Genomic DNA, 1,153,433 nt, shown 5'->3' on the forward strand with positions numbered 1-1,153,433 from the left:
TTGTGACTACGTCTCTGGGATCTGCTTCATTTGCGACAATTAGTAGATATCTGGAGGATTTTCCACCCTCGTGAACGAGACTACACATACTCTTCTCCCTCCCATGGCTCTAATTCTAGGATTGACTTCTTTTTCATACAACACTCCATTTTTATGACCACTAAGTTGGATATAGGACATATTGCGCTCTCCGATCACGCTCCAATTTTCCTCAAACTCGCTCCCCACCAAAGACAACCAGAGATGCCGCTGTGGTGCCCTAGCGAATCATTGCTAAAGGACCCTGGCATAGTAGCTTACATTCTACGTGAATTGGATGTGTATTTATCCACGAACGCCCGGTCAATGGCTAACCCCCTTTCTGCGTCAGCACATGAGTGTTACATTCAAAGTATCCTCATTAAACATGGCCACGCAGCCAAACAATGCAGACTGCAATCCCTAAACGACTTACTGACTAAACTTCATACTCTAGAAAGTATTCACAAAAGTATCCCTGAGCCAGCCAGAGAAGCAGAACTCATGAAGGTTCATGAGTCGATTAGGGAACATTCCCTCCCTAAACCCATTCTTCTGAGAACATGTCGTTCTTATTACGAATACGGGGACAAATGTGGTTGCCTGCTGGCTAGGGCTTTGAATGTTCAGAATACACAATCATATGTCTCTGCTCTAAATTCTCCATCGGGCACCAAAATCCATTCCACGCTGGAGCTAGCAAACGCTTTTCGCACATTCTACTCGGCCCTCTACAATCTACGACCCACGTCCTCAGCATCTCAACAAATGATGCAACTTATGGATATTGCAAACTATTTAAGAGAAGCCAATCTCCCTGTGCTCACACAAGATGAATGGAAATCCCTGACACATCCAATCTCGGCTGATGTTTTTTTAGAGTTTTGGGGTTGTATTCGATATGTGCAAAGAGAGATCACAGAAACACTTATAAGTACTAGTAATGCCAGATACAGATAAAGAAAATTAAAATATAACAAGAATACCTAACTAAAGATGCTGTTTCCGCCACGGATCCCTCCATTATATGGCATGGCCAATGATCAGAATAGATGCATGCTTAACACATGCTCTAGGTCAAGACAAATATTTCCAGTCTAGCTGTGTGTTATATACTGGACTGGTGTGTAAGCAATCGACAACCCACCCCCATGCAAACAAAAAGGAGAGCAGTGGTCTGCCTTGTCCAAATACCTTAAATAACATTCCTTTGTTATTTAAGGTAATCAGACCTTGTCCTCCTATAGCCCTTTAACCAAGGCTTGGAGACATTCTTAAACATTTGTGAGGCCAACATTATTAAGGAAGTATGTAATATACAATTTCCCCATCACTCCACCCCTTGACTCACAAATGTCATACAGTGATGCCTCCCTCTGTACATAAAGGCAACATGTCAAGAGTAGAGAGAAAGCTCCGAGTTATAGTAAACAATGGAATAATTGTGTTCTTCCACCCCACCAGTTAAATTTACCTGAAATGAAAAATGGGGGATCTAAGGTGTACCTATTGAGTGTAGATGTCTACTTTCCCTGTCTGATTTTACCTACACAGAAAATCTAATTCGGCTATCTTAGGGCAGAAAAATCCAAAAGTAAAAAAACATTAAAAGAAAACTACATGTTGGACTGACAAAAGAACACCAAACTTTTCCTTTCAAGAATTCAAAAGCACAGGAGCAGATATGAACATCAGACTTTCTTTTCCAAGAGTTTAGAAGCATAGAAGCTTGTCACAGTCCTTATCTGGAGAGCAGAGTCTTAGACATCAGATAATAAGATCGCAGCTGCAGCACATGCAACGCTGGAAAAATCAAAGAAATGTAGAATACAAAGTCCATTTTATCTTCCGGACTATTACAGATCACAAATTATAGACTTGCAGACACATGAGCACCATGGTAGATGGAACATTGATTTAACCATCATGATAGTTCAGGTATGTGACCAAGATAGCGGATGGAACAATTCAGGTAATTGATCATCAAAGCAGATGGAACTTGCACCAACAGATCAGCTGCTGATCAGAAGCAAACTCTTTACTGAAGGTTACTGCTGTCAAAAGCTTTCTCTCCTTTCTCCAACATGCCTCTGGTTGGCGTCAAGGCAGGTGTGTTGCCAAGGCTGTCAGTTCAACATTCCATAACTAACAACAATGCCCATATAGCTCTTTATAGATATCTGAACAGGTAAATCCATGATCCCTAGTGACCTGACCTGACAGTAAAGGAAAACTCAACTTTTTTGTTAAGGGTGAAATATTGTTACAGGAGCACCACCCATCTACCTCCAGAACTCTACACCAGAGGTGTCTCTAGGGTTGGTGTCACCCGGTGCGGTAACACTTGGTGACACCCCCTCCGATGATCCCCACAGAATTAATCGGATCTGCAGATTGAGCATAATGGATCAGACTACGATCCATTATGCTCAATCCGCAGATCCGATCCATCCTGCGGGGATCGTCGGCTGTCTTTACAACTTACCTTTTCTTGGAGCGGGTCCGAGTGTAGCGGCAAGATGTGTCTCCCATGTAGAAAACCTGAAACCGGGACATGCGCAGTTGCTTCAGGGGGGACATCTAGATGGGAGACACATCTTGCCGCTACAACGCTGTCACCCCATATAGGTTGCATGCCGACGATCCCCGCAGGATCGTCGGCATGCAACCTATATGGGGTGACACCAGACCCTATCCAAGAAAAGGTAAGTTGTAAAGAAAGCCGACGATCCCCGCAGGATGGATTGGATCCATCCTACAGGGATCGTCAGCTTGCTTTACAACTGTCACGAACACTGATGGCGACCTCTAGTGGCCCACTGGCCAGAGTCCCCCAGGGCGCGGAGTCTAAGTCCAGGTCTGCTGGTTCACCAGAGCCCCTGATGGTGGGGATGGACTTGAAGCAGACCAGGACCAGGTCGCGACCCCTGAGTGTCACCAGCCGTGGAAAAGGCAACCACCAATGGCGTGTAGCGGGTAGGAGCCAGATGTGAAGAGGTGTGACGTGGTCAGGCAAGCCTGGTAGGTAACAGCGAGGCAGACGGTACAGATCGGTAGACAAAGCGTAATTGGGTCACAAGCCGGGTTCGGTAACAGGAGGTCAGACAAAGGGAGCAGGCAGAGGATGGTCAGGGTGAGCCAAAGGTCAGGGCAGGAGAAGACAGCGGTATCAGCTCCAGGCAGGGTCAGCAACAAGGCAATCATACAGGAAGAGCAGGAACACAGGAACAGGGAGAAGACCATCAGGCAACTTGTGTCTGTGCAGGGCTGGTTTAAGTAGCCCGCCCGGCGCTGACAGGCGCGCCTGGGTCCTAGTGCCTGCCCAGCGCCATCATAGGTGACAGGCGTGCCTGGGTCCTAGTGCCCACCTGCCTGCATGTCTTGTCGGACACCTACGCATGTGCAGACTCATGCGTCGTGGTGGTCCCTGACATTGCCCCCCCCCCTACGGGTAGCCTCCGGATGCCCAACTGACCTCTCGTTTGTGGGTGTGTCACGATATAAGGTCAGGTTCAGAGACCAGTTGCTACAGCAGTTGTAAGGCTTACCTGAAACCAGCAGGATTGGTACACCAGCGGCCCACCCTGGGAATGATGCAGGCTCACCTGAGGTGTGGGGTCTAAGCATCCACCAGTCTTCCCCAGAGCTCCTAATGGTGGAGATGGATTTGGCTGCGTGTGAATACCAGGTCGCAGATCTCAGGATCACCCCACCAAGGAATGAGTAGGCTGGAAACCAACAGCGGATCAAACAGTTCAGGGATCAAACAGAAATGGAGTCAGTCACAAGCCAAGGGTCGGTCACCAATGGTAGTAGATAGGATGAGGCAGAATCGTAGTCAGTAGCAAGCCAAAGGTCGGTAACGTAGATGAAGAGAGCAGCAGGAACAGTAAGCGGGATATTGGCTGGTAAGGCACAATAATCTGGCAAGGAGGAAGCGCATGGACATGGCTTTTATAAGGAAGTTCATGGGAGAGGGGAGAGGCAAGGAGTTCAAGGTTCAGGAGAAATCATGGTACAAGGCAGGATTATCCAAGAATTGTCAAGGGAGCTGTCCAGCATTCCAGATAGCTCAGTGAGAAGAGACATTGCTTCCCACTGCAGAAGGACCAGGTTCGATCCCAGGCTCTGACAGTTCAGCAGACTGTGTTCTTCTATTGTTGTGACTTAGATGACGTTCAGAGCACATTTTATGCCCAATTCATGCATAACTCCACGTAATCCCAAGGGGTTCACATACTTTTTCTTGCAACTGTAGTGTTTTAATACTGTTTATGGGGTTTCTGCAACGTTCATCCCTTTTTCAGTAAAAAGATATACACTTTATTGTTGATATTTGTCCAAAAAAATCTTCATGCAGTGTTAGATTTAGCAAATACAGCCTACAACAGATTGTTTAAATCCTGTTCATGGAGTCTGTATAATATTTATTTGTTTTTTCTTGGAAAAATATACACTATAATGTTGATATTTGATTGAAAAGTTGCATGTAATGTGTGATTTAGCAAATGCAGATTACAACAGATTATTTAAATATTGTTTATGGAGTCTATACGATATAAAATACACATATGTACACTTTATAATTCTTTTTTCTACTGAAAAGTTGCGTGAGGTGTTTAATTTTGCAAATGTGGTCTACAACAGTTTGTTTAAATACCATTTGTAGAGTTTGTACATCCATTTTTTGAGTGAAAAAATATTGTACATTCTTTAAAGTTTGTTTCAAAGTCTGTATAATATTTTTTTTCTTTTTCAGTGAAACACATTATTGAACTTATTGTGGATATTCTTTATTTAGTAAAAAATATACATTTTGTTGTAAATGTCTGGCATGACAAGCTGCATGCTGTATTCAGCAAACGTGGCCTACAACAGATTATTTAAATACTGTTTATGGCATCTGTACAATATTCCTAACTTTTTCAGTGAAAAATATACACTTTAATGTCGATATTTGGCCCTGAAAGCTTAAAGTGGAATCAAAGTTCCGCTGTTATTCACTGTGAACAGGCAGGCTCTGTATTGTCTCTTCTGCAATAAAATACACCTACCTGCCTGCTCCCAGCATTCTCCGGCACACAAACTAAGCTGCGCATGCGTAGCTCAACTTACAGCATTGGCCGAATCTCTGTGTGCAAGGTTGACTTGCTTCTGCACATGCACAAGAGTGATGTAATCCTGTTCCGGCCAATGAAAACAGCCAAAAACCAGCACACAGAAAAAGATGCTGATGCCAGTGAGAGACAGGGATTGATGGAGGAATAATTTAGTTCTACAGCAAAGCTTCCTTTAGTTCTACATTAATGCAGTGTGCCATTTTTAAAATGCAGCTTACTTAAACTGTCTATAGAGTATGACGAGATCTTGAAGCCTTACCTAGCAGCTGGAAGATCAAGATACTGGAACAAAAATGTGGCCATCTATTTATTTCAAGTGCTCATCTACAATTCATATGTAATTTATAAATCTGCAGAAGAACTGGGTCATTTCTAAAATATCATGAAGATGCAGTAAAAATGGAATAATGACACCCTTTACTTAGGCTCCTATACTTCCTAGCCAGAGAACATACAGTCAGGTCCATAAATATTGGGACATCGACAAAATTCTAACATTTTTGGCTCTATACACCACCACAATGGATTTGAAATGAAACGAACAAGATGTGCTATAACTGCAGACTGCCAGCTTTAATTTGAGGGTATTTACATCCAAATCAGGTGAAAGGTGTAGGAATTACAACAGTTTGCATATGTGCCTCCCACTTGTTAAGGGACCAAAAGTAATGGGACAGAATAATAATCATAAATCAAACTTTCACTTTTTAATACTTGGTTGCAAATCCTTTGCAGTCAATTACAGCCTGAAGTCTGGAACGCATAGACATCACCAGACGCTGAGTTTCATCCCTGGTGATACTCTGCCAGGCCTCTACTGCAACTGTCTTCAGTTCCTGCTTGTTCTTGGGGCATTTTCCCTTCAGTTTTGTCTTCAGCAAGTGAAATGCATGCTCAATCGGATTCAGGTCAGGTGATTGACTTGGCCATTGCATAACATTCCGCTTCTTTCCCTTAAAAAACTCTTTGGTTGCTTTTGCAGTATGCTTTGGGTCATTGTCCATCTGCACTGTGAAGCGGCGTCCAATGAGTTCTGAAGCATTTGGCTCTAATAATCAATAATCATAATATCAATCAACCCACCATTAAAAAAGCCTAACACATGTGGTATCCCCATACTCTGGGAGAGTAACAGAATGTGTTTTGGGTGTAATTCTATGTATATCCATGCTATGTGTAGGTAATTTGTTTAAAATTATATTTGCACTTGCTTTTTTGCACTATGCACGATCTGTGGTAAAAAAATTAAATGAAAAAGGCTCACCATGCCTCTTAGCAAATACCCATGTCTACTTTCCAAAATGTGGTCATTTTGTAGGTTTTTTACTGTCATGGCACTCCAGGACCTCCAAAATGTGATAGGTAGTTCTTGGATTTTTGGGGATAGACTATGGGGCTAGGCTGTGAAAAATACTTGTGGACATGTGGCATCCCTATACTTGGAAGGAATAGCATACAATGCTTTGGGTTGCAGTTGTAAGTATGCCCATCCTGTATATAAAAAATATATTAAAATCCTTTTTGGGTGTTTTTACAGTCTTGGCATTTCAGGGTCTCCAAAAGTGCTCCTTTTGGGCACTTCTGTGCAGCTAGGCTGTGAAAAAGTCTTAAACCTGTTGAACATCCATACTGAAGATGAGTAGCAAAACGTATGTTATGACAATTATGACAACAATTATAACTTTGTGGAAAAAAATACTCACCATACCTTCCACTAAATACCTTGGCATGTCTACTTTGGAAAAGGTAGAAAAGGTGTCATTTTTGGGGTGTTTGTATTGTCCCAGCATTTTAGGCCCTCAAAAAGTGATAGGCAGTCAGATATCAAATATATACAGTATTCCATAGTTTTTTGGACACTGTAACACAGTAATGACATGTAAATGAATACCATGTATAGAAAATACCACTTACAGATCTAGCAACTGCCAGTGACCACTCAGCAGTGAATAAACATCAACTATACAGTATCAGTGTAGGCTGATGAAAGGGGAGGTTTCACCAGAAAAGCATCCCTGCACGGTATCTAGATTCAGATGTCATCCCTGTGGTCGTGGTTCCTTCTCACAGCAGTTTGCATTGGTTCCCCACAAGGCTTCTCAGCCATTCTCCATTACAGACCACATGGAAGAAAAATATATTTTAAAAAGATTTTCTCCAAATATATTGCCATATATTTGAAATACAACAATTCTGGCCGTATTCAATATATTTAAAAAAAATAATTTTTTATATATATATATATATATATATATATATATATATACATACATACATACACACACATACACTGTATGTTGAAATACATTTTTATTACAAAACATATGAAAAATATTTTTAAAAATGCATTTTCAAATATACTGCAAGTTCTTTAAAAATACATTTAATCTACATTTTTGGAATGCATTCACAAATATATGTTAAAATGACTCTTATGCAAAATATAGACTTAAATATATCTATGTGTAGCGCTATCCCAGTAGGAGCTGCTGATTTTAACTGGTTCTTTCTGAAACAGTGCAGAGGTTACCAATTCACTCTGGCTCCATTAAACAGTCTAGGTCAGTGATGGTGAACCCGTGGCACGCGTGCCACAGCCGGCACGCCGAGCCTTATCTGTGGGCACGCCAGGAGAATCCAGCGGCGCGCTGTCTTCCCGGCTGTAGTGTGCGTGACAGCCGGGTCCCAAGTGCGCATGCACAAGAAGCAGTGCTCTTTGTGAATGGTAAGGCGGTACCTGGGACACATGACAGATCCCAGAAGCCGCCGGACCAATCACAAAGTGCAGCGCTTCTCGCGCATGCGCACTGGGCATCCGGCTGTCCGACGAGCGCCCACACTACAGAAGCCGGGAAGACAACGCGCGGCTGGATAAAGGAACAGGTAAGATAAAAAAAAAAACTCTGCGGAAGTAAGAGCGGGTACCTGTCAAATTCAGGTACCCGCTCCCCCTCCCTCCCCAAAGGTCAGCAGTCATCTCTGTACTGTCCGCAGTCTCTGGTCATCCCTGTGCTGTCCGCAGTCTCTGGTCATCCCTGTGCTGTCCGCAGTCTCTGGTCATCCCTGTGCTGTCCGCAGTCTCTGGTCATCCCTGTGCTGTCCGCAGTCTCTGGTCATCTCCTGTACTGTCCGCAGTCTCTGGTCATCTCCTGTACTGTCCGCAGTCTCTGGTCATCCCTGTGCTGTCCGCAGTCTCTGGTCATCCCTGTACTGTGTCCGCAGTCTCTGGTCATCCCTGTGCTGTCCGCAGTCTCTGGTCATCTCCTGTACTGTGTCCGCAGTCTCTGGTCATCTCCTGTACTGTGTCCGCAGTCTCTGGTCATCCCTGTACTGTGTCCGCAGTCTCTGGTCATCCCTGTACTGTGTCCGCAGTCTCTGGTCATCCCTGTACTGTGTCCGCAGTCTCTGGTCATCCCTGTACTGTGTCCGCAGTCTCTGGTCATCCCTGTACTGTGTCCGCAGTCTCTGGTCATCCCTGAACTGTCCGCAGTCTCTGGTCATCCCTGTACTGTCCGCAGTCACTGGTCATCCCTGTACTATGTCCGCAGTCTCTGGTCATCCCTGTACTGTCCGCAGTCTCTGGTCATCTCCTGTACTTTCCGCAGTCTCTGGTCATCCCTGTACTGTCCGCAGTCACTGGTCATCCCTGTACTGTGTCCTCAGTCTCTGGTCATCTCCTGTACTGTGTCCGCAGTCTCTGGTCATCCCTGTACTGTCCGCAGTCTCTGGTCATCCCTGTACTGTCCGCAGTCTCTGGTCATCCCTGTACTGTGTCCGCAGTCTCTGGTCATCCCTGTACTGTCCGCAGTCTCTGGTCATCTCCTGTACTGTCCGCAGTCTCTGGTCATCTTCTGTACTGTTCGCAGTCTCTGGTCATCTCCTGTACTGTGTCCGCAGTCTCTGGTCATCTCCTGTACTGTCCGCAGTCTCTGGTCATCTCCTGTACTGTCCGCAGTCTCTGGTCATTTCCTGTACTGTGTCCGCAGTCTCTGGTCATCCCTGTACTGTCCGCAGTCTCTGGTCATCCCTGTACTGTGTCCGCAGTCTCTGGTCATCCCTGTACTGTCCGCAGTCTCTGGTCATCTCCTGTACTGTCCGCAGTCTCTGGTCATCTCCTGTACTGTCCGCAGTCTCTGGTCATCTTCTGTACTGTTCCCGCAGTCTCTGGTCATCTCCTGTACTGTGTCCGCAGTCTCTGGTCATCTCCTGTACTGTCCGCAGTCTCTGGTCATCTCCTGTATTGTCCGCAGTCTCTGGTCATCTCCTGTACTGTGTCCGCAGTCTCTGGTCATCCCTGTACTGTCCGCAGTCTCTGGTCATCCCTGTACTGTGTCCGCAGTCTCTGGTCATCCCTGTACTGTCCGCAGTCTCTGGTCATCTCCTGTACTTTCCGCAGTCTCTGGTCATCCCTGTACTGTCCGCAGTCACTGGTCATCCCTGTACTGTGTCTGCAGTCTCTGGTCATCCCTGTACTGTGTCTGCAGTCTCTGGTCATCCCTGTACTGTGTCTGCAGTCTCTGGTCATCCCTGTACTGTGTCCGCAGTCTCTGGTCATCCCTGTACTGTGTCCGCAGTCTCTGGTCATCCCTGTACTGTGTCTGCAGTCTCTGGTCATCCCTGTACTGTGTCTGCAGTCTCTGGTCATCCCTGTACTGTGTCCGCAGTCTCTGGTCATCCCTGTACTGTGTCCGCAGTCTCTGGTCATCCCTGTACTGTCCGCAGTCTCTGGTCATCCCTGTACTGTCCGCAGTCTCTGGTCATCTCCTGTACTGTTCGCAGTCTCTGGTCATCTCCTGTACTGTGTCCGCAGTCTCTGGTCATCTCCTGTACTGTGTCCGCAGTCTCTGGTCATCTCCTGTACTGTGTCCGCAGTCTCTGGTCATCTCCTGTACTGTGTCCGCAGTCTCTGGTCATCTCCTGTACTGTGTCCGCAGTCTCTGGTCATCTCCTGTACTGTGTCCGCAGTCTCTGGTCATCTCCTGTACTGTGTCCGCAGTCTCTGGTCATCTCCTGTACTGTGTCCGCAGTCTCTGGTCATCCCTGTACTGTGTCCGCAGTCTCTGGTCATCCCTGTACTGTGTCCGCAGTCTCTGTTCATCCCTGTACTGTCCTCAGTCTCTGGTCATCCCTGTACTGTGTCCGCAGTCTCTGGTCATCCCTGTACTGTCCGCAGTCTCTGGTCATCCCTGTACTGTCCGCAGTCTCTGGTCATCTCCTGTACTGTGTCCGCAGTCTCTGGTCATCTCCTGTACTGTGTCCGCAGTCTCTGGTCATCCCTGTACTGTGTCCGCAGTCTCTGGGCATCCCTGTACTGTGTCCGCAGTCTCTGGTCATCCCTGTACTGTGTCCACAGTCTCTGGTCATCCCTGTACTGTCCGCAGTCTCTGGTCATCCCTGTACTGTGTCCGCAGTCTCTGGGCATCCCTGTACTGTGTCCGCAGTCTCTGGTCATCCCTGTACTGTGTCCGCAGTCTCTGGTCATCCCTGTACTGTCCGCAGTCTCTGGTCATCCCTGTACTGTCCGCAGTCTCTGGTCATCTCCTGTACTGTGTCCGCAGTCTCTGGGCATCCCTGTACTGTGTCCGCAGTCTCTGGGCATCCCTGTACTGTGTCCGCAGTCTCTGGTCATCCCTGTACTGTGTCCGCAGTCTCTGGTCATCCCTGTACTGTCCGCAGTCTCTGGTCATCCCTGTACTGTCCGCAGTCTCTGGTCATCTCCTGTACTGTGTCCGCAGTCTCTGGTCATCCCTGTACTGTGTCCGCAGTCTCTGGTCATCCCTGTACTGTTAATTAGTTTGCACTACTGTACGAGTTGTTTTTTCTAAACCAAAAGCTCGATATTCAGGTTTCATTGCAGTGTTGGCACTTTGAAAGAAATAAGTTGGTTTTGGGTTGCAGTTTGGGCACTCGGGCTCAAAAAGGTTCGCCATCACTGGTCTAGGTGATGTATTTGTAAGAGGTATTGCTTATATAACTTGTAACAGGAGAGGGGTTGGGGTGGTATGGATACTCCAAAATGGATAACATCAGTGAGAGGACAGCCTAAACCCTCACAGCAGGGGGACCATGATGTATCCTTCTGAACAGTCTTAAAGCCTCACAGCTGGGGACCATGAGACAAGTCTCTTTTGCACATGGTTACCATTCACAATTGCACAGCTGTAGGTAATCAGTGTAACTTCAGGAACACTGCACAGTACAGGAAATCACTCTTCACAAAGCTCACAAACCAGAATACTGTTGAGGACAGGGGAATGGCCAGTATCTGACATCCTATGAGAACCATTTCAAAGAGAGAGCTACAACCCCAGAAGAAGAACAGCACACAGCCACAAGGATTCTGACCTCAGGTCAGTACTCACAATGTCTCTCCAGGACAGCTGAACTTCCCCAATTTCCTCCAGACATCTCTGTCTCAGGACAACTGCTCAGTTCCTAGCTTCCACCAGACATTCTTCATTGAGGGAGGGATTAATACTCACAGTGCAACAGGACAGCTACATATTTTCCAGTTTCCACTTAGTACTCTTCCGTGAGTCCTCCAGACCAGGCCCTTAGGTGAGACTGCTTAGTTAGCTTTAAAAATGATTAGCAATACCCCCCTCAGCTCTGCCACAGCTGGGACCTTGGTGATCATCAGCAAAAACTGCCTCAGAAGGACAGAGCTCCTGAGGCTGGGAATTTCACCAGCAGAACAAGAACATGGGTACTCCAGAACCAGACTATTTATGTTCCCCTCTAGCCACCTACTGGGCACACCTCCCTAGGGATTGACTGAAACACACTACAGTAAATACTCAAGCTGTCTATTTGCCTCTTTTATCTCTCTATGTTCTGGAAATCCCCAGAATGCAGGGAAGAGCAATCAAACCTGCAGTCTGTAAAATCTAGCACAGCCCAAAGGAATCACTAGCTGCTGCAATGATTACAGAGGAGTCAAAAAAACTAAATGTACTTAAACATGCTAGCAATCTACCTAGGAGGGTGCTATATCCACCCCTCTCTAAAAATAAGCCCTGTCTTCATGGGGCAGAACATGAAAAATAGCCTGTCGCCAAGAGTGGAGTATCCCATAATAACAAGGATGGGGGATTGAAAACAGCAATGTAACAACAAGTATCTGGCATTCCTTGTAATAAATTTTTTTGTTGAGGTACAATAACTTTGTATATTATGAGACTAGCACTAGGTCAGTCCAAAACCCCTTTAGGTGACAGAACTCCCACAACATACAAATACATCCTCTATATACAGCCTATCAGGGTGGAGCCGTACCGCTAGATAATGAGTGTTTAGTGCATTCAGAATGTTATGGCATGTTATACTTCAGCTGAAGTGCAAATCTCCTATCATTTACAAAAAAAGCAGAAAGCATAAACAGATTTGAAGCATTGTCACTGCAGAGATGATCCTTCAACAAATCAATAACACATAACATCATAAAATCCTACCATATAGTGTTCTTAGAGTCCATACTCTATATTACCATCTATAGTCCTAAAAAAGTGTTGAGTCCATTAATGACTTCCACTACTGCATTGCCACCTAGTGGCCTAAAAGCACTACGGCACCCCTATTGGACACACAACCTAATGCAAAATAGAATATATTCAGTACAATAGATACAATCATCTTATCTTCCAGAGCCCCAAAATAAAACAGAGAGATACGTCCTATCTAATCCATAATCCAACTACAATATCCACACATATACATTTCCAGCAAAGCAGTACTATTCCCTAAAGCAAGGATATGCATGTTTGCAGAAATACTAAAGCTACTTTCACACTGAGAAGTTTTTGAAGCGTTTTTGCATTAAAAAAGCACCTGAAAAGCTCCAGAAAAATGCTTCCCTATGTATGTGAATGTATATCTATGTATGTTTTCACACTGAGGCGTGCGGTGTAAAAACTCCTGCTTGCAGTATCTTTGGGGAGTTTAAAAAAACACCCCAAAAATGCCTCTGCTCATTGAAATCAATGGAAAATGCCTGAAAAACGCCTGAAGAGCGCCTCAAAATTGCCTCTGAAAAGTGTTTTTGGTGCAGTTTTTAAGTCACGTGTCCTTTAAAAATGCTCAGAAAGAGCGGCAAAATCGCAATTTTTTGCGGTGGATCAGTGGGAAAGCAGCATTAATGTTCTAGCATACACATATTTACATCTTGGCCATTGGGGCTGCAAGTCCAAAGTCCAATAGGTCTAACATCCTTGAGGAAAAAAGAAAACAAAATAGATGTGCAATGGCTGGAAAACAGAAAAATCACTCACAATCTATGACTTTTTTTTCTTTGTGTTTAAATCCAGCAATACAGAAACAAGAGAAGAAGATCCCCTCTGCAGAACAGTGGTGACAAAGATATCCAAGTGAGGAGCTGCCCCCTGCTTTAGGCAACAGTTTAGTTCAACTTGGGAACAGTAGTAGTAACAAATCCAGTAGTTTCAGAAACAATGACGGAGAGTCCCCTCCACAGGAACTTTACTAGAGTATCATCAATTTTTTTTTCTGCACCAATATAGCAACTTAAGAAAGGACAGAGGTTCTCTCTTGCAGATCCTAAGTAATCTGCTCTGCAGTCTCTCAGTACACTTCCTCAGCCGAGTGACAAATTCTTCCTGAAGCAGCATTTTGGGGTCTAAGTCAGGAGCCCATCCAGCTTCCCGACTCTCCTTGTGATTCCCCAAAGACCATTCAGATTAGGGTGACCCTGAATCATTCCACTATTGCCCTGTTTTCTTTTTGGTACTGTCAGCCCTAAAACAGTTAGTCCTTTCCTCCCAGGCTCACCTTTCTCTGCTGCAGCCTCCAGCCCCTCTGCAATACAGGATACAGGCATCACAGCAGCCCCTAGCTTCTCTGATTCAGCAGCAATAGGTACACAGTGTGGTGTTCTTAAGTCTGGCTTCTCAAAAGTAGACTAGATTAATGCCTTTACAAGGAGAATGACAGGTGCATAGTGTAGCAATCTATGTATGTAGTATGAAGTTCCAAATGGGCAGGGATAGTCCAGCAGGCACTGAGGGCAAGCTGATTGATTTAGAAATAAAGGGGAAAAAAAACTATAAAGAATTTATTTATTTTTTTATTTCAGGTACTTATATAGTGTTGTCAATTTACGCAGCGCTTTACACATATATATATATTGTACATTCACATCAGTCCCTAACCCTCAAGAGGTGTACAATCTAAGGTCCCTAACTCACATTCATACATACACATATTAGGGCCAATTTAGACAGGATCCAAATACCCTACCAGTATGTCTTTGGAGTGTGGGAGGAAACCAGAGCACCCGGAGGAAACCCACGCAAGCACAGGGAGAACATGCAAACTCCATGCAGGAGGCACCATGGTCAGGAATTGAACCCATGACCCATTTACTGCAAGGCAGATGTGCTAACCACTAAGCCACTGTGCCATAAAGAATAGTTTACTCCAGTGAGGAAAAATAAATTTCTTCTTAATTCCCCCAGAAGACAATCGAATATTCCCTGAATCAACAATCTCTGGTATTATTATAAATGTTATTATCCAGTTATATTTTGTAAATTTAGGAATGTATCCAGCTCAAATCTACTGAGCCAGTCAGAGTTAGTGCTTGATGGAGTCTTTTCCACATATTCATCACAGTTTTTACTGTGAAGAAACCTTTCCATATGTCGAGGTTAAATTTCCTCCAGACATAAAGAGTCCCTCCTTGTCCTTTGTGATGAACTTAAAGTGAATAACTTCAGTTCAATTTCTTTCATCATAGCCAGGGTCCTTTACAGATCTCTGATATCCTTTTTTTGAATTGGTGCCCAAAACTGAACTTCTATTCTAGATGAGGTCTTACTAATGATTTGTACAGGGGCTCTCTCTGGAGTCTATATCTCATTTAATACAAGAAAGTATTTTGCTAACCTTAGAAACTGTAGCTTGGCATGCTATTATTAAGGCATGTAAGTTGGAGATATCCTGTAAGTATATTATTCTACTATACAGCTTGGCGTTCTTTGCAAACATAGATATGGTACCCGAACTATATATCATTGATAAATAGGTTATAAATAAGGGTCCCAACACTGAACCTCAGGGTACACCACTAATAACCCTAGACCATTTAGAGCATGAATGTAATCACTACTTTCTGAATGTGGTAATGTTTTCTAGCAAACAAATTCTATGTGATCTTTTATCAAACTCTCAAGTATCTTCCCAACTATAAAACGTAATTGTACTGGTCTGTAGTTACTTGGTAATGACTTTCATCCCTTTTTACATATAGGCACCACCACCACATTGGCCAATCTAGTGGCACTGAGTCAGTCCTTAAAGAGTTTTTAAAAGTACAGACCATAATCTCATGGTTGGGGATTGATTCACTGAGCTGGAATGGGAGCAGCTGCAAAGCCATCAGTTTTGCCAAGCTGAAATTAGGGTAGGGGGCATAAGGGTTATTTGGGACACCTGCCTTGGGAGTGATGCTGCTGGAGATAGCATGGTGGGAGTAGAAGAATTCCGCAGAAGTTCTAGCCTTTGCTTGGCTCTCCATAGTGTGGCCCCAAGATCATTTTTCCTGCTTGACTTGACATATACTGAGCTTCTGAAACCCTCTGAAACCCTTTGTGAGACTTACCTCTTTCTTTCACTGGTGACCATAGATGTTGCAAAGGATGCAGCTGTACAATGTTGTGGAGCTGGGGAAGATGCAGAAAGTGAGGAATAAAAAGGAGGAGTGTTGGCCTTTTGCTGCCAACAAGTGGATGGACTGCCACCTCATCATTCACCATCCCCCTTGAACCTTGGAACCAATTTTCAGTAAGCTCAATCCTGATGAATCATGATGTCCCCTCCCTCTATGTTCTTTGCATTATCTTTCTTATCCTCAATATTAGATAGGAAGAAAGCTTGCAAGTGATCAAGATAATCCTTGTGTAGAAAATGACTCATGCAGCAAGTGATTATGTGATGAAAAAAATTTTGCAGATTCCTCATTACGAGTTTGCTGGGCATTGCCAGGATTAAAACACAAGAAATTAAAAAAAAGCCCTATCAACAGTAAAAAAAAAATAAACCCTGAAACACTAATACCCAACCCAAGTATTTGTTTTACCAAGAAGAAAATTAAAAAAAGACACGTGAAATAAAATAAATTGAATAAAACATCAAAAAAGTGCATGTGGGGCCCAGTAGCTAAAAAGCAACTACAGTTGTTGCTAACACACACAAAAACGGTAGTCCTAAAAAGGACTTTTGGGTCCATGAACTGTAAATACAGGAACAGTACACAAGAAAAGTAGCTCAGCACATTGCAATCCACAGTAATTTATAGCACCGTACAGTATATCAACTAACTGTCCCTACACAGACTTTCAGCTTTCCCTAAACTGTTTCAATGCACACTAACTAATGGAAGATACCGAAGTCCCCATTATTGGCCATTCCAACCCTGCTGACCCCAGTTGAAAGACAAGGTAGGGCATTATGGGCACCCCTTGATATCCTGCAAACCTATCATGTGGTGAATCCAAATCTCAATCCTAGTAATCTGGTGATTTAAAGCTGGCCTCAAAGCAGGACCAGTGCTAGACTATTTTGTGCCCTAGGCAAGACCAGCTACTTGCGCTCCCCCCTCCCCAAAAAAATAATGGTGTGTGACAGCGTGTGTACCAGAGATGTATGGACCGATCCTCCGATCAGAGACTACTGACCACCAGGGGTCCTGGGCTAATGTCATCACTTCCCATCCTAGGGGGAGCCGATACTTCACTGCCACATGGAAAACTGTCATGTATATATACTGTATACTAAATGGTCATGTGTGTGGACAGGTTGTGATACAATTGTGCAGAGTAAATATACCATCGTTGCCTCATAATTTCCTGTGTGGGAACAGAGAAATGAAGAATTCATACAAGAGGTCTCTAGGCCACACAGAGAGAATGCTGGTCTGTGCGGCGCCCAGGCGCCCCTAGTTACTGCAGAGGCCAATAAACCATGGTGTTGCTCTAGATCAGTCTGCACTTCTCTACACAGTCAGGTGCTCACACAACTTTTCATTAGCAATTTCTGTTACAGGAAAAATGGATAGCAGCACACTAATACATTTCAAAGTGGCTTCTTTATTGATCCATAAAATCAATTGCACAGGAGATGAGAAGAGACTTCTAATATGTTTCACTAACACATGCACTTGCAAAATCTTTGCCTGTGTTCTGTGCAATTAATATTATGGATCACTAAAGAAGTCATGTTAGAATTTTATTGGGGTGCCACTATCCATTTTAAAGCTTGGATAGGAGGTCAGCAGGGCAGTGCACAAAAACAGGAATCCATAGCAGGGTATACTGAGGGCCAGCAGGGCAGAGTACAGGAATTATCAGAGGAAAGGGCTGGGATCTGCAGTTTGTAGGGCAGTGTATAGGGGGTCAGCAGGGTAGAGGATGGGCGGTCAGCAGAGTGAAGGACAAGGGTCAGTATGGTAGTGTATTGCAGGGTTCAGCAGTTTGTAGGGCAGTGTACAGGGGGTCAGCAGGGCAGAGGATGGGCGGTCAGCAGAGCAGAGGAGAGAGGTCAGTATGGTAGTGTATTGCAGGATTCAGCAGTCTGTAGGCCAGTGTAGGGGGGGTCAGCAGGGCAGAGGACAGTCAGTCAGTAGGGGAGTTTAAAGGGGTCAGTATGGCATTGTACAGGGGTCAGCAGTGCACAGGACATATAATATGTTTTTAAAGGCGAACCTAGCCTCTAAACAGTATAAACAATATGTTAACATCGACAATATTAACAATACTCCTAACAAGTCATCTGACTGGCTTTACAATTAAAAAGTCAAAACAGGATGACAAAATGTGAGCAAGACTGGGATTATGAAAGACATGGGGCACCCTGGGAAAGAACAGAGAAATACGTTCTGTGGATGGCCAGTGGGAGGATCTTAAGGGGGGATTGAACAGAATCTGTGCCTGCTGTATACAATGCACACCTGTACTACACTCCTCATACCCACAAAATACTGTGCCATAACCGACAGTCTCAAAGACACAAACCTCAGGACAAAGGAACATTTGTATTAATTGTTTCCATTTCATATGTTTTTATGCACACAAAAAGGCTATTTTTGCCCTAGGCGGCCATACTTGGATCAAAATTGATCTGCTTTATTAGGGACCGGTTGAATTTCAATCCGTATATGGGCAGGCTGGTTGTACAGAAGTCGATCTACCAATCGACTTTGGTTCAATCAGCCTCTAGTAAAAATTTCTGTGCAATTAGCAGTGCCGGCTATAGCTGGCAGCACTGATCAGTGTATTCTGGTGGCATTGAAGTCTCTTCGCTGTCAGAACACATTACCTAAGCGCGAGTGATTCCCCATCCACATTGAATTTGTGGATGAGAGAATCAAATAATTTTTTATTTTGTTCAGCACATTGCTGAATGAAAAAAAATTATTAATATCTGGGCGCCTTACTGAGCCTACCTTAAAGAAGAACACCATTCAAACAAGCAACTGTTGAGAAAATTAACACCTTGGTCAGGTTTATGTATATCTATGCATAATGTACAGAATACAGGGGTCAGAATACAGTATTCCTAATTATTATGCAAATTCTATTTAAGTGTCACAAAGATTAAATATTTTGTTTAGTTTAACTCATGGATGGCATTGTGTGTCAGGGCTCTTTTGATCACTGAAAACAATCTCAGACACCTGTGATAATTAGATTGGCTGGTGAGCCCAATTTAAGGAAAAACTACTAAAGGAGGGTGTTCCACATTATTAAGTAGAGCACCATTTTCAAGCAATATGGGGAAGAAAAAGGATCTCTCTGCTGCCGAAAAGAGTGAAATAGTTCAATGCCTTGGACGAGGCATGAAAACATTAGATATTTCACGAACACTTAAGTGTAATCATCGCACTATTAAGAGATTTGTGGCTGATTCAGAGCACAGACGGGTTCGTGCAGATAAAGGCACATTGAGGAAGATTTCTGCCAGATCCGTACATCGGATCAAGAGAGCAGCTGCTAAAATACCATTACATAGCAGCAAACAGATATTTGAAGCTGCTGGTGCCTCTGGAGTCCCATGGACATCAAGGTGTAGAGTCCTCCAGAGTCTTGCAACTGTGCATAAACCATCTATTCGGCCACCACTAACCAATGTTCACAAGCAGAAACGGCTTCATTGGGCAGAAAAATACATGAAGACTAATTTTCAAACAGTCCTGTTCACTGATGAGTGCCGTGCAACCCTGGATGGTCCAGATGGATAGAGTAGTGCTTGGTTGGTGGACGGCCACCCTGTTCCAACAAGGCTGCGACATCAGTAAGACTGTGGTGGAGTCATGTTTTGGGCCGGAATCATGGGAACAGAGCTGGTTGGCCCCTTTAGGGTCCCTGAAGGTGTAAAGATGACCTCTGCAAAGTATGTGGAGTTTATGACTGACCACTTTCTTCCCTGGTACAGAAGGAAGAACTATGCTTTCCGTAATAAAATCATCTTCATGACAATGCACCATCTCATGCTGTAAAGAATACCTCTGCATCAATGGCTGTTATGGGGATAAAAGGAGAGAAAGTCATGGTGTGGCCTCCATCCTCCCCTGACCTCAATCCTATTGAGAACCTTTGGAGCATCCTCAAGCAAAAGATCTATGAGGGTGGGAGGCAGTTTACATCCAAACAGCAGCTCTGGGAGGCTATTCTGACATCTTGCAAACAAATTCAAGCAGAAACTGTCCACAAACTCACAAGTTCAATGGATGCAAGACTTGTGAAGCTGCTATCAAATAAGGGGTCCTATGTTACAATGTAACGTGACCTGTTAAAATGTTTAAAAAGTTAAAATGTTGTTAAAAGTTTGATTGAAATAGCTTTTGATTTCAGTAAATTTGCTGCAAACACAACAAATGACAATTTTCAGTTCTTTACAACCTATAAAGTGTTTTGAAACGTACTGTGCGTGATAATTTGGAACAATGCATTGTAAGTTTTTTATGTTTAAAAAAATTACTGTTATCATTAGGAGGTTTGTTCAATAAAATTTGAATTATACTCTTAATAGTTGATAACATGAGAATTATGCTGACTGTTATTTACATCAATTATTTAGGTAAATGAGAAAAATATCATTTGCATAATAATTTGGAACACGGTGTATGTAAAACAAAACAACATATGGAGTGTAGCAGTCAAGATGAGAGATACGTTCACATCAGAGTCCTCCCTTACATCAGTGTCGCCAGAGTGAAACCACCTTACATTACAGTCTGCAGAGTCCCCCTTAAATTAGTCTAGCAGAGTCTAGATTTCCCCCCTTACATCAGAGTCCAGCAGATTGCCCCCTTACACCAAAATCCAGCAGCGTGCCCCTTTGCAGTTTGGCGAAGTGCCCCCTTACATCAGAGTTTGGCAGAGTGCCCCCTTACATCAGAGTCCAGTAGAGTGCCCCCTTACATCAGAGTCTGGCAGTCAGAGCCCATGACAAAGGGATTTTTTACAGGCACCTTTCTCTTGTCCATGAACATTTGCAGGAGAAAACTGTCTGTTTTATACAAACTGTGTGTAAATATATGGATGGTTGGCAACACAGGGTTGGGGTGTACACATACTGCCACTGTGATGTTTTGTGGCCGTTGAAGAAATTCTATCCTCTGTTGCTTTCTGTGGGCACAGTACCTGCTGAATGTGACCCATTCAAGTGAACTAACTGCGTGCAATGCACATGGTTGCAGTGCGCTACTGTGGGGTTCAAGCAGTCGGTGAGGAGGTTATACATCTCCTCAATACCTGCCAACTGCTTTCTGAAGAGTGATCTGAATGCAGATCACTCTTCAGAGACCAAAGTTCATGTGAACAATCCCCAAAAGGGATGCTGGGGCTGGGCAGGAAGAGGTTAAACAAGCATCACACACTTTTGAGTAATAACTCCATCAGTTTATCCAGCCTTCAGATTGTCAGCCATCCCCAATAATAAAGTTGTCCCTGTGTTTTAACATGAACAGAGAGGGAGGGAGACAGATGGGGGAGAGAGGGGATGGGGAGAGAAAGGGGGGGAAGAAAGAGTAGACATGGGGATAGACGGGGGAGAGAAGGGGGATAGATAGAAGGGAGAGAGAAGAGAGGGAGATAGAGGCGGGAGAGAAGGGGGGAGGTGAAAGAGGGGGATGAAGGTGGGGAAATAGAGGTGGGGAGATAGAGAGGGAGAGAAAGAAGGGGGAGAGATAGAGAGGGGAGAGAAGGTGGGGGGGGAGATAGAGGGGGGAGATAGAGAGGGGAGAGAAGGTGGTGGGAGAGATAGAGGGGGGAGAGAAGGTGGGGGGAGAGATAGAGGGGGGAGGGGGGTGAGATAGAGGGGGAGAGAAGGTGGGGGGAGAGATAGAAGGGGGAGATAGAGAGGGGAGAGAAGGTGGTGGGAGAGATAGAGGGGGGAGAGAAGGTGGGGGGAGAGATAGAGGGGGGAGAGAAGGTGGGGGACAAGATAGAGGGGGAGAGAAGGTGGGGGGAGATATATGGGGGAGAGAAGGGGAGAGGAAGGTGGGGAGATAGAGGGGGGAGAGAAGGGGGCGAGATAGAGGTGGAGGAGAATGTGGAGAGATGGGGAGGGGGGGGATAGAAGGGGGAGGGAGAGAGATGGGGGAGAGAAGGAGGGAGATGGGGAGAGTTCAGCTGTGCAGAGCTCAGCTCACTCACCCAGGTTGCTCTCTGCAGGCTCAGGCAGAGGAATCAATCTTGCAGCCACGATGTAGTTGTTGGCTGCAGTGCTTGAAATTTCCCACCCACACCATCTCAGATTCTCATCTCAGGCTCAGCACTGGTTAGGAGTTGGAATGTGGGCAGCAGCAGAGAGGAGGAGAGGGGCAGGAGGAGGCAGTGTACATGATCCCCTCTCCTCTCCTGTCAGGGAAGGGGGTAGTGTTCTGTCTGGTCTGTGAGCTGCTGCAGACAGTTTCTCTTGTTGAACAAAGTCCATGGATTGCCTGGGGGGGCGCAGATGAAATTTGGGGGGGCATAACCCACTCCAGCACCCCCTTATATCCGGCCATGCCCACAAACCAGGCAAAGACCCCGGTCATGTGAATACAGCATTAAGTCAGTTCTCCTACTTAGAAGTGAGCAAAGCAACTTGTACAGTGCAACTCTTCTGAGGGGATACCACAGAGCCTGTATCCTACTCCTCCAGCCCAGCTATAGCAGCCTGTTGCTCATGGCAATGGCAATGTAGCCTTTCACTTTTCAGACTTCACCACTTGTTAACCCTTGTTAGTGGTTTCTCCGGAACTCCTCTTCATCCCGTTACAAGCCATGTTCGTTTGTCCTCCTTGCATGCACTCCTTTTTCCAGGAACTTCAGACAAATCTTTCTCTTTGAAGAAAACATGATCTTTGCTGAAATTTGATGTAGTTTACAGTCACATATAACAGTCTCGTGGAACATAATCCCCATTCCTCCTAAAGCTTCATGTACACGAGCAGCTGCTAAACTTGAGTTTAGGAGCTTGTGGTATTTTTTTGCCAAAGCTCTTAACTCAACTCCATAAAAGCCTATGTGTGCATGTACACATAGGCTTTTATCAGAGTTTAGGAGCTGCCGCGTTTAGGTGAGGTTAAACCTCTCTCTCCTGAATGCAGAAGTATCACGTTCAGGATAAGAACAATTTGACTGCCGACTGCGGGAAACCGCAAAACGCAGCAAAACCACAGCAAAATCACGGTACCACGTGTACATGGGGCCTAACTCAGGCTAAACATCTCACACCTTAATGGAAATTAGAGTTCATAGAGTAAAGTCCATTTAGAATGAATCTGCTTTCTGGTACCCTGTCTGGGTACCCACAAAAGGGAGGCCACCTGTTCAACACAGCACTATATCCTGCAGCATTCCTTTCTGTAGTTTCCCTCTGTCATGTACCTGGTTAGTGAGCCTGACGTGAAGAGGCAGGCCTCCCATACAACTCTGGCTCAAGGATTGCTGATGGTGAGACAGCGGCCGCAGGGGCTCGGTGGGGTATAAGTGCCTGTGATCAGTCCAGTAATAGCTGGTAAGCAGATGAGCTGCAGGGCGGGCCGGAGGCCGAATTCCAATGCAGCCGTGCTGGATGGATGGATTACCGAGAGGTGCGTTTTGAGGATGCAGGGTCAGACGAGCCGGGTTCGGTATTGGTCAGGCAGATCAGGCTTAAGTGGCAGGAGGAAGAGTAGTCGGGTCACAGGCCAGGTCAGCAGCAGAAGATCAACCAGACAGGAGCGGAGACAGAAGGGTAATCCAAGACAAGCCAGAGGTCAGGGCAGGTAGCAGTCAAGCAGATTTCAGGAACAAGCTGGTTCCGTATCAGAAGACAATCACAGGAATCAGGGAACACAAGCAGGGATAAGACCAGGGGCGGACTGACAACTCATGGGGCCCCCGGGCAACAGGGGATCATGGGGCCCTTGTGTCCTCGCCCACACTTAAACCACACCCAAAAAAGTCTATGAAAGGGCATCATGGGGTCCCCTACTGACCCCGGGCCTTCGGGCAGGGCCCGAGTCCCCAATGGTCAGTCCGCTCCTGGATAAGACCAAAAGGCAATGGGACATCTACTGCAGCCAGTTTAAATAGCCCTTTTGGCTCCAGCATTAGTGACAGGTGTGCGTCTATGTGCGAGTGCGCATACGCACATGTGCATGCCTATGTCCAAGTACCCGCACATCTGCCTGGCTTGTAAGAACTCTGCGCATGCGCATATTTGTGCACATATTTGTGCGCCGCGGATCTTCGCCTGCACTATGTTCAGGCCTTTCCTGACAGCCTCAAAAGACTCTGCTAGGTTGCCTTCCCTTGTATTTATAGCCCAATACAAGGAGGCAGAGACATAAACACCTGGGAGTCCCTAACCAGTCTGACCACTGTTGGCTCAGTGGCCTACACTCAGATACCATCTTACAGGGGTGGACTGACAACTCATGGGGCCCCCAGGCAATAGGGGATCATGGGGCCCTTGTGTCCTTTACCACACTCAAAGCACACCCAAAAAAGCCTATAAAAAGGTACCTAGGGCATCTCATGGGGCCCCCTACTGACCCCGGGCCCTCGGGCACTGCCCGAGTGTTCGAATGGTCAGTCCGCTCCTGCCATCTTATATATCTTTTGGGAATGTCCCAAGCTGCAAAATTTCTGGCAGCCACTTCTTCGACTCATACACAAATTTACAGATGTCTCCCTATGTAATGACACGGGTGCAATTCTACTTAAAGTGATACTAAAAGCTTAAATAATAGAAAAAAAAAACAAACATGCCTATACTTACCTGCTCTGTGTAGTGGTTTTGCAAAGAGCAGCCCAGATCCTCCTCTTCTCGGGTCCCATGCTGGGGCTCCTGTCCCCTCCCTCCTGTCAGGTGAACCCAAAACAAGAAGCTTGCTATGTGGGCACCCACTGCTCCATGTGTCCATTCAAAAATGGAACCTTGGCTCGGCCCCATCCCCTCTCTCTTCTCATTGGCTCACTGGATGTGATTGACAGCAGCGGGAGCTAATGGTTCCCACTACTCTCAGCCAATGAGGAAAGAGAGTCCTGGGAAAGCCAAGACTCCAGTGCACATCGCTGGATTGAGAGGGGGCTTAGGTGAGTATTAGCGGGGGGATAGGGGGGATGCTGCACAAAAAAGGTTTTTTACCTTTATACACAGAATGCATTAATGTGAAAAGCCTTGAGGAAACAGAATGAGAAATACCTTTCTAAACACCTCCTTAACACTGCATGGGCTTGCATTCAGTACCTTTGCAAACAACAGTCTGTAACCAACAGTGGCCCAATGGCTTGCAAGAGTGGAGGACATTGAACAAATGAAGGATCTTACCTCTGCTCTCCTGGATAAGTTGGAGGAACAAGGTGATAAGACAAGGTGGTTCTACTGGGATCTTTTCTGCTTCTCTGACAAATTCCTCCAATACACGTAATCAATATTCAATGCCTGTGATTTCCGCAGCTTGCATGGTCTAGGTCTTTTCTTACTTTTTATTTTCTTTTCCCCCTTTTTTGCTTTGCTTCTACCTACATTTAATTTTCTAAAAATGGGTGAGCACACACCCTAGTAGTATATCCCATACTAGACTTCCCTCTGTGAATCTGTAGATTCTTTCTGGAAGATAGATGGTTTTTCTTTCATGTTTGACGATTATCAGCACAGCCTGACAATTTCCTACATCTATGAGTGAATGATATAGAATTTTGTTCCTGCCAGTGAGCCATACCTTCACTTTCGATGTATAGTTTTGTGTACTGGTTGTACTTCTTCTGCTCAAATCTGAATGTATGTAATGTGAAGATGACATTTCACTTTATCTTTCACTCGCCTTTAAATAAAAAGTTAAATAAAAAAAACACGCCTGGGAGTTGGCAGCCTTAACCCATTCCTAACCCCCTGGGCAGCCTGCTAACACATGTTACCCAATTCTAACCCACACCAAACCACATTACAGCAAACAGGCAAGGTATTCCATACCCTAGGAGGCACCTGTCTATACATATCCCAGAGTTTTTTCTAAAATGGCCCAGAGAAAGATGAAGTACTTTTCTGGGGAAATTATCTGCAGAACTGTGCTATGAAATATATGGCAGGCAGGACTCTTGTTTATTGCAAATGAAAGTGGCAGAGGGCTTCAAAAAAAGGCTGTACAATGCTCCAGCAACACCAGTTTAGCATGCCTATTCAAAAATAATTATATTTGAAAATGTAAAAATATATTTGTTTTTTTCTCAACACTTTCCTTAAAGAACTATTATGTATTTTGTCTTTAATTATTTGATAGTATTGTGTCTTAAGTGCGTGATCACTGCCCTTGGCAATTGTGATTCAACATTTTGTCTTCATCTTGGCATACAAACATTTTCCATTGACATATATAGAGCAATCATTTTTGCTCCAGTTGTGTCGTGGTACATATGGCTAAAGCTAATGTGTTAAAGTGAGGTTTCTCTTAAAGTGAAACTAAATGCAGACATAAAAGACATACAATAAGGCAGTATTAATGAATAAATAATTAAACTAATTTTTAATGCAACTGATTAAAGGGTAACTACATTTTTGTAGGGGAAAAGAACTTAGCAAATAAAAAAATAATAATAATTTAGCATATACAGTACAATTGCTATACAAACCATGTTATAATTTAATGTTATTAAAAATTATATTTTTTTTACAATCATCAATTTTCTGTAAAATTAAATGCAATATTGCAAGCTATAGGCCCAAAGGAAAGTAATTTCCTGCTTGTGTGTTTGGCTCACTGATGTTCCCAGAAGTCTGCACTAAGATACAAGTCCCATTTTAGGCATTCTTTGCAATATAAATTTTAGTTTTGGTTAGACACTCTAGATGGGTTAAATACTTCTAACTGGATGCAGACACAGCAGCTGTTCTCATCAGAGGAGTGCAACAGCTGATTTAAAAAAAACAGACTCTCCCATTCAGAATCACATTCTAAGGGACATAGTGCAACAAACAGCTTTTTCTTCAGAGCAGAAAAAAAGGTAGGACTTTGCAACAAAATTGCAAACAACAATAATGCAGTAAAGTGAATATATATCCAGGAGATGGTAAGAGGGGATTGTAATGATTGTGCGCAATAGGGACATGGAAGTTGTTTGCGACCGCCATCTTGTTAATGTCTCAACCATTTTGACCTTCCTCCCTCCCTCCTCCTGAAAACTATGGAATTTGTAGCTGTTAAGTTTTAAGGAACTTCAAAAGAGCCTCTTATCTCCACTAAAACACATGCCAGAGTCCATGCCTGGATGTCTTGGCAGGATGTCTGGTTCCACAACCATGAAAAACTCTTCCCTCTGCCCTATCGTAAAACCATAATAACTCAGTCAAGCCTGTCACACATGACCTGCAAGGCCATTAATGCTCTAGGAATGCAGAGCGTGCCATAAAACGGCTATGCCACAACTTTCAATTCCACACACAATTCTTAAAATCCAACAGGAACAGGACACATTAATATCAGGTATATATTTGAATGGGGAATATCATGCCAAATAATTCAAGGTCATAGATGACTACCCTAGCACATACGAAAAGAGAGGAAGCACCCTCTTCCCTCCTGGGTGAGAAAGGTACGCTGTGTTTGGTATCCCTGGAAATGAAATATAATTCTGAATAATATTCTGCCAGTTTGTAGAATACCACCTGCCCATATTGGAAGTTATTAATATTAGTGTAAAACTGTATTTGGGAATTGGTTGTAAATGTGGCGGCCTCCTAGCACCCATCCCTTAAACCAGATTATTGGTCGGATGGTCTCTGGTGACACCCCTTTGATATCACAGAAAAGGGGATGACAGGACCTGGTAAGCAAGCTCTCGTTTTAACATCAACCAAGGAACACCCAAGAGAGCCATGGCAATGTTTTTGGTTGGACAATTGGGCTCTGCTAAAATCAGGACTTTGCATGTATTCTCCATTTTCACCTCATTTTATTTTTCTGTTGCATTATTGTTCTCTTCATGTCTTTGTAACATCCTTTTCTGTACATATTGTAATTGCACCATTTGACCTTTTCATTAATAAACTCTATTTTGAAAAGTGTTAAAACTATCTCTAAGGCTTTTAATGCAAACTAAAGAATCCCTGTCTCTTAAAGAGTGCTGCTGATAATAATCCTCTGAATATACCTGTGTGTGGTGACAGTGTGTGTTACAGACGCTTATAACAAAATCACAGTGTTGTTGCTAAGATTGTTAGTTTCCTCCTTCTCAGTAAAAAGGCGGCGGCGGCGGCGGCACTTTAACCACTTAACAACCAGGCTATAGCCGAATGACGGCTACAGTGCATTTGTCCCATTCTGGGAGGGCCCCTAGCCCACTCACATGCAGAGCTGTCTGTAATCGCTGTGTCCTATGAACACAACTGATGACCTGACTAGGTTAAAGGCCAATCACAGCGTCCTTTTACCATGCGATAAGGTGTGTACAATGACACAGCTGATCATAAAGTAAATGCAGTTGTTGGTTACACTGTTCAACAGGTAAAAAGTTTTGGGCATAAAATTAGCTAATCTTACATAATTTTGGGGTGCTGAAAACAAAAATGACCCTAAAAAATGTTGATTGGCTCTAGTTTCCATGATATATTCACCCATCTAATGACGTAAGCCATTCAAAATTATGATGCAACTCAGCTGCATATTGCGCAATTGATACTGGTGACCAATAGAAAATTGCATGTATACTGAGATGATGCAATATTAGCCTTTAATTGCATCACTTCACTGCATAAAAGCTGCAGTATCTGTAGCTGATTGTAGTTTGACAGCGTCTTTACATTTCCTTTTATGCTTATATAGGCTACTCAGTAATGCCTCGAACTTGTGTAAATAAAGCAGATAATTTCTGCTATATCTGCGGTGAAATAACTTTTATCTCACAAAAAAGGAGGATAACAGGAATGATTAAGAAAGCCTACAACTTGTATTTTGGCTGCAAGATAGGAGACCAGGACAAGAGCTGGGCACCACATATATGCTGCAATTCTTGTGGGACGGCACTGGAGCAATGGTTGAATGGAAAAAAGGCATCTATGCCTTTCGCTGTGCCAATGATTTGGAGAGAGCCAACAGATCATGTTAGTAATTGTTACTTTTGTATGGTGCCTCCAATTGTAAAAGGGCTAAATAAGAAGAAAAAGTTATCTGTGCACTATCCAAATATTCCATCGGCAATACGTCCAGTTCCTCATGTAGAGGGGCTACCAATTCCTAAAGCACCAGAATCCTTCGTGGTTGAGTCAAGTGAGGAAGAACCTGAAGCGTGTAGTCACGTGCAGTTGTAAGAGATAGCCCTTTCCTCGAATACAAGAGAAAAGCCAAGAGAAGCAAAACCGACACAAACTGAAGACAAAACTAGTGAGAATCCTAAGTATTAAAATGATTCAACTTAGCTTATGGCTATAATTTTTCTTGGTAATCCTATGCAATATATTATGCCATTTAGGCTTTGTTATGTAGTCAATATCACTTGCTTTATATTTGTGGAAAGACATCTATCTATATAATTATTGTGCATTATGTAGTCATTACGCCTATAGTAGAAAACTTTCCGTTTACAGAAAAACTAGAGCCAATTGACAAATTTCATTGTTATATTTGAACTCAGAATGTGAAATTCATTAGGAAATGGATCCTTTTGTTTCCAAAACTGGCAAAAAATAAAAATTTGTTGAACAGTGTTATCGGCAGCACTTTCCTCACGCTGTCACAGTGTGAGGAAAGTACTGCTGATAACCAGCAAGTGTTACAGAGGACATCTGCACTGATAATCAGTGGCGCCCATCAGTGCCCAGCACTGGCGACCATCATTACCCAGCAGTGCCACCCATCAGTACCACCCATCAATGCCCAGCAGTGCCACCCATCAGTGCCTCCCAGCAGTGCCACCCATCAATGCCCAGAAGTGCCACCCATCAGTGCCGCCCAGCAGTGCCACCCATCAGAGCCCATCAGTGCTGCCGTCAGTCAGTGGCACCTATCAGTGCCTATCAGTGCTGCATATCAGTGCAGCATCATCAGTGCCTCCTCATCGATTTCCACCAGTACCGCCTCATTAGTGCACTTTATCAGTGCCCATCAGTGCTGCCTATCAGTGCTGCCTCATCAGTGCACATCATTGAAGGAGAAAATGTACCTGTTTGCAAAATTTTTAAATAGAAACAAAGAAAAACTTTTTTCTTTCAAAATTTTATAGTGCAAAAAATAAAAAACTCATTGGTGATTAAGCGCCACCAAAAAAAATATTAAAATTTCATATGGTTGCAATTAGAGATGAGCGAATCGAAGTAGGCGAAGTGGAATTCGTTTCGAATATTGGAAAATTTTCGATTCGCGTCGAATCCGAAAAATATCATACTTCGGATGCGCGAATCAAAATTTTTCCTAAAATGGCGGCGACATTTGCGGCGACGGAGCGGGGATGTCTGGGAAGGCGCGCAGACAAGGCGCGCTGACCCATAATGCATTCATTAATGACATGTGATCGCATTAGCCAATCAGCAGCCAGCCAGCCAGCACTGTGTAATGGTCGAGCTATAAATGGCGGCCATTTTAGAATTCTCCATTTGCCTCCAGTCATTCAAGAGAGGCAGACCGCTCTGTATTAGGGACAGAGTTAGGGCCACAGAAACAGTACTTAGGGACAGAGAAACGTTACTTAGGGACAGAGAAACGTTACTTAGGGACAGAGAAACATTACTCAGGGACACAGAATTGTTACTGAGGACCACAGAATCGTTACTTAGGGACACAGAAACGTTAGTTAGGGCCACAGAATTGTTACTCAGGGACAGACACAGAATTGTTACTGAGGGCCACAGAATTGTTACTGAGGGCCACAGAAACGTTACTCAGGGACACAGAATTGTTACTGAGGGCCACAGAACTGTTACTTAGGGCCACAGAAACGTTAGTTAGGGCCACAGAATTGTTACTCAGGGACAGACACAGAATTGTTACTGAGGGCCACAGAAACGGTACTTAGGGCCACAGAAACGTTACTCAGGGACACAGAATTGTTACTGAGGGCCACAGAACTGTTACTTAGGGCCACAGAAACGTTAGTTAGGGCCACAGAATTGTTACTCAGGGACAGACACAGAATTGTTACTGAGGGCAACAGAAACGGTACTTAGGGCCACAGAAACGTTACTCAGGGACACAGAATTGTTACTGAGGGCCACAGAACTGTTACTTAGGGCCACAGAAACGTTAGTAAGGGCCACAGAATTGTTACTCAGGGACAGACACAGAATTGTTACTGAGGGCCACAGAATTGTTACTGAGGGCCACAGAACCGTTACTTAGGGCCACAGAATTGTTACTCAGGGACACAGAATTGTTACTGAGGGCCACAGAACCGTTACTTAGGGCCACAGAATTGTTACTCAGGGACAGACACAGAATTGTTACTGAGGGCCACAGAACCGTTACTTAGGGCCACAGAAACGTTACTCAGGGACACAGAATTGTTACTGAGGGCCACAGAACTGTTACTTAGGGCCACAGAAACGTTAGTTAGGGCCACAGAATTGTTACTCAGGGACAGACACAGAATTGTTACTGAGGGCCACAGAATTGTTACTGAGGGCCACAGAACCGTTACTTAGGGCCACAGAATTGTTACTCAGGGACACAGAATTGTTACTGAGGGCCACAGAACCGTTACTTAGGGCCACAGAATTGTTACTCAGGGACAGACACAGAATTGTTACTGAGGGCCACAGAATTGTTACTGAGGGCCATAGAACCGTTACTTAGGGCCACAGAAACGTTACTCAGGGACACAGAATTGTTACTGAGGGCCACAGAACTGTTACTTAGGGCCACAGAAACGTTAGTTAGGGCCACAGAATTGTTACTCAGGGACAGACACAGAATTGTTACTGAGGGCCACAGAATTGTTACTGAGGGCCACAGAACCGTTACTTAAGGCCACAGAAACTTTACTCAGGGACACAGAATTGTTACTGAGGGCCACAGAACTGTTACTTAGGGCCACAGAATTGTTACTCAGGGACAGACACAGAATTGTTACTGAGGGCCACAGAATTGTTACTGAGGGCCACAGAACCGTTACTTAGGGCCACAGAAACCTTACTCAGGGACACAGAATTGTTACTGAGGGCCACAGAACTGTTACTTAGGGCCACAGAATTGTTACTCAGGGACAGACACAGAATTGTTACTGAGGGACACAGAATTGTTACTGAGGGCCACAGAACCGTTACTCAGGGACACAGAATTGTTACTCAGGGCCACAGAACCGTTACTTAGGGCCACAGAATTGTTACTCAGGGACAGACACAGAATTGTTACTGAGGGCCACAGAATTGTTACTGAGGGCCACAGAACCGTTACTTAGGGCCACAGAAACGTTACTCAGGGACACAGAATTGTTACTGAGGGCCACAGAACCGTTACTTAGGGCCACAGAATTGTTACTCAGGGACAGACACAGAATTGTTACTGAGGGCCACAGAATTGTTACTGAGGGCCACAGAATCGTTACTTAGGGACACAGAAACGTTAGTTAGGGCCACAGAATTGTTACTCAGGGACAGACACAGAATTGTTACTGAGGGCCACAGAATTGTTACTGAGGGCCACAGAAACGTTACTCAGGGACACAGAATTGTTACTGAGGGCCACAGAACTGTTACTTAGGGCCACAGAAACGTTAGTTAGGGCCACAGAATTGTTACTCAGGGACAGACACAGAATTGTTACTGAGGGCCACAGAAACGGTACTTAGGGCCACAGAAACGTTACTCAGGGACACAGAATTGTTACTGAGGGCCACAGAACTGTTACTTAGGGCCACAGAACCGTTACTTAGGGCCACAGAAACGTTACTCAGGGACACAGAATTGTTACTGAGGGCCACAGAACCGTTACTTAGGGCCACAGAAACGTTACTCAGGGACACAGAATTGTTACTGAGGGCCACAGAACCGTTACTTAGGGCCACAGAATTGTTACTCAGGGACAGACACAGAATTGTTACTGAGGGCCACAGAATTGTTACTGAGGGCCACAGAACCGTTACTTAGGGCCACAGAAACGTTACTCAGGGACACAGAATTGTTACTGAGGGCCACAGAACTGTTACTTAGGGCCACAGAAACGTTAGTTAGGGCCACAGAATTGTTACTCAGGGACAGACACAGAATTGTTACTGAGGGCCACAGAATTGTTACTGAGGGCCACAGAACCGTTACTTAGGGCCACAGAATTGTTACTCAGGGACACAGAATTGTTACTGAGGACCACAGAACCGTTACTTAGGGCCACAGAATTGTTACTCAGGGACAGACACAGAATTGTTACTGAGGGCCACAGAATTGTTACTGAGGGCCATAGAACCGTTACTTAGGGCCACAGAAACGTTACTCAGGGACACAGAATTGTTACTGAGGGCCACAGAATCGTTACTTAGGGCCACAGAATTGTTACTCAGGGACAGACACAGAATTGTTACTGAGGGCCACAGAATTATTACTGAGGGCCACAGAACCGTTACTTAGGGCCACAGAAACATTACTCAGGGACACAGAATTGTTACTGAGGGCCACAGAACTGTTACTTAGGGCCACAGAAACGTTAGTTAGGGCCACAGAATTGTTACTCAGGGACAGACACAGAATTGTTACTGAGGGCCACAGAATTGTTACTGAGGGCCACAGAACCGTTACTTAGGGCCACAGAAACTTTACTCAGGGACACAGAATTGTTACTGAGGGCCACAGAACTGTTACTTAGGGCCACAGAATTGTTACTCAGGGACAGACACAGAATTGTTACTGAGGGCCACAGAATTGTTACTGAGGGCCACAGAACCGTTACTTAGGGCCACAGAATTGTTACTCAGGGACACAGAATTGTTACTGAGGGCCACAGAACCGTTACTTAGGGCCACAGAATTGTTACTCAGGGACAGACACAGAATTGTTACTGAGGGCCACAGAATTGTTACTGAGGGCCACAGAACCGTTACTTAGGGCCACAGAAACGTTACTCAGGGACACAGAATTGTTACTGAGGGCCACAGAACCGTTACTTAGGGCCACAGAATTGTTACTCAGGGACAGACACAGAATTGTTACTGAGGGCCACAGAATTGTTACCGAGGGCCACAGAACCGTTACTTAGGGCCACAGAATTGTTACTCAGGGACAGACACAGAATTGTTACTGAGGGCCACAGAATTGTTACTGAGGGCCACAGAATTGTTACTGAGGGCCACAGAATTGTTACTGAGGGCCACAGAACCGTTACTTAGGGCCACAGAAACGTTACTCAGGGACACAGAATTGTTACTGAGGGCCACAGAACTGTTACTTAGGGCCACAGAATTGTTACTCAGGGACAGACACAGAATTGTTACTGAGGGACACAGAATTGTTACTGAGGGACACAGAATTGTTACTGAGGGCCACAGAACTGTTACTTAGGGCCACAGAATTGTTACTCAGGGACACAGAATTGTTACTGAGGGCCACAGAACCGTTACTTAGGGCCACAGAATTGTTACTCAGGGACAGACAAGGAATTGTTACTGAGGGACACAGAATTGTTACTGAGGGCCACAGAACCGTTACTTAGGGCCACAGAATTGTTACTCAGGGACACAGAATTGTTACTGAGGGCCACAGAACCGTTACTTAGGGCCACAGAATTGTTACTCAGGGACAGACACAGAATTGTTACTGAGGGACACAGAATTGTTACTCAGGGCCACAGAATTGTTACTCAGGGACAGACACAGAATTGTTACTCAGGGACAGACACAGAATTGTTACTGAGGGACACAGAATTGTTACTGATGGCCACAGAACCGTTACTTAGGGCCACAGAATTGTTACTCAGGGACACAGAATTGTTACTGAGGGCCACAGAACCGTTACTTAGGGCCACAGAATTGTTACTCAGGGACAGACACAGAATTGTTACTGAGGGACACAGAACCGTTACTCAGGGCCACAGAATTGTTACTCAGGGACAGACACAGAATTGTTACTCAGGGACACAGAATTGTTACTCAGGGCCACAGAATTGTTACTCAGGGACAGACACAGAATTGTTACTCAGGGACACAGAATTGTTACTCAGGGCCACAGAATTGTTACTCAGGGACAGACACAGAATTGTTACTCAGGGACACAGAATTGTTACTCAGGGACACAGAATCGTTGAATTAAAGAGTATGTCAGACAACATGCAGAGGAGTGGCAGAGGAGGCAATGTTTTAGGAGCGAGCAGACGTGGCAGCAGAGGAAGGGGTCGAGGCAGCACTATTCGCAGCCAGAGGCCAGTGCTCCCGGTGTCATCCAGCGGTCGTGTCTCCACCGACAACCCTGCCGTCATCGATTGGTTGGCTCGGTCGTCTTCCTCTTCCCAGGTCACCTCTGACACCTACAGCCAACGGTCGGTGGGTACGTCAGACACAACCGTTAGTTGGCATGGCCCGGGACCAAGCCCACTGAAATCACGTGTCCTCTACCTGCCCCTGTCCTTTGGTGTTCCCTCACCAAGCGAAGTATCGCATGCTGTGGGCTCAGCCCCACTGTACAGTGAGGAAGAGCTAACAGAGGGCGGTCAGGAACGTGGGGAGACATCCGCCTTTTCAGCAGCCAGGCGAAGAAGTACTGGCGAGGAGAGTGGCTCGGTAGCCGGTCTAGAGACAGGTCTGTCTCCTGACCCAGACGCAGCCGAGGGGGCTAGTAGTGAGGCGGAGACCCTACTTGATGATGAGGAGGTTGATCGCACTTGGCAGCCTCGTCGTCATCAGGCAATTACTTCCGCATCATCAGGAGAAGAGGGTGGCAGCTTGTCAGCGAGCGAAACAGTCGGTGGGTTGCCCAGGAGGCAGCAGGGTCGCAGCAGTGTCAGTGGAGCCAAACGGCCACGGAGTAGAGCACCAGCTCCACTGCAGCCTACCACCACGGCCAGTAGTGGTGCCGGTGTGCACGGAGGAAGCAGCAGTCAGCCAGTGAGGAGTATCGGGGGCAAAGTTTCCTACTCGGCGGTGTGGCAATTTTTCGTCAAGCCGCCCGAGGAAGTAAACGTAGCCGTATGTCAACTATGTGGCCAGAAAGTCAAGCGTGGCCAGGGGGCCCATGTTGGGACTACAGCGTTGTGGCAGCATATGCAGCGTCGCCATTTGGTGGCCTGGGAAAACCGTGATAAAGATACGGCGGTTCTGCCCGCCCCAGCCCCCGCTCCATCACCCGCTCCGTTACTTGCTCCGTCACCCGACGTCAATCGCCCTCCATCAGCCAGTCAAGGCTCCAACACCTCTGCTGAGGGGAGTTGTCGCTCGTTGGCATCTTCCGCTCGTTCAGATGCTCCTTCTCCTGCTACTCCTCTTCACGGATTCCGTCAGCAGTCTTTCTTGGAATCCGTTTCCAAGAGACAACAGTTTGCGAGCACGCACCCGACGGTGCAAAAGCTGAACGTCCTCCTGTCCAAGTTGCTGGTGCTGCAGTCCCTCCCTTTCCAAGTGGTGGACTCAGCACCTTTCAGAGAAATGATGGCTTGTGCCGCACCGCGGTGGAGAGTGCCAAGCCGTCATTTCTTCGCCAAAAAGGCAGTGCCAGCCCTGCATTCACATGTAGAAGAGATGGTGGGCCAGTCTTTGAGCATGTCGGTCTCTGCCAAAGTGCACGGCAGCGCCGACGTGTGGAGCTGTAACTACGGTCAGGGACAGTACATGTCATTTACGGCCCACTGGGTGAACGTGGTGCCGTCACAGCCGCACCAGCAACTTGGACAGGTCACGCCGCTTTTGCCTCCACGTTTGCACGTCCTTGGTCCACAAAAGATGTCCGCCTCTACCACCTCTTCTTCCGCCGTGTCCTCAGCCGCCACCCCCGTGCCAAGTCCCATTACCCGACCGGCATATCACATGTGCAGGGCGCAACGGTGTCACGCTGTGCTGCACCTGGTATGCCTTGGCGAACGTAGTCACACAGGGGAGGAACTTCTCAGTGTAATGAACAGAGAAATCGACAGATGGCTGTCTCCGCGCAAACTGAAAATCGGAACCATGTTGACCGACAACGGAAAGAACATGGTGTCTGCTCTGCGTCAAGGAAGGTTGTGCCATGCGCCATGCATGGCTCACGTGTTCAATCTGGTTGTCAAGCGGTTCCTAAAATCCACCATCCCACTGCAAGACATCCTTAAAATGTCACGTAAACTTTGCATGCATTTCAGCCATTCCTACACCGCAAAGCACACCCTCCTTGAGCTGCAGCGGCAGAACGGAATTGCACAGCATCGCCTGATCTGCGACGTTGCAACAAGGTGGAATTCAACCCTACACATGTTAGACCGCCTTTACGAACAGCGAAAGGCCATCACCGATTTCCTGATGTTACAAGCGGATAAAGGTACTCCCCTGTGTAACTTTGATGTCAGCCATTGGCAGCTCATGCGTGACACCTGCCGCTTGCTCAGGCCCTTTGAGGAGGCCACGCTATTCGTGAGTCGGCAGGACTATGGGATGAACGACGTCATTCCTCTGTTGCACGTCCTGGAACAAATGCTGTTAACAATGGCTGGTCAGGGTGCGGTAGACGTGGCGCACAGATCTCAACGCCACATGACCCCTGTGGGGGCAGGACAGGAAGAAGAGGAGGAGGTAGAGGAGGACATTTGTGCCCAGGAATTATTGAGTGAAATGGGTGGTTTTTCCACTCAGCGGACAGGAGTGGAGGAGCAGGAGCATGTGGTAGAGGAGGAGGAGGAGGAGACAGAGGACCCAGACGCACCGTGGCAGTATGCTGTGGAGATGGAGGCAGGGAGTCCCTCGCATTCCTTGGCACAAATGGCCCATAGCATGCTCGCTTGCTTGCGTAGCGACAGCCGAATAATAACCATCAGACAGAGGGATGACTTTTGGCTGTCCACCTTGTTGGACCCTCGCTACCATTCAAAAATGGTGGCCTTTTTCACACCTGCTGAGAGGGAGGCCAAAATAACGTACTATAAAAACCACCTATGTAGTCAGTTGGTCTCTGCCTTTGTGCGTCAACGTCCATCCTCAGACACTGTGGGCCCTGTGCGCTCGCGTTCCGCTGCCATGGCAGCAGAGGAGGGGTGGGGTGGTAGGAGCAGTGGCAGCTCCACCAGCAGCGGCTGCCTCAGTCTGCAGTCGATGATGAGTAGCTTTCTTCACCAGCGCAGTGAGGAAACTACTAACCAGCCGCAGCAGCAGCAGCATCAGGTGGACCTGGAGCAGGACCTCAAACAACAGGCATAGGCCTACTTGGACAGCACCCTGCCAACCGAGGTAGACAATCCCCTTGACTACTGGGCAACGAAACTTGACCTTTGGCCCCAACTAGCTGAATTTGCCCTTGAAAGGCTGTCATGCCCGGCCAGTAGCGTGGCATCGGAGCGCGTGTTTAGTGCAGCAGGAGGTATTGTAACTCCGCGGAGGACACGACTGTCCACCCAAAGTGTGGAGAGACTCACGTTTGTGAAAATGAATCAGGCGTGGATTAGTCTGGATTTCAAACCACCAGTTCCTGACACAACTGACTAAATCCGCCATGAATCATGCCCCTGCCATGTGCCACTTTCAGGTCTCCTCACACTGCTGGTGTGTTGAATTTTTTGACATAGGGTGCTGGCAGATTACGGGCCTCCCATAGCTGCTGCCAGGCCCCTAATCTGCCATGGGCCCCTATACCGCCTCCTCATGCTGCTGCCAGGTCCAGAGTCTCTCATGGGTCCCTGTACGGCCTCCCATTGCTGCTGTCTCCATCGCCACACTCTGCCATGTGCCACTTTCAGGTCTCCTCACACTGCTGGTGTGTTCCATTTTTTGTCATAGGGTGCTGGCAGATTACGGGCCTCCTATAGCTGCTGCCAGGCCCCTAATCTGCCATAGGCCCCTATACCGCCTCCTCATGCTGCTGCCAAGTCCAGAGTCTGTCATGGGTCCCTGTACGGCCTCCCATTGCTGCTGTCTCCATCGCCACACTCTGCCATGTGCCACTTTCAGGTCTCCTCACACACTGCTGGTGTGTTGAATTTTTTGACATAGGGTGCTGGCAGATTACGGGCCTCCCATAGCTGCTGCCAGGCCCCTAATCTGCCATGGGCCCCTGTACCGCCTCCTCATGCTGCTGCCAGGTCCAGAGTCTCTCATGGGTCCCTGTACGGCCTCCCATTGCTGATGTCTCCATCGCCACACTCTGCCATGTGCCACTTTCAGGTCTCCTCACACTGCTGGTGTGTTCCATTTTTTGTCATAGGGTGCTGGCAGATTAGGGGCCTCCCATAGCTGCTGCCAGGCCCCTAATCTGCCATGGGCCCCTGTACCGCCTCCTCATGCTGCTGCCAGGTCCACAGTGTCTCATGCCATGTGCCACTTTCAGGTCTCCTCACACTGCTGGTGTGTTGAATTTTTTGACATAGGGTGCTGGCAGATTACGGGCCTCTCATAGCTGCTGCCAGGCCCCTAATCTGCCATGGGCCCCTATACCGCCTCCTCATGCTGCTGCCAGGTCCAGAGTCTGTCATGGGTCCCTGTACGGCCTCCCATTGCTGCTGTCTCCATCGCCACACTCTGCCATGTGCCACTTTCAGGTCTCGTCACACTGCTGGTGTGTTCCATTTTTTGTCATAGGGTACTGGCAGATTTCGGGCCTCCTATAGCTGCTGCCAGGCCCCTAATCTGCCATGGGCCCCTGTACCGCCTCCTCATGCTGCTGCCAGGTCCACAGTGTCTCATGCCATGTGCCACTTTCAGGTCTCCTCACACTGCTGGTGTGTTCAATTTTTTGACATAGGGTGCTGGCAGATTACGGGCCTCCTATAGCTGCTGCCAGGCCCCTAATCTGCCATGGGCCCCTATACCGCCTCCTCATGCTGCTGCCAGGTCCAGAGTCTTTCATGGGTCCCTGTACGGCCTCCCATTGCTGCTGTCTCCATCGCCACACTCTGCCATGTGCCACTTTCAGGTCTCCTCACACTGCTGGTGTGTTCCATTTTTTGGCATAGGGTGCTGGCAGATTAGGGGCCTCCCATAGCTGCTGCCAGGCCCCTAATCTGCCATGGGCCCCTGTACCGCCTCCTCATGCTGCTGCCAGGTCCACAGTGTCTCATGCCATGTGCCACTTTCAGGTCTCCTCACACTGCTGGTGTGTTGAATTTTTTGACATAGGGTGCTGGCAGATTACGGGCCTCCCATAGCTGCTGCCAGGCCCCTAATCTGCCATGGGCCCCTATACCGCCTCCTCATGCTGCTGCCAGGTCCAGAGTCTCTCATGGGTCCCTGTACGGCCTCCCATTGCTGCTGTCTCCATCGCCACACTCTGCCATGTGCCACTTTCAGGTCTCCTCACACTGCTGGTGTGTTCCATTTTTGTCATAGGGTGCTGGCAGATTACGGGCCTCCTATAGCTGCTGCCAGGCCCCTAATCTGCCATGGGCCCCTATACCGCCTCCTCATGCTGCTGCCAAGTCCAGAGTCTGTCATGGGTCCCTGTACGGCCTCCCATTGCTGCTGTCTCCATCGCCACACTCTGCCATGTGCCACTTTCAGGTCTCCTCACACTGCTGGTGTGTTCCATTTTTTGTCATAGGGTGCTGGCAGATTACGGGCCTCCTATAGCTGCTGCCAGGCCCCTAATCTGCCATGGGCCCCTGTACCGCCTCCTCATGCTGCTGCCAGGTCCACAGTGTCTCATGCCATGTGCCACTTTCAGGTCTCCTCACACTGCTGGTGTGTTCAATTTTTTGACATAGGGTGCTGGCAGATTACGGGCCTCCTATAGCTGCTGCCAGGCCCCTAATCTGCCATGGGCCCCTATACCGCCTCCTCATGCTGCTGCCAGGTCCAGAGTCTCTCATGGGTCCCTGTACGGCCTCCCATTGCTGCTGTCTCCATCGCCACACTCTGCCATGTGCCACTTTCAGGTCTCCTCACACTGCTGGTGTGTTCCATTTTTTGTCATAGGGTGCTGGCAGATTACGGGCCTCCTATAGCTGCTGCCAGGCCCCTAATCTGCCATGGGCCCCTGTACCGCCTCCTCATGCTGCTGCCAGGTCCACAGTGTCTCATGCCATGTGCCACTTTCAGGTCTCCTCACACTGCTGGTGTGTTCAATTTTTTGACATAGGGTGCTGGCAGATTACGGGCCTCCTATAGCTGCTGCCAGGCCCCTAATCTGCCATGGGCCCCTATACCGCCTCCTCATGCTGCTGCCAGGTCCAGAGTCTCTCATGGGTCCCTGTACGGCCTCCCATTGCTGCTGTCTCCATCGCCACACTCTGCCATGTGCCACTTTCAGGTCTCCTCACACACTGCTGGTGTGTTGAATTTTTTGACATAGGGTGCTGGCAGATTACGGGCCTCCCATAGCTGCTGCCAGGCCCCTAATCTGCCATGGGCCCCTATACCGCCTACTCATGCTGCTGCCAGGTCCAGAGTCTCTCATGGGTCCCTGTACGGCCTCCCATTGCTGCTGTCTCCATCGCCACACTCTGCCATGTGCCACTTTCAGGTCTCCTCACACTGCTGGTGTGTTCCATTTTTTGTCATAGGGTGCTGGCAGATTAGGGGCCTCCCATAGCTGCTGCCAGGCCCCTAATCTGCCATGGGCCCCTGTACCGCCTCCTCATGCTGCTGCCAGGTCCACAGTGTCTCATGCCATGTGCCACTTTCAGGTCTCCTCACACTGCTGGTGTGTTGAATTTTTTGACATAGGGTGCTGGCAGATTACGGGCCTCCCATAGCTGCTGCCAGGCCCCTAATCTGCCATGGGCCCCTATACCGCCTCCTCATGCTGCTGCCAAGTCCAGAGTCTGTCATGGGTCCCTGTACGGCCTCCCATTGCTGCTGTCTCCATCGCCACACTCTGCCATGTGCCACTTTCAGGTCTCCTCACACTGCTGGTGTGTTCCATTTTTTGGCATAGGGTGCTGGCAGATTAGGGGCCTCCCATAGCTGCTGCCAGGCCCCTAATCTGCCATGGGCCCCTGTACCGCCTCCTCATGCTGCTGCCAGGTCCACAGTGTCTCATGCCATGTGCCACTTTCAGGTCTCCTCACACTGCTGGTGTGTTGAATTTTTTGACATAGGGTGCTGGCAGATTACGGGCCTCCCATAGCTGCTGCCAGGCCCCTAATCTGCCATGGGCCCCTATACCGCCTCCTCATGCTGCTGCCAGGTCCAGAGTCTCTCATGGGTCCCTGTACGGCCTCCCATTGCTGCTGTCTCCATCGCCACACTCTGCCATGTGCCACTTTCAGGTCTCCTCACACTGCTGGTGTGTTCCATTTTTGTCATAGGGTGCTGGCAGATTACGGGCCTCCTATAGCTGCTGCCAGGCCCCTAATCTGCCATGGGCCCCTATACCGCCTCCTCATGCTGCTGCCAAGTCCAGAGTCTGTCATGGGTCCCTGTACGGCCTCCCATTGCTGCTGTCTCCATCGCCACACTCTGCCATGTGCCACTTTCAGGTCTCCTCACACTGCTGGTGTGTTCCATTTTTTGTCATAGGGTGCTGGCAGATTACGGGCCTCCTATAGCTGCTGCCAGGCCCCTAATCTGCCATGGGCCCCTGTACCGCCTCCTCATGCTGCTGCCAGGTCCACAGTGTCTCATGCCATGTGCCACTTTCAGGTCTCCTCACACTGCTGGTGTGTTCAATTTTTTGACATAGGGTGCTGGCAGATTACGGGCCTCCTATAGCTGCTGCCAGGCCCCTAATCTGCCATGGGCCCCTATACCGCCTCCTCATGCTGCTGCCAGGTCCAGAGTCTCTCATGGGTCCCTGTACGGCCTCCCATTGCTGCTGTCTCCATCGCCACACTCTGCCATGTGCCACTTTCAGGTCTCCTCACACACTGCTGGTGTGTTGAATTTTTTGACATAGGGTGCTGGCAGATTACGGGCCTCCCATAGCTGCTGCCAGGCCCCTAATCTGCCATGGGCCCCTATACCGCCTACTCATGCTGCTGCCAGGTCCAGAGTCTCTCATGGGTCCCTGTACGGCCTCCCATTGCTGCTGTCTCCATCGCCACACTCTGCCATGTGCCACTTTCAGGTCTCCTCACACTGCTGGTGTGTTCCATTTTTTGTCATAGGGTGCTGGCAGATTAGGGGCCTCCCATAGCTGCTGCCAGGCCCCTAATCTGCCATGGGCCCCTGTACCGCCTCCTCATGCTGCTGCCAGGTCCACAGTGTCTCATGCCATGTGCCACTTTCAGGTCTCCTCACACTGCTGGTGTGTTGAATTTTTTGACATAGGGTGCTGGCAGATTACGGGCCTCCCATAGCTGCTGCCAGGCCCCTAATCTGCCATGGGCCCCTATACCGCCTCCTCATGCTGCTGCCAAGTCCAGAGTCTGTCATGGGTCCCTGTACGGCCTCCCATTGCTGCTGTCTCCATCGCCACACTCTGCCATGTGCCACTTTCAGGTCTCCTCACACTGCTGGTGTGTTCCATTTTTTGGCATAGGGTGCTGGCAGATTAGGGGCCTCCCATAGCTGCTGCCAGGCCCCTAATCTGCCATGGGCCCCTGTACCGCCTCCTCATGCTGCTGCCAGGTCCACAGTGTCTCATGCCATGTGCCACTTTCAGGTCTCCTCACACTGCTGGTGTGTTGAATTTTTTGACATAGGGTGCTGGCAGATTACGGGCCTCCCATAGCTGCTGCCAGGCCCCTAATCTGCCATGGGCCCCTATACCGCCTCCTCATGCTGCTGCCAGGTCCAGAGTCTCTCATGGGTCCCTGTACGGCCTCCCATTGCTGCTGTCTCCATCGCCACACTCTGCCATGTGCCACTTTCAGGTCTCCTCACACTGCTGGTGTGTTCCATTTTTGTCATAGGGTGCTGGCAGATTACGGGCCTCCTATAGCTGCTGCCAGGCCCCTAATCTGCCATGGGCCCCTATACCGCCTCCTCATGCTGCTGCCAAGTCCAGAGTCTGTCATGGGTCCCTGTACGGCCTCCCATTGCTGCTGTCTCCATCGCCACACTCTGCCATGTGCCACTTTCAGGTCTCCTCACACTGCTGGTGTGTTCCATTTTTTGTCATAGGGTGCTGGCAGATTACGGGCCTCCTATAGCTGCTGCCAGGCCCCTAATCTGCCATGGGCCCCTGTACCGCCTCCTCATGCTGCTGCCAGGTCCACAGTGTCTCATGCCATGTGCCACTTTCAGGTCTCCTCACACTGCTGGTGTGTTCAATTTTTTGACATAGGGTGCTGGCAGATTACGGGCCTCCTATAGCTGCTGCCAGGCCCCTAATCTGCCATGGGCCCCTATACCGCCTTCTCATGCTGCTGCCAGGTCCAGAGTCTCTCATGGGTCCCTGTACGGCCTCCCATTGCTGCTGTCTCCATCGCCACACTCTGCCATGTGCCACTTTCAGGTCTCCTCACACTGCTGGTGTGTTCAATTTTTTGACATAGGGTGCTGGCAGATTACGGGCCTCCTATAGCTGCTGCCAGGCCCCTAATCTGCCATGGGCCCCTATACCGCCTCCTCATGCTGCTGCCAGGTCCAGAGTCTCTCATGGGTCCCTGTACGGCCTCCCATTGCTGCTGTCTCCATCGCCACACTCTGCCATGTGCCACTTTCAGGTCTCCTCACACACTGCTGGTGTGTTGAATTTTTTGACATAGGGTGCTGGCAGATTACGGGCCTCCCATAGCTGCTGCCAGGCCCCTAATCTGCCATGGGCCCCTATACCGCCTACTCATGCTGCTGCCAGGTCCAGAGTCTCTCATGGGTCCCTGTACGGCCTCCCATTGCTGCTGTCTCCATCGCCACACTCTGCCATGTGCCACTTTCAGGTCTCCTCACACTGCTGGTGTGTTCCATTTTTTGTCATAGGGTGCTGGCAGATTAGGGGCCTCCCATAGCTGCTGCCAGGCCCCTAATCTGCCATGGGCCCCTGTACCGCCTCCTCATGCTGCTGCCAGGTCCACAGTGTCTCATTGCATGTGCCACTTTCAGGTCTCCTCACACTGCTGGTGTGTTGAATTTTTTGACATAGGGTGCTGGCAGATTACGGGCCTCCCATAGCTGCTACCAGGCCCCTAATCTGCCATGGGCCCCTATACCGCCTCCTCATGCTGCTGCCAGGTCCAGAGTCTGTCATGGGTCCCTGTACGGCCTCCCATTGCTGCTGTCTCCATCGCCACACTCTGCCATGTGCCACTTTCAGGTCTCCTCACACTGCTGGTGTGTTCCGTTTTTTGTCATAGGGTGCTGGCAGATTACGGGCCTCCTATAGCTGCTGCCAGGCCCCTAATCTGCCATGGGCCCCTGTACCGCCTCCTCATGCTGCTGCCAGGTCCACAGTGTCTCATGCCATGTGCCACTTTCAGGTCTCCTCACACTGCTGGTGTGTTGAATTTTTTGACATAGGGTGCTGGCAGATTACGGGCCTCCCATAGCTGCTGCCAGGCCCCTAATCTGCCATGGGCCCCTATACCGCCTCCTCATGCTGCTGCCAAGTCCAGAGTCTGTCATGGGTCCCTGTACGGCCTCCCATTGCTGCTGTCTCCATCGCCACACTCTGCCATGTGCCACTTTCAGGTCTCCTCACACTGCTGGTGTGTTGAATTTTTTGACATTGGGTGCTGGCAGATTACGGGCCTCCCATAGCTGCTGCCAGGCCCCTAATCTGCCATGGGCCCCTGTACCGCCTCCTCATGCTGCTGCCAGGTCCACAGTGTCTCATGCCATGTGCCACTTTCAGGTCTCCTCACACTGCTGGTGTGTTAAATTTTTTGACATAGGGTGCTGGCAGATTACCGGCCTCCCATTGCTGCTGCCAGGCCCGTAATCTGCCATGGGCCCCCGTACCGACTCCTCATGCTGTGACGTTGCAACAAGGTGGAATTCAACCCTACATATGTTAGACCGCCTTTACGTACAGCAAAAGGCCATCACAGATTTCCTGATGTTAAAAGCGGATAAAGGTACTCCCTGTGTAACTTAGATGTCAGCCATTGGCAGCTCATGCGTGACACCTGCGCTTGCTCAGGCCCTTTGAGGAGGCCACGCTATTCGTGAGTCGGCAGGACTATGGGATGAACGACGTCATTCCTCTGTTGCACGTCCTGGAACAAATGCTGTTAACAATGGCTGGTCAGGGTGCGGTAGACGTGGCGCACAGATCTCAACGCCACATGACCCCTGTGGGGGCAGGACAGGAAGAAGAGGAGGAGGTAGAGGAGGACATTGGTGCTCAGGAATTATTGAGTGAAATGGGTGGTTTTTCCACTCAGCGGACAGGAGTGGAGGAGCAGGAGCATCTGGTAGAGGAGGAGGAAGAGGAGACAGAGGACCCAGACGCACCGTGGCAGTATGCTGTGGAGATGGAGGCAGGGAGTCCCTCGCATTCCTTGGCACAAATGGCCCATAGCATGCTCGCTTGCTTGCGTACCGACAGCCGAATAATAACCATCAGACAGAGGGATGACTTTTGGCTGTCCACCTTGTTGGACCCTCGCTACCCTTCAAAAATGGTGGCCTTTTTCACACCTGCTGAGAGGGAGGCCAAAATAACGTACTATAAAAACCACCTATGTAGTCAGCTGGTCTCTGCCTGTCTGCGCCAACGTCCATCCTCAGACACTGTGGGCCCTGTGCGCTCGCGTTCCGCTGCCATGGCAGCAGGGGAGGGGTGGGGTGGTAGGAGCAGTGGCAGCTCCACCAGCAGCGGCTGCCTCAGTCTGCAGTCGATGATGAGTAGCTTTCTTCACCAGCGCAGTGAGGAAACTACTAACCAGCCGCAGAATCAGCAGCATCAGGTGGACCTGGAGCAGGACCTCAAACAACAGGCATAGGCCTACTTGGACAGCACCCTGCCAACCGAGGTAGACAATCCCCTTGACTACTGGGCAACGAAACTTGACCTTTGGCCCCAACTAGCTGAATTTGCCCTTGAAAGGCTGTCATGCCCGGCCAGTAGCGTGGCATCAGAGCGCGTGTTTAGTGCGGCAGGAGGTATTGCAACTCCGCGGAGGACACGACTGTCCACCCAAAGTGTGGAGAGACTCACGTTTGTGAAAATGAATCAGGCGTGGATTAGTCTGGATTTCAAACCACCAGTTCTTGACACAACTGACTAAATCCGCCATGAATCATGCCCCAAACATGTGCCACTTTCAGGTCTCCTCACACTGCTGGTGTGTTCCATTTTTTGTCATAGGGTGCTGGCAGATTACGGGCCTCCCATAGCTGCTGCCAGGCCCCTAATCTGCCATGGGCCCCTATACCGCCTCCTCATGCTGCTGCCAAGTCCAGAGTCTCTCATGGGTCCCTGTACGGCCTCCCATTGCTGCTGTCTCCATCGCCACACTCTGCCATGTGCCACTTTCAGGTCTCCTCACACTGCTGGTGTGTTCCATTTTTTGTCATAGGGTGCTGGCAGATTACGGGCCTCCCATAGCTGCTGCCAGGCCCCTAATCTGCCATGGGCCCCTATACCGCCTCCTCATGCTGCTGCCAGGTCCAGAGTCTCTCATGGGTCCCTGTACGGCCTCCCATTGCTGCTGTCTCCATCGCCACACTCTGCCATGTGCCACTTTCAGGTCTCCTCACACTGCTGGTGTGTTCCATTTTTTGTCATAGGGTGCTGGCAGATTACGGGCCTCCTATAGCTGCTGCCAGGCCCCTAATCTGCCATGGGCCCCTATACCGCCTCCTCATGCTGCTGCCAGGTCCAGAGTCTCTCATGGGTCCCTGTACGGCCTCCCATTGCTGCTGTCTCCATCGCCACACTCTGCCATGTGCCACTTTCAGGTCTCCTCACACACTGCTGGTGTGTTCAATTTTTTGTCATACAGTGCTGGCAGATTACGGGCCTCCTATAGCTGCTGCCAGGCCCCTAATCTGCCATGGGCCCCTATACCGCCTCCTCATGCTGCTGCCAGGTCCAGAGTCTCTCATGGGTCCCTGTACGGCCTCCCATTGCTGCTGTCTCCATCGCCACACTCTGCCATGTGCCACTTTCAGGTCTCCTCACACACTGCTGGTGTGTTGAATTTTTTGACATAGGGTGCTGGCAGATTACGGGCCTCCCATAGCTGCTGCCAGGCCCCTAATCTGCCATGGGCCCCTATATACCGCCTCCTCATGCTGCTGCCAGGTCCAGAGTCTCTCATGGGTCCCTGTACGGCCTCCCATTGCTGCTGTCTCCATCGCCACACTCTGCCATGTGCCACTTTCAGGTCTCCTCACACTCCTGCTGGTTTCCATTTTGTCATAGGTTGCTGGCAGATTACAGGCCTCCCATAGGTGCTGCCAGGCCCCAAATCTGCCATGGGCCCCCATACCGCCTCGTCACGCTGCTGCTGGGTCCACAGTGTGACATGGGTCCCTGTACCGCCTCCCATTGCTCCCACTCTGCCATGTGCCACTTTGAGGTCTCCTCACACTCCTGCTGATTTCCATTTTGTCATAGGTTGCTGTATGGCCTCCCATTGCTGCTGCCTCCACCGCCACACTGTGGCTCCAAACACTGGTTTTGGCCCCGTGACTGGCCAAATGAGTGAAGTGTGCGGTGATTCTAAGATCGACGGCACTCATCTGCATGTCATACTGACTGACAGTATTATTTCTCTTCCCCAGCAGACTCCAAGGGCATTTAAATTAAAGGTTCAGTGTTCTGCACTAATATTAAGTCTCTCTGAAGCCTAGAAACACCCTTTTTTAAGTTAAATTCACAGCGAATATATTTGACTCGAATCGAATATTTTCCACGAATTCGCCGAATCAGTCGAATCGAATTTTTGAATACTTCGCTCATCCCTAGTTGCAATGTTGCATGATCGCACAATTGTCATTCAAAGTGCAACAGTGCTGAAAGCTGAAAATTGGCCTGACCAGGCCATTTTTTATGATACGGTGCTGTGTTAATTTAACTGACAATTGCGTGGCCATGCAACGCTGCACCCAAATGAAATGTATGTCCTTTTTTCCCCACAAATAGAGATTTCTTTCAGTGGTATTTGATTACCTGTGTATTTTTTATTTTCGTGCTACAAAAAAAAAAGACCGACAATTTTGAGAAACAATATTTTTGACTTTTCGCTATTTAATGTCCAATTAAAAATTTTTAAAAATCAAATTTCGTCATAAATGTAGGCCAAAATGTATTCTGCGACATGTCTTTGCTAAAAAAGATCCCAATACGTGTAAACTAATTGGTTTACGTGAAAGTTATAGCATCTACAAAAGTGTGTATATATATATTGGAATTTCTTTATTTTACTAGTAATGGCAGCAATCAGCGACTTATAGTGGGACTGCAGTGGGCATTCTGACACTGGGGGGAACTGACTTGGTGTCACTGACATCCCCAGTGACACCAATACAGTGATCAGTGCTAATAAAAAGCACTGACACTGTATTAATGGCACTGGGCATGAAGGGGTTAACATCTGGGGTGATCAAATGGTTTACTGTGTGCTGTGTGCAGTTTTACTGTGTGCTGTTTCACTATGGGGGATGCGTGTGTGTTTTACTGTAGCACAAATCCATATAAAACAGTGTGCAGGAGCTGACAGGGGAGAGATCTGTATTGTTTACATACAGGTCTCTCTCTGACGGAGATACTTGGCGATCATCGGGTGCCAGCGAGTATTCAGTGGCTGGGAAACAGTGATTGACAGTCGAGGCTGCGAATGATGGTGTGGGTATGGTGTGCGCCCCTACCCGGAACTGCAAAATCACGTTCCCCTCTGTAGCATTATTTCTGCTATAGGGTGGCGTGGAACTGGTTAACCTAACCCAGTGATAATTGCTCTCAGGCTGCTGGCAACTAGATTGTGGTCCCGCAAGCTGGAAAATCTCTGTGCAGGGTGCAGCTGACGGTGGCATTGTTACGCAAATGACAGAGCAGTGTGAGTTTGGCGGGTCCTTTGTCACAAGTTGGTGAGGAGGGTAGGGATCGGGCACTGCGTTCCTCACAGGGATAATCAGCTTTAGAGCTTTATGATGGAGAGTGTCACCTACATGGGAACAGTGATGGAAAAACTACATCATCTAAGTGTGTGCATACACTTCATCAGCTGCTGTTACAATGGTGCTCTGTTTGGGGGTTCTAAGTAATTTTCTAGCAAAAAAAACAGATTTTTACACAAAACAAAAAGTGTCAGAAAAGGCTTGGTCTTCAAATGGTTAAACCCTAAATAAATATAGTAAAAAAATCACACACACACACACACACAAATATTTATATTATAGTATTATAGTATATATATATATATATATATATATATATATATATATATATATATATACTCAACTAAATATTATGCATTTCCATACATACCATATGCAAAACCTTTATGAAATAAATATTTTAAAAACCAAACTGTGTCTCTGTGTGATCAACATACAAATTGATGTGAAATAACAATAAATAATAACAATATTTCCTAGCTTGATGAAGTCTCTCATATATACAGTCCAATAAATTCCCAGGTTAAAAAGTGCAATACAGTGCTGCACCTTTTTAAATTCCATGCTAATTTGAAGTGCTCCAGTACTAATCACCCCACCTAGATGGAGACTCCCCAGAAATGTATGACCTCCTAGTTATAAGAAGGTGAAAGAACGCTTTGTAGGAAATGTTGCTTTCACTGGATCATTCACTCCCCTCTGGCTGGTTTACTTCCAAGTAGACCACATTAATTTTCCTCTGGTAGGATGAATTTTATACTTGAGCCACTGTAATTGGAACCTTCACATACTCCCTTCCCCCGCCAGAATTCAAAATAAAAAACATAGATTAACAGGGGTGCCTACTGTGTAAAATGCTTTATTAAAACGTTCACTAAAATAGTAAAAAATGCACTCACATATACAGCATCTGTGCCTGTCACTGGGCACACAGTGTATAGTGCTCAAACCTCTAGGTGGACCTCTGAAAGCTCTCTATGAAGTTGGTGTTTGTTCCACTGCAAACAGAAGTGAAATTACCCACTGAGACTCCGCCTCTACATGTTTCGTCCACTCTGGACATCTTCAAGAAGTGATGATGTCACTTAGATAGGGCCACTCTTTGCTATGTTCTCAAGCTCCCATTTATTCAAAGAGTGGCCCAATCTAAAATTATTCAAAGGTTTCATAGATAATATTATTATAGTATGGGAAGGCTCCACTGAATCCCTGGAGGAATTCTCAACTATATTAATAACAACAAATATGAGATTAAATTTACAGAGATTGTAAATTAATAACAAATACACTTTTTAGATCTGGTACTCTTTAAGGAGAGAGAGAAGCTATATACCATTGTGCCAATGCCCCAAAAAAGCCCACCTTGACATTTGGCCCTCATTGGCACAGTAATGGCTTCTTTCTGGCAACATGACCATGCAGCTCCTTTTTGTTTAAGTATCATCATATAGTGTTCCTTGAAACAACCATGCCATCTTTTTCCAGAGCAGCCTGTATTTCTCCTAAGGTTACCTGTGTGTTTTTCTTTGTTTGTATCCCAAACACTTCTTCTGGCAGTTGTGGCTGCAATCTTTCTTGGTCTACCTGACCTTGGCTTGGTATCAAGAGATCCCCGAATTTTCCTCTTCTTAACCACTTGCCCTCCTGAGGATTTACGCCCCTTCCTGACCAGGCCTTTTTTTGCTATTTGGCGCTGCACTATTTCAACTGATAATTGCGCAGTCATACAATGCTGTATCCAAATGAAATTTATGCCCTTTTTTTCCACACAAATAAAGCTTTCTTTTGGTGGTATTTGATCACCTGTGCGCTTTTTATTTTTTGCGCTATAAACAAAAAAAGACTGAAAATTTTGGAAAAAAAATTATATTTTTTTACTTTCTGCTATAAAAAAATATATAGTAAACTCAAAGTTAGTCATAAATTTAGGCCAAAATGTTTTCTACTACATGTCTTTGGTAAAAAAAAAATGCCAATAAGTGTATATTGATTGCTTTGTGTGAAAGTTATAGCGTCTACAAACTATGGTATAGATACTGCAATTTGCACCATTTTTTGCAACACAGCGCTTCACTAGTTTATCTGACAATTGCGCGGTCACGCAATGCTGTACATTAATTAAATTTACATCCTTTCTTTTACACAAATAAAACTTTCTTCTGGTGGTATTTGATCACCTGTGCGCTTTTTATTTTTTGAACTTTAAACAATAAAAGAACGAAAATTAAAAAAAAAAAAACAATATGTTTAACTTTCGGCTATTAAAAATATATAGTAGACTCAAATTTTGTCATAAATTTAGGCCAAAATGTATTCTGCTACATGTCTTCGGTAAAAAAATCCCAATAAGTGTATATTGATTGCTTCTTGTGAAAGTTATAGCGTCTACAAACTATGGTATAGATACTGCTATTTACTCCATTTTTGCTATACAGCACTGCGCTAGTTTAACTGACAATTGCGCGGTCATGCAATGCTGTACATAAATTAAATTTTTTGTTCTTTCTTTCACACAAATAGAGCTTTCTTTTGGTGGTATTTGATCACCTGTGCACTTTTTATTTTTCGTGCTATAAACAAAAAAAGAACTAAAATTTTGAAAAAAAAACAATATTTTCTCATTTCTGTCATAATAAATATCTAAAAAACTGAAATTTCATCATACATTTACGCCAAAATGTATTCTGCTACATGTTTTTGGAAAAAAAAATTCCAATATGTGTATATTGATTGCTTTGTGTGAAAGTTATAACATCTACAAACTATGGTATAGATAATGGAATTTACACAGCTTTTACTTTCTGACTGCCCATCACATTTTTTGAGCTGTTAAAAGACCAGGACATTACAAATACCCCCAAATGACCCCTTTTCAAAAAGTAGACACCCTAAGCTATCTGCTGAGAGGCATAATGAGTCCATGGAAGATTTATTTCCTTTCCACAAGTTTTTGGAAAATGACAAAAACATTTGGAATTACACCCCAAAATACATTCTGCTACCGAGTATGGGGATGCCACATCTGTGGACTTTTTGGAAGCCTAGCCACATACAGAAGCCTAAAATCCAATGACTACTTTGAATGCCTGAAGGTGCGTAACTCCCTCATTTCACTTCCTCACAGTTTTGGAGGCCCTGAAATGCCAGGATTGTACCAAACCCCCCCAAATGACCCATTTTTGGAAAGTAGACACCCCAAGAAATTTAAAAAGAGGCATGGTGAGTATTTTGCAGATCTCATTTTCTCTCACAAGGTTTTGAAATATATATATATAAAAAAAAGAAAAAATATGTTTTTGTTTTCTTTCTTCATTTTCCAAAAACTTGGGGCAACAAATGAGATCTGCAAAATATTCACCATGATTCTTGTCAAATTCCTTGGGGTGTCCATAAAGGGGTCATTTGGGAGGGGTCTGGTGCTATCCTGGCATTTCAGTGCCTCCGAAACTGTAACAGGTAGTCAGGAAGTGTAATGAGGAAAAAAAGCCCTTTAAAAGACTGAAGGTGCTTATTGGATTTTGGGTTCTGTACTTGGCTAGACTGCCAAAAAGTCTCTCACATGTGGTACCCCCATACTTGGGAGAAGTAGCAGAATGTATTTTGGGGAGTAATTCCACATATACCCATGGCATGTGTGAGCAATGAATCACTTAAGTGACAATTTTGTGTGAAAAAAAAATTTTCTTTTTTTTGTCGTTTTCCAAAAACTTGTGGTAAAAAAATAAATTCTTCTATTGATTTAACATGCCTCTCAGAAAATAGTTTGGGGTGTCTACATTCCAAAAAGGGGTCATTTTGGGGGGTGGGGGCATTTTATGCCCAGCATTAGAAGTTTATGCCACACATCACTCACTCTTCTAACCACCTAAAGACCAAGCTTTTTCTGACACTTTTTGTTCACATGAAAAAAAAATCAGTATTTTTTGCTAGGAAATTACTTTGAAACCCCAAACATTACATTTTGTTTTAAAACAGACACCCTATTGAATAAAATGGTGGGTGCTGTAATTTTTTATGTCACATAGTACTTGCGCAGCGATTTTTTAAACGCACATTTTTTTAAAAAAATACTTTTTTTTACTTTTAATGCACAAAAACACAATATATTGAACAATTTATGGTAACATATAAAAGATGATGGTATGCCAGGTAAATGGATACCAAACATGACATGCTTTAAAACTGCTCATGCCCCATGCAAAGGCGACAAGCTGCACACATATTTAATATCCATAGGCAACGATTTAAAAGCCTTTGCAAGCTACCATTTGAGATTTACAGAGGAGATCTAGTGCTAGAATTGCTGCCCTTGATCTGACGTTTGCGGCGATACCTCACATGCATGGCGCAACTGCTCTTTACATACTGGCGAGGGTGCTTTTTTTAAAGTTATTTTGATTTTTTTAATTATTTTTACAATGTATTTTTACAATTGTATGAATGCAAGGTGGCCAGAAAAATTAATGAGGGACTCATCAACGCAGATGTTTTGCTGGGGAGTATAGACATCTGCAAATGTTTAGTTAAGGTGATTTACGAGGGGCCAAATTTTGTAGAGCCGGTCAAATTCAGGGTCACCCTGAGGTCAAAAGAATGTGTTGTCATTGAAATGTAAAAAACACATTATATTCTCATATCTATGCCTGGCCATGGCAGCAGAGAACACGAGCATATGATGAATCGGGTCTGTGGACCAATACAACTGCAATTCATTTTTTTTTAGTAATGCCCATGTTGAAGGTTAGGCCCAAAAAAACTTTCAATTCAGAAACCGTAATGGGTTTCCATGCGAATGGTCTGGCAAGGTTTGAATTTGGGTTGGCAGCGATACATTTTTGTGCATATAAATTGCTTTGATCCAAAATCAATGCATACAGATCTTCTGTGAAAAACAGCTCCAAAAAATCAAGGGAAGTAGTTAAATCAGCTGTTTCCACCTGAATTCCGGGTTGGGCAGTGAATGGGGGAAGTAATTTGTGGGCTACGAATTGGGATTTGGAAGCACATTTGGAAAGATACTAGGGGCAAGGGCTTCCCTAGGCAGGTGTGAGGGGTGCGTGCCGCTCCGGGTGGCACCTATTACACAGGGTGACACCAAAACCCGCTCCACAAAAAGGTAAGTTTTAAAGTAAGCCGACTATCCCCACAGGATGGATCGGATCTACGGATTGAGCATAATGGATCGGAGTACGATTCATTATCCTTCCCAATCCGCAGATCCGATCCATCTTGCAGGGATCATTGGCTTGCTTTAAAATGTACCTTTTCGTGGAGCTCGTGGAGAGATCAGTTAACCCCATATAGGTTGCAAGCCAACGATCCCCACAGGATGGATCGGATCTGTGGATTGGGGAGGATAATGGATCGGACTCCGATACATTATGCTCAATCCGCAGATCCAATCTATCCTGCGGGGATCGTCGGAGGGGGTGTCACCAAGTGACACCAACCTTAGGGACACCCCTGACTAGGGGCTCTACGGGCCTGTTTGCGAAGTCTTGGTGGCTGCGGGACACTACTTGTGCTGGCCACTGCACCAGTTTGTACTGCACTTATGGGACTCGCCACGTCACCAAGTGATACTGCAGTCCTGGTATGTGAAAGACCAGGATGTACTAGGCCGCTGGTGCTACAAAAAAAATTATCGGCCCGTACACGTCATGCCGCCGAGTCTATATGATGGTCCAGCGGCCATCTTTGGAAGTGATCTTATTCCTGGTATGTATTATGCTCTACGTGGTTTCTGTTAGTTTTAATAAGCATACTACACTACAGTATATTGCACTGTCTCCAGGCTCTGTTTGTGAGCTCTCCCTTTAGGAGGGATTCCACCCCTGGATGGATCGGTGACTGGTGATAGAAAGTGGGCAATATGTTTCAAGGAGTCATTTTCATCCAATGCTGGCTTGCTTTTTGCTTCTTGTGAGTGCATAGTGGTTGAGGAGTATCACAGAAGTCACAGTCATTTTTGGTCACAATTTGATCAGATCACTTCTGAGACTATTACTTGGTCAAGTTATTTTGGGACATATATTCACGTCCCGTCGTTCATATATTGGACGTCCTATAATGGTCATCTATTACATTGTTTGGTAGCACATTTATACCATTTTCATATATTTTAGTGCTGCACCATTTATTTATATGTTTGTATAGTGGGAGCAGAGGGTTTGTCACATTGTGCCAGCTGCTTCCTTTATTTTATTTTTCTTTTTGAGCTCACTGTTCACATTTTTAATATTCTGCTTGGTTTGCTTATGGCAGCTTGGTATTACATGCCATTAGCCTGTGATCTGCTAGGACCCCCAGATCTTTTTCCATCCTAGATTCCCCCTGACGAGTAACTTGTATTCATATTTTTAGCCCCCAAATGCATTTCTTTACATTTCTCAACATTAAACCTCATTTGCCATGTAGTTGTCCACCCCTTTTTTTATTGAGGTCTTCATGTAAAGTTATATATATATATAACAGCTATATCCTGCTGTTAAGTTATTGCCCTGATTAGCTTTGTGTCGTCAGCAAATACTGAGATTAAATTATTTATGCCAACCTCTATATCATTTATGACTAAATTAAACAGAATTGGTCCCAGGACAGAGACACTTACCACTCCAGACCATTCTGTGTATTTGCTACTTATCATCACCCTTTGTATGTACCCCTGTGGCCAGTTTTCTTTCCAGGTACATACTCTATGGTCCATGCCTACAGACCTCAATTTGTAAATTAAGCATTTATGGGGAACTGTGTTGAATGCTTTTGCAAAGTATAGATACACCACATCCTCAGGTCTTCCCTTATCTAGATGACAGCTCACTTCCTCAAAAAATGTTAACACATTGGTCTGGCAAAAATAATCTTTCACAAACTTCTTGCTGGTTACTACTAGTGATACTGTTTTCATCAGCAAATTCTTGGATATAGTTGCTTATCATCCCCTCTAATTGTTTACATACCATTGATGTTAGACTGACTGGCCTGTAGTTTGCAGGAATATATCTCTGCCCTTATTTAAACATTGGTTCCATACTGGCTTTATGCCAATCATCTGGTACCATTCCAGTGTTTAAGTTGTCCATAAAATTAGGAATAATGGTCTGACTATTACCTAGTTAAGTTCTTTAAGGGCTCTTGGGTGTAAGCTTTTAAGTACTCCAAGTGTATACAAGTGTATTTGTTTCACATGTATAGCCGCCTCCCACCCGCCATATATGGAAACGGGCGGCGGTTCTCTCCTTCTGGGAGGACCTCATATGATATCCTCCCACTGTAACTGCGCATGTGCAGCCGCGGGTGCTTGCCACGAGGCGATCGCTGGTGATCTGTGTCCCTTGGACACATCATCATCGATTGTGGTAAAGAGCCGTTGGCTGCGGTTCTTTACCACATGACAGGCTGTATGCAATCACAGCCTGTCATAAATGTAAACACAGAATGGTAACTCACTGTTACCAGCTTCCTCTCCTCACAAGATCTGTGTGCGAGGAGAGGAATCTTCTACCAGTGAGTTACTGTTTTTACAGTGCACACACACATTACAGCCCATGTTACAGTGCCCAACAGTGTACCTGTCACTCATCAGTGTACCTGGTGCCCATCAGTGTACCTGTTGCCCATCAGTGCCGATCAGCAGTGCACCTGTCGCCCATCAGTGTACCCATCACCTATCAGTGCATCTGTCACCCATCAGTAGTGCACCTGTTGCCCATCAGTGCCCATCATGGCAACTGTCACCCATCAGTGCCCATCAGTGTACCTGTCGCCCATCAGTCCCGATCAGTAGCACACCTGTCACCCATCAGTGTACCTGTTGCCCGACCAGCAGTGCACCGGTCGCCCATCAGTGTACCCGTTGCTCATCAGTGTACCTGTTGCCCACTAGTACTCACCAGCAGTGCATCTGTCGCCCATCAGTGACCATCAGCAGTGCACCCGTTGCCCATCAGTGCATCTGTCACCCATCAGTGCCCATCAGTGCACCTGTCACCCATCAGTGCCCATCAGTGCACCTGTTGCCTATCAGTGCCCATCAGTGTACCCGTCACCCATCAGTGTACCTGTTGCCCGACCAGCAGTGCACCTGTCGCCCATCAGTGTACCCGTTGCTCATCAGTGTACTTGTTGCCCATTAGTGCTCACCAGCAGTGCATCTGTCACCCATCAGTAACCATCAGCAATGCACCTGTCGCCCAGCAGTGCCTAGCAGTGCATCTTTCACCCAGCAATGCCCAGCAGTGCACCTGTTACCCATCAGTGCCCATCAGTGTACCTGTCCCCCAGCAGTGCACCTGTCATCCATCAGTGCCTATCAGTGTACCTTTCACCCATCAGTGTACCTGTCACTCATCAGTGCCCATCAGCAGTGTACCTGTCATCCATCAGTGCCACCATCAGCTGAGTACCGTCACACAGCCACAATCAGAGTACCATCACACAGCCACCATCACCAGAGTACCCATCCTACAGCCAACATCATAAGCCTACCTGTCCCGATGCCACCAGAGCCAGCCATGTCAAAACAAGTTTACACTAGTGAGGAGGTGTTCAAAATCTTCAGTATGACAGATGAAAGCAGCGGGGAGTTCTCACTCTCCGATTCTGATTCAGTGCATGAGCCCATAGAAAGCAGTGGATCAGCGACTGAATCAGAGGAGGAAAGGGTTGTGGCAGGCGCAGCACTTGTAGTGCCTTGTGCGCTGTGGCATTAGAAAAATTATGCAATTGCTGATTCTTTTGTTTGACTAGATTGACTTTACTCTGTTATTCCTCCAATGCCGCTCTATGGATGCAGTAGGTTTAAAGAGCACACCGAATACTTTAGTTAACTTCTTTAATAACTTCAATCTTCTTCATATAACACTGCTTACAATGACTTGTTTCGTTTATCTTACAGTAGCTTATTTCTTTCATATTACAGTGGATTAATTTGGTGGATTATATCGATAACTTATTTTGTTCTGTATATTTTGATTACTCTACAGTGACTTGATTCGTATTTACTTTACACTGGGTTGATTCGATAGATTCGTTAGCTTATGTCGTTAGATTATTTCGGTAGATTGATAAATTCGATGGAACTACAAGTAAACACATATAACAAATTTTACATACAGACCCACTTGCACTGTTAAACAACAGAGGAACACACAAGTGCATTAAATACCTATTTGGCCTTCTCTGTTTCCATAAAGCTACTCTGACTGGAACTTGTCTGTTTCCTCTTCTGTCTGGTGAGCATGTGTCTCTAGAACAATCTAGCAGGGAGTTTTACACAGGCATAAATGTGAAACTGGCTGGGATTGGTTAAGGCTCTGTACAGTGTGAGGCTGGCTGTGATTGGCTCAGCTCTATACTAACTCTTAAAGGTATATTTTCCTTTTCTGCTTCTGCTAACACAATTAATATATAAATGTCATATAACAATCAAAGACATAAATTACAGCAATGATTCTGCTTTGGGCTTTAACATGTGCACATATACACTGTACTGAGGTTATTGGCAGGTTTGGTATACACATATATGTGAACCATATTAACAACCTAGGACTGGTCTTAGCTGGCCAGCTACAAGGGTTCCTCCTAAAAGGATACACCGCTCTGAAAACGAGGCAGCCACCAGCAGCGCCATACACCCCAACGGTCAATCTGCAAACGCCAATGGCGCTAGACCCATAGAGGAAAGACCCAGTTACCAGCACTGGTATATTCCATCAACCCGCAAGAATCAGGGCCCAAACATACCTCCCAGATGCTCTTGCCAACCCATTATGGGTGCCCTCCAACTCCAGATCAGCAAGCATCCCCCCTTGCACCGCACAGCCAGGTGTGCACTCCAACACTGAGAATTTTTCAGCAATTGATTTTTTTATTTATTTTTGCCAGACACTTTACTACAGTTTATTGTGGACCAGACAAACCTTTTTGCCCAACAATTCATTTCTAATAACCCCAGTTCCTCATATGCATGTCCATTTGAATGGAGACCTCTTACATTGGAGGAATTTAAGTTATTTTTGGGCCTCACCGTTAACATGGGGCTTACAAAAAAAAAAGGACATGCATACTGGTCCACACATCCAATTCACAACATGCCAATTTATTCTGCTGTAATGCCCAGGGCACGCTATGAGATGATCATGCATTTCCTTCATTTCAGTGACAATACCCATTGTCATCCCAACTATGACAAATTATACAAAATTCGCCCACTTCTTAATTTTTTTTTCCCAAAGATTTGCTGAACTTCTTGTCCCCGATAAAAATGTATGTGTGGATGAATCCCTTGTCCACTTCCCTGGCCGGCTAGGAATTAAGCAATAGTGCCCAACCTACATTGGAACAAGTGGAAAAATTGTCTGGGACCTGGCTGATCCACTTTTTCAAAAAGGCTACCACATTTACATGGATAATTTCTATACCAGTCTGCCCCTTTTCCGACACCTGTACCATAAGAAAACCTTGGCCTGCAGTACCTCCCAAAAAAACAGGATCTCCACAATCTCTAGTGAATACCGGGCTACAAAGGGGGGAATCAGCAAACCTAAGAAACGATGAAGTGCTGGCCCTGAAGTGGAAGGATAAGAGAGACATTTACGTCCTGTCCACCATCCACAATGACACCTCGGTGGAAATTACTGGAAGACACGGTCCAACTCAAAAGCCTGCGGCCATCCAAGATTAAAATCTCTACATGGGGGGGGGGGGCGGGATTTCAACGATCAGATGTTGCAGCCCTATTTAGCAACAGAAAGGTCCCGTTTCTGGTATAAAAAAGTTGCAATCTGTTTTATTCATTTGACTCTATATAATGCGTATGTCACCTTTCGTTCCGATTCTGTGGGCAGACTTCATGAGTGCCACTTCCCTGAGAGCATTGCAACAACAGAAGGAGGTCAAAGACGCCAAAAAATACTTTGGGTATTCAGCAGAGGAGGAGTTAGAAGAGACACAAGTTTTCACTGCCCCCAGTGTCCCTCCCAACCAGGCCTGTGCATCGGAGACTGCTTCCAACGTTTTCACACGTTACTAAAATATTAGCCCATATTTCAAACTGCCTGCCATTTCCCTGTTTCAATGCTCTGATGATCATTTGCCTGCTGCCTCAACCAACCATGCCACTGCCTTCTACCTTAGCAGACCCTGGCCTGTTTATCGACTATGCCTTTGCCTGCCGTTTGCAATGTTTATCCACCACCTTTCTGCCTTCCACCTGAACCCTGGACTGTTTATCGACCATGCTTCTACCTGCTATCTGGATTATCAACCACGTTTACGCCTTCTTCCTGGACTAACCTCGACATGTTAATCGACTATGTTTTTGCCTGCCGCTTGGATTGATAGATTACCCTTCTGCTGTAGTAGTAGGATTCAAGATAACACAGGGGTCTCACATATGTGAGGGGCTTCAGAGTAGAGTTCTGAGTAGAGAAAAACAGTTTTTGGTTTTCTCCGGGTTTTGTAATTCCCAGAACAGTGTCTGTTTGTCCTGAGGCTTCGAAGAGATTGGGTGGGACGAAGCCTCTACCCCTGTGCCCTGGTCCTACCTGACTAAGGCCCTAAGCCTGATGTTCCTGCCTGCTGCTTGGACCAATGCTTTGGCTGTGCTGACCATATCTCTGCCTACTGCCAGTACTGACCCAGGACCTTTTATGGACCATGTTCCTGCTTGCTGCCTGGACAAATACCTTGGCTGTGCTGACCATATCTCTGCCTGCTCCCTGTAATGACCCAGGACATTTTATGGACCATGTTCCTGCTTGCTGCCTTAACTATACTTTGGCTGTGCTGACCATATCTCTGCCTTCTGCCTGTACTGACCCAGGACTTTTTATGGACCTTGTTCCTGCCTGCTGCCTGGATTTCAGCCTGCTGCCTGCACTGACCTGGACCAATGGCATAGGTAATATTTTGTTTATATTGTTTTCTATACAGTGTTTGTTGATTTTTGTGTTACACTTGTTGCAATGCTGGGCACATAATCTGTGCAGACATTGAAAAGGTCTTGCACATGTGGTATCCCCATAATCCAGAGGAGTAGCAGAATGTGTTTTGGGGTGTAATTCTTGGTATGTCCATGCTGTTTTTTTAAAAATATCTTATAGATTGACAACTTTGTGTTAAAAAAATACATTTTCATTTTCTTTCCACATTTTCCGAAAACTTGTGGAAAAAATGAAATGTTCAAAAGACTCAATATGCCTCTACAAAAATACATTGTGGTGTTTTCTTTCCAAAATGCGGTCATTTTGTGGGTGTTTCCACTTTCCTGTTGCTCCAGGGGCTTCAAAAATGTGATTGGTTGTCAGGAAATTAGATTATTTTTGCCCCTAGAACGCCTAAAGGTGCTTCTTGGATGTTGGGGCTCTCTGCGTGGCCAGGCTGTGGAAGAGTGTCACACATGTGGTATCGCCATAATCAGGAGAGGTAGCTGAATGTATTTTGGGGTGTAATTTTTGGTATGTACATGCTGTGTGTTGCAAATATCTTATAAATTGACAACTTGTTTTTAAAAAAATACGTTTTCATTTTCTTTCCACATTTTCTTAAAACTTGTGGAAAAAAAATTACATTTTCAAAAGACACATTATGCCTTACAAAAATATGTTGGAGTGTTTGCTTTCCAAAATGGGGTAATTTGGTGAGTGTTTCCACTATCCTGGTGCTCCAGGGCCTTCAAAAACATGATAAGTTGTCAAGAAATTAGACATGTAATTTACTTGGACTAGTTACTTGGATGTTGGGGCTCTCTATGTGGCCAGGCTGTGGAAAATTCTCACACATGTGGTATCCCCATACTCAGGAGTAGTAGCGGAATGTATTTGGGGGTGTAATTTTTGGTATGTACGTGCTATGTGTTAGAAATATCTTTTAAATGGACAACATTGTGTAAAAAAATAAATTTTCATTTTCTTTCCACGTTTTCTTAAAACTTGTGGAAAAAAATGACATGTTCAAAAAACTCACGCCTCACAAAAAATACGTTGGAGTGTTTGCTTCTCAAAATGGGGACATTTTGTGGGTAATTCCATTGTCCTGGTGCTCCAGGGCCTTCTAGGTGTAATAGGTAGTCAGGAAATTAAACGTGTAATTTATACCCTTAGGTCACCTGATGGTGCTCCTTGCATGTTGGGCCTCTCTATGTGGCTAGGCTGTGAAAAAGTCTCACACATGTGGTATCCCCATACTCAGGAGGAGTAGCAAAATGTGTTTTTTGTTTTTGGGGTATAGTTGCAAGTATGCATATGCCATGTGGGAGAAATAACCTTTTAATATAACAATTTTGTTGAACAAAAAAAATAAATCTTAATTTTCAATAGAATTGTGGGAAAAAATTACAACTTCAAAAAACTCATTGTGCCTCTGACTAAATATCTTGGACTGTCTACTTTCCAAAAAGGGATCATTTGGGGGGTATTTGTACTGTCCTGGCTTGTTAGTGTCTCAAGAAATGAGATAGGACCTAGGTACATCAGGTGTGATCAATTTTCAATGATTGGTACCATAGCTTGTAGACTTTCACACAGACCAAATAATATACACAGATTTAAATTATTTTTACCAAAGAAATGTAGCAGTATAAATTGTGGCCAACATCTATAAAGAAAAATTACTTATTTGCAAAATTTTACAACAGAAATAAAGAAAAATGTGGGGGTTTTATTTTTAAATTTTTTGGTCGTTTTTTCATTTATAGCGCAAAAAAACATAAAACCCAGTGCTGATTATATACCACCAAAAGAAAGCTTTATTTGTGTGAAAAAAGGACAAAAATTTCATATGGGTACAGTGTTGCATAACTGAGTAATTGTCAAAGTTTGACAGTGCTGAAAGCTGAAAATTGGTCTGGGTAGGAAGGGGGTATAAGTGCCCAGTAGGCAGGTGTTGAATGTGTAACTCTAGACAAAACTTTTTATTTTAAATTTTGGATATTGTAGGGAAGAGATAGAATCTCAGATTTTGACCCCACTTGGGGTGGGGGGGGGTTCTCCTTACTTCACCTTATTGACCAAAATTTTTAAGGCTGCACTCACACTGGGCATGGTTGAACTGAACCCAAGTTAGATTGTTCCTCCTCTCCACTTTCATACTGGTCTGTGCTCATGCTGGACTGTACTGCACTGTAAGTGTTCCCAGGTTCTTGTACATCATCACCTCTGCCAACCAGACCACAGTGATCCCTGCTCCTGTACTCAGTCATCCATGGAGAGTTCTGTGCCCAAACATGGTTTGCACTGAAGCGAACTGTATTTGACCGTGCCAGGGATGTGCTGCCAAGGACAGTACATTTAACTGTGTCCAGGCATGATTCAGAGCACTAACACTACACAAATGAAGCAGACCAAGGGGGGAACCATACTGGGGCTTGATTAAAGTTGCCACTATGAGTTTACCCTAAGACATGAAGTGAGGGGAATCTTTCCAATTGTGACACAAACCATAATAAAAACATGACAGAAGCTATAACCTTTCCCAACTCCACTAAAATGTTTTTATTATGACTGAGATCTATACCAGTTTATGAGAAAAAGGAGAGAAGCGCCTCTAAGTGCAATAAGTCTTTTAATTCAAGTCTAAATGTAGAAACACTCACATGTGTGAAGTAATCATAAGCATAAAAACCGTGGTTAACAATAGTTAACGGTGGGGTGGTAACCTGGGTGAAGAGCCGTCATCTCTCTGCGATGTGGGGAGGTCAGCTCTCGGCTGGAACAGCGTGGTGGCTGGAGGGGGAACAGCGGTGAGGCCAGCCTTCATGCACGTCCTCCCTCAGAGCCGGATGGAACGCACGCTGGAACGTAGCGGCGGCGTGGCTGTGATGACGTCAGATCCCAGGGTGCACTGCGACGCGTTTCGGAGCATGCACTGGCCGTGGAAGGCGAAAGTGCACTCCTTTTTCAAGGAGCATCCTTGTTTGCCCCTTCCCTGCACCTCTCTGTCAGCACTTGGATCACATTAGCTGAGTGAGAGGAACTGAGGGAGAAAGGAACATTGGAATACTAGTCAGTACCAGTGCGTAAAAGGTGTATTTGCTTTGGAAGAATAGATCACCTCTAACGTTGGGTGTCCCACATGTGTAGAAGCTGCTGTAATATGTAAAACTGTGTTTTTTTTACATTTGGGAATGGGGTGCTTCTAGATTGTGTAGAAATTTAAAGGGAGCTTTGACTAAAAAAAGGTTTAGAAACACTGCTCTAAGGGACCAGTTCCCTTATGGAGTTCCCATTCCAATACAATCATAAAAATAGGCCACTTACAGGTGGGAAGGCTAACTGCACCTGCCTAAAGGCTAGCAATATACACTGCTCAAAAAAACTAAAGGAATACTTTGTATATAGTATAGTATCAAGTCAATTAAACTCCTGAGATATTGATCTGGTCATTTAAGTATCAGAGGGGGTTGTTAATCAGTTTCAGCTGCTTTGGTGTTAACAAAATTAACAACAGGTGCACTAGATGGGCAACAATGAGACGACCCCCAAAACAGGAATGGTTTTGCAGGTGAAGGCTGTGACGATCACGGCGTCAGACCCCAGCCCTTCTCACCAAACTCGTGACGAAGGACTAGCCAATCTAAAACCGCGCTGTCATTTGCGTAACAATGCCACGCCCAGCTGCACCCTGCACACAGATCCAGCTAATGGACCACAACCTATGTACCTGCAGTCTGAGAGCATTTGTTATTGGGTCAGGTTATATATGCAATTAACCCTTCACACTGCCACCAGCTCCTTTTTGTACAGAGAAAGAGGAAACGCGGCAATATCAGCAATAACACTATGATGTTTGAATAATCTTCCGTATACCACTGTCACCACAGGCAGGGATATATAGAGGTTTAAACACACATACAGTAGCGCTCTTCAGGGGCAGGGATTCTTTAGTTTGCATTAAAGAGCTTTAGAAACAGTACAACACTTTCAGAAAGTAAGATTTATTACTAAAAGGTCAAAAGAGTGCAATAAAAATATTTACAAAAAAAGATGTAGCCAATATATATAAATATACAGAGAACAATAGCACAGCAAAGAGATAACAGAAAGAGGTTTAGAGGGACAAAGTACTTGCCGTCCACCTTGGGTTAAGCAGATCAGGTTTCAGAGCCAAAAGGGTCTTATCTCCCAAAGTCAGTTCCAATGTTAAAATGGGAGATTCTTCAACTTTGCTCAACTCAGCTTAGCTTTACTTTAAGCACCACCGCCGTTATCTAGGAACTCCGCAGGGTGTCTCCCTGAAGCGGAGAACCAATCACCTCATTTGGAGAGGGGGTTGTGTAGGCAGGGAGCTCAGGCTATGACCAAAGCCTTCACAAATTATACTATGGCCAATAACTTTTCCTAGGTACATATAACATTCTATCCATGAGTAGATTAATACCCAGAATCTTCTGCGGAACGTCTACATATGAAATATGAGATACCTGCTTGGATAGCTAAAGAGATATCATTTTCTGCTCTCCTGTATATGCCAGCTAGGGGGTGTCATATACCAGGCGACTTGTCTTAAAGTGAGCCATCTGAATATGTGCTCCGTGAGGGCTTGGTTTATGGTCTTACGATATCCCAGATTGCGACCTAACAGGCATCTAGGCACCAGCTCAGCTGGGGGTTTTATAGCCATGACGCCCTCCCAATGAGTTTGCTACCTGTGATCTCTGCAACAAACAGACCACATGTCACTCAACAGAGAGGGAGGGGGGATGTCGGAGGAATCTGATTTAGGAGAGAGAGATACAATATGGAGGGGTTTGGAGCAAAATGGATAACCGCGTCCATCTCTGTGTGCATGATTGCCACTGACATTTTTTTCCTTACTCATCTTTTTTGACTGTTTTCAATAGTTTTGCATTTGGCTAGGGTCAGTGTCACTACTGGTAGTATGAGGTGATACCTGGACCCTACAGAGGTTGCACAGGCAGTTCAACTCCTCCACGATGGCACATCAGTATGTGCCATTGCCAGAAGGTTTGCTGTGTCTCTCAGCACAGTCTCAAGAGCATGGAGGAGATTCCATGAGACAGGAGACAGGCAGTTACTCTAGGAGAGCTGGACAGGGCTGTAGAAGGTCCTTAACCCATCAGCAGGACTGGTGTCTGGTCCTTTGTGCAAGGAGGATGAGCACTGCCACAGACCTACAAAATGACCTTCATCAAGCCACTGGTGTGAATGTGTCTGACCAAACAATCCAAAACAGACTTCATGAGGGTGGCCTGAGGGCCCGACATCCTCTAGTGGGCCTTGTGCTCACTAGAGCTGGATTGGCATTTGCCATTGAACACCAGAATTGGCAGGTCCACCACTGGTGCCCTGTGCTTTTCACAGATGGAAGCAGGTTCTCCCTGAGCATGTGTGACATGTGTGAAAGGGTCTGGAGAAGCTGTGGAGAATGTTATGCTGCCTTTAACACTGTTTAGCATGACTGTTTTGGTGGTGGGTCAGTGATGGTCTGGGGAGGCATATCCATGGAGGGATGCACAGACCTCTTCAGGCTAGGGAATGGCACCCTGACTGCATCGGGATGAAATCCTTGGACCCATTGTGAGACCCTACGCTGGTGAGGTGGGTTCTGGGTTCCTCCTGGTGCACGACAGTGCCTGACCTCATGTGGCGAGAGTATGCAGACAGTTCCTGGAGGATGAAGGAATTGATACCATTGAATGGCCCCCAGGCTCACATAACCTTAATCCAATAGAACACCTCTGGGATATCATGGTTCAATCCATCTGATGCCGCCAGGTTGCCCCTCAGACTGTCCAGGAGCTCAGTGATGCCCTGGTCCATATCCGGGAGGAAATACCCCAGGACACCATCTTTTGTCTCATTAGGAGCATGCCCCGATGTTGCCAGGCATGCATACAAGCATGTGGGGGCCATACAAACCATGGAGTACCATTTTGAGTTGCTGCCATGAAATTTCAGCAAAATGGACTAGCCTGCTGCATCATTTTTTCACTTTGATTTTCGGTGTGTCTTTCAATTCAGTCCTCTGTAGGTCAATAATTTTTATTTCCATCAAACGATGGGGCATCCTTACATTCCTAACACATTACCCAGTCCATATCAGTTTAGATATCCAGCATGATATTTTTCCCCATTGAGGTCTGATGTGTTTTCAAAGTGTTCCTTTAATTTTTTTGAGCAGTGTACTATGACCAGTTGGCAAATACTGCTTTCTCTAGACCTCCATAATATTTAACGCTGAACTCAGGAATTTTAATCCACTTTCCAAAATGTGTCGGATTACCATGAGTTAAAATCAGTGAAGTGCGTGCTACCTCATTGGACTTGTATCTTTAAATTACCATTTACATTTAGCCTGAGTCACACTTCCAGCGCTCTGATGTCGGACCTTCTGGTCTCAGTTCCAGCAGCTGCAGAGTTGTATGCAGCTGCTCTGCCGACTCCTCCCCTTCTACTGCTCAATCACAGAGCACTTTGTATTATGTGAACCCATTCACAAAATGCAAAGCCGTCTGTGAATGGACAGCTGAGAGGAAGGGTAGTCAGAGCTGCTGTTGTGTGAGAAAGCAGCATCTCTCTTGTCAGAGCATGGGGAATATAGCGAAAGCTGTACTCCTTGTGCTTAGTAAAACTGCCACTTGTAAATAAAAGAGATAAATCCACGAGGTGGCATGCACCTGGTTGGAAATAAAGCAGAACTTCACCCTAAAAGGGAAGTTCCGCTTTTTGTAATCCTCCCCCTCCTCAGATATTTTTGGCAGTATTTTCTTGGCAGGTACCCACTCTTATTTCTGCCTATCTTAATGCTCCTGCTCACAGAAAGAGAGGGTTAGGGTACAAATCTCCACTGGCAACAGGGCTCCAGACTTCTCCTTCTAAAGGAGAGCCAGGATCCTCTGAGGGCACCAATCCCCATCCAATAGAACTTCATCTACAGGCACTGCCACCTTGGGTGCTCTACCCTCCTCGAACAGGCAGGGCAGCTTAAAACAGAACTAAACAGCATCTGAGCACCACTAACCAAAAATGCTATTTAATTCATTTTTAATATTCAAAACAAGCTCGTCCATCCATGTCTCCATTCTTTACTTTGCTGAGAAGTAATTTTGAACCCCCTCCCCCTAACATTTCTGGCCATGGCCATCTTGGGGCAGATAAATCATGTAGCATTTACTTCCTGTAATCCATCCAACCTTAGCCCAGGCATGCAAGCAGGAGGGTGTTCTTAGCTGAGAAAACCCCTTCTACCCCCCTGAAGACTTCTGGGATGTATGGCATCATTTGCCTAGACCTGGAAACCAGAAAGTAACTGAAGAAATGTAAAAAAAAAGTTTAAAACAATTAAATATAATATACTTTCCTGTTTACTAATGCTAGCAGCATAAGGATTAAAAAGCCAATGTTGGTTTAGAGAGTGAAGTTTTCCTTGAAGGAATTCTGTGCTAGTCCTCCCACAGACTATGGCCTACACAGAACAAATCACTGCACACACCTCCCCAGGCCACAGCCTGGGGGAGAGGAGAGCCCACCAGGCCAATCTCCAAACATTCAAAGTGGAAGTCCACTCAAATACTAAGCATAAACCTATTTCTACCCCGATTCTAGGCCTAATCTAACTACTCTGTAAAGGAAAGATGTGTATACTTACCTATTCTGAGGGTGATTCTGTCTGGTCACATGATCAGCTCCCAGTACCACCTTCAGTGTAGAAGGACATTGGATGGCCCATAGTGAGCTTCTGGGTGATGTCACCTCATAAACATTGCAGCCATTGTTGGCACTCTCTTCTGTTCATTGAAGCTGGCTGCTGTGGAGATCATGTGACCGGACCAGAGCAGCTTCAGAATACGTAAGTATAGGCATCTTTCCTTTACAGGGTAGTTAGTATACATCCTAGAATGGGGTGGGAGTAGGTTTAAGCTTAGTTTGGACTTGACTTGACTGGACTTCTACTTTAACTGCCTCCCGTCCGCCATATAAGTAAATGACGGGAGCGCAGCGGTTCTCTCGTTCTGCCACTCTAACTGCTCGTGCTCTCACCCCGGGGGCACGCAGCGCGGCGATGGGTGGTGCGCTGTGGGATCACTGATCAGTGGAAAGAGCCGATGACTTTGGCTCTGTCATGTGATTAGCTGTGTCCAATCACAGCTGATCACATGTAAATAAGGAAATGCTGGTTATCTGCATTCCTCTCCTCATGAGCTGTCACACTGATAGCTCGTGAGGAGAGGAGAGCCGGTAATCCGCATTCATCAGAAGAGTCATCTACACTGATCATCAGGGCACTGATGATCAGTGCCCTGATGATCAGTGTAGCCCCATCAGTGCCACCGGTCAGTGTCCACCAATGCCACCTGTCAGTGCCCATTAATGCCACCTGTCAGTGCCCATCAGTGCCCATCAATGCCACCAGTGCCCATCAATGCCACCTGTCAGTGCCCATCAGTGCACATCAATGCCACATATCAGTGCCTACCAGTGCACATCAATGCCACATATCAGTGCCCATCTGAGCTGCATTTCATTGCCAACTATCAGTGCCACCTACCAGTGCCAGTCAGTGCCACCTATGAGTGCTGCCAATTAGTGCCACCTATCAGTGCCAGTCAGTGCCGCCTAACAGTGCCAGTCAGTTCTGCCTATCAGTGCCGCCTATCAGTGCCATATATGAGTAATGCCTTTCAGTGCCCATCAGTGATGTCTGTCAATGCCCACCATGGTTTGCCTGTCAATGCCCATCAGTGCCACCTACCAGTGCCTCCTCATCAGTGCCCATTAGTGCCGCCTATCAGTGCCCATCAGTGCAGCCTATCAGTGCCCATCACTGCAACCTAATTAGCGCACATCAGTGAAGGCGAAAAATTACTAATTTACAAAATTGTATAACAGAAACTAAGCAAAAACTAGTTTTTTTCAAGTGGTTAAAGCCCTCCCCAGCATGCAGTGGTTGCCAAAGGGGACATACATGCTCATTAGCCCAAGATTGTCACCCACCTTTATAACTATTGCCCTGAGTACCAATGACACCTTGAGGCACCAGCAGGGAACAGCAGCAATCCTGAACCTAGGGGAGAATCCAGGTGAAGGAAAACTACAAATTGGCCTGCATGGAAAGCTAAATTTACTAGACACCCCTTATGACAGGGTGGCTGAATTTGGCACAATAAAAGTCCTGCTATACACTATATATCGATTAAAGGCACTGTTTCATGTTGAACTAAACTTGCTCATAATAGATATAGAAGTGTTTTCAAAAATATGTAAATGGCTTAGTAAACATCAGTGAAGATGTAGACAACGAAAGTGTATGTACATATATATATATATATATATATATATATATATATATATATTATACAATCAAAAGATAGACAATAGACAATATAGACAATACTGGAAATCCTTATTTTCTGCATCGGTAAATGGATTTATCATCTTAAGGCTGGCCATACACAATTTTCAGCCCAATTTCCTTTAGATTTACCTTCAACTATGTAGTGCAAGAGCCTGCTTAATTGGATACAATTGAAAGTGTTGTTTAGGTTTGACCTCATGTTACATGGTTTTTGGTAAATCTAAACCAAAAATCTCAAGAAAATTGTATAATGGCCAGCCTTACCATCTACCTCCTTTTTTGTGTGCTCCTTCAATGTTGCTCTAACAAGACAGATATCATTCCCATCAGATTTTGTGTTTTCTGGTGACCACAAAGCTCACAGCCATTTGAGGTGTTAAAAGCCAACAAATTCCGCCTACAATAGATGTTCATTTCTAGATATTCACTTCCAGTTTGCGTTTTTTTCATTGTATGAAGGTGGGAGGAGGTGGGAGGAGGTTACTATAGGGAATCCCATGGGTTTATATCATGTTCACGAGTGCCAATTTTAATTTTTTTGGTCCCTTCCCCTTCTACCCATATATCCAGGACGCCGATTAGCATAATAATCCGCCTGCCTAATCCCAGACACCTATCCTGATCACCAATGTAGGATCCTTTAAGAGAAAGAGAGCAGGGAGAATGATCACTGCCCATTAATGTATCATGAGAGACTGAGCTCTTCCTGTTTTGTTCCCCTGCACATCATCACACACTTGCACACCCTCTCTCCATCTCCTTCTCCCTCTCTCACATTCACACACCTCCCACCTCAATGCTCGCCAGGGCCTGATCGACTCGCTAAGAGGAAGCTTGAAAGAAAGGGAGCAACATGGGCAACACACCTTCTCAAGGCATGTCACCCCCTCAAAATTGTGCATCCATTCTTAAGTAGCAGGTATTTCTTTACTTGTGTGTTAAGCAGATGGGTGCTGGCAGTCAAAAAGGTAGCTGATGATGCTGCAGATGCTCACCTCTGCACAGATTTGCAGGAGAAGATGGGGATGCTGAGACGCTTGCAGGAAAGGGGATGCTTTTCAGACACAATAATATGGGGAAGGTAGTATGTGTTTGCTGTTCTGATTTCTTACGATGGAGACCATAGCCAAGGCAAGAATGGAAAAGCAGCTGTCAGAATAAGGAACGAGAAAGGCTTTCAGGGCTCTTGGGACTTGGAAGCTCTCTGCCCTAGAAACCGTATGCAGGCAACATTGTTGCACGGAAATGCAAGCTATAGAGCTCTGTCTGCAAGCTTGTGCCCAGAGTATGTGTGCTATTGTTATGCCAATATGCCTAATTAACCCAAGCCATTAAGACTCTGAAGGGTAGCGTAATAAGTCGTGGTCATTGACTAGCGCCCAGCAGTGTGTCTTCTATATATGCTTTGTAAATGACTATTGTTATATACTCCTCATTGACACAAATTCGCTGCACTGACGTTTTTCCTTCATCACTGCATGATGAAATCACCTGCAATGTTAATGTGTTTTTCTAATGTGTGGTTAGATTAAGTGAATAATGGTCCGGGATCATTCACCATTAGTATGGAACAAATCAGCTGCATTTTTAACCCGTTTTTACGGTTTTTGAATATTCAGTGCTGAAAACAAAGAAGCTTTGGAGGTGTGTACAAAGGGTATTAAGATTGTGAGAGATTTCCTTTCAGAGCCGATATTCCCCCCAGGAATCAACTTCATTGTGTCTGATTTATGCAGCTTCGTGACCCATATCGGAGAGTCACCTTGAAATAGACTGCAAGCTCCTAAAACCGTTACTAATGCCTCTATTCATTATTTATGTGTAATCCTGTTGGTTTTTCAATGGAAAACATATTAACATAGGCAGAAGATTTGTATTTTTCAATTACATTCACATTCATTTTCTATGCACTGTCTATGCAAAGCAGCCTGGTGACCCCCTCTTTGATGCTGGTAAGTTTGTGTGATTCATTCTTTAAGTTTACATAGGATCAAACAGGGCCTCACATATAGATGTGTCTGAGCAGAAAGGATCTGTGGCCCTTAGCAACCAGCAAAAGTCAGGGCTTTTTCTTATGATTGAACAGTAGGAAAAGAGGAGGTTGCTATACACAGCAGCGACATTTTCAGAAATATCCAGACTTTCTTTATACAGGGTACCCATAAAAAAGGCCTCTGCTCTGGTAATGGGCAAGATAATGTGATATTTGGAAGAAGGGATCAGTGAAACTCCCATTGTTTGTATTATGGCATAGACAGTGTTTTATATCGCCTGCTGGTGTTATTCAAGAATACTACAAACCAATAACTGCATGTAATAATAATTATAATTATACTAGGTACGCTCTATAAACAGTAGGACAATAGATTTATTCTGAGTACATCTAAATAGAAGCCTTAGATTTGTTATAGTTGTGACTTTGTTTTATATATGGGATGAGACTGGACACAGCGGAGAAACAAGCTAGCAAAGTAGTCTACAGCAGTGGTTGTCCACTTAGAAGATATAGGGGGCTCAAATGTGGACCCTGATATCTTCAAAGGGCAGCATATATATATCATATGTAATACTACAGAAGATGATCATAGACTGAAGACAAAGGGCTCTTTCAGGTGGTCAGCCGAGGGCAGTAAAAACAGACAGCAAAGGCCTAGGTCCTACTGCCCCCCTTCACCACCTGAGTTGTAACAATACAGCTGAACATGGGTGCACAGATGACACAGCCTGCTGCATTTTTGACTTTTGGTGCAGAGTTTGACTGGAGGTACTGTCAAACTTGCTCATTGAGTTATATGAGGCTGCACTTCAACCGCAAGCTGACCACTAGGCTTGTAGTTGCAGGACAATCCCACAAAATAAAATTTCTGCTTGACAATTTAAAAATAAAAGTAAAAAAAAAAACAGGCATTCAGGAGGCAGCACTAGCTCCTCCTGTACGCCTCTCAGCCTTTGCTATATAACCTACTGAAAAACAATCCACCCCCGTTCCCTTTTCAGAGGGTGGTAAGCAGTGCTGCAAGTCTGAAAGAAGCTTTACTAGGAGAAATGGTCAGAGACCAAATAAGTGGTTGGAGACCAAAGGCATTACTGTAGGAGACAGTCAGAGACTGGGGACATGCTACATTACACTTCTAGTGATAGCTGTTAATAAAGGTTCCCACTACTGACTGCTGTTGCCCAAGGGCCACACTTCAAACACCTGAGGGCTGCATGTGGCCTGATGGCTGCATGTTGGGCACCAGGGGTCTATAGAATTACACCTGATGCCTATACCTGGGGTCTCTGTGTCTCTTTTAAACGTGACGCCATATCTCACTTGTCTCTTATAAAAGCTGTACCTGTGGTGATGGTGTTAAAATCTGTATGTAGTATAACAACCAAGATAATAATTGAATTAGAAATTGGATAGCATGGGCCAGTAATGTGTGTGGTGACATTAGTGTTGTGTACTGCACAAACAGAGTGGGGTTAATTTACAAAAACTGGAGAGTGCATCTCTGCATGGTAGCCAGTCAGCTTCCTTCTTCAGCTTGTTCAATTAAAGTGATTCTAAAGGCTTATTTAAAAAAAAAATTAACAAACATGCTTATACTTACCTGCTGTGTGCAGGGGTTTTGCACAGAGCAGCCCAGATCCTCATCTTCTCGGGTCCCCCTCCGACACTCCTGGCCACTCGCTCCTGATGGGTGCCCCCACAGCAAGCAGCTTGCTGTGGGGGCACCTGCTGCTCCGTATATCCATTCACACATGGAGTAGCAGCTCAGCCCTGCTCAGTCTCTCTTCTCTTTGGCTCACTGGCTGTGATTGACAGCAGTGGGAGCCAATGGCTCTTTTTTCCGTCTCAGCCAATGAGGAAAGTGAGTGGGGGGCTGCTGCACAGAGAAGGTTTTTTACCTTCATGCATGGAACGAAAAACTCGAGCCTTTAGAACCACTTTAAGCTTCAGCAAAAAAATCCTGGATGCTGATTGGTTTCTATGCAGAGCGGCACCGAATTTTGCACTCTCCAGTCTTAGTAAATCAACCCCAGTATGTCATGGTGGACAAATCCCAAGAGGTAGCTAGTCAGTTGGAGGGATTTATTCAAAATGGTGCACACAGAATCTGGTGCAACTGTGCTTAGTAACCAATCAGCATCTAACTTCAACTTGTTCAATTGACCTTTGAATATGGAACCTAAAAGCAGATTGGTTACTATGCACAGTTGCACCAGTGTTAGTATCTAAAATACCACAGCTGGCTAACTATAGGAAAACTTTTTCTGTTGTAGTTAGTGGTCAAGGGTTCCTAAAGGGACCCTCACAGTAATTTTAAACAGAATGAAAGGTGGGAATGTTGAACTCCTGGTAAAATAAAAACTGACCACTGCTCCTGCATTGTACGTGTTATCGGAATGCCTGTGACTGATGGAATGGAGAAGAGAAGCAGCTTTTTGGTAATGGTTGTGCAGCTGGGAGGAAGCCAGTAGGCGTGAAGGATAAGGTAAGTATATCGGCATGTTCTCGCAGAAGGTGACCATTAAACTCTTGCGGTGCGACGGGATCCCAACTGCAAGGGTCACATTTTTTCCAAGAATTCAGCTATAACTTTGTTATCCATAAACCCCTCCTGTACAATAGCTGCCTCCTTGAAACTAATTTCACTTTCTTGCTTGGGCCTGATTTTTCTGAGCTAAGGACTAAGCCCTACCAATTGACTTTCCCCAGTCCAATGAGAGAGGCCAGTAAGAGCACATTCACTGGACAAGAAAATGGTATTTACCAGACACTTTGTGATACAGACTTTTATTATTACTGATCATTGTATTCTTAAGGTAGGGAAGTTTCCCACCATCAGAACACAATAGCACAGCAAAATGATTCTCTCATCCACCTCGAATGCGTGGACCCCAGGAAGGAAATGGAGGATGAAAGAAGGGTTGTGGGATTGTGGTAAATAAAACGGGCATTTGGATAGTTTTTTTTTTTTGCATACCAACAGCTAGTTAGAGGGGGCTGAGAGGGAGAGGTGGGAGGGAAGAGAATTGAGCTTTTAATGTTTAAAATGGCTAGTAGGTTCAAAATGCTGCTGGTTCTAGATCTAACAGATGAGTTCCTGAATTAGGGTTTTGCCCACCTCTAAAATATGCAAACACATGTATATGAGGTTTTTGCTTACTTATCCTTAAAGGTAGTAGAGTGTATGTCTGTGGGGTAAGCTAACAGAAGTGCCTTAGACCAGTGGTGGTCAACCAGGTCCTAGGTTACTATTTAAAGGAGGGCTGGGGGGAAACTGATTATGGAGGTTTTTTCCCTTAACCACCTGCTATAGCTGAAACATGGCTACAGCACGGTTGTCCAATTCTGGAAGGGCATACATGGACATCCTCCCAAGGGCCCAGACCCTAGAGCAAGTATCGAGTGCGCTCTGTGACTGCTGTGTCCTCTGAACACAGCTGATCACAGTTCAGGGGAAAGGGCCAATCACAACAGCCCTTTACCATGTGATCAGCTTTGTCTTGTCACAGCTGATTACAAGTAAACAGACTTGCCAGTTATCGGCCTATCCTTTCATCACAAGCTGTGTCTGGTTTACACTGATAATTAGGGCACTCATCATCAGAGCTCTGATCATTGGTGAAGCCCCATAAGTGTTAATCAGTGCCCATCAGTGCAGCATATCATTGCCCATCAGTGCAGCATAACAGTGCCAATCAGTGCCGCCTATCCGTGCCCATCTGTGCAGTTTCATCAGTGCCTCCCCATCAGTGACCATCAGTGCAGCTTATCAGTGCTCATCAATGCAGCCTTATCACTGCCCACATTGCAGCCTCATTAGTGCCCATCAGTGCAGCCATATCAGTGCACATCAGCGAAGAAGAAAAATTACTTATTTGAAAAATTTTATAACAGAAACAAGAAAAAAGGTTTTTTTTTACTGAAAATATTCAGTCTTTTTTAAGCAAAAAACTAAACATCTCAGTGGAGATTAAATACCACCAAAAGATAGCTCTACCTTTCTCACAAAAGTGATTAAAATGTCATATGGGTACAGTGTTGCATGACCACACAATTGTCATTCAAAGTGTTAGAGCTCTGAAAGCTGAAAATTGGCCTGGAAAGGAAGGGGGTGAAGGTGCCTGGTATTGAAGTGGTTAATGCAGAGAGTATTAGGGTAAAAAAAACTCATACCTTTAGAACCACTTTAACATGCTGCATCTAAAGAACCTCTATGCAATGCAAAGCAGGTCGAATGAAACTGCCATGTGTACTGCTCAATTACGGCAATGGCATTCTGCTGCCCTGCAACCAAGGGAAAACAAGACCCATCAATATGAGCCCTTACAATGTAGCCATGATATTCTGCTACATTGCTACATCTGGCTCATTCCTAGCAGGTCAAGGAAGTGACCAATGGTTTTAGTTAAAGGAAACTTGCAAGTTAAAACTAAATAAATATACTGTGTTAACCAATTAGTTAGTCATAATCGGCTCTGTTGATCTTGCCTGAAATCATGAGCTGTCCTGTGTCCTCTGCACACTTCCTGTGTTATCTAAAAAAAGCCAAACTTTACCCAGAACAACTTGATAAAAAATAATGTTCTTTAGCAAGGAACATACACGACACATTAAAAATTATGCTACCAAAATTAGTGTGTGCCTCCAACATTGCTCCTCTTTCATCTTGCTGGAGGCGGCCATTTTGCTGAAGCCAAGAGCCGCTGAGTAGCATTAAATTTTAAGGCTGTCAGCAGACCGGCCTCTAGTGGCTCTGATTTTTAGTACAGTTCTGAAAAATAGAGAGCAACTGAGCATGTGCAAAGCAGGGGTGGAGGGAGCAGTGTATTACTGGATTATGAACAGTATAGGCTCTTATTTTTCATTTTTCAGGTTTATACCTGCAAAAGGAACCAGCCTGAAATGATCTAGTAGGACTTCATTTGCTGACTAAAGTTCCAAATTAAAAAGACTATTTAGCCGTCATCATTCTGATTCTAAGATGGCCATACACTGGAGTCCTAGAGGAATCTTTTGCTTTTTTTTTCCTTTGTTCAGCATACTGACTGAACATAGGAATATCTAATAGTGTATGAGTATGGTATAGAGAAGTACTCTATATTTTTTTTTGCCTTTTTCCTCCCCTTCTCTCCCAAGCTATTATTTTGCTGCTGATTTCTCTTTAATTATTTCTATTTTTTTTCTTTAATTATTTCTATTTTTTACGATTATTTTACCATATTTTCATTTGTTTTGTTTCTTAATTTCTTTTTATGTCATTAAAAACAGGACAAACAATAGCCTTACATTTGCACTTTGTATCGACAAGAACACTTTAGAGCAGTTAGGCCTCTTGCACACTGGGCTTTTGCTCAGAAAGTAGGGTCAACAATGCACCTAAAGCTGTATTCTTGTAAATATATTGGGCATCAATCCATTTTATTACCCAGAATAATCATGCAGACAGGGTCTGACAACTTTGCTTTGAATCTAGGAGCCAGTTCTAAAAGATAGGAGCCAGTTTTTTTAACCACTTCAATACCAGGCACTTTCACCCCCTTCTTGTCCAAGCCAATTTTCAGCTTTTAGTGCTGTCGCGCTTTGAATGACAATTGCGCTGTCATGCAACACTGTACTCATTTTACATTTTTATAATTGTTTTCACACAAATAGAGTTTTCTTTTGGCAGTATTTAATCACTACTGGGGTTTTTATTTTTTGCTAACAAACAAAACAAGTCCAAACATTTTGAAAAAAAACACCCTTTCTTAATTTCTGTTATAAAATTTTGAAAATAAGTAATTTTTCTTTTTCACTGATGTGTGGTGATGGGGTGCAGGGCTGCACTGATTGGCACTGATGAGGCTGCACTGATAAGGCCACATTGATGGGCACTGATATGCTACAATTAAGGTCACTGATATGCTGCACTGATGGTCACTGATATATTGCACTGATGGGCACTGATAAGCTGCACTGATGTGACTGCACTGAGGAAATAAAATGCTGCTAACTGACATTTATTTACTTGTGATCAGCTATGATTGGTCCTTTACCTTAATCTGTGATCATCCGTGTCCGAACGACACAATGGTCACAGATCGTGCCCAGTGCATGCCCCGGGGCATGCGGGGGGAGGTGGGGATTCTGGGAGAATGTCAATAGACGCCCGCCCAGAACTTGATGAAAGACGGCTACAGAGCGGTCAGCGGATGTGGGTGGCTGACAAAATCCCAGGTGCCAGGACAGAATTTATAGTGGCCATGGCAACCTTGTGCCTGGGATTTGTTGAGCCCTGCATTTAGGCACTTTAATCTTTTTTTCTGCTAAAATGCTGCTGCCCCTGAACACGCTGGCAGTGGGGTTTTTTTTGCCTTTAAATGCTCCTGCCTCTAAATGACAACAAACTGCTAAAGTCTAAATGTAATGAAAGGCCTTCTTGACCAATATGGGGACTCAGGAAGTAGAATATGTGTCAAAGACAATTTTTGCAAAAAAAAGTTGCGAATACTATATTTCCACATCAGGTAAGGCCCCATAGAAAAATGTTGATGGGACTAACCTGGCCACGTCCCTACTGTCATTGATCTTAGAGTATGTTCAAATCAAGGGCAGGTAGCAGGAGAGCTGTCAGTACATTACTAGAGACCATTCCTGCGGACAAGTGCTGTTAGGGAAGAGGGGGTATCAGTGCAGGGAATTAACTTTTAGCACTAATTTTCCAGCTAACCACCAGTCTTTTTTTAATACATCAGATCTTAAGGTCTCAGTGAAAATGTTTAAATTGCCTCAACAGCCCTCCTTAAAGGGCCCCCTTCCACCCCCAGGCCCCATAGCAGCCATGTGGGCTGCTTTTGCTATTTTTACTCCACTGTCCAGCAGTATATATTTACAATTTTGTGGTGTGATTGATTCATTATGTGATAGATTTGAATTGTAAGAAACATAAGGAAAATAGAGTTCACAATGATGAAGAAGGAAATGGGGGTTTATTTCAAAAGTTGTGAGGATGGTGAGGGAAAACCTCTCAGTTAATGTCTTATTACTAAGCATCATAGTACGAAACGCATCAAGACAATTTTGATCAATCGTATGTGCGTTCTCTAATAAAACCTCCCAATTTTTTATCTCTGCCCATGTACTTCTTCTGTGTGCATGTGTCACCTATTGACAGTTGGGCAGCTGCTAAGTCATAGGAGGGAGAAGAGCCTGGTTACAAGCCAATTCCCCTAGCGGCAGCGGTGTCTGGATATATCATCTTCCTGAACTCTGTTTTCTGATATTTCAACTTGGCAAAGCTGTGGCATTGGAGGAGTTGGGAAGGAGTGGATGCTTGCTGTGTCCCCAAGCGGCAGCAGTTTCTTTATGTATAAAGCTTTGATTTGCCCAGGTTTGTGACAGGTCTATTTTAAAGTCTTGCGACACGAGCATCATAGAAACAGTATATAAATAGTACTAGTGGACTCTAGCTTATCAGAAAAGCAGTATGTGGGGTACATTCAATAAACTGCATGTGCTATTTTAAGTTCTTTTACCTAAAAAAAAATTTCTCATCAAAACATGAGGTTCCTATATAAAGATCATGCAGATGTGGATTCACATTACGTAATTACTTGTTAAGAACCTTCATTTCTCATGAATCAGTCATTTACCCTGAAACATTGTTTTAGATTCACTTCACATGTTTCCATTGTCTGCTCCACAGACACATCCTAGAACTTCACAATTAACACCTGTCAGGGGTGAGGAATATTTTATTGAATGAAAACCCATGATATCATTTAATGAACTATTACATAAAAATACTTGTTGGCAATATTAAGCGCAAGCAAATAATGAAAATAAAGTGGCATGCCTGTTGCTTACTCCACAAGTCCTGATGATTCTTGAGTGTAAGAATGCCTGCTTTTAGCTTATTTTAATAAATATAATTATCCATCTATATATATATTTATATATTATATATATTAATTTACTTTTGGCTCATGCACACTGCTAGGTGCAGGAAATGACGCAAGGTTAACATTCCACAATGCAACAGCAGCAGTACAAGGAATATGAAAATAAACCGGAGCTCCAGTCCTCCCCAAAAAATAAAGGTCAACAGCTACATATACTGTTGCTGCTGGCTTTTAATAATAGGGCACTTACCTGTCCAGGTATCCAGTGATGTCCTCACCTGAGCCGAATTGTCAATCATCTTCGGGTGCAGGTGCTAGTATCTTAGGTAGGGGAAATTGGCAGTGAAGCCTGCTGACTTCACAGCTGGTTTTCTACTGTGCATGCGCGAGCCGCACTGCACTTTGTGAATGGTCTTGCAGTCTTCTGCAACCTGTGATGTGTTCCAGAAGGCTGCGGGAGGAAGGAGGTAGGGCTGAAAGTTGCTGCAGCAATTTGACTGGAAATGGGAGCAGTTACCTGTCAATTATTGTCAAATTATACATAATTCAAAAACAGTAATTTAATATATTGTAGCATACCGATCCTTAAAGTGGTAGTAAAGCCATTTTGTATACGTTTACCTACATAGCTTTATTATAAGTTTACCTGTAGGTAAAATGAATCTCTCCTAAACGGTGAACTAAGGAGCAGAAGCCAGTGATAATACCGGCAAATGCGGTCTGAAGGAATGACATACCCTTGCCTTTCCTTGGCCAAAACTCGCGTGCGCATACGTGGGAGTGATGTCATTGGCGGCTTGGCCATTTAAGCAGCCACAGCCCATGAACCCAGAAGGAAGTCCGGGTGAAGATGGAAGGCTTCATTCTAAGGTAAGTCTTTTATAATGTGCTACAATGCAATGCACACTAGCACATTATGATATTACCTTGCAGCAGGAAACTTTTTTTTTTAATGAGTATACTACCAATCTAAATGTGGTGGCTGAATTAGTTTTCTGTGGTTTTTTTTCTGTATTTTTAACTGGTGATTCGGCCAGCAACATATTTCCTGTTTTTGGGTATCTCCACTCTCAATGGAAGAGGAACGGAAACAGCAGCATTATCAGTCTACGGAGAGCAGGATTAATAGATGCACTAGTATCCTTTTGGGATACAGGTAATTCATAAACAATTAAAAGTCTGACAACTGTAAGCACCCTTATCAGTGTTTAATGGTTTGCCACAACCCTCTAACTATATTCTATAGTTGATCCAGGGAATATCTGATTGCCTCTTGGGGGATCAGGAAGGAATTTTTTCCCCCACTGGAGCGAATTGGATCATGCTTACTGCTTTTTTTTCCTTCTTCTGAATCAACTGTGGTTATAGAATTGTGTATATGGGGGTTTTCTATTTGTGTATGTGGTTTTTTTTCAATTGAACTAGAAGGACTATTGTCTTTTTTCATCTTGAATATGTACCTTATACTGTATATTGCTATGTGTATCAATTGTTAGCAGTGTGGCTGTAAGCATTGATACTGAACCTGAAATTATGATAACAAAGATAACAGTATTGAATTGCCTTAAAAGAGAAGTAGGGGACATTTTTACTTACCTAGGGGGATGCAGCATCTGTCCCCTGCTAGCTCTACACCACTGATCACTCAGTTCTCCCCCTCCACTCTGAGCAGTGAGCTGTTACTGTCTTTGGCTCTCTGATCTGCCCCTCCAGCACTCACTGGAGCGCTGGGCTGTGAACAGGGCAGAAGGGCTGGCTTGGGCTCTCGACAGATCGCTGATAGGCTGAGCCAAGCCTGGAAAGGCAGAGTGAAGTCAGCCAACAGCAGACTTTAGCCCGCTGTCAGCTGAAAACGGGTCACAAGAGTGCAAAATGAACTGTACTCCTGTGATCCACAGAGTTTTGGCTATACTTCTCCTTTTATGGGGTAACAAAGTCAAACAATTACTGGCTCTAACTAGGCAGTCCTTACTTACGCCGTAATATGCAGTATTTCTTGCTGGATAGATGTACCTATGACATCACATCTCGCAAGTGAATAAACATCACATCTGATGCACAGATGGAGCGTACTGGCAAAATTACCAGGGTCGCAAACGTCACATTTGCAACTTTGCCCTGGCGTTCCCCCACCATGGGGGGAGAGGCTAAGACAGCAGGAAGGGGGTCCACTGCAGAACATGTGAAAGGTCTTGCTGCAAGACCATAATAAAGGGCTCTGCGATGGGAGTAAAGGGCCCAGGGATCAGTGGGAAGTTCCCTGGGAGCAGACAGAAGGGCCCTAGCTGGAGATCCCTCGTGGTTTTCTTGCACTGGAGCCCTAAAGGTTCTAATTACACCCTTGATGACACACAATGTCACATCCGAAGTGTGTGCATACTCAGAAAATGCCCAGAAACCTATTGCACATCGCTCACTGCAAGAGAAAACACTATGTTTACTGTACATGTTATATATCTGTCAAGGATACCAAGTGTTGGTATCCTGTGAATCAGGTGTGACCAAAAATGTGTGGACTTGCACAGAAAACCCAAGCACATGTATAAAGTAAAATAATATAATTTATTAAGAATAAGTGGATAACAAAGATATAAACGCACCTCCAATATTCCAGAACTGTATAAATCAAACCAGGGAATCTAATACGTTTGTAAGCAAACAATGAACAACTGCACAAACCAAATCTATGCAGATAGCAGGATATGCATAGCATAGCTGGAGTCAGAGCCAGGGTCATACACTGGAGATCAGGGAACAAGCAAGGACAGGGAGAGGGTAAACGGGAGAAGGAGCAGGCAGGTAAGGGATCAGGCTGCAAGGTCAGAATCGGGATCAGGATGCAGGCTCACAGGTCAGAGACACATGGACAAACACCAAGGCAAAGAGAAGCACAGGCATGGTTTAAATACACTTCCTTCAACAAGCATCAGGTGATACCTGATTACTGTGAGCTTCTGGCTGCTGAGAGTCACCCGCTGGTGGACACTAGAACTGCAGCCTATAGGTCTGGGAGCCACAGTGCCACCAGCAGGTGAACCCCTTCCTGACAATATACTGTGGTAGCACCTGAAAATTCCCTTTCTTTGTGGTCTACATTTATCGACAATTACATATGAATGCTCTACAAAAATACATTTAGCTTGTTGCAATCATTTTGGTCAAAAGGACCTAATTCTTCTGTTTTGGAGATCTTCTATTTTTCATTCTTTAGTTAGCACCCTGGATCTCCTCCATATTTATTTTAGGTTGATCCAACATTTGTGGAGGCTCAGCAACAGGAACATTTAGTTCATGCTAAGCACAAGATTCTGCATTGTATTAGAATGCCCTGTAAGGGAGTACAAGATTATTGCTGAATAGTATTAACTAGTAAGCAGCAAAAAAGAAGAGTTGAAAATTAGAACATCAAAAAAATATCTGGTTGATCCCATCAACAAAATAGAGACATTTTTTAAACCGGGGGTTGGCAATCCGTGGATTGCGATCGACCGCGGGGAGCCGAAAGATCGATCGTGACCGTGGTTCTGCCTCCCCCCCAGCCTCCGCTGCCCTCATGTTACAGGCAGAGCGGAGAGCAGGAGGCATCATAGTGCTGGATGGAGGGCGGGGTCAAGGGCAGAAGCTGCTCAGTGATTAGTTGCTAGGCTATCCTAGCTACCAATTACCAGCTTGGAAGCTCCTACTTCTGCCTTCCATCCAGCACTGTGCTGTCTTCACTCTGCTCTACACATGCTGACAGGTAGGCAGTGCTACCTGTGTGTGTAATATGAAGAGGACACAGGAGACACTGTAGGGGGGGCTTAGGAGACACCGTGGGAGGGGGGACACAGGAGACTGTTGGGGGGCTTAAGAGACTCTGTGGGAGGGGGGACACAGGAGACTCTGTGCAAGGGGGGCTTAGGAGACTCTCTGGGAGGGGGACACAGGAGACTCTGTGGGAGGCGGGACAAAGGAGATTTTGTGGGGGGGGCTTAGAAGACACTGTGGGAGGGGGGACACAGGAGTCTCTGTGAAAGGGGGGGCTTAGGAGACATTGTGGGGGCAGGCTTAGGAGACACTGTGGGGGGCTTAGGAGACACTGTGGGAAGGGGGACACAGGAGAATCTGTGGGAGGATGGGCTTAGGAGACACTGTGGGAGAGGGGACACAGGAGACTCTGTGGGGGGGGGCTTAGTAGACACTGTGAGAGGAGGGCTTACGAGACACTGTGGGAGGGGGAACACAGGAGACTCTGTGGAAGGGGGGGCTTAGGAGACACTGTGGGAGGGGGTACACAAAAGACTCTGTGGGAGGGAGGGCACAGAAGACACTGTAAGAGGGGGGGCACAGGAGACTCTGTGGGGGGGGGGCTTAAGAGACTCTGTGGGAGGGGGGACACAGAAGACACTGTGGGAGGGGGGCTTAGAGACATGGTGGGAGGGGGGCTTAGGATACACTGTAGGAGTGGGGACACAGGAGTCTCAGTGGGAGGATGGGCTTAGGAGACACTGTGGGAGGGGCGCTTTGGAGACACTGTGAGAAGGGGGAACAGAGTAAAATACAGTGTGTGTGTGTGGGGGGGGGGTTAATGAGAAATGGACAAGGGACACTGCTTTGGGGGATGGGGAGGCAAAGGACACTTTGTGGGGGGCAGGGAACATTGCTATGGGGCAGGGTAGAGGACACTACACAATGGTGGGGGGATTGGTGGTGTGAAGGGGGCAGAGGACACTGGTTTGGGGGGGTACAGGACACTACTGGGGGGGAAGGGGGCAGAGGATATGACAGTGAGGAGGATGTGGTGTGAAAGGGGGCAGAGGACATTGCTTTGGGGGGGTACAGGACACTACTGCGGGGGGCAAAGGAGACTACTGAGGGGGAAGGGGGCAGAGGATACGACAGTGGGGGGTGATGAAAAGGGTACAGAGGACACTACTGTGGGGGGGGTGATGTTTTATAAGGGCGCCGCCAAGAAACCCCCCCCCCCAGGGGATCTTGGCTTTACTCCATGTTGTCCAGGTAGACCGCAACCTCTGAAAGGTTGCCTACCCCTGGTTAAAAGCAATCAAACATTGTATTAAAGGAAATTTTACTTGCAAAAGGATTTGGTCACAAAATACATGCTGTATATGTAAGAATCAATCTTGATGGAAACAGCAACATCAAATCACTGGTGGCTGGACTACAGATTTGAGGTCTGGATTGGACTCAAGCAGAGGCGGACTGACCATTTGGAAACTAGGGCACTGCCCAAGGGCCGGGGGTCAGTAGGGGGCCCTATGAGATGCCCCTGGTACCTTTTTTGAGTTTTGGCAAGGACACAGGGGCCCCATGATCCCCTATTGCCCGGGGGCCCCATGAGTTGTCAGTCCGCCCCTGGACTCAAGTATTGGAGAAGATAGTAAATTGGAATCTAAAGGTGATGTAAACACATGAGGGATCCCCTTTAGGAAGCAGAAGAGAAGGATTTGAATGTAAAGTTAATTGAGCAGCTAGACGTGTATTTATAATGCACAATAATTCAACAGGGAAGAAAAACAGGACTTGCAAATAATTGTTAAGCAACTGAACTTGATGCAAACAATTTATCTTTGTTAAGGAATGGATTAAGATTTTGCATGTTTGATGTTAATGAGTAACTAGCTATAATGGAGTTATGTTGATTGTTGGAGTTTAAAAAAAAATTAAAATCTAACAAAGAGAAGAGATATACCATTTTAAAAAGTTACATTTAAAGTGTCATTAAATTATATCTGTATTCCTAAATTCTTTGATGTTCCAGAGTCAATCCCTCAAGTTGAAATAACTCCATACCTAACTCAGCTACGTATGTAGAAGAATGCTTCATTTGCAATTGCTTTAGGGTCTCCTAATAGGTAGAACACACAATCCTAATCACCTTCCAGAAGCTGTCCCTAGTGATATCCCTAAAGTGTTACTAAACCCACAACAGTAAAATCAGTCTGTGTATGCAGTAAAGCATGCTTGTTATACTCACTGCGGAACCTAAGGGGTTATCCTCTGCATTGTGTAAAAAGGCTGTTTGATCCTGTCTTCTCTGATCCTCCCCTTCGTCTACTGTCCTCAATCCATCTGCTAATAGGAGTCACTCTGCACATGCTCAGTTTAGAGTGTATGGCTAAAGAGTTTTTTGTTCTTTGGGAGGGTGAATGTGATCAGCACAGGGTCAATCAGCACGGTCTAGACCAGGGCTTGAAAAAGCCGCTTGCCAAATGCGAGGAGAAATTCCTCTGTGGCGAGCGGCAAGCAGGCAAGCAGCGAGCACAGATGAAGCATGGAGTGACTGCACCTGCGTTCCAAGTCTCATTGCGAAGCCGAGAGGGGACAGGTGCAGGAGAGATCCGCTCTCCTCCGCTGAGAGGAGACACCCTCTCCACCGCCGCGGGGGACTCGGATGGACTAGGAGTAAGTACTGTATACAACATGTCATATCACTATAATGGAGTACAGGGGAGCTGGGATATACATTACTCAGTAATGTATATCCCAGCTCCCCTGTACTCCATTATAGTGATATGACATACTGTATATACAGTATGTATATCCCAGCTCCCCTGTACTCCATTATAGTGATGACATGTATACAGTAATGATTACTGTATACAAGTCAATGATGTCATATCACTATAATGGAGTACAGGGGAGCTGGGATATACATACTGTATACAGTGAGGAACAGAAGTATTTGAATACCCTGCGATTTTGCAAGTTCTCCCATTTAGAAATCATGGAGGGGTCTGAAATTCACATTGTAGGTGCATTTCCACTCTGAGAGACAGAATTTAAAAAAAAATTCAGGAAATCACATTGAATGATTTTTAAAGAATTTATTTGTCTTGCACTTGCACAAGTATTTGAACAAACACGAATTCTTCTGCGCTCTAGGACCCAGGCAGGTGGCAAATAGATGGTACCAAAACTGGAAAAACAGCGACCACCAGTGCTTCAAAGGTTGTGCAGCTCCAAACAAGGCTGGGGAAGCCCGACCAACACTGCAAAGCGGAATAAAAACGAGAAGCGCACAAACCTTGCGCATTACCTCAGTAAACAGAAGTTTATTAAAAAGAAAGGTACTCACAAACAGCGAATAAAATCAGGCATGTAAGTCCTCACAGGGACTTCAGAGATAGAGGGCCAGCGCGAGTCCCATAGTGGGGGTAATCGCTCAGTTCAGCTGACGCGTTTCGAAGGCCAGACCTTCTTCATCAGAGCAGCTCCGATGAAGAAGGTCTGGCCTTCGAAACGCGTCAACTGAACTGAGCGCTTACCCCCACGATGGGACTCACGCTGGCCCTCTATCTCTGAAGTCCCTGTGAGGACTTACATGCCTGATTTTATTCGCTGTTTGTGAGTACCTTTCTTTTTAATAAACTTCTGTTTACTGAGGTAATGTGCAAGGTTTGTGCGCTTCTCGTTTTTATTTCGCTTTACAAGTATTTGAACACCTGAGAAAATCCGTGTTAATATTTGGTACAGAAGCCTTTGTTTGCAATTACAGAGGTCAAACGTTTCCTGTAGTTCTTGACCAGGTTTGCACACACTGCAACAGGGATTTTGGCCCACTCCTCCACACAGATCTCCTCTAGATCTGTCAGGTTTCGGGTCTGTTGCTGAGCAACACGGAGTTTCAGCTCCCTCCAAAGATGTTCTATTGGATTTAGGTCTGGAGACTGGCTAGGTCACTCAAGAACCTTGATATGCTTCTTACGGAGCCACTCCTTGGTTATCCTGGCTGTGTGCTTCGGGTCGTTGTCATGTTGGAAGACCCAGCCACGACCCATCTTCAATGCTCTGACTGAGAGAAGGAGGTTGTTGCTCAAAATATCACAGTAAATGGCCCCATTCATCCTCTCCTTAATACAGTGCAGGTGTCCTGTCCCCTTCAAAGAAAAGCACCCCCAAAGCATGATGTTACCACCCCCATGCTTCACAGTAGGGATGGTGTTCTTGGGATGCAACTCATCCTTCTTTGTCCTCCAAACACGAAGAGTAAAGTTTAGACCAAAAAGTTCTACTTTGGTCTCATCTGACCACATGACTTTCTCCCATGCCTACTCTGGATCATCCAGATGGTCATTGGCAAACTTCAGACGAGCCTGGACATCTGATGACTTGAGCAGGGGAACCTTCCGTACAATGCATGATTTGAAACCATGACGGCATAGTGTTCTACCGACAGTGACCTTTGAAACTGTGGTCCCAGCTCTCTTCATGTCATTGACCAGCTCCTCCCTTGTAGTTCTGGGCTGATTCCTCACCTTTTCTATCATCAGTGATACCCCATGAGGTGAGATCTTGCATGGAGCCCCAGTCCGAGGGAGACTGACAGTCGTCTTTAGCCTCCTCCATTTTCTAACAATTGCTCTAACAGTTGATCTGTTTTCACCAAGCTGCTTGGCAATTGCCCCGTAGCCCTTTCCAGCCTTGTGAGGGTCCACAATTTTGTCTCTGGTGTCTTTTGACAGCTCTTTGGTCTTGCCCATGGTAGTAGTTGGCGTCTGACTGACTGTGGGGTGGACAGATGTCTTTAAAGAGCTCAGACAGGTGCTATTAAGTTAGATTAATGAGTGGAGTAGAGGTGGACTTTTTAAAGGCACAGTAACATGTCTTTGAGAGCCAGAATTCTTGCTGTTTCTTAGGTGTTCAAATACTTATGTTCAGCAGTGCAAGACAAATAAATTCTTTAAAAATCATACAATGTGATTTCCTGAATTTTTTTTTATATTCTGTCTCTCAGAGTGGGAATGCACCTACAATGTGAATTTCAGACTCCTCCATGATTTCTAAGTGGGAGAATTTGCAAAATCGCAGGGTGTTCAAAAACTTCTGTTCCTCGCTGTACATGTCATATCACTATAGAGGAGTACAGGGGAGCTGGGATATACATTACTGTGTACAGTTTTATATTTTGGACTCTTTATTCTAAAGAAAAATGTAATTTCATAAGCTTTAAGGGGGCATGGCTGGGGCGAGTCGGGGGTGGGGTGGGGTTGGGGTCGGACCTGGGCAAGGTTGGGTGGGGCAACTGGTGGAGAGTAAGTTTTGTGACTAGCTAGTAGGTCTGGACTCGAAATTTTAACCCCTGGTCTAGACAGAGGGTCAGGGGTCATGCAGCATCATAGGATAGTCAGAGGAGAATTAAATCTCCTTCTACAAGCTTTAACCAGTGCTCAGCTGAAAAGTCACAAGACTGCTATATGCTGCTGATTTGAAAAGGTATTTAGTAGTTTTTATTTACTGAAATAACTGCATTTCCATGTTGTGTGTACTGTGGGAGACCAGATATAGTGAATGCAGGGTCTTGGGTTTAGTAACACTTTAAGCAAATCCACTTGTATCCATGTCGGTAAATGCTTAATGGCATCAGAAACAAAAAAGAGTTACAGATCCACAGGTATCTATAATCATTCTAACTGCTCAAGTGCAGAAAAAATATTCCAGCCACAACTTTTTTTGAAGGAGTATTATATTCCTATCAAACCTTTAGTTACCTGTAAAGGATCCAGTCAGTCATTTCTGTCACTGGCTTTAGAATTGCTTTAAACTTTCTGCATTGAGAGACCTCTTTTACATAAAGCAAATAGCCCTTTCCTTGTCTGCCAAGGCTGGACATAATTACCTTAAATATCCTAAGTATCCTGGGTGCTAAACATTCGCTGGGTTTATCCCATTTTTTCATGTCCGGAACAATGGTGCACATAAGGCTCTACCTTTGCTTACTATTCCCTAGTATGAAGTATTTGGACTTGGGCGAATTTGGTGAAAGGTCTGGGGGATAAAACATATCAAGAGCGACTTTAGGAACTTAATACAGTATGTACAGTCTAAATGGGAAAGGGGGTGAATAAGGTTCAAGAAGGCAATATTTTCAATATGAAACCAAGATCAAGAACATGGGGACAACTAACTGGAGTAAAGTTCAAAACTAATCTTAGAAAGTGCTATTTACTGAAAGAGTAGTTGATGCTTGGAATTGACTTCCAACAATGATAGTGAGTCAGCCAACAGTAATTGGCTTCAGACATGCTTGGGACAAACATAAATATATCCTTAGACAAAAAAGTTAAACAAAAATATTAATATTACAAAAACATTATTAAAAGAAAAATGCAAACTTGATGGACCACTTGGTCATTTTCTGATGCCACTATCCTGTGTTTCTATGTTTGGGTTTATTGTTCTAGTTTGCTTACCTTGGTCTTGCAATGAATGTTGAGGTCCTTAGACTCTCATAGCAGGGCTTTCTTCCTTAAGTCAATTAATATTCTTTAGTAATGCTTGATTTGTACAACATTTAGACAACACTTTTGGGTACTTCTCACCTACTATGTCCTCCAAGACTATGAGCTTGGATGTTGAGAGGCTTAATGGTCCCTATAAGAGGTCACGTCTGTGGAGAGAAACATTGACTTAAAAGTGTCCAAGGAATGTATTTTAAGCAGGGGTAAATACATAATCATCCAAAGTTTTCTTTTAATTTTTACTGCCGGCACAGGCATAAAGAAAATAAATGGATCAATAATTGACAATTGCTAAGACCTCTGCAATTTTCAGCTCCAGCTTGCACATTCAATTCAGCACCACTTCCAAAGGGTAAAATCAAGTTTATTATTCAGCACAGGAACAGACACTCCATACAGAATCCTCCCTTTAACATGTTTAACCCACTACTGAGACTAAATCATAGAGTTATAACTAAATCCTGCTGGCACATAAAAGTACACACTAGTCGTGTTGGCACACAGAGGTGCTGTACACACTAAGGATTCTAGCACACACAGACTCATATTGGAGTTCCTAGCACATACAGATACTCTCACACACAGAGACACATACAAATAAAGAAACACTTGTGATTTTGATTGTCAGACATTTTTCTTTCAGATGCCATCTAGTAGTGATTGATATCATTGCAGTCAATGAGACTGTCAATAGAGACTTTAGTGACCAGGTTGTGGGTGGTGCAGAGTGGGTACATCCTTTCCGACTTCTCCAAGCTGCAAGCTCATGGGGTTCTTGGTCTATGCCTGACAGTGTGGGCAGGGTCAGACGCCCTGCATTCGGAGGTACCTTTTTGTGCAGAGTGTGTTCTATGTTTCTACACACTGTAGTAGTTGTGCATTAGGTGGTATGTACTGAGTCTGCATTCACTCCACCAGTCTTGGACCTCATGCATTCTCAGTGTTAACTCCTTCACTCCCCATATCTTATGGCTAAGTCAGGGATCTCATAATGCTTACCTGCTCTTGGTTGCTAGGGGTGATGAACCGCTTGGGAGGGAGCCAAATAGCGACCCTCTCTCTACCAGAGGACCTTCCACCTTACCAGGTACCATGCCTAACGACTGGTTGCTTCTTGAACTTGTGCTTGGGTACTCTTAGCAATGGCATTACTCTTCCTTGACCCCTTGCGACTGACCTGCTTCATAATCCGTATGTGCTTTACTGACGCAAATTAGTGTAGTGTGTCTGCCATGTGACAGGAGATAGTCCATAACTTGGTACAAGTCCATTCAGGAGAGCCCCAGGGAGCTCCAGGGTGGTGGCTGTTGGCTGTAAATGGTTACATCTTCTTCTGTGAGCCTCTTGCTTCTATTCCCATGTGGCTGGAGCTCGAGCTGTGTGAGCAGAGTCCTCTCTATAAAGAAATTGGAGATTACATCTTTATGGCTTGTCTCTGTCTTCTTCCCATGCTACAAAGTCACCAGACGGTATTTTTTTAGTCACCATACTGATGTGGTGAGCAGGAGTTCCTGTATTAAAGAATATTTTCAATTAATCCGTTGGGTCCTTCATTTAATCAGATCATGTCCCAATCACCTTAGAAATTTAAAGTGGACCCCCAATTACTTTGGAAGTTAAACTCCCCAATTCTAGCTAACTCGCTGCATAAAATCTGTTTCTCAACAAACAGTTTTAAGGTTATAGATAATGGTCACAAAGCATATACTGTACAAGGGGCATAGTAAGAAAATAGAAATCACGGAATAAAGAATGATCAGATTTCTCTAAGTGTATCTGAAGCCCAGAACAACAATTTTGGATATTTAAGCTTACTAGCCCTGGAATGTAGAGTCTAGTAGGTATTCCAGAGAACCTTAAAAATAAACGTCCTTGCTCTCCTGATGGTAATTAGTGCCAGCCTGGATACATACGTTAATAGCCATTTGACAAACTGGGTGGCATATCATTATTCTATGCCCTATTTTCAAAGCTGAACCAGTTTATAAAGTCAGCCAATCTACTCAACTGGGATAAAGATTTAAAGGAAACGTATAAATGGTCCGTAAGAGCCTTTAAGAGCCATAAGATAACCCAAAATTGACTCTCCAAAGGTACTGTACACCATATAGATTATCCAATATAATTGCCAATTACATACCTACGTACAGGACAGAGTATTTCAAAATGGGTGCTTTACTTTACACTTGGTGGTCTTGTGGTAACACAATAAACTTTTGGAAACAAATATTTGTCATCCATCTGAGGACACATAAATGTAATAATCTTTAAACATTTGGGTTATACTGCTTCAAGAGGTTGGGACATTGGCAGACAAAAAAGTTAAAAGAGCAACGTCCTCCTTGCCATAAAAATTACAACAAAGGCGCCTTTAAAAATGTTTAGTAATGGCAATCTACAACAGATACCTAAAGTGTTACTAAACCCAGGACCCAGCATTCAATATACCTGGTCTCCCAATGTTCACACAGCATAGAAATGCAGTTATTTTAGTAAATATAAACTGCTAAATACCTTTTCACATCAGCAGTATATAGCAGTCTTGTGACTTCTATCAGTGTCCAGGAGAACACTGGTTAAAGCTTGTAGGAGGAGTTTTCATTCTGCTCTGACTGTCCTATGAAGCTACATAACCCCTGACCCTCTGTCTGGACAGTACTGATTGGTCCGGTGCTGATCCCAAAGAATAAAATCTCTCTAGCAATACACACCAAACTGAACATGTGCAATGAAGTGAATCCTAGGGCTCTGCACTATGACAGATGGATTGGGGGCAGTAGAAGAAGAGAAGACAGGATAAAACAGCCTTTTTTCAAAATGAGGAGGATTAACCCCTTAGGTTCCACAGTGAGTATAACAAGTATGCTTTTCTGCATATACAGACTGGTTTTACTGTTGTGGGTTTAGTAACACTTTAATTAGATATACAGTATATAAGTACATAATTCAAGGCTTTTTAGTCTGTGCATACCTTATTTCTATTTTCCTTCCTGTTATTCTTATGGTGGCCTGTTTTACTAAGGGCAGATTAATCCATCTCCCTTTACTTCCTCAAACTCTGCCTGCGTCTGCCTCCTGAAACGTGTGGCAGGAACTTCCCAGGATGCAGCTGTACCATCAAGGTGACATTACCAGTGCCTTAACCACTTCAGTACTGGGCATTTTCATCCCCTTCCTGCCCAGGCCAATTTTCAGCTTTTAGTGTTGTCGCACTTTGAATGACAATTGCGCGGTCATACAACACTGTACCCATATGAAATATTTATAATTTTTTTCACACAAATATAGATTTCGTTTTGGTGATATTTAATCACCACTGGGTTTTTATTTTTTGTGCTATAAGCAAAAAAAGACCAAAAATTAAAAAAACAAAATGCATTTTTCTTCATTTCTGTTATAAAGTTTTGCAAATAAATAATCTTTCTTCAAATATTTAGGAAAAAATGTATTCTGCTACATTTCTTTGGTGAAAATAACCGAAATCAGTGTTTAATATTTAGTCTGTAGGAAAGTTATAGAGTCCAAAAACTATGGGATATATCTAAAAATTTATAAAAACGAATGTACTTATGACCAATCTAATTTCTTGAAGCCTGAAAACGCCAGGACAGTACAAATACCCCCTAATGACCACTTTTCAGAAAGCAGACCATCTGAGGTATTAAGTAAGAGGCATGGCAAGTTTTTTGAAGTTGTAATTTTTTTTCTAATCATTTTGTGGAAAATGAAGAAATGAAAAAAAAAATCACTATTTTTACATACTGTCACCATGCCGTACAGCATAATTCTATAACTAGTGTGGCGGTGATCAGGGACACAGACTGGTGACAGTATGTAAAAGAAGAAAAAAGTGTTTTTCAATTTTTACAATTTTAAAAAATTTTAGATGTTTTTATTTTTTTTAATCCTTGACCAGAGCAATACAATGTCACCATAGTAACACTGTACTTCTCTGGGCAAGTGATCAGAATTTTTTTTTTTTTTTTACACATTATGATTGCTTATACCAGTAGATGGTATAAACAACCATTTTTACTGAATGAAACTGATTCATTCAGTAGTTATTGTTGTTATTAGCTGTGATTGGCCACAGATGATCACATGGTACAGATGGGCTGTGATTGCCTTTTCTGTACCATATGATCACTGTGACCAATCACAGCTAGCAACTGTCATGTGATCTGCTGTGATTGGTCGCAGTGATCACATGGTACTGGCAATTGGCTGGTACAGAGATCAGTCATTGGCTGTGCCACAGCAAGTGACAGATCGCGCTGGAGCACAGTGGAGGGCACGATCCTAAGAGGACGTCATATGACATCCTCCTAAGATAATGGGGACCCTGCCGGCCGGGCAGGAAGGTGTTAAAGAAATCAGTAAATATAAAAACAGTATTATAAGTAAAATAAAAAAATGTTTATTTTTAACCAATGAAAGTGATTTCATACCAGCACGTAGAGCTGTATGCTGCTGTGATTTTTAGTGAAAGGGTGGAAAGGTCCACTGTAAGCCAACCCCTTTATAACCTTGCCTCTAACCACCATGCCTCAGTATTTTACTAATGTCCTAGGAGGGTTAATGCTTTTTCTTCAGCTCTGCTGAAATAAAGTAATAAAGTCTAACATCCTTCTTATGAATCCCCCTCTCCCTTTAGGTGTAGGTTAATGTTTTTTTTGTCTCAAGCCGCTCTCTAGTTGATTTTTCTTTCTGGTTTCATCAAATTTCTAACTTTCCTTTCCCTCAAGTCAAGTGTTGGGTATGCTAGGCTTAGGCCATTACTGCAAAGGCAAATAGACTGTTCAATTTGCATCCTTGATGGCCAGGGAAATGGTAATATGGAAGAATTTTAAAAAATCGCATTTAATTTTTCTTCTAATTTTAATACGTTTTGGTAATGTTGAGGAATGGTAATGAATAATGCAGATGCAGTAAATTCAGCAAATCAATAAATATAACATTTATTGAACTGAAAACAATTTCCAGTTGTACAATTATGCATATACATGATAATGAAAGTGCTGTCTGTGTTATGCTTAACTGACGCAGACTTTTACATTAATACAGTATATCTGGATTCATTGAGAAGGCAAACGAAAACTCATCAGGAGTTTAATAAAAGTTTGTCAAATAATTTCCATAAACTGAGATGATACATTTAAAAAGTGCATTTTGGAAACTTTACAACTATAAGGCCAGATTTACATTTTGTTTTACCACGTGTTTTTGCAACACAGTGTGGTGCCATTGATTTTGAATGCCAACCCAATGCTCAATGCCAATGCACCACAACAACCTGCATTTTAGTGCACCACAATGCACAGAAGTAAACTATCTACACATTGTAGTGTGCTGGAAAAAAATGATACTAAAATACTATTATGTATGTAATAGTATGTATTATGTATTAAAATGTTTGTTTTTGTGCGTTGGCCTGCAGCAACATAGGTTATCGTGTGACATAACACACATTAATGTGTATGCAGTAATGCACCACAACTATGTGAATCCAGCGTTTTTCTCATAGCATGAGGAACATAATTTTCAAAACTTATAGATTATACACATTCCCTTACCAGGAAAAAATCAAGAAGCAAACTTTTTCTAATATTGCGATATCAGAAATCTTGGGAGTTTTACAACAAAAGACTATGATATACTCATTATTCCTACTCCTTGGGGATATGCTCATTATTGCTACTTCTTGGAGGCTACTATTCATTTTGGTACACTGATCAGCATTGTGTGCTTCACAGAACATAGATAACAATGACAGCAGAGGGCCTGCCCATGACAATATATCATTTGAACTAGGGAGGGGAGGGTTGGAAACAGCAGGGAATCAGACTCAGAAGCAAGTCAAATCCAGTAGACTCTCAGGCAGTTTCAGGGGAAAGTGGCTTGTGTTTGATGTCTGCTTAAGTTACTTTCAATTTTTTGTGACTCCATTAGTAAAAATTCAAACACTCATTTCCAGACTCTTTCAAACAACTTGACAACTTGTGTGCACACACTATGGCTTTCGTAAAAGATCACATTTGTAGCATCATGGATGATGGCATGGGACAAGTTACAATATTTGGGGTAGTAGTTATATAACCATTGCTTAGTGTTCATTAAAAGGATTTTTTTTTCACGCATGTAATGCTCCATACACATTATCATCTCTGCTCCAGCAATGTAGTTAGCTATATGACAAAACATAAAAATAAAAGTATTTTGCACTTAGTGAAACAATAAAAAGTGTGGTTGCAGTAACCTACTGGTTTGAATATTAAATCATATAAGATATATTCTGTCTGTAGATGAGCTACCCTATTTGTTCATCAAGTTCAAAGATTACTTCACATATAAACAATCAAAAAGTAACTTACACTCCCTGGTCACTTTATTAGGTACGCCTGTTCAATTGCTTGGTAACACAAATTGCTAATCAGCCAATTAAATGGCAGCAACTCAATGCATTCAGGCATCTAGATGCGGTGAAGACGACTTGCTGAAGTTCAAACCGAGCATTGGAATGGGAAAGAAAGGGGATTTAAGTGAGTACATAAGTGAAATCCAGGTGAAAGTGTATTGAATTACCATCCGTGGTGTTTGTGTGAAAGCCCCTAGAGATGAATAGATGAAAAATACAGTGCTTATGAAAGGGAAGTATAGCAAGACAAACCATATTTGGGGTCCATTAACAGCTGACCTAACGCACTTGCGAAGAATCGTGGTGGAGGGAATCCCAAATTAAGGGTCTGTGCCTGTGTTTCTGGCCAAACAGAATATGTACCGCAGAAAATGAGAAGACTTGAGCAATAGAAGAGAGCAGAGTGAGGAATAGATGAAGAGGAAGGGAGTCTACAGGACGTGAAGGGGAGTAGGGAAGGATGGGCAGCACAAGGGAGAGTTGGGGTCAGACATCATCATACCAAACTGCGCATCAACCCTCAGTACACGTTATGGTCAAATTGTTCATAAGGAGTCATTAAAATCCCCTGAGAAATAATGAGGGATCCATGGTTTCCCAACTTTATTACATTTTTTGACTTTGTCATGGAGAATGGCTGCCAACTTTTCATTAAACAGGTCAAGCAGGAATTCTCCATATTTTATCATTCTGACATTCTGTTCTCTATAGAATTTGCTTGTCACTTTTCTGAGATGAATGCAACAAGATATGCCCAGTGTGTATGTATCTTATGCACATATTATTGCAGAGAAGATCAATTTTAAGATGACAGAATTTACTTTTGTAATGAAGTCAGATATCTAAACTGAAGGCCAAGCAGTTCAATAAAGACAAATTGAAAGCTGGATCAGGTAATATTTCATGTCTACAGAGGTCTGCCTGAATTGCTCTCTACTCCCTCTCCTGTCCTTTACATAAAGTCATACTTTTGGACAAGCCCACAGCAACTTGTCAGATTCCATTTATGTTTAATTTTTTTTTCCATTACAAGTTGCAGATTGAAAGGTGAAAATTACATTTTAATGGGCAGCAACCCCACTTTATCTATGCTACAATTTTCATATAGATCATCCCAACTAACATTTTACTAAGATTAGTGCGCACTTTATGGTATTATTATTGTATCTATTAGAATGCATATAGATTGTACTCCTGTGTCCTGCATTTTTCAAATAGTTTGCTGTCCACAGCTATTTCTGTTGCAGCCGAGTCTCCACAGGAGCAGTCTGTTGTTTTTCACCTGGGCCCATTGCCTAAGGCTCCGTTCACACCAATGCATTATTTAGTGCTTTTTACTTTTTGCAGAAAGTCCATTTAACATGGTTTTCTATGGAACATATTCACATCTATGCTTTTTTGATCTGCTGCATTTTTGGAAAGTGTCAGGGACTTTTTTAAAAGCAAAAATCTGTGTTTTTGCTACAATGGAGTTCAATGGAGAAGTTGCTGAAATGCATGGTAGTGTGTTTTAGCCTAAGTTTTGCCATGTTTTGCAGTTTTATTCTGCCCAGCAACAAAAAGATTCCACTGAAAAAAAAAGCTGAACAAAACATGGTAAAAACGCATCAAAAACACATAAAAACATGTAAAAAATGCGTGTAGAAAAACGCAAAATGAACTGCGAAAAGCACTGCAAAACAGACAAAAATCAAACTGCATGGGTGTGAATGGAGCCTAATTCTTGTTCACCCATTCCTTTGCAACAACTTTCAAACTCCCTGGAAGTCTGTCTTAACATCTATTCAGTTGGTGTATTTAAGCATTCTTGCACTCCCCCTAAAGCTTCTTATTGAGAAATGTTAATGGACACTTCCTCTGATGTCATGTCTAGGAATACTATTTAAACCTGCTAAATACAGTCAGACATTGCCTGAACAAAGACCACAATGAATATCTGCTCCCAGGCTCCTGGTCCTCTGACTGCTGTTTCTTAAATGCATTTTAATCTGCCCTGCAACAAGTTGGCCCAAAAAACACAAAATGGATAAAAAATGCACGTGAAAAAAATTCAAAACACACCACAAAAAGCACCACAAAACGGACAAAACGCCTACTGCATTGGTGTGAACCAGGCCTAAGCAAGAAGTAGGCAAAAAGCTAGTTATTGCACTGATTACTTATTAACCACTTGCCGCCCTGCCACTGTATATATACGTGTGCAGGGCGGCACTGGGGCGCAAAACCACGTTTTAAAACGGGCTCCGCGCTCCCGACGTTTTCGCTGGCAGGGGGCACGCGCGCGCTTCCGCCGACCCGCGGGTGACACCATTCGATCCCGGAGGGATCAATCATTCGATTTCAGCCAGTGATGTCTGGCTGAAATCAGATGATCGGTCCCTGTCCTATCCTGTCCTGTGTTGACATTTACACAGGACAGGATATGATGTCATTCTTCTCTGCCTGGACACATCCCGTTCCAGACAGAGAAGAAGACATCCAAACAGTGAGTAAAACAGCACATACCCACAGTTAGAACACACCTAGGACACATTTAACCCCCTGATCGCCCCCCCCCCCCAAGTTAACCCCTTCACTGCCCTGTCACCAGTGTCACTGATCAGTGAATCAATTTTTACTGATCACTGTATCAGTGTCGCTGGTGACTTCCGATAGTGTTAGCGCCCCTCCCAGATAGCGCCAGTTTGCCCGCCAGTACACCAGTAATCCCATTTAACCCCTTAATCCCCCCCCCCCCCAGTTAACCCCTTCACTGCCCTGTCACCAGTGTCACTGATCAGTGAACTGATTTTTACTGGTTACTGTATCAGTGTCGCTGGCGACTTCCGATAGTGTTAGCGCCCCTCCCAGATAGCGCCAGATTGCCCGCCAGTACACCAGTAATCCCGTTTAACCCCTTGATCGCCCCCCCCCCCCCAGTTAACCCCTTCACTGCCCTGTCACCAGTGTCACTGATCAGTGAACCGATTTTTACTGATCACTGTATCAGTGTCACTGGCGACTTCCGATAGTGTTAGCGCCCCTCCCAGATAGCGCCAGTTTGCCCGCTAGTACACCAGTAATCCCATTTAACCCCTTAATCTCCCCCCCCCCCAGTTAACCCCTTCACTGCCCTGTCACCAGTGTCACTGATCAGTGAACCGATTTTTACTGATCACTGTATCAGTGTTGCTTGCGACTTCCGATAGTGTTAGCGCCCCTCCCAGATAGCGCCAGTTTGCCCGCCAGTACACCAGTAATCCCCTTGATCGCCCCCCCCCCAGTTAACCCCTTCACTGCCCTGTCACCAGTGTCATTGATTACAGTGAACAGATTTTTACTGATCACTGTATTAGTGTCACTGGTGACTTCCGATAGTGTAAGCGCCCCTCCCATATAGCGCCAGTTTGCCCGCTAATGCACAGGATTTTTTTTACCAAAAACATGTAGCAGAATACATTTTGGCTTAAATTGATGACTAACTTTGAGTTTACGATATATTTTTTATAGCTGAAAGTAGAAAATATTGTTTTTTTTAAAAAATGTTAGTTTTGTTTTGTTTATAGAGCAAAAAAAAAAAGCGCACAGGTGATAAATACCACCAAAAGAAAGCTCTATTTGTGTGAAAAAAAGGACGTACATTTCATTTGGGTACAGCATTGCATGACCGCGCAATTATCATTTGAATTAGTGCAGTGCTGTATAGCAAAAAAGGCATAAATTGCAGTATCTATACCATAGTTTTTAGACGCTATAACTTTCACACAAAGCAATCAATATACACTTATTGGGATTTTTTTTACCAAAAACATGTAGCAGAATACATTTTCGCTTAAATTTATGACTAACTTTGAGTTTACGATATATTTTTTATAGCTGAAAGTAGAAAATATAGTTTTTTTTCAAAATTTTTGTGATTTTTTTGTTTATAGCGCAAAAAATAAAAAGCGCACAGGTGATAAAATACCACCAAAAGAAAGCTCTATTTGTGTGAAAAAAAGGACGTAAATTTTGTTTGGGTACAGCATTGCATGACCGCGCAATTATCATTTGAATTTGTGCAGCGCTGTATAGCAAAAAAAGGCATAAATTGCAGTATCTATACCATAGTTTGTAGACGCTATAACTTTCACACAAAGCAATCAATATACACTTATTGGGATTTTTTTTTACCAAAAACATGTAGCAGAATACATTTTCGCTTAAATTTATGACTAACTTTGAGTTTACGATATATTTTTTATAGCTGAAAGTAGAAAATATTGTTTTTTTTCAAAATTTTTGTGTTTTTTTTGTTTATAGCGCAAAAAATAAAAAGCGCACAGATGATAAAATACCATCAAAAGAAAGCTCTATTTGTGTGAAAAAAAGGACGTAAATTTAGTTTGGGTACAGCATTGCATGATGCGCAATTATCATTTGAATTAGTGCAGAGCCAAACAGCAAAAAAAGGCCTGGTCATTAAGGGGGGTAAATCCTCAGGAGCTCAAGTGGTTAAACCACTTGAAAACCCTAATATTAAAGCAGATCTATGTCCCCCATTAAAAAAAAAATGTGCTGCAATGCCTAATTGTAAGGAGAGATGGGGTTTGGGCTTGCTGCTTCCATGGGTTTGAGGCAGGCATATCCTGTAGGTTTGAGATTTTTGGTCTCACAATTATTTTTGCAAATTTGTCTGGGAGAATGTTTTTTTTAAACTTTTAAACGATAGTGCATGCTGCCCCCTCCTCCTCCCATGACAGAAGTACAGGGAGAAATTCCCCGTACTAGCTACCTATTTTTAAAATCAGTGCGGCTGTGCGGGGCTCCACTCACACGGGTGCGTCATTCATTCTGTGAATGAATGAACTACAAGTCCCAATATCCTTAGCGGCTCTCGGCTTGTAGTTCTCAATGAACTACCATGGCATTGTGGAGCTGTGGATACTGACAGGTCTGCATGGCACCAGTGATATACTGATTGCTGGTGCAATGCTTTCCAGGCTCCTGCAACAAAAAATAATAAATGCACATTTTTTTACCTGCAAAAAAAATGTGCATTTATTATTTTTTGTCAAAAAGGTGAACTTTACATTCATAGTAAATGTTTTATTTATATATTTTTTTTTTTGTTGCTGCAAGGCTTCTCTTTAAAAATGAGCTTTTGAATCAGTGGTTTGTATTTTGGGGTTACCATTCATTTGTGAGCTATATTGTTTAATATTCTGTGTTGATAGAACCTGGGGATGGGTTAAACTGTTTTTATAAAAAGTTTTTTTATTTTCAGAGTTGGTATTTTGGGGGCCATTTTTCTTTTGTTTTTTTGTTTTATATTTTCATTTGACATAAATGGGTCCTTTTTAAGTTTGGGGCGCTCAAAGCACAGCATTTACTTGTTGCTGAATATCTGTTCTTTGAGCTGTTTGCAACACTCCATTACTTCATTTGGAACTGTGAAGGTGAGTGACTTTCTCTCCCGGTGGGGGGAATGTGTGTTAGTGGAAGTGTCTCTCGGGTGGGGGGGAGTAGGGGTGTTATTGGTCAATGTTAGGCTCTCTCTGCAAGGGGGAGGGGGTCCGATTCTTGCATTGCTTAGGGCAGCGCAAAACCTAAATACACCACTGTCTGTATGCCTTCTGTCATAGATGCTTCTACCTGCTTGTCAGCACTTTTTTTCTGTTTCTGTACACCGAGCCGTGCAGCTCATTGTACAGTCTCTGCATGATTCTGTGTCAGGACAAAGTAACTCTTATTTGCATGTGCAAAATTTACATCATCTTGGCTAGCTCAAAGACTCCCTGGAAGAAGACTGGTTGAAGGTGGAAGCAACAACAGAGAGGAGCACTGACATTGTAGCACTGGAGGTGATTGTTTTTCTGTGCTTTGCATACTTGCAGCAGATCCTTGGAAGATGAAGGGGGGCTAGTGGCACTTTCACTTGTCGAGTGGCAAGAAGGAAGGTGGCATGGAATGATGAGCAAAGCCATCAGTGGTGAGAGGGAGGAGAAAAGGAGCCAATCTGGCTGACAACAAAGGAAAGACTCAGAAGGGGGGTATGTCAGAGAGATCATTGCTTTCCAACAGAGCACAAGAATTCCATTCTGCAGCAAACTGGCAGGACATAGGTTTTTCTACTGATTTTTTGTATTTATTTAGCTAAATTAAACTGAAAGTTCAATTAGCTGTTCAATCTTTGATCAACCAGAGAATCCAGATCTTTTTTGATCATTGACTCATGCAGTTTGTGGGTCGGCAACCCGTTGATCATGATTTACTGTTCGTTTGTGTGCAGATGATGGGTAGATTACGGACTGACCATTTGGAAACTCAGGCACTACCCAAGGGCCGGGGTCAGTAGGGGGCCCCATGAGATGCCCCTGGTACCTTTTTCATAGGCTTTTTTGAGTTTGGGAAGGACACAGGGGCCACATGATCCCCTATTGCCCGGGGGCCTCATGAGTTGTCAGTCCACCCCTAGGTAGATTGCTTCCTTGCCTTGACAACTCTCCACCTGAAATGCTTCTCCCCCATATGCAGAAAAATGCAGGGAAGCAACATGATGCCTGTGGCCCTCCTCTCTAGTCCATCCCAAGTGCTTATATGTGCCATCAAATGGGATGGACAAGAAAGGATGGCCAGTGGAGATCAGCATGCCAGAACAGATTGAAATGTGTAATTGCCGCTTCCCTGCGTTACTCTGCATGTGGAGGAAGCCGCGTCTGCCCTATGGACTACTGACCTCTGTGGTTTGCCCTTATGACCCTTGCACTTTGCCCTGTTGACCCTTTTAGTCTTCCCTGCTGCTTTATGTACTCTACCCTGCTAAACCCCATACACTGCACTGCTAACCTTGGTAGTCCTCCCTGTTGACCCCTGTACTTTGTTGACCCCATTACTCTTCCCTGCTGCCCCCTGTGCTCTGCCATGCTCACCATTGTACACTTCCATGCTGACCCTAGTTTGCTAGCTAGGGGCAGCCTGCTGACCCCTGTACTTTGCCCATCTGACCCATGTACACAGCCCCACTGGCTCTTGTACACTACCTTGCTGAACCCTCTAGTTTTCCCTGCAGACCCCTTCAATGTCATGCTAAACCATGTACACTGCTGACCCCTGCGCTCTGCCCTGCTGATCCCTGTATACTGCATTGCACACCCCTGTAGTCTGCCCTGCTGTCTCCTGTACACTGTCCTACTGATGCTGTAATGGAACCGGAACCCGACCACACTTGGGTATATTCCGTTATACCGCAGCTTCCCCTGTCCGAACACCATCCACGGACCACACCCTTGAAATCCCTCAGGAAAAAGACAGCACCCAGCTCTTCTTAATACACGAAGCCAACTCAACTTTATTTTACACAAACAACATGTTTTATACAGAGGGCACACAACAAGGAACAGGAAATACATCATCACCCCTCCCCATCCCACCAAGACACAGAACAATGGGATGAAGCACAAGCCAAAGGACATTGACCAACCCCCACACCAATACACAAACAGTACATCCCATAATAGTTGGCTGGACAGGAAGACACAGCACAATGGGGGGTAGCACATGGGAAACAGACAATGGACAACCATGTGACCGAGAACAAAGGAACACACACTATACACAAGACTGGGACATTCACATACACACCATGTACCCCTTAACAGGCACAGGGTGCCTTAAACATAATGGGAATTTGGGAAGATGATACAGAGGTCCCCCCACCCCCAAAAGTCACTCCCGTCACATATCTCCCCTTTCGGCAGGAGACTAACACAGGAGTAGATCCCAGACGGATGTACTCTGAAGTTAGTCGGTACTTTCAGTCCCTCAATGCCAACACCCACACAGTACCCCATGCAAATTGTCCCACACCAAGCGTTACTCACGCAGCCAACCTCTGCCTCTCCCGTAGAACATACCCGCCGCTGGGGAGAAGTACGGACTGGTCCTTCTCCCGGAAATCCTCTCAGCCGCTGGAGAGAAGACAGGGTGGCTGGGCCGCCTTCATCCTTCTGTGGGGGATCTGGGCCGACTGCCCAGCATTCCTGGGGTATCCAGGTGGTGGCTGTAGTTGCTAGGCAGAGGCCAGCGGCGCTCTGTCCTGTTGCCAGCTCTTCTGCTGGGGACCCCACATCTGCTCTGGCTAACCGTGGGGGAGGGAGGCTGCCTTCCTCCACTCCCAGACTGTGGATCTGCTGCTGGGATGGCATTCCTCTGTCACTGTCCCCCTGGTGCACAGATCCTGGCTTGGGAGGGAAAAGAGTTTCCTCCACTTTGGCTGACTGTGGGGGAGGGAGGACAACAACCTCCTCTCCCTTCTCACCCTGGGCCTCTGAAACTACCACAGGTGTGGGGCAGAGGTCCTGGACCCTCTGTCCGGTTGTCAGCGCTTCAGCTGGCGGCCCCCCGGCTGGTTCCTCCTCAGTAAAAAAGTTAGTACAATCCCCAGTCTCTGGAATGGCTAAATGTCCAGGGCACGGGCTGGTGGCCCTGGGGTCCAGTGCCAGCACTTTGGCAGGTGACTCATCACCCACAACGTCCTCCATTGAAAAATCAATTAGATCCATGCATTCTGGGATCTGTAATTGGAGGGATGAGCCAACTTCTCTATCTTCCATACCCTCATCCAGCTGTTGGACATACGTATTTCTCCATCCATGCTCTTCCCATGTAGAAACCGGTTCATCTAAATAAGCCAGCACTTGCTGCATCCGCCACAAGACCTCTGTTTCCATAGCTGCGGGTGGTATCTGTCTCTCTTCTCCTGCTCTTGGATCCCGGTGATGGTTTGGATGTGTTTACAGGTTGGAAGCACAATCCCACCGCTTGCCACCAATGTAACGGAACCGGAACCCAGACCGCACTGAGTTTTTCCGTTATACCAAAGCTTCCCCTGTCCGAACACCATCCACGGACCACACCCTTGAAATCCCTCAGGAAACAGACAGCACCCAGCTCTTCTTAAACAGGAAGCCAACTCTTTTTATTTTAACACAAAACACAGGATATATACAGATGGCGGGGAAACACAACCAGGAACAGGAAATACATCATCACCCCTCCCCATCCCACCAAGACACAGAACAATGGGATGAAGCACATGGCAAAGGACATTGACCAACCCCCACACCAATACACAAACAGTACATCCCATAATAGTTGGCTGGACAGGAAGACACAGCACAATGGGGGGTAGCACATGGCAAACAAACAATGGACAGCCATGTGGCTGAGAACAAAGGAACACACACTATACACAAGACTCAGACATTCACATACACACCCTGTACCTCTTAACAGGCACAGGGTGCCTTAAACATAATGGGAATTTGGGAAGATGATACAGAGGTCCCCCCACCCCCAAAAGTCACTCCTGTCACAGATGCCTTATATACTACCCTGATGGCACCTGTACTCTGCCCTGCTAACCCCTGTAGTTCACTCTGCTGACCCCTGCAGCTTAATCTGCTGACCCCTGTGGTTTGCCCTGCTGATCCCTGTACTCTGCCTTGCTCACCCCTGAAATTCACTCTGCTGACCCCTGTGCACTACCCTGCTGATCACAGTATACTGCCCTGCTGATCCCTGTAGTCTGCTCTACTAATGCCTGTAGTTCACCCTGCTGACCCCTGCATTCTGCCATGCTGACCCCTGTAGTCTGCCCTGCTGATCCCTGTAGTCTGCTCTGCTGATCGCTGAACTCTGTCCTACTTACCCCTGTATACTGCTCTGCTGACCGCTGTGCACTGCCCTGCTAATACCTGTAAGAAGACTTGAAATTGAAGTGCCACATCACTGTTAAGAGATCCAGATGCAACTTTATTCCATTAAATGTCAGGGGTATAATTTGAGAAGTAGCCAATGCGTTTCGGGGTCCCAGTGCCCCCTTCTTTAGGGCTTGACTGGCAATAAAGTGAACAGACCAGAAGTGAACTGGACCTACAATGGTATTTATTGTGAATTAGAAGCAAAGGCCTAATCAGCAGCTTGTATGGTAGTTCAATTTCAACTCTTCTTACAGTATACTATAAGCCAGGGAGGCTGTGGAGATCCTTGGGGGTGTAAAAGCTGCCCAGGAACCAGATCATTTAAACCAACATTAATATCTTAAGATAACAATATCAGTGGAGTCAGAGGCGTCCCTAGGGTTGGTGTCACCCGGTGCAGTAACACTTGGTGACACCCCCTCCGACGCTCCCTCCAGAATGGATCGGATCTGCGGATTGAGCATAATGGATCGGACATGGGAGACACATCTTGCTGATACACCAGTGTCACCCCACAGGATCGTCGGCATGCAACCTATACGGGGTGACACCGGACCCACTCCAAGAAAAGGTAAGTTGTAAAGAAAGCCGATGGATCCATCCTGCAGGGTCGTCGGCTTGCTTAACAACTTACCTTTTTGTGGAGCGGGTCCGGTGTCACCTCATGCGGTCGGTGTCACCTGGTGCGGACCGCACATCCCACACCTGCCTCGAGACGCCACTGAGTGGAGTGTACCTGCGAGTTCAGCGCTGTCTTTCCACTTTCCTCAACTGCTGATACCTGTAGTCTGTAATGCTGACCACTGTACTCTACCCTGCTGACATAGTTACATAGTCAGTCTGGCTGAAAAAAGACAAAAGTCTATACAGTTCAACCATTAAAAAAAAAAGTTATCCTATACCCACAGTTGATCCAGAGGAAGGCAAAAAAACCAGCAAAGCACGAGCCAATTTGATCCTGCAGCAGGAAAAACAATTTCTTCCTGATCCCCCGGGAGGCAATCGGATATTCCCTGGATCAACTTTACCTATAAATGTTAGTATCCAGTTATATTCTGTGTATCTAGGAAAGAATCCAGGCCTTTTTTTAAAGCAATCCACTGAGCTGGCCAGAACCAACTCTTGAGGAAGTCTATTCCACATTTTCACATCTCTCACTGTGAAGAAACCTTTCTGTGTTTGGAGATTACATTTCTTTTCCTCCAGACGTAAAGAGTGCCCCCTTGTCCTCTGTGATGACCTCAGGGTGAATAGCTCTACACCGAGTTCACTCTATGAACCACTGATGTATTTATACATGTTGATCATATCCCCCCTTAATCTCCTCTTCTCAAGAGAGAATATATTCAGTTTCTCTAATCTTTCCTCATAGCTGAGCTCCTCCGTGCCTCTTATTTTGGTTTGGCATGGACTCCGATCCATTATGCTCCCTGATTTGCAGATCAGATCCATCTTGTGGGGATCGTCGGCTTGCAACCTGATCTTGCAACACTGGTCTGGGGGGTATGACGGGGATACAGGGAGGGGAAGAGCCAGGCTGTGTGTGCACGACAGGGACCGCCCACCTCTTGAGGGGTGACATCACGTGTTAACGCAGATCCGATCCATCTTGCGGGGATCGTCGGCTTGTTTTAAAACTTTTTGGTGTCACCCTGTGAGATAGGTGTCACCTGGTAGCTGATTAAAACTGAGGTTAAATAACCTCTCATCCCCTTTAACCAATTCAATACCGGGCAATTTTACACCTTCCTGCCCAGGCCAGTTTTCAGGTTTCAGCGCTCTCACACTTTGATTGACAATTGCTCGGTCATACAACATTGTACCCAAACTAAAATTTTATCATTTTCTTCACACAACTAGAGCTTTCTTTTGGTGGTATTTAATCACCACTGGGGTTTTTATTTTTTGCTAAATTAACAAAAAAAGACCAAAAATTTTGAAAAAAACACATGTTTTTCTTTGTTTCTGTTATAAATACAAAACAGGGACTAGTATACTATACAAAGCAGGGACTATTATAGTTCTGATCAATATATTGATACGTGTAAACACTATACTAGTAATGGCGGTGATCAGCGACCTATAGTGTGAGTGTGCAGGCAATCTAACACTAGCTGACCCTGGCTCGGAGGGGTGCTAACTGACCATGACATTATCTGATGTCGCTAGTGGCAGGAATACAGTGATCAGTGAAAAATCTTATATACTGACACTGTACTAATGGCACTGGCTGGGTGACGGGGTGATCAAAGGGTTTATAGGGGCGATCAAAAGGCTGAATGTGCTAATCTAATATGTGTGTGTAAAATGTAGTGCTTTAACTCATGCGCATGCTCACTCAGAAATAGAAAAAGACGTAAGATTACATTGCTTTGCCCAGAGCTGCCCCTCTCCTGCACATTGTTGGTGGGCGGGCAGCAAATAGTTTAAAAAGAATTCTCTCATTAATTTTTTAAAACATAATTTTTTTTTTTTTACTATGTTAAAAAAAAATACTTTCATCAGAGTAGTACAATGTTACCATAGTAACATTGTACTACTTTGTTGGGGGGGGGTGATCAGGGATTTTTTTAAATTACACTTTGCATTGCATGGACAAGATTATTGCTCGCTTTGAACTGTTATGAATGGGTTAAGTTCATGACAGTTTCATATAATATTAATGTGTGACTGGCTCCAGCTGGTCACATGGTACAGAGTGGCCCCATGTGCCTTGTGGGAGCTGTGGACCAATCACATCTCTCCAGGAATAGAAGCAAAGCTTTTATGAATTAGATTGATTCATAAAAGCTTTGTTGTCGTGATCATGTGATTGCACATCAGGTCCCGATTACCAGGATTCTCATTCGTGGGGGGGAGGGTTGGGTGTGTGGTGCCTCCTTGTGTTGGCAAAAGACCAGCGATATATGGGTACGCTGCTGGTCCTGTTGCTGACGCCCGTCCACAGTATATTGCAGTTGGGTGGCCCGAAAGTGGCTAAGGGAGAATATGATCAACATGTAGAAATACATAAGTGGTCCACATAGTGAAGTGTTGAATTATTCACTTTAAGGTCATCACAGAGGACGGGGGGCACTTTTTACATCTGGAGGAAAAGAAATTTAACCTTCAAATATAGAAAGGTTTCTTCACAGTAGGAGCTGTGAAAATGTGGAATAGACTCCCTCAAGAGTTTGTTCTGAACAGCTCGGTAGATTGTTCAATAAAAGGCCTGGATTCTTATCTAGATACACATAATATAACTATTTTTAACCCTACTGGAGTTGGATTATGCTTTATTGTTTTTTTTGCCTTCCTCTGGATCAACTGTGGGTATAGGATTGTGTATAGAAGATTGTATATTTTTTTTTGCCCATTCTGTTGGTTGAACTGGATGGACTCACAGGAGAAGACTAATGTAATAAGGTACAGCATCCAGGATATAGGCCTCATGATCCTCGGCAGGAGGAAATGGTGAATGTTTAGGTGTGCCAATGAATGCAAATAATGTGTTAAAAAAATCAGCTTTTTATTAAAGACATTTAAAAAGTACAGCTATCATCAACAGAGTATAATAAAAGAAAGGGAGATAATAGTCACTGTAGCAGCATATTAACAATTCCTACTTATCCAATACAATTTGCTACAGTAAACCACTAGAAGTAGTTTTGTAATTCTATACATCAAGCAATAATGCCTTGTGATAAATGTATTGTATTTATGGTTAGCTGAACAGGTGGGGGACTGGTTGTCTGCTCTCAATGCATAGGAATTCGCTTTTTTTCAGGGGCGTTATAAGTGGGTCTTTTTTCACAATTCAATGACTGCAGGTTGTGAGGTGCTTTGTCATCAACAGTATCTCCAGGACGATCGCAGGAACATAAAAGGGACAAAGCCCCCAAAGGTCACAACGGTTATCAAGAGCACTGAAGGAAGAGGTTAAGTCCTCAGAACAAGTGTCCCTGTTGGAAGACTTCCCTTCTATTCCTGTTTAGGAAAAATAGGGGGAGTAAATCTCTCTTGTAAAGAGGTAGACAGCATTAAAATCCTAATATAGATTTTAACCATTCTTTTCAAAACTTTAGGCCTAACAGAGTGTTATTTGGCATTGCTATGGACACTTAATGATAGGATATTTTGAATGACTGATTTTGTAATCTGGACTGTGCAATAACTAGTTTTTCACCTAGTAACAAAAAATTAATTGTAAGACCTGGACATATTCCAGGCATTGGCAATTGAAACTTTACTCTGTTTGATGCATGAAGCAAAATTATAATGCAATAACATCACTAAAGTGGTCCATTGTTGTACAACCATAAGTACTAAAGCTGGCCTTAGATGGATTGAATCTTGATATGTTCAGCAGGACAACCAGCCTGTCAGTTTTTTTTGCATGTGATCACTGCCAGCGGCTATAGTTGCCAGCAGTGATTATTGTGTTTTGTTGGCAGGGAAGAGCCCCGCTGGCAGAACACAATAGAGCTGAGGGAGTGATTGCCCCATTAACGTGTTCCAGCAACAAGGGTTGCAGGAAAGAAAATTGCATCATCTATGGCTTGCCTATAACAAGGTAATGAACTTTAATTAGTTGCAGGCTCTGGTTACACACGCCCCAAAAATTGTCATCGTACACAGGGCTCATCGTAACACATCCACTCCTTCTACCATGCTGCCAGGACCTCCGCTGTCCCAGTACTCAGAAATTCAGCTCTGATTAATCAAAGCGGCATTGCCAAGAACACAGAGAAAGCAGTCTGGCAATGTTTAGCAACACCATTGCTCAACCATGAATACAGAAACATACAAAGAAACATTGTTTCATTTTGTATCTTTCTGTTTATTCCTCTACAGATCAAAGGGATGAACTGTAGATGAAGTCAGGTAAAGCAGCCAGACAAGTAAAAAGAAATTTTTTTTTATAAATTAAATGTTCCTCTGTTTAACCCCTTATTAACATTTAGTTTACTCGAATCAGCCCTAATTAACTCCTTATTCTCCTTTCCCTAGGTGGTTTAGACTTATTTAACATCTGGGATTTGTTTTGCTTGTAATTTTAGCTTACAATGAATATTGTTACTAGGTGAAAAAGCTAACTTCTGGAATTTAATATTGCTCTTGGTTTTCAGCTGCAAGAAGTAGTGGAAAAACTAGTTACTGAACTAGAAGTTATTGTTTGTATATATTTTTACTCCTTTACCATATATTTACACATATCACATTTAAAAAAGAGCAAAACCCACTTTACTTCATTTGTAAATAACTTTGCAATGCTTTGTACCAGAATCATAATTTTGGTGTCATTTTAAACAGGACAATAAAATGTGCATTTTTCGTACAGTAACACCATTTATTTTTAAACTAACCTTTCTCAAACAAAGAGAGTGAATTTTGTTATATTTTCTTGTTTAATTTTTTAAGGCTCCATTCACATTATGATGTTTCAAATTGCAGGCACAATTCTTAAAATGCGGTGTGACAATGTGAAAAAGTGCGATCACGTTTGGAGGTGCCATTAATTTCAGTGGAAAAATTTATAGGTGTTGCGCACCCTGCGATTTTGTTTGTCGTGCAGAAAAATGCACTGCAATTGAGGCAAAAATGCCCCGCATTTTCAGGTGTCATTAAAATGAATGGCACCTCTATACATAATTGTGTGTTTTCACATTTTCACATTGTCACACCGTGTTTTCAAATTACTGGCAGAATTGCAGTGATTCCTCCAGCTATTTGAAATGCCCTAATGTAAATGGAGCCTAAAGATTGCAAAAAAAATCATTGTTGCAAGAAAATATTAATGTAAAGAAAACCTTGGTTGTCCTTAAAAAAAAAAACAATATATGTATTGCGTTTTTATCTTAAGTAATGACAATGTTATTGCCAAATAAACAGGCCCATAGCAGAAATATAAAAATTGCTCTGGTCCATTATTATTATACAGTATTTATATAGCGCTAAAAGGTTTGCTCAGCGCTGTACATTATAGTGGGGGACAGAACATGAGACAATACAGTAACAAAACAAAACACAAGGGAGTCGAGGGCCCTGCTCTTTCGAGCTTACAATCTAAAAGGGAGGGGATAGTGGTACAGGAGGAAGTGGCTTTGGGGGATGGAGTGGTAGTAGGAGTGGAGGAGATCGGCTGTTAGGTGAGGGCGGGGTAGGCTTCCCTGAAGAGATGGGTTTTCAGGGTACGCCTAAAGGTGAGGAGGGTAGGTGACAGTCTGATGGATTGAGGTAGTGAGTTCCAGAGGATGGGGGAAGTCCTGGAGAAGTCCTGCAGTCAGGCGTGGGAGGTGGAGACCAGGGAGCTAGAAAGTAGGAGGTCTTGTGAGGAGCATAGAGTACGGGTTGGGTGGTATTTGGGTATCAGGTCGGTGAGGTAGTTTGGGGCAGCGTTATGAATGGCTTTGTATGTCTGTGTTAGTAGTTTGAATTGAATGCATTGGGCAATCGGGAGCCAGTGGAGGGAATGACAGAGGGGGATGGCAGAAGCGGAGTGGTTGGTAAGGTGGATGAGTCTGGCCGCTGAGTTCAGGATAGACTGAAGCGGGGATAGTCTGTGATGAGGTAGGCCGGTGAGAAGGGAGTTGCAGTAGTCCAGACGTGAGATAATAAGGGAGTGAACGAGTTGTTTAGTAGTGTCTGGGGTTAGGAACGTACGTATTTTGGAGATGTTGCGGAGGTGGAGCCTGCATGAGTTTGCCAACGATTGGACATGAGGTTGGAAGGACAGGTTTGAGTCTAGAGTGACACCTAGGACTTTGGCTTGCGGGGTGGGACTGATGGTGGCATTGCTGGTCGTGATGGAGAGGGTGGGGGGGGCGTGGGCTGGGGGGAAAATCAGGAGCTCGGTTTTGGAAAGGTTCAATTTGAGGGAATGGAGCAACATCCTGTCTGATATGTCGTTCAGTAGGTGGGTGATACGGTTCATAGGGAGTGAATAGGTGTGAGAGGTGAAGTGGTTAATAATGAACCTTATGGTTGTGTCAACATGAATCTATGACACTGTCTGAAGATTACTGGAGGCTCAGTGTCACCAGGCGATGGTTGGCTCTAAATTTGGGAGAACTTCATTTAATTATTTTATTTATTTATTAAATCTTTTATTGAACTTGTTTTCATTAAAATATATATATTTTATACAAATATTTCCCCTGAATTTTGCATTCCAACCTACCTACTACCCCCCCCCCTTCCTCACCCAAACCCCCATACAACTAACCCAGGTCCATATAGCTCTTCCCTTCTCTTTCCAACTATCTAATCCATACCTGTAATCTTTCTCCTCTGTCTTCACTTCCGACTCTTCCTTTTTCTTACTATTCTTGCTTTCACTCCAACCTTTCTTTTCCCTTCTCCTATTCCTGCTACAGCCTTACAAAACATTCCCTTTATTCTCCTACCTCAAATCAGAACCCTGGGCCTCTGACTACTTCCATATATTTCCTGGATTCCTTGAAGTCAGACCATCTTCCCCATTCCTTTCTAAATGTACCCATATTACCTTCACCTATATGGTATAACTCCTCCATCTTATTTATATATTCTACCCTGTCTAACCAGTCCCTCATTGTTGGAGGCTCCTGTAACTGCCAAAACTGTGAAATAAACACACCCACGGATCCTTCTGTATAGTTGTCTCCAATATCTCTTGCATAAACTGGATTACATCTTGCCAAAACCCCTGTATTTTTGGACAGTCCCACCATATATGTGCCATTGTTCCTTTGGCTCCTCATCCCCTCCAACATAACAGTGAGACTTCTACTCGTTGATTATGTGCAACACTCGGTGTCAAATACCACCTCGTTAAACATTTATAATTCATTTCAACCATGTTCACATTGATCACCCCATGTGTTAATGTAAATATTTTATTTTTCTGTGATTCATTCATTTTTGGACCCAGCTCCCTTTCCCATTTCTCCAAGAACAGCAGAGGACCTCCCCCCCCCCCCCAATTTGACAAGGATCTTATATATCCCAGAAGTAACATGTTTTGGAGCCATAATGGAACCCAACATCTTTTCAAATGGGAGCATGTCCTCCGTCATCCACAGTGGTTGAGGCAACTTTGCAACAAAATGTCTTAATTGATAATATTTCAGTTCATCTAATGCCACACAACTCTTTTTTACTCTTTAAATCTTGAAAAGTGCCCAACTTCCTTTTAATTATTATATCCTTCAAAAATGCATCTACATCTTTAAACCATTTCCCCGAAATATTATCCTTCCCCAGTGGGAAAAACTCAGTACCCACCAGGGGAATCAACAGTGAATTATACTTGCAGTCCATTTGCTTGTGCATTCTATGCCATACTCTTAACCACTTCCCGCCTGGCCAATAGTAAAATGACAGCCGGACGGGACTCTCATCGATCTGGGTGGGAGTCATATGATTCTCCCTCCATGCATCCATTAGTTGACCTCTTTTTCAACATTCTTAGTTTTTTACCTCCTCCGCCCTGCACATTTGAAGACGTATCCATCCATGGATCAAGACAAAAATGAAAATCTCCTGCCATCCATGAATCAAGACAAAAATTTTAATCTCCTGCCAAAACCAGAATCCCCCTCTTAAACTCCATGATTTTCCCCAACACTTCATACTTCTGGATTTTGATTTGGGTAATAGATATTAACCAAGGTATAGCTTTGTCCCGCGCTTAAGCATAGAAACCGTCCCTCTGGGTCCACCAATCTCTCCACCGCATCAAAACACACGTTTTTTGAGAACCCGATCGCTACTCCTTTAGCCCTCTATATCGATGAGTCCGCGTAATACCAGGTTGGGTAGTACCCTGAGTGTAATATAACCTTAGTATCATATGATAAATGTGTCTCCTGTAGGAACACAATGGCTACGGAGAGTTGGTGAACTTCCCTAAGTATCTTATGTCTTTTGGTAGAAGAATTTAAACCTTTCCCATTACATGCAGTTAAATTAATCAGGCTCATAGCTGCTTAGTATTTCTGTTCTCTTTCTTGTTCAAAGGGAAAGCGGTATAGACTACCAATCTCCTGGACCTTCCTCCAACCTCACCCCTCCCATGTCCCCTCCAACCAACCACTCCCCCTTCCCTTCTCTCAGGAATTTCCCTTAAGCTAGCCATAAACTATTAGAATTTTGTTCAAAATGTTTTGTTTTAAGCAGGATTTAAATTTTTTCCTAAACAAATTTCTTACAGTGAATGTGATTTTTGTTTGCTAAATTCCATTCATTCTAAAATTGATTGTTAAAAGCCAACTAAACTATGAGGTACTTTGGAAAGACATTCATCAAATCATTGAATGTTCTGACAATTTTTCTTCAAACCTAAAAAAAAAGGTTTTACCTTTAGACACATTAATACCTTTTTTGTGGGTGTCTGATGTTGTCCATGCTGAACAAGGTGGTCTCTGTCTCTTTATATTGATCTACTGTATACTTAAAGAATATCTACTGGACTTTTTTTTAACACATTGTAATAGCAATACAAACAATAGTTATTATTGACAAACCAATATAATCTTACTTGAAAAATCTCCTTTCATGTTGTGAGTGCTGCCTGTCTGCTGTCACCTCTTTCCACAACTTCCTGGATTCCCTGCATGCTTTGCAGCTTCTCCTCTACAGTTCTATAGACTACATATCCCATGATACCTTGCAAGCAGTGATTCCAGCCACCTCCTGAAACTCCTCCTATCAGCTCCTCTGTACTTCAGAAGGCAGGCTAAGTGAAATGTGTGACACAGCAGTGCCTACTCACAGAGCATAATAACTACATGTCAAGGAGGGAAATGTGTAAGTATTGCCACAAAGTAAGCTCGTTCAGAGTAATAGGAGTAGGCTAGAAATAATTGAAATACAATGTAGATATGAATATATGATTTTACATTGTGCCCATTGATACACTTTATGTGTGATAATTTAATTACCTTAATGCAGTGGTGGGCAACCTTTTTTTTCCAAATCTCGCCAAAACCACGATTGAAATTTATTCTGAGAGCCACATTTTTAAAACTGAAAATACATCCCCCATATAGTAATTCATCCCCCATAGTAATTCATCCCCCATAGTAATTCATCCCCCATAGTAATTCATCCCGCCTATAGTAATTCATCCCCCATATAGTAATTCATCCACCATATAGTAATTCATCCCCCATATAGTAATTCATCCCCCATAGTAATTCATCCCCCATATAGTAATTCATCCCCCATAGTAATTCATCCCCCATAGTAATTCATCCCCCATATAGTAATTAATCCCCCATATAGTAATTCATCCCCCATAGTAATTCATCCCCCATATAGTAATTCATCCCCCATAGTAATTCATCCCCCATATAGTAATTAATCCCCCATATAGTAATTCATCCCCCATAGTAATTCATCCACCATATAGTAATTCATCCCCCATAGTAATTCATCCCCCATATAGTAATTTATCCCCCATAGTAATTCATCCCCCTATAGTAATTCATCCCCCCTATAGTAATTCATCCCCCCCTATAGTAATTCATTCCCCATATTGTGTCAATTCACTTACCTTTGCTCCGCGCATTCCTCTCGCCGTGTTCCGGTCTTCAGGGTGGACTGTGAGAGGAGAGGAGTTCGTCACGCTGCCCCGCCTACATCCTGACAGCCAATGTTTGCCACGCTCCGCGGGCCCGATTAAAAGGTCCGCCGGGCCGTATGCGGGCCGTAGTTTGCCCATTGCTGGGCTAGCTGCAGAGTCCTGACTTTTGGGGCGGCCGCCCGAGAGGAGGGAGGGGAGCGGGCGCCCGGCACACAGAAGAGCCGCATTAATGTGTGTAAAGAGCCGCATGTGGCTCGCGAGCCGCGGCTTGCCGACCACTGCCTTAATGGACCAGTAATAACCCAGTGAAACACCTCTGCATTCTTCAAATGATTGGAAGGAATTTGAAGATGACATTCTTCTCAGCTTCCTATCAAGATTCAAGGCACCCTCTATGCGGAAATCTTTCTCATTCCAAAATCATCCACAGGCGGCACAGTGGCTTAGTGGTTAGCACTTCCGCCTGGTAGTGCTAGGGTCGTTGGTTCAAATCCCAACCATGGCACCACCTGCCTGGAGTTTGCATGTTCTCCCTGTGCCTGCGTGGGTTTCTTCTGGGTACTCCCACACTCCAAAGACATGCAGGTAGGTTAATTGGATCCTGTCTAAATTGTCCATAGTATGTGTATGAATGTGAGTTAGGGACCTTAGATTGTACACCCCTTCAGGGCTAGGGACTGATGTGAATGTACTATATATATATATATATATATATATATATATGTAAAGCGCTGTGTAAATTGATGGCGCTATATAAGTACCTGAAATAAATAAATAAATTAGAATCTGCCACACTGTTTCCCTGTTCATGTTAATTCTTCTGCCATCATTTGCACACTCAGTGTTCAATCTCAGCACCCAAAAGTCTGCACACTGTCCACATTTGCATGTGTCCTTTGCATTTTTGGCTGCCCACTTCTTGCGTCATTGTGGACATATCTAAACGTATATCATAAATGTGCAGCGCTGTAAACTCATGAAACATAAATATCTTATAACATACTTGAATATATAAAGTGCAAAATGAAATAACTGCTAGCACTTAAGGTATCAGTAACTGTCCCAATGTAAACGTATATCATAAACGTGCAGCACTGTAAACTCATGAAACGTAAATATCTTATATCATGCTTGAATATATAAAATGCAAACAAGTGCGTGAATAGTGCAATCAAATAAATAAATTAATCACTGAAAGTCCGTGACAACCACAAATATTATAGAGCAGGCAGTGAAAACTGCTAATGTCCTTTATCCATAAATAATAAAATCAAATACCAAGATGGCCACCGCTCCTCGGTAGGGCATACCCCTGTCGCATGAAACGCGTTGGGAGCCTACATTGCTGACGACACGCCGCCGCTATCGAGGAGTGGCGGCCATCTTGGTATTTGATTATATTATTAGTTTACTTCACATGGATGTTTTCTTACTACTGTGATTTAAACGCATCAATAAATACTGCACTATATAAGCACTTTCTGGCTCCTGTGGTTGAGCTGATTCCCCCCAGGATTAGATGACACCTGCCCCAACTGATGGATGGAGGGAGCTGCAGGAGTAAATCCGGAGCTGTCATCATACCCCCAGATGTGTAATATAAACAGATGCGCTGATTTACTTGCAGTCTGGTGAGTGTACATCCATCTGAGACGGTGGATTCTCTTCATCTCTTCTCTTCATGGATTCTCTGCACACTTGGATAAAGGACATTAGCAGTTTTCACTGCCTGCTCTATAATATTTGTGGTTGTCACGGACTCTCAGTGATTCAATTATTTATTTGATTGCACTATTCACACACTTATTTGCACTTTATATACTTGAGTTTGATATAAGATATTAACGTTTCATGAGTTTACAGTGCTGCACGTTTATGATATACGTTTACATTGGGACAGTCACCGATACCTTAAGTGCTAGCAGCTATTTCATTTATCCGTAATTAATTAATTTACATAATTTTACATATAATTTTTTAGAATTTGCTTTTATACTCTCTTTTTGTGTGAATTTATGAATATATAAATTATTACCTATACCCTACAGTACTAACGACTACTAGGTATAACACTATAAGATCTCATTATATGCGCTCGCTTATATTTATTTATATATTGTGGACATATTACCTTAAACCGGGCCTCAAAATTTCCACTCACCTGCTCGCATTTGGCGAATGGAAATACTGTGGGGGTGAGTGTGTGCTGATCACAGACAGTGACAGCTCCTGCAACATTCTGCAGATGACAGTGTGTTTCTTTTCAGAACAGAGATGTAGGCAAAGATCACTCCCCCTACCTCTTCCCCCAGCAGCTGGTCAGGCGGGGCTCAGGAATCACAAATTCCTTAGTGCAGATGCCAGACCCATCAGGGCACACATGCTTATTGCTGGGGACAGAGCTCCCTTCCCCTACCTCTGCCCCCAGGAGCTGGACAACCCTCGGGAATTCACTTAGGAGTGAGAACATCCCTCCTGTAAGCCTGTTGTGAGGCGTACATTTTGATTGGATGGAACTCGGGGAGGGAGTGGGGTGGGGCTGGCCCTCTAGCACACATTAGAGGCTCAGGCTGTAAGCAGGAGACTGTGTGAGGTGGATTCCAAGTTGAGCAGCAGGGTAATCTTTGTCCTTCTTACATCAAGAGATCTAGTGAGAAGCAAAGTGTGACGGAGATGTTGAGATGCCTGGCATAGACACCTTCACCCTTAACTGAAAATCCAGGGACTTTGGTGTCTCCACAACCATGCAACAGTCCTACTTAATTCCTCCTCCACTGAAGCATGCAGCATGTATGATGGTGGAGACACTGAGATTCCCTGGATTCTCAGTTAAGTCTGGAGGCGTGCATGCTTCAATGGAGGAGGAATGAAGTGGGACTGTTGCATGGTGGCAGAGATGCTAAGGTTCCCTGGTTTTTCATTGGGAGTGATAGTGCCTTAACTTTGGCATCAGTGGAAGGAATAATGCCTCAGCGTTGTGTATTGTACCCTGGCATTGTTACCAGTAAAAGGGACAATGCCCCATGTTTGGTGTCAGTGGAAGGAATATTGCCCCATCATTGGTGTCAATGGGAGGAATAGTGCCCCAAGCTTGCTGTCAGTGGGAGGAATAGGGCGCCATCATTGGTGGCTGTGGGAGAAATAGTGCCCCAAGCTTGGTATCAGTGGGAGGAATAGTGCTGCATCATTGGTGTCAGTGGGAAAAATAGTGCCCCATCATTGGAGTCAGTGGGAGGAACAGTGCCCCATCAGTTGGTGTCAGTGGGAGGAATAGTGCCCCTTTATTGATGTCAGTAGGAGGAATAATGCCCCATCATTGGTGTCAGTGGGAGGAAACGTGCCCCATCACTGGTGTCAGTGGGAGGAATAGTGCCCCAATCATGGTGTCAGTTGGAGGATACGTGCTCCATCACTGGTGTCAGTGGGAGGAATAGTGCCCCATTCTTGGTGTCAGTGGAAGGAATAGTGCCCCATCATTGATGTCAGTGGAAGGAATAGTGCCCCATCATTGGTGTCAGTGGGAGGAAACGTGCCCCATCACTGGTGTCAGTGGGAGGAATAGTGCCCCAATCATGGTGTCAGTGGGAGGAAACGTGCCCCATCACTGGTGTCAGTGGGAGGAATAGTGCCCCATTCTTGGTGTCAGTGGAAGGAATAGTGCCCCATCATTGATGTCAGTGGAAGGAATAGTGCCCCATCATTGATGTCAGTGGGAAGAATAGTGCCCCATCATTGGTGTGAGTAGAGGAATAGTGCCTCATCATTGGTGTCAGTGGGAGGAATAGCACCCCTTTCTTGGTGTCAGTGGGAGGAATAGTGTCCCATCGTCAGTGTCAGCCTGAGGAATAAAGCCCCCCATTATTGGTGTTAGTGGGTGATAGGATTGCGCAGTCACCAGATACACAATCAGACTGCACATTTGGAAATACCAATTCCAGAGGACTGGAAATCCCTTTATGGTCTGGTCTGGTAAGGTTTCATTGTCACGTTTGCCAATTTTGCAGCAAAATTTGATACTCCAGAATCCTATTGCTCTTTTTTTGCCCACAGCGCAACAGAATCAACTGGTCCATGACCCAGACAAGTGCGAGTTAGAACTTGTCAGAACGCGCTTGTGTGCGAATGGCTCACCACCATAGTGCCACGCTGCGGCCATTCCGGGAATTACAGTGTCACACCTCGTATTGTCAATATAGAAATGATAGACTGAAGTTACAGAAAGATTTTTTGGTAAACAAAATCTAAAATCCTGTTTTTTCAGTTAGCAGTGTTGCAAATGGCATTTCATTTTATTTTGTACTTCATTTGTTTAGTAATGCATGATATCCTGCTTACGATGGCTCCTGACAACTGTCCTATTTTGCTGCATCAATCAAAGGCAAGCCTTCTTCCTAGCAGTCTATGCCATGCTATTATTCTACTCTGTACTTTTTCTGGGGGGGGGGGGGGTGTCCAGCCGAGTTTGCACATGACGAGGTTTGTCTTCAGTAAGGAACCTAAACAACTTTGGGTCTTATTGGTGCCCATGAAAACTTTAGTGAATCAGGCCTGTGTACACACGCAAAGTTGAGCACCTTTTTTTAGACATTCAAACATTTCTACTTTTCATTTTAAAGAATTATGCTAAATGCCCCCATGAGAATGTCAAATGTTTTGGGGGATGAGATCATTCCCTATTTGTCAGTGCTGTTTCTGTGCACATTTTTTAAAGGTTACCATATAAAAATAAAAGAATGTATGCAGATACTATTTGTGTATTGATGTAGGCGACATTTGATGATGGTGGCTTAGACAAAGATGAACACTCGGTCAATAACACTAAATGATATGTCTACTGTTAGTCATTATTGGCTGCCCACACAACCTCAAAATTTGCAATTGCCAAAGATTGACATTTTACGTTTGTTTTCAGACTGGCAAATGGTAACACATTGGAAAACATTTATCTTGACATTTTAAGCTACATCTGTTATACTTGTTTTGTTAACCCTTCCAACGCCTCTGTCATCATGCTGCCATGTCTAAGTGTTGGCACTTTAAGGACATGATCCTTTGCAAAAAAAAGATTGAGATACACAATTCTACATCTGTGTAATGGTGGCCACAAGCTTCGATTTTATTTTCCATGTGCAATGCCTCCTCACCACCTGTCAAACGCTTCTGAAAAGTGTTTCAAACATGGACTGCTTTTCAGAGACCCAATGGTGGATTAAGAATGGAGGTTCTTAAGCAACCCAGACAAAGGACTTATACAGTAGTGGCTGTGCGGCTCCCAGTGGACTGCACATAAAAGAGCATGGAGGAGTGTGGACAGGTAAGTATAAGACAACAGTTTTGAATATAAATGGAGGTAATTTTTTTACTTCATCACTCCTTTAGTGTTTATTGGAAAGCTCATTGAATGAATTTTATTTGTTGTTCAGTACTCATCAATAACTAAAGAAATGTAGAATTCTTCAAAGAGCACATTCTAATAAAAGCATCTGTAAGTGTATGTCTTTCACACGGCTTCCTGACATCTCTGCTCAGGCTGCAGGTGCACAAGGACAATTAAACTCCCGTGATGAGATAAAAATTTGGTATAATGAGGCATTTGTTGCTATACTTACTGAACAGTTAATGTATTTTTACCATCAGCTGGTTATGCTGTACATTAGACTTTCAATACATGCAAATTGAACTCTGATTTCGATTTAAAAATAGAAGGAGAGAAAATATCTTTGTTCCCAGCTTGCATATGGATTTGTGTAAAAATGAAGTGTTTTAAAACCTTCAGAAATAAACATATGTGTCACTTCAACTATATCTTGACTTAGACGTAAAGTGTGACAGTATCATTAAAACTGTAATTTAACAAGGTTCTTGTTGCAATTGCAGTATGACAGGTTGAAATTAAATACCATCAAATTCTAGAGGAGAGTCTGTCCAGTTGGGTTTTTTTTTTTTTTGGTGCATTGCTTTCTAGGTAATAGTTTTCATTCTGGGTGTTCAGAGGTTGCACACTGAGAATTGCTTTAAATAACTTTGGTGCTCCCTTGGAAATAGAAAGTTTTTAAATATTTTAATATTTCTAGTGTAGCAAATTGTTGAGGGTTTTCCATATTTAAAGCAAATATAATTAGTATCTCTTTCCGCATTAGTTTTCTTTTTCAGGGTAAGGACATTTCAGCAAGTGCAGAAAATACCTGTTGTTCTCGCCAGAAATGCAGTGTCCTTGTCACTACCTGTCAATTGAAAAGCCACTGAAAACAATTATCTTTCTTGTGTAAACCACTAATCCCCTCAAATACCAAGTAATGGAAATAAACAATGGAAACCATGGCTCTTTTCATAGATATAATACAGAATTGAGTGTAACCACACAGGGACAGGACATATGTTGTTTGCAAGATTACCAGATACAAATAAAGGAAAGGAAGCCTGAAAAAACTAATGAAGCAATGACATCTAAGGATAGGTAAGATGCAATATATTCACTTTTTCTTTTTAGCTTTACCATCCTCCACTTTCAGATTTTTTTAATGTGAACACTAACGTACAATAGAAGGTCTCTCACCTATTTGTTGGTTTATGTTCTACAGTTGATTTAAAGTCCAGCTTCAGCTAAAAGCTTTTTTTTTGTTTTGAATAGAGCAGAGAAGGGTTAGAGCAGTCTTTTTCACCCTTTTTTACTCCAGAGAAACTCTTGAAATAAATTTCTGGTCTCAGGGAACCCCTGGTAAGATTAGTCCATTGGGAGTAATTAGTAAAGCAGCCCTTACATTGGTGGTGGTAAGTGGAAAGAATGCCCCCTCTCACAGGGGTGGACTGAGTTACACCCCTGCAGTCATCCCATTGCCTCTGCCAAGATATTTGGACCTGGAACTATGCAGGCATCATCATATGGGGGGTCAAGGAATCCCTAGCCTCCCCTGGAGGAACCCTAGGGTTCCACTGCACCCTTGTTGAGAATACCTGGTTTGCGAGCATGTAAGGTTGTTTTAATCCCTTTACTTCAATTTGGGAGAACAGGAAGTGATGGGATACCTCACTGAGGACAGAAGCAATAAGTTAGCCACATATCTTTACAAACCAGGACACAGACAGAACATTACTTCACCATGGGTTACCTGCATGTACTGTCAGGAAATTGGACATTAGTAAAGCTTTAGAGGACACCCACTGGGCAATTCCCTTATAATCTTACCCCGCACCATGAGTCCTCAGTTTTGTGTTAGTGTCTGAAGGTGATGGACCTCACCTTCACAGAGAAAATCACCCTTAACTTAGATATGTTTATTTCTCTATTATTTTACCTTCAGATTTTTCAATTAAGTCCTAACTGTCTTCTAATGACAGCATAGAAGCAATTCATCTGGATAAATGGAACCTCAGTAAAACCATTGGAGCTGTCCCCAGTCCCCACACTGTGGGGACTACCTCTCATGTTTTTTTGGGCACTGGATCCTGATTGAGCACTCACCTTAGGATTTGGTGCAATGACTTGAGTTAAACACAGGATGCTATGCAGGTGCAAAGTTCCCTTTGAGGCTATGCTCACTATGATGGTTAAAGCCTGGACTTTATATACAGTCCAGCATCATGATCAGGTAAGGCAGGGTCAACCTGTATCTCTAACCATTACTGTAAAAACGGGTTATGTTTAAAATGTATGTACTTACACAGTGCAAACTTTTCAAACTTAGCGCTAAAATTCAACCACCAGCGCTCAGGCTCAGGTGGAGGATCAGGTGTTCTATTACACCACAGGTGGCACCCTTTCAGGCCACTTCTGCCTAGAGTTTTTAAAATGTACTCAGGAGCTTCCTCCCACTCTTATGCCACGAAGACCTGGGTTATTGCGTACTCCTTATGAACACGCTTGCCCTATACTCCACACTCTATTATGCAAGTACCCATAGAGACTACCCTAACTTGTGGCTGTGGTGGAGACCAGGGGAAAGGGAATCAATGCAAAATCACAGATGAACATTCGCTCTGCTTAAAGCCCCCACAACACTCAAACTCAGATCAATGTTGTGTTCCTTTCCTCTGAGCAAGAACCAGCTCTAACACCAGTCTCAGCATCCGATTCTAGTTTTATTTCAGGCACTCAACAACTGCTCTATTTGACTAGTAATGAACTATCTGTATTTATGTCAATATTTCCTCAGACAGATTACGGCCTTAATACAACCATGTTTATCCAGGGCCCAATAAGGTCACACCTTTTCTCCTGCTCCCGTTTCTCAACCAGAGTTGGATCCCAATATGCAAGTTCTAGAGGACCCAGACATAGAAGTAAATGAAGAGGTATTGAAGCAGCATTGGAGGAAGATGTGGAAGATTTTTCTCACCATGCCCCTTTGGGTATAAGGCACCTGCAAAATGCTGATAAACACTCTCTGTTCATAAGCAGATACAATGTGCAATCTATGATAACTGGGTCACTCATGAAAGACATTTCATTTCCTCCTCTAGTGGAAAAAGAGTTCACAAAGCAGTGGGCTATTGCTGTATTTCATAGTGCCGTCTCTGTAATAAACAAACATCTCAAATGTTCCTATTGAAGATATTCCTTCTGGAGATAAAACATTTTAGATACTCCTAAAGGTTCTCTTTAATCTTGCAAGCCCAGGCCTGCTACCAGCTCTTGCTGCAATTTCAGTATGTGAAGCTGCAGCTAACTGGACTGGGACAATGAACAACCAACATGACCATGTATTTCAGGATTTTTCTGTTACACAGCAATTACAGCAGCTGTCTTTTGCCCTGCTTTTCTGTGTAGATGCCCTAGAAACATGTCATGAGACAAATTTCCAGAATGGCTCTAATCTCATATTACATGCAGAAAATCATGGACAGCTGAAGCTGCCTGCAAATGGCACTACACAAGTATGCTTTTGCAAGGAAGACATTTGTTTGGTGAGGTATTTAACCAATTAATCAAAGAGGTCACATGTAAGAAGGTTCCAAAAACACCCTCCTCAGGAGTCCCTATCTCCTCTAAATGCAGAGCATCTGTCTGTTAATAACCAGGCTTACACACCTAAGTTTAGTTCTTTCTTTTGATGCAAGGTTTGGCCCACCAACGCCACCAAGTCTTCCCCTAAACCCTCTTCTCAATGAAAAGGCACCCTCACTACTAAGATCCTGGGGACATCTGCTACAGTTTACCTCTCCCTGGTTCACAGACATCCCATCCCAGACCTGCGGGTTCAATTGATGGTTTTAATGGGGTACAAAATAGAGTTCACAGTTCTACCACCGCTTTCTTCTTTATCAACCAAAAGCTGACTGAGAGCAGTTAGATTTGCAGAATGCCTTAAATCAGCTCTTGTCCCAGAGATGCAATGAACTAGTACCACCACAAGATAAATTCAAAGGATTTGCTTAAACCTGTTTATGGCACCAAAACCCAAAGGGAGTATTCATCATCTTCTTGATTTAAAATCCCTCATCAAATTCCTTTAAATTCTAAAATTTTGCAAGGAATCTGCAAGGACAGTAATTGCATCATTGAGGCAAGGGGAATACATGACATGTGTGGACATCCACGATGACTATCTCCATGTTCCCACCTCATCAGTGCTTTGTTCACTTCACATTGGCAGAGAACAACTTCCAGTTTGTTGCACTGCTCTTTGGCCTATCCTCTGCTCCTAGAGCGTTAAAAAAAGGTCTTAGCACCTTTGCTTGCCTTTTTCAGAAATCAGGGCATCCATTTCACAAGCTATCTATACGATATATTTGATTTCCATCCTGTCTATCAAAAAGTGATGGCTGGGTGATCAATTGCAACAAATCTGCTCTACAGTCTTCCCTTCTCCTGGAATACTTAGAGCTAAACCTGCACACATCCTAAGCAAAAGTATTTTTTTCTCACAGAAAATAAAGTTCTTTCTCTAAGAGCACATGTTTGAGATTTAAGATTCAAGTGACATCTCACATTGGGATTCTCCACTAGAGTTCTAGGCCTAATGGTAGCTATCTTCAAAGCAGTACCATTCGACCAATTCCATTCAAGAGGTCTCCAACAAAACATATTATTAACCTGGAAAAAGCAGGCTCTCTCGATTTGTCCATACTTCTGTCTAGCCAAGCAAGGAATTCCCTGTCTTGGTGGACCACCACCTCAGCCCTAACAGTGGGAAAGTACTTCCCTCTATATCATTGTAAAGTTATCACAACAGACATAGGTCTTTTAGGCTTGGGAGAAGTATTCCAATTCCTACCAGTCTAAGGACCATGGTCACTAAGGAATGCCAAGCTCCCTTCAACATCTTGGAGCTCAGAGTGATCAGGTTGGCCCTCCAGCAATGCACCGCCTTCTGAAATTTCATGTACATTTAATTAGCATTAAATGGTGAGGAAACAAGTCAAGGATCTTGTTATAAATAAGTCCAAGCACATCTATATAGCACACTGTGAGGGCAGGAACATAATGGTGAGTTTACATTATTATTAATATACAAGATTTATATAGCGCCAACAGTTTGAGCAGCACTTTACAATATAAGGGAGACAGTACAATTACAATACATTTCAGTATATTAGGGATAGGACCCTGCTCATGGAGTTTACAATCTAAGGGAAAGGGGAGGTGGTTCAAAAGGTGATAGCTGTAGGTGATGTTCTGATGGGATAGAGGTGGCTCAAGTACAGTTCTTAGGTGGAGGTGGGGTGGGCTTCCCTGAATAAGTGAGTTTTCAAAGATTGCCTAAAGGCCAACAGGGTGGGTGCTGACCGGACATACTGTGGTAGGGAGTTCCAGAGGGTGGGAGAGGCTCTGGAGAAGTCCTGGAAGCAAGCATGGGAGGAGTTGACGAGGGAGCTAAAAAGCAATATGTCTTGGGAATAGCAGAGCGGGCGATTTGGATGATATCTGCAGATCAGGTTGGTGATGTAGCTAGGGGCAGTGTTGTGGATGGCTTTGTAAGCTGTGGTTAGTATTTTGAATTTGATACATTTTTTTACATGAAATGTTGGGCTAAAAGCTTACTTTTCTTCCCAGCCTGATGCAAAACCTAAATTGAAGCCTGTCTCCCTTTGGATCTATTTATCTGGCAAAGCACCAAAGTCAGGATGCAATGTATGCCCCATCCTCAACCATCTCTTGTGCCTTGTGCTTTCTGAAGTAATTTGTCTCAAAAGTTATACTACTAATAGCCACTATATATATATATATATATATATATATATATATTCATACACTAGATATTCATACCCAACATGCAGGTCCTTCTCTTTCACACTGGTCATGCTGGGGCATAATCTGCTTCCTATTGACCAGATGATGTGGAATTTTTCCTTCAGCTGACCACCAACACCAGGACATTTTTTCTTCCCATATTTCACTTCCATTGATTACCAACATCACAGCATTCTTTAATACGTCTGACTATCAACTCCAGTGCATTTTATACTACTACTAAAGCTGAGGAATTTTTTTACTGTCACTGACTACTGATATTGCAACATGTTCCTCCCACTGATCAGCAATGTTTGGGAAGTATGCTATATACCTTGACCTCAGTACATTGCATACATCGGACCTTTGTACCCTCTGTGCAGTGTAATTTGTTACATTCTCCTGAGCACTGAACTGTATATACTATGTTGCATCTTACATACCCAAAATCCCTGAATTCCATACATTACATACTCTTGACCCACATACACCGTATTCATAACCCCTGCACTCTGTATATTACATACTTTCAATCCCTAAACTGTGTTGTACTTTACATTCTGTTGAATCCTTTACTCTGCACACTTATATTGTATGCTGCATAGTGATGACCCCTACAATTTCTGCACTGTGTTGCATAATGCATACTCCTGACCCTGCCACCATATTCACTATGTTGTATATTACATTCTTTTCAGCCCTGCACTGTGCACCAGGGATGAGCGAATCTGACTGGGCTTGACTCACTGCAAGATCAGTGAATTCAGTTTGAAACTCAGAGAACCTGACCTTAGCGGCAAATCCCATTGTAGTCCACAGAGGGCAAATCCTGTTAGTAAATTCTGGCCATTTAAAGAAATAATAGGTAAACTGCTGTACAATGTAAAAAAGGCATTGGGACCTAGACACTGCAAAGCTGGACAAGTACAAATGCATATCAACCTTCAAAGCACACAGTGAAGTAGAAAAGAGTTTTCACAGACACGTTGGCAACAGCATACTCTGGCATCGTATATTTGGCTGAGGAATTGATTTTTTTCCTTTTACAATTAGCTTGGCTTACATACAGCAGCAGCATCTCAATCTGATTAATTTCAGCTTGAAAAAATGCTCTTTTCAGGTTGCTCTAGCAGCAACACATGATTTTTCATCAAGGAATGATAGGCCTGCTGTGACTAATGGATAAAAATTCAGGACAGTTACTGAGACTATGACTATTATTTGCTGATGCTCCCAACCACTTCATATCAAACCCTCATTAACAAGTAAGACACTACAGGCAATCGAACATTGTAAAATTGGCTAAAAAGCAGGACAATGTCAAAGAGGACACTGAAGATACTGCAGATAATACAGCAGTGTAAACATTGGCCAGCAGGAAGACAGTTCTAATGAAGGAGAACTGGCAGAAATGCACTAGAGACACAGACATTTATTTCAGTGCAATAATTAAGGGGCAGCAAATGATATAGAAGTGTAATATTGGGCAGCATTATAAAAAGCATGACTAGGGCAAAATAAAAAAGAGACAAAGCACAGCAGAATTTTTGTCTACAAGAATAAAGATACAGTATAGTAAAACTGATATAGAATGCATATTTGGGATATAGGTCAACACTAGATATGGGCAAATTGCAAAACCCATTCAAATGTTTAGCGAGTTCAAACTTTGTGTCACATTTCATTGAAGTTAATAGGTGGTGAATTGTGATACTCCGTTCTAGCCATTTGAAGGGCTAACAGGCAAGTTGTTGAAAACAAATGCACAGGAAGCTGCTATGGGGGGCCTGTGGCAATACAAAAATGTAGAACAGAGAAAGATACACTATCATACAGATTCAAGAGTGAAGTCTAGGAATATTTAAACATTTGGAGTTGATAGAAAATCCTTCAAAGGGAACTAATGCTCCTGTGACAACTCTTTAAGAAATTAATTTTCTTGACTTTGAAGAGATTTTTTCTCATTTCCTGTTGTGTCTACACAAAAGGAGGTAGGGGGGAATATCAATAGCAGGACACAGGCAACAAAAAAAAAAAAACTTGATACATTTGAATCCTTCCCTACTGAAGCTAAAACTAAAAAAAAAGGTTCTACATTACATACACTTTAAATTACAGGAAGATCTACAACTGCAGAAACTTAATCTACTGTTATTTGATTGACTTTTTTGTAGGTAGATTTAGCATGTTTTTGTTAAGCAGGACTAGGCCTACTATAACTGACAGTCATTCCAACAGTCCTATATGCAGAATGGTAAGCCTCAGAATGAGAAATGAAGCACGCGTTTAGAAGCAACGTCAACAGGCCTAAATGTGGAGACAGAAAGCATAAAGAGGTCTTCTTTAAAAATTAGAACTGCAAGCCCTTGGGTGTGTAAAAATTGGTCTATGGCATCACTGATTGATAGCAGCACCAATAGGCCTAGAAGCAAAGAGAGAATGCACCCTCAGCTGTTTTACTAAAAAAAATTACAGTTTCAGCTTTTAGCTTTGGTTGTAAAACAGTGGTAGTGCAGTTTGATAGAAGTTCCAACAGGCCTTACAAGTGGAAGCAGGACCCTGCGCCCAACTTAAACTGTGGCATCCACAGCGGATATGTGGAAGTGCTTTGTGATCCAAGCCTGAATATTTTTAATAAGTGAGCTAGTATGTACTCTCAGAAGCCACTGCTCTGTAAGCTCTCTGTCAAGACGCTTGCAGCAGGGCAGGCCAGCATGCCTAGTGCATATTTTGGCCAGCTCCAGCCAGTGGCTCATCCTAGACACCTAGTGTTCCATGAGGTCTTCACTTTTCAGTGTGTCTGTGTCAGCTCTGGAGACCACATCGCCAACAACTATAAGGTTCTGGCACTATATGTGTAGCCTCCTCTGGTGTAAATAGTTGGTAGTGTAGTTAGAGGCTTATTAGAAGTCTGGGTGTGAGTCAGTGAGTTTACTTTAGGTCAGGCTCTACGGGTCAAGCCCCTGGTATCTCCCCCTGGTTCTAGAAGCTTGGAAAAGTTTCTAGAAGCTAGTGGGTGGAGCCCAGAAGGTGCATATCTGCATATTTATGGAAATCTGGCTAATCCCCAGGCAGGAGACCATAAATATGAGAGCAGAGCAGAGGAGTTGGGTGGAAAATGGAGTCCTGAGGTGTACTGCTTTTTAGCCTGGGAGAGGACCCCGGAGACAAGCGAGTTCTGCCTCCAGGCTGGAGGTTGAATGAATGGGAGAAGGAGGTTGATAGAGGGAGCTTCACTGCCCTACAGTCCACTGAGGAAGGAAAGCCTGGAAGTAAAGTAAAGAACCCAGCAAAAAGCCTGAAAGCAGTTTACCCAAAGCTACAGGACACAAGGACAGTGAGCACAATTCACTAAGCGGTATCTTGCCGCATTCAAGTATGCTGTAGGATACTGCATAACATTTTTTTTTTTTTTAATTTAAATTCACAAAAAATTACCACTAAAATACTGCATGAGTTTTTTTGATCAAGTTCTGTGGTATTTTAGTATTACAAACCAAGCGTTAATGTTTAACTTAAAAGAAAGAATTGCTGGCAATTGAAAAAATAATTTAAAAAACGGTGTGGGGTCCCCCCCCACTATCCATACCAGACCCTTATTGAAGCATGCAGCCCAGCAGGTCAGGAAAGGAGGGGGACGAGCGAACGCCACCCCCCTCGAACCATACCAGGCCACATACCCGCAACATGGGAGGGTACTTTAAGGCGGGGGGCTCCCCCCCAAAGCAACACATTATAAAAGGCTTACCTTAGAATGAAGTCCTCCAGCGGCTTGCTGTTAATGTTGACAGGGCTTACATCTTCACCAGGTCTTCCTTCCAGGTTTGTGGGCTCTAGTCGCTTGATTGGCCGAGCCATGATGATGTCATTCCCATGCATGTGCGCGGGAGTTTCGGCCGTGGCACAGAGCTCTGAAGGAACGGCACAGGTATGCCATTCCTTCAGAGCACATGCTGCAGGGACACTGAATGTCTCTTAAATGGTGCTTGTTTAGGAGATATGCCTTGTACCTACAGGTAAGCTTTATTATATGCTCCAGTGGCAGTTTACTTCCACTTTAACACTTATCTAAACAGTTGCTAGCTTCTGTAAAACAGTAAATTTATCACTGGCTCCATCTAGTGGTAAAATTTGATATTGCAGACAGGACAGGCATAATATATTAGTCTGCTGGAAGCAAAACAAGGGCTAAATGTGCACAGGACAGCTTTGTGTTTCTGACATTATCAACATTATCAGCTGTTTTTTTTTTTTTTTTTTTCACTTAAAGAGAGATAACAAAAAGCAAACAGGACCAGCGGACCATTAGCTTGCAATAAAAAGAATATTTAGTCAAGAGATAAACCTATAATCCTACCATTTTTCAAAACTCTGGTTTGGCCGCATCTTTAGTATGCTGCCCATTTCTGGTCAACAATCCTCAGGGAAGATGTGCTTGAACTGGAGAGAGTCCAGAGAAGGGCAACAACTCTAAGGGGGCTGGAGGACCTCAGTTATGAGGAAAGACTACAAACAATAAACTTATTCTCCCTGGAGAGGAGACGATTGAGAGGAGATGAGAGTGATATACAAATCTTTGAATGGTGACTCTTGCATTGAGAGGAAACTATTCAATCTTAGGTCTCTAAAGAAGACATGTAGCCACACAGTGAAGTTGAACAAGAAATGGTCCAATCTTAATTTGCATAAGTTTTTTTTACTGTTAGAGCTGTAAAAACAAGGAACTCCCTTTCACAGTTGGTGGTGTCAGAAGAGAATATAGATAACTTCAAAAACTTCTAGATGTGTTGCTTAGCAAACACAATATACAGTGAAGGAAATAAGTATTTGACCCCCTGCTGATTTTGAATGTTTGCCCACTCACAAAGAAATGATCAGTCTAAAAATCGAATGGTAGGTGTATTGTAACACTGAGAGACAGAATAGCAACAAAAAAAATACAAAAGAAATGCATGTCTAACAAATTATGCACTGATTTGCATGTTCATGAGGGAAATACGTATTTGATCCCCTTCACAAAACATGACTTAGTACTTGGTGGCAAATCTCTTGTTGGCAATCAGAGGTCAGACGATTCCTGTAGTTGGCCACTAGGTTTGCACACATCTCAGGAGGGATTTTGGCCCACTCCTCTTGGCAGATCCTCTCCAAGTCATTAAAGTTTGGTGGCTGACGTTTGGCAACTCAAACTTTCAATTCCCTCTACAGATTTTCAAACGGATTAAGGTCTGGAGACTGGCTAGGCCATACCAGGACCTTAATGTGCTTCTTCTTGAGCCACTCCTTTGTTGCCTTGGACGTGTGTTTTTGGTCATTGTCATGCTGGAACACTCATCCATGACCCATTTTCAATGCCATGGCTGAGGGAAGAAGGTTCTCACTCAAGATTTGAATGTACATTGCCCCATCCATCGTCCCTTTGATGCGGTGCAATTGTCCTGTCCTCTTAGCAGAAAAACACCCCCAAAGCAGAATGTTTCCACCACCATGTTTGACAGTTGGGATGATGTTCCTGGGGTCATAGGCAGCATTCCTCCTCCTCCAAACACAGTTGAGTTGATGTCCAAGAGCTCGATTTTGATCTCTGACCACAACACTTTCAACCAGTCCTCCTCTGCATCATTCAGATGTTCAGTGGCAGACTTCAGATGGGCCTGGACATGTACTTTCTTGAGCAGAAGGACCTTGCAGGCACTGCAGGATTTCAATCTTTGTCGGCATAGTGTGTTATAAATTGTTTTCTTGGTGACTGTGGTCCCAGCTGCCTGGAGATCATTGAAAAGATCCTCACGTGTTGTTCTGGGATGATTCCTCACTGTTCTCATGATCATTGGCACTCCACGAGGTGAGATCTTGCATGGTGCACCAAACCTAGGGAGACTGACAGTTGTTTTGTGTTTCTTCCATTTGCGAATGATTGCACCAACTGTTGTCACCTTCTCACCAAGCTGCTTGGCGATAGTTTGGTAGCCCAGTTTAGCCTTGTGTAGGTCTACAATCTTGTCCCTGAATCCATGGACAGGTCTTTGCCATGGTGGAGAGTTTGGAATCTGATTGTTTGATTGCTCCTGTGGACAGGTGTTTTTTATACAGGTAACAAAATGAGATTAGCAGCACTCCCTTTAAGAGAATGCTTCTAATCTTAGCTTGTTACCTGTATGAAAGACACCTGGTAGCCAGAAATCCTGCTGAATGATAGGGGATCCAATACGTATTTCCCTCATGGACATGCAAATCAGTGCATACTTTGTTAGACATGCATTTCTTTTGAATTTTTGTTGCTATTCTGTCTCTCAGTGTTACAATACACCTACCATTCGATTTTTAGACTGATAATTTCAAACATTCAAAATCGGCAGGGGTCAAATACTTAATTCCTTCACTATACAAGGATATGGAAACAAGTAGTCACAAATATACACTCTCAGGTTGAACTGTATGGGCTGGTGTCTTTGTTCATCTATATAGCTTTTAATGGTATATGTAGAAAACAAGACATTCATCATTAGGATTTACATTAATCACTAATCTCAATTACTAAAATCACCTATAATCTTCAACATGCTAATGGCATTTTCAAAAATAATTTTACATTTTTCAAAATCTACAGCTTATAATAAAATAATACCAAGAACATTCTTGTGCAGCCACTTCCTATTATACGGTTGCATTGCTCTTTTCCTGTCTCCTGACTGCTCTCCTGCATTGTCACCCTTTCATAAACACTACCAGTGGAGTCTACAAGTAGTCATGCCTACATTTATTGTACGGGTATGTTCCGCCTTTGTCACCATCAAGAAGACCATCCTAAACAATGACAGGCAGCAGTTCATGGAGCATATGCATGTAGACAGGACATGGCTTTATTAATATTATTATACAGGATTTATATAGCGCCAACAGTTTGCGCAGCGCTTTACAAAATGAAGGTAGACATTACAGTTACAATACAATTTGGTGCAAGAGGAAACAGAGGGCCCTACTTGTTAGAGCTTACAATACCACTTGACCTCCGGAAGGTTTTACCCCCTTCATGATCCACCCAATTGTTTGCTTTTCAGCACTTTGCTACTTTAACTCTGCTTGGTCATGCAACACTGTACCCAAATGAAATTTATACAAATTTTTTTTTTCCGCACAAATAGAGCTTTCTTTTGGTGGTATTTATTCACCACTGGGTTTTTTATTTTGTTATAGAAATTAAAAACTACTGAAAATTTTAAGAAAAAAACATGTTTTTCTTAGTTTCTGTTATAAAATTTTGGAAACAAATAATCTTTCTTCATAAATTTAGGCAAAAATATAGTCTGCTAAATTTTTTTGATAAAAATGCTCCAAATCAGTGTACAGGTGAAACTCGAAAAATTAGAATATCGTGCAAAAGTTAATTTATTTCAGTAATTCAACTTAAAAGGTGAAACTAATATATGAGATGGACTCATTACATGCAAAGCAAGATAGTTCAAGCCGTGATTTGTCATAATTGTGATGATTATGGCTTACAGCTCATGAAAACCCCAGATCAACAATCTCAGAAAATTTGAATATTGTGAAAAGGTGCAATATTATAGGCTCAAAGTGTCCCATTCTAATCAACTAACTACGCCATAACACCTGCAAAGGGTTCCTGAGCCTTTAAATGGTTTCTCAGTCTCGTTCAGTAGGAATCACAATCATGGGAAAGACTGCTGACCTGACAGTTGTGCAGAAAACCCTCCATAAGGAGGGAAAGCCTCAAAAGGTAATTGCAAAAGAAGTTGGATGTTCCCAAAGTGCTGTATCAAAGCACATTAATAGAAAGTTATGTGAAGGGAAAAGTGTGGAAGAAAAAGGTGCACAAGCAGCAGGGATGACCGCAGCCTGGAGAGGATTGTCAGGAAAAGGCCATTCAAAAGTGTTGGGGACATTCACAAGGAGTGGACTGAGGCTGGAGTTAGTGCATCAAGAGCCACCACACACAGACGGATCCTGGACATGGGCTTCAAATGTCGTATTCCTCTTGTCAAGCCGCTCCTGAATAACAAACAACGTCAGAAGCGTTTTACCTGGGCTAAAGAAAAACAGACCTGGTCTGTTGCTCAGTGGTCCAAAGTCCTCTTTTCTGATGAGAGCAACTTTTGCATCTCATTTGGAAACCAAGGACCCAGAGTATTGAGGAAGAATGGAGAGGCACACACTGCAAGATGCATAAAGTCCAGTGTGAAGTTTCCACAGTCTGTGTTGATTTGCGGAGCCATGTCATCTGCTGGTATTAGTCCACTGTGCTTCATTAAGTCCAGGGTCAATGCAGCTGTCTACCAGGAGATTTTGGAGCACTTCATGCTTCCTTCCACAGATGAGCTTTATAGGGATGCTGACTTCATTTTCCAGCAGGACTTGGCACCTGCCCACACTGCCAAAAGCACCAAAACCTGGTTCAATGACCGTGGGATTACTGTGCTTGATTGGCCAGCAAACTCGCCTGACCTGAACCCCATAGAGAATCTATGGGGCATTGCCAAGAGAAAGATGAGAGACATGAGACCGAACAATGCAGAAGAGCTGAAAGCCGCTATTGAAGCATCCTGGTCTTCCATAACACCTCAGCAGTAACACAGGCTGATAGCTTCCATGCCACGCCGCATTGAGGCAGTAATTGCTGCAAAAGGGGCCCAAACCAAGTACTGAGTACATATGCATGCTTATACTTTTCAGAGGTCCGATATTGTTCTATGTAAAATCCTTGTTTTATTGATTGCATGTAATATTCTAATTTTCTGAGATTGTGGATTTGGGGTTTTCATGAGCTGTAAGCCATAATCATCACAATTATGACAAATCACGGCTTGAACTATCTTGCTTTGCATGTAATGAGTCTATTTCATATATTAGTTTTACCTTTTAAGTTGAATTACTGAAATAAATTAACTTTTGCACGATATTCTAATTTTTTGAGTTTCACCTGTATATTACTTAGTCTGTGTGAAAGTTTTAGCATCCACAAACTATGGTATATACACTATATTGCCAAAAATATTGGGACACCCCTCCAAATCATTGGATTCAGGAGTTCCAATCACCTCCATGACCACAGGTGTATAAAATCAAGTACCTAGGCATGCAGACTGCTTCTACAAACATTTGTGAATGATTGAATCACTCTCAGGAGCTCAGTGAATTCAAGCGTGGTACAGTAATAGGTTGCTACCTGTGCAATAAGTCCATCCATGAAATTTCCTTGCTACTAAATATTCTACGCTCAACTGTTAGTGGTATTATAACCAAGTGGAAGCAACTGGGAACAACAGCAACTCAGCCAGGAAGTGGCAGGCCACGTAAAATGACAGAGCGGGGTCAGTGCATGCTGAAGCGCACAGTGCGCAGAAGTCGCCAATTGTCTGCAAAGTCAATAACTAAAGACCTCCAAACTTTGTGTGGCCTTCAAATTAACACAACAGTGTGTAGAGAGCTTCATGGAATGGGTTTCCATGGCCGAGCAGTGCAATGCAAAGCGTTGGATGCAGTGGTGTAAAGCACGCCGCCACTGGACTCTAGAGCAGTGGAGATATGTTCTCTGGAGTATCCAATCATCTATCTGGTAAACCAATAGGCGTGTCTGGGTTTGGCGGTTGCCAGGAGAATGCCTGACTGCATTTTGCCAAGTGTAAAGTTTGGCGGAGGGGGATTATGGTGTGGGGTTGTCTTTCAGGGGTTGGGCTTGGCCCCTTAGTTCCAGTGAAGGGAACTCTTAAGGCGTCAGCATACCAAGACATTTTGGACAATTTCATGCTCCCAACTTTGTGGGAACAGTTTGGGGATGGCCCCCTCCTGTTCCAACATGACTGCACACCAGTGCACAAAGCAAGGTCCATAAAGACATGGATGAGCGAGTTTGGGGTGGAGGAACTTGACTGGCCTGCACAGAGGTCCTGACCTCAACCCAATAGAACACCTTTGGGTGTTCAAGCCAGGCCTTCTCGTCCGACATCAGTGCCTGACCTCACAAATGCGCTTCTGGAAGAATGGTCAAACATTCCCATTGACACACTCCTAAACCTTGTGGACAGCCTTCCCAGAAGAGTTGAAGCTGTTATAGCTGCCAAGGGTGGGCCAACTCAATATTGAACCCTACGGACTAAGACTGGGATGCCATTAAAGATTGTGTGTGTGTAAAGGCAGGCGTCACAATACTTTTTGAAATATAGTGTGTATTTAAAAAATGATCGATCCTGATGTACTGATGGCTGATCTCATTTCTTGAGGCCCTAAAATGCCAGGACAGTACAAATATCACAAAATGAAAAATAAAAATCTGCGCTTGTTCTTAATATAATGTGTAGCAGCTCGCACAATATTGATACCAGATATTTTTACAATGATAACTCAAAAAGGTGCAGGACATACCTATTGGTGCAAAATCAAAATGGCGTATTTCCAAAATAAATTGCTATTTATGAGATTTAATACTCCAATGCAGTGAGTATCATATCCAAAATAATGTATGTGCTGAATGGCAAAGCCAGATATTACCCTGCAAAATCCATTAATATCTCTGTGCAAGCTAAGTTGAATAAAAAACAAACTATGTACTAAATTACAAAAAACTAATATTATCCCTTAAAAATCAATTATACGATCAGATATCTGGTCAATTTGTGCAATATATAACAATATCATCTATAAAAAGATAGTTCATGTGAATATGAAGACAGATATAGTCCCATCTCCAAAACGTGATGATTAAACACTTCCGGTATCCATGACAAACATCACACTGGATTCCGCACATGAACACTGCTTCAAGGGACAAGTAAAAGGGATGCTTACCAGATATGTTTGACCCTCAAACTATAGAGTGGTCAAACCTAGCTTCATGCAGATAATCCACACTGGTCCTGTCTCATTCAGCAGAGAAAGCAGCCACACTGACCTCCAACTATGCTCCAATCCTCCTTTTAGAACAACCATTTAAGCGGGTTTGTTAATCCAAGAGAGATAAATAAAAGAAGGGTTATACAGCACTGTACAGATCACAACCTAATGATGCCCACATCCAATATGGCCACCGCTTGGCACTCATGCATGGTGATATACGCCATGGCTCCTCCCAACACGCATCATCAGATATGATGTCATCAGGGGTTTTAGACCAGAGACTGCAGACATACTACAGGAGACGACCAGAGACTGCAGACAGTACAGGAGATGACCAGAGACTGCAGACATAGTACAGGAGATGACCAGAGACTGCGGATATAGTACAGGGGATGACCAGAGACTTCGGATATACTACAGGAGATGATCAGAGACTGTGGACATGGTACAGGAGAGATGACCAGAGACTGTCGATATAGTACAGGAGATGACCAGAGACTGCGGATATACTACAGGAGATGACCAGAGACTATGGATGTACTACAGGAGATGACCAGAGACTGCGAACATAGTACAGGAGATGACCAGAGACTGCGGACATAGTACAAGAGATGACCAGAGACTGCGGACATAGTACAGGAGATGACCAGAGACTGCGGACATACTACAGGAGATGACCAGAGACTGCAGACATACTACAGGAGATGACCAGAGACTGCAGATATAGTACAGGAGATAACCAGAGACTGCGGATATAATACAGGGGATGACCAGAGACTTCGGATATACTACAGGAGATGACCAGGGACTGCGGATGTACTACAGGAGATGACCAGAGACTGTGAACATAGTACAGGAGATGACCAGAGACTGCGGACATACTACAGTAGATGACCAGAGACTGCAGACATAGTACAGGAGATGACCAGAAACTGCGGATATAGTACAGGAGATAACCAGAAACTGCGGATATAGTACAGGAGATAACCAGAAACTGTGGATATAGCACAGGAGATGACCAGAGACTTCGGATATACTACAGGAGATGACCAGAGACTGCGGATGTACTACAGGAGATGAACAGAGACCTTTCAGCAATGCACAGATATACAGTTTGTGAAAAACAGCTCCAGGTTTTTTAATAACAGTCCAGAATCGATAGGTAGAATCTTTGTCAAGAGTGAAGCCAAGGTGGGCAACACAAGTAGGCAGCAGACATAAACAGGCAGGGGTAATACAGAAGCAGGTCAGCAACAAACTGGGTCAAGCAGATTCAGGATCAAGGATAATACAGATATAAGCTGAACGACCATCTAGCAATGATCTCATGCAGGACCCAGGTTTAAATAGTCCACTAGGCCCCTGTATTTGTGGTGGATGTGCCCGTGAATCCATGTGCACATGGTTGTGCATGCATTCCTTTCACGCTTAGTTTGGCTCCCATCCCTGAAAATATGTGTTCTAATATGCGCACGAGCATGAACATGAGCATAAACCTTACAGTTGGCATGATCTTTCTAACGACTGACACAACGTTCCTGACAAATGTATTCTGGGGGTTTGTCATTCACCGGAAAAGATGAGTTTTCACCAGAGTTTTAGATCCATTTGCTTTTCTTTCTGGTCTCTGTTTTGCCATTTGATATGCAGTTGTTATATTTCTTTCTTCCCATGGGAGACCAGTTTTGTATGTGTCATTGTATGGGACATTGTAGTCTAGTGATTTTCATGTTTTTATTCAAGCAGTCACAGCAAACTGCCTCTGTTTTCTGGAGATTTCAGCATGCATTCAGTGGCTTCTCAAAATGTGCGAATCAAAACAGTGAAATGTGCGCACGCTGTGCTAATTGTTCAGTGGCAGTCAAATCCCGCAAGGCATAGTTTAGTGGCATTTTGTAGCCACTGTGCACGCTGTGCAGTACACTCAGGCCGAAGGGCATTCAAGGACATGTTACTCCCCTCCTGAAATGGCTGACTTACAAAATGAAGACAGACTGCTGAGAAGGAGTTCAGCACATAAAATACAAGAACTGTTTACTGTTTTTGCTGCTCTGCTGTTTACAGCTCTTTTATTTAACACCTTTACCTCTTAAATCTGAGCTAGCAGCTTAACTGCTATTCTTTCCTCATAATTCACTATCTTTTTACTGTTCTTTAACCTGTGCAATTAAAGGGTATGTCTAGGTGAAAAGAAAAACTATTCTGTAGACCTCTGCAATGCATGCACAATATATCATGGGTTACTATTTTAAAATCACTGCAAGAACAAAAAAAAAAAGAAAGAGATACCCGTCCTAGAAATTCAACGTGCTCCTAACTTCCTGTTTAATCTGACAATACAATGCTTCTGCACTGAAATCTCAAGTGTTTTGAGCCCTTCCATGTTCTCTGCTGATGGTTTGGTCTGATTATATGGGAAAAGACCAATCAGTAAGAAAACAAACACATCTATACTTCAAGGTCCATATGGCTAACAGGACACATCAGATCTCCTAGGAGATCTATTATCTTTATCATGTTTGGTATCTAATAAATTGTAATGTCATTCTGTTAAATAATATACAGGGAGTATAGATGTATTTAGGATAGCTGGCATTAAGGCTGAAGCATATTAAACTACTTCACCATACCTTCAATACACCCCTCAGACTCTTTGATTGGGTATATTAATGGCCTCCCATTGAAAAAAGTCCCATAAATACCTGTTGAGCCTTCCGGTGAAGTCTACCTTGCATGTAGCTTTCTGTGATGGTGTGGCAACAATGCTGCACTGCTCCTGAATTTAAAGAGGAGTTGCCACTCTCAACTAAGCTGTGCCTGCTTGCCCTGGTAGAATAACCCGTATAATATTACTGATTCACCAGACTGTACAGTCTGTAGCATGTCAGTCAGCACCTGGCCACACCTAGCCCTGCCCACTGCTTTTTGCCACTGAAGTTGAATCCCTCCCACTGTGAGTTGAACTGTCTTGAAGGAGGGGGGGGAGTATGCAAAGCACAAATGAAAAAGAATTTGGCTCAGGATCAGACTTTAATTCTGTAGTACTTTCTTCAAGGACCATAGAAGATGACATTTAAAGCTCTGAGCTCTCAATTGACGTAAAAAATACACACATTTTGAGGGCCAGTGACTCTTGTCTGTCTGCCCATAGGAATGGATGGACCTTCCAATCAGGTCCACCAGAAAAACTGACAGGTGGACCTAATCTGATTGCCCACATGAAAGGAGCCTTGATCCCCTTTGTTACTGTTGGTTATGTTTGCTTTGTAATACATTTCCATGCTGGTACCCCTTTAAAGTGTTACTAAACCTACAACAGTAAAATCAGTCTGTATATGCAGTAAAGAATGCTTGTTATACTCACTGTGGAACCTAAGTGGTTAATCCTCCACATTTTGAAAAAAGGCTGTTTGATCCTGACTTCTCTGATCCTCCCTTTCTTCCAGTGTCCCCCTCTTATCTCCTGATAAGACATATCGTGTGAAGACACTATGCACATGCTCAGTTTGGTGTGTATTGCTAGAGAGTTTTTTTTTTTTCTTGGAGAGTGCATGTGATCAACACAGGGCCAATCGGCACTATCCAGACAGAGGTCAGGGGTTATGCACCCTCCTAGAGCAGAAAGAAAGCTCTTCCTACAAGCTTTAACCAGTACTCGGCTGGACACAGATAGAAGTCACAAGACTGCTCTAACTGCTGATGAGAAAAGGTATTTAGCAGTTTATATTTACTAAATAATTGCATTTCCATGTTCTGTGTACTGTGGGGGACCAGATTTTCTATGTTCACAACAAATATTTTCATTTTATAATGTTAGCATTGTAATAGCAATTGACAATGTGCTAAAAGCTTTGCAGCTTCTCCTCTGTACGTCCAGAATGTTTAGAGCGAAAACACAGGGGGATACGCATATATTCCAAAGATTTATTAACATACTAAATATTTTTTTTCCTCAGCATGCCCTTTAACTTGCAAGGTTGCTTTAACTGACATTATATGCAGAACCTATGGATGAACCAAAGAAGTTACAATAAAGCAATATTAACACTGCTACATCATAACTTTTATTGACATTGCAGAAACTGCTCTGTGATAGAGAACAAGTCCAGCTTGTCAGGAAATGCATTCAGATGGCTGTAAGGGAGAAGAAGCAGGGCATACTATGCATGTCCATTTAGATCTTTTGCCATGTGTGTTACGTCCAAGGATTACAACTGTCCCATCTGAACTTTTGGTTTAAATCAGATAATGCATTCCAGGTGCATCAAAATAAAAGCCCTGCAGTTTGTTTCCTTTAGAAAGCAGCCACAGCCTGAGAAGAAAAGCCTGTCCCCTTCCAGCATGCAGTAGCAAAAGACCCTTACACTGTTAATGGAAGCAGTGGTCTCTCTGGATAGGTCCAACATGCCCCTGTAGAGTCAGAGCTAGAGGTCTTCAATCAGCAGGGAGCTTGCACTTTATTGACTAGAAAGGTATACATCCAACTCACCAAGGGGCATGTCAGACACCAGCATGCAGTGGCAAAGAATTCTTACACTCTGTGGGGAAGCAGTGGTCTCTCTGGATAGGCCCAACATACCCAACAGAGTCAGAGATAGAGGCCTTCAATAAGCAGGGAGCTTGTACTTTGTTGAAAGTTTTTTTTTTGTATTGCAAAGTTATACATGCAACTCAACAAGGGGTGTTCTGTCTCTCCAATCTAAGCTTTGAAAGTGTGATCTCTGTAACTTACAGCTGTGATGAGATAACTCCAATCTTAGTTGAATATCACAGGCAGTGACACAATCCAGAAGACATCTTGTAGATCTTGTGAAGTTTATTCCATAAACTGAGAGAATCTTACAACAATGAACATCGGATAGGTCAAAAGATCATAATGTGCTCTGCTTCATGACATGAGGCTTGAGCTACAATGCATTACTGGGAAAGGGTGAGCTATCTATACAGCATTAACTAAACCAGAGAAAAGGGAGGAGCAGAGACAAAATACAAGAACACTTAAAGGCATATGACAGTCATGTGAAACATGACAAGGGGCATGGCAGACCTCTGCAGAGAGATCACAGCTTCCACACAGGGAGCAGGGGTTCTTGTCTGCAGCATGCTTGCAGGGGAAAATATTTCCTATTCAAACTGGTTGGTAAATTATAACATTTGAGGTTGTGTGAGGTAAATAGAGAGCTGGCATGTCAAGCCTTAAAATTGTGTTTGTCTGTGAAAAAACTTTGATACCCAACATTATAAATAGGCATTGCATTAAAAGCCCTTACAAGTCATCAGTTTAGGGTTCACCATGACTACCAGCCCTAAAATGCTCTCACTCTAGTGTGTGTGGCAGTATATAACACGCATTGAGCCGTACATATATAGGTGTGTGTAGTGGGAGTGGAGATTTCATTTTTTTCATGTCACTTTCTTATTTTAGAACTTTTTTCAGAAGAGGGGACCAATATCACCCAATGTAATAGTATACAACCTATGACAGGTTCTCTTTAATGAGATATCAAGTGTCAATTAGACCCATGATGTCTCTCCAACACCGCACTGAATCTAATGGAGCACAAAATGAGCACCATTCAACCCAGCTCCTCTGAGTGCCCAGCCTGTGAACAGTGATAGGAAATGCAGAATGATGATAAGGCACATGCTTCTGTCACTCTGCTTTCTCCTCCCATCAGCATGCTTCGTGGAACCTAAGGGGTTAATCGTCCATGTAAAAAGGCTGTTTGATTCTAAGTTTTCTGATCCTCCCTTCTTCCAGTGTCCCCCTCTTATCTCCTGATAAGACATATTGTGTGGAGACACTCTGCACATGCTCAATTTGGTATGTATTGCTAAAGAGGTTTTTTTTTTATATTTACTAAAATAATTAGTTTATATTTACTAAAATAATTGCACTTCCATGTTGTGTACTGTGGGAGACCAGATATAGTGAATGCAGGGTCCTGGGTTTAGTATCACTTTAAGTCATTAAAGACGTTCTATGTTCACAACAAAAATGTCCATTGTATAATGTTAGCATTGTAATAGCAATTCAAACAGTTATTTTTGACAATCCGTTAAAAGCTTTGCAGTTTCTCCTCTGTACGTCCAGCATGTATAGAGCGAAAACACAGGGGAATATGCATATATTCCAGAGATTTATTAACATGCTAAATATTTTTCAAGTGTCAATTAGACCCCTGATGTCTCCCCAGCACCCCACTGAATCTAATGGAGCACAATATGAGCACCATTCAACCCTGCTCCTCTGAGCCTAGCTCCTCCTGCGCCTGCCCAGCCTATGAACAGTGATAAGAGATGCAGAATGATGATAGGGCACATCCTTCTGTCACTCTGCTTTCTCCTGCAATCAGCATGCTTCTTGTGAGCACATAAACTGATTGGTATCTTGTCTATGTGTTCCTAATACACTCCGGCACTGCTCTACAGTTAAAATGAATTGAATCTAGTTTGACCTATTACAGAGCTGCATTCATTTGTGTTTATACATCTGCATAGATCTCAGCTTTAAGTCCCTCTAACAGGGTTTCGGTTTGTCACACCTCCAGCTGCTGTCACTCTAACTGATTGTTTGGTCTCTTATCAGAGTATAATATATTTAGCAATAGCTGTCCTTAAAATGATATACTGTATGTATTTGTGTATCCTTTTTCTCTCCATTGAGCCTCATAACTGATCTTTGTTCTCTCCTAAAGTCTTGATTTATTGCATGTATTAATTCATACGGCAGCAGTATACTCAGGGATGAATAACTACTAGACATGGAGTTATTTTTAACTCAAGATCACTTAGTGTGGCAGTTTTTTCCAGGCTTATTTCTGGCATGTCGGTCACTGAAGTGATTTTTCTTATGATGGCTCCTTATTATATTTCTTTGGATATGCTGCAGACTGACGTGAACTGACATAAATGAAAAAAAATATATGTTTTGCATGACTAACAGTATTCTCCCTAATTTGCTAAAGATTTTTATTGTTCTTGCATAATGCGGGCATTGTGTTTTGATGTACATTACAGCACCTTATGTAGTAATCAGTTTGCAAAAAAAAATAGTCTGCTGTTTAGGGCCAATTCACACCAGAATGCAGTGCTGGCGCATCAACACATTACACATCCCTTTCAAAATGAATACTTGGTACTTCCAAATATGGAGAAGCAGGTGACTTTCATTCCCTAACATCCGATCAATATCTTTAAAAATGTTCGACCAGTAGAGAAAATAGAGTAAAACTTAGAACATTTGACTTAAAAAGAAAATATGAGGGAGACTTCTGCACTGTAAACTAAAGGATTGGTTTGATTTGATTGATAAAGAATTCACATAGCCATTCACTTGGTGAAAGTGCATATACATTTGTTCTTAGAAACAAGGCAAAAATAGGCTGTATGTTGTACTGTTGGAATGTAAATTATTGACTTAAAACAGGAAATACTGCCTTTTACCACTAGAAGGAGCTAGGTATTAGCAGGGCCATGGATAAGGGGGTACCACCAGTCCTCCTGCATGGGGCCCTGGCCAGCAGTGGGGCCCAAGCAGCTGGGTGAATCAGATGTGGGCGGGAAGAGTGATTGGAGCAGCAAGGAGGCAGTTACCCCTTGTTCACATATGTGCGGGTGGTGCGGCTGCGGATCCATACAAAAATCTGTGCAGCCGCACCAACTGCATAGAGGAATGCGGACCCGCGGGCGGGTGCCATTAATTCTAATAGCATGCTGCCTGCACTGAAAATCGTAACCGTATTGGGAATCGAGGTTCCCGTGCGGGCTGAATTTTCCAAAGAAGTGCAGGGACTTTTTCCCTGCGTATCCCGGGGCATGGGAGTCCATTCAAATAAATGGGCTCTCGTGCCCACGCAAAATGCGGTCCGCAGGAACGCGGAGGTGTGAACCTAGCCTTACTGAAACCAATCCCCTGTATGGCTCTCTCTGCAGCAGCTGAAATTTGGCTTCTTCTCCTCTCCCTCCCGCTGACTTACAGCTGCTGCAGAGAAAGCCATACAGAGGATCGGTTCCAGTAATTGTCCCCCTGCCACACCCATCACCCTCCCCGTGCACCATACATTTCCCCATGCTTCCCAGGCCCCTGTGTGCCCCCACCGCCACAGTGCTGTCGGCTTCCCTCCTCTTTTCCACCGGCAGTTGAAATCATACAATAGGATCCTTCAGGATGGAGAGTGGGGGAAGGGTCCAGTAAATATGTCACATTTAGCCAACCCTTCCTTTTCTGAATGAACACAATGAGTGATCAGTACTGATCACTCACTGTGTTCATTCATAACTGAAACAGTAAACTGTGTTTTTTTGGGAGGGGGGTGCTGTCAGGTTGGTTTATGGGGCCCCCTGTTTAGGGGGGTATTGATGTATGGACCTTCTTGTGCTCACCAAAAAAAGTATTATGAATCCACTACTGCAGAGAGCAGACTGCTTCACGGGATTGATACAAATATAACCTTTCCTAACATTAGATCCCAGCAGGTAGCAGCCCACGGCCACAACACAAATGTATGCACCATATATATAAATGCAAGCGTATTATAATGCTACACTACTGTGATATAATGCACTTTGTATATATAGTTAGATATGCAACAATCACAGGTGAGCTCAGCCTATTGCATTAGGGTGCACACCTCAAACCAAAGCTCAAACACGTGTGTGTGTGTGTCTGTGTTTATATTGTCAGTTAAAGCAGCGCAGTGCTGAATAGCAAAAAATGGCCTGGTCATGAAGGGGATATATAGCACTGTCAATTTACGCAGCGCTTTACATATATATCGTATATTCACATCAGTCCCTAACCTTCAAGGGGAGTACAATCTAAGGTCCCTAACTTACATTCACATACTAGGGCCAATTTAGACAGGATCCAATTAACCTACCAGCATGTCTATGTGGGAGTAAACCGGAGGAAACCCACGCAGGCACAGGGAGAACATGTAAACTCCAAGCAGGTGGTGCCATGGTTGGGATTCAAACCAACGACCCTAGTACTGCCAGGCGAAAGTGCTAACCATTTAGCCACTGTGCTACCCAATTTGGTGAGGATGCTGTATGATTTGAGCCATAAAAAATTAATAGCTCAAATTGCACTGCACAGACATTGCATGGGATTTGCACAGGAATGCAGTGCGGTTTCTGTGCAAATCACATTCGGTGTCCCGCACCGCACAAGTGTGCACCCAGGCTTTCAATTACTCACATAACACTATACCAAAGTGAATGCTATATGATTTTTTTAAACAGATAGAGGTAAATGGTACTGCAAAAATAAATATCCACCACATCATCATTCAGAAACAAATGGAGGTATATACATTGTTAAAGTGGTTAAAGACCCAGTGGATAAAGGGCTAAAAGCTTTGGAACTCATGTCTGTGGCCTTACTCTATTGTGTGGATGGTCTAGCAGATGTTATATGGCAAATATGCAGAATGGGCCTCTTTTCAGTACATCTGCAAAAGATCATTTGGCTCAAATGTTGGTCTGTGGAGCATTAGTGTAAGAAATGCTTCTATACCCTTTGATGGATAGCACCTCTTTGGCGAATCCCTGGACAAATTTATCATGGGAGTCACTGAATGGAAGGGCACCCTATTGTCATAGAAAAAAAAGCAAATTTTAAAACCCAGGTTTCATTTCCCTCAGTCCTCCATGTCTAAGGCAAAGCCTGTAAATTCAGGTCTGTTGTAAGACCTGGCCCCTTTAGTCTTCCACATCCACAAAAAGTTCTTTCAATGAGGGGAACATCTTTTGACCTCTGCAGCCACATAACATTTCAGACATTTGGGTCCAAATCCTCATATCCAGGAGCTACAAAAATGTTTGTCTCTCCTTCTGCCTTGCACTTTCTGTTGTCAATCTTGCCAAAATTGCTTCACAGCTTGGCATACCTTCAGACTTCTTTAGCACAGCTTCTTTTTCAAGGGGCCATGCCCCAGAAGTGTGCTTATCATACCCAAAGCCAAAGGGGACATGTGCCCTATACTTGATCTAAAGGTTCCTAACACTTTCCTCCAGGTACAAAGAGACAGTATGAAGTCCGCCTGGACAGTCATCGGTTCCCTCTGGGAGACCTTCTGGCCTCTGTGGACATCATAAATGCTGACTTGCATTTCCTCACCTTCGAGTGAGTCTGAGAGGACCCCTAAAAAGGTGTGCACCACCATCCCTGAATGCCCGCTATGGTGACCAGATACTGCTCACGCTGCTGACCAGACCCTGATGTCCTGATGTGACCAGATGCTGCTCATGCTGCTGACCAGACCATGATGTCCTGTTGCTCAGGATTTACATACAATGCCCATATTGTATGTATTTGTGGTAAGCGCATAACCGCACAATTTTTTCCATTCTATTGAGTTGGATCTGGAACGTCAGGATCGTATCCATCTGCCCTCCAGATACACCATATGAACAATTTATGTCCAATATTATTGTTACTATACATGGTGACACCCTCTTTGTTTGATATTTGTTTTCTAGCGCTACATACCCCATTTTATTTATTTCACGTTTAAGGTACTGAGGATTGCCCTGTATGTTAGCTGCTCACCTTGTCTGTTTGCACTCACTTACCTTACCCTTTACAAGTATCCAGAGGTAGCCGCCCTATGCTGAGAAGTACCAGCGACATATTAGCAGCACCAAAAATGTATGGTCCAAAGTCAGGAATGTTTGTTTTCTGTAAAGCTATACTGCCACCTTCCTGGTATACTGCCTTCTGTGCTCAGATCATTACTATTTAATGGAGTGGAGCACTTTTCCCTTCATGTCTGTAGTCTTTACAATAATTCTCCATATTGGACATGGATGATTTTACTTAAAGAGTAACTCCGCTTTTGCTCAGTGAAAACTTTCCCCTCTGGGAAATCTGTCTACATTGCAGGGGTTTTAATATACTTTAATATACTTTGTTTCAGATTCCTACTTATTGTTATTCTAAAGAATTTAACACTGTAAATTCCTCTGAGCCAGTAAAACAGCCATGGAGCAAAAATCATATTTTAACCAAACGCATATACACATGAACATTTTTACTGTGGCTGGCTATGTTCTGCAGGTAGTCAATGTTGCAGGATTTTTCAAACAAATTAGTGCAAAGTAGAGTACATGGACAAAAAGGAAGCAACTCCTAGCAGCCAGTCAGTTTTCTTGTTTTAGTGATCTGGGCAGTTGACTGGAATCTAATAAGCTTACACAGACTATTGCACTTTGCCTGTCCTATCTGCCTTTTACATTGTCTTTTAAAATAAACCTAAACATCTAGCAACCAGGGACGGACTGACCATTTGGAAACTCGGGCACTGCCTGAGTGCCCGGGGTCAGTAGGGGGCCCCATGAGATGCCCCTGGTACCTTTTTCATAGGCTTTTTTGAGTTTGAGCAAGGACACAGGGGCCCCATGATCCCCTATTGCCCGGGGGCTCCATGAGTTGTCAGTCCGCCTCTGCTAGCAACTGAGTAATAACATCAGAACTGCAGTCACCTGGCTCATGATGAACTTGTCCGTGACTTAACATCTTAGGTTTGATGTAGGAGAACATGGTTTGTTTGCGCTTCTCCTTTTTGGTGTCCCAATAATATAATAAAAGATGTGAACGTACTACTATTTCTGGACTTCTATGCTATGCCCATTGTTCTTGTTCTTTATAATCCTGAATGGATGTAATACTTTTAAAGCAGAATTCAACTTAAACTTGAAATATTGTTGGCAGCTAGCAGCAAAATAAACTCTGTCACCTATACTCTAAAACTTCTTTTTTTTCTTGCTTACAACGTTTTATAAAAAAATGAAGCGCTACTTCCGTAGGAGCCGTAGAAAGACTGTCCAAGTCTTCCTCACACATTTTGCCCTGCGGCCAGGGACATTGGCTTATTCACACATTTGTTCAATGACCAGTCTATGGGTGTTGTTTTTTTTTATTTTTGGAGAACTTGGAAAAGGTAGAGGGAATTAGGTGGGATACTCCAAAAACAAGAACTATGTACAACTTGAGGACTTAGATATTCTTCAGTGCAAGCCATATTAAAGTCTACTTGTAGCAAACTTCAGCTTTAAGGTAGTAGTAGTAGTAGTAGTAGTAGTTAATTGTAAATCTTTTTCTTAGAGCCACAAGAGCAGAGTCCCTTTAAGTAGAAGATTAGATGGACAAAACTCTTTAGGACACCAGTCCGTGTCCCCTTTAACAAGACCCACAGCTGAATCTCTGGCACCAGAGGGGTGGCAAGGTCCCTAAGATCTCTTAGAAGCATCTGTACTCATACAAGGCCCAAGGACAGCTGGTTGCCTCCTTCCAAGCGACACCTTACTCTGGTGATACCAGAACAGATTTTCAGCAGACAGCCCCCCTCAGTCAGCTCTGTTTAGTTCCAAGGTCTCAGCATCCAGGCCCTCAGGTTGCCCACTTGAGGCCTCATGACACCAGACATAGCAGCACTGCCTAGAAGGGCAGTGTGCCCCCTCTGGCCTGTACTAATCCTCTCCAGGAAAAGACCCAGAACTCAGTGTGCTCACTGAATATATAGAGTCTCCCAGCATGCCACCAGAGCCTCCCTCTCTGGCATAGGCTAGGGCTGTATTAATATTCATGCTGCCATCTGTGTACAGTGAGCAAACTATGCGTTTACCTAACAATCACAGTCACACTGACTGCAGTGTGGCAACTAAGTTTACCTATCAAAACACAGAATAAACCTATCTATCTAAACCTAGCACCTATATAGGAGGGTGCTATAAATGTACGTTGACTGCAACAAGCTGTAAAATTCTGGAAGAAAGAGCTTTGTGCTAGGATGTTGGAACCACAGTGCATTCGAGTTAAGCCATTTATGGGGGACCAGTAACTGAAGATAGAAGAACCTCAAACCAAAGAAAACTTGGAAAAGATAGCAGTGTCATCAACAGAGAGCTGAGGGGGAACGCAAACTTCACATTGCTGGGGCAGGGCACACTGGGAGGTAGGTGTGCCATAATTTGCAAGTGATCCCTAGGGTAACAAATATATTGCTTGCTGACTACCAATTCCCCCAATATAACAGTGGCCTGTGTAAATTCCTTGTTACTTTGGTGGTCAGTGAAAAGTCTCCTTTCTTATATTGTTATAATTTGGCTTCATCACAGGGTTCAGTATTTGGTGGGTCTCTGCAGCTTTCCCATTCCCAAATAGCAACCCCACCACATGGCTAATTTAGTCTGCAGGTGAAACATCCAGCAGATCACACTGGTGTACAAAGCCCTGGAAGAACTCTTCAACAACCCTCATATTTTCCTGGAAGGGTTTAGGCCTTTGATGGAAAGCCTTAGGGTTTTCTTTACTGCAGGAGCTGGCACAGGGGTAGATAAGTGGTTATTTGCAGCTTCACTCTTGCTATTACTTTTTGGGCCTTTCACATAGCCTTTTGCTTGTCATTTAAGATGGCTTTGCATCCAAGGATGTCCATTTCTTCCTTGTAGCAGATGACCCAAGGGCTAATAGAGCCTGAGTCATCTGCCTATGGATATCTATTCCTATATGGTAGATCATCCAAGACTGATTCCTCTTGTTGTGACAAGAAAAGTAGGAGTTTATGACCTGAGGGGGGTTGCAAACAGGGAGACACAGTTGTAGAGATCTGTTACAGTCCTTTGGAAAATTGAAAAACCAGTAGTTGGTGTAATCCATCAGCATCTATCAATATTTTAAATATCAGTATTACTCATACTAATCAATATAGTGTATCAGGCACATGAAGTGACAGCAAGATGGTAGGTGTAGTGAAGGTGAGGATCCCTTTGTTGAAAATACCCTTCAGAACTGGATTAATGCCACCACACTGTTAACATCACACATTTGCCAATTACAATGTGTTTCTTTTCTGAAACGGTGGTTTAGAGTTGTTCACTTTTAGTGATCTCCAACTCATTAACCTCCTGTTGTATTTGTTTATTTTCACCCATCATATTTGCAAGAAAGAAAATAGTTTGCTAGACTGACTGGGCACTTAGACATTTTTTACTTGTTTTTAAGGTCTCAAGATGATCTGTTATTTCTGCATTTGGTTTTCTGTAAGGGCATATTTCTCTTGAAGTTAAAAAAGTGAGTTTTGGAGCTATAAGAAGGCATACATTGATTTTCAGTAAATCAACCTATGTATTGTCAGACAACTGTCTGAGAAAGGCGAATATAAATACATTTTCATGATAAATAATATATGATAGACATAACTTCTATGATCATTGTGTGCACCTTTTTTCTAAGCCAGCATTCATATTGTTTTTGGTATCTCATTGTATTACTTTTTACATAAGAACATAGCAGCAGTAGATCCACTGGAGGGAAACAAGTGCAAATTTAAAGCTGAACTCTGGCCTTAAACTATTTTGGACATTTAGAAGACTACTACTAGAATAGTGTAGTGTATTGGAGGTAAAATCATTGTGAATGACTCATGGTAACTGTGTGAGTCTGTGATTGAGGTTGGTTTATTGCAGGTCAGCTGAATGACTTAACAGGTTGTGGCTCTATCGCCTGCTCCTGACTCTGGAGGACCATAGAACCTTCCAGAAGTTGGTAAGCAGGAAGGGGCGGAGGCCTAATGCGATGCATACTAGCATATTATGCCCTTAACTTGCAGGGAGAATTTATTTTTTCTGTGACACTTTAATACTGCTTTAATGTAAGTGGGGACTCTAGGAACCCTTATGTTAGGGGGGTGACTCTGGGGACCCTGATGTTTGGGAGGGACTTTTGGGACTCTGTTTGAAGGGGAACTCTGATGATAATTCTTGATGGGGGGGGGGTCTGATGTGAATAGGTGGACTCCTCCTGACGCTTCACTCTCTATGTTGTTTTGTATGGTACTTACTCCTCCTGATCCCTGCACTTTATACATTATGCTGTACATTACATAGTACTAACTAAACTGTTTTAATGAAGTTCTTCTTTAAGGTAAGCTCAGACAGACAATGTGATCACTTTTTGTGCAGAAAAGAATATGTGATGGAAACGTTTCAATATTTAAAAGTTATTCTTTGTTCTGAGGTTTGTGTATTTGTGAGACTATCACTTGTGACACAGCAAGTTGTGAGAACCAGGACTGTCATATATGTGTGCAGTATATACAGTGACTAGGCACAGATTCTGTTTATTTATCCACCCTTTAAGGCCCTCCCACTGGCGAAATCTGTGTAGTAAGTGTCACTTACTACTGACCCCTGATCTCTGCCTCACCCAATACTGACCCCTGAACTCTGCCTCATCTGCTACTGACCCCTGAACAATGCCTAAACCAGTACTGACCCCTGAACCCTGTCTCACCCAATATTGACTCCTGAACTTGGCCTCACCTACAACTAACCCCTGAACTCTGCCTCACCCAGTACTGACCCCTGAACTCTGCCTCACCCAGTACTGACCCCTGAACTCTGCCTCATCTACTACTGACCCCTGAACTCTGGCTCAACTACTTCTGACCTCTGAACTCTGCCTTATTTGCTACTGACCCCTGATCTCTGCCTCACCTGCTACTGGCCCCTGAACTCTGCCTCATCTGCTACAGGCCCCTGAACTCTGCCTCATCTGCTACTGACCCCTGAACTTTGCTTTACCAACTACTGACCCCTGAACTCTGCCTTGCCTGATACTTACCCCTGAACTCTGCCTCACCAACTACTGATCCCTGAACTCTGCCTCCACTGATAATGACCCCTGAGCTCTGTCTCATATACTACTGACCCCTGAACTCTGCCTCACCTACTACTGACCCCTGAACTCTGTCTCATCTACTACTGACCCCTGAACTCTGCCACTGTCACGTACCTGATAGGAGACTGAATTGACGAGGTCGGCCTCACTTGTGTCACTAGCCCTGACCCCGCTGAGGTTGGAACAGAGGGAGTCTAGGGACCAGGGGGACAAGAGTGCCAGTGGTTGTTGCTTGCGGCCCTTGCAGGTGATGACCTTGGTAGGCAGAGTATCCTCTGATTTGAGTACTATAGTAGCAGACAGAGCAGGTTCTGGGTAATGCCTGATGTGCAGCAGAGCAATGTAGGTAGCCAGGACACAGGACAGGAGCAGGGTCATAGGATAGCCAGGGTCATCAACAGTCGGGCAGTGTGGTACAGAATCAGTAGGAAAAGCCAAAGTCAGGGGCAGCGCCAAAGTCAGGAACCAGGAGCAGGAGAGTAATCAGAGTCGGGTCAGGAACAAGCCGGGTCAGCAACAAGGAATCGTACAGGAGCAAGCAGGACACAGTGGGGAGCTGAAGACCAGTCAGCACTGAACCAGAGCAGAGGCCCTCTTTAAATAGCCTGTCTGGCGCCAATCTTTGCCGTGCGTGTGCACGCGTGCGTGCATGTATGCGATTGCGCATTCCTGCGCGCCTGCACACAACTGGCAGCTCTTCTGCGGAATCTCTTTCGCGCATGCGTGTTCCCGATCACAATTCTTTTTGCCAGAAATCCCTTACAGCCACACCCAATACTGACCCCTGAACTCTGCCTCATCTACTACTGACCCCTGCACTCTGCCTCACCCAGTACTGACCCCTGAACTCGACCTCAGCTACTACTAACTCCTGAATTCTGCCTCACCCAGTACTGACCTCTGAACTCTGCATCACCTTCTACTGACCCCTGAACTCTGCCTCACCCAATACTGACCCCTGAACTTTGCCTCACCTTCCACTGACCCCTGACCTCGGCCTCATCTACTACTGACCTATGAACTTTGCCTCATCTACTACTGACCTCTGAACTTTGCGTCGCTTCCTACTGACCCCTGAACTCAGCCTCACTTCCTACTGACCCCGGAACTTGGCCTCACTTCCTACTGACCCCGGAACTCGACATCACCTACTACTAACCCCTGCACTCTGCCTCTCCCAGTACTGACCCCTGAACTCTGCCTCATCTACTACTAATCCCTGAACTCTGCTTTACCTAATACAGACCCCTGAACTCTGCCTCACCCAATACTGTCCCCTGAACGTTGCCTCACCTACTACTGACCCCTGATCTCTGCCTCACCCAATACTGACCCCTGAACTCTGCCTCACCTACTTCTGACACCTGAACTCTGCCTCACCCAGTACTGACCTCTGAACTCTGCCTCATCTACTACTGACCCCTGCACTCTGCCCCATCTACTACTGACCCGTGAACTCAGCCTCACTTACTACTGCCCACTGAACTCTGCCTCACTTACTACTGACCCCTGACCTCTGCCTCATCTACTACTGACCCCTGAACTCTGCCTCATTTACTACTGACTCCTGAACTCTGTTCCACTTACTACTGACCCCTGAACTCTACCTCATCTACTACTGACCCCTGAACTCTGCCTCACTTACTACTGACCCCTGAATTCTGCCTCATCTACTACTGACCCCTGAGCTCTGCCTGATCTAGTACTGACCCCTGAACTCTGGACTCAGCAAAAGCTACACCTACATGGTGACCTTTTGGTGTAACTCATCAGTGAGTTACATTACAGATCGTTGTGGTGCTTTGGTGAAAAATCCTTCTTGTTGCACATTTCATGGATGCTACACTATAGTAAATGTCCACTCGGACAACAAGCTGGAGTTAATGGCCCAAACTGCCTTTTATTACAACCATCGATAAATAATATTTGAAAAATAAAGTAAACACAGTATAACTGGAGCTTCAAGGTCCTAGTAGGCATCAAGAAAAGAAACTACCTGCATCCTGCTTAAAATAAGCCTCCAGCCGCAACACCACCGACTCAGAGGCAACCACCGCAGATACCACCATCAGAACAAATGGGAGCAGTACCAGAAGGGTCCCTACAAGGTACCCCTTTGTGCCCAAAGTAACCTACGAGGACCTTGCACCCCGCTGGCTGCCCATCAGCACCAACTGTCACAACCACCACCATAACAAGCCATTAAACAACAGATGGGCGGGAGGGAAGTTTTCCCTGGCTAATCTTCCTTCCAACTGAAGACTCCCTGCCACACCCCGTCTGACCACCCCCTGTGGTTCCACCCGCTCCCACCTTAAAACACCACTTAGAACCCCCCATCATATTTTTCTGTCAACTAATAGGACTCTCATCTCACAACCCCTATAACCCTTGTCATGCTAGCCCTTCGTTCATGTCTTCTTCTTTTTACTCCGGACCTCCCTTTACTAGTTGGGAAATGCAGATTCCTCTTGTCAGCAAACATACAGCAGGCTCCGAACTTTAAGCTTTAGCCCTTTTGCTGCCAGAGACCTTTTTGCATTTTTGCACACATGATTTTAAGCCGATTACACAAAATCCCCAAACATTATATATTTTCTGAAAAAGCAAACACCCTATAGAATAAAATACAGGTATTTTTTTATGTCACACAATATTACCACAAAAGTCTAGGAAACTCAAAATGTCAGTAAAAAACACAATAAAGTGAATTTTAGGGCAAATAAATTAATATAATTTTAGTAAAATATAAACAACAAGGTTAAGCTGAGTAAATAGCTATCCAACTTGTCAAACCTGAAATGTTTGCGCCTGTGAGATGCCGACAAACTTCAGTACCCTATATTTTCTATAGGAGACACTTGAAAAACCCCTTATAGGTCATCAGTTTAGTGTTACGGAGGAGGTCTTGTGCTAGAATTATTGCTCTCAATCTGGCGTACATGGCGATATGTAATATGTGTATTGTAATAGATTCCAGCCATGTCAGCCCCGGGCCTGCAAATGGGAAAGTGGAGCCCAGAATATATGGAGGGAGGCAGGAATCTGCCTGTCAGTTTTAGACACAATCTCGGTGGCTGCACCCACTGGATTGTGTGTAAAATGCCCACACGGACCTGGCAGCGAAAGGGTTAACACTAGCCTAAGACATTCTATTGTTCTATTGTTAACCATAGGACTGTCATTTCCAAATTTTATTGCACTCAATCAAAGTTAAGTGTCGCTTATTTTGAAAATAAGGACTTACACTGTTGAGTGATGCACTTCTGTGTTTGTGCTGGAAGCATGTTCAGTCACACAATACCAGCACAGAGACTGAGCTGTCAACAACAGCTCCAGCTCTCGTTCTAAGGATCAGGAGCCAGGAGAACCAGCTCCAGATCATATGATCACTGTGATTAGCCAATCACAGTAATCGGTACTTTGAAGACCTGCACAAGTGCTATTTCTCCTCTGTGAAGAGGAAAAGATACATTGTATATTTTTCTCATCACTCGAGAAGAAGTCCATGAAAAAAAGAAAAAGTCAATTGAAAAAAAAAAAAAAGATTGAAGTGTTACTAAACCCAGGATCCTGCATTCACTATAGCTGGTCTCCCGCAGTACACAGAATATGGAAGTACAATTATTTTAGCAAATATAAACTGCTAAATACCTTTTCTCATCAGCAGTTAGAGCAGTCAGCAGAGCACTGGTTAAAGCTTGTAGGAGGAGTGTTCTTTCTGCTCTAGGAGGATGCAAACCCCCTGACCCTCTGGACAGCGCTGATATATCCTGTGCTGATCACATGTACTCTCTCTCAAAAAAAAATACCCTCTAGCAATACACACCAAACTGAGCAAGTGCATGTGGCTACGGGTTCAGTCTGTCTTATCAGTATGGACATTTGAACAAAAGGAGGGGCCGAGAAGTCATGATCAAACAGCCTTTTTACACAATGCAGACGATTAACCCCTTAGGTTCCACAGTGAGTATAACAAGCATGCTTTACTGCATCTACAGACTGATTGTACTGTTGTGGGTTTAGTAACATTTTAAATAGATCAGGGCTCAATCTAGTTTATATTGAGTGTCAGTGCTAAGCCCAGTACACATGTATCGAAAGTTTGCTGGTTCAGCCGACTTTTGGTGCATGTATACCACTGTCTGTTCAACAGAAGCTGGTCTTGCTGGAAAACCAGCATTCAATCTGATCTGTGTATTCTGGTGGGGAAGGGGGGAGAGATTCTCCTTGTCAGAATACAATAGCAAAGCGGGGGAGATTCCTGCATCACACATTATATTATTGATGTGGGGATCTGTCCACCTTTTTTTTGTTAAAAAAAAAAACACTGAAATAATGTAAACGTTAGTGTCAGTGTTAGGGTCAGTATGTCTTAGATAAGAAAAAAAAGGTTTATATGTTTAGGTAGGAAAAAAAAAACAACAAAAAAACAAAATGCATACTATTGAACCTTGGTCCTAATAGGGTACAAAGAACAAATAGCACACACATGTGTGATCAGAAGTAGGAGAATTGTTTTGTTGTTTTTTGGGGGGAGTGGGTCATGGTAATAAGATAAAGACATTCGGCTCAATTTTAACCGGTTTCCTCCTCATTTCATAATAAAATAAAATAAGGAGTTATCTATTAATAATAGACACCAAATGAAATCCCAGTCTGTCCTGAAAAATCAAGGTATAATCCACCTGGATATACTAAGACTATTCCTAACTCATGTCAAAGTTGCAAAATTGGGTTTCTACTTTAAAGTGGTTGTAAAGGCTGAAGGTTTTTTACCTTCATGTATTCTATGTATGAAGGTAAAATACCTTCTCTATGCAGCACCCCCTCTCAATCCAGCAATGTGCAGTCTTGGTTATCTCGGGACTCCCTCTCCTCAATGGCTGAGACAGCAGCTGGAGCCATTGGCTGTCAATCACAGCCAGTGAGCCAATGAAAAGAGAGAGGGGCGAGGCCAAGTCGCTGCTCCATGTGGAAATGGACACACGGAGCAGCGCCTGGGGGGTGCGCATGCTCAGGTGCCCCCATTGCTAGCTGCTTGCTGTGGGGGCACCCAAGAGGAGGGAGGGGCCAGGAGCCCCTGCGGGACCTGAGACGCATAGGATCCAGGCTGCTCTGTGCAAAACCACTGCACACAGCAGGTAAGTATAGAAATGTTTGCTAATTAAAAAAAAAAGCCTTTAGAATCACTTAGGTTTGTTTTGACCTTGGTCATGAAGGGATTAACCCAAAGAAACCAATCCTTTGAGAGTTACTTGGAGCTTTATTCCATCTTCGTTGATTCTTGGGTGGTTTTATAATACAATTGTTACCGTAAAACACTGGCTCCTGTGGAGATTGTACATGCTTTCAGAAGGAATGCCTGTTTTCGACCTGTTTTTCTGGTGGTCAGTTACAGTGAGTATATAGTTTTCTCTTGTGTTTTTGGAAAAATAAACCATTGAGTTTTAGCAGGGCATAATGCATAAATGGAGTAATCTCTTGCATTCCCATGTAACATAATAAAATTAATAAATGCTCAATACTGTAGGCTTTGTCAGCTGATGAGATTATAGTAAGCTAGTTTAGCGGGTGTTAGATATGCTTGGTGGATCTCAGAGACTGAGATGCTTTAGTGGCCAATTCAAGAGCATTTACCGCATTGCAGTATACTGTATATCACCCACCCAGGCAAGGAGGGTTTTTTCCAGTATGGAGGAGTTTTTCTAAGTTAGAAGTGTGTACAATTTCCTAAAATCTCTTACAATAAATTCAGTATAACCTTAATCTATAGTCTATTCATCTATAGTATAAAGATCTATAGTCATAGCTTTCACTTTCATTTTATAACAGCAGCATTGTAATAGCAATTTATTTTGACAATGCAATATAAGCATACTTGACAAATCTCTGGGTAATGCCTGTCTGCTGGCTATCTCTTTGCACAACTTCCTGGATTCTCAGCATGCTTTGCAGCTTCTGCTGTTTACTTTCCATTTCTAAGGACTACATATCCCATGGTACCTTGCTGCCTGCAAGCAGCAATACCTGTACTGACTCCGCCTCCTGAAACTTCTCTTCTCAGCCCCCCTGAAGTTCAGAAGGCATGCTCTGGGAATTATGTGACACGCCGGTGTCTATGCACAGGGCATAGTGATTACCTGTCACAGAATTAAAGACAGGGGCGTACCTACAGGGGTCACAGGGGTCGCAATTGTGAATCAGTCCCATGCTACTGCTGTAGGGGGCCCGTATGCCTGGATAGGAGGAGCGGCGAGGGCAGTAGCATAAAGAGGAACCAATCTCTCCATGTTCCTCCTGCAGATGCTGAATGCCTGAGGGAGGGAGGGAGAGGAGGAGAAGCTGGCATTCAGTTGCTGCAGGTGGAACATGGAAAGATCAATTGCTCTATATGCAGACGCACCCCGCTCCTCCTATCCAGCTTTTTTTTTTGCTGCACCCCCCCCACCCCATGTGCTCTCCAGCAACTCTGAGCTCTCTCCTGGCTTTCCCCCTCCTCTCTCCCACTGGCTGCTGTGGGGGATCTGTCAGGATCGAGAACAGGGAATGTGTCATTTCCAGCCCCTTCCTTTTCTGAATGGAGAGTCAGTGTCTGTACCGATCACTGACTCTGTCCACTCATAACTGAAACATAGTAAACTGTGTTCCTGTCCATTCATTCAGTGCTGAGGCTGCAGGGAAGAAGACTGTGTCCTCAAACTCCTTTCTCTATCCCAAAGGTGGAACATCAGAGGTCTGTTTATACCCCTGATATCTCACCAAAACCCCCAACAGGGCTCCTAAAAAAAAATTCTAAAAAATAATAAAAAGAAAAATATTGTTAAAAAATTTTTAAGAATTGGGAAAAAAATAATAAAAAAATAAAATAACAAAAATACTACTTACTCCAGTGGTGGAACTGCCAGGGTCACAAAGGTCACTCTTGCAACTGGGCCCTGGCGTTCTGCCAGTGGGCTTGGAGGGAAGGGCACTGGCCGAGGGTCGGGGGAACCTTCACGGATTCTTGCACCTGGACCCAGAAGGTTCTGGTTACGCCACTGATTAAAGGAAGCAAATGTGTGGGATCATCACAAAGCAAGTTTACAAAGATCATTCAAATTAATAGGAGTAAGCTAGAAATAGTTGAAATACAATGTTGATATGAATGATTTTACATTTTGACAATAGATGCACTTTAAATGTTAATCCTGTTTACCAGAGTTACTCAGTATCCTAAGACTGACCTCTAGCATTTTCCTTACTGCAGCATGCGTCATTTAAAAAGCCCTAAATAGTAAATTCTGTGTTCTATAATTACATTTTCTGGTAGGTGAAGGTAGTAGCATGAGCATTGAATACTTTTTAGCATTGCAAAATCTTGCATTGTCTTGACTGTACATCCCCTTATCTTTACCTGTCCATGCTGAAGTGTGAAACTATCATTTGTCATGTGGTTTTCATGACTGTCCTTAAAATGTTACATTCTTTATCTGACTGCAGTAGGACAGAAAACTACTTTATGAAAAATTCTATAAAATATGCAACTGATATTCAGAAATATAACCAGATAAAATCAGCACAGATTGTTTCAGTCAGATGTGAATCTGTGAAGAAGTTCAAACCATCTGAATCAGAGAGCATGATATTTTTCTATGGTGAATAAGCTAGGTGAGCATAGGGAATGCCTTTACCCGACTAATAAAACTAGCAGACTAATAGTTACATAGCTACAAAGAAGACACAGGTCCATCTACTTCACCTATGTGTGTGACATTTTATTCTCTAATGATTTCCATAGCTCTTGGAGAGACAGTTCCACATTTTTAATGCTAGTTTTTACTGCTGTACAGTAAGGATCCCTTTCCACAATGTAAGGTTAGTTCACCTTTACTGACTTTTGTCCTAAACCTCCCTATGCATTACAGTGTTGTCAATACATTAGCCTTTAGTGCTGCTTTTTGTTAAAGAGTGCTTACATTTTCATCTGCTCCTTCCATTGCCCTCTCATCTCTGTCCTGCAGATACTGAGACAGATGAACTAACAGTTTAAACCTCCTTTCTTCTAACCTCAAATTGTGTCTGTATGTCCTCTTCAGGGACCCTAGAGTAAACAGTTTATTACAGTTACTGCAGTCACCTTTGAAATATTTGTACATTGTAACCATATCCCCTGTTAAGCGCCTCTTCACCCAAGTGAATAGCGGTAATCTATGTAATCGATCCTCATAACTGAGCTCCTTTATCCCCCATATTCATTTTCTTGCCCTTTGCTGAACTCTTTCTAATTAAACAATGCCCTTCTTAATGCATGAAAGTATTTTGCTAGCTTTGTTAGCTGCTGCATTGCATATAATTACTAAGTCTGTGATCTACAAGCAACTTCAGATCCTTTTCCATCACTGATTATCCCAGGGAAGCCCATGAACCTCATCTGCCATGTTGCTGCCCAACCCCCTATTTTTTCAAGGTATTCCTGCAATCCTGTGCCAATTTTTTCCCAATTTTTTGCATATATAGTATTATAATAAATAGTTTTATAATAAAATTGAATCAATGTGACAAACTCCTGCGCTCCTACCTAAAAACTAATACCTACCAACAAAGGTAAAGCTGCTACATACAGTCATATACCCATAGACAAAAATTATAAATGAAACACAAATGATGCAGCGCTACTACCATAAAAATTCTTCACACATAAATGGATAAGTGAAACAGTACAAAATTAGTGACACAAATAACATAAACACACAATATTAAATAGTGCCAAAAAACTCATAAATAATCACATGTGACAAGTGTCAATACGAGGTCCTAAAAGGACCAAATAACATAAATGGTGCCCCAAGTAATCCAATGGGATCCAATAGTGCTCCAAATCAAACAAGTAAGTCACAACAGGACTCAATGTGCTAGAAAAACCTGCCACCAGAACTAAAAATCAGTTCCCACCATATAACACAAAACGCATGTGCATCCCAATAAACGCATAAACTAAGAGCTAATCATGCAAACAAACATGAATAAATGAATGAATATATAAAGTCCCGTGAGGTGTAAAACACCTGACAATATACAAAAAACCATATATAAAGTCCACAGCAATTCTTGAAGAAGAAAAAAAAAAAAAGTGCTGATAAATGTGCAGAGATATCCAAAAATGGCTGAATTGCCCGCTCACCTCACTTGCATGGGTGTCCAATGTAAATAAAGAAGGCGTCCGACCGGAAGTGCGTCACTGCCAACGCGTATCGTCACGCTTAACACGGCAAGATGAAGATGCCCTGATGAAGTCATGTGTTAAGCGTGACGATACACGTTGGCAGTGACGCACTTCCGGTCGAACGCCTTCTTTATTTACATTGGACACCCATGCAAGTACATCTGATCTGAGGTATCAAGTGGCTGCAGCCACCTTATGTGCCTGAAGAGGAGATCTGCTGCCCTGTGAGCCTGTGCTGGAATCTGTACATGAGGGGAGATCAGTGTGGAGAGCTGTGGAGGATTACCTACTATTAAGGGTCCATGTGTTAGTGATCCTGAAGGCCTTTTGACCCTGTGCAGGTCGCAAGAGGGAGGTGAGCGGGCAATTCAGCCATTTTTGGATATCTCTGCACATTTATCAGCACTTTTTTTTTTTCTTCTTCAAGAATTGCTGTGGACTTTATATATGGTTTTTTGTATATTGTCAGGTGTTTTACACCTCACGGGACTTTATATATTCATTCATTTATTCATGTTTGTTTGCATGATTAGCTCTTAGTTTATGCGTTTATTGGGATGCACATGCGTTTTGTGTTATATGGTGGGAACTGATTTTTAGTTCTGGTGGCAGGTTTTTCTAGCACATTGAGTCCTGTTGTGACTTACTTGTTTGATTTGGAGCACTATTGGATCCCATTGGATTACTTGGGGCACCATTTATGTTATTTGGTCCTTTTAGGACCTCGTATTGACACTTGTCACATGTGATTATTTATGAGTTTTTTGGCACTATTTAATATTGTGTGTTTATGTTATTTGTGTCACTAATTTTGCACTGTTTCACTTATTCATTTATGTGTGAAGAGTTTTTATGGTAGTAGCGCTGCATCATTTGTGTTTCATTTATAATAAATTTTTTTTTTGAGCACTTAATTCCAATCTTCATATAATTAATAAACACACTGAACATGTTTGGCCCCAAGACACAATGCTGGAGCACACCACCCACAGTATTAGACCATTTACCACCATTCGTGTAACCAGTTTCAAATCCATTTTCATCACACTGCTGATTGGCTAGTTCTCGGTCTTCCCAGAGCAGAGAGCAGTGACTGTCAGTCATCTGTGCTCTGCTCAGCCCCTCCAGCACTCACTGGAGTGCTGGGCTGGAACAGGGGTGGGAGCTGGGTGGATCCCAACATTATTGTCAGGATTCTTCCAGAGTCTGCAGTGGCTCTGTGATTTCAGATTCTGGCTCACAGGAGAACACAGGTATAAGCATGTGACCCGAGAGGTATGACCAAAGAAGTTTTGGCCATACTTCTCTTTAAAAAAAATCCATGCTGGTTGTCAATTATGATAATTATGATATCTTATTACAGAAAAATTTCTGAAGAGTCCCTTACCATTCCTTTCTTTCAAAAAAATCCATGCTGGTTGTCACTTATGATAATTATGATATCTTATTACAGACAAATTTCTGAAGACTCCCTTACCATTCATACATACATTCTTACCATACCATACATACTATTAATGTTAGGCTGACTGTTCCATAGTTTCCTGGTATACACCTTGGTCCTTTTTTGTAAATTAGTACCACATTTACTCTATGCCAATCAATTGGTGCCATTCCAGTCAGTAAGGTGTCTTCAAAAAAATAGAAACAGTGGCTAAGCTATACCTGAGCTAAGGTACCTAAAGACTGCGGGTGTAAGCCATCTGGACCTAGTGATTTGTTCACATTAAGTTTCTCTAGTCTCTTTTGTACCCAGTTTTCTGTCAACCACAGAGGTACCTTTAGTGAAATATCATTAATATTACCATTAAAACTAACAAACCCATCTTTTTCACCTGTATAAACTAAAAAGATAAAAAAAATTTAATGCATCTGCCTTTTCCCTGTCATTTGTGACCAATGTCCTGTGTTCTTCTATTAGTGAGCCTCTTTGTTCTTTCATAACTTTTTGCTATGAACTAGGCAGATTAATGAATAATAGTTCATTAGGTATAAAGGATGAAGAGAATAAAAACTTTATTTTTCTGGTTTAAATTTGACACAGATACTTTTAATTTTCTTTTCTGATAAAGTTAATTTGCTAATGTTTTGGTAATAACTAAACAAAGGCTTCAAGAATGGCAAAGATTGCACAGAGGGCATGGATGATTTTTTTAAATTATTTGTAGTCCCCCATCCTACATTTCTACTCTTACTGATGCCCTCACACAGATGCCCTCACACAAAAGAACTCAGGGAAAGACCCAAGACAAACGCTCAGAAAACACACAGTTTTTTTGCAGCTCTTCAAGCCCCAGGATGGCCGTGAGTCCCTCTGTTGCTAAACTATGCCTAGATGACTCACCACCAAGTCTTACAAGGCTTCCATACTGGCCCCACTTGGCCTGACTCTCCAGACCCCACTCTTCTGAGCTTGGGACACCCGACCCACCTTCAATACCCTCAGAGGAGCTCACTGATCTGCTCGCTCTAGCAGTAGGTGATATTGGCAGGATTCTACAATCTCTATCCACCAGAAAGGACTTTGAAAGCACCTTCAAATATCTCTGGCTAAGAGGAGATCATGAGATGTGGTTAACACTCAGGTCCTATGAAGTCCAATGGTGCATTGGTTCATCACTTACCAGATCTTTCCCAGATCACACTGAATATGCATAGAATGGGGATACCCTTGTCATGGAGCTGGCTTATGAAAAAGCCCCTTTACTGACCCTTTTAAGCCTGCTGGCAATACTTCATAGCAATACATTATTAAATACATTCCCTGGCAAATCTACACAAAAAAATGACCAGGGTCGCAAATTTTGAAACTCACAAGATTTACTCCCATGGTGGTGGTAAACTCAAACCTCATCCATAATGCCAGCAAAGGGACTCTGTATCTTCTCTGTGCGGCATCTCATGAGTCACCGTAACTGTGTTAGTTATAAGAATGCAGTACACAAAAGGACCCCAAATCCACAAAACAAATAGAACATGCCGATTTATAGAATCACCCTAAGCATTACAAATACCTTTCTGGGAATGATATTTGCATGAACCCAGAACAAGTGCCCAAAGCAGAGTCATAAGATCAGAGCTCATGATATTGAACTAGTTTTGGACTAAAAAATACCGAACCCTTCAACTCAGCCTAAGTGTCAGTCAATTGGTATTTTCAAAAGGAGAGTAGCTTATTTTCGCACTACAAGTTTCCTATAAGAACAAAGAGATGTGGGTAAAGCTTGTCACTTGCACCAAGGCCTGGTAAAGTTGATCAAAGCCTGCAGTTAGTGGTTATAGAAGTAACTTTTTTTAATTATTACATAGTTTGTATAGGTGATTATATTGAAAATAGACACAGGTCCATCCAGTTCAATGTGTGTGTGCGCGTGTTTTTGATTTTTTTTTAATTTCCTTGCTTTAGTATATTGTGTTCACTAAGGAAGATATTTGAGAGTTTTTTTTTTTTTCAAATTTAGCAATGCTCTCAGCTGATACCAATCTCAAATTGTGGCTGCATATCTTTTTCGAAGACCTTAGAGTAAACTGTTTATAGCCTATTCTACAGTCACCTTTGATAAATTTGTACTCTGTGATCATATCCCATAAGCGCCTCTTCTCCAGAGTGAATAAGTGTAATTTTTGTAATCGCTCCTCACAGCTGATGTCCTTAAGCCCTCTTATTAATGTGGTTGCCCTTCACTGTACTCTTTCTAGTTCAAGGACATCTTTCCTATAGATTAGTGACCAAAACAGAACTGCAGACTTAAGATGGGGCAGAACTAGTGTTTTGTAAGTGGGTAGAATTATTAATTTATCCCTTGAAAAAATACTATGCAGGAGACCCCTGAAGTCTTTTTCCAACTCCAGTTCCCTCAGGGGATCAATGCATAACCTTACATTTTTCTATATTGAACCTTATCTGTCATGCCCATTTCTCAATTATATTAAGGTCTTTTTATAACATTGCCACATCCTGTGCTGAATCTACTACCCTGCATAGTTTGGTATAATTAGCCATTTTATCTCCTAATCTCAAGCTCATTGGGGACAATTCACCAAAGGTTCTCACATGAGTTATGTCAGTCAGGTAACCACATATCGCATGCGATACTGAAAATGTTAATTTAGTATTGCTAGTAAGCGGTATTTACCACAAATAGCAAAATGCTCGGTAAATACTGCATAAAAAACCTTAAAGTCAATTCACGTAAGGAAATTAATCAAATGTATGTGGTAATTAAGTGGTAGGTGAGGCATGCAGTATGTACTGGTTGATAAGGAGCCACATCCTTAACAATCGATGAGTCATTATCTGTCAGCGGGGTTCTCCTCTGATAGCTGATGTAAAAAAGTATTTCTGGCAATTAATAATTAAGAAAAAAAAACAATTGTGGGTCGTCCCCCCATCCATACCAAGCCCTTCAGGTTTGCTATGGATTTTTAGGGGAACCCCCACGTCAAAATGAAGAAAAAAAGGCATGGGGTCCCCCCTTCAAAATCCATACCAAACCCTTATCTGAGCATGCAGCCTGGCAGGTTAGGAAAGGGGGGGAAACGAGCGAGCGCAGCCTTCCCAAACCATATCAGGCCACATGCCCCCTCAAACCACCTTCTCCCAATGTTGAATGGGACAAGGGCCTCTTCCCCACAACCCTGGCCGGGGGTTATGGCGGTCTGCAGGTGGTGGGCTTAACAGAAACTGGAAGCCCCTTTTAAAGGGGACCCTCATGTGAATGAGTATGTGGAACATGGTACCCCTACTCATTCACTCAAAAAAAAGTATAGTGTAAAAAAACACAAGAGGGAGTTTTTGGCAAGTCCTTTATTAAAAAAACGAAAATAAAAAAATGTCCCCTGGTGTAGATCCATCAATTACAATGCCGCCGCCGCCACCAACAACCCAAAAAAAAGGGCTCTGCTCTCGACGAAGGCTCCCGCAGTCTGACAGTTCCTGTCAGGGCTCTGTCCTTGGCAGAGGTGTTAGGAGACCTGGCACCCCTGCCAGTACCTTGCATGGGCGCAGAAGTTCAAATCGGCTCAAATTCGGCTTCAAACGGCCTTTATAAGGAAGCCCTACCCTACTCTCAGGTGCTGGTTGATCTCTGGCTTCCCAGTACCTTGTTCCTGTTTCCTGTGCTATTGTGATCTGTGATTTCCTGATACCGACTTGGCTTGCTCTTGGACCTGTCTCCTCTGCTTAACCCCTGATCTGACCTCGGCTTGGCTAACGAATATTCCCTCTTTGCTCCTCTGTATATGACCTTGGCTATCCCATCTGACTATGTCTGCTCTGATTCCCAGCTGGTACCTGACCTCAGCTTTGAACTGGCTATCCTGTGATCTTCTGTTTCCCGGAAGGCTTGCATACCTCGCACAGGCACCACCTGTCTGCAGATCCCATCTCAGTGCATCAGCTGTGCTCCTGGGTAGACCACCAATGAGCACTCCTACAGGTGACCTGTGCCACTTTGGGCCTGACTCCTGCTGTACCACTCTCAGGGGAGTCTGGAACTTAGCCGCAAGGGAGGCCCTCTCTCCACTGGCCTCTAAAACCAGGTACGTGATGGTTCCGACGCTAGTGACGTCGCAGGGAACGTAACCCGAGAGAGGTGCCGAGAGAGGTGCTTCTGCATTAGAGGCCCTTCATACTCTACAACAAGGCCGATGGCCTGTGGAGGACTACATTGTGGAATTCCGCAAATGGGCAGCCGATACCAGGTGGAACGATGCAGCCCTAAATACCAGTTCGGTCTACGCTTGCCTGAGTCCCTTAAGGATGAATTAGCTAGGGTGGAAGATCCCTCCTCCTTGGAGAACCTAATTCAGCTCGCTACCCAATTGGATCGATGGCTATGGGAGAGACGTTCTGAACGTACCCAGACCTTTCGCCCCACGTGGGTTCTGCCGAGGGTTCCAAGACCAGTGGCTTCTGCCCCTATTCCTCCGCCCATCTGCACTTCTGAAGTAGAACCCATGCAAATTGGCCTTCACCGACCTGCTTTAACTCCAGGAGAAAGATTACACAGATGACAAGGCAACCTATGCCTTTACTGCGGGGCCATGGGCCATTTCTTGCGCAACTGCCCAGTGTGACCAAGTAAGTCCAGCCAGCCTCATCCTTCGTATCTCCAGTTATCCGGAACCCAAACCACCCATGTCATTCTACCCATGTCATTACAGATGGCTGAAAAGGAAGTCAAGTTGTGGGCAATCGTTGATTCGGGAGCCTGTAGTTGTTTCTTGGACATCAACCTTGCCAAGAACTTAGGTATTCCTCTTCTTCCTAAAACGCAAAGGCTCGATGTACTACTAGCAGATGGCACCACTCCTAGCTCAGGACCCATTTCCCAAGAAACCATTCCCATCTTAGCAACAACTGACTCTGGCCATCAGGAATTCATCCGCTTCGATGTCCTTAGATCCCCTATGTTTCCAGCCATCCTAGGAATACCTTGGTTGCAAGCTAACAACCCACAAATCAACTGGCTCAAGAAAGAATTCACCTTCCCATCAAATTACTGTCTTCAGCACTGCGGCACTTCCAAACCCACTAATCTTCCTGTGTGCCTTTCAGTTCAGCCTACTTCAGATGCCAGTCAATCCGATCCCTCTGCCTACCTCCATTTCCTTGACATATTCGATAAGAAGAAGGCCGACACTTTACCAGCTCATCGATCATATGACTGCCCTATTGAGCTGCTTCCAGGGGCAGAAATAATGTTTGGGCGAATCTTCCCATTGTCCGAACTAGAACTGGAAGCCCTCTGGCAATATATCGACGAGAACCTCACCAAGGGGTTCATTCGTTCCTCTTCCTCACCTGCCAGGGCAGGTATTTTCTTTGTTGAGAAAAAAGATCAGTCTCTCCATCCCTGCATCGACTATAGGGAACTCAACAAGATCACCATTAAGAATCGGTACCTACTCCCTCTCATTCCCGAGTTATTTCAGAGACAGCCCGAGTGTTCACGAAACTAGATTTACAATTTAGTTTGCATTAGGGAAGGCGATGAGTGGAAGACCGCTTTTAGAATGTGCTTTGGGCACTTTGAGTACCTAGTTATGCCATTTAGATTATGCAACGCCCCTGCGACATTTCAACACTTCATGATTGACATCTTCAGGGAATATCTCGATCTCTTTTTGATCGTCTACCTGGACGACATTTTGATTTTCTCCAACTCATTGGAACTCCACCGAGACCATGTTAAGAGGGTACTGACTACGCTGAGGACTCATGGCCTGTACGCTAATGCGGAAAAGTGCGAGTTCGAGAAGCAGTCCATCCAGTTTCTTGGGCTCATAATTTCCACTGAAGGAATCTCCATGGATCCTCGGAAAATCTCTGCCATCTTGGATTGGCCTGCACCTACTGACAAGAAAGGGGTCCAAAGATTGGTGGGCTTTGTCAACTTCTATCGGAAGTTTATCAAGGGCTTTTCAACCATTATTGCCCCTATTACCCAACTCACTCGCCAGCATACATGTTTTCTCTGGAGCCAGGAAGCACAAATAGCCTTTGAGCAATTAAAAAAGCAATTTACATCTGCTCCTGTATTACAACACCCAGAACCAACACTTCTCTTCATCCCGGAGGTGGACGCATCGGAGGTGGCCACAGGAGCCGTGCTCTCGCAACACCAAGGCCCAAAAGCTCTGCTCCATCCGGTACCTTTTTGCTCCAGGAAACTAAGCCAAGCTGAAAGGCACTATGACGTAGGTGACAGGGAACTTCTGGTGATCAAAACGGCTTTCAAAGAATGGAGGTACCTTTCAGAAGGAGCTAGTCACCCGATTATGATCTTCACAGATCATAAGAATCTGGAATATTTAAGATCCACCAAGCGCCTAAGACCGCGGCAAGCTAGATGGGCCTTATATTTCTCCAGGTTCAATTTTCATATCACCTACCACCCAGGATCCAAAAATGGGAAGGCAGATGCTCTATCCCATATGTTCCCAGATTCAGTTGAGCCTTCGCCCCTGATACCATCCTGTCTGCCCAAAATATTTTGTTAATCCAGCCCAGTCTGAAGTTTTCGATTGAACAAGCCCCTGCACGGTGCGCCAAACCCAAACAGGACTCGTTAAGGAGGCAGGATGGCCTTCTTTGGCACCAGGATAAGATCTTTGTACCCCAGGAGGTAAGATCCCAAGTTTTAAAGTCGTGCCACGACCATCAACATGCTGGTCACTTCGGAGCCCGAAAAACAATGGAAATGATCCAGCGATCCTTTTGGTGGCCCAACTTAAGTCAAGATTGCAGAGCCTACATAACATCCTGCACAGTGTGTCTATGCAGCAAGGGAGACAAAACCAAGGCATGGGGGTTGCTATGGCCCCTGTACATTCCTAATCACCCCTGGGAAATGATTGCAATGGACTTTATTGTGGACTTGCTGCCCTCTGAGGGGTTTACTACCATCTTAGTGGTGATAGATCGGCTATCCACTTCCTGAAAATGATAGGTACCCCGTCTGCGCCTGAGACAGCACATTCCTTTATCAAGGAGATTGTGAGGCTACACGGACTACCCAGCAATATTGTTTCTGGCCAAGGGGTGCAATTTACCTCCAGGTTCTGGAGAGCCCTGTGCAAAACCCTGAAAGTGGAACTCTGCCTATCATCTACTTACCACCCTCAAAGTAATGGCCAAACAGAGCGGACAAACCAAACTTTAGAACAATATCTACGATGTTTCTCTGCCTTTTCCCAGGATGACTGGACATCCCTACTCCCATTAGCAGAATTTGCTTACAACAATTCCGTCCATTCAGCTACGAATCAGTCACCATTTTGGGATAATTACAGATTCCACCCTTCCTGCCTGCCGGATACCATACTCGAAACCTCGGTACCTGCAGTACAGGACAGAGTTAGCAGGATACAGGACAACTCGAGCTCTCCAAGAGTCCATACAAAGATCACAAACAGACTATAAAAAATACTATGACAGGAAACTAAGGGGAAATCCTTCTCTGAAGGTCGGAGACAAAGTTTGTTTGTCTACAGCCAACCTGAAACTTCCTTGCCCATCACGGAAGCTGGGACCAAGATACATTGGCCCCTTTCAGAGCAAACGAGAAATCAATCCAGTAGCATATGAGCTATCTCTTCCCGAATCATATAGGATTCATCCAGTCTTCCATGTCTTTCTGCTCAAGCCAGCGGTTCATGACCCACTTCCAGGAAGAGTGGAACCACCTATGCCGCCAATAACAGTTGGGGAGGAGGCAGAATACAAGGTAGAATTAATCTTGGACTGCAGCAAACGGGGAAGGCAAATCCAATTCTTGATCAAATGGAAGGGGTATCCTCCTGAAGAAAGCTCCTGAGAACCAAAGGACAACGTACATGCCCCCAGACTTCTCCAAGAGTTTTACTCCAAATATCCAGACAAGATGGCCCAAGTGCATCAGCTGTGCTCCTGGGTGGACCACCAACGAGCACTCCAAGAGGCGACCTGTGCCACTTTGGGCCTGACTTCTGCTGGCCCACTCTCAGGGGAGTCTGGAACTTAGTCGCAAGAGAAGCCCTCTCTCCATTGGCCTCTAAAACCAGGTACGTGATAGTTCCGACGCTAGTGACGTCACAGGGAACGTAACCCAGAAGACAAATGCCGGCATGGGCCGGAGGACATTCCCGGGGACACTGCACGAGGAACATCACGAGCAAAGGACAAGGTAAGTGAAGAAGAGATCCCGGAGCAATGCTGCAAGGTATTCCCGAGTGTAGCTTGGGGTTACCGCTTGTGGTGCTGAAACTTACCCAAGCTACACTCGGGAATACCTCCAGGGAGGTTAAAGACAAAATAGGTGTATCTGTGGCTGGCAATGGCAGGATGACAGTGGCACTCAGTGGAGGAAGATGGATCCACACTATGATAGATCCCAGGCTGGAATTCCCCAGGCAATGGGAGGAGATAAAAGTTTGTGACAGCAGGCAGCTGAGCTGAGAGATCCCACACAGTGACAAATCCGATACAACACACCACCACCAACACTGACACAGATCAACAGGCCCAGCAGGCACTAGAAGCGCAGGCTGTGTGAGTGAGTGATGACATCACTCACTCACACATTGCACATGTGATGAATGGCCGGCTGGGTCACACTCACACAGACACAAGACATCCAAGTCAGACATTTTATTTTCTCAGCAGGCGCAGCTGCACCTCTGCTGATGAATGAGAAGAGAAGGGCTGGAACTCCATAGTGAACAGCAGCTGCCAGCCGGTTTGCAGTAAGGGACTGAGTCTGAGAGGAACACTGGAAGGAGCTGCAACTCAGCTGCTACACTGGGCCCAGACACCAGGCATGTTCCTATGTCCTTTCTTCCTCCCCTCTGCCACCCTTCCTCTCAGCTGAAGGATCATTCATGATCCCACACATAGAGAGTGACGACCTGTGCTGCTTCCAGGTGCCCCTAGATGGCAGTGCACCCTAGGAGGCTGACTAGTTTGCCTAGTGGATGCTTCAGCCCTGACTCCAACAAACTCTGACGATGGATGTGCATTATAATTAAAATTGTACACAGCTTTGCTTTGCCTTATGTGAATCAAATGAATTGGCTGTCTTAATGAAATGCACATCAATGTGCAGCATAATGCACGTCAATGCGCTTGCATTACCACACACCCCAACAGTGTGAATGGGCCCTCAGAGGCATATGCAGCATATATTTCTTTGGGCATTTCTGGGTATACCGTGTTACTCTAGTGATAGGTCTTCCTGCAGGTACAGTTAGGAGTCCAGGTCCAATAGGATCTGTTACAATATTCAGCTGTCACTCCTCACTGATCCTCTGATCCAAGGAGTCGGTTCCCAGCAGTCGTCTGCTCATAAACTCCGCACCCAAACTCTCAAAAATAAGAAGGGAGAACCACTCACCATTTAAAAACCCTAAATCCAATTTATTGGTCTCTCCATCACACAGTCTGCTCCACCTGCTCTATGCGAGCCCATATCTGTACACTGGAGAGACCGATGGATTTAAGGTTTTTAAATGGTGAGCGGTTCCTGTGATATGTCCCAGGAGGTTGAGGGCAGGAGGTGGCAGGCCAAGCTTCCATAATTCTCACCTAGGTGAGAATTGCAAAAGTGGGAGTGGATATCTGTCAGAAAAAGGTACTCACTTCCAGAAAAAAACTCACGAATATCATTACAGTGGGGGGTGGGGGGAGGAGCCAAACTTTCACTTTTCATTGAAGTTCCACATAAAGCACTTTTGTTGCTAGTGAGAGATAAAACAGTTCCTAGCATTTGAGTTCTAGAGCTTTCAATATTTGGTTGTTGTGGTTGTAGTATACATGCTGTATAGTAATTCGCTAAGCTTTAAGACCTGGTTCAAATTTGTGCATGCGCTCTATGTGCATGTTACATGCATTTTTTAGGTGCATTACCATTGAACCCTTTAAGCCCTCCTTTTTTATGAAAGTGCATCAAAGATACAGCAAGCATCACTTTTTTTACAACGCATCTAAAGTGCACATAAATTGCATAGGTAATAACAGGGCCTAATATTAGTAATTATGTAAACAAAATGAATATCACTTTCATATCATTTCCTCCATTTTCCTGTGCTATTATTCTGTTTGTATTATTCAGGTAAAATATGTTTATTTTACTATATATCTCTTTCACATTTTAAATTCATTACACATCCTCTCTACAATGTTCTCTTTCTCACTTACCTATCCTCCCTAGCCCAGGCATTTTATTTCATACTAAATGCCATTCATTTCCTTGCTTATTGATTCTGAGGTCTCTAAACCGCCGGAGATTTACGCTTCCATTGTCTAGCTCAATATGTGGCTTCAGTTCAGCAGAAAATCGCTTTGAAGCACTGCTCTTCACAACCTGGCAGCAAAAAAAACAAAAATTAAAAAAAAATTATATTTTGCTAGAATCTCGGGAAATTAGAGACAGCCTACCTTAAAATTCAGTGTTAAATATAAATATGAATTAAAAAAACAAATTCAATAAATGTGTGTTCTATGTGCCATGGATGTTCCAGCCGTATGCTGTCCACTTTATTCTGCATATAAATGACATACATGCTGTTTCTGCATCATCACTGAGCTGGGTGAGCAGTTTATAAGGTACAAGAGCAATAACTATGTCCACTAATGACATAACCTATACAACTGAAATTAGATTTTGAAGTTTTATCTTTTCTGGGCAAAACAACAGCTTCATAATACTGTAGTGACCCTACAGGAACTTACCCATGTTGTTTGACTGGACCCATCATTTGCCAGGCAGTCTACAATTTTGACTTGCTGAGAAAGGTGAAACATACATGGGGCTGTACATGCTTCTCATTGCCCCATGTTATAGTGACTGGATACTCAGGCAATTAGCCCTGCATTTTAGAAGTGTACTTTATTATAGCCGCACTGTGGGTAAAAACTTGCTTTGTACCACACATCCCTCCCACCTTCTTCTGACCCATCCTGCCAGAATTGTTTTTTTATGGTGATGGTGATGCCATCTATAATTACCTAAATCCCCTGTTTGTCATACCTCCCAACTTTCTGAGATGGGAACAAGGGACACCGTTCAGCACAAAGAGTGTACAGAAAAGACATGGGGTAAAAAACCCAAGCACCGATTTTTATTCTATTATTATTTTTTCTTTCTTTTTACTATTTTTTTTTTCAACAAACTGTGACCACAGCAATACAGTGTTGCCATAGTAACATTGTACTACTCTGGGCAAGTGATCAGGATTTTTTTAAAATCACATTATGATTGCTTATGCCAATGTATTTCATTGATATTAGCAACCATTTTTACTGAATGAAAGAAATTCATTCAGTCTTTTGTTGTGATTAGCTGTGATTGGCCAAAGCTCAACACATGGTATGGATGGGCTGTGATTGGCCCTGTCTGTGACCACTGTGACCAATCACAGCTAACAACACAACTGTATACAATGGATGGCATGAAAGGAAGCCATCCATTGTATATAATTGTCATGTGATCTGCTGTGATTGGTCACAGTGGTCACATGACACTGACAGCAGGCCGATGTAGTGATCTGTCTTTGTCCTGTCAACACAGCCAATGACAGATCACCCTGCTGAGTGGCACCTTCTGAAAAGAATGTCAGGTGATGTCCACTCAGAAGGAGGAGCGTCCTGCCAGGCCTCCAATCTGCTATAGGCCAGAGCAGGAAGGTGTTGAAAAACCAATTACCAATACCAAAGACACAGTTACCAAGACTCAGACTAAACGTAATCACTTTAAAGTAATTAACCACAGTGTCCACCCACAAATGCTGACAATAATACCCCCAGCAAAAGATAGCCACAATGAAGCAAGGGGAGATGGGACAGCTCAGCTTGATTGAAAATCCATCTGCTGACAGGAGCCTCAGAAGAGAAATATTTAATGGTAGGTCTGATCCATTATTGGTTGCCATGTTTTCCACCAAAATGTCTGGGACCAATCCTGTGTCTTCTCTACAGAGACTGCAAAATGCAGATACCAGGTCACATTCCGGTGCTTACATTGCTTGCATTTGAAAAGTACATATAATTGTTTTGTCTGTCTTAAATGTTTTCTACCAATTCTACAATTCCTGAATTAAAGGATACGTTCACCTTTTAACAAAAATAATAAATGTACATTTTTTTGCAGGTTAAAAAAAAATGTGCATTTAATATTTTTGTTTTAGGAACCCGGAAAGCATTGCACTAGTGATCAGCAGGTCTCTTGCAGACTGTCAGTGTATCTGTGTGCTTGTACCAGCAGACAGTTGTACACTGACTGGAAGAATCAATGAACTACCAGAGCGCTCAACAACGGCGTGGTAGTTCATTGAGAACTACAAGCCGACAACCCCAAAGGCTGTCGGAACTTGTAGTCTTCCCATTCACAGAACACTGTGAATGAACGGCACAACTGGGCGGATGGAGCCCTGTACAGCTGCGTTTTTAGAAAATCTGTGATTCTAACTAGGGGAGAAGATCCCCTGCTAGCTGTCAAAACAGGGAATGAGGGGGGGGGGGGGGGCGCAATTATGAACATGGGTGTAACATGTAACATGTTACAAAAGGTGAACCTATCCTTTAAAGCAGACCTGAAGTCAATATTAGATAGAAACTTCTGTGTTCCAAAAGTATTAGCTACCTAATATCATTATACAGAGCAGAGCTATACCCTCCTAATAACCTGCTAGCAAATGAACCACTTCCCAACCGCTCTATAGCAGAAATACTACTGCAGGGCTGCACTGGTGCGCAAAATCACGTACAGTATATACACATGATTTTGCATTTTGCAATCAGTGCGCCCTACATGTGCCGCCATTTGCAGCCGTGGCTGTCAATCACCGGGTCCCGGGTGATTGGGTGATTACCAAGGATCTCAGATGGAGAGGAGGACTGTTTTGTTTACTAACAGTCCTCCTCCCTGTCAGCTCGGGTACACTGCTCTGGATGGCTGTGAACAGCACAGTCATCCAAAACAGTGTGATTACAGTGAAGCACATGGATGCAGCCCCTTAGTAAAACAGTCCCGGCACACAATTAACCCTGTGATCGCCCCAGATGTTAACCCCTTCCTGCCCAGTGCCATTAGTACAGTGTCAGTGCTTTTTTTTAGCACTGATCACTGTATTGGTGTCACTGGGGATGTCAGTGACACCAAGTCAGTTTCCCCCAGTGTCAGAATGTCCACCGCAGTCCTGCTATAAGTCGCTGATCGCCACCATTACTAGTGAAAAAAAAAAATTCCAGTATCTATACCACTATTTGTAAATGCTATAACTTTCATGTACACCAATTAATTTACACATATTGGGATTTTTTTTTTGCAGGCATGTCACAGAATACATTTATAAATTTATGACGAAATTTGATTTTTTTAAATTTTGTTACTGGACATGTTTAATAGCAAAAAGTAAAATAAATTGTTTTTTTTTTCTCAAAATTGTCGGGTTTTTTTTTTTATAACGCAAAACATTAAAGAAACGCACAGGCGATCAAATACCACCGATAGAAAGCTCAATTTGTGGGAAAAATGGATGTAAATTTAATTTGGGTGCAGCGTTGCATGACCGCACAATTGTCAGTTAAAGTAACGCAGCGCTGTAACACAAAAAAATGGCCTGGTCAGGAAGGGGGGTAAATCCTCAGGAGGATGAGTGGTTAATAAAAATTGTGACACATATACAAAACAAAAAGATTTCTCCAACTCATGGGCAAATAATAAGACACTTATCACAATGACATAATTCCAACTCTTTATGCAAATTTACTTTCATAAATAAATGACCCATTTACGTGACTCCAATATAAAGCAAACTATCTACACTGCTTCTGACGGCAGGGGTTTCTTCCAACATCTACATCCACCAAACTGTGCAAACTGTACAGCTCCAAAAACCCACCTTTAGTTCTTGATGTGGCTCTACCCCTGATAAACATAAACTCACCTTATTAGATGGACCTTTGGTATTAGATAAGGTCATACAGAACTTTCCTCACTAGAGGGCGATAGTTAACCACATCAGAGATCCAGGTCTACTTCATTAGTTTCAGGATATAGCAGCTAAAAGAAGGAAATCATAAAATATTCTCATTATGCTTTCCACATAAATAAAACGCTTTATTAAAATAAATGTAAAAATACCCACACAGAGAGTGCATATAACCATATACAAGATACAATACAATAACAGCGATCCGGGGCTATCAAGTGCATGCCTGAGCTCCAACCTGCAGGATTGTGTCACCTTGGCTTCACCCTACATATTAGGGGAGGAATTTATTAAAACTGGAGAAGACCAAAAATGGAGAGTCTATGCATGGCAACCAATTAGTTTCTATGTTCAACTTGTGTAGTTAAAGTGTTACTAAACCCAGGACCCTGCATTCACTATATCTGGTCTCCCACAGTACACACAACATGGAAATGCAATTATTTTAGTAAATATAAACTGCTAAATACCTTTTTCCATCAGCAGTTAGAGCTATCTTGTGACTTCTATCAGTGGCCAGCACAGCACTGGTTAAAGCTTGTAGGAAGAGTTTTCTTTCTGTTCTTGGAGGATGCAGAACCCCTAACCTCTGTCTGGACTGTGCTGATCATATACACTCTCCCATAAAAAGAAAAGAAAACCTCTCTAGCAATACATACCAAACTGAGCATGTGCAGTGTGTCTCCACACGATATGTCTTATCAGGAGATAAGAGGGGGACACTGGAAGAAGGGGAGGATCAGAGAAGACAGGATCAAACAGCCTTTTTACACAATGCAGAGGATTAACCCCTTAGGTTCCACAGTGAGTATATCAAGCATGCTTTACTGCATGTACAGACTGATTTTACTGTTGTGGGTTTAGTAACACTTTAAGCTTTAAATGGTTGCTGTACACGGCTGCCCCTGATTTTGCCTCTATGGGGCACGGAGCATGGTGACCCCCTCCCTCTTCCTAAACAGTGATTGTTTATTATCACCATGGAAACCCTCACCAGTGCTAAATCTCCATGTCGCATGTAAGCAAACTGATACAATCCACACAGGGACAAGCAGCTTCTTAATATCATTTTCAAGTGGCAGGTAAAACAATGTCAAAATATCAACCTATGATAGAATAAAATGTGATCTTCCTCATTAAAGGGCATATCACATTGATTTTTTATAAGAAAAGTGCTATGTGTTTTAATGAGGAAGTCTGAATATTATTTCTAGATAGATTTCTATGACATTGGATCAGGTTTATGTATTACATGCTGCTTGAACATGAAGCTCGGACTGAGATCCTTTTGAGATTAGGTAGCTGATTGTAGCTGCTTGTCCCTTTGTGACAAAAGACCAAATCTGTGTGAGGCAAAAGCTCTGGCTGGCTTCTCCTGTCTAAACACTGGATTGTGGAGGAGGGAGACAGAAAAGATAGAGGGTCCAGATACTGTAAGAGCTTAGAAGAATGTATAGTGGGAAGAGGGAGGGGGCAGCAAGGCCGCAGTGTTGGAGCGAGGCAATGAGACCAGGATGTGTAGGAGAGGAAGAAGACAAGTCTACCTGGCTTGTGGAAGAGAAGGAGAAAAGAGGTAGCAGGATCAAACCCTAGGGGAAAGAAATACAAGAAGCAGCAAATGTGGAATGTGGATAAGGGGAAAAGAGAAGGCAACAAGGCTGTATTGTGTGGGGGAGCAGAATGGTGGATGTAAAAGATGGGAAGGGCTGTAGTGTGTAAGATCGGACTGTGGAAGGGAGCTGAATTGCGGAGGGGAGGCTGGGGTAAGTGAGATTATACTCCAAATTACCTGGTATTTCTCTGATAGATGGGTGGTGGGGTAGCATAAGGAATGTAAGTTAATGTTCTTTACGTTCACTGTGGTAAAACCTGTTGCTTAGCACAATGTGGGAAAATAAAGCTTTGCTTTAAAGTCTCTCTGATTCACCAGGCAAATGGAGACATGAAAATATTGAAAGAATTTAAACAAAGGTGTCTTCAGGTGAATGTGTCTAGTGAAAGGTCAAATGTCATTCCCTGGATAGAACTGTGGAGCTACTCACCTTTATTGTCAGCCTATTTTTTTAATTTCAATAGTTTTTATTGAAGTTTTATTAACAAGACATTGTAGGTAAATACTGTTAATTTAGAGATAATGCAGTACAGGATAGTAAACAATATTTTCCCCACCATTTGGCTGGGGGTAATACTAGAATATGTGGCGTTGGCATGATAGGTATGCTCAGTATATTCTGAACCATGTAAGGTTGTAGAAGAGATATATATGGAGAACAAGGAGTAGGGAAATAGGGGAGGTGGGAAAGGGGAGAGGGAAGGGTAGGTGCACCAGTCTAGGCAGATGGGTCAAGGTATTTTATAGTGAATTTATCAGAATTTTACGGAGCAGTTTGGGTTTTGTAACCATCGAGACCAATGGAGCTTAAATGTGTGATAGGCAGAATTGTTTAGAGCAGATCTTTTTTCCAGATCACATTGGAAGTTAAGGTCTTTTATCAGTAAAGTAAGGGAAGGAGATTTACTAGTGTTCCATAATTGTAGTTATGTTTATTTTAGCTGCCGATGATGTGTGGATAATAATGGTACCGGAGTCTCGAGGGAAATCATTGATTCCAATATGGAGGAGTGCTAGAGAAGCGTTTGGGGTTATTGGAGTTTTAGTTAATGTTGAGAGCATTTGGAAGATGCTGTTCCAGAAGGATTTAAGTGATTTGCATGTCCATAGTGCATGGAGCGTTGATCCTATTTCTCCGCACTGTCTCCAACAGGAGGAGGAATGCTGTGGATAGTATAGTGAAAGTTTAACGGGAGTTAGGTACCATTGATGTAGTATTATTAGGTACGATTCCCAATGAGAACTACATCATGAGGCTCTATAGGTGATGTTGAAGGTTTTTTCCCACAAATGTGGAGGTATTAGTTGTAGGAGAGTTTTTTCCCAGTTAATTAAGGAGGAAGATTGTAGGGTAAATAGTGAGTCTACTATTAGTGTGTAAAAGGTAGAGATACCTTTACCTGGATATTTTGTTTTGTTAAAGAATTGGTATGTGGTGGTAGGAACTTTCATAAAATGAGGAATATTTATTGTTCATAAGCAGTGAGCTATTCTCAGGTAGGTGAAGTATTCAGTTGCGGGTAGATTAAATTTATCGTGGAAAGTCTGGAACGATTCCAAATTGTGATTTGTGTAGAGATCTTTTATGTTGGTTAGGCCGGATTTTTCCCATTGTAATAGAGTTAGGGAGAGAGTGATGAGGTGTAGTATATTGATTGGGGTGGGTATGTGTTTGGAATTTTCAAATTTAGTAGTGGTAAGGTTGTACCAGGCTTGGAGAGAGGCTTGGATACAAGGGTGTTTAAGTAGGTATTTGGTTTGGGGTATTTGCGGTGTGAAGAGTTTGTTTCGAGGTAAAAGTGAGAGCAATGGGAGTGTTTCCATGGTAGACCATAATTTCTCTTTTGTTGGGTGCCACCAAAAGTATATTTGGTCAAGAAGAGTCGCATTGTAGTACGATTTTAAGTGTGGAAGGCCTGCTCCTCCTCTGGATGTTGGACATAATAGTAGATTTGTAGTACATCTGGGTTTTTTAGAATTCCAGAGGAATTTAGAGAAGACTGTTTGTAGTTTAGAGAAGATATTGGGAATGGGAATAGGGAGAGTGCGGAATATGTATAGGATTTTTGGTAATATGTACATTTTCAGAGTCGCTACTCATCCCAGTTTTGAGATTGGTGATGTACGAAGTGTTGAGATTTCTCGTGGAATGGATTCAAGTAGTAATTTATGATTTGCAGGGTATAAATGGTCTATTGTTGCAGTGAGTTTAATCCCTAAATAGGGTATGTTGTGTTGTTCCCAGGAGAAGGGAAAATGTTTGGCTAGTGATGTTTGAGTTTGGATAGGTGTGTGGAGATTTAAGATGGAGGATTTAGGTTTGTTAAGTTTGTAGTAGGAAACTTCCGAATAATTTTGGAGAATTGAACAAATCGTTTATGTGGGTTGGTTATTGTTAGAATGATGTCGTCTGCGAATAAACTGATTTTGTGTTCTGTGTGGAGGTGGGTAATTCCTGAAAATAATGGGTAATTTCTTAGTTTGGAAGCTAAGGGTTCAATAAGTAGTGTAAATATTATGGGGGATAAGGGGCAACCTTGTCTGGTGTCGTTTGTGATGTCGAAGGGATCTGATAGTGTACCATCTGTTAATACTTTGGCTGATGGATTGGAGTTGAGGGAAAGGATGGCTGATAACATCCAATCCGTGATGCCGAATTTTTGTAGGGTTAAACTCATAAACTGCCAGTGTATTCGATCGAATGCTTTCTCTGCGTCTAAGGATAGTAATATGGAGGGTTGTTTGGTGAATTCTAGGTTATGGAGAAGAGATATGATTCTCCTGGTTGCGTCAGGAGCTTGGCGACCAAAGATGAATCCTACTTGGTCTGGGTGGATTAATGTAGGTAGATAGGGGAGAAGTCTTTGGGCTATTATTTTAGCATATAGCTTTATGTCTGTGTTGAGTAGTGATATTGGTCTATAATTCTGGACATTTAGAGGATCTTTACTGGGTTTCGGGATAGTCGTAATTATGGATTGTAGCATTTCTTTGGGGAATGAGGCTGTAGAGGCGGCATGGTTGAAGAGCTTGGTCAGATATGGTGAAAGGTCAGGGGCAAATGAATTGTAAAATTCGTTGGTGAAACCATCGTTTCCTGGTGATTTGTTCAGTGGTAAAGATTTACTGTTTTTTCTATTTCTGCAGGGGAAATTGGGGTAGAGATAGTAGTGAGTTGATCTGAAGTTAGTTGGGGTAGTTTGATAGTATCGAGAAATTTTTGTATGGATATAGGGGTTGGTTGGGTAGTGTCTGAGTCATTTTTGAGATTGTATAATTTTTGGTAGTACGTCTTGAAGGCATTTGCTATTTCTTGTGGGTTTGTGAGAGAAGTGTGAGTAGTTGGATGTTTGACTAGAGCAGTGTTTCTCAATTCCAGTCCTCATGGACCCCCAACAGGTCATGTTTTCAGGATTTCCATTATTTTGCACAGGTGATTTGATCAGTTTCACTGCCTTAGTAATTACCACAGCTGTTTTATCAGAGGGAAATCCTGAAAACATGACCTGTTGGGGGTCCATGAGGACTGGAGTTGAGAAACACTGGACTAGAGGGATTGTAGTTTTTAAGCGTTTTTGTTTGATTTGTTTAGTTGGTAGTGAGTTTGCTTTGTTGCCTAAAGAGTAGAATGTTGCTTTCATTTATTTCTATCTGAGGTGAGAGAGGGAGATGTGGAGGGGTTGGGATTTTTTTTGTTTTGGTCTTCTTTTAGTTTAATTGATGCAAGGAGTTGGTCAATTTGTTGGTTTCATTGTTTTATGATGTGGGAGTTTAATTGTATGAGGATACCTCTCATGTAGGCGGGCGATAGTGTGGATATAGAAATGTCAGGTGTGTCATTAAGTTCAAAAAGCATATTGTGTGCGTCTAGTATGTGCTTCTTTTTGTCTGGGTTCTTCAGTAGTGATGAATTTAGTCTCCAGATTCGAGGTATCGAGGAGTATTGCTGGTCATCAAGGGTAATGTTGATTGGAGCGTGATCTGACCATGTTATGGTACCAATTGATGAGGAGGTTATGTGTTGTAGGGTCCATTTGTCTGTGATAAAAAAAGTCAATTCTGGAGTAGGATAGGTGGGATAGAGAGTAGTAGGTGTAATCTCTTTCCGTGCTGTGTTGGCATTGCCAAATGTCATAGAGATCATTGGTATGAAGAAATTGGTTGAAATTCTGTTTGGAAGATCATTTGTTTGAAGAAGCGTCCAGAAGTGGGTTGCCAATGATGTTGAAGTCACCGCCTATGAGGAGTCTGCCTGTCAGGGCTCCGGGTATGACCAGAGGTGTGTGGACCGACACAGGGAAACACAGACTTCAGGTATAGCGTGTAAAAACATATAATTTATTAAGGCAACACAGACATAAACGCAGTGCAACAAACCAAACCCAAAACGAACACAAATACGTACAACAAGGTGCAACAAAACCAAACCTTAACTGATATATATATATAAATATGGAGCACAACGTAGTCAGGCGGGCCGGGTCGGTAGCAAACGGGTAGACAAGGTACAATGAGTAGGGAGAAGATTGGTCAGGAGTAGCCGAGGTCGGTGCAGGCAGAGTTCAAGCAGAGTCAGGATCAAGCAGAGTCAGGATCAGGCAGGAACCAGACAGGATGCAGGTACAGGGGCTCATGGGAACAATATACCAAGGCCCTGACTGCAGGCCTGGCCATTCCTTAAATACACCTCCTGCAATCAGCCTCAGGTGATGGCTTGATTGCAGGAGTGAGCTTCTGGCTGCCGAGAGCACCCGCTGGCCAGCCCTGGTACTGCAGCCCACAAGGCAGGTGAGTCCCACCACCATTGGCGAGTCCATTCCTGACACTGCCTTGTTTTTGGGAGGAGATAATTGATTGAAGTCTGTTGTAGAATTGTAATTGATTGGAGTTAGGGCCATAGACGTTGACTAGGGTGTGTATAATTTTGTTGAGTTTGCAGATCAGGATATGGTATCGACCTTGAAGGTCTATTGTTTCCGAGATGTGTTGGAATTGGATAGAGTCTTTTATGGCTGTAATGACACCATTTTTCTTTTTAGGGTTCGTTTCCATGTATATATGGGAGAAATGTTCGAGGTGGAATTTAAGGATTTTGGTTGGTTGCGAAGTGTGTTTCCTGCAGAAAAAGTACAGCGAGTTTCTTTCAGGTGCAGGGACCTCTTAAAGGGGGAGTTTAGGCCGCGGACATTAAGAGATGATAGTTTAATCATTTGATAAGCTTTTGATTGGAATTAGTGAGTAGGGGAGTCATTTCTTATCTTGATGAGAAAGTACATGTGTTGTAGTTATAGGTGGTGGTTTTCCATACACAAGATGTATTAATTATGGAACAATCGTTGGGTCAGGTGGAGTTTTGCTGGTGATGTCGGAGATGATAGTTGAACGATAGAGTGATCCTATTAACTGGTGGTGCAGGAGGGGGGGGCAGGGTAGAGGGGGTAAAAAAAACGTGTGAGAAATGCAAGTAACGTGAGTAGCGTGAATTGCTACTGCATAACAGGGGGGTTTGAACAAGCATCGACCATAAGAGAGGTCATGCTGAAAAGTCTCTTGTAACTTGAAAATGTTTGATTTAGGGCCGTTTGCCATCAGTTGGTTAGGTAAGGGAGAGAGTGTCCAAGATGGTGGGTGTTTAGTAGTATGAGGGCCTGTAAAATCAGGACCACTCAGCATCCATTGGTTGCATGTTGGCAGGAGTGGAGTGTTGAGATTCCGCCGGTATTATGTTCCAGTTTTTTAGGAGATTGATGCCCGCTTCTAGATTTTTGATGGTGTATATTTTACCATGTTGTTTAATGGTAAGTTTTGTGGGAAAGCCCCATTGATAACCTATCCCATGGTTCCTCAGAGCTTTGGTTATGGTGACTAGCTTTTTGCGATTGAGGAGTGTGGCTTTGGATAAATCAGCAAATAATTTGATATTTGCGTGTGATGGCGGAAGGGGTGGAGGATTTCTGGCTGTTGACATTATTTTCTCTTTTACATGGTAAAAGTGTATACGTGCCAGTACATCTCTGGGAATAGAGGCTGGTAAGAAAGTTGGCTTGGGTATTCTGTGCGCCCGATCTATGGCAAGCTCCATATCCGTGAGTGAGGGAATGAGGATTTTTATGTATTGTTGGAGATAAGGAGTCAGGGCATCGTTGGTAATTGATTCAGGTATGCCTCTAAATTTAATGTTGTTGCATCTGGATCGGTCTTCTAAATCAGCTAATTTCACGTTTAATTGTTCAATATTAGCTTCATGGTCTGCATGTGTGTCAATCAGGTCGTTATGGGCTGTAAACATTCTCCCATTTTGTTTTCAATATGGCGTATGCGGAGTTCTTGTACCACATTAGAGATTTGGGATAGTGACGCTGTAAGATCAGTGTGAAGTGTTTGACACAGAGAAAGTAGCATGTTTTTCATGGATATGTCAGTGATAGGTTGATCAGAGGCAGGGAAAGATTCAATTAAAGATGGAGCAGAATTTTGAGGTAGAATTTGTGGGATAAAGAGTTGATTGTCAGGAGTGGATTCAGTATCCAATCTGGGTCTTGATTTAGCAGGGCTACTTACGGTGGGAGACAGGGGAGGAGAGGACTCACCCGGGTCTCCTGGGTACAGTGGTGCTCTCAATCTGGGATCCAGGTGCTGTGCTGTCTCTGTCACAGGCTCTGTCGCAGGCTCTGTGTCCATCAATGCTGCAGTCGGCGCCATCTTGGCTGCGTGAGGGGACAGCAGGGAAGAAGCTTTTCAGCTTCCCTGGCTGTCCTGGGGCTTTCCTCCTCCGTGGCATGGTAGGCGAGGGGTTAATGTACCCTTATTTATAACTTGGGACACTCGGATCCCTCTGTTGTCGGCGAGAGCCGCATCTCTGCTGGCAGATGGACGGAGGATGATGGAGGTTCACTGAATTGTTGTGCAACTTTCCCCATAAAGTTCTTGTAGGTTGGCTGTAGCAGAGGTTGCCACTGTGAACTCTGAACTCTAAAATACTAAAGAAGATATTCTAGGATAGAGACAAGAGGCAATGTAGCTCTGTGCAGTAGACTCACTGATATGGCTGTTATGGGCAAACTCCTCCCAAAGAAGGTGGTCTAACCAACTGTTATGCTAAGCTCCAAAAAGTCCAGATGGATTTGCAAAAGATGACAGCAAGCTCTCCAAAAACTAAAAGTGAGTTGTACTCCCCTATCAGGAAGTTTATGAGCAGAGGCCATGCTGCCAGATGATCCTTTTAAAGATGTGAGCTGATACGAAGGAGAAAGCATTCCATTCAATAGAATGAATTATGCTGTTTTAGAGAATATATTGCCATGTCTGAAATGGGTGTAAAATCTTTAAAAGACAGGTAAGTCTGTCTTGTATACAAGTCCCTTATATACAAAACCTTTCCTGGAGGAACAAGACTTAAGTAGTGCGTATTGGTGCAATTGACTGGATTAAAGAGGGGTCAGTTACATAAACTGGTCTTTGCTACACATTTTCAATTAGACAATGTGAAATCAAACCTATAAAAATCAGTGTCTAGTGTACCTAACAAGCATTGAGCCTCAGTGCAGTCTAAAGTTATTAGAGATTTTTATGATATAGTAATATGGAAACCTGCTCCCTACAGGGAACGACTCTCCTCAACAGCCAAGCAACTCTCAGTCTCCTATGGAATATTTTTTCTTATCAGTCAAAAGAAACCACAAAACGTTATTTTGCAGGAAATATTTTGTTACGATAGTACTGCTTCAACTCCAAGAGGCATCCACCTCCAGGAAGAGGTAAACCAGGGCTGGGGCAGAGATTAAATCTTTTTAAAGTACTCCACTTGAACTTCCTCTAGGGACCTAACTTTAGAATTGTCCTTCCACATAAAGGCAGGAATGTGAGCTACTAGTCTGGAATAGTTTTTAGTAAACTCACAACAATAATTTGTGAAGCCCAGAAATTTCTGATTGCCGTTTTCACAAGCTCCTAATGAAAAGAAAGATTTGTAGAGAAAATGAGTGTGCCATCTAGGTATACAACAACACAGATGAACAGGAGGCCTCTGAAACAGACAGATGAGGCTTGCAAAGTCCAATGGAGTGACTAAAGACTCACAATGGCCATTGCAAGTATTGAAAGCAGTCTTTGATTTGTTGGCTGTTTAGTAAAGACAGATTCTTCCTTCAGAGAAGAGTTAGGTTGTGGGTTGTCCAGGGTTCAATTGCTTTCTCAAGCTTGATCAAAGAAGAAAAAAAGTGTTCTTTTTGTTTTGTTATATCTATTTGCCTTATATTGTGCAGACAATATCATCAAAAGACAGCTTTGTTTGTCCTGATGAAAAAAAACAATATATGAATTAATGTTTTGGGAAGTTTTCCCCGATGTGTGAGAATTAAAACTCAGCTGCTGACTTTTAAAAAACAGATACAAGCCCATGGAGTCCACCACTGTTTTCCCTGGAGCTGATTCTTCTTTGGGCTGCAGATCTCCATCACCACCATCTCGGATTTGGGAGTTAGTTCCCACTATGCATGCATGAGATTGCTGGGGGACTGGTCCTGTAGCCTTTGGGGATGTGTGATGTTAAACTTGGAGGCTGGTGGCCTGAGAGTGATGGGCCAAAGCAACATTGTCCCTGCCTAGGTGAGGTTTATCAAAGTGGGAGTTGGTACCAACAAAAAAAAGCTACTCACTCCTCGAAAAACCTGCAATTTTTATAGAAACTTGGTGGGAGCAAACCAATCAGAACAAACTCTTTTAAAGTGAATTTATTACTTGTTAAGGGGGCTCCATTGTTAAAAAATGCCAAATAAAGATGTCACCTGTAAATAAGCTAGAAAATACTAAGCTCTTCTGTTGCCCATGCCTCCAAATGCCACTATTTTGAAGAGAAAGTACAGTACCACCTGAAGTCTTCAGAAACTGACAATTCCAGGTATATACATCTACTGTTACTATAGGCCACACTAGTGATGTGGGTGTTGGCAGAAGAAACCACTAAGCATGGTGTTTACTTGCGTCTTTACAGGTAAAACATCCATTTGAAATTGCACTTAAGCAAGAGATTGGATTTATAAATTAAAATGGAACTTTACTCATAACAGTTTGATAACAAAAAAATGTTCAAAACAAAAGAATATCCATTCATTGATAATGTATATCCATACATTCATAATTATGCTACCACAATTAGTGTGTAATGCAAAGTTCCTCCAGCAGTGTTCTTGTTTCTCGGAGGCTGCCATTTTGTTGAAGCCCAGAACAATCGCTTCCTTACTGGAAACTGTCCCCCCTCCTTGAATCTAAAAACTATAAGTCACTTTCTTTAATTAAAGTGTGTGCATTTGGAGCCTTGATCATATGTCTTGGCTCACATATAAAGACAGGCTGACAGAAGCTTTACAGTGCTGAAGTTCACAGGCCCCCAAAATCCATACCAGACCCTTGTCCAAGCATGTAGCCTGGCAGGTCAGGAAAGAGGGGGATGAGAAAGCACCCCCTCCCCTGAACCATACTCTGACCATTTTTTTTTTCAAATTGTCATGGGTTTCCCTTAAAATCCATACCAGACCTGAAGTCTTGGTATGGATAGGATGGGGGACCCCATGCCATTTTGTTTCTTAATTTCTCATTGCCAGCAATTCTTTTATTTACATTCAGCTGTCAGTGGGAAACCACTAACAACTGATGAGTCATCAGTTGTTAAGGACCTGGCGGCTAGCTTTCAGGCTCTCTCATTAACAACCAGCTATTCTTCACACAGAATTCAGATTGGTCGATACATTTTCAATCGATTCAAATTTGAATCATTCTGAAAGTTTTGAATTTGTTAGAAAACAAATAAATGAAACAAAATCTAAACAAAACTAAATGAATTCCGAAACTAATCCATGAAACGAAATTACTAACATAACAAATGTACCCAAAATGAAAGGAAACTAATTTTTCTGTTCTGCACATGTCTAACCATCAGGTAGAAAGGAGAGACTATCAGGGAGAAAAGACACTACCCTTGTAACTCTTTTGTTTCTTCTTAGCAGCAGAGTTTGTCCTGTCACCGTTCGTGCTTTTCTTTTCTCCCTGCCTAATCTGTGTTCCCTCAGCATAGTTACTGTACATAGTTAGTCTGGCTGAAAAAAGACAAAAGTCCATCCAGTTCAACCATTAAAAAAAACCCAGTTATAATCCTATACCCACAGTTGATCCAGAGGAAGGCAAAAAAACAAGCAAAGCATGATACAATTAGCTCCTGCAGGGAAAAAAGTTCCTTTCTGATCCCCCGAGAGGCGATCAGATATTTCCTGGATCAACTTTACATATAAACTCATGGGGTCCTCGGGCAATAGTGGATCATGGGGCCCCTGTGTCCTCGCCCACACCCAAAAAAGCCTATGAAAAAGCCAATGAAAGGTACCAGGGGCATCTCATGGGGCCCCCTACTGACCCGAGTGCTCGAATGGTCAGTCCGTCCCTGGTTAGTAACAAGTTATATTCTGTGTATCTAAGAAACAATCAAGGCCTTTTTTAAAGCAATCCACTGAGCTGGCCAGAACCAACTCTTGAGGTAGTCTATTCCACATTTTCACAGCTCTCACTGTGTCATTCCTGTTGCTTTCTTCCGCCTTCAGCGACAGTGAATTTTAAAGCTGACAGCTGATCAGCCTCTATTGGCTATGATTTTAGGCACAGTACCAAGAATAGAGAGCAACTGAGCATGTGCAGAGCAGGATGAGACAGTGTATTACTGGATTTTACACAGTATAGGCATGTATTTTTATGTTTCACATAGCTATACCTGCAAAAGAGGCCAGCCGGAAGTGATCTAGCACAATGTAATTTTCTGACTAAAGTTCCACTAAAAGTATATTTAAATGTCAATAGCTTAACCAAAGTTATACTAACCATAAATTGTGCAATGTATAACTTTTTGGCATTTTTACTTTTGATCATTTTACTTTGGATGTGCTTTCACATTAGATTTCTGGATTTGCATATTAGGAAAAGCTGAAAAAGCAGTTCAAGTTTAAGTTATTCTAATAATATTCTAACTGTATTGATCCAGAACAAATACCATTTTAACCACCGTGAAGCATCTGCCAGTCTGTCTACTTAGCCTAGAAAATATACTTTTTGACCACAATAATAGGAATGTTATGCTTCATTTATGTAGTGCTGCATTGTTAGTACTGCCTGAATGTGATGTCAGAAGGTCCCTCCTCATTTTTAGACACAATGTGAACACAGCATGTATCCTTATATTATCTATCCCCTCTGAAGAATCTTAATAATTATAGCCACATTATTAGTAGGAAAGCCATCCACATTTAAATTCTCAAAGTCTAAAACCCCCACTGTGGAGGAAGAGCCTGACAGTGCTGGATATTAAACAGTTCTATTACCAGTTAAAGTGGATGTCTCCTTGTGACTTTTACAAGGCTAAGGGGGGGAAGCATATTAGATAGTTATTAGTGGAAACCTCCTATGTACCCAAGTATATTGATGACACCTCCGTTAACACTATTTTTTCTTGCATAAACATATACAGCTTGTGTAATCTTTTGTTGTAACTATATCTCTCTCTCTGGCTTTGAAACCTGGGAATCACTTATAGGTATAGCTCCCAACTGAAGGAACTGTCCCCCTTTTGGACCCAAAGCCCTTTATCCCACATTTCTCAGTTGCTCATGGGCTTGTGTGTAATTTTTTTTGGCAGGATATTGCCACTGCTTATCCTTCCCCCTGGCTGTAGGATTCCCCCCTCTATTTGCTGCTTCCTACCCTTCCTTATGTTTTGTAGAAAGGCAGGCAAGCTGTAGGTAGGGCCAGGACAAAGGGTGGGAGGGAGGGGGGTTGACCTGGGCGCAATGGTTTGTTGTAGGGATGAGGGTGCCTTCCTTCTGTTACAAGGCTGAGAGCAGTAGTCATAGTGGCAGTGATTTTGACAAGCGAGTGACTGCTGGTCATAGGATCCCCTAAGTTTGCACATCATGATCTGGGGAGTTTTGCATGTTTGCCCTGGGCGCTGGATGACCTTGTCCTGGCACTTGCTGTAGGCTTTGCCCCTGCATCTATGACTTAAGTGCCCTGGCTATAATAGACACAAATTTAAAAAAATAAACATGCCTGGCCTGTGTGTAATGCCTGACCACAGCATCACTACCAAGAAGCAAAGAAAAAAAGCAGAAATAAATAAAAAGTGAAAAAAAAATTTAAACTGACAAGTAAAAACAAAGCCAAAAAAGACAGCTGAGAAAAAACTACTGACACTGTCCACTGCTCTACTGACACCATCTACTGCAGCCATCCAGATGAGGACTCTTCTTAGATTATGTAGGAGGAATCACAACACAAAAGCCTTGGCCAATTAAAAAAATAATATAATTAAAAACAGTAAATAGGAAAATAAAATTGTAAAAAAAACCTATCAAGTAAAAACAACAAAAAAGGAAATTGTGGCTGGGAGTCTCCCACTCTGGGGCCACCTAGGTCAGGAACTTTCCTCTAGCCTTAGAAGAACAATGTATATGGAGGGACATGTGGCACAGACCTCTTGGTACTGCTCCCACTGAGCTCTGTAGTGCAGAGTCATATGTTTCTTCATGCCATGCATGTTGTACATTTGTTGATACAAAACCAACAGGAAGGCAGTGAACAGGGGCCATGGACTAGCAGCAAAAAAACCCAGTATTTTCACAAGGCCCGTAGTAAGTGTTAATCCTAATAATTTTACCTACCACACAATACCAATTTCCGCACACCAAGCCTGGCATAGTAGGAGGAAGAGTTTTTAAAATTCATTGTGCAGGTTCACTTGTCTAATAGTTTCCTCCAATAAACTCCCTGAAAGGAAAATGTTTAAAAAATGGAGGGGACAAGAATTTGTAACATCAATATTTGCTCCAGTTAAATTCATGAACAAATAGGGTGCCAAATTATGGAAGTTCATACAATGGCAATGCCATTTCACAAACTACCAACCCAACCATTTAAGAACAAATCAGAAATTATTATGGGATATAGCCAAATTTTTGTTTTACATGCCAAAATACTAATCTGACTACACAGACTACAAATCTAACAGCCAAATAATAAAATAAGCTATAAAGAACTGGGGATTATTGGTAAACTATTAACATTTAATAATGTGTTAATATATTTTAACACACTGTAAAAAAGTAATCTAATACACTGTAATGATACACTATATCTCTCTCTATCTTTCTTTCTCTTTGTCCACAGCTAAAACTATTGTAAGTAGTGATGAGTAAATCCTGTGAAATTCGATTCACCTGATGAATTCAAAACTTCAGACAAATTGTATTGAAGTCTATTAGGGGGCACATTTTCACATTTTAATCCTCAATTTTGGCTGTCAGTAGGGCTAAATAGGCAAGTTATTAAAAAAAAAAAAGGCATGGGAAGCTGGCCACTACCATGAAGGACCTTTGCTAATGCCAAAAAAAACTGGGAGGTCTTTATACAGCTTCAAGGGCAACATAGATTATGCACAAATTATGGACATGCGTTAAAATTGTATGTGGTGTTAAAGAACAGAATGATATTCTGAGACAGCTTAATTGACAGCATACTTTGGCAGTAGAATTCATATGTTTTCCTTTTAGCTATTTTTGTTATCTTTGCTAATAGACAACAGCAGCATCCCAATTTACAACTATTTGATTTTTATAAGTTATAAAGTTTTTTAGATTCTAGTAGCAATACATGTGTTTTGAACAAGCGGTATCAAAATTGCTTTGATTGGTGGATAGAAATTGGATGAAGATTTGATAGAAAATAGTCAGCAATTTGACAGAAATTGTCCAGCGGCAGAACTGTTTAGCATCAGCAGGAACAGGTCCAAATAAGACACAGGGAACAGGCAGTTGTTTTCCGTATAAAATGAGTGACAACCTTAAGATACAGATGTGTACAAATCAGCCAGTGGTAGGACAGGTTGGCATCAGTAAGAACAGGCCTAACCAATCTATGCCTAACTTTTATTTTTACAATAGAGATAGCTGGGTGGTTATTTGGGTGATAGGTCGAGGAGTGTTTTATACCTCCCAGAGGAGATAGTCAGCAATAAGAGAATGCTGTCAACTAATGCAAAAAAAATTGACTCCCAAACCAATTAATCCACTAAAATACCACCCCCCAAAACAAAAGCCAACTATTAATATTTTTAATAGAGCTTTCCAATGGCCAGGTCAAGAAGGGAGCAAAAGATGTGATTGCCCAGGAGCTAGCAATAAAACTTATTGCTGAAACAGATATTAGCCCTAAAAAGGACATTTGGATTTAGTGAAAATCTGGAAACACAGGGACACCCAAGACCCCAGTCAAAAAAGATAAAAATTACACCAAGGAACCATCCATAGCCACTGCCCTATCATGTGGTGATAGTAACAAACAACGACGTGAGATGAAGCCGACTTACCCAAAATGATTACAAATAAATGGTGCGATCTGTGTAACTCACAACTGTGACCCGAACAACAAGGGCAAAAAAAAGCCCAATAAGAGGTTACAAAGCAGACCGAGCAGATTAAAAATAAAAAAACAGGCTTTATTATGTTCAAAGATTACAAACATTTAAAAGAGCACAGATACCCCCACACCATATACACAAAAGACCCCACCACTGCTTTCCACAGAAATAAAACACTTATTTTCTATCTTCCTATCTGTTTCCTATAGCAACTTCAATTTCCTGATTGCACTTAGCCCCCCTCCCCCCTTTTTATAGTGAGGGAACTGAATTATCCATTTCCTCCCATATTACTGGCTCTTTGGAGTCTGATGGGCTAGCAGGGCTATCTTAAGGATGTGCAGAATATAATGGGTGGGAGTATGGGAGCATTGCCCATTATTTTGTCAATTCACCTGAGTTCAAATCCCAGGGACTTGCCATGAATTCATGTTTGAGCAAATCTGAACGTTACCTCTGGCTGTAAAGAAAAAGAACAGGAGCAGCCAGGAGATTTGTTTGTAAACGGACCTCTGTGATCAGCTGTCAAGGAATGTTGTGAACCATACTGGTTTGTTTCAGATTGCTAGCCTGAAATCTACAGTTTTCAGTTATGGGGCATTCACAGAACTTGGAGTGTTCACCACTAGTTCTTTGAGCCCTGGTTCACATATATGCAGCCATGCGGGCCGTAGTTTGCGCAGGCATGAGAGCCCATTCATTTGAATGGACTCCCTTGCTCCAGGACACGCAGGGAAGAAGCCCCTGCATTTCTGCTGAAAACGCAGACCGCACAGGAACCTTGGTTCCCAGTATGGTTGCATTTTCCAGTGCGAGCGGCATGCCATTAGAACTAATGGCACCCGCCTGCAGGTCCGCATTCCTCTGTGTGGGTGGTGCGGCTGCATGGATTTTTGTGCGGATCCACAGCTGCACCACCCACACAGATGTGAACCTAGCCTAACTGTGCTATCACTGACAGCTCAAACCAGGAGGTTTTTACATTTTTACACAAACAATGTTCCCACTGATTGACCTGTTATAATGATCACATGATTGGGAAGCAGGCTGATTGGTTCCTGGTTGTTTGTCTGAGACCTGTTGCAGTCAATGACAGTGGATGGTTAGTCTGAGTTCCACCACTGTCAGGGACAACATAGTCACAGAGCCAGCAGAGAGCACAGCTGCATGCTGCTAGTTTATATCTGAAATGTTATTTAAAGTTTCACTGGATAATATTATTCCATATTGTATCTTTTCATTTGTTGCCTGACATTGCTATTTCAGACTACATGAACACTTTCTGAATGTTTGCTTGTAAAGCCGGCGTCTGTTCAATAGGTTATTTAGCAGCAGCAGGTATTATTCCGCAAGAAAAAAGACAAATTAATCTTTTCCTACAAACTGTTAATTTTACATTAAAAAATAATTGCATGCATTTGGGGAATTGTCAAAGTTGACAGGAATTGCAATTAATCAATCAATGAATCAAAAAAATCAAATCAATCTTTGTAACAAATATAAAAAAATGACATCTTTCCATAGCCACAGGTGGAGAATGGTGTTGTGCATCTTAGACGGATGATATGTATTTCTCCATTCTGGCACATCAATGTGAGCCGGAAAACCAACACGAATAAGAATTTGTCTTAATTGCCATCTTTTGAGACAAGAGTACAGGGCTGCGTCTTTCTGAATGAGACTGCAAGCAGCTGGTGCTTGTTGTGGAAGTAAACACAGAATGGGCTGAAAAATATGCAGCCCATCCAAAATCAAAATATTTTTCTCTAGCACAGATTTTCCTTTTTTTTTCCCACTTTGCATATTGGTATGCAATAGGCAGCACTTATTTCACTTGTTTGTACTGTATAGTTTTTGTAAGTCAGTGGATACAGGGTTTACAAAATACGCACAAGTCTGAAATATGGCCACTTTCTTTCAATTGGATGTTTGGGGTTTTTTTGTATTATACTGCACAATTGTACATTTTTACACTGCCATGTTCTTTAAGGGGATTTATACTGTTTCTTGGACCCATTTACATCATTTTGTTGTGGTAACACACATTACATTGCAGTTGCTTTGCTGCACACCACTATACACAGTAATAAACCCCCATCAGTGTGGTGTGCTGTCAGAAGAACCATTTTCAGGTCTGGTTCTCAGCCCCAAGTCATTTCTAGCACTTTTTGTTTACATTTTAAAATCAGTATTTTTACAAGAAAATGGCTTAGGATCCCCAAGCATTATATATTTTTTAAAGCAGAGGCCCAAAAGAATAAATTGGTGTTATTTTTATTTTTTTATGTCACACAGCATTTGAGCAGCGGTTTTTCAAATGCAATGTTTGGGAGTAATATGCTTTTTTTAACTTTATTGCAGAAAAACACAATGAATAACCCAATTATTTTGTAAAATATAAAAGATGATGTTATGCCTAGTAAATAGATACCAAACATGGCACACTATAAAATTGTACCCACCCGTGCAAGGGTGCGACAAACAACATCAATTTTACTATTGATAGGCAATGCTTTAAAAGCCTTTACAGGCTACCACTTTAGACTTACAGAGGAGGTCTAGAGCTGGAATTACTGCCCATGATATGACGTTCGTGGTGATAGCTCACATGTGTGGGACGATCGCTGTTTGCGTGCATTATGGAGGGATTTGTGGTCTATGAAAGCATTGAAAACACCAAGATTGGAGTTTTTGAATGCTTTCAGATTTGTTAAAATGGCGCCAAAAGTTTCAGAGTAAACCAGAGGTGAGGTCAGGTCATCACTTTCATTTTACTATCAAGGAAAGCTGATCAAAACTGATCAAAACTGATTCTGGCTTTGTTCAGCTGTCCAGCCAGCCAGCAGACATTCTTCGTACAGGTATGTCGCTGGTCCATAAGTGGTTAACGGTCCATTCAAAATGAATGGACAGCCTTGTTGCAACACACATTAACACATAACGTACATTAATGCAGGTACATTAACTCAACACACCACAGCAGACAGGTGATAGTAGGCCTTTACTACAAGAGCTCATTCATATTAGTCCATTTCTGGGGGTTTTGGTTGAAATCAGACTTGAATTTGATTACCTTATCAAAACCAGAGGTCTCCAAACTTTCTTAACAGAGGGCCACTTTACTGTCCTTCAGGCTTTAATGGGGCCAGACTGTGGCCAGTGGAAGTAGAAAATTCCCCGTTGTTGGTTTTAGTGGGAGGAATAATGCCCCATCATTGGTGTCAGTGGGAGTAATAGTGTCTCACCATTGGTGTCAGTGAGAGGAATAGTGCCCCATCATTGGTGTCAGTGGGAGGAATAGTGCCTCATCATTTATGTCAGTGGGAGGAATTGTGCCCCACTATTGCAGTCTGTAGGAGGAATGGTTTTCCGTCATTGGGAGTAATACTGCACATCATTGGTGTCAGTGGGAGGAGTAGTGCCCCAATATTGGTGTCTGTGGGAGGAATGGTGCCCCATCATTAGTGTATGTAGGAAGAATTTTTCTCCACTATTGGTGTCAGTGGAAGGAATAGTGCCCCACCACTGGTTTCTGTAGGAGGAATGATGTTCCATCATTGGTTTCAGTGGGAGATATAGTACCCCATCATTTATGTCTGTCAGACGACTGGTTCTCCATCATTGATGTCAGCAGGAAGAAAGATGCCCCAGCATTGGTGTCTGTTGCAGGAATGGTTCTCTATCATTGGTGTCATTGGGAGGAATAGTGCCCCCTCATTGGTGTCTGTGGGAGGAATAGTGCTCCATCATTGGTGTCTGTAGGAGTTATGATGCCCCATGATTGGTGTCAGTGAAAGGAATAGCGCCTCACCACTGGTGTCTGTAAGAGGAATGGTGTTCCATCATTGGTGTCATTGGGAGGAATAGTGCCCCATCATTGGTGGCTGTGGGAGGAATAGTACCGCATCATTGGTTTCTGTGGGAGGATTAGTGCCCCATCATTGGTGTCAGTGGGAGGAATAGTGCCCCATCATTGGTGTCAGTGGGAGGAATAGTGCCCCATCATTGGTGTCAGTGAAAGGAATAGTGCCTCACCACTGGAATCTGTAAGAGGAATAGTACCCCACCATTGGTATCTGTGGGAGGAATAGTGCCGCATCATTGGTGTCAGTGGGAGGAATAGTGTCCCATCATTGGTATCAGTGGGAAGAATAGTGCCCCATCATTAGTGTCAGTGAAAGGAATAGTGCCCCATCATTGGTGTCAGTGGAAGGAATAGTGCCCCATCATTGGTATCAGTGGGAGGAATAGTGCCCCATCATTAGTGTCAGTGAAAGGAATAGTGCCCCATCATTGGTGTCAGTGGAAGGAATAGTGCCCCATCATTTGTGTCTGTAGGAGGAATGATTCTCCATCACTGGTGTCAGTGGGAAAAATTGTGCTCCAAGGGCCCACATAAAGGCCAGCAAAGGGTCACATTCAGCCACAGTTTGTAGACCACCTATCAAGACAATAATAGGTTAATATCAAAATATATTCTGGTACATTTGACAGCCATATATAAAACTCACATTTAAAATAAAGTTTTCTTAGAGAAGAAATAAGCTCCTTCAGGTAAATGATATATATTGCTAGGAGTTTAGCAAGCTTTGTTGTAAAGTTTATCTGTTCCACAGAAATTGATGCTTGCCTGATCCTGACCTTTCTCAAACTGATTGGTTGAAGTAGGAGGCTTTGCCTAAATCATCAGTGCCTGAGCAATCTCAGTGTTGTAATAGGAAAAGAAGCATCATCTGTATCCATACTTTCACACTGCTCTGTATGAAAAATGCATGAAAAATGCATATGTGTTTTTAACCACATATTTCCTGCATGTATCCGTGTTGCATTGAACTCGGTGCAATACATTATGCGTTTTTGATGTGTTTGTGTTACGTTTTCCCCATATCACTTCCTACTGTTCTAATGGGATTTTCATGCAATTTCCAGTGCGATTATTGATTCGACTTTGATGAGACTTCAACTTTGCAAGTTATCAAGCCAGGGTTCACAGAATTGCATGACAAGGGAAATCACATTATATTCCAACTTCAGTGGATTTCAGCTCCATAGATGTCTATGTTATCTCAAAGAAGTCCAATCAGCAAAGATGAGCAACATTCCAATGAGACTTTGATGGATCAGTGTTTTTTTTTAACCCTCGCTTCTCCTCCCTCCTCCTTGCTAGGTTCACATTGAAGCAGTTTTGACCCTTCTTGCAATTGATCAATTGATCGATCCTTCCTTTGATCGTTCCTTCCTTTGACTGATCGAGCCTTCATTTCTTCCTTTGATCGATCGATCCTTTGATCGATCCTTGATCAAAGGAAAGGTCGGTCAATTGACCAAAGGAAGGGTCAATCAATCAATCGAAGGATAGGAAGGTTGACTAGTTGAAGGAAGGCTCAATCAATCAAAGGAAGACTCCAAAATCATAGCTGTATCAAAATCAATGGATGAAGGATGACCAGGGAGGAGTGGTGAGGGTTAGAAAAAACACTGAATCCATCAAAGTCCTATGGGAATGTTACTTATCTATGCAGATAAAACTTTTGTGAGATAACATAGAAGTCTATGGGGCTGAAATCACACTGAAGTCCACTAGGAACCTTTGCCAAATATGCACTGTGATGAGTTGGTTAGAAGGGCGGCATTGAATATAGTGTGATGTCCCTTGTCATGTGATTCTGTAAACTGGGGTTGGAGAACTTCCCACAGGTGCATTGCATTTTTTATGCACTTTTGTATGCAGTTTCCATTCATTTCAATGGAGGAATGCGTTTTTGGCATTTTTTTTTACCAGACCAAACATGCACCCAAAATGCAGCAAGCAGGATTTTGTATACCACAAATGAAGTGCAACGGACCAGTGTGAAAACAAAAGGGATAAAAGGTGCATGGTGTGGCAGTCCATGTATGTTTGATGAGTTTCAAATGGGCAGGGGTAAAGGTAGTCCAGTAGGCACTAAGGGCAAGCTGCATAGGAGCTAAGCATAACTCTGCAGAAGGGAAACAAAGAAACACAGCTCATGGGTGAGAGGGTGAGACGTCTGTAGCCAGATGTTGTTGCGTCACTGATCCAGAGAGGAGATCGATTGAGTCCGCCAGCAAGTAGTGCTGTGTATGTGCAACATGGATGGTAAGCCTGGAGGAATCTCCGAGGGGTCTGCCAGCAGATGGTGCTGTGTATATGCTACAAATATGCACAGCACCATCTGCTGGCAGACACGTTGGAGATTCCACCAGGCTGACTATCCCTGTTGCACATGCACAGCACTACTTGCTGGCGGACTCAATCGATCTCCTCTCTGGATCAGTCACACAACAACATCTGGCTACAGGCGTCTCGCCCTCTCACCCATGAGCCTGTTTTTAAATTCTAAGATGTGAGTTACTACTTATCTTTCTATTAAATACCTTCACAGTAAACACTTAGAGGCGCTGTGTTTCTTTGTTTCCTTTGTGGACCAGTGTGAAGAGCTTCCTAGGATTTAAAGGGAGGCAGTTTTCTTCTGCTTTTTTTTTTTTTTTTTAAAGAACGCACCAAAAGTGGATCAGTGTGAAAGCAGCCTAAGTGAGGGACAGACTAGGCTAAGGGCTGACCATGTAGTAAGGTCGCAGCATGGCTTGCCCTAAACCAAAGAAAGGTGCTTGTAATCTATGTGCCTGGAAATTGTCTTTCATCAGCAATAAAATGATAGCCTAGTTTGATTCAAAGTGTACAGATAAAGGAAGCTAGCACAACCTTTTGAGGTCTGAACTAAGGGGGTTTTTTTTTTAGCACTTTAGAGACAAGGATCAGTAGTATTACTCTGCACTTAAATATGGACTCGATGTCTGTAATACATGGTCTTCAGTCCTGATAATGTGCCTAATTCCCAATTTTCTCAGCACTTTTGAGTCACAGCAACTCCAGATTTAATTACAGATTCTTGAAGAAACTGTCTGATTCACCCAAAGAGCACGCTGATGACTCATGCTAGTTGAAGAAGCCAGCTGTATCGCTGCAGCCTGTTCTACATGAATATTGTTTGGAAGATTTTTGTAGTTTCATTTTCAAATCAATTTAACATTTTCTGTTAGTGATCTTGAGCGTTAAAGTGCCACTAAATGATATCCTTATTCTCCAAAAATAATGTATACATATCCACTACTTAAAGGCCTGGTAATCTATTTTTCATGGAAATTGTTTCTTACTGTGTTCCCAAACCTTTCCTTCTCCCCTCACTGTCATTAGTTTGGAACAAGCAGTGTGCATTGGTAGCAGTCATGTGTACTACTCTATCCACTACAAATCCCATAGTCCATAGTGCATCTCAGGAGCAAGCAAGAGAGGGTGGCCATAATCTTACATACAGCGGGACTATGGAGAATACATGTAGCCATCCTTTAATCACTTCCTTACCGCGTTATAGTTGAGAGATGGCTGCAATGTGGCTCTGTTGTTCCAGGAGAGCGTCCATGGACGTCCTCCTGGAACCACGCCCCTTGTGGTGCACTCCAGATGCACGTTGTGATTGATGTGCCCTTTGGACACAGCTGAGCACATATCACAGTAAAGGGCTAATCACAGTAGCCCTTTACCATATGATCAGCTGTGTCCAATCACAGCTGATCAGAGTGTAAACAAACTTGCCAGTTATCAGCAGTACTTTCTTCATCACTGTCACAGCATAAGGAGAGAAGAGTCAGTAACTGACAAGTGTGACAGGGACATGTACATAGATAATCAGTGCCCCAGTTATCAGTTTAGTCCCATTAGTGCTGCATATCAGCGCCCACAAGTGCTGCCCATCAGAGCTTCCTATCAGTGCCACATCTCAGTGCCCATCAGTGCTGCATATCATTGCCCATCAGAGCTTCCTATCAGTGCTCATCAATGTCACATATCAATGCCCATCAGTGCCCATTATCAGTGCTCATCAGTGCTGCCTATCAGTGCCCACAAGTGCTTCCCATCAGAGCTTCCTATCAGTGCCCATCAGTGCCACATATCATTGCCCATCAGTGCTGCATATCAGTGCCCACATGTGCTGCTCATCAGAGCTTCCTATTAGTGCCCATCAATGTCACATATTAATGCCCATCAGTGCCCCCTATCAGTGCTCATCAGTGCTGCCTATCAGTGCTTCCTCATCAGTGCGGTCTATCAGTGCCGGATATTAGTGCAGCCTCATCAGTGCCTCCTCATAAGTGCATGCCCATCAGTGTCACCGATCTGTTCTTATCAGTACCCCCTTATCAGTGCCCCTCAGTGCCGCCTATCAGTGCCCATCAGTGTCTCCTCATCAGTACTGCCTATCAGTGCCACATATCAGTGCAGCCTCATCAGTGCCTCCTCATCAATGCCTATCAGTGCACCTCATCAATGCCCATCAGTGTTGCCTCATCAGTGCAGCCTATCACTGCCCATCATTGCAGCCTATCAGTGCAACCTATCAGCACAAATCAGTGAAGGGGAAAAACCCCAGTGGTGATTAAATACCACCAAAAGATTGCTCTATCTGTCTAAAAAAATGCTATACATGTCACATGGGTACAGTGTTGCATGACTGCGCAGTCTTCACCACGCCTAGTTGCTGCCATGTGATTGGCTGATTAGCAATTTGTGTTACCAAGCAATTGAACAGGTGTACCTAATAATGTGGCCGGAGAGTGGGTATGTATATATATATATTGTACATCCACATCAGTCCCTGCCCTCGAGGAGCTCACAATCTAAGGTTGCGTCTACATTAAACACATTGTATATCTCTTCTGATTTGTATGTCAAAGAGACATTTGCGCTGTTCATTTTCATACATTGCTGGCACTTTTTACTCATCCATCTTGCAGCACACAATATCTTGTAACTTGACTCATACATACTGCAATTTTTCACACTGTTTCAGCACTATGGACAGCTCAGGCATGCAAATTTACCTGCCGGCGTGTGTATCCTCAAAATGTAAAAGTATCAAAACCATACATATGCTTTATGAATAGTTGGATGGATTGACCTGCAGCAATCCCTCTGGGCACCAATGCGCTAGTCTTGTAGATGGGAAGGTATATTATATTTTCATGATTTAAATCTTATTTTTATATGTCTTCAGTTGCTTCCTGAATTCTGGCCTAGGCCAAAGTGATGTCATACATCCCAGGAGTATCAAAAATAAGGTGAGTTGTCTATCGGTTCGAGGCTGCTCCATCCATACAAAATTGAACAAACAAAAATATACCTCCCTGGGACTTTTTTGCACCAAAAAGGATACCATAAGAAGTATGCATAAAAGCTCAAATTTTATTATACAAAAATATAAAAATGAGATAAAAACTCTGCTCTCTATAAATGCAAACTTGACGCCATTACAACAATGTGCACATAAAGTATCAATGCATATCAAGCTAAATTCTTGTAGACCACAAAGTTCCCAATGCGTTTCGATTATTGACTATTCTTCATCAGAGGATAGTGGTGAAAGTTGTTGAACAAACAAACAAACACAAATATATAAGAATACATAGTAAAGGACATTTGTACAGCAAATACATTCATATCATAACTGGAGATCTATGTCACGTACATTCATTTACTTACATCCCAGGGGTCTTCATGGGCATTTTTTTCTTTTACCTGGAGCAGGGGAGGAGGGGTTTTCTGAGCTAAGCATACCCTCCTGCCTGCATGCTTATACTAAGGGCAGATGATTCCAGGAAGTAAATGCTACATGAATCATCTGCCCTTACTCACGATGTCTACAGCCAGTTTGCTTTGCATATTAAAAACGAATGAAATAGCGCTTTTGGCTTGTGTGCTCAGATACAGTTCCACTTTAATTTAAGAAGACATGCCTGAACATAACCATACACTGATACAAAAGATCATTTGGTAAAATTCTGACTCTGTGTGTATCAGGATCAGACTAGAGGATAATAATCAGATGAACATTTGTTTAAATGGGTTTGAAAATGTGTTCCCTTTCAGATTAGGATAGTGTCTGAAGAGGTCCACTGACCGTATCCTAAACTCATAGTTGCCAACATTTAAAAATTTTTTTTAGGTACGCTTTTTTTATTGTATGTCCAGAAAGCCAGCGTAGGCAGAGCAATATGTAAATTATGGGTGGGGACATCAGTTGTGGGTGTGGTCTGGAGACAAAAATATGGCACCAAGAAGTGGGTGTGCCTTAAATTACTCTAAATGCCGGGTGTGGCTTAAATGGGGTGTGGTTAATTCGAGTCTGAGATTTTCTTGGGATCCCCCATACAATTTTGCTCTCCACCCCAACAGCCCTGTCACGGTGTGCCTGCTCCTCTTCTGCAAACCCCCCACCCCCCCCTTTGAAGTTAGGCTGCACAGGATGAGAAGTGTCACCTCTCCCCCCTGCCTCTTGTCACCTCCTCACATCCTGATGCAGCCTTTGAAGACAGGCTGCGCAGGATGGGAGAAAAGTGACCCCTGCGGCGGGACTCACACCTCTCCCGGCCATATAGCAAAGTGGGCACTAGGCTTCCCACGCCCTACACCTGCTGGAGACAAAGGCCGTGCTCTCGAGAGCATAGCCTGTGCCAAGGGGCGTGCCTTGTTGCCCAGGCAATGCAGCGCTGGGTCGGGCGTCGCCAGGGCAACCAGGAGCATCCTGCTCGGCCTTAAGAAGGCTGGCGCAGGACTCTCCAGGGTGTTTCGTCTGCTGCAAAGCTGCTGGGAGGTCTGCGCTGAGGCGAGACCCCCACAGCCACTCTGCATAATACTCCAGGAATACCGGGACTATTACCCGCTGCCACTCTGCATAATACTCCAGGGATACCAGGACTATTATCCGCTGAGCACTCTGCATATACTCGGGGTGACTCAGGATTATTACCCGCTGAACACTCAGGGCTCAGGAGGAGTGCCCGCTGCTACCCTGCCTAATACTCTGGGGCCAGGATTGCCCGTGTTGCTGTGTGCTGGAGAATCAGGACTATTACCCTGTGTGGACCCTCTGCTGTGTGCTGAGAAGTGTCGCCCCCTGTTGTCGGCTGCTGTGAGCCAGGAGAAACTCCTTCCGGAACTGTGAGTGTCTGTGCCCCTGTTTTCCCCCCTTACCCTTCCCTGCCTGGATTACAATTTACCAGAGACTCCAAGTTTGCCCTTCCTGGGGCCGGATTGCAATTGTTTTGGGCCACATCCCTGCTCTTCCCCTGCCCCGGGTACTTGGACGCTACCTTTAGACCCAAATTGAGTGACTGTCATAATTAAATAAAGCTTTGTGTGTTTATCATCTGCTCTGTGTATTCTGTCCTGCCTACGCTCCGTCACAAGCCCAAAAAACAATTAAAGACACACATAGACATATCTAGAAAAAACCTTTAATAATAGAAACATAAAAAACTGGTCCAAACTCAGTGATTGGTTGCTAGAGGTTACTGCACATTACCTCTCACTGATTGGTTGCTAGAGGTTACTGCCGTTAGTACAGGGGAGGGTCAGAGACTGCAGACATGGCACAGGAGAAAGAGACTGCAGACATGGCACAGGAGAAAGAGACTACAGACATGGCACAGGAGAAAGAGACTGCAGACATGGCACAGGAGAAAGAGACTGCAGACATGGCACAGGAGAAAGAGACTGCAGACATGGCACAAGGGATGGTCACAGTAAAGCATGCTCCACCATAAATATTACAGTATGTTCCACCATACTGCACTCCCCCCCCCACACACACACAAAAATTCTGCCCCCCAACACACACACAAACTCTGCACCCCCCCCAACACACACACAAACTCTGCACCCCCCCCCATACACACACAAACTCTGCACCCCCCCCCCACACACACACACACACACACAAACTCTGCACCCCCCCCACACACACACACACACAAACTCTGCACCCCCCCCACACACACACACAAACTCTGCACCCCCCACACACACACACACACACACACTCTGCACCCCCCCCCCACACACACACACTCTGCACCCCCCCACACACACACACTCTGCCCCCCCCACCACACACACACACTCTGCACCCCCCCCCCCACACACAAACTCTGCACCCCCCCCCACACACACAGACTCTGCACCCCCCCCCCCACACACACACACACAGACTCTGCACCCCCCCCACACACACACACAAACTCTGCACCCCCCCCCCACACAAACTCTGCACCCCCACACACACAAACTCTGCACCCCCACACACACACACACACACACAAACTCTGCACCCCCCCACACATACAAACTCTGCACCCCCCACCCCCACACACACACACACACACACAAACTCTGCACCCCCCCACACATACACACAAACTCTGCAACCCCCCCACACACACAAACTCTGCACCCCCACACACACACACACACAAACTCTGCACCCCCCCCACACACACACAAACTCTGCACCCCCCCACACACAAACTCTGCACCCCCCCCCCCCACACACACACACAAACTCTGCACCCCCCCACACACACACACACACACACACAAACTCTGCACCCCCCCACACATACACACAAACTCTGCACCCCCCACCCCCACACACACACACACACACACACACACAAACTCTGCACCCCCACACACACACACACACAAACTCTGCACCCCCCCCCCACACACACACACAAACTCTGCACCCCCCCACACACACACAAACTCTGCACCCCCCCCCCACTCACACACACAAACTCTGCACCCCCCCCCCCCACTCACACACACACTCTACACCCCCCCCCCCCACTCACACACACACAACTCTCTCTCACAATTTACCTCTGCTACACTATAGAGCGTCATCTGTGCGGTCCGCAGCCGCTCTGTCAGTGTGTCCATCATTGATGGTCCCGGTGTGTGTCCTTGGCTTGGTCCTAAGTTCACTCTGCAGCAGCTTCCTCTGCCTTGCACGTGAGGAGGAGGCTAAGGCTGGCCATACATTATACAATTATCTGCAGATTTTTGGTTTAGATTTACCAAAAACCATATAATAGGAGGACAAACCTAAACAACACTTTCAGTTGTATCCAATTAGGCAGGCCCTTGCACTACATAGTTGAAGGTAAATCTAAAGGAAATTGGGCAGAAAATCTGCAGATAATTGTATAATGTATGGCCAGCCTAAGGCGGTCTGGTGCGATCACCCCTTGACTGACCACGCCCCCTCACAGTAACAACCAATCAGCATTGGGAAAACAGTCACATGACCTGTCTCTCACTGATTGGCAGTCCCAGGCAGGGGGAGGACAGAGAGCTGGGACAGAGGATCCGATCGCAGGGAGCGAGGGGGAAGTATAGTTAACACTCTCACTGCAGTACTAGATGCCCCGACTTCCATGGCCGGTAGTCCGTGACAAAATAAAACCTGTCTGTGACAAGAATCATTTTCCATGATTCAGCCCGAGACAGACTGTCCGTGACAATGTCACAAATCCATGAGTGTCCTGGGCAATCCGTGACTGTCGGCAACTATGTTACATTTACTAAACGACCTGGAGGAAAATGATTGGAGGAGCTTGTTCCCCAGTGCTTGACATTATTGTCTGAAAGGAATGCCACATGAGGATTTGATTGTAAGATGACTTCTACCTTCATGTATGGTACATTAATATGGTACATTAAACAGTCTTTCCCCAAAAGTAGTTCAATGGTTGTATCACCCACTGACATATTCATTGTCTTGGGGATGTTGCACTGTTCACAGCTCCTCCTGTAAGCAGCGGTTAGTACTCCTTCTAGTCCCCTCTTTGGGCAATAGCCAGAGGGTAGAATGTGATATCCCCATAAATATATTGTGTGGGAGGAGTCCTAGGCAGAGAACTGATGAGAACAAGCTACCCCTGATATACTGTAAACGACGCAGAAAAATCTGCACTAGTTCAGAAGCAGTTTGCACAAAATCCTAATATAGGGATTTGTAAAAGCTATTTCTCCAAATAAAACCATGTGCAAACCCAGCTATTACCTTTACAAACTCTAAATTCACTTATTAAACCGAAATGTATGTGAACATGTTCCCTAGAATGTGAATAAGCACAGGTGCAAATCAAGCTGTTACCCCATCAAGGTAAATGCATTAAGCATGTTAGACCTTGAATTGAAATTGAAATGATTGAACACAATATAATACAAATAAAATAGTGTCAGTTAATAAAAGATAGAAAACAACTTGACAGCAAGAAAAAGAAAAAAGCCCTTAAGAAAAGTCCTAACTCCAAGTGAATGATCTTGAGCAATGCTGATCAATTATCCATATCATTCCAATGGTGGTGGCAGTGTATAAAGTCATGTGAATGTGTCACCACACTGTACATGAAGGAGGCTTACTAGATCTGTTTGATCCTCATCTTAAAGAGTGTTCAAAAAGAGATACTGATGAGTCCCACTCGTTCCACACACTCAGATACCCCACGAATGGCACTTGCCTGGTTCACAATATCCATCAGCTCTCAGTGTGTCAAGCATCCAGGAACGGCATATGTAAAGCAAGAAATCTTCCCATAGTGTAAAACCTCCTTAAAAAACTTTATTTAGCTAAAAAGTGCACTTACAGAAATTGCAGTTAAAATACAGCTCTGTACAGGCAAGTCTATCCCCAAATCAAAGATGGCTGTGATCCAATACATATACGTGGTGACGTACACCCTGGCCCCTCCAATGCGTTTCATCAAATGTGACGTCATCAGGGGTTAATTTGAAGCACTGTATGATAAATAACCCTGATGTATGCCATGTACGTCTGTAGCATGAAAAAGAGAGTACCCTTTGGGGTAGGCCATGGGACTTCAAGAAGAACTCACTAATGGAGGGTCTACAAGAAGGAGCATGGGAGAGCTGACTGGACACTCTGTGCTCTGATATTGAACTGTGTTCTGTTATTGAGTTGTGTTTTGTATATGAAGCTATGAAGCTGAAGGAAACGTTGTGATGGTTCAGGGAACATTGCTACTACAGTAAATAAAGTGAAAAGGCTGCTTGTGTGAGCATTCCTTATTATGGAAAGTGCAGTTAAAATACAGCGCTGTACAGGCAAGTCACGGTCTATCCCCAAATCAAAGATGGCCAGGGTCCAATACACATGCGTGGTGATGTACGCCCTGACCTCTCCCAACACGTTTCATCAAATGTGACATCATCAGGGGTTTATTTGAAGCACTGTACTGTATGATGAATAACCCTGATGTATCCAGCTGAAGGAAACATTGTGATGGTTCAGGGAACATTGCTACTACAGTAAATAAAGTGGAAAGGCTGCTTGTGTGGCCATTCCTTATTATTGGAGGCGAGTTTTAGGCCAGGAGAATGTGAGTAGCCAAGATGGTGGAGTCTCTCCCCCTTACAGGTGTGTGTGTACCCTACATCATCTCTGAGTATGAAGGAACCCCTGACTTGGCAGCCAATCAAGGGGGCATTCATGCCCACCTGCCTCAGTAATTCAAAGAGTTTCAATTTTCATTATGAACTTTTTACTTTATGGAATGTATCCAGTAATTATAAATCCTGAAACAACAAAATATGATATGGATGGCAGAATATCAGGAGAGATATCTCACCACTGGACTTTGTGGGAATGATGAGTTCAACTCATGGGCTTCTACTGATAACTGAATTGTCACTTTTAGGTGGCCGACACTCTTATTTGGCACTACGTTTGTGTACCATTTCAAGGTGGGGTTAGGTTCCACTTCCACTGTTGCTAACCAGTCGATGTTTTGCAGGCAATGCACATCTACATTTGTAATGAGTGGAAGTCTATTAAGTTTTTATAGTCTGCAATATTCTTAAAAATTTAAAACCTCTACATAAAATAGATGAAGAGAAACTGACATTTTACGGGATTCTATTTATGAGCACAAGGTTGCCATGGGATATATAGAGAGGCTGATACATCTGTTGATCCGATTGCACAATTAAAGTTTATTCCCTGTGTCTGCTGGGTGGGTCTGTTCATTGCTGATACATAGCCACACTCTAGAAGTAATTCCAGTGCATTACACAATCTCGGAAAATCATCTAAGGCACTCATTAGAAATCAACAGCTGGTTCTGGCCAAAAATGTGTAAACCGTGCTTTTTCATCTTAGTACTGTATGTTCTGCATACTTCAATAAAGGATTTACCTTTAGGACAAGGAGGACAAGGTTTTCTGAGCACCAGCCTTTGGGAATTTTACAGCAAGAATTATAATGTTTTAATTGGACAGTGAACTAAAAACAAATCAGAAAATAGACTAGAAGCACTTAAGTTGTATATAAAGCCTAATATTTTCTAGTTTTGGATAGAGTAGCAAAGGGGTTAGAACTCCTCTCTGGTTGTTATTGCTAAACTAGGAACCATGAAAACCACTGATTGAATCTATCACTTAGGTTATATGGTGTGTGAACTCACTGCCATAAAAAACACTAATATAGGGAATACATGACCCATGTTGCAAACTGAAACGCAATCCAAAAGTCAAAGGAGACTATGTCAACAGGGTGCCCTTAGCAAGTACACATGGGGGGGGGGGTACAAGAAATACCAGATACATCCTCAAAATGGGTCATCATTGATTCAACTAATTTCATTTGAGAGCCATTAAAAATGTGTCCAGACCTGCTATTTTAAAGTGGTAGAAAGGTAAAGAAAAAACCCCTGTAAGGTAAAGGCAAAATGTGAGTATCGCCTGTGGCACAGAGCTCTGAAGGAATGGCGCAAGTATGTTGTTCCTTCAGAGCATAGGCGCCGGTGACACCATTGGCTGCTGCTATATAGAATATCTCCTTAGGAGATTTTCATTTAACCTCCTTAGCGGTATTCCTGAGTGTAGCTCGGGGTAAAATGTCAGTACCAAAAGCGGTAACCCCGAGCTACACTCGGGCTTACCATGCGGCGTTGCTCAGGGAGTCCCTGCAGCACTTACCTTGTCCTTCGCTCCCACGATGTGTTCCCTGCAGCGTCCTTGGCCATCTCCTCCAGCCGATGCCAGCATCCAGCTTCCGTGTTCTGGTCCCTGTGACGTCGGGATGTAAGGGCGCCAGAACCGGCGGCAAATTTGAAATTTTTTAAAAATGTCATTTTTTAAAAAATGATTATTACATAGTAAAACATTGCTGTTTCAATGCATTTCACATACATTTTGTCCCTACTGCTTTGTCCTGTGCCCTGCCTGCATTTTGACTGTTCTTTCTGCCTGGAAACTTAGAAAAGTCCATGGCATCCAAAAAGCGTCCCTTTACGTCAAAAGCGGTTTTAGACCAGCTAGAGAACAGCGATAGTAAATCAGAACCACTTGCAGAATTGAGTGATAATGATTCGTGGGGAAATTCGTCATCAGACACTGAAAACGACTTTGCGACTTTGCTCAGCGATGTGCGAATTTGCCTCTGTATTTCAAATTTCAGTGTGTTTGGTTTGATTATATTATTGAATTAAATTTATTATTATTATATTATTATTTTTTATGATTATTTATTAAATTATAATTTATGATTTCGTGTTTCAAATTTTATCTTACCCGGGATGTTTACTAGACTCTTGTTCGCACAGATTTCAGTGAGTTATTCCTAAAAATTACAGCCTACAATAAAAAAACTACATATTTCCATGCAAAAAAATGGTACCGCTTTCAGCACAAAAAATCGGAAAGAACCATACCGCCAGGGAGGTTAACCTACAGCTAAGCATTATTATAAGCTTGCCAGTAGGCAAAAACATGGAAATTAAGACTTTAGTATCTGTTTAAACCTACTATATATTCAGCATTTAACATGTATAAGTTAAAGTCGTTGCAAAGGCAAAAGGGTTTTTACCTTAATGCATTCTCTGCAAAAGGGTAAAAAACCTTCCAATACCAGGACCCCCAAGCCCCCCTTACACTTACCTCATGTGATGATCCAACACTGTGCCCAGCTTACCTTGATCAGCAGAGGCGCCCAGAATAGGATGTGTAGGTAACGGCTGCCGACTCCTACCTACTATCATACATCTTCCCACATGGAAGAAAAATATATTTGAAATATATTTTTAAAATATTCTTCCCAAATATATTGCCATATATTTGAAATGCTACAATTTTGGCCATATTCAATATATTTCAAAATACATTTCAATAAATATATATATATATACTGCATGTTGAAATGCATTTTTATTACAAAATATATGAAAAATATTTTTAAAAATACATTTCAAATATACTGCATGTCTTTAAAAATAAAAATCTACATTTTTGGAATGCAGTTACAAATATATGTATACATATATGTTAAAATGACTTTTTTATATTTTAAAAAAATCTGAAGACTATATTTAAAAAATATATATTTTTAAAAATAAAAACAGGGATGTAGTCCAGTGACAAAAACACACAAATGAGGAAAGCAATTAACATTTCCAGAAACCTCTTTTACATCATAATCAGACTACAACTCTTTAATAAGGATCACAAAAGAGATCTAGTTTCTTCTAAATAAAGATGAGAGTATTTAAAAAAAATGTGACCTTCTGAAACAACTTGCTGTATGTTCTATATATACATAAAGAACTCCCATGAAAGTGTCAGTGAATCCCCTGCTATACTACTTGGCGTGGTGTAAAATATGTATATGTTGCTTATTAAACAGTCATACATCTCTCCTCCTCCCTTATGGAACAACTCAGACCTCACAGAATTTTTTGACATTCCTGCTCTTAAGCAATGGCACTTTGAAGGTCTTCGCTATATCAAATTGTTAGTGGATGTCAGAAATAAGTCAATAAGTAACCACTTTCTTTCAATGTAGCCTTAGAGAAATTTTCTTTTTTATCTAATAATCAGTTTCTATTATTACAAATTCCTCTAGTCTTCGAAAACTTTCTCCGAAAAATTAGGGAAATTCTTTTACATTTCTGGGACGTCCTATCTCAGGTAAGAAAGTAGTTTCCATTCTATACAATTTTTTCAGACTGCCACAGGACTATTCCTCTTCATCAGCTGGTCTTAAATGGACCAAGAAATTCCTCCAGCTTTCAGTTGATGCTCTTCTAAAATTACTGCATTTGTCTTGGGGCACGTTCAGAGCCATGATGTACCAGAAAGTGATGCTACGACTTTTCCATAACTCTTGCATATGTTCGGATCATTCTTACCTTATGGGCCTAAACTCCTCTTCTTGCATGCTTTTTGTTAGTGCCCCAGGATCAAACATTTCTGGAACTCTGTAGTGCATTATGCTACTATATACTTAGTAAGCTACTTACCTCTAACACCCAAATGGACTCTTTTTGGCCTAATCAATTTCCTGGGCATTAAAATCTCAAGAGGCTGAAAGCATCTCCTTACTATAATATCCCTTGTGACATGAAAACTATTTTACATAAGCAGATCTACAAGTGGAACTCCCTACTATCTGTCTTATCATAGCTAAATTGTCTTTTGTTTTTCTCATGGAGTGGGTGGGAGCCTCCGTGCATAAGGAATTACAGGTTCAACATTTATTGAACATTTGGGAATCCTTCATTCAAACCTTACTTGTAGAAACTCAGCAATCTATAATGCAATGCTTTCAATATACTCAATGATATATACCCCGACTACCATCCATTCAAATCTTTCTTATTATACACCATTATATCCCGCACTGTTAGATCTCTCCCAGCTTATACTAACATACTGTATATTGCCTTTCTTGATTTGACTTGTTGACCAAATGTTGCAGCTATTGTTCTTGTTAATGGCATTCTCACAATAATAAATAATAAAAAAAAATGAGAGACTCTGAAAAATATTCCTGGAACTACTACCACATTGATAACATCCAATGTAAGACAGCTTATTTTGAGAAGTTCCCTAAACAGTCCAACACCAAATGAAACATTTCCCTGCATGCAGAAGAGATGTCAGTCCTGCACACATATCCATAACGCTGATAGGGTAACAGTACTCGGAGCACAGAACACAGGGTAACTTATGATGCAGATACTCAAAATGTGTCATAGATTATTGAGCCACACGTTACACGTTTATGTTTTCAATTAAGATAATGGAAGGGGTTCTGTAAGTATGTGAACAAGGGATGCAGAGGAATTTTGGGGGAAGAGTAAAACATGTGGAGGGAAGGAGGTTTTTGTAAACAAAGGGGGGAAGGTGGGGAGTTCTTCATGGCATTGACTAAATTAAGTTGTCTGATTCAAATTAAGTTGCATTAAATTATGAGTAGGTCTTAGACTTCTTTTAGGGTCCATAAGCATCAATGGGTTTAGAGAGATGATTGGGTCAGGAAGTCCTTATTAAGGACTCTATATAAATGATCCAGGTGGACCAATTTTTGGGAACCTGCCTATATTGTCTTGATCTCTAGCTATTAGTTGTTCCATGAACAACATATCATTACGAGTTTACAAGCCCATGCTGCTATTTAGTGTTGTGTTTGGGGACTAACTATCTGACTGCAAAGAGAACACGTTTTAACATTTAACTTTTTGGGAGCAGATATAGAATTCAGAAACATTGTCAGGACTCAGGGGTGCCATTATTGGGTAGTGTTATCATGATAGAAAGTATTATAGAATTTGATAATCTTTTTAGCACTGCATCCATTTTTAGAGGGTAGGAGGAATACCTTGATGCTAGCAGCTTCTTGCCTAGCGCTCGTTATATATATCCCATTTTATTTATCCCAGAAATTGTTGGTGGAGCAGCATTACCACCAAATGTGTAAGGTGGAACCTGTAGATTGCTGTCAACCCCAATCAGAGTTGACGAGATAAATGTGATGCAATTGGAAAGGCATTAAATATCACCTAGTAAATATTTAAAATTAATGTTCTGGGATTTTGCACGATATGAAAAATGTATACATGAATAGGAAAGCTTTTCCCATGCTATTGTACCATTGTCAGGAAAATTCAGTGTCCCACTTTTTTGTGTTGGTTGGGATGTTGAAATGAGGATTTGTTAAGAAGCAACAAATAGAGTGTTGAACCTGTGTATTGCATTGTGTTCAGATCAGCATAGGTGATTTCAAATTGTGAAAAGGTCTATGTACTTTGGATTGTGGATATAGGGCATTATCAAAATGTCGGAGTTGTTTGGATGTAAGTCAGAGACTTTTCTATGGGGATGCAGTTTTCTGTGTGTAAGGTATTTATGGGACGTGGCATTTCTCAATTGTGGCAAGAAGGTTCTTTACCAATCTAAAATATTTGAGGCTTGAATGCCTATAGGGAAGGCTGGCTCGTCTAGTAGGAAGGTCAGCATATTTGAGATGAAAGGAAAAAAAGAATTCACTTTAAGTTCAAACTCTATGTTTACCCACTGTTTGTTATGTTCATGGTGAAACCAGCCAAGTATTTTTGATAAGACAACTACCTTACAATATGTGTCAAAATAGGCCGGTTAGCACCTGTTTTATTTCTGTCTGACCAGGATCTTAAATTAAATTTTTTGTTGAATCCAGGATGCCATACATTCTATGAGAAATGGGGAGTTATAGTTCTGAGTTGGCAAAAGACAGAATGTGGAAGAGGGATGGGTGTGGTCCTGAACAGGTATAAGAGTTTTAGTAGAACATCCATTTTAAGGACATTTTTGTATCTGAATCAAGTTGGGGAGGGAGGGTAGTGTATGGGGTATATTTTACATAGAATAAAAACACTTGAATGTATTTTACATTTTATTTACTGTCTACTAAAAAATGCCTTTAATGAATTTATTTTAACAAGCATAATCACCCTCTATATTTGTCAGAGGTACCCCTGGGGTAGATGCACCATTGGTTTCCAATCTAGTAATTATAGAATAGCGTCCTTTTCTATCTCTTATGTTGGTAAAAATTTAAAATCCCATTACTGAAATCTCCTTCTTTAAATACCAGTTTCCTGTTTCTGTTTTCCATACTTTTGAGTCACTGCAATTAGTACAAGACAAAGATGGCTTTCGGGCAACTAGCATTGTTGAAGATCAGCAATGGTAGTCTTCCACATATCTCTCAAGAGAGGTTAGCTATGACTGTTTTGGTGTAAGGTATTCAACGCTACAAACCCAGAAATAATTTCTTCATTGGCCTTTTTAAAAGAATGCATATGAACCAGATTTTTTGATTGGTGTAAAAATGCATGTATAACCTAACCCTGATTTGCTCATAAGCAATGTTTAGGCATCCACATTCTCATGCAATGCTGCAGAAACTAAAGATACAATATCAGGTTAAACTAGCTTTTGTGTTGAGAATTTCTGTGAATTTCTGTGTGGGAAGCTGTTTTTCCATTAGGGTTCCTTGACAAACATCATGTGAAATACAGTGTGGCATCTCCAGCACCATGAAGTGTGGCAAACTCTTCAATTCTTTCATACTTGAATACAGTCTGACAGTTTTTAAATTTTATGGCTTCAGATAATGTCGGTGGTGTCACTTTGTAAAATTGACATTTGCAGTGTAAAATTGGTAATGTCAGAGATGGAGAGGACCAGTCAGGAGACTATTTAGTAAAATGGAACAGGGGTAGTGATGGCAAGACAGAATTGACACACTCCTCCCAACAAAAAAAATATGTGCAGAGAGGTGAGACTTAAAACTCTAAAGAGCCTCTTCCTGGCTATTCTCATTTCGATGTGTCTTGACATCAAGGCTCTTGATATTGTTAGCCTATAAATTTTAGATTGAATGTGCTCACCAAGGTCCAAAATAAGTTGTCACAAATCCATTTAACAATGTTCCAACCAGTTGACAAGCCTGCAAATAACTTATATCTAGCACACATCCTTAGGCCATAGGACTTTGGTGCTAGCCTGCAACCTGGAGGCTAAAGTGGCCCTTTGGATTTTACTGTGTGGCCTTTGTAGCCACTGCAAACAGAAGTCTCGGTTTTTCTTATCTAGATGCTTACTCAGGCCAGTGAAGGAAAATATTATTTAGCCTGGCTTTTAGTAGTTAACTGGGCTATTTTATTTCATCTACACTTCTATTACCTTTTCTGTGATGTCCATCCCTTTTTTTCTAATTGTCCTTTACTGAAATGTTATAAGGGATCTTGCTGAGAGAAATATCAAACTTGGCATAAGTGATTTTTAAGAGGGTTTTAATGTTGACCCTAGAAGCATCATGAAATGTGTTTCCAGCCTATGACTGTCTCCTCAAGCATTTTCCCAGCCTCCTATAACATGTTTGTATCCTCTGGTGATCTCCTGTAGCATGTCTGCAGTCTCAGACCATCTCTGTAATTTTTAAAGTGATATTAAAGGTTACATTTATTAAAATAACAAAAAAGTTATATTTACCTGCTTTATGCAGTGGTTTTGCACAGAGCAGCCCTGATCCTCCCTTTCGTGGGTCCCCCAACAGTGCTTGAGGCTATTCCCCTTTGACCAGTGCCCCCATTTGCAACCTGCTTGCTATGAGGGCACTGGTGCATGCTCACTCTCGAGCCCCACTCTATGCATCCATAAGACATACAGATAAAGGCTCGGCCCCACCCTTCACTCTCTCCTCGCTGGCTGTGATTGACAGCAGTGGGAGCCACTTGCTCCCACTATACACTATATTGCCAAAAGTATTGGGACACCTGCCTTTACTCACACATGAACTTTAATCACATCCCAGTCTTAGTCCGCTCAATATTGAGTTGGCCCACCCTTGGCAGCTACAACTTCAACTCTTCTGGGAAAGCTGTCCACAAGGTTTAGGAGTGTGTCAATGGGAATGTTTGACCATTCTTCCAGAAGTACATTTGTGAGGTCAGGCACTGATGTCGGACGAGAAGGCCTGGCTCGCAGTCTCCACTCAAATTCATCCCAAAGTTGTTCTATCGGGTTGAAGTCAGAAATCTACAGTATGTCTTTATGGAGCTTGCTTTGTACATTGGTACGCAGTCATGTTAGAACAGGAAGGGGCCATCCCCAAACTGTTCCCACAAAGTTGGGAGCAGGAAATTGTCCAAAATGTCTTGGAATGCTGACGCCTTAAGAGTTCCCTTTACTGGAACTAAGGGGCCAAGCCCAACCCCTGAAAAACAGCCACACACCATAATCCCCCCTCCACCAAACTTTACACTTGGCACAATGCAGTCAGGCAAGTATCATTCTCCTGGCAACCACCAAACCCAGACACTTCCATCGGATTGCCAGACAGATAAGCATGATTCACTCCAGAGAGCACATCTCCACTGCTCTAGAGTCCAGTGGTGGTGTGCTTTACACCACTGCATCCGACGCTTTTCATTGCACTAGGTGATGTAAGCCTTGGATGCCGCTGCTCAGCCATGGAAACCCATTCCAAGAAGCTCTCTATGTACTGTTGTTGTGCTAATCTGAAGGCCACATGAAGTTTGAAGGTCTTTAGCTCTTGCCTCTGCAGACAGCGACTTCTGCGCACTGTGTGCTTCAACCTGCGCTGACCCCGCTCTGTCATTTTACATGGCCTACTACTTTGTGGCTCAGTTGCTGTTAAACCCAGTTGCTTCCACTTTGTTATAATACCACTAACAGTTGACCATGGAATATTTAAATCAAGGAAATTTCACAGATGGACTTATTGCACAGGTGGCAACCTATCACGGTACCATGCTTGAATTCACTGAGCTCTTGAGAGTGATCCATTTTTTCACAAATGTTTGCAGAAGCAGTCTGCATGCCTAGGTGCTTGATTTTATACACCTGTGGCCATGGAGGTGATTGGAACGCCTGAATCCAATGATTTCAAGGGGTGTTCCAATACTTTGGGCAATATAGTGTATATACACTTACCTGCCTCTTTATTAGGTACACCTGTTCAATTGCTTGGTAACACAAATTGCTAATCAGCGAATCATTGCCTGACCTCACAAATGCGCTTCTGGAAGAATGGTCAAACATTCCCATAGACAGACTCTTAAACCTTGGGGACAGACTTTCCAGAAGAGTTGAAGCTGTTATAGCTGTAAAGGGTTGGCCAACTCAATTTGAACCCTAGGGACTAAGACTGGGATGCGTGTACAGGCAGGCATCCCTATATATATATATATATATATATATATATATATATATATAGTACATTCACAACAGTGCCTGCACTTAAGGAGCTTACAATCTAAGCTTGGGTCTGCGTTAAACATATTGTACAGTTGTGTTTAAAATAATAGCAGTCAGACATCACTAACCTGATCAATCACTGTTTTTGGTAGAAATTATATTTCTACATGGCAAATAATTTACTAGCAGGTGTAGTAAAGTAATAGAAATCCAACAGACCCAACAGTCATGACATGCATGTTGCTGATTCTGTGTAATTGAATCACTAATTGAAAGGGGCATGTTCAAAATAATAGCAGTGTGGAGTTCTATTAGTGAGGTCATTCATTCTTTGAAAAACAGGTGGCAAGCCCCCGCAAAGTCCCACTGTTGAAAAAAAAGACGTGCTGAAGAGGTTACAATTTGCCAAAGAGCACATTGACTGGCTTAAAGAGAAATGGCGCACCATTTTGTGGACTGATGAAAGTAAGATTGTTCTTTTTTGGTCTAGTGGCCGGAGACAGTTTGTCAGACGACCCCCAAACACTGAATCAGTTTGAATACATCAGAATACCTGAAGAGGTCATGCTGCCTTATGCTGAAGAGGAAATGCCCTTGAAATGGGTATTCCAACAAGACAACAACCCCAAACACAGCAGTAAATGTGCAACATCTTGGTTCCAGACCAACAAGGTTGACGTTATGGAGTGGCCAGCCCAATCCCCGGATCTTAATCCAATAGAAAACTTGTGGGGTGACATCAAAAATGCAGTTTCTGAGGCAAAACCAAGAAATAGAGAAGTGTGGAATGTAGTCCAATCATCCTGGGCTGGAATACCTGTTCACAGGTGCCAGAAGTTGGTTGACTCCATGCAACACAGATGTACAGCAGTTCTCAGAAACAGTGCTTACACAACTAAATATTAATAACGTGATTCAAAGGAAAGCAAAATCTTCAAACATTTTTCAGTTTATATAGTGAATGTTTGAGTTTGTAAAGAAGAATACAAACACTGCTATTTTTTTGAACAGTCTAATATTCACTTTTCTTCAATTTTTTTAGAGGAACAACACAAATGTGATATATTTTTCTTCATGTTTTGATTTGGAATAGAATGTGTCGTGTTCCCAATGCATTTGTGTGTATGGAAATAAAAGCTATTAGAAGGATTTTGAGCTTTATTCACTTTTTTCAACACACTGCTATTATTTTGAACACAACTGTATATCTTTTTCTATTTTTCATGTCTTAAAGAGACATTTGCGCTGGTCATTTTCACGCATTGCTGGCATTTTTTACTCATCCATCTTGCAGCACACAATAATCTGTAAATTGACTCATACATGCTGCAATTTTTCATTAAAACCTGTTTCACACTGTTTCAGCACTATGGAGAGCTCAGTTATCCAAATTTACCTGCCTAGTTATACAATTTATTTTTACAGTTTACTATAAAATGTTAAAATTTGCTGGCTGTTTATTGGCTGTTACATTCGCTCTTTAAGGTAAATGTGGGCATGAAATGTCAGGTAAATGTGGTTCAATGTTATAAGGGGAATTTGTATGTAAGATAAGACTGGTGAGTTTGCTGGCAAATATTCTCTTAATATACACCTCTCTCTAGTTATAGCATTAGAAAAACCCATGAAGGGACTGGATAAGTTAGTACTACTTGCCCGCTCATACCTTCTAGGATATCAGCATGGTGGGTCTTGTGACTCTCAGTACGCTGAAAAAAGTAAAGGATGCCGTATTATTTTTCAGCGCACACCACTGCGACACAACCTGATAGGACAAGGTATTTTGCCTTGTCTTTCATTGGAACTGAGCTGGGCAAGGCTCATTTTAGGTATCCAATTGACATTTTGTAGTTGGCAGTAAATTTACTGCACTGCAATGCAGGTTTAAAGGTACCTACACGTTTTTCTTTCTCAATTAAACACCTGTGCCTTCTGGTGCTAAAGTATGTGCATTGCAGAGCTCTGTGTATTGTTTGTTTGCCATTCAAAAAGTTTTATCACAATAGTTCAGTACAAAAGTGTGAATCCAATCACTAATCTTTAAAATGTTCCTTTCCCTCCTCCTAACATCTATGATGACTAACCTGTGTAAGAAAGATGTATATACTATTTTCAGGCTGCTCCGATTCAATTACATGATCTCCCCTGTGTGAGCCAAAGCCAGCTGCAGGGGAGAGTGCTCAGTAATGGCCGGAATGCCTGGGAGTGGTAACATCACCCATAGGCTGCTATAGCTCATCCATTTTCTGCACTCTCTCATGTCCCCTGCAGCCATCACTGCCTAACATGGGGAGCCAGATCACATGACCAGAGCAGAGCGGCTTGAAAACAGGCATGTGTATACAATATATTCATCTTTCTTACACATACTAGTCAGCATAGGTGTTAGGAGGGGGAGGGTGTATTTTTAAGATTAGTTAAGTTTATTTCATTTTAAGGTGTAAAAGGTAAAGATCCCTTAAGAATAAATGTTCCTGATAGAGCCTAAAGTATCCCAGTAAAATTTACCACTGGGACTTGGTACAGAGTGGATAGGATACACTATAGGCAATAGTTTATTTAATATTTTGCCTTCATAAAAATTGCATAGGCCTGGACTTGCCTAAAAGTATGTTAAAATTCTAATATAGTATGTTTATGACAAAATGCAATATACATAGAAATTTCTCCAACTACCTAGTTTCCCCGAGGCACTGATGTTGTTGCCCTGACCTCACAGCTGCAACCTGGGAAGGCTAAGTCACCAATGGCTTCCAGGGAGATCTTGTAAATTAATCTAAAAGAGAAAAAAATGAACATACTACTTCCTCAGATCATGGGAATCCGTATACTGTGGGGCAAAAAAGTATTTAGTCAGCCACCAATTGTGCAAGTTCTTCCACGTAAAAAGATGAGAGAGGCCTGTAATTGGCATCATAGGTAGACCTCAACTATGAGAGACAAAATGAGAAAAAAAATCCAGACAATCACATTGGCTGATTTGGAAAGAATTTATTTGCAAATTATGGTGGAAAATAAGTATTTGGTCACCTACAAACATGCAAGATTTCTGGCTCTCACAGACCTGTACCTTCTTCTTTAAGAGGCTCCTCTGTCCTGCACTCATTACCTGTATCAATGGCACCTGTTTGAACTTGTTATCAGTATAAAGACACCTGTCCACAACCTCAAACAGTCACACTCCAAACTCCACTATGGTGAAGAGCAAAGAGCTGTCGAAGGACACCAGAAACAAAATTGTAGATCTGCACCAGGCTGGGAAGACTGAATCTGCAATAGGCAAGCAGCTTGGTGTGAACAAATCAACTGTGATGAGCTTTCATTTTTTTTGCCAAAGCTTAATTGAACAAGCTAAAATTAGAAGCTGATTGGCTACCATTCACAGCTGCACCAGATTGTGCACTCCAATTTTTGTAAATCAACTTCATTTTGTCTATTTTTTGTAAATAATTTAAGAACGATTAATTGTAACATTTTTTTCAAGATCAAATCAATATTATTTTGATTAATTATTGTAAGGCCCTTAAATGTCCTGGGGCCTATAGGCTGGTGCCTACTCTGCCTATTTGGTAATCTGGCACTGAGAGCAAGGTCAAAGCAAGTCAGGTTAGGTGTGTCACATTAAGAATATTTATGTTTATTTACTTGATCCTGGTATTTGTTAAAAGAAAGGGGGGCAACTTTCAACACAAATCATAATGTAACTGCTGACTGTCACTTTAACCATGCAGGCTTTAGTTGACTTTGAACACGTTTTAACTAGTGCTAAAGCCTAGCTGCTCTTAGGATCCTTGTTTCTTCTAATTTTATTACAATTTTTAGCACATTTTATAAACATTAAAGGATATAAGCTGCCACTTTATCGTTCAATCTAAGAACAACTCAAGTATTTTTTGGGCTTCTCACCATTTAAAGCTTGTGATTCTTTTTGTATATCATCCATCTCCATCTGATAATGGATTGAACCATATAAGGTTTTCAATGCTTTTTGACACTGATATTCATCTCTTGTTCACATTTCTTCTGTTGACTTAGGTCAACGGACTTAGGTACCCATTGTAAGGAACCGCCTGGCGGTACCTCTAGCAACCCACCGGTTAGGATTCCCCAGAGCGCGGAGTCTAAGTCCCGGTCTGCTTGTTCACCAGGGCCCCGATGGTGGGGATGGACTTGGAGCAGACCGAGATCAGGTCGCGGCCCCCGAGTACACCTACCCGTGGTAGAGGGATCCGCCAGAGGTATCTGCAGGGTGAGAGCTTGATGTGAAGAGGCGGATGTGCCAGAGCAAGGTGGATGGATGGATGAGCAGGAGCGTGGTCAGACAAGCCGAATCGGTAGCCATGGGAGCAGCACGGTACAAGGCAGCGGGCAGAGAATTGTAGGGTCACAGGCCAGGTCAGTAACAGGAGATCAGATCCAATAGGGGGCATCCAGGAGAGAGGTGAGGCGAGCCAGGGGTCAGAGCATACCCATAGTTTGCAAGAAACAGGGATTGCCCCGTGGCTGAATGATTCCGTTATTTTAGGCAAATTCTGCCAGTGGTAGGAGTGCCAGCCAATCATCCTGCAGGAAGGAGGTTTAGCATCTCAAATACTGCTCCAATGGTTGGTTTGTCCTCTCCGCCTGCCCATTTGTCTGTGGGTGGTAAGCTGAAGAGAGGGACAATCTGATACCCAATGCTTCACATAACGCCTTCCAGAGTTTCGAGGTAAACTGGACTCCTCGATCCGAGACGATGTCTTCAGGAACTTCATGCAGCCTCACTACTTCTCTTATGAAGATTTGCGTGGTTTCAAGAGCTGATGGTGTATTCTTCAAGGGTAGGAAGGGGGCCATTTTTGACAAACGATCTACAATCACGAAGATCGCGATGTGGCCCAGAGATGGAGGAAGCTCGACTATAAAGTCGATTGCAATCATTTGCCACGGTCGATCGGGTATAGGTAGTGGGCATAGCAAACCCCAGGCCTTGCTCCTGGAAGGCTTGTTCCTCTGGGAAATGGTGCAGGACTTAACGTAGAGCTCACAATCCTTGATCATACTTGGCCACCAGAACGTGCGCTGAAGCAATTCGAGAGTCTTTGCCAACCCGAAATGACCTGCTATTGGGTGATCATGGCAGTGTCCCAGGACCAATGTTCGGACATCTTCTGGTACCACGATTAGTCCTTCCTTCCATAAGAGCCCTCCCTTGCTCTGGAGGGGCACCCCAGGTAGGGTTGGCATTCCCACAGATGCATCCTGCAGCCTGGAACGTACCTCCTTCTGGAGGGTAAGGAAGTTTCCCGAGGATAAGATAGTATCCGGCTTCGGAACTTCCTCAGGGTCTTCAAACATGCGCGAAAGGGCATTGGGCTTCGTGTTCTTGGAGCCTGGTCTGTATGTGATGTGGAAGGAGAAAAGGGGGGAGAAGAAGAGTGCCCATTTCGCTTGGCGTGGTTGTAAGCATTTTGCCGTTCTCAAATACTCTAGATTTTTGTGATCGGTGAAAATCAGAATAGGATGCGTGGCTCCTTCTAGCAGGTATCTCCACTCCTCTAATGCGGTCTTTATGGCTAACAGTTCTCGATCTCCAATATCGTAGTTCCTTTCCGCCGGTGAAAGTTTCCTCGAGAAGAACGCTACTGGGTGCAGAAGTTCCTTGGTGCCCTTTCTCTGGGACAGGACAGCCCATACTGCATTTTTTGAGGCATCAACTTCCAGAACATAAGGCAGGGAGGAATCAGGATGACTGAGAATGGGAGCGGTGGTGAATAATTTCTTTAGAGTCTCAAATGCTGCTTGAGCCTCAGGCGTCCATTTGAAACGGACCCCTTGTTTGGTCAACTGGGTAATGGGGGAAACCAGACCAGAGAAGTTCCTGATAAACTTTCTATAAAAGTTAGCAAACCCAATAAAACGTTGTACGCCCTTCTTATCCGTAGGTACTGGCCAGTCCAAGATCGCCAAGACCTTCTGAGGATCCATTGTGACCCCCGTAGTGGAGATGATCAGCCCCAGGAACGCAATACTGTGCTGCTCGAAGCTGCACTTGTCAGCTTTGGCATACAGACCGTGTTGGCGTAATCGTTCCAATACACTTGTTACATGACCCCTATGGGCTTCGAGTGAAGAAGAGAAGATCAATATGTCATCCAAATAGACAACCACGAAAACGTCAAGATAATCTCAGAATACGTCATTGATGAAATGTTGGAACGTGGCCGGGGCATTGCAGAGTCCGAATGGCATGACCAAATACTCAAAATGGCCAAATCAAGTACGAAACGCCGTTTTCCACTCATCCCCCTCCCTTATACGGACCAGATTATATGCACCCCTCAAATCTAGTTTTGTAAAGATGGCTGCTGATTTCAGTCTCTGGAAGAGTTCTGGGACCAGGGGCAGTGGATAGCGATTTTTTATCGTGACCTTGTTTAACTCACGATAATCTATGCAGGGTCTTAGGGACTTATCCTTTTTCTCCACAAAAAAGATTCTGGCCCCCACTGGTGATGTGGAGGTGCGAATGAACCCTTTTTGGAGGTTCTCATTGATGTACTCTTTGAGGACCCCTAATTCTAGCACGGACAGGGGAAAAATCCGACCGAACGGAATCTCTGAGCCAGGTAGAAGGTCAATGGGGCAGTCATATGTTCGGTGGATGTCTGCCCCCCGTTTGCTGAAGACGTCCAAGAAACTGTGGTAGGCCGGAGGGACGACCTGCCTTAGATTGTAGTCTCCATCCGAGCATAGGAGGAAATGGGGAATCGTGGTTCTCCATCAGTCGGTGAGCCCAATCCTGGGGTTCATCCTGGAGCAGGGATACGATGAATCCCACCTTGACTGACTCCGTGGAAAATGTGCGTGGCTGCAGATTGAAATAAAGTAGGCATGCGTTCCAGAAAGGCCCTGGAGCATGCTCGGTCCCCGCGGAAGCATTCTGGCAGTGAAACGCAGGGCTCTGGTGTAGGCAGTGCGGCTATAGCTCCCGTAGATGGTCCTGGGGATTCCCTGGACGGGGCAGGGGAAGCCACACTCTGGGAGGTGGTGACAGGTGCAGTCAACGTCTGGATGCGGTTCTCCAGATGGGTGTATCCATCTTGCAGCGTCTTGGGTCAGGGCCGCTAGGTGCTGGCATAAGTCCTCCAGTGGGGATGGTCCTTTTCCAGGCTCTGTCATGGCCGTTTGGTACTGTTTTGAACCACCTGGCAGTACCTCTAGCAACCCACCGGTTAGGATTCCCCAGAACGCGGAGTCTAAGTCCCGGTCTGCTTGTTCACCAGGACCCCTGATGGTGGGGATGGACTTGGAGCAGACCGAGACCAGGTCACAGCCCCTGAGTACACCTACTCGTGGTAGAGGGATCCGCCAGAGGTATCTGCAGGGTGAGAGCCTGATGTGAAGAGGCGGATGTGCCAGAGCAAGGTGGATGGATGAATGGATGAGCAGGAGCGTGGTCAGACAAGCCGAGTCGGTAGCCATGGGAGCAGCGCGGTACAAGGCAGCGGGCAGAGAATGGTCGGGTCACACACCAGGTCAGTAACAGGAGATCAGATCCAATAGGGGGCATCCAGGAGAGAGGTGAGGCGAGCCAGGGGTCAGAGCAGGAGAATACAGCACAGTCAGGGACAATCCGGGTCAGCAACAATCAGAATAACGAGTACACAGGATCAGGAACACAGAGAGACCAAACAGCAATTCATGTCAGCGCAGGGCGGATTTAAATACCGCGCCCTGCGCTGTCATTGGTGCCAGGCGCACGCCCGTGGCTCCGAGTGCGCATGCACGAGTTCCATCTCTGCCGCAGCCGGCCAGGACCTAGTGCCTGTACACCAGCGTGAACCGGCACACTGCGCCTGCACCGAGCCGCACATCGCGGCGGCTCCTGACACCCATGCACAAAAGATGACTGTCAGACAATTGAGTAAAGCTCAAATGTGGATGGTGTGATGAATGTCATCAGTCACCTCCTGTTAGCTGGTCTCATGGTCAAAGGTAATTGGTTGAGTGCGATCTTTTAGCTGATAGATTTTACTTCTTTCAAGTTGCTGTGCTGCACTCACCCTTATACTGTATTGGGAACTAACAGACAATCAGGGTATGCTTTCTACTGAAAGATCTTTCAATAGTAGATCTTTCAGTGTTCAGACCGAGCTTCTACGTCTGACTACCTTCTGATGTACTTGACCAGCTTTATATCAATATGATAATTAGTCTGCAGTGGAATAGAATGTGGTGTGCAGTCTGCAATGAATGAATGATAATCACATACACTCTACACATTTAATTACGCTATGCACTTAGATGAAGATCCTTTGCATACATCTGTAAAGACAGTTATTGTTATTCAGATGTCTTGTTCTCCCCATATTCCCTTATGGGTTATGACACACTTACATGGTTACAGATGTGTCTCTCAGGACCCATTGTTTCTACCATTGCATCATCCACTACCTGACACAGCTGTGTGAGTGCAGAAGGAGCAGCCATTGCTTGTTAATTATGAATGTATACAATACACCTTTGAGGTTTTCTTCCTGGCACACATGAAGAGCTTACAATGCAATATGTTATTTACAATATCAACAGGACTGGACCAGTATCATGAGAGCTTGAATTTTATAATAATTTTTTACCTAAAAACCAAAGTAAATTTTCAAGCATGTAAAATGTCATCTGGGATAACTTAAAAGTATGGCAAGAGAAAGCAGTTACCATCTCCATTTTCAGTATTTTGAAGGGTTTTGTGGGAATAGAGGGATTTGTCAAAATCACATGACCATTGAACAATACCTGCAAATAAACAGGAAGACAAAGACACAAATAGGTGTAGCATAAAAAGGACTGGGGATCAGATGTGGGCCGAGGACTAACAAGAATACAGATTGACCACTGGCTGAGAAACCTTTTGGAAACTCAAGTGTTGTCTACAATGATCCAACCAAACCACATGTCCTGCAAGTAATTTCCATCCTACTGGATCTTGATGGTGTGCTGCACCAAGAGCAGGACGAAGAACTAAAGTCTGTAGATACTGTATACAGTAGGAGTTTGTTCAGAAAAGAGAGGAAAAACCCTAACTCATATGCTAGAATTCCTCATACTCTAATGGGCTATGACAGATAAGCTGCACTACTACTTGAAGTGAAGACAATAATCACGTACATTAATACATAAGCAAATCTAGATGCTACAAGACACAACTTACATTTATATCACACTATTGGTGATGCAAATTGATTATCCAGAATGCTACCAAACAGCAGGAACTCAGAGGATGAATGGGTTCAAATCTTTCTTTTTTGTGTCACAGCAATGTCCATGGAAAAAGTCTGTTGCAAGTCAAGTCTCAGAGTGGTCAAACTCAGGGAATACCCACTGCTGAAATTATACTGTTTGTTGTGAATGTGCATATTGCTATATTACCTCTGCTTGGCTCTGATGACTCAAAGAGAAGCATTGATAAATAAGAACCCAGAGCTTTTAAAAACTGATAAACACCGAAATGCTTGGACTTTGGTTTAAAGTGGAAAATGGTTCAACGGGGGGGGGGGGGGGGGGCACAGTGTTGGTGTTAAAGAACACCCAGTACCACAGGAAATGAAAACCAGCAACCTACCTGCCCCTAAACATAGAGAAGTTATGTATCATCAGTTGCATGAGGACCATGGGCATTTCAGAGAAAAAAAAACCCTTGGCCTAATAAAAAGCAAAGGTTATTGTCCAAAACTATTGTACCTACTAGCCTTTTACTTTATTTACATTTTTTTCAGTAGAGCCAATAAGTAGACTTAATAAATATTCTGATGGTTATTGGTCATTTCACCAGATATGCCCAAGCATTCCCAATGAAAGATCTAGGCTACATCATTGATGCAAGAGTTCTGGTGAAAAAAAACATCCAAGATGTGCTGGAACTTTGATGTGAGTTCAGACAAGGTGGTGAGAGGACAAAAACATTTGGAGAGCTCACTGGCTCAGTTTAGGCTGCTCACATTAGACAGGACTACCCTCCAGTGGATAGGTTAGAAGAAAAAAGACATACACTTACTGAAGGATTGCCAGACCAAAGGTTAAAAGAGTCCAAAATCATTTTTTGGTTTAAACTAAAACAATTGCCAATGTGTTTTGGGCATCAGGAAAAACCCCTGCTTCATCAGGGCTTCAGTTAAAAAAAGAACCTTAAATTGACTCAAAATAGGGCTTTCCTGTGTGAATCAATGTAGGAAAGCTAATTGCTGGATCAGAAGAGTTACTGGCCAGCAGTACCTGTGTGAGCAATCAAGATAAAATCAACAAGTTGGGACTTTGGAAGAAGGCTCATCAAATAACAGTTGAATATATTGGAAGAGCAAAAGATCATGACCACTCCCTATCATCCATAGAGTGACTTTCAGCCAGAGCAGTTTATCTGATCGTCAGTGTGCTGACTTCAATCATCAAATTATGATTGGATTAAAGTCAGCACTCATCCATTTAGAAAGATGAGTGAAAATTCAATTTTGCAAATTGAACATTTGGAAATCAACCATACTCTATAAATTATTTTTTAAAGAAGTTCCTAAAGAAATCCTGAAAGCAGAAGAAAAAAGTTTAGTTTAATTTTTAAATACATCTTTTCTAAACAGTGCAAACATGTTTAACAATATAATATTTAGAAAACTTCATCTGACTCTGATCGTTGAGCTGAGTGCTGTCACGTCTGTTGATCCTGCTCACTGTAAACACAGAACACATATGCCACAGTCCTTCTACCCACAAAATATGCTTCAGTGGGCCACTGGGGAGAGTCTAACAGACATGTACAAACCTCAGCACACTCACGTTCATTACATATGCTTTTCTGCACACAGCCAAACTTAAAGAACTTCAGAAGTATATAATGTACTTAGAGTATGTAGTGCTACCCCCGCAGGAGCCACTAGAAAGTTGGGTCCTCTGTTCTTACTCTGATACAGTTAAAGGACTCAACCTATCTGACACCTCGGGTTACCCCACCTTAGATACAGTTGATTTGCAACTTCACCATACCTTAAGGTCACCCTGAAATCAAACTTGAGGCTTTGCAGTGGATAGCTGTATATATTATCTCTTGGAAATCAGATAAACAGGATATTATAGCATAGTATATAATAACACAAGCAACACACTGGCAATGTGCACAGATATGCAATGGAGTTTTTGACCAGCAGCATAACCTCTAGCTTTTCCTACTTTCCTACTACTTGTGTGGCAACAGGTGGTAATATTAGCAAAACCTATAGGGCTAGGTTGCCTGTGCAACCTCAAGTGATGGGGTTAGGCCAGCAATGGGCAAACTACGGCCCGCGGGCCGTATACGGCCCGGCGGACCTTTTAATCCGGCCCGCAGAGCGTGATACTGTCAGGATGGCTGTCAGGATGTGTGTAGGCGGGGCAGCGTGACGAACGCAAAGGGAGCTAGGCTCCTCTCACAGTCCGCCCTGAAGACCGGTGTAGCATGAAAATCTGTCTCCTATGAGGATCTGTCCCCCTCGACGTATCTGCGCATGTGCCGGAGATCGCCGATCGGCTGCTAATGCCTGAAACTGGCACATGCGCAGATACGTCGAGGGGGACAGATCCTCATAGGAGACAGATTTTCATGCTACACCGGAACGGCGCGGGAACACGGCGAGAGGAACGCGCGGAGCAAAGGTAAGTGAATTGACACAATATGGGGAATGAATTACTATAGGGGGGATGAATTACTATATGGGGGATGAATTACTATGGGGGATGAATTACTATATGGGGGATGAATTACTCTATGGGGGATGAATTACTATGGGGGATGAATTACTATATGGGGGATGAATTACTATGGGGGATGAATTACTATATGGGGGATGAATTACTATGGGGGATGAATTACTATATGGGGGATGAATTACTATATGGGGGATGAATTACTATATGGGGGATGAATTACTATGGGGGATGAATTACTATATGGGGGATTAATTACTATGCTTACTATGGGGGAATATTACTATACTTACTATGGATGACACATACACATAATTCATCTACTCTTGGTCCGGCCCCCGGGTCCAATATATGAAGCCATTGCGGCCCTCAAGTCAAAAAGTTTGCCCACCCCTGGGTTAGGCCTATGCTTTCTCTTGCAAACAGAACAGTGTGCAAACAGCTGAACTGGATGAATGACCTATATGTAGTCCCAAGTGGTAGTCTTCTGCTGGCTATGGTGGGGCCTTTGGTGTTGTTGACGAGCTTGATGAAGATTGGAAATTCTGCACACAGTGAGTTGGAAGTTATGCACTAGTATGTTACTGTGCAGGACAACAAATTGGGCCAGGTGTAGGCTAAAGTTGGAAGCAGGCAGAAAGCCAGGCAGGACAAACAGTAAATGGAAAATGAAAACAGAGTTTTGGAGAATGTGAATATGACTTATAGTAGGCGTGGATCTCTCTGAAGCGGCTTGACATCAATATAGCAGGACCGTCATAGTAAACTGGTGATGCAGGATCACTTGTGAAAACCTGGATGCAGCAGAGTGGGACTAGTACAGTAGGTTGATGGTGCTTTGTCTCCCGTGACAGCCTGAAGGCAGAAGAGCGGGACTGGTACAGTAGGTTGATGGTGCTTTGTCTCCCGTGACAGCCTGAAGGCAGAAGAGCGGGACTGGTAAAGTAGGCTGATGGCTCTATTTCAGCACAAGACTCTAATACAGCTCCTTCCTGAGACCCCCATCTGGCAGTAACTCTCCCCTTCCTTCTTAGGCTTTTTGTTTATGCTACCCCTGTACCGCCACCTGTGCTCCAGGCCTCTGGGAAATGCACTTCAGCCCCTGCAAATACAGTGTTTTGAGCCTGGTGAAGAGACTACACTTCCCAGAGTTCTTTGGGTTCCAAGATGATTCAGGAAAAAGGTCAACATCTACATATCTCCATCTTGTGGTCACAAATTGCATTACTAATAATTTTACATTATAGTCTATGGATATCCTAACAACTCAGTGACATCATGCCTGTTACAAGTGCAGTACTCAAGATTATGTCATATAAAGCCCAGTGGTCAGGAGTATTAAGTGTATAACACAGTGTCTATCATGCATGGCTCAGGAGAGTGTAATACACTGAGTACAGGGGTCAGGGGAGTATAACACACTGAGTACAGGGGTCAGGGGAGTATAACACACTGAGTACAGGGGTCAGGGGAGTATAACACACTTAGTACAGGGCTCAGGAGACTGTAATACACTGAGTACAGGGGTCAGGGGAGTATAACACACTGAGTACAGGGCTCAGGGGAGTATAACACACTGAGTACAGGGCTCAGGGGAGTATAACACACTGAGTACAGGGGTCAGGGGAGTATAACACACTTAGTACAGGGCTCAGGAGACTGTAATACACTGAGTACAGGGGTCAGGGGAGTATAGCACACTGAGTACAGGGCTCAGGGGAGTATAACACACTGAGTACAGGGCTCAGGGGAGTATAACACACTGAGTGCAGAGATTGCAGGTCTCAGGAATATGTAATACAGATTGCAGGAGTCTGGACTGCAAGATGCAGAGAGGTTACAGGGACCAGGAGTATGTAATTATGTTTAGTGTACAGAGTACAGCCAAAAATTAGCCCCTAGGGCAAATCTTCCCCAAGCCGTTATCCTCCACAATACAGATATCTCTCAACAGCCACAATTCCTCAAAGCACAGACCCTTCCAGTTCAGACCCTCCCTTCCAGCCCACCTTCTCAGTATAGACCCCCTTCTTCACCATACAGACCCCTTCCCAGTCCACCCTCTCAGGACCGAGTCCTGAGTACAGAACCATCTCTCAGACCCTTCTTAGTACGGATTTCCCCCCTCCAGTACAGACCCCAGTATAGACCACTTTGCCCCTTAAACGCACCATTGAGTGGAGATCTGAAATGAAGTGGCAAAGGGAAGTCTTCCCCACAGCTGTGGATGTGACAGGTGTGGAGAAGTAGGCTCCCTCCACTTTTGCTTTTTCAGAGGCAGGATTTGCATATGTAAGAGCCACTATAGCTTATTCATATGCAAACCTCACCATCAGATCATATGCAAATAACATGGTGATTCTATGTATATGCAAATTGCACATGATTATGAATGAACAGGGCAGACCCTTTATGTAAATCCCTGTATTCAGTACAGCAGGACAGAGCTCAAACAATGGGACAGTCCTACAAAATCCAGGACTGTTTGGAGGTATGTAGCTCTTAAAAATGCATAAGCAAAATGTTGGCAAAATCCTTAATTTAATTTGGAAATACCTTAGCCATGTTTTTGTATCGGAAACAATATTTTGGTGTAAACCCATCTTATGGACCTAGTTCATGCATTTTGCTGCATAAAAATGCATGTTAAGTGGAAATCTTATTTTTCCCCTTAGGACTGCTTCACATCTCTGTACTGCAGTTTAATGTGAAAGGGAAAGGGAAGCTATATACTGTAGGATCTATTCACACCTATACGTGTGCATTACCGCGTGGGCTGCAATGCATGTGGAATATTGTGATTACAGCCTCAAATTTGGGATTTCCCCTTATTTTCCATACTAAATTTCACCTGCAAATCAGTCCCAATAAAACAGAGACTGCAGGGAAGCGGACCTGAATACTTTGTATTTCTGCTGCAGGCTTAAATACATTTTCAAAGCTTAAGAAAAAGAAATCTTTGTCAAAGTGATGCACTAAACGATAAATTGCTTTGTTGGATATTGTACGCTTACATTGTTTTCTGTGTATTATTGATCAGTAGCAGATCTCCAGTTTAGCTAAGCAATGTGAATATTCCTCCTCCATTTTCTAAAAGCACAACATCCTAACCAGAAAGCCTGTGCGACAACACAAGGGATGACACCCACATGACATGTTTCCCACAATCCACAGCATAGAGAACATATTGTACTCGATGACACATCTCTGAGCTTCACAAATGTTATGCAGAGAGAATTTTGTCATGTTATAATTATGTTTCAAAAATTATACTTAGCCCTAACACTTAGCCCAACACCTAATTGACTTTTCTGGCTTCTTTGTGGACAGGAAAATGGGCTTTATGTATAATGCTGAAATTATATGAAAACCTTTAGCCCTCAAATTGACAATGCTTGCATTTAGCTGTCTCCAGCACAGTATGTAGGCCAATGTACTGGGATTAGGGCGGGAAGGGGAGAAGAAAGAATATAGATTTCACTACCCTCTGTGCTTGTTAAAAGAAATAATATTATATCCCACATCCATTCCTCAAGAATCAGTAATAATAATTATAATCACTATAAAAATACTTCTGTCCCAACTGCAGACATAGCCACACATCTTGCCAAGGGGAAATGTGTTCTCAAGTGGTCTTAAGCTTATGACCACAATCCTTAAAGTAGTCGTACACTTCAGACATGAAATATGAACAAAGCATACCCTTCTATAGTGTGTATCCAGATCACTAAGTGTAATTTTTGTCTGCTGCTTCTTTCCTCTGCTATCAGTATGAGTCACTTCTGACAAGTTTTCCTGACACCAAGAAAAACTGGTGACGGGGAGGGATCTCCAGCAGATTGACAGCCTCAGCTCTGTTCCTGTGTGCTTTGTGGAGGGGGGTGTGCCCCTTCCCTCCAATCAGCTCTCAGAACTCTCCTCACTGAGCTCTGCAGTGTGTAATTTCAGCTCTCCACCCCTTTTTTCTGAACCCTTAGACAAGCTTTATAAATTCTGGACTTTGAACAGATGTAGAGAAGAGAGGACTGCACATAAACAGGTACAACATATGTAGGAGGATTTGTTTAATCTCTGTGTATCACCTGAGGCCAGTCACTTTACTGGGAATATGTAAGGGTTTACAACATCTTTAAAACTAGTATTCACATTTTTGACAGTTGCTTGCAAGCTAAACCCCTTCCCGCCCAGCCCGAGTGTCCCTTTAATAGAATCTGTATGTGGGAAGGATCATGTGATCATGTGCCTGCCACAGTGGTCACATGATCGGTAGCCGGTCCCTGCGACTATCGATCATTTGTGTGGACTGAGAGCTGCCTTTGACTGCTGGGAGTGCATAGTCAGCACACACTCATTACAGAAACATTGGCCACCCTGTGACACATATGTGCACTGTGTGGGTGGTAAAGTCCACCTTTTTGCCACTGCACGTCTGTTATATGGGTAGCAAAATGTTAAATACATACTGTTTTCTAATATCTACTGGAGACTCTAGTGACATGAGTTAGTTGGTTTCAGCACATGTAACTTGTCACTTACCTTTTTGGGTCAGAGACTGAGATCCTACAGCACTGATTCTGGCACAAACAGGCTTGATGGAGCAATGCCAGGAAAAAGTCATCCAGTGTTCAGGGCAAAGCCAAGCTGTGCCCTCCTTTCCCATCGCCCTGAACCAGTGCATGAGTCAGGAATGCATGGAGAGAAGTTAAATCAGAAGTTAAATCAGCTCTATTAAAAAAAATAAACTACCATCAACCTGTAAAAGAAACACTGTAATACTCTACTAATTCTCAGGGCTCTTCAAGAACACAAAGATTTAACAGAGCACCTACTGCAAAGGTGCGTATTGCAATGTTTAAAGATTGGTGCCAGTTTTTTACATTAATATACTGAAAAAGGCTGCTCTAATCATACAGATTAGGTTAAAATGTTAATAAACCCAGGACCCTGCATTCACTATATCTGGTCTCCCACAGTACACACAACATGGAAATGCAATTATTTTAGTAAATATAAACTGCTAAATACTGTACTTTTTCTCATCAGCAGTCTTGTGACTTCTATCAGTGTCCAGCAGAGCAATGGTTAAAGATTGTAGGAGTTTTCATTCTCCCCTGATTGCCCTATAAGACTGCAGGACACTTGACCCTCTGTCTGGACAGTACTGATTGGCCCTGTGCTAATCACATGCATTCTCCCAAGAAAAAAAACTCTCTAGGAATACACACCAAACTGAGCATGTGCAGCTTGCCCCCCAAGGCTCTGTTCTATCATTCTATCAGCAGATGGATTATGGAAAGTAAAAGAAGGGGAGGATCAGAGAAGACAGGATCAAACATCCTTTTTACACAATGCAGAGGAATAACCCCTTAGGTTTCACAGTGAGTATAACAAACATGATTTACTGCATATACAGACTGATTTTACTGTTGTGGGTTTAGTAACACTTTAGGTTCAGTTTTGTCATGCTTCAGGATTAGGATAAAGCAGTTGTAAACCCACATGCACCTGTGTTTAAATCTGTGTAAAAAATGACCATAGGCTAAAAGCAGTAAGCACTGAATAATAAAAAAAATGCTCCTAAATACCCTTTTTGCCTCTCTCTTCCAAAAGTCACATGACCATCTTACTAATTCTCTGCATTTCTTGGCCCTATTAATGGCCAGGCCACAGCATATCACTCGAACATTGCCAGTAAACGCTCCTCCCCTCTGCCCTGCAGTCAATGGAAATGCTAGCGAGGCTCTTTTGAGCAGCCACTGTCAATCAGTGCTTTTATGCACTCCTTTAGGCTTCTAGCCAGGGGCGTATTTGCCGTGAGGCAAACAAAGTGTTTGCCTTGGGTGGCATTTTTGGGAGGGAGGGCAGTCCATAAATTCATTCCAACATGATAATCTTCTATTTACTTCCCAAAACCGAAATCACCACGTGTTCAAGAAAAAACGTTCCCCTTCTGGGTATACACTCACTAAATTTCCATGCCTCTCACTCCCGTGGTCTGCATATATCACTTTGAAAAGCTCAAAGTGGGAAGGGAATGTGACAATATCAGCATATCCACAATCCCCCTAGCTCCTCTCCCCTAGATGCAATGGACATGAAAAAGTAAAAGGTAAAAACTCCAATGGTGCAGTACAAATTACACCTTTTATTAAATGAATGCAGACAAGATAACTGATAAAAACACATTTGTAGATAATATGTGTGTGTCAGGGAACGAGAAGACTAGGATCCCGACAAGGCATACAGGCAGGCGGGCACTAGGACCCAGGCGCGCCTGTCACCAACGACGGCGCAGGGCAGGCACTAGGACCCAGGAGCGCCTGTCGGCGCCGGGCGGGCTATTTAAACTGGCCATTGCAATGTCCAAGTTGCCATATGGTCTTTATCCTCTGCTTGTGTCCTGATCCTGTGTGTGTACCTTTGTCGCCGAACCCAGCCTGCTCCTGATTACTGCTGACCGTCTCCTGCCCTGACCCCTGGCTTTTCTCTGGACCACTCTTCTGCCTGCTCCTGATCGTCTGACCTCCTGTTGCTGAACTTGGCCTGTGACCCGACTATCCTTTGTCTGCTGCTCTGATTCCGCTCTGCCTCCACAGTTACCGACCCGGCCTGTCTGACTCCGCTACTTGCTTCACGGTGTGTCCGCATCCATCCATCCTGCACGGATCTATCCTTTTACCGCTCAGGTCTTCCCTGCCTCTTCACGTCAGGCTCTTACCCAGCTATGTTCCACTAGCGGCCCTCTCTACTACAGTTTGGGTGTACCCGGGGGCCGCGACCTGGTATCAGCCTGCTCCAAGTCCATCCCCACCATCAGGGGCTCTGGTGAACAAGCAAACTGGGGCTTAGATTCCACGCCCTAGGGAATCCCAGACTGTGGATCCATAGAGCTACCGTTAGATCGTGACAGTGTGGTAGTGTGATGGATTGCAAGCAGTGCTCTCACCACCACCAGATTCTTCCAGAAGCGCATTTGTGAGGTCAGGCACTGATGTTGGACAAGAAGGCCTGGCTCGCAGTCTCCACTCTAATTCATCCCAAAAGTGCTCTATTGGGTTGAGGTCAGGACTCTGTGCAGGCCAGTCAAGTTCCTCCACCCCAAACTCGCTCATCCATGTTTTTATAGACCTTGCTTTGTGTACTGGTGCACAGTCATGTTGGAACAGAAAGGGGCCATCCCCAAACTGTTCCCACAAAGTTGGGAGCAGGAAATTGTCCAAAATGTCTTGGAATGCTGACGCCTTAAGAGTTCCCTTTACTGGAACTAAGGGGCCAAGCCCAACCCCTGAAAAACAACCTCACACCATAATCCCCCCTCCACCAAACTTTACACTTGGCACAATGCAGTCAGGCAAGTGTCGTTCTCCTGGCAACCGCCAAACCTAGACATGTCCATTGGATTGCCAGACAGAGAAGCGTGATTTGTCACTCCAGAGAACACATCTGCACTGCTCTAGAGTCCAGTGGTGGCGTGCTTTACACCACTGCATCCAACGCTTTGCATTTCACTTGGTGATGTAAGGCTTGGATGCAGTGGCTCGGCCATGGAAACCCATTCCATGAAGGTCTCTACACATTGTTGTTGTACTAATCTGAAGGCCACATGAAATTTGGAGGTCTTTAGCTATTGACACTAAAGACAGTTGGTGACTTCTGCGAACTGTGTGCTTCAGCTGATCTCAATATGTCATTTTATGTGGCCTACCGCTTTGTGTTGTTCCCAGTTGCTTCCACTTTGTTATAATACCAATAACAGCTGACCATAGAATGTTTAGTAGCAAGGAAATTTCATGGAAGGACTTATTGCACAGGTGCCAGCCTATCACAGAACCATGCTTGAATTCACTGAGCTCCTGAGAGTGACTCATTCTTTCACAAATGTTTGTAGAAGCAGTCTGCATGCCTAGGTGCTTGATTTTATACACCTATGGCCATGGAGGTGATTGGAACACCCGAATCCAGTAATTTGGAGGGGTGTTTTTGGCAAAACAGTATATATTTGAAATTAAATATTTATTATTTTTGGCAATAACGTGGTGTGGATGGATTTCTGACAGTCACAGGCTGTGTGACACTTCTCCATCCTGTGTCCTAGAACAACAGGAAAGTAAAGCCTCCATCAATCAAGATGTAATATCCCAACCCCATTGTGTTTAGCTGGTTAGTGGGCATGGAGGAGGAGAGAGGGAGTGGGCTGTCATTTACCATTGTGTATACACCCTTATGAGTGACTCTATAGTCACATGGACTGCTCAGATGTTTTAAGGAGTAAATGCTGAGCATAGAAACTCACTGAAAACTGGGCATGTGCAGTAGCTGCCAACACTGCTCTTCAAAATCTCCAACTGCATTGGGGACATGGACAGGAGGGGTAGATAGAGAACAGTAGGATCAACCAGGTTTCTTGCAGAATACAGAAAACAAACCCCATTTATTGATAGATTTGATGTGGGTTTAATGACACTAAAAACATTTGCTTTTATATTCGATTTTGGACTAAATAGACTTTCCAGCTTAAAAACCACATTCACTGTTAGAAATTTGTTCCTTCGAGAAACATTTTCCATCCTGCTCTATCAAACTTTCTCATCACTGCAGTTGAAAACAAAATAGAAAATTGAACTAATGGCTCCAAAAAAAAAATTAAAATACATTTCTACTGGTGCTTGGCCGTCACAAAATGCGGAAAACTGTGGATTTGATTTCAGTAACGACTTAATGATCAAATGTTCTTAAAATTACACATTTTTAATAAAATACTACTAATGTATGGACAATTTAATAGATTTGTCAATCCTTTCCTGCATAGTGCAGTGGTATAACAATATAGTAGCAATAGGGAGCCTCCTGTATTCTATGTATAAATTGGTCAGCATGGAGCGCTCCTTTTAGTGATTTCTTTTTCCTTGCTTGATGGATGCACTTGCTGTAAGATAAAGTCAGTGTACTCCCGATGCTTTGAACTGTTAAATCGCACATAGCAGTTGCAGCCCCCATGGAAAGAGGGAGGATGAGCACAGTGCAGTGTGAAAGAGGTACTTGCTTGCATCTGTGATTCCTCCATTCTCCTCAGGCAATGTGTGCATACGAGTGTGTGTGTGCATGGACTCTGTTCAGCTCCTGATGAATAGCAGAGTGGATTCAGGCTTTGCTGCTGCACTGTATTATTTCACATTCTAGCTGGGAGCTGTTTCTCTCTCCATTCATTCCCGGTTCATTTTGCACAGAGAATTATTACTAATACAATATTATTCCTTCCTTGGGTTGGCTTTCATCTCTTTTTTTACGCTCTGCTTACATTTTCCTTGTTCATGGTCCATCAGGGTCTGGCTGACTCCTAAAGATTTACGCAACTGCAGCAGCGCCTTGAAGGTTCCGTCGGTTTTTGGTTAGCATCGGAGAGACTGTGTCCTCACTTCGGCAGGACAGATGCTAAAATTGGAAGGAGATGGAGAAGATTAGCATTGGAAAGACCCTGTGAACCTTTGTACATTGTCCTGTCTTTTCTTTCCCACCACCTTTTTATCAAGTGACCTTAATATAAAAAGGACTTACTGGGCTAAAACCTGAATTTTATTTTTTATTAAGCAAAGTACACATCCTGCGTTTCGGCTCATGTGCTATGCAGAAATGGGGTAGAAAAGTGATGAAAATTGTATGATATATTTGGATAATTGTGCACTTCATTCCATGTTACCAACTATCTGCCACAGGTAAGGCTCAACGTTGTGTGTGAAGGCTTTTAATGACTTGGCTTAGACCAAGTATATGTTCTCACCGTCTCCCCTTTATCTGGACTTTATGTATTATGCAGAAGCTGCCTGCATTCTGTGCTGACACTCTGTGGGATGAATGCAGATGTGTGTTCTGAAAGAATTGCTGTTTTGTTTCTCGCACCGTTTCGGAGCAGAAAATTGCCATTGGCTATGTTTGATAATTGGGGTTTACTTTATCTGGAAAGCCGTCGCCTTGGGAGGATGGCACAAATAGTTCTCCGTGGTATCTTGTACCAGTGGAAATTCAGAATAATACAATGTCGAGATGACTTGTTTTCTTGTTTGTGACCCCGGGAATGGAAGAAGGAAAACGAGTTGGAAGTGGTAGTTGAGAAATAATAGCTTAAAGGTAAAACAAGCCAAGGAAAGACAATGCATAGAAAATAGGGGGCAGGGCAGGTAATTGACTGAAAAATATATCCAACATGACAGGTCACAAGCATTGTAACTGTTAACTAAGGCAGCCTTGTGTGTGCTTGGCTGTTTTAGGATTCTAAAAGGGAAAGTCAATCTGCATGCTTTTTAGTGTGTATAAAGTACCCACCAGGGATAGATGTAGTATTACATATTCTTGGCTCATGCCTAGGGAGTTGCAGTTTAGAAGGCTGTTTATTTGCCTATGTCTTTTAGTTGTCTCTTCACTTCCTTCACTTATAGTCGTCATTCACTTTGGTTTAATATGTAGACATTTATAAATAAATGTATTATTTACCTACCAAGTTCGTATGTTTCTCTTAAGGATTAAGGTTTTTTATCTTAACACATTGCCTTCATTAAGGCAAAAACCCTTCTGTGTTGCAGGATCCCCCCCTCCCTTATACTTACCTGAGCACAATCTTGATCCAGTGCTGTGCCCAAGAGCAGTGGCTCTCACCTGTCTCTCTCACAGGGCAGAATGATAGCAGAGGGAGCCATTGGCTCCCACTGCTGTCAGTCAAATTCTGTGACAAGGGAGCAGGGGCAGGGCACAGGGATGTAGCTTCTCTGTGGCACACTGAGAAGAGGAGGAGCCAGGAGTGTGGGTGGGGGACCCGGGAAGAGGAGGATCAGGGTGATTCTATTTGCACAGAGCAGGTAAGTATAACATGTTTGTTATTAAAGTTTACAATCTTTTTAGGTGATAATAAAGGTAAAGTTTAAACAAAAAAAAATTATATCTACCTGCTCTGTGCAACTGTTTTTCACAGAGCATCCCCGATCCTTCCGCTTCTCAGGTCCCCCACTGACACTCTAGGCTCCTATCCTCTGCTGAGTGCCCCCATAGCAAGTTGCTTGCTATGGGGGAACTTTAGCATGCTTGCTCCCGAGCCCCATTCTGTGTGTTCATCAGCCCCATCCTCTTGCTCCCTCATCACTGGCTGTGATTGACAGCAGTGGGAGCCAATGGGTAGCACTGCTGTGTCTGAGCCAATAAGGAGGGAGAGAGGAGGCAGTGCAGTTGCTCTCCTGCACATTGCTGGATCGAGATCAGGCTCAAGTAAGTATTAGGGGGGAGCTGCATACTGAAGATTTTTTACCTTTATGCAGGGAATTCATGAAGGTAAAAAAACCTTCAGCCTTTACAACCACTTTAAGGTCTATACTGATGGTGGTTATTTTCTAACACTTAGTCCTCATGCACACTCGACGTTTTTACAGTGGCTGTTTTTGGCTTTTGGTGTTTTTTTTGCTACAGCCAGTAAACTCCAAAGCATGTTATCCTATGTGTCCATGCACACATAGGCTTTAATCAGCATTTTTTGGCAGGGGTGTTTCCTGGTTGAAAAAAAAAAAACAGAACTAGTGAGTTTTTTAGCTGTAAAAACTCTCTAGTGCTGAAAAATACAGTAAAACACAGCAAACGTGTGTTTTTTGAGCAAAAATTTTATTTTTTTTTTGTTTGTGTAAAATGCAAATGCAGAAAAACATGGCTAATAGTGGCTAAACGCTAATGCAAAAACGCTAAAAATGCTGGAAAACTCACGATTTTACACAGCTGATGCTACCAGCGTTATTAAAACTCCAGTGTGCATGGAGCCTGTGGTATAATACCAAAAGCAAACATTTATTATATTGTAGCTTACCAATTCTTAGATGTATTGGTGGCATTTGTTTTTGTTTTTTTAGGCTTTCTTTCTTTTATTTTCTGTTGGTGATCCATCCAGTAAGTCTGTTATTATTCAACAGAACAAGCTGTCCTGAAAATGTAGAAGGTACATTTTTGGGGCACACCATTTAACAGAGACAATGATCGGCTTTTATTCATGTGAAACCTTTATCCTAAACAGACGACACATTGTTGCTGTAACAGCATGTGTAACTGTAGCATGAGCTGGAGTTTGGCTACAATTTGTAAGTGTATCTAAATCTGCTAGTACATCTAACATCCTCTGCCCCCAAACTGACAATGCTGCTATCCAAAGGTTTCCCCTGTGCTCCATCATCCAGAGTAGAGGTGCTCTAACACAGGATGTGTGTTACCGGTCAGATCACCAGGTGAAAACAGGGAAGATGCCTAAAAAGGGAAAACTAGTGCAGCCACCACATCTGAGGATTGGTAAGATGCAATATATAACATTTTTGGTTTGAAGTTTAACACCACTTCAATAACAAATTATCATAATGCCAATATCAAGAATCAAATAGTCCTGTAGAAGAGATGGAGTTGGGCTTTAAGATACTTTTTATTATTTATTTTTTATTATTTTTTTTGTTTTCTGTAAAACATAAGAAAACACATAATGACTTCAGAGGTGCAAACAGTTCCATAGTGACCTCCAATCTGACCAAAGGCCATCAGTAGGTGAATCCATTGTTTTGGTATTCATCAAGAAAAAAACCCATAGATTCATAAGGGATTGGGTGCTGGAAGGTTAATGTACACGTGTGGAATTGGTAAGGTGGAGCTTAACTTAAAAGTGAAAGTTTCACCTATCTTTATCCCCTCATACCATTATTGTTGCCTTTTGTTTTCTGGAAGTGGGTACCATTTTCTGAAAAACAAATGTAGTTAGCTAAAAAAATACATAAATAATTGTATTACTGCACATTACTTTCTTGGTGTGTTTCTGTCCTTATTATTATGGGAATACACTCTCTGCTCTATGTTTGCAGTTTTTAGGTAGCTACAACCAAGAACAAGGGGGGAGCAGAAGGGGCCTATGCCCTGGGCACAATGGTATTAAGTAAAGTAGGGGGTACCCTGGGAGCTTGTGGAGACTCCATTTTCCAGCTGCCCGATTGGAGTGAAGGCAGTTCCACTCCTGTCAGAAAGAAAAGGGGCTTCAATAGCTGCTGCAGGGAGCTTCCTGATCTCTTCTCCCCTCAATAGTAGCTACTATGGGCAGAGAGGAAGGTTCCCGCTGAGAACACATCTTCTTCTCAATACAGGTGCCTCTCGCATGGATACAATTGCTCTGCCTCCTGCATGCCTCACTGTAAACCCCCCTCACCCCAGCCTGCCCCTTTCAGTGTCCTGCCTCCTTTCACTGGTGCAGCATTTGAACCTGGGCAGGAGAGAAGGCTGCTGCCCTCTAGGTCGGACCAAGAGACAGCCAACCAGCTAAGCTTTCTCTACCAGTGGCAGGCTACAGGGAGTTAATGTTGTAGGTAATCTGTCAAAATTTTGGGGCAGGGTCGGACTGACCATTTAGAAACTCGGGCACTGCCCGAGGGCCCGGGGTCAGTATGGGGCCCCATGAGATGCCCCTGGTACCTTTTTCATAAGCTTTTTTGAGTTTGGGCAAGGACACAGGGGCCCCATGATCCCCTATTGCCCAGGGGCCCCATGATTTATCAGTCCACCCCTGCTTTGGGGGGAACCAGCAGACAAGGCTAATGGAGGCATACTATATAGGAATGGGCTTGTTGAGTTGCACCTTGGAGCCATCCCCCCTCCCGCACCAACCTCCTAGCTCCCCTTCCTTTCTTTTCCCACTAATTCAAATGCCATGTTAGTTCACCTCAAACTACACCAATGAAGCAGCAGCAGTTTCCCAACCAACATGATGCAGCACCATTTTTGTTTTTTTGGGGACACCACTGATGCAGGGACATTTTTTTCCTTACAGTGAAACCTCGACACAGGAGCATTTTGTTCTTCCAGTGACATCATCACACTTTACAGGGTACCATGGAGACATTTTTGCACACATGCATGCTCCCCGCTGAACTACACAGGAGTCTCTTTGCATCCACAAAAGCAGATAGTCCCAGAAGTAAACCACTTCCCCGATCCCTTCTCCATGCTAGGGATTGCAGCAAGTGAAGCCTGCACCTTCCAACTAGTGCAGTGATGTGCTCAGGTGGGAGCTCCCCTACCCTGAAGTTTGGGGGAGCAGCGCTGTCTGACCTGGAGCAAGCAGCAGTGAAGAGTAGACCATGCAAATTGTTTTGCACAGATATAAAATGTGTACCGGGAAATGTTTAATTATGATTAAATATGATTCTCATCTCCACTACAGCGATGCAATGTCCAGGAATTCCCTGCCAACTGCTGACATCTTCTTTCTAGCCTTTTTTCTGGGTTCTAATCTTTGGCCGTTTTGATTAGCTGGGCTGAGATTATGTGTCCCTGTACTACTAATAATGAACTTCTCTTATTTGCTCTCTTTTGGTTTGTAAATATACTATTGGAAGCATTTTGTTATATATGTTTAAGAAGTGCAAAAACAAAGTTGGTCTTCAGAAATTCAGAAACGTCCTGTGTCCTCTACACATTTTCCGTGCTATCACAATGAGTCTATTTAACCTCTCCTGGTTGTTATTTTAGACTACAGAATGATTAGCCTTTACTGGATGTTATAAAGATTTGGGCAGTGCAGGATTAAAATCTGCGGATTCCCCCAGGCAGTCAAAACCTTGGGGCTCCCCCTGCAAGTTTCTGGAGGTTTCTCATGCGCACTCTAGTGGGATAACTTTGAACTAGGTAGTGTGCATGTCAGCCACTAGATGGAGATGGCATCACTACTGTACACCACACCTACCTGACAGCTGTAATGTGAACCTAAGGTCTACTTTAGATTGTTGATGAGTATAACACAAACATAAGAAGGAGGCCCCCCAGCCTAGGGCATTACTGCAAAACTCTTCATTTCATTAAAAAACTAGAATTCATTATACTCACAAAAGGAGAAATAACACAGGCCTTTACAAGACACCACCAGCTGCATGTCCATCAGATTGGGCACAGCTAACGCTTTTCAAGGACCAGGTTCTCTTACTCATAGCTCAGAGGAAGTATGGCTCTCGAAACGCGTTAGTTGTGCCCAATGGATACATTAGTGGTTCAAGTTGGTGGAGACCTACAGTGGACAATGTTGTCTTCTCATATATGATATATGTGTATACATCATATATGTGGTGGTTCAAGGTGGAATATCTGTCCAATTTGGGCTCCATGCAGATTGGACTGTCAGGAAGGTTGCCATACCTGTAGCGCAGACTTTCTGCACATTTTGTCTTCTTGGGTATATTACATGAATACAGTATTTTCTATAAAGTTTTCATTTCTTTGAGTTGCAATCATTGTTTCTATCTTTTGAAAAACAATTTGTAGTTTTCTTTCAAGATCAAGTAACATTATTTTAATGTGTTGTTGCGGGCCCTTAAATGGTATGGGTCCATAGGCCGGTGCCTACCCTGCCTATTTGGTAATCCGACACTGGATCTGAGAGTAGTTAAACTGTTTAACCACTTCAATACCGGGCACTTTTACCCCCTTCCGCCCAGGCCAATTTTCAGGTTTCAGCGCTGTCAAACTTTGAATGACAATTGCGCGGTCATGCAACACTGTACCCAAACTAAAATGTTATCATTTTGTTCACAGAAATAGAGCTTTCTTTTGGTGGTATTTAATCACCACTGGGGTTTTTATTTTTTGCTAAATTAACAAAAATTTTGAAAAAAAAACACGTTTATTTGTTTCTGCTATAAAAGTTTGCAAATAATTGTTCTTCATAAATTTAGGCCAAGATGTATTCTGCTACATTTCTTTGGTGAAAATAATCCAAATCAGTATTTATTATTTAGTCTGTAGGAAAGTTATAGAGTTCACAAACTATGGCATATATCTGAAAATTGATCAATCCTGAAGTACTGACAGCCAATCTAATTTCTTGAGGCCCAAAAATATTAGAACAGTACAGATATCCCCCAAATGACCCCTTTTTGGAAAGTAGACAGTCCGACGTATTTCATAAGGGGCATGGCGAGTTTTTTGAAGTTGTAAAATGTTTCGGAAAATTAAATAAAAAAAATTATTTTCACATTTATTTTTTTTTTACATACTGTCACCAGTGCAGTACAGTGCTATCATATAACTGGTGTGGCATTGATCAGGAACACTGACTGGTGAGAGTCCGAAAAAAAAAAATGTATAATTTTTTTTTTTAACTATTTGCCGCCCACCCTATGGCCGAATGGCGACCGACAAATGTCATCAGCGTTCCGGGTGGATGCCATATGGCGTCCTCCCGCATATGCGCAGATTGCGCTCCTGCAGAGCCGCGCAGCGGTGCGATCTGTCACCGGCCGTGTACCTCGGACACGGCCGATGACAGATCTGAGTACCGGCCCCCGTTGCCGGTACCATGTGACCTGCTGTGACCAATCACAGCAGGTCACATGACAGTTGTATACAATGCATGGCTTCATTCATGCCATCCATTTTATTCTAGTGTCTAGCTGTGAATGGTCACAGCTAATCACATGCACATGTCATCTGATGAGCTGTGGCCAAATCACAGCTAAGCACAAAAAAAAACAAAACCCCTGAATGAATCAATGTCATTCAGGTAAATGCTTGCTTATAGCAAAGTAATTCTTTGCTATAAGCAAATTGTGTAAAAAAAAAAAAAAAAAAAAAAATACTGATCACTTCCCCAAAGTAGTACAATGTTACTATGGTAACATTGTACTACTTTGGTCATAGTGAAATATGAAAAAAAAATCTTAAAAAAAGAAAAAAAAATTTAATAAAAAATAAAAAAAAAAATATATATATATATTTTTTTTTTTCATACTGTCACCAGTCAGTGTCCCTGATCACCGCCATGCCAGTTATATGATGATGCTGTACTGCACTGGTGACAATATGTAAAAAAAAAAATAGTGAAACTAATTTTTTTAATTTTTTCATTTTCCGAAAAATTATGACAAAAAAAATACAACTTCAAAAAACTCGCCATGCCTCTTATGAAGTACGTCGGACTGTCTACTTTGCAAAAAGGGGTCATTTGGGGGATATCTGTACTATTCTGACATTCTTGGACCTCAAGAAATTAGATTAGCTGTCAGTACTTCAGGATTGATCAATATTCAGATCTATACCATAGTTTATGAACTCTATAACCTTCCTACAAACTAAAAAATACATCCTAATTTGGGTTATTTTCACCAAAGACATGTAGCAGAATACATCTCGGCCTAAATTTATGAAGAACAATTATTTATTTGCAAACTTTTATAACAGAAACGAAGAAAAACATGTTTTTTTTCAAAATGTTTGGTCTTTTTTTGTTAATTTAGCAAAAAATAAAAACCCCAGGGATGATTAAATACTGCCAAAAGAAAGCTCTAGTTGTGTGAAGAAAATGATAAAATTTTAGTTTGGGTACAATATTGTATGACCGCGCAATTGTCATTCAAAGTGTGAGAGCGCTGAAACCTGAAAAGTGGCCTGGGCAGGAAGGTGTAAAATTGCCCGGTATTGAATTGGTTAAGATTTTCTTTTCATATTTCACTATGACCAAAGTAGTATAATGTTACCATAGTAACATTGTACTACTTTGGGGAAGTGATCAGTATTTATTTATTTATTTTTTTTGCTTATAGCAAAGAATTTCTTTGCTATAAGCAAGCATTTAAGTGAATGAAATTGATTCATTCAGATTTTTTTGTTGTGATTAGCTGTGATTGGCCATGGCTAATCACATGACACAGATGGGCTGTGATTGGCCCAGCTTGTGCATGTGATCACTGTGACCATTCACAGCTAGACTCACTTGTATACAATGGATAGCATGAAAGGAAGCCATCCATTGTATACAACTGTCATGTGACCTGCTGTAATTAGTCACAGCAGGTCACATGGTACTGGCACCGGGGCTGGTACACAGATCTGTCATCGGCCATGTCCAAGGTGCACAGCCGGTGATAGGTCTCGCCACAGCGCGGTCCTGAAGGCACACGCAAAGTGCGATTCGGGAAAGACGTCATATGACGCCCTACTGGAGGGATGAGAGGTTCACTTGGCCGTCATTTTACTATAGGCTGGGTGGGAAGTAGTTAAAAAAGACACGAGGCAGGGCTGAGAACACTCAGTTCACCTAAATGCTGTGTGTTGTAAGTCTACAACAGGGCTTAAGTGTATCTCCACTTTTGCAGACAAAGTGGGATAGCGCCTACTTTATAGTTGTTACATGTATCCAAGTGACAGCAAAACAAATAACAATAAAATAACATTTGCAGTTTGCCTTTTTTGATGCTTTATTCTGGACCCTCCAGCAACTAAAAAGCATTGGTAGTTCTCTTTGTTTATGAGGAGACTGGGCAGCTGTGTTTGCCATAATTTATCCTTCTTTACTGTACAAGCAGATCATGATCAATTGTAACTAGATTTTAACACTGACTATCCTAACAGAGGGTGGATTCTTGCGTTGTATGTAAATGAGGACAGACTTGGGACGGGCTCACTCAAACATTGTTAAAAAAAAAGCTTGCAGTCATTCATCTAAAAGATAAGAAATATTGTAACTTTTTTAGACAATCTTAAGATTGATAAAAAAGATTAATCTTTTTTAGACAAGTTGTGTGAATAGGAACACATATCAAATATATTGTGGTGTTTTCTCAAATTTGACTGTAAAAGTGGAAGAATGCTTTAAGAACCGAGTGTATTTCTGGTCGAGTAGCAGAGTATTTAAAGGAATAAACATGGGAATGCATTGCAAAGATGTACTGCATATGCTTTTTTACTTTGCCTTGACATAAAGCATTCTTAAAATAAATTAAGCATGCTTCTTGATTAATGGAAAGAAATTTCTAGGAACGCTACTCAGAAACAAAGCAGAATGCTGGATTTTTAATTATATTTCTTGGTGACTGTTAGAACTACAGTGCCTATAAAAACTTTTCATGAATTATTAACACATTAAATCACAGTGGATTTCATTGTGTTTGTTCAACAGATATGAATTCTTTTGTTTGTTCAACAGAAATAGATTCTCTTATGCAAAGTGAAAAGTGATTTAAAGCCCAACTCTAGGAAAATTTAAAATCTCTTGCAATGGAGCTAATAGCTCATTTTGTCTAGAGGAGAGAAGAAACAATTTTACTTGCCTAATCCTCCGCTCCCCCAACAGATGGCACTACCCCAAGCTCCAGTAGTGGACTGTCCCTCGGAATCATCATGTCCAAAGCAGGGCTTTGGACACTGCTTTGGTCTTGATGATGTCAGGACCCTAGACATTTAGAACTTGGGGGAAAAAGAAGCTAAACCCAAAATGAGTAATTAACCCTTGCAGTGCAGGCATAGCTCCAATGCAAGAAATACTTTTTAAGTTGCTCATAGCTGGGCTTTAACCCTTTCACTGCCAGGTCCAAACAGCATATGGACCTACAGTACGGCTTCCAGCTGGCCAGGTCCATACGCCGTATTGACCTGCATTCCTCCTTCTGCTATAAGCTCACGGTAACTTCAGTGACCATGAACTTATAGCAAAACAGTTCAGCAGACTCTGCTGAACAAACCAATATATTTGATCACTGGATGACAATCCACTGATCAGAGCTATTGACCTAAAATGTGACCCCCCCCCCCGCTCTTACCCACCGCTGCTGCTGCCTCTGGCATTTCTGCTCCCGCTTCACCCTCCTCCACATACCCTGCCATGGATAAAATTACCCCCCCCCGCCACAACTCTAATTCCACCTACCCTCCCGCACTGGTCCCTGCAGCACTTATAATTCCCACAGCACCAATCCTGCCGGCATTGATTGATGGTGGCTTCTCTGCAGCTGACATCTTCCCTTCCTGCCCTCCCACCCGCTTTAGGTGCTGCAGGGGAGCTACAGCAAAATAAAACAAACAAATCCAGCACTTGGGGGCTGTCCCTACCCCCTCTGCAGTCGACCCCCCACTCACCCAGTCCCTGCACCCCCTCCGTACTATGCTGCTGGCCAGTCTACCCTTTCAGCTTGTATATAATCAGGCAGGTCCTCTTTCTACTTTGTTTTTGGAATATCTAAAGGAAATTGCAAAGTCCGATTTATATTAATGAAATAAAAAGATGAATGAAATATAATTTTGTGACATTTCAATGAAGTTGAAAGCAGCGGGCACTCTCTTTCTTTGCTCACATAGGCAGCAGTGGAAACTATTGGCCCCTGCTGCTGTCAATCAAATCTGGTGAGCACAGAGCAGAGGTCGGTGCTTAGCCATGCTGCATGTGTCAATAGATGCACACATAAATACTAAAGCGCTTCCCCAATATCAATATACTCTTAAAATGACATACACTTAATATAGCAATCTAAATAAAACATTATTAAAAAAAAAATCACAAATCATCATATACCATATGCCTACAAAGTTAATATCCAGTAAAATATGTGTAATCTTAATAATAATAATAAAAATAATTAACAATAATAATAATAATGAAAGTCCCATACACCATCCAATCCTCATGCAATTCCCAATGAATTTCAGATTCTTTAAAAAATAAATTATATTGTTCAACATGAACAATCTCCAAAGTACGCTTCACCACACCTCATGGGTGTCTTCTCACCTGATCTGGAGGACCCCACTATGACATAGGAGCAGGGCTGGTGCTAGACTATTTTGCGCCCAAGACAAGACCAGCTACTTGCGCTCTTCCCCCCTCCCCCCCCTAATTTTTTATTTTTTTTTAAAAACAGTAGAAAATATTAAATGAACAAAACATGAAACTGCTACATTTCTTTTAAGTCGCAAACATAAGTGCCATAAGATGCCACCAGCACCATTATTAAAGACATAATCAGTGTCACGGACAGACTGTATCTGTGGCTGGCAGTGGCAGGGTGACGATGGATACACACTTTGACAGATCCCAGGTCAAGATTCCCCAGGCAATGGGGGGAGATAAAACGCTGTGACAGCAGGCAGCTGAAGTAAGCGATCCCACACAGTGACAGATCCGACTCAACACATCACCACCAACACTGACACAGATCAGCAGGCCCAGCAAGCACTAGAAGAGCAGGCTGTGGGATGTCATGACTCACTGAGACATAGCACATGTGATGGATGTCCAGCAGTCCGGGTCACACTCACACAGACATGAGACATAAGAATCAGACATTACCTTCTTCCACAGGCGCCTCCACTGATGAATGAGAAGCGAAGGGCCGGAACTTCACAGTGATTAGCATCTGCCAGCTGGCTTGCAGTAAAGGACTGAGTCTGAGAGGAACACTAGAAGGAGCCGCAGCTCAGCTGGTACACTGGCCCCAGACACCCAGCATCTTCCTCTGTCCTTTCTTCCTCCCCTCTGCCACCCCTCCTCTCAGCTGAAGGATCATTCATGATGTGGTGGCGTCCTACACAGAGAAAGTGCTGGCCTGAGCTGTGCCCAGGCAGCCCTAGGTGGAAGTGCGCCATAGGCAGCTGTCTAGTTTGCCTAGTAGAGGCACCAGTCCTGCACAGGAGGTCAAATGCACTATTTTTAAAACATCGGTACACACAACAGCGGTAAACATTGCTATTCTCCCTATCCTCCTGAGATAATTGGTTACCAGTCTCCCAGGAATACAGGTTGCACAAAGGAAGCATAAAATAGATCTATAGTGCAGACTGCTGATCCCTTTTTTTATTTTAAAAATAATAAAATGCACTCACATATAATAGAAGATTCAATAGGTACAGTATATCAAACAGCATTAGCAAACTTGGCATTCGAGCATGGCTCTCTGCCCACCATGATGACGTCACCATCTGTCTGACATGTTGGCATTCTAAAAGGCTTATTTAATTTTTTTCAATAGATGCACAAAGCCCAGATTCAGTACCACAGGTGCACCCCCATAGGAAACAGCTTCCTATGGAGGAATACCGAGAAGAAGAGGAGCTCGGAGTACTGGCGGAGGACTCAAGAAAAAGAGGTTTGGGCTGCTCTGTGCAATACTATTGTATTGGGCTGTGCTGGGCAGTCTTGCCCTATGCAGTCCTAATGAGTAGACAAGGCAATGTGCCTTGGGTCTTAGAAGTTCAGTTCACAACACTGCACTGCAGTGTTGTGCACTGAAAAAAGTAGGTCATGCTCTATATTTTTCAGGGCAGCGTATTTCAATGCAGTACATAGTAGCGCAACCTGCTGCAGTAAATAAGGATGAATCAAAGGTCATTTTGTGACATTTCAATAAAGTTGATACAAGTAAACAGTGCAATGTGTCATTTACAAGGCACCGCTCCTTTTATCAGTAGTCACGAAGCAGTCTTTACATATATAATGAATAAATGCCACAGTTAGATAGGGGTGGGTGCTTTAATGAGGACTAGCCAACTGCAAAAAATGGAGAACGCTGATCTATCTGAAGCTAACTAGGTTTATCTGATTAAACCAATAGCACATAGGAGACTGTAAAGTCAGATTGTAATGTGTGTGTGTGTTGAGCTTGAGAGCCCAATCACACCATCAGACTGTGCTGGGTAGACTTACTCTACTTAGTCTCAACACATAGACAAGGACATTTGCCTGGAGTCCTATGAGTTCAGTCCATGTCACTGCACTGCAGTGGTGTGCTCTAAAAGAGTAGAACATGCTCTACAGAAAAACAAAGTGTGTAAATACAGTACATAAATTATTCTGAAGATTGTCCAACTGGCATTGTGAAACCCATCTGTGCTGTGCGTCAGAGATGTCTTCCCACAAAGCTACACTAATTATCATTCAGGCTATCCTGCAATCACCCTGTCACATCTTAACCCACTTTAGAGGCCAGAGAATTGCTTTTCTGAAATAAAGGGAAGGATGCTACTCACTTCAATAGGAAGTTCACACCAGAAAAAGTTCCTTTTCACAATTACAGTGTTATTGAGCAGTGTGTACTCTCTGACATCATTCTAGTTCTTGGGTAATATTGCTGGGAATGTAACATGATATTATTTTGGAAGAGTGGATTATCCACTATTTTCATGTATTTATTATCTGCTCTGCTTTCTTTAAAGTAGAACTATGGCCTCCAGTGAAAAAAATAGGTCCTGTAGTATTTTTTTTATTTTTTTTTGTTTACAAATGTTTTTATTAAGAGATAGACAACAAAAACAGCTTTCATGAAACACAGCATACATCAAGAAAAAGGTACAAAAGTAAAAAAACTGTCTTATTAAACAGAATCATAGAAAAAGAAAGTTCGAGTGCATGAATGAGGTAGGCAGTAAGATATACTGAACACCTACACAACCATCAAAGATACAATGCGAATACGTCTATGATAACCCATCAATCTAACAGTAAATGCCGAAATGTTTTCCAACCATCCCATATTCTTTTGAACAATTGCATCCTATCTAGCAATGTATATTGAATATGTTCCATAAGCATAACCATGTCAACTCTCTGCAAAACAGAGGACAAAGGCACTGCTGGTGATTTCCAATGAAGAGCAATGGCCCATAGTGTAGAGGCACAGATAGTATCAATTAGCCTCATTACGTATGTCGGGATCCCCGAAATGGGAGATCCCAACAAACAATTTTGCAACAACAAATTTACCAGAGTATCCAGCAAGGCCGAGGCCACCTCAAAAACTCTACGCCAGATCAAAGAAAGACCAGCCTAAAACATGTGCACCAGGGTACCAGCAAGGCCACAACCCCTAAAACAGAGGTGTAATGTTCCTGGAAACATGATATATAGTCTATGGGGGTATAATACCAAGCGGAATATCGAAAAGCGTCCGTAACATGGTCCTGTAGTATTTAATTATAAGCACATCTGCACAAAATATTGGAAAAATGTTCTCCTGCGTTAGTATCTTGTGGTTCTTGGAGTGCTGTCATCCCATATATGTGTAGTAGATAAGCTTACAGTACTGTGGCAACGCCCCAACTTTCACCCATTTGTCTCCCTGTACAGCAGGAGCTGAACATTATAAATAGAAGCAGTATTTACAATTTCTATGTATGACGGCATCCTGCTGTCAATGATTCCTAAGGAAACAGGTGCTGGCACTTGCTGCTTCCCTAGCAACAACCACCATCACCATCAGTGGCTTACATGGCAGCAAAGGGGAAGAGATAGCAGTAACATCATGGCCCTATTGGTCAATGATTGCACTTCTATACCTGCCTCTTCCCTTATATAGCTGATAACAGCTCAGGGAGCAGCAGTATCAGGATCACTTGTCTGTTGGGTTTCTACTGTTGGTAAGTCGGTGGTTTTTGTGAATGACGCTGGATTTACATCAAGGGACTATTTGAGGGATTCTTACTTTTTTAAATAAAATACTTATACTTGGCCATGTTTATTTCTAGGTTTTAAGAGGCCTTTCAGATTCTGATAAGCCCCTTGCCTGCAGACCCCCACAACCACTCGGCAACGATTGTGTGGAGGAGGCCCTTGTCCCTGTGATCATGGGGGCAAGGTGCTTTGCCAGGAGGGTGTCCCCTGGCAAGCCCTTCCCCCTTCATGTTGAGGTTGTAGGGTCTGGTTCAGGAGAAGAAGGGGAAAGGGTGCACAAGTTCAGCCCTCCCCCTTCCTGGCCAGTCAGTCTGCATATTCAGATTAAAGATCTGGTAAGGTTTCCTTTAAGGGCCTTGTGTATTGTGGAGGACCTTTGGAGATGTCTGTGTGTATATTTTGTTTATTTATAGAAGCCAAAAGGGAAATTTAATTTGCCGACAATTTAAAACCATTTTACTTTGTAGATGTCAGTGCCTTAAAAAATCACTAATCCCAGCTAAAAGAGTTTTTTTTTGTTTTTTGCCCTGGCACATGTTCCCCAGGGCAGTGCCCATTCTCTCATGCTATTTTGTTGACAATCCATTGCCTAATAGCTCAGAAAATGAGCATTTGTGATTTGACAGATTCTGGCTCCTATTAATTTTGGTGGTGTTTGGGTTTGACATCCAAACTTCTTTGAAGTTCACTAAACCCAGTTCAAATCAAACTCAACGCAGTTTGGCTCAAGCAGAAAACTATATAAGAATACTAAATGTATTATTGGCGTCATTAAAATCAAAATAAATATTTTGTGTTCTTAAAAACCCTCATTATCCATGTAAATAGTCAATGTGCAGTCTGCATGTAAATAAACTATGCTAAGTAAAGAAACAAAATAAAATATGCTAAGTAAATAAACTACTAAAGTACTAAACATATATAGGTGAATAATTAGACCACTTCAGCTCCATACTCACAAGACAATGCGTTTTGTCTAATTAACTGATTCTTCTATACGCTTATCTAAAATATGGAAATAACATCAATAACATGTCAATACTAATACAAGCAACAATTTATATTGTTATATTGTGGGGATTGGAGGAAATCAGGCGTCAAAAATACAGTCTTGTGAAAACAAAAGTCTGTTTTGTTAGTCAGCAAACACAAAGAAAAGGCTTTCTTCAGCACAGACATTTACAGAACAAACACGTGCCAATCAGTACAATACAAGTTTGTAGCACAGGTACAAGGCTCACCAGCCTGGAAAGAGTCCAGGCATCTTTTTTTCTGTGATGCAGGCTTGCAAACAGCATTCTTCACACAACACCAACTGTCTATCTGAGATTAAAAGGCAGGGTTTATTTATTTATTTCAGGTACTTATATAGCGCTGTCAATTTACACAGCACTTTACATATATATATTGTACATTCACATCAGTCCCTAACCCTCAAGGGGTGTACAATCTAAGGTCCCTAACTCACATTCATACACATACTAGGGACAATTTAGACAGGATCCAATTAACCTACCTGCACGTCTTTGGAGTGTGGGAGGAAACTGGAGTACCCACAGGAAATCCACACAGGCACAGAGAGAACATGCAAACTCCAGGCAGGTGGTGCCGTGGCTGGAACTTGAACCAACGACCCTAGTACTGCCAGGCGGAAGTGCTAACCACTAAGCCACTGTGCCACCCATTGTAGGGGAAGTATCTGCTCTCCCAAAATTAACCCCAGCCTAGTCCTCCAAATGCTCCAGCTTGACTAACTACAATATACACTGATGAGTGATAGTATTATAATTACCCATCTAATATTGAGTAGGTCCCTTTTTCGCTGCCAAAACAGCCTTGACTCATCTTGACATGGATGACACTAGACCTCTGAAGGCATGTTGTGGTGTCTGCCACCAAGCCATCAGTAGCAGATCCTTTAAGTCCTGTAAGTTGTGGGTTGGGGCCTCCATGAATAGGACTTGTTTTTCCAGCATATCCCACAGATGCTTAATGATTTGAGATTTGGAGAATTTGGAGGCCAAGTCAACAGCTCAAATTGCTGATTGCTGTGTTCGTCAGGCCATTCTTGAAGCATTTATGCAGTGTGGCAGGATACATTATGCTGCTGAAAGAAGCCACTGCCATCAGGGAATACTGTTTCCATGAAGGGATGTATTTGGTCAGCAACAATGTTTAGGTATGTGATAATTGTAAAAGTAACATCCATGTGAATGGCAGAACCCAAGGTTTCCCAGCAGCACATTGCCCAAAGCATCACACTGTCTCTGCCAACTTGCCTTCTTCCCATAGTGCATCCTAGTGCCATGTCTTCCCCAGGTAAGCAACTTACACACCCTGCCATCTATATAATGTAAAAGAAAACATACCGTATTTTTCGCTCCATAAGACGCACTTTTTTCCCCCCAAAAAAGGGGGGAAAATGTCAGTGCGTCTTATGGAGCAAATATAAAGCGGCCGGTCCGGTATTTCTGCCGCCATCATGTCAGAATACCGGGCCGGCCGCTCAGCTGTTCTCTCCTGCAGGGCCTTACCTGTTCCTCGCTCCAGCGCTGCACAGTCTTCCCGCGCTGGCTTCTGTGACAGCCGGGTGCCCACTGCGCATGTGCTGCGCTTTGTGAATGATCCGGTGTCTTCTGGGACACATGACAGGTCCCAGAAGGCGCCGGGCCATTCACAAAGCGCAGCGCTTCTCGCGCATGCGCAGTGGGCGCCCGGCTGTCACAGAAGCCGGCCCGGGAAGAAGAGCGAAGGACAACTCCGCGGAAGTGGGAGCGGGTACCTGTCAAATTCAGGTACCCGCTCCCCCTCCCTCCCCAAAGGTCAGCAGTCTCTGGTCACTCCCTGCACTGTCTGCAGTCTCTGGTCATTCCCTGCACTGTCTACAGTCTCTGGTCATTCCCTGCACTGTGTCCGCAGTCTCTGGTCATCCCCTGTACTGTCCGCAGTCTCTGGTCATCCCCTGTACTGTGTCCACAGTCTCTGGTCATCCCCTGCACTGTATCCACAGTCTCTGGTCATTCCCTGCACTGTATCCGCAGTCTCTGGTCATCTCCTGCACTGTGTCCGCAGTCTCTGGTCATCTCCTGCACTTTGTCCGCAGTCTCTGGTCATCTCCTGCACTGTGTCCGCAGTCTCTGGTCATCTCCTGCACTGTGTCCGCAGTCTCTGGTCATCTCCTGCACTGTGTCCGCAGTCTCTGGTCATCTCCTGCACTGTGTCCGCAGTCTCTGGTCATCTCCTGCACTGTGTCCGCAGTCTCTGGTCATCTCCTGCACTGTGTCCGCAGTCTCTGGTCATCTTCTGCACTGTGTCCGCAGTCTCTGGTCATCTCCTGTATTGTGTCCGCAGTCTCTGGCCATCTCCTGTACTGTGTCCGCAGTCTCTGGTCATCTCCTGTACTGTGTCCGCAGTCTCTGGTCATCTCCTGTATTGTGTCCGCAGTCTCTGGTCATCTCCTGTATTGTGTCCGCAGTCTCTGGTCATCTCCTGTATTGTGTCCGCAGTCTCTGGTCATCTCCTGTAGTATGTCCACAGTCTCTGGTCATCTCCTGTACTGTGTCCGCAGTCTCTGGTCATCCCCTGTACTGTCTGCAGTCCATTGGTTCAGAATATTTTTTTTTCTTGTTTTTCGCCTCTAAAACCTAGGTGCGCCTTATGGTCAGGGGCGTCTTATGGAGCGAAAAATACGGTAATTCAGCAGACCAGGCCACCTCCTTCCATTGTTCTGTGGTCCAGTTCTGATGCTCAGGTGTTCATTGTAGGTGCTTTTGCTGTGAACACAGGTCAGCATGGGCACCCTGACTGTTCTTCAGCTACACAGCTCCATACACAACAATCTGCGATGCCCACTTTTTCTGCTTTCATCATATCACACTCATGGATAACATGTTTACTTACATCCTAATATATCCTACCAACATTCAGATGCCATTATATTGAGATAATCAATGTTATTCACTTAACCTGCCAGTGATCTTAATGTTATGGCTGATCGGTGTATATAGAAGAGGTCAAATTAAGAATAATTTGTCAAAGCAATACATACACTGTTTATGCACAATAAACTTTACCAAAACTTTATAATAGGCGTAAACAATTAATTCAATTTGTATTCAATCAATCAGGCTCTTGTATTACAAAGTAAGGGAGGTTGTACAATCAGATTGTATATTGTATGTTCAACTTTAGCCTAAAAGTTAATATGAACATTAAATGCTTAAGCCTGGGTTCACACTGATGTGATGTGGAATTCGCTGCGTTTCTGTGCGAATTCCGCACCACATCGGAATCACACCCTGTTCATGCGAATTGCTGCGGGTGTGTATGATAAGTTAACCACACCCCGAAATCATCAAACAAAACGCGGTGCGATGTGCAGAATCGTATCGCTTAGGTGTGAATACCTATGCGATCCGATTCTAATGTGGAGCAAAAAAAGGGTCCTGCACCTTTTTGGTACGGGTGCGGTGCAATTAGAGCCATACAGAATGTATGGCTCAAATCGCACGGCACACAATTCACATGTGATGTTCACAGGAATGCGGTGCGGTTCCTGTGCGAATCACATACGATGTACCGAACCGCACATATGTGAGCCGGGGCTAAATACAAGTATTTGACTTGCTATCAGCCTCCTTTAGATGTTGACAGAGGGATAAGGCAGAGTAATAGAGAGATGAGCTCATCAAGCTCATGAGCTCAAGTTTCTCCTTTCTCTATCCAGTCACAGGTTTGAGGTGGGGAGGAGACCTTTAAGTGCTATGGCCTGTTCAGCAGGCATGCGTTATGCTCTGGTATAGTGTGCGTCCACTTGTGTACTTTGTGGAGGGTGTTGTGATACATTTGTTCACATTGTGTTACAATTTCATTGATATGCCACAAAATAACATTTCATCCAGCTCTAGGACATGTATTGATATGTTGTGATGTGCGTTGTGCTGCATTAAAATGCACATAAAGTACAGGAATAGAAGTCCTTAGGCAGGTAAATAGCTCCTTAATACGTATGACATCTGTGTTTGCCTGGTGTTCAACTTTAGGACGTCAACCATCAGCAATACATTTAGGATTTCCGTTAGGTTGGTATATTTACTAAAGCAATGGTGTTTTGTCATCTGTTCTCAGCTGTAGAGCTTTGCATGGTTATTTCTCTCTCCTAATCTTATGCAGCACAATCTGACCTGTCCAGGGCCCCAGTAAAAGTCATTAACTCAATGTGACAGAAAATCACAAGCAACACAGATTCTCCTGGCTTATTCTGGGTGAGAGCCATGTAGTCAATCAAACATCCTTATCAATAAGCCAATTCTCAGTCATGTAAGTCACAAAGAACTTGGTCTTTATGTTTCACAGTAACATGATGAAGTGCCCCTCTGGTCCAGTGTTGGAGGATTTAGGATTATGCCAATAAACTGGTTTATTGATGGTGTTAAAGCAAATGTATGCAATGCAGCCCCCCTGCCCCCTCCCACACATATATACAATGCAGCCCTCCTGCCCCCGTCCCTCCCACACATATATACAATTCAGCCCCCCACCATAGTAACTGACTACAGGTGGATAGGCATGGCCATGGACAGATGGCCATAGTTTTATGCAGGAACAGGATGAGTCCTTGAATAGGGCTCTTGTTTTATGGCAGCAGGAATTGCAGGCTGTGAGTGGCACAGAGAAAGGTGGCTGTATGAGCACTACAGAGGTGGCCAGCAAGCTTGAGGAGGGTGCAGCTCAGCCCGTGGTCCCCCCACCCCCCATGTCAAATAATTGCACGCAGGGCAGCTGCCCCTCCTGGCCCTGGTGTCCAGCGCTCTCCCCTTTTCTTATGTATGGATGTGATCAACAAGCCATTGATCACATCTATTGATGCTGCTGTGGCCCTGCACAGTCCTCTACCGCTGTGGCCTGCTTTGTTTTCATTGCTGGTGATGAGACTGACATTCTCTGCCTTGCTAGTCATATCGTTGGCTTTTTTTTTCAGGATGGAGAGCAGAACCGCGCATAAGTATTGATTCATGAGCACCTCCATGTTCAGTGACAATTTTGTGTTGACTGGCAGAGGAGTAGACTGAGGACTCTGTGTCCTTGATTTCTTTCTCCAGCAGAAAGTGGAGACATCAGGGGTCTGCTAAGACCTTTTGATAACTGTAATTAAGTGTAATGTAAAATAAAGGTAAAAAATTGGCAAAATAAAGCAATGAAAGCATACCTTAAACCCAAAAACAAAAATGTAATAAATTGCAATTTACCAGTCCTTAGATGTGGTGGGTGCATTAGTTTTTTGTCTTTAGACTTTTTTTCTTTAGGTGATCTGGCCAATAACACACTTCGTTTTGTCATGGTGGTTACCTTATCTAAGGAGAAGCAATGGAGACACCCTTGGACAGCAGCATTGTCTGAAGAGGGCGTTATAAGAAGGAATAGTAGATTCAGGGTTCATTCACACTTGTGAACGCACCTGCAGTCTGATTACATGCGAGAACCCCAATAGGGGTTTCGTTAATTAGCTGCAAGAGACAGCCCCATTGAAAGTAATGGGAGGCTGCCAACTCCTGCAGTTAATTGCACCCACTTGCCAGTAATTGCTCATGCAGCAATTACAGGTGAATGATTGACCCTGAACACACCAGGTGAAAATACAAGAAAAAAACTCTAAAAAAAGAAAGGTAATGCAGGCACCACATTACACTTAAATAGTAAGTTCACCTTTTCAGAAAAAAGGAAAAGTACATTAGCAACCTACCCCTTCCCATCCTCTGTCCCCGCGGTATTTACCTCCATAGGTGATGAGTTGTCAGTGCCAATGCAGCAGGTGTAGTGGCCCAGGGATTTGAAATTGCGCTCTTCTCCCCTTTCTTTCTGCTGTGCTTTCAGTACAGACCAAGGTGATTCTGATTGGTCAGCACTGGTACAGAGAATTACACTGATCCACCCCAGAATCCCTGCAAAAAAGAGGTAGAAGAGTGGAGCATACAAATCCCTGAACCAATACACTGCCTGCATTGACACTGACAGCTCATTGCCCACAGAGGTCAGAACAGCAGGGACAAGGGGGGTAGGGCGAGTGTAAGGTGTTGGTTCACCTTTTAATTTTTTCTGAAAGAGTATACTAACCCTTTAAGGATTGATAAGCTGCAATATATACAATTTTTGCTTTTGAGTTTAGAAACACTTTAAATTCTATAAGCAACTGCTTCCCTCAAAGGAGATACATTAAAATGGCCTCGTTATGTTCATATAGTAAATATACGTTTAATTATTGTTGCATATAATTACATTTTTATATTTACAGTTGTGCTCAAAAGTTAGCATACCGTGGCAGAAATTGTGAAATTTTGGCATTAATATTGAAAATACCACTGATCATGCAAAAAAACTGTATTTTATTTAAGAATAGTGATCATACGAAGTCATTTATTATCACATAGTTGTTTAACTCCTTTTTAAATGATAATAATAACAGAAATCACCCAAATGGCCCTGATCAAAAGTTTCCATCCCCTGGAATGTTTGGCCTTGGTAAACAAGGTGACACAAATGTTAATTTCCCACATCTGTGGCTTTTTAAATTGCAATTAGTGTCTGTGTATTTGTTTAGCTCCAACGTGGATGCACTGAACAGGCTAGATACCTAGCCATGGGGAGCAGAAAAAAACTATCAAAAGACTTGTGTAACAAGGTAATGGGACTTTAGAAAGATAGAAAGGAATATAAAAAATATATCCAAACCCTTGAATATGCCAGTCAGTACTATTCAATCACTTATTAAGAAGTGGAAAGTTTGGGGATCTCTTGATACTAAGCCAAGGCCAAGTAGACTAAGAAAGATTACAGCCACAACTGCCTGGAGAACTGTTTGAGATACAAAGAAAAGCCCACAGGTAACCTCAAGAGAAAAACAGGCTGCACTGGAAAAAGACGGAGTGTTTTTTTAACCGCTAGCCTACAGGGCACTTATACCCCCTTCCTGCCCAGGCCAATTTCCAGCTTTCAGCGCTGTCGCCCTTTGAATGACAATTGTGCAGTCATGCAACACTGTACCCATATGAAATTTTTATCAGTTTTTTGTGACAGATAGAGCTTTCTTTTGGTGGTATTTAATCACCTCTGGGATTTTTATTTTTTCTTAAACAAACCAAAAACCATCCTTCACTGATATGCGCTAATGAGGCTGCAGTGATGGGCACTGATAGGCTGCACTGATGGACACTGATAGGTGGCACTGATGGGCACTGATGAGGAGGCACTAGTAGGTGGCACTGATGGGCATTGACAGGCATCACTGATGGGCACTGATACATGGCACTGATATATGGCACTGAAAGGCAGCACTGATAGGTGGCACTGACTGGCACTGATAGGTGGCACTGACACAGCACTAATAGGCGGCACTGATGCGCACTGATAGATGACACTGACTGGCACTGATAGGCAGCACTGATTGGCACTGATAGATGGCACTGATTGACAGCACTGATAGGTGGCACTGATTGGCATTGATAGGTGGCACTGACTGGCACTGATGGGTGACACTGCAAGGCAGCTCAGATGGGCACTGATATGTGGCATTGATGTGCACTGGTAGGCACTGATATGTGGCACTGATGTGGCACTGATGGGCAATGGCACGAGGCACTGATGAGCACTGACACAAGGCACTGATGGACACTGACAGGTGGCACTGCTGGGGCTACACTGATCATCAGTGCCCTGATGACCAGTGTACATGTCCCCTCTGCGGAAAGCCGATTACCGGCTCTCCTCTCGAGCTGTCAGCGTGACAGCTCAATAGGAGAGAAATGCCGATAACCGGCATTTCCCTGTTTACATGTGATCAGCTGTGATTGGACACAGCTGATCATATGACCGAGCCGACATCTTCGGCTCTTTCCGTGATCGGGGATCCGCTGTGTCCAAGGGACACAGCGCGCTGCGCGCTCCCTGAGCAGCGCATGCGCGGTGAGAATGGGAGGACATCATATAACGTCCTCCCAGAACAAGAGAACCACCTTGCGCCCGTCATTGGACTATATGGCAGGCGGGAGGTGGTTAAGGAGCACGATACAACAATACTTGAACAAAAATGAGCTGCATGGTCGAGGTGCCAGAAAGAAGCCTTTACTGTGCTAATACCACAAAAAAAACCTGGTGAGGCGTGTTCCTCATCCTATAGTATGCAACATGGGCCTCCAATACACACCAATTTGTTTGCTACATCAAGACCTGCAAATCTTATGAGAAAGAACCATGGAGGTGGAAAGACGTTTGCTCTGAAGGACTAGATTGCACCACTTGATTTGGACATGCAATCTTTCAAGATGCAAGTGACCTACTTGCAAGAAAGGTCAGATGATGGTTCTAGACAAAATCATTTTTGTATTGTAGACATGCTAGAATGAACAGAGGGCAGAACCTTGGAAACCTTTAACCCGTAACCATGGGCCATCGATGCATAAATGTACAGGGCAAATCTGTCCGCTTGCATCATTTAACACCTTAATAAACTTTATGCCTAACTTGTTTAAATATGATTATTTGGTGCATTTAGTACATATCCTACTCGGTTCCCTTTAACAGCCTACAATTTTTTTATTTTTCTATTTACTTAGGTTTTCCTTTTTTACAGTCTGCTTTTCAATTTAACAGCCAGAGTCACTGACCATAGAGATTGGTTTGATTAGGCTTATTGTCTTATCTGTCTGCAGCTGCTGCCTGATAGAGCATTGTAACAGATCTAACGGCTGGCACAGGTGCCATCTTTTACTTCTGTAATACAACTTTTACAAACGTAACCACATCATGGGGCATCATACTGTGGAACGTTTCTACACAGAGCGCACATGGGAAGAGGTTAAGAAAGAACTGGATTAGGTCAACATTTGTAGAAGTCCACTTCTCCATCATGTTTGCTATTGAACTTTCACACAGAGTCCCAGCTGCAAATGGAGACTCTTGCTTGCCAACTTGGCATACTCCAAGGCATATCCTGCTTGCTTGGGAACTGAAGCAACAAACTGGCAAGATTAAACAGTGAGTTACAGTGAGGACCCAATATTGGTAAAACACTTGAAATTAGTCATATGTACCCTTGAACTGTTACACTTACATTTATAGATAGTTTAGATAATTTTCTAGCCTGTGATATGTGCCAAATAATTTTGTGAGCTAGCTAATAACTTTGCTGACATTGTGTTAACTTGTTGCATGTCAATACAAGTATTAATTTAAGTATTACAACCTGCATGAATTAGTTGAAGTCACTGCATAATTTTTTTTAGATCTCTTTTAAGTTACTTGGCATATAGTCTTTTTGCTTGGTCAGCTAGATACAATTGGACAGTTACTCATCATTGCTATTATACAGTGAATGAAGGTGACACTTTTGGTACACCAGTCGCTTTTCACAACATTTCACCTTTTATGCTTGAGGAAGCAGTCACATTACTGTCATATTACGGTAAAACAACTTTGAGCTTTCAATTGCCTTCCAACGATGCATACAAAGCCCTAAGATTTTTAAACTCCAGAAGTCTCTGAACAGTCATGCAGCAAACATTGCGACTCAAATTATACTGGCTATTAACGCTATTGGCATTAAGTAGTTCTTTGTAGTGTTGTTATGTTAATTCTAGTTTGGTTTGACGCATGATGCAATTTGAGGTCATCATGTATCAGGTACTGAGGTGTTTTTGTTTATTTTGTTCAATTTCATTCTGCATATTCTGGATGTCACATCGACAGAGGCAATTTTACTGTATGCCTGATTACACCTTACTAACCAATCCATGACTGCTGCCCCTCTCTGCCAATCCCTTCACTGACTTCCACTAGTCAAAATTCAAAATATTAACCACAGCGTACAAAGCCATTCACAACACTGCCCCCAGCTATATCAACAACCTCATCTACAAATTGGCCTCTCCGCTCCTCCCAAGACATCTTGCTCTCTAGCTCCCTTGGCACCTCCTTCCATGCCAGCTTCCAGGACTTTTCCAGAACCTCTTCCATCCTCTGCAACCCCCTACTCCAATGTGATCCTTGAAAACTCACTTTTTCAGGAAAGTCTTCACCTCCTCCACCTAAAAACTGTACTTGAATCACTTCCATCAGATCACCCTCTGCAGCTATTACCTTTTGTACCATCTCCCCCTCCCTTTAGATTGTAAGCTCCATGAGCAGAGCCCTTCTATTCCTTCTGTTTTGAACTGTGTTGTAATTGTACTGTCCCCCATTATATTGTAAAGCTCTGCACAAACTGTTGGAGCTATAAAATTCCTGTAAATTAATAACAATAATAATATTATTATTATTATACAGGATTTATATAGCGGCATCAGTTTGCTCAGCGTTTTACAATATAATGGGAGACAATACAGCAACAATACAGTTCAATACAAGAGGGATAGGAGCGCCCTGCTCCTTGGAGCTTACAATCTAGGAGGGAGGGGCTAATAGTACAAAAGGTAGTAACTATGGGGGATGGACTGGTTGGAAGAGTAGAAGATTCTATTATTAGCTGAGGGCAGTATAGGCTTTCCTGAAGAGATAGGTTTTCAGAGATCGCCTAAACGCGAGCAGAGTAGGCGATAGTTTGATAAATTGGGGTAGAGAGTTCCAGAGGATGGGGGAAGCTCTGGAGAAGTCCTGCAGACAAGCATGGGAGGAGAAGACAAGGGAGCTAGAGAGTAGGAGGTCTTACGAGGAGCGGAGAGTATGGTTTGGGTGGTATTTGGAGACAAGATCGGTGATGTAATTTGGGGCAGAGTTATAAATGGCTTTATATGTTATTGTTAATGTTTTGAATTTTATCCGTTGGGCAATGGGAAGCCAGTGGAGGGATTGGTAGAGAGGGGTGGCAGATACAGAACGGTTAGTAAGGTGGATGAGTCTGGCAGCAGCATTCATGATACACTGAAGAGGGGATAGCCTGCATTGAGGTAGGCCAATGAGGAGGGAGTTACAATAGTCAAGGCGAGATATAACAAGGGAGTGAATAAGTTGCTTAGTGGTTTCCGAGGTTAGGAACGACCGTATCTTGGAGATGTTGTGGAGGTAAAGTCTACAAGATTTGGACAGTGATTGGATTTGGGACTGAAAGGACAGATGGGAGTCTAGGATTACACCTAGTACCCTGGCATGAGGAGAGGGACTGATGATTGTGTTATTGATCTTGATGGAGAAGTCAGGGGAGGGGGAACAGGCTGGGAGAATACTAAGAGCTCAGTTTTGGAAAGATTGAATTTTGAGGAAGTGGAGTGACATCCATGCCGATATGTCACTTAGTAGGTTAGTAATGCGAGAGGAAACTGAAGGGGTGAGGTGAGGGGTAGAAAGATAGATTTGTGTGTCATCAGCATAGAGATGGTACTTAAAGCCATGGGAGTTTATCAAGTGAACAAGGGAGGAGGTGTAGATGGAGAAGGGGTCCAAGGATAGAACCTTGAGGGACCCATACAGAAAGAGGGAGTGAAGAGGAGGAGGCAGCGTGAAGGGAGGAATTGTATGTTAAGAAAGCAGATTTATATAGGGTGAATGCTTGTTGAGATTTGGTTTTATGCCACAATCGCTCCAGCGCACAACTATGTCGCTTAAGATTTCTGGTGTCGTCAGTCTGCCAAAGTTGTAATGGTCGGGGCCTGATGCTTCGTGTTGTTAGAGGAGAAAGTGAGTCTAATGCGGATGAAAGTGAACTGTTGTAGACAGCAGTGGCCAGGTCAGGGTAGGACAAGGGAGAGATTCTGTCATAGAGCTGGTCAGTTGCAGAGTAGAAAAGAGAAGGGTTAAAGTTGTGAAGGTTTCTGCGGGTAATTGTTTGCTGCTTGGAGGGATAAATGTTTGACGATGAGGACACTGTGAAGGTGATGAGATTGTGATCAGAGAGAGGAAAGGGGGTGTTTGTGAGGTTGTAGGGAGTGCAAAGACGGGAGAAAACAAGGTCAGGGATCGCGGCGACGAGCGGTTCTGCGCATGCGCGGAGTGCCGATTCGTTCTAGCCGGCGGGCGCTGGGACCTGGGCGGTGGCGGCCGCGCATTCGCACTCTCGATCGCGGACGCTCACCTGGCACCAATGGCAGGGCAGGGCGGACTATTTAAACCTGCCCTGCACAGACTCTCATTGCTGTATGGTCTTGTATCCTGTGTTCCTGTTCCTGTATATCTGCCATTTGATTTGTTGCCGACCCTGCCTGATCCTGACCTCTGCTGACTTCTCCTGCTCTGACCCCTGGCTCGTTTGACTACTCTCCTGGACATCCCTAATCTGATCTGAATTCCTGTTACCACCCCGGTGAGTGACCTGACTACTCTTTGCCTGCTGCCTAGTGCTACGCTGACCCCACTGTTACCGACCCGGCCCGTTTGACCACACTCATTACTCTGTCATCCATCCATCCATCCTGCATGGATCCAGCCATCCCTGCTCACACCTTCTGCCTCTTCATGTCAGGCTCTCTACCTGCATATACCTCTGGCGGATTCCTCTACCACAGGCAGGTGTACTCAGGGGCCGCGACCTGGTTCCTGTCTGCTCCAAGTCCATCCCCACCATCAGGGGCCCTGGTGAACAAGCAGACTGGGGCTTAGACTCCGTGCTCTGGGGAATCCTGTCCTGTGGACTGCTAGAGGTACCGCCAGGCGGTTATTAACAAATGTATTCCCATCAGAGTGAGTGGAGGACTGTATACAGTACATTGTGCTAATGCAAAAGTTGAGGTTATGTTGAAGAGTTGGGATGTAGCTGGATTGTTGACATTAATAGGGAATGTGCTGAGTGGGGATAGAAGCAAACCAACCCCTCCTCCTTTCCGACCACTGGGTCTGGGTGAGTGGGTCCAGAGAAGGCCTCCATAGGAAAGTGCTGCGGGAGAAGCAGAGGTGAGCTTATTATAGACAGAGCGGGCATTCCAGAGCGCACATGATGGAAATTAAATTGAGGGGATTTCGGCTATTCCTGGAAGAAAGAGGGTGCCTGGTGTGGGGGTGAGATACTGGAGGACCAGGGTTTGGGGAGATATCCTCAGAGGTTTGGAGAAGAAGAAGGGTGAGGAAAGTAACATGGGAACGGTATGTACACGAGTGTAAATGCCTTCCAGTCCTGTTGTTTGGGTCAGCAGGAGAGTAAAGTATCAGCAGGAGGTGAGAGCAGTAGTAGGAAGATGGTAGCAGTGAGGGTGAGATGTATAAGTTTTGGGGTGGAGCAGAGGGGTAAAGAAATGAGATTTTGGGAACCCAGGATAGTAATATGAAAAGGAGGAGTAGAGCGGACATATTAAAAGGTACACGGAGTGGGATGTTTCCCAGGGTGTTTGTTTGCAGTCTGTCCAGCGCGCAGTAGAGTTTCTTGTTGTTGTATCTTCCTGCTGCTTGAGTTATCCTGCTTTAGTTAACCAATTCAATAACGATCAAATTTTACACCTTCCTGCCCAGGCCAGTTTTCAGGTTTCAGCGCTCTCATACTTTGAATGACAATTGCGCGGTCATACATAACTGTACCCAAACTAAAATTTTATAATTTTCTTCACACAACTAGAACTTTCTTTTGGTGGTATTTAATCACCGCTGGGGTTTTTATTTTTTGCTAAATTAACAAAAAAAGACCAAAAATTTTGAAAAAAAACACGTTTTTCTTTGTTTCTGTTATAAAAATTTGCAAATAAATAATTGTTCTTCATAAATTTAGGCCGAGATGTATTCTGCTACATGTCTTTGGTGAAAATAACCCAAATTAGGATGTATTTTTTAGTTTGTAGGAAAGTTATAGAGTTCACAAACTATGGTATAGATCTGAATATTGATCAATCCTGAAGTACTGACGGCCAATCTAATTTCTTGAGGTCCAAGAATGTCAGAATAGTACAGATATCCCCCAAATAACCCCTTTTTGCAAAGTAGACAGTCCGACGTACTTCATAAGAGGCATGGCGAGTTTTTTGAAGTTGTATTTTTTTTGTCATAATTTTTCGGAAAATGAAAAAATTAAAAAAATTTGTTTCATTTTTTTTTTTTTTACGTATTGTCACCAGTGCAGTACAGCGTCATCACATAACTGGCATGGCGGTGATCAGGGACACTGACTGGTGACAGTATGAAAAAAAAAAAAATATATATATTTTTTTTTAATTATTTTTTACTAAATTTTGTTTATTTTTTTAAGATTTATTTTTTCATATTTCCCTATGACCAAAGTAGTACAATGTTACCATAGTAACATTGTACTACTTTGGGGAAGTGATCAGTATTTTTTTTTTTTTACACAATTTGCTTATAGCAAAGAATTACTTTGCTATAAGCAAGCATTTACCAAAATGACATCGATTCATTCAGGGTTTTTTTTGTGCTTAGCTGTGATTTGGCCACAGCTAATCACATGACATGTGCATGTGATTAGCTGTTACCATTCACAGCTAGACACTAGTATACAATGGATGGCATGAATGAAGCCATCCATTGTATACAACTGTCATGTGACCTGCTGTGACTGGTCACAGCAGGTCACATGGTACCGGCAACGGGGGACGATACTCAGATCTGTCATCGGCCGTGTCCGAGGTACATGGCCGGTGAAAGATCGTGCCGCTGCGCGGCTCTGCAGGAGCGCAGTCTGCGCATGTGCGGGAGGACACCATATGGTGTCCACCCGGAACGCTGATGACATTTGCCAGCCGCCATTGGGCCATAGGGCGGGCGGCAAATGGTTAAACTGCTGTGTTCAACTGCTTCTTAGCACTCCATCAAAAACAGCACTCATGCAGAAAACAGCACTCCATCTGTGACTATGCCCCCCGTCTGTGACCCCCCCCCCATGAGCTGATCTAAATTTATAGGGAGATAATAATAATAATACACTCGGTGAAATTTTAATTTTTGCCACAAATGTAAATCCAGCACTTTGCCTCAGACAATATTACCAAGCTGGTTAGATTCAACACAGCTCATCTGCAATCTAAAGGACCCTAAGCCTTACATGGAGCCAGATGACATGCTTAACTAGTTGGCATTTTTCGCTTCTACCAGTAAGGATTCAGTAGATGCTAAGGTGCAACTCCATCAACAGGAATGTAGGCAACAATTTTTGTCCGGAAATGTTACTTCAAATCAAATAATCAGTTAGAAAAAATTATTATTAGTTGTCAAAACTAGTGCCAAGGGAACAATAAAAAACACAATCAGAAAATGCTGCTGCTCAAAGAAGAAAACATCAAAAACAACATAATAAAACACAGTGCAAAAAAAAATCATAAAAAATTAGAAATATATATATATATATATATATATATATATATATGAAAGTCCAAAAAGTCTCAAATAAAAGTCCAGTGCTCCAATAAAGAAAGAAAACAGTGATACAAAATGATGAAAAAATATTCATAAATTTTCCAGGGTGCTCACATCATCAGCGATAATTAATTTCAACGCGTTTCACATCTCCCACAAGGCGTCGCCATGTGACGTGACGTCCGTGTCAACGCCTTGTGGGAGGGGCAAAACGCATTGACTTTATTTCTGGTTCCGACCTTGACGTGTGACATGATGTCCGCTGAGTGGAAAGCACCCTGGTGCTGCATTCCGCAGCCATCGTTAATGTGGGGAAAATAAGTCTATTTCTCCACTGCTGCCAATTCATCTCTGCTTATGCTGTTTGATTGTATTATACATCATTGGAAAGTGCCAGATGGCTTTTTAGCCTGCCTAAGGAGTTATATATTCTACAAAAGGCTTGTTTTATACTTTTGAAATGTGAGTGCAATAAGGGCATCACTTTTAATATTAAATAGTTGTATACAGTATTAAGCTATTGGGTTGTCCTTTCGTTTGCATTTTCATCCATCCACAAGCGAGAGTTTGCAGGATATTAAGGAGGGATCACCAGCGGCTACTTGGAGGCTTCTATGTCTATTGAAGCTGGTTACAAATTTATTTAATGTGAGTTTAATTAGGAACATTAGATCTGTTTTTGGAGTTCTATGCAGTATCATGCTATTGGTATTTTTGTTTTTTTGCATTTTCATCGATTTGTGAGAGATCGTACTGGAGGGTTATCCAAGAATCGTCATAGTGGGACACGTGTGGAGACTACACCCCAACTTTAAGCCTGCCTTGATTCTCAAGCCATATCAGCTTGTGAATCCACTTTATTTGGTGAGTGCGGGTGAAATTATTTATCACTGATGATGTGAGCACGCTGGAAAATTTATGAATATATCACTGTTTTCTTTCTATATTGGAGCACTGGAATTTTATTTGAGACTTTTTGGGCTTTCATATATATATTTTTCTAATTTTTTATGATCTTTTTTTTTGCGCTGTTTTATTATGTTACTTTTAGAAAACGTTATTAGCCCACACTGTGCAGTCAATGTTATCACAATACTATCTGAAACAGATGAACTTGGTTTATTCTCAAGCAATAGCTTACTGTTTTCTATCCTACTACGCCACAATATACATTATGTGCCTTTTTTTGTCAGAAGAGCAAGTAGCCTTTCTTTATTCTTAATCGTAGAGAAAATTAAAATAGCAATAACCTAATATCTCTACCACATCAGCATGGCCAGACAGGACCCTCATGCATGCCTCTGGACATCATTCTGTGTAGTTAAAAACATAATCTTTTACATAGATGCAATCATAGTCTTAATTAAACCCAGCAATTAAAACTCCTATATAGCAAAATGATTGCTAAATTGTATTTACCTATTAGCTTATAGACTTTGAAAAGTCATTGTCATGGTCACCAGCCATGAACGAGTTCTTTAAAGAAGAACTTTATTAAAACTGTTGAGGACTACATAGCAACAATATACATTTGGGTCCAGACTGTGTAACACACAACACAGTGTACAGAGTGCAGGGGTCAGGTTTACAGTGCTATGAAAAAATATTCATACCCCTTGGATATTTCCACATTTTGTCATGTTACAACCAAAAACGTAAATATATTTTATTGGGATTTTATGTGATAGACCAACACAAAGTGGCACATAATTGTGAAGTGGAAGGAAAACGATAAATGGTTTTACATTTTTTTTACAAATAAATATCTGAAAAGTGTGCTGTGCATTTGTATTCAGCCCCCCTGAGTCAATACTTTGTAGAACCACCATTCACTGCAATTACAATAGTGGTGTGAACCTCCTGCGCTCACAATAATATTAAATAATAATAATAATTAAAAGCAAGAAGCTGCCAACATTAAATCATATATCTAATGATCCTTAAAGCTAAAATGTGAAAAAAATGTGGCGCTAATCACTAGCAAATCAAAATACAACAAAGTGCAAAAATATTATATATCCCCTCAATTATAAGTGAATAAACATGTCTATTAAATAGCCTCGTGCTTATAAACACATAAAAAGCTCCTATAGTGATGGTGAAAAAACAGTCCTAGTGACTGATAATAGTGCGTGAGGAAGTCACATGGTACTGTGACGTAACGCGTAGGCCCGACGTAGTGACGTATTTCCGGCGTGGCGGCCATCTTGGTACACCTTTTCTTACCCTGTACACCCATGCAGATAACATCCAAAAGCATGTGGTAGGAGCCTTGATTTTCACTAATGTAAGTGCGCATTCTATTTTACCACACTTTGGCAATACACATATTACGCTATGGGAGTTTTGTGTTTATGTTACATGTGAGTGGTTAGCGCAGTATGTGATCCTGCCTGGAGAAGGAGTTATTATTGGAGTCCTGATCCCTAGAGGGAGATCCGCATATATTGGGAGCTGTCATTTGGAGTGATACTAACCTGGAGGATCTGTGAGAGGGATCCTATAAAAACGCTTTGACTCGCAAAGGTCGAGTCTGGAAGGTGAGAGGCTCATTCAGCCGGTGATCGGATGATTTTCTATACAGCTATCAATTCACGTTTTTTTCACACGGATATCAGCACGAGTTATTTTGTTCACTGGAGTGTGATTATTGAAAGTTGGACTTTAAAAACGCATGAAAATTTATTATTGTGTGTATATTATTGCACTAATTTGAGTTCACTTTTGCACACGAGTTTGTTTTTATTCACTTTATGAGATTTGTGTAGGTGTGTGTATATATATATATATGTACATGTATTAAGTGCATCTTATATGTCTATATATATTTGGTAAAACACGCACTATTATCAGTCACTAGGACTGTTTTTTCACCATCACTATAGGAGTTTTTTATGTGTTTATAAGCACGAGGCTATTTAATAGACATGTTTATTCACTGCAATTACAGCTGCAAGTCTTTTTGAGTATGTCTCTACCAGCTTTGCACATCTAGAGAGTGACATTTTTGCCCATTCATCTTTGCAAAATAGGGCTCTGTCAGATTTGATGGAGAGTGTCTGTGAACAGCAATTTTCAAGTCTTGCCACAAATTCTCAATTGAATTTAGGTCTGGACTTTGACAGGACCATTCTAACACATGAATATGCTTTGATCTAAACCAGTGGTCTCCAAACTGCGGCGCACTAATACCAAGGATGGGTACTATTCCTCCAACTAATACCAAGGATGGGGCAATATTTCTCCAACTAATACTAAGGATGGGGCACTATTTCTCCAACTAATACTAAGGATGGGGCACTATTCTTTCTTCTGATACCAATGATGGGGTACTATTCATCCCACTGACACTAATGATGGGGCACTATTCCTCCCCCTGACACCAATGATAGGGCACTATTCCTCTCCCTGACACCAGTGTTGGAGCACTATTCCTCTCCCTGACACCAGTGTTGGGGCACTATTCCTCCCCCTGACACCAATGATGGGGCACTATTCCTCCCACTAACACCAATAATGGAGCACTATTCCTCCCAGTGCCACCAATGATGGGGAACTGTTCCTTCAACTAATACCATTGAATGGACACTATTCCTCCTTCCACTGACTACAAGCACTATGTCATTTTTTTTTACTCCTACTGACGTTGGGACATTTTCTACTCCCACTGACCACTCCAGCCCTCCTAAAGTCTGGAGGACAGTAAACCGGCCCTTTGTTTAGAAATTTTGGAGACCCCAATCTAAACCATTCCATTGTAGCTCTCACTGTAGGTTTAGGGTTGTTGCCTTGCTGGAAGGTGAACCTCCATTCCAGTCTCAAGTCTTTTGCAGACTCTAACAGGTTTTCTTCTAAGATTGCCCTGTATTTGGCTCTGTCCATCTTCCCATCAACTTTGACCAGCGTCCCTGTCCCTGCTGAAGAAAAGCATCCCCACAACATGATGCTGCCACCACCATGTTTCAGCCATGTTTCCACCATGTTTTCATAGTAGGTTCAGGGTGATGCACAGTGCTAGTTTTCCGCCATACATAGCGTTTTGCTTTTAGGCCAAAAAGTTAAATTTTGGTCTCATCTGACCAAAGCATCTTCTTACACATGTTTGCTGTGTCCCCTACATGGCTTCTCGCAAACTGCAAATGGGACTTTTTATCATTTTCTTTCAACAATGGTTTTCTTCTTGCCACTCTTCCTAAAGGACAGATTTGTGGAGTGCACGACTAATAGTTGTCCTGTGGACAGATCCTCCCGCCTGAGCTGTGGATCTCTGCAGCTCCTCCAGGGTTACCATGGGCCTCCTGGCTGCTTCTCTGATTAATGTTCTCCTTGTCCAGCCTGTCAGTTTAGGTGGACAGCCATGTTTTGGTAGGTTTGCAATTGTACCCTACCCTTTCTATTTTCCGATGATGGATTGAACAGTGCTCTATCAAGACACCCTTTAGAATTCTGTCAGGGCACAGCACCGAAAGTTATGGTGCTTGTGCCCGATTCATGTATAGGCCAGAGACTGGTACATGTATTTAGTGGTACTGAGCACTGAGGTCAGACTGCCAATACTGGACACTTCTCTACCTCCCCAGCCACTGTGCCCATCACTCTGACAGATGCATAGCCAAGGTTTTTTGTACTAAGGGTGAGTAGAGCTTGGTGGGAAATTGGGAGACTAGTTCCCCATCAGGTCCATTTTACTTTTGGTTGACAGCACAGGGTAGTGGGTGAACCCATAGTCACTAATAAATTGCTTTGCGCTGTCATTCACAGACCAGGCAGACATGATATAGAGCTAGTCTCAGAGTTGCTCACCAGGCTGCACTCACCCCTTAAACAAAACTCCTCAGCCATACCCCTACCAGTGTGTCTCACCCAGCTGGCTCTGAGTTGCCAAGAAGGCAGAACTTGACAGGGAATTCTGATACTAGTTCCACATGAGGTCCAGTTTTCCTGTAATTGACATTGGATGGCAGTAGGTGGATTCAAAAGCTTCTATTGGACTGAATAGTGGCTATGGAATTTGCCCACTGCCATCCAATATCAACCACAGGAAAGGCTGACCTGATTGGGCACTAGTCCTTTAGAGTTTACCAACAGCCCATTGTGGGTTAGTGTGACCTGAGTCTTGCTTGCTAGGAAGTGAAAGACTTTCATCCTAGCAATCAATGAATTACACATAAATCATATTCAAACATATGTAGCACCCTCCTATTTAGGCTGCTACGCAAATTTAGTTTGGGCTCCTGCTGTAACTGGAGGAGCAATGATTGTTTAGTTTTGTATGCTCAGGGCTGCACTGGCTGGGATTTTTATTGCTTCCCCTTGCCTCTAGAAGATGTTTCTAGGGAAGTAGATTTGAATTGGCTGGCTGGAATATTGAGCAGGACCCAGCCAATCCCTGGAGAAGTGTGCCCAGTTGGTGTCTGGGAGAACTGTTAAATAGTGTGGAGCCCTGAGGAGATGGTCTCTCTTCTCCCCCCAGAGGGGATGGATAACTGAGCTGAGGAAGACAGAGGCTGCTTGCCTCTGGAGCCCCAGAACTGAATGCTGATTTGCTTCCAAAAGGACTGCACCAATGGGTCCCCCAATACCATGACTCTCTGTGAGGGAGAATATTCATTCAGTATTCATGTTACCATAAGGAGAAGATGTCCTCGGACTGCTATTTCTCAACTGTTTTGGAGTATCTCACTTCACCTCTAAACCCCTCCCAAGTTTCTCCCTGCAAATATACCTCAAAAAGACAAACCCCTGGACTATTCAGTGAATCAGAGTAAATGGACAGTTGCTTTGTGCCTGGCTGCCTCTGCACTGTGTGGGAAAGAACCAGTAAATCTTAGCAGCTCTTTTAAGGGTGGCATTGCATATATTAATAAAGTAATGATCACATAACACCCCCCTTCAACGGTACACCAACTTTGAGTTGGTTTTGATTACTGTCAGTTTGCTTACTGACAAATTCGAAATGTGCCAAAGAACTACCTGGATGTTGTGCACGTATTGGTACTTGTACTTGATGGTCTGTGTGTAGGCCATAATAAAGGGCCCATGCCATCAGAAAGAGAGGTTACTGCTTTATTGAATTCAACTGTATATTTCTGGCAGCTTTTTTGTATTCACAGCATGTTTAACCGCTTTCTTGCCACCCTATAGTAGAACTACTGTTACAGGGTGGCAGGGCTGCAAAAAATCACGTATATATACGTGATTTGCATTTCCAGCAGGGGGCCATTGGTGGCTAGGGATGTCAATCACCAGGTCCCAGCCAGAGATTCCCCGCTGGCACCCGGCAATCAACAGGGAAAAATTCTTTTTTTTTGCTTAGACATATATTTAAATTTGCAGCATAGCAAGGTGCATGACATGGATGACAATCAGATCCATTATGCAGGCTAAGTTTGACTGCAGTATAGATTTATAGTTCAGGCATTGGGTAATCACATACGTCGGTGCTCTCACGCTTACCAGCCCATCCGGCTTTTGGCAGTCTTACCAATCTGACAGTTCCCACTGTCTATTATTGTTACTGGCAAGGTTTATGTGCAGGTGCAAGCTTTCCATACAATAATGCAAGCAGAATGTCGTCTGTAAACCAGCAAATTCTTCATGTTACATATTGATTTACTGCTATTTTTCCCAGTGTAATTGTAGTGCTGTCAATCTGTCTGCTTAATCATCTGAATCAAATTGTGCAAATTAATTAAACATTGCACATGTTTTAAATCTCATACAGGCGGAAAACACTGCAGTGTTTTATCTTTAATTAGGTCTTGATGATTGCGTCTGATAGTCCTATTAAAAGTGACTATTGATGGCATCCCTCTGTTAGTCCTGCTGCCCATTCTATGGCTGAGGTACGCTCTGTGTATTGCATGGCACACAACCTCCCATCACAGGCTTGGCACTAGGCAACTGAGTTGACACAGCATGGAAGGAGACAGGCGTGATCAATGTAAGCCATGTAAGGTTTTCTCAGAAATCGATGGCTCCTGTACATCCCTCTCCTAGCTCGGCTGAGGCAGCACATTCATTCTTTGATGTTTGCTAGCTAGCTGCGTATCCTGCGGCCTGCTCACTGAAAGACCTCTCCTGAATGTTAATTTTACATAATGATTGTCTTTATTTTCCATCCTTCATCTTTAAGCCTCTACCTCCTTTTTCCATTAATTCACAAATGTTTGTTTCTTATCACTACAAGTCTTTCATCTGTCTCTTCCCTGTCACACTTCCTATCTTCTCATCTCTTATCACTCATTATCTTTTTTCCATCTACTTCTGTGCTCACTTCCATCTGTTACATTCTCTCCTTTTATCTCTATCCCTCATATTCTCCGCATAGTGTTCCTATTCCATAACTGTCTATCTCCTTCCTTTTTTTTTCTGTTTGCCCCTTGTTCTCCCCATAACTCTCCTTCTTAATTCCCCTATGACCCTGTCTCTTCGCCACTTATCACTTCATTTCTTGTCACATTAGATGTTCTATCCTCTTCTCGGTAACCTCTTAACCTTCCACTTTTCTGTTTTTTCCATGCTTCTCGCTTTCCCCTTCCTTTTGCCTGACTGACAAATATCAAAGACATAGCACTATACTGTTGGAAAATGCCAGCACAAACATCAGATAGCATTATGCTTAATCTCTCTTTTTTTTAATGCATTCTCTAACATCGAATGAAAATTATAGTGTAATGAAGTCTCCAGGGCCAGAAACAAAATATGACTTGTAGCTGACCTGCTACATAAAGTAACCAGCACTATTGGTTTAGTGGATAGTGAAGACATTCTAGTTGGCATTTGCCACTGGAATGGTGCACAGGATGTACTGTTGTAGAAATCTTAGTCTTCTTGCACATGGTTGAGAAAAATGCTGCATTTTAGCCATGTAGAATTTTTTTATGGATTTCAACATATAGTTACACAGTAGCGTATTGTGAAAGATGGGATTTTTGAGGCACAGCTATTTAAAAAATATACTTTATTTATCTTGGACCACACGTAGTTACATTGTTAGTCCAGTTGAAAAAAATCCATGTAGTTCATCTAATAGAGAAAAAGAATAGAAACAAAAACAGAAAATCTCCATGTACTCTGTCCAAAGGCTTCTCAACCAGGGTTCCATGGAACCCTAGGGTTCCTCCAGAGGTTGCTCGGGATTTCTTGAGCAATAAGCGATTTCCTCTCAATAAGCAATTTCTTCTCACTGACCATCACACTAATGTACTGTGAGCTGGAATCAAAATTTTATGTCAATGGTTCCTCCATGTTATAAAGGTTGAGAAAGGCTGCTCTATCCTATATCATCAGTTGATCTAGAGCAGCCTTTCTCAACCTTTTCAACATTTTCCAGTCTCATGGAACCCCTGCTATGAGTTAGTATATTGCAATATAAATGTAAGAGAAGGGCAGTTGAGATGTGATGTGATCAGTAGAAATATGTAATTGCAGATCTAGTTTCATTCCATGTTATTAAAGATAAGTGTTCATTGTTCAGTCAGAGACATATGTTCACCAATTAGCATCTGAAAGGACAGAGCAGCTTCTAGGCTAGAGGTGACTTCTAGATGCCAATAAAACGTTGTCACCTATGTAGCCAGAGTTTGCCACCTTCTAGAAATCTAAAAGAAGAGCTCTTGCCATTTTGGCTTCAAGAAACCACAGGGGACCAGGAGAGGGCTCCAAAATGTCTGCCAGCTCTGATTTATATCCACAGATCAGAGGAATCTATTTCATCTCTCATAAAAGCTACAATATTAGTTGCAGAGAGATGAAAATACTTCATTCTGATTGGACACATTTTAGGCTACATCTAGATGTAAAATTGTATGTGTAGGCTCTGCAGCATCCCAGGGAAATTCACAAAATGGTTATATGGTGCCTGACTGTGACAGCTGAACAATTATTGGTACTGTCGCGATTGGACTGACCCAGTGGTCAGAACCGTTTCTGGCCCATTCGAGATTGGGCACTTTAGAACCCAGAACATCCTGTGGGCTGGTACAGGAACACCTCCCAGGGTTGATTGCCCAAGGGCTAAAGTCAAGCCCACATCCATATTTCAATAAATTGAGGACCCTGAGATATGGACGGTGTGATTCGTACGGAGCCTGTTCCATATGACTGGCGAATCGCGGACTTTCTTTGACTTGCTCCAGTCGCAGGATAAATCTTGGTAACAGTTTTATTTCTGTTTTTATTCCCTATTTATTTCATATTGAATAGCCAATTGTGTGTCTTTTTGTATTTTCTGTAACTGTTTTTTCTTTGTATATATTTTATGCACTGCCCACTTTTGGGATATTAAATCATAAAATTAATAAGTGACTTCTTGGTACTTAAGCTCAAACTCATATCTCCAGAAAAAGTGTTGTATCGTGTATAAGTGCTCTTTATTACCAATCTGTATGCAATTGGACTGCTTGTTGGCAGATTGTAAATTAGCAGATTTGCCAGACGAAGATCTGTGTGTGTGTGGGGGGGCCCAGCAGACCAGTCTGCGGACAAACTGTTGGGTGGTGACAAGCTACCGTTTGTTGTGTGTCTGGTGTGGGGGTGTGTGGACAGTGGAGGAGTGAACACCAGGGTTCTAGCTTGTAGGATAGCCAGAGGAATCCTAGAAGGGTGTGCCAATTGCAAGACTGCTCCAACCCTTAGAGTGCACCAGATTGTATATAAGATTTGTATCTTCCTGTGTGTGGTCAGCCAGCTGGATTGGAGTGGATTCTCCCTCTACTGGTGGTCAGAGGTAGTGTGGGCTGTGAAAGTGTATCACGGCTAGTCTTATACAGTGGGGCAAAAAAGTATTTAGTCAGCCACCAATTGTGCAAGTTCTCCCACTTAAAAAGATGAGAGAGGCCTGTAATTGGCATCATAGGTAGACCTCAACTATGAGAGACAAAATGAGAAAAAAAATCCAGTTTATTTGTAAATTATGGTGAAAAATAAGTATTTGGTCAATATCAAAAGTTTTCTTTACAAAAATACTTTCTTATATATCCTTTGTTGGCAATGACAGAGGTAAAACATTTCCTGTAAGTCTTCACAAGGTTGGCACACACTGTTGCTGGTATGTTGGCCCATTCCTCCATGCAGATCTTCTCTAGAGCAGTGATGTTTTGGGGCTTTCGCTGGGCAACACGGACTTTCAACTCCCTCCAAAGGTTTTCTATGGGGTTGAGATCTGGAGACTGGCTAGGCCACTCCAGGACCTTGAAATGCTTCTTACGAAGCCACTCCTTCGTTGCCCAGGCGGTATGTTTGGGATCATTGTCATGTTGGAAGACCCAGCCACGTTTCATCTTCAATGCCCTTGCTGATGGAAGGAGGTTTGCACTCAAAATCTCACAATACATGGCCCTATTCATTCTGTCCTGTACATGGATCAGTCATCCTTGTCCCTTTGCGGAGAAACAGCCCCAAAGCATGATGTTGCCAACCCCATGCTTCACAGTAGGTATGGTGTTCTTTGGATGCAACGCAGCATTCTCTCTCCTCCAAACACGACGAGTTGTGTTTCTACCAAACAGTTCTATTTTGGTTTCATCTGACCATATGACATTCTCCCAGTCCTCTTCTGGATCATCCAAATGCTCTCTAGCAAACGTCAGACGGGCCCGGACATGTACTGGCTTAAGCAGGGGGACACGTCTGGCACTGCAGGATCTGAGTCCCTGGCGGCGTAGTGTGTTACTGATGGTAGCCTTTGTTACGTTGGTCCCAGCTCTCTGCAGGTCGTTCACTAGGTCCCTCCGTGTGGTGCTGGGATTTTTGCTCACCGTTCTTGTGATCATTTTGACCCCACGGGGTGAGATCTTGCGTGGAGCCCCAGATCGAGGGAGATTATCAGTGGTCTTGTATGTCTTCCATTTTCTACTTATTGCTCCCACAGTTGATTTGTTCACACCAAGCTGCTTGCCTATTGCAGATTCAGTCTTCCCAGCCTGGTGCAGGTCTACAATTTTGTTTCTGGTGTCCTTCGACAGCTCTTTGGTCTTCACCATAGTGGAGTTTGGAGTGTGACTGAGGTTGTGGACAGGTGTCTTTTATACTGATAACAAGTTCAAACAGGTGCCATTGATACAGGTAAGGTGTGTAGGACAGAGGAGCCTCTTAAATAAGAAGGTACAGGTCTGTGAGAGCCAGAAATCTTGCTTGTTTGTAGGTGACCAAATACTTATTTTCCACCATAATTTGCAAATAAATTCTTTCCAAATCAGCCAATGTGATTGTCTGGATTTTTTTTCTCATTTTGTCTCTCATAGTTGAGGTCTACCTATGATGCCAATTACAGGCCTCTCTCATCTTTTTAAGTGGGAGAACTTGCACAATTGGTGGCTGACTAAATACTTTTTTGCCTCATTGTATGCTCAAAGTAAGTCCCCTTCATTCCCTCTTTATCATGGACGTGCATGCCTTGGTTAGCTAGTCGCCGTGGGCGTGCATTGTATCTGTGACATATATCTACAACTCATGATTCAATAGTGTGATGGTCAGTGGGAAGAATGCTTCTTACACTTGTGGTCAGGGCAACTGATAAAGCAGTACAGCCAACCCTCCTCTACTGGGCCCAGGCCAAATCAGTTCAGAAGGGGAGCCTGAGCACCTGCTAAGCAGGAGGGCTGGTTTACTTCTTTATTGTTTTACATTTGATGCAGTAAGGTATGCATATACTGTACATAACTATATACTAGCATATACAGTGAGGAACAGAAGTATTTGAACACCCTGCGATTTTGCAAGTTCTCCCACTTAGAAATCATGGAGGGTTCTGACATTCACATTGTAGGTGCATTCCCACTCTTAGAGACAGGATTTTAAAAAAAAATTCAGGAAAAATTCACATTGTATGATTTTTAAAGAATTTATTTGTCTTGCACTGCTGAACATAAGTATTTGAACACCTAAGAAACAGCAAGAATTCTGGCTCTCAAAGACCTGTTACTGTGCCTTTAAAAAGTCCACCTCTACTCCACTCATTAATCTAACTTAGTAGCACCTGTCTGAGCTCTTTAAAGACACCTGTCCACCCCACAGTCAGTCAGATGCCAACTACTACCATGGGCAAGACGAAAGAGCTGTCAAAAGACACCAGAGACAAAATTGTGGACCTCCACAAGGCTGGAAAGGGCTACGGGGCAATTGCCAAGCAGCTTGGTGAAAATAGATCAACTGTTGGAGCAATTGTTAGAAAATAGAAGAGGCTAAAGACAACTGTCAGTCTCCCTCAGACTGGAGCTCCATGCAAGATCTCACCTTGTGGGGTATCACTGATGATAAGAAAGGTGAGGAATCAGCCCAGAACTACAAGGGAGGAGCTGGTCAATGACATGAAGAGAGCTGGGACCACAGTTTCAAAGGTCACTGTCGGTAGAACACTACGCTGTCATGCTTTCAAATCATGCATTGCACGGAATGTTCCTCTGTTCAAGTCATCACATGTCCAGGCCAGTCTGAAGTTTGCCAATGACCATCTGGATGATCCAGAGGAGGCATGGGAGAAAGTCATGTGGTCAGATGAGACCAAAGTAGAATTTTTTGGTCTAAACTTCACTCGTCGTGTTTGGAGGAAAAAAGAAGGATGAGTTGCATCCCAAGAACACCATCCATACTGTGAAGCATGGGGGTGGTAACATCATGCTTTGGGGGTGCTTTTCTGCGAAGGGGACAGGACAACTGCACTGTATTAAGGAGAGGATGAATGGGGCCATTTATTGTGAGATTTTGAGCAACAACCTCCTTCCCTCAGTTAGAGCATTGAAGATGGGTCGTGGCTGGGTCTTCCAACATGACAACGACCCAAAGCACACAACCAGGATAACCAAGGAGTGGCTCTGTAAGAAGCATATCAAGGTTCTGGAATGGCCTAGCCAGTCTCCAGACCTAAATCCAATAGAACATCTTTGGAGGGAGCTGAAACTCCGTGTTGCTCAGCAACAGCCCCAAAACCTGACAGATCTAGAGGAGATCTGTGTGGAGGGGTGGGCCAAAATCCCTGTTGCAGTGTGTGCAAAACTCTGTAATTGCAAACAAAGGCTTCTGTACCAAATATTAACACTGATTTTCTCAGGTGTTCAAATACTTATGTTCAGCAGTGCAAGACAAATAAATTCTTTAAAAATCATACAATGTGATTTTCTGAATTTTTTTTTTTTAAATTCTGTCTCTCAGAGTGGGAATGCACCTAAAATGTGAATTAAAGACCCTCCATGATTCCTAAGTGGGAGAACTTGCAAAATCGCAGGGTGTTTAAATATTTCTGTTCCTCACTGTACATGTAAATTGAAATATTGGCAGCTAGAAGAGGATGAAGAAGGATTTTCTATGTACATATGCAATATAACTGTTTTTTTTCCCCTCAGAATCTGTAAGCCAGCAAGATCCTGCATATGACTATCACCCTAGGTTCACACTTATGCGAATTTCAGTACAATTTCCAGTTTCCAAAAACACACTACAATCCATTTAACCTGATTTCTTTAAAAAGAATCAGGGACTTTTTTCCCACAGCAGATTGCGTTTTGCATGTAATAAACCTCAAAAGACCCTCATCAAAAATGCAAGTGTCAGATTTTTGCCACACTTTTTGCTGTTTTTGCCAAATGTTTTGCGTTTTTTTGCTAAAAGAGAAGTATAACAATTCTGTTCATGCTATGCAACTTTGATATGACTATGATGTGAATTTACACTCTCTGGCATTCACGTAGACTCAAAGTCACATCAAAGTAGTGCACGAACCTTATTGTGACTAAAGTCACATGTTAGGGTGTTGGTTAATGGCTAGAGTTAAGGTTAAGGCCTACGGTTAGTGTTAAATGTTAGGGTGAGGGTTAGAAATAGAGTTAGGGTTAGGGTAAGAGAAAGAGATAGAGATAAGACTAGGGTTAGAGATAGGGTTAGCTTTAGGTTTAGACATACGGTTTGAGTTATGGTTAGGGTTAAAGATAGGGTTAGAGTTAAAAGTAATTATTCAGGCTGAAATGTTAACGATAACAATTACCACAAACCCTAATGGTTACTGATAACCTAACCCTAGCTGAAACTCTAACTCGAACCCTAACTCGAATCATAACCGTAACTATAGCTCTAACACAAATCTTGCTCTAAACCTAACCCTAACTCTAGCCCTAACACTTTTGATCTTACCCCTAACTCTAACCCTACCCCTAACTCTAATGCTATCCCTGACTCTAACCTAACCTTAACTCTAACCCAAACCTTAATGCTAACCCTAACTCTAACCTTAACCCTAACTCTAACCCTAACCCTAACTGTAACCTAGCCCTAACCCTATTTTGAACCTTAACTCTAACCCTAAACCTAACATTAACTTGAACCCTAACTCTAACCTTAGCCCTAACTCTAACCCTGTCCCTAACTTTAACCCTAACTCAAACTGTAACTGTAATCCTAACCTTAAATCTAACTTTAACACTACCCTAACCCTAAATCTAACCCTATTGCAAACCTTAACCCTAACCCAAACCCTAACTCTAGATCAAACCCTAACCCTAGCTCTAACCTTAACTCTAACTCAAACCCTAACTCTAAACCTACCCTAATTCTAACCCTTAACTCTTACTTTAATGCTAACCCTAACTCTAACCCTAAATCTAACCCTAACCACGGAAGGTAAGGGTTAACCATAACCCTAATGCCTAGCCCTAACACTAACCCTAGCCCTAAACTTAACCCTAACCCTAATGTTTACCCTAACTTTAACCCTAAATTAACTATAACCCTATTGCTAACCCTAACCCTATCCCTAACTGTAACCCTAACTTTAGCTCTAACCTTAACTCTAACCCTAACTCTAAACCTAACACTAATGCTAACTCTAACCTAGCTCTAACAGTAGCCATAACCTTAACCCTAGCTCTAACCCTAACCCTAGCCCCAACCTTAACCCTAACACTAATCCTAATCCTAACTCTAACCCTAATGCTAACTGTAACCGTAACTGTAACACTAACTCAAATCCTAATTGTTACCCTAACCCTAACTTTAACCCTACCCTAACCCTAAACGAAATCCTATCTCAAAACTTAACCCTAGCCCAAGCTCTAGATCTAACCCTAGCTCTAATCTTAGCTCCAGCCCTAACTCAAACCCTAACTCTAAACCTACCCTAACTCTAACCCTAACTCTTTCTTTAATGCTAACCCTAAATCTAACCATAACCATGGAAGGTAAGGGTTAACCCTAACCCTAGTACCTAGCCCTAACTCTAACTCTAGAACTAACCCTAACCTTAGACCTAACTCTAACCCTAATGCTAACTCTAACCCTAAAACTAACTATAACCCTAACCCTATTTCTAACCCTAACTTTAATTCTAACCCTGACCCTAGCTCTAGCCTTAAATCTAACCCTACCTCAAAACCTAACCCTAATGCTAACCCTAACTCTAATCCTAACCCTAACAGTAGCCATAACCTTAACCCTACCTCTAACCCTAACCCTAGCCACAGCCTTAACCCTAACACTAATCCTAACCCTAACTCTAACCCTAACCATAGTGGTAACCCTAACTCAAGCCCTAACTGAAACCATAACCTTAACTGTAAACCAAACCCTAACCTTAAGTGTAACCCAAACCCTAACTCTAACCATAACCCTAACCCCAACTCTAATTCTTAACCTAACTCTAGCTCTATCCCTAATTTTAACCATAACTCTAACGCTAACTCTAACCCTACCCCTAACTACAACGCTAACTCTAACTTTAACCTTAATGCTAGCCCTAACCCTCACTCTAACTCTAATCCCCAAGTCTAACTCTAATGCTAAGGTTACCAATAACCCTAACTGTTACTCTAACTCCTAACCCTATTGCTAACCCAATCCCTTACCAATCCCTTACCCTAACCATCACCCTAACCCTAGTTCTAACCCTATTACTAACCCTATCCCTAACCCTATTACTAACCCTATCCTTAAGCCTAGCTCTAACTAGCCCTAATTATAATCCTAACTCTAAACCTACCTTTCACCCAAACCCTAACCATAGCCCTAACCCTAATCCAAACTCTAACCCTAACCATAATACTCACCCTAAAACTAAACCTAACCTAACCCTAACAATAGCCCTAACTCTATTGCTAACCCTAACCTCAACCACAACCATAACCCTAGATCTAGCCCTATTGCTAACCCTAACCTTAACTCTAACCCTAAGCCTAATATTAAATCTTAACCATAGCCCTGACTCTAAACCTACCCTTAACTCTAACTCTAAACCTGACCCTAACACTAACCCTAACTCCAACTCTAACTCTAACCCTAATGCTAACCCTAGCTAAAACCCTAACTGTAACCTAACCTTAACTGTAACTCAAAACTTTAACCCTAACCCTACCTCTAACCCTAACCCTATTGCTTACCCTAACCATAAACCTAACCCAAGTTAAAACCATAACCCTATTGCTAACCCTAACCCTTCCTCTAACTCTAAACCTAATTCCAACCATAAGCCTAATGATAACACTATTCCTAAACCTAATCCTAGCTCTAACTCTAACCATAACCATACGTCCAACCCTACCCCCTAACTCCAACCCTAACCTTAACCCTTACCCTAACTCTAATGCTAACCCTAATGCCAACCCAAACTCTAACTCTAACTCCAACCCTTACACTAACTGTAACCCTAAATCTAACCCTAACCCTAACTCTATCCCTAACCCTAACTGTAACAATAACCCTAACCCAAACGCTAACCCTATCCGTATTGCTAACCCTAACCCTATTCCTAACTATAACTCATTTCAAAAACAAGGTTGATGCAATTCGTAGGGGCATCTCCACTGCACAGATATCCATCCTATTTAACATACCTTATACTAAACCTCCCTCAACACTTTCCTCTTCTGACCTTGCTACTACTGAAGAGGTCACTAAAGTTTTCCCAGAAGCCCGCCTCACCACCTGCCCCCTGGATCCTGTCCGCTCTCAACTACTTCGGTCACCCTCTTCTTCGATCCTATGCTCCCTCACTCACATCTTCAATCTCTCCCCCTCTAATGGTGCCTTCCCCACCCCTCTAGAGCATGCACATATCACTCCCATACTTAAAAAGCCCTCCCTGGACCCCACCAACCTGAACAACTTAAGACCCATCTCCCTGCTCCCGTTTACCTCTAAACTCTTAGAACGCTTAGTCTACAATCGCCTGAGCTCCTACCTCACTAACAACAACCTTCTTGACCCTTTACAGTCTGACTTTAGTTCACTAAACTCCACTGAAACTGCCCTACTAAAACTTACTAATGATTTGCTAACTGCTAAAACCAATGGCCACTAATTCGTACTCTTGCTACTTGACCTCTCAGCAGCTTTTGATACTGTTGACCATCCCCTCCTCCTCAAAAAACTCCACTCTCTTGGCCTCCAAGACTCTGCTCTTTCCTGGTTCTCCTCCTACCCATCAGTGCGCTCCTTCAGCGTTATCTATAACTCTGTTTCCTCCTCTCCATTCCCTCTTTCTGTAGGGGTCCCTCAATAATTGTTTAAAGGCGCCGGTCACCTTCTCCACTGCTCTTACTTTGACCAAACAAAGCCTCAGAAACACATTGTCCAGGAAATGGCAACCTCCCAGTGTCTGGAAAGGTGTTACATACATTTTTCTTCAAGGCATCCTCAAGATGTTTCATCCTCCGATCCCTCTGCGAAGGCAGGATGTGCTCTGCAACTTTACCCTTGCAACATGGATCAAGAAGGGTTGCCAACCAGTATTGATCCCTCTCCTTGACTTGTATTGATACCACAAATCCTCAGGTCCTTTCACAGGCTTTGCAGAATCAGGGCGCATTGAGGAGCAAGGAGAAGTTTGCACATTTTGAGGATGTGGGTCTTTCAGGTGCTGTTGCCAACAGGCCACATGGAAGGTTGCCATATGTCTTGTCAAGCATGTGGTGCTGTGGTGCCAAACGGCTGGTATTCTGGCCGCACTTGATCCATTGCAGAAACTGCAAATAGCAACACACGTGTTGAAAAAAGCCTACACCATAGAACTTTTGGAAGTCAGGCAGGAGTCAGCAGCACCCTGCACCTGTGGGGCTTTGTCATGTGATGCAATAGGATGGCTGCCCTTACGCCTGCCCCTGGAAGATGCCCTGCCTTATTGAATTTGTGCCTCCTCACTTTTCTCCTCTGTTCTCTCGGGCACCTAAGTATAGTCAGTGACCTCATCATCCCCTCCCTCCCCGTCACTGGAGCCAGTTTGGCAGTGTGCTTCGGCTGGGGGAACATGACTGCCAATTTCTTTTCCCTCATTGGCTCCCCTCTCTCTAGGCTCACGTCACTCGCTTCCTCAACCTGGGAACCAACATTGAAGCTTTAAATTGCTGCGCATCCTCCAGCAGCATGGGACTTACACTATGATTGAATAATTCTGCTAACTCTGTGCATGATGGTGGGTCTACAGAAGAAGAAGCTGTGGTGGACAAGGAGCCTGTGGAATAGGCAGCTAGTATGAGCCTGGGTGACAGAGGAGGATGAGGATGGCTTAGTTATCCACCACTTTTCTCTGTGGACACAAAGGCTGCTTGCCCTCTCTTAGCTATCTGTGAGCGTTTGCCTCTCCCTCTTGGCCTTTCAGATATAATGGGAATTTTTTTAGAGGAATTTTATAACTTTTAATTTTTGAGTGGCATTTTGGTGCTTGGTGCAATACCTTTGTGCTTGGTGCACTATAAACCATTTTATTATTTATTTATTTTTTTTACAAATAATAGGGGCTACAAAAAATATGGATACTTACATTTTTGTTTTACAGTAAAAAAATAATAATAAAAAAATAAATGTGAAAACATTAAGAAAGCAAAAAAAATGGTGATGCAAAAGGAGGAACACCTGCAATGCAGAAGGGAGAACAGCAATTATGCTGTACATAGTTTTAATGCTGCTGCTGCAGCCAAATGATAAAAGATGCAGCAACAGAACCTGATGCTGCTGCAAAAAAAAATGTAAAAAAAATTCACAAAGAAAAAAAAAACAGGAACAGCGTTGACACAAAAGTGCTGTAAAAAGAACACTGATACCACTACACTGCTCCACAACACCGCACAACACTCACTACACTGTCACCTAGCACACATCTAACTATCTTCACCTATCTAGTGAATTCAGCTGCGAATGGCCAAAATTCAGGTGCAATGCTTTGGCCAATCACAGTGCACTGCGAACACCTGTGATGTTCGTGTGTTCGCTGAACCAATGTTCAAGTCGAACTTATGTTCGACTCAAACATAAAGCCCATCATTAACCTTAACCCTAACACTAACCCTAACGCTAACCCTAACTCTAACCTTAAATCAAACTCTTCCCCTAACTCTAACCTTAACTCTAAGGCTAACCCTAACCCTAACCATAACCCTAACCCTAAACTAAATCTAACCCTATCCCTAACCATAACTCTAACCCTAACCCTAAGTTTAAACCTAACCCTAACACTAAACCTACCCCTCACTCTAACCTTAATGCTAGCTCTAACCCTAAGTCTACCCCTAATGCTAACCCTAATGCTAACCCTAACTCTAACTTTAACTCTAAAGCTAACCCTAACTCTAACTTTAACTCTAAAGCTAACCCTAACTCTAGCTCTAACCCAAACCCTAACTCTAACCATAACCCTAACCTTAATTCTAAACCTAACCCTAACACTAAACCTACCCTCACTCTAACCTTAATGCTAGCTCTAACCCCAACCCTAAATCTAACCTTAACGCTAACACTAATGCTAACCCTAATGCTAACCCTAATTCTAACCCTAACGCTAACCCTAACTCTAACCTAAACTTTAGACCGTCTCCTAACTCTACAGCTATCCCTAACTCTAGCCCTAACCCAAACCCTAACTCTAACCATAACCCTAACCCTAAACTAACGCTAACCCTATTGCTAACCCTAACCCTAACCCTATCCCTAACCCTAATTCTAAACCTAACCCTAACACTAAACCTACCCCTCACTCTAACTTTAATGCTAGCTCTAACCCTAAGTCTACCCCTAATGCAACCCTAATGCTAACCCTAACTCTAACTTTAACTCTAAAGCTAACCCTAACTCTAGCTCTAACCCTAACCCAAACTCTAACCATAACCCTAATCTTAATTCTAAACCTAACCCTAACACTAAACCTACCCCTCACTCTAACCTTAATGCTAGCTCTAACCCTAACCCTATATCTAACCTTAACGCTAACACTAATGCTAACCCTAATGCTAACCCTAATGCTAACCCTAACTCTAACCTAAACTTTAAACCTTCCCCTAACTCTACAGCTATCCCTAACTCTAGCCCTAACCCAAACCCTAACCATAACCCTAACCCTAAACTAATGCTAACCCTATTGCTAACCCTAACTCTAACCCTAACCGTATCCCTAACCCTAATTCTAAACCTAACCCTAACACTAAACCTACCCCTCACTCTAACAATAACGCTAGCTCTAACCCTAACTCTAACCCTAACTGTATCCCTAACCCTAATTCTAAATCTAACCCTAACACTAAACCTACCACTCACTCTAACAATAACGCTAGCTCTAACCCTAACTCTAACCTTATGCGTAACCCTAACTTTAGCCCTAACCTTACCTCTAATTAACCCTAACTCCGACCCTAACTCTATCCCTAACTCTCCGACCCTAACTCTAATCCTAACTCTATCCCTAACTCTATCCCTAACTCTCCGACTCTAACTCTAACCCTAACTCTAACCCTAACTCTAACCCTAACTTAACTCTAACCCTTGCTCTTAACCCTAATTCTAACCCTTATCCTAACTCTAGTTCTTAACCCTAGCGACTGGTTACAGAAAGGTTCCTGCACTACTTTGATGTGACTTTGATGCTAATTTGATGCTACTTGAGTGCTAGAGAGTGTAAAGTCATACTACATGAACAGAACTGTCATACTGTACTTTTCTATTAACAAAAAAAAGCAAAACGCATATTCAAAACCGCAAAACATTCCAGAAAACAACATCAAATGCAACCTGCTTAGATGTGAACCTAGCCTCAGTAAATGATTACATCTGTGTGCCAGAGACCTCATAAAATATCAGCATTGCAAGAGATCCTTTTGGATGTGGGCCTACTACTAGAACTGCATACCTTTTTCTTTAAAGGCTCTGTAAAATGACATTCCTTGCTTTGAAAGGCTACCTGATATAATTAGACTATTTTTTAGATAGGGATCTGAACCATGACTGTAATGGCTAGAAATGGAATCGTGTTTTGATGCCTGTCATACACCTCATTTGAAAGCTTCTGCAGTGGCAGTTTTTATCATTTTTGCTGCAGGATTGCAGAGTGAATATGAGTCGTCATCGAATACTATTAAGGGCAGAGTGGTTATATAAATTGGATGGACTATTTCCATGCAAATTAAAACATGTATCTAAGTGTGCTTGTTGTTATGCCTATTGCTAATTTTCCTACCTAGTTCCTAATACTGTAAGCCTAATATGTGAAGCTGATGAATGTGCGCTTTTGCTTTGCTGTGCTGAAGGACATAGCCAAGTGAAGCATTTTTGCTGTCCTTTTGTTCCTGTAATTCTCCCCAACAATAAGGACACAAGCTTCCAGGCACGTTCAACCTCCCATGCGTGTAATTACTAGCCACAGGCTGAGCAATGATGTGCTCAAAGCTTCAGGGTAGATGTTTTTTCTGTCTTGTTTGACTGGCCCATTTGATCCAGCAGGCAGCTACTGCAGAGGTTGGAAGGTTGAACTGAGAAAACTAATGAATGATAAGGACTCAGAGCATTATTCAGGTCACAGGCTTACAAGATGCATTTTTCTTGGACATAACATTTGTATTAGCAGTAAAATTATAATGTGTTATTTCCATGATGTTATTCTGCTTCTTATTTGCAATTTATAAATTTGTGGAGTAGTCATATTTGATTGCCCAATTCTTGCTAGATTTGTACTTTTAATGGAATTAATTTTTCAGTCTAGTCTTGTGTTTTCTAAAGAAGAACTCTTGTGATGCCTGAAAATTTAAAGAGTTGTCCAAGAAATGTCCAAATACCTTGTCTGCCTTTCAGTCTGATCTGCTATTATTTTCTTGCATGTGTAGCACAACCCCTGCAAAGGCCACTTGATAATGCTTGTCCTCAGTGGTTGCGCTGACCTTGCAGGCCTCCTGATACCTCTGACACTCCGAATTCAGACATATTTCAACAATATAGAATAATAATGCAAGAGACATGACTCTTTAGTAACACCTCTATATTAGACTTGTTAAAAAGAGTAGATCACAAGAATAATGGGTTTAGGAGGCACATCCCCAGTTAACACCTAAAATCAAAACACTGATAAAATTTAAATAGCAATGATTACCAGATTATATGGTCACAAATGGTACATTGTAACTATGTAACTGCAGCACCAGCAGAAGGAGGGAGAAGAAAAGGCTTGTTGACTTACCAGCTCCCTCTGGGCCACTGGCATCACAATAGGGAATGCAAAGAATTATATATGAAAGAAACAATGACATATCCTCAGCACCAAGTCCCAAATTCCATAGCCTTCAAAATGCCTGGCAGCTGCTTACAACACTTGGAATAGTGACCACAAAAAGAACAAGACAGCAACAACACTTCATGGCATATTGAAAAGAATGACCAAGTTCAGGTTTTGTCCAAACATATTTTAAAGAATTGTACCGCCATAAGCCCACGCATTTCCTTAAACAGTTTATTGTAATGTATAACACCATGTATTACAGTGGAGACTGCAAGCCAGGCCTTCTTGTCAGACATCAGTGCCTGACCTCACAAATGTGCTTCTGGAAGAATGGTTAAACATTCCCATAGACACACTCCTAAACCTTGCGGGCAGCCTTCCCAGAAGAGTTGAAGATGTTAAAGCTGCAAAGGGTGGGCCAACTCAATACTGAACCCTATGGGCTAAGACTGGGATGCCATTAAAGTTCATGTGCATGGCAGGCGTCCCAATACTTTTAACAACATAGTGTATATCATGATTAAAAAAAAAAAAAAACTTATAGAAATAATTCATATGATGGTACTGATTAACTATGTCTGTATGAAGATAAAGGGTGAAACCCCAAAAAGAATATAGCGAGAAGAGGGATATAGGGTTGCCACACTCTCCTAGAACTTGAAAAAGCACATGCACGCAAAATGTATTGTCCTAGCAACCCTAATTGTTTGAGGCACAACTCAGCTCTCTGTGGCTAGCTTCCTGTTTCCTCCAGGATCAGAACATGTCGCTTCCAATGCATGGTGGCGCCAGGGGCCCGAGATACACTCCACAGGGAGAAGGAATTCAATCGGCTCTCATTCACTGTGTTCCTCAACTGGAAGGTTTCCTCACGAACGGCAGGATATTCCACCACAGCCATGGAGCCTGGTAATTTGGTACCACTCACATTAAGTACCAGTTGCTGATCATTTTTATTGCTATGTTATACATTACAATACACTGTTTAAGGAAATGCATGGGCTGATGGCGGTACAATTCCTTTACACTATGTTTGGATAAAACCAGAACTTGGTTATTCTTTTCAATATGCCTTTGAGCACTGTTGCTATCTTATTCCTTTTAAATAAATATATATATATATATATATATATATATATATAAAATACACTCTTGGCACAAAGTCCCCTTGCAGTAGAATATATAAGCTTTCTCAGCATCCCTCTGTATTCAGCTCTCTCTGGTAGTTGTGACCAATTGGCACTCAGGAACACAGTATGTACTGGCTATAGGACTACAGATCCCAGGATCTTCAGCTGTACAAGAGCTGTATCCACTCTGCTAACAAGAAGTGATGTAGCAGTCCCAGTACTGAGCACTAGGGGAGGAAAAGGATTAATTGTAGTCCCTTTTGTAAGTGTCCTTAGATAGCATAATGACATAGCCTGTACCTGGCTACACATGAAAATGTGTCTTTATGTATTCTATTCCAAAATCTGTTCTCCTCCCTGAACAGATGCCTTATTTGTGGGCATTTCTCTTGGAGGTTCACAGCTGTAGTTGTCCCCTTGTGTAGTGAGCATAGCCTCAATCTGGCACCTCAGTCTGTCCCTGCACGTACACAAACTGGGCATGTGTGAGAAGCACAGGCAGAGCTCTGTTGTGTACACCTGTGTCTTTCATTGTTGTGCACTTTGAAAAGCACAAAGAGCAGAAGACAAGTGCTTTCAATATGGATTTCCATCTCCTTTGTCCAGCATTGTTGGAAATTGGGAGAAGAGCTTTCATACGCTGGATCTCTGCTTCTATACTACCTAGAAGCATGAGACTATGTGCTTTATGAACTTCGGAACCTAGCAGGCTGTATCAGCAAATATGAACATAATGAGACTTCACTCATATTCACTCAGAACTCATTATTAGCATTTTGTTGGCCAATAGTGTTGAAACACACTATAGGTGCATATAAACCTGCAGTGCTGCATACCAGAGTACTGATATTCTGACATACAGTGAATTCAGGCTAAAAGTCACAGAGAGGCTCTACCCGTAAAGTATTTTTTATTATCTTATGGCATGTGAGATAGATAAAACATGATTTTTGCTAGCACATGATTGGTTGACTGAAAGGAACACAGCTTAATTTTAATTACTCAGCTCAGTGATTATTCATTTTTCAAAGTGAAAATACACAATGGGAACTGTGTTGAACTAGGAGCGCAGAGAGAGAGCACACGGAGACAGATCACAACGGAAACCCGATGTGCAGGCATTTATTTCGGAGTTAATCGGGGTGCAGACAATAAGACAGCTAGTCCACAGAACAACACAAGACATAGCAACACAGTAGGGTTCTCAGGAGGGCAATATGGGTCAACAGGAGGCCGTTAGTCCACAGGGCCCAATAGGACAGAGCGGTACACAGGATGCGGAGCAGGGCAGAGAGGGTTAAGTCCAGCACAGGGCAGAGGTCCGGGCACAATGTGGTTAATCCAGTACACAGGATGCAGAGCAGGGCAGAGAGGGTTAGGTCCAGCACAGGGCAGAGGTCCGGGCACAATGGAGTTAATCCACTCAATCGATAGCAGTGGAGAGCCTGGGGCAGAGAGGGCTGAGAGGTCCATAGCAGCCTTGAGATGGGATCTCCTGGGCTTGCAGTCCATCAGTGAAGGAGGCTGGAGGGGGCCATGGGGTCTGGCCGTAGCATAGACCTTGCACAGCAGCAGGCAGGGGGGAGTAACCGTGCAGAGAGAGTGCCCGGGGCCCACTCTGACAGTTATATGTGGAGTCGGGTGAATTCTCATTGCCCCTCGATGCTGGCCCCTCACAGGGAGTGCAGCCTTTGTCTCTGGTGGACACGGAGCATGGGAGGAGCAGGATCATGCTGTGCCTGTGGAGACAGGGAGGGGGTGACAGGAGTGTAGCCTGCATGTGGCGAATCCACATACAGGCACAGCGGGGAGGCAGACTTGCTGGCTCCCGGCCAGAGGGGGCAGACTCCTGGCGGCAGCAGAGTGAGGGGACTCTGGGGGGGTGGTAAGCAGGAGAAAAGGGGAGGGACTAGCTCTGTGACAGGAACTATTTACTGGAGAGTGCAAAATCTGGTGCAGCTCTGCATAGAAACCAATCAGCTTCCAGCTTTTATTGTCAAAGCTTAACTGAAGTAGCTGAAGTTAGTACCTGATTGGCTACCATGGAAAGCTGCACCAGATTTTGCATGCTCTAGTTTTTGAAAATTTCCCTCAAAGTGTCAGTGTCAGCATGGGTCAGTAGAAAACATTTCATTTTAAGCTCCACTAGACTAGAAATGTATGGGAAGGGAGAGTGTGGAAAATGTTGGCAATATATTGGGCGTGATCACATCAGCCCTGTTGGGCACCTTTACCCAACACAGTCCCAATGTATAGACAAGGTATTTTACTGTATGTCTTACTGCAGAACACAGTTTTGTGCAGTGCATTCTGACATGATATAACTAGAGATGAGCGAATTATTCAAAAATTCGATTCGGCTGATTCGCCGAATTCGCGGAATAAATTTGATTCGAGGCGAATATATTCGCTGCGAATTTAACTTATAAAAAGGGTGTTTCTAGGCTTCAGAGAGCCTTTATATTAGTGCAGAACACTGTACCTTTAATTTAAATGCCCTTGGAGTCTGCTGGGGAAGAGAAATAATACTGTCAGTCAGTATGACATGCAGATGAGTGCCGTCGATCTTAGAATCACCGCACACTTCACTCATTTGGGCAGTCACGGGGCCAAAACCAGAGTGTGGAGCCACAGTGTGGCGGTGGAGGCAGCAGCAATGGGAGGCCATACAGCACCCTATGACAAAATGGAACCCACAAGCAGTGTGAGGAGACCTGAAAGTGGCACATGGCAGAGTGTGGCGATGGAGACAGCAGCAATGGGAGGCCGTACAGGGACCCATGACACACTCTGGACCTGGCAGCAGCATGAGGAGGCGGTACAGGGGCCCATGACAGATTACGGGCCTGGCAGCAGCATGAGGAGTCGGTACGGGGGCCCATGGCAGATTACGGGCCTGGCAGCAGCATGAGGAGGCGGTACAGGGGCCCATGGCAGAGTGGCGGAGCGTAAGCAGCTAAAATTGAAGGCCATACAGAGGCCTATGTTAAAAGTCCCCCCAGCAGCAGCGTGGGGAGACGACTATCAAGAGTCCAATGGCAGAGTGGCGGAGCAGAAGCAGCTTCAATTGAAGGCCATACACAGGCCTAGGTTAAAAAGCGGAAGCCGTCAGCAGCGTGAGCAGACGACAGAGACACATGGCGCAGGGTGGCGGTGGATGCAGCAGTATTCGGAAGCCAAACACAGGCCTCGGTTAAAAAGCGGAAGCCGTCAGCAGCGTGAGCAGACGACAGAGGCACATGGCGCAGGGTGGCGGTGGAGGCAGCAGCAATGGAAGGCCATACAGCACCCTATCACAAAATGGAACCCACCAACAGTGTAAGGAGACCTGAAAGTGGCACATGGCGCAGGGTGGCGGTGGAGGCAGCAGTATTCGGAAGCCAAACACAGGCCTCGGTTAAAAAGCGGAAGCCGTCAGCAGCGTGAGCAGACGACAGAGACACATGGCGCAGGGTGGCGGTGGAGGCAGCAGTATTCGGAAGCCAAACACAGGCCTCGGTTAAGAAGCGGAAGCCGTCAGCAGCGTGAGCAGACGACAGAGACACATGGCGCAGGGTGGCGGTGGATGCAGCAGTATTCGGAAGCCAAACACAGGCCTCGGTTAAAAAGCGGAAGCCGTCAGCAGCGTGAGCAGACGACAGAGACACATGGCGCAGGGTGGCGGTGGAGGCAGCAGCAATGGAAGGCCATACAGCACCCTATCACAAAATGGAACCCAGCAACAGTGTAAGGAGACCTGAAAGTGGCACATGGCGCAGGGTGGCGGTGGAGGCAGCAGTATTCGGAAGCCAAACACAGGCCTCGGTTAAAAAGCGGAAGCCGTCAGCAGCGTGAGCAGACGACAGAGACACATGGCGCAGGGTGGCGGTGGATGCAGCAGTATTCGGGAGCCAAACACAGGCCTCGGTTAAAAAGCGGAAGCCGTCAGCAGCGTCAGCAGACGACAGAGGCACATGGCGCAGGGTGGCGGTGGAGGCAGCAGCAATGGAAGGCCATACAGCACCCTATCACAAAATGGAACCCACCAACAGTGTAAGGAGACCTGAAAGTGGCACATGGCGCAGGGTGGCGGTGGAGGCAGCAGTATTCGGAAGCCAAACACAGGCCTCGGTTAAAAAGCGGAAGCCGTCAGCAGCGTGAGCAGACGACAGAGGCACATGGCGCAGGGTGGCGGTGGAGGCAGCAGCAATGGAAGGCCATACAGCACCCTATCACAAAATGGAACCCACCAACAGTGTAAGGAGACCTGAAAGTGGCACATGGCGCAGGGTGGCGGTGGAGGCAGCAGTATTCGGAAGCCAAACACAGGCCTCGGTTAAAAAGCGGAAGCTGTCAGCAGCGTGAGCAGACGACAGAGACACATGGCGCAGGGTGGCGGTGGATGCAGCAGTATTCGGAAGCCATACACAGGCCTAGGTTTAAAACTGGAACCCAGCAGCGTGAGCAGACGACAAAGACGCACATGGCAGAGGATGGATCTGGCAGCAGTATGAGAAGGCGGTACAGGGGCCCGTGGCACAGTGTGGTGATGGGGGCTACAGCAACTGGATGCCAGAAAGTGGCCGATAGGGCTATATACTGCATGGAATTATAAAGTTGTAAAGACAGCGGCCTATTTGTCCCTAATAACATGTTTGGGGCATGATTCATGGCGGATTTAGTCAGTTGTGTCAGGAACTGGTGGTTTGAAATCCAGACTAATCCACGCCTGATTCATTTTCACAAACGTGAGTCTCTCCACACTTTGGGTGGACAGTCGTGTCCTCCGCGGAGTTACAATACCTCCTGCCGCACTAAACACGCGCTCCGATGCCACGCTACTGGCCGGGCATGACAGCCTTTCAAGGGCAAATTCAGCTAGTTGGGGCCAAAGGTCAAGTTTCGTTGCCCAGTAGTCAAGGGGATTGTCTACCTCGGTTGGCAGGGTGCTGTCCAAGTAGGCCCAAGCCTGTTGTTTGAGGTCCTGCTCCAGGTCCACCTGATGCTGCTGCTGCTGCGGCTGGTTAGTAGTTTCCTCACTGCGCTGGTGAAGAAAGCTACTCATCATCGACTGCAGACTGAGGCAGCCGCTGCTGGTGGAGCTGCCACTGCTCCTACCACCCCACCCCTCCCCTGCTGCCATGGCAGCGGAACGCGAGCGCACAGGGCCCACAGTGTCTGAGGATGGACGTTGGCGCAGAAAGGCAGAGACCAACTGACTACATAGGTGGTTTTTATAGTACTTTATTTTGGCCTCCCTCTCAGCAGGTGTGAAAAAGGCCACCATTTTTGAACGGTAGCGAGGGTCCAACAAGGTGGACAGCCAAAAGTCATCCCTCTGTCTGATGGTTATTATTCGGCTGTCGCTACGCAAGCAACCGAGCATGCTATGGGCCATTTGTGCCAAGGAATGCGAGGGACTCCCTGCCTCCATCTCCACAGCATACTGCCACGGTGCGTCTGGGTCCTCTGTCTCCTCCTCCTCCTCCTCTACCAGATGCTCCTGCTCCTCCACTCCTGTCCGCTGAGTGGAAAAACCACCCATTTCACTCAATAATTCCTGAGCACCAATGTCCTCCTCTACCTCCTCCTCTTCTTCCTGTCCTGCCCCCACAGGGGTCATGTGGCGTTGAGATCTGTGCGCCACGTCTACCGCACCCTGACCAGCCATTATTAACAGCATTTGTTCCAGGACGTGCAACAGAGGAATGACGTCATTCATCCCATAGTCCTGCCGACTCACGAATAGCGTGGCCTCCTCAAAGGGCCTGAGCAAGCGGCAGGTGTCACGCATGAGCTGCCAATGGTTGACATCTAAGTTACACAGGGGAGTACCTTTATCCGCTTGTAACATCAGGAAATCGGTGATGGCCTTTCGCTGTTCGTAAAGGCGGTCTAACATATGTAGGGTTGAATTCCACCTTGTTGCAACGTCGCAGATCAGGCGATGCTGTGGAATTCCGTTCTGCCGCTGCAGCTCAAGGAGGGTGTGCTTTGCGGTGTAGGAATGGCTGAAATGCATGCAAAGTTTACGTGACATTTTAAGGATGTCTTGCAGTGGGATGGTGGATTTTAGGAACCGCTTGACAACCAGATTGAACACGTGAGCCATGCATGGCGCATGGCACAACCTTCCTTGACGCAGAGCAGACACCATGTTCTTTCCGTTGTCGGTCAACATGGTTCCGATTTTCAGTTTGCGCGGAGACAGCCATCTGTCGATTTCTCTGTTCATTACACTCAGAAGTTCCTCCCCTGTGTGACTACATTCGCCAAGGCATACCAGGTGCAGCACAGCGTGACACCGTTGCGCCCTGCACATGTGATATGCCGGTCGGGTAATGGGACTTGGCACGGGGGTGGCGGCTGAGGACACGGCGGAAGAAGAGGTGGTAGAGGCGGACATCTTTGCTGGACCAAGGACGTGCAAACGTGGAGGCAAAAGCGGCGTGACCTGGCCAAGTTGCTGGTGCGGCTGTGCCGGCACCACGTTCACCCAGTGGGCCGTAAATGACATGTACTGTCCCTGACCGTAGTTACAGCTCCACACGTCGGCGCTGCCGTGCACTTTGGCAGAGACCGACATGCTCAAAGACTGGCCCACCATCTCTTCTACATGTGAATGCAGGGCTGGCACTGCCTTTTTGGCGAAGAAATGCCAGCTTGGCACTCTCCACCGCGGCACGGCACAAGCCATCATTTCTCGGAAAGGTGCTGAGTCCACCACTTGGAAAGGGAGGGACTGCAGCACCAGCAACTTGGACAGGAGGACGTTCAGCTTCTGCACCGTCGGGTGCGTGCTCGCAAACTGTTGTCTCTTGGAAACGGATTCCAAGAAAGACTGCTGACGGAATCCGTGAAGAGGAGTAGCAGGAGAAGGAGCATCTGAACGAGCGGAAGATGCCAACGAGTGACAACTCCCCTCAGCAGAGGTGTTGGAGCCTTGACTGGCTGATAGAGGGCGATTGACGTCGGGTGACGGAGCAAGTAACGGAGCGGGTGATGGAGCGGGGGCTGGGGCAGGCAGAACCACCGTATCTTTATCACGGTTTTCCCAGGCCACCAAATGGCGACGCTGCATATGCTGATGCAACGCTGTAGTCCCAACATGGGCCCCCTGGCCACGCTTGACTTTCTGGCCACATAGTCGACATACGGCTACGTTTACTTCCTCGGGCGGCTTGACGAAAAATTGCCACACCGCCGAGTAGGAAACTTTGCCCCCGCTACTCCTCACTGGCTGACTGCTACTTCCTCCGTGCACACCGGCACCACTACTGGCCGTGGTGGTAGGCTGCAGTGGAGCTGGTGCTCTACTCCGTGGCTGTTTGCCTCCACTGACACTGCTGCGACCCTGCTGCCTCCTGGGCAACCCACCGACTGTTTTGCTCGCTGGCAAGCTGGCACCCTCTTCTCCTGATGATGCGGAAGCAATAGCCTGATGACGACGAGGCTGCCAAGTGCGATCAGCCTCATCATCATCAATTAGGGTCTCCGCGTCACTACTAGCCCCCTCGGCTGCGTGTGGGTCAGGAGACAGACCTGTCTCTAGACCGGCTACCGAGCCACTCTCCTCGCCAGTACTTCTTCGCCTGGCTGCTGAAGAGGCGGATGTCTCCCCCCGTTCCTGACCGCCCTCTGTTAGCTCTTCCTCACTGTACAGTGGGGCTGAGCCCACAGCATGCGATACTTCGCTTGGTGAGGGAACAGCAAAGGACAGGGGCAGGTCGAGGACATGTGATTTCAGTGGGCTTGCTCCCGGGCCATGCCAACTAACGGTTGTGTCTGACGTACCCACCGACCATTGGCTGTAGGTGTCAGAGGTGACCTGGGAAGAGGAAGACGACCGAGTCAACCAATCGATGACGGCAGGGTTGTCGGTGGAGACACGACCGCTGGATGACACCGGGAGCACTGGCCTCTGGCTGCGACTAGTGCTGCCTCGACCCCTTCCTCTGCTGCCACGTCTGCTCGCTCCTGAAACATTGCCTCCTCTGCCACTCCTCTGCGTGTTGTCTGACATACTCTTTAATTCAATAAGCACCCCAAAAATAAAACCGGATTTAACTCTTTGAACGTACAATAGTGGTTGTGAAGCAGAAAGTCAGTTTATTTACCACAATCGGTCAATTGCAGCTTGCCGTTGGCTGGAAACTGTACGTTTATGTCACTGGAATGCACTAATCACCCAAAAAATATTACCGCCACCCGGCGTGTATATGGATTTAACTCTTTGAACGTACAATAGTGGTTGTGAAGCAGAAAGTCAGTTTATTTAGCACAATCGGTCAATTGCAGCTTGCCGTTGGCTGGAAACTGTACGTTTATGTCACTGGAATGCACTAATCACCCAAAAAATATTACCGCCACCCGGCGTGTATATGGATTTAACTCTTTGAACGTACAATAGTGGTTGTGAAGCAGAAAGTCAGTTTATTTAGCACAATCGGTCAATTGCAGCTTGCCGTTGGCTGGAAACTGTACGTTTATGTCACTGGAATGCACTAATCACCCAAAAAATATTACCGCCACCCGGCGTGTAAATGGATCTAACTCTTTGAACGTACAATAGTGGTTGTGAAGCAGAAAGTCAGTTTATTTAGCACAATCGGTCAATTGCAGCTTGCCGTTGGCTGGAAACTGTACGTTTGTGTCACTGGAATGCACTAATCACCCAAAAAATATTACCGCCAGCCGGCGTGTAAATGGATTTAACTCTTTGAACGTACAATAGTGGTTGTGAAGCAGAAAGTCAGTTTATTTAGCACAATCGGTCAATTGCAGCTTGCCGTTGGCTGGAAACTGTACGTTTATGTCACTGGAATGCACTAATCACCCAAAAAATATTACCGCCACCCGGCGTGTAAATGGATCTAACTCTTTGAACGTACAATAGTGGTTGTGAAGCAGAAAGTCAGTTTATTGTACACAATCGGTCAATTGCAGCTTGCCGTTGGCTGGAAACTGTACGTTTGTGTCACTGGAATGCACTAATCACCCAAAAAATATTACCGCCAGCCGGCGTGTAAATGGATTTAACTCTTTGAACGTACAATAGTGGTTGTGAAGCAGAAAGTCAGTTTATTTAGCACAATCGGTCAATTGCAGCTTGCCGTTGGCTGGAAACTGTACGTTTATGTCACTGGAATGCACTAATCACCCAAAAAATATTACCGCCACCCGGCGTGTAAATGGATCTAACTCTTTGAACGTACAATAGTGGTTGTGAAGCAGAAAGTCAGTTTATTGTACACAATCGGTCAATTGCAGCTTGCCGTTGGCTGGAAACTGTACGTTTGTGTCACTGGAATGCACTAATCACCCAAAAAATATTACCGCCAGCCGGCTTCTAAATGGATTTAACTCTTTGAACGTACAATAAGTAACGATTCTGTGTCCCTGAGTAACGATTCTGTGTCCCTGAGTAACAATTCTGTGTCCCTGAGTAACGATTCTGTGTCCCTGAGTAACGATTCTGTGTCCCTGAGTAACGATTCTGTGTCCCTGAGAAACGATTCTGTGTCCCTGAGTAACGATTCTGTGTCCCTGAGTAACGATTCTGTGTTCCTGAGTAACAATTCTGTGTCCCTGAGTAACGATTCTGTGTCCCTGAGTAACGATTCTGTGTCCCTGAGTAACGATTCTGTGTCCCTGAGTAACGATTCTGTGTCCCTGAGTAACGATTCTGTGTCCCTGAGTAACGATTCTGTGTCCCTGAGTAACAATTCTGTGTCCCTGAGTAACGATTCTGTGTCCCTGAGTAACGATTCTGTGTCCCTGAGTAACAATTCTGTGTCCCCGAGTAACAATTCTGTGTCCCTGAGTAACGATTCTGTGGCCCTAAAGTCTCTGTGGCCCTAACTCTGTCCCTCAATACACAGAGGTCTGTCTCTCTTGAATGACCGGATGCTAATGGAGAATTCGAAGATGGCCGCGATTTATAGCTCCACCATTACACAGTGCTGGCTGGCTGGCTGCTGATTGGCTAATGCGATCACATGTCATGATTCATGACTCATGAATGCATTATGGGTCAGCGCGCCTTGTCTGCGCGCCTTCCCAGAGATCCCCGCCCCATCTTCTCTGTCCATTTTCTCCTGTCGCCACACATGTTGCCGCCATTTTTGGGAAAATTCGATTCGTGCATCCGAAGTTTGCTAATCTTCGGATTCGTCGCGAATCGAATTTTTCCAAATCTTCGAAACGAATTCCACTTCGTCATGTTCGATTCGCTCATCTCTAGATATAACGCATAGTAATGCACTGCCAATGCTTAGAATTTTAATGAATGAATGGCCAGCGCCATGATGACTTCACTCCTGCATGGGAGTCACAGCGGAGGCATGGAGTTCTGAATGGATGGCATGATCCATTCAGAGCCCAGTGCACATGTGCTGGTGATACTGCTAGATGAGATATCTCCTAAACTGTGCACATTTAGGAGATATTTACTGTACCTACAGGTAAGCGTTATTATAGACTTACCAATAGGTAAAAATCAAAGAAGTGACTTTACTACCACTTTAATGGTAATATTCCTTTGTCCTGTGTTTACCCACATCCTGTTACCCTTACTGCAATGTCAATAGGATTTCTCTGATGACTGGATCTAAAACCTGTCTTAAGGCCTTATTAACAGTGCAACTTTTGTGGTTTTCCTCTCAAGTACGAATGAATCACTAACTGACCTAAGTAACTAGATTTACTTATGTTCTTGTGAGGAAATCCACAGCAGAGGCACTCTTAGGGCTCATTCAAGCCAGGCAATGTGTAACTGCACTGGGTAGCTTTGCCCAGCAATTCATATGTGAATGATTGGTATACCAGTCATATAATGCACTAGGTAGAGGTAGAGCAATATGAATATATCATGCAAAAAAATCTCATCAAACAACAATACAAGCTTTAATGTTAACTGCAGCTGAACACATGCACAGCACCCAACAAGAGAAGGGTTACAGTGCCTGCCTCCAGAACACCATGCCATCATCCCACAGGGCTGACCCCCCCTCCAGGCCAGGGGCCACTGTCGCCTACCAGGCTGCACTGTCTCTGTTTACTCCATTCTAGCTGCAGATTGCTGAGCGCAATTTACAATTCACAGTATAATGCCCACCGTCCAGACATAGGAAGTATGCTGCCTAAATAGAGTACCTGTCTGAGGGTAATAATGAAGTGATACAGCAATAACTCCTGAAATTTCTATTATTTTTTTTTTGCAAATGTATTTCTTTTAGGTGCTGGTAGCTCAGTGGGGGATAAGGCAAAAGCAAATAATAATAATAATAATAAAAAATAATATTGTATTTACAAAAAGGTAAGTGTAATTAAATACCCCCATGAGACAGAAAAAAAGGAAGTTTGCACTGCTAGCCTGCTAAGCCAGTGTATATATTTGCACCTCCAGCCCAGCCAGTTTCATTCACAATCCTGTGCACGTGTCACAAAGAATAATGGCTGTCCCAGTCTTCAGCTTGCTGCATTTAGCAGGGAGATGACATTGCTCCCCATAAAATATCTATGGAGTGTTTAACGGGCTCTGGGAACACCAGAGGTTAAGCACTGGTTTGGGGGATGCTGCACAATGTTATCTTCATTTTTGCACATCATAGGCAATTGTTTGTATTAAATGATGGGGGCATCTCAGTTTGACAGAAAGCCGGACCTATCCCTTATAATAGATAGATAGATAGATAGATAGATAGATACATACATACATACATAGATAAATAGATTTAAACTTTCAAAAACCTAAGGGCTAGCTCACATGGGCCAAGGGGTGGTAAAAGTAGGCGGTTGAGTCGCACCTTTACCAATCCCCTAATTGCCCATCTAAACACAGAAAAGTAGCACATGCTGCAAAGAAAAATTAAACAGCATGTTGCATTTGGCAGACGATACTGCCATATACCACAATCCATTCAAGTTAAGTGGGATGCATCCTACCACTCCACAACTACATGGGTTGGCATTTTGAAGTTTAAAACAAGCGGTAAAGGGGTGATATATTGCCTCCTCAATGCCTGCCAAACACCACCACAAATCACTTTTCAGAGTGGTAACAGTAAGAGCCCTGAATATTTGTTTCCAGGATAATTTGTCCTGCTTATCCTGGTCACTTTCTGGTCACTCGTTTGGATTTGTTTGCTATGAGAGTAGAATCATCTTTGCATTAGGAATTGCACTCCCACGTGCTGCTGCCTCTGGCCGATCTCCATACATGATAGAGAATCTGAGATGTGCATCAGATTAGGTTCTTTCTTTACTTTGTTCCTGGTCCGCTGCACAGGGCTGTGCTGTACTAGTCACTCAAGCTTAGTACAACACCAACATACTGTATGTGAGATTAAAAGAAAGACATTGCAATGTTCATCTTAACAATATTTTACAGTTTTTATGTATTTGAAACCTTTGAATTCATTAAACATGGCCAGTCTCCATGGCTACATGCATATAGTTGGCAAGTTATGTTTTACTGACAGACTTTAAAGAGGAACTTCACTCCCCACCCTTCATCGCCCCTTGTGTTTTTCCCCTTCTTTTTAGCTGGGTTATTTACAAAAATATACATACCCACAGAATCCAGTGGTGCTGGATTCCCATGCTTTGCTGCTGCACATTCTGTCCTGTTCCACTATCTGACATTATCAAGAGATGGCTATCTCCTTCTGGTTCTTGTGCCGGACGCACATGTGCCGCAGTGCATCATGACACGCCATGGCACATGTGCAAATGTCCTAAAGCCTCCTTGGGCATTGTCCTGAAGCCTCCTTGGTATGTGTGACATAAGTGTCTAAAAAGGCTCCAGGCAGCAGGATTATGTCATTCTTGCCTATGCAAAAAAACTGTAGTGAAGTGCAAAGGGAAAATAAAAGGTATTAAAAAAATAAATTCAATTTTGTGATTATGTGAAAGGAGAGGGTCAGTAATTTAATGGAAAATGGGTATGAAGGGTGAAGGTCCCCTTTAGCTATAAAAACTAAGGTACACAATAGTAATGCTGAAAAGGGAAGAGGAAAGGTGTGGAAGGACTAATGAAGATTCAGCAGTGTTCCAGAAAAGTCTCTGCAGGCTTACAAATGTAAAGCACTTTTACAAGTAACCGGTCACTACATTCCTGTCTTTGCAGACCCACCGTCTCCCGGAGTGGTGAAAGACATCTTCCTTTTATGAGATTGCTGGACTGCTCTAGTGTTCACTCAACTGTTGTGCAGTAAAATGCAAAAGCATTTGATTATATGGGCTGTGCACTGAATATGCTTTCCTGGAAAAAAACATCAAACATTGTAAAAGTATAACTAAATGCAAAACATTTATTTTATTGGTTAGGGCATAGAGCCAATGTTAGATTTGTATTGCTGTCTGTGTCCCTGTTAGGGAGATCCACATTCTCTAGATGGCCCGATAACCAATGTAACTGGCAATGAAAGTGAAGGTAAATCCAAACATTTGAGTGGCCACCAGAACAAGATTAATGGAGAAATCTGGTCACTACACTTAATGCATGCTTTTTTCACACCTGCTTCCTGGGATAGGCCTTTTGGGTAGGATCAGTGGAATTTTTTTACCTGTCTGAAGGGTCCACCAACGTATCATACTCTGGCACTGAAGCACTAATCATCTTTTCTTTCACTTTTTGCACAGCACGTTTGCAGTTTACTCACCCCGACTAGCAGAGTGTAGGTCCTCGGACTTGTCCTGAAGGTCTTGGAAGGGGAGAAGCACATGGCCTTTTAGTCATGTTCTCTCCCTCCCATGGACTCTCCCTTTGGGAGAACCCCACCCAGTACTTGGGTAGGCCTTGCTTTGTCAGGTCTTCTGAAGAAACGGGTCCACCTGGTTTTGGCTGGGTGGACCACAAGTAACCCCAATCCTTGTCAGTAGCCTTGTGCCTCAAGGGATTAGGGCCAGGATCCTTTCACTTTGGAGGAGGACCATGTGTACATCTTGGCACATTTTTGTGTGCTCACTTTTTTTGCACCTTTTGCACCTGTGTTTGGTTTAAACTGTGCTCACTGCACCGTGTTCCCATGACAATTAAGTACTTATTCTTATCACACACATTGGAAATATATCTTCTCACTGACTTTTAGGTCTATGGGACAGAAAGTGAAGGGAAATCTCTCTAATGAGACACAGATGACAAAAAAGAATGAAAAAAAAGTTTTGGACAACTTTCATCTTCAGAAATCTGATATTCAAATATTGAAACCGGAATAATTACAATGTTGTTTGTATGAAACAGAAATTAATGGACTATCCTGTTTTAAATGCTCACACTTGAGCATTTTTAAAAACATGCAGAATCTTAGTCTGTTTAATTGTCCCTGATCACATTTGTAAGCTCGGTCACCCTATGCTCTACACACTGTGTCCCAAAAAGTACATGAGCATTTTCAGGCATTTTAGACCCCATAGATTTTAGTGGGAGCACCTATAAATGAGTCACACACAGATTTTTGCGCGCATGTTTGCAATTGAAGAACTCTACTATAACTGCTCTCTTCCCAATGCTCAGCCTAGGAAACAAATACATTAAAATTGATACACATGCAAAAATGCCTGTAAAACGCCTGTAAAATGCCTAAATATTGCATGACAAAAGTGCTTCAAAATCATCAGTATTACACTGTGCTTGGGTGTGATTGCAGGCACTGCCTCCCCAATCACTTCTAGACAAGCAGTCCTCAGGAATGTGTATTTAGTTTGGCATTCAGAAGGAAATGATTCACCTCTCGGGTTAGCCGTTCTGAAAGCACTGCATAAAAGTCTGTCAGAGAGATCTGTAATGGCTCTGCTTGTTATTCTTTTATCATTTACTTTTCATTTCTGGCCAAAGGTGATGCTTAGTAGTTAATGATGCATGAAGGGAACATGGGAAATGCAGGCAAGTGGAAAGAACAGAGCAGTATTGTTCATTAGGTTATAATATAGGTGTCACATTCAGCTAAGATGTGGTGTAATATAGTGGATATAGTATTAATATTACTATGTGTTTCTAGATACATGTAGCATTTTCCAGAGCACTTTACATAGCAATTTATATCAGTGCTATTCTGATTTGCCATTAAAAGAAGGAAAAACCTAAGGAGTTGAAAGGAAATGAAGCACACTGCTGTTCTCCATAGCAACCAGTCATATTTTCTTTAATTTTCTAAATTGCATTTGAAAAACAGCCATTGAATCAGATTTAGCTGCTTATTAGCCCTTAAAACACAAGCTGGGGAGTGGACTGAGTAATTCAGGCTCTACATTTGAGTCTAAACTCCCACATATGGTTGAGCAATGCAAAAGCTTAAATTGGACTATGCTGATCCCCACTAAAATGTAAATTCTGCTGGTGGAAGATGTAGGCAAAACTTGAGTCTGCTGATCCTCACTGAAAAGTAATTTCTACTGGTGGAAGATGTAGGCAAAACTTGAGTCTGCTGATCCTCACTACAAAGTAATTTCTACCGGTGGAAGATGTAGGCAAAACTTGAGTCTGCTGATCCTCACTGAAAAGTAATTTCTACTGGTGGAAGATGTAGGCAAAACTTGAGTCTGCTGATCCTCACTACAAAGTAATTTCTACTGGTGGAAGATGTAGGCAAAACTTGAGTCTGCTGATCCTCACTGAAAAGTAATTTCTACTGGTGGAAGATGTAGGCAGAACTGGAGTCTGGTGATCCTCACTAATAAGTAAGTTCTACTGGTGAAGGAAGCGGGCAAAACTGGAGTTTGCTGATCTTCTCTAGTAAGTGAGTTCTGCTGTGATGACCGTTGCATGCTCTATGCTAATGAGCTATTAATTGAAACAGAACATCACATGTGGCCGGTGTTCTTTATAATAACAAGAGTTAAAAAGCTGGAACTGTGTAAGTACTGTGGGCTTTTTAAGCCATGTGTCTGCAGTATGGGGCTCTGAAAATAAAATAATGCTGCAATGAGAGAGAGAGATAGAGCGAGCCATGTGGCTAGGAAAACCTCACAAGTGCCCAGATAATATCCACCAGTTTGGGAGTCTGCTGTAGACAGATGTAAACATCATTTGGCAGCAGTGACCCCAGCTACAAAGAGAGGCAAGCCAGTGCTTAATGCCATTAAAGCAACACTGCAACACTGAATAAGTCCAACTGATTTTATGCCAAAGATGTCACATAATGATGATGTTAAAGTCTTTCTGGCTACCTTTGAGCAGGTTGTTGTGTGGGATACATGGCGCAGAGAATGCAAGGCGGTTGTACTACAGCACCTGCTACTGATATCATTTTGGGTAACCTAGTGGCTAATGGAAAGAGGACACGATTACTATGGTAAGTTTAAAAAGAAAAAAAAAATCTTCTTGGGAAAAAAATCCAGCACAACTTGGAAGGCCATAAGTCTCAGCTGAGAAAAAAGGCATCTCTCCTGGCAACATTTGGGCATGTGTCTCTGAGAAACAACTGCTCCAGGAAAAGTGTTGGTTAGTGGTCCCCCAGAGATATTCCTCACAATGCAGGAAGGTGTCACATGAAAAGCCTTGACAAGGCATGAAAGCAAGTACTGTATGTTGTTTGTAGGACATACTGTTGCCACGTGTAAAAATACAGTGCAAGGTGACCAGGCCAGGTTGAAATCTGTGGTTGACCACCATGTTCATGATAAAAAAGTGTCTGCAGTCCTGCCTAATAGTTGTGTACACTTCCCTATTAAGTCTTCAAGGGGTGATGAGACACAGATTGCACCTGCTGCTGTTTCACCCTGTGGCTGCATGGCTGATGGCTCTGCCCCTGAAATGCATTGCCATTAATAAACTCCTGAGAAAGTGGAAGAGATAGAGAGGACTAAGCTATCATTCTGTGGCACCTCTGGCCTTGGTGCCAACATTCCCTTCCGTGTCGCGGCTACATACATAGCGCATTTCCTATAGATATATGTGAATGCATTTTAGTTATTTGTCATTTTTTACTGCACAAGATCGATGTGTTGTCTTATTCCCTTTTGTTTTCCAATGTGCTTGAAAGTAAAAACAGGAATACTATGCTGGTCTCGGATAGTCTGGTTACAGTGGGAAACAACACAGACATTTATAGTCCTGAATTCCAGCCTTAGATGATAGAAAAGACTGACAGCTGCAGTGAGCTGGATAATTGCTCCTTAGCCAATGTGGAGATAGAAACTCTTGGTGGTAGAGTATCGTGTGTAGTGGGGCTAGAGCCTACTAGTACAAGATGGCAATTTGGTAAAACGTCCCACAATGTTTTAAACTCCAGGAGAGTAAGATGTGTTTTGTCATCCACAGGTTATCCTAGAACTCTGCAATGCAGATACAGGGATACCTAGCAATTCCCCACTCTGTATTGCTACTGGCAACAGACAAATAGGAAATCTGCAAAAACATGACCCTTTTAAAGCTGTATGAAAATAGAATTTCAGACTAAAAAAAGTCTGAAAGGGAGCTTACTGAGTTTCTTTGCCCTAGAGGCTAAAAGCTCAGATGCAGGGGCATTGTCAGGTTTATAAAAGACCATGGTACCCTTTAGCACCATGAGAGTACCTATGCTGCTAATGGTGGGTGTGGCCACATTCTACTAACAGTAGGAGGGGTCAAAAAGGGACCTATGGGTATTTGTTTTAGATAGGTGTGAAGACCTTATATTATTACAATCATCTATCACAGTGGTCCTGAAATTCCTTGACCTCTGATTATGTGTTTCAATAATTGTAAGGTTATTTATATATACTATTCATATTTAAATTTACAATGTTTTTAAACCATTTAAATAATTGTGGTGTATTTTAAGCAATGTTTAAAAGAAATTTTGAATTTTTATATTATTTTGTCTCCAAATTGTGTGTCTGTGTGTGTATATATATACAAATCAAAATAAAATCTCTGTATGACCCCAACTGTATATATATACAGTTGCAAGAAAAAGTATGTGAACCCCTTGGGATTACGTGGAGTTTTGCATGAATTGGGCATAAAATGTTCTCTGAACGTCATCTAAGTCACAACAATAGAAGAACATAATACTACACAAACATTAGATGTTGCCATGGTTTAATTGCACATAACATGTGAACATTCACAGTGCAGGGAGGAAAAAGTATGTGAACCTTTGGACTTAATAACTGGTTGACCCTCCTTTGGCAGCAATAACCTCAACCAAACGTTTCCTGTAGTTGCAGATCAGACCTGCACAACGATCTGGAGTAATTTTGGACCACTCCTCTTCACAAAACTGTTTCAGTGTAGCAATATTCTTGGGATGTCTGGTGTGAATCGCTCTGTTAAGGTCATGCCACAGCATTTCAATCGGGTTGAGGTCAGGACTCTGACTGGGCCACTCCAGAAGGCGTATTCTGTGCTGTTGCAGCCATTGTTTTGTTGAATTACTTGTATGCTTTGGGTCATTGTCCTGTTGCATCACCCATCCTCTGCGGAGCTTCAGTTGGCGGACAGATGGTCATACGTTTTCCTGCAAAATGTCTTGATAAACTCTGGAATTCATTTTCCCATCAATGACAACAATCAGTCCAGGCCCTGAGGCAGCAAAGCAGCCCCAAACCATGATGCTCCCTTCGCCATGTTTTACAGTGGGGATGAGGTTTTGATGTTGGTGTGCTGTGCCTTTTTTTCTCCACACATAGTGTTGTGTGTTCTTCCCAAACAACTCAATCTTGGTTTCATCTGTCCACAGTATATTTTGCCAGTAGTGCTGTGGAACATCCAGGTGCTCTTTTGCAAACTTCAAACGTGCTGCAATATTCTTTTTGGACAGCAATGGCTTCCTCCGTGGTGTCCTCCCATGTACTCCATTCTTGTTTAATGTTTTCCTTATTGTAGATGTGTCAACAAAAATGTTAGCATGCGCCAGAGATATCTGTAGGTCTTTAGCTGACACTCTGGGATTCTTCTTTACCTCATGCAGCATTCTGCACTGTGCTCTTGCAGTCATTTTTACAGGACGACCATGCCTAGGGAGAGTAGCAACAGTGCTAAACTTTCTCCATTTGTAGACAGTCTGTCTTACCGTGGACACATGAACATCAAGGCTTTTGGAGATACTTTTGTAACCCTTTCCAGCTTCATGCAAGTCAACAATTCTTGATCATAGGTCTTTTGAGAGCTCTTTTCTGTGAGGCATGGTTCACATCAGACAGTGCTTCTTGAAACCAGTAAACCCAAAACAGGTGTGTTTTTAAAGGGTAGGACAGCTGTCAGCAACACATCCAATATCATCACACTGATTGGAGTCAAGGTTGGCTCACTCCTGGCTCCAATTAGCTCTGGGAGAAGTCATTAAGCTAGGGCCTCACATACTTTTTCCTCCCTGCACTGTGAATGTTTACATGTTATGTGCAATTAAACCATGGCAACATCTAATGTTTGTGTAGTATTATGTTCAGCAGACTGTGTTCTTCTATTGTTGTGACTTAGATGACGTTCAGAGCACATTTTATGCCCAATTCATGCAAAACTCCACGTAATAACAAGGGGTTCACATACTTTTTCTTGCAACTGTATACAGTTGTGTTCAAAATAATAGCAATGTGTTGAAAAAAGTGAAAAAGCTCAAAATCCTTCTAATAGCTTTTATTTCCATACACACAAATGCATTGGGAACACTACTCGTTCTATTCCAAATCAAAACATGAAGAAAAACATATCAAATTTGTGTTGTTCCTCTAAAAAAAATTGAAGAAAAGTGAATATTAGACTGTTCAAAAAAATAGCAGTGTTTTTATTCTTATTTACAAACTCAAACATTCACTATATAAACTGAAAAATGTTTGAAGATTTTGCTTTCCTTTGAATCACTTAATTAATATTAAGTTGTATAACCATTGTTTCTGAGAACTGCTGTACATCTGTGTTGCATGGAGTCAACCAACTTCTGGCACCTGTGAACAGGTATTCCAGCCCAGGATGATTGGACTACATTCCATAGTTCTTCTCTATTTCTTGGTTTTGCCTCAGAAACTGCATTTTTTATGTCACCCCACAAGTTTTCTACTGGATTAAGATTGGGCTGGCCACTTCATAACGTCAATCTTGTTGGTCTGGAACCAAGATGTTGCACATTTACTGGTGTGTTTGGGGTCGTTGTCTTGTTGGAACACCCATTTCAAGGGCATTTCCTCTTTAGCATAAGGCAGCATGACCTCTTCAAGTATTCTGATGTATTCAAACTGATCCATAATCCCTGGTATGCGATAAATAGGCCCAACACCGTAGTATGGGAAACATCCCCATATCATGATGCTTGCACAACCATGCTTCACTGTCATAACAGTGTACTGTGTCTTGAATTCAGTGTTTGGGGGTCATCTGACAAACTGTCTCCGGCCACTAGACCCAAAAAGAACAATCTTACTTTCATCAGTCCACAAAATGTTGCACCATTTCTCTTTAGGCCAGTCAATGTGCTCTTTGGCAAATTGTAACCTATTCAGCGCGTCTTTTTTTCAACAGTGGGACTTTGCGGGGGCTTCTTGCAGATGGCTTGGCTTCACATAGGCATCTTCTAATTGTAACAGTACTCACAGGTAACTTTAGACCTTCTTTGATCTTCCTGGAGCAGATTGTTGGCTGAGTCCTTGCCATTTTGGCTATTCTATTCATTCGAATGGTAGTTTTTCGCTTTCTTCCACGTCTTTCAGGTTTTGGCTGCCATTTTAGAGCATTTGCGATCATTTTAGCTGAGCAGCCTATCATTTTCTGCACTTCTTTATATGTTTTCCCCTCTCCAATCAACTTTTTAATCAAGGTACGCTGTTCTTCTGAACAATGTCTGGAACGACCCATTTTTCTCAGAATTTCAGAGAGAAATGCACTGTAACCAGCATGTACAACATTTGCTGTCTTCCTTCCTTAAATAAGGGCAATTGCCACCTGTTTTTCAAAGAATGAATGACCTCACTAATAGAACTCCACACTGCTATTATTTTGAACATGCCCCTTTCAATTAGTAATTCAATTACACAGAATCAGCAGCATGCATGTCATGACTGTTGGGTCTGTTGGATTTCTATTACTCTACTACACCTGCTAGTAAATTGTTTGCCATGTAGAAATATCAATTCTACCAAAAACAGTGATTGATCAGGTTAGTGATGTCTGACTGCTATTATTTTGAACACACCTGTATATATATATACAGTCAGGTCCATAGATATTGGGACATCGACACAATTCTAACATTTTTGGCTCTATACACCACCACAATGGATTTGAAATGAAACGAACAAGCTGTGCTTTAACTGCAGACTGTCAGCTTTAATTTGTGGGTATTTACATCCAAATCAGGTGAACGGTATAGGAATTACAACAGTTTGCATATCCTCCCACTTGTTAAGGGACCAAAAGTAATGGGACAGAATAATAATCATAAATCAAACTTTCACTTTTTAATACTTGGTTGCAAATCCTTTGCAGTCAATTACAGCCTGAAGTCTGGAACGCATAGACATCACCAGACGTTGGGTTTCATCCCTGGTGATGCTCTGCCAGGCCTCTACTGCAACTGTCTTCACTTCCTGCTTGTTCTTGGGGCATTTTCCCTTCAGTTTTGTCTTCAGCAAGTGAAATGCATGCTCAATCGGATTCAGGTCAGGTGATTGACTTGGCCATTGCATAACATTCCACTTCTTTCCCTTAAAAAACTCTTTGGTTGCTTTTGCAGTATGCTTTGAGTCATTGTCCATCTGTACTGTGAAGCGACGTCCAATGAGTGCTGAAGCATTTGGCTGAATATGAGCAGATAATATTGCCCAAAACACTTCAGAATTCATCCTGCTGCTTTTGTCAGCAGTCACATCATCAATAAATACAAGAGAACCAGTTCCATTGGCAGCCATACATGCCCACACCATGACACTACCACCACCATGCTTCACTGATGAGGTGGTATGCTTAGGATCATGAGCAGGTCCTTTCCTTCTCCATACTCTTCTCTTCCCATCACTCTGGTACAAGTTGATCTTGGTCTCATCTGTCCATAGGATGTTGTTCCAGAACTGTGAAGGCTTTTTTAGATGTTGTTTGGCAAACTCTAATCTGGCCTTCCTGTTTTTGAGGCTCACCAATGGTTTACATCTTGTGGTGAACCCTCTGTATTCACTCTGGTGAAGTCTTCTCTTGATTGTTGACTTTGACACACATACACCTACCTCCTGGAGAGTGTTCTTGATCTGGCCAACTGTTGTGAAGGGTGTTTTCTTCACCAGGGAAAGAATTCTTTGGTCATCTACCACAGTTGATTTCCATGGTCTTCCGGGTCTTTTGGTGTTGCTGAGCTCACCGGTGTGTTCCTTCTTTTTAAGAATGTTCCAAACAGTTGTTTTGGCCACACCTAATGTTTTTGCTATCTCTCTGATGGGTTTGTTTTGTTTTTTCAGCCTAATGATGGCTTGCTTCAATGATAGTGACAGCTCTTTGGATCTCATCTTGAGAGTTGACAGCAACAGATTCCAAATGCAAATAGCACACTTGAAATTAACTCTGGACCTTTTATCTGCTCATTGTAATTGGGATAATGAGGGAATAACACACACCTGGCCTTGGAACAGCTGAGAAGCCAATTGTCCCATTACTTTTGATCCCTTAACAAGTGGGAGGCACATATGCAAACTGTTGTAATTCCTACACCATTCACCTGATTTGGATGTAAATACCCTCAAATTAAAGCTGACAGTCTGCAGTTAAAGCACATCTTGTTCGTTTCATTTCAAATCCATTGTGGTGGTGTATAGAGCCAAAAATGTTAGAATTGTGTCGATGTCCCAATATTTATGGACCTGACTGTATATATACAGTTGTGTTCAAAATAATGGGGGAGAACTATATATGATGAGTTGGTTGAATCAGACCAATATTGTCTGCCAAAAGCACCTATAATTTGTTTTAGGTCTATGTAACTTTGGGTCTTATCTCTGCCGTAACTGCATTCAGTGTAGCAGTATGCTTAAGGGAAAATCTTCTTCCCATCCACATGCAGGCTATAATATACCCATTAAGAATCACTACACTTGTCAATCATCTTTTGTGGTATATATATATATATATATATATATATATATATATAATAAAATGTCCATGTGGATTATTATATGTTCAGGAGACTACTCAAAAAAGTAAAGGATCGGATTGCCCGACATAAATATTCAATTAGAGATAAACCTGTTCAGCTACCTTTAGCTAGACATTTAATGGAAAAGGTTCATACAGTGTTCCTGCTAAGGTTTATGATCATTGAATACCAAAAAATAGACAAGGTGGCAATAGAGAATTTATTTTTAGGAAATGGGAAGTCCAGTGGATTTACAGATTGGATACATTATCCCCTAAGGAAATGAATTCAGATTTAGATCTGTAATTGTTCCCTTGATCTGAAAATAGTCTTTTTTTTGTGTTATATTGGGTTATCATCATTGTTATGCTTCTAATGTTAGTTTTGTTGTGACATAGTCTGAATAGTGTATATATATATATACACATATATATATATATATATATATATATATACTATTCAGACTATGTCACAACAAAACTAACATATATGGCATCCCTTGTTTGTTATGTGGAAATCATTTGCACCTGACAGTTCTTCGCTCTAGTGATTTTTGAGATTATTGAGAGAAATCTAATTAACTTGCTATTAATGAATTGATTGATTCTAGTTTTTGAGATTGTTATAAATAGATTCACATTTGCTTACATAGTTGAATGTGTTCTGATCTGAAAAAGACCACTACCAACATAGCCCAAAACTGTTTATTGCACACGGTTTTTTTATTTTGTATTTTTTGTATAAATAACTTTTTTCATATTAAAATTTTTTCTTTTCCCTCAAATATTTATTTATTAACAGATTGGGTAGGCATACATATACAGATATCAATGGTTGAACTTAGTATAATTACAGATAGGCTTGTACTATAACATGGCTGGTGACTGGTACAACAGAACTAGGAGCCTATATTGTGAAAAAAACAAAATTAGATGTTCCATAGAGATAGGGAAGGGGGAGCAGAAGGGTGAAGGGGGGGGAGAAGAAAGGGGGGGTGTAAGAGTAAGGAGAAGGGGGTAGGAAAGAGGGGGCAGAAAAAAGCATAAAGCTCATGGCATAACATGCAGCAATTATAAATCAGTGGGTGGGACAACTTAGTTGTGAAGAGTTATGATAGATAGTTAGCATATATCAGTACAAGTCAACAGTACATTTTGGATCATTTAATTATAACGACCATGAATTGCAGAACTTGGAAACAGTAAGGTTTGTAATAGACAACAATTTCTCCATTTCACATTGTTGGTTGAGAGTGGATATGCAGTCTAAAACAGAAGGAGTTTGGTTTGAATTCCACAATCTAGTGATTGTAAGTTTTACCACCAAAAATAGGTGTATCAGAATTGACCTGGCATTGGGAGGAAGGTTATGGTTGCCCAGGTGTAAAAGGGCTAAGACAGGGTCGAGATCTATCGGAGTTCCTGCTATTTTGGATCCTATTTGGAAGATTTGGTTCCAGAAGGACCTTAAAGATTTACATTGCCACAAAATGTGGTATAGAGAGCCGATTTCTCCACAATTTCTCCAGCACTGTGCAGTGTGGGTAGGGTAAAATTTAGAGAGCTTATATGATCTAATATACCATTGATGTATCGATTTTTGGTATAGTTTCCAGTGGGTTGCACAATGGGAGGAAGAGTATGTGAGGGAAAAGGCTATTTGCCAGGTTGTCTCAGAGAAGACAGTGCCTAAGTTGTGTTCCCATTTTGAAATTGTGGTAGTTTTTGAGAAGTAATTGGTTTTATTGTACCACTTGTAAAACAGTGAGATACCTTTTATAGGATATGAGGGACCTTGAAGATATCTGGGATGGGTAGTGACAGGTGCAGGGGTGTTGGATGAGCGTGAAGAAAATTTTGAATTTGTAGATAGGTAAAGAAGGAGGAGGGGGGTAGGGAATAATGGTCTCTGATATATTCAAATGTATGGAGGGAGATATTGTTATGTATGTCCACAAGATGTTTAATACCTTTGGATTACCAAATCACAAGGTTGATGTGCAGGATAAAGTGATATAGAACCAAAATGGGGACTAAGATCTTTTGTGTAGCTGTATTGGGTAAAGAAGGAGGATTGAAATCCGACCATACTTTGAAGGTCATGAGTACTGATAAGATCTTAGTAGGAGGGAGCGGAGCTCCCAAGCTGATTTCATATCTCCTTCAGGGACTATAGATGTTTCTATATGTGCCCAGAGTTTATGGTCCGGGAGAGTCCATCAGTGTTTAAGCTGGTCTAGAATACATGCCTTGTAGTAATCATGTACTGTATATTGGGTAGACCCATACCTCCATTTTGCCTATGTCTCATCATGGTACTTGTTGAGCATCTGGGAGGTTTATGTTTCCATAAAAACTGGTTAAAGGTCCTTTGAAGTTGAGTTAAGAATGAATTTGGAAATGGAATGATGAGGGTGTGAAACAGGTATAGTAATTTTGGAAGGATTATCATTTTTAGAGCTGCCAGAAATAGATAGATTTTCCATGTGGAGGTTATCCAATAGTTTGGGAAGTGAGGACAGAAAGGGCTGGTAGTTATGATGAAATAGTTGGGTTCGAGACTCTGTTAATTATACCCCTAGGAAGGTGATCGAGGAAGGTGCCCTTATAAAGGAGAACTGTTTAGACAATGTGGATTTAAGGGAAGTATTAAAATTTTAAGTGCAGCAATCCTTTCTTTCAATATTTATATATATATACACACACACACACACACACACACATACACCACGTCATGAGAAAGAATTAAGCACAAAAATCCTGTTCTTTCAATGCAGTTCAGTAAGGAAGCTACTAATTTATAACATAAAATATTTTTTCAGTAATACAGTTTGTAATTTGTCGAAGCTGTTTAGAATTTAGGTAGTCAACATTAACAGCTGACATTTGTGTCAGTTTCTGTTTCCAGTGGTTATTTCTGAGTGCTTTGATATTTGTACTTGGACATGGTAGGTGAGTTAAATTAGTGGTTTCAGAAGGTTTTTAGGGTGTTGGAGTCAAGAGGTCGCAACAGTGCATTTGGGAAACTTTGAGTCCTGTGTGTAGTTGCTGATACAAGAAGCCCATGATCTGGTGGAAGTCATGCTATATACCCATTAAATGGTCCATTTCAGGAGTTGAATGCAAATAAAATGTAACAAACTTTGTTGCAGATTCCTACCTGTTTCTGCTCCTAAGAAAAAGCTGTTTGTTGTATGCAGAATTAATCTGAATGGGAGTGACTTTTCATTATTCATTAATCAGCTGGTGCATCTGCAGTGTTCTAATGAAGAAAACTGCAATGTCAGCAACCTTTTAGAAGTGATTAACCTTTTGAGAGTATCTCACCAAAATTTCATTTTTGTTGCAGAGAATGCCTAAAATCTGACTTGTATCAGTGTAGACTTCTGGGAAAATCAGTGAGCCAATCACACAAGCAGAAAATTAAATTTCTGGGGATGTTCTGTACACCCAACAATGCACAGAATTCCTCCAAGTTGCCATATTGCATTGCAGTTTTACAGTAAATTACAGCGATGCAGTTTGAAAAAGAAAGGTAATTTTTAATAGATTACAATATGGCCTATTTGCTAGATTTTTTTCCCACAAGAATGTAGTTACCCTTTGAATGTCTTGTTTTTTCCCCTGTTTCCTATGCAATGGGAAAAGGTTGTACAATATAATAAGACAATAGTTCTATAAATAATATTATAATAATCACAAGTTCTTTTGCATATAGCAAGGCTTCTTGTTTTCTATAGAATATATATTTCTACAGCTATAGGATTTGGAGGAATGATCCCAGGTCAGCTACAATAAAAGAAGAGAAAATGCAAGGTTTGCCTGTAATGGAACTGATTTAAACTGGATCCTACATACACAGAACCCTATGCACTAATAACTGACAAGGACTTCTGGCAAGGTGTTATACTGCTTCAGGGTAGTGGACCTCAGTTAGGGGGGACTGAGTCTTTGAAGGTTCTATTAGACTAGACCCACTTTGACATTGACATTGGACATACTATACATAACAATTGCAATTAAATTAGTCAGTTGAATTTTCACATGTGAAAATTAAGTTTAAAAACAATAGAATATTCAAATAAAATTAACAGGGAACATTAATCCACAGAAAGAGAACCATTTTTTTCTGCGGTGTTTCTAATAAACATTTCAGTGGAGAGACTTATTTCATTAGATTTCAGGCTGGGCATGCTTGTCGCCAATTATGATTGTCTTTCGTATGAACTTTTTTTATTGACTGTACAAATGTATTTGCTTATGTCACCAATGCTAAAAAATGGAGCTTAAAGCTAATCTTATAAACTGTGAATCATTGACAAAGTGCACTGTGTAGGTTACACTCATCTCTAATAATCACCATCCTGCAGTCTTCTACTTCATAGTCTCTGGTACAGCAAAGTTTGGAATCTGTGCATACTCTATAATCTCTAGTACAGCACTTTTTGGAATATGCGTATAGTGTGGCATTTGACAATTGCATTGGTCTGTCTGAGACTGTTAGTGAGCCAGTTAGAACTTGCTGCATTAATGCTAAAGCCTTACCATCAGTGTTGCACAGTTGTACAGGTTATACAGGCTCTTCTACGTATTGAAATTGCTTACTCTGACGTCACTGCACACTGTGAGCGTCTCTTCAGCAGGTCAGATAGAACCCACCTTTTTCCATCCAACATTGCTCATTATGACATGGATAGCTTTCCTAGGCATGTCCTCTCCTTCAAACTGACAGCCACCCATATTTACATAACTTCTCCTGTAATCTAGCTCATCAGGGCCGAGGACTGTTGATTGGAGTACTGAAGCAGGGTGCTTTAATGTTTTCAGGAACTATGTACAGCATCTTGCTTGCCCTTCCTATCAGCCATGATCGATTGGTATTGCACAGTGATGACATGAATAAGTCATACATAAGGCATGTAATGAAAATAGTTAGTTTTATTTAAAAATTTCATAAGCATGTTAAACAAAAATGGCAACAACTCCAACCAGCCAAAAAAAAAATTACTTGACTTAACAATATGCATAAAAAACAGAGGTTTTAGTTGCAGAAAGTTTACAAATATATATATGCATGCCACATTGCCCTGCCAAGGCCCTTCTGTGTAGTGTGTTCCCTAACTCTAGTCTAAGAGAGCCTCTATCAAGGAGCATATGTAGCAATAAGTAAATTAAGCGTGGGTATGCCTTAAGGTAACCCATTTCTTCTTAGAGGAACAGGGATACACCAGAAACCCAGCATTGGCAGCCAGTTTAAGTTCATTAACATGTTAATGAGGGTGGAAAGAAGAACCAGGGAAGGCAAATAGAAACAGATTAAACTTCAACTTTAATGTTTGGGCTCTCAACAGTACTAAACTGGTAGCTGTGCCAGTACATAGACATTACTGTTCAGAAAGTTCATATATGAACCACTGGGCTGCATCTTTCTTTTACTATGCTGTTAAGTAATTTAGGAAGTGTGTTAACTGCCTCCAGTACCACTGGACTTTAAGAGTCAGCAAAAAGGATGCTCTACTCTTATGCCAACTAAACCCAAAGCTCACATGGTGGTGCATAACTGCTGCTTACAACAGCATGCCCATGATAAATCTAAACTAAGCTCGCAACACACTCTTGTAAGAACCAAATATAGCTTTATTTTTTACCAGTTTATTATGAGCCTGTAGACTTTAAGCAAGTCTTCAGCAGGTAAAAGATGCCTAGGTGTAAGATACATTTAGGAAATGAAGGCCATCTCAAAGGGTCATAGGTAGCTGATCTAATGGGGGTAATATAAAGTAACTAGGATGTATAGTAATTTTATTCACTGTAATGAGGGGAAACAAAATTGTAGATATAATATGATTCCATTCTTTTGTTTTTAAGTAAAGAAGTGACATTCCCTGCCTTGAGTAGTTTAGCAGTTTTTATAGACCAGACATCAGTTGTTTGGAAGACAACCTGGTAAAACTATGTCAAGTTCTAAAAAATAGCTAGTTATGATAGAATTCAGTCTGGTATGATTGCAATTGATACAGATCTATAAATTGAATCTATTAACATACACGTGCTCTTGGATTATCCACCAAACCAAGACTTTAACCAAAGCAGCTGTGAAAAGTGCCATAAACGCACTTATATGTTTCTACAAAACTCTCTGTAGTGCTATTGGTTGTTACCAATAGAGCTGTATAGAGAGATTTAAATTGCATGGAGTTTAACCACTTCAAGTCCGGACACTTTCACCCCCTTCCAGTCCAGGTCAATTTTCAGCGGTATCCCACTTTGAATGACAATTGCGTGGTCATGCAACACTGTACCCATATGAAATTGTTAACATTTTTTTTTAGACAGATACAACTTTATTTTGGTGGTATTTATTAACCACTGGGATTTAAATTTTTTTGCTAAATAAATGAAAAATACCAAACATTTTGAAAAAAAGTGTTTTTCTTATACAGTTTTGCAAATAAATAATCTTTCTTCACAAATCTTGGGCAAAATGTATTTAGCTATATTTTTGATTAAAAAAAATAACCCAAATTAGTTTGTAAAAAAATTTTTTATTATAATTTTTTATATTTTTATATTATTATTTATGTATTCATTAATTTTTTACATACTTTCACTCTAGCAGTAGAGTGTCACCATAGTGGGGGGTGATGAAGATTTTTTTTTTTTTTTTTTACACTGATTGATTTTACACCCATAAAGGCTGTAAAAGCAATCATTTCTATTTCTCTGTGGCTGCATTCCTGCAGCCATTGAGAAATACTATGAGAGCTGTGATTGGTCACAGCTTGTCACATGGTACAAGGCTGTTGTGAATGGCCTTGTACCATGTGACTTCTTTGATCATTCACAGATTTCACGAGTAGTAAACAATGATGTAAGGAAGTGACATCTTCTTTACTACTGTTCATGTGATCACTGATTGGCCAATCGGAGATTACATGAATCAGGACCTCACACAGAGGTCCCGTACAGTGATTTGTGTTCCGCTGTGTCCGGCGGACACAGCAGTCACAGATCGCAGTGCTGCACACTCCTGGGGAGCGTGCACAGGCAATGGATGCGGGGGGACGTTTAGAAACATCCCCTCGCATTGGCAGCGCTCCCGTCCGGCCCACTGCCGATAAAAGAGGTTTAAGTGGATTTAAAACTAAAATGTTTTTTAACTTTAATGCATCCCCTGCATTAAGGTAAAAAATGTTTTACCACTTGCCCCCTCCCCAAACACTTACTTGACTCTTTTATTAATCCAGTACTGTGCCTGGCTGCTGGTCATCTCTCCAACACTCTATAGACACACACAGCTTGTCTCTGAATCAAGTCTGTATGTTTCTCCCCACAGCAAGCTGCTTGTTATAGGGGCAGACACAGAAGAGGAGGGACCAAGTTAGCCAAGGGGGGATCCTGGAAGAGGATGTCCAGGGCTGCTCTGTGCAAAACCATTGCACAGAGCAGGTGAGTATAAGTTGTTTAATATTTTAAATAAAAAAAATGCCTTTAGAACTGCTTTCATTTATGAAAATTTGGATACCCAAATATCTAGTTAGGACATTAGTGCATTAATTCTAATTTATATTGATGTAGGAGGCAAACAAATTATTGTGTTTTATGCTGCACTTATCCCAACAGATTGTAAGCCAATTACCGTAATGTAAAGTAAATTTGAAAATTTTTAGTTAGCGTATTTTTCGCTCCATAAGACGCACTTTTTTCCCCCCCAAATGGAGCGAATATGGAGCGGCCGGTCCGGTATTTCCACCGCCGCCGTGTCAGAATACCGGGCCGGCCGTTCAGCTCTGCAGCAGGACCTTACCTGTTCCTTGGTCCAGCACTGCACAGTCTTCCCACGCCGGCTTCTTTAGTGTAGGATCTCAGCTTGACAACCGGGTGCCCAGTGCGCATGCACGAGAAGCGCTGTACTTTGTGAATGGTACGGCGTCTTCTGGGACACATGACAGGTCCCAGAAGGCGTCGCACCAATCACAAAGCACAACACTTCACGCACATGCGCACTGGGCACTCGGCTGTCAGCCGGGTGCCCACACTAAAGGGAGGACAACTCTGCGGAAGTGGGAGCGGGTACCTGTCAAATTCAGGTACCCGCTCCCCCTCCCTCCCCAAAGGTCAGCAGTCTCTTAGTCATCTCCTGTACTCTGTCCACAGTCTGAGTCATCTCCTGTACTCTGTCTGCAGTCTCTGGTCATCTCCTGTACTCTATCCACAGTCTCTGGTCATCTCCTGTACTCTGTCCGCAGTCTCTGGTCATCTCCTGTACTCTGTCCGCAGTCTCTGGTCATCTCCTGTACTCTGTCTGCAGTCTCTGGTCATCTCCTGTACTCTATCCACAGTCTCTGGTCATCTCCTGTACTCTGTCCGCAGTCTCTGGTCATCTCCTGTACTCTGTCCGCAGTCTCTGGTCATCTCCTGTACTCTGTCCACAGTCTCTGGTCATCTCCTGTACTCTGTCCGCAGTCTATGGTCATCCCCTGCACTGTCCGCAGTCTCTGGTCATCCCCTGTACTGTGTCCGCAGTCTCTGGTCATCTCCTGTACTGTGTCCGCAGTCTCTGGTCATCTCCTGTACTGTGTCCGCAGTCTCTGGTCATCTCCTGTACTATGTCCGCAGTCTCTGGTCATTTCCTGTACTGTGTCTGGAGTCTCTGGTCATCTCCTGTACTATGTCCGCAGTCTCTGGTCATTTCCTGTACTGTGTCTGGAGTCTCTGGTCATCTCCTGTATTATGTCTGCAGTCTCTGGTCATCTCCTGTACTATGTCTGCAGTCCATTGGTTCAGAATATTTTTCTTCTTGTTTTCTGCCTCTAAAACCTAGGTGCGTCTTATAGTCAGGTGCGTCTTATGGTCAGGTGCGTCTTATGGAGCGAAAAATACGGTAGTTAAAAAAAATTGTTACTATGTGGCTGGTCAGACAAATAAAATACCATGTCATCAGCATATAAACTGTTCTTTTTCATGAGCACACTGTAATGGAACACCTGTCACCCAGATTGGGTGATTCCGTCAGAGAGCCTCTTCCTTACCACTGGGACACAGGACCAACGTATTATAGTCAGGCATTGCACTCAAGACTAGGCCACACTGGATACAAACTGGAACTACTTTATTGAACAGAAACACACTGTAAGGGACCGCCCGGCGGTACCACTAGCACTCCACTGAATAGGCGTCCCCAGCGCACGGAATCTAAGTCCCAGGGTGCTTGTTCACCAGGGCCCCTGATGGTGGGGATGGACTTGGAGCTCCCTGAGACCAGGTCGTGACTACTGGGTGCGCCCGTCAGTGGTAGTAGTATGCGCAAGGGGTTCCCACGGGGAAGAGTCTGATGTGAGGAGGTCGGAAGACCCCACTGCAAGGGATGGATGGATGGATGAGCAAGGTCAGACCGGCCGGGTCGGTAACAGAGAGGACGGCAAGGTACAAGGCAGCGGGCATAGAATAGTCGGGTCACACGCCAGGTCAGCAACAGAAGGTCAAATCCAATAGGGGGCATCCAGGAGAGAGGTCAGGCAAAGCAAGGGTCAGAGCAGGAGAAAGCAGCAAGGTCAGGTTCAATCCGGGTCAAAACTTACAAGGGGTACAGGATCACAGGTTCACAGGATGCAGGGAAGACCAGAAGGCACTGAATGACAGCTCAGGGCCATTTAAATATCCCGCCCTGCGCTGCCATTGGTGCCCAGCGGGCGGCCGCGGCTTCTACTGCGCATGCGCGAACTCGAACGCCGCGGCCGGCCCGGACCTAGTGCCCGTGTCCCTGCACAGGGCGGTGCACTGCGCCTGCGCTGGGACCATCGCGGCAGGGATCGAGGAGATCCCTGACATTGCCCCCCCCCTACGGGCAGCCTCCGGATGCCCACCCGATCTCTCCACCACGGGTGATCGCGAAAAAACCTCCGGACAAGTCTGGGTGCATGGACATTATGGGCTGGTTCCCAGGAATTGTCCTCAGGGCCATAGCCCTTCCATTTGATAAGAAATTGGGTCTGGCCTCCCCTCCTTCGACACTTCAGGATTGTTTCAACCTCAAACTCTTCTTCTCCCTCGACCGTTACCGCTTCCGGGGGTCTAGATTCCCGGTCAGGGAAGGCATCTGGGACCACTGGCTTCAGCAGGGACACATGGAAGACCGGGTGGATCTTGAGCGTGGCAGGGAGGACGAGTTCGTAGGCTACTTCATTAACCATCCGTTTAATGCAGAAGGGGCCTATAAATTTGGGTCCCAATTTCTTTGACGGGCAAAGCATCTTTAAATTGGACGTCGCCAGCCAAACCTTCTCTCCAGGCCGCAATACCAGATCTCCTCTCCGTTTCCTGTTGAATGCTTTCCTGTAGTTCTCCTGAGCCCGACTGATGGCCTCTTGAAGCTTCTTATTGTTCGCAGCGAAGAACGCTACCACATCTTGTGTTGCTGGTACTGGGCATTCCGAAACCAAATCCGGGAGGAAGACTGGGTGAAAGCCATAGTTGGCAAAGAACGGGGACTGCCCTGTTGCTGAGTGGCGGGCGTTGTTATACGCAAATTCCGCTAGAGGTAGAAGTGGCAGCCAGTCATCTTGAGTAAACGAAGTATAGCATCTTAAGTATTGCTCTAAGGTCTGATTGGTCCTTTCGGTTTGACCGTTAGTTTGAGGGTGGAACGCAGAGGAGAGAGATAATTTGATGTCCAGGGCTTTACACAGTGCTCTCCAGAATCTGGACGTGAACTGGACCCCTCGGTCCGAGACAATGTCTTCGGGGACCCCATGCAACCTGACTACCTCACGAATGAAGACTCGCGCGGTCTCGGCCGCCGAGGGGGTTTTCTTCAATGGGATGAAGTGGGCCATCTTGGACAAGCGGTCCACGACCACCAGGATTGCCGTGTGGTCTCGGGATGGCGGAAGCTCGACTATAAAGTCTAATGAGATCTTTTGCCAAGGTCGTTCAGGAATAGGTAAGGGTCGCAGCAGACCCCAAACCTTGTTTCTTGATGGCTTGTTCTTCTGGCAGGTGACACAGGACCTTACATAGCCCTTACAATCCTTAGCCATGTCTGGCCACCAGAATGAGCGTCGGAGAAGTTCCAGGGTCTTTTCTGGGCCAAAGTGCCCCGCCATCGGGTGGTCGTGGCAATGCCCCAAGACCAGGGTTCGGGCTTCTTCCGGCACCACAATTCGATCTTCCCTCCATAGGAGTCCCCCCTTGTTCTGGAGCGGCCCTCCGCCTGGGGTAGAGGAGTTTGTGGATGCCTCCATTAGCCTGGAACGAAGGTCCGACTGAAGGACCAAGAAGTTACCCGAGGACAGGATGGTGTCTGGTACTGGGATCTCCTTGGCGTCTTCGTACATCCGTGATAACGCATCCGGCTTAGTGTTCTTTGATCCTGGTCGGTACGTAATGTGGAAGTTGAATCTTGAAAAGAATAGTGCCCATCTCGCCTGTCGCGGGCGTAGACGCTTGGCGGTTCTCAGATACTCTAAGTTCTTGTGGTCAGTAAATATTAAGATGGGGTGCACCGCACCTTCCAGCAGGTACCTCCATTCCTCTAACGCCGTTTTGATCGCTAGTAGCTCTCGATCACCGATATCATAGTTCCTCTCTGCTGGGGTAAGCTTCCGTGAGAAGAACGCTACAGGGTGGAGCAGTTCCTTGGTGCCTTTTCGTTGGGAGAGGATGGAGCCTACCGCATTCTCCGATGCATCTACCTCCAAGATATAGGGCAGGGCGGCGTCTGGGTGACCCAAAATGGGTGCCGAAGTGAACAGCTTCTTCAAGGCTTCGAAAGCTCCCTGCGCTTCTGGTGTCCATCTGAATCGGGTTCCCAGCTTGGTTAGCTGAGTAATGGGGGAGACCAGACCCGAGAAGTTCTTGATGAACTTCCGGTAAAAATTTGCAAAGCCGATGAATCGTTGGACGCCTTTCCTGTCTGTGGGTTCAGGCCAATCCAGTATTGCAGCGACCTTCTGGGGATCCATCGCGACCCCCGCGGTGGAGATAATCAGGCCCAAGAAGGCAATGCTGGATTGTTCAAAACAACATTTCTCTGCCTTGGCGTACAACCCATGCTGCCGCAACCGCCCCAATACTTTTGCTACATGTATTCTGTGTTCCCCCAAAGACGGGGAGAAAATCAGAATGTCGTCTAAATAAACGATCACAAAAACATCCAGAAAGTCCCTAAAAATATCATTCACAAAGTGTTGAAAAGTGGCCGGAGCATTGCACAACCCGAACGGCATGACCAGATATTCAAAATGACCGAAGCGGGTGCGGAAGGCCGTCTTCCACTCGTCCCCCTCCCTTATGCGAATCAAGTTGTACGCCCCCCTCAGATCCAACTTGGTAAAAACCACTGCTGACTTTAAACTTTGGAACAGCTCTGGTACTAACGGTAGTGGGTAACGGTTTTTTATCGTGACCCTGTTCAATTCCCTGTAATCGATACACGGCCTTAAGGTTTTGTCTTTCTTTTCAACAAAGAAGATTCCCGCCCCCGCCGGTGAAGTGGAGTGGCGGATGAACCCCTTCTGGAGGCTATCCTCGATATATTCCTTTAGGGCCCCCAATTCGGGCTCTGAAAGGGGGAAGATTCGCCCAAAAGGAATTTCTGAGCCGGGTAACAGGTCAATGGGACAGTCATAAGGGCGGTGGGGGGGTAGAGTATCGGCTCCCCGTTTGCTGAACACATCTAGAAACCCATGGTAGACTGCAGGGATTACTTGTTTTAATTCAGCTTCCCCCTCAGAGCACAGGAGGATTTGGGGGGCCCCCGGGCCCAAAGTGCGGCAGTATACCCGACAGTATGGGGAAGGGAACGTGATTACTCCGGTCTCCCAGTCAATCTGGGGGTTATGGGCCCGTAACCATGGGAGCCCCAGAATGACTGGGAAGAGGGGTGAAGCTATAGCATCCAGGCGGAGGAGTTCCTGGTGCTGGCCGGCAATGACAGTGGTGATGGAGGGGGTTTCCTGGTTCACTACCCCCGATTTTATTCGGGAACCGTCGGCCAAATAAATATTGAACCCCTTCTGTTTCAATAGGAGAGGAATACCCTGCTGGTGAGCAAAATTAATATCCAAGAAGCAGCTGCATGCCCCAGTCAATTATGGCCGATACTTCCACGGTCCTTTCTGGAAGCTGAAAGGAAAGGGGTACCACTAAGTATTGGGATGGACCAACATTGCCAATGGATAAGGAAGAAGAGGTGCACTTACTCAGTTTCTGCGGGCAGGAACGTGCCATATGACCAGCTTCGCCACAATAGAGGCACAGGTTCTGGGATCGTCTGCGCAGATGTTCCTCTGGGGATAGTTTAGGCCGTGCCAGGCCGAGTTGCATGGGTTCGGGGTTATCTCCAGGTGGCCGGTTTTGGATGATTGGCCTAGGTGTTTGACTGGGACCTTGAAATGATCCCCAAGGGTTTCCATGACCCTGGCCGGACCTCTCAAACCTGCGTTCCCGCAGTCTACGGTCAATTTTAATGGTCAGTGGTATTAAGTCCTCTAAAGTCTCAGGTACCTCCACCCGGGCGAGCTCATCTTTCAGGCCTTCTGATAGGCCTATACGGAACTGATGCAGGAGTGCGGACTCGTTCCAGCGAGTATCCCCCATCCACCGCCTAAACTCAGATGCGTACTCCTCCGCCGCTCGGCGGCCTTGCCGGAGCGTGTACAGAGTAGCTTCAGCAGAAGCTGCCCGCTGCGGGTCATCATAAAGGATGGCCATTGCATCAAAAAAACTGACAACCGAACTGAGGTGAAGGTCATTTTTTCCCCGTAATCGATGGGCCCAGTCTTGGGGTTCACCCTGCAGGAGGGAGATGACGAACCCCACCTTCACGGATTCAGTCACGAAGGTTCGGGGTTGTAGCTCAAAATAGAGGAGGCAGGACTCGCGGAATGATCTGAAGCGTGTGCGGTCCCCGTGGAAATGTTCCGGTAAGGGTACTCGGGGGTCGGGCCGCCGGGAGTGGTGCGGATGCCCCAGACACCAGCACAGGGGCTGCTACGGCTGGAGGTGCGGGGACCGCGGCCTGTGGGACGGGAACGGATATAGTGCAGGTCTGGAATTGGGTTTCAATCTGCTGACATCTATCCTGCAGGGCCGATACGGCCTGTGTCAAATTAGACAGGTGCCTGCAGATCTCCTCAAGCGGCGAGGGACCTCCTCTAGACTCAGTCATGGCCTTCTGGTACTGTAAGGGACCGCCCGGCGGTACCACTAGCACTCCACTGAATAGGCGTCCCCAGCGCACGGAATCTAAGTCCCAGGGTGCTTGTTCACCAGGGCCCCTGATGGTGGGGATGGACTTGGAGCTCCCTGAGACCAGGTCGTGACTACTGGGTGCGCCCGTCAGTGGTAGTAGTATGCGCAAGGGGCTCCCACGGGGAAGAGTCTGATGTGAGGAGGTCGGAAGACCCCACTGCAAGGGATGGATGGATGGATGAGCAAGGTCAGACCGGCCGGGTCGGTAACAGAGAGGACGGCAAGGTACAAGGCAGCGGGCATAGAATGGTCGGGTCACACGCCAGGTCAGCAACAGAAGGTCAAATCCAATAGGGGGCATCCAGGAGAGAGGTCAGGCAAAGCAAGGGTCAGAGCAGGAGAAAGCAGCAAGGTCAGGTTCAATCCGGGTCAAAACTTACAAGGGGTACAGGATCACAGGTTCACAGGATGCAGGGAAGACCAGAAGGCACTGAATGACAGCTCAGGGCCATTTAAATATCCCGCCCTGCGCTGCCATTGGTGCCCAGCGGGCGGCCGCGGCTTCTACTGCGCATGCGCGAACTCGAACGCCGCGGCCGGCCCGGACCTAGTGCCCGTGTCCCTGCACAGGGCGGTGCACTGCGCCTGCGCCGGGACCATCGCGGCAGGGATCGAGGAGATCCCTGACACACACATTTTTATACACTCATGCAAAAGATAAACAGTACAGCCAACAGCTAACAGTGATCTAATTATCTGTAAGCTAGTCAGCAGCCAAGCACCCAACAATGCTATGATTAATCAGGGAGCACACCGCAGACAGACCAGCAACAAACTCACCCCTGAATACACAAAGTACATTACACCTGCTGTCTTTCAGGTGTTTGCTTTCACTTGTATAATCTGTCCATCATAAGACAAAACTCATACAATATTCCAACAGTCTGAACAGTGGAATTCATTTATCTTCATAGATTTCTTGAGAGAGATTGTTGATAAATATTTCTGTCCCAAATAGAGGAGCTTCTCCAACCCAGTCCACATGAGGGCCACCATATTTCCTCTGACCATTAACCTTACATCTTTCCATCCAATCCAGAGAGGAAGATTTATTGTCTGTATGCAGAGAATTAATCCAAGCCTCGCTCTCAGCGTTCATCACATTGTTTGTCATCATTAGAGAAGGATCTGCTCTCTGCATGGGTCATAATCAGCTAGCCCCTAGTCCCCTCTAAAAGCCCCTGTCCCTGTTGGGTCTGTCACACACCAAAGAGCGGAGCTAACTTACTAAAGAAAAGAAAACTATTCATTTAACAAAATTAATCTACCTTCAGCTTATTAAATAAGGTAAGATGTGGTCAATTTGAATACTTGAAGATGGGCAAGTAAAATAAAAAAATACATTTTTTTTCAAAAGTTTGGATGATTGAATAAGCACAGCTTAACCTTAGGAAAATTAACCTTAGGAAAATTAACCTTAGGAAAAAAAGCACAGTTTTTATAAAAAACTTATATATTTAGGACCAAACCCAGCACTAGCAAATTATATTGACATTTTATTTTGCAAAATGCTTTGGTGGTATCAGTGAAAATGCTGCTTTAGAAGCAAGTATCCTCACTTTTTGACGAGTAGCCCCATCTTTTGGACATACACATATTTGGTCAAATATTATTTTACCAAATATGTTTTATTTACCTTTTCTGCTGTTTTTCTTTATATCTGCTGTGAAAAGGGGTTCTAGTTTGCTAACAAGACTGCAGAAGACACCCAAATTCCTGTCCAGATTGGTAGATTTATTATAATCAATAATGAGGATAAGTTCAATACACTCATAATTTGATATAGTTTGTCATGACCATTGATATACCCTATGACCATTACTTCATTGTCTTACGTACTGACTAGCATCTATAGAATAATAAGAAAGTATAACCATACAGGTTATGGTAAGAAGGGATTAAAGCAACCAAAAAATCTTGAATCTAATCAGTGCATTGTACATTGTATGGGCCTGTCAGCCTGACAGCAGGGGGTTTAATGCAGGCCATAGACTAGTCGTTTATCGGCCGAATTTTCATCCGCGCGAAAAATCGGCCGATATTCACGCCATTAGTGGGGCCAGCCCATTGGCTGTTTTTCCCGGATCTTCTCGTTTATTTTTATCGGTCATGCTGGAAAATCCACGAAAATTGGCCATTTTTCGTGGACATTGTGGCAGCATCGCCAACGGAAACGACCGATTTTTCGTTTATCGGCCGACAATTCAGCCGATAAACGGCCCGTCTATCGCCTGCCTTATACACAATCAATGGCTGCAGTGTAAGAAAAGCAGGCTCCTGCCTGTCAAGTGTAAGCATCGGGGCGGCTATGCTGCTGCCTGATACTTCCACACACCCCCAGTAATGGCACCCCCTGTGTGCAAACCCCATCATGTATTCCAGGCTCCACTTGCCCATCTGCGGGCCTTGGACCCAATATAGTGGGTGCCGCTGAGTAGAGGGGAGGGAGGAGAGCGGATGTGTGTTCCCTTCTTGTGACCTGGAAAGCAGCGTGTATGATGTCCCTTTTGGGTCCCTGAACCACTTTACCCCACTAGCATAGTTGGGAAGAAATGTATTATAATGCGATCTGCATTGCAATACATTCAGTGGAGCACAGAGGAGACATGCAGGGTCCAGAGTGAGAGCAATCATTGCGGCACAAGATGTAACACCATAACACTAAACTGATGACCTGTAGGGGCTTTTAAACCATCGCCTGTAGAAAATATAGAGAACTGAAGTTTTTCAACATTTCACGGGCGCACACAAATTTAAGGTTTGACATGGTGGGTAACTATGTACTCGGTGTAACCTCTTTCTTTATAATTTACCAAAATCTGGGTAATTTATTGCTTTATTGGGTAGTTTGTTTGCTCTAAATGTCTCTATATTGTGTTTTTTACTGAAATGTTACATTTTCTAGACTTTTGCGGTAATATCTTGTGATATAAAAAAATTTTAACTACTACTGTTTTATTCTCTATGGTGTCTGCTTTCAGAAAATATATAATCTTTGGGGGGGTTTTGTAATCTTCAAGCCTAAAATGATTTTTTAAAAAAATGTGTGCAAAACAAATATGCAAAAATGGCTCTGGCAGCGAAAGGGTTAAATCAGAAGGTATTCATGTCTTATTCTGTCACATATCCCAAAAATAAGAGGACTGTTCTTCATTTTGGGACAGTGGGCAGAGTCATGCAAATCATTGCCTTTTTTGCCCCTAGTTAGATTCATATCCAAAACAGCTGGCATATAGTGCAAGTATAGCTTAATGTTCTAAAGCCAGTTATTCCAAGCTGCACACAGCTGTTTCAGGATATTTGGTCATCATCCTTGCAAAACAGTTGTTTCCCAAGTCCTACATCATAGAAGCCAAGGTTTCACGTACACTGCAATGATGTTGAGCAAATAGCCTGAAATAGCTGTATGTAATTTGGAATAAATTGCTGTATAATATTGGGATATTGGGATATATTTGCACTGTACACCAGTGGATTTGGATGTGCATCTGGGCTGAGGGGCAAAAAGCAATGACTTGCATGGCTGTTTTTAAACAGGCTTTACTGTGCTAGACTTAAATAATATTACAAACTGTTATATCATTGTCCTATGATCTTCAGTAACATGTCTATGTGACTGGATCAAGAGGGTATCTTTAGTAGGCAGGTTGCCTATTTCTAGAAATGTAAAAATACAAAGAGAAATAAGGAACTAAGAAAGATCCCAAGACTGAACAAAACAAATGAAGAACAACCTCAGCCGTATATCATTTTCAAATGTATAGAACAACTATTTTCCTGAACTCATCGAAGGCCTACAATTCACAGTGCTGCACTGTACCTATTACTGCATTAAAATATTTTTTGCTAATAGACTTCCGTCCTGTAGCAGAGATGTCTTTTTCCCTGAAGGGAGTCATGACTGTAGGAAACAGACATATGACTGACCTGTTGCATTGGTTGACAAGCTATGCACTGAGCTCATCCTCACTGCAAATAAATGAGTAATTTTAAAAGTATACACTGGTACATATGTAAAGGATTTTTGTATTATCATCCACCTCACCAACTGCTCCACATCTTCCACCCCCCTCTGCCAATCCCTTCACTGGCTCCCGATTGCCCAACACATTAAATTCCCTGGTCTCCTCTTCCCACGCCCGACTGCAGGACTTCTCCAGGACTTCCCCCATCCATCAGACTGTCACCTACCCTCCTCACCTTCAGGCGCACCCTAAAAACCCATCTCTTCAGGGAAGCCTACCCCACCCTCACCTAACAACCGATCACCTCCACTCCTCCTACCACTCCATCCCCCACAGCCACTTCCTCCTGTACCACTATCCCCTCCCTCCTAGATCGTAAGCTCAAAAGAGCAGGGCCCTCGAACCCCTTGTGTATTGTATTATACTGTATTGTCTCATGTTCTGTCCCCCTTGCTAATGTACAGCGCTGAGCACACCCTTCGGCGCTATATAAATACTGTATAATAATATTAATAATAAATTCCTGAACAGAAAAATGATCAAAAATACTATTTGGTAAGGAGGATTTATGTAGTTATTAGGGTGTTGTCTGTGGACTGTGGACTGTTTGTTCTGTAGGGCTATATATAGAATATCTAACAGGTTATGGGCCCCAAAAAATCACCCAGACACCCAGTAATAGCCAGCTACAGCAAATAAGTGCAATATGCAAAAACAAGTGGCCAGTAACACAGCTGCAACAAAGCTTTCATTTGCAAATCTGACAAACCTGGACTACCAGTCTTGAAAATTCAAGATGAAAATGAAGGTATATTGCCTGATGTGCAGCAGAGCAAGGTAGGTAGCCAGGACACAGGACAGGAGCAGAGTCATAGGATAGCTGGGGTCATCAACAGTCAGGCAGCGTGGTACAGAATCAGGAGGAAAAGCCAAAGTCAGGAACAGAGCCGAAGTCAGGAACCAGGAGCAGGAGAGTAATCGGAGTCGGGTCAGGAACAAGCCGGGTCAGCACCAAAGGAATCGCACAGGACAAGCAGGACATGGGGAGAGCTGGAGACCAGTAACAACTGAATCAGCAAGGAAGTGCTCTTTAAATAGCCCGCCCAGCGCCGACAGGCGTGTCTGGGTCCTAGTGCCTGCCCGTTCCGTCATTGGTGACAGGCGCGCCTGGGTCCTAGTGCTCGCCTGCCTGTATGCCTTGTCGGAATCCTGCGCATGCGCAGATTCATATGCTGCGGCGATCTTCTTGTTCCCTGACATTGTCCCCCCAATGGGCAGCCTCTGGATGCCCACTAGGGCTCGTTTCTCAGGATGACGACAGCGGTAGGCTTGAAGTATCCGTGGAGCATGAACATGCGCAGATTGCAGATTCATGCGCTGCGGCGATCTTCTTGTTCCCTGACAACACCCTTCAGATGAGTGGATAAAGAATGATCAGAAAGCTCAGAGCACTATCTCTCCTAGCATAGAAGATGATCATATTATACATATACTGTATGTAAGTGTGAAATCGCTAAAGAAATGTGGGCAGGATTACAAAAGGTGCATGAAAGAGCTAATCTCAGCAATAAACTGTATTTGATATAGAAAACTATACCAAACCATGCTGCTGAAAAGTCAGGATATGTCAGATTACATAAGGTACACATTGGAAATGGTTGAATGCCTAAGATGTATAGGAGAAGAAATAAAAGATTTTCATGTCGCAGCACTATTACTTAGTGATTAACCAGAAAGTTATGAAATGCTTGTCACAGTGCTTGATGCTCGTCCAGATGATAAACTGATATTGGAATTTGTTAAGGGCAAAATGTATGGATGAATATAAGCATAAAACAGAAAGCATTAATAGTGACAGTGCTTCTGTCTCTGGATTTGCTTTAAAGATGAAAAATAAGAATAAAAGCAATAACATGCAACAAAAAACGTGTGCTTTGTGTGCAAGAAACAAGGCCACTTATAAACAGATTGCAGAATCTGGAAAGCTAGAATGCAAAAACAACCAGTGCACAGTCCACATGTGTTCATCTGCTGCTTTCTCTATGGCTATATACAGAATCTCTAACAAGTGTGTCAGTTTGCTCAGTGGCCAACAAATGCCTAAAAATGACTAGATCTGTTTCTGATACTGCACCAATGGCATTTTCTAGTGAATGAATGGTGCATTTCTTATAGAGCTGTTTTGTATTACAAATTCTAGTGAATACCACATGAGCATTTGTTTTGTGTGTCTGATGATGATGGTTTTCATTACTTACTGTTCATTTTACCCAGCTCATCAAATAATAACTATAATGAATGTGTCCTACAAGTTGGCTCTTAATTAGCAATGCTGAGTGTAACTGCCTTCTTCTCTTCTATTAAATGACTGGTGACAAAATAACTAATGTTCTCTATTCCAGTGTGCAATCAGCTGGTGTGAAATTTGACCATCTTTCGCAGAATGGACCAATGTTACCTAAATATTCCAGAATATACATTTTATTTGCTGGTTTACTAATCGTTGTAAGAATCAGCTTCATTCATGCTAGCAAAACAGGCATTTCGCCTCCACATATAAACACTGAACCATTATTATTGTAATTTTAATCTTCTTTTATTGATTGGTTTAAAGCCTTTGTTAAAATCTAAAGTCAGAAACCCATGTTTAACAATTGAATTTAACAATTGAAATAATTTTCGTGAGCCATTAACGTGTGTTAGAATTGTGCATCAATAATGACAGTCATTTGTCCCTGTGATAAAGGAGCCTGCAGTGTAATTGTCAAAGAGAGCACCTGGGTATTAACATCTACATTATAATCAGCGAAACCAGATCTTTGATTTTGCTCATTTTTTTTATTTTCTTTGTTTTCTTTCACCTTTTCTTTTTTTGTTTGTGTTATTTTTAAATGTACTTTGTCCATTCTTACCATTTCATAAACTCTCCTAGAAAAAAAACACTCATCACTAAGTAGGGTGAACCAGCGTAGGAGCTGACCTCTCTTGGCAGTCTGATGAATAGAGAAATTGCCTGTTTCTCTAGTTGTACACTTCACAAGGAGCTGTATGACAAGCAGTTTTGCCTGAAAACATAGATTCAAAAACAGATTTATAACTGGGTATGTAAGCTCTTGCCTAGAGACACCAGTGTAAGAAAGGCAACAGCATTTGGAGCCCTGAACTTGTCTCCGCTGCTGAGAAGATAGTATCCATCTTAAGATTTAAGTATGGATGGCTTACAGCACATCACAATTTTCTTTCTGCTACACTCATAACGTAAGAACATTACATTGTCTGTATGATGTTCATTTACTCTTCCCTCTACCTGATTGGCAGTTGTAATTGTTAGTAAAGAAAAGTGGTATGTGGTAGCTAATTGGGACTTTTGTAAGCAAATGGAATTTGTGTGTGTTTAGTGGAGGGGTGAAAACAGGTGTCTGTGGGCTGTTGAATGTATAGGCTACATAGAAGGACGATATCTTCTGGACTACAGCATATATACTTCTAGCTGAGGGGGATGTACTGTTGGATGGGGATGCTATATTGCATAAAGTAACACCAGGCAAAGTATCTTAGGTTCCAAGCATTGCCTCTGTTACAAGGCCACATGCTCCAATATTTGTAGGAGTAATTGTGTTTGGGATCCCCTGCCACTTACTGAGGATTGGGATTTTTAACAATGTTGCAGACATATGTTAACACACTCCTGGCCGCTATACTGTCCGGAAGTTTGTATACTTTTGTGAAGCCAACTGAAGCTGGCTTTCAATGTAGAAGTGATACATGCAGCTGCAAAGCCGCTGATCATTTCCACAACTGCCGCAATGTGCAGCCACCCTGTGCAACGCCCCCATCATGTCTACCAGGCCTGGTGTGTTCTTGGTGGGTGTCACTGGGATGGGCAGCAGGAGCTCAGCAGACATTCATCTGTCTTAGGGAGCTTAGTCTCCCTCCTGTGTACAGACCAGGAAGTGATGTGTATGACATCACTTCCTGGTCCAGAGCTGTCAATCACTGGAAACAGTGCCTGGAGAAGCAACTGATAGGAGGGGGGACACCATGAATGGTGAGCTCATTCACCCCAGAAAGGATGCTCAGGCAGTCTGAGCATCCTCCATGATGTAGCTGGGCCATGGTAACACTCAGGAGTAGAGGGACAGGAGGAGGAGGAGCTCATCTGTCTCTCTCTCTCCTTTCCCGTTCGTGTGAAGGGGGGTCGGGCCGCCAGTGCTGGCTCTGGGTAGTGTGAAAGAGAGTGTAATAGACACTCTCTAAACAACAAACAGAAAATTGATGTTGCGTAATCACAATAATGCCACAGACATTCTAAAACAAATAATGAGATGAGAAGACAATAGATAATACACCATAACATAATCAGTAAATGGAAGGAATATGGGAATGAAGGGAAAGGTGAAATCATAAAGGTCCAAAATGAGGACCAAAAAGTGTAACAGACAATAAACTGTGACCGTGGGCAAAACGCACGAAAATGATCAGGGAAAAATGAAATATTAACTAAATCACAGTAATAGTGGGACATATGAGTCCGTCACAACATAAATGAAATAACGTGAATACAACTGATGAGAAATTGGAGCCAAATGTGAAAAATACAAAATTAAGTGTTTAATATTAAAAGTGAACAAACCAGTTATCACGGAAGAATGACAATAACAACGCACAGTGAGGCCAAAAATTGTGATCATGCGACTAAAGAGTCATAACACAATGTGCATCAAAGGGCCATGTGACATAAAATGACTAATAAGTGACCATATAAATACCGTAAATAAATGTGGCAAATATATATAGAGTGCAACTAATATAAAACAGAAAATGGTGATATAAACGCACAGTGAAACCAAATGAATGTATTACTGTGCAACGTAAATTACAATAACACAATGAAGAAATAAATAACACGTGACTAATAAAATCATAAATGCAACATAAAGTCCATGTGCAGAAACGTCCAACAAAAACGCATAATAAAAAAAACACAACGTGGATAAGTAAATGATTGTTGAATCCCACACCGGCTAAATTGCCTCCTCACCTCCGCGCCCAGACCCCAAGGGGCCAAAAGGCTTTCAGGACACTCACTGCATGGGCCCTTTAAGTGGAATCCCAAATGGCGATGTAGGGATGATATCCCCCTCAATGGTGGACCATACTGTTCAGCAGTGGTAATATATCTTTCACCTTTGGACACGGAAATCAGCCAGCGCACAGAACTCCTGCCAGGGGTTCGTTGGACCAGAAAAAACAGCCAGCTCACAGCACCCAGGGAGACAAGAAAAAATGCTTCCATAGTGTAATATTGTAAATGAATCAAATTTATTGTAAAGACAAATGCGCACTTACATGGGAACAGATCAAACAAGGCATCAATCACATGTGCTGATATGGGTGTACAAATATGGCTTGTGTCAGAAATGACATCACCACATCCTGCTCTCTGACCTACGTATTACATCACTGTCACGTGACTTCATCAGGGTAGGTCGGGGACCGGAATGTGGTGACGTAATTTCCGACACAAACGGCCGCAGTCATATTGGTACACCCAGTACACCCATATCAGCACATGTGATTGATGCCTTGTTTGATCTGTTCCCATGTAAGTGCGCATTTGTCTTTACAATAAGTTTTTTACATATAACTAACAACTACAGCCAGCAACCCTGGAGCTACAGTCTGGGCTCTTGGGGTCCTAGAGTGGCAGAACACAAGGGCCCAGTCACAAGTACAACCTTTGTGACCCTGGTAGTCCTGCTACTGCCTAAAATAATTTAACATGCCTGTCTTCCAATCCCTAACACTGCACCCTCCCACAGCACAGAGTGGAAGCTTTAGTTTGCCTCACCTGCCCATAGCCAGTGAGGGGAAGCGGGGCATGACCCCCCTCATTACATACCGCCATTGTGGAGGGAAGGGGAGTGCTGGGAGGATGGCGGTGGGGGGTGTAGCAAAATGCACCTTCACCTGAGTAGACAAAAATCCTTGCAACGTCCCTGCATTTGGCAATCCAACACTTCGGTAGCCTGGTATATTAGAACATTGTATCTCATTATCATGCTATATGGCAATAAGGCAATTGTGCAACATGACACCTTATGGGCACTTCAAGAAATGAAGCTCCTCTAGCAGAATTGTACTGATTTTGCCTGAAAACATAATTTTTATCAGCAAAGAAGACGTTAGATGAATTGCCATTAGATTCACAAATGAGGAAGACCCTATGTTATATATTCACAGCATTCACATCCAACTTTCTTCCCAGTGATTATTTGCAAGATATAAATAATTAAAACACTAGATGAATCCTTCCCCCTTTGTAAATATGAATAATGAATCAAGGTTTAGAAGACAGATACGGGAAGGTTGCAGAAAGAAATCTTGACAATTGCTCTAGACGAGTGTAAAGAGGTAGATGTATAACACATGAGTAACAGACCATGTTCAAAGGCATATCAATAGCACAGGTGTATCCCTGTTCATCTAATGATTTTATCAGCCTGACCTTGACATCCTTGTGCAGAAAGTGAACATACAGCATTTCTATAAATCCGTCTGAGTAACAAATTAACAGCTTGCTCTATATGACTGGTGTACATTCAAACAATAAATTGCAGCTATGTATTTCAGTACTGTCATTTGTAATTGAATCACAAAACATGTATTTATTACAGGTATTTATATAGCATTGTTAATTTATGTAGCACTTTACATACTGTACATTCACATTAACTACCCCCAAGCAGTGGTGTCACTAGTGTTGGTGTCATCTGGTGCGGTAAAACATCTATGCAACACTGTACATAAATTAAATTTATGTCATTTTTTTTCTTATGAATAGAGCTTTGTTTCGGTGGTATTTGATCACCTCTGCATTTATTATTTTTTGTGCTGTATACAAAAAAAAAGACTGACATTTTTGAAGAAAAAACAATATTATTGACTTTTTGCTATAAAACATATCCAATAAAGAAAATTAAATTTCGTTATAAATTTAGGCCAAAATGTATTCTTCTATATGTTGTTGCTAGAAAAAAATCCCAATAAGTGTATATTAATAGGCTTGCATGAAAGTAATAGCGTCTACAAATGGCGATATATATACTGGAATGTTTATTTTTTTATACTAGTAATGGCAGCAATCAGCTTCTTATAGCGGGACTGACTAACTGCCACTGACATCTCCAGTGACACTAATACAGTGATCAGTGCTAATAAAAAACACAACACTGTATTAATGACATTGGGTAGGAAGGGGCAGTGGCGTCCCGAGGCAGGTGGGGGGGGTGCGGTCCGCACGGGGTGACACCTGACCCACTCCACAAAAATGTAAGTTGTAAATCAAGGGGATCATCGGCATGCAGCCTATACGGTGTGACACAGGACCCGCTCCAAGAAAAGGTAAATTGTAAAGAAAGCTGACGATCCCCGCAGGATGGATCAGATCTGCGGATTGAGCATAATGGATCGGAGTCCGATCCATTATGCTCAATCTGCAGATCCAATCCATTCCGCGGGGATTGTCAGAGGGGGTGTCACCAAGTGTTACCGCATCGGGTGACATCAATCCTAGGGACACCTCTGGGAAGGGGTTAACATCTGGGGCAATCAAAGGGTTAACTGTGTGTTAGGGAGTGTTTTTATTGTGTACTGTGTTGTGCTTTATTAAGCAGACCTGATGCTTTCTATCTCTCTGCTGTGCAGAAAGATAGAAAGCAGTACGTCCATGCTAACAGGAGAGAGATCTGTGTTATTTACACATAGATCCCTCCCCTATCAGCTTCGCCGACTATCACTGAGTCCTGGCCAAAAATCGTCATCCGGGACCCAGTGATTTACATCCTCAGGAGCCAATAGTAGTGCGGGTAGGGCTGAAATTAAAATTCACATATATCAATCTGATTTTGAACAGCAAAGCCGTCCTGTAGCAATACTCAGTGACTCCATCAGTGAGTCCTCAGTGACTCCATTACTGTACTCCGCCCCCCATTACTTTCTTCAGAGACCCAATTACTGTCCTCAGGCCCCCATTACTATCCTCAACCAATCACCTGCTGTTAACTTGGGCAGCCCTGCCCTCTATCCAGAGCTGTCCTGCGTCTCACTGATGGCTCTGAGAGAATGATAGCAGCAGCTCATAAATGATGGGACCAGTGTCACCCCTCTGGTGTGGTCCAGGTGTGGGGGCGATGTCACTGATCTCAAGGAGATTATAATCTTCCCTCTATCACATGCACACACATACTAGGGGAAATTTAAACAGGAGGCAAATAACCTATTTTATCTCAAGCATGTTTTTTTACATGTTGGAGGAAAGCCATGCAAACACAGGAAGAACATGGAAACTCCATGCCCATAGTGTCCTGACTGGACTGGAAGAAGCCCTATTGCTTCAAGCCACTAGACCAGCATGGTTAGCACACAACCATCTTCCCATGGAACTCAGTGTACAGTCTAGGCACAATTCTATGCACATGCTCAGGCGTTACATCATTCCAGCCTGGTCAATCAAGATAGCTGAAGACTCTGAACCTGTGAACATCACAGCACTGGAGAGGATCATTTTGCTTGGTGAATCCGTGGTGATGTACAAAATGTGTTGTGCATGTGTGCAACTATTCAGCCTGTATTTTGAATGCCACTTCCTTGGTTAACCTTTACTTGTTATATTTTTGTTGCCCTCTGTTGAGGAAAGATATGGGAAATGACCCTCCCCAAACAGGATATTGCTCTAAACCTGGATGTAGATAGGAGAATCAGAACCTTCGTTAAGCGGAATAGTAAGTTTGATAAACAAAAAAGTGTCTCTGCCCAAGACAAGACCTCTCTGAACAGAGTGGATTCCCTTACTGGAAAATAACCAGTAACCTCATCAAAGTAATTAGGAGCAGAAGAACTACTGCAACCAGCATACAACATTACCATAAGTTAATAGATGCATGCTAATATGGAAATAATATAAGCAGGTATTATCAGCAAAAGGTACAACAAGATTCTTGGTAGAATTGTGCACGTACACCCAGGCACTGTGTATATCATTGTTAAGGATACCCCAGAGTTCCCTGAGCATTTAAAACCTCCCCAGTAGTAAAAGCTCACTCAGTGTTCATATAGGAGTTTGAGCAGTGAGAATGGAGGAGCTTTGTTCTTTCTTTGGCTCTTTGTTTGGCACTGAATAAAATATAAGGAGACAGCTTCAGACATATCTGGAACCATGGCCAACCTTCCCTACCTATCTTCATCCTTCCCTACCCATCTCCCCCCTTACATCCCATAGGCTCTATTCCTTTTTATCTTATTTTTTTTTCTCAGCTCTCCTCTCAGCTCCTCCTCCTATTTGCCCAGAAATGAGATAGTAAGTTGATCCGATGTGGGGTTTCCTCACTGCATCTCCGATATTTCTTCAATGATGCCCAGATTAGCTGGTAGCAGACCTCCAGTGTGGTTTGGGCAATTTGTCTCATCCCCAAATGCTATACTTAACACTTATGCCATGCTAGGAGGCTTGCACACTTCCAGCATTCATGGTACCTCAATGTACTTGCACCTGCATTTCACTGATACATACTATGCTATGCTGTGTATTTTGATGTATCTGAAAGTAATTTGTGTCTCTGTATGTTGTTTATGAAAATTATTCTTGATAAAAACTAACTAAAATGGAAAGACATCGCTGGAACAAGCAATGTGAATATTAGTAACATTTTGACATATAAAAGTATTTTTTCAACCTGTCTGGTCTCTTTATTTACACAATGGTGAACGCATTAGGGGTCTGAGGGACTTCTAAGAGGGAATGACCACCTATTTGGGCCCTTTTGGGGGATGGTAGTCGGCACATAAGCCTCTGCTGCTGGCACACTCTCCTGGGTGTCAGGAGTACTGGTAAGCACAGTGCTTCTCAGCTGTGTGCTCTGGTGGGACATAATGTGGACCTCCATTTTTTAGTAAATGTTTCTCAAAGTCCCCCTCCCTCCATGCTGAAATGCATGTAGGCTGGTATCAGCATTGCAGGGGTTGCATGCTCACTGTTCCTTTGATATATGTATGCCAGTCTGCATAATGGTATGGGATTGGGTAGATATTATTATTATACAGTATTTATATAATGCCAACAGTTCGCTCAGCGCTGTACATTACAATGGGAGACAATACATGAGACAGTACAATAACAATACAATGCGATACACGAGGGGTTCGAGGGCCCTGCTCCTTGGAGCTTACAATCTAGGAGAAAGGGGATAGTGGTATGGGAGGAATAGCTGTGGGGATAAAGGGGGATAGCTGGGGGGTAGTTCCGGGGAATGAGAGGCTAGCCTTTTTTAGGTTGTTTAGATTAAAAACAAAATGATTTTTAGGTTTTTCCACTTTATGTCATCTTTTCTGTAAATAATAGGAGTTTATTATGGATGGTCTATGTCCATGGTCTAAAGCTGGTCATATATAGGCCAGTTCTTTCATTTAACCATCAGGTTGAACAAAAAACTGACCCAATTCCCCCATTCACACATTCACTGTAGATGCAGGATTCCTCCAGCTGTGTCATTGTATTATGTCAGGGGGGGAGTCCCCTGCCATCAGAATACACAGATCAGTGCTGCAGCTTGCTGCCCTTGTTGCTGTTCAAGCAGAAATATACCGACAGGGAGGATGAACAGAAATCGAATGGTAGATCGACTTCTGTTCAACCACAGTAGCCACACATAGATCGAAATGCAGCCGGTCCCTGCTGAATCGGCTAAATTACTATCCATGTATGGCCAGCTTAAGAAGTGAGATAGCCAGTCACAAACTAACAAGGAGAGAGACATCAGTTATGTCTTAGAAACCATTTGGCTGGAATGAGTGATGCAAGTGGGCAGAAAACTCTTTAAATATCCAAAAAGAAACATATTACACTGCCATTATTCATATTTGCTTACACATACATATACTGTATATATAGTATATATGTAATATAATTATTTGCTAAACTGCCAGTAGAGCAGTCATACCCTCTCACCCTAGGTTCACACCCATGCAGATTTCTGTGCGTTATCCAGTTTGCGAAACAAACTACAGTCCATTTAACATGATTTCCTATGGATCTAGTTCACATATGTGCATTTCGAGCGGGTGCATTTTTTTGGAAAGGGTCAGCCACTTTTTTTCTCCGCAGTAGACTTTGCATGTAATAGACTTCAATGGACCCACACCAAAAACGTAGGTGTTGCGTTTTTGATGCATTTTGCATTTTTTTGTTTTTGCCAATAGGAAAGTATTGACTTTGATGCAACTTTAGATGGGTTTGACTTTGATGCACCTTGGATGTGACTTTGGCTGGGTGCAACTTTGATGCAACTTTGGCTGGGTGTAACTTTGATACAACTTTGTTCCTACTTGAGTGCCAGAAAGTGCAAAGTCAAATCAAAGTTTCACTACATGAACAGAACTGTTATATTTTCCTTATCGAAAAAACAATTGCATCAAAGTTACATAAAAGTCATACTCATCCAAAGTCACATCAAAATGGCAGTAAAGTCAATCCTTTACTATTGGCAAAAAAACCCTGCAAAACGCACACAAAAGCATCAAAAACGGGTGTTCAAAAACGCAGAATGCACTGTGAAATCCTACAATCCACAAACTGCATAGATGTGAACCTAGCCTCAGGTTGACTGACCCATGTGCTGTTACATTGTATACAAAGCATTTTAATGTCAAACAATTCCTGCAATCTCTAATATGAACCTCCATAGGATTAGTGCAATCAGTTTATCTCATGCTCCCTATTTTTACCTCTCTCTGCAGATTCCAGCCGGTCTGGGTCACACATGATCTCTGCAGACGATGCTGAATACCCCCGAGAGTACCGTACTCTTGGTAACGGGACCAGGCGTTTCTCCAATGTGGGCTTGGTGCATACTTCAGAGCGTCGGCACACTGTGATTGCTGCCCAAAGCCTGGAGGCACTGACCAATCTCCAGAAATCTGACATGGACAGGAAGAGGGATGCTTTCATGGATCATCTCAAAAACAAATATCCTCAACATGCTCTAGCCATCCGAGGTCAGCAAGAGAGGATGCGGGATCAGGTGAGGACATTTTCGTTGTGTTGTTAATTCTGGTCCATTTAGCAGCATGGAAATCATGTTCCTTCTTTCTGTAAGCATTTGCAGTACATGTGGCCAGATTTTCATGTTTCATTCTAGCATCAAGGTAAATTGAACATTAGAGCCCAGAGCAAACATGGCGATACCTTATTACAAACATTCTTCATCTGCTATGATTAAGCAAAGAAACAAAATTGGTGATGAGCTGACTGTACTTGGGATTGGAATGCGGCAGGTTCAGCAAATATTACTAAACCTGAATGCCAATGAAGTCAACAGTGATGCCCATTTTCAAGGCGTATGTGCTAGGGATTGTCAAACAGATGGCATGGGGTACTGCACACTACCCTTGTACCAAGGCAATTTTTTTTTTAATTATGTTTGGCAGGGAGCAGCAATTTTAGTAATGCTAAAAGTTTAAAAATGCAATATTCCTTTAAATAACATGCCTGGGGGTGCCCTTGCCCTGCCTGTGAAGTAGCATATCTGTACGATGTATACAATCTACTACAACAACACTGACATTTCCAAAAATGCTGTTTAAATTGCTGGCAAAATAACAGCTTCTGGCCACTTTGTTCTGTTTGTAAACAAAGCAGACGGGGATTCCCTTCATGTTTACCAGACCCCCACTCAAACAAAGAAAATGGCATGGGGTTCCCACATAGTTCATACCAAGGCATTCTGGTCTGGTATGAATTATAAGGGTTATCCAACACAGAAAAAAACAGAATCAATGGTAAGAACAGACACCAGACAATTTGGATCTGGTATGGATTTTAAGGAAGCCCCCATTAAAAAAAGTATGCTATTTCCCCAAAAATCCACAAAGACCTCTACCTGAGCATGCAGCCTGGCAGGCCAAGAAAACAGGGGGAAGGGTGATATTAATATTCTCATCGCACACATTTTTGTATATGGACTTCTCAGTAGCAAGTGCTTCAAAACTTTTATTGCAGAAAGATCACAAAGGACCAAGTGCAAGGTTTCAGAGCCACAAAGGGGTCCTGCGCAGCACAGAAACATTGCAATTGGTCCTTTGTTTTGTGATCTTTCTGCAATAAATATTTTTAATGACATCTGACAATACATGGTGTGCTGGTAAATATGTGAAATTACGGTGACCTGCATGCCGCTTCCCCACTCCTGAACCATACCAGACAATATGCCCTCAACATGAGGGGGTACATTTTCAGAAGAGATTCTCCTGGCAAAGCACATTTCCCCATTTTGATGAGGACAAAGGCCCTTTTCCCACAGCACTGACATGGTGTTTTTGTTGTTGGGGTCTGCAGGAGCTCGGGACTTATCAGAATCTGGAAGGTCCCTTTAACAATAAAAGGGGGCCCATATACCAGCCCCCAGTATGTGAACGATTAAGGGGTACACAGTTTTGACAAGTCTGGAATTTATGACACACCCCACTATGTTGGATTTACCAAGAAACACCTGATAATTAACCTTGGTTGTTTCAAAACCAATTGTTTTCAGACAACTGCAGAAAAAGGATCTGTTTTTATCTTTTCAATTTTGCTCAGTAAAAATTTATTTTTTTGTTGACCACGTTAGTTGTTGTCCTAGTTTTCCCCCATTTTGGTTTGTGCTGGCGCACCTGTTTTGGTGGATGGTTAACTGGACAAGCAGTTCATTTATCGAAGCCTAGAGCTCTTTCAGTTGGCTGTTTTTCCTTAGTGGTGATTATCTGTCCTGGTCAGGAGCACCAATTTGATCCTCAGAGGCATCTCATCGGCCATTGCAATTTCCATATTGGCTAGCCCTTCATTCTAGCCTTCGTTTAGCTGTTGATTCCTTCAGATGCTCTTTTAGTATTATCTCCACATCTGTTGAAACTCTTAATGGCTTTTAGCTACCCCTGGACTGCTTTTGGATACCCCAGCTGTTTAAAAATGTCTACAGTTCCTGTGCCCTTCAGTGAATGCTAAAGAAAATGAGATTTTCTTAAAGTTCATTGAGTGGCACAGGTCCTATCGTTCTCTGGTATTGACTCTTGTACTTCTTGCTCACAAAACTAAATCATGATGATTGGAGCCAGGTTTATATGGGGATTGGCTTAACATTTTTGTTTGCCAGTGTCCCAAGCTTTTGTAGGTGGCAGTATAGCCTGATTGTTTTAGAATTTCTACAATTCCTGTGTTCCTCAGTGAACCTGAAGTAAACGATTTCATGGTAAGTACAAAAATTTTATTTTGAAATTACATTAAATTAAAGAATACTTTCTTCAGACTGTGTGTGAGAATATGACTGAAAATTACTTCTGGCCAGTGTAGTATGTATTCATTTATTGCAGGTATTTATAAAGCGCTATCAATTTACGCAGTGCTGTAAACATATATATTGTACCTTCAAATCAGTCCCTGCCCTCAAGGAGCGTACAATCTAAGGTCCCTAATTCACACACATACATACACATACTAGGGCAAGTTTAGACAGGAGCCAATTAACCTACCAGCATGGCTTTGAAGTGTAGGAAGAAACCTGAGTACCCAGAGGAAACCCACACAGGCATATATATACCTAGTAATTACTTTCGTAGTGCATGCTATAACTATGACATGTGTAAAACTGTTCCCTAACAAATTTAATGAAAAATACAAGTCACAAATTGTAAATAAATGAAGTTATCTTCCTCAGCACAGCACTTACACACTTTGGGGTGACTATTCACTTTGTGTCTGCAGCTTATGTTTTTGGGCTTGTGTGCAAATGTATTTCTTTATATACTTAAGATACCAAGCAGACTTCTGCAGTAGTTAGTTTTAGTCAAGTCTGTAGATTGTTTTAAAAAGCCTGGATGTGTTTCTAAATGCAAAAAAATATAACTGGTTATTAATATACACAGTAGAAATAATGACACTATAGATTGTTGGTTCAGGTTGTATCAAATTGCCTTAATGCAGGGTAGGTGACTTTACTTGACAATGAGAACCTTAAGTATGGCCCCTAACATCACCAAAGGGCCACACATGATATTTAGTGAATGTAAGGCTACAGAAGGCTGCCAGAAACTGAAGACATACAGAAGTAGATGGGCAGCAACTGAAGACAAGCTTCAGGAGACATCAATAGCCTGGAGACACATTGCATGAGACTGCAAGAGATCATGGCTACTACAGCTCATTTCATGTGAAAGCAATCACATTTTCTCCATCTTAAAATTATATTTGATATTTCTCTTAGCAAGATCCATCATAAATCATCAGAGAAAAAACTAAACTTAGAAAAAGAAAAGAGACAGACGTCACTAAGAAAAGTAAGTGTAATGGGAAAGAAATAAATCAATAAATTATTTGAAGCCACAAAAATATTTTTCCTTCACTGGATTGAGTAAGCACTAAAACAGACCACTGTCTGCAGGGGCCCTGTGGACTGCAGAGTAAGTGTCAAAGGGTTGTGTGCAGCCCTGGGCCACAGGTTAGGCACCAGGGCCTTAGGGGATCAGGAAGGCATTTTTAACTAATGTATCAAATTGGACCACACTCTATAATGTTTTTTTTTTTTTTTTCAATGAAACCTAATTCTGTAAAAGCACACTTCATCACCATGTTACAAGATTGTACCAAATATGTGATTTCAAATTTGTATGTGCTAAGTGAATAAATCAAATGCCCACTATTATCAACAGTCTCTTCAATTGTCCTTGCTTCTTGACATATCAAAATCCTTCACTGAGGAAGTCATGTGCTCCCTGTAACGTATCATAGGGGAGGGGCTGAATTACATCACATTGTTTAGAGTTTGCGGAATAATGGTAACTGGACCAGAGAATGCTGATGTATATGCTGACTGTACGAGGCATTCTAATGCTGGCATTATCTAGTGCAATCTAGAACCTATTGAAAGTGAGTGTATTTCTGCCGTTGAAGTGGGAAATAAGTTGTTTTAAAGTACTATTTTGTCAATTTTGCTGAGCGGAAGTGAGAGCTGGAGAGTGCCTAAGAGAGTATATGATATTACTGCAGTGAGGAACAAGTGAAGAAAAAGGATTTATTCACTGAGTGGGAGAAACATCTGGAACAGCATAAGGGGGACGCAAGTGTTTTATGACCATACATTTATTGTGAGGTCATTGGCTCCAGGTGAGAGCACATTCTGTGGTGGTGGTGGCGGCATTGTTTATAGTGGTACAGTTACAAGCACGGATGGGTGAATTGCTTTAAAGGATTTTGATATGTCAAGAAGCAAGGACAATTGAAGAGACTGTTGATCACAGTGGCCATTTGATTTATTCACATTTTTTGCAGAAAGAGCGGCACTGGTATATTGATTTAAGTACATACATATGCGAGTGTGAATGGTGTAGGCTGCATTCACAGGATAATTTACACATTTCTATTGTTTTTTGTTTTTTTAGTGTAGCATAGCAGTTCACAAGGTAATAACTAACATGGTATGTGCTAAGTGTTTTCCAAATTTCACTCATTAAAATGTGTCTGTATTCTTCTAAATAATTATATTTGTGTACGTGCATCTTACTTAAATTTTATTTTGATGTGTTATATGTGGTGTAGTCCAAGCTCAACAAGGTGGCCTATGCAGCATGAACATATTTCCTATGTCTTTTGGTAAGCAAAATGTAAAACTTTTATTTTTAAATGTAATAATTTTGAAACATATTTTTAAATTGTCTATTTTTTTTTGTTATTGTGCTTTACTTGTTAGATAATGCAGGATGACCCTGCTTGCCATGGCTTCTGGCAATAGTCTTGTCTATCCGCCAGCAGTCAAATTTCTGAAAAATCCTCCTGCCTGTTATTACTTTACGTTGTGCACTTTCTGCAATTTGACAAAGTGTATACCCACAGCCCAGTTTGCATGTCAAAATATTCTCCCTTTAACTATTTTGGCAGAAAATGTGCACAGCTTTGCACCTTTGTGGTATATGTAAAACTTTCTTCAGTCAGAAGCTAAGCCACCCAGGGACGTTTGTCTAATCAATGGGGCAAAAAGTCAGAATCAACATGGGTTTTTTTCAAAAAGGAAAGAATTGTGCATGTTAATGTTTATTGTGTGGATTCATTCCAATTATGTCCTTTTTTAGTTTTCCTATTATTCCTATTCAAAAGCTGATATATGCAATAGAAATTCTCAGAATTTCAGAATGCAAAAAGTTTGTTCTGGCAATTTGGCCAGATTAGCATCTTGCACCTTATCTATACTGTATATCTAAATATAGAGAAGCAATTTTGGAATACCGAAGACACTACAGTCTCATATTTAGACACAGGCCTCAGAAAAATGTAGCTCTTGATAGTGTTTAACCATTCTATTAAATATTGTCAATGGTGTCTTCAAACCCTTACAGAACTTTGTCCAGCTCAAAGCTGAGATCCTATCACATTTGGTGGGTCACCCTCTAAGTCTGGTTGCCAAAGGCACCCCTGAAGACACCTGAAGGCACCCCAGGGTGCCTGGGTACCCTGATTGACAAAGTTAGTGTAGAACAGACTAAAATGTAGAAATATGTATCATGATTTATTTGCTGCGGACAAACTGCTTATGTTGTATCTGTCACAGGATGTGTAATAAATCCTGATGGAGGCAGTTCTAAAACCTGTGTTGACCTGTGCTATCTGTACATAAATAGCTGGGGTCATCACATGTTGTAGTTGGAATACATATACATGAACTGTTCTACCAGACAAAAGATTGATAATCGTTTTCTGCGTTTGTTTTTAGCAGATATTACAGGTACAGTAGCTCATTGACTTCTTTGCAGGCTACACTGCAGAAAAATTATATACCGGTCCTGCACTTAAACCAGCCTGATAAGCTCTGTAAGGAAGAGAGCCTCCCCTGCAGATGTCTGGGGGATTACAGGTGGTTGATACCAAGTTAAATTCAGCTATCTATGCTCATTTTACAGTTTGTAAAAATACCTTTACTGAATACATATGGTATTTTGTAATGTATGCTCGTAGTTCAGTGAGAACGTCTCTCAAGACAGAAATTATCAGCAGGGTTGCATATCAAAAAATTATGTCCATGTGATAGTTGATGTAAATGTGAGCTTCACCCGTACATGTATTGAACACTCTAGCAGTTTCAGCATCCAGTTGCTATGTGTATTGTTTTTGCTAAATCTGAATGTGCCTTCAGAGGGCCATCGTGGCCATAAACCTTATTTTAAAAGTAGACATTTTAAGGTCATAGTCTAAAATCTGATTTTGATTTATAGCTGTTCAGTGCAAAAACAGACACTACTTTATTCAAACTGTCTATATGGTTTAAACAAGTGTATATGCATTTTCTGTAAAAGCCTAGCTTGACCTCATTCATCCCAACTCACAAGCCTATCTACTTTTCAATAAAGCCCCTCATCACAATCAAGTATGTAGGAAGGTGCAGTCTACATTCCCCACTGCAGGTGATGCTCATCTGGAAAGGCAATACAGCTGGAGGAGGAAGTCAAGAGAAACTGGGTTTCTCTATGATTCCTTCAGTCCCCTGGGACAGCGTTCTGACTGCCTATGCTGGGTCAAGGTGACCCTGGTGGTCATCATGGGTCTCGCAGAGTCTTTTAAAGTCCCTGATCCTGGGTTTTGGCACGCTTTAGTGAAGTGGCTAGTGTAAGGACAGCATACCTGTCTGGCAGGGACAGACAGAGTAGGTAAAGCATAGGGCCTATGTCACATACCTGATTGGAGACTGAAATGATGAGGTTGGCCTCACTTGTGTCACTAGCCCTGACCCCACTGGAAGTGGAAAAGAGGGTGTCTAGGGACCAGGGGGACAAGAGTGCCAGCAGATGTTGTTTGAAGCTCTTGCAGTTGGAGACTTTGAAAAACTGATAATCCTCTGATTCAGGCACAGTAGTAATATGCAGAGCTGGTATGGTAGATCGCCAGGTGTGCACCAGAGCAAGGCAGGAAGCAGGGAAGGGAGACAGGAGCAGTGTCAAAGGAATAGCCAGGGTCATCAACGGGCAGACAGCGAGGTACCAAATCATAAGCAAGCCAAAGTCAGGAGCAGAGCCGAAGTCAGGAACCAGTATCAAGCAGGAGAGTAATCAGAGTCAGGTCAGGAACAAGCCGGGTCAGCAACAAGGAAATCACACAGGAATGAGCAGGAAACAGGGAACAGCTGAAGACCAGTCAGCACTCAGCACAGGCAGAGGCACCTTTTAAATAGTCCGTCTGGCACCAATCTTCGCCGTGCGCGTGCACATGCGCGTGCGTGTGTGTGTGACCGTGCATTTCTGTGCACATGCGCACATCTATTCGCCAGCCGTCTCACAGGAATTCCCTTACATTGCCCCCCCCCCTTAGGGGCAGCCTCCGGATGCCTACTAAAGCTTGTTTTTCAGGATGAAGTTGAAGGTAAGCTCGAACTAATCGTGGAGCATGGACATTAGCAGATGGTTCCCAGTAGCCTTTCCAGCTGATGAGGAACTGGGTCTGACCACCCCACCCTTCTACAATCCAGGATAGCCTCCACCTCGACCAGCAGTGGAGTAGGAGTCTCCGGATCTCGATTTGGAAATACACTTGGTATAGTTGGTTTTAACAGGGAGATATGGAATACTGGATGAATCTTCATATTCTTGGGTAGTATTAATTAAAAGCCACAGGGTTAATGTTTCTCTTAATTGTAAATGGTCCCAGGTACCTTGGACCAAGCTTCTTTGAAGGACAGTTCAATTTTAGGTTTGTGGTAGATAACCATACCTTATCTCCTGGTTTCAGATTTAGGTTGCCCCTTCTTTTTCTGTCAAAAATTTTTTTGTTACTTGCTTAAACCTAGTTTTTTGTAGTATTTGGCCGTTCCTACTGAGGAAATCCATCCTTTCTTGTACTGCCGGGACAGCGGGTTCCACCGGTATTTCAGGAAGGAAGGAAGGGTGATATCGATAGTTGGAGTAAAAAGGGGACTGTTTGGTAGCAGAGTGGATGGAGTTGTTGTATGCAAATTTAGCTAACGGAAGGAGAGACACCCAGTCATCCTGTGAATAAGATGAGAAACATCGTAAGTATTGTTCCAGAGTCTGGTTTGTCCTCTCCGTTTGTCCATTTGCTTGTGGATGATATGCAGAAGAGAAGCGAAGTTCGATCTCTAGTGCCTCACACAGAGCTTTCCAGAACTTAGAAGTGAACTGTACTCCCTGATTGGACATGATATTGTTAGGAACACCATGTAATCTTACTATTTCTCTGATAAAAGCAGAAGTCTCAGCGGCAGAAGGAGTACCTTTCAAGGGAATGAAGTGAGCCATCTTTGACAGACGATCAATCACGACAAAAATTTTGGTGAACCCTTCAGATGGGGGAAGCTCTACAATAAAATCCAGAGAAATCATACTCCATGGCTTTTTGGGTACTGGCAGAGATTCCAACAGGCCCCAGGTTTTGGCTTTATCAGACTTGTTTCAAAGACATACTGAGCAAGATCTAACATAGTTCTTACAATCCTTCATTACGTTTGGCCACCAAAAGGAACGGGAGACCAAATTTGAGGTCTTGTGGATCCCGAAGTGACCCGCTAAAGGATTATCATGACATCTTTTAAGGATGAGAGTTCTAAGTGTTTCTGGTATGTAAATTTGTTCCTTGTGAAGGTACAGACCGTCTGTTAGCTGAAGATGCATCTCCAAAGGGGGTGGATGATCATCAGCCACTTCCCTTATTTGTGCTACAAGGTCTGTTTGCAGGAGTAAAAAGTTCTTAGTTGGCAGAATCGTGTCAGGATCGGATGGTACAATTGGGTCATGAAACATGCGTGAGAGCGCATCGGGCTTGCCGTTCTTTGATCCTGGATGGTATGTCAAGTGAAATACAAATCGGGAGAAGAACAGTGCCCATCTTGCCTGTCTTGGCCTTAGGCGTTTTGCAGTTCTTAAGTACTCTAGGTTCTTGTGATCCGCAAAAATGAGGATAGGACGGGAAGCTCCTTCCAGCAAGTAGCGCCATTCCTCAAGGACAAAGGCTAAGGCAGGATCTGGGTGCTTCAGGATAGGAGCAGACGTGAACAAGGTTTTTAATCATTCAAAGACTGCTTGAGCCTCAGGATAAAATAAGTAGACCTTTCCCTTTAATGCAAAGTCCTGTATTAATGAATCGATAAGGGGCCTGGGAAAAAGGAAAAGGCAGAGCTCAATTCAACTTCAACAGCAAAGTCAAGATTTTTATATAACATCAGCTGCTTTCATGTCTGAATCTACTGATTGATCTACTGTACAAAAAGAAGGATTTGCATGTGTTTGGGTCACAGAAAAATGGACACCATACATGTGTGCTGGACAGTTTACCTTGTGGACCAGCCACAGTCCTTTAACTTCACTGCTTACCGTAAAGAGAGTAAGGTGAGCAGGAAAGTGCATAGCCAGATTGGCAGACAGCACTTTTTTTACCAACACAATACAAATGGTACTGCTAATTGTTTGTCCGGTTTACTCTTTACAGCTGCTAGTAAACAGGATGAAGATGCTGAAGTTGTTGCATTTACTGATATAGATGCAGTTAGGGCATCTGAGTTCAAACAAGCTTGTCTTGTATGTCCAGTTTAAGTGTAATTATGGGACATTCTACAAAGCAAATAGCCCAACTGAGCCCTTTTTTTAATGATTTTGATACAGAATTGGACAGGAACTGTCCTTAGTTGATGGATAAATTGTCTTTGGATCTCATAGCTTACTAGTACCAGAAACCTTGAGAAAGCACTTTATACGATTTGTAAGTGAGAATCAGCAAGGAATTGTAAAAAAAAAAAAAAAGTGCTACCAATAGGCCAAACTTAACTAGTGTATTCATATCAAATTTCCATTTGTTTTCATTTCTGGTAATATTAATGTAGTTCCCCCCTCAGCATTAGGGATGAGTAAATCTGCTTGGATTCCATGGGGGTTTGTTGAATCCTGCCTGAAATCTGCATTGAACCCAATTGCAGTCTATGAGGGACAGTTCTTGGTGCTAAATTCTGGCAATTTTCATGACTGATATGATAATTTACAGCACGTAGAGGGTTCCTTTAATGTGATTTTGAGGGGAAAATGGAAAGAATACCAAGAAAATAGTTGTAGTTCCAATTTTTTATGTCACAATATTTGTGCAAAGGTTTATTAAAAGTACACTAAGGTTCATTTTAGGGCACACAAATATAATATATTATCAATTTTTTTGGTATAATATAGATGAGGTTGTAAATACATACTGAACATGTCAAGCTTTAAAATTGTGCATGTACGCAAAATGACAATACACTTTGGTACTCTATATTTTCCATAGACAATGCTTTAAAAGCCCTGACTGGTCATCACTTTATAGTTAACTATGGATATTGGCCCTGGATTTATTGCTCTCACTCCAGCATACGTGGCCATATGTAGCACAAGTGACATTTTTGTACGTAGGTGCCCCTGAAGGGTGTGTTTACATTCATGTATTGTGTACATGGGGATGGTGTGGGTTCCAAATTTTTACGGGGATTTCTAAGTGCTTGGGTGTAACTTTATTTTTTGATACTTTTTATGATCATCCTGCATCAGAGAGGGATTCCTGTTGGGTGGCCACCTTATCTGCTTTCCCACCACCCTATAATCATGTATATATATGTGATTTTTCATTTCCGGGTAGGGGGCACAGGCACGCCGCGAACGTGCCCTACCCGCACTGCCATCGGCTCAGCCTCGGCTGTCAATCACTGAGTCCAGGCCAGTGATTCCCCGCCGGCACCCGGCAATTGCCGAGTACCACTGACGGGGGAGAGACCTGTATGTAAACAATACAGATCTCTCCCCTGTCAGCTCCTGCACACTGATTTGTATTGCTCTTTATAGCAGAGCAATACAAAGCAATGTGCTTACACAGTTAAACACAGCACACAGTAAAACAGCACACAGTTAACCCTTTGATCAGATGTTAACCCCTTCCTGCCCAGTGCCATTAGTACAGTGTCAGTGCTTTTTATAAGCAGTAATCACTGTATTAGTGTCACTGGGGATGTCAGTGACAGTTAGTCAGTTCCCTCACAGTGTCAGAATGTCCACCGCTGTCCCACAGTCCCGCTATAATTTGCTGATCGCTGCCATTACTAGTATAAAAAAAAAAATTCCAGTATATATACCGCCCTTTGTAGACGCTATAACTTTCATGTAAACCAATTAATTTACACGTACTGGGATTTTTTTAACAAAGACATGATGTAGCAGAATACATTTTGACATTTATCTATGAAAAAATTAGGTTTTTAAAAATTTTTTACTGGACATGTTTTATAGCAAAAAGTCCAAAAATATTGTTTTTTTTCTCACAATTGTTGGTCTTTTTTTGTTTATAGTGCAAAAAATAAAAAACACACAGGCGTTAAAATACCACAGAAAGAAAGCTCCATTTTTGGGAAAAAAAGAACATAAATTTAATTTGGGTGTAGTGTTGCATGACTGCGTAATTGTCAATTAAAGAAACACAGCGCCGTATTGCAAAAAATGGCCTGATCAGGAAGGGGGGTAAATTCTCTGGAGGTCAAGCAGTTAATAGATCCCTCATACAAGGGCATAATTGCCAATCTACAGCGATCACAGAGGGAGCACAAAATGTGGCTGTTTGAGGAGGTGCTTCATAAGAATCTTTTTTTCTGCAGTCACTGATGGTGGCAGGATCCCCTCTGATGGCCAACTTGCCTCCAACTTCTATATTTTTAAACCACAGAAGCTAGGCCTAGCTGCAGGCAGCACCCACAGGCAGCTACTGAGCCACATCATTGCTGACTACATTGAATAGAGGGCTGACTCTCAGAAGTGAGGACCCCATGGACTATTGGGTGTCCAAGTTGGACCACTGGCCAGAGCTTGCACACTATGCACTGGCACATCTGGCTTGCCCCATTGTCAGTGTGCCATCTCAGAGAACCAATCTGGGGCTGCATTATCATTATCCCTAATAGGCAGCTTCCTCTAACCTTTTCACTGTCCAGAAAATGGTTCAGTTAATATTATATTATATCATTCCCATGTATTAACCTGTATTGGTAAAACAGTTGCTACTTTCTGCTTCTAGCCAAATATAGTAAAAATGTTCCCTTTAATTCCCTCTCAGCATGATGAACATATTGATTTTGTCAGGGGCATTATATCATTTAAATTTCCTTTTTATGTTGATGACGTCTTACATGTTATAAATCTCCTGCATGCTGGAAGATTTCAAAGATTTGATCTTTACACAAAGGGAATTTTGTACTAAAAAATTTTAAACTCCTAAAACAGTATATATGTTCTGAAATTAGAGGACTTATCAAATAAAAAAAAAGATGGTAGCAGCAATTTTCTATGTTGTATGATATTTGTGCAAATGTTTATCAGATCTATATCTTCAATAAAAATGCACCAATATTAATTTTATTGCACACAAATGCAATACAGTCTCCATTTTTTTCATTAAATATTAAAAATGAAACTGTGTTGAGTAAAAAAATCAAATACAGTTGCAAGAAAAAGTATGTGATCCCCTTGGGATTACGTGGAGTTTTGTATGAATTGGGCATAAAATGTGCTCTGAACGTCATCTAAGTCACAATAGAAGAACACAGTCTGCTGAACATAATACTACACAAACATTAGATGTTGCCATGGTTTAATTGCACATAACATATAAACATTCACAGTGCAGGGAGGAAAAAGTATGTGAACCTTTGGACTTAATAACTGGTCGACCCTCCTTTGGCAGCAATAACCTCAACCAAACGTTTCCTGTAGTTGCAGATCAGACCTGCACAATGATCTGGAGTAATTTTGGACCACTCCTCTTCACAAAACTGTTTCAGTGTAGCAATATTCTTGGGATGTCTGGTGTGAATCGCTCTCTTAAGGTCATGCCACAGCATTTCAATCGGGTTGAGGTCAGGACTCTGACTGGGCCACTCCAGAAGGCGTATTCTGTGCTGTTGCAGCCATTGTTTTGTTGAATTACTTGTATGCTTTGGGTCATTGTCCTGTTGCATCACCCATCCTCTGCAGAGCTTCAGTTGGCGGACAGATGGTCTTACGTTTTGCTGCAAAATGTCTTGATAAACTCTGGAATTCATTTTCCCATCAATGACAACAATCTGTCCAGGCCCTGAGGCAGCAAAGCAGCCCCAAACCATGATGCTCCCTCCGCCATGTTTCACAGTGGGGATGAGGTTTTGATGTTGGTGTGCTGTGCCTTTTTTTCTCCACACATAGTGTTGTGTGTTCTTCCCAAACAACTCAATCTTGGTTTCATCTGTCCACAGTATATTTTGCCAGTAGTGCTGTGAAACATCCAGGTGCTCTTTTGCAACTTTTAAACGTGCTGCAATCTTCTTTTTGGATAGCAATGGCTTCCTCCGTGGTGTCCTCCCATGTACTCCATTCTTGTTTAATGTTTTCCTTATTGTAGATGTGTCAACAAAAATGTTAGCATGTGCCAGAGATTTCTGTAGGTCTTTAGCTGACACTCTGGGATTCTTCTTTATCTCATGCAGCATTCTGCGCTGTTCTCTTGCAGTCATTTTTACAGGACGACCACGCCTAGGGAGAGTAGAAACAGTGCTAAACTTTCTCCATTTGTAGACAGTCTGTCTTACCGTGGGCACATGAACATCAAGGCTTTTGGAGATACTTTTGTAACCCTTTCCAGCTTCATGCAAGTCAACAATTCTTGATCATAGGTCTTCTGAGAGCTCTTTTCTGCGAGGCATGGTTCACATCAGACAGTGCTTCTTGAAACCAGTAAACCCAAAACAGGTGTGTGTTTTTTAAGGGCAGGACAGCTGTCAGCAACACATCCAATATCATCACACTGATTGGAGTCAAGGTTGGCTCACTCCTGGCTCCAATTAGCTCTGGGAGAAGTCATTAAGCTAGGGCCTCACATACTTTTTCCTCCCTGCACTGTGAATGTTTACATGTCATGTGCAATTAAACCATGGCAACATCTAATTTTTGTGTAGTATTATGTTCAGCAGACTGTGTTCTTCTATTGTTGTGACTTAGATGACGCTCAGAGCACATTTTATGCCCAATTCATGCAAAACTCCACGTAATCCCAAGGGGTTCACATACTTTTTCTTGCAACTGTATGTCAAGCCTTAAGCGTTCAAGAAAGGAAGCCAGCCACAGTCAATGTTTGGCAGGTGAGCTTTTAACTATGAACTTATGGACAATTCCGCTTACGGCTCAAGCAATGGCAAATGTCTTCTGTCTCTCTCCCTCTACCACCAAAAAAAGAAATGTAGACCTTCTATCTGCCAAAAAGCTTCAAAGACTGTGCATAACAAATGATGGTATAAACAGGGCCAAATTGGACATATTATTATTATTATTATTATACAGGATTTATATAGTGCCAACAGTTTGCTCAGCACTTTACAATATAACGGGAGACAATACAGCAACAGTACAGTTCAATACAAGAGGGTTAGGAGGGCCCTGCTCCTTGGAGCTTACACATACTGTATAAACTCATACTGTCACCACTCCAAAATGATCAGAAGGTTATGCATCATGGCTGAGACGGAGAGAGCCCCCCCCCGCTTTACCCCTGGAGGTATCCCTGTGGCTGCGCTGTGGACTTACCCGTGTAAGAGGGGGTCTTTGGCGGTTGAGAAGAGTCCGTGAGGGGATGTAGGAGGAGTCGGGTGTTGCCGGGAAGTGAACCCAGAAGAAGTGTCGGGTTGCCAGGGAAGCGGCGTGGCCACGTGACAGCCGTGGAGGAGTGCTCGGAAGGAAAAAAGACGGCCGGCGTCCAAAAAAGCCGAAGAGACGCCGGCTTAAAAGGAAAGCAACCTGCCTGCTACCTGCAACTGAGAGTGGATAAAGGAATAAAGAGGGACCCAGAGGAATCCCCCTAAAAGAGTGAGAACAAGGACAAGAGAGAACCGGGAACAGGGGTAGCAAAGTTGAATCCGCCTCACTGAAAGAGTTACAAGCAGGAGCGTGAGTGAGAGCAGCTGGACTGTATACTGTCCCTGTATATATTGACTGTATAAGGACCCCTAATGTTGAGCTGGGGGAGGAATATACAGAGGAAAAAGGGGGATTCCTAAAGGGATGGAAGAAATTTGAACATTCCCAAGGGACTAGGCATAGCACATACCCCAGAGATTAAAGAAGAGGAGATGGTCTTATAGGGAATATGAAAAGTAAAATAAGTAAAGGAAGTGGACCCAAGCACCCCCATTCTGGAACGATTAGGAAGTATACATCCCAGGGAAACGTGACCCCAGAAAGATCTCAGGGGGTATGTGAAAGGAGTATTATGGAAACCAGCTTGGATAATACTGTCAGGACTTCGGGGGAAAGGGCTAATAGTAGCCAATAAATATCAGAGGGAATAGAGTTGAGAGAAAATGAAGGAGAACTGCAAATCCCAAACAAAAAGGAGATGGTAGAAATGTTTAAAAACATGGAAAAATCCATTAAGCAAGAGATGGGGATCATTCGGAATGATTTGGGACAATTACTATCCAGAGTAGAAGAAACGGAAGAAAAAATTAAAAAGCATGCCCAAGCTATTCCAGACTTAAAAAACTGGATAACGAAGATGAGGAAAGAACAAAAAAAGTTGCTATATATGTTGGAGATACAGGGAAATTGGCACAGGAGAAATAATCTTAGGATAAAAGGAGTTCCAGAGCTCACACAAGGAGAAGATCTAAGAGGGACAATGTGTGAAATTGTAAACTCCATCATGGATAAGCCTGGTACTGAGACATTCGACCTGGATAATGTTTATAGGATAGGAAGGTTTCAACGGGATCGGGTGGAAGAGAGACCAAGAGATGTAGTTGTACAATTCCATAAATATGGAGAGAGGGAAGAGGTATGGAAGAAGATAAAAGGAAGAACAAGTATTACACATGGAGGAAAAAATATACAAGTTTTTGTGGATTTGACTGCTGAGACATTGTGGAGAAAGAGATCGCTAAAACCACTATTAGAACATATGAAAAAACAGGCATTAGTAGGCCTAGTAGGGAGGAGGGTGGGAATGGGAGGAGGGAGGGGTGGGGGGAATGGGGGGGAGGGAGGGAGGGGGGGGAGAAGGCTATTGGGAGGGAGGTGGAGGGGAAGGGTTTGGGTTGGGGGAGGAGAGAGGGGAGGGGAGCATTAGGGGAGGGGGAGTAGGAGGGAATGGGGTGGGGGTATTAAAAACACTCTGCATAAGGAGGAGAAGTATACAAGAAGTATGGAGGATATACGGTTTATAACATATAACGTAAATGGGTTGAATTGTCCTGGGAAGAGATTTAAGCTATTTAAAGAATTACACCATAGAGAAGCTTCGGTGGTCTTCTTGCAGGAGACACATCTTGAGATTAAGTCAAATATTAAGTTGAACACTAGAAACTATCCAACATGGTTTTACGCAGATTCCCCAATTAAGAGAGCTAAGGGAGTGGCAATAGGGTTTGCAAAAAATATAAGGCGGGAGTTGGAGGAGAGAGAAATAGATCCTGAGGGGAGATTTTTGTTTTTGAGAGGTAGATTGCAAGAGATGGAATGTACAATAGCGAATATTTATTGCCCAAATAAAAGACCGGAGGTATACCTGAAAGGGGTATTGAGGAAACTGATGGCCTTTAAAAAGGGACGGTTGATAGTGGCGGGGGACTTGAATTTCTGTGTGGATCCACAAATGGATACGACCTCTTTTGTGCAGTGAGAGGGAGGTGGGTCTCTGACAACCTTAAAGAAGGTGATACATGAGTGTCAACTGGTGGATATTTGGAGAATAATGCATGGAAAAGAGAGAGACTATACCTTCTTCTCTAATGCACACGAGATGTATTCGAGATTGGATTACATAATGGTAGATCATCAACTTATTGAGAGGGTGGTTAAAGTAGAAGTAGAGGCAATGACTCTCTCAGACCATGCCCCTGTTACACTGAAAGTAGGGTGGGGGAGGCAATTGACAGGTGGTGTAGGATGGAAGCTAAATGAGTCTCTTTTACTGGACCAGGAGATTGATCAGAAGATTAGGGAGGAGATGGAAAGATTTTTTCAGGAAAATGAGACAGGGAATGTGTTGGTGGCTACAGTTTGGGAGTCCCATAAGACCTATATAAGAGGTATATTGATTGCGTCCGGGGCAAAAAAAAAAAGGGAAAGAAGAGAGAAACTTACGGGCCTCTTAAAAGAAATGTCTCACCTGGAGCAGATCCATAAAAATAGAATAACAAAGGAGATGAGACAGAAGGTAACAAAAAAGAAGGAAGAACTGGAGGTAATGATGGAAGAGTAGAGGAGAAGAGTATTTAATAAAGTGGCAAGGGAGAGGTATAGATGGGGAGATAGGCCAGGAAAATATTTAATGAGAGCCTTGAGGAAAAAGAAAAATAGGAATTATATAGAAAAAATAAGAAACCCCAAGGGAGAAATGGCTTATTCTACTAAAGAGATCGTTAAGGTGTTTAAGGAATATTATAGCAAGCTGTAAAATATTAACTCTCAGGATTTAGTAAATAAAAGTGGAAACGCGAGTAGAGAAAAAAGAAGGGTATATTTAAAAAGCGCAGGACTACCGAAGTTAAATGAAGACCAATTGAAGTCCCTGGATTCAGAAATCACGCAGGAGGAAATAAAAATAGCATTGAAAAGTACCATAATGGGGAAAAGCCCAGGCCCAGACGTTTATACTGTGAGGTACTATAAAAAATATAGCGAATTGTTAATACCTAAGTTGAAGGATTATATGAACGCCCTGGGTGCGGAGATGGGGATAAGGCGGGAATTCCTACAGGCCCATGTGGTGCTTATTCATAAGGAAGGGAAGGATGCTTCTCAGTGCTCTAGCTATAGACCAATCTCACTTTTGAACATAGACACGAAGTTATATGCAAAGGTTTTAGCAAATAGGATGAAAGATTTAATGCCAGAATGGATTCAGGGGGACCAGGTGGGATTTGTACCAGGGAGGGAGGGTAGAGACAATGGGATCAGAACTTTGTTGCTTATCCAGAAAGCTAGGAAGGGGAAAACCCTGGCAGTGGTGCTCTCGATCGATGCTGAGAAGGCATTCGATAGAGTAGACTGGAGCTTTATGATGGACACTTTGGAGATTATAGGAGTGGGAGTTAGAATGAGGGAGTGGATAGGAAAATTGTATAGAGAGCCCTCCGCGGTTATTTTGGTTAACGGGGAAAGGTCGGAGCCTATTGGGTTGTCAACTTTGCTGGCAACAATTAGGAAAAATATGGATATAAAAGGAATACAGATAGGAGAAATTGAACATAAAGTGGCAGATTTTGCGGACGACCTGTCGTTCTACGTGGGAAATCCTAGGATAACACTCCCAAATTTAATGAAGAGCTTAAAGGAGTATGGGGAGTTATCAAATCTGAAAATTAACCCAACACAAACTGAGATCTTAAATGTAAATCTTCCAAACAGTGAGAAAGAAAAGATACAAAAAGAATTCCCTTTTATATGGAAAGATAGAGAGATAAAATATTTAGGGGTTAAACTTACTGCTTCATATACGAATTCGTATAAATCAAATTATATTGCACTTTTAAATGAGATTAAAGAAGAATTGAAGAAATTGGGAGGGGGTAACCCGTCTTGGTTAGGGCGCATAAATCTGATAAAAATGGTAATTGTACCTAAAATCCTGTATAAATTTCAGATGATCCCAATTAGACTTCCGGAGGTTTTTTCAAAGTAATTAAAAAGATGATAATAAGATATATATGGAAAAATAAAAAACCTAGAATATCTTATGATTTGATGAGTAGAAGTAAAGAGAGGGGAGGATTGGGAGTGCCAGATTTCAAGAGGTACTATAGAGCAGTAGTCTTAGCAAGAATTTATGACTGGACACACAACCCAGAGGGGAAAAGGTGGGTCAAGATTGAAAATTAATTAAGTGGAGTTAACTTGAGTAAAATGATATGGGTACCCGCACAATACAGAGGTTTAAAAGATACCAGGAGTGTTTATACATTAAATGTTTTAAAGGTTTGGGATAATTTGCACAAGTTTATGAAATGGGATTTTAATTCACAATTAATGTCACTGAGGAATTTTCCACCAGGTAAGGAGGAGAGTGTAGGAAAATGGTTTAAAAAGGAGGATATTCAACTAAGGGATATTATAACAGTGTATAACAGCTTGTATAATAGTGTAAATTTACTGTCCCCTCAAAATAACTCAACACAGCCATTAATGTCTAAACTGCTGGCAACAAAAGTGAGTACACCCCTAAGTGAAAATGTCCAAATTGGGCCCAATTAGCCATTTTCCCTCCCTGGTGTCATGTGACTCGTTAGTGTTACAAGGTCTCAGGTGTGAATCTGGAGCAGGTGTGTTGAATTTGGTGTTATTGCTCTCACTCTCTCACACTGGTCACTGGAAGTTCAACATGGCACCTCATGGCAAAGAACTCTCTGAGGATCTGAAAAAAAGAATTGTTGCTCTACATAAAGATGGACTAGGCTATAAGAAGATTGCCAAGACCCTGAAACTGAGCTGCAGCACAGTGGCCAAGACCATACAGCGGTTTAACAGGACAGGTTTTACTCAGAACAGGCCTCGCCATGGTCGACCAAAGAAGTTGAGTGCTCATGCTCAGCATCATATCCAGAGGTTGTCTTTGGGAAATAGACGTATGAGTGCTGCCAGCATTGTTGCAGAGGTTGAAGAGGTGGGGGGTCAGCCTGTCAGTGTTCAGACCATACGCTGCACACTGCATCAAATTGGTCTGCATGGCTGTCGTTCCTAGAAGGAAGTCTCTTCTAAGGATGATGCACAAGAAAGCCTGCAAACAGTTTGCTGAAGACAAGCAGACTGAAGACATGGATTATTGGAACCATGTCCTGTGGTCTGATGAGTGTCATTTCTTCAGTGTTGTCACATGAAAAGATATAATTAATATTTACAAAAATGTTAGGGGTGTACTCACTTCTGTGAGATACTGTATATGGCACTGATAGGCGGCACTAATCGGCACGGATAGGCAACACTGACAGTCACTGATAGGCGGCACTGATGGGCACTGATAGATGACACTAACTGGCACTGATAGTTGGCACTGAAAGGCAGCTCTGATGGGCATTGATATGTGGCATTGATGGGCACTGATATGTGGTATTGATGTGCACTGTTATGTGGCATTGATGGGCACTGACAGGTGGTAATTATGGGCACTGAAAGGCAGCACTGATGGGGCTACACTAATAAGGGCACTGATGATCAGTGTAGATGTCCCCTCTGAGTAATGCTGCTTACCGGCTCTCCTCTCCTGTCAGCGTGAGGAGAGGAATGCCGATAACTGGCATTTCCTATTTACATGTGATCATCTGTGATTGGACACAGCTGATCACATGATAGAGCCTGTGTCATCGGCTCTTTACTGCGATCAGTGATTCGCTGTGTCCTAGGGACACAGCGCACCACCGATAGCTGCACAGCGGGCACAGCTAGAGTGGGAGCACATCATATGACGTCCTCCCAGAATGAGAGAGTCACTGCCCGCCCGTCATTTCCTGATATGGTGGGCTGGAGGCGGTTAAAATTAAAAAAATAGCATACTTTCCTGCTGACTGTCTCCTGTAGAATGTTCATAGTCTCTGATCTCCTGTAGTACATCTGCAGTCTCTGATCTTCTCCTGTACCAAATATGCAGTCTCTGACTGTCTCCTGTACTACATCTGTAGTCTTTGACTGTCTCCTGTAGTACATCTGCAGTCTCTGACCATCTCCTGTACTATGTCTGCAGTCTCTGATCTTCTCCTGTACCACACCTGCAGTCTCTGACCGTTTTCTGTACTACATCTGCAGTCTCTGATCATCTCCTGTAATACATCTTCAGTCTCTGATCATCTCCTGTACTATGTCTGCAGTCTCTGACCATCTCCTGTATCATTTCTGCAGTCTGTGACCATCTCCTGTATCATGTCTGCAGCCTCTGATCTTCTCCTGTACTACATCTGCAGTCTCTGACTGTCTCCTGTAGAACATCTGCAGTCTCTGACCGTCTCCTGCACTATGTCTGCATATTCTGATCTTCTCCTGAACTACATCAGCAGTCTCTTTACTATCTTCTGTACTACATCTGCAGCCTCTGGTCATCTCCTGTACTAGATCTTCAGTCTCTGATCATCTCCTGTACTATGTCTTCAGTCTCTGACTATCTTCTGTATCATGTCTGCAATCTCCTATCTTTACCTGTATTACATCTGCAGTCTCTGACCATCACCTGTACTACATCTGTAGTCTCTGACTGTCTCCTGAACTACATCTGCAGTCTCTGACCATTTCCTGTACTACATCTTCAGTCTCTGACCATCCCTTGTACTATATCTGCAGTCTCTGACTATCTCCTGCATGTCCACAGTCTCTGACCATCTCCTGTAGTATGTCCTCAGTCTCTGACCATCTCCTGTATCATGTCTGCAGTCTCTGACCGTCTCCTGTAGTAGGTCTGCAGTCTCTGATCATCATCTGTAGTATGTCTGCAGTCTCTGATCCTCTTCTGTAGTAGGTCTGCAGTCTCTGATCCTCTCCTGTAGTAGGTCTGCAGTCTCTGTCCATCTCCAGTAGTAGGGCTGCAGTCTGTGACTGTCTCCTGTAATAAGTCTGCAGTCTTTGCCCATCTCCTGTACTAGGATTTCAGTCTCTGATTGTCTCCAGTAGTATGTCTGCAGTCTTTAACCCTCTTCTGTATTATGTCTGCAGTCTCTGATCATCTCTTGTAGTAGGTCTGCAGTCATTGATCATCTCCTATATGCACATAAGAACCAACTGAATAAATGTCAAGCCTACACAGATATTCAGAAGTTCGCTAGGCGGTTATCTATTAAAAGATATTTTAGTAACACTCCCATCACATGGAGTATCACCACTAGCAGTACCAACTCTAATTTACGGAATGCTTCTACATTTAACCCTCCACCACAGGCTAACTTTTCAGTTGGCCTATTTAAAGAAATGGCCTTGAAAGATTTAAATAAATTACGTATTAGAAAAACTTATTCCGGCCCGTGCATTAATAATGCAGTCAAGTCACTTCTTGATAAGAAGGATCTTGTCGTTAGACCTGCGGACAAAGGGGCAGGTGTGGTCATTCTTAATAAGACTGACTATATGGATGAAGTTTACAATATTCTTGGAGACACCACTACTTATTCTTTACTCCCTAAAGTCGGTTATAAACGTTCCCTTAAAGGTATTATTAAAAACGGCTATGAAAATAGGATCATTACTATAAGGGAGAAAGAATTTATATGTGCTAAAGTACCAAAATTACCAGTCCTTTACATTTTACCAAAGATCCATAAGAACTCTACCAAGCCCCCCCGGAAGACCCATTGTTAGTGGGGTCAATTCACTATGTTCAAAGATTGGTGAATATATTGACCACTTCTTGCAACCTCTGGTAATACACACTCCATCATATTTGAGAGACACAAAGCAAGTTTTGAATGTCATTAAAGATATCACCATTACTCCCTCCACATACCTTGTCACGGCTGATGTAGCAGCATTATACAGTCATATTGACCATATCGAAGGCATGAAGGCAGCTACTTTTTATCTAGAACATGAGAGTTCATTACCTCCATTGCAAGTTAGTTTTATACTAGATCTATTGAATTTTGCCATGTCCAATAATTACTTTTGGCTCGATGATAAATATTTTCTTCAAGTTAAAGGTATAGCGATGGGAGCCAAATTCTCTCCTAGCCTCGCGAACCTGTTCATGTCTTTTTGGGAAGAAGACATCATTTATGCAAGAGAGTGGCCTGAACTGATGCTATACAAATGATACATAGACAATGTCCTAATTTTATGGAAAGGCGATGAACAATCACTGATTAATTTTTTTGGGACATTGAATAATAATAGCATCAATGTTAACCTCTCTTACTGTTACAGTTTGAAAGAGACTAATTTTCTAGACCTCACTTTGATGAATCATAATGGTATGATAGTCACTAAGTCCTTTTTCAAGATGACCGACCGGAACAGTTACATCCCATTAGACAGCTGCCACCACCCTAGCTGGTTGGCCAATATTCCCAAGGGCCAGTTCCTTAGGATCAGGAGGAACTGCACAGATTAGGACAATTATTATCTTCAGGCCTCTATATTAAAACGTAGATTTCTGGAGAGAGGTTATAATAATGACGTTCTGGATAGTACCCTTAAGGCAGTGGCAGAGCTAAGTAGGGATGAATTACTGAATAATGGGATCAAGCCGGTTAAAGATATGGTCTGTCCTTTTATAACAACTTTTTCCACCCAACACAGGGCAGTTAGCCACATTATCAAGAACAATTGGGGAATATTATAAGCTGATCCAATACTATCAAGGATCCTACTGGATAAGGTTATCTTTCGCAAAACCACATCTCTCAGAGATAAAATATCTCCAAATTTTGTCAACCCACCATCTAGAACCCCCACACTTTTTAATCTCAATGGCTTTTTCCTTTGTAATAAATGCGTCATATGTAGATGCAACAGCGAGAGGAAAAAGAAGGCTAACTCATACACATCTCGATAGACAGGATTATCATACAACATAGAGAAATGTATTTGTTGTAACAGTAGGTATGTTGTATATTTACTCGAGTGCCCGTGCTCTAAACAATATGTGGGACTAACCACTAGAAGGATGAGAGATTGCCTACGAAAGCATGTGTATAACATCAAGAGAGGTTACAAAGAACACTCTCTATCAATGCACTGCAGACGGTACCACAACAGAGATTCGTCGTCTCCTAAGTTTGTAGGCATTGATATTATAACCCCTCATTGGAGGGGTACCCATAAAACCAGAGCGGTCTCTCAATTAGAGACCAAGCACATTTTTGAATTAGGCACTCTGCACCCTGCTGGACACAACGTGGAAGTGGACGTGAATTGTTTTATTGACAATAGCTAGGATTTGAGATAATTCACGCATATTCCCTTCAAATCATTACTCTTTACTTTGTATTGTAGCATTTTTATTAGTATTTTACTATTGTTTGTCAACTTCACACTCATTCCTTTTTATTGATATACGTTTGATTATTGGATATGTTATTTATTTATTTTTAACCTTGTAACATTCGAACAGTATCGGTTCGTTACCTTATAACATTCAGTTTCATACCTCATGTTCGTCCAAGTCCTTTTGCCAAGGTTTTCTTCTGTTTTTATCATGTATTTTACATACCTATTTTAATTTGGTCCCCGTTTTGTGTTTCATAAATTTGAATCTATTTTATTCTTATCTATAAATATGATTAATTTTATTTTTTATTTTTCTAATACATTATTCATTCAATTTTGAGGTGATTTTATCCAATTTACATACCCTTTTTAGCACATCATAACCAATCACCTTTTTTATGTCCCTAATTGTGATTTATTTTTGTGGACTTTAATTTTAAATCTTCGTTTAATACTTACCATTAATGGACTATTTATCATTATCTCTATTTTTTCTTATGCCCCAATTTTCATTATTGTCAGCATTCATTATTATTCATTTTTAATTTCCGTTGGTCATGCATATACTATACCCACTATCCTACATCGTAGTGGCTTATTAGACCCCCCACTGATGGCTGGTGATCATATTACTGGCATTTCCCTGTAGATATTGCTCGATGTCCCAAGAACCTATGGCAAAATGGCGCAGTGCATGCGTACTAGTGCAATATGCGTTCGGCACTCAAAAAAAATGGCGCTCGCACTAATGCGCATGCTCCATTTTGTCTATAAATACTTACATTGAAATTAATGGCGTAACTGGTATCCATTTCTGAAGAAGTGCGTGTGCATGTAACGCATTGGGCAGAGCCAGTACGTCGTGACATCACGCCGCCAGAGCCACGTGGAGGCCTGGCGGCCATCTTGGTATCAGGATGCAATTGATTTCTAGAGCCATTTGGATCCAGCATTTACAATACCCAGAGAGGGGAGTTCCTGGCATATAGGCTTCCATATCCACCCACCCCTTAAAGGGGCCTCTGGCTGACTGGTTCCACCACCATCTGAGAGCTCCATCAGCACCATCTGTATGCAGAGGGAGGATATTCCCTGTCCAAGACCACATCTAACTCCTAGAGGGGACTTTTACTGCTTTAATGTGTATTAACATTACATATCTGGTGAGTGCGTATTCTTACCATATCACTTTGGGAGCACCAACACTGGATCGTGATTGATACTAGCTTCACCTAGACCTGCACAGACTGTCACTTTATTGATGCATCTCCTATAGTAGGTCTGCAGTCTCTGACCGTTTCCTGTAGTAGGTCTGCAGTTTCTCTTCATCTCCTGTAGTAGGTCTACAGTCTCTGATCCTCTTCTGTAGCAGGTCTGCAGTCTCTAACCATCTCCTGTAGTATGTTTGCAGTCCCTGATCCTCTCCTGTAGTATGTCTGCAGTCTCTGACCATCTCCCTTAGTATGTCCGCAGTTTTTGACCATCTTCTGTAGTATGTCTGTGGTCTCTGACCATCTCCTGTAGTATGTCCACAGTCTCTGACCATCTCCTGTATCATGTCTGCAGTCTCTGACCGTTTCCTGCATCATGTCTGCAGTCTCTGACTGTCTCCTGTAGTAGGTCTGCAGTCTCTGACCATTTCCTGTTGTAGGTCTGCAGTCTGTGACTGTCTCCTGTAGTAGGTCTGCAGTCTTTGCCCTTCTCCTGTACTAGGTTTTTAGTCTCTGATTGTCTCTAATGTCTGCAGTCTCTAACCCTCTTCTGTAGTATGTCTGCAGGCTCTGATCATCTACTGTAGTAGGTCTGCAGTCATTGATCATCTCCTCTACTAGGTCTACAGTCTCTGACCGTCTCCTGTAGTAGGTCTACAGTTTCTCTTCATCTCCTTTAGTAGGTCTACAGTCTCTGATCCTCTTCTGTAGCAGGTCTGCAGTCTCTAACCATCTCCTGTAGTATGTTTGCAGTCTCTGATCCTCTCCTGTAGTATGTCTGCAATCTCTGACTGTCTCCTGTAGTAGGTCTGCAGTCTCTGACTGTGTCCTGTAGTAGGTCTGCAGTCTCTGATCCTCTCCTGTAGTAGGTCGGCAGTCTGTGACCGTCTCCTGTAGTATGTTTGCAGTCTCTGATCCTCTCCTGTGGTATGTCTGCAGTCTCTGATCATCTTCTGTAGTAGGTCTGCAGTCTCTGATCCTCTCCTGTAGTAGGTTTGCAGTCTTAGACCATCTCCTGTAGTAGGTCTGCAGTCTCTGACTGTCTCTTGTAGTAGGTCTGCATTCTCTGATCCTCTCCTGTAGTATGTCTGCAGTCTCTGACTATCTCTTGTAGTATGTTTGCAGTCTCTGATCGTCTCTTGTAATATGTTTGCAGTCTCTGATCCTCTCCTGTAGTTTGTCTGCAGTCTCTGATCGTCTTCTATAGTAGGTTTGCAGTCTCTGATCCTCTCCTGTAGTAGATTTGCAGTCTCAGACCATCTCCTGTAGTAGGTCTGTAGTCTCTGACTGTCTCCTGTAGTAGGTCTGCAGTCTCTGATCCTCTCCTGTAGTAGGTCCGCAGTCTGTGATCCTCTCCTGTACTAGTTCCGCAGTCTCTGACCGTCTCCTGTAGTAGGTCTGCAGTCTCTGAGTTTGTCCTGTAGTATGTCTAGCATTAAATAATATTCACATTGTTTTGGTGCTTCAGGGGCTGCAGTTGAAGCCCCCAAAATCTCATCAATTGGCCATCACAGCAATGTTTACACAGCCAATCAGCTGCTCTATTCATATAGAGGTAGTTGGTCAGGAGGCAGTTCTCTTTTGAGTCACTCTTAGATGTAAGCCTAAAAGCAGAACAGGGGGCAGGAGGAACTGCAGATCCACATATCAACAAGTGGATGATTACCTGCATGTAAATATGAAAAGACCCCCTCTCTCTGCAGATCTCCAGCTCCTCCCACTCCCTGCTCTGCTGATAGGATGATCTGCTTATCATTGGCAGGGCTGGAGAGCTGGAAGTGGAGACACACAGGGCAGCCATCAGAAATTTTGGGGCCCCTTACACAGCTTTAGGCCTTGGCCCCCCAAGCCTGACCACCAACATTCCCCAGGGCCCGCTCCCTCCGAATCCACCCATTGGTCATCCCACAAAGTCCTTCAGTGCACCCACTTTCAACTTAATATATGAAAATGAAAAGTGTATTCCTAGTCATCAGTTATAAAGGAGAGAGCTCACCATTGTCCCTTTAGTGCAGCTGTAACAGTAAGGAATTACAGAATATTTTGGCCAAAGAGCAGCAAAGAGACATGCCCATATATTCAGCAAAGGTACATCCCTATATATTCAACAAAGAGACATCCCCATACAATCAGTAAAGAGATGGCCCAATCCATCAAAGAGACATCCCTATCCAGCAAAGAGAGATCCCAACCCACCAAAGAGACCTCCTCATTAAGCAAAGAGACATTCCCATATGACAAAGAGACAGCCCAATGCAGCAAAGAGACAGCCCCATATAGCAAAGATACATCCCCCACTTACTGTGTGTCACTGGAGCCATCTCTCCTGCCTTCGTCTGCACCTCCTAGTTTGCTAGCCCTGATTTAGATTTGGCCACATAGCGTGTGTTAGCCCTGTCTGGAACTTATCACAGAACTTATGACTTTAACATCCCCATCACTATAGGCACCTTGATTAGTCGGATAGATCTTCATTACTTATCTGATTACTGTTTACATCAATTTAAGAGTGTGGGATCTGGTGCATGTCAAAATATGAATGTTTAAATCTGCTATTCATGCTAATTCCCTGTATTATACACTCAAGCGCTGCAACTTTTTGTATTTGACCATTGTTAAACATTGGTTGGAGATATGACATATTTGAAACCATGAAATCGAATCCTCAATGTGACATCATTGCAACCAGCCTGGTAATGTCCACATGAAAACTGAAAACTCTCACCTTCATAAGGCATCTGTGACAAGTAGTGAATAATAAAATTAAAGTATCCTGGTGTTTGAGGCTTCTAATGGTGTGTCCATGTGATGACTTCAAAGGATGATATAACCTCAATATAACTGATGGCAATGTGCAGACAAAACTGTCGCTGTAGTAAACTGAGTGCTGTCAAGATTATATATTATTGTTCATAATAACATGCAGAGACTGATCTTAGTCCATTGCTGTCACACAGCTGCATTGAATGATGTGCAGTGATGATCACAATCTACTGTACTGACTATGCATTGTATAAATACTTAGAGAGAGAGAGGTGCTAGTTGTCAGCAACAGTTGTTAACCACTTCCAGTCCGGACACTTTTAACCCCTTCCTGTCCAGGCCAATTTTCAGCTTTCAGTGCTATCACACTTTGAATGAGAATTGCGTGGTCATGCAACACTGTACCCATATGAATTTTTTTGCATTTTTTTGAGACAGATAAAGCTTTATTTTGGTGGTATTTATTCACCACCGGGATTTTTATTTTTTTTGCTATGTAAATTAAAAAGTCTAAAAATTCTGAAAAAAAGTGTTTTTCTTATAAAATTTTGCAAATAAATAGTATCTCATCATAAATCTTGGCCAAAATTTATTCTGTTATATTTTTAGCAAAAAAAATAACCCAAATTAGTTTATAACCAAAAATTATACTTTTTAAACATTTTTTTTTCAATTTTTTTTTTTTTATTTTTTTTTATTTTAAATTTTTTTTTTACATACTGTCCCCCCAGCAGTACAGTGTCACCATGGTTTTTTTGTTTTTTTACACTGATTGCTTTTACACCCATAAAGGATGTAAAAGCAATCATTTCTCCTCCTCTCTACCTGCATTCTTGCAGCCATTGAGAACTACTGAGTGAGCTGTGATTGGTCACAGCTTGTCACATGGTACAAGGCTGTTGTGAATAGCCTTGTACCATGTGACCTCTGTGATCATTCTCAGATTTCACACGTAGTAAGCAATGATGTCAGAAGTGACATCTTGCTTACTACTCTGCATGTGATCACTGATTGGCCAATCAGTGATCACATGATCGGGACCTCATACAGAGGTCCTCTCCGACGATCAGTGTTCCACTGTGTCCGGAGGACACAGCGGGCACTGGATCGTGGTGCTGCGCACTCCTAGGGAGCGTGCACAAGCAGGGTGCGGGGAGGTAATTTATAAACAGCCACCCAACCCTGCACTGCCACCGTCCGGCCGTTTATATACAACGGCCAGACGGGAGGTGGTTAAGAACAAAAACACTTAATGTAGCATACGAGGTGCAAGTGCATCATACAACACCTGTGCAGGGGTGGACTGACCATTTGGAAACTGCCCAAGGGCCGGGGTCAGTAAGGGGCCCCATGAGATTCACCTGGTACCTTTTTCATAGGCTTTTTTGAGTTTGGGCAAGGACACAGGGGCCCCATGATCCCCTATTGCCCGGGGGCCTCATGAGTTGTCAATCCGCCCCTGCACTACTTTAATTCTGCTGTAAGCTGTGCTAACATTTTTTGTGGAGTATATTAGCCGGCATGACTACAAATTTTTTTTACTGGCATTTGGAAAAGGGCAAAGATAGATTTTCTCAATTTGACATTAAAGTGTTACGAAGCAATTATTTTAGTAAATATAAACTGCTAAATACCTTTTCTCATCAGCCATTAGAGCAGTCTTGTGACTTCAGCAGAGCAGTGGTTAAAGATTGTAGGAGGACTTTTCTTTCTGCTCTAGGAGGATATGAAAGTTCTGACCCTCTGTCTGGACAGTGCTGATTGGCCCTATGCTGATCACATGCACTCTCCCAAAAAAAAAAAGCCACAACACACACCAAACTGAGCATGTGCATATGACTACGGATTCAGTCTGTATCTGGTGGTCATTTCAACAAGAGGAGGATCAGAGAAGAAAGGATCAAACAGCCTTTTTACACAATGCAGAGGATAAACCTCTTAGGTTCCACAGTGAGTATAACAAGCATTGTTTACTGTATATACAGACTGATTTTACTATTGTGGGTTTAGATGTGAATAAAGAATGTATTACCAAAAGACCTTATATCAAATCCTGTGATAGGAATACTGTTCTTCATGTGGAAAAATGCCTACTAGAGATGCTGTTGAAGTAGAATTTAATAAATGAAATGCTAGCGTAATAACATTTCCAAAATCCCTGTCAGGACTTCCAAAATCCCAGTCAATACTTTCAGTGATACTCACAATATCCCTGCCAGGACTTCCAGAGTTCTATAACCTGTGAGCAAAGGCTATAATACTTAAAGTGGTTGTAAACCTCAGACACAAAGTAAAACAAAGCACATCCCTCTATACTGTGTACCTGTCTCAATCCAGAGCGCTAAGTGTCATTTCTGTCTGCTGCTTTGTCCCTCTGCTATTAGCTTGAGTCAGTTCTGACAAGTTTTCCTGACACCAAGAGAAAAAAAGGTGACGGGAGGAACCTACAGCAGCTTGACAGCCTCAGCTCTGTTCCACTGAGCAGTGTGGTGCTGGGGGGTGGGGCGGGGGGGGGGGGGTACATTCAACTCTCCTTACTGATCTCTACAGTGTGTAATTTCATCTCTCTGCCTGTTTTTCTGAACTCTCAGACAAGCTTTATAAATTCAGTACTTGGAACAGATGTAGAGAAGAGAAGACTCCAGATAAACAGGTACAACTTATGTAGGAGGATTTGTTTAATCTTTGTGTATCACATAGGAGAGATGCAACAAGAAAAAAAAACCTTGGAACTTTATAAGGCAGAAGCACACATGAAGAATATGACCCATCCTGTTGCAATGCACCCCATCAATGCTCAAGATGGACTGATGGAATCACTCTGGGTGCACCCTCCAGCTAAATCCCAACATGTTTCGGAGAAATATCCTTTTTCAGGGGAGGATTATGGATATAGGTATATCGACAATGTGACGAAACACAGATTACTCATAAGGCCAAACATGTATAATGTATAAACACAGAAAAATATAAATATGTGAAAAAACAGGCAATTGGTGCTTGCTTACATTTCAATATGGATGTATATATAGTATAGTATAACAGATTCTCATTAGATGGGGCTGATATTCACTAAAAGACACCAGGTTCGACCTCAGGACCCCCCAAGGGCACACCAGAACCCAGAAGGATCACCCAGTGGTCACACATACAGGGAGCACCCATGTACAGTGGGGCAAAAAAGTATTTAGTCAGCCACCAATTGTGCAAGTTCTCCCACTTAAAAAGATGAGAGAGGCCTGTAATTGGCATCATAGGTAGACCTCAACTATGAAAGACAAAATGAGAAAAAAAATCCAGACAATCACATTGGCTGATTTGGAAAGAATTTATTTGCAAATTATGGTGGAAAATAAGTATTTGGTCACCTACAAACAAGCAAAATTTCTATCTCTCACAGACCTGTACCTTCTTTAAGAGGCTCCTCTGTCCTGCACTCCTTACCTGTATCAATGGCACCTGTTTGAACTTGCTATCAGTATAAAAGACACCTGTCCACAACCTCAAACAGTCACACTCCAAACTCCACTATGGTGAAGACCAAAGAGCTGTCGAAGGACACCAGAAACAAAATTGTAGACCTGCACCAGGCTGGGAAGACTGAATCTGCAAAAGGCAAGCAGCTTGGGAGCAATAATTAGAAAATAGAAGACATACAAGACCACTGATAATCTCCCTCGATCTGGGGCTCCACGCAAGATCTCACCCCGTGGGGTCAAAATGATCACAAGAACGGTGAGCAAAAATCCCAGGACCACACAGGGGGACCTAGTGAATGACCTGCAGAGAGCTGGGACCAACGTAACAAAGGCTACCATCAGTAACACACTACGCCGCCAGGGACTCAGATCCTGCAGTGCCAGACGTGTCCCCCTGCTTAAGCCAGTACATGTCCGGGCCCGTCTGAAGTTTGCTAGAGAGCATTTGGATGATCCAGAAGAGGATTGGGAGAATGTCATATGGTCAGATGAAACCAAAATAGAGCTGTTTGGTAGAAACACAACTCGTTGTGTTTGGAGGAGAGAGAATGCTGAGTTGCATCCAAAGAACACCATACCTACTGTGAAGCATGGGGGTGGCAACATCATGCTTTGGGGCTGTTTCTTCGCAAAGGGACCAGGACGACTTATCCATGTACAGGACAGAATGAATGGGGCCATGTATCGTGAGATTTTGAGTGCAAACCTCCTTCCATCAGCAAGGGCATTGAAGATGAAACGTGGCTGGGTCTTCCAACATGACAATGATCCCAAACATGCCGCCCGGGCAACGAAGGAGTGGCTTCGTAAGAAGCATTTCAAGGTCCTGGAGTGGCCTAGCCAGTCTCCAGATCTCATAGAAAACCTTTGGAGCGAGTTGAAAGTCCGTGTTGCCCAGCGACAGCCCCAAAACATCACTGCTCTAGAGGAGATCTGCATTGGAGGAATGGGCCAACATACCAGTAACAGTGTGTGCCAACCTTGTGAAAACTTACAGGAAACGTTTGACCTCTGTCATTGCCAACAAAGGATATATAACAAAGTATTGAGATGAACTTTTGATATTAACCAAACACTTATTTTCCACCATAATTTGCAAATAAATTCTTTCCAAATCAGCCAATGTGATTGTCTGGATATTTTTTTTTTTCTCTCATAGTTGAGGTCTACCTATGTTGCCAATTACAGGCCTCTCTCATCTTTTTAAGTGGGAGAACTTGCACAATTGGTGGCTGACTAAATACTTTTTTGCCCCACTGTATCTGTAATAGGCATCAAAGAAGTATGTAAGAAAGTCGGGAACTTATAAAATATATAAGTCCGGCGGTGAAACAGATAAAGATAAAAATATAAATAAATCTCACCAAAGCGGAATGGATGAAGAAAAGTAGACCCAAAAAGTTTTGTCAATCCAATAAACCTACTATTGTCAATGTCGAGCTGGCAAAGGTGTCCCCAAGTAGGTAACCTTAGCGCTTAGTCCTGAACCTTAGTGGATTAGCAGGGCCCCAGAGGACAAGGAGCCCAAAAAGCTGACCCCACATCCATGGCCAACAAGAAATGCCACCATCGTTGTAGGGAGTCCTTTGCGTGTCAGGTGGAGAAATGGTGCAACCCACTGTGAAGACGGGAAACAAAACGCCTGTACCCACCTGTAAAAAAAAAGAAAATGACAAGTTACATATCCAGTTCACATACCCCTGATGTAAATCCCTCTAAAAAGGGAATTTCAGTCAAAATGTAAGGGGATCGGAACTTTCCCATGTGGGGCATGCGTTTACTGCCAATATATGGATCCGCGAATACATGTCCAGTTGCCTAATGGACGTATCTTTTACCCAAAAAACTATGTGAACTGCGGAACCACTGGTTGTTACCTCTTTACCTGCGTGGATGTTTCTACATAATTATTTCTACCCTGGTTTGCAATTTTATGCATTGGTTGTTTTGATTTGTGGTATTTGGTTTTTGTTTTCCTACATTTTTGGCCTTATGAGTAATCAGTGTTTTGTCACATTGTAGATATACCCATACCCATATGCCTTCCCCTGAAAAAGGATATTTCTCTGAAACATGTTGGGATTTAGTTCAAGGGTGCACCCAGAGTGAATCTATCAGTCCATCTTGAGCATTGATGGGGTGCATTACAACAGGATGGGTTCATTTTTGTATTATATTGTATGCTTATATTGATATTGTATAATAAGCCCTGCGGCTATTTTTCTTATAAGAGATATGTGTTCTTCATATTTTTATGCTTTTTCTGTATAATAAAAATTGGCATTTTGCCTTTTGGATACATTTTCTTCATGTGTGCTTCTACCTTATAAAATCCCAGGGGGGTTATTTCTGAGGGATGTTGGCAGCTACATGACCAATTAACTCGAGTAATTTTTTCTCTGTATCGCCTAAGGCCAGTCACATCATTGTGTAAATGGAGAGGTTTACAACCTCTTTAAGCCTGTTACCTGTTTTTGCTCACCCAGATTGCCTGACTCTTCTGCCTTCTTCCTTGCCAACCTGGACTGTCTGACCAATCTTTGCTTGCTGTCTGCCAAGACCCCTGCCTGAACTTGACTACTCTTTCATCTCCAGCCTAGTTCACTGCCTACTTGTTGCCAACCCAGACTGCCTGACTTCTATCTAATTGCCACCTGCCAGGAACCCTGCATGATCCCAACTGCACTCTGGTCTTCTGTCTCTGCACAGTAGCTCTCCTGTATTTGATACCCACTGTTGAGGCAATCCCAGGGGCTGCAACCTGGTTCCAAGAGCTCTAGTGGAGACCAAGTGGTACTTTCATTCTGCACCCTTGAAGAGCCTGTATATAGTTGGTATACATGGCCTTACTTACACTACTACAAATACAGTGTAGGTCATAGTAACCAATGGTTCCTCTTCCTGCCTCTCTGCCATGCAGGGAACCTTTAGTATCATGTGTTACTGAGCAGAGAGTTGGGTGGGGTTGAATATAGTCCTGATAAAGAGTTATGTACAGTGGAGAATCAGCACCTAGGGCACCAGGCAGTAGATGTGGGGCACCTACCCTGGGTCCCAAGGACTAGTGACCCAATTGTATGCTAGTTTTAAATATATACCTGAAGATGCCATTGGCTTGGCAGATACAGTAGATTACATTTTGTCTCTGAAAATAGGTCCCTGAACTCATCCACGACCCACCAAAACCCCCTCCCCTCTACACACACCCTCCAAACCACATCAAATAATGGGTGTGGTCAAATTTCACTAACAGTGGAAGGGTCTTAAAGGAGAATTAAATACCAGGAGTGCATTACATACAGAGTGCAGAGTTGGGGGGATGGGTTATACACAGAGTGCAGAGTTCAGAGGTATGCGAAGTGCAGAGTTCGGGGGTGAACTACATACAGAATGCAGAGTTCAGGGGTGCACTGCATACAGAGTGCAGAGTTCAGGGGTGCTCTACACAGAAAGTTCAGAGTTCAGCCTTCTTCCACAGCTGCTTACCTTTGCATCCCCTATCTACATCTCAGTTTCAATCCCCTTCACCTTTGCTAGCAATCCACTGCTCCCATTTTCTCTCCCTCCACCATCTTCCATATGTCTTACTTGTGTTGCTGTATTAACCACTTGCCCTCCTGAGGATTTACCCCCCTTCCTGACCAGGCCATTTTTTTTGCGATACGGCGCTGCGTTACTTTAACTGACAATTGCACGGTCATGCAATGCTGCACCCAAATTAAATTTACGTCTTTTTTTTTCCCCACAAATAGAGCTTTCTTTCGGTGGTATTTGATTGCCTGTGAGGTTTTTATTTTTTGTGCTATAAAAAAAACACCGTAAATTTTGAGAAAAAAAAAATATTTTTGACTTTTTGCTATTAAACATGTTCAGTAAAAAAATTTTAAAAATAAAAGTTCGTCATAAATTTAGGCCAAAAATTCCAATACGTGTAAATTAATTGGTTTATGTAAAAGTTATAGCTTTTACAAATGGAGGTATATATACTTGAATTTTTTTTTTTACTAGTAATGGCGTCGATCAACGACTTATAGCAGGACTGTGGTGGGCATTCTGACACTAGGGGGAACTGATGTGATGTCACCAACATTCCCAGTGACACCAATACAGTGATCAGTGCTAATAAAAAGCACTGACACTGTACTAATGGCACTGGGCAGGAAGGGGTTAACATGTGGGGCGATCAAAGGGTTAACTGTGTTCTGTGTGCTGTTTCACAGTGTGCTGTGTGAGTGCCTTCCACTGTAAGCACACTGCTTTGTATGGCTCTGCTATGCATTATTGTGCAGGAGCTGACAGGGGAGAGATCTGTGTTGTTTATACACAAGTCTCTTCCCCATTGGAGATACTCGGCGAGCACTAGGTGCCGGCAAGAAATCCGTTGATTGACAGCCGAGGCCGCGAATGGTGGCACGGGTACGGTGCACGTGTGCCCCCTTCCCGGAACTGCAAAATCATGTATTTATATACGTGATTTTGCATACCCGTGCCACCCTGTAGCAGTATTTCTGCTACAGGGCAGCGCAAAGCTGGTTAAGCTGAATCCCCTTGCCGCCTCTAGCACCTCCATGCACACTGTACGTGGCTCTGCCTCTCTCACTTACAGGAAGATCATCATCAGCAGTACACCCCGGACACCTGCATCTCCCTTGTCCCCATCCTGCACTCAATGGGAGTCACTCAGCAGTTCAGATCCATTGGAGCTGTTAGGATAAAAGCTGTCACTTGTAAACACAGAAGCTGGACTTCTGTGTTTACAAGTGATATTGGTGAGCAGGGAGCAGAGGGCCTGAACCAAAAATGGTGGAAGTGAGAAGAATCACTGGTTTGATCATTTTTGTGTTGCTAAATATTTCCATGTAAATATGTCTGATATCCTAGATTGTAAGCTCGAAAGAGCAGGGCCCTCGATCCCCTCATGTTTTGCATTGTATTGGTATTGTTCTGTCACATGTTCTGTCCCCCTTTGTAATGTACAGCGCTGAGCGAACTATTGGCGCTTTATAAATACTGTATAATAATAATAATAATAATGTAAAGTACTCTGCAATTCAAGAATCTGACCATATTAATTAATGAATAATGTATTATTTTCTGACTATTGGACACATCTGCATGAGTTTATAAAGGAGGATAAAAAAAATTGAAGAATCTTTTGGTTACTTACATCAGGAGCACTTGCTCAGGGGATATGGGATTCTCTGGTTTCCCAGAATGCTGAGGAAAGGCATTGTAATGTCTCCGGTGCCTAGGTGAATGTGCAGGAAACGAGGGTCTAAGGTAAGCACATTTGACAAATGTTTGTTAAGTATGCTGCTTCATACTTTTACTGTTCATTTAGCAGGCTGCAACTGGGTTCCTGACCAAGATGTGCTGCCACTGCAGTGGAGATGAAAGACTTTAATAATACTGTCTGACAGTAATGGCTGAATTGCTGCAGTAGTTGTACAGAATAACAGGTTCTAGACATGCAAAACAATTCACTTTTAATATTGTGGGTAAAATGCATAAAATTATTTGAATGTAAATATTCGTAAATAAATATAGAGACTAAAGCAAAGCATGAATACCATTTTTTATCTGAATATACTGCTCCCAGGATAAAAGGATAATATGGATTTAAATGGGGAGAGGAATGCATAATTACATATCGGATGGTTGACACTGCTTACATCAGGAATAGTTATTGTTCAGCCAGCAGATGTAGCTGTGTTCCAGAGACACATTTCCTTCCTACCAGTAAATGAAAATCTTCAAGGTCTCAGTAACCTTCAGCAATGAAATATTTTACTTGGAGTGATGCAGGGTTCTGTACCAATTTATTGCGATCCAAAACCAGCAGTTAATAAGCAAGCAGCTAACCATATTCTCTGTTCATTGATGACTATGATGAGTACGACAAGGAAACAAGAAGCCTCAGGGGAATGCTAGCCTTAGTTCCTAAGCACTGAAATTCCTATGCTTTACTCAAAAGGTAGATCTAAACCTGAACCACATGACATTTAGTTGGCTAAAGCACTGTATAATAGAAAGGTCTGCCATGATTCTTTTGCCGTTTTCACCTTTTTTCCCTCCCAGTGCTGCTGGTCTTTTCGTTGTGTCTACAAGCACTCGTGCCAGCATTAATTGTACATCAGAGCTCAGGACCGGCTTCCTAACAGTGACAATGGTGGAGCATGCCTACACAGCAGCCACCCTGTCATTTGCCAACTTGCTCCATCACAAAGTGCTTTGTTTTCCAGGAATCATTCAACAAATGCAAAGTGTTCTCTAAACGGAAGAGGAGAGAAGGGACAGGCAGTGCAGTTAATGCGTACGAGACCAACAAGTCTCTTGTTGAAGCAATGGAAGTGTAACCAGTTCTCAACCGCCCTATAGACGAAGGTCGTCATTTCAGAACCCACCCCCCTGCGCACCCCCCAGCGGCACGCACCCGGCACCACCGGTGATCACTGTGTCCTACGGACACAGCTGATCACGGGTATGGTAAACAGCCAATCACGGTGGCCTTTTACTACTGCAATGACACAGCAGATCACTGGGTAAATACAGTTGCCGGTTCTTGGCTGCACTTTCCTCACGCTGTCACAGCATGTGGAAAGTACTGCCAAGAGCCAGCAGTTGTCAGCAAAGGGATCGGCACTGATGATCAGTGCCCTGATGATCAGTGCCCTGATGATCAGTGCCCAGCAGTTTCTGCCCACCTGTGCCACCCACCTGTTCCCAGCAGTGCCACCCACCTGTTCCCAGCAGTGCCGCGCACATGTACCCATCAGTGCCACCCACCTGTGCCCTGCAGTGCCACCCACCTGTGCCCATCAGTGCCACCCACCTGTGCCCATCAGGGCCACCCACCCGTTCTGCTCAGCAGTACCACCCACCTGTGCCCAACAGTGCCAACCACCTTTGAGCTGCAGTGTCAACCACATGTACCCATCAGTGCCAACCACCTGTGCCCAGCAGTGCCACCCACCTGTGCCCTGCAGTGCCACCCATCAGTGCTGCCCATCAGTGCCATCTATCAGTGCAGCATCATCAGTGCCAGATCATCAGTGCCACCTACCAAAGCCGCCTATCAGTGCCTCCTATCAGTGCCCATCAGTGCTGCCTGTATATGACCCTGTGCCTGTATGTAAACAGCGGTTGCACCATGCATGTGAGGTATCGCCGTGAACATCAGATCAAGAGCAGTAATTCTAGCACTAGACCTCCTCTGTAAATCTAAAATGGTAGCTTGTAAAGGCTTTTAAAGCGTTGCCTATGTATTTTTATAATGTATTCAGTTTGTCGCCATTGAACGGGGCATGCACAGTTTTAAAACATGTCATGTTTGGTATCTATTTACTCGGCATACCATCATCTTTTATAGTTTACCAAATAATTGGCCAATATATTGTGTTTTTGTGCATTAAAAGTAAAAAAGTGTATTTTTAAAAACAAATTTACATTTGAAAATGCAGCACCCACCATTTTATTCACTAGGGTGTTTGCTTTAAAAATATATATATAATGTTTGGGGGTTTCAATTAATTTGCTAGCAAAAAATACTGTGAACAAAAAGTGTCAGGAAAGGCTTGATCTTCAGGTGGTTAGAAGAGTGAGTGATGGGGGCACATGCGCGGCCAGGAACCCTGATGGCCGCATCCTTCTGAGCTCCGCTCACCTCCCGGCCCTAGAGACTCACCCATGGCGCATCGCTGCTCCACAGGCAGCAGCGGTTCCTTCATAGGCCTCAATTTTGGCTGTGACCCCACGGCAGAGCTCTGGCGGGCACCTGGTGGCGGCCGGAGGTACTGCAGCAGCTGCCTCAGCAATGCAAACCAAGCTCCTGCGGACCCCCTGTGGCGGCCGGAGGTACTGCAGCAGCTGCCTCAGCAGTGCAGTCGAGCTCCGGTGGACCCCCGGTGGTGGCCGGGGGTACTGCAGTAGCTGCCTCAGCAATGCAGCCAAGCTTCGGCGGACCCCCAGTGGCGGCCGGAAGTACTGCAGCAGCTGCCTCAGCAATGCAACCAAGCTCCTGCGGACCCCCGGTGGCGGCCGGAGGTACTGCAGCAGCTGCCTCAGCAGTGCATTCGAGCTCCGGCGGACCCCCGGTGGTGGCCGGGGGTACTGCAGCAGCTGCCTCAGCAATACAGCCAAGCTTCGGCGGACCCCCAGTGGCGGCCGGAAGTACTGCAGCAGCTGCCTCTAATGCAGCCAACCTCCTCACACCCCCAGTGTCCCCAGACGGAGGAATCCGAGCCCCTGACCACTGTAGGGGGGCTGTAGTGCAATCTCCATTGAGCCCTTCACCACCTGCTTCTGCCAATCCTCATGTGTCACCTACTCTCACGATATCGGCGCTGGAGGAAAAGCTGCAGGTATTTTTACGCAATATTACCGCCACTATATCCGCTGAAGTGAGCAAATTGGCTCTGGATCTTCGGGGAGAAATAACGCAGATTGTGGAACGTGCGTATCAATTGGAGAATAAATTTGATGAATTGATGCAATACGTCCATGTCTTAGAAGAAGATAATGCGTATCTGAAGCACACCATGTCCCAAATTCAGCTCCAACAAGAGGACTTGGAAAACAGGGAACGCCGGCAAAACATCCGCATCTGCGGTATGTCTGAATCTATTGTCGATTCCCAACTTCGCCGACATCTCTTGTCCTTCACCGCAACCACCCCAGAAGCGGATTGGCGCATGGACAGGGCTCACCGATCATTACGTCCCAGACCTGCTGACTGCACCAGACCACGTGATGTCATTGTCCGCTTCCATTTTTTTGTGAGCAAGGAAACCTTGTTAGCCTCTGTACGCAACATCCCATCCCTGGAATTTAAAGGGGACAGGCTTCAGCTCTTCTGTGATCTCTCTCCAATTACCCTGGCTAAACGGCGAGCGCTGAAGCCACTCACCACTCATCTCCAGCACCACCGTGTCCCCTATCGCTGGGGTTTTCCCTTCAGGTTGGTCGTCTCCAAAAATAATTCCCAAGTTACTGTACGCGATCTTTTTGAGGCGGACTCCTTCCGGAAGCACTTGGGACTACCTCCCCTGCCGGACAACAACTCCTCATTATCGTCTTCTCCATCTCATCCTTCCACCACCCCCGACAAGATTTGGACACCAGTTCGTAGGGGCCGGAAGCGTCCTTCACGTACTCCACAACGTCCTCATCCTTCTCGTTCCAGCGACGTGCCTGCTTGATGCTTCTCTGAGGTGTTCTTTTGTGGGCTCTTCAGGGTTGTATCCTTACCCTCCCCCCTCCCCCCCTTTCCCTCCCTGGATTTGCCGACTGATATGTTCCGGTTGTCCTGTTGCCCCCGATCCCGTCCGGACAATTGTCTGGATGACTTGGGTATTGATGTTTCTCCCAAGTCCATATCCTTACGGATATCTATGTTCTTTATTGCAATGTTTTTGGTTTGTTTATTATTAGTTCTCTATTTTGTCTCATCGATGGTATCTCATTTATCTTTTCTGCTGGTACATGTGCCATACTCATTGTCATTTTGTGATGGCTTTACGACTTCTGTCATATAATGTCAAAGGCCTTAACTCTGTTCAGAAGCGGTGGATGGCTTTGAAGGAATTCCGATCCTCAGGAGCAGATATTATTTTTGTCCAGGAGACTCATTTTAAGTCATCAGGCTCCTTTCGTTTTGCCTCAAGGTTTTGTTCTCAATCCTATTCAGCCTTTGACCCATCTGGTAAGGCTGGAGTGGCAGTACTGATACGGACACATTGCTCCCTACGGGTCGTCTCCTCCAAGGTCGATCATCGTGGTCGCTTCATTCTCCTAGAATGTATGCTGGGTGACACTCCCCTTATTTTGCTGAATCTCTATGCTCCGAATTCAGGTCAATTACAATTCCTTACACAAACTCTCGCCAATTTGGGCTCCTTCTCTGCTCCACACATGATTATAGGGGGTGATTTAATTTAATCCTCTCACCGCACAAAGATAGGAAAGTCCTCTCGAGTCCACTCCTTCGAAGCGGCAATGCTCCTCCTCGAAATCCTTTCGTAAATTGATCAGGGAGCATCGTCTCTTTGATGCCTGGCGGATTCGACATCCTACCCACAAACAGTTCACCTACTCCACACCTCACCGCTGCTACTCCCGACTAGATAATTTCTTCATTTCAGCTCCTCTTCTTCCGCTCCTACTTTCCTCTGACATCAACCCTATTACATGGTCTCACCACCCCTCCCTGACCTTAAATTTGTTATTCCCCAATGTTATACCAAAATCAGGCCATTGGCATCTCAATGAGTCCTTTTTAACCACGGAACATCTCCGTGCTGAGCTCTCACAGGGACTTGACATGTACTTTCAACACAATGTAGGCTCTGTACCATCTACCTTGACCGTATGGGAAGCCCACAAGGCGGTTTTTCGAGGCCTTTGCTTCTCCATGGGTTCTCGCCTGAAGAAATCCTCAGAGCATGCCAGGATTACCCTAGTTCACCAGTTAACCCTAGCTGAATGTAGACTTCTCGCAAAGCCATCTATTTCTAGGCTGTATAAAGTGACCTTCCTACGTGACCAAATCAAAAGCCTTGATGCTTGTAAGTCCACAAAATCTCTCCTCTGGGTCAGGCAGACATTTTATGAATACTCTAACAAACCCCACCGTATGCTTGTCAATAGACTTAAAGCACAGTCCCCTTCTACATTGCCGGACCATCTTGTCCAGCCGAATGGGAGCCCTGCTTACGATCCTCGTGTGATGGTCTCCCTTTTTGGCTCATATTATGAGTCCCTTTACAACTGTTTGACCTCAGACTACCACCCTCCTTTTACAGAAACCTCTTTTGATAGGTTTTTCAATCCCCTACTATTACCAAAGCTATCGTCTTCTGACATTGCGGCCCTCATCGCTGACATTACATCTGAAGAACTGTTTGATACTGTCAAACATCTCCCCTCACACAAAGCCCCGGGACCAGACAGACTTCCCTACTCCTATTACAAGACCTTCATTGGCATCCTAGCTCCCCATCTTCTTTCTCTTTATCATGATTTTTTCAGAGGTATTGTTCCCCAAGCCGACTTTTCCCGTGCATATATCTCTGTGATTCCCAAACCTGACAAGGACCATTCCATCTTAGATAATTACCATCCTATTGCTCTATTGAACTCTGATTACAAGATTTTTACTAAGATCCTCGCCAATCGGTTATCTAGGCTCATCTCCAAGCTCATACACAGAGACCAGGTTGGCTTTGTTCCTGCCAGACATGCGGCGGATAATACCAGAAGATCTATTGATCTGGTTGACTTGGTTAACCGGTCCTCCATCCCCACTATTTTATTGAGCTTAGATGCCCAAAAAGCTTTTGACAGCCTCAGTTGGCCTTATATGTTTATGGTCTTGGAGAAGTTTGGCTTCCGTGGCCCTTTCGTGGCAGCTTTAAAAGCTCTTTACTCTCACCCTTCCTCACAGGTCAGACTATCCTCCTTTCTTTCACCTCCTTTCCAGATGTTGAATGGTATGCGGCAGGGATGCCCACTCTCCCTTATTGATTATCCTCTGTTTAGAACCCTTGGCTATTGCAATCCGGGCCCATCCAGACATAAAAGGGGTAATGGCCCATGGCCATGAATACAAACTATCCCTATTTGCGGATGATCTTCTCCTTACTCTCTCGAACCCCCAAATCTCCCTCCCAGCATTACATAAACTTTTACGACAATTCGGGACTCTTTCGGGTTACAAGGTTAACATATCCAAGACTGAAGCGCTCCCACTCCACATATCACCAGTTGTCCTCTCATCCCTCCAAGACTCTTTTCCATATCGATGGTGCACCCATTCTTTAAAATATTTGGGTACTAATCTTACTTCTTCTTACAGTTCTATTTATGATGCCAATTTCCCCCCATTATTTATAACTATTTCACGTTCCTTAACGTTTTGGGATACCCTGCCATTATCATTCTTGGGATGTATCAACGTCATAAAGATGACTGTACTACCCAAACTTTTATATTTATTTGCGACTCTTCCCGTTCCTGTTCCTATGTCCAAACTACATTCCCTCCAGCAATCCCTTCTACACTTCATCTGGCATAATAAGTGGCATAGAGTTGCATGGAGTGTGCTACTGTCCCTGCACTCTAGAGGAGGCCTAGGGGCACTGGATATCATGACCTACTATTATGCTACTCACCTCCGTTTCATTCCGTCATGGTCCACCCAGTTTCCTCCCAATCTGTGGACTGAGATCGAGTCCTTACAATTGACTCCGATTCATCCTTGCTCTTTCCTCTGGTCATCCTCGGCGGTGGACCTTGCCCCTTTCCGTCGTCTCTTCCTTGGCTCCATGAAATTTTCCATGAGTATTTGGCGGAAATGTAGGACCAGGTTTGCACTGGCCTCAGACTGCTCTCTACTGACTAATATCCTCTTTAACCCCAATCTTCCAGATAGTTTGGCCGGGTCTCGGATGCTCCCTTGGGTCAAGGCCAGGCTCTTCCAATTGCGCCACCTAGTTCATCCTGTTACTCGGAAGTTGCCACCATTCTCATACCTCCAGAAAAAAGATCTGCCATCCCAACATTTTTATATATACCTTCAGCTACGCCATTTTTTCTCCACCATGTCCTCCACTTTGACTCTTGGGAAACCCTCTCCCTTTGAGAGTCTATGTATACAGGGCCCACATCAAAGGGGTATAATTTCCAATACATACAAACTCTTAATGGACGCTACCCCCCTCTCTAACGACACTCACCATTACATGCGCAAGTGGTCCCAGTTTTTGCAATGTGACATTGATCTAACACAGTGGAAGAAAATTTGGGAAAAGGCATCTAAATCTTCTATCTGTGTGGTTTATAAAGAAAATACATACAAAATTCTGATGTTATGGTACAAACCCCCTGAGGTTATTCATGCTTTTAACCCGAGTGCTTCTTCTGCCTGCTGTCGTTGTGGGAAAGACTTTGGCTCCCTCTTCCACATTTTTTGGACTTGTGGATCCATTGTCCCTTTTTGGGAAGAGGTTTTGTCTTTTTTACAATTGTTATTGCATACCTCTCTCCCCTTTGAGCCCCTATACTTTTTATTGGGCTTGCTGATCCCAGGTTTTCCCAAGGTGTCCAGGAAACTCTCCACACATATTTTGACTGCGGCCAGAAGAAGCATTCCTATGTGTTGGTTATCCACTATACCGCCTTCAATGTCAACTTTGTTTAAAATTATTGCTGATGTACGACAGATGGAATACCTGACTGCTATACATTCTGGTTCGACAACTGTGTTCGAGGCAGTGTGGCACCCATGGAATAATTTCTCCCCTTTCCCACCTTTCTACAACTGTGCTGTTCTGATAGCCTCCCCACTGTAGCTATGTGACATTATGTTTGTAACCATGCAGATTTTACCATCGATGTGCTTCTTGCTTCTTCTTTCTATTTTGTTATATATATATATATATATATATATATATATATATATATATATATATATATGTGTGTGTGTGTGAAAAATCAATAAAAATTATTAATACAAAAGAAGAGTGAGTGATGTGTAGCATAAACTTCTAATGCTGGGCATAAAATGCCCCCACCCCCAAAATGACCCCTTTTTTGATATCAGACACCCCAAATTATTTGCTCGGAGGCATGTTGAATCAAGAGAAGAATTTATTTTTTTACCACAAGTTTTTGGAAAATGACAAAAAAAAAATTTTTTCTTTTACACAAAATTGTCAGTTAAATGATTTATTGCTCACACGTGCCATGAGTATATGTGGAATTACTCCCCAAAATACATTCTGCTACTTATCCTGAGTATGGGGGTACCACACGGGAGAGACTTTTTGGCAGTCTAGCCAAGTACAGGACCCCAAAATCCAATAAGCACCTTCAGGCTTTTAAAGGGCTTTATTTCCTCATTAAAATTCTTTCACTACCTATCACAGTTTCGGAGGTCCTGAAATGCCAGGATAGCACCAAACCCCTCCAAATGACCCTTTTTGGAAAGTAAATACCACAAGGAATTTGATAAGAAGCATAGTGAGTATTTTGCAGATCTCGTTTGTTGCCACAGGAAAATGAAGACAGAAAACAAAAACATATATTTTCTTTTCTTTTTTTATAGTTCAAAACCTTGTGAGAAAAAAATAGATCTGCAAAATACCATGCCTCTTTTTAAATTCCTTGGGGTGTCTACTTTCCAAAAAGGGGTCATTTTTGGGGGTTTGGTGCTATCCTGGCATTTCAGGGCCTTCGAAACTGTGATAGGTAGTGAGTTTGTGAAATGAGGAAGTGAAATGAGGAAGTTACATACCTTCAGGCTTTCAAAGTGGTCATTGGATTTCAGGCTCCTGTACGTGGCTAGGCTCTCAAAAAGTCTCACATGTCGTATCCCCATACTCGGTAGAAGTAGCAGAATGTATTTTGGGATATAATTCCACATATACCCATGGTTTGTGTGAGAAATATATAATTTAAATGACAACTTTGTGTAAAACAAAAAAAATGTTTTTGGCATTTTCCAGAAACTTGTGGAAACAAAATAAGTCTTCCATGGACTCAATATGCCTTTCAGCAGATAGCTTAGGGTGTCTACTTTCCAAAAAGGGGTCATTTGGGGGTGTTTGTACTATCCTGGTATTTTAGCACCTCAAGAAATGTGATGGGCAGTCAGAAAGTAAAAGCTGTGCAAATCTACATTAGTTTGTAGATATAACTCTCACACAAAGCAATCAATATACACTTACTGGGATTTTGTTAACCAAAAACATGTAGCAGAATACATTTTGGCCTACATTTATGATGAAATTTTAGTTTTTTGGATATTTTTATGACAGAAATGAGAAAATATAATTTTTAAAAAAAAATGTTCACAATTTTTTTTGTTAATAGCGCCAAAAATAAAAAGTGCACAGGTGATCAAATACCACCAAAAGAAAGCTCTATTTGTATGAAAAAAGGACATAAATTTCATTTATGTATCGTATTGCATAACCACGCAATTGTTAGTTAAACTAGTGCAGCACTGTATAGCAAAAAATGGCGTAAATTACAGTATCTATACCATAGTTTGTAGACACTATAACTTTCACACAAAGCAATCAATATACACTTATCTGCTTCTTTTTTACCAAAATCATGTAGCAGAATACATTTTGGCCTAAATTTATAACTACCTTTGAGTTCACTATATATTTTTTAAAGCCGAAAGTACAAAAATATCGTTTTTCTTCAAAATGTTCGTTTTTTTTTTGTTTATAGCACAAAAAATAAAAAGCGCACAGGTGGTGATCAAATACCACCAAATGAAAGCTCTATTTCTGTAAAAAAATTTTGTTTGGGTACAGCATTGCATGGCCGCACAATTATCAGTTTCATTAGTGCAGCACCGAGTAGCAAAAAGAGGCCTAGTTAGGAAGGGAGGTAAATCCTCTGGAGGGCAAGTGGTTAAAGTGCAGAATTTACGCAGGATCTCCCAGCTATGAAAAGCAGGGGGTGTGGAGCTGAAGTTACAGTGAGGAGTGCTATGAGAGCTGATTGGAGAGAAGGGACACACACCCCTCACACAGCACACAGGAACAGAGCTGAGGCTGTCAGTGTGACCCTGCTTTTGAAGAACTATTCTGTTAGTAGGCCTTTGGACATGGCAAGGCTAGCTTGAAATGTGGCCTTTGGGCACTAGGCTCTACATTGTGGTGCTTTCCAGATCTTTTTGTATTATGTGGAGTAGCTGAAGTGTACTTTATGAGTTCAGAGCCATGGGCACATTCTCTGGTATGACCCTGTCTCTGAAGGCTCACTTAGTGATAAAGGCCGGTTAGGCTAAAGCATTAGGAGCTACCTCACAGTTGGTATCTTTGGGCACCATTCTTTAACTTCACACCATTTTCACCATAGTAAGAGTTAATGCTGAGGGTTTGAAAGCTGATGTCATCAGTTAGGCGGAATGCACTCTTTCTTTCCCTTTATTCATCCTTGAAGATACAACATCCCACTGTTGCTCCTGAAACACCAGGTAGATCTCTGGTCTCCGGTTTCATTCCACTGTCCACCTGCAGTGACTCTGATACCTCCAGTCGCTTGAAGCTCTCATCAGCACTATCTGTGTGGGTTTATGAGCACTTAAAGAATTGACTCACATTGGGCCTAGTTGCCTGCTGCCATGCAGCACACTTTATCTTCTTAAAGGCATTCAAAGGAAAGTTTTTATGTGACAGGTGACCTAAGCTCATCATTCTCCCCTAATGGTTCTTGAGGTGTTTACCTAGTGTCGTCAGATGGAACCGATGCCTGTAATCTGGAACCTTGGACCCCTATTGTTAAATGAACCTATCCGCATCTGCACAGAGAAGCACAGGATCTGGTGGAGGAGTTCTGTCCTCCTTTTTGCTTCTGCTGACTGCTGAGACAAGGTGGGGGTGTAGATGAGGAGGGTGCCACAGGAGGTGCAACAGCCACATGAAATGGCCATGTGCTTAGAGCTTCTGCTGTCGTGGGCCCAGTGTTTTAAAGGTAGTCATTCTCTTTTGTGAGATTCTTATCCTGGTTTGAGCATCAGATTGATCCTCTGTAGATTTCCCTGAGTCTTTAACAGTTGTCCTATCCTATAGGGAACTTCACCTCTTCTGGTTAAGATTTGGATGTTGGTCCTTCTGCTTGTTCTAGCTGATTTCTAGTTCTATATTAGATGGGTGGCTGATGCCCACCCCTCATTTGGACTGCTTATGGATGTCCCAATGGTGTCCCTTGATGGACAATAAAGAAAATACAATTTTTGTGCTAACCATAAAATCTTTTTATTGAAGTCCATTGAGGGCCAGCGACCTTTGTGTTTATTACATTACATTATTATTGCATTATGCACTGCCTGCTCACTAAACTGAGGCATGAGGGTTAGAGGCGGGTTTATATAGGAGCTTCATTTTTTTTTTTGTTTGACAGCATCCATAGCCCTTAAAGGCAACAGTAAAACCTGTTTCTGAATTCCTGTATCCCTCATCAGACTTGCCATAAAAGGATTTGATGCTAAGTACAAACATATTGTTATAGAGATCAAGCTTTATGTAAATAATTGTATAATTTCTTATTGTGCCTAAAGCCTCTTTTCTGTGTATATTTTATATTTATGTATGCAAGAGAACAGACATATATTATTACATGAGCAAGCTCTTCTCCCTGATTGTGGTTAACCTTTCCTACTACTTGTTGGAAACAATGTGCTTCCTGTGTGGTTGATACCTAATCTCTGCTGTTTATTCTAATCTAAGCAATGTGTGGCTTTTGGCCACTTTTTAAATTATTTTTTTAAGTCTATACAAGTGGTAATTGGTATTATAACAAAGTGGAAGCAACTGGGAATGACAGTAACTCAGCCACGAAGTGGTAGGCCACGTAAAATGACGGAGCGGGGTCAGCGCATGCTGAAGAACACAGTGCGCAGAAGTCGCCAACTGTCTGCAGAGTCAATAGCTAAAGACCTCCAAACATGGCCTTCTGAATATCACAACAGTGTGTAGAGAGATTCATGGAATGGGTTTCTATGGCCGAGCAGCTACATTTAATCCTTACATCACCAAGTGCAATTGCAAAGCGTTGGATGCAGTGGTGTAAAGCACACCGCCACTGGACTCTAGAGCAGTGGAGGCATGTTCTCTGAAGTGACAAATCACGCTTCTCTGTCTGGCAATCTGATAGACGTGTCTGGGTTTGGCGGTTGGCAGGAGAATAGTACTTGCCTGACTGCATTGCATGTAGTGTAAAGTTTGGTGACGGGGGATTATGGTGTGGAGTTGTTTTTCAGGGGTTGGGCTTGACCCCTTAGTTCCAGTGAGGGGAACTCTTAAGGTGTCAGCATACCAAGACATTTTGGACAATTTCATACTCCCAACTTTGTGGGAACAGTTTAGGGATGGCCCCTTCCTGTTCCAACATGAAGAATGGTCAAACATTCCTATAGACACACTCCTAAACCTCGTGGACAGCCTTCCCAGAAGAGTTTAAGCTGATATAGCTGCAAAGCGTGGGCCAGCTCAATATTGAACGCTACGGACCAAGACTGGGATGCCATTAAAGTTCATGTACCTGTAAAGGCAGGCGTCCCTATACTTTTGGCAATATATATATATATATATATATATATACTGCTCAAAAAAATTAAAGGGACACTTTTTAATCAGAGTATAGCATTCAATTAAACTCCTGGGATATTGATCAGGTCAGTTAAGTAGTAGAGGGGTTGTTAATCAGTTTCAGCTGCTTTAGTGTTAATGAAATTAACAACAGGTGCACTAGATGGGCAACAGTGAGACGACTCCCAAGACAGGTGGAGGCCACAGACATTTTTTCCCTACTAATCTTTTCTGACTGTTTTTCACTAGTTTTGCATTTTGCTAGGGTCAGTGTCGTTGCTGGTAGCATGAGGACCTGGACCCTGGACATCAATACTTTCCATTGCCAGAAGGTTTGCTGTGTCTCCCAGCACAGTCTCAAGAGCATGGAGGAGATTCCAGGAGACAGGCAGTTACTCTAGGAGAGCTGGGCAGGTCCGTAGAAGGTCCTTAGCATATCAGCACATGTGACGGATGTCTGGGGAAGCCATGGAGAACGTTATGCTGCCTCTAACATTGTTCAGCATGACTGTTGTGATAGTGGGTCAGTGATGGTCTGGGGAGGCATATCCATGGAGGGATGCACAGACATCTACCCTGACTGCTGTTAGGTATCGGGATGAAATCCTTGGACCCATTGTCAGACTCTACGCTGGTGCAGTGGGTCCTGGGTTCCTCCTGGTGCACAACAATGCCTGGCCTCATGTGGCGAGATTATGCAGGCAGTTCCTGGAGGATGAAGGAATTGATACTATTGAATGGTCCCCCGCTCACCTGACCTAAATCCAAAAGAACACCTCTGGGATATCATGTTTTGGTCCATCCGACGCAGCCAGGTTGCATCTCAGACTGTCCAGGTGCTCAGTGGTGCCCTGGAGGAAATACTCCAGGACACCATCCGTGGTCTCATTAGGAGCATGCCCCAACATTGTCAGGCATGCATACAAGCACGTGGGGGCCATACAAACTACTGAGTACCATTTTGAGTTGCTGCAATGAAATTTCAACAAAATGGAGTAGCCTGCTGCATCATTTTTTCACTTTGATTTTCGGGATGTCTTTGAATTCAGTCCTCTGTAGGTTGATAATTTTCATTTCCATCCAATGATGGGGCATCCTTACATTCCTAACACATTACCCAGTCCACATCAGTATAGATATCCAGTGTAAGATTTCTGATGTGTTTTCAAAGTGTTCCTTTAATTTGTTTGAGCAGTGTGTGTGTGTATATATACACACACACACATTTATATATATATATATATTTTTTTTTTTTTCCTTTTCCCTTAAATTATGTTTTATATCTTGTTTCCATATAAATATTTAGTATATGACAAAAGGTTCCCAAAACACTACAGGTTTGCTAATGAGACAGCACAACAGACAACGCTGCCATTCGGATGTTTCACACTGAATTGTCAGACTGAGCTGTCTGTTAAGAGATTAGATGCTGCACTGACTTATCCATTTGTGTGTTAAAATATAAGTGAAGGAAAAGCCCTATTTAATTCATTATTTATATTCACAGCAAACTCGCCTATTCATCCATGTCTCCATGCTTTATTTTGTTGAGAAATCACTCTAAAAAATACTCCCTAGCATTTCTAGCTGTGGCCATCTTGAGTAAGAGCAAATGATTCATGTTATCATTTGCTTCCTGAATTCCATCTGCCTTTAGCTCAAGCATACAAGCGGGAAAGTGTGCTTAGCTCAGAAAATGTCTTGTTGCCTCCTCCAGATGAAAATTTTAAAAAAATGCACATGAAGACTCAACATGAAGACATATGAACATAGGAACAAAATTAAGAAATGTAAACAAAAAAGTTTAAAATAAGTAAATATAATATATCTTACTATCTGTTTGCCAATGTTGGCAGCATAAGGATTAAAAATAACAAAACATTGATTGGGAGAGCTTGGTTCCACTTTAAATTTCATCTTGATCTGTCGATCTCTGATGGCACTTTTCATAGGATGTGGCATGTGTAAAGGGAAAAGAAAGGAGACTAGAGCTTGAGTAACTTAAGTACATAGAGTATGCTGCTATCTTCAGGAGATGGGACAGTGGAAAAACTGTAAGGGCAGACTAGTATAATCCCTCCATTATGCTTCTGTTTTTGCTAATGTCCTGGGAAAACAGACATATTCTCTCCTCAGGGAGAACCAAAGTCTTTCCCAATTTTTTAGCATGATTTTATTTTTCTTCTGGTAAACTCTTTCAGTTGCTGCAAAGCCAGCATGGTTCATTTTGCAGCTCTACGGATCAGTGGATCCTTGGCATAGCCCTGGAGGCCATACCCGGACCCAGCTATGAGGAAGAAGCAGGGGGAAACCTGTAATGTGACCTGATTGCACTGGGCTCTGCTGAGGGAGGTTGCTAGCACCTTTGGTGTTATATATGGGTCAGCCACAAATTGCTTTACCGGTCCATGGCCACAGTGCACTAATCTAATGGGTCCCTGTTTCTGAAGACCACTTTAGAAGAATGCCCACCTGGAGGGTGGGGTGTGTTCCCTGGTTCCTGCCTTTAGCTTGCAATACTTTGGAGGGGACTTGCAGGGTTTTTGACACCTAATTTTGGAAATTTAGGGATTTGCCCTTTTTTGTGGGAGCCTAAGGGGTTAACTCCAGAGTACTGACTTTGACACTTTAGGTTGTGAGATGATGAAAGGAAGAGGTGCAGCGCCATTTTTTGAATGTATCCATTTTTTAAGTATCTATCGTTAGCTCTGCGCCCCTACTGAGGGCCTCCCTTGCATGTTTATGTTCCATTTTCCAGAGTGTGCGTGGATCTTCTCATCCTTCCCATCGTCTCCTCAGCCATACCTACACCACGTTCCTCAAAGATGTTCTCCTAGGTATGGCCCTCCTATCCCTCTTGTATTGAACTGTATTGTTGCTGTATTGTCTCCCTTTATATTGTAAAGCGCTGAGCAAACTGTTGGTGCTATGTGAGATGGGGAAACAGCTGTCATTGTTTGAACACTGTTTGTGTGGAAGTAAATTAATGTTTTGACTGACATTCTGCAGTTCAATCACAAGATGTCACTGTTTTTCTAACACAGCCTCAGACTGCATAGATATTTGTATATTCATGAAGAGGTGGGGTTTTACACACAGAGTTGGAGAGAACAGGAAGGAGAGGGAGAAGCCATGTTTTGGAGCATGGTGAATAAGGGTCGGTGTGAGCTGAGAATCTGATGACATCCAGGTGTGAAAGCGTCCCTCAGTAACCAGAGATTGCTGCCAGGAATGCTGATGAGATTGCTGCCAAGAAGCTGATGAGATTGCTGCCAGGAATGCTGATGAGATTGCTGCCAGGAAGGCTGATGAGAGCAGAGGAACTAAGCAACATATACGGCAAGACCACATGCTTGTTGGAGAGACATTTGTTCTGTTCAGAGTCACCAGCGGATACAAAGCAGACCCGGGTTGGTAAGATCGTGCACGCACTTCATTTCAGTGTTGGCGCCTTGAGACTGAGTCCAGGCCTATAGTTAGTTAGTTAGGGTCTCTGTTTGTGTCAGGCCACAAATGTTGTTACTGATTATTGGAAGGACTCCACAACTTAAAGTGACATTTCACATTGGAGAGCTGATAAAATCCTACAAACTCAAGCCAGACTGGTGTTTTGCTCAGAAGGAATACTCAGGCATGTGCTACAGGACCAGTTATGGGAGGGGGAATACTGTAGATTTGTGTAAGATTGTAAGCTGTTGTGCTGCACCGCAGGCTAGCCCATACCGTACATCCATACACTGATTCCTGCTCTTTTAGGGTAATAACAGGTAAGGTGTGGCAGCTTATTTGTGCCTGCCAGTAGGTAAATTACTTCACTTTCTACCTTCATCCATCAGAAGGTGCCGTGCTGTGCAGCACAAGGGTCTCAGCCTTTGGGCTGGGTGTATGTAAATTTATTGTTTGTTTCCAGCATTTGTGGTTGTGCATATTTGCCACATCTGTTGTAAAATTCTGTTGTGGCAAAAGCTGGTGTTGGGGTTGCTTTCCTCGTTCGTGACTTCACTGTATCCTGGGGAGCCCACCCCGGTACACGGCTTACAACTTGGCGTAGTCGGCAGGATACAGCGACTGTTATGGACGGGAATGCTGTGGGAGATCCCCGGCGCCAATGGCACCGGTCCAGGACCCAGCTCAGGGTGCGCCGGTGCAAGGCCAAGTTGCCCCAACACCGCTGACACAGCTTGCCCCCGCCCTGCCCATACCAGTAGGGTACATTCCCGTAGGGGCGCTGTTGAGTCACCTGCCAAAATTTGACGGTAAAAATATGACGTTGCAGGACTGGACTGAAAGAGTTCGAAGTGCGGTTAGAATGTGCAACCTGACGTCCAAGCTGTGGGCAGAGGTTGCATTGGGGGCTCTAGAGGGTGACGTCAGATGGACAGTAATGGTAAGGCCCGGATCTGAGAGAGACACCCTAGGGAAAATCTTCTCCCTGCTGCAGAGAGCCCAAGGGGGGTAAAAAGTATAAAGTAGTGCAGCTGCGGAGCCACTTCTACAACCGACCACAGCAAGAGGGCAAGACCCTGATGCAGTACTCCAATGTCCTACAGGAGACACTAAATGAAATACAGTGGCGAGATCCAGAGGCCATGGGAGCTTTCCGGGAGGTGGACCGGCTACTACGAGACCAGTTCATAGTGGGGCTCTCCAACAAGTTCTTACAGGACAAATTGCAAGAGATGACCCGGTCGGCGCCCAACATGACATTCTACAGCATCTACTTAGCCGCCGTGGAGAGAGAGGAGGAGTGCATACTTGTGGCGGTGAGAATAGTGAGTAGTACCCATGCTACAAGAGGTCTGTCTGCATCTGAAGACTCAGAATCCTTAAAGGATGTGGTCCAGGCCCTACGGACAGAATTAAGAGAACTTCGGCTGGAAGTGTCCCAGATGAAGGCAGAATCTCCCCGGTCTCCGGAAATGACCTCAGCACCTCGTGCCACTCCACTCAGGATAACTCAGCTGCGGGGGCACGTCAAAAGGGGACCCCTCTGTTGGGCTTGTCGACAGTACGGCCACATGGCCAGAGAGTGCCCAGCACAGATGAAGTCCGAGCCGACGTTAAACTTCCGACCGCCGCAGTAGCTGGGCGTCCTGCGGCGGTACACCAGAAGCTAAGCCCTAAGCATGAGGAACACGACCTGTATGCCAGCAGCCCCGTTATGGAAGCCGAGTTGGAAGGTCAGAAGGTATGCTGCCTAGTTGATACAGGGTCGGAGTGCACCCTTATGCCTCTGGAGTTCTTCGAAAGACACTTTGGACATATGATGGAGCCGGAAGACGGGAGCGTCATCAAGCTGACGGCTGCCAATAACAGAGAGATGGACGTCCAAGGAATAGTCTGGATGCGGGTCCAGCTGTGTGGGCAAAACGTCGGTAAGAAGGGGGTCGCGCTGGAGGATCATTCGTCCCGGAGAGGGATGGATGTGACACTAGGTATGAACATGTTGAGGGACCTAGATCACCAACTGTATGCCAAAGAAGGGCCGAGGCATTGGCAACGAGCCACCACACACCAGCTAACCCAGAAGGCTCTAAAGCAGATGGTGGGGATCTGTAGTCTGCGAAAGGGCGACATGTCCGGTCAACCCATTGGACACGTGAGGGTGCCGCGGAGGGCCCCGGTGAAGATCCCGCCTTGACATGAGCGAATATTGATGCTGCCAGTTGGGGCTGGATGATGACTGAATGGACTGGAGGTCCTGATCGAGCCCGCTTACTAAGAAGAAACGCAGACTCATCCACTGGTAGCCTGGGTCATCGCTATTGTGAAGGATGGATGTGTGCCTGTACACTGCCTCAACGTTGAAGACTGTGAGTTAACCGTCCCTGGGAATACCTTGCTGGCCGAAGTTTATGTGTCCAAAGGGGATATTCCTCGACGGAGGAGCTTCATGCTACGGGCAGATAGGAGATCAGCCTGGACCTATGCTGAGGTCCATCAAAGGGAGACCCCAACAGTGGAGTGGAACAGTCGAATGATCATGGCCCGGATGGGGGTGGACTGCAAGATCCTGACTCCAGGACAACAGAAGTTGCTGGAAGACACCCTTTGGAAGTTTCAGGAGGCCTTCTCAAGACACGATGAGGACTTTGGGTGTGCCTCCACCATCGAACACGAAATCGCCACCGGCAATGCTGCACCGATCAGGGAACATTACCGGCAAATCCCACCTAAAATGTACCAGGAGGTGAAGGATATGGTGGCCATATCATGTTGGAAAACCAGGTGATCCAGGAGAGTCAAAGTCCTTGGGCATGGATTATCGGAAGCTGAATTCCCAGACTGTCCGGGATGCCTATCCCCTTCCGCGGATTGAGGAGTCGTTGTCCGCCCTGAGTCATGCGAAGTTCTTCTCGACTCTTGACCTGGCCAGTGGGTATTGGCAGGTACCAGTGGCCAAGAAGCACAAAGCGAAGACGGCCTTCATCCTAGCTATGGGTCTCTACGAGTTCAACCGGATGCCATTCGGCCTGTCCAATGCCCCGGGAACATTCCAGTGGTTGATGGAGCACTGTCTGGGAGATCTCAACTTCGAGCCGGTATTGATATACCTGGACGACGTAGTAGTGTTTGGGGCCTCTTTTGAGGATCACCTCCAGAAACTGCGACAGGTCTTAGGACGGCTGCGAGACCATGGGCTCAAAATCAAGCCCAAGAAGTGCCAACTGTTTCGACAGCAGATAGAGTATTTGGGACATTTGGTCACCCAGGAGGGGGTAAAGCCAACCCCCGACAAGGTGGAGGCCGTCCAGAAGTGGCCCCAGCCGAGTACACTACGAGAGGTGCGGGCGTTCATTGGACTGGCTGGCTACAACAGGAGGTTTATACCCAAGTTTGCTCATTTGGTTGGCCCGTTAAACGAGTTATTAAGGGGCACTGCAGGGGGCCCAAAGAATCGTCCCATCGAGTGGGGACCCCGGCAACAAGGGGCCTTTGAAGCAGTGAAGGGGGCGCTGATCAGTGCTCCGATTCTGGCTTATGCGCGGTTCGACACCCCATTCCTGCTGTACACTGACAGAAGTCTACATGGTCTGGGGGCTCTGTTATCCCAAGTCCAGGATGGACGTGAGAGAGTCATTGCCTATGGCAGCCGGGCTCTGAGGGAGTCAGAGCGCAACCCTGACAACTACAGCTCCTTTAAATTGGAACTACTGGCACTGGTGTGGGCCATGACTGAAAAGTTTGCGGAGTACCTGACCGGTGCAGAGGTGACCGTACACGGCTTACAGCTATATAAATCCTGTATAATAATAATAATAGGCTCTCTGTTGCCTTACAGAGACAAAGTCACAGCCATCGTTAACCTTTCCTTCTCCCACAGAGTTTTGTGAGTGCTCCTGGAAAATCTCTCATTTGCATACTGTCAGCGCCATCAGCGTAGTCACATGCACCTCTGGGTTTTATCTCACAAACCTAACATGCTCTATGATGTTTTGCTCTACTGTGAACCGGATGTCCATCTCCTATTCTTGGGTAAGCCTACTACCTCTCAAACGCCATTCCTTACAGTGTAGCTAGGGGGGTTCGCTTAGCCGGCATCTTGATACATACTTAGTATTGTGGTTCATAGGGGCAAGGGCAGTGGTTCTCGGGCCTTGACACCTTACAGTCTGCTAACAGTGGGAGTTACAATGTATCTCCAAAAAGACATGACGCTGATAGACCTGATCATTGTCCCCTTTCTAAATTGTAATGCCCCCAGAGTCCCCGATTCATTCACGAGCAACGCTCTCCTGTGTATTATCCAGAAAGATATTCGTCAGGCACCGTTGAATGAAATTGAAATCCTATTGATCAAGAACTTATGGTGAAGTTCAAATCACACATGGCAAATTCAACCACTTTTAACCTGCTTATGAACCAAAAACAGCTGAATAGAACAATACATTTCACCACTAGTTTTAGGCCTAGTTCACACAAGCTTAAGCTTGTATAAGAAGAGCAATGTGAACAGCAAGCTTGTATAAGGCATTTGCAGTGCTTTTGGCAAGCTTTGTTGAAGTACCATTAAGGCTAGGTTCACACCTGTGTGTGTTGCAATTGATGCGTTTTACTGGTGCGTTTTGGGTTTTTTAATACACATTTTGCAGGGGGGGGGGGGGGTCCAATAGGAAAGTATTGACTTGTCACCTTGAGGAGACTTTGATGTGACTTTGGATGAGTGTGACTTTGAATAGATGCAGCTTAGTTGTGACTTTGGATGAGTGCGACCTGGATGCAACCTTGATGCTACTTTGATGCTACATGGGTACCAGAGTGAGTAAAGTCTCATCAAAGTCGCACTCATGAACAGAACTGCCATACATTCCTATTAGCAAAAAAAAAGAAAAGTTCCATCAAAGTTGCAATCATCCAAAGTTCCAGCAAAGTCGCACCCATCCCAAGTCACATCAAAGTCGCACCAATGGAATCAAAGTAAATACTTTCCCACTGGCAAAAAAAAGTATCAAAAATGCACTATATGTGTTTCTGCCACATGTCTATTGAAGTCTATTGAACCAAAAGTCTACTGAAGCCCTTGACCCTTTCCAAAAACGCAGCGGCTGAAAAACACATAGATCTGAATGTGTTCCATAGGAAACTATGTTAAATGGACTGTAGAACGTTTCTGCAAAATGCACTAAAAAACGCATTGGTGTGAACTAGGCCAAAGGATAGATTTAGACATGCGTCTAAATCTCCCTTCCCTCTGTGGTCAGAGGCTACTGACAGGCAGTGTGGAAGTGATGTGATACCTCCACACCACTTATTTTACACCCCTTTTTTGGTGACAAACATGCTGCATTGCTTGTGGCTGTGGGGCGTTGGCATCGCTTCCCCATTGACTTGAATGTGTAGTGTTCAGCAGCCTTGCTGCCCATCAAGTGATACATGTCAGGTCAACTTTACCGTGGCATGTAAACATCCCAGTCTGCTGCCTATTGCAGCTTAAGGGGGGAAGCAGTTGGTGTGCAACAAAAAGCAGCTCAAACGCACATTTTTGCTGCCCTCCAACTGCAAGTCTAAACAGCCTTAGTTCCAGTTTGGGAATATTAAACACAAATGTTATACCTGAACTCCAATGTTGATATAAGCTCTCCTGCACACAGGAGTAAAAAAACGCCATTTTTTTACAAAGCCGTAAAACAAGAATAGAAAATGTTATATTTGAATGCAGTAAGTTATGCGCATACACGTACATCTGCAAGCATGTTTACATGATTATAAATAGGTATATTAACACTGGCAATGAAGAAGAATTTTACTCATCTATATGCTTACGCACCTTATGCACCTTTACGCGCCTATATGCATGTTTACACAAGGTCTTTATGGAACATTTTACTCAGGATCTTTGTCTCAACAAAACACCTGAGTATAAACATCAGTAAATTATTACGCCTGTGTACAACAGGTCTTACATACCTACATTTGGCCAGATTGCCATTCTTTACATCTGGAGGAAAAGAGATTTACCCTTCACATATGGAAAGGTTTTTCACAGTAAGAGCTGTGAAAATGTAGAATAGACTGCCCCCAAAAACTAGTTCTGGCCAGCTCTGTAGATTGTTTTTAAGAAGAGCTGGATGCATTCCTAAGTCACTGGTCACACCGCTATGATTCAAAATCATGCCATTTGTGTGCAATTTAGGTGTGAATTCTGAAGACTGTATTGCTACTTGTGAAGATTTTCAACGATGTCTTGCAATTTGCAGTGCGATTTCCATTATATTCTCTGTGAAATCGCAGCAAAACTGCAGAAAAAGTAGGAACTACTTTAGAAATCATGCTGCAGCAAATCACACATGTTAAGACACTGCCATTCACATTCATTAGATGCAATATCAGGTGCGATTTAAATTCACAAATCGCACCTGAAATTGCACCGGTGTGACCAGGCACTAAATGCTCAAAATATAACAGGATCTTTAACATTTATAGGTGATAACACCAGAGATTGACGAAATATCAAAATATATCTGAATCCTTTCAGGGGATCAGGAAATAATTTATTTTTCTCTTGCTGGAGCAAATTGAAGTTATGTCTATCAGTAAGGCAGTTTTGCAGGAGTTCTGAAATATACATACTGACCACAGAATGGGGAGGAGCACTTCCCTATGAGAGGATATGATATTACTGCATAATACTGTGAATCCCTGCAGATATCCAGGTGCTGGCGGGAAACTGTTGTGGGAAGCTGGAAGAGGAGATCCCCTGGGATAGGAAACCTATTTTTTTCTCTCATCGACAGGTACTTCACCATAATGCTGCTTCTACTCTCTCCCTAACCAGCAGGACTTTTTCATCAAGATGGCCCCCAAAATCTCACAAGATTTGGGGAGTCCAATAAGATTTGCTGACCTCCCCAGTATGGCTGCCTGGAGCCCATAGCAGGCAAAAATTATTCATCAACATCTCCTGATCTCCTGCCAGCCTAACGAAATAGCACAGTGCCACTTCAAGTTGACAGACATACTGTAGTTCAACACCTGCCTACATTCCTTCCCTTCCCTTTTAAGCGATGCAGTCTTCAGCATAACAAACAACCAGGGGTGGACTGACCATTTGGAAACTCGGGCTCTGCCCGGAGGCCCGGGGTCAGTAGGGGGCCCCATGAGATGCCCCTGGTACCTTTTTCATAGGCTTTTTTGAGTTTGGGCAAGGACACAGGGGCCCCATGATCCCCTATTGCCTGGGGGCCCCATGAGTTGTCAGTCCGCCCCTGCAAACAACCATACATAAAAAACAAAAATGCAACTAGCATACTTTGTGAAGAACAGTGTATAAAACCGAACATTTCATGAGTCCTCTAGTGGTTCACATAGGAAGCTGTGACATAGCATCCACTGACTGTCCAGCCTCAAAAGGATCAGGATGCTGTCCATATTTAACAGGATGGTAAGGGTCTCTTGGATAATGCCTTTACCAAAGGATGAGGAGGAAGTCACCATTGCTTTAAGGCTTTAATTGCAGGGGGGCATTTCTGCTGAAGCAGAATGACTGGTAACCTCTGCTGCTGGAAAAGAATCTGCACTTAACACACCAGGTCAAATCAGTCTCCGGTTTGACTTACATTTTGCTTTCTGTAGGATTTTTTGACATGTTACAGTCTATCGAACCTGGAGAAACTCCTTGCTGTTTCCCAGTGTGGTGCAGGATGACTATTGTTGCTACACTGGAAATACAATCTGCACAGATTTAGAGGAAGGGACTGAAACTGGTTCTTTTGCAGTGCTGCAACTGCTTTGCACTTTTTAGAAGCCATGGCCATCACATTGGATCCTGGTTGCACTTGCTGCCTTGTCACATCTTGTTTCTGGACTGCAGTGCATATCTGGGCATTACTTGCAAGAGGAGTAAGACCAGGGCCTGCACTTGTCATGAGCCTTCTGCTTGCATTCCTGAAAAGATTCCAGCATCTGGATTCTGATTTCACTCTCATCAAGTACAAGAATACTGCTTCAATCCCAAAATGGCGTCCTGAAGAAATTGAAGTACATTCTGTTCCTATAGCAAATTAATTCCTAAAACCACAGGGACCTCTGCAAAGGCAGAACCATGGGTCATCACCACTCCACTTTGAACAAATGTTTAATTGAACACTTGAATTCTCATCCAGGGATCCCCTGCTAGAATGTTCCAAAGTGTGTTATTGTTGGTAATGTTCATCAAAGGCATTCTCCATAGCAGTAATCGCACAGCACACTGACCTATCATTCATAACTGCTGTCATTACCAGCCAAGAAGCAGCCACCTCGGCTCCAAGTTGGGGATTGGACAAAACGCTCCCTGAAGCTGTCCACCTTTCCATGAGATTTAGTTTGAGGGGTGAATATTCCTCTTTTGCCTGCCGTTCTGACCAAACTGACCAGGACAACCATAGTGCTAACAGTTCTGATCTGTACCGTGGCTTCACTGAAGGAAACTATTTCAATGTGATGAATGGTTGACTTTCTATTTAAAAGCTGTGACCTCCTAATGGAGGTAACTGACTTTTTCAGTTTGAGCCTCCTCTAACACAGACAAGGCACAGGGAGTTATCTCGTAATCCATTGTCACAGATTTCACAGCCCTTACCCAATCTCCTTCATCCTCTTGTTCCTGTTCTTTTTTTTTTTTAATTCAAATATTTATTAAATTTTTATATTTATAATTAAACATAAAAAGAAAAAAGAGGCACATGCAAGAAGAACACACTACATTTCATCCACAATCTCATATAATATTCTTACTCTTATTCTCTTTCTATTACCTCCTTTTTCTTCTTTTCCCTTCCCTCTACCTTTATGCCCTACCACATCCCACCCCCCTCCCACTTTGCATTTTTCTCTTACTTCCTTCTATATGAAATTAAGAATCTTCTCCTAACATTACTTCAGATATATTCCTTTGGTGTACAAAATCTTCCCATTTCTCCCATCTCCTGTTATATATCTCTATCTTATCTTCCTGGATATAATATAGTTTCTCTATCCTACTAATCTGATTTACTCTCTCTACCCAATCCTTCTCTTTCGGAACCTCCAAACTATGCCAGAACTTAGGTATCAAACCCTTCGCTGCATTTACAAAGTACCATATACCCGAATTTTTATATTTATTCACTGGTAAGTCTGTTTTATGTAATAGACACACTTGTGGGTCTAATCCAATCTTTATTCCTGAGATTTTCTCAATTAAGTTTACTGTTGTCTTCCAAAAATTTTGTATCTTTGGGCATTCCCACCAAATGTGAAACCATGTACCCATCTCTCCACAACCACGCCAGCACTCTTGTGTTCTCTCTATACCCATTTTGTACTCCATAGTTGGTGTGATGTGCCATCTTACTAAACTCTTATAATTTACCTCCACCTCTCTCATGCTAATATTCTCGTGTGTGAGTCTATATATCTTCCTCTGTTTATCTTCATCTATCTCCACTTCCAAATCTCTTTCCCATTTTACTATATAACTTGGTTTAAATTCCGTGGCTAATTCGGTGAGAATTTTATAAATTTTTGCCGTGCCCCGTTTTCCATCTCCTCGTGATTCCAACAACCTCTCAAACAAATTCCACTCCCCTCTCCCTCTTATGGGTTTCGGAAGACCCTCAACAAAGTGATTTAATTGGTGATATTTCCACTCATCAATCTTAGTAAAAAGTTCCCTTCCACCTTTTTTTAAATCTTTCAATGTTTTCAACTTCTTTCCGTCCATAATATCCCTTAGTTGAATGTCTTCCTTTTTGATCCATTTTCCCATACTCCCCTCAATCCCTGGTGGAAAATACTCCATATTCCTTAGTGGCATTAATTGTGAATTAAAATCCCAGTGCATATACTTGTGTAAATTATCCCAAACCTTCAAAACATTCAATGTGAACACACTCGTGGTTTTCTCTAAACCTCTATATTGTGCTGGTGCCCATATGTTTCTACTCAGGTCAACTCCGCTCAGATCATTCTCTATCTTCACCCATCTTTTCTCCCTTTTATTGTGTGTCCAATCATAAATTCTTGTTAAAATTACAGCATTATAGTATCTCTTAAAGTCCGGCACTCCCAGTCCCCCTCTCTCTTTTCGTCTACTTATCAAGTCATACGATAATCTAGATTTTTTATTTTTCCATATAAATTTTGTTATCATCTTTTTAATTTCTTTAAAAAATGCTTCTGGGAGTTTTATTGGGATCATTTGATATTTATACAAAACTTTGGGTACAATTATCATTTTTATCAGATTTATTCGTCCTAACCAGGAAGGGATTCCTCCTCCCAATTTCTTCAATTCCTCCTTAATCTCGTTTAAAAGGGAAATATAATTTAATTTATACAATTTTGAATATGAAGCAGTAAGATTAACTCCTAAATATTTTATCTCTCTATCTCTCCATGTAAAAGGGAATTCTTTTTTTATCTTTTCTTTCTCACTATTCGGTAGATTTATATTCAAGATCTCGGTTTTTGTCGGGTTGATTATTAGATTTGATATTTCTCCATATTCTTTTAAGCTTTTTATTAAGTTCGGGAGTGTTATCCTAGGATTACCCACATAAAACAACAGATCGTCCGCAAAGGCTGCCACCTTATGTTCCGTTTCCCCTATTTGTATTCCCTTTATATCTACGTTCTTCCTAATTGTTTCTAGTAGGGGTTCCAATGTTAACACATACAATAAAGGGGACAGTGGGCATCCCTGTCTAGTCCCATTTGACATCCTTATAGGTGTAGATTTTTCACCATTAACCAAAATAACCGCGGATGGCGTTTTATACAATTTTCCTATCCATTCCCTCATTCTACTACCTACTCCCATGGTCTCTAGGGTGTCCATCATAAAGCTCCAGTTTACTCTATCAAAAGCTTTTTCAGCATCGATCGAGAGAATCACTGCCGGGGTTTTCCCTTTCTTAGCTTTCTGGATCAATAACAGAGTTCTAATTCCGTTATCTCTACCTTCCCTCCCTGATACAAAGCCAACCTGATCTCCCTGGATCCATTCTGGCATTAAGTCTTTGATCCTATTTGCTAAAACCTTCGCGTATAATTTTGTATCTACATTTAGGAGTGCAATTGGTCTATAACTTGAACATTGAGTAGGATCCTTCCCTTCCTTGTGTATGAGTGTTATATGGGCTTGTAGGGATTCCTGTCTAATCTCCATTTCTCCCCCCAAGGCATTCATATATTCCTTCAACTTTGGTATTAATACTTCACTATATTTTTTATAATACCTCACGGTGTATCCGTCTGGGCCAGGACTTTTCCCCACTTTAGTGTCTTTTAGTGCTATTTTTATTTCCTCCTGTGTGATTTCTAATTCCAGGGATTTCAATAGGTCTTCATCTATTTTTGGTAGTCCTGCATTTTTTAAATATGCCTTTCTTTTTTCTCTGTTCTCATTTTCCCTATTATTTACTAAGTTTTGAGACTTAATATTATACAGCTTGTTGTAATACTCCTTGAATATCTTCCCAATTTCTTTAGTAGAGTGAGCCATTTCTCCCTTGGGGTTTCTTATTTTTTCTATGTAATTTCTATTTTTCTTTTTTCTCAGGGCCTTCATTAAATATTTTCCTGGACGATCTCCCCATCTATACCTCTCCACTAGAACTTTATTGAGTACTCTCCTCCTCTCTTCTTCCATTAATATCTCCAGTTCTTTCTTCTTTCCTATTATCTTTTGTCCTATCTCACATGTTATTGTATTTTTATGGATTTGTTCTAGGTCAGTTATATCTTTTAAGAGCTCAGTCATTTTCTTACTCCTTTCCCTTTTTTTTTTTGCCCCTAACGCAATCAATATACCTCTAATATATACCTTATGGGACTCCCAGACAGTGGCCATTGACACGTCTCCTGTTTCGTTCTCTTGAAAATATCTTTCCATTTCCCGTCTGATCTGCTGGTCAGTCTCTTGATCTAATAGAAGGGCCTCGTTTAATCTCCATCCCACCCCCCTTGTCAGTTGTTTCCCCCATCTCAACTTCATTATAACTGGGGCATGGTCTGAGAGGGTCATTGTTTCTATTTCTACTTTAACCACCCTTTCAATAAGTTGATGTTCTACCATTATATAGTCCAGTCTTGAATAAATCTCGTGTGCATTAGAGAAGAAAGTATAGTCTTTTTCCTTTCCATGCATTATCCTCCATATATCTACTAGTTGACCCTCATATATCTCCTTCTTCAAGATCCTCATAGACCTACCTCCCTCCCGTTGCACACGAGATGTTGTATCCATCTGTGGATCTAGACATAAATTCAAGTCTCCCGCCACTATCAGCCTTCCTTTTTTAAAGTCCCTCAGTTTTCTTAATATCCCTTTCAGGTATACCTCTGGTCTCTTATTTGGGCAATAAATATTTGCTATTGTACACTCCATTTCCTGTAATCTACCTTTCAAAAATAAGAATCTCCCCTCAGGGTCTGTCTCTCTTTCCTCCACCTCCCACCTTACATTTTTAGCGAACCCAATTGCCACCCCTTTGGCTCTCTTAATTGGGGAGTCTGCATAGAACCATGTTGGATAATTTCTAGTATTTAATTTGATGTTTGACTTAATCTCAAGATGCGTCTCCTGTAAAAAAACTACTGAGGCTTCTCTATGTTGTAATTCCTTAAATAGCTTAAATCTCTTCCCAGGACTATTCAACCCTTTTACGTTATATGTTATAAATTTTATATCTTCCATGATTCTTGAATACATCTCATCCCTATGCAAAGTATTTTTAAAACCTTCCCCCTATACCATCCTCCTACCCCCATTCCCCCCCCGCTCCCACATCTACTCCCCCTCCGTCTCCCCCCACCCCCATTGGGCCTATTTTTATTCCATCTAATCCTTTTGTGAGCCAAATGCCACATTTGGATCCTGACCCTGAGGTGGAACTCTAACCTTGTACGGTTCACCTACTCCCCATTTCCCCCGATGTTCCCCTATCTATTTATTCTCTATTTCTTCTTCTAACTTGCTGCCATTCCTCTTTTCCCTCAGCATATTTCTCTCCCTCTTCTTCTTCCTCCCAACCTGGAATCTCTATTCTTTGAATATTAAGTTTATCAAAAAAGTCTCTTAATTCCTCTGGAAATCTCAGATATGCAGTAACTCCATTCTTCCATCCGATTAGACACATCGAGCTATTCCATCTATATTGTATATTTTGTTTTTTCATCTGTTCTATTAGTGGTCTCAATGATCTTTTTCTCAATAATGTCTCAGGTGTCAAGTCTGCAAAAATTTGCAAGTTTTTTCCTTCATATTCAATACTAGCTCTTCCTTTTATCTTCTTCCATACTTCTTCTCTCTCTCCATTTTTATTAAATTGTACCACTACATCTCTCGGTCTCTCTTCCATCCGATCTCGTTGGAACCTTCCTAACCTGTATATATTGTCCAATATAAATGTCTCAGTTCTAGGTCTACCCATGATGGATTTAAAAATTTTTTGTATTGTCTCTCTTAGATCTTCTTCTTGTGTAAGCTCCGGGATTCCCTTTATCCTGAGGTTATTTTTCCTGTACATGTTACCTTGTATCTCCAACTTATATCCCAACTTTTTCTGTTCTTGCCTAATCTCCATTATTTGATTTCTCAGTTCAGGAATAGCTTGAGCGTGTTTTTTAATTTTTTCTTCTGTTTCTTCTACTCTGGACAAAAGATGTCCCAAGTCTTTCCGAATTATTCCCATCTCTTGTTTAATTGATTTTTCCAAATTTCCAAACATTTCTGCCATCTCCTTTTTATTTGGGATTTGTAGTTCTCCTTCCTTTACTCTTAGCTCTATTCCTTCTATTATTTGTTGGCTATTATTATCCATTTCCCCAGGCGATCTGGTACTCTTATCCATACTGTTTTCCATTATACTTTTTTCTGCTATCTCCTGAGTTCTTTCTGGGGTCACATTACCTTGAGACGTAAATTTTCTGATTGTTCCAGATTGGGAGTGTTTGGGACCACTCCCTTTGCTATTTTTACTCTTCATCTTTTCTATATATGTCCAAACCCTTTTCTTTAAGGCTTTAGGGTATATGCTATAATGGGTCTTTTTAGAGAGGTTCTAATTTCTTCGATTTCCTTGATATTTCCCCCTCTCTTTTTTTTTTTCTTTTTTCCCCCAGTCTATAATTACTTCTGCTGCTTTAATAAACTGTCCATAACACGGATTTAATATACAGTCCATCCACTCTCACTCACCCACATTCCAGCTGCCTTTCCAGGGAAGTTGTCCTTTAGGTTCTCTGTCCTCTGCTCTGGCTCTACTCCTCTTCCCCTCGATTGAAGGAGGGGGGGGGGGGGTCTCTCCGGGTCTCCTTTTTCCTCCTTCTACCTCTCTCACAGGTATCCGGAAGACAGGGTCTCCTTTCTCCCACGCTGATGTCTCTCTGACTCCACCGGAGAGCAGCCAAATCTCTCCTCTTCTCCTTTCACCGGGACGCTGAGCCGGTACCACGTGTCCTGTCAGTGAGGAAGCCGGCTTCTCCCCCTGTGTCGGAGAACCGGCCGGCTTCTCTGTCTCCCAGAGCTCCCTTTCGGGAGATCACGTGACTGTCCCGCGTCACCTGGATTCCCAGCAGTCTCGGGCGGGAGGTATCGTCCGTCCCTCAGTCGTGGACTCCTGCAGCTCTGTCCTCGAAGTTCTCTTCGGGGGGCCCCTCTCGCCCGTGAGTTTTTGCCCGGGCACCTTCGCAGCTTTACTCGGGGAACATTTGGGGAGGGAGAGTGGCTATCCTGTGGAGAGCGTTCACATCGCGCTCTCACCTGCCGCCATAGTTAGGCTCCTCCCTCTACTCATTCATATTCCTGCTCTTGTTCCTGTTCTATAGCCTCCTGAAGGATGGAGGTGAACTTTATTATGTTCTCAGTCCTTACTCTCAGTCTTTCAAAGCCTGTTTCAGCTCCCTGGACCAGACACCAGAAATAATCTGATCATGGGTCACCTGACTAGTATCAAGTATGGTAGAGGTGCCAGGCCCATCTTTAGCTTGCAGGTGGTTCCATGGTGCCAATATGGCAACTACATGTTGAAAGATAATCTCCCAATCTTGCTGATTCTTTAACATCCCCACATGGAGTTATTTAAATGTCTATATTGTTGAAACTGAATCGGGTCAAACAAGGCAATTATAACATGGTGGTACATATGTTTTAACCATACACTTCTTCAGGCAGGGGAAGCCATTTTTATCAGTAAGGTGGTTTTCCAGCAGTGTTATAAAATACACTTACAGATCACAGAATGCCAGAGGAGCACTTCCTTTGGAAGGGTTAAGGCATTACTACATCACACTGAGATCTGTGAAAGTCACTGCAGATATCCAGCTGCCAATGAGAGAAGCTGACAGAAGAGCCACCCTATAATAGGAGAACTACTATTTTCTTTCGTCAACAGGTACCTCTCCCTAATGCTACTTCTACTCCCTAACTAGCATGGGCTCTGTCCCTATTTTACTCATACACTTGAGGCAAACCGAATGGCGTATGTCAGTACTGTAAGGAGGTATCTGTACTAAGAGTTCTGTACTGGGAGTGGGGTGAGGGGGGCTGTACAAAGGGGAGAGGTGTCTGTACTGGAGGGTCTATACTGTGGTAAGGAATGTCTGTACTGGGGAAGGGGTGTCTGTACTGACGAGTCTATCCTGGGGAAGAAATGTTTGTACTGAGGAGGTGGGGTGTCTGTACTGAGGAACGATTCAGTGTTAATAGGGTCTGTATTGGGGAAGGAGTGTCTGTACTGAGGGGTCTTTACTGGGAGGAATGGGTGTATGTACTGAGGGGTCTGTACCAGGGGTGGAATGTCTGTAGTGAGGGGTCTGTACTGGGGGAAGGAGTGTCTGTACTGAGGGGTCCTGTCACAATCAAGAGTCAGTTTCATAGACCAGTAGCTATAGCAGTAGGAGGGCTCCCACCAAGCAGCTGGATTAGTATGCAATCAGGTCACACTGGAGGATGACAAAAGAGGTGTATGGTCTAAACACTAACCAGTATTCTCCAGAACTCCTGATGGCAAAGATGGATTTTGCTGCATGCTAGTACTAGGTTGCAGTCCTCAGGATCACCCTACAGGGAGGCAAGCAAAGGTTGGTAACAAGATTGTATGTTGGGATCAAGCTGAAGCAGCTAAAGTGTAGGGAGGAGCAAGCCAAAAGCTCGGTAACTAGTGGAGTGCTAGTGGAAATAAGGACCACTGCAAGTATGCAAAGGAGCAATATGTCTTTCATAGTATGATATTATTTTTATTATACAGGATTTATATAACCGCCAACAGTTTGCTCAGCGCTTTACTATATCATTCTTACATAGATAGTATGGTTCAATAAAGACAACAGTCCATCCAGTTCAACCTGTGTGTGAGTTCATATCAAAAATATTCCTGTATAATGTGTTCACTAAGTAGCCCATCCAAGAGTTTTTTGAAGCTATCAATACTTCTCGCTGACACCACCGATTGTGGAAGTGAGTTCCACATCTTTATCGCCCTGACAGTGAAAAACCCCTACACAGCTTAAGGATAAACCGCTTCTCCTCCAATTCCAGTGAGTGGCCCCTCCTTACACTCCCTGAGACTGAATAGTTTATTCTTTATACTAGAATCTCCTTTAAGATATTTGTATATTGCTATCATATCTTCTCTCAAGCGTGTCTTCTCCAGGGAGAATAAGTTTAATGTGTGTAGCCTTTCCTCATAACTGAAGTCCTCCAGTCCCCTTATTAGTTTTGTTGTCCTTCTCTGGACTGGAGAGAGCACAACTGGCAAACAGGAAGTGCAACAGCATGGCTTAAATCAGCTTAAAATGGAGCTCCACCCAAAAGGGGAAGTTCTGCTTTAAAGGCCGGTCCCCCACTCCCCATTAAGGATTGACACCTTTGGGGAGCAGGGGGGGGGGGGCAATGCCATTCAGGAATCGCAGAGCTACTCGCACATGCGCAGTGGGCCTTTGGCTGTGAAGCTGCAAGCTGTCACAGCTGGGTGCCCACACTGAAGATGCTGGCGCCTAGAACACTGTGGAGAGGACACTGCGGGATCGTGGGACAGGTGAGTGGCTGTTTTTTAAAAGTCAGCAGCTACAGTTTTTGTAGCTGCTGACTTTTATTTTTTGACAGTGTGAGTGGAACTCTGCTTTAAATCAGCAAGCTCATGGGAGGAGCAAGGAGTTCAAGGTTGACCATAAGCAAGGTACAAGGCAAGATTATTCAAGGGATCAGGCAGGATACTGTCCAGCATCTCAGGCGGCTCAGCAACCAGAGCTACTGCAGGGCACAGCAGAGGTCACATGTTCAGGTTCCGTTCTGGCAGGTCTGTACTGAGGAGTCTGTACTAGGGGAAGGATTATCTGTATGGATCCATATCGATTATCTGTTGGGGTTCATATTGGGGAAGGGGTGCCTGTTTGGGGAAGGATTATCTGTATTTGGGGGTCCATATTGGGAAATATTATCTGTACTGGGGGGTCCATACTGGTGAAGGAGTGTCTGTACTGGGCAATGAGTGTCCGTACTTCGGGGTCTGTACTGGGTAAGGGGGGGTCTGTACTGGGGGAACGGGTGTCTGTACTAAGGGGTCTATATTGGGGAAGGAGTGTCTGTACTGAGCAAAGAGTGTCTGTACTGAGGGGTGTATATTGGGGAGGGAGTGCCTGTACTGAAGGGTCTCTACTGGGGGACCGGTTGTCTGTATGTCAGGGGTCCATATTGGGGAAGGAGTGCCTGTATTGGGGAACAATTTTCTGTACTGGGGTGTCCTTACTGGGGAAGGAGTACCTGTATTGGAAATGATTATCTGTTCTAGGGGAGTCTATACTGGTGAATGAATGTCTGTATTGGAAATATTATCTGTACTGGGGGGGTCTTTACTGGGGAATGAATGTCTGTATTGGAACCGATTATCTGTACTGGGGGGTCTATACTGGGGAATTAGTGTCTGCACTAAGGGTTCTATATTGGGGAAGGAGTGTTTGTACTGGGCAACAAGTGTCTGTACTGAGGGGTGTATATTGGGGAGGGAGTGCCTGTACTGAAGGGTCTCTACTGGGGGACCGGTTGTCTGTATGTGAGGGGTCCATACTGGGGAAGGAGTGCCTGTATTGGGGAACAATTTTCTGTACTGGGGTGTCCATTCTGCTTAACCCCTGATCTGACCTTGGCTTGTCTTACGGATACTCTCTCTCTCTCGCTACTCTGTGTATGACCTTGACTATCCCATCTGACTACATCTGCTCTGATTCCCACCTGGTACCTGACCTCGGATTGAACTGGCTATCCAGTAAATCTCTAAATCCCGGAAGGGCTTGCATACCTCGCACAGGCGCCACCTGTCTGCAGACCTATCTCCGTACATCAGCTGTGCTTCTGGGTGGACCACCAACCAGCACTCCTACAGGCGACCCATGCCACTTTGGGCCTGACTCCCGCTGTCCCACTCTCAGGGGAGCCTGAACTTAGGCGCAAGGGAAGCCCTCTCTCCATTGGCCTCCATCACCAGGTACGTGATGGTATCATCCAGCCAGTATGTCCAAGGCCAAGAGAGGCGCTTCCACACTAGAGGCCCTGTGCCAACAAATGACGGCACTTACTGAAGCAGTGAAAGATCTACAGCAAATATCTTCCAGTTGGAAGGGCATCTTCACTCCCTCTCTACTGCTGCGGACCAGGATCCTTGCACCAGTTCTAACCCAGTAGCCGCACCTGCCAGTCTGTCTTCTGCCACCACTCCCGCTGTGGTGTTACCACCTCCGGAACGCAGAGTCCCTACTCCTGAACATTTCTTTGGGGATCGACGTAAGTTCAGAGCTTTCAAAAATGCCTGTGAACTGTATTTTGCTCTACAACCTAGAACCTTTTCACTGGAAGCGGTCAAGGTCAGGTTCACCATCTCCCTCTTGTCGGAAGAACCTAAGTCTTGGGCACATAGTCTACTGGAACAGAAGAACCCAGCACTCAACTTAGTGAGTGAATTTTTTGAAGCCATGGCTGCCCTTTACGATGATCCCCAGAGGACCTCCACTGCTCTGCTCTCCATGCTCTACTACAAGGTCGGCGGCCTGTGGAGGACTACATAGTGGAGTTCCATAAATGGTCAGCGGATACTGGTTGGAACGATGCAGCATTAAAGTACCAGTTCCATCTAGGCCTGTCTGAATCACTCAAGGATGAGTTAGCTAGGGTGGAAGCTCCTTCCTCCTTGGAGAACCTTTTCCTGCTCTCTACCCAGTTGAATCGGTGTCTACAGGAAAGACGTGCTGAGTGTACTCAGACTTTTCGACCCACATGGGTTCTGCAAAAGATTCCAGGACCAACGGCTCCTGCCCCTACTCCACAACCCATCAACACTTCTGAGGTAGAACCAATGCAAATTGGCCTTCTCCGACCTGCCCTAACTCGGAAGAAAGGCTACGCAGACAGCAAGGCAATCTATGTCTCTACTGTGGGGCCACGGACCATTTCTTGCGTAACTGCCCAGTACGACCAAGTAAGTCCAGCCAGCCCCATCCTTCGTACCTTCAGTTATCCGGGACTTTAACCACCCATGTCATTCTCCCCATGTCATTGCAGGTGGCTGGAAGGGACGTCAAGTTACGGGCAGTCGTTGACTCAGGAGCCTGTACCTGTTTCTTGGACATCAAATTGGCCAAGGACTTACACATCCCTCTTCTGCCTAAGAATCAAAGACTTGACGTATTACTAGGGGATGGCACTACTCTGATCTCTGGACCTGTTACCCAGGAAACCATTCCTATTCTAGCAACCACTGACTCTGGCCATCAAGAGTTCATTCGATTTGACGTCATTAGATCCCCCATGTTTCCAGCCATCCTAGGAATACCCTGGTTGCAAGCCCACAATCCACAGATCAATTGGCCCAAGAAGGAAATCATCTTTTCATCAGAATATTCTGCAACACTGTGGTGCCCCTGCTTTTACCAACTCTTCCATATGTTTCTCAGTCCAACCTTCACTAGAGGCCAGTCATTCAGTTCCCTCTACCTACCACGGCTTTGTTGATGTGTTTGATAAAAATAAGGCTGACACATTGCCTTCCCATCGGTCTTACAATTGCCCAATTGAATTCCAGGGGCAGAAATACCATTTGGACGAATTTTCCCATTGTCCGAGCTTGAACTGGAAGCCCTCCGACATTACTTAGACGAGAACCTCGCTAAAGGATTCATACGCCCCTCTTCCTCCCCTGCTGGGGCTGGTATTTTCTTTGTTGAAAAAAAAGATCAGTCTCTCAGACCCTGCATTGACTACAGAGAACTTAATAAAATTACTATTAAAAATCGGTATCCTCTTCCTCTTGTGCCCGAGTTGTTTCAGAGATTTCAAACAGCCCGAGTGTTCACTAAATTGGACTTGTGGGGGGCCTACAATTTATTCCGTATAAGGGAGGGCAATGAGTGGAAGACCGCCTTCAGAATATGCTTTGGACATTTCGAGTACCTAGTGATGCCGTTTGGGCTATGTAATGCCCCTTCTACGTTTCAACACTTTGTGAACGATATCTTTAGAGAGAACCTTGACCTTTTCGTAATTGTCTACCTGGACGATATCCTAATTTTCTCTACCTCACTAGAACTCCATCGAGATCATGTTAGGAAAGTGCTAAACACTGTAAGGATGCATGTCTTGAACACAAAGGCGGAGAAGTGCGAGTTTGAAAAGCAGTCCATCCAGTTCCTAGGGTTTATAATTTCCACTCAGGGAATCTCCATGGACCCTCAGAAAGTATCTGCTGTCCTGGAATGGCCTGCACCTTCAGACAGGAAAGGGGTCCAAAGATTCGTAGGCTTCGACAATTTCTACCGGACATTTATTAAGGGCTTTTCCACCATCATTGCCCCTATTACTCAACTCACTCGCCAGCATACACGCTTCTGCTGGAGCCAGGAAGCTTAAATAGCGTTCGAGCATTAAAAGATCAGTTCACTTCCGCTCCGGTGTTACAGCATCCAGAACCAACACTTTCCTTCATCCTGGAGGTGGATGCATCTAAAGTTGCTACAGGTGCCGTACTCTCTCAGCGCCAGGGCCCAAAGGCTCTGCTTCACCCAATAGCCTTTTGTTCTAGGAAACTGAGCCAAGCTGAAAGGAACTACGATGTGGGTGATAGGGAACTTAGCAATCAAGATAGCCCTCGAAGAATGGAGATACCTCTTGGAAGGAGCCGACCACCCTATTATGATTTTCACGGATCATAAAAATTTGGAGTATCTAAGATCCGCCAAGCGCCTAAGACCTCGGCAGGCTAGATGGGCTTTCTATTTCTCCAGGTTTAATTTCCACATAACCTACTGCCCAGGATCCAAGAACGGGAAGGCAGATGCTCTTTCCCATATGTTCCAGAACACAGAGGAGCCTTCTCCCCCCAACACCATCTTGTCGGCCCAAAATTTTTTGCTGATCCAACCCATCCTAAAGTCTTCGATCAAGCAAGCCTCTGCACAATGTCCTCAACCCAAACAAGATTTGTTAAGAAGGCAGGATGGTCTTCTTTGGCACAAGGATAATATCTTTGTACCCCAAGAAGTAAGATCCAAAGTTTTCAGGGTTTCCATGATCATCAACTGGCTGGACACTTTGGAGCCCGTAAAACAATGGAACTACTCCAGCGATCCTTTTGGTGCCCCAACTTGAATCAAGACTGTAGAGCCTATGTGAAATCGTGCACGGTGTGTCTACGTAACAAGGGAGACAAAACCAAGGCTTGGGGGTTACTGAGGCCCCTGCCCATTCCTAATCGTCCCTGGGAGATGGTCGCAATGGACTTCATTGTGGACTTACCGCCCTCTGAGGGGTTTACTACCATTCTGGTAGTAGTGGACCGGCTATCCAAGATGGCCTTCTTCTTACCAATGGTGGGTACTCCATCTGCGCCAGAGACTGCACTGACCTTTATCAATGAGATTGTCAGGTTACATAGTCTGCCCAGTAATATTGTCTCAGACCGAGGGGTGCAGTTTACTTCCAGGTTCTGGAGAGCCCTCTGCAAGGCCCTGAAGGTGAAACTCTGCCTATCGTCCGCCTACCATCCCCAGAGTAACGGGCAAACGGAGCAAACAAATCAGACTTTGGAGCAATACTTCTCTACTTTTTCCCCAGGATGATTGGGCATCCCTACTCCCATTGCTGGAGTTTGCCTATAACAACTCAGTCCATTCTGCCACAAACCAGTCACCATTTAGGGCCAAGTATGGATTCCACCCTTCCTGCATACCAGACACCATTCCTGAAGCTTCAGTACCCACAGTACAGGACAGACTCTCCATGATACAGAACAACTGTAAAGTTCTCTGAGAGTCTATACAGAAATCCCAGGCTGATTATAAGAAACACTACAACAGGAAATGGAAAGGAAACCCTCCTCTGACGATCGGAGACAAAGTTTGGCTATCAACTGCCAACCTAAAACTCCCTTGCCCGTCACGTAAGTTGGAACCAAGGTACATTGGCCCTTTCTGGATCAAGAGGGAAATCAATCCAGTGGCGTTTGAGCTGTTTCTTCCGGAATCATACAAGATCCATCCAGTTTTCCACGTCTCCCTACTCAAGCCAACTGTTCCTGATCCTTTTTCAGTAAGAGTAGAACCACCTTCTCCGCCGATAACAGTTGAGGAGGAGACGGAATACGAGGTTGAAGCAATTTTGGACTGCAGAAGGTGGGGAAGACAAATCCAGTACCTGGCCAGATGGAAGGGGTACCCACCTGAAGAAAGTTCCTGGGAACCAAAAGGCAATGTACATGCCCCCAGGCTTCTCCAAGAATTTTGTTCCAAGTATCCTGAAAAGATGGCCCAGGTGGGCATCCGGAGGCTGCCCTTTAGGGGTGGGGGGGGGACACTGTCAGGCTCCTCTCCACGGCAGAAGTTCTGGAAGATCTGGCATTTCTGCCAGTACCCTGCATGGCCGCAGAAGCACACATTAGCCTCAGTTTGGTGCCAGACAGCCTTTATAAGGAGGCTCATCACTTCCTCAAGTTGCTGGATGATCTCTAGTTCCTTGTGCCTTTTCCTGTGTTTCCTGTGTTATTGTGATTTCCTGATACCGACTCAGCTTGCTCTTGGACCTGTCTACTCTGCTTAACCCCTTGATCTGACCTCGGCTTGGCTTGCGGATATTCTCTCTCTCTCTCTCTCTCTCTACTCTGTCTATGACCTTGGCTATCCCATCTGACTACATCTGCTCTGATTCCCACCTGGTACCTGACCTCGGCTTGAACCGGCTATCCAGTAAATCTCTAAATCCCAGAAGGGCTTGCATACCTCGCACAGGCGCCACCTGTCTGCAGACCTATCTCCGTACATCAGCTGTGCTTCTGGGTGGACCACCAACCAGCACTCCTACAGGTGACCTGTGCCACTTTGGGCCTGACTCCCGCTGTCCCACTCTCAGGGGATTCTGGAACTTAGCCTCAAGGGAAGCCCTCTCTCCATTGGCCTCCATCACCAGGTATGTGATAATACTGGGGAATTAATGTCTGTATTGGAAACTATTATCTGTACTGGGAGGGTCTGTACTGGTGAATGAATGTCTGTATTGGAACCGATTATCTGTACTGGGGGAGTCTATACTGGGGAATGAGTGTCTGTACTAAGGGGTCTATATTGGGGAAGGAGTGTCTGTACTGGGCAACGAGTGTCTGTACTAAGGGCTGTATATTGGGGAGGGAGTGCCTGTATTGAGAGGTCCGTACTGGGTAAGGGGGGTTCTCTACTGAGGGACCGGTTGTCTGTACCTGAGGGATCTGTACTGGGGAAGGAGTGTCTGTATTAGGAAAGAATTATCTTTAGGGGTCCATACCAGGGAAGGAGTGTCTGTATTGGGGAAAGATTTTCTGTACTGGGAAGGGGGGGTTCATAATGGGGAAGGAGTGTCTGTACTGAGGGATCTGTACTTTAGAAGTCTGTCCGGGGGAAGAATTATCTGTAGGGATCCATACCAATTATCTGTAGGGGTCTGTATTGCGGAAGGATTATCTGTACTGAGGGGTCTGTAGAGAAGAATGGGTGTCTATACAGAGGGATTGTACTTTGGAAGGAGCGTCTCTCCGGGTGAAGAATTATCTGTAAGGATCCATACCAATTATCTGTAGGGATCTGTATTGGGGATGGATTATCTGTACTGAGGTGTCTGTAGAGAAGAATGAGTGTCTGTACTCAGGGGTCTGTACTTTGAAAGGAGTGTCTGTCCGGGGGAAGAATTATCTGTGCGGATCCATACTGATTATCTGTAGGGGTCTGTACTGGGGAAGGATCATCATGAAGGGTCTGTAGTGGAAAAGGGGTCTCTGTACTGAGGGGTCCATAGTAGGGAAGGGGTGTCTGTACTGGGGAGTCTGTAGTGGGGAAGTGGAGTTTGTACTGGGGAGTCTGTAGTGGAGAAGGGGTTTCTGTACTGAGGGGGTCTGTAGTGGAAAAGGGGTGTTCATACTGAGGGGTCTGTACTGAAGAGTTTGTAGTGGAGAAGGGGTGTCTGTATTGAGGGGACTGTACTGGGGGGTCCATAGTGAAGGGTTGTCTGTACTGGGGAAGGGGTCTCTGTACTTGAGGGGTCTGTATTGGGGAAGGATCATCTGTACTGAGCGGTCTGTAGTGGAGAAGGGGTGCCTGTACTGAGGGGTCCGTAGTAGAGAAGGGTCTGAGGAAGAAGCGGAAGCTTCGAAACGCGTTACCGCCCCCCTGTACGGAGTGACGTCTCCTTGGTGTAATCACATCCGGTACCATGCCATCTTTGTGTTCCATGCTGGTTCCAGCGGCATCTGGACACACACCGCTGCTCATCTCTCTTGTCTTGACTATTCCATCCACTAGATCACCATAGGGACTTCCCCACATGATTTTACATGCAAAATCATTGCTGTCTAATAGTGAGTTCCCAATTTGCTTATTGTTATTAAATGGAACTGTCAATATACTGCACTTAGTCTGGTGTCCCTCTGTGTTCTTTTCCTATACAGTGTTCGGAACTGAATTGTCTCTACTGGGGAAGGATTATGTGTACTAAGGAGTCTGTAGTGGAGAAGGGGTGTCTGTACTGAGATGTCTGTAGTAAGGAAGGGGTGTTTGTACTGAGTGGTCTGTACTGGGGAAGGGGTGTCTGTACTGAGGGGTCTGTACTGAGGAAGGGGTGTCCGTACTGAGGAGTCTATACTTGGGAAGGGGTGTCCGTACTGAGGAGTCTATACTGGGGAAGGGGTGTCCATACTGAGGGGTCCGCAATGGGGAAGGGGTGCCCGTACTGAAGGGTCCGCAATGAGGAAGGGGTGTCCGTACTGAGGGATTTGTACTGGGGAAGGGGTGTCCGTGCTGAGGGGTCCGTACTGGGGAAGGGATGTACGTAGTGAGGGGTCCGTACTGGGGAAGAGGTGTCCGTACTGAGGGGTCCGGACTGGGGAAGGGGTGTCCGTACTGAGGGATCTCTACTGGGGAAATGGTGTCCGTACAGAGGGGTCCGTAGTGGAGAAGGGGTGTCCGTACTGAGGGGTCCATAATGGGGAAGGGGTGTCCGTACTGAGGGGTCTGTACTGCGGAAGGGGTGTCCGTGCTGAGGGGTCTGTAGTGGAGAAGGGGTGTCGGTACTGAGGGGTCCGTATTGGGGAAGGGGTGTCCGTACTGAGGGGTACTTACTGGGGAAGGAGTGTCCGTACTGAGAGGTCCGTACTGGGAAAGGGGTGTCCGTACTGAGGGGGCCATACTGGGGAATGAGTGTCCGTACTGAGAGGTCCGTACTGGGAAAGGGGTGTCCGTACTGAGGGGTCTGTACTGGGGAAAGGGTGTCTGTACTGGGGAAGGGGTGTCCATGCTGAGGGGTCTGTAGTGGAGAAGGTGTGTCCGTACTGAGAGGTCCGTACTAGGGCAGTTGTGTCCGTGCAGTGGGGTCCGTACTGAGGGGTCCGTACTAAAGGGTCCGTATTGGGGAAGGGGTTTCTGTACTGAGGGGTCCATACTGGGGAAGGGGTGTCCGTACTGAGGGGTCCGTACTGGGGAAGGGGAGTCCGTACTGAGGGGTCTGTACTGGGGAAGGGGTGTCCGTGCTGAGGTGTCTGTAGTGGAGAAGGGGTGTCCGTACTGAGGGGTCTTTACTGGGGAAGGGGTGTCCGTACTGAGGGGTCTGTAGTGAAGGGGTGTCTATACTGAAGGGTCTGTACTGGGGAAAGGGTGTCCGTACAAGAGAAGGGGTGTCCATACTGAGGGGTCCATACTGGGGAAGGGGTGTAAGGAGTGTCCGTAGTGGAGAAGGGGTGTCCGTACTGATGGGTCTGTACTGGGGAAGGGGTGTAAGGAGTGTCCGTAGTGGAGAAGGGGTGTCCGTACTGATGGATCTGTACTGGGAAAAGGGTATCCATACTGAGGGGTCCGTAGTGGGCAAGGGGTGTGCATACTGAGGGGTCCATACTGGGGAAGGAGTGTCCGTACTGAAGGGTCTGTACTGGGAAAAGGGTATCCATACTGAGGGGTCCGTAGTGAAGGGGTGTTCGTACTGAGGGGTCCGTACTGGAGAAGAGGTTTCCGTACTGAGGGGTATGTACTGGGGAAGGGGTGTCCATACTGAGGGGTCCGTAGTGAAGAGGTGTCTGTAATGAGGGGTACGTACTAGGGAAGGGGTGTCCGTAGTGAGGGGTCCGTAGTGAAGGTGTGTCCGTATTGAGTTTTCCGTACTGGGGAAGGGGTGTCCGTAGTGGAGGAGGGGTGTCCATACTGAGGGGTCTGTATTGGGAAAGGGGTGTCTGTAATGAGGGGTCCATACTGAAGAAGGAGTGTCCATACTGAGGGGTCCGTACTGGGTAAGGGGTGTCCGTTGTGGAGAAGGGGTGTCCAGACTGAGGGGTCTGTATTGGGAAAGGGGTGTCTGTAATGAGGGGTCCATACTGAAGAAGGAGTGTCCATACTGAGGAGTCCATACTGGTGAAGGGGTGTCCGTACTGAGGGGTCTGTACTGGGGAAGGGGTGTCTGTACTGAGGGGTCCGTACTGGGGAAGGGGTGTCCGTAGTGGAGAAGGGGTGTCTGTATTGAGGGGTCCATACTGGGGAAGGGGTGTCCGTAGTGGAGAAGGGGTGTCCGTACTGAGAGGTTCATACTGGGGAAGGGGTGTCCGTACTGAGGGGTCCATAGAGGGGAAGGGGTGTCCATGCTGCAGGGTTCGTTTGAGGATAGAGTGTCCGTACTAAGAGGTCCGTAGTTAGGAAGGGGTGTCCGTATTGAGGGGTCTGTACTGGGGAAAGAGTGTCCATACTGAGAGGTCCGTACTGGGGAAGGAGTGTCCGTACTGAGAGGTCCGTACTGGGGAAGGGGTGTTCATGCTGTGGGGTCCGTAGTGGAGAAGGGGTGTCAGTACTGAGGGGTCTGTAGTGAAGGGGTGTCCGTGCTGAGTGGTCCGTAGTGAAGGGGTATCCGTACTGAAGGGTCCGTATTGGGGAAGGGGTTTCTGTACTGGGGGGTCCGTACTGGGGAAGGGGTGTCTGTACTGAGGGATCCGTACTGGGGAAGGGGTGTACATACTGAGGGATCCGTAGTGAAGGGGTGTCCGTACTGATGGGTCCGTACAGGGGAAGGGGTTTCTGTACTGAGGGGTCCGTACTGGGGAAGGGGTGTCCGTACTGAGGGGTCTGTACTGGGAAGGGCGTGTCCGTACTGAGGTGTCTGTAGTGAAGGGGTGTCCATACTGAAGGGTCCGTACTGGGGAAGGGGTGTCCGTACTGAGGGGTCTGTAGTGGAGAAGGGGTGTCCGCACTCAGGGGTCCGTACTGGGGAAGGGATGTTCGTAGTGGAGAAGGGGTGTCTGTACTGAGGGGTCTGTACTGGGGAAGGGTTGTCCATACTGAGGGGTCTGTACTGGTGAAGGAGTGTCCGTACTGAAGGGTCTGGGGAAGGGGTGTAAGGGGTGTCCGTAGTGGAGAAGGGGTGTCCGTACTGAGGGGTCTGTACTGGGGAAGGGGTGTCCGTACTGAGGGGTCTGTACTGGGGAAGGGGTGTCCGTACTGGGGGGTCCGTACTAGGGAAGGGGTGTCTGTATTGAGGGGTCTATACTGGAGAAGGGTTGTCCATACTGAGGGGTCTGTACTGGGGAAGGGGTGTCCATGCTAAGCGGTCCGTACTGGGGAAGGGGTGTCCGCACTGGGAGGTCCGTACTGGGGAAAGGGTGTCCGTACTGGGGAAGGGGTGTCTATGCTGAGGGGTCTGTAGTGGAGAAGGGGTGTCCGTACTGCAGGGTCCATACTGTTGAAGGGGTGTAAGGGGTGTCCGTAGTGGAGAAGGGGTGTCCGTACTGAGGGGTCTGTACTGGGGAAGGGGTGTCCGTACTAAGGGGTCTGTACTGGGGAAGGGGTGTCCATTCTGAGGGGTCCGTACTGGGGAAGGGGTGTCCATGCTGAGGGGTCAGTACTGGGGAAGGAGTGTCTGCACTGAGAGGTCCGTACTGGGGAAGGGGTGTCCATACTGAGGGGTCCATACTGGGGAAGGAGTGTCCCTACTGAGGGGTCTGTACTGGGGAAAGGGTGTCCGTACTGGGGAAGGGGTGTCTATGCTGAGGGGTCTGTACTGGGGAAGGGGTTCCCGTACTGAGGGGTCTGTACTGGGGAAGGGGTGTCCATACTGAGGGGTCTGTAGTGAAGGGGTGTCTGTACTGTGGGGTCCATACTGGGGAAGGGGTGTTCGTAATGGAGAAGGGATGTCCGTACTGAGGGGTGCATACTGGGGAAGGGGTGTCTGTACTGAGGGGTCTGTAGTGAAGGGGTGTCCGTACTGAGGGGTCCATACTGGGGAAGGGGTTTCCCTACTGAGGGGTCCGTACTGGGGAAGGGGTGTCCGTGCTTAGGGGTCTGTACTGGGGAAGGGGTGTCTGCACCGAGAGGTCTGTACTCAGGAAGTGGTGTCCGTACTGAGAGGTCCGTACTGGGGAAGGGGTGTCCATACTGGGGAAGGGGTGTCCGTGCTGAGGGTTCTGTATTGGAGAAGGGGTGTCCGTACTGAGGGGTTTGTACTGGGGAAGGGGTTTCCGTACTGAGGTGTCCGTACTGGCGAAGGGGTGTCCGTACTGAGGGGTCTGTACTGGGGAAGGGGTGTCCGTACTGAGGTGTGCGTAGTGAAGGGGTGTCTGTACTCAGGGGTCCATACTGGGGAAGGGGTGTCTGTAGTGGAGAAGGGGCGTCCGTACTGAGGAGTCTGTACTGGGGAAGGGTTGTCCGTACTGAGGGGTCTGTAGTGAAGGGGTGTTCGTACATAGGGGTTCGTACTGGGGAAGCGGTTTCTGTACTGAGGGGTCCGTAGTAAAGGGGTGTTCGTACTGAGGGGTCCGTACTGGGGAAGCGGTTTCTGTACTGAGGGGTCCGTTCTTGGGAATGGGTGTCCATACTGAGGGGTCTGTACTGGGGAAGGGGTGTCCGTATTGAGGGGTCTGTAGTGAAGGTGTGTCTGTAATGAGGGGTCCGTACTGGGGAAGGGGTGTACGTAGTGGAGAAGGGGTGTCCGTACTTAGGGGTCTGTACTGGGGAAGGGGTGTCCGTACTGAGGGGTCCATTGTGAAGAGGTGTCCATACTGAGGGGTCCGTAGTGAAGGGGTGTCCGTACTGAGGGGTCCGTAATCCGTACTGGAGAAGGGGTGTTAGTACTGAGGGGTCCGTACTGGGGAAGGGGCGTCCGTACTGAGGGGTCCGTACTGGGGAAGGGATGTCCGTACTGAGGGGTCCGTACTTGGTGGAGGGGTGTCCGTACTGAGGGGTCCGTACTGGGGAAAGGGTGTTCGTACTGAGGGGTCCGTACTGGGGAAGGGGTGTCCGTACTGAGGGGTCCGTACTGGAGAAGGGGTGTTCGTACTGAGGGGTCCGTACTGGGGAAGGGGTGTTCGTACTGAGGGGTCCGTACTGGGGAAGGGGTGTTCGTACTGAGGGGTCCGTACTGGGTAGAGGGGTGTTCGTACTGAGGGGTTCGTACTGGGGAAGGATTGTCCGTACTGAGGGGTCCGTAGTGAAGTGGTGTTCGTACTGAGGGGTCCGTACTGGAGAAGCGGTTTCCGTATTGAGGGGTCCGTAGTGAAGGGGTGTTCGTACTGAGGGGTCCGTAGTAAAGGTGTTTCTGTAATGAGGGGTCCATACTGGGGAAGGGGTGTATGTAGTGGAGAAGGGGTGTCCGTACTTAGGGGTCTGTACTGGGGAAGGGGTGTCCGTACTGAGGGGTCCGTAGTGAAGGGGTGTCCGTACTGAGGGGTCCGTAATCCGTACTGAGGGGTCCGTCATCCGTACTGGAGAAGGGGTGTTAGTACTGAAGGGTCCGTACTGGGGAAGGGGTGTCCGTACTGAGGGGTCCGTACTAGGGAAGGGGTGTCTGTATTGAGGGGTCTATACTGGAGAAGGGTTGTCCATACTGAGGGGTCTGTACTGGGGAAGGGGTGTCCATGCTAAGCGGTCCGTACTGGGGAAGGGGTGTCCGCACTGGGAGGTCCGTACTGGGGAAAGGGTGTCCGTACTGGGGACGGGGTGTCTATGCTGAGGGGTCTGTAGTGGAGAAGGGGTGTCCGTACTGCAGGGTCCATACTGTTAAAGGGGTGTAAGGGGTGTCCGTAGTGGAGAAGGGGTGTCCGTACTGAGGGGTCTGTACTGGGGAAGGGGTGTCCGTACTAAGGGGTCTGTACTGGGGAAGGGGTGTCCATTCTGAGGGGTCCGTACTGGGGAAGGGGTGTCCATGCTGAGGGGTCAGTACTGGGGAAGGAGTGTCTGCACTGAGAGGTCCGTACTGGGGAAGGGGTGTCCATACTGAGGGGTCCATACTGGGGAAGGAGTGTCCCTACTGAGGGGTCTGTACTGGGGAAAGGGTGTCCGTACTGGGGAAGGGGTGTCTATGCTGAGGGGTCTGTACTGGGGAAGGGGTTCCCGTACTGAGGGGTCTGTACTGGGGAAGGGGTGTCCATACTGAGGGGTCTGTAGTGAAGGGGTGTCTGTACTGAGGGGTCCATACTGGGGAAGGGGTGTTCGTAATGGAGAAGGGATGTCCGTACTGAGGGGTGCATACTGGGGAAGGGGTGTCTGTACTGAGGGGTCTGTAGTGAAGGGGTGTCCGTACTGAGGGGTCCATACTGGGGAAGGGGTTTCCCTACTGAGGGGTCCGTACTGGGGAAGGGGTGTCCGTGCTTAGGGGTCTGTACTGGGGAAGGGGTGTCTGCACCGAGAGGTCTGTACTCAGGAAGTGGTGTCCGTACTGAGAGGTCCGTACTGGGGAAGGGGTGTCCATACTGGGGAAGGGGTGTCCGTGCTGAGGGTTCTGTATTGGAGAAGGGGTGTCCGTACTGAGGGGTTTGTACTGGGGAAGGGGTTTCCGTACTGAGGTGTCCGTACTGGCGAAGGGGTGTCCGTACTGAGGGGTCTGTACTGGGGAAGGGGTGTCCGTACTGAGGTGTGCGTAGTGAAGGGGTGTCTGTACTCAGGGGTCCATACTGGGGAAGGGGTGTCTGTAGTGGAGAAGGGGCGTCCGTACTGAGGAGTCTGTACTGGGGAAGGGTTGTCCGTACTGAGGGGTCTGTAGTGAAGGGGTGTTCGTACATAGGGGTTCGTACTGGGGAAGCGGTTTCTGTACTGAGGGGTCCGTAGTAAAGGGGTGTTCGTACTGAGGGGTCCGTACTGGGGAAGCGGTTTCTGTACTGAGGGGTCCGTTCTTGGGAATGGGTGTCCATACTGAGGGGTCTGTACTGGGGAAGGGGTGTCCGTATTGAGGGGTCTGTAGTGAAGGTGTGTCTGTAATGAGGGGTCCGTACTGGGGAAGGGGTGTACGTAGTGGAGAAGGGGTGTCCGTACTTAGGGGTCTGTACTGGGGAAGGGGTGTCCGTACTGAGGGGTCCATTGTGAAGAGGTGTCCATACTGAGGGGTCCGTAGTGAAGGGGTGTCCGTACTGAGGGGTCCGTAATCCGTACTGGAGAAGGGGTGTTAGTACTGAGGGGTCCGTACTGGGGAAGGGGCGTCCGTACTGAGGGGTCCGTACTGGGGAAGGGATGTCCGTACTGAGGGGTCCGTACTTGGTGGAGGGGTGTCCGTACTGAGGGGTCCGTACTGGGGAAAGGGTGTTCGTACTGAGGGGTCCGTACTGGGGAAGGGGTGTCCGTACTGAGGGGTCCGTACTGGAGAAGGGGTGTTCGTACTGAGGGGTCCGTACTGGGGAAGGGGTGTTCGTACTGAGGGGTCCGTACTGGGGAAGGGGTGTTCGTACTGAGGGGTCCGTACTGGGTAGAGGGGTGTTCGTACTGAGGGGTTCGTACTGGGGAAGGATTGTCCGTACTGAGGGGTCCGTAGTGAAGTGGTGTTCGTACTGAGGGGTCCGTACTGGAGAAGCGGTTTCCGTATTGAGGGGTCCGTAGTGAAGGGGTGTTCGTACTGAGGGGTCCGTAGTAAAGGTGTTTCTGTAATGAGGGGTCCATACTGGGGAAGGGGTGTATGTAGTGGAGAAGGGGTGTCCGTACTTAGGGGTCTGTACTGGGGAAGGGGTGTCCGTACTGAGGGGTCCGTAGTGAAGGGGTGTCCGTACTGAGGGGTCCGTAATCCGTACTGAGGGGTCCGTCATCCGTACTGGAGAAGGGGTGTTAGTACTGAAGGGTCCGTACTGGGGAAGGGGTGTCCGTACTGAGGGGTCCGTACTAGGGAAGGGGTGTCTGTATTGAGGGGTCTATACTGGAGAAGGGTTGTCCATACTGAGGGGTCTGTACTGGGGAAGGGGTGTCCATGCTAAGCGGTCCGTACTGGGGAAGGGGTGTCCGCACTGGGAGGTCCGTACTGGGGAAAGGGTGTCCGTACTGGGGACGGGGTGTCTATGCTGAGGGGTCTGTAGTGGAGAAGGGGTGTCCGTACTGCAGGGTCCATACTGTTAAAGGGGTGTAAGGGGTGTCCGTAGTGGAGAAGGGGTGTCCGTACTGAGGGGTCTGTACTGGGGAAGGGGTGTCCGTACTAAGGGGTCTGTACTGGGGAAGGGGTGTCCATTCTGAGGGGTCCGTACTGGGGAAGGGGTGTCCATGCTGAGGGGTCAGTACTGGGGAAGGAGTGTCTGCACTGAGAGGTCCGTACTGGGGAAGGGGTGTCCATACTGAGGGGTCCATACTGGGGAAGGAGTGTCCCTACTGAGGGGTCTGTACTGGGGAAAGGGTGTCCGTACTGGGGAAGGGGTGTCTATGCTGAGGGGTCTGTACTGGGGAAGGGGTTCCCGTACTGAGGGGTCTGTACTGGGGAAGGGGTGTCCATACTGAGGGGTCTGTAGTGAAGGGGTGTCTGTACTGAGGGGTCCATACTGGGGAAGGGGTGTTCGTAATGGAGAAGGGATGTCCGTACTGAGGGGTGCATACTGGGGAAGGGGTGTCTGTACTGAGGGGTCTGTAGTGAAGGGGTGTCCGTACTGAGGGGTCCATACTGGGGAAGGGGTTTCCCTACTGAGGGGTCCGTACTGGGGAAGGGGTGTCCGTGCTTAGGGGTCTGTACTGGGGAAGGGGTGTCTGCACTGAGAGGTCTGTACTCAGGAAGTGGTGTCCGTACTGAGAGGTCCGTACTGGGGAAGGGGTGTCCATACTGGGGAACGGGTGTCCGTGCTGAGGGTTCTGTATTGGAGAAGGGGTGTCCGTACTGAGGGGTTTGTACTGGGGAAGGGGTTTCCGTACTGAGGTGTCCGTACTGGGGAAGGGGTGTCCATACTGAGGGGTCTGTACTGGGGAAGGGGTGTCCGTACTGAGGTGTGCGTAGTGAAGGGGTGTCTGTACTCAGGGGTCCATACTGGGGAAGGGGTGTCTGTAGTGGAGAAGGGGCGTCCGTACTGAGGGGTCTGTACTGGGGAAGGGTTGTCCGTACTGAGGGGTCTGTAGTGAAGGGGTGTTCGTACATAGGGGTCCGTACTGGGGAAGCGGTTTCTGTACTGAGGGGTCCATAGTAAAGGGGTGTTCGTACTGAGGGGTCCGTACTGGGGAAGCGGTTTCTGTACTGAGGGGTCCGTTCTTGGGAATGGGTGTCCATACTGAGGGGTCTGTACTGGGGAAGGGGTGTCCGTATTGAGGGGTCTGTAGTGAAGGTGTGTCTGTAATGAGGGGTCCGTACTGGGGAAGGGGTGTACGTAGTGGAGAAGGGGTGTCCGTACTTAGGGGTCTGTACTGGGGAAGGGGTGTCCATACTGAGGGGTCCATTGTGAAGAAGTGTCCATACTGAGGGGTCCGTAGTGAAGGGGTGTCCGTACTGAGGGGTCCGTAATCCGTACTGGAGAAGGGGTGTTAGTACTGAGGGGTCCGTACTGGGGAATGGGCGTCCGTACTGAGGGGTCCGTACTGGGGAAGGGATGTCCGTACTGAGGGGTCCGTACTTGGTGGAGGGGTGTCCGTACTGAGAGATCCGTGCTGGGGAAGGGGTGTCTGTACTGAGGGGTCCGTACTGGGGAAAGGGTGTTCGTACTGAGGGGTCCGTACTGGGGAAGGGGTGTCCGTACTGAGGGGTCCGTACTGGAGAAGGGGTGTTCGTACTGAGGGGTCCGTACTGGGGAAGGGGTGTTCGTACTGAGTGGTCCGTACTGGGTAGAGGGGTGTTCGTACTGAGGGGTTCGTACTGGGGAAGGATTGTCCGTACTGAGGGGTCCGTAGTGAAGTGGTGTTCGTACTGAGGGGTCCGTACTGGGGAAGCGGTTTCCGTATTGAGGGGTCCGTAGTGAAGGGGTGTTCGTACTGAGGGGTCCGTAGTAAAGGTGTTTCTGTAATGAGGGGTCCATACTGGGGAAGGGGTGTACGTAGTGGAGAAGGGGTGTCCGTACTTAGGGGTCTGTACTGGGGAAGGGGTGTCCGTACTGAGGGGTCCGTAGTGAAGGGGTGTCCGTACTGAGGGGTCCGTAATCCGTACTGAGGGGTCCGTCATCCGTACTGGAGAAGGGGTGTTAGTACTGAGGGGTCCGTACTGGGGAAGGGGTGTCCGTACTGAGGGGTCCGTACTTGGTGGAGGGGTGTCCGTACTGAGGGGTCCGTGCTGGGGAATGGCTGTCCGTACTGAGGGGTCCGTGCTGGGGAAAGGGTGTTCATACTGAGGGGTCCGTACTGGGGAAGGAGTGTCCGTACTGAGGGGTCCGTACTGGGGAAGGGGTGTTCGTACTGAGGGGTCCGTACTGGGGAAGGGGTGTTCGTACTGAGGGGTCCGTACTGGGGAAGCGGTTTCTATACTGAGGGGTCCGTACTGGGTGGAGGGGTGTTCGTACTGAGGGGTTCGTACTGGGGAAGGGGTGTCCGTACTGAGGGGTCCGTAGTGAAGGGGTGTCCGTACTGAGGGGTCCGTAATCCGTACTGAGGGGTCCGTCATCCGTACTGGAGAAGGGGTGTTAGTACTGAGGTGTCCGTACTGGGGAAGGGGTGTCCGTACTGAGGGGTCCGTACTGGGGAAGGGGTGTCCGTACTGAGGGGTCCGTACTTGGTGGAGGGGTGTCCGTACTGAGGGGTCCGTGCTGGGGAATGGGTGTCCGTACTGAGGGGTCCGTGCTGGGGAAAGGGTGTTCATACTGAGGGGTCCGTACTGGGGAAGGAGTGTCCGTACTGAGGGGTCCGTACTGGGGAAGGGGTGTTCGTACTGAGGGGTCCGTACTGGGGAAGGGGTGTTCGTACTGAGGGGTCCGTACTGGGGAAGCGGTTTCCATACTGAGGGGTCCGTACTGGGTGGAGGGGTGGTCGTACTGAGGGGTTCGTACTGGGGAAGGGGTGTCCGTACTGAGGGGTCCGTACTGGGGAAGGGGTGTCCGTGCTTAGTGGTCTGTACTGTGGAAGGGGTGTCCGCACTGAGAGGTTCGTACTCGGGAAGGGGTGTCCGTACTGAGAGGTCCGTACTGGGGAAGCGATTTCCGTACTGAGGGGACCGTACTGGGTGGAGGGGTGTTCGTACTGAGGGGTTCGTACTGGGGAAGGGGTGTCCGTACTGAGGGGTCCGTACTGGGTGGAGGGTTGTCCATGCTGAGGGGTCAGTACTGGGGAAGGGGTGAACATGCTGAGGGGTCCGTACTGGGCAAGGAGTGTCCACACTGAGAGGTCCGTACTGGGGAAGGGTTGTCCGTACTGAGGGGTCTGTACTGGGGAAAGGGTGTCCGTAGTGAGGGGTCTGTACTGGGGAAAGGGTGTCCGTAGTGAGGGGTCTGTACTGGAGAGGGGTTGTCCATGCTAAGGGGTCCATACTGGGGAAGGGGTGTCCGCATTGAGAGGTCCGTACTGGGGAAGGGGTGTCCGTACTGAAGGGTCCGTACTGGGGATGGGGTGTAAGGGGTGTCCGTTGTAGAGAAGGGGTGTCCGTACTGAGGGGTCTGTACTGGGGAAGGGGTGTCCGTAACTGAGGGGTCCGTACTAGGGAAGGGGTGTCTGTACTGAGGGGTCTATACTGGAGAAGGGTTGTCCATACTGAGGGGTCTGTACTGGGGAAGGGGTGTCCGCACTGAGAGGTCCGTACTGGGGAAGGGGTGTCCGTACTGAAGGGTCCATACTGGGGAAGGGGTGTAAGGGGTGTCCGTAGTGGAGAAGGGGTGTCCGTACTGTGGGGTCCCTACTGGGGAAGAGGTGTCCGTACTAAGGGGTCTGTACTGGGGAAGGGGTGTTCATTCTTAGGGGTCCGTACTGGGGAAGGGGTGTCCATGCTGAGGGGTCAGTACTGGGGAAGGAGTGTCTGCACTGAGAGGTCCGTACTGTGGAAGGGGTGTCCGTACTGAGGCGTCCATACTGGGGAAGGAGTGTCCCTACTGAGGGGTCTGTACTGGGGAAAGGGTGTCCGTACTGGGGAAGGGGTGTCCATGCTGAGGGGTCTGTAGTGGAGAAGGGGTGTCTGTACTGAGGGGTCTGTAGTGGGGAAGGGTTGTCCGTACTAAGGGGTCTGTACTGGGGAAGGGGTGTCCGTACTGAGGGGTCTGTAGTGAAGGGGTGTCCGTACTGAGGGGTCTGTATTAGGGAAGGTTTGTCCGTACTGAGGGGTCCATACTGGGGAAGGGGTGTTCGTAGTGGAGAAGGGATGTCCGTACTGAGGGGTCCATACTGGGGAAGGGGTGTCCATACTGAGGGGTCCATAGTGAAGGGGTCTCCGTACTGAGGGGTCCGTACTGGGGAAGAGGTGTCCATGCTGAGGGGACTGTACTGGGGAAGGGGTGTCTGCACTGAGAGGTCCGTACTCGGGAAGGGGTGTCCGTACTGAGGGGTTCGTACTGGGGAAGGAATTTCCATACTGAGGGGTCCGTACTTTGGAAGGGGTGTCCGTACTGAGGGGTCTGTACTGGGGAAGGGGTGTCCGTACTGAGGGGTGCGTAGTGAAGGAATGTCTGTACTCAGGGGTCCGTACTGGGGAAGGGGTGTCTGTAGTGGAGAAGGGGCGTCCGTACTGAGGGTTCTGTACTGGGGAAGGGTTGTCTGTACTGAGGGGTCCGTAGTGAATGGTGTTCGTACTGAGGGGTCCGTACTCGGGAAGCGGTTTCCGTACTGAGGGGTCCGTTCTGGGGAAGGGGTGTCCATACTGAGGGGTCTGTACTGGGGAAGGGGTGTCCGTATTGAGGGGTCTGTAGTGAAGGTGTGTCTGTAATGAGGGGTCCGTACTGGGGAAGGGGTGTACGTAGTGGAGAAGGGGTGTCCGTACTTAGGGGTCTGTACTGGGGAAGGGGTGTCCGTACTGAGGGGTCCATTGTGAAGAGGTGTCCATACTGAGGGGTCCGTAGTGAAGGGGTGTCCGTACTGAGGGGTCCGTAGTCCGTACTGGGTAAGGGGTGTTAGCACTGAGGGGTCCGTACTGGGGAAGGGGTTTCCGTACTGAGGGGTCCGTGCTGGGGAAGGGGTGTCCGTACTGAGGGGTCCGTGCTGGGGAAGGGGTGTCCGTACTGAGGGGTCCGTGCTGGGGAAGGGGTGACCGTACTGAGGGGTTGGTACTGGGGAAGGGGTGTCCGTACTGAGGGGTCCGTGCTGGGGAAGGGTTGTCCGTACTGAGGGGTCCGTGCTGGCGAAGTGGTTTCTGTACTGAGGGGTCCATACTGGGGAAGGGGTGTTCGTACTGAGGGGTCCGTTGTGTGGAAGGAGTGTTCGTACTGGGGAAGGGGTGTCCGTACTGAGGGGTCCGTACTGGGGAAGGGGTGTCCGTACTGAGGAAGGGGTGTCCGTAGTGAGGGGTCCGTACCGGGGAAGGGGTTTCCGTACTGAGGGGTCCGTACTGGGGAAGGGGTGTCCGTACTGAGGGGTCCGTACTGGGGAAGGGGTGTTCGTACTGAGGGGTCCGTACTGGGGAAGGGGTGTTCGTACTGAGGGGTCCGTACTGGGGAAGGGGTGTTCGTACTGAGGGGTCCATAGTGAGGGGAGGGTGTAGAACTAAGGTGGACTGGTTCTTATCTAGAGAAGGAGGAGGGTTGTGAGCTGCCGGAGAATATTGGAAGCAGGCAGGCCCTCCAGTGAGGAAGAATTGGCGGAAAAGTAGATGACATTGTAAGAAGTGTGAGGGCTGTATTTATTTGGTGTCCGTGTCCAGCAGTGAGTGAAGTTTGCAGTGTTGCACCGCAAGACCGGGCAGTGACCATCCACCTCCAGTCAGGGGCTCTCATCTTTATACAGACTGTACAGGTGTGGGAGGAGCCACGGCCGCCCCTGTCTGGGTGGAATAAACCGTCCGAAGCCCCTCCCCCCGCGGATGGATGAAGCTGCCTGAGCCTCTGGATCTGCATTCCTTGGATCCCTCCCCTCCGCCAGTGACAGCGGAGTGTGCCCGAGCTCATCGTCGTAGTATGGGCTCCTGGGCAGGCATCGCTCGGTGCAGCAAGGTGCCAGGAGACAGGTGGAGTCGGGTTACCACGGCAACCACATCCTTGTAAGGCAGGCAGGAGAGCGCAGCAAAGGTCAGGCGGGCGGTGTGGCTGGACGGAGAGTGATGTGATATCAGTATGGCCTGTCGTCATGTCCACCGAGGTGTCGCCGCTGATGGATTAGCAGTGGATGCAGGAATCCGGTAAGGTGGGGAGGGGGGGACTGATCACTTCCCCCGCCCCTTCTCCTTCCATCTCCTGGAGCGGCGGTGTCAGGACTTCCCTGTGCCCCCAGCCTCTGCAACATGTTTATGTGTGGGGGGGCGGACAGGTAGACTGCAGTGTGTGTGTGTTGTACATGTACCTGCCTGCTGTGTCCTCCAACAAGGCATTGCCCAGCCATCACCCCCACATCAGTCCTATGACTGAGGAGCCCTCTGTCCATCCTTCATACCCAGTCCCATAGAAAGCGTACATTGTGCCCGGAGCTACCCCCTGCCACCCTCCACTCTGGATGACAGGCAGTGATGAAGGGGGCACTTGTCTAGACTGGCGTATGCTGCCACGTACGTGTCATGCCCACCTTACCATGGATCTGGAGGGGTGACATTTCCCTCCTGTGTGAACACCTTGGATGTCACCAGTGACACTGCGCTTTACATCCAATCTTGTCAGAAGATGCGTTTACAACCGAAGCAAGTCTTTGTCTTGTTTGATATATGGCAGGCATTCATACACACTCACATCAGTCTCTGCCAGAGGAGCTTACAATCTAACATTCATCCATACACATACTAGGGCCAATTAACCCATGAGTGTGTGTGTGTGTGGGGGGGGACCATAGTCATTCCATGCAGGTAGTGTCCTAGTTGGGGGGGGGGGGGTTAAACCAAGGACCCCACTGCTGCAAGACAGGAGTGCTAACTTCTAAGCCACTATTCTAAGGACTCTTTCACACTAGCACTGCTGTCTGAAGAGCAATCCACATTCAGATTGTTCTTCAGAGAGCATTTGAAAGGCGGTGAGGAGGCATTGTATCACCTCCGCACTGCCTGCTTTAACCCCTTGGACTCTGCGGTTGTGGGGCAGTTTCAGATCAGACCCTCTCACTTAAAGTCAGAAAAAAAAGAAAAGCCTTCCCCCTGCAAGTTAAGAGCAGAATGTGTCAGTATGCACTGCATATTAGCACATCATGACAGACTTACCTTAAAACAGATCCCTCCAGACTTACCTTAAAATGGATCCATCCTCCGGGCTCACAGGTTCCAGCCCTTTGAATGGCTGAGCCATGATGACATCACTCCTGCGCATGCGCACAGAAGCCACAGTCACGGCACAGTGCTCTGCAGAGGCAGGATATTCAGTATGCTGTCCCTTCAGTGTGCATGTACTGGTGACATCCCCGGCATATTTGGGAGATGTTCCTTGTGCCTACAGGTAAGTTTTATGATACGATTATCTCTAGGTACCTGTAGCTACAAGTCACCAAGTGGTGTTTGCTACCACTTTAAAGAGAAAGGGAGCCAATTGGGTATAATTCCTGCCATAGTATGTGTACTCCCCCATCCACTGCCTCTGCAGCTAAAGGGGGGGGGGGCAGTTGGGGGCTGTAAAACCATGGCTTAACTGTGGGGTTTTACTGCTCCCCTCCAAGCATTAGTGTAAGCAAGCCCTTAAATCCAATGTTTTTGTTACCTGTATTTATTACCCAATGATCGGGGATTTACTAAATCTGGAGCACTCAGAATCTGATACAGCTGTGCATGGTAACCAATCAGCTTCTAACTTCAGCTTGTTCAGTTAAGCTTTGACAATAAAACCTGGAAGCTGATTGGTCTCTATGCAGAGTTGCATCAGATTTTGTATGCTCCAGTTTTAGTAAATCTTCCTGAATGCTTTACATCAGCCTATCTCAACCTTTTCAGCACAGAGGAGCCCTTGAATTAACTTTCCTGTCTCAGGGAACCTCTGCTGAAAATGCCTAGATCTGCAACTCATGATACATTCGTGTGCTGATCAGTGGGAAGAATGCTCCTTACACTTGTGGTCACTGGGAAGAAAGACCTCTTTAAAAACAACAGTGGTGTCAGTACGAGCTTTTCCAAGAGGCAGAAATTGCTCATTGCTCAAGGAACGCCTAGCAACCTCTGGAGGAACCCTGGAGTTCCATGGAACCCAGGTTCAGAACCCCAACTTTACATAGTCCCAGTTCTTTTAGCTCTTGTCCCCAAAATGTAAGGAGTCCAATAAGCTACCAGTGTGTTCTGAATTGTTGTTAAAATCCCATACAAACACGGGTAGAAGTTGCATCCCTAAAGCAGAACTCTGGAAACAACTAATATTGACTTTAGAATGGTAGGAAACTCAGATTTAAAATTTTTACCTACAGGTAAGCTTTTAATAAGTCTTACCTCTAGGTGCAATGAATATCTCCTGAACTTGTGCTGTTTAGGAGATATTCTTATCGGTTCTAGGCAGTGACGTCACGGCGCATGCACAGCAATGCTCTTCTGTGAATGCAGAGTGTCGTGCTGTGATGATGACTCCCATGCTTATATGTGGGAGTGATGTCATTGTGACCTGGCCATTCAAATGGCTGGAGATTGCAAACCCAGAAGGAAGACCAGGCGAAGGTGGGAGCCCCACCAACATTTTCTGCACATGCTCTGTAGTAATGTCACTGCTACTTTTACAAGGTGATATCTTGGTTTGCAAAAGCATTTGGTGCTTACAAAGCGGATTTATGCCCTGTGTTGCTGTTGAAGAATATATTTCAATGAAAGTTTTTGTGCTTTAATGCAGAAAGTGTCTCAGCTGGGATTCAAACTGAGGATCCAGCTGTTCTAGCTTTATAGCCCATCCCCAGGGAAGGGAAGAAGCCTTCCTTACAGTGTCCCCCCCCCCCCCGTGCTAGGGTTAAATGCTCATTTAAGTCTAGAGGCAGAAAAAGCACTTTTACTTCCCTCTTCTTTCCCGGCAGCTGAACTTCTCCTCTACCCCCTATATTCCAACAATGGACTGTCTGCTGGCGTCCTTGTGTCCAGTGCTGGGCTTCGGCCAATACATTAGTCTTGAAGCGGACCTTCACCCTAAACAAATGGCACTTTTTTTGGGGGTGGGGGGTACCTGGTTTTGACAGGTACCCACTCCTACGTCCGCTAAGATTACCTAGGTGATTCAATTCAAGTGGAAGTTCTCCTTCCTTCCCCTCCCATCAATATGGTCAACATATTTCCTCACACGCTTGGATTGCTTTTCAGAGGAGCAGTAGTGCCTGCTACATTTGTGAGCGAGCCCTTATTTGCATGCGGCAGCGACACCGTTGGGGCTCCTTCACACTTGCTGCTTTTGGTGGGTGCTACCGCCTGCCAATCCAGATCCAATCAAATAAATGGGGCCACTCTGCAAGCACCCCACAATTGCATGCTTCTGTGGGGTCCAAGGGGTTAAAGCAGGTGGTTAGAAAGCAACACAACCCCTTGTTTGCTGTACTGCACAAGGTTGCAGGGCACTCGAATGGGTCATGCTTGGCGGGTGCTACACCCACCAACCATGACAGGATGTATAGCTCCTGCTGCGGATGTGACATGTTTACACCCCTGACCACTGCAGCTAAAGGGGGTGCGGTTGGGTGGTGGTAAAAACACATCCTAACAATGGGGTTCCCCCCCAAACTGCAAATGTAACTGAACCTTTACTGTTCTAAGCTCCCTATAGGGCTGCTTTCACACTGATGTGATGCGGTTTACCTGCACAGCGGGTGCAGTGCATTTGCAACGTTTCTGGGCTAGCTGTGCTCTGCCATAGGCTTCTTGTATATCCTGCAGGTGTGGTGCACTTTCTGAAAGCACACCAAAACTCCTGCATTCAGCCATGTACCAAACCCGAAGGATATAATAGAAGTCTATGGCTAAATGCAGAAAAACTGCAGGTACACTGCACTGCACCTGCGCTGCACGGAAACTGCAGCACATCACTGTGAAAGCAGCCCTATACTATTATGCCCAGTGTATTGCTTCACACTGACCTGAAGATCTTTTCTTTCCTGCTACTGGCACCACTCTGGAGACCACTATCCGGGATAAGAGGGAAGTAGTCCCTCTGCATTGCACTGTGTTTGATGCTCTGGGTTGGCAGGTCAGCAAACCTAGACTGTGATCTACCAATCACCAGGCCACAATCTATGGTAGATCATGATCTATGGGTTGCTGACCACTGTCTACCTTTATGTGTTTTCTGCAATGGCGAATTAACACTTTTAAGTATTTAAAAACTGTACTAAACTATTTTAAGAGTTAGCTGGAGTTCTCTTTTAAATCAATAGGTTTAGTTAGGCTTTAAATTAAAACTGAAGTATGGACTTAAAAAAAAAAGTATACTTTAGTGATCTGTTGGTTTAAAATTGGTCCCAGGAGTACAGAATGAACTGCACTCCCATGACCTACAGGAGAAGTATAGCCAAAAAAGCTTTGCCTATACTTCTCATTTATAGGTTTTCCAAAACAGTTACATTCAAGGCATGTCCTGATCACATGTGCAGCACCATGGCAACTGCAAAGCAAAGAAGACAAGATGGCAGCTTGCTTGGCTGTTAAGGAAAGGAGAGTTTAGTTCCGCTTTAGGTCAGGTCCATCTAATTCTTGTAATGCACCTAAAACTATCCTCTCCCCAGACTGACAATGCTGTTGTCCAAAGGTGTCTCTGATGCTCCTCCATCATGAGTGGAGACTCTCTGTGTTACTGGCTGGACCAATAAAAGCCTATAAAAAGAAGGCTAATGCAGCCACAACATCTAAGGATTAGTAAGCTGCAGTATATTATGTTTTAGTTTTTGGGTTCAATACCACTTTAACCTATGCAGTGCAGGGGCAGCCCTACTCCAAGAAAGGTTTTTTTGTTTCCTCCGGAGTTCAGCTTTAACAATTCATTAATTGTGCAATATTTTCTAGTTATTTATACATGACACCAATATTATAAGTAGAGCCTATAATGAGAACGTCATATAGTTGTATACAGTGATCAACAAATTGTAACTAAAATGAAGCCAGTCCAGTTCATTTTATAGGATGAAGGTGGCAGCTGCTACATAAATTGTTTAAAAAAATAATAATAAAGTCTATATTTTTTTTTTCCTGGTTCACACTAGAGCGTACCTTTTTGTCTTTTTACATGTTTCCTTTCGAATTACTCAAATCCCTAAATGTTATCAGCTCTCCTGCATGTTCCCCAACTTGGACGAGCCGACGTATTCATCAGTGGGCTCACAAAGACGTGGCACTGTCACACCATGTTCAGTATGTATTTTTCTTCCATTGAGCCTCAGCATTCACAGGCTGACTTTTCCTTGCCAAGTCGATTGTTTTACATTTCACGCTTTACATTTGATAAAACCATGCACGAATCTTGTGGGCTAAAGACAAACACATTACCAGAAAATAATATAGTAGGAGGTTCTGGCTAGGGGCCAAAATCCAGATGGAGTGACGGCTCGGCCCAGTAGACTAGGGAATGAAGTACAGCTTTTACTGAAGGGCTCGTTCACACTGTCTACAGTGACCTGTGTTTTTTCCACTCTGGATAAATGCAGGTCACCACAGAGCATTACAATGCTGTGCAATGACATGACATGAAGGAAGTGTCACTATATGACTTTTCAAATAAAGTACAAAAAACAAAAAAAAACTGGGAACTTGCATGGTGCAGCTCCCTGCTGGATCGGACTTTGACAGCTGTCCACATGCTAAAACACTGCATTTTGCTGTATTGGCCAACTGTATTTCCATGTTTGCAGTCAAATTTCAGAGTCCTTCCAGATCTAAATGAGCATTTAACTCTTGCATTGTAGTGGCAATGTAACACCCAAGCCTTGAGATCTTCAGCCCATTGTCAGTATAGACAGTCCTGCAGCTGGCCATCTAGTTTACAAATGATAATGGACATCTTCCAGCACAGTACAGACAGAGTTCATTATGGAAGACATAACTTAGCAGCCCCTCCTCAACTTTACATAGACAGTTTCTAGTTACATTTCTGGTTGAACTGGATCATAAATGAATATATATTTGTATTTATATAGCCATAATAAATATGCATACCCTTTCCCCCATCCCAAATTACATGTTTTCAGACATTAGACAATCAATTAAAAATAATAAACTCCTGGGCATAATCCGTTTGTTGTAACGAGATTTATCATAGTCGTGTGAAAATGTCGAAGTGGATGATTCATAAACTGGAACTCTAGCTCCACAGCTAAATACACAGCTGTAATAGCGGTACAGTATATAGTGCACAGTGCATCCAGAAAGTATTCACAGCGCTTAACTTTCGCCACATTTCGTTATGTTACAGCCTTATTCCAAAATGGATTAAATTCACTTTTTGCCTCAACATTCTACAAACAATACCCTATAATGACAACGTGAAAGAAGTTCATTTTGAAATCTTTGCAATTTATTAAAAATAAAAAACAAAAAACACATGTACATAGGTATTCACAGCCTTTGCCATGACACTCAAAATTGAGCTCTGGTGCATCCTGTTCCACTGATCATCCTTGAGATGTTCCCACAACTTGATTTGGAGTCCACCTGTGGGAAATTCAGTTGATTGGACATGATTAGGAAAGGCATAAACCTGTCTATATAAGGTCCCACAGTCAACAGTGCATGTCAGAGCACAAACCAAGCCGTGAAGTCCAAGGAATTGTCCATAGATCTCCGAGACAGGATTGTATCAAGGCACAGATCTGGGGAATGGTACAGAAAAATTTCTGCAGCATTGAAGGTCCCAATGAGCACAGTGGCCTCCATCATCTGTAAATGGAAGAAGTTTTAACCACCAGATAACTTCCTAGAGCAGGCTGCCTGGCCAAAATGGGCGATTGAGGGAGAAGGGCCTTAGCCAGAGAGGTAACCAAGCACCCGATGGTCACTCTGAAAGAGCTCCAGCGTTTCTCTGTGGAGAGTGGAGAACTTTCCAGAAGAACAACCATCTCTGCAGCACTCTACCAATCAGGCCTGTATGGTAGAGTGGCCAGACGGAAGCCACTCCTCAGTAAAAGGCAAATGGCAGCCCACCTGGAGTTTGCCAAAAGGCACCTGAGGGACTCTCAGACCATGAGAAACAAAACTCTCTGGTCTGATGGAACAAAGATTGAACTCTTTGGCCTGAATGCCAAGCGTCATGTCTGGAGGAAGCCAGGCACCGCTCACCACCTGGCCAATACCATCCCTACAGTGAAGCATGGTGGTGGCAGCATTATGCTGTGGGGATGTTTTTCAGCGGAAGGAACTGGGAGACTAGTCAGGATTGAAGGAAAGATAAATGCAGCAATTTACAAAGACATCCTTGATGAAAACCTGTTCCAGTGCGCTCTGGACCTTAGACTGGGGCGACGGTTCATCTTTCAACAGGGCAGCGACCCTAAGCACACAGCCCACATAACAAAGAAGTGGCTACAGGCCAACTCTGTGAATGTGTTGGAGTGGCCAGCAAGAGCCCAGACTTAAACCCAATTGAACATCTTTGGAGAGATCTGAAAATGGCTGTGCACCGATGCTCCCCATCCAACTTGATGGAACTTGAGAGGTACTGCAAAGAAGAAAGGGAGAAATTGCCCACAAATAGGTGTGCCAAGCTTGTAGCATCATACTCAAAACTACTTGAGGCTGTAATTTGTGCTAAGGGCTCGTTCACACTTGACTTTATTTCTAACTGTTGCCAAATGCCCCTATAGCGTTTGACAAGCGTTAGACAGGTGTTTGTGAAGTGTTTTTAATGCTCCGCAAACGCTCCCAAAATGCCCTATGCGCGGTTTTGAGGTGGTTGATAGGCGTTTGCCAAGCAGTAAAACTGCACCACAAACTCCTATAATGAAGTTTAAATGGTATTAACGTTCCACAAACGCCTCGCAACCGCACCACAAACACCGGCCGGGCGTTTGCAGAGCGGCACCGTAGACTTGAATGGGAGGCTTCAACTCCTCCTGACCCGACCAGAGGCGTCAGTTTTGCCGCGATGCTAACGCTTCCGTGTGAACAGCACTGTGTGCTGCCATGTGCAGAATTTTCTGCTGACAAAGCTAGTTTGAACGTAGCCTAAAGGTGCTTCTACAAAATATTGAGCAAAGACTGTGAATACTTGTGTACATGTGGATTTTTATTTTGAATAAATTGCAAAGATTTCAAAACAAACTTCTTTCACATTTTCATTATGGGGTATTGTTTGTAGAATGTTGAGGAAAAAAATGACTGTAATCCATTTTGGAATAAGGCTGTAACATAACAAAATGTGGCAAAAGTTAAGCGCTGTGAATACTTTCTGGATGCACTATGTGTACTGTCCTACCTGCCAGATACCTTGTGCTTCACATGCTGCATGGCCAGGTCAGTGATGTCACTTTCATTATTGCAGCTTTTTGGTTTCTGGTGTTACATGCTTGCTTTTTGAACCTGGACAGATCATCATGTTGTAAACTGCCAAAATATTTCCCAGCCCTCAGTGTCTGAAAGCATCCTAATTTGCCAGCACTCTGCAGTGGAATAAAACCTGATTGGCAAACAGTGCACAACCTCATCATCCCAGTCTCAGATTTTTTTTTTTTTACAGGGAGTTGATCTAAGGGCTTATGAGGTTGGGAGGTGTAGTTAAGCCACACTTTTATCATCCCCAACTGCTACTCCCTTTAGCTGCAGGGGCAGCGGCTTGGGTGTATGCAAGCTACGTCAGTAATAATACCCCATGTTGCAAGTGCTGCACAACCAGGTGCAATGCATGCAGTTGCGGCACACTAGTGCAGTGATTAAGGCGTTAAACCAGGTGGTGAGGAGGCGACGCACCAGAAACATTACGTGCTATCAGCTCATGGTTACCATGAGCGCCACTCCACTGGTCAGCCAACGGGAATTGTCCACATCAAGCAGTAAATTGAAAACCCAGAAGAAGTACTTCTCCAAGAAATACACAGTGAGGAGAACAACCTGGTATTGGATGATCACTTGATCGTGGGTTCAAGCATAGGATGAGGAACTTATCCCCATCAGCAAGGAGACAATGTGCCTTACGAAGGGAGGATCTAAAGAAAATATCAGCAAAACTCAAACATAATGTCAAACTCTCTTATTGAAGTCTATGGAATCCAAATCCATCTAAATGTGGGAATCGTTTTTGGAAGATATCAAGTGCAGATGTATCTGGGGAGGATACACCCCGTCTTTAAATCTTGTTTGACTCTTTAGCCATACCAGCAAAGAGTCCACTCCATCTGGTGAGTGGGGATTGTATGGTCAATCACGGATGGTGTGAGCACTTTTTAAAGATTTTGTTGAGCACTATTTCTGGGATTGGAGCAGATTTTTATATTTGGTACTTTTTTTTTTTTGTTGGACTTTTTACACATAAAAAAAATGTATATTTTTTTTGCACTGTGGAGTGTTTATATTCATAGTAATAATAGACTGTTGGACTGTTGGAGAACAGATGAGTATTCCTGACCTTAGTATTATTTATTTATTTATTTATTATAGGTACTTGTATAGCGCCATCAATTTACGCAGCGCTTTACACATATATATATATATATATATATATATATATATATATACTTTAGTATCACTTTAACGCATGCACCTGGGAGCGCCGCAATCGGTATGTCGCCTGGACACAGCGGATTACATTACCGTTGTGTCTGGGTGATCACGTGTTTACAAGTGGAACTAAGGATCGCTGCAGCCCGTGAGTGTACAGCAGCCTGTCAGACGGCTTGTACATTCACGGACTGCAGTGCCAGCCACCCTCACCCCCAGTGCCCCAGTGTAGGGACAATAAATAATGCAGCCAGTCCTGATCCCCACCATGCCCCATACCAGCATCCTGATCACCGCCATACCCCACACCAACACACTGATCACCGCCATACATCATACCAGCATCCTGATCACCACAATACCCTATACCAACATCGTGATCACTGCCATACCGACACGGTGATCACTGCCATACCCCATACCAACACGGTGATCACTGCCATACCCCATACCAACACGGTGATCACTGCCATACCCCATACCAACACTGTGGTCACTGCCATGCCCCATACCAACACCGTGATCACTGCCATGCCCCATACCAACACCGTGATCACTGCCATGCCCCATACCAACACCGTGATCACTGCCATGCCTCATACTAACACCGTGATCACTGCCATGCCCCATACCAGCATCCTGATTACCGCCATGCCCCATATCAACATCCTGATCACCGCCATACACTATACCAAGGGAGCCTACCCCGCCCTCACCTAATTTGCTGATCTCCTCCACTCTTCCCACCACTCCATCCCCCACAGCTATTTCCTCCTGTACCACTCTCCCCTCCCTCCTAGATTGTAAGCTCCAAGGAGCAGGGCCCTCGAACCCCTCGTGTATTGTATTGTATTGTTACTGTACTGTCTCGTGTACTGTCTCCCATTATAATGTACAGCGCTGAGCAAACCGTTGGCGCTATATAAATACTGTATAATAAATAATAATAATAATACCGGCATCCTGATCACCACCAAACCCCATACCAGCATCCTGATCATTGCCATGCCCTATACCAACACCGTGATCACCACCATGCACCATATCAACACCCTGATCACAGCCATACATCATACTAGCATCCTGATCACCACCATACATCATACCAGCATCCTGATCACCGCCATACCCCATACCAGCATCCTGATCACCGCCATACCCCATACCAGCATCCTGATCACCAAGATGCCCCATATCAGCACCCTGATCACTGCCATACACCATACTAGAGCTCTGATCACCGCCATACACTATACCAGCAACCTGATCATTGTCATACCCTATACCACTGTCCTGATCACCACGTAATCCATACCAGCGTCCTGATATTGATACCAGCACCCTGATCACCTGATCAAATAATGCAGCCGGCCCTGTCACCTGTCCCAGTGCGCACAAAAACATCACCATACCAATATCCTGATCACCGCCATACCAGCGTCCCAATCACTGCCATACCCCATTCCAGCTTCCTGATCACTGCCATACCCCATACCAGCATCCTGATCACTGCCATACTCCATACCAGCATCCTAATTACCATCATACATCATACCAGCATCCTGATCACTGCTATAAGTCATACCAGCATCTGGTATTTTAGGGTCTCAACTGGCCAATTTTCAAATATATATCTTGGAGTTTGCAGACTCTGTAACTTTCACACAGACTAAATAATATACACTGTTTGGGTTATTTTTTTTACCCCAGAATACATTTAGGCCTAAATTTATGAAGAAAAATATCTCTAAAAAAAATGATAAAAATGTCATATACGTAAGTAGTGTTGCATGACTGAGTAATTGTCGCTCAAAGTGTGATAGCGCTGAAAGCTGAAAATTGGCCTAGACTGGAAGGGAGTGTCCGGACTTTACACACAGTAAACATCCACAGGGACGCAGTTAACCCTTTGATTGCCCCTAGATGTTAACCCCTTCCCAACTAGTACAGTGTAGTATAGTGACCATGTATAGTATTAGCTCTGATTATTGTATTACTGTCTTTGGTGATGTCAGTGACAGTTCTCACAAAGTGTCAGATTGCCCTCTGCACTATCACAGTCCCACTATAAGTTACTGATCACCGCCAATACCAGTACACTAGCATACAAAACAAAGTTCCATTATATATACCATTGTTTGTAGACACTATAACTATCACGCAAACCATTTAATATACACTCTTCACATTTGTCACTTTTCACTTTTGTTTGTGTATTTTTCACTGGATGGAGGGTGTGGGTCCTCGGGCCTACTCTAAAGTCTAGGGGGAGGATGTGTGGCCATCAGGTTCTTTCCTCCCCTGAACCTGGTCTTTGAGAGAGCCTTCTCACCGTGTACTCGTTGCTCGGCTTTGGCTGACCATGAGGAGAGGGGTGACCCAGTTCTTTTGGCTAGGTGGACAATGGTTTAACCTTAAAATTATCTAAGATTACGGTATCCCCTCAGCAAACTATATCCAAAATCCCCTATAGCAAATGTGAACACTTTCAACCCAAAAGTGTGATAATCTGTGAGTAATGATATGCTAACTATAAACAATATATAACTCCTCAATCATATATCAAATAATGCAAAAGAAAATGTCCAACATACTGTATATACAAAAATAAGGTCCTTCAAAAAATATATAGTCACTCAGTAGAAGAATTCCCAAAAACAATCTTCGTGTTGAAACCCTCCAAATGGCTCCTAAGGCCAATAGAAAACCTCAAAAGAAAAGAAAATACACATAGTGCATTATTCTTGACAAAATTATACACTCTGGATAAGCAAATGTGGTTTATGGAAAACGCAAAAAACACACGTGATCACTAATAGTGATAAAGTGAATAAATGTGTCAAAACGTGACAGTGAATCAATCAAGTGCAGAAAAATAACAATCCAACAGCAAGTGAAAAAACTGTGTCCACTTCTATTGTGTAAGGAGTAAATACCCTTACCAAATAAAATAAATAACACGCTTTATAACCATCAGGACAGGATAATTCCACATAATATGCTTCCCCGAGGAGATCCTTTCATGATATCACAGCCTTATAGATACGTTCCTGATGTCATCCGAATACAGCAACCTGCATATTCCTTATCCTTCTACCATCAATCCCCAAGCCCCACCGATGCCCACCATATATGAAATAAAGTATAGTGTAAACCCGTAATACACCAATAAAATATACTTTATTAATCTGCTTACATCTTAATCCATATTTAAAAACGCCAAATATGTGATAGCCAGACCTCTGGGAATGTCCTGGTAGCCTCCACATGCAATTCAGAGAGGAACTGCCCGTATCCAAGATGGCCGCTCGGTCACTTCTGGTTCCGCTGTGCATCTGACGTCACTTCCCTTGACGTGTTTCGTCATCGGACTTATATAAGGGATGGAGATGCCAAACAGGAAGGTCCTACTTATACCCCTCTCTAACATGGTGCTGAGACCACAACCGCCATGTTAGAGCAGGGAACAATGCCAGTGATGCACGATATACAATATACATATGGTATAGCAAATAACGCGGCTCCCAATTCAGCTGTACTCCGCATTTCAAATAGAGGATCCCACCGAGAATATTACAAGGGCTCCAACAAAAACAATAACAATTAACAAATCGCCAAACACTACATGAATATATGCATATCAATCACATAGACTCCCCCTAGAGGATGCTGCACATACTGATAATATAAATATGTGTCTAAATGCACTTTTATGTTAATAACTCTATATTAATCTAAAATCATCTGCAAAAACATATGTAAACATTGAGATCTATATTATTCCACAATACTAAAATAATCTAATCTAAAAAAATTAATCCTAATCAATATAAAATACCTAGAATACTGATACTCTGATATGTAATATTATTTGATAACCTCCCATTCTTAAATAATTAAAATACCTAAAATAATTCATATATAAATAAACATATTAAAAATGTAATTATTCCCTCTCTAATATATAATATAATATCATATAGTATTCAATAAATAAAATATAAATTATCATTATTAAAATCCTATTATAAAATATAATTTCCCAAATATCAGTTATTTAAATAAATAAATACTAATTTATATGATATAATATATCCTCTAAAAATGTATTTTAAATATTAAAATATTATTAAAATAAATCACTTCCTGCTCAGTACATCAAAAATTGGAAATTAAAGAATTTAGATCTAGAGCTACATTTCAACCGTGCGATCTTTAGAGTATGAAGCTCAAAAATCCAAAACGTTTCATTTTGGGAGATAGCTTTCACTTTGTCTCCACCTCTCCAATGACCTTCTGTTCTATCAATACCGCAAAATCTAAATATATATATATATTGGGATTTTTACCAAAGGCATGTAGCAGAATACATTTTGCCCAAAATTTATAAAGAAATTTGATTTAAAAAACATTTTTACTGGATATATTTTATAGCAGAAAGTAAAAATATATATATTTTTAAATCAAATTGCTGTTTTTTTCCTTTATATAATAACAAATAAAAAACCCAGTGGTGATCAAATACCACAAAAAGGAATCTCTATTTGTCTGAAATTTTTTTAATGAATTTAATTTGTGTACAGTCTTGCATGACTGCCCAATTGCCAGTTAAAGTAGCTCAGTACCGAATAGCAAAAATAACTTGGTTAATACAGTAGTACATCAAAGAGGATTCCCCCATCCACCCTCAAATGTGTGAATGGGGGAATCTGGTCAGTTTTTTGTTGAACCTGTTGGTAAAGAGCTGAGGGGAAATAAGAATTGACCTAATCCAGTGCACCACTTTTCAGCCATACACCATCAGTGAGTGCAGGTGCTGAAGTAAACTGAAAGATGGTGTCATCAGAAGCATAGCTAAAGCCTAAAGGAGAAGTACAGGCAAAGCTCTTTTGGCTGTGCTTGTCCTGTGGATCACAGGAGTGCAGTTCACTCTGCACTCCTGTAACCCGTTTTCAGCTGACGCCACGCAGCTGATCCAAGACTTCAAAGTCGGGATCCACCCCAGTGTCTGGAGCAGCACCTGGCTCAGGGTCATCAGCGATCTGCTTAGAGCCTGAGCCATCCCTTCCCTCCACAGCCCAGCGTTCCAGTGAGCACAGTGGGCAGAGCAGAAAGCGGTGACTGACAGTCACTGCTCTCTGCTCAGATTGGCTGTGAGAACTCATGAGTTCTCACACTTAGAGCTGACGGGGGCCAGATGCAGCATCGGACCGATGTTACGATGTTACATCCACCTAGGTAAGTATAAATGGGGGAAGCCCTATTTCTCTTTTAAAGATAAAAAAAAAAGGGGGGGGGGGTGAAATTGCTACAGAGGATGACACAACCACTGTAAAAAAAAAATATACATCTATTTTATTTTAACATTAAAACACATTTAAAAGGGAAATGTTCCTGAGCATAAAACATCAAAATTCATACATTGCACATTATATAGTGTACATCTCCTAGATTGTAAGCTCCAAGGAGCAGGGCCCTCGAACCCCTCGTGTATTGTATTGTTACTGTATTGTCTCATGTACTGTCCCCCACTAGAATGTACAACGCTGAGCAAACTTTTTGGCGCTATATAAATACTGTATAATAATAATATTGATTTACTATCTCCTTTTATAGGGTCCACAAACTTCATTTGTGAGTGGGATTTTGCAGCTATGAATTATCTAAACACTTTTTAAGTATGGAATGTTATGATTACCCATAAACTCAGACTTTACTTATTTTTCATCATATGCTTGTATCAATATAAGCCAGTAAAGTAAAATATGAAAGTACCTGTATGTGACTGGATAGAGCTGATGTTGAGCAGTGAGTGTTTAGGAAAGATCACAACATTGTATCCATATTAAGGCCACATTCACATCAGAATATTGTGCCCTGCAAAGTTTTGTGGCATGCCGTGTTAAAATATAAATCACTAAATTACTGCTGCCACAATAGAGAACTAATAAATAAATAAATAAATAACATGAGTAGAGAAGATGTGGGACTTTTAATGTGCTGAGAACCTCAGCAGCAGGCACTGAACACTGGCATGCTAAAAATGCATTAATTTATTAGACCTTGTGTGTTTCTAACATACAGGGTCTAATAAATGAATGAATATTAGCATGTCATTGTTTAGTGCCTGATCCTGAGGTTCTTAGTACCTTAAAAGTCCCACATCTTCTCTACTCATGTTATTCTGTCTATATCGCTAGGGATGTGCTTTCTATACCGACCTACACCATACCTTTTTATAACTAATAAATAATTGACTAAGAAATAATGATCATTAGTTCTGCTGATGTACGCTTGATCTCAGCAGTGCCTCAAACTTTGTCAAGCCTCATCGTAAACTGGGCAAACAAACACAAGTAATTCTTGTTGAGATCTTGCTTTATTAGTTCAAGAAGCATGACAACATCAATCAGAAACCTTGACTGCCAATATTTACTTACTAGACTAGATGAGCAAAGAAGGGAAAGGGGAGACATGATGGAAACCTTTTAAATACATTAAAGGTTTGAATAAGGTTCAGAAGGGCAAGTATTTTCAGTAAGAAGCTAAGATCAAGAACACGGAGATATGACCTCAAACTAGTAGGAGGAAAAGTACAAAAGTAATCCTGGAAAGTATTATTTTAATGGAAACACATGCTTGGAATAGACTTCCAACAGAGGTAGTGAGTCTGTCAACAATTAGTGGATTCAAACATGCTTGGGACAAACATAGATCTATAGTAAAAAATAAATACAAAATATATATTGATTAAAAATTAAATACATAAATGGAGCAGACTTGATGGACCACTTGGTCTTTTTTTTTTAATGAGAAAGTACTGTGTGGGATTCTTCAAATAAAGAGTTTTCAAACTTCAAAATTATTCTCATTAATAGAACTAATAGAAATTCAATGATTTTGAAACATGATTTTAAATGTTGGACATAAATACACATAAAGGAGACCTTGTCATAAAAGGTATGGGCCTGCCATTGCTGTCCTCTTTTTAAAAATGCTGGTTGCACCTGGCTTCAGTGCTTCTGTGTCACAAACGTAAAACAAGTATGCAGTATATGAGCGTCAGAAAAGTGTCACAATTCCTTACATCTATACATGGTTAAAGTTAGTGTTGAAGCCAAAGCATCAGCATGGCAACCAGGCAACTAGCATTAGCCATAGACAGGGGAATTCATAAATGGTGTCTATGACGGGCTTTAAAATTCTCTCTTGCCTCAATATGATGAATGTTGGTGCCGGTGACAGTTTTCCAACAGGTATATTTGACTGGATTGTCCTTATGGACACGGTTAGCTCCCACTACTGCAGCTGCCATGCAAAAGAGCTAGTGGCCAAGGTATTGAGTGGGTGAGTTGGGTGGGTAGAGCCTGATAGAGATTCAAATGCACTCATTTACTATAAGGTCTCTTGTGGGTGACAGCAGACAGTGGGTGGATCCAAAGCCAGTAAACAACCTGCTGTTGACTATAAAATCCACCCACTGCTTGCTGTCAATCACAAGGACAGAGTAGACCTGATGGGGAGCTAGTCCCTCAGCTTACCCATCAGGCTCAGCCTACTGTCAGCATCACTGAAACCAGCAGTGTCCTTGACAACCAGTGACGGGTAGGGACGGGTAGTCAGGTAAAACATGATGCTCTGCTACACAGTGTACAGGGACAGGCACTCTAATTGTCCCTGCACAGCAATTTTAAGTTGGACCTAAAGCAGTTCTTCACTCTGGGAAAAAAAATAAGTCAGGATCTAAAAATCCTGTAGTTGCTGACTTTTAATAAAAGGACACTTACCTGTCCAGTGATCCAGCGCTGTCCTTACCCGGGCTAGTTTCCCAGTGCCAGCATCCTAACTGTGGGCAGCCGGGTATGCAGCTTTTGGATTCACAGCCAGCTACCCACTGTGCAATGGAAAGCTGTGCCTAGGTGATCCAAGTGGGAGTGGGTAACTGTCAAAACTAGGTACCCGCTCCCCCCCCCCCCTCAAAAATGATATGCCAGATATAGTATAGGAGGGGGGGAGGACTTAAAGCAGAACTTCCACTTTTGGGTGAAGTTCTGCTTTTGTTACCTCCAGTTTTATCTACAAACTGGAGGTCATTTTTTGTGAATATGGGGCAGCAATAGTACTACTTACAAAATGTGGCATGATTAATAAATATTTTATTTATTTTTTTCAGGTACTTACATAGAGCCGTCAATTTATGCAGCGCTTTACATACATACATATATATATATATATAGTACATTCACATCAGTCCCTAATCCTCAAGGGGTGTACAATCTAAGGTCCCTAACTTACATTCATATACTAGGGCCAATTTAGACAGGAGCCAATAAACCCAGCATGTCTTTGGAAGGAAACCAGAGTACCTGGAGGAAACCCACGCAGGCACAGGGAGAACATGCAAACTCCAGGCAGATGGTGCCGTGGTTGGGATTCAACCAATGACCCGAGTACTGCCAGGTGGAAGTGCTAACCATTTAGCCACTGTGCTGCACAGACCACAGCACAAATACTGAATCTGCTGTACATGTTGGTAAAGCTCTTGAAACTGACAGCAGGAATTTTTTAAATGTGGCACAGGACATTTTAATGTATTTGATCCTGCATTTCCAGGTAGGGGGTGCGCCCTCCACCCCATCTGTGCATCATTTGCTACAGCACAAACCAATCAGTAGGTCCCAGCCAATGATTTATGGCCAGGATCTGCTGATCAACTTAGTGAATGACAGAAGAGAGCCATGTGTTTACTAACAATACAGAGCTCTCTACAGAGAGCAGCAATGTTCCTTTTTTTTGTTCTCCATGCAAAGCAGAGAGATATAACAAACACATTGCTTAGTAAAAGCACCACATATTACACACATTTCACATTGTTAGGCACACAGTTAACCCTTTGATTGCCTTAGATGTTAACCCCTTCCCAACCAGTGTCATTAGTACAGTGACAGTGTATAATATTAGCACTGATTTCTGTATTAATGTTACTGGTGATGTCAGGGGCAGTTAGTCAGTTCCCACAAAGTGTCAGATTTCCCCCCACACTATCACAGTCCCACTATAAGTTGCTGATCACTGCCAATTAATAAATAAAAAACCCAGTATATATTCCATAATTTGTAGATGCTAGAAGTGTCACACAAACCAATTAATATACACTTATTGACTTTTTTTTTACCAAAGACATGTAGCAGAATACATTTTGGCCTAAATTTATGAAGACATTTTATTTATTTATTTTATTTATTGGATGTTTTATAGCAGAAAGTAAAAATTATTTTAAAAAATATTTACATATATATATGTGCACACAGTTAGTTCCATATATATTTGGACACAGGCACAATTTTAGTTTTTTTCAGGTATTTACCAAAGCATATTCAAGCTATTATTTATTTATTTCAGGTACTTATATAGCGCTGTCAATTTACGCAGCGCTTTACATATATATTGTACATTCACATCAGTCCCTAACCCTCAAGGGGTGTACAATCTAAGGTAAAATTATATAATGGATATGGGCTTAAAGTGCACACTCTCAGGTTTAATTTGAGGGTATCTACATCCACATTGGAGGAAGGATTTAGGAACTACAGCTCTTAGGAGTAGCCATCCCCCCTTTTTCAAGGGACCAAAAGTAATTGGACAATTAAATCAAAAGCCATTTAATGCCAAGTGTGGGCTACTCCATTGTTATTTCTTCATCAGTTAAGCAGGTAAAAGGTCTGGAGTTAATTCTACGTGTGGTATTTGTATTTGGAATCTATTGCTGTGAACCTACATCATGCGTTCAAAGGAACTGTTCATGCAAGTGAAACAGGCCAATGTAATGCTTCAAAAATTAAACAAATCCATCAGAGAGATAAAAGCAATATTAGGAGTGGCCAAATCCTTTGGTGCATTCTAAGAAAAGAAGAACGCACTGGTGAGCTCAGCGACATAAAAATGCTTGGACGTCCACGGAAGACAACAGTGATGGATGATCGCAGGATCCTCTCTATGGTAAAGAAAAACCCATTCAAAACATCCAGACAAGTGAAGGACACTCTCCAGAAGGTGGGAGTATCATTGTCAAAGTCTACAATCAAGAGAAGACTTCAGGAGAGCAAATACAGAAGGTTCACCACAAGGTGCAAACCATTCATAAGCCTGAAGAATAGAAAAGCCAGATTAGACTTTGCCAATAAACATCTAAAAAAGCCAGACAAGTTCTGGAAAAGCATTCTTTTGATGGATTAAACTAAGATTAATCTGTAACAGAATGACGGGAAGAAAAAATTGTGGAGAAGGCTTGGAAAAGCGCATGATCCAAAGCACACAACATCATCTGTAAAACATGGTGGAGGCAGTGTGATGGCATGGGCATGCTTGGCTTCCATTGGCACATGGTCATTGGTGTTTATTGATGATGTGACAGAAGCAGCCGGATGAATTCTTCAGTTTACAGATATACTGTCAGCCCAGATTCAGCCAAATGCAGCAAAGTTGATTGGACAGTACTTCACAGTACAGATGGACAATGATCCAAAACACACTGCAAAAGCAGCCCAGGAGCTTTTGAAGGAAAAGAAGTGGAATATTCTGCAATGGCTAAATCAGTCACCTGATCTCAACCCAATTGAACATGAATTTTACTTGCTGAAGGCAAAACTAAAAGGCAGAAAGACCCACAAACAACAACTGAAGACAGCTGCAGTTAGAACCTGGCAAAACATCAGAAAGGAAGAAACCCAGTCTTTGGTAATGTCCATGGATTCCAGACTTCAGGCAGTCATTGCCAGTAAAGGATTCTCAACAAAATATTAAAATGAACATTTTATTTATGATTATATTCAATTGTCCAATTACTTTTGGTCCCATGAAAAAGGGGGGATGGCTAATCTTAAAAGCTGTTATTCCTAATCCCTTCCTCCAATTTGGATGTACATACCCTCACATTAACCAATTCAATACCGGGCAATTTTACACCTTCCTGCCCAGGCCAGTTTTCAGGTTTCTCTCACACTTTGAATGACAATTGTGCGGTCATACAACATTGTACCCAAACTAAAATTTTATCATTTTCTTCACACAACTAGAGCTTTCTTTTGGTGGTATTTAATCGCTGCTGGGGTTTTTATTTTTTTCTAAATTAACAAAAAAAGACCAAAAAGTTTGAAAAAAACACACGTTTTTTTTTGTTTCTGTTATAAAAGTTTGCAAATAAATAATTCTTCTTCATAAATTTAGGCCGAGATGTATTCTGCTACATGTCTTTGGTAAAAATAACCCAAATTAGGATGTATTTTTTAGTTTGTAGGAAAGTTATAGAGTTCACAAACTATGGTATAGATCTGAAAATTAATCAATCCTGAAGTACTGACAGCCAATCTAATTTCTTGAGGTCTCAGAATGTCAGAACAGTACAGATATCCCCCAAATGACCCCTTTTTGCAAAGTAGACAGTCCGACGTGCTTCATAAGAGGCATGGCGAGTTTTTTGAAGTTGCATTTTCTTTTGTCATAATTTTTCGGAAAATGAAAAAATTAAAAAAATTAGCTTCACTATTTTTTTTTTTTACATATTGTCACCACTGCAGTACAGCGTCATCATATAACTGGCATGGCAGTGATCAGGGACACTGACTGGTGACAGTATGAAAAAAAAAAATATATATATATATATATTTTTCTTTTTTTTTATTTTTTATTAATTTTTTTTTCTTTTTTTTAAGATTTGTTTTTCATATTTCACTATGACCAAAGTAGTACAATGTTACCATAGTAACATTGTACTACTTTGGGGAAGTGATCAGTATTTTTTTTTTTTTTTTATACACAATTTGCTTATAGCAAAGAATTACTTTGCTATAAGCAAGCATTTACCCGAAAGACATCGATTCATTCAGGGTTTTTTTTTCTTTTTTTGTGCTTAGCTGTGATTTGGCCACAGCTAATAATATGACATGTGCATGTGATTAGCTGTGACCATTCACAGCTAGACACTAGTATACAATGGATGGCATGAATGAAGCCATCCATTGTATACAACTGCCATGTGACCTGCTGTGATTGGTCACAGCAGGTCACATGGTACCTTGCAACGGGGGCCGGTACTCAGATCTGTCATCGACCGTGTCCGAGGTACATGACCGGTGACAGATCGCGCCACTGCGTGGCTCTGCAGTGTCCACCCGTAACGCTGATGACATTTGCCGGCCGCCATTCGGCTATAGGGCGGGCGGCAAATGGTTCAACGTGAGAGTGTGCACTTTCAGTCCATATCCATTATAACTATAGCTTGACTATGTTTTGGTAAATACCTGAAAAAACAAAAATTGTGTCGGTGTCCAAATATATATGGACCTAACTGTATATGTATGTATAGAATATAAACCCAGTGGTGATCGGATACCACCAACTGAAAGCTCTGTTTGTGTGAACAAAATGATAGAAATTTCATGTGGGTACAGTGTTACATGATCGTGCAATTGCCAGTTAAAATAGTGCAGTGCCAAATAGCAAATAATGGCCTGGCCATGAAGGTGGTAAAACCTTCCGGAGCTCAAGTGGTTAATAAATGCAGTACTATCATGTTCATGTTTTTGTGAACCCATCCTTGTTGTTGCCTTCCTAGAGATAAGATATGTCAAAACCTCCCACTTTAGCAATCTGCCATTATAATGACCTGTTTTAATTTTTACATAGCAGGATATGTCTAATAGCAAAATGTCTATTGAAGTTGTGAATTGGTATTACTATCGGTGTGTGTTGTTTAGTCCGTATGATGTTCACATGAATAGAATGGTGATTAAGTGGGAAAGAAATGCTTTCACTCTAGTAGGTAAGAATGGGAGTAGATTCCATGTTATTGAAGGTAGGACATTCTTGCACAAGTAGGAGTTGCAGCATAGTCTCAATGACTCTGATGCAGTCATGAGCCAATCTGACCTCATCTGGGCACAAGATAGAGGCAGATTTGTGCAGACTTTCTGGACATCCACTAGATGGATTGGGGCAGTTTCTAATGCACTCCACTGAGCTTTATAGAAAGTTTACTGAACATGAAATATTCAAAGGATGTGCATGCTTGAAGAATGATCACAAGCAGTCAATCCTGGGTTCCTTTTGGACCACTGCATGTTAGTTTTCTGTCATTGTGTTCTTAGAATTGGTACAAATCATGGTGTTCCTTGTAGTAACTTGTCAAATGCTTTTGTCCAGGACTTGACAAATGTGATTTGAATCTAGGAGCCAGCTAAAAAGTTAAGTCAGTCTTTTTTTTTTTAGTGTATCATGGGTGTCAGCGCCCAGGGCAAGGCAACTTTTGGGCAACAAGCTTCATGCGATGCAATTTGCTGCGAGGCAATCACAAAAAACCTGCAACAGGTTTTAGACACCATTGAAAATAATAGTATCTGAACCTGCGTTTTGCGATCACAGCAATTTTGCCGTGATCCGAGAACACCCAGATGTGAATGGAGCTACCTTGGTTCACACATATAAGATTCCGGATGCATTTTCAAACTCACAGATTTGCATAACAGGCTAGATATTCTGTGCTCCTATTGAGGTGGTTCACAGAGATGTGATCCACACACATTGTGTTTTGAGTGCCATTACAAAAAGGGTCCTGTGTGTACTGAGTTTGTAGCAGTGTGTTCTAGACTCACAGGTGATATTGTAGAGTGACATGCGGAGATAAGTGTCCACATAGGATTGCTATTGACAGGAGTTTTTGTATTGAAGTCAATGGGATGCAATTTTGCATTGAAGTCAATGGGATGCAATTTTGCATTGAAGTCAGTAGGGGCTTTTTTTAAATTGAAGTCAATGGAACACGATTTTGCATTGAAGTCAATGGGGAGGGGGGTTTCATTGAAGTCAGTGGGACATGATTTTGCATTGAATTCAGTTTGAGGCAGTGTGTGAACCCAGGCGCCAGGACGCTATTGCTTGTTGACATGTCGACATGGCACCAGGAATTTGTTGAGCTCTGCTTTTGTTAATAGGCTGCATAAAAGAACTCCAAGAATGTGATTAATTTAAAGCTTACTTTGGGTCAGCTTAGCTCAAACAAATTATGCAGATATGACCAATGGTGAATCTATAATTTACTGTTGTGACCTATTCCACATACGGGATGTCCACTTCCAGCAAGCACACCAGCAACTTACCCTTTGTGTACTAACGAGAGTTGCTTGCGCTGGCATCTCCTCCACTGGGGGAAATATACTACAACTGGAGCACTCTGAACCTGGCGCAGTTGTGCATGGTTGCCAATCAGCTTTTATCTTTTAGTAAACCTTGCCCACTGTATTTTATGGGTGAATACAAGGCTTCCCCTAATTGGTTGAGGTGGGGATCTTGATGTCATCCCCCCACCTCTCCTCTTATTGAATATGCGATATATTTTTACAGCAGTGAATTTGGCACTCTCCAAATAATTACTGCAGGTGTATCTTCCTTTATTTAAGTTACATCGCTGGATTTTCTGCAGTAAATGTTTGGTTAATGCCACAGTCTCTGCTTTAAAAATATGTCATATAGTATTGTGTTTATACTATGTTGAACATGGGTTGTGATACTGCAGAAGACTTTTAGAGTGCTCCAACTTACAAATAGGGATAAACTCAGGTGGGTTCGGACTCACTAGCATATTGAAACATTGTTTACAAGCAGGAATGAGCTCAGGTGTGTTCTGGCGTTTGGACCCTCTAGAAAGCTATCAAAGTGGACAGTCGCACCTATACAAGAGCATGTATACGTGTGGGGCAGGAATGCCGCTGCCACCTATGATTGGCTCTCTGTTTTGACAGCTTCCACGTAGATCCGAACATGCCAGAACTCATCCCTGCTTGCAAACACCTGCTCTCTTATTATAAAACATGGTAGTAGGGATATAGTCTGGCATATACCAGATAACCTGGGTGCACAATAGTTCAATGGATAATAAAGTAATGGTTTGCATGGTTGTGACCCTGTCCTTAAAGGAGTAATATACACTATATTGCCAAAAGTATTGGTCGGCCTGCCTTTACACGCACATGAGCTTTAATGCCATACCAGTCTTAGTCCGTAGGGTTCTATATTGAGTTGGCCCACCCATTGCAGCTATAACAGCTTCAACTCTTCTGGGAAGGCTGTCCACAAGGTTTAGGAGTGTGTCTATGGGAATGTTTGACCATTCTTCCAGAAGTGCATTTGTGAGGTCAGGCACTGATGTTGAACGTGAAGGCCTGGCTCACAGTCTCCACTCTAATTCATCCTAAAGGTGTTCTATCGGGTTGACTAAGCAGTCATGTTGGAGCAGGAAGGGGCCATCCCCAAACTGTCCCTGCAAAGGTGGGAGCATGAAATTGTCCAAAATGTCTTGGTATGTTGATGCCTGAAGAGTTCCCTTCACTGGAACAAAGGGGCCAAGCCCAACCCCTGAAAGACAACCCCACACCATAATCCCCCATCCACAAACTTTTCACTTGGCACAATGTAGTCAGGCAAGTACCATTCTCTTGGCAACCACCAAATCCAGACATGTCCATCAGATTGCCAGACAGAGTAGTGTGATTCATCACTCCAGAGAACACGTCTCCATTGCTCTAGAGTCCAGTGCTGACATGTTTTATGCCACTGCATCTGACGCTTTGCATTGCACTTGGTGATGTAAGGATTGGATGCAGCTGCTCAGCCATGGAAACCCATTCCATGAAGCTCTCTATGCACTGTTGTGCTAATCTGAAGACCACACGAAGTTTGGAGGTCTTTAGCTATTCTTCAGACAGTTGGCCACTTGCACACTGTATGATTCAGCATGCGCTGACCACGCTCTTTCATTTATGGGACCTACCACTTTGTGTTGCTGTTCCCAGTTGCTTCCATTTTGTTATAATACCACTAACAGTTGATTGTGGAATATTTAGTATCAAGGAAATTTCACGGAAATTTGCACAGGTGGCAACCTATCATGGAACCACGCTTAGATTCACTGAGCTCCTAAGAGTGACCCATTCTTTCACGAATGTTTGTAGAAGCAGTCTGCATGCCTAGGTGCTTGATTTTATACACCTGTGGCCATGGAGGTGATTAGAGCACCTCAATCCACTGATTTGGAGGGGTGTCCCAATACTTTTTTCTTTAAAGTGACCCTTGCCAATCCTTTTACTTTCTATAATTAACTGTTTAGCCTGTGGCTAAAGGCAGTTGTAAGTTCTTTATGCCACACTCTAGCATTCCCTAGACAGTGGCTGTGTAAAAAAATTACAGGGTTGCACTGATACCAATGTCAGTGCTGATACTGAGAGATTGCACAAGTACTTGTGCTCGTACAAATACTTTGATATCTAAAACCAATACCTTTGCATAGTGATTTGAGCCCATACAAAATGTATGGGATCAAATCGCACTTCACCTGCAGGGAAACCACATGTGATTTAAACACATATCTCACCACATTCCTATTCAAATTGCATGCTGTTCTTTGCATTGCAATTTCAGCCTGTTCATTTTGTATGGGCTCAAATTGCACCACAAAGTTATCAGTGATTGGTAGGGCGAGTACTTGCGTACAATTATCAGTACTTGTACTCGCCAATAAAAAAAACAGTATCGGTGCAACTTTAAAAAATGACTTTACCTTCAGAAGTAAGATGTGCACAGCTATGTCAACTATGTATAGTAAATCTAGCTGGATACAATGACATTATCACTCCTTTCCTGATAAGATGGAGGTTTTTTTTTTTTGGCTGAAGTCATCCATCAGGAAAATATAGTACATGGCTGTACATGGGCCCTGCACATCTGATTCTAAAGTTAGTCAATTGTTACACAGTTTTCACAGCTGCTATCTAGGGATTGCCAGAGAGCTTACACAAGAGAGAGAGAGTGTGCAATAAAGAGCCTATTACAGATTCTGGGCACAAATGGCATTGGTTACTTTACATGAAATCTGTGTGCCTATTAAATGTTACTAAACCCTTGTATGCCAATACTTCCAGGTGCCTGCATGTCCCTTTCTATTTGTTCGTGTGATCAACATGTATAAATACATAAGTGGTCCATATAGTGAACTCGGTGTTGAGTTATTCACCCTTAGGTCATTAGGTAATCACAGAGGACAAGGGGGCACTCTTTATGCTGGAGGAAAAGAAATTTAACCTTCCCATACGGAAAAACTTCTTTACAGTAAGAGCTGTGAATATATGGAACCGGGACTCCCTCAAGAATTAGTTCTGGCTAGCCGGGTAGATTTTTTTTCTTCGCTTCCTCTGGATCAACTGTGGGTACAGGATCGTGTATATGAGGGTTTCCAGTATCGTTTTTTTGCCTCTGTTGGTTGAACTAGATGGACTAGTGTATTTTTTTCAACTTACTAACTAAGTAGCTATGTGTGCTCAAGGAGCACTCTTTTATGGAAGTCGCATCCTCCCTCTCTAGTTGTCATACAAGGTGACATGTTGCCACACAAATTAATAGGGAGGCTGGTGGAGATAGGACCAAGCACCAACTTCTTAAGTGAGGTTTCCAGGTGCACAATAAGGAACTTAGGTGTCCTTGGGCACTATAGAAGAACAACAGACATGCAGACACGTGGAGGTGCTTGCTCTTGTATGTAAGTAGGTGTTTTGTAGGATTAATGTGGCCATAGGTACGTCAGAGAAAGAAAGAAGCACCGATCACCTACCCTTGTGGCTGGAGTGGCACTGACTGAGGCCACACTCATCCACATATTTATGTGCTGGGTCGGTGATCGTTGTGTCTTCCTTTCAATAATGATGTTTCTACACTCCTGAATGGTGCATGGGTGCTTGCAACCGGCGGGGAGATCTGTATCTTAGCTTAGAGCAGCACTGCAAGTTATACCCAGATCTCTGGTTAAAGGTACAATTTAAGAAGGCAGGTCTGATGTGCTGTACTTGTGCTGAAATGGTAAGAGCTGGGATTCTCATGGGCATGGAAAATAAAGGTCTGTTAAAATGAGTCATTGTATACAGTGAGAAACTCCCTGATGGAAATGTAATTCTGTCCTTTATCTTTACACTGTCTTCCTTTTTTTTTCCAGTTGCTTCAAGGGTCTTCACCTATCCTGCTTGCAGGGAGTCCTGATGCTTTGATGTACAGAGAGACACAGGAGAATGCAGTGCCTGTGTGCCTAGATAATCCTTCATCGGTAAGGCCCCATCTCTTTTTCTCTTACCGTGTACCATAGTACGTTATATAGACAAGCTGAGGTGTGAGTGGGGGTTAGATTGAAACTATTCTGCAGCTTGTGTATATTCAGTTGGTTTGTAGGTTTTGTCTGATGTGAAGGGAAAACCCCTGAGCATCATTCAGGTTCAGCATTGCTAAATAATGTGTATCATCCTTGAATCCTAAGCACCATTTAATTTCACGCTGATTTAGCTAACTTGGTGTTCTAGGTCCTGTGTGTATTCTTGCTGCTGCCAGGTGCAATTGGGGATGGATGAGCGAGCAAATAATATACTCTGTAAGCAGCTTTCCATATAATTATTTCAGACAATAGCGACCCTACCTGCAAGCAAGCTAACTGCACTGACCTAAAGCATATAGGCTTAATTTTTGTAAAATAAAACAACCAAACTACCAGGTATCTGATAGCATTCCTTTAATTAAAAAGTGCTGTCCTAACTAATTGGGGTTTGGTATAGGCTAGAAACTTAAAGCTGACATGATTGTAAGCTATAAGCTCTAATATGCTCCAAAATTGTGCTAAATTTAATGAATGGGTTAAGCTAGGCTTTATTTTTTAGTTATGGGGCACATCAGCAGGTTTTAAGCAAACCTGTAATTTTTTTCAAAACTTAATGCATAAAAGTAGATAGGTAACCCAGGGATGAATGCCAGAATGCAAGAGGTCCGCAAGAAGCGCTCATACGAGTAGCTTTAACAAAATCCCTTCATAACATATGCTCCAAATCAAAGACAAGTAGCAATAGTGCATTCTTCATAGTTAGTACACTTGAAGGGACACTACTGTGTATCAAACTTGCCAGGCCGAATAAACCTTCATTTTTCAGCTAACTACTCTGTTCACAGTAGCTCACCTTTTCATCATCTGCTCTTTTATACATCTTGGTATTTCTAGGTTTACATTTACGTTTATTGTACCATGTGATTTAATAAAGTGTTTTTTTTTTACCTGTCCCTTATAGCACTTACAGTTTTTGTTTTTCATGAGATTTTGGCTGATTTCTTTTGTTAATTTTAGAAACCATACAAAAACATTTTCAAAAGGACAATTACAGAAGACATTAAGGCCTCGTTCACACCATACGTGCAGAAAAACTGATGGAAACTGACGCGCAGATTTCACCTACAGAGACATCAGTTTTCATGCACACTTCAATTAGTTTTTTACACATTGCAGATTCATGTGCAGAGAAATTCTGCACGTGATACTAGTGTGTTGTGAACAGGGCACATAGAGAACAGTTGATTTTGTTGCGTCCTTGCAGAATACGTGCAGAAAAACTGACGCCTCTGTACATGGTGTGAACGAGCCCTTAAAGCAGAGCTCCACCTAAAAGGGGAAGTTCCACTTTAAAGACTAGTCCCCCGCTCCCCAGTAAGGATTGGCACCTTTGGGGAACGGGTACCCGCAATTCACAGATACCTGCTCCTACTTCCACTGCAATCGCCTAGGTCAGGGGTAGGCAATCTGCGGCTCTCTAGCTGTTGTGGAACTACATTTCCCATGAGGCATTGCAACATTGCAAAACTGACAGTTACAGCTATGACTTGCAGAGGCATGATGGGACTTGTAGTCCTGCAACAGCTGGAGATCCGCAGGTTGCCTACCCCTGGCCTAGGTGATCTAAAGCGGAAGTTGTCCACCTACCCTCCCTCTATTCAGGAAGTGCAGCATTACTCGCGCATGCGCAGTGGGCACCCGGCTGTAAAGCCGCAAGCTGTCACAGTTGGGTGCCCACACTGAAGATGCCGGCACCGGGGAGAGAAGATGGCAGGTGAAACGGGCTGCGGGGAGGACACTGCAAGATCGTGGGACAGGTGAGTGGCTGTTTTTTAAATGTCAGCAGCTACGGTTTTTGTAGCTGCTGACTTTTATTTATTGAGAGTGCGAGTGGAACTCCGCTTTAAAGAGAACTCGTAAATGATGCAAAAGGAAAGGAATGACAAACCTATTGTGGGATTGGGGGTGATTAAACTCAAGCTATAGGTGCCTTTACTGTGAGTTGAGATTGTGACGTTACCAGTTCGCTTCTCCACCAGTGTTGGGGGTTATTCTTGCACTCACCGACATCAATGCTGTGGGTTATTAATGTGTTCACTGACACTAACATTGACGGTTATCACTGCACTGACATCAATGCTGGGAGTGTGTATTGTCCACTGACACCAACTTCGAGGGTTATTATTGTGTCCACAGACACCAGTGTTAGTGGTTATTCCATCCACTGACACCAATGTTTGTTGGTTAATATTGCATCCACTGACATCAATCATGGTCATTAATATTGTGTCCACTGACACCAATGCTGAGTATTATTATTGTACTCACTGGCACCAATGTTGGGGATTATTATTGCACTAACTGATACCAATGCCAGGGGTTATTGTATTACAACCCCTTTCATTACTATTTGCTGCAAAAAAATGCAGCAGGACTAAAATTTTCAGGTGTTGAGGTGCAAAAGCTGGAAGTGTTGAAGGCTGCCCTTGAGGTACTCTTTCATTTTCAAGTTGACCACGGCTGCTTTAACAGCATGCAGAGTGCTCTAGGAACTGGAATTTCATAAACACTTTTTCTGCTAATCACAGAGAGGTTGGTTTATTAACCTTCCTAGCGGTAATCCCGAGTGTGACTCAGGGTTCATTTACAATACCAACAGTGGTAACCCCGAGCCACACTCGGGATTGTACTATAGTGCTTGCCCTGTGATCCCAGATCCTTACCTTGTCCTGTGTCCTCCAACCAATGCTGGCATCCGTCTTTCGGGTATCCTTCCCTGCGAGTGTCAGGACGCAGGGGGCGGAACCGGCGGGAGATTCAAAAAAGTAAAAATATGATATGCACACAATACATTGTAATGTGTTAGGATTACATTACTGTATCAAACCATTTCACCTAAATGTTGTCCCTAGTGCTTTGTCCAGTGCCCTGCCAGCACTTTTACCATTCTTTCTGCCTGGAAACTTGAGAACGTCCATGGCATCCAAAAAGCGTCCCTTTAGGTCAAAAGCAGTTTTAGACCAGCTAGAAAACAGCGATAGTGAATTAGAATCACTTGCAGAATTGAGCGATAATGATTTGTGGGGAAATTCGTCATCAGACACTGAAAGTAACGACAGCGATGATTCTGCGACTGAGCTCAGTGATGTGTGAACTTGGCACTCTATTTCAAATTTCAGTGTTTGTGCTTTGATTACATTATTAAATTGTATTATTGCTATATTATTATTTTTTATGAGTATTTATTATAGTTTTATTTATGATTTTGTGTTTCGAACTTTATCATGCCTGGGATGTTTACTAGACTCTTGTTCGGACAGATTTAAGTGAGTTATTCCTAAGAATTACAGGCCTACAATATAAAACAACAAATTTCCATGCAAAACAATGTACAGCTTTGACATTCAAAAATATTGACATAATTAGACCACCAGGGAAGTTAAAGGTACATAGACTTTGCAAGTGAAGTTGTACTAATTCTCTCCAGAGCTTTTGTATGAAATTACACTATACACTGGATCGCCTGAAAAATGCTTGAAAAATGACTAGTGTTTTTGAAGCGTTTTTCTAGCGGAACATCCTGGACATGAATTGGGCAGATTTGCACGTTTGAATTCACTAAAAGGCTACTAAAATACTGCATGAGTTTTTATCAAGTCAAGCGGTATTTTAGTAGTGAAAGTCATGCGTTAATTTTCCTCACTGACAGCTGAAAGGGGCTCCCCCCCAAAGCACCTTGTCCCCATGTTGATGTGTCTGTGATCGGGGGGGCTTATCGGAATCTGGAAGCCCCCTTTAGCAAGGGGGCCCCCAGATCCCACCCCCCATGTGAATGAGTATGAGCTTGCACCCCCCCCCCCCTTTCCTGACCTGCCGGGCTGCATGCTCGGATAAGGGTCTGGTATGGACTTTTTTTTTTTTTGGCGTGGTGGTTCCCCTTAATATCCGAACCAGACCCGAAGGGCTTGGTATGGATGGAGGGGGGGGGGGGGAGACCCCACACAGTTTTTAAATTATTTTTTAATTGCCGGCAATTCTATCTTTTATTCAGCTGTCAGTGGAGAACCCAGCTGACAGCTGAAACAGCCAGACCTTCCCACATGTGCGGTGTGTTTTTGGAGCAGTTTTAAGCGGTACCATTCATTTCAATGGGAAGAGGTCTTTTTGAGGCTTTTTTTTTAAACTCCCCAAACATGTCCCAAAGATGCTGCAAGCAGGAGTTTTACACCGCACTGCAAGCGCAACACCTCAGTGTGAAAACATACATAGATATACATTCACATACATAGGGAAGCAGTTTTCTTGAGCTTTTCAGGCATTTTTTTTTACGCAAAAACACTTCAAAAACTCCTCAGTGTGAAAGCAGCCTAAAACCTTCCCTGTTTATATTACTTGTCAATATGACTTCAAAGACGTGAGCTAAATTTAAATTATACTAAACTATGGGGTTAATTCACTGAGTACCGGTTCACACTAATGCATATTCTATGCAGATCAGATGTGATGCAAATGTGATCCGGTCCAAAAAAGGGTGCTGCGCGAGTTTAGTGCGGGTGTGATGTGAATTTTGCCTTCTGCTATGCCTAGTCCCCTCAGAAATCGCATTCAATTCACACCTGTCACAGCAGAAATTGCACTGTGATACCGCACTGTGAAAATGCATCAGTTTTGCACTCCATCAGATTTACACTGCATTAGTGTGAACCGCCACTAAAATTGAAGAGTGCAAAATCTGGTGCAACTCTGCATAGAAACCAATCCGGCAGCTTCCAGGTGTTTTTGTCAAAGTTTAACCACTTGCCAACCGTACTATAGCCGAATGATGACTGCAGCGCAGTTGTCCAGTCCTGGGAGGGCAGGACAGCTCCCAGAACGTGCCCTCCCGCGTGCCCCCCGGGGGCACGCATCCAGCGATCTCTGTGATTGCTGTGTCCTACGGACACAGCTGATCACGTGATGTGGCAAAAGGCCAATCACAGTGGCGTTATACCACGTGATCAGCCATGTCCAATGACACAGCAAATCACCGGTAAATGCAGTTGCCCGTTGTTGGCTGCACTTTCCTCATGCTGTGACAGCTTGAGGAAAGTACTGCCGATAACTCGCAATTGTCAGAGGACAGATCGGCACTGATCATCAGGGCACTGAGGATCAGTACCCAGCAGTGACGCCCACCTGTTTCCAGCAGTGCCACCCACAAGTGCCCAGCAGTGCCACCCACAAGTGTCCAGCAGTGCCAAGCATTGCCGCCAGCCAGTGCTGTCAGTCAGTGCCACCCATCAGTGTCCATCATTGTTGCATATCAGTGCCGCCTCATCAGTGCCAGCTCACCAGTGCTGCCTATCAGTGCTGCCTGTCAGTGCCCATCAGTGCTGCCTATCATTGCCACCTCATCAGTGCCCGTCAGTGCTGCCTATCGGTGCAGCCTCATCAATGAAAATCAGTGAAGGAGAAAAATTACCTGTTTGCAAAATTTTATAATAGAAACAAAGAAAAACTTTAGAAAACGTTAGAAGCTGATTGGTTTCTATGCAGAGCTGCACCAGATTTTGCACTCTCCAATTTCCGTAAATCTAGCCCTAGGTTTTCTAAAGGAAAAAAAAGCATGTTCACTGGGAGACAGATTGGCAATCCCAGATTTCTTCAACTGACTGGCAAAAATTTGCACTCACCCACTTTGTCTCTATTTCCCGCAAAGCAAAAGAGCGCATTTGGAAAATTCCAACGAGATGGTAGTACTGCCCCACAAGGCTTCACAAAATTGTCCCCAATTCAAGCCATTCTGGGATACAATTTTCAGAATCTACAATGAATGCTTTCGTACGAATCCTGGCAATACACCACAAATAGCCTTGCTTTCTATTGTCCCAGGTATCCCAAAATCTGTAAAGCAATCTGTTTTGAGATTTTTTTAATGGCAGCTTGACAGGTTTTCCCAAACATTGGAAATCAAGGATGGTCTTCCCCTTGGTGTGAGGGTTGAGGCACTTAATGACATTATGCAGATGGTACAACTGGTGACAGGACATTGACAAGACAGAACAGTTCCATGCTATTTGGACATCGTGGATTTTAAATAGAGTTCTATGCCTGCTTTTCAAACTGACCTTATCTCACCACTGTATCTTGAGTGCATTCTAGATCTCCAGAAAGTGACATGATAAACATGGTGCACACTTTTTCTACTTATTATGTCTGCATTTTCTTTGTGTATTTCCATTGGCTACACAGGATTTTTCATTCCACACCAGATACCAGCTGGTGCTGTCTTCCTGTCCACGCTATTTATATTCATGCTTGGTCGGGATGTCCCCAAATCAAGCCATTTTAGGACACAATTTTTGAAGCCTATGGGGCGTGATTTTCCATTGAAGTCTATGGGGAGCGATTTCCCATTGAAATCTATGGGGCGTGATTTCCCATTGAAGTCTATGGGGCGCGATTTCCCATTGAAGTCTATGGGGCGCGATTTCCCATTGAAGTCTATGGGGCGCGATTTCCCATTGAAGTCTATGGGGCGCGATTTCCCATTGAAGTCTATGGGGTGAGATTTCCCATTGAAGTCTATGGGGCGTGATTTCCCATCGAAGTCAGTGGGAGGCAGTTTGTGAAACCAGGCGCCAGGTTGCAATTTCTAGTCGCTATGGCGACCTGGTGCCTTGGATTTGTTGAGCCCTGTGGAGCTGCTGTAGCTCAGAATGCTAAAAAAAAGTTAATGCTGGTTCCGATAGGTGTCAGAATACACAGTGCATCGCCGTTTGTTACATATATGGCTGCAAAGCCGCAGACCAATCAGAGCGCTTATGCTGACCCATGTACATCAGTACTGGACCACAGCGCAATGGAAGAAGGTGATCTGGTCGGATGAATTCAAGAATGTTTCCAGGAACATAGAGAATTTGAGGTGTTAGCTTGGCCTTTAAATTCTCCAGACCTCTAGCCAACTGAGCATTTGCAGCATAAGCTGCAAAAACAAGTATGATCCATGGAAGACCCACTTCACAACTTACAGGACTTAAGCAGGCCATAGACGTGGGGACAATCGGCCGTTTTTTTTTTTTTTTTTAAAGTCGTAAATCGGTTGTTCAGGCGGCTGACGTTGCCATTAATCAAAAAAAAAAAAGTCGGCGGGTTTTAGTCCCGTCTACGGCCGTCAATTAATATAATAGCGGTGTCCCTGCATAGAGACCCGCTATTATATTTGACAGAAGAAATAGATTATGCAGAAGAAGAAGAGAAACAACATTGTATCTATTTGTACTTGAATAGAAACATCTGTATCCGGAGTGCGCATGCGCGGCCGGCGGGAAAGACATGTCCCGCTGAGGCTCCGTCTCCCCGTCGGGTGACAGCGCCTTGAAGCAGCGGGTCCCGGCCCGCAATATACCAGGAGGGGACCCGGTCCCCGTGGTGATCCTTCCAGGGTCCGATCCGCCCTCGGCAGCGACGGTTCCTCTGCAGTGAGTCGGAGGAATCCGACAGAGGACTCCGTCCCTGCAGCGAGCCGCCCATAGGCCCGCCCACCACTACCCTCTCACACAGAACCAGGGGAGAGAAGAGAGAGAACAGGGGGGCTGAGATTGGAATAACAGCCCCCCCCAATATAAGCAGCACTATGGTCAAAGGGGCACCCCGGCACCAGGTCCCCCCATTCACCAAAACTATTAAGGAGGCCCTGGCAAAGGCCTCCACAAAGATGGCCACTGCCCCAGCACGTGGAAGCAAGCAGGCAGCAGGAGCATATGCAGCCCTGCAGGATCCGCAGCCCAGCCATCCCTGCACGTCTGAGGGTGAGTCTGACCCTGAACCAGATGTCCATACACAAGCCCTGACGCCTGACCTTACACCCCTAGACCTGTTATCACGCTTTGAAAAAATGCTACACAAGGCTTTGAAGCAAACCTCAGACCGCATCACTGCCACACTATCTAGGGAAATCCGTGAACTGGGACAGCGCACTGCGGACCTAGAACAGAGGGTGGATGGTCTTGACGTCACACTTCAGACACATACAGATGACCTTGATCTCCTGCGTGACGAAAACGCAACTTTATTGACACGGCTAGAGGACTTTGAAAACCGAGCACGGCGCTCAAATCTACGTGTCCGGGGCCTTCCGGAAACGATCGTTGATGTACAATCGACAATAACAGCTCTGTTCCAAGAGCTTGCCCCAGCTATCCCAATCGATAGATTGGAATTAGACAGAGTCCACAGGGCGTTAGCACCACGACGCAACGACGGTCCGCCACGTGACATTATAGCCAAGCTTCACTTTTTCCGTACCAAGGAGCAACTTCTACAAGCTGCCCGCAACGCAGAATCTCTACAGTTCCAAGGTCATACCTACCAACTATTCCAGGATCTATGCCCCACAACCATCGCCAAACGCAGGACTGTGAAACCTCACCTACAAGTACTTCAACAACATGCAATACAATATAGGTGGAGTTTCCCTTTTGCAGTGCGATTCTGACACCAGTCCCGAGATTACACCTGCAAGACGCCTGAGGACCTTATAGACACCCTGCGGACCCTGCAGCTACATCCCCCAGCGACACCTTCAGAGAGCGCCAAGCGGAGGTCCACATCCAGCTCGCCACGGAAGTCCTTCCCCATGCGTGCAACTGACGGTCAATCCAACTTCCACAAGAGAGGGCGTTTTTCGTCTCCGGGCGTAACCTCACAAGACACCATGGACTGAACTCTGTCCCATGTTTATCCCTTTTTTTTCCCCCCCCTTATTTTTTATCGCACACACCATGCGATATACTCTTTTGATTGTCACTACGGTTAGCACCGTTAGTATTCTCTCTCCCTCTACATGTTAAATCCTGGTTGCCTCACAACATGAGGTCTGTTCTGCAACCCCCCCTCCTGGGTTTTATAATAGTTTACATATGGGAGCCTAGGCTTTGACGGCATGCGATGCCATACCCCTACACCCATGAGGTTTCACTAGCACCACTAGTGCCGTCTGAGTCCGGGATTCCCTGATTTTATCGGATGTTTTTCTCTTTTTAATATACCTGTTTTTTCTGCCGGGACCTTGCCACCATTTGGTAATCACATTGCTGTCATCCTTACGGTCCGCGTACCTGCACACTCCACCTTAGCCCCTGTGTTATTGGTTATTTAATAACACTTGGGCTACTATTGCTCCCTAGCCCACCCTGATTCAGGGTGTCCTTGGGAGCCCACCTTTTAGGCCTTAAATGGCCTCTTGCACCCTTTCTTTCCTGTTACCTCTCTCCTACCGTACCCCTCTTCCCTCCCTCCAACATGACTCCATGACTTTGCTTAACATACTCCGCAACAATCCTATCCTCCGCAGTAATCGTCAAGCTTCACCCTGGGCGGTGGTGCCATGCTATCCAATCCACTATACGCTTTCCCCATGGGCTCGTTAAATGTCCTTACCCTCAATATCCCGCAGAAACGTAATAAGGCTTTCCGAACCTTTGCTACACTTAAAGCCCACGTGGTCTGTCTTCAGGAAACACACTTCACTTCCAACTCCACTCCTAAGTTTTTTGGTCCTCGATATCCTCAGGTCTACACGGCCTCTGCCACAGCCAAACGAAGGGGGGTACTGATCGCCTTCCATCGAACAACACCTTTTGTGCCATGCACCGAAATCAAAGACCCAGAAGGTCGTTACCTCCTGTTAGTAGGGCAACTCCTCGATGTAGATGTCACCATTGTTGCATACTACGCCCCAAACCAAGATCCTTTACCATTCCTTTCACACATACTCTCGGTTATAGACCATCATAAACGCGGAACTTTAATTGTTAGCGGAGACTCTAACAATGTAATATATCCCTTTCTCGACAAATCTCCTCAACTATCTCCTATCCTTGCTTCTAAACAAACCTTCCAATCCATACTACAACGTTATTCTTTGATAGACTCATGGCGAGAACTTAACCCGACCAAACGCCAATACACCTTCTATTCTCACCCCCACCGGTCATTCTCTAGGATAGATCATATTTTTGTCACCACTGCCTCTTCCCCTCGGCTTTTGACCTCTGAAATAATTCCCATTCCCTGGTCTGACCATTGCGCCGTGTTCACATCTATGGCCTCGTTGGCCTCATCCCCCGCTGAATCCTCTTGGATCATTAATGATAACCTGCTTGTAAACCCAGCTCACTGTCTAGAAATAGAAACAGCCCTTAAAGACTACTTCTCTCTCAATCAATCACCTGATATTTCCCCTCTCTTGTTATGGGAAGCACACAAACCAGTATTACGAGGGTTTTGCATTAGCAAAGCATCCTTCTTAAATAAAACCAAAAGGCAGCAACGTCTTCTACTGGAGCAGACTTATGATCGTTCTCATCAAGCCTTCCAGACGGCTCCCACGCCTGCCAATCGTGAAACCCTGGAGCGATCTAGATTAGCCCTAGATCTTTTTCTCACAGACCAAGCGGAACTCTCACTCCGTAGATCTAGGCACAAATACTATACTAGGGCAAATAAACCCAACACATTCCTGGCTCTTTCACTTCGCAGGCTCGACCAGCTCACTAAACCTATCAGGATACGCACCTCCTCTGGTAACCTCACTAGTAACCCAGAACACATCCTACAGACGTTCCATAAACACTTGTCACAACTTTACTCCTCTTCCACACCTTTCGACCCCACACAGGCTGATACCCTTTTAACTTCCATTTCTTTCCCGAAACTCTCAGAGTGCCAGTTAGCGGCACTTGAAAGACCCATCTCCCAAGCCGAAACCTTAGACGCTATTAAAAGTCTAAAGCTACGTAAACGCCCAGGGCCAGATGGCTTCTCAGCCACTTACTATAAAAAATTTGCTCATCTTCTTACACCTATCCTCACTAATGCTTTTAACGCTTTACTATCTGGCCAAACCTTCAACCATGAAACAGTGCAAGCGAACATTTCAATGATCCCAAAGCCGAATTCTGATGACACGCAGTGGTCCAACTATAGGCCAATCTCTCTCCTCAACATTGACATCAAACTGCTAGCAAAAGTCCTTTCTTCACGTCTTAACCTGTATATTGGCTCTTTAATTCATAATGACCAAGTGGGCTTTATCCCGACTAGACAAGCGGGAGACAACATCGGACGTGCATCCCTTTTGGCAAACTTAGCAAGATCCCGTAATATTCCCGCATATTTCCTGTCCCTAGATATCCGGAAAGCATTTGATACAGTCTCATGGCCATACCTCGATTATATTTTGCATCGGTGGGGTTTTGGCCCACATTTCTTAACCTGGATCTTCTCGCTGTATCGAGAACCTTCGGCCAGAATTAGGTATCTGGGGCACAGGTCAGCTCAGTTCCTGATCTCCAGAGGCACGAGACAGGGCTGCCCTCTGTCCCCCTTGCTCTTTGCTCTGGCTATAGAGCCCCTAGCCCTCTTAATTAGAGCTAATCCGGATGTCAGGGGACTCGAAATTGGGGGCACACACCATAAGCTATGTCTCTTTGCGGATGACGTCTTGCTCTTTTTCACGTCACCGTTGACTTCTTCACCCTCCCTACTCCGGCTTCTCGAGGCGTTTGGCGCGCTTTCTGGTCTAATAATAAACCCAAATAAATCTACAGCACTTAACATTTCTCTCCCCCCTAAAGAGTTAACGCATCTGAAACAGATTTTACCATTCCCTTGGTTACAGTGTCATATCCCTTTCTTGGGAATCAAACTGACTCCTGGATTATCAGACCTTTACGCAGCTAACTATCTTCAAATTCTAAACCATCTCTCTGCCCTTATATCCAAATGGTCTTCCCTCCCCCTCGCATGGCTAGGCAGAATAGCAGTTATCAAGATGTCAATCCTCCCAAAAATTCTATATCTGTTTAGAGTCCTTCCAGTCCCAGTCCCCCCTCATTACCTCCGCACACTGCAGCGTCGCATCTTCTCCTATGTATGGGGCAATACTCACCCTCGTATACCCCGCTCCACCCTATACCGCCCTAAGCTTGCTGGAGGTCTAGGCCTACCCGACATCAGCAAATATTACCAAGCAGCCCATTTAGCCCACTTACCTAAGTATCATGCAACCTTTGAAATCCCTCAATGGGTTGCGCTTGAATCAATAGAATGCGATCCCCTATCCACTGCTAACCTACTTTGGTTGAGGCCGGTAGACCGCCGCTCTATAACCAACCCCATCACTTCTCATTTTTTATCCTTATGGGATAAATTGAAAACCCGTTACCTCCTCCAATCACTACATAATCCTATGCTCTCGTTTCTACGAAACCCAGCTTTTCCCCCGGCGTGGCAGACACCCCGTTTATTCAAAGCCTGGTCCTCCGCTAATTTGCTAATTTGCATCACTTCCTACAGAGGAATAAGTTTAAATCCTTTGCCTCGCTGCGGGAAACGCATAGCCTCCCGGCCTCTGAGATATTTAGATACTTGCAGCTACAACACTTTTACGCACCATACGCTACAATAACCAATCGGCCAGACACCATGTCTCTCTTTGAACGAGCCTGTTGCAAAGACCCTCACAGACGTGGGCTTATCTCCTGCTTATACTCACTCTTCGCCACTTCGACCACCACGTCCCCCCCTCTATATACCCATAAATGGGAAGTGGATCTAGGTAAGAAATTCGACCCGTCTGATTGGGACCGCATTTGGGCCAACACAAAATAGTCTTCGCAGAACGTTGTAGCATTGGAAACGAATTATAAAGTTCTAACCCGCTGGTACTTGGTCCCAGCAAGAATCGCAAAATTTACCCCTAATTACTCGCCCAACTGTTTCAGAGGCTGTGTGGATCTGGGAACACATTACCATATATGGTGGGACTGTCCTGTAGCCCGAACCTTTTGGGATGAAATTTTTACCATGATATCTACATTTAGCACTATCACTATACAGCCAGACCCAACGACAGCCCTACTCAACCAATGCCCTTCTGGCATCTCCAACTCGCAATTTAAGCTGTTTATGCAAGTCACGACAGCGGCTAAACAGGTTATAGCAAAGTCTTGGAAATCCCCTACTCTTAGTGTCGCGGCTGTCAAAACCAGAATAACTCAAGCCATGATACACGCAAAGGTGGAAGCCACAGTTCTTGACACGATCCCTAAATTCCTGCGCATATGGAGCCCTTGGGTAGAGCATTTCCTTCCGTCTAACTTTGACGAGTCACTGCTTCTCCCTTGAGTTCAGTACTGTACGACAAGGATATGGTACATAACCCCTCGTGCGTAGCGCGTAGAGGCTGTTGTGAACTTGATGAATATTCATGGAGTCATAGTTGTTGTTCTTCTTCCCCTTCCCCCCCCTTCCGCCCCTGTCTGACCCCCTCCAGAATTCCCCCTATTTCTTTAATGCACTTGGGAGACATTACCATGATTGACTGATACCATCTTGCATTCTGTCATTGATTTCTATTTACCTATTTACCTGTTTCCGTTAGAAATGTATAGACGTTAATGCCTTGACCCTCATTCATTTTATTGTATCCTACTGTCACATCAATGCCTAATATGTATTAACAATGTCTCCTTGTTTGTGTCATCCCCGTTTATTGTTAATAAAATTGTTTGAACAAGAAACATCTGTATCTGAAATGCATACAATAGATATAATGTTGCAACTTTTTTTCTTCTCCGTCTTCTTCTGCAAAATCTGTTTCATCTTCTCCTTTTTTCTTCTATTCTTCTTCTTGATATTCTATTTCTTCTTCTCCTGCAAAATCTATTTCTTCTATTTCCTCTTTTTCTTCATAGTCAATTTATTGTCAAATCGGCCAGAAGAACGGCCGATTTGACCATAAATTACCGCGAAAATCGGCCGATCTAACAAATCGTCCCAGGATTTTCCAGCTTGGATGATTTTCAAAATCTCTTCAAATTAAGAAAAACAGCCAACATTTTTCTATCGGCCGATTTTTTTATCGCCCCGATAATTCGGCAAGAAAATCGTAAATCTATGGCCGCCTTTAGAGGATCTGTTATTGACAGCTTGGTGCCAGATACCATGACATTATTATAATAGTAAAGCACCACAAGAACAAACAAAAGTGCAGCTCTCAGTCCAATACCCCCCTCCCCGGGTAAAAAAGTCGTTGTTATGCCAACAGAAGCACACCATTTCGTACTCCAATCCTCTTATATTCCCATCGTGATCTCCTTTTACATTTACAGTTACATAGTTAGTCTGGCTGAAAAAAGACAAAAATCCATCCAGTTCAACCATTAAAAAAAAAAGTTATAATCCTATACCCACAGTTGATCCAGAGGAAAGCAAAAAAAACCCAGCAAAGCATGATCCAATTTGCTCCTGCAGGGGAAAAAAAATCTTTCCTGATCCCCCGAGAGGCAATCGGATATTCCCTGGATCAACTTTACCTATACATCCAGTTATATTCTGTGTATCTAGGAAATAATCCAGGCGTTTTTTAAAGCAATCCACTGAGCTGGCCAGAACCAACTCTTGAGGGAGTCTATTCCACATTTTCACAGCTCTCATTGTAAAGAAACCTTTCCGTGTTTGGAGATTAAATTTCTTTTCCTCCAGATGTAAAGAGTGCCCCCTTGTCCTCTGTGATGACCTCAGGGTGAATAGCTCTACACCGAGTTCACTATATGAACCACTGATGTATTTATACATGTTGAGCATATCCCCCCTTAATCTCCTCTTCTCAAGAGAGAATAAATTCAGTTCCTCTAATCTTTCCTCATAGCTGAGCTCCTCCATGCATCTTATCAGTTTGGTTGCCCTTCTCTGCACTTTCTCCAGTTCCCCAATGTTCTTTCTGTGAATTGGTGCCCAAAACTGAACTGCATATTCCAGATGAGGTCTTACTAATAATTTGTACCGGGGTAATATGATATCTCTCTCTCTGGAGTCTATACCTCTTTTAATACAAGAAAGGATTTTGCTCACTTTAGAAACCACAGCTTGGCATTGCATGCCATTATTAAACTTGTGATCTACCAGAACTCCCAGATCCTTCTCCACCATTGATTCCCCCAGTTGTACTTCCCCTAGTATGTATGATGCGATGCATGCATATTCTTAGTCCCCAAGTGCAGAACCTTACATTTATCAACATTAAACCTCATTTGCCACATAGTTGCCAAATTAAACAGTGCATTGAGGTCAGCTTGTAAGTTGGAGACATCCTCTAAGGACATTATTCCACTGCAAAGCTTGGTGAAATTGTATTTTTAATCCCAGACCCTTTATCATTTATAAATATATTAAAAAGTAAGGGTCCCAACACCAAAACCTTGGGGTGCACCACTGACAACCCTAGACCATTCAGAGTATGAATCATTAACCACTACTCTTTAAATACGATCTTTTAGCCAGTTTTCTATCCATTTACATACCTTTATCCGAATGTGTTGTATGCCATACAATCTCTCTCTCTCCTGTGATCTTCCAATGTGCTGATCCAAAGCTCCAAAAAAAAAAGAAGGAACTAATATATTGTAGTATTACTTATACTCAAGAATTACATATGCAACTATGTGCAATAAAAGTGCAACACACAAAATGAGTGCCACTCCTCCCCTAAATACTGTTTCCCTGTATAGGTGAAAAATGTGCATTTCACCTTTAACCGTGAACCAAATCCACAACACGTGTAACCGTCTTTTGTCCACCACCAGTGTGTCAACATACAACGAATGTGCTCGATCCCTTCCCCTTCAGTCATGCACCTTACCCTGCATATCTTGTAAATAGCATTTACACAATCAAATGTTAACGTGCCCAATCGCCTCCTCATTAACCACTTCAAGTCCGGACACTTTTACCACCTTCCTGTCCAGGCCAATTTTCAGCTTTCAGCGCTATCACACTTTGAATGACAATTGCGTGGTCATGCAACACTACCTATATGAATTTTTCAGCATTTTTTTTTGAGTCAGATAAAACTTTATTTTGGTGGTATTTATTCACCACTGGGATTTTTTTTTTGCTATATGAATGAAAAAGTCCAAACATTTTTTAAAAAGTGTTTTTGTTATAAAATTTTGCAAATAAATAATATTTCTTCACAAATTTTGGCCAAAATGTATTCAGTTACATTTTTAGTAAAACAAAAATAACCCAAAATAGTTTATAACCAAAAATTATAATTTTTCAAAAACTTTTTTACATTTTTATTTTATTTTTTAATATTTTTTTTTTACATACTGTCACCCTAGCAGTACAGTGTCACCATAGTGACACTGTACTACTTGTGGGGGTTGATGAAGATTTTTTTTTTTTACACTGATTGCTTTTATACCTATAAAGGCTGTAAAAGCAACCATTTCTCTTTCTCTCTGGCTGCATTCTTGCAGCCATTGAGAAATACGGTGAGAGCTGTGATTGGTCACAGCTTGTCACATGATACAAGGCTGTTGTGCATAGCCTTGCACCGTGTGATCTCTGTGATCATTCACATTTCACAAGTAAGCAAAGATGTCAGGAAGTGCACAGGCTAAAATGGTGGGCGCCGTTTATGAACTGCAACCCGCCCCTGCACTGCTCCTGTCTAGCCGTTTATATACATGGGCTGGACGGGAAGTGGTTAATAGGTCATAATGAGAGAGTCAGCTGGAGGATTGTATACTGTGGTGGTACAAGGAGAGAAGCTGGAGGAAGACCACAGAGGGTGTACACAAGTCTGTCCACATGTTGATCGCATAGTGACCTATTAATGAGGTCATAAAGTGAGACACCAGAGGAAGCAAGAAGAAATCTCTCCGTATAGCAGCATACTATCAGTAGATGGGTTCCAACTATGCAATGCATTGCGTCATAGTACTGTAGTCAACAGACATGCTACCAGCACATCTTTTTGCAGAATTTGTGAAGAAGTGAGGACTCTCATAACAGTTGAGACAAGCAGAAACTAACTGAATGTGGTTCTAAAGGCAGAAGGTTGTTTACCTTAATATGTTCTGGGTGCAGCTCCCCCCCTTAAACTTTCTTAAGCTCCATCTGGATCCAGTGATGTGCATGAGAGTTGCTGCTCTCCTGGATCTCTCTCTCTCCTCATTGACTCACACAGCCATCGGCTCCTGCTGCTGTCAATGACAGCCACTGAGCCAATTAGGAGAGAGCAGGGAGCCGGGCTGAGCCCAAGAGACTTGCTATTGAGGGCACTTGGCTGGGGGGAGGAACCAGGACCGCCAGCAGGGGACCTAAAAAGAAGAGGATCAGAGCTGCTCTGTGCAGAATCACTGCACAGAGCAGGTAAATATAACATGTTTGTTATTTAAAAAAAAAATTACAACCCTTTAGAACAGGGGTCCTCAAACTACGGCCCGCAGGCCACATGCGGCCCGCCGAGGCCATTTATCCGGCCCGCCGGCAGGGGCGGGACAGGAAGGGACACTAAGTACAGGGGCGGGCAGGAGGCTGCTGTACCTTACCTGGCTCCGGTCCCAGTCCCACGACGATCCAGTCCAGGAAGTGCTGCTCCTTCATTCACTCCGGCCACTCCCTCACTCCTGCCGCTCGGCTCCGCCTCCTCACCAGTGATTGGGCGCCAGAACTGTAGCTCAGGAAAGGCACACAGGCGGCCAATCACCTGCGAGGAGGCGGAGCCGAGTGGCCCCGCGAACATCGAGTGAGAGAGAGGCCGGAGTGAAGTAGGACAGTTGACAGGTAAGTGTGCCGTGCTGATGGTGCTGCTGCAACCAGGTATGCTGGCTGTAGTAGCACCTAGGCTGGAGCAGGGGTCAGCCAGTTACGTGTCATTGGTGTCAGTGGGAGGAATAGTGCCCCATCATTGGTGTCACTGATACTAATGATGGGGCATTATTCCTCCCACTGACACCAATGATGGGGCACTATTCCTCCACTGACACTAATGATGGGACACTATTCCTCCCCCCACTGACACCAACGATGGGGCACTATTCCACCCTCCACTGACACCAACGATGGGGCACTATTCCTCCCTCACACTGACTCCAATGATGGGGCACTATTCCTCCCCCCCACTGACACCAACGATGGGGCAGTATTCCACCCCCCACTGACACCAACGATGGGGCACTATTCCACCCCCCACTGACACCAAAGATGGAACACTATTCCTTCCCCCACTGACATCAATGATGGGACACTATCCCCCCCACTGACACCAACGATGGAACACTATTCCTCCCACTGACACCAATGTTGGGACACTATCCCCCCCCACTGACACTAATGAGGGGACACTATTCCCCTCCACTGACACAATGACGTACTATTCCTCCCACTGACACCAAAGATAGGGCACTATTCTTCCCACTGACACCAGTGATGGGACACTATTCCTCCCAATGACACCAATGATGGGGCACTATTCCCTCCCACTGACACTAATGACGTACTATTCCTCCCACTGACACCAGTGACGGAGCATTATTCCCCCCCACTGACACCAGTGAAGTACTATTCCTCCCACTGACACCAAAGATGGGGCACTATTCTTCTCACTTGCACCAATGATGGGGCACTATTCTTCCCACTGACACCAATGATGGGACACTATTCCTCCCACTGATACCAATGTTGGGACACTATCCCCTTCCCCCACTGACACCAATGCCGGGACACTATTCCCCCCCCCCTCCCCACACTGACACCAACAATGGGGCACTATTCCTCCCCCCACTGACACCAATAATGGGGCACTATTCCTCCCCCCACTGACACCAATAATGGGGCACTATTCCTCCCCCCACTGACACCAATAATGGGGCACTATTCCTCCCCCCACTGACACTAATGATGGGGCACTATTCCTCGAACTGACTCCAATGATGGGGTACTATTCCTCCCACTGATACCAATGATGGGGCACGATTCTTCCCACTGACACCAATGATGGGGCACTATTCCTCCCACTGACACCAATGATGGGGCACGTTTCTTTCCACTGACACCAATGATGGGGCACGTTTCTTCCCTCTGACACCAATGATGGGGCACTATTCCTCCCACTGACACTAATAATGGGGCACGATTCTTCCCACTGACACCAATGATGGGGCACTATTCCTCCCACTGACACCAATGATGGGGCACTATTCCTCCCACTGACACTAATGATGGGGCACGATTCTTCCCACTGACACTAATGATGGGGCACGATTCTTCCCACTGACACCAATGATGGGGCACTATTCCACCCACTGACACCAATGATGGGGCACTATTTCGCTCCATAAGACACACTTGGGGGGAAATGTCTGTGCGTCTTATGAAGCCCAGTATTCCGGCCGCCGTTGTATGTCCGCAGTCTCTGGTCATCTCCTATACTGTATCCGCATTTGTTCATAGTTTTGTTTTTTTTTAAACTATAGTCCGGCCCTCCAACGGTCTGTAGGACAGTGAACTGGCCCCCTGTTTAAAAAGTTTGAGGACCCCTGCTTTAGAAGCACTTGAAGTACAGAAGGGCAGAGAGACAAGACATAAAAGTGGGGGTAAAGTAGAGCATTCAAAAACCTGCTGCTTCTCTTCAAACCTCTGTCAACACGATGCCAAGCAGAATTCAAAGGAAATAGCTCATCCTCAACATCCTTTGCCACTCTATCTCGTGACAATCTCATGACCTTGCCATAAAAAAGCCACAGGAACCCCCACCTCTGAATGGTGGAGCAGGTAGAGTATTACAGCTAGTATATGCATATTCATTGCAGGATTGTGGGCCTTGTGACCTGCAACAGTGCAATGACCAGGCATAGCTGTAACACTAAATTACTGCTGTTGGAAGGAGGCCCTTAGAGCACTGGGGACCATGGATAATTGCCCACTTGTCCCCCTTCTTCCAGGATATCTATTTACCTTATCTATCTGGCTACCCATCTATTGTTCAGTTTGTCCTAACCTAAACCATATTCTGTAGATAGTCATTTGATAATTTGCGTTGGCCCTTATGCAGATGATCAAAGACAACTACGTATGATACTTACTCCTCAGCATCCTCTTCATAATGACTTCTCCACACTGTGATATGCTTGCGTTTTTTCCAGTTGTTTCTATGTGATAGTTCAGGAAGAGATGATCACAGAGTTTACTTATTGACATAATGTTATTTACTGCTCAGCTTGGCATATACTCAATGCCAAATACTTTAAGTGGCTGGTAATCACAAGACCTGCTGCCACTGGCATTTATTTGGGAAATTGTGTTTGAATTGAGTAATTACACTCAGTCTCTCTAAAATTGGTCTACTTATAATTTGATTATGGGTAGATGCTGATAGGCATGACCTTTGGCTTTTTGTAGGTTTTGGGCAATCCAATGATGAGAGTCTCTGGAGGAGTACACAAATTAAGTCACATTTAGGGCCCTTTCACACTGATCCATTGAAAAAATGCAGTAAATACGCACGTGCATTTTTATGGTTTTGGTGCATGCTTATGCGATTTTGGTGCATTTTCTGGTTGTCTGACTCCAATCATACACTTGTGAAACATGGACATGGTGTGCTCTTTAAACCTACACCAAAGATGCAGCATGCAGGACTTTTAAAAATGCACTGCACCCACAGTGCATTGGTGTAAAGAGTTATAAAAGATTTAAAGGGAAATATGTTTCATGCATTTTTGTTCTGCTTTTTTTGTTTACAAACTTTTCTTGAAAAAAGTAGTGAAATAGGTACAAAATTCAGCATACAATGGATACATCCAAAATAGTTCATCAAATGAATAGTGATAGATCTGTTGCATCAAATGAGCCATATATACAGGATACAAAAAGAAAACAAATTCTAAACATATAAAAATTAACAATAAGGCACTTTCAAAGCACATTAGAGAGATTAAAACAGACCTTCAGCCTCCCAAGTACAATCCTGCCTCTCCACCCCCTCCTCTCGTACTCTGCAGGAATAGGGATTTTTTTTTTTTCTTTTGTTTATTTCTTTTTTTTTTTTTAATAGATTGTCCACCCTGCCTCCCTTTGCACATCATTTGCCTTTAGACGAATGATGTGCCTACTGCCCGCTGTGCCTCCCAGGGTATGTACGTCACATACCCCAGGAGACATAGCCTTTCATTGAGGAAAAGAGGAAGGGGTGGGCCTGTCAACACATCATCAGGAGGCGTACACCGTCTGAACCCAGAACAGCCAGCAGCCACTAACTTGGCTGAACTGCTGTAATACTGACACTCAGTGGCTGAATATCTCCTTCCCATGGGAACTCTGCCATACTGAAGTTTCTATCTGCCAAACCCAGCTCTGATGAAGAAGGGAGCACCCTTCGAAACGCGTTAGCCTTCATTCCCCTCCCCTTTTTGATTTACCTGTAACCCTGTTTGGATTATGGTTACTAATGCCTGTTATACAATCATTTTGTGAGTATATTTCCTTATTAATAAAATTAGTCACTATTTATTGAGGTAATGCGCAAGGTTTGTGCGCTCTTTCTTTCATCTTCCTCTACAGTTTTATTAGGCTTCCCCAGCTTCATGATAGAGCTGCACAACCTCTGATCACCAGTGGATGAATATACAACACGCTGCTTGTCACTAACGCCTGTTTGATCTGAGTCCTTGAGCGCAGGAGATAATGGATCTCTGAGAGACAAAAGCACTGCAGATTCCTGATGATACTTAAAAGCTTGTAAATCTAATTTCCCAAGGATTTACCATCGTACATGAAAAGTTTACTTTTGGTGGTGTGAGACTTTGGGGGTGTGACTTGTCAGTCGGCCATATTCTTTTTTACCTTTAGTTTAGAGTTTAACAATGTTTAGCCCTTAGCACTATTAAAAGTCAGGTATCTGCCTTATTTGTTCTTTTTCAATGCTACTACTAATTCTTTAATTCGTACTTTCAAGGCATTGTGCATGTTGTTTCACCTGTGCAGCCCCCACTCAAGCTATTGGATTCAATTTTAGTCTTGTTGGTGTTACAGAAACCTCCTTTTGAGCCTATTTGGGACATCTAACATTGTTGTGCCATAAGGTGGTGTTTCCTGTAGCTATCACTTTGGCTAGAAGGAACTCTGAATTATCCGAATTATCCTGTAAGGAATCTCATTTGACCTTACAAAGGGATAAGGTTGTTTGAGATCAAGGCCCTCCTTTTTACCCAAAGTGGTCTCTGCTTTTCATCTTAATGAGGAGGTTGTGTTACCCTCCTTGTGTCCAGCTTCAGTTCATACTAAGCAGATTTCTCATTATTGTCCTGATGTTGTCACAACTGGATTTATCTTTCAGCCACTTTTTTAGGCAAATGGAGTTCCTATTTGGTATTCCACAAAGGCCTAAAAGCTTCTCCAGCCTCCAGTTCCACTCGTTCTAAGTGAATTGGAGATGGTGTGGACAAAGAGGACAACAAGGGCACACCAAGCCTAGTGCATTACCTCAAACACCATTCAATTAAACATAACTAAAGGTAATACTTTTTTCTTGTTTTGGACAGGATGGAGATGGATTAGAACATATTAGTTTTTGGTTGCTGTCTGTGTCCTCGTTCGGGAGATTCACCCTTTCTATTTGTCCTTTTTACAATTATAATTGAAAGTTAAAGAAAATCCAAAATTTTGGTTGTCCTTAGAAAAGTAATAGAGGGTATCTCTTCTGATGGGGCAATAGTTCTGGTGAATTAGGGGGCCCTAAGGGGTTCCCTTAGTTTGCAGGGAGTTTCTTACACTTCCTGTTTTGGCTATGGGACAGGAAGTGAAGGTAAATCTTCCTAATAGGTTACAGATGGCAAAAAAAACTGACAGGGGTTACAACCCTCCACTATTCTATCCAATTGAAACAAAGTTTTGCCTATAGTTAAAAAGTATGTAGAAATATTTAAAAAGGCCTTGTGACTGTAAACTTGTAATGTATCCTAGACCACAATCCCTTGCCAGCTCCAGAACCTGGATACACAATATGGAAGATCTTGACAACACTGCACGGCAAATGCAAGAGCTAACACGTTTCTGAGAAAGAGGGTATATCCCTCAAAACCCAGTAACTTACATTTTCCTGCAGTGTTGTTAAGGTCTTTCATATCAGGTATATAGGTCCTGGAGCTAGCAAGGGACTGTGGTCTAGGATACATTACAGGTTTATGGTCATAACGCTTTTGTATTTTAAACACCTTGTTTAAAATTAATAAATGGTGTTCAAAGGTAATGCGCTAGGCTGGTGTACCCTTGTTGTTTTGTCATTTAGAACTAAAGATCATCCCAATCTGAAAGGGGCTGCAAAGCTGAGAGTGAATTCAGGCACCAAGCTGAATGGATTTGTCATCAAGCTCTTTTATTTCAAGATAGTTTCTCCTGTCTTGCATCACTTGAGCGCTGTTGCAGTGTTTCTTTTACTCATTTTTGAAGTTGTTGTGCAGGAATATGAGTTACGAGATAAAGTGTCTATTTTTTCTCTTTAAAGCTCACCCAACTTGGGCAGTGAGTACTTCTTGGGCTTTTCAACATCAGGCATCTTTGAGTCAGATTTGTAAGGCTGCTACCTGGTCTTTTGTTCACATGTTTTCTATGTTTTCCAAGGTTAATGTGTCTAATTCCACAGATACTAGTTTTTGTTGAAAATTTCTGCAGCTAGCTGTTTAATAATAATAATAATAATAATAATAATAATAATAATAATTATTATTATACAGGATTTATATAGCGCCAACAGTTTGCTCAGTGCTTTACAATATAAAGGGAGACAATACAGCAACAATACAACAGCGATAGGAGGGCCCTGCTCCTTGGAGTTTACAATCTAGGAGGGAGGGGTTAGTGGTACAAAAGGTAATAACTGTGGGGGGATGAACTAGTAGAAAGAGTAGAAGATTCCATTATTAGCTGAGGGCAGGATAGGCTTCCCTAAAGAGATAGGTTTTCAGAGATCGCTTAAAAGTGAGCAGAGTAGGTGATAGTCTGATAAATTTGGGTAGAGAGTTCCAGAGGCTGGTGGAAGCTCTGGAGAAGTCCTGGAGACGAGCATGGGAGGAGGAGACAAGGGAGCTAGAGCGCAGGAGGTCGTGTGAGGAGCGGAGAGTACGGTTTGGGTGATATTTGGAGACAAGATTGCTGATGAAATTTGGGGCAGAGTTATAAATGGCTTTATATGTTATTGTTAATGTTTAGAATTTTATCCGTTGGGCAATGGGAAGCCAGTGGAGGAATTGGCAGAGAGAGGTGGCTGATACAAAACGGTTAGTAAGGTGGATGAGACTGGCAGCAGCATTCATGATAGACTGAAGAGGGGATAGCCTGCAATGAGGTAGGCCAATGAGGAGGGAGTTACAATAGTCAAGGCGAGATAAAACAAGGGAGTGAATACGTTGCTTAGTGGTTTCCGAGGTTAGGAATGGCTGTATCTTGGAGATGTTGCGGAGGTGAAGTCTACAAGATTTGGACAGTGATTGGATTTGGGGCTGAAAGGACAGATGGGAGTCTAGGGTTACACTTTGCACCCTGGCATGAGGGGAGGGATTGATGAATGTGTTATTGATTTTGATGGAGAAGTTAGGGGGGGGGGGGTATGGGCTGGAGGGAATACTAAGAGCTCAGTTTTGGAAAGATTGAGTTTGAGGAAGTGGAGTGACAACCATGCCGATATGTGGCTTAGTAGGTTAGTAATGCAAGAGGAAACTGAAGGGGTGAGGTGAGGGGTAGAAAGATAGATTTGCGTGTCATCAGCATAGAGATGGTACTTAAAGCCATGAGAGTTTATCTAGTGACTAAGGAGGAGGTGTAGATAGAGAAGAGTAGGGGCCCAAGGATGGAACCTTGAGGGACCCCTACAGAAAGAGGGAGTGAAGAGGAGGAGCCAGAGTTATAAATATCGCTGAAAGAGAGCTGCGATAGGTAGGAGGAGAACCAGGAGAGAGCAGAGTCTTGGAGGCCAAGAGAGTGGAGTTTTTTGAGGAGGAGGGGATGGTCAACCGTATCAAAAGCCGCAGAGAGGTCGAGTAGTAAGAATATGGAGTAGTGGCCATTGGTTTTAGCAGTTAGTAGATCATTAGTGAGTTTTAATAGGGCAGTTTCAGTGGAGTGTAGTGAGCGAAAGCCAGACTGTAAAGGGTCAAGAAGGTTGTTGTCAGTGAGGTAGGAGCTCAGGCGATTGTAGACTAGGCGTTCTAAGAGTTTAGAGGTAAATGGGAGCAGGGAGATGGGTCTTAAGTTGTTCAGTTTGGTGGGGTCCAGAGATGGCTTTTTAAGTATGGGAGTGATGTGTGCATGCTTTAGAGGGGAGGGGAAGGCACCGTTAGAGAGGGAGAGATTGAAGATGTGAGTGAGGGAGCATAGGACAGAAGAAGTGGGTGACCGTAGTAGTTCTGAGGGCACAGGATCCAGGGGGCAGGTAGTGAGACGGGCTTCTGAGAAAACCTTAGTGACCTCTTCAGGAGTAGCAAGGTCAAAGGAGGAAAGTGTTGAGGGAGGTTTAGTATAAGGTATGCTAAGTGGGATGGATGTCTGCGCAGTGGCGATGCCCCTACAAATTGCATCAATCTTGCTTTTGAAATGATTTGCAATCTCGTGAGTGAGGTGCTGGGTGGAGGTGAAGGTGGAGAAAGTAGAGAGTTAAAAGTAGAGAAGAGACAACGAGGACTCGATGATAAGCTATTGATGAGAGTGACAAAGTAGGCTTGTTTGACAGCATGGAGGGAGGAATTGTATGTTAAGAAAGCAGATTTATATAGGGTGAATGCTTGGTGAGATTTGGTTTTACGCCACAATCGCTCCAGTGCACGACTATGTTGTTTAACCAATTCAATACCGGGCAATTTTACACCTTCCTGCCCAGGCCAGTTTTCAGGTTTTTAGCGCTCCCACACTTTGAATGACAATTGCGCGGTCATACAACATTGTACCCAAACTAAAACTTTATCGTTTTCTTCACACAACTAGAGCTTTCTTTTGGTGGTATTTAATCGCCGCTGGGGTTTTTATTTTTTGCTAAATTAACAAAAAAAGACCAAAAATTTTGAAAAAAACACACGTTTTTCTTTGTTTCTGTTATAAAACTTTGCAGATAAATAATTGTTCTTCATAAATTTACGAGATGTATTCTGCTACATGTCTTTGGTGAAAATAACCCAAATTAGGATGTATTTTTTAGTTTGTAGGAAAGTTAAAGAGTTCACAAACTATGGTATAGATCTGAATATTGATCAATCCTGAAGTACTGACAGCCAATCTAATTTCTTGAGGTCCCAGAATGTCAGAACAGTACAGATATCCCCCAAATGACCCCATTTTGCAAAGTAGACAGTCCGACGTACTTCATAAGAGGCATGGCGAGTTTTTTGAAGTTGTATTTTTTTGTCATAATTTTTCGGAAAATTAAAAAAATTTGTTTCACTATTTTTTTTTTTTTACATATTGTCACCAGTGCAGTACAGCATCATCATATAACTGGCATGGCACTGATCAGGGACACTGACTGGTGACAGTATGAAAAAAAAATATATATATATATTTTTTTATTTTTTATTAATTTTTTTTTCTTTTTTTTAAGAATTGTTTTTCATATTTCACTATGACCAAAGTAGTACAATGTTACCATAGTAACATTGTACTACTTTGGGGAAGTGATCGGTATTTTTTTTTTTTTTTTTTTTTTACACAATTTGCTTATAGCAAATAATTACTTTGCTATAAGCAAGCATTCACCTGAATGACATTGATTCATTCAGGGTTTTTTTTTTTTGTGCTTAGCTGTGATTTGGCCACAGCTAATCACATGATATGTGCATGTGATTAGCTGTGACCATTCACAGCTAGACACTAGTATACAATGGATGGCAGGAATGAAGCCATCCATTGTATACTGTCATGTGACCTGCTGTGATTGGTCACAGCAGGTCACATGGTACCGGCAACGGGGACCGGTACTCAGATCTGTCATCGGCCGTGTCCAAGGTACACGGCCGGTGACAGATCGTGCCGCTGCGCGGCTCTGCAGGAGCGAGATCTGCGCATGTGCGGGAGGACGCCATATGGCGTCCACCCGGAACGCTGATGACATTTGCCGGCCGCCATTCGGCCATAGGGCGGGCGGCAAATGGTTAAGATTTCTGGTGTCGTCAGTCTGCCAAAGTTGTAATGGTCGGGGCCTGATGCTTCGTGTTGTTAGAGGAGCAAGTGAGTCTAGTGTGGATGAAAGCAAACTGTTGTAGACAGTAGTGGCCAGGTGAGGGCAGGACAGGGGAGAGATTCTGTCATAGAGGTGGTCAGTTGCAGGGTTCAAGTTGTGAAGGTTTCTGCGGGTAATTGTTTGCTGCTTGGAGGGATAAGTGTTTGAAGATGAGGACATTGTGAAGGTGATGAGATTGGGATCAGAGAGAGGAAAAGGGGTGTTTGTGAGGTTGTAGGGAGTGCAAAGATGGGAGAAAACAAGGTCTAATGTATTCCTATCAGAGTGAGTGGAGGACTGTATACATTGTGCTAATGCAAAATATGAGGTTAGGTTGAAGAGTTGGGATGTAGCCGGGTTGTTTACAGTAATGGGGATGTTAAAATCTCCAAGAATTATAGTGGGTAGTTCAGAAGAGAGAAAGTAGGGTAGCCAGGTGGAAAAATCATCAAGAAAGCACGACACCGGTCCAGGAGGCCGATAGATCATTGCAATCCTCAGAGAAATGGGAGAAAACAGCCGGATGCAGTGAGTCTCGAAAGAAGAGAAACATAGAGAGGGAGGGTTAGGGAGGACATTAAAAGTGCTCAGTGGGGATAGAAGCAAACCAACTCCACCACCTTTCCAACCACTGGGTCTGGATGAGTGGGTCCAGAGAAGGCCTCCATAGGAAAGTGCTGCGGCAGAAGAAGAATCTGCTGCTTGAAGCCAAGTTTCTGTAATTGCTAGTAGGTTAAGGGAGCGGGAGACAAAAGGTCATGGACAGAAGTGAGCTTATTACAGACAGAGTAGACATTCCAGAGTGCACATGAAAAAGAGAGGGTGATTTTTTGGAGCATGGGGATTGATATTGAATTGAGGGGATTGCGGCTATTCCTGGAGGAAAGAGGGTGGCTGGTGTGGGGGTGAAATACTGGAGGACCAGGGTTTGGGGTGATATCCTCAGAGGTTAGGAGAAGAAGAAGGGTGAGGAAAGTAACATGGGAGCGGTATGTACACGAGTGTAAATGCCTTCCAGTCCTGTTGTTTGGGTCAACAGGAAAGTGAAGTATCAGCAGGAGGTGATGAGAGCAGTAGTATGGAGATGGTAGCAGTAAGGGTGAGATGTGTAATCTTTGGGGTGGAGCAGAGGGGTAAGGAAAGGAGATTTTGGGAACTCAGGATAGTAATATGAAAAGGAGGAGTAGAGATGGCATATTTAAAGATAGGTGGAATGGGAATCAGACTTGTAGGAGATATTTCCCAGGGTGTTTGCTTGCAGTCCATCCAGCATGCAGTAGAGATCTTTGCTGTATCTTCCTGTAGCTTGAGTTATTCTGCTTTAGTTAAACTGCTGTGTTCAACTGCTGCTGCTTCGCACTCCAGCAAAAACCGCAGTCACGCACAAAACTGCACTCCATCTGTGACTGTGCCCCCCTATCTGTGACCTCCCCCCATGAGCTGATCTAAATTTATAGGGAGATGGTCAAATGAGTAACGCTTCTCCGCCCCAATTAAGAACTGATAAGGATCACATGAATGGGGGGATATTTCTCAAACACAGACCAGACACAAGCCAGAGTAATAAAAGAAGTGCAGCAAGAGGTGAGAATCTATCACCAAACAGACCAAAATGTATATGCTTTTTGTTCAGAGATAGCAGAAGTCTATGTGTTGTTGAAGTTACAGTTTAGAGAGGAGGTGAGAGCAGTAATTTACCTGTGAAAAAGCAGAGAAGCCATGATTAGGGTGCTGTGTTCAGCGCCCTTGTTTGTCCCTTGTTTCTTTTGTTGGGAATTTTTTTCTTTTGTTGGCCTGGTTAACCTGAATAGTTCTGTGTGCCCACTACTTTTGAAAGTCCCTATGTTGCTTAATATCAGAGCTGTGCCTCTTAATGAACAATACAGAAATTTGGATTTTTGTACTTGTCCATTGAAGCTCCCTCCCCTTATTGCAGTCTCTTTGGTGTGCTTGCTACAACTGTCAAGGTGTGAGATAGGCGCAGTAATAATGGGTAGGCCTTCAGTTTTTGCCTAGTGTCCATTTCTCCTGTAAGCTCCTGTTCTCCTGTATAGCCTTATGTTGCTCAATATCATCAGAGCTGTGTCCCTCAATGGACTCAGAGAAAAGGAAGTCATGGTAACAACAAAAGTCCCATTTTTAAAAAAAAAAATCACTGTAAATCTCTTTTCTCAGAGGCCTTTGAGGGACACTGTTCCCTCCCTGCGGTTGTATTCACTATTTGGACTGCTTGCCATAACTGAGCAGATGAGAGTTGGGAGGTGCTGTGACCTCAAGGGGGCTGGCTTTTAGTTTTACGTATGTCTCGTGTTAATTGTTCCTTTAGGTGCCAGTGTAGCCCTATGTTTAGTACTATTAGGATGTGTCCCTTAATGGACTAAGAGAAAAGGATTATACGGCGAATACAAAAATCCTATATTTGCCTAGTGGCCATTTTGTGAGTTTTACCATTATTCAGGCTGTTCGTTCCTTAGAAATTGAATGGTGGTGCTGCCTTGCCTTGAGAACAGATTTGTATTGCCACAACACATAAAAAGCAAGACTCCTTGCACAAACTCAGACTGGTTTCAGAATACCCCCAGAGTTTAAGACCTGGTTGCTCTGTAATATTAGCTTTGGTTTAAAAACTGTTCTTCATCGTGTTCAGTATGCAGAAAACGTACGCTCACCTTAATGCTGTAGTGGTATAGACAGGAGAGCAGGGGAGTCTTTGTACCATCAGCAGAAGTTATAGTAATTATTGCAGATGTGTAATATTTAAAATGTAATGTTTTCTTCTGCTTTTTTATCAGCAACCAAACTACTGGAGCTTTAAGGTCAGTATGTTTATTGTGGTGTTGCATGTGTGTTCTTTCCTTTGTATGTATTTTGTGTGAATTGTCTGTGGCTGTATACTAAGGTATGTTAACAGACCGCAATGAAGGGCAGCTCCTAGGCCCATGAAGTCAGGGACCCAGTCACTACTGCTTCTTTATTTTAGCATTTGAGATTTTACCCTCTGTTCTAAATAATAAGCCTAACTCCAGCCAAAATGTTTTCTTGTGTTATGAATAAACCAGGGAAATGTGATGTCTATGTTCCTATTGGAAAGAGTTTAACTCTTGTTCTGGCAGGACATAAGGATGGAAAATCCATCCAAATAGGACAAGGACTAGAACGTATACAAAACAACCCTAGATTTGTGAGTTACTTGTAAAATATGTCTCTTGGTGTACAGGACACAGGCATAGTCTTAGATGACTGCATTATAACGGCAGATGACTGAACACTGACAAAGTAGAGCTGTTAAGACCTCCATATAACCCCTCGCAGTCTCAGTAAACCCTTGTTTTTTTTTTATCAAGCAATACAAGGACAGACAGAGAGGAGGGTTCAATGTCCTGTACTGTACTTAAAAGAGAAGTATGGGTTACAGTTTTTTGCATAATCTGGATTCTGGTGAGCTGCTACTATGAAAAATGATTTTCCGCCCTCTGAAATGTACACCCTTTCTTCTGAAATCAAAGAAAATACATGTGGGAGGGGCTGAGGTCTCTCATGTAGCGTCATCCCGACATTGAAGTCTGTATCCACCCCCCTCTTATGACTGACATTGGCTCCTGACAGTTTGTTGGCTCCCGAAACTCATCTCTTCTCACACTCCCCCGTCCTCAACCCTCGCATCCAGGCTGAGCTCTCTCTGCCAAACTTTATCAGTTCTCTCTCTGCAGAGTGAAGCAGAGAAGAGGCTCAAGAACATTTCTTCATTCTTTTCTTGTACAGTACAGTCTCCTGGAGTTGCAATTCCCTCGGCATACTGTTATGTGCCTCTGTTTCTTGCTGACAGTGTGAAGTCTTGGAAACAGAGGCACATGACAGGCAGGCACGTTCCAGCTTGTGTCTCTGTGAGGAAAGCACGGTCACAGCTGAGAGCTGAAGGAGAGGATGAGGGGTGCAGCTCACGCCAGATGTAACCACCCACTCCAAACTTTCAAACCTGAAGGTGACCATTACTCAGCTCTAACCAGAGGACTGTTACTCAGCCCTACAGCAAAAATGGAGCAACATAGGAAAGAAAGAAAAGCTGTTCTGTGGTAAGGGTAGTTAATGCTATCTATTTGTACTATCCACTATCCATAACTTCTCCTTTAATCACTTGCCCTTCAGAAGATTTACCCCCCTTCCTGACCAGGCCATTTTTTGCGATATGGCACTGCATTATTTTAACTGACAATTGCACGGTCATGCAATGCTGCACCCTATTGAAATTTACGTCCTTTTTTTCCCCGCAAATGGAGCTTTCTTTCTGTGGTATTTGATCACCTGTGCGTTTTTGAATTTCTTGCGCTATAAACAAAAAAGACCGACAATTTTGAGAAAAAAACAATGTTTTTGACTTTTGGCTATTAAACATGTCCATCACATTTCGTCATAAATTTAGGCCAAAATGTATTTCGCTACATATCTTTGTTAAAAAAAAATCCTAATATGTGTAATTTCAGAAATCACTAACCTGATCAATCACTGTTTTTGGTAGAAATGATATTTCTACATGGCAAATAATTTACTAGCAGGTGTAGTAGAGTAATAGAAATCCAACAGACCCAAACAGTCATGACATGCATGCTGCTGATTCTGTGTAATTGAATCACTAATTGAAAGGGGCATGTTAAAAATAATAGCAGTGTGGAGTTCTATTAGTGAGGTCATTCATTCTTTGAAAAACAGGTGGCAATTATTACCCTTATTTAAGGAAGGAAGGCAGCAAATGTTGTACATGCTGGTTATAGTGCATTTCTCTCTGAAATTCTGAGGAAAATGGGTCGTTTCAGACATTGTTCAGAAGAACAGCGTACCTTGATTAAAAAGTTGATTGGAGAGGGGAACACATATAAGGAAGTGCAGAAAATGATAGGCTGCTCTGCTAAAATGATCGCAAATGCTTTAAAATGGCAACCAAAACCTGAAAGATGTGGAAGAAAGCGAAAAACTACCATTCGAATGGATAGAAGAATAGCCAAAATGGCAAGGACTCAGCCAACAATCAGCTGCAGGAAGATCAAAGAAGGTCTAAAGTTACCTGTGAGTACTGTTACAATTAGAAGACGCCTATGTGAAGCCAAGTTATCTGCAAGAAGCCCCCGCAAAGTCCCACTGTTGAAAAAAAGACATGTGCTGAAGAGGTTACAATTTGCCAAAGAGCACATTGACTGGCCTAAAGAGAAATGGCGCAACATTTTGTGGACTGATGAAAGTAAGATTATTCTTTTTGGGTCTAGTGGCCGGAGACAGTTTGTCAGACGACCCCCAAACACTGAATTCAAGCCACAGTACACTGTGAAGACAGTGAAGCATGGTTGCGCAAGCATCATGATATGGGGATGTTTCTCATGCTACGGTGTTGGGCCTATTTATCGCATATCAGGGATCATGGATCAGTTTGAATACATCAGAATACTTGAAGAGGTCATGCTGCCTTATGCTGAAGAGGAAATGCCCTTGAAATGGGTGTTCCAACAACACAACGACCCCATACACACCAGTAAACATGCAACATCTTGGTTCCAGACCAACAAGATTGACGTTATGGGGTGGCCAGCCCAATCCCCGGATCTTAATCCAATAGAAAACTTGTGGGGTGACATAAAAAATGCAGTTTCTGAGGCAAAACCAAGAAAGAGAGAAGAATTGTGGAATGTTGTCCAATCATCCTGGGCTGGAATACCTGTTCACATGTGCCAGAAGTTGGTTGACTCCATGCAACACAGATGTACAGCAGTTCTCAGAAACAATGGTTATACAACTAAATATTAATTAAGTCATTCAAAGGAAAGCAAAATCTTCAAATATTTTTCAGTTTATATAGAGAATGTTTGAGTTTGTAAAGAAGAATACAAACACTGCTATTTTTTTGAACAGTCTAATATTCACTTTTTTTCATTTTTTTCAGAGGAACAACACAAATTTGATATATTTTTCTTCATGTTTTGATTTGGAATAGAATGTGTAGTGTTCCCAATGCATTTGTGTGTATGGAAATAAAAGCTATTAGAAGGATTTTGAGCTTTATTCACTTTTTTCAACACACTGCTATTATTTTGAACACAACTGTGTGTGTGTGTATGTATATATATATATATATATAATATATATATATATATACTAGAATTTTTTTTTATACTGGTAATGGTGGTGATCAGCGACTTATAGCAGGACTGCGACACTGCAGCGAGCATTCTGGCACTGGGGGGGAACTATCATTGACATCCCCAGTGACACTAATACAGTGAGCAGTGATAATAAAAAAGCACTGACACTGTACTAATGGCACTGGGCAGGAAGGGGTTAACATCTGGGACAATCAAAGGGTTAACTGTGTGCTGTTTTACTGTGTGTCTGTTTCACTGTGTAAGCACATTGCTTTGTATTGCTCTGCTATGTAGAGCAATACAAAGCAATGTGCAGGAGCTGACAGGGGAGAGATCTGTATCGTTTACATACAGGTCTCTCCCCCGTCAGTGATACTCGACGATCGCTGGGTGCCAGCCAGGCACGGGTAGGCCGAGTGTTGATCCAGTCTCGACTAGGGGAAAGCCAAGATTTGTCCATTGAATACTGACATAGGATTTCCTGGATTTCTTATGTTTGCATTAAGCAAAACAATCAGTTGACAAAGTAGCTAATCAGAGAAGTAGACTTCCAGTCATGGAGAAGCATAGAAATGACTGAATCGGATAGACCTCTATTCCCCACAAACTGGGAAGCTAACAAGCAAGAAACGGGATGAAGGACTGGAACTTCAGACAAAAGGTCTGGGTGGTCTGGAAGTGTCCACAAGGCACATGAGCACATTCAATCACCATGCTTTTCTGGGCTAGCTTGGTGCCATGAGAATACCAGGAATGCCCTCCACCTTGATCCTGCATGGCAGCTTTGGAAGGATCTTTATGAAAGGAAAGCATAGATCCGGGAGAACTGAGGATCTCTGAGCCTTGCAGCAAACGTATCCAGCTTGGTGTTAAACCTGGATGCTATGTCTGGCATCCCACATCTGTAATAAAGACTGAGAGATCTTGCACACCATTGAAAGAATGATTTCTTGACCCACAGCTAGGTACTTGAAGAAGGAATCCAGGCAAGAAAACTTTCAGTAGAAGCTAGTAATCTCCCTCAGTATATAGGAAACATTCCTCGCCTGAGGACACTAGCAAAAAACTGAGAAACATTGGGAGTAGGTGGGATTTTATGGGGGTCCGTACAGCCTTGCTTTGCCAGAGGCCAATACCTGAATGTAGTAGCATATATTGCAGTCATCTAAAACTATGCCTGTGTCCTATACTATACTATTTGAAAACACATTTTTAATAGAGTTAAAAATGTCCAAAGCTAAAAAAATGTCTGGAATTAGGCTTTATAATACCATTCTTTCTCATTCAAATTAAATTTTTTCTCTGTTTTCTGCTTTTTTTGCTTCTATTAGGCTTATAATTCCTAATTTGTATAAAAATATGCACTTCCAGGTTGCATGGGAGTAACGTTTATGACATGACCCAGTTTAGATTCTTCTCCAAGTCCCTGTGTTTTGTTTTTTAGTTAAGCCAATGGTTACCATAACCTGTATAATATTCCTTCTCCTGATGAAGGGGCCATGCTGTAAAAATCTTCAGCAGAGTGCTCATCTGCTTGAGCCACATTTCATTTTCAAGGATAGTTCTAATCAGGGCCTATAACACCTGAGCACAATGTGCTGCAGTGCAAGCGTTTTCATGTGCCAAGGTAGACTAGGGACACTGTGTTAGCAGCCTGTTCAAAATGCATCTCAATTCATGAATGAATATATACTGTAAGTCCTGCTGCATTTTTGCAGTGCATTTCAATGTAGCAATAAATTCTTCTATTACATACTGTTTATTTTAAGGAGAATTTAACAAAGCCGTTAAAGCAGAACTCCAAGTAAACAGCTAATAGTACGAAATAAGTACATTCATGTGAAAAAGTAAGTACACCTCATGGAAATTGTTGACTTTTTCAACAGGCAAAGATTAGATCTTCACTCAAAAAGCACCTACAGATAAAGGTACTTGAATAAAAATGCAAGGAAAATTTTCCATTTCAGTCAGTTTTTCAAGAAAAATATCAATATATACAGTATGTGATGGTGTACAGTGAAAAAAAGGAAGTGTACCCTTGGCCTTAGAAGCTGGTATTGCCCCATTGCCTCCGTTAGCCAAAAATGATCTGCAGGCCTTTTGCTCAACTGTCCAACAATCTCTGACATTGACCATGCAAAAGTTGCACAATGTTTGTGAGTTTTCTTGCATGAACTTTTTCAAATCAACAACATTTCAATGGGATTTAGATGGCAATAGCAAATTCAATGACAGATCCCAGAAATGAAATTTTGCAGTTCTTGAAGACATCAGTCAGTTCTCGGGCTGAATTTGCTGGTCTGCCCAGTCCTGGACAAATTAGCAGTCTTTTGAAATCTACATCACTTTAAAATTTTCCCTACAGTGGAATTATTGATTTCAAATAATTTTGTAGTATTTTTTAATTTCTTGCCAGACTCATCCACAATCTCTTTTCTGAGGTCTTTAGAGGCCTCTTTTGATATTGGCATGATGACCTCACACATGACAATGGCAAAGAAGACCAGACCCTAGATATCTGAGGTTTTAAATGAGATAGGTTTCACCTTCCCAAGGAGATCCTAAACAATGGCACCTCATCTGGAACCCCTAATTCATTGATAATGGTAAATGTAGGAGTGTATGTGCTTTTTCCAGAAAACAAGCTGTGCTTTTGTTCAGTTAGATTATGAAAATGAATACTCCATGTCAGTTTAATGAGCGATTAGCACCTTTATCTGCTTAAGTGAAGATCTATTGTTTGCCTGATCAAATATGTTAAAAAAGGCAACACTTTACTTGGGGTGAACCTACCTTTTCACGTGATTGTATATATAAATTGGGGGTGTTTGTAGTATTGTAAAAGACTTGAACTCTCCCTGGGCACTACAAGGAGAAAAATGATTGAACCAGCAAATGGTGGGTATGGCCACATTGCGCTGACTGTGGGAGGGGCTTAAATGGGCATAGTTAAATAGAACCTGAACCTGGTCGCTGTATACACAGCACACCTATGCCATAGTCCTTGTACCTACAAAATATACTTAAACCAGTTCAGCTCCCACACCTGTATAGGCCATCTGGACCAGAGCAATTTTTTACATTTCAGCTATTAATACTGAAATAACTTTATCATTACTTAAAATAATAAAGTAATACATACTGTATAGTGTTTTTTTTCCCAAAGCTTTCTCTTGAAATACTGTCATGAAAAAAAAAAATTTATTTTCTATGCAACCTATATATAAAGATATAAAATGGAAAAAATGTTTTTTTTTTCTAGTTTGACCAGTCTTTGGCAAGTATTCCTTTTGATGAAAAATGTACATTTTATTTTATCATTTCTCCAGTGTATAAGGACAAAAAAATGGGTTTTTATTACAAAGTATACCAAGTTATTATTTTTTTTAAATTGTGCTTTTTTATATAAAGGTGATATTAAACCCAAAAACAAAATATATTGCATCTTTAGGATTAACTTTTTTTCATTGATTTTCATATATTGATCTGACAAGTAAGTCTGTTATTTTTCACCTTTCTTTAACAGACCAGGCTGTTCAGCAAAAGTGGCAGTTCATGGGTTGAGACCAGCCATTTACTGTAGACAGGGTGCTTACAATGGTCAGCTCTTATTCATTTATGTAAAACCTTTATCCCAAAAGGAAAGGGGGGAAGTCTTCCATTCACATTGCTTGAGATGAAGGACGAAAAATTAACCAGTGTTTGGCCAGCTTTAGACAAGAAGTGTACCACCACATTTAGCCCTCGTTCACACCGATGCGACTTCAGGTGCAGCATGCGATTTACAAACCACACCTGAAGTTGCATATAATGTATTTCTATGGCACTGTCTTAATCAGTGCGATTTGAAGTAGCAGGATTTAAAAAATAGTTTCTGCACTACTTTTTCCGATTTCATTGTGACTTGCATTGACTTCTGTTAAATGAAGTTGCAGTGAAATCAGAGATATAAATCGCACTGATCTGCAGCTTTTAAATCGCGCGAGGTAGCGTGATTTCAAAGTAGCATTCATTTGGAACCAGGGCTTAAGGATCAGCAAACTGCAATATATTACATTTTTGTTTTTGGGTTAAATACCACTTTACCACTGCAGATGCTGCTCTGTGTCAGTTTACACAGGAGCAGAAAGATCTGCTCCTGAGTTAAAAAAAAAAACCCCTGGCTGTCAAAATGACAGCCAGATATTGGTAGTAAATGCAATTAGAGAACTGCACAGAAGGAGGAGGGGCTTGGCGTACTACACATGCCCAAGGTATTTACATTACGTTTTTTTATTCCTCAGTGTATATAACAGGTTAATTATTGTGCCACAAGCAAAAGGCTCACAGACACATATAAACCTCAGCACAATATTTTGTGAAATGTAAGTCCAGTCCAAATTTGTTTTCTTATTTTTAGATAGAGTGGGTAAGGTTTGGAACCCCTGCCAGGTTTTACTACTATCTGGGGCTCTGTTAGAGAGATTTACCATCACACTCAGTCATGCTGACAGCATTTTCCAAAACAGAAATTGAGGGGAACTCCCCAACAGCAAAACAGACAGAAATAACATTTTTAGTAGGGTAGGTAAGGCTAGAACCCCTTTCAGGTTTGTATTTCTGTCTGTCCCTGTGTGTGTCCCTGTTGCTGATTTTCCCTTACTCCCTGTCTAGCAAAACCTCTGTCAGAACAGAAAGCAGTGGTAGATATCTCTAACTGAATAGTAAAAACCCAACAGGAGTTCGGATCCTTCTCTACTGTATCAATATATACAGTGTCATTTGTAAAGAAAACATGAGTGAGTGGGCAAAACACATTTCTTTTATTTCTTATGAGATTCATATTCAACTGTGGGTCATAACAGAATGGCAAAATCTGGCAACTAGTAAACAAATGAAATGACCCCTGTTCAAAAGTCTGCATTCACTTTTTTGTTAATGCTGTGCATTGCCCCCTTTAGCATCAATGACAAATTAAATTTTCCACATTTTGTCATGTTACAACCAAAACGTAAATGTATTTTATTGGGATTTTATGTGATAGACCAACACCAAGTGGCACATATTTGTGAAGTGGAAGGAAAATGATAAATGGTTTTCCAAATTTTTTTCCAAATATCTGAAAAGTGTGGCGTGCATTTGTATTTATTCACCTTTCACTGCAATTACAGCTGCAAGTCTTTTTTGGGTATGTCTCTACCAGCTTTGCACGTCTAGAGAGTGAAATTTTTGCCCATTCTGCTTTGCAAAATAGCTCAAGTGGATGAAGAGCAATTTTCAAGTCTTGCCACAGATTTTCAATTGGATTTAGGTCTGGACTTTGACTGGGCCATTCTAACACATGAATATGCTTTGATCTAAACCATTCCATTGTAGCTCTGGCTCTATGTTTAGGGTCATTATCCTGCTGGAAGGTGAACCTCCGCCCCAATCTCAAGTCTTTTGCAGACTCTAACAGGTTTTCTTCTAAGATTGCCCTGTATTTGGCTCCATCCATCTTCCCATCAACTCTGACCAGCATCCTTGTCCCTGCTGAAGAAAAGCATCCCCACAACATGATGCTGCCACCACTATGTTTCACGATGGGGATGGGGTGTGTTCAGGGTGATGTGCAGTGTTAGTTTTCTGCCACACATAACGTTTTTCTTTGAGGCCAAAAAGTTCAATTTTGGTCTCATCTGACCAGAGCACCTTCTTCCACATAGCTTCTTGCAAACTGAAAACAGGGCTTCTTATGGCTTTCTTTCAACAATGGATTCCTTCTTGCCACTCTTCCATAAAGGCCAGATTTGTGGAGTGCATGACTAACAGTTGTCCTGTGGACAGGTTCCCCCACCTGATCTGTGGATCTCTGCAGCTCCTCCAGATTTACCATGGACCTCTTGGCTGCTTCTCTGATTAATGCTCTCCTTGCCCTGCCTGTCAGTTTAGGTGGACATCCATGTCTTGGTAGGTTTGCAGTTGTGCCATACTGTTTCCATTTTCAAGTGATGGATTGAACAGTGCTCCGTGAGATGTTCAAAGCTTGGGATAACTTTTATAACCTAACCCTGCTTTAAACTTCCCCGCAACTTTATCTATGACCTGTCTGGTGTGTTCCTTGGCCTTCATGATGCTGTTTGTTCACTAATGTTCTCTAACAAACCTTTGAGGGCTTCACAGAACAGCTGTATTTATATTGAGAATAAATTACACACAGGTAGACTCTATTTACTAATTAGATGACTTCTGAAGGCAATTGGTTCCACTAGATTTTAGTTCGGGATATCAGAGTAAAGGGGGCTGAATACAAATGCACGCCACATTTTTCAGATAATTATTTGTAAAAAATTTTGAAAACCACTTATCATTTTCCTTCACTTTACAATTATGTGCCACTTTGAGTTGGTCTATCACATAAAATCCCAATAAAATACATTTATGTTTTTGGTTGTAACATGACAAAATGTGAAAATTTTAAGGGGTATGAATACTTTTTCAAGGCACTGTATTAATGTCAGGAGACTATAATGGCACTCTAGAACCTTCACCTTTTTCTGCTGTAACCATTGGAGGATCAACTTGGCCTTGTGTTTGGGGTCATTGTCGTACTGGAATGTTCAAGAGCATCAAATGTGCATCTTTTGTGCATAAGAATGCAAATTGTCTGCCGATATTTTCTGATAACATGCTGCATTCATCCTGCCATCAGTTTTCAGAACATTCCCTTTGCCTTTAGAGTTCACAAACCCCCAAAACATCAGTGAGCCACCACCATGCTTTACCGTGGGAATGGTATTCTTGTCGTCCCAAACTTATAAATGTGACCATAAAGCTCTATTTTGGATATGTCACTGCTGATTACAGTGTGCCAGAAGCTGTGAGGCATGTCAAGGTGTTTTGGGCATATTGCAACCAGGCTTTTTCATGGTATTGGGGTAGTAAAGGCTTCTTTCTAGCAACTCAACCATACAGCTAATTGTTTTTTTCCAAGTATCATTGTATTGTGGTCCTTGAAACAACCACACTGTCTTTTTCCAGAGCAGCCTGTATTTCTCCTGAGGTTACCTGTGGGTTTTTCTTTGTATTCCAAACAATTCTTCTGGCAGGTGTGGCTGCAATGTTTCTTGGCTTGGTATCATTAGATCATCAAAATTTCCACTTCTTTGTAAGTGATTGAACAGTACTGACTGGCATATTCATAATCTAGTGCTCAGAGGGTCATGTTTTGATTGGTGAAGGAGAGTCCTCCAAGCCAAAGGGTATGTAAATGTTTGATCAGGGCCATTTGGGTGATTTCTGTTATTATGATTTAAAAAAGAGCCAAACAACTATGTGATAATACATGGCTTCATATGATCATTATCTTTAACCACTTCAAGTCCGGACACTTTTACCCCCTTCCTGTCCAGGCCAATTTTCAGTTTTGTCACACTGTGAATGAGAATTGTGTGGTCATGCAACACTGTACCCATATGAATTTTTTTGCATTTTTTTTGAGACCAATAAAACTTTATTTTGGTGATATTTATTCACCACTGGGATTTTAATTTTTTTGGTATATAAATGAAAAAGTCCATAAATTTTGAAAAAAAATTTTTTTCTTATAAAATTTTGCAAATAAATAACTTTTCTTCAAAAATCTTGGCCAAAATGTATTCAGCTTTTTAGTAAAAAAACCCCCAAAAAACCCCAAATTAGTTTATAGCCAAAAGTTACAATTTTTCAAATTTGTTTTTACATTTTTATTTAATTATTTTATATTATTATTTATGTGTTGTTTTTTTTTTTTTTTTTTACATACTGTCACCCTAGCAGTACAGTGTCACCATAGCGACACTTTACTACTTGTAGGGGGTGATGAAGATTTTTTTTTGTTTTTTTACACTGATTCCTTTTACACCCATTAAGGCTGTAAAAGCAATCATTTCTCCTTCTCTCTGGCTACATTCTTGCAGCCATTGGGAAATACTGTGATAGCTGTGATTTGGTCACAGCTTGTCACATGGGTACAAAGCTATTGTGAATAGCCTTGTAAGATGTGACCTCTGTGATCATTCACAGATTTTACACGTAGTAAGCAATGATGTCAGAAGTGAGATCTTGCTTACTACTATTCATGTGATCACTGATTTGCAAATCAGTGATCCCGTATAGTGATCGGTGTTCAGGCACAGCGGTCACCGGATCGCGGTTTCACGCGCTCCCAGGGAGCGCGCACAGGCTGAAAATGTGGACGCCATTTATGAACAGCAACCCGCTTCCGCACTGTTCCCATTTAGCCGTTTATATACATGGACCAGGCGGGAAGTGGTTTGAGAAGACCGTTTTTTGTGGCATGATCAGTCAGATTTTCAATGTCAAACTTTCATGATTTCTATTGGGGTATGCAAACTTTTGAGCATATCTGTATATAACATAAAACCATTTAGCAAACTATAGCAGGTCAGGAGTATGCTAGCGGCCTTGTGAGTGAGCTGATCCTGATGTCCTCACGCCCTAAGACCGGCTCCGGGCATGAGGACGGCAGGAACAGTCCAACACTGGATGTGGGGGAGCATGGTTTTCTGGAGGATTGGAGGACAGGGTAAGTATAGATTTTCCTTAAACCCCTGGACAAAACGAGCACTTAACCCAAGCAGGGACAGTTTAGAAATCGAGGAATTAGGTCCCGTGCAGGGGACATGATCAGAAAAGAAAACATGGTAGCAAACAAATCACATTTTCAGGCGAGATCCAATACTGAGAAGAGTAATAGCATGCAGCAGAAGGCTCCAGAAGTGACAACATACATGTGGGTGCAAAGGCCAGGGCTTGACAAGGTGAGGGGAGTGTGTATTCCTTACCCTTGGTAGAGGGGAGGGCGAAATAATAGGGGGGGGAGAGAGAAGAAGAGAAATAGAGAGGGGACAGAGAGGAGACAAGGAGGAAGAGAGAAGGGAGTAAAGTTAGGTAGGGGCGAGAGGAGGTGAAAATTCTCTCCTTTCAAGCAAAAATCTGTTCCCATAGTAAAAATTCCATCCTAGCAAAAATCTCCTCCCTCTTAAAGGGAAAAATCTTTCACATTAAAATCCCCCCCACCCCACTTAAGATAAAAATAAGTCACTCAAGCAAACTGAACCAGAAAACACAAACAGCCTGGAGCAGGCAAATTCACTGCATTTGCAACCTGTGTTTGGGGTGCCGCTAAGTTATCACTGACACCCATTGCAGAAGTGCCGTGCACTTTGAACACAGTGTGGGAAAGGCGCATGGAAGGTGGGTTTCCCTCACCACATTCTGGTGTGAATCAGTCCTTATTGGCAGATAATGATTATTGATTATTAGAAGTAGTAATATTTGTAAGGTGGTTTAACCTACAATTAGAGTGGTATTAACCCTTACTTTTTAAGCAATTTTCACCTCTTTATCTTGTAATACTTGCCTGTATTCCATTCTAAGCTTGTTACATGACTGCTACCCCAGGTTTCCTTTTTCAGGGTGGCTCCTTTCTCTTGCAATTTCATATGGTGCCACCTTTGCATTCAGAGACTAGAGCTCTGTCTTGCTACACTGTGTGCATGAAAAGAAACACACAGATAAGTGTGTATGACAAGTCACTCCCCTGTTCCTCCCTTCTCCAGGCTAACAGACTGGCTGGAGACTGCACTGTCCACTGTTAATTCTTTCCTTTGACGACTGGAAATTCAGGGAAGCAGCTCTGAGAGCCAGCAGCATAGAAAGTGGTAACCTGTAAGCGCTAGAATAAAAATTTTAACAAACAGTTTGTTAGTTTGAGAACAGTTTAAGAATACATATTTTATTGTGCTCAATCTGTTAAGCTAAAAAATGCTGAGGATTTATTACGACTTTAAGCATTTAGTTATTGAACATTATTTTCTGTATTGTGCAAGCATTTACCTCACCATCTGTACAATGCTGATAAGACTAGTCAAGCATTAGAATGGATATCAATCCAGCTACCCTACATTAACCCTTTTGTTGCCACAGTCATTTTTTTTCCATTTTATATTTAAATGCCCATTTTGGTCTGAAGATTGCTTAAAGTCCCCAAAATAATACGTATTTTTTAAAAGCAGAGTGTCTGTAGAATAAAATAATGGTAATTGCATTATTTATGTCACACAATGGTAGTGCAACTGTTTATCAAATATATCAGTCCTTAACATTGCCTGCACCTATGGTACCCAAAATTATCTATAGGTGACCCTTTAAAATCCTTTACAGTGTACCAGTTTAGAGTTAACAGTAATTGATGTCCATATCATTATCCTAATAATGCATAATATGTGTTGCACAATTACAATTTCTGTATGCACACCCTACACACACATCTGTGTCTCGTGCACGCGGTTGTAAACATATTTTTGTGTGTTTCTTATTTATTGTATTATTCTAATTGTTCAGCCCTTTTTTTTTAACTTAAGTGTTAGCTCATCTTTACCAGAAACCTGCCTATGCAGATACGGGATGTCTGTGGATAATAACAAACTGTTTGTCTCTGACTAAAGCTGAATAATACCCTTGCTATAGGTGTAGGTACCTCATGAAGCCTGAGTGGAATACTCCTAGGATGTTTCTAGGACGTTGCTAAGTGAGGCCTAGTCATCACTGCTCACCTCCACCATCACAGGAGTGAGCTTTTTTTTCTTAATTAAAGCCCCTCACATGCTCTTTCTTTTCCCTGATGCCGTAGCTCTGAGCTCAGTGTCTGAGAGCTCACTACTGTGATGGTGGAGGTGAGCAGTAATGACTAGGTCTCACATAGCAATGCCCTGGGGGTTTTCCAGTCAGCCTCTAGGAGGTATGTAAATGGCCTACACCTATAGCAATGGGCATTATTCAGCTTTAGTCAGAGCTGCACAGTATGTTTTTATCTACAGACACCCCTTATCTGCATAGGCAGATTTTTGGTAAAGGTAGACTTTACCATAATTACTATCACAAAGAGGCTGATAAAGTGATAGTCTATGTATATGTATATATATATATATATATATATATATGCGGTAGTATAGTGCAGGTGATGGTTAATTTTTAAGGACATATCAAGAATGTATTGGATTCCTAATGACACCCTTGCTCACTAGCAGATTGAATGGAAACTGTGATTGATCTGCTGTGTGGTCCATGACTATTTAGTACTGGGTGCTTCTGGCTTCATTTATCACAGAGGAGAATAGCAAATGGATACTCTCTGGTCTCCTGTTGCTCTCAATTCTGACACCTGCCATAGATGTCCCAGGCATCCAGGAAGGAGAGGAAAACCAGGGACATATTTTTCCCCCAACACCTAGAAGTGATCAGGCAGTTATACTACTGCCCAAATCCCCTCTACTGCATAGCTGGCAATTATGGAAAAACTTAAAGAAACAGGAGTTTTTTTTACATGCCAGCCATTGTGATAGCAAAAGGGTTAAATGCATAGCAGTTCCCTATACAGAAAGTAGTATTTATTTTCAGTATATTAACCATGTCTATAAACGGCTGGACGGGAGCGCTGCCGAAGCAGGTTGACGTTTCTAAACGTCACCTGCATTCACTGCCTGTGCACGCTCCCTGTGAGCATTTGGCACCGCGATCCGGTCGATGTACAGGACCTCTATGTGAGGTCCCAATTCATGTAATCACTGATTGGCCAATGAACAGTAGTAAACAAGATGTCACTTCCTGACATCATTGTATACTACTTGTGAAATCTCTGAATGATCACAGAGGTCACATGGTACAAGGCTATTCACAATCACAGCTCTCACAGTATTTCTCAGTGGCTGCAGATGCATCCAGAGTGAAATAAAAATGATTGCTTTTACAGCCTTTATGGATGTAAAAGCAATTAGTGTAAAAAAAGAAAAATAAATCTTCATCACCCCCCACAAGTAGTACAGTGTCACTATGGTGACACTGTACTGCTAGGGTGACAGTATGTTGAAAAAACCAAAACAAATAATAATTTAAACTACTTGCCCTCCTGAGGATTTACCTCCCTTCCTGACCAGGCCTCTTTTTGCTACTCGGCGCTGCACTAATTCAACTGATAATTGGGCGGTCATGCAATGCTGCACCCAAATGAAATTTACGTCCTTTTTTTCACACAAATAGAGCTTTCTTTCGGTGGTATTTGATCACCTGTGCGCTTTTTATTTTTCATGCTATAAACAAAAAAAGACCGAAAATTTTGAAGAAAAACAATATTTTTTACTTTCAGCTATAAAAAATATATAGTAAACTCAAAGTTAGTTATAAATTTAGGCCAAAATGTATTCTGCTACATGTTTTTGGTAAAAAAAAATCCCAATAAGTGTATATTGATTGCTTTGTGTGAAAGTTATAGCATCTACAAACTATGGTATAAATACTGCAATTTACGCCATTTTTTTGCTATACAGTGCTGCGCTAGTTTAACGGACAATTGCGCGGTCATGCAATACGGTACATAAATGAAATTTATGTCCTTTTTTTCACACAAATGGAGCTTTCTTTTGGTGGTATTTGATCATCTGTGCGCTTTTTATTTTTGGTGCTATAAACAAAGTTTTTTGAAGAAAAGAATTTACACAGCTTTTACTTTCTGACTGCCCATCACATTTCTTGAGGTGCAAAAATACCAGGATAGTACAAACACCCTCAAATGACCCCTTTTCAGAAAGTAGACACCCTAAGCTATCTGCTGAGAGGCATATTGAGTCCATGGAAGATTTATTTTTTTTCCACAAGTTTCTGGAAAATGACAAACACCTTTTTTTTTTCTTTTTTTTTATAAACAAAGTTGTCATTTAAATTATTTATTTCTCACACAAGCCATGGGTATATGTGGAATTACACCCCAAAATACATTCTGATACTTCTACCGAGTATGGGGATACCACATGTGTGAAACTTTTTGGGAGCCTAGCCACATACAGGAGCCTGAAATCCAATGACCACTTGGAAAGCCTGAAGGTGCGTAACTTCCTCATTACACTTCCTCACTACCTATCACAGTTTCGAAGGCCCTGAAATGCCAGGATAGCACAACCCCCCCCCCCCCCCCAAATGACCCCTTTCTGGAAAGTAGACACCCGATGGAATTTAGAAAGAACCATGGTGAGTATTTTGCAGATCTAATTTTTTCTCACAAGGTTTTGAAATATAAAAAAAGAATAGAAAAAATAGGTTTGTTTTTTTTTCTTCATTTTCCAAAAACCTGTGGCAACAAATGAGATCTGCAAAATACTTACCATGCTTCTTATCAAATTCCTCAGGGTGTCTACTTTCCAAAAAGGGGTCATTTCGGGGGGTTAGGTGCTATCCTGGCATTTCAGGGCCTCCAAAACTGTGATAGGTAGTCTGGAAGTGTAATGAGGAAATAAAGCCTTTTAAAAGCCTGAAGGTGCTTATTGGATTTTGGGGTCCTGTACGTGGCTAGACTACCAAAACGTCTCTCACATGTAGTACCCCCATACTCGGGAGAAGTAGCAGAATGTATTTTGGGGAGTAATTCCACATATACCCATGGCATATGTGAGCAGTAAATCATTTAAGTGACAATTTTGTGTAAAAAAAAAAAATATATTTTTTTTTTGTAATTTTCCAAAAACTTGTGGTAAAATAAATTCTATTGATTCAACATGCCTCTCAGCAAATAGTTTGGGGTGTCTACTTTCCAAAAAGGGGTCGTTTTGGGGGGTGGGGGCATTCTATGCCCAGCATTAGAAGTTTATGCCACACATCATTCACTCTTCTAACCACCTGAAGACCAAGCCTTTTCTGACACTTTTTGTTCACATGAAAAAAATCAGTATTTTTTGCTAGGAAATTTAATTTAAACCCCCAAATATATATTTTTTTAAAGCAGACACCCTAATGAATAAAATGGTGGGTACTACAATTTTTTATGGCACATAGTACTCGTGCAGCAAATTTTTCAAAAGCAAATTTTTTTTAAAAAAATACACTTTTTTTACTTTTAATGCATAAAAACACAATATATTGGCCAATTATTTGGTAAAATATAAAAGATAATGGTATGCTGAGTAAATAGATATCAAACATGACATGCTTTAAAACTGTGCATGCCCCGTGCAATGGCGACAAACTGCATACATTTTTAATATCCATATGCAACACTTTAAAAGCCTTTAAAAGCTACCATTTTAGATTTACAGAGGAGGTCTAGTGTTAGAATTACTGCCCTTGATCTGACATTCACGGCAATACCTCACATGCATGGTGCAACCGCTGTTTACATACCGTCACAGGGTCAAGGCCTGTGCACACAGGTGTGCGCGCATGGGAGGGGCAATTAGTTATTTTTATTTTTTTTTTATTATTTTTACACTGTATCTTTCTTTTTTTTTTTTTGATCACTTTTAATGCTTTTACAGGGAATGCAAATATCCCCTATAACTTCAATGGGCATTGTCATATATTCTTTTTTGAGAAATCTGGGGTCTATCAGACTCTGGATATCTCCTCTGCCCTTACATTATCTAATCAAACCAAAATCGGTGTGATCAGATGCTTTCCCAATTTACAAATGGCGCTGTTTATATCCTGCGAAACTGAAGTGATGAAATGCTTGTAACTTCCGAATTCTTAGACTATAGAGATGATTGGCACCACTCTGGTCTCCAATCAGCTCTATGGTCAGCTGGCAGAAACACCGGCTGCATTCTCAGGTTGCCCTGATGGCACGGGACTGCCCGAGAAGGCCGTGGAAGGCAGCGGGGAGGAGGGGCATCAACTCCCGCTGCTTGTAAAAGCAATCCTGCCGCTATTTAGCCACTAGGATTGCTTTTACATTAAAGCCCATCGTCAGCTGAAAAAAACGATACCAGGATGATGCCTGCAGCTGTAGGCATCATCCTGGTATAACCATTCAAAGTCCAGTGATGTACCAGTACATCGCTGATCCTTGTTGGGTGTATATGCTATGTTCTTTTTTTTTTTTTCTTGTATGCATCCTGTGGACTGAATGAAAAAAAGAGAAGAAATCTCTGCCAGAAAAAGTGTGTGGTAGGCCCACCATTAGAATATACTGCCCTGCATCCACCTACTTCTAATGGTGGGCACACATTAGGTCACACTTTGCCACAAGCGCCAAATCCAAGATTGAACAAATGTTTAAATAGTGGCACGCCTGAATAAAAATTGTCCACGTATAAATGGTACCCCATATGGAAAAAGGATGACACCAAGTCCCAAACTATCTTGTCACTCCTCCCCATGTAGTCTGGGCATCCTGGGGGCTCCTCGTGACTATATTTTCCCTCGTAAATCCGAAACTTATAAGTATAGCCTGTTGTCCTCTCATAGTTCTTCTACATCTTGAGCCCATATCTGGCACGCTTGCTTGGGAGAAATTGTACGGGTGTTGCAGAATTTGTGGGCTGTCAATCGGGATTTGCAAGCACATCCGGAAGGATACTAGGAGCTCTACGGACCTGTGTGTGAATTCTTTGTGGTTGTGGGACAATACTTGTGCTCGCCACCGCACCAGCTTGTACTGCACTTATGTGACTCACCACGTCGCCAAGTCATATTGCAGTGCTGGCATTATTCTTATTATTTTTATTATACAGGATTTATGGTGCCAACAGTTTGCTCAGCGCTACAATATAACGGGAGACAATACAGAACAATACAGTTCAATACAAGAGGGTTAGGAGGGCCTGATCCTGGGAGCTTACAATCTAACAGATATGTGAAAGACCAGGATGTACTAGGCCACTAGTACTCGCCAGTTTACCAAAAGGTAGCGTGGCACTAGTACTGGCACTCTGCTGCATATGAGAGTCATCAAAATTTACTGACAAGTGCTAACAGAGATCAGGCCTGATTCTGTGAACACTGCGGATTTGTGTGTAATATATAAAGTGACAGTGACCTACTGACACTGCACTTGCTGGGGGAGAAGGGGTGGGGTAAGCGTAGGGGCTAAAAGCAGGTGCTGGCAAGTGCCGGGGCTGATCCTGCTAACGCTGCATTTTTGGGGACACTATACTAATGTGATAGTGCTGATCTGATCAAAGATATTGATCTGTTCAGACACTATACTAGCAATGAAGGTTTATTGTGCATGAGCGTGTTCCTGGCAATCAAGGGGTTAAATGTGATGACTGGTGTACTGACGGGCAATCTGACGCTATCTGGGAGGGGTGTGAAAACCACAGGAGCGCGACTCACGTATATATATCTGTGATTCTGTGCAACCATGCCGCCCTGTAGCAGTATTTCTGCTATAGGGCGGTCAGGAAGCGGTTACAGAAGCGATTTGTGTTACGTCGCTGCGTTAATTTAACTGACAATTGCGCGGTCATGCAACACTGAAGCCAAATTAAATTTAAGTCCTTTTTTTTACCACAAATTGAGCATTCTTTCGGTGGTATTTGATCGCCTGTGTGTTTTTTTTATTTTTTGCGCTATAAAGAAAGGCTGTCAATTTTGAGAAAAAATACAATATTTTGGACTTTTTGCTATAAAACATGTCCAGTAAAAAAATGTAAAAATCAAATTTCGTCATAAATTTCGGCCAAAATGTATTCTGCGATGTCTTTGCTAAAAAAAATACCAATACGTGTAAATTTATTGGTTTATGTGAAAGTTATAGCGTTTACAAATGGCGGTATAGATACTGGATTTTTAATTTTTTTTATACTAATAATGGCGGCGATCAGTGACTTATGGCGGCGATCAGCGACTTATGGCAGGACTGCGGTGGACATTCTGACACTGGGGGAGACTGACTTGTGGTCACTGACATCCCCAGTTACACCAATACAGTGATCAGTGCAAAAAAAAAAAACACTGACACTGTACTAATGGCACTGGGGAGGAAGGGGTTAACTTTTTTTAGGCAATGAAAGGGTTAACTGTGTGAGGGGAGTGTTTTACTAGCGGGTGGGGGGTGTGTGCTTCACAGGAACGCGCTGATCCGGAGAGAGAAACTCCGCTCTCAGGATAAGCGTGCTTGGAACTGACAGGGAGCAGAGCTGCAGTGTAAACACTGCAGCCATGCTCCCTGTCAGTGATTGCCGGTAATCACTGGGACCCGGCGGGTGATGACAGGCGGGGACCCGGTGATTGACACCCGCGGCCGCGTTCAGCGGCACAGGTATGGCGGTCGCGTGGTCCCCCTACCTGTTTTTCAGAATTACGTTTTAAACCGTTGTTCTGTGCAGCGGTGCCGCCATGCTGCAGTATAAACACTGTGGCTGGATGGCAAGCAGTTTAAAAAAGAAATGTTGAGAAATTAAAATTTTTGGTTATAAACTAATTTGGGTTATTTTTTTTACTAAAAAGATAGCTGAATAAATTTTGGCCAAGATTTATGAAGAAAGATTATTTGCAAAATTTTATAAGAAAAACACTTTTTTTCAAAATTTTTGGACTTTTTCATTTATATACCAAAAAAATAAAAATCCCAGTTTTGACTAAATACCACCAAAATAAAGTTGTATCTGTCTCAAAAAAATGCTATAAAAATTTATATGGGTACAGTGTTGCATGACCGCGCAATTGTCAAAGTGTGATAGCACTGAAAGCTGAAAATTGGCCTGGGCAGGAAGGGGGTGAAAGTGTCTGGACTTGAAGTGGTTAAAAATGGGACATTCTAAAAGAGGAGGACTGGGAAACTGGGTATTTGATATGTTTTGGCAAGTGGTCCTAAGTGTAGATGCTACCCTAATCAGATCCTAATCACCATGTTCTAGTCTCTATGCACAACCCACCTCCACAATTCATTGTTGCTGTACCTTCCTTCTCTTCCTGTTTATAGAGTTCTCTTTACATTCTCTGCACTGTCATGTAACGTATCTCATGACATAAGAGTTTCATGGAATTTGGGGTTGGGAGATCTCCATCACTTTGCAGGGTTCTGCATTGAGGGTAATATGCACGTGGGAGCATGCAACTGATTTACATCAGCAATATAATAGTTTAAAAGAAGAAATCCTGTGTATATACTCATGCATAAAAAAAACACTAGGCAGCAGCAGAGGTCACAAGAAAAAAATTTGATTAACAAGCAGTTTGAGGTCTCCCTTAGAAACCAAATGTTGTCTATAAGTATGACCAATCCTAGGCTTCTCAGTAGGCCCCCCAAGGACAGCATATAGCCACGAAGCCACTTTAAATTGCTACATATAGACTTCATATCCTGTTAGGACACTTCCCCTTCCCCCAGCACAATTGTGTGTACATATGTAGCACCCATACCTGTTTGCACAGCCCATCACAAATGGCATGACCAGCACCTATATTTTTAACTACTTGACCTCTGAGAGATTTACCCCCCTTCATGACCAGGCCATTTTTTGCTATATGGCACTGCGTTACTTTAACTGACAATTGTGCGGTCATATAACGTTCTACATAAATTATATTTATGTCCTTTTTTCCCACAAATAGAGCTTTCTTTTGGGGGTATTTGATCACTGCTGGGTTTTTTATTTTTTGCACTATAAACAAAGAAAGATGACAATTTTGAAAAAAAAAATATATATATTTTTTCTTTCTACTATAAAGCATATCCAATAAAAAAAATAAAATTTCTTCATAAATGTAAGCCAATATGTATTCTGCTACATATTTTTGGTAAAAAAATCTCCATATACGTATATTGATTGGTTTGCGCAAATGTTATTAAACATTAGGTCTACAAACTATGGGATATATACTGGAATTTTTATGGATTTTTTTATACTAGTAATGGCGGTGATCACTGACTTATAGCAGGACTGCGACATTGCAGTGGACAATCTGACAATAACTGACGTTGTGGGCCAGCGACACTAATACAGTGATCAGTGGTAAAAATATACACTGACACTGTACTAATGACACTGACTGGGAGGCGGTTAAACATCTAGGGCGATCAAAGGGTTAACTGTGTGCCTATCCAGTGTTTATGTGTTTACTATGTCGTGTTTTCCTGTTTTGCAGGGGAACAAAATCCAGCACATCCCCGCTGACAGGACGGAGCTCTGCATTGTTTACATATACAGAGCTTTGTCCAGTGTGTCTTCTTGCTGATCAGTGGGTGCCAGCAGTCATCCATTGGCCGGCACTTGTTGACCAGCTTCTGCTGTGACTAATCACGGCAGAAGCAGCACACCTGCGGTGTGTGTGTGTGTGTGTGTGTGTGTGCGCCTCCTGCCCATAAATGCAGATTCGTGTGTATATTTGTGATTTTGCACAGAGCAGCAGCCCTGTAGCAGTAAAACTGCACAGGGCAGTTTGAAAGTAGTTAAGTAACCCTGTTCATTACCTAAAACTGGCCATACATTATACAGTTTTCTTATTCAATTTCCTTTAGATTTACCTTCAATTATGTAGTGCAAATGCCTGCCTGATTGCATACAAATTGAAAATGTTTGGGTTTGACTTCATAATATATGGTTTTGGTAAATCTAAAGGAAAAATGTACAAGAAAATTGTATAATGTATGGCCAGCGGCTTCTTATATACCTGAATTTATGTTTATTGCTTCCTTAAGCACATGACTACTGTCCTACTTTGTAAAACAATGGAGTGGTGGCCCTGGTAATCTTGAGGTCAGTTTTAAAATAGCACTGTTGGGGTTATTTACTAAAACTGGATTGTGCAAAATCTGGTACAGCTATGCATAGAAACCAATCAGCTTCCAGGTTTTATTGTCAAAGCTTAAATGAACAAGCTGAAGTTAGAAGCTGATTGGCTGCCATGCACAGCTGCATTGTATCCAGTTTAGTAAATCAACCCCATAGTTAAAATAAACCAAATTACTTTTGCTGAATTTAATTTTTTTTTTTTTTTGAGTAAAGGTCTCTGCAGCTCTCTTGGCAAGGAGGCAGGTAGATACTCCCTCCCCTTCTCCCCAATCCTTGATGTCACCAGCCTTTGATGCTTGCAGCACTGCGTGTGAAGCCTGAAACACTTTGCAATGACAGATTTGAAATTCTACCCGTGCTGAGCATCAGAATCTCACTCACTGCTCTCATTGAGAGCGTGCTGGTCTCTCCCACACACAGCCTCTGAGCTGTCAATACTGACTGGGTGGTAGATAGAGCCTACTCACTGCCAGTGACAGCAGTGGAGTGGGATTCTGCTGATAAATCCCTCCTTTTTTCATCGCTGTCATTACAAACCGTTTCACAAGCAGTGTTGCAGGCATCGAAGGCTGGTGACATCAAGGCTTGGCCAGAGGTGGGAGGGAGCATCTTTTGGCTGCCTTGCTGAGAATGCCTCCGACACAATGAGAGGAAAGAAAATTGCAGTGTCCTTTTCTCCAAAAAAGCAAAACAAATAATTACATCAAAGTCGGCTGCAGTGATTTAGGCTAGGTTCACATGCATGTGAAGTTGATGCATTTTTGAGGCTCATTTCCCAGCGGTTTTCCATTCAAGTTTTTTGCGATTTTGTTAATGTTAATGCAGATGTGTCAATATTGCTAGGAGGAGGTGTCTGTTGCCATGCAGGAAAACACACCAAAATGTATGTTTTTCATGTGTTTTTGATGCAATTCCATTGAAGTATAATGTACCAAAATGTCCAGTACTGTGTGTAAAAATAAAAAACAGTCCCTGCACCTTTCCAAAAAAACACACCAATAGAAACTACATAGATGTGAACATGACCCATTACAAGTAATGTTAAATGTACTGTAGTGCGTTTCTGCAAATGCACTACAAAAAGCATAGATGTGAACCTAACCTTAGTACTTTGTAATTACATAGGAAGCCTGCAAGGTGTTAGGTGCTGACAGGGCTTTGGACTTGTGTTGATTGCTTCTGAGATCATCTCTTTCTCTACTGCCTGAAGGGTGATCTGCCAACCAGCATTTACAGCGCATCCTGGAGGCACAGAATGACATTTCCATCACTAAAGGCCACAATTTGTCACCTGCAGTTACAATGGCCTGGTTTGAGGATCTGGCCATTTGTCTTTCTTTTTTGGCAGTGGGCATAATATACAACCAGAGCTCGCAGAGGATGTGATGGAGTAGATAACTAAGCCTTCATCATCTTCCGTCCTCCTTTTCAACACGTATTCTCACCTTAGCCGAAAAAACTGGCTTTGAAGAGTCTGCTAAATTATTTGAGCACACCATCAGTCATTTGCAGCAGGATGCTGCTCAACATTTTTTTCATAAGAGGAAGAGAGTGCACATAGAATACATGGATGGGAAACGGCACCTGCAGCTTACTGACAAGTGGGCTGAAGTGATGAGGAGGGTCGTGGATGATAAGGTGACCCAAAACGCCGGAGATGGAAAGCGAGGGAGAGGCACAACATCAGAAAGGCAGAATGTTGACCAGGGACAGTTTTCAGTGGAGTGGAGGGAGCATCCACCCTATTCCACCGGAGGGCACTGCTCCATGGGCACAGGCAACTGGAATCCCTAGGTCTGCTCTGCAGGGCTTGGCAGTATGGGCCTATGTTAAATACATGTAATGCTGACAGCAACACAAAAGATTGCAGCTTATGCCTGCAAGTTATCAAGCATGGTAAATCTGTAGTTTTGGTGGCTGATGCATGAGGAGATGTATGACTTTTCAGTACATAACTAGGTGGAAGTAGCACATGAATGAGCAGCCAAAGGCCTGCAATCCTCTTCTTTCTCACTCTTCTCTTTCCACCTCTCTACAGGAATCTAAATCTGTATGCACTGATAAATTTACTGCCTTAAAGTATAATTTTATCCAAAAGTAAAAAAAAAAAGTTTTGCTTTGAGTATTAGAACATTTATCAGGTTATTTTGTTGTTGTCTGTGTCCCTGTTAGGGAGATTCATCTTTTCTATTTGTAATGTTAGCCATCATCATCGGAAGTAAAAGAAAATCCCACATTTTGGGTTGTCCCCAGAACAATAATACAGGGAAAGCCTTCCAAAGGGGACACTGGTTCTGGTGATCCTGGTGACAACCAGAGATTCCCTCACTTTGGAAGGAGGTCCTCTCGCTTTTGCGAGTCTTGCCTTTAGTTCTACTTTAAGTGTTGGAGATGGAAGTCTGACAAGGGGTTTTGAAGGTTCTTCAAGCGGTGAAGAGGCTCAACATGAGCCACACTTAGTAGGGTTAAGTGTAGAATTTAACCATACTCAAAGTCTGCTAGCCCCACCCTGTTGTCTCTGAGTACATCCATGACTAGGCAGGTGACTCTTTCCCAACTGCTGGAACTGAAGAAAAAATCTGTCAATTTACCTCCATGCCCAGCGTCTCAATGTCAGCTTGGCAAAATTGCTGGTTTCACCTCTGCTGGTCTGCCGTCATTACTGTCTCCTGCCACCGCTGTTGGCCTGTTACCATATTGCTATCTCCTGCCACCATTACAATCTCTTGCCCTGCTGCAGGCCTACCAGCATTACTATCTTGTCCTGCATATACAGCTCGTTTGTTTCTGGTGCCACAGCTAATGTTTCCAATTTTGCACTTCAGCTTACAAATTTGGGATGTTTTTTATGTAGTGTAATTTCTGTATTTCTGCGTTTCAATGTTTTCAGTGTATTATTCTGCTTCAACAATGTCAGGGTGCCACCCCTAATGTTTACGCAGCAGTTCTTCAGTTGTAAAATTTATAGTGCTTGATGCAGGCTAAATCATGTTCTTTTTCTCATATTTTATTTGTTGCTTTTCTTTTTCTGAAAAACTGTAGTCTAAAAGTTATTTTTTCCTTAAAACTTGCCTGGTTTCTCTTCAGAGAGATGATAAAAGTGCTTGGATACTATGTGTTTGGAAAATATTTGCTAACTTGTTTTTTATTAAATAATGCACTCTAATGTCATTGTTTTAATTTTGAGCTGCCACATGTTTTCTCCTGTTTAAAATGCAGACAATTAACATTTTTTTTCATAAAGTAGTCATTATGGTCATTTATATATTCTTAACATGTGCAGCACAGTGGCTAAATGGTTAGCACTTCCACCTGGCAGTACTAGGGTCGTTGGTTTGAATCCCAGCCACGGCACCTCCTGCCCCTGGAGTTTGCATGTTCTCCTTGTGCCTGCATGATTTTCCTCCTACACTCCAAAGACATGCTGGTAGGTGAATTGGCTCCTGTCTAAATTGGCCCTAGTAGGCGTATGTATGAATATGAGTTGGGGACCTTAGATTGTACACCCCTTAAGGGTTACGGACTGATGTGAATGTGATATATATATATATATATATATATATATTGACAGCGCTATACAAGTACCTGAAGTAAATAAATAAACAAGCAGTAAATACACTTTAAAACAAGCTCTCGCTGTAGTTGCAATCACTTTGGTGTAAATTTATCCTCAAATTTTGCTGCAAAAGGTTCTAAGTTTTATTTTCACTTTCACTCTGTAGCTCAGCTTCCCCCTGTCAGTGGTTATCTCTAATGTAAACAAGGTCTGGGTGCACAGAAGACAGGAAGAGGAGAGACCAGAAAGTGCTGAGACCCACCAAATCAATTTGCTTCTTTCTGTTGTGAGTTTAGAGGATAAATTACTCCACAAAGGCTGTCTCTACAGAAGTCAGATGCCAATCTTGAAACTTATTTAACCCTTTATTTAACTTCAGTAACCATGAGTTTATAGCAAAACTGTTCGGCAGACTCCAGGTTCTCCACCTCCCAACGCCCGCTGTTTTTTAAATTAAATGTCACCCCCCTGCACCAATTCCCCCCCACCAGCAAACCTGATCCCCTGCAGCTTCCCTGCAGCCGCCGGCTTCCCTCCTCTGCCTCTCCTGCCAGCTTTTTCTGAAGGGCTTTGGAGCATAAAAGAATGTCCCCCCACCACTTGGGACACCCCCCTCACCACTCTGACCCCCTGCTGCTGGCTCCCCACTCACCAATCCTCCTGCATGCGGGCGTTCCCTCCACTCTCTCCTGCCAACTACATCTGCTGCTCTGGCTCCAAGCTGTCAGGATGGAGAGTGGAAGAAGGGCGGTGAGGGAGTGCTTGGTAAACCTGTCTTTACCAGTACCATCCTCCTCCCATTCCTTCAGTGGATAAAGTTAGATCACTACTGCTCGCTCCTATATCCATTGATAACTGAGCTTAGTAAACTGTGTTTACAATGTCAGTTTATGAATGAAAGGAGTATCTATACAGACTCCTCATTCATTCATGTAATGTGCAGGTTAGGCTGCAGAGAGAGGGACTGTCTTCAGTTCCTTTCTTTGTCTCAAAAAGAGACATTGGGTATGTTTTGACCCCTAAAATCTTGCCAAAGCCCACCCACCTCCACCCAAAAAAAAGGTTAAAAATATTTAAAAATAACATTGTAAAAAAAATGTATAAAATGATTAAAAAATATTTTTAAAAAATGCACCGATACCCTTTTTGGATATCTGTGCTGATATTTTCGGTCAAGTACTCGCCAGAACTGAGATTTGCGTCCATACAAATGAATGGGCGCAAATCTCACTTTGTTTTCCCCAGCGCTCCTGTGAACCCAGGCTTGTCACAGTGATTCCAGCCTTGGTTTACACAGGCGCGGTGCAGGAAACCACATGCGATTTGGACAGGAATCACACCGCATTTCTGTTCCAATCACATGCCATTCTTTGCAGTGCAATTTGCGCCCAGTCATTTCATATGGACACAAATCACCCCACAAAACATCGGTTTTGGGTATCGTTAGCATTTTCATGAGTACTCATAAAAATACTTGGTATTGGCACCTCTACCAGTACTGGTATTGGTGCATCCCTAATAGTAAGGCCTTGTTCACTGAGCATATATAGCCTATTCCCCTGCAAGGCTGTGTTTATCCGCACAGGGATGTAGCAGCTGCACGAACACAGCCTTTGCTCTCAATTTGACATTCGTGTAGGTCCGGGTGCGTTTTCCTGAGCTCATGCTGTCTGTGTCCGGGGTCAACACACAAACTCACACAGATGTCGAATTGGGAGCAGTGGTTATGCCCGTGCAGCTGTTGCATCCCAATTGACATGACAACTGGGCATCCCCATGTGGGTAAACATGGCCCTCCAAGACCATATATTTTAATACGCCCCATGTGAACAAGGCCTTAGAAGCAATATAGTAGGAATTAAAAAAATTATAATTGTTACTTATTAACTCAATACAGTTTTAGCTTTATATTTAGTAGGAATTAGCAGGAATGTTGCTGTTGCCATGCATGTATCCACTAATAATGACTTTAGTGTATTTTAAGTGAAAATAGCAATTTGATGAACATTTGCGCAACAACTGCGGGGCCTAAAAAATCAGTAGCACATTTTTTTCTATTCTACAGGTCATTTGTTTTAAAAAAATATATGGTTTGGGGGGTCTTTTACAAACTCTGAAAGTTGTACGTAAAAAATTATCACCTCAAATTTTTGGACTAAATTTTTTTATTAGCAGTTTTGAGTACCTTCCGTTTTCCCCATTTCATAAAAAACGCAATTTAAAATGTGCAAATATTTGTTATTTAATAACTTAATACAGTTTTAACTTTTATATTTTTAAAGAAAATATTGTTTTAAGAAAGCAAATATCACGGGCCTAAAACATCAGTAGTACCTTCCTTTTATTCTACTGGTTCTATGCTTTCAGAAAATATACGGTTTGGGGGGCTCTTACATAAACTCTGAAAGCTGTAAGAGAGAATTAAAAAACAATGGAAAAATGCAAAAATGGCCTGGAGTTTAAAAGTGGAGTTTAGGGCCTGGCAGCGAAAGGATTACTGCTTGCTGCATTGGGAAATGACAGACGGACAGGAGCTCTCTTGTCCTGGGAGGACGTCATATGACGTCCTCTCATTATAGCTGTCCATGTGGGCCCCCAGGGGCATGTGGCACGGCGATCGGTGGTGCACTATATATAGATATACAGTAATACCTCGGTTTACGAATTTAATTCGTTCTGCAGGACTTTTCGTATAGCGAAAAATTCATAAACCGAAGACACTGTTTCCCATAGGAATACATTGAAAATCAATTAATCCGTTCCTATGTCATAAAAAAGCAAATGCTACTAAACTACCTTATGAGTTATTTTATCAAGTCATGCGGTATTTTAGTAGTGACAACCATGTGTTAATGTTTCAGCTGTCAGCGGGGTTCTACACTGACAGCTGAATGTAAAAGAATTGCCGGCAATTAAAAAAATAATATAAAAAAACGGTGTGAGGTCCCCCCTTCCATCCATACTAAGCCCTTCGGGTCTGGTATGGATTTTGAGGGGAATTCCCACACCAAAATTAAAGAAAAAAAGTCCCCCACAAAATCCATACCAGATCCTTATCCGAGCATGCAGCCCAACAGGTCAGGAAAGAGGGGGGGAGACGAGCGAGCGCCCCTCCCCCCTCCTGAACCATATCAGGCCACTTGCCCTCAACATGGGGGAGTTCTTTGGGGCAGGGGGGCTGCCCCCCCCCTCCCACGGCACTTTGTCCCCATGCTGATGGGACAAGGGCCTCTCCCCCACTACCGGTGGGTTGTGGGGGTCTGCGGGCAGGGGGCTTATCGGAATCTGGAAACCTTCTTTAAAAAGGGGGTCCCCAGATCCCGCCCCCCCCCCATGTGAATGAGTATGGGGTACAAGGTACCGTTACCCATTCACAAAAAAATAAAAAAGTGTAGTTTGAAAAAAGACAGGACACGGTCTTTGACAAGGCCTTTATTAAAAGAAAAAACTAAAAGAATGTCCCCTGCAGTAGATCCAACGTCAATCGTGATGCCCGCCTCTGCCGCCACCCCAAAAAACAATAAAGGTTCCGTTTGTGACGATGGCTTCCAGCCCTCTGCCTCTGAGCTGGCTTGACACTTTTTAAATATGTAAGGGGCGGGGCCACCCGGGGACATCACCCGAGTGACCCCACCCCGTGACATCATTATTTCCCCATGTTAAAAGTTTTTAACTCTGGGGAAGGTGACAGCTAATCCTGTGAACTATAGTGAACAAAAAAAAAAAGCCGGTAATTGCATTTAAAAATTAGGCACCGACATATACTTCGGATTTTCATTCGTAAACCGAAAATTACATTAACCGAGGCATTCGTAAACCGAGGTACCACTGTACATATATCCATATCTCCATATTTTCAAATCATATATTTCTAAATATGTCCGTTATAATGGTTTTGTCCAGAAAAATAATTTAATTAGGTGGATAGTTTTAAACATATATAAGATTCAAAGGTTTAACCTCCCAAAGCTTTTTCCCATGAGAGGTGTTTGTTTACCCTTCCCAGATCTGAACAATGGTAGTCACTGAATGGCCAGAATGCTAATTTGTTGAATTCAGGTCTATGTGCAAGATGTCCCCACAGTTTACATTTATGGTGCCTGGAAAGGCTGGTAAATATTGTTCATTTTCTCCAGGTGCAGTAGAAGGATAGAAACCCATTGTTCCTGTTCTGAAGTGTCCTTGTTTTTCTCAGTTCTGTATTTGTCAAATAGGTACTATATGCATGACAATATGATTGTCTCCTAAACTTTATATAGGGAGAGATCCACTGATAAACAAGATGAGCTCTGTTAAAAATCTCAGTTGGGAACGAGATTGTATACTGCTTGAACTGGGAACTAAAAGTGACTTCTCAGAGAAATAACTGACAACTGAAAGCTGAAAATTTGCCTGGGCAGGAAGGGGGAGAAAGTTCCCGGTATGCAAGTGGTTAAAAGAGAAATTGGACCAAAGTTCTCTTGGCCCTACTTCTCCTGTGGGTCACAGGAGTGCACGTAGTTCTGCACTCCTTTGACCCATATTCAGCTGACAGCAGGCCAAAGTCCCCTGTTGAGTGAGTGACTCAGCAGGTCCAGACTCTGGAGGGGTCTACCCAGATGCCTGACTGACAGCTGGCTTAGCCTCTCAGCATGTAGTTGGTTGGGAGCCTGAACCAGCTTCCCCCCCCCCCCCACCCCACCCCAGCCTGGCACTCCAGTGAGCGCTGGAGGGGCAGAGTACAGAGCTGGCTGTACAGGCTGAACAGGCTCTTTGTTCACTGAAGACCAAGAACTGAGCAATCAGGGGTCTTTGATCACTCAGCTCTTGGTATTAGAGGCAGCCAGGGACAGATGCAGAATTAGACTGATGCTGCATCCATCTAGGTGAGTATGATTGTTTTTTTATAAACCCCACATTTCTCTTTAAGAGTATGTAAATATTTGAATGTCTATAGCCTTTGCCACAGTTCTACTTTAAAGTGGAGCTCCAGCCCCCCCCCCCCAAAAAAAGTAAAAGTCAGCAGCTACAAATATTGTAGCCGTTGACTTTTAATATAAGGAAACTTACCTGTCCAGGCATCCAGCGATGTCCTCACCAGAGCTGATTCTTCAATTGGCTTTGGGTGCTGGTGCCAGAATCTTCAGTAAGGGAAATCGGAAGTGCAGCCTTGTGGCTTCACAGCCGGTTTCTCACTGTGCATGCGCGAATCGCACTGAGCTTTGTGAATGGTCTCACAGTCTTCTGGGACCTGTGAAGTGGGGGGCGAACTTCCAGCTCAGATTGCCTTGGCACATCTGACCAGAAGTGGGAGTGGGTACCTCCCCCCCAAAAAATGCCAAGTGTGGCAGTGGAGAGGAGACAAACAAGCGATACTTCCCCTTTTGGATCTTTGTAATCCACATTTCCATTGAAGATTTTTGTCATGGATGGGGTGGTGAGAGGGATTACGGTCACAAGTTGGTCTCTTTGGTCCTGACCTATGCTGGTTTCTACAGCTATTGCTACTGGTCTGGATTCCCTTCAGACTTATTCTATTTCTCACCTGGTCTCCATGGCTGCTTTTGCTTCTTTTACCCTTGCACAAAAGAGTTCTTCCTCCCTTGAAACTATCCTGCTCATGTGTTTAGGTACCCCTGCATCCCCTTACTGGTTTACACTTAGCAGATGTGCACTTCCTCTGACGTGATGTCCATGTAGCCTATTTCGACTTGTTTAGTGCAAATTGGAGTAAAGACCTCATTCTTTAACTCTGTTCTCAGATTCTAGTTTACGCAACATTGTTCTTGACCTTATTTAAAGTTCTTGAAAGTTGTTGATGACTCCATTTACAGTACCTTGATGATCATGGTCTGCTGTCGGCGGTGATCCCGGTCTGCCATCTGCCCTGACCTTCTGCATATGTCTAATTACGATCTCCTGTCTGCCACCTGCCCTAACATCTGAAATGGGGGGGGGCACGGAAAGCAGCTCTTGGAGGACAGAGAGGTCTCATGAGATAGCTAGGCAAGGGAGAATAAAAGTAATAATCTGACCCGGAGAGTTTTAGCTATAGAAAAAAAACATAACCATACTGTTGTCTTGTTATCTCTCTTGTGGTTGGGCAATCATGTAAATATTTCCTTGTATTATACAGTATACCTACTGTATATGTATTCGCAAAGGGATGTGCTTTTTCAGTTTGTTTATTGAGATGTGCCTAACACACTATCATCCATAAAGCCCATTTTTTTTATTGTTTTGTAAAGCTTTCTGATTCGAAATATATGCATGTGGTTTTTCTCCATGTGTTTTGACTTTTTTTTTTCCTGATGCCATGTCATTGAAAAAAATATCAAATACCAGTTATTGCTATATATTCTGCATGATAAGACCAGTAGAAAGATGGCTCAAGCATAAGAGGAATGTTCTCCCTTGAGGTCTTGGTTGCTGAGTAGCAAGAGTAACCAGGAAAGGTCAGGAGATGTTTGCCTAAGAACTGTTTGTAACTTGGTTACTGCATGAGTGTAACTAGAATCTTTGCAAACATTGGCTATTAGAAAAGGGAAGTCAGAGATTGCTGTGCTTTTATACACGGAGTGGAATTTTAACATCACACACATATTGGGAAATGTATTAATCCTCAAACAAATATATGCATGTATATGCATGAGTCATTGGGTTGTATTTATCAGATTGAATGAAAAAATAAATATTATATTGCCCCAAGGTAGTCAAATTACGATGATGACCAAATCAGATTCTATCCTGTGCCAGAAAACAGTTGTAGAATTAAAGCTTTTATGGAGTTGATTGTCATAAAACAATATGAATAGGTGGTCAGATTCTTCAGTGAATGGTTTGTATTACCTCTTCATTCAATGTTCTGTTATAGCTTCACAACTCTCCTTGCACCATTAGTACAGGTTTGATATTCCTAATACTATTACAAATGTCTACACGGATCCTCTTAAGTTTATTAACTGCTTCCCACCCGCCCGCAGTGCACTGCGGCAGGGCGGCAGCTACAGGCAAAGCAACGTACCTGTATATCACTCTGGCTATGCTAACACAGGTTAGCTCCCCCCTCGTGACTGCTATTTCCAACGGACACATTGGAATGAAAATCCCGGTGAACAGGACCCGGTGATCATGTGATTGCTATGTGATCATATGATCAGAATGTAAGCAAAGTTGTTATGAATCAATCTCATTCATAACAGCTCTGCTTCTCTTCCTAGTGAGCTGTGATTGGCCCTCAGCTGTCACATGATATATGGGTCCAATCACAGCATCCTGTACCATGTGACCAGCTCCAGCCAATCACAGATCACTATCTTGAGCTGTCAAAAACCTAAATCATTCACGACAGTTCATGAATGTGTTATGTACATGACAGCAAGCTTTGCATTGTATGAGAAATTATCTTTATTTCTCCTGCAAAGCAAAGTGTAAAAAAAATCCCTGATCACCCCCCCCCCCCCCCCACACATTCACAGTAGTACAATGTTACTATGGTAACCCTGTGACAAATATGCTATCTGTAAAATACTCAACATGCCTCTTATAAAATTCCTTGGGGTGTCTACTTTCCACAAAGGGGTCATTTGGGGGGGGGGGGGGTGTTTGTACTATCCTTGCATTTTAGAGCCTTCAAAACTGTGATAGGTAGTAGGGAAGTGATATGAGGAAATATGCCCTTTGAGTCGGTCATTGGATTTTGGGGGCCTGTATGTGGCTAGGCTGCCACAAAGCCTCTCACATGTGGTATCCCCATACTCAGAAGAAGTAGAAGAATGTGTTTTGGGGTGTTATTCCACATTTACCCATGGCATCCATGAGCAATATATAATTTAAGTGACAACTTTGTGTAAGAAAAAAAAAACAAAATTGATCATTTTCAAAAAATATGTGGCAAGAAATAAAATGTTCCTTGTACTCAACATGCCCCTCTGCAAAATCCTTGGCATGTCTACTTTGCAAAAAGGGTCATTTGTACTGCCCTGGTATTTTAGCGCCTCAACAAATGTGATAGCCAGTCAGAAAGTAAAATATGTGGAAATTCCAATATACCGTTAGGTCCATATATATTTGGACACAAGCACAATTTTAGTTTTTTTCAGGCATTTAAAACATATTCAAGCTATAATTATAATGGATATGGGCTTAAAGTGCACACTCTCAGGTTTAGTTTGAGGGTATACACATCCCTTTTTCAAGGGACCAAAAGTAATTGGACAATTGAATCAAAAGCTGTTTCATGGCCAGATGCGGGCTACTCCTTCGCTATTTCTTCATCAATTAAGCAGGTAAAAGATTTGGAGTTGATTCTAAGTGTAGTATTTGCATTTGGAATCTATTGCTGTGAACATACATCATGCATTCAAAGGAGCTGTCCATGCAAGTGAAACAGGCCATTGTAAGGCTTCAAAAACTAAACAAATCCATCAGAGAGACAGCAGCAACATTAGGAGTGGCCAAATCAACAGTTTGGTACATTCTGAGGAAAGAAGAACGCACTGATGAGCTCAGCAACATAAAAAGGCATGGACGTCCACGAAAGACAACAGTTGTGGATGATCACAGGATCCTCTCTATGGTAAAGAAAAACCATTAACAACATCCAGACAAGTGAAGGACACTCTCCAGGTGGTGTGCGTATCATTGTCAAAGTCTGAAATCAAGCGAAGACTTCACAAGAGCAAATACAGAGGGTTCACTACAAGGTGCAAACCATTCATAAGCCCGAAGAGTAGAAAAGCCAGATTACTTTGCCAAAAATTTTTTTAAAAAGCCAGACCAGTTCTGGAAAAGCATTCTTTGGACGGATGAAAGTAAGATTAATCTGTAACAGAATGACGTGAAGAGAAGTGTGCAGAAGGCTTGGAACAGCTCATGATTCAAAGCACACAACGTCATCTGAAAAACATGGTGGAGGCAGTGTGATGGCATGGGCATGCATGGCTTCCAGTGGCACTGGGTCATTGGTGTTTATTGATGATGTGATAGAAGACAGAAGCAGCCGGATGAATTCTGCAGTGTTTAGATATATACTGTCAGCCCAGATTCAGCCAAATGCAGCAAAGTTGATTGGACAGCGCTTCACAGTACAGATTGGACAATGATCCAAAATACACTGCAAAAGCAACCCAGGAGCTTTTGAAGAAAAAGTGGAATATTCTGCAATGGCCAAGTCAATCATCTGATCTCAACCCAATTGAGCATGCATTTCACTTGCTGAAGGCAAAAATAAAAGGCAGAAAGACCCACAGACTTTCAGGACAGTTCCAGACTTCAGGCAGTCATTGCCAGTAAAGGATTCTCAACAAAATATTAAAATGAACATTTTATTTTTTATTATATTCAATTGTCCAATTACTTTTGATCCTTTGAAAAGGGGGGATGGCTACTCTTAAGAGCTGTAATTCCTAAACCCTTCCTCCAATTTGGATGTACATACCCTTAAATTAAACCTGAGAGTGTGCACTTTTAGCTCTTATCCATTATATAACTATAGCTTGAATATGTTTTGGTCTGATACCTGAAAAAATCTAAAATTGTGCCTGTAACTTTCACACAAACCAATTAATATACATGTATTGGAATTTTTTTACCAAAGACATGTAGCAGAATACATTTTGGTCTAAATTTATGATTAACTTTGAGTTTATTGGACATTTTTTTTATAACCAAAAGTGAAAAATATTGTTTGTTTTTTTTCAAAATTCTTCAAACTTTTTTTATTTATAGAGCAAAAAAGTAAAAACCACAGAGGTGATCAAATACCACCAAAAGATTTGTGTGAAAAAAAGGACAAAAATGTAGTTTTGGTACAGCATTGCATGACTGCGCAATTACCAGTTGAAAAAGCGTAGTTCCGAACAGCAAAACATGGCCTGGTCATGAAGGGGGGGGGGGTACATCTTCCAGAGGGCAAGTGGTTAAATTAGAAACTCTTGAAGGGCAGGGACTGATGTGAATGTACACTAAGTAAAGCACTGCATAACTTGACAGAGCTACTGTATATAGATGCATACAGTGGATATAAAAAGGTCCCCACTCTTCTCGAAAAAAATGGCAGTTTTTTCCACCTTTTAATGTAACCACTTGCCGGCGGCCCACAGTACATTTACTGTGGGTGGGCGGTACATGTAGGCTGGATCATGTACATGTATGTCATCCAGCCCGCACAGGTTTAGGAGCAGGCTCAGCTCCTGCTAGGGCACACGTTGCGACCCTCCCTCCCCCTTTTCCTCTACCTAGGTAACATTTATGGTGATGATGCTCCCCCTCCCCAATGACTATGGATTAGAGTGCAAAACCTTATTAATAGCATCTTTATTTGTATGTAAAGCAAAAAGAAATGGGAAGCTCTGTTTAAACAAGCTATATTAAATATATCTCACAACAAAAGATTCCTGATGACCCACAAACTCACCTGGGAATCCCTCTCATAGAATTTCTAAGAGATAAAAAATGGGTTGAATGAGCAGTTCCTTTTAGAAGCTGTAATAAGCATGTGAGATGTTGTTGGTTATTGTGGATTTTGGTACTGTAAAGTGGCTGTCTGGGGGATAGGAGGGAGAAAGTATGTATGTTTTGTGTTTTGTAAAGCTAAAAAACCTCAATAAATATTAATATTAATTTAACTAATATAAAAAATTTGTTGAATAGTACAATAATGAAACAAAAAATTAACTGATATTCTTAAAAATGTGACACGTCTATAAAAACACCTAATATCTTCTTATTCCATTACTGTGTTTCTAGAAATATAATGGAAGAAGAAAACACAATTACTAGATCACTAGACCCTTCCTTATGACCTTGACGCACAGCCTCTATATCCCTCCAGTGCAACTCGCCAACCTACCCCGTTTTTTTTTTTTCTTCCTTTTTTTTTCCTTCCTATATACACCTCTTTCTTTACCCTCCATAACACAAATCCCTGATTGTTGTCAATATAAAAATGTACTGAATTTGGATCAAAGGAGTGCAGACCTAAGTGCACTCCCATGGCCTACAGAAGTAGGGAAAAAAGAGCTTTGGCACTACTTCTCTTTTTGAGTTTTTTACCTGCCTGTCTGCACTGTACACTTGACGTGTGCACCCACAGATCAGTGTACAATTTCAGCAGTTGCCGAGATGAATAATTTCCCTCATATGTGCAGAAGTGACGGCATCCCAGGCCAGCAACTTAAAATGGTTGCAGATCAGAACCTGGAAGAAGACCAGCCAAAGGTGTCAGCAGCTGTTGAAGGAGTTCTGGGACACAATGGCACTGGAGTGAATGTGAGTATAGTTCCACGTAAAAAACACTAAACATCCAAATGACTGCAATTGTGTTATTTAATGCTCAACTCTAAGTTGCTATAAAACTTACCTATGCGGTGACCCCCTCCAAAAATGCATAGGTTAAATGCTTGTTTTGGTAGTAGAATTATGAATAAGATGAAATACTTTCTTTATTCCTAACTCCCACAGGTATTGCTTGTGCTCTACAATTGGCCCCCCAGGTCATTTTCTATTAAGCAGCAAGGGCCTATCCATATCCCATGCATATCGGAGGGAGGGTAAGAACTCCGACTGCTGTGGGGGAGCAAGAAGTAAATTGTACTACTTTCCAGTTCCCCAAGACCCAAGCATTTAAAGCAGTAGTAAACTTCATCCAAAAAAAAAAAAATAATCCCATGCATGGTAATGTCATATTGTGCAAGTATGCATCGCTTATAAGCACATGATGTAAAACTTACCTTAAAATAAAGGCCCCTATCAGCACGCTGTCACCACTGACAGGGCTTCCATCTTCACCCAGTCCATCTTCCGGGTTTGCGGGCCCCAGTGGCTCGAATGATCGAGCCGCGTTGACGTCACTCCCGTGCATGTGCACGGGAGTCTCGGGACAAGGCACAATGCTCTGAAGGAATGGTATGGGTATGCCATTCCTTCAGAGCGCATGCAAGAGCTGTAAAGAAAAAAAACAATATCTCCTAAACAGTGCACTTTTAGGAGATGGGATATTCATTTTACCTACAGGTAAGCTTTATTTTAGGCTTACCTGTAGGTAAAATTTAACAAAGTGGCTTTACTATCACTTTAACCCACACATGGTTATAATTTATACAGATGGATTTAAGCCTTAGGCCAACTCTCATGGGTGTGAATCTTGTAACCCACCTGCTTTGGTCTGTAACTATGATAGTTATTGTAACCACAGTACTATTTTGTAACCATACTTTCTGTTACCACTTTTTTTTTTTTAAGAAAACTGAGTATTGATTTTCAGTTAGAAAAAGGTTGGTACATCCTCCAGGTGGACCTACTCAAACTCCTATTGCTAACAGAAGCTGTATTAAACAATTGGCTCATATGTCAAATCACAATGTCATGTAAAATGTTGGAGGGCGACCTCCTGTGACAGGAAAGAACACTGTAACCAAAAAAATGAGGGTGGTGGTATAAAACCACATCAAATCCAAACGGGTATTAGGAGGTCAGGTCTACAGAGGTTGACAGGTCTTATACCCAGCATGCCTACACTTTGTCAGATTTTTACTTACAACCCTGGTTCTTGTAAGTCTCCCAATATAGAGGGAGAATTGAGTTGACCAGGCGTTTCCAGAATCAACAGGGGGAGGTGAGACCTTTTTTGCAGTGCATAGCGATCAACTTTCTTGCTTAGAATAGTAATAGGTCCAGAAGTGTCCTTTCAGCTGCTGTACAGGGAAGAACATCCACCAGACCTAGCAAGTATATTCTTGGCGTTGGGGAGAGAGGAAATTTGGGGACCTTGCTGATGACATCTAATGTGGCTAGCCAAAACTGGGAAATAAACAGACAGGTCCAAAAATTTGAAAAACAAGCAGGTGACGAAGACCGTCTTAGTTTGTGAAGTCTATGGGAAGTGATATAGGCCCTGTGAAGGAGGTTGAATTGGACCATCCTATTCCTGATGGAGACCAGCTGACGAAAGGGTACATCTCAAACATCAGTCCTCCTCATCCAGTTCCAGTTTATCACTTTGCCATTTCTTCTGTAGGCCAGAGAGATCTGAGAGAGTGTTAAAATTGACATGCTGATACAGTGACGAAGCTGGCTTGGGGAGATGCTCAGCAAGTTTTACAATGGGGAGTCAGGGTCTGTCAAAAGACCGTAACGTGGAAATTGGCTGTTGAAGGTATGGGTGAGTTGCAAATATTTAATTCGGTCAAGGTCAGCAGGTTATGTTTCTGACTGAGGTGGTCAAAGTACATCAATCGCCTATTCTCTACGATATGTCCCAGGGTTTTGATGTGGATATTAGTCAAACAGTTGCGGTCAGGCAGCGTTTGAAAATGGGAGAGGTAAGGGTTGTTCCACAGTGGGGTGAAGGGAGAAAAAGCAGTAGGAGGCCACCTCTCCCATCTAAGTCCTGTCAAACAGACTCTGTAAAAATGGTTTTTTGTGAATCTATAGACAAATTGGTGAAGAGTCAAAGAAGGAATTAGGAATAAGAATTTTGCCATCATAAAAAAAGGAACAAGAAGCAGTGAAATATGTGTGGCTTTTATAAAACACCTTCAGGGGTGAAAATGCAAACGTGATGGAAAAGTAGGGAAATTTTAGTTTAACCTTTTATAAATAGACCCCTACATCATAAAGACGTTCTACTGAACTTTACATTCTTTTGTCTACGTCTATTTCAATACATTATAAGAGATAAGACAATGATTAGCACCTTCATTCTGGGATATAAAGTTTGGATCTACACTTTCAGGTGAAAACAGCTGGTGACAAGCAGTCTTTTTGCTTGTATGCTATTGGTTTGATGTAAGGTTGTCATGCCTGCTAGGAAACAAGAAGTCTAATTCATCAGTTCGTCTCTTGCGTCTTCAGTGCCAGTGACCTTATAATGTTCAATGTACTGTCACTAATTGCCGTCAGAACAATTTCCTTAGGCTGACTCTGTGGGACCGAGCTCTTATTCCTCATTCAGTTGAGTCTTTGCACTTCAACAGATCAGCTATTTATCTTAGGGTTCTTTCCATTGTCTTCCTATGTCCCCTTTCTTGATCTGCCTCTGTATAGTTCTTAAAGCAATTTTAGTCCTTTTCTACTTGGAGATAAATCTGTATCCTGCAGAGTTGTAAGGCTTTTAGCATGTATAATGCTTAGTTCTTTGTTTTAAGGTCATTGTCCGAATCAGACATTAATTTGCCTGGGCAGCATAACAAGATAAACACCTTATCCTATCTCTAGCGCCTGAATCCCAGTTCCATGTTTTTGATGCAAGCTGCACTTGTACAGTGATGTGCCATTCTCAGGGTTTAACCTTCCTGTTAACCACTTGAGCTCCGGAAAGGTTTTATCCCTTCATGACCAGATCATTTTTTTTTACTGTTCAGCACTGCACTAATTTAACTGGTAATTGCTCAGTCATACAACACTGTACCCAAATTACATTTCTATAATTGTTTTCACAAAAATAGAGATTTCTTTTGGTGATATTTGATCACCACTGGGTTTTTAATCTTTTTTTATAAATGATAAAAGACCAAAAATTAAAAAAAAAATTTCTACATTCTGTTATAAAAAATATTCAATAAACTAACATTTTGTCATAAACTTAGACCAAATTGTACTCTGTTACATGTCTTTGATAAAAAAAAATCCCAATAAGTATATATTAATTGGTTTGTGTGAAAGCATGTATAGCGTCTACAAACTATGGTTTATATATACTGGAATTTATGCAGCTTTTATTTTATGACTGCCTATCACATTTCTTGAGGTTCTAAAATGCAGGGCAGTACAAACACCCTCCAAATGGCCCCTATTTGGAAAGTAGACACCCCAAAGAATTTGCTGAGAGGCATGTTGAGTCCATGGAAGATTTTATTTTTTTGTCACAAGTTTTTAAATATGAATTTTTTTTTTTTAAAGTTGTCACACTTTAATGAAATATTGTACAAATACAGCCGATTTGTCATTGGCTGCAGGCGATTGGCAGGGTCCTGGGCCCAAAATCATTGGCTGGGACCCGCTCAAAAACTTGTCCTGCAGCGCCAATGACTGGGGGGGGGGTAGGGTTATAAGATATGTTGCTGTACCTGTACAGGCCGCCCATCCTCAGTACATTGCGGGTGGGCAGTACTGAAGTGGTTAATAAGCTAACTGCGTATTCAGTGGCTGCTCCTTTTCAGATCACTGTTCAAGGATCAGTTGAGACCATCATCAAACCGTTTCATGTACTGTATACTATCAAATGCCATTTTGTCTGAAATGCAATGCTGCCATAAAAGTAGTATGTGAGAAATGGAAAGGTAGCATTGAAACCTTAGGATTATACTATAGGAGTTTTAGTAGTGACTGGATGGGGTATCTGAATTCTTGGCTGGTAGCTTTTTCCACACCAAAGGATGTCCACTGTTTCCTTTGTATGTAACTGAGCAAATATGAGATTAAGCCCCACTCTGTAAGTTAACCGTCCAGATATACAGTACATTTACTGTAGGAGTATATATTAACTCATAGATGTATGGGTAATATGGAGCTGCCTTCAAAAGGTGGACACTGGCAAGCTGAAAAAACATTGAATGCCTGACCACTAAAACGCCATACTTAAGTGTCCTAGGAGCTTGTACACTTTCTCGTCAGCATGTAGAGAAAACACTCTATATTTTACTATTTATTCTATCTATTGACATTCTTGGTACTTCATGGATGTTCTTCATGGAGGTTTGAGCTAGTCTCTACACAGCAGCTACTATATGTGGGTTGGTTAATCTTCTGTGCTGTCTTTGAGGCCATACCAAGACCTACAGGTGAAACTCGAAAAATTAGAATATCGTGCAAAAGTTAATTTATTTCAGTAATGCAACTTAAAAGGTGAAACTAATATATGAGATAGACTTATTACATACAAAGTAAAATAGTTCAAGCCGTGATTTGTCATAATTGTGATGATTATGGCTTACAGCTCATGAAAACCCCAAATCCACAATCTCAGAAAATTAGAATATTACATGCAATCAATAAAACAAGGATTGTACATAGAACAATATCGGACCTCTGAAAAGTATAAGCATGCATATGTACTCAGTACTTGGTTTGGGACCCTTTTGCAGCAATTACTGCCTCAATGCGGCGTGACATGGCAGCTATCAGCCTGTGACACTGCTGAGGTGTTATGGAAGACCAGGATGCTTCAAGAGCAGCCTTCAGCTCTTCTGCATTGTTCGGTCTCATGTCTCTCATCTTTCTCTTGGCAATGCATGGGGTTCAGGTCAGGCGCATTTGCTGGGCAATCAAGCACAGTAATCCCACGGTCATTGAACCAGGTTTTGGTGCTTTTGGCACTGTGGGCAGGTGCTAAGTCCTGCTGGAAAATGAAGTCAGCATCCTCATAAAGCTCGTCTGCGGAAGGAAGCATGAAGTGCTCCAAAATCTCCTGGTGGACGGCTGCGTTGACCCTGGACTCATTGAAGCACAGTGGACCAGCAGATGACATGGCTCCCCAAATCAACACAGACTGTGGAAACTTCACACTGGACTTCAAGCATCTTGCAGTGTGTGCCTCTCCATTCTTCCTCCATACTCTGGGTCCTTGGTTTCCAAATGAGATACAAAAGTTGCTCTCATCAGAAAAGAGGATTTTGGACCACTGAGCAAATGACCAGGTCTGTTTTTCTTTAGCCCAGGTAAGACGCTTCTGACGTTTGTTGTTCAGGAGCGGCTTGACAAGAGGAATGCAACATTTGAAGCTCATGTCCAGAATCCGTTTGTGGGTGGTGGCTCTTGATGCACTGACTCCAGCCTCAGTCCAATCCTTGTGAAAGTCCCCAACACTTTTGAAAGGCCTTTTCCTGCCAATCCTCTCCAGGCTGCGGTTATCCCTGCTGCTTGTGCACCTTTTTCTTCTACACTTTTCCCTTCCACATAACTTTCTATTAATGTGCTTTGATACAGCACTTTGGGAACATCCAACTTCTTTTGCAATTCCCTTTTGAGGCTTTCCCTCCTTATGGAGGGTGTCAATGATGGTTTTCTGCACAACTGTCAGGTCAGCAGTCTTTCCTATGATTGTGATTCCTACTGAACCAGACTGAGAGACCATTTAAAGGCTCAGGAACCCTTTGCAGGTGTTATGGCTTAATTAGCTGATAGAGTGGGACACTTTGAGAATATTGCACCTTTTCACACTATTATAATTTTCTGAGATTGTGGATTTGGGGTTTTCATGAGCTGTAAGCCATAATCCTCACAATTATGACAAATCACAACTTGAACTATCTTGCTTTGCATGTAATGAGTCTATCTCATATATTAGTTTCACCTTTTAAGTTGCATTACTGAAATAAATGAACTTTTGCACGATATTCTAATTTTTTGAGTTTCACCTGTATGTGGACTGAAGATTGTGCCTGCCTGTAATGTGGTCCTCAGGAACTGGGATTTTCTTGTGGTGCTCCCCAGACACCTACTGTACTAGTTTGTTAGCTGCAGAGTGCATTACAGATGCACAGCCATATCTCAGCCTCTGGTGTAAACCAGTCTCTGAAGACTTACATTTTGCACAAGCTTTTTTGAAAACTCCAGGGGGCTTTCTTATGTTTTTCACTCAGATCTGTCTTCAAGTGGTTGTAAAGGAAAATAAAAAACAAACAAACATGCCTGTACTTACCTGCAGCCGCGATCCTCCTCTTCTTGGTTCCCCGTCAGCATTCCTTGCTCTTCCTCTATTGCTGGTGCCCCCAATAGGAATCTGATTCCCAAGGGGGAACTCCCCTCACCTCTTGCTTCCTTGTCACTAGAATTGATTGGCAGGAGCTGGAGCTAATGGCTCCCCCTGCTATTGATCTGCCCAGTGAGGAGGGACAAAGCCAGGAGAGCTGCAGCTGTCATGCACTGTGCTGGATTGCGATGGGGCTCAGGTAAGTATAAGGGGGGGGGATGTTCTTTTAAACAGAAGGTTTGTTTACCTTAATGCAAAGAGTGAACTACGGTAAAAAACCTTGAGGCTTTAGAACCACTTTAACCACTTGCCTACTGGACACTTTTACCCCCTTCCTGCCCAGGCCAATTTTCAACTTTCAGCGCTCTCACACTTTGAATGACAATTGCGCGGTCATGCAACATTGTACTCATATGAAATTTTTATAATTTTTTTGAGACAGATAGAGCTTTATTTTGGTGGTATATAATCACCTCTGGGTTTTTTATTCTTTGCTAAACAAACCAAAAACCACTGAAAATTTTGAAAAAATTAAACTTTTTTCTTAGTTTCTGTTATAAAATTTTGTAAATAAGTGATTTTTCTCCTTCACTGATGTGCGCTAATGAGGCTGCAGTGATGGGCACTGATAGGCTGCACTGATGGGCACTGATGAGGAGGCACTGGTAGGTGGCACCGATGGGCATTGACAGGCATCACTGAAGGGCACGGAAAGGCAGCGCTCATATATGGCACTGATAGGCAGCACTGAAAGGTCGCACTGATAGATGGCACTGACTGGCACTGATAGGCGGCACTGACTGGCACTGATAGGTGGCACTGACTGGCACAGTAGGCGGCACTGACTGGCACTGATAGGTTTCACTGACTGGCATGGATAGGTGGCACTGACTGGCAGTGATAGTTGGCACTGAAAGGCAGCTCAGATGGGCACTATGTGGCATTGATATGCACTGGTAGGCACTGATATGTGGCACTGGCAGGTGGCATTGATGGGCTCTGACAGGTGGCATTGATGGACACTGACAGGGGGCACTGATGGGGCTACACTGTTCTGTGCAGTATCATTGCACAGAGCAGGTAAATATAACATGTTTGTTATTTTAGTAAAATGAAAAAAAGCAAAAAACTGAGTTTTAACATCACTTTAAGTACATGTGATATTTAAGTTTTTTTATTTTTAATAAATTCACAGATACAGATAGGTCCATATATTTGGACACAGGCATAATTTTCATACTTTTGGCTCTGTATCAAACATAAAAACATAAACATGGCTTCCAGTGGCCCTGGGTCATTGGTATTTAATGATGATGTGATAGAGGACCGTCCTTTCAGATTCTCCTAGAAAGTTTCCCCCTCCAACAGCTCTCCGTTAGTATGGCCATAAGCTATGGTATTGGGATTTCCAGCATGCCTCCAATGCATCTGTGGTGTTCAATGCGGCTAATCCTTAAGGAGATTTGGTGCCAGACCACTCAGATAAACCAGACAGATAAATATCCTTCTAAGTGCAGTATTTATTAAATGAACATTAAAAGCATATGACAAACAATTTTGCACTCACATGGTGGCCGCTAGTGTCAGGAACTCAGCACTATACATTTGAGAACCGACCACAGGAAAATGGTGGGGCTACAACAAAATGGCGACTGCCAATCAATTATCGATTGATCACAGACTCTCGGGGGGCATATGTGGACATTCAGGGGGGCGCTTCAGCTACGCTCCTGATGACGTCATACAACGAAACGTGTGGGGTGGGGCTTGACAGTGCCACATTTGTCTCACGAGAGGGATTACAGAGGATTGATGTGTCCTAGGATTTTAAAGTGCTACATACATTGTTTATATGTAAGTGCATTTTTAAGTGTTTTTTTTACTAAATAAAAACAATATTACGCTATTGAAGCTTCCCTTTGATGCTTTCTATGGTGGTGGAGGAGTACTGTGGATGGCCTGGAGTTTTTTCGTGTATGGAGTCCGAAACCAGATGATAGAGGCATTAAGATCATATAGGCAGCCGATTGCTGCAGGAGTGTGCTGAAACACCAAACGTGCAGTTTGACCTACCTATGCAGGTGGTCAACATCTTGTGGTGAGTGGGGCTCTGGAGGGGGAGCACTGAGTGGAGCACTCAACACAAAGATTTTTTTTACGGAGAAGATAATTGATCACTGCATCACTTATTCTCACATTGGATGTCGATGGGGAAAGTGTCTCACATTGGGACTTCAATATTTGAAAGTTGCTAGTGGTGGATTGGAATTTTATTATTATACAGTATATAGCACCAACAGTTCGCTCAGCGCTGTACATTACAATTGGGGACAATACATGAGACAGTACAATAACAATACAGTGCGATACACAAGGGGTTCGAGTGCCCTGCTCCTTGGAGCTTACAATCTAGGAGGGAGGGGATAGTGGTACGTAAGGAAAAGCTGTGGGGGATGGAGTGGTAGGAAGAGTGGAGGAAATCGGCAGCTAGCAGAGGAAGGGGTAGGCTTCCCTGAAGAGGTGGGTTTTAGGGTGCGCCTAAAGGAGAGGAGAGGGGGTGATAGTCTGTTGGATTGGGGTAAGGACTTTCAGAGGATGGGTGAAGCCCTGGAGATGTCCTGGAGGCGGGCATGGGAGGAGGAGATCAGGGAACTAGAGAGAAGGAGGTCTTGTGAAGAGCGGAGAGTGCGTTTTGGGTGGTATTTGGATATTAGGTCGGTGATGTAGTTTGGGTAGGAATTATGGACAGCTTTGTACGTCAGTGTTAGCAGTTTGAGTTTGATCCATTGGGCAATCGGAAGCCAGTGGAGAGACTGGCAGAGGGGGGTGGCGGAAACTGAGCGGTTGGTAAAGTGGATAAGTCTGGCCGCCGTATGTAGGATCGACTGAAGGGATAGCCTGTTGTGAGGCAGGCCAGTGAGGAGGGAGTTGCAGTAATCGAGCCGTGATATGATGAGGGAGTGGATGAGTTGTTTAGTGGTTTCTGGGGTTAGGAATGGGCGTATTTTGGCGATATTGCGAAGGTGGAGTCTGCATGAGTTTGTTAGCAATTGGACTTGGGGCTGGAAGGATAGATTGGAGTCTAGTATGACACCAAGTACTCTGGCTTGCGGGGTGTGCTTGATGGTGGCATGGTTGGACGTGATGGAGAAGTCAGTGGGGGGGGGGGGGTGTGTGCAGGCTGGGGGGAAGACTAGGAGCTCGATTTTGGAGAGGTTCAGTTTAAGGAAGTGGAGCGACATCCAATCTGATATGTCATTCAGTAGGCTGGTGATTCGGGCGGAGACTGAAGGGGTGAAGCGAGGGGTCGAGAGATAGATTTGCGTGTCGTCGAGGTGGTAGTTGAAGCCGTGAGAGTGTATCATTTGGCCTAGGAAGGAGGTTTAGATGGAGAAGAGAAGGGGCCCGAGGACAGAGCCTTGAGGGACCCCGACAGAGAGGGGTAGTGGGGGGGAGGTGGTAGTGTTATAGCTAACGCTGTATGAGCATTGTGATAGATAGGATGAGAGCCAGGAGAGAGCAGAGTCTCTGAGGCCAAGGGAGTGTAGTTTCTTGAGGAGGAGGGGGTGGTTGACTGCGGAGAGCTCGAGGAGTAGAAGCACTGAGTAGTGGCCATTAGCTTTGGCAGTTAGCAGGTCGTTTGTGAGTTTGAGTAAGGCGGTTTCGGTGGAGTGTAGGGGATGTAAGCCGGACTGTAGGGGGTCGAGGAGGTTGTTGTCGTTGAGGTGGGAGCTTAGGCGAGTGTAGACTAAGCGCTCAAGGAGTTTGGATGTAAATGGCAGCAGGGAGATGGGTCTAAGGTTGTTCGGGTCGGTGGGGTCCAGGGAGGGCTTTTTAAGTATGGGAGTGATGTGTGCGTGCTTCAGAGTGGAGGGGAATGCGCCAGAAGAGAGGGAGGGATTAAAGATGTGGGTGAGAGAGCGTAGGATGGAGGAGGAGGGAGATCGTAGGAGTTGTGAGGGGACAGGGTCGAGGGGGCAGGTGGTGAGGCGGCTTCAGAGAAGACCTTGGTGACCTCCTTAGTGGTGGTGGGGTCGAAGGAGTGGAGTGTTGAGGGGGCTACTGTGTGAGGGATGTTCGATGGGATTAGATGGATGTTAGATGGGGTGGAGGTCTGAACAGTGGTGAGACCAAGGGGGAGGGGTATTGAGGGGGTTGCTGTGTGTACTTTATAAGACTTGCATATAAGTGCACTGTGTACATGTATATTTATGGTTTGATTTTTTTTTTTTATGCAATTACTCCACAGTGGGAGCATTGTTGTTCATGACTGGCACTAATCACAGAATATCTAACCAAGTTAACACTATTTATAGTATTGGTTTAAGCACGTAGAGTATTAAATATATTTCCCCTAATATGGGGATGCACTAAGATGCTGGGGAGGAGGGGTTTATTATAAGCGTAGCAGTTATAGAGGCACAAGTATATTGTCGGCCGCTAATACAACTGTAGTGTGGCACATTTATCCACTAGGCAGCACAGCATTTATTTATGTTTGATTTCACACATTTGCTTCATTTATTTTTCACGTTAACCACAGTCCACTGCGCAGGCTCCACTTATACATTTTGGATCTGTATCTCACCAGAATAATTAAAACAAAACAATCCAAATAAATTTGAAGTGCAGACTTTTAGCTTTTAATTCAAGAGGTTGAACATAAATATCAAGTACAAATTTTAGGAACTGCAACCATTTTAATACACAGTTCCTCCATTTTCAGAGGCTAAAATGTAATTGGACAAATGAATATAATCATAAATAAAATTTTCACTTTTAATATTTTATTGAGAATACTTTACTTGCAATGGCTGGGCTGTCAGAAATCTGGAACCCATGGACATTACCAAAGACTCCTTCCTCCTTTCTGATGCTTTGCCAGGCTCTAACTGCAGCTGTCTTCAGTTGTTCTTTGTTTGTGGGTCTTTCTGCCTTTAGTTTTGCCTTCAGCAAGTGAAATGCATGCTCAATTGGGTTGAGATCAGGTGATTGACAAGGCTATTGCAGAATATTCCACTTCTTTTCCTTCACAAGCTCCTGGGTTGCTTTTGCAGTGTGTTTTGGATCATTGTCCATCTGTGAAGTGCTGTCCACTTAACTTTCCTGCATTCGGCTGAATCTGGGCTGACGGTTTATCTCTAAACACTGCAGAATTCATCCGGCTGCTTCTGTCTTCTGTCACATCATCAATAAATACCAATAAATACCAATGACCCAGTGCCACTGGAAGACACGCATGCCCATGCCATCACACTGCCTCCACCATGTTTTACAGATGACTTTGTGTGCTTTGGATCATAAGATGTTCCAACCCTTCTCCACACTTTTTTCTTCCCGTCTTTCTGGTACAGATTAATCTTAGTTTCATTCGTCCAAAGAATGCTTTTCCAGAACTGGTCTGGCTTTTTTAGATGGTTTTTTTTGGCAAAGTCTAATCTGGCTTTTCTATTCTTCAGGTTTGCACCTTGTGGTGAACCCTCTGTATTTGCTCTTGTGAAGTCTTCTCTTGATTGTAGACTTTGCCAATGATACGCCCACCTCCTGGAGAGTGTCCTTCACTTGTCTGGATGTTGTGAACGGGTTTTTCTTTACCATAGAGAGGATCCTGCAATCATCCACCACTGTTGTCTTCCGTGGACGTCCATGCCTTTTTATGTTGCTGAGCTCACCAGTGCATTCTTTTTTCCTCAGAATGTACCAAACCATTGGTTTGGCCACTCCTAATATTGCTGCTATCTCTGATGGATTTGTTTCATTTTTGAAGCCTTACAGTGGCCTGTTTCACTTGCATGGACAGCTCATTTGAACGCATGATGTAGATTCACAGCAATAGATTCCAAATGCAAATACCACACTTAGATTCAACTCCAGACCTTTTACCTGCTTAATTGATGAAGAAATAATGGAGTAGCCCACACCTGGCCATGAAACAGCTTTTGATTCAATTGTCCAATTACTTTTGGTCCCTTGAAAAAGGGGGGGTGGCTATTCTTAAAAGCTGTAATTCCTAAACCCTTTCTCCAATTTGGATTTACATTCTCTCAAATTAAACCTGAGTGTGCACTTTCAGCCCATATCCATGATATAACTATAGCTTGAATATGTTTTGGTAAATACCTGAAAAAACTAAAATTGTGCCTGTGTCCAAATATATATGGATTTAACTGTATTTTTAAAATGCAGTTTTCACTTTGTCATTATAGGGTACTGAGTTTAGATTTTTTTAAATAACTGTAGGATCATGCTGCAACATAACAAAGTGTAAAAATGTGAGGGGTCTGAATACTTTATGAATAAACTGTAGATGCAACAAACATTCTAAACACCTTTTCGTCGTTTTTTTTTTTTATAAGCGATCACATTCCCTCTGTTCTCAGCTGCTTAAGAACTGGAGGGGAGGAGAAACAGCATTACACTGAACTTCCCAGTGAATGGCTGTGCCCTGTGCAGGTGGGTGGGCAGGGGGAAGTCAGGACAAGTCTTATCATTGGAGGAGAGCAGGCTCAGTTCCCAGCACAGCCAGAACACTGACCACGCTGTGCTCTCCTGCCTAGTGTTCTTAATAAGAAATAGTGTTTTTAATAAGAAAACAGAGGGACTGGCAGGAACACCAGGGAGTTCACACAAAGGAAGTAATACAAAGAGAACAGGATACTTTTTCATACAAGTACATGGTACAGCAGGCACATATCAGGAACATGAAATGTTGGATTTACGTATACTTAAATCTTTTGGACAGCACAGTGGGTAAATGGTTATCGCTTCCTCCTGGCAGCTATAGGGTTGTTGGTTTGAATTCCAACCATGGCACCATCTGCTTGGAGTTTGCATGTTCTCTCTGTGCCTACATGGGTTTCCTACGGGTACTATGGTTTCCTCCCACACTCTAAAGACATGCTGGTAGGTTAGTTGGCTCCTGTCTAAATTGGCCCTAGTATGTGTATGTATGAATGTGAGTTAGGGACCTTTAGATTGTACACTCCTTGAGGATTAGGGACTGATGTGAATGTACAAAACATATGTAAAGTGCTGCGTAAATTGACGGCGCTATATAAGTACCTGTAATAATAATGATATTTTACTGTACCATGGAGTCTCCCAGTCCTTGTATTGAGCCTGTTAGTGGCAGAGCACTTTCTAAACCTAGACACACAATACAATTCCTTAGTGTACACTGACTCTATACCTAGATGTCTGTTATGGTTAACACAATCTGAAATGTAACCTTTAGTAAATGGTTGATGCCAGTATCCAGGCTTAGAACGGTGTCTTCTCTTTTGACCCTGTCGGTTTCACTCATTTCATGGACAGAATTGTGATGCAGGAACATTTGGAATTGCCTCTTGGCTTTCAGCCATGCAACTTCATTTGTTTGCGTTTTTTCCTGAGATAATGTAATCAGCCTGCGAGACCTCATCGCTGATATCACTCACAGCATAGAGCACTGCATGTGCGTGATCCTCACCCTCTTTCTTGCCCTTCTGGAGGAAAAGACCTATACTGCTGTTGTTTCTATTTAGAAATACCGCATAGATTCTCCGGTCTGATACATTGCCACCTATCCCTCACTCCAGTTCAGTCCACTCTTGTCTGGGAGTATGCAAGGCCTTGTGTCTATTTGGGTCTTGTTGTTCACTGCATCGACCTACAGGTACATTGTATGTCTTTTAAAGACATTTAGAGCACAATCTGACCCTACTATATGGAAAAGTTAACAGTCCCCTCCGTGGGAAACGGCATCTGTTATCAAAATCCCAGGACCCCTATTTATGTGGATTTGTCCTTTATTCTCTGGTTTCACTATCTGAGACTGCTACCCCTGTTTAAAGTGGAAAAACAATGCTCCTGAAAGATCTCCCCCACTGCTGTTCCATGGCACCGTTTTTAAAAAACCATGTGTGGATGCACCCCTGGTCTCTTCCAGACATTGAGGAGCTGAATGAGACTCTCTATCCCCCAGATTGATAATACTGCTGTCCAGAGGTGCCCCCTGTGCTCATTCCTCCAGAGTGGTTGGCACTCTGATACAGGAGGTGTGTTACTGGCCAGATCACCAGGTGAAAACAAATGGAAAGAAGCCTAAAAAAAGAAAGCTGATGCAGCCACTGCATCTAAGGATTGGTAAGTTGCAATATATTACATTTTTGGTTTTGGTTTAATACCGCATTAATGTACATCTTCTACCCTTGGTGAATAATGTCTTTACATTGAAGGATTTCGCTGACGCTACTTTAGAATCCTTGCTTAAAGAGTTAGTTCATCTTTCTGTTAAAAAGTCCTTTCCATGACCCCCAGAGCATTACAAAGAACTGTTCAGATTTTAAAATGCTGCCCCTTTCCTATTGCATACCTCTGTCCTGCATGACCTGCCTGCAAAAGGCTCTAGTTGGTTCTGCTCCCCCTCCCCCCTATGCTTGCTAAATGGCAGGACAGGCTTATAGTTAGAAGTGCACCCCAGCAGCTTCTCCTGGCTCAATCAGACTTTACCTAAGTGCTGTGTGTTTTGCAGTGTACCTCTCTCTCCCCCTCTAGCAGCTGAACGAGAAACAGCATACTGCGCTTTGGCAAAGTTCGAACAAGCTAGGAGTGGCTACTAGAGTCGCACTTCTAATATTCAGGTCACCCTGCCATTTAGCCAGGCCATAGGCAGGCTGACCATCTAGAGCTTGACATACCATGAAATACACAGAGGTATACAGTGGGAATGGAGCAGCTGTATAAAATCTGAACAGTGCTTTGCAACGTACTGGGGATGATGGGGAAAGTATGTGGGATTTATGGCAAAATAAAGATGAGAAAGAGGAACTAACCTTTTGAAGTCATAGTTTGAGCTAACAGGTATGACTTTCCACCCTGTTCCGGCAGCGACTATAATTTTTGAAACCAAGTCTGAATGGGCCACATAATTTAACTGAGATTTCTGTAATTTACAATCCTTGAGTTTTATAGCTTGCTGTGTATGTGCATGAAGCTCTTCACTTTAGCTGTGCTAGCTTCTTAAAAGCATCCAGGTTAGTTTCTCGCAGGGCAGGTATGTCTCTCCGTATGTGACTGCATGTTTGGGACATAGATGATAGGTTCAAACAACTCTTATTGACTTGTCCTTTCAGGGAAGGATCCTCTTCAGTGGCATCTCACACCAAATGATCCTCGTCCGTGGTACCGCTTTACAATAGGAGATCTGTTAATGTCGTAGAAGGATCTCAGCCTACAGCTGGTACAACAAAAATGCCTAATAGGCAGTCAAAATCCTTTTCCCATGTGGACCAGACATGTGAACCTTCTGTTTAAAACCATATCTCCACTTTTTTCAGTGGGTTGATATTTTTTTCCTTAATTCTTTTGTTAGCTACTTTTCATTTTAAATGTTTTGTTAACCTGCAGCTCTTACTCTTATCTTTGAATTTTAATTTAAATTTTGGATTTCGGTACGTCAATGTACTTAGTCCTGAATTATTTGGGGTCTGCTCACCCTAGGATTTTTATAATCCAATTCTTCCTGGAGCCTGTTTTGGGGTATAGTACTGTTTTTGTTTTTTACCATAGAGTATATTTGATTTTAGGATTACTTTTTCAACCTCCATGGCTGATACTCCCCTTCCTGATTATTAAGCCTCTCGAAGATTTGGATCTCTGTTACAACATCGACTGTAAAGTCTACACTAGTGCTCCGAGCTTCCACATTGTGGAATGCTTCATAGGTTCTCACTGAGATTCAGTGTGTAATTTCTAGTTTCCTGTTATATTAAGTATCATCTCTGCTCTTCAGTATAACAAACACTATCCAATTTTGGGATTGTGAGATTTATCTGTATTCGGATTTTATTGGAACTTATTTCACTTCATACTGTTCCTTGGCTTTTGTTGCTACTTATCCTGAGTTGATAGTCCTAGATCTTACAGATCTCGTTTTCTAATTGTGGTTCCTGGTTATGATGGGAATCCTCCCCTCCACTCTCCTTCATCTAGACACCTTTTCTATTCGGATGTTTGCGTCGCTGTTTACATTGAAACACCTTTTACTTCATTTGAATGTGCACAGCCCTTCTTTTGAGAATGTTTAGTGTTCTACTTATATTATTGATAGTTTTTATCCAAAAATAATTGAGCGCTCTCATAGTGTATACACTATGCCATACAGGACTCCATTATTTCTGGATAAAAATGATCACTAATAAAAGTAGAGCACTAAACATATGCCCATTATAACCTGGAAAACCCCATAGTCCATAGATGAAATTATTACTTCTACTTTTATACTTCCTACGCCATTCTCTGCTTTGTGTGCCTAAAACCTATTTTAAGAAGATCCATAGCATTTGCATTGCTTTCTTATGGTCACATTCCAACCTTCGTGTTAGTATGTGGACCCTTGGGGATTGCCAAAAATACTACAATATTTGGCTGGTCAAATGGCATTTGCCCACAGATGGCTGGTGAGCAATGATGGAGGCTCTGCTATAGTGCTGGAAGCCGCCCTTCTTGGCTCTTATGAAAGCTTAAAATTTGCTTTGTAGTGGGGTACGAACTCTACCTTACCACATACTCTTTATATGAAAGCTACTAATAACGTATGTAAGTCCATGCAAAAATTAACACAAACTCAGATGGTTACCCCAAAAAACTTGATAAAATGTGGAAGGTGTTTGTGTCATCTCCCACCACTGCAGCTTGAGATGTTATAATGGTTCTCTATTGGGGACCATTGTAGAACCTCTTGTGGGTGGGTTCCTTTTGGGGTTGAATTAATATTCTTTAAAGCTGGTATGGAATGATTAGACTTTTACGGCATCTGGAGGTTCTTCTATTATGAGGGAGGCATGTTAAGGCTCCTTGGTCTTCCTTTTAGTGATTATATATGCAGAGAGAGAAATCAAAAATTGGTTGTTTGCCCTGTTGCATGCCTTGAAAATGCTACAATGTCTATCTTTGGCAATTACCTGACCTCTTGTCTGACTGCCAAGCTGGGGTAAAAGGGGGGGAGGGGTAGGAGGACAGGCTTTCTGTTAGGACACAGTGAGGGGTTCCTTGGGTCCTGCATGGCTGATCATTCCTGTACTGCTTCGTTTTCTATGTGTTATTCTAGTACACCCTAGTATTTGAGTGGTGCATATGTTCTGCATTTGTATTTTTGTATATATGTAATTAAAAAAAAATTACAAAAAAACCCCAAACCTATAGTCCATATAGTCTGTATCGATAATCCAGTTATGTGCATTAGGGATTCCTACAGTTCCTATAGCAGATCAAGGGGGATCCTCACTGGTAAAAGAAGAATATGGAGGGTGCAAAGGTGTTAAAACTGTAGACTTTTAATGAATAAACAAAATGTTCTTACTTACAATTAGGTAAACACTTGTGGGCAATCTTAGGAGCTCAGTGATTTGATGTATGTGCATCTCCCTGATATTTCTTCACAGCTATCAGGTTGTAAACAGTAATACAGGCACTGGTGCATTGGACCTGCTATCAGGATCACATGTGTGGCATTCATTCAGCAACAACACTCTTCAGATGACAGTGTTTTCTGGAGGAGCCACATGTCCTCAGAACAGCCTACCATAAATATCAATGGCTGTACATGGCACATGTGACTCTCTGGGTGCTGGAAAGCACTGGAGAATATATTCAGACTAAAAGAGAGCAAAAAGAAAAAGTGCATTTGTTAAGATTTACATATGCTGTAATCTCACTTCTCTCAATATATCCTAGATCCTGGAGTGGGGAACCTCATGGGCAGGATACACCAGTTGTCTTTTAATATTTACTTGGTTTCATTGTCTATTAGTATTCCATGACAGGATCTGGAGATCTGGAAAATCTTACTGTGTGTGTGTATATATATATACCTTTTTAAGGGTATCTGAAGTTAGCTGAGAGAAAAATATCACCTCCAGCCCAACTATGTAAATTTTTCAGCAAACTTTTTATTCTTCTAACAGATTCTTCTGTTTTGTAGATATCAAAATCTCTGAATGTTTTAAAGTGACTGCTAATTGAGAGGGTCTGTTCGTACTGTATTCTTATGACTGGTCTTGATGCTGTAGTACAAAAAAAAAATTGCAAATTGAAAATACACTGCTCAAAAAAATTAAAGGAACACTTTTTAATCAGAGTATAGCATTAAGTCAGTTAAACTCCTGGGATATTTATCTGGTCAGTTAGGTAGCAGAGGGGGTGCACTAGACGGACAACAATGAGATGACCCCCAGAACAGGATTGGTTTTTCAGATGGAGGCCGCTGACATTTTCTTCCCTACTCATCTTTTCTGACTGTTTTTCTCTAATTTTGCATTTGGTTGGGGTCAGTGTCACTACTGGTAGCATGAGGCGATGCCTGGAACCTACAGATTTTGCACAGGCAGTCCAACTCCTCCAGGATGGCTCATCAATACATGCCATCGCCAGAACGTTTGCTGTGTCTCCCAGCACAGTCTCAAGAACATGGAGGAGATTCCAGGAGACAGGCAGTTACTCTAGGAGAGCTGGACAGGGCCGTAGAAGGTCCTTAACCCATCTGCAGGACTGGTATATGCTTCTTTGTGCAAGGAGGAACAGGATGAGCACTGCCAGAGCTCTACAAAATGACCTCCAGCAGGCCACTGGTGTGAATGTCTCTGACCAAACAATCAGGAACAGGTTCACCATGAGCACATATGACAGATGGGAAAGGGTCTGGAGAAGCTGTGGAGAAGGTTATGCTGCCTGTAACATCGTTCAACATGACCGTTTTGGTGGGGGGTCAGTGATGGTCTGAGGAGGCATATCTATGGAGGGACGCACAGACCTCTAAAGGCTAGATAATGGCACCCTGACTGCCATTAGGTATCGGGATGAAATCCTTGGACCCATTGTCAGACCCTATGCTGGTGCAGTGGGTCCTGGGTTTCTCCTGGTGCACGACAATACCCGGCCTCATGTGGTGAGAGGATCCTGGAAGATGAAGGAATTTATACCATTGAATGGCCTCCACGCTCACCTGACCTAAATCCAATAGAACACCTCTGGGATATCATGTTTTGGTCCATCCGACACTGCCAGGTTGCACCTCAGACTCTCCAGGAGCTCAGTGATGCCCTGGTTCAGATCTGGGAGGAAATACCCCAGGATACCATCCATCGTCTCATGAGGAACATACCCCAATGTTGTCAGGCATGCATACAAGCACGTGGGGGCCATACAAACTACTGAGTACATTTTGAGTTGCTGCAGTGAAATTTCAGCAAAATGGACTAGCCTGCTGCATAATTTTTTCACTTTGATTTTCGGGGTGTCTTTGAATTCAGTCCCCTCTCTGTATGTTGATAATTTTCATTTCCATCAAACCATGGGACATCCTTATGGTCCTGACACATTACCCAGTACCTACTTTACTTTCGGCCAGTCGCTATTTTTGGGGGGTACAGGGCCAGCGAATGTCTTTGAAAGACTAGTCATTTTAAATATATATACTAGAAGAATAAAAAGAAATTGATTGGTTGTTGTAAACTACTGTCAGTTCTTCTTTCAGGCCCTAACTTCCTGAGGACCTAAATAATGCCTGTCATATTGAAATATTTGTATGCATTAGTTAGTACACAAAGCATTTTGCTGTTTATTTGCTGATTTGGCATCACAATGGCAATATATTTGATTATTTCCTTTGTCACTGGGGTTATTTCGCTAATGAGAAAACACTAGCAAAATAATTCAACCGCACAAGTCATAGAGACTATATTAACCTATGCAATGTAATTTGAAGCACACTGGTTCTCAGTGACACCCCAGACTTCATCTTGAAATGTCACCACTGCTCAAATGAAAAGAAGCCATAAAATTTAAGAGCTGGACTTGTAGCTTGATGTTCCTATTTGATGTTGTTGTCTAATTGCCACATTTTTCATTAATCCGCTTTTCTTATTTTAGAAAGCAGCTTGGAGAAATAATCCTTATGCTTGCTTTGCAGTATGTTCAGTGCTTGCATATTGATTATCACAGTGTAGTGAACGTTGCCATCATTAAATGTCAGGATGTAGACTGGTGTTTGGCAACATGGACTTTAGCTGCTGAAAAACTACAAATCCCAGGCAGACAACTGCAGGTAGTGTATTCTGTATCTTGCACCTCTACTCCAGGGGAAGTGCACATAAATAAAAGATGATATAGAGATAATACAGAAGAGATAATATAACATTTTTGTTGTTTGGTAATGGGAAATTTAGAGGCAGAATAATGTCACTGTGACTTGGTAAATGGTAGCTGTCATTTCTCTCAGTCCTTCCATTGAGGTCTGCATTACCGGGAAGCCCTCCTGGTGTATAAAAGCTCGCCCAACATCTGACAGTGTCAGTTCATAAAACACGTCCATCTCTAGATAAACTGTCGTTTTTTTGGTAGATACTAGAGCAGTGCCAAAACACGGTCCTCTACTAAAATGCGCCCACCTCACCAAAGCTGGGCTGAATGCAGCTTCCACGTTTATAGTGGCTAAACCGAGCTCATAATATTTTCTCCCTCCATGTGCCCCTTCTTCTGACTTCAGCCTCAAGATCAATGACACAACTATCAATCCATCCCCACATGCCAATGGTGCAAGCTGTAATCCTGGGCTCTGAACTCTCCTTTCAGCTCCATATCCAATCACTGTTCAAAGCTTGCCCTGTCAACCTCTGCAACATCTCCAAAATTCATCTCTTCTTAACCAATGACACCACAAAGCTTCTAATTCACTCTCTGGTCATCTCTCGTCTACTGCAACTCCCTCCTCATTGGATTACCTTTACATAGGCTATCCGCCCTTCAGTTCATTATGAATGCTGCTGCCAGACTCTTTTACCTTACCAACCATTCAGTGGCTGCTACCCCTTTCTGCCAATCTCTCTATTGGCTGCCACTTACCCAACAAATTAAATTCAATCTACTAACAAAAACTTTCAAAGCCATCCACAACTCGGCCCCCAGCTACATCACTAACCTAGTCTCAAATACGAACCAAATCATTCTCTTCATTCCTCCCAAGACCACCTGCTGTATAGCTCCCTTGTCACTTCCTCCCATTCCTCCAGGACTTTTTCCAAGTCTCTCCCATCCTATGGAACAACCCACCCCAATCTATCTGTCTACTACTCTGGCCACTTTTAGGTGATCCCTAATATCCCATCTTTTCAGAGAAGCCTATTCTACCGCCACCTAACGACTGTACTTTCATTTTCTCCATCAGCTCATCCCCCACAGTTATTACCCTTTGTATCACTTGACCCTTCCTTTTAAGATTGCAAGCTTCAACAAGCTGGGCCCTCTGATTTCTCCTGTATTGAATTGTATTGTAACTGTACGGTCTGCCCTCATCTTGTAAAGCTCTGCGTGAACTGTTGGCACTCTTTTAATCCTGTACAATGATAAAAATAAATGACAGCTTTAAGATTACCACATTATGGTCAATGGAATACCGAACCATGCTTAGCAAGCAGTAGCGTTCCCATCTTGATAAATTGGGTTTATCTAGTTTCTCCTTGGGGATGATGTGGAATTGAGATAATAGTTGGTGAGAAAGTTCTGGACATCTCTAAGATAATTCTTTTTCATTATTTTTGTTACATTCTGTAAATGGTTACAAAAGGAGGAGCCATAGAACGTACGACAGTGTTTTTTAAAGAGGAACTTTACCCTTATAAAAATATAAACAAAAGGTACCTTTTAGAAATGTTTAGTATTGACATCTAGAAAAAAGATCCTTGCAGATAATTTCAAGTGTTTTATTCATTGCATACCTTTTTCCTGCCCATCCTTCTCACAATGGCCATTTTCACTAGGGGCGGAAAAATCCATCTCCTTTTTCTTCATAAGATGTTAGTTCTGCCTCTTGGAACATACGAGAGGAACTTCCCAGGATGCATCTCTGAGACCCTGGTTATATCACCAGTGTCTTATTTACCCAGGATGTGATAAAACAATGTTTATTTAACTAATGAATGGAAGATGATTTCATATCAGCATGCAGAGCTACAGCTGATATTTTCAGTTTAAAAAAGGGAAAAGGTCCAATTTAGGGCATACAAAGTCTAAAAATATGGGAGCCACACAACTAACTTTTCAGTAACAATATTATTTACAAGAATGAACACAATATATGTTTCCTGTCTTAATTTTCTGTGTATTTGTGCTCCATGTGTCAACATTCTGTATGCTGTCTAACTACACAGTTAATTAGATTCGTAAAAATTGTAAAAAGTAAGCATGCAAAGGAACTAAAAAAAAAAAAAAGTGTGCAGGGATTATGGGAGAGATAGACTGGGGAAGCAGGAGAAGGAAAAGGGTATCCAAGTCAATACAAGCCATTGTACAGAATGCAGCAGGAGGTGCTAGAACCAACAAAAGTAGATGAAAACACCCAATTCTTCCAGGTGGACAGAAATGGAGTCAAGAACGAGTTCTTATTGTTGAGTACTGAAGACATATGAGACTTACCCAGCCCTTTTGGGTGGACTAGCCTTTTTGCTTAGGTGGAGTCAGTCAAGAAATGAACTAATTGGGATTTCTCAGGAGACAATAAACATTGGTCCTCATTTAGGAACCATCTGATTTTTAAGCAGCATTGACAAATATGCACAATATGTCTGGATAGCGGGGTTAATTTTGACATTAGAGAAGCTTTTACATACTACAATATGCGTCTCTGTTCATACAGACACTTCTTATATAGGTACTGTGGGTCCAGGATTAAGGGGGAAGACCATTTTCCTACAAGCATCCCCCATGCCAACATTCAAGCAGTGATTATAGTATCTAATATAAAAACGGATGTTTGCCAGTTAGATCACCTGTAAGCTGTTGTGCTTTAGGCATTTAGGCTGCTGGCATAATATCTTGCATGCTATTACATCAGCATTTCAAAACCACAAAACTGTAAGGCAAAGTTGTCTGTTGTCATATGTTAAACATTCAAATGTTACTGTAGGATTGGGCTACATTGTTTGTAAATTTTAAAGTAGGCCTTCACGCACTTTCACTGCAGCCCTCTCTCCCTCCGCAATTTGAATCTTTTCCTGTGAATCTGTTTGCCTATGTGTCAAATTTATCTGACTTCCTATCTTCCGTAAACACAAAATGACATTTAAAACGAGATGAGAACAGTTTTGAATTTCTATTATACCAGTAAATAGTTTGATGTTTTACCCTTAATAGGCTGTTCTTGAACACATCCTTTATCTTAAAGAGGAACTTCACCCCCCTCCTTTTTTAATCCCTCTTACTATTTTGGCAACATTGTCCTCAACTCACAAATGCACCTGTCCAGAAAATTCAGTGATGTCCTTATGCAATCCCATGTTCAGGTTGACTCCCTTCCTGTCAGGGAGCAAGGAGCCAGACACACAAGGAGGTGCAATTAAAAGGTAGGTTTATTATACAAAAACAGGACAGAGTCTATGCAAGTCCAACAGCAACAGCGGATGACTTTGTAGAACAGTAGCCAGGAAGGATGGTCGCCAGAGCCAGGGTCAGAAGCCAGGAAGGATGATCGCCAGAGCCGGGGTCAGAAGCCAGGAAGGATGATCGCCAGAGCCGGGATCAGAAGCCAGGAAGTATGGTCGCCAGAGCTGGGGTCAGAAGCCAGGAAGGATGGTCACCAGAGCCGGGATCAGAAGCCAGGAAGGATGGTCGCCAGAGCCGGGGTCAGAAGCCAGGAAGGAGTCTTGCCAAAGCCGAGTCGGTATCCAGGAGAGCAATGAGAAACTAAACAGGAGCTTGCTGCTGTGAAACAGACAGGACACGAATGCAATGGACAGCTACAACCAGCAGACGTATATGTGATAAGCCGCCACCTCCTGGGGGAGGAGCCGCAGAGGGCTGAAAGCATAAAGGATCCCACAGGAAAAAAATCCTTTTCAAATTTTTCGCCATGGAACAGCTGAGAAGCCAACTGTCCCATTACTTTTGGTCCCTTAACAAGTGGGAGGCACATATGCAAACTGTTGTAATTCCTACACCATTCACCTGATTTGGATGTAAATACCCTCAAATTAAAGCTGACAGTCTGCAGTTAAAGCACATCTTGTTTGTTTCATTTCAAATCCATTGTGGTGGTGTATGGCCAAAATTGTTAGAATTGTGTAGATGTCCCAATATTTATGGACCTGACTGTAGCTCATGTGCAAGGTCTTTTTGTTGCGGTCTATTGCCACACTGGGGAGAATAAAGTTGTTCTAAAGGTAGGACATTTTTTTACATTAAAAGAGAAGTATGGTGAAAGCTCTTTTGGCCATTCTTCTCTTGTAGATCACAAGAGTTCTCTCAGTTCTTTACTCCTGTAACCCGGGACAAGCCAACAGCAGAAAAAAGCATCACAGAGCAGTCCAGACTCTGCAGGAATCCCGACAATAATGTTGAGATCCGTCCAGATGCCTGACTGGCAGCTGGCTCAGGCTTTCACCCCCTCCACAGTACAGCCCTCCAGTGAGCGCTGGAGAGGCACAGCACAGACAGGTGACTGACAGTCATTTCTCTGTAGCTGAGAACTAAGTGATTAGTGGTCTTTAATCATTCAGGTCTTGGCGTAGAGCTGGTAGGGACAGCTGCGGCATTGGATCAATGTTGCAGCCATCTAAGTGAGTATGTTGATTTCTTTTTCATTTTGATTTCCAGGCTACTCTTTTAATGCATGGCTCCGTAATTATATTGCCCCCTCACCTCCTTATATACTTACCTGAATCCTATCTCAATCCAGCACTGTGCATGTCTGCAGTGACTCTGGTCTCTGTTCCTCCCTTCACAGGACACAGAGGCAGCAGCGGGAGCCCCCGCCTCCTGCTGCTGTCAATCAAATCCAGTGAGGAGGGAGGCAGGGGGTGGAGCTAAGCTTCACTGTGTTTGTCTATGAATACACACAGCCCCTGCTTCCAAGTGGTACCATTCATGTTTTTCTCATTCATGTGGTGACTCTATCAAGAAAGTTTAGAGAGGTCGTTGGAACAGGAAGCACCTGAAAGATGAGGGAGTCACTCAGCTCCAGAGAAGTGACCTGAATGCAGGAGGATCAGAACAAGGTAACCCAAAGGGGAGGCAGGGCCAGGCAGAGTGTACAGCCAACAGGTGATGTAGGTGGTTGTACCACCCAGCAAGCCTGCACTGGAAGACTACAACTTCCAACATGTGCTCTACATTCTCTCAGCTGTATAGAGCGAGAAGAGCCAAGCTATGTGTGGAGAATGTCCATCCATGGTGTTTTATATTGCCATAGCTAGTTTACACAGGCTTCTACACGAAGTTTCACTATGAAACTACATGTCCCAGAATTTGTACTGTAACTAGTATCTCCACAATGGAGAAGAGTCAGCAGAACGGAGTATGGACCTTGTCATTCTTGTTGCCCTACAGTCACTGTATTATTGCAACTTATTGATAGGATTGCCATTTATTGCTTGCATATTATCACAATTGTCCATAGGTTGCATATTGCATATTTGTTGCCCACTTATTTTAACAATTGCTCATATGGCCAAACCCTGCATTTGACGTAGCTTGCTGCGATTAGCCCCACACATCATTTTGTATACCATTAAAGGTTAACACAAGTTGAATAAGAAAAACATTTTCTTTTATTCATGATTGATTGTAGAATAATTCATCCTGCATTTAGAAAAAAATACATCTAAGTTCCTTTCTACAACACCTTTATTAATCACAAATTTGTTCAATTAATTTACAGTGCTATTAACAGTTTTCATTCCCATATTAACACCATTGGAGGGTCAGTGTTAATGTCTTTTAATAGGACAGCTTGTGTATCACTTTCCTGCATTTTGTCATAAACCCTACTTTAGTCAAACAGATGGAAAGACTGCAGGATAATGTCAGAACATAGAAACCAGAGGGTGATTAGTTCCATTATGAATATCTATTAAGATGATATATTTCCAAAACAAGACATACTTGCTATTTGCTGTTATATGAGAGAAAGAGCAGAAGAGCAGGGGGCAGAGAGAAGACCCCCCCCCCTACATGATGCACCTTGGAGCCAGTAAAAAAGGATTGCCTGATATCCATTTTTTTCACTTTGTGATAGTAGTAAACTGGCATCCCAATGGAGAACATAGGACTACCTGTTCTAAGCTATCTGGCACCCTTTCTGTTCAGAATTGGCTTTCCAGTGTTGCCACATTTATATTTTAATAGGCAATTCTCCTGTCACCCCACACACACACACACACACACTGACAATTTTTCCTGGTGGACGTGTGGTACCTGTGCTTTCACAGAAATATCCTTTTGTTGGGGAGCTTTTGTTTTTTCTTTTAAACGTTCTTTATTCATATTGGAGATTCCTACAGTGGATATAATTTACATAATCTAGTTTACTGTATATTCTGGCTGGGTTACATCTGTTCAAGTAAACTCAACAAATTACATAGAATATGTGTGTTACCACCTAGGATATTCATTGGTGCGATGCAACCCAGTTATTTGGAAAATAATAAAAATGTACATAGGCTGCCTTTCCAGAACATTGGAAACTAGGTGTGGAAGTTGCATATGAAATCATGTTCACTGCTGCTGATTTTTCTCATTTGTAAATTAAAATCATGTTCACTTACGAGACATTTTGTAGTTATCTGTCATGAGTACTTCTTTCTGATGTGATAAGTTCTACTATGGAACTGATTTAAGGAATGTAGCACCTGGCAGCATTCATCAAATGAGGAAGTATGGATTTCTTATAAGACTTCCTTGGGATTGTTTTAGTTAATAGAAAAAGGACAGGTTGTGTATCAGTAAGAAGTCAGTACATTTTTGGGAGATACAATCTACCTCTGACCAGAACGACTCTAAAGACAGACAAGATCAGAAAATATGAAATATATCTCCCCTGGCCATGCTGCATCTCCAGCATGGAGTCTGGTATGGTTGAAAATATACTGTATGGTATAAAACTTGGGGGGTCCTATACCAACTTGTAAGGATCTTGAAGCCAGGCTCTTAGTATTTTGTGCATACAGATGTTTTGTGTATTATCATGTTCAGGAGTCAATTGAATCTGCAGGTCTTTCTCCTGAGGATCATTCATAGGAGAGAGTCCAGTAGTGCTTCTGTAACATGGCATAAGCAATGACACACCAGGCAAAGCTAGATTGCTTGTGCAAAGGAAAGAGCAACCACCTTAGTTTTCATAGTACTGGATCCCTTCAATTGCCTTATTTTTCACCAAGTGAGAAATGTGTTTTAGTTATTAACTGGAGTATTCTTTTCAAGTGCCAACCCTTTTTTTAAGTTATTATACCCTATAGAATATGAGATAAATTTGCTTGAAATATGTTGATTTTGTCTCCAAAGGGACTTGGAAGCAACATTTTTTTTTTTTAAAACAAAAGTTTTGAGATTTTTGAGCAATGAGTTGGATTGGAGGTGATCCAGGGTTTTAAGTGCAACTGAGACATGATCTTTGTTTCATGAGCTCTGGTCAGAGATGAGATATTTTCATATTGAATTAAGGGTTTACGTTAAGAAAACAACTGCAGCTTGTTTGCCTGCCAAAGCCTGCGTACAGCCAATTTTGTTAGCAGTGTGAAACAAGCAGCTGGTGATGCCTGCATGAGACCTATCACACACAGCCGCTCTGCACAAGGAGTGAGAGACTAGCACATGGTGATACCAGAGACAAGTTCTGGTTTTAAACAACTACTGTACATCTCTATCAAACAAGAGTGCCAGGCAGATGGTGATATATCTCCCCAAAGAGACACGGGCAGCAAACCAGAAAATAAATGACTGTTTTAACAGTTTACTACTTTATCTGAAACTAAGAAAAAGGTTTTGGCTTTAGATGCATTCTAATTTGTCATCATTTGACTACTCCAAATTATAGTAATATGTAAGTCTACCTCTCAGTTGTGGCCAAAAGTATTGCTACTCCTTCACTTTTTTTAATTGAATCTCTATTTGCCATTAAATGTATTTCATTTTAACTACTGTAGCTGTCTGTTGAAAGCAGTCAGAAAATGTGCGATTTGGGATAAGTATAATACAGTAAAGGCCAACATTTTAATGGTATACAGGCAGTCCCCAAGTTACAAACATCCAACTGACATACGACTCATACTTAAGAACGGAGGCAGTGTGATGTCATGCTGGTCTATGGGGTGGGACTTCCCATAGAAATCTATGGGGTGGGACTTCCCGTAGACTTCTATGGGGCGCGACTGCCCGTAGACGTTTATGGGGCGCGACTTCCCATAGAAGTCTATGGGAGGCGACTTCCTGTAGAAGTCTATGGGGCAGGACTTCCTGTAGAGGAATAGAGAGGAGAGAGGTGCGCCAGACTAAGTGCAGTAGGATAAAAACAGTTTATTGCACACAAGATATTAAAAACTCACAAGACGTGGGTATACATCAGGCATCAGGTATAAGAAGGAGGACGTCATCTGAACTGCACGTCACAGGCGGATGGCTGCAGTGCCAAGGTGTATCCAATGGCTGGCGCTCTAGGCGGGTCCCAACGGAAGGAGCGAGGATGGCAGGCGCAGATACCGGGAGTCGCGGTGCGGGTGCTGCTGGTCTCTCACATCAGCGTGGTTGATGGGGCCAGCTTGAGACGCATCCAAGATGGCCTTTGAGTGGAAGTGACGTCAAGACGTTGTTAGGAGTCGTCCAAAGGGGCGGTGACGCGTTTCAAGGCAACTAGCCTTTTCATCAGACCTGATTGGCCACTAGAATGGGCCAATAAATAAGGAAATGGAGGGGGCGTGGGACGACTAAAGGGGCGGGCTAATGGATCAGATAGTATAAGCGGACTAGTAAACAATAATAAAACTTGTGAATGATAAACAGCTGTAACAAGAGAAATATATAGAGTATATAGAAAAGGGATAAAATAAATAAATAAATAACTAAATAAATAATAAATTAAAATTAAAATAATAATGAATAAATATAATATTATTACATATAAAATTAATGGACCACATATCTGTATCTATTAGGGGGGTATTAATATGTGGTGGGACGGGTTAAAAAATGTGCGTGTGTATATATGTGCCCATGGGATACATAACAAGGCATGTAAAGGATAAAAGATTAAACAAAAAGTATTGAATTACACACGAGATATTAAACTGAGACCATTACCCTGATATGTTGAACAATGCTGATAAGTGATAATTATTATTAATGGTAATAAAAAGACCCAAAATCATGGGTTGCAGCACTACAATATCTAAATGTATAGTGTTATGTGATCGGGGGGGGGGGGGGAAAGAAAAAAGGGGGAGGAAGGGGAAGGAGGGGGGGGGGAGGGAAAGGGGAATGGTGGTAAGGTAGTGTAGGGGGTAAGTGTATACGATGAAGGGTAGGGCAGGTGTAGGGGGGTGGGTTATTAAATGATGGTATGTATCTCAGTCTCTTCATTGAGGCCCCTAGGTGCAAGGGTATCTAAAGTGAAAATCCAATAGGTCTCCTGTCGGCATAATAGTTTGAAGCATTCGGCTAGGGAGAGGTGATCTGGTATGGCCTCAATGACCCCTACCTGCAGATGGGTAGAAGATTTAGAATGAAACTCTGAGAAGTGGCGAGGTACACTATGTTTTGTAATGCTGTCATCAACTAGCCTGCGGTGCTCCCCAAATCTTTTTTGTAGTGTTCTAATAGTGCGTCCCACATACAGAAGGCCGCAGGGGCAGGACAAACAATATATTACATATGTAGAGGAGCAATTGTAAATGGCTACGATGGGATAGGTTTTCCCGTTGGTTGTGGATGGAAGGGGGGAGGGAACTGAGTGGGGGAATTTTTCTAGGTGCAATTTTGTTCTTAATATTAGTTGCTCTTCTATACACGAATGTGGGGGTAGAAGGCATAACCAGTTTGAGATGTGGATCTTGGTGTAGAATAGGCCAGTGTTTCTTTATGATAGATTCCATTTTTTGGTGTTTCGAATGGAACTGTGTGATGAAACGGATATTGTTATTGTGGGATGGTTGTGGCTTTGATGGGGGAATCATGTCTGATAGGTAGGTGAGATATGCTTGTTCCACTAGGTCAGGGGGGTATCCTTTATCTGCAAATTTTTGTTTGAGCTCAATGCTTTGGGCTGTATAGTCCTTAAGTAAGGTACAGTTGCGACGGAGTCTGCAAAACTGTCCTTTTGGTATATTTTTAAGCCTTCTGGGATGGTGACAACTGGTGTAATGAAGGAAGGAGTTGCCAGCGGTTGGTTTGGTATAATTTTTGGCTATGATATTAGAGTCGGAGTGACTAAGTTCCAAATCGAGAAAACTAAGTGAAGTGGGGTCCATAACGTGGGTAAAAGAGACATTAAATGGATTATTGTTGCAATGTTGGATGAAGGGTGTGAGAGAAATGATGGGGCCGTCCAAGATGATGACAATGTTGTCTATGTACCGGCCGTAGAACACTAGGTGGGCAGCGAAGGGGTTATTACTCCAAATGTAGCGGTCTTCCCAGAGGCCCATGGTAAGGTTGGCATAGCTAGGTGCGAAATTGGCGCCTATAGCTGTGCCTTTTTTTGTAGGTAGAAATTGTCATTAAATTGAAAATAGTTATGTTGAAGGCAGAATTTTGTGGCAGTGAGAATGAAGTTGATTTGGCTGGGGTGAAGGGAAGCGTCCGAGGATAGGGAATGTAGGACAGCCTCTAGTCCTACTTCATGAGGGATAGAGGTGTATAGGGAGCTGACGTCAAGAGAAACCCAGATGTAAGAGGGTTCCCAGGAGTAAGCTTCAAGAATTTCCAATAAATGTACACCATCCCGGATGTAGGAGGGAAGTGACTGGGCTAGAGGTTGGAGAAAGCTATCAATATAGAGCGAGTAGCTGGTGGCGATGCTCTCCATGGCTGCGACTATAGGGCTGCCGGGCGGGTGGTCAAGGTCTTTGTGGATTTTTGGGAGGTGGTAAAAATAAGGAGTTTTGAATATATCCTTCTGGAAGAAGGAGGCTTCAAGTTTAGAAAGGATTCCTTCCTGAGTGGCAGTTTTGATAATGTCATTCGATTCTAAAATATATTTTGGAAGGGGGTCCGAGGTTAGTTTATGGTAGGTATTGGAGTCAGACAGAAGGCGATAGGCTTAATTAAAGTAATCGATTTTGTCTTGGATAACTATCCCTCCACCCTTGTCAGCTGTTTTGATGATAATATTTGGGTTGTTGCTTAGGGTTTTGAGGGCTAGGAATTCAGAATGTTGGAGGTTACATATAAACTTGGTATTTTTGGAACAGAGGGTTTTTAGGTCAGAAAGTACCATTTGGAAGAAAGTCTCTATATAAGGACCCTTGTTATGGGTTGGATTGAATGTGGATGGGGGTTTGAGATTAGTGTGTCTGATACAGGGGGAGTCTGGGAGATGTTGGGACAGAGGAAAGGTGTCATCTGGGTCTCCGTCATCCCAAAGTTCCATCAACAGGTCAAGGGCCATAGGATCAATGGAAAGATCTATGGCAGCAGTGGTAGTGTCAGAGGGTGAAGGTGGGGATTTGGCATTCTTCAGGGTCTGTAGCTGGAAATGTCTTTTAAGGGTGAGGTTGCGGGTGAATTTGTTGAGATCTTTAAATAAGGTGAAGGGATTCGGTGTGGTGGTTGGTGCAAAGTTAAGGCCTCTTTTTAGTAGTGATAATTCATTATCTGTCAGTGTGATGGATGAGAGGTTATAAACTTTTATAGTTTCCTGATTTTGACAGGTTTGTATGGGTTTGTGTCGACCCTCTCTCGTGCCTCTTTGTCGTGTTTTCTTTTGGTTAGGCTGGAGCGGGGGGTCTGATCTAAAAAAGGAACCTCGTGGTTGGTGCTCTGCTTGGGGGGGTGGTTGGTGGCATTTGTTGTAGGTTTGTGGGTGATGCGGTTGATAGTGTGAGTGGTGTGGGGTGTGTTTGGGTATGGAATGGAAAGTGGGATGAGTGCGAGGTAGTGGACGTATCGGGTAGGGTTTGGAGTGATGAGTGAGAGGGGGATGACAAGGTACGTGGGGAGGTTTTGAGCTAAGATTGGGGGTGTAAAGCCAAACAGATGAGTGGTGTTTGGTGGGTACTGTGATGGAAGGGCTGCGCCTAGGGTGTAATGGTTTCAGGTGATCTGGCCTGGTATGCCATCTGGTTACGGAGGTGGGTTTATTATTAATAGTGCCAGGGGACCGGGGTGGTGGATGATAGCGAATTTTGGTATTCTTAAGCAGGGGCGGTATATATTTGGGAAGTAGGGATATATGTAGTAAGCTGGGAATGGGGGGAGGGGAGGAGGGGGGAGAGAAAGGGATAGTGATTTTGGGTTTCTTCCAATTGAAGACTCGATCCAGGTTGTAGTCATCCAGGTCCCTCCTGAGTTTGCCTAATTTTGTACCTAGGAACGAGTCCTCTCTATGTTTGGTATTGCGTTTAAGTGTTTTTAGCCAGGTCAACGGGAGTGTAGGTGTAAGGGACTGAAGTTGATGAATGAGTTGTGAGATGGTGTTTTCAAATGTCTGGAACCTTTCGTCTCTGTACGTGATTAGGAGTTTCACCCATTTATGTGTGCAGAATTCTGCAATTTGGGCCCATTCAGAACAGAGATCAGGGTCCTTGAAGGAACAAGTATTGAGGATACGTAGGCCCCGGGGGGAGATCATGGCCAAGGAATAGCGTTTTAGAAAGAAGCTATCCCACCATTGTTGGTTGGTGCGGTGAATGGAATCTTCTATTTTTTTCATAGAGAGGGAGCATTTTTGAACTAGGGGTATAGGCAGTGTGAAGGATTGTTGGAAGTAGGAGGCGGGGAAAAGATCATATAGATCCTCTAGAATAGAGTATTTGGATGATTCTATATCTGGAAGGATGGTGAGATTGGTAGTAGTGAGTGGGGAGGAGGGTGATGTTGGTGATGTCATTATGGCAAGGGCGGATGTGTGTAATGTGTGGGAAGGGGGGGGGGGATTCTTGGGCACATATATAAACACAACAGGGCAGGGGAAAGTGATGAGGGGGGAAAGTAAATACATTATTATTTTTATTTTAATTTAATTTATTTATTTTTATTTTTTATTATCAATTATCTTTTATCATTTTTTATTATCAATTATTTGGTATTTACTTTCCCCCTCATCACTTTCCCCTGCCCTGTTGTGTTTATATATGTTGTCAGGGCTCCCAGGTATGACCAGAGATGTGTGACTGATGCAGGGAAACGCAGACTTCAGAAATGTGATAAACAATATAATTTATTAACACTAACCATACAAACATAAACGCAGGGCAATACTAAACATAATACAGTGCAAACAAACCAAACCAACCACCCACAGATAACAGTACATACAAGCAAGCGTCGTCAGGCAGGCCGGGTCAATATCAATTGGGCAGGTAGGTACGGGGGGAGCAAGCAGAGAATGGTCGGGGTCACAGGCCAGGTTCAGCAGGTAGCAAGCAGCGAGGTACAGAGGGTCAGACAGAGGGGTGGTCAGGGTCACAAGCCAGGATCAGAGCAGGAGAAGTCAGCAGCAGTTCAGATCAGGGTCAGCAAAGGAACAGAAACAGGATGCAGGACAGATACAGGGCCCAGGACAAACACAACACCAAGGCAGAGTCTGCAAGTCTGGCCATCCCTTAAATACCCCAGTATCATCAGTTCCAGGTGTTAGCTGGCTGAAAGGTTGAGTCTCTGATTGCTGGGAGCACCCGCTGGCCAGCCCTGGTACTGCAGATCAAAAGGCAGGTGAGTCCCACCATTGCTGGCCAGTCCATTCCTAACATATGTGCCCAAAAATCCGACCACACATTGCTATCTATACATACTAATTCTACCTAACTAGCTATTTATCTCGCCCAGACATCGTTCTTCAGCCCTCCCCCCTTTCCCTTTTCTACATACTCTACATATTTCTCTTGTTGCAGCTGTTTATCATTCACAAGTTTTATTATTGTTTACTAGTCCGCTTGTACTATCTGATCCATTAGCCCGCCCCTTTAGTCGTCCCACGCCCCCTCCATTTCCTTATTTATTGGCCCATTCTAGTGGCCAATCAGGTCTGATGAAAAGGCTGGTTGCCTTGAAACGCATCATCGCCCCTTTGGACGACTCCTAACAACGTCTTGACGTCACTTCCACTCAAAGGCCATCTTGGATGCGTCTCAAGCTGGCCCCATCAACCACGCTGATGTGAGAGACCAGCAGCGCCCGCACTGAGCACGGTTCCTCCCTGCACCGCGACTCCCAGTAACTGCGCCTGCCATCCTCGCTCCTTCCGTTGGGACCCGCCTAGAGCGCCAGCCATTGGATACACCTTGGCACTGCAGCCATCCACCTGTGATGTGCAGCTCAGATGACGTCCTCCTTCTTATACCTGATGCCTGATGTATACCCACGTCTTGTGAGTTTTTAATATCTTGTGTGCAATAAACAGTTTTTATCCTACTGCACTTAGTCTGGCGCACCTCTCTCTTGTCTATTCCTCTACTACAGAATCCGGTTTACTCTAGAGAGTGCAAGCCTCACGACGGTGCCTACATTGCAGCTTTGTGTATATATATATATATATATATATATATATATATATATATATATACACACATATGTGTATACCATCTGTTCCCCTCCTCCTCCTACTACTCAAGCTGTACTACCTGCCTTATACCCCGTATATACATATATATATGCCCCATTCCCTGTGTCATTTTGTTCTTTTTAAAAAAAATAACCCCAAAGAACTAAACTTTTCATATATCGTCAAAGACTTTTTGTGTGAGCACTATACTCATCGCCATCTCTCTTGCGCCAATTATATCTTCTGTACTTCCTGTAGACGTCTATGGAGCAGGACTTCCTGTAGACGTCTATGGAGCAGGACTTCCTGTAGACGTCTATGGGGCAGGACTTCCTGTAGACATCTATGGGGCAGGACTTCCTGTAGACGTCTATGGGGCAGGACTTCCCGTAGACGTCTATGGGGCAGGACTTCCCGTAGACGTCTATGGGGCAGGACTTCCCGTAGACATCTCTGGGGCAGGACTTCCCGTAGACGTCTATGGGGCAGGACTTCCCATAGAAGTCTATGGGAGGCAATGTGTGTGAACCCTGGTGCCAGGGCACAATTTCTAGTCGCCATTGCGACCTGGCGCCTGGGATTTGTCGAGCCCTGTGTTACACTCTTGGTGAGAAAAGGCTGTGGCGGGATGGAGAAATGCCACTGGTTCATAGACATAGAGCAGTGCGGGCTCTGTCCGTGTCCGTTCTGTAGAAGCTGAGCGAACACAGACCTGTCACCCACCAACTCTACTCTGATCAGCAGGGGATAAATGGAAAAATCCTCTGCTAATCTAAATGGAGTCCACCCCATGTGAAAGGGGCCTAAGAATATTCAGTCCTAAAAGAAAATAGCCTAAGTTCATTCAACCATTATAAAAAAATAGCCTAATACAATAGCCTAACATTTGCCAGAAAAGAAAATATCCTAACACAGTGGACTAATAACATTTGACCAAAAATAGTCTAAAACAGTAGCCTAAGAACAATGGACCAGAAGAGAGAATATCTTAAAATAATAACCTAAGAACATTTTGGCCAGAAGATAAAATACCAATCCTATTCGATTTTGCCTCATTTGCAAAACAGCCAATAGCTTTATGCATTGTACAAATATTCCTTAGTACTAATGAGTAAATGTGGGTTCATTCCCACAAAAGGAATGTACATGCAGTGTTGCTGAACAAATAGCTCTGCATATTTTCTATGCATAGATTCCTATAAGTCCAATATCTAAGCTGCTTAGCGGTACAAAGAAACAGAAGTATAATTTTGGAAAAGGGTGCAGTATCGGCAGTACTGCAGGCGAGCTATAAGCACCACACAGTTACAAAGTTACATTATTTATTAAAGGATAAGTTCACCTTTGGGAACGTTACATGTTCCACCCGTTTACAGGGTGGAACATGTAACATGTTCCCGTAGCTGCAACCGCTCCCGCCGCCCCCCTCCCTCTGACAGATACTACGGAGAGAAGTCTCCCCATACTATCTGACAGATTTGAAAACTGCACGGTTGTGCAGGGCTCCTCCCACAGTTCTGTGAATGAGTGCCTACAAGTCCTGGCAGCCGTAGGGGCTGTGGGCTTGTTGTTTTCAATGAACTACCACGGCGCTTTGTATATTTGTACATTTGTAATTATGTCCCTTCATTTTTTATTCTATGCCCTTGCTTACCTGTGTTGTAGGCACAGTTCCGATACTCCTCAGCCACCAGATCCAGCGTTATCCCACCAACATCCTTCTGTCAACAGACACTGCTGGGTCCTGCACTGACATCTTACTTGTGATGTTATCGAGAGGCCCGCTGGCTTTTCTTGGTTCAGCCAGCAGGGCCTCGCAATGATGCGCTGCTAGGCCCACCCTCCTACTCACTCAGTGAAAAACTGTGATGCGCATATCCCAAGAGGCCCAACGAGCACCATGCATGTCATTCATCTAGGCAAATTAAGTACATTGAGGGGCAGGTCCACGCTGTTTGCCAATAAAGGTAAATTAACAAGAAAAAAGACTGCCCAATTCCTGTAGGGGAGGGGTGGAGAAAGGGGAACTTGACATAGAGGTCCACTTTAAGTGTCCCTTCTCTAATGTGAATAACTGTAATTGATCCTCATGCTAAGGTCCTCCATACAACGTATTAACTGTTTTTGCCCTTCACTGATCTCTTTTTAATCCAACAAGGTCTTTACTGAGAATTGGTGACCAAAACTGAACTACTGTATATATTGAAGATGAGGCCAAACCAGTATTTTGTAAAAGGGTAGAATTTTATCCCTTAAACATATGCCCTTTTTAATACATGAGAGTATTTTGCTAGCTTTGTTAGCTGCTGCTTGACATTGCATACTGTTGCTAAGTCTGTGATCTACAAGTACTCCCAAATCCTTTTCCTTCACTGGTTCCTCCAGGGAGCCCCCTCCAAATATGTGTTTTGCGTGTGCATTTTTGGCACCTAAATGAGGTACAGTATGTGGCAGGGGAAGGTGCTGTGAACTGGGGCAAGAGGTGGCTGAGAAGGCTGTACTATCACCATAGCAGGAAGGCACTAGTACCTTAGGGTGATGATGTGGGAGGTACTGTGAAGTAATATTGGAAGAAAGTTGACCGTTAATTACTGTCTACTCAAAGCTGAATGCTGTAAAATAAGGGTTGCACATTAGAAAGTGTTTGACAGACATCACACCATAATGTGAATTTAGGAACATACAATTAAAAATAAACGCTCTAAATCCCAGTTTTCACTTACCAAAAGTCGCAATCACATGTTCAACCAGCATTGGGTATTTCTCCGCTCTGTTCGGTTCCTGGAAGGTAGCTTCTTCCACGTTACTGTCTGTGTGACATGGACAACTCCCATTGGCTGGCCAGAGGAGGGGTCTTCTTAGGATTCAGAAGAGGACTGACGTTGAATCGAGAGGATTGAAAGGGATTGTCCATCAAGGGATTAATGGTCCCCGCAGGCGATAATGATGTAAGCGAGGAACTTGGCGTTGGTGACTCTGATTAGTAGAACTGACTTCCAGTAGGAAAAGCATAACACCTGACAGGATGGATTAGAGGAGGGTGGGGAGGCATGGGTAAAAAATAGATTTTGTTGGACTTTAACGTTTATCTAAAACCAGACTTTTAGTAGATTTGGATAGTATGGTACTGGTTAGGTTTTTTTTTTCTTGTCACTAGTAGGTGCACCTTCTATATTTTCCCTAGGGACCATTGTCAACAGGACAAAAAGTGAAGAGAAATTTAAAATAATGTGTTTTTAATGGTCCACGACTTTCCATTTGATATAATACAGTGCCAAAGCAAGAGCACAACTGGGAAACAGGACAAGAACATTCTAATCCTGTAACAGGAAAGTCAGAACAAGCAAGGGCACTGTTAATTTATTACTCGTTTAGATATATATATGTACTTGATTGTGGTTTTCCTTTCTTTGTAGTTAAATAAAGCCTTGGTTCTTTTAACACTGATAGTATTAATATTATTATTACTATTCATTTTGTCAGAGCTCTAGCAGAGTAGTTTAATTTAGGGACAGGCAAAATAGTAAAAATATTACATTTACAAGCAGTTTTAAGCTGCAAATTAAAAAAAAAAAAGCTTATAGGAAGGGTCATCTGTTTGCTGACCCTGCACTGTAGTTTTACTGCTACAGTGCTCTTCTGTATATATACATGATTGTTTATTGGTAAGAGGCACGCGCATGCACCGACCTGGCTGTGCTGTCTCTGGCTCCAGCACATTTCAATCAGTGGGTCCCGGCCAATCGGCAGATCGGATGACAGGAGAGAGACATTATAACTTAGTTTGTAGACATTATAACTTTCATGCAAACCAATTAATATACCCTTATTGGGATTTTTTTTTTACCAAAGACACGCAGCAGAATTAATTTTGGCCTAAATTTATAGCAGAAAGTAAAAAATATTGGTTTTTTTTTAATGAATTTCAGTCTTTTTAAAACATAAAAAACCCAGTGGTGATCAATTACCACCAAATGAAAGCTCTATTTGTATGAAAAAAATGACATCAATTTCATTTGTGTACAGCATTGCTTGACCACGCAAATGTCAGGTAAAGTAGCGCTGTGCATTATAGCAAAAATAGGCCTGGTCATGAAGGGGGTAAAATCTTCCGATGCTGAAGTGGTTAAATAAAGTAGGATAAAATGGCAGTAAGATGTCTCTCAAAAATCACATAACTTTGGTTACTTGTATTTCCTTATACTATGTTGGGTTTTATTATTATTTTTTTTTTTTTTTCAGACTAGGAGCTCACGTCACTCCCAGAGCTCCCAACCTGGCCTTGCAGATCAAGCAGCTAAATTGTCTTTTGCTTCTGCTGAATCCCTGGAAACCATGTCAGAAGCTGAATTACCACTGGGGTTCAACAGGATGAACCGTTTCCGGCAAAGCCTGCCACTGTCCCGGTCCACTAGCCAAACCAAACTGCGTTCACCAGGTGTGTCACTCGGCTAGTATAGATTGCAGATACCTATTGTCTTACTTCAATTTTGGTTATCATTATTTTGGATATCTTTATTTTGGTTATCGTTGGATCTTCAGTCATTCTTGTGCAAAAGATAGAAACTGTTGATACAGCAAGGAAAACAGATGTTTCCCAAATAATACAGTCATGAACTTGCTTTATAAAAGCTCAATAGAAGTCACGCTTTTTTATATTTCTATAGTCCTGTACCCCCGCATGCTATAATTTGTTACTGATTTTTGTCTAGAAATGCCTAAAAATACCTCCCTTAATATGCCTATGCTTTATGCTGGCATAGCTGAGTAACACCCACACCCCTTACCCCACACCCCCCTTTCCTCACACAAACTTCTAATGCAGAGGAAGAGGTGAGGTGTGGTAAATTAAGGCAATCCATTGATGATTCAATGGAAATTTCTTTGATTCCCCCTTCAACACAGTGTTGATGGGGAATCCCTCCTGCAGTGCTGTTGTGGAGCCTTCCTGGCCAGCAGAATACAATGATTACTGATAGTGGCTATAGCTGCCAGCAGTAATCACATGTACAAAATTTGACAGGCTGGTTGTACAGTCAGCCTGCCCATAGATGGATCGAATCTCTTCTGATTCAGCAGGGACCAGCCAAGAATCAATCTATCTATGGCCAACTAAAGTCTGTTGCTGTGTTCTTAATACTTAGAGCACTGTATATAACTCTATAACACACTGTGTAACTAATGTGATAGGAAAGCAGATATAATATAAATAAAATCACATTTACATAAATCAGTAGTGTATATGTCTCTGCATTACCAAATCACATTGTTATTGGGTAAAAAAGATCAAGTCTCCTCTATGATAGTTTAAACAAATACAAAATGCAGTTACTATGTGATGCAGAGGAAGTAAACAAAAAAACTTCCTTTACCCTTTCTAACTGAGTGAAATTGTCATTCTTTTCTATCTCACATGTTCCTCCTCCTAGACAATGCAGAGCACAATAGGAGACTTTCAGCAACAGAAGCAGTGCTGTCAATCCAGAAAGCTGTGGGCAGGACAATGTGCTGTTTGACAAGCTATAGGCTTGTGAATCTACAATGACAATAATTGCCACTGCTGCATTTTTCCCCCACTGTAGTGCAAGCAGGCACAGCTTGCGTATGTGCAGCAGTGTTGCTTTGAAGTTAGAAGTAGTGCAGCAATATTGCCACACAATCACAGAAAGCTGCTCTAGGTGGACTTCACTGGCAGTCTCAGCAGGTGTTTATGGGACTTTGCCATACAACTAAGAGAAAACTGTAAATGCAGATTATTTAAGTTATGCAGCACATACAGGTGAAACTCGAAAAATTAGAATATCGTGCAAAAGTTCATTTATTTCAGTAATGCAACTTAAAAGGTGAAACTAATATATGGGATAGACTCATTACATGCAAAGCAAGATAGTTCAAACTGTGATTTGTCATAATTGTGATGATTATGGCTTACAGCTCATGAAAACCCCAAATCCACAATCTCAGAAAATTAGAATATTGTGAAAAGGTGCAATATTCTAGACTCAATGTCCCACTCTAATCAGCTAATTAAGCCATAACACCTGCAAAGGGTTCCTGAGCCTTTAAATGGTCTCTCAGTCTGGTTTAGTAGGAGTCACAATCATGGGAAAGACTGCTGACCTGACAGTTGTGCAGAAAACCATCATTGACACCCTCTATAAGGAGGGAAACCTCAAAAGGTAATTGCAAAAGAAGTTGGATGTTCCCAAAGTGCTGTATCAAAGCACATTAATAGAAAGTTACGTGGAAGGGAAAAGTGTAGAAGAAAAAGGTGCACAAGCAGCAGGAATGACCGCAGCCTGGAGAGGATTGTCAGGAAAAGGCCATTCAAAAGTGTTGGGGACTTTCACAAAGAGTGGACTGAGGCTGGAGTCAGTGCATCAAGAGCCACCACACACAGACGGATCCTGGACATGGGCTTCAAATGTTGTATAACTCTTGTCAGGCCGCTCCTGAACAACAAACAACACCAGAAGCGTCTTAGTCCAAGCGTCTTACGTCTTGGACTAAAGAAAAACAGACCTGGTCTGTTGCTCAGTGGTCCAAAATCCTCTTTTCTGATGAGAGAAACTTTTGCAGAAGAATGGAGAGGCACACACTGCAAGATGCTTGAAGTCCAGTGTGAAGTTTCCACAGTCTGTGTTGATTTGGGGAGCCATGTCATCTGCTGGTGTTGGTCCACTGTGCTTCATTAAGTCCAGGGTCAACGCAGTCGTCTACCAGGAGATTTTGGAGCACTTCATGCTTCCTTCCGCAGACGAGCTTTATGGGGATGCTGACTTCATTTTCCAGCAGGACTTGCCCACAGTGCCAAAAGCACCAAAACCTGGTTCAATGACCGTGGGATTACTGTGCTTGATTGGCCAGCAAACGCGCCTGACCTGAACCCCATAGAGAATCTATGGTGCATTGCCAAGAGAAAGATAAGAGACATGAGACCGAACAGTGCAGAAGAGTTGAAGGCCGCTATTGAAGCATCCTGGTCTTCCATAACACCTCAGCAGTGCCACAGGCTGATAGCTTCCATGCCACGCTGCATTGAGGCAGTAATTGCTGCAAAAGGGGCCCAAACCGAGTACTGAGTACATATGCATGCTTATACTTTTCAGAGGTCCGATATTGTTCTATGTACAATCCTTGTTTTATTGATTGCATGTAATATTCTAATTTTCTGAGATTGTGGATTTGGGGTTTTCATGAGCTGTAAGCCATAATCATCACAATTATGACAAATCACGGCTTGAACTATCTTGCTTTGCATGTAATGAGTCTATCTCATATATTAGTTTCACATTTTAAGTTGCATTACTGAAATAAATGAACTTTTGCACGATATTCTAATTTTTCGAGTTTCACCTTTATGTTTTCCATTCAATAAAGAAAACAGTGGAAGAGATCCTTTAGATCTTGAGGAGTAGGACACTAGGCACAAAGTGAAGTACAGCCAAGGACTGATCCTGCTGGTAGTCAAATCCCCCCCCCCCCCCCCATCTTCTTGAGGCAGCTCAGTTGTTTGCCTTGAGTCCCTGCTGATCGTAAGATGACCATAGACAAGTAGATTTTAATTTTATCCATTCAGCAGGCCAGCGGGCTGAACAAAAAAACAAAAATAGTGGATTCCTTTATTAACACAAGCGAGGTGGACTGAGGGATCTCCCTGCCGGTACATTGTATTCTGATAGCGGGAAGATTTCCAGGATATCCCTACTACAGAGGTAGATCAAATGATTGACTTTTATCCAGCAGTGACGGCCACACAGTGATCAAAAGCCAGACGGTCCCTGCTGAACTTGTCAAATTTTGATTAGTCTATGGCCAGCTTTAGTTTCCTCTGCTTGTGCAGGCAATCTTTTTTTTTTTTTTTCAGGACCTTCAATCAATTGCTGACTGGGTAACAGGCTGGATAATATACACTCATCGGCCACTTTATTAGGTACACTTGTTCAATTGCTTGGTAACACAAATTGCTAATAAGCCAATCACATTGCAGCAACTCAATGCATTTAGGCATCTAGACGTGGTGAAGACGACTTGCTGAAGTTCAAACTGAGCATCAGAATGGGGAAGAAAGGGGATATAAGTGACTTTGAACGTGGCATGGTTGTTGGTGCAACACAGGCTGGTCAGAGTATTTAAAAACTGTTGATCTACTGGGATTTTCACTCACAACCATCTCTAGGGTTTACAGAGAATGATCTGAAAAACAGAAAATATCCACTGAGCGGCAGTTGTGTCAACAAAAATGCCTTGTTGTTGTCAGAGGAGAATGGGCAGACTGGTTCGAGATGACAGAAAGGCAACAGTAACTCAAATAACCACTCATTACAACCAAGGTATGCAGAATACCATCACTGAATGCACAACACGTTGAAACTTGAAGCAGATGGGCTACAGCAGCAGACCACACCAGCTGTCACTTCTGTCAGCTAAGAACAGGAAACAGAGGCTACAGTTTGCACAGGCTCCCCAAAATTGGACAATAGAAGACTGAAAAAATATTGCCTGGTCTGATGAGTCTCGATTTCAGCTGCAACATTCAGATGGTACGGTCAAAATTTGGTGTAAACAACATAAAAGCTTGGATCAGTGGTTCATGGATTTGCAGCTGACAAATATGCTGCAACTGTGTGATGTTATCATGTCAATATGGACCAAAATCTCTGAGGAATGTTTCCAACACCTTGTTGAATCTATGCCACGAAGAATTAAGGCAGTTCTGAAGGCAAAAAGGGTTCAACCTGGTAATAGCAAGGTGTACCTAAGAAAGTGGCCGGTGAGTGTGGATCTTTGAAATCTCCCCAGCACAGCCACCAAGTGCATACAATTTCTTGGGGGGGGGGGGGGAGGGCACATATGACTAACTGGCCACTTGGCTGATCTGGTACAGTGTCCCCCTAGGCAGAAAACATCACTACTTTGGCGGGAGGTGGCCTACATTGGAGAAGGTACCCTCCACTTATTCTGTCTGGGAAGGTAAGCATCAACACTCTCCTTTCCTCCCTTACTTTTTGTTCGGTGGCAGGAGTGGTTGGAGGGTACCCCCTTTTCCTTACCTTCTCCCCACTTAGTGTGGCTGGGTTACTTGGCAGCCAATATGATGCCTGGCACTTGCCTTAACACTGCAGCCACCATTTTTAATATGTGTGGCATATGCTGTTGTTACTGTCCCTGGCATAGCCATGAGTTTGTTTGCAGCCCTGAGAGAAGCTGGGACACCGATCTTGCATGTGTTGGATGATGATGTCACCCCCCAAGCACTCCTTCCAAGGATGCTGGGACATAAGGTGGTGTTTCTGTTTGACATGCCATGGGGACACTAAGTAATATGTGTATGAATACTCCATTTCCATATCAGACGTTTGTGCTTTAAGTGTAAAACTGCTGTGAATATGCAGGCATCCCCACTAATCTGGTTCTCTGTTAGAGGACTCAGAAACCCCAGAACAATTGGTTTCCTTGAATGCCCTTTCGACTGTAATAGAAGTCTTTATGTCTCATAAGGAACAGGCACTTGCTTGCAAGGCAGTGAAGAAATTCCCTTCTCTATGCCCCTCTTCCTCTGAGGGTTCTAAAGAAGAGGATGAGACTTATATGCAAACCCAGATTCTGGCCGTGAGGCATCAGCCTGAGAAATTAGACTCCGCAATGTGATAAACTCTCAAAATAGAACACATTCTGTCTATTTGGTACACACCAACCCAAACACTTCACTAAAGTTTTTCCTTATCAATATTTTTTTGATATCTTCATTTATAAGCACTGGACGTGTCCAGTGCAGACCTTTGTCTTGCCCAAACGCTTTTTAGTTTGCTATCTATTGAAGGAGGAGCTCCTTAATAAGTGGACTCCTCCTGTTGTGTCCAGACTATATGCCAGAAAAGGAGTCTTGTTACTTTTAGGATTAAACAGACAAGAAAGCTGTCACAAGATCTCTACACACTGTCCTTGGACCTGCTATGTGGCTTTTTTTACCTTCAACTTTCGTGTCCCTAACACTCACTAAGACTTTGTGCACACCTCGTGTTGCGACTGATGTGTTTTTCCAGCACATTTTGCAGTGCGTTTTGCGATTTTGAACACGCGTTTTTGAGGTGTTTTTGCAGCTTGTTGCATTTTTTTGCCAGTAGGAAAGTATTGACTTTGATGCGACTTAAATGTGACTTTGGATGGGTGTGACTTGGATGCGACTTTGGATGGGTGCGAATTGAATGCGACTTTGGATGGGTACGGCTTGGATGCGACAAGTTGAATGTAAAAAAATAATGTCGGCAGTAAAATAAAAAACTGCGTGGCACCCCCTCTCTCCCAATCTATACCAGGCCCTTTGGGTCTGGTACTGATTGTAAGGGGAATCCCATATCAAAATGTAAAAAAAATGGTGTGGGTTCCCCCCAAATCCATACCAGACCCTAATTCACATAGGGGGCGGGATCTGGGGGCCCCTTTGTTAAAGGGGTCTTCCAGGTTCTGATAAGTCACCTTCCACACCCCCCCATAACCACCATGCCAGGGTTGTGGGGAAGAGGCCCTTGTCCTTAACATGTATCATTCATGTGGGGGGCCATCGTTCCCCCCCTTTCCCGGTATTGAAGGCTGCATGCATGCATAAGGGTCTGGTATGGATTTGGGGGGCATGCAGTTTTTTTTAAAGTGGCGTGGTGTTCCCCTTAAAATCCATACCAGACCTAAAGACCCTGGTAAGAATTGGTGGGGGACCCCAAGCAGTTTTTAATTTTTTTTTTTAATAATTAAAACATTTTTAATGCCAGCATTCTTTTGTTTAAATTCGGCTGTCAAAGGAAAGGCTCAGTGGCAGCTGATGACTCATCAGTTGTGAAGGATGCAGCAACTGCCCACTCCTTAACCATGTTGTGCCTCTGCAAAGTCTGACAAAACTGTCTCATTGAAAACATTCAGATGTGACTTTGTTAGGGTTAAGAGCTAGGGTTAGGGTTAAATGTTAGGGTTAAGGTTGAATGTTAGGGTTAAGGGTTAACATGTTAACCCTAACATTTAACCTTACCCTAACATTTAATCCTAACCCTAGCCCTCTCAGCAAATTCCTTGGCGTGTCTTCTTTCCAAAAAGTGGTCATTTGGGGGGAGGGTTGTACTGCCCTGGCATTTTAGCACCTCACGAAATGTGATAGGCAGTTGGAAAGTAAAAGCTGCATAAATTCCAGTATACAGTGTATACCATATTTTGTAGACACTATAACTTTTACACAAACCAATAAATATACACGTATTGGGATTTTTTTTTACCAAAGACATGTAGCAGAATACATTTTGGCCTAAATTTATGACTAACTTTGAGTTTATTGGATATTTTTATAATCGAAAATTTAAAAAAAATTGAAAATTTTAAAACATAAAAAAAACCCAGTGGTGATTACATACCACCAAAAGAAAGGCCTATTTGTGTGAAAAAAAAAGATATAAATTTCGTTTGGGTACAGCGTTGCATGACCACGCAATTACCAGTTGAAATAGTGCAGTGCTGAATAGCAAAAAATGGCCTGGTCAGGAAGGGGCTAAATCTTCCAGAGATTCTGCAAACTGGAAAATGCACCGAAAGATTCTCAAGTGTGAACTTAGGGTTAGTGGGCTAAACATTTGTGCTAGAATTTAGGGAATGAATGATATTGCTTGTTTATGTTGAGCTGGCTGACCAGTTAGTCCAAGGTCTTAAATGTATTTGTGATGTATGATGTCAAGACATTCCAGTATTTGTTATTTGTAGGCTTCTTTGGTTTAAAGCCTGCCATATATGGTTTTAAATTCAGCCGGTTCGCAGTGTCCATGTATGGGCATTCTGGTTGTAAAGAAGTTGATCTACCGATTGACTTCTGTACAACCGCCCTGCACAACCACCAATAGCTCAGCAGGGAGGATTCCCCATCCACATTGAGTGTATGGATGGGAGAATTGAGTCAGATTTTTCATTCATCCCACTTGTTGAACTAGAAAAACAGACTCATCTATGAGCTGCCTATGTGTTAGTCAGTGGGCAAAACCTCCAAGAGAGCCAATACTAAGACAATGTGGACTTTCTATGAAGACCAAATAAACCTGTGCCACAGTATTTCTAGTGGGTAATTATATGTTGCAGTTGCTAGACGAATTGATGTGAGTCATCAAAAAATAATTGTCATAAAAACTGGATATCACTACTACCTAATCCTAAAAAAAAACTATATCTACAAAATTTCAATAAAGTGCAATTGTGCAACATATGGTAAGAGGCTAAAATACAAACATTTGCCAGTTACTACATAAAAATGTGCAAGTGAATAAATATATACTTAAATTAAACAATGATCTTACATACTGTATATAATAACCTTTACTTTAACTATATCTACAAAATTATAGTAAAGTACAAATGTGCAACATGTACCCAATTGTAATTTTCATCATCCAATGTCATCCAGGGGCAGAAGGATGTACATCACCACCCTCATCCTTTTTATAGATCAAGGATCATTTTTCACTATAAAAATATCACAAATCATTTTTACCAAAAAGGAGGCAGAATATAAGATTCAACAGCATGTAACAACAGATAAAATATTTCCTACGTGCTCATAAAACCACGTCAGAGCCATCCCGTGAACACTGAGATTGAGCTCTGCAGTCACTTTTGAAGCAGTTGTTTTCTTATTCCAGGTCACAATCCTGTTCTTTTATCTCTTTCAGTCAGTTGACCATGTCGACCGTGCTCATGCTTACCAGATTACTTTTTCCTGCAAACTGTATATGCCGTCATAACCTTTGATACTGTACCTTGCAACACGGCAAATAAATTGTCAACTTCAGTCATAGAGGCACAGCTAAGCGAGCACCAATAATTTGCCCTCTTTGAAGCTCAGTAAGCTCTGCCATGACTCCATATTACAACAGTAGAAAAGGCAAGAAGAATGTCCCCTGTGCTCAAGAGTGGTAAGGTGATATTGGAACTTCAGGTCCTTGTGCATACAACGCCAGCACAGGCCTTGTTGCCCTCTGAGAGTCAGGAACCCAAATGACTCACTACAAAAAGGGAAGAAAGGGTGCACTAGCCCAGTGCATTACCTGAGAATAAATTTGATTACATCCAGAAAAGATATGTACTCACGAACAACTATAGTATCAAAGAAGAAGATGAGATCGCCCCTCGAAACGCATCAACCATTTCTTCTCACGTTTGGGAGCTGACCTGGTGACTTGGTCACTTTAGTTATTGACATGCCTTTGATACTACAGTTGCTTGTGACTACATATCTCTTCTGGATTTAATAAAATGTATTCTCAGGTAATGCACTTGGCTGTTGCACCCTTTCTTCCCTTGTTTTGCAATGACTCCATATTACTAGCAGCGTATGCGGTGAATGATGAAAGTGAGACTTCCCACATGTTAGCTAGGTGTCTCATCACTCAGCGGAAACAAAAGAATGTTACATCACTTCTGCTTTCATGGACAAACATGTTGTTACTTTCACACCTGCAAATTATGTAGTGTTTCCATGTTTAGTCCAAGCCTTGCATATCATTGTTACTGGAAAGCCTATATCTCATGTTGAGTCCCCGTAGGTTCATCTGCGTACTTTCACCCAATTTAGTGTTATTACTTTGGTCAGTTCTCCAGTGTCGCTGTGGGACCTGTACTCATTTGGTACTTTGTTTTGCAAAAAATATTTGGGAACTTCCTTTTTTGGTGGCTATCACCTCAGATTGGTAGATCAGATATCACCTCGGATTGGAGTATTAAGGAATTGACAGCCTTATCTTGCAAATCTCCCTTTTTGTTTTGGCATATGGACAAGGCTTTCTTTTTTACCAATGGTGGTATCTGCCTTCTGCAAGGGTCAGATGGCTTCTTTGGCTACTACTTGAGATAGTTTAGTCAGTCTATTGTTACAGTCCACTTCACTAGTAGTGAGTGCAAGGGAAGCATTTTGCCCACGGGGGTGGGTGGTTTTGTTATCTTTTTTCTTCCTTTGATAGACATTACTTTGGAACACTCCAACAGTCAAGATCCAAAGGATCTCCACTTTATCCTTCAATGAATAGAAGAGAAAATAGGATTTTTTTGCACTCACTGTAAAATCCTTTTCTTTGCGTTCTTTGAAGGACACAGTGTTTACCCCTCTGATTGTTTTTTATTTGACCAGTTATTTATATGTTTTCTATACATTGCTTTGTGCCTAATTGAGCTGCCTCTAGCAGATGCGGAGTTTGGTAACTGGCAGAAGTTACCCCCCAGCTGTAATTCTTTGTTATATGCCTAATATCCTACTCCTGAAGGTGGTGCTATAACCCAATGGCCAAGATCAAAAGTATTTCTGGGGTGTCCTTCAATGACCTCAGAAAAAAGGATTTTAGGGTGAGTGCAAAAAAATCCTATTTCTTTAATAGAAGACCATAATTTTACTATAACACGTTGATACAGGTTTATGAACAATAGGGCAAGGTTTAAACATTTAAAAGAAAATGTAGATTTTTTTAAGGGTTCACTCTAGCCTAAACTGACATTTCATTTTTTTGTAAATACTTATAAGTTAAACCACCTGTAGCTTCTTTTATTATTATTATTATACAGGATTTATATAGCGCCAACAGTTTGCTCCGCGCTTTACAATGTAACAGGAGACAATACAGCAACAATACAGTTCAATACAAGAGGGTTAGGAGGGCCCTGCTCCTTGGAGCTTACAATCTAATAGATGTTTCAGACTATATATTATGAGGGTCCCCAGTCTAACTCTTGGATTATTTATTTTATATTGTAGAAAATCTGATAGTAGGTGCGGGAACACTCTAAACTCCCAGGAGTTGGATAGTATGGCAGGGCATTGTTGCTGGTGGAGTGTTAGACATATAGGAAGCCAGGGGATGATCATGCCCATCAGCTTCAACCTTTAACTAAAATACCAGTTGTAGGTAGACCGACCTTTATTTTGTAAGTTGCACCAGAGAAAAGGCATATGGGGTTTGGTTTACTAAAGGCAAATAGTTCACTTTGAAAGGGAATTTTACCCAAAGTATAGCAAATAAGGTGAAGCTCTGTTGACCTCCATCACCCAGTCATGTGCAAGCAAAAATGTTGTTTTTTTTTTTCTTTCCATGTGATTTAGTATTTTTGTATAGTGAATTTTCACCAAATTCATTGAGCTTCCCTTGCAAAGCGAATTTGCTTTCATTAAAGCAAACCCATGGAATCTGACAAGTTGCTGTGAACATTACAGAGACTCTTTCCTTCTCTTTACCATAAGTTTATTGTAATCTAGTTTCCTGTTTTCCTTGATGCAATAAAGATGAGATTCCTCTTCTTTCAGGTGTCTTGTTCCTGCAGTATGGCGATGAGACAAGGCGTGTGCATATCACACATGAGATCACCAGCATGGACACTTTACATGCTCTTATTGTGCATATGTTCCAGCAAAAACTCACCATGGGAATGTTGAAATCTCACAACACCGCCATACTTATCAAAGACGAGTCCCGAAATGTCTTCTATGAATTGGAGGATGTCAGGTATGGATTGTGTAAAGACTCTTTGGCAACCAGACTGTGGTTCAAGAAGGGATCAATAGGGACTGTGCTGTCCACTATCAGCCTTAAGGTGTACTGTAAGATTACAAATGAATAACAAACCACACATAGGATACAAGAAAAGTATTGATAGGTGAACACATTTAGAATCACAGAAGATGAAGCCAGAAAAAGATAAATAGATTTTATTTGTAGGGTAACTTGCATATACTATATAAATATAAATAAAATGCTTATATAACTAAACAAGGGTTGAGAAATGCAAAAAACTGGGTGGCTTCAGTGGTGGATTTATGTTGTGCCTGTCAACCATATATAATTCACAAGGACAGATGATGATGTCTTCAAACTAAGCTGTGTCTCACACACAGGTTAGGTCTTTGTTGATCCATGGTGTGATGTTCTAGAAGTGTGTTTAATAAAGAAACAAGTAAGACTATGCATTTCCTTTCATTTGCTAAAGTAATCCTGCTATATATTTAAAAAACTGCTTAACCTCCCTGGCGGTATGATTATTTCAGATTTTTGGTGCTGAAAGCGGTACCATTTTTTTGCATGGAAATATGTATTTTTTTTATTGTAGGCTGTAATTTTTAGGAAAAACTCACTGAAATCTGTCCGAACAAGAGTCTAGTAAACATCCCGGGTATGATAAAATTTGAAACACAAAATCATAAATTATAATTTAATAAATAATCATAAAAATAATATAAAAATAATAAAAAATTTAATTCAATAATATAATCAAACCAAAAACACTGAAATGTGAAATAGAGCGCCAAGTTCGCACATTGCTGAGCTCAGTCGCAAAATCGTTTTCAGTGTCTGATGACGAATTTCCCCCACGAATCATTATCACTCAATTCTGCAAGTGGTTCTGATTTACTATCGCTGTTCTCTAGCCGGTCTAAAACCGCTTTGACCTAAAGGGACGCTTTTTGGACGCCATGGACATTTCTCAGTTTCCAGGCAGAAAGAACAGACAAAATGCAGGCAGGGCGCAGGACAAAGCACTAGGGACAATATGTATGTGAAATTGGTTGAGACAGCAATGTTTTACTAGGTAAAATGTAAAAAAAAAAAAATGACATTTTTTAAAATTTTTAAATTTCCCGCCGCCGGCGGCTGCAGCGCCCGTACGTCCCGACGTCACAGGGACAGGACACAGAAGCCGGATGCCGGCATCGGCCGGAGGAGATGGCCGGGGACGCTGCAGGGGACACACCGTGGGAGCGCAGGGTAAGGTAAGTGAAGAACACTTGCCGGAGCAGTGCCTCAGGGTAAGCCCGAGTGTAGCTCGGGGTTACCGCTTTTGGTACTGAAATGTTACCCCGAGCTACACTCGGGAATACCGCCAGGGAGGTTAAAGTGATTCTAACGGTTCATTTTTTTGGGTGGAAAATAACAAACATGTCTATACTTACCTACTGTGTGCAGTGGTTTTGCACAGAGCAGCCTGGATCCTCCTCTTCTTGGGCCCCCCTGCAGGCTCTGCTGGCGGATGCCCCCACAGCAAGCAGCTTGCTATGGGGGCACCCGCTGCTCCGTGTGCCCATTCACACACAGAGCTGTGACTTGGCCCACCCTCTCTCTCTCCTCATTGGCTGACTGGCTGTGATTGACAGCAGCGGGAGCCAATGGCTCCTGCTTGCTGTCTCAGCCAATGAGGAGGCAGAGACCTGTGACAACCAAGGCTGTCATTTACATCGCTGGATCACGATGAGGCTCAGGTAATTATTGACGGGGTTGGGGGCACTGCTGCACAGAGAAGGTTTTTTGCCTTCATGCTTAAATGCATGAAGGTAAAAAACCTTCAGCCTTTACAGCCACTTTAAGCAGATGTTATATTCAGTAAAAAAACAAAAAAAACATCCATAGGTCCATTGATATAGGCAGCTGATGTAATATAAAAATCTTGACATTCTTTAAAGGTCAAACTTGGCCGAGTGTCCTCTTGGCTTCAAGCCTCGTTTTGTCCTTCAATGTGCTGGGTAATTTCACTGACTATTTGTGAGGATTAGCAGGTGAGAGAAAGTGTTGAAAACTTGAAATGTACAGGAAAAGCTGAGATTTACAAAAACTTTTAGGTGCCTATGTTTCTGGATCTACTGATAGTTTTGTATTGAAGATATACATTGATAAATTCTACATTCTTTCATTGAATGCTCAGATGCAGGCCAATGTTTGTGACAGGTTTGACGTTAGAAGTAGAGCTCTGGCCAGACTATACATAATTCACAAATTTTTAACAAGCAGTCAAATCTTTATAACCACACATAATGTGGAGCAATTCATCCTCAAAGTTTATAAAAGATCCAGTGAAGTCGTTCAAGGCAGGGCTCTGCATTCTTTTCCTCCCTTCTACTTGTGCACCTGCTTTGTATTTACGTTGGGCCTCAATATTTCACCCAAATGATAACAATTAGTATATTATGTACATACAGTGGGGATCGAAAGTTTGGGCACCCCAGCTAAATATTTGTATTAATGTGCATAAAGAAGCCAAGGAAAGATGGAAAAATCTCCAAAAGGCATCAAATTACAGATTAGACATTCTTATAATATGTCAACAAAAGTTAGATTTTATTTCCATCATTTACACTTTCAAAATAACAGAAAACAAAAAAATGGCGTCTGCAAACGTTTGGGCACCCTGCAGAGTTAATATCTTGTACTGCCCCCTTTGGCAAGTATCACAGCTTGTAAACACTTTTTGTAGCCAGCCAAGAGTCTTTCAATTCTTGTTTGAGGTATCTTTGCCCATTCTTCCTTACAAAAGTCTTCCAGTTCTTTGAGATTTCTGGGCTGTCTGTCACGCACTGCTCTTTTAAGGTCTATCCATAGATTTTCAATTATGTTGAGGTCAGGAGATTGTGAAGGCCATGGCAAAACCTTCAGTTTACGCCTCTTGATGTAATCCCCCGTGGATTTCGAGGTGTGTTTAGGATCATTATCCATTTGTAGAAACCATCCTCTCTTTAACTTCAGCTTTTTCACAGGTGGCATCAAGTTACCATCCAAAATTTGCTGAAATTTTATTGAATCCATTTTTCCTTCTACTCGTGAGATGTTCCCTGTGCCACTGGCTGCAACACAACCCCAAAGCATGATTGATCCAACCCCATGCTTAACAGTTGGACAGAGGTTCTTTTCATTAAATTCTGTGCCCCTTCTTCTCCAAACGTACCTTTGCTCATTCCGGCCAAAAAGTTCAATTTTAACCTCATCGGTCCACAGAACTTGTTTCCAAAATGCATCAGGCTTGTCTATATGTTCATTTGCAAAGTTCAAACGATGATTTTTGTGGTGAGGACGTAGAAGAGGTTTTCTTCTGATGACTCTTCCATGAAGACCATATTTGTACAAGTATCTCTTTATAGTGGAATAGTGTACCACCACTCCAGTGTCTGCCAGATCTTTCTGGAGGGATCGTGCAGTCAAACGTGGGTTTTGAATTGTTTTTCTCACAATCCTGCGAGCTGTTCTGTCTGATATTTTTCTTGGTCTTCCAGATCTTGCTTTAACTTCCACTGTTCCTGATGACTGCCATTTCTTAATTACATTCCGAACAGAGGATATTGACATCTGAAAACGCTTTGCTATCTTCTTATAGCCTTCTCCAGCTTTGTGAGCGTCAACTATTTTCAGTTTCAGTTTTCTAGACAACTGCTTAGAAGAACCCATGGTGCTGATTGTTGGGGCAAGGTCAGATGAGTCTGGGCATTTAAAACCTTTGAGATTGACATCACCTGGTCTTCCCAGACAATGATTGAGAACAATCCATGACACTGGCAGGTCTCAGCTTTGCAAAGGGGGCAATGCATGCTATAAATTCTGCAGGGTGCCCAAACTTTTGCAGACGCCATTTTTTTGTTTTCTGTTATTTTGAAAGTGTAAATGATAGAAATAAAATCTAACTTTTGTTGACATATTATAAGAATGTCTAATCTGTAATTTGATGCCTTTTGGAGATTTTTCCATCTTTCCTTGGCTTCTTTATGCACATTAATACAAATTTTTAGCTGGGGTGCCCAAACTTTCGATCCCCACTGTATATTCATTTGGTGCCTTTTGTTGTTCCCTCCTCCTGTTGGACGTTAGCCTTCTTTGATTTCTGCTGATTATCTTGCTTTGGCATACATACATATGTATATGATGGATTCTATTCTCAATTTGATAGATGAAGCTATTCTATTCATGGTCTTGGGGCAGCAGAAGAAGGTTGAGAGAGTAAGAGAGACAGAGGTTCAGGCATCACTGTTGGACACTTCAGGGTTGATTTACTAAAGGCAAATAGGCTGTTAACTTTGCAAGGGAAGTTGCACTTTGCAGTGACATTTTCCTCAGAACTTAGTGAATGTGGTAAATATTGTCTAGTCTGTGTCTTGTCTGTGTTTTTATTAATATTTTTCACAGGTTTCTGGCCTATACACAGAGTTTTGTCACTTGGAGCGGAAGCCCTACTGCAAACACTCACGTGGCTATTTTTAAGCTTGCACAATAAGGCTTCCATTCCCAGTCAAGGGGAGAATTACCACACACACACCTTTAAATGTATGGTTATGTTCAGGCATATATGATAAGGCTGCCATGCATTTGGATTGGAAGCCTTGCCATACACATTTTAAACTGCATGACTGTTTTCAAGCTTGCATGGTAGGGCTTCCCCTCCTAGTGAGGGGGAGTATTACCACACATGCCTGAAATGTATGGTTATGTTCAAGCATCTGTGCTAAGTCTGCCATTTATTGGGAATTGAAGACGTACTGCACACTTTTGAAAATGTATCACTATTATCCAAGCTTTACCACTTATGCCTGAAAATATATATTTAAGCATGTGTGGTAAAGCTGTCACTCACTTCTTGCTACTAAGCCTCTTCCAGTTGAATGTCAGGAATTTGGACATCAGCTCCCATGCTGCCCTCTTCCAGACTCAGAATATTACCAGTTTGAGCTGTTTTTGGACTATGACACAGTAGGACCAGCACACAGTTCAAGGGCATGCACATCAGGACAGCTGTATGCCATGTATGTCATATACAAAGCAGGCTTGTGCACTGGGGGACTTCCTGTATAGACAGGATTTCCTTTATAACAATTCATTTTTTTACTTCTAGAATGCATTCATATGTGTTTGCTTGTAAACTCTTGAAGTGGTTCTAAAGGTAAATTTTTTTTTTACCTTAATGCATTCTGTACATTAAGGCAAAAAAACCTTTTAATAGTAGCTCCCTCTCCAGGCTTGGATGAGAGCAGTGGGAGCCATTGGCACCTGCTTCTGTCAGTCAAAACCCTGTCAGCAGCGGTCCAAGCATGCACGAGTGCCCCCATGGGAAATAGCTTCCTATGGAGTTACTTGTTGGGTAGGAGGAGCCAGAAGCACCAGCGGAGGACCCATTACACAGAGCAAGTAAGTATGACATGTTTGTTGTTGTGTTTTTTTTGTTTTTTTTTTTATAAATCAAGCTTTAAAATCATGTTAACTTGTTTATACGCATATGCATGAAAAAGCTGCTGCTTTGGGAACATGAGTTTTGAACAAATTGAAAATATTTCATCCCAGAGCTTTGAGAATAAATTACTCCATGGTTCCTGTACATACAGACATCTGTGAGGGCTTGCTTGAAGTCATTTTTACTGCTTGTTAATGATATGTAAATAGTCCAATGCCCAAACTTTGCTATGGTTCCACGTAGAGCTATGGAGGCTCTGTTCCAGCCAAAAGTAATCAGTTTGTATTCAAATGTAGTAACCCCTTGAACAACATGTATCTTTTGTTCTTTCTGGAAAATAAGTCATCTACAGCATGTGTGTCTCTTTCCAGTCTTGTTGTTAGATTTTCCTGGGTAGATTGTTCTTTAACTAATTTTGTTACTGACATTCCTTGTTTTTCTTTTCTCAGAGATATCCAGGACAGAAGCATTATAAAGATTTACCGGAAGGAGCCCATTTACTCTTCATTTCCTGCTCCTCACATCACCAACGGGGACGTGAGAGTAAGCGGAAAAGACCGCTGGTCAGACTGCTGTCACCGGCTTTGGCTGGGTCTGGGCTGGGGGCTGGAAGTAGGTGGCAGCAATTGCTCCCAGCCCAGAAGCATGTGTGTCCTTGTGTGGAATGGGAGCTGTGCATGTGCATGGCTGTTATGTCTTTATGTAATGTAAGGTGTGTGTTTGTGTAGAATCACAGATATGTCTGAAAGGTTTTTGCAGGTCTGTTAGTTTGTCATAGAATACACTAAGTGGATACAGCTGCTGTGTACCAGTGAAGAATTGAAAGCATTTCTGCTGTAATTATCTCTCACAAATATCTGTTGATCCTGACTGAAATTCTGTGAGCTTGAACTTTCCATTCAGATTACAAGCAGAGTTTTATAAATATTTTTTAAGTGTTCTTTGTAGTATGAAATAATAAATGTGTACATAATAGTTGACAAATGTATGGAATGAAAGATGTGATTTGTATGTGTCAGATAAATCTATGATCATTGGTCACTCTTTGTTTACGTAATATGTTGCATGTTTTTGTGTGAGATATGTGCAGTAGGCATGGTTGTGTGTTTTAATCCACTGATTCCCTTGATTCATAGAAAGAAGTAACATGAATCCAAGATTTTATATTTTTCTGTTGTATTTTAAACAAAACCTGCAATTTCTTCAGGTCAAGCTCTAAACCAATTCCAAGTGACGTAGTTGTTGCACAGCAGGTTTATTAGGGTGTCTGCTTCCTGCCTTCCACGCACACTAATTTCTGCATTCCACAAGGCAGTGCATAGAGTAGATTTGAACCAGATGGCACGATACAGTGACCCATACAGAAAATAAAGAGGCAGAGAGGATGGTAGGTACAGGTATGTACTTTCTAATAGTGTTTCTACTGGGTTAGGTGCATTGCTCCTACTCCTACAATGCTGCTCATTTCCCTGATGCATTATTGGGCCTCCTACAAATCACATATGGGATGAACCTGCACACCACAATGCAGTGTATAGCAGAGTAGATTTTAACCAGATGGAATGTTGCAGTGAGCTATACTGAGAATCAAAAAGAGGCAGGGAGGAGGGTGGTACAGGCATATACTCTCTTATAGTGTTTGATAGCTGGTTGGGTACCTTGTGCCTTTTTTGCCTTGCAAGGAAAAGTGGTATTTCTCTTCCTGAACATAGTAGGTGCCTGACTGTTTAACAGAATTGATTAACTGCTGAATGATCAGGCAAGGAGTAACTGTAATTTGCAGTTTTCTAAACAGGTGCAAAGGTAGAAGCAATGCTGCATGCAGATTTAAGATGGCAAAGAACATGTATATACTGCGGAATAGGTTCAGGATGGCAAATAACATGCATACACTGTGGAGTCTGATTATGAAAGCTGCACAAACATGGACTTTTCACAGCAATGTCTCTGTGACTCAATCAGGGAACTTGGCTGCATAGAATAGTCTTGTATAAAACTCTACAAGAACAGAGAGTCAAGCTGAGAATCGCTACTTCTGTAAAACACTTAAGAACACAGTTACTTATGATTATCCTCTGTGCATCTCTAACAGTGAAGTTCAGGGTATCTCTGGTAACACAGGTAAACAGCTGGAAGAATCCATGGACAAAGGGCCACCTCTTGAACTGAGAACTCTGTTAGCATTTGGTGAGGGGCTTCCTGGGTCATCTGGAGAACCTGCATGCTATTATGGGAAGATGAGGGACAGATAAATAACAGGAGCACCTCTTGTCCAGTTATATAATGCCTTGTCTCATCAGTTGTATGATGTGTGACCTTCTCACATGCTCAGTAGCCTGGTGTGAGGCACCATTCTTGGAAGAACTTGCTTTCGAAACAGGGTCCCTGGTCTGAATGCATCGTCTGTGGACAGCCATCTGGAAGGCAAAAGTGCATAAGTTTCTATAAGTTTCTGTTTGGTAAAACATTTCCAAATACAGCTACTTGCAATTAGCCTAATAAAAAGCATCCCCACAGTGAATTCCAGTGTAACTCTGGTAACACAGGTGAACAGCTGGAAAGATCCAAGAACAAAGGACCACCCTACTGGAACTGGAGTATCCTGCTAGCAATAATGGAGGGGCTCCCCAGTGGAGCTTAGTCTTCTAAAACAGCTGCATGCTGTTATGCTCTGGCCTGCTATCCTCCCATATGGCTGCAGATCACTATCACTTGCCAAGCTACCTCTGCCTCATCTGATGTGGCATCCCAGAGTTCTGCGCTGAGGAATTTATACTCCCTGGGTGTGTCCAAGAACTCAGGGATTTGTGGAAAATATAGTTAAAGGGGCCTTTGTCTGCATCTGCGTGAGTAAATCTGTACTCTGCTACAGCTGTAACCATGTTGCTTCAATATTTAATCACCAACCCAGGTAAGGACTTTCCCCAACCCTTTTGATCTGCATACTTGTTCTCAGACAGTGACACCAAATGTACTCAAGTCAAGATGGTCGGCATGAAATCTACAGTATACATTTATTTTTATACTAAAAGATAAATGGCCTTCTATCAGTTTCAGATGATTCTGTGTTTACTTCAGTGTGTGATCCCTTCATAGCCATCCTAATTATTTGGGAAACTGTAAAATAACATTTTTATGTAATGGTCAGAATGATACGCTTTGTATAATGTAGTCTAAATATTGAATCAATTTTGAACTGCAAAGCAGTAAAAATGGGAAGTCAATATATGCAATGAATAGAATTGAGAAATCAGAGGTGTCGACATTTATTTAAAAAACTACTTGTCCAAGGGACTAAATTGGGGTCCCAATCTACTTGTCCCTCCTGACGATCTACTTGTCCAAACAAAAAAATAATAATTTTAACACCTCCCTGCCTGTCTCCAGCTCCTTACCCAGGGACTAGCAGGGAGCGGAGAGACTTTGCAAGGTGATGAGCACCTATTGCGTGCTTGTCAGGAAAGGGAGTGTCGGGCTCTTTTAACGCTCAGCAGAAGCAAATCTGCTGAGTGAGTAAATGAGGAGTCGGCCCCAGTGAGAGAAAAAAAAAAAACACTTTACTCTGTCAGGTTACCCTTGCACACGGAATCACTTGGGTGCTCAGTACTAGCGTATGCTGAGCAGCTCCGGTGTATCATGAAGATGTGTATGCCGTGAAGACTGTATCCCCTGCAGCAACTGTGCATGTTGCAGAATCAGGGAAGACATGCCGAGCGCTGAGCTAAAGCCGGAGAGATACCAGAAGTCACTTAACTTCTTACATGCCAGACAGGCACAGGGTGCTACAGCCGCTGTGAAATCCTGTATCCCCCCGTGCATCCCTGGGGTTCAGCAATGTTAATGTAGACCAGAGCCTATGTCCCTGCTCGGCTATCAGGGTGCCCGAGCTTCTGAATCCCAACCAGTAACATGCCTGGGTTGTAGTCTGACACATAAGGAGTGAAGGTACTTAGCTTGGTGCTCAGCTTGTCTTCCTTGACTCTGGCGCATGCACAGTTGCCACAGAGGATACAGAACTTCATGCTACCCTGGTGTCCGCTATATACTACAGTGCCAATGTCATGGACCAATGAGCGGCCAAGAGAGTAACCCCTCTACCCCCCCCTCCCCCCCACACACACACACTATAAGAGGACATGCATGATTTCCTCTCCCCCCTACAAGAGGACAGACATGACCCCCCCTACAAAGGACAGGCATGACTCCCCCTTCTACAAGAGGACAGGCATGACCCCCCCTCTTCTACAAGAGGGCAGGAATGACCCTCCCCTCTCCAACAAGAGGACAAACATGACCTCGCTATAAGAGGACAGGCATGACCCCCTCTTCTACAAGAGGACAGGAATGACCTTCCCCTCCCCAACAAGAGGACAGCCATGGCCCCCCTATAAGAGGATAATCATGACACCCCTCTCTCCTATAAGTTGACAGACACCCCCCTCCTATAAAAGGACAGACATCCCCCCTATAAGAGGACAGACCCCCCCCCATAAGAGGACAGACATCCTCCCCTCCTATAAAAAGGACACCCCCCCCCTCCATGGCTCCCAGATTTTTAGAAACATAGCCTCAGAGTCGATACTAGAGCTAAGGATGGAATTTTAACACTACCTTGGACAGAAATCTTCTCTTTGCAACCCTGCCTGGCGCAACTCAGCCTTCACAATGAAAAGATCCTGGTTGGCTTCTCATCCCACTGTGCACTGGATGGCTGGAGGCTGGCACGAGTTTTGGCTTAGCCATATGAATAAATGAGGCCACACTGGAACAGGGAGGAGGGTAGGCTCCTTTTTTTCCCTATCTTCTGACCTCTCTAAAATTATGGACTGAATATCCATTTTGCATCAAAAGGCAGTCCACCGGACTAACAATGCTTCTGAGATTTGTGGTGCATGCAGCCATGTGAACTGCCTCTGCAAAGGCGTACACCAAATATGCCAGAACTTTGAAAAGCAACTGGAAATCTTTTAGGGTGTGCTTGCCAGTAGTCCCTTGTCTGTGCACACCAACCCCTGCAAAAGTATGACTATATTTTAGTAAAAATGAGTGCCTTCGGTCCCATCACAAAGAGGTGAGAGGGTATGAAGCAAAGGTGCCAAACACCCCCATGCCCTGCCATCTTAAGCCCACAAGTCCCATTCACCATTATGCAATCTCTCTGCAGTCAGTAGGGTTTACTGCCCACTTCACAAAGACCACAGAGGGAAAAAATAATAGAGATAAATGTGTGTGTCAGAAGCAGGAAACAAATTAACTGAAGCTGGAAGCTACTGGGGGGCTTTTAAACTCTATATCTTGTGTTTTTTGCAGGTAGGCAAGATAGTACCATAAAATGCTTTCAAGTAATTAAAATGGCTGTTTTAGATTAATGAACGCTTGAAAGTTATCATGAGGATCCCTAGTTCAGATAATTCATAACGGGCACAGTGTTTTCAGTTTCTAGGACATTATGACAATCAAAGAGTAATAAAATGTTTAAAGCTGCAGTAATTAGTGGAAAAGAATAAACAAAGGAACATGAATTCCTCATAGGTCTTTAAAAAAATTGATAGATAATCCTGAGCATGAAATTAACAGAAATGTTTGTGAGGATAAGAGGGACAGGACTTAAATGAGTTAAATTAAATTTAAACCCAGTCACTAAAATCACATATAATAATTAACCCTGTCCTGCCCCAGTATCCCTTTAAATTATTTGAAACGCCCAGGGGACAGTAAGATTGACAAATGTGTTCATATGATCAGAAGCTGGTCCCACTGGCTACCGATCTTTACCCTTGACCCAGGGCTGCCTTCAACAACTTGGTCTTTGTTGTGAGAGTGCATAATGAGCATCGGCTACCCAGCGAAGCATATGTGCAGCGTGTTGGCATTAAAGCCCATCCTTTTGCTCCCATACGTATGGCTTAAAGGTAAAAAAATGTGCATTTATTATTTTTGTCTGCAGGAGCCTGTAAAGCATTGCACTAGCGATCAGCAGATTACTGGTGCCATACAGGTCTCCTGCCTGTCTGTCAGAATATCTGCTTGCTCGTACAGGATATACGATCAAGGAGGTATACTGACAAAGAATCCATGAACTACCACGGCACTCCACAGTGTCGTGGTAGTTCATTGAGGACTACCACGGCACTCCACAGTGTCGAGGTAGTTCATCAGACTACAAGCTGAAAGCTACTAAGGCTGCCGGGACTGATAGTCTCTCATTCACAGAATGCTGTGAATGAGTGATGTGACATGGCTGGGCAGGTGGAGCCCCTGATGGCCACATTTTTTTCATATTTGACAGCTAGCGGGGGGGGGGGTGAAGATCCCCACTAGCTGTCAAACGGGAGTGGGGGTTAGTCAGATCATAATATTTTATACCCTGAATATGTGTGTAACATGTTACGAAAGGTGAACTTTAAAAGGGGTTAGTGTAAAAAGAAGGCCTCATGGATTCCAAGCTTTTATCCCTTTTGGGGTGTACAATATCCCTAACATACAGAGCTACATATCAAAAAGCAAATCCAAATGTGACTTTTAAGGTACAACAATAATCCAATCCAGAAAATATTGCTAAGAGTACAATACAATAATTATATCAAGTACAAAAACAATAACAATTATAAATTGATACTATACGTATATATAGTGAAATAAGTTGCAAACCTCCCAAATAGGGCCTATTAGTGTATGACCATAATAGTAAATATAAGATGACAACTATATCATCATACGGAAATGTCAAACAATATTCATCCTACATCCTAATACATTTCTTGAATGTCCATCCCCTTCTTCAGGAGGAATGTTGGGGGGGTATCTATTCTAAATAAGGCAAATACAGATGTATATACAGAGATGTACAGATTTTCAATTGGATTAAGGTCTGGAGACAGGCTAGGCCACTCCAGGACCTTAATGTGCTTCTTCTTGAGCCACTCCTTTGTTGCCTTGGCCATATGTTTTGGGTCATTGTCATGCTGGAAAACCCATCCACGACCCATTTTCAATGCCCTGGCTGAGGGAAGAAGGTTCTCACCCAAGATGTGACAGTACATTGCTCCGTCCATCATCCCTTTGATGCTGTGCAGTTGTCCTATCCCCTTAGCAGAATAACACCCCCAAAGCAGAATGTTTCCAACCATGTTTGACAGTTGGGATGGTGTTCTTGGGGTCAAAGGCAGCATTCCTCCTTCTCCAAACACAGCGAGTTTAGTTGATGCCAAAGAGCTCGATTTTGGTCTCATCTGACCACAACACTTTCAACCAGTCCTCCTCTGCATCATTCAGATATTCAGTGGCAAACTTCAGACAGGCCTAGACATGTGCTTTCTTGAGCAGAGGGACCTTTCGGGCACTGCAGGACTTCAATCCTTGTCGGTGTAGTGTGTTACGAATTGTTTTCTTAGCGACTCTGGTCCCAGCTGTCTGGAGATCATTGACAAGATCCTCACGTGTAGTTCTGGGATGATTTCACTGTTCTCATGATTATTGGCACTCCTCGGGGTGAGATCTTGCATGGTTCACCAGACCTAGAGAGACTGACAGTTGTTTTGTGTTTCTTCCATTTGCGAATTATTGCACCAACTGTTGTCACCTTCTCACCAAGCTGCTTGGCGATAGTTTTGTAGCCCAGTCCAGCCTTGTGTAGGTCTACCATCTTGTCCCTGACATCCTTGGAAAGCTCTTTGGTCTTTGCCATGGTGGAGAGTTTGGAATATGATTGTTTGATTGCTCCTGTGGACAGGTGTCTTTTATACAGGTAACAAAATGAGATTAGCAGCACTCCCTTTAGGAGACTGCTTCTAATATCAGCTTGTTATCTGTATGAAAGACACCTTTTAGCCAGAAATCCTGCTGAATGATAGGGGATTAAATACTTATTTCCCTCATGAACATGCAAATCAGTGCATAATTTGTAGACTTGCATTTCTTTTGAATTCTTTGTTGCTATTCTATCTCTCAGTGTTACAATACACCTACCATTTGATTTTTAGACTGATCATTTCTTTGGGAGTGGGCAAACATACAAAATCAGCAAGGGATCAAATACTTATTTCCTTCACTGTAGATGAGTGTGTATGTTTGTTTTTTTGTGAACCCATACTTCTCTTTTAAGGATGGATAAGCAGATTTAACACAACGTATTAAATTATATTCCAATATCCTTATATTGATTGGGCAGGCGGAACTGCTAACCCAACTAAGGCTCAGCATTTCTTGAAAGTATTGCAGAACAATTTCATGAGTCAAATGGTGGAAACCCCAACTAGAATTAATGCTCTGCTGAACCTACTAATTACAAACAACACAGAGCTGATTGCAGATGTGGAAATAACAGATCATTTAGAAAACAGTGATCACAGAGTAATTACATTTGCCATTAATTATAGGAAAGGGAGACACGTGGAAATGCTAAGTACACTAAGTTTCAAAAGACCCAACTTTACTAAGCTGCACTCCATACTACATGACACTAAATGGGATCAAATTCATAAAACAAAGAACACTAAAGAGAAGCGAGAATGCTTTAAGGACATATAAGACAATGGTATTTGACAGTGGATTCCAACGGAAAAAAAATATAAATGAATAAAAGTTGCACATGGGTGGCTAAATGATAATGTAAACAGGCATATAATGAGAAGAAAAAAAAAGCCAGAAGAGTCCCCATCAGCATTCCAAAACTGCAAAGAGTGCAATAAGAAATGCAAGTGTGCAATCAGAGCTGCTAAACTAGATTACAAGAGACATATTGATAAGGAGAGTAAAAAAATTCCAAAAAGTCTTTCAAATATACTAATAGTAAATAAAGCGAGGTCAGAGCAAATTGGACCCATAAAAGACGACCGGAGGAAGTTGGTCACAGTTGATAGAAAGCAATGGTATTAAATACATTTTTCTCGTAAGTTATACAAAGGAAAAAAGGACTATGATAACCACTTCTGGACCGCCCATTGCAGTTTTACTGTGGCAGGGTGGCCGGCATTTAATTAGCTACGGCAAAAGTCGGACAGCAGGTCCTGGCCAATGATTTATGGATGGGACCTGCTGATCGGCCTAGCGAATGACAGTAGAGAGCCCTGTGTTGACGAACAACACAGGGTTTTATACAGACAGCAGGGGTGTGACTCCATAAATGCTTAGTTTACAAAAATAAGATTTTATGGAATTGATTATATTGTATGTACCTGGATAGAAAATGGTTACAGTAGCTTGTCCAAAGGGTGGTGATTAATGGCATATTTTCTGAATGGTCTGGAGTTGTAAGCAGGGTACCCCAGGGCTCTTTCCTGGGACCAATTATGTTTAACTTGTTCATAAACAATATAGAGGTTGGAATAAAAAGTTTACTCTCTGTATTTGCTGATAAAACAAAATTAAGCTGGGCAATAGCTTCACAACAAGATATAACAACTTTACAAAAAGACCTAGTTAAAAATGAGGGGTGAGCAGCTAATTGGCAGATGAGGATTAATGTAGTAAAATGTCAAATAAATACGCTTGGGAGTTTAAACCACCAGGTGTAACAAGTTTTCCTTTTTATATTTTGTCTAATAGATTTATTTTATATGGTCATTAGCTCTGTCTAATAGCCACGATGTTGAATTTCCCTAAATACTTCATTCAGGAAACTCACCTGAACAGCTGAGTCTAGGTGCTGTTTTAAAACAGCTGGGACAGTGACTTTCTTGTTCCAGAATGGCGCTTTGGATTCAAATGGTTGCAAAATAAAACATGTGCCTTCTTACTTTGTACACAACAAGCATATGCTATAGCACCTGTACATAGTATACTTTAAAGTGATAAATAAAGCTACTAACACAAATTCTTCTACCCCCCCCCCCCCCCCCCCCCCGTAGCCTGTATTGAAAAGGGCAGTGTACATTCCTTATTTTGCAGTCCTTTCAATTCTGGTAATGTGGTCCAGGAGCTCTGACTCCCTGTGTCAAAAGGCAGCTACTGAGCAGAATGAGTGCCGCCAGTGGAGGGGCAGTGGGAGCCAGTGGTGAATTCACAGCCGAATGCTCCCTTATACAGGGGAGCTGGGACTGTTGGCTCACACAACCAAACAGGTTTAAAAAAAGATATCTACCTTGCTCCTTTCTATAAAGTCTTTTCAGGATAGGTAGGAGGAAGGGGGAGGGAGGATTCTTGTTATTAGGCTTTATTAACACTTTGATAACTGTGCATGTAACACACTCAATTTTAAAAAAAAAAATACAAAATACATTCTTCAATTATATATGTGTTTCAGCACATAGAATATAGAGCTAACTCCTAATTAAAAAAAACTTAATTAACTACTTCAGCTCTTGTAGCTTTATACCCCTTGTGGACCAGAGCAATTGTTTTCATATATATATATACATATATATACAGTGAGGTCCATAAATATTGGGACATCGACACAATTCTAACATTTTTGGCTCTATATACCACCACAATGGATTTGAAATTAAATGAACAAGATGTGCTTTAACTGCAGACTGTCAGCTTTAATTTGAGTGTATTTACATCCAAATCAGGTGAACGGTGTAGGAATTACAACAGTTTGCATATGTGCCTCCCACTTGTTAAGGGACCAAAAGTAATGGGACAGAATAATAATCATAAATCAAACTTTCACTTTTTAATACTTGGTTGCAAATCCTTTGCTGTCAATTACAGCCTGAAGTCTGGAACGCATAGACATCAGACGCTGGGTTTCATCCCTGGTGATGCTCTGCCAGGCCTCTACTGCAACTGTCTTCAGTTCCTGCTTGTTCTTGGGGCATTTTCCCTTCAGTTTTGTCTTCAGCAAGTGAAATGCATGCTCAATCGGATTCAGGTCAGGTGATTGACTTGGCCATTGCATAACATTCCACTTCTTTCCCTTAAAAAACTCTTTAGTTGCTTTTGCGGTATGCTTTGGATCATTGTCCATCTGCACTGTGAAGCAGCATCCAATGAGTTCTGAAGCATTTGGCTGAATATGAGCAGATAATATTGCCCGAAATACTTCAGAATTCATCCTGCTGTGTTTGTCAGCAGTCACATCATCAATAAATACAAGAGAACCAGTTCCATTGGCAGCCGTACATGCACACGCCATGACACTACCACCACCATGCTTTACTGATGAGGTGGTATGCTTAGGATCATGAGCAGTTCCTTTCCTTCTCCATACTCTTCTCTTCCCATCACTCTGGTACAAGTTGATCTTGGTCTCATCTGTCCATAGGATGTTGTTCCAGAACTGTGAAGGCTGTTTTAGATGTCGTTTGGCAAACTCTAATCTGGCCTTCCTGTTCCCTTTGTATTCACTCTGGTGAAGTCTTCTCTTGATTGTTGACTTTGACACAGATACACCTACCTCCTGGAGAGTGTTCTTGATCTGGCCAACTGTTGTGAAGGGTGTTTTCTTCACCAGGGAAAGAATTCTTCGGTCATCCAGCACAGTTGTTTTCCAGGGTCTTCCGGGTCTTTTGGTGTTGCTGAGCTCACCGGTGCGTTCCTTCTTTTTAAGAATGTTCCAAACAGTTGTTTTGGCCACGCCTAATGTTTTTGCTATCTCTCTGATGGGTTTGTTTTGTTTTTTCAGCCTAATGATGGTTTGCTTCACTGATAATGACAGCTCTTTGGATCTCATCTTGAGAATTCCAAATGCAAATAGCACACTTGAAATGAACTCTCGACCTTTTATCTGCTCATGGTAATTCGGATAATGAGGGAATAACACACACCTGGCCATGGAACAACTGAGAAGCCAATTGTCCCATTGCTTTTGGTCCCTTAACAGGGGGGAGGCACATATGCAAACTGTTGTAATTCCTACACCGTTCACCTGATTTGGATGTAAATACCCTCAAATTAAAGCTGACAGTCTGCAGTTAAAGCACATCTTGTTCGTTTCATTTCAAATCCATTGTAGTGGTGTAATTGTGTCGATGTCCCAATATTTATGGACCTGACTCTATATATATATATATATATATATATATATATATATATATATATATATATATTTTTTTTTTTAATTCCATTATGGAGCTGTTTATTAACCCCTTGGCACCGGCGCCTCCCTGCCCTTTAAGGGTTCCAGAAGACGGGAGGCGGGGTTTTAGGGTCACTGTCCCGGCGGTCACTTGATCAAGAGAGGAGATTGGGACCTTTCCGTAAGTACCTAACGTGTGTGCTGAGAGCGCGCAGGATGCTCTCAGCACATTTTTTTTTTAATAGAACACAAATGTGTGGCCGCTCAGCATCTAGACCCAGACGCCAGGAGGTCGCACATTTGTGTTCGACCGGCGCAAAGAGGTTTAGTTATAACTTTGCCATTACCTAAAATAAAGTAATACCTGCATTGCATTGATTGGGGACAAACTAGGTTTTCTTTTGGCAATATTGTCTTGCAAGAAATGCTTAACTGTCTACGTAATCCAGAGAAAAAAGATGTTTCTCTTTAGTTTTCAAACAAACAGCTTTACTGTAAATAAAAGTATACATTCAAAAATTTGTACCATTTAAATTTACCTTGTTTTGGTACAAACCAAGTTGCTTACAATAAAAAAAATATTTTTTTTAAATGTTGCACATATTTTTATGCAATGCTTAAGAAATAAACCAATAAATAGAAAAAAAAATGAAATAATGGCAAAAAATAGAAATAAACAAAATCACAGTGCAGGGGCATGTAATGGACAGAGTATTGGGACCAGGAGTATGTAATGCACAGAAAACGGGCCAGGAGTATATATTGAACGGTACAGCCCAGTGTACAGAGTGCATGGGTCAGGAGTTGGTAATGTACAGCTCACTGTACAAAGTACTGAGCTGTACTTTGCATACTCCTGAATAATAAATGAATAATTAAATGTTACATATATACAGAATTTGCATTTTCCATGAAAATGCTCATGATTGTCCCAAAAAAGACATAATAAAAAGCAACAAAACCCCATTAAAGTATCAAATGCGACATATCAACCTTGCAGTTGTAAATATGTAATCCCACTTCATAGACAAAGAAATTTTGTTTCTAAATTAGAATTTGCAGCAAGCATGGCTAGCAGATTATTAGCTTATATTTAAAAGGGTATTTACTCAAAAGATAAAACCATCAATCTACCTCTTTACAAAATACTCGTTCAGCCACATCTTGAGTATGCTGTCCACTTTTGGACAGCAATATTCAGGAAGGTTGTCCTTGAACTGGAGAGAGTGCAGAGAAGGGTAACAAATCTAATAAGGGGGCAGTAGGACCTCAGTTATGAGGAACTAAAAATTAAACTTTATCTCCATGGAGAAGAGGTGCTTCACACCAGCCATGTCTGTTCTGATTAGTAGGGGGATCCATGAACAGATCCCCTGCTGAATCAGAGCACAATGGTATGGATATCACTGGATGTTTGGATAGGGTTGTGTCTTTTTCGACCTAACTATATATGTTTTTATTTATGCCCTCCCAGAGCTTAATGGATCTGACAGACATGCATCTGTTTTCATCTGACTACCTCAGACTTATCACATTTATGTCCGAAAAAATGGAAAAGGACACAGACCTTTTCCGCTTTTACTTTCAGACGTAGAGAGACTCGGAAGTAATAATTATGTAAATAAACACGTCTGTTTACATCTGCCTGTACATAGGTCCGCCTAAAAAACTGATCTGATCAAACGGACCTCCTGAAAAGACCTTATAGAATAACTAGGGTTGTCAGTGCTCTGGCTCCAGAACCTGAAGCTGGATGAGATCTGATCACATTTTTTTGATAAGCTTCCCGACTAAAGCTACTGGAGTTAGAGCAAAGGTGGAATTGGAATGGAACTGAGCTCTGCAGCCCCTGTTCCCTTTGACGGTGTCCTGTGTGCCACAAAACACGTTGGGTGGATCCTGGTATGTGACGTCAGCATACCCGCCGACTGCCAAGTGGTGCACTGGTTTCTGCTTGACTAATCTCTTACACATTCGACCCCCTCTGTGAAGCAGTATTCATACCCATTTAAATTTTCCACATTTTGTTATGTTATAACCAAAAACGTAAATGAAATTTATTGGAATTTTATGTGATAGACCAACACAAAGTGGCACATAATTGTGAAGTGGAAGGAAAATGATAAATGGTTTTCACATTTTTTTGCAAATATCTGAAAAGTGTTGTGTGTATTTTTATTCAGGCCCCCTTTACTCTGATACTCCCTAACTAAAATCTAGTAAAACCAATTGCCTTCAGAAGTCACCTAATAAGTAAATAGAGTCCACCTGTGTGTAATTTAATCTCAGTATAAATACAGCTGTTCTGTGAAGCGCCTCAGAGGTTTGTTAGAGAACATTAGTGAACAAACAGCATCATGAAGGCCAAGGAACACACTAGACAGGTCAGGGATGAAGTTGTGGAGAAGTTTAAAGCAGGGATAGGTTAAAGCTTTGAACATCTCACGGAGCACTCTTCAATCCATCATCTGAAATGGAAAGAGTATGGCACAACTGCAAACCTATCAAGACATGGCCATCCACCTAACTGACAGGCCGGGCAAGGAGAGCATTAATTAGAGAAGCAGCCAAGAGGCCCATGGTAACTCTGGAGCTGCTGCAGAGATCCACAGCTCAGGTGGGAGAATCTGTCCACAGAACAACTATTAGCCCCGGTTCACATATATGCAGCCGTACGGGCCGCGTTTTCACGGCCATGAGAACCCATTAATTTTAATGGACTCGTGCCCGTGACACGCAGGGAAGAAGTTGGTACACTTCTTTTTAAAACGCAGCCCGCACGGGAACCTCAGTTCCCAGTACGGTTGCGTTTTCCAGTGCGGGTGGCGTGCCATTAGAACTAATGGCTACCGCCCGCTGGTCCGCATTTCTTTGTGCGGGCGGTGCGTCTGCACAGATTTTCATGTGGATCCGCAGAGGTACCACCCGCACAGATGTGAATCTAGGGTAAGTTGTGCACTCCACAATCTGGCCTTTATGGAAGAGTGGTAAGAAGAAAGCCATTGTTGAAAGAAAGCCATAAGGAGTCCTGTTTGCAGTTTGCAAGAAGCCATGTGGGGGAAACAGCAAACGTGCAAGAAGGTGCTCTGGTCGGATGAGACCAAAATTTTATTTTTTGGCCTAAAAGCAAAATGCTATCTGTGGTAAAAAACTAACTCTGCACATCACCCTGAACACACCATCCCCACTGTGAAACGTGGTGGCAGCATCATGTTGGGATGCTTTTCTTCAGCAGGGACAGGGAAGTTGGTTAGAGTTGATGGGAAGATGGATGGAGCCAAATACAGGGCAATCTTAGAAAAAAACCTGTTAGAGTCTGCAAAAGACTTATGACTGGGATGGAGGTTCACCTTCCAGCAGGACAACGACCCTAAACATATAACCAGACCTACAATGGAATAGTTTAGATCAAAGCATATTCATATGTTAGAATGGCCCAGTCAAAGTCCAAACCTAAATACAATTGAGGATCTGTGGCAAGACTTAAAAAATTGCTGTTCACGGATGCTCTACAGTCAATGTGACAGAGATTGAGCTATTTTGCAACGAAGAATGGGCATTATTTCACTCTCTAGATGTGCAAAGCTGGTAGAGACATCCCCAAAAAGACTTGCAGCTGCATTCGCAGTGAAAGGTGGTTCTACAAAGTATTGACTTAGGAGGTCTGAATACAAATGTATGCCACACTTTTCAGATATTTATTTGTAAAAAAATTTGAAAACCACTTATCATTTTCCTTCCACTTCACAATTATGTGCCGCTTTTTTTTGGTCTATCGCATAAAATCCCAATAAAATACATTTACGTTTTTGGTTGTAACATGACAAAATGTGGAAAATTTCAAGGGTTATGAATACCTTTTCAAAGCACTGTATCTAGTAGGTCACTAGGTGGTGTGAAACGCAGAGGGAAGCACTGGACTGCACCTTCATTGTGGCAGTATTTTTTTATTATTGAACACACATTCTTAAAGAGAAAGACCAATTTTTCACTTTATGTGTATGATTTTTTTCATTGCAAGCATATGTCTCTGTCAAGGCTTATGTCAAGGCTCTGTCCTTGGGCCCCTCCTTTTCTCTCTCTACACCTCCTCCCTGGGCCAATTGATAACCTTCCATGGCTTCCAATGCCACCTCTATGCTGATGATACCCAGCTCTATCTCTCCACTCTCCAGCTCACCCCCTCAATCTCCTCACGTATCACAAATCTACTAAGCAACATATAAGGATGGATGTCACACCACTACCTTAAACTCAATCTTTCCAAAACCGAGCTTGTAATATTTCCTCCTCCCCGATCCCCCACTCATGACTTTACCATTAAGATTAACAGCACAACCATTGGTCCTTCCTCTCATGCCAGGGTGCTAGGTGTAATCCTAGACTCTGACCTCTCCTTTGGGCCCCACATCCAATCATTGGCTAAATCCTGCTGCCTCAAACTCCAGAACATTTCCAAAATCCGCCCCCTTCCTGACCAATGACACCACAAAACAACTTATCCACGCCTTGGTTTTATCCCTCCTTGATTACTGCAACTCCCTCCTCACTGGTCTACCGTTACACAGGCTATCCCCCCTTCAGTCTATTATCAATGCTGCTGCTAGACTCATACACCTTACCAACCGATCAGCGACTACTGCCCCTCTCTGCCAATCCCTTCATTGGCTTTCACTAACCCAATGTATAAAATTCAAAATACTAACCACAGCATACTAAGCCACCCACAGCACTGCCCCTAGCTACATCACCAACCTCATCCGTAGATATTGTCCAAATCACCTGCTCTGCTCCTCCCAAGACATCTTGCTCTTTTGCTTCCTCGTCATATCCTCCCATGCTCACCTCCAGGACTTCTCCAGATCCTCTCCCATCCTCTGGAACTCCCTACTGCAATATGTCCGGTCAGCTCCCACCCTATCGGCCTTTAGGCAATCTTTGAAAACTCACTTATTCAGGGAAGCCTACCCCACCTCCACCCAAGAACTGTGCTTGAGCTACCTCCATCACAACATTAGCAATCAGCTACAGCTCTCACCTTTTGTACCACCTTCCCTTCCTTTAGATTATAAGCTCCACGAGCAGGGCCCTCCTATTCTTTCTGTGCTGAAATGTACTGTAATTGTACTGTCTCCCTTATATTGTAAAGCGCTGCGCAAACTGTTGGCGCTATATAAATCCTGTATAATAATAATAATAATGTCATTTATTATGGAAGCACTGTTGGTTTAGTATTTTCTAAAGATTGCACACCTATTTTGTTATGTTTTGATTGAGGTTTTGTATTCAGACCAACAGTGTGCTGCATTCTGTGGGTATATTGGTGCACTCCGCACAAAAGATTCTTTTTGGTTTGATATTGGTTTGATTTTGTAGCAACTGCCAGTTTGTACCCCAAGCCATAATTGTCACGTATGTGTAGGTATTGTGGTTAGAGTGATTTGTTTAACCCCTTTACGCCGGCCGCACACAAATGTGCGGCCGCCCGGCGTCTGGGCCTAGACGCCGAGCGGCTGCACATTTGCGTCCATGTAACTAAATACATATGTGCTGAGAGCGCGCGCCCTGCCCGCTCCCAGCACATGTGTGGTACTCACGGAAAGGTCCCGGTCCGCTCTTTCGAACGGGACCTTTCCCGATCATGTGACCGCCGTGACGCGTCATCACGGCGGTCACATGATTCCTAAACCACGCCCCAACCGCCCCGCCTCCCGGCGTCTGAATCTCTTAAAGGGCCGGGAGGCATCGGCGGGAAAGGGTTAACTACTTCCCATCTGGCCCATGTACATAAACGGCCGGACGGGAGCACTGCCAAAGTGGGTTGCTGTTTATAAACGGCCCCAACATTCACAGCCTGTGCGCGCTCCCTGGGAGGGTGCGGCACCGTGATCCGGTATCCAGAGGGCACAGTGGAACACCAATCGCTGTACAGGACCTCTGTGTGAGGTCCTGCTCATGTGATCACTGATTGGCCAATCAGTGATCACATGAATGGTAGTAAGCAAGATGTCACTTCCTGACATCATTGCTTACTACTTGTGAAATCTGTGAATGATCACAGAGGTCTCATGGTACAAGGCTATTCACAACAGCCTTGTACCATGTGATAAGCTGTGACCAATCACAGCTCTCACAGTATTTCTCAATGGCTGCAAGAATGCAGCCAGAGAGAAGGAGAAATGATTGATTTTACAGCCTTTATGGATGTAAAAGCAATCGATGTCAAAAAAGGAAAATAATCTTCATCACCCCCACTATGGTGACACTGTACTGCTAGGGTGACGGTATGTAAAAAACAAAAACAAAAATAATAATATAAAAAAATAAAAATGTAAAAAAAAAAATTAGAAAAATTATAATTTTTGGTTATAAACTAATTTGATTTATTTCTTTTTTACTAAAAATATAGGTGAATACATTTTGGCCAAGATTTATGAAGAAATATTATTTATTTGCAAAATTTTATAAGAGAAACACTTTTTTTTTTCAGAATGTCTGGACTTTTTCAGTTATATAGCAAAAAAATAAACGATCCCAGTGGTGAATGAATACCACCAAAATAAAGTTTTATCTGTCTCAAAAAATGCTAAAAACTTCATATGGGTACAATGTTGCATGACCGCGCAATTGTCATTCAAAGTGTGATAGCACTAAAGCTGAAAATTGATGTGGACAGGAAGGGGGTGAAAGTGTCCGGACTTGAAATGGTTAAAGGACCATAAACCTATCCCCTGTATAAATGTCACTAACCTATCGGGCCCCTAAAAAAGCATCAGTATGTTTGCCTGCCCGTAACTGTGGTGCACTAATTATGCCAGTGTTATCTGCAAAATTCTCTGCTCCACACAGAGTACACCAATATTAGCCTCCACACTCTGCAATCTCAGGCTCATAGATCCCACATAAGCTCTTTTCTTGTCTTGGTGTCACAGGTGAACTCTTCTGAGATCATAAAACAGATTTCATACAACCACTGTCTGAAGGTAAAACCAACCAATAAAGCCGTGTCAAATAAATAAGGAGGGTAGGTTGTACATTGCCAGGAATCTGAACAAAGCTCAAAGTCTGTAATCCCCACTTCCAGCCATTATTAACCACTTGCCTACTGGTCACTTATACCCCCTTCCTGCCAAGGCCAATTTTCAGCTTTCAGCAGTGTTGCACTTTGAATGACAATTGCACGGCCATGCAACACTGTATCAATATTAAATTTTTTTATCATTTTTTTCACACAAATAGAGCTTTTTTTTGGTGGTATTTAATTGCAGCTGAGTGTTTTATATTTTGTGCTATAAACTAAAAAGAGCAAAAAAGGAAAATTTTTCTTTCTTTCTATTTTAAAATTTTGCAAACAGGTAATTTTTCTCCTTCACTGATGTGCATTGATGAGGCAGCACTGATGGGTACTGATGAGGTGGCACGGATAGGCAGCACTGATGGGCACTGATAGGAGGCATTGATAGGCAGCACTGATGAGCTGACACTGATGATGCTGCACTGATAGGCAGCACTGACGAATGGCACTGATGGGCGGCACTGATGGGCAGCACTGATGGGTGGCACTGCTGTGCACAGGTGGGTGGCACTGATAGGCACAGGTGGGTGGCACTGCAAGGCACAGGTGGGTGGCACTGATTGGCACAGGTGGGTGGCACTGATGGGTACAGGTGTGCAGCACTGATGGGTACAAGTGGGTGGCACTGCTGGGCACAGGTGGGCGGCACTGCTGGGCACTGATCATCATGTCGTCCCAGAACCAGACAACCGCGCTGTTGTCATCCTTTGGCTATAACGCAGTTGGGAACTGGTTAAAGAGGAGCTGAATTCTGGAAGCTGAGCCCAAAAAAGGCAGGGAAAAGACAGAGGACTAGTCACCAGTATTGCCTGTGGTTTCCCTGAAGCTGATCTTACCCCATTACTGACCTACAATGCCTTTTTGTGCACTGTGTATCGTTGTGAAGGTGTTCATCTTAATAAGAGCAGGACTTTGTTTCCTCATGTCAGAGACTCTAACAAAGAGAACACTAAGCTGCACATTAGTAATGTCACCAAATCTCAAGAGACTAGCAATCAGAGCCAGCATTTCTTTAATCACTTGACCTTCGGGAGGTTTACCCCCCTTCATGAGCAGGCCATTTTGTTTGCTATACGGCACTACATTACTTTAACTGACAATTGCACGGTCATGCAACACTGTGTATAAGTTAAATTTATGTCATGTTTTTTTCCCACAGAGTTTTCTTTTGGTGGTATTTAATCACCACTGGGTTTTTATTTTTTGCGCTATAAACAAAAAAAGACCAACAATTTTGAAAAAAAAAATATTTTTTTTACTTTCTGCTATACAACATATCCAATAAAAATGTTTAAAAATCTAATTTCTTCATAAATTTATGCCAATATGTATTCTGTTAAATATATTTGTTAAAAAATCCCAAGCTTATATTGATTGGTTTGTGGAAGTTATAGCATCTACAAACTATGGTAGATTACAGTATATACTGGAATTTTTATTTATTTTTTATACTAGTAATGGCAATGATCAGCGACTTTAGGCAAGGACTGCGATATTGTGATGGACAATCTGACTCTAACACTTTGTAGGAACCAGTGACACTAATACAGTGATCAGTGCTAAAAATATACAGCCACTGTACTAATGACACTGACTGGGAAGGCGTTAAACATCTAGGGCGATTAAAGGGTTAATTGTGTGTCTAACCAATAATATGTGTTTACTTTCATGTGTTTTTACTAGAGGATGTACTAGATGCTTTGCAGGGAATAAAATCCAGCACATTAGTGTTGACAGGACCCAGCTTTGCCTTGTTTACATAGGCTGTGTTCTGTCTCTCTCCTCACTGATCAACATGTGCTGGTTGTCATCCATTGTCCAGCACACGCTGTGCGGCTTCTGCTGTGACTAATCACAGCAGAAGCGGTGCGCCGGGGCGTGCTTTCTCAACTAGGAACTGCAGAATCACGTATATATACATGATTTTTCACAGAGCTGCCGCCCTGTAGCAGTAAATTTGCTATAGGTCTGTCATGAACTGGTTAATATCATACTGCAGATATACAACTATATAGGTATACATGCAGGAGTTCCTAGGTACCTTCATATAAAAGGAAGTGTACTGCTATTTTTCGGGAGAAAAGGTACATTTTCCAGGGTGCTGCTTAGGCACAATTAACATTTCTGAATTTTTTTAATAACATATTGAATATTTATTTAACAAAAATGTGCCATGCTTCACTAAGAATGCTCAAAATAAATAATATGTAATGGGTACAACCAGGTGCTGATATAGATATCAGGTGACAAAAAAAGGAAAAATATATGCGTGAACCAATATCAATTTTCAAAACCAATGTGCATATACAAGTTGTAAACAAATGAAGAAATACCAAAAATAATGACCACATCCATATCAAAAGATATAATAAATGAAAATTATATTAAAAAGTCCATAAATATGTGCTTCTTCAATTTTAAAATAAAATATCCTGTGCTTCTGGGGAGGGGCTTTGAGGTCACGACACTCGAGGGTTCCATACTGTCACCAGCTGGACACTTTAGGATATTCAACATTGAAAAAAATCCGGAGGATGCATTTTGGGCACAAAGCATTTTTTATACAGAGTACATGTGAGTGCATTACTTTATTAATAAAACGGTTTTAAAAGGATAATACACTATGATTTGATTATTTCTCTATATTAACCACCGTGGAAGGGGAACCTATCGTTTGAGCAGGAGAAGGACCCCAAACAGCAGGATACCATCCCATCCACTTTGACTCATTTAAAGGGACACAAGCATAATATGACCTCACCTACTGGTTTGGTCATATACGTAAGGTGAGAGTACATCTGGTGGGGGAGCACAATTAATAAGTTTTTTTCACACAAGAAATCAATTAAAAAGTACGGGATATTTTATTTTAAAATTGAAGAAGCACATATTTATGGACTTTTTTATATAATTTTAATTTATTATATCTTTTGATACGGATATGGATTATTTTTGGTATTTCGTCTTTTGTTCACAACTTGTATATGCACATTGGTTTTGAAAATTGATATTGGCTCACACATATATTTTTCCTTTTTTTGTCACCAGATATCTATATCAGCACCTGGTTGTACCCATTATATATTATTTATTTTGAGCATTCTTAGTGAAGCGCGGCACATTTTTGTTAAAAATTATTGTTGGCACACTAGTATGAGTATGTGTTAGGTGCAGGCGATTCACAACTACCACTTAGTATTAATTACCTTTCACATAGCAGCTCACAAGCTTTTACTTTTCATATTAAATATTTACTTTTTGAGTTCAGTTCTATTTCAACTAGGATTCCAACTCTTTAGGCTAGGATAATCATTAACACCCCCTCCTTTACCATCATTGTTGTCAGTTAAGGTTAGGAAGTCTCTGTACACATGCAGTGCTTCCATCAGCCATTGCTAGCTACCTTTCACTATAGTTCAAGCGGCCCTTTAACAAGCAAGTTTATCTTACACAAAACAATTATGCTTAAAAATGTAAACCTGTAGGGAAATCAAGAATTCTGAAATAACAACAAAGCAGTACAGAAAGTGCGAAATAGTCCTAGAAGAATCCTTTACTATTATTCCCAGACTGCTGCCAAAGTAACTATGCAAATGTATATATTTTATAAAGCTATAAAAAAGGTGTGTTTTTGTTTGTATTTTTGGCACTTGAATTTAGGTAGAGCTGCTCCAAATGATTTTGTTTATTATTTAATTATTTTTGAGATTGAACAGTTGTTTTCTGTGGCTGCAGCTGGGGTTTGTGGAGCTGTAGCTGAGGGTTTTCTTAGACTCCAGAGCAAACCTGGAGCTAGAAAACATGAAGCCTAAAAATTCTGTAAATACAGTATATTTATGTAGCACTACAGCAATAAAATCTGAGTTTGTTTATAGGGTAAAAATAGGGGGGCTACCATTGCTGAATAGTTTTCATTAGTGAGTCACTGACTTGAAACAAACGTGCTGGTTAGGTGTCTCTATCCTTCACTGACTGCAGTTCTTAATTGTTCATTAGGCCATCCAGTGTAATAATCCTCATGCTTCAGTTTCTTGCTAGTGTTAGCCACAGATAACTATATATCTGCGTAAACGGCAGTAAAGATAATAAAAAACTTTGCGTTGCAGCCCTATCTTATGTGCACATTATAAGGGTGAAAACTTGATAAACAGGTTTCCTTGGTTGACAAAATCTGGACTTGAGAGAATTTGTTCACCAGGAGCTGTTTCAAGATAACCGTCTCAGATGGGGAATGTTGGACATGGACTTCCTGGCTTTCAGGTTCGCCAGCAAACTAAGCATATTTGTATCTGTGCCTAGGAATCCTCTGGCCATGGCATTACATATTCTGGTTACTTGGATCAGTCCAAACTAATCTACACCTTTACCCCTCTGAAGCTCTTTCCTTGTCTGCTCTGCAGGTTCGAGATGGCAGGCATTCCAGTGATACTCATAGCACTAAACTGGCTCAGGTGGATGTGGGCCTCATCAGACTCTCCTGGTCACTGACTTTAACAGCTTGTTTTTCAAAGCCATTGTTTTTACTTTTTAGAGATTTTTTAATGATTGGCGTGGTACCTCTGGATTGGTGCAAGCCAATGTGATGCTTATATTTAAAAAGAGATCAAATTATTTACCAACTAACTGCAATATAATGTATATAGTCAGGAAGATACTTGAGAGTTTAAAAAAAGACCACATAGAAGCGTTTTTGCAATATACAGAATTTACAAAAGACCAAATTTGTCAAACAAGTCTGATTTCTTTTTATAAGCAAAAAACTTAGACAAAGAAGTTGCTGTGGATATAGTGTACTTGAATTTTGCCGAAGTGTTTGACACAGTTCCCCACAAATGGATAATGTGTAGGTCAAAGTCTACAGGCTTAGAAAATTCAATTTCTAAATGGATAGGCTCTCCATATGGAATATGCAGTTCAGTTTTGGGCACCAGAAAAAGATCAGAAAAAGGATAACTGTAGAAAATGCAGAGAAGGGCAACCAACAGAGGCATGGAGGAGCTCAGCTATGAGGAAAGATTAGCTGAACTGAATTTATTCTCCTCTTGAGAAGAAGTGATTATGGGCGGATATGATCACCATGTATTCAATTTCAGGTTATTACAGAAGACAATGGAACTCTTTACATCTGGAAGAAATGAGATGTAACCTACAATTATGGAAAGGCTTCACAGTAAGAGCTGTGAAAATGTGGAATAGACTTCCTCAAGGACTAGTTCTGACCGACTCAGTAGATTGTTTTAAAAAAGAGCTGCATGCATGCTTTCCAAAACTCACATTATATAAGTTGATATTAACATTTATAGGTAACACCACCAGGGATAGCAGATCCAGGGAATATCTGATTGCCTCCTGGGGATTAGGAAGGGATTTTTTTTCTCCTGCTGGAACAAATTGGATCATGCTTTGTTTTATTTTTTTTTCCTTCTTCTGTATCTACTATGGGTATATGATTGTGTGTATAGAGGTTTTCTGTTTGTTTTTTCTATTGGTTGAACTAAATGGACTTGTGTCTTTTTTCAACATGAATAACTGTGTAACTACGTAAAACAGTTGGGGACAGAAACCATCAACTGTTGGGACAATGAACACTTTGGTTAGGACTATGTAAAATACAGCAGTCTGTGATAGACCACCTTGCACCTGGTCTGGGTGCCTCTGCCAAACAGTGCTTCCTGCCCTCCAAACCCTTCCAGTTGACCAATAGCTTATTCCAGCCCTTTACCACAAGCATCATACACAGACAAGATGTTGAGGTAAAAACCAAAGGAATAACTTTATTGAACAGAAATACAGGTTTGTATACACTTCAAAAATTGGGGCAGTCACTACATGAACAATAAAACAAATATTACATATTGGGGGAAACATCCAACAATGGTTAGGTAATGAGGTAAAATTGACACCAGACTAATCAGGTGGATTAGCAAACAGACAGAAACAATAGGTTACTCAGTTAACATTGGGAATTCACACCTAGGAGGCACACAATGGAAGAAAGACACTTCACACCTTAATAAACAGATTACCCATAACAGCAGGAGACCTCAGCATGAGGTTGTTTGAGCTGATTTTAATCTTGTGGTTTGAGTCTGAGTCTAGGAGGGGGTTGAAGCAGTCAATGCTGGAAAACACAGAGGCCCCAAATCTGTATCCAGGTCCTCCTGTTCTCAGAGTCTATCCGTTTCGGGTAGCCATGGACTTGAATCTGAAGGAAAACTAATCCAAACATCCCCCAGGCACACACCTACCAAATAGAGCCCCCTCAAATGCCAAGGCCCATAGTCAGTAGGCAAGAGGCTAGCCTGCAGTCCCCTCCAAAAGCCCCTGTCCTGGTTGGGTCTGTCACATTCCTCCCCCCAAAGGCAAACTAACCAGGTCCCAGACCAACTGATCTAGACATGCATTAGGAAGAGTAAACCCACATAGTCCACATGATCTCCATTCTTGGCCGCAGGGAAGAGTTGTCATCAATAGGTGTGGGGCAGAGGTTGTGAACCCTCTGTCTGGCTGCCAGCGCTTCAGCTGAGAGGTCTTAACCATTTTGGGGCTTGGTATGCTGCTGGGGAGAGGGGCTGACTATTCCAATTCTCTGGAGCTGTGCAGACACGGTAGGTACTAGAAGAGGCCAGTGGTACACTGCCCTGTTGCCAGGGCTTCAGTTGGGGAACCCTACATCCTCAACAATTCCTCGATCTGTCACTGGGAGAAAAGGACAACCTCCTCCTCCCCTGGACGGAGGATCTTCTGCTTGGGAAGTCGGCTTCCTCCTCTTCCTGCACCTTGGCTTTTCATTGTGGATGGAGGATGGCTTCCCCCTCTCCCTGGCCCCTGAACTACCACAGAGGAGTTGAGCCGTCTGCTCAGTCTCCTGAAGACCCATTCAGCTGTGGAGACATCTCCCTGGCACTGTCTTCCAGGGGCATAGACCCTTTCTGGGAAGGGGAGATGGCTTCCTCTGTTCCTGGGCCATCATACTGCCACTGGGGTGCTGAGCCAGTTGCTTCATTTCCATGATCCCAGTTGCACTGCTGGACAAACGCATTCCTCCATTCATGCTTGCCCTCTGAAGAAACAGGTTTATCAGGATGAGTCAGCCCTTGCTTCAGCTGCCATAGGAGTTCTGCTTCCATATCTGCAGATGGAGGTGGGCAAAGCACACCTTTACTCTGCCCCATTGCCGATGCTTCAACTGGGATTTCAGAGTTGTTGGCTGGTACTTTCCAGTAGTCCCAGGCAAAGGGAGCTGCTGAGCAGAATCTAGCAGCCATCTGTAGGCAATCTCCAGTTCCCATTCCTGAAAGGCTATGTTATGATCCGCCAGATGGTGCTGCTGGCTGCCCACTTGACAGACCTACCCAAAGCGTGGAGTCTAAGTCCCGGTCTGTGCTTTCACCAGGGCCCCTGATGGTGGGGATGGACTTGAAACAGACCAGGACCAGGTCACGACCTCTGAGCAGGCCCACCAGTGGCAGGGGGAACCTCTGGGGATGTATTGGTACCGGAAGAGCCAGATGTGAGGAGGACGGCAGGGCCCAGCAGGATAGATTGCGAGCAGTGGTCCCGTGGGAGAGGCGTGGTACAGAATCGGCAGGCGGAGAATCGTCAGGTCACTCGCAGGGTCAGCAGAAGAAGTCAGTCCGTAGATAGGTTTAACAAGCCGGGGTCAGGATGGGAGAGAGTAGAGTAGTCAGGACAATCCGGGTCAAAATGCGGGAGAGAGTAGAGTAGTCAGGGTCAATCAGGATCAAAAACACAGGTACAGGATACAGGAACTCAGAAGACCCTGCGGCAATCAGTGACAGTGCAGGGCATCTTTAAATATCGCGCCCTGCAATGTCATTGGCCGCCCAGGACGCGCCCCCGGGCTGTCATTGGCCGCCCGAGGCGCACCCCCAGCTCCCACTGCGCATGCGCAGCGTCCTGTCATCCGCGGCTCGCCGGGACCTAGTGCTTGTATCCCGGCGTGAGCCGTTGCCAGCGCGCATGCGCCGGCCGACAGGACGCCGCGATCCCTGACAGGCTAGAACCTTCAATTTTTCCTGTGCCAGGAGCACTTCCAAGATATTCAGCACCCTGTCTCTAATCCATGATTTCCTCCAAACACCACTCCAGATCGCTCCTGAAGTCAGGGTCTTCTGATAGCCTCTCGTACATCAGCCTCAAGCTGCCGTAGACAAAGCCTTCCATCGGGCTGTTGTCCGCCTTTGCCAAACAGTGCTCCCTGCCCTCCAAACTCTTTCCAGCAGATCAGTTAGCTAATACTAGCTCTTTACCCCAAGCATCATACAGCTGCCATGGACAGGCATGTGTAACGTGTTTATTAGGGCCCACACTCCCTGCTACTGCAATATATATATGTATGTGGTCAGCAAGAGATTAAGGAGTGAAAACCTGTGAATGCATACATGTGTGTATGTTTTTGAGTGGATCTGTCTTTGTATATATGTCTTGTGTTTTATCCAGGTCAGTTTGATCACTTTAAGTTAATCATTGTGTATTTGTCGTCGTATTGTATGTTATGTCCCTTTGTACTATAGTAATTTTGATTTTATTTCTCCTCCACATTGTATACTGACATGTACAGTACATTTAAGAAAACCCTTAGTAATATTACTTACTCAGATTCGCACAAACACACATAAGTCACTTTAGAAAATATCTATTCCATATACAGTATATTACAGATTACTGTTTTTTGATATTGTAAAAAAAAACAGCTGGCAGGCAGTATGCAGCCTGCATTCACATTTTGTGTACCATAAGACTGTATAGATTTGTGCTGTACACTCACACAGTATTCCAGTCTGCATTGTTTTTCCAGATGCTATTTGATTTAATTGTGATTGGTTAAATACTGTTGCCAAGACCATTTTTAAATCTGAACTTTGAGGTAAACAGAGATTGTCTAAATACAAAAGGGACTGTGTGTTTCGGGATGCTCACCTGCACCCAGATACCTGTGAGGTTGGGGCAAGCAGCTGTGTCCATGCAGTTGCTGCACCCCCATAGACTTGAAAGGGCTGCCTGCACTCAGCACTTGGCGGCTCAAGCCACATAAACACACTGCCTTTTCACAGACTGCAGGTCTCGGCTTGTGAATGTGGTTCAAATGGCATTAGCTTTTGTAGCAGACAAACCAAACTGAATTCAGTGTATACAATTTCTCAGTCTTAAAATCCACCTTTAAAAACATGCCCACTATAGAATAAGAGAAGCAAAATGTAAAATGAGGGTTTTTTGTAATAAAGTTTTGATTTCAGGATATTAAACGTGGATAAGTAACAGACATTTTCCTTTACAAAGTTGACATTTTGTCAAGCATTTCTCACTAACAATGTAACTAATGCTACATTGTCAGTGAGCAACAGCATGAAAGTGGCCAGCGATGGACTACACCAGTGTTTCTCAACCTTTTTTCAGTCAAGGCACCCTTTAAAGTTATGAACAATCTTGAGGCACCCTTTAAAATTCTGGACAATCTCAAGACACCCCTTTCTAAAATGTAAAAAACAATTCTAATAGTTTTACTTAACACATCAAAAACCCACACATAGGACACCCAATGTTAGAAGGGATTTATTCTTCTAAAGCAAATACACGTTTGCACATAGAGACTGAATAGTATTCCAATGTATCTCTTCTTCAGTTTTCCTATCACTCAGCTAATGTGACCCCATTACTGACAGAGGGGCAGGGGAGGGTCAAATAAGGATGCTGTGCAGACGAGCAACATCCTCCATATCAACTGATGGCATCATTGGTTGTTAGGAAGCTGGCAGCTAGAAGGTTGTACTGGCGTGCAATGAAAACCTGTGTCTTTGTTTAACTAAAAGGCAGATTTTATCTATCTGCTGGCCTGTATACAACTTTTGGGAAATTATTAGGCATTTTGCCTGTGCACCCTGGTTGAAAAAGACTGGATTAGACAAAGACAAAAAGGGAAGTTGTAGGGAAGGTAGTACAGCACCATTCTGATATTGGCAGCAAGTCATCTTTGAATGTTGTCTGGTCTACATTTGTAGGACAAACAGAAGATATACTGTAGGTAAGAACTATTAGGCTGATTCATGGTTCCATAGATATTGGTGGTGGGTAGCCATCCGAATTATTGAAACAAACCAGAGAGTCCAGATGTTTCACCCATGCCTAAACATGGGAGGAAAGGACCATATTCTCCATTATTTTAGGATCAGGCTTTTGTCAGCTCTTGCCGTATGTAAAATAATGAACCTTTTTATTGACAACTGAGCAAGATGTGCACTGAAAGAGAACAACCCATTGATCAAGTAGGAGGAGGCTGAGAAATCTTTTTGAATTATTCTGTCAATTATCTTTCATTTGTAGGGTAGGTATCAATGGGTAGGTAGATCAGAACAGACCTTTCTAACACAGCATTTTGGATAATGCTTAGATGGCGTCTCAGAGACCTGCATATCTGTTGCCTCCAGTAATGCCCCAACATGCTAGTTATGTTCCCTGTCCTCTTGGTCTTCCAACATCTGAAATATGAAGCAGAAACTTTTATTTGAGAGTACTTGTGAGTCTTTCCAGGCTTCTGTCTGAGTAGCTTGGGGTGATTCTACCTCTTCTGTGCAAGAGATGAAAATGGTTGACGTCATGCTTAAGTTAAACAACCTTTGCTTTGCGTCTCCATGTGAGTTTTCATGGCAGTCATGCTTGAAAGTTATTTTTCAAGTTTATTGAAAACTACTGTATCTACTGTATCTACTGCTCTTCTTAATCAGCATAAAATACAGTATGTCTGCTAATACCAGGCAAGGAAGCATTGTTTGCGACACTAGACTTTACTACACTCTTACAAAAATTTTGTGTGCAGCTGTTTACAAGTGGAAAATAAAACCTGTTACTAAGGGGATAGAGTTTTCCAGAGCTGGGGCTCACTTGAACACCACTTACCCTTTGCCATGGCCAGGCTAATCCACATCCAACAATGAGGGATTAAGATATAAGTCTAAGATGTAGCTATCGCTATGTCAACTTTTCATCTGTCTTGTGCATGAAACTACCGTACTATGTTGTTACATAATCAGTGCCCTGTTTCTGCCTGATCATTTTTTTAACTGCTTTTTTTTTTACAGCGTGAGATGATGTACAGCTCCAGAGACTCATCCCCAACTCGACGTTTGAACAACATGTCTCCTGCTCCCCATTTGGCTTCTGGTTCTCCTCCACCTGTTCTCCAGTCCTCCTCCCCAGCACGTTCCCGCATGTCTTACAGTGGCGGGCGTCCGCCTTCTTATGCTGGAAGCCCTGTTCACCATGGGGACCGGATGTCTGGTCTTCCTCCGGCCCAAGGAGTCTCCCCTAGTCCTAGTGCTATCCTAGAAAGAAGGGATGTCAAACCTGATGAAGATCTCTCCAACAAGAATGTGGTGCTTGTAAAGAATGAAGGTCTCTATTCAGATCCCTATGGAATGGTCCATGAGGGTAGACTTAGCATTACCTCTACTCAGTCCCTGGCTGGTTTGGGGGACCCTTTTTCATACCCTGGTGGCCTGTACAAGAGAGGTTCAGTTCGCTCTCTCAGCACTTACTCTGCAGCCGCTCTGCAAAGTGATCTAGAAGAAGGAATGTATAAACCCAACTCTCAGATATATGGAGACACATATGGTCCTGGAATGGGTTTCCGTATTCCACCATCCTCCCCTCAAAAAGTAACAGATGGAAGAATGGTGGATGTCCAGCAGAGTCAGGGCCCTCACAGTCCATACTCAGGGCCATCCAGCCGCAACTCCCCTGTACGCCAGACCTTTCGCAAAGATTCCTCCTCTTCTGTTTTTATGGACAGCCCTGTTGGAAAACAGAGAAACCCAAGCTCTTCCTCTGGCACCAACGAAATTTTCTCTGGACCAGAACGGCCCTTGTCTGGGTTCAGCTCTCCAGTGCCTGCTAAGGAGTCAGAAACACGGTGAGATACCCCTTTCAATGTAATCACTGGTAGTATTAGTAATACAATAGTTGTAGTATAATTTATTAAACATATCTTCATAAATAGCTTTATAACCAGTGAATTTTCCTAATTATTGGCTATACAAAGGAGCAGAAGGAGGTAAATAATTGTTATAAATAATCTTTGTCTAAACATTTCACACTGATATGATAACATATAGTATGCAGGTTAGAAAATGAAAAGGAACCTGTATGAGACAAATATATGGATTGCCTTTGTTGACCTTGTCCTACAAATATTACCACGTAAAGTTAAGAATCCTTATCTGCTTACTGTTTTAGGTTAGTATTGAATTTCTGAGGATCATGCTGGCAGCCAAACAACTAACATTTTTAACCACTTTAAGACGAGGCCTTTTCTGACACTTCTCACATACTTGTAAAAATCTGCATTTTTTAGCTAAAAAATTACTTAGAATCCCCAAAGACCCTAGAGAATTAAATGGTGGGTGTTGCAATTTTTTATGTCATGTGGCTTTTCAAATGCAAATTTCTGGGTAAAATACACTTTAATGAATTGTATTGCACACAAACACAGTATAATACCCATGTTTTGGTAAAATATAAAAGATTGTTACGCCCAGTAAATAGATACCAAACGTCACACTTTAAAATTGTGACAAACTACATAAATTTAATTATCCATAGGTGACATTTTAAAAGCTTTTACAGGTTACCAGTTTAGAGTTACACAGGAGGTCTGGTGCTAGAATTATTGATACCTCACATGTGTGGCGTGATCGCTGTTTATGTATTTTATTTTAAAAAAATATTTTTAAACTGTCTCTTTAATTTTTTTAAAATAAACTTTAATGCTATCACAAGGGATGAACAACATCATTGCATGGGCAGTGACATGTACTCTTTACTGAGCGATGTGGGGTTTATTAGACCTCAGATCTCTCCTCTCCCCTTAAAAGCATCGGATCAAGCCAAGATCTGTTTGATCTGATGCTTTCCCAAGCCAGTAATGGCTTGTTTACACCTGGCAAAACTGGAAGTGCCTAAATACTTGTCACTTCCGGTTTCTATGGTCAACCAGTGGTATTGCTGGCTGCATTCCTGGGCTCCCCAGTGGGACAGGAGAGCCCAGGAAGGTGGCAGGAGGGGGAAATCCCTTTCCCCACCTCTAAAAGCGATCCAGCGGCTAATTAGCTACTAGGATTGCTTTTAGAAAAACAGTCCATCGCAGACTAAAAACAACAATTCTGAAATGATGCCTGTAGCTACAGGCATCATTCCAGTATAACCACTCAGAATACTGCAATGTACTGCTACATAGCTGGGGCTGAAGTGATTAAAGAAGTTTAGCAATGGTAGTCTTCATATTTATCCCCAGAGAAATCATTCTGATTGATACCTATTGGCAGTAAAGACTTTATACACTCTTTTTTTATTGTAGTTTTAACAAGGAACTAGTGTAGCTGTGTTAATTGTTTGCCTTACCTTGATGGGCTCACATGTTGTGGCTGAAGTTTGTAGTGTCATGGCTGATCGATTCCCTTATGTTCATGGTGTTCCCAGCTAGCCTGTCCCTAATCCCTAAAGGGACAAGACAACTTCCTGTTTTGTGTCACAGCGTCCAGTGTATGTATTTGTTGCCATCCACTCTGTTTCACATCAGAAATTTGGGAGTTTTAATATAATAAAACAAATCTTCCAACTGCATGTAAAGCTTTTTGTGTGTCTGTGAACGCTCAGCCTGTTTGTGGCTGTCATATCTAATTAGCTCTCACCCGCACCAACACTAGGCTTACAGACCCAGGGATTGTGGGGTATGTAGTTTCTTCACATGAAGTGTCATTTCTTAGACTACAGGACTACAGCAGGGGTCATACATTACCCTGTGCAGTGCCTTGTCACATGCTTCATGTTGCTACACAAACAAAAATTGCAGATATAGGAATGTGAAAATTTACTATACTCTATAGATTGTCTGTACAAAGCAACACATGGCACCATGACACTACATGATCAATGCACAGTTTATGAAGTTGAAATACACATGGTGCACATGCCTTTACCTTTTTACCAGCCTAACAAGCTGATTTTTCTGGCAGATGCCTTTGCCCATGCATGCACAGTTTTTAAAAATAGACATGCAGTCTCTGTGGAAGTACATTGACTGTAAATATAACATTTTCCTGTTTCCACAAGTCTAACATCACACTCCCCTGATGGAAGTGTAAAACTTTCACCAAATTTAATATATAGGGGTTGATTTACTAAAGACAAAAAGGCCTTGACTTTATGTGGGAAGTTGCACTTTGCAAGGAAATTTGCCCCAGAGCTTAGTGACTGTGGTAAAGTTTTAATTTCCAAAGCATACCCAATTAAGTGCAAGGAAAATAAAAAAAAACACAAAACTTGCAAACAAAAATATAAGCCTTTGTTACCTTGCTCAGTCTTAAACAATGTGCTGTTCAATCCTGATATACCAGATAATTTGACCTATGTTCAGATGCTACCTTGGTTCCAAAGCAGATATATTCCAATTAAAAAATCTTGTGAATCCATGACCCCTTTTGAGTATCTGCAGACACAAAGGAAATGTATTGCAGACTTTCTTTCTATTCGTACCTCCAATTTCGGCACTTTTGCTTTGCTCTACAACCCTCCCTAATCCTAGATTGCCCTACAAAATGTCCAATGTGTCTGTGTCCAAGGTCCATCTCAAACACACCTAATTTCACTGATATAAAAAATCATTTTTGATGACGCCCCTCTAACAGGAGACTATCATTCATACTTGAAAACATGGAAACTCGTCCTCCAACATTCTATTCCTTTACCACTTTGGGACAATATTTGGGGTGCAGCCTCTAAATCATCCCTATGTGTAGTATATAAAGAAAACATTTATAGGGTCCTTATGTTATGGTATAAAACTGTGCAGAAACTACATCTACATACTTATAATCCAATGATGTAAGAGGCTTGCTGGAGATGTGGAATGGACAAAGGCACACTGTTCCATGTGTTTTGGCAGTGTACTCAAGTTCAACCATTTTGGGCTAGATAACTCTCTGCCCTTAGCTCCTCCTAACTTTCTCCTGGGATTGCCTGTTTTGTATCCCTAAGCTCGCCAAGAAACTCACTATACATAGCAGCAGACAGGACACTCATTCACCAATATTGGAAGGCTGCTGAGATTCCTTCCCAATCGCAGCTCTTCACCACCATTGCAGAGATTAGAAAGACTTGGTGTCTCACAGTGACAGCCAGAAGGTACTATGGAATTGATTAATATAATATGAGTTCCTTGGAACCTGTCCTCTTTTAGTATGCTACCATCAATCACTACCTCTCCCTGATCTACCCTTACGCTGTATTACCAACACAGGCTGATGAATAGTATGTTATTATGGTGTACATTCTTGCCCATTTCTTGTTTTTTGCCACAAGTATTATACACTGTTGAAGGGCTGGGGGCATGCGGGTAGTCCCTATAAAGTCTCAGCAACAGTTTGAATGTCTATTATCGCTTTTGATCTGATCTGTCTTTGTTTTCACTTGTAAAGTTACTATTTTAATGGTTTAATGTGTATACTTCAGAACTCTCCATAATATAAATCTATAACCAACTAATATTAAGATTTTTTTCTGCTAAATCATTTGTACATTTAATTACCTGGACTTATTCTGATATCTGTGGCTTGTTTTTACTTTGTTTTTTGTTATAAAAAAAAGATTTGCTTGCACATGATTGGATGATGGAAGTCAGCAGAGCTTCACCCCACTCACTAAACTCTGGGACAAATAACCTTGCAAGCTTTCACCAAGCTTCAATTAGTGCTGCTAACATCCTTTTGTAAATTAATCCCGTACTGTTAATATATTCTCCACAGCCATGGTCATATAGTTGCATCTGTGATTGCCCAAAATAAAAATAAAAAAATATTGTGTGTGTCCATGTAACTGATATAGTGACTGTAAGGACAATTTTTGAAAATTAATTTTTCTACAGTGCTGTCCATGTTGTTTGTAGTAATTAAGGTTATCCTTGTGTCTGGCTGCAGAGAGAGGATGGAGGCCATGGAGAAACAGATTGCCAGCCTCACAGGATTGGTCCAGAGTGCTTTGATGCGCAGCTCTGACAGTGACAACCCAAGGTATGGAAAATTAGGTTAATGGAGTGACAAAAGCAGAGCACAAGTGTACTATGGTTCAGATGTAAACAGAAAATAGGGGCAATTATGGAAATTGGTGCTTATCTATTAGGTCCCTATGAAGGTATCATTTGCCTAGCTACATGTTGAATTGCAATAAGCTCTACTGCCCACTTTTTGGGCCCTTTCTCACACGTTCAGACAGGTTACAGAGCAGGCAGTCCTGATTTTAGCTTTATGCTGGTATTTCACAACTCAGTATAGTAGATTCCAGATAATCACACTAGCTGAAATTAAATATAATGTCAAGACTTTGTAGAAATAAATGCTGTCATACTCTATATATTTACCAATTATTATCATTGATTTTTTTTTAGCGTCATACATTTTTTTTGATACTGTACAAAGTATGTATGTATGATGATCTCACATATTAGGGTAGATTATATCCTTGTTTGAAAATATGAGTGTTAAGGCTGTGTTTGAGCTGGAGGGTGCTGGAAGGGAGGATTAAGGAAAGGTTAAATCTAGAAAGAAGCTTGAGTTTAGGGTAGTCCCTGAAAAGGACCAAATAAATGTACGAAAGATCCAGGTTTGATAGAGTTGCATGTTACAGCTAAAGTGTATATCATGCCAAATGTACTTATTCATGATCATTTTCAAGTAGGTATGGGGAAGGAATAGAACCCCTGCAGGGTTTTGCTATTCTGTGCCTCATTGATTACCAATTATATGCAAAGAGTGCTGGAAATGCTAGGATGTGGTTATAGACTATAGTGAATCTATTTTGATATCCGGTTTTCTCTAAATTATGTATCAAGCTCTTCGGAGCAAATCCCCTTCAGCCTCTGCCCCTTCTATTTTTTTTATTTACAAGTAAGAATGAGCGAATATCCAAGGGTTTGACAATTCCTGTTTCACATTTTGCAAATTCCTTTAAAGTCTATGGGGGAGAATCCTGTTAGTAAATGCTGTCCATGTTTAGTGTGGTTAGACAAAATACATTCCAAAATGCCACGTGAATCTAGGTGCTGCCATGAAGGACATGTGCTATACCCTAAAAAGTAAACAAAAAACAATCTGTACAGTAGGGAGAGGGTCCATGCTTAAATTGCATGTTTGGGGGCTGTTTTACATCTGTATATGGCATTACAGAATGGTAAAATTTTTATAGACATGTTTAAAGAAATGTACCCATGCTATGAATGTGTTTACCTATGATGCTTAAGAAAGCAAAAAACCAAACTCTGAAAAAACAAGCAAAAAAACAGGTTGTTGCTGTTACGCTGTGTAAAAACAATTGTGAATCTTCAAGATAAACCCAACCTGAATGTGTGGGTAATAGCGCTACCTAAACAAACTATCAGATTATTTATTTATATATCATGTGCAATATCATAAACCATCAAAATCAAAAATTACAGTGCATTAATAAAGTCCAATGCAGATAGTGTCCAATGAAAAGTGACAGTCCAACTCCTCACACACAACACGGACCACAAAGACAGAATAGTGCTCCACAATGTGTTCTCTCCAGAAAACTAATTTGCAAAGATAACACACTGCACTCACCAGAAGGTTTTGACTTCTTGCATGAACAAGATAGTCAAAAACAGCCCGTGTTGTTATATCCTGGGTTTTGTGGTTTCTATGTACTCCAAAGGCTCTGTCCCACTGTTCTCCAAGTTTACAATGGCTGTCCCAGCTTAGGTTGAAAAAATACTTTGTATTCAACAATAAAGAAGGAAAGGGACCCCTAACAGTAAAAGTACTGTTTGTTGAAAATACAAAATAAACACACTTACAAGTTCACCAGCAATGTGAACTTTAGAAGACGATAATTTTTCCTCTTTAAAGATGGCGCCCTCTATTTCCAGTGCTGAAAGTGATGTCAAACCAGAAGCTAACACCCAACACTTTTCGTACATCGGTCTTGTGGAGTGAACAGGTAGCGCTGTTACCCACAGGTTCAGGTGGAGCTTATTTTGACAATTTTTATGGACAACCTGAGCAACAGAGCCTTCTGGCAGGACACATTTTGACAGTGGTATTGTTTTTTGTTTTACCTAATCGTACATTAGTTTATTAGGATGAGTACATAGGGTTATACAGCCACCTTTAGGAGATTCAACACAGATAAACAAAGCTGTAAGGACAGTCGGGCATAAACTCTCTTACTCCCAGCATGTCTCATTTTTTTATGCTAGTTTCCTTAGGAAAATGTACATCTTCTTTCTTCTGAGGGAAAGAGTTTCTTTTTTTTCTTTGATCAAGGTACTGAATTTATTCTCTCTTGAGAAGAGGAGATTAAGGGGGGATATGATCAACATGTATAAATACATCAGTGGTTCATATAGGGAACTCGGTGTAGAGTTATTCACCCTGAGGTCCTCACAGAGTTCAAGGGGGCACTCTTTACGTCTGGAGTAAAAGATATTTGATCTCCAAACATGGAAAGGTTTCTTCTCAGTAAGAGCTGTGAAAATTTGGAATAGACTCCCTCAAGAGTTGGTTCTGGCAAGCTCAGTGGATTGCTTTAAAAAAAGGCCTGGATTCTTTCTTGGATACACATAATATAACTGGTTACTATTTATAGGTAAAGTTGATCCAGGGAATATCCGATCGCCTCTCGGGGGATCAGGAAGGATTTTTTCCCCCTGCAGGAGCAAATTGGATCATGCTTTGCTGGATTTTTTTTGTCTTCCTCTGGATCAACTGTGGGTGTAGGATTTTTTTATTATTTGGTTGAACCGTATGGACTTTTGTCTTTTTTTATCCAGACTATGTAACTATGTAAGGTATGTTCCTACTAGCAATAATTTTCAGCAGCTGCAGAGTCACTGGGGATCTTTTTTTTCAGCTTTCCGATCAGCTACTTCTTTGCCCTGGGGGGCTGTACCTAGACCCAACCAGGCAGAAGTGGGGTTGGCCTGTAATGTTGCCCTCTGGATACTAGGGTCTGAGTTAGGCACCCACCTAGGCACATGATGCAACGCATTGAGTTAGCAACAGGGCGCTGTACATGTCCAGGGTCATAGTCTGTCCATATGGTGGAACCCTGTCTCTGACGGCCTCTGGGTGATATTCAACTGAGGAGCATGAAGACCATTCAGAGGGGCATGTTCCCCTTTATCCTGCCTGCCACTTTCTAGCCTATGTGCATTTGTAAACCGCAGTTGCAGTAAACAAGGGCCATACCGTTTAAGGGAATCCGCAAGTGTGACACTTCCTCTGTGTTATCTAGGTAGGTATTTTTTCTGCAACCATGAAGGACTTTAATGCAAGATCACTTCCATGAATACTGACTCCAGACATAGGGGGTGGAAGGATGCTTCTTTGCATTCTCCTTCAGAATCCATCTCTAATTTCCCAGTGGCTGCAGGAGCTTTTCCCCCATCAGATGAGGATGGAAGTACTCTGTCACTTATGGATGACTTTGGTAACTGAGAAGGTTCAGTCTCCAAACGTGACTCCTGTGCTTACAGATGCCACCTCGGTTCTTATGCACACAATCCACACGATTAGATATGCAACAACTTTTGCCAGCTGTCTCTAAAATTTCCATCCTGGGTTCTCTTAAGGATCCCCTGCCCCTTGCAGCTGGTGATGCTTACACATTTGCACTTGGCGGTATGGCGGATCATAGGCAGAGAGAGGGCAATCATGCAATCATCCCAGCTTCCAATCCATTATCACCTCTGGGTCGGTTTGCATCACCCTTATCCAAGGGTCTGATCCCAATAGCCTGGACAATTGTGCCCTGTCCGTAAGGTCCTTTGAGTCTTCTCCAACTCCCTCAAGCATGACTTCCTTCTCTGCATTATCCATGGAAGAATTATCTGCAATTGTGCTACCCCCAGAGGAGGATCTGAACTGTTTTGTGATTTCTATACACACCTGGAGATGACACACATAGCTCACCCAGCATTCAGTGACACACCTTGAGATATTTCAAAGAATTTATTGGGCAAAACATTGCCTAAAAGAAGAGAAGATTAGCAAGTATACCTATAAAAACAATCATTAAGGCAATAACGGAGAACAGAGATATGGTTAAACACCTGCAGTATTCTGACTAACCATAATGAACATAACTGAGTTGCATTTACTTAGCAACAGTATATAAAGACAGTTTTAACTTGTTATAACAGTCTCAGTTTTATCCCACATCAGTGATTGAAAAAAAAAAAAAAAAGTTGGCCAGCAAAGATGGGCTCCTTGAAAAAAGCAGTTCCCAGCATACAAGTTTTGTGCTCCAATTCAATTCAAATGCTCAGACAGTAATAAACGTTGCTGTGATTTCTCTCTTTCAATCCTGCTGTGACTGTACCTTATTTCCTTCCTTACAAGCAGTGGGGTGTTCTCTAGTACAGCCTGATCACACTAAGGATTCAAATCACTCCTCACACTCTCCTCGGGAGAAGGTTCTGGGTATCTGAGGCACATTCCTGTGTGATTACCAGACTCTTTGCTTCTCTATGGTCCTATTCAATTGTGATCAGGTATGTTCAGTCAGAAGCTTAGTCTTTTTTTCTAACACTTTAGTTAGCTAGCCTTTCTGACTGCCCCCTCCTTTCATTTCACCAGCCTGTAGACATACTTCTCACTGTCCTCTAAGTTCGATTCAGATCCATTCAAAATTTATGCCCCCTGCACTGGAGACACTCCATAGATGGGCATTGCAAAGTGGTCTCCTTAAAGATGGCTGCTGCCCTTCTGCATTAATGAGTATGCTGTTTAACCTTGTCCACACTGCAGAATGATAATACAGCAGCACCTAAGGAAGATGTTCCGTAGCAGTTATCAGCTACAGCCCAGGTTACACAATCTGACATAATTATGTCTGATTTGTTTGGCAAAAATCACCTTCATGATAGCTGACTTGCAATACAGGGGTTGCAAGTGTACTTCACAATCCCCTTCAGAGTTAGTCTCTGATTTGCCCACAGCTTCCTCTGTGCACTCAACTAAGGATGCCAATTATAACTCCCAGGCTTAAGGATACCAGTTTGGTCCTTATTCACTCAGTGCCTACCTGTCTAGAGCTGGAGCAACCAAATTTGCCATTCCGGGCTCCCTCAAAAGTCTCCAACCTATTAGAACTTTTCCATTGCATTCACTACTTAAATCAGTTTTGTATAATGATGGGGCTATTTTGTACACATTATAACTTAAGTATTTCGCTCAGCAGTACCCTAATGAGGAGTTATTTCTTTAGAAGAGGGCTGTTTCAGTGATAGACACTATTTCCTGTCTTAACAAAACACTGACCATCCCTTTTATGGACATTCTAGTTTTTAAATATGTGGCTTTTACACTTTTTTCACATAACTTTATTTTTATCACAAATAGGAGAAGTCCTTCTTAGGGACTTGAGGTGGCACACTACCATGGTTCTGTGGAAAGAATCCAGTGGCTGAACAGCCGCTAAATTTCTTCCCTTTGACAGCCGAAAGCTTGTCAGATTTATACACAATTGCATGTAAATCTGACAAGCTGACTATCAGATATGTAAAACTCCGCCACTGCTGCCGATGTGTGACATACTTTAGTGGCAGCAAAAGTGTTCCTTGAACCGTAAAAATTTCCTTTGGAATATTTGTTCAGAAAATTATGTGAAATAGCTCTTTTACTATAGCCTGAGAGGAATTGTTTTGGATACTGGGTGGCATAGTTAAGGATTACCCAATGTTTGTTGGTGTCCCCTAGCAGACTTTGACAGTGGCCCAAACAGATCCATAGCATCGCTCTGAAAAAGGATCTCATTTGAATGTAGGGGTACCAGTGGACTTTGAAAACAGGGTTTAGGTGAAATAATTTGACATTCAAGGCAAGATTTACAATACTCCTTTACTGCTCTGTAACTTTTGGGCCAGAAAAGGGAATTGATCATATCCTTATGTGAGACCTGGGTCTTGACAGCTGCTCCACAGCTTGCTCCAGTTCCTTCTTTACAGAATACTATAAGTCATTGTATACTGAAAATTAGGGGTATACGAGGCTATAAGTTATCCCATGCATTGGCCAAATTGAGAGTCCACAACTGTGCAGTCCCAAAATCTTCCTTAACTATCTGTTAATTCTGACACAATTTCCTCCTGAATAATGACTGCTAGTGGGAAGTTGTCAGAAACTGTCAGGGCTGTCAATATCCCCCCTCAAGCTCAGGCAAAATTGTAGCATAAAAATAACTAAAACACAATATTGGCAGTAAAATGCAAAAAGTACACAATGTGCTACAAATGTCCAAATCTAAAATGTAGCTGCTAGCAGAAAAAAATGAACATAGAAAGTCTTTCTAATGATGCGTGCAAATGCTGCAGCTTTAGTTGTGAGACCCCATAACACTATCCTCACAATAAAATCTTCCACTACTGAGAATTAAGTGAAAATCCTAACTGTATAGCTTGTCACTCCACTCCACCAGCAATAGATGTTCCACAACATTAGTAAGGCTTCTGTGATCAAACGGACACCTCCACTACACTGAGACCACAAGGGCTTACCAGACAGTAGGACCATAAAATTAGAGGTCAATACATTCATACGTATGGCACCATCCTCATATAGAATTGTAAATTGCCTGGACCGTGACATTTACGCACACCACAGTTTATACAAGTACTGGCATTTTTGAATGCTGGAAAGTTTTGCATCTGCTGTAATAAAATATTTCCAGATATACTGCACCATTGGGGTGCCTTTTTATGATTATTTTTTTAATGGATACTGAGGATGTGGCATTGGAAATAGAGGTTGATTCCATTTACAACAGTCATATATGGGGATGGTACCATATCTATGCTTGTACTGACCTCTAGGTTCTGCGGAAGCTTCTAGTGTTCTGTAACTCTCTCAAAGCTGATGAGGTAAGCTTCAACATCATACACCAGGGACACTTTTCTTAAAGCTTTTTGCACCAGCTGTTGAGGTATAGACATTAGCGCCTGTGCCACCATATGCCTCTCAGACAGGGCCTGTAGAGGCAGGTTCAGTTGTTGGCCCACTGAGGAGGCCTAGTGTTTTTCAGTCAGCTAATAAGGAAAAAAAGTGCCTCTAAGTGCAGTATTAAAGGACGTTTATTGCCAAACAAAAAAAAAACACTCACATGGTAGTCATGTAAAAGAAGCTCTTCGGAGGAATAAGATATGAGGGATGATGCTCATGTCCCCGCTGGATAAAGCCGTGATGGGCCCTTAGGGAGACTGGCGATGGTAAAAGCTGGCCAGCATGTGTGTCTCCATTGGAAGGACGGTGGAACGCATCGTGGAGCGCAACGTGGGCGTCATCGTGATGATGTAGAAGGGACCAGCAATGCAGTGCGACATGTTTCAGAGCATGCGCGAGGCCACTAGAGGGCACAATCTAGTGCAATGATAGGGCCAATATATATATATATATATATATACCGTATTTTCCGGCGTATAAGACGACTTTTTGACCCTTGAAAATCTGCTCAAAAGTCGGGGGTCGTCTTATACGCCGGTATACGTCAGGGCGGCACTTTTTAGGGGGGCGGCGCGGTGCCGCCGCTGTCCCCCCCTTCCGACGGAAGGGACACTAAGTACAGGGGTGGTCAGAGGGCTGCTGTCTCTTACCTGGCTCCCACGACGATCCAGTCCAGGAAGCGCTGCTCCTTCAGTCACTCCGGCCACTCTCTCACTCTTGCCGCTCGGCTCCGCCTCCTCACCGGTGATTGGCCGCCAGAACTGTAGCTCAGGAAAGGCACACAGGCGGCCAATCACGGACGAAGAGGCGGAGCCGAGCGGACCCGCGAAAATCGAGTGAGGGAGCAGCCGGTAAGTGTGCAGTGCGGAGGTGCTGCTGCAACCACATATGCTGGCTGCAGCACCACCATACTGGAACAGGGGTCAGCAAGCGTCATTGGTGTCAGTGGAAGGAATAGTGCCCCATCATTGGTGTCACTGATACTAATGATGGGGCATTATTCCTCCCACTGACACCAATGATGGGGCACTATTCTTCCCACTGACACCAATGATGGGGCACTATTCCTCCCACTGACACCAATGATGGGGCACTATTCCTCCCACTGACACCAACAATGGGGCACTATTCCTCCCCCCACTGACACCAACGATGGGGCACTATTCCTCTCCCCACTGACGGGGTACTATTCCTCCCACTGACACCAATATTGGGACACTATTCCTCGCTCTGACACCAATGATGGGGCACTATTCCTCCCACTGACACCAATGATGGGGCGCTATTCCTCCCATTGACACCAATGATGGGGCGCTATTCCTCCCACTGACACCAATGATGGGGCGCTATTCCTCCCACTGACACCAATGATGGGGCGCTATTCCTCCCACTGACACCAATGATGGGGCGCTATTCTTCCCACTGACACCAATGATGGGGCGCTATTCCTCCCACTGACACCAATGATGGGGTGCTATTCCTCCCACTGACACCAATGATGGGGCACAATTCTTCCCACTGACACCAATGATGGGGTGCTATTCCTCCCACTGACACCAATGATGGGGCACGATTCGTTGCTCTGACACCAATGATGGGGCACGATTCCTCCCACTGACACCAGTGAATGGGCACTATTCCTCCCACTGATACCAATGATGGGGCACTATTCCTCCACTGATACCAATGATGGGGCGCTATTCCTCCCACTGATACCAATGATGGGGCACGATTCCTCGCTCCGACACCAATGATGGGGCGCTATTCCTCCCACGGACACCAATGATGGGATGCTATTCCTCCCACTGACACCAATGATGGGGCACGATTCTTCGCTCTGACACCAATGATGGGGCATGATTCCTCGCTCTAACACCAATGATGGGGCACTATTCCTCATACACTGACACTAATGATGGGACACTATTCCTCACACACTGACACTAATGATGGGGCACCATCATTGGTGTCAATGGGAGGAATAGTGCCTCATCATTGGTGTCAGTGGGAGGAATAGTGCCCCATCATTGGTGTCAGTGGGAGGAATCGTGCCCCATCATTGGTGTCAGAGCGAGGAATCGGAATCATGCCCCATTATTGGTGTCAGAGCGAGGAATCGTGCCCCATCATTGGAATACCATACCATATTGAAATCAAATCTGATGTTTTTTAATTTTTATTTGGTGTGCGTTGGAAGAGGGGTAGTCTTATACGGCGAGTATTGCACAAACCCTATATTTTAACAGGAAAAGTAGGGGGTCGTCTTATACGCCCAGTCGTCTTATACGCCGGAAAATACAGTATACAGTGGGGATCGAAAGTTTGGGCACCCCAGCTAAAAATTTGTATTAATGTGCATAAAGAAGCCAATGAAAGATGGAAAAATCTCCAAAAGGCATCAAATTACAGATTAGACATTCTTATAATATGTCAACAAAAGTTAGATTTTATTTCCATCATTTACACTTTCAAAATAACAGAAAACAAAAAAATGGCGTCTGCAAAAGTTTGGGCACCCTGCAGAGTTTATATCTTGTACTGCCCCCTTTGGCAAGTATCACAGCTTGTAAACGCATTTTGTAGCCAGCCAAGAGTCTTTCAATTCTTGTTTGAGGTATCTTTGCCCATTCTTCCTTACAAAAGTCTTCCAGTTCTTTGAGATTTCTGGGCTGTCTGTCAAACACTGCTCTTTTAAGGTCTATCCATAGATTTTCAATTATGTTGAGGTCAGGAGATTGTGAAGGCCATAGCAAAACCTTCAGTTTACGCCTCTTGATGTAATCCCCCCTGGATTTCGAGGTGTGTTTAGGATCATTATCCATTTGCAGAAGCCGTCCTCTTTTTAACGTCAACTTTTTCACAGATGGCATCAAGTTACCATCCAAAATTTGCTGAAATTTTATTGAATCCATTTTTCCTTCTACTCGTGAGATGTTCCCTGTGCCACTGGCTGCAACACAACCCCAAAGCATGATTGATCCAACCCCATGCTTAACAGTTGGACAGAGGTTCTTTTCATTAAATTCTGTGCCCCTTCTTCTCCAAACGTACCTTTGCTCATTCCGGACAAAAAGTTAAATTTTATCCTCATCAGCCCACAGAACTTGTTTCCAAAATGCATCAGGCTTGTCTATATGTTCATTTGCAAAGTTCAAACGATGATTTTTGTGGTGAGGACGTAGAAGAGGTTTTCTTCTGATGACTCTTCCATGAAGACCATATTTGTACAAGTATCTCTTTATAGTGGAATAGTGTACCACAACTCCAGTGTCTGCCAGATCTTTCTGGAGGGATCGTGCAGTCAAACGTGGGTTTTGAATTGTTTTTCTCACAATCCTGCGAGCTGTTCTGTCTGATATTTTTCTTGGTCTTCCAGATCTTGCTTTAACTTCCACTGTTCCTGATGACTGCCATTTCTTAATTACATTCCGAACAGAGGATATTGACATCTGAAAACGCTTTGCTATCTTCTTATAGCCTTCTCCAGCTTTGTGAGCGTCAACTATTTTCAGTTTCAGTTTTCTAGACAGCTGCTTAGAAGAACCCATGGTGCTGATTGTTGGGGCAAGGTCAGATGAGTCTGGGCATTTAAAACCTTTGAGACTGACATCACCTGGTCTTCCCAGACAATGATTGAGAACAATCCATGACACTGGCAGGTCTCAGCTTTGCAAAGGGGGCAGTGCATGCTATAAATTCTGCAGGGTGCCCAAACTTTTGCAGACGCCATTTTTTTGTTTTCTGTTATTTTGAAAGTGTAAATGATGGAAATATAATCTAACTTTTGTTGACATATTATAAGAATGTCTAATCTGTAATTTGATGCCTTTTGGAGATTTTTCCATCTTTCCTTGGCTTCTTTATGCACATTAATACAAATTTTTAGCTGGGGTGCCCAAACTTTCGATCCCCACTGTATATATATATATATATATATATATATATATATACCGTTGTGTTCAAAATAATAGCAGTCAGACATCACTAACCTGATCAATCAATGTTTTTGGTAGAAATGATATTTCTACATGGCAAATAATTTACTAGCAGGTGTAGTAGAGTAATAGAAATCCAACAGACCCAACAGTCATGACATGCATGCTGCTGATTCTGTGTAATTGAGTCACTAATTGAAAGGGGCATGTTCAAAATAATAGCAGTGTGGAGTTCTATTAGTGAGGTCATTAATTTTTTGAAAAACAGGTGGCAATTATTGCCCTTATTTAAGGAAGGAAGGCAGCAAATGTTGTACATGCTGGTTACAGTAATAATATAAGTGGTGAAGCGCTCAACTTAAATAATCAAAAACTAGTGCAATATCCCCATATATAAATATCACATCCCTAGTGGTATAATGATACCCAAATGATAACTCTTAAGCTATGCAGATATACAAATAATAATAATATAAATAATAATGAATGAAAAACTAGTGCAATATCTTCATATATACATAATATATCCCTGGTGATATAGTGATAAACAACTAATATCTCTTAGACTGTGCAAAAGTGATACTAAAATACAATTAATAATACCAATTTACATGAAATATTAATTACAATAAATTAAATAGTGATGCCACACTGTGCAAAATTATAGAAAAGTGTTCAAATAATGTCACTCCATGCTACAATAGTGCTCTTCGTGAAAATCTTGACGTGACTCCCCTCAATAGCAGAAATGCCCCCTCACCTTCCACATTCGACCCTTGCGGGTCACAGAGCTTTTTATATATATATCTCTGCCAGATATTAATCTCCTCCACTGCCTCCACCGACCTTGATCCTCCTCCAGGCAGTAAGTAACACTCCAATAACTCCCCTCATACAACGAATTCAAGCATCAGGGCAGGCCAGAGAGCTTCCTTCGTGTCCCAGGAGAGCTTGCTTGCACCTAGTCTGCTGCAGTCAATTAAAGCTGCCTGGACAAAGAGCCTCAGCTGCGCTCAGCATTGAGATCATTGATCAATGTGTGTGTTTGGAAATAAAAGCTATTAGAAGGATTTTGAGCTTTATTCACTTTTTTCAACACACTGCTATTATTTTGAACACAACTGTGTGTGTATATATATATATATATATATATATATATACACAAGAAACTAATAAGCATTACATTACAAATGAAATCATCACAATGGATACTAAATATGCATAGTGGGGGAAAATAAGAATAAGAGCGAAATGGAAAAAATAATAATTAAAAATTAACAAGTAAAAAATGAGTGATACATTAAATGAGTTAAAAATAAAAAGAAGTCAAAAGTTAAAAGTAAGTATAGGAAATTGTACAAATAATATATGGAACTATCCACACATCCCCACATGTACACATACAGTAGGGCCAATAAACCAACACTGAAGTATTAAAAAATTATTATAAAAATTCTAGTTATTACAGAAAGAAGTGTAGCAGACAAAATATTATAAAGATTATACAATTATAAACAAAAACATAAATATATATATATATAAATATTATGTGCATGGTGGTGGGTTGGATCACCTCACATGTATACAAAAAAATAATGGAAAATGAAGATAATAAATAAAATAGTGAACCATACCTAAAATGAACATTATAAGATGGTACTAACGTCTAATTCCTCATTAAGTCCATCGGGGAACAATGTGTCCAAAAAAAAAATTCATTATGTTTCTTGGGAGCATCATTTTTTAAAACGCTCTGATTCCAAAAGATGTTTTGGCTTCTACAATCCAGACTTTTAAACCTTTTGTGGATTTTTGATGAAATTCTATAAAATGGCGGGGACACTATGTTTGTCCTTGCCGTATTCGATAAGCTGACTGTGCTCACCAAATCTGGCACGCAGTGGTCTGATAGTGCGGCCTATATACAATAGGTCACAAGGACAAGTCAGACAGTAAACTACATAATTCGTAGAACAATTATAAAAATCAATTACACATAGAGCCAATAAACCAACACTAAGGTATTAAAAAATATTATAAAAATTCTAATTATTACAGAAAGAAGTGTAGTAGAAAAAAAATATTATAAAGATGATACAGTTATCATAAAAAATATATATACAGTATCTCCCAGAAGTGAGTACACCGCTCACATTTTTGTAAATATTTTATTCTATCTTTTCATGTGACAACACTAAAGAAATGACACTTTGTTACAATGTAAAGTAGTGAGTATACAGCTTGTATAACAGTGTAAATTTGCTGTCACCTCAAACTACCTCAACACACAGCCATTAATGTCTAAACCGCTGACAACAAAAGTGAGTACACCCCTAAGTGAAAATGTCCAAATTGGGCCCAATTAACCATTTTTCCTCCCTGGTGTCATGTGACTCGTTAGTGTTACAAAGTCTCAGGTGTGAATAGGGAGCGGGTGTGTTAAATTTGGTGTTATCGCTCTCACTCTCTCATACTGGTCACTGAAAGTTCAACATGGCACCTCATGGCGAAGAACTCTCTGAGGATATGAAAAAAAGAATTGTTGCTCTACATAAAGATGGCCTAGGCTATAAGAAGATTGCCAAGACCCTGAAACTGAACTGCAGCATGGTGGCCAAGACCAAACAGCAGTTTAACAGGACAGGTTCCACTCAGAACAGGCCTCCCCATGGTCGACCAAAGAGGTTGAGTGCACATGCTCAGCGTTCTATCCAGAAGTTGTCTTTGGGAAATAGACGTATGAATGCTGCCAGCATTGCTGCAGAGGTTGAAGGTTTGGGTGGTCAGCCTGTCAGTGCTCAGACCATACGCTGCACACTGCATCAAATTGGTCTTTATGGCTGTCGTCCCAGAAGGAAGCCTCTTCTAAAGATGATGCACAAGGAAGCTCACAAAGGGTTTGCTGAAGACAAGCAGACTAAGGACGTGGACTACTGGAACCATGTCCTGTGGTCTAATGAGACCAAGATAAATTTATTTGGTTCAGATGGTGTCAAGCGTGTGTGGCAGCAACTAGGTGAGGAGTACAAAGACAAGTGTGTCTTGCCTACAGTCAAGCATAGTGTTGGGAGTGTCATGGTCTGGGGCTGCCTGAATGCTGCCAGCACTGGGGAGCTACAGTTCATTGAGGGAACTATGAATGCCAACATGTACTGTGATATACTGAAGCAGAGCATGATCCCCTCCCTTAGGAGACTGGACCGCAGGGCAGTATTCCAACATGATAACGACCCCAAACACACCTCCAAGACTACCACTGCCTTGCTAAAGAAGCTGAGGGTAAAGGTGATGGACTGGCCAAGCATGTGTCCAGACCTAAACCCTATTGAGCATCTGTGGGGCATCCTCAAACGGAAGGTGGAGGAGCGCAAGGTCTCTAACATCCACCAGCTCTGTGATGTCATCATGGAGGAGTGGAAGAGGACTCCAGTGGCAACCTTTGATGCTCTGGTGAACTCCATGCCCAAGAGGGTTAAGGCAGTGCTGGAAAATAATGATGGCCACACAAAATATTGACACTTTGGGCCCAATTTGGATATTTTCACTTAGTGGTGTACTCACTTTTGTTGCCAGCGGTTTAGACATTAATGGCTGTGTGTTGAGTTATTTTGAGAGCACAGCACATTTACACTGTTATACAAGCTGTACACTCACTACGTCACATTGTAGCAAAGTGTCATTTCTTCAGTGTTGTCACATGAAAAGATATCGTAAAATATTTACAAAAATATGAGGGGTGTACTCACTTCTGTGAGATACTGTATATATGTGTATATCAAATAAAAATATTATGTGAATGGTGGTGGGTTGGATGAATGAAACAATTAGAATGAAAGACAATTACAATGAAAATGACACAAAGAAAAAAAGGATAAATGCTGCTAATGGTGCTAACAGTACATGAAACAAAAAACAACAAAACAGCGCAAAGAAGTCCCAAATCCAGAGTGTCAGAAACAATAATAAAGCTCAGTATTGTGAGTCCACATTGTACTAGGGCAAGCTCTTGAAGCTGTAGCAGGCTCTGAGCGAAAACAAATAAGGAAAAAACGTGCCTCTAAGTGCATCGTTAAAGGACATTTATTGCCAAACAAATATAAAAGCCACTCACATGGTAGACATGTAAAAGAAGCTCATCGGATGAATAAGATATGAGGGATGATGTCCATGTCCCCGCTGAAGAAAGCCGTGATGACGCTGAGGGAGACTGGAGATGGTAAAAGCTGGTCATGCTGTATGTCTCCTTTGGAAGGACGGTGGAACACTTACTAATAACTCTCTCCATCTAATACCACTAAAGGGCATGTATCAATGCAGAAAGGCATTATGTAAGACCTGCAAATTTGTAGAGCATGGACAAAAAACTTTACAACAAAGGGCAAAACTTATTATTTGAATGATTTTTATAATTGTTCTACAGATTATGTAGTTTACTGTTTGACTTGTCCTTGTGGCCTATTGTACCACTGCGTGCCAAATTTGGTGAGCTTATCGAATACGGCAAGGACAAACATAGTGTCCCTGCCACTTAGAATTTCAGCAAAAATCCACAGAAGGTTTAAAAGTCTGGATCGTAGAAGCCATACCAAAAGATATTTCAGAATCAGAGCGTTTTCAAAAATTATGCTCCCAAGAAACATACTGGATTTTTATTTTGGACACATTGTCCATTGGTGGACTTAATGAGGAATTAGATGTTAGTACCATATTATAGTGTTCATTTTAGGTATGGTTCATTATTTTATTTATTATCTTTATATTCCATGACCTTTTTGTATACAGTACATGTGAGGTGGTCCAACCCACCACCATTCACATAATATTTTTATATTATATATATATATATATATATATGATAATTTTTTATAATTGTATGATCTTTATAATATTTTTGTCTGCTTCACTTCTTTCTGTAATAAATATAATTTGTATAATAATGTTTTAATACTTTAGTGTTAGTTTATTGGCCCTATGTGTACATGTGGGGATGTGTAGATAGTTCCACGTATTATTTGTTAAATTTCCTATACTTAATTTTAACTTCTTATTTTTTTTAACTCATTTAATGTATCACTCATTTTTTACCTATTATTTTTTCATTATTATTTTTTCCACTTCTTTCTTATTGTTATTTTTTTTTTTACCCACTATGCATACTTAGTATCCATTGTGATGATTTAATTTGTAATTTATTACTCATTAGTTTTTTGTGTGTGTGTATGTATATATATATATATATATATACAGTATATGGTGTACTTATCATTGTACTAGATTGTGTTTGAGAAAGGAGCGCACTCGCCCTCTAGTGGCCTCACGCATGCTCCAAAATGCGTTGCACTGCATGCTGGTCCCTTCTACATCATCACGCTGATGCCGCATGGCGCTACATGGTGCGTTCCACTGTTCTTTCAATGGAGACACACATGCTGGCTGGCTTTTACCATCTCCAGTCTCCCTCAGCGCCTGTCACGGCTTTCTCCAGCGGGGACATGGACATCATCACTCATATCTTATTCATCAGGTGGGCTTCTTTTACATGTCTACCATGTGAGTGTTTTTTTTATTTGTTTAGCAATAAACGTCCTTTAATACTGCACTTAGAGGCGCTTTTTTTCCCTTATTTGTTTTCACTCAGAGTCTGCTACAGCTTCAAGAGCTTGCTCTAGTGCAATGTGGACTCAATACTGAGCTTTATTATTTCTGACTTTTTTGCGATGTTTTGTTGTTTTTTGTTTCATGTACTGTTAGCACCATTAGCAGCAATTATCCCTTTTTTCTTTGTCATTTTCATTTGTAATTGTGTTATTTTAATTGTTTCATTGTATCCATCTATTTATTTATTTTATTTATTTTCCAACTTCCACATTGACTTTTTGCTTTCATGGAATTACTAAAAGAGAGGCCAATAGATATGAGGTATTAGAGGACCTCTATACTTCCTTCCCTTCCACACTTTTTACTTTCACATCCACACTTCCTAATGCTATTCGTAAGCATTTTGGTGGCCTTTTAAAAAATTAGAAAGATTTGTCTCACTTGCTAACCGTCATTGGTGGGATAAATATTTTTTAAAGAAATATCTTATTCCTAAGACAACCCCTAGGGGTTTGAGGACTTGTTCTGATCCAGACAACCTTAAGACATGACAAAACATATCAGAATTTTGCACTTTTAAATGGATTGAAGTTCTCATTTCACAAAAGGGAAATAAAATTTCAACAGTTGACCCATCAGATACAGACCAAAGTGGTCATAACGTATCCATACAGCGGTTACATACTCTTAAGAAAAACACCAAACATCAAGAAAACCTCATAATTAAAACCAAACTAGGTAAATTTAAACGAGATTTAGATGACTAGAATCACCATAAAATATTTTCTGGGAAAAGTAAAACCAATAACATCCCCTCATTAATGGATTTAGATATCGCACCTCCTCCAGGTACTTCTCTTAGCTTAGATTCCAGGCCTTTTTTCCCAGCTAAGTGTTCTATCAGACCACATTCTCATTATCCTCACTATATTAATAATAACCGTAACAATCAGCATAAAAGCAAAACTTTGCCCATAAAACATTCTAATCCCAAAAGACCGAATTACGTTGTACACCATGAAAAACAGATTAAGTCTAATCTCAGCACTGCTCCAGTAACACTATCAACTGGTACAGTAATTAACCCATCTACCAGCAATAATCCATCGCAAGCTGCAGACACCACTCCTAGCCCTACTGCTGCAAACATTGATACCAGGGTCAACATGAGTCCATCAACTTCTTCACTCTCCACCCAATTTACCAATACAATCTCCTTAATAATTCTTCTCTTAACCCTTCCAGTTGTCCTTCTTTTTTAGGACTCAGCTCCCCTCTCTGCAACCCACGAAAAACAATACACACAGAAGAGGCTGTAGAGAGGGTAGAAAAAGACCGAAGACCAAATTCAAAGAGCAAACAGCACGGACTATAAAAATCTTTAATTTATCCACCTACATTTTGTCTGACACTGAGATCTCTACTTAATTGAGGTCTCAATGTTGCGCCCACTTCCTCACCCAATTTATTTTCTCTTTTCAAAGATCTAAATAAATTTGTTTGTAACCTAACTCTTAAAAGATTTTTTTGTATACAATTGCTCAATAATCAATAGTATTTGGATACATCTAGTTGTCCTGCTTCCAGTTCATTAATATCTGTTGAATTGGAATGCCTTGAAATTCTGGAACAGCTGTATTCTGATTCTCACTCCAGCATTTCAGATTCTAGTGAGTTTGATTTAGATCTTCTCACCCAGAATCCCAACATTACTGTACCTATTACACATACTACCCTAAGACACAGATCAGTTTTTTATCCATCCCATTCTAAAGGTCCCTATCTAGAAACCTTTTACAGTGTAGTATATTCAGAATTCGGTAAACTATGTGAATCACTTCCTGGTAAAAAAGATATCCATCCCTGAACCTAAAACCTAATGAAAGAGAGGCCTTAAAAACCTTAAAAGATAATTCAGACATTACCATAAAGCCAGCAGACATGGATTGTCCTCCTTAGCACAACAGACTATTTATGAGAGGCCTTTAGGCTATTATCAGATACACATACCTACCAAAAACTACTGAAGGACCCACTGCTTGAATTTAAATTGGATGCATCACGATTATTCAATACATCTTTACAAGATGGCATTTTAGATAAACATGAAGACTTTTTTTTTTTAACAGAGATTTTTATAATACTCCATATTTTTATTTTTTACCCAAAATCCATAAAAACCAGACTAATCCTCCTGGCAGACCTATTGTGGCAGCCACTAATAGTATTACCAGTGGCTTTTCACAATATGTAGACATTTTTTTACAACCTCTTGTCCAAGCCCAACAATCATACATTAGGGACGGTACACATTTGTTAGAACTTCTGGCACCTTACACCTGGGAACCCAATTATTATTGGGTTTCCATGGATGTAAGTTCTCTTTACACGTCCATACCACATGAGGTAGACCTCACCGCAATCCAGCACTATTTATCCGCAGATCCTGCTCTTAATCCAAAACAAGCATCCTTTATTACCGAAGCTACCTCCTTTTGTATTAAACATAATTATTTTACTTTTGACAATGATTTCTACCTCCAGATCCATGGTACTGCCATGGACGCCAACTTTGCTCCCTCTTAAAATTTGACTATGAGTTTTTTGGAGGATAATTACATCTGGCAGAACAACCCCTTTGCGGCACATATCATCTATTATGGACGCTACATAGATGACATCCTGATTATTTGGGATGGCACTCCCTTACAGGTTGAGGATTTTGTGGCCCATTGTAATGATAACCCTTTAGGTCTGTCCTTTACTTCAGTTCATCACAAAGATATGCTTGCTTTTCTAGACTTAGAGATGTATCACATTAACTAGTTGCCGATCGTAGATAGCCGAATGACGGCTGCACTGCTGCCGGCCAGTTCTGGGTGGACGTCATATGACGTCCTCCCAGAACGCGCTCCCCTGCGCGTCCCTGGCGATCTCCGTGATCGCTGTGTCCTATGGACACAGCTGATCACGTGATGTGGTAAAAGGCCAATCACAGCGGCCTTTTACCACGTGATCAGCCGTGTCAAATGACACGCTGATCACCAGAAAATGCAATTGCCGGTTCTCGGTTGCACTTTCCTCACGCTGTCAGAGCAGCGATCGGCACCGATCATCAGGGCACTAATGACCAGTGCCCTGATGATCGGTGCCCAGCAGTGCCATCCACCAGTTCCGCCCACAAGTGCCCAGCAGTGCCGCCCACCTGTGCCCAGCAGTGCCGCCCACCTGTGCCCAGCAGTGCCACCCACCTGTGCCACCCACCAGTGCCCATCAGTGCAGCCCAGCAGTGCCGCCAGTCAGTGCCACCTAGCAGTGCAGCCAGTCAGTGCCTCCTATCAGTGCAAGCTATCAGTACCCATCATCAGTGCCAGCTCATCAGTGCCCATCATCAGTGCCACTTATCAGTGCCCATCATCAGTGCCAGCTCATCAGTGCCGCCTATCAGTGCCACCTCATTAGTGTTGCCTTTCAGTGCCGCCTATCAGTGCCCATCAGTGCTGCCTCATCAACGCACATCAGTGAAAAATTACCTGTTTCCAAAATTTTATAATAGAAACAAAGAAACTTTTTTTTTGCTCTTTTTTTGTTTATAGCGCAAAAAATAAAACACCCAGCAGCAATTAAATACCAACAAAAGAAAGCTCTATTTGTGAGGAAAAAAAATGATAAAAATTTCATATGGGTACAATGTTGCATGACCGCTCAATTGTCATTCAAAGTACGACAGCGTTGAAAGCTGAAAATTGGCCTGGTAAGGAAGGGGGTATAAGTGCCCAGTAGGCAAGTGGTTAATAATACTATACATGCTAGAAATTATTTTAAACTAGTAGCAGGGAATTCTTTCTTACATTACACCAGTTGTCACCATCCTAGGTGGATACAAAACATTCCCAAGGAACAGTTCTGCCGGTTGAGACAGAACTGCACTGTCAGGGCTCCCGGTAAGACCGGAGATGCGTGAACTGACACAGGGAAACGCAGGCTCAAGTATGGTGTAAAAATATAATTTATTAAAGGTTATACACAAATATCAACGTACAATATAACAAACCAAACTTCCAATTGATAACGGAATGTACACAGACGAGAGCAGTCAGGGCTGGTGAGATGGAGTGGTCAGGCGGGCCGGGTCAGGAAACATCGGGCAGACAAGACACAAAGGAGTAGGCAGAGCGTAGTCAGACGGGCCGGGTCAGGAACAATCAGGCAGACAAGGTACCAAAGGAGCAGGCTGGAGAGTGGTCAGGAATAGCCGAGGTCAGGATAGGCGGAGTTCATACAGAGTCAAGATCAAGCAGAATCAGGAATCAGGCAGGAAGCAGACAGGATGCAGGTACAGGGGCTCATGGGAAACATACACCAAGGCACTGACTGCAGGTCTGGCCATTCCTTAAATACACCTCCTGCAGTCAGCCTCAGGTGATGTCTGATTGCAGGAGTGAGCTTCTGGTTGCTGAGAGCACCCGCTGGCCAGCCCTGGTACTGCAGCCCACAAGGCAGGTGAGTCCCACCACCATTGGCGAGTCCATTCCTGACATGCACCTTGGATTTAGACTATATCACACAAAGTCAAACACTTAAAAATAAATTCTTGGATAAAGGCTATCCATCCACATTAGTGGAAAGGGCCTCTTCCTCCTATCAACATGGTAAACTGCAAAAACCCAGTAAAGAGGACGATAACACCTCTGTCAGGTTCATCACCGGATTTCACCATTATTATTGGAAAATGGAAGGGATAATTCATCAACATTTGTCCAGTTTACTTCAAGACCCTCATTTGCAGGATGTAATAGATAAAAAGCCAATGTTTACATATAGGTAGACTTCGAGCCATAAAAATAGACTAGCCCCAAGCAAATACAGTAACCCCCTGCTTACTAATAACTCTCCGTCTAATACCACTAAAGGGAATGTATCAATGCAGAAAGGCATTATTTAAGACCTGCAAATTTGTAGAGCATGGACAAAAAACCTTTACAACAAAGGGCAAAACCTATTATTTGAATGATTTTTATAATTGTTCTACAGATTATGTAGTTTGTGCTTGACTTGTCCTTGTGGCCTATTGTATATAGGCCGCACTATCAGACCACTGCGTGCCAGATTTGGTGAGTACCATCGGCTTATTGAATATGGCAAGGACAAACAGTGTCTCCACCACTTCTTAGAATTTCATCAAAAATCCACAAAAGGTTTAAAAGCCTGGATCGTAGAAGCCAAAACATCTTTTGGAATCAGAGTGTTTTCAAAATATAAGCTCCCAAGAAAAAATGGATTTTTATTTTGGACACATTGTCCCCCGGTGGACTTAATGAGGATTTAGACGTTAGTACCATATATAATGTTCATTTTAGGTATGGTTCATTATTTTATTTATTATCTTAATTTTCCACTACCTTTTGTATACAGTACATGTGGTAAAGTGATCCAACCCACCACCATTCACATGATATTTTTATATGATATATATACAGTGGGGCAAAAAAGTATTTAGTCAGCCACCAATTGTGCAAGTTCTCCCACTTAAAAAGATGAGAGAGGCCTGTAATTGGCATCATAGGTAGACCTCAACTATGAGAGACAAAATGAGAAACAAAATCAAGACAATCACATTGGCTGATTTGGAAAGAATTTATTTGCAAATTATGGTGGAAAATACCGTATTTGCCGGCGTATAAGACGACTCGGCGTATAAGACGACCCTCTACTTTTCCTGTTAAAATATAGGGTTTGAGCTATACTCACCGTATAAGACTGCCCCTCTTCCAACGCACACCAAATAAAAATGAAAAAACATCAGATTTGATTTCAATATGGTATGGTATTTCAGTATGGTATTCCAATGATGGGGTGCTATTCCTCCCACTGACACCAATGATTCCTCCCACTGATACCAATGATGGGGCACTATTCCTCCCACTGATACCAATGATGAGGCACTACTCCTCCCACTGACACTAATGATGGGGCACTATTTCATCCACTGACACCAATGATGGGGCACTATTCCTCCCACTGATACCAATGATGGGGCACTATTCCTCCCACTGATACCAATGATGGGGCGCTATTCCTCCCACTGATACCAATGATGGGACACTATTCCTCCCACTGACACCAATGATGGTGCCCCATCATTAGTGTCAGTGTGTGAGGAATAGTGCCCCATCATTGGTGTCAGTGGGAAGAATCGTGCCCCATCATTGGTGTCAGTGGGAGGAATAGTGCTCCATCATTAGTGTCAGTGGGAGGAATAGCACCCCATCATTGGTGTCAGTGGGAGGAATAGCGCCCCATCATTGGTATCAGTGGCAGGAATTGCCCCCCATCATTGGTGTCAGTGGGAGGAATAGCGCCCCATCATTGGTATCAGTGGAAGGAATAGTGCCCCATCATTGGTGTCAGTGGGGAGGAGGAATAGTGTCCCATGGTTGGTGTCAGTGGGGAGGAGGAATAGTGCCCCATGGTTGGTGTCAGTGGGGGAGGAATTGTGCCCCATCATTGGTGTCAGTGGGGGAGGAATAGTGCCCCATCATTGGTGTCAGTGGGGAGGAGGAATAGTGCCCCATCGTTGGTGTCAGTGGGGGAGGAACAGTGCCTCATCGTTGGTGTCAGTGTGGAGGAGGAATAGTGCCCCATCATTGGTGTCAGTGGGGAGGAGGAATAGTGCCCCATTGTTGGTGTCAGTGGGGGAGGAACAGTGCCTCATCGTTGGTGTCAGTGTGGAGGAGGAATAGTGCCCCATCGTTAGTGTCAGTGGGGGAGAGGAGCGGCGCGGCTGCTCCTTCTTTCAGTACGGCCGCTTGATTTTCGCAGGGCCGTTCGGCTCCGCCTCCTCGTCGGTGATTGGTCGCCTGTGTGCCTTTCCAGTGCTGGTGCCCAATCACTGGTGAGGAGGCGGAGCCGAGCGGGCGGCGGGACCATCGAGCGGCCGAACTGAAAGAAGGAGCAGCCGCGCTTCCTGGACCGGATCGTCGTGGGACCGGGACCGGAGCCAGGTAAGGTACAGCAGTCCCTCTGCCCACCCCTGTACTTGGTGTCTGTTGGAGGAGGAGGGGGGGTGGCGCCGCCCCTCGAAAAAGTGCCGCCCTGACACTGGCTCGCCGTATACCGGCGTATAAGACGACCCCCGACTTTTCAAAAGATTTTCACGAGTTGAAAAGTCGTCTTATACGCCGGCAAATACGGTAAGTATTTGGTCAATATCAAAAGTTCATCTCAATACTTTGTTATATATCCTTTGTTGGCAATGACAGAGGTCAAATGTTTCTTGTAAGTCTTCACAAGGTTGGCACACACTGTTGCTGGTATGTTAGCCCATTCCTCCATGCAGATCTCCTCTAGAGCAGTGATGTTTGGGGCTGTCGCTGGGCAACACGGACTTTCAACTCCCTCCAAAGGTTTTCTATGGGGTTGAGATCTGGAGACTGGCTAGGCCACTCCAGGACCTTGAAATGCTTCTTACGAAGCCACTCCTTCATTGCCCGGGCGGTATGTTTGGGATCATTGTCATGTTGGAAGACCCAGCCACGTTTCATCTTCAGTGCCCTTGCTGATGGAAGGAGGTTTGCACTCAAAATCTCACGATACATGGCCCCATTCATTCTGTCCTGTACATGGATCAGTCGTCCTGGTCCCTTTGCGGAGAAACAGCCCCAAAGCATGATGTTGCCACCCCTATGCTTCACAGTAGGTATGGTGTTCTTTGGATGCAACTACCAAACAGTTCTATTTTGGTTTCACCTGACCATAGGACATTCTCCCAATCTTCTTCTGGATCATCCAAATGCTCTCTAGCAAACTTCAGACGGGCCCGGACATGTACTGGCTTAAGCAGGGGGACACATCTGGCACTGCAGGATCTGAGTCCCTGGCGGCGTAGTGTGTTACTGATGGTAGCCTTTGTTACATTGGTCCCAGCTCTCTGCAGGTCATTCACTAGTTCCCCCTGTGTGGTCCTGGGATTTTTGCTCATCGTTCTTGTGATCATTTTGACCCCACGGGATGAGATCTTGTGTGGAGCCCCAGATCGAGGGAGATTATCAGTGGTCTTGTATGTCTTCCATTTTCTAATTATTGCTCCTACAGTTGATTTGTTCACACCAAGCTGCTTGCCTATTGCAGATTCAGTCTTGCCTGGTGCAGGTCTACAATTTTGTTTCTGGTGTCCTTCGACAGCTCTTTGGTCTTCACCATGTTGGAGTTTGGAGTGTGACTGTTTGAGGTTGTGGACAGGTGTCTTTTATACTGATAACGATTTCAAACAGGTGCCATTGATACAGGTAATGAGTGCAGGACAGAGGAGCCTCTTAAAGAAGAAGGTACAGGTCTGTGAGAGCCAGAAATCTTGCTTGTTTGTAGGTGACCAAATACTTATTTTCCACCATAATTTGCAAATAAATTCTTTCCAAATTAGCCAATGTTATTGTCTGGATTTTTTTTCTCATTTTGTCTCTCATAGTTGAGGTCTACCTATGATGCCAATTACAGGCCTCTCTCATCTTTTTAAGTGGGAGAACTTGCATAATTGGTGGCTGACTAAATACTTTTTTGCCCCACTGTATATATATATATATATATATATATATATATATATATATATATATATAGTCTGCTACACTTCTTTCTGTAATAACTAGAGTTTTTATAATAATTTTTTAATACTTTAGCGTTGGTTTATTGGCCCTATGTGTACATGTGGGGATTTGTGGATAGTTCCATATATTATTTGTACAATTTCCTATACTTACTTTTACCTTTTTACTTATTATTATTATTCTTATTTTTACCCCCTAAACATATTTAGCATCCATTGTGATGATTTCATTTATAATTTATTGCTCCTAACTTTTTTGTATGTATGTGTGTATATATATATATATATATATATATAAATATATATTGTCCTTATCATTGCACTAGGCCTTCTAGTGGCCTCGTGCATGCTCCAGAACGCATTGCACTGCATGCTGGTCCCTTCTACGTCATCATGCTGACACCGACGATGCGTTCCACCGTCCTTCCAAGGGAGACACACATGCTGGCCGGCTTTTACCATCTCCAGTCTCCCTCAGCGTCATCATGGCTTTCTCCAACGGGGACATGGACATCACCCCTCATATCTTATTCATCCGATGAGCTTCTTTTACATGTCTACCATGTGAGTGGTATTTGTTTGGCAATAAACGTCCTTCAACTACTTGCCCTCCTTAGGATTTACCCCCCCTTCCTGACCAGGCCATTTTTTGTGTTACAGCGCTGCGTTATTTAGCTGACAATTGCGCGGTCATACAAATGAAATTTGCATAGTTTTTTTCCAACAAATTGAGCTTTCTTTCTGTGGTAATTGATCGCCTGTGCATTTTTTATTTTTTGCGCTATAAAAAAGACCAAATATTTTGAGAAAAAACACAATATTTTTTACTTTTTTACTGTTAAACATGTCCAGTAAAAAATTAAAAAAATCTAATTTTGTCATAAATTTAGGCCAAAATGTATTCTGCTACATGTCTTTGCTAAATAAAATCCCAATATGTGTAAATTAATTGGTTTACTTGAAAGTTATCGCATTTACAAATGGCAGTATAGATACTGAAATTTTATTTAAATTGTTTTTTTTTTACTAGTAATGGCAGCGATGAGCAACTTATATTCTGACACTGGGGGGAACTGACTTGGTGTCACTGACATCCCCAGTGACACCAATACAGTAATCAGTGCTAAAAAAAAAAAACACTGACACTGTACTAATGGCACTGGGCAGGAAGGGGTTAACATGAAGGACAATCAAAGCGTTAAGTGTGTGCTGGGTATGTTTTACTATGGGGCTGTGTGTTTGCGCTTCACTGTAAGCACACTGCTTTGCACAAGCTGACAGGGAGGAGAACTGTTTTGTTTCCGTGGCAATCACCAGGCTCTGGCGATCAATCACCGGCCAGGATTGAAAGCCTCAAATGGTGGCATGCCTCATGTTTTTATACTCTGACAATTCCCATAGCCCTGTATATTCTGCTTCCTGAGGAAAACAGCTTAAATTGTTTTGAAGTTGTCGACACTCTCTGCTAGTACCACTTCCTGGAGGAAGGAGTTCCACATTTCTACTTCTACAGTAAAGAAGAACCCTTTGCACAATCTAAAGTTAAACCTCCTTTCTTCTAACATCAAATCATGGCCACATGTACTCTTTAGGGACCTTAGAGTAAACAGTTTATTAGTTACTGCAGTCACCTTTTATATATTTCTACAATGTGATCACATCCTCTCGTAAGCGCCTCTTCTCCAGAGTGAATAACTGTAATCTGTGTAATCGATCCTCATAACTGAGGTACTCTATTCGCCCCTATTAGTTTTGTTGCCCTTCGCTGAACTCTTTCTAATTCAACAACATCTTTCCTGAGGATGGTGACCAACACTGAACAGCAAATTCTGAAGAGGCTGAAACAGAGTTAGAATTGTTGATTTATCTTATGCTTGAGGTGATTGTAGCCGTATTAGTGCATTTGCGACAGAAACAATTGAGTACTGTCCGTGAAGCTTTTTTTATTTGCACTAACATACAATTTTGAGGACAAGCTTTCGGGGTATGTCCCCTTCTTCAAAGTCCAAACAGTACTATTACAAATCACAAAGTTTAAGCAGAATGTTAGAAGGGATTGAGAAAAAAAAGGCTACAGATAAGATACATCAAATGCGAGGGGGGGAGGGGGGATACTACACTCACACAGAGGGGGTCAAGCTTTAGCTAATAGTCATAAAAATGTCAGATAATGGTTGAGGAATCCCATGTCCAAGTTAAGGCCATTATCTTTTGTGTCAAATAGAATTATCATTCTTAGTTCAAATGTTTTTCCTGAATGGATTTGAATTTTCCTTTCAGAACTAAAATATTGAGGTCTCCCATATTGTGGCCTGGTTGTGTGAAATGGTGTCCTACAGGTGTGCAAAGATCATCTTCTTTATGTTCCTTGATGGTATGTCTGTGCAAATTCATCCTTGTTTGCAACTTCTGTCCTGTTTCGCCAACATAAGATCCTTTGCTGCATTTTCTGCACTGGATAAGGTACACAACATTACTGGAGGTGAAGCTGTATGATCCGGAAATATTGAAGATCCCTTTTGAGTGTCTGACACTTTTTGATGGATTGATTTGGTTGCACAGCTTGCAGCGTTTCTTATTGCAGGGTGTGCTTCCATTATTTGTGACATCATAATCAGAAGGAAGTTTCCTACTGATTAGTTTATTTCTGAGGTTGGGGGGTTGTCTGAAAGCCAGTATTGGGGGTTGCTGGAATATTTCTTTCAGAGTTCCATCCTCTGTTATGATGGGTTGTAAATCTTTGATTATTTTTCTTATTCCTTCTAGTGCTGGGTTGTATGTGGTTACTAGAGGTACACGGTTGTATGTTTTTTTCTCTTTGTATTGAAGTAGATTTTCCCTTCGGGTTCTCAAGGCTGTGTTTATGCTGGTGTTGATAGTTTTGTCCTTGTAACCCTTCTTATGGAAGGCGTCTGCTAGTGTCCCGAGATGTTTATCTCTGTCTCTTGGGTCAGAACATATTTGGTGGTATCTAATGGCCTGACTGTGTATGATGGCACGTTTCTGTGTGTTGGGGGTGGAAGCTAGAACTGTGGAGGTAGTTGCATCTGTCAGTAGGTTTCCTGTATATTGAGGTGTGAAGTGTATCATCCCTGATGTTTACTGTGGTGTCTAGGAAGTTGACCTGTGTGTTTGAGTATTCCATTTTTAGTTTGATTGATGGATGAAAAGTGTTCATCAATGAGTAAAATTGTTTTAGATTTTCTTCACCTTCTGTCCATATGATGAAAATATCATCAATATAGCGAAAGTATCTGTATGGTTTTTGTTCCATGCTGTTCAAACTCCACGTAATCCCAAGGGGTTCATATACTTTTTCTTGCAACTGTAGCAAAAAATGGCCTGGTCATGAAGGGGGTAAAATCTTCCAGAGTTGAAGTGGTTAAAGAGCCTGTGTCCTACACTGTACATGTACTGTCCTGTATTTCTATTCGGCAAATGAATTTTACTGGTAAGTATAAAATTCTATTTTAAGCAGATGCAAAGCAAAATTATACCTGTCAGTAGAAACCATATATTCCTTAACAGACAAAACTTTTCACTTTTTGATCTAAAAATAAAGTGACCTAAAAATCCTGAGTAGTTTACTTTAGATGTGTGGGTAGTAGTAGCTTGTCTTAGTGGATTTAGGAGCATCGCACAATTGTGCTGCAAGGGGGGAACTGTGTACAATATAGCTTATGTGGCAGAAGCAAACTATGATACTGTCACACTTTCTATGTTCTGCTATGCACTCTTATATTATGTCTTTTTTGTAGTGAGAAAACTGAAGCAGCCAGTGTGGACAAAACAAGTAGGTACACTTGTGATTGTTATATATCATCTCATGATGTTTTCCTGTAAATGGTTACAGTATATGGTATCAAAGTGTATGTTACCCCTACGTTTATTTCAGCATAAATAGTATGTGTTTACTAAGGTATATTTCTGTCACAAATAGCAGCCTCTTGTGTTTTAGTTTCTCTCTTTGGATACAAATACCTGGTGATCCTGCCACTCCCTTTTATTTACTTTTCTAAACTGGTCGCACTAAGCACCGAAGCACTCCTTGCTGGCATGATCAACTTCTGGGTGCCAGAATGAATTAACTCCTGTATGAATGCACAAGAGTTACATCATTCCTGCAGGCCAATCAAGATAGCCGGCGAACCCTGAAGAAGCCAGCAAGATGGTAGCAGTGCCATGGATACTGGATCCCTGGAGGGGAGGGGAGCATAATTCTGCTATAAGTATGAAGTGATCCTGTGCTTTTACTGGCAAAAATATTGACTGGCTCAAAAAAATGAAGTGCCAGGCTCTTTATGAGACATCCAACTTATATTTATAATCTACAGATTTTTTTTTTCTTTCTGGTTCATATTGTCCTCATCTTTTCAACATAAAAAGGTAGTGGTACTCACCACCTGACCCCAAACTCCCAAAAGTGAAAATTACTTTGAAAGGCATTGATCATTGTTACACCAAACTGCAAAAGCATTTATTTTTTGAGAAATTAGAATGATCCACTATCAGTAAAATGAATTGGATGGTTTTTCATTTTTCATGCTTGTTCTTTTAGGTGTACAACTGGAAAGTATTGTGTCATACCTAATTTGCCTGATTATCCCGTATCTATTATAAAACTATTTTGATACTGGATGTGCTTGCTGGTGGAACCAGTAATTCTATATTAGTATTTTTCAAAGTAAGCATGTAGGAACATTCATGCACAGTATGCATTATCAAGAGTTGTGCCTTCATTGTATAATATCTTGTTGCTTTTTTTCTTCTGTGATGATGAAATGCATTTATCTTTAACACTTCTGATGTTTGTTACTTCTAGTGTCTGGCCATCAAAATTCTGGTACCCCTCTGTCCACTTCAGGATCTTCTTCCATCCCAGCAGACCAGAGTAAAGCAATCACTCGTCTGCACATGCAGCTTCATCTCCATGACCTTCAGCACAATGCCAGTGAGCTAAGAAACCAACTGCAGCAGCTAAAGAAATTGCAGGTACATATTAACCAGAGCTCAGCAACTCAAGACTTTAGTTTGGATAAAGCAAATATAGTGGTTTTGTATGGGTTTTTATTGTTTTGTTTGACATACAGCTATATGCAGCCTATACGATGGGTATTTACCAGCTTACATATTCATTTAGTAATTATCAAGGTAAAATATCCTAATCCAGAGTCATATAGACTTCTCAGTAGCTACAACCTGGGGGCAGAGTTACAGAAAAAAATGTCTTCGCTAAAGTGCATACAGTGCCTTGAAAAACTATTTATATCTCTTGAAATTTTCCACATTTTGTCATGTTACAACCAAAAACATAAATGTATTTAATTGGGATTTTATGTGATAGACCAACACAAAGTGGCACATAATTGTGAATGGAAGGAAAATGATAAATGTTTTTTAAACATTTTTAAAAATAATGTGAAAAGTGTGGTGTGCATTTTTATTCAGCCCCCGAGTCAATACTTTGCAGAACCACCTTTCCCTGCAATTACAGCTGCAAGTCTTTTGTCTCTACCAGCTTTGCACATCTAGAGAGTGAAGTTTTTGCCCATCCTTCTTTGCTTCTTTGATTAAATAAACTGTGATGAAACAATAATAAAACGTCCACTGTCCCAAATAAATGGCGATTCAGTGCTCCAATCAAAAAACGGTGCCAAAACTAAATACATTTTTTAAATAATATCCCCACACCATTCGGTACAATCCACACTCAGCAAATACGATGGACTCTTAGCTTGTATGGCATAAGAGTCAAACAAGCTTTTATTGGTGAAGTGTGTTCCCTGGAATTAACCAGGACAGAGCAGAAATGCTTGCTTAACAATTAGGTTTTTCATCAAGTTCATATTTTGGAGTTCCAGGTCTGCTCGTCCCTTCCTTCTCAGTGGAAGCTGGGTCCCCCTTCTTATCAAAGCGCAAGCAGTCGAGGTTAAACAAGCTCATATCTTTCTACCTTGTTCACCACAAAAAAATCTCCTGCTCCCTTTCCGCGGCTTCTAGGGTCTCCGGCAACCTGTGCCTTCTGATGACACCTCCAGGCCGGGGACTGGGAGAGGTGCCTGCATGACGCCAACACGCTGAGCTGCTCCGCTACAGTTCCATCTATTGGCAGCTGGGTGTTAAAGTTTTTTAGGCACAGGTTAATTTATTCACATAACACATGAATATGCTTTGATTAAACCATTCAGTTGTAGCTCTGGGTGTATGTTTAGGGTTGTTGTCCTGCTGGAAGATGAACCTCCATCCCAGTCTTAAGTCTTTTGCAGACTCTAACAGGTTTTCTTCTAAGATTGCCCTGTATTTGGTTCCATCCATCTTCCCATCAACTATGACCAGCTTCCCTGTCCCTGCTGAAGAAAAGCATCCCACAACATAATGCTGCCACCACCATTTTTCTTTTAGGCAAAAAAGTTAAATTTTGGACACATCTGACCAGAGCACCTTCTTCCACATGTTTGCTGTGTCCCCCACATGGCTTCTCGCAAACTGCAAATGGGACTCCTTATGGCTTTCTTTCATCAATGGCTTTCTTCTTGCTACTCTTCCATAAAGGCCAGATTTGTGGAGTGCACAACTAATAGTTGTTCTGTGACAGATTCTCCCATCTGAGTTGTGGATCTCTGCAGCTCCTCCAGAGTTACCATGGCTGCTTGGCTGCTTCTCTGATTAATACTCTCCTTGCCCGGCCTGTCAGTTTAGGTGGACGGCCATGTCTTGATAGGTTTGCAGTTGGACCATACTCTTTTCATTTTAGGATGATGGATTGAACAGTGCTCTGTGAGATGTTCAAAGCTTGGGATATTTTTTTATAACCTAACCCTACTTTAAACTTTTGCACAACTTTATCCCTGACCTGTCTGGTGTGTTCTTTGGCCTTCATGATGCTGTTTGTTTGATTAATGTTCTCCAACAAAGCTCTGAGGGCTCCAAAGAACATCTGTATTTATACTGAGATTAAATTACACACAAGTGGACTCTATTTACTAATTAGGTGACTTCTGAAGGCAATCGGTTCCACTAGACTTTAGTTAGGGGTATCAGACTAAAGGGGGCTGAATACAAATGCATGCCACACTTTTCATATATTTATTTGTAAAAAAGTTCGAAAAACCATTTATCATTTTCCTTCCACTTCGTGTGTCACATAAAATCCCAATAAAATACATTTACGTGTTTGGTTGTAACATGACAAAATGTGGAAAATTTCAAGGGGTATGAATACTTTTTCAAGGCACTGTATCTATTATCACTACATGCACTGTGCGCACAATTATTAGGCAAGTGAGTATTTTGACCAAATCATCATTTTTATTCATAATGTCCAACTCCAAGCTGTATAAACTTGAATTCTTATTGGATTTAAGCATACCTTAGATTGTACGTCCCTTGAGGGTTAGGGACTGATGTGAATATACAATATATATATGTAATGTGCTGCGTAAATTGACGGTGCTATATAAGTACCTGTAATAAATAAATAAATAAATATCAGGTGATGTGTATTTGTGTGGCCTAAGGAGATCAACACCCTATATCAAGGTGTGCATAATTATTAGGCAGTTTCTTTTCCTCAGGCAAAATGGGCTAAGGCTACGTTCACACTAGCGTTGTGTGCAGGCGGCAGAAAGGCATTTGGGAAGCGTTTTTACCGCTTCCCAAACGCCTCGGACAATTCTGCACATTGCAGCACATGCAGCAAAACGGACGCCTCTGGTCGAGTCAGGAGGCGTTGAAGCCTCCTATTCTAGTCTATGGTGCCACTCCGCAAACGCCCGGCTGGCGTTTGCTGTGCAGTTGCGACACGGTAACACAATTCAAACTTCATTATAGTTGTTTGTAGGACGTTTTTAACACTCGGCAAACGCCTAACAACCGCCGCTGAACCGCGCATGCGGCGTTTGCGGAGTGTTTGCCGAGCGTTAAAAAACACTCCTAAAACGCCGGACCAACGCTTGCCAAATGCTATAGGGGCGTTTGGCAAGAGTTGGTAAAACAGTTAAGTGTGAACGAGCCCTTAAAAAGAGATAAAAAAAGACGCAAATTAACTGCCAAAGATTTGAGAAGAATGAAACGTGAAGCTACCAAGAACCCATTATCCTCCAGTGCTTTCATATTCCAGAACTGCAACCTACCTGAAGTGCCCAGAAGTACAAGGTGTTGAGTGCTCAATGACACAGCCAAAGTAAGGAAGGCTGAAACACAACCACCACTGTACAAGACACATAAGTTGAAACATCAAGTTGAGCAATATCCATCTGTATTATTGCCCATGCCATGGGTTCAGGTCGGTGGGGTCCATGGAGGGTTTTTTGAGTATGGGGGTGATGTGCGTGTGCTTTAGGGGGGAGGGGAATGTGCCAGTAGAGAGGGAGAGATTGAAGATGTGGGTGAGGGAGCGTAGGATGGAGGAGGAGGGTGCCCGGAGGAGTTGTGTGGGGACAGGGTCAAAGGGGCAAGTGGTGAGGCGGGCTTCTGAGAAGACCTTGGTGACCTCCTCAGTGGTGGCAAGGCTGAAGGAGCAGAGTGTTGGGGAGGTTATAGTGTGCGGGATGTTAAATGTGGTGGGGGGCAGGGCAGTTGTGAGGGCAGAGGAGGGGAGAGTTGGTGGGGTTATAGTGGGAGGGAGGCTGGGTGGGGAGGTAGGTTGAGCATTGGCGATGTCCTTACGGATGGCGTCGATCTTATTTTGGAAGTGATTGGCAATCTCGTGGGAGGTGAGTGAGGTACTGGGTGGGGGTGGAGGGGGAGAGAGTAGGGAGTTGAAAGTGGAGACGAGCCGGAGAGGACTGAAGGAGAGGGTGTTGATGAGGGTTATAAAGTAGGCTTGTTTGGCGGTGTGGAGGGAGGAGGTGTAGGTGAGGAAGGCGGATTTGTAGAGGGAGAACACTCGAGGGGATCTGGTTTTGCGCCATAATCGCTCCAGCGCGTGACTGCGTCGTTTAGGATTTATAGTGTGGTCGTTCTGCCAGGGTTGAAGCGGTCTGGGTCTAATACTACGTGTGGAAAGGGGTGCTAAGGAGTCTAAGGCAACTGACAGCGAGTCGTTATATGCAGAAGTGGCCAGGTCAGGGCATGACAGTGGAAGGATACTATCGTACAGACGGTCAGCTGCAGAGTGGAGAGGGGCTGGGTTCAGGTTGCGGAGGTTACGACTGGTAATGGTTTGACGTTTGGCGGGGGAGGTGTTAGAGGACGGGGAGATGGAGAATGTAATTTGGTTGTGGTCAGAGAGAGGGAACGGTGTGTTAGTGAGGTTGTGGAGGGTGCAGAGATGGGAGAAAATGAGGTCCAGGGTGTTCCCGTCGGTGTGGGTGGAGGACTGTGTGCACTGTGTGAGTGCAAAGGAAGAGGTTAAGTGGAGGAGTTGGGATGTGGCCGGGTTGTTGACATTGATAGGGATATTGAAGTCTCCAAGGATGATGGTGGGTAGCTCAGAGGAGAGGAAGAAGGGCAGCCAGGCGGAAAAGTCGTCAAGGAAGCGGGATACGGGTCCAGGGGGCCAATAGATTACTGCAATCCTCAGAGGGGTGGGGGAGAAGAGTCGGATGCAGTGGGCCTCGAAGGAGGAGAAGGATAGAGAGGGAGGGTTTGGAAGGACCTGGAAGGTGCTCAGCGGTGACAAGAGCATGCCGACCCTGCCACCTCTCCGACCGCTCGGTCTGGGTGAATGGGACCAGACGAGACCTCCATAGGAGAGTGCCGCAGGGGAGATGGAGTCGGTGGCTTGGATCCAGGTTTCGGTGACCGCTAGGAGGTTGAGGGAGTGGGAGATAAAGAGGTCATGGATGGCGGTGAGCTTGTTGCAAACCGATCGGGCGTTCAGAAGTGCAACCGAGAGTGGAGGGGTGGATGCGGGGAGGAGGGGGACAGGTATAAGGTTGAGGGGGTTGCGGCGGTTTGTGGGAGTAGGAGGGTGCCTAGTGGGTGAGTGAGATGGTGAGGGGCCAGGGTTTGGGGAGATATCCCCGGCAGTAAGGAGGAGAAGGAGGGTGAGAAAGGTGGCATGGGAGTGGGATGTGCAAGAGCGTGAGGGTCTGTTAGTGGTGGCATGTGGGTCGGTGGGAGAGTGGAGTATCAGGAGGAGGTGGTGAGAGCCGTAGTGGGGAGAGGGAAGTAGTGAGGGTCCGATGTATAGTTGTTTTGGGGGAGTAGGGGGGTAGAGGGAGGAGATTTTGTGAATGGAGGAGAGGAGTACGAGGAGGAGTACAGGTGACATATTAGGAGGGTGAGCGGAGTGCTGATCCGTTGAGGGAGGTGAGAGGTTTCACATTAGGGCGTATAGATGCGGTCTTTCGTGTGTATGAATGCTAATTCACCCTGCACTGCTATATGGTAATCTATACTGCTTTTAAAATCCACCTCTAACTGAAGCTGATTCATAACTGAAGCAGATTCATAACTATCAATGTTCTTATTGGTAATTGTTAGTGCTTCAAAAATCTTTAACTCTGGTCCATATTACTGTTGTGTCTATTTTGCTCTTATTGTCTATCCCAAATTTATGAGCTGCTTCTAATCTTTACAACTCTGCCCTCCTGCTTTCTTGTTGTCTCTTGTAGTCCTCCTTTAGTGTGAGAAGTTTGCCCTGCTAGCCATGTATCTTTGCTATGCATTCCTAATTGGCAATACCCCCACCCAATTCAGTATAAATGTACGTCTTCTTTAGGGGCAGCACAGCTAGGGGTAGCATTGGCCACTATCATCTTGTCTAAAGTATTCATTTTGGATTAAGTATTGAGCATTGCACTTCAGCTAATGCACAAAGCGAGAAGCCACAGCAGACAACCTCAAATACTAAACAGACTACAAGTGACCTGTTTCCCCATCCAGCTCTTTCATCTCTTATCCATTTTAGTTCTTCATCTTAACACTCGGTAACATGCACTCCCTACTCCTCCTTCTCACAGTTGTATCCTCTCTCTTAAAACTCTCTCCTTCACCCCTCTTCTCCAACCCACAGCTTATATATATCTCCCTTACTCCTGTCTTCACCTTACTACTGTACTCATTAACTCCTGCTAATTCGGAACCCAAATACTAATAAAACCTCCAGCACACTGAAACCTGTCCCTCCATATAAGTCATACTCCCCATATTACCTCTCTCACCCTTCTGCTTCTCCTAACATCTGGAGACATTTCCCCAAATCCTGGGCCGCCATCTTTTTCCCTTGACCAACACACCAAGCACCCCCTATCCTCTAACAGCAGCTACATTCCACACAATCTAGTTACTATTCCTCTTCTTCCTAAAACCAGCCTCCTCTTTTCCTGTGCCCTCTGGAATGCCTGCTCTCTCTGTAACAAACTCACCTCTGTCCATGACCTTTTTATCACAAACTCCTTTAACTTGCTTGCAGTTACGGAAACCAGGCTTCATGAATCTGACTTTTCCTCTCCTGCTGCCTTCTCCCATGGTGGTCTCCTGTGGACTCATTCTTCAGGCCTAGTGGACGGAATGGAGGTGGAGTTGGAATCCTCCTATCCCCTCAAAGCACTTTTCAGGAACTTCATTCACCTCCCTCTCCTCATTTGAAGTTCACCTGGACTGGTATCAAGCTTCCTTGATGACTTCTCTACCTGGCTACCTTACTTTCTTCTGAAATTCCCACAATCATTCTTGGAGACTTCAACATCCCTGTTAATCTTTACACTCCTGCTACCTCTAAACTTCTGAGCCTAACCACTTCTTTTGACCTAAAACAATGGACATACAGTGAGGAACAGAAGTATTTGAACACCCTGTGATTTTGCAAGTTCTCCCACTTAGAAATCATGGAGGGGTCTGAAATTCACATTGTAGGTGCATTCCCACTCTGAGAGACAGAATTTAAAAAAAAAATTCCGGAAATCACATTGTATGATTTTTAAAGAATTTATTTGTCTTGCACTGCTGAACATAAGTATTTGAACACCTAAGAAACAGCAAGAATTCTGGCTCTCAAAGACCTGTTACTGTGCCTTTAAAAAGTCCACCACTACTCCACTCATTAATCTAACTTAGTAGCACCTGTCTGAGCTCTTTAAAGACACCTGTCCACCCCTACTTCTGTTCCCCACTGTATGCTTCAACTCACTGTAATGGTAACTGCCTCGACCTTGTATTCTATCTATGCACTCCTTGCAACCTCACCAACTTTCCGTTTATTCTCTCTGATCACTCCCTTATTAGCTTCTCTCTCTCCTTCTCGTCTTCCAACTACCGAACAGTTTCCCGTAGAAACCTTCGCTATCTTATCCCTTTTTTTTTTCAGAAACAGATTGTCTCTATGACAAAATTACAGCCCTGTCCTGCCTCAACTTGGCCACTTCTGTCTACAACAGTTCACTGTCATCCACCGTGGACACATTGGCCCCCCTCACTACACACATAATTAGGCCCCTACCACTACAGCCCTGGCAAACAGACAGTACCAGATGCCTCAAAAACATAGCCATGCTGTTGAGCATTTATGGTGTAAGACTAAGACCCAGCAAGACTTCCACCAATATAAATCTGCCCTTCAAAAATACAATTCTTGTCTCCACACTGCCAAACAGACCTATTTTATCACTCTCATTAACACCCTCTCGCGTAATCCCCATCAACTCTTTTCTACCTTTAACTCTCTACTTCGTCCTTTTTTACCTCCACCCACTAACTCACTGCTCAGGAGATCGTAATCACGCCAAAAATAAGATTGATACAATTCGTGATGAGATCTCTACTGTACAGATTCCCCCCCACACACACTCCTTGTCCACCTGCACAATCTATACTTCCCTTGCTACCCAGGTTGGTAAACCTTTTTCTAAAGCCCACCTAACCACCTGTCCCCTGGACCCTGTTCCCTTGCAAATACTACGTTCACCCTCTGGCTCTATCCTTCATTCCTTCATGCATATATCACGTACCTGGTGATGGAGGCCAATGGAGAGAGGGCTTCCCTTGTAGCTATGTTCCGGACTCCCCTGAGAGTGGGACAGCGGGAGTCAGGCCCAAAGTTGCACAGGCCGCCTGTAGGAGTGCTGGTTGGTGGTCCACTCAGGAGCACAGCTGGTGCATGGGGATATGTCTACAGACTGGAGGTGCCTGTGCGTGGTATGCAAGCCTTCCGGGATTTGGATGTTTGCTGGTTAGTCCGTTCGACCCAAGGTCAGGTACCGGGTGGGGAACAGAACAGACGTGGTCAGGTGGGATAGCCGAGGTCATACACAGAGGAGCGAGAGAGAGAGTATCCTTTAGCCAAGCTGAGGTCAGATCAGGGGTTCAGTAGAGCAGACAGGTCCAAGTACAAGCCGGGTCGGAATCAGGAAGTCACAGGAAACAGGAACAAACCACGGGGAGCTAGAGATCATCCAGCAACCAGAGGAAGTGATGAGCCTCCTTATAAAGGCCGCCTGGCTCCAGACTGAGGCTGATGTTTTCTTCTGCGGCCATGTAGAGTATTGGCAGAAATGTCAGAACTTCTGCTGTGGACAGGACCCTGACAGTATATCTTAAATCTCTCCCTTTCTACTGGCATCTTCCCCAACTCTAAAACATGCGCTAGTCACCCCCATACTTAAAAAGGCCTCACTGGACCCCACCAATCTTACCAACCTTAAACTCATCTCCTTACTCCATTTTGTTATTGAGAATAACCTTCTCGATCCCTTCAGTCTAGATTTTGCCCACAACACTGCACAGAAACTGCTCTCCTAAAATTCACAAACTACTTACTAACCATTAAAACCAATGATCATGATTCCGTACTCTTACTCTTGGACCTCTCTGCTGCCTTTGACACAGTTCACCACACCCTCCTCCTCAAAAAAAAACTCCATTTACATGGTCTCCATGACTATACTCTCCGTTGGTTTGAATCTTACCTATCTCACCGCACCTTCATTGTCACTTACAATTCTATTTACTCCTCTCCTACTCTTACTGTCAGGGTTCCCCAAGGTTCTGTCCTTGGACCTCTCTTATTCTCAATCTACACTTCTTCCTTGGGTCAGCTGATAGCTTCCCATGGTGTCCAATACAATTTCTATACTGATGACACACAAATCTATCTCTCTACTTCTCAGCTCACCCCATCTGTTTTCTCACGTATTACCGATTTACTAACAGACATATCAGACTGGATGTCACACCACTGTCTAAAACTCAATCTATCCAAAACTGAGCTCATAATATTTCCTCCCCCACGTGCCTCTTCCCCTGATTTCTCGGTCAGGATCAATAGCACCACTATCAACCCATCCCTGCATGCCAGGGTGCTAGGGGTAACCCTGGATTCTGAACTGTCCTTTCAGGCCCACATCCAATCCCTGTCCAAATCATGCCGCCTCAACCTCCACAACATCTCCAAAATACACCCTTTTTTTAACCAATGATACCACAAAGCTCCTAATTCACTCCCTGGTTATCTCTAACCTTGACTACTGCAACTCTCTCCTCATTGGCTTACCTTCACAAAGGCTATCCCCCCTCCAGGCCATCGTGAATATTGCTGCCAGGCTCATCCACCTTACCAACCGTTCAGCGTCTGCTATCCCTCTGCCAATCTCTCCATTGGCTTCCACTTGCCCAATGAATAAAATTCAAAATACTAAACAACTTACAAAGCCATCTTCAACTCTGCACCCAGCTACATCACCAACCTGGTCTCAAAATATCAACCAAACCACTCTCTTCAATCCTCCCAAGACTTTCTGCTCTCTAGTTCCCGTGTCACCTCCTCACATGCTCACCTCCAGGACTTCTACTGAGCTTCTCCCACCCTATGGAACTCTCTACCCCAATCTGTTTGGCTATCTCCTAATCTATCCTCCTTTAGACGATCACTGAAAACATCTTTCTTTAAAGAAGCCTATCCTGCTTCTAACTACTTAACTGCCTTTTATTTCCTCCATCACCTTATCCCCCCACAGCTATTACCTTTTGTATCACTCAACCCTTCCTCTTCGATTGTAAGCTGTAACGAACAGGGCCCTCTGTTTCCTCTTGTGCCAAATTGTATTGTAACTGTAATGTCTACCTTCATTTTGTAAAGTGCTGCTCAAACTGTTGGCGCTATATAAATCTTGTATAGTAATAATAACTAGAAAAACTACAATTTCTGGGGAAATTGTGTGAAGTGTTCTTGCCTCCACCAGTAGTCTACAACTGGAGTGGGTGGAGTAGCTTTTGTCACTCTGCTGCCTGCTCACACACCTGGGTTCCTATGGGAACTCACTCTACAGCAAGGGCAGAGGAGCTGTTAAAAGCAAACTGCTCCAACTTGCTCACTGCACTGGCGGTTGCCATCTTCAAACGGTTGTAGTTTTAAAATTATAAATCTTACACCAAAGAGCTTTATATTGTGAGAATCACAAGACCCAGACCTACATTTTGATGCATAGTATGTCTCTGAAATATAAAAAAATAAAGGCACAGTCGTAGTTTAGAAATTGCCCTTCAAATTTCAGGTGTCTAGAGTGGAGTTTCAATGAATGTCAGTGGGCGGCATGAGTTGCAAACAAATGGTCATATTGTGAAAACTATCAGGACTATGGCTTAGCCGTGGACATTTTTAGTGACAGCAGGGATAGCTGAATGTTTTGATATAAGATTTGTGTAGGTGGGCTTGAAAATGAGGGAGTGATTGCAGTTTAGAAATCATGTCCTGATTTTTCAGCTCACACTCTAGCTTATGTCAGCTCCCACTCTAGTTTTGAACATTGCGTCATTCGTTCCTATGGGACCAATTTCACCACAAAAACAGCGAAACGTGAACCATTCGGCGAAACGTTCCACAAAGTAATAGCACACCAATCGGGAACAATCCGCACGTTTCGGTATATTACTGTCTATGTAGTGTAAAAACTGTGGGAGGAGTTAGGGTGGTAAATTTGGCAATAAGAATAAGAATATATATGTGAGATAACAATAAGTGTTCTTGCAAGAACACTTAATAACAGTAAGTGGTCTTGCCATGCAAGAACACTTAATAATAACATCAAGACTGGGCCAAGAAATATCTGAAGACAGATTTTATAGGCTGATGAGATGAGAGCAACTCTTGACGGACCAGATGGATGGGCCTGTGGCTGGATCAGTAATGGGCATAGAGCTCCACTTCTACTCAGGTGCCAGCAAGACGGAGGTAGGGTTCTGGTTTGGGCTGGTATTATTAACCGCTTGCCGCCCTGCCACTGTATATATACGTGTGCAGGGCGGCAGTGGAGCGCAAAACCACGTTTTAAAACGGGCTCGGCGCTCCCGACACTTTCGCAGGTAGGGGGCGCGCGTACGCGCTCCCGCCGACCCGCGGGTGACACGATTCGATCCAGGAGGGATCAATCATTTGATTTCAGCCAGTGATTTCTGGCTGAAATCAGATGATCGGTCCCTGTCCTATCCTGTCCTGTGTTGACATTTACACAGGGCAGGATATGATGTCATTCTTCTCTGCCTGGACACATTCCGTTCCAGACAGAGAAGAAGACACAGTAAAAATGAGTAAAACAGCACACTGACAGAACACTCTAGAGGACACATTTAACCCTCTGATCACCCCCCCCCCCCCCAGTTAACCCCTTCACTGCCCTGTCACCAGTGTCGCTGATCAGTGAACCGATTGTTCAGTGAAGCGATTTTTACTGATCACTGTATCAGTGTCGCTTGCGACTTCCGATAGAGTTAGCGCCCCTCCCAGATAGCGCCAGTTTGCCCGCCAGTACACCAGTAATCCTGTTTAACCCCTTGATCGCCCCCCCCAGTTAACCCCTTCACTTCCCTGTCACCAGTGTCGCTGATCAGTGAACCAATTTTTACTGATCACTGTATCAGTGTCGCTGGTGACTTCCGATAGTGTTAGCGCCCCTCCCAGATAGCGCCAGATTGCCCGCTAGTACACCAGTAATCCCATTTAACCCCTTAATCCCCCCCCCCCAGTTAACTCCTTCACTGCCCTGTCACCAGTGTCACTGATCAGTGAACCGATTTTTACTGATCACTGTATCAGTGTCACTGGCGACTTCCGATAGTGTTAGCGCCCCTCCCAGATAGCGCCAGATTGCCCGCTAATACACAAATAATCCCATCTAACCCCTTGATCCCCCCCCCCCTGAGTTGACCCCTTCACTGCCCTGTCACCAGTGTCATTGATCAGTGAACCGATTTTTACTGATCACTGTATCAGTGTCGCTGGCAACTTCCGATAGTGTTAGCGGCCCTCCCAGATAGCGCCAGATTGCCCACTAGTACACCAGTAATCCCATTTAACCCCTTAATCTCCCCCCCCCCAGTTAACCCCTTCACTGCCCTGTCACCAGTGTCACTGATCAGTGAACCGATTTTTACTGATCACTGTATCAGTGTCGCTGGCGACTTCCGATAGTGTTAGCGCCCCTCCCAGATAGCGCCACTTTGCCCGGTAGTGCACCAGAAATCCCATTTAACCCCTTGATCGCCCCCCTCCCCCCCCAGTTAACCCCATTCACTGCCCTGTCACCAGTGTCATTGATTACAGTGAACAGATTTTTACTGATCACTGTATTAGTGTCACTGGTGACTTCCGATAGTGTTAGCGCCCCTCCTAGATAGCGCCAGTTTGCCCGCTAATGCACGGATTTTTTTTACCAAAAACAAGTAGCAGAATACATTTTGGTTTAAATTTATGACTAACTTTGAGTTTATGATATATTTTTTATAGCTGAAAGTAGAAAATATTGTTTTTTTCAAAATGTTCGTTTTTTTTTGATTATAGCGCAAAAAATAAAAAGCGCACAGCTGATCAAGTACCACCAAAAGAAAGCTCTATTTGTGTGAAAAAAAGGACGTAAATTTCGTTTGGGTACAGCATTGCATGACCGCGCAATTATCATTTGAATTAGTGCAGCGCCAAACAGCAAAAAAAGGCCTGGTCATTAAGGGGAGTAAATCCTCTGGAGCTCAAGTGGTTAAAAATGAGCTAATTGGACCTTTTTGGGTTGAAGATGGACTCAAAATTAACTCCCAAACCTACTGACAGGTTTTAGAAGACACTTTCTTCAAGCAGTGATACAGGAAAAAAGTCTGCATCGTTCAAGAAGATCATGATATTTATGCAGGACAATGCTCCATCGCATGCATGGAAGTACTCCACTGGGTGGCTAGCCAGTAAAGGCCTTAAAGATGAAAGAATAATGGCATGGCAACCTTCCTCACCTGACCTAAATTCTATTGTGGGCCCTTCTTAAACGGGAGATTTAGGCTAATTTCACACTGAGGAGTTTTTGAAGCGTTTTTGCGTAAAAAAAAAGCACCTGAAAATCTCAAGAAAAATGCTTCCCTATTTATGTGAATGTAAATCTATGTACGTTTTTACACTGAGGCGTTGCGTTTGCAGTGTAAAAGCTCCTGCATGCAGCATCTTTGAGGTATGTTTGGTGAGTTACAAAAAAGCCCCACAAATGCCTCTTCCCATTGAAATCAATGGAAAACACCTAAAAAACGCCTGAAAAGCTCCTCAAAAAATGCCTCTGAGAAGCATTTTTGGTGCAGTTTTTAAGTCACGTGTCCTTTAAAAACGCTCAGAAAGCACGGTAAAAACACCTATGATTTTTTGCTGCGTTTGTGCGGCAGATCAGTGTGAAAGTAGCCTTACGGTGAAGGAAACTGATTTTTTTTTTTTTTTTTTTTTTTTATGTCAGAAATGTTTATTTGTAAATTTTGAATTCTTTGTTATTCTCACTTTGACAGATGAAAATAAACAAGGGAGATGGGAAAATTTTCGTTTTTCATTTAGTTGCATAGTCATTCTGTACACTAATAGTTGCCCAATAATTGTGCACACATAAATATTCATCTAAGAAAGCCAATACCTCACTTTTACTTTCTTAAATATTCAGGTTTGAAGTTTATTAACATTTTGGATTGACCGAGAGCACAGTAATCTTCAGAAATACAACTTGCCTAATAATTGTGCACACAGTGTATTTACTTTTGTCATATTCTAAGGCGTTGATGCTTGCCCCTTACCTTTGCCCAGCTGAAGTTGATAATTCCATACTTGAGCAGCAGAATTTAGGAGTTCCTGGGGTATGTGAAAAATCACACTAAATTCAATTCCCTAGATGTGATTGCTCCTGCTTCCTGGTGGCAGAAAATTATACAAAATAAACTGAATGGTGAAGGAAAACACTGCACAGCTCCAAGCTTCTAAACAGCTTCTCGGGAAGTCCACTGCACCGAGTGCAGGTCAAGCAGCTTATCTAGTTTAAAACATATCACAATATCAAAATCTGCCAGAGGGGCATGGCCAAAGGGTGGGGACTATGTCTAAAACCAGCTATACACAATAAACCTGCCAGTGGAATCTCCATGGAGTGCAGTCTCGTTCTTTTGATTTTGCTATAAACTGAATGTTTTTATAATATCATATTCAAAATACATTTATGGATTTTTTAAATTGAGTGGGGTATTTGTGGGTTTTGGTGAAAAAATCAATCCACACCACCCCCACTGTGCTAAAATCTTCTTTATTGTATCGACCAAACAAAAATGATATCAAAGATACAGTAGGCTGGTGCATTTTGGCTACACAGCCTTGGTTATAATCCATGTTATGACTAAGGCTTTGTAGCCGAAACACGTCAACCTACTGTAACTTTGATGTAATTTTTGTGTGGTCGAAGATTTTAGCGCAGTGGCAGTAGTGCTGATCGATTTTTTCACTTGAGACTTTCAACAGATGAGCAACTGTGGATCGCGCACCTGCCAGGTCGCTGGTATGGATTTTTAGTCAGGGTGTAGCACTTTCCTTTTTTTATTTTTGGATTTTCCCAGCAATAACCCCATTGGTCACAGCTGTATCAAAGCAACCATAAGAAGGTGTTAGAAAATGCACAGTGGGTTATGTACTGTATGTATCCTATAGTCATTTGGATTTAATATGAAAAGTAACCCCTTCCTTTATAAAACGTCCTAGGAACAGTTTTTGTATTTATTCCTTTTAACTTGGGGCTCTTCTCTGAATAAAATAAGATTTGGATGTGATAAATTGTTTTTACATAATGATGTGCAATCGGACTATACAGTACCAGACCTAAAAAGCCTTGAAATAACTGCCTTTAAATAAAATTTCATATGTGAAAGACTGAAAACAGACAGGATTAAAGTGCATATGCATAACTTTTAAGATCAGATTCTACTGGGGTTTTGGCATTGCAGATCGGCATACCATATTAAATAAGACCACTTAACTTCTTTACAGCTGCAGAATCAGGAGACCGTGAGGAACATGCTGAAACGTACAGAGACAGAGATCAGCGTGCGAGTGACAGACACGGTGCGCAGACAGGAAGACCCCCTACAGCGACAAAGGGCCATGGTGGAGGAAGAAAGGTTGAAATACCTGAATGAAGAAGAACTCATCACTCATCAGTTAAAGTGAGAATATTGGGCTGTGTTATATTTCTACCAGGATATTTCTCAGAAAAAAGGGCAGGTGAACCATATAATTTGTATGAACAAAAGAAATAGAGTCTCTTCGGCTAAATGCCCAAGCTTATAAAAAACATTAAAACAAAAATATAATAAGGCACTTTCTATTAAAGACGGCCACTCGTATATAAAAATTTAATAAAAAGAAATATACATATTTTGTGGATGGGTGTGGACCCAGGTCTATACCTGCATCATTCTGTGGATGGGATGGGATGGGATGGGATGGGCGTGGACCTACGTCTAAAAACAAACAGGATCTCATGCATTAAAAGTGATTTGTTACATAAATAGGAAGACTTTACACTCTCAGATACAGATAGTAGAAGCAGCCCTTTTATATGGTCTTGAAGTCTAAGCCTCTACATAGTGGCCAGCAACCCAGCCATGTTCCCGGGTCTGGACAGTAATGTAGCCCTTTATGTTATTCAAATTATGTCCTGTTTTCCTATGGAGCATCCTTGGGTAAAGAGTGTCTGTTTCTGGGTCTGTTGTCAGGGAGCCAATTTTGGGAGTTTCTGCTTCTTTGACTAGCCTATTCATTACAAGGAATTACTGAATTTGCCCAGGTTCGATTTGAAGGGCATTGATGGAATCCTGCTCAAAATGTGCAAAAACCCAATCTTAGCTGCAAACCCTGTTGAAGTCTGTGGGCGGAAACTTGATACTAAATGCTGGCCATTTCAAAGCAAACACTATTATACAAAAAAGCACATTGAGTGCTGTGCACTGCCATGGGGGACAAAGCAAACACATGAAAAAAAAAAACACAGTAGGAAGAAGGTCCTGTTAATGTAACTATGAGGGCAACATGGAAAAATGGCAGTCCTTAAAATGACATGCTTGGGAGATGCCTTTAAGCTGTATGTGATATTATGGAACAGTATGATTTTCATGAACATTTTGGATGTGTGATTGTTTTTTTTTAATCTTTTTATTCCATTTGGCCTAAAGTTGAACTATAGGTAAAACGTTCAGGGTTTTTTGCCATCTGTGTCCCATTGGAGAGATTTCCCTTCACTTCCTGCCCCATAGCCAAACAGGATGTGAAAGGTAATCCCTCCAAAGTGAGGGAATCCCTTGTCACTTGGGTCACCAGAGCTAGTGTCCCCATTGGAAAACATCCCCTCTATTTATTTTCTGAGGCCAACCCACAATTTTGGAATTTTTATTTTCACTTTCAATAATAATGGTAAATCGGAAAAATAGAGTGGGTGAATCTCCATAAAGAGAGCACAGACAGTAATAAAAACCTGACAGGGGCTCTAATCACTCCCCACTCTGTCCAAATCTAAAAAAAGTTTTGAATTTAGTTTAAAAATAGATTTAAAAAGCAACAGAAGGGGGGGCGCTCGTGAGCAGCCTGAGGAATGGCTGCTATTTAACCTTGGCTGCTTGACCACCGGCATATCGGCCGATTTTAAGCTCCCAGGGGGGGTTTCTCACCTCTCCTCCAACCTCTCCTGGCCCCTCATCCCCTGGTGCTCCGATGGGGAAAAAAACAGCTGCCTCCCGCGCTTCTAGCGCCCGGCAGCCGTTTTGAATTTTGCGGCCTACCCGCCGGAGATCGCGGGTGAAGCCGCGGCCTCGATTTTTGGCCTGCCGCCGGAGAGTTCCAGAGCCCCGACCGCGGGATCGAGTCTTCCCCCGGAGACCACAGTTGAAGCTCCGATCTTGATTTTGGGTCCCCCGCTGCCCCTACCCGCGAGTCGGCTGGATCCCAGGGGTGAAGATGACCTGGCATCAGCAGCTTCCCTGCGGTCTTCCCCTCCAGGTCTAAGGGATGCTGAGCTTCTGCACCGTTTCAAGGCAATGCTACAGTCAGAACTGTCCTCCGCTACCGCCAAGCTTGCTGACCGACTTTTGTGTGAAATCCGAGAATTGGGCAATCGGACGAATGATCTTGAGGATAAAATGGATGCGACGGCCACGGTCATTGAGGGTCACGAACAGGACTTGTGTGACCTCAAGAAAGAATTAGCGGACGCGCTGCTCCGACTTGAGGATTTCGAGAACCGTTCCCGTCGCGGCAATTTGCGGTTAAGGGGTATACCTGAAACGATCACAGATCTCACCTCCACCGCTACTGCTCTGTTTCAGGAGCTGACGCCTACAATTCCCATCGACCGGCTCAAATTTGACCGCATTCATCATGCATTGGGCCCCAGACGACCGGATGGGCCCCCGAGGGACATCATCATCAAGTTCACTTTTTACCGCACTAAGGAAACCATCCTCTTGGTGGCCAGAAACAAACCAGACCTCAGATTCCAGGGACATCGCTACCTGCTCTTCGCGGACCTCTCCCAGACCACTCTACAGAAACGACGTCAGTTGAAGCCCTTCACTTCGGTCCTGGTGAACCACAGAATTTAATACGCCTGGGGCTTTCCGTTCCGCCTCACCTTCAACTACCAGGGCCGCAGTCACTCTGTTGTTACGCCAGAGGAGGCCCAATCGCTCCTGGAATCTTTGCACCTTCTTCCGCCGGGGGCCGCTGCTCAGAGCCCAGCTCACTCCAATGGATCCCCAGCGAGGCCCCTTCTACCGGGCCGCCTCTGGGAGCGATCGTCCAACAGGAAGAGGGCCCTCCCTCAGACCCCTCAACGATCAAGTCCATCCTGCTCTTCTCCGGGCTGAAGATGCATCTTGGATCTCCCGCGTTGTGTCTCACCGTTGGACTCTCCTGATGGGACTGTGAGTTTGGCCCCTAGGGCTCTTCCAGTTTGTTAGTGTTCCAGGCTAGGCCTGATCCAGCCTACTCCCTTGGGTTCCACCACCGAATGGGGGGAAGGGTCTCCTCTTGGACTTGCGGATTATGACTTTTTGCTGTCCTGGCCTATCTCGGGTCCGGGTGCCGTTGTTCGGGATCCCGTTTGGGTATGGGGTGATGGTTCCCACGGGCTCCGGTGAGAGGTTGGCCTGGTGGGCCTGCTCGGGTGTTGGCCTTTTTGGGAGATGGGTGGGGGACCACTTGGGCTGTGTAGTGGTTCTATGGTGGCCTGTGGCAGTCCTCCTGGAGGGGGTTGGCCTCCAGTTTAGCTGGGTTTTCTATCTGGAGGTTGCTGCGGATGTGCTCACTTCTGGGACTCTTAGTTATTATTTTGGTGTTCTGTTCTACTGTGTTAATTGCCTTTTTGCCCCCTGGGGGCTTCTGTTTTTGATGTTTTCATTTGCAGCCATGTGTCCGGTGGTAGAGCCACCCCCAACCGGTATCTTTCAGGTGTAGGAGGATGCATGTCACCATTGACGTGACACGTTTGTACTGCTATATATATTTCTTGTTTCTTCTTTTTTTTCTCCCTTCTTTTCTTTTCCTTTCTGTTTTTTTTGTTTTATCCTCATGCAGGGTTTCGGGATGCCATGGTCCGAAGGCCATTGGGAGTGGTAACTGGTGGCCGACCTATGCTTTTTCTGCTGAGCGTGCTGTGCTGTTACCGCCATGGCCTCACCCCTAATGAAAGTATACTCACAGAATGTTCAAGGTTTCAATTCGCCTCAGAAGTGGGCTAAAGTTTTCCATCACCTCAAATCGCAACAAATTGACGTGGTATGTTTACAGGAGACCAGGTTTTCTTAGTCCTCCGCTCCATGGTATCTTTCGCCTCACTTTCCCAGCTTTTACACTGCCTCGGCCCCTGAGAAACGCCGGGGTGTACTAATAGCTTTCAAGCGCAATCTTCCTTTTGTCTGTGCTCGAAATATAGCGGACCCCACGGGTAGTTACTTGCTTCTGCAGGGCACCCTCTGGGATCAGGAGGTTACCTTTGTCTCTTACTATGCACCCAATCGCTTTCAACATAAATTATTTTCTCATCTTTTCACCATTGTCTCCCGACACTCCAAGGGTCTTCTTTTTCTTTTGGGAGATTCTAATGTTACCTTGGATTCCACATTGGATAGGCGCTATGCCCAGGAGGCGGCCCCTTCTCACGACTTAGTGCTAGAGGAACGTATGCGCTCTCTCTTGAGGACGGCGGGGCTGGCGGACGTCTGGAGAGAACTTCACCCAACTGAGCACGACTTTACATTCTACTCCAACCCTCATAACAGTTTTTGTAGAATTGACCATATATTCATGTATGTTCAGCAGCTTCCTTTGGTCAGGCGGATAATTATGCCCTCCTCGCCCTGGTCAGACCATGATCCCCTGGTACTCCTCCTGGCTCTTTCTGGGTCGGTGCAGCGCCCTTTTCACTGGCGCATTAATGATTCCTTATTGACCACTCAGGTCACTTGCCAACAAATAGAATCTTTCGTACGCACGTATTTCGCGGAAAACTCGGGATCTGTTTCTTCGGCAGTTCCCCTGTGGGAGGCGCATAAAGCCACGGTGCGGGGTCAGGTTATACAGCTGGCGGCGGTTCGGAAGCGGGAACGGGGGCGCCAACTTTTGGAGCTTCATTCTCTGTTGGCCTCTGCGGATGCTCGTTGGAAGTCATTCCCATCCATGGCCCATAAACGTGCTCGGGACACCCTGGCGGCAGAGTTGGATCTACTTGCCTCATCAGAGGCGGAACGGGCCCTGCGTTGGACCAAACATAAATTTTATTCCTGTGCGAATAAGCCCCGGTCCGATGCTGGCCAGGAAACTCAATTCTGTGGGGAAACCCCACACCGATCCGATTGCGACTTCCCGTGGGTGGCTGTACTTCTAATCCCCAGCAGATTGTCTCCCGTTTTGCGGACTTTCTCTCGCGCCTTTCCGCTAAACCAGATCCCTTCCCTGTGGCTCAGGCAGAGGCATTTTTTCAAGACCTCCACCTTCCTGGACTATCTGAGGCAGCGCAGAAGGCCCTCAATGCCAGTGTCAGCGCACCAGAAGTGCTACAAGCGATTAAATCTCTACGGTCCACCGCGGCCCCAGGTCCAGATGGCTTTTCCGGCCTCTACTATAAGAAATTTGCAACCCTGTTAGCACCCTTCTTGGCTGATTATTTTAATGAGTTACGACAGGGCTTCTTGCCCTCTCCAGACGCGCTTAGAGCTCATATCTCTATGATTCCTAAGACGACCGATGATGTGCAGGAACCGCAAGCCTTTGGGCCCATTTCTCTTCTTAATGAAGACCTAAAGATATTAGGCAAGATTCTTAGCTGTTGTATCAATAAATATTTGCGTAGCCTGATTCACAGGGACCAAGTGGGTTTCGTCCCTGGGAGACAGGCGGGTGATAACGTTCGTAAGGTGGTCCATCTTATACATTTTCTACAACAGCGGAAAATACCGGGATTCTTACTGTCCTTAGAGGTATATAAAGCCTTTGATTCTCTATCCTGGGACTATCTGCGGTTTGTGCTGTCTCGCTGGGGTTTTGGGGACTCTGTTCTTTCTTGGATTCAAGCCTTGTATTCTTCCCCTTCGGCTTCCGTAAAATACGCTGGGTATTTCTCAGATTCCTTTCCTATTTGGCGAGGTACGAGGCAGGGATGCCCCCTGTCCCCAGCACTCTTTGTCCTGGCACTTGAGCCGTTGGCTATGGCACTCCGGACTGATTGTAATGTATCTGTGGTTCTATACGCTGGACAGGAGTTCAAGTTGAACCTTTTTGCAGACGATGCTCTCTTGACTCTCACTAACCCCTTGACGACTCTTCCAAATTTGCAACAGGTTCTTGAGCGCTTCTCCTTGATTTCGGGTCTCTGTATCAATTTGGATAAGACTGTCGCGCTTAATATTACTTTGGCCTCAGATTTGGTTTTGCGCCTACAGTCCCACTTCTCTTATAAATGGGCTTCTTCTTCTCTTGAATACCTAGGCATCCGCTTAACCCCCACCTATGACTCACTGTTTGCTGCAAATTATTATCCATTGCTTCGCTCTGTGTCCTCTCTTATGCATTCTTGGCAATTTCCGCACCTGTCATGGATAGGATGGATTAATTCAGTAAAAATGACCATCTTGCCAAAATTGTTATACTGTTTTCACACCCTCCCAGTGCCGGTTCCTCCTCATTTCCTTTGGTTGCTTCAGGTAAAGATTATGCGTTTTATCTGGGCCGATAAAAGCCCCAGAGTTTCCAGAACTACGCTTTTTGTTCATAGACTCCAGGGTGGCCTTGGGGTTCCCAATGTTACTAAATATTATCAGGCGAGCCAGATCGCCCCACTATCCATGTTGCATGCTTCCTCAGACATACCTCTCTCGGTCCTCCTGGAATTACCTAATTGTGCTCCTATTGCAATATCAACACTTCTATGGCTTCCACCTGCCCTGCGCCCCACAACACTGAGTCCAATTTTGCTCCATGGCTTACAAGTGTGGGACTCGGTACATTACTCCAGTGTCCTAATGTCACCTTTTTTGCCTTTGCTCCCAATCACTAACAACCCCCTCTTCCCACCAGGTTTAGATCAACCAAGGGAGCGTTTTCTTAGTGGGTGACCAATGGTTTTTCACAGGTACGACACTTTTTGACCTTTCGGTCTTTCCCTACCTGGAATTCTCTTCAGGAGTCACGGGATATCCCTCCGGCGGAATTTTTTCATTACCTTCAATTGCGGCATTGGCTGCTCTCATTGCGGGGCACTTCTGTCTTCCCGTACCAGAAATCTGCCTTTGAACTGCTTTGCCAACAGTGGCCGGGCGCCCCAGGCCTTATTTCCCTTCTTTATGCAGCTTTGAATAGACGCTCGTCGCATACTTCTCTTTCATATGTCGTTCAGTGGAAGCGCGACCTGGGAGTGGCTGTGGATCCGGGGGACTGGAATAAGGCCTGGTCACTCATAGCTAAATAATCATTTAATATGACCACGCTGGAGGCGGCTTACAAGGTATTGTTTCGTTGGTATTGGGTTCAAGCTCGTTTGGCACAGGCAAATCCTGCCTGCAGTGATCGATGCTTTCGGGGTTGTGGCCATCGTGGTGATGTATTGCATATCTGGTGGTCATGCTCGAGGCTGCTTCGTTTTTGGTCTCGTGTGTTTGGCCTCCTTTTCACTTTGTTCCATCTCTTCATACGCCGGGATGCTCGGTATGCTTTGCTTCATTGTCCCATCCCGGGCCTCTTGGCTCATCAGCAGAAGTTGGCTTCCTATTTGTTTGTGTCGGCCTCTAGAACAATTGCTCAGGCCTGGAAGAGCCCGTTTGTCCCTCTTCAGGGGGTGCGGGACCGTATGACCACTATGATGCTCAATGAACAGATGTCGAGTATCTGATGTGATGTTGTTCGGCTTTGGCAGGAGTGCCTTGAGCAGAGGAATGATGTTGCAAGCCAACTGAGGCTGGGTGTAACAAATCTGTCCATGTCTGCAGTACTGGTTTAACAAAACTCAGCTTACATCTAGCCTGTCTGATCAAAGACTGCACTGCGTTTATGCAATCCATAAGCACATGTGATGAACATGCTGCATAGTGCTCATGGAAACAATCTGGATCATCCTCCAACAACCATACCAGTGATTCCACTTGATCCACACTAAATGGGGGAAAAAAGTCATCCCTGCTTTCAGTGGTACAGGACCGAGCCAACTCAGCACAAACGTGGATCAATGGCTGCACCTCAGAAAACTCTGTGCCCTGATCAACTAGACAATGAGTGATTCTTATACACTCTAGCAGTTGATCCCGGGTATACTCCTTAAGAGTCTGATAAGCATAGTCTTTGTCATAAAACACTAGCAGAGATAAATACACCACCTCATCAAGATCCATCCTTCCCAGCAACAATAAGCCAAGATGGCCTCCCTGTGCAGCCACTTCTGGTCAGGTTTGTGGCCTTGGTGTAATGCTCTTGGTTTGGTTATCTTTTTTCTTTCGTACATCTCCACTTCTCCTTCCTTTCCCCCCCTCCCCCCCCCCTTTTCTTTTTTTTTTTCTGATTGTTTTTGGTGTGGCAGTGGATAGCTGCCTTTAGTCTGAGTTATTCTCAGTGTTATATTTATGTTTTGTTATTTAAGTGCCATTGATAGCCCCTGTGTGGGCGATCTTTTGCCCTGTTGGTGTTAGAGCACTGATTTCTTTAATTTTCTACTTCTTTTATGTGCAATTGATAGCCCCTGTGTGGGCGTGATTTGTTGCTCCTGTGTTAATTGTTATTAAATAATAAAAACCATTGAAATACAAAAAGCAACAGAAGGAAAAAGAGACTTTAAAGGCACAAAAACACCAAAAAATTGTTAAAAATTGTTTGTTTATTTTAGAAAACAAATAAAGATCACAAAACACCATGCATATAAAAATGCATTGTAAATATTGGTCCACATAAAAAAGCACCATAGAATACAAATGCATAAAACACAATTATTATGCAGTAAGCCAACGCGTTTCAACTCTATAATCTATGCCTATAAACATATATATCACATATAAAAACATTTAAAAAAATCAAGGCAACAAGAAAATATAATAATATGTGTGAATACCTTACAGGACCAGAAATAACACAAGCATATTTCCTGGTAGATAGATAAGATTTAACTTTAACCTCTTCATGTCGGCCACACACAAATGTGCGGCCTCCCAGCGTCTGGGCCTAGATGTTCTGTTAAAAAAGAGCCAAGTGCCAAGAGCGTTTCCAGCACACATGTCCGGTACTCACGGAAAGGTCCTGATCTCCTCTTTCGATCGGGACCTTCTCCGATCATGTGATCGTCGCGACGGCGTGTCACGGCAGTCACGTGACCCTAAACCCCGCCCCGCCTCCCGGCTTCTGGAACGCTTAAAGGGCCAGGAGGCGCCGTTGTGAAGGGATTAAACATTCTCTTCCCAGGGTGCCAGTGCACTATGACCTTTGTTTTGGAAAGTTTGAGTGTTTTGAAATTGTCACCATTTTTCCTTCTGCAGGCATAGGTCTATTGGCACTAGTGCACCTACACTGACTCTTTGCTGTGCTATTACAGCATCTGCATGATCATAGGATATTGGGGAACTGGAAAAAGTGGAGAGAAGCATGGAGGAAAAGAGATTTATACATCACATATGGAAAAACTTCTCACAGTAAAAGCTGTGAAAATGTGGCATAGTCTCCATCAAAAACTGGTTCAGGCCAGCTCAGTAGATTGTTTTTAAAAAGTTGTATGCATTCCTAAGTGAACAAAGCATAACAGGATATTAACATTTATAGTTTAACTCTATATTTTTTTCTGTTGGTTGAACTACAGTGCCTTGAAAAAGTATTCATGTCCCTTGGAATTTTCCACATTTTGTCATGTTACAACCAAAAACGTAAATGTATTTTATTAGGATTCTATGTGATAGACCAACACAAAGTGGCACATAATTGTGAAGTGGAAAGAAAATGATAAATGGTTTTCAACAATTTTTACAAATACATATGTGAAAAGTGTGGCGTGCATTTGTATTCAGCCCCCCTGAATCAATACTTTGTAGAACCACCTTTCGCTGCCATTACAGCTGCAAGTCTTTTTTGTCTCTTCCAGCTTTGCAGGAACATTTAGCAGCATTCCATCTGATAGCAGTGGCACCCATAGGTTTAAATCTTGTTGTCTTGTGTTGCTGGAGTTTTTCCCCTAATCATAGTTATCTTTGGCTTTGTCTAGTGTTAATGGGCCTGTTTCCCTTTTGGAATAGGTCTCTACTTTGTTAATGCAGGACTTTATGTGCATAATTACGCAGCTTATTTCTTCTTGTAATCATTGAGGTTACAAATGCACTACCATGCCCTCCCCAGCCTCAGCCTCTCAGACTTAGTGTGTGGCCTTACCTGCATCGGAGCATCAGCTGGAGAGATTCTTCATTAATCTGAGTTACTTTGGTCTCCCAACTGATGAGCTTTTTACCAAGAGAAGCAGCAGTCCCCTGCTGTCACTCTAAGTTGAAGGAAACCATCTCAAGGCCTTACTGACGTGGTGCTTATCACTCTAAAGCTCAGGGATCAGCCTACTTATACCAGTGGTGTGTCTGTACCTGAGTCCTATAGAGACCCTAAGGCACAGGTGTCAAATGGCGGCCCTCCAGCTGTTGCCAAACTACAAGTCCCATGAGGCATTGCAAGATTGACAGTTACAAGCATGAGTAGGTAGAGCCATGATGGGACTTGTAGTTTCTCAATAGCTGGAGGGCCGCCAGTTTGACACTCCTGCCCTAAGGCATCCAAAACCTTATCTTTGCTTCATCTTTTTCATTTGTTTCTGTCTGTAAATTGTTCATCTTCATGTGTTACTTCCCAAATAAGTTCCTGTTACTTAACTGCATTCTGGTCTTCAAGACACCCCAAGCTTGGTTTTCTCACCAATCTCAAGACCTAGCATTCAAAACCTGCGATATACATCTAGAAACACTCCTTAGCATAAAGGTGTGCCTGCACTTTCCAGAGTCAGAGGACATCTGTTAATCTTTGCAGATGCTTGGAAATGCATAGTTATTATTATTATTATTATACAGTATTTATAAAGCGCCAATAGTTCGCTCAGCGCTGTACATTACAAAGGGGGAGAGAACATGTGACAGAACAATACCAATACAATGCAAAACATGAGGGGATCAAGGGCCCTGCTCTTTCGAGCTTACAATCTAGGAGGGAGGGGATGGTGGCACAGGAAGAGATAGCTGTGGGGGATGGAGTGGTAGAAAGAGTGGAGGAGGTCGGCAAGTTAGCAGGGGGTGGGGTAGGCTTCCCTGAAGAGATGGGTTTTCAGGGTGCGCCTAAAGGAGAGGAGAGTAGGTGATAATCTGATGGGTTGGGGCAGGGAGTTCCAGAGGATGGGTGACACCCTGGAGAAGTCCTGGAGGCGGGCATGGGAGGAGGAGACCAGGGAACTAGAGAGAAGGAGGTCTTGTGAGGAGCGGAGTGTGCGTGCTGGGCGGTACTTGGATATTAGGTCAGTGATGTAGCTCGGGGCAGTATGGTGGACAGCTTTGTACGTTAGCATTAGGATTTTGAATTTGATCCGTTGCGCAATCGGAAGCCAGTGGAGGGATTGGCAGAGGGGGGTGGCGGATACAGAGCGGTTGGAAAGGTGAATGAGTCTGGCAGCCGTATTCAGGATCGACTGAAGCGGGGATAGCCAGCGGCGAGGCAGGCCAGTGAGGAGGGAGTTGCAGTAGTCGAGTCGTGATATGATGAGGGAGTGGATGAGCTGTTTAGTGGTTTCTGGGGTTAGGAACGTGCGGATTTTGGCGATGTTGCGGAGGTGGAGTCTGCATGAGTTTGTTAAAGATTGGACTTGGGGTTGAAAGGATAGGTTGGAGTCCAGAATGACACCAAGTACTCGGGCCTGCGGGGCGGGTTTGATGGTAGCGTTGTTGGATGTGACGGAGAAGTCAATGGGGGGTGGTGTCCGGGCTGGGGGGAAGACAAGAAACTCGGTTTTGGAGAGGTTCAATTTAAGGAAGTGGAGTGACATCCAGTCTGATATGTCGCTCAGTAGGTGTGTGATTCGGGCTGAGACCAAGGGGGTGAGGTGGGGGGTTGAGAGATAGATTTGTGTGTCGTCGGCATAGAGGTGGTAGTTGAAGCCGTGAGAGTGTATGAGTTGGCCAAGGGAGGAGGTATAGATGGAGAAGAGAAGGGGCCCAAGGACAGAGCCTTGAGGGACCCCAACAGAGAGGGGGAGTGAGGGGGAGGTGGTAGCATTATAGGTAACGCTGAAGGAGCGTTGTGACAGGTAGGATGAGAGCCAGGAGAGAGCAGAATCTCTGAGGCCGAGGGAGTGTAGTTTTTTGAGGAGGAGGGGGTGGTCGACTGTGTCGAAGGCCGCAGAGAGGTAAAGGAGTAGGAGCACTGAATAGTGGCCATTAGCTTTGGCGGTTAGCAGGTCGTTGGAGAGTTTGAGTAAGGCAGTTTCGGTGGAGTGTAGGGGACGGAAGCCGGACTGTAGGGAATCGAGGAGGTTGTTGTCGTTGAGGTGAGAGCATAGGCGGGTGTAGACTAGGCGCTTGAGGAGTTTAGATGTAAATGGGAGCAGGGAGATGGGTCTGAGGTTGTTCGGGTCATTAGGGTCCAGGGAGGGCTTTTTAAGTATGGGGGTGATGTGTGCATGTTTCAGAGGGGAGGGGAAAGTGCCGGAGGAGAGGGAGAGATTGAAGATGTGGGTGAGGGAGCATAGGATGGAGGGGGAAGGAGGTCGTAGGAGTTGTGAGGGGATAGGGTCGAGGGGGCAGGTGGTGAGGCGGGCATCAGAGAGGATCTTGGAGACTTCCTCGATGGTAGTAAGGTCAAAGGTGCGGAGTGTTGGGGGAGCTTCAGTATGAGGAATGTATGGTGGGGTGGAAGAGGAGTTGACAGGATATTTATGATCCAATCAATGCCTTGGACAAACAATATCACTATAGCAAGCTAAATGCCTGGAAACAGCTATGAAGGCAAACTAGAAAAAGGGAAAACCATGGGAATGGTAATGTCCTGAGAGGGCGTTCAGTATAGTGTTCCCTTTAACGTTGCTTATACAACCAAAATATTCAAATTCAACCATGGTGTTGGAGAGACTGATAGCTGAATGAGTGAGGAAAAGGAGATCATTGGCAAAGAACGCCAATTTGTGGGCGTCAGTGCCAACTTGGACTCCTTTGAAGGCATTGTTTTCGCGCACAGGGCCACCACTAGGTGTTCCATAATGAGAACATACAGCAGTGGAAAGGGGGTACACCCCCATTTGCACATATCCTCGCTGAGGGGTTGTTGTAAAGTGCCATGATTTTCTGCATGAGAGTATCACCCAGGCCAATCTGACACAGGGAGGCCTATAGGAATGACCAACTAACCCAATCAAATGCCGTCACTGCATCTGTGGTCAAGAGGCATAGGAGCAGATGGTGGGCATGAGTGAGGTCTATAATGTTCAGCACTCGGGACGTGTTATCCCTCGCTGTAATGAAACTTACGTGATTGCTGTAGATCAAGGAGGGCAGGTGGGGTTGTACATGATTGGCTATCAGTTTTGCGAAGATTTTGGCATCTACATTGATGAGTGAGATAGGCTGATAGCTTCCATGAATTATTGGGCTTTTCCCAGTTTGGGAATAAGAGTGATCGGCATTTCTAGGGTCTGGAGAGAGAATGGGCATTGTGCTGAGACGACATTTGAAGAAAAATAATTATATCAAATTTATAATTCGGCACTTATAATATATTGCTGGCAAGCTTGCAAAATATTTGGTTTTTTATGATTAATCATAATCAGGGTGGATTTGATTTAAATCAAACTGATTTAAATCACGATTTAAATCACTAGTCAGTAAGGCTTGATTTAAATCATAGTTTTCTACATAAAGACTAATTCTTGCTGGTATAACTTTAATATGCAAGTAGATGAAGATTTTTAGAATAACAACTTTTCATATTAGTTTTTTTATCCCCAGTTTAATAGGTTAATCATTCATATTTGGGCAACTTTTCTGTTGTACTTAGGAAGGAGAAAAATAATCATTACCTTAATAATAACAATTTAAATAGATTTATTCAACTGAAACAATAACATTACAGCATATGTTATTTGCTTAAACAAACATCCATGTTTGTTAACTAATTTGGCTAAACAAAATATATATAATTTTAAGAGACTTAGACTGTCAGCCCCTTCCTCCTCACACTTAGTTTCACTTTCTTCTTGTGCAGATCTATTCCACTCCAAACAATCAGAAAAATATTGTTTCTATTCTATTCACTGAACTTCTTGAAACTTGAAGAGGTTGATTCTGTATTCATAGGTTTGTAGAAGTTAGGATTAAGGTCTTTTTCTTAACTCTGTTCATGTTATAACATTTTTGCTGTGAAGAAGAGGCATGTGATCTCCGCTGAGTCAAATTCAGTTTTGAGAACTGCAAAAGTAAACCAAGCATCTGTGATAAATATCTTGTAGGCAGAGAAACTGCCCAATAATCTTACAAAAACCTCTGGAAGAGCATGACATTGTGAATGGATTAATGGAATTTATTTACCAAAAAAATTAAACATATACAGCCTTATTCTACATAATTAAAAAGCTAATCTTTATTTCATGATGGAATAACCTTTGGATGGTAATATATTTTCCTCAAAAAGCATTTTATTTTAAAAAAATCCGATTTAAATAAAAAAAATCCGATTTTTTTTATTTTTTTTAAAAAAATCATTGATTTTTATCCACCCTGATCATAATTAATATTAACATGTGTGAATGGCCTTTAACAAATGATAGTGTTAAGTTCTTCAGATATAAGTTGAGACTGAAGATAGCTGAATTAACCAGCTGAGAGCTGAGTATTCTATATGAGGGCATAGCTGGTTAGCGGACTCTAGTGTAATATGTCAAGGGTGTTAGAAGTAACCAAAACAGAATAAGTATTACAATGTATTCTACAGTAATAGTATCTGTGTGTATTTAGTTTGATTTATAAGTTGGTAATATTGTTACATACGTAGATTAGTGGTTATACATTATTGAGATGTTGTAAAGATACATTCTTAATTTATATTATCATTTAAATATGAGTAGCTGAGGTTACATCACCAGCTTATTATGGTCGTTACATATGTACCTGTCAATCAAAACACCATATATGTAGCGTCCCCTCCCTTCAATGAAATTGCTCTGCTAAGCAGTATTGATTGCCATACAAGGCCTTATGATCACAAGTTATGATGCTTACTTGCTTCATAAAATGACCATAAGGGACAGTCTCTAGCACATGCTCACACTCATACACAATTACACACACACACGTCTGTCCAAACAGACATGCATAAGAACATTCTGAGAAGCTGGAACAGGTGCATGCTGTAAGACAAGAATAGTCACTTCCGTCTACTTCCGGTTTCTTCCCAAAGACTCGAGAAGGACAAGGAGAACATGGAAGGTGCACATGGCCAGACAGCCATGACAATAATGGTGACTTATCTTTACACTTCTGCTTGATATTTCTGGTTTTATCTACATGGAACTGTTCATGATACGCTTTACATTGTTATTTTAAGCCATTGTGTGATAAAATAAAATCACACATTATTTTTTATTTCAACGGCTCTTTCATTCATAATCGCCTCAAGACACTAAAGAAGTATTATATGTGTCAAAAATCCAACAGCATTGAATCTGTGAAGGAGAATTGTTAAATAATCTTGAAGTGTCTTATAGAACCTGGCAGAATAGCCGTCAAGGCCCAGACATTTATTGGTCAGGAGAATTGGAGACTGCTCAGGTCTTTGAGGTGGGGTTGGGGCAATGGATCCATTGAGAATAGTATTTATTGCAAAATGCAGGGGACGTGGGGCCTTTGAAGTGTGTTTACTGTATGTGGGCCTGATAGAAGATCTTCAAGCATTTTTCGGGGTCGCTAAAACCTTTTACATTGAACAAGCAAATTTTCAAAAGGGCTATAAAGAGAAAGAAGTAAAGGAATCAAGGAAGGGAAATCTAGAGAAAAAGATGGGTGAAACCAAGAGGGAACAATGTGAAGCCTCCCACTTGGAGAACCAGGTTACTAAACAGTGGGAGGCTTGTGGCTTCATATGCTTAAGTTATTCACTTAGGTAAACCTATTGGTGCGGAGGGGGGACCTGAAAGTTAGGTGATTGACTGGTCTATGTGTCCTATTTGCGATTCTCAATGAGTAGATAATGAACTCTATTTCAGAAGTAGGGCCAACAGGGGACAAATAAAGGAAAAACTTAGTTTACGTAACACGGCATATGGGACCAGATGTCGTCCCCACTCCCTCCCACTGTGGTGATAAAAAGAGAAAGACCCCATAATAATGGGGGGAGGGCACCCTGCCACCTCAGATAAATCAGGTGGGGGGATCTGCAATGCTCATAAAATAAGTTGAAATAAAACAATGAACACAGTGTGTTTTCAAACACAAATTGAGTCTGCCATAGGAGAACCAACAAAGGTAATGCAAACCAAAATAAGTAAAGGGTATTCACCTGACCACCAGTATACTGTACCTGTCTCAGAGGGGGATAGGAGAGCCCTAATTTGGTACTAATTAGGAACACTATGTGAGAAATCCAAGTTGAGGTATACCTAAGAACTATAGGGTTAATTGTTATGAAGAACTGAAGGTGAGGGTGGAAACCTCTGTGCGATGTCCCATTGTTACACCCTGTTCCAAATTATTATGCAAATTCTATTTAAGTGTCACAAAGATTAAATATTTTGTTTTTCAGTTTAACTCATGGATGGCATTGTGTCTCAGGGCTCTTTTGATCACTGAAAACAATCTCGGACACCTGTGATAATTAGATTGGCAGGTGAGCCCAATTTAAGGAAAAACTACTAAAGGAGGGTGTTCCACATTATTAAGCAGAGCACCATTTTCAAGCAATATGGGGAAGAAAAAGGATCTCTCTGCTGCCGAAAAGAGTGAAATAGTTCAATGCCTTGGACGAGGTATGAAAACATTAGATATTTCACGAACATCTGAGCTTGATCATCGCACTATTATGAGATTTATGGCTGATTCAGAGCACAGACGGGTTCGTGCAGATAAAGGCACATTGAGGAAGATTTCTGCCAGATCCATGCATCGAATCAAGAGAGCAGCTGCTAAAATACCATTACATAGCAGCAAACAGATATTTGAAGCTGCTGGTGCCTCTGGAGTCCCACGGACATCAAGGTGTAGAGTCCTCCAGAGTCTTGCAACTGTGCATAAACCTGCTATTCGGCCACCACTAACCAATGCTCACAAGCAGAAACAGCTGCATTGGGCAGAAAAATACACAAAGACTAATTTTCAAACAGTCCTGTTCACTGATGAGTGCCGTGTAACCCTGGATGGTCCAGATGGATAGAGTAGTGGATGGTTGGTGGACGGCCACCCTGTTCCAACAAGGCTGCGACGTCAGCAAGGCGGTGGTGGAGTCATGTTTTGGGCCGGAATCATGGGAACAGAGCTGGGAACAGAGACCTTCCCATGAAGGAAGAACTATGCTTTCCATAATAAAATCATCTTCATGCATGACAATGCACCATCTCATGCTGCAAAGAATACCTCTGCATCAATGGCTGCTATGGGGATAAAAGAAGAGAAAGTCATGGTGTGGTCTCCATCCTCCCCTGACCTCAATCCTATTGAGAACCTTTGGAGCATTCTCAAGTAAAAGATCTATGATGGTGGAAGGCAGTTTACATCCAAACAGCAGCTCTGGGAGGCTAATCTGACATCTAGCAAACAAATTCAAGCAGAAACTGTCCAACAACTCACAAGTTCAATGGATGCAAGACTTGTGAAGCTGCTATCAAATAAGGGGTCCTATGTTAAAATGTAACGTGACCTGTTAAAATGTTTAAAAAAGTTAAAATGTTGTTAAAAGTTTGATTGAAATAGCTTTTGATTTCAGTAAATATGCTGCAAACACAACAAATGACAATTTTCAGTTCTTTACAACCTATAAAGTGTTTTGAAACTTACTGTGCGTAATAATTTGGAACAGTGCATTGTAAGTTTTTTATGTTTAAAAAAAATACTGTTATCATTAGGAGGTTTGTTCAATAAAATGTGAATTGTACTCTAATTAGTTGATAAAATGAGAATTATGCTTTACATCAATTATTTAGGTAAATGAGAAAAATATCATTTGCATAATAATTTGTAACAGGGTGTATAACATAAAGTCCATGTCAGAACTGTATGGCTAGAGAAATCATGGTTGAGCAGCTTACAAGCGAATGTTTCCAGGTGGGGCTTCAACGATGGATGGAAGCTTTCTTGGGAGCTGGACCCTGGGAAGAGATGGTACAGGAGCGCAAGTCTCTGAGCTACATTGAGAGAAGGCAGACAGTGGTGGTTTCAATTGCTGTATGTGGCAGGTATATAGTGTACAAAAAGTTAAGAAGCTCTCCAACTTGGCAGAAAACAGCTGTGACACCATTTTTCAAGGCAAGCAACTGAAAGGGGTACCCCCAACAATATTTGATGTCTCTCTAGCTTTCAACTGCTCTAGGACAGGCTTGAGGGCTGTACACATATTTAGAGAAGAGATCAGGCAACCTCATAATAGGCATATTATTTAAGTAAATTTTGTCTTTAGACCATTTTTATACATGTTTAATTGTATATTCTCTTTAAGTGTGGTAAAATAGTTTAGGAGAAATGACTACTGTGGGGTATATAAACGTCAGGGTAAATAAATGTCAAAGAATGGGGTGAAGATGCAGCAAATAAATGAGTAAGTTAAAATGGATAATTAATAGTAAAATAATCAATTGTGAAATAATTATACCTTAAAACATTAACCATGTAAAGTGACACTACTAAAATTATTTAGGATATAGAGCAGGATCAAACATATCCCCGATACAAAACAGAAAAATAATGTTGTGATGTGATAAACAGCCTGTAAAAAGAAAAAAAATTTAATTATGACTTTTTCCTCAGTATCTGCATTAAACTTGCACAATTCTCAACATGTCTACTAGTCCTACCACCTGGTGAGATCAGAGTTCGGAAGATATTCTTTACTTGCAGAGTTACTAGTTATTAGACAAACAAAAGCACATTGAGACCTTCTAGATATAGAGGTCTCACAAACCATCGACTGATTTCACCATTTGGTAGGAGACAGGTTAAGCACCGGTGTGGAAGTTTAATGTAGACTCTGAGGAAAAGGTCACTATCACACAATGGACCCTTTTTTTTTTCCTTATGTGTCACAGAGGTAACATTTGATCCTGCATTATATGCAGTTTGAAACAGTGAAGCTTTGGTGATTGTCACATTTACTGCTTTATACAGCAAATACTCCCTTTGATCTTATGCTTCATTCTCTTTTTTGTTGTAATGTAACATTCATATAACACTGAAAGTTTGGAGTTGAAGTAATATCCTTTAATAAATTATTTTGAATATGAGATTAGGAGCACCTCGTAAAAATAGTCAAATGGATTGGGAAGTTTATTGAAAATGTTTATTAAAAAACATCCATTAACAGTTGAGGCTTTTCAGCTCTACTGTAGCCAACTCACCCATGCTATACAGCAAACTTGATTAACTGTTATATAACCCATGAAGAATGGGGTGGAGCCGATCTCTCAGAATGTGCAGTTATCTGTCCATCTTGTTTAATAAACATTTTAAACAAACTTTCAGGTGACGTGACCATTTTTATTGGGCACTCCCATGTATATAAAGATAATTCAGTCTAAGGCCCCATGCACTCTAGCATTTTTATAACCTTAAAACATGTTTGAAAAAATAAGCTGGATGAAAAACGCTGAAAATAGCGGTTTTGTGCTGCCTTGTAGTATCATTAGCGTTTTCTTTGTGTTTTTACAGTACATGTAGAAAAAAAGCTGTTAGGAGCATTTTAGTAGCATTTAGAAACGTTTTTCTGCCAGAGAAATGCTCCTAAAAACTCCACAAAAATGTTTTTTTTCCTGCTCCTAAACACTGGAGCTTGAAAAACTCTACTAGCCTAAAATAATATGCATGGACACATAGGATAACAGTATTAGCTTCTATGCTGATAACAGCTTCTAGGAGCTTAAAAAAACCGCTAGTGTGCATGGAGCCTAAAAATAAGTTACGCAGGGCTGGAGGACTATCCTCCAAACTACACATTTTTGAGTTAAAAAGAAAGAGCCTACCTTCATTTTTCTTTTATTTTAAAACAAATTGTTTGCTCAATCTGTGAGCTGCAGTGGTATAAGTAACTTTATGTAGTATGTTTGTAAAATCCCAAAAATATAAGAGATTATCACTTGTCTATCAGTGTCATTTTAACCACTTCCATGGCTCTCTTCTGCAGTGATCTAGAGAAATCAGTGGAGAAGATCAAGAAGGATATTGCACACAACCACAAGCTGATCTCAGTACAAGAATTGGAGGAGAAAGCTGTGGTGCTGAAGCAGCTTGGAGAGACTCTGACTGATCTCAAAGGTAAATAACAAATTATTTTTATTAGATAAGAACATAGTAATGGAGAACTGCCCATAATACAGGATTGCTGTTTGCAGTGGTGGATCAAGTGCACAAGGCCCCTGAGCTGTTTTTAGTTGAGGCCTCCCTTCCCCATTTATTCTTCTCATAGGGTTCAATTGACTTTAAGATGGGTAAGAGGGCCTCTGCAGCCTGCAATTATAGGAATAGCAGAGGAGGGTGGGGCTAGATGTGCTGCAGAATTCCATGTATATCAGCACTGGCAAAACTAGATATTCATTCACCCAGGACTCAGTTTGCCACCCCCCACCCAAGAGAGAAGTTCTCTGTCCACACACCCTCAGCCTCCTGCCCAGAGAGAAAAGTTCAAGTGTAATATATACATAAGCAAGCCAAAGGATGGTAATTAATAGTATAGTAAGCAGGTTTGGGATACAGAGTTTGTGCCTGAGGACTCAGTCCCTTCCCTTGCAGTATGCAAATGAGGAAACAGAAAAAGGGCGCACGACCTAGTGCATTATTGTTTAAAATATTATTGAAGAAACAAAGTATCATACTCACAATAGACATAAAAACACAGGCATGTCAAACTGAACAAGATGTATGATCCAAACAACATCTGAGTCCATAAGATGGAACCCTGGATGACCAACTGGCTAACGCATTTCGAGGACACAACCTCTTCCTCAGAACCAACCTTCCCTCGCAGTGACCAGTTATCCATGCATTCAGGCTTTGCTCCTGTCTGGGGCTGTACCTTCCCTATGTGCAGAGAATAAACCAAAAACAGAACACAGCTCTCCTTGCTCACCCCGCCTGGGAAGCCACATCCCAGCAACGGACGATGTTCGTAGGCTGGGATGACCCAACTGGGAAACATGAGCTGCATGGAACTGTGGGGAGGAGGTGCGCTGGGTACATAGAAGAGAAGGAGAGGTTTGTGTGGTTCCACAGTGAATATAACAAGCATGCTTTACTGCATATACAGACTGATTTTACTGTTATGGGTTTAGTATCACTTTAAACACTATTATACAGTGCTTCACCCAAATAATCAGTAGACAGTCCAAATCAAATAGCCCCAACTTTATGATGTTTCTTAGCAGTACAATACAATATAAGGAACAATAAAGATTTTACATTGCATTGCAGATCTTACTGCTATGTCTATAATGTGACTAGCCTGAATGTTACCAGCAAGTGACATATGGCTACGAACTGCAGCCTGTGTTTACATTATGTGATGTTGTGATTGGTGTGGGGTTAGCTCAGGTGGGGGATCTCCTTCCCTGGGAAAAAGGTAGACCGCACAGCAGGCTTTCGTCAAAATCTGACTGGTTGTCAGTTTTATTAAAAAGGTTTGCAAGAAATATCAAAATAAACAAAACATCAAAGTAAACCCTTGCCATCCAGGCACTAACTAAACAGAAGATGTTTCCTCTCTCAGAGGTGAAGGGCTTCTCCCTGTCACCAAAACAAAACAAAAGCAAACCTTTTCTTGTAGGTATAGTACACACACAGCTCTCTCAGAATACCTCTCTGAGTCCCAGGCCACGAGCAACTCCTTGCTCCAGCCCTGTCTTATTTATACCACCTGTTGGTGGTCATCAGTGGAGCCCAAACTCCAGTCCGGAACCACCTCTGCCATTGTGGCCCCGAAAACCCGGAGTGGACTCCACCTTACACCTCACAGTATGACCTCATGCGAGGTGCACATATCGTCCATCCATCACTTTGCCGTTCATACTGTCACATATCCCCCCCCTCTGCTCAAGCCCTTGTGGCTGAGCAACTGTCCCAACCAGGCAATGGACCCGGGAGAGGGCATCTACATTGCTTTGCAGTTTCCCCGCTCTGTGTTCCACCGTAAATTTGAACGCTTGTAGCGCAATAAACCACCTTGTCACTCGGCTATTTTTCTCCTGGTTATCGCACATCCATTTGAGCGGGGCATGATCAGTAACCAACTTGAACTGTCTTCCTAACAGGTAATATTTCAGGGCCTCCAAGGCCCATTTTATGGCCAAACCTTCCTTCTCCACAATGGCATAGTTTCTCTCATGTTTGTTGAGCTTTCTACTTAGGAAGACCACAGGGTGCTCCTCCCCATCTCTGATTTGGGACAGTACCGCACCTGGTCCCACGTCAGAGGCATCAGTCTGTACCACAAACTCTGTTGTGAAATCTGGAGTCACAAGCACAGGTTGGGCACAGAGAGCTTGTTTCAGCCTTTGAAATGCGGTCTCCGCCTCAGGATTCCACTTAATCATGACCGACCCCCTACCTTTTGTCAGATCTGTCAGTGGGGCTGCAATGGTGGCAAAATTGGGGATAAACCGCCTGTAGTATCCTGTGATCCCAAGAAATGCCCGGACTTGCTTTTTATTTACAGGTTGGGGCCACTTTTGAATCGCCTCAATTTTATTGATCTGAGGCCTAATGAAACCTCGACCAATGACGTAGCCAAGATATTTGGCCTCCTCTAAGCCTATGGCACACTTTCTGGGGTTGGCGGTAAGCCCTGCTTCCCTCAGCGAATCTACTACCGCTTGCAAGTGGGACAAATGAGACTCCCAGTCTGGACTGTGGATGACGACCTCGTCCAAATAGGCAGCTGCATATTGGCGATGTGGTCTTAGCGTTTTGTCCATCATTCGTTGGAATGATGCCGGAGCACCATGTAAACCAAACGGCATCCGCTTATACTGAAAGGACCCCTCGGGGGTGGAGAATGCTGTCTTTTCTTTTGCAGCTTCCGTTAAAGGAATCTGCCAATAGCCTTTGGTCAGATCTAAGGTGGTTATGTACCGAGCCGTTCCCAACCTGTCAATGAGCTCATCCACCCGAGGCATCGGGTACGCATCAAATTTAGACATACTGTTCAGTTTTTTGAAATCATTACAGAAACGAACAGTTCCATTGGGTTTTGGGACCAACACTATGGGACTCGACCACTCACTGTGAGATTCCTCAATCACTCCCAACTCTAACATGTCCTTTATTTCCTTGGCCACCGCTTCCCGCCTGGCCTCGGGTATTCTATAGGGCTTGACATTTACGCGGACCCCGAGCTGGGTAACTATGTCATGCTGTATGACCGTCGTCAGTCCAGGTAGGTGGGAGAAGAAATCTCCATTTTTCCTCACAAACTCCTTAACATCATTTTGTTGGGCTACTGACAAGGTTTCCGTTATAGGTACCTGAGGGGCCACGGGAACCACGTCCTTTTGGGGACTTAGTACTGCCAACAAACTTTCCCTGTCTTTCCAAGGTTTAAAGAGATTAACATGATAGATTTGTTCAGGTTTCCTTTTTCCTGGCTGGTAAACTTTATAATTTACTTCCCCCACTTTCTCCCTAATTTCAAAGGGGCCTTGCCACTTTGCAAGGAATTTACTTTCCACGGTGGGGACTAGCACCAGCACTCTATCCCCAGGGTTGAAGGTACGGATCCTGGCACCCCGGTTATAAACCCTTCTCTGGACCTCCTGGGCTTGCTCCATGTGTTCCCGAACAAGTGGCATGACAGCTGCGATTCTATCCTGCATCTGTGAGATATGCTCGATGACACTTCTATAGGGCGTGGACTCTGTCTTCCAGGTTTCTTTTGCAACATCTAGCAATCCCCGGGGATGTCTACCATACAGTAATTCAAAAGGTGAATATCCTGTAGATGCCTGAGGTACTTCTCGTATAGCAAACATGAGATATGGTAGCAAAAAATCCCAATTTCTCCCATCTTTGTCCACCACCTTTTTTAACATATTCTTAAGGGTCTTGTTAAACCTTTCCACAAGCCCATCGGTTTGGGGGTGGTAGACCGAGGTACGGAGATGGGAGATTTTGAACAATTTGCATAACTCTTTCATAACTCTAGACATAAATGGCGTGCCCTGATCCGTTAATATCTCCTTTGGAATACCTACACGACTAAACACCCGGACAAGCTCTTTGGCGATATTTTTAGAGGAGGTATTACGCAAGGGGATGGCTTCAGGATACCGGGTGGCATAGTCAAGTATAACCAGTATGTGCTGATGGCCCCGGGCAGACTCTACTACTGGACCCACTAGGTCCATGCCCACTCTTTCAAACGGTACTTCAATTATGGGTAGAGGTACTAGCGGACTGTGAAAATGGGGTGAGGGCGCAGAATATTGACATTCCGGACATGACTCACAATGCGCTTTGACGTCTCCATGTAAGCCTGGCCAAAAGAATCTCTGGGTTATTCTCTCCTTTGTTTTCTCTACACCCAGGTGTCCACCCATTATATGCCCATGGGCTAAATCTAGTACCATCCGGCGAAAGGGTTTGGGGACCACTAACTGTTCTACCACCTCCTCCCCTTGCTTTACCACTTGATACAACAAGTTATTGTTAAGAGCCATGTAGGGAAAAGACACCGCTACATCATTTTCAACTGGTTCCCCATCAATTATTTTAATGTTTTCACGGGCTCTATTAAGTGTGGAATCTTTCACTTGCTCCGTACAAAAATCCTCTTTTCTGACCTCTAGGTCAGGCACCACATTCTGTCCACTCTCACTAGAGCCAGCTATCATCTCTTGTTCTATATCCTCAGTGTCTGGGGTTGGATCCAACTCTTCCTGCTCCCCAGCCATTACAGAGAAAGGAAAAAGGTCTACACCTTCCTTGGACACACCAACAGTTTCCCCTTCCACCTTGCCGTCAAAGGGGTCAGGAGTGAGTTCAGGAGTTTTCAGTGTTTCCCCAGCAGTGGGAGCTCGGTCCTCCTGACTCCCCTCCTTATCCCATAACTTCCAGAAATGGGGAAAATCTCTCCCCACTATGGCTTCATGAAGCAGAGAGGGCACTACCCCCACTGAATGGGTCACAGGGCCCCAGGGAGTATCAATCTCCACCAGAGCAATCTGGTAATTACCATCAATACAAACAAGTATCACCATGAATACAAATAACCCCAATCGTGCTAGGGTGTAACCTTGCAGGGTTTACCAAATCACTTTTAACTAAGGTCACAACACTACCCGAGTCTAGCAGAGCAGTTACTGGCTTTTCATCAATGGCAATCACACACATTTGCTTTTCCATGCGTTTCTGACATGCTGCAGTACATACCACCTGTGCAAAAAGAGACATGCGTTTTCCTAAATAAGCATTTTCACATTGCATAGGTTCATCCTTTAAAGGACAGTTTGCAGCAATATGACCTAACGCATGACAACGATAACATATTATATGTTCAGTGCTTAGACCTCTAAATGGCTTTGGGGACCTTCCTGACTTATTTGGCCAGTCTCTAGGTCCTAAGCCTACAGTCTCATTATCTGACACAATAGTCTTATCCTTTTTTTCTGAGCCTTTGGCCCATGGAACAGTCTTACCGGATCCTCCGGATAGTTTTCCACCCCTAGTGACCTTGGGGTACGGCCCAGGTGAATGAAAAAAGTCCTCAGCGGCTGCATATCTCTCCACCAGGTCCACCAGCTCGTTTGCAGATTTAGGGTCTCCACGGCCGACCCACTTCCTCAAAGGGGCAGGGAGTGCACGCAAATATTGGTCCATGACCACACGCTCCACAATCTGAGGGCCTGACAATACCTCTGGCTGGAGCCACTTTTTGGAGAGATGTATCAAATCGAACATCTGAGATCTGGGTGGTTTGTCAGCCCTGTAATGCCACTGATGCACCCGCTGAGCCCGGACTGCAATGGTGACACCCAGGCGTGCAAGGACCTCAGCCTTCAGTTTTTCATAGTCTTGGGCATCCCCTGGTTCCAGGTCATAATAGGCTTTTTGGGATTCACCTGTCAAAAATGGTGCAAGCAGTCCTGCCCATTGCTCCTTTTTCCATCCTTCCCGAACAGCAACCCTTTCAAAAGTTGTGAGGTAGGCCTCCACATCATCTGCAGGTGTCATCTTATGCAAAACATAGCTGGCCCGTGCCATTTTCTGCTCCACTGGCAGCGGATCTGCAGATTCCTTCTTTAATTCTAATAGGTGTTGGGCCACCTGCTTAAGGAGCTCTCGGTCTGCTTCTTGGGCCTCTGCAAACTGACAATTTGTCTCCCGTTGTGCTGCATTGGTCTGCAGCAAGGCTCTTATTATTTCCTCCATCTTTCCACTTGCTCAGGAAGTTACCCGCATTCTCCACCATATGTGGGGTTAGCTCAGGTGGGGGATCTCCTTCCCTGGGAAAAAGGTAGACCGCACAGCAGGCTTTCGTCAAAATCTGACTGGTTGTCAGTTTTATTAAAAAGGTTTGCAAGAAATATCAAAATAAACAAAACATCAAAGTAAACCCTTGCCATCCAGGCACTAACTAAACAGAAGATGTTTCCTCTCTCAGAGGTGATGGGCTTCTCCCTGTCACCAAAACAAAACAAAAGCAAACCTTTTCTTGTAGGTATAGTACACACACAGCTCTCTCAGAATACCTCTCTGAGTCCCAGGCCACGAGCAACTCCTTGCTCCAGCCCTGTCTTATTTATACCACCTGTTGGTGGTCATCAGTGGAGCCCAAACTCCAGTCCGGAACCACCTCTGCCATTGTGGCCCCGAAAACCCGTAGTGGACTCCACCTTACGCCTCACAGTATGACCTCATGCGAGGTGACACATATCGTCCATCCATCACTTTGCCGTTCATACTGTCACATTGGTCATGGCTATCATATAGGACAGAGCCACTCGCATTAGCTTTTTGCCTGTGATCCGTTGTGTCCTGTTACAGAGTGCACAGGATCTCAGTTTCTGGACAACATACCAGAATTTCCCCCAAGAAAAAAAGAGTAATGTAGAGGTAATCATGCATTGACCAGGATGAAGTAATTCTGGTACATTGGGTTATGCTGCTGCTTTTAGGACAGGGGTAGGAAGCCTTTCAGAGGTGAAGATTTTGGCACCCAATGAAATAGCAAGGCCTCACTAAATAGTAAGGAAAACTTAGAATAGAATGGAATAGTCTTAGCTCAGTAGATTGTTTTAAAAAAGAGCTGGATGCATGCTAAAGGCACAATACACAGCCACAGATAGTTGATCCAGGAATATCTAATTACCTCTGGGGAGATCAGGAAGGATTTTTTCCCCTCTGGAGCAAATTGGATCAAGCCGTTTGTTTTCTCTCTCAATTAACTGTATAGGACTGTGTATATGGAGGTTTCTTGTTTTCTTTTTTTCTGTTGGTTGAACTGGATTGATTTGAGTCTTTTCTAAGCCTGACTACCTGACTAACTATGTATCATCAGAGAAAGTAAGAAGCACCGCTCACTGACCCAGTGCATGAATTTGTGGATGAGTGTGGCCTCAGCCAGTGCTCCCCCTGACATGTTTCGCACTGCACACTGGGGATTGGTCTCTGTGACCCAGCCCTGGTTTGTGGGGTGAAACATGTCAGAGGGCCTGGCTGGAGCAGCACTGGCTGAGGCCACACTCATCCACAAATTCATGCACTGGGTCGGTGAGCGGCTCCTTCCTTTCCCTGATGATGGTTCTACACCTCTGAATGGTGCATAGGCACCTTCTCCCTTCACTGCAACCAGTAGGGAGATTTTTATTTCAGCTTAGAGCAGCACTGCAAGTTATACCTGGATCCCTGGCTAACTATGTAACTAAATTCCAGTACTGTCTTAGTAAAGGCAAACAGTTTCTTGCCTCCTACTCATCCAATGTTCCGTCAGGGTCTGGTACAGGGAAACATGTCCCCTTCTCCTGCCCACTGCTAAAACTCTCAGACTGAAAAAACACCAGTTCACAGGGCTAACAGACATACTACTGTATACACAAGACTGGATAGTGACATAATGGCCAAAGGTCACATTCCAGTTTATCTCCTTGCCCCATCCATGAGCCTACAGACAGAGTGAGGCCAGTATGTTTTACACAGTCAGGATGAAAAAAAAAGTCTTTCTAGTTCAATATAAAAAAATAATAAATAGAATGAATAGAAAACCTCCATGTACAGAACCCTATACTCAGTTAACCCAGAGAAAGGCAAAAGTCTCTTTAAAACATGGTCTAATTCACTCCAGATTGGGAAAAATAAATTTCTTCCTGATCCAGCTGAAATAAATCGGATATTCTCTTGATCAACAATCCCTATAAATGTTAATATATCATATGTCTTCACTGGATGTATGCATTGTATCTAGAGCAGGGGTCTCCAAACTTTCTAAACATAGAGCCAGTTTACTGTCCATCAGACTTTTTGGGGGCCGGACTGTGACCATTGGGAGTAGTTGTCCAGGCATCAGTGGGAGTAAACAACGCATATTTGATATTAGGAGGAGGAGTAGCGGCCCTTCATTGGTGTACGTGAGAGGAATAGTGCCCAATTGTTGGTTTCAGCAGGAGGAATAGCGCCCAGTTGTGTCAGTGGGGAGAATGGTGCCCCATCATTGATGTCAGTTTGGAGAATAGTGTCCTATTGGTGTCATTGGGGGGAAATAGTGCCCCACCGTTGGTGTCGATGGCAGGAATAGTGCCCCATCATTGGTGTCAGTGGAAGAAATATTATCCTATTGTTGTTGTCAGTAGAAGGGAAATAGTGCCCCATCAATGGTGTTAGTGGGAGGAATAGTGACCCATCGTTGGTGTCAGTTTGAGGAATAGTGCTCTGCTGTTGGTGTAATTGGGGGAAATAGTGCCACATTGTTGGTGTTGGTGGCAGAAATAGTGCCCCATCATTGGTGTCAGTGGGAAGAATAGTGTCTTATTGTTGGTGCCAGTAGGGGAAAATAGTGCCCCATCAATGGTGTAAGTGGGAGGAATAGTGCCCTATCGTTGGTGTTAATGGGAGAAATAGTGCCTCATTTTTTATGTCAGTAGCAGTAATTATGCCTCATTGTTGGTGGGAGGAAAGGAATAGTGTCTTGTATCAGTGGGAGGAAAAGTGCCCCAAGGACCAGATAAAGGCAAGGAAAGGGCCACGTCCGGCCCCCAGGCCTCAGTTTGGAGACCACTGATCTAGAGCAGGGGTGGGCAACTGTGGCACTCCAGCTGTTGTAGAACTACAAGTCTCATGAGGCATTGCAAAACTGACAGTTACAAGCATGACTCCCAAAGGCAGAGGCATGATGGTAGCTCACTAACAGCTGAAGGGCCACAGTTGCCCACCCCTGATCTAGAGCATCATTACCATGCCATGTTTTGATATATTTAGATTTGGCAAAAAGTGAAATTACCTAGGGGTGTCTACTATACCAAATTAGGTCTTTTTTTGGAGTGGGGGTCGTACTTTACTGGAATATTTACTTTAACAGAAAGTAAGGGAACCAGGTTTTTCTCAAAATGTTTGGTGTTCTTCCTTCATATGGTAAAATATAACACAGTGGTTACTAAATACCACCAAAAGCCACCAAAAGAAATTTGTGTCTCAAAAAATGATTTAAATGTCATCTGAGTACTGTGCTGTGTGACAGAGTGATTTTCAGTCAAAGTATCATAGCAATGGAAACTGATAAATGATCTGGTAGTGAAGGGGTATTACACACTGATACTGAAGTGGTTAAAATAGGAATACGATACTGTGTGACCTTCAGAAGGTCTGAAATCGTCCCCACATGAATACAGCCATTTCATAGCTTGTCTTAATGGGAACCCATTTTGGGATTTTACAAAAATGCTGCTTTTAAGCAGGCAGAGACATAGGAATACAGGTTCTGAATAACAAAACTGAGTAAGAAAGAGGAAATTACTTTCTCACAGTAATACATTTAATACACTACCAGCTATGGAAACAGACTGCAAAAAGAAAAAAAAAAGTAAATTACTTAACCTGTAGAAGGCTATAAAAAAGTATGGTTTAGATCAATGCTGTCAGTTTTTTTAGGATTTGGGACGGAAAGGCAACAGCTGTGTTCAGTTATTTAAACCTTACCTTATTAAAAAATTTTGTTTGCACAGTATGATTAGGTGTGCATTCCCAACAGGACATAAAGGGGGAGGCACTGCACCACAAGCCGGAGTAGTGGAAAGTATAAGGGCTCGTTCACACTTGGCTGTTTTACCAACGCTTGCTAAACGCCCCTATAGCGTTTGGCAAGCGTTGGTCCGGCGTTTGCGGAGCGTTTTTTAACGCTCCGCAGACGCCGCATGCGCGGTTTAGTGGCGGTTGCTAGGCGTTTGCCGAGCGTTAATAACGCCCCACAAACACCTATAATACAGTTTGAGTGGTGTTACCGCTCCGCAAACGCCCCACAACTGCGTCGCAACCGCACCGCAAACGCCGGCCGGGCGTTTGCGGAGCGGCACCATAGACGAGAATAGGAGGCTTCAAAGCCTCCTGACTCGACCAGAGGCGTCCGTTTTGCCGTGACGCGACGCAAACGCTCCCGTTAGAACAGCACCATGTGCTGTAATGTGCAGAATTGGCAGAGGCGTTTGGGAAGCGGTAAAAACGCTTCCCAAACGCCTCTCTGCCGCCTGCACATAAGTCTAGTGTGAACGTAGCCTAATAAATAATTCGTATTTCAATGTTTTTTATTAATTTTAAACAGTATAAAACAGAGGCAACAAAACTCGCCCACGCAGGGGCTATCAATTGCACAGATAAAAAATGTAAAATAGAAAAAACAGTGCTCTTAACGCCAACAGGGCAAAAGGTACGCCCACGCAGGGGCTATCAATGGCACATAAGTGACAATAACATTAATGTAACTCTGACTGTAACAAACTAAAGGCAGCTATCCACTGTCACACCAAAAACAAACAGAGAAAGGAAGAAAGGAGTACAAAGAGAAATGAAGGAAAAAAAACAAAACAAAACCAAAGAGCAGGGGTCCAAGAACGCCAATACCGAACGCCATCACATCCCCAGACTAGCCGGGGGGAGCGTGTGAAAGGCATATTGCAACCACGGCTCCCATATTTTAAAAAATTTACATTGGGAGTCGTTGCAGATACTCGACATCTGTTCGTTGAGCATCATAGTGGTCATACCATCCCGCTACCCCTGAAGAGGGACAAACGGGCTCTTAAAAGGCATAATAAATAATTCAATCACGAAAGGAGTTGTATCAAAATTATATTTTTGAGTATATGAGTAGATCATAGACATTGCGATTAAGAGCTTTATTTATTTTTTTTTAAAGGGCTTTTATACCACTTGAACTGCATAAAACTGTGGGGAGAATATGGCCTGTGATGGATGGTACTGCTCACTGAATTGATCTTAATCACACTCATTACTATCCACACGTTTTTTTAGGTAAACTAGCTATGGAGATTGTGTCTTAAGAGCGCATGACCACTATTGCAGCATGATTCAGCTATAGTAGTCACCCTTCAAGTATGTGTTATGTGCATCCACTCTACTTCAGGTCCCCTCAGATTATCTGAAGACCATTTCTCAACTTGGATAAATCCAGTACCAAACAATGAGGGAGGAGTGTAGTTGCAAACTGTAGTCTAATGTCATTACCAGGGGTAACCCGAGCCCAAGGTCAAAATCACAACAGGTGACAAATGTGTATTCAGGAAACAGTCACTATCAGGGCAAACAGAGTGCTAGTAAAGTCTGGAGAAGCCAGGTCAGCAACTGAAGTTAATTTTAAATGCACAAAGGTGAATCCAACCCTCAAGCTATCAAGCTCTATATTGGGCAACTATTTAGACTGGGTAAGTCCCTTCAAAGTGGTGGCAACCAATCAGGACCAAGCTGATGAAGCAGAAACCAAAGTTCTGGGTTTTGACACATTTGTGCACATACTCAGAAGTGGGCAGATACAGCTCGGCTGAGAAAATAAGCAATAGGCTGAGCAGGTGTTCTTACATTTTATGTTCTGAAGATTCACCCCTCTGTTTGTCCTGGTTACCATTGTCAACAAAACTGAAAGTGGGGGAAATCCAAAACTCTAAAGAATTGTTATTAGAGCCGTTTAACCACTTGCTCTCCAGAGGATTTACTCCCCTTCCTAACCAGGCCATTTTTTGCGATATGGCGCTTAGTTATTTTAACTGACAGTTGCGCGGTCAAGCAACGCTGTGCATAAATGAAATTTATGTCCTTTTTTTCCTACAAATAGAGATTTATTTCAGTGGTATTTGATCACCTCTGCATTTTTTGCACTATAGACAAAAAAATACTGACAATTTTGAGAAAGAAAAACAATATTTTGGACTTTTTGCTATTAAACATATCCAGTAAAAAAATGAAAAATATCAAATTTCATAAATTTAGGCCAAAATTTATTCTGCTACATGTCTTTGCTAAAAAAAAAGTCCCAATACGTGTAAATTGGTTTACGTGAGAGTTATAGCGTCTACAAATGGCGGTATATATACTGGAATTGTTATTTTTTTTTAGTCATGCAACTTATAGTCATGCTATAAGTTGCATGACTAAAAAAAATAAAAAATTACTAAACAAATATAGTCATGCTATGCAGAGCAATACAAGGCAGCATGCTGGAGCTGACAAGGGAGAGATCTGTATTTTTTACATACAGACCTCTCCCCCATCAGTGATGCTCGGCGATCGCCGGGTGCCAGCAGGGAATCTCCGGCCGGGACCCGGTGATCGACAGCTGAAGCTGCCTACCCGGAAATGCAAGCTCATGTGTATATATACGTAATTTTGCGCAGCCCTGCCGCCCTGTAGCAGTATTTCTTCTATAGGGCAGCGGGCAAGCAGTTAAGAGAGGAATTTTCTTTAGTTTGTAGAGATTTCCTCTCACCTCTTGTTGCATCTCTGGGACAAAAAAAGAAGAAAAATCTTCCCAGTGGGACACAGATGGCAAAATAGCAACCCAATAGGATTCCGAACCCTTCCCTATTCTATCTAAATTCAAAAAGGCTTTCGGTGCCTTATGGTAAATATGGCCCTGCTTTTATTGTTCAGAACCCTGAAAAGTGTCCAAAGAGACACTACGTTTTGCATCTTTCGCAAGCAACCATCCTTGAGCATTCCCATCTCCTGGTCAACTTAGTAATAGGCCCTACAATTGTCAGTGTATGCCTATCTTGCATAATACCGGAAACAGGCTTAATAATTATGGACCCTGGGTTATAGGCTAATTCCCTTCAGGTGACTGGACACTGTCAAAGTTTTTGAGGTGCTAACTTCTGGCCCTTATGGTTTATTGTCACATTTGACCCAGATATGAGCATTTGTGCTACAAAAAATAATCCCAGGCTTCGAGTTAAAGGTAATTTTTTTTCTTTTGAATAAGGCTGTGTTGGAGTATTTAGCACCCTGGTCAGTCATGTATTTCCAGCTGCACTCAACATTCATAGGCAGCTTTACACTTTACAAAAGACAAAAAACAAAAATTCTCATCTCACTTACCAGCCAGCTTGCAAGAAACCAAAATGACCCTGTCTAACAGTTCATGTTAAAATCAAGGTTTTTAGTTTGCACACATTTAAAGATATATGCGTAACCTGCAGAGGTCACGTTGCAGCACCCTAGTGTACTGCAGTCCGAACTCTTATCATTTTGAAAGTCTCCCAAGTTGGAGCACGTATAATAATGGTTGGGTTAAGGGCAGGTATGCCTGGAGGGAGCCCACCCCTCCTTAAAGGTATAAGGATGCACTGAACACCCAGCATGCAGCAAAGGTATATAGTGTATTCCCTCACTAATTCACCGACTGTACAAACAAATGGCAACCACCCCGATCTACAACTGGCCTTTACAGCAAGGAACACACGGAAGGACAACACATGTAAAAAAAACAACAAACAAAAATTCCCAGCTCAGCTTACCATTCAGCCTGAAACAAACTGAATTGAATCAAACTTGAATCAAACAAGGGGTTTAGTTTGTGCACATTTGCAAATATATGCGGAAGCTGCAGCGGCCTCGTCATGGCACCCCAGTGTACTGCAGTCCAAACTCTATAATTTTGAGAGTCTCCAGAGTTAGAGTACATATGTAATAATGGATAGGTTAAGGGCAGGTATGCCTGAAGGGAGACTACCCCTCCTTAAAGGTATAGGAACGCACTGGACACCCAGCAATAGCACAATGGCAGCAAAGGTATCCAGTGCGTCCCCTCACCAATTCACCAACAGTATAAACAACCGGCAACCACCCCAATCTATAACTAGCGTTTGCAGAAAGGAGCACATGGAAGGGGCTTTATACTTTACAGTCTCATATAAAGACCCCTTTCTGATTGTGTAAAGATGGGCAAAAATAGCCTTAGAATTTTAAAAGGATTCTGCTGATAGCATGCTTTGCTTGTGGTTGTCAGGCCATTTCTGAAGAGCAATAACAGGCACTGTAGCCAAGTGGAAATGCTCACTATTCAGACTAGGAGGGCTGATTCTTTTGTTTGTTCAAAGAACCTGCATTTGTGTTAGATTCCCATTAATGTCCCAGTGCTCAGGTGTCTTGTCCAAAGATGACTCAATATCTCCTCACCTACTGCTAAATGACATCCTGGCCAGTTTGTATATTTAGTGCATATTTACATTTATTGTTTATCAATATTTCTTTTATATATTTAGTGTATATTTCTTATTTACAGCTCAGTTTCCGAGTTTGCAGAGTAAAATGCGGGTTGTGCTCCGAGTAGAAGTTGAGGCTGTGAAGTTCTTAAAGGAGGAGCCACTTCGCTTGGACGGGCTACTGAAGAGATGCAAGACAGTTACTGACACGCTGGCTCAGATTCGCAAGTAGGATGACTTGAAAGTTTTTTTAAAATCTTATATAAATTTTAACTACAAGATTGATAAACAGCTTACCAGATGGATGTCTCAAAAACATGTGCCTATACTTGTCACACACATTTGCCTTAGTGAATGACAACTTTGTCTATTCAATACTGTATATACTCTATACTCACATACAATTTTTCTGCTCAATATTTACTGTAAAGTCACACACAATAACAACTTTTGCAAACATCTTAAGTTTTATAAAAGCTTGGAGAGTTGCATACCATACGAAAAGAATAAGTACATGTCCAAGGAGCATATCCAGCTATTTACTGGCAATATAAAGAATATTATTATTATTATACAGGATTTATATAGCGCCAACAGTTTGTGCAGTGCTTTACAACATAAGGGCAAACAGTGCAGTTACAATTCAATACAGTACAAGAGGAATCAGAGGGCACTGCTCGTTAGAGCTTACACTCTAAGCGGGAGGGTCAAGTGATACAAAAAGGTAATAACTATGGGGGGTGAGCTGATGCAGAACATAAAAGTACAGTTGTTAGGTGGTGGCAGGATTGGCTTCTGTAAAGAGACAGGTTTTCAGGGATCGCCTAAAAGTGAACAGAGTAGGAAATAGTCAGACAGATTGAGGTAGGGAGTTTCAGAGGATGGGAGACACTCTGGACAAATCTTGCAGACGAGCAAGGGAGGAGGTGAAAAGGGGAGCCACTGAGGACTTGGGAGGAACTAAGAGAATGATCTGGTTGTTATTTTAGTGATGCAGCTGGGGGAAGAATCGTGGATGGCTTTGTAAGTTGTTGTTAGTATTTCAAGAAGTTTGGAGTTAAATGGGAGCAAGGAGATGAGCCGTATGTTAAGATTGGTGGGATCTAGCAAGGTCTTTTTAAGTATGAGGGTGACCTGTGCATGTTTTAAAGAATTGGGGAAGATGCCAGAGGAAGAGATTAAAGATGTCAGTTAAAGAGTGTAGGATAGAGCCAGAGGGTGACCGTAGTATTTTCAGGGGAACATGATCCAGGATAACAGGTTGTTAGGTTGGCATTAGAAGAAGGTTTAGCAACCTCCTCTATAGTAGCAGGGTTAAATGAGGGAAGAATTTAGTGTACCTGTGGAAATGGAGTGTTACGTGGGGGGAGATATCTGTGCAGAGAAGATCTCATCACAAATTGTATCCATCTTATTTTTGAAGTGATCAGTATAGATATGAAAATACAGTACATTACATTAAATACACTGCATATGACAGAATAATAGCATATGCTATTGTATATCATTGCAATTACACAAGTGGTATTAAGAAATACAGTTGTAGTAATTAGCCAGATAAAAACTTTACTGCATTAGTTGAAGCTCAACTCGAGTCAAAAGTATTTTGTTAGGTTTGGATGGTAGAGAGAAGTTATAACTTCTATCATGCCAGTTTCTGTCTTTACTCGAAAAATTCCCCACGTTTGCTGTCTGTATACTTCCTTTACTACTATGTGATTACTGGAAGTGGAGCAAGTAGATGTTTTCTATGTTCCAAGACACCTGATATACACATGCTTGTTCGAGTCAGTGGTTACTAAGTAGTAAGTTTTCTTACAGGTTCATTTTGGAGGACCACAGAATTAGTGATGTCTTCTTGGAAAGAGAGATCTTCCCTATGTCATCTTCCATAGTTTTAAGCATGACGTATTAGTGAAAGTATTCCCTTATGTTAAGTCTTCTTATGTTGCATGTTAACATGGGTACAATAATTTACTAGGATCAAGAACATGTCAATTCTGAAGAATCTTTTCTAAGTGTTTGAGACTTATAATGCCTGGAATAGATATTCACAGTGCTTCTAAAAGAACTGGTAATGGGATTGACTACCAGGATTGTGAAGTAAATCTTTTCAGAAATTTGAAGAAATTTTCCAGAAGAGGTCCAAATTGCATGTTTGTGTGATGACTCCAATCCTTCACATCAGAACCCCTTATCTCTTCTTAGCCTAGGTTCACATCTCTGTGGCTGGGGAACATGTGCGAAATCACGTGTTCCCAACCCGCAGAGAAATATGCTGCACTTAAGCAGATGCACGGGGTTACCATTAATTCTTAACGGCACCCCACAAATTGGCACCTATAGCACATTTTGCACTCAACAAGCCATATGGTGCTGCAGCACCATGTATCTTGATATGGTGTGATTAAAAAAAAGGGGGTCGGGGCTTCTTTCCCTGTGTTTTTCAGGAGTAGGGCAACCCAATAATATGAATGGGCTGCCCTACCCACAACATGCGCGTGCAAACATGCATGCACAGATCTAAATCGAACCTCATATCATATTCTCATTCTAACATCAGCATCCTCAGTCCCCCCTTCACATCAAAATACCCTCCTTCACATTACTATCCTCAGCCTCCCCTTACATTACTGTCCTCAGCTCCCTCATTACAGTCCTCAGCCCCCCTTCCATTACTGTCCTCAGCCCTCCCCCCTCACATTACTGTCCCCAACCCCCATTACATTACTGTCCCAGCCCCCCGCATACATTACTGTCCTACTGTCCTCAGCCCCCCCCCCCCCATTACTGTCCTCAGCAACCCCATTAATGTCCTCGGTCCTCCATTATTGTCCTGAGCCCCCCCATTACTGTCCTAAGCCCCCCGCCATTACTGTCCTGAGCCCCCCCCCCCCATTACTTCCCTGAGCAGGCTTGGAGGCACAGCAGCTTTTGAAAGAGGCTGCAAGCTGGTAATTGGTTGCTGGGACTGCCCTGATTCCTAGCAACCAATCACCTGCCCTCCACTCAGAGCTGTCCCGCCTTCCGCTGTTGACTTTGTTAGAATGAGAGTGAGAGCAGCGGCGGTGACGACAGGCAGAATGGCACCTAAATGGTGGGACCGTTTTAGTTGGATAGGGCATTGCCTCGGTCTGGATCCAGGCCTTATTGAAGGTAAAAGGGAACAGGCCACCAAAGTGTGGTATTTAAGTTCTAGGTGGTAGACCAAGTCAACCCCTGGCTTCCTGTATTTTTGATATTCCCAACAGTGAGATGTTCCTACTATAAAAACCAATTCTGCTCTAGTACACCTGGGTGGTTTGGGTGTTCCTGCTCACCTTTGTGTGTTCTAGCTCCTTCTGTTGCATTCTCCGTAGAAATAACAAAAAAAGAAAAACAAATGTAGCATAGAGAGATTGGAAGACTAGTTGAAAACTGCAAAAAAACAAAACAATGTCTGATGGCACAGAGGCACACATAAAAGAGTAGAATACACAGTGAAGTGAACTGTAAAGTAAATGGAAATCCCATCAAATGTTGTATTCTTTATAAAGAGATAATTATTTCTCACAACATTATATGCAAGATATGCCAGGGAAAAATTAAGATAAAGAAGGACTTGGCACCAATAGGTACTGCTTTTCAGCATAGTGAGAAACATACAGCAGCGAGAAGGCATCTGTGCAAATGGGTAGGTCACTATCATGGTTGCTATATACCTGGCATTTGTTCCAGCAGCTGCCACACATTTTTTTTTTTGTGAGGGATTTTTCTGTAGGAGATCATCTTTCCTGGGAAGACTTCTAAGGCATAGACACAACAGACTTAATTTTTTTTTTACTTTTACCGAGAATTTACTTGAAGGTTTCAAAATAGGTACAATGCAATAAACAAGAGTACAAAGTACCATTTGAAAACAGGAGCAAGAATCCATACAATAGAAGTATATTCAGCGGGTTAACTGTCCCCACATATATGCAGAACCGTACAGAGCTGTTTACAAAGAATACAAGGCAATAACAAACAAAAAAAACGAATCTGAATATAGAAAAAAAAAACATTTTTGTAGGAAGTGGGTAACCTTGGTGGGGTTCAGTTATCATAACAAAGTACGTAAATGGTGACAAATTCCATACTCAAGAACCATGTTCCCAATTTGAGGTGCTGAAGTATGGATTGGCGAGTGCAAGGTGTGCTCGTATGTCCATTGATGTGGGGGTTTTGGACTTATGTGTAAAAGGCGGAGATGAGAGAAGGAAAAAAAAAGGGGGTGGGTAGGGTGAAGGGAGAGAATGGGGGTGGGAGCCGGAACAGAGAAGATTATCAGATAGGCATGGGTTCATTTGAAACATCCTCAGCTCTCTCGGATGAAGAAATGAATTGTGAATAGTAGAGTAGTCTGGGGTGAGGTAATATTTATTATTATTAGTAATTATATAGTGCTGTCAATATGCGCAGCACTTTGCATATCACTTTACATACCGTATTTGCCGGCGTATAAGACGACTGGGCGTATAAGACGACCCCCTATTTTTCCTGTTAAAATATAGGGTTTGAGCTATACTCGCCGTATAAGACTACCCCTCTTCCAACACACACCAAATAAAAATGAAAAAATATCAGATTTGATTTCAATATGGTATGCTATTTCAGTATGGTATTCCAATGATGGGGTGCTATTCCTCCCACTGACACCAATGATGGGGCACGATTCCTTGCTCTGACACCAATGATGGGGCACTATTCCTCCCACTGATACCAATGATGAGGCACTACTCCTCCCACTGACACCAATGATGGGGCACTATTTCATCCACTGACAACAATTATGGGGCACTATTCCTCCCACTGATACCAATGATGGGACGCTATTCCTCCCACTGACACCAATGATGGTGCCCCATCATTAGTGTCAGTGTGTGAGGAATAGTGTCCCATCATTAGTGTCAGTGGGAGGAATAGTGCCCCATCATTAGTCAGTGGGAGGAATAGTGCCCCATCATTAATGTCAGTGGGAAGAATCGTGCCCCATCATTGGTGTCAGTGGGAGGAATAGTGTCCCATCATTAGTGTCAGTGGGAGGAATAGTGCTCCATCATTGGTGTCAGTGGGAGGAATAGCGCCCCATCATTGGTGTCAGTGGGAGGAATAGCGCCCCATCATTGGTATCAGTGGAAGGAATAGTGCCCCATCGTTGGTATCAGTGGCGGGAAAAGTGCCCCATTATTGGTATCAGTGGGGAGAATAGTGCCCCATCATTGGTGTCAGTGGGGGGGGGGAATAGTGCCCCATCGTTGGTGTCAGTGGGGAGGAGGAATAGTGCCCCATCGTTGGTGTCAGTGGGGGAGGAACAGTGCCTCATCGTTGGTGTCAGTGTGGAGGAGGAATAGTGCCTCATCGTTGGTGTCAGTGGGGGGAGGAATAGTGCCTCATCGTTGGTGTGAGTGGGGGAGGAATAGTGCCCCATCATTGGTGTCATTGGGGAGGAGGAATAGTGCCCCATCGTTGGTGTCAGTGGGGGAGGAATAGTGCCCCATCGTTGTCAGTGGGGGAGGAATAGTGCCCCATCGTTGGTGTCAGTGGGGGAGGAACAGTGCCTCATCGTTGGTGTCAGTGGGGGAGGAACAGTGCCCCATCGTTAGTGTCAGTGGGGGAGAGGAATAGTGCCAAGAGTGTCACAGCATGCTGCTGCTGCACACTTACTGGCTGCTCCCTCACTCGATTTTCACGGGGCCGCTCGGCTCCGCCTCCTTGCCGGTGATTGGTCGCCTGTGTGCCTTTCCAGTGCTGGCGCCCAATCACCGGTGAGGAGGCAGAGCCGAGCGGCCGCGCAACCATCGCGCGGCCGAACTGAAAGAAGGAGCAGCCGTGCTTCCTGGACCGGATCGTCGTGGGACCGGAGCCAGGTAAGGTACAGCAGCCCCCTTCCCGCTCCTGTACTTAGTGTCCCTTCCACCACCACGCCGCCCCTCGAAAAAGTGCCGCCCTGACACCGGCTCGCCGTATACCGGCATATAAGACGACCCCCGACTTTTCAGAAGATTTTCATGGGTTAAAAAGTCGTCTTATACACCGGCAAATACGGTATATATTTTACATTCACATCATTCCCTAACCCTCGAGCTTACAATCTAAGGTCCATAACTCACATTCATACATACACATGCTAGGGCCAATTTAGACAGGAGCCAAAATGTCTTTGGAGTGTGGGAGGAAACCAGAGTACCATAAAGTCTGAAGGACAGTAAACTGACCCTATGTTTGAAATGTTTCCAGACCCGTTTTAGATAAAAGGTTGCATAGGCAAAAACAAACAGAAAGCAAATACTAGCCAGTCAGGCTCTAACACAGAGATAACTCTGTAATGGGTGATGAGCTTCTTCAAACCACCCCAGACAAACACCATAGTCTAGTAACCTTTAACAGAACAAACTTTTTGCAGCTCCCACATGTTAGCTCCCTGTGCCCCAGGCCAGAGCAAACCCTGTCTGCAGGTTGGGCTTTTTATCTACAGTACATCTGTAAATGAGGGCCAGTGGAAGCAAACTCCAGATCCAAACCATCTAGTCGCAAAGCGACACACAATACCTGGCCTGGAGCTCTCCTTTGAATCATTGACCTTAATCTGAAGAAGTGAAAAGTTGTAACAAAATGCTTCGTTGGTATTTTAAAAAATAAATATCTCTTTATAAAGAATTCATCTGGATTTCCATTCCTTAGATATTATGGTTTGCAACCATACCCATTAATGGGCCTGCTGTGACATTAGACACCGTTGGGTTTCTTCCATTTACACCAAATTTACCTCACCATCCTGATGTTCCCCAAGTGAAGCTAGGACTGGGCACCTGCATGGAGACAGACATATTCTACACAAGTCCTCATCTAAGGTTTCCTACACTGTTAGCCATCGGTCATTTGCAACTTCACAAGGTGTAAGATATACTATTTTAGTCCTATAGTACCTGTTGAATTTTTGTTTTATATTCAACACTAAAATAGTTCTCTTCCTTTCCGTCTTTCTCTTTTTCCTGTGGTAATTCAAGTATTTATTCTGAGAACCACAAAACAAGATAACGTGTAGAAGGGTCCCCCTTCTAAATGCTGCAGCAGATATACAAACTCAGGAGTACAAAGACAGGGATCTCACAAGCTGAGTATCCAAGGGGGGAAAGAAAATGGTCAGCTGGTCTTAGGTAGACTGACCCTTTAATTTCATGCTGTGCATAGAAAACAGTGTCCTAGCAATTTAAGAAATTATTATTATCTGGTGCCCACCACAAATTGATTTAATCTAATATAGTGGCTTTACTATGTTTAATCACAGTGGACTTGGAAACCCTCGGACACGTTTCCATCCAAATATAAGCAATATTGTCTATTGCAATTCCTATAACAAAATTTAATGAATAAGGACAGGCAAAGTGCGGTACACTGTAATAACCAGCTTAAATTCGTACTCATGAGACTTTAACTCTACAAGTGTTTCTAATTCAAGCAGACATTTGTGAATAATGGTGTATAGTTAAAATAGTAAAAATGAGCTGAGACAGTGGGTGCATGTGGGGCAAGATGATGCTTTTTTTTTGGCACATGTGTAAAATGCACGTTTTAGGCTTTAAGGTTAGTTAAAACTTCAAAACATTATATATTTTCTGAATGCAGGGAGCTGTGATTGTTTATTTCACATGATATTAGTGCAACAATTTATCAAATGCATGTTTTCAGTAAAAAATACACTAAAGTTAACTTTAGTGCACACAAACACTATACATTACCACAAAAGTGCAGTTTGTTCTTCACTCCTGTGACCTGTTTCCAGCCAGCAGCGGGTTTTAGCCACAGCCCAGCACTCCAGTGAGCTGGTGACTGACAGTCAGGGCTCTCTGCTCAGAGCAGAGGGGGAGAACTGATCGCTCAGTCCTTGGGGTAGATCTAGCAGGGGACAGCTGCAACTATGATTGGTGCTGCAGCTATTTAGTTGAGTATGATTTTTTTTCCATACTTCTCTTTTAATGGGTATATTTAACAGGCCAAAAGGAAGCAAAAAGAGAAGTTCATAGTTAGAGTTACATATTATAACTAAAGGCTAAAAACTTCTTTTTTTTTTTTAGTTTTTGACAGAGTGGATAAGAACACAACGGTTTTTATTGTTGTCTGTCCAAAATGAAAAAAATTGTTTTTGGCTATAGCTCTATTTTAATACCCTCTTGGGTATTAACCATATACTTTAACCATTTGACGCCCGGCCAATAGCCGTATGGCGTCCAGGAAAATGCACTAGCTTTCCGGGAGGCCGCCATATGGCGTACTCCCGCACATGCGCAGTTCGCGCGCTTGCAGAGACGTGCAGCGGCGTGATCTGTCACCGGCCGTGTACCTCGGACACGGCCGATAACATATCTGAGTATCGGCCCCGTTGCCAGTACCATGTGACCTGCTGTGACCAATCACAGCAGGTCACATGACAGTTGTATACAATGGATGGCTTCATTCATGCCATCCATTGTATACTAGTGTCTAGCTGTGAATGGTCACAGCTAATCACATGCACATGTCATGTGATTAGCTGTGGCCAAATCACAGCTAAGCACAAAAAAAAAAAAAAAAAAAAAAAAAACCCTGAATGAATCGATGTCATTCAGGTAAATGCTTGCTTATAGCAAAGTAATTCTTTGCTATAAGCAAATTGTATGCAGCCAGTGGACTGAATGAAAAAATGAGAAGAAATCTCTGCCAGAAAAAGTGTGTGGTATGCCCACCATTAGAATATACCACCCTGCATCCACCCACTTCTAATGGTGGGCACACATTAGGTCACACTTTGCCACAAGTGCCAGTTCCAAGATTGAATAAATGTCTAAATAGTGGCACGCTTGAATAAAAATTGTCCACATATAAGTGGTACCCCATATGGAGAAATGATGACACCAAGTCCCAAACTATCTTGCCACTGCTCCCCATGTAGTCTGGGCATCTGGGGGGCTCCACGTGACTATCTTTTCCCTCGTAAATCCGAAACTTATAAGTGTAGCCTGTTGTCCTCTCACAGGTCTTCTACATCTTGACCCCATATCTGGCACGCTTGCAGGGGAGAAATTGTTTGAATGCAAGGCGTCCAGAAAAATTAATAAGGGACTCATCAACGTTGTTGTTTTGCTGGGGAGTATAGACATCTGCAAATTTTAGGTTAAGGTGATTTGCGAGGGGCTGAATTTTGTGGAGCTGGTCAAATTCAGGGTTACCCCGAGGATGACAGAGTGTATTGTCGTTGAAATGCATAAAACACATTATACTCTCATATCTATGCCTGGCCATGGCAGCAGAGAACACGGTATATGATGAATCGGGTCTGCGGACCAATACAACCACAATTCATTTCTTTTAGTAATGCCCATGTTGAGGGTTAGGCCCCAAAAAAATGTAAATTTGAAAACCGTAATGAGTTTCCATGCGAATGATCTGGCAAAGTTTGAATTTGGGTTGGCGGCAATAAATTGTTGTGAATATAAACTGCTTTGATCCACAATCAATGCATACAGATATTCCATGAAAAACAGCTCCAAAAATCAAGGAGGTATGTGAAAGACCAGGATGTACTAGACCGCTGGTACTCGACAGTTCACCAAAAGGTAGAGCGGCACTAGTACTGGCACTCTGCTGCATATGAGAGTCATCAAAATTTACCGGCAAGTGCTAACAGAGATCAGGCCTGATTCTGCAAACACTGCGGTTTTGTGTGCAATGTATCAAGTGACAGTGACCTACTGACACTGCACTTGCTGGGGGAGAAGGGGGGGTAAGCGTAGGGGCTAAACGCAGGTGCTGGCAGGTGCAGGGGCTGATCCCACTAACGCTGCGTTTTTGGGAACGCTATACTAATGTGAACGCTGGTATAGTGCTGACCTGATCAAAGATATTGACCCGTTCAGACACTATACTAGCAATAGAGGTTTATTGTACATGAGCGTGCTCCTGGCAATCAAGGGGTTAAATGTGATGACTGGTGTACTGACGGGCTATCTGGGAGGGGCGTGAAACCACGGGAGCGCAAATAACATGTATATATATATATATATGTGATTTTGCGTACCCATGCCGCCCTGTAGCAGTATTTCTGCTGTAGGGTGGTCAGGAAGCGGTTACAGAAGAGGTTTGTGTTACGGCGCTGCGTTGCTTTAACTGACAATTGCGCGGTCATGCAACACCGCACCCAAATTAAATTTACATCCTTTTTGTCCCACAAATTGAGCTTTCTTTCGGTGGCATTTGATCGCCTGTGCGTTTTTAATTTTCTGCTCTATAAAAAAAAAAGGCTGACAATTTTGAGAAAAAAAAACAATATTTTGGACTTTTTGCTATAAAACATGTCCAGTAAAAAAAATAAAAAAATCAAATTTTGTCACAAATTTCATCCAAAATGCATTCTGCGACATGTCTTTGCTAAAAAAAAATCCCAATACGTGTAAATTAATTGGTTTACGTGAAAGTTATAGCGTTTCCAAATGGCGGGAAAGATACTGGGATTTTTAATTTTTATTTATACTAATAATGGCAGCGATCAGCGACATATGGCGGCAATCAGCGACTTATGGCAGGACTACGGGACTGCGGCGGACATTTTGACACTGGGGGGGAACTGACTTGGGGTCACTGACATCCCCAGTGACACCAATACAGTGATCAGTGAAAAAAAAAAACACTGACACTGTACTAATGGCACTGGGGAGGAAGGAGTTAACATTTTTAGGGTTTACTGTGTGAGGGGAGTGTTTTACTAGGGGGCGGGGGTGTGTGCTGGACGGGGGCAGGCTGATCGAGGGAGAGAAACTCTTCTCTCCCTCTTCAGCTTGTCACGAGCTGTCAGGGAACTGACACAGAGCAGGGCTGTGTGTAAACAATGCAGTCCTGCTCTCTGTCAGCGATCACCGCTAATCCCGGGGAAACTGCCGGTAATCACCGGCCGTGACCCGGCGGCTGACACCCGCTGCTGACACCCGCGGGACAGGTAGGGAGGGCGCGCGCCTCGTGCGCGCCCCCTACCTGTTTTGCAAAACTACGTTTTAAAACGTGGTTTTGCCCAGCCGTGCCGCCCTGCAACCATTTTAATGCGGTGGCTGGGCGGCAAGTGGTTAAATACCACCAAAAGAAAACTCTAGTTGTGTGAAGAAAATGATAAAATTTTAGTTTGGGTACAATGTTGTATGACCGCACAATTGTCATTCAAAGTGTGAGAGCGCTGAAACCTGAAAAATGGCCTGGGCAGGAAGGTGTAAAATTGCCCGGTTTAGAATTGGTTAATATCTACTTGGGTTTTAACCAAGTTTCTCTATTTAATTTTCTTGTTTGATATCATCCCCTTTCAATTTAAGAGTGGTTTGTAACTTTTTTAACCATCCACCCCCGTAGGCCATATACAGTATATACGGCCTTGGAATGGTTATACCAGTGTCATAGTAATAAATGTGATTTTAAAAAAATAAGGATATATTGTAAAAAATACATGTAAATTTTCTTTTTTAAGTACCCCTGCCACGAGCAAAGGCAACGAGCATGTAGGTCTTGCATGCATATGTAAACAGCATTTGCACCACACAATTGAGGTATCATTATGGGCAGTACAGTGGCTAAATGGTTAGAACTTCTGCCTGGCAGTACTAGGGTCGTTGGTTCGAATCCCAGCCATGGCACCACTTGCCTGGAGTTTGTATGTTCTTCCTGTGCCTGCGTGGGTTTCCTCCGGGTACTCTGGTTTCCTCCAACACTCCAAAGACATGCTGGTAGGTTAATTGAATCCTGTCTAAATTGGCCCTTGTATGTGTATGTAAGTTATGGACCTTAGCTTGTACACCCCTTCAGGGACTGATGTGAATGTACAATATATATGTAAAGCGCTGCGTAAATTGACAGCGCTATATAAGTACCTGAAATAAATAAATAATTTTGAACGTTAGAGTGAGAGCAATAATACTAGCTACAGACATCCTGTGTAACTCTAAACTGGTAAGCTGTAAAGGCTTTTAAAGTGTCACTTACAGATAATTGAATGTACCATAATTTGAGGACATTCCACGGGTGTGCACAATTTTAAAGCATGACACCTTCTTTAGCTATTTACTTGGCATAACATCATCTTTTATATTTTACAAAAAAATTTAACATTTCCTATCAAATATTTACCGTAATTTTCCTATGGATTAGTCCCGCCTTCTCCTCTCCTATAGAACCCCACTCCTAGAAATATTTGCTCCTCGCCAGAGGCCATGTTCCATAACTAGCCTACTCATGGCATTGGGAGGGCACTCTTGTTGCCATGGAGTCCATCAGGAAAGGAAAATTACGGTAAGTATTTGATAGCAAATTTTCCGTTTTCCTGACAGACTCCATGGCAGCATATGTATGGGAAATAACTAGCCATACACCCACGGGTGGGCAGTTACTCAAACAAAGACTTTAATTTGCCCCATCAACCGACAGGACTTTCAAACCAAAATTAAAAGAGGATAAGGAGGCAGGCTCTACACAGTAATGAGCCATAAAAGTGTTGATTGAGGACAATGAGGCCGCTCTGCAGATCATATCAGGGGCGACATGCCAGGAAGCCGCCCAGGACAAAGCCACACTTCTAGTTGAGTGTGCGGTCACCGCCTCTGGATGTGCCAAGCCCTTAGCTCTGTAGGCCAATTGGATGGCCTGGACGATCCAGACCGCTATTGACCTGGGAGAAGCCCAGTCTCCTTTACTCTTCCCACGGAAAAGGATGAATAGATGGTCTGAGCTAAGGAACGATGCTGTGACCTGCAAGTATAGCCTTAAGGTTTCACTAGGGGGTGAACATCATCGACTCCTGAGGCTCTAAACTTGGCAGGACAATCTCCTGGTTCTCATGGAAGACTGAAGTCACTTTAGGATTAGAACCTAGCATAGGGATGAGGACCACCCAATCCGGGAAGAATGTTATAAACGGTCCTTCGCAGCCAAGGTTCCCGATTTCAGAGACTCTTTTTGCTGATGTAACCGCCACCAGAAAGGCCGCCTTGATGGAGAGCTCCCTCACTATGGGTGGACCAGCTGATTGTGGAACACTTCCAGAAAAGAAGTCGAGGACAAGTGGAATGTTTCATTTCAGGAACCTCGGTTTCCTCTGGGGCCTCAAGCTTACTGCCCCTTTGAAGAATTCCCTTTGAAGAATTGCTGGACCAGAGCGTGGTTGGCCCATGATACTCCAGTGAAGACCGAGGTGGCTGGCGCTTGAACCCTGAGGGTGCTGACCAACAGGGGCAGGTCCAGGCCTGACTGTAGGGATCCCATGACATCCTTAACCCTTGGATTACTAAAAGATCCGCCCATGGTCGAGATATAGTCCACGAACTTAGACCAGACTCTTCCATAGACCCTGTTGATACTTGGTCTTCTGGCATTAATCAGGGTAGAGATGACTTCAGCAGGACAGTTTAAGGTCTCTAACCTACCCCTCTCAAGAACCAGACCATCAGATGAAGATGGGCTGGGCAAGGGTGAAGAATGGCCCCTTGCGACAGCAGGTCTGGCTTGAGAGGGAGAGGAACCGGATCCCAAAAGCTGAGCTGCACCAGTAAGGGAAACCATGGTCTGCTTGGCCAGTACAGAATTATGGCCACTACCTCCACTACTTCTGCTCTGAGCCTCCAAAGAAACCTGAATATGACAGGGACCAGGAGAAACAGATAAGATGTGCAAAACCTCCACTGATCTGTCAGAGCATCCACCCCGAAGACCTGGGGACAGCGATTCCTGGTGTAGTACATCTCCAGTTTGCTGTTGCATGGGGAGGCAAACAGGTCGACTTCCAGACTGATCCCGAGGATAAGTATCCACTTGAAAACTTCCATGTCGAGAGACCACTCGTTGTCTAATTAAACCCTGGATAGGATGTCTGCTTGAGAGTTCTGGACTTCGGGGACGTATACTGCCAATATGTTGGACAGGTGTCTCTGAACCCAAGCCATGATTGGCTCTACCTCTCACAAGAGGAACAGGCTATGGGTCCCGCGATGCCTCCTTCTGTAGGACGCTGCCATCGTATTATTGGACCTTAGGAGGACTGATTTCCCCTGTGTTAGGTACTGGAAGGCTTGTAGGGCACAGAGCTCCTCTCATAATTCCAGGATATTTGACCCCAACTTGTGGGAGGGAAAGTTCCATCTGCCCTGAGCTGTCTCTGACTGGCAGAGAGCACCCCAACCGGAGTTGCTGGCATCCGTTGTGATTGTTACTCAGGAGATGGGGGCAATCGAGTGGCAATTGAGCAGATTCTTCCACTGTAGCCACCAAGGAAGGCTCTCTTTCATGGACAGGGATATGTAAATGACCTGGCCCATGTTGCCTGCATTCCATTGAAGAAAGCCCTTCTGGCAGTGTTGTATTCTCCACTGTACCCACTTCACCATCGGCGCTGTGGACACCATGGTGCCAATGATTTTCAGGCATTGGAGGGCCTGAAGATGCGAGGATAGGGCAGGTAGTATTCGGCTCCGAATCACCTAAACCTTCTCCACAGGCAGGGAGATGAAGGCGCTGACTGGGTCGAAATGAGCCCCAAGGAATATTAGAGACTGCGTGGGCTCCAACTGGCTCTTCTCCATGTTCAGCAACCACTCGAACTCAAGAAGGGTCCAGGTGACATGGGCCCTGTGCTAAAGTAGTTGTTCTCTGTCCTGGGATAGTAGGAGCAGGTTGTCTAGGTAATGATGCAGGCGAATGCTTCTAGTTCTGATCAGGGCCACGACTGCCAACAAGACTTTTGAAAACACACGAGGCGACGTCGAAAGCCCAAAAGGAAGACACACGAACTGGAGATGCCAATGGTCCACAGCAATCCAGAGGAATCTCTGAAAATCTCTTGCAATGGGCACACGAAAGTAGGTGTTTTTCATATCTATAGACAGGAGCCAGTCGCCTGGTTGAATTGCTTGTTGAATTGTGAACAGTGTCTCCATCTTGAATATTGACTTCCTGATAAAGGAGTTTAGATGGGTGAGATCTATGAGCGGCCTCCAGGCCTCGCTTCTTTTCTGTACCAAAAAGAGGGGTGGATACATGTCCTGAAATTCTTTGCCCTCCAGAATTGTTACAACAGCACCCTGTGCCAGTAGAGGGTCCACGTAGGACAACAGGAACTTCCTCCTTTTTCCGGAATGTGGAAGTACCGTACGAATGAATTTGAGATGAGGAGGGCTCTTGAATGATCAAGCATGGCCTGAACGTCTGAGGAACAGACAGTTCAGATTGAAGCCACCCACACATGCCGAAAATGGCAAAGGCGTGCCCCCATCTGGCCTGCCTGAGCGGGCCCAATCTCAAAAGGACTTTGTGGCCTCAAGACCTCCAGAAGTCGAGCCCTTGGAGGACTTCTGAAAAGGATGATCAGCTTCCATTGAATTCGTAGCCCGGCTTATAGAGGTGCGCATCCCTAGCTTAACTTCTAGGCAGAGCCCTCTTCTCGCCTAGCAGAGCCGATCCTGGGGCAGGAAACTGGACCTCCCGCCTGTTCCCAAGCAGGAAGGGACCCTCAAAGGGGATCTTGCATGATGCCTGCTTAGAGGCCAGATCAGCCAAGCCACAACGCATGCTTGGCTGTCACTGAGGACAGCATAACCCAAGCCAGCAGAAGGGTAATGTCGATCGAGGCCTCTCCCAGAAAGGCAGACGCCAACCTCAGCTCGCAGATAGTTGAATTCCTGGCCACCTCTTCCAGAACTCCTTTGAGGGCTGCATCCACATTATCTGACCACACTTCCATAGCTTTAAAAAAGGCCGTTAAGGCAAGCACTGGCTTGCAAGCCATCCCTGATATAGTGTAGATTTGCTTGAGATCGGAATCGATTCTCCTTTCCTGGTTGTCCTTGAAGGACACTGAATACTCAAGAGGGAGGGTAATGTGCTTGGCTAGCCTCATCAAGGCCGTATCCACCAGAGGGGCCGAGTTTAAATGTTTGACGTCCTCTGATTTGAGTTCCTCCAGGAACAGAAAGTTTGGATGATCCTTCCTTACATGTTTGAAGAATTACCTGTGTTTAGGAGGCTTCTTTCCACTTCAGGGCATCTTTGACTACTTTGACTAAGGGGCGAGACCAAAGCGAAGTAGAAGCCCACACACGGATCCTCACTCTCCGCCTCACTGTCTGAAGCACCAGCTGACAGGTGGCTAGGTTTTAAAGGCTCCAATCCCTCTTAAGGATCTTTGGGAGGGGAGCACACCCCGACCGATAGACTGCGGGCACGACTAGTCCAATTTCCTTCAGGGACTCTTGAATTACCCGTGTGACCAAAGCCTCTACCTGTTGGTCGTCACTTTCTCTCTTGCTGATTGCCCGTGCAAAATACGAGTCACATAATGACCTGTCGTCAGGAAGTTAAGATTCGCACCCTCAGCAAGTTTACCTGCTGGAGCGGCCGGAGTGACCCTTAATGTGATGCCTGGAGGAGATACAAGAACTTCTCCTATGATGAGTGATGGCATCAAGACCTGGAAGCAACTCCATCATTGTGTGCCGTATAGTGGCAATCAGACCTAGAAGGGCTGAAAAAAAAAGAAACACAGAACAGGAAATAGTTAAAAGCCACAAAAAAGCGCCAGTGGGGCGTCCGTACCTACTGCGCAGGGGCTGGCCACAAGGAGGCGGTGACACATCCATGCCGGGTCAGCTGCAAAGGCAACTAAGCTGTAAAAAAAAAAAAAAAACATGACATGCAGAATCCCAGCAAACCATCGGGGGGGCAGGAGGGAGCAGGTACTGAGCTTCACAGTGGACCACAGCGCTTGGAGAAGCTGCCGCATTCAGCCCACAGGATTTCCCAATGAAAACAGCTCTGACACCTGTTTAAATTTGCCACTAGAACTAGGACGTCACCGCCGCTGTACTGCGCATGCGCCGTAACCCTTGGACACCTGCTCGCATGCGCAAGCGCCACCATCTTGCTATACTGCGCAAAGCCAAGCCTCGTCCTGAGGCCAACTCGTGCATTTGAAGTGCAGCGGAGCTCTCGGACCAGGAAGCTACGACCTGGAGCACAGCATTGCGCTCCAGCCACCCACTATCACCAGGGGAAAATAAAGAAGGAATACAGAAGAAAAATGAGACCCGAACGAGGCACAGAGAACTGCTTACCGACCCCGCACAGCCACGACTACCTGCCTTGGAGACCGCTTCGTTCGTTCAAGGCGCTACATGGCCACCCACTGTTAGCAGGCGATCCAGCCCAAGTTGGCACTTGCCTGCCATTGGCAGACCTGAGCTCTTCCAGGAAACGTCTCCAGCTCGCCCATTTCCACCCCACTTCTAGCTGGGGATCACTTGAACTGATGAGGGGACACATCTTCACCACGCATCCATCCACCGCATCAAATACCCCGCTTGTAGCTAGGGACCTGTGGAACTGACAAGCGGCGTGTCACCTCCCATCTCCCGGAGAGGCTCACCAGGCCTTGGTTGCGGACCATCTTGTATGCAAGAACCAAGTAAGACTTGCACTAGGTCCATAGGAATAGGACCAAAAAAGGAACACGGCCTCTGGCGAGGAGCAAAGATTTATGGGAGTATCGTCCAATAGGAGAGGAGAGGGCGGGACTAACCAATACGTATGCTGCCATGGAGTCTGTCAGGAAATTGGGTATTATATTATGCTTGTTTTCAATAAAATTAATTAAAGTGTATTTTTTCAAAAAAAATTAGCATTTGAAAAACTACTACTCAAATTTCATGTGACATACAAAATTGCAACACCCATCACTTCATTCTCTAGGGTCTCTGCTTAAAAAATATATAATGTTTAGGGGTTCTAAGTAATTTTCTAGAAAAAAAAATGCAGATTGTTACACATGAGAGAAATGTCATAATAATTGGCTTAGTGGTAAAGTGGTTAGGGTAGTAATGCTTACCTAGACTTAGAATCTTGAAGTTATTATTGATCAGCTAAAAGATATGTTACCAAATTATTTTTTTGTTGGGGAAGGGGGGTTTCCAAGAGTGACTGGAGGATATCTTTCAGAAAAATCTTATAGGACCAGATCATCAATATCAATTATTTTGGCTTTTTCTGTGTGATTGGCTGATTGGACCTGTGCCGATCACATACACCCTCTCAAAAAAACACCCCCTCTAGCAATACACACCAAACTGAGCATGTGCAGAGTGACTCCTAGAGCTCTGTACTATCAGCAGATGGATTGGGGACAGCAGAAGAAGGGGAGGATCAGAAAAGACAGGATCAAACATCCTTTTTACACAATGCAGAAGATTAACCCCTTAGGTTCCACAGTGAGTATAACAAGCATGCTTTACTGCATATGCAGACTGATTTTACTGTTGTGGGTTTAGTAACTCTTTAAAGCGAAGTTCCAAATAATTTTTTTTTTAAAACATCCCGTGACAGTCACCACTTATGCCATGCAAATTGGCATAAGTTGCATATGTAATCATCTGTTTCCTTGTTCTTCTAAAGTTACTCATTGGCCCCTCATGATTCTGTATTCTTCCATCTTCACTGTGGGCTTTTGAAGCCCGGCCACACTTTCTAACAGGATACAGTGCAGCTGGCTACCCAGCATGCACGTCCTGATTTCGCACCTGTGCAGTATGAAGAAAGCACGGCACACTTGTTGCGAAACGGAGGATGCTCATTGACTCCTAGGATTGTTGACACATATATCCTAGGAACCAATGGCCAGGAGGCTATGACGTACCTTGCTGTGGCGAGGTACATCGGAAGTGCAGCACTTCAGGCAGCCTAAAGGTATGAAAACTTTGGGAGAAAAAAAATAAATGTGCCAAACATTGATGGGACAGCAGGAAGCAATACATGGGGCCAAACGTTAAAAATCGGGTGGAACTCCGCTTTAAGCAACATAGCTATTAGTGATGGTGGAGCCATTTTCTGAGCTTTACAAGTATTAGAGGAAGTATGGAACGTGGAATTAGCAACAGAACTACCAAACCACTACCAAAATGTGACATTGCTAAGTGCGCAGCCTATAAACATTCTTGAGAACTCAGCTTGTTAATCCACTAAAAGGAAGTGACATCACAGAGATTAAAGCCCATGAGATACTCGGAACAAGCACAGCACTAAAAGTAGCTTATTAGTCACAGAAATATACTGCAAGCCACTGTGAAAGTAATTTACTAGCAACTGCTGCCAAACCACTATCATCACCATTAGCAGCCTCCCTGAGGAATATTGGGCTTTCGTGGTGTGCCACATTTTCCGGCTGAATTGGTAGGTATATTGAGAGTAAGAATATTGCTTAAGCCCACAGAACCTTTGCCAATGTAGCTATTACTCAGCATGGAAGTTCAAGTATTTAACAACCAAAAAAAGGACAGGCAGTTAAATTAATTATTTCTTACTTTAGTTTATATCCCTAGTCCCCATTGTGTGCTTTTGGTCTAGGTGCCCAGTAGCAATTCTCCCTTCCTACTTTCGTCTAATTATCTATTTGCTTTCTTCCATTTTCAGACAAGTAGATGAAGGAGTGTGGAATACACCAGAGAACCTTAACAATCCTTCTCCCAAGCAAACAGCCACTGATGGAGAGTTTTCTAAAAGCACAGATTTTGAGCTGCCCTGCAGCCTCCCAACAAACTTTTCTCAGATGAATGAGTCACAGACACACAAATGGGAGCCGGTGTGTCATACGGATGCTGCCTCTTTTACCACTAACCCTATCCGAGGGGAGATGGTGACTGTGAAGACCCAGACTGTATCAGAAACACAGAACAAGAAGGTTGGGTCAGAGAAGTCTGTTGAGGTAAGATCTGAGAAAATTTCTAAGAATGGGCTAAACTCCTGCAGAAAGCCATTACTCTTGATGAGTAGTTGGTATGCGGATGATGTTGATAATGATATAGTATAATTTGCATGTTCATGTTATTGGACAGTGTACTTTTATACACATGAATTGGTGTTACTTAGAAAATAACCTTCACAAGCTAAAATAATATATATACACAATCGTTGGGGGATATGAGGACTGCCACATCCCATAGTATGCGAAATACATACATTTTATGGTGAAGCGGGATTTTAATGGTGACTTACATACTTAGACAACACATTAATAAAAACACTTCATTTAAGAGGTTTTTTTTTTTATAAAGTATTGTTAAATAAAACAATGACATTTTTCTTATAAATGCATTGTCTATGTATGTAAGGCACTGGTAAAGCCAAAATAACACTTTATGAGAAATAAAGGTTTGCAGTAGTTAAATTACTGTGAAATGCGAAACGATAGTCTCAGACCTACATGATATTTATGCATGTCAATACAATATTATAGCGAGAAAATTGTTAAATAAAATGACACGTTAGTGGAGACTGCAGGAGCTGGACAGAGGTTAATTTAATTTCACTCAGTGCATGTCCTAGTTGGCAAATCTGCACAAAATAAACAGCTCAGTGCTCAGTCGTGCCTGTTGGCAAAGGTAAAGTTATTTAAAGTGTACCTAAACCCAAAAACAATAAATATAATATGTTGCAGTCCTTAGGTGTGGTAGCTGCATTAGTTTTTTTTTCTTCTATCGCTTCCTGTGAGCCGAAAAGGAAGCACAAATATCCAATAATGTTCTTGTATAGACTACTAAGCATTTGACATGGTACCCCATAAACGCCTAATCTACAAATTGAGGTCTGTTGGCATCAACAATACAAAAGGGTGGCGATAAATAGCCTAGCTTCTGAATGGTCTGGAGTTGTGAGTGGGGTGCTCCAGGGCTCTGTCCTTGGACCAATTATGTTTAACTTGTTCATAACCAAAATAGAGATTGGTAAAAATTGTTAAATCTTGGTGTTTGCTGGCGATAGGAAGCTAAGCGGGGCAATTACAGCACAACAGGCTATTGAGACCTCAATAACAAAAAAAAAAGAGGGGGTGAGCAACTAAATATCAAATGAGGTTCAATGTTGGGAAATGTAAAGTGATGCACTTCTGGGCTAAAAATTTAAATGCAGGCTACACACTAGGGGGTGGAGGGTCCTAGTAGATGACAGGCTCAGCAACAGCAAGCAGTGCCAAGCTGCAACAAGCAAAGCAAGCAGACTATTAGCATGCATTAAAAAGGGGATTTACTCCAGAGATAAATCTAAAATTCTACCACTTTACAAAACTCTGATTTAGCCACATCTTGAGTATGCTGTTCAGTTTTTTCAGTCCTGAGGAAGGATGTGCTGGAATTGGAGGAGTCCAGAAAAGGGCAACTAAACTAATAAGGGGGCTGGATGACCTCAGTTTTGAGGAAAGGCTACACACATTAAAACAGAACTGCACTTCACCTGAGCACCACAAACAAGAAACTTTATTTATTTTTAATAGTTAAAGCAATCTTCCCCATCCATTTATGTGTCTACACTTTATTTTACTGAGAAATTCTTTGAAAAACACCCCCTAGCATTTCTGGTCGTTGAGTAAGGGCAGAAGATTCATGTAGCATTTACTTCCTGAATCCACCCTGCAGGCAGGAGGATGTACTTAGCTGACAAAACCCTCCTCCCCTCCTGAAGACTCCTGGGATGTATGACATGAGTTGTCTAGGCTATAAGCCACGTTTTAATATCCAAGTAAGATGATGTTATTAGGCTATAGTTTTGTTATACCAATGATATACTGAGGGTTATGCAACTGGTCACACTATGCCATATTACATTGGAAACTCAAAGGGAACAATCCTATAGGTTTTGTGGTTAAATAGAAATGAATACATGTTTAAGGTAATTATAACCGTCAGCAATCTCTTATATTCAGAAGTTGCAATAACACTTGCCATCCTACTAGTGTGGGTTAATTTGGTTAATTCGTTTTTCATAGTGTCTTTAAAGGGACTGAAGTTCTGATTGGATAAACTCTGTTGATTACTGGACATGTTCTAGGAGACATATTCCTATTTTTACCAATTTTCCTATACATGAGCATTTTACTAATTCCCATAATAGGCAGCAGAGCGTGACTGGGAGGAAAAAAGAGCAGCACTGACACAGTACAGTGCTAAGGATATTAACCGGCTTTTGGAAGAAACCCAGGCTGAGCTTATGAAGGCTATTCCAGATCTGGACTTTGCTGCTAAGCACAAACCAACTGGAAGTGCGACATCTACCCCAGAACACCGTACCAGCAAACCTCAGCAAGCACAGAAACTTGGTACCAAATTAGATGCTAATGGGAGAAGAGGCTCTGGTAAGAAGACACTATTGCATTTAGCCTTAGCAGAATTTTGGAATTGTGGGGGTACTAAGGTGAGCTTTGCTGTTTATTTTCAGATGAACTGACAGTTCCCAGGTACCGGACTGAGAAACCATCTAAATCTCCACCTCCTCCTCCACCACGCCGTAGCTTTCCATCCTCACATGGTATCACCACAACGCGAACAGGAGAGGTCATTGTCACCAGCAAGAAGGATCCAACATTTATCAAGGTGAGGGAGGAAATATAATATAATATACACAATGACTGTCTGGGCAATCGGCTGTCAACTGTAAAACAGGGCCCTTGAATTTTTCAACACTTTTTTGCCGTCACTGAAAAGCTCCCTACGTAATAGACTTGGACATGTGACACGACGTACAGGTTTGCTTTTTAACCAAGATTTTGACAGCTGTGAATCCATAAATGGTCAGTAGAGTTCACACTTTGGAGAAGAGACTTGGGAATAAATGTTCCTCAAGCTATTCCCACTCACCATCCTGACATTATTTGTTTTGGTCCCGGGAAAGCCCAAGAACCACTGAGGGGGCAGGGGATAGACACAACCCTGAATCATGTAAATGCTACATAAAAGTAAAACTTTTGGCTCTCTAGTTGCACCCAGATTGCTCTTACAGAAAACCTCAGAGCCTGCTGATTAAAAACAAAAACAAGCTTGTGGCTGCTACTGCACTCAAGCTTAATTACCCTTTTTAGACTCTGGATGTACCAGACACATCCAAAGACAGGTTAAAGCAAACTTTCAATGACCTACATAGCACCAGGCACCTTGGAGCAATTCATCTTCAAAATTCACAGAAGAAGCTCTAATGTCTCAACAGTGCATTATGCCCACCCCCAAGCCTTCTCCAAGCACATGCTCCACATTGGCTGGAGGACAGACAAATTGCTGCTGAGAAGGGGTAGCAAGGTGAGATGAGCTGCCTAAGATGAATTAAGCAATGTCACTCCTTTACCATCGCTACTGTGTCTGTAGTAATGCATGGACTGGCAGAAGGTACCACTGGCACAGTGGGGGGGGGGGGGGACGCCAACTTCCAGGCATCCCAGAAGTGTCAGCTGAAGTAGATTTTCCAACAAAATTTTATTTTTACCACTTGAAATTTTATTAGTTTGGGCAGCAGAACATTACTAGTCTATTGCTAGTGACATTGCTTTGCTTTTGGCTTTTCTCCTTTTCTTCCTAAAAAAGCAACAACACAGTAGTATTCGTGATCATTTTTTTGTTTGCACTAACAATTAAATGTTAAAAAATGACAGAGTTGCTTAAATGATTTCTGTGCTTCTGCTGTGATATTTGAGGATGAATTGCTTAACATTGACTGCAGCTACAGAGGTGAGTGTGGGTCTTTCCCTGCCAAAGTCCTGCAAATTGACTCCTGACTGCTATAGCAGCTGGGAGTCTGTTTAAATCCATTCAGCTTTCTTGTGCTTTCAAGGTTATTTCTAAGTTCTCATGCACAATGGGCATTTTTACAACTGCTGTTTTTGGCTTTTGACGTTGTTTTCTACAGCTAGTAAACTCACCAGCATGTTATCCTATGTGTCCATGCACACATAGACTGTAATCAACGTTTTTTGGCAGGGGCGTTTTCTGGCTGGAAAAAACCCCCAGAACTAGTGGGTTTCTAGAGGAGATTTTTAGCTGTAAAAACGCTCTAACGCTGAAAAACGCAGTAAATCGCGACAACCGGCCTTTTTGGACTTTTTTTGACCAGGAAAAAATATATTTTCTTTAAGAAAAAAAACCCTCTAAAAGCTGCAAATGCGAAAAAACACAGCTAAACGCTAATACAAAAACGCTAAAAATCGCTGAAAAACTCACGTTTTTAACATGACTTTACACAGCTGACGTTACCAACGTTATTAAAATGCCCAGTGTGCATGGAGCCTTAACTCTATGACCTGTAAGGGCATTTAAAGTGTGTTCATTTTGAATATCCAATTTTGGGTGCTGTGGTTTGTTGCTGTTTCATGGGCGCCCACAATTTTAAGGCTTGACATGCTTGGTATCTATTTACCCCAGACAACCCCATCTGTTAAATTCTACCAAAAAATGGGTAATGCGTTTTATATGTGGGCACTAAATTTAAATTAATATTTTGGGTTTTTTCTTTACTGAAAATATGGGTTTGATGAAAAGTTGCACTAATATCATAGGGCATAAATTGCAACTACCACTATTTTATTCTTCAGGGTCTCTCTTTTTAGAAAATATATAATGTTTGGGAGTTGAACTAATCTTCAGGCCTAAAAAGTGCATTTTAACATTCAAAAATGCAAAAAGGGCCCTGGCAGTAAAAGGGTAAAAGGCAAATTACTGCTTATTATAGTGGAACTTTAGGTTTTAAAAAATGGTGAATGGGCAGGAATTTTAATGCAGAACATACTTTGTCTCTTCTGCAATAAAGTTATTTACCTGTCTGTCCGCCACTGTACAGTGAGCCGTGCATGCACAGCTTACTGTAGAAATTCAGCAATGCTGAATCTGACTACACTCCCACGCATGAGCGGGAATGACATCATCCCCGCCTGGCCAATGGCAGCGGCCAGTGATCGAAACCAAGAAGTCAGGCCGCTCGAAGATGTCAGTGGCCATACGGGGAGCAGCAAGACGCAGCATCGTTGGAGCCAAGGTGAGTATAGTTCCACTTTAATAATACATAAAAACTTGAATGTCCTATGCGACCTGACCACAGGTGGCTTGTAAAGCGGACTTGCAGTACGTTGTCAGTTCCACATATACTCTCTGGGCCCCCTCCCACTTTATAAATGGCCCAGTGTTATTGGGTGCAAAATGCATCTGTTAAAAAAGGTATATATATACTTGCCTAAATTTGGTCTTTCATCACTGGCAGAGTTTGGTAACTGAAGACTGAAGAGAAAATAAGTGTATTAAATGATGTTTGGGGACTGTAGATTAGCACATGCACTTAGCAACATGAAACAATGGCTGTATTTTTGCACTTGCTTATACCTATTGTTCTTTAACTTTTCATAAGCACTGCTCCCCTGGATGTTTGTCTGGATTCTGGCAAATTTAAAGTAGTTGGTACAAAATAGAGGCAATGTTGATGCTTGGCAGCCACTATGGCCTGCTGCTTTTAGGACAGTGCAGCCAATGGCACCACAATTCCCCCAAATGACAACAGGAAGCTCAGCAATATTACCAAGTAGAAATTTCAAGTGGGCTGTATATACATATTTAAGCATGCAATTGCATTCTTTAGCAGCTAAACAGTAATTTTATGGAAAGGGTCAGCTGATTTCTCTCTTCCATTATAGAAGTCTGACTCTGAGGAACTGGAGAGCCAAAAACCTCAGGTGAAGCTTCGCCGGACTGTGTCTGAAGTTGTTCGCCCTGCCTCTACTCCACCCATAATTGCTTCTGGCATAAAAGATGATGATGATGAAGATCGGATTATAGCAGAACTGGAGGTGAGTGCTGCTGTCACTAGGAGTATAATGGCACTTCCTGCACAGGAAGATTTTCATAGCATTGAATGTGTGCTAATTATCATAGACTCCTTGGCTATATTTGTTATTTTCAAGCTTTTTTTTTTTAAGGATGCCAATCAAAGTGTGATCAAGGAAATCATTGGATGTTAGGATGTTGTGGAACTGGAGAGAGTGCTGAAAAGGACACCAACATTATTAAGGGATATGGACCTCAGCTAGGAGGAAAGAATAAAAGGGGGGTGGTTCAGAGGTATAAATACATAAATGACCTATATAGTAAGGCTGAATCAACATTGTTCCATTGTTCACTTGTTGCAAATGATAAAGGTGTGCTATTTGTGTCTGGAGGATAAGAAGTTTAACCTCGGCATATGGAAAGGCTTCTTTACGATAAGTGCTGTGAAAATTTGGAACAGACTTCAGGTGCTGACAGGTGCTAGATTGTTGATATATAACCGGCTATTAATATTCATCGGTAGTAGATTATTTTAAGATCAATAAAGATATAATTCATAATTGGGTCAAACTGTGGGTTTAGGGTTCTAAAGATGCGGATTTAATTTATTATCTTTTGGGTGAACTCAATAGACATGCTGCATTTTTCCAACCTAACTATTTAACTAGAACTCATCTATGATCTGTATCTTTTCCAATAATTGTAATTTTAGTACAAGTTACAAAAAATAATGCTGTATCTAAAAAAGCTGATGATGGCTGCCATTTCTGCTAAAAATGAGTCCTGGTAGGTTTTATTCATCTTCAATTACAATCTAGAAATGTTAAATATTTGTTTCACTATGTTGAGAAGATGAAGTCAACAAGCATCCTTTCATGTAAGTCTTTACACATAATATTAAGGAGTATTCGAAACTGCTATGACAACTTTATTTGACCAGATGAATATTGGGAAGAGTGTGGGGTATTGCAACTTAAAGCTGTATTAAACTCAAGAACAAAAATGTAATATATTGCAGCTTATCAATCCTTAGCTGCATTCTTTTTCAGTTTTTTTAAACTTTTTCCCTTTATTTTCACCTGGTAACCTGGAAAGTGTGGTAACACACTTCCTAAATTAGGATGGTTCCACTCAACTGGAGAAGCAACAGAGCCACCCTTAGGCAGCAGTGATGTCAATCTAGGGAGAGTTTAGTGTTAGATGCAAAAGCAGATTTAGATGAACTTGACAAAACAAATCGAAGTCGGGGGAACTTCCCCATGCTGACCCTTTCATGAAAGGTGACTTTTCCAGTGGCTAGCACATCAGCTTGAAGGGTCTCAGAAATCACAGCCTTGTCTTGAAAACCCTCTTTTCTGGTTTTGCACAGCACAGTGTTGTCCTTCACCCACAACGTTTTTTCCACTATAGGTAGCATCAACTTTTCATCCGAATGAGGATATTGTTTTTCCTCTGATTCACCCTAAGCTGGAGCATTATAGGAAAATCCCCATTTCTTTGTCTGGACATATCAAGTTTATCTTAATGCCACTGCTCTGTTTCATAAGAAAAACTTTTTTTTTTTTTTGTGGTCACCTGCTAGGGTGGGTTTTTTTTTCAAGCACTATCTCTAGATACATTAGAAGAAGTTTAGGCTTATGCCATCAAACATCAGAAGCCATCTTTCCCTGTTACAGTTCATTCTGTCAGTTTCCCAGGTTTCCACGGTGGCCATACCAAATATATTTTGCAAAGTTGATATTAGGGCATCCTTGGATGATAGTTTTGGTCACAACATTTTATAGGAAGAGAAACAGAAGAGGAAGTAGTATTTTTGGTATGCACTGTAAGATCTTTTTCTCTGTTTTCAAAGAAGGATACAACACTCACTCCTCTGGATATTTGTCTGTGACCAGACTGTTTATATTTCCTATTGCATTTCTTTGTGACTACCTCTAGCAGATGAGGGGTGTGGGCTACCAGCAAGGGCTGTACCTGGGCTTTGCTTTATTTTTTAGTGTCTAGTGTCCTACTCCTGCAGGTGGCATTATAACCTGAAATGTTCAAAGTAGAAAAGCAAATGCTGCTCCAGGTGGCCTCATCATGCATTAACCTCTTCCCTGTGAAATTAGGTGCCGGTCCAATCTGTGATTGATGCAATCCAGACATTCAACAAGTAGAGGTTGACCACACTCCTATAGCCAGAAAAATGTAAACTTTATTGTATAAAATCCATACACAAAAACATCACAGTTCCCAGATACAGGATGACAGCATTTGTTGTTAATGCGTTTCACGCAAGAAGCGCTTCGTAATGACATAGATACACTTCTCATGAGTCTCCTTAAATACCTTCAACTTCAGCTGCATCTAATCAGGTGTTCCTTCTGTCTTCCTAAATTGTACTAATATAATAACACATATATACAGTTGTGCTCAAATGTTTTCATACTCTTACAGAAATCATAGCATTTTGGCATTGATATTGAAAATATGTCTGATCATGCCAAAAAACTGTCTTTCATTTAAGAATAGTGATCATATGAAGCCATCTAATATCTCGTAGTTGTTTGGCTCCTTTTTAAATCATAATGATAACAGAAATCACCCAAATGGCCCTGATCAAAAGTCTGCATACCCTTAGTTCTTAATATTGTGCATTCCCCCCTTTGACATCAATGACAGCGTGCAGTCTTTTGTAATAGTTGGCTATGAGGTCCTGAACTTTGCAGGTGGTATAGCTGCTAATTCATCTTGGCAAAATGCCTCCAGGTCATGCAAAGTCTTTGGTCGTCTTGCATGAACCACATGTTTGAGATCTCCCCAGAGTGGCTCGATGACATTAAGGTTCAGAGACTGTGATGGCCACTCCAGAAGCTTCACCTTTTTCTGCTGTACCCACTGTAGAGTCAACTTGGCCTTGTGCTTAGGGTCATTATCATACTAGAATGTCCAAGAGCATCCTTTGAGCAGCTTTCATGTCGAAGAATGGAAATTGTATGCCAGTATTCTCTGATAACATTCTGCATTCATCTTGCCATCAATTTTCACAAAATTCCTCATGCCTGTAGAGCTCGCACACCCCCAAAACCCCCAAAACATAAGTGAGCCACCACCATGCTTCCCAGAGTGGCTCGATGACATTAAGGTTCAGAGACTGTGATGGCCACTCCAGAAGCTTCACCTTTTTCTGCTGTACCCACTGTAGAGTCAACTTGGCCTTGTGCTTAGGGTCATTATCATACTAGAATGTCTAAGAGCATCCTTTGAGCAGCTTTCATGTCGAAGAATGGAAATTGTATGCCAGTATTCTCTGATAACATTCTGCATTCATCTTGCCATCAATTTTCACAAAATTCCTCATGCCTGTAGAGCTCGCACACCCCCAAAACATAAGTGAGCCACCACCATGCTTCACAGTGGGGATGGTATTTTTTTTTCTATAATCCTTGTTGACCCCTCTCCAAACAGCGCTCATGGCTGTAACTATAAAGTTCCATTTTACGGTCGTCACTCCACAGTACACTGTGCCAGAAGCTGTGCGGAGTGTCAAGTTGTTGTTGGGCATATTGTAACCAGGCATGTGGCATTGGCACAGTAAAGTCTTCTTTCTGACAACTCAACCTTGCAGGTAATTTTTATTAAAGCATCATCATATTGTGCTACTTGAAACAACCACAACGACTTTTTCCAGAGCAGTCTGTATTTCTCCTTAGGTTGCCTGTGGTTTTTTTCTTTGTATCATGAACAATTCTTCTGACAGTTGTGGCTGCAATCTTTCTTGGTCTAACTGACCTTGGCTTGGTATCAAGAGATCCCCGATTTTTCCACTTCTTAATAAATGATTGAACAGTACAGACTGGCGTATTCAATGCATAGGATATCTTTTCATACCCTTTTTCATCTTTTTCATTACCTTGTTACATAGGTCTTTTGACCTTCTTTTCTTATCCCCATGGCTCAGTATCTAGCCTGCTCAGTGCATCCATGTGAGAGTGAACAAACTCATTGACTACTCATACACAGACACTAATTGCAATTTAAAAAGCCGCAGTTGTGGAAAAATAATCTTTAATTGCCATTTTAACCTGTGTGTGTCACCTTGTGTGTCTGTACCAAGGCCAAACATTCCAGGGGATGTAAAAGTTTGATCGGGGCCATTTGGGTGACTTCTGATATCATTGTAATTTAAAACAGAGACAAACAACTATGTAATAATAAAATGTTTCATATGATCAATACCCTAAATAAAAAGAGTTTTGTTGGCTCGATCAGTCATATTTTCAATATCAATGCCAAAATTTCATGATTTCTGTGAGGGTGAGCAAACGTTTGAGTACAACTGTGTGTGTATGTATATATATATATATATATATATATATATATAAAATCAAAACCAAATAGAGAAATTCAAACCAATCGCACACATATATTCATACTCTGAGAACAAAAAGTACTCCAAATGTATGTTAATATATAGATTATCACCATATTATATACATTATACTAAAGTGTATAAACTGAATCCGTTCATATAATCAAATCATGAACATTTATAAATATATGAATAGAAAAATGTTACCAAGCCTCTGCGGTACCCTAAATATTTGCATATCTATATCTATTCTACACACATGGAAAAAGAATAACCATCAAAATAGCGCTAAAGGCCCAGGGAGGCTAAAAAAAGTAAGAGAAAACTTAAAAAAAAGCATGAAAAACAAGGAAGAACCAAGGAAAACTGGGACTTTATAGAACTCTACGCTAACAAGGAAAGAAAGGATGTACAGTATGTAAACTTACAAATATATACATCTATTCTGCAAGAGGGTACCGCAAATTTTTTCTCATCCATAATAAAGTGTGGCATTCCATTCAAAATTTAGACCATTTGGGATAGGAGTCTGGAATTGAAAAATCCACTTTTAATTTTTTCAATTTTTGAAGTGCACGTCTGTAGACAGGAAGCAGCTGAAAACAGAATTTAAATGAAAAAAAAAATGAATGAGTTTTAGTTACGATTTACAAATACTTCAGTTTTTCAATTGATAATAGCCTGTTGCTCTTCCAGAACAGCAGCAAAGGGCTGTATTTATAGACATGAAAGTTCACAGGGTGAGAATAGGTATGTACCGTATACATTGCCAAGAGGAAAGAAGTGAATGAGTGAACTTCTGCTGTCTACCACCTACAATACAAAGCAGAAGATTATATCATTATGGTTTATTGCTGCTCTTTACCACAGGATTGCATTTGGATGCTATGATAAGGTGCCAGTTAATATCTAATTTTTATATATGATTTATCTGAATCGATTGAATAATATGTATAAGTAATATGTAGTATCAGTGTATTATACAAGCAGTTGCCATTGACATGTATGCTTTTTTTTTCCATCCTGCTGTATTTCAATTTCCTAGGTATTTCAGAGAAGTTCTGGCTCCCTCTTTATCCCTCAGTTTTATAGTGAACAAACCACAGCATCCAATGTGGTGCCTCGTCCAGCACAGCTGTGGTCCAATGAGGCCACCATAGAACATGGAGGATGGAAGGTAACAGCTTGTGTCCTGGGCAGCCTGGCCCAGTGTGCTGTGCACTTTTCACCATCTACTCCTTCACCTTATTTCCTCCTATTAAAACTTTGTTAATCAACTAATGCCTCACTTCCTCTCTCCTTCACTTCACTGAGAGTGCAAAATCAGCCTACTAAGCCTACTAATGCCTTAGAGCACAGTAAGAGTCCTAATGCCTGTCACACCTGTACACATCTTCAGAACAGTCATGAGGAATCACATAACTGCATGTCCCCCCCCCCCCCCATACTGAAAACCTCTCACTGCTAACAGTGAAGTGATAGCATGAATTTAATGTTAGAAAGATAAACTATTATCCGGAATTGATTCCATATCTTCCTGAACCCCTTTCGCTGTTGTAGCTGAATTCACAGAACACTCCAGCACTCAATTCAAAGTGCTCCCAAGGGTGTTCAGGTGCACAATGCTTCCTCAGGTGCAGCCCTCCACAGATCAGGAAATCTTCAGTCAACTGTAAAAAACACACGTAAGAGGGCACAGACTTCTCGTGCATTACCACCATACAATTTATTGAATCCCCAAAGACAAATGGATACTCACAAGTGATTAAAAACAGAAGGTATATAACATGAATACTTCAGCCTTGGGTGGTAAGTCCCATCATTGGACATCCTGATTCGGAATTTTGGCTTCCTTCATCAGAGCTGAACCAACCTGGTGTCCTATCAACCATTAAATCAGGGGTGTCAAACTGCGGCCCTCCAGCTGTTGCGGAACTACAAATCCCATGAGGCTTTGCAAGGCTGACAGTTACAAGCATGACTTCCAAAGGCAGGGGCATGGTGGGACTTGTAGTTCCTCAACAGCTGGAGGGCTGCCGTTTGACACCTGTTCCCTAAATGGTCATAGATCAAAAGCTGCCTTCCTCACTACCAATGAGCGGAGCCTGATTGTAGACACCCCTCACAAATATAATGGGGTCCTCTACATACATACCCTCAAACCCCTCGGGTATCGCATTGTATTGTTATTGTACTGTATCATTTTCTGTCTCCCATTGTAATGCACAGCGCTGAGTGAACTGTTGGCACTTTATAAATACTGTATAATAATAATAATATTAACCAAACTACACAAATTCACCAATCCTCATAATGCCAAAATGGGAACACATGCCTTGCAGTGGACATGATACACAAAGAAAGAAAATAGTCACTGCTAAATGCAAAACATAAAGTAAATGTTTACATGTACGAAAAGCTTTGCTACAATTGAGCTGCCACTATGCTAGCAAAACAGTAAAAAATTAGAACATACTTATAGAATAGTGTGGATATTGCAAAAATTGTGATGAAATATCTACACTTCTTTTGATAAGTATGTTCTCATTTTGCCTGTTTTGCTAGCATAGTGAAAGATTAACGCTTTTTATGCACATATAGATTTACTTTATATTTTGCATTTATCAGCGACTATTTTCTTTGTGTATCGTGTCCACTGCTAGGTATGTGTTACCATCTTGGCATTACGAGGAATGGTGAATTTGTGTAGTTTGGTTAGTATGTAGAGGACCCCATTATATTTGTGAGGAGTGTTTACTATCATGCCCCACCCACGGGCTTGTTGATAGAGAGGATGGCAGCTGTTGATCTGTGACCATTTGACAAGTTGACAGGACCTATGATGGGACTTACCGCTCAAGGCTTCAGTATTCATGGTATATGCCTTCTCTTTTTAATCATTTGTGAGTATCCATTTGTCTTTGGGGATTCAATACATTTTAAGGTGGTAATGCACGTGGAGTTTGTGTCAACTTGTGTGGGTTTTTTTACTGTTGTAGCTGAAGTCAAAATACACAAAGTTCACTGTCATTTGCAATAACCTCAAAACCATCCTATTTAACGTACATATTCTTCAGTATTTTTAAATCTAATCAACAGATGAAAAAACTCTTGAATTAATTTATATGTGTATTTGTCAAAAATACATTCTTTCATAGAGCTAACCTAAGTACCTGAATATGTAGTTATTTCTTCTTGTTAGTTCATGCAAAGCAACATTTGGTGGGGGGCATCACTGTGAGGGGGAGAGAGTACAAAGATGACCTCATCAATGTGCTGCTGCTCTTTCAATTTCTAATCAGTAGTTTATCTTGTCTCCTGCACAGCACTGTATTGCTTAGCACAGGTACATATGCAAGGAGATCCAAACTTTAGCAAGAAAAACAGTCCTGCTTTAAGTGATTCTGTAAACCAGCTGGGCTACTTCACTAAACACCTAAACCGATTGCATATTTTAGGTTAATATTGAGATTTAAAGATATTACCTTTTCATGTTGTGCTATCAAAGAAAGCTGTGTTGTATTGAAAACAAGTAATGATAAAGTGGGTGTGTCAAAAAATATACATAAATAAATGTAATTAACAGTAATATATATTCCAAAGAAGCTCTCATGACACACAAAACTGAATGTGTTTTATGTGATTTCTGAAAAAATAGTTACAAGAGTCCTTATCCATAGACTTGCAGTGAGATGATAGGAACTCTAAGGCACTGTCACTATGCGATAGTATTTAGAAGGAAGCACAGCAAATATAACTATATAACAAGCAAATGAGGCTGCCTGTATGTACATAGAAATGTCACAATTCCTGTATATTAACATTTCTTAATAATAACATTATTTCACTTACCATCCTGTGGAATGCCTAATCAAGAGTGCTGTATTCTTAGTTGTTCATCTTGAAGGCATAGCTGAGGTTTGCTGAAAAAATAAATGCATTTTGAAAGATGTTTGTCACTATGGAGGTTGTCTTAAGACCTTGTACTACCATCTACTTTACAGTGGATATAAAAAGTCTACACACCCCTGTTAAGTTGTCAAGTTTATGTGATGTAAAAAAACAAGACAAAGATAAATCATTTCAGAACTTTTTCCACCTTTAATGTGACCTATAAACTGTACAACTCAATTGAAAAACAAACCAAAATCTTTTAGGGGGGGGGAGTAAACATAAAAAAGGAAAATAATGTGGTTGCATAAGTATGCACACCCATTTATAACTGGGGATATATAGCTGTGTTCAGAATTAAGTAATCACATTCAAAATCAAGTTAAATAGGAGTCAGTACACACCTGCCATCATTTAAAGTGCCTCTGATTAACCCCAAATAAAGTTCAGCTGTTCTAGTAGGACTTTCCTGACATTTTCTTAGTCACATCCTACAGCAAAAGCCATGGTCCACAGAGAGCTTCCAAAGCATCAGAGGGATCTCATTATTAAAAGGTATCGGTCAGGAGAAGGGTACAAAAGAATTTCCAAGGCATTAGATATACCATGGAACACAGTGCAAACAGTCATCATCAAGTGAAGAAAATATGGCGCAACAGTGACATTACCAAGAACTGGACTTCCCTCCAAAATGGATGCATAGACGAGAAGAAAACTGGTCTGGGAGGCTGTCAAGAGGCCTACAGCAACATTAAAGGAGCTGCAGGAATATCTGGCAAGTACTGGCAGTGTGGTACATGTGACAACAGTCTCCCGTATTCTTCATATGTCTGGGCTATGGGGTAGAGTGGCAAGACGGAAGCCTTTTCTTACAAAGAAAAACATCCAAGCTCAGCTAAATTTTGCAAAAACACATCTGAAGTCTCCCAAAAGCATGTGGGAAAATGTGTTCCAGTCTGATGAAACCAAGGTTTAACTTTTTGGCCATAATTCCAAAAGATATGTTTGGCGCAAAAACAATACTGCACATCACCAAAAGAAGACCATACCGACAGTGAAGCATGGTGGTGGCAGCATCATGCTTTGGGGCTGTTTTTCTTCAGCTGGAACTGGGGCCTTAGTCAAGGTAGAGGGAATTATAGACAGTTCCAAATACCAGTCAATATTGGCACAAAACCTTTAGGCTTCTGCTAGAAAGCTGAACATGAAGAGGAACATCATCTTTCAGCATGACAATGACCCAAAGCATACATCCAAATCAATAAAGGAATGGCTTCACCAGAAGATTAAAGTTTTGGAATGGCCCAGCCAGAGCCCAGACCTGAATCCGATGGAAAATCTGTGGGGTGGTCTGAAGAGGGCTGTGCACAGGAGATGCCTTGCAATCGGACAGATTTGGAGTGTTTTTGCAAGGAAGAGTGGGCCAAGTCAAGATGTGCCATGCTGATAGACTCATACCCAAAAAGACTGAGTGCTGGAATCAAATCAAAAGGTGCTTCAACAAAGTATTAGTTTAAGAGTGTGCACACTAATGCAACCATATTATTTTAGCTTTTTATGTTTACTTCCCCCCTAAAAGATTTCAGTTTGTTTTTCAATTGAGTTGTACAGTTTATAGGTCACATTAAAGGTGGAAAACGTTCTGAAATGATTTATCTTTGTCTCATTTTTTTAACATCACAGAAACCTGACATTTTAACAGGGGTGTGTAGACTTTTTATATCCACAGTATAACAAAATGAGTGTTTGTGGTTGAGGGCCTTCTTAGCAACCAGTCCATCTTAGAACATCTGGTTGCATGACCAACCAGGATCTCACCTTATCTTCCTTGTTTCTGTACAATAAAAAAGACAAGGTGTGTGTTACCATTGATACAGTTCCTATTTTTTACAATAAATAAAATACCCTTGTATGGATTAATTTTGAAATAAGTTACCTAAAAAGTAGAGTTTAGCTTTATTTGTTTTGAAACCGTATGATCTACAGTAGAAATAATGTCCATATTATTTAAATTAGAATTGATTTTCATCATCGTACAACAAAATCAAAACTGGCCTAAAGGATCGTTTTAAAGGATAAGCCATATCCTCTACTGCAAGTTTTGGAGCAATGTTAGAGCGTTCTCCTGGAAAGTTTTTACAGAACAAGACTAATTAGGGAGCTAACTGATGCCCACAGAGAGCATATGCTATACAAGCTCATCATGTTAAAGCGGTAGTAAACTGCAAAAAAATCTTCTCCTTGCAAGTTAAGAGCATAATAATGTGCTAGTATGCATCACATACTAGCACATTATGAAAGACGTACTTGAAACTAAGCCCTCCAGCCGAGCGTTGTCTCGGCTCCCCAGGGATTCCATCTTCACCCAGTCTGCCTTCCAGGTTCGCGGGTTGTGCCCGTTTTATTGGCCGAGCTGCAATGACGTCACTCCTGCGCATGAGCATGGGAACCTCCTCTGCGGCACTGCTCTCTCAATAGATGGCACACCATCCGTTGAGAGCGCAGTGCACATGCGCTGATGACATCACCAGCGCTGATAAAGTAAATATCTCATAAACGGTGCACGTTTAGGAGATATTTACTGTACCTACAGGTAAGCCTCATTATAGGCTTAGCTGTAGGTTCAAGAGAAAAAAAAAGACTTTACTACTACTTTAACTTACCGATAATTTGGTAACACTTATCTTACATTAGATGTTAGGTGTGTGTTTTTTGCCAGTCTTCCACTTCACTCTACATTCTTATGTTTAAATAGTCAGAAATCTTTTTACTAATTGCTGTTTCAGGGTCCAGAAATAAAGCAGGAATCTCAAAGGTTTCCATTCATACTATGCATTCTGTTGATTTTCTCTCTCTGTCTTGGACTGTACACATATTATTTGTTTCTCTTCGCTGTTGCATTTGTTCGGACTTCAAAAGGCTGTCTTCTTACTAACAACACAAGAATCATCATCAAAACTTTTAACTGCGGGCAGTTCATCTCTCTTGGGTATGGAAGTAATTTTCACTTGTTTACCTTCTTCTTCACAATGTGAGGCTGCACTTCCCTTGCTGTCTTTCCTTCTGCGCTGGATATGTCACTCATTTATCTTCATGTTAACAAGAAAGAGATTATTGGACACACAAATGTTCAAAGGTACAGTCCTGTCCTGATAGGCTGTACAACTTGCCAGGAAATCTGAACATCTATGGCTTTGTCTGCTAATTTAAATTCATCTATGTCTCTTCAAACTCAGGTAAGTTGGAATTACAGGAGTTCACAATGGGTATTGTTCAAATCCAAGAGCAGTGATAGGTATTAACAGTTTACCCTGTACTATTTAGATACTATTAGATACATTTTGGTAGTGTTACATGACCAGTACAATGTGAAAGCACATTAACTTAAACTGACTTGTTCTTAGTAGTTTTTTTGAACTTGAATCAATATGTCCTAGGACATAACGTTTCTGACAAGCAGTTGTCCCAAGGCATATCTAGGCTGGATAAATTTGGGCCTGGTTGTCCTTTGGAATACTACAAACTTTTTTTTACGTAATCTTATTGGCTGCTTATCAAAACAACCATCATGAAGATGGGCTCTATAGACCTGTAGGATGTCCTAAACTTCATGAACCATGTAGGAATGTCCACCTGTTTTTTACAGTACCTTAAGCTCAAAAACATGGCCCACGCTTTGACATATTGCAGTCTTTATACTCCATGGCATTCCCACCTTAGTAAAGCTCTAATTGTCTTTATAACCTGCTCAAAATGTACTTTTTGATACACTGAAATATAATAACATAATGTTACCTTCTGAAAAGTCCTTACTGTACTCATGCATGTTAGCTGTCTTGGATAATGATCAAATTAATTGAGGATTATCATGGACTATAGACAGATATTTGTGAAACTTCTTTCACTCCTCCTACTACCTACATTTCAAATTAATTTGCTGATTTATTTTAAATAAGCATTTCTGTATTGTTGTTACTGTATAGCATTTTATTAACTGGTAGTATAATTTTTTGCATACATTTTATTTAGAAAAAAAATATTCTTTCTGTCTCCTCTCTAGGAATCATCTGATACTTCTTTAGTCAGCAGAAAATTCTCCTTACCACAGATTATTCTAACAGAGTGGAATTCCAATCAGCTGTCATCTGTGGGAGTTGATAATCCTGAATGTGACAATCATGTTTCCATATCAGGCAGTTCTGAAACAAGTGAAGTTTCACTAAAGGAAGTGTCAGAATGGTCCTACTCAAGAGTAACTGACCATGGAGAGATTAATGCTGGAGACCAATGTAGACTACCTCTGTCCTGGACAGGTGATCTAAATTCCATGGACAGCTCTGTTGTGTACAATTTGGATTCAAATCTGCACCAGACAGAGCCAGGCATTGTAGGCTTCCTTATCACAAATGATAGTATTGTTTCATTGACAGCAGAAGACAAAACAAATTTAGAAGAAAGTGGTGATATGTTTTTAATGAACACACAGTCTTTGGGAGGTATGTATAATGAGACGTTAACAAAAAACACCGGTGATCAAACTGAAAATGAATATAAACAGTTATTGGACATTACACAGAGTGGATTGGAGGGATCTAAAGGACTGGATAGCATTCAAGATGTACAAGGAATGATTCATGAGAAAAATGAGAAGTTTGGGGAAAGTAATACGCACAAATGGATGCCCGAGAGCAGTCGTGATCACCCCCATATTAACAAACATCAGAAGGTACAAGAGCTATTAAAGCCAATAACACCGGTGCCAAAACCAAGGCAACTACAAGTAAAAGAAACAAAGTGCACAAGTTCCAAGAGCCTAGTTTCTAAACACCACAACATAGCCTTGTCACATGCCATACAAGTTCCTTCCAATCTTAAGGTCATTGATGTTCAGAAGATGATTAATTCTTATTCTGAATCAAAGAAAAGTTATTTGGATGTATTAAACAATAGTGTAAGTGAGGACAGTAGTAACAGGACTTGGAAGAGCATGGACATTTGTAAGAGCACATACAAATGCTTGGATAGTCTGGAGGAGAGTATTAGAGAACTTGAGCTCACCATAAATGAATTCCCATTCCAGTATTCTGCCACTGGGAAAAATGTTCAACATGAAATTCAGGAGCATGCTGAAATTGGGTCGGATATGAAGCAAGAGAAACACGATTTACCCCATGTGAATGAGAATGTGTCTATTGTAAAATCTCTCCCAAGCAGAAGTAGTAAAGACCTCGATATCAATGGTTCGGCCAGAACTAAACCACCTTTGCTACCAAAACCTCAGATCTCCAAGGTTTCATAATTGGTTTCTTTACCATTCTATGTGATCTGCATGATGAAGACCTCCTGGTCTGATTATGTGTATTGTATAAAATGTATTTTTTTCAAATCTACAAATCTCATGCTCACATCAAATGTAAGACTTTGTAGGTAAATACTGTGTATTGATGCTTAGTAAATTCTGTAGCTTTAGCAATGTTAACCCAAGTAGTATATTTGGCTCTGCTACTAACTATGCATATCCTGAAATGGTCAATTGTCATTCAGAAAACCTATCAAAACTTCCTGATGTGATGGCCTAAGGGGTAAGATTGGAAAAGAGAAAAAATACATAATCTTAAAGGGGTTAAAAGATGAATATGTAGCACTGCAGACAGATATAACATACACAAAGTAATGGAACCCTGTATTCCCTAATTCACCCTTAAATGCAGTTTAGTAAATTCTGTAGGTTTAGCTATGTTAAACAAGGCAGTTTATTTTGTCTCTGCTCAACAACTCAACTACACAGCGACTGAAATGGTCAATTAAAAAAATATAACATCCTAACATTATGGCCTAAGAGAATAATTTACCAGAGTGATAGAACTTCTTAAAAATAAGAACATTCTTAAAAAATAACTTAATTATTAGTGCAGGGAAATAAAAATAAATGCATCATGTTAAATGGGTTGCTAAATGTTGAATATATAGCCTTAACGTTGAACTGTAGAAATAAATTATACAAATTAATATAGCTTTGTATTTATTAATACATCCTTAAATGCAGTTTAGTAGTGTAAGTACCTGAATTTGGCTTGTCTTTTGCATTCCTTGAAGGGAAGGAGGGGAGAGAGCAGAGTGACATAGATGAGCTTATTAGTCTGATTCTTCTGGCCACTGTCCAGTCACAGAGTGGGGGTAAGAAGGGGATCTTTAACTCTTGTTGAATGTCAGTAAGTAGTCTGGTGTGGCAGAGCTGTGTAAATCTTTGGACTGAATGGACAGATATAAAAACCCTCTGGCGGATAAAGTAGCTCCATTACATTTTTTTTCCCATTGTTCAGTTTTAACTTGAGTTTGTGTAATAATCATTGCCTTAAAGCTGAACCACAGACATGTAAGAAAAAACACAAATTAAAGGAATAACATAAAGTAAACAATTGCACGCAACCGGAAATAAAGTCTGACAATACCCAAGAAAAAGACTGAAAAGAAATATCAATAGGGCTTTTAGCCTCTAACAAAAAAACACAGTTTGTGTTATGCAAAATGGTTTCAGCGAGATGTCGTCTCGGTACCATGTACAGGTCTATATGGCTGTTAGGTTACGTGGTACAAACTTTTTATATGGCTGATAGCAAAGCTAGAGATCTGTCAGTTATCTGATCTTGTCAGCTGTTTGTATTACTGTATAGACTTTATCCATTCTTGTCCGACCCTCGAAATATTTATAAATAAAGAATGTTAAAAAAAAAAAACACATACTACAACAGCTGCCCAAACTACAAGAGTCAGGTGATGCACATCAGGTTACACACTGTAGAGGTACAAGAAGGTAAGTACAGAATCTGGACACCATAGGTGGCAGTGATAGGTATTTTCCATAGTATACATGGTGTTAAAGGACAAGTTCACCTTTGGGAACATGTTACATGTTCCACCCATTTTTAGGGTGGAACATGTAACATGTTCCCATAGCTGCAGCTGCCCCCCGACAGATAGTACCCTCCCACACGTCATTCATTTACGGACTTCCGTGAATTAATGAAATGCAAGTCCCGACAGCCTTAGCGGCTGTGGATTTGTAGTTTTCAATGAACTACCACGACGCTTCACAGCACCGTGGTAGTTAATTGAAGCTTCCTGTCAGTGTATCTGCTTGCACGTACATCCCAGGAGACCTGCATGGCATCAGCAATCTACTTGATCGCTGGTGCAATGCTTTCCAGGCTCCTGTAGACAAAAATCATAAATGCACATTTTTTTTACCTGCAAACAAAATGTGCATTTATTATTTTTGTCTAAAGGGTGAACTCATCCTTTAAACACTGAACACACCTTTTCCTCCACTTGGGCCATAATTTGTCTTTCCCCAAGATAAGTAGGGCCATGTGTCTTGGAGAAAGGATGCATGGGGGCTGTGATGGAGCATGTCTGCAGATCTGAGTAGACCCAGTGTGGTCTCACAACTAGGCAGACACCTAAATAACTTTTGTTGTTTATTAGACTGTGGTGAGACTTACTCCTGTGAGGGAACCTTTTTTTGTGTTTGTTGCAATGCTAACAAATAACCATAAACAGGGGGCCCTTTTAAATACACTTTGGCATCTGGATTACTTTGCTTGAATCTGATTGTCCACAATTGGTAGAAGATGCGGCAGTCACTCTGCTGACCGCTGCTGAAAAGTGTGTTTGCTTTTTATGAACTGTGTGCACCCTGTGTTAAAGTGCCATTGAGCTACGAAATGTGAAAAGTATGTCAGCAGCAATTTAAAGAGACAGTGCAACATTCTGTTGAATCTGTAAAACTGCTGTCTGTGTCCTGGGAGAGAAGCACCGTAGCCACTGTGATATTGCTGACAACAGACTATGTCCATTAAAAGGCACAGTGCACTTCTGTGTACATTTTGAAACTGCCATATGGAAGACTTGATTATGGCATTACTCCAAGCTAATGCTGCACAGCAGCAGACTTATCAGCAGAACCTGGCACAGCAGAAAAAATCCTGACACGATAACAAGAAATCAATAGACTGTTGACTGCCCAGCAACAGCAGACAAGTGCAAATCAGCAACAGACCAAACTACATTTAGTCGCCAAGCTGGCGAGCCATTAGGCTCAGGTAACCGCTTTGACTCAAGCAGTGGAGAGAGATTCGCAATAGTAATTCAGCAGCCTCCAGTCCAGACATCAGGTGTTTTCTGGGGCTACAAGGTGAAAGGGGCTCCCAAAAGTGTGAAACCAAATCAACTTAGTCAAATGTTGGCTGCAGCCTACAGTGCTTACAGGGCCTCAAATTGTGGAGATCGTCAATATCAACTGATTCCTGAGGGCTCTACCTCCAGAACTACAGAGGCAGGTGGACCAAGCTGATCCAAAATAGGTTGATCATCTGCCGAAGCGCTATTCTGTCACTGAGGACTTCTTGGCCAAATTTACAGCTTTGAGATCCCTAACAAGAGGCCACTACACTTAGCAATCAGTTCAAAACCAGTGTCACAGCTGGTAAAGCCACAAAGGGGAGGCAGAGTCTGGCAGAAGTGGTCCAAGAGCCATGACTAAGAACTAATGTCCGAAACGTGTAGGCTGTTTTTACAGCGTTGTACATGTCTTTTCAATTAAGGAACTATATTTTGGATGTCATCATGAGTGCCGACCATCCCTTTTCTGATTCTGGTCCAAGAGCTGTCTCCTGTTAAGAGACCCTGTTTGGGAAGCCCGTGTTGAACCTTTGGGCATTTCCAGTGTTGGTGGTGTGGTGAGTGGGGTCAGATTTCTGTCAAATGCCCCCTGGCCAAAGAGTTGTGGATTCTTAAACAGTTGTTCTTGTTTGCATGATCCGGACATGCTAAACTTTGGGAAAAGTGTAAATCTCCCCCTAGACTTTAGAAGCCTTGGTAACCCTGGTCTATACTCGGCTCGCTCATGGACCCTGAACAGATGACCCAGTACCAAGTAGGAGTGGTGTGTGTATGAAGTGACTATAAGAAGTACCTTACAGTTCACCATAACTTGTTTTACCAGATTGTCAACATTCAGGGTTAACTTGTGGTACAACTCATGGTGCCAAGGCCTTTTAGGAGGATAGTGTTGGATTTAGCCCATGCACAACCCTTAGGGGGTCACTTTGCATATGAAAAGACTAAAGAATGTATTGTACACCATTTCCTTTGGCCAGGGATACATGCAAATGTGAAACACTGTTGTGATTTCTGTCCAGAGTGTCAAGTTAGTCCCTATACCCCATTACAGTAGCCTGCTCTGTTTGTTCCATTAACTGTGATTGAGGTCCCTTTTGAATGAGTCACAATGGATCTAATAGAGCCAGTGGTTACATTTTCTGGAGGACTCCAGTACATCTTAGTGGTTATGGACTATGCTACCCATTATCTCAAGGTTGTTCCTTTAAGTAATACTTCATCCAAGACCTTCACAAGAGAATTGTTCCACATATTTTACCTGCACAGAGATCTCCCAAGAAAAATCCAAACAGATTAAGGGATTTTTTTTATTTCAAAGTTAATGTATGTGCAAATGTTTGAACATTAAACAGTTGCATAATTCAGTTTGATTAGTAGAATGGTTTAACAAAACTCTCACTGGGATTGCCTATGTCTTATCTGTTTGCAATTAGAAAAGTCCCACAGTGTTCATAGGGCTTCACCCTGTCACGAACACTGATGGCGACCTCTAGTGGCCCACTGGCCGGAGTCCCCCAGGGCGCGGAGTCTAAGCCCAGGTCTGCTGGTTCACCAGAGCCCCTGATGGTGGGGATGGACTTGAAGCAGACCAGGACCAGGTCGTGACCCCTGAGTGACACCAACCGTGGTAAAGGCAACCGCCAATGGCGTGTAGCGGGTAGCAGCCAGATGTGAAGAGGTGTGACGTGGTCAGGCAAGCCGGGTAGGTAACAGCAAGGCAGACGGTACAGATCGGTAGACAAAGAGTAATCGGGTCACAAGCCGGGTTCGGTAACAGCAGGTCAGACAAAAGGAGCAGGGAGAAGATGGTCAGGGCGAGCCAAAGGTCAGGGCAGGAGAAGACAGCGGTATCCGGTTCAGGCAGGGTCAGCAACAAGGCAATCAGCATACAGAAAGAGCAGGAACACAGGAACAGGGAGAAGACCATCAGGCAACTTGTGTCTGTGCAGAGCTGGTTTAAGTAGCCCGCCCAGTGCTGACAGGCGCGCCTGGGTCCTGGTGCCTGCCCAGCGCCATCATAGGTGACAGGCGCGCCTGGGTCCTAGTGCCCGCCTGCCTGCATGTCTTGTCGGACACCTACGCATGTGCAGACTCATGCGTCGCGGTGGTCCCTGACACACCCTCTGAACTGTTGTATGGGTGACACCCCTGAGGGTTTCTGGATATTGCAAAGGAGACACGAACCACTCCCTAAAGGAGTTTTGTGGAGCATATCTTGACCATAAAAGGCTTTTTATGAATTGCTTCAGCAATGCCAGATGTGTTCCCTCATCTGGGAACACAATTTCAGGGTTCCTTCACATAGGGGTTCCTACTACAGTGATTTTCAGCTTCCATGGAGATCCTGCAGGTATGGCACATGCATACCTACAATGGTCCAAGCTTGACCAATGTTACCATAAAAAACATGGTAACATGACTAAGCCCCAGTGGGCGGGGCGAAACATGTCAGGGGGCATGGTTAGTGGAGCAGCACTGGCTGAGGCCATCATTTACACCTAACATGGATCAAGTTGGATGAGCGGCATCTTATACTTTTTATACTGACATTTTGTATGTGTGAAACCAGACGCCAGCAGCCTCTTTTTTGAGCACCAGCAGGAAACTACACCAAATTATACTCTTGCTTGGAGCATCGCTAAAAGTCTTGACAGGTCACCATACCTAGAATTCAGCTTTAACAGCGAAGCTGAAAAAAATGCGCCACAGGGTTGTAAGAAGTCTGGTATCTGCGATACACCATTGGACAGGGAATAAAAAAAAATCTATCCTAAACTTTGCCAATTTGGCAACACTCTTAACTGACCTGACCAAAGGCAAGAGCTTTGTAGGGACCAAGTGGAGTCCAAGGGCCAAAGAAGCTTTTCAGAGTTAAAGCAGACTTTGTGTAGACAGATTTGAAGATAATTTTTTTAGCCATGTCTCAAGTGTAGAACTGGGAATTGTGCTGTCTCAAATGACTGTATGAGTTGGAAGCTGACCCTTGTAGAGAAAAATTATGGTATTGTGGAGTGAGAGTGTCTAGTCATTAAATGAGGCTTAGAGGCTCTATGGTACTGTTTGCTGAGATTCCAACTATTAACTGACCATGCTCCCTTAACTTAGATGGCCCAGGTCAAGAAGTGTAGTTTGAAGATTTTCTGCTGGTTACTGGCCTTCCAGAATTTTTCTTTTAAAGTGGAACACCAGGCAGGTTGTAATCAGAAATATGCAGATGCCCTCTCTAGAGCCCACTGTTTGCTAACTCCTGTCAGTCCAAAGAAGAGTTGTGGATGACGTTTACAAGCCACCTATATTGTGGTGTTTGAGAAGACAAACTGGTGGTAGCGATAGGTCTCCATAGCAGTATACAGGGGATTAAGCGCCACCTTTTCCATCCCCTGGGGCATAATTTGTATTTTTGTCATGCTTACCCCTTATGCAGGTAGTCAGGCACTATAGCTGACTTCTGTCTTCTTCACCTATAGCAGCCCCATTTCCCATAAGGCACGCAGGCCTATCAGTAGTCGGTTGCCCCAGGACCTATGCACAATGCTATAAAGGCTGGCTACAATGCTGGGGCAGGAGCGAACTGAGCACAGCAAGCAGGTACTTGTGGTTGTCAGACAAGCAGAGTGCTTCAATGACAGTCCAGGCACAAGGTAGGCAAGGTTCAGAATAGGGTTCAATCTGTAGTCAAATTGCAGGCAGAGTTCAGAGAATACTCGATATCTGATCTAAGGTCATAAACGGGAATCTAAACAGCAGAGCAGACAAACAGGGAGTTTGAGCACATGTTACAAATGCTATCATAAACATGAGACTGCAGACTTGGCTGGCTTTAATCTTGTTTGTTCTCTACCCAGAGACTGGCCACATCAGTCACCTTGCAGGTGGACATACAGACAGGGAGAATGTATCACAGTGAAAACTAGGATGCTGGAATGAGACCAGCAGCTGTGATGGAGCAGGAGCGGTAGATGGTCCTGACAATTTGTTTTAGATGAAAGGTATGTCAGAGAAAGGCTGCATGCAGTCTGTGATGAAACATATTTGCATGTCTGAGCAGACCCATTGTGGTCTTACAACAAGCCAGGGAGCTAAATAACATTTTTTTTTTATTAAAATGACCCCTGTGAGGATACGCCTTTTGTTTGGGTTTGCTGCAAGGATGATGGATAAACATTGGCAGAAAACCCTTTAAACACATGTTGGTTCTGGATTACCTCTCTGTGAGCTCTAAAGCTCAAACTGCATTTGAAGTTGATAGCTCATTATAATATATATAAATATATATTAAAGCTGAAAGGTGGTTCCCACACTCATATAGGGGTGTAAAACCTGGGCGTATTCAAAAGAACAAAATGCAAGAGCAGAAGCAAATGGTTAGGTACTCATAGTATCCACATGGAGAAAATGATTCATTTATTAAATGGCCAAAGTTTTGTGGGGCAGTATTTCACACAGATTCATTTTAGGGCTGAGTCACATCAATGTCTGCATTATAGGGCCCTTTGTCAACACAGGGTTTATTCTAAAGCATATTGTTCAATGCTTAGCAACCAAACCTGAAAGTTGAGGACTTAGGTAAACTCCACAAGTGCGGCATTCAGATTCCCAGCATTAGGAGAATTGTACGTGGATAGCAGCCTGGCAGCTGGCTAAGGCAGACTCTTGAGACGCCACCTAGAGACTGTTTACACATACAAATTGCTTCCCCAGTTGTGAGTGGAACCAAAGTTTTCAATACATTAAAGATATTTTAAATGTATCTGAGTCTCCTGTTTTTACTTTAGCCAAGGCCTCCTGTTTGCTGAATATCTGAGTGTCGTTACCCTGAATTTGTGAGTGCAATTATCAATTTAATTTCTTCTACTTTTTGCCACATTTATTTCACTAGGATGTGCCTGATGTATTTCTTCTGTTTTCTAAGAAAGAAAAACCTACCAATCAGCCTAACATCAATATTATGTATGTAAGGTATTTGAGGGAGTGGTAAGGAACTCTAAAGTATACAGAAATTTGCCTGTGATAAAAGTATTATAAATGGCAACCAGCCCACAAACCAACCCATTATCAATCTATGAGAAAATAAGTGAGAAATTGGATGGTGGAAGTCTAGTGGATCTAGTATATCTGGACTTAGCACTGAGGAACATCAGTCATATTTTTATGAGAACTTATGCTTTATTAATGTCAGGGATCTCCAAACTTTCTAAGCAAAGGACCAGTTTACTGTCCTTCAGGCTTTAGGGGAATCCAGACTGTGGCCAGTGGCAGTACAAAATGCCCCGGGATCAGTGCCCCATGATTGGTTTTAACGGGAGGAATAGTGTCCCATTGTTGATATCAATGAGAAGAATAGTGCCCTATTGATGGTGTCAGTAGAGAGAATGGTGCCCCATCATTGGTGTCAGTTGGTGGAAAAGTGCCCCAAGGGCCAGATAAAGGCAAGCAGAGGAGCACATCCGGCCCGGCAGCAGTTTGTAGAGCACTATTTTATGTGATACTTTTATCCTTTGTCTTACAAATTTTCTGGGAACTAGAGATATTTTTAAAGCTGAATTTAAGACAGCTTAATATACATATAAGGCAGCTGTTTTACATGTCAAAGGAAATTAATTTCTATACATCCAGTTCTGAGATTTGCACAGATCTGCCACACAGCCATGTTTGGCAGGGCAGGAGACCTGATTTTTCTCTATTGCAATTCATTAACACCTACAGGTCTCCTCCTCACCCCCAGCCTGTGACTGGACAGTGAAAAAGCAGTACACTCATGAATCTGCTCTTGCGCTCTAGCACTTGAGTGGCTCCTTGTACTGCTTCACCCTCCCTCCGCTTGAGCTCTGTTGTACAGGGCGTGGGGAGAGCGGATATTAGGTCAAATTCAGGGTGCTTGCACTGGCAATACATTTAAAACGTATTAATAAATACAAAGCTACATTAATTTGTGTCTTTCATATCTTCCTGGAAATTATAATATAATCTCTGATGCTTACCCATCTCCTAAAACACAGAGAATTTAAAACTTGTCTCTTTTCCGCAAAGTGAATAGCAAGAGGGTCAGGGCATGGCCTTGCCAGCCTATCACTTTTCTTTGCTGCTGAATAAACTTTGCTTCCTATTTGCTGTGTTTTATTTCTTATGCACTCTGTTTTCATGTACTTATAGGAAATCTCTTTTCATCAGGGTTTTTTCTTGGTTATCATCTTTATTCTACCTGGCTAGTACAGTTTGGAATCCTTGCTATAGAGAACTAACAAACCATATAAAGATATGTCGGCTTTCTAACCATCCATTACTGGTTAGTAACCAGCAAGGACATATTAACTAGTCACATGTTCCAATATATATATTTATATATGAAAGGTCTTTAACAAGAACCAGATGGCCACATAATCACCCAATCAAATTCAGACATTTATTCTGCAGCTTTCATTTTCCATTGCAGATTTGTATCTAATTGGCAGAGAATGGGCAATTGAGATGGCTCTTACACCCTATACATTCATACCAAAAGCTTCTTTTGTTTCCGCTAGCTATTCTAATTTGCACCTGCTAATTATAGGGGAACAGGAAGACATGTAATGTTAGTAAATACAGGACATGATTGGAGTGCTGTCTCTGGCTGGCTGAATGGATGGATGGTTTCTGCTTTTATATACATTGATGAGATAATACAAATTACATGGATCAGAAAGCAGCAATCCTTTCTCTGCTGTATGTGATCTTTTTATACCAAAAGAGGAAGGTTTAAAGGAAAAAAAACTTGAATGGCATCAGGACCCTGTTTGCAATCATTATCTGATATGTCAGGTATTCAGATGAATGGGAAAACTACTAGATTACTAAGGTTTTAGTAACCTGGGCATTGTGTTCTGTTTATTCATACAAGTGTAGTTTAAAATAATTCTAAGTGAACCTGTTCTGGTACAACGTTCTTTTAGGGTCTGCATTTCCAATTTCACTCTACCTTTACATCTTCTTCCCTATATAGATTCCTTTTAAAGAGCTTTCTGGAAATGCTGGTAGACCAGGGGACTTCACCTCTTTCTGTACCATAGCCTAAATAAGTATACATGGTCCAGAAAGTTGGATCAAAGTTAAATCTTCTCTAGGTCATGGGCTCAATGAAAGCCAAGCAGCTAGCATGTGCTGAAGGAGAAAGCAGCCTCTATGTTTTATTGTATGACAGTTGGTATGCAGTATTCATAGTAACTTACATGTCCCCTAAAACACATTTGTTAGGTTTTTAATGGTAAGTTGAAACACATGCTGATATTTTATCTTTCTGGGACTTCATTGGTGCACCAGAGTATATAGTTACATTTATCTAAGTGCTTATTATAACTTATGGAGATGCCTGCTACGGAGTGTAAATGGATGTTCTGTATATTTGTTATACACCTTTGCTTTTACTTACAGGCATAAGGCCTCATTCACTTGGGTCTAGTGATTCCCTGTGAATCGCATTGTCAGTAGCTACTAGCCTGCAGTTAGCAGGTGATTGAGATGTGATATGCCACCTCTCTCAAGCTTCTTTGAAGAGGGAATTCACACTGAAATCCCTCTTAATTTTGCAGCCTATTTCACTCTTATGTGGTGCGATGGCAGGCAGCATGACCTGTCAAATGCTGCATGCCTGATTTTTTTTTTTTTCATGCACCGTTTCACAGCTGTGGCAATGTGTATGGGGCTGTCCGTCAGCCATTGCCTGATTTTGACAGGATGCTGTGGAGATTTAAAAATGGGCCTCAAACACCTGGTTTAGCCCAGGTGAAAGGGGCCTAACTGTTTATTTTGTGGTATGGGAATTGAAATCGCATCTAATGAATGTGAATATCAGTGTCTTAACATGTGTGACTTGCTGTAGCGCGATTTCTAAAGCGGTTCTTGCTTTACTTTTTCTGCAGTTTTGTTATGATTTTGCATACATAGAATATAATGGAAACCGCACTGCAAATTGCAAGAAATCGTTGAAAATCTTCACAAGTATCAATACAGTCTTCAGAAATCGTGCCTGAAATCACACACAAATCACAGTGGTGTGACCAGGGACTTAATCTAGCATGCTTATCCCCTCATTGCCACATCCCACCACCACCACTGCTTTTGGCAGCAATTTCCGGCTATCAAAATGCTTTTACAGCTAGAGCAGTTAAAAGAAAAAACTAAATTTATGAACACTGTTTATAAACCCTGTTCAGGCATGGGATTTAGAGATACATAGTACCTTAATTGCTACTTTGTATTTACTCTGTTTTCATCTGCAGATCAAAGGGGTGACAGCTGATCTGCATATGTTAGTCTGTTTTTTTTTTTTTTTGGTCTATGAATTGCATAAAAAATAATAAAGTAATAATCATTTTTACTTACCTTGATTAATTGATGCAATAGCAGTCTCGGATTCAGTCAAGTTTTCAGTAGGGACTGGCCTGCAGTCATCTTGCACTGCAGGCCTGCTAAGTTGCAGTGGTCATGATGGCATTCCTCCCACCTACGATCCCTTATCCATTAGTATTGTTGAGCTGGTTAAATTCTGCAAGCATTAAAGACTCAGCAGAGTCATCTCAGCCTTCCAAATTTGGGATCTAGAAATAAATGAAGATGAGGCACCTGAATAAAACCATCAGTAGATCAATTGGCACAGTGGCTCTGGTAAAGCTGCTCTCAACAAAAGGGGTGTGTCCCAAAAGGAGGGAGCCTGGATTTGAAGATTCAAATCCAATTAAAGGAGAAGTTTGCATACATAAAAAAAATCCATACTCCCCTCTATGCTGATCACATGACCACTGATTGCTCAGTTCTTGGTCTGCTTGGAGTGGAGAGTGGTGACTGTCCTCCACTGCTCTACGCTTTGCACTAGCACTCACTGAGGAGGCAGGAACAGCTGGCTTCAGCTCTCAGCCTCACGCTTAGAGCCAGCTGTCAATCTCTCTCCTATGAGAGATACAAGAGATATATAACCAAAAAAGCTTTAACCATACTTCTCTTTTAAAGCAGTGAGCTAAAGTCCTGAGCCACCATTTCAGGACTTGAATGTGATGGAAAGATCAGTGGACTCTAAAGCTGGTACACACTACTAGTTCAGCCCAGGGGGCTGAACAAAAAAAAAAAACCTGACAGCTGAGGAGGAGCCACTGTACTAACTATCCAATGTTAGTACAGTCATCTCCGCCGCTGTGCTATTGTGTTTTAACAGTGGGGGCTTCCCCCCACCACAACACTCTGTTCAGCACCCTCAGCCATTGGCTAAGAGCTCTGATCAGGAGCCGATTGGCAAACCTTTTTCATTCATGCCCCTTCAACAGAAGCCTGTAGTTCAGCCGGCTTCTGTCTGACCGGCTGCCATAGACACGGGCCGAATGTCAGCTGGTTTCAGTTGAACCAACCTATGCCACCCAACATTTGGCCCGTGTTTACTAGGCTTTAAGTGACATGAATACCAGTGTTTAATTCTTTACTACAAGCTTTATTTGCAGTGAACAATTAGACCTTGGTGATTATTCCACTTTAGAGTCCTCTAGTCTCTGCATTACATTCAAGCTCTGAAGAAGATCTTTGAGCTCCCAAGACACTTTGCTGTTCTGTGTTGTCTCCTTGTTTGCAAACATGACAATTAAAAACATTTGGTCTCTCAAACCATTCCAAATTTGGGCGGTAGTCCAGAAACTTAATATATCACTAAGCTGTGTTCCTGATTAGATTGTATAAATGAAAGGCTTTCGAAGAGTTACTACATAATAACCAATACCCTACATCCATTTATTTTTCTGGGCCCTTAACCTTACTGCTTGCTGGCCACTCACAGTACATCTGCTGCGAGCAGGCGGCAGTCGCAGGCTAGGCAGTGTACATGTACGTAAGTGCATGTACACTGGCACCAGGTTTCAGCCAATGATTTCGGCTGAAACCTGCTTATCTGGTGTGTCCAATCACAGCACAGAGTTCTGTGTTTACAAACATACAGAACTCTGTGTAAATAGAACAGCAATTTGGCTGTTCCTTTTCCCTGAAAACCAAATACAAAAACAGCCAAATCTATGAGTAAAAGCAGAACACATTACACTTGTTGGGTACACAGTTAACCCCTTTATTGCCCCTTAATGTTAACCCCTTCTCAGCCAGTGTCATTGGTACAGTGCACAGTATTATCAGTGATCACTGTATTAGTGTCACTAGTGATGTCAGTTAGTGTATAACCCAGTCAGTGTCTGTTAGGCCTCATGCACACAGGACGTATTAAAAACACTGCTCCTCCTGGCATCAGTGTTTTGGCAGAAAAAGCGCCTGATGCTTGCAAAGGTGTCTAATGCTTTTAAAAGCATTTAGGAGCATTTACAGGCATCAAGCACTTGGGTGTTAATTCATTTAATTGGCCAAAATAATAATTTGTTCTGGCCATTGAAGTTAATTAGTGCCCAAGCACTAAACACGCCTAGCATTGACTTGCGTTTAGGCACGTTTAGACATGTTTACACAGGTCAAGAATTTTTTCTGCCAAAATGCTGCCGTGCCTAGATGCACTGTAGTGGGGTTTTTTACAGCTCCTAAAACCCCCAGCCACTAAAAGCTTCTAAAAGTCTGTGTGCATTGACACATAAGGAGGGGCATTTGGAAGCAGTAAAAAAAAATGGCCTGACACCCCTAAAAGTGGCAGCAAAAGTGCCCTGTGTGCAGGAGGCCGTAGTGCCAGATTGCCCACCACACTATTATAGTCACGGTGTAAGTTGCTGATCACCGCTATTACAAGTGTAGCATCTATGGCTGCGTAATTTCCTGTATATATACACCAGAGTTTGTAGACACTATAATTTTCACACTTAAGTGTACACCAATGTACACTTAATGAGTTTTTTTTTTTTTTACAAAAGGCATGTAGCAGAATACATTTTGGCCTAAATTTGTGAAGAAATTAGATTTTTTTTTTTTTTTTGTTATTGGATATGTTTTATAACAGAAAGTGGAAAATATTATTTTGTTCTTTTTTTTTTTAACTTTTCAAGTCTTTTTTCATACATAAAATAAAAAACACAGTAGCAATCAGATTCCACCAAAAGAAAGCTCTATTTGTGTGAAAAAAATGAGATAAATTTTAAGTGGGTACAATGCATGACCATGCAATTGTCAGTTAAAGTAGCACAGTGCTGAATAGCCAATAAAAACCCTGCTCATGAAAGGGTTAAAATCTTCCAGCGGTCAAGGGGGTAAAGAAAAAAGCTGACTGGATGCTGTCAGTAGCACAGACTATTCTTCTTTGTATACTTCAAAGAACAAAATGTAAGGGCACCACAAATGTAGATGAAGCAACTTTTGGTTTGAAAAGTGGGCATTACCTTTTTTTTAAAAACAAAACAAACAGGTACCATCATGTGCTGGGGGTTAAAAGAAGCCAACTTCATCAGGACTGTATCCTTCTATATTGCTTGCAAGGCTGCCTTTTAGTCTAGGTTCACACTTGTGCAGCGTGGGTCACGGCATGTAATTCGCACAGGAATCGCACCTCATTCCTGTGCAAATCACATGCGATGTCTGTGTGGTGCAATTTGAGCCATACATTTTATATGGTTCAGATTGCATGCGCACCAAAAAGGTGCAGTACCCTTTTTATCCCACACCTGATTCTCATCGTGTGGGTGTTCAGACCCATGTAATGTGAATTCTGGAAAACACACTGAGTTTTTCGATCTGTTTTGTGGTGTTGTTAACATTGACACCCACACCAGATCACATGGACGTTGTGTGATTGCAATGCAGTGTAGGAAACGCACAGGATTTTTTGCCATTCCTGCACCGCATTAGTGTGAACCAGGTCTAATGCAGGCCATAGATGGGTCAAAAATCGGCCGATTTTTCTTTTAAAAAAACGAAAAATCGGTCCTTCAAGTGGCCGACGTTACCACCAATGGTAAAAAACATCGGCCGATTTTCATCCCGTCTACAGCCGGCAAAAAGTGTCCCTGCAGAGAGCTCTGCTATTTCTTTGACAGTTCCTTGACATTTACAGAGGTTGCAACAATGTATCTATTTGTATCCATTTAGGATACAGATGTTTTTATTCGGAAACAAATAGATACAATGTTGCAACCGCTGTAAATGTCAAGGAACTGTCAAAGAAATAGCGGAGCTCTCTGCAGGGACACTTTTTGCCGGACTGGAATTCCTCTTATTTTCATCCTTCTTCTTCTCCTTCTTCATCATCATCCTCTTCTTCTTCATCATCATCCTCTTCTTCTTCTACTTCTTCATCATCATCATCCTCTTCTACTTCATCATCATCCTCTTCTTCGTCTTCTTCTACTTCATCATCATCATCCTCTTCTTCATCTTCTACTTCATCATCATCATCCTCTTCTTCATCTTCTTCTACTTCTTCATCATCATCCTCTTCTTCTTCTTCTTCTACTTCTTCATCATCATCCTCTTTTTCTTCATCATCATCATCCTCTTCTTCTTCATCATCATCATCTTCTTCGTCATCATCATCATCCTCTTCTTCTTCTTCTACTTCATCATCATCATCATCCTCTTCTTCATCCTCTTCTACTTCATCATCATCCTCTTCTTCTTCTACTACTTCTTCATCATCATCCTCTTCTTCTTCTACTTCATCATCATCATCCTCTTCTTCATCTTCTACTTCTTCATCATCATCCTCTGCTTCTTCTACTTCTTCATCATCATCCTCTTCTTCTTCTTCTACTACTTCTTCATCATCCTCTTCTTCTTCATCATCATCATCCTCCTCTTCTTCTTTTTCTTCATCATCATCATCCTCATCTTCTTCTTCATCATCATCCTCCTCCTCTTCTTCTTTTTTTCATCATCATCCTCTGCTTCTTCTTCGTCATCATCATCCTCTTCTTCTTCTTCTTCGTCACCCTCCTCCTCTTCTACTTCTTCATCATCATCATCCTCTTCTTTTTCTTCATCATCATCACCCTCTTCTTCTTTTTCTTCTTCATCATCATCCTCTTCTTCTTCATCATCATCATCCTCTTCTTCTTCTTCATCCTCTTCTTCTTCCTCTTCTTCTTTTTCTTCTTTTTGTCTTCCTCTTGCAGGTCACTGCTCATGCGCAGATTTTTTATCGGTAAAAAATCGGCCGATTAGCCCATTATTGCCGCGAAAATCGGCCGATCGGCAAAATCGGCCGATTTTTTTTCCAACTTTCCCGATTTAAAAAAACAGCCAAAATACTGAAAAACGGCCGAACAAATAGCCCACTAACGATCCGAAAATCGGCCGATTTTCGACCCATCTATGGCCTGCATAAGTCCTATATTATAATGGAACAATCAGCTGTTTCATCTGTGTATGAAAAAGAGAAAGTGCTAACCAGCTTTACTGCCAAAAACTACATGTAGCTAAAGCAACTGGCAACAGCTGCACCTATTAGTTACTTAAAGTTTGCTGATAGCTGCACCCATTAGCTGCATGCAGCTTAACAGATGTACTTCATACACAATTGATTGCATGACGGATGCACAAGCCCTGATAACAAATGCTTTTTATAAACCCCAAAACATGCTGACATGTTAAAATTAACTTTTAAAAGCACAGGTTGTTTCATCTTCACTTGTGACACAATTTGTTCTTTGACATGTTGCACATGCGGATCAATTTCTCATTTCTGGTGTTTTTATATCAAGAGCTACAGCCAATTATCTCTTAACCTGGCCCCCAGACCCACAGTAACATGTAGGATTGATTGACCATCATTTCTAATCTAAGGCACCACTTTCATACATTGGATTTCTATATTCTTTTTTGTGACCACTTTCAATATTGAGGCTTATTGTGCTTGGCATTTCTACAACTGTCCATGGCGATAAAACGATATTCACAAACAAACTGAGCAATTTGAGTATCACTTGCTCCTTTGCCAATGCGCATGTGGCTGTGTTGGTGCTGGTTGATGTCTAAAAGAAAGATTTTCATTAAAAAGGGATCTATTTGCAATCGAGATGGAGCATGGTCCAAAGCTCGGGTAAAAATTGCAGCAGACCAACATTTTTCAAACAAATCTCTCAGACAAGAGACAATCTCTCAAAACAACAAATAAAAAAAAAAACAACAAAAGTAAAAAATAACTTTGCTATGCTGAATTTGTAATGCTATAAGGGATTTGTAATATTGAAAAAAGGCACAGTTGTGTATTGGATGATTACACCTCTACTGACACTTCCCCTTTCTACTTGCAGAGTGGAGTGTCCATCCCTCCCATGAAGATGGTGGGCTCACGACTGAAAACTGTCCAACAGAGCAGTGGAGACAAGAGCAGCAAGCATTCCAAACAAAGGATGGAGTACATGAGGATCCAGGGCCACCAGCAGGTAGTTTATCTGTAGAGAAGATGTGAGCACAAGGTTAGCACACACTGACTCCCCTCTTATGTCTCATTTTGAAACCCGCATCAGTCTGTGTGTTTAAAACCTTGTCATGCCAACTGTTTTGAGATAAGTGCAATGCCAAGGGTGCCATCCATTGCTGGGGTAATATGCTATGCAATAACTCTTGCTTACTCAGATATTCATTAATAACCCTCTGAAAACTATAGTCTGTAAGCTTCATGCTGTTAGCAAGTTGCACTATATGGATATATCCACTTCTGCCATTGCACAAGTGTTTGTATGTTGTTCATAGCTTGTGTGTAGGTAACAAGAGAAAGACCCAAGAGTAGGAATATCTTGATGATGGTCATTAGAGATTAACAGCATGCTGTCACCCTCTAGAAGACAAATACCAAGATGAAAAAAAAAAAAAAGCCCTATTCAATTTGCAATGTAGCAAAAATGTAAATTGAAGAGCCACATCTCTGCTAAATGGCCCAGATATGACTTTATTCCAATAGAGGTCAGGGGGACAATCAAAATAGTACCCAATACATTTCAGATACACCCAAACCACCCCTTTCTTAACCACTTCAAGTCCAGACACATTTACCCCCTTCCTGTCCAGGCCCATTTTCAGCTTTCAGTGCTATCACACTTTGAATGACAATTACGCGGTCATGCAACACTGTACCCATATGAATTTTTTAGCAATTATTTGAGACAGATAAAGTTTTACTTTGGTGGTATTTATTCACCACTGGGATTATTATTTTTTTTGCTATGTAAATGAAAATGTCCAAAAATTTTGAAAAAAAGTGTTTTTCTTATAAAATTTTACAAATAAATATTTCATCATAAATCTTGGCCAAAATTTATTCCGTTATCTTTTTAGTAAAAAAAAATAATAACCCAAATTAGTTTATAAACAATAATTTTTTAATTTTTTGTTTTACATTTTTATTTATTTTTTATATTATTATGGTTTTTTTTTTGTTTTTTTACATACTGTCACCCTAGCAGTACAGTACAATGTACTACTTGTGGGGGGTGGTGAAGATTTTTTTTTTTTTTTTTAGACTGATTGCTTTTACACCCATAAAGGCTGTATTTTACACCCATAGAGGCTCATTCGCTCCCTCACCCACATCTTCAATCTCTCCCTCTCTACTGGCGCATTCCCCTCCCCCCTAAAGCATGCACACATCACCCCCATACTCAAAAAACCCTCCCTTGACCCCACTGACCTAAACAACCTTAGACCCATCTCCCTGCTGCCATTCACTTCCAAGCTCCTTGAGCGCTTAGGCGATTGTAGGCTCACTGATAACAACCTCCTTGATCCACTACAGTCTGGCGTTCGACCCCCACACTCCACCGAAACCGCCCTACTTAAAATCACTAACGACCTGCTAACTGCCAAAGCTAATGGCCACTACTCAGTCCCCCTGCTCCTCGACCTCTCCGAGGCCTTCGACACCATTGACCACCCCCTCCTCTTTACTAAACTGCACTCCTTTGGCATCAAGGACGCTGCTCTCTCCTGGCTCTCCTCCTACCTATCCCAACGCTCCTTCAGCGTTACCTATAACGCTGCTACCTCCTCCTCTCTCCTGCTCTCTGTTGGAGTCCCCCAAGGCTCTGTCCTCGGACCCCTCCTCTTCTCCATCTACACCTCCTCCCTTGGCAAACTGATACACTCTCACGGCTTCAACTATCACCTCTATGCCGACGACACACAAATTTACCTCTCACCCCTCACCTCAGCCCCTCTCGCTCCGCCCGCATCGCCCACCTCCTGAACGACATATCAGACTGGATACTCCATTTCCTCAAGTTAAACCTGTCCAAAACTGAGCTCCTAGTTTTTCCCCCAGCCCGCGCCCCCCCCCATCCTCTCCATCACGACTAGCAACGCCACCATCAATCCCACCCCACAAGCCAAAGTCCTGGGTGTCACCCTGGACTCAAACCTTTCCTTCCAACCTCATGTCCACTCACTGTCAAAGTCATGCAGGCTCCACCTCCGCAACATCTCCAAGATACGTACATTCCTCACCCCAGACACTACTAAACAACTCGTACACTCCCTCATTATCTCACGCCTGGACTACTGCAACTCCTTTCTCACTGGCCTACCCAAACAAATGCTATCCCCACTCCAGTCTATCCTGAACTCAGCGGCTAAACTGATCCACCTCACCAACCGCTCCACATCTGCCACCCCCCTCTGCCAATCCCTTCACTGGCTCCTGATTGCCCAACGCATTAAATTCAAATTACTAACTCTGACATACAAAGCCATTCACAATGCCGTCCCAAACTACCTCACTGACCTGATACCCAAATACCACCCTACTAGTGCCCTTCACTCCTCACAAGACCTCGCACTCTCTAGCTCCCTGGTCTCCTCCTCCTACGCCCGACTGCAGGACTTCTCCAGGACTTCCCCCATCCTCTGGAACTCCCTACCCCAATCCATCAGACTGTCACCTACTCTCCTCACCTTCAGGCGCACCCTGAAAACCCATCTCTTCAGGGAAGCCTACCCCACCTTCACCTAACAACCGATCTCCTCCACTCCTCCTACCACTCCATCCCCCACAGCCACTTCCTCCTGTACCACTATCCCCTCCCTCCTAGATCGTAAGCTCGAAAGAGCAGGGCCCTCGAACCCCTTGTGTATTGTATTGTACTGTATTGTCTCATGTTCTGTCCCCCTCGCTATTGTACAGCGCTGAGCAAACCCTTTGGCGCTATATAAACACTGTATAATAATAATAATAAAAGCAGTCATTTCTCCTTCTCTCTGGCTGCATACTTGCAACCATTGAGAACTACTGTGTGAGCTGTCATTGGTCACAGCTTGTCACATGGTACAAGGCTGTTGTGAATAGCTTTGTACCATGTGACCTTTGTGATCATTCAAAGATTTCACACGTAGTAAGCAATGATGTCAGAAGTGACATCTTGCTTACTACTCTGCATGTGATCACTGATTGGCCAATCAGAGATCACATGATCGGGACCTTGCACAGCGGTCCCGTACGATGATCGGTGTTCCACTGTGTCCGGAGGACACAGCGGGCACCGGATCATGGTGCTGCGCGCTCCCAGGGAGCGCGCAGAAGCAGGGAGCAGGGAGGCCGTTTATAAACGGCTACCCGACCCTGCACTGCCACCGTCTGGCCGTTTATATACTACGGCTGGACAGGAAGTGGTTAAGAGCTTGAGATTGAAAACAATGTAAATGGACTAGAAGTGAACTGGACCTTTTAATGGTATGTTTTACAAGCACAGCTCTTGTTAGCAAAAATCATCAGACAAATATCAAATTAGGACAGCTGTAGCTTTATTACTAAAGAAATTCTTCTCTGACATTCATTGGGAAACACAGCCTTTGCTCAAAGATTATAGTTTTATCTGTACAATGCTCAGTGCACTTAAAAAAAACAACTATGGTTCTATCTGGTGACCTAACCCCACAATTACTAAAGTGATTCAGATTTTGTCTAGCATTCAAGGAGTAAAGACCTATTTCACCCAGTTTCTGGGTTTTGCTGATGTGATTGATTTGATCTCCTATCAAGCAGCTGGCTAGAAGACCAGCTGGATACCTAATGAGTTTCCTTACACCGCTCATAGGTCTTCTTTTTGTTTGAACAATGATCAGCCTCTTTGTCACAGTCCTTCTATACAACAATCGACATTTGATCCAAAGGCGTTCTGCAAGGGTTGCTGGCTCCAGAAGTTTGGCAAGTTAGGTCAGTGCTCAGTGGTTGGATGCCACACACCCCCTCTTCCCCCAGCTACAGTTGTGTTTTTTTTTCTAGATTTTATAAGCTGCTCATGCAGTGGTGCTGGATTCTGTGCTGTTGCCTTATGAGACCAGGCTACAGTGGGGCCCATTAGGAATCTTAACAAAAATGGGCTAGTCCATCTTTCTTCGATTTACCTGTTCCCAGGTGAACAAGGCGATATTTCAGTAAAGAAAACAACCTCTTTTAAAGGACCCAAATGACAGGAAGATGAAATCAGTTGGAAGCTCATTTTATGCTATTACTTGATTTGATGAGAGTGGCTCTAGACTCCACCTGTAAAGGAGTGGGCTAGACTTTTATGCTGAGGAGGTTCCATCGGATACGTCCAAACATGATCAGATGGTATCTTTGTGTGACAGCACTAAAATTTACTAGCTTCACAGATACTGTACTGTGCAGGATCCTTTGGCTAAAATGCTAGTTGGTGGACCATTCCTTTATAAAGGCTTTGGCAATTTCCTCTATGCTGGACCAAATCATAAAGAACTTTACCTTTGGCAAGAGCACAGGTACCTAAATCCTGGCCAAAGAGATCAGGTGTAGGTTGAGACCTGCCTTTACTGTCCCCAGGTGCACATTTCTTTCCAAATAGAACTCATATAAGGGATCTAAAAGTTACAGGAACCCTGCCTCTGTGGGTACCAAGCATCCATACCAAGCCTGTCTCATTAGCATGAAGGTCTGTTCTCCATGACTTCTGTCTTTCTCCACCTACTGGGTAAGTCCCATTTTGAACATCTGGGTTTGCAATGTTCTTTGCAGCCAACTCTTCCCAGTGGCTGTTGGATTTATGACTGCCAGTCGGGGGGCTCCTCTTTGAGTCAGCGGTACCACCAGTTCCACCTACAGAAAAATTCTGAGGATTTTTCTCAAACTTCTTTACTGTACCCATCTAAGAGGATTTCTGAGATATCTTGAACTTGAAAGCTCTTATTATCAGTTCAAAAGTTCAGGATATAATCCATCCAGTCAGTGATCATGTCCCTGCATCTGGAAGATCTTTTGGTGTCAGTGGATATTCAAGTTGCATACATGGAAGAAAATCTCCAGGTTATTCTTTGCATTCCAATGGAGAATGTCAGAAAATTGCTGAATGTATCTATCTCTGGAGTATTTGGACTTGATACTAGACTCCAGACTAGTTAAGTTCCTTCTGCCACTGGGGAAGCTTTAGACATTTCAGGATGTCTAGTGTCTTCAGATCAGTCACTGCTTATTTCTTCGCTCTTGTGTGAGGGTTGTGGGTCTTATGGTGCTACATTACAAGAGTGAATTCTTGCATGATACAAATTTTAGAATTTGCAATAGGAGATCCTTCGGATAAAGCACAATCACTCACTCTCTCTAGAGAGGGAAATCAGGATTATCCCTTAGCATCTCTTGGTTGGTGGCCCATGCCACCATTCTACTTGGAGAAATATTTGTTTACCACTTTGGCGGAGAATCCAGATGAAGGATGCCAGTATCTACAGTTGAAGGGAGGGACCTGTATTATCCATCTGCTCCAGGTCACTGGACAAATGAAAGAGGCTGAACTTCCCATCAATGTTGTGTAGTTGTGATGAATCAGATTAACTCTGCTTCACTGGATGGATCTTTTATAGGCAGACAGTGCTATTACACTGACATATGTCAACCATCAGAGAGGAGCAAAAAGTCCAGAAGCAGCACTGAAGATGGGCTATATCCTGCCTTGTGCAGAAGAGAAAGTGTCAGCCCTTTTTGTGTTTATATATTCCAAATGTTGAAAATTAGCAGTCAGGTTATCTCAGCCACCAAAATCTGGATCTGGGTAATTGTCCATACACAAGGAGGAGTTTAAACAGATTTTCTTCCTCTATAATCAAGAAGTATACAGCAGACTATGTTCCAGGCCTATGCCCTTAAGTATAAAGAGCCCTGTTTCCTGGTTACTGCTTATTCTACTAAAGCAGTAGGTGCTTCTTGGGGTTTTTTCTACCAAGCTTCTGTCTCTCCTATCTGTTACTTGGTCCTCAGTCCACACTTCAATCATGTATAATGTCGATGTGGCTGCATCAGCATATGCAAGTTTTGGCCACAGAGTTTTGAAGGCAGCGGTGTGAGTCACTCATTGTAGGTAAAGGGCTCACCTTGTTATTGGTGTGTTTTGCCCGCCACTCATTTGGGTACTATTTGTGGACATCCTACTGGTTCTGAGTTGATCTTTGATCAAAGTCTGGGTCTCTCAGACTTTTTTTTTTTTTTTAAAGAATAGGTGCATGTACTCCCCCCAGAGTCACCCTGGTCTCCATCTCTAACCACCTCTCAGGACTTGCCTTGTCTCCATCCCCTACCCACCTTCCAGCACCCCCTTTCCCCAAAAAAGCAATCATGGCGATCCTAGCAACCAACAACCAGATGGAAGGGGGTGTTGCACAGGAGGTGCCTCTACAAAGTACTAGTGTGTTCCAGCTGAAAAAAACCTGCTTTCAGTGAATGATGGAGAAAATAGTATGTTTGTACCTACCATAAAATTATTTTCTCTCAGTTTTTTTTAAGAAACACAGTTTCCGTTGCTCTTGTGTCAGACCTGTTGCCACTGACATTTTTTCAGTCACAGTGGCAGTTGTAGGGGTTATGCCACCAGATGGAGCTGCTTTTTATGTCCTCTAGTGTCTAACTGCTGTAAATGGCACTAACTCACTGGTTCTAAATTGCTGAAAGTCTGTCTCAGTGAAATCAATGAAAATCAGTGTTCAGTGATTATTTTTGTGAACATTTATTTTACAGTTTTTACAGTGATACAGTATGTCAGAATGTTAAAATGAATATATTGCTTATACTTTCTAGCAGTTGTGTTTCCCAAAAATGTGGAAATTTTTAACTCAGAACTTTTTTTTGCTTGCGAATTTTTACTTTTCATAGGCAGGCACTTTTTTTTTTACTGTATAAACTGTTATTATTTTTTCTTTTTACTGTATAAACTGTTATGTGTGCATGTGGTTGCTAGGAGTTTTCAGGAACATGCAATATGATCTCTCAATTAATTTTATGTATTCCTGCATTTGCTCAGCTGAATTTTTTATAATAAATCCTAACATGCTACAAAATGATTGCTATGTACTTAGCAAAACAGTTGATGTTAGTGTTATGTCTAAAAAAAAAAAAGGGCTGTTTGTCACTTATCCTCACCCACCTCAGTACTCCCCATTCTGTTATGCATTAGTCTTTAATGAGGTATTTCAGGTATTTTTAAATGTTCATACTTTTTTTCATACTCCAGCTATTCTTAATCCCAGATACATCACTTCTTATTGCTGGTATTTTTGTCTCTCTGCTTCTCCCACTTCCCTGTGCCTCCCCAACTTTTTTTTTTGCTTCTGTTTTCCTATTCCTCTTAGGTAAAAGTATGTACTCGAACTTTCTCTGCACCCCTCTTCGTATATTTGTCCATTCATCAATCTATCTGTTCTCTGCTAGCCATCCTCTCCATATTCTCTTCTGTATATGTTGTTTTATCCCAATTTCTTCTCAGAGGTAGGGTTCTATTTCTATTAGCGTATAGGTGTCCTTTTATGAAACAGAGATCAGCGGTGATCCTGAGGATCGTTGCTGATCTCCTATCATTAGTGGTTTAGGAAACAGAGACGATCAGCGGAGAACATGTTCTCCGCTGATCATCTCAGAACACAGACTGCCAGTGCATGAAGGAACGATGTCAGCCCTTCACTGGCGATCTGTGTTCTCCCTCCAGATTCTCCAGCTCAGAGCTGGAGAATCGGAGGAACCGCAAACGAAGCAGCAATAATTTACTGCTGCTTAGTAAATGGTGTTTGACTGATCTCTTACTGTAATCTCGCATGATTATAGTAAAAGCAGCCATTTTCCTGCGTTCAAAGCGTTTGTAGATCGCTTCTCCCTTCATTCGGAGAAGTGATCTACACCGCTTCATAAAAAGGTATTCAGAGGAGAACTCTCTCCTCTGAGAATGCCGGAGAACTGAGCAGCGGTCATTTACCACTGCTTGATAAAAGGACACCATTTCATTTTCCCCTACTACAGTAATAATTTGTCTCCATTTAATTATCTCATTTCTTCAACTATCTACTACTCAACTGTCTGCTTCTGCCCACTTCCGTCTTTTCTGTCTGTTCGCCACATGCAGATACATAAGCCAAAAGTCAGATGAATTAATCCCTAGCCCTTTTCTTCACAAGCTACTTTCCCGTATTCCAAATCACATTTTGAGTCTTTCAGCATAGTGGCATTTTAGGTTAAATTAAGGTATTTCTTAGTAAACTCGGTTTATCTTTTTATAGTTTGTCAACACCCAAGAACATTAACAGTATGCCCAACTTATAGTGCAGAGGGATTTAATCATCCTTTCATCTACTTTCATGTTTTTGGATGTCCTAAAATATTGTATTTCTTTGTTTTAGCTTTGCATGTTGTGCACTTCTTGCAGACATCAAATGTAATGACTCTATCATTACATTTGTGCCCTATTAACTCTACTCATCTCTAATTTGTTTTTCTCTCCTCTCCTATTCTCTGATTTAAATTTCCATCCCATCTGTCTCCGCCAATTTTTTTCCTGTTCTCATTTCTGCTCCACCTTGCACTGCCATTATGACCCTTGTCCCCCTCTTATGACATTCCCTTTTGTTCTGCTGTTTTTTCAGAAATTCATCTCCGCATTCAGTTTATGTTCTCCCCATAAGTTCTCATCTTTCTGGTTGCTTTTTTTTGTTGCCTTTATCGGAGCTCTGTTATATGTGTATGTATGATTGCACCTTGGTGTAGTATCCATTGTTTTTTCTGCCATTTCTTCTCACCCATATGAGCTTACCAAACAAATTTTATCACAAAGAAACAGCAATATCACCTATATATATATATGTATGAAGCGTAAATTCACTATATTAATTTCATCAGTCTGCTTCTTACTCCTCTTTCCAGGCAGCTAGATCAACTAAAGAGGCTGGTAGTGCAAATGAGACTAACATGGCATCGGATAAAACTGTACCTTCACGAACCTCTATTCCCGTACTAACTTCATTTGGTACAAGAAACTCCTCTATTTCCTTCTAAATTATCTACTTTGCAACTTTGTACACAACTTTGCTCTTCTCATCTGAATTCTTTATGCTCTTTTGAAGTATGGACACTGAACTAGCCAACTTCTTCTGGTTGAATGTCCCCTCACCTCTTTTCCCTCTGCATTTTGTCAGCTTGAAGACAAATGACATGGCAAAGAGCCGAAAACACAGAAAGGAGCATGAGAGATGGGGCGGACAACAGTCGGCGTATTCCATGGTGCCTCCCACCTCCCCAGGCTTGACTGTTACCACACCTGCATCTTTCCAAATGATGTATATATGAACCTCCAGATGTTTGGACTTTAAATGGACTCTATGTCGAGGTCCTGAGCATTGTATGTTGCTTTGTTATATGTTTTTTTTTTTCATTTTGGAGCTTTATTTATGTGTTGTTTCTGTAGACATCTAGAGATGTCAGAATGATATTTTTGTGTGTTGCATTGCCAGCAATAAGCAAAGACCCCTCCCTACCCTTTGGAGAGCAGATTGTATTTATGGGTGTTTAACGCTGCACCCTCAACTTCATGGTTGCCCAATTATGTAATCAGAATAGGTGATGAAGGTCCTGCACTGTGCCTGAAAAAAATTTACAAAGCACAGACAAAAAAAAAAGTGGTGGCTCCTGTGTCACCAGGTATATGGTATCAAATGATCACTCACGCAGAGTGTGAAATGCCAAGATCGGTGACACCAACACTGTTATCTTTGTCTAGCAATATCTATCCTTTGGCCAGCTTTGGGCAGCTGTGGTCTTAAAGGCACAATTTAAAGTTTTGGTGTTCCAGTAAGGATTTGTTAGGCTGCTGGAATTCAAGAGTCAAGAGCTGCCCTGTGGGATTGTGCCGAAATGTTCATGAGGGTTTTTAGGAGTGTACATGTAGGACATTCCCATGTAACATAGTATAATATAAGCACAGAAACTGAAAACACTATTGTCTGTGAAATGTGTGTGTGTTGGTGACTTGTGTGTCTACAAAACTGTGTTCTATCAAGAGGGGAGAGACCTGGCGAGCACATTACGTTATTTTCTTGACTTTTGTCTCTTCACACGCCAAACAGCTGTGTTTTTTTCTTTTGTAATTGGACCAGTTTTGTACAGGCAGATTGAGTTTTAAAATAATCATAAAATATTCTATCTCTCATCACAATGACAAAATTGCAAACTCTTTCCATTCCGTGAAAGTGTTTTACATTTTTTACTAATTTATTAACAATATATAAATATATATGTATATATACAAAAGAAATACTGAATATATCTCTTTATGTCCAACTTTAACATTTTTGTTTTATGACGTGAGAAGGCTTATATGAGCAAGGTGTTTCTACATTAGGGTTAGAAGCATTATCATAAATACTATAGGTCTATAGCTACAGGGCAGTCCAATGACTTAGAACAGGGTATATATAGTTCCTACTATGAGAAAGGAGGGAATCTTGTCTGTGGCACCCTGTAGTAGTGATGTGGGAAAAAAAAACTTTGCCACATCTTCGTTCCTGTATTAACAAAGAGCAGCACTAAGGAGTCACTTTATCATGCACTCAAAATTCGTATGAATTCTATATAGTAATAAAGAAAGAAGGTGTGTAATATATATATATATATATATATATATATATATATATATATATTTTAAAGTGGTTGTAAACCCTTACATATATAGTGAAGTGACTGGCCCCAGGTGATACACTGAGATGAAACAAACCCTCCTACCTAATTTGCAGCTGTTTATCTGTCATCTCTTCTCTACAGCCGTTCAAAGTCCAGAGTTTAGACAGCATTTCTGAACTTGAAGCAGGAAGTGGGGGGGGGGGCTGAAGTTGCTCTCTTCAGATCTCAGTGAGAGCTTATTGGAGGGAAGGGACACCCCCCCTTCACTATGCACACAAGAACAGAGCTGAGGATGTCAGTCACAGGTTGTATGCTGGAGCTCCCTCCCCTGACAACGTTTTTCTCTCTTGGCATCAAGAAAACCTGTCAGAAGTGACTCCTGCAGAGGAACAAAGCAGCAGAGAGAAAAGATACTTAGTGCTCTAGACTGTGACAAGTGCACACCATAGGAGGTATATTCTTTGTTCTTATTTCATGTCATAAGTTTACAACCACTTTAAGTCCATGTTCATTTTATGAATATGTTCATTTCAAAATGCTATGGTAGGAATATATTTATTACCTATTTTGTCGTTAGATATGGTTTGATCTGTTTTTGCTGTACGTTGAGCATATTGGTATTTTACAATGGTAAGGTCAATTGTGAGTGTTGCTTATAAGTCGGTAGAGATGCTTAAAATTAGACATTTGCCGAATTACCAATCTTTATACTTTCCTCTAAAACTCATAGGGGATTTGTGTTAAGAAAATGAGACATTTCACTTATGGTCATAACTTAAAGCCTTTTCTTTTTTGGGAGTGGTACATTTAATTGGTAGTTGATACTAGAGTAGCTACCTGGCCCAATTAAATTATTCCTACTTAAGGTTTCATGGCCATGCCATTAAGTGGAGTCCAGCAGTTTTCTATGAGGCTTTTAGGGGTGAAGAACAATTAATTTACAAAATGTATCCCAGCCAAAGTGATTCTCTCTAGATTATAGTTTCTCAACCTTGGTGCTGTTTGGGATTGTCAGAGGTGCCATGCCATGCCTGTATTTTTGCACAGTGTCATGCATTTATATAGTGCAGGCAGACCAGCAATATTGAAACACATACTAATCCAGGGAGGGTAGCATTCAGGGCTCTCATGTGAAAGACAAGGTGGGAGGGTTAGTTTACTGATATAAAAGGGTGAAACTGAGGACTCTGATGTGAAAGGGGGATAGTGGGGCAACTGCGGATTCTGTGAAAGTGACGGTGACTGAGGACTTTATGTAAAAGGAGAGGAGAATGGTGGATTTGGACGTGAAATGGTGTTGGGCAGATAGGAACTCAGGGCTCTTATGTGAAAAGGGGGCCTGAGGAATCTAATGTGAAACTGGGCTGGGAATGAGAATCTTAATGTGAAAGAGGATCAGAGGTGAGGAACTCTGATGTGAAGGGGGGAGGAGGGGGGCTGAGAATGTGAAAAGGGGTGCTTCTGCTGTGATGGGGACCCTGATGTAAAGGGTGAATTCAATCCCATTGTAGATTGGGGGTGCCTCAAGATTTAGCATACTTTCAAAGGGTGCCGTGACTGACAAAAGTTTGAGAAACACTGATCTAGACAACCTGGCATCAACAATGACACCTGTGCAGAAACCTCCAGTTCTTCTGTTTCTTGACCTGGTCTCTGACAGTGGTGCCAAGTACATTTAATGAGGGGTATCAATACATCTGAGACCTACACACAATCAACATATATACAATGTTAATTCTACATGTAATTATGTGTTTTTATAACCTCTCTCTAGAATAGATGAGTGCTAAACTGGTGTCAGGCATTTGTTGCCAGAGCAGTGGGTTATTTTAGGAAAAAATGAGATTCAAATTTGCAATAAGGCTTCCTGTAATATTTACAGACAAAAGTACCAGTGCTTGGACATGTGTCATTAGAGCCAGGGCCAAGATTGTAAACCGTACTGTATTCCTGTTATATTTACAACAGTTATAGATTGTTCATCTATATAATTTTATCAACAAACACTTTTATATACATTATTTATAACTATTTACAGTATTTCTGTTAAATTTAGAAATGTATATTGCGCAGAAAACTAAGCAACAGTTCATATTGGTGTGGTACAAGGAGACGTTTTACCTGACAACAATTTAGTGCAATCTGTGTGAAACCAAATACAATTGTGGGAATGAATACATTTATACTTTGTTTCAAAAACTTTATTTATAAAGTTTTACCTGCTTACCACTATACATGCTGGAGACATCAGTGGGTTCTGCAAAGCAGTGCAGCCCATTTTCTCTACAGCCCCTTTGAAACAGTTCTGTGACTAAAACAGCTATGAGTTTCTACCTTAGAATAATTGTCTCATTTATTCCTTTTACTGCCACTAGCGTAAGCCTTGCAGTGGGGGGTTTACACTGTCTGTACACTCCACAAGCCGACTGTCGGCTTTCTAATTAAAATGATCAGGTTGGCTGTACAGGCACCTGGTTGTTTTCTGTGACCCCAGAGTATACCCCCTCCACCTGGCGTGACCCCATCTTCATGCATCTTGTGCTCTGCTGTACCAACTGCAGGCCCGGGACCCACATGACAGATGCCATTGGGTGAGTGGGAGGGAGAAGAGCGAACATTCATTTGCTGATCTCCCCTAGCTAGAATGAACCGACAATGATGAAGCGATGTCAGTTACAGTTTCTGATGTCACTTTCCCTGGCCCTTACTGCCAGGGAAGAAGCTTTAAGTACAGTGGAAGGCAAGTAAGAAATCAGGGGTCTAAAATACTCCTGATGTCTTATTAAAGAGAACCTGACTTAAAAATATATCACATAGAGGACTTTTCATTCCCTATATGATAAACGTAAAGTTTTAGTGAATTACAAAAATAAAGTTACATCAAAACACCCCCAAAAAATGTCTAGCCCACCCCAGCCCTACATATGCATACACATGAATATAAACACACTCATTGACAGAGCCTACATATGAAGTTGCTTGCAATACACATGTTAGATATCGCCTTACCACCATACACAGGAGTGATAGCAATAATTCTAGGCCCCTAATCATGGTGGACTCTAAGCTGATGAACTGTGGGGGCTTTAAAACGGTCACCCATGGAAAATAAAAGGTACAGAAGATCATCATTGTTTTTGTGGGCTTGTGCAAATTTAATGCTCAACATATTGGGTATCTATGTACTCCATGCAACCTCATCTTTTATATATTACCAAAAAATGAGTGATGTTGTGTATGTGTGCCCTAAAATTAACTTTAATGTACTTTTTATGGAAATTTTGAACTTGATAAATCATTGCACAGATATTGTGTGATATAAAAAAATTTAAACTACAAACATTTTATTCTACAGGGTGTCCGCTTTCAGAATATACTGTATATAATGTTTGGGGGTGTAAACTAATCTTCAAGCCTAAAATTATTTTTGAAATGTGTGCAAAGAAATCGAAAACGGCTCTTGAAGCAAAAGGGTTAAGTGTTCATTTCAAAAGCATTAATAAAACATAATAGTACAATTGTTCTTCTTGAAATGGATATTTAGCCAGTTATACTGATCTAGATATATAAATCCATAGTTGTAGCACCAAGTGAAGATTAAAAGTTCAACAGAATATGTACAGATTGACAACAGTTTTAGGCATTGCTCCCTTTGTCAGGCCAAAAAGCAAATCTAAACTGTAAAATACATTGTTTACATTACAGATTAATCTCAGGTGTGGATATACAGTAATACCATACAGTTTTCTGCAGCACGAATTGTAAAATTCAGACCTGTCTTACCTTTACGAGTTCACTTGCATTTGGCAACCCTTTGAACGGTCCGTAATACATGCATATGTAAAGTATTTTGTTTGTGGATCCAGAACATTTCCCTTTTAACAGAAGCTCCTTGTTTCCTCCACTTTAGAGTTTAGATACTTTCAGGGGTTAGACAAAATATAGAAACACTACATGATTTGCAGGTGTGAAAGTGATGACATGTTTCATGCTGAAAGCGGAAGCAACATTCTTTTGCTTCTGCTGTGTGATGAGACACCTAGCTAACAGGTGGAAATCCTCACTTTTGTCATTCACTGCATGCTCTGCTAACAATACGGAATCATGTCAGAGTTTACTGAGCTTCAAAGAGGGCAAATTGTTGGTGCCGGCTTGGCTGGTACCTCTGTGACTGAAATTACCAATGTATTTACCGTGTTGCGTGGCACTGTATCAAAGGTTATGACGGCATATACAGTTTCCAAGAAAACGTCATCTGATAAGCATAAGCGCAGTCAACAGGGTCAACTGACCGAAAGAGGCAAAAGGACATTGCGCATGATTGTGATGTGGAATAAGAAAACAACTGCTGCAAAAGTGACTGCAGAGCTCAATCTCAGTCTTCACGGGACTCGGGCTATACAGAACTGAGATTGAGCTCTGGGGAATCAAGAACTGATAAATGTTATTGGAGGTAAACAAATAGATTACCTTTGCTGGGCTTTTCACAAAGAAATCACAGACAGTGATTGCAATTCCAAATTCAGTACCAAAACTTAATGGGGAGGTAAATGGGAAGTGGTTGTTAAAGTGGCATAAACTCTTCTTTAATATTTTTACCTACAGGTAAGCTTATAATAAAGCTTATCTGTAAGTAAAAATAATATCTCCTAAACGTGCACCATTTAGGAGATATTAGCTCTTTTTGATAGCCGGTGCATGTGCTCTTAAGGAATGGCATACCCTTGCATGCGCGGGAATGACGTAATCAGGCTTGGCCAGTCAGACGGCCAGAGCTAGCGAATCCAAAAGGAAGGCCAGGGAAAAATGGAAGCCCCAGAGAGTCATGACAGTCCTCCACCGGAGGGCTTCCTTTTAAGGTAAGTCTTTCATAATGTGCAATGCATACTAGCACATTATGCCTTTACCATGCAAGGGATTTTTTTTCGATGTGGTTTACTACTGCTTTAAAAATAAAAGAATGTTCTGGATCCATAAATTAAATACTTTATACCTGTATAAATTAAATCATGACTTTGATCTACATTTGTTTTTTTTGGGGGGGGATTGTTAATATTTTTCAGGTTATGTTTGCTCTTCAATGCTATTTTACTCTATAGTGAAGAGATGCAGTGGCTGCTAGCATCTTCCAACAGTGTTAATATGCATCCACACCTGTATTTGAATTTTTCTTGTTTGAATGTGATTACCATTTACTGTTTCAGCACTATTTGTCTCACTGTTAGTGTGCTTTATGAAATGCCTGATGAAGGGTGCTATGCTGAAATTTTATGATAGCTACACTGTTTTGCAAACCCTCTTGTGGACATCTATATGATTGAGCCTTTTGGGGGATTTTTATTTTCTATATATTTCAAAGGCAAAAGCAGTTATAATATAAACCTAAAAATGTTTTCCCCCAATTTTACTAGCAAAAATATTAAAACAAATGTTACTATAGTTCTAATTATAAAAGTGTTATTTTTTTTTCTGCACCTTGACCCATATATCATAATATTAAAGTATGTGTCTGGTACAACTTACAGTGAAGTGATTTACAAATAAAACATTTTTTATTTTGCATATGCATTTCCTGCGCTACAATATTTTTTTTTTTTACAAAATTAACTACTATTTTCCACAAACAGTAAAAAGTTATTTAAAGTAATAAAATAAATGTTTCAAATAAAAGGAGAGGGGGAGAAGCTAAGGAGAGCAGGGGGAGTACATTTTTAGTTAGGGCCAGTTAGGTATGACAAGGAGATTAAAGCTTTCTTGGCTGTACTTCCCCGGTATGTCACAGGAGTGCAGTTCATTCTCAGCTGACAGCTGTTGGCTGATGTCACAGAGCCAGTCCAGGCTCTGAAAAGATCCCGACCATGTGGTTGGGACCCATCCAGAAGCCTGGACTGGCACCTGGTTCACCCTCTCAGCAATCCGCCAAGAGCCTGAGCCAGCCACTCCCATCTCCCCTACAGCCCAGCGCTCCAGTGAGCGCTAGGGGGGGCAGAGTAGAGAGCTGGAGACTCAGAGTACAGGGGAGAACTGAGTGATCAGCAGTGTTTAACTGTCCAGTTCTCCCTAAAGAGCCGGAGGAGCACTTGTGCAGCATTAGCTCAGTGCTGCATCCACCTAGGTGATTATAAATATTTTTTTTTTCACAAGTCCGTACTTCTCTTTTAAGACTCTTATTTAAAAAAAAAAAGAAGAGCAAACTATTTTTGCTATTTAATGTTTGCTTCAGAAGCTCCTGTTTAGCAAAACAAAATACTCCAATTAGCTTTTCTGAGAATCCAAGTTTACATTGAACAGAAATATTGTTTTTGCAGATCCATACTTTAAAAAAAAAAAGATTTTGCTGCTCATCAAATCTCACATGTATTGGCAGGCGTCTGCTAGTGATATTTTTACATACATTTGTACTGTAATAGGTGGTAAAATACTGCAATGAATAGACTGTAATTGCATTATTAATGTCAAGCAATCTCTTGATATTTAATTCATAAAGGGGCACAAAATGCATGTAGTGAAGCTTTGTAAATGGAGCACATTGTTTTCTTTCATTATTGGGAACTTCCTGGGAGACCATCATTTCTGGTTAAGCTGGTCGTATGCACAAAGATTAGGTTTCCATATCCAACAAAAGTCTGGATAATTCCATCGATAACACATGGAGTCAACATTAGTTTTGCTTTAAACAGACCAAATGGGCAGAGAATTAGATGAAGTCTACAAATTACCAAAAAGTACGTCTTGTTTAGTGTTTTTATTCAAATGCCTTTTTGGAGTTTTTTTTGTTTGTTTAACTTGCATGTGCCTTTTTTGTATTCATTTTTGCTTTCCAATAATGTGTACCATTAAAATATGCATCTAGAGTAAAATGGAACTGCAGCAACCATTGGATTTTTATGGATAGTGCAGTTGTTATACTAAAAAGTCACTCTGTCCCAATAGTTCTGTATGGTCACAAATACCAGTTGAGCTAAGGCCTTATTTATCAGCCTTAAAGTGTTTTTCCACTTTTACAGCCAAGTTGGGACAAGACCTACTTTTGAATTTTCGTTACATGTTCTTAGTCACATAGCATAAACTATTTAAACATTTTACCAACTCTTTTCTGAAAACACTGAAACTGAAGTTTGCTATGTAATATTAAGGGGGGGGGGGGGTAATGGACCACCTCTATTGGTTACATTTTAGATCTTATTTTATTTCAGGTGCTTATATGGCGCCTTCAATTTACGCAGCATTTACATATATATAGTACATTCACATCAGTCCCTAACCCTCAAGGGGCGTACAATCTAAGGTCACACAGCAAACGCAGGAAAAACAGAAAACATCTTTATGGGTTTTGTACATTCCTCCAATGTTTATGTGGTTGTTTCTCTGCCATAAAAATGCATAAAGGTAGTATGACCTTGGAGGAAAGCACAATCAGCTGGATGTTTTATGGTGGCCACTTTATCTTGTAAGCTACACTATGTGCGTCACTCAATGGAGGAGATTTACTAAAATTGGAGCACTCTGGAGAGTTGGACGCAGCTGTGCATGGTAGCCAATCAGCTTCTAACTTCAGCTTGTTCAGTTAAGCGTTGACCATAAAACCTGGAAGTTGATAGGTTTCTGTGCAGAGCTGCACCAGATTTTTTATGCTCCAGTTTTAGTAAATCTCCCTCAAAGTGACAATGTTGCAATGATGATGGTGGCCATGATGAAATTGAGCATGGTATTGACTTGTTTCACACGGTTTCCTATACAGTATATATGTTGTAAACTTAAGTACTTTATGGGCTGAATAAGATAACCCCTGCTCTGTGAATATGATATGGACCTACCTAAATAAAATACAATGGAATCAGCACAACTTATTCTTCTCATTCAGCCTTGCCATCATTGGCTACATTTTCAGCACTCAGTATTTGCTCCCATGACATGGCAGAGGCGGAAGGGAAGCCAACGTCGGCAGATGTCATCCTTGATTGCAGGTCTGACCAGGGAGCAGATAGCTGTGGGCAGTCCACAGTATAACATTTACAAACACCTTCTAAGGTCTACATTCAGTGTTGATCCGTGCTTATGGGCGCATAAATCACTTTTGATGTACATGCAGCCATAGTAACATTCAAATAATGTAAACACCTATGAGTGTATATTTATGAAAAATATTAATATACTTGAAAAGTAAAACCAACAACAACTTTTAAATGAAATATTGATTTTGTCCAACGCTGCTCTTAGCCATTCAGAATTCTGCTCCAAACTGAACATGTCTGGGGTTTAAAATTAGATTTAGGGAGTACCTAGGGGCACTCATACAGTGACTATATGCAGATTATTAAAGAATATCTAAACCCAAAAACAAAAATGAATCTATTGTAGCTTACAAGTCCTTAGTTGAGGTGGCTGTATTAGTTTTCTTTTTCCTCCTTATTTTCACCTGGTAATCCTGTGAATAGCACACTTCCTATCCTGGGGTGGCTATGCTTACTACTTTACTGGCTTTGCAGAGGAAGCCATTGTCACCACCCAGGATGGACTTCAGATATACACTATATGATCAAAAGTTTGTGGACACCTGATAATTTCATACTACAGTATACTGCAAAAATTATACGACACCCCCTCCTAATTATTGAGTGCAGGTGTTTCCAATGAAGGTTCTTGTTAATGTTACAGCATACAAAGAAATATTAAACAACTGTGTGCTTCCAACATTGTGATTACAGTTTTAGGACGTGACTGTGTCCAAAAGTCAGGTCCAAAATTTAATGGTTTGATTGGCTTTGTGTGGAGGAACCTGAGTTGCCTTCACAGAGCCTTGAACTCAACCCTATTGAAAATCTTTGGGATAAATGCTTTTTTACTAAACTGGCCAAATTCCCGCAGACACGCTTTCCAGTGGAACCTGGTATAGCCCCAAAGTGTTGTTCAGTTGTGTATCAATGCTCATGGTTTTGGAATGGCAAATTTGACAAACTTGCCTATTGTAGGTGTGATGGTCAGGTGTCCATAAACTTTTGAGCATATAGTGTATCTGCCTTTGTCATCTCCATTACATGGGGACGTTTGTAGTTTACAGATAACATTATTGTTTCCATGTCAGCTCAAACGAAGTGACAAGAACACTGCATTTCTGGCAATATGAACAAGTATTTTCTGTCCTTGCTGAAATAATTGTTATCCTCAAATAAAGAAAACTAACAAAGCCACCGCAGCACCAGTAAAATCCTTTCAGAATAACGATCTTTCTGCCTGCATCCTCAAAGTGCATGTTTTAGAGTAATCTGCAGGAAGACTACAGATAAGGAAGGATTTGTATGAGCTGAAAAATGCATTCTAATTGTGAACATCTTAGAAATGAACAGTATCAGATTGTTTGCTTGGGCATACAGTATACTCTTCCTGTGCACTGGTCTTCATAACAGGATATTGAGGAAACGTGGGCACCTGGTTTTTGCATGATGTTTAGCAATATTGTCTCGACGTTGTCAAAAAGTGGTGATAATAAATTGACAGAGGAGAACCTATTTTTTTGTACAAATGGTTTGAGCATGGTTAATATTTGTGAACTTTTCACTGTTCAATACCTCTCAAATCGTTTCCCTTTGCAAGTGATTCTGGGTAATGATGTCATTTTGTACATTCAATGCTACACTTGTAGACTATAGCTCAATGTATAAATATATGGATGCCATAAATATTCGGTGAAACATAAAAGTCTTGAGTTTTTTATTTTTTTGGAATGAAGCCTTAATTTCCTTTTGCAAAACACATACATTTCATATTACTGTATTTTCAGATTATAGCTATGCACAGGTGTTTTTAATTGTAAATTGTTGGACATCAGGCTGAAACCACATATAAAACCTCAGACGCATATATATAGTAATACTATTGAAAAAATGGGCAATTCAAACTGAGCAAGTCTCAACTTTTGCTGGACAGATAGAGATTTGAATATAACTTTAGCTGCCCATAGCTCTTTAACTGAAGGTAATTACTTATGCCTATTTAGTGAAGAGCTCCATTTGAATTGTGCAGGATTGTACCTGCTTACACTTCTCATGAATCTTCACAGTCTGTACTTATCACAATATGGTTTGCAGATTCACCTAGATTGCACTACATACCTATAATGTAGAATCTTGTATGTAATAAACTCCAAAATAACCATTGGAGCCCAAAGGCAGTCATTTAGTAGTCCACAGTTTCAAGAGAACCAGTGAGGATCGTCTATGGTCTGTATCCAGTCCTCTGAGATGTCATCCTTGATCTGGAAGCATATACTGAGTATGTGAAAACATAATATCTTAAATATCAAGACAACATGTCCACAGTGTTCAAATGTCATTATTTCACATTTCTAGATATATCATACAAGATCTTGATATTTCAGATACAGAAAACGTTTGGATAATTGAGAACTTCTTTTTATATCACTTTATAAGGAATTTGTTTTCAGCACTGAAGTCACAATTCCTCTGAAATAGACAGTAGTTATGAATTTGTGGTTGGCATTGGCAATATAATGAGTTTTATTTTCACCATCTTTTTCCTGAAGTCCATAGATGGGCACAAGCATGCAGTAACAGAAGTTTGACACTGGCAAACCAAAAAAAAAGGTTGAAGGGCTGCCCATCATAACCCTGCCCATAACCATCAGGTCCCACTTTTGTGAGCAAGCAGAGTGTAGAGCCACAAATGATGTGTGGGACCCATGTCCCTCAAAAGACATAAAAAATGATTTTATAGTATGAATATTTTTCTGTTGGTTGAACTATATGGACTTGTGGCTTTTTTTCAACCTGAGTTAACTATGTAACAGTCTTCTTTCTTTATCATTTTATGAGGGACACAGTGAATTTATTTATACATGTATGGGAAATATAAAAGCAATCCAACTTTGAGCAATAGCCACTAAAATACCCAATAGATGTGGAATTATTCAAGGGAGAAGAGTTTTGCCAAAGGGTCACAGAAACATTTGAGCAGCAATAGGAAATTGCTTCTGCAAGGAATGATGCCAAAGGGTTGTCAAGGCAGATTAGGAGCACAACAAAAAATGGTCTGTCTCTAAAGGGTATGGAGCTCAAGAGCAAGCGGGGAACAAACTAAACAACCACCAAGAGGAAACCTCAATTGGAATACCTTGGATCAACAGCGAAAGTGGCCAATAATGTGAGGTAAACAATAAAGCCTCAGAAAACCCATCCTAAAATTTCAGGACTTCAGAAGGAAGAAATGGAAAGAGATCTTCAATGCACACAAATACTTCACATAAGGGGATACAGTCTGAAATATAGACAGAAGAATCTACATCTAGTAATTAGGCCTCACGTGAACTTCTAGACCAGGGGTGTCTAACTTTTTGACTTTCCTGGGCCACATTGGAAGAAGAGGAATTGTCTTGGGCCACATATAAAATACACCTACAATAAGGATAGCTGATTAACAGAAAAAGTCAGGCAGATCACTGTAACAGTCATTGATTTAGATAATGTACCTATCTTAGTAATAAAACTTAATTTTTTTAAAAATTTTTATAGTAAAAGAGGGCAATATAAAACTTGTGCAATATTTGACACTGTTTTTGATAACATATCAGTATTTGGTTCAATGGATGTAATAGCAATTCTCAATGAATTCTCAAGGTGCTCATCGGATATTTTGGTTCTGATTTTGCCCTTTGTGTGATTCATCTTTACAAATAGTTGCTTACAAAAATAGGGGCTGCCAAAAACTGATGACATGCATAAGGCATGATTGTGAAGAGTTTGATATTTTTCTTTGGGCAGATAAAACTTATAAAAGTCCAGTAAAGAGACACTCAATGTTTTCTTCAGCTGCATGCATTCACCAAGTGTAAATGCATTAAAAAAAAAAATTCAACATTTTTAGGTAAGTTTACAATTTTGAGTTGGGCCACAGTCATAGCCATCGTGGGCCTTGGGTTGCTCTAGATAAACAAGATTATAAGGAGATGCTGTGAGGGTAACGAAGTGTAAGTTTCACTGCAAGGAGCGGAGTATATACAGTTGCAAGAAAAAGTATGTGAACCCCTTGGGATTACGTGGAGTTTTGCATGAATTGGGCTTAAAATGTGCTCTGAACGTCATCTAAGTCACAACAATAGAAGAACACAGTCTGCTGAACATAATACTACACAAACATTGGATGTTGCCATGGTTTAATTGCACATAACATGTAAACATTCACAGTGCAGGGAGGAAAAAGTATGTGAACCTTTGGACTTAATAACTGGTTGACCCTCCTTTGGCAGCAATAACCTCAACCAAACGTTTCCTGTAGTTGCAGATCAGACCTGGACAACGATCTGGAGTAATTTTGGACCACTCCTCTTCACAAAACTTTCAGTGTAGCAATATTCTTGGGATGTCTGGTGTGAATCGCTCTCTTAAGGTCATGCCACAGCATTTCAATCGGGTTGAGGTCAGGACTCTGACTGGGCCACTCCAGAAGGCGTATTCTGTGCTGTTGCAGCCATTGTTTTGTTGAATTACTTGTATGCTTTGGGTCATTGTCCTGTTACATCACCCATCCTCTGTGGAGCTTCAGTTGGCGGACAGATGGTCGTACTTTTTCCTGCAAAATGTCTTGATAAACTCTGGAATTAATTTTCCCATCAATGACAACAATCCGTCCAGGCCCTGAGGCAGCAAAGCAGCCCCAAACCATGATGCTCCCTCCGCTATGTTTTACAGTGGGGATGAGGTTTTGATGTTGGTGTGCTGTGCCTTTTTTTCTCCACACATAGTGTTGTGTGTTCTTCCCAAACAACTCAATCTTGGTTTCATCTGTCCACAGTATATTTTGCCAGTAGTGCTGTGGAACATCCAGGTGCTCTTTTGCAAGCTTCAAACGTGCTGCAGTATTCTTTTTGGACAGCAATGGCTTCCTCTGTGGTGTCCTCCCATGTATTCCATTCTTGTTCTTCTTTGTTGTGACTTAGATGACGTTCAGAGCACATTTTATGCCCAATTCATGCAAAACTCCATGTAATCCCAAGGGGTTCACATACTTTTTCTTGCAACTGTAAGCGATGACTTGGAGTTTGTAAGAACTCTCAGAATGCTTCAGGAAAAGGACTAAGCATTTTCAGAAAATGCAAGGGGAGTTCATATGAAGACTGACCTATACATCCATATAGAAGGCGATCTTTCATATCAAAAACGACTACAGTGTATAATCCACAAACCAGAGGGGGTAATTCAAGGTAAGACAATAAGAAGGGCAAGTACAGAAGGACAGTACTGGGAGGAGTATGTGAACAAAGTTCCCGTAAATCACACAATTCTGTAGGTGTGAATGCGTCAGTATCATTATACTACATAGACAAGATCACACATGGAATAAAAGGAAACTCTTAGAACTTGGAAAAAGTGAATCTAGAAGATATTCTTCAAAAAGGAAGCTGTAAGCACTATAGCAGACCTAAAAGTCAATGCTATAATGGACACTCAAATCTTGGGAAGCTCAAGACAGGAGATGGATATTGACAATGCAGGTTGAAAAAAACGCCTCCAAGTCAGGTCTTAGGGCAGTGATGGCGAACCTTTTTGAGCCCGAGTGCCCAAAACTGCAACACAAACCAACTTTTTTATTTCAAAGTGCCAACACTGCAATTAACCACTTGCCTACCTGGACGCACTGACAGACGGCACTGATCGGTGGCACTGCTGGGCATCATTGATGGGTGGCACTGATGGGCGACACTGCTGGGCACTGATAGGTGGCACTGCTGGGCAGCACTGACAGGTGGCACTGCTGGGCAGCGCTGACAGGCGACACTGCTGGGCACTGATGGGTGACACTGCTGGGCACTGATGGATGACACTGCTGGGCATCATTGATGGGTGGCACTGATGGGCAGCACTGATGGGCGACACTGCTGGGCACTGACAGGTGGCACTGCTGGGCAGCACTGACAGGTGGCACTGCTGGGCAGCACTGACAGGCGACACTGCTGGGTGACACTGCTGGGCACTGATGGATGGCACTGCTGGGCATCATTGATGGGTGGCACTGATGGGCAGCACTGATGGGCGATACTGCTGGGCACTGACATGTGGCACTGATGGGCAGCACTGACAGGTGGCACAGCTGGGCAGCACTGACAGGCGACACTGCTGGGCACTGATGGATGGCACTGCTGGGCATCATTGATGGATGGCACTGATGGGCGACACTGCTGGGCACTGACAGGCGACACTGCTGGGCACTGATGGATGACACTGTAAGCAGTTAATCTCACCTCTGGCAGCGTCGGTGTGGCTTCCAACCCAGCAGCTCATTCCCATCCACTCTGAACACGTTGCCCCTGGCCCCGGAGCAGTGTGGGAGCCTCTTCCTCTCTTCCGCGCCAATCCCCGGGTACATCACCCCTGGTGCCAGAGCCGCATTGGAGCCGTTTCCTCTCGTCCACGCCCACCCTGGCCCCAGAGACATGTGGGAAATGTAGTTTGATGGGGGTCCAGTGTGGACGAGATCTGGATGGCCGGTCCATGCGCGCTCATCATCCTCTTCTTCCTGGCGTGCCCACTGAGATGGCTCTGCGTGCCAGCTCTGGCACGCGTGCCATAGGTTCGCCATCACTGTCTTAGGGGATGGAAACACAGCTGAGACCAATAACTGCAGAAAAGAAGAGCTCACTTACAAGATATGTAGGTATATTGGTCATGCCATGATTGAGAGCATCGCCAAAGGGACATCTTTCCAACTAAGGTTGTTGCCAGTAGAGGACTGTCATTTCAGCTAGCTTAAATAAGGATTCTAACTGCGCATTAGTGTAGTTCTTAAATACATTATTTGGTGACGGACTGGAGAATCCAACAAGGGTTTGGACCAATATTCCAGAAATTCCCTATTTTGGGGAAAAATTGCCTCACATGATCGGGAGAAGGCCATGCAAGCATAAGAGTGCCCTAGTCTTCTCACAGATTGTTTCTCAGAAAGGGGGTTACTGGAAAAACACTTAACTTGAAAAATTGTGTTGCACTGTCATTCTGAAAATATATATATGTGCATATCAAAATCGTGCTCAAACATACAAATATACATTTCAGTCCAATCAAATTAAAGCTTGTAAAGTCCACCGTGAGTTAAAAGGGCTATCTTCACAACCCAATTGTACATGCCGCAGCTTTCCAGACAATCAGGCCCTTTTGGATAGCACTTTTTGGATGACAAATCCTTAATGGATGGATGAATGATGCCAGCTTTCTCTTCATCTCTGCAGATTGTGCCTTGTGTCTATCTCCCCAGTGCCATGGCACAAACACTCACTGGATGTGCCTCACAAATGTCTCAGCACCACAAAGGCATAACAGTGGGGAAAGTTAGAAAATACCATAGTGAAGTACAGTTAAAACGCCATTTATTGTAATACTAAGTGGGCACTCACAATAAAAAATTAAAGCAAATCACAGACATCCGCCGGCTCACCAGACGAATGTGATGATGTCACCACCATGCTCTGCCCTACATGTTTCTCTCGACAGGATAGCAGAGTGGAAAAACATTTGTGGCAGTAGAAGGCATAGAAAAATCTGTACCTGCAACAGCAAATAAGAACTGGTGAGCATACAGCATAAGCCAAATTGGACACAAGTTTGAGCATTGAAAACAGGTTCTACAGGAGCAGGCTGTGCAAAAATCAGAATCAGAAATAGGAATGAGATCCCTAGGCACATGTACAGGAGAAATGCCTTTGGAGATATGTGCTGCTGAAATGGTAGCAGTCAAAAATGCTCAAAGTCTTTGAGCAGACTGCTTCATTAATAATTCACAGAGAAGAAGTCATAAGGGGAGAATAGAGACCCTATAGCTCCAGTGGAGACAGCTGGCTCAGGTAGCAAAGCCAGGGAGGTTGAACCTATATAAATAGAAAGCTCCCAGGATTTTGACTACAGATGCCAGTTCCCTGAGGGAAAACCAGTGAGGGACACAGGACATGACGCAACAAGACAGAACATGGCAGCTATATGTTGTTATGGAAAGCAACTACATCCAATAGAGGCAAGGCATACTCACAAACCAAGCAGACTGAAATAAGTGAGATACAGTGGGGAAAATAATTCCTTGATCCCCTTGCGGATTTTGTAAGTTTGCCCACTTACAGAGAACAGAAATAAAGGGTCTATAATCTTTATCATAGATGTATTTTAAATGATAGAGCCAGAACATCAACTAAAAATCCATAAAAAAACACACGATACAAATGTTAAAAATTGAGTTGCAATTCATTGAGTAAAATAAGTATATGATCCCCTACCAACCAACAATAATTCTGCCTCCCAAAGACTAGCTATGTGCTCATGTGGTACACAAATTAGTCCTGTCTATTTAAGAAGGTGCTCCTAACAACAACGCATTATTTATATAAAAGACACCTGTCCAAAGAATCTCTTTCTTGGGCAAGACCAAACAATTGTCAAAGGCCATCAGGGACAAGATTGTAAACCTGCACAAGGCTGGAATGGGCTACAAGACCATCAGCAAGATGCTTGGTGAGAAGGAGACAACTGTTGGAGCTGTAAACTATCAATCATCCTCGGTCTGGAGCTAACCGGCACTAAAGGCTATTAATCATAAGTCATAATGACACAGCACATAAATCATTATGACCCAGCACATTCATGTCTAGAATTTTCAAAATACACTTAACAATAGAAATACCAGATAATAAAGTGTCTGTGTCGCAGACTGGAGACTGGGTAATACCACAGCTCTTAATGAAGCGCACTCTGTAGCTAACTGGCCCAGTACACACAGGTCTGCAAAGTGCCATATAAAGAGTGTAATGCTCAGATACATTACCTGAGGCTTACTGACCAAGCTGGCCATAGATGGATGATTCAGCAGGGGCCGGACACATTTTGCCCCATCTATGGCCATTTCTGTTTGAGAAGAGTTGATCTAGTGACTGACTGCTTTTGAACAGGAATGTTGGAAAATTTGCGCTCAATCAGCACATGTAGCCAACTGACTGACCGACAGGGAAGGAGTCCCCATTGTCACAATACAAAAGCACAGTGGGGAGGATAAGAGAATATGTTTTTTCTTTTTATCTGCCTGCTGGCTGATCAAAAAAGAATGATCCATCTATGGCCAATTTAACAGAGACTGGGTTCTACTCGAGGTTATACCACTGCTCTGAACTGGAGAACACCCTACATTCACCTGACTTGGCACGATGTCCAAAAAGCCCCAAAAGCAGAGACCAGTGCTCAAAGGTCACATTCCTGTATCTCTGCACCCCCCTCGCCCACATCCATCCCTGTGGGCATTACTCCTGAGGAAGTCTTTAGGGACTGGAACCCACCAAAAAATAAGTCACAGCCCTGGACTTTTGAAGCACTCCATGGCAAACAAACTTTGTCTGAAAGTCACATTACAGGCCAGCCCCGCAATCTTCGGTCCTGCAGGATTTTGCCTCCAAGGCTGCCACAAGCATCAGCCAGTCCAGACAGCTGCTATGAGGAGACTAGCTAAAGCAATCTACCAAAGTCTTGACTGAAATGAAAAACCATCCACCAAGTATGGAGAATGTTGATAGAAAATGATAAAAATGTAGATGGCGTTCTTCCTTAGCAGAGCTGAGCAGAAAGCGTCCAACCTCCTAGGACTGAGGCACCATCGTGTGGGCGGGGTTATAGTGGGCAGGCCTTCATTTGTTTGTCAGTAAACCTCCTGAAGGCAGCAGGATAACCCATATGTCTATGAATAACTTCATCCCTGTGCCCCTCAATGGATGATGAAGTATCATTTCAGTACTGGTGTATAATTATGGATTATCTTCAAAAAGTGAGACTGATGATTTCAGTCTCAAACAAGTGAAATCTCAAAGGTATTGGATATATTATCTGTGCCAATGTGTTTTCATAGTTACATTATTTTGTTTAGAATTGTTGCCTTGGTAAGAATAAGTTCCTATATTGTACACCATGGCAGTGCGCACAACACAAGGACCTCATATGAGTACATTTCATACTGCTGTTTATAATAACGGTAAGCCGTGTGAAGTGACCTTTTGCACATGTACCATCACTCTTGGACAGGACACCTAAAATTTCCATTATGGACTTACAGTATACTTGGTTCTTCACTCTTCTTATGACCAGGGGCCTCAATATTCCTCACATAAATAATTGTACTCTGTACATAAAGACATTGTTTTATCTTTTCCCGGCTTACAAAGAAATGTGGAGCGGTAATATCACAGGTAATTTGCTGCCCCTTTAAAATTTTGCCATGTCTGTGCATTTAACATTTGTGACCTACAATTTGCTTTTTCGATCCCTATAGGTGCAATGTAGACATATGAAGCACAAGCAACTGTAACTTACAGTAAAATACCACAACTTATCATAAGGTACCATGAAGGTTCATGGTAGCTGCTAAAATAACGATGTTAGGTTCAAATATAATGAGTTGAATGTGGAAGACTGGAGTGGTTTCAGTTATAAATCAATTCTCTACAGGTATTTATCAGTTAATTGACATCATGATTTGCTATTTGAAGACAGAACATATTTAATGGTGGTTCCAGTGTCTGCTATTGGCAGTATCAGGGCTCGTTCTCACGTGTGGCAGCTCTTGCTGCTCTTCCTAAAAGAAATCCACAATGGATCACTTTTCAGAGGGTGTTTAACAGGCAGTAAGTAGGTGTTATGTCACCTCCTCACTGCCTGTTTTACCCCTAAAAAGACTGAACCACCAGCCCCATACACTTACATTTGTCACATTAGGCCACAATACTGCCAACTGAATGCACCATTCAATTTAATTTTGCTGCACTTGCAAATCAAAACATCATGGCCTGCACATACCCCTAAGCAGCTGCAACTCTTTAGGCCCCTTTCATGCGGACTCCTTCTCCGATCGGTTTTCTCAGCAGGGGATCTGTCCACTGATCCCTACTGAGCAGGCGAATGACAGGTCCGTGTCTGCTCCACTTATGCAGAGCAGACATGGACACAGTCCGCTGTTCTCTATGGGCGGTCAGATGTAAACAGACTGTCATCCGATCCATAAACGGAAAGGGATCATATCCTCCTTCTGTTTTTAGCATATCAAAAGCAGGTGGGTGTAAATTTTCCATAGAGGAGAATAGATGGTCTGACCTGATTGGAACGTCTGTGTGAAAGGGGCTTTAGGTGGGCAGTAAAACCACAGCTCATATGCCAGCTTTTACCACTGCGCATGAGAACCAGTCCTTATAAAATTTCAGTAAATGCTGATAAGCCTGAACTTTGCATTAACAAGTTGGAAGTTTAGTTGTTGAGCATGTAATAGCCAATCAAGGCGCATGCTCTTCAGCTGGACAGTGTGGTGTGTAGCAAATATTGTGATGTGCTCTGCAAACTGACCATTTGGCACTTTATGAATATTTTCCCAAAGGTGTCCAGAGCTCATTCTGCACATGAGTGCCACAAACTGCCATGGTTTGCTGAGACATCCTCTCTATGCTGCCAGTGAGGACAGGAGTTGACTTTATACTGCAAAGTCCTGTACTGGGGGGTACTGGGGTGCATTTGGTTTACAGTCCGGCAAATTATGTATACATATCAAGAAAACATGCAGCTTTATTCAGCAATATCTCCCATTTTCTAGATAAAAGAGGACAGGTAAGCAAACACTCTTATACATTTTCGATTATGTTACACATTTATGAACCATATTTACAGAATGAGGTGAAGGAACGTTCTACATTATCTGCATGACAGGATTATACATTAGTCCCAAAACTAGTCCGGAATGGCAGCATTTTGCGTGGAAAAAAAACTTGCTATGATCAAGTCCAGTATTGTGTGAAGTGTTGTGGAAAGATGTTGGATAATGAAGCCGTTTTCTACTATAAAATAATCGCCTGCAGCTCTGGAGGCTGAATGAAAGGTCACTGGAACAGCATCCATTGATCAACACATTTATAACTTTGTATAATTGTGTGTGGGAGTGGATATTTGTGTGTATATACACATATACTGTATATATGTACACATACTGTATATACACAGACATATCCACAAGTATTGGCAACATGCATGAAATTCAGGTGCATGCAGAATGGAGCTGACCCTGCGCTCTGTGATATCATGGAAGTCCACAAGACCCATGTCTGCAGAAAGGTCTGTGTCGCTCAGTTTATGCAGAGCAGACATAGGCAGAGCCTGCTATTCTCTATGGGAAGCTGACTGCCCTCTGATCCCTTCCGCCTAGGGGGTCCCCCCCCCTTTTTTTTTTTTAGTCGACCAGATCAAATTGGAGCTAGGCGAGTGTAAACCAACAAGTCTGTTTACACCTGCCAGGTCATAGGGGCAAATTGAGGGTCTAATCAGGTCCACCTGAAAAACTGGCAGGCTGACCTGATTGGATGGTTCATGTAGAAAGGGCCTAAGAGAGGACAGCAAAAATGTGGCTCAACAACCTATTTTACTGCTCCCAATCTCAAGTATAAACTTAGCCTCATACAGCAGATTGTCACTCACTAGCCAGGTAACGTGCATCCAATTATTTACAAAGTGACAACATGATCAGTCTTACACACACACATGCATACATACATACATATATATATATATATATATATACATACATACACACACAAGCACGCAGCAGGGGTTAGACAAAAAAAGAAAACACTACGTGATTTGCAGGTGTGAAAGTGACAACATATATCGCGTTGAAAGCAGAAGTGATGTAACGCACTTTTGCTTCCACTGTGTGATGAGACACCTAGCTAACAAGTGGGAAGCCTCAGTCCCGTGAAGACTGAGATTGAGCTCTGCAGTCACTTTTGCAGCAGTTGTTTTCTTATTCTGGGTCACAATCCTGCGCAATGTCCTTTTGTCTCTTTCGGTCAGTTGACCATGTAGACCGCGCTTATGCTTATCATACAACATATTCCTGGAAACTGTATATGCCGTCATAGTCTTTGATCCTGTACCTCACGACATGGCAAATAAATTGGTAATTTCAGTCACAGAGGCACCAGGTAAGCCGGCACCGACAATTTGCCCTCTTTGAAGCTCAGTAAGCCCTGACATGACTCCGTATTACTAGCAGTGAATGATGAAAGTGAGGCTTCCCACCTGTTACCTAGGTGTTTCATCAAACAGCAGTAGCAAAAGAATGTTATATTACTTTCGCTTTCAATGTCAAACATGTCATCACTTTCACAACTGCAAATCATATAGTGTCTCCATTTTTTTGTCTAACCCGTGTGTATATATACAGGTGAAACTCGAAAAATTAGAATATCATGCAAAAGTTCATTTATTTCAGTAATGCAACTTAAAATGTGAAACTAATATTTGAGATAGACTCATTACATGCAAAGCAAGATAGTTCAAGCCATGATTTGTCATAATTATGATGAAAACCCCAAATCCACAATCTCAGAAAATTAGAATATTGTGAAAAGGTGCAATATTTTAGGCTCAAAGTGTCCCACTCTAATCAGCTAATTAAGCCATAACACCTGCAAAGGTTTCCTGAGCCTTTAAATGGTCTTTCAGTCTGGTTCAGTAGGAATCACAATCATGGGAAAGACTGCTGACCTGACAGTTGTGCAGAAAACCATCATTGACACCCTCCATGAGGAGGGAAAGCCTCAAAAGGTAATTGCAAAAGAAGTTGGATGTTCCCAAAGTGCTATATCAAAGCACATTAATAGAAAGTTATGTGGAAGGGAAAAGTGTGGAAGAAAAAGGTGCACAGGCAGCAGGGATGACTGCAGCCTGGAGAGGATTGTCAGGAAAAGTCCATTCAAAAATGTTGGGGACTTTCACAAGGAGTGGACTGAGGCTGGAGTCAGTGCATCAAGAGTCACCACACACAGACGGATCCTGGACATGGGCTTCAAATGTCGTATTCCTCTTGTCAAGCCGCTCCTGAACAACAAACGTCAGAAGCATCTTACCTGTGCTAAAGAAAAACAGACCTGGTCTGTTGCTCAGTGGTCCAAAGTCCTCTTTTCTGATGAGAGCAACTTTTGCATTTAATTTGGAAACCAAGAACCCAGAGTATGGAGGAAGAATGGAGAGACACACACTGCAAGATGCTTGAAGTCCAGTGTGAAGTTTCCACAGTCTGTGTTGATTTGGGGAGCCATGTCATCTGCTGGTGTTGGTCCACTGTGCTTCATTAAGTCCAGGGTCAACGCAGCCATCTACCAGGAGATTTTGGAGCAATTCATGCTTCCTTCCGCAGACGAGCTTTATGGGGATGCTGACTTCATTGTCCAGGACTTGGCACCTGCCCACACTGCTAAAAGCACCAAAACCTGGTTCAATAACCGTGGGATTACTGTGCATGATTGGCTAGCAAACTCGCCTGACCTGAACCCCATAGAGAATCTAAGGGGCATTGCCAGCAGAAAGATGAGAGACATGAGACCGAATAATGCAGAAGAGCTGAAGGCCGCTATTGAAGCATCCTGGTCTTCCATAGCACCTCAGCAGTGCCACAGGCTGATAGCTTTCATGCCATGCCATATTGAGGCAGTAATTGCTGCAAAAGGGGCCCAAACCAAGTACTGAGTACATATGCATGCTTATACTTTTCAGAGGTCCAATATTGTTCTATGTACTATCCTTGTTATATTGATTTTATTGCATGTAATACTCTAATTTTCTGAGATTGTGGATTTGGGGTTTTCATGAGCTGTAAACCATAATCATCACAATTATGACAAATCATGGCTTGAACTATCTTGCTTTGCATGTAATGAGTCTATCTCATATATTAGTTTCACCTTTTAAGTTGCATTACTGAAATAAATGAACTTTTGCACGATATTCTAATTTTTCGAGTTTCACCTGTATATAGTGAGGAACAGAAGTATTTGAACACCCTGCGATTTTGCAAGTTCTCCCACTTAGAAATCATTTAGGGGTCTGAAATTCACATTGTAGGTGCATTCCCACTCTGAGAGACAGAATTAAAAAAAAAATTCAGGAAATCACATTGTATGGTTTTTAAAGAATTTATTTGCCTTGCACTGTTGAACATAAGTATTTGAACACCTAAGAAACAGCAAGAATTCTGGCTCTCATAGACCTGTTACTGTGCCTTTAAAAAGTCCACCTCTACTCCACTCATTAATCTAACTTAGTAGCACCTGTCTGAGCTCTTTAAAGACACCTTTCCACCCCACAGTTAGTCAGACGCCAACTACTACCATGGGCAAGCCCAAAGAGCTGTCAAAAGACACCAGAGACAAAATTGTGGACCTCCACAAGGCTGGAAAGGGCTACGGGGCAATTGCCAAGCAGCTTGGTGAAAATAGATCAACTGTTGGAGCAATTGTTAGAAAATGGAAGAGGCTAAAGACGACTGTCAGTCTCCCTCGGACTGTGGCTCCATGCAAGATCTCACCTCGTGGGGTATCACTGATGATAAGAAAGGTGAGGAATCAGCCCAGAACTACAAGGGAGGTCAATGACATGAAGAGAGCTGGGACCACAGTTTCAAAGGTCACTGTCGGTAGAACACTACGCCGGCATGGTTTCAAATCATGCATTGCACTGAAGGTTCCCCTGCTCAAGTCATCACATGTCCAGGCCCGTCTGAAGTTTGCCAATGACCATCTGGATGATCCAGAGGAGGCATGGGAGAAAGTCATGTGGTCAGATGAGACCAAAGTAGAACGTTTTGGTCTAAACTTCACTCGTCGTGTTTGGAGGAAAAAGAAGGATGAGTTGCATCCCAAGAACACCATCCCTACTGTGAAGCATGGGGGTGGTAACATCATGCTTTGGGGGTGCTTTTCTGCAAAGGGGATAGGACGACTGCACTGTATTAAGGAGAGAATGAATGGGGCCATTTATTGTGAGATTTTGAGCAACAACCTCCTTTCCTAAGTCAGAGCATTGAAGATGGGTCATGGCTGGGTCTTCCAACATGACAATGACCCCAAGCACACAGCCAGGATAACCAAGGAATGGCTCCGTAAGAAGCATATCAAGGTTCTGGAGTGGCCTAGCCAGTCTCCAGACCTAAATCCAATAGAACATCTTTGGAGGGAGCTGAAACTCTGTGTTGCTCAGCAACAGCCCCAAAACCTGACAGATGTAGAGGAGATCTGTGTGGAGGGGTGGGCCAAAATCCCTGTTGCAGTGTGTACAAACCTGGTCAAGAACTACAGGAAACGTTTGACCTCTGTAATTGCAAACAAAGGCTTCTGTACCAAATATTAACACTGGTTTTCTCATGTGTTCAAATACTGATGTTCAGCAGTGCAAGACAAATAAATTCTTTAAAAATCATACAATGTGATTTCCTGAAATTTTTTTTTTAGTTCTGTCGCTCAGAGTGGGAATGCACAAGTGAATAAAGCTCAAAATCCTTCTAATAGCTTTTATTTCCATACACACAAATGCATTGGGAACACTACACATTCTATTCCAAATCAAAACCTGAAGAAAATTATATCAAATTTGTGTTGTTCCTCTAAAAAAATTGAAGAAAAAATAGCAGTGTTTGTATTCTTCTTTACAAACTCAAACATTCACTATATGAACTGAAAAATGTTTGAAGATTTTGCTTTCCTTTGAATCACTTAATATTTAGTTGTATAAGCACTGTTTCTGAGAACTGCTGTACATCTGTGTTGCATGGAGTCAACCAACTTCTGGCACCTGTGAACAGGTATTCCAGCCCAGGATGATTGGACTACATTCCACAGTTCTTCTCTATTTCTTGGTTTTGCCTCAGAAACTGCATTTTTGTTGACACCCCACAAGTTTTCTATTGGATTAAGATCTGGGGATTGTTGGTCTGAATCTTGTTGGTCTGGAACCAAGATGTTGCACGTTTACTGGTGTGTTTGCGGCCGTTGTCTTGTTGGAACACCCATTTCATGGGCATTTCCTCTTCAGCATAAGGCAGTATGACCTCTTCAAGTATTCTGATGTATTCAAACTGATCCATGATCCCAGGTATGCGATAAATAGGCCCAACACCGTAGTATTAGAAACATCCCCATATCATGATGCTTGCACAACCATGCTTCACTTCACAGTGTACTGTGGATTGAATTCAGTGTTTGGGGGTCATCTGACAAACTGTCTCTGGCCACTAGACCCAAAAAGAACAATCTTACTTTCATCAGTCCACAAAATGTTGGGGGTTAGTCAATGTGCTCTTTGGCAAATTGTAACCTCTTCAGCACATGTCTTTTTTTCAACAGTGGGTCTTTGCGGGGGGTTTTGCAGATAGCTTGGCTTCACATAGGCGTCTTCTAATTGTAACAGTGCTCACAGGTAACTTTAGACCTTCTTTGATCTTCCTGGAGCTGATTGTTGGCTGAGTCCTTGCCATTTTGGCTATTCTATCCATTCGAATGGTAGTTTTTCGCTTTCTTCCACGTCTTTCAGGTTTTTGTTGCCATTTTAAAGCATTTGCGATCATTTTAGCTGAGCAGCCTATCATTTTTTGCACTTCTTTATATGTTTTCCCCTCTCCAATCAACTTTTTAATCAAGGTACGCTGTTCTTCTGAACAATGTCTGGAACGACCCATTTTCCTCAGAATTTCAGAGAGAAATGCACTGTAACCAGCATGTACAACATTTGCTGCCTTCCTTCCTTAAATAAGGGCAATAATTGCCACCTGTTTTTCAAAGAATGAATGACCTCACTAATAGAACTCCACACTGCTATTATTTTGAACATGCCTCTTTCAATTAGTGATTCAATTACACAGAATCAGCAGCATGCATGTCATGACTGTTGGGTCTGTTGGATTTCTATTACTCTACTACACCTGTTAGTAAATTATTTGCCATGTAGAAATATCATTTCTACCAAAAACAGTGATTGATAAGGTTAGTGATGTCTGACTGCTATTATTTTGAACACAACTGTATATACACACATATACACACACACACACACACACACACACACACACACACACACACACACACACACACACACACACACACACACACACACACACACACACACACACACACACACACATACATATACAATGGTCAGCATAAATGAGTACACCCCAACAGATTTGTCAGAAAACCTTTCCTTTCCTTTCAGAATCAACATTTTCTATGGGATACTATACTACAAAATACTCCCACAAATGCGGGCCATTGGTTGCAAACAAGATTTGTTCATTTGCACACACAAATTCATTCAAGACTATGTTGCAAAAATGAACATACCCCAATGAAAGCCTTAGGAGTAAAGCTAAATTTTAGACATGTGAGACCAAGAAAACATAAACCCAGGTGAATAACACTACCAATTCCAGAAGGTGCAGCGCAGTCAACTTCTGAACTTCTATCCATTGTCTGATTAAAATCACATGGGCTTACTCAGCAGACTACTGTGAGTAGTTTGCATAATCAATTGAAATGCAATAAAAAAGAGAGATCGATAGAAGCTTTAAGTGACCCTAAAGCTTCAGTTGTTTTTTTTTTTACATAAAAAAAAATGTCTATAGTTACCTGATCTGTGCAGTGATTTTGCACAGAGCAGCCCTGATCCTCTTCTTTTCAGGTTCCTGCTGGCACTCCTGGCCCTCCCCGTCAAGCAGTGCCCCCAGGGAAAGCCGTTCACCCTGTGGGCACCGCTGTGTGCTCATCCTCAAGCCGCTGCTCTATGCATCCACAAGACACATAGAGCCACAGCTCAGCCCCACCCCCTGCTCTCTCCTCATTGGCTCACTGACTGTGATTGCCAATGAGGAGGAAGAGTCTGCAGACAGTCGAGAACGTCGCTGGATCAGAAGGGGCTCAGGTAAGGATTGGGGGGGGAAGGCTGCTGCACACAAAAGTTTTTTTACCTTCATGCATAGAATATATGAAGGTAAAAAACCTTGAAACTTTACAATCACTTTAAAAAAAAAACATTCCTAATAGAAATGAGGAGGCCGCCATTACTGACCGCTTTTCTGAAAATGCCAGCTTCCTACTTGTCTCTGGCTTCTATACTTTCTGAATAAATGACCTGTAAAAGGCATACAGATCAAATAAGTCAGAGTAATGTCAGAACTCTGAATTTGTATACTTGTTCAAGGTTAGAGATTTAGAAAGCACCAGAGCTGGAAAATAATCATGACTTCCACGGTGAGCAGTGTACTGCTCCGATCAATCACAGACTCTGTGAGCAGCACGGACTTGAGGATCTCACTTAAAGTAACCTCCTGATTATGCCTTTTTTATCATTTGCTCACTATGAATTGTCTAGGTTTGCAGCAGGTTTACCTTAACCACTTCAGCCCCGGAAGGTTTCCCCCTTCCTAACCAGGTCATCTTATGCTATTCTCTACTGTGCTATTTCAACTGGAAATCACATGGTCATGGAACGCTGTACACAAACAAAATATATATCCTTTTTTTCACACAAATATAGCTTTCTTTTAGTGGTATTTGATCACCACTGGGTTTTTTATATTTTGGAATATAAATGAAAAAAATTTAATTTTCTACTTTCTGTTATAAAAAATATCCAACAAACTCAAATTTAGACCAAAATGTATTCTGCTACTAGTCTTTGGTAAAAAAAAATCCCAGTATCTGTATATTAAATAGTTTGTGAGAACTTTATAGCGTCCACAATCTATGGCATAGATACTGAAACTTATGCAGCTTTTACTTTCTGACTGCCTATCACAGGTGCTAAAATGGCAGGACAGTACAAAAACCTCCCAAATTATGCTTTTTGGAAAGTAGACACCCCAAGGAATTTGCTGAGAGGCTTGTTGACTCAATGGAAGATTTTATTTTTTGCCACACATTTTTGGAAAATGACAATTTAATTTATTCTTTTTGCCCAAAGTTGTCACTTTAATGATACACTGCTCAAAAAAATGAAAGGAACACTTTGAAAACGCATGAGATCTCAAAGGGGAAAAATATCATGCTGGATATCTATACTGATATGGACTGAGTAATGTGTTAGGAATGTAAGGATGCCCCATCGTTTGATGGAAATGAAAATTATCAACCTACAGAGGACTGAATTCAAAAACACCCCAAAAATCAAAGTGAAAAAATTATGCAGCAGGCTAGTCCATTTTGCTGAAATTTCATTGCAGCAACTCAAAGTGATACTCAGTAGTTTGTATGGCCCCCACGTGCTTGTATACATGTCTGACAATGTCTTGGCATGCTCCTAATGAGATGATGGATGGTGTCCTGGGGTATTTCCTCCCAGATATGGACCAGGGCATCGCTGAGCTCCTGGGCAGTCTGAGGTGCGACCTGGCATCTTCGGATGGACTGAAACATGATATCCCAGAGGTGTTCTATTGGATTTAGGTCAGGCAAGCATGGGGACCATTCAATGGTATCAATTCCTTCATCCTCCAGGAACTGCCTGCATACTTTCGCCACATGAGGCCGGGCATTGTCGTGCACCAGGAGGAACCCAGGACCCACTGCACCAGTGTGAGGTCTGACAATGGGTTCAAGATTTCATCCCGATACCTAATGGCAGTCAGGGTGCCATTGTCCAGCCTGTAGAGGTCTGTGCGTTTGTCCATGGATATGCCTCCCCAGACCATCACTGACTCACAACCAAAACGGTCATGCTGAACGATGTTACAGGCAGTATAATGTTCTCCACGGCTTCTCCAGACCCTTTCACATCTGTCACATGTGCTCAGGATGAACCTACTCTCATCTGTGAAAAGCAAAGGACACCAGTGGTGGACCTGCCAATTCTGGTGTTTAATGGCAAATGCCAGTCAAGCTCTATGGTGTCGGGCAGTGAGCACAGGGCCCACTAGAGGACATCAGGTCCTTAGGTCACCCTCATGAAGTCTGTTTCTGATTGTGTGGCCAGAGACATTCACACCAGTGGCCTGCTGGAGGTCATTTTGTAGGGCTCTGGTAGTGCTCATTGTGTTCCTTCTTGCACAAAGGAGCAGATACTAGTCCTGCTAATGGGTTAAGGACCTTCTACAGTCCTGTCCAGCTCTCCTAGAGTAACTGCCTGTCTCCTGCAATCTCCTTCATGCTCTTGACAGTGCTGGGAGACACAGCAAACCTTCTGGCAATGGCACGTATTGATGTGCTATCCAGGAGGAGTTGGACTGCCTGTGAAACCTCTGTAGGGTCCAGGTATCACCCCATGCTACCAGTAGTGACACTGACCCTAGCCAAATGCAAAACTAGTAAAAAAACAGTCAGAAAAGATAAGTAGGGAAAAAAATGTCAGTGGCCCCCACCTGTAAAACCATTCCTGTTTTGGGATAGTCTTATTGTTGCCCATCTAGTACCCCATTGATAATTTTTTTAACACCAAAGCAGCTGAAACTGATTAACAACCCCCTCTGCTACTTAACTGACCAGATCAATATCTTAGGAGTTTATTTGACTTGATGTTATACTCTGATTAAAAAGTGTTCCTTTAATTTTTTTGAGCAGTGTATATTGCTCACACATGCCATGGGTAAATGTGGAATAACACCCCAAAGCACATTCTGCTGTTTCCCCCGAGTATGGGTATACCACATGTGAGAGACTTTTTGGCAGCCTAGCCACATACAGGCCCCAAAATCCAATGACCACCTTCAGGCTTTCAAAGGGCATGTTTCCCAAGTCATCTTCTAGGACAGTTTCAAATGAGAGATGGGCTCATCCTACCAGGAAACACCTGATCCACTTTAATTTAATCAATAGCCTCTCTTCTAGCTCTTGGAAAGGAGTGCATTGACAAGTTGGTTAGGAAAGGGTCAGAGTCCCTCTTTAAAGACTTCCTACAAAACATGACAAAACTTTTCAAAATTTTAGAGAACAAATGCAAGAGCTGGCCCCAGACAAGCCTCAACCCGACACCTCAGGTATCTCCCTACCGGTTAAGAAGAAAAAACAGGACCAGAGTATCATTACAGATCAGGAAGAGGAATCCTGCTCTTCGGACTTCGGAGGAAGGAGAAATGGAAGAACAGAATCACAAGTCGCAAAGGTTCCTTTTTCCGGCAGAAGATATAGAGGATCTCTTAAAAGTAATATACGATACTCTAGACCTAGAAGAACAACCGGACCTCTCATTGCACGACCAGCTATATGCAGGGCTACAAAAGAAAAATGGCCGGTCCATTCCACACTATGGTCTGCCAAAAAAAGAGAATGGGAAGTGCCAGAAAGGAAAGTTTTTTTCCCTAAGAAGCTTAAAAGGCAATTTACATTTAAAAAAGAAGATGCCAAAAACCGGATACTCCCCTTTCAAAAATTTCAAGAAGCATGGATTTGAAGATGGGGGCTCCCTAAAGGACCCAATGGACTGTAAAGCTAACAGATTCATAAGGAGAGTGTGGGAAGCATCCGCAGTAAACTTTAAACCAGTGATAGCAATGACTTGCGTTTCCTGAACCCTGGATGCATGGCTAGGCCAGCTCCGTTCCCACCTGGAACAAAGTACGCCAGCAGACGAAATTCTCAAATCACTACTGGTTTTTGAAAAGGCAGTGGCCTTTAATGCGGATGCATTGCCTGAAACCATTAAATACACAGTAAAATCAACTGCGCTCATAAAATCAGCTAGAAGAGCCATTTGGCTGAAGTCTTGGCAGGGGGATATAGCTTCCAAATCTAGACTGTGCAGCCTGCCCTTTGAGGGAAAGCTCCTCTTCGGCCCAGAGCTGACTTCGGTCCTCGAGAGATCCACTGATAAAAATAAGGGATTCCCAGTTCCCAACAGTCAATTGGGACAAAAGCTTTTTCGTCCCAACAGCCAGTGCTCAACTAAAGAAGCCAAATTTCAAGGCCAGATGAGAGGCTGGTTTGCAAAAAGAGGGAAGGAGAAAGGAGGTTTTCTCTTCAACCCCAACCAGGATAAACCCAATCCAAGTGATTGTCAGACCAAGGTGGGAGGAAGGCTGGGATACTTACACATGCAATGGCTACAGACTACACAGAATGCATTTATCCTAGACATAATTCAGAAGGGCTACAAGATAGAATTTTTGCAATTTCCCCCTCACAGGTTTTTTACAACCCCACTGCCAAGGGAGGAAAAAGCAGAAGCGCTTGTGAACCTTTTGGAAAAAATGATCCTACAGAATGTGGTCAGTCAGTTGAGGGAAGAAGAAAGGGAAAGGGGATTCCATTCTCATTTCTTCCATGGAGGAAGCCGTCAGGGAAGTACAGAATGATACCTAACCTAAAAAAAGTGAACACATTTGTAAAATTCAAAACGTTTATACCTAACACCAGAAAAGGAGCTCAAACTACAACAGGACACAATGAGCAGGGAGACACCAGTCTGTACGATCAGAACTGCCATGAAGCTTGTCGGTCGAATGACCACAGCCATACTGGGGGTGCAATGGGCGCAACTGCACTCCAGGATAATAAAGAATCATGTCCTCTCCCACTAGGATGGCAGCTAAGCATCTCTGGACTCCAGCATTCAACTCACACACAAATAAAAAGAGTCGCTGGGTTGGTGGGGAAACATTAAGATGCTGGAACATGGAAGAAGATGGAAACAATCCAACCCAACAAAAATCACAACGGAAGCAAGCATGGGGGTGGGGCACACACATGGAGGGATGTCTGGCTCAAGGCAAGTGGGACACAGAAACTGCAAGAAGCTCATCAAATTTCAGGGAATTATTGGCAGTTTTCAAAGCGCTTATGACCTTTCAGGAAAAAATAAAACGGAAAATGATTCAAGTCCTGTTGGACAACATGACGGCTGTTGCATACCTGAACAGATAAAGAGGCACAAAATGCCCAAAGCTAATTAAATTGGCGGAAACCCTCTTAGGCTGGGCAGAAAGAAATCTAAGGTCAAAAACAGCGGTACATCTGAAGGGAGACCTGAACTTGCTAGCAGATCAATTAAGTCGAGAGGAAATCAACCAATCAGAATGGTGCCTCAGCCATGCAACATTCACCCAAACCTTCAGCAGATGGGGCACTCCCTCCATAGAGCTTTTCACCAACAAAAAAAAAGTCAAAACTAGGGCAGTACTTCTGCCTTCTAAGAGACCCTCAAAGTGTAGGCACAGATGCACTGGCTCAGACATGGGATGAGGACCTCCTTTACGCCTTTCCACCATTCAGACTACTACCAAGAGTGGTACAGATGTCTCGGGCCAAGGTCATCCTAATCACTTCATTCTGACCAAAAAGGTCATGGTTCTCATTCCTAAAGAAGCTGAGCTTAACGGACCCATGGATGATACCACTCAGAAAGGACTTACTAGTACAGCGACAGTGGTACATGAACACCCAGAAAAGTTGACAGCATGGCTTCTGAGTGGCAAAGGCTAGCCAGAAAAAGTGGTCTCCACCATCTTAGGCGGGTGGAAAAAGTCTACAAACGCCATTTATGACAAAATGTGGAGGAAGTTTTCCTACTGGAAGGAGGAGAACGAGTTGCCAGGAACTCCTATTCTGAACACGGTACCTGAATTCCTACAGGCAGACAAGAACCTAACAGCTAATACACTTAAGGTCCAAGTAGCTGCCATGTCTAATTTGCTGGAATTGAAGTTAGCAGAGGATCCTCTGGTAGTCAGATTCCTGAGGGCTATCGATAGACGTAGAAACCCACACACACCCAAATGCCCAGTCTGGGATCTAGGAACAGTTTTAAAGAGTTTCGAACATGAGCCATTTGAACCCTTGGAAAATGTTCTCTCAGGTACTTAACCCTCAAAACCATTTTCTCAGTAGCCCTGGTCTTGGCTCGCAAAATCAGCAAATTGCAAGCACTGTCAGTGATACAGCCTTACTGTACAATCCTGATGGATAGGATTATCCACAATCCTGACCCGGCATTCCTACCAAAGGTTGTGTCACACTTTCACAGAACAGAAGAGACTGTAATACCAAGCAACATCAAAGAAAGAGACTACAACAAAATTGATGTAAGAAGATGCCTAATTGCGTACATAGAGCAAACTAAAGCGTGGAGAAACTCGTCCAGCCTCTTTGTCTTGTTTCAAGGACCAAGGAAAGGTTACACAGCCTCTAAAGGCACCATCACAAGGTGGCTAAAGGAAGCCATCTCAGAAGGATACAAAACTGTGGCACTGATGCCACCATCTGGTTTGAAAGCACATTCAACTAGGGCTACTGCAGCTACATGGGCAGAAAAAGCTGGTGCCTCCCCTGGACAGATCTGCAAGGCCGCAACATGATCCAGCTTCAGCGCATTCGCCAAGCACTACTGGTTAGACCTGATCGCCAACAAGGAACAAGCATTCATCAGGAAGGTCTTGCAAGCAGCAGTCCCACCCTACTGTCCGTATTTCAATTATCTCATGTGAAGCTGTCCTGGAAGATGACTTCGAAAAGGCAGTTATTTACCTGTGAACTGTACTTCCAGAAATCTTCCAGGAGAGCGTAGTTCCCTCCCGATTGATGTATAATTATAAGCTGGTGTTCTATCATACAATGGACTAGGCACATGTTATATTTATGTTTTATGCTAGACCTTCGGTTATATTACTATACTGAGGACCCCAGGGACAGGGAGGCTATTTATTAAATTAAAGTGGATCAGGTGTTTCCTGGTAGGAGGAGCTTATCTCTCATGTGAAGCTGTCCTGGAAGATTTCTGGAAATACAGTTAACTGGAAAATAACTGAGTTTTCCTAATGTCACTTCCTCACTACCTATGACTGGAGATGGACTTTATGTTTGAATCGAACATAAGTTCTGCTCAAACATCGGGTATTCATGTGTTCAGCAAACACACGAACAGTACCGGCGTGCAGCGGGCTATTCACCCACCGTGCCCCAACAATGCACTGCGCTCTCACAGTGCATTGTGATTGGCCAAAGCATTGCACCTGACCACAGGTCAGATGCAATGCTTTAGCCAATCACAACTTTATTTACTCACTGTGAGAGCCATGATTGGCCAAAGTCTCGCGCTGGCTAAGTCCACGTCCCACACTATATAGGGCTGCTTACACAGCAGCCTTGTGTAGTGTGTTGGTGGAGTTGGTTAAGTGAGGTTAGTTTGAGGTGTGTTAGGAGACAGTATAGTCAGTATAGTTTTTTTTTTGGCAGCAGCATCAGGTTCTGTTGCTGCATTTTTAGTGTTTCCCTTTCTATGTCACAGGTGTTCATCCTTCTGCATCAGCAGTGGTTTCTTTTTTTTTTTTTTTTTTTGATGTTTTAATTTTTTTCTTTAATTTTTTTTTTGCAGTAGCAGCAGCACTAAATATATTCAGGGTATAATTGCTGTTCCCCCTTCTGCGTCACAGGTCACAGATGTTCTTCCTTTTGCATCAGCAGTGGCTCCCTTTTTTTTTTTTTTTGCTTTCTGAATTTTTATTTAAAAAGGCAGTTAAAAAAGGGCAAGCATCCTCTGCGTTCACAGTGAAATATACCCCAAAATACATTCTGCTACTCCTGATTATGGGGATAACACATGTGTAAGACCTTTTCAATGTCTGTACAGATTATGTGCCCAACATTGCAACAGGTGTAACACAAAAATCAACAAACACTGTATAGAAAACAATGTAAACAAAAGATTATCTGTGCTATGAGGAGAGCATTGGTCCAGTTCAGTACAGGCAGCAGGCTGACATCCAGGCAGCAGGCAGGAACAAGGTTCATAAAATGTTCTGGGTCAGCACAGACAACAGGCACATATATGGTCAGCACAGTGTCAGGGAGCGAGGAGCAAGACACACAAGGAGGTGCAATTATCGGTAAGTTTATTTACACAGAAACAAGGCAAGAGTCTATGCAAGTCCGAGAGCAACAGCGGATGACTTGGTAGGACAGACGTTCTCCTGCCGAGGTCGTCTTCCAGGATAATCAAGTTGAGAACCAGCGGGAATCGTAGCCAAAGCCGGGTTCAGAAGCCAGGAAGAATGGTCGCCAGAGCCGGGGTCAGAAGCCAAGAAGAATGGTCGCCAGAGCCGGGGGCCGGAAGCCAGGAGGAGTCTTTGCCAAAGCCGAGTCGGTATCCAGGAGAGCAATGAGTTAACTGAACAGGAGCTTGCTGCTGTGCAACAGACAGGACACGAATGCAATGGACAGCTACAAACAGCAGACTTAAATGTGATAAGCCGCCACCTCCTGGGAGGAGCCGCAGAGGGCTGAAAGCATAAAGGATCCCACAATGCTTTGCAGACCTGAGATGGATGCCAGCACATGGAGCAGCACAAGCCCTGCGGAAAGGTAGGACCTTGATAGTACCTCCTCCTCAAGGACCCCTCCCCTCCGCGGCTCAACATAAGGCTTCTGGGGAAAGCGGGCGTGAAAAGCGCGGAGGAGGGCAGGAGCATGAACATCCATGGAAGGAACCCAGGAACGCTCCTCGGGACCATAACCACGCCAATGGACCAGGAACTGCACCTGACCGCGGACCAACCGAGAGTCCAGGATGCGGCTCACCTCATACTCCTCATGACTGTCAACCCGGATAGGACAGGGGTGAGGCAGTAAAGCGTTTGCAGACCAGAGGCTTCAACAGGGATACGTGGAAGACACTGGAGATACGCATCCCAGGAGGAAGAGCAAGGGCATAGGCAACCGGGATCACCCTGCGGAGGATGCGGAAAGGACCAACAAAATGGGGAGCCAGTTTTGGTGCGGGCACCCGAAGATTGAGGTTACGAGTGGACAACCACACCTGATCTCCGACCTGGTATGAAGGAGCGGGCAACTGTCTACGATCAGCCTGGAGCTTCTGGCGCTGTGCTGAGTCCTTCAAGGACCTCTGGATCTGCCCCCATGAAGAACGCAGGGCAGCAAATGGTTCTCCACAGCCGGAATGTCCTGTGGTGAGAACAACTCAGGCAATACAGCGGGTTGGAACCCATAGTTGGCCATGAAGGGAGACATCCCGGAGGAGGAGTTGACAGCCGAGTTCCTCGCAAACTCTGCCCATGGCAGGAGATCGACCCAATTGTCTTGATGGTCTGAGATATAGCAGCAAAGGAATTGTTCCAGAGCCTGGTTGGAATGCTCCGCAGCCCCATTGAACTGCGGGTGGTAGGCCAAAGAGAAGGAGAGCTTGATACCCAACTGGGAGCAGAAGGCGTGCCAGAACCTGTACACAAACACACGATCCGAGACAATCACCTTAGGCAACCCATGCAAGCGAAAGACCTCCCTGGCGAAAACCGTAGCTAGTTCTTGCGCAGTCGGCAATTTCTTGAACGGAACACAATGGCACATCTTGGAGAAACGATCAATGACCATAGGAATGACCTATGGCCTTGAGACGCAGGGAGGTTCACAATAAAATCCATGCCCAGGTGTGACCAGGGACGCTCCCCATTGGGAATGGGTTGCAGAAGGCCAAATGGAAGATGCCGAGGAGATTTATTCTGGGCACAGACAGAACATGCCGCTACATATGAGGCGATGTCGGAACGGAGAGATGGCCACCAGAATAGACGAGAAATGACCCAGGACAACTGGTTCCTCCCCGGATGACCGGCAGTCTTGGAATTATAGTAGGTACGCAGCAGGTGGGTGCGCAATCCCTCAGGTACGAAACATCTGCCAGCCGGTCTCTCAGAGGGAGCATCAGTTTGAGCCACCAAAATCTGCTCCCCTAGGGGAGAAGTCAGGCTGGTACGAATGGCAGCCAGGATCTGATCCGGAGGTATGACCGAGGTCGGCTCAGTGTCCTCCCTGGACAGCTCAGAGTATTGCCGCGACAAGGCATCAGCCCTGACATTCTTGGAGCCAGGCAAATAGTAGACCACATAGTTAAAACGTGACAAGAACAGAGCCCATCTGGCCTGACGGGGTGTCAACCTCTTAGCCTCCGAGAGATATGTCAGGTTCTTGTGGTCAGTGAGAATGAGAAGCGGAACCGCAGAACCCTCGAGCAGGTGCCTCCATTCCTTGAGAGCCTGAATAATGGCCAACAACTCCCTGTCTCCAATCTGATAGTTGCATTCTGCGGAGGAAAGCTTCCTGGAGTAGAACCCACAGGGAAGTAGGGGTCCATCATGCGACCGACGCTGAGACAGGAGGGCGCCTACTCCCGTCTCAGATGCATCAACCTCGGGGACAAAGGGCAACCCAGGATTGGGATGAGACAGTATCGGAGCCGAAGCGAAGGCGGATTTCAGAGCTTCAAAAGCTAAGATGGCCTCGGATGACCACTCGTGGGGATTACTGCCCTTCTTGGTCAGATCTGAGAGAGGCTTGGCCATCGTGGAGAAGTTCCTGATAAACCTCCGATAATAGTTGGCGAATCCCAAAAAGCGCTGAATAGACCGAAGACCACTGGGATGAGGCCACTGCAGAACCGCCAAAACCTTCTGAGGGTCCAGGGAAAATCCCACAGCGGAAATGATGTAGCCCAAAAAGGCAACCTGGGATCGGTGAAATTCACACTTCTCGAGCTTACAGAAAAGCTCGTTCTCATGTAACCATTGCAGCACCCGCTTGACATCCTGGATATAAGACTCCATAGACGCAGAGTAAACCAGGATGTCGTCCAAGTAAACCACCACGCACTGCTGCAACAAGTCACGAAAGACATCATTAATGAACTCCTGCTGAAAGACCGCGGGCGCGTTACACAACCCGAAGGGCATAACCAGGGATTCATAGTGACAGGTTCTGGTGTTGAACGCGGTCTTCCACTCATCGCCCTCCTTGATCCGTACGAGGTTGTACGCAGCCCTAAGGTTGAGTTTAGTAAAGACAGTTGCTCCCTTGAGGTGGTCGAACAACTCGGTAATCAACGGAATTGGGTAAGCATCTTAATCGTGATTCGATTGAGACCCCTAAAATCAATGCAAGGCCTCAATTCACCGCCCTTCTTTTAGACGAAGAAAAAGCCAGCTCCTGCTGGGGAAGTAGACTTGCGAATGTGCCCCCGGGAAAGCGCATCCGCAACATACTGCTCTATGGCCTGATTCTCCGCAACCGAAAGAGGATGCACCGTGCCACGAGGAGGAGTGGCACCGGGTTGCAAGGCTATGGCACAATCGTATGGACGATGAGGAGGCAGAGCACCAGCGCGCACCTTGTCAAACACGTCCAGGTACTCCCCATAGTCAGTGGGCAACACAGAGTCCGAGGAGGCACACAACACCTTAACAGGTCCACTGTGGAGACCACGAGAGAATCTCAGTTGACCGCCAATTAAAGGTCGGATTGTGCTTCTGAAGCCAGGGATATCCCAAAACCACAGAGTAGTGCGGAGAGGAAATTACCTGGAAACAGGCCAGCTCCCTGTGAACAGCCCCAATAGCTATTTCAACCGGCAGGGTCTCGTGGGTAACCTGCGGCGGTTGCAGGGGCCTGCCATCTATCGCCTCGAGAACCAATGGAATAACTCGAGCCTGCAGAGGAATGGAGTACTGGGCAGCAAACGAACTTTCCATAAACAACCCGCCAGCACCAGAGTCTACCAACGCCTGGGCCATCACCGAGCCTTCTGCCCAAGAGAGGACAACGGTGATTAGCGGTTTATCTTTGCGGGACACCGGGGACGAGGAAACTCCATCTAAGATCTGCCCCCGACAGGATCTCAGATGCGAGCGTTTCCCAGACAGACCGGACAGGACTGCCGAAAATGCCCACCGAGACCACAGTACAGGCAGCGACCCTCCCGACGCCGAGAGGCCCGCTCCCCCTCGGAAAGGCGAGCAAACCCCAGCTGCATGGGCTCATCGCCAAACAAGCCATCCCCAGGAGGCGTGGGAGGAGAGGGAAGAACGGGTGGGACAGAAAACGTAGGCGCCAATCGATTAGGAGGGCGCAGACGCTCCTTAAGTGAAGGCCTCTCCCTGAGCCTGGTGTCAATCAGGATTAGGAAGGAAATGAGTGCTTCGAGCTCCACAGGCAGTTCTTTGGCTGCAATCTCGTCCTTCATCTGAGAGACCATGAGAGAAAGCAGCCACCAGAGCCTCATTGTTCCAACCCACCTCTGCCGCCAGGGTACGAAATTCTATGGTGTACTCGGCAACGGTCCGTGAACCCTGATGCATGGACATGAGCAGCTTGGCAGCAGAGGCAGAGCGAGCAGGCACATCGAATACCCTACGGAAGGAGGCAACAAAACCGGCAAACTCGTGAATCACCGGGTTATTGTTCTCCCATAAGGGATTTGCCCAGGCCAAGGCCTTGTCTGAGAGCAGCGAGATTAGGAAGCCCACTAGAGATGAGCGAATTGAAGTAGGCGAAGTGGAATTCGCTTCGAATATTAGAAAAATTTCGAAATTTTTCCTAAAATGGCGGCGACGGAGCGGGGATGTCTGGGAAGGCGCGCAGACAAGGCGCGCTGACCCATAATGCATTCATTCATGACATGTGATCGCATTAGCCAATCAGCAGCCAGCCAGCCAGCACTGTGTAATGGTCGAGCTATAAATGGCGGCCATTTTAGAATTCTCCATTTGCCTCCAGTCATTCAACAGAGGCAGACCTGGCTGTATTCAGGGAGAGAGTTAGGGACACAGAAACGTTACTTAGGGACATAGAAATGTTAGTTAGGGACACAGAAACATTACTTAGGGCCACAGAAACGTTACTTAGGGACACAGAAACGTTACTTAGGGCCACAGAAACTTTACTTAGGGACACAGAAACATTACTTAGGGACACAGAAACGTTACTTAGGGCCACAGAATCATTACTTAGGGCCACAGAAACGTTACTTAGGGCCACAGAAACGTTACTTAGGGCCACAGAATCATTACTTAGGGCCACAGAAACGTTACTTAGGGCCACAGAAACGTTACTTAGGGCCACAGAATTGTTACTTAGGGACAGACACAGAATTGTTACTGAGGGCCACAGAATTGTTACTGAGGGCCACAGAACTGTTACTTAGGGCCACAGAAACGTTACTTAGGGCCACAGAATTGTTACTTAGGGACAGACACAGAATTGTTACTGAGGGACACAGAATTGTTACTGAGGGCCACAGAACTGTTACTTAGGGCCACAGAAATGTTACTTAGGGCCACAGAATTGTTACTTAGGGACAGACACAGAATTGTTACTGAGGGACACAGAATTGTTACTGAGGGCCACAGAACTGTTACTTAGGGCCACAGAAATGTTACTTAGGGACACAGAATTGTTACTCGGGGACAGACACAGAATTGTTACTTAGGGACAGACACAGAATTGTTACTGAGGGACACAGAATTGTTACTGAGGGCCACAGAACTGTTACTTAGGGCCACAGAAACGTTACTTAGGGCCACAGAATTGTTACTTAGGGACAGACACAGAATTGTTTCTGAGGGACACAGAATTGTTACTGAGGGCCACAGAACTGTTACTTAGGGCCACAGAAACGTTACTTAGGGCCACAGAATTGTTACTTAGGGACAGACACAGAATTGTTACTGAGGGACACAGAATTGTTACTGAGGGCCACAGAACTGTTACTTAGGGCCACAGAAACGTTACTTAGGGACACAGAATTGTTACTCAGGGACAGACACAGAATTGTTACTTAGGGACAGACACAGAATTGTTACTGAGGGACACAGAATTGTTACTGAGGGCCACAGAACTGTTACTTAGGGCCACAGAAACGTTACTTAGGGCCACAGAATTGTTACTTAGGGACAGACACAGAATTGTTACTGAGGGACACAGAATTGTTACTGAGGGCCACAGAACTGTTACTTAGGGCCACAGAAACGTTACTTAGGGCAACAGAATTGTTACTTAGGGACAGACACAGAATTGTTACTGAGGGCCACAGAATTGTTACTGAGGGCCACAGAACTGTTACTTAGGGCCACAGAAACGTTACTTAGGGCCACAGAATTGTTACTTAGGGACAGACACAGAATTGTTACTGAGGGACACAGAATTGTTACTGAGGGCCACAGAACTGTTACTTAGGGCCACAGAAACGTTACTTAGAGACACAGAATTGTTACTCAGGGACAGACACAGAATTGTTACTTAGGGACAGACACAGAATTGTTACTGAGGGACACAGAATTGTTACTGAGGGCCACAGAACTGTTACTTAGGGCCACAGAAACGTTACTTAGGGCCACAGAATTGTTACTTAGGGACAGACACAGAATTGTTACTGAGGGACACAGAATTGTTACTGAGGGCCACAGAACTGTTACTTAGGGCCACAGAAACGTTACTTAGGGCCACAGAATTGTTACTTAGGGACAGACACAGAATTGTTACTGAGGGACACAGAATTGTTACTGAGGGCCACAGAACTGTTACTTAGGGCCACAGAAACGTTACTTATGGACACAGAATTGTTACTCAGGGACAGACACAGAATTGTTACTTAGGGACAGACACAGAATTGTTACTGAGGGACACAGAATTGTTACTGAGGGCCACAGAACTGTTACTTAGGGCCACAGAAACGTTACTTAGGGCCACAGAATTGTTACTTAGGGACAGACACAGAATTGTTACTGAGGGACACAGAATTGTTACTGAGGGCCACAGAACTGTTACTTAGGGCCACAGAAACGTTACTTAGGGCCACAGAATTGTTACTTAGGGACAGACACAGAATTGTTACTGAGGGACACAGAATTGTTACTGAGGGCCACAGAACTGTTACTTAGGGCCACAGAAACGTTACTTAGAGACACAGAATTGTTACTCAGGGACAGACACAGAATTGTTACTTAGGGACAGACACAGAATTGTTACTGAGGGACACAGAATTGTTACTGAGGGCCACAGAACTGTTACTTAGGGCCACAGAAACGTTACTTAGGGCCACAGAATTGTTACTTAGGGACAGACACAGAATTGTTACTGAGGGACACAGAATTGTTACTGAGGGCCACAGAACTGTTACTTAGGGCCACAGAAACGTTACTTAGGGCCACAGAATTGTTACTTAGGGACAGACACAGAATTGTTACTGAGGGACACAGAATTGTTACTGAGGGCCACAGAACTGTTACTTAGGGCCACAGAAACGTTACTTATGGACACAGAATTGTTACTCAGGGACAGACACAGAATTGTTACTTAGGGACAGACACAGAATTGTTACTGAGGGCCACAGAATTGTTACTGAGGGCCACAGAACTGTTACTTAGGGCCACAGAAACGTTACTTAGGGCCACAGAATTGTTACTTAGGGACAGACACAGAATTGTTACTGAGGGACACAGAATTGTTACTGAGGGCCACAGAACTGTTACTTAGGGCCACAGAAACGTTACTTAGGGCCACAGAATTGTTACTTAGGGACAGACACAGAATTGTTACTGAGGGACACAGAATTGTTACTGAGGGACACAGAACTGTTACTTAGGGCCACAGAAACGTTACTTAGGGACACAGAATTGTTACTCAGGGACAGACACAGAATTGTTACTTAGGGACAGACACAGAATTGTTACTGAGGGACACAGAATCGTTACTTAGGGCCACAGAAACGTTACTTAGGGCCACAGAAACGTTACTTAGGGCCACAGAATTGTTACTTAGGGACAGACACAGAATTGTTACTGAGGGACACAGAATTGTTACTGAGGGCCACAGAACTGTTACTTAGGGCCACAGAAACGTTACTTAGGGCCACAGAATTGTTACTTAGGGACAGACACAGAATTGTTTCTGAGGGACACAGAATTGTTACTGAGGGCCACAGAACTGTTACTTAGGGCCACAGAAACGTTACTTAGGGACACAGAATTGTTACTCAGGGACAGACACAGAATTGTTACTTAGGGACAGACACAGAATTGTTACTGAGGGACACAGAATCGTTACCTAGGGCCACAGAAACGTTACTTAGGGCCACAGAAACATTACTTAGGGCCACAGAATTGTTACTTAGGGACAGACACAGAATTGTTACTGAGGGACACAGATTTGTTACTGAGGGCCACAGAACCGTTATTTAGGGCCACAGAAACGTTACTTAGGGACACAGAATTGTTACGCAGGGACAGACACAGAATTGTTACTGAGGGACACAGAATTGTTACTGATGGCCACAGAACTGTTACTTAGGGCCACAGAAACGTTACTTAGGGCCACAGAAACGTTACTTAGGGCTACAGAAACGTTACTTAGGGCTACAGAAACGTTACTTAGGGCCACAGAATCGTTACTTAGGGCCACAGAAATTTTACTTAGGGCCACAGAAACGTTACTTAGTGCCACAGAATTGTTACTTAGGGACAGACACAGAATTGTTACTGAGGGACACAGATTTGTTACTGAGGGCCACAGAACCGTTACTTAGGGCCACAGAAACGTTACTTAGGGACACAGAATTGTTACTCAGGGACAGACACAGAATTGTTACTGAGGGACACAGAATTGTTACTGAGGGACACAGAATTGTTACTCAGGGACACAGAATTGTTACTGAGGGACACAGAATTGTTACTGAGGGACACAGAATTGTTACTCAGGGACAGACACAGAATTGTTACTTAGGGACAGACACAGAATTGTTACTGAGGGACACAGAATTGTTACTTAGGGCCACAGAAACGTTACTTAGGGCCACAGAAACGTTACTTAGGGCCACAGAATTGTTACTTAGGGACAGACACAGAATTGTTACTGAGGGACACAGAATTGTTACTGAGGGCCACAGAACTGTTACTTAGGGCCACAGAAACGTTACTTAGGGCCACAGAATTGTTACTTAGGGACAGACACAGAATTGTTTCTGAGGGACACAGAATTGTTACTGAGGGCCACAGAACTGTTACTTAGGGCCACAGAAACGTTACTTAGGGACACAGAATTGTTACTCAGGGACAGACACAGAATTGTTACTTAGGGACAGACACAGAATTGTTACTGAGGGACACAGAATCGTTACCTAGGGCCACAGAAACGTTACTTAGGGCCACAGAAACGTTACTTAGGGACACAGAATTGTTACTCAGGGACAGACACAGAATTGTTACTTAGGGACAGACACAGAATTGTTACTGAGGGCCACAGATTTGTTACTGAGGGCCACAGAACCGTTACTTAGGGCCACAGAAACGTTACTTAGGGACACAGAATTGTTACGCAGGGACAGACACAGAATTGTTACTGAGGGACACAGAATTGTTACTGATGGCCACAGAACTGTTACTTAGGGCCACAGAAACGTTACTTAGGGCCACAGAAACGTTACTTAGGGCTACAGAAACGTTACTTAGGGCCACAGAATCGTTACTTAGGGCCACAGAAATTTTACTTAGGGCCACAGAAACGTTACTTAGTGCCACAGAATTGTTACTTAGGGACAGACACAGAATTGTTACTGAGGGACACAGATTTGTTACTGAGGGCCACAGAACCGTTACTTAGGGCCACAGAAACGTTACTTAGGGACACAGAATTGTTACTCAGGGACAGACACAGAATTGTTACTGAGGGACACAGAATTGTTACTGAGGGACACAGAATTGTTACTCAGGGACACAGAATTGTTACTGAGGGACACAGAATTGTTACTGAGGGACACAGAATTGTTACTCAGGGACAGACACAGAATTGTTACTCAGGGACAGACACAGAATTGTTACTGAGGGACACAGAATTGTTACTGAGGGACACAGAATTGTTACTCAGCGACAGACACAGAATTGTTACTCAGGGACAGACACATAATTGTTACTGAGGGACACAGAATTGTTACTGAGGGACACAGAATTGTTACTCAGCGACAGACACAGAATTGTTACTTAGGGACAGACACAGAATTGTTACTCAGGGACACAGAATTGTTACTCAGGGACACAGAATTGTTACTGAGGGACACAGAATTGTTACTGAGGGACACCGAATTGTTACTCAGGGACAGACACAGAATTGTTACTCAGGGACAGACACAGAATTGTTACTCAGGGACAGACACAGAATTGTTACTGAGGGACACAGAATTGTTACTGAGGGACACAGAATTGTTACTGAGGGACACAGAATTGTTACTCAGCGACAGACACAGAATTGTTACTCAGGGACACAGAATTGTTACTGTGGGACACAGAATTGTTACTGAGGGACACAGAATTGTTACTCAGGGACAGACACAGAATTGTTACTCAGGGACAGACACAGAATTGTTACTCAGGGACAGACACAGAATTGTTACTGAGGGACACAGAATTGTTACTGAGGGACACAGAATTGTTACTCAGCGACAGACACAGAATTGTTACTCAGGGACAGGCACAGAATTGTTACTGAGGGACACAGAATTGTTACTGAGGGACACAGAATTGTTACTCAGGGACACAGAATTGTTACTCAGGGACACAGAATTGTTACTCAGGGACAGACACAGAATTGTTACTCAGGGACAGACACAGAATTGTTACTGAGGAACACAGAATTGTTACTGAGGGACACGGAATTGTTACTCAGCGACAGACACAGAATTGTTACTCAGGGACAGACACAGAATTGTTACTGAGGGACACAGAATTGTTACTGAGGGACACAGAATTGTTACTCAGGGACACAGAATTGTTACTCAGGGACAAACACAGAATTGTTACTCAGGGACACAGAATCGTTTAATTAAAGAGTATGTCAGACAACATGCATAGGAGTGGCAGAGGAGGCAATGTTTTAGGAGCGAGCAGACGTGGCAGCAGAGGAAGGGGTCGAGGCAGCACTAGTCGCAGCCAGAGGCCAGTGCTCCCGGTGTCATCCAGCGGTCGTTTCTCCACCGACAACCCTGCCGTCATCGATTGGTTGGCTCGGTCGTCTTCCTCTTCCCAGGTCACCTCTGACACCTACAGCCAACGGTTGGTGGGTACGTCAGACACAACCGTTAGTTGGCATGGCCCGGGAGCAAGCCCACTGAAATCACGTGTCCTCGACCTGCCCCTGTCCTTTGGTGTTCCCTCACCAAGCGAAGTATCGTATGCTGTGGGCTCAGCCCCACTGTACAGTGAGGAAGAGCTAACAGAGGGCGGTCAGGAACGGGGGGAGACATCCGCCTCTTCAGCAGCCAGGCGAAGAAGTAGTGGTGAGGAGAGTGGCTCGGTAGCCGGTCTAGAGACAGGTCTGTCTCCTGACCCACACGCAGCCAAGGGGGCTAGTAGTGAGGCGGAGACCCTAATTGATGATGATGAGGCTGATCGCACTTGGCAGCCTCGTCGTCATCAGGCTATTGCTTCCGAATCATCAGGAGAAGAGGGTGGCAGCTTGGCAGCGAGCAAAACAGTCGGTGGGTTGCCCAGGAGGCAGCAGGGTCGCAGCAGTGTCAGTGGAGGCAAACGGCCACGGAGTAGAGCACCAGCTCCACTGCAGCCTACCACCACGGCCAGTAGTGGTGCCGGTGTGCACGGAGGAAGCAGCAGTCAGCCAGTGAGGAGTATCGGGGGCAAAGTTTCCTACTCGGCGGTGTGGCAATTTTTTGTCAAGCCGCCCGAGGAAGTAAACGTAGCCGTATGTCGACTATGTGGCCAGAAAGTCAAGCGTGGCCAGGGGGCCCATGTTGGGACTACAGCGTTGCGGCAGCATATGCAGCGTCGCCATTTGGTGGCCTGGGAAAACCGTGATAAAGATACGGCGGTTCTGCCCGCCCCAGCCCCCGCTCCATCACCCGCTCCGTTACTTGCTCCGTCACCCGACGTCAATCGCCCTCTATCAGCCAGTCAAGGCTCCAACACCTCTGCTGAGGGGAGTTGTCGCTCGTTGGCATCTTCCGCTCGTTCTGATGCTCCTTCTCCTGCTACTCCTCTTCACGGATTCCGTCAGCAGTCTTTCTTGGAATCCGTTTCCAAGAGACAACAGTTTGCGAGCACGCACCCGACGTTGCAAAAGCTGAACGTCCTCCTGTCCAAGTTGCTGGTGCTGCAGTCCCTCCCTTTCCAAGTGGTGGACTCAGCACCTTTCCGAGAAATGATGTCTTGTGCCGTGCCGCGGTGGAGAGTGCCAAGCCGTCATTTCTTCGCCAAAAAGGCAGTGCCAGCCCTGCATTCACATGTAGAAGAGATAGTGGACCAGTCTTTGAGCATGTCGGTCTCTGCCAAAGTGCACGGCAGCGCCGACGTATGGAGCTGTAACTACGGTCAGGGACAGTACATGTCATTTACGGCCCACTGGGTGAACGTGGTGCCGTCACAGCCGCACCAGCAACTTGGACAGGTCACGCCGCTTTTGCCTCCACGTTTGCACGTCCTTGGTCCGGCAAAGATGTCCGCCTCTACCACCTCTTCTTCCGCCGTGTCCTCAGCCGCCACCCCCGTGCCAAGTCCCATTACCCGACCGGCATATCACATGTGCAGGGCGCAACGGTGTCACGCTGTGCTGCACCTGGTATGCCTTGGCGAACGTAGTCACACAGGGGAGGAACTTCTGAGTGTAATGAACAGAGAAATCGACAGATGGCTGTCTCCGCGCAAACTGAAAATCGGAACCATGTTGACCGACAACGGAAAGAACATGGTGTCTGCTCTGCGTCAAGGAAGGTTGTGCCATGCGCCATGCATGGCTCACGTGTTCAATCTGGTTGTCAAGCGGTTCCTAAAATCCACCATCCCACTGCAAGACATCCTTAAAATGTCACGTAAACTTTGCATGCATTTCAGCCATTCCTACACCGCAAAGTACACCCTCCTTGAGCTGCAGCGGCAGAACGGAATTCCACAGCATCGCCTGATCTGCGACGTTGCAACAAGGTGGAATTCAACCCTACACATGTTAGACCGCCTTTACGAACAGCGAAAGGCCATCACCGATTTCCTGATGTTACAAGCGGATAAAGGTACTCCCCTGTGTAACTTCGATGTCAGCCATTGGCAGCTCATGCGTGACACCTGCCGCTTGCTCAGGCCCTTTGAGGAGGCCACGCTATTCGTGAGTCGGCAGGACTATGGGATGAACGACGTCATTCCTCTGTTGCACGTCCTGGAACAAATGCTGTTAACAATGACTGGTCAGGGTGCGGTAGACGTGGCGCACAGATCTCAACGCCACATGACCCCTGTGGGGGCAGGACAGGAAGAAGAGGAGGAGGTAGAGGAGGACATTTGTGCTCAGGAATTATTGAGTGAAATGGGTGGTTTTTCCACTCAGCGGACAGGAGTGGAGGAGCAGGAGCATCTGGTAGAGGAGGAGGAGGAGGAGACAGAGGACCCAGACGCACCGTGGCAGTATGCTGTGGAGATGGAGGCAGGGAGTCCCTCGCATTCCTTGGCACAAATGGCCCATAGCATGCTCGGTTGCTTGCGTAGCGACAGCCGAATAATAACCATCAGACAGAGGGATGACTTTTGGCTGTCCACCTTGTTGGACCCTCGCTACCGTTCAAAAATGGTGGCCTTTTTCACACCTGCTGAGAGGGAGGCCAAAATAACGTACTATAAAAACCACCTATGTAGTCAGTTGGTCTCTGCCTTTCTGCGCCAACGTCCAACCTCAGACACTGTGGGCCCTGTGCGCTCGCGTTCCACTGCCATGGCAGCAGGGGAGGGGTGGGGTGGTAGGAGCAGTGGCAGCTCCACCAGCAGCGGCTGCCTCAGTCTGCAGTCGATGATGAGTAGCTTTCTTCACCAGCGCAGTGAGGAAACTACTAACCAGCCGCAGCAGCAGCAGCAGCAGCAGCATCAGGTGGACCTGGAGCAGGACCTCAAACAACAGGCTTGGGCCTACTTGGACAGCACCCTGCCAACTGAGGTAGACAATCCCCTTGACTACTGGGCAACGAAACTTGACCTTTGGCCCCAACTAGCTGAATTTGCCCATGAAAGGCTGTTATGCCCGGCCAGTAGCGTGGCATCGGAGCGCGTGTTTAGTGCGGCAGGAGGTATTGTAACTCCGCGGAGGACACGACTGTCCACCCAAAGTGTGGAGAGACTCACGTTTGTGAAAATGAATCAGGCGTGGATTAGTCTGGATTTCAAACCACCAGTTCCTGACACAACTGACTAAATCCGCCATGAATCATGCCCCAAACATGTGCCACTTTCAGGTCTCCTCACACTGCTGGTGTGTTACATTTTTTGTCATAGGGTGCTGGCAGATTACGGGCCTCCTATAGCTGCTGCCAGGCCCTAATCTGCCATGGGCCCCTATACCGCCTCCTCATGCTGCTGCCAGGTTCAGAGTCTCTCATGGGTCCCTTTACGGCCTCCCATTGCTGCTGTCTCCATCGCCACACTCTGCCATGTGCCACTTTCAGATCTCCTCACACTGCTGGTGTGTTACATTTTTTGTCATAGGGTGCTGGCAGATTACGGGCCTCCCATTGCTGCTGCCAGGCCCGTAATCTGCCATGGGCCCCTATACCGCCTCCTCATGCTGCTGCCAAGTCCAGAGTCTCTCATGGGTCCCTGTACGGCCTCCCATTGCTGCTGTCTCCATCGCCACACTCTGCCATGTGCCACTTTCAGGTCTCCTCACACACTGCTGGTGTGTTCCATTTTTTGTCATAGGGTGCTGGCAGATTACGGGCCTCCCATAGCTGCTGCCAGGCCCCTAATCTGCCATGGGCCCCTGTACCGCCTCCTCATGCTGCTGCCAGGTCCACAGTGTCTCATGCCATGTGCCACTTTCAGGTCTCCTCACACTGCTGGTGTGTTCCATTTTTTGTCATAGGGTGCTGGCAGATTACGGGCCTCCTATAGCTGCTGCCAGGCCCCTAATCTGCCATGGGCCCCTATACCGCCTCCTCATGCTGCTGCCAAGTCCAGAGTCTCTCATGGGTCCCTGTACGGCCTCCCATTGCTGCTGTCTCCATCGCCAAACTCTGCCATGTGCCATTTTCAGGTCTCCTCACACTGCTGGTGTGTTCCATTTTTTGTCATAGGGTGCTGGCAGATTACGGGCCTCCCATAGCTGCTGCCAGGCCCCTAATCTGCCATGGGCCCCTATACCGCCTCCTCATGCTGCTGCCAGGTCCAGAGTCTCTCATGGGTCCCTGTACGGCCTCCCATTGCTGCTGTCTCCATCGCCACACTCTGCCATGTGCCACTTTCAGGTCTCCTCACACTGCTGGTGTGTTCCATTTTTTGTCATAGGGTGCTGGCAGATTACGGGCCTCCTATAGCTGCTGCCAGGCCCCTAATCTGCCATGGGCCCCTATACCGCCTCCTCATGCTGCTGCCAAGTCCAGAGTCTCTCATGGGTCCCTGTACGGCCTCCCATTGCTGCTGTCTCCATCGCCACACTCTGCCATGTGCCACTTTCAGGTCTCCTCACACTGCTGGTGTGTTACATTTTTTGTCATAGGGTGCTGGCAGATTACGGGCCTCCCATAGCTGCTGCCAGGCCCCTAATCTGCCATGGGCCCCTATACCGCCTCCTCATGCTGCTGCCAAGTCCAGAGTCTCTCATGGGTCCCTGTACGGCCTCCCATTGCTGCTGTCTCCATCGCCACACTCTGCCATGTGCCACTTTCAGGTCTCCTCACACACTGCTGGTGTGTTCCATTTTTTGTCATAGGGTGCTGGCAGATTACGGGCCTCCCATAGCTGCTGCCAGGCCCCTAATCTGCCATGGGCCCCTATACCGCCTCCTCATGCTGCTGCCAGGTCCAGAGTCTCTCATGGGTCCCTGTACGGCCTCCCATTGCTGCTGTCTCCATCGCCACACTCTGCCATGTGCCACTTTCAGGTCTCCTCACACTGCTGGTGTGTTCCATTTTTTGTCATAGGGTGCTGGCAGATTACGGGCCTCCTATAGCTGCTGCCAGGCCCCTAATCTGCCATGGGCCCCTATACCGCCTCCTCATGCTGCTGCCAAGTCCAGAGTCTCTCATGGGTCCCTGTACGGCCTCCCATTGCTGCTGTCTCCATCGCCACACTCTGCCATGTGCCACTTTCAGGTCTCCTCACACTGCTGGTGTGTTCCATTTTTTGTCATAGGGTGCTGGCAGATTACGGGCCTCCCATAGCTGCTGCCAGGCCCCTAATCTGCCATGGGCCCCTATACCGCCTCCTCATGCTGCTGCCAAGTCCAGAGTCTCTCATGGGTCCCTGTACGGCCTCCCATTGCTGCTGTCTCCATCGCCACACTCTGCCATGTGCCACTTTCAGGTCTCCTCACACACTGCTGGTGTGTTCCATTTTTTGTCATAGGGTGCTGGCAGATTACTGGCCTCCCATAGCTGCTGCCAGGCCCCTAATCTGCCATGGGCCCCTGTACTGCCTCCTCATGCTGCTGCCAGGTCCACAGTGTCTCATGCCATGTGCCACTTTCAGGTCTCCTCACACTGCTTGTGTGTTCCATTTTTTGTCATAGGGTGCTGGCAGATTACGGGCCTCCTATAGCTGCTGCCAGGCCCCTAATCTGCCATGGGCCCCTATACCGCCTCCTCATGCTGCTGCCAAGTCCAGAGTCTCTCATGGGTCCCTGTACGGCCTCCCATTGCTGCTGTCTCCATTGCCACACTCTGCCATGTGCCACTTTCAGGTCTCCTCACACTGCTGGTGTGTTCCATTTTTTGTCATAGGGTGCTGGCAGATTACGGGCCTCCCATAGCTGCTGCCAGGCCCCTAATCTGCCATGGGCCCCTATACCGCCTCCTCATGCTGCTGCCAGGTCCAGAGTCTCTCATGGGTCCCTGTACGGCCTCCCATTGCTGATGTCTCCATCGCCACACTCTGCCATGTGCCACTTTCAGGTCTCCTCACACTGCTGGTGTGTTCCATTTTTTGTCATAGGGTGCTGGCAGATTACGGGCCTCCCATAGCTGCTGCCAAGCCCCTAATCTGCCATGGGCCCCTATACCGCCTCCTCATGCTGCTGCCAGGTCCAGAGTCTCTCATGGGTCCCTGTACGGCCTCCCATTGCTGCTGTCTCCATCGCCACACTCTGCCATGTGCCACTTTCAGGTCTCCTCACACTGCTGGTGTGTTCCATTTTTTGTCATAGGGTGCTGGCAGATTACGGGCCTCCTATAGCTGCTGCCAGGCCCCTAATCTGCCATGGGCCCCTATACCGCCTCCTCATGCTGCTGCCAAGTCCAGAGTCTCTCATGGGTCCCTGTACGGCCTCCCATTGCTGCTGTCTCCATCGCCACACTCTGCCATGTGCCACTTTCAGGTCTCCTCACACTGCTGGTGTGTTACATTTTTGTCATAGGGTGCTGGCAGATTACGGGCCTCCCATAGCTGCTGCCAGGCCCCTAATCTGCCATGGGCCCCTATACCGCCTCCTCATGCTGCTGCCAAGTCCAGAGTCTCTCATGGGTCCCTGTACGGCCTCCCATTGCTGCTGTCTCCATCGCCACACTCTGCCATGTGCCACTTTCAGGTCTCCTCACACTGCTGGTGTGTTCCATTTTTTGTCATAGGGTGCTGGCAGATTACGGGCCTCCCATAGCTGCTGCCAGGCCCCTAATCTGCCATGGGCCCCTATACCGCCTCCTCATGCTGCTGCCAGGTCCAGAGTCTCTCATGGGTCCCTGTACGGCCTCCCATTGCTGCTGTCTCGATCGCCACACTCTTCCATGTGCCACTTTCAGGTCTCCTCACACTGCTGGTGTGTTCCATTTTTTGTCATAGGGTGCTGGCAGATTACGGGCCTCCCATAGCTGCTGCCAGGCCCCTAATCTGCCATGGGCCCCTATATCGCCTCCTCATGCTGCTGCCAGGTCCAGAGTCTCTCATGGGTCCCTGTACCGCCTCCCATTGCTGCTGTCTCCATCGCCACACTCTGCCATGTGCCACTTTCAGGTCTCCTCACACTGCTGGTGTGTTCCATTTTTTGTCATAGGGTGCTGGCAGATTACGGGCCTCCCATAGCTGCTGCCAGGCCCCTAATCTGCCATGGGCCCCTATACCGCCTCCTCATGCTGCTGCCAGGTGCAGAGTCTCTCATGGGTCCCTGTACGGCCTCCCATTGCTGCTGTCTCCATCGCCACACTCTGCCATGTGCCACTTTCAGGTCTCCTCACACACTGCTGGTGTGTTCCATTTTTTGTCATAGGGTGCTGGCAGATTACGGGCCTCCCATAGCTGCTGCCAGGCCCCTAATCTGCCATGGGCCCCTGTACTGCCTCCTGATGCTGCTGCCAGGTCCACAGTGTCTCATGCCATGTGCCACTTTCAGGTCTCCTCACACTGCTGGTGTGTTCCATTTTTTGTCATAGGGTGCTGGCAGATTACGGGCCTCCTATAGCTGCTGCCAGGCCCCTAATCTGCCATGGGCCCCTATACCGCCTCCTCATGCTGCTGCCAGGTCCAGAGTCTCTCATGGGTCCCTGTACGGCCTCCCATTGCTGCTGTCTTTATCGCCACACTCTGCCATGTGCCACTTTCAGGTCTCCTCACACTGCTGGTGTGTTCCATTTTTTGTCATAGGGTGCTGGCAGATTACGGGCCTCCCATAGCTGCTGCCAGGCCCCTAATCTGCCATGGGCCCCTTTACCGCCTCCTCATGCTGCTGCCAAGTCCAGAGTCTCTCATGGGTCCCTGTACAGCCTCCCATTGCTGCTGTCTCCATCGCCACACTCTGCCATGTGCCACTTTCAGGTCTCCTCACACACTGCTGGTGTGTTCCATTTTTTGTCATATGGTGCTGGCAGATGACGGGCCTCCCATAGCTGCTGCCAGGCCCCTAATCTGCCATGGGCCCCTGTACCGCCTCCTCATGCTGCTGCCAGGTCCACAGTGTCTCATGCCATGTGCCACTTTCAGGTCTCCTCACACTGCTGGTGTGTTCCATTTTTTGTCATAGGGTGCTGGCAGACTACGGGCCTCCTATAGCTGCTGCCAGGCCCCTAATCTGCCATGGGCCCCTGTACCGCCTCCTCATGCTGCTGCCAAGTCCAGAGTCTCTCATGGGTCCCTGTACGGCCTCCCATTGCTGCTGTCTCCATCGCCACACTCTGCCATGTGCCACTTTCAGGTCTCCTCACACTGCTGGTGTGTTCCATTTTTTGTCATAGGGTGCTGGCAGATTACGGGCCTCCCATAGCTGCTGCCAGGCCCCTAATCTGCCATGGGCCCCTATACCGCCTCCTCATGCTGCTGCCAGGTCCAGAGTCTCTCATGGGTCCCTGTACGGCCTCCCATTGCTGCTGTCTCCATCGCCACACTCTGCCATGTGCCACTTTCAGGTCTCCTCACATTGCTGGTGTGTTCCATTTTTTGTCATAGGGTGCTGGCAGATTACGGGCCTCCCATAGCTGCTGCCAGGCCCCTAATCTGCCATGGGCCCCTATACCGCCTCCTCATGCTGCTGCCAGGTCCAGAGTCTCTCATGGGTCCCTGTACGGCCTCCCATTGCTGCTGTCTCCATCGCCACACTCTGCCATGTGCCACTTTCAGGTCTCCTCACACTGCTGGTGTGTTCCATTTTTTGTCATAGGGTGCTGGCAGATTACGGGCCTCCCATAGCTGCTGCCAGGCCCCTAATCTGCCATGGGCCCCTATACCGCCTCCTCATGCTGCTGCCAGGTCCAGAGTCTCTCATGGGTCCCTGTACGGCCTCCCATTGCTGCTGTCTCCATCGCCACACTCTGCCATGTGCCACTTTCAGGTCTCCTCACACTGCTGGTGTGTTCCATTTTTTGTCATAGGGTGCTGGCAGATTACGGGCCTCCTATAGCTGCTGCCAGGCCCCTAATCTGCCATGGGCCCCTATACCGCCTCCTCATGCTGCTGCCAAGTCCAGAGTCTCTCATGGGTCCCTGTACGGCCTCCCATTGCTGCTGTCTCCATCGCCACACTCTGCCATGTGCCACTTTCAGGTCTCCTCACACACTGCTGGTGTGTTCCATTTTTTGTCATAGGGTGCTGGCAGATTACGGGCCTCCCATAGCTGCTGCCAGGCCCCTAATCTGCCATGGGCCCCTGTACCGCCTCCTCATGCTGCTGCCAGGTCCACAGTGTCTCATGCCATGTGCAACTTTCAGGTCTCCTCACACTGCTGGTGTGTTCCATTTTTTGTCATAGGGTGCTGGCAGATTACGGGCCTCCTATAGCTGCTGCCAGGCCCCTAATCTGCCATGGGCCCCTATACCGCCTCCTTATGCTGCTGCCAAGTCCAGAGTCTCTCATGGGTCCCTGTACAGCCTCCCATTGCTGCTGTCTCCATCGCCACACTCTGCCATGTGCCACTTTCAGGTCTCCTCACACTGCTGGTGTGTTCCATTTTTTGTCATAGGGTGCTGGCAGATTACGGGCCTCCCATAGCTGCTGCCAGGCCCCTAATCTGCCATGGGCCCCTATACCGCCTCCTCATGCTGCTGCCAGGTCCAGAGTCTCTCATGGGTCCCTGTACGGCCTCCCATTGCTGCTGTCTCCATCGCCACACTCTGCCATGTGCCACTTTCAGGTCTCCTCACATTGCTGGTGTGTTCCATTTTTTGTCATAGGGTGCTGGCAGATTACGGGCCTCCCATAGCTGCTGCCAGGCCCCTAATCTGCCATGGGCCCCTATACCGCCTCCTCATGCTGCTGCCAGGTCCAGAGTCTCTCATGGGTCCCTGTACGGCCTCCCATTGCTGCTGTCTCCATCGCCACACTCTGCCATGTGCCACTTTCAGGTCTCCTCACACACTGCTGGTGTGTTCCATTTTTTGTCATAGGGTGCTGGCAGATTACGGGCCTCCCATAGCTGCTGCCAGGCCCCTAATCTGCCATTGGCCCCTGTACCGCCTCCTCATGCTGCTGCCAGGTCCACAGTGTCTCATGCCATGTGCAACTTTCAGGTCTCCTCACACTGCTGGTGTGTTCCATTTTTTGTCATAGGGTGCTGGCAGATTACGGGCCTCCTATAGCTGCTGCCAGGCCCCTAATCTGCCATGGGCCCCTATACCGCCTCCTCATGCTGCTGCCAGGTCCAGAGTCTCTCATGGGTCCCTGTACGGCCTCCCATTGCTGCTGTCTCCATCGTCACACTCTGCCATGTGCCACTTTCAGGTCTCCTCACACTGCTGGTGTGTTCCATTTTTTGTCATAGGGTGCTGGCAGATTACGGGCCTCCCATAGCTGCTGCCAGGCCCCTAATCTGCCATGGGCCCCTGTACCGCCTCCTCATGCTGCTGCCAGGTCCACAGTGTCTCATGCCATGTGCAACTTTCAGGTCTCCTCACACTGCTGGTGTGTTCCATTTTTTGTCATAGGGTGCTGGCAGATTACGGGCCTCCTATAGCTGCTGCCAGGCCCCTAATCTGCCATGGGCCCCTATACCGCCTCCTTATGCTGCTGCCAAGTCCAGAGTCTCTCATGGGTCCCTGTACAGCCTCCCATTGCTGCTGTCTCCATCGCCACACTCTGCCATGTGCCACTTTCAGGTCTCCTCACACTGCTGGTGTGTTCCATTTTTTGTCATAGGGTGCTGGCAGATTACGGGCCTCCCATAGCTGCTGCCAGGCCCCTAATCTGCCATGGGCCCCTATACCGCCTCCTCATGCTGCTGCCAGGTCCAGAGTCTCTCATGGGTCCCTGTACGGCCTCCCATTGCTGCTGTCTCCATCGCCACACTCTGCCATGTGCCACTTTCAGGTCTCCTCACATTGCTGGTGTGTTCCATTTTTTGTCATAGGGTGCTGGCAGATTACGGGCCTCCCATAGCTGCTGCCAGGCCCCTAATCTGCCATGGGCCCCTATACCGCCTCCTCATGCTGCTGCCAGGTCCAGAGTCTCTCATGGGTCCCTGTACGGCCTCCCATTGCTGCTGTCTCCATCGCCACACTCTGCCATGTGCCACTTTCAGGTCTCCTCACACACTGCTGGTGTGTTCCATTTTTTGTCATAGGGTGCTGGCAGATTACGGGCCTCCCATAGCTGCTGCCAGGCCCCTAATCTGCCATTGGCCCCTGTACCGCCTCCTCATGCTGCTGCCAGGTCCACAGTGTCTCATGCCATGTGCAACTTTCAGGTCTCCTCACACTGCTGGTGTGTTCCATTTTTTGTCATAGGGTGCTGGCAGATTACGGGCCTCCTATAGCTGCTGCCAGGCCCCTAATCTGCCATGGGCCCCTATACCGCCTCCTCATGCTGCTGCCAAGTCCAGAGTCTCTCATGGGTCCCTGTACGGCCTCCCATTGCTGCTGTCTCCATCGCCACACTCTGCCATGTGCCACTTTCAGGTCTCCTCACACTGCTGGTGTGTTCCATTTTTTGTCATAGGGTGCTGGCAGATTACGGGCCTCCCATAGCTGCTGCCAGGCCCCTAATCTGCCATGGGCCCCTATACCGCCTCCTCATGCTGCTGCCAGGTCCAGAGTCTCTCATGGGTCCCTGTACGGCCTCCCATTGCTGCTGTCTCCATCGCCACACTCTGCCATGTGCCACTTTCAGGTCTCCTCACATTGCTGGTGTGTTCCATTTTTTGTCATAGGGTGCTGGCAGATTACGGGCCTCCCATAGCTGCTGCCAGGCCCCTAATCTGCCATGGGCCCCTATACCGCCTCCTCATGCTGCTGCCAGGTCCAGAGTCTCTCATGGGTCCCTGTACGGCCTCCCATTGCTGCTGTCTCCATCGTCACACTCTGCCATGTGCCACTTTCAGGTCTCCTCACACTGCTGGTGTGTTCCATTTTTTGTCATAGGGTGCTGGCAGATTACGGGCCTCCCATAGCTGCTGCCAGGCCCCTAATCTGCCATGGGCCCCTATACCGCCTCCTCATGCTGCTGCCAGGTCCAGAGTCTCTCATGGGTCCCTGTACGGCCTCCCATTGCTGCTGTCTCCATCGCCACACTCTGCCATGTGCCACTTTCAGGTCTCCTCACACTGCTGGTGTGTTCCATTTTTTGTCATAGGGTGCTGGCAGATTACGGGCCTCCTATAGCTGCTGCCAGGCCCCTAATCTGCCATGGGCCCCCATACCGCCTCCTCATGCTGCTGCCAAGTCCAGAGTCTCTCATGGGTCCCTGTACGGCCTCCCATTGCTGCTGTCTCCATCGCCACACTCTGCCATGTGCCACTTTCAGGTCTCCTCACACACTGCTGGTGTTTTCCATTTTTTGTCATAGGGTGCTGGCAGATTACGGGCCTCCCATAGCTGCTGCCAGGCCCCTAATCTGCCATGGGCCCCTGTACCGCCTCCTCATGCTGCTGCCAGGTCCACAGTGTCTCATGCCATGTGCCACTTTCAGGTCTCCTCACACTGCTGGTGTGTTCCATTTTTTGTCATAGGGTGCTGGCAGATTACGGGCCTCCTATAGCTGCTGCCAGGCCCCTAATCTGCCATGGGCCCCTATACCGCCTCCTCATGCTGCTGCCAAGTCCAGAGTCTCTCATGGGTCCCTGTACGGCCTCCCATTGCTGCTGTCTCCATCGCCACACTCTGCCATGTGCCACTTTCAGGTCTCCTCACACTGCTGGTGTGTTCCATTTTTTGTCATAGGGTGCTGGCAGATTACGGGCCTCCCATAGCTGCTGCCAGGCCCCTAATCTGCCATGGGCCCCTATACCGCCTCCTCATGCTGCTGCCAGGTCCAGAGTCTCTCATGGGTCACTGTACGGCCTCCCATTGCTGCTGTCTCCATCGCCACACTCTGCCATGTGCCACTTTCAGGTCTCCTCACACTGCTGGTGTGTTACATTTTTTGTCATAGGGTGCTGGCAGATTACGGGCCTCCCATAGCTGCTGCCAGGCCCCTAATCTGCCATGGGCCCCTATACCGCCTCCTCATGCTGCTGCCAGGTCCAGAGTCTCTCATGGGTCCCTGTACGGCCTCCCATTGCTGCTGTCTCCATCGCCACACTCTGCCATGTGCCACTTTCAGGTCTCCTCACACTGTTGGTGTGTTACATTTTTTGTCATAGGGTGCTGGCAGATTATGGGCCTCCCATAGCTGCTGCCAGGCCCCTAATCTGCCATGGGCCCCTATACCGCCTCCTCATGCTGCTGCCAGGTCCAGAGTCTCTCATGGGTCCCTGTACGGCCTCCCATTGCTGCTGTCTCCATCGCCACACTCTGCCTTGTGCCACTTTCAGGTCTCCTCACACTGCTGGTGTGTTCCATTTTTTGTCATAGGGTGCTGGCAGATTACGGGCCTCCCATAGCTGCTGCCAGGCCCCTAATCTGCCATGGGCCCCTATACCGCCTCCTCATGCTGCTGCCAGGTGCAGAGTCTCTCATGGGTCCCTGTACGGCCTCCCATTGCTGCTGTCTCCATCGCCACACTCTGCCATGTGCCACTTTCAGGTCTCCTCACACTGCTGGTGTGTTCCATTTTTTGTCATAGGGTGCTGGCAGATTACGGGCCTCCCATAGCTGCTGCCAGGCCCCTAATCTGCCATGGGCCCCTATACCGCCTCCTCATGCTACTGCCAGGTCCAGAGTCTCTCATGGGTCCCTGTACGGCCTCCCATTGCTGCTGTCTCCATCGCCACACTCTGCCATGTGCCGCTTTCAGGTCTCCTCACACTGCTGGTGTGTTCCATTTTTTGTCATATGGTGCTGGCAGATTACGGGCCTCCTATAGCTGCTGCCAGGCCCCTAATCTGCCATGGGCCCCTATACCGCCTCCTCATGCTGCTGCCAAGTCCAGAGTCTCTCATGGGTCCCTGTACGGCCTCCCATTGCTGCTGTCTCCATCGCCACACTCTGCCATGTGCCACTTTCAGTTCTCCTCACACACTGCTGGTGTGTTCCATTTTTTGTCATAGGGTGCTGGCAGATTACGGGCCTCCCATAGCTGCTGCCAGGCCCCTAATCTGCCATGGGCCCCTGTACCGCCTCCTCATGCTGCTACCAGGTCCACAGTGTCTCATGCCATGTGCCACTTTCAGGTCTCCTCACACTGCTGGTGTGTTCCATTTTTTGTCATAGGGTGCTGGCAGATTACGGGCCTCCTATAGCTGCTGCCAGGCCCCTAATCTGCCATGGGCCCCTATACCGCCTCCTCATGCTGCTGCCAAGTCCAGAGTCTCTCATGGGTCCCTGTACGGCCTCCCATTGCTGCTGTCTCCATCGCCACACTCTGCCATGTGCCACTTTCAGGTCTCCTCACACTGCTGGTGTGTTCCATTTTTTGTCATAGGGTGCTGGCAGATTACGGGCCTCCCATAGCTGCTGCCAGGCCCCTAATCTGCCATGGGCCCCTGTACCGCCTCCTCATGCTGCTGGCAGGTCCACAGTGTCTCATGCCATGTGCCACTTTCAGGTCTCCTCACACTGCTGGTGTGTTCCATTTTTTGTCATAGGGTGCTGGCAGATTACGGGCCTCCCATTGCTGCTGCCAGGCCCGTAATCTGCCATGGGCCCCTGTACCGCCTCCTCATGCTGCTGCCAGGTCCAGAGTCTCTCATGGGTCCCTGTACGGCCTCCCATTGCTGCTGTCTCCATCGCTACACTCTGCCATGTGCCACTTTCAGGTCTCCTCACACACTGCTGGTGTGTTCCATTTTTTGTCATAGGGTGCTGGCAGATTACGGGCCTCCCATAGCTGCTGCCAGGCCCCTAATCTGCCATGGGCCCCTGTACCGCCTCCTCATGCTGCTGCCAGGTCCACAGTGTCTCATGCCATGTGCCACTTTCAGGTCTCCTCACACTGCTGGTGTGTTCCATTTTTTGTCATAGGGTGCTGGCAGATTACGGGCCTCCCATAGCTGCTGCCAGGCCCCTAATCTGCCATGGGCCCCTGTACCGCCTACTCATGCTGCTGCCAGGTCCACAGTGTCTCATGCCATGTGCCACTTTCAGGTCTCCTCACACTGCTGGTGTGTTCCATTTTTTGTCATAGGGTGCTGGCAGATTACGGGCCTCCCATTGCTGCTGCCAGGCCCCTAATCTGCCATGGGCCCCTGTACGGCCTCTTCATGCTTCTGCCAGGTCCAGAGTGTGTAATGGGTCCCTGTACGGCCTCCCATTGCTGCTGCCAGGAGGCAGCAGGGTCGCAGCAGTGTCAGTGGAGGCAAACGGCCACGGAGTAGAGCACCAGCTCCACTGCAGCCTACCACCACGGCCAGTAGTGGTGCCGGTGTGCACGGAGGAAGTAGCAGTCAGCCAGTGAGGAGAAGCGTGGGCAAAGTTTCCTACTCGGCGGTGTGGCAATTTTTCGTCAAGCCGCCCGAGGAAGTAAACGTAGCTGTATGTCGACTATGTGGCCAGAAAGTCAAGCGTGGCCAGGGGCCCATGTTGGGACTACAGCGTTGCGTCAGCATATGCAGCGTCGCCATTCGGTGGCCTGGGAAAACCGTGATAAAGATACGGCGGTTCTGCCTGCCCCAGCCCAGGGTTCCATTTTGTCATAGGGTGCTGGCAGATTACGGGCCTCCCATTGCTGCTGCCAGGCCTTAATCTGCCATGGGCCCCTGTACCGCCTCCTCATGCTGCTGCCAGGTCCACAGTGTCTCATGGGTCCCTGAACTGCCTCCCATTGCTGCTGTCTCCATCGCCACACTCTGCCATGTGCCACTTTCAGGTCTCCTCACACTGCTGGTGTGTTCCATTTTTTGTCATAGGGTGCTGGCAGATTACGGGCCTCCCATTGCTGCTGCCAGGCCCCTAATCTGCCATGGGCCCCTGTACGGCCTCTTCATGCTGCTGCCAGGTCCAGAGTGTGTAATGGGTCCCTGTACGGCCTCCCATTGCTGCTGCCAGGAGGCAGCAGGGTCGCAGCAGTGTCAGTGGAGGCAAACGGCCACGGAGTAGAGCACCAGCTCCACTGCAGCCTACCACCACGGCCAGTAGTGGTGCCGGTGTGCACGGAGGAAGTAGCAGTCAGCCAGTGAGGAGAAGCGTGGGCAAAGTTTCCTACTCGGCGGTGTGGCAATTTTTCGTCAAGCCGCCCGAGGAAGTAAACGTAGCTGTATGTCGACTATGTGGCCAGAAAGTCAAGCGTGGCCAGGGGCCCATGTTGGGACTACAGCGTTGCGTCAGCATATGCAGCGTCGCCATTCGGCGGCCTGGGAAAACCGTGATAAAGATACGGCGGTTCTGCCTGCCCCAGCCCAGGGTTCCATTTTGTCATAGGGTGCTGGCAGATTACGGGCCTCCCATTGCTGCTGCCAGGCCTTAATCTGCCATGGGCCCCTGTACTGCCTCCTCATGCTGCTGCCAGGTCCACAGTGTCTCATGGGTCCCTGAACTGCCTCCCATTGCTGCTGTCTCCATCGCCACACTCTGCCATGTGCCACTTTCAGGTCTCCTCACACTGCTGGTGTGTTACATTTTTTGTCATAGGGTGCTGGCAGATTACGGGCCTCCCATTGCTGCTGCCAGGCCCGTAATCTGCCATGGGCCCCCGTACCGACTCCTCATGCTGCTGCCAGGCCCGTAATCTGTCATGGGCCCCTGTTGTCGCTTGTTGGCATATTCCGCTCGTTCAGATGCTCCTTCTCCTGCTACTCCTCTTCACGGATTCCGTCAGCAGTCTTTCTTGGAATCCGTTTCCAAGAGACAACAGTTTGCGAGCACGCACCCGACGGTGCAGAAGCTGAACGTCCTCCTGTCCAAGTTGCTGCTGCCAGGCTCGTAATCTGTCATGCACCCCTGTACCGCCTCCTCATGCTGCTGCCAGGTCCAGAGTGTGTCATGGGCCCCCGTACCGACTCCTCATGCTGCTGCCAGGCCCGTAATCTGTCATGGGCCCCTGTACCGCCTCCTCATGCTGCTGCCAGGTCCAGAGTGTGTCATGGGTCCCTGTACGGCCTCCCATTGCTGCTGCCAGGCCCGTAATCTGCCATGGGCCCCCGTACCAACTCCTCATGCTGCTGCCAGGCCCGTAATCTGTCATGGGCCCCTGTACCGCCTCCTCATGCTGCTGCCAGGTCCAGAGTGTGTCATGGGTCCCTGTACGGCCTCCCATTGCTGCTGTCTCCATCGCCACACTCTGCCATGTGCCACTTTCAGGTCTCCTCACACTGCTGGTGGTTTCCATTTTTGTCATAGGGTGCTGTATGGCCTCCCATTGCTGCTGCCTCCACTGCCACACTGTGGCTCCACACTCTGGTTTTGGCCCCGTGACTGCCCAAATGAGTGAAGTGTGCGGTGATTCTAAGATCGACGGCACTCATCTGCATGTCATACTGACTGTCAGTATTATTTCTCTTCCCCAGCAGACTCCAAGGGCATTTAAATTAAAGGTACAGTGTTCTGCACTAATATAAAGGCTCTCTGAAGCCTAGAAACACCCTTTTATAAGTTAAATTCGCAGCGAATATATTCGACTCGAATCGAAATTTTTTCACGAATTCGCCGAATCAGTCGAATCGAATTTTTGAATAATTCGCTCATCTCTAAAGCCCACCTTTGACCTCTCAGTAGGAAAAGCGTGGGGTATCAACTCAAAATATATGCCCACTTGGTTAAGGAAACCCCCGACACTGACTCGGCTCACCCCCAAAGCGCTGTGGAAGGGGGGCTGAACCAGTCATACCTCTGGGCACCACAGGTGCAGCAGCAGATGCAGAGGTAGGCGCAACAACCGGAGCAGCAGTGGGAGCGACCACAGGAGTGACAACCGGCCTAATTGCACCAGGAGCAAGGTGCACTGTGCGTGCAAGCAGCGTCTGTAATGCCTGAGGGAACTGATCCAACAAGAGAGCCTGCTGATCAAGTCTGGCAACCAACATAGGGAGCGAGGGCGTACCTGCACCGTCAGGATTCATGGCATTCGTGCAGTGTCAGGGAGCGAGGAGCCAGACACACAAGGAGGTGCAATAAAGGTAGGTTTATTTACACAGAAACAAGGCAAGAGTCTATGCAAGTCCGACAGCAACAGCGAATGACTTGGTAGGACAGAAGTTCTCCTGCCGAGGTTGTCTTCCAGGATAATCAAGTCGAGAACCAGTGGGAATCATAGCCAGAGCCGGGGTCAGAAGCCAGGAAGAATGGTCGCCAGAGCCAGGGTCAGAAGCCAGGAGGAGTCTTTGCCAAAGCCGAGTCGGTATCCAGGAGAGCAATGAGTTAACTGAACAGGAGCTTGCTGCTGTGCAACAGACAGGACACGAATGCAATGGACAGCTACAAACAGCAGACTTAAATGTGATAAGCCGCCACCTCCTGGGAGGAGCCACAGAGGGCTGAAAGCATAAAGTATCCCACAATGCTTTGCAGACCTAAGATGGATGCCAGCACATGGAGCAGCACAAGCCCTGAGGAAAGGTAGGACCTTGATACACAGCCAAAGTATGGCTAAGGCAGCAGGCAGGAACATGGTTCATAACATGTCCTGGTTCATTACAGGGAGCAGACAGAGATATGGTCAGCACAGCTAAAGTATTTGTCCAGGTATCAGGCAGGAACATCAGGCTTAGGGCTTTGGTCAAGTAGGACTAGGGCACATGGGTAGAGTCTTCGTCCCACTCAATCTCTTCAAAGCCTCCAGACAAACAGACCCTGTTCCGGGAATTACAAAACCCGGAGAAAACCAAAAACAGTTTTCTCTACTCAGAACTCACATATGTGAGACCTCTGTGTTATCTTGAATCCAACTACTACAGTAGCAGGGCACAAGATCAATCCAAGCAGCAGGCAAAAAACATGGTTGAGGTCAGTCCAGGACGAAGGCATAAACGTGGTTGATAATCCAGATGGCAGACAGAAGTATAGTCGATAAACAGGCTAGGGTCAGTTCAGGTGGAAGGCAGAAACGTGGTGGATAAACAATGCAAATGGTAGGCAAAGGCATAGTTGATAAACAGGCCGGGGTCAGTTAAGGTAGAAGGCAGTGGCATGGCTGGTTGAGGCAGCAGGCAAACAATCAGCAGAGATATTGAAACGGGGAAATGGCAGGTTGTTTGAAGTATGGAATAATATTTTAGTAACGTGTGAAAAGTCTCCAATGCAGAGGCCTGGTTGGGAGGGACACTGGGGACAGTGAAAACTTGTGTCTCTTCTAACTCCTCCTCTGCTGCATACCCGACATCTTTTTCGGCGTCTTCGACCTGCTTCTGTTGGTGGAATGCTCTCAGGGAAGTGGCGCTCATGAAGTCTGCTCACAGAATCAGAACAAATGCTTTCTGGGGGGATCCTTGATGATAGATAAGGGACGTGACAACTTCTATAAATTTGAGGAAGGCAGTGGGTTTGGTGCAGGTGACATAAGCATTATAAATAGCCAAATGAATAAAATAGATTGCAACTTTGTTATACCAGAAATGGGACCTTCTTGTTGCTAAATAGGGCTGCAACATATGATTGTTGAAATCCACCCCCCCATGTAGAGATTATAATCTTGGATGGCCACAGTGTCTTCCAGTAATTTCCACCGAGGTGTCATTGTGGATGGTGGACAGGATGTAAATGTCTCTTATCTTTCAACTTCAGGGCCAGCACTTTGTTGTTTCTTCGGCTTGCTGATTCCCCTCTTTGTAGCCTGGCATTCACTAGAGATTGCGGGAAGCCCTTCCTGTTTTTTCGGGAGGTACCACAGGCCAAGGTTTTGTCACAGTACAGGTGTTGCAAAAGGGGCAGACTAGTATAGAAATTATCCATGTAAATGGGATAGCCTTTTTGGAAAAGTGGATAAGCCAGGACCCAGACAATTTTTCCACTTGTTCCAATGTAGGTTGGGTACTCAGGGGGCTGGAGCTGGGAATCTGCCTTCATATACGCAGAACGGAACATAAAGAAATGCCTAGCTAAATATGGTGCTTTTTGTCAAACACAGTTAATAGGCGCGATTGCCGTCTTCCAGAGGACTCCACACCAGGGGCGGACTGACCATTTAGCCACTCAGGCACTTCCCGAGGGCCCAGGGTTGATAGGGGGCCCCATGAGATGTCCATGGTACCTTTCACAGGCTTTTTTAAGTGTGCTTTGAGTGTGGGCAAGGACACAGGGGCCCCATGATTGCCTATTGCCCGGGGGCCCCATGAGTTGTCAGTCCTCCCCTGCTCCACACAGAGATTTACTATTAAACAGCATCTAGAAGAAAGCGCCCACGGTAGATGGCAAAATTGTGTTCTGCACATGTGCATTTCTATCCGTGCATAGACGTGGGAAAAATGTCTAGTTTTTGACTGTCATGAATTCCTTATAAAAACTATTTTTTACCCACTGAAACATTTTTTTGAAAAGTAATATATTCTTTAAAGTGAAGTCCAAATATTTGGGAAAGCTAATTTCAATGTGAACATGTTTCTGCAGTGATTTTTCATTCCTTTAGACATGCTTCTAGGACGTCTGCTTTTTAGATGGATTACTTTATTGTGGCCATTTGTAAATTTGTTAGACGCTTTCTTTAGTAAATGTCTTTGCTGTCTAAAAGTAGACAGATTCCAATGTAAAGTAGACTTTAGCCAACGGAAATGCACCTAGATACCGTCTATGCACATTAATAAATCAGGGTCAAAGTGTCCACTCAGTAACCACAGGTCAGTAATGTAACTTTTAGAGTAGATAATATAGTATAACTGACTTTTGCTATAAAACTGATATTGTTTCTCTAAATTTCTAAAGTTTTTTTCAGTGTACCCCAAGGTTCAATTTTCTCTCACCTCCTTCCCTATGAAGGGAAGTGCCACAATCTGAAAGTAGGGGTCCCCCACTGCAAAGTGCAGAATGTTCTGATAGCCAGGGAAAATGGGTTTGTGAAGGTACACACTCTGAGACCAATTTCCTTGGTGGAGAAAGGCAACAGCAAAGAAATCATCTCACATGCCAAATTTCCAGACAAAGCCAACATGTTTGGGAATTACCTTTTGCACAGTCACTGGCTTAGTACTTGTGACCAGGAAAGTTAAGAGGTTAGCAACTAGGTGTAAAAAGGCCAAGCTTGTCTATAGGACAAGGGCGCCATCTAACAATGACTTCTTTTAACTTCTAAAAAGTGCATTCCGTGGACGGCGATGCCGACAGTGCAGAAAGATGACTTTGATGAGAGCTGCCTTGCATTCATTCCCATCACACCCCTGCAACACAGAGTCATCCTTCCATACTTCCAGTCCTGACTTGCAGCAAGCATGGGTGCACTACTTTTTTAAATACAGCAGTATGTGCTCCAAGAGATCCCTAAGTGTAACAAATCACTGCAGCAGCCCTATGGGTGAATAATGGGACCATACCCCTTGCTTTGGCTGCAACAAAAGTGAGACAAAACATTTTCTACCTTTTTTTTTTCAGTATTTAGTTATTTTAGGTATGTGTTTGAAACAAGTGCTATATGGGTCTTTTTAAATAGCTGTATATTATATAGAACATGAAGTAAAATTGTCAATAAACGGCTGGACAGGTTGGCAGGCATAAATGTGTGAAAATAATATGCAGGCTATGTAAATTAAGCTGTAAAAGGCATTAAAATGAGCCCTGTTCGGAAAAGAACAAAGTCAGCCTGCAATATACAAAACAACCATCAGATGTCACCATTGTAGAAGACGTGACTTGATGTTATGAAAATGTCGGTGGCTGTTAAAATGTCCAGCAGGTGGCATCATCAGGTCACAAATCAAAGTGTAATCCTGCAACCTGAACAGCAGAAAAATGCTACAGCTGGAATTTTACATTCCTTGTAATTCAGAACCTCAGATGTTTTTCAGACAACTATACAATGATCATTTCTTGGATTGTCACACTTTTGTCATAGGGGATGGATCTTCTTTTATGTGTATATTAATATTATTAATGTAAAAAAAAAATAATTTAGATGTTTTGGACAGCTTGGCTAAGAAATGTGTTGTTTTTTTAATGAGCAGCAAAAATATGTTATTGAAACAGTATAAGATGGAATATAGTGCAGCTGCAATTATTAGGCCATGTTTGCACTTTTATCAACCAAAAGCTTTCTTTAGTAAGATCTGTATTTGAAATGCCTATTTATATTTGGACATAGGCACAATTTTCATACTTTTGGCTCTGTATGCCACCAGAATAATTTAAAACGAGACAATCCAAATGAATTTGAAGTGCAGACTTTCAGCTTTAATTCAAGAGGTTGAACATAAATGTCAAGTACAATTTTTAGGAACTGCAACCATTTTTATACACAGTCCCTCCATTTTCAGAGGCTCAAATATAATTGGACAATTGAATATAATCATAAATAAAATGTTAATTTTTAATATTTTATTGGGAATCCTTTACTGGCAATGATTACCTGAAGTCTGGAACCCATGGGCATTACCAAAGACTGGGTTTCCTCCTTTCTGATGCTTTGCCAGGCTCTAACTGCAGCTGTCTTCAGTTGTTCTTTGTTTGTGCCTTTAGTTTTGCCTTCAGCAAGTGAAATGCATGCTCAATTGGGTTGACAAGGCCATTGCAGAATATTCCACTTCTTTTCCTTTAAAAGCTCCTGGGTTGCTTTTGCAGTGTGTTTTGGATGATTGTCCATCTGTACTGTGAAGCGCCTTCCAATCAACTTTGCTGCATTTGGCTTAATCTGGGCTGACAGTATATCTCTAAACATTGCAGAATTCATCCGGCTGCTTCCGTCTTCTGTCACATCATCAATAAACACCAATGACCCAGTGCCACTGGAAGCCATGCATGCCCATGCCATTACACTGGCTCCACCATGTTTTACAGATGACGTTGTGTGATTTGGATCATGAGCTGTTCCAAGCCTTCTCCACACTTTTTTCTTCCCATCATTCTAGTACAGATTAATCTTAGTTTCATCCGTCCAAAGAATGCTTTTCCAGAACTGGTCTGGCTTTTGTAGATGTTTTTTGGCAAAGTTTAATCTGGCTTTTCTATTCTTCAGGCTTATGAATGTTTTGCACCTTGTGGTGAACCCTCTGTATTTGCTCTTGTGAAGTCTTCTCTTGATTGTAAACTTTGACAATGATATGTCCACCTCCTGGGGAGTGTCCTTCACTTGTCTGGATGTTGTGAATGGGTTTTTCTTTACCATAGTGAGGATCCTGCAATCATCCACCACTGTTGTCTTCCGTGGATGTCCATGCCTTTTTATGTTGCTGAGCTCAACAGTGCATTATTCTTATCTCAGAATGTACCAAACTGTTGATTTGGCCACTCCTAATGTTGCTGCTATCTCTCTGATGGATTTGTTTAGTTTTTGAAGCCTTACAATGGCCTGTTTCACTTACATGGACAGCTCCTTTGAACACATTCTGTAGGTTCATAGTAATAGATTCCAAATGCAAATACCACACTTAGAATCAACTCCAGACCTTTTACTTGCTTAATTGATGAAGAAATAACAAAGGAGTAGCCCACATCTGTCCATGAAACAGCTTTTGACTCAATTGTCCAATCACTTTTGGTCCCTTGAAAAAGGGGGGATGGCTACTCTTAAGAGCTGTAGTTCCTAAACCTTTCCTCCAATTTGGATGTACATACCCTCAAATTAAACCTGAAAGTGTGCAGTCTAGGGACCAGGGGGACAAGAGCGCCAGTGGTTGTTGCTTGCGACTCTTGCAGGTGATGACCTTGGTAGGCAGAGTATCCTCTGATTTGGGCACCGTAGAAATAGACCAGGTAGGTTCTGTGGATTGCCAGATGTGCAACAGAGCAAGGTAGGTAGCCAGGACACAGGACTGGAGTAGAGTCAAGGATAGCCGGGGTTATAAACAGTCAGGCAGCGTGGTACAGAATCAGAAGGAGAAGCCAAAGTCAGGAGCAGAGCCAAAGTCAGGAGCCAAAGTCAGGAACCAGGAGCAGGAGAGTAATCGGAGTCGGGTCAGAAACAAGCTGGGGGGAGCTGAAGACCAGTCAGCACTGAACCTGAGCAGAGGCACTCCTTAAATGGGCCGTCTGGTGCCAATCTTCGCCATGCGTGTGCGCGATCACACATTCCTGCGCGCATGCGCGCAACCGGCAATTCTCCTGCGGGAATGTCTGTGCGCATGCGCGTTCCCGATCGCGATTCTCCTTGCTGGAAATCCCTTACAGATGCCCCATCGTTTGATGGAGATGAAAATTATCAACCTACAGAGGATTAAATTCTCAGACACCACGAAAATCAAAGTGAAAAAATTACACAGCAGGCTAGTCCATTTTGCTGAAATTTCATTGCAGCAACTCAAAATGATACTCGCCAATGGTGGTGGGACTCACCTGCCTTGTGGGCTGCAGTACCAGGGCTGGCCAGCGGGTGCTCTCAGCAACCAGAAGCTCACTCCTGCAATCAGCCATCACCTGAGGCTGATTGCAGGAGGTGTATTTAAGGAATGGCCAGACCTGCAGTCAGTGCCTTGGTGTATGTTTCCCACGAGCCCCTGTACCTGCATCCTGTCTGCTTCCTGCCTGATTCCTGATTCTGCTTTGATCCTGACTCTGTATGAACTCCGCCTGTCCTGACCTCGGCTATTCGTGACCACTCTCCAGCCTGCTCCTTTGGTACCTTGTCTGCTTGATTGTTCCTGACCCGACCCGTCTGACTACGCTATGCCTACTCCTTTGTGCCTGATGGTTCCTGACCCAGCCTGCCTGACCACTCCACCTCACCAGCCCTGACTGCTCTCGTCTGTGTACATTCCGTTATCAGTTGGAGGTTTGGTTTGTTATATTGTACGTTGATATTTGTGTATAACATTTAATAAATTATATTGTTACACCATACTTGAGCCTGCGTTTCCCTGTGTCAGTTCACGCATCTCTTTTCTTACCGGGAGCCCTGACACCCTTTCACGTCTGGACCTGCCAATTCTGGTGTTCAATGGCAAATGCCAATCGAGCTCTATTGTCAGGGAAAGCAAAGTACACACAGGCACACAGTTATGCACCAGTGTCAGGTTCCTGATACTCGGATCTCTGCGCATGCACACCGGACTGGCATTAGGCGGGCTATTTAAACTGATGCTGCACTAGGAGACACTACCTTCTGGTCTTTCCCATCCCCTCATCTGCTATATGTGTATCCTGAGTCTTTTGCCGACCTGACCTGCCCTGACCTTGTTTGAACTCCGCCTGCACCGATCCAGTTTGACTCTGACTACTCTCTGCTTGCTCCTTGTACCTGATCTGCCTGATAGTTATTAACTTGGCTTGTCTGACTCTGCTTCTTCCTCAGCCTGTGCCTTGTTATCTGCAGTGCTGCCAAACCCTGCCAGCCGCTGCTTCCACTAACCTGCATCTTCCACTGACCTGCATTCTCAACCCACCTGCATCCTGTTATTTCCAACTACCCACCTGTCAGCTAACAGCACAGACATACCCGGCACTCGTGCTCCTGGCTCTCGTGTTCCCTGTTTACTCTATCAGGTGCACTGAGCAGAACCGCAAGAAGAGGCCCTCATCTCCATGTCAGACTCCCCTACCAGGTACGTGACAGTACCAGAAGGCCATGTCGGAGCCTGAGAGAGGGGCCTCTCCTCTTGAAGAGGTATGCCATCATTTTGCAGCACTAACGCAAGCTGTCAAGACTCTACAAGAAGGGTATAACTGACTAGAAAATCGTCTACAGACCCTACCTGCTCCAGCAACCTCAGCCAATGCCACATCCACACCTGCTCCAGCTGCTACTCCAATAACCATGGGAACTCCTGCTGTGATGATGCTCCCACCCGAACCCAGAGTACCCACACCTGAGAGGTCCAGTGACCGTAGTAAGTTACGGGCATTCCGTAACGCATGTGAATTATATTTTGCCTTACAACTGCGCGCATTTTCACTAGAGGCAACCAAAGTAGGATTCATGATATCCCTACTGCAAGGCGAACCACAGGCATGGGCTCACCACCTACTGGAGAAAGAAGACACCAAACTATCTGCTTTAAGTATCTTCTTTGACTCCATGGCTCAGCTATACGATGATCCTCAGCGATCTGCATCAGCGGAAGCAGCTCTTCATGTTCTTCAGCAGGGTCGCATGGCAGTGGAGGACTATGTCTCTGAGTTTCAGCGCTGGAGTGCCGATACTAACTGGAATGAAGCTGCCCTGCGTTACCAATTCCGCTTAGGCCTTGCCAAACCTCTCAAAGAAGAATTAGCCCATGTAGGGGTACCAAGCACGCTAGAAGACCTCATTAATCTGGCCATTAAGATTGACCGTCGTGACTTCCGGTTCCGGCGCTGGATGCTGTAAATCGCGGGACCCGCGGCTCCCGGGATCCCGGCTCTATAAAGCCTGCCTACTGCCTCGGGGACCCCCGCTATATAGCCTTGGGGTGCCCCTTACCTTCCTGCAGCGGCCCCAGCATGGAGCGGTATCTTTTGCCGGCGCAGTCCGGCCATGAGTCGGCGGCCAGAGCGGAGGGATGCGACTCTCCCCCTTCTGCAGCCAAGATGGCCGACGATGCCTGTCACAGCATGGACACAAGCACAGAGCGGGATCGCAACGTGGGAGCAGGTATGACAGAGCCTCTCCCCACCATCCTCACTGCCTCTCCACTGCCTCCTGGCATTGATAACACTCCTGAGCTGTATGTTAAAATAGCTCAGGCAGTGTCCTCTATCCTGCTCCCAAATATTACACAGGCTGTAGATAGAGCTGTCAGCTTGGGCATGGAACAGCTAAGAATAGATTTAGGCAATCATTAAAAACGTTTATCTGAGGCTGAACAGCGCATATCGGATTTAGAAGATGAAGTCCACTCAATGCAAGTGGTTAAGTCACAATCCAATCGTGTACAGCAAAGTATATTGGATAAAATCGACGATCTGGAAAATCGATCACGTAGGAATAACCTACGCATTGTGGGTCTCCCAGAATCCTTTAATGCAGGTTCTCTCCCCGATCTCTGCTCAGCGCGGTTCCCTGCAGCTTTGGGCCTACCCTCCTCTTGCCAGGTAGAGAGAGCTCATCGCCTGGGCCCCCCATCTAACGAGCGTTGTGCGCCACGCTCTGTGATTGTCCGCTACCTCAACTATGCTGACCGCGTAGCGATCCTCACCTCTTTCCGTAACTTCCGTTCTTTGCAAATTGAGGGTCACAAATTACTACTATTTGCGGACTACTCACAGGAAGTATCACGTAAACGGAAAGCATTTCAGCATGTTTGTGCCACTCTTTACCAGAAAGGAATAAAGTTCACATTAGCATATCCGGCCACGCTACGTTTCACTGCACCATCTGGGGATTCTAAATCTTTCGTTCATCCTGAAGAAGCCCACCAATATCTGCAAGACCACCTAAATGACGGGGATCAGTTGCCGAAACCCGCGGGTAGAAATTTTGGTCCCAGAGACCAACGCAGCCCTCGCAAAGACCCCCCTAAACGTCAACGCACCAATCCAGGGTCCTCCAAATCTCGCCCGCCTTGAAGGTCTGAGAGGCTATCGGTCTCTTCTCAACTTCTTCAAGCCTTTCTCCTGGTCCGATTGGTTCATTTGGAATTGTTTTACATTTTGTTTTGTTTTTTTTGAGTGGTTTCTCTTGCTATTTTCTGATATGCTAACACACTCAAAAGTATCAGTCTATTGGCTGTTCAGCACGAGCTGTTTTTTTTTTATACTATCTGATGTTGAGGTGTTTCCTCGTACTCGCCTGTTTCAATGTTTCTGTTTAATTTACCTATATGTCTGATTTTACTACTTCCTTGCTCCTGCATGTGCCTGGTTCCGTATTTCAGCGGTGCTGTGGATGGCGGGGTGCTGGAGCCGTCGTTGGGAATAAGTTTGAGGGACGCCCTTCCTCATCTCAACAATTCGTCTCTGGTCCCTGGGGCAGGCCCCTCCCCTGCTATTCCCGGTTATGTGGGTATTGGTGGAAACAGCATGCGGAATGACGTGAAGTCCTGTATACTGTACTGGTATATTGTATGTTTTGATTTTTTGTTGGGCTCACTCAGGGCCCTTGTCCTTGTCTTTGTCTTCTCTTCTCTTCTTTCTTATCTCTACTTCTTGGGAGAACTCCTTTGTCCTTTGAGACCAGATTCCAATCACCCCCAGTCGTCTCACACAACCGCGCCATTCGTTCCTACACCTCTAATTGGTACGACTCTTATCCTTTTATTATATATATCACAACAGTTAAAATGACAGGTATATTTTCTTGGAATGTTAAGGGCCTCAGATCTCCTCACAAATGCATGGCGATACTAAGACACTTACGGCAAATACGCGCGGATATAGCTTTGCTCCAAGAAACTCATCTTACCCGTATGCGTAAACTCTGGGTAGGTCATGTCTTTGGCTCCTCCTCCTTAAATAATAAGGTTGGGGTACTAATTCTTATACACAAACGGCTTAATCCTGAATTGATTTCTATGGACGCTGACACTGAGGGCCGTTTTATAGCAGCACATAATAAACTCGGATCCCAAGAGCTGGTTCTCTCCAGCTTTTACGCACCCAACTCCCCGACGAGACAGGTTTTCCAAGCCCTATCGTCTCGGCTGGCGGCCTATATTCACAAGCCACTCGTCATGGGAGGGGACTTTAATTCCGTTATGCAGGAGCAGGAGGATAAATCAAAGAGTGTTGAACGTGGACTTCGCTCCTCTCAGGTCTCCCGTCCAACACTTACTTTACTATGCAGCTTCGTTGAAGCAATGCAAATTACAGATATATGGCGCTTAACCCATCCGGACGGCAAAGAATACACTTTCTATTCTCCCGTTCATCATTCTTTATCTAGAATCGATTATATTTTTGGTAACTCTGTATTACTGCAACATGTTGTATCATCTACCATACATGACATAGCCATATCGGATCACTCTCCAATTTCTATTACTATAAATTTTCTAGACCCTACTCCACATCCTAGGATATGGCGCTTTCCTTCGTTTCTGGCGAATAATCAGGAGCTCTCCCGGCAGTTACAAGACACATGGGCAGACTTCCAAACTACTAATGCGGCCCATGTTTCCAATCCAAATTTGTTTTGGGATGCGGGGAAGGCGGTGTTACGTGGTAAAATCATTGCTTTTACGTCCGCTTATAAAAAAAGAATTTTGCACAATTTTACTGAGGCTAGTAACCTTCTTAGACTGACACAAAGAGTTTTGGCAGAATCCAATACGCTGGAAAACAGGAAAGCTTGGGCGGATGCTAAAAACCAATTTGATACATGGGCGGCAGCTCAGGAAACACTATATCACTCACACCTTGACTTACAATATCATAGGTTTGGTAACAAACCAAGCAAACTACTGGCGCGCCTGTGTAGGAAGCCTTTCACCCCTACACAATTCACCTCTCTTAAAGACTCCCAGGGGGCACTTAAACAATCTCCGGAAGAGATCATATCTATTTTGGAAAGCTTTTATGCAAAGTTATATGGGCCGGATCCTATTGACCAGGAACAAGCACACTCCTTTCTGGACAGTGTAAATCTACCTCAAATAGATCCAATAGCACTGCAATCTCTAAATGCCCCTATATCACAAGCGGATATTTTTCTAGCTATTAGATCTTTAGCTAATGGCAAAGCTCCGGGTCCAGAAGGGTACACCTCTGAATTCTTTAAACTTATGGACAAAACCCTCTCTCCTACTCTACAGCTGGTTTATCAGTCCATTCAGGAGAGTGGGTTTTATCTCCCATCGGCTTCGCAAGCCCATATTAAATTAATAGCTAAAAAAGGCAAAGACCCTTCGGATCCTGGATCATATCGTCCCATTTCCCTCCTTAACCTAGATGCAAAGATCCTTTCTAAAATCATAGCTAACCGTTTGGCCTTTATTTTACCCTCGCTTATTCACCCTTCTCAAGTGGGTTTTATAAAGGGACGCTCGGCCACGTCAAATATCCGCAAAGTGCTTACAGTTTTGCATCAGGCTAAAAATAATCCACTACAGGATCTAGCGATTGTCTCTCTTGACGCTGAAAAAGCCTTTGATAACGTCAGTTTTGAATGGCTCAAATTAGTTCTTGCTAAATTTGGCTTTTCCGGTCCATTTACACAGTTAATTCAGGCTATGTATACTGCCCCAATGGCCCAGATAGTAGCGGCGGGAAAAATATCCAACCCTATTCTATTACATAAGGGAACAAGGCAAGGGTGTCCATTATCCCCCCTGCTTTTCAATCTTGCATTGGAACCTCTAGCCCGTTTCTTGTTATTTCAATCACACCTCCATGGTGTTCCAATTGGTCAACAGGATCTTTGCTTAGCTTTATTTTCTGACGATATATTAATATTCACTTCCAACCCGACTCTAGATTTACCATATATCCAGAATTTCGGTGCTGTTCGGGCCTCCGTATAAATTTTGCGAAAAGTGATGGCGAACCTATGGCACGCGTGCCAGAGCTGGCACGCAGAGCCATCTCAGTGGGCACGCCAGGAAGAAGATGACGAGCGCGCATGGACCGGCCATCCACATCTCGTCCACACTGGACCCCCATCAAACTACATTTCCCACATGTCTCTGGGGCCAGGGTGGGCGTGGACGAGAGGAAACGGCTCCAATGCGGCTCTGGCACCAGGGGTGATGTAGCCGGGGATGGGCGCGGAAGAGAGGAAGAGGCTCCCACACTGCTCCGGGGCCAGGGGCAAAGTGTTCAGCATGAATGGGAATGAGCTGCTGGGCTGGAAGCCACACCGACGCTGCCAGAGGTGAGATTAACTGCTTACAGTGTCATCCATCAGTGCCCAGCAGTGTCGCCTGTCAGTGCCCAGCAGTGTCGCCCATCAGTTCCACCCATCAATGATGCCCAGCAGTGCCATCCATCAGTGCCCAGCAGTGTCGCCTGTCAGTGCTGCCCAGCAGTGCCACCTGTCAGTGCTGCCCAGCAGTGCCACATGTCAGTGCCCAGCAGTATCGCCCATCAGTGCTGCCCATCAGTGCCACCCATCAATGATGCCCAGCAGTGCCATCCATCAGTGCCCAGCAGTGTCACCCATCAGTGCCCAGCAGTGTCGCCTGTCAGTGCTGCCCAGCAGTGCCACCTGTCAGTGCTGCCCAGCAGTGCCACATGTCAGTGCCCAGCAGTATCGCCCATCAGTGCTGCCCATCAGTGCCGCCCATCAATGATGCCCAGCAGTGCCATCCATCAGTGCCCAGCAGTGTCACCCATCAGTGCCCAGCAGTGTCGCCTGTCAGTGCTGCCCAGCAGTGCCACCTGTCAGTGCTGCCCTGCAGTGCCACCTGTCAGTGCCCAGCAGTGTTGTCCATCAGTGCTGCCCATCAGTGCCACCCATCAATGATGCCCAGCAGTGTCCAGCAGTGTCACCCATCAGTGCCCAGCAGTGTCACCCATCAGTGCCCAGCAGTGTCGCCTGTCAGCGCTGCCCAGCAGTGCCACCTGTTAGTGCCCAGCAGTGTCGCCCATCAGTGCTGCCCATCAGTGCCACCCATCAATGATGCCCAGCAGTGCCACCGATCAGTGCCGTCTGTCAGTGCGTCCAGGTAGGCAAGTGGTTAATTGCAGTGTTGGCACTTTGAAATAAAAAAGTTGGTTTGTGTTGCAGTTTTGGGCACTCGGGCTCAAAAAGGTTCGCCATCACTGCCCTATACCATGCTCGACTTCCTGATTGGGCCTGCAACTCTCTCTTTAAAATTAATACTAATCATATTACTTATCTGGGTATTAAAATTGGGAAATTAGCCTCGTCCCTTTATTCTCTGAATTATTCGCCAGTCATTCAAAAAATTTTAAGGGAATTGGAAATGTGGAATGACCTGCCGTTATCACTCATGGCCGGAGCCCATCTCTTCAAGATGATGAGTTTTCCGAAGCTTTTATACCCTCTCCAAACTATCCCACTCCTGCTCAAACATACGGATATAGTCAAGCTAAACAAGGCGATTTCTAGTTTCTTATGGAGGGGGCGCCGCCCGCGCATAGCTATACATAAGTTGTTTCTCCCTAGATGTGAGGGCGGACTGGGCCTCCCCAACATTAGACTTTATAATCTATCTTGCATTTTACGGGTGTGTATAGATTGGCTCTCCCGCGCGTCCGTGTTCTCCAATTACCAACTTGAATTAGCCATGGTGAGCCCGTTTGATCTGTCAGCCCTTCTACATTCTAATTCCAACTCACTACCGGAACATCTTAAACATAATCCACTCATACGGGACACACTCTTTACATGGAGGGACGTCAGACGTAGACTAGGAGTTTCTCCCTGGCTATCTCGTTTTCTTCCCATTCATCACAATCCTTCCTTCCCTGTCTCTCAACAACATGCAGCTTACGATCTGTGGTACAACCAGGGTCTTAGACTTGTCAGCCAGTTGTATGACTTTGCATCAGGATCTCCCCTTCCGTTCCAACAAATCCTTAGTTCGTTTGAGTTGCCTTCTCATCATTTTGTGTACATTTTACAAGTCAGGAATTTTGTGCAATCCATAGCACAGAATAAACCCACTCGTTTCTGCACGACTGTGATAGAGGTCCTTGTAAGGAATCAGAAATATAACATATCTAATATTTATAGTCAATTGTCTATGCAATACGCAACACCACTGGAATCCTCCACATCCATCAAATCGTGGATCCGAGACTTTGACAACGCTTTCACTGCGGAACAAATACTCACAGGCTTTAACATGACCTGTGCGTTCAACACAAACAAATTTTGGCGGGAGCAGCAGTTTAAAATTATGCACCATGCTTATATGCCCTGTCTGTACTCACGTTCAGACTCAACGATCTCTACGTGTCCGCTCTGTGGTTCATATAAGCCGTCACTTCACCACAGGTTCTGGAGTTGCCCATTGGTCTCTACCTTCTGGAACCAACTTTTGAACTTTATGCTCTTCATCACTACTCTCCCGTTACCTAGAGACCCACTGCTTCTTCTTTTCGGCAACTTGGATGCTTCCGTGTCTGCAGCTTCACATGAGCACATTGCTATGCTCAGAACTGCCAAACCGTGGCTGTCCACATGTTTGATGGCTGCGAGAAGGTCTATTCTAAAAAAATGGGTTTCCAACTACCCGCCAACCATCTCGGATGTCAAATTGGAACTTAACTTCATACTTCGTTTGGATCAGCTCAGCATCCATATCTCTCCATCCACATCAGGAGTGGAAAAGTTCAACCGCAAGTGGGGTCAATATGTCTCAAGAATATTTCCTACCTCGGAGATCCAGCTCCCCTCCCAAGGATTTCTAACCTTGTCCTAACTTAGTCTCTAGGCGATTCCTGATGCACTGTGTTTTATTTGTATTAGGGGGCAATTGATTGCTAAATTACCTTCTCTAAGTTTTCCTGGAACTTTACTCAACTATTTTGGCAATCTGCCCCTTTTTCCACCTTGGCTTCTGTTTTTTTTATTCACTCTCTCTTTCATAATCTCGCTTCACTGTTGACTCTCAGTGAAGCGTCCCCGTAATAGCACATTTTCACACATAATGTAGAGCTGCTTCCTATTATATTATCATATTATCTTAATATCCTATCACCCTATTATCTTAGTCTCCTAATTTCTATATTCCGGCTTGTCCTCTTGGTCTTCTGGTCTCTGATCTTTGGTTACACAATTCCTTGTCCTCCTTTTCTCCTTCTTTTCTTTCCTGTCCGTATACTCCTTTCTAGGCTGGTTCCCTCAGCTCCTTGTTCTTTTTTCTTCACTGCTCTATCTCGATTTTCTGTTCTCATTTTTCCTCTACTTTTTACCCATATACACGATGACCTTCCTCTTGGTCATTTGACAAATGGTCAACATGGAATACATGTGCGGATCTCTATTTTGCTCATACATACGAAGGTATATACATGTACCTTTCTAAATCCTGGATACTCTATTCTTAAGCCCTTGCAACCTGATACATCATACGATCTCTCCTTTCCTATAAGTAACTTTCTCCTTCCTAATTCATCTGATTCCTGTTTGTCTCTCTCGGGGCTTGGGCAATTTGTTTCTGAGAATATTTTGTTTATGAGAACAATTGTTATTTCTTGAATTTTTCACCTGCTTTGGCATGTTGCCACGCTATGAATACTGCATAAATTCATCGTTGGTTAATGTGTGTATACAATAAAACCAAATAAAGTTTCTTTTTAAAAAAAAAAAAAAAGATTGACCGTCGTCTCAGACGACTAGAAAAGTGTGCTGGCCAGGTCCGTCCGGCATGGATGCTACCCAGGGCACCACCACCGGCAAGCATGGCACCAACCGATTTAGCCGCACCATAAGCCGAAGAACTCGAACCCATGCAACTAGGTTTACTGCGGGCATCTCTTACACCCGGAGAACACCAATGTCGCCGACAGAATAATCTGTGTCTCTACTGTGGGGAGCCAGGCCACTATGTATGTTATTATCCCGCAAAGCTGCGTAAGTTCTTGACCATCTTACCTGCTAATCCACCATCTGCACCTATCAGCTCTACTCATGTTGCCATCTCATTTCAGCTTCCAAAAAGAACCCTGCCAGTTTCCACCATCATTGATTCTGGAGCCTGCAGTTGTTTTATTGATTTGACTTTTGCCCGCCAACACCAGATACCCCTACAGGCTAAAACACAGAGACTCTTGGTATACTTGGCTGATGGATCCAGCCTTAAATCTGGGGCAGTGCCCCAGGAGACTACTCCGCTACCAGTTGTAACATCTCTTTCTGGCCACAAGAAACTGCTGTGTATGGATGCCATTGCCTCTCCATTATTTCCAGTCATCCTGGGTATTCTCTGGTTACAAGCACATTGGACTTCCAATCGGCTTACTGTCATGAGCATTGCCTACCTCAAGTCCCCTCTGCAGCTGTGCCCCTACTATGCATGGACACTGATGTTGAATTACCTCAAGTTGTTCCCACAGCCTACCATGGCTTCCTAGACGTCTTTAGCAAACGTGGTGCTAACACTCTTCCGCCCCACTAACCATACGACTGTCCAATTGACCTATTAACCGGGACCGAAATTCCTTTTGGGTGGATCTTCCCACTATCAGAGCGTGAATTAGAGACACTAAAGGAATACATTGATGACAGCTTGAACAAGGGGTTCATCCACTCCTCTACTTCACCAGCAGGAATTTTTTCGTAGAAAAGAAAGACCACTCCCTCTGTCCGTGTGTGAACTACCAGGAGCTGAACAAAATTACGGTTAAAAACAGATATCCCCTGCCATTAGTCTCGGAACTATTTCAGAGACTCAGATTTGCAAATGTATTTACCAAACTAGATTTACGAGGGGTATACAACCTTGTGCAGGAAGGTGATGAGTGGAAAACTGCCTTCCGTACCAGATTTGGGCACTTTGAATACTTATTAATGCCCTTCGGAATATGCAACGCACCTGCAACTTTCCAGCACTTTGTTAACCACATCTTCAAAGACTCCCTAGACATCTTTGTTATAGTTTATCTTGATGATATCCTGATTTTTTCCGCATCAATTGAACTTCAACGTGGGCATGTCCAGAAAGTCCTCGGTCGCCTTAGATTATTTATTTATTTATTTATTTATTTATTATTTATTTATCGAGTTTATATAGCGCCAAAGGGTTTGCTCAGCGCTGTACAATAGAGGGGGGACAATACATGAAACAGTACAGTAACATCAAACAGCACACAAGGGGTAAGAGGGCCCTACTCTTTCGAGCTTACAATCTAGGAGGGAGGGGGTAGAGGTACAGGAGGAAATGGCTGTGGGGGATGGAGTGGAAGGAGGAGGGAAGGGCAGCGGCTGTTAGGTGAGGGTGGGGTAGGCTTCCCTGAAGAGGTGGGTTTTCAGGGAGTGCCTGAAGGTGAGGAGGGAAGGTGACAGTCTGATGGGTTGGGGTAGTGAGTTCCAGAGGATGGGGGAGGACCTGGAGAAGTCTTGCAGTCGTGCGTGGGAGGAGGAGACCAGGGAGCAAGATAGAAGGAGGTCCTGTGAAGAGCGAAGGGTACGGGTAGGGTGGTATCTGGGAATCAGGTCGGTGAGGTAGTTAGGGGCAGTGTTGTGAATGGCTTTATAGGTCAGAGTGAGCAGTTTGAATTTAATGCGTTGGGCAATGGGGAGCCAGTGGAGGGAGAGGCAGAGGGGGGTGGCAGAGGTGGAGCGGGTGGTGAGGTGGATGAGTCTGGCAGCTGAGTTCAGGATGGTCTGAAGCGGGGTGAGTTTGCACTGGGGTAGGCCGGTGAGGAGGGAGTTGCAGTAGTCACATGTAGATTACATGGACTGTAAGCAAAACCCAAAAAAATTTGAATTTGAATGGCAAAGCATTCAATTCCTGGGGCTAATCATCTCCACTGAAGGCTTTAAGATGGACCCTCAAAAGGTCACTGCCATCCTGGACTGGCCAGCACCATCTGACAGGAAAGGAATCCAATGCTTTGTAGGCTTTGCAAACTTTTCCAGAAAATGTATTAAGGGGTTCTCAGCCATTATCACCCCCATCAATCACCTGACTAAACAAGGCATTCGCTTCTGCTGGACACCTGACGCTCAAACTGCCTTTGATGCATTAAAAGAACTGTTTACCTCTGCACCTATTTAAGCCACCCAGACCCTGCACTACCCTTTGTGGCAGAAGTGGATGTCTCTGAAATTGCAGTGGGAGCAATACTATCACAGTGACAAGGCCTGAAACTCCTATTACACCCAGTGGCATTTTTTTCCCGTAAACTATCCCCTGCGGAAAAGAATTACGACGTAGGGGATCGTGAACTGCTCGCTATTAAGTCAGCCCTGGAAGAATGGAGGTATCTCTTAGAAGGAGCAGCACACCCCATATTAATTTACACAGACAATAAGAACTTAGAATATTTGAAGATGGCAAGACGCTTGAAGCCTCAACAAGCCAGGTGGGCACATTTTTTTTGCTCGATTCTCATTTCATATTACTTATAGACCAGGTTCCAAAAATGTCAAACCTGATGCTTTGTCTCAAATGTTCAATGACCCCAAGGATCCCCCTACTCTAGATACTGTGCTCTCAGCACGGAATTTCTTTCTCTTGCAAGCAGACTTGATGTCGCAAATTCAACAAGCATCAATGGGGGTTCTCTCTCCACTAGGGGTGACCCTATCCACTAAAGAAGGCTCAGGGACAGATTTTTTGTACCAGAAAATGTCCGATTAGCGGTCTTGGGACTATGTCATGATCACCCCCTGGCAGGGCACTTTGGGTTTCACAAGACGGTAGATCTGGTTATGGTGGCCTGAATGGGAAAAGGATTGCAAGGGATATATGAATTCCTGTCCCACATGCATACGCAATAAGAACAATAGAAATAAGTCCTGGGGATTACTCAGGCCTCTACCAGTCCCTGATTGGCCCTGGAAGATGATTCCCATAGATTTTATTGTAGAATTACCACCATCAGAAGGATGTTCAGCTATTTTTGATGTGGTGGACCAGTTTTCCAAGATGGCCCATTTTATTCCCATGAAGGGGGTACCTTCGGCAATGGAAACATCCCAAGTTTTCATAAAGGAAATCGTGAGGCTTCATGGTGTTCCTGAAAATATTGTCTCCGATCGAGGAGTGCAATTTACTTTGAAACTCTGGAGAGCACTTTGAAACACTAAAAGTGGACCTTTCGTTTTTCTCCACCTATCATCCCCAGACTAATGGACAAACTGAGGGAACCAATCAAACCTTGGAACAGTACATCCGCTGTTTCACGTCATTTTCCCAAGATGACTGGGTGTCACTGTTACCCCTAGCTGAATTTGCATACAACAATTCTAAGCACTCAGGCACAAGACAGTCTCCCTTCTTCTCAAATTATGTATTTCATCCTTTGTTCTTATCCAATGTGGTACCTGAATCGTTAATTCCAGCCGTGCAAAACACACTTGAGTTTTTTCAACAGAACAACAAGGTGCTACAAGAAACAATTTTGAAAACTCATCAGGATAACAAAAAGTTTTTTGACAGGAAGAGAAAAGGGGACTTAATTTTGGAACCCGGTGAGAAAGTATGGTTGTCCACAATCAATCCAAAATTGACATGTCCCACGAAGAAACTTGGTCCCAAGTACGTGGAACCATTCCCAGTAAAAAGGAGAATCAAAAACGTTTCTTATGAGCTCACATTAACAGACTCACTTAAAATACACCCTGTATTCCACGTGTCATTGCTTAAGCCGTCTGTTAATAACCCCTTCCCGGATGGGAAGTAGGGTCCGCCTGAACCAATAGTTATTGATAGCGAGGAAGAATAAAAGGCTGAAACAATTATAGATTGTAGGAAAAGAAGGAATCAACTTCAGTATCTAATCAAATGGAAAGGATACAGTCCTGAAGATAACTCATGGGAGCCAGAGTCCAATGTGCATGCTAAAGACTTAATCCTTGCCTTCAGACGCAAGTACCCTGAAAGACTGGCGCAATTGGGCATCCTGAAGCTGCCCTTAAGGAGGGGGCACTGTCAGGGAAAGCAGAGTACACACAGGCGCACAGTATGTGCCAGTGTTAGGTTCCTGAAACTCCGATCTCTGTGCATGCGCACAAGTTCTCGCACTGGTGTGTGTGCCAGCTACCTGACTGGTGCCAGGCAGGCTATTTAAACTTATGCTGCACTAGGAGACACTGTTTTCTGGTCTTTCCCATCCCCTCATCTGCTGTTTGCGTATCCTGATTCTGTTGCCGACCTGACCTGCCCTGACCTCATTTGAACTCCGCCTGCACCGATCCAGCTTGACTCTGACTACTCTCTGCCTGCTCCTTGTACCTGATCTGCCTGATAGTTATTGACCCAGCTTGTCTGACTCTGCTTCTTCCTCAGCCTGTGCCTTGTTATCTGCAGTACTGCCAAACCCTGCCAGCTGCTGCTTCCACTAACCTGCATCTTCCACTAACCTTCATCCTTATCCCACCTGCATCCTGGTTGTTTCAACTACCCACCTGTCAGCTAACAGCGCAGACATACCCAGCACTCATGCTACTCCTGGCTCTCGTGTTCCCTGTCTACTCTATCAGGCGCACTGAGCAGGAATCGCAAGAGGATGCCCTCATCTCCACGTCAGGCCCCCCTACCAGGTACATGACATCTATGGTGCCGGGCAGTGAGCACAGGGCCCACTAGAGGACGCCGGTCCCTTAGGCCACCCTCATGAAGTCTGTTTCTGATATTTCAGGTACTTATATAGTGCTGTGAATTTATGCAGTGCTGTACATATATATTGTACATTCACATCAGTCCCTAACCCTCAAGGGGCATACAATCTAGGGTCCCTAACTTACATTCATACATACACATACTGGGGACAATTTAGACAGGAGACAATTTACCTACCAGCATGTCTTTGGAATGAGGGAGGAAACTGGAGTACCCATGCAGGCACAGGGAGAACATGCAAATTCCAGGCAGGTGGTGCTGTGGTTGGGGTTTGAACCAAGGACCCTAGTACTGCCAGGCGGAAGTGCTAAACATTTAGCCACTGTGATGTCCGTATATATAACTCACACTGCAGCAAAGATTTCTGACATGATACACATGTTAATTTAAACATTAGCCTAGCTTTAATTTTGCAGTGCTTTTTGCTATATGTTTTGTGTTTTATAATACGTGGGTGTGACACATTTTTGATGCTTTTATTGGGGAGGGAGGCCAAATTGTTGCTTGCCAAATGAAAAATGCAAAACATGTAAAAAACGCACTACATGTGTTTTATGCAGCATCTCAATTGAAGTGTGTTGAACCAAAATTGCAATGTTTTGCATTTCAAAAAGTCCCTGACCCTTTCCAAAAATGCAGCAGCTCAAAAAAAACATAGATGTTAACATGTCCCATAGGAAACCATGTTAAATAGACTGTAGGGCATTTCTGCAAAAAGCACTAAAAAAGCATTGGTGAGAACCAGGCCTTAGGGGCCACTGAAAACACACAACAAAAGGAACACAGAGATGATCTACCCCTGGTTTTATGACCCCATTTAGCTTAGCTGGAGGGTTTTTTTGTACAAATCCTCTTTTAATTTCTCATTTTCCAGACTCCCTTGACTCTTCTAGGGGAAAATTTATATGCAGGCCGTTAGAGATGAGGATAATCACAGCACAGAAGAGTGCAGGGCTGATGTACAAGTTGTGTTATGCATGCCTGTGAAGTTTTCTGTGGAATTTTCCCTAAAACCAGGGTTTGAGCTGAAATTGGCCACCAAACTCACCCCCCTATAAGGTGCACAGGAGCATAGTAGAAGTGGTTTCCATTCCTTTCCCTGGTGAAATATGTCTGAATGGAAGATGTTAGGGTTCAGCACAATCACCACACAGAGTGCAGATGTGATCCTCAGCCTCTTATATGCCTTCCTGTCATCTGGTGACTTCCACGTTCCCCCTATCTGGCTTTCTTCCTTTCTCCTACTGTCCATTGACAGCCCATATTTACCCTCATATCCCATGAATCTGCCTATGCCATAGCTCCCCTTAACACTTCATACTGCCATCCCCTTTCCATAAATAACCAGAGGCCGCCATTTGTGTCCACTACTCAGGAAAATCTTCATGATTCCACAATTCTATCCATCTGCACCATGCTACACCCACTTAAACCCCCACTTCACAAGCATTCCCTGATTTCTCCTCGTCCTTGCCTCCTCCCCTCTCCCTTCTATCCTTTCCTCTCCCCACATTTCTCTCCCTCCTTTCCAATAATTCTCCTCACCACTCCCTGCCCCTTGTTAACCGTGGCTCCTCCCATTGCTTAACTCTCTCCACCCAAGTAAGAATTGCTTAACCCTGCCTCCTCCCATTGGCCAGCAGCTCACCACGCTTAACTTTTCCTAGGCTTGCCCCAAGCCCCACTTAACCCTGGCCCTGAGGAATCCCCTACCTCGTTTAATCCTGGCCCAAGGAACCCACTACCCCGCTTAACCCTGGCCCCAAGGAATCCCCTACCCCACTTAACCCTGCGTCTGAGGAACCTTGTACCCTGCTTAACCCTGCATCCGACTCCCAAGTTTCTCTCACACCCTAGCCATCCTTAACCCTGGCTCCTCCCACACCCTCCGCCCATTACACAGACCCACCTGTCGTGCAATGCTTAACCACTTCATTACCAGGCACTTTTACCCCCTTCCTACCCAGGCTAATTTTCAGCTTTTAGCGCTCTCACAGTTTGACTATTGCACGGTCATGCAACATGTACCCAAACTAAATTTTTAGCATTTTGTTCAAACAACTAGAGCTTTCTTTTGGTGGTATTTAATCACCACTGAAACAAAAAAAGTTTTTCTTTGTTTCTGTTATAAAATTTTACAAATGAATAATTCTTCATAAATTTAGGCCAAAATGTATTCTGCTACATTTATTTGGTGAAAATAACCCAAATCAGTGTATATTATTTAGTCTGTAGGAAAGTTAGAGTCCACAATCTATGGGATACTGTATATCTGAACATCAATCAATCCTGATGTACTGACAACTTAGCTCATTTCTTGAGGCCCAAAAATGCCAGGACTTTACAAATACCCCCCAAATTACCTCTTTTTGGAAAGTAGACAGTATTTAGTAAGAGGCATGGTGATTTTTTTGAAGTTGCAATTTTTTGTCATAATTTTTTAGAAAATAAAACTAGGACAAAACTATCAACACCAGCATAAACACAGCCTTGAGAACATGAAGGGAAAACCTACTTCAGTACAAAAAAACAAACAACCGTGTACCTCTAGTAACCACATACAACCACTAGAAGGGATAGGAAAAATAATCAAAGTTTTACAACCCATCATAAAAGAGGATGGAACTCTGAAAGAAATATTCCAGCAACCCCCAATACTGACAACCCCCCAACCTCAGAAATAAACTAATCAGTAGGAAACTTCCTTCTGATCAAGACGTCACAAATAATGGAAGCAAACCCTGCAATAAAAAACGCTGCAAACTGTGCAACCAAATCAATCCATCAAAAAGTTTCAGACACTCAAAAGGGATCTTCAATATTTCTGGCTCATACAGCTGCACCTCCAGTAATGTTGTGTACCTTATCCAGTGCAGAAAATGTAGCAAAGGATCTTATGTTGGCGAAACAGGACAGAAGTTGCAAACAAAGATGAATTTGCACAGACATACCATCAAGGAACATAAAGAAGATGACCTCTGCACACCTGTAGGACACCATTTTGCACAACCAGGCCACACAATGGGAGACCTCAATATTTTAGTTCTTAAAGGAAATTTAAAATCCATTCAGGAAAGAAAAACTTTTGAAATAAGAATGATAATTCTATTTGACACAAGAGATAACGGCCTTAATTTGGACATGGGATTCCTCAACCATTATCCAACAGTGTTATGACTATCAGGTTAAGCTTGACTCCCTCTGTGTGAGTGTAGTATCCCCCCCTCCCCCCTAGCTTTGGCTGTATCTTATCTCTAGCCTCTTTTTTTTTTTTTCATCTCTTCTAACATTCTGCTGAAACTTTGTGATTTGTACAGTACTGCTTGGACTTTGAAGAAGGGGACATACCCCAAAAGCTTGTCCTCAAAATTGTATGTTAGTGCAAATAAAAAAAGGATCACGGACAGTACTCAATTGTTTCTGTTTAGAAAATAAAGAAATTAAAAAAAACATTTTCACCATTTTTTTTAACATACTGTCTCCAGTGCAGTACAACGTCATCATATAACTTGTGTAGCGGTGATCAGGGACACTGACCGGTGACAGTATGAAGAAAAAAAAATGTTTTTTCATATACATTTTTTTCTTTTTTACGATTTTTTGTTTATAAAACACTATGATCGGAGTAAAATGTTACCGTAAAGCATATGAACATAAATCACCAGCGCCCTGGTCTGTGAATATGCCCTGTGGGAGGGGCAAAACATGTCAATGCACTTCTGGTTCCACCGTCCTACGTACTACGTCACTTCCGGTGAGTGGAACGCACGCCGGTGCGCTGCGTTCCAGGGTGCCATCTTTTGTATGTGAGATTATTCATACTGACATCTGCTGCTAACTGTGGGATCTCTGAAAACTACCCTGAAGTTTGTGACAATTGTGTCATCTTATGCAATTAAAAATGCTGTTTTTTATCTTTAAAAATGTGAGTGGCCTGGTATTTGATGATTGATATAGCCGGGTGTTGCAGTATTACGCTGTTATTTTATCTCTCCTACATTACATTGAGTTTCTCTGGGAAGTGGAACCTGGTGGTGCTGGAAATTGGAGGAAAGCTTTCCTGTGGTGGAATGGAGTTCTGGAGGCATATTATAAGGGTCTAGGATCCCATAAATACCTAAAAGGCATTTATTTCACCATAATCTGGTGAGTGTGGTATATATTGGTTTGAGCACTAATTTCTGGTGAAAGCACACTTCTTTGGAATAAGGACTTTCTGAATATTTAAGGAGTTTTTTCTTTATTTTTGTATTTTTACTTTTTTCACTTGTAATATTTTCTTCACGAATTTTGGAGTGGGACTATATTTTATATTGAGATTTATTTATTGTTTATAATAATATTTAATATTTTTTTATATATTGATTTAGCATTCTAACAAATTATTTTGCGCTGTTTGTGATGTCTGTGGAAGATCGGAGGTGGCGATTTGGCACTGCATCATGAGGATGGTGCTTTCCCACGATCCTGTGTACGCGGTACATCAGCTGGGGCAAGTTGCTCTCCGTGTCTGGTATGGGGATCCCATTGGTGCTGGATCCTTAGAACGATGCTTACCTGTGATCCTGTGTATGCAGTACCTCAGTTGGGGCAAGTTGCTCTCTGTGTCCGAGGTGGGGATCCCTTTGGTGCTGTATCCTGAGGATGGTGCTTATCTGAGGTCCTGTGTAGGAGGTACCTCAGCTGGGGCAAGTAGCTCTCCATGTTCAAGAAAGGGTTCCCATTGATGCTGGATCCTGAGAATGGTGCTTACCTGTGATCCTGTGTATGCGGTACCTCAGCTGGGGCAATTTTCCCTGCATGTCCAGGATGGGGCTGCCATTGGTGCTGCATCATGAGGATGGTGCTTACTTGAGATCCTTTGTATGCGGTACCTCAACTGGGGCATGTTGCTGTCCATGTCTGGGATGGGGATCCCATTGGTGCTGGATCCTGAGGACGATACTTACATGCGATCCTGTGTATGCGGTACCCCAGTTGGGGAAAGTTGCTCTCCATATCTGGGGTGGGGATCCCATTGGTGCTGCATCCTGAGGATGGTGCTTAACTGTGATCCTGTGTATGCGGTGCCTCAGCTGGGGCAAGTTTCTCTCTGTGCACAGGATGGGAATCCCATTGGTGCTGCATCCGGAGGATGGTACTTACCTGCGATCCTGTGTATAAGGTATCTCTGCTGGGACAAGTTGCTCTCTGTGTCCGGGATGGGGATCCCATTGATGCTGGATCCTGAGGATGGTGCTTACCAGCAATCCCGTGTATGGGGTATCTCCACAGTCATGGGGTGCTCTCTGTATCCGGGACAGTGATCTTAATAGAGAGAAGGTTTCACCGGCACACTGTGGATCTTTGAAGTACTGCTCCAGCATTTACTCCGATGATCACAATTTTCATGCAGACCATGGTTTATGTGTGTGTCTAAACAAACGTATCAATGGTATTTCATGGATCTGTAGTGTACTGGAGATATATCTTTTTTAAATTTTTTTTTATATTCTTCATTTAGGTTTTTCATATAAGAAGTGCAGAATGTGTTCCCGCCTAAGGAACCTCAATGTGGGACATTTTTAAATCAACAATATCCAGCGGCAGCAACTCTTATATGAAAGATTGTACATTCAGAAAACATCAAGATGAAGCAATGTGTGTAGGAAATAGGGATTTTTTTTTTACAGGGTTACCCAAAAATTTTAGTTACACAATAATGGTAAGTAAACAGAGGTACAAGTACTATGGGAAATCAACATTTATCTATACTTCTTCACTTTCCAGTTGGATTTCTCTCTCTTCTTCTGTCAAAGGTCTCCGCCGTCGATGTCTTTCATGCACACTGCTGCTCCAATGTAAAGCAAAAAAAATTAGTTTAAAGAAGCTCACGCTTAAAATGCCCATATCTGTGCGCGTTTGCGCATTTTTGTACGCTTTTGCATATAAGTGGTTTTTCTTCACAAACATTCCCCTGAGCTAATTTTTCACTCCCAAATGACCACAATACATTGCAAAATTAGTTCCAGTCACCATTTTGATTGAGAAAGAACACTGTGAGAGCAGAGAGATTTTTATTTTTTACTGCAATTATCATAGATCCCCTTACTTTAATGATTCATGAAATAACGCTACTGCCTGTGTTGCAGAGACTGCTATTTCTCAGGATGCAGCTGCAACACAGGCCAATTTGTCATCGCTGTTCCTGGACACATCCTTTGCTTTTGCACCATATTTCTTCTGGATATTTTGCAAACATGAATGGTGAGCTGAGAAAATATCATTGAAACTGTTTCAATTTAACAAAGATGTCCACAGTGACCTTTGCACTGTGACCTTTGATGACCTTCTGGAATGTCTTCAACAAGGCTTTTTTTTTGATTTTCTAAATTTTTAATTCTTTTCTTCTTTGCTGCAGCAGCAGCAGAAGGAAAAATATTGAGGGCACAATTGCTGTTCCTCCTTGTTAGTCACAGGTATTTTTTTTTTTTTGCTACAGCAAACAAAATCTCCATAATTGCTGTACCCCTATTTGCTGTAAACAAAAACAAAAAAAGATAAAACAGTTTATAGTGCAGCAAGCAGAAAAGTATTACACCCAAGCACCAAATTCCCATCCCACATTCAAAAATTAAAAGTTATAAAAATCCCCTAAAAAAACCACCATCGTGTCCGAAAGGCCAACAAGGAGAGGCAGATGCTCACAGGCAGCTAAGAAAGGGCAAACAGCCTCTGTGTCCACAGTGATAAGTGGTGGCTGTGGACATGATGCATCCTCTGCAGGCAGGGCATGCTTGTCATTTTGTTTTTTCAGTGCTGGCCGTGTTATTGAGCCACAACATGCAGAAGGGGTGGTGGAGTGGATAACTAAGCCATCCTCATCCTTCTCATCCTCTGTCAACCATTCCCATACTAGTTTTCCTTCCACCGCAGCTGCCAAAGTGGAGTATTCCACAGGATTCTTGTCCACAGCTGCTCCTTCTGTAGCCCCACCATCATGCACGGAGGAGGCACCGGAATTATTCAAACATAGAGTCAGTCCCATGTTGGAGGATGAGCAGCAATTTCAATGCTCCGATGTTGGTGCCCAGGGTGAGGAAGGAAGTGAGCATAGAGAGAGGGGGTGCCAATGTCGGATAAGAAATTGGCAGTCATGTTCTCCCAGCTGCGGCACACTGCCAAGTTGGCTCTAGTGACAAAGGGGGAGGGAATGATTAAGTCAATGACTGTTCTTGGTGTAATGATTTTGCACAATAGGGATATGGAAGTTGTAGGTGACAACCATCTTGTTAAGGTCTCAGCCATTTTGTTTTTCAGGAGCAATGACCTTCCTCCCCTCCCTCCTCCTGAAAACTGTGAAATTTGTAGCTATAGGTTTTAACGAACTTCAAAAGAGCCTCTTATCTTAACTAAAACACAATAGACATAGAGTCCAGACCTGGTCAGAGCAATAAACAGCTAATTAGTCTTGGCAGGATGTCTGTTTCCACGAACCATGAAAAACTCTTTCCTCTGTTCCTCTGCCCTATCGTAAAACAATACTAACTCAGTCAACCCGTCACACATGACCTGTAAGGCCATTTAAGCTCTAGAAATGCAGAGCATGCCATAAAACGTCCATTCTGCAACCTAAAAATTGCACATACAATTCATAGAATTCAACAGGAACAGGACACATTAATATTAAGTATATATTTAAATGGGGAATATCATACCAAATAAATCAAAGTCATACATGACTACCTTAGCACATACAAAGGGAGAGAAAGCAGTCACCTCCCTCCTGGGTGACAAAGGTACGCTGTGTTTGGTATCCCTGGATATGAAATAGAATTCTGAATAATTTTCTGCCATTTTCTAGAATACCACCAGCACATATTGGAAGTTATTAATATTAGTGTAAAACCATATTTGGGAATTGGTCGTAAATGAGGTGGTCTCCCAGCATCCATCCCTTAAACCAGATTATTGGTCAGTTGGTCTCTTTCAAAACCCCTTTGATATTACAGAAAAGGGACTGACAGGACTTGTTAAAGAAGCTCTCATTTTAACATCAACCAAGGAAAATCTTAACGGACTTGAGAGCCATGCTTAGACAATTGTACTCTGCTCCTTTTCTCTGTTGCTTCATTGTTCTCTTTATGTCTTTGTAACTTCCTTTTCTGTAAATATTTGAATTGCACCATTTGACTTTTTCATTAATAAACCCTATTTTGAAAAGTGTTAGAATTATCTCTAAGATGTTTAATGCAAACTAAAGAATCCCTGGTGCTTGAAGAGTGCTACTGTATATTATAATCCTCTGAATATACTTGTCTGTGTTGACAGTGTGTTACAGATCTTTATTGTTCACATTTGTTCTTGCTAACATTGTGAAGGGTTGATAGTCCCAAAGCTATCTTGTGGCTGTTTGGAGTTTGAAGAGTTAATTGTGTAATTAACCTAACCCAGTGACAATTGCTCTGAAGCTGCTGGCACCTAGATTGTGATCCCGCATGCTGGAAAATCTCTGTGCAGGGTGCAGCTGAGGGTGAAATTGTTATGCAAGTGACAGCACGGTGTGAGATTGGCTGGTCCTTTGTCTTGAGTTGGTGAGAAGGGCAGGGGTCAGGCACCTCGTTCATCACACTTGGGTGCCTGAGAGAACAGAGGAGGAAAGTGAGCAGGAGGCACAACTCCAATGAGGCAGGGTTTCCTCCAGGGGCAGGAGTAAGGGCAGCCACCCTATTGCATCACATGACAGAGCTCCACAGGTGCAGGGTGCTGCTGATTCCTCGTTGACTTCGAAAACTTCATTGGTGTGGGCTTTTTCAACTTTATTCTCTATATTCTCTTTATTTTTTCTTTAAAAGGGTACCCTGATGCTAATGAGAGTCCCTGCCTGCAGACCCTCACAACCACCGGGCAAGAGTTGCGGGGAAGAGGCCCTTGTGCCCATGCTGAGGGCACATGGCCAATAACTTGCATGTAAGCTTTCAAAATGGGCACTTTTGAATTAAAAGTATGAGTCCCATAGACTTGCACTGAGTTTAAAGTTTGCGGTCATCCTTTTGTTAGGTTTGAATGTTCGACCGTGAACCTAACACGGAGTTGTTCGACCCATCACTATTAACCACTGTATATGAAAAAAAGAAAGCTGAAATCTCATAAAAAAAAACATTTCTGTGCAATTTGGTGCAGTTTTGTATCTTTTCTGCTCTTGTCAAAAACACGGCTTTGGTGTTTTTTTTCTGCCTGTAAGCTCATATGCCCGTAAAACCCTGAAAACACCTATAGTGTGCATTGACACATTGGATAACATGAAGAGAAGTTTCCAGGCAGAGAAAAGCAAAGCTCAAAAAAGCTCAAAAAGCCTGTAAGAGCATCTTCTTTGAGCTGCAGTGTGCATGAGCCCAAAGGATGAAATTCATCAGATTGTTTCAGAAGCATGTGTGTCTTGACTTTCAGTGTAGGATGCTGTTGCTTTGATTTTTCTTTCCTGTACTTTATTCTATTTCTGCACTATTTTCTTTGTGACTTTCTAATGTGGTAGTCTTTAGAGTTGGATCCCCTCAAGGCAATTCCTTAGAAAAGAAATAGAGAGTAAACAGTTAAATCAAATTCAAAACAAAGGTCAAAGACTCCTTACCTATTTGTGAATGCCAGTTCCTGGGAGCACCATTCCCTATAGCAGGCATCGGTAAAAAGCAGAGTCACTGCCCCATCTGGACTGCCACCTAAGAGCCTGTTGTTTCTCCCTGCCTCTGCTGTTGTCACCATCACAGTAAAGAGTGGGAGGCAGAACAGCTCTGCACACAGAGCAGGAGGGTACAGCAATACTAGATGGAGGGTAGGAGCGGGAGCCACCAGAATTAACTTTTCACATTAACAAACTGGTGATTTGGTTGTGGGGATGCCAGGTGGGCCTAGAAACCAATCGATTGTTAAAAAAAATTAACACTGGCAGCTCCCATTCTCACCCTCCATCTACGGATGCTGTGCCTCCTTCTCTGTGTACCCAAGGGTGGTAGGAAGGGGTAGAGATATGATGGGTTCTGTCAGGTGAAGGAGCAGGGCTGCAGGAGGTTCTATTAGGTGAAGGGACAGAGTTGTAGGGATCTGTGATGTAAAGGGAGTCAGAGCTCTTAGGGGTAGTGATGTAATGTAGGAGGAAGAGCAGCGAGTGAGCTACGGCGTAAACTAGGGGGTACAGCTGCGATGTAAAGTAGGAGCAGAGCTGCGGGGAAACTGTGATGTCAAGTAGGGAGCTTGCAGGTGAGATGCAATGTAAAGTAGGGGACAAAGCTGAGATATAAAGTAGGGGGGCAAACTTCAGTGGGGCTGGGATATCAAGTAGGGGGCAGAGATGCGGGGGAACTGCAATGTCAAGTAGGGAGCAGAGCTGCAATGTAAAGTAGGAGGCAGAGCTGCAGGGGGGCTGAAATATGAAGTGGGGCAGAGCAGCAGAGGGGCTGCAATGTCCAGTAGAAGTTGGAGCTGCTATGGGGAGCTGTGATGTCAAGTAGGGGGGCTGCAATGTCAAGAAATAACTATGGGGAGAAACCCTATTTTGTAGGACAATGATATCAGTCAGTGAACTCAGGAGGTCAGAAGGCCAAGACCCACAGATCAGAGGTACAAACCACCTCACTATGGCAGGCATGTCACAAGTTTAAAGGGACTGAGTAGCCCTAATCACCTGGGACCAGAGATAGCCATAATCAACCTGGATTCTTAACAGGTACACAAACAATTAGAGGGGACACAATTGCAGATGCAGGTTGCTCACTCACCCAAAGACCTGGCAGAAAGCAACTCATAACGCCTAAGGTATGCGTGCTAACATCCTCCAGGAAGGCACCTGCAAACAACTATGCTCACGAGAGGACAATTCTGGTAGGTTCATCTATGACAAACAGACCATCTGGACATAAATCAAAGTAGCCGATGTCATAACTGAACACCCAAGCAACACCATGCCGGTAGTAATCTGTGCTGATCCCCGACTCCCAAGGAAGACACCAGGCTAGCCACAAGTGTGAACGGGAGTGACCCAATGGGGCAGAAATCCCAGCCATAAGACTCACACAAAGGGTAGTAGGGAAGATTGCAGTTGAAAACCCTGCTTAGGTCAGCAGTACCCTCCCGGGACCCTCCACTAAAATAAAACAAGAAAAAAACAACTGTACCCATAGGGCAAGGCCAGTGGGATGGGCCAATGAAGCCACAACAGGAGGCAAGATGATAATCCTAAGGGTACCAAAGGACAGGCAGCAGAGCTCCAAAGCATGAGAAGAAATGCAAGCCACAGCAGTATAGTACTTACAATAGCATGGGGGATACAAGCACCCAAGCAAAGCACAAAGAGTTGATAAAGGGTACATAAGGTAGCAACCCTTACCTATAGATCCCTGATGAGCTTATGACCCCATCAAAGAGATTATGTATGGGAAATTGGCAGGGCAACCCAAGAGTAGCCAAACACAAGGAGCTCAGCCAATAACTAACCTTACCCTGATACACTTGAAGCCTGAGGTCCACTCACTCAACAGCAGAAGGGGAGCGGAAGGCAGGCGTGAGAAGGAGGGCATGGACACAGACAGCCAGACTTGAGGGTGGAGGGGATCTTGCAGGGCCGATCACTCCAGGGAGTACCTAAAGCCTGCCAGGGTGAGAAATGCACATACTGACGGTCCGATGATGGTAGCAGGTAACACTCATGAGACGGATCCACCTCCCACCAAGGTGGGGGTTCTGTTAGCCAGGCAAACCCTGTAGTGTAGATGCTAGCAGGCCTGTCATATCCGTCCCTGCAAGACATTTAACTTGCCGGCCGACTCGGTCCAGGATGGGTTGTCACAGATGGCTCAATGCAAAGCTAAAAGTCTGTGTACCCTCGCTGGCCAAGCTGGGGTGACTGCAAGATCTACATTTTTTTGCCCTGCTGTTGATTGTAGATCTCCACAGGAAAAACTCTCAGGAAAAAGATGGTCCCTGCAGGGAACTAGGTTAGAAAAAATAGAGTTGCCGCTATGACAGAAAGGTGGTTTACTACCAGTCAGGACTGCCCATAGGTGGCACTGCATTCTTGTTTTTTTCTGCCTAGTATCCTACTCCTGAAGCTGGCACTGTAACCTTACAGTCAAGAAGACCTGTGTGCATCACTGAAAGAAAGAGAAAGTTAACCTGACATACCTGTGTGTGAAATAAATCATGTACAGTGGGGCAAAAAAGTATTTAGTCAGCCACCAATTGTGCAAGTTCTCCCACTTAAAAAGATGAGAGAGGCCTGTAATTGGCATCATAGGTAGACCTAAACTATGAGAGACAAAATGAGAAAAAAAATCCAGACAATCACATTGGCTGATTTGGAAAGAATTTATTTGCAAATTATGGTGGAAAATAAGTATTTGGTCAATATTAAAAGTTCATCTCAATACTTTGTTATATATCCTTTGTTGGCAATGACAGAGGTCAAACATTTCCTGTAAGTCTTCACAAGGTTGGCACACACTGTTGCTGGTATGTTGGCCCATTCCTCCATGCAGATCTCCTCTAGAGCAGTGATGTTTTGGGGCTGTAACTGGGCAACACGGACTTTCAACTCCCTCCAAAGATTTTCTATGGGGTTGAGATCAGGAGACTGGCTAGGCCTCTCCAGGACCTTGAAATGATTCTTACGAAGCCACTCCTTCGTTGCCCAGGCGGTATGTTTGGGATCATTGTCATGTTGGAATACCCAGCCACCTTTCATCTTCAATGCCCTTGCTGATGGAAGGAGGTTTGCACTCAAAATCTCACGATACATGGCCCCATTCATTCTGTCCTGTACATGGATCAGTAGTCCTGGTCCCTTTGCGGAGAAACAGCCCCAAAGCATGATGTTGCCACCCCCATGCTTCACAGTAGGTATGGTGTTCTTTGGATGCAACTCAGCATTCTCTCTCCTCCAAACATGACGAGTTGTGTTTCTACCAAACAGTTCTATTTTGGTTTCATCTTACCATATGACATTCTCCCAATCCTCTTCTGGATCATTCAAATGCTCTCTAGCAAACTTCAGATGGGCCCGGACATGTACTGGCTTAAGCAGGGGGACACGTCTGGCACTGCAGGATCAGAGTCCCTGGCGGTGTAGTGTGTTATTGATGGTAGCCTTTGTTACGTTGGTCCCAGCTCTCTGCAGGTTATTCACTAGGTCCAACCCGTGTGGTCCTGGGATTTTTGCTCACCGTTCTTGTGATCATTTTGACCCCATGGGGTGAGATCTTGCGTGGAGCCCCAGATCGAGGGAGATTATCAGTGGTCTTGTATGTCTCCCATTTTCTAATTATTGCTTCCACAGTCGATTTGTTCACACCAAGCTGCTTGCCTATTTCAGATTCAGTCTTCCCAGCTTGGTGCAGGTCTACAATTTTGTTTCTGATGTCCTTCGACAGCTCTTTGGTCTTCAACATAGTGGAGTTTGGAGTGTTACTGTTTGAGGTTGTGGACAGGTGTCTTTTATACTAATAACAAGTTCAAACAGGTGCCATTGATAGAGGTAATGAGTGCAGGACAGAGGAGCCTCTTACAGAAGAAGGTACAGGTCTGTAAGAGCCAGAAATTTTGCTTGTTTGTAGGTGACCAAATACTTATTTTCCACCATAATTTGCAAATAAATTCTTTCCAAATCAGCCAATGTGATTGTCTGGATTTTTTTTCTCATTTTGTCTTTCATAGTTGAGGTCTACCTATGATGCCAATTACAGGCCTCTCTCATCTTTTTAAGTGGGAGAACTTGCACAATTGGTGGCTGACTAAATACTTTTTTGCCCCACTGTAGATCAGATACTCGCAGGTGACTTGTATGCATGGCATGGTTAATGACCCACGCCTTAGACTTGTCGAAAAAAAAAAAAAACAAAGTTACATCAACCTACTGAATTGAATTTTGAAACATCATCATCCAACTAGTATGCAGGTTGCTAACGCTTTTGACAATGCTTTAAAAAAAGAAAAAAAAAAAGTTAAATTGAGGTACCTTGATAGTGGTGATACTGTAGTAGTTACACTTCTCCTACAGTTTATTTTAATCCTGTTCTGCTCATGCAGCTGTATAATATTATGTAAAATGTCAATACTCTAGTATTTGTCATAAAAAGGCATGTTGAAAAGAAAGTAGCATAAAATAAGCCCCAGTGTTGCAGTCATAGTAACCCCCCCAGCATTGATGACAATGGACTTAATAATAACCCCCCCCTCCTCTGCATTGGCGTGCCACAGGGATCAGATTGGGAGACCAGTAGCTTTAGCAATAGAGAGGCTCCCACTGTCCAGCTGGACAAGTGCAGAAGCAGTTCAGCCTGGCTGATGACGATGCCTCACGTGAGGTGCAGTGTCTAGGCACTAGATGGTGTTCACCAGACCTCCTGATGGTAGAAGCTGGGTTTTCCTATGGGTTAGTGCCAGGTTGTGGCCCTCAGGATGGCCCCAACCAGGATGCACGTGAGCCATGGTCCGGTTGCAGATGTAGCAGGTAGGGATCATGCAGAAGCACAGTTGAGGAACAAGCCAAAGGTTAGTGATGAGTAGTAGCGAAGATATGTGTGGCGTGCAGGAGTAAAAAGAGCGAGATATGGGATGGATAGAGTTCGATCATCTGGAAAACAGGAAGTACAAAGGCATGGCTAAAATAGGGTGTTCATAGGAGAAGCAATGGGTCCAAGGGTCAAGAGAAAAAATATTTACAGCAAGATCATTCAAGGAAATCTCCAGGGAGCTATCCAGTATCCCAGGTGGCTCAGAGAGACAATACACCCCCACACCCCCAAAAACAGCAGAGGTGGCAGTTTCAGAACTGAATCCTGACAGCACTCCCCTCCTCCCAGGATTTTCCCTATTTGACTTAGAGTCAGCTTTGCGAGGGAACCTCTGGTGGAATTCTCTTGTTAATCTAGGGGCATGAACATTCTCTTCAGGTTCCTACGAATTTTCATCTGGCCTTTTCATTGAACTAGATACTGCAATTTGTTCCTAAAGATCCTGGAATCAAGAATCTTCTCAAATCCTTCTCCTTGCACCTCAACAGGTGGATAGTGTGAGAGACTTCCCACAGAAAAGGGCTTTTCATGAAATGGTTTGAGCAAGGATACATGAAACACTAAGTGAATCTCCATATTGTCAAGAAGTTTTAAGCAAAAAGTGTTTATTAGAGCTGATATCTGGAAAGATCAGGAGCAACCTACTGGGGCCCTAAAGTAAAGAACAAACACACACCGACAATGTACCCATAGGACAAGGTCAGCAGGATGAGCAGATGCAGACACAACAGGGAGTGAGATGATACACCAAGGAGTACCAAGGGAGAGGCAGTAGAGCTCCACAACATGGGCAGAAATGCAAGCCACAGCAGGAAACTACCTCCAATACTATGGGGAGGAGGGGGGGGGGTGTACAGGCACCTAAGCCAAGCCCAAAGAGTTGCTTTTGGTACAAGAGAACCATACCTAAAGTTCCCCAGAATGCACTTACAGCTTCCCACCAAGAGGTCAGATGTATGGGAAACCAGCAGGGGAACCGAGTAGCCACAAACACAAATAGCTCAGCCACTAACCAACCTTACCTTGAAGATCGCATCAGAGCCAATAGCCACCAGAGACACCCATCACCGCATGTAGTGCTTAATCAATAGTTTAGGGCTGGGCAAGTGCCGGGCATGAAATTATCAGAGTCTGCTCTCTTAACCCCGTGCACACAGGGAAAGAGCACTGACAAGCCTACCTCTGCACCAGTTCAGAGCATAAGAAGAAAGGCAGCAGCGAAAGGACATAGAGCCCTTAAACAAAATGACATACGTAGCCAATCGTGCCCCACATATAGATACTGGCCAGTAGGGGGAGGAAGGGCGCCAGCTTCACACAATTTACACAATTGGAGCCACCATTATTACTGTCTGTTTTCACAATAGTAACCCCCCCCATCTGTACCAGTTTCCACAGTGAAAACGGCACCATTGCCAGTATTTACAATAGTTGCTGCCAACATACACAGTATTAACCCCCAGCGTGGATGCTACTTTGTAAGATACTGTAATATCCCATAGTAATGATGCCAGGTTCCACAGCAATAACCTCTGGCACTGGTGCAATTATACACAAGAACAGGGTGGATTTGATTTAAATCAAACTGATTTAAATCACGATTTAAATCATGATTTAAATCACTAGTCAGTAAGGCTTGATTTAAATCATAGTTTTCTACATAGACTAATTCTTGCTGGTATAACTTTAATATGCAAGTAGATGAAGATTTTTAGAATAACAACTTTTCATATTAGTTTTTTTATCCCCAGTTTAATAGGTTAATCATTCATATTTGGACAACTTTTCTGTTGTACTTAGGAAGGAGAAAAATAATCATTACCTTAATAATAACAATTTAAATAGATTTATTCATCTGAAACAATAACATTACAGCATATGTTATTTGCTTAAACAAACATCCATGTTTGTTAACTAATTTGGCTAAACAAAATATATATAATTTTAAGAAACTTAGACTGTCAGCCCCTTCCTCCTCACACTTAGTTTCATTTTCTTCTTGTGCAGATCTATTCCACTCCAAACAATCAGAAAAATATTGTTTCTATTCTATTCACTGAACTTCTTGAAATTTAGCACTGAAGGGGTTGATTCTGTATTCATAGGTTTGCAGAAGTTAGGATTAAGGTCTTTTTCTTAACTCTGTTCATGTTATAACATTTTTGCTGTGAAGAAGAGGCATGTGATCTCCGCTGAGTCAAATTCAGTTTTGAGAACTGCAAAAGTAAACCAAGCATCTGTGATAAATATCTTGTAGGCAGAGAAACTGTCCAATAATCTTACAAAAACCTCTGGAAGAGCATGACATTGTGAATGGATTAATGGAATTTATTTACCAAAAAAATTAAACATTTACAGCCTTATTCTACATAATTAAAAAACTAATCTTTATTTCATGATGGAATAACCTTTGGATGGTAATATATTTTCCTCAAAAAGCATTTTATTCAAAAAAATCCGATTTAAATAAAAAAAATCTGATTTAAATCAAAAAAATCAGATTTTTTAAATTTTTTAAAAAAAAATCATTGATTTTTATCCACCCTGCACAAGAATAACCTGCAGCATTTCTTCCAGTATACACAATCATACCCACAGAATTGGTGCCGGTATACACAGTAATGACCTTCGCCACTGTTGCCAGTGTGCACGATAATAACATGCAACACTACTACCAGATTCAACAATAAACAATAATTCAACAATAAGGAATAACCTCCAGCTTTTTTATATAATGACAGTCCCCAGGCTCAGTGCCAGTATTATTATTCTTATTATTATTATTATACAGTATTTATAAAGCGCCAATAGTTCGCTCAGCGCTGTACATTACAAAGGGGGACAGAACATGTGACAGAACAATAACAATACAATGCAAAACATGAGGGGATCGAGGGCCCTGCTCTTTCAAGCTTACAATCTAGGAGGGAGGGGATGGTGGCACAGGAGGAGAAAGCTGTGGGGGATGGAGTGGTAGGAAGAGTGGAGGAGGTCGGCAAGTTAGCAGGGGGTGGGGTAGGCTTCCCTGAAGAGGTGGGTTTTCAGGGTGCGCCTAAAGAAGAGGAGAGTAGGTGATAACCTGATGGGTTGGGGCAGGGAGTTCCAGAGGATGGGTGACACCCTGGAGAAGTCCTGGAGGCGGGCATGGGAGGAGGAGACCAGGGAACTAGAGAGAAGGAGGTCTTGTGAGAAGCGGAGTGTGCGTGCTGGGTGGTACTTGGATATTAGGTCGGTGATGTAGTTCGGGGCAGTATGGTGGACAGCTTTGTACGTCAGTGTTAGGATTTTGAATTTGATCCGTTGCGCAATCGGAAGCCAGTGGAGGGATTGGCAGAGGTGGGTGGCGTAAACGGAGTGGTTGGAAAGGTGAATAAGTCTGGCAGCTGTATTCAGGATCGACTGAAACGGGGATAGCCAGCGGCGAGGCAGGCCAGTAAGGAGGGAGTTGCACTAATTGAGTCGTGTTATGATGAGGGAGTGGATGAGCTGTTTAGTGGTTTCTGGGGTTAGGAATGTGCGTATTTTGGCAATGTTGCGGAGGTGGAGTCTGCATGAGTTTGTTAAAGATTGGACTTGGGGCTGGAACGATAGGTTGGAGTCCAGAATGACACCAAATACTCTGGCCTGCGGGGCGGGTTTGATGGTGGCGTTGTTGGACATGATGGAGAAGTCAATGGGGGGTGGTGTGCGGGCTGGGGGGAAGACAAGAAACTCGGTTTTGGAGAGGTTCAGTTTAAGGAAGTGGAGCGACATCCAGTCTGATATGTCGCTCAGTAGGTCTGTGATTCGGGCGGAGACTGAGGGGGTGAGGTGGGGGGTTGAGAGATAGATTTGTCTGTCGTCGGCATAGAGGTAGTAGTTGAAGCCATGAGAGTGTATGAGTTGGCCAAGGGAGGAGGTGTAGATGGAGAAGAGAAGGGGCCCGAGGACAGAGCCTTGAGGGACCCCAACAGAGAGGGGGAGTGAGGGGGAGGTGGTAGCATTATAGGTAATGCTGAAAGAGCGTTGTGACAGGTAGGATGAGAGCCAGGAGAGAGCAGAATCTCTGAGGCCGAGGGAGTGTAGTTTTTTGAGGAGGAGGGGGTGGTTGACTGTGTCGAAGGCCGCGGAGAGGTCAAGGAGTAGGAGCACTGAATAGTGGCCATTAGCTTTGGAGGTTAGCAGGTCGTTGGAGAGTTCGAGTAAGGCAGTTTCGGTGGAGTGTAGGGGACGGAAGCCGGGCTGTAGGGGATCGAGGAGGTTGTTGTCATTGAGGTGAGAGCTTAGGCGGGTGTAGACTAGGCGCTCGAGGAGTTTGGATGTGAATGAGAGCAGGGAGATGGGTCTGAGGTTGTTCGGGTCATTGGGGTCCAGGGAGGGGGTGATGTGTGCATGCTTCAGAGGGGAGGGGAAAGTGCCAGAGGAGAGGGAGAGATTAAAGATGTGGGTGAGGGAGCATAGGATGGAGGGGGAAAGAGGTTGTAGGAGTTGTGAGGGGATAGGGTAGAGGGGGCAGGTGGTGAGGTGCGCATCAGAGAGGACCTTGGAGACTTCCTCGATGGTAGTAAGGTCAAAGATGCGGAGTGTTGAGGGGGCTTCAGTATGAGGAATGTAGGGTGGGGTGGAAGTGGAGGTCAGAGCAGTGGTGGGGCCATGGGAGAGGGGTGATGAGGGGGTAGCTGAGTGAGGGGGAACAGGGTTGGAGGGAGATTGAGCAGTGACGAAGTCCCTGCGGGCTATGTCGAGGGAGAGGGGGGATGAGGGGGTAGCTGTGTGAGAGGGGATGGGTTGAGAGGGAGTGTGAGTTGCGGCGATGTTCTTGCGAATTAAGTCAATCTTGTTTTTGAAGTGATTGGCAATCTCAAGGGCGGTGAGTGAGGTGCTGGGTGGCGGTGGGGGTGGAGAGAGTAGAGAGTTGAAGGTGGAGAAGAGTCGGCGAGGATTGGCGGAGAGGGCCTTGATGAGGGTCAGGAGGTAGGCTTGTTTGGCTGCGTGGAGGGAGGAGGTGTAGGCGTGGAAGGCACATTTGTAGCTGGTGAAAGCTTGTTGGGATTTGGTTTTGCGCCATAGTCGCTACAGGGCACGACTGTGTCGTTTGAGGGTTTTGGTGTAATCAGTCTGCCAGGGCTGGAGCGGTCGGGGTCTGATGTTGCGTGTGGTTAAAGGCACTAGTGAGTCAAGGGCTGTTGACAGCGCGTTGCTATAGGCAGTCATAGCCAAGTCGGGGCAGGACAGGGGAAGGATGCTGTCGTGGTGTTCATCAGCTGCAGAGTGGGGGGGGGCAGGGTTAAGGTTGCGGAAGTTACGGCTGGTAGTAGTATGGAGGGGTATGCATTGGAGGACGAGGAGATAGAGAAGGTAATCAGGTTATGGTCAGAGAGAGGGAAGGGGGTGTTAGTGAGGTTGTGGGGAGCGCAGCGGTTGGAGAAGACGAGATCAAGGATATTACCGTCGGAGTGGGTGGTGGATTGTATGCACTGTGCAAGTTCAAAGGAGGAGGTTAAGTGGAGGAGATGGGATGTGTCCGGGTTGTCGAGGTTGACAGGGATGTTGAAATCCCCAAGGATGATGGTGGGTAGCTCAGAGGAGAGGAAGAAGGGTAGCCAGGAGGAAAAGTCATCCAGGAAGCGGGATATGTATCCAGGAGGTCGGTATATCACAGCAATCTTCAGGGGGGTTGCGGAGAATAGTATGCACAATAATATCCACCAACCTTGATGACAGTTTCCACAGTAATAACCTCAACTAACAGTACCGATTTACACAAAAACTCCCAGGAATGGTGCCAATCTATGGTATGATAACCCCATGTTTGTTGTTCACACCGTAATAACCACAACATTGGTACCAGTTTAAACAATAACAACATCCAGCATTGTTGCAGTTAACTGCTTTCCTGCCGCCCTATAGCAGATATACTGCTACAGGGCGGCAGGGGTGCGCAAAATCACGTATATATATGTGATTTTGCATTTCCGGGTAGGGACTGTGCGTGAGCCGTGCGCGCCCTTCCTGCGACCGCTATTCGCAGCCTCGGCTGTCAATCACCGGGTCCCGGCCTATGATTACCCACTGGCACCCGGTGATCGAGGAGCGTTACCGATGGAGGGAGAGAACTGTAAGTAAACATGACTAATGTAGAAGAGATGTGTTGGCAAATGCTAACACCATAAAACATACTATCCCAACTTCTGAAAAACACCCTTTTCCCAAACACTCCCTCCACCAATAAAGGAGACCACACATAGTCGGAGTAAAATGGCCTTCACGGCCTTTATTAACAATTCAACTTAAATCACAGAAAAACATTCCTTAAAACAGAAACATACATAAACATACAAAATTAGTTGTTGGTCTAGGCAGGCACCCAAAACAATATTGATCTCCCCATGTGGAACCTTAATCTTAATATTCCTACTAGGCCTCCAGCCGCAACGCACCGACTCAGAGACAAGGACACACCTTCCGCAGTGTAGACCTCCACCTTCCAGTTAAACCTCGGTTAACTGGAATTCACCCGGGCACACCATACCACAGATGGGTCCCAACCATACACTTTTCCTTCAAAACAATTGGCCACCTCCCAAGACCAACAACTGTCCCAAAACTAAACCAATCCAACACAAAAGACCCAAGAAAAAAAAAAAAAACATCCCAGGGGAGGACGGGTGGGAAGTTCTCTCTTTAGCTGCTAAACCAGCACTGGCTCGTCCGACCCCCAACACTCCCCCAAGATCAACAATGATCCCACCCTGTACAACTAACACCAATCAAGTAACCTTCCTATTTTTAACCCTTCCCCTTTAACTTAACCCTTTCCTGTCTTTTTCTCCCTCCTCACCTAGTCATGTCTGCCCTGCGCTATTCTTCTCTCTCTTTTCTTTTGCTACGGGCACCCCTATACAGTTCTCTCCCGTCAGCTCCTGCACACTGCTTTGCATGGCTCTACATAGCACAGACATACAAAGCAGCATGCTTACAGTGAAGCGCACACACAGCTTACAGTAAAACAGCACACAGTTAACCCTTTGATCACCACCCATGCTAACCCCTTCCTGCCCAGTGCCCAGTGCCATTAGTACAGTGTCAGTGCTTTTTATTGTCACTGATCACTGTATTGGTGTCACTGGGGATGTCAGGGACACCAAGTCAATTCTCCCCAGTGTCAGAATGCCCACAGCAGTCCCGCTATAAGTAGCTGATTGCCGTCATTACTAGTAAAAATCAAAAAAGAAAAAAAAATCCCAGTATATATACCGCCATTTGTAAACAGTATAACTTTTACGTAAACCAATTAGTTTACACGTATTGGGATTTTTTTTTAGCAAGTGTGTAGCAAAATACATTTTGGCCTAAATTTATGGCGAAATTTGATTTTTCAAATAAAAAAAAATAAACAAAACTCACAGGCAATCAAATACCACTGAAAGAAAGCTCTATTCATGGGGAAAAAAGGAAGTAAATTTTATTTGGGTGCAGCGTTGCATGACCGCACAATTGACAGTCAAATTAAAGAAGCCCAGTAATGCAAAAAATGGCCTGGTCAGGAAGGGGGTAAATCCTCTGAAGGGCAAGTGGTTAAAGCAATTATAACTTCCAGCACCTGTGCCAGTTTATACAATTGTAACCTCCAGCATTGGTTCCAGTTTACGCAATAATCCCTCTGCGCTCGTGCCATTCAAAACGTCTAAATAAAATAAACCCTAGTAGGAGAAACCAAGGGGGCTTTTAAGGTACCATTATGGCTATAAAGATGCATAATCATAAATATTGGATAAAATTAAGCATATTTTATTATGACATTATAAAAAAGTCACACAGAGTGGTAAGCAAGTCAAACGCCAATGTAGGCACATACATAATGATTCAACAAAATATAAGAAACCAAAAATGCTTTTCCATAAAATTTAATCCAAAATTGAATCCAAAATTGGATAATCAATCAAAAGACCCAACGTGTTTCGATGTGACTCACTTCTTCAGGGAAAGTGGAAAAACTGAGCAACAATGCCTACAGTGGAATAAAAAATATACAACCAAACAACAATAGAAATACAGATAAAGCATAACAGTGTACACAAATAAATGAAAAGAGAGGCAGAAAATTACCAGTCGATGATAGCACTCTGTTTAATAGCAGCACCTGATGTACATGAAGATCAGTAGGGATTGGATACACAAAAGGAGATTTTCTGAGCACCAGGGAGGAAGCCACCAGTCCAAGAATACCTCAGATCAAATTGGATAGGAAATGCCAAGCCGTTTTTCTAAGGGTCCATAAAATAATCAGTGATTAGAGAATGAAAAATTATCTTTTTATAAAAAATCTAAGCCTCTCCCATCTCTGAAAAAAAACAACTACTCCCCTACTACTGACTCATTATGTATGTGTCTACATTGGCGTTGACTTGCTTACCACTCTGTGTGACTTTTTATAATGTCATAATAAAATATGCTCTATTTTATCCAATATTGTTTATGATTATGCATCTTTATACCCATAATGGTATGGTACCTTAAAAGCCCCATTAGTTTCTCCTACTAGGGTTTATTTTTTTCACTGTTCCAATATGGGTGTGGTATCTGTAAAACCTTCAAACAAGGACAGGTGAGACCTAGTATCTCTCCAGCTCCCATCAATCTCCAATCTCATTCAAAACGTCTCTCCCTATTAAGGGGTCAGTGACAATGTTCTTTGACACCTTCATAATGTAGCACAAAGGGGTTAAATTACACTGATAATATAAACTACTGCAGAGCAAGGTGGTTAATTATCACTGATGTTAATGGCAGCCATGGGCAGTGGCAGTGTTAGTGAACCCCTTTGTGCATTATTCGTGACCAGCAACAGTATTTATTAACCGCTTTATACAGCATTACTGGCCAGCAGCAATGTTAATTAATCCCTTCACTCCCACAAAAACAAATCAGTTCACTGTAAAAAGCTCCATATCGGTAAGGGTGGCCATAAATCATGCAATTTTCTTTCCTTCAACCATGCGTTGAAGAAAATAAAATTGCTCAAACCGCCCATCAACACAGGCAGTGTTGATGGAAGAATCTCTCCAGCTGCACTATTGTACTGTGCCAGCAGGGGGTTTCCTTGTCGTCAGAATACAATGATCACTACTGCTGGCTATATCTGCCCACAGTGATTGTAAAAAAAAAAAAAAACACAGGCTGGCTGTACTAAAGTCGTTGGATAGATCAGCTTCATCACCAGCTTGCCCATACATGGATCCAAATTCATCCTGCCACATTTTGATCTGTCTAAGGCTGGCTTAACCACTTCCTGCCCGGTCTATAGTAAAATGACGACCGAATGAGACTCTCGTCGATTTGGGAGGGTGTCATATGACGTCCTTCCCGGATCTTGCCTTGCGTGTGCCCGCAGGGACGTGCTGTGGCGAGATCTGTCTTCAGCTGTGTACCTCAGACACAGCCGAAGACAGATCTGAATGAATGGTCACAGTGATCACATGCACAGGCTGGGCCAATCACAGCCCATCTGTGTCAATGTGACTAGCCATGGCCAATCACAGCTAATCGCAACAAAAAAACCTGAATTAATCAATTTCATTCAGTTAAAAGCTTGCTTATAGCAAAGAAATTCTTTGTTATGAGCAATCAAATTGTGTATAAAAAAAAAAGTTTACATTCTTTTATTTTCCAGAAAAGTATGACAAAAAATGTACAACTTCAAAAAACTCGCCATGCCTCTTCTGAACTATGTCGGACTGTCTACTTTGCAAAAAGGGGTCATTTGGGGGATATCTGTACTGTTCTGACATGGGCTTCAAGAAATTAGATTGGCCGTCAGTACTTCAGGATTGATCATTTTTCAGATATATCCCATAGTTTGTGAACTCTATAACTTTCCTACAAACTAAATATTAAATACTGATTTGGGTTATTTTCACCAAAGACATGTAGCAGCATACATCTTGGCCTAAACTTATGAAGAACAATTATTTATTTGCAAACGCTTATAACAGAAACAAAGAAAAACATGTTTTTTTTAAATGTTTGGTCTTTTTTTTTGTTAATTTAGCAAAAAATAAAAACCCCAGTGGTGATTAAATACCACCAAAAGAAAGCTCTAGTTGTGTGAACAAAATGATAAAAATTTAGTTTGGGTACAATGTCGCATGACCGCGCAATTGTCATTCAAAGTGTGAGAGCGCTGAAACCTGAAAGTTAGCCTGGGCAGGGAGGGGGGTATAAGTACCCGGTATTGAAGTGGCTAAAGAAGGTTCTGAGTAGTCTGACTGCATGTCATTAAATATTATCCTCCTGTTGTTCTGACATACTCTATGTTCAATTACCTGCCTCCCATCCATCCTGCTAATGATGATAACACTAATGATTATAGTGATAGCACTAATGATGGGGCACCATCGTTGGTGTCAGTGAGAGGAATAGTGCCCCATCATTGGTGTCAGTGTGGATGGAATAGTGCCCCATCGTTGGTGTCAGTGGGAGGAATGGTGCTCCAACGTTGGTGTCAGTGGGAGGAATAGTGCCCCATCAGTGTCAGTGAGAAGAATAGTGCCCCATCGTTGGTGTCAGTGGGAGGAATACTGCCCCATCGTTGGTGCCAGTGGGAAGAATAGTGCCCCATCATTGGTGTCTGTGGGAGGAATAGTGCCCCATCGTTGGTGTCAGTGGGAGGAATAGTGCCCCATCGTTGGTGTCAGTGGGAGGAATAGTGCCCCATCGTTGGTGTCAGTGGGAGGAATAGTGCCCCATCGTTGGCGTCTGTGGGAGGAATAGTGCCCCATCATTGGTGTCTGTGGGAGGAATAGCTCCCCACCATTGTCAATGGGAGAAATAGCACCCTGTCATAGTTGTTAGTGGGCAGAGCTCTAATAGGAAGAGGTGGAGCCTAAAGAGGAAGGGTGGAGTTTTCAGATGAATGGGTGGATCTTAAACAGGAAAAGGTTGGGCAAATTTAGATGTGGGGGGGTGCCCGATTTTATATATATATATATCTTTCCTGGACCTCCTCACATCAGCCTACTATGGGTCAGCTCCGCCCTCCTGACCCCTCCAGGACAACCCATAACTAGCCCATAAATGTAAGCTAATCCCCCACTCAGATGTTCTTTTTATGTCCTCGCTCTGGACACTCATTGAAGAGACAGAAGTGAAAGTGTGACTTTCCTGAACCTGCCCAGGTTCAGCCTCTCCTGGGTGGGAGACCCCCTGTTTTAGGTGCAGGGCTCCTATATGGTGGGTGCCCTGAGTGCTCGGGTAAGGAAGCTGTTAGGAGCATAAATGCTCTAGATTGAATCTGGCAGGTGTGGAGGTGATTACCTTTTTCTCTCTCCTTCCCATTGTATCCATTATGGCTGGGCTGGCTGGGGCTTGTTGCCCTCCTGCTCCCTTATGGCTCACAAGTGAGGAGCTACTGCTTCAGAGACTCCGAGACAGGCAGCTGATCGGATTTCAGGCCTCATTGGCTGCAGCAGGAGGTGTGAGTGGCCGGGACTTCCTGGTTGCTAGGCAGTGGTTGGGAAGCTTTCAGGTCCTCTCTGAAACTTCTGGGCGGGAGATTTAAATGCAGCTTCCTTCTCTGCTCCTGTCAGCTGTGGAGACTTTACACAGACTTACAGCCTCCTGATCTCTTTCTGCTGGCTTCAAGCTCCAACAGCCCCTGTGAGTCTACGGATCCTTCTGAGGTACTGTCAATGTCAGCTTCTTCCTGTGCTGTGTTTTTCATATGCTCTCTTTTATTTTGGTCTCTTTAGTGTCATCATGAGTTCCTCCACGCCGCCAGCCAGAGTACTGAAGCAATCTTCTGAAAGGTTATTTATTTTGTGTGTTCTTTATACTAGTAAGAACAAGTTTTTGTTTTTTGTTTTTTTTTTTTATTTGTCATTATTTGGGTTCTGGCAACCTTTATTTAAAAAAAAAAAAGAGTGCATCCTCTTTTGGACAGGAAGCAGAGCCCAGCATGGAATAAAAGTCTGTCAGTGGTGGCGGTCAATGTGCCTTCCCCAGTTGCTCACGAAAGTCACCAGGAGGTTCTGGGAACAAAGGTCACCCACAAATTGAGAATTTCTCACAGTAGGAGAACACATCAGCAATGTGAAGGTGCGGACTCTTCCTCTCAAGATGCTTCTCCATCACAAGCGCACAAGAATTTGTGCTGGGTCTGTTCAGCGCCACCTACAAAATTGGTGTTTGCTTCTTGCCTCAAAGATGCAGTGCAAGATAAGGAAGTAGAATCCTATATTAAAAAGGCAGTAGCAGATGGCTTTCGCAGGCTTTCAGGAAGATCACAGAAAATGTCAAGAAGATATTCCTCGGATGAAAGTTCGCGGTCTCCAGTGTCAGCTTCCCATCATGAACGAAATTCAGATTCCTTGGAGTCAGATTCAGTTCCTGAGACACATTTATTCGATTTTACGCAAGTCTCAACTTTGGTGAATGCGGTTAAACAAGCCATTGTCTGGGAGGATGAAGAAGCCTCTCCTCCAAGAAAGCAGAGGAAATATCCCAAACTAAAAAGAGAGTTGCCTGCTTTCCCTTTGATTTTCGAAACCAGGGAAATAATTGAGGAAGAACGGGCAAAGCCCAACCGCAAGCTTACAACACAAAATAGGGGAGCTAAACTATATCCTTTTAAAAGAAAGGACTCTGAGCTTTGGGATACACTCCCCAAGGTGAATGCAGCATTGCAAAGGCTGGCAAGGCATGTTGCACTTCCTCTCGAGGATTCTGTTTCTTTTAGAGACTCCAGTATGGCAGCCAAGCTCATTCAGTGACAGCACGCAGAGCTCTCTGGTTAAAGCACTGGTCAATGCATCAAAACAGGGCCTTTGCTCTATTCTCTTTGGGAGGAAAATGCTATTTGGAAAGACCCTTGAGAAAGCCATTCACAGAGTCTCAGGGTGCAAGTTAGCATTATTGCCCCAGCTGAGAAGAAGGCAGCACCATTCCTTTCGTACAAATAAGAGATTGAAGGATCAGTTTAACCTCCCTATCAGTCTGATTATGTCAGTATTTTTGTGCTCAAAGTGGTACATTTTTTTGCATGGAAATATGTTGTTTTTTTTATTGTAGGCCTGTAATTCTCAGGAATAACTTACTGAAATTTGTCCGAACAAGAGTCTAGTAAACATCCCGGGTATGATAAAATTTGAAACACTAAATCATAAATTATAATATAATAAATAATCATAAAACATATTAATATAATAATAAATTTAATTCAATTATGTAATCAAACCAAAAACACTGAAATTTGAAATATAGCGCCAAGTTCACACATCACTGAGCTTAGTCGCAAAATCGTTTTCAGTGTCTGACGAATTTCCTCACAAATCATTATCACTCAATTCTGCAAGTGGTTCTGATTTACTAAAGACAAAGTAGGGTGCAGTGCTAAATGTAAATATCTGAGTACAATAAAATGCAATAAATGAAAATAAAATGCAATATCATGAATCAATAATATGGCTGTCAATAATCATATAGTGAAAATAGTGCCACTGTTAGTGATAAACTAATAAATATAAATAAAATTGTGTAAAGTGACATAATGTGAATAATCATCCATTAAGGTGATCCAAGGTGCTATTAAAGTGACAAAGTCCTTGTTTAATCAATAGACGTGAAGTCTCAGATGAGGGTGATCCTCTAGGAATCTTCTGGTGATAAACAAATAATAAAATTACGCACTCACCAGATGCGCAATAATGTTGCGCATTTGAGAACATTAATATCTCAATGGCCCAGCTGGATCATCCTTTAGACATCTGTACCCTGGTAAGGACTTCCCTCTGGGTCATCAGTAGAACTGCAGCACCTCACATCTCTTATTCCCAATAGTTTTTTTCAGTGGAAAGTAAAAGGTCTTCACATGTGCATACTTGCTCAGCAGTTTATGATGTAAACTCCGGAACTCTGCATATCTTTTGTAAATATTCCACTCATCATCTTTAATCCTGATATATACCTTCCTGTAAGCCTAATTCTAGGCAAAGCTTTAGATCAAATTGGATGATGACTTTTACTTAATTCTGTGGTTGGATCCTTCAGGATGAGATGGACTATGGATCTCCCCTGTGTTCTCCTGGATTAACCACTGCTTGTGCGCTGGTATAGGTATTAGGATCTCTCCCTTCTTACACTGCAGGATTTTGCTCCATCCCTCTGCTTCTCTCCTCGTTATAGTAGTGAAAAAAAGAAAAGGTATATAGTGCCTTATCGTTTTTTAAAAGGTTCATTTAGTGCTCCTTAACATAGATGCACTCACATGGTATACATTTATAATGCACCTTGTATATAATAAAAAACGCTCGATGCAAATGAAACAAGCCTCCTCTGTGTGTCTTCCACACACAGGCTATACTCACCATTCTGAAGCTGGGTACGTGGTGACGTCAAAGCCCCTCCCCTACCCGTTGTGCCACAGGGTCACGTGGCTTCGAAGACAAATGGCTGGGATCCTATCTCTCCATCAATATCTAATGTGTTGGACTTCCTCCAGAAGGGCCTGGATAAGGGTCTGGCATATAATTACTTGAGAGCCCAACTATCGGCCTTAGCAACTCTGACCCAAAGAAGATGGGCATTACATCCTTTGGTGATTCGTTTTTTGAAGGCCGCAGTGAGAATCCGTCCTCCAGTGAAGACCTACTTTCTAAAGTGGGATCTGACCCTGGTCTTAAAAGCTTAATTGGGGATCTCCTTTTGACCTTCCATCATCCTGTTCAATGTATCATCTTACTTAAGAATGATTTTCCTGAGGCGACCAGGGATGATGGAGGTTGCATCCCTCTGAGGCTCCGTGCATCCCCGGCCTTAGCGACTCACCCACGCCACAATGACAGTCTCCAGGCGTCCCTGGGTGAGTCATACTAGCCCTGCACCCGGCCCAGCACACAAGGGGAGCAATAATGGGGAAGATTGGGCACTGGAAGCCCCCACCGCCACATGACCCGCGGCCCTCCCCGTTGCAGCGGTTCCTTAGTAGGCCGCAATCCCCGGCCTCAATTATGGCCGCGTTCCCGAGAACTAGCGCCGAACCCCCAGCGGCGTCCGGAGGTACTGCAGCTATATCCCCCACTGTGCAGCCAGCAACCCCAACGTCTTCTAACCCCTAGATGGAGGATCCCGACCCTCTGACACTGGTAGGAGGGGAATTAGAACACCCTTCACTGAGCCATCCTCTCTCCGCTCCTTCCACTCCGCACGTGATGCCTTCTCTCACGGTATCTGTGTAGAAGGAAAAATTACAAGTATTTTTACACAACATTATCGCCTCTATATCCGCTGAAGTGGGCAAATTGGCTTTGGATCTTAGAGGGGAAATAGCCCAGATTGGCGAACGTGCAGATCAATTGGAGAACAAATTTGACGAATTGGTGCAATATGTCCATGTCTTAGAAGAAGATAACGAGTATCTGAAGCATACCATGTCACAAATCCAGCTTCAACAAGAAGATTTAGAAAACAGGGAACGCCGGCAGAACATTCATATTCACGGTATGTCTGAATCTATTGCCGACTCCCAACTCCACCGTCATCTTCTGTCCTTCTTCACCGCAACCGCCCCCATGGTTCCAGAAGCAGATTGGCGCATGGACAAGGCCCACCAATCACTAGGCCCTAGACCTGCTGACGGCACCAGACCACGAGACATCATCATCTGCTTTAATTTTTTTGAAAGCAAAGAAGCCTTGTTAGCCTGCGTACGTAACAAGCCTTCCTTGAAATTTAAAGGGGACAGGCTCCAGCTCTTCTGTGATCTCTCTCCAATTACCCTGGCCAAACGGTGGGCCCTGAAGCCAATCACCACACTTCTTCAACAGCACCGTGTCCCCTATCACTGGGGTTTTCCCTTCAAGCTGGTCGTCTCCAAAGGTGACTCCTAAGTTATCCTACGTGATCTTGTAAGCCGTGTACCGGGGTGGGCTCCCCAGGATACAGTGAAGTCACGAACGAGAAAGGCAACCCCAACACCAGCTTTTGCCACAACAGAATTTTACTTATATGTGGCAAATAAACACAACCACAAATGCTGGAAACATACAATAAATTTACATACACCCAGCCCAAAGGCTGAGACCCTTGTGCTGCACAGCACGGCACCTTCTGATGGATGAAGGTAGAAAGTGAAGTAATTTACCTACTGGCGGGCACAACTAAGCTGCCACACCTTACCTGTTATTATCCTAAAAGAGCAGGAATCAGTGTATGGGTGTATGGTATAGGCTAGCCTATGGTGCAGCACAACAGCTTACAATCTTACACAAACCTACAGTATTCCCTCTCCCATAACTGGTCCTGTAGCACATGCCTGAGTATTCCTTCTGAGCAAAACGCCAGTCTGGCATGCGTTTGTAGGATTTTATCAGCTCTCCAATGTGAAATGTCACTTTAGGTTATGGAGTCCTTCCAATGATCAGTAACACTTGTAGCCTGACACAAACAGAGACCCTAACTAACTAACTATAGGCCTGGACTCAGTCTCAAGGTGCCAACAATGAAATGAGGTGCGTGCACGATCTCACCGACCTGGGTCTGCTTTGTACCCGCTGGTGACTCTGAACAGAACAAATGTCTCTCCAACAAGCATGCGGTCTCGCCATATATGTTGCTTAGTTCCTCTGCTTTCATCAGTATTCCTGGCAGCAATCTCATCAGCATTCCTGGCACCAATCTCATCAGCTTTCTGGCAGCAATCTCATCAGCTTCACTTAGCTGCAGCTCTGGTTACAGAGGGACACTTTCACACCTGGATGTCATTAGATTCTCAGCTCACAGGGCCCCTTATTCACCATGCTCCAAAACATGGCTTCTCTCTCTCCTCCCTGTTCTCTCCAACTCTGTGTGCAAAAACCCCACCTCTTCATGAATATACAAATATCTATGCAGTCTGAGACTGTGTTAGAAAAACAGTGACATCTTGTTCCTAAACCGCAGAATGTCAGTCAAAACATTAATTTACTTCCACACAAACAGTGTTCAAACTATGAGAGCTATTTCCCCATCTCACAATCTTTTAGAGGCAGACTCCTTTCTGAAGCAATTGGGACTACCTCCTTTACCGGAAGACGCCTCCTCACTACCGCCTACCCCATCTCGCCCTTCCATTACCCCCAACAAGATTTGGACACCAGTTTGTTAAGTCCGGAAGCGTCTTTCACGTATTCCACAACGTCCTTGTCCCCCTCGTTCCAGCAATGAGCCTACCTGATGCTCATCTAGGGTGTTCTCCTGTGGATACCTGTGTCCCTCACCAACTCTCTCTTCCCCCCCCTCTTCTTTTTTTTTCTTTTTTTTGCTAGTTGAGCCCTTGCTGAGTGCTTTCATTTGTTCTACTTTTCTGGCCTAGTTTGACGACTGTTATGTGTCTGGTTGTCGTGTTGCCCCCGATCCTGACTTGAGTATAGCTGTTTTTCCCAAGTGCATATCCCTACGGATATCTGTTTTTTACTGTAATGTTTCCGGTTTATCTATTAATGTTATTTGTTTTCTGATTTGTTCCATCGATGGTATCCCATTTACCTATTCTGCTGGTACACATGCAATGCAATATCCATTGTCATTTTGTGATGGCTTTACAACTTTTGTCATATAATGTTAAAGGCCTTAACTCCATTCAGAAACAGTGGATGGCTTTGAAGAAATTACGATCCTCAGGAGCAGACATTATTTTTGTCCAGGAGACCCATTTTAAAACAACTGGCTCCTTTCGTTTTGCCTCAAGGTTTTTTTCCCAATCCTATTCGGCCTTTCATCCATCTGGAAAGGCTGGAGTGGCAATTCTGATTCGGACACATTGCTCCCTTCGGGTTGTATCCTCCACGGTTGACCACCACGGTTGCTTCTTTATTTTAGAATGCATGCTTGGTGACACCCCCCTTATTTTGTTGAACCTTTATGCCACAAACTCAGGTCAGTTACAGTTCCTTACAAAAAGACTCGCCAAATTAGGTTCTTTCTCTACTCCACACATGATTATAGGGGGTGACTTTAACTTAATCCTCTCACCACACGAAGATAGGAAGGTTGTCTTTCAAAGCGGCAATGCTCCTCCTCGAAATCCTTTCGCAAATTGATCAGGAAGCATCGTCTCTTTGATGCATGGCGGATTCGGCACCCTCTCCATAAACAATTCACCTTCTACTCCACCCCTCATTGTAGTTATTCACGCCTAGATCATTTTTTTATTTCAGGTCCTCTGCTCCCTCTCCTGGTTTCTTCTGACATCAACCCTATCACATGGTCTGATCATGCCTCCTTGACCTTAAACCTGTTATTCCCTAATGCTATGCCAAAGGCAGGCCATTGGTGCTTCAATGAGAACGTTTTAACCATGTAACACCTCCGTGCTGAGCTCTCACAGGGACTCGACATGTACTTCCATCACAATGTTGGCTCTGTACCATCTACCTCAACTGTATGGGAAGCCCACAAGGCGGTATTTCGAAGTCTTTGTATCTCCATGGGTTCTCGCTTGAAGAAATCCTCAGAGAGTGCCAGGATTACCCTAGTGCGCCAGTTAATGCCTGGCAGAATGAAGACTACTCGCAAAACCGTCTATTCCTGAACTGCATAAAGTGACCTCTCTTCGTGACGAAATCAAGACTCTTAATGCCTGTAAATGCACAAATTCTCTTTTCTGGGTCAAACAGAAATTCTACGAATTCTCTAACAGACTCAAAGCACAATCTCCTTCTACAATGCCAGACCACGTTATCCAGCCGAATGGGGACCCTACTTATGACCCCCATGTAATGGTCTCCCTTTTTGGCTCATATTATGAATCCCTATACAATTGTTTGACCCCAGATCTCCATCCTCCCCTCACAGAGACTTCTTTTGATAGGTTTTTTTTAACCCTCTACTATTACCAAAGCTATCACCTTCTGACATTTCATCTGAAGAATTATTTGATACAGTCAAACATCTCTCCTCACGCAAAACCCTGAGACCAAATGGAATTCCCTATTCTTATTACAAGACCTTATTACAAGACCTTCATTGGTATCCTGACCCCACATCTTCTCTCTCTTTATCAAGATTTCTTCAAGTGCATTACTCCTCAGGCTGACTTCTCCTGTGCATATATTTCTGTAATTCCCAAACCTGACAAGGATCATTCTATCTTAGATAATTACTGCCCTATTGCTCTACTAAACTCTGATTACAAGATTTTCACTAAGATCCTAGCCAATCGGCTGTCCAACCTCATCTCCAAGCTCATACACAGAGACCAAGTAGGCGTTGTTCCTGCCAGACATGCAGCAGATAATGCCAGGAGATCCATTGATCTGATTGACTTGGTCAACCGGTCTTCTACCCCCACCATTTTATTGAGCTTAGATGCCCAAAAAGCTTTTGACCACCTCAGCTGGCCTTATATGTTTATGGTCTTGGAGAAGTTAGGCTTCCGTGGCCCTTTTGTGGCAGCTTTAAAAGCTCTCTACTCTTATCCTTCCTCACAGGTCAGACTTGCCTCCTTTCTCTCCCCTTTCAGATGTCGAATGGTACGCAACAGGGATGCCCACTCTCCCCTCTATTATTTATCCTCTGCTTGGAACCGTTGGCTATTGCAATCCGTCTCACCCCGACATACAAGGGATATTATCTCATGGGCGTGAGTGCAAATTATCCCTATTTGCGGATGATATCCTCCTTGCACTCTCAAATCCCCAGGTCTCTATTCCAGTATTGCATAAAATGTTATGCCAGTTCGGGACTCTCTTGGGTTACAAGGTTAATACCTCCAAAACTGAAGTACTCCCACTTCACATCCCACCAGCTGTTATCTTGTCCCTCCAAGAATCCTTCCCTTATCGATGGTGCACTTATTCTCTAAAATATTTATTTTATTTTCTCTAAAATATCTGGGCACTAGCCTCACTTCCTCCTACAGTTCTATATATGATGCCAATCCCCCCCCCCCCCACACACACATTTTTAGCTTTATTCACTTTTTTCAACACACTGCTATTATTTTGAACACAACTGTATGTTGAAAAAAACTCACACCAATGAACTTTTGGAAGTCAGCGGGGAGTCAGCAGCACCCTGCAGCTGTGGAGCTCTGTCGTGTAATGCAATAGGGTGGCTGCCCTTACGCCTACCCCTGGAGGATATCCTGCCTTGTTGGAGTTGTGACTCCTCCTCACTTTCCTCCTCTGTTCTCTCTGGCACCCAAGTACAGTCAGTGACCTCATTGTCCCCCCTCCTCATCACTGGAGCCAACTTAGCAGTATGCTGTGGCTGGGGCAACCTGAATACCAATTTCTTGTTTGTCATTGGCACCCCCTCTCTCTATTCTCACGTCACTCCCTCTCTCAACCTGGAAACCAACATCGGAGCATTCAAATTGCTGCACATCCTTCAGCAGCATGTAACTGACACTATGAATGAATAGTTCAGGTGACGACTCCGTGTATGATGGTGGGGCTACAGAAAGAGTAGTTGTGGACAAGGAGCCTGTGGAATAGGCTGCTTTGGCAACTGCAGTGAAAGGCAAGCCAATATGAGCCTGGGTAACGGAGGAGGAGGATGGCTTGGTTATCCACTCCACCACCTCTTCTGCATGTTGTGGCTCAATAACATGGCCAGCACTGGAAAAAAGGACAAGCATGCCCTGCCTGCAGAGGATACACCATGTCCATGACCACCACATTTCACTGTGGACACAGAGGCTGCTTGCCCTCTTTTCACTGCCTATGAGCGTCTTCCTCTCCTTGTTGACCTTTCGGACATATTGGAGCTTTTTAGTTTAGAATGTGGGACAGGAACTTGGTGCTTGGGTGCAATACTTTTATGCTTAGTGCACTTAAAACCATTTTACTATTTTTTGTTGTTGTTTTTTTTAATAAAGAAAATAGGGGGTACAGCAATTATGGATAATTTTTTTTTACTGCTGCTGCAAAAAAATAAAAATAAAATAAATGTAAAAAAAATTATAAAAGCCAAAAAAAAAAAACACTGGTGTCGCAGAAGGAAGAACACCTGCAATGCAGGAGGAACAGCAATTATGGGGAACATTTCTTTTGCTGCTGCTGGAAAAACAAAATGTAGAAAGCCAAAAAAAAGGGAACCACTGCTGACGCAGAAGGAGGAACAGGTGTGATGCAGAAGTGGGAACAGCAATTATGCCCTAAATATTTTTGCTACTTCTGTGGCAATAAAAATAAAATTTAATTAAATTTAAAAAAGAAATTCATAAAGCCAAAAAAAGGGAACCACTGCTGATGCAGAAGGAGGAACACCTGTGACGCAAAAGGGAGAATAGCAATTATGCCCCAAATATTTTTACTCCTACACATGGGGTCAAACCACACAAATCTCTAATCACCTTGTGTGACAAAGCTGCAAATATTAACCACTAGCCTACAGGGCACTTATACCCCATTCCTGCCCAGGCCAATTTCCAGCTTTCAGCGCTGTTGCACTTTGAATGACAATTGCGTGGTCATTCAACACTGTACCCATATGAAATTGTTATCATTTTTGTGACAGCGCTTTATTTTGGTGGTATTTAATCACCTCTGGGTTTTTTTGTTTTTTTTTTAAACAAACCAAAAACCACTGAAAATTTTGAAAAAAAAAATTTTTTCTTAGTTTTTGTTATAAAATTTTGTAAATAAGTGATTTTTCTCCTTCACTGATGTGCGCTAATGAGGCTGCAGTGATGGGCACTGATAGGCTGCACTGATGGACAATGATAGGTGGCACTGATGGACACTGATGAGGAGGCACTGGTAGGTGGCACTGATGGGCATTGGCAGGCATCACTGATGGGCACTGAAAGGCAGCACTCATATATGGCACTGATAGGCAGCACTGACTGGTACTGTTAGGTGGCACTGACTGGCACTGTTAGGCAGCACTGACAGGCACTGATGCACACTGATAGGTGGCACTGATAGGTGGCACTGACTGGCACTGATGGGTGACACTGAAAAGCAGCTCAGATGGGCACTGATATGTGGCATTGATGTGCACTGGTAGGCACTGATATGTGGCATTGATGTGGCACTGATGGGCACTGGCAGATGGCTTGGATGAGCGCTGACAGCTGGCACTGATGGACACTGACAGGTGGCACTGCTGGGGCTACACTGATCATCAGGGCACACTGATCATCAGTGCCCTGATGATCAGTGTACATGTCCCCTCTGAGGGATGCCAGTTACCGGCTCTCCTCTCCTCTCGAGCTGTCAGCATGACAGCTCGTGAGGACAGAAATTCAGATAACCGGCATTTCCCTATTTACATGCGATCAGCTGTGATTGGACACATCTATAATATCATTGCAAAAATAACAATAATAACAATATAAAGTGATAAATGAGAAAAGCGCTAATAAGGAGCGCAATATGGTGATAATAGTGCGTCGTCCCGTGTGGGCGAAAATTAGTGACAAACGTATAACATAAATGCACATTAGTCCACAAATTATTTTTCCCTAAAGGATGTGCTAATATCATCCAGTGTGTGCTGGTATTAGTTACTCCTTACAGGATTCAAACATAAGGTGCTCGTGACTCCTTGTGGATACGAAAAAATGAGGTGTGCTTGCACTCACTGGACGCACACTCAAAATGTGCATGTAAATGGTATTCTGCAGATGGAACAGCTTTTTTCTGGTGGCTTATTCATGGAGCTACTATAAGGTGGATATCCAGTACTGCTAAGTTGCTGTGAAGCCCGTCGGAGGTATTATCGAGGAGCTGTCCTTTTCGCTGTGAGGGTCCTGAGGAGAGGTCTGGAGTCCGTTTCAGGGTTTAACGAGTACCTGAGAAGTGCCTTATCCCCATCGGGTTCATAGATGACCACTAGTGCCCTACAGAATACCATTTACAAGCATATTTTGAGTGTGCGTCCGGGGAGTGCAAGCACACCTCATTTTTTCGTATCCACAAGGATTGAAAAATCCTTGTTTGAATCCTGTAAGGAGAAACTAATACCAGCACGCACGTTCTTTAGGGAAAAATAATCTGTAGACTAATGTGCGTTTATGTTATATGTTTATGTCACTAATTTTTGTCCACACGGGACGACGTACTATTATCACCATATTGCGCTCCTTATTAGCTCTTTTCTCACTTATCACTTTATATTGTTATTATTGTTATTTTTAGCGCTGCAATGCTATAGATGTTTTTTAAGGATTTAGAGTTTTTTTCCTTTTGCAAGCTGCTTTATTGTTTTTATTTAGTCTAAATAAGCGCTTGCTTGAATATCATATTTGTGATTGGACACAGCTGATCACATGACCGAGCCGATATCTTCGGCTGTTCCCGTTGATCGGTGATCTGCTGTGTCCGAGGGACACAGCGCACCGCCGATCGCCGCGCTGCACGCTCCCAGAGCCGCGCATGCGTGGTTAGAATGGGAGGACGTCATATGACATCCTCCTAGAACGAGAGAACCGCCTTGCACCCGTCATTGTACTATATGGCGGGCGGGAGGCGGTTAAGAGGATATCCTCTCTTTGTAAAACTTAATTGGAATGGATACTGCGCTATGTGAACCATTACATTTTATAGAACATACATATGCACTATGAAGACCTCTGAAAGGTTGATAAAAAATGTATTAAAACTGAAAAATACACTAATCACAAGTATACATAAAGAACTGAAATATGGTCAAATCAACCTTTGGATATCATACAACATACATACTATGAAGACCCTCATACCTCTGAAAGGCAATCAAAAATGAAAAATGAATTAAATAATACTGTGCAAAATATGCTAACCACAAGTATACATGAAGAACTGTGAAACAAGGTCAAAAAAAATAACAGAACAATAACGTTCTGTCCATATAGACATATATTAAAGTCCATATAAAGATAAAGACTCCACAATCAGTGATAATACTGTAAATCGATGCTGTAGGTGCAATGTGGATAATCTTCCTTTAAATGGTCACTGGAGTGTGTACCACCATTAAATAATTAAATGGAGGCTTATCAGAAATGGAGACCCCTTATATATAGGGGGTCCCAATCAGCATTGTGATATAGAGTACTAGCAGGCTCTCTGTGTCATGCCCGGATCAGGGATCTTCCAAACCTCCAACTCAAATGTGGACTCGAAATGCATGTATATGAGAGGCATGTTTTTTCTTTCATGATCTCATTTGACACTGCACTTCGAGTCGAGTACACATACATACATACTATAGAGATGATTTGCGCCATTCCATTCTCCAATCAGCTCCATGGTCAGCAGGCAGAAACACCGACTGCATTCTCAGGTTCCCCTGATGGCATGGGACTGCCTGAGAAGGCTGTGGAAGGCAGCAGGGAAGGGGGGGTATCTTCCCCGCTGCTTGTAAAAGCAATCCTGCAGCTAATTAGCCACTAGGATTGCTTTTACATGAACGACAATTGCCAGCTGAAGAAAACAATACCAGGATGATGCCTGCAGCTGCATATGACTACTAGTATAACCACTCAAAGTCCAGTACGTTGCTGGTCCTTGTTGGGTACATATGCTATGTTCTTCTTTTTTTTTTTTTATAAGCAGCCTGTGGCCGTAACTTGGGGTAAGAGGGAATAAGGGGGACTTCAGACGAAGTCCGGAAGTGACGAAACGCGTTAGAGAAAGTGACGTCAAGACGCACGTACGCTAACCGGAAGTGTCGCCGTGGTGATTTTATTGGTTACCTACACATGGTTTTTGCCAGTGTTTGTTAAGCCTTTACAAGAGCCATTGTCAGAGCTCGAAGTTCTTTATTTATATGTAAGTTACTATTAAATTTTCCCTATGCTTTGAGACCCGTTCTAAGAGCCTTCTTGTCTGGGCCACCACACACACACAGATCTCCATTTGGCAAATCTGTTACCTTTACAATCTGAATGCAATCTGCCAACACGCAGTGCAATTGCATACAGATTGGCAATGAACTTGACCGAGCATATAAAGACACTGCAATACAATACAATCTCTCCGGAGATATGAATCCGAGCTTAAGTACCCAGAAGTCACTTGTTAATTTTATGATTTAATATCCTGAAAGTGGGCAGGGCATAAAATATGTACAAAGTGTAAAGAGTTACAAATAATACAGAAAATACAAGAAGACACACAATTGGCTATTGACTATAAAATAAAAGGGAATAAAAACAGAAATAAAACTTTTACCAAGAGTTATCCTGAGACTGGAGCAAGTCACAGAAAGTCTGCGATCCGCCAGTCAATAGAACCGGCTCCATACGAATCACACTGTCCATATCTCAGGGTTCTCAATTAATTGAAATATGGATGTGGGCTGGACATTAGCTCTTGGCCAATCAACCCTGGGGGGTGTTCCTGTACCAGCCCACAGGATGCTCTGGGTACTGAAGTGCTTGAACTCGATTGGACCAGGAATGGTTTGAATCACCAAGTCAGGGATAGAATTTCCGACACCAACGCATCAGTCCGATCGCGACAGTACCATTCACTGTTCAGCTGTCGCAATCGGGTGCCATATAACCGTTTTCTGCATTTTTCTGGGATTCTACACTGGGCTACAAATACTGTTTTACATGCAGATGTAGCCTACAGTGTGTCCAATCAGAAGGAAGTATTTTCATCTATCTGCAACTAATATTTTAGCTTTTATGAGAGATGAAATATATTCCTTTGATCTGTGTATATAAGTCAAAGCTCCCAGACACATCGGAACCACCTCTGTTCTCCCTCTGTGTCAAGAAGCCGAACTGTCTAGAGCCTTTTCCTTCCAGATTTCCAGCAGGTGACAAATCTTATTGGCATCCAGGTGTCACCTCCAGCCTAGAGGATACTCTGTCGCTTCAGATGCTAATTGGTGACCATATGTCTCTGACTTAATTCTGAACACATCTTATAATATTATAACATGGACTGAAACTAAACCTACATTGTCATATTTCTACAGATCACATATCACCTACTCAAATCTTACATGTACGTTACACAACCGCAATTCATTTTTTTTAGTAATGCCCATGTTGAGGGTTAGGTCAAAAAAAAACCTTTAAATTCGGAAACTGTAATAGGTTTCCATGCAAATAGTCTGGCAAGGTTTGAACTGGGTTGGCGGCGATAAATTGTTGTGCATATAAATTGATTTGATCCACAATCAATGCATACAGATCTTCCATGAAAAACAGCTTAAAAAAATCAAGGGGCAGAATTTGTGGGCTGCCAATCAGGATTTGCAAGCACATCCGGAAGGACACTATGAGCTGTACGGGCCTGTTCAAATTCTTGGTGGCTGTGGGACACTACTTGTGCTATCCACCGCACCAGCTTGTACTGTACTTATAGGACTCACCACGTCACCAAGTAATACTGCAGTGCTGGTGTGTGAAAGACCGGGATGTACAAAGCCACTGGTGCTCACCAAATGGTAGAGCGGCACTAGTACTGGCACTCTTCTGCATATGAGAATCATCATGCAATTGTAACATCTCAGCAACCAGGAAATGGGGTCGGGTATGCCTGACCTTAGCAGTGACCTCTTCTCCACCATCTGAGCTATCTGTCAGGGTGCCGCTGCTCTCTACAGGTTTGTATTCTAAGCCAGATTCTGTCAGTGAGGCTTCCCCTTTGCTGACATCGGACATGCTCAGAATCCTGTAGCCTTCTTCAGAGTACCTTTCGCTGAACATTTTGGCTACTAAATTTATAGGTACCTAGTGTGACTTACAGAAAAAAAGATCACCTGGCTGTCAGGGACTGCTTGAACTGCTACAAAAAAAATTGACCTGCAAGTGCTAACAGAGATCAGGCCTGATTCTGCAAACACTGCAGTTTTGTGTGCAATGTATCATGTGACCTACTGACACTGCATTTACTGGGGAAGGGGGTGTTAAGCATAAGGGCTAAAAGCAGGTGCCGGGGCTGATCCCGCTAATGCTGCGTTTTTGGGGACACTATACCAATGTGGATGCTGGCATAGTGCTGATCTGATCAAAGACATTGATCCGCTCAGACATTATACTAGCAATGGAGGTTTATTAAGTATGCGATTGTGTAGTGATGACATTAAATGTGATCACTGGTGTAGTGGCAGGCAATCTGATGCTATCTGGGAGGGACGCTAATGCTATCTGAAGTCGCCAGTGACACTAATACAGTGATCAGTTAAAAAGTATGTACACTGTACTAATGACACTGGTGACAGGGCAGTAAAGTGGTTAATTGGGGGGGCAATCAAGGGGTTAAGTGTGACCTAGCTGTGATTTTACTGTAAAAGTGTGCTGTTTTTTAATCATGTTGATTGTAAAGTACTAGGAGTGCAGAGAGAGCGCACGAAGACAGATGGCATGGAACCCGATGTGCGGGAATTTATTGGGGAGTTTTTAGGGGTACAGGCAATAGAACAGCTAGTCCACAGATCAACAAAAGACACAGCAACACAGTAAAGTTTTCAGGATGGCAATATGGGACAACAGGGAGTCGATAGTCTACCGGGTTCAACAGGACAGAGCAGCGGGGGTAATGTGGGAGTTGGAGTCCATGGTACAGAATTGAGCTAAGTCTTTCAGGCAGCACAGGGTTAATCCACTTACTGGATGCAGGGAGCAGGACACGGAGAGTTACAGTTCACACAGGCAGTGCAGGGTTATTCCACACAGGCAGCAGCAGGCAGCAAAGGGTTAAGTCCGCATGGAGGGGAGATCCAGGCAGCAGGCTCACAGGCAGCAAAGGAGTTAATCCCACACAGGGGAGAGATCCGGGCTGCAGGCTCACAATGTTTGGTTACCATGTCAACGGGCCCCATCCCCTTGACACCAACCCCGCACAGGGAGTGCAGCCTTTGTCCCTGGCAGGCATTGAGCGTGGGAGGATGGGATCGCGCCGTGCCCGTGGGGTCAGGGAGGGGAGTGACCAGAGGGGAGCCTACATGTGGATTCACAAAGCAGAGTGCCCGACTTTCTGGTGGTTGACCAGAGGAGCAGGATGCTCCCTTGGCAGGGGGCCAGATTACTGGCAGCAGAAGAGGAAGAGTGAGGGGATGCTGGAGGGTGGTAAGCAGCAAATAAGGAGATATGGAGGGGGTGGAGACTATCTCTGTGACATGGATCTGCTTTCTTCTCTCTCTGGGATGGAATGTGCGCAGAGAGAGAAGATTTAATCATTTCCTGTACCTGTGTAAATGTAAATGTAAACACAGGTACAGGATGATATGCGATAGGCCAGGTATCAATCAGCAGATCCAAGCCAAACATAACTGGCCTAAATCTATTGATCAGTTGGGCACTGGCAGGTCGTCGGGCACGTGCCCACAATCATAGCGGGAGAGTGAATCATGTAATACACGTGATTTTGTGCAGGGAGTCCGCTCTGTTGTAGTATTCCTGCTACAGGGCAGACCTTATGCAGTTAAAGAATTGAGCTCTGTCATTTCAAAGGCATTGTTTCTAATTTTTAGGGACTCTTTCATGACTGGCATAGTACCCAGGGCCGCTGATAAGGGGATATCCCTGGAGCTCCTGTAGGGGGCCTGGCCCCATCAGCTGCAGAGGGGGGCCCGGAAAGCTGACAAGCCCATCTGCAGCTGCTAAATTCTATTGTTAAAATAATCAATAACAGTGCAAAAAAAAGACATTTCCAAAAGTGATAGAAAGTCCACATCCGGCAAGTGGAGCGGCACTCCAGAGCCATTGTTGCCTATACAGTTTTGCATGGATGTGGGGAATCACAGAGTACTGACAGATTTAAAGGCTTTTATATTGCATGTAACATGTGAGTGCAGTATGTACTTTGGTTTTGTCTAATAAAGAAGTTTTACGGTGTTATGCTATGAGTGTCCTCTTTGTTTCTTACATCTTTCCTGCCTGCCTGAGGACCATGGTAAAGCTTTGAGGAAGTATACTGAATCCTAGTTATGCCCAAGAACACACTTTACCAGTAAAAGCTTTGTTGACTCTTAAACCCTACAATCTAAGAGTCCATCATATCTGGTGAGTTATGAGTGTATAGGAAGGTGGTTGCGGAGTACAGCTGCGTGATATTATTTAAAGAACACAATCTTGTTTTGACACAAATTTTTGATTGGATCACTGAAGCACCAGTTTGTTTAAGACATAGGACATTATCACTTTTGGAAATGTATTATTTTTTTGTGCTGTTATTGATTTATATGTTAAGGTTTTTTCACTTTAGGAATAGCAGCATTATGTATTGTAATATTTAGTGTATGATTTGTCACGATGGTAGCACAGGTATTTAAGTTTTTTAAATTCTATTGTTAGCATCCTGTCATTCTATCAGACAGGAGCTCACTGTTGTGAATGGTAGCTGCACTCCTGCTCTACTATAAACCTCTCTCCTTATACAACTTGACCCCATCCCCCCGTCATCACTTGTTCCCTCTGCAAATCTGTATATCACAGCTCAACTCTTTTTATTTAACAATTTTTTTACTGATCTTGTTAATGTGTCTCATTTCCTATCACCTACAGCTCAGATCTAGCATTATTATAAGATTCCTAATTGTATCTCACCACTAGTCTGATTGAATTCACAATTCCTGGTCAGTCCTGTTCTCTTACCTATAATAACCTTTAGGGCCAGTTCACACTACATGCATTTCAGTTACATTTTTTCTGTATGCAAAACGCACAGAAAGTAGATTGTATGGTTCAGGGGCGGACTGACAACTCATGGGGCCCCCGGGGAATAGGGGATCATGGGGCCCCTGTGTCCTTGCCCAAACTCAAAAAAAAGGTACCGGGGCATCTCATGGGGCCCCCTACTGACCCCGGGCCCTCGGGCAGTGCCCGAGTTTCCAAATGGTCAGTCTGCCCCTGATATGGTTGTCAATATCACAGTTCACATCAGTGCTTGCAGTTCGAGTGCGTTCTGGATGCAGAAAAAAAAAGAAAAAAAAGTAGAACATGCTACATTTTTTCTGCACAGAACTGTACTGTAATATGGTAAAACGCATCAAAAACTCACCAGAATGCACCAAAAATGCACTGAAACACACATGTCCCTAATTGAATTGAAAAAAAGAGGGGAAAAAATTAACTGCAATGCATTAAAAAATGCACTAGAACACACTAAACACATAAAAACCGCACATGCAAAAAAGCATCTGGAACACATCTAGAATGCGTTTCTATAGTGTGAACTGGCCCTTAGGACTTGTTCACACCATTTGTGGTGCAGAAATGCATGCAAGAGCACACATTTTGCTGCACAGCAAAGAAACGCAATGCCCTTTGCAAAGGTGCGCAGGTACCATGATGAATACTTAATTGTACCGCCACACATCTAGTAAATGCAGATTCATTCACAGCCACCAAACAGCATGGCACCACATTACTGGGCGGTTAGGTGCAACACACTTTCAAAATAATATGCCTGCAGTATTTTTGCATGTTCCCACACATTAGGCAGACCATTGAAATTAATGGGCTGAGGGAAAAAAATGTCAAAAATGCCCCATTAACACAGGTCCTCTGGCCTGTACAGCATGAATGAGTGGGTTTTTTATGTGCCTGGAGCCACCTGTTACACCATGGGGACACAGCAGCTGTAAGAACACAGGTTTTAATGGGACAGGTGTGCAGGCGTGGGGAAGTGGTCCTGAATGCTCACTGTCTGAGTTCAGGGCTGTACAACTGCACCCATATGCCTGTCAAATTAGGACCTGCAGCATTTCCATAGTGTAACATAGGTTGCCTGCAAACGGCAACAACCACAAAAACAGATCACTGATTCACACTCTACAGGCCATAGCACCCATATGAATGAGCCCCAAGACCTCAGTTGCACACACAGCTTTATTTATTAACTCAGTGCAGTTTTTTCATTTAGATTTAATATGAATTTGGTTGTGATTGTGTCCATTAATAATGTTTTAGTGTATTTTTACCTTAAATATAATTCAGATATTTTTATCTGACGGGTGGGGGGGGGGGCTGTCAGGTATGCTGTATGGGGCCCCGTGATATCTAACAGCGGCCCTGATAGTACCACTGGATTGGTGTAAGGCCAATGTGGTGCTTCTATTCAAAAAGGAGTCAAATTCTTTACCAAGTAATTATAGACCTGTTAGTTTAACTTCTGTAGTTGGGAAGATACTGGAGAGTTTAATAAAAGACCACATAGATGAGTTCTTCCTGGAAAAAAATATTTTAAGCAACAGACAGCATGGATTCATGAAAGACAGAAGTTGTCAAACAAATCTGATTTCTTCTTGTGAGAAGGTGAGCAAAACCTTGGACAGAGGGGTGGTGGTGGACGAAGTATACTTGGACAGACGGGTGGCGGTGGACGTGGTATACTTGGACAGAGGGGTGGCTGTGATATATTTGAATTCTACAGTTCCCCACACACAGAAAATGTGTAAGGTAAAGTCTACGGGCTTGGAAAAATCTGTTTGTAAATGGATAGAAAACTGGCTAAAAGATCATATTCTTGTAGTAGTGGTTAATGATTCATGCTCTGAATTGTCTAGGGTTGTCAGTGGTGTACCCCAAGGTTCAGTGTTGGAACCCTTACTTTTTAATATATTTATAAACGATATAGGGTCTGAAATTAAAAATCCCATTTCAGTCTTTGCAGATGACACCAAGCTGTGTATTGGAATAACGCCCTTACAGGATGTCTTCAATTTACAAGCCGATCTCAATGCACTATTTAATTGGGCAACTATGTGGCAAATTTATTATTTATTTATTTATTTCAGGTACTTATATAGCGCCCTCAATTTTACGTAGCGCTTTACACATATATATATTGTACATTCTCATCAGTCCTTAACCCCCAAGGGGTGTACAATCTAAGGTCCCTAACTCATATTCATACATACACATACTAGGACCAATTTAGACAGGATCCAATTAACCTACCAGCATGTCTTTGGAGTGTGGGAGGAAACAGGAGTACCAGGAGGAAACCCACGCAGGCACAGGGAGAACATGCAAACTCCAGGCAGGTGGTGCCGTGGCTGGGATTCGAACCAACGACCCTAGTACTGCCAGGCGGAAGTGGTTTGAGGTGGAAATGAGGTTTAATGTTGATAAATGTAAGGTTATGCACTTGGGGGTTAAGAATATGCATGCATCATACATACTAGGGGGAGTACAACTGGGGGAATCAATGGTGGAGAAGGATCTGGGGGTTCTGGTAGATCACAAGCTTAATAATGGCATGCAATGCCAAGCTGCAGTTTCTAAAGCGAGCAAAATCCTCTCGTATTAAAAGAGGTATAGATTCCAGAGAGAGAGATATCATTTTACCCCTGTACAAATCATTAGTAACACCTAATCTGGAATATGCAGTTCAGTTTTGGGCACCAATTCACAAAAAGAACATTGGGGAACTGGAGAAAGTACAGAGAAGGACAACCAAACTGATACGAGGCATGGAGGAGCTCAGCTATGAGGAAAGATTAGAGGAACTGAATTTATTCTCCCTTGAGAAAGAGATTAAGGTGGGATATGATCAACATGTATAAATACATCAGTGGTTCATATAGTGAACTCGGTGTGGAGCTATTCACCATGAGGTGTCACAGAGGACAAGGGGGCACTCTTTACGTCTGGAGAAAAAGAAATTTAATCTCCAAACACAGAAAGGTTTCTTCACAGTCAGAGCTGTGCAAATGTGGAATAGACTCCCTCAAGAGTTGGTTCTGGCCAGCTCAGTGGATTGCTTTAAAAAAGGCCTAGATTCTTTCTTGGATACACAGAATATAACTGGATACTAACATTTATAGGTAAAGTTGATCCATGGAAAATCTGAATGCCTCTCGGAGGATCAGGAAGGATTTTTTTCCCCTGCAGGAGCAAATTGGGTCATACTTTGCTGGGTTTTTTCCTTCCTCTGGATCAATTAGGGGTATAGGATTATAATTTTTTTTCTTGTTATGGTTGAACTGGATGGACTTTTCTGTTGGACTGATCTTACAAATCTTTTTTGTAAACAAATAACATTTTATTTTACAACATACAATGCTTAACAGTATATAAGACGGTAGAAGTGCATCTTACCGAGAAAGACAACCCATGATTGGTCCATGGTGGCATAGCAAAACACAGACAGCTCAAGTATTATATTTGACTGTACATTTGTCTAGCTATAGTGGCAAGCACACATGGTACAAACAGTCCAACAGTCGTTTTCTGCAATCATTAGTTCTCATTGATAACATAATAAAGAAGTTCCTGTCCAGTCGATCCTAGCTAGGCACTGCTACAAATCTTTTGTCTTGTCATCTCCACTAAAAGCACTGTTGATGATCTACAAGATGAAATGTCGCTTACGTCCTTCATTATACAAGTCTGTGTGTGGTAAATGCAGAAATTCATATTTTAAACTCTATTTAACTGAATAAAAATGAAAAAAAAAATCACTGTCCAAAAAATGATTTGCCATATGGCACTAATTGCTTCTAGTATTTACACAGAAAATCTTTCCCCGGGAAAAAAAAAACAACCAATTTTTTCTTCAATAAGTGAAGTTTTTTTTTTTAAACTTTTTATTTCATACTTATACAAACAACATTAAAACATTCCATCTTCCAAAATATACTTTTTTCTTTTCTCCTCTAAATGAATAAATACATTCTATAACCCCTCCATCTCCCACCCCCCACCCATCCCCACCCGTTCCCCCATCATTGTCTTATCTTTCTCTATCTGTATCCATTTCTCCATAAATTGTTATTCCGACCAATCTCATTGTGATTTCTTAGGCTACCTCCTTTACTTTAATTAGTTCTGTATACGATTCTGCGGTTTTAAAATTTAACCAAACACTCCATATTCTTTTAAATATTTCACATCTTATCCTCTTCTAAACTTCTTCCATTCTGAAAATGCCTTCCACTCTATCCAATCCACCACCCTCTGAACCTCTGCTATTAACCAAAATGTTAGTATCAAACCCTTTGCTGCACTGATTAAATGGTACAATACTTTATTTCTATTTACTTTCGCCATGGGCTCAGAATAGTAGAATAAGCATTTCAGTGGGTCCCCTTGAATATCTACCCCACATATTTCCTTGATATAATACGCTATTTCTCTCCATTCAATAAACCTGTATCCTCGGGCAACTCCACCAGATGTTCTCCATATTGCCCTTTTCTCCACATCCTCTCCAGCACCATGGGGAGCTTTCCCCTTGCTGCTTATGGGTTATACTGGGTGTTAAATACCATCTCGCCAAGCATTTGTAGTTCATCTCTACTGTGCGCATGTTTATTACCTTGTCTGTTGGGTTAAAAATACCTTCTCTTTGCTGAGGGTTGATTTTTATTCCTAGTTCCCTTTCCCATTTACTTAAATATCCAGGGGGCTCTACATCATCTAAGTCCACAAGGATTTTATATATCCTAGAGGTGATGTGTTTTGGGCTTAATTCAGCATTCATTAGTGTTCCAAACGGGTTCATTTCTCCTACATACCTAAATGGTTGTGGTAAATTTGCAACAAAATGAAATAACTGGTTATACTTCCATTCATCTATTCTAACAAACAAATCCTTATTCTTTTTTAAATTCTGCAACGTGCATAATCCCCCCCCCCTTTTATAATATCTTTCAAACGTGTGTTTTTATTCTTTATCCATCTTCCACTTATTTTAACATTTTCTGGTGCAAAAAAATCTCTTCCCACTAGTGGTATCAGTAGTGAATTAAATTCCCATTTTTCCTTATTGTGTAATCTGTCCCATGTATCCAACACTATCCTAGTCAATTTACGCGTTTCTACATCTAATGTACGAAACCTGTGAGGTATCCAAATCATTTTATCTAATTGTGATTTACTTAATTCCCCTTCTATCTTTACCCAACTTTTCCCTTGTGAATTAAAAAACCAATCTATCACCCATGACAATATTACAGCTGTATAATACTTCTTTATATTTGGTAACCCCAGTCCTCCATTTGCTTTTACTTTGCATAACACTTTATAACTAATCCTAGGCCTCTTATTTGCCCATATGAACTTAGTAATCATCTAATTATTATAAAGTTCCCGGTAAAGATATCGGGAGCATCTGAAACTTATACAGAATTTTTGGGAGTATCACCATCTTGACTAAATTAATTCTTCCAATCCACAAGGCCCCCCCTTTTACTAATCTTTTCAGCTCCTTGTTTATTTCATTTGTCAGGGGAATATAGTTTATTTGGTATATGCTTTTTACCGAAGTCATTAATTTTATTCCAAGATATCCTATTTCGTTTTTCCTCCAGGAAAAAAGGAAAGCATTTTGTAATCTTTGCTTTTCTGTGACTGCAAGATTGATATTTAGGATTTCCGATTTAACTGGGTTTATCTTAAAGTTTTATACTCCTCCATATTGTTTTAGTTCTTTCATTAAGTTGGGCAAAGTTGTCCTAGGGTTAGCCACGTGGAACAGCATGTCGTCTGCATAAGCGACGACTTTGTGTTGTCTATCTCCTATTTTTTTATGTCATTACTTTTTCTGCTTCTCTCCAACAGTGGTTCTAATGACAACACAAACAACATGGGTGAGAGGGGGAACCCTGCCTAGTTCCATTATTCATCCTGAAAAACTGGGATAAGGTTCCATTTACCTTTACCGCCGCTGATGGGTTCCTTTATAATCCTTTTATCCAATTCATCATTTTAGGTCCCAGCCCCAATTTTTCAAGCGTGTCAAGCATAAACCCTCAGTTGACCCTGTCAAATGCCTTTTCCACATCGATTGACAATAAGATCGCAGATGTTTTTTCCCTTTTTAGCTTTTTGTACCAACATCAAAGATCTCAGACCGTTGTCCCTCCCCTCTCTCCCTGGTATAAAACCCACCTGATCTAAATGCACCCATTCGGACATCAGATCCTTCAACCTTGCAGCCAGTACTTTTGCGTACAATTTGGTATCAATGTTTAGCAATGAAATCGGCCTATAGCTTGCACACTGAGAACTATCCTTCCCCTCCTTCAAAATGAGGGTGATATAAGCCTTGAGGGATTCTTCCCTCATTTCTACTCCCTCTCCTATCACATTCATATATTTACATATTTTGGGAACCAATATCTCTTAAAGTGTTTTCCGGTATTTTACTGTATATTCATCTGGCCCGGGACACTTACTGTCAGGGATCACCGCGACGCACGAGTCTGCACATGCGTAGGTGTCCGACAAGACATGCAGGCAGGCGGGCACTAGGACCCAGGCACGCCTGTCACCTATGACGGCGCTGGCAGGCACTAGGACCCAGGCGCACCTGTCAGCGCCGGGCGGGCTATTTAAACCAGCCCTGCACAGACACAAGTTGCCGTTTGGTCTTATTGTCCTGTTCCTGTATTCTGATCCTGTGAAGTTTCCTGTTGCCGACCTCTGCATTTGATCCTGACCCTGCTGATTGTCTCCTGCTTGACACCTGGCTTGACCCTGACCATTCTCTGCCTGCTCCTCTGGTACCTCGCTGCCTGCACGTTGCTGACCTGGCCTGCCTGACTACTCCTTACGCTACCCTGACGATCCATCCATCCATCCTGCATGGATCTATCCCTGTTACTAGGCCTGCCAGCCTCTTCACGTCAGGCTCTATTTCCCACACACCCCTGACGGTGCTCTCTACCACTGCCGGACGTACTCGGGGGTCGCGACCTGGTCTCAGTCTGCTCCAAGTCCATCCCCACCATCAGGGGCCCTGGTGAATAAGCAGATTGGGACTTAGACCATGCGCCCTGAGGAACCCCGCGCTGTGGGTTGCTAGAGACTCCGCCAGGCGGTGCTTGACACTTACCCACTTTCATATTTTTTAAAGCAACATTAATTTCCTTGGGGGCGATCAGGCTTTCAAGATTTTCTAGTTTTTCCTTGCTATATTTGGGAGCTCCACCTCACTTAAATAGTCCTGTATTCTTTTCTCCTCCTCCTCTTCTCTACCCCCATACTTATCTTTTCTTACATTATAAAGTTCACATAGTAATTATGAAACCTCCTAGCAATATCAGATGTTTTAAACAAATTCTTTCCCTTCCCGTCACTAATTTTTTCAGTAAAATTCCTTGCCTGTTTATTCCTGAGTCATCTCATTAAATATTTTCCTGGTTTATTCCCCCATTGATATCTTTCTTTAGCCATTCTATTAAATATCCTCCTAGAATCCTGTTCCATCAGTTCTTTCAACTCATCCCTTTTTTCTATTATCTTCTGATATTTATCCATCCCCTTTTCCTTTTTGTGAATTTGTTCCAGTTTTTGCAGTTCTTCTATGGCCTGTTTTATTTTTTCTCCCCTTTCCTTCTTCTTCTCTATGCCTATGGAAATCAATATTCCTCTGATGTAAGCTTTATGTGACTCCCACACTATTGCCTCTGACTTTCCCCCGGTATCATTTATCTAAAAAAAATTGTTTAATTTCCCTTTTTTTCCTCTTCTACACTTCAAGATCCTCTAAAAGCGAATCATTCAATTTCCAAGATAATGTTTTATCTTCTCCACTCCCCATTTGAAACCTCATCGTGACTGGGGCATGATCTGATAATGACATAACTTAAATCTTAGATCCTTTTACTATCTCCAACTGTCTATGCTCCACCAGTATATAATCTAATCTTGCATATGTACCATGGGCATGTGAGAAGGTGTAATCTTTTTCCCTCGGATGGTTTATCCTCCACACATCAACCAACTGATATCTATACAATACTCCCTTCAAAGATTTAAGACTCCTCTCTCCTTCTCTCCTCCCCTCAGATGACACATCCCATCTGGGATCCAAACACAGATTAAAATCCCCTGCCACGACCAGGTTCCCCTTTTTAAACTCCATGAGCAGGGGCGGACTGACAATTCATGGGGCCCCCAGGCAATAGGGTATCATGGGTCCCCTGTGTCCTTGCCCACACTTAAAAAAGGGGCATTTCATGGGCCCGAGTGCTCGAATGGTCAGTCCGCCCCTGTCCATGAGTTTCCCTAATATCCCTTCCAAAAATCCCGCTGGGTTTTTATTTGGGCAATATATGTTAGCAAGTGTATATTCCTTTCCTAATAATTTCCCCCTGATAAACAAGAATCAACCTTCCAAATCTTCCATCTCTATCCTCCAATTGAAAATCAACTTTTACTGAAAAACCAATTGCTACTCCTTTTGCCCCCTTTTACAGGTGAATCCGCATATATCCATGTTTGATAATGCTTTGAATATAATTTTACATTTATATTTCCAGTTAGGTGAGTCTCTTGGTAGAATATTATATCTATTGAGTATTGTTAATCCTCCCTCAATATCTTATGTCTTTTGCTGGGTGAGTTTAGCCCTTTCACATTATAGGTGATAAACTTAATCTCATTCATACCCTCTGTTCTTTTTTTGATCTGTTCCCTTTAATTCCTTTCCACTTGGATACAGATAATTACTACTAAACCCCTTCTCTACCACATCTCCTCCCACCCCCATCCCCCCCAACCCTCCCCTCCTCCTTCTCCCCCACCCCCCTGGCTAATCATAAGCCTAAGAATTTGACTAGAAGGATTCCCCCTAGCAACTCCTTGATTGGGATGAGACTCGCACCATGACCACCTCTCTTTCATCTGCACAGACATCTCTAATTGTCAAATAGTCATGCGTTGAGCCTACCGGACTGCCAGCCTGCTCTAACCCACCCCTATCCCCTTGATCATCAGCACAAGGGGATATAAACCAATGAAGAACTACAAAATTCTAATGCGGCCCAGTGGGCCACTGGATGGAGAGGGGGGAACAAACCCAACCCCCAACCACCTGGGGTGGGGAGCCTCTATGTATCCCCACCTCTCCCCCAATCTCTATCCCATAGCCCCTTCCCTGCACTCATCTTCTAATATCTACCTCCTATTTACCAATTACCCTCTAACAATTGCCCTCTAACTGGGGCCCGGGTGTCTCTTTCTCTAATCTCCTCAAACCACCCCTCTATGTTAGCTTTCTGTAAGTCCAATTTTTCAGAAAAGTTATTGTAGACTTCTGGGAATCTCAGTCTTGCCGATCTTGTCCATCTCTCCATCCGACCAAACAAGAAAGAAATCTCCAACTATATCTGACATTTTTCTCTCTCATATAGATTAGAAGTGGTTTAAGGGCTTTCCTTCTCGCCAATGTCTCTGGGGAAATATCAGCATAAATTTGTATGACTGAATCTTCAAATTTTATTTCCGGAAAATCCCGCAACCCTTTCCAAATCTGGTCCCGATCTCCAATATCCTGAAATCTGGCTATCACGTCTCTGGGTCTTTCTGCTGATACACCCTTTGGCCTTCTGACCCTATATACTCTGTCCATTTTTATACAATCTGTCTTCCCATAATTGGGTTGCAAATTCTTTTCATTTTTCGCAGCAAGTCTTCCTCTTGTCCTTTTTCTTCCGGAATACCTCTAAACCTCAAATTAGTCCTTCTACTGCGGTTCTCCTGATCTTCCATTTTAAATAATACTTCTCTCATTTCTTTTTTTTTTTTTTCCAAAAAAGATTTTTATTAGAAGAAAGCAGGCATAACAATGCATATACAGACGTGAATCCAAAGTTGGACATATCACTGCATGTCACCTCCCGTTTCGCAGACGGGTCATAGCATAATAGGTAGAGATGAGCGAATTATTCAAAAATTCGATTCGGCTGATTCGGCGAATTCGCGGAATAAATTCGATTCGAGTCGAATATATTCGCTGCGAATTTAACTTATAAAAAGGGTGTTTCTAGGCTTCAGAGAGCCTTTATATTAGTGCAGAACACTGTACCTTTAATTTAAATGCCCTTGGAGTCTGCTGGGGAAGAGAAATAATACTGTCAGTCAGTATGACATGCAGATGAGTGCCGTCGATCTTAGAATCACCGCACACTTCACTCATTTGGGCAGTCACGGGGCCAAAACCAGAGTGTGAAGCCACAGTGTGGCGGTGGAGGCAGCAGCAATGGGAGGCCATACAGCACCCTATGAAAAAATGGAACCCACCAGCAGTGTGAGGAGACCTGAAAGTGGCACATGGCAGAGTGTGGCGATGGAGACAGCAGCAATGGGAGGCCGTACAGGGACCCATGACACACTCTGGACCTGGCAGCAGCATGAGGAGGTGGTACAGGGGCCCATGACAGATTACGGGCCTGGCAGCAGCATGAGGAGTCGGTACGGGGGCCCATGGCAGATTACGGGCCTGGCAGCAGCAATGGGAGGCCATACAGCACCCTATGACAAAATGGAACCCACCAGCAGTGTGAGGAGACCTGAAAGTGGCACATGGCAGAGTGTGGCGATGGAGACAGCAGCAATGAGAGGCCGTACAGGGACCCATGACACACTCTGGACCTGGCAGCAGCATGAGGAGGCGGTACAGGGGCCCATGACAGATTACGGGCCTGGCAGCAGCATGAGGAGTCGGTACGGGGGCCCTTGGCAGATTATGGGCCTGGCAGCAGCAATGGGAGGCCGTACAGGGACCCATGACACGCTCTGGACCTGGCAGCAGCATGAGGAGGCGGTACAGGGGCCCATGACAGATTACGGGCCTGGCAGCAGCATGAGGAGGCGGTACAGGGGCCCATGACAGATTACGGGCCTGGCAGCAGCATGAGGAGTCGGTACGGGGGCCCATGGCAGATTATGGGCCTGGCAGCAGCAATGGGAGGCCGTACAGGGACCCATGACACGCTCTGGACCTGGCAGCAGCATGAGGAGGCGGTACAGGGGCCCATGACAGATTACGGGCCTGGCAGCAGCATGAGGAGTCGGTACGGGGGCCCATGGCAGATTACGGGCCTGGCAGCAGCAATGGGAGGCCGTACAGGGACCCATGACACACTCTGGACCTGGCAGCAGCATGAGGAGGCGGTACAGGGGCCCATGACAGATTACGGGCCTGGCAGCAGCATGAGGAGTCGGTACGGGGGCCCATGGCAGATTACGGGCCTGGCAGCAGCAATGGGAGACACGTAATCTGCCAGCACCCTATGACAAAATGGAACCCACCAGCAGTGTGAGGAGACCTGAAAGTGGCACATGGCAGAGTGTGGCGATGGAGACAGCAGCAATGGGAGGCCGTACAGGGACCCATGACACACTCTGGACCTGGCAGCAGCATGAGGAGGTGGTACAGGGGCCCATGACAGATTACGGGCCTGGCAGCAGCATGAGGAGTCGGTACGGGGGCCCATGGCAGATTACGGGCCTGGCAGCAGCAATGGGAGGCCGTACAGGGACCCATGACACACTCTGGACCTGGCAGCAGCATGAGGAGGCGGTACAGTGGCCCATGACAGATTACGGGCCTGGCAGCAGCATGAGGAGTCGGTACGGGGGCCCATGGCAGATTACGGGCCTGGCAGCAGCAATGGGAGGCCCGTAATCTGCCAGCACCCTATGACAAAATGGAACCCACCAGCAGTGTGAGGAGACCTGAAAGTGACACATGGCAGAGTGTGGCGATGGAGACAGCAGCAATGGGAGGCCGTACAGGGACCCATGACACACTCTGGACCTGGCAGCAGCATGAGGAGGCGGTACAGGGGCCCATGACAGATTACGGGCCTGGCAGCAGCATGAGGAGTCGGTACGGGGGCCCATGGCAGATTACGGGCCTGGCAGCAGCAATGGGAGGCCGTACAGGGACCCATGACACACTCTGGACCTGGCAGCAGCATGAGGAGGCGGTACAGGGGCCCATGACAGATTACGGGCCTGGCAGCAGCATGAGGAGTCGGTACAGGGGCCCATGGCAGATTACGGGCCTGGCAGCAGCAATGGGAGGCCCGTAATCTGCCAGCACCCTATGACAAAATGGAACCCACCAGCAGTGTGAGGAGACCTGAAAGTGGCACATGGCAGAGTGTGGCGATGGAGACAGCAGCAATGGGAGGCCGTACAGGGACCCATGACACACTCTGGACCTGGCAGCAGCAAGAGGAGGCGGTACAGGGGCCCATGGCAGAGTGGCAAAGCGTAAGCAGCTTAAATTGAAGGCCATACAGAGGCCTATGTTAAAAATAATAACATGTTTGGGGCATGATTCATGGCGGATTTAGTCAGTTGTGTCAGGAACTGGTGGTTTGAAATCCAGACTAATCCACGCCTGATTCATTTTCACAAACGTGAGTCTCTCCACACTTTGGGTGGACAGTCGTGTCCTCCGCGGAGTTACAATACCTCCTGCCGCACTAAACACGCGCTCCGATGCCACGCTACTGGCCGGGCATGACAGCCTTTCAAGGGCAAATTCAGCTAGTTGGGGCCAAAGGTCAAGTTTCGTTGCCCAGTAGTCAAGGGGATTGTCTACCTCGGTTGGCAGGGTGCTGTCCAAGTAGGCCCAAGCCTGTTGTTTGAGGTCCTGCTCCAGGTCCACCTGATGCTGCTGCTGCTGCTGCTGCGGCTGGTTAGTAGTTTCCTCACTGCGCTGGTGAAGAAAGCTACTCATCATCGACTGCAGACTGAGGCAGCCGCTGCTGGTGGAGCTGCCACTGCTCCTACCACCCCACCCCTCCCCTGCTGCCATGGCAGCGGAACGCGAGCGCACAGGGCCCACAGTGTCTGAGGATGGACATTGGCGCAGAAAGGCAGAGACCAACTGACTACATAGGTGGTTTTTATAGTACTTTATTTTGGCCTCCCTCTCAGCAGGTGTGAAAAAGGCCACCATTTTTGAACGGTAGCGAGGGTCCAACAAGGTGGACAGCCAAAAGTCATCCCTCTGTCTGATGGTTATTATTCTGCTGTCGCTACGCAAGCAACCGAGCATGCTATGGGCCATTTGTGCCAAGGAATGCGAGGGACTCCCTGCCTCCATCTCCACAGCATACTGCCACGGTGCGTCTGGGTCCTCTGTCTCCTCCTCCTCCTCTACCAGATGCTCCTGCTCCTCCACTCCTGTCCGCTGAGTGGAAAAACCACCCATTTCACTCAATAATTCCTGAGCACCAATGTCCTCCTCTACCTCCTCCTCTTCTTCCTGTCCTGCCCCCACAGGGGTCATGTGGCGTTGAGATCTGTGCGCCACGTCTACCGCACCCTGACCAGCCATTGTTAACAGCATTTGTTCCAGGACGTGCAACAGAGGAATGACGTCGTTCATCCCATAGTCCTGCCGACTCACGAATAGCGTGGCCTCCTCAAAGGGCCTGAGCAAGCGGCAGGTGTCACGCATGAGCTGCCAATGGCTGACATCTAAGTTACACAGGGGAGTACCTTTATCCGCTTGTAACATCAGGAAATCGGTGATGGCCTTTCGCTGTTCGTAAAGGCGGTCTAACATATGTAGGGTTGAATTCCACCTTGTTGCAACGTCACAGCATGAGGAGTCGGTACGGGGGCCAATGGCAGATTACGGGCCTGGCAGCAGCAATGGGAGACCCGTAATCTGCCAGCACCCTATGACAAAATAGAACCCACCAGCAGTGTGAGGAGACCTGAAAGTGGCACATGGCAGAGTGTGGCAATGGAGACAGCAGCAATGGGAGGCCGTACAGGGACCCATGACACACTCTGGACCTGGCAGCAGCATGAGGAAGCGGTACAGGGGCCCATGACAGATTACGAGCCTGGCAGCAGCATGAGGAGTCGGTACGGGGGCCCATGGCAGATTACGGGCCTGGCAGCAGCAATGGGAGGCCCGTAATCTGCCAGCACCCTATGACAAAATGGAACCCACCAGCAGTGTGAGGAGACCTGAAAGTGGCACATGGCAGAGTGTGGCGATGGAGACAGCAGCAATAGGAGGCGGTACAGGGGCCCATGACAGATTACGGGCCTGGCAGCAGCATTAGGAGGCGGTACAGGGGCCCATGACAGATTACGGGCCTGGCAGCAGCATGAGGAGTCGGTACGGGGGCCCATGGCAGATTACGGGCCTGGCAGCAGCAATGGGAGGCCCGTAATCTGCCAGCACCCTATGACAAAATGGAACCCACCAGCAGTGTGAGGAGACCTGAAAGTGGCACATGGCAGAGTGTGGCGATGGAGACAGCAGCAATGGGAGGCCGTACAGGGACCCATGACACACTCTGGACCTGGCAGCAGCATGAGGAGGCGGTACAGGGGCCCATGACAGATTACGGGCATGGCAGCAGCAATGGGAGGCCCGTAATCTGCCAGCACCCTATGACAAAATGGAACCCACCAGCAGTGTGAGGAGACCTGAAAGTGGCACATGGCAGAGTGTGGCGATGGAGACAGCAGCAATGGGAGGCCGTACAGGGACCCATGACACACTCTGGACCTGGCAGCAGCATGAGGAGGCGGTACAGGGGCCCATGACAGATTACGGGCCTGGCAGCAGCATGAGGAGTCGGTACGGGGGCCCATGGCAGATTACGGGCCTGGCAGCAGCAATGGGAGGCCCGTAATCTGCCAGCACCCTATGACAAAATGGAACCCACCAGCAGTGTGAGGAGACCTGAAAGTGGCACATGGCAGAGTGTGGCGATGGAGACAGCAGCAATGGGAGGCCGTACAGGGACCCATGACACACTCTGGACCTGGCAGCAGCATGAGGAGTCGGTACGGGGGCCCATGGCAGATTACGGGCCTGGCAGATGACGACGAGGCTGCCAAGTGCGATCAGCCTCATCATCATCAATTAGGGTCTCCGCCTCACTACCCCCTCGGCTGCGTGTGGGTCAGGAGACAGACCTGTCTCTAGACCGGCTACCGAGCCACTCTCCTCGCCACTACTTCTTCGCCTGGCTGCTGAAGAGGCGGATGTCTCCCCCCGTTCCTGACCGCCCTCTGTTAGCTCTTCCTCACTGTACAGTGGGGCTGAGCCCACAGCATGCGATACTTCGCTTGGTGAGGGAACACCAAAGGACAGGGGCAGGTAGAGGACACGTGATTTCAGTGGGCTTGCTCCCGGGCCATGCCAACTAACGGTTGTGTCTGACGTACCCACCGACCGTTGGCTGTAGGTGTCAGAGGTGACCTGGGAAGAGGAAGACGACCGAGCCAACCAATCGATGACGGCAGGGTTGTCGGTGGAGACACGACCGCTGGATGACACCGGGAGCACTGGCCTCTGGCTGCGACTAGTGCTGCCTCGACCCCTTCCTCTGCTGCCACGTCTGCTCGCTCCTGAAACATTGCCTCCTCTGCCACTCCTCTGCGTGTTGTCTGACATACTCTTTAATTCAACGATTCTGTGTCCCTGAGTAACGATTCTGTGTCCCTGAGTAACGATTCTGTGTCCCTGAGTAACAATTCTGTGTCTGTGCCTGAGTAACGATTCTGTGTCCCTCAGTAACGATTCTGTGTCCCTCAGTAACGATTCTGTGTCCCTGGGTAACAATTCTGTGTCCCTGAGTAACGATTCTGTGTCCCTGAGTAACGATTCTGTGTCCCTGAGTAACAATTCTGTGTCCCTGAGTAACAATTCTGTGTCTGTCCCTGAGTAACAATTCTGTGTCCCTGAGTAACAATTCTGTGTCCCTCTGTAACGATTCTGTGTCCCTCAGTAACAATTCTGTGTCCCTGAGTAACAATTCTGTGTCCCTGAGTAACAATTCTGTGTCCCTGAGTAACAATTCTGTGTCTGTCCCTGAGTAACAATTCTATGTCCCTGAGTAACAATTCTGTGTTCCTGAGTAACGATTCTGTGTCCCTCAGTAACGATTCTGTGTCCCTGAGTAACAATTCTGTGTCCCTGAGTAACGATTCTGTGTCCCTGAGTAACGATTCTGTGTCCCTGAGTAACGATTCTGTGTCCCTGAGTAACGATTCTGTGTCCCTCAGTAACAATTCTGTGTCCCTGAGTAACAATTCTGTGTCCCTGAGTAACGATTCTGTGTCCCTGAGTAACGATTCTGTGTCCCTCAGTAACAATTCTGTGTCCCTCAGTAACAATTCTGTGTCCCTGAGTAACAATTCTGTGTCCCTCAGTAACAATTCTGTGTCCCTGAGTAATGATTCTGTGTCCCTCAGTAACAATTCTGTGTCCCTGAGTAACAATTCTGTGTCTGTCCCTGAGTAACAATTCTGTGTCCCTGAGTAACAATTCTGTGTCTGTCCCTGAGTAACAATTGTGTCCCTGAGTAACAATTCTGTGTCCCTGAGTAACAATTCTGTGTCCCTGAGTAACAATTCTGTGTCTGTCCCTGAGTAACAATTCTGTGTCCCTGAGTAACAATTCTGTGTCTGTCCCTGAGTAACAATTGTGTCCCTCAGTAACAATTCTGTGTCCCTGAGTAACAATTCTGTGTCTGTCCCTGAGTAACAATTCTGTGTCCCTGAGTAACAATTCTGTGTCCCTGAGTAACAATTCTGTGTCCCTCAGTAACGATTCTGTGTCCCTCAGTAACAATTCTGTGTCCCCGAGTAACAATTCTGTGTCTGTCCCTGAGTAACAATTCTGTGTCCCTGAGTAACAATTCTGTGTCCCTGAGTAACGATTCTGTGTCCCTAAGTAACGATTCTGTGGCCCTAAATTCTCTCTGGCCCTAACTCTGTCCCTAATACAGACAGGTCTGTCTCTCTTGAATGACCGGAGGCTAATGGAGAATTGTAAGATGGCCGCAATTTATAGCTCCACCATTACACAGTGCTGGCTGGCTGGCTGCTGATTGGCTAATGCGATCACATGTCATGAATGAATGCATTATGGGTCAGCGCACCTTGTCTACGCGCCTTCCCAGAGATCCCCGCTCCGTCGCCACACATGTCGCCGCCATTGTTGGGAAAATTCGATTCGTGCATCCGAAGTTTGCTAATTTTCGGATTCGGTGCGAATCAAATTTTTCCTGATCTTTGAAACGAGTTCCACTTCGCCATGTTCGATTCGCTCATCTCTAATAATAGGCTATACAAAACATAACGGTGTAAGACATTGTGTCAACTTACAATCCAGAAAATGTACAGAGTATAGGAAATGAGCTGAGAGATATATTGTCTTCTGACCTTTGAGCAGGATTTTCTATCAAGGGAGTATAAAGTGTGTAATATTGAATACGAACAGCACAAGATACAGCTTTCGTTCTGTTTCGTGTGTCCATGAGCTGGATGTGTGAGTTATATGGGGCGTAGCACGTCTGTTTAAAGGGCAGTGTTCTGTATCAGTTATGATATGAAAACGATGATAGGAGTAGAATATAGGTGTGAGCTAGAGATCAGTTTAAAGGGCAGTGTTCTGTATCAGTTATGATATGAAAACGATGATAGGAGTAGAATATAGGTGTGAGCTAGAGATCAGGTAGAGGGAAGGTTAGTTAGTAAAGGGTATGTAGTATAGTGTAGTGGTAAAGGTAAGTATATAGAAAAGAAAGGAAGAGGGAAGAAAGAGATAAAAAAAAGGGGGGGGTGTGTGTTGGGAGGGGAGGGCTTAGGGTGAAGTAAAACGGTGAAGAGGAGTGTATGCTTGCGGATAGATGGCTCTCTACATGTTAAATGAGCCACATTAAAAATATTGACTTATAGCTTAAGACGTGGTGTGTATCAAAACAGTCAACCGGGTACAATGCGGATGAAAGTTCTAAGAGAGTAAGCCTTGGTGGAAGACTAAGGTACGTCTAGTCATATGTCAAGAGGTATCTCAGAAAAGAGGTTATTCCCAAGTGTCAGAATATGTCTAATCAATCATTGCTGCACAAGTAGGTGGTAGGTAGGGGTGGTTTTAAAGTGCCTCCAGCAAGCCCAAGTTTCCCTGAATCTCTTGGGATGTTCCTTAGCAATAGAGATCAATTCCTCCATTTCTTCAATTCTATTGATCCTAGCAAACCATTCACGGATAGTGGGAATACTTGTTGAGCGCAAGTGGACTGGGACGCACTGTCTTGCAGCGTTAACGAGTGGCGAGTGATTTACGATATGTCCGAAATGAAAGTGAGGAGTGATGCCGCAGAAATTGTGCAGGGGTGAACTCTAGGCTGTACGTAGTTACTCGTGCAATTGTGGATTGAACTCTCCCCCAAAAAGGCTGCAGCAGTGGGTAATCCCACCAAATGTGCATGAGTGTACCCTTAGCCAGGTGGCATCTCCAACAAGAGTCCGAGACATTGGGATCGAACTGGTGAAGCAGGGATGGAACTCTGTACCATCTAGAGTATAGTTTGAAGTTGCTTTCCTGTGTGGAGACACAGATGGAGCCTTTATGAATATGTGCGTAGATGTGATCCCAGTCTTCCGGCTTTAGTTGGAGTTGTAATTCAGAGCTCCAGACCATACAGGCTTTCCTAGACTGAACCTCAATAGTGTTTTCAAGGCAAGAGTAAAGCTGGGATATAACTTGTCTCTTGGCCTCTTGGCTTCTCTCATTTTTAATCACCTCTCTTCTATTTGCATTTCTAATCTCTCAATTTTTAGTGTGTGTTCCCAGTGATGTATTTTGGTTTTGTGCTGCCCTAGGCAAGACTAAAATCGGGCACCCCCCCTGCATCTAAATTTGTCCCACCCTTTCATCTACAAACCCCACCCCTTCCTCTTTAGGTTCCACCTCTTCCTATTAGAGCTCCGTCTACTGACACCAATGGGACGCTATTCCTCCCACTGACACCAATGATGGGGTACAATTCCTCCCACTGGCACTAATGATGGGGCACTATTCCTCCCACTGATACCAATGATGGGACGCTATTCCTCCCACTGATACCAATGATGGGGCGCTATTCCTCCCACTGATACCAATCATGGGGCACTATTCCTCCCACTGATACCAATCATGGGGCGCTATTCCTCCCACTGACACCAATGATGGGGCGCTATTCCTCCCACTGACACCAATGATGGGACGCTATTCCTCCCACTGATACCAATGATGGGGCACTATTCCTCCCACTGACACCAATGATGGGGCACTATTCCTCCCCCTGACATCAATGATGGGGCACTATTCCTCCCCTGACACCAATGATGGGGCACTATTCATCCCATGGACACCAATGATGGGGCACTATTCCTTACACTAACACCAATGATGGGGCACGATTCCTCCCACTGACACCAATGATGGGGCACGATTCCTCCCACTGACACCAATGATGGGGCATGATTCCTCCCACTGACACCAATGATGGGGCACTATTCCACCCACTGACACCAATGATGGTGCCCCATTATTAGTGTCAGTGCGTGAGAAATAGTGCCCCATCATTGGTATCAGTGGGAGGAATCGTGCCCCATCATTGGTGTCAGTGGGAGGAATCGTGCCCCATCATTGGTGTCAGGGGGAGGAATAGTGCCCCATCATTGCTATCAGTGGGAGGAAGTGACCCATCATTGGTGTCAGTGGGAGGAATAGTGCCCCATCATTGGTGTCAGGGGGAGGAATAGTATCCCATCATTGGTGTCAGGGGGAAGAATAGTGCCCCATCATTAGTGTCAATAGGAGGAAGTGCCCCATCATTAATGTCAGTAGGAGGAAAAGTGCCCCATCTTTGGTGTCAGTGGGTGGAAGTGCCCCATCATTGGTATCAGTGGGAGTAATAATGTCCCATAATTGTGTCAGTGGGAGGCCCGGAGGCATAGTGCCCCATCATTGGTGTCAGTGAAATAGTGCCCCATCATTGGTGTCAGTGGGAGGAAAAGTGCCCCCTCATTGGTGTCAGTGACACCCTAGGCAAATGCCTTGTTTGCCTCGTGGCAAATACGCCCCTGGGACAAGTGAGGGGCAGTGGGACAGGAGGAGCACAGAGGGACAGGTAGGGGGCAGCGTGACGGGGGGGGCATGGGACAGGATCGGGGCAGCGAGACAGGAGAAGCGCAGAAGGATAGGTGAGGGGCAGTGGGACAGGATGAGCGCAGAGGGACAGGGGGGGGCAGCGTGACAGGGGGCATGGGGCAGTATCGGGGCAGCTGGACAGGGAGAGCACAGAGGGACAGGTAGGGGGCAGCATGACAGGGGGGCATGGGACAGGATCAGGGCAGCTGGACAGGAGAAGCGCAGAAGGATAGGTGAGGGGCAGTGGGACAGGAGGAGCGCAGAGGGACAGATGGGGGGCAGCGTGATGGGGGGGGGGCTTGGGACAGGATCAGGGCAGCAGGACAGGAGAAGGAGCACAGAGGGACAGGAGGAGCGCAGAGGGATAGGTGGGGGGCAGTGAGACAGGAGGAGCACAGAGGGACAGGTAAGGGGCAGATTGACAGGAGGAGCGCAGTGGGACAGGAGAAGGAGAACAGAGAGAAAGGAGGAGCGCAGAGGGATAGGTGGGGGGCAGTGAGACAGGAGGAGCTCAGAGGGACAGGTGAGGGGTAGATGGACAGGAGGAGCGCAGAAGGATAGGTGAGGGGCAGTGGGACAGGAGGAGTGCAGAGGGATAGGTGGGGGGCAGCGTGACAGGGGGCATGGGACAGGATCGGGGCAGCTGGACAGGAGGAACGCAGAGGGACAGGTGAGGGGCAGATTGACAGGAGGAGCGCAGAGTGACAGGTGAGTGGCAGATGGACAGGAGGCGTGCAGAGAGACAGGTGAGGGGCAGCTGGACAGGAGGAGCGCAGAGTGACAGGTGGGGGGCAGTGGGGACAGATGGGTGGTAGTGGGACAATGTGGGGGACAGGAGGGGGAAGTGGAACAGGTGTGGGGCAGAGTGACATGTGGGGGCAGGGGGCAGTGTGATGGATGGGGGGCAATGGGATGGGGGAGGGAAGTAGAAGAGGTGGGGGGGCAGTGTATCAGACGACAGTGAGACAGGACCGAGGGAGCACCAGTCCTCCAAGCACTTACCTGTGCAGCAGTGGCTCCTCCAGATGGTGTCAGGATCATTCCTGTGCCTGTGTCCCTTCTCCCCCACGTTCTCCGGCGGCAGCTGCAAAGCAGCGGGCCAGCTCCGCCCCCCTGACCTCGTCCTCTTCTGCTTTCTCCTTCCTCTGGCCTTCCTGCAGATCCCGGATCTTCATGGGGGGACTCATCTTGCTGCTACACCGGCACACTGACAGTGGGCCCCGCCCCTCATGCGCTCCGAGCGCACTCCGGGGATCCGCCCACCACTCCGCTCTCCTCTGCAGCCGGTCCATCAGCCATGGCGGCCCTGCCCCTGTCCCTTTCCCACGGAAGTGTCCCTTCAGTGGGAAAGGGGGGGCGGCACTGCCGCCGAGCTGCCGCCCTGAAAAGTGCCACCCTAGGCAAATGCCTAGTTTGCCTCGCGGAAAATACGCCCCTGCGTGTTCCTCTACTCTTTTCTCCGACTCCTCCAAATGGGACAGTACATGACCCAGATCGCCGCAGAGGTTCCCGATCTCCTTCTTGACAACCATCTCCAATTTCGTGAACATTTCTATCAAATCCTTTTTTGAAAGGGTATGTACTGAGGACCCTTCCTGTTCCACTTTTCTTTGTCCCCTCTGAAATTGGGCTTCCTTTATCTTGGACCTCCTCCATATTACTAAGTGACAGTCTTGATTGATCACCTCTCATGCTTATAGACCACTCGCCCTGGTTCTCTTGATTTTATGATTCTGGACTTTTTTTCCCGTGCCGGAATATATTTTTTTATCGTAAGGGAGTTTGCACTTGTCTGGGGTGTTTTAGGGCCACCCCATTTAGTTGGTTTACTTCTCATTTTCTTTAGAGGATTCCCGTTTAATGACTTATTTGTTTTTTCGGACTGGGGTAGGCCTTCTATATATATAATATAGGTCTACTATATAAGACAAACTTGGATCTTCTGTATTGAATTTGCGTAAATCCGCAATATACAGCTAATACGTGTCTGCTGTATAGTACTTGCATTAAGTCAACAATATATAACTTGATGCAGATCAGCTGTATACAATTTGATGTGCATCTACTATTTGAAGTTTTGTGCAGATCTACTATGTAACACTAGACGGAATTCCACTGTATAGACCTTGGTGCAGGTCACTTGTTTGGACTTCCATATGAATCTGTTGTTTGGAGCTTAGTGCGGGTCTGCTGCATTGTATTTAACAAGAGCCTGATATTTGTGCCTTAGTATAGGTCTGCTGTATAAAATTTGGTGAGTCTGCTTTTTAAAGCTATGTGCGGTTCCGCTGTATAACGTTTGGCATCAATCAGCTGTATAGAGCTTGTTACAGGTACGCTGTATATACTTTGGTATAGATCTATATTTAAAAGCTTGATGTGGGTCTGCTGTATGGTGCTTGACAAGAATCAGCTGCAACTAAACATCAGTCTTTAGACTTCCACGAGCACCAACAGACATTGGTAATACAGTTCTCAAACAAATGTACCCAGTGAGTTGGGAAATGTCTGAAGCAACCCTTAATCAGCCTGCACCAGGAAATCTGCACCAGCTTTGTGCAGGTCACTTAAGACTTCCATATGAGTCTATTGATTGAAGCTTAGTGCGGGTCTGCTGCATTGTATATAACAAAAGCCTGCTATCTATAGCTTAGTACAGGTCTGTTATATAAGATTTGGTGTGAGTCTGCTGTTTGGAGCAAGGTGCGGATCCACTGCATAACATTTGGCATCAGTCATCTGTATAGAGCTTGTTACAAGTACGCTGTATATACTTCGGTATAGATCTACATTTAAAAGCTTGTTGTGTGTCTGCTGTATGGTGCTTGACAAGAATCAGCTGTAATTAGAGATCAGTCATTAGACTTCCACCTGCACCAACAGACATTGGTAATACAGTTCTCAAACACATATATCCAGTGTGCTGGAAAATGTCTGCAGCAACCCTTAATCACCCTACACCAGGAAATCTGCACCAACCTTTTTGTATATGTTTTATTTTATATGCCAGGTGGAATACGAGATGAATTTGGGAACTGACCATATGTCCTCAGGCTCCAGTCCCACTGCTGCTGCTCCCTTCCCCTTCTAACCTGTGACCGCCAGTCCTCCGGTCCTCAGGAAGTATCCGGGGCAGCTGCGGGTCCTTCCGTACCTCTCCGGGTCCTTGCTTCTTCTCTCTCCTTCCTCGACCACTTCCCTTAGCACACCAGCTCCAGACTCACAAGGGAGCGGACTCTCACTCCGCTTCCCCAGCAACCCTACACCGCTGCTTTTCCACACCACCATCCTCCATCACTCGGGATCAGATGATACAGGGTCTCTGCATCCTCTCACTCCAGGGAAGGGTAAGCTGTTTCCGCATTTAGTGCACAGCACCTCATACTCCTAGCAGGCCAGTGCCTGTAGCCTCCCAGCCATGCTGCTACGGCTTCCTGCTGCGGCTCCTCCCCATTTCCCCCTCTTCAATAAGTGAAGTTTTGACAATGGCAAAAGAGATGGCGATGGACAGCATGCGCAAGAGAGGAGACGCGATGGACGGTGCACGCAAGAGGGAGGCTGGCCATACTTGAAGCAATTGGTTGAAGAAAAGAAAATTGCTTGATTCCCCCATCAAAACAATGTTGATAGGGGAATCTTTCCTGCAGTTCTATTGTATACTGATGGCTGGAAGTTTCTCCACTAAGTATCTAAGATGAGAGATCTCTACCCAAAGATTTTTAAGCTCCTGCATAAAGTGTTAAGTGAAAAAAAAGGGAAAAAAAAAGACAATATATCCTGAATTGTCTAGGTTAACTTGTAAGGAATGTGTGATAACGATATTGTTATGGGATACAGTATCTGAAAGCAGCAGGTTTTCACTGGCCAAAATATGCATCTGGTTACACTCCAGAGCACAGTAACTTAAATCTACACTCTTTACCGCCCCCACCGTCTGCTCCAACAAGTTATACAAAAGTATATCCAGCTTTGCCTAAAAGAGAGGATGATTTTTTTTCTTCAAGGACAGACAGACCATCCCAATCCCCCTTAGTTCAGACAGAAAAACACAGAGTCCTGATAATACCGAAAGGAAGAAGGGAGGGGTAGAGGGAGGAGGAGAAGAGAGCCATACGACACAGACAGTGTTCACAGCAGAACATGAAATTAATAATTGATGGAATTTTGGGATATGACATGGACTCAGGGTTTGACTGGACAAAGGTGCCTACAATACATGTTCTAGTTGATCCTGGAACCCTGGCAGCCACTCATATATGGCTGAAGGAAGACATTTATAGACATTTATTGAAAGGTGTGAGAGTAGGTGACAGCCGATATGGAGAGAATATGGAAGAGTAGGAAATCGTTAGCAACTGCTGTTGCTTGTAAACAAGGAACAAAAGAGACAGTAACAGAGTATGTGAAAAGATTTAGAAACGTTTGGAAGGAAGAAGCTGGGATGGATATGGTTAGTGCAGAAATGGGCACTATATATCCAAACCTTGATGGCAGGATACAGATTTTAAATTTTGCTGTTTGTAAGACAGCTTATTTCAAACTGCAAAGAGATGGATACAGGTACGTTTGAAAAACAAGTGATGGAGAAAGACACCGCTGGATGTTTTGAGGTCTCCAAATTTACCAACAAAGCACATTTTCAGGGGTTACAACATAGTTAAAATCCTAGAGAAAGAGGTAGCAACAGAAATAGGGGACAAGAGTAGAATGTTACCCTTCAGGTAATATTACTGGGACATGTGCCAAAACCTGGAAACACCCCCTTTGAATATTTCAGACTCTCACGGGAAAGGTTCCATAGTGAAACATTCTTTCAAAACCTTATCAGGATTCCCTGTAAATTTGCTAGGCACAGATTTGTTGGGAAAATTCAAGGTCACAATCAGAGTAAGTGAGAAGGGAGGGGTGCACATGGAGTCATCTCACTGTTTTGTGAGCATGAAAGATTTAGATAAAGTGAAGCCTGAAGTCTGTGCCAACAGTAAGCTAGATGTAGGGTATATTCCCTATATACCTTACAAAGCCAGACTCAAACCTGGAGTTGGTCCAGTATATCAAAAGCAGTATCCTTTGTCACAAGGAGATTGATGGTACTTACCGTTTAGTGCAAGATCTCAGGGTCATTAACAATTTCATTATTTCAATTGCACCCATTGTCCCAGATGTGCCTTCATTGATTACCTCCATTACACAAGATACACAGTATTATACTGAGATCGATTTAATCAAAGTTTTTTTTTTTATTACATCCAAGCTGACAAAGAGACACAACTACTGTTAAGTTTTACTCTGACCAACAGTTAACCTGGGCCAGATTGCCCTAAGGCTACGTGAGTTCTCCGGCTGTATATTCCATGGCCCTCTGAGAATCCTTAAAGGGTTGGGCACCCCACCATAGTTCCACGTTGCTCAAGTACATGGATGAAATTACTTTGTTCACCCAACAGGGAGGCTTGTAGGCAGGATAGTATATCTCTGTTAAATTTTCTTGGTACAAAGGGACACAAGGTGGCAAGGCATAATGTGCAATGTTGTCAAATTTCAGTGGATTACTTGGGTTTCACTTTATCACAAGGCACCAGAATGGTGAGCCAGTTCAGGATCCTAGCCATTACAGGTCTGCCCCACCCGAAAACTAAAAAGGAAATGCTCTTCTCCTTGGTATGGTCAACTATTGTCGCCAATGGATACATGACTGTTTCCATTATGACAACATACTCAGGCAGCACACTAAGACTGAGGCTTCAGACCTCATTATGTGGAATCAAGTATCCACCAATGCCTACCAAATCTTGAGGTCCTCACTAGTTTCCTCTTCTACTCTGGGTTTTGATATTGATTTTCATGTGCAAGCTCATGATAATTGTAAAACCATGATGGCTGTGGTCGCTCAGGATCATGGAGGACACATTAGGCCAGTAGCCTATTTTTCAAAAGTAGTGCCAAGTCTGAAACAGGGCATGCCGGGATGTCTGAGAGCCCTGGCCGTCTGTGCCATGGTGGTCTAGGACTCAACGAGCGCGACTCTAGGACATAAAACCATCCTTCACACCACACATCATGTACTGCATTTCCTTAAGAACCTTACTACGCAGCACATGACAGCCTAAAGGGAAAGCAGTTATGAAGTAATTTTGACATCAACTGCTAATTTGGAAGTGAAATATGCAGGTTCTAATTCAGGTCCATTAGCTATGTTAAATTATTTGCTAGGGATAAAGGATGAAACTGATAATCCCCCTGAGGAACTTGATTGTGTTCAGGTAATACATGAGGACACCATTCCCAGCATAGATATGCAACAAAAATGGTTGACATTAGATGCAAATGATATAATGCCAAAGGGAGGTAGAACAGGACTCCCACATCACAGTGCACAGTTCTATGGCATAATATATTGGGGTTGACAGGTAGTGAGAGATGAAATAAAGAAAAGACTTTTTGCAAAGGAAGTATGGCAAGTATAGACTTGGACATAGGACCAACATTTATTTTAAAGGTTACACATGAGGTAACCAAACTGATGAGCATTGACTGAAAGTTCCACATATCCTACCATCCACAGAGTTCTGCTCAGGTAAAAAAAAAAAAAAGACAAACAGGACCCTGAAGGAGAAACTAAGTAAGGTAACAGGTGGGACATTTAAGGGATGGGAGGTGTATCTGCCAGCTGTTCTGGTTGAGATGAAAATGACACCTAATAAAGTCACCAAATATTCCTTTTTGAAATTTTTATGGATTGGCCATTCCCCACCCCCTGGACAAGAGGTCCTTTGCCAGTTATGCCAGGTGATTTAGATATATCCAGAAATTGATTAGGGTGTCAAATGGTGTATACAGTGATGTCTCTTTTGTTTTCCTTTTTCCCCACAGATAATCCAACCCACCCATACAATCCAGGAGATCGGGTAGTGGTTAAGGACCTTCACAGACACAAGACCACAGATCCACCATACAGGAAACCTACCATAGTGACAGCTGTGATGAGAACCGCAGTTCTGATTCAAACGTCTGGATCCCAGAACCACCAAAGAATGAGGAGCAACAGACAGAACAAGGAAAGGAGACAGACCTATAAACACCCCCAATCTTCAGGATGCTTCTTCATCCAGAGACAGCCTGTTAGAATTTTCTTTTGATCAGGTTATCTCTCAGTGGCTTTCTGCGCTAGCTACTTCTACTCTCACCAAGGAGAATGGCCACCAAGCTGTGGCCACAACAGTAAGACTGTTAATGACCCAGAACTAATTAAAAAAAAAAAGCAGAAAAGATAATTGACTGAAAATATGTCACTCTTGAAATTTAATTATAGGTAGGCCAAGCTCTCGTGAATTGAAAGTTGTTGGGTTTGGAGTATGCTCCACCCTGAAAATTCCTTTGTATGCTGCACCAAAAAATGTGCCATCAATGTTTATTGGTAATCTGAGTATCAGCCTTAGAAATGTTACAACAAATTTGAAGTGTTGGGAGTTATGATGGAATCTGACTAGGGTTTTTATTTAGGCAACTAATCAAATGAAGGAAAGAATTTTGTAGTAAGTATAAACGTAATGGGAAGATAGCTGAGGATGGTAACTTTGTACAAGAAAATACTACCAAGAATAGATACAAAAAAATAAACATAACTACAGGTGTTTTTTTTTTTTTTTATATGTTGAACTGCAGAAAACAGGTGGTCATGAATGAAAACAGAACTAGTAGGTACAGCATTAATCGAGTTGTGTGGTCTACTACTGACTATGAGTCTTGTAAATGAATACATATCAGATTTGAAATCGCAGACTGCTATGAAGTCATTGAGAATCATAGAGACCAGGTAAATGTTTTACAAGCTTGATGGTTTAAGAAAGTAGGTATGTGGATTTTGTTTTTACTAAACATTTATATTCTATGTTGTTGCTAAGCTTCGCATGTGCATTTGTAACATGTTTTTAAAGAACCCGGATTCATATTGAAAAAACAACTGTGAAACTTGATTTGTTGTCACTATATGACAAAAGAGAGGAACGGTAAGGAAATGTCTTAACTGGCATATATTTTGTAGAATGCCTCCATTTCTAGACATGTGAACAGTTAGTTTCAATTTTGAATCTGCTCTCTCATTTTTCTTAGACTAGTTTCATTACTGTAAACGGAACTACCTTATATGGTCTCCCAAAACTACTTGCAGTTTCTGTTCTTAACGTAACTATATTGATAAGAATTGAATGTTCCAGTGGTCATCTTGAGATTACACAACACCTCCTGAGTTCTGTATAACCGTTCCTGTCATGCATTAAACGTTCAGAGATTTAGCTTGCACACTTCAGTGTCCAGAGCTTTATGTCTCCCAGGCCTGACGGTGAAAACAAGGACATAGGCTACAGACATAGGTTGAAACCTTGCACTGCCATGGAGTTTATGACCTCCTTGCCTCTTTCATGGGACACGATGGGTTCATGATAGTCACACACCATCTCTCCTTTCTTGAAGGGTAATGTCCCAAACACCATCTTCACAGCATTTCCAACATGGTCTTCTATGATGGCAAACCTTTCCAGTCTTGCATGGTGATCTTTCTGCTTGTACCTTCTCCCTGGCCATGGTGGGCTTCCAGCACATCCTCTGAATTTTGGTCAGTTTGTTGTCCATCCTTGGATTAGAGCATAAGATGTCACCTGCTCTGCTGTAGGATTCCTCTTAAAACATCCTGAAAGAACATAATGTACTTAAATCATAGATGCAAGGGAAAATATAAATACTCATCGGCCATCATGACACTGCTACCCAAGATCCCCCTGCAGCTGCTGGTTGGCACAGCAATATCCAGGGCAGGGACAGGAGCCCTACACTACACAGGCTTGCATCCTTGTGTTTTTAACCGTTACTTGTAATAAACATTTGGAAATACTGCACTTCTAAGTGCCTTCTTGCTTCCTTCCAACTCAACTTACCAACCAACTGAATTATCCTGTCTAAGGCTAGGTTCACACCTATGCAGGTTGCATTTGAACAGTTCTTGCATTGTGGTTTTTTTTCCTTGTTGCCAGGCAGAATTAAGTGCAAAACACAATAGAATCAAAACAATTAAACATCTTGCATTTAAAACAAGTCCCACACCCTTTCCAAAAAAGGAAAAAAAAAACAAAAAAAAAAAAAAAAACACTTAGGTGTTAACAGGGGTTAAGTTTGCACACATTTGCAAATACATGCATATGCTGCAGAGCCTCTTCACAGCACCTCAGTATTTTCTCCAGTCCTAGCTCAATTAATTTGGGAGCCTCCATAGAAGTGCAAGCATAATAATGGGTAGACTAAGGGCAGGTGAGCCTGGAGGGAGCCCACTTCTCTTTAAGGTACAGGAGCACACTGGACACCCAGCATATAACACAATGGCAGCCAAGTTGTCCAGTGTGCCCCTCAGCAGTACAAACAAATGACCCAATCTATACCTGTCCTTTACAGTAAAGAACACATGGAAGGGTGACATGTCAAACAAAGAATTCCCAGCTCAACTTACAAACCAACCAAATTATCTGGTCTAACCGTTCACACTAACAGCATGAATGTAAAACTAAACCTGTTTTTACCAACCTACCCTGAAGGTACAGTCTCTGTATCCTCTTCACCATTATTGCACCCTTCATGATCTTACTTTCAATGCCTTCACCATTATTCGATTGACCAAAGTATTCTTCCAGAAGCTCCCTCGCTTTGTCATGACAGTGGTATAAACAGCACGGCTCAAAAGCCTTCCTTGCCTGCTGGAAAGTAATTGCAGGCAGGTTAAATATAAAATGGTGAGCTTGTGGTCTGACATGGTTGTTAACCACTTGCCCTCCTGAGGATTTACCCCCCTTAATGACCAGGCCTCTTTTTGCTACTCGGAGCTGCACTAATTCAACTGATAATTGCGCGGTCATGCACAGCTGCACCCAAACAAAATTTACGTCCTTTTTTTCACACAAAGCTTTTTGGTGGTATTTGATCATCTGTGCGCTTTTTATTTTTTGCGCAACAAAAAAAACAAAAATTTTGAAGAAAAACGATATTTTTTACTTTCAGCTATAAATATATAGTAAACTCAAAATTAGTTAAAAATGTAGGCCAAAATGTATTCTTCTACATGTTTTTGGTAAAAAAAAATTTCCAATAAGTGTATATTGATTGCTTTTTGTGAACGTTATAGCGTCTACAAACTATCGTATAGATACTGCAATTTACGCAATTTTTTTGCTATATACGCGCTGCGCTAGTTAAACGGACAATTGCGCAGTCATGCAATACGGTACATAAATGAAATTTATGTCCTTTTTTTCCCCCACAAAAATAGCTTTCTTTCGGTGGTATTTTATCACCTGTGCGTTTATTTTTTGCACAAAAAAAAAAAAAAAAAAAAAAAAAAAAAAAAAAAAAAAAAAAACACTGACACTGTACTAATGGCACTGGGGAGAAAGGGATTAACTTTTTTTGCACTGAAAGGGTTAACTGAGGGGAGTGTTTTACTAGGCGGCAGGGGTATGTACTGCAGGGAGACATGCAGATCGGGACAGAGAAACTCATTTCTCTTGGTCTTCATGTCAGGAACTCTCAAGGAAGTGACAGAAAGCAGAGCTACCGCAGCCCTGCTCCTGTCACTGACTGCTGCAAATCGCCAGGACACAGCTGATAAAAACCGGCTGTGACCCGGTGGCTGACACCCGTGGCTGAGATCGGTGGTGAAGGTAGGGCGGCGGCGTGCCTCGCGTGTGCCCCCTACCCGTTTTGAAACAGTACGTTTTAAAACGTGCTTTTGCCCAGCCGTGCCGCCCTGCCACCGTTTTTATACAGTGGCTGGGCAGCAAGTGGTTAAACTGAAAAAACATTTTTTTGGTTCCCTCTGTTAGGGATTTTACATTAGTGGTATAACTGCATGACAAATTATATATTTTACTTGCCTCTTATGGAACTGAATAGTCAGATCAGGTGTTTCCCGCCATCGCTGGTGGTCCCCTCTGCTGAAGGTCTTTAAACAAAGAAAAAAAACAAAAACCCACGTATCTTTTGGAAATACATGTTGAACCATATCTCCCCAGATCCTTCCAAAACCACCATAGTCATCTGTGGGGGGGGGCAGTGGACACCTCCGAGGTTCCGACATACACCTTGACGTAGGTTACTTCCACGGCCTTTGTGTTGAAGTAGATGGTCTCATGGGCCCTCAGTAACCACTGATGTACCTGTTGAATAACAAAAACAGATGTCAGTGTTAAGTTACAAGTTACATTTGGTGTAAAACACTATTGACTTGTATAACACTCACAGCCATGTTTTGGATGATAGCTGGTCTCTGTAAATGCTGCAATGTCAGCAATGCTTCCAGGTTGAGGTTTTACAGGATAGATAATCTTTTGGCATACCTCTGGATCATGAGCCTGATGTCTGTGGGGAAGAAAGTTTTATTGAATGCATATTTGGCAAAATAAAATCAGCTAGAGGCATACAATGTTTATTGCCATTAGTATCACATACCCAGTTTTTTGTTCCCTTGGCAGCTTTCTTATTCATCTTTAACTGGATATCCTTCAGAAGATTGAAGAACCTTGATGTAGCTAGTGTCAAAGAAGAATCCTCCAGGCACCTTAATTCCAGTGCAGTGTGCCTTGTAAACTTCTGAACACTGTCCAGATAGATGAGCGCAGTGGACTTTCTGGATCCAGATACCTCAAGTACCAGAAGAATTCAGTGTTCCTTTTTGGCTGGTGGAAGCACTTCAACAAAAACCTCCTCGGGGTCCACGTTGAAAAGATTGTGCCACATTGTTCACCTGAAAATGAAGAAATCAACATCTGATTAATGTGGTTCTGAAGGCTGAAATTTTTTTTGCCTTAATGTTTTCTCTGTATTAAAAAGAACAGAGTGCAGCTCTCCCCAGCCCCTCATAAAATTCCCTGAGCCTGATCTAGATCCAGCGTTGTACACTGGCTCTCCTCTTCCTTTTAAGATCAAGGACAGCAGCAGGAACCATTGGCTCCTGCTGCAGTCAGACAATGAGGAGGAGGAGGTGGGCCTGAGCCACGCTCTGTATCTATGGACCCATAACCGGCATCTTGCAATGGTGGGCACACAGTGAGGGAGGAGCTACAAGCACTGAAGGAAAGAAAAAAATGCATAATGTATGGTCAGCCCTAGAGATGTCAAAGAAAAAATTCCCAGCTCAACTTTACCAGCCAGCCTGCAACCAAATGAATTATTCAGTTTAACAGTTTGTGTTAAAAACAGGTTTATATTGCACACATTTGCAAATGTATGCGTAAGCTGCAGAGCCTCTTCTCAGCACCCCAATACTTTCTGCAGTCCTAACTCAGTTTTGGAGGAACCAATAGGATAATTGGCCCTGAGAGGGAACTATCATGATAAGATAAAAAACTGGATAAACAAAATGTAGCAACAATAAACCATATAAAATTGTATAAAATGTAAAAATATCACAAAGTCCATTGAGTAGATATTGGAGGCACTAGCAGCTCCCCATAGAGCAAAGCAATACTCTGTAGGGAATATAAAAAGGACACAAGGGGGCGCCAACCTAAGTGCAGAGGATTAAAATACAATAGCCTATAGCTACTCACAAAAGGTAGGAGAATGATAAACATGTCAGTCCTTGGCTTGGCTAGTGGGGGCCGATTGTGTCAGTCAGAGCCCTGGTCCCTTGGGATGGAAGCCATCAGCTGTGGGGACACTGGAGACCAGCGCCGTAACCAGTGTGGAGCGCGCAGAATTCTGGACTGGGCAGGCAACCAATGGAAAGGAGAGAATGGGTCAGGTGATGCATTTCAAAGCATCTGCTTCTTCAGACCCGTTGGTCGCCTGCCTGGACCGGACCTCCGTGCGCTCCACGCTGGTCTCAAGTGTCCCCACCCCTGATAGCCGATGACTTCCATCCCAAGGGACCAGGGCTCTGACTGATACCATCAGCCCCCCACTGGCCAAGCCGAGAACTGACATACTTGCTGATCATTCTCCTACCTTTGTGAGTAGCTATAGGCCATTGTATTTTAATCCTCTGCACTTAGGAAAGGACACAAGGGGGCCAACCTAACAACTTTGAGAACCCGCATAGTAAAAGCACATGTATAATAAAATGGATAGACAGATCAGGTTAGCCTGGAGGGAGCCCACACCTGCTTAAGGCATGGGGGGGCATACTGGAGTGCACCCCCTCACCACTATATCAACAGTACAAAGAAATGCAAAGGCCAGTTAGACAGGCAGTGGTCAACAAGAAGTACCTTGAAAGGCAACACATGTCAAACAAAAGAAAAAAAATCTCAGCTCAATTTACCAGCCAGCCTGCAACCAACTGAATTGTCCTGGCTAACAGTCAGCATTAAAAACAGCTGTAAAGAACGTCACCTGGGGTTTGAGAATTAGAAGCAGTCAGCTACATGTACTGTAGCTACGGACTCTTCTGAAACCCCTCACCCCATGCAGTCCAGTGCTGTCATTTTGGACAAAACTTGAATTAGATTTGAGTGGAGTCTTCCTTTTCGGATCTTTTAAAATTTTCTCCACCTTTGAGTCCAATTCCTGGACTCAAACATGGATGGAAATTTACTAAGATCTCAGCATATGGGACTCCACCTAAAATGGATATTCTACATGGCACTGTGGATGAGAATGAGACATGAGCTTGTAAATATTGCATCTGTTATGCTTTATAGATAGTAACACGTATTGTTTACACAAACTGTAAAAGCATTTTTTATTCTACAGTCTATATGTAGAGACATCTGAAAAGATTTTCCACTTTTTTGGCATATGCCTGTCCTGCAACTGGACTCAAAAGGTGGATAAAAAAAAAATTCCAAAAAAAAAAAAAAAAAAGTCCCAAAACATGAGGACTCCCATAATGGATGATGTAGGTTTTGCCAAACATGCAAACGCCATTCTGTACAGTTGATAAAAATAAGCAGCTACATGAAAAGCACAGTAAAACTAGTTTTAAAAAAACCTCTTGGGATCCACCGAAAACAGAGGTTTAAAGGGTCATTTTGAAGTGGTGTAGGCCTACCCTGGTTGTCAGAGGGGCATGATGTCACCACACTATCGATTTATCCTCTCCTCTCAGTTCCCTACCTCTCCATGTGGCTGCAATTAAAAACACATGTTTTAGGCTGGGGTTTCAAAATTCATGGCATACTTTTAAAGTATGCAAAATCCCAAGACACCGCATGCCTGAACTGAAGGACATGGACATCTGTACTGGATGATTAGGTTATGGACTCCTTGGTGCCACATGGGGGAAACCCCTCTTCAGATTTCACCCATCATGTCAAAGTCCATCACCTTTACATCACAGTCCTCCCATTACACCATCTCCTTTAAATCAGATTTGCCCCCATCCTATCAGAATCCCCTTTCCACTGGAGTCCCTGCCATCACAACAGAGTCCTTCCCATTACTAGTATACCAGCCTTCTCCGATAACCTCCATGACCCCGCCATCCTCCTAGGCTCGGCTCACCTCTGATGTCTCCTACTGGGGTGCAGAGTCCAGGCTGTGGATCAGTGAGGAAAGGCAACCTTCCAGCACTATACCACTTCCCTCTCATAATGATCAGGCCCCGATCATCCTACTCACATCTCTGATCAGAGACTGCTGACCGCCCAGGGTCCTGGGCTAATGTCATCACTTCCCATCCTAGGGGGAGCCAACACTTCACTGCTACATGGAATACTGTTGTGTGTATATATGTAATAAAAGGTCATGTGTGTGGACAGAATGTGAGAATTGTGCAGAGTGAAGATACCTTTATTCCCTCATTCTGTGTGTGTGTGTATATGAGCAGAGGGGGACTCTGCAGAGAAATGAAGAATTCATACAAGAGGTCCATAGGCCACAGAGAGTGCTGGCCTGTGCTGAGCTCAGGTGCCCCTAAGTGGCAGTGCACCCTAGTGGAAGCACCAGCCCTGACCACAATCAGCAAATCTACACTGCGCTGATACAACAGCACACCAGCCACTGTATTGTAATGCCGCATTTGGTGTGAACAGAATATTAGCCGAAAGGTAGAAGCTGGTGCTGTACACATGCTGTAGCAAGGATTATACCTCATGTTGCAGGCAGCGATCACTGAACATGACCCAAGAAAGAAAAAAAAACAAAAAAACCTGCAACTCTTTGTAACTGTGTGCAATGCATGTGGTTGCTGTGCATTTATTGGGTTAAAACAGGTAAAGGAGGCGGCAATTTATCATCTCCTCTCCACCTGTGAAATGCCTCAGAAAAGTAATTGAGTGAATTGCATTTCAGGGGAGCAGCAGCATTCTCAGTTGTCAGTATGCCTGGACTCAATTATTCAGCCTCAGAATCTACAGCTACTACCCTCTGTATCTAATCCAACTTTGAGCTGCACTTATACAGTGTGCCCTCTCACTGCTGTGTGTGCACATCAGGGGGTGCAGTGTGGCCGGGGTAGACTGCCTGCTCCATTCTATTCATCCAGTACACTGTTGTGCTCTAACCATCCTCTCACCATCTCACTGACCGGATTTGAGAGAGATTGAGCAACAGGATTGGTAGAGCACACTGCAGCCGGTTTTAGGCCTCAAGTTCACACAATGGCTGGGAGATTAACACCTTCTCACCTGGCCTATAGCAGATTGATGGCCAGGCGTCATATGACCTGCTGTCAGGAGGCATTCACGTGGCTGCGGGGCAGAGCAGTGGCATGATCTTCACATGTCACTACACCAGCCCGTTGCCAGGGTCATGTGACCAATCACAGCAGATCATGGCAATTGTATACAATGGATGGCTTCCTGTCATGCCATCCATTGTATACAATTGTGTTAGCTGTGATTGGTCAAAGCAGTCACATGGTACAGACAAGGCCAATCACTGGTGACAGTATGTAAAAATTTATTTATTACATACAGTCCCTGATCACCACCACGCCAGTTAATAATGCTGTACTGGACTAGTGACAATATGTTAAAAAAAAAAAAAAAAAACCTCAGTGTGGATTACCAAACAAAAGAAAGCTCTATTTGTGTGAAAAAAAGATAACTTTTTATGGGTACAGTGTTACATGACCACACAATTTGTCATAGTGCGACAACACTGAAAGCTAAAAAATTGGCCTGGTAAAAGTGACCAGTATTGAAGTGGTTAACCGCTTTCCAACCGCCCTATAGCAGAACTACTGCAACAGGGCGGCAGGGCTGCGCAAAATCATGTATATATGCAATTTCTTATCCCTGGGTAAGGGGCACGTATTCGGCCCTACTCATGTTGCCATTAGCAGCTACAGTGGTAGATCACTGGGTCCAAGCTGGCGATACCCCGCCGGCGAACACTGACAGGTGACGTCTGTATGTAAACAAGACAGATCTCTCCCTTCAGCTCCTTTGTATTGCTCTGCATAGCGAGGGGGGGGGTGTTGGGGGCACCATTGATATCAGCACCCCCCTAGATCCAGCCCTGTACCTACCCTGGTTGTTTTCTCTTGAGTTCTTCATCCTCTGGTGGGTTCGGCATGCACAGCCTCTACTGGACCTGGAGATGTAATAGCAATCAAAAAGAAATTTGGGTTTTCACCCTACTTTCAATTAAAGGTTTGTTCAAATGCCTAAAAGCTGACAATTCCAAAAGTGGCAAAAACTACAGAAATGTGAACAAAATTGCTAAATTTTCCACAAAGTGGACTCCAAACAAACAAGATAAAATGCAAGTAACCCTAAACAATTAAAGTATACCCAGCTACAAAGCAAGGTACAAACACTAAAAATGCTGTGTAAAGACTGATTTTACAGGGTCCTCTCTTCTTAAAGCAGAACTCCACCCAAAAGAGGATGTTTTGCTTTGAGCCCTACTCTCCCATATTTGGCAAGTTTTTTTCTGGGGGGTGGGGAGAAGGTACCTAGTATTAATAGTATACAGGTGCTCCCGTCCCACATGTCACAGGTTCCAGAAGACTACAGGACCATTCAAAGTGCAGTGTGGCTCCCGCATGCACAGTGGGCAGCTGCTTGTAAAGCCAAAAGCTGCATAGCCAGCTGCCCACAGTTAGGGTGCCAGGAACCCAAAGGCTAGTGAAGAACTAGCCTGGGTGAAGATGGCGCTGGATCCCTATACCAGGTAAGGGTCTTTATATTAAAAGTCAACATCTGCAGTATTTGTAGCTTGACTTTTTTGCCAAGACATCACCTCCTCTTTATGCACAGCAAGCTTACCCTGGATGTTTCCTTCCCTGTAGAGCTTCATCCCCTCTGGTGGGATCTTTGTGGACTTCCTCCACTGAACCTTGATGTAGAATAGAGGTAAAGAAGCCGTTTACTTTTTTTGCCATTATAGGGTCACAGGTTAAAATAAGTGTTATGACCTTTTAAATGCAGAACACTTACCAATGTCTTCCTGCAGGATGAAGTATGACACTTCCTTTGGACTGGATAAAGTTCACCAAATACTCCTGCAGTGTGCTGCAACTTCTAGCATGGTTGAGATCAGCATACTGGGCAATGTTGAAGTTTCTAACCAGTTGCTGCATGTTGGACCGCACCACATCCACAAGCCTCTTGATCTCTCCTTCACCAGCATTTTTCCTGCACACTCGCCGGAGATGTACTGAGAGATCATCTTGCAGCTTGGAGCAAAACGTGCATACCAGTGGAATTCTGGTACTTCTGGGGGGAAAATAGCATGAATCAATGAATGAAGTAATCAAGTAAAATGACATGCAATTCCTTGATAAGGGCCCGTTCACATCTGTGCAATGTATTTTTGGTGTGAGGTGACTTTTTACTCTAAACAGATGCACAATTAGGGGGTGGTCAAGGTGGGGTTTCATTCCATCCCTGTGGAACATCTGAGCAACTTTGAGAGAAATATGCTAAAGCTGTCCATAGACTATTGCACCTCAGCTGGTTGTACTGAAATTGATTGATAGAACGATTTCAATACAACCAGCTATCAGACATCGGTAAAACTAGCCTATCAGATTTTTTTTTCCTATGATCGCATTGTATTACGATGGCAGGGAAAGCTCCCACTGTCAGCATACAACAGTACAGCCGGAGTGATTTGAATGAACTGAATCTTGGTTGGTCCCTGCTGAACCAGCCAAAATTCAATCTATTCATGGCCAGCCTTAGGCTGACCATACATTATGCAATTTTTTTCCTTCAACCCATGGCTGGAGGAAAAAAAAAAGAAATTGTGCAACTCATGTGCATCCTAAAGCTGGCCATGGATGGACTGAATTTTGGTCAGTTCAGCAGGAACCAGCTATGATTTAATCCATCTTTGGGCAGGCTGGTTTTACCCAAGTCTATCCATTGATCAGCTTGGATACAATCAGCCTTTCAGAGTTTTTACATGCAATTAATGCAGTGGCTATAGCAGCTAACAGTAATCATTGGGGCTGATTTACTGAAACTGGAGAGTGCAAAGTCTGGTGCAGCTCTGCACAGAAACCAAATCAGCTTAAAGGGTTTGTAAAAGCTTAAAGTGATAGTAAACTGAAAATCTCCTAAAACATGCACCATTCAGGCAGCCAATGACAACAGCACATACACTCTGAAGGAACAGCATACCAATGCCATTCTTTCAGAGCTATGTGCCACAGCCATAGTGACATCACAGCTTTGGGCATTAAAGGGGCCACAGCCCAGGAACCTGGAAGGAAGACCAAGTGGAGATGTAAACCTGTCAAACATCTGGTAGTGAGCCCTCAGATATCAAACTTGGGTTTCCTCAGGCAGAGTCTATGCCACAGCCTGCTTCTTCACCAGAGCCCCTGATGGTGGGGATGGACCTGCAGAAATCTGGAACCAGGTCACAGCCCCCAGGTACACCCAGCTGAGGATTCAGTGTACAACCAGCAGAAGACATAAGGAAATCCAGGAGATAAGCCAAGGTAAGAACAGGTAGTAAACCAGCACAGATGGAGAACAAAGACAGGGTTAGTACACAGGGCAGCCAGGGACCACATACAACAATGCCCAAGCATTCAGAGACCAGGACCACTACTCAGGCAACATGGGCTAGACTGACCATGTCTTATATAGGCAAGCAAACTAGAAGCTGGGCCAGGAAGTGCTGAAAAGGAAGGAAATAAAACCCAGAGAATAGCAGGCAACACCCATAGGTGAGCACAGCCAAACTACACATGTGAATGGAATCAGGACAGGAAAAGCACTACAGCAAGGTAAGAGTACACAAACAAGAAACTACAGGCTACCTTGTGACAAAGTCTGTGCAGTGGTGACAACGTGCTGCTGGAGGGCTTTGTTCTTAGGCAGGTTTTTCATAATGTGGTAGTATGTGATGCATACTAGTACATTATGGCATTACCTGGCAGGGGATTTTTTTTTGGTTTACTACTGCTTTTATTTAGCGGTGCACTGAAATGAAAATTATGGTACTGAAAATTCAAATGCACTTGGCCAAAAACTGAAACTGAAATGTGCAGTGTTTAAATATTAATATATATATATATAATTTTTTTTTTTTTTGAAAAATACTTTGATTAAAAAAACACAATATATACCCCAATTTTTTAAAAAAGATGGCGAGTAAATAGATACCAAACATGTCATGCTTTAAAATTGCGCACGCTCGTGAAATGGTGTAAAACTGCGGTACTTAAAAATCTCCATGGGTGATGCTTTCTACAGGTTAGCAGTGTAAAGTTACAGAGGAAGTCTAGTGTGAGAATTATTGCTCTTGCTCTGATGTCTAACTTTTTTTTTTTTTTTTTACTGTCCCTTTTTAAAAAAATTTTAATCAATTTTATTATCACATGAAATGCATGTATCCCTTGTGATAGGAATAATTAGTGACAGGTCCTCCTTTATGGAAAGAAATGGGGTCAAAAAGACCCCACATCTCTCCTCTGCAATGTATACCATTGGATCAAAAAATAAATAAATATGGCTGAAACGGGAAGTGACATCGCTCCGGTCCTCCAAGGGCATAGAGATGAGTGGAGACTATCTTTCCTTCACTCATCTCTATGCCCACCACCAGGATCGATGGTTTCTCAGGTAAGGCTGAGAACTACCGAGTGGTGGGTGGGGTTTTTTCGGCACCTGTATTGGTGCTTTTCTTTTTTGCCAACGGCCGAAAGGGGTGTTTTCGGCCGAAATGTTTCGGCCACCACAATTTCGGTGCATCCCTACTTTTATTGAACAAGCTGAAGTTAGAAGCTGATTGACTGACTACCATACACAGCTGCACCAGATTTTACACTCTCCAGTTTTAGTAAACTAACCCTATTGCAATGTAGTTTGAAGGCTGGAAAGGCTCCTGGCCAGCAGAATACAATATAACTTAGGGAGGTATTCCCTCTCAACACTGATATGTACAGTACATGGGGGAACGAGAAAATCATAATCTATGGGCTGCTTAACTGTAGATATGACCCTAATAAAAACAAAGCCAAAATACGAAGATCACCAGCGCAAAAATGTATCTAACGTAAATTAAAAAAATAAACATGAAAAAATATAAGTATGGGATGTTATCCACAAATCCTGTACATGGTGCTTTCTTTCTGTGTATGTGGCTGCAGCTCAATAGTGCAATGAATGCGCCTCAAAGCTATATATGTGAGCCGCATCATCAACAAATAAATGTCAGGGGCAGAACAGTGATGGCAAGCGTAGGAGAGAAATGGCTTCAATGCAGATACAATGACCAGTGTGAATCAAATCTACTTACCCCTCGGATCCTGTGGCATATTTCTTTGAAATTCTAAAATACAACAGTGAATAAGCTGAAATGGAAAGATTAAACAGTAATAATTCAGTAACTGTCAGTAACCGTAATAAACTGTAAAATAAATAAAAATATCAGTATAGAACTTTAAGGAATTGACAATGAAAGAGAAATCTATGCAGATGTTAATAAAAAAAAAAGACGAAAAATAAATTTGCAAGAGCCGCAATTCACTGTTACAAGCGATCTCTGGATCAGATGTTCTACATCGAGTGCCCAAGTTGGAGCATTTTATACAGTGTTTGAATTGCTGACAACCAAAAGAATTTTTTTTTTTTAATATTACAGTTATTGGCCAGTGTCTGTGACCAGGCGGAGATGATGGCTAAGAAAGCATGCCCCGTTACCCCTTTAAAACTTACATCACACCTGTTGTACAGCATTGATCTTCAATATGGATGGGTATGTTCTAATGAACTATAGAAACATTGGAGTCTCAAAGTGCTTCATAATTGTGATTTCATAGAAAGCGGTCTAATCCCTTTACTCGCTGAACACTTCTTCCCAAATATGTAAACTCTAGAACTCCTTTTAATGTATGTGGTTTTAGTTTGCTGCCTCAGAACCTGCAATGTTTAGTTTTAGAGCAGCATATTAAAGTAGAACTCTGCTGTGCTGCAGTCTATAGTTTTATACTTGCCCTCTGCCTGCTGTGCATTTTTCTGCCTGTGTTTCTACATTAAGCGGTCTAAAAAATGTTACATGGCCCATTGTCATTTCCAACAGCAGCCCTGGTTGGTGATGGAAATCACAGGGGCCCTGTCCAGCCTACTGGACAGCCCCCCCCCCCCCACCCCCTAAACACATTAAAATGATATTTTCACAAAAAATATACAGAAATCATTATTAGTGGACACAAACCTAAAACAACTTACAAAATTCCTGCTAAATCTAAAAGATAAAACTGTATTGAGTTAATAAAGTTTGTGTGATTGAGGTCTTGGGGATCATTCGCATGGGTGCTGTGTCCTGTACAGTGTGAATCAGGTTTTTTTATTGTTTATTATGACTATTATTGTGTGCAGGCAGCCTATATTACACTATGGACATGCAGTAGTTGTATGAACACAGCCACAGGTCCTAATTTGACAGGCATGTGGACGCAGGTGGATGGCCTCCAAACAGTGTGTATTTACCAAATTAGGACCTGTGGCTGTGTTCTCTATAGAAACAGCTGAAGATGGTCACTAACATGTCACACACTCACATGTAATGCCGGCTGTAGTGCCTTCCATAAGTCTAGTCATCATCAGTGTGGTCACCCGTCCATCCTAGCAGTGTGCACTGTAAATACAACAAAGATAAGAAGCCGTGTGAGAAGACGGAGGGAAGTCATTCCCTGATCTGTGTGTACGTTGCCTGATCAGCACACAGGACCAGACAACTCACTGATGATGCAACTTCTGCAGCCGGAATGACGTGTGTGACCAGCAACATCTACTTGTTGTGTAGAGCCCTGTGTGGGCGCTGTCCTGTGTGACGTTAGTGTGATCATACCTTCATACTCGCGTATGTCAGAGCCTCTCCATGCCACCATACTCTAGCCTCCAGCATTTTCTACTCAAATGGGGCGGGCTGGGTAAGGGGCGGGTTACAGATGCTGATTGGGTAAGGAGGTGGAGCAACTTATCAGCTGCTTCCTCCCACTCAGATGAGCAGTGCTATTGGTTGACAACACTGGTCTGTGCTGGCCCGCCAGCAGGGCGCTCTCCTTCTGCTGCTGGCAGTGAGCCTGGGAGGAATCCCTGGCAATGGCACAGCTCGGCGGGCAGGGGACCTCGTGGGGCCAGCCCCTGCCCGCTCGTCGGACAGTTCGGGACCCTGGCGACTCCTCCTCTGATGAGGTACCTGTCAGGGAGGGAGAAGATCAGCCACAGCTGCTGGGCTGTCACCACCTGCAGCCAGCAGCCCCTACAGGGAGACAGGTGCGGCCACGCGGGAACGGCTGAAGAGCAGGGTTTCCATGGTGACGGCCGGGCGCCCTGCACATCACAAGGTCGGGACATCAGTGGGCGGGTCTGGTGCCGGGAGGCATGTGCAGCACAGACCAAAGACATCTGGAGGTCCTGAGTCTGAGAGGTCTCCTGTTCGGCGCAGGACGGATGATCCATCCTTGGGCGAGCTGGCGGGATCTGAGGTGGGTGCGGCAATCAGCCATGCTGTGGTGGTGGATGCTGGATCGGCAGCTGATGGGACCTCTCCTGGGCAGCCTGGTGAGTTGAATGTTTCAAGTTTTGCAGGATTTGTTAGGGGGTGGGGTCTTCCCTCTAGTGGCACCCATTACGGCGGGGGGTGTGGACTCTGCCCCCCGCAGGGCGGATGTTGCTGTTGCCGCGTTGGGGACGGAGCCCAGCTTGCGGGTACTGGTGTCGGGCTTGCGTGACCTGCTGCACCACTTTGAGCTGGGCGGGGGGTCGGTTGGGGGACAAGGGCATGGCCTCTTGGTGCCTGGGGTTTTTTCTTCCCAGTATTCTGGATCAGGAGGGGGGTCTGCCCCCGCGGAGAATGGGGTAATTGGGCTGGCGGTGGGAAACCCCCCCCCCCCTCCTGGAGCTGGTCCGCTTGGTAGACTCAACTAGGTGCGAGGTCTACATTTGTTTTGAGGGCCCTTTGGAGGCGCATTTGCAGCCGGAGGTTCGGAAGAAGATTTGGAGAGGTGAGTATTTGGAGATCTTCTCGCTCCTTCCCCTGTAGAGATTTCGCTCCAATGGGTTCCAGTCTGATGACGGGGGCAAAGAGGATGCGGAAAAACAGCGTTTTCGTTTCATCCCGCATACGTTTGCCAATTGGTTGCAGGCGTTTGCCATTATGGCTAGCGTGATTGGTGAGAAGACTCCTGAACACTGTTCGGGGCTCTTCTGCTACCTCGACTCTTAGTGAGGCACATTGGGTTTATGGGGGCACTGCGTGGCTCCGTTATGACTAACAGTTTTGGCAGCGCAGGGCCATCCGCCCATCCCTACGGTGGGATCACAAAGACATTGGCCTTTGGATGCGGCTTTTGACCCTAGCGTGGGTCCCTAGTCCGTTTTTTCAAGGGGGGGGCCGGTAGTTTTTTCGCCCCGGGGCAATCTGCTGCAAACCGCAGGGGGTTTTGTTGGCAGTTCGAGGGCTCCTGTAAATTTGGTGGGGCTTGCCGGTTTAAACATGAATGTTCCGGCTGCGGCGGCTCCTATTCCTTGTCCCGTTGCTTTAAACACGGGAAGGGCCGTGCCGAAGAGCTTGCGGGTAAGAGGGACTACGCTGGTGAGGGTGGAAAGGATGCGGCCGTTCCTAAATAGATATCCAGATCGGGCGGCAGCGGCGTTGCTTGAGGTTGGTTTTTCGGAGGGCTTCCGCATCCCTTGTTCTTTAGTTTCCATTCCGCCGTTGGCGCGGAATTTGCGATCGGCCTTGCAGCATCCTGTGGTAGTTTAAGATAGGCTGAATAAGGAAGTGGCGTTGGGTCACATGGGTGGTCCGTTTTCAACTGCCCCTCTGCCAGGGTTGGTTGTTTTTCCCCTGGGGGGGTGCCAAAAGTCTCTTTCCCAAAAGGGGGGTCAGTTAATGATGCCATCGCTCAGGATGCGTGCTCGGTGTCGTATACTTCCTTCGATGCTGCGGTTTTCTGGGTGCGCAGTTATGGGCGCGGTGCTCTTATGGCTAAATCTGACATTGAATCGGCTTTTCGGTTGTTGCCAGTTCATCCTGACAGTTTTCGTTTATTAGGTTGCCATTGGCGGGGCGCATTTTACATCGACCGGTGTTTTCCCATGGGGTGTTCCATCTCCTGTGCCTTGTTTGAGACGTTTAGCTCCTTTGTGGAGTGGGTGGTGCAGGACGTTTCAGGAGTGAATTCCATCATTCATTATTTGGATGATTTTCTATGTTTGGGGCCTCCCGATTCCAATGTTTGTGCCGTGATTTTGGCCACCCTGCAGCACATAGCCGAGCGTTTTGGGATTCCGCTGGCTATGGAGAAGACTGAGGGTCCATGTGACGAACCGTCCCTTTGTGATAACATTTTGCCCTTTCTGTTCTGGTTTTATCCCCTTTGTAAAGCTGTACGTTTCACAGACATTCTACACTGTTTGTTTAGGGAAATGTGACCTTGTAGTCTTTCACTTCTAATAGAGTTCATACTGTATTGTTGGGTTGTAGGGTTTTGTTGTGGGTGTGGAAAACCCAGTGCCAGGCTGTCTGGTGGGACTGAAGGGGGCGGGGATTACTGCCAGGATGTGCTGTATATACTGAGCTGTGTTTAATAAAGAGTCATTTTCTCCCTATGTGCTGTTCCCCTCATATTTGTTATTTAACTGTGCATTGTATTACCAATTCTTATTTCACCATGTTTGTTTCTATGTCTTGATCTGTTGCTGCCATCTGCTGGCCAGAATTTGCATGCTGCATGTCTTTGTTATAGCTAGTAAGTGTTTTCTCTGCTGGGTGTGGTTTTAGGCAAGCCTTGGTCCTGGTCACTTCCTGCAGCCATTTTTTATGTTCTGTATAGCTGTGTGACAAGACATTCAATACCTTGGGCTTGTGAAGGCATCAGTTTTTGACCAGCAGTTAGCTTCAGGAAAGATATTACAGGACAGCATGAATACCTCTACTACCTTACAGTATTGTATCACTGTTTTTCGCTGTATTTGGACCAAATAAACCCACGCCGATTTCATTCCTGTGTATACGTTTGGATCCATCTAACCTGAACATCTGCCGGTCCGGTCTGCTCCACTGCTTGGATATGAAGGTAGGAAGTTACACAGCCATTATCAGTTATACCTTCATTCGCCTTTATGTGGGGACAGAACAGTCAAAAACTGCCTTAAAGTCCATACCCCGCTACAGATTCCCTCAGAGTCCAGTACCACACTCAGGAATCTCCCTAGCAACAGGCCCACTTGCAGCAAATCTGCCCGGCTACAGTGCATGTTCCACAAGCCTATGCGGAAGCACTGTACATACGCAGTATCTATAGTCTCGCCTGGAAGTCCTCCACAACTCGCCAAGTCATTCCTAAAGTCCTATATTAACTTTTCCTCGCATAACAGAAGTACTGTTTATGCACGTTCCTTACGCTGCCGTGGCCGCCGCCAAAACCCCGCAATTCACTCTAAACATCTTAGAAATTTTATCAAAGTGCCCTATCGGAGCCGTGCTGCGATTTTCAGCGCCCAATTCAAAAGTTCATTTTCTTAAAGAGACAGCGCACCTTAAGTCAAAATGGCCGAAAAGGACTTTGCACAGTTCCCCAGTGATGAACTAAAGCAAATGCAACCTGATGCTGATCATCATGAAGGGCAGGGAACAGAATCCACACTTCCAGCAGAACAAGTCGTACGACCAATACGCTCTCTCAAACCGACAGTAAAGGTCATTGAAAATTATCACACCACGAAAGATGAGCTATGTGATAACCTGGAGGAACAATGGGAACGAGTTTCCTCCCTCATGTCCGGACTTAAATCCTCCTCAGGTGATGCCACAAGCTTACAAGTTGCCATCGGGCGGCTGGACACAGCTCAAGAAAGATACAAGAGACTGTCCACAAGGTATATAACCTTTCTAAAAGACTCTAATATCGATGAAGCCCTATCAGAACTGAGCAAGGCAGAATCAATAGCCAGACAAAGAGACGTCATGGTGCTGGATGTTAAAGGTAAAGCAGAACTCCGTATCTCGCATTTGCAAGAAACTAGATCACACAGATCAAATTCATCTAAACATTCCTCTCGGTCATACAAATCATCGTGCTCAAGAAGCTCAGCCTTGAGCGACAGATTACTAGAGGCCCGCATAAACGCAGAGCAATCCAAAGCGAGACGCTCCTTCACAGAAAAAGAAGCTCTTGCAAGGGCAGAGGCCAAGAGGGCAGAAGCGGAAGCAGAGGCCAAGAGGGCAGAAGCGGAAGCAGAGGCCAAGAGGGCAGAAGCGGAAGCAGAGGCCAAGAGGGCAGAAGCGGAAGCAGAGGCCAAGAGGGCAGAAGCGGAAGCAGAGGCCAAGAGGGCAGAAGCGGAAGCAGAGGCCAAGAGGGCAGAAGCGGAAGCAGAGGCCAAGAGGGCAGAAGCGGAAGCAGAGGCCAAGAGGGCAGAAGCGGAAGCAGAGGCCAAGAGGGCAGAAGCGGAAGCAGAGGCCAAGAGGGCAGAAGCGGAAGCAGAGGCCAAGAGGGCAGAAGCGGAAGCAGAGGCCAAGAGGGCAGAAGCGGAAGCAGAGGCCAAGAGGGCAGAAGCGGAAGCAGAGGCCAAGAGGGCAGAAGCGGAAGCAGAGGGCAGAAGCGGAAGCAGAGGGCAGAGGCCAAGAAGGCAGAAGCAGAAGCTCGAATAAAGATTTTCGAATCAGAGATGCAGGAGGAAATTGCGTTGGCTAAAGTAAGACTACTTGAGCAAGCATTGAGCCAAGGTCTCGATCCAGTCTGCTCGCTACCACAGGAGATAGATGATCCAGTTGATCGCACCAGTGACTATGTACTGAATCGGGTATCTGCGCCACCCCCAGTTTGCAGTACCGTCCAAGCCAACAACACTGAAACCTCCAAGTCAGCTCTGCCTGCGGTACCAGTGCCACCCACAGCACCCGAGCAACCTAATAACCGTTACCCGGATGTGCCCTCTCAAGGACGGTTGTTACAGCAAGATCGCTATCAGGCGTTTTCTGGCCTACCTCCACAGCTCAAGCAGCAGTCATCACAATCCACAGAGGCTAAACGAAAGCTTAACCCTGCAGCTACATCATTCTACCCGGAAGCATCTCGCCCTTTCACGCCAGGCAGCCCATACGCCCCAGGGGCATCACAAGTCGTCATGGCAACAAGCAGTGAGAAATCAGATATGTCTGAGTTTGCCAGGTTTATGGTGAGCAGAGAGCTAATCAACACCAGTCTCTCAAAATTTGATGACCGTGCAGAGAGCTACAGAGCTTGGAAGGCAACCTTCAAGGCCGCCATCGCTAACCTCAACCTAACCACAGAGCAGGAGTTTGACCTCTTGATCAAATGGCTGGGCCCAGGCTCCACAAATCGTGTCAAAAGCCTCAGAACTGTCTACGTGGGACAAGCAGAAGCAGGTCTAGCTGCCGCCTGGCAGAGACTCGAACGTACCTTCGGCAGTGCAGAAGCAATAGAGAAGGCCCTATTCAAGAGACTGCAGAACGTTCCAAGGATCAATCTCAAGGATGTCCAGAAGCTTCAGGATTTAAGTGATCTGCTCATGGAACTGGAGCTTGCCAAGGGTGACCCTCGTCTGTCCGGGCTGTGCTACCTGGATACAGCTCATGGAGTGAACCCAATTGTCGTGAAGCTACCATACAGTCTACAAGAAAAGTGGGCGGCATCAGTCTCAAGGTACAAAAGAGAGCATGACATCACCTTTCCCCCATTTATTCACTTCTGTAGGTTTATCGATGAACAGTCCCAGATGAGGAATGACCCCAGCCTCGACTTCCTGGAGTTGAACACTACAGCTTCAGCGACATCATCACCAAGGTATGAAAGCATCACGCATAAACACAGACTTCAAGAGCAGCGTGAGTGTTAGAAAGACTAACCTACCATCTCCTGCAGTACCCACGGGTAAACAGTACACTACCTCATCAGGAGATAAGACCTTCAATCGTGAATGTCCCATTCATAAAAAACCACACTCTCTGAACAAATGTAGAGGGTTTAGATCCAAAACCATACAGGAGCGCAAGAAAATCCTCACCGAGCTCGGGGTATGTTTCAGATGCTGCGCTTCATTGGAGCACATGGCTAAGGACTGTAAATCTGTCATCAAGTGTGAGGAGTGTCATAGTGAAAGACATGCCTCAGCTATGCACCCAATCCCACTCTCCAGAGATTCACTCACTGCCGTCACCACCAGTCCTGCTCCAAGTCATGGCGGGGAGCCCCAAAATTACGCTAATGCAGCGACTGCTGTTTCCTGCTCATGCTTGGATGTATGCGGGGAGGGCCAGTGCGAGAAATGTTGTGCCCGAATATGCCTAATCAAGGTCTACCCAGAGGGACTACCAGAAAAGGCAGTAAAAATGTATGCCATCATCGACGACCAAAGCAACCGGTCCCTAGCTGGTCCTAAATTCTTTGAAGCCTTTGGAATAAAGGGACCATCCGAACCCTATACCTTAAACACCTGCTCGGGCCGCATAGAGACTAGCGGCAGAAGAGCACAAGGATTCATCGCTTCTCCTGTCAGTGGGGATACGGAAATACCCTTACCGACGCTGATCGAATGTGGTCAAATACCCAACCATAGAGATGAGATTCCTACCCCAGAAGCTGCATTTCACCAACCTCACCTAAGGCACCTAGCCAACGTTATCCCACCTATGGACATCAACGCCGAGATTCTACTCCTGCTCGGCAGAGACAATCTAAGGGTACACAAGGTGCGTCAACAGTGTAATGGTCCTGACTATGCACCATACGCCCAGAGACTGGACTTGGGATGGGTAATCATAAGAAATGTATGCTTAGATCAACCAGAAATTGACTCCTTCAAAACGTACGTGCGTGCAGATGGACGCACAACTTGCATTAAGCCGTGTCCTCATCACTATGAGGTGAAAGAGAAGTCTCCAGGCCTCGTACAACTACCTGACGTCATTACTCCCCTCTTTGCCGACAACTTGGGGAGATCAGTCTTTCATACAACCAAGGACGACGATAAAGTAGCCTTGTCAGTAGAGGACAGAGAATTTGTCGAGATAATGGACAGTGAGTTCTTTAAAGACGAAACCAGTCACTGGGTTTCTCCATTACCCTTCCGAGCTACCAGGGTAAGACTCCCGAACAACCGGGAACAAGCTCTGTCTAGATTTAACTCTCTTCAGCGTACCATGAACAGCAAGCCTGAAATGAGAGAACACATTGTTGCCTTTTATGGATAAAATATTCCGTAACAACCATGCAGAACCAGCTTCATCCTTAAGGAAGGACGACAAGTGCTGGTACTTGCCTTCATTCGGAGTATATCATGCCACTAGACCTATGTCTGTAGGTTCCTTTACTAACTCTACTTGGCTTACAGGTCCGGAGTTTCTGCTAAGACAGGCGGACGAATGTGTACAGGAAGTTTTCAGCATCCAGGATCCGGATAATGATCCAGAAATCCGTGCTGAAGTTAGTGCATTGGTCACTGGAACAAAGCAAACCTCCAGCCTCGGTTGCCAGCGCTTTGAACGTTTCTCCAGTTGGATGAGACTCGTCAGGACTATCGCAAGGTTAGTGCACATTGCGAAATGTTATCACAATACTCACAAAGATAAGAATCGTCACGGTTGGCACGTCTGCCATAAACCCTTCTCTGCGGAGAACATCTCTCATAGTGAGTCCCTCATAATACGTCACGTCCAACAAGAGGAATTCAATGTAGAATGGAAGTGCTTATACAACAAACAGCAGATTCCAATAAAAAGCCCTCTTGCCAACTTAAATCCAGTTATTGACAGTTTTGGCTTGCTCAGAGTTGGTGGTCGTTTGAATCAAGCCCACCTAAGAGTTGCAGAACAAAATCCTCTCATCATTCCCAGCAAACACCATATCACCGTCTTGCTGATCCGACACTACCACAAAAAGACTGAACACCAGGGCAGGCAAATCACTGAGGGCAAATTACGGTCTGCTGGCCTTTGGATTATAGGTATGAAAAGACGTGTGGCCCAAGTATTGCATGACTGTGTTCACTGTCGCAAGGCTAGAGGAAAACAACTACACCAACAAATGGCTGATTTGCCTACGGACAGACTATGTACAGAGCCGCCTTTCAACTACGTTGGCCTAGACGTCTTCAGGCCATGGATGGTGTCCGCACGCAGGACCCGCGGCGGTCACGCAAACAGTAAGCGTTGGGCTGTACTATTTACTTGCATGAGTGTGCGAGCCGTTCACTTAGAGGTCATAGAATCCATGGACACATCCAGCCTTATTAATGCCTTAAGACGGTTCTTCGCAATCAGAGGACCAGTGAAACAGTTGAGGTCTGACCGTGGAAGCAACTTCATTGGAGCCTGTAGAGAACTGAACGTAGACACCAAATCCATTCAAGATCACTTGGCGGAAAAGGGTTGCACCTGGATTTTCAATCCTCCTCATAGTTCCCACATGGGGGGCTCCTGGGAGAGAATGATCGGGATCTCACGCAACATCTTGAATTCTATGTTGATGGATGTAAACTCTTCAAGACTCACACATGAGACTCTAGTCACCCTTCTCGCTGAAGTTTCAGCCATCATCAATTCTAGACCCCTCGTGCCAGTATCTATGGATCCTGAAACACCAGCCGTACTGACTCCAGCTATCCTACTTACCCAAAAAACTGAGATTACGCTAATGCCTAGTAGAGAATTTACTCATGCGAATATCTACCAAAAACACTGGAAACGTTTACAATACCTAGCTGATTACTTCTGGAACAGGTGGTGAGAGGAGTATCTTAATATTCTTCAAGGAAGAAGAAAGTGGCAACACCACAAACCAAACCTAAAAGAAGGTGACCTCGTGTTGATGAAGGAGCAACAAACCGTACGTACTGACTGGCCTATGGGACTAATTACAAAGGTTCTTCCTAGCAAGGATGGCAAGGTCCGTAAAGTGGAGTTGAAGATCTTCAGAAAGGGTGAGCTGAAAATGTTCGCAAGGCCAATTAACGAACTCATTTTGATACTACCCATCGAACATTCCTGCTGGGTGAACTCTACTGAACTTGAACTTTGTGGATCTTCTCTATTCCAACTCTGAATCTACTATATTATTATGTTTATTGCATTCTAACATGTTCTTTGTTACAGGTTGTTCTATATTTTATGGACATTCGTCATAGTGAAATCCCTTATGGAATTTCAGACGGGGAGTGTGCTGTTCCCCTCATATTTGTTATTTAACTGTGCATTGTATTACCAATTCTTATTTCACCATGTTTGTTTCTATGTCTTGATCTGTTGCTGCCATCTGCTGGCCAGAATTTGCATGCTGCATGCCTTTGTTATAGCTAGTAAGTGTTTTCTCTGCTGGGTGTGGTTTTAGGCAAGCCTTGGTCCTGGTCACTTCCTGCAGCCATTTTTTATGTGCTGTATAGCTGTGTGACAGGACATTCAATACCCTGGGCTTGTGAAGGCATCAGTTTTTGACCAGCAGTTAGCCTCAGGAAAGATATTACAGGACAGCATGAATACCTCTACTACCTTACAGTATTGTATCACTGTTTGTCACTGTATTTGGACCAAATAAACCCACGCCGATTTCATTCCTGTGTATACGTTTGGATCCATCTAACCTGAACATCTGCCGGTCCGGTCTGCTCCACTGCTTGGATACGAAGGTAGGAAGTTACACAGCCATTATCAGTTATACCTTCATTCGCCTTCATGTGGGGACAGAACACCCTACACAAAGTTCCGACTCGTGGTTTGGGGAAGGATTGGTTTTGAGCTTTAATACCTGCCTTGGCAGAGCACTGGAAAACTTGCAGGACAAGGGGACCATTGGGTGAGACGCACTGCTCCACACGAGGAAGCCCAGGCGGAACGGTTCCGCCACAGTCCGGCCTCGGTGAGCACCTTCCTGGGCATCGTGTTGGACTCCAGCACGATGGCGTGTCGTCTGCCAGAGGACAAACTGGTGGCGCTCCAAATTAAAATTCGCTGTATCATGGGTAAGCGCAAGATCCATATAAAGTAAGCATATGTGAGCGCACTCAAAACTGCTCAGGTGGCCGGACTGACTAGGCTGCAAATGTCTTGGAGCTGCGACACTGCCCGTGACACCATACCGCTTTTGGAGGTTAGTCACACCCAGTTTTTGCTGTACTGCTGCCACCATAACTGGTCTACCGGGCTGATTTCTCTGGGGAGCATTAAATTTGAAGATGCTCTGTGTGTGATCGATCCATCCCAGTACCCAGAGGGATCCTCCTGCCTATCCAGGAAGCAGCATCCGCTTAGCCCTTAAGGGGAACTCTAGCTGTGTTGGGTCAGCATTTAAAGTCCCAGAATTTGATCGTCCTACCACCCTGCCCTTCAGAGGGAAGTCACCTTAACTCATACCTACCTTGATGACTTCAGGATATAATCTTACTGGTGCATATTAATTGCACGTCTGGTAAGTGCGCAATTCTCATATCACTGCACAAGCACAGACTTATCAGAAATACAAGCACCTTAAGAGCACTGAAAGTCACTTTATGAACTTTTAATATAGCATTCTTACCAATTTTATGACCATAATATTGTTTTAGCGCTGCACTACCAGCTTACGGCCTTACAGTCTTTGTTGGGTAAGCTGAATTTTGCCTGTCGCGTTATGCCGATGGGTCGAGTTTTTGCTGTCATTTGTCTGCGGCGTTGTCAGGGGTCACCTTGCCTTCTCATTTCATTCACCTGACTCGGGAACATAGAGCAGACTTGCGTGTCTGGCACAGTTTTTTAGATTCCTTCAATGGCTGGTCCTTGTGGATGGCCGGCCCGGTGAGCAATTTTGATTTAGAGTTGTTTATGGATGCGGCTGGGTCCACGGGCTATGGGGCCTTCTTAAGGGGGAGTTGGAGTGCGGCACCGTGGCCGTCTTCTTGGCGGTCGGCGGGTTTTCTAAAAAATCTGGTTTTGCTGGAGCTCTTTCCGGGTATGTTGGCTGTGGAAATTTGGGGGGAGGCTCTTCAGAATTTGAGGGTGCGTCTTAACTGCAATAATCTGGGGGTGGTTCAAGTCATTAACCGGGTCTCGACTTCTTTGCAGCTGGTAATTTCCTTACTTCGACACTTGGTGCTGCGTTGCCTCCAATTGAACGTCTTTCTTTATGCTGTGCATCTCCCAGGAGTTCACAATCCGATTGCTGGTGCATTGTCTCGTTTTCAGTGGAACAGATTCCACGAGTTTGCGCCAGCTGCGGAACAACACTGGGTGCTTTATTCCGACTGGCTGTGGGAGATTGCTTCCGGGTTGTCGAGGGATGGATCCGACGTTTGGTGAGTGAGGCTATCTGGTCAGCATACTTGAAGGTGTGGATGGAGTGGCAGAAATTGTTACAACAGGCCAGCCTGGATCCTTGGGGGCCGGAAGTTCGGTTTGCGATTTTGTATTTAGTAGCCCGGTATTTCGAGCAGGGCGTGTCCGCGTCTGCTCTGGGTCATCGTTTGGCTGGCTTGGCTTTCCTATTTAAACTTCAGGGCTGTCCGGACTTTACCAAGGATTTTTGGGTTCGACAAGCTCTTAAGGGTTATCACAGGGCCAATCGGCATATGGATGCGCATCGCCCAGTCTCCTTTAAATTGTTGTGTGATCTGTTTGAGCATTTGGGGGGTTTGTGTTCCTTGGTTTGAGGTTGGCTTGTTTCAAGCAGCCTTCGCGGTTGCATTTTTTGGGGCTTTGCGGGTGGGGGAGGTTTGTTATTGCGGGATGTTTCCTGCTCAGCTGAGTGGGTTGAGGTGTGCGTCAGCCAGTCAAAAACGAACCAGTTGGGTCGTGGTGCACGGGTGCGTTTCTTCACCATTCCAGGTTCTTCAGGGTGCCTTGTTCGTGCAGTCCAGGATTATATCTCCAGTTGTCCATCAGTGTCTGGCTCCTTTGTGCATGCCAATGGGTCTCCTCTGTCCCGGTTTCAATTTGTGGTGGTTTTTCATAAATGTTTGTCAGCTGCGGGCTTGGAAGCGTCTCTTTATGCCTCGCATTCTTTTCGCATCGGGGCGGCCACTGAGGCTGCTCGGTGGGGATTGGACGAGACAGTGGTGAGGTGCATTGGGCGCTGGGAGTCAAGTAGATTTGCCTTTATGTTCGTCCTCACTTGTTGACGAACTAGGTGGGGGGTCTTGTGTTCTGTTTGGTGTCGTTTGCATTTTTATGTGTGGTGTGTTTTTCTGGTTGTATTTGTGTCATTTTGTTTTTCAGGTGATGCAGCGTGTCTGGTGTGGATTGTAGGTCACTCCTACGTTTTTTGGGGGGCCGGGTGGGTGTGCAGCCTAATGGCAGGCAGCTAGGTATTTCTCGGGAGGCTGCATGTATCTGTTGGATTGGGGTGCCGGGTATGTGGGGCCAGGTGCTTCCTGAAGTGCACCGCTTCGCAGCATTGGATAGACCGCTAAATGTGCTGGTGCTCCATGCTGGGGGCAATGATTTGGGGGTCAGGTCTATGTGGGAGCTGGTTCGGGATGTTAAACTCTATTTTCTGCAGTTGCGCAGAGAATTCCCGGACACGGTAATTGTGTGGTCAGATATGATTGCACGGGCTTCGTGGCGAGATTGGTGGCAAAAGTCAACAAGGCCCGTGTTAAGGTGAACAAGGAGGTGGGGAGGTTTGTCATATGTAATGGGGGGCTGGTGGTTTGTGGAGGTGGAAACGTGGCGCTATCTGTGTGGTGATGGTGTGCACCTCAACGCAGTGGGGACAGATCTGTGGTCCTTAGGTGTGGAGGATGGCATACAGCGAGCGGTTGTTTTGTGGCGTGGCACGCGTGGGTAATCTTTCCAATGATAAAGAACACGGCAAGTGTGGTTTTCTCACTGAGCGATGACATACTGCCAGCATCACAACAATTTGCAATACGCTGAAAGCAGCAGAGGTGTACCTGCACTTCAATACATGCGCCTCCTTCACCTTCAGAGCAATTGGCACTGGCAGGTACATTGGCATCACGCCGTTTGAGTGAATCCAAAAGATTGTATAGCGATTGTTCAATCAGATTGTACAGTGTGTGACCAGTGTGAGTGCGCATAGTACAAGAGTAACCTTCATGCAATGTGCAGAATTATGTTTGTGTAAAGATCATCAGCTCCACAGAATACACAAGTCTCCTCTACCCTTGTATAATCTCTAAAGCTTCACCGTGTAATACATGCATTGAAAAACATCCAGGACTCAGTAATTCGGCCTTCCTTCCTGAGAAATGGCTCATTCACAAAGTTTCACATCAACTAAAAAGAGCATGAATGTGCCCGCAATATAGAAAAAACCCCTCCATACTGCTATGGAACATTTTTACCAGAAAACGGAAAGCTTTATCGCTCTTATTTTTATCCTGGCCATACACTAGACCAGGGGTGGGCAAACTTTTTGACTTGAGGGCCGCAATGGGTTCATATATTGGACCCGGGGGCCGGACCAAGAGTAGATGAATGATGTGTATGTGTCATCCATAGTAAGTATAGTAATATTCCCCCATAGTAAGCATAGTAATTCATCCCCCCTATAGTAATTCATCCCCCATATAGTAATTCATCCCCCATATTAAGTCCCCAAGTCCCCCCTGTGTCAATTCACTTACCTTTGCTTCGCGCGTTCCTCTCGCCGTGTTCCCGCACCGTTCCGGTGTAGCATGAAAATCTGTCTCCTACGAGGATCTGTCCCCCTCGACGTATCTGCGCATGTGCCAGTTTCAGGCATTAGCAGCCGATCGGCGATCTCCGGCACATGCGCAGATACGTCGAGGGGGACAGATCCTCATAGGAGACAGATTTTCATGCTACACCGGTCTTCAGGGCGGACTGTGAGAGGAGCCTAGCGGGAGCCTAGCTCCGCAGGCCGGATTAAAAGGTCCGCCGGGCCGTATACGGCCCGCTGGCCGTAGTTTGCCCATTGCTGCACTAGACAATCTGATTGTACAGAGGTTGGGCTTTTGGTGATGAATACTATGTAATAGGACATAAATGGAATGGACTGTCATCTGTGTCTGTTGGAACATTTTCTAATAGCTATTGAGGCAATACAGGGGCTTGTTTTGATTTGCAGGAAACCTGCTTTCAGTTTACAGTCTGTTGGTGTGATGCTCTACTTGTCAATGAGGCATATCTAAGTGAAACAGATTTGTTGTGTTTATTTTATTCATTGTGTGTTGTATTATGCACTTGCAAGCATTATGCAAAGGGTAGGCTGCTCATACACTATACAATCTGATGATACAATCTCATTTACATCAAACATGCACCCTGTAGTGTAAGGGCCTGCCTGATCTCATTTCATGCAGATGGACAATCCATTCTATATCAGATCAGGCAGGCCCTTACACTACAGGGTGCATGTTTGATGTAAATGAGATTGTATCATCAGATTGTATAGTGTATGGCCAGCCTTAAGCCTGGTACACATGGGGCTGAAAATGGTCGGATCAACAGGAACTAGTCGACTTTCAGCCCGTGTCGACAGCTCCTCATCCAACAAACTGGTGTTATGACCAGCTTCTGTCAAACGGGCGAGTTGGAATGGAAAGCCAGCATCCGATCAGTGCGAGCATGGACCGCTATGTTCTGGTGGGGGGAGCGCCCCCTGTCAGAACACAATAGTACAGCAGGAGACCTCATTGTGTGATCATCACTTGATCACACAGTGAGGTCTCCTCACTGTGCTATGTACTAGATGCATGCCATGTGTTGTATTCCAAGTACTACACAATATACAATAGTCTCCTCCATGCTTGCATCCTTCTGTCCAAATACACCATTGACTAAAATAAGGAACACTGCGATCCCGTCCTCACTAAGAAATGCCTCATCCACAAATAGAACACATCGCACCAACCGACAGGAAGGTGAAGGTACACAGGAGTGCCTGCACTGCTGTCATCCATTATCATCCCTCCAGTGACGAGGGACACTTTCTGTAGTAGTACACTGTGGCCAATCCCCCCAAAGTAGTATGACGTCCTCTCCCTCTTTACCTTCCTATACAATAAACATCGCAACATAAGCTTTGGAGATTGAACTCTGTTAAAGAAGTCCATCGATCACTGCTGTATGTTACTATCATCTATACAATCTACCATCTGTACCCCCTCTCCCATTTATATCTCCATCCTGTAATGGTAGACTACCTACAATCTGCATACATATGAATGTCACGTTGCCCATTAATTAGTGATTTTTCACACGTCTCACCCGGGTGCTCACCATGTGCCATGCCATGTGCTGAGATGTTGGCTCCTCCACTGTGTAGTCTGTGTGTAGCTTGGAGAGGGGGGAGGGAGGAAGTAGGAACATGTGATGCCTGGCCAATCAGAGCTGGTGGGCTGTGTTCCAAAGAATATCCCAACCAAGGCTACCACTAGATAACCCTGATAAATACTGCTACAGGGCAGCACAGGTGCGCAAAATCATATATATATACATGCATGCATGCATACATACATACATACATACGTGTGTGTGTAGGGGTGTGGTTGCCCTACGCGCGCCACCATTTGTGGCCACGGCTGTCGATCACTGGGTCCCTGCCGAGATGGTGCAAAGCAGTGTGCTTACAGTGAAGCGCACAGTTAATTCTTTGATTGCCCCTTCCTGCCCAGTGCCATTAGTACAGTGTCTGTGGCTTTTTTTCTCTTTTATTATTTAGCACTGATCACTGTATTGATGTCAGTGACACCAAGTCAGTTCCCCTCAGTGTCAGAATGCCTGCTGCAGTCCCACTATAAGTCGCTGATAGCCACCATTACTAGTAAAAATAAATAAAATCCCAGTGTGTACATATACCGCCATTTGTACACGCTCTAACTTTCACATAAACCAATTAATTTACACGTATTGGGATTTTTTTTTTTAGCAAAGACATGGAGCAGAATACATTTTGGCCTACATTTATGACTAAATTTGATTTTGATCAGACTATTGTTCCATGGGGTTTGAGGATTCAGATCTTTCCTAATCTTAGAAAAATTGATACCTTAAAAAATGTTGGAACAAAATTCACAACAATGTTCTCCACACATGATCACGATACTGTCAACAATACGACAATGAACTAGTAGATCTAGATGCCCAAATTAAAAAATTGTATATGAAATATAACTCCCTTATATCACTAACCCAATTTGCCCAAAGAAAGTGAATTTAAAGAACATATTGAGCGATATACTCTCAAGATCATAAATGATAGAGTAAGTTTTTACGTGCTAAATTGGCTTATGATATGGGTTATGCATATAAATGGAATAAAAATCATACCCTTGATTTACCCCCAAATGCAATATTCCATTGTTTTACAATTTATGAAGATTGTGCCTCTAATATGTCCTCTATTTCCTCTCTATCTTCTGTATCAAGCTCTCACAGGTGATATTAATCCTAAAAAATGTAAAGGGGAGTTGGTTATTTCTACTACTGATCCTAATACGTGGTCATTAGGTCCCAATGGTGAATGTAAACCCACATCTGCAGCTCAAACAAGCACCTTCACGCTTTCATGCATCACATTCTAAACCCTCATGGGGCGATTATCACCCATCTTTGGCTAATGAATGTCATGCTTCTAATTCGTCTGTATAAAATTCTTCCAGTCTTCCCACTTCAATCCCTTCTAAAAATGATTCCACATTAACATCAAATTCCAATCTTCTTTCTACTGATGCTAAAGTAGCACCTATTTTATTTAACCACAACAGATTCACGCAAACGCATTCTAGAGAATCCATCAACACCAATGTAAATGAACACTGAGTTTGAAAAAATACGTTTATCCTCATATCCCCTTACATCTGATGAATGTGCTTCAGTTAGGATTAACTTTTTGCCCAGATAGTAATGCAAACCGTTTTGACATCCTCAAAGATGTACATCAATTCACAAGGCGTTTAATGTTTAAAGTTATGTATGATAAATCTAATACTACTCAATCACAAGCCTCGGATGCTAATCCTCTAATCAGTTGGACAAACGATCTTCATGCCTTGGATAATTTGATGGAATTGTGGGAAGAGAGCCAAGTGGACTTCACACAGGAAATTCCCATCCCCCTGTGCCTCAGCTTTTCCCCCTCTCCATAAATTCAAAACCAAATCTTCTACCTTTCCAGTCTTGAGTAACAATCCCAACATTTGGGCCTTTGTGCAACAAACCACCAAAGAAATAGAAAAAAAATGTTTGGCATAACACTTATACCGATAATTTGACCTCTGCCCACAGAAAGGCACTCACTTCTCTACAAAATAACACCAGTATAGTTATTAAGCCTGCTGATAAGGGAGGAAACCTGGTCATTCAGGATCTTTCACAGAACAAATGTGTATGCAAATTCTTAAAAATAAAGAATGGTATAGGCCCATATCTAAAATGGTTATTGACAAATGTCAAAGAATTTAGAATCCTTATTCTAAAAGCTTATCAAAAAAATATCATTGATAAAGATACCTGATCTTACCTTAATGTTAAGGATCCTAAAATTCCCACTTTTTATGCACTTCCAAAGGTGCATAAATCTGTGGCTTCCCACCTGGGTCGCTTGGTGGATAAATTGCTTGGTGGATAAATAATTGCACCCTCATGTCCCTTTCCTCTTTTGTGAAAGACACTATAGATCTCTTGAAGATCATTGACGGTTTGCACGTGCCTATGGGCACGTGGTTGATTGCTATTGACATAGAAAGTTTATACAACGCTATTCCTCATGAGAAGGGGCTGATAGTTATAGCTGAACAATTATGCGAACGGGATCTGGCAGCATCTGAATATAATAAATTTGTGTTACAATTATTGAGATTCATTCTAACATGTAACATGTTTGTTTAACCTCTCCCACTACCTCCAGGTGCAGGGGGTTATTGTGACCCATCGTATGCCAACCTGTACTTGGGGGGGCGGGGGGGGGTGAGAGAGGGAATTGTTTGCACGTGAAGATCTTGACTATTATCTCAAACTCGTTATTTCCTGGTATCGCTATATCGATGATATCATGATAAACAGACAATAGTAATTGCCAAAAATTAAACTCAAATATGATGCATAAGATTAAGGTCAACACAGCGTGAAGATCATGCAGGATAAACGTGACTTCTGTGATGTATCAACAGACGATAAAGCAGAATGTTCGTGACTCTTGTGGTAATTATACTGAGTGTAGATTGCACTAACCAGATGCATAAGGAGATTATGCATGGAGTAATTAAGACCTACTCCTGGTGCTCTGGATATAAGACACTGGAAGGGTGGTCATCATCTTAAATCTCGCCACTAGATGTCATGTATCCCAAACTAAATGGAAAAGGTTCCGTAGATTTCAGCATCAGCCACCAGAGGGATTATCCAAATCATCAGACAGCAAATGGGCAGGAATCGATAAGCACCTTCAAAAAGCCCGGGCTCCCATAATAAAAAGAGCCCCAGGCAAGAAGCTTTGATAGTGTAGAAAGGTTTATTAATCAATAAAGCAATTAAACAAAAAACACACTTACAGATTTCAAAAAGATAACCGCCAGCCGTCCAAAACCTAGCCATGCAGTGTGTAGTGATATCTGGGGGGTACCTCCTTGACGCGTTTCCTGTAACGTACACATTTTCAAAGGGGATGATATGATGCTTTGGTTGGGCACATACACTGAGCTTACTAATTTTATGACCATATTGGGTTGCAATGATTACAATCTAAAATTTATGCCACCAAGAGAAAATCACATTTATGGATGTACAAATATTCATAGACTGACGGCTCTTTGGGATCATCCCTTTATAGGAAGCCTTCTGCAGGCAATACTATTTTACATGCCTCAAGTTCCTACCCCTGCTCCTTAGTAAAGAGTATACACGGCCCCACCACTGCTCTGACCTCCTCTTCCACCCCACCCTACATTCCTCATACTGAAGCTCCCCCAACACTCTGCACCTTTGACCTTACTACCATCAAGGAAGTCTCCAAGATCCTCTCTGATGCCCGCCTCACCACCTGCCCCCTCGACCCTATCCCCTCACAACTCCTACGACCTCCCTCCCCCTCCCATCCTACGTTCCCTCACCCACATCTTCAATCTCTCCCTCTCCTCCGGCACTTTCCCTCCCCTCTGAAACATGCACACATCACCCCCATACTTAAAAAGCCCTCCCTGGACCCCAATGACCCGAACAACCTCAGACCCATCTCCCTGCTCCCATTTACATCTAAACTCCTCGAGCGCCTAGTCTACACCCACCTATGCTCTCACCTCAACGACAACAACCTCCTCGATCCCCTACAGTCCGGCTTCCGTCCCCTACACTCCACCGAAACTGCCTTACTCTAACTCTCCAACGACTTGCTAACCGCCAAAGCTAATGACCACTATTCAGTGCTCCTACTCCTTGACCTCTCTGCGGCCTTCAACACAGTCGACCACCCCCTCCTCAAAAAACTACACTCCCTCGGCCTCAGAGATTCTGCCCTCTCCTGGCTCTCATCCTACCTGTCACAACACTCCTTCAGCGTTGCCTATAATGCTACCACCTCCCCCTCACCCCCCCTCTCTGTTGGGGTCCCTCAAGGCTCTGTCCTCGGGCCCCTTCTCTTCTCCATCTACACCTCCTCCCTTGGCCAACTCATACACTCTCACGGCTTCAACTACCACCTCTATGCCGACGACCCACAAATCTATCTCTCAACGCCCCACCTCACCCCCTCGGTCTCCGCCCGAATCACACACCTGCTGAGCGACATATCAGATTGGATGTCGCTCCACTTCCTTAAACTGAACCTCTCCAAAACCGAGTTTCTTGTCTTCCCCCCAGCCCGGACACCACCCCCCCATTGACATCGAACAATGCTACCATCAACCCGCCCCGCAGGCCAGAGTTCTTGGTGTCATTCTGGACTCCAACCTATCCTTCCAGCCCCAAGTCCAATCTTTAACAAACTTGTGCAGACTCCACCTCCGCAACATCGCCAAAATCCGCACGTTCCTAACCCCAGAAACCACTAAACAGCTCATCCACTCCCTCATCCTATCACGATTCGACTACTGCAACTCCCTCCTCACTGGCCTGCCTCGCCGCTGGCTATCCCCGCTTCAGTCCATCCTGAATACGGCTGCCAGACTCCTTCACCTTTCCAACCGCTCCATCTCCGCCACCCCCCTCTGCCAATCCCTCCACTGGCTTCCGATTGTGCAACGGATCAAATTCAAAATCCTAATGCTGACGTACAAAGCTGTCCACCATACTGCCCCGAACTACATCACTGACCTAATATCCAATTACCGCCCAGCACGCACACTCCGCTCCTCACAAGACCTCCTTCTCCCTAGTTTCCTGGTCTCCTCCTCCCATGCCCGCCTCCAGGACTTCTCCAGGGTGTCTCCCATCCTCTGGAACTCCCTGCCCCAACCCATCAGATTATCACCTACTCTCCTCTCCTTTAGGCGCACCCTGAAACCCCATCTCTTCAGGGAAGCCTACCCCACCCCCTGCTAACTTGCTGACCTCCTCCACTCTATCCCCCACAGCTATCTCCTCCTGTGCCACCATCCCCTCCCTCCTAGATTGTAAGCTCGAAAGAGCAGGGCCCTCGCACCCCTCATGTTTTGCATTGTATTGGTATTGTCTGTGACATGTTCTGTCCCCCTTTGTAATGTACAGCGCTGAGCGAACTATTGGCGCTTTATAAATACTGTATAATAATAAATAATAATAATTCCTTATAGCCAATATTTTCAGGTTAACCACTTGCCGTCCGCCTGCTGTTTATGCAGGACGGTGGCACTCCAGGGGCGGGTTGCCGCTCATAAACGGCACCCGCCATTTCTAGCTGTGCGCTCTCCCTGGGAGCCCGCTGTGTCATTCGGACACAGTGAAACACCGATCGTCGGACGGGACCTCTGTACGAGGTCCTGATCATGTGATCACTGATAGGCCAATCAGTGATCACATGCAAAGTAGTAAGCAAGATGTCACTTGTGACGACATTGCTTACTACGTGTGAAATCTGTGAATGATCAGAGGTCACATGGTACAAGGCTATTCACAACAGCCTTGTACCATGTGACAGGCTGTGACCAATCACAGCTCACTCAGTATTTCTCAATGGCTGCAAGAATGCAGACAGAGAGAAAGAGAAATGATTGCTTTTACATCCTATATGGGTGTAAAAGCAATCACTGTAAAAAAAAAAAATCTTCACCCCCCACAACTAGTACAGTGTCACCATGGTGACACTGTACTGCTAGGATGACCGTATGTAAAAAACAAATATAAAAAAAGAAAAATGTAAAAAAAGTTTAAAAATTATAATTTTTGGTTATAAACTAATTTTGGCTTATTTTTCCCCTTTCGTCTTTCAGGACAGCACCTCGAGAGACCTCGGCTCCTCCCCACCTGAGGAAACACCTCCACCCAACATAAAAAGTACTCCACTCCCCTCCGACCTCAGTTCAGGTGTTTCCTCCGGTGGGGAGACACACAAGGAAGCTTAGGTGCTGTCAGGAAGACAGGCAGGGGAGCCGAGGGGTCGTAGAGCCGGCTGTGAGGCTCCGGACGGCCGGGAGTGAAGGCCGGAGCGTCCGGCTGCGATCCTCCCTGGGCTGGCTGCCATGCAGTGGGCGTGCACCCTGGGGGACAGGGGCGGCACGTACCTGCTTTCGCCCCCCGACCCCCTCCGGCGAGTAGGGGCATCGGGGCGGCCGTGGTGAGGTCTGGTGAGGACCGGGGAGGAGTCCCGCTCCTTCCCATGCTGGCGGGCTGTGAGGTTTGCCGGGCCGGACGTCGGAGGATGGCGGTTTCCGGCGGAAGTGGCAGGGCTTCTCCAGGGCCGCGGCCTCCGGTCGCGGCCCCGGCACCACGGCGTGCGATTTAAAAGGCGGTGTGGTTCGTAGCAGCCTGGGGGACAGGCCAGCACGAGGCGACCACCCTCCTGTGAAGGATGTCTGAGGCACCGGGACCAGGGGATGCCAGCACCAGCCATTCACAGGTAAGGTGACTCGGAGGAGTCCTCCCCTACCTAGTGGCCCCTATCTCCTGGGGTATTCCCGGACCCTCTGGTGGTGAGGGTCTTCATGGGCGGGGTAGGGGGTCTGTGGAGGGGTCAGGCCCTTAAGCCCTGCTGGGAAGGGGGGGGGCAGGGGAGTAGGCTATGGAGTGGGTGTTAGGTTTCCTTTCTGCCTTCTTGTGTTTTTCAGGGCAAGGCCCGGGCAAAACTAAAACACCAGGAGCCTAAGCGCAGATGCCCATCCTGCAAAGCAGTGTTAAAGGACTCCTGGAGGAAGGTTCTTTGCGGCCCGTGCATAGAAGGGTTGGTAAAGGAAGAGAGGCCAGAGCAGGGTGACTTAGTCAGGTCAGTGAAGGAACTGGCCAGCACCTTCGACTCTTTCAAAGGCCTGATGGAAAAGTTAGCCACTCCCCAAGCCACACCGTGCCCCCCCCCCCCCGGTGGCAGTAGGTCGGAGCAGAGAACTCCTTTTAGTAGGAGAGGATGAGGGGCCTTTGGAGGATTCCCAGTTGGAGGAGGAATCTGCTGGGGAGGGCCTGTCTGGTGAGGGCAGGGGTCCCTCGTGGTATAAACTGTACCTAGAAGAGGTTGATGACCTCTTAGGGGCTATTTACGAGACCCTGGACATCAAGGAGGAAGTTAGGACTTTGTCCCTCCACGATCAAATGTATCGGGTTGGAGGAACAAAGGCACCGTGTTTTCCCTGTACATGATATTTTGGTGGATACCATCAAAAGAGTGGCAGGATCCGGAGCGGAAACCCTTCTTTTCCAGGGCTTTGAAAAGGAGGTTCCCATTTAGTGAGGATCCGGAGGCTGTGTGGAATAAAAACCCCAAACTCGACGCAGCTTTTTCTCAAACAGCGAGGAGGACGGACCTGGCATTTGAGAATATGGGGGTCTTGCCGGATTTACTGGACAGGAGGGCGGAATCTCTCCTCAAGAAGGTTTGGGATTCAACCCTGGCCAACTTGAAGCCTGCCATGGCCACAACTGTCGTGGCCAGAAACCTAGAATATTGGTTGAGACAGTTACAGGCCCATATTGTAGCAGACTCCCCTAAAGAGAAAATCTTGGCTTTTGAGACCCTGTTACAGGGTGTGGGGTTTATCGCGGATGCGTCCGCAGAATCAGTTAGGCTGGGGGCCAGGTCTGCAGCCCTGACGAACTCTGCTAGGAGGGCTCTGTGGTTGAAGACTTGGCAGGGCGATATCACATCAAAGGTGGGGTTGTGTGGCATCACCTTTACGGGAGACTTCCTGTTCAGACCAGGGTTGGAGGAGATTCTAGACCGGACGGCGGATAGGAAAAAATCCTTCCCCCTTAAAAGGAAGTTACAGGAGGGAGGAACGAGAAAGATTCGCCCAGCCAAGAGACAGGACCTCAGGCCTGAAAGACAGAGTAGGTCGTGGGGGCAGAGAGGTAGGGGCAGGGAAGGGGCGATTTTTCGCCCTCCTGAGCAGCCCCAGAAGCCAAGGTGACTTGGTTCCTCCTGTGGGAGGAAGATTGGCGGCCTTCCTCCCACAGTGGGAAGGAATGTCATTTATTCTTTATTCTAGATGTCATCAGAAGGGGTTACTGGCTGGAGTTTGTAGAGCCGCCACCAGGAAGATTTTTTTGTGACGGCCCGGCCAAGAAGCCCGGCGAGGGCCTAGGCCCTAATGGGTGCACTAAGGGATCTGGAGGACCAGCGAGTCATCACCAGGGTCCCGGAGGAGGAAATAGGGAAAGGATTCTATTCCCACGTATTCATAGTTCAGAAGCAGTCGGGGGCGTTACGGTTGATTCTGAACCTGAAGCCCCTAAACAGGGTGGTGCGATACAGGAGGTTCCATATGGACTCCATTTTCATGGTCAGGACCCTACTCCCGACAGGGACGTTTATGGCCTCGATAGATTTAAGGGATGCATACCTTCACGTGCCCATCGTGGAACCCTCAACGTTTTCTCAGGTTGGCGGTGCGGGGGGAAGCAAGAATTCGCAAATGGCAGTTCAGAGCTCTGCCATTCGGACTGTGAGGAACCGCCGAGCGGCACCACTAGCACTCCACTGGTCAGGCGTGCCCAGAGCGCGGAGTCTAAGCCCCAGGGTACTTGTTCACCAGAGCCCCTGATGGTGGGGATGGACTTGGAGTACCCCGGGACCAGGTCGCCACTACTGAGCACACCTGTCAGTGGTAGGGGTGTTCGCCAGGGGCTCCAACCAGGGAGAGCCAGATGTGAGGAGGTCGGGTGACCCCGATGGGATGGATGGCTGAGCAAGTGCGAAGTCAGACGGGCCGAGTTGGTAACGTAGAGGACGGTATGGTACAAGGGAGCGGGCAGAGAATCGTCGGGTCACACGCCAGGTCAGCAACAGTAGGTCAGATCTAATGAGGGGCATTCAGAAAGAGAGGTCAGGCAAAGCAAGGGTCTGGGCAGGAGAAATCAGCAGGTCAAGAGCAATCCGGGTCAAATAACTTACTAGGCACAGGTTCAGATTCACAGGATACAGGTAGGACCAGAAGGCACTGATTGACAGCTCAGGGACATTTAAATATCCCGCCCTGCGCTGCCATTGGTGCCCAGCGCATGCGCGAACTCGAACGCCGCGGCCGGCCCGGACCTAGTGCCCGTGTCCCTGCACAGGGCGGTGCACTGCGCCTGCGCCGGGACCATCGCGGCGGGGATCGAGGGGATCCCTGACATTGCCCCCCCCCCTTACGGGCAACCTCCGGATGCCCACCCGATCTCTCCAACACGGGTGGTCACAAAGAAACCTCCGGACAAGTCTGGGTGCATGGACATTATGGGCTGGTTCCCAAGAATTGTCCTCAGGGCCGTAGCCCTTCCACTTGATAAGAAATTGGGTCTGGCCCCCCCTTCGTCGGCATTTCAGGATTGTTTCCACCTCAAATTCTTCTTCCTCTTCGACTGTTATGGCTTCCGGGGGCCTGGATTCTTGTTCCGGGAAGGCATCAGGGACTACCGGCTTCAGCAGGGACACGTGGAAGACTGGGTGGATCTTGAGTGTCTCAGGGAGAACAAGTTCATAGGCCACTTCATTGACCATCCGCTTAATGCAAAAAGGCCTATAAATTTAGGTCCCAACTTTTTTGAAGGGCAGAGCATCTTCAAGTTAGATGTAGCTAGCCAAACCTTCTCTCCGGGCCGCAACACCAGATCTCCTCTTCGTTTCCTATTAAAAGCCCTTTTGTAATCTTCTTAAGCCTGACTAATGGCTTCCTGTAGCTTCTTATTGTTCGAAGAGAAAAAAGTTAGTGCATCCTGTGTTGCTGGAATTGGGCATTCCGGGACCAAATCCGGGAGGAAGACAGGGTGAAACCCGTAGTTGGAGAAGAACGGGGACTGCCCTGTTGCTGAATGGCAAGCGTTGTTATACGCAAATTCCGCCAGAGGGAGAAGTGGCACCCAATCGTCCTGAGTAAAAGATGTGTAGCTTCGCAAGTATTGCTCCAGGGTCTGATTGGTCCTTTCGGTCTGTCCATTGGTCTGAGGGTGAAATGCAGAGGAAAGGGATAGTTTGATATCCAGGGCTTTGCACAATGCCCTCCAAAATCTCGAGGTAAATTGCTCCCCTCGGTCCGAGACGATGTCTTCAGGGACCCCATGCAGTCTTACAACCTCTCGAATAAAAACTTGCGCCGTCTCGGCTGCCGATGGAGTCTTCCGTAATGGTATGAAATGGGCCATTTTGGATAAACGGTCCACGACCACGAGAATTGCTGTGTGGTCAAGTGAAGGTGGAAGCTCGACTATGAAGTCCATAGAGATCTTCTGCCAAGGCCGTTCAGGGGTGGGTAATGGACGTAGCAGACCCCACGCCTTTTTCCTTGAAGGCTTGTTCCGCTGGCAGATGACACAGGAGCCCACGTAGCTCTTACAATCCTTGGCCATGTCTGGCCACCAGAAGGAACGTCGGAGAAGTTCCAGGGTCTTGACCGGGCCAAAATGTCCTGCCATCGGGTGGTCGTGGCAATGTCCCAAGACTAGGGTTCGGGCTTCCTCCAACACCACAATCCGGTCCTCCCTCCATAGGAGTCCCCCCTTGTTCTGGAGGGGCGCCCCATCGGAGGTAGACATGGCTGTGGTAGCTCTCATTATCTCGGAGCGAAGGTTCGTCTGGAGGGCCAAGAAGTTTCCTGTAGGCAGAATAGTGTCAGGTACTGGGATCTCCTTGGCGTCCTCGTACATGCGCGACAATGCGTCTGGCTTCGTGTTTTTGGATCCCGGCCTGTATGTGATGTGGAAATGGAACCTCGAGAAAAACAATGCCCATCTCGCTTGTCGTGGACGCAAACGTTTGGCGGTCCTCAGATATTCCAGGTTCTTGTGGTCTATGAATATCAGGATGGGGTGTGAGGCACCTTCCAGCAGGTACCTCCATTCCTCTAATGCGGTCTTGATAGCCAGTAGTTCTCGATCGCCAATGTCGTAATTCTTCTCCGCAGGGGTAAGTTTCCGTGAGAAGAATGCTACTGGGTGAAGTAATTCCTTGGCGCCCTTTCGCTGGGAAAGAATGGAGCCAACCACGTTCTCTGATGCATCTACTTCTAGGATGTAGGGCAGGCAGGCGTCAGGGTGACCAGAATGGGTGCCGAGGTGAATAACTTCTTTAATGCTTCAAAAGCTTCCTGCAGGAATCACTTGTTTTAGGCTGGCATCCCCTTCAGAGCACAGGAGGACCTGGGGGACCTCCGGGCCCGAAGTTCGGCACAGTTCCCGACAGTATGGGGAAGGGAACGAGACAACCCCAGTTTCCCAGTCAATTTGGGGGTTATGGGCCCGCAACCATGGAAGCCCCAGAATGACTGGGAAAAGGGGTGATGCAATAGCATCCAGGCGGAGGAGCTCCCGGTGTTGGCCGGCAATGAAAGTAACAATAAAAGGGGTCTCCTGGTTAACCACCCCTGGCTTTATCCGGGAAACATCAGCCAAAAAGATGTGAAACCCTTTCTCCTTTGGATGGAGGGGGATACCCTGCCGGTGAGCAAAATTGATATCCACAAAACAGCTGCATGCCCCCGAATCAACTATGGCCATCACCTCCACGGTCCTTTCTGAAAGCTGAAAGGAGAGGGGCACAACTAAGTATTGGGACGGATTCATATTGCTAATAGATAAAGAAGATGAGGTGAACTTACTCAGTTTCTGCGGGCAGGAACGTACCATGTGACCAGCTTCACCGCAGTAGAGACACAGGTTCTGGGAGCGTCTGCGCTGGCGTTCCTCTGGCGGTACCTTAGGCCGTGCCAGGCCTAGCTGCATGGGTTCGGGAGCATCCTCAGATGGCAGGTTCTGGATGTTTGGCCTAGTAGTTTGACTGGATCCTTGGAATGACCCCAGGTATTTCCGCGACCCTGACCAGACCTCTCCAATCTGCGCTCCCGTAGTCTACGGTCAATTTTAATGGTTAGTGCAATCAAGTCCTCTAATGCCTCAGGCACCTCCACCCGGACAAGCTCATCTTTCAGAGCCTCTGATAGGCCCATACGGAACTGGTGCAAAAGCGCAAACTCGTTCCAGCAAGTGTCCCCCATCCAACGCCTAAAGTCAGAGGCGTATTCCTCAGCCGCTCGCCGACCTTGTCGGAGTGCGTATAATGTGGCCTTGGCCGAGGCTGCCCGTTGTGGATCATCGTATAAGATGGCCATAGCATTAAAAAAGTTGTCAACTGCAACCAGATGGGGATCATTATTTCCCCTTAGTCGGTGGGCCCAGTCTTGGGGTTCCCCCTGCAACAGGGAGATAACAAACCCCACTTTCACCGATTCCGTCAGAAAAGTCCGTGGTTGCAGTTCAAAATAGAGCAGGCAGGAGTCACGGAATGACCGGAAGCGTGTGCGATCCCCGTGGAAGCGCTCGGGTAAGGGTACTCGGGGTTCCGCCATAGGAAGTGATGCGGAAGGCCCGGGAGCCGGCTCATGGGCTGCTGCAACCGGGGGTGCAGGAGCCGGGGCCTGTGAAACAGGAGCAGATATGGTGCAGGCCTGGAACCGATTCTCAATCTGCAAACATCTGTCCTGGAACACGTTTACTGCTTGCGTCAGGGTAGCCAGGTGCCTGCAGACCTCCTCCATCGGGGAGGGTCCTCCTTGAGGCTCAGTCATGGCCTTCTAGTACTGTGAGGGACCGCCGAGTGGCACCACTAGCACTCCACTGGTCAGGCGTGCCCAGAGCGCGGAGTCTAAGCCCCAGGGTACTTGTTCACCAGAGCCCCTGATGGTGGGGATGGACTTGGAGTACCCCGGGACCAGGTCGCCACTACTGAGCACACCTGTCAGTGGTAGGGGTGTTTGCCAGGGGCTCCAACCAGGGAGAGCCAGATGTGGAGGTCGGGTGACCCCGATGGGATGGATGGCTGAGCAAGTGCGAAGTCAGACGGGCCGAGTTGGTAACGTAGAGGACGGTATGGTACAAGGGAGCGGGCAGAGAATCGTCGGGGTAAACACGCCAGGTCAGCAACAGTAGGTCAGATCTAATGAGGGGCATTCAGAAAGAGAGGTCAGGCAAAGCAAGGGTCTGGGCAGGAGAAATCAGCAGGTCAAGAGCAATCCGGGTCAAATAACTTACTAGTCACAGGTTCAGATTCGCAGGATACAAGTAGGACCAGAAGGCACTGAATGACAGCTCAGGGACATTTAAATATCCCGCCCTGCGCTGCCACTGGTGCCCAGCGGGCGGCCGCGGCTTCTACTGCGCATGCGCGAACTCGAACACCGCGGCCGGCCCGGACCTAGTGCCCGTGTCCTTGCACAGGGCGGTGCACTGCGCCTGCGCCGGGGCCATCGCGGCGGGGATCGAGGGGATCCCTGACACGGACTATCTTCCTCGCCGAGGTGTTCACGAATGTTCTGACAGAGGCTCTGGTTCCCATCCACATGCAGGGGATTGCGGTAATAGCCTACCTGGACAACCTGCTTCTCTTTGCAGACTCAGAGTCCCAGCTACGGTAGAACATTGCCACAGTAAGGGGTCATCTGGAAAACCTAGGGTGGCTTTTGAACCTGGAAAAGTCCTGTTTGGTGCCCTCCCAAAGAGCGGTGTACTTGGGATACATTCTGGATTCTGTAAGGCAGAGGACCTTCTTAATGCCAGAAAAGGTCACCAGGTTAGACGCAGGGGTCTCTTTGTTACAGGGGAGCAGGTCGGTGACAGTGAGGCAGGCCATGTCGGTGCTGGGGTTGCTGACATCTCTCATTCCAGCTGTGCAGTGGGCAGGTGTCCATCTGCGTCCCCTCCAGCTTTGGATTCTGAGGACTTGGGACAAAAGGATTCAATCCTTGGAGGACCAGGTCCTTGTTCCCCCCAGTGTGAAGAGGTCTCTGTAGTGGTGGAGGAAATCGTCCAACGTGACCCAGGGGCTGTTGTGGTGTGTCCCCGTGACCAAGGAAGTCACGACAGACGCCAGCGCTCTTGGGTGGGGGGCCCACCTGGGAGATTTAGTGGTTCAGGGGGAGTGATCCTCGGTAGAGAGGAGAGAATCCTCGAATTGGAGAGAGTTGAGGGCAGTAGGGGAGGCTCTTCGCTCCTTCCAAGACAGGATCAAGGGCCGGCATGTATGGGTTTTGACAGACAATGCTACGGCGGTAGCATACATCAACAGACGGGGGGACGAGGAGCAGGGCTCTCTGATCCCTAGCAGCATTTGTTCTGTCCTGGGTGGAGAGGAACCTAGCTTCCCTGTCTGCAGTACACCTGAAGGGAGAATTAAATCGGAAGGCAGACTTCCTGAGCAGGACTCTGCTCAGAGAATCAGAGTGGGCCCTGAACGCGGAGGTTTTTCAGGCGATCGTTCAGAGATGGGGGTCCCCGGACATCTCTTTGCATCAGGGAGGAACAAGAGTCCCAAGGTTCTTCTCCCTGAGCCGCGGGGACGGGTCAGTAGCGGTGGATGCGTTAGGACAGCGGTGGGACTACCCGCTGTGCTACGCTTTCCCCCCGGTCCTCTTGATCCACCTGGTGTTGAGAAAATTCCGGACAGAAAAAACCTCGCTCATCTTGATAGCCCCCTTTTGGCCGCGTCGAGCGTGGTTTGCTACCCTGAAGAGCTTAGCCTCACATCCGCCCTGGGAATTGCCACCAAGAAAGGATCTACTGACGCAGGGGCCGGTCCTGTGCCCCAGGTTGGAGAGACTGAGGCTATCGGCCTGCTTTCTGAGCGGCAGCTCCTATTAGCTAAAGGGTTTTCATCCAGGCTGGTGACAACGTTGCTGGCCAGTAGAAAGGAGGAGACTCAGGCCATTTATAACAGGGTCTGGGGTTGCTTTTTGGCCTGGTGCGAGAGGGCATCGGTAGCGACCCATAGCATGGTCTCAGTATTGGAGTTTCTGCAGGCAGGGGCGGACAAGGGGCTGTCTGTCAGCACCCTCAGGTGCCAGGTTTCGGCCCTCAGCGTGTTCTTGGAGAAGCCTTTAGCCAGGGAGGCGTTGGTAGGGAGGTTTTTTAAGGCCCTAACATGGCAGAGGCCTCAGAGGTCTGGACCTTTTCCAGGGTGGGATTGGCCAAGGTACTGGGTGCATTAATTAAGGCCCCGTTCGAGCCCCTGGAGTCCTGCCCGATACGGGACTTTACTATTAAAACGGCCTTTTTAGTGGCAATTACCACAGCAAGGAGGGTGTGTGAGCTGGAGGCCCTTTCAGTTAGAGCCCCCTATCTACAGATTTTTTTCGGATAGGGTGGTGTTGAGACCGGACCCATCCTTCATTCCAAAGGTGGCCCAGAGATTCCAGAGGGAGCAGGATATAGTGCTACCCTCCGTTTTTTCCTGACCCGGTTGGGAAAGTTCAGGAGAAACTTCATTTTTTAGATGTCAGAAGGTGCGTGCTCTTGTACCTCGAAAAGACAAAGGGGTTTAGGAGCACGGAATCCTTGTTTGTTTCTTTCACAGGGGCCAGGAGGGGCAAGAAAGCTTCTAGAAAGACACTTGCCAGGTGGTTGAAACTGGCAATTACGGAGGCATACCGCGCAGAAGGCCTTGAGGCCCCAGTGGGGCTCAGGGCACATTCCACCCGAGTGGTTGCAACTACCCAGGCGGAGCTGACGGGGGCTTCCCCAGGACAAATCTGCAGGGCGGCTACCTGGTCCAGCTATGACACTTTTATAAGGCATTACAGGCTCGACCTGGTCTTGGTGCAGGATCCGGCCTTTGGGCGTAAAGTCTTGCAAGCAGTGTGCCCGCTCCGATGGGTGAGTACTCGCTTATCCTCTCGAGGTGCTGTTCTGAAAGACGAAAGGGGAAAAATAAAGTTACACTTACGGTAACGTCTTTTCCGGTAGTCTTTCAGGACAGCACCGATTGCCCACCCAGTGTTGATATTTGTTGCGTAAGAATGTCTTATGGCGGTCATGTTGTCTCATGTTGTGTCTCCCCAGGTGACCAGAGGTACGATTTAAGAACTGAGGTCGGAGGGGAGTGGAGTACTTTTTATGTTGGGTGGAGGTGTTTCCTCAGGTGGGGAGGAGCCGAGGTCTCTCGAGGTGCTGTCCTGAAAGACTACTGGAAAAGACGTTACCGTAAGTGTAACTTGATTTTTTTTACTAAAAAGATAACGGAATACATTTCGGACAAGATTTATGATGAAAGATTATTTATTTGTTAAATTTTATAAGAAAAACACTTTTTTTCAAAATTTTTGGACTTTTTCATTTACATAGCAAAAAAAATAAAAATCCCAGCGGTGAATAAATACCACCAAAATAAAGCTTTATCTGTCTAAAAACAATGGTAAAAAATTCATATGGGTACAGTGTTGCATGACCACGCAATTGTCATTCAAAGTGTGATAGCGCTGAAAGCTGAAAATTGCCCTGGACAGGAAGGGGGTAAAAGTGTCCGGACAGGAAGTGGTTAAACGGAACTGTACCAAAGATGAGGATTTTATTCAAGAAGCTAATCTACTCTATATCTGGTTACGGAAAAGCGATTATAGCCATTGTTTATGGACTTTATTAAAGGCTTTCTTTAAACAGGAGAGACACTCTCTACTTTTTGGAAAAACTAAAGATGATTCTAGGCTAGGGTAAGGCTTATAACTACCTATACCAAACAACATTTACAGATAAAAAAAAAACTTTCTCCAGAAATATTGCCCTCTTTTGTTGGCTGACCCTACAGCAAGAAAATATATCTCTGAACCTTATGGTTACATATAAACGAGCGTGCTCTGTAAAAGATAAGCTAGTTTGGAGTCATTACAGTCCAAGTCAACCTAACATTACTGTTTTTATACCAGTTCGTTTTCCTGACGTAAATTTAATTTTTGCAGTTTTATGCCAAACTGTGGGGAAGTTCATCTCCGAGATGGTTCAGTCCACTGTATTAAATACAGAATTACCTGTCAAACACCAGCTATAGTTTATCTGATGAAATGCCTCTACGGTTGTTTCTGTGTGGGCAAAACAAAACATAATTTTTTTGAATGAATGAGATCACGTTTCCCTCATTAACAATCATAAGATGGAAACGCCTATAAGTACATGTAGGTCTATATCACAATTTTGATCTAGGAATGATTAAATAAATGGCCCTTGAACACATCCCCCTACATGTACAAGGTGGGAATTATGATCAAATACTCCTCCAACTTCAGACACGTTGGATCTATAGGCTTAATGCTACTCAATACCCAGGCTTGAATGAATCCTTGAGTTTCAAACCTTTTTTGTAGCATGTTTTTGGCCTTGACCTGGCTTCCTTTCTCCCATACAGAGATCAGATAATCATTTAAATGTTTTCCCCTAATTACATTCCATAACAGTCTATTTATGTATTTTGTATGTATAATTTGGTAATATAATTAGTGTTGGTATACGTTTTTATATTCTTATTAGGTCTATTATTTTCTGTTTAAAATCCAAATGTGGCAATTTTTCTTAATTATAGGATCCTTAAGATGTGGACCCCTATGGCTTTTCTGGATGTGAATTGCAAATCACTTGTACCTCCTGTTAGAGCTTAATGTCCTTTTGGCAGTTGTACGGACACCCAGGGCGTAGTCACCCTTGAACATTTTGGGTGTCTCGCCTTTATATACAACTGCAATTCTTGCAAGGCTCCAAACAGCTTGAGATAAAATATATTCAATTTAGAAGAACCACTATCCAATTTGGCGTTTATTACTACCTCTTTAAGTGCAGGATGTATAAAGTGCGCCCTCTGGTTCACTTTTAGTTAACATTGAATTGGTGCCATTTAATTATTTTTTTTTAGCATTCTTGATTCTAGTATCCAGGGGGCAATAGAGCAAAAGGCTGCTTTATTTGGATCAATTTTTAATCTGCTTATTTGTTTTTCTGTTTTGGTTTTTTTTTATTTAGTGATTCATGTTTTCATATTGACCAATCCTTTGTATATTTCTTTTCTTCTGTCTAACTTTCTTTTTCAGCCACAAGATGGCAGTAGAATTGAGGTCTGGTCTCTGTGGAAGTTCCACCTGTATTGCTCCCTCTCTTAATGAGCTATGTCCTGTCAGCCTTTTCATTGCCATAGTCTATTACTGGTCTGCACATGTATATTAGAGCCTTCGCACATGCGCGGATGTCCGCACACGGCCAATGATGTAGGCCGGCGTGGAGGATATAAGAGGGCGAGAATTTTAAAATGGCCTTTCTGCTAATCACCAGTGCACACTGCGTATCTTGGAAGCTGTTTTGGATCCGAACGAAGGTATTTTGATTGATCTATTTAAATGGGTGGGCTTCAAGAAAATGGTGACGTCTGTCACCTGAGGGCTTGCTTTATATTGCATTCTTATAGTAAGTGAATTGTCTTTTCAGCCAATATTGTCTGGACTGGTGTCCTTTGCTGACACCTAGTGGTAGAATTGGAAAGTGATCTTCAATTAAAATCTTTTTCCCCACATTGTCCTTCCTGTTTGAATTGCAATATTTAACAGGTAAAACCGTTTTAAGTTAACCTTAACCCTTCAATAACTTATAACATCTTCCTTGTATCCCTTTTTGAAATTAAATTAATTCTTGATTCCCTTATGTTTATCCCGTTATGCCTAGATGGATATCTGATGCCCATTATATTCTCCAACTTTTTTGGAATTATAGACCAATTAGATCTTTAGACAGAATAACATGAGTTAATTTTTATTACTCAACACTTTTTGACCTCTTTGAAATTAATTTGTGATCTTTGTCTATCCTATTATGTCTAGATGGATGTTTTGATATCCATTGTTTCCTCTCCTATGGTTTCGGACATATAATTAGATCCTTGTTAGGTTATACCTATATATCCTTCTAAAACATTTAACAGGTAAAATTGCCTAAAGTCATCCTAATGAATTATGATCTCTTCCTCATATCTGTTAAATTTAATTAAGTTCTTGTTTTTTATGTCTATCCTATTATGCCTAGATGGATATATAATGCCCATTTTATACGCTACACCTGTTTTGGACGTGTAGGCCAATTAAGATCTTTGATAGGTTATCTCCTCTTAGCTCTGAAGAAATTAAATGAAAGAATCAAGATGCTTGGTCCCAGACTAATGTAGAATACCAGTAATCTATACCTTGCGAAAGATATATAAGGATAAAGAGGAACCCTCAGGGTGTCCTATAGTCAACCCAGCCTAGCCAATCTTTTTTTTTTGGCTTTGTGGGAAGAAGAGGCTGTTTATTCTAATCCACCGGAATAGTGAGAAGTTATATAAGTGCTTCATTGATGATGTGGTGATCTCTTGGGAAGGAGATCTGAGAAGCTTGGAAGTCTTTTTGATTAGTTTGAATCGGAATGATAGAAATATCTGCTTTTTCTTGGGAATGTGATCCTGTTAGAATTAATTTCTTGGATTTAGAGATTTGTTTTAAAAAGGAAAGATTTTTGACTAAAACTTTCTTTAACACAGTGGATCGCAATGGAGATATCCCTTTTGACAGCTGCCACTATGCACCGTGGTTGATAAATATTCCTAAAAGTCCATTTATTCATTTTAAGATGAAATTGTACAGAGGATTTTTTTTTTTTATTTGATAAAGCTGCTATTATAGGCCAAAGTTTTATTAATAAAGGCTATCAAGAGACCTCTATTATGAAAAAGATTAGGAAAGTTGGTGATCTTGATCGATGGTTATTGATTGAAGATAGAGAAGAATTAACAGAACAAGTATCATTCTAGATTACAATAGTCAACCTAAGAAAATTGAGTAGATCTTCAAGATAAATAAATAAAATAAATGATTGCATCACTTGTAGGACTGAAGGGGTTGTCTGTGTTCATTCAGCTTATAGTATGTTGGAAGAGGTTAAGAGAACACATATAAATACTATAACATAAACAGTGCAGCGCTGAAGATATTAATAATAAATCCGAAATAAGTCCACTGCAAGTCCAGTTCATAGAAACATGTCAGGTGACAAGTGGAAACTCAATGTTGGTGATCCGTGAGGAAGTAGCAGAAATACGCACTCACCAGAAAGAAGATATATATATATAAGCTGTATATATCAAAAGCCCATGGATCCTCAATCCAGAAGGAACAAAGCTGGTCTGGTCACAGTAGGTGGGTCCCTCCTTTAAGGATGCAGAAAAAGGTCTTTCTCCTCCCAGGTGGATATTTGGATTCCAAAGTCAGGGTTCTGCAAACAAAGTGCTCCTCGCTCATGCTCTGCTTGCAGGCAGACGGGGCGCCCCCAGACATCGCTGCCTCCCTCCCCTTCTCCTCCGTGTGCCTCTATCACCGTGCACTTGTTCCTCCTACTCCAGTGCCTTCTGTGAGCTTCTGCAGCCCCCTCCTGCCCGAGCCTTCTCCCCCGAGACAGAGCACAGCAGGCGACACAAGTGCTGGCACCCAGAGAGCAGAGAAGGCAGCAGTATCACCCGCCACCACCGCCGGTCCCTTCCCTACTGTGAGGTGTTATGTGCCAAAGGTGCAGCGAGCCCTGAAGGAGAGCGGTACCTCTGGGAACATGCCTGGCTGGAAGAAAACTATCCCCGTCTGCCTGCAAGCAGAGCATGAGCGAGGAGCACTTTGTTTGCAGAACCCTGACTTTGGAATCCAAATATCCACCTGGGAGGAGAGAGACCTTTTTCTGCATCCTTAAAGGAGGGACCCACCTACTGTGACCAGACCAGCTTTGTTCCTTCTGGATTGAGGATCCATGGGCTTTTGATATATACTGCTTATAAATATCTTCTTTCTGGTGAGTGCGTATTTCTGCTACTTCCTCACGGATCACCAACATTGAGTTTCCACTTGTCACCTGACATGTTTCTATGAACTGGACTTGCAGTGGACTTATTTTGGATTTATTATTGATATCTTCAGCGCTGCACTGTTTTTTATGTTATTCTGTATAAGTACTTCTCGGTTGCTTAGAGTGCTCAGCTGCTGTTTAGGACCAGCGCTCACTGTTTTTTTCCCTTTTACATATAAATACTATGTTTCATAAAACCTATTGATGTTTTGTAACAACTTCGCTACACATCACAATAAAGATCCATCCTCGATTTTTTTAGGGTATTGAAAAACATAAGCCCCACTGGAGAGGGAGTAACAATCTGTGCTTTTGAGTCAAATCAAAATGAATATTATATAATATATGCGAACATTAGCACCTCTGGGACAGAACATCGAATTTGATCTCAATTGTTTCATCAGTGACTATTAGGGAGACTTATTACTATTTTTATCCAGTACTATAGTGACGTATCTCTGGTTTTAGTTCATTTCGGGTACATTTTAGGTTGCATTTCTTATAGGGGCAATTTTTTTAGGATTAGTACCATTCATTGGTCACTATAGGGATCTGTCATCTCTGGTTTTACTGTTTTTTATTATTTCTCAATATCTATTTTCTTCTAGGTGTCAGTTTTATTTATCCATTTCATGTGGGATTGCCAGTTTTGGTCTTATTACATATTTAACCTTCTTAATATGGATCATCTGTTCTTTATTAAGGATGAATTTTACAATTGTAGCCTAGCGTCCTGCCACATAATGTTTAGAATTTTTGCAACATAATAGAAAAAAAGAAATATACACATTAAGTACACAAAAATAGCCACTGCTATTTTTAATGGTTTTTAATATCGTTTTGCCTCTAATGTGGATATATCTACTAAGTGCATTGGTTGGTCCACACAAAAATGACTTCTATTGCATTTGTTTTTTTGTATATCAATTATCATTGCTTCTATGAATCAACATTTGTCACTCACTTCCTATCCCTGAAGAAGCCGCGTGACTCGTGGCGTAACGCGTAGGACGGAAGCTTGACACGTCTTTTCTGGTGAGTGCAGGAGCTGCCATCTGTGTTCACCCTGTTTTTTCCCTTAAATGCTTGCAATAGGTTCTGTGAATCTTGTATCTATGGGAGTGAACTTTTTAATACTTTTTATGTTAATAAAGCCTTACTACACTAAGGAGTTCCTTATCTTTTGAGCACCTATCCATCGGAGTGGGGAAGTAAAGGATTGTGCCTAGAGAGACCTGTGGAAGCAGAGGATCCAGTGGGATTCATATTGAGTGCTTGTTGTCCTATATTTTCTATGGATCAGCTGTTAAGGTGAGTGTGCATGCCTGAAGGTGGAGGAGCACTATAAATTTGCACAACTGTTGAAATCACTGGTGCATTACTTTAAATTTTGGAAGAAAGAGACTGTTACATCACTTTTGGACTGCATTTTACACTTTAAGTGTTATCTATCATTCACCATGTATCTGTTTCATTATATTCAGTAGAACTGCTTTTTTCTTTGTGATTATCTAGCCCAGTTGAACATTTACTTGTTTCATCACATCTTTATTCCCCTATGGGGCTGGTTGCTCAGCTGTGCATTTGTTTTACAATCCTTTAATACTGTTTTTGTTTTCACACTTTATGCTATAGGTCAGCTGGGTGTTTATTACAGCTCGGCCTGGTGTTTACTGTCATTGTGATTGTGTTTGTTTTATTTCTGATATGCGTTTCATGTATTTCAGTTTGTTTTTTACGTTTCAGCTCAGCCAGGTGTTTATTATAGGCTGTCCAGGTGTTTATTGCTACTTGGTTTTGGTTTTATTATTGATATGTTTCACATATCATTTGGATTTAGTGGCTCAGCCAGTTTTTTTTTTTTTTTTTTTATATATACTATTGACCTTCTTTCACAGATTTATTCTATTACACATTGAGTTTGATGCTCAGAAGGGTGTTCATTATTAATGTATTTTCTTGGGTCGCTAGGGGCAGCGCAGCACTATTCTTGGGGAGTTTTATTGATGTGGGAACACATTTAGGTGCTTGCAGCAGCTTATCATTTATTTGTGGCAGCGCATGCGTATTATTACCTGAGTTAACTTTGACCCTCCCTGGCCGAGATACTGAGGCCTTCAGGCATTCAGAGTTGGACGAAGTCTTGGATATCAGTTTGTTTCAAGGACCCTGTACTTTGACTTCCCTCAGGTTAGCACCCTACCTCCAGGAGCTTGGATCTGTGAAAACTTTTAGGGGGTCCCACTGGGCCCAGGGCCTGCTTTCTTACAGATCGCTGGGGGGTTACCGACAACTTTAGGGAGGATTTTACCTGTGGAGTAAGGACTAGCTTTTTGTCCAGGAATTCTCTCCTCTTGTCCCAGGAGAAAAGGAAAAACTACAGGTCTCTTGAGTGAAATGGCTGGGATGGCCGCCGACATCAGTCCTAACTCCCTTAGGTTCTCCCTTGGGGAGCTTGAGGGTGTCTTTATCAGATCACTGACAGGACTATCTTCTGCACCTTATCCTTTGGTAAAACGTTTTTGAGCTCTTGTGCCCACCACATAGCCCAAAAAGGTTTTCACCTGCTCTGGCTCCAGTGACCATTTTCTCTACACTTACTATCCAGCCCAATGACTCCAAGGCAGTGATCACCTTCCCTATATCTGCCTCCACATAGATAGCAGAGTAAAAATCCTTGGACTGGCCAGTAGCCCAAAACAGAGCCCTGAACTGCCAGTGGACTGTTTCTTCCCCAGTTTCTATCACATCCCTTAAGTATGCCTGATGTTGGTGGATTGGGACATGTAAATAGGCATCCTTTATGTCCAGTGTTGTCATAAACTCCTTATTCAGGAGATTTTTGCATAGAGTAAATACTCTCTATGGAAAACCTCTTGTACTCCAAAAATTTGTTCAGGTTCCTGATGTTTATAATTGGTCTATATTTTCCCAAGGCTTTGCAAACAGCGTGGTAGTAAAATCTTTGATATTGTTAGCTTTTGGTACAGGCACTACTACCTGCTTCTCTGCCAGCTCCTGAACACCTTCCAGGAGAGCTTCCCTCTTCAAAGCATCCTGGGGAAGGTGACTTGGGGTGATCATTTGTGGGGCCTTGATGAGAACTCCAGGTGGTAGCCTTCTCATACTAGCTGACAGATGTAAACGCTGTCTGAAACACTTTCCCACTGGGAGGCAAAATGTGACAGGCGTCCCCCTACCCTGATCCTGGTGTCACTTTGTTTCTTTGGTGCTTGTGCCTGGAGAGGAAAACGGCAAATTGCTCCTTTGCCTTCCCCTACCATTGCCCCATTTCTTAATGGGTTCCTTTTTGGCTCTTAGATGGTTCTTCCCTGAGGGGTCATAAAAAAAAAAATCTTATATTGTTACCTCTTGGGCTTAACTGGTAACTTCACCTTCACAGGACCTGGACAACACATTGGCCAAACCTGGCCCAAACAGCAGGGAGCCTTCAAAGGGGGAGACCACACAGTTTAACTTTTGATGTGATGTTACAGGGGGTTTCCCATGCTTTGACTCAAATAGCTCTTCTAGCTAAGATAAGCATGGCTGTTTTGGCAGAGGTTTGAACTCCTTCAACTGCAACATCTGCCAGGTAGGTAACTGCCTTCCCTATCACCAAGAAGGAATCCAGAACTTCACCTCACTTTGCCCCCTGCAACAGATGTTTGGCAAGTCTCTCAATCCAAAACTCTGCATTTCTGACAATGCAGGTTGCTGCTAGAGCTGGGGCCATGGCATACAGTTGCAAGAAAAAGTATGTGAACCCCTTGGGATTACGTGGAGTTGTGCATGAATTGGGCATAAAATGTGCTCTGAACGTCATCTAAGTCACAACAATAGAAGAACACAGTCTGCTGAACATAATACTACACAAACATAAGATGTTGCCATGGTTTAATTGCACATAACATGTAAACATTCACAGTGCAGGGAGGAAAAAGTATGTGAAGCCCTAGCTTAATGACTTCTCCCAGAGCTAATTGGAGCCAGGAGTGAGCCAACCTTGACTCCAATCAGTGTGATGATATTGGATGTGTTGCTGACAGCTGTCCTGCCCTTAAAAAAACACACACCTGTTTTGGGTTTATTGGTTTCAAGAAGCACTGTCTGATGTGAACCATGCCTCGCAGAAAAGAGCTCTCAGAAGACCTACGATCAAGAATAGTTGACTTGCATGAAGCTGGAAAGGGTTACAAAAGTATCTCCAACAGCCTTGATGTTCATGTGTCCACGGTAAGACAGACTGTCTACAAATGGAGAAAGTTTAGCACTGTTGCTACTCTCCCTAGGCGCGGTCGTCCTGTACAAATGACTGCAAGAGCACAGCGCAGAATGCTGCATGAGGTAAAGAAGAATCCCAGAGTGTCAGCTAAAGACCTACAGAAATCTCTGGCACATGCTAACATTTTTGTTGACACATCTACAATAAGGAAAACATTAAACAAGAATGGAGTACATGAGAGGACACCACGGAGGAAGCCATTGCTGTCCAAAAAGAATATTGCAGCATGTTTGAAGTTTGCAAAAGAGCACCTGGATGTTCCACAGCAGTACTGGCAAAATATACTGTGGACAGATGAAACGAAGATTGAGTTGTTTGAGAAGAACACACAACACTATGTGTGGGGAAAAAAAGGCACAGCACACCAACATCAAAACCTCATCCCCACTGTAAAACATGGCGGAGGGAGCATCATGGTTTGGGGCTGCTTTGCTGCTTCAGGGCCTGGACGGATTGTTGTCATTGAGGGAAAATGAATTCCAGAGTTTATCAAGACATTCTGCTGGAAAACGTACGACCATCTGTCCGCCAACTGAAGCTCCGCAGAGGATGGGTGATGCAACAGGACAATGACCCAAAGCATACAAGTAATTCAACAAAACAATGGCTGCAACAGCACAGAATACGCCTTCTGGAGTGGCCCAGTCAGAGTCCTGACCTCAACCCGATTGAAATGCTGTGGCATGACCTTAAGAGAGCGATTCACACCAGACATCCCAAGAATATTGCTACACTGAAACAGTTTTGTGAAGAGGAGTGGTCCAAAATTACTCCAGATTGTTGTGCAGGTCTGATCTGCAACTACAGGAAACGTTTGGTTGAGGTTATTGCTGCCAAAGGAGGGTCAACCAGTTATTAAGTCCAAAGGTTCACATACTTTTTCCTCCCTGCACTGTGAATGTTTACATGTTATGTGCAGTTAAACCATGGCAACATCTAATGTTTGTGTAGTATTATGTTCAGCAGACTGTGTTCTTCTATTGTTGTGACTTAGATGACGTTCAGAGCACATTTTATGCCCAATTCATGCAAAACTCCACGTAATCCCAAGGGGTTCACATACTTTTTCTTGCAACTGTAGGTGTTAGCATCCCATGCCTTCCTTAGGAGGGATTCAGACCTATGGTTTAACCAATCCTTTATACTCCCTAAATAATCAAAGGAGATGTCAGACCTCTTAGTAACTTGAGAGATTGCAACATCCAACTTAGGAAGCCTAAATAATGTATCTTCTTCCTCCTCTTTAAAGGGGAACCTTCTTTTCCAAGTCTTAGGTCTGACAGTTCTCCTCTCAGGATCCTTCCATTCCTGTAGGATTAAATCCTGTAGGGATTGGTGGAAGGGGAGTACCCTAGCATGGGCCTTGACTAGGCCTCTATACACTTTTGTCCTGAGCTGAGGCTTCTCTGGGATCTTTTTGGTGGTATAAACTACCTGAAGGCATCCCTCTCAAATCTTCCAGAACAAAAAGATGTCTGCCTGGCTTGACCTCCTTGCTTGCCTCACTCCCCAGATCTAGATTCACCTCCTTCCCCGAGCTGTGGTCTGACTTTATTCTCTCTTATTTTCCTCCTCCCTAGCTTGACCCAGAGGAAGTATCTTGGAGGAACACACTCGGGCCCCCTCTGCAGTTGAGACTTTCCTGTGAGGATCAGCCTTCCTTAAAGGTTAGCTCCTCTGGGCCTGGGCCCTGTGGCTGTGCCACTGAAGCTCAAAAAAACTGGATCGTGGCTACCATCTCAGCCTGCATAGATGTTGTTGTTATTATTATTATACAGGATTTATATAGCGCTAAAAAAGTTTGCTCAGCGCTGTACATTATAGTGGGGGACAGAACATGAGACAATACAGTAACAAAACACTACACGAGGGGTTCAAGGGCCCTGCTCTTTCGAGCTTACAATCTAGGAGGGAGGGGATAGTGGCACAGGAGGAAGTGGCTGTGGGTGATGGAGTGGGGGAGATCGTCAGGTGAGGGTGGGGGTAGGCTTCCCTGAAGAGATGTGTTTTCACAGTCTGATGGATTGGGGTAGTGAGTTCCAGAGGATGGGGGATGTCCTGGAGAAGTCCTGCAGTCAGGCATGGGAGGTGGAGACCAGGGAGCTAGTAAGTAGGAGGTCTTATGAGGAGCAAAGATTACGGGTTGGGTGGTATTTGGGGCAGCGTTATGAATGGCTTTGTATGTCAGTGTTATTATTTTGAATTTGATGCGTTGGGCGATCGGGAGCCAGTGGAGGGAATGACAGAGGGGGATGGCAGAAGAGGAGCGGTTGGTAAGGTGGATGAGTCTGGCCGCTGCGCTTAGGATAGACTGAAGCTGGGATAGTCTGTGATGAGGTAGGCCGGTGAGGAGGGAGTTGCAGTAGTCCAGACGTGAGATAATAAGGGAGTGAACGAGTTGTTTAGTGGTGTCTGGGGTTAGGAACGTACATATTTTGGAGATGTTGCGAAGGTGGAGCCTGCATGAGCTTGCTAACGATTGGACATGGGGTTGGAAGGACAGGTTTGAATCTAGATTGACACCTAGGACTTTGGCTTGTGGGGTGGGACTGATGGTGGCGTTGGTAGTGATGGAGAGGGTGGGGGCGCAGGCTGGGGGGAAAATTAGGAGCTCTGCTTTAGAAAGGTTCAGTTTAAGGAAGTGGAGTGACATCCAGTCTGTTGTTCAGCAGGTGGGTGATACGGGCGAAGACTGAAGGGGTGAGTTGAGAGGTGGAGAGGTAAATTTGCGTGTCATCGGCATAGAGGTGATGGTTGAAGCCGTGGGAGTGTATCAGTTTGCCAAGGGAGGAGGTGTAGATGGAGAAGAGAAGGGGCCCGAGGACAGAGCCTTGGGGGGACCCCAACAGAGAGGGGGAGGTGGTAGCATTATAGATAACGCTGAAGGAGTGTTGGGAGAGAGAGGAGAGCCAGGAGAGAGCGGAGTCTCTGATGCCGAGGGGAGTGTAGTTTATCAAGAAAGAGGGGGTGGTCAACTGTGTCGAAGGCCGTGTGATGTGGTTAGAAATCTAGAGTTATGAAAAGACTATTAATCTTGTGTTTTAGGTGATTGCAGGAATAAATTATTTTCATGAGCCAGCTAAGAAAAGTGTGACTTTATTTAAATCACAAAAAAGATACAAAGTCAATACAAAAATAAGTTTCAGATACAAAAAGAAATGTAGATTTAAATAAAAGTAAAAGTTGTTTGTTTCCTTCTATGTAAGAAAAATATGTGCACTCTGTGTTAAAGAATGTGTGTGAATGCTTTGTCCAGTCTAATATTCCAATATCCCCCAAAAAATGACACCGATGTGCACGTGCATCCCATCCACATAAAAATGGATGTGCTGTTGCAATCATTTGATCCACGACAATATGGCGCCAGCGTAATGCACAGGCACCAGATAGTCGACAAAATGACAGGCATGATATGCGAATGGGCCATTTTCACTATAAATAAGGACATTTGGACGTCAGATGTTGTATACATACCCCATATGAGTATGTGCTAGAGCACAAGATGTGTCAGAGAGGAGCTACAACGTCATGACATCATGCCATCGAGGCCCCAGCAGGTACGGCGGTCATCTTTAAACACATGGCCAGTCTGCTGGACTGCTCCCTATTATTGTACACCCTGTTGGAAAGCAATAAATTCCTCTGTTAGCAGTATTACGCTATGTGGCATCCTTTCTTTGGGCTCTATATGAGTCTAACCATTCACAGAGCCATTAAAAGAGAAAGTTAGATGTGCTGTCCCCCACGGAGGATCCAGAGGGGAACCATGACCAGGCTGTGCATACCTTAAGAGGATCTGGCTGACCTGTTAAACAGTTGTGTTCTCAAATGCGCAATGAAATTGCGCATCTGGTGAGTGCGCAGTTTTTCTATTACCAGATACACCACCTATGAATTGGAGAGAGGAGCTTGGACCACCTATCCTGAGATCTCATAAGGATCCTCACGTTCATTATTTTGGACTTTTCACTTCAACAGCACTATAGCCACCTTTTGAGTGGCTCTCCTCAGATTTTATCCACTTGATCACTTATTGGACATAAGTACATAATTAGTACATAAGCATGCTTGCCACTTTACATTACATGATTTTATTTGTGATCACCAATAGCACTATTGGCACTTTATTATTTATCATTGGCAATTGGTTTTGATGTAACAATTTGTTTATATTGCACTTTATTTCATATTCATATCGTATATCTCAGCGCTGCACCTACTTTTTGTTTTATAGATAACAGAACTTAATAAAAAAAAACAAAAACAGACCCAAAGAAAAGGAGAACTTGAACAATAATGGCATTTTTAATCTAAGCCAGACGGTTTTGACAGATAAAGAACTTAATTTATTAAATAAAGGCTTAAAATATGCCCCTAAATCAAAATTAAATACATTTCAGACGTTTATTGATGTGCACAAGTTCACTAGAAAATTGGCTATCAAACGGCATTTTATTAGTAATCCACTGACTAGAGAGAATACCCGCCCTGGTGAAATTAAATCTTCACATCTTAAAAATGCCTCCCTTTTCAATCCCCCCTCACATTTCCATATTCATATCTTTAGAAGTATGATGATTAAAGATCTTGACACTCTTAAAGTTAAAAATTGGCATAAGCAACAGAACATTAATGAAAGTATCAAAACACTACTTGAGAATAAGGACCTAGTAATACGTCCCACTGATAGAGAAGGAGTTGTGGTATTGGATAAATCAATGTATATGAAGCAAGTATAAGACATCTTGGATGATAAGACTTATAAACTCTTATCCAAAAACCCATTATTACCCTATAAAAAGGATTTAAACTTTGATTAAAAAAGGTTACGATAGTGGCATTGTTGATAAAAAAAAAAAAAGAAAAAAAGAACTGTGTCCAGTAACCCCCAAACTTCCTGTGTGATATTGTTTACCGAAGGTGCATAAAGACCTTTTACACCCTTCCGATAGACCAATCGTCAGCGGTATTGGTTCTCTCATAGGAGAATATATAGATTTCTTCCTCCAACCTCTGGTTACCTCTACTCCAGCATATCTTAGAGTCACTAAGCAGATACTAACCGACTTGAAAGATATTGATATAGATGCATCTACCTATCTAGTAACAGTGGATGTTGCATCCTTGTATAGTAACATTAAACACAATGATGGTATGACTGCTGCTGAGTTCTACATAGATAAAGCAGATGATATCCCTCAGAGACAAAAATTATTTATTCTAGAGCTTTTGAACTTCGCTATGAATCGTATTTCTGGTTCAATAGTAACTATTTACAAACCACAGGAGTTGCTATGGGTGCAAAATTCACACCCAGCTTAGCCAATCTATTTGTCATACTGGGAAGAAGATCTAATCTATGCCAGAGATTGGCCAGAGTTGACTTTCTATAGGAGGTACATAGACTATATTATTTTACTCTGGAAGGGAAGTGAGTTCACTTTAATCAATTTTTTTTAATACCCTGACGTTTAATAATTGTAATATTAATCTTACCTATCAGTATAACCATATGGAAATTAACTTTTTAGACTTGACCCTCATTAAGAATGGCACCAGGATCATTACCAAGACGTTTTCAAGTGTATTGTATTACAACAGTTTCATTCCTACAGATAGCTGCCACCACCCTTCATGGCTTAAAAACATCCCTAAAGGGCAATTTTTACGGTTAAGAAGAAATTGTGATAATCTAGATTTTCAAATGCAGGCTGACATTCTAAAGAACAGATTTATTGAAAAAGGCTGATATTTTAAATCTGAATAAAAATATAGAGGAGGTTGCTGAATTAAATACAGTTGCAAGAAAAAGTATGTGAACCCCTTGGGATTACGTGGAGTTTTGCATGAATTGGGCATAAAATGTGCTCTGAACGTCATCTAAGTCACAACAATAGAAGAACACAGTCTGCTGACATAATACTACACAAACATTAGATATTGCCATGGTTTAATTGCACATAACATGTAAACATTCACAGTGCAGGGAGGAAAAAGTATGTGAACCTTTGGACTTAATAACTGGTTGACCCTCCTTTGGCAGCAATAACCTCAACCAAACGTTTCCTGTAGTTGCAGATCAGACCTGCACAACGATCTGGAGTCGTTTTGGACCACTCCTCTTCACAAAACTGTTTCAGTGTAGCAATATTCTTGGGATGTCTGGTGTGAATCGCTCTCTTAAGGTCATGCCACAGCATTTTAATCGGGTTGAGGTCAGGACTCTGACAGAGCCACTCCAGAAGGCGTTTTCTGTGCTGTTGCAGCCATTGTTTTGTTGAATTACTTGTATGATTTGGGTCATTGTCCTGTTGCATCACCCATCCTCTGCGGAGCTACAGTTGCCGGACAGATGGTCGTACGTTTTCCTGCAAAATGTCTTGATAAACTCTGGAATTCATTTTCCCATCAATGACAACAATCCGTCCAGGCCCTGAGGCAGCAAAGCAGCCCCAAACCATGATGCTCCCTCCGCCATATTCGACAGTGGGGATGAGGTTTTGATGTTTGTGTGCTGTGCCTTTTTTTTCTCCACACATAGTGTTGTGTGTTCTTCCCAAACAACTCAATCTTGGTTTCATCTGTCCACAGTATATTTTGCCAGTAGTGCTGTGGAACATCCAGGTGCTCTTTTGCAAACTTCAAACGTGCTGCAGTATTCTTTTTGGACAGCAATGTGTCACGATCTGGGTCAGGTTCAGAGACAAGTTGCTACAGCTGTTGTAAGGCTTACCTGAAACCAGCAGGATTGGTACACCAGCGGCCCACCCTGGGAATGACGCAGGCTCACCTGAGGTGCGAGGTCTAAGCATCCACCGGTCTTCCCCAGCGTGTGAATGCCAGGTCGCAGATCTCAGGATCACCCCACCAGGGAATGAGTAGGCTGGAAACCAAAAGCGGATCAAACAGTTCAGGGATCAAACAGAAGCGGAGTCAGTCACAAGCGAAGGGTCGGTCACCAATGGTAGTAGATAGGATGAGGCAGAATCGTAGTCAGTAGCAAGCCAAAGGTCGGTAACTTAGATGAAGACAGCAGCAGGAACAGTAAGCAGGATATTGGCTGGTAAGGCACAATAATCTGGCAACCAGGAAGTGCAGACACATGGCTTTTATAGGAAGTGCATGGGAGGAGCAAGGAGTTCAAGGTTCAAGACAAAACAGGGAAAAGGTAGGATCATCCAAAGAATTGTCAAGGGAGCTGTCCAGCATTCCAGGTGGCTCAGCGAGAAGAAACACTGTCTCCCACCGCAGAAGGCCCAGGTTCGACTCCAGGCTCTGACAGTACTCCCCTCCTCACAGGACGTCCCGTGGACGTCTTAGGACCAGGCTTGTGGGGAAACCTCTGGTGGAATTCTCTTGTTAGTCTAGGAGCATGAACATTTTCCTCAGGCTCCCAAGAATTTTCCTCTAGCCCATATCCTTCCCATTGGACCAGATATTGCAACTTTCCTCTAAACATCCTAGAATCAAGAATCTTCTCCACCACATATTCTTCTTCGCCCTGTACCTCAACAGGTGGAGGAGGTGGAAGAATTCTTCCAGAGAAAGGATTTTCGTGAAATGGTTTGAAAAGCGATACATGAAAAACTGGGTGAATCTTCATACTGTCAGGAAGTTTTAAGCGAAAGGTAACTGGGTTGATCTGAGCAGAAATCTGAAAAGGACCAACAAACTTTTGACCCAACTTAGCAGATGGCACATGCACCTTCAAATTCTTTGTTGATAACCAAACTTTGTCACCCACATGAAATGTAGGAAGTGCTCTCCGGTGTCTGTCAGCAGCCTTTTTGTAATATTCCTGAGCTTCCCGCAAAGTTTCAATCAATTTCTCCTGAATCTCCTGCAATGTAGTTAGTCTGTTGGTAACAGCAGGAATTGGAGTTGTGATAGGGAGATCAGGAATAAAAACTGGATGATAACCGGTGTTTAAGTAAAAGGGACTTTGAGAGGTGGAACTATGTTTAGAATTGTATGCAAACTCTGCAGTGGGAAGACAGTCCACCCAGTCATCCTGAAGATAAGTGACAAAGCATCGAAGATACTGCTCCATTGTTTGATTAGTTCTCTCAGTCTGACCATTAGACTGGGGATGAAAAGCAGAGGACAGATTGATTGTAACACCCAAGGCTGAGCAAAAGCTTTTCCAAAATTTCGAAGTAAACTGCACACCTCTGTCAGACACCACATCATCAGGGATTCCATGCAGTTTAAATACTTCTCGAACCATTAGTTCTGCAGTCTGTTCAGCAGTGGGCACCCCCTTCACTGGAACAAAATGGGCCATCTTTGTGAGATGGTCAACCACCACCAAAATGGTGGTCATTTCTTTTGAGGGAGGTAGATCTACCACAAAATCCATAGAAATAGACCCCCATGGTCTCGATGGAACAGGGAGTGGCTGAAGCAACCCCAAAGGAGAGGCTCAGGGAGTTTTATTGCGTGCACAGGTCAAGCATGAGGCCACATAGCGTTTGACATCCTTCTTGTACCCCGGCCACCAAAAGGAACGTGACAACAGTTCTTCGGTCTTAGTAACTCCAAAATGCCCAGCAAGTTTGGAATCATGAACCAACTTGAGAGTTTCCACCCGAACAGATTCAGGAACATAAAGATGATGTCCTTGAATCCAAAAGCCATTTTTGTACACCAGGTTCATGTCCCTAGGAGGATCATTGAGAAGTGGGTCATTCTCATACCCCTCTTTGAGAAGACTCAAGAATGTCTTTGCACTTGTGGCCCCTAGGAAGTGCTTTTGTGTTTGGATGGAACATTCGGAGTTGCCCTCCAGGGGAGGCTCGGACAGCATCCCTGATAAGGCATCAGCCTTACCATTCCTCGATCCCGGTCGATATGATATAACAAAATTAAATCTAGAAAAGAATAGAGACCAGCGAGCTTGTCTAGAAGACAATCTCTTGGCCGAACGAATAAATTCCAGATTTTTATGGTCCGTGAGAACAGTTACAGGATGATTAGCCCCTTCTAGCAGATGCCTCCATTCAGAAAAGGCTTCCTTAATTGCCAGTAGCTCTTTATTCCCAATGTTGTAATTTCTTTCGGCTGAGGACATCAAACGGGAGAAGAAGGCACAAGGATGAAGCTGCATCTTTTCACCACTTCGCTGAGACAGGATCACTCCCACGGCAAAAATGGAGGCATCCACTTCCACTGTAAAGGGTAGTTCAGGATCCGGATGTACCAAAATTGGTGCAGAAGTGAAAAGAGTTTAGTTTTTCAAACGCAGCTTGTGCCTCAGAGGTCCACACAAAGGGTACCCCTTTCTTTGTAAGCTGTGTGATTGGAGCTATCACTTTAGAAAAGTTTCTTATAAATTTTCTGTAAAAGTTGGCAAACCCGACGAAACGTTGAATTTCCTTAACATTTCCAGGTGCTGACCAATCTACCACTGCTTTGATTTTCTCGGGATCCATGCTCACGCCCTCTGGAGAAATGATATAGCCTAAGAACTGGATCTGGGTTTGTTCAAACTCACATTTTTCCAATTTAATGTAGAGTCTATTCTTCCTTAATCTTTCAAAGACTGTGCAAACATGTTTGCGGTGCTCCTCCCAATTATTGGAAAAGATAAGGATATCATCTAGATAGGCAATCACAAATTGGTCCAACAGATCACGAAAAACATCGTTGACAAAATGCTGAAATGTTGCAGGGGCATTGCAAAGTCCAAACGGCATCACCAAGGACTCGAAATGCCCATACCTAGTTCTGAAGGCAGTCTTCTATTCGTCTCCTTGACGAATGCGGACAAGGTTATATGCCCCTCGTAGATCAAGCTTGGTAAAGATCTTGGCAGAGCGAAGTCTTTCCAACATTTCAGAGATCAAAGGTAATGGATAGCGGTTTTTAATAGTAATTTTATTCATGTCTCTGTAGTCAATGCATGGACGCAAGGTGGAGTCTCTCTTTTCAACGAAGAACAGGGCTGCCCCCGGTGGAGAAGTTGAGTGTCTAATAAAGCCCTTCTCCAAATTCTCATCGATCCACACCCTGAGTACTTTTAATTCAGGTTCCGACAGATTGAAGAGACGGCCAAAAGGTATTTCTGCCCCTGGGAGCAGCTCAATGGGGCAATCATATGGGCGATGAGGGGGTAATAGATCTGCATTCTTCTTGTCACAGACGTCCCGGAACTCATGGTAATGTGTGGGCAAGTTGTCATATGACTGGGTAGCCACTATATCACCTTGCGCTTCTTTGGTCGGTGATGAACTTGGTCGGCAAGGTTTTTTGCAATGTTTTTCACAGTGGGAGGATGTAAAATCTATAGTCCGTGCTCCCCAGTTGATGGAAGGATTGTGAGTGGAGAACCAAGGAATGCCCAGGATGATGGGAAACCTGGGTGATGTAATCAGCTGAAAGCTGATGGTCTCACAATGGTCAGCCTCAAACAGCAGTTTCAGGGGGACCGTTTTATAGGTAACAGGTCCTGAAGATAAGGGTGACCCATCAACTGTCTCCATATCAATAGGGGTAAATGTGTCTCTTGCTTCAATATTATTGGTGTTGGCAAACTCTATATCCATAAAGTTCCCCCCTGCCCCGGAGTCCAGCATAGCTGAGCAGGAGATTTCACGGCCCTCAGATACAAGTTTAATAGGGATAACAAAGTGAGAAAGTAGTGAGTTCACTTTATTCTCTTCAGAAATCAGTGGGGAGACAGACTGGCTTACAGAGTTTGTGTTCAGGCTCAATCACATCAGTCACAGCAATAGTTCTTTTAACCTTGTTAGGACAATTAATTGCATAATGACCAGAATCCCCACAATAAAGACATAAGTTCTCTGAACGTCTTCTCTCTTTCTCCTGGATGGAAATGGATCTCTTGATAGCATCGACCTGCATAGGCTCAGGAGTGTTAGAACCCAGAGAGACTCTTGAATCCTGCTGAACAAATGGACTAGCAGAGAAATGCATGCCCCTATTACTTCCAAACATTCCCAGCCTCTCCTTCCTCCTTTCTGTAAGCCTTTGATCGATTCGGATACACAATTGGATAAATTCCTCAAGATCATTAGAAGTATCACCTCTGGCAAGCTCATCCTTTACCTGTTCAGAAAGCCCTTGGCGGAACTGGCTCTTTTGTGCTGCAGGGTTCCAAGTGGTATCTGCCATCCAACTTCTGAATTCGGCTGTATATTCAGTGACCGAGCGTCTACCCTGCCGCAGACTATGCAATTTTGCTTCGGCAGTAGCACAACGGTTGGGATCATCAAAAACCTGATTCATTGCGGTCAAAAAGGTATCAAAATTATTCAGAATGCTATGGTTCTGCTCTATATAAGGGGAGGCCCAAGCTAGATCTTCCCCAGTCAGAAGCCCAATAATAAACATTACCTTTTTCTCTGAAGGAAACGCCGCAGGGTACATTTGGAAATACACACGACATTGATTAAAGAAACCCCTGTAGTGGCGGCGGTCTCCATTAAACTTAGCTGGTTGGGGCTGGGGCATAAGTGAGCTAGGATCATCTCGGTTCAGCAGTTGTCTCTGCAGAGCCTGAATCTCTCCCTGTTGCCTTTCTACTATACCTTGCATTTCAGAAAATTTTTCTTGGTAGGTAACACCAAACTTTTGCAGCTCTGAAATTTGCTGCCTGACAGGAGCCATGGCATTTGCTATAGCGGCCTCCATGTTTTGGGCCAGATTATTCTGTCACGATCTGGGTCAGGTTCAGAGACCAGTTGCTACAGCTGTTGTAAGGCTTACCTGAAACCAGCAGGATTGGTACACCAGCGGCCCACCCTGGGAATGACGCAGGCTCACCTGAGGTGCGGGGTCTAAGCATCCACCGGTCTTCCCCAGAGCTCCTAATGGTGGAGATGGATTTGGCTGCGTGTGAATGCCAGGTCGCAGATCTCAGGATCACCCCACCAGGGAATGAGTAGGCTGGAAACCAAAAGCGGATCAAACAGTTCAGGGATCAAACAGAAGCGGAGTCAGTCACAAGCCAAGGGTCGGTTACCAATGGTAGTAGATAGGATGAGGCAGAATTGTAGTCAGTAGCAAGCCAAAGGTCGGTAACGTAGATGAAGACAGCAGCAGGAACAGTAAGCAGGATATTGGCTGGTAAGGCACAATAATCTGGCAACCAGGAAGTGCAGACACATGGCTTTTATAGGAAGTTCATGGGAGGAGCAAGGAGTTCAAGGTTCAAGACAAAACAGGGAAAAGGTAGGATCATCCAAAGAATTGTCAAGGGAGCTGTCCAGCATTCCAGGTGGCTCAGCGAGAAGAAACACTGTCTCCCACCGCAGAAGGCCCAGGTTCGACTCCAGGCTCTGACACAATGGCTTCTTCTGTGGTGTCCTCCCATGTACTCCATTCTTGTTTAATGTTTTCCTTATTGTAGATGTGTCAACAAAAATGTTAGCATGTGCCAGAGATTTCTGTAGGTCTTTAGCTGACACTCTGGGATTCTTCTTTACCTCATGCAGCATTCTGCGCTGAGCTCTTGCAGTCATTTTTACAGGACGACCACGCCTAGGGAGAGTAGCAACAGTCCTAAACTTTCTACATTTGTAGACAGTCTGTCTTACCGTGGACAAATGAACATCAAGGCTTTTGGAGATACTTTTGTAACCCTTTCCAGCTTCATGCAAGTCAACAATTCTTGATCGTAGGTATTCTGAGAGCTCTTTTCTGCGAGGCATGGTTCACATCAAACAGTGCTTCTTGAAACCAGTAAACCCAAAACAGGTGTGTGTTTTTTAAGGGCAGGACAGCTGTCAGCAACACATCCAATATCATCACACTGATTGGAGTCAAGGTTGGCTCACTCCTGGCTCCAATTAGCTCTGGGAGAAGTCATTAAGCTAGGGCCTCACATACTTTTTCCTCCCTGCACTGTGAATGTTTACATGTTATGTGCAATTAAACCATGGCAACATCTAATGTTTGTGTAGTATTATGTTCAGCAGACTGTGTTCTATTGTTGTGACTTAGATGACGTTGTCATGGAAATTTTGTATTGTTGGTCGAACTTTAAATGTGTCATATATTCGTGTTATTCATATGTCTCTCGTGTGGCTTAATTAAAGCTCTGAAGGCTGCAATTGGGCCATGCGCATGTACAATGTATGTATTACAGTACTCAGCTTGGTAATGGATGAGATGGCAGATCTGCGCTTATAGACCGGCGTGTATACCACCACGGCATTCGATGCGAATGCCGCTGGCAGTAGACCGTGGGCCTGTATCCACATATCAGCAGCATAGTACCACATGGGCTTCATAACGCAAGGCGCCAAGCGGTGTGAACTCCACGTGTAGGCTTATGCATATCTTACAACCCATTACCAACTTGAAACTGTATCTTGGATGGATGTGTTTTAATAAAGATCGTACCGGGCCCATCCAGGTACAGACTGGTGTTTAGCTTAGGGAATACTTGTACAAAGGATTTGCATGCCAATGGGAGCTAGTAGGACAGGAAATATGACCTCAGAAGGCTCATGGGAGGAAGGGGAGGAAGTCTGCTGACCTCAGAAGGCTCATGGGGGAGGACCAGTGATAGATAATAGGAAAGGCTATGCTCCAATCGGAATGTACATCCTGTGTATAGGCACTCCCCATTGCATTGTTCGGTGGGAGGGGATTGACTTTATTCATGTGGGGGGCATGTGTGTATTTTTAATAAAACCAGGGGCTGAGTCTGAAACCGGCCCTTATGTGAATTCAACCATCATCCTGAGAGTGTCGTTTGATCATTCTAGGGTAACGGAGCTCCATCATCCCCACATTTCAACAGAAGCTAAAAGTAGTTGGATGGGCAGGAATCGTGTAGTTTAGCTACAGTCGTGGTAAGCGAGATTCACACAGCTTTATGGGGGATTTCTGCGCATCCAACTGCGAGTACTCACGGTAAGGAGAAATTCGTTAAAGCGAATTTCCAAGACAGTTTGGCGAGCCTGGTGGATACTAACGCGTATTCTTGCATAGCTAACCCAGTACGAGGGGGGAATGAGCCATCATGCACTAGCAAAAAGTATGCCGGCACATTTCAGGTCTCTCTGCCATTAAGAGGATCGCTTTTTGCGCGTTCGTGTGGCTGATTTCGTTCTCTGTTAGCTAACAAGAATTACCGCTTAGCAAGGACCTAGTTTTTTGTCCTAAACTCTTGATTTGTGGGTGAAAGACGAGGGTTTGTCTCTGCGGAGAGCAGCAGAGGGGTGGGTTTGGTTGGCTGGATTTGGTCAAGTTTATAAATCTTCCAACCAAAAATTAAACGGGTATATGTTTTAGTGGGTAAAAGTTGTTGCATAGTGTTAGGTAAGTATTTGTGGGTTGTAGGTACTGTGGTGATTGCTCTACCCCCCTCCACGTGAGGTAATTATTACAGTGCTGAAAGGTTTAGGTTAATTGTTAACTGCTGTAAGATCTCTGTGTGTATGTAGTCTGTGCAATGTTTTGTGGTACTACTGCTCCCAGCAAGCATGCAGCAGGGGGTCCTTTATGTTACATGTGCATGTTAGTGTGACATGTTGGTGTTTTATATCTGTTCTGTGATTGTGCCAAATTGTGTTGTATGTGTACTTCATATTGTTGTGCAATTGTCCGGTGTATGTTCTGTCCAAAAGTCTGTTTTATGTAAGAGGTTAGAGGCAATTTTGAGGCTAGAGTCTGCCGTGTGCTCCTCTGTGGGGGGCCATTCTAGTGTTACCATGTGCTTCCCTGTGGGGGGTCATTTTTCTTGACTAACCACATGTACTCCTTTTGTTTGGTGGCCATTTTGTTAATGACCATGTGCTTTCCCTGTTGGTGGCCATTTTGTTGACTACCACATGTGCAGTAATCTCTATGCAATGTGCATGAAGTTTCCTATATGCATTTGACCCATATTGTGTTTTTAATCCAAATTTTTTACAGTTTCATTTGTTTGCTTTTAGCTTTAAATTTGCGTATTGCCGGCCAATTTAAAGTGTGTTAAGCGAGTTTTTCCCTCACGTGTTCCACATTTAGTGAGCGCAGTGAAGTCTGGGTTTTTGCACATAGATTTCTTGTATAGTGATTATGTTTTTCTTGTTAAAAGTAGTTCCTTATTGTAAAGCGGGTTTGTTTTAAAGCTGCTGCGTTGCGTGTTTCGCGTCCAGCAGACTTTTTGTGTAAACGGTTTTAGGTGGTTGCAGTGAAGATCGCGTGTGTAGCGCAGATCGTTTAGCGGCGCTGATGGGATTGATTTTCGCGTCAGCAACGGGTTATTCTTGGCGCAGTTTTTTGGTTCACCTCTGTGTAATTGTTTTACTGTGACACGTCCCGTGTTTTTCATAAGGATCCACTTTGTCCTTTTTAACAGTTTTTCAGGTTGAAAAAGGGTTTTTCTGTGTGTATTAGGAAAGTTTTTTCTTTACACAAATTTCCTAAAGGTCAGTTAGCAGCTTTCCGGGCAACCAGTGACCCCTAAGTAACATCCGAAAACCCCTCTTTTTGTTTTGACTTGTGTTAGCTACTGTGTGCTGGGAGAGAAAAGCCACTTTCATCATTGTGCGGTGTGGCCTGCCAAACACAGTGGGTGATGAGAACCACATAAATTGCGCTGTGCGAGTGGGCTGTCCAGGGAAGTATAACACTTAGCCTGGTTACCACAAACACTTCGGGTGGTCAGGATCACATAAATTGCGCTGTGGGAGTGGGAGGTGTGCTCTCAGTCTGACCGCCACTTGATGTGCTTCGGGTGATCGATAAGTATCACATAAATTACGCTGTGCTGGGAAAGTGGTGGAATCAGGCCTCTCGGTAGGATCCCACCGAGTGCTCCAGGGGGTAAACAGGTACCCGGACGCGGGATATATACCAGTGACTAGTCACGATGGGCAGTAGTCAGTCCATGAAGAGAGAGGGGGAACCAGCCCTCTTCAGGGTAAGGACAGCTGCACAACTGATGAAGGTGAGTTTGGGGGGGGAAGTCTACAGAACCCCTCAAAAGGTGGAATAAATGGTCGAAGGGTACCAGATGGGAAATTCCCCGGGAAGGTACATTTGACGCATGGAGGTGGGAAAAATTCATCTCTGAATTTGGACCACGAATGCAGGCGTCAGAACTAGAGATCGCACAGCTATGGCTTCACAGGTCAATCCGATTAGGGAAGCAGGGCATACATAAACTGGTGTCTGTCCGGAAGAACCAGGTGATGTATACCTGGCCTCCAGAGGGAATAAAACAGGAGGATCCAGTGTCAGAGGTGGAGGAAGCTTTCAGGGCTGACTCTACTAAGGCAGGCAGGATCAGGGTCTGCTGGGGTTCCCGAACAACCAACAGTGGCTGAGAGAAGTATAACTGCACCTGTCTCTTCTGTTAGTGACGTCACTCTTGATGTACCTTCTGTGTCTTTTGTATCTATGCCTCAGCCTCTACCTCTACCTCTCCCTTCTTCCTGCTTCACCCCAGCTCCTTCTGTTTCCAACTATGAAGCCTACTCAACAACCGATTTGCAGACTATCTGTGAATCAAGGGGAATAGACACCCGGTTAAGAAACAGGGCGGATTGCATCAAAGCGCTACGAGCCACTGATCAGACCCCTGCCCCCCAGCTATACCCTGATCTGAGGGACCTCAAACCTGAAGGTGCAGTAAGCGAGGTGGTTAATCTAAGCCCACCGATGATGCTGGGTCAGCCCTTGCACTCTTCCCAGACCGAGGCCTATCCAGTCAGGGTGCAGCAATTTGAAGGTCCTCCCAATGCACAGGGGGAACGGACTTTAAGGGAACGGGTAGTTTGGCATGTCCCCTTCACCCCGGCAGAGATCCGCACTATTCTGGCTGAGCTCCCGGACTATCGAGTCAATCCGAGAGGATTTGCTCGAATGTTTGGACAAAACCAGTTCAGCTATGGTATGAGCGGGTCAGATTGTGCGCAGATCCTGCGGGCTAAGGTGGGCATGGAAGTGGCCAGTACAGTGATTGCAGGGTGCTCTATAACCACGCATGAGGAGATGACTTCAGGGGGCAAAGAGTTCTGTACACAGCTAAAGGCAAAGCTTCCAGAAATGTATGGTGCTACCTCTACTACGGACATGATGAAGCTCACCCAGGGTCCTAATGAGGAAAGCGCCTGCTTCTGGCGCCGTCTCAAGCAGACGGCACTGGATGCGGATCTGGAAGTTGGACCTGATGCTCCAACTGAAGGGGTAAAGGTGACCGCGACGCACATTCTGTTGCGGGCCAAATTTTTGGAAGGCATCAATATTAAAATTCGGGAAAGGCTGGTTCTGGCCCGACCCGAATATAATGAGATGTCTATCCCTGCTATCCTTTCCACTCTTGCGGCAATAGAGAGGGAAATGGATAGAAGAAAACAAGACAAGGCCAAAGTTCTTATGTCCCAGACCCCACACGAAAAACCAAGGGATCTGGGTCACAGGAAGGATAGGCCCCCACCCAGGTGCTTCCAGTGCCACCAAACAGGGCACATGAGGAGGAGCTGTCCCCAATTACCTAAAGGTCGGTGGCAGTTCATTCCTGATGAGTCCTCCGCCCCTATGACCACCATGGTAAGTAACTCCTATGAATCCTCATAGGAAGTTGGCAAATCGGTGTCGGCCCAGATCCATCTTTTTCTCGAGGAATTAAAATATCCCCTCCCTTGCCTCATCGACACCGGTGCAGCCAGAACAGTCTTGCGAAAACAGGACATCCAAGGCAAGGTACCCCTCTCAGGAGAAAGCACACCGACGGTAGGTCTCACAGGTCAAACGGTGTCTCTACAGTCCACCAAACCACTCCATTGCAGGTTAAGTCTGCACACTGAGGCTGTCAGGTCAGTGCTGGTCTCAGATGACGTCCCCATCAATCTTTTGGGAGCGGACATCTTGTCAGACATTCAAGCTGTCATTGAGTTCACCCCATCGGGTGTTGTGGTGAGTAGTGCCCTGTCGGAAGAAAGACTGTGCACATTGTTGGCCCTACCTTATCTCACCGAGGCTACATATTGTCTGGAGTTGGACGTATTGGCTGAAGTTGACCCCAAAGTTTGGGCAGCAGATAAATATGATGTGGGTCTCTTGCCGGTACCTCCAACTACAGTCAACATCAGACCAGGAAGCGTATTACCACAACTACCACAATATCCTTTAAGTGTAGCTCAAATGGACAGCCTAAAAACCCAGATCGACCATTATCTACAGATAAAGGTCCTCACCCCAACCCAGTCGCCATGTAACACACCATTATTCCCAGTAGCCAAAAAGACAGCACCGGGTCAACCGACCACCTACCGGCTGGTACATGACCTGAGAGCGGTAAACAAAATCATCATCAGTGATGCCCCTTTGGTGCCCAATCCACACACCCTGCTGGCAACCGTACCACCCAATGCAAAATTTTTTACCGTCATTGATCTGTCAAACGCGTTTTTCTCGGTACCCCTGGATCCCCAGTGTCAGTACCTTTTTGCCTTCTCCTTCCAGGGCCGACAACTTACCTGGACCTGTCTCCCCCAGGGGGCGGTAACCAGTCCCTCGGAATACAGCTGCAAGCTGAAAATCGTGTTAGATCAGTGGACCCCAATGAATCCAGAGGTGGTGTTGTTACAGTATGTTGATGACTTGCTCCTCTGCTGTCCCACTAAAAAGGATTGTTATCAACATACTGTTTCATTACTCAACCATCTGGCGTCAACGGGCAACAAGGCCAGCAAGGAGAAATTACAACTCTGCCAGGAAAAAGTCATCTTCTTGGGGCATTGTATTTCTCAGGGCACCAGGCACCTAACAACCCAAAGAGTGCAGACATTGCAAGACCTAAAGAGACCCAAAAACCACCGTCAGCTGAGAGCCGTCCTCGGCCTTATCAACTACTGCAGAGATTGGGTCCCCAATATCTCGGGCAAACTTGGTCCCCTGTATGAGCTGACATCCAAAACACCATTTCAAATGTCAGATGACGACTGGTCAACTCTTCAAGATTTGACTCAGGAACTCTCAATAGCATCAGCCCTAGGTCTACCCAACTATGACCTACCTTTCTACCTTTTCTGTCACGAAAGTCAGGGCCATGCAACCGGAGTACTCACCCAACATCACGGAACCAAGTACCGCCCCATCATGTACCTATCGACCGCTCTGGACCCAGTCATCAAAGGGTCCCCGGGTTGTGTGAGGGCAGTGGCTGCTTGTGCTGTCCTTGTCCAAAAAGTGGGTGACATCGTTTTGGATTCACCCCTCACACTCTACACTCCGCACTCGGTGCAAGAGATCCTAAACCAGGTCCAAACTAAACATCTCTCTGCAGCAAGATTGACCAAATACGAGGTAGCCCTCCTAACTCCTACTAACCTCTCTATCAAACGATGCACTATTCTTAACCCAGCTTCTCTTCTTCCTGTGTTGGAAGACGAGAAAGGGGGGGAGGACAACGACAGTGCTGAATTTTGCAACCCGACTAACAATACTAACACCTCTTCTACTAACATGTCTTCTTTGTCCACTACTAATCTCTCTTCCAAAGGACACAACTGCATTTCTTTGATGGAACTGGAGTCAGCGGTGATCAGCCCAGTGAAGGAAACGCCAATACCGGAAGCGAAAAATCTTTTTGTCGATGGGTCCAGGTACTACACCCAAGACGGTAAGCCACACACTGGTTACGCGGTCACGACTGAAAGTGATGTTGTGGAAAAGGGCTCTCTGAACGCACATATGTCAGCTCAGGAAGCTGAGCTGTGGGCACTGGCCAGGGCATGTGAGTTACATGAAGGTCAGAGGATTAATGTTTATACGGATTCGAGGTACGCGTTTGGTATTGCACATGACTTTGGTCCCATCTGGAAAGCGAGGGGATTTCTCACAAGTTCAGGTAAACCGGTGAAGCATGCAGAACTGATTGACAGGTTGTTCATTGCTTTCGGCCTGCCACGGGAGATTGCTGTTCTTAAGGTGAAGGCTCATACCACTGAGACTAGTGTGGAGGCATGTGGAAACGCTTTGGCAGATCGGTCCGCAAAGGCCGGTGCACTGGTTCAGGAAAGGGGGGTTCTGATGCTGGCCATCCCTTCAGAGGTTTCGTTAGACGAGTTAAAAAAACTGCAATCGCAGGCGGGTTTGCAGGAGAAGGCTAGATGGACAGCAGCAGGAGCCTCCCAAGGGTCGAATGGCAAACACCATCTTTTGTTCAGGCACCAAATGTCAAAGTCCCTTTTCCCCATGATGGCCCACTTGGCTCACTACCCTGGGCACCAATCTAAGACGGCTATGTGTGCGTTGGTAGACGAGCATTGGATTGCACCTGGGTTCAGTACTGCTGCAGCTACCTTTGCAGCTTCTTGCCTAGTTTGTGCCCTACACAACCCTGGCAGAACGGTAGTAATACCCCAAAGGCACTCACCAAAACCTGAACGCCCCTTCCAACGCATCCAGATCGATTACATCTCGTTACCAAAGAGTGGGTCGTACGAATACGCCTTGGTCTGTGTAGATATGTTTTCAGGCTGGCCTGAAGCGTGGCCCGTCACATGTGCCAACGCTAGTACCACGGCGAAGAAAATCCTGTCTGAGGTTGTGTGCCGCTGGGGTCTACCTGAAACCATCGAGTCCGATAGGGGGTCACACTTCACTGGACAGATCTTTGCAGAGGTATGTAAAGCCCTTCACATCAACCAAGGGCTACACACCCCGTATCACCCCGAGAGTAGCGGTAAGGTTGAACGTCTCAACGGAATCCTTAAAAACAGGATCTCCAAAATCATGGCCGATACCAAAAAACCTTGGCCTGAGTGTCTCCCCATTGCCCTCTATTCCATCCGGAATGCCCCTCGGCAACCACATGGGCTGTCACCCTACGAGGTGTTGTTTGGGGGACCTCCCAAAACAGGGTTGTACTTTCCTCAACAGTTGTCGTCTTTGCATTCACAGCTTACAGGTTATGTGCAATCTCTGCAACGGGAGCTGCAGAAGATACACCATCCGGTTCGCGAATCGCTCCCCGATCCAAATGCAATAACTGGTGTTCTTTCTATTGAGCCAGGTGATTGGGTCGTCCTAAAGAAACATCAAAGAACCGGACTCGAGCCACGGTTCACCGGACCATACCAAGTCCAGCTGACGACACCTACCTCACTCAAACTCGAGGGACGAGACAACTGGGTGCACGCAAGCCACTGCAAGAAGCTTTTCAGCTACACCAGAGAATGAGGGGTGTCATTTTCCTTTTTCTTTTTGTTTGTATGTCATACATGTGTGTGAACGGAGGAAAAGACGGCAGATACCCCAACCTTTTATTTAAAATGCACCTGCGTTTAGCCAGAACCGCCAACAAAACCAACTGTTGGGTATGCTCTAAGCCCCCACCCAGTCATCACATGTCCGCAATGGCCGCTGTTCATGCCCTATATGACATCCGCGTCGGCATGAAAAAGCAAGGGACCCCTGGTCAGCCCCCACGTAGACATTTGTCGGTAGAACTTAATGACACATTTTTAGCAGGTAACATCAGTTTTAGCACCAATATTAGCTCTAGCTCCTGTAGGACCCTCGTCAGTCCATTATGGGTAACTGGACAGCTAGGCAGCCCTCAGGTGTGCTTTAACATCAGCTTTGGCACAGGTAACAAGTTTGTTGGGACTACCACCTGCGAGGGAGGTATAACTGTCAATCTGACTAACCAGACTTCCCTTCTGAGTAACCACACTGACCGACCAGACCACGTGTGTTGGAAGGACGGATGTGATGTGCAGACTGAGGGAGCAATCCCCCAGTCTGTGCAACTGTTGCTCAGTGCCAGAGGCCGAACGAGGAACTCCTCCTGCTCTGCTCTGACAGGTCCATACTATTTTCTGTGTGGTTCGGCAGCCTATAGAACATTTCCCCAGAACGCGAAAGGTTCGTGTGCCCTCATAAAGCTAGTCCCCGCATCCTATGTAGTGATGGATCATGAAGAGTTGATGGTCCACAAGAAGGTAAGGATGGCAGGGAGAGTTCGCAGAGAGCTGTTCTCTGAGGGCGACCAGGCATGGGCTTGGTTCCCCTCATGGACAGGATGGGGAATAGAACTTATGAAGCGCCTGAACAATTTTTCTGTCATCGTGGATAGTTGGTTTAACGAGACCGTAGAGGCTGTCAGAGAAATTGCCCAAGAACAACAGCAGATGGGAATTTTAGTGCTTCAGGAGAAGATGGCCCTTGATTATCTTTTAGCCGCCAAAGGGGGGTTTTGTGAGTTCATCGGAGAGGATTGTTGTACTTGGATAGAAGACACCGATGACAAGGTCCAGGCCCATATGGACAAAGTTAGTGAACTACAGGGAAAAGCTAGAGCTATAGCTAGTGAGGGTTGGAATCCGTTCAAGGGTTTGGGAGGATTGGGAGATTTCCTGTTCTCCATCGGATCTTGGTTGAAGGAAGTGGGAGTGTATGTCCTGATGCTTCTCTTTTTCATCTGCCTTTTATATGCCGCGGTGAGATGTTCCTGTTGCCTCATCGACCGTGTAAGCCAAGCTCGGGCAGACGACCACATCTCCATGCCCGCTCCTGGGATCCCACTCCAACCACTGATCGGAGGAAGACCTCACCAACCAACCACCTTCTCTACAGATTACGTCCTGGCTTCCCTCTAATTTATCTCTCTGAAGACCACATTCTCCAAGACCTTCAAGCAAGCTTCAAGCCTCATCATGGTTTGTGTCTGCGATTTGGAAAACTGTCTGGGTCGAGACCAGCCTTGTGTGGCCCCGTCTGCAGGGGCAATTTGAGAATCTGTTGCTGGATCTCCCCAGACCACCGTGGGATCACAAGCCTTATTCATACCACAAGTCTGTTTGTGGTTTTTGCAAGAGCCTTCCTGTAGTGAAGGTTCCAACGCTCTTGAGGATCATTGCTTCAATCAAGCCTGTTTGCGTCGAGTCTGCGTCGGGTCTTGTTGTTTCAGGTACCCCGTGGAGCTTTATTCTCAGGGACAACTACAGGAACTCTTTGAGGTTTGAGACTACACCCATCAAGCTGAAGAAGATCAAGAAGGGACACTAGGAGAATATGATAAAACAGGAGGGAATGTCATGGAAATTTTGTATTGTTGGTCGAACTTTAAATGTGTCATATATTCGCGTTATTCATATGTCTCTCGTGTGGCTTAATTAAAGCTCTGAAGGCTGCAATTGGGCCATGCGCATGTACAATGTATGTATTACAGTACTCAGCTTGGTAATGGATGAGATGGCAGATCTGCGCTTATAGACCAGCGTGTATACCACCACGGCATTCGATGCGAATGCCGCTGGCAGTAGACCGTGGGCCTGTATCCACATATCAGCAGCATAGTACCACATGGGCTTCATAACGCAAGGCGCCAAGCGGTGTGAACTCCACGTGTAGGCTTATGCATATCTTACAACCCATTACCAACTTGAAACTGTATCTTGGATGGATGTGTTTTAATAAAGATCGTACCGGGCCCATCCAGGTACAGACTGGTGTTTAGCTTAGGGAATACTTGTACAAAGGATTTGCATGCCAATGGGAGCTAGTAGGACAGGAAATATGACCTCAGAAGGCTCATGGGAGGAAGGGGAGGAAGTCTGCTGACCTCAGAAGGCTCATGGGGGAGGACCAGTGATAGATAATAGGAAAGGCTATGCTCCAATCGGAATGTACATCCTGTGTATAGGCACTCCCCATTGCATTGTTCGGTGGGAGGGGATTGACTTTATTCATGTGGGGGGCATGTGTGTATTTTTAATAAAACCAGGGGCTGAGTCTGAAACCGGCCCTTATGTGAATTCAACCATCATCCTGAGAGTGTCGTTTGATCATTCTAGGGTAACGGAGCTCCATCATCCCCACATTTCAACAGAAGCTAAAAGTAGTTGGATGGGCAGGAATCGTGTAGTTTAGCTACAGTCGTGGTAAGCGAGATTCACACAGCTTTATGGGGGATTTCTGCGCATCCAACTGCGAGTACTCACGGTAAGGAGAAATTCGTTAAAGCGAATTTCCAAGACAACGTTCAGAGCACATTTTATGCCCAATTCATGCAAAACTCCACGTAATCCCAAGGGGTTCACATACTTTTTCTTGCAACCTCCTTGTTTCTAAGAATAGTGATAAACCTTCAGGATTTTGCCCGTTTTTTGTAACATTTTTCGGTCCAATATAGGGACATCACAAAAATTCTGAAGAAAAACTGGGGGGTATTAAAACATGACCCAGTACTGGTGAGTACTCTTCGCGATCAGCCAGAGATTTTTTTGTAAAGCCCCAACTCTAAGAAATCAACTAGCTCCTAACATAGTCAATCCACCCACTAGGATCTCATTTTCATGTGGACTTAAGGGTTTCTATCCATGCAATAAATGTGTGATTTGCTCTTGCAATGGAATCCGGAAAAAGAAAATTAATAATTTTGTGTCGAACGTAACCAACAAAAGTTACGCAATTGAAACATTAATTACTTGTAACAGTACCCATGTTGTATACCTACTATAATGTCCCTGTAAAAAAACAGTACATAGGTAGGACTACTAGGAGACTACGCGACAGACTACGTGAGCATGTCTACAACATTAAGATAGGATTAAAAGACCACACTTTGTCTAAACATTTTAGATACCATCACCAGAGAAATCCATCTGGCCTCAAGTTTGTAGGCATTGATCTTATTAGGTACTGCTGGAAGGGAAGCAATAAAAGAGCCGTTTCCATGCTAGAAACTGGATATATGAACTCAAATCTTTATTCTCACTTGGCCACAACATTGAAGTGGATATTAACTGTTTCATAGATAACAGTTAATTATTTTATATCCACATATAGTTTTTTACCTTGTATTTTTCCCTTCTTATTCATCTTAGTCTATTCTTACATTTTTATTCTATAATTTTATATATTAATTTTTTTAGGTAGTTTGTATGTGTTAGTGGACTTCATATACATAATCATGTTTAGCAATATCCTTATTATTAATCTGTTCCTTGGTTTATTACTGTTATGTATTCTGTAAAGACGGTGGATCACCCATCACCACAATGACACTCCCCTTTTTTTTTTAACATGTTTATACTTCTCAGTTGTTGTAATTTTGATTAATTTTTTGCCCATGATACTTTTTATCACTGGTTCCTATTTTTCAATTCTTATTTATGCATTTTTACATTCTTATTTATGCATTTTTGTATTTTTTTTAGCTTGTAATCTGTTATTAGTTTAAATTTTGGCCATACTCTTAATTATATAACTTTTATTATATTCTTAGTACATTTTGATCATGATATTTTTAATACATTCTTAATAAAAGTTATATACCACTTTTTTTTAATTAATGCTGAATTTGTGTAGTATTTGTAGTTCCACAGTAAAATGAATGCCGGTGTTAGCTGTATTATATTTCAGTTTATAAACTTTTTTGGTAATATTGAGAAACTTTTTATTCTTTAAATCCTCCATTTTATAATGTTTTATTCAGCCCCTTTTTGATTTGTTTAATCTTGATATTTTTATCGACTATTTTATTAATGGATTTTGTTTACTTCCAATACAACTACAATAAAATGGCAGCCGCACTGTAACATTTTGGCCACAATAAAATGCCAGCTGTCTTTTATAATGAGTGGTTTTCACGCATTCATTATGTTACATTGTTTCCCAATTATTTCTCTATATTGCCTCTTTTAGCCCTATTCAATCAAGGTACTTTTTATTAAGTTATCTATTTACCGTATTTTTCGCTCCATAAGACGCACCTGACCATAAGACGCACCTAGGTTTTAGAGGCAGAAAACAAGAAAAAAAATATTCTGAACCAATGGACTGCAGACATAGTACAGGAGATGACCCAGAGACTGTGGACACAGTACAGGAGATGACCAGAGACTGTGGACACAGTACAGGAGATGACCAGAGACTGCGGACACAGTACAGGAGATGACTAAGAGACTTCTGAACCTTGGGGAGGGAGGGGGAGTAAGTACCTGAATTTGACAGGTACCCGCTCCCACTTCTGCGGAGTTGTCCTCCCTTTAGTGTGGGCACCCGGCTGTCAGCCAGGTGCCCAGTGCGCATGCGCGAGAAGCATTGTGCTTTGTGATTGGTCCGACGCCTTCTGGGACCTGTCATGTGTCCTAGAAGACGCCGTACCATTTACAAAGTGCAGCGCTTCTCACGCATGCGCACTGGGCACCCGGCTGTCAAGCTGAGATCTTACACTAAAAAAGCTGGCGCGGGAAGACTGCACAGCGCTGGACCGAGGAACAGGTAAGGTCCTGCTGCAGAGCTGAGCGGCCGGCCCGGTAATCTGACATGGCGGCGGTGGAAATACCGGACCGGCCGCTCCATATTCGCGCCATAAGACGCACTGACATTTCCCCCCTTTTTTGTGGGGAAAAAAGTGCGTCTTATGGAGCGAAAAATACGTTAAGTTTTCCTGGCCCCGGTCCATGCAGAGATGTGGATGATTTACTGGTCTTCTTCAAAATGGCGGCCATTCCGCACATATGCAGGGGGCTATATAAAGCGGATGGCGTCGATGGCAGGCCATCCCTTTGACAACGCGCTTTCGCACGAAACGCGTCATGGAGGATCGTCCCTCACGGCAGAGGCCACATGTTAGGTTGGCGGCCATCTTTATGCTCTTCGATGAATACATATGCTTTTCCTGATGCTGTATTGCAATAGACTGCTGTGAGCACAATACCATTAGCTTAATAAATTTACTACACTATACCAGCAATTCTTGTTTGGTGGCTTAATCTTTGAGCTATTGACTTGGATGCCTGGTGTAAGCGAGACAAAGGAGCAGTCCCTGTAGGCTGTGAGGGTCCTACTGAGAGGTCTGGAATCCTTCCCTGTGTGCGTGGAGTACCAGTGCAGTCCCCTATTCCCACCAGTTCCTTGATGACCACCAGTGCCTTTCCGGATATTACATACATGCGCATTAATATTGTGCAACCGGTGAGTGCAAGCATACCTAATTTTCCTTACCACGGAAGTCACGAGCACCTTATTTCCATGCATTATTTGAGAGGACGACTCGTATCCCAAGACACCGGAATATCGATACACTATTTTGATATTCATTTTAGCATGATTGGTTTTTGGACTTGCATTTACATTTGTTATACATTTATGTCACTTTATTCGTCATCATTTTGACGATACACTGTCACTTTATAAGGCTCAATATTGGCGCTTAATTATAATCACTAAACGCTAGCTGCTTGACTATATGAAGCGCTCGCTTGTTTTATGTAGGATTGTCTGAAAGTAGTCCAGCAGAGCTCTGAAACATGCAACCGTTCGGGCTGCCATCTTGGACACACACCCCCTCTTGGGCACGCCTCTGGACCTAGTCTTTAACCACCTCCCGCCATATAAGGCAATGACGGGGGCAAGGCGGTTCTCTCGTTCTGCGAGAACGTCATATGACGTCCTCTCTAACCGCACGTGCGCGGCTCCAGTTGTGCGCAGTGCGACGATTGGTGGTGCGCTGTGTCCCTCGGGCCCAGCGGACCACCGATCAATGGAAAGAGCCAAAGATGTCGGCTCAGTCATGTGATCAGCTGTGTCCAATCACAGCTGATAGCATGTAAATAGGGAAATGCCGGTTATCGGCATTTCTCTCCTCACGAGCTGTCACGCTTACAGCCTCATTAGCACACATCGGTGAAGGAGAAAAATCACTTATTTACAAAATTTTAAAACAAAAACCTTTTTTTTTTTCAAAATTTTCAGTGGGTTTTGGTTTGTTTAGCAAAAAATAAAAAACCCAGAGGTGATTAAATACCACCAAAAGAAAGCTCTATCTGTCTCAAAAAAAAATGCCAAACATTTCATATGGGTACAGTGCTGCATGACTGCATAATTGTCATTCAAAGTGTGACAGCGCTGAAAGCGGAAAATTGGCCTGGGCAGGAAGGGGGGTATAAGTGCCCTGTAGGCTAGTGATTAAAAGGTACGTAGTGTGCACACATGTGCCCTTTGTACTAAGTCTGCATCTGCTGAGATGGAAGAACTACCGAAGATGTCAGTAGATGGTGAGGGAGCTCTGGGACACCACCGAGAGCCTGAGCCAGCCCCACCTGACCCCGCACAGCCCAGCATTCCAGTGAGCGTTAGGGGAGCAGAGAGACTGACAGTCATGAGCAGAGGAGAGAACTGAGCGATCAGCAGTGTTTGACATTTCTCACAGAGCCGGGGGGGGACAGATGAAGCATCAGCTCAATGCAGTATCCCAGAGGGGTGTCAGACTGGCAGCCCTCCAGCTCTTGCCAAACTACAAGTCCCATCATGCCTCTACCTTTCAGAGTCATGCTTGTAACTGTCAATCTTGTAATGCCTCATGGGACTTGTAGTTTGACAACAGCTGGAGGGCCACCAGTTTGACACCTGTGAAGGTGATTATAAATGTTTGGGGGTTTTTTTCATATACTTCAGCCCGATCTTCTCTTTTATTTAAAAAAAAAAAGCAAGATATTTTTGCTATTTAACCACTTCCCGTCCGGCCCACGTATATAAACAGCTGGACGGGAGCAGTGCAGGGGTGGCTGGCCGTGTATTATGATTTGCCACTCAGTGATCACATGAAGAGAAGTAAGCAAGATGTCACTTCTGACATCATTGTTTATTATGTGTGAAATCTGTGAATGATCACAGAGGTCACATGGTACAGAGCAATCGGTGTAAAAAAAAAATCTTCATAACCCCCCCCAAGTAGTACAGTGTCACTATGGTGACACTGTACTGCTAGGGTGACAGTATGTAAAAAAAAATATATATATAAAAATGTAAAGTTTTTTAAAAATTATAGTTTTTGGTTATAAACTAATTCGGGTTGCTTTTTTTTTTTTAATAAAAAGATAACTGAATACATTTTGGCCAAGATTTATGAAGAAATAAAATTTTGCAAATAAATAATCTAAGAAAAACACCTTTTTTTTTTTTTCCAGAATTTTTGGACTTTCATTTATATAGCAAAAAAATAAAAATCCCAGTGGTGAATAAATACCACTAAAAGCTGAAAATTGGCCTAGACATGAAGGGAGTAAAAGTGCCTGGACTTGAAGTGGTTAAGGTTTGCTTCAGAAGCTCCTGTGTAACAATGACAAAAAATTCCAATTAGCTTTTCTGAGAGCCCAAGTTGATATTATAAAATGCACTGAGCAAAAATATTGTTTTTGCAGATCCATACTTAAAAACAAAAAGAAACAAAAACAGACTTTGCTGCTCATCAAATCTCACAGGTATTGGCTGGCTTCTGCTAGTGACATTTGTACTGTAATAGGTGGTAAAATGCTGCAATGAATAGAACGTATTTGCATTAATGTCAAGCCATCTCTTGATGATTCATAAAGGGGCACATAATGCATGTAGTGAAGCTTTGTAAATGGAGCACATTGTTTTCTTTCATTACTAGGAACTGCCCGGGAGACCATCATATCAGGTTAAGCTGGTCGTATGCACAAAGATTAGGTTTCCATATCCAACAGAAGTCTGGGTAATTCCATCTAGAACACATTGGGGTTAATTTACGAAAACTGGAGAGTGCAAGATCTGGTGCAGCAGTGCATGGTAACCAATCAGCTTCTAAAGCCAGCCCTACTCTGGTCGAATTCTGAAAGAATTTTCTATTGAAAATCTTTTCTAAGAATTTTTGTATGAAATTCGCACCATTAGCGGGCCACAGAAACGGCTGATTTTCAAGAGATCATTGAATTTTAGTCATCAGGCAGCCTGGAAATTATTTTAAAAACTAACAAATTTCTAATCAATGATGGGAGAATCGTGCAAGAAATGTAATCTAAAAAGAAATGAGCGTAAGCTGTGACCTGGAAAAAAAAGAAAATTCTTGGCCACGACACTTCTTTGCTGTAGCAACATGAGGTGAAATGAAAAGCTTGGTTGGTCGAATTTTTAAATCAATGGTGGTGCCATTGGATTACAAAGCGCACAAAATGTCTGATTTTCTAAAGAAATTTTGTTTGAAATTTGACCCATGTATGGATTGCAATACTTCAGCATGTTCAATGAAGCTTTCACCATAAAACCTGGAAGCTGATTGGTTTCTATGCAGAGCTGCACAAGATTTTGCACTCTCCAGTGTTAGTAAATCCCCCCAAAGTGACAAGATTGCAGTGATGATGGGGGTTGTGATGAAAATTGAGCATCGTGTTGGCTTGTTGTTTCACACGGTTACCTATACAGTATATATGATGTAAACCAAGTACTTTATGGGCTGAACCCCTGCTCTGTGAATATGATATGGATCTATCTAAATAAAATACAATGGGATCAATACAACTTATTCTTCTCATTCAGCCTTGCCATCATTGGCTACATTTTCAGCACTTAGTATTTGCTCCCATGACATGGCAGAGCCGGAAGGGAAGCCAGCGCTGGCAGATGTCATCCTTGATTGCAGGTCTGACCAGGGAGCAGATAGCTATACATAAGATGTACATTGTGGGCAGTCCACAGTATAACATTTACAAACACCTTCTATGGTCTACATTCAATGTTGCTCCGTGCTTATGGGCACATAATACATGCAGCCATTGTAACATACAAATAATGGAAACACTGTGTGTATACATTATTTATATATATATATATATATACAGTTGTGTTCAAAATAATAGCAGTCTGACATCATAAGAGATTAAGTCAGGTGACGAAACATGTCAAGGGAAGTGATGTCAGATGCATAGAGGAACTGGAAGTGATCCGGCGGTAATTTTAGAATCTGGCAAAACCTCATAGAAGTCCATGTGGAGGAACCAGGGAACTCTGAGAGGTTTGGATATTCTGATAAAGGCTATTTTAAAGAGGAATCATGATGTAAGCATATTCAATAAAGTATTTTAAATTGTATATTCGGGTTTACGCTATGATTTATTCTATATATGGTGGGCATCGGTGGATTGGTGGAGATTCATGGTTATACTTGAAAGCTACTATATCTGGATGACATCTTGATCTGATCCATGAGGCTGTGATGATCCTTTGGTTGAAGCAGAATTTGTGATAATACCCTCGCCGGGAGGTGTAAAGGCATATTATTTACATATTTTTGGTAAGGGTATGCACTCCTTACACCATATATGTGGACACAGTGTTTCACATGTTGTTTTTGGATGCATATTTTTCACTTGATTGATTCACTGGCACTGTTTTGACACTTTCACTTTTTTCACTATTTGTGATCATGCATGGTTGTTTGCGTTTATAACATCTGTTTCATTTATATTTTATTTAAGATAATGCATGTGATTTTTCTTTTTATGGTGAGGTTTCTTTGTGAGCCAGTGAAAGGCTGAATATGAAGACTGATGATTGAAGCTGGCACAGAGTGACTTTTTATAACATTATTTATTTAATTTTATTTCTCATCTATTTTTGGACTGTTAAATTTCTAATTTTTTTTTATATTTGTGTGATATATACTTTTGGGAATATTGGTATTAGTATATTCATATTCACAACTTTTTAATCAAGGTACGCTGTTCTTCTGAACAATGTCTGGAACAACCCATTTTCCTCAGAATTTCAGAGAGAAATGCACTGTAACCAGCATGTACAACATTTGCTGCCTTCCTTCCTTAAATAAGGGCAAAAATTGCCATCTGTTTTTCAAAGAATGAATGACCTCACTAATAGAACTCCACACTGCTATTATTTTGAACATGCCCCTTTCAATTAGTGATTCAAGTACACAGAATCGGCAGCATGCATGTCATGACTGTTGGGTCTGTTGGATTTCTATTACTCTACTACACCTGCTAGTAAATTATTTACCATGTAGAAATATAATTTCTACCAAAAACAGTGATTGATCAGGTTAGTGATGTCTGACTGCTATTATTTTGAACACAACTGTATATATATATTGTGACAGTATACGGCTGTCACTGTGGCAATGGGTTTGAGAAGGACACAGGACTCTCAAACAATCCGTTTGAGAGGCTCCAGCAAATGTTTTGCAAAGAAAGCTATGTTTTAAGCTTTCCTTGGATTTGGTAAGTCTGGATCAGGGCTGTTAGTTTGAAGGCTCCAAAGAGTATTGAATGGGGTGGAGTCTTTAGTCTTGTGTCCAGGTTTTTCAGAAGTTCTGCCGGGTGTGTGTCCAGATGCACACACTCCTCATAAGGCAGATCTGGGCATAGCTCATAAGTGGTGGTGGTGGTGGAATAGGAGTTGCTATTGCTACAAGCCTGAAGACAGAGCCCTGTCAGGAGAACTGGAAGCTCCTGGTGGAGACTACAACCCTTGTGAGGGTGATTCTGGGCCCAAGGACTGGGAAAGTCTGGCCAGCTATGAGAGTCTGGGAGATGAAGAGAGGGTCTGGGAGGCTGAGGAAGCTGCAGAAGACAAAGTCCAAGGGGCTGGAGGGAATCCATGAGTCTCTGGAGGAAGCAAGCTGAGGTACAGGGAAAACTCTGTCAAGAGGCCATGTGGGGCCTGAACAGCAAGGAGCTATCACCTACGCTGAGAGAGCCTGAATAGCCAGTGGTCTGGGAGACCAAGCCAAGCAGAGGTACTGCTAACCAGAGAGCCAGGGGGATTGGCATTTTCATTGTGTATTATTTTGAGTGAAGTTGAAACCCCCTGCTTGGGAAACCTTATGTTGAAAGGACTTTTTCAGTTACTATTTAATAAAAGTGGGCTACCAGGCCCTTAAGTTTAGTTCCTGTCTGGTGTGAACTCAGTAAAAAAGCATGTACTACTGAGCTAAGCATCCCCCATATCACCACACATACACGCACACGAAATTTCCACTCGCCTGCTCGCATTGGCAAGTGAAAATTATGGTGGGGGCAAGTGTGTTCCCAGGGCCGTCTTGCTGAGCAGGCTCGGAACTCAGGGCTGAATCTGTTACTCGCACTGGGAGCCGTCCGACTGCTCAATAGTTGAGCAAAATGAAAGCAAAGGAAGGAGTGTGTGCTGTGCTCTCTGCCTCCCCCTAGAGCGCAGTACCCGGCTCTGTGAGTGAATGTAACGAAGTACTGCAACTTTTTACAGGGCTGTGTGTGTGTACATGTTTGTGTATCTGTACATGTGTCTGTGTTTATGTGTCTGTGTGTATGTACATGTGTCTGTGTGTACATATGTCTACAATAATCTGTATGTAAACTTACATGTATGGGTGGTTTGGTCAGGTTCAGGATTATATGGATATTATGGGGGGTAGAATATGGGGCATTTGAGGTATTGCTGGGTTGGATAGTAGGTAGGATATGCTTGGTAGAGTTATGGTTTTGTGAGTGAAAGATTATGGGGGGTTATGGTTGTATGCGGTGCATGGTCTAAGTATGATGGAGTGTTTAGGGGGACATTGGAGGCCCTGATGTAATGTGGGTAACATTTAACAGTGTCATTTCATGAAATAATTTCCAAGGGCGTGTTTAGGGGTGTAGCAGGGTATGGGTTGGGTGGGGCAACTGGTGGCGAGTAACTCTTAAGGCCTGGCTAGTAGGGAGCGGTGCGTGTGCGTGTCCGTCCAACAACTTCTAAATGAAATCTTAATTTTGTCCAACACTGTTCTAAGCCACTCAGAATTCTGCTCCTGAGCCTTTCTGTTGCTTAAAATTAGACATAGGGGCACTCATACAGTGACTATATGCTGATTATTAAAGAATATCTAAACCCCAAAACAAAAATTAATCTATTGTAGCTTACAAGTCCTTAGCTGAGCTTGCTGCATTTGTTTTAATTTTCCTCCTTATTTTCACCTGGTAATCCTGTGAATAGCACACTTCCTATCCCAGGGCAGCTATGCTTACTACTTTACTGGCTCTGCAGAGGAAGCCATTGTTGCCACCCAGGATGGACTTCAAAGATATCTCCCTTTGTCATCTCCATCACATGGGGACTTTTGTAGTTTACAGAAGAAAGATAACATTACTGCTTCCATGTCAGCTCAAAGGAAGTGACAAGAACGCTGTATTTCTGGCAGTATCCAAAGGTATTTTCTGTCTTTGCTGAAATAATTGTTATTCTAAAAAAAAGAAAACTAATACAGTCACCGCAGCACTGGTAAAATGATCATTTTAGAATAATGACCTTTCTGCCTGCATCCTCAAAGTGCATGTTTTAGAGTAATCTGCAGGAAGACTACAGGTAAGAGCTGAAAAATGCATTATAATTGTGGACATCTTAGAAATGAACAGTATCAGATTGTTTGCTTGGACATACAGTATACCCTTCCTGTGCACTGGTCTTCATAAATGGTACTGCAACGTGACTAAGCCCTTGAAGATCATTTGGACTGAGATGTGGTGTGCAGGATATTGAGGAAACATGGGTACCTGGTTTTTGCATGATGTTTAGCCCTATTGTCTCAACATTGTCAAAGAGTGGTGATAATAAAGTGACAGAAGAGAACCTTTATTTTTTTTTGTACAAATGGTTTGAGTATGGTTTAATATTTGTGAACTCTTCACTGTCTGTAGGGTTCACTATTGAGTTGGCCCACCCTTTGCAGCTATAACAGCTTCAACTCTTCTGGGAAGGCTGTGCACAAGGTTCAGGAGTGTGTTTATGTTTGACCATTCTTCCAGAAACGCATTTGTGAGGTCAGGCACTGATCTCAGACAAGAAGGCCTGGCTCGCAGTCTCTGCTCTAATTCATTGTAAATGTATTCTATCGGGTTGAGGTCAGGCCAGTCAAGTTCCTCCACCCCAAACTACACTCATCCATGTATTTATGGACCTTGCTTTGGAACAGGAGGGGGCCAACCCCAAACTGTTCCCACACAGTTGGGAGTATGAAATTGTCGAAAATGTCTTGGTACACTGACGCCTTAAGAGTTCCCTTCACTGGAACTAGGGGGCCAAGCCTAACCCCTGAAAAACAACTCCACACCATAATCCTCCTTCCACCAAACGTTACACTTGGCACAATGCAGTCAGGCAAGTACCATTCTCCTGACAACTGCCAAACCCACACATGTCCATCGGATTGCTAGACAGAGAAGCGTGATTTGTCACTCCAGAGAACACGTCTCCACTGCTCTAGAGTCCAGTGGTGGCATGTTTTGGCCATGGAAACCCATTCCCTGAATCTCTCTACACACTGTTGTGCTAATCTGAAGGTCACATGAAGTTTGGAGGTCTTTAGCTATTGACTCTGCAGACAGTTGTTGACTTCTGTGTGCTTCAGCATGCGCTGACCCCACGCTGTCATGTTACATGGCCTACTACTTTGTGGCTGAGTTGCTGTTGTTCCTAGTTGCTTCTACTTTGTTATAATACCACTAACAGTTGACTGTGGAATATTTAGTAGAAAGGAAATTTCACGGATGGACGGATTGCACATGTGGCCACCTATCATAGTACCACGCTTGAATTCACTGAGCTCCTGCGAGCGACCCATTCTTTCACAAATGTTTGTAGAAACAGTCTGCATGGCTAGGTGCTTGATTTTATACACCTGAATCCAGTGATTTGGAGGGCTGGCCCAATACTTTTCACAATATAGTTTATATGGATGCCATACATTTTTGTGAAACATAATAGTCTGAGTTTTTATTATTATTTTTTTTTTTTTTTGGAATGAAGCCTTCATTTCCTTTGACAAAACACATACATTACTATATTTTCAGATTATAGCTATGCACAGGTGATTTTAATTGTAAATTGTTTGACATCAGGCTGAAACCACATACAAAACTTCAGACGAGTGTGTATATATAGTACTACTATTGAAAACCTGGACAATTCAAACTGAGCAAGTCTCAGCTATTGCTGGAGAGCTAGAAATATGAATATAACTTTAGCTGCCCATAGCTCTTTAATAACAGAAAGTAATTACTTATGCCTATTTAGTGAAGAGCTTCATTTGAATTGTGCAGGTTTGTACCTGCTTACACTTCTCATGAATCTTTTCACAGTCTGCAATTATCACAATATGGTTGCAGATATCTAGAATTGTGTATGTAACAAACTCCAAAATGATAATCGGAGCCCAACAGCAGTCATTTAATAGTCCAGTTTCGAGAACCAGTGAGGATCATCTATGGTCTGTATCCAGATCTCTTAGATGTCATCCTTGATTTGTAAGCATATATGGAGTATGTGAGAACATATGATATCTTAAATATCAAGGCAACGCATCCATAGTGTTCAAATATCATTATTTCACATTGCTAGATATATCATACAAGATCTTGATATTTCAGATACAGAAAACTTTTGGATAATTGAGAACTTTTTTATATCACTTTATTAGGAACTAGTTTTCAGCACTGAAGTCACAATTCCTCTGAATTAGGCAGTAATTATTAATTGGTGGTTGGCATTGGCAATCTAATGAGAATTTTGTTTTTACCATAAAATCCATAGAAGGGCACAGGGATGCAGTAACAGGAGTTTGACACTAGCAAACCAAAAGAAAAAGGTTGAAGGGCTGCCCATCATAACCCTGCCCATAACCATCATGCCCCACTTTTGTAAGCAAGCTGAATACAGAGCCAAAAATGATGGTGTGGTACCCATGTCCCTCAAGAGACTTCAAAAATGATTTTATAGTAAGAATATTTTCTGTTGGTTGAACCATATGGACTTGTGGCTGCTTTCAACCTGACTTAACTGTGTAACAGTCTTCTTTCTTTATCGTCTATTGAGGGACGCAGTGAAATTATTTATACAGGTATGGAACATTTAAAAGCAATCCAACTTTGGGCAAAAGCCACTAAAATACCCAATAGATGTGGCATTATTCAAGGGAGAAGAGTTTTGCCAAAGAGTCACAAACATTTGAGCAGCAATAGGAAATTGCCTCTGCAAGGAAGGATGCCAAAGCGAAGTCAAGGCAGATTAGGAGCACAACAAAAAATGGTCTGTCTCTAAAGGGTATGGAGCTCAAGAGCAAGTGGGGGACAACTAAACTACCACCAAGAGGAAACCTCAGGTGGAACAACAGCAAGATTGGCCAATAATGTATGGTAGACAATAAAGCCTCAGAAAAACCATCCTAGAATTTCAGAAGGAAGAAATGGAAAGATCTTCAAAGCACACAAATACTTCACATAAAGGATTACAGTCTGAAATATAGACAGAAGAATCTACATCTAGTAATTCGGCCCCACGTGAACCTATAGACCAAGGGCGTCCAACTTTTTGATTCTCCTGAGCCACATTAGAAGAAGAGTTGTCTGGGGCCACACATAAAATACATCAACAATAAGGATAGTTGATGAACAGAAAACATTGGGCAGATCATGTCATTGGTTTAGATAATGTACAAAACTTACAAAAACTGATGACATGAATAAGGCCTGATTGTGAAGAGTGGGATATTGTTCTTCAGGAAGATAAAACTTATAAAAGTCCAGTAAAGAGACACTCAATTTTTTTTCTTCAGGTGCATGCGTTCACCAATGCATAGAAAAAAAAATTCTACATTTTTAGGTAAGTTTTCAATTTTGTGTTGGGCCACATTCATAGCCATCGTGGTCCTTGGGTTGTACACCCCTGCTCTTGATAAACAGGATAATAGGGAGATGCTGTGTAGATAAAGTGTAAATCTCACTGCAAGGAGGGGAGTATTTAAGCAATGACTTGGAGTTTGCAATCAGCCTAGTAATGTAAGAACACTATGGACTATGGAACCACTAATGCCATTAAGCAAAAAGTAACAGACTTTATCATATGAAAGAACTCTCAGAATGCTTCAAGGAAAAGGACTGAGCATATTAAGAAAATGCAAGGGGAGTTCATATGAAGACTGACCCATACATCCATATAGAAGGTGATCTTTCATATCAGACTACTACAGTGTATAATCCAAAAACCAGAGTGGGTAATTCAAGGTAAGATAAGAAGGGCAAGCACAGAAGGACAGTACTGGGAGAAGTATGTGGACAAGTTCCCGTAAATCACAGAATTCTGTAGGTGTGAATGCGACAGTATCATTATACTACATAGACAAGATCACACCTGGAATAAAAGGAAACTCTCAGAACTTGGAAAAAGTGAATCTAGCAGACATTCTTCAAAAGGGAAGCTGTAAGCACTATAGCGGACCTAAAAGTCAATGCTATAATGGACACTCAAATCTTAGAAGACTCAAAACAGGAGATGGATATCGACAATTCAGGTTGAAATAAATGCCTCCGAGTCCAGAGATATTGTTTAACCCCTGTACAAATCTGTAGTAATACCTCATCTGGAATATGCAGTTCAGTTTTGGGCACCAATTCACAAAAAGAACATTGGGGAAGTAGAGAAAGTGCAGAGAAGGGCAACCAAACTGATAAGAGGCATGGAGGAGATCAGCTATGAGGAAATATTAGAGGAACTGAATTTATTCGCTCTTGAGAATTGGAGATTAAGGGGGATATGATCAACGTGTATAAATACATCAGTGGTTCATATAGTGAACTCGGTGTAGAGTTATTCGCCCTGAGGTCATCACAGAGGACAAGGGGGCACTCTTTACATCTGAAGGAAAAGAAATTTAATCTCCAAATACGGAAATATTTTTTCACAGTGAGAGATGTGGAATAGACTCTCTCAAAAGTTGGTTCTGACCAGCTCAGTGGATTGCTTTAAAAAAGGCCTGGATTCTTTCTTAGATACACAGAATATAACTGGATACTAACATTTATAGGAACCGACCAAAAATGCTCCAAGGAAGGTCTTAGGGGATGGAAACACAGCTGAGACTAATAACTCAGCAGAAAAAAAGGGGGAACTTGGAAAAAAACCCACACCACTAGGAAGTGAGGACATGGTTTTATACAGAAGGTTTACAGCTTAAAAATATGTGGTCCCCATGGGAAAAAGATTTTGCTCACTTATGAGATATGTAGGTAAATTGGTCATGCCATGATTGAGAGCATCACCAAAGGGACACCTTTCCAACTAAGGTCGCTGCCAGTAGAGGACAGAGTCATTTCATCTAGTTTAAATTAGGATTTTAACTCAGTGTAGTTCCTGATTACATTTTTTTGGTGAAGGGCTGGAGAATGCACCAAGGGACCAATTGTCCAGATATTCTCTATTTTGGGGAAAAACAGCCTCTCATGATCAGGAGCAGTTCATGCCAGTAAACGAGAGTCCTAGTCTTCTCACAGATGGTTTCTCAGAAAGGAAAAACATTCACTCAAAAAAATGTGTTGCACTGTGATTCTGAAAAAAAAACAAACATATTGTACACAGTATGTGCATATACAAATTGTGCTAAAACATATAAATACAGTTGCAAGAAAAAGTATGTGAACCCCTTGGGATTACGTGGAGTTTTGAATGAATTGGGCATAAAATGTGCTCTGAACCTCATCTAAGTCACAACAATAGAAGAACACAGTCTGCTGAACATAATACTACACAAACATTAGATGTTGCCATGGTTTAATTGCACATAACACGTAAACATTCACAGTGCAGGGAGGAAAAAGTATGTGAACCTTTGGACTTAATAACTGGTTGACCCTCCTTTGGCAGCAATAACCTCAACCAAACGTTTCCTGTAGTTGCAGATCAGACCTGCACAACAATCTGGAGTAATTTTGGACCAGTCCTCTTCACAAAACTGTTTCAGTGTAGGAATATTCTTGGGATGTCTGGTGTGAATCGCTCTCTTAAGGTCATGCCACAGCATTTCAATCGGGTTTAGGTTAGGACTCTGACTGGGCCTCCAGAAGGCGTATTCTGTGCTGTTGCAGCCATTGTTTTGTTGAATTACTTGTATGCTTTGGGTCATTGTCCTGTTGCATCACCCATCCACTGCGGAGCTTCAGTTGGCGGACAGATGGTCATACATTTTCCTGCAAAATGTCTTGATAAACTCTGGAATTCATTTTCCTATCAATGACAACAATCTGTCCAGGCCCTGAGGCAGCAAAGCAGCCCCAAACCATGATGCTCCCTCCGCCATGTTTTACAGTGGGGATGAGGTTTTGATGTTGGTGTGCTGTGCCTTTTTTTCTCCACACATAGTGTTGTGTGTTCTTCCCAAACAACTCAATCTTGGTTTCACCTGTCCACAGTATATTTTGCCAGTAGTGCTGTGGAACATCCAGGTGCTCTTTTGCAAACTTCAAACGTGCTGCAATATTCTTTTTGGACAGCAATGGCTTCCTCCGTGGTGTCCTCCCATGTACTCCATTCTTGTTTAATGTTTTCCTTATTGTAGATGTGTCAACAAAAATGTTAGCATGTGCCAGAGATTTCTGTAGGTCTTTAGCTGACACTCTGGGATTCTTCTTTACCTCATGCAGCATCAGCGCTGTGCTCTTGCAGTCATTTTTACAGGACGACCACGCCCAGGGAGAGTAGCAACAGTGATAAACTTTCTCCATTTGTAGACAGTCTGTCTTACCGTGGACACATGAACATCAAGGCTTTTGGAGATACTTTTGTAACCCTTTCCAGCTTCATGCAAGTCAACAATTCTTGATCGTAGGTTTTCTGAGAGCTCTTTTCTGCGAGGCATGGTTCACATCAGACAGTGCTTCTTGAAACCAGTAAACCCAAAACAGGTGTGTGTTTTTTAAGGGCAGGACAGCTGTCAGCAACACATCCAATATCATCACACTGATTGGAGTCAAGGTTGGCTCACTCCTGGCTCCAATTAGCTCTGGGAGAAGTCATTAAGCTAGGGCCTCACATACTTTTTCCTCCCTGCACTGTGAATGTTTACATGTTATGTGCAATTAAACCATGGCAACATCTAATGTTTGTGTAGTATTATGTTCAGCAGACTGTGTTCTTCTATTGTCGTGACTTAGATGACGTTCAGAGCACATTTTATGCCCAATTCATGCAAACCTCCACGTAATCCCAAGGGGTTCACATACTTTTTCTTGCAACTGTATATATCACAGTCCAACATAAATTAAAGCTTGTAAAGTTCACCATGAGTTAAAAGGGTTATCTTCACAACCCAATTGTGCATGCAGCAGCGTACCAGACAATCAGGCCCTTTTGGATAGCGCTTTTTGGATGACAAATCCCGAATGGAGGGATGAATGATGCCAGCTTTCTCACCATCTCTGCAGACTGTTCCTAGAGTCTCTACCTTCTCAGTGCCATGGCACAAACAATCACTGGATGTGCCTCACAAATGTCTCAGCACCACAAAGGCATACCAGTGGGGAAAGTCAGAATATCCCATAGTGAAGTACAGTTAAAACACCATTTAGTGTAAAACTAAGTGGGTACTCACAAACAATAAAAAAAAATTAGAGCATATCACAGACCTCCGCCAGCTCACCAGATGGATGTGACGATGTCACCGTCAGGCTCCTGCCTACGCTTTTTGTCCGATAGGCTGTCTTTCAGGGTACAACAGAGTGGAATTAAATATGTGGCAGTAGAAGCCATATAAGATTCTGTATCTGCAACAGCAAAGAAGAACGGGTGAGCATAAAGCATAAGCCAAATTGGGCACAAGTTTGAGCATTGAAAACAGGTTCCACAGGAGCAGGCTGTGCAGAATGTGAATCAGAGCCAGAAATAGGGATAGGCTCCCTAGGCACATTTACAGGAGAATGCCATTAGAGATATGTGCTGCTGAAGAGGTAGCAGTCAAAAATTTCAAATGTCTTTGAGCAGACTGTTTCATTAATAGTGCACAAATAGAGAAGAAGTCATAAGTGGAGAAAAGAGACCCTGTAGCTCCAGTAGAGACAGCTGGCTCAGGTAGCAAAGCCAGGGAGATTGAACCTAGATAAATAGCTCCCAGGATGTTGACTACAGATGCCAGTTCCCTGAGGGAATATCAGTGAGCTGTCCCTGGAAATAGAAGGGGGACACAGGACATGGTGCAACAAGACAGAACATGGCAGCTGTATGTTGTTGTGGAAAGCAACTAGGTCCAATAGAGGCAAGGCCTTGCATGCTCACAAAACAAAGCGGACTGAGGTGATGGGAGGTATGGGCAGCCAGGGATGAGAATGTCTCAGAAGGCAAGCAACAGATCAGACAGAAGACTGGAGAATCCACGCGGTGCAACCAATAGAAACAGCTGCAAAACCAGTCTTTTCCTCCAGAAGGTGGGAAAGAATGCTGGAAGATTGAATATTAGGCCTGACCCAACTAGAACTTGTACAAAAATTCCTGCTGTTCCTACATGACAACCCTGCTCATTGAAAGACCACAGGAATGGGGTCATCTTCAAGGGGGGAGCTACTGTTCTAGGCCTACATGCAGAAAAGAACTATATAGGTATCTAATAGAGAGAATTGTATCTTACATTTGGTGGGATTTTTAAGGCAATCTTAAAGTATATGCAAACCAAACAATTGTTTAAAAAGATTTGACATTTTATTTGACACATCAACACAACACATTGCATGTCAAGAGATGACCTCATCCTATGTGTGGGGTGGACTCATTCTTCAAAACACAGCAAAGCATTTCCGATTTAACCAATTTTGGTGGTATGCAAGTTATACGCTTTGTAAGGTTATATAAAGGTTTAATTACTGACAATTATTGTTTTAGAGTGGTACCCTTTCCCTGAGGAAGAATCTGCACTAAAATATTTAAAACGTGTTGGATTTAGGCTGAATGCACTTGTAGTCCCATAAATGGAGGTTTGCGAGATGGAAAAAAGATTCAATGGATACCATTAACTATTTAATGCAATAACTACCAATATTGTTAAGCAAATATGTCAAGAATTTTTCCATTCTATTGAAATAAGTGTGTTTGTATCAAATAAAATGCCAAATCTTTTTAAACAATTGTTTGGTTTGCATATACTTGGAGTTGGCTTAAAAATCCCACCAAACAGAAGATACAATTCTCTCTATTAAAAAAATGGGGATGAGGGCAACCACACCCTTGACTTTTTATTCATGTAGGTATCTAATAACTGTATCCGAGGACCAAGGTCGTACAATAAAATATGTAAACCTCAACAGACATCTAGCGATGAGTCAATGTTCAGAAATTGGGGCACAGAGAAACTGTAGCATGACGGTAAATGTGGAATAGCGCTTTGAACTAATGCACAGTACAAATGCCATGGCAGAACTGAATGACCATACAAGTGATTCACAGATGTATATATAGTGAGGTAATATCACTGCTCCTAAAAATGATAGCCCTCCCAAGTGGAGTGCAGTGATTGGAGATAACACTGAGGTAAGTTAAACAGGAAAATATCAGAGAGCAGGAATACTGAAGGAATACCCGTGTTCCTGATATTGAGAGCACTCATGTTGCCATTGGACCCATCACAATATAGAGTGCAGTGTTTAAAGATAACATACTAACATGCCTTTGTTATTTTCTGAGATTTTTTAAAAAGGGAAATAGCAGAGACTGTTTCAAAAACGCACCCACAAGGAAACCACGTGGTCTTTTGACCATACAGTGTCCCTGGGGTTCCCACAACCACGATCAGGATGCAGGCTGAGATGTGTAGGGGTGCTATTCGGAATGAATGGCAGCCCGCGTGTCTCACAAGAGGAACAGGTGAGATTCCTGCACCCACAACCAGCCTGCAGCCTATGGGCTAGTGTGAATCCAGGGAACAAGCTTATCCAGGCTAGCAGAAACAGATCAGAAAACATGAGCTGGAAATGCTGGGCTCCAGAACCCAGCCACTATTTAGAGATGTAGAGAAATGGCCTCAGCCTTAACTCCTCCAGGCTATGCTCCTCTGACATCTCTTACAGATGCATCTCTGCAGGTGCATCTCTGAATAAGCCCCATAGGTGGGGTGAAACCTGTCAGAGAAGCATAGCCAGGAGGAGTTCAGGCTGAAGCTGTATCTCTACCCCTCTAATAGTTGCTGGGTCCCGGTGTCCATCATTTTCACCTCCTGTTTTCTGCCTTGATAGAAGGTGACATATTAAGATGCCTTCGTTCTTTTCTGAGGTCATTTTTACAGGATACATATCAGAGACTGGGTAAATGCTTCTAATGAGAGCTCTCAGAATGGTAAGGATTCAGCATATTGTGGAGTGCAGCATTCAAAGATAACAAGTCTTCATTATTTCCCCGAGGTCACTGGTTCAGGAAAACATTGGAGACTGAGTACCAGTTGACACCAGACCACGGTATGGGAAACCTACTTTCTGTCTGCGTTTCCTCCACTGTAATTCAAACACCAGGTGTGCGATCTGCTGTGGATGTCAATAGATTCCAAGCACCCCAAACGCAGACCACACACTGTGCATTTGCCTGCACCAGAATGCATGGTACTGGTTGCACTGCATTTTTAAATGTAGTGCATGTACTACTTTTGATGTGGTTTCAGCCAGTTCAAATGAATAGGATGACGATCAGACAGGGATGCAGAATGAGTTCCTGTACAATTCTTGGGGTGAACCAGCACTAAGACCCCGGTTGAAATGGGTGTGACTTGGCATGCGATTTGCATGCCATGCAACTTGCAAATTGCATGCCAATGCATCCTATTATCCGCAATGACAGCGGTTCTATTGGTGTGGTTTCCGACTTGGTTGGAGCCGCACCGATTTCTAAAGTAGTGCATGCATTACTTTTGGTGTGATTTGCATAGACATCTGTGTAAAATGTCTTGCAAATTGCACCTCAAATCACAATGACATCCTGACTTTGAAATTGTGCGACTTACAGTGAAGTTGCACAATTTCAAAGTCAGGATTGATGTGATCGAGGTGTAAAGGCAGTCCCACAGCAACTGGCTAGTAATCATCAATCATAATGACACAGCACATTCATGTGTGGAACTGGCCAAATGCACAGTTAATAGTAGAAATACCAGATAATAAAGTATTTGCGTTGCAGACTGGAGACTGGGTTACACCATAGGCAATACCACAACTCTTAATGAAGTGCACTCTGTAGCTAACTGACCCAGTACACACAGGCCTGGAAAGCACCATATGAAGAGTATAATGCTCAGATACCTTACCTGAGGTTCGTTTACTAAGCTGGCCATGGAAACACTATATTGCCAAAAGTAGTGGGCCAGCCCTCCAAATCATGTGATTCAGGTATTCCAATCACCTCCATGGCCACAGGTGTATAAAATCAAGCACCTAGACATGCAGACTGCTTCTACAAACATTTGTGAAAGAATGGGTCACTCTCAGGAGCTCAGTGAATTCAAGCGTGATAGGTTGCCACCTGTGCAATGTCCTTGTTACTAAATATTCCACGGTCAACTGTTAGTGGTATTATAACAAAGTGGAAGCAACTGGGAACAACAGCAAGTCAGCCACAAAGTGGTAGGCCATGTAAAATGACAGAGTGGGGTCAGTGAAAGCTGAAGCACACAGTGTGCAGAAGTCGCTGTCTGCAGAGTCAATAGCTAAAGACCTCTAAACTTCATGTGGCCTTCAGATTAGAACAACAGTGCATAGAGAGCTTCATGAAATGGGTTTCCATGGCCGAGCAGCTGCATCCAAGTGCATCACCAAGTGCAATGCAAAGCATTGGATGCAGTGGTGTAAAGCATTCCACCACTGCCACAAAACTTGCATTGTGCCAAGTGTAGTGTTTGGTGGAGGGGGGATTAGGGTGTGGGGTTGTTTTTCAGGGATTGAGCTTGGCCCCTTAGTTCCAGTGAAGAGATCTGTTAAGGTGTCAGCATGCCAAGACATTTTGGACAATTTCATGTCCCAACTTTGTGGGAAGTTTGGGGATGGCCCCTTCCTGTTCCAACATGACTGCATACCAGTGCACAAAGCAAGGTCCATAAAGACATGGAGGAGCGAGTTTTGGGTAGAGGAACTTGACTGGCCTGCACAGAGTCCTGACCTCAACCTGATAGAACACCTTTGGGATGAATTAGAGAGGAGACTGTGAGCCAGGCCTTCTTGTCCAACATCAGTGTCTGACCTCACAAATGTGCTTCTGGAAGAATGGTCAAACATTGCTATAGACACACTCTTAAACCTTGTGGACAGCCTTCCCAGAAGAGTTGAAGCTGTTATAGCTGCAAAAGGTGGGACAACGCAATATTGAACCCTACGGACTAAGACTGGGATGCCATTAAAGTTCATGTGTGTGTACAGGCAAGCACCTCAATACTTTTGGCAATATAGTATAGATGATTCAGCAGGGATCGTTCAAATTTTGCCCTGTCTATGGCCATTCCTGTTTGAGAAGAGTCGATCTAGTGACTGACTGCTTTTGAACAGGAATATTGGAAAATTTGCACTCAATCAGCACATGTAGCCAACTGACTGCAGCACTGAATGACTGACAGGGAGGGAGTCCCCATTGTCACAATACAAAAACACAGTGGGGAGGATAAGAGAATACGTTTTTATCTTTTTCTTTTTATCTGCCTGCTGGCTGATTAAAAAAGAATGATCCATCACTGGCCAACTTAACAGAGACTGGGTTATACTCGAGGTTATACCACTGCTCTGAAACTGGAGAACGCCCTACATTTACCTGACTTGGGACAATGTCCAGAAAGCCCCAAAAGCAGAGGCCAGTGCCCAAAGGTCACATTCCTGTATCTCTGCGCCCCACTCCATCCCTGTGGGCATTACTCCAGAGGAAGTCTTTAGGGACTGGGACCCACCTGAAGATAAGTCACAGCCCTGGACCTGTAAAGCACTCCATGGCAAACAAACTTACATACTGAGTTCTCACACAGGAGTAACAACTATATAATACAGCAGACTTGAATATAGAACCACCAATAAGTAACATAAATAAATAAATATAGGTGAAAACTTTTCAGTCCAAAAAATAGTCCTGCACCATGTGAAAACGTGAAAATAATGCTCAAAGCAGATCTATGTATCTTGATTCCAAAGGGGTCGATAATGAATTCCAAAAATTCTTCATAAACCTCAAATAAAACAAAAACTAAACATAGTGTATTAACTTTGGATAACAGAAAATGTGCCACTTGTGCCTAAGGTAAAAATAACCAGCAAAATATCCATAAGTGGGATGGAACTTCTTCAAAATGCTATATACTTCACAGGATACTCTTCCACAGACCTCATAAACAGATCAGGGTCAGTATTATGGTAAAGTAAAAAAAACAATTTATTTATCCAACTTACATAAAAGAAGGCTGAAATCGGCATTCATAATGGGAGAAAAAGAAGACAACAATCGGCGTCCACAAGGAAAAAAGGAAAGTCTAATGGCCACCTCCAATGGTGGTAAGTGGAAGTCCTTAGGAATAGGAACAGCCGCGTGTACCAAAACCCAAAATGGCCACTGAAGCACTTCCGGAAACGTAAGTGTGTCACAACATCACGTGCCCCGCACTTACGTTTCCGGAAGTGCTTCAGTGGCATTTTGAAGAAGTTCCATCCCACTTATGGATATTTTGCTGGTTATTTTTACCTTAGGCACGAGTGGCACATTTTCTGTTATCCAAAGTTAATACACTATGTTTAGTTTTTGTTTTATTTGAGGTTTATGAAGAATTTTTGGAATTCATTATCAACCCCTTTGGAATCAAGATACATAGATCTGCTTTGAGCATTATTTTCACGTTTTCACATGGTGCAGGACTATTTTTTGGACTGAAAAGTTTTCACCTATATTTATTTATGTTACTTATTGGTGGTTCTATATTCAAGTCTGCTGTATTATATAGTTGTTGTTCCTTCGGGGTGAAGGTATTTTTAGACGGACTTGCTTTGGTATCTTATTAGGGAATGGGGGTTGTGTGCTATTCGATTGTTATTCTTTCACACAGGAGTGCCACAAGCTTCAGAACCCGGTGCCTGAAAGTCAGATTACAGGCCAGCCCTGCAAACTTCAGTCCTGCAGGATCCTACCTCCAAGGCTGCCACAAGCATCAGCCAGTCCAGACAGCTAAAGCAACCTACCAAAGTCTTGATTGAAATGAAAACCATCCACCAAGCATGGAGAATGTTGATAGAAAATGATAAACATGTAGATGGGGTTCTGCCTTAGCAGAGCTGAGAAGAAAGCGTCCAATCTCCTAGGACTGAGGCACCATCGTGTGGGCGGGGTTATAGTGGGCAGGCCTTCATTTGTTTGTCAGTAAACCTCGTGAAGGCAGCAGGATAACCCATACGTCTATGAATAACTTCATCCCTGTGCCCCTTCTTGGATGATGAAGTATCATTTCAGTACTGGTGTATAATTATGGATTATCTTCAAAAAGTGAGACTGATGATTTGCAAACAAGTGAAATCTCAAAGGTATTGGATATATTATCTGTGCCAATGTGTTTTCATAGTTACATTATTTTGTTTAGAATTGTTGCCTTGGTCAGAATAAGTTCGCTATATTGTAGCCTTGGTCAGAGTAAGTTCCTATAGTGTACACCACACACAGCAGTACACGCAGCATAAGGAACTCATGATTTCATACTGCAGTTTATAATAACGGTAAGCCGTGTGAAGTGACATTTTGCCACATGCACCACCACTCTTGGACAGGACGCCTAAAATTTCCCTTATAGACTTACAGTATACTTGGTTCTTCACTCTTCTTATGACTAGAGATCTCAATATTCCTCATATAAATAATTGTACTCTGTACATAAAGACTGATTGTTTTATCTTTTTCTGGCTTACGAAGAAATGTGGAGCGGTAGTTTGCTGCCCCTTTAAAATTTTGCCATGTCTGTGCTGCCCATCCAGCAGTTTACTCCTAGAATTTGCATTATTTAACATTAGTGATCTACAATTTGCTTTTTGATCCTTATAGGTGCAATGTAGACATATGAAGCACAAGGGACCATAACTTGCAATAAAGCCTGGTAAACACTTTGTTTTTTTTTTTCATTCTGACAGCTCAGGAGGAGCCGCTGTACTATCTGATGTTAGTTCAGCTATCTCCCCCACTGTGCTATTGTATCCTGACAGGCAGGACGGCCCCCTCGCTAAAACACACCCTCAGCCATTGGCTGAGCTGATCGGCAGACCTTTTATGGTCATGCCCTTTGTCAGAAGCCAGCTTCTGTCTGAGCGGCTGTCATTCATTTGGGTTGAATGTCGGCTGGTTTCTATTGAACAGGCCAATGCCATCATTCTGATGCCGCCTGACATTCGGCCCGTGTGTACTAGGCTTAAGATACCATGACGTGCCATAAAGATTCAAGCTGAAATGGGTGGCAGGTAAAATCATTCACGTTATGATCTTCAATGTAATGAGTTGAATGTGGACTATTGGTTAATTGACAACATCAACGATTTGCTATTTGAAGACAGAACACATTAAGTCCTCATGCACACTGGATGTTTTGATAAAGCTGGTAATGATAGCTGTGTAAAGTCACGTAAAAATGTGAGTTTTTCAGCTTTTTTTAGTGTTTTTTGCATTGGCGTTTTGCCGTGTTTAACTGCATTTTTTAGCATCTTTTTTGGTCAAAAAAAGTCCAAAAACACCAGTTAAGGCGTTTTGCTGCATTTTTCAGCATTAGAGCATTTTTACAGCTAAAAAAATCCTCTAGAAACCCACTAGTCCTGGGCTTTTTTTCCAGCCAAAAAACGTTGATTACAGTCTGTGTGCATGGACACATAGGATAACATGCTGGGGGGTTTACTGCCTGTAGAAAAAAACATCAAAAGCCAAAAAACAGCCGCTGTAAACACATCCAGTGTGCATGAGGACTTAATGGTGGTTTCAGTGTCTGTTATGTTGGCAGTATTAGGGCTGGTTCTCACATGCAACAGCTCATGCCGCCCCTCTGAAAAGCAATCCATCGCTGATTAGTTTCCAGAGGGTGTTTCATGGGCGGAAAGGAGGTGTTGTATCACCTCCTCACTGCCTGTTTAAACACTAAAAAGGCTGAATTCCCACCCCATACACTTAAAGTGCAACTTTAATCAGAAAATGAAGGCCTGTTAGAACACTTCAGGCTGGCCCCTTTTGCAGGTATAGCTATGTAAAACATAAAAATAAGTGCCTATATTGTTTAAAATCCAGTAATACACTGTCTCACCCTGCTCTGCACATGCTCAGTTACTCTCTATTTTTTAGGCACTGTGCCAAATTTGTAGAGGTCAATCTACTGCTAGGCTAAAGATATACTGCTGCTCAGGACTCTGGGCTTCAGCAAATTGGCAGCTTCCAGCAAGAAGAAACAGGAATAATGCTGGAGGCAATTTACAGCACACACTCCTACAGAAACACATATGCTTTAGTATATATAGTATAATTAATATTGTGGAGTGTATGTTCCTTGCTAAAAGACATTCTTTTATTAAGTTGTTATGGGCAAAGTTCCGCATTACGTTTACCGCATTTGGTGGCGTTACTGCCCACTGAATGCACCATGCAGTGTAAGTTTTGCTGCAAAGCATCGCAGCTTGTGCATAGCCCAGAGGAGCTGCAAGCCCTTCTGTAGGCGAGCAGTAAAACCGCAGCTCAACTGTCTGCTTTTACCACTGCCCGTGTGAACCAGTTCTTCTAAAACTGCAGAAAATGCTGATAAGCCTGAACTTTGCATCAACAAGTTGGCAGTTTAGTTGTTGGGCATATGATAGCCAATCAAGGCACATGCTTTTCAGCTGGACAGTGTGGTGTGTAGCAAATATTGTGATGTGCTCTGCAAACTGACCATTTGGCACTTTATGAATATTTTCCCAAAGGTGTCCAGAGCTCATTCTGCACATTAGCAATGGCTTTTAGGAATGTAACTCTAAACCGTGTTAGCATGAGTTCCACAACCTGCCATGGCTTTGCTGAGACATCATCTCTATGCTGCCAGTGAGGACAAGAGTTGACTTTATACTGCAAAGTCCTGTACTGGGGGCTACTGGGGTGCATTTGGTTTACAGTCCAGCAAATTATGTATACATATCAAGAAAACATGCAGCTTTATTCAGCAATATCTCCCATTTTCTAGATAAAAGAGGACAGGTAAGCAAACAAACACTCTTATACATTTTCGATTATGTTACACATTTATGGACCATATTTACAGAATGAGGTGAAGGAACGTTCTACATTATCTGCATGACAGGATTATACATTAGTCCCAAAACTAGTCCGGAATGGTGGCATTTTGTGTACAAAAAAACTATTTGCCAAGATCAAGTCCAGTATTGCTAGAGAAGCGTGAAGTGTTGTGGAAAGATGTTGGATAATGAAGCCGTTTTCTACCATAAAATAATCGCCTGCAGCTCTGAAGGCTGAATCAAAGGTCACTGGAACAGCATCCATTGATCAACACATTTATAACTGTTCATAGAATTGTGTGTGGGAGTGGATATTTGTGTATACACACATATACAGCTGCATCTCAATAAATTACAATATCATCAATACGTTCATTTATTTCAGTAATTCAATTCAAAAAGTGAAACTCCTATATTATATAGATTCATTACACACAGAGTGATATATTTCCAGCATTTCTTTCTTTTAATTTTGTTGATTATTGCTTATAGCTAGTGAAAACCCAAAATTAAGTATCTCAGAAAATTAGATTATGAAAAAGTTCAATATTGTAGACTCATGGGGGTTTATTTACTAAAGCTGGAGAGTCCAAAATCAGACTCCCTTCTGCAAAGAAACCAATCAGCTTCTAACCTCAGCTTGTTCAATGAAGCTTTGGCAAGGAAACGTGGAAGCTGATTGGTTTCTATGCAGAAGGGAGTCTGATTTTGGACTCTCCAGCTTTAGTAAATAAACCCCATGGTGTCCCACTCTAATCAGCTAATTAACTCAAAACACCTGTAAAGGTTTCCTGAGCCTTTAAATGGTCTCCCAATCTGGTTCAGTAGGTTACACAATCATGGGGAAGACTGCTGACTTGACAGTTGTCCAGAAGACAATCATTGACACCCTCCACAAGGTGGGTAAGTCACAAAAGGTCATTGCTAAAGAAGCTGGCTGTTCACAGAGTGCTGTTTCCAAGCATGTTAATGGAAAGTTGAGTGGAAGGAAAAAGTGTGGTAGGAAAAGGCGCACAAGCAACATGATAACCGCAGCCTTGAGAGGATTGTGAAGCAAAGGCCATTCAAGAATGTGGGGGACATTCACAAGGTGTGGACTATGGCTGGTGTCAGTGCTTCAAGAGCCACCACACACAGACGTATCCAGGACATTGGCTACAACTGTTGCATTCCTTGTGTCAAGCCACTCCTGAACCAAATACAATGTCAGAAGCGTCTTACCTGGGCTAAGGAGAAAAAAGACTGGACTGTTGTGTGAAGTTTCCAGAGTCAGTGACGATTTGGAGAGTCATGTCATCTGCTGGTGTTTTTCCACTGTGTTTTATCAAGTCCAAAGTCAGTGCAGCCCTATACCAGGAAATTCTAGAGCACTTCATGCTGCCCTCTGCTGACCAGCTTTATGGAGATGCGGATTTAATTTTCCAGTAGGGCTTGGCAACTGCCCACACTGCCAAAAGTACCAATACCTGGTTTAATGATCATGGTATGATACCAGCAGACTCGCCTGACCTAAACCCCATAGAGAATCTGTAGGGTATTGTCAAGAGGAAGATGAGAGGCACCAGACCCAACAATGCAGACGAGCTGAAGGCCGCTATCACAGCAATCTGGCATTCCAGAACACCTCAGCAGTGCCACAGGCTGACTGCTCCGTTCAAGTATTGAGTGCATATTATACTGTACATAGACATACTTTTCAGTAAGCCAACATTTCTGTATAAAAAATACTTTATTGGTCTAATGTAATATTCTAATTTTCTGAGATACTTAATTTTGGGTTTTCACTAGCTGTAAGACAATCATCAAAAGAAAAATGCTTGAAATATACCACTCTGTGTGTAATGAATCTATATAATATATGAGTTTCACTTTTTTTATTGAATTACTGAAATAAATTAACTTTTTGAATATATTCCAATTTATTGAGATGCACCTGTATATACAGTCATGGCCAAAATATCGGCACCCCTATATTTCTGTCAGATAATGCACCACTTCCCACATAAAATTGTTGCAATTACAAATTTGTTCTCATGTTTACTTCTTTTGTTTGTATTGTTATGACATAAAAAGTGGAGAAACAAAATGCCAAATCTGACACATTCCACCCAAAACCCTGAAAATGGACTGGACAAAATTACTGGCACCCTCAATGTAACATTTGGTAGCACATGCCTTGGAAAAAAAAAAATCACTGAAATCAATGGCTTCCTGTAACCATCAATTAGTTTCTTACACCTCTCTGCTGGACATTTGTACTACTCTTCTTTCATCAACTGCTCCAGGTCTCAGATTGGAAGGGTTCCTTTTCCCAACTGCTGTTTTGAGATCTCTCCGCAGGTGCTCTATGGGATTGAGATCTGGACTCATTGCCGGCCAGTTCAGTAATCTCCAGCGCTTTGTCTGAAACCATTTCTGGGTGCTTTTCTGACGTGTGCTTTGGGTCATGGTCCTGCTGTAAGACCCATGACCTTTCTAACACTGGGCCCTACATTGCATACCAGAATTCTTTGGTAGTCTTCAGATTTCATAATGCCATGTACATGGTCAAGACATCCAGTACCTGTGCAGCAAAACAACCCCAAAACATCAGTGAACCCTCCACCATGTTTGACTGTAGGGACTGTATTATTTTCTTTAAAGGCCTAATTTCTTTTTCTGAAAACAGTAGATTGATGGGCTTTACCAAAAAGCTGTAATATTGTTTGATCTGTCCACAGCACATTCTTACAAAAAGATATTCCTCGGGTAAGTTTTGGCCAAATCCAATCTGGCTTTTTTATGTTTCTGTGTCAGCAGTGGGGTCATCCTGGGCCACCTACCATAGCGTCCCTTTTCATTCAGATGGTGACGTATAGAGTGAGCTGACAGAGTTATACCCTGTGCCTGAAGGTCAGCTTGAATTGGTCTGGAAGTTGATCAAGGTTCTTTATCCACCATTTGAACAATCCTTCATTGCAATCTTTGATCAATTTTTATTTTTCTTCCACATCCAGGGAGATTAGCTACAGTGCCATGGGCTGTAAACGTCTTGACAATGTTGCGCACAGTGGACACAGGAACATTAAGATCTCTGGAGATGGGCTTGTAGCCTTGAGATTGTTCATGCTTTTCCATTTGTTTTTGTTCTCAAATCCTCAGATAGTTCTTTGCTGCTTTTTCTCTTCTCCATGCTCCATGTGGCACACAGACACAACAAAAATGTTTTTTTAACAATTTCTCTGCCAGTGTGATTTCTATATTGTCAGCACCTGTTAATTGTACAGGTGAGTTTAATTACAAATCACAGGAGCATCACAACTTGGAATGCAATTATTTCTTACAATTTTAAGAAGATGCCAATCATTTTGTCCAGTCCATTTTTAAGGTTTTGGGCGGAATGTGTTATATTTGGTTTTTTGTTTCTCGACATTTTTGTGGCATACCAATACAAACAAAAGAAAGAAACATGAGAATGCCTAAACATTTGTAATTGCAACCATTCTCTGGGAGATGTGGTGCATTATCTGACAGAAATACAAGCGTGCCAATATTTTTGGCCATGCCTATATATATATATATATATATATGTACACATACTGTATATACACATACATACCCACAAGTATTGGCAGGATGCATAAAATTCAGGTGCATGCAAAATGGAGTTGAACCTGCACTCTGTGATATAATGAAAGTCCACAAGATACAAGTCTGCAGCCCCTTGTCATATTTATTTATCTCAAACTTTGCATAAAGTGCATCAATAAAACAGTTTTGAATCACATTATAATTTTTTCCTCAGGTACAAACAAAGAGAGCATTAAGGGCTTGTTTACATTAGCATTGCCCTCTGAGGAGTGATCCACGCTGGAATGCATTTCAGTGGGTCTTTGGCAGGCAGTGAGGAGGCAATATGTCATTTCCTCACCACCTGTTTTAACCCCTAAAACCCAAGCCACAACCGCATGCAGGGCAGTTGTAGTGCAGCCCCAGTCACTGAACATGATGGAGTCATAAATCTTGCAAGGAAGTAACATGGCTACAGCAAGTATACCATTCCATCCGGCTGCCTTTGCAGCTTAAGGCCCCTTTCACACAGAGAGGACTCCATTTTGATCTGCAGGGTATCTTTCCGTTGATTGGAGCAGAGCAGATGGATGACAGGTCCGTGTCACTCAGTTTATGCAGAGCAGACATGTGCAAAGCCCACGTTTCTCTATGGACGGCCGACTGCCCTCTGATCCCTTTTGCCTAGACGGAAGGGGACGGATCCCCTTTTTTGTTTAGTGGACCGGGTCAAATTGGAGTTAGGCAAGTGTAAACTGACACACGTCCATTATACCTGCCAGTCCACAGGGGCATAGAGGGTCTAGTCAGGTCCACCTGAAAAACTGACAGGCTGACCCTGATGTGTAACAGGAGCCTAAGAGGGGGCAGCAAAAAGGTTGCTCAATCACTTGTTTTCACTGCCTCCAATCTCAAGTGTAATACAGCAGATTGTAAAGAACTATTCAGGTAATTAGTAAAGAAGATGGAAATAATTGGATGCAATTGAAATATATTTCCAAAGTATCAACTTGATCAGTCTTACACAAACAAATATTTTGCGAGCGAGAGCTAGAATTAAAAAACGCAAACGCTGCTGGACACTTTCTGGGAATAACCTGAAAATGATGAGCAACTACTAAGCAATCCTAAAGAAACAGATGCAAGCCAAAACTGACATTTAATACTGTAGGATGAGAGTCTCCAACCTTTCCTGTATTGAATTCCAACTCTGTTTCCTCTGTACAGAATTTTGGGACACTCACTCTATAATCCTGAGCTGTAGCTGTAATACAGTATGTTCCCCACCAAGGGTGATTCAAGTTGTGGTGCATGGGTGGAGTACTTGTGTTGTACCAATCTGTTCTTCGTCTTCTCTGTGTACTAGGAGCCAAATTAGCATTAAGCAAATATATTAATGATGAACTTTGACATGTGCAATGGTCCCTATGACTTTCTCCTACCAGAATGTGGATGAGCAGTGAGGCACCTCTATTCTGCTGGAACATTCTGAATGAATTCTTTTGTTTTGGTCCTACAAAGGTCAATATCTGCAGGGTTTCATTGGGGGATGGAGCTTTTACAACCTTGTTTCTCTCTGATCTTCACTTTCTAAAGGACTGTAAAGGAGGTCTCTGAAATTCAGCCAAGTCTGGATAGTTTTCTTCTAAAATACCCCAATGGTGTTTAGTGATGATAAATATTCTTCGGGAATCATTTTTCTATCCTTCGCTGTCCCTTGCCAGTTACCATCAACATAATTGCATGTCAATTTTATTTTTTTCCTATTCTCCCAATATGGACTATGCCAGAAGCAGCGTGAATTCAGATTCTACTTATATGTGTGGGTACGGCCACTTCCACACAGGGCAGATTCCGTTCCAATCAACAGGGGATTAGCTCCCAGATCCCTGCTGATCAGAGCAGAGTGGGCGGATGACAGATCTGCTGTATGGGTGGCTGTGAGTAAACAGACTTTCTGTTTACCATTTATACCTGATTACCTCTGATCCGCCAGGCCTAAACAGGAACCGAAGCCAGCTTACAAATGCCTGTCCATAGGGATGAATGGACCTTCTGATCAGCTTATCCTGAAAGTTCCGATCAGAAAAGGGTCTAAGACTGATCTTGTTGATACGTAGTAGATAATTGGATGCAGCTGATACACATTTCAAGTCCATTCACTATAACTTAAGTCCCTCGGTCACATCGAATGCGACTTGCAAATTGTATGCCAAGTCACACCCCATTGTCCACTATTAGAGCAGTCATATTGGTGCAGTTCCGACTTTTTTAGAGCCGCACTGATTTTTAAAGTAGTGCATGCACTACTTTTATTGCAATTTGCATAGACATTTGTGTCAGATGTCTTGCAAATCACAACAAAATCGGCAGGTCACCTGATTTTGAAATTGTGTGACTTCACTGCAAGTCGCACAATTTCAAATTTGGCTTTGATGTGACTGGAGTGTAATGCAAGCTTTGCAATAAATAAAGTTCACAAGGAGCTGCAGCCTTCCGTCTTGTGAAATGTATACAAACATACGAGGTGGTATCAAAAACACTCAAGACTAGTTTTGTACCACGCCAACAGATGCCAGCACAAGGATGCACACACAGTCACAGGGAGCACCAACCTTCATGAATCAGAATGCAAAAAGACATAGTCCTGTTTACATTGGGAGCTATGCAATTGGTGCTATTCTAACTATGTGCATTACCAAGTCTGCCATTTCATCATGGACAGCAAGTTAGAAGAAAGCGCAAATGTGAAATTCTTTGCAATACTGGGCAAATCGCTGGATCTTCGCAAGAGGGCATTTTTGGGGTTGAGCTTATTGAAGGTCTTGCTGATCTCTCCTCATCTTCCAGTCTGCTCTTGAATTACATGCACCACTCAAAACACCTTGAACTACTCCTTGCAGCATCACCATAAACTTGCGGAATCATGTCAAACGTCTCTGTGGCAGATTTGCCCAGTTTTACACAGAATTTCATATTTTCTCTTCATTCTAACTTGCTGTCCATGATGAAGTAGCAGACGTGGTAATGCACGTGGTCAGAATAGCACCAATTGCACAACTCGCGATGTACACAGGATGATGTCTTTTGGCACACTGACGTATGAAGGTCGGTGCTCCCTGTGACTGTGTGCAGCCTTGTGCTGCTATCTGTTGGCGTGTTACAAAACTAGTCTTGAAACTTCTTGATACCACCTTGTATACACACACAATCACAAAGTTTGAAGTCAGTCAAAACCAAATGTAAAAAGAAAAGGAGGATGTATTCAGGGGGGAGAGGTGGGGCTGCTTTACTAAATCATTGTTGTCTATGAAGGTTCTATTTTATCCAGGTCACGGTATATCTAGTAGTAGTCAGTCACATTATAACTGAACTTGTTCTGAACAAGTCCAGCTGAATATGACCAACTACTACTACTACTACAGCATGTTCACTTTGCAAAGTAAGTTTTCACTTTGCTTCACTGCATTCACTAAGCTAAGTGAGAATTCACTCTCAGAGTATGAAATCATGTCCAAAGAAAGTAAACATTTACAAGTAAAAACTGACCCAGCTTAGTAAATAAGTGAATCATCTAATCAAGTGAGAGCAAAGATGATTCCTTTGCATACGATGCGTATTCTTTGCAAAGTGGATTTTCAGCCATGCATCTTTCACCAAGCAAAGAGAAAATGCTCTCTGCAGAGATAACATGCTATACTCCATTAGTAAAGTAACCCCAATGTGTTACACAATTGTAATCATCAGATGCAGGCAGTCTGGATATGCTGAAACTTCGGGTTCTACAGCAAGCTGAAAAATCACGTTATATTTTTTTCAGTCTATAGGAGACAAGATGGAGACAAAGTATTTTGTACATAAGAAAATACAGTTAGACAGCAATAGTGGAGGCTCTACTTAAAGCAGGCCTCCCCCCACCTCTTTAAAAACTGCCAAATACTATATAAAACACTGTAGCAAAACAAGTGGACATCCATGTGTATGAACCTTCCTGTTTTCAATAATAACGTCATCTGGGGCCGGCGTCTACATCCTTGATCCCTGTGCCAGCCCACTGATGATGTTGCACCTCATTGCGTAGCATTGCGGTGCTGCACCATGACTGAGATGAAGGGCAGGTCATCATGTGTCCCATCTCCTGTATGCACTGGAGAGGAACAAGAAAGCCTTCACCTATGATCTTGGGTGGGAAAGGAGTTGGAAGTTGTATGGCGCATGACGTCATGTGCTTCATCTTCCACATGGGCCAAGGCTACATCACCATTCTTAGAAGAACTAGGAGGTGGGAAATCAAAAGGTTATGTAAAAGCAAATATCTTTCCCTTTTTTAGGAAAAGGCTAATAGGGAATTTCACATCGGCATGCAGAGCTGAATGTTTGTGAATTTTTTTTTGTCAAGGGGGGAGGTCCACTTTAAGAATGTGAATGAGCATAGAAAGGCATAAGTGGTGTTAGGACAGAAAAGGCAAAGAGTTGGGGCATATAGATAGAAAGGAGGCAGTTCTATTTAGTGCATACCGTGTAGTAACAATCTACAATATACTGTATTGCAATGAAATAATAGAGATCAGTTAAATGTAATGCTCTGGAGATTGCATGTAGTCTAGGGGGTGTAAAAGAGCAGTTACATCATGCCGTACTAGAGACAAGTACGGGGCAGCATGGCTACAGGAGAGATGTGAAAATGGAACTAAATCCACCGATTTAAAGATTCAAAGCATGCCTCCGGAGAGAACTCTTCCAGTTACTAGTATGCTTATGTCAGCTCTAAACTGAACTGTCAAGCCATTACATGGTTGCTATTAGAACTGATCACGTGCAGCACCATGGCAACTGCAGATCAAACAGAGGCTAAGATGGCAGCTTCCATGAATGTAATAGATAGGAGGGTGTAGTTCCGCTTAAAGCAGTGCATGAGGCCAACACTTCCTTTACCTAGCATGGTGAAAGAGAAACCCTTTGTTACATAAATGAACAGCAAAATGCCCAAATTATATAAAACATTAAATAAAAAATGAATACTGTGCCCTTTAATGGCTTGCTCTAAGAGTTATCCCTCCATACATCGTATTAGTACATCACAGTGCTTGTTCTGGTCATTTTCATACTCATTCTTAACCACTTGCCTACCGGGTACTTATACCCCCTTCTTTAGCAGGCCAATTTTCAGCTTTCAGCGTTGTCGCAATTTTATTGACAATTGCACGGTCATGCAAGATTGTACCCATATGAAATGTTTATAATTTTTTCCTCACAAATAGAGCTTTCTTTTGGTGGTATTTAATCACCGCTGGGCACTTTACTTTTTGCGCTATAAACAAAAAAAGTGCAAAAAATTTGAAAAAAAAAAAAATCTTTCTTTGTTTCTATTATACAATTTTTCAAACAGGTAATTTTTCTCCTTCACGGATGTGTGTTGATGAGGCAGCACTGATGGGCACTGATAGGCAGCACTAATGAGGTGGCACGGACAGGCGGCACTGATAGGCAGCACTAATGAGGTGTCACGGATAGGCGGCACTGATGATGGGTACTGATAGACAGCACTGATAGGTGGCACTGACTGGCATCACTGCTGGGCACTGACTGGCTGCACTGCATTGATGGGCACTGGTGGGCACAGGTGGGTGGCACTTCTGGGCACAGGTAGGTGGAACTGATGGGTGGCACTGCTGGGCACTGATTATCAGTGCCGATCCCTGCTCTGACAACTGCCGGTTCTCGGCAGTACTTTCCTCGGGCTCTGACAGCGTGAGGAAAGTGCAGCCGAGAACCGGCAATTGCATTTCTCGGTGATCAGCGTGTCATTGGACACGGCTGATCACGTGGTAAAAGGCCGCTGTGATTGGCCTTTTACCACATCACGTGATCAGCTGTGTCCGTAGGACACAGCGATCACGTAGATCCCCGGGGGCGCGCAGGAAAGAGCATTCTGGGAGGACGTCATATGACGCCCTCCCAGAACTGGCCGGCCGCAGTGTAGCTGTCATTGGGCTATCTGCGCTTGGCAAGTAGTTAACTCGAAGCTACACTGAGCATATATTGCCCAATTTCAGTAATAAAGTGAAAAAAACACCTTTTTCACACCCTCGCCCATAACTCTGTCCTTGGAAGAGCGGTTTTTGTGTTGAGTATCTGTGGTCAGAGGTGTACTGTACAGAATAACAGAAGCAGCCCTACGAGGACCTGAGGTGAGGTATTTGTAGCTGACTTGCAAGTAGAGGAAAGTAGAAGCTGCTTCCTAGTACCACAGGTACATATCTTGGCTCGGTGAATGAGCCTATTCCTCCTATTGTACCAGACAAGGGAGCCCTTTATGTGTGTCCAGTCATCAATCCACGTACACCATACTACATTATACAATCTCCAGAAATCAACTTCCTTCTCCGGCCAGGCTTTGCTTCACACAGAACATGCACTTTCTTATCTATTCCAACAGTCATCATCCTACTGGCTTTCTGCCTCCCAACATTCAGCAAAACCGGAGAACTCCTCATGACATCAACCCTGGTCATATGTTTTACTCAAAGCGTAGGTTACATTTATATTGTAGTCCCCCTTTCACTTCTGACGTGGTACTGTTTACTACAGTGTGAGTGCAAACAGTGCCAGAGTACAGTTCTCTCCATAGAACACTGTGTAACCACTTCAAGACCACAATATGTATGTGTGTTTGTATGTATATATATATATATATATATATATATATATATATAAAAAATAAATATAGTGTATTTTTTAGTGAAACACCGGGGTTATGGCTGCAGCTGGATTATATTACGGGTATTAAAATTTATAGCAGCAGCTGCTGTTTCTGCTAAAAGTGATCCAAGCGGTTGATTAGCTACTGGATCACTTTTCGAATAGAAGTGGCAGGAGCAGCCCACCCCGCCACTTTCCAACGATTCTCTGGCTTACCTGCTTGATCATTAAGCCCAGGAACTGATCTGGCGGCTGGTCATAGGGATTAGCTGGGGAAAGATGACCTCAGCTGATCTCTATGACCTAGGAGGACTGGAGCAATGTCACTTCCGGTTCCGGCCTTTTTTTTTTAATTGGAAAAAAATTAGATCAATGATTTTTTTGTTTCCTGATCTAATACTTTCCATTGTAGAGGAGAGATGTGGGGTCCTATAGACTCCAGATCTCTTCAAAAAGAGAACTTGTCATGATTGTTAACCCAAGGGATGTTTACATTTGTTACAATAGCAACAAAAGTGATAAAAAAAGTTAAAGGGACAGTGTAAAAATAAAAAAAAAAGTCAAAAATAAGTCACGTCCACATATGTAAATAGTGTTTGCATCACACGTGAGGTATCACTGCGACCAGGAGAGTGAGAGCAATAATTCTAGCACTGGATCTCCTCTGTAACTCTGAACTGGTAACCTGTAATGGCTTTTAAAGTGTCGCTGCACAAATACCATTTCATAATTGCAACAATTGCCATTTTATTCTCTAGGGTCTATGCTAAAAAAGTGCCAGAAAGTATGGTCCTTAACCACAGCCCGTCTGGCCCATGTAGATAAACAGCCGGACAGGAGCGCTGCCGAAGCGGGTGGACGTTTCTAAACGTCCCCCCGCGTCCATTACCTGTGCGTGCTCCCTGGGAGCACAAATCACTGTACGGGACCTCTGTGTGAGGTCCTGATTCATGTGAATACTGATTGGCCAATCAGTGATCACATGAATAGTAGTAAACAAGATGTCACTTCTAACATCATTGCTTACTACTAGTGAAATCTGTGAATGATCACAGAGGTCACATGGTACAAGGCTATTCACAAAAGCCTTGTACCATGTGACAAGCCGTGACCAATCACAGCTCTCACAGTATTTCTCAATGGCTGCTGGAATGCAGCCAGATAGGAGAAATGATTGCTTTTACAGCCTTCATGGGTGTAAAAGCAATCAGTGTAAAAAAAGAAAAAAAAAATCATCACCCCCCACAAGTAGTACAGTGTCACTATAGTGACACTGTACTGCTAGGGTGACCGTATGTTAAAATAAAATTAAAAAAAAACAAAAAAACACGTCTATTATAAAAATGTAAAAAACGTTTTTGAAAAATTATAATTTTTGGTTATAAACTAATTTGCGTTATTTTTTTTTTTTTTCACTAAAAATATAGATGAATACATTTTGGACAAGATTTATGAAGAAAGATTATTTATTTGTAAAATTTTATAAGAAAAACTTATCAAAATGTTTGGATTTTTTCATTTATATAGCAAAAAAAAAATCCCAGTGGTGAATAAATACCACCAAAATAAAGTTTCATCTGTCTCAAGAAATGCTAAAAAAATGTCATATGGGTACAGTGTTGCATGACCGCGCAATTCAAAGTGTTTTATTGCTGAAAGCTGAAAATTGGCCTGCACTAGAAGGGGGTGAGTGTCCGGACTTGAAGTGGTTAAGTAGGTAATCAAACAGGGATTTCTGGTCTTGTTAGTAGGGGAGTGCCCCTTTTATCACTTGTTAAGTGTCCCGGGGATCACTTATTTACAATCCCGTGTGAGGGAAAACCAGTAGGGGAGTAGGGAGGTGGGCAAGTGGACCCTGGCATGGCTCACTTAAAACAGCCATAGTGTAAGCATACCTTTACACTCTCCTACCCTGGTCCACATAGATATCGCTGAGGAAGCCACACAGCTACTCATCAAAAACCTCCCCAGCTAGTTCTGCACATGTGCTCTGAAATCTCTTTAGCCTCTGTGCTTAGTAAAAAAATGTTCTTCAGCCAGAAAAGTGAAAGCAGCCATCTAAAATGAGTAGGCTGCAATATATGGCCTGCAAGATTTTGACCAGTATTTGATCAACCTCATAGGCGACATCTTACTGGATTGTGGATGGGATAAGACGGGCTTGGGGGCTGGGACTACAATATAAGTGTTAACTTAAAAAAATTTATGAGGATGGAAGACCTCAGCTATGAGGATTGATAACATATATTACAGTTTTTTCACTCTGTAGAAGAAGCGGGTATGTGACCACAATGTACAAATATAAGAAAGGTGACTTCAGTAACTGTAATAAATGGTTGATTTGAATGTCTCTGAAAAGGGCACGCAGCCTTGACTTGAGGTTAGAAGAAAGGAGGTATAACCTAAGATTGTGAAAAGGGTTCTTTATTGTTGAAGCAGTTAAAATGTGGAACTCCCTTCCTCAGGGAGTGGTACTGAGAGTATCCACAATTCTGAAAAACTTTTAGATGTCTTCCTCAGGAAGCAGAATATACAGGGCTATGGGAATTTTTAGAGAATAAAAAAATCACACACATAGGTTGAACTGGATGGGCCGGTGTCTTATAAACTGCATTTTTAAGCCTCTTTTAGACACTTGTGAGTTTAGGTCTGGAAGCAGATTTTTGTGGCTGATGGCAGGCGGTTCTGGATAGTTGTGGCCATGTATAAAGCAATGACAAGCTGACAGGAGCTCTCTGTCAATTTGTTTCCACACATTCAACAATTAATGTAGGGTAGGGTTGGGTGACGGTCCTAAACACAGAAAAGCCTGCCTGTGACTCCAGCCGCAAGGACTTGCTGCTGGACCTAAAATCACTAGAGTAAATTAGCCCTTACAGTACACTTTAAAATCTAGGGCCAGCAAATGATTTTCAGTTTTTGATTTTTATTGTGGTCTGTGGCAATTTTTGGGAGATTGCTCTTACAGGAAGGCAAACACTGCAATAATAACCTGACAGAGGTTAAAACCCTTTCCAATTTTACAAAAAAATGTTTTGTTGCAGACAGGAAATGAGGGGAATCTCCCAAAAGGGATACAGACTGCAATAAAAAAAACAAAACAAAAAAAACGATAAAAGGTTTATCCCTTCCCCACTCTGTCCAATAATAATAATAAAAAAAGTTCAGCTTTATGAGAAATTTCCATCTTTTTTTTTAAACAATAAGTGCACCCTTACTGTAAAAGGCAAAAATGTGCATTTACTATTTTTTGGGATTTGAGCCTTGCAACTACGATCAGTGGTACTGAGGTAAGGACCTTCTGTTACAGAGATGGAGGAAGTATGAATGGACTACAAATGTGGTGAACTACAGTCCCCTCTTGCCTTGGTGGAAGATGGGACTTGTAGTTTTTTTCTTTCACAGATCTCTGTGAATGAATGACCTGCCTCTGAAGGGGAAGCCACACACAACTCCTGTCAAATCTGAATTCAGCACAGCTCACAGGGATTCTGTAAAGCTGGGGAGGGGGAAAGGGCTGTGGGCTCTTACCGTGGCTATGGGTGTAACATGAAACATGGTCAGAAATGTGGAGTTAGCTTTTAACTACTTGAGGACCTTCAGCATGAAAGATAAACCTTAGAAACAAAATTCTTAGGGTGTATCGCCAACATCCTGATCCTCTTCCCATTGCCACTATTACTGACAATTCCTGGCTGTCAGATTGACAGCTGGGACTTGCTATGTTTCAGAAAATACATAGTGAGTAGAAATATTGGGGTCTAACAATGAAAGTTCTTGTAAACATACATACTGTCATTTTTAAGAGTTTTTTTTTTATTGAATTTGCACTTTCTTTTCTTTAGGAAATGCAAGTTGAAGTTTGTGCCTGTGATGTAAGCATCCATCTGGTGAACTAACCGCCTACCTTCCTGTTTCAAGAAAAGCATCTTATGGTCAAACCAGTTTGAACCAGCAACTGTCATGGTGGATGACAAGTCTCTATTTTGGACTAGTCACATGATGTTAACACTCATTTAACTCTAAGCTTGCTGTTAAGCATATAAGGATCTGATTGGACTAAAACTATACGATCACGCCCAGACTTTATATGACACGTCTGGACTTTATGACTAATATATATATATATACACCTTATTCCACCTCACACGTTGTGAACTTCTGTATACTATATTATCTCCACTGCAGTGCAATAAATCCACCTTTCACCCTCTCATTTGATAGGTCTCATTTGGGGACCCCGTAACTTGACACAACAATAGCATGGTCAAAATGTAGCTGCTCCTATTTAACATAACATTTGTAACTAGTCTGCATGTGTCGTTAAGTAAATAAAATGAAACAAATGTTAAGATTTAATATGTAGATCAAAGGGATGGATGACCTGGAGATAGACATCATTTAAAACAACCTAAAATGTTTTCCTATTTAACCCTTAAATTTACCCTTAGTGTGTCCTGTTTCTTTTTATTTTCTATTGTTTTGCTGCACCATTTTTTTTTGGCTAAATGTGGTTAAAGTAGTCAAATGTACCAATGGGCTTACACAGTTTATTTACCTCAGCTTTTGTACCCGTTTACCTCTTATAGACTAGAGCAATTTTTACATACAAAGATTTCTTTTGACAATACTGTCTTGCAAGAAATATTTTATTTTCTATGCAAACTATAAACAAAAAAACATAAAAAAAAAAAGAAAAAAATGCATTTTGACCTGTATTAGTTTTAAAATAAGATGTGTTCCTGTAGATGAAAAGTGCAGATTTAAGTATATATGTACAGTTTATAACGATAAAAAAAATTACATTTCTTATATTAAAAATATGGGAAAGTTATCTACAAAAGAAATGAGTGCTTTGTTTTCAATTTTGCTTTTTTCTTTTACATGACACTGAAAAAAAAACCATAACAAAACAAATGAAAAGTTTAAATATTAATGGTAAAAACAGAAAAAAAACCACAGAAAAATATTACACAGGGGAGGAAGAAGTTAATTATGGCTAATTATGCTTAAGTATGAGTTAAAAAATGGTTAAACATGGGAACAGTTTACACTTTTTTTGTAAGGTTGCTTGGACTGATGTCATATGCAGATCAAAGGTCATACAATTGATCTATATAAAAATGAATTAGAGTAAGAACATTAGGACATATATATATAAATTGTTGTTACTGCCTACAAGAAGTAGCATGGACAGTTCCCATACACATCATGACATTGATTTAAAATGTGTGCGGCTTCACAGATTTCATGTGTGTATGAAAGCTTAAAATGGAAATGTGATGGGGAGGGTAGATCTACTATGACTGCCAGAGGCTGAGGTATTGGAATAGCACATGGCACATTTATTGGAACATATATGTATATACACTTTCTACATAGTCATGTGTTGCAGGAGCATGTAGTTGAAGTGTGAAGACCCAGCACTTTCTCATATCTGTCACCGTTTTGCAATTACTACTTATGCCAGATTGGCTCTTTTCCAATATCAGGAAATCCAAAGATACATATTGAAGCCAGCCATAGATGGATTGAAATTTGGATGGTTCAGCAGAGACTGGTTGAATTTTGATCCATCTATGGGCAGGCTGGTTGCACAAAAGTTGAACTCTCAAATGACTTCTTTACAACCAGTCTGCCTGAAGATTTGTCACTCGATCAGTGCCGCCAGTTATAGCCGGAAGTGCCGAGGAGTCTATTCTGATGGCGGGGAAGCCATTGTTAGAATACAATTGTTGCACAGAAGGATTCCCCCCCTCTACCTTGAATGTGTGGATAGGAGAACTGATTCATTTTCTTTCATTCAACCTGCTGGTGAACGAAAGAAAATTAATCATGTATGGTCTAACTTTGACAGAATCTCTCCCATAAAGAGGATTTTAAGCTGTAATTCTGTATTTTGATAGCTGCTCTGCTGGCTCCAGAGACCTGAACCAAATAGAGTTCAAAGCACATTTGCAAGGTACAGTTCTCCTGGGTCTCTCCCTCCTCATCGACTGAGACAGTGGCGGAAGCCATTGGTACCCATTACTAGTGATCATAGCCAGTGAGCCAATGAGGAGAGAGCGGGGGCAGGGCAAAGCCGCGCGCCACGTGTGAACAGACACACAGAACAGTGGGTCGGGTGCCCCCATTGCAAGCTGCTTGCTATAGAGGCACTAGGCAGGAGGGAGTGGCTATCATTTCCAAATGTTCCATAGAGCACAAGAAATCTTTATTTATTGAGTTCACAGTGCACTTTAAGCCAAGATGGGCGATTGTGATGTGTAATTTGCAAAGGGAACCTGGCTTAGTGATGCACATGTGAAAATGGGAAAGGTTAGCCAAGTAAAGGTAAATATGGCATGGTGGTATAATGTGCCCTGTGGAAAAAAAGACTCTTTTCTATATAGTGAGCCGATTAATAAACAAAAAGTCTATACTTATAAGGCTGAGCATGAAAAGGGCAGTTCTGCGAATACAGAGCTGGGGAGGAAGGGAGCAGTGCAAGCAGACTTGCTAAAGTTGCCTTCTCAAGGGACAGCAATAGCAATGAATTAGTGTTTCTTCTGAGGGCCTGTTAGCTGCCTTCAACCACAAACATTAAACTGTTGTCTAATCGGGCACTAATCTTATGTCCATGGACTGATTAAACCAAATGGATGCCTGCTAAGGAAATATGACAAATACTGTTCTAAGCACAAACAAATGTATCCCAGCAGCCACCAAGATGACCCTTACAGACATGGCAGCAACAATCTTTGCAGAAAAGTGCACTCAGCTCATTTATGATACTAAACTACTTGGATGAAGTTGAAGGTTAAAAAGAAAAGGAATAAAAACAATACTGCCCCATAGGATGAATTCTGTAAACTAGTCATCAGTAAACAAAACTATGATTTACCTGGAATACCCAGAGAACACCTCTTGAAACCACTCAATGGCAATCACTGTCATCAGACAGTGATTATACTACAAAACTGTGCTGCTTGGACAAAAACATCTGTCTCCCCTTATGTCACTGTCAGGAGCCAGAGAGACTGCTATCCAGGCACTAAAGTAATGCATCGAAAAAGACAAGAAAATGTGAAAAACGACAAAAGCTGTATGACCAGATTCATTTTGATCCCAATGGCACCGTATACCCCCAGTCATACGGGGCTAATAAGTCATATGTAAGGTTTTATATGTCTGCAGGATGCATATCATAGCAGCCAAGAAATGGTCAGTACACATTGCTCACCTCCTGTCTGTAAGAAGCTGGAATTTGGAGGCAGCTCAGTTCACCTGGTGTAATGAGAAACTGCACCTAAGAATTAATTTACAAAATGCAGGTCCAGGGACATCTTCTGCTCAGACATCACCTACCAGTTTCACGAAGTTACTGAGAAATGGTAAAAAGGGGAACACTAGAGAATGTATGGTAAATGCAATCAAGGAGTGGTGTTCTCCGGAAGAAATTCAGACAAGCTGCTTGCATTCACCTAGTTTAAAGTAGCTATTGCTATATAATTAAATCTTGTAACATTGGTTTTATAGCCCGCATGTTAAATATATCACTGTTTACTCACTCACCAATTAAAAAATCTAAATAACCATTGAAAGACAGGCGAGCGTTTTCTGAACATTCACTATAAATTAGAGGAATGATTTGCTTTTGCTTTCCAGCCTAGCCAAGATCCCACCCCCAGTCTCCGGACTTTACAAGTCGAGCTCCCTGTCTGCTAGTCTGTATTTTTATTGTACTCCAAATGACAGACATGGCAGTGTCACCAATAGGAAGAAGCTAGAGGAAGTCAAGAACTGAGCACAAGAGTCAAGTGCATGTATGGCTTTCATGTTTTAGATAGAACAGTACACCCCATCAGGTTTTTTTTCTGCCGCGTCCCCTGGGTAGATTTACCGCCTCTATCCTGGAGACAATCTCTAAAAACAGTAAGGCCTCCTGCACATTGGGCATAAAAACTGTTCATCATAAAGACGTTTCGCGTTTTTTTTCTTTCAGCTTGTAGAAGCAACTCTATGTTATCCTATGTGTCCATGCACATTTGGTTGTTTACAGGCATATATGAAAAAGAAGCGTTTACAGGAAGAAAAGAAATAAATATTTAATCAGAAGCACGTTTTTGAGAGGGGTTTTTGGGCAGAAAAAAAAACACTTGACATGCATAAACGTGGTATTTAGGCACGCTTAGTGTTTTCAAGTGTAAACTGATTATAGTGAAAAATGAGCCGAGGGAAAGGTTTTCAGGAAAACACTTATAGACATAAAATGTGTGTGCAATAGGAGCCATTATTTTTCTGACAAGAGGTTCTGACATTTTTTCAGGCACCTAGTGTGCATGGACCCCAAGTGACAGGAAATGTAACCTTTTCCAGTTGTCACCATACCACAATATGAGGGTGTATTTTCCATTGGGGACACCTGTTGCAGTGACAACTCTTTCCCTCACATTACAGATATTTCCGTTTTCAAATTCAAGGCAGGAAATGAACAGAAATCATCTCAATGAGACAGAGAGAGAGCAAAATAAAAATCAGCTGACAGAGGTTTTAACCCTTGCTTATTCTTCTAAAAATAGCTAAAAAGCTTTGGCTATGTGTACAGACTGGGAGGTGTTCAAACACACCTGAAATGTTGGGTTACATCATGTCAGAGCTGTAACACCCTCCTTATACACTGATGTTCTGACTACTTTACACTTAAAAAGTGAAGTCATTTTGGTGGTTGTTGAAAACGTTACACATCCGTGTTCATTGCACTGCCTGCTAAGTAAAAGACGTTCTAAAGGTATATTGCAACTACAGAGATGGTCATGATAATATGTGTTTCTCTATTCACTTTAAAGTGTAGCTGGTAGTGTCCAGCTAAGGACATTCAAATATACATATTTTTAACAAACAGTGCTATAAAACAAGCGATTAATTCTCAACGCTCACAGCAGAAGAACTATAGTCATTTTCTAAGCCAGCTCAGCTCTCCCCTCCTAGATATCATTTGTCAGACTTCCTGTCTTTTAATTTCTATTGTAAAAACAAAGCAGGTAGTCTGGGAGCGGGAGTAGGGTGATCTCAGCTGCTGAGAGAAAATACCTCTTTTGCTTTGTAGTTTGAGGATGAATTGCTCCACAGCGCCTGCAGCTACAGAGTGTTTGTTTTAAATTTCAATTACTGCTTGTTAATATAGAAATACTTAATTGTCCAAAGCCTGGTCACATATTCACTTTAAAGATCTGCCTAAGAAAATGCAGCATTTGAAGAAAAAAAGCCGTTATACCAGAAAATGTGTTGCTTTACATGTGTAGAGTACAGTTTTACACTCCCAAGTATTGTGCACATGCTGCCATTCCCCTTACAAGGTCTTAGTCATCTGACTAGGTAAAAGGATTATATACTTAAAAATAAAGCAGTAAGGCACCAGAGTTCATAGATGAAAATTTGAATCTGAATTCCATGTCATCAGCAGAAAAGTTTCTTAGTAGAACTTCAAAGACTGCATTATTATTCTACTTTTTTCAGCACAAGTTTGGGAGAGGCTGGAGAAACAGCAGAGTTGCATGGTAAGTTATCTCGTTTCTTCTCCTTTCCGGAATCTGGCCTATACCAACCACTGTTTAAATCCTGCTGTAAAGATACAGGTACACAGTGTGAGGGAAGATGGCACAGGATTTTCATAAACTATTTCAGAACAGTAACAGGATTCCTGCTCCATGTAGGGTTTGAAGTCACGTTCTTTGGGTCTAATGGCAGATGAGTGCAGGTCGTGTGCTCAAGCTCTGAAGAGACAGGAGCACCCTCTGCTACAGCTCCCCCCTGGTTGCAGAAACACAAGATATTTGCAAAGAAGATTACAAATAATGTCGGAGACCAGGAAGAGGGGGATACTGGGATTTGGTCCCCTTGTTGGTTACCGATTCCTGACTAGTTGGTGTTTTGGCTTTCTGTGATTCCAAGCTACTAAGTCCAGAATCTTTACCCTCTGTCCAGGCTCCCCCACTCAGCCCGGCTCCAGGTTCAGATACTCCTGTTGTCCCATGAGCTGGCTCTTTCCAGTCATTGAAGTTAAGATCAGTCAGCTGCCCTGGGAGCACCACAGTGTGACGTCGCCAAGCACTTTTCCTCCTGCGTGTTTCTGGAGATCCAGGTTTCCTCATTGCTGTTACACACAGGTCATCCACTGCTGCCCTTGTCCGCTGTGGTGTACGAGAATGAGATGATGCTGGTTCATCTGAGGTTTCATATTTACCCTTACCCAATTTCTTGCGAGCTAGTGTGTCCCCAGGAATAAGCCTTTGAGAGGTGAATGAGTCCTGAGAGTGAGGTCGTTCTGTTTCTCTTTCTCCACCCACCTCTGTGTCAGTTTCCATGTGACTGAATTCACTGCGCTCATCATCAGCTTCATCTCCACCACGAACACTGGAGGCTGGTTCTGAGCAAAGTGTAGAGAGTGTGGAATACCCAGAAACAATGGATCTAGTGTCAGCGGGGATCCTCTCTCCTACAGGAGCTGTCCATCTACTTACAGGCTCTTTGTTCTCAGCTGCAGTATCCCTTTCGCTGGTCAGTTTTTGCTCTTGGGGCTCAGGGCATTCTGGACCTTCAAATTCCCTGGACTCACATTGCTTTTCTCGAACATCAGCCCCTTTCTCTGTTTGTCCCACCCGTATTGCCTCCTGCTCAGAGTCATCCTCCTCTGTGCTGCTCCCAAAGCGCTTCTCGTCTCTCCACTTCCTGCGCTTGCGGTTGACAGCGGAAATAAAGGGCAAGGATAGTAAATCACGAGCATACAGCTCCTTTCGAGAAGCCTAAAGCAAAACAAGAAAGATTATACCTTCATTACCATTCCCTCTATAAATTGCCTTATCAGTTAAACTTTTATTATGAACAGTCTGCAGCCATACAAAAATGACAATGGGGCTCATGATAAAAAAAAAAATAATATTAATTTCATTGCACCCAAATTAGTCTATATTTAATGTGCTCTATTAACAGGGAAAGGAAAAGTGAATGACTGGCTTCAAGCTAATCAAACTCAATGTTAGACTTTATATAACACTTTTGGAAACACCAGCAAAGTCTACCCGTTCATGTGCAGCTAATCAGGGAACAGTGTGTCTTATTTTAGTGTTGCTGAGCACACATTCTCCTTGTGCAATACCCAAACCACTACAACTGAAAAGAGCAGAAAATATAATTTTTGTACTCACCTTAAAATTCTTTTCTCTTAGTTCATTGAGGGACACAGATATATTCACTAGATGTGTGGGTTTATATCACCATCAGCAGGAGGAGCACACTAGGTGTGAAAAAAAAAACCCCTAAGGATCGGGCACCACCTAGTTGCTAAACCTCACCTCACAAGTAGTACAAGGAGCAACAAAACTCCCAACATAGGCAACAAACCCAACTAAAAAGGAGACAGCAGCTGCGTCCCTCAATGAATTCAGGGAAAACTGGGTGACAGTGTTGACTAAAGCTCAAGACAGACGCAATTCAATACAGGAGGGTTCAGAGGGTCCTGCTCATGGGAGTTTACAATTTAAATGGAGAGGCAAGTAAAACAAAAGGCATAAACTGTGAGGGACGATGTGATGATCAAAGTGGAAGTACAGTACAGGTAGGCTTCCCTAATGACAGAGACAGGAGATAGACTGATTGAGTTGAGAACTGATGTTGTAGTTAGTATTTCAAGTTTTAGTCATTGGGAAAGTGGAAGCCAATGGAAGGACCAAAAAAGAGGGCTGGTGGACACTGAGAAGTTTGTTAGATGGATGAGTCTGGCAGCAACCTTTATGATAGTCTGAAGGCCAACAAGGTGAGAGTTGCATTAGCTGAGGCAATACATTACAAAGGAAAAAATTAGAATTAGAAACTTTGTTGTGTCATTAGTTAGGAAAGGGTAAAATGAGGAAATGAAGGTGGGAAGTGATTGGATGGGGGCTACAAGGAGAGGACAGAGTCCATGATTACACTTAGCACCCTTGCCAGGGAGGATTGACTGATTGCAGTACTGTTAATCTTGAAGGAGAAATTGGTGGAGGGGACATGGCAGAGGGAATATTATGAACTCACCTCAGTCAATCAGAGGAAGCTTTGTATTAAATAATTTAAAACACAAGGTTTCCCCATATATATACTGACTTCTATTTTTTTAATACATCTATTCAATTTTATATGTAAATGAATGTATGAACTCAAAAAACACTGCTATGTTCCACTTACTGTATAGTGTCAATGCACCATTCCAGCTATGATATGCATTGACAGTGTTTTATGCCTAACAAAGTTAAAAATGAAATCCAGGCAGAGCAAAGCATTCTCTGAATGGTGTCCATGAAATGTGGCCAACCTCCTGTGTTCAATATGTAGCTGCTCATCATGAGACCTAGAATCAAATGGAGATCACTAGTGATGTCTACACCAGCAATTTTCAGCTTCCAGGGGTATCGGCCAGGTATGGTAAATGCAGTTATATTGGTCCAAGTTGAATCAATGTAACTATGAATAAAATATTCATGCCTGAAATTCATCTTTAATTTGAATTTGCCACATATTAATTTATAATTAATAAGGTATACATGACTCTTTTGCAAATCTGACAGAGCTTCAACACATTCATTCACTCCATTATGGAGGTGGTTTTATTCACCTCCACTTTCCTCTTCAATGATATGATGGTATTTGCTTTGAATTTAACACAATAGTGGCAGACAGCAAAAGTGTTGCAAACTACATGATATTGTTGCAGGTGTCAGTAGTAACAATGAAAATATTGCACGGGTTTTATGAATGGTGCAAGGCTTCTAACTACATTCACATCTCCAGAAATGTGTTGCATACGTCTTATTAAATTGGCCCCATTGTATCATCCCAAGCTGTCTATCACACATAACACACACTGATAGAAGCACCTTGGCGAGGGTTTTTCCTGAAAAACTATAACACACAGAACGTGTTGAGTGATCATAAAAAACTCTTGTGCAGAATAATCATTTTATATCACGTTTCCAGTCTGTATTGTCTTGCGACACCTCTAGGCCCATGTTAAACATCTAACATACATTGTCTATATACTCACCTTTGCTTTGGCAGAATCGCTGTTGGCTGAGTCTAAACAAAATCAGAAAAGACAATGAGAGGGCATCAAGGTCACATGTAACAACAAGCATTCGGCTGGCCAGAGATGGATAGAATGTCAAACAAAAATTCTTAGGAAAAGTTGTATGAAAATTCTCAGAACATTCGCTAGTCATTTGAAAGTTTTAGTTTGCTTTTACAATAATTGATTTTGGAATGAATGTACGATACTAAATGAAAACCACATAGACTGTTAGAAATTCATTTGTTACAGAAAAAGTTTCTATCCTGCCCGTCTGAATTTTCTTGTCACTGTGGTTGAAAACGAACGTCGATTTGACCCACTAATGATTAGAAAAATTAACAAACTTTCTTGGAGCATTCTATTCCTAAGAATTGTCCTTCAAAATTCTACCCATCTATGTTCAGCTTTAGATTAGATTTCTGTGACATATCCATGCTGCTACATCTTCCATAATGTCGTCCTATTATTCACAGCACAAATGAGAAAACCAATATTTAATACTGATGTTCAACACATAGTACACCACAGACATATGGTGCCTCCTTAAAATATGGGTACTAGACTGTATAATCTGTGTTTGAGTATTGTTTTGAATCATATCTACATCTAGACATTCAAGTGTACCTAAAATCCTCAGTCTTGTAATCATAGAAGGTCTAGGGAATCTTGTTTTCGTTATCAGCTTCAGTACAATAAGCATAACTATGGCAGTGATGAACTCTCCTATACTGCAAAGGGAAATGCTGATAGCACCCATTCAGCCTTATCTAATAGGACAGAAGAAAGAGCAATGGTTATTTGCAAAGTGCAGTAAAACCACAGAAACAAATGCCAGTTTACTGTCAGTTTGGAACAAACAGTATTCGCAAGTGGAGGCTATGTGCTACTGTACTTTGTTTTTTCCCATAGAGCAAAATGCCTGTGCTGTTGAAATTCAGTCCTTGAGAGCTCCTCTGTGCTACGATTTAAGGACAAACACACTCTGTTCACCTAGTATACAATACCTTTGATGACTTAGCTGTACAATTGTGCTACTTATTACCGTTGCGCTACCAACCAAAATGTCTATATTTAATACCCGTACTTTATAGCTCCCCTCTAGACTACACAGAGACCTATGTAACATACAACACCTTGGTTCATACATGGACACAAGCACATGGACTACACGAAAGAGACAAATGCAGGCTCCTCCAGCAAACCAAAAAATGGGAATGAGTCGAATGGCAGATTGATGGAGACATCACTGACAGTATACATGTGGGACAGGTAAAAGAGAGGCATTGAGGTATATAGAGATTTAGAAAAAGAAATGTACAGTAAATAGAGAACATGAACAGACAGCTTATTGAGACATCAGCATATATTATAATATACAGTGCATTCATAAAGTATTCGGACCCCCTTCACTTTTCTCTATTTTGGTATGTTGCAGCCTAATACTACAGTTGTTTAAATGCAATATTTTTTCTCAATGTTCACTCAGTACCCCATAATGACAAAGTGAAGACAGAATTTTAGAAATGTCTGTGAATTTCTTAAAAAGAAAAAAACTGAAATATCACATGTACGTAAATATTCAGACCCTTTACTTAGTACTTTGTTGAAGCACCTTTGGCAGCAATTACAGCCTCGAGTATTTTTGGGTATGATAGGACAAGCTTTGCACACCTGGATTGGGGGATTTTCTGCCATTCTTCTTTGCAAATCCTCTCAAGTTCGGCCAGGTTGGATGGGGACCATCGGTGGGCAGCCATTTTCAGGTCTCTCCAGAGAGGTTTAATAGGGTTCAAGTCAGGGTTCTGGCTGGGCCACACTAGGACATTAACAGAGTTGTCGATAAGCCCCTCTGGTGTTGTCTTGGCTGTGTGCTTAAGATCGTTGTCCTGTTGGAAGGTGAACCTTCAGTCCAGTCAGTTCCTGAGTACTGTGGAACAGATTTTCATTAAGGATATCTCTGTACATTTCTCCATTCAGCTTTTCCTCAACCCTGGCCAGTCTTCCAGTTCCTGCTGCTGAAAAACACCCCCCACAGCATGATGCTGCCACCACCACACTTCACTGTTGGGATGGTATTGAGCAGGCGATAAGTGGTGTCTGGTTTCCTCCAGATATAACATTTAGAAATGAGGCCAAACAGTTCCATCTTGGTTTCATTAGACCTGAGTTCCTCACAGTCTAAGAGTCCTTCAGGTGTTGTTTTGCAGATTTCAAGCAGGCTTCCATGTGAAGAGACGCTTCTGTCTAGCCACTCTGCCATAAAGCCCAGATCAATGGAGGGCTGCAGTGATGGTTGTCCTTCTGGAACATCTCCACACAGTATCTCTGGAGCTCAGTGACCATCCGGTTATTGGTCACCTCTCTTACTAAAGCCCTTCTCCCTTGTTTTCTCAGTTTGGCCAAGCGACCTGCTCTTGGAAGAGTCCTGGTTGTGCCAAATTTCTTCCATTTGAGAATTATGGAGGCCATTGTGCTCTTGGGAACTTTCAGTGCAGCAGAATTTTTTTTGTAGCCTTCCCCAGATCTGTGCCTTGGAATTATTTTCTCTCTGTGCAGGCAGTTCCTTTTGTCCTCATGGCTTTTAAACTGACACAGTATGCACTGTCAGCTGTGAGGCCTTTTATAAAGAGGTGTGTGCCTTTCTAAATCATGTTCAATCAACTTAATTTACCACAGGTGGACTCCAATCAAGATGTAGAAACATCTCAGCAATGATCAAGAGAAATGGGAGGCACCTGAGCTAAAATTTCAAGTGTTGTAAAGGGTCTGAATACTTTGTCCAATATGATATTTCAGTTTTACCCATTTTCATAAATCTGCAAACATTTCTAAATTTCACTTTGTCGTTAAGGGGTACTGAGTGTGGTTTAATGGGAACAAAATTAATTTGACCTGTAGGCTAGAACATCACAAAATTAAAAAAAATGAAGGGGGTCTGAAACTTTCTGAATGTAATTGAAATGGGCTGATGTATGAAAAGTGTGCTATCAGGAAAATCTATTGCCTGTAGCAACCAATCAGAATCTTAGTTTCATGCTCTGACTTAAATATGCAGAAATGACTGTTGCAAGCCAATAAGTACCGTAATTATGGGCTATGAGCCTTTATTCGAACATACTTTTCATACATCTGCCTCAGAACTATGTACAAAATGATTTTACCAATAGAAATCAATCAGAATTTGCACTAATCTGATGAACAGGAAATTGGAACTAGCCCAGCCCATAGTTACTTCTCTACCTACTGAGATACAGTATGGAATTTGGGGATATTTATAAATATGCACAAAAAGCAACGTACTGATCAACGTTTACGTCTTACTACATTTTATAGATTAAATGTTTTATAGATTAAACTTAAATTGTAAAATTAACATTTTGGGTTGATACAAACTGATGTAATCACTCACTGCCATCTTATGTGTATCAAAAGCAAACTCTCACCACTGAAGTTTCCATTACTTCCTCTCTGCAATGTCATAATGAAGGGAGAGGGGTGCATTTTTGTCCTCCATACTGTAAAATAACTGACATATTACTGACTTGATACATGAAGAAAGCAGTCAAATTAGACTTCTAAAAGGACACAGTGGGGGGCAACTGAAAATTCAGGTGCAGAACGCTGACTGCGGGAGTCTGTAAGACCAGAACTGGCAACCCGTCGATCGTGATCTACTGCGGGCAGGTGACCTGTATATCACAAACAGGTCCCCGCCTTGCCAAGTGCTTTCCCCAGAGCTGCAGAGAGGCCAATCCTAGGCTGCAGAGGCAGCCCCTCTCCCGCAATCGCAAGTGTGCAAGGGGTAGGGGCTGCCTCCAAAACAGCTCGGGTGGGTTCGGACTCTTGACTGAACACACCTGAGCTCTTACTCTGTGTGTCATTGGGCCCTAAGATTTCCTTCCTGTTAACCACTTACCTGCAAGGTTGCAGATAGCGAAGCGCCCCGAGTGATGTACACCACACTCTTGTTGTCCCCCCCACCACACCAGGTTTTTCTTTTCACCCTGCACCACAACCTCCTGTACTTTGCCCTGCTAACCCCTGTCCTCTGCCTTACTGATCCATATATGCTCTTCATACTGCTGACCTCTGTACAATTTTCTTCATCCTATTGATCTCTGTGCACTGCCCTACATACTACGGACCTATGTGCCCTTCCCTACATACTATGGACTTCTGTGCCCTGCCATACATACTACTGACCTCTGTGCCCTGCCCTACATACTATGGACCTCTGTGCCCTGCCCTACATACTATGGACCTCTGTGCCCTGCCCTACATACTATGGACCTCTGTGCCCTGGGGGATTGCAAGTTAATTTCTTAAAAAAAAAGAAAAAAACGTGCAGCGCCCTAGTGATCTTTGATCTCTTCTATGTTGTCCATGTAGTTCTCCCACTCTAAAGTTGCCTTCCCTTGCTCTAAGATATCAATGGTTCCAGTGGATTTAAGCCTGCAGACTGCACCCAAAGCTAAATTGATATATATATCTGTTTTAGTTAGTGGTTACATTTATTGTCTTAAAAATATCCACTTTAAAGCACAAGTCTTGTTATTTACACCATTTACAGTTTTACCAATAAATATCTAGGACAGAGGCAGGCCAGATGGTTCAGTTCAGTGCAGACTATGTGACAATTACTAAGACACATAAAAGGATTGGGTAGAGCAATGGTAATGGAAAATGTTTGTGTAAAAGCACACCTGAGCTTCTGACAGTGTGATCCGGGCTTTCTCCTTGCTTTTGGGTTGTGCATTTCCAGACCCAGTTGGGGAAGTTTATAAATGTTGCATTTGCTGCATTTAATATACAATAAAATTTGCTTTTACTTAAAAATATACAAAAAATATGCAACAACTGGGTTAGAAACAAGACCAGATTTTACTATTAGGTACATTATTAGGATGCACTTACTATCCATTGAAGGACACTGAACCCGCCTTCAGGACTGGACAACACAGGCTGATGGCACGTGTGTCGTTCAATGGACTTCAAGAATAGGATTTTACAGTAAGTACAAAAATCCTTGTGTAAAATCCTTCACAGCATAGCAATAAAGCAGGGAATGTTGCATTTGGCAGATGATCTATTCTGCCATTGGCCATATAGAGGCAAATGGGGCTGCTCTGCAACTACATCCAATAGATGTGGTTAAGAAGGATTCCGGTGAGAAATCCCTCTTCAAACACGTGTACCTCCTGATCGCCTGCTAACCGGGGGCCAGCTGCTGTTGACAAAATGATCCAGCACACATCGCGAGTCATCAGCTATGCCGATGAGAAAGGGGCCTTAGAATACCTTGTAACTGCGATCAATATATAATGTTAGCAGATAAACAGAAAATATAAAAGAAATAAAATATAATACAACATACAACAAATTATAACAAACTTTATCAGGAATATTTATACGTTATGCTTTGTGAGAGCAAAAATACTGGGATCATATTTGTATTTAGAACAACTGGGGAGTCAATAGTTGAAAAGGATATGGGTGTTCTGGTAGATCATAGACTTAATAATAGCAATTATTGCTAAGCTACAGTTTCTAAAATCCTTTCTTGTATTAAGAGAGGTATAGATTCCAGAGACAAAGACATAATTTTGCCCCTGTACAAATCATTAGTAAGACCTCATCTGGAATATGCAGATCAATTTTGGACACCAATTCACAAAAAGGATATCGGGGAACTGGAGAAAGTGCAGAGAAAGGCAACCAAACTTAGAAGAGACATGGAGGAGCTCAGAGGAAAGGAAAGATTAGAGGAACTGATTTTATTCTCTCTTGAGAAGAGGCGATTAAAGGGGGGATAAGATCAACACGCAGTGAACCTGGGGTAGAATTATTCGCTTTCAGGTCATTACAGAGGACAAGTGCGCACTCTTTATGACTGGTGGAAGAGAGATTTAACCTCCAAATATGGAAAGCCTTCCTTACAGTAAGAGCTGTAAATATGTGGAATAGACTCCTTCAAGAACTAGTTCTGGCCAGCTCAGTAGACTGTTTAAAAAAAAAAAAGAGCTGCATGCACTCCTAAATGCACAAAATACAACTGGATATTAACATTTATAGGTAACACCAATAGGGATAGTAGATCCCGGCAATATCTGATCTCCTGGGGGATCAGGAAGGATTTTTCTCCCCGCTAGAGCAAATTGGATCATGGTTTATTTTGTCTTTCTCTGGGTTAATTGTGGGTATAGGATTGTGTATAAAGAGGTTTTCTATTTGTTTTTTTCAATTAGTTAACCTTGATGAACTTTTTCAAACTAACTATGTAACTATTATTTGAAAGTTACAAAGAATACAAGAAAATATGTTAAAAGGAAATCATGGCCACAAAAAGTAAAACAAACAAGTTGCGACCAATAGGACAAACCCCAAGCCCTTCTTCAAATATAATATTTGTAAAAAGGTCCTGTCTGAACATGTAGGCTCTTTACAAGATAACTCAGAGTTGGTGACTGGGGACAACACAAGGAAAATCTATTAAATACCTTTTTCAGCTCTGTATATACAAAGGAAAATGAGGAAGTTCAAGTTTTATATAGCCACGGTTTCTAATTTTTAGATACTCTTTAACCGCTGGCTAAGACAAATAGATCGTAGAAAAGCCAATGTAGTGTCTATATTAAAAAGGTATCAAAGTCTTTCCCAAGTATCTACATACCATTTAACTAGCTGGGAAGATACTTTAGAGTTTGCTTTAAAAAAAAAAAAAAAACACATAGAAGGGTTTTTGCCAAAAAATAATATAAGCTATAGCCAGCATGGATTCATGAAAGAGACATTGTAAAAACAAAATTTGCTTTTTTATTATGAGGAAGTAAGCAAAATCTTAGACAATGGAAGGGATGTGGACGTAGAATACTTGGACAGGCTTAGAAAACTCAGTTTGTAAATGGATAGATGTGACATAAATGTACAGATTTGAGTAGATAAGATGTGACCTGTAGCAATATGTAATCGTAAATGTAGTTTCATTCCTTGTCATAAAAGAAATATTCAGTCATAGGTACTCAGAGACAGATGGTCACCCATTAGCATCTGAAAAGAGACAGTTTCCTCAGGCTGGAAGTGACACGTATGTGCTAATAAGATTTGTCACCTTCTGGGAAACCTGGAAGGAAACGGCTGGAGACAGGTTGGTTTCATGACACAGCGGGAGACCAGAGCTTTGATTTATATCAGCAGATCAAAGGAGTATGTTTCATCTCTCATAAAAGCTAAAATATTAGTTGCAGAGAGATGAAAATACTTCCGTCTGATTGGGCACTCTCTGGGCTACATCGGCATGTAAAAACAGTATTTGTGGCCTATGTAGAATGCCAGAAAAATGCAGGAAATGGTTGTGGCGCTGGATCGCGATAGCTGAACAGTGATCGGACTGATGCGCTGCTGTTGGAAATTCAATCCCCAACTTGGTGATTCAAACCGGTCTTGGTCCAATTGACTTTGGGCATTCCAGTACACAGAGTGTCCTGTGGGTGGGCACAGGAACACCCCCCAGAGTCAATTGCCAAGAACTAATGTCCCGCCTATGTCCATATTCCCATAAATTGAGGACCCTGGATATGGACGTGGTGATTCGTATGGAGCTGTTTCGATCGACTAACGGATTATGGACTTTTTCTGACTTGCTCCAGTCACAGGATAAATCTTGGTAAAAGTTTTATTTCTGTTTTTTATTCCCTTTTATTTTATAGTGAATAGTCATTTGTGTGTCTTCTAGTATTTTCTGTAACTTTTTATACTTTGTACATATTTTATGCACTGCCCACTTTCGGGATATTAAATCTTAAAATTAATAAGTGACTTCTGTGTACTTAAGTGGGCTCATATTCCCGGAGAGATTAGATTGTATTTTAGTGTCTTTATATGCTCGGTCAAGCTCATTGCCAATCCGTATGCAATTACACTGCGTGTGGGCAGATTGCATGCAGATTTTAAGGGTGACAGGTCTGCCAGATGGGGTGTGTGTGTGTGTCTGTGTGTGTGTCTGTGTGTGTCTGTGTCTGTGTGTGTCTGTGTGTGTGTGTGCGTGTGTGTGTTGTCCCAGCAGGCCAGTAAAGCTGTTGGGTGGTGGCAAGCTACCGTTTGTGGTGTGTCTGGTGTGGGGATGTGTGGACAGTGGAAGAACGATTAACACTGGGGTTCTGGCTTGTAGGATAGCTGGAGGGATCCTAAAAGGGTGTGTGATTGCTAAGCTGCTTCTCAACTCTAATTAGTGCACCAGATTGTATATAAGGTTTGTATCTGCCAGTGTGTGGTCGACCAGCTGGATTGGAGTGGAGTTTCCCTCCAGTGGTGGCCAAGAGGTAGTGCAGGCTGTGAAAGTATATTACTGCCGGTCTTATATACGAAGATATATTCAAAGTTAAGTCCCCCTTATTCCCTCTTACCCCAAGTCACGGCCGCACGTGCGCGCCTCGGTTAGCTAGTCGCTGTGGGCGTGGCGTGTGGGTGAACTCGTGACAATAGAAAACTGGCTAAAAGACCGTATTCAGAGAGTAGTGGTTATTGAATTATACTCTGAGAGGTCTAAAGTTGTTAGTGGTGTACCCCAAGTATTAATCATACATTCCTGGAGGAATACAACTGGGTGAGTCAATGGTCAAGAAGGATTTGTGTGTTCTGGTAGATAACAGACTTGGTAACATGCAATGACAAGCTGCAGTTTCTAAATCAAGCAAAAGTCTATCTTGTATTAAAACAGGTATAGACTTCAGAAGAAGAGAGATTATTTCCCCTGCAAAAAGCATTAGTTAGACCTCATCTGAAATATGCAGTTTTGGGCACCAGATCACAAAAAGGATATTGGGGAACTGGAGAAAGTGCAGAGAAGGACAAACAAACTGATAAGAGGCATGGAGGAGCTCAGCTCTGAGGAAAGATTAGGGGAACTGAACCTATTCGCCTTTAAGAGGAGGAGATTAATAGGGTTATGATCATCATGTACGGTATATAAAAAATACATAAGTGGTCCACATAGTGAACTGGTGCAGAGTTACAGGTCACTACAAAGGACAAGGGGGAATCTTTACACTTGGAGGAGTAGAGATTTAACCTCCACATAAGGAAAGGCTTCCTCACAGTAAAATGTCAATAGGCTCCTTCAGGAACTAGTTCTGGCTAGATCATTAGATTTCTTTAAAAAAAGAGCCAGATGCATACCTAAATGCACAAATGTAAAAAGATTGCTAATCCAGGGAATATCCGATTGCCTTCGGGAGTTAGGAATTTCTGAAAACCCCCCCATTCCAGGAAGTTTTTTTTTCCTCTCTCTGAATCTGGGTATAGGTTTCTGTATATGGATCTTTTCTATTTATTTGTTCTTTTGGTTGAACTAGATGGGCTTATGTCTTTTTTCAACCTGCCTAAGTAACTATGTTTATTGAAAATTTCAAGTACATTTGAGCACACAATTTTCAAATACAAGCACATTAAAACACAACATTTTCAAATACAAGCACAAAAGTGCTGAAAAATCATGAATAAGTGGGTAGTTGTATAGCCCAAGTTGGAAATAGAACCACTGGGGAATTTGGGAGGTTCCTATTTGGTTTTTAACTGAAGATCTTTCAAGGAATATACCGGTTTGGAGTAATGCTCCAGCTAGGAGTCTCATCTGATTAGGCCAAGAGTGATGGAAATTGGGACTTGGGTCTGGTAGCAAGGTTGGGTTGTCACGTATGGGTGTCATTGGGCCTGTGTCAAAAAGGCAAATGTTCTACAGATAATGGTAGCCAATCAGTGGGTGTCCTGGGATATCCTGTAGGAGGTTTTCGTAAGAAAGCAAAGCTGAAGGTCCTGCTTAATATTTTGTAAGAGTGGTAGGAAATTGAGCAAGTACAAGTTAGTGAAATATGCTGGTAATTATCTCTAGATATGTGATTGAGGTGGTTTTCCGCATAAATGTGAAGTCTACTGGAATTGTGTGACTGTAAGGAAGGATAAGGTTCAGGACATAAGATTTGAAGTAATTTATTTCTGGGTTAGATAAGGTCTCAAAAGATTCAAAAGCTTCAATCAAGTTAGGTAAGGTGGTCAGTGGTGCAGTTAAGAAAAAAAAAAAAATCAGACCATTGGCAAGTGCTGCAATTTTGTACAACGTACCTTTTACTAGTAAGCCCTACATGTAAGAGTCACTTCTAAACTTGCACAAGAAAAGCTCCAATGTCAAGACTGAAATAATAGGAAAGAAATAGAAGAGGTGAGAGTAAGAAAAGCTACAGGGGAGACTTGCCTGGGAAGAAAGAAAGAGGGAAAAAGGAGATGAAGGGCTGGAGGATTCTCTCACGCAAGGTCGAGCAAGAGCATTGCACCAGCCCGTTGCTAAACAAGGTCAAATTGAAAGAAAGGTCCTGTCCAAGTCACCTGGGTATTAAAGGTCATCCAAGGATCTCAAACTTTGAGAAAGTTGGCGTGGGTGTCCTGTAGAATGGAGGTGAGCTTCTTGTGCACCATCGTGCTCATGAGCTGCTGACGCATTTCATCAAAATTGAGAAACAGTTATTTCCATGCTTTAGCCAGGGTTTGCTGGGCAGCTAGGAACACAAACCCCACCAGTTTCCTCTGGTTCCTAGTCAATGAGGAGATCAGTTCCTGCAATGGTGCCTCCCAGAGGCTGCGGGTTAAAGTGATATTAAGGACTTATTTGTTATATACCTGCATACAAAACCACCAAATATGAAATAAAGTGCCGCAATCCCTACAGCTGCACACTGGGGATTCTGATGTGTATATTTAGACACTATATAAGATAAATAGTGCAGCGCTTGATGTTATATGACTGTAACAGTATTGAAGATGGTGCAATATCCCTTACTTAAATGTCAACAGATGTGGACCACATGCATTATATGTGACCAAACACACTATATGTGATCCTCCCAAGAGTTGGAAACAGGGGGGAAGAAATGACGTGAGCTTCACACAATTTCACTTCACAATACAAAACGCACAATATAAATGCACAGTACAGTCCAGTCATCAAAGAAACACAGATGAGTGTATCTTGATGAGATCTTTATGATGCATGTAGTCCGGCGATATGCAGAAGAAATGAATAAATTGCGCACTCACCGGAAGCACAATTTAAATTGTGCGTTTGTGTCTCATACACCAAAGATCACTCCGACTGTGGATGAAGGGAAGCTCCGAACAGGTGGTTCTATGATGAAAGGTAACCCATCTGGGGATTCCTTCTGGCAGACAGGTTCCAAAACAGGATCAGCTGAATATATCTCTGGGCCTTGGGGTAATCACCTGGTAGTCCTGAGGAATTAAATGCAGCTGGTATAGAAGAGTGGCCGCCGGACCCCCTTGATCCGGCGGCTTAGCGTCACGGCTAGCAAGGGCTCCTCCTTGACGCGCGTTTCGTATCACACGTACATCATCAGAAGGAATAAGAGCCATAGCTGCCGGACGCCACAAAAGCCATATATATAGTGTATTGTGTGCCTGTAATAAAGTTAATTGGGTGCCATTTTGCCGAAGTCCCGCATACTGCGCATGTGCGGGCGTCCGGGCGCCATTTTATAGTGGCCTAAATGATGTGTGTATCCACCGCATACCCAACTGCGGTGGAACATATTGCACACAAATGAATAAACTGGTGGGGAGGGGCTCGCCCCTCTCTCCCACATGTCGCGGTCCCAGGCTTCCCCAGGTACCCCCAAGAGAAGATAGAAGAAGTGCCGATCGATGCGGATCGGCGCCATATTCCCGGGGGCTGGCTGTGTAAATGCGCATGCGCGAATGAGCACGACAGACCGACGCCATTTTACCGTGGGTCGGTACAGCAGTGCGCATGCACGAACGGAACCGCCATATTCCCGTGGTCTCACAGAATGAATACACACTCGCTATATCTGCACAAATGCAGGGACAGTGAATGAACAATTAAGGATATACTTAAAAGTTATACAATGTCCTATTCACCTAGGGGAGGCTCTGATATATAGATTAGATACATCATACTTAATAATAAGTGTCACATGTGGTATCTTATGTGCCCATTAATAACATATATTTAACTCTTGAACACTCTATGGTGATCAAAAATCACTGTGGTAAGACTAAAAATTATATACAATGCTTAAAAACATTATGCATAAACAATATTATTGTATACAAACATGTATAAAATTATACGCATGTTAGCCATTGGGGATCATATAAACCAAAACATGGGGGCTATAATGAATGTACATAACCATGCAGTATATGTCCTCATTAAACCCACTTCAATACAGTAAAATACATAAGATTGAAGCAAAAATACCCCAAATCTATAAAAGTTACAATGACCAATATCAGAAAAAATATGAATAAAATTTCTAATTTCTAAGTGGGCCATATTAGAAAACCTTATGAGTCATAATCAACACATAAATGGATTGTTATAGTAACTAAGGTAGTTTTAATCCATATTCATGTAATGTAGTGATACTCCTGATAATCCACAATATAAATGTGAATAATCAGAACTATACAGAAGGCCATATGAACAATTAAAGACATAGATGTTAACTGTTATCTATATAGCAATTTATGTCTACCTCTACATTATGGCCAAGAGGGGATAAAGTTCTCATCTCATATATCCACCTCGTTTCCATTTGAGAGACTTGTCTGAGCTTATTTGTACCTCGCCAGTGACTATGAACTACATCGATCCCTGAAAATTTCAAACAAGTAGGGTCCCGGTTATGGTGGTAGCGGAAATGTCTAGACAGGGGATGTTCTTTCCGGCCCTTTTTGATACAATTAACGTGCTCTCTAAACCTGTCTCTGAGCCTTCTGGTGGTTCGACCAATATATTGCCGTTTACATGGGCACTCTAAGAGGTATACCGCATAGCGGCTATGGCAGGTGATCAATGTAGAGATGTCATATGTTTTCTGAGTTACAGTGGAAGTGAAAAATTCTATTTTCTTTTTGCGTATACCATCTAACTTACATATAACGCACTTGTTGCATGGGTAAAAGCCCGTCATATTACCAAAAAACGTAGTTCTAGGGGGAGGGTCTACCACATTTGGTGAGATTTTATCTCGTAAGGTAGGGGCCTTTCTGAAGACTATTTCAGGCCTATCAGGTAATGCTCTAGCTAGGATTGGGTCAGCCTTAAGAATGTCCCAGTTTTTCTTAATAATCTTACTGACTTGTTTGTATTGAATAGAAAAGGATGTAATAAAGGGACAAAATTTACCATTCTTACGTGAGGTAGAGGTGGTTAACATCGTATCTCTATTCATATTTGCCACTCGGGCCATCTCATCATCTAATACTGTAGCATTATACCCTTTCTCAATAAACCTTTCCTTTAGGACAGCGGCCTTCTGATGATAAGTGTCAATGTCTGTACATATTCTCCTTATCCTCATGAACTGGCCTTTAGGAATATTGGCCAGCCACGAGGGGTGGTGGCAGCTGTCCATCGGGATGTAACTATTCCTGTCTGTGTTCTTGAAGAAGGCTTCTGATGTTATAGAGCCTCCATTGTTAATCAGTGTTACATCTAAAAAATCGATCTTAATAGTGCTATAGTTAAAGGTAAGTTGAATATTAAGATTGTTATTATTTAAAGACCCGAAGAAATTGATAAGTGCCTGTTCATCCCCCTGCCAGAGGAGGAAGATATCATCAATATACCTCTTATAGAATAAAAGTTCTGGCCAATCACGAGAGTATATTATATCTTCCTCCCACCTGGCCATAAACAAATTGGCCAGGCTGGGAGCAAACTTTGCTCCCATTGCTACGCCTCTTTTTTGCAGGTAGAATCTGTTATTAAACCAAAAATAATTGGTATGCATGGCAAAATCCAATAATTCCACGATATATGACTTCAATTTCTTGGAGATATTAGTAATGGTATTAAGATAGTACTCAACTGCTGATCTACCATCTTCATGATTAATGTTACTGTACAAAGAGGCTACGTCAGCAGTTACCAAGAAGGTCATACGTTTAGGATTCCATGTAAGATTCTTAGTTTCGTTTAAAACCTGCTTAGTGTCTTTCAGATAAGAGGGGGTAGGACTTCGGCAAAATGGCACCCAATTAACTTTATTACAGGCACACAATACACTATATATATGGCTTTTGTGGCGTCCGGCAGCTATGGCTCTTATTCCTTCTGATGATGTACGTGTGATACGAAACGCGCGTCAAGGAGGAGCCCTTGCTAGCCGTGACGCTAAGCCGCCGGATCAAGGGGGTCCGGCGGCCACTCTTCTATACCAGCTGCATTTAATTCCTCAGGACTACCAGGTGATTACCCCAAGGCCCAGAGATATATTCAGCTGATCCTGTTTTGGAACCTGTCTGCCAGAAGGAATCCCCAGATGGGTTACCTTTCATCATAGAACCACCTGTTCGGAGCTTCCCTTCATCCACAGTCGGAGTGATCTTTGGTGTATGAGACACAAACGCACAATTTAAATTGTGCTTCCGGTGAGTGCGCAATTTATTCATTTCTTCTGCATATCGCTGGACTACATGCATCATAAAGATCTCATCAAGATACACTCATCTGTGTTTCTTTGATGACTGGACTGTACTGTGCATTTATATTGTGCGTTTTGTATTGTGAAGTGAAATTGTGTGAAGCTCACGTCATTTCTTCCCCCCTGTTTCCAACTCTTGGGAGGATCACATATAGTGTGTTTGGTCACATATAATGCATGTGGTCCACATCTGTTGACATTTAAGTAAGGGATATTGCACCATCTTCAATACTGGTACAGTCATATAACATCAAGCGCTGCACTATTTATCTTATATTGTTTGTTTGAAGGTTGATGGTTTTCCTTTTTAGTGTATCAGCTGCTGTGTCGGTTAGCGCTCACTGAATCCCTCATTACCATATTTAGACACTAGTATCTCTACTTTGGATGCCCAGTCACCTTGGATCCCGTTGGAAACCTTTGCGGGTGACGCTCTGAATGAGGAGTGTCAAGAGAAGCATGGACCCGTTGGTTCTCAGATTAATGCTCTGGACTCACTGTACCAGACCCTTTATAATTACATATAGTTATAGGTGTGTGTGTGTTATATTTATTCTTTCCCCTGTAAAAAAGGACTCTTTTCTGGTCGCTTGATCCTGGGTCACTGCCCTGTTGGTCATTTAGATGAAGGGTAGGTTCTCTCTGCAAGTGACTGCAAGCAGAACAGGTTGGCAATGTGAGAGTAGGGGCTTGTTTACTGGTCGTGCCTTTCTAATTTTCCCCATGATAGTGCTGAAAGTATCTGTCTAAAGTGATTGCAAAGCTTTTTTTTTTTTTCTAATAAAATAACAAACATGTTATACTTACCTTCTCTGTGAAATGGTTTTGAACAGAGCAGCCCCGATCCTCCTCTTCTTGGGTCCCCTGCCGGCACTCTGGGCTACACCCCCTGCCCAGAAAAGCCACTTGTGAATACCCACTCCCGAACCCTGCTCTGTGTGTCCATAAGACACACAGAGCAGTCGCCCCCTCATCGCTGGCTCTGATTGACAGCAGTGGGAGTCAATGAGTCCTGCTGCTATATTTGAGCCAATAAAGAAAAACACAGCTCTCGTGCTCATTGCTGGATCGAGACTGGGCTCAGGTATGTACAGTATTTCAGGGGGATGCTGCAGGGGAAGCTGTATGCACAAGGTTTTTTTTACCTTACTGCATACAATTATTTTTGTATTATCTTTTTCTAAACATCCTGACCACTTTAGAATTTTTACAATTTTCGGAATGATATAATGTCCTACATTTTTTTTATTTTATTTTATTTTTTCATCTATTTTATTGCTGGTGTGTTGTTTAAATTTATTTTTGTCAGTTTATGTGAGATTTTGAACAGATTTTCGATTGCATCATTTCCTGTCGATGGTCTCTCAGCATTCACTTCCTGTAGGCTATCTCCCAGAAGCCTTCACCTCCTTGTTGCATCACAGAAGAAGGTACCATCAGCTACAGTGGCAAGAAAAAGTATGTAAACCCCTTGGGATTACGTGGAGTTTTGCATGAATTGGGCATAAAATGTGCTCTGAACGTCATCTAAGTCACAACAATAGAAGAACACAGTCTGCTGAACATAATACTACACAAACATTAGATGTTGCCATGGTTTAATTGCACATAACATGTAAACATTCACAGTGCAGGGAGGAAAAAGTATGTGAGGCCCTAGCTTAATGACTTCTCCCAGAGCTAATTGGAGCCAGGAGTGAGCCAACCTTGACTCCAATCAGTGTGATGATATTGGATGTGTTGCTGACAGCTGTCCTGCCCTTAAAAAACACACACCTGTTTTGGGTTTACTGGTTTCAAGAAGCACTGTCTGATGTGGACCATGCCTCGCAGAAAAGAGCTCTCAGAAGACCTACGATCAAGAATTGTTGACTTGCATGAAGCTGGAAAGGGTTACAAAAGTATCCCCAAAAGCCTTGATGTTCATGTGTCCACGGTAAGACAGACTGTCTACAAATGGAGAAAGTTTAGCACTGTTGCTACTCTCCCTAGGCATGGTCGTCCTGCAAAAATGACTGCAAGAGCACAGCGCAGAATGCTGCATGAGGTAAAGAAGAATCCCAGAGTGTCAGCTAAAGACCTACAGAAATCTCTGGCTCATGCTAACATTTTTGTTGACACATCTACAATAAGGAAAACATTAAACAAGAATGGAGTACATGGGAGGACACCACGGAGGAAGCCATTGCTCTCCAAAAAGAATATTGCAGCACGTTTGAAGTTTGCAAAAGAGCACCTGGATGTTCCACAGCACTACTGGCAAAATATACTGTGGACAGATGAAACTAAGATTGAGTTGTTTGGGAAGAACACACAACACTATGTGTGGAGAAAAAAAAGGCACAGCACACAAACATCAAAACTCATCCCCACTGTAAAACATGGCTGAGGGAGCATCATGGTTTGGGGCTGCTTTGCTGCCTCAGGGCCTGGACGGATTGTTGTCATTGATGGGAAATGAATTCCAGAGTTTATCAAGACATTTTGCAGGAAAACGTACGGCCATCTGTCCACCAACTGAAGCTCCGCAGAGGATGGGTGATGCAACAGGACAATGACCCAAATCATACAAGTAATTCAACAAAACAATGGCTGCAACAGCACAGAATACGCCTTCTGGAGTGGCCCAGTCAGAGTCCTGACCTCAACCCGATTGAAATGCTGTGACATGACCTTAAGAGAGCGATTCACACCAGACATCCCAAGAATATTGCTACACTAAAACAGTTTTGTGAAGAGGAGTGGTCCAAAATTACTCCAGATCGTTATGCAGGTCTGATCTGCAACTACAGGAAACGTTTGGTTGAGGTTATTGTTGCCAAAGGAGGGTCAACCAGTTATTAAGTTCAAAGGTTCACATACTTTTTCCTCCCTGCACTGTGCATGTTTACATGTTATGTGCAATTAAACCATGGCAACATCTAATGTTTGTGTAGTATTATGTTCAGCAGACTGTGTTCTTCTATTGTTGTGACTTAGATGACGTTCAGAGCACATTTTATGCCCAATTCATGCAAAACTCCACGTAATCCCAAGGGGTTCACATACTTTTTCTTGCAACTGTATGTAGTACAAGAGCCTGTCTGATTTGATACAAATTGAATTGATTGTTCAGGTGTTTCCTCCTATTCCACAGTTCTGGTAAATCTAAAGGAAATTTTACAGAGATTGTACAATCAGATTGGATAGTTTATGGCCATCTTTATACAAGCACATAGGAAGACGTTGCCGGAGGAACACAGTTATCAGACCCCGTTCACATCTCCACGTAGTGAAAACTCACATTCCCGCATGTGTTTTGGGCGTTTTGGAGCATTTTCATTCGTCACACATAGGGCAGCCCATTCACTTGAACGGGCTGCCATACATTCACCAATTCCCCAAAAAGGCACCAGAACTTTTTTTTTTGGTGTTGGAGCATGGTACGTTCCGCAGTTCTTGGTGTTTGCCGCACTTGGGGTGTCTTTCACATGTAATGACAACACAAAAACGATGCACATTTGCAGCGTTTCTGAAATGCATGGCAAAGCGTACATTTTCTGTGCAGAGTGCCAAGCATTCAAAAATTCACAGATATGAATGGAGCTTCATTGTTCTGTGTAAACGCACCAATTTGACTTTCAGGCCCCATTCACACAGAGGATAGAGGGAGCGCATGTTTTTTGGCTTTTTTTTTTTCCAGTGACACACATAGGGCAGCCTGATGATTTCAATGGGCTGAGCTACACATGGCAAAGTAGCTCATGGGACATTTTAGCGTGATATGTGTTGCACATTGTTTACTGCGCTATTTGCTGTATTTGTTACCCGTTTTTTTTTTCAATGTGGCAAAATGTGTGCTTGTTTCTGCGTTTTGGGTGCTGTTAATTACACAAAGTGCAACCAGTTAATTTCAGGTGTATATAGGTGGCCATACACTATACAACCTGATTGTACAATTTCTGTACGATCTCCTTTAGATTTACCAAAACTATATAATAGTTGGACACAGCATCTATCCAATCACTAGGCTTGAGCCCATTTGTAGAGACACTGGCGTAGCCAGGTAAATGCAGGTGGGGAGAGATCCCGGAGATGCTGTGAAAAATAGTTGATGGGTGAAGGATGTGTACTAATGAGGTCAGCGCAGGATGTGTGTGCTAATGCGATCAGCTGGTAATTTGCTACAGAAATTTACCAAAGGCTAAGGCAAGGCCTTGCTCTGCAGATCAAGAGAGCTTTGCATCTGAGGTACATTAATGGTATACTGGTGCATAGGGGAGCTGGATTTTATATATATATATATATATATATATATATATATATATATATATATATATATATATATATATATATATATATATATAAAGGGGTGAACTTAGCCTTTAAAGCTTTGAGGTCCAAGATAGGATGATAAGGCTTTAGCCTGGGTTTACGCTGATGAGGTCCGGAATTCGCAACGTTTTCAGTGGGAATTCCACACTGCATCAGAATCACACCCCGTTCATGTGAACCGCTGCGGGTGTGTATGTTAAGTTAACAACACCCTGAAAGCAGTCCACAAAACGTGTTGCGATGTGAAGGATCGGATCGCATTGCATAGGTGTGAATACCTATGCAATCCGATTCTAGTGCGGACCCAAAAAAGGGTCCTGCACGTTTTTGGTGCGGGTGTGGTACGAATAGAGCCATACAAAATGTATGACTCCGATCGCACCGCACACAAGTCGCATGTGATTTGTACAGGAATGCGGTGCGGATCCTGTGCAAATCACATGCGATATACAGAGCCGCACGTATGTGAACCCAGGCTGAGAAGTGTAAACAGATTGGAATAAGTTCTTTAAGGCTAGGTTCACATCTGTGCAGGTGGTGCCGCTGTGGATCTGCATGAAAATCTGCGCAGCCGCACCACCCGCACAGGGTGGTTTGAGGATTGAGGACCCGCGGGCGGGTGCCATTAGTTCTAATGGCACGCCGCCCACACTGGGAAAACGCAACTGTACTGAGAACCGAGGTTCCCATGTGGGCTGCATTTTCCAAAGAAGTGCAAGGACTTCTTCCCTGCGTGTCACGCGGCAAGGGAGTCCATTCGAATGAATGGGCTCTCGTGCTTGCGCAAAACGTGGCCCGCATGGCCGCATATATGTAAAAGTGTTCTGCAGTGACTGAGGCAATGACACCTGGAGCCTGAGAGAGCCTGGTGAAGATCCATAAAACATTGGAGAAAAAAAAAGCATATATTGGAAGTCAGTAGGCAAGAAAGGTTAGGGAAAAAATTGCAGCTTGTAACCCTGAGTCACCACCTCTGGCACCCAATTATTGGTGATGCAAGATTTCCAAATATCTCCAAAAGCCAAAAGACATCCTTACCCTCTGAAAAGTGTGGGTATACCTTCATACCAAGGAAAGTACCCTGACAAACTTGGCCAACTTAGAATGCAAAACCTTATGGAGAGATGAGGGGACAGCCTTAGGAGGCTTTAACGTTAAACTCAAGGACGCAAGGCAAAAATTGCACTTTTGGAAGGGGGCAATTTACCAACCTGATTCTTGCTCTTCTTATTCTGGAGAAGATGGGTACTCTTATTCCTTGTAGCATCCCTACAGTGGTGGTAAAGGCTTGAATTTTTTTTACCTTCATGCACGAAGGTAAAATACCTTCTGTGTGCAGCAGCCCCCCTTATACTTACCTGAGCCCTATCATGATTCAGCGATGTGCAAGAGAGCCTTGGCTCTCTGGAGACTCTCCCTCCTCAATGGCTGAGACAGCAGCAGAAGCCACTAGTTCCCAGTGCTGTCAATCACATTGGCTACTGTGAGCCAATGAGGAGAGAGAGAAGGGCCGGGGCCATGCCGTTGCTCTGTGCGTGAATGAACACACAGGGCAGCGGCTCGGGAGCAAGCTTGCCCAGGTGCCACCATAGCCAGCTGCTTGCTGTGGAGGCACTTAGCAGGAGGGAGGGGTTAGGGGTGCAGGCGGGAGACCCAAGAAGAGGAGGGTCTAGGCTGTTCTGTGCAACACCATTGCACAGAGCAGGTAAATATAACATGTTTGCGGTTGTTTTTTTTTTTTTTTAAATATTGCCTTTCATATCACTTTGCTCAGCTTTGTACACTCACTGGAGCACAATGAGTAGACCAAAGGTCTAGAGTACCACAAAACATTTAATAGAAAAAAATCCCTATTCTTTGTTGCTCATACAGAAAAAGAGACCATTTCCAACTTTATTTACTTATAAAATTAAAAAAGGAAAATTAATAAAAAAATATTAAAATAAATATATATATATATATATATATATATATATATATATATACATACATACACACACACACATATACTAGACCTGTGCTAAATGCCAAAACTCTTAGATAGCCCTGGACACACTGTCAGAGGCCCAGGCCTCATAATAATAAGAATGTGAAGAACATCTAGAGAGAGATGATAAATGCATGTGATTTGAAAGGGTATTCAGACAACACTGTGAATACAATACATAGCTTCTGGATATGGAGGAGCCTGCAATAAACTTGTTGGAGCCGCTCTGGTAAGTGGGTGAGAGCAGCAAGTAACACAAGACACCAGCGTGACACAATGCCACACAGTAACAGCCATGAGATGTGTTAAACCTCTAGGAAATGGGTGGTCATAAGAGAGATGATAGAAGCTAGATCCTTTACTGTATAACATCTACTCTGCTCAAACACCGTTCACCATTTTCCATCTTTTTAAAGCAAGATATAAAGTAGATTGAGGGGCAAACCAGTTTTCTGCAACTTGTCTTCTTCCCTGAAAAATACTATTGAATGTGAATGCCATCTCTCTTAAAACCACCTGTGTGATTAGGAAGCATTAGAAACCAAACCATACCGTTCACGGCTGCAGAAGATCCACTGAGAGAAGAGAGAAGAAGAGGACCAAAGGACGGGTGAAGGAGGAAAGGAAGAAAGGCTTAGGATTATTTCAAGTTACCAAATGCCAGGGAAGGTCAGGCCTTTGTCATTTTTCTATGAGAAGACTGACCAGAGTGATGTCTTTCTATATTATGCAACAACTACTACAGCCACCAGAATGATACAAGTATGCCTAGGCCATCAGTTCAGTAAAGTGCAGTCTGTGATCATCCTTTGCAACCAGTTTGATTCAAGTATACTTTAGGAAAGTACAGCCAGAAAATAAAAATAATCCTGTTGGCTGGTGCTAACTTCAAGTCATTTTTATCTTAGACACACTAATAACTGAGACTTAGGATGGGGGAATTAGGATGAAATCTATATTACTGTTATTAACAAAACAATAAACATTTTAAAAATTGCAGTAACCCAATACAATTTCTCTGATCTTGTTATAGTAATGGAGATCTACTTCACTGCACATTGCATTTTCTCTAGGCCATCCTTACTGATACATTTAGATGTTTAAAGTGGATGCTAGATCGATGCACAGAAAATAATATGAAGTTGTGTTGTCCTATTTGGTTTCTCCCATATGTCAGACAGTTTTCAGAATTTACCTGAGGTATCTCCGAGAATTACTGTCCTTCCGATATTTGGCAGAAGATGTTCAATATTTGGTACAGACTGGGAATCTGACTCATCCACTGGAGTCTGGAAGGCATACAATGTGAAATTTATGCAATTACCAAGGCAATACAATATAGAACATTTAGATGTGACAGTGAGAACACAAACCCAGGCAAATAACACTACCAATTGCAGAAGGTGCAGCACGGTCCACTTCTGAATTTCTATCCATCTTCCTGATTAAAATTACATGGGCTTACTCAGCAGACTACTGTGAATATTTTGAATGATCGTTTGAATGATCAATCAAAATGCAATAAAAAAGAAAGATCGAGAGAGGCTTAAAATAAACCCTTTCTAAGAGAAATGAGGAGGCTGCCATTGCTGACTGCTTTTTGAAAATGTCAGCTTTCTACTTGTCTCTGGCTTCTATACTTTCTGAGTAAATGACCTGTAAAAAGCATACATATCAAATAAGTCAGAGTAACGTCAGAATTCCGAATTTGTATACTTGTTCCAGGTTCCAGATTTAGAAAGCACCAAAGCTGGTAAGTGATCATGACTTCCACGGTGAGCAGTGTACTGCTCCGATCAATCACAGACTCTGTGAGCAGCAAGGACATGAGGATCTCACTAAAAGTAACCTCCTGATTATGCCTTTTTTATCATTTGCTCACTGTGAATTGTCCAGGTTTGCAACAGATTAACCTTAAGCAAAAATTCATTGATGTCTGTAAAAAAAAAAAATTAATTGATGTCTGTAGCATGAAAGCACTTGTTTTAATCTCGATAAACAATGTTCAGATCTTGCTGTCAGATGAACAATTTTACATAACACTCTTAAGCGGAACTAATCAATGACTATTTTTAATCCTTATTCTACTAGCAAAAGTAAATAGATAGGAAGGTATATTATATTTACTTTTTCATTTTATTTATTTTTTACATTTCTTCAGTTGCTTCCTGGTTTTTGGTCTAGGTCAAAATGATGTCATACATCCCAGGAGTCATTTGTTTTTCTTTCATGTGGAGCAGGGGAGGAAGGTTTTTCAAAGAAAAGCACACCCTCCTGCCTGCATGTCTGACCTAAGGGCAGATGGATTCCAGGCAGTACATGGCCGTGGCTAGAAATGCTAGGGGATATTTTAATAAATTAAACAGCATTTTCAGTTTGTGATGATCAAATACAAGTCAATTCTGCTTTAATATGGAGGGTGGGTGAGAAGAGTAAAGAAATGGAGGGCATAAAGATGAGTCAAAAAGACATTTCTCCACTACACAAAATGACACTATGCAAAGGGTATAAATTCCACTTTTCACAGCAGTATCTTACTATCAGCACACTTACCTTTTCAGCTTTCTCATGCTCTTCACTGAAGAACCAGTCAGACTGCAACATAGACAGAGAGGAAGAGTTAGTAGCAGCGAGTTCCAGGGAACAATAAGTACTTGGAGCAGAAAATACTGATCTGCGACACCTTTTCACACAGTGCTTTCATACATAACCATAAAGAATGAAGCATATTTATCTTGGCATAATACATGTGTACTATATTCAACAAGCAAATTATACTTCTCAATTGACCAACATTGACATACACTTTCCCTACTGCACCCACACACTTCACTGACCACCACTGGAAGCCCTGCACTTCTCCACTGACTGCCACTAACCCTGCACACTTCTTTATTGAGGGCCACTGCATATATGCATGCCACAGCACGCGCACACTACTCTGACTGACTTCTTCATAATAGGCTGCTGCACTGCTTTGCATTTCTCTATTGGATGCCATTTCAGTGCTGCATAGCTCTCTTCTGACCACCACCGTGCACTCTCTCTGACCGTCACTGCACCTACACTTTACCACCGACAGTCACTGCACCTATGTACTTCTCCACTGACAACCACTAAAATGACACACACTTCTCCACTGACTCCTATTGCACAGATGTGCAATTCTCCACTGACTGCCACTGCACCTATGTACTTCTCCACTGACAACCACTACACTGACACACATTTCTCCACTGACTGCCACTGCACCGATGTGCACTTCTTCACTGACTGCCACTACAATGACACTTCTCCACTGACTGCCACTACACCTATGTACTTCTCCACTGACTACTACTACACTGACACACACTTCTCCACTGACTGCCACTGCACCGATGTGCACTTCTTCACTGACTACCACTACAATGACATAAACTTGTAATGACACACAGAACAATGCCACAGTGACCACCACTGCACTGCAGTGCAATTCCCCACTGACCACTACTCAAACAATGTAATCTTCCCCACTGATTGCCACTAGACTGGCTGGCATTCTCCATTGACTGCCACTGTACCCACTTTCTCCACTGACTGTCACATACTTCTCCAGTGATGTATACTGAAAGCTCCATACTTCTGAGCTCCACTACACCCTGCTCTTTCACAGAGCATGCACGCACACTTCTTAACTCACTGTCACCATACTGCGGGGCAATTCTTTACTGACCACCACTGCTCTGCCCTGCAGCCTGGCCAGAGGTTCAGTGACTTTTCTGTGAGAGGATTACATGCCCCCCTTCTCATACATGTTCTGTGAGTGCATCGTAATTGTTTTTTAATCACTACACTAAACTGAGTCTTTTCACTGGATCTCTCTGTCTGTGTTCTTTTTTGCATGTTTCTGGAGCCGAGCCCCCCACCTCCTCTGGTCATCCAGCAGCACTGGACTTGATATATCTCTGGTTTTATAGTAGGCACCTCTGTATAGTCCATGGTATACCCGTGGCCAATCCAAGTCTGTTTACACCTGATATTGTCTTTTATCATGCACAACTGGTAATTTATTAGTATCAGGATCATTGAAATTAATTTTTGATACACCTTTGGCACACGACAGGGATTGAGTTTAGCCAGGTTCTTCGCATCCATCCATAGGCTAATACCTGGGTGTCAAGGTAAAGCACTCTGTAGTGTTTTTATTTTCTGTGGACAAGGGAGGACTACCAGTGGACCATCTAGGAGTTGACAATTACAATATTTCAAATGTACCTGCATGGCTATTTAATCCTATCTGGCAAACTACATGGTCATTTGCCCTCTGAAAATGTTTCTGGTTGATAAGATTTGGGTTGTTCTTCAAAACCATTTTTTGAGAGCTGCATGAGGATTACTATTCACAGTGCTCAGTGAGCTTGACCATAGATACTGCCTTATACATATATACTTATATATATACAAAGATACTGTACATATATTTTAAACTTTCATATGGACTATGCTCCAGGACTTGCTTTTTGCTGATTTTAAAACTATATCAAAAGTTTGGACTGTCTGAAATCTTCTTTCACAAAATCTCATAAGGGTACATGATTAAGAAATGCAGCAGTTAATACTTTTATGTAATAAATCCAATCACATATCAATAATAAAGGGATTATGATGATCTGAGCATAGGAATGTTAAATACAAATGTTGACTAGTATTTTGCAGAGTGAGAAAATCTACACGTACATATCTTACAGTCTACCTAATAACTGCCTACTCTCTGCTCATTTCCTATACAATGTTTACTTACATGTTGGATCAGCGTCTCTACGATCTTATATCGATCTGGCATGTGCGTCACCATGTCTGTCATGTTATCTTCAGAAGTCCGGACCAGTGTAGGGCCAAAGACCAAAGCCAAATTTCGAGGCTCCATCTGTATTAGGAAAAGTGAATGTCAAAATTGAATCATGTCAGTTTCTTGCTGAAATAAACACATGCTGAGTGAATATTGGTTTATAGAATAGCATGTGCTTCTTCTGGGCATCACAGTAAGTGACATTGTAGTGTATCAGAAAAATCTCCCACCTTGTTTTTTTCTGAGTGGTCAGCTACTGTTTTTAGATGTCGAACTAGGAACCGGAGTGTCTCATAGTAGTAAACTGGGAGCTCCTGAATCTGAGAACAAAAGAGCAGAAATCAGAATTCTTAGTGCAAGTGAGTTCACATCACTCTGGATTTGTTTTTTGTGTAACTGATGTAGCTCTGGCCATGGTCTGTGTTCTGTTTAGCTCTCACAGACTGAAGTAGATTCTAATAACTAAAAGGCAGCAGAAAGCTTTCACCAAACGGAAGGCACATACACAATATGAAAGACAAACACGTGTGAGAGCACTGCCACCTTCCCTCATACATGCTCCACGTGGTGCTCAAACCTTGAGGCTGCCGACACCTCCAGCATACCAAGACAAGACAAAAAGATGGTCAGCACTTAGGATGACATTCATAAAATCTTGTTTCATTATTAAAAAGACGTGTTTTGCACTATGAAAGAATGCCACCTGCCCCAGACTCTCATGTGCTGAGGTGCCTTTCAGCCTATTCTTTTTAAATGGGCTGTTTAATGCCGTGTACCATAACTAACATCAATGTTGCAGCGCACTGTAAATTGTACTTCTGATTGAGGTAAAGTGTGACCATGCTGTAGTGAAAACTGTCCAGCAGATGATGTGGGCAAATGTCCATAAGCAACAGTTTGATCTACACAGTTGCTGAGATTTGACAATGGGTCAGAAGATTAGTAAATGTATAAAATATGCAATATTTGGAATAATACGTCTGTAAAATAGACCATAAACATAAAATGAGCAAACGAGATTAGGTAACGCATATTCATATATTTTAACAATAGGTTACCACAACATGTTATTTTCTTGATATGTGCCTGCTGTACTTGAATGAAAAAGTATCCTGTTCTCTATGTATTGTTTCCTTTGTGTGAAATCCCTGGTGTTCCTGCCAGTCCCTCTGCTTTCCTTTTAAAACTGACCACACTAGACACCAGAGCACAGCGTGGTAAGAATTCTGGCTGTGCTGGGAATTCAGCCTGCTCTCCTCCAATGACCATACTTATCCTGACTACCCCCTGCAGAGACATTCACTGGAGATAAACAAGTGTTCTGCAAAAAAACACTAAAACAACATAACCAAGAAGAGATCCAGTAAATAAACGGCTGACCAGAACTGGTGATCAAGTCTCCCAACTATCATGCTTTGTGGAAGATTGCAGTCCCAGGGTACTGTGGCCAAGGAGGGCCATCTATGAAAAAAAATGTCCCAGTATCCTAGATTATTTCTGGTATTTCAAGTGTACAGTTATACACAGTAATGATAGAAGAGCTGTCCCCAAAGCAAGGGAGGCACAAAGCAAAAAACAGGAGCGAGAAAAACATATAGGAGAGACCTTGTAGTGAAGCAATATCAGAACATCAGGGTGCAAAAAAATGGATAAGGGGGGAGGTTGTGGGGACCACTGAATGTACTGTATGCACCCTTAGCTACGAGCATATGGAGAATACCTCTGTACCACACAGTTCTTTTAGGATAGGGTGGTCACTCTTAGATACCCTGCCTTGGAGAAAATCTGGTTACTTCGGGATGGTTAGAGACGGGATGCAATCAGGATAAAAAAAGCCTGTGAAATGGCAGAGGCACCCAAGAGGGTGGTTATATCGGAGACTTAGAATAAATTAAGTAGACATGTAAAGTATGTTTATTAAACACCAAATAACGTATTTCATGGCTAAACTGCTGCTTCTTCAGACGAAACAGCCCCCATTGACATATAAGCACATCTTCAGAGAATGGGTGAATGTAAAAAAAAATGCCACAGCTCTGGACCTGAAGCAATGAATCCGCAGATTACATGATGCAGAACCCTGTACTGGTAATAAAGTACATCCAGGTATGCCACAGCTGGGATATGGCTACTGCAGGGCAGTTGCAGTAAGATAACAATTTGAATGAACTGGTAAAACTTGCACTGGGTAGCTGACTTCTAATCAACTAACCAGTGCAAGTTTACCAGGATTCATCATCTGGCCTAATTTCAGCAGCAGTTGACTGAAGAAAACTCAACGCAAAAAACTCTTAAAATAGCAGAGCTTTAGAAAGATGTCCATCCTCTTAAAAGACAGTACGTATAACTGAGCCACCTCTGAAGGAGAGGTTATGGCCCCCTAGAGGCTGGTTTTCAGTTTTTGAGGCCTATTTTCACATCCTACTGTAGTCGGCTGTATAACCCACAGTTAACAAATATGGATTGTTGTGTCCCTCAAAAGATGTGAGTAATAAAAAAAAAAAGTTGATATGTACACAAAACAAATTATGGATTGTACCAACGTCAAGGGAACAACTTGCACATTGCTGCAAGGTGCTTTGTGATGAGAGGATTACCAAATAATAGATTTCAATCACAGTAGAGAACGAATGGCTTTTATGGTCTACATAAAACAAAAATTTGAAGAGCAACAGAAAAAAATGACATGTCTTTCTTTTTACCAGTTTGCGAAGCCTTTTCATCCTCTCACTAGAATTCTCAAGGCGATTAGCTTCTATAAATTCATTATATTTGTCTGTAAAAAAAATAGGCAACAGAGTAAAAACTAAAAAAAAAAAAAAGAGTCAATATGAACGCAATATGATTTGTATTTAAAATAGCCTAACTCACGCTCACTGCTTTAAGTGACCATGTAAAGGAGTCGACAAATCTGCAAAAGTACTACCCTGACAACAAAATAAAACTTTATTCTTTCTTGTCCAGCAGTCTGTTTACTAAAAATTCACTCTGTAGCACAGCTTCTGGCACCAATCTCATGCCACAGTTCCAGGTATGTGAAAGAATGTGTCCTCTACTTGCTACTTTGGTTCCTCCCAACAACTACTACACTATCCTGTCCTGCAACAACTAGGGGTCAGCAGGAGGAACCACAGCAGCCAGAAGAGGGCGCCGGGGGAACGTTGTGATTCCAGCCTAAGGAGTCAAATAGGATTGGAAAGAGGAGCTCAGTTACAAAGTGAAATCATATCAAACAAGCCAATGAACAGTTAAATATAAAGCTTTTTTTGCAGGGTAGTACAATTGTACTCTTGTCAATCCCCTGATAGGGTTACTTTAACATCGGTTGTGGCTCACATGTTATCTAAAGAGCATGGTTTGCAGTGAGATGGCTGACAAATAGATTTTCATTGTGAGATGGAACAGTTAAGCACAATCATTGAATCAAATTATATTTTTTAAAAAAGTGCAAATCAACATTACAATCATTAAAATTTTCATCAAATGCATAATATCCAAATCACATAGATAAAATGTATCCTATATAACTCTTCATAATATTTAAAAAAGTGCAGCAGAACTAACATCCCTCCTAATAGCTCAAATACACCGGGGTTTATTTACTAAAACAAGAGAATGTAAAATCTGGTGCAGCTCTGCATAGAAACCAATCAACTTCCAGGTATTATTGTCAAAGTTTAATTGTACAATCTGACATAAGAAGCTGATTGGATACCATACACAGCCAAAACAGATTCTGAGTGCAGATGTTTTAGTAAATCTACTCTGAAGTGTTATTCACAAAATTCCAGATCCATAATCCTCCATATATTTTATATACAACATGAAATACAGCAGATCTGTCATCTACTCCACTTACCAGTACCTCTTTAAACAGTCAACAGAAAATGTAGATCTCTTAATAAAGTAGGTCAGAGTGCAATTTATCTAACATTTTCTCCAGACTCCTGACAAAGTCCTGAGAGTGGTGAATGTTTTGGGCAGAGAGCGTTCCCGATCATGCTTGCTATGTGCATCTCAGGCCCCATTCACTGCTGAGTGTAGTGTTTTTGTGCAATTCTGTCGTGTGTTGTGCGCGTTTGCAAACATTTAAGAGGGCTATAATCACTATGTATAAATATACATGGTGATCATATTTGCCGCAAAGTTTTCCTTTTTACAAAGGACACTGCATCTGGAGGAAATTAGGATTTAGTATTCTTGCAAGAAAGTGCAGCCAACTCAGAGACCCTGCCAGTCAAAGTAATGGCAACCAAAAACACAACCTAAGGCATGAGTCATGAGTATGGATTCTCCTGGTAAGGTTCAAAAGGAGAAGACTGCAAAACAGACAAGGTCAAATTAAGGTCCCAATGAGACAAGGGCGCTGTACAGGTGAAAATCTGTGTAACATCTGCAAGGAATGAAGTGTGAAAAGGATACGTGACAAAAGAGCCTAGATATTTCCCCCGATGATGAGAAACCTCCTCACCAGGATGGAGGGAAGCCAAATTACAAAATGAAAACCAGTGACCATGAAGCACAATGGATAATCAGACCCTGCAATGGCAATTATGCCCAATCTGGAAGATCTGATAGCTTGTCTGCCAAGAAGTGTACGATGTCCACACACTACTTTCTTTTTGGCCATGCAAATGTAATCAGAATCACCAGAATGCCCTCTACCTTTATTTTGGGTAACAGCTGAAGAGGAGCAGCAGTGGAGGAAAAGCATTGTTCAGGGAAAATAGATACTGCAAAAGCCTAAAGATCTTTAGGCCGGGAAACAAACCTGTCCAGCTTATTGTTGAATCTGGATGCTATAAATTCACATCTGGCCAAAGAATTTGGAGTCCCCTAAAGCAGGAAAACATCTCCAAACACCTCCAGCTGAAGGGCCCATTTTCCCAGATTTAGCGGTTGACAGCTGAGAAAGTCTACCTTCTAATTCTCCACATCAGGAATGTGCACAGCAGAGGTCCTGAACATGAAATTAGGCCGCAGGCAAGATCAGTTCCACTTTTTTCTCAGCAGCTTGACTTCTTATCCCGCCTTGATGCTGCGGCACTGTCCGCCTGTACCTTGACAAGGAGAACTCAATGACAGGTAAGACTAGTGTAGGAGAGCAAGTCATATCGTCTGAAGGTAGATGTTGATTGGCAGTGGTGGGCAACCTTTTTTTTCAACTGAGCCAAATCTCGCCAAAACCACGATTGAAATTTATTTTGAGAGCCACATTTTTAAAACTGAAAATACATCCCCCATATAGTAATTCTTCCCCCATATAGTAATTCATCCCCCATAGTAATTCATCCCCCATATAGTAATTCATCCCCCATATAGTAATTCATCCCCCATAGTAATTCATCCCCTATAGAGTAATTCATCCCCCACATAGTAATTCATCCCCCCTATAGTAATTCATCCCCCCTATCGTAATTCATCCCCCCTATAGTAATTCATCCCCCATATAGTAATTCATCCCCCATAGTAATTCATCCCCCATAGTAATTCATCCCCCATATAGTAATTCATCCCCCAAATAGTAATTCATCCCCCATAGTAATTCATCCCCCATATAGTAATTCATCCCCCATAGTAATTCATCCCCCATATAGTAATTCATCCCCCATAGTAATTCATCCCCCATATAGTAATTCATCCCCCATAGTAATTCATCCCCCATATAGTAATTCATCCCCCATATAGTAATTAATCCCCCATATAGTAATTAATCCCCCCTATAGTAATTAATCCCCCCTATAGTAATTCATCCCCCATATAGTAATTCATCCCCCATATAGTAATTCATCCCCCCTATAGTAATTCATTCCCCATATTGTGTCAATTCACTTACCTTTGCTCCGCGCGTTCCTCTCGCCGTGTTCCCGCGCCGTTCCGCTCTTCAGGGCGGACTGTGAGAGGAGAGGAGTTCGTCACGCTGCCCCGCCTACATCCTGACAGCCAATGTTTGCCACGCTCCGCGGGCCGGATTAAGAGGTCCGCCGGGCCGTATGCGGGCCGTAGTTTGCCCATTGCTGGGCTAGCTGCAGAGTCCTGACTTTTGGGGCGGCCGCCCGAGAGGAGGGAGGGGAGCGGGCGCCCGGCACACAGAAGAGCCGCATTAAAGTGTGTAAAGAGCCGCATGTGGCTCGCGAGCCACGGCTTGCCGACCACTGCGCTAGGGGATGAAACTATTTGCCAGAGGTTACAGATATACGGGTGGTCAGAAAATGTTTTGGAACGGAACTATTGCAGGATCTGAATCTGGCAAATGCATGGAAAACTGTACAGGTGATAAATGGGGAAACCTCAGGAACCTTCATTTTGCAGTATACAATGACTTACTGTATCATATAAAAAAGGAATGGGAGCAAGTTGTGAATTGGCTGGTGGTTTCCCAAATCAGCTCAAAGATATTGTCAGATCTGGCTTATTCTGATGTGTTGTGTGGTCATTTACGGATAGAAATAACAAAAAGAGGAATTTTGACTTACCTGTAAATTCCATATTTTGGACTAGACTGCGGGACACAGGCTAAATATTCATAGACCATGGGTTATTGCCTCATACTTTTAGGTGATTGGACAGTGGCAACACTTTCAAGGACATGTCCTCTAGGCACCTTCCCTGCAACCCTACTCCACTCAGTAAGTCTTCAGTCTTGTATCAAGCAATGCAGAGTAACCAAGAAATGGAAGGGAAGGTGGTCTGTGACCTATACTTCGCTACAAGATATGGAATTTACTGGCAAGTAAAAATTATTTTCCTAATTATACAGTACAAGGCACAGGCAAAGTGTTCACAGACCCTGGGACATCCCCAATCAATGAATGAGAAGCGTGGGCAACATCTCAGCAAAGAGAACTTTGCCAACAGGCCAACAACATGGGACCTTAACAAAAAGATTGCGTCCAAAAGCTGCATTAACCAATGATTGCACATTCACCTTGTGAACCTTGGAAAGGTATACGCAGAAGTCCAGGTGCTGGCCTTACACAGCTGGGCTACTGAGGCCTGATGCCAGAATGTCCAGTTAACTCCCACCGATCTGGTGGATAGGGCACATAAAAGCACAGGAGGAGATCGTTCTAGAGATCCGAGTTCTAATCCATCTTGCAATAGTGGACTTGGAATAGCTTGAAGCCATTTGTTTTTTTATTATCTGCATTCTGCAATCTGACCTTCACCACTCTACTGCACCTCTACACAATGTGCCACATAATCACTCACCATCAGTGAAGAGAGGCTCAGGCAGTTTTCGAAAAAAAGACTTAAGCAGACTACTGACCACGTTCAAGTCTTGCCATCGCTGAAACCAAAATAAAGATGGATCAAATAGGCAGTTAATGCATGTCTTAAAAATGAAATGAGTTTTTTTGTTATACACTTAGGCTACTTTCACACTGATCCGCTGCAAAAACATAGCAAAAGCGCATAGGCGTTTTTACCGCACTTTCTGAGCATTTTTTAAAGGACAGGTGACTTACAAACTGCACCAAAAACGCTTCTCAGAGGCGTTTTTGAGACGCTTTTCAGGTGTTTTCCATTGATTTCAATGGGAAGAGGAGTTTTTGGGTCGTTTTTTTTTTTTAACACACCAAACATGCCTCAAAAATGCTGCAAGCAGGAGTTTTTAAACTGCACTGCCAGCGGAACGCCTCAGTGTGAAAACATACATAGATATACATTCATATACATAGGGAAGCATTTTTCTGGATCTTTTCAGGCATTTCTTTTTACGTAAAAATGCTTCAAAAACTCCTCAGTGCGAAAGTAGCCTAAGGCTTCGTTCCCATGGGCATATTTAAGCATACACCCATATAAGAGCCATGTTTGCCCACACAGGGATGTACAGGTGTTCCGTGAGGCAGGCAGTCCTGACAGTTGAGAGGGTCTCCAAACGCAGACTGTGTGTGTTCGGCACCCACAAATGCATGGATGTCAAATTGAGATGAATGGAACTGCCTGCACTGGGATGCATGGAACACCTGTGCATTCCCATGTGTGCAAACATGGCCCCAGCACAAGTGTAAGCTTAACTACGCACGTCTGACTGAGGCCTAATGAAAAACATTGTTGACAAATATTTTATGACTAATAAAACAAATAAGATGATCAGCTGATTCATTTCAACATTGCAGTGAAGTTATTTTACATTAAAGCACAACTCTAGTCATATCAGAGCCCAACATTTCATTGGCTCAGAAGAGTGCGTCTGACTGCTTCAACCTCTAAGTGCTTTAAGTCCCCAGAAAGAAAAGTGCTATAGAAATACAAATTAAAGTGTATGACTCTGCGGAAAACAAAAAAAAATCTGTGCATCATTCTAACACATGCACAGTTTCCCACGTTATCCCTTTACAATTTCTGTAACGGTTGATCTATCAGAATTGAGTGTGCTTCTATCTTCCTGTGGCTGTCACCACAATGCCAGCCAGGAAAGAACTGACATCCCGATCAGCGTTGCCTGCCTTGCCTGCTGGACTACAAAACTCAACATAACCCCTCACCCTCTCTGTCCCACGCCACATGCAAACATTAACTGGTTTCTTAGCAAACCAAAAGTGCTTCATCAACTCCCAAGCATCTTCCTGCACATTCTATACAGGAAGCTGTGGTTCTGGGAGTGAGCTGACATTAATAGTTAACCTCACAGCAGCTGCCCCTGCAACGAAATTGACATCACCTGTAAGCTTTTTTTTTTTTTTGTGCTATAAGCAAAAAAAGACTGAAAATATAGAAAAAAACACACTTTTTACTTTCGGCTATAAAAAATATATAGTAAACTCAAAGTTAGTCATCGATTTAGGCCAAATTGTATTCTGCTGCATGTTTTTGGTAAAAAAAAATCTCAATAAGTGTATATTGGTTTCTTTGTGTGAAATTTATAGCATCTACAAACTATGGTATAGATACTGCAATTTACGCCATTTTTTGCTTTACAGTTCTGCACTAGTTTAACTGACATTTGCGCAGTCATGCAATGCTGTACATAAATTAAATGTATGTCCTTTTTTCACACAAATAGAGCTTTCTTTTGGTGGTATTTGATCACCTGTGCGCTTTTTATTTTTTGCGCTATAAACAAAAAAAGATCAAAAATTTTGAAAAAAAAAAACTATATTTTTTGCTTTCGGCTATAAAAAATATATCGTAAACTCAAAGTTAGTTAGTGCAATGCTGTGCCCAAACAAAACGTATGTCCTTTCTTTCACACAAATAGAGCTTTCTTTCAGTGGTATTTGATCACCTGTGTTCTTTTAATTCTTCGCGCTATAAACAAAAAACTCAAATTTGTCATAAATTTAGGCCAAAATGTATTCTGCTACATGTTTTTGGTTAAAAAAAATCCCAATAAGTGCATATTGATTGCTTTGTGTGAAAGTTATAGCATCTACAAACTATGGTATAGATAATGAAATTTACACAGCTTTTACTTTCAGACTGCCTATCACATATCTTGAGGTGCTAAAATACCAGGACAGTACAAACACCCCCAAATGACCCCTTTTCGGAAAGTATACACCCTAAGCTATCTGCTGAGAGGCATATTGAGTCCATGGAAGATTTATTTTTTTCCCACAAGTTTTTGGAATATGACAAATATATATTTTTTATTTTTTACACAAAGTTGTCACTTAAATGATATATTGCTTGCAAAAGCCATTGGCATACAGTGGGGCAAAAAAGTATTTAGTCAGCCACCAATTGTGCAAGTTCTCCCACTTAAAAAGAAAAAAAAGTGGAGCCCCAGATCAAGGGAGATTATCAGTGGTCTTGTATGTCTTCCATTTTCTAATTATTGCTCCCACAGTTGATTTGCTCACACCAAGCTGCTTGCCTATTGCAGATTCAGTCTTCCCAGCCTGGTGCAGGTCTACAATTTTGTTTCTGGTGTCCTTCGACAGCTCTTTGGTCTTCACCATAGTGGAGTTTGGAGTGTGACTGTTTGAGGTTGTGGACAGGCGTCTTTTATACTGATAACAAGTTCAAACAGGTGCCATTGATACAGGTAATGAGTGCAGGACAGAGGAGCCTCTTAAAGGAAAAAGTACAGGTCTGTGAGAGCTAGAAATCTTGCTTGTTTGTAGGTGACCAAATACTTATTTTCCACCATAATTTGCAAATAAATTCTTTCCAAATCAGCCAATGTGATTGTCTGGATTTTTTTTCTCATTCTGTCTCTCATAGTTGAGGTCTACCTATGATGCCAATTACAGGCCTCTCTCATCTTTTTAAGTGGGAGAACTTGCACAATTGGTGGCTGACTAAATACTTTTTTGCCCCACTGTATGTGGAATTACTCCCCAAAATACATTCTGCTACTTCTACCGAGTATGGGGATACCACATGTTTGAGACTTTTTGGGAGCCTAGCTACATACAGGAGCCTGAAATCCAATGATCACATTGAAAGCCTGAAGGTGCATAACTTCCTCATTACCTATCAGAGTTTCGGACGCCCGGAAATGCCAGGATAGCACCACACCCCCCAACATAACCCCTTTTTGGAAAGTAGACACCCCAAGGAATTTAAAAAGAGGCAAAAACTTGTGGCAACAAACGAGATCTGCAAAAAATACTCACAATGCTTCTTGGTATTTCAGGGCCTCCCAAAAAGTCTCTCACATGTGCTACCCCCATACTCAGGAGAAGTAGCAGAATGTATTTTGGGGAGTAATTCCACAAATACCTATGGCATGTGTGAGCAATAAACCATTTAAGAGACAATTTTGTGTATATAAAAAAAATTTTTGGTCATTTTCTAAAAATTTGTGCTAAAAAAATAAATTCTTCTATTGACTCAACATGCCTCTCAGCAACTAGTTTGGGGTGTCTACTTTCCAAAAAGGGGTCATTTTGAGGGGTGGGGGCATTTTATGCCCAGCATTAGAAGTTTATGCCACACATCATTCACTCTTCTAACCACCTGAAGACCAAGCCTTTTCTCACACTTTTTGTTCACATGAAAAAAATCAGTATTTTTGCTAGGAAATTACTTTGAACTCCCAAACATTATATATTTTTTTAAAGCAGACTCCCTAGTGAATAAAATGGTGGGTGCTGCAATTTTTTATTTCACATAGTACTCCTGCAGCGACTTTTCAAATGCAAATTTTTGGAAAAAATACACTTTTTTTAAATTTTAATGCACAAAAACACAATATATTGGCCAGTTATTTGGGAACTTATAAAAGATGATGGTATCAAAATAGGGTCTGGGATTTAAAGTACCATTTCAGTGTTTCCAGATGACACCAAACTATGCAGTGGAATAATGTCCTTACAGGATGTCTCCAGCTTACAAGCTGGCCTCAATGCAATATTTAACTGGGCAACTATGAGTCAAATGAGGTTTAACCACTTGTCACCCACTCACTGTACATTTATTTTTTTTTACTACAGAAAGTTGGCACTGACCCTTTTTCTGCCAGATCCATACATTGTACAGACCTGACAGCGGGGGTTTTGCACACACTCGGTGTGGCATCAGCCACCAGGTTTGCTTCCACACACCCCCGGTAACGGCAATCCCACGCCCATGGAAAACATAGGGCACTGAAGTTTGACGCCATTTCACAGGGATGCGCAAATTTAAGGTTTGACACGTTGGGTATCTATTTACTCGGTACAACCTCTTTTATATTTTACAAAAAATTGGGTAATTTACTGCATTTGTGTGCCCAAAAATTAACTTTAGTGTATTTCTTACTGAAATTTTGTGTTTCCTGACCTGTACAGTATTACTGTGTGACCTAGTTAATTGCAGCTACCACTATTATATTCTCTAGGGTGTCTGCTTTCAGAAAACATATGTTTTGGGAGTTTATGAAATCTTTAGGCCTAAAATTAGTTTAAGAAAAAAAAAAAAAACCCCCCGCAAAAACAGCTCTGGCACTGAAAAGGTTAATGAGATATTTCTCACACATGCCAAGGGTATAAGTGGCATTACACCACCAAACACATTCTGCTACTTCTTATGAGCATGTGGATACCGACCACGTGTGAGAACTTTTGGGAGCCTAGCACATGTAGGCCCAAAACCAATCATCTTCAGGCTTTCAAAGGGCGTAGCATCCTCATTTGATTTCCTGACTACCTATCACAGTTCAGAGGCCCTAAAATGCAAGGATTGTACAAACACCCCCCAGATGATTTAAAGGGGAATAATTTGGATGTGCTTTCAAAAGTGCACCAGTGAAAAAGGGGTCTAATTATGCAACTATGCATTTGCTCACTGACTGACTTCTAGGTGATCCTGTAGCAGAAGATCCCATAGAGTTTTTTAGGTATTCTTTCATGGCAAGATAGCACAGGATCCTTACATAATTCTTAGTCAGCTCTGTCATTAATTATAATGCCTGAGAAAGGCTGACCTGCAGTGTATCTTTACTTTTGCATGCTTATCATGACATATGTCAGCTTTTATACCAAATGGTATGGCTAGAATTATTACACTTAACTGTGTGATCCTGGCGAAAATAATTTATAAATATGTACAGTAATTCCTGAAACCCACCATAATTTCCACTTAGAAGTTTGAAGAAAGCATGTGTATTCCCTGTAAGGCTGGATTAATTGCTAGTCCTCTCACCTGGTCCTGTATGCTGGAGTCACATAATCCCTTGTTGAGCTGTTCTTGCAGGCTGCTCACTACTGCATTATTTCCAGGGACACGATATATGCCAAGGTACTCTAGACCTTTCTCTTCCACCAACGTGCAACACAACTCCACAATTAGAGGCACACCCTGTGAATAAAACAACGTGGTCTTCAGAAGACTGAACGCTAACTGAAAGCAGTTTTTGTTTAACCAATAATCTTTAAATAAATGATTTTCAGAGCACACAGCTTCCTTTGAGTTTCAATAAAGATTCAAGTGAGCTGGCAATAAGAAATTAGTCTGTATGATAAGTCATGTGATGCATACTAACACATTATGGCATTGCCTTGGAGGGGGAATATTTTTTTTCCATCAAAACTTTACTACTGCTTTAATGCAGAGAATGCATTAAGGTAAAAAACCTATTTCCTTCACAATTACTTTAAACGTAACATAGATTTGAATGACACGCGTGAAGGTGCTCCCAAGGACCCCACATACACAAGATTACATTTTGTATTGCAATACAGAGTATGAACAAGAGAAGAATCACAAAACAGCAAATGTACATCAATGGCATGGCCCGTACATATTGTTTTTTGGAATAGGTATCCAAACATGGTGAAAACAGCAAACACCAAACCAAAACAGAAAAACCCATATCAGCATGCATGGCCTTCTCCTTCTGGGGATGAACATATAACAATATGAGCCAAGAGGTACTGAATATCAAGGCATCAGACCAACAAAATAGGGGAGCCATCCCGTGGTGAATGAATGCATAATGTTTAAGAGTTTTCAGGTATTTGTGTTTGCGAGCCAGTCATTAGGAAGACAGAAGGGTTTTTCTGAAAGGGACTGGGGAATTTTGGCCAAGATTCTCCAGGTATGAAGGAGTTTGATGCCATCATTCGGTGTTAAGATAGGTAACACCTTGTTATTGATATTCAGTACAGGCAGGGGATGCACAGGAAGGAATAGCATTGGCAACTATCATCTTGGATAAAGTAAATGTCTGCGAGCAATATCCATCTGTACTTATCAATCCGTACCATCTCCATGCCATGTATGACTGCTAATTGACATTGCTATGCTATATGGTTAATGTCTGCGAGCAATATCAATCTGTACTTATCCATTTGTTCTATTTCCATGCCATGTATGGCTGCTACTTGACACGGCTGTGCTATGTGACAATTTTCTGTGAGCAATTTCCATCTGTACTATCTCCAATGCCATGTATGACTGCTAATTGACACTGCTATGCTATATGATAATTTTCTGCAAGCAATATCCATCTGTACTACTATCTTCATGCCATGTATGACTGCTAATTGACACTGCTATGCTATATGATAATTGTCTGCGAGCAATATCCATCTGTACTATCTCCATGCCATGTATGACTGCTAATTGACACTGCTATGCTATATTTTAAGCTATGCTGCTTTCAAAATCCACTTCTAACTTAAGCGGATTCATTACTATCAATGTTCTTATTGGTAATATTCGCTGCTTCCAAAGTTTTTAGCTCTGTCCATATTACTGTGGTGTTTATTTTGCTCTTATTGTCTACCCAAAACTTATGAGCTGATCCTAATCTTTACAACTCTGCCTTCCTGCTCTCTTGTTGTCTCTTGTAGTCCTCCTCTGGTGTGAGAAATTTGCCCTGCAAGAATCCACAGCAGACAACAGCAAAACACTAAACAGACTACAGGTGACCCATTTCCCCATCCAGCCATCTCTCACCCAGTCTGCTTCCTAATCCCACTACTCTAACGTGCACTTCCTACTCCTCCTTCTCATAGTTGTATCCTCTCTTCTCAAACTCTCTTTCCTTCACCCACTCTTCTCCACCCCACAACTTACATATATCACCCTCACTCCTGTATTCACATTACTGTACTCAAACTCCTGCTAATTCTGAGCCCACATACTAATAAAACCTCCAGGACACTGGGACATGACCCTCCTTATAAGTCATACTCCCATACTACCTCTCTCACCCTTCTGATTCTCCTAACATCAGAAGACATCTTCCCAAATCGTAGGCCACCATCATTTTCCTTTGACCAACACACCCGGCACCCTCTAACAGTGATAGCAATCCACACAATCTGGTTTCTAGTCCTCTTCCTAGAACCAGCCTCCCCTTTTCCTGTGCCCTTTGGAATGTCCACTCTGCCTGTAACAAACTCACCTCTGTCCATGACCTTTTTTATCACAAACTCCTTTAACCTACTTGCAATTACTGAAAGCTGGCTGCACGCATCTGACTTTCCCTCTCCTGTTGCACTGTCCCATGGTGGTCTCCTCTGGACTCACTCTCCCAGGCCTATTGGACGGAAGGGAGGTGGAATCCTCCTTTCCCCTCAAAACACTTTCAGGTCCTTCATTCACCTCCCTCTCCTCATTTGAAGGTCATGGTATTCTTCTATTCTCTCCAGTTCCTTTGAGAATTGCTGTGATCTATCGGCCTCCTTGACCGGTATAAAACTTCCTTAATGACTTCTCTGCCCAGCTACCCTGCTCTCTCTCTCTTCTGAAACTCCCACAATCATTCTCGGTGACTTCATCATCCCTGTTAATCCTAACCCTCCTGCTACTTCTAAACTTCTGAGCCTAACCTCCTCTTTTGACCTAAAACAATGGACACATGCTTCTACTCAGTCTAATGGTAACTGCCTCGACCTTGTATTCTCCTACCTATGCACTCCTTACAACCTCACCAATTTTCCTTTTTCTCTCTCTGATCACTCCCTTATTAGCCTCACTCTCTCCTTAACTTCCTCCTTGCTTTCCAACTGCCTAAGCGTTACCCATATAAACTTTCGACATCTTAACCCTTCCCTTCTTTTTTCTGCAACAGATTGTCTCTATGACAAAGTCTCAGCCCTGTCCTGCTCCAATCTGGCTACTACTGTGTACAACAGTCAATTGTCATCCACCCTGGACACACTGGCCACACACAGAATCAGGCCCCGACGGTTACAACCCTGGAAAACAGACAATGCCAGATGGCTCAAAAAAAAGGAGCTGCGATCCTGAGAGTCTGTGGCATAACCCTAAGTCCCAGCATGACTTTGAACAATATAAATCTGCCCTCCAAAAATACAATTCCTGCCTCCACACTGCCAAACACACCTATTTTGTCACTCTCATTAACACCCTATCACGCAGTCCCCGTCACCTCTTTCTACCTTTAACTCTTTACCTCCACCCACTAACTCACTCACTGCCCAGGAGATCAATAATCACTTCAAATATAAGATTTGTGACGAGATCTCCACTGTACAGATAACTCCCTCACCCTACACTACTTGTCCACCTGCACAATCACAATACTTCCCTTGTTTAACCCATCTACTATAGAGGAAGTCACTAAACTTTTTTCTAACACCCACCTAACCACCTGCCCCCTGTTTCCTCGCAAATACTACAGTCACCCTCTGGCTCTATCCTACGCTCTTTAACTCATATCTTCAATTTTTCCCTTTCTACTGGCATCTTCCTCAACTCACTCAATCATGCACTAGTCACCCCCGTACTTAAAAAGGCCTCTCTAGACCCCACCAATCTTAACTTAAGACCCATCTCCTTACTCTCTTTTGCCTCCAAACTCCTTGAACATCTAATGCACAACCGGCTGAGCTGCCACCTCATTGAGAATAACCTTCTTGGTCCCCTTCAGTCTGGATTTCACCCGGAACACTCCACAGAAACTGCTCCCCTAAAACTCACAAACTATTTACTAACAGCTAAAACCAATGATCACTATTCCCGTACTCTTACTCTTGGACCTCTCCGCTGCCTTTGACACAGTTGACCACTCCCCTCCTCCTCAGAAAACGATTTCCTTAGTCTCCGTGACTGTACTTTCCATTGGTTCGCATCTTACCTACCCCAACACACCTTCAGTGTCACTTGCAACTCAACATCCTCCTGTCCTGTTCCTCCTACCATTGGGGTGCCCCACGGTTCTGTCCTTGGACCTCTCCTATTCTCGATCTACACCTCTTCCCTGGATCAGCTGATAGCTTCCCATGGTTTCCTATACCATTTCTATGCTGATGACACACAAAAGTATCTCTCTACCCCTCAGCTCACCCCATCAATTTCCTCACATATCACTGATTTACTAACAGACCTGTCAGACTGGATGTCACACCACTTCCTAAAACTCAATCTATCCAAAACTGAGCTCATATTTCCTCCTACTCGTGCCCATTCCCCTGATTTCTCAGTCAAGATCAATGGCACAACCATCAACCCTTCCCCGCATGCCAGAGTGCTAGGGGTAACCCTGGATTCTGAACTGTCCCTTCAGGCCCACATCCAATCCCTGTTCAAAGCATACCACCTCAACCTCCGCAACATCTCCAGAATATGCCTCTTTTTAACCAATGACAGCACAAGCTTCTAATTCACTCCCAGGTTATCGCTCTCCTCAACTACTGCAACTCCCTCCTCATTGACTTACCTATACATAGGCTATCCCTTCTCCAGTCCATCATGAATACTGCTGCCAGGCTCATACACCATACCAACTGTTCAGTGTCTGCCATCCCTCTCTGCTAATCCTTCCACTGGCTTTCGCTCACTCAACTAATAAAATTCAAAGTACTAACAACTTACAAAGCCATCCACAACTCAGCCCCCAGCTACGTCACCAACCTGGTCTGTCCAACTATCCCCTAATCTATCCACCTTTAGACGATCCCTGAAAACCCTTCTCTTTAAAGAAGCCTATCCTGCTTTTAACTAATGCACTGTGTTTTTACTTCCCCCATCAGCTCATTCCCCACACCTATTACCCTTTATATCACTTTACCCTCCCTCTTAGATTGTAATTTCTAACAAGCAGGACCCTTTGATTCCTTTTGTACCAAATTGTATTGTAACTGTAATGGCTGTCTTCATTTTGTGAAGCGCTGCGCAAACTGTTGGCGCTATATAAATCCTGTATATTATTAATATGAAATTTGTAGCTTGGTTAGGTATAACCCCACTTGTAAGAAATTTTCTGGTCATGTAAGATGTCAACTGTTGAATCACAGCAACGAAAATACATGCATGCATATAAGTACAGTGAGCTACACTTGAAATGTATAAGAGCTGATGTTCAGAAATGCATACAGGAGTTCAGTACCCAGAATAGAGTAATGAAAAGGATAGCTGAGCCAGACCCTGATGAAAAGAGAGAAGGAGGATGAAAAAAAAAACAACGTTTTGAGGATGTAAGAACCCCCTTTCTCAAGAAACACCAGTTTTTTAAAGTTCCACTTTAAAAGAAATGGATTTACCTTGTTGTATAATTCTTGCCAAACGATTTTGCTTTCCCTGGGATCATCCAGTGCTAGAGTTAAGTAAAGTGCTACTCTTGCTACCTCAGTATTGTACTTGTTAATGGACTTGATTGATTAAAAAAAAAAATCTTCATGTGGTCACACTGTACCTCAAAAAACCTGCTAATATTTGCTTTAGACTATAACTGGTTAAAGAAAAAAAAAATGGAAGCAAGATAATTTGTTGACAGATGACCTGTTGATTACAGCCACCTTAACTTAAAGCAGCCATTCAACTGGGAATACTCTCATTAAATAAAATACCAGACCTTTACTTTTTCCTGTATAGTATTAAAATCCAACATTTTCTTTCACATGGTGGATTCTGCCTCTAGATCCAAAATTAGGTGAACAGAGCATGCTGTCCTACTCATAATGCCTGCAGCCATATCCTTCACAGTCCTCCCCTGTAATGCTGTCATTCATTATACCCTCTGCAAATCTCTCCTGCACATTGTGTGCTGTCAAACTATACAATCCTCTTTTGCACATGCTATATAAGGTCATATCCTCTGCGCTCCTTTTCTCTCCACACCGTACACGGTTATAGCGAACTCCTCCCTTTCTCATATTGCCCATTGTCATATCCTCCACACTCCTCTCCTGCCCATAATACCCCACTATCATACCCTTAGCGTGCATTATTAATGCCCATTGCATAGTGTCATTCAGCCTACACACTTCTCCCCTGCGCATAATGTCTGTGTCCATTCAGCCAAAAATCCTTTTCTGCATACTACCGGTTGACAAACCCCTTACACTTCTCTCACTTTATGCCAAGCCGGACCCACAGGTCTGGGCCAAATTTTAAATTAGATCTCTCTGTCCTTTACCTCCCTGTGTTCCAAATACAATATCACCTCTCATTACCTGTTTTGATATTTGCAGATTGCGCATGCCTTTAGTGGCCTATTCCATCACCATCCAATACAGCTTAGGTGGTCAGATCTCGAGGCACTGCTCCATTCAGATACCCTCAAGAAACCAGCCTAAACACTCTACACAAATCTCCCCTTGGTGACACTCCTGGATTTATATACTCTGACAAAAATGGCTTCTGGATATCCCGGATCTGGATGACAAGGACTGGACAGATATGTGACATGCTCCTTTTAAGCAGCTGGTTTCTATCAGAGACATGTTCATCCAATTTAAAATCTTGCATAGAGCTTATTGTACACCTTGGAGGATCCACAAGCTTAACCTCACTATCTCTTCAACTTGTTGGAGATGTAGCCAGCCTGCTGGGGATTTCATACTTGTTTTCTGGACCTGCTCTGTCATCACTTCATTCTGGGCAGCAGTGGTTGACCTCATTAGCTCGGTGGCTCAAATTCAGTTTACCCCTTATCCCAGAATTTTGCTAGGTCTTGTCGAAGTCCCACCATGGCCGGCAGGACTTTTGTTTTAGGTCAGGACGGCGCTAATGCTACACTGGAAGAAACCCTCAGCTCCCACAATCGCCTATTGGAAGCAGATAGTCAACTCCAGCCTGCCAAACTACAGAGACACTTAAGCAAACAGGGGCTGTAGTAGCAAGTCTGACAAAATATGGCCAAAGTGGCTGCAAGATGCCACCACAGCATTGTTGCACATTGTATTATGGCTCGGGTAGGGGGTAGGTTCTGCTTAGAGTTTGTAACCCTTTTGTATTCTGTCTCCTGGGGGGGACCTCTGATAGGTTAACATTCAGCTGTGTCATTGGAAATATAATAATAATAATACACACAAGAACTTTGTTTTTTTTATTTTTATTTTGCTTGTACTGCAGCACTTGAACCTTTTTTTACTTGGGTAGTCTGCATGCGTGTGCTGGGCTACCTATTTTCTCTGTAATTCCTGAAAATAATAAAGTGTTTTCTAAGTATATAAAAAAAAAAAAAGAATAGTGTATAGCAACATTAAGAAAGCTTACCTTATGTTCAGTTGCGGGCTGACAATCCTCCAGCCTTACCCCAAAAGCCCTTGGAGGGCTCTTCTTGTTTTTTTTCATGATATTGATACCCCACTGGACTTTAGATGAAGCTCCTTCCTCTGCTACAAGAAACCAGACAAAGCTTATGAAAATTAATTTTAATAGAACAGGCATTCTCTTTTTCATGTTGAATGGAAGCAATATAAACCTAAAAACAAGACTGATTTATGAAAAAACCAAAGGGAAATGTAACCTGAGGTTATGTAAATTAAGTCTGGGGTGCACCTGAGCCCAGTGAATAATGGTTACTTTTACACTGCCCAAACCAATCTACTCTGCATCTGCTTGCAGGCAAAAAAAGGGTGGCTCGGCCAGACACCAATTCTAGGAAACTAATTCCATATTTGCCTATACCACAAATTTTTTTCTTTCAGCCTGTGGGTTAAACAAAAAAAAAAAAAATCTAAGATTTCTCCAACCACACAAATGGCATGTTTGGTGAATTTCCTCCTGCTGGGTCATTGTATTGTGACAGCTGCTAGCTGTCATACCCAAACAATGCCTGCAAGGCATTGTTCAGCTGACAATTTTTAGTCTGACTGCTTTGACAAAAGTTGAGTGGGTAATCAAAGTTGGTTAAGCTGGCATACCCACTGTTAGAATGTTGTCTGATTCCTCTAAATGGGCCAAACGCACAACAGTGATGGCCAGTTTTAGAAGAGAGACATCCCTTTCAATGCATTTTAACTAGTTGATTAACACAGACTGTTAGAAAACAAGAAGATAGTGCTGGGATTTGTTATTAGAATTATCAGCTTGCTTTGATGAATGTAAGGTAATTAATCAGATCAGGTAATTGTAGGTGGGCAGCAGGGATGAACTGAGAAAAAATTAATGTGCCACTTTCAGTCAGGAGCAGTGGCAGGAAGTTACTTAATCAATACTTAAAAACAGGAAAGAACATGCAAGCAGCACTCCACCCAGCAGATGACATCATTGCATAGACACAAAGCATTAACTCCTTGCGTGGTAAACTGATAGGAAGTGATGATTTCAAATGGCATTGGATGATTAAATGAATAAGGGATCATTGTGTGCATGGGTGAAGATGCACATATCTATAGGGAAATCTTAAACTAAGGGGGAATTTAGAAAGGTGTTCTTTTTTCCAAAGGATCAGTGAGAGGGGGGTGGGCGGTTAGAGTAGAAGGGGGGTTATTTCTATCCAATAGGCTTTAAGGAAATCTTGATTTGGATGGCTGCATGTAGAGACCAGCGCACGCAGCTTGTAGTGAAATCTTGACTTAAGAAAATATAATCATGGGTGAAGACAAAAAAAATCTAACAAAAAGGTTGACCTTGTCTTAGCAGAGCAGAGAAAAGGTGTCTATCCTTCTAGGAAACTAGAAAATAAGGCATGCTGGGAGAAAAAGGGTTTTATCAAGCTAACAAGTTTTTTGCCAGTTTCCAAATCCTCCTGTAGATGACAGTAAAACCCAACAGACTGAATTCATGTGAAGAAGTTATTATTGCTGTCTGTGCCTTCCTCTCCCTGTAATGCTCACACCCAATATTTCAATTTTTTGTAAGCACATCAGAAAAACAGGAAGCAACAGCAAATCTTCCAAAAAGGTTTGCACATGATAACTCTTCCCCAATCTGTCCAAAGCTAGAAAAAAAAAAATTGGCTTAAGTTACGCTTTAAGACATACAGGTATAAGGATTGCTCCAAAAGTATGGTAAAATGCACATTCAGACCAACCTTTCACAGCACCATCTTGCTTTGGTGAACGTGGTGCTGCCAGTCCAGTTGCCCATAAGAGATCTGATCGAATTCCTAAGCTTCGTGTTCCTTTAGGGGATGTATCGAGTTTGGCGCCAGAAACACTATAAGATAGCCAGAAGAGAAAATCAGATGGTGGCATATAAAGGTTAGCGTGTTTCAGCTATGTAGAGATGTGTCTTACCTCACTTTACGATATTCATTGAGTTTCTCTTTGATTAAAGCATGGCTAGCAAAGCTGGGGTCCTTGGGGGAATAAAGTAAAAACTCAATTATTTTTCTTCACCAAGAATATCAAAAAGCTCAACATCCACTCAGGCACTACCTTTGTCTATAGATATGTGCATCTTCACCCATGCAGGCAATGATCCCTTATTCTCCTTACAATCACACAATGCATGTCTATGTGCCAAGTTCCCTTATGTTTACACATACTTTGATATAATAAATTGTCTTTTATTATCAAATCACATGCTAAAGGGTGGTGGAGATTAGGGAAGTTGGCCATTAGCCTTGTTTTTTTCTCAATTAGAAATATTTTAAAGCATTTCAGAAGGGTATTACAGCCACATCTTAACCGGCATGATGCCCCCACTGTGGTTATGCTTTGGGTGCTTAGCTTTTTTTGCTGATGTGATAAACTAAGCTGATATTTATCACATACAATTATAACTTGTAGTTATACTTCTATGTGATAAATATCAGCTTAGTCTATGACTGGTAGTATTCCATCAGAACACACAGTAGGCATTAAATATCAAACTTCATTATATTGTACAGCTTCTACTTTCTCGGCCCAAAATTGCCCACTTTATATACAAAAAATTACCTCCCCATCAATTCGGCTGTTCTCCCTGATAGCTTTGACCCAGCTTAACATGTCATCTCGATCCTCAGCTTGAAAGAGATATTCACAGAAATCAGGCGTTGTCAGCCGGAAGACGTGCTTCCTCTTCGTCTCACTGTAAGAGATGTCCACCAGGCTTCCGAGGATGCTGATTGGCTGCTCCTCCTCACCTAGGCCCAGGCTCCGTGATTCTGGGCGCTCCTTGTGCAAGAAGAGATAGTGAGGGCGCAGGATGGAGTACACTCTCTTCCACTGCCGAAGCCCACTGCCAACTTTCTACAGAAACAAACATACAGAGAAAACGGATTAACACTGGAAAACTCAAATTAGTAAAAAGCCTAACAATGCCTTGGGCTCAGAGAAGTACCGCCGGTAAGAAAATATTGAGTCTACCAACTTGGTTCCATGCATTATTACATATAACCTCCAGCAGCCATTATTGGATCCAGGCCCCATACACTGTTAATTCATTCTAAAGCCCTGCCTGTTTTACATCAAAATTCCTGCACAAGGCTTCACCACTGTTTCATTGGCTCCAAGATCCGAGAAACTGTATGGACCCCTGCCTAAAGTAGGACCATCAGTTCGTGTATATATATAAATATACACACATACATACATACATACACACATACAGTGGGGCAAAAAAGTATTTAGTCAGCCACCAATTGTGCAAGTTCTCCCACTTAAAAAGATGAGAGAGGCCTGTAATTAGCATCATAGGTAGACCTCAACTATGAGAGACAAAATGAGAAAAAAAAAATCCAGACAATCACATTGGCTGATTTGGAAAGAATTTATTTGCAAATTATGGTGGAAAATAAGTATTTGGTCACCTACAAACAAGCAAGATTTCTGGCTCTCACAGACCTGTACCTTCTTATTTAAGAGGCTCCTCTGTCCTGCACTCATTACCTGTATCAATGGTACCTGTTTCAACTTGTTATCAGTATAAAAGACACCTGTCCACAATCTCAAACAGTCACACTTCAAACTCCACTATGGTGAAGACCAAAGAGCTGTCGAAGGACACCAGAAACAAAATTGTAGACCTGTACCAGGCTGGGAAGACTGAATCTGCAATAGACAAGCAACCTGGTGTGAACAAATCAACTGTGGGAGCAATAATTAGAAAATGGAAGACATACAAGACCACTGATAATCTCCCTCGATCTGGGGCTCCACACAAGATCTCACCCCGTGGGGTCAAAATGATCACAAGAACGGTGAGCAAAAATCCCAGGACCACACGGGGGGGACCTAGTGAATGACCTGCAGAGAGCTGGGACCAACGTAACAAAGGCTACCATCAGTAGCACACTACGCCGCCGCCAGGGACTCAGATCCTGCAGTGCCAGACGTGTCCCCCTGCTTAAGCCAGTACGTGTCCGGGCCCGTCTGAAGTTTGCTAGAGAGCATTTGGATGATCTAGAAGAGGATTGGGAGAATGGTCAGATGAAACCAAAATAAAACTGTTTGGTAGAAACACAACTCGTCGTGTTTGGAGGAGAGAGAATGCTGAGTTGCATCCAAAGAACACCATACCTACTGTGAAGCATGGGGGTGGCAACATCATGCTTTGGGGCTGTTTCTCCGCAAAGGGACCAGGACGACTGATCCATGTACAGGACAGAATGAATGGGGCCATGTATCGTGAGATTTTGAGCTCAAACCTCCTTCCATCAGCAAGGGCATTGAAGATGAAACGTAGCTGGGTCTTCCAACATGACAATGATCCCAAACATACCACCCGGGCAATGAAGGAGTGGCTTCGTAAGAAGCATTCTAAGGTCCTGGAGTGGCCTAGCCAGTCTCCAGATCTCAACCTCATAGAAAACCTTTGGAGGGAGTTGAAAGTCCGTGTTGTCCAGTGACAACCCCAAAACATCACTGCTCTACAGGAGATCTGCATGGAAGAATGGGCCAACATACCAGCAACAGTGTGTGCCAACCTTGTGAAGACAAAGGAAACAATTGACCTCTGTCATTGCCAACAAAGGATATATAACAAAGTATTGAGATGAACTTTTGATATTGACCAAATACTTATTTTCCACCATAATTTGCAAATAAATTCTTTCCAAATCAGCCAATGTGATCGTCTGGATTTGTTCTCTAGAACTTGAACAGTTGGTGGCTGACTAAATACTTTTTTGCCCCACTGTGTATATATACAGTGGGGATCGAAAGTTTGGGCACCCCAGCTATAAATTTGTATAAATGTGCATAAAGAAGCCAAGGAAAGATGGAAAAATCTCCAAAAGGCCTCAAATTACAGATTAGACATTCTTATAATATGTCAACAAAAGTTAGATTTTATTTCCATCATTTACACTTTCAAAACAACAGAAAACAAAAAAATGGCGTCTGCAAAAGTTTGGGAACCCTGCAGAATTTATAGCATGCACTGCCCCCTTTGCCAAGCTGAGACCTGCCAGTGTCATGGATTGTTCTCAATCGTCGTCTGGGAAGACCAGGTGATGTCAAGCTCAAAGGTTTTAAATGCCCAGACTCATCTGACCTTGCCCTAACAATCAGCACCATGGGTTCTTCTAAGCAGTTGTCTAGAAAACTGAAACTGAAAATAGTTGACGCTCACAAAGCTGGAGAAGGCTATAAGAAGATAGCAAAGCGTTTTCAGATGTCAATATCCTCTGTTCGGAATGTAATTAAGAAATGGCAGTCATCAGGAACAGTGGAAGTTAAAGCAAGATCTGGAAGACCAAGAAAAATATCAGACAGAACAGCTCGCAGGATTGTGAGAAAAACAATTCAAAACCCACGTTTGACTGCACGATCCCTCCAGAAAGATCTGGCAGACACTGGAGTTGTGGTACACTATTCCACTATAAAGAGATACTTGTACAAATATGGTCATCATGGAAGAGACATCAGAAGAAAACCTCTTCTACGTCCTCACCACAAAAATCATTGTGTGAACTTTGCAAATGAACATATAGACAAGCCTGATGCATTTTGGAAACAAGTTCTGTGGACCGATGAGGTTAAAATTGAACTTTTTGGCCGGAATGAGCAAAGGTACGCTTGGAGAAGAAGGGGCACAGAATTTAATGAAAAGAACCTCTGTCCAACTGTTAAGCATGGGGTTGGATCAATCATGCTTTGGGGTTGTGTTGCAGCCAGTGGCACAGGGAACATCTCACGAGTAGAAGGAAAAATGGATTCAATAAAATTTCCGCAAATTTTGGATGGTAACTTGATGCCATCTGTGAAAAAGCTGAAGTTAAAGAGAAGATGGCTTCTACAAATGGATAATGATCCTAAACACACCTCAAAATCCACGGGGGATTACATCAAGAGGCGTAAACTGAAGGTTTTGCCATGGCCTTCACAATCTCCTGACCTCAACATAATTGAAAATCTATGAATAGACCTTAAAAGAGCAGTGCGTGACAGACAGCCCAGAAATCTCCAAGAACTGGAAGACTTTTGTAAGGAAGAATGGGCAAAGATACCTCAAACAAGAATTGAAAGACTCTTGGCTGGCTACAAAAAGTGTTTACAAGCTGTGATACTTGGCAAAGGGGGCAGTACAAGATATTAACTCTGCAGGGTGCCCAAACTTTTGCAGACGCCATTTTTTTGTTTTCTGTTATTTTGAAAGTGTAAATGATGGAAATAAAATCTAACTTTTGTTGACATATTATAAGAATGTCTAATCTGATGCCTTTTGGAGATTTTTCTATCTTTCCTTGGCTTCTTTATGCACATTAATACTAATTTTTAGCTGGGGTGCCCAAACTTTCGATCCCCACTGTATATATATATATATATATATATATATATATATATATATATATATATACACACAGTTGCAAGAAAAAGTATGTGAACCCCTTGGGATTACGTGGAGTTTTGCATGAATTGGGCATAAAATGTGCTCTGAACGTCATCTAAGTCACAACAATAGAAGAACACAGTCTGCTGAACATAATACTACACAAACATTAGATGTTGCCATGGTTTAATTGCACATAACATGTAAACATTCACAGTGCAGGGAGGAAAAAGTATGTGACTGCTGTGCTCTTGCAGTCATTTTTACAGGACGACCACGCCTAGGGAGATTAGCAACAGTGCTAAACTTTCTCCATTTGTAGACAGTCTGTCTTACCGTGGACACACGAACATCAAGGCTTTTGGAGATACTTTTGTAACCCTTTCCAGCTTCATGCAAGTCAACAATTCTTGATCGTAGGTCTTCTGAGAGCTCTTTTCTGCGAGGCTTGGTTCACATCAGACAGTGCTTCTTGAAACCAGTAAACCCAAAACAGGTGTGTGTTTGTTTTTTAAGGGCAGGACAGCTGTCAGCAACACATCCAATATCATCACACTGATTGGAATCAAGGTTGGCTCACGCCTGGCTCCAATTAGCTCTGGGAGAAGTCATTAAGCTAGGGTCTCACATACTTTTTCCTCCCTGCACTGTGAATGTTTACATGTTATGTGCAATTAAACCATGGCAACATCTAATGTTTGTGTAGTATTATGTTCAGCAGACTGTGTTCTTCTGTTGTTGTGACTTAGATGACATTCAGAGCACATTTTATGCCCAATTCATGCAAAACTCCATGTAATCCCAAGGGGTTCACATACTTTTTCTTGCAACTGTGTGTGTATATATATATATATATATATATATATATATATATATATATACACACACATATATATATATATATACACATTTTATATATATATATATATATATATATATATATATATTTATACATACACACACAGTTGTGCTCAAAACTTTGCATACCCTTGAAAAAATGGTAATATACAGTTTTTAAAAAAAAGAGTGAGCAGGCAAAACATTTATTTAATTTCTTAAGGGATTCATATTCTGTAACTGTAGGTCATAACAGAACAGCACAATTGTAAAATAAACATGGCAACAAGTAAACAAATAAAATGCCCTCTGTTCAAAAGTCTGCATCCCCTTAGTTTTAATACTGTGTATTGCCACCTTTAGCATCAATGACAGCGTGCAGTCTACCATGGAGGTGATTGGAACACCTGGATCCAATGATTCAGAGTCCCAATACTTTTGGCAATATAGTGTATAAAATATAAATAAAACCATCAGAGGTGATATAAAATTGTTTTATTGCTGTCTTGTTTCTGTTAGGGATACTGTATTTTTTTCCACATGCTGTTCTGACAATCATCAAATAGACAGGAAATGGAAAGAAAAGTCCCAAACAAGGGCATGAACTGCAAGAAGTTGAGTGTCTATATCCTTCCCACCCTACCCTTCAGAGCTGATTCACACATGTGCTGTGTGGATTGAAGCTCGTGTTTCACAGCTAACTGACAGTACTTGCTCAGTGGTTCAGGTTAGGTTTACATCAGGTTCAGGACAGGTTTAGATCAGGATTTTATCCTGTTCACATGTGTGGTTTAGAGACGGTTCCCATAGAAGTCAATAGCCTGTAATCCACACCTGAACTTGACGGCATTGCTCAAAAATCGTACATGACTCTTTTTCAAACCGCTCTGAATCTGTACTGCCAGTGCACTGGACATATGTGAACAGACACCATAGGAAGCAATGTTATTTCATATTTAATGCAGATTTGATGTGGTTCAAACTGCATCCAATCTGCATATATGTGAACCGGCATTCAGCTGGCGGACAGCCACTCTGAAATTATCATGTAGGATATTTTGGTAAACCTGATAATTAATTTTCCCCTCCATGATGACAAGTGGTTCAGGCCTTGAGGCAGCAAAGCAAGCCCGAATCATTATGTTCCCTCCACCATGCTTCACCATTGGGATGAAGTTTTGATGTTGATAAGCTGTGCCCTTTTTGCTCCAAATATAGAGCTGAGTATTCTTCCCGAACAATTAAACTTTTGTTTCATCAGTCCCCAAAACATTTTCCCTAATAGAGTTGCGATTTCCAAGGTGCTCTTTGGCAAACTGCAGGTGTGCAGCAATGTTTTTTTTTTAGGGGGGGGGGGGGAAGCAATGGTGTTCCAAGGTGTTCTGCCATGGACATCCTGCCTGGTTAGACTTTTGAATGGTAGACTCATAAACAAGTTTCAGTGATATCTTTTTTTCCAGAATACATTTTTTTTTGGTTTTACAAATACAGTTGCAACAACAAAAAAACAAAAATAGGACAGTGAAAAGCTACACAATATCACAGGATAGGTGTTGCGGTAAAGTTTAACAAAGAGAAAAAAGGAAAGATTGAATAATTCCTAACTAGTTCCATGAAATAATAATTTTAGGGTATCCAAGAAAAAGTTACACATAATAATATCGTAGGTTACAGTTCTGAACCAGTTGGACCAGGGTTTCCAAGCTTTGTCAAATTTAGTAATTCTATCGTTTAGGTAAGCTAAAGATTTCTCATAAATGAAGTGGGTCTGGACCAGCTCAATGACTTCTTTTAGAGAAGGGGCTAAGTCTTTTTTCCAGTGTCTAGTAATGGTAAGTCTTGATGCTAGAAGAATGTGTGTCACTATTATATTCAGAATGGCTAGGGTAGAATCTGGTTGTTTTAATATCCCAGTAATTTCTGATATCATGTGGAAGACTTTATACCAATAGCTTCTAATATTTTTACATGTTCATAATATATGTAATAGAGTACCAATCTGACCGCAGTTTCTCCAGTCTCTTTTTTTTTTTTTTTTCCCAAAAAAAGTTTTTATTTTATTTTGAAATAAGAAAGGCATAACAAGTCATATACGGATACGGAACACAGTCCGCGCATAAACATCTGTCTTAATCTCCCGTAGCGCAGACGGGTCATAAGTTGTTTATTTGAAGTATAAATTACCCTGATACAAAAGATCACATTATAGTAAATGAATGAACTAGACCAATTAAAGCATTGAGTATGATAGGTAGTCTGGAGAATTATAGTGGATGCTGTTCTAATGAGTAGGGATTACTCAAATAATGGGACTATGAAGCGTAGTATACTATATCATTTGAAGGCGTGCAGTTCTTCTGTGTCCGTAGCCGGGGAATGTAGGGTTCTTATTGTGGAAGACAATCATACCTATATGTGAAAGGACACTCTGTCCCTCATAAAAGATGTAGTTACTTGTAGAAGAGAAAGGTGTGAAGAAAAGTAGGAAGGGAAAAGAAGGGGAGAGAGAAAAAAAAAAAGGGGGGGGGTGGGTGGAGGGGATCAAATAATAAATAGTGGTTGTCAATCTATCGTATCATGGAGCATTATTTATGGTAACTTAGCGTATACCTTTATGTAAGATATAGTCCGGGTAGATTCAGTCTATGGAGCAATTCTAGAGGTGAGAGCTCAAAAGGTTTTTGTGTTCTTGGATCCTGTCTTATTCATTCATAGAAAGACGATAAGTACTGGTGGTTTGAAAATGTTTCCAACACGCCCAAGTCTTCCTGAATCTCTCGGGGTGTTCTTTTGCCACTGAAATCAGCTCCTCCATCTCCGCAATCCTGATGACCCTAATAAACCACTCCCGCACAGTGGGAACTTGTTTTGATCGCCAGTGAACAGGGACACATTGTTTTGCCGCGTTTATCATGTGTAAGGCAAGAGACTTATGATAAGTCCGAAAAGGAAGTGAGGAATGATGGAGTAAAAATTGTGCAGGGGTGAAGTCTAGATTGTACGTGGTTATTTGTGAGATTAAGTCTCGGACTTTTCTCCAAAAGGGCAGTAGTAGCGGACAGTCCCACCATATATGTAGGAGTGTACCCTTTGCCTGTTGACACCTCCAGCACAAATCCGGGACATCAGGATCAAATCTATGAAGCAAGGACGGCACTCTGTACCATCTAGAATATAATTTATAATTGTTTTCTTGTGTAGAGACACATATGGAACCTGTATGCATATGGTCATAGATGTGATCCCAATCTTCCGGTGACAATGGCAGTTGCAAGTCGAGCGACCAAGCCTCACATGCCTTTCGAGGTTGAGACATATTGGCGGTATCCAGATATGAATAGAGCTTGGATATAACATGTCTCTGGGGGACGTCCGTAAAACAAAGTTTCTCATACGGAGTAAGTGGCCTTGAATAATCTTGTACATGTGGGGAGCTTTGTATAAAGTGATGAAGTTGTCTAAACATCCATGGCGTAAATATCCGGAATGGCCATGTCTTCATAATATCTTCTCTAGATAAGAACTTCTTATCTTTGAAAAGTTGATGTACCGTCAGGTTATCTGGACAATTATCACCGGCTAGGAAGGCCCGGGACATACCCGGTAGAAAGTCTGGATTCCTTTTGACTGGAGTTAACGACCCGGAGAGGAAGAGAGTTCTTTTTTCCGGAACAACTGATGGCAACAGCTTAAGGTAGGACCTATAAGAGGGTGTTCCCGAAACTCCGAAGGAATATGAACGTTTTCCAGCCAAGGGGAAGAGGCAAGTGGTATCGTTGAGAAATCTGTCTCCAAACCAACCCAAACCTTACTATTGTGGATCGTGGTCCAATCTACTACCCTTGCTAGGTGACAAGCCCTGTAGTATCGGGCAACATCAGGCAATCCAATACCTCCACCCTTCTTCGGCATGGTGAGTTGGGCAAAGCTAATTCTTGGGCGTTTATTATACCAAAGAAAGGAGGTACAAAGTGTTTTATAAGATGCGAAGAAAGAAGTTGGTAGTTTAATTGGTATTGTTTGCAGTAGATACAATATTCTAGGAAGCACGTTCATCTTGAGAATGGCAGCTCTACCAAACCAAGAGAACCAAGGTTTGTTCCAAGTTTGAAGGTCTGTGGAGATATTACGCAAGAGGGGTAAGAAGTTTTTATCGTAAAGTTCCGTTAGGTGAGTTGGTAATTGGATACCCAAATACGTGATCGCCTTCGACTGCCAGGTAAAAGGAAAATTCAATTTCGCTTGTCTAAACACATCTTGGGTCAAGGAGACATTAAGGGCTTGAGATTTAGAGAAGTTAATTTTTAGGTTCGCCAGATACTGGAACAATTTGAATTCTTGTAGCAGATTAGGTAAAGTGATATGTGGGTCTGTTAGGAAAAGTAATATGTCATCAGCAAAGGCTGCTATTTTATGAATTTTGTCATTTATCAGAATCCCCTTGATGTTATCATTCTGTTTGATGCAATTCAACAAAGGTTCCAGTGTCAGAATAAATAAGAGGGGGGATAAAGGACATCCCTGTCTAGTCCCATTGCCTATCGAAAAGGAATTCGAAAGGAGACCATTAACTCTCACTTTAGCTGTGGGAGTGGTATATAGAGACATGATAAACGTCAGGAAACGCGGAGGCAATCCAAGTCCAATCAGAACTGCCTCCGTGTAGTCCCACGCCAGTGTATCAAATGCCTTCTCTGCATCTAACGATAGAAAGAAGCCAGATTGTCGTTTTTGAGTTAACCAATGCTGAATATTTATAGCCCGTATTGTGTTGTCTCTAGCCTCTCTCCCTGGTACAAAGCCCACCTGGTCTGTAGATATGATGGGATCTATGATGCATAATAGACGATTGGCCAGAATTTTGGCAAAGATCTTTAGATCAACGTTTAAGAGAGAGATCGGACGGTAGTTCGCTGGAGAGGTTTGATCTTTATTCTCTTTTGGTATGACGGTAATATGGGCCTCAGAAATATGGCGCATGGACTGCCCTGGTGTATCTAAAGTATTGAAGGCCCGTAGAAATGGTTGTGCTAAGATGTCACTAAAAGTCTTATAGTACGAAGTGATAAAACCGTCAGGACCTGGACTTTTACCAGGTTTCAGTTGTGTAATGGCTTGTTGTAACTCCGTCAGGGTCAAGGCGCCATCCAAGTCTTGCGCTTGTGTTCTAGAAATAGAGTTTGGCAGGTATCGGGTCAGGAAGGTCTGAATAATAGCCTCACAAGGCCTAGTGTCTCCTGTCGGTTTAGGTGGTACAGGTAAATTGTAGAGAGAGGAATAGTATTGCTCAAATTCATCTGCAATACTTGCTGATGTTTTCAGTAAGCTACCCTGCTTGGAAGTGAGCTGATAGATTTGCTGAGCTGCCTTTCTAGATTGCAAGGCCCTGGCTAGAAATTTGCCACTCTTATTTCCATGTTCATAGAAAAGCTTCTGTTGTAGAGTAAAATTACGTTTGTTTTTTTTTTCAACGACATCTTGGAGTTGTTTTAGCGCCTGAACTAGTTCTGTTGCAGATTCCAACGCTCTAGAGCGTTTATGTGTGCGTTCAAGTACACGTACTTTTTGTAGTAAGGCGGTAAAAGATGCCTGAGCTAGGCGTTTTCGTGAAGCGGATATGGACATGAGAAGGCCCCGCATTACACATTTGTGCGCCTCCCACTGTACGAGGGGGGTCGTATCTGGAGATGCGTTTTCTTTAAAGTAGTTGGTCAAAGAATCACGGATCTGGAGGGTGACGGATGAGTCTGTAAGAAGAAAGGGATCTAATCTCCATGTTTTGGGTGCGGCCGGTATGTCCGGGAATTGTAAAGTCATCATAATTGGATGATGGTCAGATAGAATCATTGGCTCGATCGAGGCCGATTTCAGTATATGTAAGTCCTTTTGTGAGACAAAAAAATAGTCTATTCTGGAATGGCGTTTGTGTGGTGCGGAATAAAAGGTGTAGTCTTTGTCCGTAGGGTGAAGGGTACGCCAGGTATCATGAAGGAGAAGGTCATGAAGTTCCAATTTAATCTGTTTAAGTGCTTTAAAGGGTTTAGAGGAAAACCCAGTTGAAGTGTCTTCCAGCGGGTTCAAAGCTACATTAAAATCACCTCCCAGAATCAAAATACCTGATTGAAACGTAGCAAGTAATTTGGAGATTTTACGAAAAAAGCATACTTGTGCGGTATTGGGGCTGTAAATGTTGGCAAAAGTAAGTGGCTTATTAAAAAGGGTACCTTTGAGAAAGAGGAACCTCCCCTCAGGGTCCTCGAGAGACTCAGTAACTTTAAATGGGAGCTGTTTGGAAAGTAAGATGGATACACCTTTTGCTTTCACCTCCGCATTGACTGCATGATAAGCCGTTGGGTAATTAGCATTTGAAAATCTAGGTATGTGATCTGTTCGAAAGTGTGTTTCTTGGATAAATAACACATCTGCTCGAAGGTTTTTCATGTATGTTAGAAGTTGTGAGCGTTTCTCAGGTATATTTAAGCCCTTGGCGTTAAGAGAGGCCACTGAGAACGAGCGGGTTGAACATGTAGATGTATGGTTGATAGCCATGATGTTGTATACCAGAAACACCTGTGCAAAGTCTATAAGTACGTCAAATAAGTGGCAGGAAAAAAAAAAAAAAAAAAAAAAGGGGGGGGGGGGGGGGGGGAGGAAAACAGGGTCATGTAGAGGTAGAAATAGAGATAGCAATTATATGGAAGAAGAATTAAAAAGTGTGATAGAGAAGAAAAGAAGTGTCAGGCGTGTCTCATAGAAACCCATATATATGTACTATAAACCATAAAAATGCTGCGCTACATTCAAACTAATTAAAGTGAATGTGGAATTCAATATCTCAAATAAATAGCAATAATGATAAATATAATAAGAAATGTGCTTAGTGATAACACAAAAATGATGGCAAAACACAAACTTGAATCAATACGCATGTGCAAGAAAAATGCACATACATATATTACATCACACGTGCAAAAATGTGAAGTGAAGTTACATCTAAATAATACACACAAACTCAAAGTCCAATAATGGAATATTAAAGGTGAAAAAAAGTCCAATAATGGAATATTAAAGGTGAAAAAAATTTTTTTTTGTTTTGGTAAACTGTGTTTCCAATAGGCTGTAAAGTGACCACAGGTGAAATAAAAACGTGCAGGTATCTGGGTGTAGATAGCTTGTGAATCCAACCACCTTCTGGATTAGCCTCTCACCTCATCTCTTCGACCCTTGCGGGTCAAAGAGCAGTATGGATCCCTCTCACAGATCCTCCAGGCACCAAAGCACTCCAAAACCACTTCTCAGGATATAATATTCCCACTCAGCTCTTCTCCAGGTATAGATGAAATATCACTTTCCCAGAACAAAACAAAAGGATCCTCCCATAGTGTAGTATGTTTATTATACCATAGGAACATCAAATCTTTAATGAAAATACACTTACGTAGCAGCCAGTCCACATTAAACCCTCATGCTCTCAAATGAGGATATGTGTATGTAAGTTGGGTGTACAGCTGAGTCCACAGGTGTACCTGTGGACTCAGCTGTACACCCAACTTACATACACATATCCTCATTTGAGAGCATGAGGGTTTAATGTGGACTGGCTGCTACGTAAGTGTATTTTCATTAAAGATTTGATGTTCCTATGGTATAATAAACATACTACACTATGGGAGGATCCTTTTGTTTTGTTCTGGGAAAGTGATATTTCATCTATACCTGGAGAAGAGCTGAGTGGGAATATTATATCCTGAGAAGTGGTTTTGGAGTGCTTTGGTGCCTGGAGGATCTGTGAGAGGGATCCATACTGCTCTTTGACCCGCAAGGGTCGAAGAGATGAGGTGAGAGGCTAATCCAGAAGGTGGTTGGATTCACAAGCTATCTACACCCAGATACCTGCACGTTTTTATTTCACCTGTGGTCACTTTACAGCCTATTGGAAACACAGTTTACCAAAACAAAAAAAAAATTTTTTCACCTTTAATATTCCATTATTGGACTTTTTTTCACCTTTAATATTCCATTATTGGACTTTGAGTTTGTGTGTATTATTTAGATGTAACTTCACTTCACATTTTTGCACGTGTGATGTAATATATGTATGTGCATTTTTCTTGCACATGCGTATTGATTCAAGTTTGTGTTTTGCCATCATTTTTGTGTTATCACTAAGCACATTTCTTATTATATTTATCATTATTGCTATTTATTTGAGATATTGAATTCCACATTCACTTTAATTAGTTTGAATGTAGCGCAGCATTTTTATGGTTTATATTCACTTGATCATTGGTATATGATTTAATGTTAGCAGCTGTTTGGGGTTCATTTATTATTTTAATTTGTTTTAACACACATTTTGGAGCGCAGGAGGGTCACACCATTATTGCATATATATGTACTAATGTGTATTCCTTCAACTTCCTGAACAAACTGAACTCCAGAGAAGAGATAAACCAGCTACTCTATCTCCTATTAAAGCTCTTATGAAATGGTTGTATGTAAAACCGTATATAGAGGTACGAAATTACCTGTGGAGATGTGTCGAACCCAGAGATAGCCGTATTTGTGAGTGTATAGTAAAATCGTAAAGAAGTCTTATTCTCTCAGACGAGAGGTATACAAAGAAATTAGTTCCAACATAAGGTGTCCTTGACACACAGAGATATGTGGGAGGTAGCTAATTTATACCGAGAGGTAATCTATTCTTATCGGGAACGGGAGGTAGGTGTAAAATAGTATGTATAAAGCTGTAGTAGTACAAATATTGTGGACGAGCAAGAGGGTCGATAGTAAGGCTCACAGGAGTAAGTGCACGAGAATCGGTATGAAGGAGGTATGTGCTAAAGGAAAGGTCCTTTTAGCTTGAAAGTATAAAATGTTGATGTGAATGGACACTAAGACTGTGCTATTCCATGGAATGTAGCATACTCATACCTCAACGATATTATATGATCACAAGTTAAACAGAATGTAGGAAATAGTTAGACAATTCCTATAAACGACTTCGATCATGCATATCAAACAATCGTGCCATTGTAGGATGGTCTTCATCAACTGTATCCGTTCCTAGTAAGAATACCATCTTTATGCGAAACAATGCAGGGCAACATCAATAACATAACATATGAATATTCCGGGATGTAGGCCTTAGGCCATTCATTCCGTTGAACCGTTTTCCAAAAACAAGGTAAATATTGGTCCCAACCGAGGGATCTTATGCTGTATAATAGGTCATTATTAAGGAATGCTGGACTCCCCAATGCCTACCAAACCGTGGCAAGCCATCAAAGAGAGGGCATTCATAATCCGTGGCCGCACGTGAGCATGGATCAAATCAAATAACTGTATAGGTCAAAACTTAACACCACAGCGAGATGAACCATAAATGTAAACATCAAATATGGAGGTCCCATATCTCATAGCTGAAACACTACCTAATCCATGAGTGAGTAGAAGGTATGTAATATACCAGATACTATGATGTATGTGAAGGATTTCGGGATACTATGTGGGAGAATAATATTGTAGGGATAATGAGGAGGTTGCAGGCTTGGGATATCAATATAGTGTCTGCTTAACACAGATAGTCATACACATATATCCAGGCTGAATGATGGCTATGGAGGAAAGCATGCTAATCTGAGAATGAATCCTATGATACCATATAGCTGTAGCATACTCTGGGAGTCAGTATAGGCAAGTTGTACAGCCAAGTATACTATGATCATGTACGAGCATTACCATATGATCACTGTAAAGATAGTAGGAAAGAGTGTAACAACTATCCCCAGTGTGTCTCAAGGAATATAAAATACATGTCCTCCAAATAGGCTCAGTTAGTTTTACACACCTTTGGTGTTATGACATAAAAAGCAGGAATATATGGATGTCTTATCTAAGTGCATCTAACGCATAAGATGTTGAGATTCAGAGAGTCAGGCGTCGATCCAGAAAAGTGGATTGGCCAGCATCTCTAGATCCCAAACAGGTCTACATTTCTGTTTCCGCTATAGCTAATAAATTAATACATTAGGTCTTTCCTGACCAGGTGAGCAAGTTCCCAATTCAACAGTGGTACCATCCGCATCTCCATTAGCAGAGTCACATATAGTCCCCTGGGGCCAAGAGCGAGAGTAACTTCAGCAGTTATATTTAAGATGTACAAATATTTATAACTGGTAAATAGTTTTCAGAAGCAATATATTGATTTGGGACGATAAACATACCCTAGTGTCCACTCCCCGGGATCATAGGTGGTTTTTGGTAGACTGTAGAATGGAACCTTGGACTACAAGAAAAATAGGAAACTTATTTTTGGGTCTTGTGTAAAGAGACCTCCGATTGGGAGAATGATGCTACTCAGATGGATAGAGAAGGGAAAACTGAGGAGAGTCATTCATGACGTGCCTTGCGATGTGCAGGTGATGTTGGTAAACTATCTCCAGTGATGAGCCGCCGTCGTACAGGGGAGTTTGAGGTGTGAGGGGATCTGCTTCTTCTTTCTCTTCCAGGGTGTCTAGAGAATTGCGTCTCCATGGGGTCTTCAATTGACTGTGAAGGGGGAAGAGTTGCACTTGACCAATTGGGAATGTCCAGTAAAGGGATATTCAGAGTTTCACAGAATAATGTAAGGTCTTCCGGGAATCTCATGAGAGCAGATCTCCCCAGGTGTGTTGCTGATAGGCCAAACGGGAACTTCCAGCGATATGCTATTCCCCTGGAACGAAGTAGATCTAATAATGGGCGTAAGTCTTTCCTACGTTGCAAGGTGAGGTAGGATAGATCCTGGAATAATTTAATTTCTGCTTCATGATATCGCAAGTGGTGTTTATCCCGAGCTCTACGTAGTATTTCTTCTTTAAGTCTGAAGTCAACCATACAGCAAATTATATCTCTCGGTGGATCAGTGTCTCTGCCTCTAGGACGCAAAGCTCTATGTAGACGTTCGATTTCAATTGGGGATTCAGGCGGTCTTTCCAAAATATCATTAAAGATGGTTAAAAGCGCCTGGGAAAGTTGGGCAGATTAGATTGTCTCAGGGACACCCCGCACCCTTAAGTTATGTCGTCTTCCCCTGTTATCCAGGTCTTCGATGTGACGATCAAGCTCCCTCAAATGCATAGTGTGCGTGTCAACCTGTTTGCACATATCATGAATGGCTAGGTCTTGTGCGATTACTTTATCCTCCACTGCGTCAAGCCTGTTAGCCACTGCCTGCAAATCAATATGTAACTCAGCGATTGCCGCAGAGAGAGTCCCTTTAATATCTGATGCGACTGCTTTCAAGTCCCCAATGGTGAGAGGTGAGGTTTCAGAATGTCTAATAGAGGTAGCTGCGACTTGAGCCGTGTACTGTAAAGGAGTCTTTGTGTGAGGTGAATGTGGGGGAGATATATGGGAAGAAGCTTCCGCGTGCTCTGGAGTCTGAGATCGGAATAATTCCGGGATGCTACGATTGGCAGGGCCATTCAGACGGCGAGGGGATCTGGAACGAGGGGTAGTAGATTTCTTGTCAGATTTCCCCATGTTGGCGATTACTCTCTATGTTATGATTGCGTAATCCCACCTCAGTGTGTCAAGGATCAAGGTATTATGCAGCCATTTTCAATGGGACCGGGCTGGGACCCCCAGAATTTGCGAAAGAGGGGGGGATAATTATTCCTTAATAGACTGTGTATACCTCAGCGATGAGTAGAAAGGCAGAGATTGATAATGCTGAGTCTGTGGATTTCTCAGAATTTTGTGTTCCTGAGGGGCTGTAGAATTGCCTTTGTGTTCCCCTAATATGGCTTTGTAGAGGAGTCAGCTTCGTCTGGCCTAGCTGCCACACAGCTCACTGCAGCAGGGGATTATATGGGCCCCATTGTAGGCCGCTACTCTCTGGGTTCGTGTGAGGGGGTGCCCCGATGGGTCAGGGGACAGCGTTTACTTTAATTGGTACACAGGTGCTGGGAGCCTGCAATCCTCCTTATCTCCCACCCGGCGTTCTAATGGGTGTGGTCGCGGTCTTGTCGGGCCGTGACAGTCCTCACCGCTCCACTGTGGAGACTTCTCAGCGGGAACGGAGGAATCCGCTGTCTGCCACTACTGATCCGGGTGAGGAGGGGGAGATGACCAATGGTCCCCTCCTCACACTGAAACTGTGCGCCGCGCGCACCCGACACCCAGCCGAGCGAGAGTATCGCGGCTTCGCTCAGCCGCAGTAGGCCTCACCGGATCACCGCAGCGGATCAGGGCCAAAAACGTCTTGGGCCGCTCAGTGTTGTCCCCAATCAAGACTCCAGGGTCCCCCGATTACTCCTGCCGATGGAGAGCACCTGGATGGCGGTGGATTAGGATCGGGGTCTCGAGAGCTCCGGCTTAGGCGGCTTGTCCGGTCGCCATCTTGGACACGCCCCCCTCTCCAGTCTCTTGAGGACTATGTTGTTCTGAGAATTTGGTAAGAAATTAGATACCATCTTGTGGAAATTTTGTGCATTAGCTAGCTCCCAAAGGTTAACACATCTAGTAGTTGAAAACACATTCCCGAATGGACATTCCCACTGCTCATTAGAGATTTCAGTCTCTAAGTCTTTTCCCCACTTGATTAACCACTTGCCTACCGGGAACTTATACCACCTTCTTTACCAGGCCAATTTTCAGCTTTCAGCGCTGTCGCACTTTGATTGACAATTGTGCAGTCATGCAAGATTGTACCCATATGAAATTTTTATAATTTTTTTCTCACAATTAGAACTTTCTTTTGGTGGTATTTAATCGCCGCTGGGCACTTTACTTTTTGCGATATAACCAAAAATAAGCAAAAAAAAAAAAGTTTCTTTGTTTCTATTATAAAATTTTTCAAACATGTAATTTTTCTCCTTCACTGATGTGCGTTGATGAGGCAGCACTGATGGGCACTAATAGGCAGCACTGATAGGCAGCACTGATGGGCACTGATAGGCAGCACTGATAGGCGGCACTAATAGGCATCACTGCTGGGCACTGACTGGCACAACCGCTGGGCACTGACTGGTGGCACTGACTGGCGGCACTGGTGGGTGGCACTGGTGGGCACAGGTAGGTGGCACTGGTGGGCACAGGTAGGTGGCACTGGTGGGCACAGGTGTGGGGCACTGCTGGGTGGCACAGGTGGGTGCACTGCTGGACACAGGAGGGTACACTGCTGGGCACAGGTGGGTGGAACTGGGAGGTGGCACTGCTGGACACCGATCACCAGGGCACTGATCATCAGTGCCGATCCCTTCTCTGACAACTGCCGGTTCTCGGCTGCACTTTTCTCCTGCTGTCAGAGTGTGAGGAAAGTGCAGCCGAGAACCGGCAATTGCATTTCCCGGTGATCAGAGTGTCATTGGACACGGCTGATCACGTGGTAAAAGGACGTTGTGATTGGCCTTTTACCACATCAGCTGTGTCCATAGGACAGGAGAGCGCGTTCTGGGAGGACATCATATGACGCCCCCCCCAGAACTGGCCGGCCGCATTGTAGCCGTCATTCGGCTATCTGCGGTTGGCAAGTAGTTAAGGGAGTAGTCTTACTAAATTCTGGTTTACATTGTAGAACATTCCAAAATGGGGTTATATCACCTGATTTAGGAGTAGCGGAGCTATAGAACTGTATAAAACTTTGGGTATATATATTGTTTTTACTGGATGTTTCGATAGGCAACGACGGTATAGGTTTTTTCAGAAGGGAGGAGGTTAAATTCTTTCATAAGGAATTAAAAATTTTATATGTCGTTTTTAACACAAACATCTTGTATTGTGCGTATGCCACTACGTTTCCAATTCGAGATATCTACAGTAGGCATTACGACTTCTAAGGCTGTTATAGGAAGAGGACTTATTTGGAGAGGATCTATAGGCATGGAGCTTAAGGATTTCCAGGCTTCAACTGAGGCTTGTATAGTTGGTGTTGTTTTACTGGTGGGAATCCTTTGCCACGAGCTTGCTAATATGGCGCTTACATCTGTAGTAGAGGCTAGAGTTTTTTCAATGTCACCCCATTTTGTATCAACTTTCACTATAAACCAATGTTTAAGTTGGTCTAATAATGATGTTTTGTGATAGTAACTAATGTTAACAAATCCCATTCCTCCTATTTTTTTGTGTTTGATGAATATATTATGTGAGCATCAAGGTCTCATATTTCCACAGACGTATTTTTTAAGCATAGATTGTAGTTTTGTTAGATATGAAGATTTAATAGGGATTGGAATTGATCTAAATATATACAAAATCTGTGGCAATATGAACATTTTAAATGTGGCCAGTCTGCCAGACCAGGATAGTTTATGTTCTCCTAGATTGTAAGCTCGAAAGAGCAGGGCCCTCGAACCCCTCGTGTATTGTGTTGTTACTGCATTGTCTCATGTACTGTCCCCCACTATAATGTATAGCGCTGAGCAAACCTTTTGGCGCAATATAAATACTGTATAATGATGTTTAGCCATTTTGATTAAGCTGGATTTGAATTTTTGGAATTAATTTAGAATAATTGAGAGTTCCTTGGTCAAAGGTTTTGTTTGTCAACAATATTCCAAGATAAGGAATGGCTTCATTTTCCCAGATGTAGGGAAATTTGTTTTGGAGGTGCATTTTTAGAATGTGATCTACACCCAGATTTAGGATATTAGATTTGGATGCATTTATTTTATAAGATGAAATATTACTGAATAGTATGAGAGTTTGTTGAATTGCTGCTAAAGAAGTAGAGGGATTAGTTAGCATTAAAAGGATGTAATTCGCAAATAGCGTTATTCTGTGGTGGTTTTTACCTATACAGAAGCTATGTAAATCTGGATTGTTTCTTATAGCTTCATCAAGAGGTTCAATTGATGGGTTAAAAATTAGTGGCGACAATGAGCATCCTTGTCTGGTACCATTCGTAATTAAGAATGGTTTGGATAGCATGTTAGATACATAGACTTGGGTGGAAGGATTTGAGTAAAGTGCTGAAATAGCATTAATAATTGTTCCTGAAAATCCAAATTTTGCAGTATTTGGAACATGTATGTCCAGTGTATCCTATCAAAAGCCTTTTCGGCGTCCAGAGCAAGTAATGAGGGAATTTTATGTGACCCTGCGTAATGAATTATGTTGATTAGTCTCCGGGTTGCGTCAGATGTTTGTCTACCTTTAGTAAAGCCTAACTGATCAGGCTTGATCAAATCTGAGAGTATATTGGCCAATCTGCACACTATAATTTTAGCGTAGATCTTAATATCAGTATTTTACCTGATTTGGGGATTGTTACAATTAATGCTTGCAGCATTTCGGAAGGTAATTAGGTGGAAGAAAATGCGTCAGTGTAAAATTGGTTTAGATGAAAAATTGTATAGTATTCGCTAGAAAATCCATCTGCTCCCGGACTTTTGCCATTGGATAGTTTTTCTATTGTTCTGTTTATTTTGTTTATTGTGATAGGGGAGCTTAAGATACTTACAGTGAAGGAAATATGTAAGATAAGATAAGATCCCCTGCTAATTTTGAATGTTTGCCCACTCACAAAGAAATGATCAGTCTAAAAATCGAATGGTAGGTGTATTGTAACACTGAGAGACAGAATAGCAACACAAAATTCAAAAGAAATGCACGTCTAACAAATTATGCACTGATTTGCATGTTCATGAGGGAAAAAAGTATTTGATCCCCTATCATTCAGCAGGATTACTGGCTACCAGGTGTCTTTCAAACAGGTAACAAGCTGAGATTAAAAGCAGCCTCTTTCTATTTTCTCAAAACAGGACACAAACCGGTAAGGCTGCTTTCACACTGCTTTGCATTTAAGAAAAACGTATGACCATGTAATCCTATGGAACTCTTCACACTGATCCGTTATGGGTCAGGTGCATTTTTTAAAATACTGCTTGCTGCATTTTTGGTGCAGTAAAAAAAAAAAACGCAACAAAACCGCACCTCCCCATTGAATTCCATAGAAAACGCAACAAAAACACACGTGGTGCATTTTTGAGTCACATATTTTGTAACAAAAACATTTTTTTTTTTAAGATCGGTTTGGAAGTAGCCTAAACCTTACACCCACTTTATGGCTTAGGCTTCATCTGTATGGGCAAATTGGTACATTAATTCCCAGTGATTTACTTTATGAGCATATCCAAGGAAGCACCAAAGAGCCATTCTCCATCTTAAGACGTGGACAGCAAGTGTTTTCCACATTGCTGTTCAGACGGACATTTCAGCCAAAGGGTTCTGCGCATATTCACAGACAGGGCAATCATTTGGGAAATAAGACGGACAATATCAACGTAACCGTCTACACAGTAGTTTAGAGCTAAAGGCATACTCTCTAAGCACTCTACAGATACTGTACATGATGGTCAGTAGGGATTTTAGCTGAATCCTGTGATATAAGTCAAGTCTGTTTCTCTGAAGCTTGGTATGCATGGATAGAAATGTGGCTGCACAGCAGGACCTGGATGAATTTTGACCTGTGTGTAGCCCTCCCTGTTCAACAGAATCCAATCAATAGACCAGGTTCTGAAGAAAAAGTCCTGCTGGAAGACCAGAATTCGATCAGCCGCTGCAGCACTAATCAGTGTATTCTGATGGGGAAGGGGAGCCCCCACTGTCAGAATACAATAGCTCAGTGGAGGAGATCCCTGCATTCACATCGCTTGTGTGGATGCGGGAATCTGTGTTTTTTTTTTTCGTTTGAACTACTGATTGAACAACAAAACAAACAAAAACTCAGCGAATACCCAGCTTAAGGTTTGATGGATAACATTACTGCTATGGCAGGTTGTAAAGCATGGCCTGCTAGCAAAAACAAAGATTTTGAAAACGTAAGTCAATGGGATCCAAATGTAAGTCAATGGGATCCTTAAACACTTGTGCATCTTCAACAGGTATGGTCAATGTTTTATTAAGGTGTGAAATCGCAGCATCCACAGTGGGAATGGCCCACTTCATAAAGTCTTCCTCAAGTGGGCATTGGGCAGTAAAACTTTGGGAGGAGTTAACAGTTTGGTAGGAATTTTCTAATCTCTGCACAAATCACCTTCAAGTAAGGAGTGTACTGGGGGAGTTTTGAAGTCTTAGGGCCTCTCAGGGAATCCAAACCAGTAACAGCACTAGTGATAGAAGCTACAGGCTGTTGTTCTATTTTTAAGTTGGCATGCACCACATCACTAAGAACGGATATGGTATCTTTAAAAACCTGGAAGCTATGGCAGCTGGCACAGTTTCTAAGGAACAAAATTCTCCAGCAAGGATTTGTGAGACCCTTCTTCAGACAGAGCATTCAAAGGACAAGGCTCAGAGATCTCTACCCCTGAAGGTATGTCAGGTACAGATATTGAAGGGGAAGGGATTGAAGTACATTTACAGCAGTCTGAGCCCACTGGACAGAAATTTAGCCTATAATCTCTAGCCACTTGAAGACCTGGCCTTTTTTTGGCACTTTTTGTTTACATGTAACAATCAGTATATTTTTTTAGAAAATTTCTTAGAACCCCTAAACATTACATTTTGAAAATTGCACACACCTGTGCAATGGTGATAAACAGTGTAAATTTTACTATCCATAGGTGACACTTTAAAAACCTTTACAGGTTACCACTTTAGATTTAGGCTACGTTCACACTAGCATTGTGTGCAGGCGGCAGAGAGGCGTTTTGGAAGCGTTTTTACCGCTTCCCAAACGCCTCTGACAATTCTGCACATTGCAGCACATGGTGCTGTTCTAACGGGAGCATTAGCGTCATGGCAAAACGGACGCCTCTGGTTGAGTCAGGAGGCGTTGAAGCCTCCTATTCTAGTCCATGGTGCCGCTCCGCAAACGCCCGGCCGGCGTTTGCGGCGCGGTTGCGGAGTGGTAACACCATTTAAACTTCATTATAGGCGTTTGTAGGGCGTTTTTAATGCTCGGAAAACCACCGCTAAACCCTATAGGGGCGTTTGGCAAGCGTTGGTAAAACAGTCAAGTTTGAACGAGCCCTTACAGAGAAGATCTAGTGCTAGAATTGCTGCCCATGATCTGATGTTCGTAGTAATACCTCACATGTGTGGGATGATCACCGTTTATGTGCAGACCTCAGGATCCTTCCTCTGCCTTTAAAAGCATTTAATCACACCAACATTGAACTTTTTTTTCCCCCATTTATACTTACCTAGGTGGATGCAGCATCAGTCCGATGCTGCATCTGTCCCCCCGCTGGCTCTAAGTGTGAGAATTCAGTGATCACATGACCGCTGATCGCCGAGTTCTCACAGCCGCTCTGAGCAGAGAGCGGTCACTATCAGTCACCGCTGTCTACTCACTCACTGGAGCTCTGGACTGTGGAAGGGGAGGGAGCTGCTCACTGAGAGGCTGAGCCAGGTGCCGCTCCAGACTCTGAAGTCAGGATCTTTCTGCAGCCTGGAACGGCTGAGTGACATCAGCCCACTTCAGCCCACTGTCGGCTTGTGCCGAAGAAACTGCACTTCTGTGATCCACAGGAGAAGTGCAGCCAAAAGAGCTTTGGAGGAAGGTGATGAAGACTCAAAGTTACTGTGTATCGCAGGCTGGAGAAGCTCTTAGAAAATGGGTATAGTAAACCTGGACTTTGTTAAAAAAAACATTGACACTGTTCCCTGTGCATACTCTCTATTTCTAAAGTATTTAGTCCCATATTGATGCAGATAACCTACTTGATATGAATTGTGTTGTCCAATTGTGTATGTGTTTTCTTTTCTTATTCAAATTAAGAATTTTAAAACATGCAAGGGCAGGGGTATAGCCTTTACAGGACTTGGAGCCATTTTTGTTTTGCACAGTGTCCAAACATTCAGTAGGTGGCAGAACACCCACACACTGAACAACAGAATGTTCTATTAGTATAGGGATAAAACAGGGGTGTTGTTATACATTTGACTGTTACATCTATATCAAGCATCTCCGTGTTCCACACATCTTATTAGTTGCTAAACAATTTGTCCACACAGCCATTTTGTCATACCTTGCCCTTACTGGCGAGGAGCTGCTTATAGAGCAGCCAGCCCTCCCTGTACACATCACTGAACTCCGTGTCAGACATCTCAGAGGTGGAGTGACATTTCGATCGTCCATCTTCAGAAGCAACCAAGCTATCAAGAGACTGCAGTAAAAAAAAAAGTGAAAGGAGTTAAATAAAGTATGCAATCAGCAGTAAACACTATTCGCTTTAGAAACTAAACTACCACATCTTGAAGGATAGAAAGTTAAACTTGATAAACATTTTGAAACCTCCCTATGTTGATAAGACTGTGAATGTTCATATGACCATATTAGTATCTAATGGCCAAAGCCAGACAAGTACTTCACTTTATGGTTCTATAATGACCCTCTTTTTTAATACTGTATTTAAAGTGCACCTATGCACAGCACAGATAGGAGAAAAAAGGGCACGTCTCCTAAAAAATAAGGAAGTTTAATGATCAAAGGTGCATGAAATCACTTAAAAATGCAACAGCAGTAGAGAGATCCAGCAGTGTAAAGCAGTAGATCTTGGCCGTGAGATGACAGCCAACCTCCGCAGTCAGGACTCCACTCGAAGATGACAGCTAGCAGCATCATCAGAGAATCCTATGGGCTTGAGTAAGAATATACAAGGGACGGAATATACAAGTCAAACAGGAACTTTAAATTTTACAGGAATAAAAGGGGATGCTAGAGTGGCGGCACTACACAAAGTAGTAAGTGGCAAGTGTGTCCTATTACTGATAGGGGGAGCACATGTCGCGATCCAGTCCAGAGACTGTTAGTCAAAATGGCAGACAACAGTGTTAGTGTGTGCATGGAATAGTGTGTGGTGATTAAGCTTCTTTGAACAAAGGTGTAAAACCCACAGATATCTACAGAAGACTTCAAGCACAGTACAGTGAAAGGTGTAAACAATTCAAAGATGGCCGTATGTCCGTCAGTGACGATGGTGGTCGTGGGGGTTCCCAGCCCACAGCAGTCATTCCTGTGAACATTCAGCAAGTGGAATGCCTGATTCTGGATAATAGACACATAAAATGTTGTGAAATTGCACAAGATGAATCTTTCTGTGGTCAGCATATCAGTATTGATAACAAAGTGAAACAGGCTGTCCTAGGATGGTACAGGTGTACTGACAAATCTTTCTATGCCAAAGCTTTCCAAGAATTAAATGCTGGGATAGGTGTATAAATGTCGCAGGGAATAAATGCAGTTTCCACTCCTTGAAATTTGTTCTTTTATTCTATAAAATCAATAAGTTCCACTTTGACTTGAACGCCCCTCTCAAGTTGGCAGTGTGAAAAGGCAACACATTTTGCAGTACAATCTCTTTCTAAAGCTTGGTGCGGGGCAGCTGCCATGTTCTATAAGATTAGCGGAATTGGCAGACTTCTGATGAAACAGTAAGGGCTCGTTCACACCATACATGCATGAAAACTGATGGAAACTGGCATGTAGATTTCACTTGCAGAGACATCAGTTCACATCAGTTTTCATGTGCACTCCAATGAGTTTTATACACGCTGCAAATTCCTGCGGTGAAAAACTCTGCATATGATACTAGTGTTGTGGTGTGAACAGGTCAGATAGAGAACTGATTTAGCTGTGCCCTTGTAGAACGTGTGCAGAAAAACTGACAGCACTGCACCGTGGTGTGAACGAGTCCTAATAAATGTTCGTAACAACATTTGGAAAATGATATTACAGGGTATATTTATTTAATTATATTAATATTAAAAAAAAAACTTTTAAAGCATTATGACCATTTTATGTTGAAAAAAATTACAGAATAATAAAATTACACAAAATAAATTCAACAAAAAAGTAGAATTTCACTTTTAAAATTACATGTGTTTTTACTACATGGAGGGAGATGTGTTACAAAATGTATTCAGAGAATCACATCAAAGAAACATTGTAACGATTTGCAAAGGAAACCTAACCCTAGGTTCACACCCAAGTATTTTCTGCAGTGTTTTGCAGAAACGCAGTACAGTCCATATAACATGATTTCCTATGGGACAAAAATTGCATTTTTGGTTCTATAGACTTCAATGGAAACGCTGCACAAAAGTATGTAGTACGTATTTTATGCATTTTTGCTGTGTTTTGCGCTTAATTCTGCCTAGCAACAAGAAAAAAAATGCAATATGCATCAAAAACATGGCAAAATGCATCAAACACAGGTGCAAAAATGCAATGCAGAAACGGCTCAAACACAACCTGCATGGGTGTGAACCTAGCCTTAACCAGACCTTCAGCCATAAATAGGAGAGACATGGAGAGTGAAGGGTGCTGTACAAAGGTCATTTTGTTCAATACCTTACAGCGGGAAGAGGGTCTCTTTAAACATAATTTATTAAATAACATACTTGGGGGTGCCTTAACCACTAGCCTACAGGGCACTTATACCCCCTTCCCGCCCAGGCCAATTTTCAGCTTTTAGCGCTGTCGCACCTTGAATGACAATTGCGCAGTCATGCAACATTGTACCCATATGAATTTTTTTTTTTTTTTTTAGACAGATAGAGCTTTCTTTTGGTGGTATTTAATCACCTCTGGGTTTTTTATTTTTTGCTAAACAAACCAAAAACAACTGAGAAATTTGAAAAAAGTTTTTTCTTAGTTTTCGTTTTAAAATTTTGTAAATAAGTGATTTTTCTCCTTCACTGATGTGCGCTAATGAGGCTGCAGTGATGGGCATTGATAAAAAATATGGAAAAAACTTTTTGCGCTGCTACTAGAAAAGATGGGACTATTGGGACAGCAGCACACACGTGACCTGGCTATACCACTAGCAAAAGACAACAAACAGAAAATTGATGTTGCGCTAAACACAATAATGCCACAGACATTCTAAAATAATGAGATGAGAAGACAATAGATAATACACCATAACATAATCAGTAAATGGAAGGAATATGGGAGTGAAGGGAAAGGTGAAATCATAAAGGTCCAAAATGAGGACCAAAAAGTGTAACAGACAATAAACCGTGACCGAGGGCAAAACGCACGGAAATGATCAGGGAGAAATAAAATATTAACTAAATCACAGTAATAGTGAGACATATGAGTCCGTCACAACATAAATGAAATAACATGAATAAAACTGATGAGAAATTGGAGTCAAATGTGAAAAATACAAAATGAAGTGCTTAATATTAAAAGTGGACAAACCAGTTATCATGGAAGAATGACAATAACAACGCACAGTGAGGCCAAAAATTGTGACCATGCGACTAAACAGTCATACCACAATGTGCATCAAAGGGCCATGTGACATAAAACGACTTAATAAGTGACCATATAAATACCATAAATAAATGTGGCAAACATGTATAGAGTGCAACTAGTATAAAACAGAAAATGGTGATATAAACGCACAGTGAAACCAAATGAATGTATTACTGTGCACCGTAAAATACAATAACACAATGAAGAAATAAATAACGTGACTAAAAAAATTGTAAATACAACATAAAGTCCATGTGCAAAAACGTCCAACAAAAACGCATTTAAAAAAACACACAAAAAAAAAACCACAACGTGGATAAGTAAATGTTTGTTGAATCCCACACCTACTGACCCCTGATGAAGTCGCGTGACAGTGATGTAACGCGTAGGTCGTAAAGCAGAATGTGGTGACGTTATTTCTGACATAAACGGCCGCAGCCATATTGGTACACCCATATCAACACATGTGGTTGATGCCTTGTTTGATCTGTTCCCATGTAAGTGTGCATTTGTCTCTACAATAAATTTGATTAATTTACAATATTACACTATGGAAGCATTTTTTCTTGTCTCCCTGAGTGCTGTGAGCTGGCTGTTTTTTCTGGTCCAACGAACCTCTGGAAGGAGCTCTGTGCATTGGTGGATTTCCATGTCCAAAGGTGAAAGATATATTACTACTGCTGAACAGTATGGTCCACCATTGAGTGAGATATTATCCCTACATCGCCGTTTGGGATTCCACTTAAAGGGCCCCTGTAGTGAGTGTCCTGAAAGCCTTTTGGCCCCTTGGGGTCTGGGAGCAGAGTTGAGGAGCCAATTTAGCTGGTGTGGGATTCCACAATCATATTTTACGGTGCACAGTAATACATTCATTTGGTTTCACTGTGCGTTTATATCACCATTTTCTGTTTTATACTGGTTGCACTCTATATGTGAAAACCTGTGCTTGGTGGTTGACTGGAGAGACTTACAGGACTTCGCATCCAGCTTGAATCTATCAGTAACTGTTGATTGAAGAAGTAATTAAGTAAGTACTTACTAAGTAAGTAAGTAAGTTACTAAGTTACTAAGTAAGTAAGTAAGTACTTAAGTAATTAAGTCATTAAAAACAAAGCTGTCCAACCTCCTCAACCCCTTGACGCCGACGTCACACAAATATGCGGCCTTGCAGAACTGGGCTTTTTTCCGTGGGGTTGCATATTTGCGCACCTGTCTTTGTGCTGGGAGTGCGCCACACTGCGCGCTCCCATCACAAAGACCAGGGTGTCACTGAGAGCCCTGGGTCCCGTTCTAACGATCAGGACCAGGGACTCCCGATTCCGGGCCACATGACCACTGTGATAGCTTCTGATTGGCTATCACAGTGAACAGTCACTGTGCAGCCACCCAGCCCCCTTGTTTTTTTCTCTCTCTATGAATGGAAAAGAGAGATACATTGCATCTCTCTAACTCCTGGCATAGAGAGAAAAAAAATGTTTGTAAAAAAAAAAAGGTAAATATTAAAAAATAAAGAAAAAATACCAAGATCAAGGCTTGATCTAGTTCAGTGCCAGGTTTATTGTTTGGGTCAAGGTCAGGGTCAAAGGTCAAGGTCAGGATTAAAAAAAAAAAATGGTGTCAGTTAGTGTCAATGTCAGTGTGTTTTAGGTAAAAAAAAATAAAAAAAAAAAACCCAAAAAACAAAATGCGCACTATTGTTTCTGGGCTGTACTACGGGTACAAACAACAAATAACATACACATATATGGTATCGCTGCGATCGTCAAGAGCTGGAAAATTTAGTTTGGGTTGTTCTTTGGTGGTAGGTTATGGTAGTAACAAGAAACACACAGCTAAATAAAAAAAATATTTTTTTTTTGCTATTTTGGGCCAGTTTTCCTTTGATAATAAAAAAAAAATATCAGGAGATATCCATTACCATTTACCACCAAATGAAAGCCCAATTTTTCCTGAAAAAAACACAGTATAATTCACCTGGATGTACAAAGTAGTTGTGATGATATGTACAGTTTTACTAACACGTCAACATTGCAAAATTGTGCTTAGGCATTTAGATTTGTTTTACCCTTAGGCGTGAAGGGGTTAAGGACACAAAGCAAGTAAGCCGGATGGTTAGACAAGAAAATGCATCTTCAGAAATCAAAACACAAACTCTAGTTTCAGTTTCCAACAGCACCCATTCTATGAATAATTTGGAATGTGCATGCTGTCCTGCTGCTGGAGAAAACATAGGGAGTCGAGCTGCTATTTTAGTGCTTATGCTGTGAACTAGAATTAAGCTGAATTTCTCTACAATGTCTGCAGTTACAGAGTAATGATCTGTTAGGTGCCTGATAGCACTGAGCAGGTCATGGCCAAAACGGATTTCTTATCAGTGGTTTTGTTTGGGATGAACTTGTGCTGAAAGGGCAGTGGGGTGACTAAGTTTAGGTCGTAGGCTGTCATCTGATAAAAGTGGGTGGATTATTCATCAGATGACCTTTTATGAATGTGGAGTAAGGGAACATCCAGGGGAGAGGGAGGGATAGAGGGGTGGGGGGAAGAGAGAGGGGTGGGGGGAGAAAGAGAAAGATGGGGGGGGGAGAAAGAGAGAGGGGGGGAGAAAGAGAGGGGGGGAGAGAGAGATCATATTACCCCTGTAGAAATTATTAGTAAGACCTCATCTCGAATATGAAATTGAGTGAGAGAGAAAGAGAGGGGGGGGGGAGAAGGGGGGGGGGAGAAGGGGGGGGGAGAAGGGGGGGAGAGAAGGGGGGGAAGAGATCATATTACCCCTGTACAAATTGTTAGTAAGACCTCATCTGGAATATGATATTAAGAGAGGGGGGAGAGATAAGGAGGGGGGGAGAGAGAGAGGGGGGGTAGAGGGGGGGGGAGGGAGGGAGGGAGAGGGGGGGGGGAGAGGGGGAGGGGGAGGGAGGGAGGGAGAGGGGGGGGGGAGAGGGGGAGGGAGAGGGGGGGGGAGAGGGGGAGGGAGAGGGGGGAGGAGAGGGGGGGGAGGAGAGGGAGGGAGAGGGGGGAGGAGAGGGAGGGAGAGGGGGGAGGAGAGGGGGGGGGAGGAGAGGGAGGGAGAGGGGGGGAGAGGGGGAGAGAGGGGAGGGAGAGAGGGAGAGAGGGGGGGAGAGAGGGAGAGGGGGGGGGAGAGAGGGAGAGAGGGGGGGAGAGGGGGAGAGAGGGGGGGAGAGGGGGAGAGAGGGGGGGGAGAGAGATTACCCCTGTACAAATCATTAGTGACACCTCATCTGGAATATGAAGTTCAGTTTTGGGCACCAATTCACAAAAAGGATATCGGGGAACTGGAGAAAGTATAGAGAAGGGCAACCAAACTGATAAGAGGCATGGAGGAGATCAGCTATGAGGAAAGATTAGAGGAACTGAATGTATTCTCTCTTGAGATGAGATTAAGTGGGGATATGATAAACATGTATAAATACATCAGTGGTTCATATAGTGAACTCGGTGTAGAGCTATTCACCCTGAGGTCATCACAGAGGACAAGGGGGCACTCTTTACGTCTGGAGGAAAAGAAATGTAATTTCCAAACACGGAAAGGTTTCTTCACAGTGATAGCTGTGAAAATGTGGAATAGACTCCCTCAATAGCTGGTTCTGGCCAGCTCAATAGACTGTTTTAAAAAAGACCTGGATGCATTACTAAATGTACAAAATATAACTGGATATTTTTATGGGTAATAACACAAAGATTAGTTGATCCGGGGACTATCCAATTGCCTATTGTTAAAGGAAGGATTTCATCCCCCCCTCCCCCCGGTGCAAACTGGATCATGCTTTATTGGGGTTTTTTTTTTTTTTTGCTTCCTCTGGATCAACTTTGGGTATAGGATTGTGTAAAGGGGTTTTCAATATAATTTTCTTGTTAGTTAACCGCTTCACGACTGCCCTACAGCAGAAATAAGTGATTCTGCATCTCCGGGAAGGGGGCGTGCACCCTACCCGGGCCACCATTCCGTGATTACTCGCCGGCGCCCGGTGATTACCGAGGATCTCCGACAGGGAGGAGGACTGTTGTTTACTAACAGTTCTCCTCCCTGTTAGCTTGGGCACACTGCTTTGGATGGCTGTGCACGGCACAGCCATCCAAAGCAGTGTGCTTATAGTGAAGCACACTGACACAGCTCCTTAAGTAAAACACTCCCTGCACAAAGTTAACCCTTTGATCGCCCCTCATGTTAACCCCTTCCTGCCCAGTGCCATTAGTACAGTGTCAGTGCTTTTTTTATTTAGATGTCAGTGACACTGACTTGGTGTCACTGACATCCCCAGTGTCACTGATCACTGGGGATGTCAGTGACACCAAGTCAGCTACCCCCAGTGTCAGAATGTACGTCGCAATCCCGCTATAAGTCGCTGATTGCCGGCAAAAAAAAAATTGCAGTATCTATACCGCCATTTGTAGACACTATAACTTTCACGTAAACCAATTAATTTACACGTATTGGGATTTTTTTTTTGTAGCAGACATGTCGCAGAATACATTTTGGCCTAAATTTATGACGAAATTTAATTTTTTTAAAAAAAAGTAAAAAATATTGTTTTTTTTTCTCAAAATTGTTTTTTTTTATAATCATTTCAGGGTATGATGCCTTCCCCTTCTTTAGGGTTGACATAAAAAGGACAATGACAAATAGTAGCAATAGGCTTTCGGTCCTTTAACTGTCCAAAGACAGAGCGAGTCTAGTGGTTCCCAACCCCCAAATTTACCTTTTAGCCTCCCAATGGCAGCATTGAGATGGGGGGGGGGGGAGTTTGCGCAGAGGACCCTAACCAGCGAATTCTGCTTTTGGGAGCTAGTAGATATCCTTTTCTGTCACAATTGTAGGCAAGATTAGCAGGAGGTATGGCTCAATGCTCAACCATAGGCTTATTTTTAAAAGACCTGGTGGGAAAGTAAAAAAATTATGCACTACCCTTAGTACTTCAATATAACTCATTGTGGAATAACCCTCATCTAGGTAAGGTGATAAAATTTGCTGGTTTAAACTGGAATCCAGTACATGTCTCAAATGTATTCAGGAGGTATGTTTAAAATGTTTCAAACATTACAGGAGGAATTCTATCTAAATTTCTAAATCCCAAACTAAATTTTTCCAATATTTACAATCAAGGCATGTGTTGATGATACTTGCCCATCTACTCCCCATAGACAAAATAGCTAGCACCTCAGATACAAAAGGGCTTATTTCTCTTATCTACCAGGCTCTACATGAGCACCAAATTAAAAACACGGCCCTACCTAGCTGAGGGATGGGTGTGTGATCTGGGGAGGATATCACAGGAGAACTGGGATGGGGCTCTGTTATATATTTATACTACATAGATCCTCTGCACTTCCAATAAGCTGTTCTTATGGCAGAGGCTTGGCACGGCAAACTGTCTGAGGTGTAAAGGCCCTTCAGCTGATTTCATACACATGATCTGGCGATGTCCCAAAATATTTTGCTACTGGCACTCAGTTATGACAATCATAAATAGTGTTTTCCAAACAAACGTCGCCTAGATCCTGTTATGTGTTTTAGGAGCATTATATAAAGACTTTACCTCTAGACGTCTCAGCTAATAGACTACTCTTTCTTGCACACAAGCAAACTGCGTTGAAATGGCTATCCCCACATCCACCTACTCAAGCGGAGTGGATACAGCAAGTTAACAATACACTATCTAGAGAAAAGTTATTCTTTCAATACAGGGGCTGCCCCGATAAATTCAGTAAACTCTGGGACCCATGGCTGTCTGTACCCCAATGTCATTAATTCTTCAGAAGCGGTTTTAGTAAGCCAGGGTGGCACCCTTTACAAATTAATTTGGGTTATACCACCATAACCCTGGTGATGGGGAAATTTTATATTTCATTATTGAAATAGGTTCACAATATCTAAGAATGAATTCTAAGCCTGGTTACCTTAGCTGACTTCATACCAAAGGAATGTCATTACAAACTGACCAAGTCCTTAAAATGTAATGTTGCTTTTAAATGGGGGTTGGCCATTTCCTTACACACTAGTCTTATATACAACAGCCAAAACTTGTAATAGTTGAGTTTCATACCAGGGCAAGCATGCACCTGGGTCTGATCATCTGTGCCAGGCAGTATAAGACGGAAGACTCCATGGCAAAAAAGGCATCTATACCCAAGTATTCTTGTTATATTTTTTAACATTACTACATTTGTTATTTGTAGCTGTCATTACTCAGTTAAATGTTATACCTACAAGTGTTTGTATGATATTTTTTTGCACATCTCGATTAAAAAACCAAAAATGTAAACTATCACGTAACCGTGATAAAACACCTGGGAACACACACTAGGCAACTGCATACTAACTTGCAACAGATAACAGTTCCTTCATGTGTAAGCCATACTTGTTGTTTAGATGGAAGCACACAAGGGTTTTCCTTTCCTTCTTGATGAAGGTTAATGAATGCAGTGACACTGTTGCAAATAGGGTCTTTGACAGTCTTTGTTGTATCAAAATATATAGTCAGATTTGACATCTTGTATACTGATTTTTGTACTGATCTAAAATGCAGTCCATTGTTTACAATGTGCCTGAACACACAGGCATGTAAACAAATGCTGCATATTCTTGAGTAAAAAACAGATTTTAAAAATGTGTGTTCCTGGTCAGTAATTTGCGCCTGTGCGCGCAAATACATGCATATGAGCATAAATATTAATGGATTTAGCTTAAGAATATATTTTGTGTGACACAGATGTCTATGCAAATCGCACCAAAGTAGTACATGTACTACTTTAGAAATCAGTGCGGCTCCGACCAAGTCGGATCCGCACCGATATGACTGTTCTAATTGCGGACAGTAGGGTGCGACTTGGCATGCGATTTGCAAGTTGCATAGCATGCGAATCGCATGCCAAGTCACACCCGATGTGACCGGGTTGTTATCTATTATCTTTTGACTGGCATTGAAGTGCAACACTGCACGGCCATACAAATGGTTGATTTTGTTTTGTAAATTTTTTGTTTTCCTTTTTATTGTACAAGAAAAATCGAAATAAACACTATTTTCCCAAACAAAAAAAATTAAGTATGATTATGTGTTATGCATTTTTATGATTATGTGTACTAAGAATACACGTGTTTTGTAACAGTATGTACTAATATGTGCACATTGACTTTCCAATCACATGATGACTGTTACATGAGATTTAACTATAGTATATTGACCTTCCTATGAATTAACCCATAGGAACCACTATTGTTTTGATTTTCAAAGTGACGCTCTCTGCACTGTTCTCTTATGAGCCATTGACATCCTGGGTTCACAGGAAATGGGTTGAATGACACCCACTGAATGACCCTATGAAGAATAGTGCCTGAGATATGGCCAGTATTGCAAAGGGAGCAGATTTTTTTATTCCAAGCATGCCAGGGAGTAATCATTCTAGTTTTTGGTCCAAGGCAAACTTGGGCTTTAAGCAAACTAAATGATGGCGAGAGAACATCAAGCCATACACATCAGTCCCCCCTTTTCAGGGCTTTATTTTACTGGACTAAGAGGTTGGGTGAAGAATAATTGTCCTGGAACAGGGGTGGACTGACCATTTGGAAACTCGGGCACTGTCCGAGGGCCCGGGGTCAGTAGGGGGCCCCATGAGATGCCCCTGGTACCTTTTTCATAGGCTTTTTTGAGTTTGGGCAAGGACACAGGGGCCCCATGATCCCCTATTGCCCGGGGGCCCCATGAGCTGTCAGTCTACCCCTGTCCTGGAACATTTATTTAGCAATTTTGCCTCATGCCCACTGAAAACTTTGGCCATCTCTCCTAGATGCCTTTCCTCCTGGCAGCAGCGTTTTTGCAGAAAAAACACTTGAAGCTTGTTAAAGTGTGTAATATGTTTAGGCGCATCAAGCTTTTAAGTTCAGCTTTTTTTTTTCCATAACGCTGCTGTTCCTGAACACGCTGTCAGTGTGTTCTTTTTTGGCTCTAAACACCTATGTGTTCATGGACACATAGGCTAACATGCAGGCATTTAGAGGCAGAAAAAAGAAAAAAAAAAAAAAAAAGAAAAGATGCCAGACACCCTTAACAGCCACGTTAAAAACATCCAGTGTGCATGAGGCCATATAATAGTATGCTCTGATCTAGCATTTCCCAAATAACATTTGTCATGATTTGTCCAGTGCCACACAATTAAAGTCCTGATAAAAGGGAAACTTTTATATAACCCCTGAAAGGCATTTGAAGTCGGTCTTTTACAAAAATGTTTATTATGACCAAAAAAAAATCTTGACTTGATATCCATGTGGAGCCATTGTACTTTGCACCAAACCCTCATTTTGTTTCATCAGGGACAGGTGAGTATAAGGCCTCATTTACAATGGCACACCTGACTTTAGCTTTTCTAAAAGCAGGAGATGTCATCTGGAAAGTAAAACTGTTGTGCCTCCCAGATCGCTTTTTCCTGCATTGAGATGTCCCTGTTAAGCAGGTTTAAGCATGTTTAGTCACATTTACACACATTTTCATGTATTTATCTGTGTTTAGAGTGTAATTGGATCCTGGATGCACAGAATACGGTTTTCTCTTAAATTCAGCTAAACTGACTGCACCTAAATGCAGGTAAACACACACTGTAAATGGTACCATTGGGAATTCAATACATGCATTTAGAAATGTCCTCTGAATGCATAGAAACACAGGTTTAACAGTGACTGTCACAAAAGGTTTGCCCATAATGCAGGCGAAGATTCGCGGCGCACAAATATGCACATGTGCAGAACAAGGATGGGCCAGACAGATGTGCATGTACTTGGGCATAGGCGCGCATGCATGTGCACTCGCACATCCAACCAAACGCCTGTCATTAAGGCTGGCACAAAAAGGGCTATTTAACCACCTCCTGCCCGCCATATAGTAATATGACGGGCGCAGGATGGTTCTCTAGTTCTGGGAGGAAGTCATATGACGTCCTCCCATTCTCACTGTGCATGCGCGGCTCAGGGAGCGTGCAGCGCTCCGTTCGGTCACGGAAAGAGCCGAAGATGTCGGCTCTGTCATATGATCAGCTGTGTCCAATCACAGCTGATCACATGTAAACAGGGAAATGCCGGTTATCGGCATTTCTCTCCTCTCGAGCTGTCACGCTGAAAGCTCGAGAGGAGAGACGGTAATCGGCTTTCCGCGGAGGGGACATGTACACTGATCATCAGTGTGCCCTGATGATTAGTGTAGCCCCAGCAGTGCCACCTGTCAGTGTCCATCAGTGCCTTATGGCAGTGCTCATCAGTGCCTCATGTCAGTGCTCATCAGTGCCTCATGTCAGTGCTCATCAGTGCCTCATGTCAGTGCCTATCAGTGCCACATATCAGTGCCTACCAGTGCCACATATCAGTGCCTACCAGTGCACATCAATGTCACATATCAGTGCCCATCTGAGTTGCCTTTCAGTATCACCCATCAGTGCTGCCAATCAGTGCCAGTCAGTGCCACCTATTAGTGCCGCCTATCAGTGCTGCCTATCAGTGCCATGTATCAGTGCTGCCTTTCAGCGCCCGTCAGTGATACCAGTCAATACCCATCAGTGCCACCTACCAGTGCCTCCTCATCAGTGCCCATCAGTGCCACCTATCAGTGTCCATCAGTGCAGTCTATCAGTGCCCATCAGTGCAGCCTCATTAGCGCACATCAGTGAAGGAGAAAAATCACTTTACAAACTTTTATAACAAAAACTAAGAAAAAAAAATTTTTTTTTTTTAAAATTTTCAGTGGTTTTTGGTTTAAGAAAAAATAAAAAACCCAGAGGTGATTGAATACCACCAAAATAAAGCTCTATTTGTCACAAAAAAAATGATAAAAATGTCATAAGGGTACAGTGTTGTTTGACCGTGCAATAGTCATTCAAAGTACAATAGCGCTGAAAGCTGGAAATTGGCCTGGGCAGGAAGGGGGTATAAGTGCCCTGTAGGCTTGTGGTTAAACCGGCTGCAGAAATGTCTCTTTGCCGTTTGGTCTTTAGCTCCTGAATGTGTATCCTGTTCCTTGTGCCTGACTCCTGATACTGAACCAGCTTGTTCCTGACCTCCACTTGTCTGCTACCTGCCCTGACCTCTGGCTTGTCTTGGATTACTCTTCTGCCTTTTGCTCCTGTCTGATTGAACCTCTGCTGCTGAACTGGCCTGTGACCTGACTACGCTACCTCCTGACGTCTATGCCGGATCTGCCCAACTGCTACCGACCCAGATCGTCTGACAATGCATCCTCCACCTTGCTCCCCAGCGATCCATCCATCCAGCATGGCTGCATCCTGCTCTCTGCCATCAGTTTGTCCTGCTACTTCGCCTGCCTGCTGGCTACTGCTGAAATGCAGACTACTGGACTAATAACAGGCACTCATACCTCGCCGTGCTCCTGCGGCCGCTGTCCCACTATCAGTAGCCCTCGAGCTGGAGCTGTAAGGGAAACCTGCCTCTTCACGTCAGGCTCAATATACAGGTGAGTGACAGTGCCTGTGTGAATGAGGTCTAAGACTTGCAAGGACTAGGGTCGGGAGACAGTACAACTTGTGTAATTACATCAAATGTGCAGTTACACTTAAAAGCTTATATGAGATTTTAGTGATTAGGTTTATACTGTATATACTTTACTACATGACAAAGGGTTCCCAGAGCACTATGGCTTGAGTAATGAGACAACAAGTTAAATTGCTTGATCCAATTGACAAAAACGTGTGATTCTGCTATCTGATAATGGATGAATACCTACTCTAAAGGCTTAAATTAGATCTGTAAACTACAATCTTTTTTTAGCACAGCTGCTTGGGGTGAATGTAGCCATATTGAAGAAAGGGGCACACCTCAAAAGCTTGTGCTTGTGCAAATAAAAAAGGTATGCTGGAAACTATTCAATTGTTTATCAGCACAGCTGAAAAGCAATGATGTGAGGAGGGAATTAGAGCTACAGGGCCCCTTTCACACAGGCAACCAGAGGGCAATGATAAGTGGGTTAGCAATGGTTTTACTGCCCCGGCCGCCCACCTAAAATATAATATGCAGCCGGAGAAGACTGTACATATGCCAAGGCAGAGATATTTTGTTTAACAGCTTGTCTGCTGAAGTCAATGAAACCGCACCACAGCTGCAAGCCAATTGCTTGCAAAGAAATACATTTGTTTTAAAATTGTTATTTTTTGTTTTGCCCATAATAGAGAAAAAATATGTTCAATGCCATGCTGTAAGGAGGGAGTGGGGGGCAGGGCCAAGCAGTGCTGTGCGTGTCTATGGATGCACACAGCTTGGCTTAGGAGCAAGCCTACACATTTGCCGCTATAGCAAGAGCTTTGCTATGAGAGCAGACACAGAAGAGGAGGAGCAGAGAGCGGTAGTGGAGGACCCCAGAAGAGGAGGTTTGGGGCCACACTCTACAATACCATTGCACAGAGCAGGTTAAATATATGTCTAATATTTTAATAAAAAAAATATTGCTTTTACGTTTTAATGTGAATGGGCCGTGAGCACCTAAAAGCGGAATTCCACCCAAAGGAGAAAGCTCCACTTACTGGCTTCTCCCCCCACATTTGGCACCGTTTGTTTTGGGAGGGGGCGGGGAGCGGGTGCCTGGTTTTGACAGATGCCTGTTACCACTTCTGGCTCAGATTCTGCCACGATAGTCACACGATAAACCACGCTGCAATCATGGCAAACTGTCTCGTGTGAAGCTTGTCGCCCAAAAAAACAGCAGGAGCTTATTTTGGGGCAAAAAAACTTTATGTAATGCGGTTTGCGCAACTGAATCGCACCACGTTTCAAGTGTTATTGAAAATGAATGGCACCTAAACACAAGTGGTGCAATTTGTAATTTTTGCGCATTGTTTTGAGATCACAGAATCGCGGCAATTCTATCTGCAATACGAAACTCCCAGAAGTGAACGGAGCCTAACAATGTTCATTAATACAAACAATAATTCCTGATTTTTTTTCAGTTGCATTTACTGGTTTAATCCTGAATGAAGCATGCATAAAATAAAAGATGTTTGTCTAAAAGCACTCTCATGGGTGTTGTTGCTCCCCTACATTATATATACACAGAACAAGATTTTGGATACAGTTATAAAATGAAGACATTACCTCTAATGTATAAAAAATGTCTTTCTTGTCAAAGTCATTACTAGTATTCAAGAACTGCACAGCAGTAATCTATAATTATACACACATAATGCACTCTCTCACCCCATCAGTGAAGAAGCTGCGCAGCATCCTGAGGCTCGGCACGCGGCCCACAACCTTCCTGTGGTGGAAGGAAGAAACAATCAGATTAGTTTTCTAGCAGACACATTAGGAGCTATTAACTTCCACCACACCACATCCATATCTCTAAGGCACTGCTACTACAAATTACATAGTCAGCTACCCCATCTGTGGATTTTCACACTTCTTTCTAGCAACACATATAGTCTCATCACAATAACACCTTCTAAAGAGGGAATGCCTGCCATCATGTCTCTATGCCTGCCTTTCTACAGAGTTCTTTACTGGATGCTCATCATACCTGGTGTGGTTTTGCACCTATTAAATGTGAGTGCATTGTTATTGGTTGTTGTGCAATAAAAGGTTTTAAAAGATAAAGCACTATGTTTAGCTTTTGTTTATGAGGAACACGGCTGATCCAAGGTGTTTGTTTGGAGTGGGCGTCTTGGAGCTGCCATTCAGCAAGTTGAACTTCAAAGTCCATACTATTGGGACCAAAAGTGCAGTTAGACCAAACATTGCATAATGTTAGGTCACAATGTTGGAAGTGAGCAGATATATAGTGGAGGATAGTACACACCTGCATCCTGTGATAGTTGAACTTGGTGGTCGTAATAAAAATGATTGTCCACAGAAGAATCCCCTTTGGACTTTTTATACATTTTATTTATGTTTTTATATCTTTATATTTTCATTTACATATTAATTTTTTGTGCTTCAGGATATATATACACACTTCATTAATATATATGTATGTATATATATTCATTCCAATTGATTTGTATTCATATTTTGGTGTATGAATTGATTTTTTCACGTCTGATTATAATTATGTAGCGCAGCACTAATTACCATATACACTATTTCCCCTATTGAGACATAGGTTGTGTGCATTAGCGGCTACCGTACTAATATATTTTTTTGACCATAGTAAGCGCTTAAGGTATATTTTTATAAGTATATAGTTTTCATTACTTCTGTACAGCTCACTGCAAAGTTCTCACTTTTCATTCTAAAAGACAAAAAAGAACCTGAACTTATGCCAAGATCTGAATACTCAGTTACTATGACTGAGAATGCTTGCAGTTTAATATATTAAGGCTTGCTAAGGCTATGCTAGCAGCTATTTTTTAATTATTTGCACATAGAAAAATCTGGCAAAAACTCTGGTACCCAAAACGGTCCATAGGCAATGCTTTAAAAGTCTTTACAGAATGAAAGTATATATCTTATGGCGCCACTCCAAGCTATGGATGGATGGAAAAGGATCATCATACCAGCAAGTGAGAAGAGGGGAGCATGAAACCAAGCGATTCCAGTGTCAGCCAATACAACTGAAGGGATGGACGCTGCTCAATCGACCCCAGGAGTCCAATGTTGAGGAATGGCATCAGCTGCTGTTCTGGCCACGCCCTCTGTATGTCACCCTGCCCACCGGGGGTGTGGTTAAAGAGGCATTAGAGGGTGAGGCCAGAACAGAGGCTGAAGCCTTTCTTCAACATTGGACTCCTGGGGTCGGTTGAGAAGCATCCACTCCTTCAAAAGTCTTTACAGGTTATCATTTTAGAGTTTACAGTGAATGATAGCCCTAGAATTATTGCCCTCATCCAGATGCTCGTAGTGATACTGCATGTGTGGCACAATTCCATTTACATACACGTGTATGTCCTATGTACGAGCTTGCATTCTGGTGTGTACATAAAGTGATGGGGTTACTTTTACATTTCTTATTATTTGTATTTGTTTTATTATAGCTTTATCATCTTTTAAATCAAATAAATAAAAAAACACATTTTTAACACTTTTTTTTTTCTTAAACTTCATTGCTCTCTGGTTAACAATCCCCTTGTATGACAGCATGGTCAGGGGGCAGGTCCTCTTTATGCAAACATCAGTGGTCTATCATACCCCTAATGTCTTTCCTGCCCTTCACTGCAGCAAATCAAGCACAGTGGCCCCACAGAGTGGAATCCTGCTTGCAAAGATCCCATGCAGTGGTATTACCTACTTTCTGTGATGATAAAGAAGAGGAATTTCATAATCCGAGTGTGAAGAGAAAGCGACTACATTACACAGAGTCTATTAAATAATTAGGGTGATGTAGCTATTAACTGGTAAATCTTAGAGGCCCCCAAAAAGGACTACAACCATCAGATCACTATAGTCAGAGGATACTTCATACCATTCTCACTTCATAATCTAAAATAATATAAAAACTTAGCAATAAAGAATTAGTTACAGCTCTCAAACAGATCAAGCTTGGGCTGAGAGGGCAGAAGCGAAAACAGATCAGATCTGCCTAACAGCTGCATGGCCAGGCAAACCCTTTCCATGAGCACTACAAAATGAGGGTGGGGTTCAAGAAAAGATCTGGCCTTGGGCAGGAAAGTCCTGCAAGCAGTGGTGCACTCTGAGGTATGCAGTTACTTGTTTCCCTCTCAGGTAACTATTCTGAAAGATGACTGAGAAAATGTACAGACTTGCTGGTAATGGTCTATTTAACAACATTCCCAGTGTTTTGTTAATTTAATATTTCTGCTTCTTCACACTGAAGATGTTAGTCTTCCTTTTAATGACTGAGGGACAAGGAGGAGGGGTTTTTAACCAGTTTCGAAAAAAGTGAAAAAACTCCTACGCCAACTAAATAATGTGCATTTAAGTGTCAGTGAATAAATGCTGCAGCTGACATCAATATGTGTTTCCACATAAATGTGCAAAATATTGAAAATAATTGTACATTGTCGCACATGTGAACACAAGATACAGCTCATCTAAGCTAGAAGGGGTGCTTCTGATACAACCAAGCATTTAAGAGGAGAAGAGGGATATGGAGTGTCTATAAGGAGTGGAGGAGAGAAACGGATATATTATATACACGTTATTTTAAAGAGTACTGGAGGTGAGAGTTCTGGGAGCACTAAGGTGGCACAAGATTGTACAAAGTGGTTTTTAAGCATGAGCACTTTGAAAATCAGTGGCATTGGTCACGTATGTGATATATGGACTGATCTATTGAAGCAATTGTTTTGCATTTTGTTGTTAAGATATATTTGAAATAATTTACATTTTGCACAGGATCATGCTATATACCAAGTTTTATGTTTATAATATAGATATGTTATAGTTATCAGTGCTACATCATTTATTTTCAATATTTAAACCAGTTTCATTTGTGTCTTCTAGATGGAAGAACTAATCATTTCTCAGGTAACTATTCTAAGATTATATGTCAGTCTAACTGCATATTTTACAAAGATATGGGCATCACAGTGGCTAAATGGTTAGCACTTCCTCATACCAACCCTAGGGTTGTTGGTTTAAATACCAACCACAGCACTACCTGCCTGGAGTCTGCATGTTCTCCCTGTGCCTCATGGGTTTCCTCTGGGTACTCTGGTTGCCTCCCACACTCCAAAGACATGCTGGTAGGTTAATTGGCCCTAATTTGTGTATTCATGTATGTGAGTTAGGGACCTTAACCACTTCCTGTCCGAACACTTTTACCCCCTTCCTGTCCAGGCCAATTTTCAGCTTTCGGCGCTCTCACATTGTGAATGACAATTACTCAGGCATACAACACTGTATCTAAATTAAATTATTATCATTTTTTTTCAAACAAATAGAGCTTTAATTTGGTGGTATTTAATCATCACTGGGGTTTTTATTTTTTGCTAGAAAAATGAAAAAAGACTGAAAATTTTGAAAAAAAACATGTTTTTCTTAGTATTTGATACTAAATTTTGCAAATAAATATACTTTCTTCATAAATTTAGGCCAAAATCCATTGTGCTACATTTTGTTGGTAGACATAACCCAAATCAGTGTGTATTATTTAGTCTTTGTGAAAGTTATAGAGTCCACAGACCACGGTATATATATTTGATATATTTGAAAATGTATCAATCCTGATGCACGGACTACCTATATAATTTCTTGGGGCCCTAAAATGCCAGGACAGTACAAATACCCCCCAAACGACCCCTTTTTGGAAAGTAGACAGTCTGAGGTATTTAATGAGAGGCATGGGGAGTTTTTTGAAGTTGTCATTTTTTGCCAATTTTTTAAGGAAATGATGAAAGTAAAAAAAATTATTTTTTTTTTTCCCACAAAGTTGTCATTTAACAAGTTCTTTCTCTCACACGGCATAGGCATACTTGCAATTACACCCCAAAACACATTCTGCTACTCATCCTGAGTATGGCGATACCACATGTGTAAAACTTTTTCACAGCCTAACCACATAGAAGGGCCCCACATCCAATAAGCACCCTTAGGCGTTCTAGGGGCAAAAATTACACATCTAATTTCTTGACTGTCTATCACAGTTTTGGAGGTCCTGGAGTACCAGGACAATTGAATTACCCACAAAATGACCCCATTTTCGAAAGAAAACACCTCAAGGTATGTTTTAAGAGGCATGGGGAGTCCTCTGAAGACTTCATTTTTTGCCACATGTTTTTGGAAAATATGAAAAGAAAATGAAAATGTATTTTTTTTTACGCAAAGTTGTCAATCTATGAGATATTTCTATTACACAGCATAGGCATACTTAAAATGATACCTCAAAACGCATTCTTTAACTCCTGCTGAATATGGCGATACCAAATGTGTGAGACTTTTTCACAGTCTGGCCACATAGAGGGGTTCCACATCCAATAAGCACCTGTTAGCGTTCTAAGGGCAAAAATTACACATCTAATTTCTTGACTACCTATTGCCGTTTTGGAGGTCCTGGAGCATCAGGGCAATGGAATTATCCACAAAATGACCCCATTTTGGAAAACAAACACCCCAAGGTATGTTTTAAGAGGCATGCAGAGTCTTCTGAAGACTTCATTTTTTGCCACAAGTTTTTGGAAAATGCGAAAAGAAAATGAAAATGTATTTTTTTCTACACAAAGTTGTCAATCTATGAGATATTTCTAATACACTGCATAGGCATACTTAAAATTACACCCCAAAACACATTCTCTAACTCTTCCTGAATATGGTGATACCAAATGTGTGAGACTTTTTCACAGTCTGGCCACATAGAGGGGTTCCACATCCAATAAGCACCTGTTAGCGTTCTAAGGGCAAAGATCGCACATCTAATTTCTTAACTACCTATTGCTGTTTTGGAGGTCCTGGAGCATCAGGACAATGGAATTATCCATAAAAAGACCCCATTTTGGAAAGCAAACACCCCAAGGTATGTTTTAAGTTCTCCGTCACTCTCATCTGTCATACTCAGAATTTGAAATGCCTCCTCGCTTGTATATGATCTTTTGGCCATATTTTTGACACTGATCAGGACCCACTGGTATGGCAGTGATCAGGATGGTGTTGCAGTGAGGGACAGATATCTGGCTGCAGTTGGTTCACACTAGTCACTGTTGGGCAAAAATCAGAGATACAGTGAGGTGGCTGGCAATGTTTTGTGAGTGTGTGTAAACTCTGTGCAAAGGCTGAAAATTACTCACAGTTAGCTGTACTGGATCTCTCTCCTCACAGACGATGGCAGTGAACAGGATCCACTGGTGTGGCAGAGATCAGGGACACTTTATGAACAGGCACACTGTAAGGTGATCAGGGACACTGATTGGGCCACTGTATGGTGATCAGGGACACTGCTGGGCCACTGCGGTGATCAGGGACACTGCTGGGCTACTTGTGTAGCGATCGGGGACACTGTGGCAATCAGGGACACTGTGGCGATCAGGGACACTGTGGCGATCAGGGACACTGCTGGACCACTTGTGCGGCGACCATGGACACTGCTGGGCCACTGCGATGATCAGGACACTGCTGGGCCACTTGTGTGGCGATCAGAAACACTGCTGGGCAACTGCGGTGATCAGGGACACTGCGGTGATCAGGGGCACTGCTGGACCACTTGTCCGGCGATCAGGGACACTGCTGGCCACCTGTGTGGTGATCAGGGACACTGCTGGGCCACTTGTGTGGTGATCTGGGCCACTGCGGCAATCAGGGACACTGCGGTGATCAGGGACACTGCTGGACCACTTGTGCAGCAATCGGGGACACTGCGGTGATCAGGGACACTGCTGGGACACTGCGGCGATCAGGGACACTGCTGGACCACTTCTGCGGCGATCAGGGACACTGCTGGGCCACT

At 43.5% G+C, this 1,153,433-nt stretch overlaps 2 protein-coding genes and 2 long non-coding RNA genes across 18 annotated transcripts in view; 2 read left to right on the forward strand and 2 right to left on the reverse strand.

Annotated features, from left to right (window-relative positions):
• The first annotated feature begins 71,595 nt into the window (after positions 1–71,595).
• SRCIN1 (SRC kinase signaling inhibitor 1) lies at positions 71,596–784,354 on the forward strand. Of its 15 annotated transcripts, none has more exons than XM_089690024.1 (23): positions 71,596–71,781; positions 349,875–350,158; positions 469,463–469,570; positions 499,442–499,465; positions 504,664–504,705; positions 576,274–576,469; positions 587,348–587,546; positions 593,469–593,631; positions 623,156–623,985; positions 628,046–628,138; positions 656,977–657,011; positions 658,041–658,210; positions 673,422–673,597; positions 693,282–693,412; positions 707,868–708,015; positions 727,267–727,558; positions 729,739–729,979; positions 730,063–730,217; positions 733,292–733,444; positions 738,821–738,952; positions 745,727–746,956; positions 764,034–764,198; positions 773,176–784,354. In XM_089690024.1, exons 1-22 carry the CDS (start codon positions 71,760–71,762, stop codon positions 764,178–764,180), a joined length of 4,971 nt encoding a protein of 1,656 aa, XP_089546150.1. In that variant the 5' UTR covers positions 71,596–71,759; the 3' UTR covers positions 764,181–764,198; positions 773,176–784,354. The 15 variants fall into 15 exon arrangements, with proteins under 15 accessions (XP_089546150.1, XP_089546143.1, XP_089546141.1 ...); XM_089690017.1 differs by having other exon boundaries at positions 71,597–71,825; positions 764,034–764,165; positions 772,904–784,354; XM_089690015.1 differs by having other exon boundaries at positions 71,597–71,781; positions 764,034–764,165; positions 772,904–784,354.
• A 117,104-nt stretch (positions 784,355–901,458) lies between these two features.
• Positions 901,459–931,535, forward strand: LOC149451893 (uncharacterized). Its single transcript, XR_016314971.1, has 2 exons — positions 901,459–901,655; positions 930,106–931,535. It is a non-coding gene; the product is annotated as an uncharacterized LOC149451893 (long non-coding RNA).
• A 3,193-nt stretch (positions 931,536–934,728) lies between these two features.
• On the reverse strand, positions 934,729–940,498 carry LOC149451894 (uncharacterized). The gene is made up of 3 exons (XR_016314972.1): positions 940,428–940,498; positions 939,686–939,750; positions 934,729–935,017 (listed from the first exon to the last, which is right to left on the reverse strand). It is a non-coding gene; the product is annotated as an uncharacterized LOC149451894 (long non-coding RNA).
• A 111,190-nt stretch (positions 940,499–1,051,688) lies between these two features.
• The window catches only part of ARHGAP23 (Rho GTPase activating protein 23), a 308,148-nt gene continuing 206,403 nt past the window's right edge, over positions 1,051,689–1,153,433 (reverse strand). Inside the window, exons 10-24 of the mRNA XM_089690030.1 lie at positions 1,147,298–1,147,355; positions 1,131,857–1,131,994; positions 1,108,244–1,108,537; positions 1,107,599–1,107,660; positions 1,107,394–1,107,518; positions 1,105,632–1,105,753; positions 1,098,363–1,098,518; positions 1,092,999–1,093,077; positions 1,088,489–1,088,562; positions 1,086,017–1,086,106; positions 1,085,739–1,085,864; positions 1,083,509–1,083,550; positions 1,082,151–1,082,244; positions 1,060,115–1,060,146; positions 1,051,689–1,057,841 (exon numbers count right to left, since the gene is read on the reverse strand). Of these exons, the coding sequence (XP_089546156.1) occupies positions 1,056,885–1,057,841; positions 1,060,115–1,060,146; positions 1,082,151–1,082,244; positions 1,083,509–1,083,550; positions 1,085,739–1,085,864; positions 1,086,017–1,086,106; positions 1,088,489–1,088,562; positions 1,092,999–1,093,077; positions 1,098,363–1,098,518; positions 1,105,632–1,105,753; positions 1,107,394–1,107,518; positions 1,107,599–1,107,660; positions 1,108,244–1,108,537; positions 1,131,857–1,131,994; positions 1,147,298–1,147,355 (2,449 nt within the window). The 3' untranslated portion in view covers positions 1,051,689–1,056,884. The remainder of the gene's footprint in view (positions 1,057,842–1,060,114; positions 1,060,147–1,082,150; positions 1,082,245–1,083,508; positions 1,083,551–1,085,738; positions 1,085,865–1,086,016; positions 1,086,107–1,088,488; positions 1,088,563–1,092,998; positions 1,093,078–1,098,362; positions 1,098,519–1,105,631; positions 1,105,754–1,107,393; positions 1,107,519–1,107,598; positions 1,107,661–1,108,243; positions 1,108,538–1,131,856; positions 1,131,995–1,147,297; positions 1,147,356–1,153,433) is intronic.

The sequence above is a fragment of the Staurois parvus genome, unplaced genomic scaffold (genome assembly GCF_062004578.1).
Source record: "Staurois parvus isolate SC_StPar_1 unplaced genomic scaffold, SC_StPar_1.0 ptg000511l, whole genome shotgun sequence".
In the NCBI taxonomy this organism is placed as follows: Eukaryota; Metazoa; Chordata; class Amphibia; order Anura; family Ranidae; genus Staurois; species Staurois parvus.

Excerpts from the sequence above, each read along its gene's own strand:
- SRCIN1 (XM_089690015.1), top strand. The coding sequence starts at position 71,760 with ATGGGCAACACACCTTCTCAAG. Across the intron at positions 576,470-587,347 it reads AACCAAACTGCGTTCACCAG|GTGTCTTGTTCCTGCAGTAT; the intron begins GTGTGTCACTCG and ends CTCTTCTTTCAG. Across the intron at positions 657,012-658,040 it reads AGCCAGTGTGGACAAAACAA|TGTCTGGCCATCAAAATTCT; the intron begins GTAGGTACACTT and ends TGTTACTTCTAG.